Below are 1,141,476 nucleotides of genomic sequence, written 5' to 3'. Positions count from 1 at the left end.
ATAATGTTAGTTCATAAAGTTTCTTCTTGTCTAACAAAGAAGTGTATCAAAACTATGTGATATCAAGAACTAGTCAGAGCATTTCAAATTTGTATAAATATGTTGCAATATTTTCCAAAGCAAATGCAACCAGAGTGCATGAATGGTCTCAGAGGCTTGTTAACATCATGGTTAGAGGTAATGTACAAACCCAAGTGGTCCATCCTCTTCAATGAAGAACAAAAAAAAAATTAGGAAACTTTTGCCTGTGCAGAGAGACTAAGACTGTATAAAGGTCTTTCATCCTGTTGATATGAAGGCAAATTTTAAGTACTGGAAAATATACATGGATCAAGTTGACTATGTTAGAAATTAATTCTAACATAGAATATTTTCTTGAAGTTCAGATAAATTACTAGTAATTTTCTGCTTTCTGTAGGGAACATAGAACAGACATTTGTTTCTTATCATTAAGTAGAAGAGTCATGAATAAGAAGTACAAGAAATAAATGCAAAACTATTATCTATAATTTATCTGAAATACTGCATAGAATCAGAAAATTGTAGTATATAGAATATTGATTTCAGACCCACAAAATCCCAGAATCACAGAAAAGCTGAAATTGTAAAGAACCTCCAAAAGTCATCTGGTCCAGCTCCCCAGCTACAGTAGGGTCACCTAGAGTTGGTTGTCCAGGACCATATCCAGAAGCTTTTGAATACCTGGTAGCTGGATACTTGAAGAGATGAAATATGAATTCAATGTGAAAAAGTGATGGTGCGATTTTTACAAACTTTCCTGTTACATATCCACTGTAGTTCCTGTAGCATATTTAAAGTCAAATGAAGTATTTAATACATATCTCAACTATTCCAATTGAATAACATAATTAAATTATTTCTCTGATATTCTTTCAGAGATTATTTTCTCTGAAAATTATATGGTTATATGGTTATGTGTTTCAGTTCTACAAGTTATCTTTGAATCATGAAACTGGGATCAAAACTAGTAAAACAGAACAATAACAAACCTGACATTTTGTGTCAGTGAATTTGCAAACTTTCCAGGATCTGACACAGACTGAGAGTCAGCTTGTGTAATTCTAGACTTTCACTGGTCTTCAAGATAAAGGCCTCTTTGTAACATACAATAATTTAAAGTATTTTAAGGGCAGCTTAAAAAAGGAAAAAAAGAAACAAACAAAAAACATATTGCTACCCTATTTTGGCCTTTTTTTGGGTGCCACTTTCTAGTAAGTCCTAAGCAGCTTCACATCTCTGCTAAATTCAGAACATATATAAGGCCTTCATAATTCAGCTGTATGTCTGTCCTCTTTTAAAATATGGCAGAATAGTAGTTTACAGCAGTCTGGGTTGTGCAAAGGCTGAAGCCATTCCACTTCCAATAACCTTTGCAGGTCCACAATCTCCCTCTGATTAATTACTGAATTAATGACTAAAAGTATCTTCTACTAAATAAATTCAGTGTGTTCACCTCTACCTTACTAAAATATCATGTAGCAGCAAAAAAAAAAGTTGGAAAGAGAAGCAAAAAGTCACAATCAACAGGAGAAAAGATTTTTGACAAACAATTAGTGTGGCTATCTTTAAATTCTCTATGCTAGTTTTCTCTTTTGCACACAGCTTGAAGACTATTTTCAGGAGAAAAAGATTCTTGACAAACAATTAGTGTGGCTATCTTTAAATTCTCTATGCTCTTTTTCCTTTTTGCACACAGCTTGAAGACTATTTTCCAACCATATTACCTAAAAAGGTACGTTGTTATATAAATTTGTACATGACTACTTACACCTTCTTCTTTCAGTGCCTACTCTTGGAACGTCTTTGTTCCAAGCTCTCCAAGACAACTAAACTGAACAGTATTTCAGCCGAAACTGCGTCTCAAACCAAGAGTTCCAACAGCAACTCACCACTGATTCAGCCCTGCTCAGGGCAAATGCCATAGTAAACATCATGGGCATCAAACAAGCACACAGCAGAGCACTGATCATCCAGGCCATAATAGTTCTGTCATTCCACACCAGAAAAGCTTGAGAATTCCCACAGCATGTAAGCATTTAGACAAACATCAAGCTGTTTTCCAAGAGTGCACGTGAAATTCTGGATTGGTGCTGAGGGCCACTGTCATGGGTACATAAACACTGAATCTGACCAGCAAAGTCAGAGTCTCTGTAAATCTCCTGGCCCATGAGACATTGATGTCTTTCAACCACTGTGACAATAGTCTCAATAATTCAACCCCAACTGGGAGTGAAGTACAACTAACACTCTGAGTAATTTAAAAAAGTGTCCTAATTGCTTAGGCTCACCCTCAACCAGACAGAAGCACAACACAAGGATAAACAGTAGATTGTCTAAGATAAAGAAACAGAGGAGAAAATGTTAATTACTTTATTAGGCTACGTATTCAGACATAAAAACGTTTGGAGTACGCAGGTTTTGTCTTGCATTCTTCTCATTCTAGAAGTGACCACACATATTTCTTGTTACAATTAGTGGATCTCAACCTATAAATACCCTACACTTTTATTTTTTTGGTCATTGAAATCTCTTCTGTAGTATTTATGCATTTATTGGAGGAGTGTGATTTTGTTATAAAAGTTACAAACATGGTCCAATATTTTATATATTTTATTCTGCTAGAATATAAATTTAAATTTATAGTGTCTAAAACCTATTCCTTAAAAAACTGTTCACTTTAAGTCCTTTGCTAGTACATGAGTGTGTTCATTACAATAGCTTTAAAAAGAACAGCTGTGGGGTTTTTCTACTGAACATGAGTGATCTTACCTTAAGAACAGGATAATGTATTACAAGAAAGTTGAAGCATTCATATTTCAATGGCTAAAGAAACCAGATTCAAAATACAAGGGAAATTAAAAATAGCTTATAATATATGTGTACAGCTTCACTGCTGGTCACCTTTTGTACAAATATAATCTCCATATGATTAAATCAAATCTACATTGGTCTAAAATCTACATAAATAGCTATAAAAGGCAGTTACTGAAAAAGGCTATTTCCTTTAACACAGTTCTTTATTTCAGACTGGTTAAAGCCACTGTAAGAAGCAGTACTTAGATAATTTTTATTTGTAAGTAATTTATATATGCAACCTGTTAGAAGTAAAACTTTCTGATGATGAACATAAAAGCTGAATTAGTAATAGATAGCACTACAATAATGTCTACTATCTAATGTAGTTCCTTAATTGGATACTACTACAGCAGCTGACATTCTGAAAACCCCAGAATTCAAATTACTTTGGCAAAATTTCAACTCCATTAACTCATTATTTAGACTGTGCACATAATCTGTACACTGACGTAAATCCAAAAGTCAAGGAACTTCCACACTTAGAAGTGCTTTTAAATAAATATACTTTATCACAAACTTCTGTTTGTACTAAAGAGATAGCTTTATTATTTTGGGAATTTATATTGTCAACATTAATACAATGAAAATGTAATCAAATTGCATTGTAACTCATGGGTTATATTTCAAACTAAGAATACAATTAATGCCAAATCATTTACATGGGTTTGTATTTCAATCTCTTCTTCTTAAACAATCTCTAACAAATGCATTTGTTAATTTTTAATAATTTGTGGTTAATTATGCACTTTCATAGGTAGTTAAGAACTAAAAAAAGAAGTTAAAACAGTTTTTCAAACATTTTTCTCTTGTTAATGTGGTTAATTTCTGGTATTACAAATTAAGGACTGAGACATCAATGAGTTTGTAAAAAGTCTTGTTGAGAAATTGTGGACACAAAATTATGTTTGGTAAAATATACTGATGTTTTAATCAGCAACAATCACCAAAGAAGATGAAAACTACAGATGTTAGTATTACATTTGTCTGAAAAGCTCTGAAGAGCTGACCAATTCAAATATAAAACTATACAGCACTGGCAGCAAGATGGGTGGGGTCCTAGATAATAGAATATTTTCTTCCCAATTGTTAACTTCCCTGATACCACTTATCATGACTTTGGTAGAGGTGTAGCAACAAATTGCAGCCAAAATAAAAATATGCCAAAGGCTTAGATTTAGGCCCAAATGAGACATAAAAGTGTGGTATAAAAAAAAAAATCACAAGGAGAAAACTTGAGAAACTTGTGAGGAAATAGCAATCTATTAGTTGTGTTGGAAGAGTTTGGAGGATGGTGAACTGTGGTGGACATAATAAGATGTAAGGCTTCTGGAAGCAGCTCTTTATAAGCAGGGTTTAACTAAATGGAAAAATTAACAATTAATTCTGAACAAGAAATCATGGAATAATCTAGTTTGGAAAAGATCCCTAAGATCACTGAGTACAGCTATCAACACAGCACCACCATGTTCACCACTAGACCACATCCCTAACTGCCACATTCACTAGTTATTTTTAATTCCCAGAGATGGTAACTCTACCTCTTTGTTGGGCAGACTGTTCTAATGCTCAATCACCCTTTTTCAGCAAAGAATTTTTTTTCCAAATATCCAATCCAACCTGCCCTAGCACAATTAAAAACCATGTTGTCTGGTCCTGTCACTCACTACCTGGGAGAGAAGGCTGACCCCCACCTGGCTACACCTTAAGGGATCTATTAATGAGATCCTGGGTTACTCTTGCCTTCTAGGGCAGTTTGTAACAAATCCAAGTCTCCTTTCTACAGGACACAATAGTCTCTTCTTCACTGTTTTTATTTTTTTTTTTTTATTACTAGTCCATCTGACTTTACAGAGTGTAGTTATTATTATTTAGTACCTCTACATACACCTCATTGAAGTAGTGTCTTGGTTTGACACGGAAGTGAGTTTTTGGAGAAGTTGTGGTCAAACCAATCAGTGGCCAGATTTGAAATTGGTACCTGTGGGTGGCCACTGAAGATTTGGATACCCCTCTGAGAACACACAGGGGTTAAAAGCAGAGCATTCCGAGAGAAACTCCCTCTTTGGAGTCCGGCAGGTGAGCTGGTCTGACCTCCTCCCCCTGCCCAGCTGCGTGGGGAAGGGAGAGGCCATGCGGCCTGAGGGAAGGGAGGCCGGGAGCCCCTGCAAGAGGCAGGGGTGGAAGAGAACTGGGACGGTTTGGGCAGCCCCCCCGGGAGAGAATGATAGAGACTGTGCTGGCTTGGATTTTGATATCTCGTGCCGGCACCACGGCCAGGAGGAAAAGGGGGGGGGGGGGGGGGGCAAGGTGCCCAGCCGCTGACAGACCGGGCTGAGCTTTTAACTCTTTTGGTATTGAAATGATGGAAGCTGTAAAAACACTGATCCTCCCCAGCCAAGAGTTTAGAGGGGACAGAGGATGGGAAAGAAGAGAGGATTTGAGTAGTTGAAGAAAATGCCAGCAGATAAGAGTGCCCTAGATGGAGGAGATGATTGGAGTGGCTTTGGCTGGACTTTTCTCTTACATAGCCACGGGCGAAACCAATTTCTTCCGATAATGCAGAGACTGCACCTTGGGGGAGGTGGTTGGCCGGAAGCCAAGAATGATAAGGCCATGAGGAGAGTTAGGAGAAACACAGACTGAAGAAGAGGGTGTGGTGGAGCCCTCTGCCTTCAGCAAAAGATCTCTGTTCCTGAGACCCAGGCCCCAGGGGAGTAAAAATATAGGGGGGACAGGTGTCCCAAATGGTGAGAGAAGGCCACTTCTTAGAACTAAGCAATAAAGCATTCTTAAAAAGGCCTAAAGAGCAGTTTAGATCCATAGACAGTAGTAAAAACGCTAGACATGGAAGGAAGATGGTCACCACAGCAGATTTTTCTCTGGGCGGCTGCCACGTGTGACACAGAAGCACAGGAGGTTCCACTGTGTTTCCAGGGGCGGCCCATGGTGCAAGAGGGAGACTCCTCTCTCCTGATGAACTAAGGGGAGCTTGTGTGAAAGAAGGTATTGGACTGAGATTTGAATATTAGAAGACTAGGGAGAGGAGGAGTGTTTTGGGAGTGTTCCATTGTGGATTGTTGTGTGTATTTTTTTCTTTTTTCCCTTATGTTTCTGTGTTGTAAATTATTAAAGGGTTGTGTTTTTCCCTCCATCCCCAGTTAGGAGCCTGCTTTGTTCTGTTTCCAGGTCACATCTCACAGTAACCATTTTGGAAATATACCTTTCATGGGGACCCTGGCATTGTGCCAGGATCGAACCATAACAAGTAGTTACATGGAACTGACATAGCCATAAACACAAATTCTTAGAATTCAGATTATCATCTCTTAGAGCACTGCTCAGAATTCTGATACCATTCCCTATGAATGATTAAGACAGATGAAAAGAGACATGCTTTTAATCACTGTAACAAAAGACGTAGTATTGTTGATGCTTCAAACATATTGTCATGGGAAGTCATCTTAAAAAGAGGGAGAAAAAAACCTTTTACATTGTCACATGCTCAGTAGATGTAAATATCAAACTGTATTTCAAGAGGCATAAAGAAAAAAAATTATAATCAAAATATGCTTATCGTGTTTCAAGAATGGATTGAACAAGGATCCCAGAGGAAGAATTTTAGGGGGATGGTTATGCTTTAAATGCCTGTGATTATTTGGACTGGTTTTCATTTACGAAATAGGTTTTTGTGTATGTTGAAATTGAGAGAGATGTGGGGGCAGGGTGTGGGAAAAGAAAGAAGAGCAGAAAGGACTTCAGAACAGAAGGGATGGCAGCATGTAAAGCATATAAAACTTCTGCAAACTGGGTAGCACTCAGGTCCTTCATGCCAAACCTAAAAGAGGAAAATGAAACTGCCCCTTTTTAGCCGGGTGCTGGGGTAAAAAAAAAGGTATAGTAAAAATAATTAAAATTGCTCCTTTGGAAATATTCCACTGTTAAGAAATGCACCCTCTGTAATATCAAGTAAAGTGCCAAGCACATAAAAGAGATAATTGCTTAATAAAGTTTTCATTAAAATGAATGTAGGGAAAGCACTAATATGCAAGATACAGACCTGTCATCCAGTAATAATGTAATAATTTGATATTTGTGCTATGTTATCTATGTCTGGGCATTTGATGCATGACAAACACAAGGAAATATAACAAAAAGAAGTATTGTAAGCTTGCCTTTACCTTTTCTTGCCTAATGTCTGAAACATATACAAAGACAGCTATGCAACAATGTAGTTTCTTTAACACACTGCTGTGGTAATTTTATTGTGAAGCTGAGTCTTAAAACAAGGATGTTGCAAAATGTAGAACCTTGTGTTTCAAAATTTTGGTGTTGTGCTCCATAGCCAGAAATGTAGTCAAAATTACTCCCTCCCACTCCCAGCTCCATTTCCATCCTCCCTGACACCCCCTCCTCCCCTCAAAGCATAATGGCAAGACAGTTATCAGAAAGAGAAAGATGAAATATGCCTGCAAAAATATTAGAGGTTAGTTATCTTTCCTGACGATTGTAGTCTGGCTTTTTCAGAACTGGCTTTCTCAGTCAGCTCTGAGAAACTTTGTGTTGTCTGCCCTGGTGTTGAGTACTTTTGTCCTTGAGCACTATCTGGTCACAGGTTAGTTGCTTGTGTTAGACCAAATAGGAAGGCTTTCCCACAGCAATGCATGCCTTTAAAGGCTCAAAATTCAAGTTTCTTCATTCCCTGAAATCATGAGATTCAGGTTTTTCCTATTGGGTTTGATTTCTTTCCTAAGGATGCGATTTCTTCTATATAGAAAAGAGTATCTTTTTAAAGACATTATTTCTTTGCAATTATATCATGATTGCTGAAATTGGTTATCATGTTCCCATAGTGTCTTGTAGTAAGACCAGGAAACTGCTCAGATACTATGTATTGTAGCTACAGAGTTCCAGTATTCCTCTTAAACTGCTAGTTTAATTGATTTAAATAAACTTATTCTAATCTAAATTCTGTCACAATTTTCGCTAAGAACATGCTTCCTACACCACATCTTGGAAGATCTGGCTTTGAAAAGGTTATCTAATACCTTGAGGCTAGATCCACAGTAGGAATTAAGTTTTAAAATTCCAAAGCTTGAGTTTTAGACATCCTGTTGCTTAAAGGTTCTCTTAACTCCAAATATTAGGCCTGGATCTCATGAGGAAAGTAAGAATTTTAGCATACCTTCAGGCAAGTGCTCCCTAGGGTGTATTTCAAATGCCTAAACTAAGCAATTAGGGTTTTTATATTGGGCATGTTACACAGACAGAATCTAAGGAATGGGAATTACTCAGTATGATGATTACAGATTTTATCTAAGCTAACCTAAAAAAATAGTCTGAAAATAAATATATCCAAGGAAAAGACAGTAGAAGTGGGATTTATATTTAAATACTCACTAGAACATGATAAGAAGAGGAATGGATTCAAAACTTTTCATTGAGTACACTTCTGTGCACAGCTTTGCTTTGCTTATAAAACTTCATCTTGACCCATAAGTGTTCAGGTTTTGTTCTTCCAACTCTCTTTATGACCCCACTAATGAGGAAAAGAGCAAGGAACTTGGTGGGTGCTTACCTTTTGGCCAGGGTCAACACACCACAGTGAGAGCTAAGGCATGCATATACTCAATGTTAACTGCATATGACCTAGAAAAAAAAAAAAAAAAAACAAAGCAAAACCAAAAAACCCCCAGGTCTTCATAGGAAAACTCTGTCAAAATCACTGGTAATGGCATATAAGCTATTACTGAAAATAAGGTTATATCAGACAAAATATATTTTTCCTGCAGGAAAGAAAAAACCTTCTAGAGGATAATATAATATCACATGCAAATTCTATTTGACTTTGAAGAGTTAGGAGCAAGGACATGTTCAACAATGGACAAATCAACTTGTTTAATCATTTGAGAACTTTATTGATTAAGGCACAAAGACAAATCAGATATCTCTGAAGAAAAGTGACCGATATATTTGTACAGGTCTGTCAGATTAAGGGCTCTTTGTTTGTATTTATCTCCTGCTATTTCAGACTCATAAACGATTACCACCTGTGTACAGCCAAATCCACTGGTCACGTACTTGGATTAGCTAAACAAATATAATCTGAAAGAGATTTTTTCATTTATCCATTTGATGACATCAATAAATCCAAAACACATGAGAACAGTCCTAAGGTACTTAAATCATGGTATTTTTCCTTTCTAAACTTGTCTGTCTCCAGACAGTAATTAATCTCATCTTAAAATGACCATGTAGACTAATTGGATTAGAGAGCCCTCTAAAAATGTACATATTCCTCTTTTGTGACTACAGAAGAGGAAAGTTCCTCCAGCAGGTGGACAGACCACTGCCTAGAAACCTTCCTTTCAGCTTTGATTGTTTGAAAGCCTTACAGTTATAAAAGAGGTTTCTAAATTAGTTTCTTTGAACAGTCAGTTTGGGTTATGCTTTGAATGTGACTCTTCTAACTTGCTCCCATATAGCTTTCCTTACCACTCAGCTCCAACAGGAGCAACAGGAGAAAGAAAGACATTGTAGATAAGGTAAATCTGAAGAAAGTGGACTAAGAGTAAGGCTATTCCAGCCAGTTTTCCTGAAGCACTGTTGAACTGCTTTAGAAAGAATATTTTAATATTTTCTGTCACAAAGCTGCTTTAATCATTTCACCAAAAACAAATATTATTTTTTACCTTGTGAATGAAGTTTTTCTGTGGGTCCTCATTACTGCAAATGAAGCAGTAATGAGGACCTCAACACCTTCTTGTTCCTACCTCTGGCCATATGAAGAAGAAAAAATTTTCACCCATTGGACTCTGAATTTCCTACTTCTTTTCCTCCTGATTTCAGGAAGAACAGACAAGGTTCATAAAAAAAACCCAACCCCCCCCCCCCAAAAAAAAACCAAACAAACAAACAAAAAAAACCCCCCCAAAACAATGCAAACAAGTTATGCAAACTAAATCTTAAATGTGCTTCTGTCCACTGTCAGACTCCTGTCTCCCTGTTTTGTCTCCCGTGTGTCTCTAAGATTAGTGGCTTTCTTATGCGGTGATCACTTTTAATCTATGTCAATAAAACGCAGCAATCTAAGGTCCTTTTTCCTGATGTAAATAACTCCTTCAGGAACCATTTAAAGATTTCCTAAAGGACCATCCTTCATCCAAGATTGCTGCTCCATCAGTATCAAAACTTCCTCAGGGAGTTTGCTTTTACTGAAATATGGATTGAAATTTAAAAAAAAAAAAAACCAATAAATTTTTCAAAACCAGCAAAATTTTATTTCTTAATTGAAATGGAGCATTTTGACCTCTCATTTATTTGTGACAAAAAACATGTCTTTTTCTTTCACATTATAAATTAGAGAATCATAGAATCACAATATAATGCATGTTGGAAGAGACCTCAGGAGGTTTCTAGAACAACTTTTTGCACTGACCAGGGTCCCCAAGAGACCTGACCAGATTTCTCATAGCTTCATATAAGTCAAGACCTCAAAACCTCCAGGGGTGGAGACTACAAAACATCTCTGGGTTATTGATACCAGCGCTCATCTGCCCTCATGGGCAAAAGGTTTCTCCAGTTTGTACCTCTGCTACTTCTATTCCTACACAGTCTCTTGTCCCTTAATGCACTGCAGGGAAGAGCTCAGCTACAGATCCTAGAGAGCTTCCCCTTAGTCAGTGGGGGTGGCTGTTGGGTTCTCCTAAACTGCATCTGCTTCAGGCTGAACAAACCTAGCTTTCCCAATTTCTCCTGAGAAATGTCCCAGTTCCTATCATCTTGGTGTCCTCCACTGAACTATCTCTGGTTTAAAAGTGTCTTCCTTGTAGTGACCAGCCCCGTACTGGGCACCGTGCCTATGACCTCACAAATGTGGGGTAGAGGAGAATAGTTCCTTCCCTGGATCTCCAGGCTCTGCCCTGTGCCTACAGTCTGGGTTGCTGTTAACCCCTTTGCTTCCAGGGAAAATTATGGGCCCATGATCAGCTCTGGTCCAGCCCAGCAGGACCCTCAAAATTTTTCTGCACAGCAGCTTCCTAGGCAGTAGGTTCCCAGCCTGTGCTGTTAAAGAGTTTTTTCTTCCCAGGTTAAAAGGGAATTTATCCTTATTGATCTTCTTTATGTTCTTTCTGTCTTTCTCCTCCAGCAAGTCTTGGATGCTTTTGAATGGCAGAGGAATCCTAGAGTTGACCTGCTACTCCCCTTAGGGCAAAGTCATCTGAAACTTGATAGGAATGCACTCTAATCCCACACTTATTGGATAAGACAGTCCCAGCATTGTTACCAAACTCTGTGTAAAGAATTTCCTCTTAATTACCACCCTCCAAGCATGATTATATAATAATTTTAGCCAATCTGGTTGTCCACCCATTCAGACTGAAAAAGCACAAATTGGAAATCGGAATTTTGTGGGATACACTGTCAAATCACATTCTTCTCCTTCATTTTCCCTGAAATCATAATACATATTTTATTTTCTACAGTTCAAAGTTTTTCTGCCTTTAAATTCTTGGAAAACTGAAAATTTTTTGCACACTGAACTGCAGCCAAATAAATTCTGAGTTTTGAATGGACATACTTAGTACTGGTACCTTTGCTGGTCTGTGGCACAGTTCTTATCATTCAAGTAAGACATACTGGGAATATTTTACTTCTTTCTAAGAATGTCTTATTGACACAGTCCAGCCTGTAACAATATTATTTGTCCTGGAATTTCACCCATATCAACGAATGTGCTTAATTTTATTGTTCCAGCTTTTCATTTCTGAATTACTGCCCAGTAAGATTGGGCACATCCAGGCTCTGACCACAAATTTCCTTTGCATTATGGATGAGACAATAAAGGGCGGGACTATAAAATATTAGGTGGTTACTCCCCTTGCTTGCTTTTCCATGCATTTATTTGCCATTTTCCAGTGGGGTGTCAGATACTCAGATGCTCATGTGCCTTACATGATTGTGTGATAAGGCAAATTGCTGTTTAGTGATGCTGTTGTGACCTGGTGTCTTCTCTACAGGGCCAAGGTCTTTGTTTTGAAAGGTCAAACAGAAGCACACAAGTCCTCACAATACATATGGTTGAGGCTGGTACTCTTAAAAGTGTGCTAGCCCTTAGTCAGATAGACAGTGGTTTATGACATGGAACACTGATTACCAACATTACTGAAAAGTTTTATCAAGTGTCTTAAATACTTTGAACAATATAAAATTCTTAGAGACTTCAGGGTAAATTAATATCTGTTTTAAATAGCTGTAACTATGGTAATTGTTGGTTAACTAGATAATTGGTATGGTAACTATGGTAATAGCTGAACTAGGTAATTGTGTTAGCTGCTTAATAAAAGGAAGAAGTGTTGAAGTAGCTGTATATGGCTGAAGATGAGGCCATGTCCACTCATAATAAAATGTGTGAAATCGTTAAACCAGAGCAAATATACCTTGTGGATGTACTGATCTTCAGGGCTGCCTTTGTGGCAGGCACTGGATCAAGAACTTCTCCATTATCCACTTTCACTTAAACCTGTTTTTTGGTTCTTCATTTTACCAATCACTAAATACCTAAATAGTATTTGGGCATAAGAATAGCAGGCAATGGAGAACAGCTCAGAGAAGGCTGGTTCAGAACTGGAATCAGTAGAAGCAAATTCGTGGAATATTGATGCTATTTAGCCTTGCTGAGGACTGGAGCTGGATCACAGTTTGACAGTAGCTTGGCTGGGATCTATCTAAGGACAAACCCCTCTACCCTCAGTGCCTTGTACTGTTCTGAAGTACTCCTTCCCATGAAAGTTTGGAATATTTGGCAGTGTGCACCATATACCCATTGATTTAGGATTTGGTAGCTGTTGTTCATCGCTGGCCACTGCTCTCCACTTGTTTGTAATTCACAGGTGACTGAGTTCAGAGATGGGTGAATTCTTTATTTATCTGGCTTATCTTGGTTCTACAAAAGTCAAGGTATAGTCTTTTTGTAAGCTCATATAACTTCATCTGCACTGGACAAAAGCAGATTGTACAATGATTGAAATGGTGATTGCCGTCAAGTCATTTAGTTTTTGAAGAATCTTGCTGGTTATTTAGTTCTTTCCAGTCAACAGATGGATCCTTCTAGGGAATACAATTATCTGCAGCCCCAGGCATCCTTATCAGGGGAAAAAAAAAGTTTGACTCTTATTACTGTTCAGGCTATTTATTTACTATGTTCATGGGACATCAAGAACACTTGAGTCCTGTCCAAGCCCTGTGCTCAAAAATTTAGTGCTGTCTTTATGTGCGTTAAGGATAAATTTGATGAAAGCCCTGGTGAGGTCTGCTTATCAGTGCCAGAGGGTCTGCAAAAGGATTTTACTCTTAGAAGTCAGGAATGTAGCTTTGCACACTGATATGCAATGGTGATTTCTCATATTTCTCTTGTAATTTCCTCCCTAAAAATGTTTACTTCCTTCTGAAGATAAAGGCTTTGGAGAGTTTTCTGAAACTGTGAAATCCTCTTCCTTTGTCAGGAGCATTTATTTTATAATAGATAAATTTTGTTTATCAATTGCTTCAAAATATATTCATTTCAGTTTCAGCTGTTTGGGCTATATTTTCTATTTATTAGACTAGACACTTAAATTAATGTAAGTCCTTCTGTACTTAGATTTATAGTTAATTTCTTCTTCAATTCCTGCCAATTCAACAGTGTTTGGACAATCTTTCTTTCACTTCCAAGCTACTGACAAATTTGCTGAGGTCTGGCAATGCTACACTTAGTAGAACTGAGTAAAGGAAAAGAAAGACAGGAAAAATTTTTCTTGCTGGAATTGCAAGTCACTAATTTCTCCCTGGGAAGTAAACATTACAAGGATGATTTTTCTTCTTTTCAGATTAAGCTGAGCAAAACTGTGTTTCTTAAATTTTTAAAATCTTTTGCCACCTGAAAAATAATAAGAAAATATTTGCCTCTTAGTTATGCTTCATAGACTTTCTGTAGAAAAGACAAAAAATAAATAAAAAGGAATGAAAAAAAGGAACAAAAGGAAGAAAAACATTTCCATAAATCACATGCAAAGCAATTAGTGGTTTATTCGACATAAGAAAATCTTGACCTCCAGAAAAGCCTGAAATTTTCTGATTAGTGATCTAATCCTTCAGAAAATTGAATATGTAGATTTTACTCATTTTGAGCCGACAGAGTTGAATTTAGTTCTCTAGCCTTCTGTACAAGTGACACATAAAGATATCTTTGTGGATGTGACAGGACTTCAAAGTCTTTTAAAAGATAACCCTTTTTTTTTGAGAAAGAGCTTAATTAAATGTCCCGTTTGGGACACCTAGGCTTCTTGCCCTCTTTTGAGTTACAGTTGAGTCTAAAAACTGTATACAATTAAGCAAAGGTGTGGAGTTTCAGAAACAACTTGTCCTCATCATTCCCTGTGGAAACACGCATTAAAAGACTCGGGCTCTACCTGATGCACCATAGCCCCTCAACAGCTGGGAGTAGATCCTTATCTAGCAGATAAGAGTGATGTGTTAGAAACTTTTCCACCAGCGTTACAGAAAGGTTATGCATCAGCTATGTAATGTTTTCATGGCTTTTTCTACAACTTCAGAGCTGCTTTATGTCACAGTGTGAGGCTGGAGCCTCAGAGCCCATGCCCATTCTGACAATGACTATTCACTTAACATTAAGAAAGATCCTACTCATATTTTGTGGTGTTATTGCAAAGTATACTTGCTGAAATTACTGCAGCGATCCAGATGTTCATAAATATAAGTAAAACTAAGAGTGACTGTCATATATCATTCTTTATGACCCCATGTTGTTTTTAGATTATTTGAGGATGTAAGCCTGACTAACACATTTAATGAATGTGAACAAGGGTTTTTTGTTTGTTTATTTTTTTCTCAGAAGTTAGCAGTTGCGCTTGAATTGCTTCCTGTTTTGGATTTTTATTCTGCTTTCATTTTAGTATCTAATTTAGTGGTCCAATTAAGAAACTGCCTTCTCTGAATACCCTTTATTATTCATGGAAAAAAAAGTAGATGGCTCATCCTGGATTAATTCCATGTAACTAGGGCAGGTTAATTGCTGGGTTTTCTATCTTTTGAACAGAGAGAGTGAGAGCTAAGCTCTGCCTTCAGCAGGCTCTCTCTCTCTGGACGTGTCAATCTCTCTCTACTGAAGGACAAAAGGAGCCAGAGGGGACTGGCCTCTGAAGACAGTCACCTAAATTTGATTTTCCTTAATTTAGTTGATGTGATTAAATTTGATAATGTGTGAGTTTTATCTTCATTTAATACACTTTTATATACAACTTTTAATACAGCATTCCTTTATTTATTCAGAACTAGCTCACTGGGAAAACATTTTGGGTTTGCACTGTTTTGAATGTTGTGCTTTCCTGAAGCCTCTCTGCCAAGGACTCCACAAATTTACTTATGCCAATAACAGAGGTTCAAGGAGAGGGGTCAGAGTGTCTCTGACTACAAAAACCTCAGAGTGACATCCTGAACAGTAACCCTGGCCACAGTCAAAAATTAAAATACAGCACAGAGCTAAGTGAGGAGGACTATGACTTCTCTGTCACTGCTACAAATTGCTGTTCTTCACATAAATTGTCTTTGTCACAGAGTATTTTTGAAGTACAATTGGAATGTACATACAATTGGATACAATTGGATGCAATTACCTCAGAAGTCAGGTACTTAACAAATATCTCCCTTGGGAAACTACTCTGAGACTTGTCTGTTTACAATGAGAAACCAGACCCTAATTCTCTCCATCCTTACACACACACAAGCACACTAACATTTAGGTTAACACTCCAGTCCTTGTCATATCTATTCAAGGCCATTTTAACAGTTTAGGCTGTTGATAGAGCACTCTTTATAGTCCTAAAACTCAACATCCAGGTTTGGTAGACTGGATTTAGGCAAAAAATATTAGTTTTGGGACAAAGTGTTGGCTTCTGGTTGCAGCAAATACAAACCAGACAAATTCTTCACTGTCATTATGTTGTGTGGAAATGTATTCAGGAAAGAAGCCATGTGGCTATATATTCCCACTCTCATCAGATTCCCAGCAGTAGTTTCTGTATTATGTCATGCTCATGGGCAGCCTCCTTCCTTCAGCCTGCTGTGACCACCTACCAAACTTATCCCAGCTCTGTTTCACTTTCAGGGACAAGTACAGAATGACTGTTAACTGTATGTTGTAGACAATGTCAACTTCCTTTATATTCGTGGAAACATTTCTTCTCAACAGTTCAATTCAAATATATTTTCTTCAAGACCCAGAAATGCCTCATGTCTGGGGCACAGAAGCATGTATCACTTCAAGAGCTGTCCAGAAACAGAGATAATTGTTCTGTCTTGGAAAAATATTCAGGATGTTATATTTTCCCTCCTATTCTGTCTTTCTACATCTGCCTCTGTTTCTATCTCTGCCCCTCCCTGAGTCTTTACATCTTAATGCCTTTAATTCTCTCAAGAAACTATATAGAAATAGATATACATATTTACCAACTAGTAATTAAAAGAATATTCTAGTTCAGCTGCTGTCATGCCATCAAATTCCTTATCTTTTTCAAATTATGCTATGCATTTTGAAACTAATTTTTTTTTCATTTTCAAAACCTTTAAACAAGATATTTTAAGTTTTTGCTGTTAAGTTTTGAAGTTTTGTTTTGTTTTCTTTAGCTAGAAATTTATCAAATATATTTCCTTAAAAAGTATTGCATTCAATGAAATGACATTTTTCAACCAGAAAAAACGCCCAAAAAACAACTTTCCTTCAAAATATGACCAGTAGTTCTACAGTTTTTTTTCAAGAAAATATTGCAGTAGGCTGTGTGAGGGTGGTTGTGATGCATTCTTGTAAGTCTTTTAGAATTTCTGCACAACTACAAATGTGACAAGAATAGCAATTCTTACTGTATCTGTATTAGAGAAGCTGAGATTGCAACCCAGCTGCTGACATTGAGGATGATACTTTTTCATCTAGGTCTTCTTTCTTGTATAAATAATAAGCTGTATTTTTGAGTTTTGTTATTTGTTCACCAAGACAAGAGGCTGCTACATGACTCTGTTGTCGGTAAATGGAAGGAAGCTGTTTCTTCGTATACATGCTGTAAACACATTAGAGCTATTTTTATAGATGAAGAATATCATGTGACCCCTTTCCTACTTCTGTAATTGATTTATAAATATAATAATAAAGAATAGTTTCAGATCAGGTGAGGAAATTACCCCTCTTTCCTCTGCTTTCTGATACAAACTGGAAGCAAGGAAGAAAAATTACACTTTTCTTGACAACTCTGGCCATAATGAGAACTGGCCTTATAAAGGCATCACTGGTATCTTGACTTAAATTTGATTTACAGTCTTCATAATGCTTTCCTTTACTTATGCCTTCCTGCCTTTCCTTCTACCATTTTTTTTTCCCTCTGGAGAGTTTTAGTTTTATGTTACAGTCTTGGACTCTGTCAGGCTCTTCCTAAGACTTATTGCAGACCTTCGCTTTTCCTTCCTTTAGCTTTTTCCTCTCTAAATGCTCAGGAAAAGTTTTGGCTTGCTTGGTAATTTATCATGCATAACATAAGGACATCCAAATCAGCACAAAGATCAAGTATCACATTGGAGGGGGCAATATTTATAGGAGAGGATCCACAGTCATGCAAACATACACTGTGAAAGAAATGTTCAGGGGGACAACCTGAGGGAAAGATGTATGTACCATTTCAGAGCTGCACTGAAAAGTAGCTCTGCTGTGTATACTGAATTCATGCTCTGCATCCAAGTTTTGGAAAAGGCAAAAAATGTGATTAAATCTTTTATGATTGGAGGTTTGAAGTACTTGTCTGAACAGAAGGGGAAAAAAGAAACAGACTGAGTTTGGTTTTTTTTGGTTTTTTTTTTTTTTTTTTAATAGGAAGAGAACTGCTTTGCCTAAGTAATCAAGCTGAGACCTGTGTTGTTCAAAGGCAATTTTAGTGACTCATATGGAGTACTCTCTGTAGTGACTGAGAGATAGTGAAGAATGAACCTCTTAATGTGTGGTCATGAGGAACAGAGTATACACAGGATAAAAATATTAAAGATGTCCAACTGATTAACAAATCTATGTTTCTTAAAATATAAACTCTTGGCTTGCTAAGTACTGATGTAAATTGAGAGTAAAAGGAATGTAGAGTCCTAAATAACTTCTGCACATCTGGATGATTTTTGATGATAAAAATATATTTTCTTCATAATACAAGAGGAGTAGCTTTTGTCTACTTTCTCCCATTGTTAATCTTAGGGCAATGAAGTTACACTGTTACAAAGGTGGTAAAATTACAAGCAGCTCTCTCCCTTGCATTTTTGGAACATATTTATTAAAATCTAGATTTTTTATTTAATTTTCAGTTCTTTATGAGTTTTGAATCTGATTTTATACACATTCTCAGCTGTTTGAGTCCTAAAATTCTTATACAGTGCCTGGCTTTTTTTACCGCCTGATGGTTAAAAGGAAGAAAAGGAAAACCACATCTAAATAAGTCTGTATTGAGAGGAACAGGGATCCTGAAATGGGGACTAATTCTTATCAATTTAAACCCAGAAATTTTGAATGGTAATTTCTTCTGCCAGAATATTGACATCTCCATATTCCCATTTTAATTGATCAGGGTAGAGAAGGGGTGGATGTACTACATTTATTCATTTTTGTTTAGATACAGAAAATACAGAACTGTATTTTGATTTTAAACTGTTCTGATTAGTTTTGAAATTACTTTTTGCCTTCAACATGGTGCTCAATCGCTATGACTCCAATTAAAGATTAAAGAAAATCCTAGAAGTCAATCTCTTTTGCTAGAAACAAAAAATCATGATGTTAGGATGTATTTCAATAAGAAGTGAAGTCACAGCAAAATATTTTTAGAAAAATCAAATATTTTCTTTTACAAATAAATTATTAATAAAATAAACTTTCCTTTTCTATTTACCAATGGAGCTTAATCTTATAGATGATAAGCATTGTTTTAAAAGGGAACTAGGAGCTGGTATAGTATCATGACATTAAATTGCCCACTTTTTCATCTGGGCTAAGGAGCCTGAAGTGCCTCAACCATAAACCAGGGGTACTGAAATGTCCTCAACTCTGGGGACTTCAATACATTTTCAAATTACTACAGTTTAGCAATTTTTCATATACCAGGTTACAAGTACCTGTCTCTTTATGCACTATGGCAAGTGCACAGTAATGCAGTTCATCTTCACCTTTTTTCATTGATAGCTTGCCTAACTTGAATGACCTTTCTGTGCCATGGGCTGAGAGTATACACAGTGTTAGAGCTGCTCCGTAATGTGAAAATAAATTCAAGCTTTAGAATAGTGAAATGCAAATCTACCCATATTAGCTGGGGAAGGCACACATATCCCTGAAGATGTGTTCATAGAGAAACTACTCTAGACCTTCAAGTTGCACTTGTTTTCTTAGTCCAACATTATCCTTTCAGGTTTTTACTAGGATATAAACAAAGGTACCGAAACACCAGAAGAAAATTTATAGCTGAATTTTAGGCTTGTTTTGCACATCTGTTCTAAAATTTTCCAACTCTCTATACCGCTAAGAGTCCTGCCTTTCCTGTGGGATGATGGGCAAAGTTCTGCAACTACCTTTTCCTGACAATAATGGAAGATAATAAGGATGCTATTAGAACAGTCCCTGAAGCCATAAAAAGCAAAAAGCACAGAAGCCCGAAAAGATGGCAACATAAGCAATTGAAAACAGTATGTGGTGTGAACAGCCCACAAATGTCAGACTGTGCAACTTTGTGCTGCAGACAACAAAATTCAAACTGGGAGAAAGCACTCATTCTGCAGATACTACATTTTAAAAGACAACACAAAAAAAAAAAAAAAAAAAAAAAAATCACAGTTAAGAGAAAAAAAATGCTACTCTTGCCTGTACATTCAAGCACATCCATTTAGGTGGATACATTTTATCACAGTGGTACTGACTCCTGTGGCAGGCATTAAGCCTACTATGGCCAGGTGTGAATTCAACAAAAAATGAAATGGAGCCTTACTTCTTTTCAAAGTAGCAGCACTAGCACTCAGGGAGTGGCAGTCACTGGGGCTGATAATGAAAAGCCCAAGGGCAGAGTCTAGCATAACACAGCCCTCAATGTCACAAAAAAAAAAAAAAAATTAAAACTTCATCCTGACATTGGAGACTTTTTACCTCTCTCCTCTCTATCTATTCACCAGTTAAAGCTGAGACAGCAGTATAAGGAGATCATACACTACAAGGACCACAATGATAATTTGTGATGAAACAGTGTTTCATTGGAAAATATGAATTGGTGGAGTGTAAAATATTTCACTGAAACCCTCCTGAGCTTTCAGCAAGCAAACCTACACTGAAAGCTCGGGAAAGCTCCACATTACTCTGTCCAGATTCCTGGCATATTATTCCTCGTGCAGCAGCTCTGGGACACTTAATGTACTTATGCTAAGCACGCTTGCCTGCATTCTCAACATTTGTGTCTGTACCTGATACATTTGGGAGATCGAACCTGACTCTGACAATAAACCAGTTCTTATCATGGAACCTGTAAATGTCTAATTCACAATTTTGAAGGTTTTCCTTCAAATTGTGGGCAAGAAGAGTACCTCTGTATCCTGCATAATGTACAGGAAGCCTGGAAGCAGAGGCTGGAGAGGATGATTTTCAGGACAGGCAGCCTTGGCAAAAGACAGAAGCTCTGGGACTTGCAGCTCCACCCTGATCTCATTTCTGACTCTGTGGAAAGAAACCCCGGAAAGAATAACAAAGCAACAGCAATCTGAAGCGCAGTCCCCAAGGGCTCAGTATTTAGGACTAAGGTATGAACTTTGGCAGAGTGAGCGTATCCCATGTAACAGTTCTGTGAGACAGAGGGCAGGCGTCTCAGGAGAGCTGTGCAGCTATTCCCTAGTGCTGGCTTTGCCTGGGATAGAGTTAATTTTCCTCTCAGTAGCTTGCATGTGGCTGTGTTTCGGACTCATACTGGAAACTGTGTTGCTAATGCAGAAATGTTTTCTGACTGCTGAGAGCTCTAACACATTGTCAAGGTCTCTTCTGCTCCTCAGCCCACTGTACCAGTGAGGAACCTGTGGGTGCACAAAGAGTTGGAAGGGAACACAGCTAGGACAGCTGACCTCAAGTCACTCAAATAATATTCCACATCCTATGGCATCATGATCAGCAGTAAAAAGTTGATGGAAGAGGCAGAAGAGAGTATATTGTGAGATAAGTATTTTGTCTTCCTGAGTAACGTGATGGAGCCCTGCTTTCTTGGGAATGGCTGAACATCACTGAGAAATGGTGAATTAATTTTTTTTTTCTTACTTTTACGCTTTGGATTCTCTCTGCCATCACTGAGGCAGTGAGTAAGCAGGTGTCTGGGGCTGAGCTGATGGGTATGGTTAAACCATGTCCCTCTCACAATCACATTTCTTTAACACCACATCTAGTTTCTCATCTCCAACTATATCCTTCAACAGAATAAGAAAATGTTTGAATTCCCTAGGAAAGAAAAATAAAGCAAATGGTTTTCCTGTCAGCTGCACTTGTCACGCATTTTCTGTAGGGTAATTAGTATTCTTATATCTCAGACTTCATCTAGTACTCCTAGAAATACACTTCATAAAGGTATAATGCTTCTGTCAAACACATGACACAGTTCAGCCTTTGTCTGGCTTTGTCTATTGCATGAGTATTGTGCTGAGGTCGATTGGTATAGAAACAGATCAGCTTAAATCAACTCAGTCTTAACATACTGATCCAAGAGGGATTTTATTCTCCAAAATCAATCTATTACCTCCCCTTTTTTAACGTTTTATATTACTTAACTTCAGGTATTTAAAATAATAAGGCAGATGTAGTATAAACTTATTTTCTAGGGTCCATCTACAGGTTGGTTGTAGCCAATTATTCTTCTAAAAATCTTAGGCTTATCCTTAAGAACAGTCTTGTTCTCTTTGTTTTAAAACTTAATCTCTCATGGAATATGCATGAGTTCATCAGACAGTCAAGAGGCAAAGCAGTGAGCAGTACTAAGCAGAGGGGAACCATGTGGAGAACCCTGCTCATGCTAAGCTCAGTCTAAGCCCTGATGTGTGGACTGCTGGGGAGCTTCCTTGGTGTGTCATCTATGTAATTACTCTATCCAGGGCTGAAAATAATTCCTGTAGAATTTTCTGCTGAACTCACAGCTGGAAAGATAATATTCATGTTGTACGAGTTTGCTTTTTGAAGATATTTCATTAATTTTTCTGTTTCTTGCATTTATCACCTTTCTGCATCTTGTATCAATCATGGCATCTCACAAGCAAATCTCTGTGAAGTTCTAAGCAGTACATGTGCTCTTACAGGAGATTTAAAGGATGGTTTCTCTGATAGACTGCAGTTCCCTGTTGACATCAATGAGATTCAGTTAGATAGAGTTATTGCAAGTGAATTATGAAAATGAGTAGATTTGTTCAATAGCTTCCCTTTCATATCAAGGTATTAGTAATATTTACTTTTTTACTTGGAGTTATGTTTCAGCATAATTTCCTGCAAAGGAACATATTCTTCAGCAAATTTTATGGCCTGGGAATCTGAATATCAACAAGAATTAAACAATGTATGATAAGATCCCTTTTGCTTTTATTTTAGGTGTTATGAAAGGTATTTGCTTAATAGAGCAAAGTTCTTTATTTTCTTTAAGAGTTCATTATGGAAGGCTACACTGGATGCTAATAATGGACAGTTCCACAGGGCTATACATGTCACACAATCATGTAATTACACATGATAAAATGAAATATTCTTTTAGGATATTTACACCTATTTACACTTTTCTTTTATGTAATGGAAAGGGACTTCTAAGCTTTTCAAGAGTCGACAAATTATGTTTTTCTCGGATCAGGCAAAGTATCAGGAAACCTTTCAATCAATAATTCAATTTACCATTTCTCAGAATTAATCCTTAATAACTTTTTCTCCCCTTGCATTTATACTAGACAGAACTGCAAGGCTGAAAAGTAAAAAAAAAAAAATATATTGTTTCCATCTTGGAAATAATAATGGTGAAAATAATTCAGACTGACTGAAGACAGAGACTATACCACAAACTAGGGCAGTCCATAGTTGTTACAATTATTTTTAAATACTTGGTGTCGAAGGAGCAAGGGAGAGTATACCAGCAGTTAAGTTTCCATACAGTGATTTAGTGATCTTTTTGCAAGGCAGAAATGATGGATAAAACAGATTTGTTGGCTCTGCAGGAGATTATTGAGAATGCTTAAAGTTGAAACAGAGAAGTTTATAACCACAATTTAAATCTTGGTAAGACTGGGTAGGAACTGGGTGCTCTCCCACATTAGAACATTTAGAAGAAAATCTGTTCATTGGGCAGGATTAGTCCTTCTGTCCTTGGAGTCAGCTTTTGGGCTCCTCATAGCAGTGAGTACAGTGATAATGTGCTCTGTGTTAAACATCTAAAGATGATGGCAAGCACTGGGTGACCATGCAAGCACAGGTTAAGGGGTTGTTGGTCTCTTAGTTTCTTTGTAAGGATGTCATTGATCTGGAACACTGCTACCAAAAAAAGCCCAAAAAGAGTTATATGAAACACAGAACTATGCTCTCTGTTTCCTAACAAATGAAGTACCATCTGGAAAATCTCAGTGGAACAGAGAGAGACAGGGGAAAAAAAGAAAGAATTTTTAAATTAATAGATATTTACAGTACGAGTAGCCTAAAAAAAAAAGAATATAGAATCCTGCTTCTGTGAAGGCTCCTTGTCCTCTCCACAGAGCTAGATGTATTTTTCAGTTATTGGCAATTTGGTCCCTAAAATTAATTTTATAGTGATAGAAATTATTAGGATATTTATAAGAAAAAAAAGGATTTTCAAATTTTTAAAATATACTTTTTTAAAAAAAATATATGGATCCAAATATCATTTTGACATTTCTAATGTAATATTTTAAGTTTGTTTTGAAATATGGTTTTTAAGTTTTTAAATTGAAGGAAAAATTCTTTTAGTATTTTAGAGACAAATTAATCAACCTCAGACTGACATAGCAGCAGTTTATTTTATTTAATAATTATACAAATAAACTATATTCCCCCTCTCAAAATTATATATAAACCAGGTATAATTTTAAGGACAACCAATTAACTATTTTGTGATATTTCAAAAACTGGAATTTTCAGGAATATCTGCCTTGATCCAAGGTCCCATAATTTTTCCAAGTCCTAGACCTGCAAAAAAATCTAAGTGAATTCCAGTGAAAAACAGCCATCAGCTGAGCAGAAGTTGGCTGAAATTAAGTTCTTTTCAATTAACTATATTTGCCAAGCAAAACTCTCATTTCTCCACCTTAGGGATTATTCTTCAATACCAGTAGTTACAAGAGAAGGCAAAGAAAAAAAAAAACCCAAATATAATCCCAGATTTAGGATTTAAAGAATTGAAGTATTACCTAAAGTCACTCTTGCACCCTTTTTCTCTGCACTTTTTGATAGGAATGATGGAGCAACTCATAGAAACAACATTTCATTAAAGGAAAAACCATCACCACAGGACTTACTAGCTAATTAAGTGTAGTGAGCTCACTGTCCCTGGCAGAAAACCTGGCTATTTTTCATTAAAAATGGAAAATTGTCAATGTTCTTTACATACTGTAGTGTCCAAAAATATAATTAAGCCTCAGTGGTACTTTTGTCAAGTTCTTCTCATTTATGGATTTGTTTATAGAAAAAGGAGTTGGTCTCATTTGAATTAATGGACTTTAAGCCTTTTTAAACACTGATGTCTTTTCACCATTGTGCACCAATTCTGGTGAAGTAATGCAAGTACTCCAGAAATGCAAACATATAATGGTGTAGATATTCACAAGTTAAATGTCATCAGGTGCTAGATTTAACATAGATTGTAATGGCTAGTTCCTGCTAATTAGGTAAACTTCTGCAAAATATGAGGCACCTGGGAGTCTTGAACTTAAAGTTAAGATTGGAACTCAAGAGATCTTGTCTTGGTTTCTATTTGTACCAAAGGCACTTATTTTATATGCCAGGTTTTCCAACTGCAACATTTCTGACAGGTCCTGATTGACAACAATGAGTTGATTAATATTTAAAGAGACCACTACAAAAACTCTTGGGAGGATTATACTGAAATTCCTGGTGTTGTGGGAGATAATTTTTCACACTCACAAAAGGGAATAAAGCTGTTTAAAAAACAATTTTAATTAAAGATATAAAGAAAACTCTCGCCACACAGATGAACATGAACATTCTACACAGGTCTTGAGCAATAATATTTTAGAGCATCTCCTCTAAAGAAAATCTTACACTTTATGCTAGGCCTAATGCCACTTTTTCTCTTTCTACTCATTTCTAAAAGCTGTGCCTTGTGCCCACTTGTACTTCACAGCCTAATTAAGGTAACTTTGGCAGCTTTTCTTTCAGTTTTCAGTTGTCTGCAGAGTTAGTGCAGAGCTGTGAAATAACCACAGCTTCTTTAGCCCACAAGAAAAGCCTAAACAGTTTCTTAATAAAGGTTGCACACAGTACCCTCTTTCTTACTTTCTTTTCCAGACTTTAGCTTTTGTGTTTTGGTTGAGAAAGTAAATGACTTTTCATCTCTTTCTCCTCTACTCCACCAAATGTCAACACAATGACCTTCCTTTCCTGTGACTCACCCCCTCAATTTTTGGATGAAGGCTTGTGACAGTTTTGCTTTTACTTTCTGTCTCAACATCAGCACTGCATGTGCTTTTCTACCTTAATATTCACTCAGGGGGTTGATCTACCTAGTTTTATTCTGTGTACTTGGTTTGCCAAAAAACAGCTCAATTTTGCACAAAGTGTTTGCTTGTTCTTTGTAAAAGAAAACACAGAGCTTGAAGTTTTTACATACAGGAAGGGGAGGAGGAAGAGAACCAATATGAGATTATGCTATTCCTGAAGGGATTTCGTCCTTCAGTACCTGGCTTTTTCTGAGCTGTGGTATTGCTATGCAGATTTCTCCTTGACTACAATGAAGGTACAGTCAGCTTAGAACAAAATCAGTTCTCCTCAGCTCTGGGCATTTTGCAGGAAAGGAGCCACATGGCAATGATCTGAGACCACCCCTCATGTTGTCCTATATCTCTCCTCACGAAGGGGCTGACATCTTTATTCCTTATTTTCCTTCAGAATCAGAAAAATGATTGCACCCTCAGGACCTAGCATAACATTTTCATAATAGCCAAGGCTTCCATTGTTGCATTGCTTTCTATTGCTAACCCAATTTAATGTTAGTTTGACCTGTGTAGATGTTATTTTGTTCTACATCCTCTTTGAAGAATTCATCTTATTTTCAGATACATTCTGACTGCAACCCTTAGACCTTTATTTGTCTTATTCTTACTTTTTTCTAGCCTTATGTGTTAAATATTTATGCCTTTCATCTTTATGTATGATTCATAACAATCAGTATTTCTCCATGTCCTGAATGCAAAATAAGTCTACATAGGTAATATATGACACTGGCCAACTCTAGAACTGTGACTTGATACCCAAGAACCCATTTGATGAACAAATGAAAAGCTAATGATGTAAACCAGTACATCCCAAAAAAAAACCCCAAAAACCAAAAAACAATAAAAAAAAAGGAGCTTGCATATATTTATTTGAAGCATCTAATCACTGACTGTACGAGAGGCCAGAAAAAAAAAAACCAACATTTTCACCAAAACTTCAGGTAGTTTGTTGTTTACTTTTGTTCATGGAAAAAAAAGTATTTTTTTAATGGGCTTGGGATTCTTTAAAATCAGAAGTAAATTAAAATATTGTGTCTTCAACTAGCTAACAGATATAATTAGTGGTTGGGGTTTCTATGGACCCTGAAAGGTCCATTTTAGAGTTCTTGCTGATTCCTAATCATAGGAACTCTGTGAATATATTCAACTGACAAAAATAGAAACATAACTCAAAATTTGTTTTGCTGGTAAGGAACCATATATCCACACAGGAGGACTGAGCATCACATAGCACATAAAACCTCCAGGTTCAAATCCCACAACAAAGTCAAAAGAACAAGAATTTAAATCTTATCCTCTTAATGCAAAGAGAAATCTTCAACTCTTGAAATTGTTCTACTTTTCAAAAAAATACCTTTTTCTATTTAGGAAAAGAATGTGTCTGGGACTGAAATTACTTATTCATAACACATGTTTTTTCTAAACAAACTGCTTTTGTATTGTCTTAATCCCCCCCAAAACATTAATAAATCTCAAAGTACTATGAAACAAGGAAAGAATTTCTGGTTTTATCAGCTTTCTGACAGCTGCAGTGTATATCGCAAACTAGCTGCTGCTTGACTATGTAGAAATAAATATCACTGCCATACTGATACAGGTTCTTTTTTCTGGGAGAACCAAAACTGTACACACAAAAGTTTTTCACATAATTTCTTGTATTTCCCTTTACCATACATGCTTTTACACATCTAAACTGCAGATTCTGAGAACGTGTCATTCTTTAAATGTTTCATCTGTTTCAGTAGCATCAGGCAACTGCTGCATATGTACTAGTAGCTGCCATTTTTTGTGATGTTTAATGCAGAATAACTTCTTAGAAGTTTCCTTCCTCTGGGGAAGAATTCTGCCTAAAAAATTATAAACATTATATAAATAAGAGGTACTAGATTGTCATCTAAGGTAAGGTGATTTATGTTATCCTGGTAATTTTCAAAAGTGCACGTGTATGAATTGGACTGATAGAATTTATTTTATATGGACTTTCACTAGTAGATGATGCAACGTGTCAGTAACATAAGACAAGAGAAATTTTTTGACACACCAAAAATACAAATGAAAGAAAATATAGGATTATAAGGCATCAATGGCCTTATTACCACCGAAGAAAATCTTCTCAACAGCATGCCAGACTACATGAACTAAAAGTTACTTTCTAGTACCTGAAGAACAAAAGTTCTATGAAGATAATACAAGAATTATGTATAATAAGATCTACAACATTTTTCTTTGTTTGAAGGTATAAATAGAATTTTGCCTTTCTTCCCTGCAGAAAACAATTTTATTGAGCAGGAAAATTGAAGGAATAAAATTCTTAGAAATAGTTTTATAAAAAATTAAATGTATTTCATTGAAAAGACATTATTTCATCCAAATCAGAATATTGTAGAGGTCAGAAACTTTATTGTATGAAGACAGAACTCTGAGCATTTTGACTTGCAAAACTAACTTTTGTATATAAGACAGAATTGCACTTAGTTCATGTCTAAAACAATTTGTTCTGAAAAAATCCAGGTTTTGTTATAGATAATTAAACAATGCTCCATTGCAATAATATATTATTTCCTAATGACAAGGTTTCCAATCTTGACCCTCACTTTAATTTTAGCAATTTAATCTTCACAATATGAGTCTTATTTGCTATTTTAAATTGTCCTTCATTAAATAAATCTTTACTTTCATAAAGCACACTGCTTGTTATATGCATTTATAGGTATACTCTTTAAATGGGCAAAAACACTTTTAAACAGTGTAGATTTTATATTGTCTGGCAAGAGAACAGAATGTTATATTTGAGAAAACCAAGACACAGTTTGACTCAAAAATATTTCTTTACAGAGGAAATATAAAGGCTTCTTTGAATAAACGGTTTCTTTGTATGAATAATTCCTGTTACAGACCAGAAAGTGGCAGACATAAGATAAGAACACAATCTCTGTAGCAAAGAATTTAACATCAAAATAGTAGCTTAGTAACTAAATTGCATAATAACATCTTATCAAGTTGCACATCTTTGTCTCCATATTCCTTTTTGCTTCCCTGAGTGGTCTACACCAGGCTTCAATCCTACCTTTTACCCACCTGCCTGACTTTACCAGCTAATTCAAAGAATCTATTTAAATTCACAAAGTTAAGCAGCAGCTGTGGAAGTATTTGCAGGGTCAAGCCCTTGTAGTTTAAACCCTTACTACACATGTATGCAGAACCTAGCAATGGGGGGTCTTGAAGGCTCATTTGCATCTCCTTGGCAGAAACCTGAGAGCAATTCTTTTGCAATTCTCCAAACTCCACCTTTGAGGAAAAGAAAAAAGAGGGGTACAAGCCATCCTGGAAAGAGAACATTTTTGCAGTCAAGCTACATGGAAACGACATCAAAAGAGTTTTTCATGTAGCAAGACTTTTACACTCTGTCATTCAAAATACATTTCTTAATTTGGTATTCATGGGAAAATTTTGGATTCTCTGAGTATATATCCCTTTTTAATTGATATGAATTAATTTAAGAATATATATTTTTTTTTCTTTTACTTTTCACTGCATATATGTAAGTCCAATTAAATTTGCTATCAGTAGACAGAATATTTGCATTACATTAATATTAATTTTCACTGTATTTTACTAGAAAGTTACCTGCAGGATTGTAGCTGTGAAGAAACTAAGCAAACTCACAAAGATCTCTAAGAGTATGTGTGGAGGAGTGGCTAAGAAAAGGCTGGGGTTATATACCAGTTATAGGGAATTGAATCAGAATAAAAAATATAGTTTGGAAATGACTCAACTGCTATCCTTCAAGAATCTTTTTAGCCACTTTTTTTAATGTTTTGGGGTTTTTTTTACTGAATTTCCTTTCTTACCATAGATAAACATTTTCCTTTTATTCTCTGGCCTTTTAAGACTTAGTTATAGATAGAACTGAGAAAAAAGGCATTTTTCTTTGTGTAGGAAACTTCTCATCTGAACCGCAAAGCAAGATGGAAATTTGAAATGCTGACTGCTTCAAATAAGTTTAGAAATTGACTCAGAAATGCAGTGACTTTGTGTCTCCATTTCAGAGCTAAATAAATTTTCCCTAAATTTGAAACATTTATTTTACTCTTCTGAGTCACAGTTAGGGCATCATCATCACAGGGTCTGGAACAGATCCTAGTCCAGAGTGATGACTCCAGCCACAGTCCTCAGGCATCTCCATGGGGACAAGACATCAACCCCTGGGCAGGCATCAGAAACAGCAGAACCATCATGAGCCCAGGCATGGCTGCAACATGATGGGAACTTAGAAATGATGTAGTCTCTCTTATGTGTCATCTTTGTGGCCATGATCTCCCCAAAGCATGTGGAGAACCTCACACAAGTTCACCATGGGCTACAGCAGACTTGTGCTGCATCTCATCTAGGAAATTAATGTGGGGGCATCCTTGCAGTTAAGAAAATTGCTACCCAGGCTTGTGGTTTGCTTGGCCATAGTCCAGCATGTATTTGGTTCATACAATCCATCACTTTTTCAAACAATTTCCAGTCACCTGTGACAGGTAAAACATCTCAAGGATCACCCTCAATAGGATAGTTAGTAGGCACACAGCCTACTTGGGGAGTGAAAGAATTTGCTATTACACCCACACTGACCTTTCTTTATTGGTCATCCTCAATGCCCAGGAACGTTCCTGGTCATAGTTTATTTAACTGGCATGGATGTAGTCCCTGAAACTTATGTGTGCTCTAAAAGCCCCCACTGGATCAGTAGAACTTGGAAATGTGCATTATATCAAGGGAAATGCAATCTCTGTGAAGCTCACTAGAATATGATGAAAGCACTGGCTATCCTACTATAAGGTAAGACTGCAGTGGAGGTGCCTAACGTAGTATTTTACTGAACTAATTCAATATGAATTATTTGCCATTATAAAAAATAAGATATTATACTTTGTATTGATTTTTCCCCTATCTTGAATCCTGTTGTGGCTTGCAGTGTTAACCTCAGAATTTACTACTTACCTCTTATATCACTGTTAAAGCAGTTGCAGCTTAAAACACATAGATCTTTCATTACAGCTTTTTTATTCTGTTTTATTATCCTGTTTGTTTTAATATAGACTCATAGGCTGTGTTAAAGGTGATCCAAATTCTCCTTAGTAATCACCAAAGCCTAAGAGCCCCAACAGACACTGTTAAATGTCATCACTCTTTACATTTTATAAGTCGTGGTAGTCATGCCTTTCAGCAAGACACAGTGTGGTATGCTTACATTTCTCTGCTTCTCATTTATATGTTAATAAGTCTCAAATGCTTTTATTTGATTCACATTCAATATTTTCTAGTGAATTGAGGTGAGGTTACCTTGTCTGAGAATAGTATCTGTTATTTTCTTTTGGCCAATGCTATTAATGGTAATATTGTAATTAAGAACATTGGCAAAAAAAATAAAAATAGCAATGCAAAAACTGTAGTTGTTGAAGATACATCATTGATCCAGAGGGAAATCATAAGAGTATATTAGAAGAACTGAATAATTGAAATTCTGAAAACTTTATGGTGTGCTACAGTGCAGAATGTAAGCTTATCTACTTGGGATCTAATAATAGCAACTTCCATAAAAGGTGATATCTTAACTGGAAATTTGTAAAGAAGAAAATCACCTGTTAGAGTTAACCATACATTTTATGCATGAAAACGGTGCACACAAGACAAAAGACCTCACTTGTGATAGCCAGTAAAGGTCAAGATTACTAAAATTGTTTGTTGCATGTCATTTTCAAGATAGGTGTAGTTCTGAACCCATTTGCCTTACAGAAGATGAATCTAACTAGAACAGATAAGGTTATTAGGAGAAGACAAATGGGGTGTCTCTATTATGAGACGGAATCCAAGTAATTTAGTTGTTTTGCTAAAATGAATGACAAATGTGGAGAGGGTATCATCAGTGTCCACCTAAGAAGGCAACTGTGTGCCAAGAGAAATAAATAAAATACCAGTATTTCCAAATTCTCTGTCTTCTTGCAACATTACTGGAGCACTATCTACTCTTTGACTGGACAAGTCCTTTGTAATGGCAATAAAGGCATTATTTGAGTTGTGTTAATTGCTTTGACACCGTAGACAACTCTTTATAAAATATGTAGATGGGAGAGAGAAAGGAGAAAGGTGGGAATGGGAAATGAAGGTACAAGAACAATCTGTTGAGAAATGAGACAGGGTCACAGACAGCACAGGACAGGTCTTTTGCTAGAGGTAAGTGTATGTACTTGCATGTGAAGTGTAATCCTATTTCAAATGCAGTAACTAAACTGTGTGGCTTCTGCTGAGAAAAAAACCAAAGAAAATGAAACCAAACACCATCCCCCTCCCCCCAAAAATACAAAAAAAAACAAAACCAAAAAACAAACCTGAAACAACCCAAACAAACAAAGAACCAAAAATACTCTAAAAAACCCCAAAAACCTAAACAAATAAACAACACCAAGAAATGTTAACTTACAAAACCCAGAAGATGCAATATTCAAGAGAACAAATAGGCCCATACATTCATAAATTTAAGTTAAAAATTGCGAAAGTATCAGGCCATTCTAGAAGTGAGATCCCAAAATATCCATGCAGAGGTGCTTGGGGGAAAATGTACTTTCATATAGAGAGGTTTCAGTTTATTGGAGATATTGCATAATGTGTTTATCCTCAATAACCAATTATGTTACTGAGTCTTGGGTGTCCATTCCATTGTTCTCTTTTATAATTCTACAGGTCATTATTCATCTTTCTGCCCATGCCAAAACAATAATAGATGAATCTGGGTTTAAATCTACTTGCTCTTTTAAAGAAGTCTTCAGACTTCTGTGTTACTAGGGGCAGACCACATATCACATAATCTAAATAATTCAATAATTTCTGTGCAAGTTGTACCATTAAAAACAAACAAAAAAAGGAAAAAAAGAGAAGAAAATAGAATGACAAAGAAACACAAAATTACTTGGAGGCACATAATGAAAAACTAAAGAAAAAAGGTCAGCATTTTCTACCCTAAAAGTGATACTGTTTAAGTTAAAAACATTCCATTATTCAAATAAGACTGCTTAAAGTTAACAAGTTCTGGTGGTTTCTGTGGAAACAAGGTCAGAAAGCTATAGGTAGTCAGCGTGCTGCCATTAGCTGAAAAGATCTCTCACTTGCAGATTTCAGGAGTTGCCTGCCTGCTGGGAAACATATAAAAAGGCAGCTTCCAAAAGTAGTCTTGGAGGGTTTCAGACTGGTGGAAAGGATGTAAAGTTAAAAAAGGAGATAATAGTAAAAAAAATTATGAAAAATTACATGTATCTATGAAAAAGAACCGCATAAAAATATCAAATAATGTTAAAAAGTGCAATAATTTACCTTTCCATATATAAACATTTTTAGTTTGCTGTATTAAAAATTGAGATTACAGATAATTTTGTATTTTTTGGGAGAAATGTAATTGCAGTCATAGTAGCAGCTGCTAAGGAATCTACAGATAACTTTTCAAGTTGTGAATCAATCAGCTCTGGTGTTGATAGTCAGAGGCAGGACAAAATGAGACAACCCATAGTGGTTATGGATATTGGGATTTATTTAAGGATCAACGAGAAGAGAGCTTTTATCCTATTTGTCTACCTCATATAGGCTTCCTATCCTTGGTGCTATGTTCACTAGGTCTTCACTTCTCATCAAGGTTGTTGCTGCTGGTGGTGGAAATTCAGTCAGAAATCATTTCAGTGCACACTCACAGGTCAGTCCCAGGAGTATTTGTCATCTCCATGCATCTCCCACATCTCTCCAGAATCCTTCCACTTTTAAGATCTTTCCCCTAGCCAGGGTCTTCACCTTTTTCTTTCTTGGTCTCCTTCCTACTTCAAAGACCACTTCTTTGGGAACCCCTTCTTTTCTTCCACTACCTCCCAGTTTTCCTTGCCTGGGTAGTCTGTCTGGAGAAGCACAGCATGGTATCAGATGCCTCAGTCTTATGCCTCTTCATTAACTGGATGATTAATGAAGGAGGATTGATGATGGAGAATACTGACAACAATTATATTTTTGGTACAATAAGGAAATGGAAAACACATGGCAGTAGAAAAAAGGATAATTTTGTGGAGGGTCAGGACATAGTCATTAGCTCTCAGAAGGAAATTACTCTGCTCCTGCCATGCAGCTTCTGGTTGAAGACACATTGGAAATTGTCTAGGTATGTGAACTCAGTAATGGGCTCAAGAATATTTAGGAAAGTATAATCCAGCTTCCTCTACTGTTTGACTTTATTACAAAACAACATTTTGATTTGCCTAGGTGTGAAAACATAACAATAATGAGGAACATATTTTCAAAATGCTTTCTTTGTGTTTTTCTTTATATGTTCCTTTCCTATCATTTGTGTCTCAAAAACCACTCTGATGCAGGAACTTGTCTGACTGATTGCTCCATACTGCTCTATTTAAACTCTCCTTCTCTTGCTGTGACCTTTATTCCCATGGGTGTTCTTAATGTTGGTCTCTTCTTAGTCTCAGCCTCCTTGATATTCATCTTGGATGCTACTATCACTGCAGCTTAGCTTTGGCCTTTTACATAGTGAAAGGGTGAATGAATCACAGGAGACCTCAAACAGATAGATGCTAAAAGGTGTGATAAGAGTGCAGGGAGCTGTCTTTTCATTTTTCACCCCTACTTATGTATTTTCTCTGTTCCTTGCAGGTTTTATGCAGGTGTATTTTTCAGGGTAGTCAGACCTGCTGAGATGTAAAATGAAGCAGTGATAAAAGTAGACAGATGCACAAAAAATGAGATTGTGACATTCTGTTTCTGTAGGAAATAAAAGGAAGGGGGAGAACTCTGTGAAGATTACTTTTTTAGCACTGTGTTTTCCTTACTTGTTTTGTTTTTCCTTCAATCTCTTAGAATTCCATAATTATTAGAAAATCTGAAAAATCATTAAAAAGACAAGAAGAATTTTCCCATCTGTATACTTGAAAAGAAGACAATTCAAATTATAACCTCCTCTAAAAGATTAAAAAAGCCAAAAATATCTGGATTTCATAGTCAATCTTTTTTTGTACGTACAATAAATTGATGATCACAAAAGATGGAAAGTCTTCTCTTTCATGAGTGGATAGCAATGGGCATCTTTGTGTTGCATTACAAGTTCAAATGTTGTCCATCTGGTCCATGTTTTTTTTTTAAGTTTAAAATTTTATCCATAAGAAAAACAATTTGTCAAGCTGAAGTGTTTTTAAAAAGTGTAACTTTTTATTATTTTATATAATAAATAATATAAAATATTATTTTTTTATTTAAGTGTTCTTTTTATTAAAGTGTTTGGGTCCAGATACTATTCTCAAGAAAATGGAGCAATAGGTTGTGAAAATGGAGTTCTACTTTCAAATTGTGCAGAGAAGAAGTTTAGGTCAAGGGTTTCTTTTCCATGGTCAGAACTTTGCTACTTGTTTATTGATTTGTTTGTGTGGGGCTGATAAATTCTGGATGTTGGGGATTTCATTCTGATGAGTACCACAACCCAGATATACAGGCTTCACAATGTCTTGGGAGACTGAAACAGAAAATGGAAAGCCAAACTTTTGCTAAAGTCATTTCTCCAATATCCAATACAACATCCGTGTTGCCTTCAAAAAGTTTCTTATGCTCTGAGCTTGCAATGCTGCACCTATATTAACCACTTTTATATGACAAGTGAAATTGCACAGCACATAAAACATAGCCTTATCACACTGTACAATCCTCTTTCACTTTGACTGCCGAAACAGTTATTTCTCACAGTTACAAAGATTAATTTACTGATTTCCTAGTGATACTTTCAGAAAATTCAATGTGAAATCCTAGTTAGGGTCTAAATATCTACTTCAATCTGAGATAACAATTAAATTTTTCCTCCTAATTTGTGCAATTTCATTGTATAATGCAAAATTTCCATCACTTTATATTTTGCAGAAATCACAGAGTAATTGTGATGACTCTAAAATATGTGTGTTCCACTATATTTTGGAAGTGCCAGGTATATTAATGTCTTGATAATTACCTAAGTCAAAGCCTGAGAAATGCAAATCAAACTAAGTTGGATATTTGAATAACCTTTGATGAATACGTGTGACATTTTGGTAAAATAAATTATTTTGAATATGTATGTCAGAGTGAGTAGGGGTTTAAGAAAATGTTCTTTATGTCTATAGGCACACACATCTGCCTATGCACACACAGATACACATATCTACATAAAATTCCATAAAAACACAGAAGTTAGTACTCTTAGGATTTCTAGCAACAATAACGCTTCAGAATTCTAGCTGCAAGTATTCTTTTCAATTAATCTTTCACAGCAGTTTTTTTAATCCATGTGCCGTTATTAATAACGTTAAACCTGTGAGAAATTATGAATGACTTCCACCAAGGAATAGCTAAACTACCCTATGCTTGGAAGCCACTAGCCCTCAATGAGGCTAAATGGAGATGGTAAACTGGCAGCTTAAGAAAATAACTTTGTGCAGACTTTTGATTCCAAAACTGGAAGTGGTGAAAGACGAAAAGACGAGAAGAGCAACATTTTTTTTTGTTACTTAAATTTCTGGCAATTAACAGAGATAATTGGAAACAATTCTGACTAAAAAGACAATTTGGAGTATAAATTGACTTGCACACAAGCAGCTCCTTTGCAACTGCTGCTCAAGTTTCTTGTTCACAAAGACCAGGGACTCATTCTGGCTCTCTGCAGTTACCTCCTTCTCTACACATCTAAGTTTCCTTTTGATGGACAAACTTGTGTGTGAAAATGCCACAAGCAGTTTTCAGACTCAGCAGCAAAGAAATGCTCTGAATGTCCCAGCTGGCACATGTTCACATTGCTCAGAGAAACAGCCCCCTGGGGAAAGGGAAGAGGGGCATAAAGAAAAAAGGGAAAAACAAAAAGAGAAAAGTGACAATAATTTACCCTTAAAGATTCTGTGGGAAAAAAAAACTGAACAGGTGAGGGAGAAGGTCTATGAGTGACAAAAAGTTATTTTGTACAATAGTTGGTGCTTTTCCTTCTTTTTAGCTAACCCTGAGGCAAAGCTGAGCTAACAAAAGATAGCTACAAACTAATGTTGCCATTCACTGCACAGCTCTCTCACATTTATCAGGACCGATTTCAAGACTAAAGACTATGTTCACTACAATAATTTCTTTTATTTCTAGTTAATCTTTGTTTAAACCATAGAATGAGATCTGCGTTGTAAGAACATGTGTTGGATGAAATGGAAAAGCTCACAGGGTGTGAAATAAAAGTTGCAGTTTTCATCTGCAGCAGGTCTGCCCTGATATGTTCTTTAAACTCTGAGTGAATTTTGAGAAGAAAATGTACTCTATCAGGTATCAGAAAGGTCCTTATATTTCAGCTGAATTAAAACAAAAACACACCCCAATATTTATCAGTACCTAAGTTTCTTTTCAATTATTGATACTTGCACTTAAAGGTGATTTTTGATCTCAGATGAACAAAGAACTTTAGAAATGCTGCAGAGTTAATCTCTGAAATACCTTTGCATAACCAAAAGAAAATGTATTTTGTCACCTAAAAAACCCAAAACTACCCTACGAAAAAAAATCCTAAAAACCAGCAAATATAAATCACCTAAAAAAAACCAAACAAAAAACCCCAACTAAGCAAAAAAAACAAACAAACCCAACAAAACCATTCACCAAAAACAAAATACAAAACCCAAACAACCAAACCAAAAGCAAAAAATACAATGGAAAAAGCCCCAAGCTTTTGCATAGAAGACACACACCAAAGATTGGGATCGGAACATAATGAGTTTCTTCCCTTGTTAATTGTAGGCCAAATGTGTGAACTAATTTTAAATTCTGCTCCATACAGAACTTTTCCAGTAATTCTTCAAAACTTGTCTGCTGTTATTCAAGCCATGTGCTTTGGTCAGAGGAAATACCCTCCCTGGTCTCTAGACCCTCACTGTGATCATAGACCTTTCTGTCCCTGGGTATAGCAACCATGAGATGGTAGAGTGCAGAACCCTGAGAGGAAGGACAAGAGCAAAAAGCAAGGTCTCCGTATTAGATTTCAGAAGAACTGACTTTGTTCCCGTCAGAGATCTGCTTGGAAAAGTTTCATGGCATAAGGCTCTAGAGGAAAAAGGGATACAGGAAAGCTGTTTGACATTCAAGGATCATCTCCTCCAGCTAATGAACAATACATCCCAACAACCAAGAAGTCAGACAAAAACCACAGAAGACTAAGACAAAGAAGTATTTTCTGGCAAAACTTAGACTAGAAGGTGGATGCAGGTAACTCAGAATATAGACACTGTCTGACAATGTAGAGACATGCTTAGGGAAGTCATAACCCACACAGAGTTGAATGTCACAGCGGATGTTCAGGGAAGAAAATACTCCTCTAATGATCTAAGTTACCAACTTAGATGAAGGAAAATGTTGGTCCACTGCCAAATGAGGCATCCAGTTTAAAACAACAGAAAACATGGAGGTGTCTTTTTCAGTTCAGTTTTGTAAGACCCACTTCCAGAATTCTGAGGACCCAGAGACCGGGGAAAAAGTCTGGAGCATGGAAGATATAGCCCTAGTGCAAAAGGGTCACTCAAGTGGATGGTGCATGCATAAACCCAGAGGCCATGATGCAATGCACCTGTGAGTGATGAGGAGTCTGGAAAGTGTGTCATGTAAAAATTGCCTAACTGCTATTAACAAACTTTCATTGACCAGCGGGACTGGGACAAGTGCCTGAAGACTGGAGGAAGGGAAGCATCACTCCTAAATCTCTGTGATAAATTTTGGATAAATTACTGGCCTAGTAGATGAGCAGGAACCAGTGATATTACCTACCCAGTCTTCAAGGAAGGGAGATAGTGTCTCCTATAACAGCATCAGAAACAAGCTTTTGCTATGTGGGCTGGATGAGAAGAGAGTGAGATGAATTGGAAGCTGCTTGAATGTCTGGTCCTGGAGAGTGGTGGTCAGCAGTGTAAAGTCTGGTTGGAGGTCAGTAACTGCACTTGTAACCCAGGGGCCAGTACTAGCGTCAGTCCCATTTAACACCTTCATTAATGATTTGCCTTCAGCAAATTTTCAGGTTGTACAAAATGAGGAGGCACTGGTAAATCCATAAAGACCTCAGCAGGATCACAGAATCACAGAATGGTTTGGGATGAAAGGTGTTAGGTTCTTTTTCTCAGGCCAGGTCTTATGAACCCTCAAAAGGGAACATAACACACCCAAGGATAGCTTAGCTATTACCTTTGGAGGCAAAATAATGAGCAGGATGGCTTCTGCTGCAGTGTTAGAAACAAAAAGGATTAATAAAAGGCAAAATAACAAACAGAAAAATCCAAGCCAGGTACAGCGGTTTACCCCTGGTATAAACACCTTCACAAAAGCCTCTCAGCTCTTTTGTTCTCCTCTTTTCTACCTGATGGGCCAGGAAGGACTTTTTGGCTTCTATCCAATTAGATGACCCCAAGTTTTTGGTGAAGCCTCTGGGGTCCTATGAGGTGGCTTTTCACCTAATCGTTGAGAGAAACTTCTGGGCTTCTTTCATTTTTTGGGGGACAAAGGCTAGCTTTGCCACTCTGTCATTAGGGGGTACTCTCCTACACTCCTACAGAAAGGGACTTTTAAAAGTCATTTTTTTCAACACCATTGCAATGATCACAGAGAACCTTGCCTAGATCCAGTTGCTCAAAACCCTGCCCAACCTGACCTTTCCATGGATGGGTCATCTGCAGCCTCAATGAACAACTTTTACCAGGTCTTCACCACCTTCCTTGAACAATTTTTTTCTTATCTTTAGTCTGAATCAACACTCCTTTATCCCTTGTCCAAACTCTTATGCCCTGTCCAGTCACTACTAAACCCTTCTAAATAGTCTGTCTTCACCTTTCTTATAAGATCACTTTAAATATTGAAAAACCTCAATAAAGTCTTCCTGGAACGTTCTCTTCTCCAGGTGGAGTAATCCCAGCTCTGTCAGTCTTTTCTCACAGGAGAGGTTCCATACCTCTGATCATTTTTGATGTCTCCTCTGGACCTGCTCCAAAAAGTCTGTGTCTCCCCTGTACTGGGGACTCCAGAGCTGGAAACATCTCTCCTATGAAGAAAGAGCTAAGGGAAAGGACTAAGAGAGCCCGGAGAAGAGAAGGCTCATCTTACCAACATCTCTACATATCTTATGGGAGGGTGCAAAGGAGATGTGTAGAGTCTCTGTCCTTGGAGACCTTCAAAAGCTATCTGGACCTAGTCCTGGAGAATCAGGTCTAGGTGGTCTTGCTGGAGCATGGGTGTTGAAGACAAGATGACCTCCAAAGTACTCTTCCAACCTCAACCATTCTTTAATTCTTTTAATTCTGTGATATGGTTTGCATGCCATGGCACTAACACTTCTTCTACTGAACTTTATAGGACAGAGCTGGAAGTCTATGATAAAGTACAGGAAACTATGAAGAGTTTCTGAAACTTCATGATACATACTTGTCATAATTCTTCTCAATGCACTGAAATGCTTTTAGTTGCAAAAAAGAAAAGGAACCTCACAAGGCAGCTACAGAAAAAAATATGTAAAAAAATCTCCTGAGTACATGCCCGTGCCAAGGAAATTCTGCAGCTATAGGGACACTGAGGGCACTAACAGGACTTAGTGGCCCTGGCCATTGAGTCCCTTGCTTATGGGATCAGGGCCCCCATTTCAGTGTAGGCCTTGGCAGACTTGTCTTGAGCCATACTGTAGTTATCCTCATCTCTGATCCTCTCTACTGCTGCACTTAGTGGGCTTCTGGGGTCCATCTTGGCTCCAATTCCCTTTGATAGATTATTAGAGGACAACCAGCACAATGTATTGCCACACAAGCCTTCCTTTGCTGCTGTGTGACTGTGCCCCATCAGTGAAGCCACTGCCCATGCCAGGGTCACTAACAGCTCCTGGCTCTCCCTCACTCATGGGGAAGTTCTGCTTCTCTGTTCCCAGATAGGTGAATTGCCCGTATGACTCCTCTACTTTCTATCTTACTGCTGACACTCTCACTCTCTCAAGACAGATTTTTTTCTCTAAACCTTTCTAGTCTCTAAACTCTAACTAGTTTTCCCTATAGGGAATAGCTCATTTCAAAACTATTGCAATGTCTGATTGACACCCCAGCCAAGCCCTCGCGAAATTTAGAGTACTATCTTGCCTTCAGAGTAAATTCTCTCTTAGGTGGTACTCTTTAAAGAGCTTTTGATCTTCTACTGCAGAGTTCTAAAACCTTGCTGTTGACTTCTCCTTTCGCTCAGAATTAAAAATATAGCTGAAACGTTAATTTTTTTTCCATTAGAAATTATTAGAATAGTACAAGGATAAAGATGTTGAATACATATGATATAAAAAGGAAATTATACATGATGCATGTGTATAACCCATGCTTCTTATACCATTTTGACATGAAAAAATCTAAGGGCAACGCAAGCACTGTTAAGAAAACCTAGATTCTGAGTCTACAAAGAGAGGGTAGTGTGAGGCATGTGAAGTCTGCCTAGCTTTTTCACATTTAGTATTCATTGAAAATAATAGTAACACAATAAAACCAAATATATTCACTGCTTACTATGGACTTTTTCCTCCGTCTTTTTTTTAGCTTCTGCCTTTCCAAAGTATGTATTCTAAGTCCAAGACTAACTTTCAGAACTAGGGAGTGTGAAACATGAAATTCTGAAAAGCCAAAATTTCAAGATTTTATCCCCTACCTATTTCTAGACAACACTAATATAGTGAAATATACCTAAACTGTATATGTTTTAGAAGACAGCGGGAGCATGACCCATCCATGAATCTGATCTCTTAATGAAGAAATCTACAAATGAAGAGCCATTGTGATATAAATAATCACGGCCAGTAATACTTACGACTCCCCTTTGAGCAATTAATTTTCTCTTTCCCTTGTCAGAACACTAACCCTATTCTATCAGCTTGATGTTTTGAACACACGTCATAGGACCACTGGATTCCCCATAAACTTCATAGACACCATTTTCTTTCTTCCTAATTTTTACCTATTTAATCTGGAATACTTCAATTTTCATGCTTAGATGAAAAGACAGTAAAAAACTATTTATTATTGACAAGAAATTGTCAAGAATAGACATACTTAAAATCAGATGATTGGAGGTGAATTGGACCTTTCCAAATATATAGCAACTGGTTGTTTAACATTTTAATAGTAGAAACTGTTGATTTTCCAGTTATTTATGATGTTTACAGAAGAACAATTGCTTTACCTTGTTCTTTAACTGGTCAATAGGTTACTTATAACCAGATACTAAAATTTCCTTTAACAATTTTTCGTAAAGTACTTCTGACCATACAAGATCCTACCTATGAGAGTAACCATGTATTTTTCATATGTTAACAAATTATTTTATCAGTGAAAAGCAGCAGTTTGGTATTACTCATGGCCAATTGCTACAGTGCTGCTTCTTTGCTACAGTAGTTAGCAGAACGAGAGCAATGGAGCAGAATTCAATTCCCCAGTATCATATAGAAAAGCAACTCCTGTGCTTCTAGATTCTAATCCAATAATTACCTCTGCAAGGAACTACATCCATCAATTACATCCATTATACTGCACATGCCTTGGCAATGCTGGGGGCTTATAACCACTGTAATTCACTTGCAGAACTTGGCCCCCAGTGAACTCAGACTGTATGCACCCTTATATTCACCTTGGAACTCTAAGGCTATCCTTGGTCATCCAATAAAATCTGTGTATTACATCTGCTTTTTTACACACATCTCAAAGCACAAGTCTGCTCTGACAGATTGTGTGACCAAGTCTGTAGAACTGAATAATTATAAAATTAGCCCTTACCAGAAGCCAGAGTTGTTTTTAACTACTTAAAAGAAATTTTTACTTAAACTGAAATGTAAAAACAAAAATGGTAGGATAACAACCATAGAATTTTGAAAATCATACTCTTCATGGATAATCCAAGAGGAATTTTTTTTACACACAGCGAAATTTCTTGTTATTTTCTATCTCTTTTATCTCTTGTAATATGATAAGAAAATTTAAATGAATAGAGATGTGAATAAATATATGATTGTAATGTGATTATGAGGCATCTTAGAGCAGGACAGTAAATGAATGGATTTAACACCTGGTAGTATGTCTTTTCATTAAGGATCCTTGTTATCTGGGATTATAGAAATAAGACTGTGTTGCTATCTATACTGACTGCTATATTGAACTGATTATTAAAGTTGATGTACTGTTATTACTGTTTTCTTAAACAATTGGTGAAGGGTTCAACATAATTTTTTTTTCATTCTCTGGAGACTAGTGAAACTAATTTTACATGCTAATACAGTTGCATTACTATTATCATGTCGATACATAACTACCTAAATCAGAGTTTCAGAATTGTCATGGAGAGTAGGTACATAATTTGGCTAAATATTTTTTCTTTATTGTTAAGATATTTAATGGTTTGAACATCATGTGACACCAGTTTTAATACTGTAGAACAATTGGTTTAATGTCTGCAACAAAACCAAATTGCTGTGCCACTTCTGTCAAGATGGCACTGAGAACCTTTCCCAGAAATTGTGCTTTAATAGAGGTGAAGATCCATGCTCTGAGTGCTGTTCAGCATCTCCTCAGCTCCTTTAAAATTTCAGTGTCAGACACTGAACAAATGCAGATCAATCTAATTCCCTAGCATCAGCAGAAGATTGAACTTGCAATGTGCTTTCATGGGAACTGCACTGAGTGCATCAAAACACTTTAATGTTATCTATCAATGAGCCTTTGTTTTCTTTGTTTGCTTGGGATATTTTTGGATATCGGTTTTTTGGAGCTTTTTGGTAATTGAATTTCATTACTATGCCTTTAACATGCACTTTTCCTAGTAAGTGATTCTGTTTCCTCTGTTTCGTCTTTGCTTGATTTGCTTGCACTTTTGAGATTAAATTACACGTGTTATTATGGAACACAGGTTACACAAGCATACAAAAAACCACAAATGTATAAACACATTGAACAAAAAATCTTTTAATGGATGCTTTAATTTGTACCACATAAATTAGGTACAGAAATCTAAAAGTTAATTAAAAATGTTGGTTGGTGAAACTAAGAGCTATAATTAAACTGTCTTTCCTGGGTGGGCTAGTTAAGAAATTTTACTGAAATAGTTTCCACTACTTTTTGTATAAAGAGGTATTGTAGCATGCAAACCACCTGAAACTAAATATTAGTGAATTGCAAAAATACGGACTATGTAATCCTAATTTTATAACCTTAGAATTTATAAGCACTATAGAAAAGCATGGTAGTTTATGTATGTAATCCACTAATACAAAGTTATAAACTGTTACTATAAAAACTGTTGTTATGGTGTTCTCAACACTTTAAGCAAGAGAATATCTGTATTCCATAGAACAAAGAGGCCGAATTCTGGAATGTCTTATATCCTATCAAATAAATATGAAATAAGCACATTAATATGGCATCTGTCTTTGAAGCCTCTACTCTGCATTGAATAGTCCAGAGCAAAAAATGCTCGTATTTTTAGAAAATGTTGCCACAAGGTAGACAAATATTTCCACTTTTATTTTTTTAATTTGGGGTCATCCTTAATACTACATTTCTCATTCCCACTTTTAATTGTAGCTGTCAGCTTACTAACAGCTCTTATGAACAACTTGAAAAATGTGAGAAAAGCATGTGTGAAGACTGATTTTCCCAAAGATTATTTTCTTTTCCCCTTTTTATTTCAATTCTTTTCAGAATGATGTCTATTATGGTCAAATTTTTGGATCAGTTCCATAAAGTGTTAAATAACCTGGGCATTAGCATGAAACTTCTCTAAAGAAAAATATATCTATAAAAAAAAAATAATAAAACAAATCAATAAGAGTCATAGAAATCTTAAACCAGCCGAATAATTGCACAATGTATTAAAAATAGGTATCTTATATAAGAAGTTGTATTCTGATTAATTGAAATGTTGGGGGTTGCAAAGTTTATTATGCGTCTTATTAATGGACCTTCAACCAAACCCCCTAGTCTGAATACCTCTGGAATTTGGAAAAGTGCAGATTTCAGATTCTGGTTGGATCTTAATGATCCAGCTGTGCAGTTTAAAAGTTCTACATCATTAATCTGAGCATTTCTCCTTTTTAAGGGTGCAAAAAGTGCAAAAAGAGATCTATCCTAGTTTCTGCTCAGACAGAGTTCATTTTTTCCAGTTTCCTTGAGGGAGGTGGAGCCTGCCTCTGCCAGGGTGTGTTTAGGCTGTTATTCTCTACCATGCACATTATCCCTGAGGGGTATGGCTCTGGGTGGATTTATAAAGAAACATGAAGCAGAACCTAAGCTGGTTTTCCTCCTTTTTACAGGGGAGAAGAGCAGTAAGAAACATGGTGGGGTGGTTCAACTTGGGAGGTTTTGTCTGTCATTGTTTTTCATTGGCTCGGGCACAGGGAAAAAAAAATGCCAACTATGGCAGTGCCTGCCATTTTCTCCTTTGTCTTGGGAAGCTGCATGTTACTGGCCATGGTAACACTGGGTCAGTTTGACCTCTGCAAGCATTTTTTTTTTTTATGGCATCACTCTCTTTCATACACTGTTATCATTGGTATATCTGCTGTTACTCTTTGTTTTCTTTATCTTGCTCTTTTTTCCAGGGATTTGTTACCTTAAGCTATAATCTGCCTTTTTGTCTTTTTTTTTTTTTTTTTTTTTTTCCTGGAGAAGGGAGGAGGAAGGAAAGTGGCTTCTTGGAGCTTAATTTCCAGCTGGTTTTAAAAAAAACAACAGAAATTTATTCCTTCTTTAGCTACTTTTACTTATGTGTACAATGTTTCTCAAAAGCTTGCCTCACCGTCTGCCCTGGAGTAAGAGAACATTATCAAATGTAGTTATTGCAGCATTTACTATGATGACAAATTACCAATGATCACCCTTGTGGAAAATATAAAGTTTCCTAAGTAAATCAGACTTACAGAAGGTTATATGCTCACCCTGCTAATCCTATTTTGGCCCAGAAGAATTACTTCACATAATCCACATTTGATATAATTGTCCAAGCTTGAATGAAATGCAGGTTTGAAAGAGTCTGAAGAAAAAATGCAGCTCTGAACTTATGTATCTTTGCCTCAGAATTTGACAATGCTTTACTCTTAGGATAAGTATTATAATTCCCCTTTTCTTTACACTTTCTTTCTCACTCAAGATCTTAGCAAAATAACTCTTATATAACAATCTGCCCAAGAAGATCATTTGTTTTGGAGTAATTTATAGCAGGAGAATAACATTGATAGGTTGTTACTTCTCCATGGTGTGGGAGTTAATTTGTTATTAGTACTATGCAGTGACAGATCCTGTTTAACTGGAGTATGAATGCAGGAATTTAGAGAACTAAAGCATCACTAAGTGCCATCCTTATTCAAAGACATTAATTTACTTGGGTAATTGTTACAGCATATAAGCAATCATTCATTGAATGAAATGTTTTGGCCTAAGAACAGTGTGATTTACAAATGTGCTTATAATACAGTATTCAAATGGGAAAAGAAAAATTAAGCCAATAGGAGGCTAATTAAATCAAGTTTATTAAGAAGAGGTTTCAGAATATGCTCACTAAGTGTCTGAAAGAGGACATGAGGAAATTATATTAAAGAGTATTTTTGTACTTCTGCACAATCATCAATATCAGATTGTTAACTGATAGGGCAACACAGCCACTCTATTTTGTGACTTTCTACAGATCGGTTACTTGAATTACAGAATAATAAGAACATAGCATGGCTTGGCTGGGAGGGGATCTCAAAGATCATCTAGTTCCAACCCCCTTGCCATGGACAGGGACACCTTTCACTAGACCAAGTTGCTCAGAGCCCCATCCAACCTGGCCTTGTTCATGTTCTGGGATTGGGCACGACATTTTCTCTGGGCAACCCCTGCTGGTGTCTCACCATCCTCACAGTAAAGAATTTCTCTGCTGGCCAAATCAGAGAAAATGTGCCAGCAGACTTTGGTCCCTAAATTTTTCTCAAGAGCATCTCAAAGTAACACACCGCGAACCGCCCAATTGTTTTCTCTTACTCTGCTGTTTAACTTTTTTCATATTCACAAAGAAGCACCAAAATGATAGTCCATGAACCACAGAAAAGCTTTGTGAAAGTGAAAATAGAGAGTGCTAGTTTGCAATTTTCTCCTACATTTTTATCTTTTTTTTTTCCCCTTGAAATAATTAATTAAATAACTCTAATAGAAAAACTCATTCAGTGTTTTGAGGTTTGCATAAACAAGTCATCTGTGAGGACTGACTGTGAGTGTTCCAGATGTACTTTCTCTCTTTGGTTTAGTCAATATCAAAAATTTTGAAGTTGTATATAAATGATAAAAGTGGCAAAGTGGATGAATGTTCTGCATTCTTTTAATGGCCTACCCTTTGTACAAGTGATTTTAGATGAGAACCACTGAGAATATAGTCTTATGGAATTTAGTGAATAGTAAGAACTAATGAAATATTTTCAAATTATTGTGTGATTTTTTTTAATCTTGCTATTGTTATAAATGTCATCTAATCTAAAAGTACTGGCAACTACAAGGGAAAAAAATTATTTTTGTCTAGGGTTCACGCTAGAACCATATTTCAGTGTGATTTCTTTCCTGTTAAGGAAACAAAAAAAAAGAGCAAAGAAGCCTGGAACTTGGAGTTCTGTAGCTGAGAGTAAATAACACAGAATCAACAAAGAAATATAACAATATTATACAAAGAATGCATAAATAAATAAGCCACCAAGTCTTCTTTACAAAACATACAGAATCAGTAAAGATCTCAAGCAAAGGAACTTTTCCCCTTTGAAGTTCACATTTAATGTATCCACTTTCCAAACCTATGCATCCCTACTGTATTTAACTATTTGATCTTGAAGAAAAAATTCTATTCATCACCTAGATATTGATCACACCACAGAATGTTTCACTAGAATTTGCTTGGGTACTACATTGAGTAGTGCACTATCCCAAGCTAAATATGCTAAATTTAATTTTGATCTCCATAAACTATCAACAAAAGTGCTGTTTTCTCCAGACTATTCATTGCATAGTGACTTTGATGAAAAGGTATTTATCTAAAGTTAAAGCCAGTACATGTCTTTGGGACTAACTACTTGCTAGTTTTTTTGTCTACACTGCAGTATCTTGCAGTAGACTTGTTAAGACTGCGTCACACACAGAGCAACAGAGGTTGCAGATAACCAAGTTGCAGGCTTGGAAAAGGAAAATTAGACAAAACATTGGGTCAGGCTAACTTTATTCATTTCAATACTAATTGACCCAAGCTCCTGTGATCCTCTGTACCTGTACAAAATAACTAGGTAAACCTAAATTTAGAATGTATGTTGGTATTAATAATGCATTTGGAACTCTAAAGTTCATTCTGCTCTGATAGCTCATACCACCATTGTGTCAAATTTTAGCTAGTCATGAACAACAATTTATTGTCATTTCTGAAATATTAATTTTGATCTTTACTTGAATTAATAGTCCTATTTTTCTTTTTTACAGAATTTAAAGCTGGTCTGATATTAAAGGCTTCTCTTTTAAAGTTTAGAAGCTATAGCAAACTTTCATTTCTAGAAAATATGAATTTTCTAATCATATGTTTTAATGAGAATTCTTTCTCATGTTTATGCATGTAAATAGGTTTCATTGTATTTGTAACACAGAAGCACACACTGTTAAGTGCATACCAATTCACTTTGCCAATTGGAAATGTGTTTTGCCTATGAGCTGAGGAAAGTTCTAGAAATAAAAATCTGTGACAATAGTGTGTAAATATATATGAAATTATGATGGACAATTTGATTTATCTAGAATGTGTAAGATGATCTCAGATGGAATAGTTAATAAATGATGCACTATGTAGTCGAGATCCAGCACAATCAATTTTTAATCAAAACTGTGGCCTATATGCTTGTAATCAAAACACTATTCATTGCTGAATAATTTTAATAGAGCTAAAACAAATGTAGTCATTAGAGAACATTTCAAATTTTCTGAAAAATTGCTTCACTCAGAGGTAGTTAATTGAACTAATTAATAGAGTTATTTTCAGATTTAGTCTTTGCTTTTAATCTGCCACTGTGAAATTTTTGTTAGTTTTGTTTTTCTTCATGTCCATTATCAATCCTCTCTAACACATATAACCTTGTAATGCCTTTGAAGACATTGTTACAATCTTCTACATCAAACTGGATTATTATAAATGTATAACACTGGTAAATCCTATTTCTTTTTATATTAAAAATTGGTTTCTGTTTTATTTTGGTTTGTTTTTTGTATAAGTGTAATTTTTTACAAAAAGATGGAAATTGTTTTTTGACACAGATTTTTTTTTGTTTGGAAAATCATCAGATATTACACTGGTCTCTCTGGTGCAACTGGACTTGATACTCTCACCCATGAACTGCCTCAGTTAAGAGGCTGGGAATTCAAATTGTCCCAAGGAAACCACACATTTACCAGGAAAACATAGAGCAAAATTTAGCTGTCTGGGCAGGGCTGTGTTAAGAATTTTATACTTTCAATTTTCCTTCTGCCCTTCATTAGTAAGCAAAAAAAGAAGTCTAACCCCCAGATAAATGACAGCTTTTATATAACAAAAATATATTTTTGTGAGTACTGCTAGATAATATTTTAAATCCATTTGTCTAATGTAAGCAGTGATGGCTTAGAAACCAATTACTTAATTAAGAAATAAAAGGACATTAAATGCTCAGCTTCAGTTAACAATAGATCATAACTTATTTGTAAACACTGTAATGCTAGCGGTTTTTACAGACTCATCTTTGCTATGAAGTAGTAGCATAACATTTTCATGTATCTATTTTATGGCTCTTGTACAATAAAATGAAAAAATATTTTATTAATACTATGTTGACATAGAATTCATCATAAAACCTTGAAATGCAGTAACTGGTTTAGTAAAAGTGAATTATGTAACTGCATAGATGAATCTTAATAAATCATTTTATATATTATATGCTGAGATGAGTTGAACGATTTCATGTTTTGTGACCCATCAAAGTAAACTGATTTTTTTTTGTCATGATAATGATGTTTATAGCATTTTCTTTTACAAGGAAGTGCCATCTTCAAATTTTCTTGTTCATCAAGTTTACTTTGAAGACATTTCCTCATAAAATAATGTGAGACCCAGTCTAAAGATAGTTTTTCATTTACTTCCAAAACATTTCAATAGATTGCATTGCTGCTTTACATTTTACACATTTCTCACTAGAAAGTTTTCTTAAAAGAAGGATTTAAGAACTTTTTTGATCATATTATTGCAATTTTTGCTGATGAATTAAACTGAAGTTAAGGACTTCAGAGTAGGCATAAATTTGTGTCATTGAGGTAGAGAACAATCAATATACTTATAAAAATTACATATATTTACAAAGTCCCAACTCTCTGACTAGTAATAAAAATCTATTGTTTACTGAGTTCAGCAGAATACATGCTCAATACAAATATAAGCAAAGATTGTAGCAGTAGGTACAAAAAATAAAATGTGACAGTGATGTCTATGGCTCATTATGGAAAGATGGCTGTGGGTAAAGTTAGAGGAAACTGGAAAGTTATATTCACATCCTAGCAGAAGTTGTAACAATATGGAAATTGTAGGGTAATTGTAGGTAGTAGCTGCTACTCCCTGGATAGAATATGGCTGGCATATTCAAAACCTGTTCCACGATGATTCCCTACATCCACAGCCTGCAACCAGAGCACCTGCTGAAGGCAATGGAATGGAGGAGGGTGGAGCAGAGTGCAGACACCACAGCCAGGCTCTGCTGGAATCCCTGCAGGGAGGGAACTTGATGGTACTTTGTAGCTGATAAACTACATGGCTGCTATCAACCAAGAGAGACAGGGGAAGACGTCCTGCTGCTGAGACAGAAACTGTGGAGAAATTGCTCTCCTCAGATTTACTTGGTTCATTATAGGCTAATTGTAATATTAATGCACACCTCCATCCCACAGGTATACCCACACTGGGAATGTGCTCTGTATTTTCTTTGACTGTATCTGTAAAATGAAGTGACAGAATTTAACACCACTCAGCAACAAAGGCATCCATGGCAAGAATCACTCAAGCTCCATCTAAACATAAAGAAATACTATACTATAAAAGTAAGTTGAGGATGGGGAAAAGTTAGTAAAGACTTCACCATAACTGCTGAGGTGAGTTAAAGGGCTGAACTTGTTTTCTCCCCAGAGGGACACCTATTGGGTAAGAACCACTCTGTGCATGCTGAAAACTTTTGTTGGGGATTAGAGCTTGTCTGTATATTGTTCTGAATGTGGTTTTATTTTTTTAATTCATTTTTATAAATGGAAGAGCATTGATGAGTTGGGCTGGAGGTCTTGGGTATGCTGTCACTCCTGTTGCTTTCTGACAGAGGTCCCAGATGATATGTCACTCACTTCTCTCTTCCGGGCTAGTTTGGATTGTCTATTTAAGTCATTTGACTATGTAGGACAGGTAAAGGATGAAAGTTAATTGCAGAACTCAAAATGAAGCCCTCTGAAATCAGACAGATTGCTGACAGACACACTGTCATTTTTAAAGTTATGTGAATTCTTGCAGGTTAAGTCTGAAAGGCCTGTGGGTTTCACAAGTGGGTCTTATTGGTCTGGGCATCCTGTTTTCCCATGTGGGATAGATGCCTACACTGACCTAATGTTGACACATGGAGTTACCTATCTCAACTCACACCTTAAAGCACTCTTTTGTGCCAACAAACAGCAGTTAAAGTTGGTAATGCACCATGCAACCAGATAGAGGGATCTATAATATTCTGAGGAGATATTAACTAAGGATATGAACATCCTTTATGTTCTAGCTGTGAATAAATGCAACTGGGCTAGGTTAGGTGAAGAAAGAATGGGATTAAGGGACACAACGGATGGTATGTAAAAATGTTTGAAGAAATAATTATGTCACATAGGCTCAATAAAGAAGGTATTTTTCTTCCCCTCTCTTGTGTATACTGTATTTTCAGTTTTATATGAAGTGAAAGTACAAGTTCACTCATTGTTCCTTCATATAGTTTGTATACTTATGGTTTCCTCATGTGATACAATATTTATATTCAATTATATAACATAGCAAATTGTCTTTTTGTGATGTCTTTTAGCAGTGAAGTTTTTAATGTTTATGTTCAACTTTTTTTCCCAGTAAGAAACTATTTGTGTGTTAAACAGCAAGACAGCATAAAATGGATATATTTTTCTCATGCAAGTAGATCTGTAAGTTTGTTTCTTTGAATTTATGACCTGACAGGCATTGAAATCACAAAGCTGTCACCTGTTCCAGAGACTTGGTTTAAATATGGACATTAAGTTGCCTTACAAACACCTTTCATTTCTCATTATTGCTAATATCCTGTTAACATAAAAATGTTTCTTCTTCCTACTGTTGTTTATTGAAGCCTTCCACAATGCCTCCATAGATAACTTACAAAATTTAACATTATGTTATCAGAGTTTGGGAAGAAGTAATTGACACACATATGATACTATGAAGTTTCAACTTATTTACATCAGCATAGTCTGGCCACAAGTATCTGCAAAACAGTTATCAAATACAGAGCTTGCAACTCAGACATCTGTAACCAAGGCTAAAATTTTGACTTCACTGCATCTATCAGTCATCTGTCTAGCTGAAATAAAAATATTTAGGCCAATCCACCTATTTATTTTCTCTGATTTTTCCAGGTTTACATTTCTTTTACTTTTACTCTTCTTACTGGGTATTATAGATGAAAAATGAAAAATAGCCAATTTTAATAAAAATATAAAAAGAAAAATTTATTTCGCGACCGTAATACAGTCTCGACAGCCACCAACCAAATCGGACAGTGCACCACCCCTGAGAGGTGATGCGGGTGAACGTGAGATTGGCCTCGCTAGTACCAATTCTACTCCATCCACACTGGCTGCTCCGAGGCAGCAATTCTTATACAGTTTATTTAGCCCGCGGCAGGATGTCTTTGTTTCTTTCTGAGTTCTTCATATTCAAGTTGGTTTCTTTCTCTGGCTCGGGCTGCACAAAGCCTCTGTCCGGGAATAGAATAATACACTTCCCCATTCCCGGAATCTGGCATTCAGATGGAAGGTGTTGATGGCCCTGTCCTCTCACATAGGTATCTTGTCTGGGCCATCATCGCTTGGGCATCACTGGGTGCAGGTCCTGGTGAATGCCCATCTCCTGTGCAGCCGAGGTTTCCTTCGCATGCAAATGTGGTGGTGCCTCTCTGTCCATCTGCCAAGGTTTTGCCATCCTGGGGAAGAATCTCTCCCCCACCTTGTACACCAGTAGTTCATTTTATACTTATATATTTTGATACATCTTTTATTCCCATGAATTACTAACCATATTTATAACACTGGGTGTTCAAGCTCTATAAATTAATTTGTCCTGAAATTGGTAAACTATTTGAAATGACTAGCAGAATACCCATGACATTGAGTAGAAGCTCAGAAATTTATGCAGTGCAGGAGAACTTTATTTCTGAAAATGAGGATCATTCAAAACTGGTATTTGAATAAACAGGATGAGGCTTGCAACTCTTACTGAATTCCCATCAGCGATTGTAACTTTCATATATATATAAAAATGTTAATATCATTCAGTATTTGTCACAATAAGGATAACATTGCACATGAAATTTGTAGTGACTTCGAGACTTCTTCATGATACAGCAGATCATCAGAACGTAACTCAATAAATTGCCTAAAAAGTACTGGCAACATCCAGTTGAGGCATTCTGAAAGTCATCAACAGAAGTTGCTAATCAATATTTGGAAAACTTTTTACTCACTCTGCCTCAGATTTGTTGCACAGCATTTTTGTCCTAAAAAACCCCTCTTTTTGAAAAGCCATCTAATTATGACTTGTGCACATAGAGGGCTGAAAGCAAAATAACTTAGAATCCATGAATAACAACATGAGAACTATTTTCTCTATGGCCATGGCCAAGTGCACTGGACATTACACCTACAACCCTATGGAAAATGCTCTTGTGTGATAGGCTATGTCACAAAATGGTGGCTGTACATGTGGGTCAGACAACCAGGGAGCTGCAGCACTCAAGATGGTTTGTGCCAGAGCAAATGAGTGAATAATCATTCCTCATCTGGAAGCCTGATCACTTCAGAGAGTCAGAAAATGCCTTACTCTCCCTTCTTCATCCTCTTCCTTAATGCATGCATTTCTCTATGTCAATGTGTGTATGTGCAATTACCAAAGTTAAAAAGAATTTACAATGGTAAATAATTATGGTACAAAAATCAAAACAATAAGGACAGTCACTACTTTCAATCAGTGCTATCACTAGCGACAGTGGAAGTAGCACTGAATAGCTAGCCTCACACAATATTTATATTGCTAAAAATCTGTCATATACTGCTAGCAAACCAAACAGAGGGATGAATGTTGTTAAGATTATCATTATTATATTAATGCATGGGAGTGTGGTGTTAGGAATATAAGTAGTAATTCGTGGAGATAAATAGTGTATAAAATATATATGTGAACTGGGGAGAGAAAAAAGGAGGGGGGAGGGAAACCCTTCGTTCCCTTTAGGTTAAGAAATCCAACAGGATGACGAGATCACAAAGCCGCAGCAGATGGACATCTCAGTATTTGCATCCGAAAGGAACTCCAGCTGCACCAGGGACCAGCATTCATCAGCACCTATGCCCAAAGACACCAAGGTGCTGATGGCCCAGACAAGATGCCTATCTGTGGGGATCAGAACCACCAACACATTGAATCTGAATGCCAGATTCCGGGAACCAGAGAAATGGACCATTCCACCCCCGAACGAGGCTTTGTCCAGGGAAAGAAACCACCTTGAATATGAAGAACTCAGAAGGAAACAAAGACTTTCTGCCGCAGGCCAAATAAACTGTATAAAAACTGCTACCTTGCAAGCAGTAAATGTGGATGGGGAGGTCTAGGTACCAGTTGGTCCATTCCTCACGTTCACCCGTATCACTTCCCGGGGGGTGGTACGCTATCCGTTTCGGTGGTGGCTGTCGAGATTGGATTGTTTTTATGGTCGCGGAATAAATTTTATATTTCATATTTTTATTAAAATTGGCTAATTCGCATTTTTTATTTATAACAGTGGCAACCTGCACATCCATTTCTGGAAATCAAGAATGTTGTATAATGTTTCCTAAAGCACAAGTCTTATGGAGAGCAGTTGAGGTAACTGAGGTTGTTTAGCCTGAAGAAATGGAGGCTGAGGGGAGACATTATTGCTCTCTATGACTGCCTAAAAAAAGGCTGTAGCCGGGTGGGGGTTGATATTTTCTGCCAGGTAACAAACAATAGAATAAGAGGAATTGATCTTAAATTGTGCCAGGGCAGGTTTAATTGGACATTAGGAAAAATTTATTCATTGAAATATGGTCAAGCATATGAACAGAGAGCCCAGGGAATTGTTGGAATTATTGTCCCTGTAACTGTTCAAAAGGAGTGTAGATCTGGTGCTTAGGGACACGGCTTACTGGTGGACCTGGCAGTGCTGGGTTAACAGTTGTACTCAATAATCTTGAAGGTACTTTCCAAAGTTAATGATTCTAATATTCATTTGGTAAATACCAAACCCATTGAACATGTTCTGCTGCATATATTGATTATCTGTCAAGGCTATCTAGCTATCAGACTCCAAATTATATTTGGCTGAGCACTTGTCAATAAGTAGCCTTAAGATAAATGTGGGAATACTACTTTATGAATGGCATATTACACATGGTTAGGCAAATGCAGAAGCCTTCTCAGCACGCTGTTTCTGACTGCATTCAACTGTAGCAAGGCTGGTTTCATATCGTCTGAAAGTTTTTGTCTCTGTGGTAAATAAAATTCCCTTTTCCTTAGCACTGTTGGAATCTTCCTCTAACCTGCTGCACCATAAGACATGAGATGAGGAAGCAACTGCCTAAAACAGGCTGCCCCTCTTCATCCTCCTGCTTTCTGAATGTTTCAGTGTCTTAAGACTGTTTCCCAACCCAACATTTTCTTTGTCTACATTGAACTTCTGGCCCTTCCATATGAAAATCAATACTTATACCGGGCAAGTACAAAATAAAAACAAGATAGAATCATTCACTTTGCTTTAGTTTTTCTTCTTAGGGAACAATATAAATGTATGGGCAGGTTTCAGTAAATAAACAGTTTCAAATAAATAGTAGCTGATATGTTTATAAGCTTGTTGAACACTAGCTCTGTTTAACTGCACCTAGAAATACAAGATAAAAATGTTGCGCTGTGCATGCTAATTATGATCAATTTACATTTACATAAAAGATAGCATTATCATCTCTTCCTAAACAGTGAGGCAGATGACTTAGGAAAAAAAAAAGGAATTCTGGTGGGCAAGTGTGAACACCAGCAGTCAAGAAAAAAACAAATAAACAAACACACAAACACCAAAGGACCAAAGGGATTTTTTTTTTTTTTTAATAGCTGCCCTCGTTAGCACCTGCTAAGTGATACTGTGGAAAGCAAATGATTTGCTCATCCCTGGAGCTGAACTCTGAATAGAAGCCTCTTGTTTTAGGCATGAGGTGACAATTTTCTTATCGCTTCTGGAGCTGCAAAAGACATAAATGAAATTTTTAGTGAAAGAAAAAAGCCCCAAACTACTACACATGACTTCTCTAAAGATTAGGCTCCTGTAACCTAATGCTGACAGGTTAATGATAAAACTCATATTCTTTGGAGCATTTTATCTATCCCATTGATGTGAATTTCTGGATTTGTAAGCAAAGAGTTTAAAGTTTGTCTTTAGCAGAAAAATAGTGTATTTTTTAAATATCTCTACATATCTGTTATTCCTCTGAAAAAGAAGAACATAAATAACTGAATTGATTTCAGTCTGAGCATTAAATTTAATAGATGTTTATATTATGACAGGAAACAGGCTTTTAGTAAACCTTATTGTGTGGATTTCTCAGGCAAAAATAATATAAAGCACATTTTAATGTATTAATTATTAAGAAAAAAAATCTTATTTTTACTTTTGAAATTTCCCAACAAACATTACAGAAATTTACTCCATTTCGGATAGCACTTTGTGGAAATACTAGCCATTTGAGTGATGCTTTGAAAGCTCTAAAATTTGTTACACTGCCATGATAATAAAAAAGCTGGAAAAGGTTTTTTAGTATGATGAAACCTTCAGTGAAACACACATCTTTCTTTGCCATCTTCCCCAAACACCCATTTGCTTTTTTCCATTTTTATTTTCTTAACTTTGATTCCGCATTGAATTGTCTGACAGTGGTTTTTATTGTATACTAGCAAAAAACAAGTATGCAAATTTTGTTTCCACTTAAAAATGCCTTTTTAAAAATTAATTTATGGACTTTTAGCTTACCAAATAAAAAGTTGATTGAATAAAATAATACTAAATTAAAGCACTGACCTAAAAATAAGTGTTCTTCTATGCCCACCTGAGAAGTAGTCCAACAGACGCCACAGGAGCAGAACAGTGGACAATTCAGAAGACTGCTGTACTTTTCTTAGCTTTGTCTACATTATGTTTACAAAAACACAATAAAAACCTACAATGGAAAGAAAATTCAGTTTAATATGAGGCATGATTCTATTTTCTCTTTCCACTGGATTGATTAGATGTTCGTATTTTCTCTAGTTGTCCATCCTTCATCATTTAATGAAGACTTCTTGGTGATGTGAAAAAAAACAAGCCTGAAGATCAATTAGTGAGTTCCAAACCAAAAACCACGCCAACTTCTGAACTCTCTTGCTGTATCTGTCTGTGCTAAAAGAGAAAATGGCTTTGGTTCCTGACATGAAGTTAAAAATTTGTTTATATACAAGCTACGAATTCCATGGGTTTGGACCAATCCAACTCGCATTTAGGATTCAGTTCAAAATTAAATCATCCTGTTTTAAAAGTCTATTTGTAATTCATATATGTGAACTGGTTGTCTAAGCTCCCAGTGTGGTCACTGATGATTAGCCATTACAGGTAATTTGTAAATGAGCTTACCAGGCACTAAGTGTGCAAATCATAATTGCCTAACATTGTCCAAAGCATGCAAACGCATCAGGGAAAAGTATCTGTGATCTTGGAGATTATCTTGGAGATCTGAATCCCAAAAGAAAGCAGTTGGAGGCTGCTGGTTATTCCCCATAGCTAGATATTTACATTTTGGAATATTAATCACTTTCTCAGTCTTTCATTTAAGGTGAGCTGGAGTACTCTCAAGGTTCCACTGGTAGTACAGATAAGGAATTAAATTCATTTCCTTTATGCTAATGTTTATTGTCATTTAAGGCAGAATTCTTTGACTTAAAACTACAATTTTAGAAGGGCATTGGTTTTTACTAGGATCTGTGCTGAATCTTTTTGCTCCATGAGGAAGTCTTGGATATTTAGAGCTTGTTTTTTACTATATTTTAATACCAGCTGCATGCTTTTTACACCAAGAAACAAAGGAAAATAATCTATAAAACTACATTAGTAAAGGTATTTGAGAAAGGCTGTTAACTGCAGAATAAATCTGGAAAGGAGGCTTGGAGAATACTGGTGAAGCATTTGTTGCTGAATAGGGAAGGATAGCTATCATCTGATATCTTTGATTTTTAAGTTTTATTATAGAGGACTAGTGCAAGTGAGTGAAATGTTCCCAATAAGGGAGAGGAAAGAACTTTCTTGTATTGCTACTACAAAACTTAAAATCACAGACCTCTATAGGAAGGACCAGGGTAAGAGGGGAAATGCACTTCTAGCATCATAGAGGCCTGTACAACCATTGTTGAGGAAATGAAAAAATTAAAATACATGACTGAAAAAGACAGAAACTTGAGCTACAGAAACTGCTTGCAGGAAAAATTACAGTCTTAGAAGCTTCAAGTTACAGTCCTTGCAACACCCTGTGTACACTGAGACAGGGAAAATGTGTCTCTTGAGTTATAAAACATTAGATTTTGTATAGATCTATAAGTCTCATTAGCTGATTTGAAAAACAAAAAAAGGTACTTAAAACTCATGGACAGCCCTCTCTCTATTTATTCACTTTTCATCCTCACGAGTCTGGTGTATCCACAACACAGGAAGTAGTTAAACGATGGAGGGGTGAGACAGGCATCAGTACTATTCTGTGGGAAGAGGCCACCTGGTTCACATAATCGTATTTCTGTGGCAAAATAGCCAAAGCATATGTGCTGTGAATATGCCAGAGAAACTCCCAGACCAAAGGAATCACAGGAACACCTGTGCAGAGTAGTAAGAGGCAGATACAGCCGCCAATGGAGTGTCCAGATGAGCGAGCAGCAGGGTGGTCTAACAGGACTGCACTAAAACTGCAGTAGTTCTGTAAGGTCTCTTTCAGTGTCTGCATGGATAATTGTTTAACTCATTCCTCCCCCTATCGCAGAATAATTTTCTTTGCTATGTGAGTCTTTCATCTTTATTAACAGATAAAATCCATCTGATCTGAAGTGAGCTGTCTTTTTCTGAGGAAATAAGATTGGATTTCTGTAGTTGATGTTTAGTGTGGAGTCTACCAAGAACATACTATTTTTTGAACAATATATATAATCTGTTATCTTGAAGAGTTTGCTGTAGGTTTTTTTTGTTTTGTTTTGTTTTTTTTTTACAGAATATGAATATTTTAATTGCTCAGGAGCCTGACTTGCTTATACAGAAACAGGTAATAATTCTAACTCTGCCACTGAGTCTTAGTGGACTCTATAGCAAAAACCCTGTTGGAAGAATAATAATGACACATCTGCTGAAAAAAATGGGTAGATGTGACCAGTTTAGGGTTTGTGGGAGTCTAGGGTTCTTCTGAAGCTGGTAAAATTACCATCTGTGAAATTCACCAGGGAATTTTCAGTGATCATTACAATGAGACAAATTCAAACCTAGCTTGCTTTACTATCACATTTCTTTGAAAAATTAGATTCCGGATTTAGAATTTTTGAATAAACTTGCATGTACACCTTGAAGTCCAAGAGAAATAATATTATGTATATTGACCATTTGTGTTTTTCCCTCTTTCTCTCTGTGAGTGTCTTTGTGGGGTTTTTTGTTTGTGGGTTTTTTTTGTTTGTTTGTTTTTATTGTTGTTGTTTTTTTTTTTTTTTGTTGGGTTTGGTTTTTTTTGTTTTTTGGTTTTTTTTTTGGGGGGTGGGGGGAGATTTTTGTTGTTTTTCTTGTTGTTTTTGTCATTGTTTTTTGGGGTTTTTTATGATTTAGTTGGTTAGCATTTGGAATTTTTTTTTCCAGGATTTGTTTTAATAAATTGTTCTCTTTCACAGGCTTTTTGCAGACTCTTGAATAGACCGCTCCAAATGATGATGAACCTGGTTAATGTTAGAGCAGAGACTGATAAGCTGTACCTTACAATTGGGCTGAGAATACAAGGCATGAGAGGAAATTGAAGAGATTAATTTAAGAGAATTCTGGGGACAAAACCTGTCATTTATAGAGGGTTCCCATACCATCTCATTGCTATCCCAATGAATAATGCAGGTTAATGAAAGGCACAGACCAAAGAGCAAACGGAAATCTCATAGCAAATGCTCACAAAAGAGGTGTGACACTGGTGCCTCGAAATGAAGGGATGACAGGTTTTGAAGTCACATGAAAAAAAAACCAACACTCCCATTTTGAAAAGTTGGGTGGCTGTTGAAGCTGTGAGGCCTGGAACACACCAACACAGCAATTCTGGGATGCTTAATCCACCTATCTTTGTGTTCCCTTACTGGAGAGGTAGATAACCTGCCCTACACCCATCCCAAACCCACTGACTCAGGCACAGGGTGAACCTGCTTCAGGGTCAGACTAGATGGTTTGGTTTTGTGTCCTGCTCCAGCTAGACCATGGTAGGCCCCCATACACCATATTCACAGTATTTCCACTCCTAAGGATCCATTTCCCCTTCATGGCCTTCTGTCACCATGATATTTTATGTAAAATCCTCTGCTAGGATTTTTCCCTCCTGAGGAGCTGAGGGCCTCAGGAAAAAAAATGTAAACAATAACTATCTGCTGCTGTGGAATGCAACAGATGCATCTGTGATTGGTTCATGTTGGTTGTTTCTAATTAAGAGCCAATCACAGTTGCATCTGCATCGGACTCTGAGAGTCACAAGATCTTATTATGCATTTTCTATTCTTGTTCTTTCAAACCTTCTAATAATATTTTTCTCTCTAGTCTTTTAGTATAGTTTTAATGTAGCATTTTAATATAATATATATCATGGTATAATAAACCAGACTTCTAAAAATGGAATCAAGCCTCGCGTCTCCACGCATAAAGAGTTCCTAACAGCCTTCCTTTCCAACATTCTTCTATCTATCTTCCATCTCCTGTTTTCCCTCAGGTAAACACCTGAACCCATATTTTTTTTCTCAGTTAGTACAAGTTGTGATAACAAATACATTATTTCTCATCCCATTTGCTCAGCTAACTTGGCATTATATGGTATCACTGATGGTTACCTGAGAGCTGTTTGCCTTACAGCACTGTACTCCCACAAACGTTCCCAATACTCCTCTCCAATTATCTGCGAAGTTTGTCATTTTTTCACATCCTCCCACTTAACCACCTGTGAGACTCAGGCACCTGTCACAACTCTAACTTTTGCTTGCTTCCTACACAGGCACTTGTTATGTTCAGCATAACAAGTGTCCTTCTGGTGTCCTGTCCAGCAGATTTTCACTTCTTGTTCCACCACTTACTCCAAGCCGGGTGCTCCTCATCATCCTGAGAGTTCACTTACAGTCTTGACAACACGTTTACAGTGACTGATGTGAGCTGTCCTGGTCCAGTCACCTGAAGAAGGCACGTAATTATGATAAGCTGGGATGGTGTCTTGCTGAAATCCGCAGAACCTTTCTTCCACTTCAGCCCCCAGGTTAAGCACATATCCTTTCCAAGGGATTGGTGGTGGGAAAGCCATGTCATCACCTCCTTAGTTTAAGGAAGCATTTGTAAGACAACTTTTAATATCAATGATTTTCTTAGTACTTGACTTTGCAGATGATTGGTTGTGAAGGGTTTGTAACCTTCATCTCTCTTGAAGGCTAGATTCCCACATCTTCCACTCATCTGCCTGTGACTGAGGCTCTGAATTTCTGCTGTTCCCTGAAGTCACACACATCTTAAAGACAGAAAGGCCACAAACAATATCTTCCACATATTTATGATGAGACTTTGTATCACTGAAATCCATATTCTCAGGCTGCATCGTGAACAAAAGAGAAGGTGAGTAAAATACTTTATAAGTTTAATTCTATCCCTACTTTACAGCAATAAGTAAAAAAGCAAAAAGTATGTATTTATGACTGATATCAGTGCAATTTCCAAAAGAGGACAGGTTTTTCTGAATTTAAGAATCTCCAGACACTGCCCACTCATTGCTTCTGCTTGCACAGGCCTCCTGTGAAATACAAGTAAACAACATATCCCTCAGACCAATATTCTCAGGTGAATAACTTGCATGCTCTTGAAATAAACTTTTCCTTAATACTATAGAAAACTGAGATAGCTGACTGAACTATATGGACTCATTAGAATTAGACATGGGGTATATAGTGATAAAATATAAAATGAGGTGACAAAAGCTATATTTAGTGGTGAAAGACATCCCCCTGTAGTATGGTCTTGTACTGGAGCAGTGCTGGTGAGAGCCTGTGGGGCAGGTCAATGACATGGACATTCATAATGCTTTAGCTTTACTAACTCAGCTGTCTGATATATCGGCATAGTTTTTTCTCTTTTTTTTCTCAACAGTTTAGTTTGTTTTTAAGGAATGGTGGCTAAATGAACATTGCCGTGGAATAATGGTGGCTAAATAAACATTGCTGGAGCACTTATTCTGTCTTGTTTCTTTCTAGCTTATTTTAGTGCACTCTTCTGTGCTTTAGAGAAATATTCCAGCATCTCTTGTACCCTTGATGGATAAAATGTAAGCACTCAGTAAAGAGATCTCTGAATCTCCAGAGCATTCAAACATCTGGCACCAGGATGACTCATTCAAGGAGTGCTGCATCCCTAAATCAAATCACACAATCTGTCATTTTTTGGCATTAAGCAATTAGAGAGTGTTCAAAGGAGGGCCATGAGGATACTGAAGGGTCTGGAGGGAGGGAAAGCTGTATGAGGAGTGACTGAGATCACTTGGTGTGTTAAGCCTGGAGAAAAGCAGACTGAGGAGAGACCTCATTGTGCTCTTCAACATACTCAGGAGGTGAAGCAGAAGGGCAGGTACAGATCTTTTCACTCAGATCAGTGACAGGATTCAAAGAAAGAGCATGAAGCCGAGTCAGGGGAGGTTTAGATTGGATATTAGGAAAAGGTTCTTCACCCAGATGGTGGCTGGGCACTGGAACAGGCTCCCCAGGGAAGTGGCCACAGCACCAAGCCTGACAGAGCTCAAGAAGCATTTGGACAATGCTCTGAGGCACATGGTGTGACTCCTGGGGTGTCCTATGCAGGGCCAGGAACTGACTTCATGATCCTGATGGGTGCCTTCCAATGCAGCATATTCTATGATTGCATGATTCAATTAAAACCACTCGTGATAGTTGTGTCAGGAAAACACCAGTTATGCCAAAATTGCCTAACCCACAGATTTTCACAAAAAATAAAGTCATCTACCTGTCTCATCTGCCTTACAGTGAACTCCAAAAAGAACATGAGACATTAAAATTCCCCTTCATCACTGACAGAGAACTCCACACCCAACCTTTCTGGAAGGCTCACTGGCCCTATGGCTTGACATAATCCTACATTTTCTTCTTCCCAGCTTATTGTTATGTATTAACACAGAGTTCCTTGAGAGCAGTCAGACAAATTTACTGTTTAAAACTCTGTATCCTTCTTAGCCTATAAATACATCAGAAGAAGTAGCATAACAGAAATAAATAAATTGCTCCCTGTGCTCACTGAAGATAGGGCAAAAAAAGCAATAGGCTTATAATGCCGCAAAAGATACTTAGGACTCTGACAAGCTTGTGGCAGAAGATTAAAATCAGATATCTAGTTTTCATTTAGCTTAATATACAGGACTGAATGCTGTGATAAGTCAGCAGGTGATGACTTGTGGTATCAGGCATCCTTGCATTAATGGACAGTGGAAAAGACAAACACTTCAGTGTTTTAACAGCTTCATCTGCCTGATTTTGTCTGCCAAGAAAAATCTACAACAGCCCTTAGTTTAAACTTTAAAGTAAGACTTAACATTAAGCACAGCCAAACTTTGAAATAATTTCTGAAAGATATTTACAGAAAATATGTATTTAACCTCTGTAAGAAACAGCTTAGCCACTTAAAAAACTGATCCTTCATGTGATACTGGCAGAGGAAGACAGGGTTTTACTCAGTGAACTCATAGAAAGCCTTTTCTACTTCTCACAGTGATTTTATGAGCAAGTAATGTAATTCTGACAAATTATCATTTATCATCTGAGCCACCAAAGATCTGTAGCCCTTTTTGCACTTTAACTTTATTTTGAGACATTCAGATTTGGGGCACACTGAAAACTGAAATGAAGCACACAAAATTATTGGATGATATTAAAAAATCTCTGGTTTTTGATGTTTCATTGAAGTACTCCAACATGTTCATGCTGATTTTTTTTCTAGAAATGGTGTTAGAGATCATCGCTTTCTTAAGTCAAGGTATTTTTTAAATTTTGAAACATTTAAAGAATTAAATTGGCATTAAATTCTTATTGGCATTTTTTGACACCTTTGTGAGAAAACAGCATTTTGTTTTGAATTTTACAAAGTTGTGAGAAATCAATGTTAAGAAGTAAAACAAATTATGCAAAAGTAATTGAAATTTTTCTTCATATTTAAAATTTGAAGAGTTTTTTCTTTATTCCAATTCCATATGTAGTTATTTTCTTATCAGCTTGGAAGGGTAAAATTACTCCAAATTTTGTTCCAGGTTAATTTGTGAAAAACTACACCTTCCATTTTTTTATTCTCCTTCCAAGAGTCTTTATATTAAAATGTGAAAATACTAACTCAAAAGTTTTTACCAAAATAATTGTAAGAAAGGATAAGTTTATATTTTTATTGAACTTCAAAAAAAACAAGATGTTGTTTCTAGCGCATCTAACCTTTTGTAATAAAATTTTCAAGATCCAGAACTTTGAAGTAAAAGCATTCAAAATTAATTTTAAGTGAAGCTTTTCTTAGGACTGTATTTTCTTTCCTGTATAAATAATTATATGAATTTTCCATTAAAATTTTTGAATTAGAGAGAAAAACAAAAGGCAGAAAAAATGGTCTGATTTTTTTTTCTGCCTAGAATTAATATATACATATATCTTATTAATAAAATAATGATATTTTATTCAGTGCTATTTGAAGGGCCATGTAAATAATGCCATTATTTCAGTGGTTTCAAACAGCTAATCTAGAAGTAAAACAATTGGTGACCAGTGAGACATCATAAGAAGTGAAGAATGAACTCTCAAATCAAACAATCAATAACTACAGGGGTGAAAATTGCCACTTCAGACTGTTATTTTAGTACTGTTGTGCATGTAATACATTTTCCATAAACTGAGGTTGATTCACTATGCAGCATATGAAGAATCATGTCATATTTGTAAATGGCTTTGCTCTTACCAGTTTAACTATCTATCTATCTAATGATATAATTATCTTCATAATGACCTCATATCTAGCAGTACTTTTAAAAAGAAATATATTGCTGGTTGTTGGCTTTTTTGGTTTTTCATTTGGGCTTTTTGTTTGAGGTTTGTCACACTTTTGTATGTGTGTGTGTGTGTGTGTGTGTGTATATACACACTGTACATATGTATATACATGCATACATACTGTGCATAGTCTATTTAGCTTTGTTTGTAGTCTTGTTTTGGAAAGTGCCAAGTTTTATTTTCATAGCTGTTAAATGAATACCATAGGCAGAAGATAAAGGGCTTGCCAAGCTGATACTTCAAATCAGTGTATTTATTGCCAATACTATTAATGCAAATAGTGGAGTACAAGCTAAAAGCAAAACAATAAAAGCATCTCCACAGACATACCCAAATTCTTTAAAAATATCACATAATTAATAATTCTCTAAATGTACAATTTGGTTTGTGACTTATGTAAAGTATCTCTTCCAGACATTTCAGTTTATTACTTCAGCCCGAATTTCTCTGATGAAATTTGTGGTTGTATATTTCTATGGTAACCCTGGGAGAGGGAAGGGAAGGGTGCCAGGGAAAAGAAAGCAAGGATGCTACAAGAAGGAAAACAACATGAAACTGAGAAAAACAGCCAAAGGAAAAAAAAAAGATGAAATGTAACAGCTTTTAGAGGAAACTAGACCTACACAAAAAACCCCCAAAAAACAACCCTAAAAATCCAACCCAGAAAACAAAAAATAAAAACCAAAAAAAACCCCAAAAACAACAACAACAACAACAACAAAAAAAAACCCAAACAAAACAAAACCAAAAAACCCCACCAAAACAAAAAAACATTTCATTGCCAAGTATGAAATATATATATATATATATATATAAGCTCTGAATGCCCTTATTCCGTATAAAACGTGTTTTTTATTATCAATGCACAGTTAATCTGGAGACAGTGGAAGAAGAGAGGTAGTGAAAGATTCTGGGCATAACAGGTAATTTTAAGTAACCTAGAGTCAATATATCTGCTCCCTGTGTGTTGTGCAGTCAATTCAATGTTTTATCTGAATTTATATATCAGATTAAATGCACCTAGATTTTGAGTATTGTCCTCTATAGCTAAGGGAGACACAATGAGCTCCAAAAGGTGGTTTCATCCCATCAGATGTGTCCATTTCTCAACACTGATTATTAGAGGTGACTTATTCTTAATTCAGGTAGGTGAGTCAGGCATTAAAATATTGCCACTTTTTTGGGGTTTTTTTTTTTTGGTGCTAGTGAGAAAATAGTAATCTTGTGTCACTATCTCAATGAATCAATTTGTGAACTTGCTAGTAACATCTATCTACCACTTTTAAATAATTTAAGCATCCAAAATTTTTAAATACATGTTGATGTAATTTAGGGTGGGGAAAGTAAAGAAAAGAGAAAAAAAATCTTTGGACCAACCTACAGAAATTTTGGTTTAGAGCAAGCTGTCCATTTTGAGCCCCTAAATACTTAGGATAAATGTAGATTATCAGCATGGTACCAGATATTTAAAACTCACTAACTACTTAGATAGGAATGAGTATCTTCACAAGAGCATGTACTCTGTTTTCAATTCCCTTGCTACGCAGTTAATGTCAGATAGGGGATGAGTTTGACCCACTGTGACTCATGGAGTTAAATGGAGTTAAACAAAATTGTGTACTTTCTTATACATGCCATCACTGCTCATCACCTCCATGCTATTTTACTCCTAGATGTTCATGAGGAGTGAGGATAAGTGAAGGCAAGTACTTGTCAATATCTTAAAAGAGAGAGTAAACCTTTTTTTTTTCATTTTAAATAAATTATTTTGTATATGATCTATTCTGGTTAATTTTACCCTTTTCTTCCCATGACTATTATAGCTATTTTTTTGCTAGATGTAGGAGATCATGAGGGGATGTCACATGTGGCTCCCAGGGAGTGTTAAATAGAAACACTCCCAAACAAGAAGAATTCTAACATTAATGTCACTGTAATAAGTATCAGACAACGCTTTCTGGTCCTCTGCCTTTCAGATTTTTCTCAATGAATGATTTAAATGAAGCTGCTTTTGCAATGCTAATTAAGTTGACTAGTGAAGTTTTGCTTTTCAGAAAGAGTGAACTTTGTATTTTGAAAACAGTGAAGACTCTGGCAGAGTCCATCTTCTTCCTCATACTGAAGTCATTGCTTATGTGAATAAATGCTCTGTTAAAATGTGTGAGGAGATGGAACCAGGTCTTAAGTTACTGTCATTCATCAGCACCAGTGCCTGACTACTTGTCTTTTTACTATCTTGTGTATAAAATCTCAATAACATACAAGGTAGGGTGGAAAAGAGGAAGAGTGCATTAAATAGTTCTCTGTATTACCTATTTAATGACGAAGAAAACAGTGGAAAATAGAGGGAAATGAGTTCCAAAATTATTAAGAACAGATAATAAATATATATATAAATAAATAAATAGAATCCTGAAAGTATACATCCTTTAAATGCTCATCTTAATTATCTTTTGCTTCTTTGTCACACACAAACAGACAGATTCATCTTTTTTGCTTGAATGACTTATTTTGTACTTCTATGGAAAAAAACCAAACAAGGCTTTCAAGACAAAAATAAAGTTTGCATGTCTCCTTTAAACAGATTTAAAACATGTCTATTCTGTATTAATAGAATTTGCATCACCCACTAACCCACAAAATCAGTATGAATCATTGTGAACAAAAACATTAAAGTGTGTTAAGAACACAGTGTCACTAGATTAAGAGAATGTGCAAAACCATAGATACCATCCTTTCTAATCAAATCCTTAAGTAAAAAAGTAGTGTAGCTGCTTCTTTTCATAAGCTTCTACAAGACAAAAACATATACAGAAAAGCTGGTTGCTTATCTATTATCAGCTGGAAAGGAACAGAAAAGCCAAAACCAAAAGCAGACATAATGAAATCTTCAGGTATCAAATTTATGAAGTAAATCTTGTTTTATTAAAAAAGTGCATCATAATGATGTCAAGAATACAGCCTGATTGCCGGTCACATCCCCACCTCTATGGAGGTGAAGTGCCATGTGCTTCCATGTCCTTTTGCTCCCTTTCACATTTACACTTGACCTGCTGCAACCCATGAGTTTCACAGTAATCGACACTGCCTGCAAGAGGTAAGCAGGAGCATGAGCTGGAGTTTCCCAGCTGATGATCTCTCAGCCACTAATGGTTTGATAGGTCAGGAAACTGGACTTTTATATGATTCAACCCGAGCCTCAAAGGGAGCTCACTGGATGATACATTCCTCCTGCTGCTGCCCCATGTCAGCAGCTCTGCACTTCATTTCTGGTGCTTGATGCATCACACATGACAGATGACAGCATTAGTGTCTACAACTCATCAAGAGAATGAAGTGTAGGATGCATTGATAGAGATGGCAGCAGCTTAGGAGTATGTAGGTTTTTAATTCTCTATGACTTTGTGGCTTACTAAGATACTGATATGAAGGTTCAGAAAGGAATCTCTGTATGCAGTTCAAAACCACTTAAACTTTAAAATGGGTATTGTTTTTCTTTGTTGTGTTTGTTTGTTTGGATTTTGAGGGGCTTTTTTGGTTGGTTGGTTTTGACACAGTTATGTGTCCATCATAAGAGATGAAAAACAAAGTCTGTGAAGATCAGAATCAGCTCTTTATTTAAAATTAAAACGTTGTTTCATATTCACTTTGTAGATTTTCTTTTCATACAAATATTCTGAGTCATATCATATGCAACACTTTTTCTGTTTTCTGTTGCAAAGAATTGCACAAAATGCAAAGCACTAAGCCCTGTTTCTTTCTAAAAGGCATATTTTTAATTTACAATACCTATAAAGATGAAAAGCCTAGTAACAAAGTCTATGTAGATTTTGTATCTACTCAGCCATTTTTGTCATAAACACTTTCATATGAGTTACCAGAACAGCTTTTAATTAAAGTTCAGTGACAAACCCACCACACATACTCCTCTTATACATTTCTGCACACTGTATACTTATCCTTTTTGAAGTATACCCAATTTAAATGCTATGCTCCTGTCCCTCTAAAACAATTAGCTAGTTTTAGATGCTTTCAGGTTTCAGAACTTCTTGTTTTCATTGATCAAAAACTTACATTTCTGGAGTGAAACACAAGCAGTGTTCATTAAAGCATAAGCTACGCTCCATCCTGCACCATTCTACACATTACTCACCAGGGCACAACAGTGCAGAGAAAATATAAGGCAGAAAGTGAAGGATGCATTTCTGTTGATAACATTTTGATGGAATACCAGCACTCAAAATAAAATACATACTCAGCTCAACAGTGACTCATACATTTGAAAGTGAATGGGAAATTTGTGTAGGCAGAAAGTAATGATCAATGTGAGAATTTTACAGGAGGAAGGAACTTTACTCTTAAGCCCCGTTTAAAGTCTGAAAAGGCTTTGAAAAGTTGTGTGAATTGTGAAGTAAATTATATTCTCCCTGTTTTTTATTAATAGACAGGAAAGGTAGTTAGAATCCTGTTGCTTTTTTCCAGTTGCAGAAATTCACAATTTCACCAAGTAGCAAGATAGACAATCCTAGCAGGAGAAATAGAAAATAAAAGGTTTATTCCTAGGCTATGGTCAGTTCATGCAATGCTGATAGTCTGTGAAGCCACACAAACAGATCACAGAGCACTCAGAATTCCATGATTAAAGAGGAAGTTGCAGGCAGTCCATCTGTGTACTGACTGTGATCACAAACAACAGCCTATATCCAGCAGTATTCAGGCCAGAGCATATCAGAAGCCACTACACTGTTCTTTCACTTGGGTGTTGATTTCCCACTTAAGTTCACAGCATGCACTCCTCTTTCCCTCAAAACACAGAAGAGCGATCTGTTCTTCACCACCTTCTTAAGCATAAATTCTTGTTATGTTTCTGTACTACACCTGTATGCTGCATGAAATTTTGGCAAGGCTGGGTGGGGCTTTTAAGCAACCTGGCCTAGGGAAAGGTGTCCCTGCCCATCGTGGAATGGTTGGAACTGGATGATCCCCAATGTCCCTTCCAGCCCAACCCATTCTATGATTAAAAAAACCCCAACCTCATGCAAACCCAAAACCAAGCAAACAAGAAACAAAAAACAACCAAACCAAAAACCCACAAAACAATGGAATTTCATAACACTAAGGAGTCTGGATTTAGGATTCATATTCAATCTTTGATAAGAAAATGGACATCTTTTGAAAACAGAATATGTGGAAGTACTCTCCAAATGCAAATGACTATTCAAGCAAAAAACTATTGATGCTTGATTCTACTTTTAGATGTCACCTTTTCTGATTTCAATGCACTGAACCATTTTCTAGCCTAATGATAAATTAAGAGAAAAGGAATTTAAAAATTACTATTTATATGCACTTAGAGAAGTGGAATCCTTAACATTTTTTCCCCATCAGATAAAATCTACTGTAAAGAATAAAATTTCCATGTTTATTTTTCTCTTTCACAGTTTTTCACTTGCATGCAAAAATTCAGAGGTTAGAGAAGGAACATGGGGAAGATTTATCCAATGCAGCTGGGTTTAGATACTGCCAAATATGAAAGTGTTGTAACATAAAATTAGAGGACCCCTGGAAAAATAATGTTTGAATTGGGAAAAGAGACAGTGAGACTGCTTCTCTCCTCCTTCTTTTATCCTGCCATGAAAAGACAAATAAGAAGGTAAAATAAGTGTTTCCAGAACAAATGTCTTCCATAATGTTTCCTGCTCATTTTAGTGGATAATTGTAGCCAGAGAATTGTAACTGGAGGTAGAATATCCACAAAGACAGATCAACCTAGCAAGGAAAGGATAGGAGAGTTTCTTTGGTTCTTTATGTCTCATTTTGCAAAACATTAAAAGTACAAAAGAGAATTTTATCATGAATACAATGGTTCAAGTCCCTGCAATAGTAAAAAAAAATGTTCGTTTTAAAAATCAGCATTTTCTTTGAAACAGAACATCTAAGACAAGACAAAAGCCTCTAATGGAGTCTGCTAATGTAACTCCTAGGAATCAACCTCCCACTCAGAGCACGGACAGCCTCCAATCTAGATTTTGTTTCAAATTCAGATCACAGTGAAGCACAGAATATCTCTGACCTGTGTTCACAATTTTTTGCAGTCTTTGATTACTGACATTGTCATTTTTTTCCCTAAAATCTATTAATAATTTGCCTTGTTGTAGCTCACATACAGAGCTGTAATATTTTTATGGTGTACCTCTGAGAAGAATCTGGCTCTATCTTTTCTGCACTTTGCTCCTGAATGTTTGAAATCAGCTTCCTTTCATTTTCTCTTTTCCATAATGACAAAACCAAGTCCTTTAGACTTTCCTTCCTTTTCCTTGAATATCTTGTGTTCCAGACCCTTAAACAGCTTGGTGGCCCTTCACTGACTAATTCCTTTATTCTAATATTTCTGGACTACCGGGAGACCAAAATGGGAATAATATTTTGGATGCTGCATTCTTAGCACTTAGCAAGTGAAGAAGAATAACTCTGGCCTATGGGCCACACTCTTTCTTATAGAGCTTATATTCTTCATGTGTGCCAGGACACACTCCTGAATAAGGTTTCACTTGGCCACTGGGACATCTCAAACTCTTTTTGTTAAACAGGTTGCTAGCCCAGCATTTGCAGGGTGTTGCATTCAGATTTGTTAAACTTTATAAAATCTCTGCCATCTTCTCTAAGTTTGATACCATCTGAAAATGGTATTGCACTTCATCCCATTTTACAGGCCAGCAAAGAAGACATTAAACAACATCAGTCTCAATATTACCCCTTAAAAATGACTAAGATTCATTTATTTTTCCAAACCCGAATGTTACCATGCCCCACATCAGGACACACTGTGGCTGTGGTGCCATATTTTCAAAATGAAAATAAAGACACCATCTGTAAACATGTTATTTCATAAGAAATCATTGAATACATGCAGACGAGTCATGCATTTGGCCTCTAATTTGTCCCTGCTATGTCAAATACAGATTTTCTTCAGTACTGTTCAACATCCTTCCACCAATAAGGAATTACAAAGAACTTTTTAATCACTTGTTTCAGAAGTTTGATGTTTCAGTGTTCCAATAGGTGTATACCTTTTATTGACAGAGCTCAAGGACATTAGTTAGTTGATATACTCAACCAAATGGAAGAATTATCCTTTAATGAGAATGCTTACTGTACATGGTATGGGAAGACAGTTATTCATATTGTATTCATGTCCTAAGCAATATATAAGTGTCCTGTACCTTTTACTGGTGATGAAGAAAAGGCAGCACAATGATAAGTCTGAGCTAATAAATATCAGCTAAGGGTGTCAGAGGGATTTGGGGTATCTCAGTTTGAGACTAGAGTACTTTTAAAAATATTATATATACATATGATTTATACAGTCAATACTGGTTAAACCACAGTGTTCAACCATGGTTGATTTCCATCTTCATGTATTATGTTCTAGACAACACTTCAGTCACAGAAATTTTAACTAGAATTAGGAACACTTCCTCATGTGGGAAATTACTGGAGTGTGTGAGAGAACACATGGCAAACTTATGCTGCTATTGGTAAAATAAAATGAATCCTCAGATGCAGAATAAGCTACAAATATGAAAATACACTTTGTCAATATGTCTGAAATTTCTCTAGAAAATTCTCTTGTATTAACTGTGCTACTTGTAAGGAGCAGTGAAGGCTTGACCTTAGGGATACATTTTACCTTTTCATATCCTGCTGATTTTTTGTGTGTATGAATTTGTGTATATACACACATATACCTGCATGTGTGTGCTTTATTAAGAGCAATATTATATTGTTTAGTACTTGTAAAGTACTAAAAGATTTTGAAAACTACATTGTCAAATTATAAAGTGTCTTCAGCATGATGTAGCATAGTGATAACATTTGCAAGTCCAGGTCAAACGTGGAAAATTCCCATTACTCCAGTATCTAAAATGTTTTTAAAGTGAAGAAATTTTTAAAATTTATTTTAACTGATGCTCAGGCAAGAAACTGTATTATAATTACAAAAGTATTGAGCCTTTTTTTCCTCCTTTTGTTCAGAAAACTCCACTTTGTTACATTTTGTGGCCTATTTCATTGCTGTGTCTGGTTAATTCAGTCATGTTTCATTACTCTGTTGACATGGCAGAACGTAATATTACTGGTACAACTGAATGTGTGGGATCAAAAATATGGTACAACAGCCTGGGAAATTAAACAATTTCTTTTTCTTTCATGTTAAAAAATGCAGAGATTTAATAAAGCTCTGAAAATATTTAGTTCAAATTATATTTAAAACTTTAAATTTGTAATCTGTTATGGTTCATGTGCAAAACATTACATCTCCAGGCAAGCACAGAGTAAAAGTGAAGTTTCTGCTTTGTTGTTTATAATGGAAGTACTCACACAGATGCCTGGCAGGCTTCCCGTGCTTGGGAATATGTGACTTAAATCTGATCCATTCAGTAGGTCCCTGCTCAACATCTACTGAAGCCATGCAGCTCCATGTGATTGCAAAGGGAAGAGAATTGCCACTTCACACAAAAATCTAGCTCAGCTGCTCTCACTTTGATGCAGATGTGCAGAACCAGATGCAATATTTAGGAAAAATAAAGAAATTATGTCTCTGTAGGGATACAGTGATTTAAAGATCATGCCCAAAGGTGGTACAACTTTACTGTTACCTATGTTGTAGAAGGCTCTTTGTCCTTTATCTTCAGGAAAAGTTGAAGAGTTGCAGACACATGGGAGATGGTGAATTACTTTCTTGATGGCAGCACAACAAAGAATGAAACAAAAAAATGTTTTATTCAGTATACAATATTTTAATTCCATGGAAACTGGCTTTTGGGAACTTTCTGCTTTTTTTTTCTTTCTGGCTATTATTAGATTTCTGACAGACAAGTAAATATTATGCTCATGGCAGAGACACTTAAAACTGTAAATGTCCAAGAGGAATACTGTACCAAATGTGGCAGAGTCATGGTTAGAGCAATGCTGCATTTTCTTGTGTGGCTCTAAGTGATATTATGTATGTGGGACTCTAGGTGGACAACAATGCTGAAAACCTGCTGTTTCTGTTCTCATTCTGGATAAATCTCTAAACTGAGATACTTTTGACTTCAAAAATGTACCTCAACAATATTTTTATTATATTTACTGACACTATCCTAATCAGATCTTCTTAGCTAGCACTTTGGAAGCTAGTTAAACAGTAGAAATTCAGTCAGGATTCTTTTTTCATTTCAATTCTACTTTTTGTACTGAGTTGATGTTTTGCTTTTTTCATAAACACACTAGTATTTGCAATTTTCTCTCAACCTTTTCTTTTGGAAGCAAACAAACATCAAACCTTGAATATTTTACCAAACTGAACAAATTCATTTTTCTAATGAATACTCTTTAACAAGACTTGGCTTTCTTTTACTTTGCTATATTGCAACTAGTGTTGGGAGTCACAACCAACACTGAGGTTTTGCTGGAGCCACAGACTCGTCATGAACAAATCTTCTTCCCAAGTTATTAATTTGTATTTGTCAGCTATCCCACTGACCTCAGAAAAACGTCTTGCCTGGGACTCATCCTGTGGAGTTTATATTGTCAAAATTATGTTTTAATATGAATGTCATAAAAAATTAAAACTTTGAAGAATATTATTCTTTCATAAATGCCAAGGTAACTATAGTTGAAAGATATTGTCTGCAAGATATAATACCAGTCTTGAAGATTTTTTGTCTCAATAAGTTAGTAACATGAGCCAAATGCTGTGAAGATAATGGGACAGTGTGTTCCAAAAAGACGGTGAAAATATACAAGAAAGGTTGTTGTATGATTTCCTCGTAATGTATTTTCAATAAAACTGTGAAACATGATCCAAGGTTCATACTAATTTATTGGTGTCTTGTGGACAGAGATACTAATTTTACTTTCCAAAAAGTGTGTTTAGTGAGAATACAGCAGCCAAAAATATATAGCCACACACTAAATGCTGGTGTATTAACTATAATAAGGAGATCTATTATAAAAACCAAAAGGTTTATTGGATTTCAAGACCATTATTTTAAAATTATTTCTTTGTGTCAGGTTATCTATAATCCAACTGTGTTATGGAGGAGGAAAAATAAAGGTAACTAGATTATAAAATAGGTGCTATATTAGCCAAGGAGTCAAATGTGGACTGTTATTTGGCAACAATCTTCATGCTATTTAAAATGTGTTATGGATATACTGCTCAATAAGAATATTATATTGCTAACTACATGTATATGTCACTGCTTATGTTAAAAGCAGGCATATAATAAAGTTAAAAAATCCCAAGTAAACATACTATTCGAGAAAGTCACATAAGGACTGTGGAGCTTTAAGTTGGTTTATGGTAAGAATACAGATGCAAAAAGCCGTTCATGAAATGACAATGACCTTCTTGTGACCAATGAACAATAAAGGAACATAAAGCAACAAGAAAGAGAATGTATCTGCAACTTCCACAAACACTATGCACTCAACACATCTAGAACTAGAATATTAAGAAGCAATGGATGGTATCTGTGAAACAGGATGAGCAAAGTGATACAGGGATTCATATTCAGAAGTTAAAATAAGGGTAGGTAGGCTTGTGAATCAGGTCTAGACCACAAAAGCAATAGTGCCCTCTGACCATCTCTAGGCTCTCCTGCTCTTTTCTATAAAGCTTCAAGAACTGAACCACAAAACTGGTTTTTTGAAGTGAAATTTAAGATATTAGTAGCTGAAGATGAGATTTGGAAAGATTGGTTCTAAATTAGTTGAGGAACAAAATATTCTTTGGTTTTAAATCTGAGGGTTTAAATTTATATAAGCCTTTAAATAAATTCACCTTTTGCACTCTTTTGATCTAAAGGATGACTGTACTTACAGAGTTTACTGTAAGAGTAAACTCACCCACAGTGAATTCATTTCTTATCTCAGTACTCTCCTTCCCCTCTACCTAATATGAAAAGGCCACATCAAATACATGCAGTGTAAATGCTAGATTAGAACACTCTTTTATTCCCTGTGATATATTAAAAAGGATAATATTCTGATGCTATGACCTGCATCTGAAGGTGAGGGTAACTGAGGTTCTTCTTAATAGATCCTTTGGGGTGGATTAGAGTGAAACAACACTGAATGAACGGTGTTGATTTATGTATGGCAGGTTTATTTTAGAACAATTTGGTTGCAAGAGAAAGGAAGTATGTAGCCATTTTGGTTATTATCTAAAGAGATATAGTAACCTAAAAGTATAAAAATATTGCTTAAGAAAATACATACAGAAAAAAAAAAAGAGAAGAGAAAGGACAAGAGCACAGAGTGGAAAGATATCACCACTCATGGATCCAGGGACGAGATGTGATTGTTACAATTTCAGTGACTGTTGGTTGAGGTGATGGTCGCAATCTTGGCCCATCAGGTTGGGGGAAGAAAACAAAAACAACGTTCAATGGCTTATACATGCTCAGGTTCAGGTGGGAATGCCCAGCAACCTGCAATAGTGAAGGAAGTTTTACACTGTCTGATGTAACATGGTGCATCACCCACAGTCTTCTGGTGGAAGGCTCTAGAAATGAGTCTGGGGGCACTTATGGGTCTTTGAGGAATCCTTCTAAGACAGGACAGCTGTTTCTCATGTCAATGTAGCCAGTTTTGCCCCATCAGAAGGGATGAACACCTTCAGACCTATGCATGAATATGAATGTCCTGATCCTTCCCCTTCTCACTGGAGCTACCTCTCCCAACATCAGGTTTTGTTGCCTATCTTCTCTTTCAGTTTTGATTCCTGTATCATTTTCCACCACTCATGTCTTTTTACAGCATCTTTAGAAATTATTAGCAATCTGGTTTAGTGAAAGGTACCTTACCCATGGCAGTAAGGTTTGAGAGAGATTATATTTAAGGTCCTTTCCCCCCAAGAGGGGGGACTTTTACACCAGAGGCAGTTGTGTAAGGGCAGATATTGGCATGATAAAAAAGCATTATCCCATCTCTGCAGGATCATCTTCTTATGTTTCCCTCCTCCAGCTAAAACGTCATCTTGTTGCCAAATAAAGGCTGGTTTGGAATGGTCATCCTCTGGTGACAGGTGTGCATCCCCTCCTTGCCTGGGCCATTCTTAATGCAAATCAGAGGTCTCACCATCACACGCAAAAAACTCTACTCCTCCCCTTGAGCTGGGGTGTGCAAACCTGGCCCCACCCTCTGCTTTTGCAAATGCCCAATTTTTTTGTCATTAACATCTAACATTTCAATCTCTCACACCTAACACACCTCAGAGTAAATTATATCCACCCAATTTCTGTAAGATGATTGTAGCTGGACGTGTACTATGAGCAAAGCATACCCTATTCAGCCATCTTCCATTTTTTCACTAAAAAGAAGGAAATTATACAGGATAAGGATAAAACATGCAATTACAGGAATGCTGTCCAAATCTTAGTAGCTACAAAATGTTATTCATAAACCATTCACCAAAAGACTTCTTCTCTACCATCTCTGAGATTAATTTTTCTACAACTAATTGGCACTTATTACTTTATTATTTGAATTAATTTTTTTCATTATTCTTCAGTTAATAACATGTTAATTCAAAATCAATTTGGCTGGAAATAAAATACTTTAGTGTACAAAACATTAGATAATTTTATATGCTGTGTTAAAAAGTTATAAAAGTTGACCCTTCCCATTACAGGCCAATAAAAATTTGATGGCTTGGGTTGGATACAAGCTGTTCACACTCTTTCAAAGTTAGCTACAAATTAAAGCTTTGGTCAAGACAGTATTTTAAACAGATGACAGCAACCTTTGAAGATTGTCCACTTTTTGCTACTTTGCTCATCAGAAAGTCTTCTTTCTATACTCCTTTCCTCCCTATCAAAAAATTTTTGAGAATTGACTGGTGACTGGAAAGAATGTATAGGTAAAGTTCTGCTTTATCCTTCTCCTTATATTTCAGGCTTTCACAATTATAAGGTCAAATTAGGGAGGTGGGAGAAGAACTCCTGTCTCCTGTTCCCTCACAGGGGTGCTGGATAAGTAACAGCAGATGTCCATTCTCTTCAAAACTTGGTGGCACCTCCCCCCTTTAAATGTCTCAGTCAATTTTGAATAGGTGGTACAAGGCTGTGTATAAACAAAGCTTGACTTTTTCATCCACATATTGGCTATTGTAAAGTATTTGTCAGGTGTCCCATGAGAAGGATTTCAGGGCTGTATATTGTTTGCATAGTGCTTTTGCTGAGCAGTTCTGATAAATTCTGATCACCTGAGTGATCTGCTTTTGTCTCTTGACTCTTCTGACATAAATGGTGGGTTTTATGCTATTAAATATAAAAAGTAGTAATACTCAAACTTTAGTCTTCAGAGAAGTCTGCAGTAGCAATCAGCATGTTTAAGAAGAACAAAGTCCTAAGTGCTGAAATAATTGGAATTGCATATCTTGACATTACTCCAAGATGTTGTAGATTACAGTTCAGATCTTTTACTGGTAATAGGTAGGTCTTACTTGCATAACTAAGAAAATTTTGATATTTTTGGTGAAAAAAAAATTATTATATTAATTCTTTTTGTACCATTACATGCAGTTCACCCAGTGTTATTTCCTACAAAAAATAGATGGATGGTGGAGAAAGGCCAGCAATGGGATGAGAAAAATAGATGCTGTACTGTCAAGGACCTAAAATGAGAAATTCCAAGTTCCCCTTTCTGAAGCACTAACTGTTTATCTTGGAGTAGATTTTGGGTTCTTAATATTGGAAGAGAAGGAAGTTTAAACTTGTGGCAGTAACAAAATTACACCATTTTAAAGTTGTTTCAGATACGTTTTGATAATATTTCAGGGATTGAACACCTGCTGATTCAAAATTGTAGTACTAATCCACCTGTCAAAATTGTATAAAACTATTGAGATCTTCAACAAAAAAATACAATCCATTTTTTTTCTTGGATTAAATGCACTGTGAAATGTATGAGGTGTGCAAAATTTGGCATTATAAGAATTATAATACAACAAGGACATTTCATGTACAGCTCTATCTGAAGTAGATAATAACATCTGCCATGATATACACTGCTGAAGAGAAATGTATTCTTTTAAATACCAGGAAGAAAATTAATTTTTCTGTCTACAAGAGCTTTGGGGAAAAATAAATGACACTTTATCACATTTTGTTGTATTTTTTAAATGTAATTCAAACATTTTAGTGACTGAAAATCAGCACTAGTGATTTTATTCCCATTAGAGATACCTGGCATTCACAAAAGAGTGTTTTCATTTAAAAATCATTGTGAAAACATACATTTCAATTTAAAAATAAAATCAAGATTCTCATGGGATTCCTCTCTAAATATTACAGTATATGATAAGTTTATTATGGCAATTGAAAGTTTCAGAAGTCCAAAGGCAAATAGATACCTCCAAAATCATTATTTAAATATCTATTTTCCATTGTTTTATTTCAATTTACATTCTTTAGATTTCTGTAGCCTAAAATTTATGCCCTCTTTATGTCTTTGTGGGTGATTGCACAATAGACATCTAAACACAATGTGATCTGCTGTTCATACAATTCAAAATAAATTTCAAATATTAACTGGAGGATTCCTTCATACTTGTATTTATTAAGCTCATGTATGGAATAAAGCAAATGGTCGTCGGTTTTCTGTTTAGGGTCCAATTAATTTTTGATACCTAAATTTTTCCCCACAGAAAAAAATATGGAGTTGAATTAGGAGTATCCTGATGAAGGCAAGGCCATTTCTAGTTTTAATATAAGTAACAAATCTTATAAAAAGCACCTAGAGATTGTCAAATGTATTATATACTCTTGTATTAGATATAGAAACCATTTTTAATACTGAAAAATACAGTCTGGGTTAAATCATCTAGGGTCTTAAAAATAGATTTCATGTCATTAACTTATTCCTTTTTCCTTAGATATTTTTACCTGACATCCTCTTATGCTCTGTTTGAGAAGACCTACTTTGCAAATGTTATTGTTTCAAAAAATCCTTTCACTTTCTTAATGGCAAAGAGAGGATGTACACTGTAATGAAAAGAAAGTTGCAGAGTTGCAGCCCCTGGCAGTTTCAGCCTCAGGCAATTCAGTCTGGCAATTGCAAAACAAAACTAAAAGTGATATTTCACTTGAGTGCTTCTTCTAGAATCTGTAAAGGCATTGATTAACTTCTTTCCATTAATTTGTGATCTCAACATTAAGCATAAATAATGCAGGCACACCTGTTGGCAGTGGTTCATTTTTTCTTTCTTACCTTCCATTCTCCAAGTTGATGTTTTCATAAAAGATCTGTAAAGGAAATACACAGCATAGTCTATATGTAAGTTTGCCTGGAGTATGAATGAGGGGGTGTATTTGTGTGCTCAAAAATAGCAGAAGTGCTGCAGCAGGGTTTAGACAAGTGGTAAACGTGCAACATGTCAAGAGATTGAAAGTGGCCACCCATGGATAACAGCAAGGATCAAGCCAAATATTGAAGATAAGCTACACAAGAGCTAAATCCACAGCAGAGTTGTGAGGTAATCTCAAAGTGATACTGCTCAGCATGGCCCCGTGCCTTTGTCAAAAGCCTTAAAGGCTGCAGAGAGCAATGCCACTCAAGATGAGCCTAGAAGATATCAAGAGGAATCAAGGTGAATAATTTTCTGTCCTCCATTTCATCCTGTGTAATAATGATCAAAATATTAGAACATACATGTCTCATATTTGTGCATGTGAGTATGAAACTGTGAGTGCCAATTTGGCATTTTCTATGATAAAAACAATCTAATCCCTCTGTACCATCTCTTTAATGTTGCACATTATTTAAACATACACACAACATCAGATTGATAAAACTGGAGAGCTATGATATAAAAGGGATTTTTTCGCTGATGTCATTGAGTTCTGTGCCACATCCTCAGAGGAATTTACTTATACATTAACTTCACTTGCAAAATTAAATAATTCATTCCTTGCTTCTCTGGACTGTCAAGAGTGGAGAACAATTCCATGACAGGAAGAGGACAATGTCTGAAATGCAGATTCCCATGCCAAGTAAGAAGAGTTGTTAGAGTGTAGCTTTTTTGCTTGTACTTTTGAGTCAACACAGAACTCTCATGCCCAGGCACAGTAACTAAATAAACTTTTTATAATTACTCTTAAATTCTTGAGTAATTAATTTTTCTATCATCAAAATATATGGTTAAATATTAAATGTTTGAAACTTTGTGAACCGAATTGATTAGGAATGAAAATTAATCAAACTGAAAAGCTGTTCATCGCTTAAAGGACAGAGGACTTTTCTTTATAACATAACATTGCCCAATCAGCTGCTCAACAGAGATTTAAGTGATCTTCTTAAGCATCATGTGTAGATTATTGTCAAATCAAAAAATACATTATTAGAATGTATTAGAAAGATCAGTGATTTGTCAAGTAAAATGATTGAGTTTCATCAGTTCTTCCTGTCTCAATATTTGGTATTAATTTTCCTCCTAGCAACAGCAGGATCAATGTTTCTCCTTTTAGTAATGTTTACCTGTTTCTCACTTGGCAATAATGGACCTTTCTGCCTATGGAATTAATTCATTAAAATTGCAAACCTACTAAACAGTTGTTAAACAAATCTAATAAATGATAGAGGACCCACAGGGAAAAATAAAATACCAAGGAACAATAAAACTTTCATATAAAGATGATCAGAAGCAGAAACATACATACTTATGAGTGTTCTTATCACTTTGATAGAAACTCATGGAGTACTATGAATTACAGAATAAGAAAGCAGAGAAATCTCAGATTACTGCCATGGATAATGCATTAGTAACAACATTTTTTGAAGAAAGTACATAGGTTTTTTTGTTTTGTTTTGCTCTGGATTTTGCATTTCCCAAATTACCTGTGAAATTCCTACATAAAAGAATATTTTTGACAAGAAAAAATGGCCTAGTCTACTTTAATAACTCAGCAGCGAAGCCATTGGATCTGCACCATGAAATAGAGGAAAGGATTTTGTCGGAACATGTACCTAATTTCTTGTAGTTATAAAAGTTTTGGAATCTTTTCTCACAAATATTTGATAATGGTTAGTATATTTGTTCATTTATATTTATGACAGTAGTTTTAAAATGGACAAGAATATTGTTTCAATCCTTGCTGCAATGAAGCTCTCACTCAATCACACACCTGATAAATAACTTTATAAATCTCTCAATACACTCTAGGAAATAAAAGTTCTTCAGAGACCTTTTCTTACACACATTACTGCCATATCTAGGAGATGTTTGATGTGACTCAATAACATTTATATGACAGCTTCCAATAGGAAGTGCAAGAAAACAGTTTCTGTGAATGATGAAGGTGAAAGAGCTTAAGATATTGTCAAAGCAGCAAGAGCAACATCCTTTTTCATGAAATTGCATAAGATCAAACCTTGCACAGTCAAAGTGGATCAGAGCCTCTAGTGCATGACACATCTTGATTCAAAGGAATGATTCCAAGTTGGCAGTTTCATGAAATGATGCAGGTATGAATAATGCAGACAGCAAATGAGGAATTAATATGCATTTAATGTTTATTAATCTCTCCTCTGACACATCATTAGGGGCATTCTTGAGATTTTGCCTTTTGATTTTGCAAAAGCTTGCCAGAAAGTATGTTCTTTGGAAAGTTCTCTCTCGTCTAGAGAATCTGCTTTGGAACACCTACACAACCCACAGTACAAAATCACCATTTCCTCCTCAGCCAGATTTACTTGTATATTCTTCATGATTGGTGCTTTGGACCTTCTCATGTCATGTATCCCAAATCTCCCATTCAAGATTCCACGATCGATGCTTCCTCTTAATCCTCTTATTCCCTGCCATTTCCTGCCCTAGTCTACCTTCACTCCTACCTTTTAGCTTCAGTTTCTTATCACAGCACTACTTTTTTTACAAGGTTTTTTTGCCAGGCTTCTCATCTGCTCTCTCTTCTGAACTGCTCTCTGCTTACCAGCACACCCTCAAAGGCAGTGGACAGCCTTTGATCTGCCTGTTGTGTAAAAGATAATTTAAATATTAAGCGTATTTGTATTTTAAACCCACAAACTGAGAGCTTATGAAGTAACTGTGTTAATTACAATGGTATTTCTGTTAGTGTTTTTTAAGATGCTAGATGCTTCACAGTGTCCAAAGTTCTCACTAAAAATTCTGCTGGAGTTATTAAATTTGTTTTGACCTCATTTGACTGATCTTAAATTAAAAGGAAGTACTAATCCTGGAGAAAAATGTTAAGTATATATCACATTCTGCAGAATGCATTTATTGTTACACTTCTTTTTGTAAAAATATAAGCATATTGTTAGTTCATCTGAAGGTCATCAGTATCAGTAATACAAATGCTTCACAGTTTTTATAAATCTCTAAGTTGCCAAGGTGCTTCTGCAATACACAGAGAAATTATTGTCCCTCAAAAGGCAAACATTTTGACAATCAGTTTCAAGTCATAACCTGTAAATATTGCCAAATAGGTGTCTCTTACAATTATTGGAGTTTTAAAACTTAAAAAATTATGCCCAAAGAATAGAGAAGAGCTGACCCAATAAAGCAGCCTGTGCCAGAACAGTAATGGAGGACAGACAAGTATAAACCTATCTTGAGAATTACACAAATATTCATACTTTCTATCATATTCTTTAACAGGCCAATTCTGACATAACACTTTCAGTTCTTCTGGCCAAGTCACAGGAGTAGGAAGAGTAAAGCATAAAGAGGTAGTGACTGGATAGAAACTTTGTGGATGCTAGAGGATGCACCACAAGATCCACAAATTAAAACCAATTAAAAGAAACAGTCCCTCAGCCATAATACTGCACTGGACTGCGTGGTGTCTTCTGGGTCCATGTCCTGCTCTTCATCACAGCCAATAATCATCTTACTAAGATATTTGTTGCGTTCAACACTAGGAGGAGCCTCTCTGATTTGATAGACTCCTTGTTTTTCAAGGAGACCACAATGTGACTCAAGGTGGCTTCAGCTTTCTATTTTCCCTTCACAAGCATTAACTTCACACACCTCATGTAAAATGAGTTGGTATTTGATATCCACTGTCACTGGAGCTACCTCTCCCAATATCAGGTTTTGTTGCCTATCTTCTCTTTCAGTTTTGATTCCTGTATCATTTTCCGCCGCTCATGTCTTTTTACAGCATCTTTAGAAATTATTAGCAATCTGGTTTAGTGAAAGGTACCTTACCCATGGCAGTGAGGTTTGAGAGAGATTATATTTAAGGTCCTTTCCAACCCAAAATTTCTATGGTTCTATGATCTTAATTTATGACAATTCCCCAGAAATCTGCTTTGTTATTTTCAGAAACAAAAAGTTTGGATTTAGTGTAACACCTAACTTTTGTTCACACTCTTCAGATCATTACTCAAGAGTTCCATCAGAGACCACCCTGTGTGCTTGTTCAGATTTCCTGCACATTATACACTAGCATTTTATGATCTGGGCTTCTGAGATTGTCATTAAAATAATAATGCTTTATTGATCCCATGATTCCTTCATTTATCTTGCTGTTTCCTGTTTTTAATTACAACAATTGAGAAACTGTCTGAAGTGTTTCATTTGTCAGACTAAATAACACCAGCTGTTTGGAATTAAAACATTCAGAAGATAGGTGAACTAGACTGCACTTACATAAAAGGTGTAGCCTAGTGTTTTCCCACTAAATATTTCCAATTGATAAAGATATTATATTGAAAATTACTATTAAAAAACCCCAACAAAACAAACAAAAACTCAACACAAACCAAAGAAATAAATACAAAAATCTCCCCAAAACCAAAACGACAAAAACAAAGCTGAAAAACAACTGAAAATCCCAAACAGAATTCTAAAACATGTTAATGGAAGGATAAGAATAATATAATTTAAGAGGAATCATTTTGGATTGAACCACATTTGCCAGTGCATAAGATGCTTAGAAGTGCTACTTACGTAGTCACCTTTCACTCTGGCCTCTTGACACTTCACTTTCTCTTGTTCAGACTCATTTCATGCCCATGCTTCTGCCACAGCCTTCTGCATTACAGAGTAAATGGTGGTGAGTAAACCAGCAATGCCACCTGAGAGACTGAGAAAACAAGACAAAAGTAAAAAAGGAAATGAAGCAGAGATTTCAGTAGGCACTGGATTTACCTAATTTTTTTCCAGGCAAGACTTTTTTTGACAATGGTCAATTATACACAAGAAATTATGATAAATCTGTCATCTCTTTTCCTTTCATTTCCCCCTTCTTCACAATGACAGAATACAGGGATCTGCTTGAAACCTCAAGAGGATGCAGCTGGCAGATAGCTGAGCAAGATGTTTCTGAAGAGTTGCTTATTTTCTGAACAATAGTCTCAGGTCAAGTGAAATTACTTAAATTAATCTAAAAAAGGAGACTCTTAAAAAATTCTAAAATGAATTTAAATAATGAGCAATTTTTACAGTATTGTGTTCTGATAGTTCCTTTTTGAAATGTTCCTGAATTACTTTTGTGAGGGTGGTGAGGCAAGGAAAAAATCTTGATTTACATTATATTTATTTATTCAAACTGCAAGAATATGCAATTCTATTTATTGGGCACTCTTTAAACTAATAAGTGAATGATATTTATCTAGATCCAGGCAGGCATCAAGAAACATGTCTGAGCTGTGCTGATGATCATGAAAATATTCCTTCTGTTTGTTCAACCTGCTTCAAAACTTCACAGTTCTTTTATGCATTCATCTCATTTAATTGTGATTTCCTCAAAATGATTAAGACCTATCTAAGTCCTCCTGAAATAGATGCTCAAAAAGGGTTCCTCTCAAACCAGCTTCTTTTCTGAACGTTTAAATATTAAAACAAATGTAAAAGGATTGAAGTTTGAAAGTCCTTTGGGGCAGGGATGAGAAAGTAGTATGCAAATAGCATATAACAAAACTAGTTTTTTTTTCATATGTAATTATCTGAAATAGTTGGAATATAAGAAAACATTTCAAGTAAACTATGACAGATCTCTTCAACGTGATTGTACGGTGTTAGTCACAGCATGGATCAGCACTACAAACTTGAAATTTTTGTGTCTTTATTTCAGCCTTTTTTATTTCTGTGAAAGGTAGACTCTCTCTAGACTCAACCCATTAAAGAGCATTAAAATGCATGGATTTTATCCATCCCTTTCAATCAACTAAGTATGTTCACATCAATTTTGAAAGAGAAAATTAGTTTTATAGCACAAGGGTAATGATATGATAATTGTTTCTTATGAGTATATAACCTTGAAAGATATAATAATAAGGGAATATCTGTGTTCTTAAAACAAATTTTGTCTCAACTTTTTCTTGGCAAACATTACTGTTATAGAGTTTAGCACAATACTTCTTTTGTTTAAACATGTTTTTACATACCATTAGACGTAATTTCCTTATTTCCCATAAAGATTTCTGGTTTATTACAAGCTTTAGATTTACAATTCCCTCTGAATATTCAACAAGTTTTTTCCTGGAATGATATAAGTAAGCTTTATACAAAATATTTTTGTGTTTTCTCTCAGTTTATCTTTCATGTCCTTTATTTAATTTATCCTTACACTTTAAAAAAAGACACTGAATGGAAGTTATTTAACAGCAAAGCTGAAAGTTTGGAAAACTTATTTATTTACATATATCCTTTTTTCCCTGACAGATTGGATTCATGTATTTTTGTTTAAATGTTTATTAAGCTACACATCTACACATTAATTCTGAATCTTAGAAGATATATCTTGGATTTCCAGAAGTAGGTAAATAAAACATCTAGCTTTTTTTCACAGGACATCAAGAGAGGAGTATCATTTTTAGAAAGAGGGGTGGAAAAAAGCCTGAGAAATAGCCCATGTAATTCACATGTGACTTTTTAAAAATTATTTTTAAAAGTGATTGTGTTTTTCACAATGTACAAAATTAATATATGCACAATGTTTGGTAAAATTACTATTCCTGCCTGTGAACAGGAATGTAGTTCTTAGGAGGTAAGCCTTTTTCATATAGGTAAGTTCTATTTGAGTCCGTCAGAATGAACTAACATGATTGTGCTACAATTTGCATCTGTTTACTTTAGAACTTAATAATCATAAAGCTAAAAGCCAACATTGTAGTTCAGAAATTGCAGTTGTCTGGTCTTCAAATCTTCACAGAGTCCCAGTTAATTAAATAACCGTGTCCTCTTATCTTTAGTAGGCTTGTAATTTAATACAATAATTTAGCAGAAAGTTAAGCGAGAGTACAAATATTTGGTGGAATTTAAATATCTATTTAACCTAAAATTGGCTGTTACAGGTAATCATATTAGATGTTTTCCCTAGTCATTTTCCTGCTGTGCTGAGGTGCAAAAAGACTAGGGAACTTCTTTGTGAAATGGGGCTTATGAATTTTAACAATGTAGTATGTTGCAGAGAGACATGCTGCATTATTGGCATGAGAAAGATTAGGTTTATTCATAGAGTCTCCTTTTTCAAATACATCAGCCACAGCCAAATGAAATGCAGCTTACTGTCAACCTGTGCTGTAATCGCTGAAGGTATTGAAATGAGCTGAGTCCACAGACAGTTTCTTTCAGAGCAAGAATAAACTCATACATTCTGTCAAAAATAAGGATATTAATTACTTTGACCTCTCAGTATGAAGCAGGTAATGAAAGCAATGGAGGAGTAAAAGAGGATAAAAAATGATACAGGAACAAAATGTAGAATTGTCACTGAATTTTGATTTAGGACCCAGGGAGCTCTGAGTTTTGCAGTTGGAGTGTCTGCAGAACATAAACTGGTTCCCGGAACCACGCCCACTCTTTCCTGGGGCACTTAACGTATGCATATGCAGCTTCTTGTGACATCAAGACAAATGCCTGAATTCATGCAGCTCCCAAGCGAAGGTGGTCCATGGTTCACTCCCTGACAAAGGCAAATTATAATTTACCATTAAATCTTGATTTTCATAGTATAAGAAGCTCATGTATTTTAAGTTTCCAAAAGTAATGCCATTCTGGCATTTTTCTAGCAGAACCTATTGCCTAAGCTTGTCCTAAAGTATAAGATGTTCCTGAGTAGAAGTTCCAGAACTCTCTTTGTATTGTGCTACAAGAAATTTCTGTTCCTTGAAAATAACCAGTAGCTATTTATTTATTCAAATCACAATGGAACACCTAATTGTTTGTTTTCTATTTCATGTGCAACCAATATAAGTTTTGCCATCTAAACTCTCACATTGTGCCAAAACAAAAACCAAAGGATGTTAAAAAATATGTCACTAAAATGTAGGTCAGAAGGGCAAAGCTACAATAATGTTTTAGGGCCTTGAAGCCAGATCTCACAATTAACCTGTACTTTCCGTGGTTATATACTACCATAACTTGCAACAGCTTCCTGCTGGACTACAGAATGAAAGGAGGCCAAATGCTTCTTGGCTTTTTTACATGCAGCCAGAAAGACACCATATTAGATTTAGAAACATTGATAAAATTTAAATAATAATTACTTAACTCCCTCCTTGTTAAGATTATAAAGAACAAACTTACTCTTCAAGGTGTGAGTCCAAAGACAACATTGCCAGCTGGGGATGAAAGAGAAGAAGATTTAATGTTAAAATATATTTTCTCAGAAAGATTTTCAGTTTTACTACAAATATGATTTGCATAAATATATGGTCCCAGAAAGACATTTAGCCATGAAAACAGAATTTCTTGCTTCTTTCTGTTGAGAAATATTTTTACCCATGAAGTATATTGACATAAATTGAATACACAATAACTCTACCAAATAAAGATTGTTATCAAATATACACACAGTCCATCCATCAAAATACAAAACATTGATACGAGTGGGTTTTTTCTTCTTCTCTCAGTTATTCTTGAAAAGATTATTTACATTCATTTATTGCAATTTAATTAGCAGTGCCTCAACAGAAGAGTATGTGTCAGTACAATTTAGAAGTAAAAGTCAGTGAAATACTAAATACCTAGATACTCTGGATCTGTAACAGAAGGTGATTAGAGTAAGCTTGAAGAGAAGCCAGGATGTAAATGACATTGTGAACAAATTTTTAATAACCTTATATTTCAAAAGGACAACATATGGTTTCACGTGGATTTCAGGAGAAAAAAAAAAGTGGCCTATGTCATTATTGCATGGCAAGATGCCTTTTTGTAACCACACTTTATCTGGTAAATGTGTGATGCAGGATTCATATCAGTAATTCAATGGCATGGAGAATGTAAGCATACAAGTAGTTATTGCTTTAAAGGATTTCTGTGCACTACTTGAATGAATGGCCTGGAATGGCCTGAATCAAGTGAATTTGTCCTGCTCTTTTGTCTTAGAGATGGTAGCTGACACATCACTAGAAGTGATAGATAAGAAATAGATAAGCAGGAATACTGTTACTAATCTACATGATTGTGCTAGCAGTTAGGGTATTACTCACCAGGGAGAACTCACATGTTCTTTTACACATATTTAACAAAACATCTTCAACTTTAAGAAAAAACTGTTTTTCACATGTGTGTTCTTTCCTCATGGAGCACAGCCTCATCACTCATCAACTGTGATCACATTTTAAAATAACCTTTTATTATTAAAGATCTTATTAATGTGGTAAATGTTCACTGCATATTGAGACCACAGCTTGAAATGTTCTAGCTTCAAAATGAAGAGGTGTTAACTGCAAGTGTTAAATGTAGACATATAGAGAGATGATTTATCAGTTTAATCAGTCTCAAAGTTGCTTTATGTCAAAGTTAATATATAATGTCAAAGTTAATATATAATGGCATTGTTTTATGCACTGGTTAGTATTGCTAGTACTATTAGAATAGCATGGTAGTATTTACATCTCCAGGTAAAGAATTTCCAGAAGAGAAAAGATGAGTTCTTTCTCAAACACAAAATAAAATTAGATGCTAATAACACAGGCAACAAGAGCAGCTGATGCACATAGTCCCTATTGCCAACCACAGACATTGTATATGCAACAACTTACCAGAAAAACTTGGAAGTTTTTAGAGCAAGGAGAAAAACTGAAGTATTTGAAGTATGCTGTCCCTGATGTGATTCTGTATTAAAATTCAAGACCTTGGGAATATTTTACAATGGGACAGTCAAATAGCAGAGTGCTGAACTTTACATTTGAGCATCAACAAATCCAGAAGGTGATTTGCTATGAACAGTGAAATATGTAACAGCAAAAAATCCTAACCAAAACCAAACCAAACCAAACCCCAACAACACAAAAACTGCCCTGCAGTAGCCTTCTTAGACTAAAATTTCCATGATAGAAATGTAGAAATTAGTTCAGAAATCAGTGAAGACTCATGAGAGAGGAAGATATCTCTGAAGAGCAATTAGCTACTTCAAAGTAGTAATTTTTTTAAAGGTCTTTTTTTACAATTCACTGGAGTTTTAAACAACTTGTTTTTCTTTTGTCCTGTTTGACAGAACTTGGATTCCATTTTTTTGTGTTATGCTTCTTCATTTAATAGAAAAATATTTTTTGCTGGTAAGTGTTCAAATGAGAAAAAAATACTCAAATGTCTGGTTTTTTAGATTATTTTTTCATTTGCAGCAAAGTACACAGCATATTCAATATTTCGTACAAAAGCTGACTGTTTAGTGCACTGCAGGAATCTTGATGAGAATTGAAATACATTTACAAAGAAAATATGAAAATTATATTAATAATGAAAATTAACAATGTCATCTACAAGTATTGAAATACCTTACATACAATTTCCATTTTGCACTACAACAGTGCAAACAGCACTGTTTGAACAACCAGAAGGATTCATGTATGCCAGAGAAGCTGACCATCCTGTTTGCCTTTCTGATAGGTAAGGAACATAAAATTTAAGCTGTATCCTAAACAGGGAGGTGGTCCATGATTTTAGTCATGAAATAAAATGCTGTGTAGCATATACTTTTCTTTTTCTTTAGCCCTTTATTTAATCACTACAGATTCCACATGAACACATAAATGCACGTGAAAACATGTGTTACTCTTCTCATTAAAATATGTGCAAAAGATTAAAAAACCCACCTTACTAAGATTACAGTGTGTTTGATGAGTACATAAAACTTGAATACTATTTTAGGAAAAATAAATCTGAAAGTTGCCTATCCAAATCTGCTGTAAAGCAATTTTTAATATCTTCCCTCTCCCCTCAAAAAAGTTTTTAACTAAAACAAGGTATTGCCATTAAAATACAGAGCACTGGTCTGTATGTCTGGTGTCTGTTTCTTGTAAAGTCTTAAATCTGATGTAAAGTCTTAAATCTGATGTAGTAAAGTGATCAAATATGCTCTATGCATTCCCTAGAACATTAGTACAGAATTTTTCAGCAGCTTATTATGTGTGCTAATATCACAACAATCAGAAAAGGGTAATGAGGAATTCTTCGGAAATAATATTAAGGCCTAATCTTTTATCTCTAATAAGGAGAAAAGGCTAAAAGAAGCCAAATTTCCACATTCTCTACAGGCTTAGGGGAACTGGATGAGGTAGAAAACACCAATTATTACATTCCCAATAGGCATTTGTGCTCTGATTGGTGGGAATTTTCATTTATCATTAGGGAGTAATTGATTTTAAATTTAGATACTCCACTGTCCATCTTCCAACATAAAAGTAAAAACATATTGCTGTAATAAATCACAGTAACAATAATTGTCTGAAAAAGTCATTACTGTAGTTAATATTACATTGTTAAATTATAGTTCTTCCTTTACTTAAAAATGTGAGTTTAAAAAAAAAAAACAAACAAAAAAAACCAAAAAACCCAAATAATTAGTAATCAATTTGTTTTCTTTAGAAAGTTAAAGGTTAATTTTCTTAAATATACTGAAAGTAATAAAACACCATAGATATATTAATCATATAGAATACTCTAAGAAAATCTATTGTTTCTGCTGATGGTATCTTGCTGCACCTCTATCTTTCAGTTTAATTAGTGATGCAGAGATGCAAAGACAATAAATCCATGTCATTAAAAACTTGTATGCATCTGGATTATTTGCAGCACTATAAATCATTCACCAAGAATGCAATGTAATTTAAAAATCCTTTAGACCAGACTTTCAAAGGAATTTAGATGTTTGAGGTAGGTAGGATTCTATACAATTTTCAGGAATTTAAGCATCAATTCCACAGAAGAGTCAGTGACATTTAGGATTCTGCCCAGTTTTGAAATACCGGTAGGTATTATTTTAATTGTTTTGGTACCTAAATGGTTTTAAAAAATCTGGTGGCTTATCAATCCCTCTTGAAGTAGAGAAGAGTAGTTTGATTTTATGGCCATAGGGCCAAAGAAAAATTATAAAATAAGGAAGACAGGCATACATGGTGTTGCAGCTATATAATGGAAAATACCAATGTGCGACTTTTTGCTCACAGTCAATAATGAGCTGGTCTGCTACAGAGCTACATATGAACCTCTCTACACCCTACAGACACATGAGCACTGGGTAGCAATTTGTGCTAATGATTTTTATTGTAATTCTGAGTAATGGGGGCATTGATTACAGAGTATGTTAACAAACAGCAGTCAGCTTCACAAACATAAAAAACAGATTCAGGCATTAAATGTAAGCTAAATGAATAAGAAGCCTGTCTCATAAATAGCTTCAAGAAATAAAAAATATTCCTTTTTACTCTATTGAGACAGATAAACATAAAATCAAAGCACATGCCCTCTCCCAAGTGTTCAATTTCTTCCTGTTAAACTTACTCTACCCATTTATCCTTTTTTTTCTGCCCTGCCTTATCATAAATTTTGACTGCACAGCATTCACATGGAACTCCATGCAGCCAGACAAATGGGGTTTTAAAGGTAGCCTCAGTCTCCTGCTCCTTGCCCATAAGAAAAATCTAGCCTTAAACTGACACTGTTTCACTGCATTACAGTCATCTTTTAAAACTTGATGCAATTGCCATTCTTCCATGAAGAGATAGATAATATGTGGACAGTCAGATTGGAAAAGAGACTGGTGAAAAAATACACTAGGCATGTTAAAATTCCTCTTTTCCTGTAAGCTCAAAGTAATTTTTCTGCAGAAAAATACTCTTGAAGCTGCAGTGAAAATATTCTGTATTCTAGTGGTATTTTGAAGGGGTGATGGTGATGATGGGATAGAAATCAAAGCATAAAATGCAAGGAGAAATAACCATACAGTTTATTTCCAGGATAATGTTTGTACCAGGATGCTCTAGGAAAAAAACCCCAAACATTAATAAGTAGCTCAATTTTCATATACAATACTCTTGTAATATAGTCCATTTACTTTTGTAAACACACCATGATGCTTTGGATGACAGGTAATTCACAGGTTCAATATCCTTCACTAATTGTTTCTGGATGAAATAGGGAGAACACTAATCAGAACTTATTTCTAGTGCTGTTTACTTGAGGGAGTGAAAATGGTATCTTCTCCCAAGAGGAAATGTTGATATTGCATTAAAAAGACAAGCTCTGTGATATCCTGTGTCTCTCAGGAGAAACAGGAGTCTAATAAGCTGCAAAGTATTTCCCTGTTGAGGTAGAACACCAGGAATAAGGAGAAAATTTTAAGGAAACCACTTGACTGCAGATGTGCAGAATAATGGATCTCTTCCCATAGCACTCAGTTTCATTCTCCCAGCCTTATTTCTGTTCCCACTACAGAAAGGCTTCTTGCCCTTCTTTATTCATTTTGATAAAGGCTCAATAAAGGCAGTTTGATAAAGTTAAGTACTTTGAATCCAACTCTGTAAAAACTAGTCTCCAACTTTTATTTTGGAGATAATTATTAAGATCGGATCTTTATTGTCAGATCATCCACTTTATTTGTTAGAAAGATGCGTCAGAGTCTCTAGGAAAACTCTATCAGTACATAAGTATATAAATCACTGGGATGACTGGAAAGGTGTATTTACCAAGGAAAAGAATGTATTTGAAAGAGCAGACAGTGATAGTCCAAAGAAAGACGTAAGTGAAGACAGTGGCAAATCTTTGAAGGCAGATGTAATGCGGTGACAGTAAAGGTGAAGAACAGACCAGAGACCAGTCAAGCTGAGGAGGCAGCTTTGGAACTTCCATTCAGATGGCAAAGATGCATTCCACCTCCAAAGAGAGTGAAAACCCTTACAAAACAAAACCAGAAAAGAAATGTAAAGTAACAATTGTAAAAGACACAATTTTTTCACAAATTATGATTAGGAGAGAGATGGAATGTGTAGCCCTGAAAGTTGTGAAAGGGAGGAAGTAAAACCAAAAATAATTAACAGGTTTAAAAAAAAAATTCTTAAGAGCTTCCTGGCTAAAACAAAGTAATCTCTTTCTCTTTCAGATAATAAGGAACAATCCAACACAAAGCAACAGATAACAAAACAAAATTGCAAAGAATACTTTAGAAATTTAAATTGAACTGGTATTCCATTTAAGATTAAGATACTTAGATTTATTGTTAATGAAAAAGGATTTAATTGTGACTAAGATACATAAAGTGTCCATCATCCTGAGCTGATGGACATCAAGGGCAGATGCACAGGTGACAATTTACTTTGTTTTCCTGAGTTATCCAGGACATCTACATGGGGCTAGTACATCAATGCAGAATAGGACTTGTACATTCTGGAATGTTAAATGGAGATCAGCTAGAGAGCTCTTCCTTTATGGCACACTGAGATAGTGTTTGGAGAGATAACTCAATAAATGGTCACATTTTCCATTCTACTCATCTATGTAACAACAATATAATTCTTTTAAATGGAAAAACAAGCAGTATGAAATTCTTTGAGTAAAACTGAAAGCTCTTTCAGTAGCCAAAAACGATGAATTATAACCTTATAAAACAGTTCCAAGAAAATTGAAAAATAATAAAATTAATTTCTAATTACCCCTACCTGCACTAGTTTAATTGACATACTCAAAACACCCTGTTCTATTCTGTACATATGTCTTGCATCCCATTAATCATTTATTTGTAAAGAGTGGGTTTGCTATATCCTGAATGCGTCACAGAATTGCTCAGTCCAATATCCGTTGTTCAGAAATCTGCCAAACAGTTTAAAAAGAGTTCTTGCATTTCACTCTTCTCTCAACATTGTTACCAATAGTGACTAATCTTCTTTTTATTTTTTGTTATTAATATTATAAATATTGTTAAAGTAAATTAATACTAGTTATAACTTCATGATTCTTGGATACGTTAGACTAAACAGGGAACTGATTGTCCTAGGCTAGGTCGTTTTTCATATCACTGACCAGAGTGACAAAATCTCAACACTGACATTTTACAAAAATAAATTTGAGGAAATGTCTTTGCTGGAAATAAACCTGAAAAAAGATGCCAACTTTCTTAGAAAGAGAGCTCACCTAAAACTTTCAAGATCCATTTAAATGGTTCTTTCATTTATTTGTGGATTCTTTCATATTATTATTTAAATCTGAAATCTTCTAATGGTCGTGATATACAACAAAAGTTTTTTGTACAGCAAGGAAGAATCCGTTACCTTAAGATGATTTTAAGATAATTTCCATTGCAATTGCTTCATGAATAATTTTTTATAAGTATTAACAAGAAATGATCACAAATTCTACAATACTGTTTTGTGTTTAGTACTGTTTAGTACTCAAAGATAAATAAGAAATCTGTCCTGAGGCAGATACCTGAAGCAAAAGGTACACTATTTTATTTTTTCTTTTGTTTGAGCTGGCCAAAGTACCTGCTGTGTAATAATTGAAATGAATATTTTTCTTTGGTTGCATAACTTCTAATTTTATTAATTAAAGACATAGTTTTGTTATTGACACTGAATTCATAACATGAAAACAACTCTCTAATTGTTCCCTAATCTCTCAGTTGACTGGTCAATCATCAGAAGGCCTTGAATAATTTTAAAATAAAGTGACTTTCTGAGAAAAAAAATCATGATTCTTCAGAGAACTTATTTACCAAAAGTTTTTTTGTTTGGAAACTGATACTATAGTTTTTTTAATTTTGATAGATTCTGAAGGGGTTTGCAGTTTGAAAATTGCATAAATCTGGGAGGTCTCTGCAGAATATAAACCAAAATAATTTGTGATGTACTAATGTCCTGTCAATTCACATGTGTAGTTTAAAAGGTTCTAAGATACATGCTAGGTATTTGCAGGGAAAGCACAGTATTTCTGTAATTCTTATCAACAACAGCACTAAAAATATACAATTTCCTAAACCACATTAACATCCTTCCATAGATATTTGGAAATGTACTTCTTGGAGAAACATAGAGAGGAAGTTAGATAAACATTGAACAAATTAATGGTTGTTCTTCCATATGGTAGAGTAAGTAGTGATGAGTGAAGACTCATAATTATTTCAGTTTTCCTTTCTAAAACTTATTTGGGTTATAAGGTCTAGAAATCTGCTGTCTGGTGAAATGGGGTATTAAATGAGGGTCCTGCTCAAGCAAGCTCTTGTAATTCCTTTTCTCATCAATTGGGAGAATTTCAGTATCTGAGAAATGTCTTGTCTTTGACCCCTTGCTTGTCCTTATAGCCTAGCTATGTGTGTGTGTAAAATAATAACTGCATATAGAAATAAAAATTTCTGTTTTGTTACAATCTTTCTGTTTGCTGCACCATGATCTGGTTCTGTCAGCTACAGCTTTTCTTCTATTCATTAAGTCTGCTTCACAGATAATCTTTCTAGACTATCACTTTGTCTGTATCATCCTCTACTGGTTCTCATGTCTCTAATGCATACACAAGCTGCTTGCTGCATTGGTTGAGCATCACCAGCTGCATGTGGTTTGTAGGTTCCCAGTGCAAACACTGACCATGTTCCATTTCTGTGAAGTTCCTAACATGAGATGCTCTTATAACATATAGTTGTTACTTTGGTCATAATTTTAAGAGTGACTTTTTAAATGAAACTTTATAAAAGTTGTGTGCCTATCACATTCAGGAAAGAGTTAATGATCTCAAAAGCATCTGGAGTGAGCCATCTATCCTCAGGATTGTTGCTTACCTGATGAAATCCTCTCACAAAAAAATTGCTTCTCACCCTGTTCTATTGAATTCTTGAATGTTTTTTTCGCCTTCATTTGAATAACATATCTAACCAAACAACACCCCCTTCATTTCACTTTCCAGGTTTATCTCAACTTTCACAAATCTGATTCATCAACACAGAAGGAAATGTAAATAATTTTAAAGCAGCATAAGTGAGAGTCTTATTTAGATTAATTTCATGCTACTTTACACTGGCACTCAGTATATTATTTGATATTTTGGACTTTCTGTTGGACTCATTGCTATTACACTAATGATCCACTTCTAAACCATGTTAATTTAAAAAAAAAAAAATTGTTCCAAGCAAAGTAAATGAGAAATATTTTCAAATTTGTCTTTGAGGCTATAATTTCAGGCTAGATTCAAGCTTTAGACTCAAACTGGAGAAGGATGTGATGAAAAATATTCCAGGAGCAGTTCACAAGTTGCTGTAAGACAAAAAAAATACCTTCTGCAGCTTTTTGTTGATCTTCATGTTGTTTGTCAGCATAATAAGTTAATTATGGTCTAATTAATTACCCTTTAATTTTCTTAGGGTAAGACCAGATAAACACAAAATGTGTTTTCTTTGCTCACAAATGAAAAGTTCTTTACTTTATGAACAGTTTTGATGACACATATAGATCCAAGATATGAAAGTCTGTATGGTGGAGTGAATGTATTTCTTCCTGCTCCAAGAAATAGAGGAGTATTTCAACTCAGGCTTTTGCCACTTATTTCAACTCTGAAATGCAATCAATCTTTTTTTTTTCCAGTTCTGGATTTAATTTGAAAAGAAATGTGTAATTAATTATCATGAAGACATCCGACCTTTGTGGTTCTGGCTTATGTCAGTCAAATTTCTACGCTGGAATTCCTACACACCAAATTCCTACACACCAAAGTCCAGACCCAAGAAAAATGCAAAAGGCAGCATCAACAATTCTGTAAGTTGTTAATTTCAAGATAATACTCCGTGCTGGAAAGCACAGCTAATACCATGGTTTACCTTCCAAAGTGATACTTAGGAATGCTCACATTAATTGGTAATGAACAAATAATTGAGCTTAAGTGGAAGCGTTTACAGCAGAGGAAGATTTTTTTCTTTGTTGCCATCTTCCATAACTTTGCTACCATCTGATTTCACATGAGTCACTTTACGTCAATGGAATGAAATCCAGGAAGGAATATGCCTAACCCCAGCTAAAGTCTGCAATATCCAGAGAGAAATTTCATAATTATTTTTAAAGCATCCATACAGGAGCAGAAATAACAGTTTTGGAAATTAAACCAAACATCTCTATCACTCACCCCTTCAGTGGAGCAAGGGAGGAAAGATGAAAAAACCTAACGGGGCAAGAAAAGGATAGGGAGATCCCTCACCACTTACTACCATGGGTAAAATAGGCTTGACTTTGGGGAACTTTATTTACAACATTGCAAATTAATAATAGGGTAGCATAGTTATGCATAAGAACAAAAGTAAAATAATTTTCTTTTCATCCCTCTCATTTTCTCAAGCTGAACTTCACTCATAATCCTTTTTCCCTGACCCACCCTCAGTGCCATGCAGTCCTTCATTAACAGACTGCTCCAGTGTGTCTCACAAGACATAGCTCTTGCCAGAAAATCTACTTTTGCATGAGTTCCTCTCCACAGCTGACAAGGTCCAGCCCAGAGCAGGTTTCTTCTTGAGCTCTTCATGAGGCACAGCTTCCTTAGTGGGATCTCCATCTTCTCTGGTGTGGAGTTGTCCATGGCCTGCAGGGTAGATGTCTGAGACACTGTGGCTTTATATGGGCTCAAGGGAGTGAGGAATCTCTGCTCTGGAGCCTGGTGCACCTCGTCCCTCCATTTTTTCCTCCAACCGTGGTGTTTGAAGGGTTTTCTCTCTCTCACAGGTGTTACTCTGTTGCTCTTTTGCTCAGTTGCTCGCAAGTGCCACCAAAGTCGTTGAGGGGCTCAGCTTTGGGCAGTGGCAGGTCTGACAAGGAGCCTGCTGGTATTGGCTCTGTCAGACATGGCAGTAGCTCCTGGTGTCCTCACAGAGGCCAACCCTACCACACAGCCTGGCTATCTAGAGCTTGCTTCATAAAACTGACATTTGGCCACGCTTCCCTCTTCAGTTTACTATTCCATCAGTTTAAATAGAGGAGGGTTTTCAAATACAACACATTTTCTTACTAGCAACGAATAAACAGATGAAATCAATAATTCTTGTCAACCACAGAACTAAACCTGTTTTTAAGAGTAAAGGCCAAGATTCTGCCTCAATTAGAGCTGTTACTCAGTCCCATGAATTCTATTCCTGGATTTTTATTCTTAGCTTTCTATTTCTGTATGAACTTGAACAAGTCACTTGTCTTCTCTCTGCTTAGTACTTGACAGAAGTTCTTCTGAGGTTAAAATCATTATTTAGTACATGCTATGATCACTATGTGGAAGGTCACTGCACAGGAATTACAATAATTATTTTTCATTAATTTAAAGATGTTTGCATTTTGAAATGGAGTTCATTCATAGTAAATAATACCATGCATAGAAATATTATGTTATGCATGATTACGAGAAAATTATCTTAGTATGCTTGGCTGTTGGAGTAAAATTTGATGAAGCATTCCAATTCAATACACCCATACACACACATTGACCTGGCACCTGTTTCACTGTTAAAGGAGAAGCTGCTGCCTAAGCATCCTCATGCTACTCAAGGAGTCACAGACACACCTGAAACTTTAGCTGCTGAGACCAGAGTCCCTTTGCAGCAGAGAGGTCCAGTGAGCCAACTCCTTGCTCACATGCACACTCACTCATGGACATGCTTCCTTCTTCTTTGGGTTTGACCTTAGGTTTCCCATAGCAGAGTCTCAGGCATTCGATTTATAAAAATAAATAATATAGTGCTACAGCAGCAGGTGTGCTCAAGCTGTGTGCCTTCAGAGAATGACACAGAACAAAGAAATTTCCAGAAAATTTTACCCTTATGAATTCTGCACCCATTTCTCATGCACTCTTCCCATGTCTTGCATGCTTTTATTCTTCTAATGGTGATTTTGGGGTCTTTTAACAACTCATTGGATTATTTCAATTTGTCTATGCAGGCAGGTTGTCCACTGTTCTCATCTTGTGGAGTTACAGCTCCTGCTGGCAGTTGAAGTGTCTTGTTTGCACTGCTGCTGCACCTGCTCTTTGGGAAACTAACAAAGCTCTGGATCTGGGCTAAACAGTACTTGTCAACAACCAAACCATCAGTGTGCTTTCAATGTTTTCTCATACTAAAGACAAAGTAAATCACTGTACTAGCTACTAGAAAGGTTACTATGAAAATGCATTCCTATAATCTATTCCAGCTAAGAGCATATCTAGGTGTAAATTCACAGCTTGCATCCTAAGGTTTCACCCAACCAAGTTGCTCATGCTAAGTCAAACAGCATGCTAAACACACAGTATTTTGATTGTGTAATTCATTCTATATAAAATTTACTTAAGCTAAAAAACTAATATCTCTCAATGTTCCACTCAAGTCTCAATATTCTCAACTGATCATTGCACCCTCCTCTCATTTACTTAATTAATACATTGCAGAAAATGGATAAATATCAACTGGTCTCAACAGAAAATGATTTTTTGTTGTTTTTCTAGCTCATGTTTGTGGACATTTGCAGACATACAGCATGTCATGTCAAGAGCAAGAAGGCTGGAACTCTCTGTCTACCTTCTCAGGTACAAAGGAAAGATGTGGTATGTCTTTGGTTATAATTTATAGTTGTTACTCAATTTCCTTTCCCTCAAAATTAAATCAACAACAAATCAAAACCAACAATCCAAAACAACAGAGAAACAAAACAAAGCAAAACACATGGACTATAATATTGTTTACTTTGAATAACAAATTTTCTGAATAGACTGTCATTGTGCTGGTAAGAATTGCAAGAAAGCAGCTTTTTGCACAGACACACTCAAGCAGTGCTTATGAAGCACTTTGCATTTCAAAAGAGTCAAGACCAAAGAGCCATAAGATAGCTCCCATTTTCTGGAGTAACTTTGCAAATACTATGTTTAAAAAAAAAATTAGATTTACTACTTTTCATGGATTTGAGGGGTTTTGGTTTATATGTATCATTAATCCACTTTTACTCAGGCTTTGCTTCTGAGAGATATCCTTCCTATATCCCTGACTTTCCAATTTTTTGCTTACAAAACTTATCATTCTCCTATTGATAACAGAGCTCTTGCAAAATTAGTCACTGTCTTCAATGGGCTTCGTGTCTGAATGTCACTGACCTGTGTGATTACATCAGAGGCTGAAACAGTTGCTCAGTTTTCTCATGCCTTTGAAAGTACAAAGGTCTCCTATAAAATGTTGGATTTTGTTAGCAGAATGAAGAGATACACATTAAAGCCATTACACCTGCAGTATTATATAGTTGATCATCTGGTTGTTACTCGGCTTCAAATTCAGATTTAGATTGGTGATATTAGAGTTTGAAAAAATACACTATCAGAAAACGTGTCCCCAAATAGAGATATTTATATACAGGAGATTCCTACTATATATTCTTTCTTGAGCTTGTATTGATTGCTGTTGGAAGTAAAAAAATTGGCTGGATTTACCTTCTTACTGTATCATCTGATGGGAAACTATGTCTTTACTTGCACAGATGCTAAAAGGAATGACCAGACAGATGACAGTCAGGAAGACAGTTATTGCACACAAAATGCAGATAGAAGACAAACTCTGTGCATGACAATACTGTAACATAGTTGTTTACAAAAAGGAGAAAAATGAGAGTATGATTAAAAAAGGTCAAATTCAAATGTGTAAGGACAACTTACAATTACTCAGAAAATAATTTGATCAGGAATCATTAGAATTCATCAGCTTTTTCAAAAACTCCTTTGCTAATAAAACAGTTTAGGAAATTATTTTCCTTATTTTTTTAGTACAAAGACGGTGATAACTTTGCAGAAAACTGACCAGATGAAATAGTAACTTCACTTAGCATTTGTTGGTCTTCTGGGCCAGCTATTTTATTTTCAGCAGTTGTGGCCTTTACTTGGAGGTCTTCCATCCATGAACTAACCCGCTATTTCACTGGTGAGATCTAGTGTAAGTCATATCTGTCCACTTCATTAAAGAAAAATATGTAATGGGTTAATACTACCAGAAAAATTGTATGTCTTCTTTTCTTTATCTATGGTATTGATGTGTCAATAAAATATTTTACTAACTTGAAATAAAAACAGGCCTTTTGTGTACCCTGGACTGACAGTCTGAACAACAAAGTAATATATCATCATCCAAACGTTCTTACTGAATGAATAATGAATAATTAAATAATTTTATATTAATTAAATAAAAAAACCCCACTTTCAATATTTAATTTGTAGTGATCAGTCTTTTCTAGTAATCCATAATGGTGTGCAGGTTCTAAGGCAATACTGTTGCATGCAGATCTCAGTATTCTGAAACCAGAACAGAAGCAGCCTGTTCAATGCTAAGAAGACTGTAACCCTGAGGAAAGACTAATGAAGGTGACATTTGTTTCCATGTCTAGTGAAAGTGATATTTGTTTTCAGGTACTGGCAGTAGCTATTGAACAGAAACAATGACTCCAGGAAATAAATATGTAAAACTTTCAGTCAGCCAATCACTTACATGGCTCTAACTTCCAATACAGCAACAGGATGACAGGTGCATTATTTGTGTTTCCTTTCTGAAGCAGTCCTCTGCCAAAATCTTTCTTTCCTAAATATTAGTCTATACATTTTTTCTGTTCTAAAACAGGATAATTTTGGGAAGGGTTGCTGATTGCATGTCTTGTAATTATCTGTGTCATGTATATATTTATTAGAAAAGGATAAATAGAAAATATTGCATTAGTCTGGAGTCTGTAGCAGTTTATAAAGTAATTTGTGCTAACAATGTGTGATGTAAAATGGTTGGGTTTTTTTAACATCTCCTATAAGCATATTTTTGAATTTTTGCAAGTGGATTAGTCTATCTACATGACAAAATAGGCATGTAAATAGACACGTAAATACCTGTGACCTGAGCTGAACTAATCTACTGTGATTCAATACCAGAACTCAACTGCAACTAATAAAGACTGATGGCAAAATGAAAGTTTCTGATTCATCTAATGAGCATATTGGCATTTAGAAGTATTAATGTGGTAAATATTTTAACAGATATATCGTTGGAATATATCCATCTGTAAACAGCAAGTCTGATGTTTGCATTAATAATTCAAAATGTTTTAAATATAAAGGTTTTCTTCTGCAACTTGAATTATTTGTTTCAAACTTTCTGATTTTTTTCTTTTTTTTTTTTTTTACCTAAAATATTTGGTTTACTTAAAAAAGAGATGATAAAGGAAAAACATATTTAAAGACATAATTATTGAAAAAAAAATTATTCCACTAACTTTATGTGAATCATTTTAGTCGGTATTAATTACAGAGAAACTGAGATGCACACTTTTCATGTTTAACTAAAGAACAGAACAGGAGTTGCATGCCTATTGCTTTCTTATGCCTAAGTGTGATTGGAACTGAATTTGCTCAATTTCAGTAGAAATATTCCTGCATATTCTGAACTGCCAGATGTGGTAAAAATCTTTATCAAAGAGATGTGTGATAAAATGTCATGTAGCTGGCAAAATCTGCTGCTTCTTTTTTTTTTTTTTTTTTTTTTTTTTTTTTTTTTTTTTTTTTTTTCCTGAGCTACTAATCACACAAGGATTTGGAGTAAAAGTTTTTTAGCAAACCATTAGTACTAGGAGGACAGATGGAGGAGGAGGAACCACTTCTGGAAATGACTGAAGATGGTAGGACTCTGAGGAAAAAGAAGTTGCATGGGGGAGCAGACATTTCAGAAGCCAGAGGCTGACACAAAACAGCCCAATAGGGATCAAAGCTTTGATTCTTGAAGCAGTAGCTGCCAATGTGCACATGTGCAACCTCCTGTTAAAGTCAATGGAGATAAGACAAGCAGTAGACCTTAATTCAGCTTACCACATGTACAGATTGAATTCCTGTTTTTAAAGGTAGGCAGCAGACAGTATTCCTGACTTCCATCTGCACAGGGGTGGATGCTGTGACTTAGGAAACTGGGGACACCTGGCTCAGGATGGCAGCTGAAAGCCAGGCAGGTAAGGAAGCCTGGGCAACTAAGCTGGTCTGTATTTGTCTAACCCAAACCAATTTTTTCATCCTGTTTGTGAAGTTCACATTCCTTCTATACATTAAAGGCATGATGAATGTTTAAAAATTGTCCTTTTATGAAAAGTCTGTGAAGTGAGTGACCTCATATAAGTGCAGTGCCCTTGTGACTTGAACCTGGCCAGATGCCAGGTGCCCACCAAAGCTGCTCCATCACTTCTGGAGCAGCTGGGCAAAGGAGAAAACATATAACCAAAAAAAACAAGCCTTTTTCATTGCAGATACAGCAACAGTATATACAAAGCTAACTATATACTGTAGTTCTCAAAGCTGAACAATTTGGAATATTATATTTGTTTTTGTTTTGTTTTGTTTTTTATTCTGAGGAAATTGGTCAGTGTTTCTTCTGCTTCATTCATGAATCACAGCTCATTTTAGCATACAGAGTTGCATATTTTTATCTTATGTGCACAGACAAGATACAGCTGTGTAAATGACTTGTATGTATTTATGCATTAGCTCTGTTGGTAAGTGCACAGTGCTAAAAACACCAGGGTTGTGGGTTTGATCCCCATATAGGCACTGAAGCATTGGACTTGATCTATTGAGTCTCTTCCAACTCATAATATTCTGTGATTCTGTGAAATTCCAAAACCTCACTCTCATCTCTTTCTTATACTTCTGAGAATCAAACCTTAGAGGTTTTCTCTTCCCCTTTATCCCACTGCTTTAAGTAATCTGTTCAGCATTTTACCTTATGCAATGAGAATGAAGAGCCATGAGCCTGCAGCAATCAGAGGTGTTATTGCAGCAGTGGTAAGCTAGATCAAAACTAGCTCAGGCACTAAGTACAGATTGCATTGGCTAATCCTAAACCTAACTGCATAAGGGGCCTTTAGGGACAGTGTGGCTCATGCAGGTGACCACAGCTGCCATGTAGACTGACCAAGAGTGGCTTGAGAACTTGTACAAACACACAAAGATACCACAGCTCACCTGACCAAAAGCTCTACATGTCCCCTCATTTGTTCTCTAATGCAGTGATGTGGAAACAGAGCAACAGGTCCTACATCAAAGACACTGATGCTGCTATTGCTTTCTACTGTTTTAGCTGAAAGGAGAACTTTTAAGAAAATATACTGTAATGTATGTGGTGTAGCTTGTCTGTTTTCCTCATTCACTCTCCTTTGTATCAATAGATATTTGCATATAAATTGCTTGGAAGAATGTATTAGCAACCAAGGATGGTGGGAAAAGAATGAATGAATTGTAAATCCACCAGAGGTTTTTTTTCAGACTTAGAAATTTATATATAAAATGAAATCTCCTCACAAAATGCAGTTCTTTTAAGTTGCCAGTACTCCTGCACTGGGAAATTATATCACTGTTGTAGAAATAAAACACCACTGAAAGCAGCATAATTAATAAAACAGGGAAGCGTTCTTCTCCTCATTCTGACTTGGTAGTTCAGTATTTGTAAATGTAGTGGTTATAGAAGGGTAAAGCAGATTGGTGCCATATTGATTCAGTTAAAAAAAGCTTGAGTGGAAAAGCAGCATGCAACAGCAAAATGTTGAGGAAAAAAATGAAACTGGGTTCAGAGAGAATCTGAAGAGGAATCTAAACTAAGGTAACACAGTTGGACGAAAAAAAACCCTGTTGAGGCAAATAATAGAGGTAAAAGCAGAGTTGTGCAGGAGCATATATAATGACACACTGGTTTTCAAATAGCTATTGCCAAACTTTTCAGTTTTTTATGTATACCAGTGCAAATTAGATTTTTTAAAAGAGATGTTAGAAGACATAATTGGAGTGAGACAGAGATAAATAATTCCAGATAATTTCCATAGTCAGACAATCAGTGAAGAAAGCAAAAGAAGAGATACATAGATTAGCAATAACTAAGAAAAATTTAATTATTTACAAAAAACAATAGTTAAAGAGAGGAGGACATGTTTAATAAGGTCTTGATTTTTGTTTCATGTACTACATGAAAGGATTGATAATTTTTTTCAATGGCCATTCTTAAAAATATATATAATATATAAAAATATATTGATAATAGGTACTTGTTATTTTTTATAATAGATATTGCAATATATGTCCATTAAACATAAATAAATACTTCCTAGTTTTCTTTGCTACTTGTTTGCCCTTTTGAGATCTTGGGATACATTTGTAAATACATAGTTCAGTACTAGTCCTTTGAAAGACCTAAACCCTTTTCTTTAGATGAAATCCAAGCATCTCCACTAATTATACATGTTCAAGTGCTTAAATTTCAAATAGAAAAAAATTATTTTTATTGTAAAACTCTGAATGAAAAGTGAGACTACTGAGTGTCTTGTAGTTAAGTAGAAAGAAATAAAGATGTGTTGTCTGGATAATTGCAGTTTTGTTAGCCTGCATTAATCTCAGGTCAGTGGCTGACTTGGACTTGATTACTAAAGAAATAAAGTAAAGTAAAATAAAGAAACCCAAACAACTAAAAAAAATCCCAAAAGCCATATATAAGATTGATTGGGACAAGGTAGATTTATCTACTATTTTCTTCTGCCTGTTTTTTGAAAGATACTGAAGATCATCTGGAAACAATAACACTGTGTAGAGACTTGTGGGAACTACAGGATATTCAGTTTGGGACCACAACATGTTTTGGTTATATTGTGTATATTTAGAATTGTACTTATCATACACCAAAATTCATTTTGTATCCTGAAATCCTTAAGCAATAAGATATCTAGTCAGTTGTTTCAGGACCAGGTTGTACTTGCTGACCATTTTTATAATAACTGGGAAAATCCCAGTACATGTATTAATACAAAGAAACATGCCTTACTAAGGAATGCTCCTAAATATTTAATGGATAGGAAGAAAACACATGCCTCACTCTATTGCTTCTCTTCCAGAAGGCTGAAGAGAGACTTTTTATGATGTCAGTGATATGACAAGAGGAAATGGCTTTAAACTGAAAGAGGCTAATTTTAGATTAGATATTATGAAGAAATTCTTTACTGTAACAATGTTGAGACACTGGCACACCTTGTCCGGGGAAGTTGTGACTGCCCCATACCCGGAAATGCTCAAGGCCACGTTGGATGGAAGGTGTTCCTGCCTGTGGCAGGGGTGTATGGAAACAGATGATATTTAAGGTCCATTCCAACCCAAACCAATCTATTATTTTGGGATTCACCCCCTGGTCAGTACATTGCTGCCATCAAGCACGAATTATTTTTGATTAGGAACTTCTCTTATGGAATATAATTATTGGTAATCTGGTTATCACAGGTATTAGCAGACCATACTACCAAAAATGTAATCCTATTTTACTACAGTATTAAACAGACAAGATTCATATTTCTGGTTGAGATGGCAAGCATACATGTGCATTTATGAAAGTTTGGAAAATTACAGAGTAAGTGTACATATGTTAGGTAGATCAGACAAAATGATCAGAAGGCAGCATTGAGCCTGTTGAGATGGCTGTGAAGATCAATAAATCAAAATATATATCAAAATTCCCTTTAAGTGGTGAAGATTTCTGTTATATTTTCTATCATTTTATCAGGTGAGGATATGATAGTTCTGCTACTTTCCTATTTTGCAAGACAGTCAAATACAAATTCAAAGAGAAAATGAGGGGCAAAAGGAAATACAGAAGTCATAGAAGGACACGTGTTTATGTTTGTATTATCAGACTATCAGGGCCTTGAAAACAGATTTTGCTTTTATACTTTGGTTCCTTGTCCATTTTCCTCAATCTGAGATACTCTGGGCTTGTTTCTCCTCATAGTGAGACAGAATCCATCTACCCCTGTGCTGCTGGTTAAACAGTCAGACTTTTTTCCTAGTGAAGAAGAAGCAGAAGAACAGAAAGGAATCATTAGTGGAGCACGGCAAAAGTAGATCCCATGGGACTCTCAACAGGACTTAGATTAGTTCAGCTCTGCCATGTGCTGCCCATTTTTAGTCCTGTTAGAGCATCAAACTGGCAGTCATGGAGGTCTTTAAACCATAAAGCTAGTATCTGCAGAGAAATGCAGAAGCCTAATAATCTTCCTCTTTTCAGAAGTATTTCCCCAACATTTTCTCCATGGTCTGACCATATTTAAGTGTCCTTTTCTCAACCTGTTTAAGAGGCGATGGATGAGACATGAGCCCCAAACTTCTATTGTAGTTGTAGGTCCTTTGTGCCAGTTAATGTAGTCAGTTACCTTTCTTTTGCATCTTCTCTATATCATTGTGTTGTTTCATTGTTGTCACAATGAGCATTTCATATGACAAAATTCATAAGCTTTTGTTTCGTTTTTTTCCTTTGTCTATGTCAAGCTAGTTTTTGGCACAGGCTGTTAGCCTCCTTTAATAAAAGGCATTTCTGTATTCTGTGCAAGAATAACTCTCTGGCCCTGAGACTTACTTTTCATGTACCTTGCCAGCAGGAAGGAAGAGACTTTGTGCACTGACATGCTGCATGATCTCCTACATAATGAAAATGCAACAAACGTGCTCAAATTGAAAGGAAATGAAGAATGACAATAGGGGTCCTGTTATGTAAAATCCTCTTAGATTTTAAAATGTCACTTTCAGTTGTCATGATGAAACACTGAATAAAGGAGGCAAACAAAAGACCTCTAACAAGGGCATACAGAAAGTATCACACATTGGGAGTGGGTTTCTGCAGAGTTGATGCCAAGGTCCAATATTAGGAGGGCAGTTGCACTACTGGGAGATGCTATCCTCCAGATAAGATATTAAAATAATTTCCCATCTGCTTATTTTTAACATCGCTCTGAGATGATAAAGATCTCATGATACTGGCTCGAGGGACATGATGGTTGTGGTGTTAGGGAGGATAGGGAATAGGGAATAACTTTGCTTCCAGCTGGAAAAATCATCCTTTGTTAAATATTATCATTGCAAATTAATTGGCAGTGTAACAAACATTCATGACTATACAGCATGCAGGATATTATACAGGACAGACGGGTGCCCATTCTGATCTGTGGAGTAGAATGCACTAAAGCTGTTTAATTGTGAAGTTACCCATGAAAGTGACAAAAAACAAAAAAATGTGCTGATATGCTTGTGGAAGCACCTTTCTTTGAGCACACTTGCTTGCTTCAACAATAAATTCTATGTTAAATCAGGTAAAGTTTAGGAAGAACAAAGAAAAGTTTTGAAGATACAGTGTGTATTTAAATGATAGCAATGAACTTACATGAATATTGCCAGACAGATATTTCAGTCATCTGCTTTCTTAATACATATCAGTAAAAAGATACCAATTCAACATTTGAGCTGTATCTTACAAATGTAAGTTGTAATAACTGTGACAAATATAATTAATCACAGTCCCAAATTATTATTTCCATGGTCTACCCAGGATTTAATTATGTAGCATGCAAATCTTCTGAAACTATACCTGCCACTTGCAGACGCAGACCAGAGGGTAGGTGGTGAGACAGTGTGTCAGAACTCTGATTCTTAGGCACAGGCTCTGAAATAGAAAGGATACACAAATGTTTTGATTATTCTGCTTGGAGAGGCATGTGATGCCTTTCAACTCCCCAGTTAACAAAGCCCCATTCTCTATCTCAAAGTTCAGGGCAGAGAAGGGAGAACATGCAGTAAATATCATGAAAGGGTGCACCAGAATCAGATGATGTGGAAATACAGAGAGGGGCTCTAATAGAAAGCAAGAAGAAGTCATCATCATACACTGGAAACAGGAAAGCAGACAGAAGTAGCAGCTGGGTACGTTCCTCAAAAATACTTTTTAATTCATTATTGTCTTCTGTTGGACTGCAAGCAAGAGTTGTAATTTAGTAATAATACTCTTTCTAATAAAGTTAACATCCTCACTTTTAGCTTATTGCTTCTAAGAAAACAGAAAGCTAAAGAAAAGATGCATTAAGCATGTCCAGAGAAGAGAAAGTTGGTTGTTCAATTGTAATATTTTTTACATTTTTATGGTTAAAGCTAGGTATTTAATCTTTAATTTTGCATATTTGAGGTGATTCTTAGTAATGCTGCTATTTATATATATATGTGTGCTACCTGGATACAGGATGACCATGCACACGTACATTGTACAGTGAAAACAGTGAAAACTTAATTACACAGTGGTCTAAATATTTATAAAAAATCAATGTTCTAAATGATTACCTATTATAATTTCAGGTTATTCACTGTACTTTCTAAATGTTGACAGATGTTCACAGTTAATTATATATGATACATAATCCATAACTGTATTATTTTTAAACTGTATTAGTTTTAAAGGATAATCCTTGGAAATCAAGTCCACAATAAAAAAAACCACACTAAATGAGTCCTTAAAAGCAAAAATGTGCTTTTTACTTTAATGGACTTTTATGTTGATTGAATTACAACTTTGTAAACACTTTCTTTAATACTCTATTGTCTTCGTGCTGGGAAAGATGCATGGGTAAGTTATTGATCTGTTACTCATACAAGTTATTTGAAAATAGGAATTTAATTGCAGACTGTAAATGTAAATATTGGTTTGTAGGTCCATGAAACAGAATATTTATGAGGCAGTCATTTTTAAAACAAGAAAAGCCTCAAAAATATTAAGCAAAACACAGAACAAAGTCCCAAATTCATTACCTTATATAAATGTTGAGTACCAAGGAAGACCTTAGTTTTAATGTCAGAAACATACAAGATTAAAGATATTATTCTAGAAAATAAGGGACATTTTTGGTTAAGGTAGACATTTGAAGCAGAGTTGATCTCCCACCAAACCTCAGCAAAACTGAATCAATATTTGCAAAAATGTATCAAATTAATGAAAGATTTGATTCTCTCATTAAATAGATTCTGAAATGTGCAAAGTGATAATTACCCACATATACATAAAATCATGATCAAAAACCTGAAGTACAATTCTTGTGTACATGCACCAGCAGAGTCTCTATTCAAAATGTCACTGTGAGCTATGGAATATAAATAGCAGCTGAAATGTCAATCTATCCAAATACATGATCGTGAAAGATTAGATTCATGGGATTATGGAATATCCTGAGCTGGAAAGGACACAAGAGTCCAATTCAAGACTCCACACTGGGAAATCTAAAATTTAAACCATATGTCTAAGAGTGTTATCCAAAAGCTTCTTGAACAGTGAGAGGATAGCGGCCATGACTACTTAACTGGGGGGGGCCTTTTCTCATTGTTCTTCTTACTTTCAGCGAAGAACTTTTTCATTATGTCCTATTTGAACTCTTCCTGACACCTTCCCTTTGTGGCCTATCACCCAACACCAGAAAGAACAGCACCCCCCACTCCACTCATCATCTTATGATGGTCAGCAAAGGGGCGACCCGCCAGTCTCCTGTCTGAGCTGAACAAACCTGTATCCTCAGCCACCCCTCATAAGTCATGCCCTTTAGTCCTCTCATCATCTTTGCAACTCTTCTTAGGAGAGAACAATCATATAAAGATTAAGTCTGTGAATTGACAACTCAGGGTTTATGTGTATTTTTTCTTTATGAATATCTGTTTTCTTACACAGTCTTTCTCAGAACTCATCTCACACAATTTAAGATACTTATTAGATGAGTACCATATCAGCTCCCGAATCATTTGTCTGTATTCTCTTTACTGATCAATGGCTAGGAGAAGGCATTTTGAGACAAAATTAATCTCACCAAAATTAATCTGACTTCTGGTCCATGATTTTTTTTTTACTACAAATACTTTTTTCTATCTTCACTGATTAAAAAGAATATTCTATGTCTAGAAAAGGGATGAATGTCGGTCCTATAGAAGTATATAGGAAGGTAAGTACCATCCCAACATTATGCTCCGAGCCTATAATTTAATCTTCATAAGATTGTGAATACCAGTACCAAGGCTACTAAATAAGAGTCCAAATCAATGGTGAATCTACCAGGTCAGCACCGTTGGGAAAATGAAGATCATCACTAATAGGACAGGGAAGGACTTTATTCCCTTGCTATCCAGAAACATTTTAGTTCTGTTAATTAATCAACCAGACTATTTTTGCAATTGATTGACTTCACAGCATCATGAGTTTAAAGCATTAACTTTTACAGTAAATCAAGACTTAATTTAGATAAATTAAGTTGTAGGAATCACAGGATTACACCCAGCAACTCCTGCATCAGGCTCATGATTTATATGAACCCTAAATCTCTTGGAAACCCCATACATATCATTTGCAAAATATAAGCATTTTCTTTTCCCCAAATCAGATTTCATTTTCAATTATGGTAGTATTAAATATATACCTAAATTATCTTTTTAATATGTACAGGGAAAAAAAATATTATGGAGCCAGGCTCCACTCAATGTTTCACAATCTATAGAGGAGAAGGAATGGCTATAAGCCGTGGAAATTTTCAGCTGCATATAATAAAAAGATTGCAGAGTAAATGGGTAGGGGCTGGAACAGGATGCTTAACAAGCCTGTGAAACCTTCACCCTCAGGGACTTTCAAATTTCATTGTTCAAGGCCGTGCTCAAAGTGATCTTAATTTAAATTTAGTACTGCTCTGAGCAGGAAAGCAGTCTAGATAACCTCTAGAGGTCCCTTCCAATCTAAATTATTACATGAATCTATGATTTTAAGATGTGATTCTTGTTTGTTTTCTGAATTATCTATTTTCCAGTCACAGGCCTTTTAAATGTGTTCAAGCTCTGTATCCTATCAGAATCGATTATTCTCACATGAACTTGTAGACAACAACTTCATAATCTTTTCTTGGATATATTTTGCTAGTTTCCCAAATCTTGATTTTCCCTTGTAATATTTCACTATAATATTTTAATATATCAATATATTTTTTAAAGGCAATGACCAAAAAATGCATGTAGGCATGATAGCAAAAGTCTCTCAAGTGTTGTACACAAATACAGCCTCCTCACTTCTATTTAATATTTTCTCAGTCATACATTTAAAAGCATGTTCACCTGCTTAATTGTAGTGTTGCTCAGGGAGATCACATTCACTTATATACTATTTCCTCTAAGTCTGACAGTTTTGCTGAACACCAGGATGCCATTTCTCATCCTGAAAGTGTGAGCTACACACTTTGTTCCTTGCTGCATGGCCTTTTGCTTTGCTTTGTTAAACATATGCTGTCCAAAGAAAAGTGATTTCCTTCAGCAATATAATTTAGTTGAGTTGGTCTTCGCCCATTATTTCTTGCTCACTAATTATCCATGATCAGCAAATTTGATCAGATAATTGATGAAGAGGTTGAAAAGCAAGAACTAACTTTTCAGAGTCATCTGATTATGCATCCTGTTGACACTGATATTTCATTTGTAATTACTTTCTAAAACATCTTTCATAGCTGATATTTAAGCTTCATTGATTTTGCATAGCAGTGTCTTCACCAGAAGGAAGTAAGACAAGGAAAATCCGCTTTATGGAGGTATAAGTTCATTATGCCAATGCAGTTATCTGCTGCCATTAGGACCCAAATTTATTGTGCAAAAAGATACCACGTTTGTTTGACAGGGTATATATTACATGAGGCCATTTTGATCACCATTTTATTCTTTACAGACAAAATTCCTTGTCAAAGTGCCATCACTGTCAAAGACCCCAGCTTAATCATATTATTTACCTTCCCCGAATATTGTTAGACCAGGTAACATGCTTGAAAAAGAATCCCCACCTCAGTATCTCACAGAGACAGTAATCAAAGTAAATATTGAAACATTATTGTCATAAACAGGATCTTTTCTTGCACTCTTTTAATACCATGGATATTTTTAAATAATGAATGAGATGAACATTTTTTTTAGGATGTACCTCCTAAAATATAGTGGCTTCATAAACATGTAACTATATTGGTGATGTTTTCGAGGGATTTTTTGGGGTTTTTTATGTTTTTGTCTCTTTTCCATTCATTCATTTATTTATTTGTTGGGCATGATAAGCAACAAACATATGAAGAACATAACATTTTCTATTTTTTGGAAACATGCAGCAACATTGCTTTTATTATGCAAAATACAATTAATAGTGATGATTTAAGTGCCTAAAATATTTGCATAGTAAACCCATACATGTTATTTGAGATCATAATTCATTTCTAGATTACTGTGATTGAAATGAATGATTTCTTGATTCATGGGGACAAAAGGGACAGCCTATCCTTCCTTTGACTTATTAGTACAACCTTTCCTTACCTGCTAACATGTAAAAAGAGTATTGCTTCTGTGGTGTGGTGTCAAATAATTCTGTCTGGGATTATTTGGGCCTGAATGAAAATCACATTAGTCTAGTGATATGCCTAGGAATCCACTGCAGAGACTATGACTTGGTCACACCCTTCTCTCGGTCATGAAATGTAAAATGGATTTGCATGAGTTCAGCAGCCGCTTGATTGTGGTGAAAAAAAGGTTAGAAAATGTGAAAATTCCAGAAAAAAAAGGCAGACTCACAATAAAAATCACAGACATGGCATGAATTTTCAATTGTTTAGATTTACTATATTTACTATATTTTTTCTTTCTTGTCTTATGTACAATTTTATTTTTTATTTACTATCAGGATATTAAATATTGCATATTTTACAGGACTTGTCTAAACTCCCGTTATATTTTGCAAGCACTTTTGCTAGTGAATATTTACATATTGAAATAGAATGGTTATCAAAGATAGGTGTAATATAAATGCACCAGTCAATCTAACAACCAAGGTATAAATAAATAAAAAAGAAAAATTTGGTATATTATAATGAATGCTTTTAATAGGTTTCCAGCACTTTTAAAGACAAGCTTTTAAAAGGTTATGGTGTCAAAACCAAATTAGGTACATAAAACAAAGTATTCTAATTAACTATGTGTAAATATGAATGTTAATTTACATTTAATTATTTTATCCCTTTAAGTTCTGTGTAGCTTTTGGGGAAAAAAAAAGAAAATGCTAAATTAACAGTGTACAATTTTATCGATGCCCTTTTTCCTTAAAGGGATAATTTGAATGAATTGCTGAGCTGGTGTATTAGGACACAACCGAGCTAGAAAGCAGCCAGCTGACATTCTGCGAAGCTCATGTAATAGTATACATTAGGCTAAAGCAGCTACCAGATATATTATCCCAAAGCATTATGAAGCTCTTAACTGTAGATCTGCTGGGGATATGCAGCAGAAAATCAGACTAGGTATTTTCAGGAATCTACTTGGAATTTCAATTGAAGTCTTGATGAAATCTCCCCGATTTTTTTTTTTTTTTTTTTTACTTATTGCTTGACCACCAGTAAATTGGCCTAATCTCACTAAAAATATCATATGCAAACTTTCTGGCCAGCATAGCAAATAATTATCAAAAGGCAGTTGTTAACTAGTCAAATGGGTAAACCTGATGGCCAAGGGACATTTGAACACAAGGGAAATCTGAACACATTATTAATTTGTTTTATGTCTATTCAATGCTGCATAAAACATGGTTTTACTCCAGAGATACTCATAATCTGAGCAAACTACCTGGCCAATCAAATCCAATGTTCTGTTTCAAATTAGAGAATTTATTGGAGTCATTTCTGTGAATATGATTTGTCTTAAACCAACCAATAACTTAGGGTCAGTGTCACTGTTTAATTCTAGTATACAGCTGTCCATATTTTGGCTGGGTGGGCTACAGTTAGATTTTTTCCTGGTACAGAACTGTATTTTGGATTCAGTACAGGAATAATGATGATAACACACTGATGAGTTTGTTGTTGCTGAGTGGTGATTACAGTATGTCATGGACTTTTCAGTACTCTGCCAGTGAGGTGGGGCACAGGAAGCTGGGAAGGAGTATGGGAAGGACAGCTGACCCAAAACAGGACAAAGTCATATTGCACTCTACAGAATGTCATGCTCACTTTATAAGCTGGGGACAATGGTCAGAAGGCACTAATCACTGCTGGACATGGATGGGGCACCAGTTGGTACGTGATGAACTGCATTGTGCGTCATTCAATTTTCTTGTGCTTTACTTTCTTCTCTCTCTCTCTTTTTCCTTGCAAATATTTATAGTAGTAGTATTAGCATTATACTATTTCGCTTTGTTTTAATTATTAAACTGTTGGTATCTCAACCCATGGCTCTTAATTTTTTTTTTTTTTTCTGATTCTGCTGCACCCCTGACCAGGGAAGGGAAAAAGTGAGTGAACAGCTGTCTGGTACTTAGTGCGCAGCTGGGGTTAAAACATGGCAGCAATTAATCCCTGCACAGCCACTTGCTTGCTTCCCCACAGCAAGATGGGGTAGATTTGGAAGAGTGAAAATGAGAAAATTTGTGCATTGAAATAATAAAGTCAGTTAATAATTAAAAAAAAAAAAACAGAGATGGGAAGGGAAGGGAAGGGAAGGGAAGGGAAGGGAAGGGAAGGGAAGGGAAGGGAAGGGAAGGGAAGGGAAGGGAAGGGAAGGGAAGGGAAGGGAAGGGAAGGGAAGGGAAGGGAAGGGAAGGGAAGGGAAGGGAAGGGAAGGGAAGTAAACTACAAGGAAAATGGGTGATGCAAAAGAAAATATTTGCACCAATCAACAGATGCCCAGATGCCCATCTAGTTCCAGACCAATGCCAGCCTGACAGCCTCCTCTCCCCAGTTTTAATTCTGAGCATGATGTGATATATTATGGGACATTCCTTGGGTCAGTTGGAGTAGTCTGTCCCAGATGTGTCCTCCCAATCTCTTGTACACCCTCAGCCTCTATGCTGGTAGGGTGTGGTGAGCTCTGGCTCTGTGTAAGCCCTCCTCAGCAGTAATGAAAACATCTCTGTGTTATCAACACTGTGTTCAGCACAAATCACAGCCCCATAACAGCTACTATTTAACTCTGTTCCAGTCAAAACCAGTACAGTCACTAAGTTCTTTAAGAGTATAATATTATTTAAGTATTCATATTAGGAAGAGCCATCACACTGACAGTTTCCAGGAAAGGATCCCACTGACAACGAGATAAGAAAGCTGTACTAAAGTATGGGTTTTTTTTGCTGCAGAAAAAAAACAAGCATGTCTTGCCCAAGCAAGAGCAATTTTACCTTTCCATTCCTAATGTGCACACCGGGTTTGTGCTGCTCTAGTATTAAAATCCACTCAGCAATGCCTGTCTGCAGGAACTGCACATTTGTAATTAAAAGGAGATTAAGGTAATTTACTACTCTCTTGTCTGCTGCCCACTAATTTTCTTTCAAAAGGAATAGCAGCACACTTCAGGGATTCAAGCATACTAACCACTTGGATGAAATAAGGGCCCAGTAAATAGTATAAGTGGATGTTATCACATCTTTTCATACTAATCGAGTAATTGGATTGATCTGTTTTTTTTCTAAAAGTGACCAGGAAGTTAAAGCTTTCTGAGATTAGAGTTTCTCTGGGTTACCTTTTCAATCAAGAAGGGGATATAGATTGCCAATGCATTAATATTTTCAACAGGCACTTTTCATTTATTCATAAAAAAGCCTGGGATTCATCTGACCATGTGTAAATCTGTATCTGAGCTGAGCACTAAGCTCCTCATACAGCAAAGAGCAATAAGCATTTTAGCAGGCAGTTCACTACGCACAGCACAGTAATACAAATCATGCCCTAATATTTTTTTTTGTCTTGTTTCTTCCATGAACAGTAAAATAGGATGACTAGGTCAAGTGCAGATATCTATACTGTGGTGGTCTAGGTCAGCATTCATAAGCTGATTGCTCTGTAATGGCATGTAAGGTGCCCTAGTGCACCTAAGGCTTTTACACAAGGGTCAAAAGCATGATTCAAGGTCTGTGGGAGATTCATATTACTCTCTAGTGATGGATGAAGGCTGTAGTGGGAAGTACCCTTGACTTTGGATAAAATCCCCAACTGCCTAAATTAGGTAGTCAAGTTCCACCTTTTGACATAGTAAATCCCATTTAACTGACTGAACATGCCATATTTTGAGCAATTATCTTCTCTCTTCAGTGTTTCATAGCTCCTGTTACTTGTTAAATCACAAAACTGAAAAACACTGATTCAATAACAGCAGTATGTAAATACTATGGATTGAATGGTGTAGCATACTAACAGGATTATTGTTTCAATTTTCAAAAAATCTAATTTTCCTATTGGAATAAACTGTTAAGCTTTGAAGTTTATCCACTGTGCATTTCCTCAAAACAGTGTGACATTGCTACTATTTCTTCATTATGAATGACATTTGTGATTTTGTGTGACACTGACAGAAACTATGGGATAAATATTTTACTTTTCCATGGGGATTTATCAGCTACTTAACAACTGAAAAAACAGGAGGTAATCTACCTTCCACAGTTCATGCTTATTGTTCAGCCTATTGGATAAATGAATGCATCTCTTGAAACCTGTTAAAAATTAATCACTTTTAGGATGCACAAGACAATACTAGCTCCAGTAATGCATGCATTCCTTTGGCATAGATTACTGTATAATATTTAAAGACAGCTGTTTCTCCAAAAGCCAGAGATGGTAGGACAGATGGATAAGCAGAGGGGTGGCAAATTCCTCAGAGGGCTTTATCAACTGCTTGCCATATTCAAAAGGTAGAAGACAATAATTTACAGTGTAGCAGAGCTTACATTATATAGTCAGTGTAAATAGTTTGACTTGTTAAGCTGATCAAGTTTTCTAATACTTGCATTAGTACACTTGCTCTTCTGCTGAAGTAACTAGTTTCAACATACATGCTTTAACATCTGAAAAATGCTGTTTCAAGGGCAGCAGTCTCCACCTCTACAACAAAAAACAATCAAATAATAATTTAAAAAGTCCACATGACAGTAAAAGACCCTGTAAATAGCACAAGTCCATGTTATATCCTTTCATATAATTTCTATTTCTGCCCAGGTGGCAAATCTTTTGCAATTTATCAGTTGCTATTTGTGTCATTATGTGAAGTAGAAGAATGAATGGGCCAGGCTTTTTATGCCAAGGGTTCTCTCACCAAAGACTGGGGTTTCAATATAAAATAATAGTTTATAAGCAAGAAAGCAAGCAAATGTGATACTCTGCAAAACTGCAGAGTATTTATTTGCAACATAAATTTATTATTGTACAGCTATATACAAAATAGGTACTTCTTTATTCAGTGTCTCCTTATTATAGCAGCTCAGTGTGTTCTCCCTCTTACTTAAACTATGATTCATGAAGTCACCCTAGTTACTGCATAGAGGTAAACAAAGCTGCGCACAGAGGATAGAAGATACAAAGCACACACCAGAATCCAAACAATAGAGTAAATGCACATTACCACACTAACACAGCGTCCCAGCACTCCATGCACTCGTGTTTAAAGTGACTGTGGCTTGCTTTAAAAAGCAACTATTTGAGACTAAATATAGAGCATACATGGTGCAATGCCAGTTCAGTCTCAAAAAATTAAAATAATTCCATTTTTTTCTAGCTGTCCCTCAACATTTACACCTGAGAACAAAATTTATTCCTTAAAATGTGGATAACAAAGACCTGTAATATTTTTTTAAATTATTCAGTTGTGCTATTTCTTTAGAAATTGTGAGAGTTAGTAAATTTTTCCTTTTCAGTTATTGATTCATTGTTCCAATCTTCCAGCCCATGTTCATACTGGCTGGAAGAATTTCCACTATATCTTTTCAAAAGGATCTGGAAATATGTTTTAAAATAAAAGCTAAGAATTGTCTTTCTTTAGATTATTTTAGTGAGTAAGGACTAAACAAAAAATCCTAACTCTGACAAAAACTCCTCCTTTTTCAAGAGCTGTCAATATTGAGATAGGAAAATCTGTCCTTGGGGTAGAAAGAAGAAACCTACATACATTTTGCAATAGAGGTGCAAGAACCAAGTATAGATGAAGATACCCACCAGAAGGCTAAAAATAATTTATATTTTGAAGCCATTTCATTCTTTTTGGAGAATGTGAAAAGGAACTCAGAGTTCTCCAGCTCTGGCACTCGACAGTAGCAGAGTACAGCTGAAAATTCCTAAATACCCTTTGAGACACAGAGCAGTTAATGTAGCCTGGAATGAGGACACAGGGAAAAAGAAACACTAAGAAAGAGGAAAGAAGAACAACAGATGGCATAGCTGAAGTATAGTCAGCAGCATAAACTGCAAGGGAAACAAACAAATCCCAAAGGCTGCAAGTAATAAATTTGCACAGTGGGGAACACACAGTTCTGGAGAAACTTCAGTCAGAAAATAAGTGCATCAATCCAAAGCTTTCTGTTTAGTTGTCCTAGTAGATTTTCAACAAGCTTTAGAAATTTTTCCCCCTACAAGTCTTTTCAGATTTCAAGGACCTGCAGCAGGAAAAGACTTTTCCTGAAGCCTGAGGTGCCCTTGCAGAACCATGCCAACACCCTGCATACTGAAGAGACCGATCTCTAGGGAATTCAAACGCACTGTTGCCTTTCCCAAACACTGTTTAGGATACTTTGCATGAGAAAATCATAGAATGGAGTGACAGGTTGGTGCTAACTCTGGGCTGAGCAAAGGCAATGTCTGGCTGGCACATCCTGGATAATGCATACAGACAAAAATTCCCACTGTGTCAAACAGTGTGAAGAAGAAACTGGTCATACACATATCACAGTCAAACAAAGACCACCTCAGGTTATGAGACAGATCACATCTGCGGCCACTGAAGTTCCCTCAAATATGCCTCCAAATTCTTCTTGAGCTCTGTGCGGTTGGTGTTGTGCTTGCTTCCCCGGAGAGCCTATTCCAGGGCCCCAGTCACCCTTTGGATGAAGACCCTTTTCCTAATATCCAACAAAAACCTCTCCTGACACAGCCTCAGGCCAATTTCCTCACATCCTGTTACTGGTCACCACAGAGAAGGGATCCATGTCTGCCCTTCCTCTTCCCCTTATGAGGCCCAGGATGAAGAAGTGACATGCCACTGGATCCATGGGTATATTCTGCTTTATCTGTCTGTCTCTCCCTCTCTCTCTCCCCACTCTCTCTTCTATTTCTTTCTTTAAGCCTGGAGAACAGAAGAAACTTACAGCATGTTCCAGAATCTAACAAGGGACTTTTTACAAGGGCATGGACAAGGGCTGATGGCTTTAAAGTGAAGGAGATTAGGCTTAGACTGAATATTTGGAAGAAATTAGTTTCCTTGAGGGTGGTGAGAAACTGTCACATGTTTCCCAGGGAAGTTGTAGAAGCCCTATTCCAAGACATATTCAAGGCTAGGCTGCATGGGGCTCTAAGCAATCTGGCCTAGTGGAAGATAACCCTATCCATGGTGGAGGGGATAGAACTTGGTGATTTTTAAGATCTCTTCCAACCTAAATAATTCTATAATTCCATGATTTTCAAGAAATATAGTATGATGGAGACAATGTGTTGGTTCAGGCTGAGCTGAGGATAGCTGTGCCTGGTAGTAAATGCCTGTTTTCTGATCAGCTCTGAGGCAATGACCTGGTACCATGCAAGCTCATACGTGATCAGCCATTTTTGAAAAAGGAGTTACAAAGTTAAATCTAATTTAATGATGAGAGGATTCTCATGTGAAACCTGTTTTTCAACAGTATGAGAAAAGACTCAGAGCAAGAATCTTACTATACTGGCAAATTTTTTCATTGTGGTAAGGTCATGGCTCCTGTTTGTAGTTTATACTTCAGTACTAAGTAAAACACAGTAATGAGGTAAAACTGCAGGTGATGGGGACACACCCACAGACAAAATTTAGGCTCTGATTGTGGAGCTATTGAATGAGGTGACTACATCTCAGTCACACAGACATGCTCATTGCACAACAGGAAATATGTCCCAGAAGTAAAAGATCATTGTTGCTGCAGCTGGCATTATCTTAAGTTTGAGACTCACTTTGAAGGTAACTAAGAGTAAGCCTGGAGCAGAAAATATAGCTCAGCTAAAAAATAAACTAAGACCACTCAAAAAACCTGTATTAATCTGACAACACTGAGCAGATTAATATAAACAAAGACAAAAGCATATTAAAAGGAAGTAAAAAAAAAAAATAGCCAGGCCATCATTTTGGCCATAGGCAGAGCATAGACTTAGGCATTAGAAACAAAAAAATTAAAATTGCAACTAATTTTGAGTGCACAAATTAGAGTGGGATTCATATGTTTTCTTCCAGAAAAAGTATTCAGAGAAGAGTAGCTACACTACATTGTCTTCCAGTGATGACGGGGCGCATATGCTACACTATCAAGTACACCTGCAGAAGAGTGGCAGCTGGGGCACAGGACCTGAAAGATACCAGATATTTCCAGATCAGCTTACGATGGTCAAACAAGATTCCCTAACAACCCTCATCTTGCACTAGATGAATCTGTGAATCAATTGATTTGAGCCCTAATATCTACTTCAAGATGAGCTGAACATCTACATCCAACCTTTGTCGTGTTAGATAAATTTGACCCCAGCTGATGGCTGCAATTTAGACTACTTTACACAGACACATCTGCATGTAGACATGTAGATATCTCAACATGGAGCTGAAGCCAGCCCTGTAGCAGAGATCTGAGAGAGATGAGAGTAGGAGTACAATTCAGTTATCTAAAAACATCTATCTAGGGATCTACAGAGTAGTTGACATGTGCTGACGTATGACAAAGTAAAAGAGATTTTCACCATTCTGGACTGGCAGTTGGAGACCAGGTGAATACCTTGGGACATCCCAGTTGATAATAAATACCTATTTAGATAATTGAATTGAGTGTGAGGGTCTATGACATTGATACTTATATCTCACCTAATCTCATGGATTTCTCTAGTGAACAGAGCCTGACATTTCCAAGTGAAATTTATTCTTCTGAAGCAATGTCTAAATTGCTTACTGGTCTAAATTGGTCACTGCTCTGAGCCATGAATTCTTATACCTTCCTACTGGCTGTAAAGCAAATTAAGATGATTTAAAGTAAAAGTACATATTAAAAAAGAGAGTAGCTGAATTGCAAGTTTTTAGCCCAAGCTACAAATGCAGCACTGTTAAAGCTTAAGAAGAAATTAGGTATTTAGGGTCCAGCTTCTGCACTGTTGAAAACAGTAAGGTTTTGAAGACAAAATTTAATAGGAACAAAATTGGAATCTTATTTTAAATTGACATGAAAAGCTTCACCAAAATGGCAAATAGTAAAACTGTTTTATAAATGCAAGTAAACATATATATATATATATATATATATAAAGAAGATTATAACAAATATATTGAGGTTGCATGCTTTTAATATCTTTGAAAAACAAGATTGAATGGCAACATTATAGTCTTTGAAATGGAATGTCTAGCAGTAGATAACATTTATACAAGGTCAGTAAGTGGCAGAAGAGACCCTTATGCCTGCAAAGAGCTAATGTACTGCCATTATCTGGAGATGAAAAAACCATGACCACAGTGGGAAACTACACACCACTTAATTTAGCTCCAAAATATGTGGTAAACACTTTCAGTGTTCAAGAGGATTTGCAGAAGATCTACACAGTAAAACAAAAAATACAAGGTCATGTAGTGACAGGACAAGAAGTGATAGTCTTAAACTGAAAGAGTGTAGTCTTAGATTAGGTATTTGGCAGAAATTCTTTACCTTGTGGATGGTGTGGCACTGGAACAGGTTTTTCAGAAAAGTTCTGGAAGCCCCATTCCTGGACATGTTCAAGACCAGGCTGGATGGGGCTTGCAGAAGTCCAATCTAGTGGAATGTGTACCAGCTCATGAAGTAGGAGTTGGAATCAGATGTTCTTTGAGTCATACAAAATATTCTAGGATTCCATGGGTTTTAAGTAAATTAGTTTAAATTCAAGATCAACTTGAAGTTTCTTTAAAAACTTAGGAAAATAAAGTTTCCAAAAATGTAAGGTGGGATTAATTTCACTTAGCTTTAGAAGTTTATAGCATAAATGTGTTCGCCTACACTAATTACCTTTAGCTTCCCTTTTAGCAAATTTTAGACATCTACTGTAGAAGGAGATGAACTGCACCTCAGAAAACCTGTTTTTCTCTATTATTCAATTAAAGTGGCATATGGCAGGCTCAGATGCAGAATTACACTGCTTATATATGCATCTGATAAAATTAATCCTATTCTAGGCTTCTAAAAGCACCTCAAAAACAACAAAAAGGTACCCTGAAATATTTTGTAGCTCAGGTGCATGCTCTCTCATGCCTGACACTGTCTTACTGCTCTCCCTGCTCATCTGTATCTATGCAGACTCCAGATGTGCTGCTTCACCTTTCCAAAAGGGAGAGCAGGACTCACAATTGGGAGTACGAAGTGGCTCTTTAATATCTCTACATTTTTCCCTTGGAAACATATTGTCTGTCTCAGGAGATATGTATAGGACCATATTTTCTCTCTCAGTTTAACTGACCATCTTTCTGTTCAGAATAGTCCACTTCCCATTTTCTTATTATGATTTTGCAATTTCTGTATAATTCCACTGTACAGTATGTGGAATGAAAAGAAAAACAACCCCAGATTTCCTTCCTTGCATTCCTAAAATCAGAGGTATACCTATTAGAAATGTCAATTCTTGGAAACATTAATGCTGCTGTTGAGTTGCTTTGGAACTCATAGAACAATTTGATAAGAGAAAATGAGATCTTGAAAGACAAGCTGAACGTAGAGACTTTCTCTTAGTTATGAGAAGCAGAGATGCCTCTAAGAGACATATATTTAAACTTTTATGGAAGTGTCAGAAATTACTTTTTCTTCAGTCAGTGTCATGCAGTGAAAAGAGGAAGTCTGTATAAGACTGAAGCAAAGGAGAGCGAAACATATAAAGCAAATATACCTAACATTTACACTTCTGTTTTGAAGTCAAAATCTGAAGAAGCCTGCATAACTCATTTCCAAACAAATAACATCACTGCTAGCTACTTTCTTACCATTAAATGGAAAGTCTCACAGGAGAGACAAAGTATTTGCAGGAATAAAATTTATGATCAGAAGTTACTTCTTGATCATGGTTCTGGCATGGGACTTCCTTCCATGTATAAACAGTACACAGAAATAATTCCCTAGCTCATCAAAAACACCTGTGCAATCATAGTAAAAATAGGAGGGTTTTTTAGATATGCACTGAAGAAATTTTGATACTTTTTCATGTGCTTTTTTTTTTTTTTTTTTTTTTTACAAATACATGTTTGAATGCGTTTCAAAGTTTGGAAAGTTAGCATCATGAGCATTTCCCACACGTGTTTTTAGTGTCAGTCATTCATGACCTGAAATCTCAAACTGTTCAAATGAAACTGCTGCTGACATTACAGAATTGTTCCAAATAAATGATCCTAAATTTTATTAGTCCACAGAACCTTGTATCTCTCATAATAATCTTGCCTATTCACCTTTGGTAGTTGTGGCTTGATGTTAAAAAGCAGGGTCACCAGTACAGCTTAAGAATAATGATTTTAAGGTGGTACATAATTGAGGTGTTATAGCAGTCTATAAAATTTTGCCAATGGTTCAAAATGGTTTGAAGAAGATAAAGTAACAGTCTTACAACCTATATACACTTAAAACACCTGCTAGTCGACTTACAATAATACCATTTGAGTCTTGCCTTTGTCAGTTTTATGTGTGATTAATCTGAATTAATTTCTGTCATTAAAGAAAAAAGCCAACACCCCCCCCCCAACCCCTTGTCACCCCTCATCAATAGGGGAAGGAAAGCACTGAATAGAAGACATAGTCTGTTTTTACACTTCAGACTGAAGTAGTGATGTGCAGCCATGATATTTTATTCCTTTCCTAGGATTTTTCCCCTCCTGAGAGCTGAGTGCCTCAGGAAAGAAATGTAAACAATAGGTATCTGCTGCTGTGGAAGGCAACAGGTGCATCTTCCATTGGTCCATGTGGATTGTTTTCAATTGGTGACCAATCACAGCCACCTGTGCCAAGGCTGTGAGCAGTCACAGGATTTTGTTGTGCATTCTGTTCTATTCTTGTTCTTTGTAGCCTTCTGATCTGTCTTCTCTCTCTGTTCTTTTAGTATAGTTTTAATGTAGTATTTTAGTATATTATATAACATAATAAATCAGCCTTCTGAGCAAAATGGAGTCAAGCCTCGTGTCCCCACACATGGGGTGTTCGCCACAACAGTGATGTGTTACCACACTGTAGATTCTGACCTTACAAAAACATACAACTGTGTATGGATGACGATTTCCTCTTCTTTTAAATTAAGTCTTCTGTCAGGGATAGTCCCACAGCAAAGAAATATTGGCTAAATCAACATATCTTAGACTACTATGAGCAAGCTGACATGACTGAAATATATGCACAATTTTCTATTCAAAAAAGTAACATTTTAAACATTGAAAACCAAAATATTCTACCATACTTAGAAAGTATATTTCTTTTCATAGAAAAGAAATATTTTCCTACATTAGCAAGAAAAAGAGAGAAACCCTGCAAATAACCTTTAACAACTGAAACTCCTGCCCAGAAACCATGCAAACCTAGACCCATGTTGTCTTAAAAGAACACACATGAAGATTGCAGTCACTTCATACTTCCTCTGCTGCTATATTAAAGAAATTATAACTTATTCATATATATATAAACCTCCATCAACACCTTTTTCTTACCATAATATCACCTTACAGGACTACATTTCTAATTTAGATGAATGGTTTAAATTTTGTTGGGATAAAATCAGTGCTCAAGCAAGACATTCTGCAGCAGATACTTTGTGATATGCAGCTCTAAGTTCACATTTCAAATAGGTTTTAAGTAAAGAAGTGGCTCTGAGTGTGGCTAAAATCAATTCCTGGACATAAGACTTTTTACTCCCACAGACTCTCTTAAATATTCTTAGAGCTAAAGGGATCACTCATGGAAACTGATTGTTATTCTTTGTTGCCCCAAAGGTAATAAGCAAGAATGAATCAGGATGACTATTTAAATCTTACATCTTTCCCATGGAGGAACTAGAAAGTTAGGGTGAACTTAAGTGCTATAAATTAAAAAAAAAAAAAATGGGTGGACATTTCAAACTCTGTGATATGTTGATGCTCCTTTGAGGCAGAGTGGTAAGTACAGCAGTTGAAGTGGAATGAGGAACTCTGGCTTCCCTACAAAAAATGGTTGTGTGCCTATGAACATATAACTTTGGTTATAGTAATACTTCAGTATTATTTTGATATAATGAAGATAAAAACACTCTCCCACATTTTCCTAGCTGTTGTGTGAAGACTAAAAAACAGAAGAGAAAGGCTAAATTTTGCCACAATTTGTATGAGTTTCTGCAAATCTTTATATATCTGTAAATATGCTGTGTATTTTCAGAGTTTCTATGATAAAGTAGATAGTAACCCATGGTAATAGGTGACTAATAGAGTGAGACTAATGCAAAAGGAATGTAGGACAAAGCTAGTCAGTTGCTTCCCAAAGGTGATAACCACAGTAAGAAATGAGTCCGGAAAGAGTTTGGTCATCTGCCTGTCAGTAGTTAAAGGCAAAGCACATCCTCTAGGCTCAGATGTCTTAGAAAGAGCATTTAAAATTATGAAAGATACCTTGATTTCTTCTGCCACCTTAGATTTGACTTGTTAGAGCAGTTAACTCAGTTAACATTTTAGTGTTTTGGTTTACTATTCTGTGACTCTGCATCTTTGTATTGAGATTTTATCACACATGCCAATACAATTCATTTTCTGAAAAATTCTTCATATATTTGGCTACTTACCAATAGATTTGGCCTGAAGATAATGGAGGCAAGAGAGCTTTCACAGCTATTTGCAAAAGTATATCAAGAAGAGCGCAATGATTTGAATTTGTTAGATTATAGTTCACCTTCTTTTTCCCCTAGATTCAAATTAATCTTGATAGGAATAATTAATTTTCAGCTTCAAGATGTAATAATATGTTAGGGCCAAATTATCATTGGATAATTACTTTTCATATTTTGGTTATCTGTAAAATAAGTTCCATTATTTGTTGTTTCTGTTTCTGAATACTCTGAGCCTATTCTACTTCCTGCTTGATGGTTGGCTAATTTGTCTGTATGTTCACTCTGATGGAAGATCCATTTGAATCAAACAAGACTTTTTTTTTTTTTTTTTTTTTTTTTTTTTTTTTTTTTTTGTCCTTCCAGAGGTTTTACAAACTTTTCATTATGCAGTAATAAAGAAATGAATTTCTGTCTTGAGAGAGGCTTGGGTAATCTTCACCTGTTACTGAAGCATGGCCAGATAACACTGTATTGTTTTGGTTAAAGAGATGAGCAAGAAATTCATAGTATGAGATCTGGAGTCAACATACATTTTCCCACTTGAGACACATCACCACGTGGACCCAATTCTGGGCAGAGTCACATAGCATTGACATTTCTCTGAGAGCAGTATAAAAATTCTGAAATATCTGATCATATCTAATCATATCTGATCGCAGTCGTGATTTGTGGAAATACAGATCTGCATTTACCCCAGCTCCTCACCTGCCATAAACACTTCAGCAGTGTCACTGTGCTGCCAGCATAGTCTTCTCATGGTGGAATCACGGTGCCCTTAAGTAGCTGGGATGTGTAGCAGGGTAACTCTAAAGCAAATGTAGCTCTATGTTCTGAATTAGAAAACCAGCCTTCATCATGTTGCAAGACAAATTCAGAGTGGTCTCAGTGGGATTACTGAGTAGCAAAAGTAAACACTGCAGACAAAGAATGCTGAAATGCTAGTAAATTCCTCACAGAAGGAAAAACAGCAAAACTGAGAAGTGGCTTTACTGATGCTTAGAATCTTAGCGTCTCTTCAGATTTTGTGTCTCATCAAGTCCATTATTCAGAGAAGGAGAAGCCTTTTTAAGTGGTGTTTCTAGACAGGAACACAAACTGCAGCGGTATACTGGGTAAAGCAGCTAAGCACATGAGTCTGGTAAATGCTGACCTTTATCTTTTATTAAATTTAATGCTATGCTGGTTTAAAAGTTTATTCTTAAAAGTTTAATTGGAGATTAAACGTTCACAGTTGGAAATGTTTCCTTATCCAGCAGAACTTCAGTCATTATTTATTTATGATATATCTGACTCAGGCTGCAAAATCTTGCCTTGAGTTTGAGGAGAATCACCTACAGTTTTGCAAAGGCAATTGGTGCTTCATCAGATTCTCTGTCCTAAGGATTTTCTTTTCAGGTCTTTTAACTTAGCTATGATGAAATATCTGTCAGTCTTCCATTAGTGTGTGCTGTACTCGCAACTACTTAGACATCATGAAAGGTGTCTCTTATGTTTGTCATTGAAAATAGGGTTATATTGCAAACTCATTAAATATTGTTTTTAACTTATTCCACATGACACCACATGAGGAAAAAGATACAGATCTAAAAAAACCCATGAGAACATCACTTACATGTTAAATAGCACTTTCCTGTATTTATTCAAAATTCTCTGGTGCATTGACATTATCTAGTTACTTAGGAACCTTTAGTGCAGTAGACCTGAAGCCATGACAAATTCTTAAAAAGACTGTATTATAAACATATATTAAAAAAACCCCTAAAAGCTGAAGAAAAAAAGCAGAAATATAATAATAATGCTCAACTTGAATTTAGATATTTTAAATATAGATTCTTGCTGTGCTTTATAGATGAAAAGCAAAGAGTGAGGATATTGCTCAGGACAATTCAAACTTTTAGTGAATGAGCAGCTTTCTGCACATCACTTTTTCTCTCCACTGTCAGTGCAATGAGCTGCAAGGACCAGATTCTGCTAGATGCTAAAGGTTAAGTATGGTGAAAGGGGTTTAATGCCTCTGTCATTTGGGAGGGGAAGGGGAGAAGGTGATATGACAACTGAAGAAGTCTTCTGGAGCTTGTGTTTTCTCTTTTGTTTCAGTTGATTGTATAAAACAGTCTCATAAATGGATTGTACTTCATCTTAACAATAGCTAATATTCTGCATGCCTACTTATCTTAGCTGCCAGAAGGCTGTTCTGGACCTTATTGCTGGCTGGAAAATTTGTCCTCATTTGGAGTCTAAACTCATTCAAGGATATTTAAACAAGCTTGTTCTTGTGCCAGCACTGTCCTTTAGCTTAAACTGTTCTGATTTTTTTTCCTTCTTTGGCATTTATCTCCCTCATATATATATGGCAAGCAATCTTGATTTCTCTTGACCTCTGTTTGGTAGAACAAATAAACCCAATTCTTTTGGGGCCTACCCACATCACAAACTGCAGTGCAGTGCAGATCCCTACACTTCCATCAAACCAAGTAGCTCTGGGCCAAAAGACACAGAGTATAGAACAATACCCAAGGCAATCATTCTGCTTCTTCCAGATCTGACTCAAAAGAATAAAATGCTACTGGAAACCACATAGGTTGTGTCATTTAGAAATGTCAGCTCATGCTATAACAGCACTCAAGCACAGTGCGTCACATAGATTCACTTTAATTTGTCATAAAATAAGGTCCCACTTGTCTTACTCATCTTTGTAGACCATCTTATGCTTGCTCTGCTGTGAATAGATCTGCATTGAACAAATACAATTAAAAGTTTTATATGTGTTTTGGGCATGATTAAAAGTTTGATGTCATGTGCATGTCTACTACTGATCTAGAATTGTAAGACAATCTTATGTTAAAAATATTTTTCTCATGGGAAAAATAAGAAAGAAAAAAAAATTGAAGGGCAATATCAGTTTTTGACTTTCTATTAAGAATTTTAATATCTATAGTAAGAAATATCTTCCAGCATCCCTGATTCTTTTCATTTATGTCGTTATCAGAAGTTTGTTAAATTTATGGGTTTTTTTCTGCCTTAGTTGGTCAAAAAGGTTTAGACCAATTTATCTAGAATTTGAAAATGTCAAGAAAATTGCTCCAACTTTATTACATTTAGAAACTTATATATAAGTTCCTTTACATGTATATTCTTGCTAGTTTTTGTATGTAGTATACATTGTCTACTCCAATGTATGGAAGCAACTGCTTCTATATAATACCAACACACACGCATGCATGCATACACATACCCCAGCCAAACCAGTATTTTCCCCAAGACATAAAATGCACCCCAAAATACATCAGTACAAAGACCAAGGGAATATAACCCTTTTAAAGTAATAAAGACTTACAGGTAGGAAAATGACACATTCTCAGCAGCAAGCACTGGTGACAATCTCAATCATAATGATTAAATGTTTGATGTGAAGGAAGTGACCTCTTCCACTAGTCTCCAGAGAAAAATGATTCTCGCTACTTAAATGAATTAAGCAAATTTGAAAAAGAGTGCATAGTGCTCTGTGGCATTAAAAGAGAAATTATTTTCAAACTACAGCAACAGTACATGATCTCTAAACCAGAGAAGCAAAATTATAAGATAGCTGAGTTACCAAACAAAAAAAACCACACCACTTACACGGTCTTTTCCACTGACAGTTAAAAAGGATAGGTGGCTATTGAACTGCTTTGTGAAAGCAGGGTTCCAGGGTTTTGTTTTGCCCACATACTTATTGATCTTAGCAACACAAGATCTTGTTGCACTGTTGGTGCCAGAACTGCAGCTCCCAAGCATGTTGTGTCCAGAAGTGCAAAGCAGTCACTCAACCTATCCCCAGCCTTTTAACATTTCTCAAGTGGGACACTCCATCCTGAATTTGAAAATGTTAGTTTCAATTCTTTGGCTTATGTTTCAAAATACTTTTGCAGCGAAATTGAGACTGGGTTTAAAAAGGTGATACCAGGTGGCCGTCTCCTAAGATGTGTGCAAAGGGACACCTTCAGCATTTTTCAAGTATATGTGTAGAGGCACAACCAAAACAGATGAAGCGCCAAGAATGGAGCTGTTTTTGTTCCTCCTAGTCTGGGACTTCTGCACCACAGTCTTAGAGCTTTCTTGTCACAGAATTCAGCTAGGCATACAGGTTTTTTTCTCTGTTGACACAAATGGGCACAATGTGACCTTCACATACAATAGATATAGGATGATGCTTATGCCCTCTGAAAGATTTAGACATGTAAAATTTTCTACTATATATGAGCTCTGACTCAAACAAAGTTGAGTTGTAACCCTGGACTTGATAATTTGAATGGCAGCCTAAAAATCTTAGAGCTAGCAGATGTGTGAGGGAGGGGATTTAAAATACTGGTAAAGAGAAAATTTGGAAGGCCAGAATTTAAAAACAAGTATATTATACAAATGGTTTCAACTAGATACTGGGAATAACCCCCAGAAATTAAAAAATGTCTTCTTGAACAAAAAGACCTCCACTTGCTGTATAGCTTCACTGGTTGATTGTGAGGTAACACTTCCATAATGAAGAGCACAAGTTCAGACCTGAGAGCTGATACATGGGCATGGCTACCAGGAGCTGTGCATGCAGCTATTTGGCACAATCCAGAGGCCATCAGACAAGCTATTGCCAAACACAACAGTGCTTCCTGGAGATAAAAAATTGACACTGTAAATTTCAGACTTCTTGCTTCTTGCCTACTTATTTCCTCGCTATTCAATAAAATTAATGCTTAAACACTATGTAAGTGTTTTAGCATTTTGCAGTTTTTACCACAAGAAATTTAAGCTTAAATATCAAGGAAACCATTGTTTGAGAATGTGGCAATATTAATTGTTACTATTACATCTTGTTCTTGTATTTGCCTTATCTAAAGTACTTGCAAAAGTAATAGGTGTGCATTCAGCCATTTAAATTCAATAATATAATTTCTTCTTGAACAACAATTTGATTTTTAAAGAGAACATCTTGTTAATAGCCTTCACCAATACCATTTTATGAGTGTCATTAAGTTTATTTGGCTAGTGACAATGTGTATTTTTGGCAATCAGGAGCATCTTTAAAACTATATTATCATTACAACACATCTATGTTTCCTACTTTAATTTCATTCTGCCATAAGAGCAAATTGACAATGCACTAATTTAAGTATCCAATTTAAACCAGCTGAAAATGAATGTATTCAAACTAGTAAAAACAAAGACAACAGCAGGCTAAAAGATTATGGAAACTGAAATACTACAAAGCAATCTGAACAATTTTGGTGGTACTGCAGCTCTTCCTAAATATTCTGCTTGCAAAAGTTGATTTATATTGTTAAAATAGATATTTCCTATTTTGCTGATCAGTAAAAAGCTATGTAAACTTTTAAGGACTCAGTTTAGAAGTGCATGTCTTCATCTTTTCCTTTTGAATGAATAGTGCATGTGATTCCAATAGCACTGGAATACAATAATAAAACTAAAGATGTAAAAGAATTTGAAAATGTCAAGTTTTAATCCTATCTGTGTATATGGTTTTTTTCCTGAAAATAATTACTTAATAAAAAAGTTTCACTTAAATTTTAGGAACTCTAAAGGCAGAACACTAGAAACTCTTTTTCACAAAAATGCTTTCTCTATATTAAAAACAATTAACTTTTATATTTTTCTTTCCTTCTTTTTAACTGCTTGACTTAGGAGAAAAATAATTCAAATATTTCATTATACTTTTGTTGCTCTAATTAGGAAATAGGTTTCTGAGAATTACAACCAGAATTTAAGCAAACCCAAAAAACCAAAAAAAAACCAAACAAACAAAAAAAAAACCAACAAAAAAAACCCCAAACAAACAAAAAAAAAAAACCAAAAACACACAACCAAAAAAACAATGACAAGTTCTACAAAAGTTCTCCTGATATCTTTAAATTTTCAGATAAAGGAAGAAACCAGAACTTCATTAAAACAAAATAATAGCACTTGTTCAAATTTAACTTTTTAGGTTATTAGGTAGTAAGTCTAGCACCAATTTTTATCAAAAATAATAATAGAATTGTTAAGGTTGAAGAAGACCTTACAGATCATCAAGTCCAACCATCAACACTGCAACACCACCATGTTCAATGTTTAACCATGTCCTCGAATGCCATATCCACATGTTTTTTGAACACTTCCAGGGACCTTGGCTCCACCTTTTGCATGGGGAGCCTGTTTCAGTGCTTGAGAACTCTTTCAGTGAAGAAATTTTCTCCTAATATTCAATGTAACTTCCAATCTAAACCTCCCCACGTGCAACTTGAGGCCATTTGCTCTTGTTCTGCGGCCATCCCTGAAAGCATTTGGGTAAGTGTTGGGCTGACATATTTTTAGGGTCTTTTCTAACCAAAATTGTTTTCTGGTTCTATGTGCAGGTGCAAGGTGTATTAACCTGTCTTTGTCTCCTTTCATAAGACCTTCTGGAGCAAGGATTGCAGAAATCTTTTTCAGTTACTAATAACGGCCTCTCTACTAACCAGCCACTTATCTATCGCTACTTGCTAGTGATAGAAAAAATCATCTACAAAACCCCTCCCAACCACCCAACCCCCACACTAGCTGGCTCTAAGTGCTGAACTAAGGGGAGCAAGGCGTAGTTTCATAAGGAGCTTATGGGCCTAAACCTTTGATTGCCAATTAGTGCTTGTTTTCAGGTGGGTTCATCATGATAAAAGCAAGTATAAATGGTAATGTTAACAAAAATCTGCCCTAACATTTACTTTCAATGTAATGATAAAAAACGGATCAACAAGCACATTTGTAAGCAGTACCATATTTCTCAGGTTGCAGTCCAAGAACTTGAGGAAGGCCATGGTCTAATATTTGCTTTTTGTGATATTCTTCTAATTTCTCCAAAAGGTTTTTCATGAAACACTCTGTAGCTCATTACTTCACCATCCACATTCTTTTTTTTCTCCTTTTTTTCGGAGGAGGAAACAGGTGAAGGGAGGAACTAGAAGTGAATTTTTCTGCATGTAGGTCTCATCCTAACACCTGGCCAAGACGAACAACCACAATTTGGAGTTAAGTAGCACTCTAGAGCCACATCTTTTTCCATGTAGCTAGAGAAACTCTAAAAGAAAGAGATGTTCAAGAGATAGGAAAGTCAGACTTTTTTCTTATTAAAATATAAAATCTTTGCATCTTCATTCCACAGTAACTTCTCTAATTCTTCTCTCTGAATTGTGACTTGTTAGTTCCGAAGTCAAAGTTATAAAAAGATGCTTAGAGAAGAGGAAAGAACTGATGTCTTATCTCCTACAGAGGGACAACCTACCAGCAATAATATCATAACAAGAGGGAATCTCTGCTTATTTGTCTCGGAAACATGTGTTGATTTCATAGGTTTATATGGTTTCATCCAGAGTATTAATAAAGTTATTATTCAGTCTATACAATTATTAAGAAGGGCCAGGAGGATAATTTTTCACAAAGATGGAAATTCAAATAAAAGAAATGTACAGATAGAGAGATAGGGTGGATGATCAGACTAGGAAATAGCTACTCTGGTCACCTGGAGACTTGATGAATATGTATGAATTCAGGAACTTTGATAAGCACTGTATGGCGCTTCAAGTGACAACCCTTACAGAAAATTCAGAAAATGCCAAAGATGCAGGGAGGGGGTGGGAGTCAGGAACTGGATGAGAAATACCTAGAGTTCTCTGCTGGCACAGAAAAAGTAAGCAGATGTGGAGAACAGCATACAGTCAAGGGCAGGAAAACAGACACAAGCCTGCTGCCTAGTTTATTTATGCCAGAATCCTGAAAACTTGGGGTTTCAGAGACTACTGCTAATGAGGCAAGAGCTAGGTCTCTGCAGCTGTCATTATGGCAGGCAAGGGAGAGAGGCACGATGAGATTCCGGTACTGTTATTTTAGCTTGTTATCCTAGTTAACCTCTCTCATGGCTAGGATGTAAATAGTCTTTCCCCCCTACATTTCTTAGGATGTTTAGAGCCACCTCTGATAGTCTTACCCTCAAAACATGATGAAAAATTGATGTTTACCCTACATTAGTACATTAATGATAGTGACATTTCAAGGGGAGGAAAAATCCCTAACAAAACTAACAACTAATTCTAATTTCTATTAAAATACAACTAAAAAGCATTTGCATAATTTTTTCAATATCAGCCCCTTTTTTTGTACTCATCCTTCTTTTCTGTTTTTATGGAAGCTTGTCAAAACACTCCTTCACTGTGAGTAGTATGAATTGAAGATGAAAGGTTCTTTGAGTGCTATTGGTGATTTTTAAAATTTTAAAATGATCTATTGTTAATATTTCTTTCCCTAGTGTTCTACACAGTCACAGTAAATACTGCAATAGCTTGTATAAGTTTTACAGTAAAATTTTGTAATTACAAAAAACCCCTAAAATAATACCAAAAAAGTCACATATTGGTCATGCCATAGGTAAAAATTTTGCTATTTCAGAGTAGATAGCCTAGAATTAATTCAAGACCATACAAGTCCAGACAGAAATCACCACTTTCTGAGACATGCACTGTTAAATTAATACAAAAACTTTGGCTTCCTCCTAAAATGATAACCACATGTTTTGTGAGTTTAAAGGCTACAGGGGATTAATTTATTTAACATATGTTTAGCAACAAAATAGTATTTAGCAACATGAAATTCATGAGGATAAAGAAAATATCTCGCTATACCAACTCAGAATTGACTAAAATTTGAGCAACCAAAGTGCTGAGAATACATACAAATGTTATTTATGAAGCTTCCATATTGTAAATAAATGCCAACAGCAGAAAGAGTCACAATGAGCAGAGTTGAAAGACTGATACAAGGAGGGAGTTACAGAAGATACTTTTTGTGGGGTTTCATGTATATACTACTTCTAATTTGCATTATTTATTCCACTGGATCATACCAGGTCTTGTCTTAAACTTGGGACAGAAACTGGAAAAAAATATTTAAATCTACAGTTGCATTAAGCTGGGTATTTTTTCCACTTTCTTCAAATGGTATAATTGTTTGCTCACACTCATAGGAATTAAGGGTATATTAAAAGGAAATAAATAGAAAAAAAATTGAAGAAATGGGAAATTTTAAAAGTGAAAAAAACCACACCCTGCTTAGTATGAAGTACATTATTTGAAAGTGACTATTTAGAGGTAGTAAGAACGATCTGTGAGCGTTCTATGTGTGATTACCAGGAATAAAACTGATAGTAAAGAAAGGAAAAATACTATATCTGAAGAAAACTACTTGCCAGTGATAGATTTAAATTTATTTAACAAATTTGCAAGGGAAATATTCACACTCTGTCACTTGAGACATCTATAATGAGAAGAGGTAGCACAAGATATAGTGTAGGCAACAATCCTGCATTGGTCCCAAGGGTCTGAAGTACTTGAACTGATATATCTTCTCCATTTCTTATTCTTCTGATCTGTGGTCAGGGGAGAAGTAAAAGGTGAATGAAACTCAGAGCACTGATATTTCTGATTTGACTGAAAAATAAAGCTCTTGTTACAAAATACTTTTATATGGGTACACAAATACACATATACATATTCTTGTTAAATTACACACATACAGGTTCCCATATACAATTATTCCCATATACAACTTATTTCTTTTTACTGGAATATTAAGTATCTATTTTAAAAATTCATAAACAAGAATCTGTATTGCAGCCAATAAAAAGTCAATAATTATAGAGAGATTAAAGAATGAGTCAAAAGAAGTTAAAAATTTTCAGTCATCCCAGAGAAACTGATAAATGCTTTTGTCCTCTGTTGTTGCTCAGAGGAAAGTGTCACATAGAAATTACTAGATGAGCCAAGACAGAAGCTCCAAGCTTGAAAGATACAATATTAAGCAGAACATCCTAGTTAGTTCATGTCCTAACCCTAACCCTATCCTAAATTCACTTTAAATGCACTAAGATCCACCCAGCACTAATGAAGTGATTATTTCCTGTGGCTGCATCTCAAATCCAGTGTTCAGTTTTGTGTCTCTCTCTTGAAGAAAGACTTTGAGGTGCTGGAGAGTGTCCAGAGAAGGGCAATGGAGCTGGGGAGGGGTCCAGAGCACAAAGCTGTGAGGAGCAGCTGCGACAGCTAAAGTTTAGTCTGGAGAAAAGAAGACTTGGGGGAACTTTATCGCTCTCTACAACTGACTGAAAGGAGGTGGTTGCCAGGTGGGTGTCAGTCTTTTCTCCAAGGCATAAGTGACAAGTGGAAACAGCTTCAAGTTGTGCTGGAGGATGTCTAGATTGGGTATTAGGAATAATTTCTTCACTGAATGGGTTGTCAAGCACCAGAACAGGCTGCCCATGGAGGTGATGGAGTCACCACCCTTGAAGGCGTTTAAGAAACTACTTGATGTGGCACCTATTCCTGTGTTTTAGTTGATATAGTGGTGTTCATTTGAAGGTTAGACCTGATGATCTTGGACGTCTTTTCCAACCTTAATGATTCTATGATGAAATTACTTTAAGATTTTGTCTCTGTAGGTCACCATACCCTACAGCTTTTACTCTGCGGTCCAAAAATATGTGTTCACAGTGCTCAGGCTGGACATACCCTGCAGGCATTCCTGCCAGGGGTGGATCCACACAGGAATACTGCCTACAACCTCAGGAGACCAGTTTGCTCCATTGGCCCACTCTGTAACAGCCTTTAAGACCTTTTTGCAGACCAATGTGTACCAAAGTCAACGTCAATCATCACTGCTCACCATGTCTGGAATGTATTAATTATTCATTTCCTTCATAATTAATATTTTTATTCTGACCTGGTGTTCTTATATTAGGACAAATCATGATGCCCAACAGAGACACTTGAAAGGAAGAGAGGGTGTGTGTGAGGGGAAGCACACACTTGAACACCTTACTGTCTTTCATTGGACATGGATGAGACACTAAGATTTATATTTGAAAGCACAGCTGACACAATAAAGAAGGAAACCCTGCAAGTTTTTTATGATGCCTAGGTACTTTGAGAAATTAGGAAAGAAATGGCTCGTTGTAAGGTTTGTTTTTCTCTCATTAGCTCCTGATGTGCTTAATAAATTTTATATGTATATTAGGCCTCTTGAGTGCACAGATGAATTTTTTTTAAAAAATAATTTCTGGTTTCTGGAAGGAGACTAAAGAATGCTTTTTTATGCAACCTGTGGAACCTGGAAATTCACATATGATTGTTGGAAATGAGAATGAAAGACAGAGTGCACACATATAAGTCTGAATATAAATATCCAATATAATTGTAATTTATAAAAATTACAGCAAAGAAATTGCATCTTGATCTGGCGGTAAGGCATTTTTTAGCTATTGGAGAACATGAATAGCCTTTTTGCCTAGGCAAAACCCCTGTCTATCAGATGGGAGGTTCTAATGTCTCTGACAAGTAGTGGAGGAAATTGAATTTTGGACACATTGAGTTTGTGGCAATAAGTTTCACTAGGAAATTTGGAAACCCTGTTACAGTGAAACATTGGTACTACTAGGTTTTATCACTTTGGAATGAGTGAATACTTAAAAGAATTTCATTTCTTGCTTTGGTTTAATTATCCTCATAATATTTGATGTGACCAAGGAACTTGGTTGGCACTCAGAGGATTACGTGATTGGAGAGATTAATGAAAAGGAAAATCTTCTTGATGAATACTTGATGATTCTTAATTCAACTTGTTAATTAGGTCAGTAGTATTGGATTTCAGTGTACAATTTAACCCATTTCAGTTTTAGTTTCCTGTGTTTCTGAAATGCATTTCACATGCCAAAACACATCCTGCTTTTAAAAGTAGGCATTGAAAGAATCCTTTTCAATGTCTTCATGGTAGAGTGAACATGAAGAAATTAGAGAGCGTGGTAAATGAACTTGTATTCTTTTCTTAGTGTATATATTTTTAGATCTATTCATTGAGAGATAGAGTACATAAAAATCAACAATTGCAATGCTCTCACTTCCCTTTCAATTATTTAAAAATAGAAACCAAGAGAAAAATGCAATCCACTTGTCTACCTATCAAATAGTAGCACATTTTCTTGCCCTCAAACCTCCCTCAAAACCTCCACTTTTCGGTGTTTGATCAAAGATCACATTATTACAAATGTCATTAAAATGTTCTCTAACATACATATATATATATATATATATACACACACATATATATATGGGATTTAAGAGAGCTTTGTTGACTTATATCAACTCATGATGACAAATTTTTCTACTGTTAGGTCAATGTTCTTCCTCTTCTAAAATCAAAGATTTGTAAATAAAAATCACAAATACAAATGCAGGTTACTGCCCGAAGCAAAATTATTGTGGCTTTATGTAATGGCTGCTTTTTTTGTCAAATCAGCTTGCCGATACAGCAGATGGTTCCCTGTAATACATTTGCAATAACACAGTGTTCACCACTTCTCCTAAGAAGTTTTTTCACTGTTTAATATTAGGGGAAATCAGGCTGGACTCAACAGTCTGAGTGAGGTGAAATATCTCAGCTCCATGCTCTCAGGTCCAAAAAGTTGTGAAGCTGAGCATGGACATCCATCTGGAGTAGCAAGGCTCAGCCAGCCTGGAGCAGAGCTGGCTTTAGGGGTGTCTAACTGCACCCCAATGCCAATGGGGATGTCACTGAGGAGGCAGTGGACTCTACACAGCTGTGCAGGGAGCCAGAGAGGCAACAGGCACAAGTTGAAACAAGAGAGGTCCAGACTGGATAAAAGGCTGTGTTTTCTTGCCCCAGAAGGACAGTAGGGCAGTGGAGGAAGTGGCCCTGACACTGGGCAGTTTCTCTCTTTGGAGGTTTCAAAGTAGTGACCAGATGAAACCCTGAGCAACCAGGGGTTTTGCCTGGTAATATGGTCACTTGTGTGACCCTGCTGTGAGCAGGAGACTGGACTTGTCTCAAGTCCCCTGAGACCTCTTCCAAGAGACAATATCCTATGATCTTAAAATGTTCTGTTTAGTCAGGGTCTTGATTATTTTCTGCTTCATTGTCTCTCTCATGTCCATGCCCCATGCAATTAATTTGGTTTAATTATAATATTAAATAAAAATAGACTAGGTCTTTCTACTTAAAAAAAAAAAACAACCCAAAACAAAACAAACAAACAAAACAAAAAAAACCAAACAAACAAAAAAAAAGAAAAAAAAAAACCAAAAAACCCCAAAAACAAAAACAAAAGTAAAAAGGAATCCCTTAAAGTTCCAGAAATCTTAGCTGACTCCACTGAAGAGGCCTGTAATATACAATATTTCTTGTCCTGCCATAAACTGAAGGACACAGGACTTTCTGTATATATCTGTGGTGGGTCAGACTAATCTATTTAACCTATATACTGTCAGTAAAAGTGGAAATCCAGTTGAATGAGGATTTGTATGCACTTTCTTAATCCTATTATCGCCTTAATATCAGAAAGTTCCCCTGATTTCATTTTTTGTTTATGTTTGACAAACAATTTTGACCCTAGTACTGAAGGGTCAAAATTTTGATTCAGATTTCTGATTAAGTGACACTTGGGATAGTTCCCAAGACAGCAGTTATATAAGGGTGACTGTGCTATCAAGCAAAATGTTTAAAAACACAGTGCTATCTCAATTCATTAAAATATTTGCATAATATGGGATTGCTTTGTCAGAGCAAGAGAAGCAGAATCAAGCTCCATTCCAACACTGGACAAACGTGTTCCCAGTTGACACAGATGTGCCAGTGGAAGTTATTACTTCCAGTTCTTCATGATTTCCAGGGCAACAGCAAGTCTCTTTCATTTGCTTCAGGCAAAAATCAGACAGGCTTCCCCAAACAGTGAATTTTGGTGATTCCAGCTTGTCTGACTGTTCTTGCCTGAAGCGCATTACAGGGAATACTTATGAACTAAGCTCCTGACAGATCAGTGGTGGCAATAATTTCCAGCAGGCATTGGGGGACAGCAGCTAGAATTGTGATTAATTATCATTTCTTGGTCTAGAAAAAAACACCCTTGGACTGGTTAAATTTTAAGTTAATGGGTTAGCAATTCCCTTTTCTGAAAATACTAAAAGTTGCTTTGTGGGAATTTTTTTCTCCATAATCTTCCCCAAGTTACAATGTAGAATTTCCTTGTTCTTCCATAGTTTGCTCTATTATTTCAAATGCTATAGGAAAAGATTGTCAAATTCATTTTTATTTTAAAACTTCTTCTGGAATTGTTCTACATTGTAAAAAGTGAAAGAAAAAAAAACCTCCAAAAAGTAACAGAAAACCCTCTTACATCTGCCAGATTCACCTCACTTGACTCCTAAACCTCAAGTGTGTTACTATCAAGAAAAGTATTTTTTAAAGTTGTAAATTGTCTTCTGATGTTATCACTTATCTAAATTCCCACGCTGATATAACTGTATGAAAATCAATTTGTCTGTGTCATCTTGGATTCCATTGTAATTTATTTTCTTAGATTAGATATTGCTTCCAAAATATCTAATCCTGAGATTGTTTTAATGATTCTTTGCTTATCTATTTGTAGCATGGGTGAACTTTGTCAAATGTTTTCTATCTTTCAGATGAAAAAATAAAAGAATCTTCTTTTTCCCATTTTAGAAAAAGCAAATAGCAAAAGTTCCTGACAGATGTACTCCAAACAGCCTCAGAGAAGGAATTCAGCAGCCTCTAGTTTAGGCCGTTGCTTTGTCAAATGTTAAATACAGGTTTATGGCCAAAGGAGATCTAGCCATTCTTCAAGACAAAGTATTATGAAAGGATATGAGATCCTGGGGGGTAATACAAGACACCCAAAAAACTGGTTCAGTAAAGAGAGAAATCTGCACTGAGGTAGTGGGGGGAGGGATGGTAAATGAACAACTGAGCACGGTGCTTATGTCTTCCTGAGACTGCTGAGCTTGCTTGGATGGGTAAAACACAAGTCTATTTTCAGTGCAGGTTAAATCACTCTAGTCTGAAATGGTGCAACAATATTCCTGGCTGCACAGCAGTGTTAAGTATCATTACTAAGGGGAAGAGTTGCATGCACAGTCAGATCTTCAGGCAAAACTGTCATACAGATTTAAACTAACTATGGATCTGGTTTTAGCTGTTTCAGTGAAAAATGTGACTGCTTGAAAATTCCTGCTGCATGTTGCAGGGGCTAAGTCAGAAAAAATAAAAATGGATGAGAAACTGAAAAAGTAAAAGGCTTCTTTTCAACATAGTGATTCTTTCCCCCCCAATTAAAAATTAAAAAAGCTATACCTCTGCTGCAACTGTTCAATTGAAAAAAAATAGTTGCACTAGAAAGGTGTCTTTTTTTGTTACCATCACAATAAGAAAAGCATTAAGCTTTGCTTGTCACAAATATTTCCTTTTCACTAGTATTGTTAGTTAAGGAATTGGCAAAATCAGTTATTACACAGCTGTATCCTGGTTTACTTCAACTCTTGGAATTTGATCTGCTTCACGTAATAAAGCACAGGATAGAGCATGCAGTGAAGATAAACATAGTGTGTCTCCATCTCCCAGCTATTGGGGGCTGAGTTCATCATGAGATGAAAACTTCACAATAACTATGTCTGGGAAAGGTGACCCAGAGAAAAGTAAACTTGAATCAGGCACCTAATTATTATCCAAAATGGAAATGTAAGCTGTTTCTAAAATGCCTTGTCAGTTGAGATAAAACATATAGCTGTGATTCAAAAGATAAGACAGCAATGCAGGGACCTACAGGGCCATGGAATGATATGATCTGAGCTCTGACAAAGGAAAATTATTTTAGTGACAGTTGCCAGATGAAGGTGAGGGCTGCAATAACAGAAACAAAAGGTTATAAAGTAAGTTGCTGTAGCAAAGTAAGTCACGGTAAGAAAATTTGATATGCCCAACAATTTACCTATCATACTGAAGCATTGTTCTTACCTGTAGAAGAGGGGGGAAAAAGAAAAAGAGAAAACAAAGAAAGAGATGTGTGGTGAGGAAGAAAGTAATAACCCAATCATTCATGGTAACCTTCAATGTGTCTATTTAATTAGTGATAAAAGCTTTAGAGCTGGTACGAAGCTGGTCAGTCTTCTAAAAAGCTTTTATTCAATGCTTGGTGAACTATTTCTAAAAGTCTGAAGGCTGTGAATTATTCTTGAAAGAACTGGTTTGTATCTCATGTGATAGACAGAAAATCTATTCTGACCAGGAACTTGCATCCAAATAATCTTGTCATAGCCATTAGAGGATTGTTTCAAATTCTCTCTTGTAAATACTCCTGTTATTCCTCAGCACTCTCTAGGCAGCCAACCAGAAGGATAGGCAGAATACCATTCATAATTAGTCCCCTTAATACCTTTTCTTAAGAATAAAGAAAAATTCCCTTTCCTCCATAAGAAAACTGTAAACCAAATGTAGAAGTTAATTAATTCATATGAGACAGTTAATATACTTTCCATAACAGCAAACCTGCAGTGGATGCCTTCCTGATTAGTAGGATTTGATAACTGTAGTGTACAACTTTTAAATACTCGCAGAAGACTGAGGTTTGGACTAAGCCTATGGGTATCTTTTAAAACTGAGGGAAAGGACAAGTCCAGAAAATGCTTGATCCACTGTGGGATAGTGTTACCTTTTCTTGTACTGAGCTCTTTGATTGCCTAAAGACACCCCAAGGGTTTAGATTTCAGCATCCTCCAATAAATTTCTACAGAGTAATTTCAGAGTGATTTTAGCTAAGAAAATAAGTTTAAAAAAAGAAAAAAAGGTGTATGCTATTGCTTCTGTAATAATTGTTTCAATGGCATTGACCAGCAAAAGACACAGGCTGACATGAGAGTCTAAAAACAGTTTTTAAAGGCTTTTGTATTTCAGAAGCTTGACTTCTTAAGAAAAATTTTACTTTTCCTTGAATACACATCAACACTACCTACTGATATTTCATTATTTCATATTTCAGTACTCTGCTATCTCAGCTTACAAAAAGCCTTTCCTCTGTTGTTAGGTTTTTTCAGTGCTGTGGTTTCTTCCTACAGTTACCACATATAGGTCCGATTCTCAATGCACTCAACCTTCCCCTGTACATACCTACTGTGATTGTGCCAAAAGGGGATTCTTGTTCTTAATGCATTACTTGACAATGCAGATATATTCTGTATTTCCACATTCCCTGCAGCATGACTAAGGTGTAATTCCACAAAGAATTTTGTAGTTTATTACTATTTCAATTTATTTATTATTACTCTTTTCCTGTAAAGACAAATGTGGAATTATCAGTTTTATTTGGGTCATAATTTCTTTTAGTTTTCATTCTTATTTTGTAGTTTTGATGAGACTAGACAAAATTGGCGTTATAAATGAGACAGTAAATCCCACTGAACTGGTATTCATACCAGCACATGGATTTTTGTCTTGCCAGCTCTCTATCCCCTTATGCTCAGAGTAGATGTTTTGGCCTGCTGCTTTTTCTCCTTTCTTTTTCTTTCTTTCTTTCTTCCTTTCTTCCTTCCTTCCTTTCTTCCTTTCTTCCTTCCTTTCTTCCTTCCTTTCCTTCCTTCCTTCCTTCCTTCCTTCCTTCCTTCCTTCCTTCCTTCCTTCCTTCCTTCCTTCCTTCCTTCCTTCCTTCCTTCCTTCCTTCCTTCCTTCCTTCCTTCCTTCCTTCCTTCCTTCCTTCCTTCCTTCCTTCCTTCCTTCCTTCCTTCCTTCCTTCCTTCCTTCCTTCCTTCCTTCCTTCCTTCCTTCCTTCCTTCCTTTTTCTTTCTTTCTTTCTTTCTTTCTTTCTTTCTTTCTTTCTTTCTTTTTGATACTTCCATAATTATTAAAGCCATTACTTCTTATGTCATTGTAATAAAATTATAATTTTTTAAAAATAATTTTTAAAATTATCAAAAGAAATTTTGTATTAAGTACGGAAATATTCCCTGCCTTGGTAGTGCAATTGCAACCACCATATTCAATTTTCAACAGAAAAATTTATCATCACAAATTTAATTAAAATATGTTTAGTTAATGCAATAATCAACATCATCAGGAACCTAGAGAAAATGTTTACCAACAAACAACTATAATAAGAAAAATGTTCTGCACTTACATTAATAATTTTATTTTGCAAAGTTGTATAGGTTAGAATTGTCTGTGAAAATAAAGAAAATTATCTGCATTCATAAAGTTCCTGCAATTTTACCACTACTTCATTGAAATACCCCATGAACTGAGAGTACTTTTGACTTAAACATATGAAAGTCTTTAGCATATACTATAAGATGCAGAAATATATCAGTATCAAGAAAACCAGTTTTAATGAACATGCCCAGAAAAGCAATTAAAAACTGCTTTAACACAGAAGGAACAGTCATTACAAACTTGTCTTCATCCAACTTGACATATGAAGTTCTGAAGCAGAGATCAGAAATCTCTGCATGTACTGCACTTAAAATGAAACAAGAGAAAACAGAAATCCTGCAGTCCTGTTCACAGATGAGGAACCTTTGAAGTGTATCACTCCCCACATCCAAAGGAGAGAACAGATTGTCCAGACACGGCACAGATCTTTAAGACTGTGAAAAACTATTCTTGGGGTGCAGTGGACATTATCTTAAAAAATATTTAAACAACTACAATAGGTTTCAAAGAGTAAGAATACTCTTTCTCTCTGAATAGATATTTGATATCTAGATCTGAAGCTTTTTATTTGATTTTGTTCAGGAAATCAGTTTCTAGTGATTACACGGACGGTGACACTTGTTCTTGAGTGATAATGCATTCAGATATAATTTGCATGTTGAAATTCACTACTTCAAGCTAGGTAAAATGTAATTTAGATGGGGAAATAACAGTCTATTTAAAGAAATCTAATAGCTCAAAAAAAAAAAAAAATTATCAATATGTGCATTACCCAAAAGCAGAGTTAGAAGTAATGATCTTAATTTGGAATTAAAGGAGAATTTTATAACTTTTCCTCAAAATTTAGCACTAATTTATTACTCATCAAGAACTTGTGAAATACCCCAAAGTCAGCTTGCAATGGTGATCTAATTTTCTGAGGTGCTGGGCCAAGTCCATTACATAGTGTCATCAGTGTAGAGATGACATCTGGTATCTACCCTGTAAGTGCCTCTGCAACTACCACTGCTGTAAAATGTATGTGTGTGGAGAGAAGAGACAAAGACAACAGGCCAAATTACTTAAAATTTTTCATTTGCATGGTAAATCACTTGAAGTTAATTTGATATTGTAAATGAAAACCTACTTCTTAGCAGTTCTACCCATTACTGAACATCCACTGATAGTTAATGTAGAACATTTGTGGTCCAAAATGACTTTTTGGAAAAGCTGCAAAGATCATTCCTGTATTCATGCAGAAATAATAAGAGATGAATAAAGCCCAAACAACTCTTTTATAAACACCTGCATTTTGATTTTTTGCTCACTCACCTGGTTCATGTTTAGCTTGAATAATACTAGGCTTAAGAACCTATCATTTCAGCCAAGATTACAAACTCTGATATTGGGTTCTGTGAGACCATATAAGTTAAAGACTCCTCAGCAGCGAACAGACTAGATGGCATAAATGAAGCCTGGAAGTTTTGGAGAAAGACATTGAGAGATTGAGGGCTGTAGAGCAGCTGGCTCTTAAGAATATGCATCTGAAGAGGAAGAAAATAAAATATACCAGATGGCAGTGGAGGCTCCACAGCAAGAGAGACAGAAAATGAATTTTGATGAGACTAGGGCTTATCATTACTCAGTTCTCTCTGTGACTGAAATAGAAACAATGTTTGTTTTCAGACAAATTCTAGATTCATAACTCGGCTTTTATGCAATCCGTAACTCTATAGGAAACATTAGTTACTGCAGACCCATGTTATTTCCACAGTAGCTGATACATATTAAGTAGAGGCTCTGCAGAGCACAACCTATGACTCTAAAACGAACATGAAGGTATATTTCTTCTTTATCTTGGTGATAGCCCTCCAAAACTGTATCAAGGATATGAACTCAGTTTCCTTAAATCTCATTTTTTCAGAATGAGGTGCAGTTGTGTGTTGGGTCACAAAGCACACTGCAGTCCTCTACATGACACTCTTCTAATGAAGAAGACACATGAGGAAGGAAGCAGATTTACGTTTCAAGTTCAGCAAAAAATCTACAAATCTGCATACAATCACAAACATTAAACAAGTTGAGAGAAAACAAAAGAGAAAAAAAAAAAGCAGAGGATAAGCAGAGGATAAAAATCCTTAAGATTGTACCTGTTTACACAGAATCAGGAGGTTGGAAGAGACCTTCAAGATCATGGAGTTCAACCTATGCCCTAGCACCTCAGATGGCACTGAGTGCCACATCCAATCTTCTTTTAAACACATACAGAGATGGTGACTGCACCACCTCCCTGGGCAGACTATTCCAGTATTTTATCACTCTTTCCACAAAATCTTTTCCTGATGTCCAACTTATATTTCCTTTGGTGCAGCTTCAGACTGTGTCCTCTCATTCTGTCAGTTGCTGCCTGGAGAAAGAGACCAACCCCCACCTGGCTACAGCCACCTTTTTTAGGAAGCTATAGAGAGTGATAAGGTCACCTCTGAGCTTTCTTTTCTCCAGGCTAAACACCCCCAGCTCCCTCAGCCATTGCTCACAGGGTTTGTGTTCCAAGCCCTTCACCAGCCTCGTTGCCTCCTCTGGATGTGCTCAAGTGTCTCAAATCCTTCCCAAACTGAGGGCCCAGTGCTGCCTCACCAGTGCTGAGTACAGGGGTAGGATGACCTCCCTGCTCCTGCTGGACACACTATTCCTGATCCAGGCCAGGATGCCCTTGGCCTTCTTGGCCACCAGGGCACACTGCTGGTTCATGTTCAGTCAGCTGTCACCAGTACCCCCAGGTCCCTTTCTGCCTGGGCACTGTCCAGCCACACTGTCCCCAGCTGTAGCACTGGAGGGGGCTATTGTGGCCAAAATGCAGGACTTGGCACTTGGACTTATTAAACTTCATCCTATTGGACTCTGCCCATCCATCCAGGTCTGTCTGCAGATCCTTCCTACCTTCCAAGAGATCGACACAGTCAATTCCAACAGATCCCAGCTTAGTGCTGTCTGCAAATTTACTAGTGAAAGACTCAATACCCTCATCTATGTCATCAATAAAGATATTAAACAGAGCTGGTCCCAGCAGAGAGCCCTGAGGGACACCACTGGTGACTGGCCACCAGCTGGATGCAGCACTGTTCACCAGCACTCTCTGGACCCAGCCATCCAGCCAGTTCCTAACCCATCAAAGAGTGCTCCTGTCCAAGCCGTGGGCTGCCAGCTCCTCCAGGAGTGTGCTGTGGGAGACAGTGTCAAAGGCTGTGCTGAAGTCCAGGTACACAACATCCAAAGCCTTTCCTGCATCCACCAGGCAAGTCATAAAAGGAGACCAGGTGGTCAAACATGACCTACCCCTCCTAAACCCATGCTGGCTGGGTCTGATACCCTGGCCATCCTGTAAGTGCTGTGTGATGACACTCAATATAAACTGTTCCATTACCTTACGATTTATTAAACAGGTAAAGTGATGCAACAATTTTGCTGCTTATGTTTTAGGCTGTATGTTGTGAAAAAGTAATCTTCAGGTGGTGGATTTCTATGGACATATCACAGAAGTACTCAGGGCTCTTGTCTAAATAATTTTGGTGGTAGTTGGACACATAAGGATGACATTTTGCCTCACTCTTACCACTAGCAAAGACCCTATTGCATTTAAAAGAAACTACATTTCATCTTGAACGCAAGATACTCCCTTAATTATCCATAATTTTACTTGGTAATTCAGCTCCATGTTTCTAAATCAATCTAACATTTTTCAATGAGCACCTTTTCAGTTACATAAAAACACTGTCAGTTGAATAATCAGCAGTTTTGTTCTCTGCTTTTGCAATGAAAGCAGACCTTCTAAAAGTAAGTGTTATGTTTTTGTCAGTAACCAACACAGACTTCATCTTATTGACAGTAATTGAAAAATGACAGTAACAGATGTATTGAAAAATTTTTCTTTCTTAATTTCCTAGAAGGTGTGCACTTATCACAGAAAAGTCAAAAATGTACTTGCAAAATGTAACCAGAACTCTGAGGCAATGGGAGCAATTGAATGCTTTTCTCATTTATAATACATTAGATAAACCCATGTTAAATGCTTTTGGGCCAAAACATTTAAAAACTGCCTACCTTCCTTGTTGTTATTATTGTTCTAATTCTTTTTTAAAGAGAGCTGGCTCAGTAAAAGATATTGTAAAAACGCCAGATCCATATGGTTGTGTTTTTTTGAAGGCAGTTTATAAAAAATTATATTCGTCCCCTGCAAGCTGCTTTATGTATTTAGAAAGGTTTTAATTTTAAGAAATGTTGTATAACTCAGGGATAGTTTCCAAATGTGGCATGTAAGAAGAGAAATTAATGTTTGGATCTGCATATTTTATGTATTTACTCCAAATTTTGACATATCAAGTGCCAGCAACCCTTTCCGAATGCAAAATACACAGGCTTTGAAATTTTTGCTTTTGATTCTTCTCTCTTTAGTATAGTATAAACCTATCTAAATCTTCTAATAAAAATTAAAAAAAAAAAAAACAAATTAAGCTCTTAGAAACCTCCAAACATCAATGAGAAATACTTTATTTGGTATATCAAGATATTCACAGAACATCCCTGGAGGCAGGTTGACCTTGTTAAAAATTCACCACTGACTCCGGACTACCCTCATACAACTGCAGAATGCACATTGACAGAAGGGGTCTTGAGATCCTATTTGCAGGACAGCTTCTATGTGTGAGGCAGAATCCACCTCTCTATTTTTGCCAATGGCATGTCCAATTTCATTAGGAGGGCTTTGTAAGAATACCGGGTGGCAGGAGAAGAGCAACCTGCAGTTCTGTGAAAGAGTGACAAACAAGATCATGGAATCATAGAGCAGCTCATGTTGCAAGGGATAAATATTGTGAAATATCTTCTATTCTATGAAAAAGGAAGTCTAGATTAAATTATCTGTCACTGTTCAGAAGGTTTCTGAAAGTCCCAAATAAGGGGGACTGTACCACCTTCCTGTAAAGACTGTTCCAAATGATTGTTCGTACTTTAAAATAAACTCTTTATTATACTAAGATAAGCAAAGGCTATGGGGGAATATGTCAGGAAGGGATGACAAAATCAACAAAAGATGTTTAAATGAGGCCACCTCCAGCACTTAACAGGCCAGCAAGGAAGTGTCTACAAGGAACCACTACGGAGAAATTTGCCAAACTGTCTCAGCAACTTGTCATACTGGGGTGCTTCTCTAAAGAGCCTGTACATAAATGCACAGGGAAATAAACAGAATTTATTAACTTGTTAACCCAAGTTAAACATGGATTAAGAGATGCCATGTATTTACAATGTAACAGCCTTGGGGTCATGAAGATGAGGCGGGATGGTTCTCATTACTCAGATCTTGCAATGATGGGATAAAGACTTTTTAGAAAAGAAAAAAAAGAAATTGAGGAGGGACTATTGCCTTTTATGTGGCAGACCAGCTGGAGTGCATGAAAAATGTACATATATAAACCCAGAGGTGCTGATGGGATCACAGAATGGTTTGTGTTGGAAGAGACATTTTAAACATCTAGTTCAGCTCAGTCCCATGGGCAGGAAATTTTCCACTGTATCAGGTTGCTCAAAAACCAAGCTGACCTTGAATACTTCCAAATATATGGCATTCCAAACTCCTATGGACAGCAAGATCTCCATCTTTTTTTGAGTCTGTTTTAGGTACTGGAAGGCTGCAGCAAGGTCTCCCCAAAGCCTTTTTTCCAGGATAAACAGTCCCAACAATCTCAGCCATTTTTTTCTGGGTGGCACAGATTTGAAAGTGGGGATAGCAATGTTAGTGCCTTACCATCAGCCCAGAGGCATTCCTTTTGCAGTCCCAGTGTCCCAGAATCTCAGTTTCTCCTAGAAGGAACTTCATTCCTGTAGTCCCTTGCCTTGTGGTTCAGAGAGTTAAGAGATGAGAAAGAGTATTTGCCAGTGATAACTGAGATAGGACTGTTGAGTCTTTGCTATGTTGGCTGTCAGTAGGTATCCAGTCTTATTTTTAAGGAGGAGTGCAGTCTCAACGGCTGAAGGAGCTAGTTGAAATCACTGGGAGGTCGCTCTTAGTTGCAGCGGCGGTGCCTGGCTTCCTCTAAAATCGTTGGTTGTCCGCGCTAGCTCGGCCAGCACCGCCGGCAGCAGGGGGGCACTCTCCCGCAGTAACTTTCTCAGCAGGAGAGCGCCTAAGGCTTTCGCCTTCGGACAGAGGACCACAGGAACAGGTGGTGTGAAACAGCTGCAACCCGTCGGAGGAAAAAGGCGAGAGGCCAGAGACGTAGTAACAGGGGTCCGGTTTATTGGAGGACGTCTGCTGGACTCCGAATAACCCGGAGCTGACAGCATGTTAAATATGAAAACAATCAACCAATAGTAAGTAAGAACATGGGAGGGACAACATAACTGACAACTTCGGGGATCCAAACAGGGGGCAACTGGGGAGGAGCCCCGGCCCCTGAACCAATCACAGGCCAACCTAGGTGGAACTTTCTGGAAGAAGGGAGGCGGTTGCCTGTAACTGACAGAGGCTCAGGGCGGGGTGAACAATGTAACAATCAACTAACTGGGAGGGGAATAGGAGGGGAATAGGGTAAGTGGCAGGGCGAGCAAGAGCTGCTGGAGAGAGAGAGAAAGAGGGAGGAGACCTGAGTGGAACCTTATTACATAATACAACTTATACATACAACTTTATACAAAAGCAAAAAAAATGACGCACCACTACACTTAGTAATTTTTGATTGTTTATGGACATTGGAAGAAGTGACCAAAGACCACAGGAAAGTGGCTGTAATTCCTGTCTCCAGAAGGAGACCCAAGTACAAACTGGTCAACCTTAAGCCAATCTCCAGAAAGGTGATGAACCAGCTAATCCATAGAAAGAATTTCTAGGCCCAGTAAGAACAATAAAATAAACAGAAATAGGCCAAATGGATTAAACAAGATGAAGTCATGCTTGACCACCTTAACAAATGACTTGGTAGATGAGGGAAGAGCAGTGGATATTGTGTGCCTGGAATTCAGGAAGGACTTTGACACTGTCTCCTCTGAGATCACCACAGATAAGCTGCTATATATGGCTTGCATGAGCAGACACTGAGGTAGATTGAAAACTGATTTCATGGTCAGACCCAGAGAGTGGTGGCCAGCAGTGCAAAGTGTAGTTGGAAGCCACTAATTAGTGGTGTAGCCCAGGGGTCTCTACTGAGCCTAGTCCTGTTCAAGATCTTTAATCATCTAGGTAATGGGGAAGTGTGTATTCTCAGCAAGACTTCATAATGCACCAAACTGAGAGGAGTGACTTTTACGCCAGAGGGTCATGCTGGCATCCAGAGGGATCAATTTCCTATTAATTTGAAGGTAGAATGCTATTTCATTTCAGTTTGTAGTCATAGAAAATTCTTTCCCTTTATTACCTTATCTTAAAAATCCAAAGTTTGTGACTCCACACCAGATTAGACTAGATGAGTATTCTTAGAATGGAAATCAACTGACTAACAGATCTGTGCTCACCAGACTTTTTTCCTAATAAATCTCAAAGCTTTCTTAACAATTACCAAAGTTTCTTCCCAGATTTAGGCCCTGTAATAGTTAACAATCTATGAAGTTGTCTGCTGGCACAGGGAAATGTATAGATTCCAGACATTAGAAGGAACATCTGTTGTTTCAGGACTAAAAATCTGTCTTGAAACAATATAGTTTCTCTGAATCATATTTCACAGAATTTCCCCCCATGTTTCTGGTTTTTTTCTATATTTTAATTCATATTGGCAATTCAAAAGAGAAAACTTTTTTTTTCAGGAGTGGACATTCTTATTTCAATGTTCTGAGATTATCTGTGAATACAACTGAAAAAAACACCAAAAAACCTGAAAATAAATTATTTGAAAGACATTCTATGAGAAGAAATCAGATTCTCTAAAGAACTTAAACATGTTCTTACAATGGGAATCTTGGAGTTGAATTATTTTTAAGGTTAAATCATTCTGGGAGCAACACTAAGCCATACCAAGCCAGAAATAATCTATCTTTGTATACTTTAGGATGTTTTTCTAAAGCAAAAAGTTTATATGATCACACTGCCTGTATCTGTCAATCCTCCTCTACTAGCACTGAAATCATCAACTGGCTTTCAAGCGCCTTGAAAATAACAGATGAGATCTTACAGAGACAAAATTTTTTCAGGTTTCATGAATACCATTAATAATAAATTGTCATTTCTTCCATCAGCACTATCCGACAAAAGGAGAAAATCAGTTATAACTGCTCGCCTCACCTGCTCCAAGAGCAAGCAGCCACTTGCCCAATCTAAGAGACTACTTGCTGTGAACCTTTAAACCAGCCAGGGCACGTGCTCTCTCTGACCCAGGAAAATGAACAGCAGATTGCAGAAAGCAACAGGTGCTTTGAGAATCAAGACATAGAAGGGGGCTGAGAATGGGTGAATGGGGATGTACACAGGAGGGGAACTGGACTAGTCCCAGGTTGCTAGAACCAATTCTGTTGACAACTAGGGTCTATTCATTCTAATTACTTCAGAATCAGCTTGATTGTGTGAGGGTTTTTGACTGTGTCTGTAATTCTTAATCATCATTAAATAATTGTGCACTATTTAATTGTTTATCTCTGTGCTTATTTTAATATACTTTATGATTTAATGACAAATCAACTAGTTGCAAAATTTTTTTTTTGTAAATCTAAGTGTAGATATAGATATAATTACATGGGGTTTGGCTAGAGTAAAAACAACAATCCAGAAGTCTGTTTCTCTGCACCTGTGTAGGAGATGAAAAGGAGGGAAAAAAAAAAAAAAAAAAAGAAAAGAAAAGAAAAAAAAAGAAAAAAAAAAGCCTGATGTTTTTAAACTATGCTTAGCAGATGTATCTCTAAATCACTTAATCTTATTAAGTGCCTTGTTATCCTCATTTTTACCCCAAATAAAAATCAGTGTCATGGCACCTCTGCTGCAAACCAGCTCCCAATCAAAGACTAACTGCTGAGCTGTGAATGCTGGGCTTTCATGAACAAAGCAGGGTTCTGTTTTCTTTCCTTCTGAAGGGAAAAAGGATGAATAACATTAATTTTATCTTCTTTTTACTGTTGGTTACCTCTGAGTTTATGCTTATGGCACACACAGGCTAAAGCCTCTAAGAGAAACCTAATAGACCTCAGCTGTGTGGTAGAAAATATTCTTATTAAATCTTGCAATATCTAAGGGGAGAAAACCTCAGAGTAAACGCGAGGGACCCACTTGGGAAAAAAACCCCTGCATTTATTGCACAGGAGGAAATTCATGGCTGGAATTCTCTGCCTACCGAGGATTAACATTGCCTCCAAAGCCTTTATGATTTCCTTCATCAAGAGGAGAGTTAAACCAATGTTAAGTCCACCAATTTTATATGTTTCTCCATTTGGCTTTTAAAATCTTGTATAATAGCCGACATTCACAGAACAACATCTCTGTGGAGTGATTGTTCTTCCTATCTGGGCAACAACTTTGAGTTGCCGTTTATCAGTATGCTGCATGAGGCCTTTACTGTAGTAATAGTAAAGTCCTTAAGAGGTGACAAAGTGAAGAAAATGCATCAAGTATTGCATTGGCCAGTACAGTTTTATAGCAATTCTGTGCATCATTGTGGTTTATGCCCATCAAGCAAAATGGCTTGATACATCCACCACACAGAGGATTACTTTTGAATCTGAATACAGGGATGGGTTGTTATTTCAAGATAATAATTTCAGATTCGTGGGAAAAGGAAATAATGGGGGATTATGTGTTGTAATTAATCTGTTTGCCATTCTGAGCTACAAAATGCTGAAAGATGTAAAAATGTTCTCCTGCTCCTTCTCATGAGCTGGAGAACCAAAAGGAGAAACTATGAAACGACAGTTTATCTAGTGGGCAAATAATCGACCTCCATTTTTAGCAAAATCTTGATGTGAACATATACAACTTCATTTTATTTCAAAATGCTGTTTGTCCAGCAACAACCAAATGTAGGCCTTCATGAGTTACTTTGCTGCCATTGACAGGCCAGTCTCTTTTTCAATGGTTTTAATGGAAGGAAGAATCAGTAGCACTTTTTCAAACCCTACTTGTGTGTCAGGTATTCCTGTCTGCTTCTTACAAAGAGAGACGAGGCAATTCCCACCTCAAAACTTCATATCACTGCATTTAGTAAGGGTCAAATTTCAAGGGTTTTCTTCCTTGTGATATAAAGAATATCTGAGATTTTGGAGCATAACATTGTGATGTGGTCCCAGCTCTGATTCTTTCTTAACTGTATTTCCAGTAAATATGAATCAGACTCCTTCACCCTATCATCTGCTGTGTTTCTTTATTATTTTCAGTAAATTTCTTGTCCAGAAATACAGCAAGATAAAAAAATATAATTCAGTGCTCCCATAAGCCTTTTTCAAATAAATGTTAATATGTATCTTTACACACTTTTGGAGGTTGTGTCCTTACATTCCTTACAAGTGTAATGTTCTGCCAAACCTTTTAAATTCCTTTGTTTGTTGATAACATTGCAAGCCGGTTATTAGGAATATAGCAAATAATAATAACAACAATAGAAATAGCTGGTTTTTTTCTTTATTTTATTATTACTATTGCAATTATTAAAATATCCCAAAGATGCTTGCTTTTGGACTGTACTTATGATCTATTCCAGCAACATTGTCATTTCACTCACCAGTACTATATTAACACAAGTAGAAGGAAGAATAAGATTCAGTAGTACATACTGAGTATGGCACATATCAGAAATTTACAGGATCAGCCTGTGGGCTGGATCAACTACTAAGTGTCACAGGTTATTAATATCTTAACACCTTTAGAGGCCTTTGATCTTAGCTGTTAGATCCTTGTGAACTTGTATGCATGAGTGCTATCAGTCCTCTGGGTCCTATGCATGTGTTTGAAAATCTTGGCTTCAAAAAACTTGCCCAGAATCCACCGTGAGATGAGCTGCCATGTCTGGCCATTTGCCACAGACACATCTTGCTGCCAGCTTTGGTGTTTTTATGACTGCACTACTACTGTAGGCACAATTACTGTTATCACTGTTACCTGTAGTTTGCTTGAAATTCAAACATCTTAGGGTTCAGTTTAATTTAGATCTTTCTTTCCAAGGAAACTTTCCAAGGAACGAAGTACATATCTATGTTGCTAAATGCATCTATGACACCCAGCAGTCTTTGGTCCTCAGTGAACACAAGCAGTTGCACATCAAACACTCCATAGACGCAGGTACCATTGCGGCAGATGAGCCTCAGCCATACAGCACTTGGCCCCAGATCTGTGTCACATGCAGTGCCCCTACTATTTCTTTTTAGCCTGAGTGTGTCTCAGATATAATGAGAAATCTCTGTTTAGTCCCAAGGGGACAGGCCTTTACAGAATGAAAGTCAGGATGTCTATTGCTTGCCCCAAGGCAAGGAACCTGAAGTTGCACTAATTGTGAAGGATCAGTGCTCACCAGGTAATGTTGGAGAATACTGCAAAGTAGAAAAAAACCAAATTGATTGCAGCCTTCATCCACTCTCTTAATTGAAAACAATTTCTATGGAAAACTCACTCCTTAAGAACAGATGGATTTTGCGTCATGGGGAACTGATTGATAGTAGTCCAAAAGAGAGCTCAGTAACAAATTAACATTTATGCAGTGTTGAAGACCAAGGGATCAGGGTTTGGGTTTTAACTCAGAAGCTAGATTATTTGAGAAGCCTGACAGATCTCCATTTTCCCACAAGCTGATTTTCAGCCAGGTTTATTTGTCAAACCAATATGTGCTCTTGCCTTGATTTTGGATATTCACTCCAAAATACACTACATTCATACAAAGGGAAATTGAAAAGTATTCTACTTTGCCATTGCAAGTACTCTGCTTGCTCATGGAACATCTCTAGGAGAGTTTTTAAGCTTCCTAGCTTGTTTTTTTTTAAATTATTTTGATGCTTTTATTTCTTTAAAAATATCTGTGGATAAGAAGCATTGCATGTCTGTTAGATATTATAACTCTTCAGATGAAAGATGTCTGTAGAATTTATCTCTTCAGAAAAATATGCTTTTGATGGGCTTTGGTTTTGTTGTTTTGGTTTTTTTTTTTTTTTTTTTTGTGGTTTTGTTTCTTTGTTTTGTTGTTATTTGTTTTGCTTTAATTAAGACATGAAGTTACATAGGGCAGAATAGTGGAGGGATGTGAGGGCAAGCCAATATGAATATATTTACCAGACAAATGTCTTTCAGCAAATCTTTAATCTGTTTAACAATGTTATCAATTAGTGAAGAACATTGATTAGGTAAATCAATACAATTCTTGTTTAACAGTCCAGATTCTTTCTCTGGTTACCCCCAGGTGCCACTGCTTTTCACAGGCTACTGATATTTGGTTTTCTTATAGAATTTCATTTTCTAAATTAACTGAAGGGAAACTATGTCTTAGCATTTCTAGTCACTTATATTCATATTTTTTATGACCCATTCAGATATAGGAAAATACTATTCTCAGTCTTTCTCTTAACCGTCTTTTGTGTAATTTGCTTAATCATACAAATTAATATATTTATTAGAAGCTTGAATAAGGTTGTCAGGTTTCTAGAGTGTATGCTTTATTTCTATTCTATTGGAGTTTAAGGACACAAATAAAAGCAATTTTTACATCACAAACAATGGCAGGTGTTGATCTATATGTAAGTGGAAATTATTCGATAACCACTAAATAAATAATGTTATTATCAGTTTGTGTTACACAAGATTTCAGATGTTTCCCATATAAACAACAAACATATTTTTAAATATACCCTAGCATCTTTCTGACAGCTTTATGGCTTTTCTGCAGGGTCTCCTCTTTTTCTTTTCTTTCCCCTCCTCCCAGCCAAATAGAGGATTTTATTTTTGGGGATTTTTTTTCATTCACACACTAATGAGAAATACATTTTCATACTAAAGTTAATTTTATTTTCAGATGTCTGTTTTTATTGTTTGCAACAGGGATTTTTAATGTATTTTCTATCTTCAACATTTGAAGCTTAACTATCAGCTGGGGCTTTCATCAATATACCATTTCATTACACATTCTAGACTGTCAAAGAGAGTAAGTTTTGTCTTTCACTTCAGAGAGGCCAAAGCTCCATGTAAATTTATTAATGAAAATGTTAAAATAAGCCTCATCAAACAAGGACCATTCCTCATCAAAACTTGAAATATTGTTATTCATCATTGCTGTGTTTTACAGCCCTGCAGTTAGATCCTGTCAATATGAAAGAGTAATTTTCCATTTGATTTTAATTAATGTTGAGAGTAAGATCATTTTCTAACTTTGTAATAACATCAAAAAGCAATCAGACTTGTCTGGCAAGATTTAGTGCTTAAAAACCTATAGAGAAGGACCTTGAACGTCCTCAGTCCTCCAGGTGACAGGGACAGGCATGTTCCCCTTATTCACAGTCAACAAACAAGACTGTTTCACCTGGTATGTCATGTGCCTTTTCTGAAGGAGTAAAAAGCTTTCTGTGCTGTGTGAGCTCAGGAGGAAAGTGCACAACACAAGTCTTCAAAGGGCTTTCAGCAGAGTAGCACGGCTTTTCTTTGTGCCTCAAAAGAGGAGCAAATCAGATGGTAATGAAGCATGTTGAACCTAAACCACAAACTGCATCTTCACAGAGAATCACATCACCTTACCATGAGATAGACAGGAAATTTCAGGGAGCATTCAAAAATTGTTAACAAGGTTAAAAAAAAAATATCTGATGCAGACTTTTAAAAAAAGACATGAAGAAGATATTTTTAACAGTTGTTTTGAAAAAAAAAATTAGAAACAAGACATTTCCATGAGAAATTTCATTGGTTTAGTTAAACGCAAGATGATTGCAAATGTTCATGGATAATTTTTATTTCCTACATTCAAACAGAATATTCTAACCAAAAAGATATAGACACAAGGCTTTTTTATTCAACTGTGCATCCAAAGCAACTAATTCCCATTATTTCAGTCAGAGTTAAGAATTCAAAAGCCTTTGAGGATCTGTTCTATAATATATTAAAAAGATTTATTTCCTAAGCCAAACACAGTCATGAACAAAACTCAGTTCATGAAAACCAAAACCAACAAAACTGATGAAGACCATGAATGGTTGGTAAATATTTAAAAATTATTTGTTGGGGTTTTTTACACTTATCAATTTTTCAGTCACCTAAAGGGCTTCTATTAAAAAATCTGGGTCAAGAGAGACAGTGAAAGTAGCAGTTCACCTCTCACACTTGCAATGGAAATGAATAACTTGTTTCAAGTAAATATTTAATTAAAAAATTATAAAACACAGGCAATATAAAAGTATAGAAAATGTATCCATGAAAAACCTCTAGTTAACAGAGAATAGGAAAATGGAACACAGATGTATGACAATATGAAGGATAATTTAAAAAAATATTGTCGGTTCTATAAAATTGTAAACTTTTTTTCATCATGCACGCAAGAAAAGCAGTATCCTTTTTTATCAGAAAACTTGAATAACTGTGCTTCTGATATACCAAGGTACAGTTAAAAGAAATGAGGTACTGCATTTATCTACTCACACACCTACTTGAAGATGACACCAAACTGGGAGGAGTGGTCATACACTGATGGTGATGATGCCATTCAGAGAGAGCTCAAAAGACTGGAGAAATGGGCTGATAGGAGCCTCATGACGTTCAGCAACAGAAAATACAAAGTCCTTCAATTAGGGAGAAATAAAACTCCGTTGGGGATCCCTCAGCTGGAAAGCAGCTCGGGAGAAAAGGTTGGGGTGGACACAAAGTTGAACATGACCCAAGAACATGTTTTTTGTCACCAAAAAACCCTAAGGGGTTGCGCTAACAGACTATCACCTAAAGTTTGATAGAGATGATCAAACCTCACCCTTCGCCCTGGTAAGGCCACAAGTAGAGTTTTGTGTCCAGTTCTGAGCAACCTGGTTCAATAAAGACAAGGATATTAAATATTTTTATGTAGAATATATTTGCATTATTTGAGGTAATTTTGATGCTGGAAAAGGAAAAAAAAAAAAAAAAGCATGCTCTATGAGGTAAAATGTGGGTCCAGGAAATGCAGGAAATTTCACTTAGATGGAAGAGAAACACTTTTATGGGGAAGTTGTCCAAAGACTGTGTCATGGTTTGACTTTGGCACAGTGCCAGGGCCCCCATGGCAGGTGTATTTCTAAAATGGTTACTGTGAGATGTGACCCGGAAACAGAACAAAGCAGGCTTCCACTTGGGGATGGAGGGAACAAAACAATATGTTACTAATTACAATATCTGAAAAGGAACACACACACAAAGCTAAGAAATTAAAACCTTCCAAATACATTCCTCCTCCCCCCTCCCTTTTCTCCATAGATTCACCATCCCTCAAATGATCAACCCTCAAATCCATCAGGGAGAGAGGAGTCCTCCCTTGCACCATAGGCTTCCCCCGGAAGCACAATTGAAACCTCTTGTGCTTCTGTGTCACTCATGGCCCCACCCAGAGAACATCGGCCCTCGTGACTTCTTCCCCTCTCACCACTGGACACGGGCCAGGACTGCTTTTAGGGTTCCCCTTTTAAAGATGTTCCACCCAGTTCCAAAAGCAGCAGTCTCTCAACTTCGGGACACCAGTCCCCCCCAGATTTCACCCCCTGGGGCCGAGGGGCCTCGTGAACAGAGATCTTCCTCTCCATGGAGACAGAGGGCATCCCACACCCCCTTCAGCCGTCTCTGTTCACGCCGCTGCTTCACTCTTGACTCTAAGGTGTTGCCTCCCCCTAAATACAGTCTCTGGGTCACAGGAAAAAAAAACATGGGTCTGTCCATGGCCATACAAGAGAGTCCAGCCCAAGGCCACTCCATCATCTCTTCCCACCTAGGATTCTTCTCACCTCTTCCAGCTTTCCTCACGCTTGCCCATTTCATCTCCCGTATCTCTCTCCTCATTCTGATTCAGGAGGATCAGTATTTGTAGGGTTTCCATTATTCTACCAAGGGGTTAAAATCTTCACCTCTGTCTGCCCAAGACTCCCACAGCTGCCGGGCACCTTCTCCCGGCCGCATCCCCCACTTCTAGCCGGCCGGCCGCATCCCCCACTTCTAGCCGGCCGTGCTGCCAGCACAGTCTCTATCACTCTCTCTGGGGGGGGCTGCCCAGACATCCCAGGTCTCTTCCACCCCTGCACGGTCTCCTCCACCCCTGCACCTTTTGGGGCTCCGGCCTCCCTCCCCACAGGCTGCATGGCCTCCCCTCCCCCACCCAGCCGCAGCTGGGCAGGGGAGAGGTCAGACTCCACTCACCAACACCGGATTCCAAAAAGGGAGTTCTCTGGGAATCTTCTGCTTTTAACCCCTGTGTGTTCTCGGAGGCATATCCAAACCTCAGTGGCCACCACTGACACCAATTTCAAATCTGGCCACTGATTGGTTTGACCACAATTTTTCCAAAAACTCACTTCCGGGTCAAACCAAGACAGACTGGAACATGTTGCACAGAAAGGTTGTGGAGTCTTTGTCCTTGGAGTTATGCAGAACCTAACACAAAATGGTTGTATTTGAACATGCTCGAACTGGTGCTAGATCTCCTAAAGTTCCTTCCCCCACCAGCTGTTCTTTTATTATGTGTTTTTGTGACATATTTACATGGTGGCATCCACAGATTATGAAAGAAAATTGTGTACTTCTTGAATAAATACAGTTAAGACAGGAATCTTAAATTTCATGTGGAAATTATGATTTAGTTTTGTCCTTTGTATTATGCAAATGATGCAAGTGTTCATCCACCTCTAGGCTGCGTCATTGTCTATGCAATGACATTAAATACTATTACAGATTTTGAAGAAATTATTAATGCCATTTGATTAATAATATCTCCTTTGAAATCTTAAAATAGTAGTAACTGAGACTCCTAAACACTGATGATGGGATTGATATGGACAAATGAACAAGTCTGCACTTGGTCACCATGAATTTTCTTTATAGTTAACAGGAAAAAAAAAAAAAAAAAACCAAAAAAAACCCCAAACAAACAAAAAAAAATCAAACAAACAAAAAAACACCCACAAACCCAAAAATAAACAAAAAAACCCCACAAAACAAAACGAAACAAAAAAACCAAAAAAAAACCAAACAAAAAACCACCCCCAAAACCACAAGAAAAACCCAAAAAAAGAAAAAAAAAAAAAAACCTCACAAAAAACCTCCCAGTGTATGAGTCCCTGATGAATTTTACTTGATGAAGTTTATTTTAGGACACGATTAATTGCTCCTTGAGAGCAATTACCTCAGGGAACTTGAGGATGCACACAATTTACATTTCAAAATCATCTTATTATCAACAGTTCCAAAAGCCTCACTTCTCCCTCCACAAATCTGACATTTGGACAGAACACAAAAAATTCAGATGCTGATCTCCTAAAGTTTTTATCTTTCATTATCTAATGAATACACTGAGTTAATCAAGATTTTAGAAAAGTGAACTAAATCTTATTGGAAGAAAGTTTTAAGAATACCTTGGTTGATTCTACATATATATAATTTTTTTCCATAAAATATTTCAGTGGTAATAATTAGCCCCTCATTTTTGTAGACAGAGATCACATCTAGCATTTTGTCTTTTTGACCTCCCAGAGTATCCTTTTCCTTTTGCCTACAGGTAATAAGTGTTGTGCAAAAGAAAAATTAGTTCTCAGTTTGGATTTCTGTTTTTATTTTCTCTTTATGAGTGACCTTGGTTTTTTATTATTTATTTATTTATTTACTTATTTTTTTTCATTACATTCCATCAGTAAAAGTCATGGTATCCCTCACTATTCCAGTGATTTCTGACTTCCAGTCTTTGGTTTCTATTAGACTGCCTCTCCTGAATGCTTTCTGCTACCGGAAGGAATCCACTGAAGGATTTGGGTATTGCAATGCCTTACTCAAAGGATCCTGAACTCCTGGGGTAGAATTCTGAATTAGGCGACTGGGGGCTGTTAGGGGAAAAAAAATTATGAGAGCCAGTGCAATGAGTCAAAGGCATAGATCATCCAAGTAATAAAGAATGCTGATGACAAAAATGTGTATTAGACCTTGCTTTCCTGAGTCCAAAACCACACTTCAGACTATGGAAAGTCACCTGATATCTTTGATTGGAATTTGCATGTCCAACACAGCTGTGCAATCAGATACTTGAATCTTTCTTTAGGAAATGGAAACAAGGATCATGCTTCTCTTTTACGACATAGACATGGCTAGAGAAGAGAAACAGTCCTATGTTTTTAACTTAACAGTAGTTCCTTTATGGTAAATGTGAGAGACCTCTGTTCATCTCTCTGCGAAGGCTTTAATTCACCTTTCTTTCCATCTGCCAAGCAGCCAACTACAATTCAAAGCTGTGCATATGTGTAATACCCACTTCAGAATTAAGGAAAAAATGCATTTCTCTTGCTCCAGCTGTAATATTTTGTAGGATGTGTTAAAAGGTTCATAGGATCAAAATAAAAAGAATAAGCTTGACTTGATAAGCCTGTGTAAAAAAGAAGGAAGAAGGGAAGAAAGTAGCAGAAATATAGAACTGGATACCAACATCTCCTTCCAAAACTGTTTATTGATTTCATATAATATGTTAGTGAAACATTTAATCAATTTCTACAGGATTGTAATTGCAGGCTGTAGGCTGTAACCATGAGGCTGTAGCTATGGTTAAATCTAATAGAAGATAAATATGACCATGGATATCAGTAAAGATTATGTCGCTCCTAAAATCAAGAATAGAGAAAAATGAAAAAAAAAAAAAACTGCAAAATTTTGTGGAAAGTGAGGTCTCTGAAAGCTTTTGCTCTTTGTGATTGCATCCTAACAATTCTGTCACTGAATTGATTGTATGATAATCCATTCTTAGAGTGACTGGTCTGTTTCTATGCCAGGGCTGCACATGCTGTCTCTCTCAAGATTTCTCTTTCCTTTTTCAAACTCCATGATATTTTACAACAGTCAAAATCACCCTCAACAAGAGCAAGAGACCTCTCTCTCCTGAGCTTTTGGCACTACCTCAGCCAGACGCCTAGAGTGCAAGAAAACAGCAGTGAACAGCAACTAGGAGTTAGGCAGGAAAGACAGCTTAAACTGTGGGCAAAAATAAGATGGAAAGAAAGCAAACTGGTCTAGGCAAAAGTCTTCATAAAGGCATTATGTAAAAGAAAAGGAGTTCCTAAAGTGCTACTTCTGTTGTCAGCTGCTGGTGTTAATGAATAGCATGGTCATAAACACAAAAGACTGATGGCCAACAAGAGGTTGTCTGCTGTAGGCTCAAATCAATATCATGCAAGCCAAATACAAGATGTATGTCCAGGAGATACACATCTCAGTCAAATAAAATTCAACCTGAAGATTTCCAAAGATTTCAACATAATTTTCAGCTGGAGAACTGGCACCAACACCCTGGAAAATTTACATAGATACCTTGGAAGAATTTGGCCTTACATGAACAGAATCCACATTTGTAAGGAAGCCTGCTTGAAGGAAAGACTTTATCTCTGTTACGAATGAATGTAATGTTTTATGCCTTGTGACAATTGGAAAATCATATCCGCTGCATACAGGCCACTTATTTAAATCAACGATGTTAAAGTTAGCACGGCATCATTTAGTGAAAAGTGTTAAACGAAAAGGTTAACTAATCCTGAGTAGGTCATGGAGTTAATAACCTAAGAATGCTCATTGAATTAGCTTTCTAAATTTATCATGTCATCCCCTGAGTAAAATTTCAAAGTAAAGATAATGAGGCTGTGGGGAAGAGTAACAGATGTGGAGTATTAGAAGCTAGTAAATTGCATTTCATGCGCACACAGAGTTAAAGTAAAAACGGAATATGCTATCAAATTTACTGACTTCCACATTGCTCCTTATTACAGCGACAGCTTGAAATGCTGTTCAGATTAACAATCTTGAAATGCTTTTAAAAAAACTTGTTTTCTACCTTACAGGATACATGCACTCTTGGAGCAACTTAGATTATTAAAAAGCTTACACAGTGGTCGACATCAAGTAGAGACCTAATTTTCATTTTTTTCTCCTTAGAAATCGAGTCTTTCTCATAAAAAGTAGGTTAAAAAATCTGTGGACCTATTTGCAAAGATTTTTCTGAGCTAATACCTATATACTACCAAATTATGTACAAAAAAACCTGTTTCTGAATTCCATCCTACTCTGTATGTCTTCTGCATATGTTTCTACAGACACTTATGGCTGAAAAGCATCTGGTACTCAAAGCTTGCAATAAGGGAGGTTCTTCTACAGTCTTGGAAAATGGAAAAGCTTTCACGACAATAAATGAAACCAGAAGATGTAAATGAATGTAGAACAAATTAAAAATGCTAGCATTTATCATACCATGATTGTAAGATTATAACAGATTGTAAAGAGTAAAAACTTTAGGGAAAGACCTGGAAGAAGGAAATGTTTGATTAGCATGAAATGTTAAGAGTGTAACCCCAAACATGAGCAATATTTTGGATGTCATCATGGGTTGCCATATAGATCTGAACTCAACATTAGAAATCTGGTCACAATTGCTGAGCTCATTTTATTCTTTTAATTTTAATGCCACCAAAATGAAGGCAAAATATTCATCCGTTTTTGTCACAGTGAAAATTTTTGGAATGCAAAACAAACAAACACTTTTCCATTAAGCCTTAACAGAATTTCAAGAGCCATCACTGAAATCATGGCAACTCACTGCATCCATTTTTAACCTACAGGAGATGCAAGGTCACTCACCACAGATCAACAGTTTCTACTGTGAGCATAGCTGAGTGAATTACCTGATATTTGCAAAAGATAGGGGCATACAAAAGTAAAATCATGGCAGCTCTTCAGCCAAGCAGCAGTAACTGATTTACAGTAACTTGCCTGTCTTCTTTAAATTAGCGTATATTTTGAATGCAGGCAGATACTTGATGGCACTGAATTGTGAGGTGGGAAGGTGTGGAGACAAGAGTGAGAAAAGCACATGCCAAGTATCTCAGGGCTCAAAGAAATGTAGCAAAGATATGCAGGTTCAAGAAGGCATAGACAAATACTGCAGTTTAGACTTGATGTGAAAAACAGGTGTCAGGGACAGAACAAGAGCTGGTAAAAACACATCCCCAGTGAAAAAGGAGGAAGATGGTTACAAGTAGACTGATAATTAAAAAAAGAAAAGTTTGTCTCTTTTGTTAGCTTCATATCATTTATTTTAAATATCTATTTGAAATCAACTTTTAACCTTTTTGTTTTCTTTCTTTTTTTTTTTTTTCTTTTTTTTTGTCCTGTAAAGGAAGGCATCTGAAACAAACTCATCCACAGCAGAAACATATTCCCTGAACTGCCATGTCAAAAGTATGGTTTCTCCGAGAAAACATTCCAGGAATAAAACTGTAGCATGAAAAATAAACAAATACATCCTTTATGTCATTTACAGATTTGTTTGCTATTAGTAAATATCTTGCAGTTCTAGCAGTGCTTGCATTATGCTAATTTTTCTTATGCTTTTATTTGTCAAGAAAATTAATTTTTTACATTGATTTCTCTAAAATCTAAGATTATTTGAATACACTTCAAGCCTTATTTAATATGAGTAGAACATATCTTGTAACTTTAAAAGCTTTAATTGAAGTTCCTAACTGCTACTATCTACATTCTGTCTCTACTCTGCTGTTTCAACATGTATCTGATTTCTGCTTTTTTTACTGCATACTAAAACCTGAGGTCTCTGTATAGCCCGTTTCATTCAGAATGTTAAGAGGTGATTATCTCAGGCAGAATTATGCTCAGCAGTAAAAAAGTAGAATCTCAGGTAAATTTTGAACTATATTCTTTAGTAATTTTTTCCTGTTCTGACTAGAAGATAGACACACATTTCTACCTGTTTATTCCAAATTTTGAGCTACTAGGCTAAAAAGGTTGATGCTGGAGATATTAAGAGAAGCTTGTCATAATTTCTAATTTACTCTAAAAATGTCTGAGCTGGATTTTGCTCTAACTTTTCAGTCATTTTATAGTTTCTAAGACTAACCTTGACACTTAGATTCTCAAAAATTAAAAGTGGTGATAACCCATGAGCAAATGGAATGGAAACAGTCATAAGCATAGGAATTAAAGTCAAATCAGTCTTCAGGAGAGTGTCTCTGCCCCTAATATCTGGGCCATTCCCCTAGAATATTTTCCTATCCTGTTATGAAGCCTTAAATACTTAAGGTTACAATCACTGTGCTGGTTGTTCCCTGTTATAACGATTAGAAATCTTTCCTTGGAGTCCAGTACTAATTTTTTTGGTTTTTTAGTATATGATTTCACATTGTACTCACACCAAAAATAATGGAATGATAAATAACTCCTTTCATGTTTTCCGTGGTTTTGAATGCAACTATATCTTTCTTCACTGTCTTCTGCCTAAAACAAATGCCCTTTATTTTTCAACATTATTGTATCTTTTAAACTTCTTAACATTCTTGCAAAGCTCTTGATTTTTTCTAACTTGTCCTTATCTTTCTTGACATCCTAAAGAAATAAATCATTTTATGGGGAATTTTCATGGCATTTTGCTAACATCAGGGAAAATATTACCTTGCTATTCTTCCATTGAAACCATTGTAGTAGAAGTTACCATGCATTCTAGGAGAAAGATCAAATGCTGTATAGTCAAATAGGCTTTACAGACCATATTATCAATATCCGTATTATCAATAAGGAAATAGTTATTGGAAAGCTATAAAGAACACCAGAAAATTGAGACAGACAACCAAAATCTGTATCACAACACAACACAAAATGCTGTATCAGTGGCACGAAGTCCAGATGAAGACTGGTCACTAGTAGTGTACCCCAGAGGTTAATGCTGCAGCTGATACTGTTTAACATCTTCCTTGATGTCCTGTAAAATGGAATGGAGAGTCTCAGGTTTCCTGCTGTCAGGATGACCTGAGAGTCCCTTTTTCCCTGCTCGATGGTAGAAGAGTGAGTCAGGATTCTTCAGCTCTGGTTCACAAGGTTGTTTATTATCTATTATCTAAAATATTTTTTCTCAGACCCACAGAGGTCTGCTCTGGAGGTCTGTTAAGGGCACACTACCTGCCCCTGGGCTGGTGTCTACATTTTATACTATGAGTTATATGTACTTTACTTATTATTATTTTCCAATACCTATTGCCTATGTTACACTGTCTACTTCTACTCTAGACAATCTAAATTTGCCATCATCACCAAGTAGATGGAGGCTAGAAAAAAGAAGGAAGAAGAATAGGACAACGTCCATGTCCCTCCATCTTGCCTCCTAGACCCCTATAGTAAAAATCCCCAAAACTCCACTTTTCATCCGGTGATTAATTCATTATTACTCCACTTAAACTTCTATGACTTGTGATTCTTCATACAAGATTCGTAATTTTCTCCATGGGTTAGGATCAAAATCCCAAGTGTCTTTGGCTTCCTGCCAGGACCACCCAGCCTCCTGTCAGGGGCACGTGTCATCCAGGGCACCCAGAGCGGGGTCCTGGGTTCTGACAGGAGAGCACCCTAGGCATGTTTGTAGATGGAGCAAAACCAAGAGCCCTTACCTATAGACTAGGTGAGTGGAGCTGCAAAAGTGACCAGAGAGTTATCTCATGAAGTTTAGTGAAGGAAAATGCCAGTTCCAGCCTGTGGGGAAAAAAATAAACAGACATAGACTGGTTTAAAGGGACCTTTAAAGGACCTTTTTAGTGAGAACTCCAAGAAACTGAACAGGCTGGGCTTTCACTGTTGGAAAAGAGGCTGACAAAGAGAGATGAGGTGGACAGCAAGCAGAGGAGCTGCCAACAATGTGTTTTGTGGCAAAGAAAGCCAACAGATCTCTGGGCTGCTTAGAGAGAATTGTCATCAGTTCAAGTGAAGGGATGCTCCCTCTCTGCTGAGCCCTGGTGAGACATGTCTGAAGAGCTGTGTCCATTGATGGACTGTCCAGCACAAGACAGATACGGATCTATCGGAGCAAGTCTGGCATGTGCTTACTAAGGGCTTGGAAAACTTTCATGTAACAACAGATAAGAGACATAAGAGAATTGGAAATGTTCAGCGTTGAGAAGAGATGGCTTAAGAGATGGCTTATCCATGTGTTAAAGAATCTAATGGGGACAGTCTAGAAGACAGACTCAGCAGTATTCACTCACAGGAGAATAGGTAGCAGGAGACATTAAAAAAAAAATCCTATCTGAACACTTGCTTTTTCATATGAGGGTGATTGAACACAGGTTGCCCAGGAAGACTGTGAAATATTTAATAATGAAATATTTAAAACTTGAATGGTCCTGGCTAACCCGACGTGGGTGACCCTGGTATAAAAAACCTCAAGAGGTCCATTGTAACATAATGACTCTGTGATTCTGTGAAATAGGATTCAAAAGAATGAATATATTCTCTTCAGAGAAATCTGATAAAGGGAAACAAGTCTGGTGAAGGAAACAAGAGAAGCATTTTAAAAAGTAGCAATGGAGAAGAGTGGAAAGGGTAAATTAGTCCAAGAGCAAAACTGTTGTCCAGAAGAAGCTCCTTGGAGATTTAGATTTGGCTTGAGAAAATTTATTTTTAGATCATCTACTCCTACAATCTGAAATGCCCCAAAGTAGCAACTATCAGCAATGACAATATTGCAAATAACAGTAACATGGAAGATAAATAAAAACTTGACAGTTTTTTTGCTGTTTACAGCACTTTGTCCTTTTCACCTCCATGATTATATCAGTAAGATAACATTAAATGCCTCTAAATATTTTTCAGGTCCTATTAATATTTTTAAACCAGAATTATTTCTTTCTGTTCAAGATTAAAAGTGAGGCTGGTAAGACACATATATTTATATTTTTTAAAGGGAATAAGAAAAAATAATTCAAGTTAAACACATAATAAAATCTGTAGTTTGAGAAAGAAGACACAATTGCAGAAGTAAATCATATCAAGGCCCACATTGCTAACTGTCCTCACTTTATTCTCTACAGCAAATGGAGTGTGAGTGGAGAAGGACAAATCTTTGTACAGCCACAACTGCATCAAAAACTGATGAGCTTCTATGAAGTAAATGTTCCACAGCAGATTAGAAATGGGAATGGATAGTATGCACCTCAAATCTACATAGTGAAAGAAAAAAAAATAAAGAGAGAAGAAAGGAAAAACTACTGAAGAGAGCATTCACAATCATGAAATCTCTTTGAAACTGAACAAAAGGTTTAAGCGAACTGCCTGCATTTCTGATGAAAAAATGCAGGCATACTAACCCTTTTCTGACAGTGATGAAAACCACAGCTGATCTGGCCTAAAATATAGTGAACCATATTTTTACTTTGATTTGTTCACTCCCTATAGTGTTCAGTTTCATGCCTTTAAGTAAAATTCTGCAGCACCATCTTTGAAATGGTGAAGTTAAAGAATACTCCTCTGTCAGACACAGATTTACCTAAAAAATAAAAATTAAAGAATTATCATTGGGGATTGGATTTATTCTTCATAACCTGGCATAATTCCCTCTTCCCCCCCCCCCCTTTCCTAATAAAACTCTTCAGATTGCTATTTTTATTATGAACATTGTTTGGCCTCTTGGAACCTAGAAATTCAAAACAATGAAATCCAATGTACAGGTCCAAATAATAAATGTGAACTGCTGCAAATGCCATACACTGATAGATATATTTGAGTAAAACTAGGCAAGGCAGTTAAAAATGTTGCTTTCCTTTTATCTCTATCAAATATCAACACTGTCCTGAAGTGGAGCCACAACAGGAAGAACATGAGCACTATAATTAGCTGTTAAATGTATTGCCTTCTGCTACCACTAATAAAAGGAGGTTTCTTTGTCTGCTGAAAATTTCCTACAACAAATCTCTGAGACTTTTAACCATTTAATCAAGCTCCTCTATCATATCCACAGAGAAATCCAGAGTTTCATCCTTGTACCTGCATCACTGATCATAAGGTCACCAAACCAGGCTTGTCTTGCTTGGAGTCTGTCAGAGACAAGGAAAAAAACTCTTGACTACTCAAGAACCATCTACAGTGAATGTCAGACACATGAGACTGCAAACAGTTATCTTATGTCTTTCCATTAAACATTGGGAGTGAAAGTCTAAGAAACAAAACATCTTACAGAAATCCATGAAGAAAATAATTGCAAACAAATATTTAATTTTATATTTGGAAACAAAATAATCTGTTGAAGTCGTTGTAACGGAGGTATACTTGTGTCTTGATAAAAAAAGCTGTTTGCATATGTTACTATACAAAGGAATCCCTGCAGTTACCTTGTCATTCCTGTAGCCATTCTGTCCAGAGATTTCAGAAACAAAAATAATGTGGCATGGTACATGGAGAACAAATGCTTTCAGTCTGCACGTAGGCACAGATGAAAAAAAATATTGCAAAGCCTTTGTTAACTTTTTTTTGTTAGTGAGAATATTTGTATTATTTATTCAGGAGAGTTAATCTTTACTTTTTTAAAGAAATAACTAGATCAATTGAAACTCTTAGAGGGGAAGTATTCCACAGTTCACATTGTGAACACCAGATCACATTGGAAAGTGTATTTCCTACAGTCTACAGGACATTACAGACACAGATGAAAAGAATTGCAAAGAATACAGGCAAGAGCCTGAATTTCATGAAGGGAGACCTACAGATGACCTGAAAATGAGAGAGCAAGAACCAGACCAGTAGGGAGCAGACAGTACTCCCTGAGGACCAGAGGTAACTGAGAAGATATTTCTGATACCAGGCAATCTGGGTCAATTGCAAGAAAAGACCACAGGCAAGAATTTGCCTTCAGTGATATAGTGAACAAAAGTTACTTATTTTCAAGTATTTTTGGTTTACACTCAAATAAAATCTGGTTCAGTATTGTTTTGAGGTGGATGTATCTAAAACACTTTCTGTTTTTTGCGAATGAAGAGAAGGTTTCGAAACTTCTGCCTCAAAGCAGTCCTGCTGACTCAGAGTCCTATGAAAACAAATCAGGGTTTTTTCCTCTACTCATAGCAATCTGGAAGTTATTAATGATGGCATATGGTCCATTGTTCAGCACTATGATAGATTTTTTCCAGATTATGGCTTTACATCAAAGCATGACTTACATGCTGAGTATAGTACTTGTAATTATTTACTAATTTGTATGGGTCTGAAAGTATCTAGTGCTTTTTGTAGCTGCTTAGAAAATCCAGAAATATACTGGCCTTGCATGAAACCATTTATTTCCCTTTTTTCTGATTTCCAGAAGCACAAGGTAACAATTTTAATGTCTGACTCAAAAGGACAAAATCAGTTTTGAGAACAATATTATTCTTTACATCCTTTTTTTCTTTTTTTCCCCCTGATTAGGTCTTGCATGAAAGATTTCATGACTCACCTCAGAATAACTCTATTAAACATCTGAATTAATCGTAATTTCTGCAACACTCATCTGCACATGAGGAGAGACTAGAACTTGTGGTGTCTCTGTCATTTTCATTTTTTCCACAAATTTCTTATTCCAGAAATTTTGGAATTTTTGGAAAAAGAAAACCCAACAATATTGACAGGTGAAAAGGTTTGAAGAAATATCATAAAAAATATATATATTTCCAAAGAATAAGAGAAGTTTAAGAGAACTTTAATGTCAGTGTTTCTGCAATTTTGAAAACCACCATCCAGAGTAGTAGGTGTTTTTACTTACAGAGGATACCAATAAGTTTTCTAGGATTGGCAAAACATGATTATTTCATTTTAGAGATGAAAAAAAAATTGTTTTCTCTCAATTTTTTTCTAATATCTGAGAATTTCCCTCCAGAAAGCCACTGAATGTCACACAATTATTTATGTCAGAGTTTCTTCTAAAATCCTAATTCCATCTGCTTTGCTGAAAAGCCACCAAACTTCAATATACGATTGTATATGATAATTTTTATAGTTAAAATTTTGACAAGTGTTTTTATTTTCATTTAGGCATTTCAGAAGGATTGACATTAATGATGTGAACATTAAAGTCTTTGAAACAAATGTGTCTGGAAACAGATGTATTACTGATGAATTCAAATAAAACTATTTTTCATGGTACTTCCCATCTGGAGAAGACAATTATTATATGTTCTATAGTATATCAACATCTACCATAGGCAGAATTTGCAACAAGATAGAGACACTATTAGCTCTCAACATTTCTTTGAGTTTGAGTGCATTATGATTTAAGAACCAGTTATGTCCCAATCCAGAAAATTGCTGTGCTTACATTACAGATGCAGACAGTTACATTGAAATCTATGAGCACCATAAAAATCACTCTCAAAACTGAGTCTTTAATTTCTATCTCTGGACGTGTGAAATTCAAATATCAATTCAGAATATAAGAAGCTGCATTTTCTAAACACCTTAGTAGTTCATCTTGTTTGTGTCACAGAGCCACAACAGACTCAGTAAAAGCATTCTACTCTAACAGGCAGAGCAGACCAAACTGAGGTACTGCCGAGCATTGAGCACAGAAGGCTTAGTCTTCCTTAGTTTCATGACCACTGGAAAGCAGATCAGGTGTATACTTCTGTGTTGCCAGTATTGGTAAATTGCTCTTCATTATGAAATAACCTTTAGTTTGGTTTGAATTTTTTATTGATTTTTTTTCCTTTAAATTTCCTGAAAAGAAACAGAATAAAGATTTCTTATTATCTGAGCTAACTTCTTATGGAGATATTGTCACACTGGTGTCAAATTATTGGAGATGAACTGTTACACATTGTTGAATTATATCTTCTAAGTCAGATCAGTGGACTGGATACTCAGTTGATTTAAATTAATGTAGTTTTAGTAAAGATGATGGCTGTTTGAAACAGTTAAAAATACTCCATGAATTTTATATCCTCTTTCCCTCAAAACCTACCTTCCCATCAGTCACCTCAGAATTTGGATCCATGGTTTTCCAGGATCTAAGGGACAGTTCTGATATAACCCCATTGTTTTGCCTCATTTGCTGACAGTGTCCAACCCATGAAACAAAGTGATGCGATAAATAAAGTCTGTGGAAAGATATACAATGTAAAATTACAGAGAGACAAAGACATCCTGAGACAAGTATTGTTAGTAGCTCTGGATTCAAGGTATAAAACATAAACATGAAAAGGTTTAAAATCGTAAGAGAGAGAAAAAAAAAAAAGGATTCTAATGAGGATAAGTAAAACCGTCAAGTTGAGTTATGTTTCAGTGTTGATGGGGGATGAGAAGATGGCTGAGAAATAAGTATAAAAACTTATGGAAGTTAAGTGTTCTTTCCACAAGAAAGGCCAGCCAAAGTCTTTGGGATAGTGACCCCATGAAGCTTATTAAATCCCAGCTACCATACCTTTGTGTTAGGCAATATGTAGCTGCTGTATGCATTTAAATGGAATATGTCCTTCTGGCAGGTTCTCCTCGCACAAAGCTAGAGATTAAAAAAAAAAAAGTCTCTTAAAAAAATAGTGGCAAAAGATTTTAACATCTTGGGAAACTATTCAGTTCTGGGTAATTCTGGAATTAAGCTTCTTTCTTTACCCCCTCCTTCCTTCCATCCCTATTTCCTTCCTTCTCCTTCCTTCTCTTTTTTCTCCTTTCTTTCTCTCTCTCTTGGAACACCATATTATCAATATGGTGTTAATTCTGATGTTATTTCAGCGGGATTACATAGTAGTTACTGTATTATAAAGTACTTGTTTTGTGATTTTCCCACATTTTATATATCTGTGACATCTTTTATTTCATCATCCCAAGCAAAGTCTTGGCATCATTTACTTCATTGTTTGCTGTTTGCGTTAATATTGCGTGATGTCTCAGTTGATAGAAAATTATTTTCTTGTTCCTTACCAATTAAGTGTTTTGTATGTGAAGTACATTTAGACTTCTCACCTTCAAATTTAGAACGCAGTCAAAAGCCAAGGTTTCTCTGATTAGTATAAAGCACATGCATTAATGGATTAACTCTCTTATTTTGCTGTTGCTAATACTCCAAAACTGAGATGGAATAAATCTTTATTTCTAGGGGAAATAAAGAACTAAACAAAAAATTCCTGATCAAGAAATAGCATTGCTGTCTTAGAAAATGTCTTCTCGGCAATGTTACAACAATGAACATATTGAAATGTACGCTGAAGGATACAGCATGAAAGAATGGTGGGTTTACTAGTTTCTCTTAATATTTCCCAGTTAGTAGGTTAACTCTGCAGTTAATGAACCTGAAGAGTCACCATAAAGATTCAAATGAGAGATGAGGGACAAATGTTGCATAATTAGAAAACCTATCCTCAATTTTATTCACACATCGGAAAGTGCAGATTTAAAAAAATTACATATTCTTTTAAAATGTAAAGAAGTAATAGAATCCACTATCTGTTCTGCTGCCAGCAAAAAGCTACTCAATTAAAAAGGTGAGGTCATGAGAGGAGTAACACGATAGCTAACAAATGAGACTAATAAACTAATAATCTACTGAAATTGCCTGTTTCTGCATATTAGCAATTTTCTCTTTTTTAATTATTATTTACTTTGTTTCATTTAATTTCATTTTATTTTATGAAGTCACAGCCTTTTCTGTCATGAGAGGAGTGGAAAACATGCAGCTTCAGGGAAACTATTCCATTTGGCTTTGGTTTCCTTTGTAGGTTGTAACCTCCTAGGCTACAGTGTCTGAGTTAAGGCTTAAATCAGAGAAAACACATCAGACAATTTTACATAGAACTTCAGGACAGCTTCTATAGCAACTACTTCTTCTTGAGATCTGTTCAATCTGGAAGGTGCTTATTTTTCAGAAACTAGTTAAAGGGTGCTTGGATAATGATCTAACTTGTAAACTTAGAAATCAGGAGCATTTAAACCTTTTCTAAATTTTCTGTGGTGGTCTCAAAATTTATTTTGAGAACGTATATACATGTTCCTTTCATTTTTTCTGAAGTTTGGTTCTATTCTCTGCCATTCTTTTGTCCTCTTCTCCAAGACGTGTAATGCTGACAAAACATACAAGCCTCCAGTTTTCCCCATCAAGTTTAAATCTTCACAATCACTTTCCAGGAAGAATCTACTTTCCTAGTTTTTTCAAACACTCCCATAATTTTCATTCCATCTCTTTTCTCTCCCACTGTAGATACTTCAGTAATGTGTTACTATTCCTGAACTCTGATGCTTTGCTGCTCCTTAGGTTAATCAAATAATGTCTTTCCTTCTTTCATGCTGCACAGGTTTATGCCCAAGGATCTCCTTAAACCATATTTTGAGTATCTAATGGAGAAATCAGATTAACTCACCCACTCTTTGCGATAATGCTTACCTGGTACTTGTATCAGATGATCATGTTTATCCATAAAGGGCAAAGTGTGTTTGGGAGAAAGTCAATTTGACAAATTGCCTCTATTCACTTCCACTTTGTCTCGTGCTACACCCCTGTTGTATATTGATTCTCTACTCACAGGTCAATTTCTTCACATGCTTCTTGCACTCTAGTAGTTTCATGCCACATCTCTCTACGCAGAGGTCTCACTGCCTCACAGTCTTTCAAATACTAAGACCTTTAAAAAAATGCAGAGATGAAACAATAGATAAACAAGGCACAGCAAATCTGATAGAACAGGCTATCAGAAGCAGGTAGTGAACTTTTAAATGCCATTCTAGCTCATGACTTAATTTATTTGTTTTGGCTCATATACTGAATACTCCCATTACTAATACTCCCATCAAAGCATAGACAAGAACAGCAAACACTTCTGACATGAAATTGATAGGTTGGATAGTCTTCTGGATGGAAGCAATATTTTCAGCTTTTGAAAGAGATCATGAGCATGTAGAGAGCCAAAAGACTAAACTTGGATTTTTCTGAAGTTTTAACAAGATATTCACTCAGACCTTCACCAGATGCTCCTAAAAAAGCCATGAATGACTTAAGGAAGGTATTTTGTAGGTCAGTGAGTGGTTAAAAATATAAGAAATAAAGAATAGAAGTTTATGTCCAATTTTCACAGCAGATGAAGGCTTCTGGAAGGATACCCTAGGCTCTGCAACTTAGGACATTTAACAGATATTATAGAATTTTCAGTAAATGTTATGGAAAATGAGGCAAATAATGACATGATACATTTTACAGATGATATAAATTTAGGTATTTTTCTACTAACATAGAGGGAATTTTTAGGAAACATTTTCTGTCATAAGTTGTTTTAATTTAGGCAAACTGCAAAGGGGTTTACTGAAAAGATGAACCTGATAAGAACAATCAGTTCTTTGGATAAGCATAAGCCAACCTTAACTTCTAAATTTGTGGGTTTGAGGAACAAATCTTTCCTGACACTGGTACAGTAAACTTTAAGATTAAGGAAATATACTTTCTTCCCAAACTCCTTGCAAAAAAAAGAGCACTTGAAAATGTACTGGAATTGAGTTTAGAAAAGTCTAAAAAATGCTACAATATCATTAAATGCCCCCTATCTCCCATTCACCTTTGGTTTCAACTTTCTTTAATACTTGTGCCATATTCTTTCTTGAAAAATATTTAATTATCCTGATTTCTTACTATTAATAAATGCTAAAATATACAACAAAACTCAGAGTTAGGTTTACTTTGTTAAAATATGTCAAAGGCAGCATTCTGTAGAGCTGCACCTTTTCCTAAGCAGCTCTGCTCAGAGTTTCAATTGTTATTCTCTGAATGCCTCTGAATGTTAACATTGTTACTGTGATTTAAGGAACCACAGACCAGAGTTGCCATGTCTCAGGTAGCTGTCTATTTCAGCTAACTCAAAGGCAAATCAAGAAATTCTTATGTGGCACAACACAATGCTAAACAAAAATGTTTATAGAGTATTGCAGTCAAATTGAAGAATCAAATAGAAAATTATTGAAAACTAAATAATTAAGATACTTGTGATTAGGTGGCAGCTAAACTTATTGGCTATATCATCCTCTGGTTTTTTGGTGGTTTTTGGTTCAATTAAGTGATACTAATGGAAATGCAGACCTCAATGATACAAGGACTTAGTGCTGTCCCTCTGCCTGGCAGTGACATGAATGCAGAAAATACCAACTGGAGTGGCCCCCACCCTCTCCATTGGAGAGAAAGCTTTGTTAGACTGACATTGGGCACGGGAGCAGATGGCAGGTTGCAAGCAGAAGATTACAGGTCCCTAGAATTGAATGACAGGTTTTATTCCCAGTGCTGCTGTAGTTATAGTGAGTTTTCAAAGTTCAATAAGAAGAAGTCACATAACTTGTGACCTAATCTTGCCAATTAGGTAAGAAAACCTTTAAAGGTAGTAAGTTTGGCCAGAAAAATACAGACTTCCAGGCCTAATGAGTATCATATTGTATAAATTGACAGCATTGCCTTCTTTTACTTCAAAAATAATAAACATATGGTATGTTTTGTTCCCATTTTTTGCTATGAGACATTTCAGCAATATAACATACAAGCTCATGATAATGGATGAATGAAAAAAGCAAAGGTCTTCATTGAGCAGATAGATTTCTTGGTGTCTATCAATGGTCAATAGCTGCAAAGTCACCCACAAAACCAATATATGTATCACACAAAACATTCTTTCTATAATCAGTTACAAAAAAAAAAAAAAAAAATCAGAAGTGGCTACATTATTTCTATGAAAGACAAGGCAAACCAGGTGTATGCTGCTTTACTGACAGATCAGTAGCATATTAAAGGCCTGAAAGGGTTTCTTCATATACAGAAATCTATATACAGTGAAAAAAGAAATAACCAGAGTAACTCTTAAAGCTTATATAATGTCAGCTGTTCGTTTTACAGATTTATAATGTGTATTCAAAAAAGATACCCATTAAATATGAATGCATCTTTAACAAACACAGAATTTCATGTGCGATTGTATGAGAAATTATATATTGTCTTCAGAATTTTTACAATAAACTTTTAAGAAAAGATCTGTAGTGTAAGGCGAGATGTAATCAAAGTAACCTGAACCCCTGACTATGCTTCATAAATAAGTTACTACCTTCCTCCAAGTTCTATATAATTTTCAGAATTTTCCCAGTAGCATGTCAGTGTTTAAGTATAGTTATCAATGAATAATAACATTGTCTTCAGTCTTCTGTCCTCATTTTTAGGAATCCATAACACTTCCAATTTACTGATTTAGAAATAAAGCCATAATCCAAATTGCAAGAAAAGGTGATGAAATCAAAGTTAAGAAGATAAAGACTCATGTATGAAAAGTTTATTAAATTGAGTTAATACATGTATAGTTACATAACTTAAATATATAAACACTACATTTGAAGATAACAAAAGAAACTCTGGCATTCTCTAGGACAAAAAAAAAGGAAAATTCTAAGCAGGTAAAATGCAAAATCAAATAAGAACTATCTTAGGAGGAAAACTGACAACTGATTATACTTTTTTATTATGAGATTATTATGGAATAATTATAGGAATGAATTTATTATACTAATGATGTCAAACAAAAAAAAAAGGGAAAGAGGAGGGAAAGGCAGGGCAGCAAAATGATTCAGAGTCTAAGATTTTTCATACTTCATTTAATGTAATGAAAAATTACTAAAACAAATTACTTGAATAGTTCAGGCTGTCCCAAGAAGGGAAAAACAGGCAGCAGCACAGATATAGAAAACTGAGCACCAAATTGGCATTGCAGAGAAATCAGTAAAATGCCAACAAGCCTTCCTTGGAATTTTGCAGAAGAAAATGAGAAATGGCAAACCAGTTTGATGGATTCTTCTTAACACCACTAGAGAAGTCCAATGTACAACCGAAATTCCAGAGAGCAGAGCATGGAAAACAAGAAGTACATAGTACTGAGAAGCTTCTATTTTGCCTCAATTTAGTGAATACAAGAATGATGGATCTATTATCCAGAACAAATAATAGCTAGTTGCACAAGTAAATCACCTGGAGCAGGTGATTCACCTTTGTTGAAGCCTGCAGAAAATTCTTGTGATTCATTAAATATCTGAATATGTGCATTCTCTGCTTATGGTAAATGAGTAAAAAAATAAAACAATTCACCCTGTACAACATCTGCCTCATGAAGTGCTGCAATTATTACTCCCATGCATGCTTAAAATCTTAGCTACTCTCACAGTTTTATTCCACCTGTTCTGTCAGGGTTATTATTTCTCGTGTTAAAATCTCACACTGAGAATTTTTATGGTTTCTTTGTTATCCTTCTTTGGTTTTTTCTTCTTTTTTCTGTCAAAAGACAAATAATTAGTCTACCCTTTTCACTATAATCATGTGTTCCACCTACTGATATTGCTGACATACCACATTGTTTATTTTATTTGGATGTTTGTAGACTTCTCACAATTCCTTATTAGATTTTGTTTTCCTTTTCCTGGCCCTATAATCTGTCACAGTATTTTATTTTCAGAAGTATTTATCTATCTATCTTACTTTCAGTAATAAGATCCCAGAGCTCACATCTATATGAAAAATAACAGGTATAATGACCTGAAATGTAGACTTAAAACACATCCTTCTCACTGAGGAATTCCTGAGGAAGAAAACCCAGTATTTCTATGTACTGTCAGCTTGGCTTTTTATTAGACAGAAGTAAATGTTATAACTTTTGAATAATAATTTCCTAACTCCTTCAAATAAGAAGAAATCTATCTTTCTCTCTATTTTTTTTTCTATTGTCTCAATTTTCACTAGATGCAGTTGTTCATTATTATGATTTTTTTTTCTTTAAACGTGGCAAGTTGCTGTCTAAGAGCCGTCTAAGACATGGCTACTGCCAATCCTCTTCATGTCAGCTTATTCTCTCTCCACCCAAGCCTCCAGTTCCTTCCTGAAGCTGGTGAGAGATTGCTCCCAGATATTCAAACTGAGTATAGAAATACATTCAAATCTTGATGACCAAATCTATTTTTCATATTACTTAGTTTATCATTATGATTTTTCAACGCAACATTTCCAGTTACTATCTTCATTTCTCTGACCATTTTTGTAATTGTTCAGTTATTTCAGTAATAAATCAATCAAGGTATTTCTCCCCCAGTTATATAACTAAGTCCTGTAGATGAGTAATATTTTACTTTAATCCTATATTGACATCATAAACAGCAGAAATTTTATTGTGTTCATATTAGACTTTGTGAATACAAATAAAACATTGCATCAGCACAAAGATTCAAAGAGGTACTATAGCATAGAAATATTACACTATGATGAACATTCTTTTATCCTGTATCCAGTATCCTGTAGAACATGCAAGCTATTTCCTAAAATCTGTAAAAATTTACAGGTATAAATGAAGCTCATTCTATAATATGTGCTATACTGTACACCAAAAAGTGTACTATATTACCAACCTTTTTAACTAAAAAAGGTGATTTTCTCTCATTATACTCTCCTCATAAATGGCAATATTTATGTATTAAATGTTCTATTTTATAAGTTGCATTCACATAGGACATACCACACTGTCCATTATGTTTTATTTTTCAAATGAGATGTGATATTTGCATTTTGTTGTGTTGTTTTAATTCTCCATAAGAAGCAATTTTGCACAGTCTCTAAGTTAATTGTGCATTCTTTACTAATTCACCACTACAATATTTCATGCTTTATTTCTTTGAGTGTGCTTCCTGAATCTTTTCAAAATTTGCATCTACAGACATTTTATGTGACTGGAAATCACAAACTTGAACTATGGTGCTTCCTTTCCATTTAATAAAATACAGTTAGGGAAAGGAAGGGGATGGGACTGTGTGGAAAGTAGAAGTCTTTAGAGAAGAGCAGCATATACTGAATTAGAGGCTACCTGATGACTGGTAGAGAGACAGGAATATGGTGTGAAGAAGAAGGGGAAACACTAAAACAAGCTCAGTCTTCACAGCTCCAGGGACTGGAGAGGCAAGGAGAGAGAGCAGAGTGGGGAGACCAGGATCGCTGCATTGGTTTCACAAGCCCATTGCAACTTGAGCAAATAGTTTAATCAAACCAGCCTTGATTTCTTGTCTATCCACCTCAGTGTTACCATGGAGTTTTTAAATTATTATTTTAAATTATTATTTTTGCTTTTTGTTAATTATCACATTGTTTTTTATCCTGTCATAAAACTCACAGAATAACAATTACAGTGCTTGGATACAGATTTTCTGACAAGTCAAACTGGAAAATTTATTTTAAAATATTTTACCAAAGGCTGGGCTATACTTTTGGCATTATCATGCTTTTCACCACAGAATGATTAAAGTTTCTTATTCTTAGCTTTTAAATGTTTAAATAATTCCATATTTTTGGTAATTTTACCAAAAATGTGACTATTTAATCATATGACACTTCCTATTTTTCCAAAATTTATTTGCTAATTTTAAAAATAGTTATTTTTATATTTTTATTACAGAAACATCAGCTATAAGAGGACACATGGTCACTGTTATTCAAATTCTCTAAACTGTAAGATCCAGCAGTCTGTTAGCTTAACTTCCAAAGTCATGAGAGCTCACAGTTCATCTCCTGTGCTGAAATCATTACTCTCACATACTGTCCCTGCAGCATTGATTAAAAAAAAAAAAAACAAGAAAGAAAATGAGAAGTGAAGTCATTGCTTGTTAATTCATTGAACTCTGATTGAATAAAAAGGTAGATTGCAGTTGAAATGCTTTAAAATCTTCCCCACTTCTTGGTGCCAATTCTTCTCATGCTGTGTAAAAAAAAACAACCTACTCACTAACAAATTGTCAAATAAAGAGAAATTAACTGACATGATAAGAGAGAAAGTGTATTTGATGCCAAAATTGTAACTTGGCCCATGGTATGGGAAAAGATAAAGAAAGTACCTCCTCACATCTGGCACACCAGCAGGTAGGTGTAGTTTAAAAATGCTAGTAGGGAATAAAGCTGCAGCAAAAAAGCAGTGGCAGAGCATACTAACAGACTCTCAGGTTTCAGTGTCAGTCTGGTGTATGGATGCAGGCACAGCACTGTCAGTGCTTTGGGAGATCATGAACACAACTTATATCTCTGCTAAAACAGAGCCAGGAGACAAAGAAGAGATCCTGAGTCTATGACTGATTCAGGATCAGACAGGGTGTGCCAGCAGGTCACCCGTAAGTTGCAGGCTGACTTTTAGAATCTAAAGCTGTACATACCATGTGCATATCTATGTGTTCTAAATAATAGAAAGCCTTATGAAACTTCTGCTGATTTCGGCTGGTGCACTGTCACTGTGTGAAAAGTCTTGGAGACAGATAGAAATTGCCTTAGCTGTTTCAGCATGCTTTCTACATCACCTGTCACCTTCAAATAGTTAGGAAGAGATAAAGATTCATACAAAATAGTGGGAAAAAGAAGACTTATGCATCTTCCTCAGAAAGGATAACAAGCAATAACTTTAGTCATAGTAATTGCTGCCATTAGAAAAAAAATATGCCCATACAGAAAATAAGTGTTTGCCATAGTGCTTGCATTTATAAAGTTTTATCAGCATGCCTAAATTCACAGAGCTGCTTTGGAGGATAGTGCCTTTAGAAATATACTGTATACAATTCCAAAATGCCTTCATTGAATTTGCACTGCTACTGTTTTGATGTGTATACCAAGAAAGGGTTGGAGATAAACATACTTGTCTAAACATAGAATAAAAATGGCAACTGCACAAAAAGAGATCTTCAACCCAATGGTAGCATAGAGCAAAAGTTATGTACAGTTTTCAAAGCAAGGACCACAAAGACCCTGAGAATAAATGAAGTATAAAAGTTTTCAGCTGCTTGTATTCATCATCTTGTCAGTACTTCCAGACACAAGAGGAGAAGCTGTACATGCCTCTCAAGAACACAGCAATAGCAACTGGAACTTTAAAAGAGCCAAAAATAATGTCAACAAAATAAAAAACTTTCTAAAATCCATTTTGAGGTATTTTGTTTTATCCAGAAAGCCAGAGCTAAAGCTAGAGCTGCATGAATGTCATGGTTTAACTCTGGTGGGCAGCTCAGGCCCACACAGCTGCTTACTCATTCTCCCACAGCTGGATGGGAGGGAGAACTGGAAGAGTAAAAGTAAAAAGACTCATGGGCTGAGATAAAGAAAATTTAATAGGTAAAATAAAATTTGTGCTCACAAGCAAAGCAAAACCAGGAATTCACTCACCACTTCCCACAGGCAGGCACATGTTCAGCTATCAACAGGAAAACAGGGTTTCATTAACAGCGAAAATAAAGTTCATCACTTCAAATGTCCCAACTTCCTCTTTCTTCCCCCTGCTTTTAATGCTGGGCATTATGTCATATGGTTTATGGTATGGAACATTCCTGGAGTCAGTTGGGCTCAGATGTTCTGGCTGTGTTCCCCCAACTTCTTGTATATCCCCAACCACCTCACTGAGGAGATAAGAGGCAGAAAAGGCCTTTACTGTGCAAGCCCTGCTGTGCAGTAACTAAAACTTCCCTTTGTTATCAACACTCTTTCCAGCACAAATCTGAAATACCAGCTACTATGAAGACAATGAACTCTATCCCAGAAAAAAGAAGGTCAGTGGGTGGGGATAAAAATGAAGACTGGTAAGCCAATGTCACATGAAAGACAAAATGCAGACCACACAGCAAAAGATAATGAAGATTCTCACAGTCATTTGCAGAGGTTGAAACAAAGATTTTTTTTAAAAGTGCAGCTTATAAACTGTATTTATATGAAATACAGTTCATATATATTTATATGAGTACAATCACTACAGAAAGAGGATTCGGTGCTCCATCAAATATGTCGCTGTTTGCTGGGATAATTACATCACTGATCTTTATATCTTTAAGAGTCCACATGTGTTTCATCCTGGAGACAGGAGAGCAATTTCATTGTTCTTGTTTTGTTACATTCTTCATAACAATATCAGGATAATAACAACCTTATTTAATCTAGAACCCTTAACATCATATTGAAACTTGCACTGTTTCTCTTTTTTCATTAAGTATTTTTTTTTCACAGCACTTTCAAAGAGCCAAAAGAAATTAGTGCAAAAATACAATTGCCATGGGTTTTTAGAAATTATAATGAGAGCACAAAAATATTGTGATGTGCTTTGATCGGGTGATAAAACAAGTTGATAAAAGCAATTACACTCTTCAAATAAATCAAAGTTTTTGACATGATACTATATAATACCACATTCTGAGAAGGCATGCAGTGTATATAATCAGTTGGTCATATACTTTAGTTGGTATTTAGAGGTAGAAAATGCAGATGAGGGTGAAAAAAAACAATGCTAGAGTCCATGAGATTTGGGAGCACTGAGAATTCTTTTGGATCTGATGCTACGCAGTGTTTTAATCAGTAATGATGATGTGTGTATCTGGATGACCAAGTAATATCTTTGATAGCATGTCTTACAGCTCAATGGAAGCGTTAAACAATGAGAAGAGGGCGCTTTTACATGGTGTTCCAGGTCCCAGGTACAAGGTCATAACTGAGCAAAATGTATTTCAGTGTAGGGTTGAAACTGTTAGCTGTTACATGGGGGAAGCGTGGCAGGCTTCAGAAGCAGAATGCAAGATTTTTTTCCTGGAAAGCAACAACTTCAGAAAAAATGTTAACAGAGGGAACCGGGTCAGTGTGGGAGCTCAGTATAAAGTTCACTGAATGTTGTCACTGAATTTCTAAAAGACTATCAGGAGAGGAGCCAGATAACATCTGTATGCAGCATTTGTATGAATCTGAGAATTTCTTCATCCAGTTTGAAATCTACATTTCATGGAAGTTATGTATTTAATGAAAAGAATACAAAGGACTCAAAAAATTACTCAGCTTTACCTAAACTAATCCCTGAAGTGGGATGCTTATGGAATCCAATCTACTAGTTTATTATAGAGAAAAAGAAGTTACTTGAACGTGCTACATATAGACTTAATCATAGAAATTATATTTGGTAGGAAAAGGTGTCCAAATCTTGCAGAAGAAGGCATAAGAAGATGCACTGCATGGGAACTAAAGTTAGACTTATTCAGCCTTGAAATAAGATGCAGTAAAATGCATTGGTGAAGCTAATTAACTATTTGAACAACTCACCAGAAGCAGTCCATGGACTTGCTACTGTTTGGAGTCTTTAAAAACTGATTAGATAGTTCTCTGAGAAACATATTTTAATCCAGCTTCTGGAAAAATTCTGCAGCTCATAGAGGCAGAGTATAGGGCCAGATGGTCCCTTCAAAAGGGAATGCTGGTCCCTTCTGTTCTCAGTGTCCTTGAGCGAGAAAAATGTATCTTTTATTGCTGTCTTTTTCAGAGAAGCACTCCGAGTAAGCATTTCTAGGATTAGTGAGCTGGAGGATACTCCCATGGTAGAGCCACATTTCCAGCCTCATGCAGTGTGTAAACAGCAGGCAATAAAGTTGTCTGGTTGCTCCCAGAAGACCATGCTTCGCCTACAGAACCTACATTTTGGGGGATGATGAAAAAAAAAAAGAAAGAGATTATTTTGTTGCTAAGTCAAGACCTCTGTTGGGAGAAAAACAAACAGTTTCTACTTAAAATAAACCTCAAACTTTTAGATTGGCAGATATTTTATTTAGAAGACATAAAGTCTTTGCATTGTGGAAGTCTAACAAAACCATTTTTCCAAGTATAAACATATTTTGATGGGTTGTGTCTATATGTGTTTCAATTTCCAGATAGTTTCATTTGAAATTTAAAATATAACAAAGAAGGCTCAGCAAATACAGATGTTACAAAACTCAACTAGGCAATGCTCCAACAGTCTATAGACTATTCTTTAAATTATTAATTAATATTAATTGAGATATTTGATTTTCTGCTAAATCCTACATTCAAATTCCTTTATTCTTTTTTTTTTTTTTTAAATTATTGAATTGCCATGAGCTAAAAGGAACTCCTGCAGTGCTTCTTCCATGGCAGTGTGTGCTTTTTATCAGACTTCTTTCATCAGCACTGGCAGCATGTTAATTAACTCAGCTGTGAATGACCCCCTGCTATGTTACCGGATTTTCTATTGTAAAATAAAAGAAGGACCAGAAGAACAGAGAAAACACTGCTTTTGTAGCCATCAGGGAGTAGGAAAGTTCTGCTCTCAAGATATTCTTTTCAGTTATGGCCTCTCTGTGGACAGTCCCCATACTGTAATTTTTTTTATGTCAAGCAGTGGTATCAGTTGGAGTAGGATAATATAAAACAATATATCATTTCATACAGACATAACACCTCCTAAATTTTGGAAAGCAACCCATTGATCAGTGATTACTTTCTTATCTGTACTCCTCAAGCAAAAAATCCTCTCTGAAGAAGCCTGAGGAACAGCTATTAATGGAAGTGTAGTAGAAACTCTGTTGGTGCACACTCTCACCTTTAATTAGCATCATACTGCTGAATTTGCCCATGTTGCTACACTGACCCATTGTGCAAAATGGAATAAAAACCTTGCAATTGTGGACTAAGGATACACAAGGAAAGACCACTGGCACCCTGGTAGTGTCTAGGGAAAAAAATAAAATCCAAGGAAGTTTTCTAGAAGATTTAGAAGAATTTTTAGAAGAACACCTTCCACTCTCATATCATATCATCTCATGTGCATATCATCTCATGTAGTGAATTCTTTCACATGTGAGTTCTAAGCACTATTATCATAATGTGTTACATTCTGTGATTCTTCATTTTTCTCATTATTCTACTGAAAATCCTCCTAAGCTCTTGTAGAGTGATCTTGTTCATTTTTTGAGGGTTTTTTGGGTTTTTTTTTGCTTGTTTGTTTCATTTCATCTGTACAAGTTTAGAAACATTAACTATTTTTTAGATGCTCTTGGAACTCCCAATTGGAAACTTTATGAATCCACGTTTTTCATATTATGAAAAACTAAAATATCTGTGAATCAAAGATACCAATATAAGTTGATATAGAAATGAACTAGAAAAACTTTGTATCAAGAGAACCTGTATTTCTGTTTCTTAATTTTAGTATGAATTGATACTCTTGAAAGACCTCACAGACCACAGAAAAAATTCCAGCATCTTAAAGTTAATAGCCATCCTCCCCTCATGGTTTGAATCACTTAGGGAAGAATTTCACCTGTAAACCCAATTCATCTCTCATTTACTCTACTTTTAAACTGATACAGAAATGTTGTTCTTGGCAATGCTAGTAATTAATCCTAAAGGGACTTGATGTAATTTGTTTTGGTTCCCCCCCTCCCCCCCCACCCCCCGCCCTGTCCCCAGGCTTGGGAAGAACAAAAGCAGTTCAGCTCACTTGCTTTTCCATTCACAAGTTCTTCACACAGCAAAAAATAGCAAAAAGAAGCTGGATGAGAAAAGTAGCAACTAATTCTCACATTGCTGTTCTGATAACTTGCTAATTGCCTCACAAAGCTCAGTTGTCTCACTTTAGTTTTCAGTGAAGACTTGACAAAAGATCACAGGTTTCAGTAAAATAATTGTATTATATTAATTGGGATACTAGGACTAATTAAACTCTGCTTTTGTATTGTTTTCAACAGTAAAAGACAAAGAAATTCAGTATCACAGTTCATACATGGCACACAGAGACAGTGGACTATGGTTTTAATGTAATTATTTAGAATCCGTTGTACAATGGGAAACGGTAAAGATTTAAAGAGCACAAATTCTCTAAACACTATCAAAGAAGGATCTTCTCATAAAATAAGCCACCACAACAGAAGTTTGACATAAGCACTGTACTGCAAACAGGAAGGTGCCAGTTCCAGGCCTAACAAAGGTGAAGGTTTGGAATTAGCATACTGGACAAAAATTCTACTGTGCAGACTATGGGAAAGGAAACAACTGCTTACAGCCATACCAGTCCAAGTTGTGGAAACATCTGGGACCACCCTGTGGATACTCAAAACTTAGACTGTATAAAGATAGTACCTGCAAAAGAATGACTCCAGATCCCTCACCACTGAGAAGACCAGGATGAAGAAGGACCAGCAGGATACCACAGGATCCACTGGGTGGTGATATCTTTCTACTTAATCAGTCTGTCTGTCTGTCTGTCTTTCTCTCTCTCTTTCTGACCCCCTCTTTCCTGTTTCTTTGCATCTCTTTACCTCACATTTACTGTTAAATAAAATCCATACTATTGACTTTGGTGTATAGTTTTTTTTACATCTTAATTTGGGCAGAAGAATGTTTTAGTAATCAGATTATAACAAAATCTTAAGGAGGATGTAGCCCTCTCAAGCTATTGCACAAGTATGATAGTGAATGGTCACATCCCCCCATATAGCTTCAGTGTCTTGTAGGTAGTAGTGCATGATGTCTAACATGGAGATCAGTCTTTTAACCCTAACAATGTGACTTAGAGCTTGTTATACAGCAAGAGAGAGAGAGTGCATTTGGTCAAAAAGTATTTAGAAATAAGGTATATTTCTTAACTGATCAACTATATCTTGGTTAGTCACAATCACCGGGGCCATTAAGCAGTGCGCTTTTCATACACTTATTATTTTTGTATAAACAAATCAAATTAGTCACATATTTTTTCTCAGTGTCTCCCCACAGATAGTTGTCAAACTAGTGGGAAATTATTTAATGAATTAGGGACTGAAATTGTTTTTTCCTGAATTTCTATATTTTCAGCAATTAGAAAAATTTAATAAGACCTTCCCTCCCACCCCTCCCCCCACCATGGCTTTGATTTAGCTTAGATTTTGATTTGGTGCTAAGAGTGGGACATACTTGATGAAGTTATTTTCTTCTCTGTAATCTCACTTGCTGAGCCTGATGCAGTCAGTGTGCATTCAGACTACCTCAGCCTATACAGAACAAGAATGGTATGTGATCAGTTCATTCACAAAGTATGGTGGGAGAAAAGACTCATCATCCGCCCGAGACTGTTTGAATTTCTTTCTAACAAAGGCTCATTTCTCATTTACCTGAGACTATTTGAACTTCTTTCTAGTGAACAAACTTAAATTGCTGCTCTATATGGCATTCTGGCACGGACTGATGAGATACCTCTTGATCCCTCCTGAAGTAGCCGATCAATTTCACATAAAAAGTTTCTGAATACTTACTTCTGAGAGACCTGCAAAAGCAATCACTTTAGGGTTTCAGTTTCAAGAAATCAGAGAATAAATGTGCCTTCCATCACCAGCTTAGAAGAGTATAACACTATCCAACACAAAACAGAATTTCTTTCATGTTGAAGAGAGGCTGAATACTATCATGAGCTGTGACTATCATGATAGCTAGATTTCTGGCTTCAAAGAAATAACTTTCAATGTGCACAAATAAAGGAGAAATTTGAAAAATATTTTATCAGTTGTTGAATAAAATAATTTTTGACTAGTACCTTTCCTCATTTTAAAATATTTTTTCCTTTAATCTCACAGAAGAAATATTGTTTTTTCTAAACTTCAGAATACTGAAGTTTATGTTTTACCATTTATCTCACAGAGAGGCTGAAGCCTAGACCCACACTCTTAAGAAACCATTTTGCAATTATCTCAGAGGAGCTAAGTTTCCTGTGAGCCTCATCTTCTAACTTGTAACTATGAGAAATCACATTCCTTTTTCAAATTAAACTTTTGTCTTGTTCTAAACAGGACTATTGAACAAACATAATTTCACAACTGTTAGAGTAAGTGGCCTATTGTGCATATATGGAACAATAACACTCTGCTGATGGTTTCTTAAAAATGTGGAAAAACTAGGAGTTTTAGGGCAGCTAACTTTAATTTTGTTAACTTTGCTTTAAGTCAAAGGTAGTTATTACTGGTGAAGTCTAAGCATGTCATACTGAGAAGATTCTTGTGTGAGCTGACAGCCAAAGGACAAATTTCAGGTACTGCAAAAAGAATTCCTGAGCTGAATCATATCCTTATTTTAATGAACCATAACATTTTCAGAAGAATATGTTTGGAAAAGGAACCTGATGTGCAAAATATCAGTGAGATTATAAGTATATAAATAGAGGCACAGGCAGGAATCACAGATATATACATATGTGTGTGTGTGTGTGTGTGTGTGTGTGTGTGTGTGTGTGTGTGTGTTTGTTTATTTATTTATTTAATTTCTATTTTATTCCTCTTTGACATGAAATGAGTAGTTAAAAAAAATTGGTTGGTTTTTTGCCACAGGAAAAAGGAAAGATCAAAGGATAGGCAATCTATGATTCCCACTTCTTTACAGTACTAAGAAACAGGATATGCTGAGAATATTGCATGTATCTAACAGCACTGTTGGTATTTCTAGTTGGTATATCTTTCAGAACCCATGGATATATTCATCCATCCATATTCATCACAGTCCTTGTGTTTATTTGTTCACTTGCATCATATATGTGTTGCACAAACCTGCAGTAGAAATATTATAAAAGTTATGAGAACAAATAAGAAGAAGCACTATTTTTAGATCTGCAATAATTTACAGTGGAACTTTGTGTCATACACCAAACTGGGTGCAGTTAATAACTGAAATTTATGTGGTACAAGACTGTCACTAATTAGGCTGGTTGTCTTGGGGTACAGGAGGTTTTAAAATGTTTTTTTCTATGTGTTTGCTTAGTATCTATACATTTTAGCATGGACCCTTTGTTACTATAAAGGTTTTGTTTCTAGGAAGATAATTTGAATAAAATTAGGCTTTAACAGAGGAAATGTGATGAAACACGTAACTGGGAATCAATGACAAATAATCTGTAGCAAAATCCTGAAGAGAACAACTTGATGCCTTCTGGGTTAATATTTTAATCAACAACTCAAAAGACATGAAATAGACACTGATGAAGTTTTAGAGGACATCAAAACAGAAGGAAAAAGAAGTAATAGAAAAGTTAGGTCTGAATCAGTTCATAACATATTGGATGCACGTTTTGTTACAGAGAAATATAGATACACACACACATGAGTAGGGCAGAGACGTAAGACTTTGAGAAACAGGTGTCTAGGGAATGGAGGAGGCACAGGGAGCCTTCTGAAGTACCACAGTTGGTAAGTAACTGAGCATGGTATTCCAAGTCGATTTTGACTAGCCAGATTAATATGCCATTGAAATATGCAAAGAGCTAAACACTGAGTGTGTTTAAATATTACTTTTTTTTCTTTATTTAGTCATACCATTACACTCCGGAAATCCATAGCCAGTTCTGACATACATTTTGAAAGGTTACTGAAAAATTGAAGGTTCAGAAAAGAACCAAAATACATGAAGTATTTTAAAATACATTCCAAGGAAACACTCAGGTAGTTCAGTCTATTATATTATCAGAGAAACGGTTATGATTGTTATGGTCTATGAATGCCTACGCTTGTTAATAGAGAAAAAATTGGCACTTGCTAATAAAAAGCCCTTAAGTTTAGAACCTAATACATTACAGTCATATGGCGAGAAATTGCAGCTAACTTCAAAATGAAATAAGTTGCTCATTTTTTTTTTAATGTTAACATAATTGACTACTTAAATACCTTATCAAGAGTTGTGATGACTCTCTCTTTTCAAATCAGGAAAGGATTTTTTTTTAAGGCAAATTAACCGTAGATTTTGAACTTCTGACAGGATTTAACTCAGGGAATACAGTATATTGGAAAACAGACTAACATCAAAATCCATCCTTCATTGCATTTTCCCAACTGAAAAGTTAAGCTTTAACAATCAATGTATAACTCTTCAGTTTTCTTATTCTAGAAACAATTTCAGCCTTGTGATCTCCAGATGTCATGCAATAACCAGTACATTGTCATAGCTGATTCACAGAAATGTGGATTCCTGATAGGTTAAAACATTATAAATTTGCTTAAGTCTAGTATTCTACCCTGGTATCAGAGTGTTTCATTTGTAAGTAAAGTACACCACTAAACAAGGATTAGTAATTTGTATATATTATGTAATATATTGTAGAATAAATGTAAATAATTTTCAAAAACACTACAACCAGTAAATAGCATTACTTCTGTGAAGATTCCTGTCTTAACCAGGATAATTCAGCATGTGACATCAGAGCTAAATAAAAGTTCTGAACCTCAAGGGATAAAATCCATCATTCTCCCTACTGGGCACTATTTTGTCTCCAAAGTCTGCATTGTAAAGATAGTCCTGGTTGAAAGTTTGCCCTTTTCAACATGCACTGATTCTGAAAAAAACAGGGCTTTATATGTAAATATTTTATGTGGATCAGAAAGTAAGTTTTCTTCACCTTTAGCATAAGTTTTTACAGTGTACCCACTCTCATCATATTTGAGGATTTTTCTTTTGGTACTCATTCTCATGTATTGAAGCATTTTTGTTTTGGCATTTTTAGTTTCCTTAATACAAGAAATAAACTGTGATTAGAGGTATCTCTAAGGCTATTAGTGAAGATATATTTATGGAGAAATATAATACACTTTACTCAAGTATGCAGTCAAACTTTGGAAGGATTGAAACATTTTAATCTAACATGTTTCAAAAAGATCCATTCAACACACAATCACGTTCCAATTTACCTGATTGTCTGTGATTTGGTTGCATTTTGTATCTATGCAAAGAATCACACTGGTTTTATACAAAACCATTCACCCATCTCAAAATTTCCCTTAAAGATATGTAAATGAGAAAAAGAACATTGTTGTTTCAAGACAGGTGAAAAAAACATACTTGATGTCCTTGAATTTTTTTTATTTCACATATTCTTTTCCTTTTCTACATTTTCAATGTATCTGTTTTGTTCTGCTTCAATATCTAAAAATATTCCCCCCCAAAGTGGACAATTCAATTCGGAAACATCTGTTGTAGGTGTTATTTTTATTATAGCACTACGTTTCATCCATTTTCTAACTTTTCTAATTTTTCTTTCATGAAATTCAAACATATCCACTCATACTAAGTATCTGCATTCTTTCACCAGCCATCTGTTAATTCACCATCAAACACCAAAAAACCCATCTCATTTGTTTTTTAAATTTTACACATTTTCATACTGCTTTGACTTTTTCAGAGAGCTGACAATCTTGAAAATAGCCTGAAATTATCAGCGCAAGTTGTGTTTCTTAAAATATTTCAAGTTTGTCAAAACTTTATAAGGATGTAAAAGGTATCTTTTTATGGCTTCAAAGAATGATGGAGTTATACGATGTTAGATGCACAGAAACATATTTAATGGTCATCTAGTCCAGCCACCATGGACAGGAATATCTTTCAGTACAACAGGTAGCTCAGTCTTGTCCTGCCTCACCTTGAACACTTCCAGCGAAGGGACACCCACAAATTGTCTGGGAAACCTGTGTTGTCTGACACCATCTTTAATATGACACACTGTGTCTTTTATAAGACACACTGCTTGATATGTCATCATAAAAATAATAAAATTCTTATATCAAATATAAATCTACTTTCTTTCAGTTTAAAACCGTTGGCTTTTGTCCCATCATTACAAGTCCTGATAAAAAGATTTCCTTCATATTTCTTATAAGTCCCCTTTAAGTATAAAATTATCTAAAAAAGTCTCTGTAGAGTCTTCTGTAATCTAGGCTGAACAGAGCCTGACTTCACAGGAGAGGTGTTGATCATTCCCGTGGTCTTCCTCTGGATCTACTCCAACAAGTTCAAGTCTTTCTTTTGTTGGAACCTCAGAACTGGATGCAGCACTTCAGGTAGGGTCTCCAAGAGTGGATTAGAAAGGGAGCATCACGTCCCTCATCATGTTTAACACACTTCTCTCATGCAACCCAGGATACGGGTGAAAGTGCACATTGCCAGTTTATGTACAGCTTTTCACCCACTGGTACCCTTTAGGCTCTTTACAGAGCTGCTCCAGTCATTTCATCCCCGTCTGTACCAAAACTGGAGACTGCCCTAACCCATGTGCAGAACCTTGTGCTTGGCTTTGTTGACTTAATGAGGTTCACACAAGTTCACTCCCCAAGCCTCTCAAGGTTTCTCTGAATGACTCCCCACTCATCTAGTAAATCAACTGCACTACTCATCTTGGTGTCATTTGCAAACTTGCTCAGGGTGCACTTAATCCCACTGTCTGTGCCACTGATGAAGATATTAAATAGTGTCGGTTCCTGCACAGACCCTGGCAGAACAGCACTTATTACTGATTTCCACCTATGTATGAGGTTGTGGTCTGCAGCCCTTTGGATGTAGCCATGCAGACAATTCCTAGCCCAGATAACAGCTCATACACATTGTGGTTCAGCCAGAGCTGGCATTTTAGCCCCACGCAGCCACTCACTACCTCCTCCATCACTGGGCTGGGGGAGAAAGCTGGAATAGTAAAAGTGAGAAAACTCCTAGACTGAGGTAAAGACAATTCAGCAGGTAAAGCAAAAATCACGCACACAAGGAAAGCAAAACAAGAAATTCATTCACCACTTTCTGTGGGCAGGCGTGTTCAGTCATCCCCAGGGCATCAGGGCTCAAACACACACAGTGCTGACTTGAGAAGATAAACAGCCCCACTCTGAACATCACCCCTTTCCTCCTCCTTCTCCTTAGCTTTATGTACTGAGCATGATATCACATGGTTTGGAATATCCCTTGGTCATTTGGGGCTGTCTCTCACAGCTGTCTCCCCTCCCAACATCTTGAGCACCTCAGCCCCCTTGCTGGTGGGGCAGTACAAGTAGAAAGGTCCGTGATGCTGTACAAGAGTTGCTCAGCACAAATAAAATTATTCCTATATTATCAACACTGTTTTCAGCCCAAATCAAAAACATTTACCCATACTAGCTACGATGAAGAATAGCACATCCAGCACATCCCATCAAAACCTTAAGTCTCTAATTTAAAGATAGGTATGTTGTGATGGACTGCACCAAACTTCTTGCAGAAATCTAGGTAGATGACATCCATAGCTTTTCCCCTCTTAAGGGAAGCAGTGACTCCATGGTAGGCCACTTGATTAGTCAGGCACAATTTGCCCTTGGTGAAGCCATTATGGCAATCCCTAATTTTCTCCCTGTCTTCCATATGTTTTGACATGTCTCAGGAGGAATCTGTTCCATGATCTTACCAGTCAGAGAGGTAAGGGTGACTGGTCACTAATTGTCTGGGTATCCCTTTTTAACCTTTTTAAGAATGGGGCAATAACATGCCTTCTCCAGTCACTAGGGTCTTTGCTTGAATGCCACAGCTTTTGAAATATGATGGAAAATGATTCAGCACCTACATCATCCCGGCCCCTCAGCATCCTGGATATAGCTCATCTAAGAGTATCTCATCTACATAAGTCTACATATGTTCAGATTCCTTAGGTGATCTCTAACCTGACTTTCATTCATCATGGGAGGACCATTTCTAATGGCACATTAGACTAAATTAGGCTGGGCATATAAAAAATATTTTCCTAACAATATTGACTATTTTATTGTTCTCAGCAGAAAAACATATTACTAATTATCTAAAATAATTTTAGTAATTATTTTTATTTTCACCCTCATGGTTTAAGTGGTTTCATAAACAGAAAGAATAAAAGTAGCCATTTCTGGTAAACTCAACATTGAATACTTAGTTAATCTAAAAACTTTAAATATTTTAATACACATCATTATGTATTAAAATATTAAAATAAATAACACATAAAACATTAAAATACATATTACTAAGAGTTTTGACTTGGTTTCATATTATTTTAAATTAAAAAGTAAAAGAAAAGAAAGACAAAACAAATGCTTTGGCTATAAATAAATTCTGAATACTAAACCACAAATGCAACTTAATACCAGAGAACATGACCAAGTTATCCTAAGTAAGAGTGCAAATTGACTAATCTGCAGTAAATATCCATAATACATAAATAATAAATAAATATTTGTGCTCCTAGTTCATGGCAAATACAGGATAATCGAATTCAGAGTATTCTTTTCCTATTAGCGGCTTTGTTAGCTTGAATTACATCATATTGGCTTTGGGCTCACTTGCATCTACCTAACAAGTTACCACAGATCAGCAGATGGATATCAGCTTTCTACTCACCAACGTGTCATTAATATTCAATGCCCTTCATGGGTTACTAGCTCTAACAATTGAACTGCTTTTAACTGAAATTGCAATTGTCACTGAAAACCAGTATCCTCAACATATTCATGCTTTTAGGAACTGTTTTTGTGTTTTGTGAGGCAAAGTCAATATTTAATTTTATCTCTTTTCTTTTTTATCTTTCTACTACATACTGATTTATGTTTCAAAATTCCATCATGCTAATTTACTAATTTTTTTCTGGGTGGTCCTCCACTACATCAATTGCCTGCTATGCTAATCAGACTTCAGGGAATATCTTTCTTTCTAGTCATTGCCAATGTCAAAATATTCTAGAGGGAAGATGATTAGTGATGCAGTTTCATTGGATTTGAAATGTACTGAGGTCTGATCTCCCATTCAGGCACTAAACCTTTGAAATTTTGCTTCATGTCAGAACAGTGCACCTGCTCCTGCTCAGGGGCATGGATTGAATGAAGGATTTACAAACCCCCAGAGAAGTTTGTCTACTTTATCAAGCAATCCTGTCAGTTTTTCTGCAGAGTCCAACTTCTAGTTATACAATTCCTGTGTTTCATCCCTCTGGTTCACCAGTGGGTAAACTAATTTCCCACCTAATGGAAGGATTTGTGACAGCTTAAATGTGACATGAAGCTAATGAAATGAACTAGGTTGATTTCAAAACTCATTCCAACAAGAAAGACTTTATGACCTACGAATTGTTTTCACAGCTACAATTCATTTTTAAAAGCGTATTTAGCTTAGCTCAGAAAAAGTCTTTGAAGAGCCATATCCAAGCCTGAAGTGACTATTTTTATTTTTTTATTCTCTCCCCATCCCTCCGTCCTCACTCCCACTGATATCTGGACTGCCTTTCTCTGGTTTCCTTTCACACTTTGCAAATATTGTCTTCTGGTGTACTCCAGCTGGCAGGAATTCAGCAGCTCTGTGTTCACATTTGGAATCCTGAGATGATGAAGGATTGAAGGCAAAGAAAGAATTGGACTATTTTCCCTACATGCTTCTGCAGCTGATCCCACACTTCTCAAACTAATTCAGTTACTGATTTATGAAATTGTCATTGCTAGTGTTATGAGTAGAGACGTACAGAGACAGACCATGTGAGCATGTTTCACAATTCCAAGAGATGTCATGGGGGAAATGTTTGTATGGAAAAAAGTAGTTATTAGGAAGAATTTCATATTTGCTCTTACCAAGGTGAGAGTTACTTTGTTGAGCTTAAGCAAAGTGTAATAAAAACTGACTGTGAAATCATAATTAGATAATAAAAATAAAGAACTGTATTAAATATTTCTTGCCAGCTGCTCAGCTAAAGTCATGTTAGTGTATGCTTTTTCTGTAAAATCACTTTCTGTTGAGAACAGACTAAAATAAAATATAATCACTGTTCCTGATAGAAGTCAAGCTAAGGATAGGATGAGAAATTGTCTAGATGCATGCAGCCAAATAGTTGCAGTCGATGGCTCTATGTTGTGGTGGAGGCCAGTGATCAGTGGTGTCTCTCGGGGCTCTGACTTGGATTCGGGGCTCTGACTTGGATTCAGAGCTCTTTAATATCCCTTGATATATCCTTGATTAATATCAATGTGACAGACAACTGGATCAAGTACATAGTGATATTGAGTGCAGCCTCAGCAAGTTTTCAAATGACACCAAGCTGAGCAGTGCAGGTTACACAGCAGAAGGATGGGATGCTATCCAGAGGAGCCTGCATAAACTGGAGAAATGGGCCCGTGGGAACTTCATGAAGTTCAACAAAGACAAGTGCAAGGTCCTGAACCCAGAAAAATCCCAGAGATGAGCACAGACGGGCTGATAAACTCTCTGAGAGCAGCCCTGAGCAGGACTTGAGGGTTCTGGTCAATGAAAGGTTGAGCATAAGCCAACTGTGTGTGCTCATAGCCCAGAAAGCCAGCCCTGTTGTGGGCTACATCGAAATAGGAGTGGCCAGCAGGGTGAAAGAGGTAATTCTCCTCTGTGCCCTTGTGAGAGCCCACCTGGAATATGGTATCCAAGTCTGGGGTACTCAGCACAAGAAAGACATAGACCTGGTCGAGTGGGTTCAGAGAAAGGCCAAAAAGACAAGCAGGGGACTGAAGCACCTATCATGTGGAGACAAGCTGAAAGAGCTGAGGTTGTTTAGCCCAGAGAAGAGAAGATTCTGGGCACACCTCATTGCAGCCTTTCAGTACCTAAAGAGGCCTTATAAAAAAGGTGGAAAGGAACTTTTTATAAAGGCAGATAGTGATAGAACAAGCAAGGATGGTTTTAAACTAAAGAGGAGATATTTAGATTGGATATTAAGAAGAAATTCTTTACTGTGATTGTGGTGAGGCACTACAACAAGCTGTGCAGGGAAGGAAGCTGTTGGATGCCCCACCCCTGGAAGTGTTCAGTGCGAAATTGGATGGGGCTCTCAGAAACCTGATCTAGAGGGTGTTATCCCTACCCATGGCAGGGGGGTTGGAGCTACATGATCTTTAAAGTCCCTTCCAACCCAAACCATTCTATGACTATGGCAAGAAGTCTCAATCTGTAATGAGTTGACCCAGTCAGCAGCCAAGCACCAACACAGACTCTTGTTTGATTCCGTCTTCTGAAAGACAGTGAGAAAATGGAATGAAGGCAAGAAAACTCATGGACTGATATAAAGACAATTTAATAGGTAAAGAAAAGTTGTGTTCATAGTAAAGCAAAAAAAAAAAAAAAAAAATTTACTGCTTTACATCAACAGGCACAGGAAAGTGGGACTTTGGCGCAAGCAACAGTGGTTGGGAAGGCAAACACCACAAATATAAATGTCCCTTATACCTTTTCCTCTCTCAAATCATTTCTTGCTGAGCTCAATGTCACACCACATGGGATATTCCTTTGGTCAGCTCAGGTCAGCTTTTTTGGCCATGCCTCCTTCCAATTTTTTGCTCACTCCCAGCCGATCCATCAGGGAGAAGTGGGAGGAAGGGTGGAGTAAGGAATAAAAAAAGCCTTGATGCTGTGCAAGCACTACAACATTAGCCAAAACTGATGAATTCTCTACACTGTTTTAATCACAAATCATAAGCATGGGAATACTGAGGCTGCTATGCAGAAAGTTGATTTCATCCCAGCCAGACTGTGTACTCAGAACGCATTTGTTAAGTACCAGATTTTAAAAAAATATAATGCACTCTCCTGCTCTACTTAAATTCCCCTTGTGATATTAGCAAGCTAATCCATTTATTACATAAATTTCTGACAGGTGAAACTATGTAAAATTCTGTCACACATTACAAGCGCAGTTCTGGTGTTTTGGCTGTAATCTGAAAAAAAAGTATGTACTTCACAGAAGATTAGCACATTCCCTCTGAGGTGAAATTCTGGCAGAGTTCCCACTCAGTTTAGTATCTATGTCTGGATTATTTGTTTCAGGACTTGAGCACTGTTTACGGAGCCCATGAGTCTCTTGGACAACATCTAAACTATTAAAACCAAAGGCTACCTCAGATCTTGTTCATTCATATTCTATGCACTTTGACATGTGCATGACCCCATTCCTCACACTGTGAATGTACCACGCCACAAGGATGGGATACAAGCCAAGGTTCAGAAATGTGAAGTAAAATGTTTGTATGCTATTTGTCTTAATTCTCAGTATAGGCAGTAGAGATCCAGGGATGAATTAAATGGCTTAGTGTCATGAGAGAACTACATATATCTGAAAGGCCTTAGTGGGACCCAGAAGATATGAGACCTGCATCCTTTATGACTGGCAGATGGAGGTTAGCATGAAGTATCCAGAATGCTACTAGATGCTGTATTTAAGCCACCGAATCAAGTCCCTACCACCAATGGAGACAGGACAGATATTCCATGGTCTGGGAACTGAGTTCTTTTCTAAACTTTCATAACTTGAATGCCATTTTTGGTACTCTGGGATAGCTGAAATATCTGAAGTTGGCTGATATTTTTGACCTACAGATTGACAGATGCAGCAGATGGGATCAAATCTATGAGAAACACAGATACTTCTTCAAGTACCAAAGACGAGAGAAAACACAATCTCAGGCCATGCCAGATTGACGTGCCTACACAAGAACTAAATCTAAACCTTGCTATTTGTTCAAAATCTTGTAATGTAAGAAAATAAACACACATGATGGTTTATTCAGTACACTGTCAGGGAATACCTGCAGGTGGCCAGGGTGATGGTCAAGGGCTTGGTGGCTCAGGTGTTTTTAACTTGGTTGTGCTTGGGAGGGTAGAGGGCTTGAGATGGAGTGGGTGGATTGTGATGGTCAACATTAGTAGTGAAACAGGTATCAAACCCAAAGATTTGGTCCTTGCAGTCACAGCAAGAACCCTCCTTTGAAGACTGAGGGTTGTTAGGTAACATAAGAGTCTCTTTTGACCAGGATGGACAAAATATTCACTGCAAGCAGGGAGGTCTCCTGTGGACAGGAGCAAACTTATAATCGATGAAACAAGACCCATCTCAAGCACATGCACAAATATAGAAATGCCAAAAAGCATGGTGGTGCTGACTCTAATATTTCTTGTTCCTGGAAATGTGAATGACTGAGCATCTCTCTGAAGTGTGAAGTGTGTGTGTGTGTTAGCAGACAGAGTGTGAAGACAGTCAGGAGGAATTAAATGCTTGTGTACATGGAGTGCATGTAGTTCTGCTAAGGATGAATGCAGAGCCAAAACAGATTTTATGGGTTAAGATTAGCATAACATGGCAACATTAAAGTTGGTTTCCACTACAGTTCACATGATCAGGAAGAAGAATGAAATGACATTTTCTTCAGGCAAGTGAAAGAAATCTTATATGTACAGGGACTGGGTTAAATGATCTCCAGAGATCCTTTCTAATGTCTATATTTCTGTGTTTCTGTGATTCTATGGAGGCAAGAATTTATTATTAATGTACAAAAAGTCTTTAGAACTAATCAAAATGTAAAGTCACTAACCATTCTAAATACTTAGAGTCATACTAACAGTTATACTAACAGTCCTACTCAAGACTATTTAATTTAAGAATCTGAATAGGGACCGGTGTTATGAAGAGTCAACAACACCCCCAGTCATTTTCTAGAAGACTGACAATACACATGGTATAGTGTCTTTTCTTCTCAGTTTACTTGGGGATGTTGCTGTCATGCCATGAACAAATAAGAATTATGTGGGAACCTCAACCAATCATAGAATTCCTGCAATGTTATACATGCATGGAGTCTAAGGCTATTATGTGCATTACTGAGAAAAAAAAAAAAAAAAAGAGAGATAAAATAAAGCACATTTAAGTGTATATGAGAGAAAATGCATCTGTCTTGATGACTGCTTAGAAGTGTTACACTGTCAAAATAATGGGGATGTCATTACTACAAAAGACAGAACAATAGCTAAAAAATATCTTTCCTTGTCCTATCTAGCAGCACAGATATAAAATTTTAATTACTCTCATTGTAGAAAAGGTTGTCTTTGAATGGTTTATCTCACTGGACAGACAGTTGTGTCTTCACTGTGTCTCTCTCTGCTCCAAACTTTTAACTCCCTGAGGAATCCTGTAAAATGTAGGGAGCTACACTTCACTTGTATTTCTGTATTCAAAGAGATCGGTCCCATTTCTTCCTTAGACTGAGCCTACCTTAAGAAACTGTCAGCCCCTGGTGGAAGATTCAGTAAAAGTAGCACAGAGTAGCATAAATATTTTCATTTTTCTGCTTGTCTTGATATAGACAGAAGTTCCATTGATTGAAGAAGGAGAAGGGAAAGAAGTATCTCTAAGCACCTTTTCATTTACCACAGAAAATGGTAGACATAAAAAAGCTACTTAGCTGTTTCTAAACTTGGGTAGATCAATAGAAATACAGAGGTTAACCAGAAAATGAGGCACAGCTGTGCCTCATTGAAGCCATTTCCTTTCTTCAGAGCTACTAGCATTTAGAAGGGATTTTTTTTTTATCTACATGAAAGAATCACAATTTTCCCAAGACATAAAAACATTCCCAATCATTTTTATTTTAGAATATTTCACCTCCCACATATAGCTGCTCCTATCTCATTAGTTAAAAGTTTGCAACATGTTCTTCTCCTCACAGTGTAGCAAAGTACATCTACACCTAAATGTGCAAGTTATTTAGCTTCCTTCAACATTAACTTGTAATTTTTTCTGTGAGTTACCTTACAAAGAAGTAGTCATCAAGCATTATTTAATGCTGACCTTAATTCTATCCATCAAGAGTCCTGCAATCCTAGCAATTCCAGAAAAACTTAGGATATAATTTCTGACAACAATTTAACCAAAAACTAGCCCTTTATTTCCTCCACAAATTATGCAACTATACCACATGTTAGTCAACTACCTCATAGCTCTTGTTTTGGTTTTTAAGATTGTGGGGTTTTGTGTTTTTTCTTGATTTGGTATGGGTTTTACCAGTTAGATTCTGCTCTGCTCCTATTCTGGCATAAGTTAAAAATACAAGGGCTGTGGTAACTGACTTTTATACAAAGAAGACAATTTCTTTCTCAACCAATATTTCAATGTCTTTTGTTTTTCTGTTTTGACAGAGTTGAGTTATTCTTCTTAAAAGGGGAAGTTAGGCCTTTGGATTCACGTAATGAAACTCTGGATAATTGTTAAAACATGTCACAGTGCAGATTAAACCTTCTGTTTGATAAAATCTAAAGGTCTTGCCTGCTCAGTTCACTTTGCTTATGATGTTTTCCTTCATTTTATACTGTCAGGAGGGATGCATCATGCTTTCTCAATCAAGGGACCATTTATAGGGTTCATTCCATCTTATAAATTATATATTATAAATTCTTTGTGGTCCTCTTTATTTATCTGATTTCCTTTAAGAGTGAAAGATTTCAAATAAAAGTATGAGTGAGGGAGGAAAATTCTGAGTATATTTTAAATTACTTCTCAGAAAAGCCAGCTGGAATAATGAAGATGAAAACATAAATTCAGACACATAGGATTTCTTCAAAAAAACCCAATCCAACTGATGCCCATTTGCTTTTGACTTTTCCAGTCTGGTTTCTGAAATATTTTGTGGTTTTATAAAATGAAATATATGTTAATTTGTTTATTTTATAAACCTTCGTTACTGTTGGTTGAACAAAACATAGCACTTACAGAGATTTTGAAGAACCATACATACAAGGAACATGTGGAACAAAGAAGAATTTGATGAACAAACACTAGTTTGTACAGGAGTTTAATTTTCTTCAGGATCTACAAGAATGTGCCCAAGTACTGTGAAAGTCAATCATTTTATAAAATAATAATAAAAACTGCAGCTAATGAATAGCCACCGTAACTACACATTATTCACAGTAATTATTCTCACTGCTGTAGCAAAACTAAGAGCAATATAGAAAGCATTTTCAGAAGGCTTTAGGAAAACGAAATCCACAGAAGTGAATGGGAAGATCAAACCCCACTGAAGAAAAAGATAGAACACTGTGGATGGAAATTCTTTTAGAAGTCTTGTTAAATTTCATTGTCAAGCATCAATAAGCTAGTCAGTGATCCTACGCAATATTAATGTCTTAGAAAAAAAATTTATTACTATCCAAACTTCAGGATGTTGTGGGATACAGTGAGGCTGTAGAGACACCTGAAGAATCTATCTTGTAATCTCTTTATGTCCTGTCCCACAAAAATAATCAAAAATCTATCCAGTGCAGAAATCTGTCCATATTTTGATATTGCCTAGGTGAAACAGATTGTATTGCTTTGAACACAGCATTTGCAATGTTGTCATCCTTTCATTATTAGATAAGTGTAAAATTTTGCTAATTCATAGGAAGCTTAAAGCTTCTTTTCAATGTATTTCTCCAATCTCCCATTTTGAGCTCATTTCTTATTCAGTTACTGCAGCTAATTACCATGAATTCCTTTGGTATTCATTGTAATAACGCTAATTATAACAGAATTGTTTGGTATTCATTTTAATAGCACTGATCATAAAGAATTCATTTGACGTTTATAAGGACGTCACATGTATTCTCTCAGCATGCAATCATAATTTAGCATCTGTAAAGTTAAACTTCAGCTACACTTTGGAAGAATTACATATGTACCAACTACAACTGAAGAGATGGAGGACTCAATCAAGTTGTTTGAGATTGAATTTTTTTCATTATCAGCCATATTAAGAAACCAATTTTGATGGGTGTCTTGGTATCTGGTATAAGTTTTTAGTACAAAACTCAAACAGATTTTCATTATTCCTGAGTGATCAACACTCTCTGTACTTGCACATAGAGCTGTATCTTTAGATGTATAAGTTTCACATATGAATTTTAATGAAGAGTGAGCTTTATGCTATTCCTAAGAATTCAGATTCAGGCAAGAAATAAGCCTTTCTAAATCTTTCCAGCTGAAGGTTAATTGTGTCTACAAAGATAAAACATTCACAGCTTTTATTTAACTAATATCTAGTAGTTTCAGTGTAGATATAATGCTTTCATCAGGCTGAAAATCTCATCACTGAAACTACCAGAAAAACATCTCATCATATTTCCAGGGTGGTTAATTGGTGAACAGCAGCTTAGTTATATTAATATCTATAGTAAAATAGCAGTACAAGAAAAATGTGTAGTAATCAATTTCATTATGATATGCTGTGATATGATATATTAACAATGGAAATTGCACTTAAATATAAGAAAACTTTCTTGATTGTGAGAGGAGATAAACACAGGAACAAGTTTCCCAGAAATATAGTGATGTTTGTAACCTTAGTGATACTCAGAATCTCCCTGGGCTTGGCCCTGAGCAGACAGCTTCACTTGAAATAACTTTGGACAGTCAGGTTGAACTAAAGATTACTGGGGTCCCTAGCAACCCCAATGATTTTCTCCTTTTTAATATGTAGGGAATTGGCACCTACTCCTGCACAAAATAAATTCATTTTTACATGAACATCAAAAGAAAAAGGCCCATCTTCCAAACCAATTAGCTAAATGGATTACCTGGAACATGCCACATGTTAAGTAATCAGTCACTATTTTCCCTTTTATGAAAGCTTCTGCTGCAAATTTAGAATCAAGCTGCTCAACCCCCCCAGTTTATTTACAGAAAGCAATATTTTGAAAAGTACACTTATAAACAGGTTGTGAGGCATGTTTTGGAGTGCTTAATTGATCTTGGAGTGTTTTAGAGGTACTTTACTAAGACTGAAGAGGGAAAGAGAATAACATATTAGCAAAGTGCTCACGTGAACACCCTCTAATTATTTCTTTATTGGATATCATAACCAAATGTAGTACCAGTAATCAGTAGCTCTTAAAAGACCTCAATGCAATATTTTTTACATGTGTAAACAAGAAAATGACTCAATATCGATGATGTTTATGATGCTGATAATAAACATGCTACAATAATACTTTTTAGAAAAAACTATTAGAAGACATTCACCGACTGAATGAACTGAATGTTAATCTAAATTTGTTTTGAAAATGAGAGGTCATTAATGACTACAGTCACATCTCTGTTTGAAGAAAAAAGGAAAAAAAGGGAATTAAAGGAATCACTTTGTTTATGTTATTTATCTGATTATCTACCCCCAACAAGAAAGGATGGAATCTGTCTTGTATCCTTATTAACATCCCAAGAGACCTGTTATACTAAATATAAAATGAGACTCCAAAATAAGTTATTCACTTTTTCTATATGCCTCTTTACCATCCCCTAGGGTATAGAAGCATCTGGATTTTCCAAATCACCTGCATTAAACCTAAGTGATTTAAAGCACTCAACTAGTCAATAGTGGCAGTGATGGGACTGTTATTAAATACCTGTTCTCTCTTAATAGTCATCATATGATTACACATAGTATGATGTTCATGGGGTTTTTTTGAAACTATAAACAAGGATTTTCAATTCTGTCTTTTCAACAATCAGCTGCCCTACTGCTGTCATAGGTGAATCATCAGACTAAGCACAACTCTTGTTTATGAATTTTGAATGTCATAAACTCAAGCATAACTCATTATTCTAGGAAAAAATGTCATTCACATATATATTTGATCATTAGTTATACTTACTCTTTTTGCATACACAAAGATCCTTGTATTTCTAGAACACATGAAATCTATTATGTGCATAAAGATCGTTTGAATATGTAGAGATTTTGAGAAAACACTAGATCATTCTTACATTTTTAGAAATATTATCAGGTGTGTCTCAATATTAACTTTAATATAACTGCTGCATACGATGTGGCTTATAATTTCTGTAGTTCAGTTATTATAATGATGAGAAGACCATAAGGGAGTCACAGTATGCACAAATTTCAGGTTTTTTTAACTGACTGAGTTTTCTAATACCTACTCTGTTCTTTTCATACTTATGGGTTGACTTGGCTGGACATTGGCATCCACCAAGCCACTCTCACTCCTGTTCTCATCAGGCCAGGGAAGGGAGAAAAAAGGATGAAAAAAGCCCCTCATGGGGCAAGATAAAGGCACTGTAATAAAGCAAAGAAAAAGGTCACAAGTAAAAATAAAGGAAAACAAAATATTTTATTTGTTACTTCCAATAGTAAGGCAATGTTTGGCCACTTTCCAGGAAGCAGAGTTTTAAGACATGTAGAAATTGCCTTAAAAGACAAACAATGAAATAACAAATAGCCTGAATTTCTCATTTTTTTTTAGCTTTTATTGCTGAGCAGACATAATATGGTATGGATATCTCTTTCGTCAGTTTGGGTCCATTTTCTTACATATGTCCCTGCCCAACATCTTATCTACCTCCAGCCCCCAATACCTTGCCAGCACTGCTCAACAGGAGCCAAATCAGTGGGATGTTATCAGCTTCTTTCAATGCATAACACAGCCCTGTGGGGGCTGCTGTGGGAAAAATGAACTCCATCTCAGCCAGACCCAAAGCAATGCTCTCTGTTATTGATTTTCCCTAGTGTTTGTGAGAAAGTAAAATAATGAAAATATAGGAAAACATTGTAGTCAGCTATATCATGCTAAAAACAGCACAGGGAAAACAGGGTGTAATTAAAACACAGAATTCCCCTTGCACCAGCAAATGATTAAGAGCTGTGTTGTGGAAAGAACAAAGATAAAGGTATTCCTAAGAAGGAGAACAAAAGATGGTTCTGCTTATTCCACTAGAGGATTTTTTTATCCTTAAGTAAAGACTATCCTGCTAGTAATACCATGCTGACAGGGTTGCCTGGATTTTTTTAAGCAATCCCTAGAAATGGATGTTAGATGTGTGCCTGAAAATATAAAAACACTGATCCACCTGTCCAAGTTTTTTTGTACTAAAATTTTATGGTGGTATTATTTCTTTTTGGAAGGCTTCTGGATGGCTAGTCAGAAACCAGCATCCTTCATTCATAAGATATAGTTTTTCTTTTGGGATGTGATGATTGGGATCTGCTTTTAGTGCCTGAAATTCAAGTTTGACATTTCAATAAAGAAATCTAAAGTTAGATATCCAAAAACACTCAAATATTCTGATCTAATAAATGGTGAGCTGGTATAGAGTTCCCTCTTGGATTTTGTTAAGGTAAAATTCTAGCTTCAAGTTTCTCTTGATCCATTACTATGCAATGGAGTCTGACTGAAAATACTGTTGAGATGATTGAGGCTTCTAATTACACCTGCCCAACTTTGCTCTGAAATAGGATGCTATCCACCTTTTGTGTTTATGATCTTTACTAAATAAAAACCTAAAATTTGTACCAGTTAGTGAAATTATTCTAATTTTCACTACTCAACCTACATTCCCCCATGATGTAGATCATAAAGAAATAAACAAATCTCCACAGGAAAATTCAGGGACTGACAGTCCTAACATATCAGCTAATTCCTTTGTTAAAGTACAAAGATAAAACCAAACAAATACTTATATTGGTCCACAGAGTATTTAACATTAAACTCAGCACCTGAATTTAAAGGAGAAAAAAACATAGAAGCCACCATGTAACACGATCATGGGTGAAATCTACACTTCATCCTTAAATTCCACTAAGCCAGCACTAAGATAGCTACTGTGCATTGGTTACATAATGTGATGTGTTAATTGATGCTACCTATATTTCAGGAGCACACTCTAAAGTTTCCAAAGGAGGGGATTGCTTTCATAAAATCCACACTTTAAAGAAAGTTCACTTGTATTAGGTCACTTTGTTTCATTTGATGGTAGTTTTGAGGATCTCAGCCACATATTTCATATATTTTTTTCATTCCTTTTGAAGGGTTTGGGATATTTTCTAAAACGGCAAGCTTCTTAAACATGGAGTTGCAAACTATAAATAAACAAAAAGATTTTTTAAAAGGATAATATAAAAGAAACAAAATAAGACAGGACAATACTTCTGTTCAAAGCACTATAAGCCTGTTATCTCTAAAAGAATAACTGCCATTTTTCCTCATTGCCTTTTCCTCCATGCAAAGCTTTTTCTCCATTTGCAGTTTGATTATACTCAATTTTACTCCAGGGAAATGAAAACACTGCATCACAAATCAAGTGCACCTGCATTATGCAATTTTAGGGTTTTCCAATGACCTGCAGTGACTAAAAGCAGGTACTATTATCCTTCTAAGATTTTATTTTAAACTGGATTCACACATGGAAGCACATAACAAAAACCTAAGACCTTTGGCTTGAGTGCTCCCAGAAGGCAATCAGAAAACCATACAGTATTGCCACCAGGTCACTTCTCAGCATAAGAATAGCATTCATTGCATGTGGGTTTATGTGTTTAAACCACAAAAAATCCCAAAGTATAGAAATCTCTGTAATTTCAGTTTGGATTAACCTTGTAAAACCTGTCTCTTCAATCATCTTCCATTAAAAGGAAAAGGTTTCCAATATGAGCTAATTTCATCTTTCTAGGATGTCTAATACTCAAACTGGATGAGAAAACAGATGTTATGTTTGTATCACATTGTATCATAATGTTTGTGTCGCATTGATAAATTTTTTCAAAAACCAAACACATTTAACTTTTCTTTCTATTTAATCTTAGGACCCTTAGTTGATTTAAGAAGTCAAAAGTTTAAATTAATTACATTTGTTTTTTCACAATTTGTGTTGTGACTTTGTGGATTTTCATTTTTACGCACTATCACAGAACAACCTGAACTGATTCACTCATGTCTTGAGATTTCAGAAAACTATTCTTCCTTTGTAATCCTCATCTGGGACTAGAGATAAGCTAGTGAAAATTTTCAAGTTTTGGGGAAAAAAAAATTCCTTGTCATGTTTATTGTCTACAGATATAATGTAGAGAAACTTTAACATCCAGTTAGAGTTTCCAGTCCCTTTTATGTTAAATAATTTTTCTTTTTGACTCAGTTGCTTAAACCTGAGCAGTTATTGCCCTTTACATGTGTTTGGACTTACATCTTCTTTACTTTTTGTGATCAGTTGAAAATGTTGTAGATCTCCAGAAAATCTTCTGAAATATTTTCCATGCCCTTACAGATATTTTTTCTTAATCAAATACTCAAATGGCAGTATGTGTTTATATTTAAGTAACTGAACATTACCCCAGGGTCAGTTTTGTATTCAAACTGAGTTTGCAGATCTAATTCAAATTCTGTAACCTGTTTGTATTTTTGTTTTGAGAAATTTCTAAATAAATGTGAAGTACAGAAAAATCCTTTTTTCAATCTTAGAAGATATATGGAAATGTAAAACTACACTACTGACTGTAAGCTTCAGTGCTTAAAACACTATAAACACCTAGGAAGGATTCTTTTGATGTTAGAGACCAGACCAATAAACAAATCTACATCAGAATTTTTCCCTCATATGCGTATCTTCAAAAATGGTGTTGAAAGTGCAAATGTTGTATTTATAACAGAATATAGTAAAGGTAAAACAGAGAATAGTGTTTCATTTAGTACTGCAAGAAAATAAGACTCTTCATTAGTATTTGGAATTTTCAGTGGCTTTCTGCAATAGTTAATGGCTAAGATGATCAGATATTGTATTTGTGAGCTTTCATGCCTGTGCTTAACATCAGTGGAATATGCAGAGGGACATCAGGAGACAAATTAAAGTAATTCATTCCTGAAAGAGGAAACATACCATTAATAGCACTTACTAATATTAAAATTACTGGGAAGGGCACTAAGGGAAATTAAGAAGGTAGAGTATAATCATATTTACCATTGTAGGAAAAAGTGCAATTTGCGTGGCAAGGAAATATGAGAACCATTCTCAAAGAAAAGTGGCACAGTTCCTGGTTCACCGATACCTTCAGCTTCTGTCTGCATCTTTTTGAGTATCCTTCCAAGCAACATGTCTGGCACCGGCATGTCTTGGAATGGTATCATATGTTCCATTCCATTTATAGAAAGTGTTTTATATTTGTAAAATGTCTCTAAAAATTAGTTTGTTCAGCTGTTTGGGTTTGAAACTCCTGAAAACTGCAAAGAGCATGAAAAGAAACACTCATGTTGATTATAAAAATTTTTCCCCCTAAATTCTATTTATTTCACTACCAGAAATAAATACTGAAATAAAATAATATCTACAGAATTGATATGAATCATGTAAGCATATTATTTGAGCATAATATTTTGTATTTCTTTAAAATAAGCAAATAAATAAAGTATGTACTTTCTGAGTATGATCTATTTTATTTCAATGTCTGCAGTAAGATGAGCAGAATCTCACATACTCAAAACTTTGTACTGCCATAAGGTCCCTGATAAAAGCTCCAGACTGCTGGAAAAAGAGCTACACTTCACATTTTGCAGTTATTAGCTTACATTAGCCTTGTCAGTCTTTTGGTTTACCTGTTTGTATCAGCTATTCTGTCTTTTCATAAAAGAAAAGAAAAAAAAACAACAAAAACCCACCAAAGTCAGAGAAATAATTTAAAAAAGCCACGCATGAGACAAAGCCCTAAAATTATCTAACTCTTTGATTCAAAGCACCTAACAGATTGTACGTGCCAAATAAAGAAATGTACACAGTGAAAATAATTATATCAGGACTATATAGCTATTAAAAAAAACCCTGAAAATTTTTATATAATTGACCTCACAAATATTCTTAATGAAGTCAGACTCTTACAGGGAGCAGAATTAATAAAATGAATGTTCAAGAATGAACAATAAAGTTCATATAGTCATGCTGGTTTTTGAAAAAAAAACCATCCACCCCCACATGTAGATTTTGAAAGGAATTATTTAAGACTTCTGGATGCTAAATATTTCTGACAATCAGGTTATTTATTTAGGATGCTATTTAGAAATTACCTTTTGTACTGGTTCCATTTTTAAACAGTTCCTCAAGAAGTAATATTTGCTATCATTGTCATAATATTTATAAATCATTGCTTTTTTCAACTTTATGTCTCAGGCATTTCGCATAGGCAGCAACAGCATCATCAAAATCTCCGGTGTTCTCCATTTCTCTGCTCAAATAATGGTAGAAATGTGTGAAAGAACAAATGTATCTCTTTTCTGCTCATAGCATCGTTAAGACTTCCTTATGGAGGCTCGAATTCACAAACATGTTTTTCATCTAGATGTACACAAAGTTGTTTTGGTTTTTTTGGGTGTTTTTTTGAGGGGGGGTTTCAAATGCTTTTCATTAAAATGAAAAATGTCAAAATATTACTTATATTTTAAAAGTTAGACTTAGACTTAGACAGATAGAGAACAACACCACAAAGTAGTACACTTAGGTTTTGGACTTCGTGTTTTATATTTAATGCTTTTTCTGAAAGGAAGAGTCACAGTAATCCAATCACAAGTTTTTTGTCCTCAAAACTTCAGGCTTTCAGGTTTTCACTGTCATAAACGCTCCAGAATGGTGCCTGGGACTTCACAGCAATCAGAAGGAATTTAAGCATTTCTGACAGCCCTTTCCTTAGAGATGTTGTCCTACTCCAATTTCCTGTACATTGAAATTAGTACATACACAGAAAATATGGAAAAGATTTAGAAAATATCTGTTTTCTAACTCAGCATGTTTTGTGATTCAGTGATTCTGTGATCCAGAGTTTATGTTGGATGTTTTTTAATGTAATAGCTCTGACCTTATAATGAAATCATGAAAGCATTATTAAGGAAAAAAAAATGCAAATTCTAAAATCTCAATCTGAATCTTTAATATTTCCAAGACATCTTCTTGGATTCTGAGATTTTCTTAAACACATATTAGTAGAAAAAATGTTGTCACTTATACCAGTTAAGATTCAAACTAAGATTCAATCAACATGAATACTGCCATCAGGGAAAGGGGATGTTTCTAACAATGTACTGAATTTAGAAAAAAGTATAGAATTCAAGTGTTTGGGGCCCCATTGTAGAATATTTTTTTCTTATGCTTGAAGAAACACAAAAATTATGGTTAGTAATCTGAATTCACATTACACTATCTACAGAGACAATGTTTATGCAGTACAAAGAAAGGGTGGAAAAGCAAAACTTCTAAGAGTTGTTCATCCTAGCATTCAAGCCTATATAGTACAAACTAAATGTTGAATTTTCTTTTAATTTAACAAGCCAGGAAAAGCCATTAAATTTGACCTGATTATGTCAAATTTAGACAAGTAAAGAATTTACTGTGTGAAAGCATTGTCTCTTGCTCTCTGTCATATAGAAACTAAGGGTCATTTTGAAACCGACAAGAAAATATTATTTTGAATTCCCTTCATCTATAGCACAAATCCATTATACGCTATTTAAGCAAATTAACTAGCTCTTAATGAAGATAAACAAAAATGCCAGTTTTTTACTACAAATAGCATCCAGGTTTGAATCATTCACTGCTGCAGATTATTCAGTAGGATATTTTGAAGAGTGGCAAACTTGAATTTGGTGAGAATATTTAATGTACTCTTTCAACACAAGCTTTTAGCTTTAGATACTGTGCACACAGCCTCACATTTTCCACAATGATGTTACTAACCATTTTTAAGTGGCAATAAAATGTACTATGAAAACTTAACAAAACAAAACAAAAGAACTCTTTCTGGTTTTTTCTTTATAGTTCATGAAAAGAGTAATTTTCTAGACTAATCATGTTTCCAAACCTGGTCCCCTTTTCTTCTCTTCCTTTTATTTGCTTTCACTTTGGAGTTACTGTTTTTGAACAAGAACTCTGGGAAGTTGTGCGTAATAAGTGATGTTTGGCTCTGAATTTCTTCAGTGGAGATAAATGAAACATTTACACCAAAAATTTTCTGAGGAATTCTGGGATAAATGAGTGATGTTACACAAAAGCAGCTACAGTGTGAAATCTTCCTGGCTTCTTCTATTAATAAGGGCATTTTGCTATGACATTGTTATATACAAAACATATTTCTAAGTAAATTTAATTCCAACTTTTTTGTTGTTTCTTGTAAACCAAGGTGTAAAATTTGTCACAGGACTGTTTATTCAAAGTTCTGAGTGAAAAACTATGTGTGAGTGGATGTGTTTGAAGTTTCAGAAGGCATTACAATTTCTGTTTTATGGATGGAACTACCACTCAAGGAAACAAAACTGCAGAGCAAAACAGACAGAAAAATTATGGGTTCTTTAAGTTCAAGAGAGTCTGGGATAAAAAAGATACATGCAGATTTCCTTAAAAATATGTAATTTATTTTTATTAAAAGTATGTTTAATCTATTTTTAAATAAGTTATGATTTTTTAAAAAATATATCCCCCAAGTACAGGAATTTACTTTAAAAAAAAACTTTAAATCATGTACAGAATTGCTCTGAACTACACAAATTTAACCTCAATAAAAAGAAGATTTGGACAACTACTTTAAGTTGTCTGCCTTGAGGATGAAATCTCAACATTATTAATGATGAATTTTACAGCTTTTTTCCTTTGGGGACTGGAAAAATATCTTCCAACCCTAAGTCTAGGCTATAATATCAGTAAATTTGACTAAAATAATACATTGTAAATTTAAATACAACATACTCTAGATATGGCTAGCATGATTAAATATTCCTATCAATCATTAAAACATGACCATATTTTTTCATGGGCTTGTCAATGTCTAAGGGATATTCTGAATAATTATGCCCTTAATGTAAGTGATAGAAATATAGGACAAAATATTCTAATGTGACAAAATAAATTTTGTATTCTTAAAACAATTTTACATCTGAATGTGATTCATAGGGGTTTTTTTTAATTTGCTTTGTGTTTTTCTTCTACTTTAAGTGAACCACAGCAATCATCTTCGTGTTCATGGTTGAGTACAAGAAGCATGTCTCACTTTTGGATATAAAATTTTAGAGAGACAACCTCCAGCAACAGTCAGAGGATTTATTCTCTGAATGCTTTTCCATTCAGACTCAGTTATGTTTTAAATATCTGGAAATGTGTAGGCTATACATGAATCAAAGCTCCAAAATTCAGATTTAGACCAAGTTCCAAATCAGTCTCTACTTATATTTGTAGAGGTCTTTTTTGAGATCATTTGATGGAGAAAGCAAGATGGTTTCAGTGGAAGTGTAAAGTTCTACACAAGCTAGGAAGGCGTGTTTCACCATGAAGATACAAGGATTTAATATTAACGTGAGAAATTGACATGTCTTTTTCCTATCTGGAGCAAAAAGAGGAACAGAAAAATTTGTGAGCTCCCCAGTATGGAGCCTGCAAGTTTAACTCCAGCAAATATACCTTTAAAGAAGGAATGCAAAAAAAAGGTCACCTTAGACACAAAGTTGACACACATGAAGGTTGGTACCATGCAAATTGTAGTTTCCTATGGTTGTTTGCAATTGCCTTATGCACCATGAGGATATTTTCAGTTCCCTTCTGAAAACAGATGGTATACAAAATCTTTTCAGTTGGCATCTAATAGAGATGTTACTCTAACTTTTTATAATTGCTAAAGATCACCTATTTTTAGAAGAGGTGGCAGTATTTAACCTTCCTCTGAATGTCTGTGGATCCTGACAACCACAGCGTTTGTATGTCTGCCCTAAGAAGCTATTTTTATGTAAAAAAAGACCACCTGGCAGATATTAAATCTTAATAAACCACTTTGTTCTAAATATTTTCAAGTTTCTACTTCAGCACAATTTATGCTTGAATAAAGAAAAGAAAAAATAAATTAAACCCCCCCAAAAATTTAAAAAAAAAAAAAAAAAAACCAAACAAAAACCTACAACCCCCCTCCAAAAGACCACCAACAAAATAACCCACAGTAACCACTAAACAATAACTAGGGGAAACAATGAATTAAGGAAGAACTTTTGGTGGATTTTTGTTCTTTGTTTATCTGCTATGATATATATCAAGAATAATATTGCTTTCCTAAAGTTATTTGCTTTCCAGCTTCCATTTCCTATAAAGGCCATTAAAGAAAGATAAATAATTTGTCTAAATAAAGAGTCCCAGTTCTATACTCTACAGGAATAGGAAGCCATAAGCCATTTCAGGAATTACAAGAAAAGGTCAGAACATTTTCTTGGAAACTCAGTCATAAAGAAGCAATCCTAATAAGAGTCACACATAAATTACTCCAGAATTATGCCAATGCTAAAATGTATTTGTAAAAGTGCATGCAATAAGTACTGCATATCTAATGAAATAAATGTTATTGCATGCAAGCTCTCTGCTTCTGGCAATATATTTATTACTCTGCTGAAGAAAGCTAAGTGTTCTGGGCATTGATCACTGCAGAACTTTATTGTCTTGAACAGCTTTCCTTTAAAAACAATTCTGTTTTTTTTTTTTTAAAGTAAGCATTAATGACAAATGCTAAATGCATAAATAGTCAATAACTGAGTAAGACAGCACTGCATACTCGAGAGACAAATGTTGGTTCAGCTTCTGACTTACCACTGGAAAGTATTAAGAAATATCCTTCAAGACCGTTGCTGAAGAGTCTTGTGAAAAATATTTCTCTGGCAAAACTAAGCTCACCTGGGAAAAACATGATCTCACTTGTGGAAAAAAAATGGTATTGAACATAACATTGGGTTTAACACAGTTCTGTCAGACTGTGTGTCTTCATAAACAATGGTTTGTGTTGGAAGGAGCTTTAACCATCCTCTAGTTCCATATTGCAGAAACTACTAATAGTCTTAGTGTAAAATTATTAGAACTTGGCAAAACTTCTATTAGGAATTGTATTTCTATTAATTATAAGTAATAAGAAAAGCCATTTAATGATCTGTTATATGCATATATTGTTACATGATAAATCTCACAAGTATTCCTTTCTGCTTAACTTGTTTTATTAAAATCAGTGTTGTTTTACACCTATATCAGTGAATTTGAACAATTCCCAGAACAAGAGGCATGACCAATTTTCAGAAAAAGAGAGTAAAATATAGGTCTATGGCCAAAAAGATTTAGTCAATATAGTCACTGGTGCCTTCTTTGCTATTCAACTGACCATGTACCAGAAGCAAAATTTAATTTCTTGTAAGTTGAGTAGTGACATGGTATCTGGAAGATCTGCTCATGGCCAGTAAACGAAGTGCAGGAAATACACCTTGTATGTTAAGCATCTATGTTAGGTAACTGAATTCTCTTCTGGAAAAAATCTTGATTCAGCTGGCTAAAAAACAACTTTTAGAGACATTTTAATTTCTGTGGAGAATCCTATCTTGTCTTCAGCTTGTAGTCTGGAATTGTACAGGACCTTTCAAATTACTTGCGTGGTATTTAAAATTAAAAATACCTTTGCAAATTCTCTGTAGAAGCACTGGACATGTATGTTAACAAGTGGATATTCCTAATAATGTGCTTTACCAGGAGTCAAACCATTTCATATTTCAATTCTAGTTCCAGCTTGAATTAGCTTCATCTCCACCGCCTACACTATGGGAACTTACACTCCTACTTAGACATGTTGACACTGATATACATATGTTTCCTAGTCTAGAAACGAGTCGCACTTGAACATTAAAATATAATTTAAACATGATCTCCTATTTTCCCCCCTAGCAATATATATTCTGTGCTAATTTATAGTATGATAGGTATGCTAAGTTCTTTATGATTCATACTCAAAATTCAATTAGCTCCTATAACAGTCCATAAATAACGCTGGCATACATTTTCAACTTGTTATATTTTGATTATTGGGTTTTTTTAATAGTCTACATGAAATACACAGAACCATGAAGAAGTTCATTCTGTCCAAAGGAAAAACTATATTTGGAACTTCAGGATGGCAACAAATGTTAAAATGATTGCCTGAAATCACTCTCTCTCCTTTTGTTACCAGTTTATTTCACACTCAGGGTTAGTAGAGATCCCTCAGTTCACATAAAGTCCTTTCCATTAAAGAAAATCTATGAACTTCAGTAATTTGTGCAAGCATAAATAGTCCTCCTTTAAGTCCAAAATGAGTAGCAACTACTATCACCTAATTTCTGTAGTATGTTATGCTAGATTGAAAATATTCTTCACAAAGTTTTCTGGAAGAAGTACAACTAATCAGAAAGATTTAATGTAACTTCAGATGAAGAATGGTCTTAAACACTATTGGTTTTTGTTTTTGCATTATAGTGAGAATATAAAATTTGTTCTAAGTGCTGGTCTTGCATATAATCAACTCTGTTCTTTCACAATTGTGTGAGTAACCTCTTCAATCAGAACCAATCATACAATTCCATGCTTAGAAGTAGACATAAACATCCTGGTTTTCATGTGTTGGAATTCCTGATTTCAGTGGTTGTTATGGGTGTATGACACCTCTATGAATCAGGCCTTGAAACACGTGTTTAAGTACCTAACAAAAGGTGACCTTACTCTCATAGGAAGCTGAGCACCTATATTGAAGCTAATGAAGCAGCAGTACTCATTACATCTGAAAATCAGATTAAATTTAGCTGCATAACTTTAAACTTAAAAGCAAACAAGTTTCTGATTAACAAGGAGAGAATCTTCATCTTCTTGCCCTGTCATTACTCTCTTGTCATCCATCTGCTTTTTTCTTTCCTGGGTGTGGATCACAAGGGAGGATGTGTGTGTCTCTGTGTGTCTGTGTGTATGTGTAGATTTTGCTTGTTTGGGATTTTTTGGTCTTTTAAACTTTTCCAGTCTTCACAATTTTGTGAGAGCTTGACTTTTAACAATATTTTTTGTTGAGTAATTTAGAAAGACAAGCATATTCCTGGTTCCCTCAAATGACCTGGCAGCAGGCTTAAAGTGAAAGTCAGAAAAAAGAGGGTACATCCCTCTGGTGAATGTCTAGTCTAACTCTCTGCTCAAAGCAGAATCATTTAGTGTAGGTTACTTGGACCCCAAGTTTTGAGTGCCTGCAAGGATCCACAACCATTCTGGTCAAACCCATCCATTGTTAAATCCCTCTCAAAGTATTATTTTTTTAGCATAAGTTTAAATGGAATTTCCTGTATTTCCATTTGTGTCAACTACCTCTTATTGTGTCACTAGATATTTAATGTAAGTGCGCTTAAAGATCTGTAAATCAAGCATTCCATGGCATATGGGACACAATGGGTCAAGCAATAAAAGCAAGTAAGAAACTCCTGGAAATATTTCTTAAACAAATGCTTCCAGACAGCCCATACAAAGGAAAAAAGGTACATTTATTTTGGGCTACTGCTGTGCCTGAATACATGAAGTCTCACACTGTGTGGCAGCATGCAAGTTTAAAAAAAATTCTTTGATCCTTACCTATTAACGGATACTTCTTTTCCCTTTGATCCTTTTCTATCTGATGATCTGAAGAAACTGTATTTAAAACTCCACAGTTGTCAGAAAACAGTGTCTTACCTAAATCTGTAGCTAGATCTCCTTCATGCACTATAGATTGCTCAATGCTCTCTGGATGGAGCTTTCCACAAACATCTAACAGACTTCTGCAGACTTTTGCTGTTCTGTTGTATTCACGGTTTGTATTTTTAGTGTACTGGGACACTGTCAAGCACCTAGTGTGTTAGAATCTACAGACTCTTTTCATGAGATAAAAGTTAGCTCTGATTTCATGCTGATATTCATTCTTAAGAAAATCCATTTTGGGGGAAAAACATTTTTCTTTCCCTGTAACTGAAGTTCACATTTGAAGCTGAAAAGAAGTGCAAAGATTTCATATTTAATGTTCTATGTTCCTCTCTTGAACATCAAAAAAGACCATCAAATTCTACTTCACCTTTTACAATTAAGAATGTAATATAAAATAGTGGCTTACTAGCAAAATGGTGCAGAAAATCTCAGTCTATTTATACAGAACCTGATAATGAAACTCAGTATTACAACTGATTTAATGATTTAAATACAAATGCATTATAAAATTGTGTCATACAGTGAAGTCTTGTTACATAATAACTATAGAGAACCTAAATTATTTGTATGGTGATCCTGTGCAATTTTGATTTTGGATGGCACCTATCCCAGGAGTTTGGTCTAAGAGTCTCTCTAGACAATCTCTAGGAATGATTTGTGTAAGAATACACATATTGATTAAGTATGCAAATTACTGACATGAGGATTTTTTTATATTTTATAATGCAGAAGAAATAAATTTCTGTTTAGTCTGTTCTAAAGTCTTTGAGACAGAGCTCCTAATGCTGTTAGAGAGTCAGGATAAAAGCAAACAACCAACAAAAATGCAAGCAAAAATAAAAACAAACAAAACTAAAACCCAAAACAAAAAACACCAAGGCAACAAACCCCCCCAAAATAAATAAACCCCAAACAATTTGTCTTCAAATTCTTGAGTACACTCCACCCCTGCAGCCCTCACACTACCAAAATCTTGCCACATTACCCAATACATTCCATTTCTCCTCACTGTGAATCGCATATTTTAAAATTATCATTACAATCCACATTTATTACACAACCATCACAATTTTCACAAACTTCACTTGCATAAAATAAAAAACCCAAAGAACAACTCCCACCCCAAAATCAAAACAGCATTATCACAACACTGATTGAAAGTGGAAAATTTATGCTCAATCCACTCTTTTCTTCACCACTGTTACGACAGCCAAAATTCCCTGTCATCGTTCCACTGTTTACTCGTTAGCTGTGTCCCATCCAATATTTTATCCATTGGCTCTCCCAATTACTATGCTTATCTCAAGTTCCTCATGCCCTGAGTTGTGCACCATAAAGAACTGAGCTGTGATGACCTTGGCTAGACACCAGGTGCCCACCAAGCTGCTCTATCCCTTCACCTCCGCAGCAGAAGAAAGGAGCAGAATATAAGGGGAAAAGGTAAAGGCAGCTTAATAATGCAAAAGCAAAGGCTGTTCACAGTCTGGACGTTGACTGTAGAAGTAAAAAATGCTCTGTTGCAATCCTTTTCTATGGAATACAGGAATTATTGTTTCAATTTAAATGTGGATACAACCTCTAACAATGTAAGTGCTTTGTTTCCCTAGGCCAAAGGGACTATACAAGTTAAAGAGTATGACAGCATCTGAACCAAATATGTATCTTTGTTCTATTTTTATATGCAAAAAAAATTTTCATCTCTTGACATTGCACATGCAGGCCTGAGAAAGATCCCTGCAAATATATTTCTTTGAAGGTATAATTATCTATCTTCAACTGCATTTTAAATTATTCAAGTCTAAATTGCAAGGGACATTAAAAGGTCATATCCTGCCCCTCAAGATATGATAATTAACAATGTTCTGTACTTGTGGTACAGTCTAAGAAGCATGTTATGCCTCTGTATTGTGATTCTACATTTGAGCATTTGCAAGGCAGTTTCCATATTTACCCATATGGTTTCTCCCAGCATTGAATACATTGCAAACAGATGTGATTTATGTGATATCACAGCAGTTCAAGTTCTCTGAGCATATCTGGATCATATCTGGTATTTTTTTTTTCTGATGCAGATGTCTGGCATCACTCACAAACAACAGTATTTTCACCCTTTGCTGTTTTTATCATCCTTGGTAACAGCACCAGAACAGGATTCCCTGAGATGTTGTGGAGTCAGAATATTCAGAATATTCCTGGGCAACCTACTGTAGGTTCTGATGCTCAGTCAGCGGGGTTGGACTAAAGGACCTCCAGAGGTTCATTCCAACATCAAACATTCAGTGATACTGTGTTTCTTCTCTGCTATTGCATTCCCCTTCTATTTGCTCATTCAGTCTATTGAGGCTATTGAGAATATGGAGGGCATGTCCACATGTTCAGTTTTGGGGTCTTCCATGGGCTGAAAGGCAACCTCACCACCACAGATTTCCCCACAGGCTACAGAAGAAGTGCTGCTCTTACACCTGGAACATCTCCTCTTTTCCTTCTTCAAAGACCTTGAGAACTGCAGGGCTGTTTTCCATACCTTTTCTTACTCCTTTCCCAGGTCCTGCACAGCATTTTTTATAATTTCTTAAACATGTTGTCACAGAGGGACCACCAGCATCACGGATGGTCCCAGTTTTGGACAGCAGTTGGTCTGGTTTGGAGTTGTCTCAAAGATGGGGCACAGGGCAGTCCCCAGTCTTTTCTCACAGAAGTCATCCCTGCAGCATCCTGGCTACCAAAACCCTGCTGCACAAACCAAATAAGAAGCAATTGTTTTAAACCTACATATACTCTTCATTGTACAATCAGTGAGCATATTTACCTGGACATCACAAACAGTATCCTGGTTTCTGGCTTGCTTCTGGATATATTTTTCTGATAAAACGATTTTTTTTCCCATCTGATTTCAGCTCATGCTATCAGAAATGCATGTATAGTCTCTCTGCCTCAGGTCAGATAGATTTTACCCTTTTTGCTATTTAACCTCTAGTTTATGAGCTAAGTAGAAACTATTTTCTACTGGATGGCATTTGACCTTCAATTGTCTCTTCTTTGTTGTGGAGCCTGGGGTAGTAGGACACTCATGCTTTTGTGCAATGTGTATCTATTTCTACAGTTTTGCTTTCACTGTGATGTCACCTAATTATTCTCTGCCTTCAAATCCTATGTGGTTTTGTTTTGTTTTTTTTCCTAAACAATTAGGCTCAATGGAGATTTGTTTCTTTTTTCTTGATATGAATGTTGTTTTAAGTTAATATCTTGAAAAAAATTTTGCACAATGCAAATATTTGAAAAGCGTACAATACAAAAATGTAGATTTTTTTTCATATAGAAAGGTTATACCATATTTCAAATACAGACATTAAAAAAATCTATATATGAAGATCTATATACTCTTACACTAATAAGGTGATAAAGCAAGTAATTTTGAAAATAATTTCCAAAAACACTAACTTCAAGAAGGTAGTTGGCTTGGATAGGTTAAAAGGGAAATTCAACCAACCTGACAGTCTTCTATAATAAAATGACCAGCTCAGTGGAAGTCAATGCCTTTACTTCTATAACATTTTCACAGCCAAAATTATGAATTACAGACAAGAGAAATGGACAGTAAAAACCTGGCAGTATGTTGGGTGTCTAAGGGTAGAAAACTGTTCACTGTAAGGGTTGTGATCAAACAGAAAGTCCAGCTGGAGGCCCGTTACTAATGCTTTGTCTCAAGGGTTAATATTGTAGCCAGCAGTGTTTAACACCTTCACTGATCACCTGGATGCTGGGACAGACTGCACCCTCAGCATGTTTGTAGATGTTACAGAAGCATGAAGAGTGTCTGATCTATCAGAGCAGTGTGTTGACATTCACTGGAACTTCCAGAGGTTACACACAGGAATCTCATTAAATTCAACAAAGGGAAATACATCCGAGGAAGAACAATTCCAAAGAGGCTGAACGATTCCCCAGCAGAACAGGCTGGGGTCAATCAGCTGAAAAGCAGCTTGGCAGGGGAGGACCTGGAAGTCAGGGCTGCCAGCAAACTGACCATGAGCCAGCAATGTGACCTTGTAGCAAAAAAGGCTGACATCCTCCAAAACTCCATCAGGCAGAGTGTTGCCAGCAGGTTGCGGGAGATGAGCTTCCCCTGCCCTGTTGCTTTACTCAGCCCTGGTGAGAAACATCTGCAGTGAAAAACATCTGCACTTCTGCATCCACTGCTGGATGTGATCTCTGATTCAGCAAGGCACAGAATTCTGTGATTCTGTGTGGCTTACTGAAGCAAGTCTAGCGCAATACCAAAAAGATGACTTAGATCTTGAATCCCCTAACACACAACAAGAGGTTGAGAGAGCTGGGAGTGCTCAGCCTGGAGAAGAAAAGGCTCAGGGGGATCTTAACATTGCATTCAAATAATTGGTGGCAGTGAGGAGTAAAGATGGAATCAGGCAATGTTTCATGATGCACAGTGACAAGACCAGAGATAATGAGCATAAACTAAAACACAGGAAATTGCACGAGGAAAAGCTTTTTATTTTTTTCATGAGAATCTGATTGAGTACTGAAGCAGGTATCCCAGGGTTCTTGGTGTCTCCATCCTTGGAGACAATGAAAACCTGACTGGACATGGCTCCAACAACCTGCTGTATGTGACCCTGATCGACCAAGGTGGTTGAACTAGATGGTCTCCAGAGGTACCTGACAACCTCAACTATCCTGTGATTCTATACGCAAATACTTCTAGTTGCCTAATACTTAGGGTATTGAAAATACTGTGATTGGGAGGCATTTCCTGTTCACTCTAAAAAGTCCTACTTTCCAGTGTCTTTGATGCAGTAGGATGGTTTCCTTTTTACTGTACTTTATACTATAGTTTATACTATTGCAAAACAGACTTGCCTTACGGATCAGTGATTTACTTGAAAGACTCACTTATGTACTGTTATTATAACTTTTTTGCTATTTTTTTGTTAGCAAAATGTCCAAAGAGTGTTATCTTTTCACCTAAGTCCCATGTAAGACTTCATACTCCAGAGGCAGTGGCTGCAATAAAAGAATCACTCATAAGCCAATTAGGTGGAAGAGAAAAAGAGAAATAGTAATAATCAGATCCAAGGACAGACTTAGATAGGAAAAAGTCATCTTTTAAATTCTGATTTAGGTTGATTCTCTTGTGAAGCTCCTCACTCAGCAAACTAAGCAACAGGTCAGAGTTGATGTCAGTATCTTTTCTACAAAGATTCAATATTTTTATTATTTTTCTCAATTCCTTGTTATTAATAATTTCACTCAACTTCTTTATGCCTAATATCTTTACCCCAATGCTGCAGATGTTGATTCTCAGTCATCTTTCAAGTTTAGCTACTTGTACAACTCATTTGCACAGAAGCAGCAAATTAGTAATGCTCCACTACAGTAGTTTATTGGAGTTTAATGTGCTAGTTCCTCTACATTGGCTTAGTGAAACTATTTTGGATAATATTTAGCAATAGCTTTACTTTTGCAAGTATCAGTCACTTTGCATCTGTTGTACTGTTCTGTATGGTGTTTCCATAGATGTTATTTACTGAAGTTATATAATGTTCTATTTAAAATCAACTCAAGTGACATTAATTTTCTTTTTTTTTTTTAACTGTGAGAATCAAAGTGCTAAGTTGAGAGCAGCAGCAGTTGTGTATTTTATTACAGACTGATAGAATTTCTGCTGATTTGTCCTGCACTAGAGCTCACAAGGGATGTTGTGATGCTTAATGGCTAGAGAAGGACTATGAATCAAAATTAAATATATGGATTTAAACTGCTGAATATTCAGATAACATTTTGTCCTGTCCTGCTTTTTGTATCAAAATAATTCAAATAATGAGATACAACTTTATCTTGACTTAGGCTGAGATTAAACCATGACATCTTGACTACAATCGTGAACTCATCAGCAATATTCCTTCAAATTCAGATTTCCATGTCCATTTCTTTGAGAACATGACCAACTTTTGCAGTCATGCATGCTGTCAGTATTGCTTGTTAGGAAATTTATCAAGGTCTGGATTAATGACATGTAACATTAGAAATCTATCACAGAAGCCTCTTTATCTATGGTTTTCCCCTTTAGGGTCTCTTTATAATCAATGGGAAAAGAGCAGAATTTTTCAGAGTATGACTCATTTGACCTATTTTAGCTGTCTATTTTAGGTCAAGATGAATCATGATCTAGAAGTGCTTATTTCTCATCAGTGACCAAACTAAAAATGGAGATATGGATGAGATCAAATGAATCCTTGCAATGTGTTTGATGTAAATTTACCTGAGATTACTTCACTGCATAAAGGCAGGACAATACAGATTGAAACATTTTTTAGTTAAATGGGGAAAATAGTTCACACTGATCATACAACTCCATGAACAAAGTCTGTATAGAAACCTGAAATTCCAGTTAAATTCTCAGGATGTACCAAAGTTCCATCTCTCATAGTTTCATTGTGTTAAACAAATACATCATGCATTTTAAGATGGTGGATTGTTACAGATTTAAGGAAAGTTGTGAGTTTGATTTTTTAACCATGAATACTGGACTAAAAAGTTGAAATCTTTCTACTATATCAGGAAGATGCTGTAAGTAGTGGATATTGCCAAATTCGGAACTAGTTAGCAGGAATGAGTACATGGAGTTTTACTCAAGATGAGAAACAGACTGAGAATAACATCAGAGAAATGTTGTGAAGAAATATCTTTAAAAATATCTTCATTAATTAAAATACTTCCAAGTATTCAATATTTTTTCACACGTATTTTCTGTTCTATGTCTTTGAAAAACATATATCTCCTTTTTATTTCCACAAACTCTTTCCCCTCATAATATGTTTTTTCTTGTTAATGATGTGTTTGGGTACAAGAGAACACACACTTGACCTTCTACAAGATACAAATAATTTAAAAAACACTCTTCTATCTTTTTATGTATAATTGAACTAGAATTTATTTTGCTTTCTTTTTCTGTTCTTCTCTTTGACAGTTCTACTGGCTGCCTGAAAAAGTCTAGCTGCCTTCAAACTAGTAATCCAGTGTTTTACAATTCAAATATCTTTGAGTTCCTTGTATTTAGAAAGATAGGTGTGCCTGCTTTCTGCCATATTTGTCCATATGCACAGCACAGACAACATACAGCTGAACTAAACCAAACAGGAACTCTAGGAGTAATATTTTGGTTTATTTGTTTTTCTGTGGAACCTGAACTCCCCACAAATAATGCAATTAAAAACATTTGTTAGTCAAAAAAATCTACTGTGAAATAAAATAGAACAGTGTGAGATGTGTTAAGAAATAGAAGAAATTATTTCTATTGAGGGCACTTTATCAGAATTAAGAGGCATATCCAGTCTCCAAAAGAAACAGAATTTTTAAGAAGTGTCTTGACTGTTGCAGTACAGATATAGTGACAAAGGTGATCCTTTTCCATTGCTTTAGACACTGTTAGTGTCTAAAGCAACAGCCTTATAGTATCAAAAAATCTGCTTGAGCAATGAAACATTGATGAATGTGTTGGAATATTGTCAAAAGAAATATAACTGTATACAATGTGAAAGGATGGGATTGTAACTTTGCTTAAAAAATTATTCTTAATGTCTGTGATGTAGGTAGGAGACCACTCTTGTAAAGGGGAAAAAGAAGACAAAATTATCACAATGAATACAACTAAAGATTAACCCAATTCTAGTGGTTAGAGCAGTCATCTGGAACATTAAATGTTTGTGATCCACTATCCTACACCTGTTGAGTCATGAGGTTCAGAAAGGAGCCCTTTGCATTCTAAATTCCTTCTCAGAGTGCTGCTGGATTCACTCCAAGTTCCAACTTGCAATGGTTTCTGTGTAAATGACAATATATGCACAATCTGTCCTTTACACCATTTATGAAAGATTACAAAATTTCATTTTACTTAATCCCAATTCACTTACTGAGTATCTGATGCTATAAGGAATCTATCATACTGGGGGAATAACCTTGAGAGATGTCCCTGCTCCAGGGGAAACCCTGGCATGCAGCTCACAGCCATGAAGGAGAGTTAAACAGGCACTGGGCCCTTACTATTTATGGAGTAAGACGATTGCGTAATATTTGCATACAAGCCATATTTTATATGGCACATGCTCAAATTAGCCATTGGCTGCTTTGAGAGGGATGCAGCCATCCTGATGAGTCACATCCATTAGGACTGCCACAGGTAGTTATCACTTGAGCAGGGTTATGGAATTAAAGGTCTGGCTGGAGGACAGGGAGCACACAAACACTCTCAACAGGTGCAGACTGTGTGGTGCAGACTGAAACTATGCACCAAAGGTAAGACCAGGACGTGCAAAGTAGGAATTTTTGACACTTATTTAATAGATACTGAAATCCTTTGATTTACAGAATCTACTGTCACAGCATGACTGCTGAAGAAAAAAAGCAAAATTAATTTCACAAGGCATTTCAAAGAAAGAAGAACGCATTATATTTTTTACTAACTTTCTGCACTTTTAAATGAAAAAAAAATCGTATTACAAGGAGGAAAAAAATCTGTTTCTTCAGATCTAAAAAGCAAGTATTAAAATTAAAGTATGGAAAACAATAGTATTTTTCCTACTAAAATATATCTAAAGTAGATCTTAGGTTAAATATTTTAATATTTTATTTATATTATTTAGTTAAAACATTTTTTCTGTAATACTCAGCCCCACTAATTTTCTCATGGACGTGTAATATTTCATGCAATGCAGATGTGTTTTGTTATGTCATTGATGTCTTCATAAAATTCTTAACAGGAATAAAAACAACCCCGACCAACCAAAGAAACAAAAAAACTGAACCAAACCAAAAAAAAACCCCAAATCCCAAGGCAGTAAGTACAATTTTCCTAAAAGTTTGTATCTTTCCCATGGGATAAAGGCTGAAGAGAAATGTAGAAAAGGGAGAGAGACGTTTTTTGGTTCCTCCTCAGCCTTGTGCCTGGAAGCAGAGAGCATCATATCTTGATAATTCTAGTTTTGAACTACCATGATTTTTGTCTTGTTTTTATCTTGAAATTCTCAGTCAGTTTTGGAGAAAGGGCTATAGAAAAGTTTGCTTTGTCTTCTCCTTTTCTGAAGCTAGACAGATTGTCACTATCTTCACCCAAAACTCTATACATTATGTTTTATGTAGATTTATTTAAGCATTCTTAAAAATGGCCTGAATTTTTTCTTGCTTTTCCATTTTTATTCCTGGTATTTTGCTCTCCAAGCTCCTCAAAATCACCCACAGGAACACAAAAGGGACCCAGAGAGCAATAGATTCATCTAAAATAGCATTTTGCATGGCCCATAAGTTTCAGTTTTGGAACCAAGACCAATTGATAAATAATCTTTATTCTAACATGTTTCTAGATTCTAACTGGAAATTATTTTCATGCACTTCTTGAAATTAAGCTTTCAGTGTTCACACTGAAGAGAGTTTAAAAACAGCAAGCCTATTTCTTTTCAGAACTCTGAATCCATGCATCAAGTGACACAGGAACATAAATGAAAGGCAAATTTAAGACTAATTTCCTGATTTTTAAATTTAACTAGGAAACTGCTTCATCAAGAAAGAACTGGAGCTACATTAATAAAATATGAAGGAGGACAGCAAGGCGGAAATATTAAAACTTTTTTCCTGATACATGCTTGAAAAATAAGTGATTTTAATGATCTTACAGTTTTACAATCATTCTGGCTGCATGTCGCTAAAGAAGAATATACAGCAAAATTTAGATGGAAACTCCAATTTTGAGTGTTTTGAGTGGCCTGAAACATATATCTCAGTTCATTGCCATTGTTTCAGAGTTCCACTGGTAAAGCTCACGTGGACGGATGACTCTGCTGCTAATGCAGGTAGATGTCTATTACTGTTTGAGAATGGGGGTTCTACTATCCTCATGAAAGAAAAAATGTGAAAAGCAGTGAGAAAGAAGTTTTTTGCTAAATCTGACCATCTTACCAACCCATTCCTTATTGTGGTATATTTCTGGACTAGTTAACCTATACACAGTGTTCCAGGAGGAAAAAAAAAAAAGAGAGAGAGAGAGAGAGAGTGGTTAGTATGACATCTATGAATTTACTGACCTCAGAATAAGACACAGAAAGCTTTATGAGATTCCTGGAAACAACATTCATCAAAGGCAATTAAGAATAAAGATGTCATTGCTACTCAGATAGTCCCTAGTAGCATATTACCTGGTGTTTTGGGAGGAAAGAAGAAGGGAGCACCTGTGTTTGCTTATCATTTTCATATTTTTCTCCAGGATATGTATTAGGTGCTACTGGCAACTATTGGGCCAAGTGGACCTTTAATCTGACCTTTTACAGCCATTCTTATGTTCCTATGTCTTCAGAAGCCTATAAGAAGGAGAGGATCCCAGAAGCCAGGAAGGTGCTAATTAATATTCACAGTTAAAGAGCTTGAGAAAAGTGCTGTAAAGAAGTGATACAAACCTCAAAAATATAATGGTAAAAACTTGGATGATGATGCAATATTCCATTGCAAAAAAATAACACCTGGTAGGAAGCAAAGGAGCGGTGTTCTGTACAGCAAAAATTTGAGCCTTTACTCAATCTCTTATGCAACATCAGAAAAAGGGGAAAGAAAGAGAAAAAAAATCTATTAGAAAATAAAAAAGAAAGGGGAAAAAAAGAAAAAAAAAGTGTTAATTTTAAGTTAGGACCAAAATACTTTCAAAGAGAATACAAATGAATGTGATTTTGGGCCTAATCTTAACAAGGTGTTTAATTGTTTTAAACTGGCTCCTTGAATGATGATCAAAAGATTCAGCATTTATCTTCTACTGTTGTGACTAGTAAAATCAAACATACTGAGATGCTATAGTGGGGACATTTCCTGACTAATTGGACTAATTTCTACTTATGGTTCTGAATGAGAGTTTGGGCCATGAGATCCTGAAAAGGACAATAAATAAAAAAAATAAAAAAAAAGAAATGTTTTATTTGTACAAATGATAGCTACACAACTTCCACAGAATTAACAAAAAAAATTTGAAGGACAAATCTGAGTGCAGCATTCACAATAAAAAATGCTTCAGAAGGGGTGAAATGGGAAAACGAAACAAAGGGATGTTGATGGCCAAGAATATCACAACTAAGTTGCTTGCTTTTTTCCTTTTTTCACTTCACTTCTGCAAGTTAAACTTCAAAATTTAGTTTAAAGCCTTATTTACTTCTTTTTAGCATTGATTACTCTGACTTCATTGCTCCTAATTTTTTCCTTGGTTCATAAATGGAAGTTTAATAAAGTTCTGTGCTTGTTAAGCACTTGTTGTTGACCATATTGCTATCCACTTAATTGTAAGGAAATGTGAAGAGACAGGTGTACCAGAAGCTTTTATTAAGGTATCAAAACCCAGCAAGCTATCTACACAAGCCAATTAAATGGCACTGCATGTCCCTAAAGCAGAAAGCACACAGTGTTATACCTTAGTTGATATTTTATTCAGCAAATAAATCAACCCTTACACAACACACTCCATAAACTAATCAAGCACAATATACTCCATATGGATTAGCAGTCCCTTCACCCCAGGTATATTAAAAAGCATGTGGAAAGCTGCTTTAGCTCACTGTAAGCTAACACTGAAAGATGTTCCTTAGTATTTCACAATCCAATAAACCGTGTGTGCAATAGTAATCCACCAATCATTGAAACTACAAAATGTGTAAAGTATTCAAGCACTTCCTACTTTCCAGGCCTCCCTTGACCATGGTTTCATGTGATTTCACAGAACACTTTCCATCTGCATGAATTGGTAAAGAAGTCCATGAATGTGTAAGAAACTCTGATGCATCAAATACTTCAACTCTGTAGAGCACTGAAGAACACACGCATATTCCATTAACACTTAGAGCTGACAAAAAGTATAGTTCCTGTTACACAGGGTATAATTTTTAATTCAGTTTTTGCCCATGAAGTATTATTTTATATCCAGAATCCTGCTTGTAAATGTAAACTAAAGCCAAATGGCTTTAGGGTGTCCAGATGCACAGGCTCCAAAGAGTCATGAGGAGTTCAGGCTGAGTCCTGCCTCTTGTGGGCTTGGGAAAGCTCTTGAAACATGAGCTGCTTTGAACAATATATAATAGATATAAAAAGCTAGCATTTCCTTTGTTTGACTGTTGCATTCAAGTATTTTGTCCTGTCTTATTATAATGAAAGTAATTTTGGATGCAAGTCCAACTTCAGCTGTCTAAATAAGCACTCCACCATCACTCTACAGCTGGAGAGAGGAGAAAACGGTTCTCACTGGGGCCTTTTATATATTTATATTCTATATTAGACAAAGAGAGGAAGGATTCTTCTACACAAAGAAGAAAAGCAATGGTTACGAACCAAGCAGAATAAGCATGCTAACTCTCAGCATTGTGGTGATGTGGTCTGTATTATCAGCAGTTTTCACATTATCATAAAAAAATAAAAATAGGTCTACTGTCCCTTCAAACAAAGGAAGATGTATAAATAAACTATTTCTTCAGAGGCAGGATGGTGCAGACAGATGATGGTTAACAAAATGGCTCTGGCCCATCTTGGAAATCTCACTCCTTGCAGGACAAACCTGTCAAGATTCTGAGGGCATCAAGGACTGGACTGTCCTACCCTGCCCTCTCACCAGCCTGTCCACTTCAGCCCTGTCTGTGCCACAGTTGCAGTGTGGAATATTGGTCATTGAAACTACAATATGTGTAATGTATTCAAGGGCAGGGCTCCTCACAGCCCTGCCCTGCCTGGCTTGCCATGGGCCCCACGGAGTCCATCATCATTGCCACAGAGTCCATCATCGCCCATCACCATCATGGCCAATGCCCAAGGCTGTGGCTGCCTCTGGCATCCTCCTGGCTGCCCTGCTCTTGGCTGGGGCAGTGAAGCAAATCCTGGCTGCTAGGTGCTGCCATTATGGGGAGACCCTGAGCCTCCCAGAGAGCCTCCAGCCCACAAGGAGTCACTGTTTCTCTCTTCTCCTTGTCAAAAATGCTATTCCTCATATATGCCCACAATGACAGGTAAAAAAATTCTCAGCATACCATGATAGTCCTCCAGTACTGCCAGGCAGAGTTGATTTTCCAACATCAGAATTATTATCATGTGTTTGTGACAATGAGAGGTGGCCGGTTTCCATGGAAGGAGTGTAGCTCCTTCAGTTGGGTGTGCTGGCTTCCCACTCATATTGAAGGCACGACAGTCAAGGAAACCTAGACTGCATGGAAGTGTCAGCTGATACAGAAGTTCTGGAGCATTGCTTTTCATTGTATATTTGGGAAATAATATGATTGTGTATTAATTATTCTTTTTCAGAATCCCTGAAGGTTTTGTCATATAAATTTGTTTGGTATACATCTTTCCATGCAGTATCCTTTGATATTCCAATGACCAGAGAGCCTTCTTCCTCAAAGGTCCACAGACCTCTTCTTGCTCCCTTAGCAGCAATCCTATAGCTCAATGTATCTGACTACTTCCATAACAAAAACTGAACCACAACATGGGCTAGACAAGCCTCCTGCACTGGCAGGAGATGAATATTGAATCTGAGACTCTTTGTTAATTGTCCTTTGTTTCATGTGCATTAAGGAGGCCAATTTGCCTCCCTATATCCTAGCATTAGGGTTTGAATACCAATAAGGCCAGTACAGGCACAGGTCAGCCACACTTGGAAGGTCTAACAGGTAATTTTCCTACTGTGATTTGATGGGCTGAACTCCAGAGCTTAAAGCTCTTTAATGGTACAGAAAATTACTGCCTTCACCAACATTTCTCCAACTAGATTGCTGCCTTTTACAAAACACCCTGCTGCAATGCCAAGTACTTGCCAAATGCCCCAGCAGTGGAAACAAAACAGCTTCAGGATACCATTTCAGGTACTGCCTACGTATTTTTCCAAGACATAGATTTTCCATGTTTTTTGCACAGAAAACTATCTGAAAGAATACAGAATCCTCCCAGAGCCAGAAGCGGGTAAGTCAATGTAACAGTCAATAGAAGACTTATGCTCTTGCATTTTTTTATAGCTTCCCCTATGCTTTCTCGTATTTTTTCTAAGTAATATACTTGTAGCCTCACCTGACTGAAGCAGGTGATCCATTGATCGTTGTATTCATTTATTTAAATGCAATGCCAAGAAGATGCAGAGCACAGAAGGCAGCAGAAGATCACTAGGCTGGCAGCTTTCACAAATCATTTTGTCTAGAGTAATAATGGGCTTTGTTTCTTACAGCCTTTAAAGATTGTAGCTTTTGAGTTCACAGAGAAAAACGCTGGTCCTTCAGTTTGTGAATAACTGCCATCCTTCCACAGAGAGCAGCCAGAACCTACTGGAACATGGAGTTTTACAGCAGGATTTACTTGTGCACTTTGGCAATCTCCGGAACACTAGAAAAGAGCTGCTGGGATTAAAGCTATGAATACAGAAGTAGCAGATGTGAAGAAAATAGCATGTAAATGTATGATGGGTCAAGATGTAAGAACATGCTGCCAGCAATGAAAAGATGCTGTAGGAGAAAAGAAATAGTTTACTCTCTGCATATATTACACACACCGTGGTGAATTAATCATTCCATGAGAGAAATGATGCTTAAGGAAACTTGCCTGGCTCTGAAATCTGGATTCCATTTTGGCGCAGAAGTTTGATATGAATATTTGCAAGTTAATTTATATGGACAAGACTGAGTGACTTTCACTTAAAAAAAAGCAAAAAAGCAAAAAAAGCAACACCTGCTATACACAGGTTTTACTGTTTGAAAACATGAACAGGAATCAAAAAATAAAAAACTGCATGTTTTTCAGATTGTAGCTAGTTTGGGTACCTCATATGTAACTTGATAAACAAGCAATGGTCATGCTACTTTAGTCACTGAAGGATAATTAACTTTGCTGAAGTGTGTGTGCTTCTGGGTTAATGATGTATTCAACATCGTAGCTAAAGACAGCTCTTGCCCAGCTGCTTGGTGTTCAAAACACTTGAATGGCTGAACATGCTCAGTGTAATCTATTTCTAGCAGTTTGCAGTCTGAGCTGAGCACTACAAATGCTGAGCTTTCTTAAACTGCTCAACCTCGTAGATGAAAAATTCCTGTCCTCTTTATTCTCTGTGCCATCTCTTCCCCATCATTAAAAAAGGGACAGCTGTCCTGTAGCTAGAAATAAAAGGCTCTGTTCTATTTTATTATTTACAGAAATTAGCAGCAGCCCTCAAGAAGAGAAGTGAAATGCTTCTTGAAGTGACAGGGTCTATATTTTATTTTTCTATGGCTTGTCAGTATGTTCTTTCTTATACTGCTATACAAATGCTGCTTTAAAAGTTGGGAATTTAAGTGTTGCTTTAGTTTACCCAATCCATCACCCTTTTCGGAGTGAAACAACAATGCCATTAATGAATGGTTTGCAGTTCAGTGCTGATGCTTAAGATGACATCTAACTAGTTTTTATTAATTCTCTGAAGACTGTATGAAAAAAAATAGTTGGTTTTACCAGTAAAAATGAAAAAAAAATCATAGATATTCCTCTTAGATCTATATTTACATATTTGAACTCAAGTTAGAAGTCTGTCCGTACACATTTTTTCCTAGACCACAAATCAAAGTAATACAAAAATGTAGAGGAATTAGGTACAAATAGCATATAATTTATTTTTGCCTGAATTTATTTAGTACAAAGACCAGCCAAACGGCAACACAGACCAAAGAAAGATTCCAAAAAGTATGCCTTTGTAGAAATCAACATTTGGATGGGGAAACAAGGAATGTAACTGCAACTAAGAAGTGGACAAGTAGTAGCCACTTGCTCCATCGATCTACCACTTACATTTTCCCCTGACCTGGAGGTTGCACTTACTAAAGTCACTGACAAAACCATACTCACCTGAGCTTAATGTCTGTCATTTTCACTGTTGCAGAGTATTTGAAAGTCACTTATCAATGCAACTTCTCCTGTTTGGTCTTGATGAACAGGTCATGTTAGCATTGCAACAGCATCCTGTGCAAAGTGATATCTGATTGGTGAAAAACTGAGGTAGTTGATTGCCTTCTCTACTACACAGACCTTGATCTCAAGTACTGTGTGTGCTGATTCTTCTGCCATAAAGAGTTTTGCAGCAATATCAGGATCAATTTAATTAGAGATTTCCAAATTTGCAACAGTGTGAGTGTGCAATAGTGTGAAATTCAATTAGAAGTGAGCTGGAAGTTCATCACTAAATTAATGATATTTATTGAAAATTCATTAATTACCCTTGAGTTGGTATGCCTTTTTTTTTTTTTTTAATTACTTCCATCTTTGCAGCTTTTATTAAATTGCCACCTGCACAGTTATGAAACACCAAGGAGAGGCTTGTGTAGTACAATGGATTGAATGGATTGCAGGATGATTTTCACATGTCCATCAGCCATGACAAGAATACAAGAAAAGGGCTTGTAGAATCCAGACCAATAATCCAAGGGAAACTGTTAAGAAAACAGATAAAATATCAGTGTATGATGGATCATACTGAGAAAACCTTTTGTTTTCGAGAGAATATGGCAAAATAATGTACTCTTGGGAAAAAATCCCAAAACAATAAGCCAAAAAACCCAACAAAATCAACAAACAAAATCCACTGCTATTATTTTTTAAGATTACATAGACACATGATTAGCTTAATTATGGGAGAGACAGCAAGATCAAAGGTTTGTTTAAAATACGGATGAGATGAGTTGCACTACAGAAAAAGGAGATCAAGTGTGGAATTTGAAAGCAAAAACAACTAAGAAAGGGAAAAGCACTCATACAATTTTTTAAAAATAATCTTTTAGTAGCTGCACTATGTTAAACAATCACCAGAAGTCCATGTTTTTGAGCTAGCTCTTAAAGAGGAGTTAAGAAGAAAATCTTATTATCTGTCCAGAACTTTTACATCTGCCTTCCTTATTGTAGAAGAGCATAGTGATTGACCAGCTTTAGGAGGTCCACTGAAAATACTGTACCTTACAGAAATCTATATTTTAGAAGTTTATGAGTGTAACACTTCAGGTAAAGAGAAACACTCTTGACCATATTTGTTTATACTAAGCTCATATGTAAAATTACTTCATTCAGATTAAGAGTTTTTACTGGCATGATCATTTTTCATAACAATAAGCTTATTTTATATTACTTTTATATTAACTTTTCTATTTTATTTATACTATGAAATTAATACAATTGTATTTATTATAAATGTATTTATTTTATATATTATATCTAAATATATTATTATGAATATTTTTATATATCTATATATGTATGTAACATATATTAATATATATTTATTTTAAACCTATTTATTTTACATTTATGTTTGTGGAATAAGGAATGTGCTTTCCAGTCCAGGTTAAGGTTTTTTCAACTCATACAACATACAAATCCATATACCTATATGTTAACACTAGCAGTTACTCTGTACTTCCAAGTCTGGTAGTGTTCATACCTTCTCAACAGACTTGCTGTTTACTGTAATTGCTTATTTGTAGAAGAGATTTTATTGATTTTTTTTTTCTTTGTCAAACATAGTTCTGAAATACAGACATAGGTTGAAATACAGAACCTAAAATAAAGGAGGAACAATTAATATTACAATTTCTACAACCCCTTCTCTTTTCAAGTAGTGTTAAATAAATTATTATATACTCCAAGATTTAAAGCCCAGCAAGGATCCAAAGCCTTCTACAGTCCTTGTAATGTTGCAGTTTAAAGGCAAACAGTTCTGTCTCCATAGGCAACACTTTTGAAGCTTCTCATCTCAAAGAGAATTTAGCCTTTTAATTGAAAAGGCAAGTTTTATTAAAATATTTTTGATCAAATTGAAGCAAAAGCAGAATTTTACAAACTGGCCTCTTGTAAGTGGACACATGTCTATGGGTATGGTTATGTTTGAGTAACTGGAAATAAAAAAAGAAGCAGTTTTACAAAAAGCAACTATTATATTTGAAGCACATTAATAAAAATCCTATAACATTGTGAAGCTGTCCTGCAGGTTTTCTGTAACTGGGTAAATCTCTGACAGATGCATACACCATCTGAGTGTATCCACACATAAGTATTCAAAAAAATGTGTGGATGTTGGCACTTGGGGACATGGCTTAGGGCTGGTAACATGGCAGTGCTGGGGTAACAGTTGGAATTGATCTGGAAAGCCATTAATGATTCTATGATTCTAACTCTGTATCTGTCATTTAAAGGGAAGTTTTCTCTGTTGCAGTTTGAAATGTATAGTTATATTTATGATTCAGAACTTCCACTGGTTTCAGAGAAGAGCTTCTCAGGCAAAAAAGATCTAAATATATCTTAGGTATTTTAAATGAATCCTATTCTGAAGGAAAGCTAAACAAATAACTTTTGCACCAAGGAATATTGCCTTAACCACAGACTTTTCCTGGCTGGGGTCAACATTAAAGATTATTGTGTTTTCCAGGGGAAATTTTCAACTTTTGGCAAAAAAAAGTAAACAGGAGCTGAATTGATGGCAGTATTTAAGACTTATTCAGTTTGGTACACAGTTATGGAACAGCTGAGCTTAGCAAGCACCACTGAAGATCAAACAGTTTAACCACCTTGTTCAAGCAGAGTCACCCACAGAAGTTTGTTCAAAGTTGCATATTATCCGATTTTAAATTTCTCCATGTTTGGAGATTCTACAACCTCTCTGCAAAACCCCTCATAAAACAAAAAAATGTTCTTCTTATATTTAAATGGAATTCCCTGTTTTTCAGTTTGAGCTCACTACCTCCTATTTCATAATCAGGCACCACTGAGAGGAGTCTGGCTCCATCTTTTTTCTTTCTATCATAAAGAATTTAAAAACTTTTATAAGATAGCTCTGAGTCACTCCTCTCCACCTGAATAGTCCCAGCCCTCTCAGCCTCTCCACATATGACAGATGCTCCAAGATCTTAATCATCTTCATGTCCCTTGAGTGGACTCTTTCTGGTATTTCCATGTTTCTGTCTTCTTGAGGAGCCCAGATCCGGGCACAGCACTTTAAATGTTTCTCACCAAGGCTGAGCAGAGGGTGAAGATAATCTCCCAGTAATCCACAAAGTTGCCATCTAGGGTTTTTAAGAATCTTCTCAGCCGGGTTGTACCAGCTGTATGATGTTCCCATGATCTTTAAGGTCTCTTCCAGCCAAAACCATTCTATAATGCCTTTATGAACTACAGTAAATGCAACTGTACTTAAAGTATAGAGCTATTGCTTGTCCAATTTCTAAGTCCATGCAATCAGGCATTTATATAAATCTATGTGATTTAGGCGGGTTCCCTTTTCTTATTTTATTTTAATTCACAAAACATCTTGGAAGTACTCATGGAAAGAAATAAATTGAAGAACAAATAGAAAATAAATTAAAGGCAGAATCATAGATGATTGAAAGTCTAATAATGTAAAGGAGACTAAACATTGAAAAGACCATGAATAAGGAGTAATACAAATGGAAGCAAAATCAGAGTTCAGTACATCATCTTTCCTATATACCTAAGTGAATTTCAGATTTTTATGTGAATTTTATACGTAAGAGAATTACATATAAGGGAATTACTGCAGAAATCACCCACTTCCAGAGCAGCTGCAGATTCCTTCTTGCATTATTTATTAATCCCCAAAAATGTGTTTTTATGTTTTTTTTATTTCAGTGATTCTTTTCTCCACATGCTTCAGAAGTTAGTAAAATAAATTCAATCTCCTCTTCTCCATGGGAGTGACATCACTAGCTGAGTAAGATTTCCTGAGAATAGAAAAATTCTAAAGAAGGTTTGCCTCAATAATATCTTTTTAACTCAGGTAGAACAGAGTTGAAGCAGTTCCAAGAGAGTCATAAGCATTTTTATTATCATACAAAATGGAGAACCAAAATCGTCAGTGGGGAAAATGAGAGCAAAAGTATGCACAGGAGCCAGTTTTTAAGGAGAAACAATTACTTGTAAAGTCACTAATTCTATCCATGGGCCTTCTTTCAATCCCAATTTAGGCAACCCTTTGACTCTAATGTATTTTGGAATGCAATGCCGTTTCTACAATCCAATGATTCTGAGAATCACTATTTTGCGCATAGTCTTCTTTTTAATTTCTAATATGTATTTTTCTTCATGTCATATGTGCAAGGAGGTTATAGGAGAAGTATTTCTCCCTTCTCTGCATATTTTCCTCTGTTGAATACTCTACCTGAGGAGTTCAAGACTAATTGTTCTTTCCTAGAGTCGAATATACAGTCAGAGGGACAGATCTTTTGTCTTTGTGACCCGTGTAAAACATTAGATGGGTTATGTGTGGCAACAAAGGAGTGGAGTTTAGAATTTCCAAGTGTTGACCCAAGTATAATGTTCTTACAAGAACACTACATAATTACTGACATACAGTTCCTAATTTAGAACTTCTCAAGAGACATTTTTAATGTCAGAATGAACTTTCTAAATTTCTCTGGGTGTAGTGTCTCAAGGCCCAATCAGTCTTACTTTGATACAGCTGAAAAAAAGGAGCATTCCAATCTTTTAATGGTAAACACATATCTCCATTTTGGTCCCTGTTTCAGTTTATGTGACAGCAGAGATTTACCATGAAATGCTGCAAAGATAACTCACAAACTTACCAAAGATTCTAAGCATGTACAAACTCAAACAACATTTTGTATGTACCTGTCCCCCTGGCAAGCTCCATTCACCTTATTTATATTCTGTTTTGGCCACTTGCCTCTGGTGCCTTGTAACTTAATCTGCTGCATTCTTACTGACACTTGGAGCAATATCAGATCCTTAACATCCTCTTTTATTCCAAACCTGAGTTTTCAGAGCAATGAGTTACATAGAAGAGGGGAGTTGGACAGTTTTGCCTCTCCTGTGTTGATGGTCAAATCTCTTTGGAGAACCTTGCATCTCCTATATTCCACTTTAAAAGGTCCACCCTGATTCAATTTTGAAAATCAAACATTTTAACATGAAGAAACTTTGAAGGGTTTATAAATAAAAGAAAATTGGGCAGGGGGAGCAGACAAGACTCAACTTCAGAAATAATGTTTCGGCTTGAGATACTAATGCTATAAAGACCTAGCTTTCTCTGTGAATGCATCAGGTTTATGATATGTGAATTTCACTGTTTAACCACTAAACTGATGGATATTAACTTACTGATACTGATTACCAAATAAATATTAGAATGATTTATTTTTTAACTGTAGTACAGTGTTTTTAACGTGTATCTCTACAGGTCTTAGTACAGTGAATAACAACTGTGATTGAAATCACAATTTTAATACTACTAATAATGATGCAGATATGTTTAATGAACTGTCAAATGGGGATGAGCCTCTTATTTCTGTGGGATGTTATTATTATCACACGAATGCCTACACCTGAAGATTTTTAATGGTATGTTAATCCTGAAGATCTGTTTCACTATTAAACATAGACCTAAAAACCTAACTATAGTTATAAATAATGGGCTTCATATAATATAACTTCACTTTTATAAACTGAGCTCATTCTGGGTTCACTAATGATAGACAACTAACAGACAATACAGATGGTGTTTCAGTACTCCACTCCAGCACCTCACAAAATCATTCCTTTGCAATTTCATCTCAAGAAAGAGAGGAGGTTTTTGGTAAATTCAAAGGGAATGATTTTGAAATTATGATAAATAGACCCATAATTTATTAAATAGATGGAAACCCTTTACTGCAAAATGTATTTTGAATGAATTACTAGATCTAAACCATTTGAAGGCTTGCATCTCTGTACCTCTAAGGAATACAATTCTGGCACCACAAATGGCTGTGAAAGTGGAATGTTCACTACATTTGCAATAATGTCAAGCAGTTTTTTACTTGTAAATAAGAAAATATGTGAATTTTCAAGAATCATATGTTAACTTTAGCAGGCCTTTAAGTATTTAATTTCAAAATTATTTCTTAATTTTTGCACATTCCTTTTGCTTTTCCAAAAGGTTTTTCAGGTTTGTGCATTTGTTTTTTTTTGTTTTTGTTTTTTTAATTTGTATTAAAAATAGTTCCTTGGTAAAAAAAACCCTCCAAGATTTTCTGAAAAAAACCCAATTCAAATTGTCGATAAACATCCTTATACTTGTGATGAGAATTTTAGCTTTTGTTGAAAGTTTTCTATTGAAAAAGAAAATACACAGAAATCATAAAAACATATAAAAGTGGAAATAGAAAATGTACAATAATCTTTTGATTATTATGGCAAAAATACTCAATATAATTATTTCCAAAAAACAAATGTAGTTAAAATCATTCCATAGATAAAATTACTCACTATGCTGTAATTCTCAGATACTTCTTGGAATTCTTGGGAAAGCTTGGCTCTGTGAGTTCTTGTCTTCTGCAACCATGTGACACCACTCAGTCCTCATCAAGGACACACCCTTGCTTGTGAGACAGAAAAAAGCAGGACAGTGTGATGTGCTGTCATATATAGTGACTTTCAGGTATAAGTTTATCATATCATAACTCGTGACATAAATTGTTAGAAGCAGGAGATAAACATTCTTAATTTAACTGCATGACTTGGGTGAATGATATTTTTCTTTTGTGATAACCTAAAATTAAAGATTTTAAAGGGCATTTGGGAGTTTGTTGATTTTATTCTCACTCTGTTAACAAATCTGTTGCTACTTCAAAAGATTAAATATACAACCATAAAATCATTTAGGTTGGAAATTACCTCTGAGACCATTGAACAAAACCAATTGCCTAATACTGCCAAGACCACCACTGAACCACATCTCAAAGCACAACATGTCTTTTAAAGACTTCCAGGGATGCTGACTTCATCATTTCACTGGACAGCCTGTTTAATGCTTGACAACCCTTTTATGGAAGAAATTTTTTCTAATACAAAATTTAAAGTTCCCCTGGCACAACTTGAGACTGTTTCCTTTTGTCCTGTTGCTTGATATGTGGGAAAAGAATCTGACCCACACCTGACCGCTACCTCCTTTCATGTAGCTGTAGAGAGAAATAAGGTTTCGTCTAAGCCTCCTTTTCTCCAGGATGAACAACCTCAATTGCCTCAGCTGCTTCTCATAAGACTTGTGCTCCAGATACTCCCCCAGCTTCTGAAGATCTCACTTCAAAAATAATTTTAGAGTCTGATTATTAAAAGAGGCCTCTGTCTGAATTAGGTGCAAAGGAGACCATATGCCAAAGTCTATAGCAGGGATTTTATTTAAGGAGAGAGAGAGAGCTAGGTAGAGATGAGAGGAAGAAAGGGAAGGATAGAAAGAGAAAGAGAGAGAGATTATAGTCATTATCACAAGGATTCCTGCATCACATCCACCTCTGGCCCTTCTTCTTCAGGTCTGCTCAGTCATGGGGGTTCCCAGAGTGTTCTTCTGGAGGTACCACTTTCATACAGCCCAAGTCCTGGGTATCCAGAGGCATACATGCTGTTCCCACAACTTGGGATGGTATGTGCACAAAGACTTAATCCTTTTCTTACAGTTTGCCCTGGCGGGAATTTTTTATGAATAAGTTACCCTGATCTGTCTCACCAGGCCTGTCATCTTCCTATTGTTACCATCTGTGTTTTCCCCACTCTCTGCACAGTGGTATAATGTCCAGTGTGCTAATTCCAAACCTTTCACTTTATTTAGGCCTGAAATAAGCATCTTCCTCTTTTCCATTTGTGCCTGTTGAGTTGGCTTATTTTGCATGACCTTCCCTCTTCAACAGAGTTTCAAGATATTTTAATTGCATTCTTTAAGTCTTGACACAGGCTTCAGTCCCTCAATGTTTCTCTTGTAGTGAGAGGCCCAGAATTGAACACAGGATATAAGTGTGGCCTCACCTCATGCTGAGGTACACGGGGACAGTCACTGCCCTAGTCCTGATGGTCACACTGTTGCTTTTACAAGCCAGGATGTCATTGGCCTTCCATAATGGCTCATATTCAGGCCCTGTCTAACAGCTGCTCCAGGTCCTTTTCCACTGGGCAGCTTTCCAGACACTCTCCAGCCCACAGCATTGCATGGGGTTGTTGTGACTGAAGAGGTGAACCCAACTCTTTACTTTGTTGCACATAACACAGACGGCCTCCAACCATTGATTCAACCTGTCCAGATCTCTCTGCAGAACCTTCCTGCCCTCCAGCAGATCAATTCTCCTGCCCAGTTTGGTGCTGTCTGCAAACTGTCTGATGGAACACTCAATCCTCTTGCACAAATCGTAGATAAAGATATTAGACAGGACTGGCCCAATAGTGATCCTGGGGAACACCACTACATATTCTATAACAAGGGACGATATGCCCTACCTAGCCTTATAGGTGCATCACTTACCTCTTTTCTTCTGTCTGAGGAAGTAAAAATGTTCCTCTCCTTTCTTTTCAGCAGCTACCATCCATCAATATGAGACCAGAGATCTCAAACTGAAAGTCAACTTATTTCAAGTTTTCCTACTTTTACATGCGTATTTACTCAAGTCAATAATGCCCAAGTCCAGATCTGTTCCTACTTTTCCAAAAAGTAGACTAGCAGAACTGACAGAAAAGTTTGTCTTAAAAAGCTGCAGCATGTTAGACTGAGGGGGTTTTGGTTTGGTTTAGTTTGGTTTGGGTTGGGTTGGTTTTGAGGTTTTTTGGTTTTAAGGTATGAGTCTTCGTGTGGCATAGAGGTATTGTGCCAATACATACCTCTACCTCTGTCAACATACCCATATTATAATAGACAGGGGTGAATATGTAAGTCTGCCATATCATTTAATTCTCAGCAAACCATCAAGCAGGAAGAGCATAAACTGGTTCAACTACAGCAAAGGAAGTGATGAAAATTATTACCAAGTGAAAAGCACAATGTAATGACTCTGCCTTTAAATATCATTTTTATGTCTGAAAGGACAAAAATGGAGTTAAATTGCTTGGATTTTTTATATTAATTATTTTTTCGACCATTGGGTTATTGCAGTGATTTGTTGCTCTTAGATTGCACTGTGTTTTCATGCTAGGACTGCTGAGAAAATATCTCCTGTACACTTATAATGAACAGGCTCAGATTGCCCTGTAATGTGACACATCATTCTTTCCCCCTTTACCAAGTGAAATTGGGAACATTTATTAATTTAAGGTAGGCTGAGGAGAACTACTGGCAACTCAAATGCCTTTAGATCAAACCCTTCCCCCACACTTCCCGACATCAAATATTACTGCAGCTGAGTAAAATAAAGAACTATTTTTGCACTTATTATATGGCTATCTAGAGGTATTGAGTTCAAGGCCCACTGTGCTACTCCCGTGAGATTTACTGACTAGGAAGGAAACACATCTCCAGAAACAGTGACTGAAGGTAGATCGATTCAAGCTGGAAATGAGACATTTATTTTTAATCAAAAGCTATCAGAGAAGACAGACTCCATGTCTTATAGTCTTCCAAGAAAGCTCAGACCTTTTTTTTGTAAGAGGCTACTATTTATTCAAATGTCAATTATTAGGCTGAAATAAAAATTAATTAATGACATTTTTTTGCATAAAAATAAAAATATTAGATATGCTGAACTGTTTGAGCCTCTGGACTTATAATTTTTGAATGGGAATTTCACTGTGTAGATAGTGGGTAACAGGGTGAAATTATCATTCCTATTTTACAGATTAGGAAAATAGACTAAGGAGGCAATATATTACACATTTATATTTTAGTCCAATAAACTATTTTTTTTTCTTTTACATAACATTATTTCAGTTTACCCTTTAAAAATACATATATGGAGATAGTACTTGGGTGTATAGAAGTTTCCTGCCTGCATCCTTGTACAGTTTTTTTATCTCTCTGATATTTGAACATGACACTCACATGTAATGTATGAGAAAGGATGTTGAACCACCACATCTGTAATTTAACATTTGCTCTTTTTCTTCCCAGATATCTTGAGATAGGTGCTTACTGTCACATCATTACTGTCTGACTTTTCCTTCCTGTAGTGATATAATCTTATTTGTTTATGGATTTCACTGCACTGTAGTCAGCAGACTCTCTGTGCTCATTCCTTTTTTAGATAAATTAGTGTCAATATTCCTCCTGAAAAAGAAGCATAATATTAATGTATAATTGTTCCTGCTGTGTTGAAGATATTTGTGCAACATTTGTTGGAAGGTTCAGCTTAGGAATTTAACAACCACATGTGTGAATTCTGTCCTAATCCCCACAGTCCCTGCCAGTATAGCAACTACAAGTCAGCATTTGCAGGCGTACAGCTGTCCAGCAGATAAGATGACACCCTCTGGGTAGCTATTGCCACTAGGGATATTGCAAGTTGAAATCAGCATTTCCTCATAGGCCAGGAAACTGAAGTCAGACTCATGCATGCATTTTTCTTCCACTGTATATTTTAAATCCATACAAAGACCCAAGGCAGTGCTATTGTTCCTGTTACCATACTCTCTGCTGCTTCTCTGAATCATTTAGTATTTGGCTACCCCTACTCCCTGCAGGCGTAAAACTGATCTACTTTGACCCTAATTGGATTAGAAATTCTGCCAAGATCACAGCATAATATCACCTACCTATTTGCTTACACTGTGTTATTATATTAGATTGCAGCACAGACAGAAAACTAATCAAGTGTAAGAATTTTCTTTTCAGGTAATGTAAAAAAGAAGCAAAAAAAAAAAAAAAAAAAAAAAAAAAAAAAGAAGAGAATAGCAGTGCTAAATCTAATTTAAGAAAAAGTCCCAGATGGATCCTGATTGACCCAATTAACTGAGGACCTAATTTGGGAGCCAGATTGCTGCAGGCACTGGCTGCTGTCAGAGGACAAAGACAAGCCTCTATGATGGGTTGAGACTGTCTTAATTCTGAATTGTTATCTCCACCTCCTTTCTCTCTCCTTAGCTGTTAAGTATGCTTGCATTTCCAACTAAAGCATGTCTGTTAGGTACAGAAACATAGGTGAGATGAATCAGGACTTAAACAGAAGTGAAAAATTGAGTGGAATTGTGTAAAGAACATGAACAACAGCAGTAGGAATGGATTCTGTTTCACGTGTAGCTTATCCTGAAGTTTTTGATAATGCTTATTGGAGAAAAGAATTCCATTGACCTCTTCACTATGTCCTCACCAAGCTTGATCCTTTCAACTGACCTTCCCATATTTCAGCAAAACTGAGTCTTCAGTTAGACAGAGATTTTTGAACAATTTGGTTTTTCTTTTTTCTTGTCAGAAAATGTTCTCACATTTGAGATGTTAAATGTTAATGACTCAAATAATCAGCCATTTGCAGAAACAAGAGGGTATTTTGCTGAGACCAGATTTGCACCTCCCATGACTGAAAGGGTTAAGGAGAATTTTTCGTTATGTGGTGATGAAACATCTGATCTGCATAAGAGTAGCCCAGGTGCAGAAGGGGTGCTCTCTCACCACTGGAAGATGGCCATGATAAACTGACCTTTACTATGCAGCTAGCTGGGTTTTGAGTCAGACAAGGGAAAAGGACGATAATAAGTGCATCCTGTAAGGTGAGGTATTGCTTTTCATTAGGCTGATATCCTCCCAATAAGGCTCAGGTGCAAAATTCCTCCCTGGAGGAAGCATTGGGATATTCACATGTAGGCCTTAAGGTGTTTAACCCTTCTTGTGGGGAATAACTGGTTCCACTACTCTGGCATAAGAGGAGGCTCTCATGTCTTAGAAGGACTCATAAACTACCAAAGACCTCCTGTGTCCCCAGACTCACTTCTGGGGCCTTCCACCAGAGGACTGTGGATGATCCACAGTGTTACATCAGACAGTGTAGAACTCCACAGCCATGGGAGGTACCTGGGTGTTCCCACCTGAACCTGAGCCTGTGTAACCCATCAAATGTTGTATTTTGTGGTCTTCCTCCATCACCAATGGCATCATCTCAACCAACAGACAATGAAATTGCAACAATCAAGCCTGCACTGAATCCATGGATGGTGATATTTTTACAATATGTGCTCTTATCCTTTCTTTTCCCTTCTTTCTTTTCCTTATATTATTAATATTTTATATATTTTATACTGTTATATTTCTATATATAATAATCAAAATTGCTAAATAGCTCCTTTCAATTGCAACTAAATTGTTCTAAAATAAACCTGCCATATTTATGTAGATGATATAGATATAGATATAAAAACACCAGTCATTTAGTGTAGCTTCACTTTAATCTACCTGAACAGATCTATTAAAAAGTACCTGAGTCACCCCATTCCAGGGGCAGGTCATAAGAGAGAATATGCATCCATGTACATATGTTAGAACTGAAAATGTTGAGCTAAAGATTTTTTTTTTGTTATGTGGGTCAGTTCTCTGGTTACCCTCACTGGGAGAACACAAACAGGAATAGGTATCAAATTTTCACTCTTAAGTAGGTTTTCAGGCCTCAGAATTTGTGTGTGAGACAGAAACTTCTGCGTAAGTGTTTGCTGTGGTGTAGGAAATCAGACAGGATTTGAACCAGAGGCCATATCACACACCAGAAACTCAGGTGGTAACTGTGGCTAACCCATACAGAGACAATCTTCCACAGAGTATTAATCAAGGCACAAAAAGGCACAGATTGATAAAGAAGGCAACTGAAGATCATACTTCATTTGAACCACCCGCCCCCCCCCCCCCCCCGCCATTTGATGTCAAACATGAATCCTGTTAAATAGGAAGGCAAGACATTAGATTCAAAGAAAAGAGAATAAAGTTTCTAGGTGAGTGGGAAGAACTGAAGTTATTGAAGGGCAGATATCTGTTACGTAATATTGATTTTTCACTGGTTCCTCTACTAACCTGGCTTCCATATGCTGTGCTCTCACCTTAGACTCATAAATGGAGTAATTGTGCTAAGGTGGCATATGATCCAAAGATGTGTTTCTTATGCTCCTATCTTTAAAAATTGCCTTCGCTTAATTACAGACTTATGTTACTTAAACACTTTAAACTTAAGATTGTTTGAACATTTTTAGGACTGATTTTACTTAACTGAAAATTACTTTGCATCTCTAAAAGTTGAAATGGGATAAATGACATCATCTTAAAATGGTGGGAAATTGTTTCTTTGGAAAGAGTATTTTCCTGATCCATCAACTAACTAGTCAGAAGTTGGAGAAGTGATTTGTGAGCTACCATACTGACAGCTGTTTTATGAGCTAACAACATACTGGGGGAGAAAAGCCTTATTTTTAACTCAATGCTGGGATAAGATTCAAGGTATCTTTATCTCACATTCCTTCTCTGTGGAAGAAAACCCAGAACCATGGGGTAGATCAGAAGAAGTAGAATACCATTCAAAGCCTCTACATAGGTATTCCGACAGGTTATTCTGGGAGCCTTTCCTAAGTATAGGGAGAACTTCATCACTGTGCTAGATGTAAGATAATTCTGTATCTCTGCTCACTGAATGGGCAGCTACTTAGAAGCAGCCACATCAGTACATGTGATATGAGGAATGTGTCTACATAGGTGCTGTAATCACTCAGGTCTTTCTACTAGATTCCTCTGAGTTCTCACACTGTAGTTTTCTTTTATGAGGTTTGTATTTTTTGGTAAAAGGGAGATGTTTTTTTTTTAGAGAGCATTTTGGCTGCCATTACCTATAGACATCATTTGGTTTCATTCCATTACAAGGAAACAAATATTTTTCTATAGTTTACATGTGGTTTGTCAAGTCTATTTATCTCTCAGCTAAGAGCAGCTTCAAGAACACACTTAAGAGAAGAATATTATGAGATTGTGTGATCAGATACAGCCCAATTCTATTCATTTAGAAAATGAGGTAAAAAAAACCCAAAAAACAAAAACCTCCAAACAACTGCAACCAAACTCAACTCACAAAAAGCCAAAACATCTCCAACCCACAGAATTTCAGCACTCCATGGTTTCCAGAACTGAAATATTTGACTTCATAACTTGAGAGTTCTTTTACTGTGTTCGTGTGTGTGTGGTAGGAAGAATGCTACATAAATATAGATTATTCTATAAACACACTGAATACAGTAAAACAAATGCAAGATTATGCAAAACTATCTTTAACAGAATGCTTTTTCAGTTCACACAAAACATAAAACCCTATATTTGGACACAAAGCATCTTCTGCTGCAAGTTACACTGTAATTTAGGAAGAACATAATTTTGTGATTTAGAATTCGGAAATCTATTATAGCCTCAAGTACTGAATCTCAAAAATAAATATTCAGCAATGAAATGCAAGTAATTTAACACCATTGATCATGTGGTACAAAATGCAATCAGTTGGCTTTTAATAGGCAAAAATATAATTAAAGGAAATTATATACAATCTTTCTGTTTAGTACATCTATACATGCACACACACAATAGGCAGACTGATAACTCCTTAACTTATAGCTATCTCTAGAAAATTATGGCACAAATAACTTCTTATTTGTCACATAATGAGAAAACTTTGTGCTTATACAGTGATTTCAGTCCTTTCTAAACTGTGCCAGGCAGTGCCTCTATTTGGATCCTTTAGATGTCAAGGATTTTATAAGACACAGAAAGGCTCGAGGTAAGAACCAAGCAAATGAACACCCCGAAGTAATGTCAGAAGCTGTGACAGAGCCAAAGAGAAACAAAGCAGAAGACATCATCAAGGCACAGGGAGCATCAAACCTCTGTCTAGTCACATCCATCCACTGAACTTAAGAAAATGTATCCCCAACACACAATAGTCTAACTCACTTTTAGTGCCTCTAAAGACAAAGACTCAACAAACTCCCTAGAAAGCCTTCCTTGTGCTATCAATTAATCAATTATTCAATCTATTAATTATACTAGTATAAGTAGTAGTATAATTCTGGTAGTCATATACTAATTGGTTTTACATTGTTGTTAATTATATTGGTTAATTTTACTGGAAAATTCTCCCAATCTGATGCTCTGCATCAGGCAGTGGCAGAGTTCAACTTTTCAAACTGTTTTGCACCCTCCATGTGACAATTTCCGCTGGGCTGTGTTTCTCTGGAATTTGTGTATGACAGTGCCAAATGGGACTGTGTGAAAATGCTTACTAATGTCAAGATATATCAAATCTTTAGCTTCTCCCTTGTCCACTAGGCAATTACCCTGCCACAAGAAGAACTTGGATTGATTTGATATGACTTTTCTTTTTTTTCCTTGACAAATCCATGTCAGCTATTCCCTATCACCTTGTCCGCAGGGTGCATCCAAACTAATTAACAAGTTGTTCCAGAATATTTCTGGTATTGAGGTTAAGCTGATGCGCCTAGGTCCTACCACCTACCTGATATTTTAAAAGTAGTTTTTTTAAAAAATGTCTGTCCTTCCTTGTTCCTTAGGGAATTTACCTCTTTTTCATGTGTTTTTTGATCACCAGTGTCTCCTAGATTTTGTCTGCTTCTTTGTGTATATAATATGAATTAATCTAACTTACTTTAATATTAACTGATTTAAGTCTATGCCTATAATTAGCATTTCTAAACTTTGTAAATTTTTGTATAACTCTAACAGACAGAGGACATGTATCTTTCATAGACTATTGAATACTCTAAGCATTGTATTTAAATGACATTCAGTTTTTTAATTTTTAAAGGAAGCTGAATTTGGAGGACTCCTTTCTTCTCTGTTTCCTCCTGCTCCTGTGTGTGGGTGTGGAAGGCTAAGTACATAATGTAGAGATGCAGATACACAAACAATGCAAAAATACACATGCATCAGCCACACCAATCAAGAGAGATTGCAGTGCCTTTACTGGAAGCCACAAATGCACCAGGAGCCAGCTCACCAGTGTGAGCAGTGCTCAGAGCTGACCCTGAAGCTCCTCTTCAGGTGATACGGGTTGGAGCTTGCTTGCAAACATACAGATGACTTGACTTTCACAACTCGTGGACATATCTGAGGGTCCCTTGGGCTCTGCCTCTGTGAGCATGTCCCAGGAAAATGTCTAGACACATGTGCATGCCCAAAAGAGGTTGTGAGCCTCTGGAAAGTCCATGCTGGAGCAGATTTTCTGGCAGGACTTGTGACCCCACTGGGGACAAATGCTGGAGCTCTTTGTCAAAAACTGCAGCCCCTGGGAATGTCTCACATTGGAGAGTTTCAAAGAGAACTGTCTTTTGTAGGAATAATCAGAAATAAATAAAATCAATATTTGGAGATATGATATAAGATAACCTGTCTTTTTTATTAAATCTACATATCTACTTAATTTTCTTTATTTAGTTACAATTTCTTCTGAAGTTGTCAGAGCTCATTGGTTAGCTACTGACTTTAAGAGTTTCAAAACACCTTGATGAACTTGATGTAGGCTACCATTTTATTTCTTTTCTATTTATTTCACACTAAGAGTCACATTACTTCAAGAGATACCAGATCTCCATTTTGAGTAACTTTGCCATAGAAATGTAAAATTTTTGAGGACATGGAATGAATAGAATAGAGAAAACAGCATGTCAGAACTTATCTGTGAGAAATATGATTTATCACTAGGATATGGTTTCTCAGACTAAAGGCACACTAATGATCAGCTCTTAAGAGTGTAACTTCAGCTATCACAGTCAACTAAACAGACTTGATGCATTTCTTAAGCACCCTGTCCCCTGAGATATGTCAAAATTAATTCCATTATATTAGTTCTATTTGCAGCATATCTTTTTGGTAATAAAGGCACTTTATGAAGAAATTTTAGTGCATGTGAAGCCCTGCAGAGAAGGCAGAATGGGTATAAGAGAGTTTAGCACAGCTTTCTTCTTATAGACAGATTGAGTCTGCAGTGGAGATGCAGCCCACATTGAACAGAATTAATGAAGTGCCAGAGAAAGCTATAATCCCTTCCTAGTCTATAGTCTTCTCTATCATCTCAATAGCCATCTTTGACTCACCATCTCTGGAGTTATCTAGGGAAATGTATTCACTTGGACTTGGCAGAGTTATGTTAATGGTTGGACCCCATGAACTTAAGGGTCTTTCCCAACCAAAGTTTTTCTGTGATTCTATTCTTCCACTCAGTAAATCTTTTTGAAGCATAGTGGCTTTCTTTTAGATGAAAAATAATTTTTCAGTCAAAAACCTATAGGCAATGAGGGTTCACTACAAAGAAAGCATTAAGAGATTTGTGATTTCTGGTGTCTACAACTGCTTTGATTCACTATATACTAAACACATGAGAGGGCCTGAAATAAAATACTTATAAATATAGGAATATTAGGAAGTTCTCATGTCATGTATAGCTATTCTTTATAAAATTTCACTGATTATTTTTATATATCCATAGTGAGTTATTCACCTTTTCTATCCAACAGAACTCTGTGTTTAGAGTCAGTATGAAACCTCTGCAGCCCCCTATGGCTCAAAATCTCTTGGAGATCTTAGGGCAGGATACAACTTACCTAACATTAACCATTCAGACATTGGGCATCACACCTAAGAGATTTGTGCAGGCTTTCTCAATTGCCAAGTATGTCCTAAGGACATTTTGTCCTGGGTATCTCAGACAGAATCTTAGCAGTTGATAAATTACTTTCTAGGGGTGTCTCTCTCCCTGCCTGGGCTACAGATGGAGCCTTGTCAACTAGCCCAGAGAAGTAGCTTAACTTTCATAAGGTTAAATTTAAGGAAAATCAATCCAGTCTTTGTGACTAGCAATCCAGCATTTTTTATTTACTGGATTACTTCATTCATTGTGAAGCTTTAAGGAGCAGTGAGGTTAATTAAAAAAAAAAAAAAAAAAAAAAGTAGTCAAGCAAATTATTTTGTTATTTTGTTTAGCCTTTTAATGGGAATGTTATCCAGTTCAGATTTTGGGGATCTAATAAGTACTTTTCCAATCCGAAAAAAATATAAATCTTTAAGATATGGAATCTCTTTTGCTCCAGTTTATGGTGTTTTCCAAGTTTGGGTTCATCATGATATTAATATTAGTGGTGCTTCTGAGAGTGTAGATGAGACCATAACTAATCATAATTTTAGTATCAGAGACATCCAAAATAATTTTGCTCTTACTCCTTATGCTGTCAGCTTTGACACCTATTTCCTTATCCTCACTCCTCCCTGCTCTTCTCATTTGAAGAATCTTACCATTTTGACCTATTTCCTTACCCTCACTCCTTTCTGTCATTCTCATTTAAAGAAACTTACCATTTTTCTATCACATCATAAAAAGGAGAAAAAAAGAATGTTGATGGAAAAGAAGTTTACTGCATTCTACTAAGATTTAGTTGGTTGTAGTAACTATGACCTCATACTGTTCTCCATGACCTTCCTGATGCCAAACTTTCTTCCACCTGGCACTCTGGTGTTATCATGTCATCAGCATTGGCATTTATTGACGAAGCACCTGTCAGTCAAAAGTTGCATTCCTCTATCTGGGTGGGCTTGTTTAAAGTGAGAAAAGCATTGCCAATATTAATTTAATTTTCATCTTTTTCTCAGCAATCATGAGTTGATTTAAACACATAGAAATGACAGATTGAAACTCATTAAAAATTTTGGTTGTTTCACATCCTTGCATATATTTGGTATAAGCATAATTTCCATGTGTCTATTACTTAGGAAAAAAATGCAGAATTAACTTGACAAGATTTATATGAATTTACCTGATTAAAAAAACACCCAAAAAACAAAAAACAACACATATCGCTAGATTATAAATCCATCTAATTTGATAATTCACTGAGGGGTTAAGTTTGGAAATGCCTCCCAACTATTTTTTTATACTTTTAAGGGTATGCTCTCTGTTACCACTGTCATTTTTCCACACAACTTTCCATTCTGCATCACCTGATTTTGCAAATAATAACCAAATCGTGTTAGACTGTAAATGAGAGCAGCTCCACTGAAGTAGAAACATAATTTATAATCTTTAATAAGCATTTTAAAAGAGTTTATGGACTTACAAGGCTGAAGTGTAGTCTTAGAGTTGACAAGGTGACTTTAAAAATCTGCTAGTTTTCTGTTTCAAGATGGTGCAATGCATGATTTTGGTGTCATTAAATGATGGTGAAAAGGGATATTATGTATGGACAGTGGACACATCCAGCCATTGATGGGTACTGGGACATGACTCAGAACTAAACATTACAAATTGTTGAATATTTATTACCAAATGGTCCTTTGGAAATCCTCGTGGGGCTGTCTCACAGAAGTGGTCACTCTCATCAAAATGAATTATTAATGATTCACCCGCATGACTGATAGCCTTGTGAAGCTTTTCCTTGGGAAGAAAAACAACCACAAATATAGCCATAGGAAGACTCACAGGAGATCCTAATCAAGCAAAAAAAATCCCCCAAAACTGTACTGATTGAGTATCTTGCATAATAGCATACAAGTGTAGAACTAGATGTCTATTTGTTACTGCAGATATTCAGAGGATGTTTATTCCTAAAAACCAGCTCCTTATCTCACCTGAATCATGGTAAACCTGAGAAGTTACACGTTTAATTCATGTTTTTGTCATGTTCCAGTTCATAATCTAGACTTATACCCATGTCACCAGCAGGGCTTCTTTCTGTTTACTTTCTCATAGAATACTCAGTGTAATTTGATTCCAGAAAAAACAAAGCTAGGAACATCCTGTCCCTTACTTGGTCAACTTTTATTTAGAGACATATGGAAAAAGTGTGTGCTATGTGAGTTAGCTGTTCTGATTCTGGAATACATGCATCCTGTGGATGTGTGTTCCCTAATGGCCACACAGAGGTAAAGTCTAGAGAAAGGAAGTGCTTTTGCTATTTTTTTTCCCTTAAGATCCAATCATTCCACTTTACACGGGATCGATGCACATTCATTTGGCACAGAAGACAATGAGTGTGATTATAAAGTTTGATGGATTCTTCTGGGAGACAAAAATGACCAGGTGCTCCACTTTGTGAATACTTTAATATTCAGTATTGATTAGATTAATGAAGGGCCTCCAGGTCTCTGCTTTTCTTCCCAAAGGCTTTAAATACCATGCTCTAGAGTGAGGTTCAGTCTTCCAGTTTATGAGTGAAAAAAAGATGGCCCATTAACCACATGGAATGAGATGACATCTGCTTCATCCTACTAAAATCAAAAGTCTCATGAATGACACATGTTGGTCTTCCATTTTCAGCTAAATACTCATATACTGAATGAAATTAAGTACCTTTATATTGTATACATATTCTAAGGAATAAATATGATTAAAGTAAATGATAGAGCCCAGAAATAAGTGGGAATCCCAACTGAAGACAAAGTCCTGCTTCCAGATGAAGATGTAGCACTAGCATTTGTAGGTGGGATTAAGGACATGCTGCTGTTCTCAGGGTGAACCAGTTGACTGGTGATGAACAAGTTGCCTCTCCCAACATTCAGATGACTAACTCACGTTATGATTTCTTTCTGAGCTACAGAGGTAACAAAAACACCTCAAACTATGCTGTCATTTAGTTTTAAAATTAAGTACAGCAATAATCAGAACTGGCCTTTTGTTGATCCACTCCAATTTGAACATTGTGAAAAAGGGACAGGGAACAGTCTTCTATATTTTATTAAAAGATTTTTTTTTTTCCTCCTCTTTTTAAATATTACAGAATTGAATTTATAGAAAATCTCCTGAAGACTGCTTTCTTATCATCCATATGTTTATAAGATGCTCTGAGCTGAGGCCTCAAGGAAAAGTGACAAAGAAAATCTATCTGACATGATACAGAAAGCTCTAAGCATGTTGTAACCCAGAGTTGTCCTTTCCTGGAGAAGACAGAAAATTTTTTTCCACTAAAATAAATTTGTCAAATATAAATTTCATCTTTAAAAGTTAGCAGGTAAATAACTGAAAGGAAAAGGATAAAATCCTTAAAAGTTTTGTTTATGCACAGGGAAACAATAACATTCAGCTGGAGCCCTGAAATAATTGACTGCAACGGTACAAAACAACCACAAGGTGGAGAGATGCAGAGCAGAATTGCAAAGATGAGTCCTGATATAAAAGCAAATTTAAAATTATACAGCATTCCCACTGGATTTTTCTTCTAAAGGAGAAGGCATTGGCTTAGTCAACAATTGTTACATGATGGTTATTGATTTGAATGGATGATTTTGTCTTAAGGCCAACCTCTGTCAAAAACAAATGCATGGTCTGCTTAAAGAAACTGTTCTGAGCCTGCAGTGGCAGCTAGAAATATGCTATCAGGCAGATTTAGCTAAAGAAATAATTAATGGAGACTGCAAAGACCTTGTAAGAAAATAACTTTTAGTTTTAGAAATACAACAGTTCTTCAAAGAACACACCAAGTGCTTGTCCTTTACCCTTCACTGTATTATTTTCTCTTTCTCATATTTTTCATCGCAGAAAATATGTCATAGGCCTTTTATTATTAGAGAAAGACCAAAAGGTACAAGTTGTATAGCTGACTCAGGACAATCTAGATCTTCCTTCATTCTGGGAGTCTCAAATTCTGTGTGAAAAATAATCATCACTAAAATGCAAAGATGTTTTAATCCAAGTACACCAAAGAATTTTCTGTATTCAGTTCTAGTGAAGAAATAGAAGTGCCTAGGGAGTTGTTTCAAATCCTCCAAAGGGTATGCTTACTTGTCGTATATTTGCACGTAATTTTCCAGATTTCTGTTATAACAATTAATTTGGGATGTTGGATATGTAAAGTTATGTGCATTTATTGCTTTGCAGCATACTGTGTATTTAGATGGTTACCAAAATGCATGTATTATTTAGTCCATGAACAAGCATGAACTGTCCAAGTAAAAGCAGAAGCATATAACATCTGTTTTAACAAAATTAGTTAGTAAATTCATGATCTCTATGCATTTTAATTTCTAACACATATAAGCTTTTATCTTCCAGTGACAGTTCTTATCTCATTAAAAAAAAAAAAAAAAGTATTTTGTGGTTTTGATTGAATAAGGATCATGTATAATCATGCTGTTTCAGTATGTATAGGTGTTAAGTCTTTAAGTTCTCAGCAATTCTCAAACTCATTGTCAATTTCAGATGCATCAATATTCAAATGTGTTGGTACGTACAAACCTCATGAAAAAGGGTATCCAAATATACAAGTTTCCATGGAAAGAAAATATCTGGCATGAGCATTTGCCATGAAAGATATTGGAGTATCAATATGGGACAGCTCTACTACAAATTACCTAGCTTTAGAGAAAAATTCATGTTGACCTCACACCTTATTAAAAGAGAGAATGTATTCCTCAGTCCAGGTTCTTCTGTCATGTGCAATCTTTACTGTCAAAAAAAAAAAAAAGAAAAAAGAAGAAAAAAAAGAAAAAATAAAAGAAAAAAAAAAGAAAAACCAAAAAGACTCCTACCTTCCAGTACTACTGAAATTTTTTAAAGCCATTGTTTCCCTCCCTGCCCCACCATTTCCTGATGACTAAGAATATGTGGATTACAGTGGAATCTTTAATTTAATTCATTTATAAATTGAGTCAGCCAGAAGAAAGAGATTCATAGAATGCAAGGCTTCCTTAGTTGATGACAGAACTTTTTGTTCAGTGCATGAGTTTGGTTTTCAGTGCATATCACTTTGTCAGGCTATTTCAGCTACCACCTAGGAAGAGTTTATCAAAACTATGGTAAAACTGTCAGAGATTTTGCTAGAAGCTGTAGAAGCAGATAGAATCAGCAAAATGCAACAAGCAACTCACATATTAGCTGAGACGATATTTCAGAGTATTTTAATATTGAAAAAAGGAATATACAGAACATCCTAAATATCATCAAATCTTATCTTTACATGATCTGTAGAAGGACAGCCATGCCTGTATCCTGCATTGACTTTGTTATCATTCCTATTAAGAAGCTCTTTATCAGACATTGTTGCAATAATTCCTTCCAAAGTTTTTCATGCATTTAAAACTCAGAAGAACGGTTCTTCAGTTAAATCCTTGGAAGGACCTAGATCTCAGAGTATCTTTTTCCTAATAAGAAATTCCCTTTCAATTGCTTGCTTACTTCAAAAATAATACCTTAAAGGTTATTTTTATCTGGCAGCAATCGTAAAAAAAAATTAAAATTAATTGTTAAGGAACCCAGTTATTCTGAGACGAGGATATTTTTTTGCATTTTCTAGACAGTATTTATTATTTCGGGGGTGCTTTCTATGTTTCATCAAATTGTCTCTTTTAGAAATACAAAAAGGTTCTATCATCTTTTCAGATGACCCTATAACAAGTAAATTGTCTGTGAATTTTACTCACTCCCCTTCAGATCACTTTATACCTCTCAAGTTTACAAGTTAGTCTTTGATATGTAGTACAGTGTTCATTATTTCTAATTTCCAGTACATTTAATGTTCTTGGAATGTCTTTCGCTGTCTAATCAGATGTTTCTTGGTATCTGTTTCTACCCAAAAGATTTATACAATAATTCCTTAAAAAATATAGTAATATTTGAACAAGGGGGAATAACAAAAAGTTCTAGGACAGATATTCTCAGATGTTTCAGTCCCTCTCTCCTTTCTTTTCTCTGCTGATTTCCAGGACCTTCCCATCACTACTATGCCCTCTTTCCTCCCCTCTCCCATGTGTGCAAAGAACTGTCAGGAAAATTACTTGTGGCCTAAACTTTTAAGAGCTTACCATGTCCCAGAAAGTGAGCCTGGTCTCCTCCAGGAAAAGAAAATGCTGTTGTTACAGTTGTTTCCCTACATCCATCTGAATTAGCTCTATACACCTTTTTACAGGGTAGAACTCAAGGGAGAAAACAAAAAGTAAATTCCTCCCAAACATGAGGGCAAGTACAAACCAGATGGATGAACAGACTTTCATGTTGTCAAAAAATATTCTGCTCTTCACATTATTGTCAGAGAAAAAAAGACAAAGGGAAGTGGACAGGCAAGAAAGAGAGAGAGAGAAAGAAAAAGACAAAGGACTGATAATATTTTTCTGTTCTTCCTTTTCTGTCACAAACTATCTGTTCTGGGCCCAGCACCAAACTAAGTACTGATAGAATAAAATTTGCTAAGAAAAAGAGAGAGCCAGCAACTAAGGAAAAATCCCAGTATTCTTGGCCTACCAAGTCTCAGCTTAGCCTTTTTGTTGTAGGTAGTGACTCTTAAAAATGATATGGACTTGTGAAATATTTCCCTATAGGCCAGATTCCTGTTTCTCATATAAACCAGATGCCTTTTTCCTAAACAAATGAAAATAAACTTTAATGCCTACAACTTTCATTCATTCCCCTACCCAAGTCAAGTTTAAAATAAACATTCTGTTTTTCAAGAGTTAAAAAGTAAGGAGTTACTACTTAAGTTCAATGTGGCATTTTTCCAAGGTATATTTATGTTTAATCATTCACATTTGGAGGTATTTATTGCACCTTTTATTAGGGCATTGTATGTGTCCATCTCATTATACCCTTGGTGTCTGATCCACAGAAACTATAAATTGTGTTCTGCTCTAGAAACAGAGCAAGAGGTTTTGCACCACAGAGATATGGTGCAGAGAAACAATTGCATATAATCACTTGCAGGTATATAAATGCATTGTTATAGCTTTTTTAATATATTCAGCACATTTTGAAACTGGCTAGCTTGTGCCCTGGCAGCAAGGAGCTGCTACAGCAACAGCATATCAAAGCAGATTTCAAATGATTTCAAGAGGCAACACAGATTATTTCACTCTAATCTTTCAATTAGAGGCTGCATCTGACTATCCAGTTCTATGATTCTGTAAATCTTCTTGGTGAATTCATTGTCCTTTACCCTATTTTAGATCACATATGTTCAGGATTTAATGTGTGAGCCTGCCTAAAATGAAGCGGTGAAAATTACAACAAAAATGAAGCGGATTAGATTTTATCATTATAATTTTAGTGGTTTGAGAATAAAAACAATCACATGGACTGTGTGTTTGGATCTCTTTTTACCATCATCAGAAAGTGAAATTGCAACAGCATTCAAGATAGGCTGTTGTAGATTCTATTTTCTAAAAATTATTTTTAAATGTAAAGATAAACAACAATTGAATGAACATTTCAGGAAGAGATTTTTAAGGCATTTATTAATCTGGATAGCAGAAAAATTCAATTTCCAATGACCTTTCTCTTGTGTAGCCTTTACAGACATTGAAGACCATAAAGAAGAAATTATAGAGCAATTTGGGAATTCAGCAACAACAGATCAGCAGAACTGGGTGATATTTACCAAAGAGATCAGAAGAAATGCAGTGAAACTGGCACTAACACAACATAACCTTATAGATCAGAAGTACTTCTAGCTGTAGAAAGGTCTTTCTAAGCTGTCTCTTTTCCAGCAAAGACAGTCCATTGAGGATGGAGAAGCAGAACTTGGACATTTTAGTGTTGTATTTTCTACTTTTCTTGTCTCTGTAGATTCTATGGGTTGAGGTGTAGCTTGCATTTGAAAAATCCATGTTCCAGCAGCTATTTCAAGCTACATTCTTTAATGTTTTCTCTAAATCTGGAGCAAAATCCAAACCAGTTAATCAGACACAACTAGACATTGAAGTGAAAAAGTCAACCTGATAATTCTCCTCCTGGATCATGTATCCTCAATTTTATAAAATCTGATGATTTGGTGTGGAACTGGAGGTCAGTGCATAAGACATGTTTACTCCTTGGCTCTCAACAGACCTATAAAAAACACGTAACTGAAGTCCCAACAGTCTTTTGCAAAAAGTGGACAAATTTAAGAGTAAGTACATGACCACAACAGCAGAAACACACAGAAAAGCTAGATCATATTCCTGATTCATGGCTTATGGAGGTTTATCTGACTGTATTTCTGAAGGTGCCTCTGGAAACCCTGGAGTATCCCGGAGTGGAGTAGGCCTACCTGCTGTAGGTACATTATATTTGCCCCATGAGAAAGACAAAATACTCAGTATCACCAAGGAAAAGACTGAGTTTAGGATTTACATTTTTATTGAACTTTTTCAATTTTCATGTAATTTCAGTGACAAATAGTTGATAAGATTGAGTGAATGAAGTTCTTCAATATGTACTAAATTTTGAAGGCTTTAAATACAGATAGTTTGTTAAGCAATTCTAATTAGCATCATTGTTGGCACAACTCATCAATGAAGAAGCCAGAGACAGAGAGCTGGTTCATACAGGAGACTACTGTAACAGATCATTTACATAAATGCTGAATTTTAACCACCATAATTTTAATCCTATATATAAGTCAACACCTATACAAGGAGAAGTTTCCTGGATCAGAGAAAGTTTACTAGTAGCCTGGAGAACCTGGAAAGCTTAGAGATTTCAGAGGCTTCTCTCTCAAAAATTAACTATATTTGCACCCTGATAAGCCACATATGCCTGCAAAAAAGCTTAAACATCATGTCTGCGATCTTTTTCTTTTAATTATTATTAGCAATTAAGATTGATACAGACCTTAATATCTCTGCTTTCTTGACTGTAATCATATCTTGCTTATTTTTTTAAATTGGTATTCACATTCTAAAAAGCATCTGGTTCATACTGTCACAAGTTTATGGAACTTGTAAGTAAAGTTAATTTTTTTTCTCTGCCTCCTTGCCATTTAGACCACACAGTACAGTAAACATGCATTATATTTTATGGTTGCTACTGATCTACTTAGACATTCCTCCATCTGTGGTTGCTGTGTAAACTAAGGGCAGAATTGAAATTTCTTGTTTTGTTTGGTTTCTTTTTTTTTTTTTTATAATTTTGTTTTCCCTGTCAAAGGTAAGACTTAAAAATGTAAAATTTGTTTTGTTTTATTCAGCAAGTTCCTGTGTAAGAATGTGTGAGTGCAGGTATTTTCTGAATATTATAAAAATACTTTAAAAATAAGTTTGATATTGAGAAGTTTAATATTAAAGGTAGTCAATGACCTCCAAGCTCATCTACATCCTATATTGTCTAGGAAGAAATATGTCTACACTTACAGCCACAATTTTAATCCTATTAAATCTAAACTGAAAATCTCATGCCAGGTAATTCTAATTCTTAACACTAAATTCTAGTTTAAATCTAATTCTGACTTTCCTGATTCATCCATTTTATCATAACCTCTAGAAAGTAAAGAAACAATAAACATTAGAGGATTAATATTGAAAGCCTATTAAGAGAGAAGGCTCACACTTAAAAAACAATTTAGTGTTTCATAACTGGAATTGGATTTAGTAATATTTGCCATTGGGAATGAGCATTTGTTTCTACAAATCTAATTCCAACATACAACATATGCATCTATTTTTATCTCAAATGCAAATAAATTGCACAATTTGAGCTCTGAATTTAATGAAAAAATGTTTTGAAGTGTTAATCATAATTACATTCCAGAACTCCAAATAGAGCTTTATGTGTGCAGCTTTGTGCAGAACTTGACTCAGAGATTTATTCAGATTTGGCTCTGGTCATCAACTGTTTTTTCATGGGGGAGGTTTGTTTGTTTGTTTGTTTGTTGCAGTGTGAAACTCAACCAAGATTGGACATTTGGTGTCCTCTGGCTCCATACAAATCAGTCTCGCTTTATGAGCTTGCCCTTCCAGATGTAACAATTTTGGAAACAAAAGGTAGTTAGTGCTACAAATGCCTAGCTAGATACAGAGATTAGTAACCAGTTCACCACTTTTCTAAAACATTTTTTGCTACTGTAACTCTGTGATCTCATACATGCAATTCATTCTGTAGAGTTTTTTAGTAGAGTCCTGGAGCAGTAAGGTTAAAGCTTTTTTCAGGCACCAAAGAGAGCCCAAGATATGCAGTAAGAAAGAAATCAGGTAATAACTTTTTCTGGTAATTCTGTCCAGAGCTTTGTCTAAAAACAAATTCCTGGAGAGAAAATAATGGGGTTTTTTTGTGGAGTTGTTTTGTTGATTTTATTTTGTAGTTCTGTCTATTTTTATTCTTCTCTGATTCTATTTAATTTGAACCTAACTCTGCAGAAGCATGCATGGGGACTACACATTTCTACCTGCAACATTGGCCATTAGGACCTTAGTGAGAGTTTCACTCATTCTTTACCATTTTTTTCCTGAATGCTATGTACCATATTGGGTTCAAGACAAAGGAAAATTAGCCCTTGTATGATTTATGCTTGTGCAGGGACAGATTGTCCTCTGGTGTAGCTCTATGTTTACTGACAGAGAGATGCCAATTTAGCCTGCTGGGGATGTGACTTCCTGCAGTCAGCACGGAGGTAACTGTAAGCAAGATGACTTTCAGGAAGAATTGTAAGCATTCATCATTTAAGAATGTCTTTGTGAGATTAAAACAGGAAGAATGTATCATTTTAATGTTTATGTTTTCTTCAGTCTCTAATATCTGTACTTCTCAAGATTGTCTCTCTGCATATAAACACATATCCATGTATACATATCCAAATACACTTATAAACAAATATCGTGTCTGCAGTGATCTAAAAGTACTGACATGAGTGACAACCCCAGAGGGAAAATAACAAAGAGACTGAAGAAGTCTGTATACTGAATCGCTATATAATCTCATTATAGCAGAATAGAAAACACTGAAGGAGAATTCTCTCTGGAGAATAACAGCAGAGTAGGCAATGGGCAGGTTAGTTTTTCACTTCTTTAATGTGTTACACTGTCTTTGCATCTACATACTATTTTTCTTGTGTGTTTTCTCAAGCAAGTTATTACTTAAAGAATCTATTTTAAAACAACAACAAATGTTGCAGATGATTGTGGAGCAGTAACACAAAGCAACTCGTAATTTTATGTTTCCTTTTACATATGTAAGAAAAGATGCCCTTAGAAACCTTTTTCCTAATTGTGATTTCAGTTTTTCTTTTTTTTTTTTTAATGAAAGTAATATACACTATAGGTGAAGACAATCCAAAGCAATTAATCAGAGAACTGTCTGATGGCAAAAGATAGATCAATCACTAAAGAAAGAAAGGTACAAGAAGAAAAAGACTTTGATGAAGAGAGGCAAACTCTTTGTCATTCTCTTTTTATTCCCAATATGAAACAAAAAAAGGAATAATTTTTCTTTAAAGTTTAAAGGAAGCACTTAGCAATCAAAGAGTATAATGACAGAAAGACTCAAAGTAAATGATATTCATTATAAAGTGTTAAACAGTCGCTGTCTTGCCTGGCAAGAAAAGAAATTTAAAAAAAAATAAAAAAAAAAAGAAAAAAGAAAAAAAATTGCAATTCTTTGAGTTATACTTGCAAAATCCCATGCTCAGATTAAAACACAGGACTGTGTGAAAAAGCATTTAATCATTTTAAACAACTTTAGTAGGCACACGTCCCTCTCACAAAAGGATCACAATAGCTGGCATCCCTCGGTGATTCCTGCTCTGCCAAGAATGAGAACAGATTGAATGCAGATTAAGATCAAACCAGCCTCACATCTCTAGAAGTGGTGGGTGAAGGTTAGAAAATGTAGACAGAGCAGTGCAGGAGAGCAACAAAGCTGTTGTACGTGCTGCCAGGCGCAGGTTTTATAAGCTCAGCGTGGGACTTATTGGTATTTACTTCACAAGCAGAGTTGTGAATTGCAAAACAAAGCATGCCCCAGAGATGCTCTAGAGGAAAACTTTCAAACTTGAGTATGCCTGGAAAAGAAAAAGAACAATGATTCAATAGGGAAAGCATGAAGTTTGATGTATCTGATCACAGTTCTGTGCTCAGTCACAGACTTTCTGCTTCATCAGGTCAAATATAAGGATTAGATTCTCAAGACAGACATATTTAGGTACAAAAATATTGAGTCTCCATATAAAACTTGCACTATCTACATTTCTCTTACTGGATATACATAATGCTGCCTAAATCCTTAGAAAAAGTTCTACATGTTTTTGTAGCAGCAAATTTTTCAAAACTTTTGCCCAGCTGGCTTTCATATGTATAAACACTAACAATTATCACAGCCACACTTTTTGCCTTCTTCCTCTTCTACCTCCATCCACTCCAAAACATCACCATATGACATGTCACTTTCATTGTCTCCCTGGAGGTCAGAAGTCCAATTTCATGCTTCTTCCTTTCATGAAGGAATGCTCTTCTGACTCTCAGCATTTTTATTATACCAGTGACAAACCAACATTGATTATGCAGATGATTCTAGAAGTTAAAATACTTGTTTCAAAAAGGAGATGGAGGGAAGATATGCAATTCTAGATGTGAGAGAGATAAATTTGGGGTCAGCCTTTCCCTTTGCCTGCTGACTCTTTTCTACATTTCACACACCTCCTTAGAACCAGATAAAAACTTAAAATATATTAAATTCATACATTCAGCCTAATCACCTCTGGAAGTATCACTTAGACACTATCATGCTTGCAATTCAGTTCTATCACATTTTCTCTCTGAGGGACTTCAAAACTTGTCTCCTGTATGTTTTTCCTCTGCTGTACCCAGTAAAATATTGGTGTACAATCAAATGAAAAAAATAGGGTTTTTTCAACCAATTTTTGTGAGGGTTTTTTTTTTTTGGTGCTTTGCTTATGTTTTTTTTTTCTTCCCTTTTGTTCTATTGATGAAATCCATGAAAAAATACTTATTGATATTTATTATATGAATTACTGGATTAAATCCTTTTCTGTCTCACTGACTTCCTGAAATTTCTGTGTATCCATCACCAAGTTTTTGTCATCCCAATTGACAGTGATTTTCTTGGTGAATTTCTGGAATTTTCAAAGCAAGGAATATCTTGAAATGACTGTGATAAAGGAACATTTCAAACCAGTTTTACACATGACTTTCCTAGTAATTACTTTCCTGGTAATGTCACAGGCAGTGACTTTCTGTAACAACGGTATATGAACTAAAGTTCAAGTTTAGGGCTACCCAGTTGTGGGACTATAATCCACATTAATTCATGTGCACATGTTCTAACTCCAACATCAAAAAATTTGCATGTTAAACAGATACTGTCTACAACTTTCTCACAGGAGAAAGCTGAGGGGCAGATACTGATCTCTTTTCTCTGGTGATCAGTGAAAGAACCCAAGGGAATGGCCTGAAGCTGTCTCAGGGGAGGTTTAGGTTGGATATGAGGAAAAGGTTCTTCACTCAGAGGGTTGTAGGATGCTGAAACAGACTCCTCATGGAAGTGGTCAAGGCACCAAACACGTTAAAGAAGTGTTTGGACAACACTCTTTGGAACATGGTGTGACTCTTCAGGCTGTGCTGTGCAGGGCCAGGAATTGGGCTTTGGTGATCCTGGTGGGTCCCTTTCCAGCTCAGGACATTGTATGTAACAGTGGCACACTGGAAGTCTTTTCTTAAAGCAAATACCTGAACTCTGTGTATACACATAATATTTATAACCTTGTATTTCAAAATATGGCAATATTATGCATTAAATCTACACTTACCTCCACATGGCTTTTGGTTTTTCACAATTTGAAGAAATTTTGGTGTTCTATTGTATTTCTGTTTCATTTTTGTGCTTTTTTTCCAATCTCAGGATTTTCTTCAGGGTGTCAATCTGTCAGTTCACACATAAAGATGTATTTTATGAATCTGTAAAATTGCAAACTAAACCTCTGAAGTTTTTCAGATAATTACAGGCAGTGTTTCTTTTTTTTTTTTTCTGCTTTCTATTAGATCTGTTTTGGTTTTCATTTGACACTTTTCATTCCAGTATTAGGACTCATAATGTTTCAACACGCATTCCAGATTTCATTCTGCAGTGATTCTGTGCATCAGTTTCTCTACCACAAAAGCTTCAAGCATCCAAAGAGATGCAGTAATTTTCCAAAGACAGTAAGCTTTACTAAAGGTTTTTATGTATTTTGTAACTCTCCGAAATCTAGAGTACAGGATTTTCTATTCCCAAAAAAGGGTTTGAAAATTTTTTTGTTAGAAAAAATACCACTTTTGGAAAGCACTTACATCCAGTTTCAGACTAGGACTTTCTAGATTAAGTCTTAATTTTTAGCACATTTCAGAATTTACATGTGCTGAGAAAAGATTCAGTGATAACTCAGGATATTCTGGCACAATGTCTAACCAGGGCAATATAACCATGTAACCAACTAGGCAGGCTGATTGCAGATAAGCATTCACTCTTGAACCTAAGCAGATTAAAATAATTATGGGATACATTTACCCCAGTTAAAGAATTTAATTCTGAGTGTTTACAAAATGTTTACTGTGATTGCTTCCATAGCTTTCACCTCCTGTTCAGTATCTGGATATATTTTGCGTTGTGTGATTCAACAATTTTGACTTGTTGCATTTGGTCTGTGTCACAGAGTGGGGCCCCTCAACTGGGAGAAACCTTCCCAGGAAAAAATACACCAAGAACTACTTGTTCTGGTACAGTTACCTGGGAGGGAACACCATAATGGCTTTGCTATTACTGGAATCCAAATTCTCAAATGAAGACTCCTTGCAAAGAAAGGCAGAAAAAAGTCTGTGAAGGAAAGACAGAGCACAGCCAGCAGTAAGTTGGGTCTGCTGTGGTGCTTTTATGGCAGCATCCAACATGAGATGGATAGGACCCACCCAGAAGGATGGGATAAGGCCATCAGTGCACAGTAACAGCTTATGAAGAACTGCACCAATAAAAAATTTTACAATAGCTATTTCATGCTAAGGTTCATACACAAAACTTAAAATTGAGATAAGCTGGACAAAGAAAACCTAACACCCTTTTCAGTTCTGATATTTAATAACAGAATGTTGTTTATTTCATTGGGTAAATCTCTACTTCTCTTGTTCTCTCTCAGAGTAAAATGGTTCATTTTCTCAGTCTTTGACCAGCTCTTGAATTTTTAAAATTTTCTTGCTTTATGGTGCTCAAATAATTAAACTCAGAATCATATTATCTACAGCCATCTGGGATTCTGGGAGGCAATTAATGAAAAATTGAGCAGTCTTGGGAGTGTCTTCAGTGAGTTTGGCCTCCAAAACTATTGGTCTTTTGTCCAAAGGTTTTGGGGATAACATAACTTTTCCTATGCTAAAAGAAGAGATATTTTTACAAGGTTGGCAGTTCCAAAAATTTGATCCACGTGAGCTATTGCAAATGGGTATTGTTCAGTAATAACATTTGCAGTAAATAGTGAAGGACTACTCCTTTATTTCCACTCTTTTTTTTTTTATTGTTCTTTTTTCTTTCAATATTTGAGACATGAGAATTTAGGAATAAGACATTAAAAAATAACAAGTTATCAGAGTGTTACTGCTTCATCTCCTATCAAAATTATCACATTGGTAATTCTTAAGGGGTTCCACTTCTTAAAAACACATTTCATTGAAAAATACCACAATTGAAATAGGCTGACCAATTTTAAAAGACACTGACCTTTATTTGTACACAAATTGCAGCAGTGGAGGCCAAGAGGTATAAAGAATATTAGAAAGCAGAAAAAAAGTCAAAAAAAAAGTAGCTGCTGTCACAGAATCATGATGTATTGTAGTTTGTGAAATCTGAAAGTATGGTTTTAACAGCACAATAGAAAAAAAAATTATAATTATTTGGGGTAATCTGTGGAGACGTAAATAAAGAAAATTATAATATATTAATACTGTCCCAGAAACATTGTACAAATTCCAGAGGAGTGAACTATCTCTAGCACCCATCTATTCAAAACCACTTTTACTATATTTCTGAACAGAAATAGCAAGATCTCTAGTTGAAAATAATTAATTGGGTAAAATCTCTGTAAAAGTCCCTATCTTGGAGCAATTATGTCTAGCAGGTCACTCAGGAATACAGGTGTAAACTTGCATTGGTAGGGGATAATTCAGAGTTTTCTTTTTTGTTAGTGGATCAAAAGCCATCACACATATTCTAAAGATTTTAATGATCTGATGAAAATTCCTTGTGATGAGAGGCTATATAAATAAGATGTAATTATTGTCTTTTAGCCATTAATTAACAAAATAATGTCAAGATACAAATTCTATTAAGAGAAGTGTGTTGTTTTTTTAACAGAAACAAGCCGGTAAGACCTTAGAATATTTAGTCTTCTTGGAAGCTGTAAGAGTGTACAGTTACAGCAAGTTCAGGAGTTATAAGATTCATCAGCTAAGCTGAAAGTAAAACATGTTTGTTGGGCTCTAAAAATAGTGTGCTAATGACCAGCTTGGGTTTTAAGATGCTGATTTCTTTTTTTATGTCAATGGTTTTAAAAGACACAACAAAACACAACATTCTTGAAAATAATTTTCAGAATGCTACCCCCCTATAAAGCACAAGAAACAAGCTACTTTGTAGGCATACAATTATATTTATGATCACCAGTTAATAGAGAAGCATTGCTTTAAGTTTTCAGGTGTTCTAAAGCAGCTAGTATTTGCTGCACATGTTGGTAGATGCTTCACAATAGTTTTGTGATTATTCTGCACCTATTGTACCTAATGGGACTGCTGTACGTTGTGCTCTGAAGCAGCCGTCATGATAAGAGCAGTTCAAACACTTCCCAGCTGCTTTGTACTCTGCCTGCCTGGACAGGGAGCACAGCAGAACTGAAATGAATGTCTGCATTAGTCTTGCACTAGTCTGACTTGACTACACCACAAAGCATAGATTTCTTTATTATTTTTGTTACGGGCAAAGGAAAAAAGTATTGATTTTAGGTACCATGTGGTTATCAAAAAACCTTAAACAACATAGAAAAGTGTTTATTCTAAAATGCTGCTTTCAATATAGATTTGTAGGTGATTTGGATTATATTGATTGTTGGGGTTTCTTTTCCTAAAGACGAGCCAAGTTTTGGCAAGTATTTAAAAGCACAGACAGAAGTTGTCATCTCAAAAACCCAGATTCATTGGGTTATTTTTGAAGCTGCTAAGCAGCAAATGCACAGTTTTCTTAGTGTTTTATTTCAAAAAGGTGGAATTTACACTGTAGATTATTTAATGATTAAAAAAATTATTAACTATACTGGTTTTGAAGAAGAAAAAAATCTGTATACATATAGTTTGTCAAATTATTGTCATTGCCACTTGTTTCCCTGCTGCAAACTATTACAGAATATAAATAATGTCCTCATACAGTTATTCTGACCATGTTAGCAATCTCCATACTGAATGTCAAATCAAGAGCAAATCATTAGATTAATGTTAATGTAAAAATGATGCAACATGAAATTCACTCACAGTGCTATTGTTTACATTTTACAGATTCATGAAGGTAAAAACACCTTCTCTTTTCTTACTGTATCTGCCAAGTCTGTCTCTTAGTGTGCTAAAAAAAAGAAAAAGAACAGCCCTAACTTTTTGCATTTTGTTTCTTTAAGACAGGTGGAAAATCAGCTTTTCTGAACAATAACAACAAAAATTGCAAAATGTGGAGAATGTCAACGATCAAGTGCTTTTTATGAACTTAAATTTTGTTTACACAATTCCCTTTGATTTGTTTTGTGGGATATCTTAGAGTAAACATGAAATCAAACAATGAGGGCTACATAACTTCAGGAAACACTAGATGATTAAAACAATATATTTCCTTCATGCATTGTTACAGGTAAAATCATATTTTGTGAGACAATAACTGCCCTCAAGTCATGATAACTTCCAGTATACACCTAATTGCAATGCCAGGATCAAATAGAAATCAAAGTTCAGCTCATAGTGTATATATTTATATTATTTTCAGTTAAGAAGACAAAATTCCCTTTCTTTAGGTTTCCATTTCATGAATGTTAAAGGCTGGCAACAAATACCTATTCCTTTTGAAAATTATAATTAATTTTCAAACACATGGATCTTGATATAACAAAAAAGTCAGGAAATAGGCTGGAAAACTTTCAAGATATGACAGGAACTTTAAATCCCTGATTCTGCTCAAAGTAAATATTATCTTAGGTTCTCTGGAAAACACCGGCCATAACTGCATTCCCGTGTCTCCACTTTTTATTGTGGAAGAGAGTGGCTCTCTTCAAAGTGGCTTAGATGAGGACCAAGTGGATTATGGCAGAGATATAAATTAAATATGTAAAATTTTATTTTAAAAATAAAAAGGGCAAAAACCAAAAACAAAACAACAAAAACCAAACCAATTTTTTTTCCAAAAAGAAACTTTGGCTACATGTTTAAGATGTTCCAATTAAAGTTTTTCAGGGCACAGTACGAATACATTCATGTTGTGTACCCAGTATAGGAAAAACACTGATAAACTGGAGGGAGTTCGGGGGACACCGTGGAGACTGTGAGGGCTGGAGCACTTTCTGAGTGAGGAGAGGGTAGAGGAGCTGGGCTTTGTCAGCCAGGAGCAGAATGGTTTTAGACAATATAACAACAGCTCTCAGTAACTTATTGTGAGTAACCAAGACATCAGATCCACCCTCTTCATAAAAGACAATGGGTACAATTGTACACCTGAGTTGTTCAGAGTGGCTATGCAGGGAAGATCGCTCCTCATGAGAGGTACCAAGCCACAGCACAGATTACCAAGGAGGTAGTATAGTGTCTCAATTTTTCAGTATTTTCAGGATGCCACTGAATTCCAGCTGGTCGAGGCTCATAACAGACCCTGCTATGAGCAGGAGTTTAGACCAGAGACTTCCTGAGCCTCAGCTATACAGTGAGTCTACTGAGCAAACAGGCATCTTTTCAAAGTATAAAGTACCCAGAAGTGCAAGAAAAATACTATAAATTAAATCAGTCAGGGCAATTCTTGAAATAAAATACAAATAAGTTGTGTAGGTATTTCCTGCCTTTCTTAATCAAGCCCACAGCTTCTGAAAGTCTTTTGTCTTAAGAGATTTCAAAGTGAGGTGAGTTTCTGTCTCCAGTAAGAGAGAAGAGGTGGCTCCTTTCAAAGGAGTCTGCAATAGCCCTAGACATGAACCTTACTCTATTCACATTAATAGCTCTCTGGAGCTATTCCTTTGCACTAGCATTTCCTGATCTCATTAGCCATTACGTCTGTGGAACTAATTGAACAAGACTTATGGCCTTGCTTAAAGCTGAATTTTTTTTTTCCCTCACAAAATGGTATGGTATCAATATCAAGAGTAATGTAATACCAGTTGATTGATCTTTTCTGCAGAAGAAAGAATTATGTGGGAATCTAAGGGAAAAAACCCCTCTCCAGTTCTTATTCAATAAAGCTTGAAATGGAGCCTGAGGAAGACCAGATGAATTTATGCTGCTGCTATCTGAAAGCAATGACTTCTATAAAACTTGCCATGAATAATACGTATTATTTAGAAGAGGGAACAGGAGGTGAAGTTTGATAAAAGAATGCCAATTACTCTCAACAGTGTTAAAATAGAAATATTTTTAGTGTTCCTCTTTATCATGAATATAAAGGATTTGATAAATGTCTTAAGCATGTTACTCAGATAAGTTTTCTATTTAGACTCTAATCTCTCCACATATTTATTCCATTCATCTTTCCATTTAGTTCAGAAAACCCTTCATTATATCATTGAATATGCTGGGACTAGCCACGAACATTGTGTTGAGTCCCTGATTCCACTTAGGACAACCTAAAAATTAAGCTACATAGAACATTGTCTAAATTCTTCTCAAACACTGACAGATAGGACAGGGCCAAGGACCACTGCCCTGGGGAATTTCTTCCTGTGCTAGGCCACCTTCTCAAGGAAGATATTTTCCAAATATCCAATCTGGTCTTCCCCTGACACAGACTTAAGACATCCCTCACCTCCTATCATGGGACAGCAGAGAAGTCCTCCTCTCCCTCTCATTAACAAGTCGTAAGAAGCAAAGAGGTGGCCCCTCAGTTTCCTCTAAGCTGAACAAACCTCAGCCTAAATTACACCTTCTAGTCCTTCTTCCATCTTCCTTGACATCTTTTGGGCACAAACTAATATTTTTATATCCTTATATCATGGAGCCCAAAAGAGCACACACATACTAGAGGTGAGTGCTGAGGGTAGTGGGGCAGTTGTGCCTTTCCACCAGGGAGCTGTACTCTGCCTCATGCACCCCAGGGTTCAGACAGCTTGTTTGGAAGCCAGGGCACACTGTTGACTCATGTTGAGCTCACCATCAACCACATCCCCCAGATCTCTTCCCACAGGGCTGCATTCCAGCCACTTGTAGCCCAGTCTACATGTACATCCAGGGTTGTACTTTCCCAGGTGCAGAATCGGATATTTGTCCCTAATTCATGCCACTGAAGGTATAGATATGCTCACATATAAACTCAGACATCTGTGTAAACAGTTTGTGGTGACATGTACCAAAGAACTTTTTATCTCTTCCATGAAAAGCTTTTTTTTACAAAACAGATTTCACCCAGTATCATTTCCAACAGCTCACCCCATTGATTTTGCATTTCCCCATTTTACAGATCTAGCTTTTGGTAGCAGCTGAAACACAAACAAAACTATAATAAGAAAGGAATAAGATTAGGAAATTATACCTAAAATATTACAATTTTTATACAAATGAATGATACATGAGGATTACCATTTTCTGTTATACCATTTCACTGCAAACAGGAATGTGAGAAAAGTGTCCGAACTTCTACAGGGAGGAGTCTTGGACTATTTCATTCAAGGAAGGCAAAAATGCAGGAGGATATGGTATATACATGAAAAAACTACAGGTAGTCTAGCAAAAGTGGTACAAATATTTCTAATTACTCTTTCAGATGATGAAAAATAAACATTGCACTTAGTGCAGCCCTCTGGGTTTTCCTCCCTGTCTTAATCTAGCCTATAATTAACAGGAAGAATGGTTTCTGCCATCCAGAGATCTTTGTAGTAACAACAAAAAATAAAATCTTAATGTTTATAAATTATTTAAAAATCATTATTTCTACCAGATACTGGTAACTGACAAGAAGAACCAGGAAAAAAATTAAATTTTCCAAATATGATAACACCAGACACCATTCTAGATAAAATCTGTGGCTTTAGGCTGTCCATTAGTTTCCTATGCCACTAAGCAATTTCAGAAAATTCCTGTTACAGACAATTAGAGGCTAATCACCACCTGGAAGAGTTTCCTTTCAAACTCCTGATCCATTTTAACTCCTGAAGAATCATAATTCAAAAACATTGAAATCCTTTCAAAAGCATCAATTCCTGACAGAATTCTTGTTCTAATTCACATATATTCCCCACCTTTGTTTGATTTCCATCTATCTCTTGTTCTGTTTGTATCCTGTGGTAATGAGCTCCACAGGCATTTCTTAGTTTGTTGAAAATACTTTGTTCCATTTGGATTTCTTTTTCTATTTTATTGTCTGCCTCCTTATTTCTGACCTGTGGTATAGGGCACCTTCCATTTCTTTGACAGTACATTGCTTCACGTCTGCCTCACTTATATGTGCTTGATCGACTAACCTCAGAAAGCTAGCTATGAGAAGTCTTTAGATTTCAACTTTCAATGCTTATATTTCAACAGCTTTCCTACTTGTATGCAATTTTACATTTTTCCAAACAATGGGAAGGCACTTTTTATGGGGTCAAATATGTTTGATTAGAACAAAATCTCAGCTTTTGACTAAAAGCAACTACTGTATTATTCTAAAACAAATTCTCATTGTTTTATATGTATGTGTATGTATATAGGTGTATAAATTTATCAATTTCTTGCACAGTTTCATTGTTTGGATGATTTCCTCTCATTTTCAAATGCAACTACATCAGAAACTTATCAGTATATATTCAAGTTGTAGCACAATGTGCCTATGTATTACTTAAAACAATGAAAATATTCATTACCTGTTGCTGTGATTGGTCCCAAAACTTCACACCATAAAATTAAAAATCTTAGAATGCAATAAGATATCATAAACTATCACAACTTTGCTATATTGTAACAGAAGGCATGAAGAATTCTATTGTTTAAAAAGTGTAGTTTTTCTTGTAAAATCTTCAAGAAACAGTAATAAAAAAAAAAAAGTAAGGGAAGTATATGGGGAAAATGTGGTTGATATTTATATTGCTTATTTCTGCACACTGAATTGTAAAAAAATGTTTAAGAACTGTTCCTATTTGAAAAAATATGACCTCCTGTAATACTGCCACAGTCAGATAGACCTTTAGTGAACTTCTGAGCAAATAATCATCATGTGAGTTGAAAGTGCCTAAGGTCAGTTTTAACTCAAGCACCAAATTTCTGTAGAATTTCAAGTGAGGTTAGAAGAATAAACTCAGAATACAAATAGTGTAACTGACAGCTCTCAGCTAGTTCTTCTCTTCTTCTCCTTTCCCCCCTCCTACTCTTTCTCTATTCTTGTCCCTATTTCGGATATACATATTTAGGTTGCACAGTGGCAGGTTTTCAGGCAAAGAAGAAACTCAAGGGGAAAAATTTATTCATCAATTAATTGCAGTAGGAATACTATATAGTACTTGTTCTTAAATTCAAAGTCAAGAAAGTCTTTATCTGTGAGGAGAAAAAGTAAAAATATGCTGAGCATGCTTCTCCATGTTAATTATCTTGGTTACCTCTACAACCTTGCACATTTGTATGCTCACCTTGTCATTCTGTAGAATCTGAACCCCTGATATTGAACAGCAGGTGCAGGGGGAAAATATAAAAGAAAGTTAAATCAAAGATAGGATTGAGGGTCTTGTAGTGATGGCACTAGGAAAACAGATCTAAAGTCAGTTCTTGATTTCACTGTGTATGCACTGAAGAGTAAGTCACACTTCCTTCTGCTAATCTTTCTCCTTACCCATAAAACACTGATGATACTTTACTTTATTCAAACTTATTTTTTTATTCAGTTTGTCATTTAGTTATGAACTGTTTTGGGGGGAGAGATGTGTCTTAGTGGAGGCTTATGCAGAACAGCACAAAGGGACTTGTCAGCTGAGAATTCTCAGCTCCAGCAGAATACTGAAAAGCAATAACAGGCAAAGCAGAATAAAGGTGTTCTTACTTCAAGTATCAAGTACAGACAAGTATCACATCACTGAATTTAAATGGGCAACTGAAGGCAGATAGCCATCAACACAACAGTAACCACTTATCTTTCAGAGAGCTTTAAAACAGAGAAAGTGATAGAAAGATGTTACAGCTATTACATATTTCTGATTTTATTTCCTAAGCCTGAATGTCAGTGGTTAATGAATTGCATTTTGATTGTAGTTATGTGATGAACTTCATATTTCCAAGTTTTTGGTTTTTCCTTTCCTACATGTATTGGTGTGTATACATATATATATGCATACATACATACAAATTCATATATACATAGTGTACTACATCCATATTTAACACTGAAGTATGTTTTCTGTCTAGAACAAGAGGCATTTCCTTTTAATTTCTTAATGAGGATACATTAGATGTGATGGCATTAAAGTGGTCAATCTGATTAGTCTGCCTGCAGTTGCTGAATGTGTTGAAAGGTCAGCAAATTCATAACTGCATTTGAGCTTTACTTTTGAGGTCTATTAAATAAGTTCAGTGGGACAAAGCTTTAGACTGACTCATTATGAAAGAAAGACATGGTGCATTAGGAGTAGCCTGAAAAATGCCAAATGCTGGTTTCTTTTATAGCTGATAAAAGTTAAAAGACAGCAGCAAATTATCCAGGCCTTCTAGAAAAGAAGAAAATATGCCAGCACAGTACTGCTGCATGATGAATTGTTATTCAATAGGCAGCTTGATGAGAACAGATTCATAGGCAGCATTGGGTTAATAAAGTTCAAGTTTTATATGGCTACAGCTGCCTTTAAATTTTATAAGACACCTACAAGGTAATTTCACCATAAAAACAAATAGGTCTTATAAAAATTATCTGTTAAAAATTTAATGTGTTAAACTTACTGACACATTAATATGAAACTTTCCTATGAAAAGTGTTTTTAAACCTTGATTTTTCTGTAATTCAATATTTGGTAGTAAAGAAATGACCCTATTAATAAAATTAATTCTGATTTGGCAGCAATTTTCTGATTGCCTTCTTACTTAGCTTCTTTTTCTACTTCTTTTCTGGTTTTATGAAGCTCAGAAGTTGGTCTGAGGTAGACCCAAAACTGAACACAGAGAACTATTTCTAATCAGAAGTCAGCTCCAGTATTGAGACTGACTTTGCAGTTTCCAATTGTGAATTTTGATTAATTTTGGTTTGTCCCTTCAACAAATGCAGTTGATAATACCCTCATGTTGTGAACAGCGGCTGACATGCTTAGCAAGGTACATGAAAGTTCACTTTCATATCAAGTTCAGCCCTTTCAGATCTGTGTGAATAAACACATGAATAGCACTTACAGGAGAAAAAAATACAAATCATAAAGCACTGAAAAGTTAATTAATTTTCACATCATTTTGCCTAAAGAAAACAATGTTATTATGGCATTCATTCTGCTAAAGCCTCTATTGGGGTTTTAGCAGGGTTTACAATTTTTGTGCTGTACCTTGTTATCCTGAACAAGATATCCTGAGTATCTGAATTGCTGACAGAAAATGAACTGCATGACCCCAAGGGTCACCTGCCAATTGCTGTGTTGTTTTTTAAAAAATCCTTCTCAGTTTGGTCTCCATTTTTTGAGCAGGTCTTGGGAAATCTCAATTCAGACTTGCTTTAAGTACAATCCCCAGTACTGGGTTGGGAATAATGCCCAATACTCTGCACAGTATTTTACTCTGTAAAAACATGCCTTAAGCAAGTAAATCATCCAGGTTAATCCAAAACAAAATATTCCATTTTTTCCAAATACTTTTTTTCTTTTTTATAAAAATTGAAGGACAATGTGAATCCATCTCTTTGATATTTTGCAACTTTTATTTTTTAAAGTTTTTGGTGGTTTCTTCCCCCTAATTTAATCAGTCCTGTAAATAGACACATTTGTAATGCGTTTGCTGTTTACAAATCATTGATTTTCACTAGAGCTTTTCTTCATCTCCAAAACTCTTCTGTTTAATTTACCAGAATGCAATTCTTTTCCTTAACCAACTTGAAATTATCTTTCTTCTTCTCTTCCCACTTGCCTTAGCGTGTCTTTATACTAAAACTTTATCAAATATACTCTGTAAATAATATTTTAATGGAAATATACGTGTATTACCTCCATAGTACTTTGATTTGAGTACTATTCTCAAAAGCATCCATTTTACTGTTTAAAAGCTGAAAACTAGGTTCCCAGTTGAAGTAGATTTTGCACCCTGATAAAACAAAAGTTACAGTACTCACCCCAGATCAGGTGGTATTCTGGACTCTCATTGCAGTCCCAGGTCCCCACTAACACTTTTTCTTTTGCTCCCTTTCTCCTGAATTATGGGATTTCATCTTCTGGAGAGCCTGGAAGTACCTGGAAAGAACATTAGCCTACTTCAACAGAGCAAGAGAGAGACATTTAAGAATTGCAGAGAACTGATTTATTAAAAAATCTGTGTAACAAACTTAGAGAAACAACACACTTGGTGGTACAGAAGTTTTAATAATATGCAGAACCAGTCCCATCTCCTCCTGCAAACTGAGTAGCACCTGGCAGAAAAGTGAAGTACTTGATGTGGTTCTCTTCAGATGTTACCCAGACATCTCCAGGATTGCAGAATTTGGCATTGTCAATGAGATTTTTAAATAGTGGGGTTTGACAAGGTTACTATTTGAGATCCTGCTATTACACAAACAAGTTTGCAGTGTGCAAAGAAAGCTTTTTCTTTTTCCAAAAATGTTGATCATCTCTTCCTGTCTCACACAAAGAGCATTGAGTTGAAAAAGGATGACAGAAAGCTTAAAGAGAGCATGACAGTTTAACAGAAACCTTGGAAGGAAGTCACAGGATAGTTTAATAGTTGTTTTCTTTAACAGGCTTTGTAGAAAATATCTGTTATTTTATTTATATTTTAAACACTAAAAAAGCTTTTTTTTCTGTCTTGAAAAGCTGTGTCTGAGAACTGCTGAGGTTGAAATATTTTAAGGAGAAAAAGAATGCAGTTTATAATAAACTCCAGTAGGTATCAAGGATACTCTGTCTGGAAGATAAGACAAAGGTCCAAAATTTACAATCTGTTGAGCAATTAGATCTGTCAATCCTAAAATTACCATAGGAAAGCTTCTATAAATTTTTTGATGAAGAATTCACAGAATAGCTCTGGGAACTTATTCAATATTGCCTAACAAAAAAAAAAAAAAAAAAAAGAAAGTGGTACATTGTACATTCTCAAAAATTTTGGCATATAATCCACCTTATCATGCAGTGACCACATGAGTAAGGTACAAAAAAATCTATATGAGAACTAGATACAGTATGTTTTCCCCTTCATCTGAAATCACTATAGACAGAAGATGTGGCCATTGTGCTGTGGGCAGGGCACGGGAAAGATTGAGAATTGCAGACAGGTGAGGAGGGGAAAAGGAAGATGACACTGTCCAATGATCCAAGAATAATCTGTAACATGGGAGACACATGTGGCCTACTTCAGAGTAGGGGACTCAAACAATGGGTATCCACACCCTAACTTCACAGTTCAAGCTCTCAAATGCCTGCAATTGTAAGGCCAGCTTGTCCTTTCTAAATGGCCTCCAGTGTCTACACATTCCAGGACTCCAAGTCTGGACATACTGTAAAAGAATGGTTGTTTGGTTTTAGAGTGGGGGTGAGTTTGCTTTTTTAATTTGATTTTTCAAAAATAGAGCAAAGTCACTTCTCTGCTAAGAAGTTGAATAAGAAAACTCCAGAATGCCCCAAGCACCCACTGTAAAAAAGGAAGTCATAAGCCAGGAAAAAATTAATCTTAACTGCTTAGGGTAATTACAATGGGTAAAAATCATAGATACAGATACACTTCATGTGGCACTGCTCTGCTTAAGTACAACTGCTTTGTGCTGGGTTCAAAATGGAGCTTTTGTCCCAGCTGTGGCAGCGCTGCAGTGGGGAGAGAACAGCCAAGAGATGCAAGAAGCAGGAGCAGGCTGAGGAGTGGAATGGAACAGAGCCAAAGCTGAGTGTGAGGTAGCAATTTTTAAACAAAACCCAAATATCTTAATAAAGTTTTACTCCAGCAATCAATTCAGGGCACTGTCTGGAAATGGAAGGGGAAAGGGATGGAGTGTGAGGGAGGGAGGGAGGGAGGGAGGGAGGGAGGGAGGGAGGGAGGAAGGAAGGAAGGAAGGAAGGAAGGAAGGAAGGAAGGAAGGAAGGAAGGAAGGAAGGAAGGAAGGAAGGAAGGAAGGAAGGAAGGAAGGAAGGAAGGAAGGAAGGAAGGAAGGAAGGAAGGAAGGAAGGAAGGAAGGAAGGAAGGAAGGAAGGAAGGAAGGAAGGAAGGAAGGAAGGAAGGAAGGAAGGAAGGAAGGAAGGAAGGAAGGAAGGAAGGAAGGAAGGAAGGAAGGAAGGAAGGAAGGAAGGAAGGAAGGAAGGAAGGAAGGAAGGAAGGAAGGAAGGAAGGAAGGAAGGAAGGAAGGAAGGAAGGAAGGAAGGAAGGAAGGAAGGAAGGAAGGAAGGAAGGAAGGAAAAAAGAAGGAAAAAAGAAAGTCTTTCTCCGTCTTTTCTGGGACCTTATTGGTGTCCTTTCAGCAACACATTAACATACCAGACCAAGGATCAGTCCAACATCATATGCTAGAAAAGAACCAATTCTAAATGCTTTGTAGAAAAGCAATAGCAGAATAGATTATATCTCCAAAGATCTCATTTACTCTCCACACATCTCTGTGGCAAAGCTATTTTCATCTCTTGAAGCCAACATCTTCCCCAAAAATAAAGAGGTTAGAAACAAAGATGGTAAAACAAATTGGATTTTAATACTGAGATTACAAAATGCATTTGAATAATTAGAAGTTTCTTTTAAAGAAAGGTGAAAATTTTAAGAAAGTATACAATTATATGGGCAATGTCAACAAAAAGAAATAATTACAAAATTTATATTATGACTTGTGACAGACTGAATTTACAGAATAAATCTATAATTCCAAAAAAAGGGAAGTACATTTCTTTGTGACACCTAGTCCTGTGAGCAAGTGAAGTGGTCAACAATGTTCATGTCACATCAATCTTTTTAAACTCACTTTAATTTTTTGCCATTCCATGGAGAGTTTATAGTGATGTCTTGGATGCTGGCTAAGGCCTAGTACACTGCTGCTTTACACAAACAGCATGTGAAGGATCTCTCTAAAGCTCCACTGTTATTTCTTATTATATACTTTCCTCTGAATATGGTCCTACGTCTTTTAGAGTAGAAAACATGGGCATTATCAGGTCCTGAAAAACCTGATTTTAGAAAGCCAAAATCAGAGACGTAGTCCAAAAACCTATTAATAAAAGTCCTTGTCCATTCTGCAAGAATGCAAAACCTGCTGGGCATTTTTGAAACTAGAGGAATCCTGCTGAACCTCTGTTTAGGCTTTTGACTAATATGTTTTCCAAGGAAAGGATGCTCAGAGAAGCTCATTGACATTAATGCAATTCCTGAAACCTTTAGAACACAGGTACTACGTATGAAATATTTTTTCAGCATAAAGTGTCACTATTAACATTTAATATTCTTTGGCTACAGTGATGGAAGGCGTCAGAACAGAGGGTCCTTAGTACAGTTATCCCCTGGGAGATATTAATCACAGATGTCCTTCAGATATAGAGCATATGCTGAGAACAGCCATGCCTGTATCCATGAGCACACACCCTTAAGACCTCACACTGCACATTTTACTCATAGGTGCAGGTGACATCATGGTCTTGAAAATAACTCACAGGGAAAAGGTATTTCCATCTGATAAAAATGTTCCACTGCTGAAAAAAATACCATGAAAAAAATCTGCAGGCCTATTTCCCAATTGTCTCCTAAGGCTGGCTTCCACATAAAGTTGGGAAAGAGAGCAAAATTTCAGATTCTGAATATTTTAAATAGCTGCTTTTCGACTTTTCTGTGCAGCTTTATCTGAGAATTTCTTTATGGGCATTATCAGTTTGGAATAGAAATATGGGGAGAAAGGAAGGATATCTTGATAATTTTTCCCAAAAATTTCATACTTTAAGTACATTGTTTAATTAGAAAATGTGAGGGGTTTTTTCTATTTTTTTTTTTTTTTTTTTTGGTGATATGATGACATTTTCTTAGGTAAATTAAAATGCTGTGGCTGTCTGCAATTGTCTAGATTCTCTGGTTTGGACCATTACATCAAGTTTGTAGTATGAGATTTCTATTTTCACGTATTCTCCAAGCAATAATGCGTCTGGTTCTGCCTTATATATTTGTATTTCTCTCTATTTTTACTGTATGTTAGAACCTCAAATTCTGTAGTAACTGGGGACTGGAACAGAGCAAATATTATTTAATACCTGATTTTTAACTCAGCTTGATAAATAAATCAAATATTACAGATTATATTTGGCTGGTTGAAAAACAACTAGGTTCACTGACAATAGTCCTAGACTAATAGTTTGTGCAACCATGAGGGTTTAGAAACACTTTTTACCTGACCTTCCTTCAAATGAGAAGACTCATAGACTCCTGGTTTGGCCCTTGGACTGATCCACCTATCTGCAATCTCTTTTTTACTCATACAGTTTTTGAGATATTTTGTGTGTATGCAAAGTTGTCTTTTTAACAAAATAAATCAAAACCTATCATAATTAATGTCTCTGTCCTTACTCAGTTGACACATAGAGAGGATAAAATGTCACATGTTCTGTTAATGTTGAGGGTGCTAAAGAACATCTGACACTATGCTATCAAGTAGAGCAGGAGCAGGTAACAGCTTTCCCTTCCCCTGGAAAATACTGAAATGTCAAAATCTGAAATAGTTTGAAGTGGAATGACCCACAGACTTCACAAACTTTTCATGAAAAATAAAAACTCAAAATAAATCTGTAAGTCCAGAATTTGGCTTATCTGTATGTGTATAAGCATATATTCAGGTATGGTTCTTCAGAACTGAGAGATGAAAGAGAAGAATCCTGAAACAATTGTTTCTTTCCAATCCAATTTTGTTTGTTTGTTTTTGTGTTGAAAAATTGTGTTGTCAGATTGAGACTAGCCAAAAAATACTAAACAAATTAAAAAAAACCCTCCAACCCAAAACCAATTTTGGGCAAAATGGGCTGCATTGTAAAACAAGCAGATTTTCTTTGTTTAAAATCTGAGACACAAAATGTACTTTTAATGCTTTAAGCTCTCCTAACAAAAGAAACCATGCTGTAAGACAGTTGATTTAGGGCATAAATCTTTCTGAAAAAGGCTTATATTGCAGGTGAAACAATGTTCTACCAATTCATATTTTGAGGGCAAACTGTAGGTGACCTCTGGAGTCTTAGTCAGCACCAGAACACTCAACACAGCAAGGACAAGCCAGCACCTGCAGTCCTCTGAGTCAGGTGCTCCCTTTGGCCACTTCCAAACTGACCTGCAGCTGTAGGCTGGAGACTTTTTTCTTTACCAGGGCATAGGAATACAAGATTTGATAAACACCTATCTGACCTATACGCCTGAATCTTCCTTTCTGTGAAAATCATGTTATGAAAGGAAGGGAGAAGAGGACAACTACTGACAGGGCACTCTAAAGCCCTGGTTTGTTATGTATTGTTCCTGTACCCCTGGAAAAAGATCTAGAGCCAGAAAGGCAGGCAGTGAGTGCACACACACATAAACACAGAGAATAAAAAGGATTTTTCTCCTAAATCAAATCTCATACCTTTGGTCCAGGGGTCAATACTAAATTGCTGTATTAAGTCTTTAATTTAGCAGTAATCATACAAGGAAAAAAAATCCAAACAAACAAAACGAAAAAGCAAACAGATCCTATTTTACAGTGAGGGTAGTCATACAATAGGACAGGTGTCCAGAGATGTGTGAAGCCTTCATCCATGGACTTTTTTCAAAACCTAGCTGGATATAGCCTTGAGCAGCCTGTGCTAGAAGATCCTGCTTTGCACAAAGATATGAATTCATTACCTGGAGCAAATGATTCATGTACTAATTGTCTTGTAGGATTGGACATTCTGATCTTTATTTTACAGTTATGTTTCTTAACAGAAATTCAAAAGATGGATAGACTAATTTTCTTCCTCTACTATCTTTGCTGATCACAGTCACTTCTTAGAAAGAAGCCCTTCTGGCAAACCTGAGTGGAAAATATATATATTGTGAACAAGAAATTACTACCAGTAAATGAAACATATTTTTTTGGTGGAAATCAGGATAATTTCAGAACCAATAATGGTTTCTCTTTGTCAAGAAGGGGGAAAAAAGTTCCAACAGATGACTGACTAAGGGATTTTGGTTTTAAGCCATCTTTGGAACCAGTCTTTCATAGAAGAAGGAGTCAAATAAGAGAAGGCAGTTAAATGCAAGACTGACCCAAAGTGCATAATAAGGGGACCACTTACAACTAACTCTACCTACCTGATTAGCATTAATTTAATAGTCTTTGTGCTTGATTTCTTTCTTGGTGGTTTTTTTTTTTTTGGTTGGGTTTTTTTTGTTTGTTTTTTTGTTTTGTTTTTTTGTTTTTTGGGGGTTTTTTTCCTGCTCTGTTATTCTTTTACTCATTAGGATGGTGAACAGTCTTACTCGTAGAGATCCCTCCTGAATCATGTTGCAGATTTTTCACCAAATATTTAATAAAACCAAACCAGAGAAGACAAAATGCACCAAATGTACATACTTTCTGCAGTTTATTCCAGAGGAAGAGTGGTACTAATGTATGAGCATCAAGCTCCTTTCTGTAATGTGCATTCCAAGTTTTCCCATGTGAACATGTGACTGTTGGAAAGAGATTGGGCACACATACAGGTGCTTACAGATGCATTTTCTCTGCAGTGTTTTCCTCATGTCATTTTAAAGGAGCACTTGCTTTCACTACACTTCAGATAATTCCTCACAAGCTTAGTCTGTTCCACAGTTCTCTCTCTAATTTGGAGCAGTGAAGGAGTTGTTACCCTTTCTGTTTTCCAGATAATTCCTTAAAAATTGTATGAAGTGCCTTAATCTGAGAAGATGGAAAATGATCCCAGTAATAATTACATGTTTTATTTCCTTGTTAGGTACAATGGACAAACCAGTGACCTTCAGCACTTTTCGTATCTTTGATCATTGAGCAAATAGTAGGGTCTGTCTCTCTTTACCTCTATAATGCTGGACACCTTGCTCCCACATGAATGAAACCTGAAGTAATATTGAGTCCTGTAGAAAGCTATAGCTCTTTTTGGAAGTGCTGTGGAAATTATTTGCAATTGAAATCAAGGGAAAAATAAGAAAAAACTAATCAAATATAGGTTTCCCAGATCTTTTTACTTAACAGTGGGACAAATTCCTTGGCAACAGCCAAGACTGATGAAATCAGCAATCTTTCAGTCAAACCATGCAAAGAGTTCTGTAATGATTCAAAGACCAGATCAGTAGCAGGATCCATTCGAGGTAAAACACAGACTTTTAGCTTGTCCACAGACTTAATTTAAAGTGTTTGGATGTGTTGAGCCTGGAAAACAGTTTTTCTCAAAGAGGACAATTCTACTCTGAAGGATTTTGTCTTATTGGTGAGAAACAGAAGAGAGAAAGAACAAGACTCATTCCACAAGTTTCCACTTGCTATGCTGACCTTTTAAGTGAAAAGATGAACAGCTGAATTATTCCTCCCTTTTCCAACCAAGTAACAGATACTTACAGAAGAGATGAGAACACCCAAGAGGTACCATTTCACAGGTGTCATGGTTTGACCCTGGCACAATGCCAGGGCCCCATGAAATGTGTATTTCCAAAATGGTTACTGTGAGATGTGATTTGGAAACAGAACAAAGCAGTCTCGACTCGGGGACGGAGGGAAAAACACAACACTTTATTCATTACAATATCTAAAAAGGAACACACACACAAAGCTAAGAAATGAAAATTTTCTAAATACATTCTTCTTCTCCCCTCTTTTTTCTCCACAGATTCACTATTCTTTAAATAATCAAGTCTCAAATCTATCAGGGAGAGAGGAGTCTTCTTTTGCATCATAGGCTTCCTCCGGAAGCACGATTGAAACTTGTTGTGCTTTCGTGTTATTTATGGCCTTACCTAGAGAACATTGGCCATCATGATTTCTCCCCCCCACCCCATGTCTAGTGCTCTTACTACTGGACACGGGCCAGGACTGCTTTTAGGGTTCTCCGTTTAAAGATGCTCTACTTAGTTCTAGAAGCAGCAGTCTTTCAACTTCGGGACATCAGTCTCCCCTCAAATTTCACCCTCTGGGGCCGAGGAGACTCGTGAACAGAGATCTCAAACTCTCTCTGAGGACAGAGGGTATCTCACACCATTCTCACTCATCTCTGTTTTCGTCACTGCTTTACCTCTCAACTTTGGGACACCAGTCCCCTCTGAATTTCACCCCCTGGGGCCGAGGGGCCTCATGAACAGAGATCTTCCTCTCCGTGGAGACAGAGGGCATCCCACACCCTCCTCAGCTGTCTCTGTTCACTCCGCTGCTTCACTCTTAGCTCCAAGGCATTGCCTCCCCCTAAATACAGTCTCTGGGTCACAGGGAAAAACACATGTCTGTCCATGGCCATACAAGAAAGAGTCCAGCCCAAGGCCACTCCATCATCTCTTCTTACCTCTTCCAGCTTTCCTCATGCTTGCTTATTTCATCTCTCATTTCTCTCTCCTCATTCTGATTCAGGAGGATCAGTATTTGTAAGGTTTCCATTATTTTACCAAGGGGTTAAAATCTTCCCTTCTGTCTGCCCAGGACTCCCACAGCTGCCGGGCACCTTCTCTCACCGCATCCCCCACTTCTGGCCGGCTGTGCTGCCAGCACAGTCTCTATCACTCTCTCCGGGGGGTTGCCCAGACATCTCAAGTCTCTTCTACCCCTGCACGGTCTCCTCCACTCGTGTACCTTTTGGAGCCCTGGCCTCCTCCCCACAGGCCGCATGGCCTCCCCCTCCCAGACGCAGCTGGGCAGGGGAGAGGTCAGACTCCACTCACTCAACGCCGGATTCTAAAGAGGAAGTTTTCTGGGAATCTCTTGCTTTTAACCCCTGTGTGTTGTCAGCGGCGTATCCAAACCTCAGTGTCCACCACAAGTGCCAATTTCAAATCTGGCCACTGATTGGTTTGGCCACAACTTTTCAAAAAACTCACTTCTAGGTCAAACCAAGACAACAGGTTTAGTAAGTTTGATATTATACATGCTTCACAGTGGTAACAGATTTATCCTTGCTTTATTATGCATATCAACTTTGTAAGAAGCTCCTTTTGCCAGTGTGGAAAAGTTTGTAGTGATGGATGATGTTCGTAATCTCTCTGTACAATTACTGGAGAAAGAAGGAGGTGTCCAGGGCATTTTCACATGTGGTAGTATTTCTCATTACCTATCCAATATGTAGAGAGCTTAAGAAGATATGAAATTTAATTAAACACACAGATTTTGAGAGCTGATTGAAATAGATGCCTCTCCAAACATTTCTATATACTCTGTGAGTAATCAAAGACCAGCTAAAATATGTACACCAATAAAGCTCTAAAGTGCAGTGTCACAGAATCACACATTCAGAGAATAAGCTGAGTTGGGTCATCATCAAGGATCACTGAGCCCAGTTCCCTGCCCTGCACAGCCCCATCCCCAGGAGTCACACCATGTGCCTGAGACTGTTGTCCAAATGCTTCTTGACCTCTGTCAGGCTTCTCTGGGGAGTCTGTTCCAGTGCCCAGCCACCCTCAGGGTGAAGAACGTTTTCCTATAATCCAACCTAAACCTCTCCTCATGCAGCTTCAGGCCATTCCCCTGAGTCCCGTCACTGGGCACCGCAGAGAAGAGATCAATGCCTGCCCCTCCTCTTCTCCTCAGGAGGAAGTTGTAACTGCAATGAGGTCTACTCTCATTCTCCTGTTCACCAGGCTGTACAGACCAAATGACCTCAGCCACTCCTCATACAGCTTCCCCTCAGGGCCCTTCATACTCTTCATTGTCCTCCTTTGGACACACTTTAATAGTTTTATATCTTATAGTTTTGTGGCACCCAGAACTGCCTCCAGCACTGGAGGTGAGCTCACCCCCGTGAAGAGCAGAGCAAGAAAATCCCCTCCCATGCCCAGCTGACCATGTTGTGCTTGATGCCCCCAGGACAGGGTTGGTCCTCCTGGCTGCCAGGGCACTCCTGGCTCATGTTCAACTTGCCATCAACCAGGACACCCAGGTCCGTAGTGCTTCTTTCCAGTATCTCATTCTTCAGGCTTTACACACATGGTTGTCCCATCCCAGATGCAGAATTAGGCACCCATGTCACCTTACCTTGCTTCCACTGGGCATACTCCTTTTTTGCCTTATTTGATACAGAAGGTACCAAGGCCAAGGTAGAAGGCCAAGCTGGCCTTCTACCTCACCAGCTTGACTTCCAACATTTGGGAATTTCCTGTTCCTGTGCCCTTAGGAAGTGATTAAGAGACCAACACTGATGGATCCTGGTAGATGCAAAATCATTTTCCAAGCGGACCTTACTCCATAAATACCCAAGAAGTGTGAAGCCTGTTCTCATTTCCAGAGCTGAGATTTTCCTGGCACTTCAGTCAGGGATTCAGAGATTTTAACTCAATTGCTTCACCATCTCTGTGGCCAAGATGGCCAGCAATCTTCACGTTTCCTATGTGATCCTCTCTGCTGACAAGCACCACATCAAGGTGGGCTTCTTTCTGAGTCAACTCCCTTAAGATCCGTTCCATAAAGTTGTCATCCAGATTTTTTTAGGAACCTTCTGTCCCAAGCTTTGCCATCTGGGTGATAATCCTAGGTAATTTCTGGCAAGTTGAAGTCCCCCATAAGGACAAGGGTAATTAACATGGAAGTGTTCCTTAGTTCCTCAAAAAATAGTTTGTCAGGGTCATTGTCCTTGCTAGGTGATCATCTACATTATTTGTTTGCCCCTTGATTCTTATCAAGAGACTCTCAACTGTGTCATTGCCACATGCAAGCTCCATACATTCTAACATATGTTCTATTCCATACAGTGCCACCCCTCCACCTCTTCTGCCCCACCTATCTCTCCTGAAGACTGTGCAGCTGTCCAACAGGGCACTCCAGTCACAGGACTCATCTTACCGGGTTCACTCATGCCAATGATTTCAAATCTTTGGGACTGGGCCACAGCTTGGGCATCTCTTGTTTGTTCCTCATGCTACAGGCATTAGTGTAGAAATATTGCAGGTGTTCTATATCGTAGCAAACACCTCCTGAGTCATATTAAGGAATCCCGTTAGTGCTCGTTTCCTCAAATTGTGACACACTGTCCCCTTGCTCATCACTGGCCAGCCTGGTTTTGTCCCTTTCCCCCTACCAAACTAGTTTAAAGCTCTGCAACAAGTCGCCCTAGCATTCCTGCACTAGAACTCTTTTTCCCCTCTTCAATAGGTGCAACCCATCACGTGTCAGTAGACCATGTGTTGAGCAGATCACCCCATGGTCAACAAACCCAAAATTTTTCTGCTGACAACAACCTCAGAGCCGTGCATTGACCTGATTGATGGATCTCCCTATTCCTATTTCTTGTTACTGGAAGAATCAAGGAAATTACTTCCTGTGGTCTTGACCCCTCTACCAATTGTTTCAAGGCCCTGAAGTCTCTTTTGATTGCCCTTGGACTTCTCTTTGTTATTTTGTCACTGCCAGCTTGAACAACCAACAACGAATAGTAATCAGATTCCCAAGGGACAGAAGAAAATCTTTAGCAAAAGCCAGCCATTTCCAACAGCAAAACAGTGTCACAGACCATCACCATAGTTTTCCTACAAGAGAATGGGTGGAACCAAGATGCCATGGGTAATAATGGGAAAACCTACCTATATGATAGCTACCCAGTAAACTGGGTATTTTCAAGTGGTTTTTTTCATTCTGAAGATTACAATCTTATCAAATATACAGCAATGCAAAAATAAATTAAAAGCATTCACAGTAATTGCAAAGGAATGAGTAAATCCGTGTGATTGCTTTGTTTGAAAATTGATACCTTGCACAGTTTTGCAGAAATCTGTCAGTACATGTTGCCTCATGTCCATATATCCGATTATTAGAAGAGTTAATCATCACATCCTCTACCAAACTCATAATCCTTCATTTGTGATTGCACAATTATTTAACATCGTAACAAATCATATTATTACAGTGTATTACAAATCTAAGTGAGAAATAAGTGGTAAGAGATGGGATTTCTTAAAGAAAGAAAAGCGTCTTTAAAGACCAGTGGCAAGGCAGAAGAGGTATGAAATAGGTCTGAGAAAGTGTAGTTAGAATTGTCACCTTTTTTTCTCCAAGTGTCACTGAATTAATTTTCCTTGTACATTTTTCTGGAATTTTCCTCTTTGTCTTGTTCCTAATCCCACAAAAGGCTGAGAGTCCTACTGATTTTCCAGTGTCACTTCTTTTCCACTGATCTTCAAGTGATGGCAGCTAGTTTGACAGAAAAAATAAGCTTCTGCAGAACTGTTTGTTTGATTCTTTATTTTGTGAATACTTTTACTTCTGAGAGTACTAATAAACAGGTATCAAACAAAATTCCCACCAAGTAACTGATAAAACTCACACTGACTTCAGTGAAGTCATACCTTCTACAGTCATACTGTGGATTACAGTTTTTCATCCATGCAGAAAGATTAGTCTGAGAACACCATGTGAGCATCAAACTTTATCTTTCCCTGTATCAGAATCCAACTCATTGATGTGAACAAAGTGTTGAGCAATGCCCTCTCAGACCTTTTTTTGGTTGGATGACTTAAAGAGCTGGAGGCTGTACATCAACAAACAGCAATTCTGCTGTGTGCAAATCTGAAGATTTTCTGTCCATTTTGTATAGGCCTGTACAGTGATTTAAAATCATAATATCATATGCAGAGGGCCTTGTATACATATGAATTTGATTACTCAGGTGGTCCCACACAACATTCTGATGCCATTACTGCCTCATTAATATAAATCTACAGGGAAAAACAGATCGTCAATTTATTTAATACATGACAGATATTTTTAGCAATAGGCATAAAGTCTCAGAGCTGAGAATTTTAAAAATTAAGTGTAGAGATCAACGTACCAAAGAGAATGGTCCTGTGCTAGGCACTTTTCCTCATCTGGCCCTTTCCATGTGTGTCTTCAATTGTGTTGTGACTCACATGCTCATTGTGAGGTCTTTGTTGAGGCAGCTGCATTCTGCAAGTCCATTATTCTCAGAGTTTGGTTTGGTTTTGTTTGGTTTAGTTTTTATTTTATGAGTGTAGGACACTACCAAAAATAATGCTTTTGAAAACTGTTAAGTGCAAGTTGTTTTATGTACTGAATCAAAAAACAAAAAAAACAAACCAAAACAAAAAAAAACCCCAACCAAAACAGAACGATAAAAATCTGTTTAAAAAGATGACAAGTCAAATCTAGAAAAGAGAAAATGGGGTGTCAACTCAGCACATCATCTGCTTCAGGATAAACTAGTAAAATTTAATTCATTTTCATACAACATCTTTCAAAAAAACCTCTCAAAACATTTTATACTAAAAGATAAAATGACAAGATAACTTGTTACAGAAGAGGTTAGTGCAACTCATTCACAGACAGCAAATGAAGGAAACTGAGTGCAGCAACAGAGTGGTCCAGGGAAAAAAAGGATGCATATTTAAGAAAGGGGAAATATATTATCCTTGCACAATATAACAGAAAAAAGAGATTAATAATAATAATAATAATAATAATAATAATAGGAAGGAAGATGATGTTGAGCACAATGATGGGGATGGGAATGAGGATGAGGATAAGAAATTTTCTCCTGGTATAAAAACTTGCATCTGTTATATATATGTAGTACCTAAATTTCATGGCCTTGAAGAATAGGAAAATTCATTTTGCAAATGGAAAAACCTAGACTTAAAAAATACTCTGTTCTAGGAACAGAGGCAGCTTCCTGCTCCCAGAAGCTGGAGGATGAGATACGAGACTGCCAGTACATGCCAGAACAAGAATAAAAAGCCTTCTCTGTTACTTTTGGTGTACCCAGTACTTTCCCATTTTTTAGTGTAATAGCGTATGCTACTTTTCAGCAGGTCCATGAGCTAGAATTCCAGTTTGAGTGCTTGAATTATTTATTAGAAGTACAATTTTTGCCTTGTTCTGTCATCTCTGAAGATCAAAAAACAAGTGAGCGGTGGGGACGTGGATGTGACCCAGGAGCTATCCCCAGTGCTGAGCTACTGGTGCCTGGCAGATGACATCAATTCAGAAAAGTAAGGAACAAGAAGAAGTCCTGGGTAAGCCAACTCCCATCCAGTTTTGATCACACAATAGCATACAAGGACTGTTTAATGATTTGACAGTAAAAGATAGAAGTATTGTCTGGGAATGAAAGCAAGGGAAAGGAATGCTAGTTTTAGGAGACTATTTTCATAGACAAGGAAAACAACAGAAAATTAAATTGTGGAAAAGAAGATGAATGCAAAATTTTAGAGTAAAGCATGATTTTTAAAATTGTTTACATGCTAAATAATTTTGAACAGACAGTTGGACACCCAATATCTCTGCAAGCAGAAAAGAGATTAGCACTGTGCCTATGCATTGTCTGTCTTTGGAGGACTAGGAGAGTATAAATTCAACATTTCTAGTCAGTGCATTTTCCGTGGAATTCAGCTTCCATGGTTTTACTCTATTTATTTCCTCACGCATTCATCTTGCTTTGTACCATAAATAATGCATTCATGGCTTGCCATCTAGCAATTTGTTGGCATCAGAGACATTCTTGCAGAGGTGTGAACTTCCACACATAGTTGTACATTTTGAAGAATATGGATATTTTCCTGTGATTGAGAAATATGGCAGTGCTGACAGGATATTCCCAGAACAGCGTATACATGGCAGGGTGCTTGGATCACACCTGCCAAGGAAGCAGGCTCAGTGCCAGCACACTGTATGCACTCCCAACTTACTGAACTAATATAAACCAGCATCCCCATCCTGCAGTTGGCAGCCCTGGGACAGTCTGATGCACCCAGTTACAACTCAGCTGCTTGCCCATATGCCACCTGTTATGTGACAGACCTATGGCGGCAGGAATGAGACTGAAGAGAACAGAGATGCACTGACATCCAAATATTGTCTTCAAATATATTAATATACGAACACAAAAACATTGATTGTAAAGAGTTCTTACTTTATTATATATGTTCTCCTTTTTTATTAAATGTGTTCTTACTTTGTAGTATATATGCTTACTAGCAAACATAGATTCGATAAAAATTAGATTTATGATTTGATTTGTTTTATAGCTGTATTTAGTGTTATTTTTATGTTTAAAAAAAAATAACAGTAGATACCGTAAAATTTCACATTTTATTACACCATAATATTTTTGGATACCAGAACAGATTGCAGCTATGTAGAACTCAAGGTAACATATTTTAGACTTTGTCAAGTAAAGCTACTGCTTTGCTTGTTAGAATTGTATCATTAATTATACATTTACATAATTATGCTTTAAAAGCAGTAAAAATATTTTAGCGTTCTACTTTATTTTTTCTGTATTTTCCACTTGTAAGAATACAATTACTTAATCTTAAAAGATGTATTCTTTCTTCAGAGGCTTTTAGACAGGCAGTAATTATTTTGATCCCTTCTCTCCATAAAACAATGATAGATTAGTGAGGTTGTTTTATTAGTCTGCTATGTTTGTTTTATTTTTCAATTAACTTCAAGGTGACTTTAAATATCCCGTTTAAACTTCCTTGTAGGCTGCAAATTAGGGTCCATAATGCCTTATGACTTCATAGCATTTGTATATTCAGTAGTAATTTAATTGAAATGTGCTCTAGAAATACCCGCTACACCCCATGGTTTGTGTTACTAATCTGTGAGAACAGTAAAAGAATAAACTGTAGGTCAATGTGAATGAGAGTTAGTATCTTTCAACATGGTCTACAGGCACTGACAGCAGGTATCACACAGGTTCTATCCCAGAACTATTCCAGATCTCGGAATTATAGGCAATATCATGGCTAACCCTCTCATTCCTCGCAAAAGGATTGGGAAAAGGAAGCCTTGAGCAAAATACATTCAGATTCCCCAAAAGAAGGAAAATTTAATCTCCCAGACCCAGTTAGTATGTTCACTGGACCTCATGATGCTCTGTGCAAGATAATCTTTGTTGGTTGTCTGTGCAGGACAATTTCAGCGATATTTTCTCATGTTCTCAGACACTCTGCAACAAGCCCTGTGCCTCAGTTGAAAATGAACATTCTTGCTCAAATTCTCAGGTTAATTTTCTTTTCCTGGTTGTAGAGGTGAGGATTTTTGAACATTTGTGGTTGCTTAGTCTGGAGAAAAGGAGGCTCAGGGGACACCGTATCATTCTACAACTTTCTTAAAGGAGGTTATAGACAGGGGGTGGCCAGCCTCTTCTCTCAAATAACAAGAGATAGGGCAAGAGAAAACAACTTCTATTTGCACCAGGGGAGGTTCAGATTGCATATTAGGAGAAATTTCTTTCCTTAAAGAGTTGTTAAAAACTGGAACAATTTGCCCAGGGAAGTGGTGGAGTCACCATCCCTGGAGGAATTTGATAGATGTGTAGATGTGGCATTTGGGGACGTGGTTTAGTGGCAGGCTTTCAGAGCTGGGTTAGTGGTTGAACTCAATGATCTTAAATGATTTTTCCAAACTAAGTGATTCTGGATTCTAGGCACTGGCCTGTAGGAAGGATATTAGCTCTTAAAAGGAAGCATGTACTTAAGCCATTCTTCCTCAGCTAACAGATTTTTGAAATTACATTGACTGGATGTCCATGGCATCCATTGACAGCAAGTCATGAAGATGGCATGTGAAGATGTGAAAAAGAGAAATAATTGAAAGTCTGCATTGCATATAAAACTTAGAGATAATTACCCATCCATTTTGACATTTTTCCATCTGGCTGTACATTGCTTGAAGTTGAAACTATTATTTCACTTAATGTTCTCTGTGTATCATGTTTTCTTCCATTCCCTGCATGTTTTTTTTATGGGGCTAGAATCTTATGACAGTTGAATACCCCTGCAGAACATTTTTATAACATATATACGGAGCAGCATCTTCTGCAAGCCCCAGTATTGGCAGATGCTTCTCCATCCACCATCAAGGTGCATAACATTTAGTTGTCCCAAGTGCATGCTTGTCAAGTTTCACCTTTTAAAGTTAAACGTAAAGACTTTTCAGCATCTTTCATTGTCCTTCCAGACGTACAACAGTCAGGCATATAAAGGCATATTGATAATATATAAATACCAGTAATTCAATATTAATTCTACTTTTCTCTTTGTGTTAGCACAGACCCTGCCTAACGTTAACTTCCATCAGTCAACTTGTTCTATCAGTACAAGGTGACCATTTGTGTAATGTAATGTCATGTTTAGCTTCCTTAATCACACACACCTAATTTTCCTGACATTGATTTTTACTACAATTTTATCCATAGAAGGATTTATACAGCACATATCTCCTACATCTTTCTGCCCAAGAGATGATAACAAATATAGTTCCACTTAATTGAAATGATAGCACACTATTTACATTAATAAAAAGAAGTATCTAAATTTCAAGGAGTCTTTTGTATTTGAGGTTTGAATGCAGGAATTTGCAGTCAGGCTTGCTAAACTGTAAATTCTCTCATATGGAGTGTAACGCTTCTGGGGAAACCTTTTAGCTCTTCTGTGATGGCATTTCCCTCTGTAAATTTATTTACTGTATCATAGAAGTGTCAGGAGAATCAATCCCTGTAAAACTGTGGTTGGAATATTACTAAAAGAGAAAGACTTGGAATTCTAAGGGTTTTGGTGTGATTGCACTGTACTCAGGGTGGATAGGAAGGTGGGTTACACAATCTCCCAATGTACACCACAGAGCACCTTAGGAGCACTCACAGCCACTGAAGTGCCTTGTTCTTTCCTCAGTAGAGAAGGGGCAGAGAAGAGCTATAAAACTAAATTCATTTATTGTTAGCTTTCCTTGATTGTCTGAAAAAGCAAAATAGTGTTTTTCCCCACTTGCCAATTCTTGCCATAATTTCTAACAACCAGACAAGACTTTAAAAGGGTAGACTGTGCACAATAATTCAAATAGTGTCTGTGAAGACAACAAAAAAATAGTTAGATCTTCCTCAGACCTCCCCACACACATACCCCCTTCTCCGTTGCTGCATCTGATGGACAATTTAATTTGTCCTAAGATAAGGATGCTAGGTGGGAATTACAGGTGGAGCTGTCTGGATGCTCACATAATGAATGCATCCCAGAGAAGAGGGAGCTGTGATGATTGTGATTGACTTTGGCACACATGGGTCTGCAAAAGGGTCTTAAATGCTGCTGAGGATTGGGCCAACAGGGTAAGCTGCTCTCTCAGGGTTGTAGGCAGCTCCCAGGTGGATCCATTGGCAGGGATGCCTATCCAGCTGGAAGACAGGGAATGCTCACTTTGGCAGGGGTGAGTAAAATCGCTAAGATCTGGTCATATATGGAGGCAAAAGCCTAAATCAACACTACACAGGTGCTGTTGTTTTGTCACCTAGCTTTGCTGTAGCTTTGTCACCTTTGTCACTATCCTACAAGGCCAAAAACTGTAAGCTTGGACATTTCTGCACTGACCTACTTACATTATAAAAATTTAGACCTGTGTATATTATACACTAAATTGACAATATTTAGATATTGTATTAGCAATAAATCTTATATAATAATTCACAATAGCAAAATTAGATTTCTGAGAAAATAGCTGTGAACCTTTAGATGAGCATACATACTTACACAGCTGACAATAAGAGAACAAGTGTTTCAAAAGCACCTGAGAAGCAATACACTTCCACATACATTAATTAATTTCTGTGATGCAAAACAGTCAGGTCATGATAGCCACATGAAAATGCCCAATTCTATTGACAGTCATGCACAATTAAAAAGAAAATAAAAAAGTGTCATTCCTATCAAGTCCCCAGTCATTAAATCTGTTTAGTGTTTCTAAAGTGGTGCTATATTGATTTAATGATGCTATTAGTGATATCTGCAGAGAATGTATGAATATAAGCAATTACTCTTTGGGATATTCCTTCCTGGTAGAGAAAACACCTAATTTCACTAATTGCCTCTATTTCTGTTCCTGTTAACTGTACACTGTATACATGTTAATAATGTTATTATCAGTAGGAGTGAATTTTAATTAACATTCATGTGTAGAAATTTAATTAAAACCAAACATATTCCAATAAGTTTATTTTATGAAATCAATTGTATAGTTATTTCCAGAGTTAAAGCATTATACCTAGGTATCAATTAACAAAGAGATCTGCAGCTTACCATGAAAGAAACTTAAAAAACCTGTACATGAAACAGACATCAAGAGACTCTATCCCTAACTAATACCCAAAGTCAGACTGCTACCTTAAACACTACTATGAATATATAATAGGAATTATTACTACATAGTCTTCCAGCTCAGAAAATATACCGTGTATTTTTTTATAAATTCAGGAAAAGTAAGTATGAAGAACTGAAAAACCAAATCACACCCACCCAAGGAGTTTGCAAGAAATTGAACCCAGGTCTCATGAAAATACGTTCAGTGCGTTAACTATAAGATGTTAGAGATACAACTGATCAGTCATTGAGATTTTATAGACATGAAATGCAAAACAATTTCAGAGTGCAATTTCAGGTTCTTCCCTGTATAAAACCACAAAAATTGGAGGAGTTGTTTCATGAATTTGGGAAAATTAGGTTATTCTGAAAATCCACAGTTCTTCTTACTTATTTTAATCCTCTCACCTCCACGTGGATATTAATAATACAGATATAAGGATAAAAATACAAAATAAATTATTGCTTTGACCATGATGCAAGTATAAATGTTTAACAATATACCTGAATTTTACTAACTGATTTATAGGAAGATTAGAAAGGGTTTTTTTTCAAAAGCTAGTAAAATGAATGTGAGTGTTTTTTGACTCTGAAAAATTCTGATAAGATCCTTGATAGGTACATCAGCTATGGCTGTGTACTTGGCTGATTTCTGTGATTCCTTGCATGATTTCAGAAGTTTTTCAGAATTATGAATACTCTTCTTTGCAGGCTCTGGAGCAAATCATCCCTGGAAGTTCTAGGCACTTTTCAAAACCCAATGTAAAAGCCTAAAATGAATCCTCTCCCAATTTGAATCACTAGTGATATTATATATATTTGAGACTATGTTTCTCATAATTCATTTCACAATATAATCAAACTAGATTCAGCACCACTATTTAAAAAAGGACTACAAGTCTCAGGTGTGACTAATTTCTCACTGTCTAGCGCAGGTTTGCTTTTATTGCCATCTCAGTAATCCTGATCAATGCCATTTATCTCCTGGCATGCACACAACAAACACAATTAACAATCCCATACAATCCACTGCTCCAGCTGCACATGTGCAGACATGTGTGCACATGTGGAACTTCAGCCACACTGACACTCAGAAGGTTGCCATGAACAGACATATGGAGACAATATGACTCTTCTTAAGGTACAGGAGATGACAGAAAATGGCATGCTGCTATTAAACACACTTAACAGCCAAGACACACGCCTTTCAGTCACTGTCAGTGTTCCAAGTGGGCAATGGCAGCCCTCACACATCATTAAGGAAATTGTCAGTAATCCCCGGAGACCATCTCTGACATAATTGGCAGTGGTAGGGGGGAAGGATGTCATGGAGAAAGATATTAACACACCATCCTGAGATGGCAATAGTGGCAGTTAACACTCCTTCAGACTTCCAAAACTCCTGTGGAAGTCATAGCATAAATATGAAGCACCAAGATGACATTTTTTACAGCTGCTTCTCATAGTATCATGACATTTAAAGTGCATACTAAAATCTATCAAGTACATTTAAAGCACAATTATGCCATAACATGCATTGTATACCTAATATGAGCAGGATTAGTCTGTCAGTGTTTTGAATTTGTAATCCAGAGAATAGAATAAAATACTTTCAAAATGTTATTCTTAAGTTTATTATTCAATTAACATGTATACTCTCCCTAAGAAAATAAAACATTTTGAGGGGCACAAAACATTTTTATTGCATATGCAGAGCATGCAATTTAATCCTTAACAAATTGCTTCTGCTTTTAAATTATGTTATTAGTATGCTAAAAAAATTCTTACATGTTGTCATCACTCTTTAAATTTCACTACAAGGTACTGGGCTATACATCTGCCAAATGGTTTTGCTTTCAGTCTGTTCAATTAAAACTAGAAATATATTTGTCCAGACCTTAATCCTGTGCTAATATTTTATAGAAAAGATTTGAATTAATTTTATAATACTATTTCCAATTTTTCCAATGTAAAAGGTGCTTTACACTAATTGGTTGATGTTTCAGAACAATAACTGGAATCCTACAAAATACTTAACACATCCTTTACCTATTTGTTCTAATGCAGTATGTTATTTTTTTAAAATACATTTTTCAAGATATAATATCAAAATAAAGTTCTGGGGATCTGTCTCCTCAGTTCCTTACATGCATTGTTAAGCTCAGAAGTTTTGGGGTTTTTAAAATGGAAATGAAAACTAGAAAACAGATTTTTTTAAAGTAATGAAAATTGAAAACAAGATTTTATAACGCAATAAAAATCACCCCATTTCCTTTTATGTCCTTAGAGAGTGCTGTGTTTTCAATGACAAATCCCGGGCTGGCTATAAAAGCTGGTTTCTCTGTGCCTGAGCCCCTTTGTGATTTGCTCTCTACGGCTGCAGTTTCCATGCTCTGTCCCTCCTTCTACTTTTGGTTTGGTGACACAATTGAAACTTTTCATGATCTTCCCTTCTCTGCCATTTTGATAGCCCCTGGAGACTGGCAGTTCCCTCCTTCAGATGATCCCATCTAACTGAGCCTCTGGGGACAAGCAGCAAGGCAGCCATCCATCTGTCTGGGTGGCCATTCCTGGGTAAAGGAATGTGTGCATGAAAAAATTAAATAGTTACCCAGCTTGTCACATCTTTTACAAAGAAGACTAACATAAGACAGATATTTTTAAATCCCTTATATTACATCCTTTATGTTAACACTTTGAAAGGAAAACAGACAGATGCTTAATATTCCCTTTCATTGGTAATAACATAGCTGATAATACAAAAAGATTGTATTATAGATGGAGTTCATAGTGTCTTTGGAGTTATTCTTCCTTGATATTTCTTATTGGATGTTTCCAAGTGAAGCTCTTTTTAACTTTGCCAAAATTGTACATGTGGATTGAAATTTTCTCCACTGGGTGTATATCAGGTAGAATATTTATTTAATTTTAACAAACATTTTTGTAAAAAATTGTTCAGGCATTTCTATACCAAGCTAAGAGAAAAATGCTCTTTCATTGATGTTAAACTATAACAAATTCAGCAGTTACTTTATGAACATTTTAAAGGAAAATCTTGACCTTTAAGCAGAATTTGGTTTTAAGCCAGCGGTGTTTTTGATAGCATCCCAGTGATAAAACTGCTTTTTCTCCACTCTAGAAACCACTGAAAAATATCCTTTCATAGCAGCTTGGAAAATTCTAAAGGTTTGACAGACACATTCCTCACAGATTCTGTCTTCCAACTCAGGACTTTGTCTGAGCAAGTTTCACACCTGGAAAAAAACTGAGGATGGTCCGGAACAATGTTACAAAGAGCGAGGAAGACTCTTCCTGAATTTCAATGCCAATTAATGCAGTCCACTGGATGTGAACCTGTAAACTAATTAATAGCTTGTTTTCCTAGAGCTATAGGTTATTTCTTCATTGCTGCTCAAGTGACATGGAAGCACAGGAAATACGGGAAAAAAAAGCATCACGACATCTGAGTCAAGGACAAAAACAGATGGCAAGAGACAACTGTTGAGGGGAGGAGCAGACTGGGACAAGGAACCTGAGGGAGTGCAAGAAGGTTGAAGATGGGGAAGAGAGTGTAATTAATAAACAAGGAAATGGACTCTGGGAAGAGTAACATAAGGAACACAGAAGTTAGAGCTGTGAAAGCTACACAAGTCATAAATTCTGACCAAAAGACAAAAAGAATATTAAAGAGCAAAATGAGGAAATAAGGCAGGGAGGTAATAATGGTAAAGTAGAATTTGTACTGAAAATTTGAAAGAATGATAGAGACAGAGAGGTCTCAAATATGTAAGGATATAACTTAAACATTTGCAGTGGAAGACAGATTGTAATACTAGTAAAATTACTGCTAGTTAATATTCAAAGAAGCAACTAGAAAGGATTAAGTTCACATACCAAACCAAGGCCTGGAGGAGAGCCAGATGCTGAAATCAACTGCCGTACATGTTAAATGGAATTACACCTTTCTGGGGTACGATTTTAATCCTGCTGTCACCTATTATTGCTTGTGTTAGGACAGTTTGTGAAGCAGACTTAAGGATCTAGCACATTCTCGTTAATATCTGTATGATTCTCTATGTGATGGGATTTCTAGGTTTTTTTTGGGGGGTGTTTGGATTTTTTGTTTTTGTTTCTGTTGTTGGTTTTTTTATTTTTTTTTGTGCATGTGGGTTTCTTTTTTCCTTTTAAGCTGGAAGTTACACTTTGAAATATGGGTTAAAATGACAGAACTTTTATGTCAAAACATTGAAAAGTAAGTGATAGCATAAAAGTTTCCTATATTAATTCAGTCCCCCATTTTTTGCTCCAATGTTGCATTTTGCTTGTTTGGACACAAGAGAAATTCGTGTTTGAGGACATAAGAATTTGGAAGAAGCCACCAAGTATCTGGTTTTGACTTACGAGCCACCACAATTGTATTTAGGAAATTGTCTTGCAGCTCAGCTCATAGCCCTTGAAATTCCCTTGAAACAGATCAATTCACTTTAGTAGCATGTGTAAGCATATTGTGATAGCTGTGATCACAATACTAGTAAGACATCATCTGCTTTAAAACCCAATAGTTTTGAATGTTGCAGATGGTATCAAGACATTAACAAAGTAGGCTATGTTCCTTGGTATTGGTTATTGGTGCAGCTGTTAATTTAATGAAGTCAGTATATATTCAGTTTTAATTGTAGAGACATTTTACTTGAGCTTTCATGGAACAGCTGTGAAATAAGTGCTATAATTAATGTTCTGTGAGTTACACTAAAACCTGTATATATGTATGTTATTAATTATATGTTATAACCTTAGTTCAATTTATTTAGTCTTTTGTTCCTAAGATGAAAGATCATCGGATAATTGCACTTTCTTCAGAAAACATTTAAAGGTTTCAAAGTCATCTTCATTTGTGCTTTCCCCTGCCAAGTCACCATCAATATTATTATTAGATGAAATCAATTTATTTTATTAAGTTAATGCCATCTTTACATATCTAGATTTATCAGGTACTCAGCATATTAATAAAGGAGTCAAGCAGAGTATTCCAGATGTACTTGAAAAAATAACTTGAAGAAACAATTCAAGCTTTTTTTGGTATTATTTTCATATAGGGTGCTCAGATACACTATTCCTAGTAAACTGTCATATAAAAGATAAAACATCAAAATCAAAGTCAAATGATGAATCTAATCCTCTTGGGAGGGGGGGTGTGGGGAGGGGGAGGCAGGTCAAGGGGGCTGCAAGTAGGGTAACTAGGCAAACTAGGGAATGTTGATTTGTGCTATTTTAATTGCAGTTACTAGAAACTCAATTTCAGACATTCCTGGTCAAATCCTTTCTTCTATGAGGAACACAGCAAGGCAGAATTGTCAGCCCTTCTGGGACACTGACACTAACAGTATAATCTGAGATTTTCTCAGACTCAAGGATGTGATTTATAAAGTTTTACTCCTCTCCTGCCCTTTTTCTGTTTTTGTTTGTAAAAAGGTTTGTTTGGTACATTTGTCTTTTTGTTTTCAGATGAGTTCACAAATTCAGTTTTACATGCTTCACCAAATAAAGACTTGATAATAGTGTCACTCAGGTTTCTTGGGGATAGGGTTATTCAGCTTTACTTATGCATTACATTATTTATTGTATGGTCTTGTACATTGTGTAAGAATCCACATTTCCCCTTTTCCCTTGTGTCACTCTGAAATGCTCGACTGTCCAGGAAGCACTGGAGGTCTGAAAATGGCAGGAACTTTTATTCTTCCTAGTACTTCTTTCACAGAGTTACAAATCTTCTGGAGCAGAAGATAATGCCATATACTGTTGGATACATAAGTTGCCTACGTCACAAATTCTAGATTTCCATTACATTCGGAAACAAAAAATCACCTAGGACTGAAGGCTAATTTAAAAATAATGAAAAGCTTAATTCACTACTAGTGTAGTCACAACTGCACTATACTCCAAAGAAGGTTTGCAGTGACAAGGATGCTTCCAACATTAATTCTCTCCTCTAGTGTATTTCCATTATACACTTAGAGTGGTAGGGAGAGAAAAAAATCCAAATATTACTGCACACTTAGGGCTATGGGAATTGTGCTCTTCGTTTTCTTCATTAATAGGAAAACACAGAATAAATATTTTCTTTTGCAGCTCTATCCATCTTTGGAAGGCACAATGGCATCTAATTATTTTACAAAGTAGGCTGCAAACCTCTGGTCTATAAGGGCAGAAATCTGTGTACTATTGTTAGATACTTAAATAAAAAAAAAATATTTTTTTTTTTCTTTAAGTAGCAACATAAATCAGAGGAATCTGGAACTGTTCAACATCTTTGAAAAAAAATCAGGCCATTTATATTTAGGTATTGAAATAGAAGTTAGGAAACTAAATTTAGTTTCTACTCCTGTTCTGCATTCAGCAGTCATGGACTCTGACCATTCTGTAATTCAGTAGAGGGCAGTTTTTTCATCCTTTGTGCTCATGACTCTTTGGAGATATGGGTTAGAGAGATAGGGGGTTTTATCTTTGAAAACTACTGAGTTTTCATTGCTGCTGGAATATTAAGTTATAATTATAGGTTTGTTTTTTTTTTTTTTAATTCTGTGGTTCTCAGAGAACATTTCATTTCCCTTGTCTTTTTTCCTCTACTTTGAGGATTATGGATCAGCACACCCCCAACTAGTTCCCTATCACAACAGCTTATGTTACCATGGGATAGCTACAGTGGTAGACAGATCTGTTCTTTCTCCACTCTTTACTCTTTTGTGCATTCTGTTCTCATGTGCAGTAGAACTTTGCTCCATCTTTGTAGAAGGTAAAATCAGTCTCCAGGGGATACTGGATCCTTCCTGTGCATATGTTGAAGATCAAGCTGGAAGGAATGAGGAAAACTATGGTTTTGCTTTTCCCAGCATATTAACTAGTAGCTGTATCACAACATCAAAAGCAGTTCTTTGTATTTCATAGCAGCTTACCTAAGCATGTCCCTCATAAGGTTAGGGAAGCCAGGAGACAATAAGAATTTGCAAATCCCTTCTCATCTGTATTCTGACTCTGGAAATACAGAACTGTATTGCACTTGCACAAAGCATGCACAGAAAAGAGGAATCCTCTCTGATGATCAGTTCATCCCTGCTTCTGTCACTAGCCAGGAGACTGATTTTTAAGAACCTGTTCCTCTGGTTTCATTTTGAATCAGTTTTTCACAAAAACCAGTAACACTCAGTGGAACATTAGTGTATGAACAAGTTTGATATAGGGTTAAGACACTCACATCAGTCACTTCCCTATGTCTCCCAGAGTTTGTGGCTTTTGAAGAAACAAGACATCACTCAGCCTGTCCCCTCCTGTCAATAAGTGAATACCACAGCATTTCTATTTAGCTCTTTGATGATCATTATTTCAGTAGCAACATACTGCCCATACCTGGATATATCAAAATATATAAGACCCAGAAAATTTTCTCTTCAACCAGGCAGCAGTGGAAACACTGGTGTTGTTCACCAAGTAACAGAATGGCCTCATCATCCTTCAGGTGTTTGATCAACTGTAGTGCAGTTCTGTCATCCTCTCAGACCATTCAATGAAACAATACATTCAGTTTACAAGTTTCTCTTACAAAATCAAAACGACCATTGTGGCATGCTATAAAGCTGTGATACAAAACATGCTTCATTCTGCTGCTTCAAAACTTTTCTGAATAGGTTAACTTTCTCCCAGTCTTTATGTTGGACCAGATGTCGTCTGTTTGCACTTCTGAAAATTTAAGAGGCTCAAGCCCCCAGAGCTTAGGGTTTTATTTTTAATTTTATGCAGCAACTTCTTTCCATTGCTAACATCTCCAGTTTGTTAATTATCTGCTATAACTGAAAGCTTTCATGATAGGCTCTGAATCTTCTGCTGTTTGCCGAAGGCCTGAAGAATTATGTGTCAAATTTACACACAATTCTGCTTATCCCCCTAGAAAATTTTCTTATAACTCTAATTATAAAGCCATGAGGAGTCTATCCAGATGTTCTAGGGGAGGACAAAATATAGCGGTTGCCACTAAAATTGTACAGCTGCGTACTAAAACAGGCCCAACATACACCTTTCAAAAACTACTATTTTCAAATACTGTCCTACAGGTACCTGAATGAGCTTCTCAGAAATGGAAGGGGAAGAGCAAGAGAAGTCTTCAGTATCTCTAGATATACACCTCTGTTGTTGTTGCAGACCCAGGTGAGGGGGAGAAATTTGTGCAGCTAATTATCTTCTTCAAAATTCACTCCCTATCTTACATTTGTAACTGGTCAGGAAAGCACAGTGAAATATCCTAATAGTAATGGTACTGCTCAGATAGTTTTCCATGTGGGAAAGAAAAAAAAGATACATTATTCTGCTTAAAAAGAAGAGAGACTGAGTGAAAAGAAGCACAAAACAAATGAGAAAAGCGCTCAGAAATGACTCAGACTGCAGATGTGCTGCATCCACTGTTTGCTTGTCCACTGCAGACACTGCATTAGAGAGATTAAGGTGATAATTGACAGATAGTCAGACAACTAGACCAGATATGCAAAATGCAGCTAGGTTGACTTAAAGTGTATTGCAATAATAGTACTGTAACAAAGTACTATTTATGCTGATCATAACTCACTGTCCATGCACAAAACACTGAACATACATACCATAAAACATCTTACAATCTTAGAGTGGTGGAGTAGAGCAGGAACTGACCTTGCAAAGGATACACACAATCAAATGAAACTTTAACCTGTTTAAAAGCTGTGTGCCACTTTCCTTTCAAAGAAAGGTAAAACTGGTACTCATACAAATCCACTTAATTTCTGATTATATTAAAGGAAAAGATACAAATACCTCCTTGTAGAAATATTACTGATGGGAAGTTAAAAAAAAAAAAGCAAGCAAATATTAAAAATTGCCATTCATAAGAAAGATGTGCTTTGACAAGAGCTTTGAGTTAAAAAAAAAGTAGTGTGTAACCCAATGTGTATGGCATGGGTGAAGTAAAGTAGTTTTTCAAAGTAACCCTATAAACTTCATAAAGGATGATAAAGACCATAAAGTCAAGTCTTTATGACTTCAAAAAAAATTTTGCATTTCTTTTAATTCCGTCTCTACCTGTAAAAAAGTAACCAATGAAAATTATCTTCTCACAAGTATTTCCTCACTATTGTCATAAATAGATACAGTATGCACCAAAAAAAATAGCAAAAATGCTTCTGGCTTTAAGGTTCACTTTGAAAATATTGAGAAGTGGAGCCTCATAAGTTATTCATAAGACCAGAATTAATGCAGTCACTATTCCTGGCTTCTGATTAAATGCTGTCTTGTAACCTAGTAACACTGGAAATAATGACCAGATGATAATTTTCTGTGAATTGAGTCAATGAAGGGAAGGTTTGATATGTCAAGTTGCAGCATTACTTGCCCAACAGAAATATGTCTGGAGACCCATCCACAGTTGTGGAGACAATTGTCTTCTGCTTTTGTATGGGATAGTGTATCCAGACAAAGTCCATTCCTAATGATGGATTCATTCTCTTTCTTCCATAGTTAATAGAGTGGGAGATAGTGATAAAGAAACAGAAATTTTCAATCTTAGAATAATAAAAAAAGGAATTGAAAGTGAGGGGTTTTTTTCAACTCATCCTCACTGGGAGTAGTGCACAGAATTCACTGAACATGATGTTGAGCTGTAAATCCTCTGATAGACTTCCATATATTATACCGGACCACAAAAGTGTATAAAACTGTGTCACTCATCACTAGTATCTTATCTTGCTAGAGGCTTCAATACAAGAGACAAGCAAAAGACACAGAGAAAAAACTCGTATTAGTGTTGACAATAAAGACCAGAGTTTTGTAAGAACCCCTAGCAAATTCCAGAATTAATCCAAAATCTTTGTTCTCCTGAATCTAAACCACAAAAAGGTCAGTTTTTGAAAATTATCCGGAAATTAGCTGGAATAAAAAAAAAATACAAAGAAAAGTTAGTAAAGAAAAATGCAAACATACACGTATATTTGTAGACCACAGAGGTTCAGAAAGCATAAAACATTTAAATGGAGCCACTGAAGCAGAGAAAAATCTCAGAGAATAGGAATTATACAATAATTACTCAGATAACGTGTAAGTTAAAAAAAGAGTCCTAACTACATGTGGAAGGCAAAGGGGAAAAAAAAAGCAATGAAAGAAAACAACAGAAGCCCAGAAAAGCATTAAATTTCATAGCACAAGTTGCCATTACCACAGGGGGAAAACACACATACACCCCCCAAAAAAATAAAAATAAAAATAAAAATAAAAAAATAAAAAAAAAAAAAAAAAAAAAAAAAAAAGGAAGAATTAGAATAATTAGAATCAGCCTGGATCCTGAGGACAGCCATTAGGGAGAGTGGGAACCCAGTAGATGTGTGGATGGATGTGAAGCGGGAAGCGGCCAAGGAGGACCCGTCAGGAGGCTGATGTGGCGGCGCGGCGCCGGCAGCCTTGCCCCGGGGCTGCGCGGGGCGGGGGCCGCGGGGCCGGGGCGGGGCGGGGATGAGCGCGGGTGGGCGATGGGGAAGGGAACAGCGAGAGAAGCGGCTGCCGGAGCCGCGGCGTGCTGGGCGCCCCGGGCGTGCCTCCGGGCGGAGCAGCCGCGGTGTAAAGAAGGAGAGGGTGCGCTGCGCTGCGCTGCGGAGCGGGCAGCACCGCGGCTCCCGGCTCCGGCTGCAGAGAGCAGGGGTAGGGAGGGTCATAACCGCTGGAGAGGAATAAAACGCATTAAAAAATAAATAAAAAGAAAGAGGAAAAAAAGAAGTCTTAAAAAACCAATCCACCTGGAAGGAGGATGGGGAAGGGGATGAGAAAGAGGCAGGAGAGGATGGGGTCAGAAAGTGGTGGATGGAAGAGGCTGGTGTCTTGGATTAGAGGAGCCGGAGATCAAAGGACAGCGCTCGCCAGCTTGCCCTCTTGCCTTCACGCTCCGGGGCAGAGGAGGGAAGAGGAGGATCGGGGAGGAAGGTGGAGAGGAGCAGGAGGAGGAGGAGAGCGGGAGGAGGGGGGTCCTTGCGCGCTTAGGGGTAGGGGCGAGCGGCGGGCGGCGGTGTGAGATGGCACTCACATAAACACACATCCACATCATCTATACATCCGCACGCGTCCAGGCAGGGGCGGGCAGAGCCTCCGCCGCCCCCCCGGGAGCAGCCGGGGGAGGCGCCTCGGTCCCCCCGCCGGGAGGGGGCACGGCGGGGCCGGGAGGGGCTCGCGGGAGCTGCCGGCGCGGATGCCTTCACCTGGGGCTTTCCATCACTGAGCCAGCCGAGGAGGAGAGGCGGTCGGGTCTGGAGAACTACCTCTGGATGGTTTAAAAAAAAAAAAAGAGAGAGAGAAAAAAAAAAAAAAGGGAAAAACCCCAACTCTGCAATCCTCTGCTCCCCCAGGCTCAGCACCATAAGGGACTGCTATATTTGAGGCTGTCAGGAGGATGGCAGAGAGAGACTGAGAGTCAGGGCGAGAGAGACGGTGCCACAGCAGCGGTAAGTGTCTTTGCCGTTTCCTCAGCCAGGCACTGATTTCCCTGGTTAGACTTTGGAGCGTGTGCAGATTATTTGTTGTAATATCTATCGCAGCATCTCTGTGAGCAGTCTACTGTGAAGCCGGCAATGGTGAGAGAACCCATTTTTGGGCTGCAGGTTTATGTGTTTTGCCTTTTTGTTTTGAATCTTATGTTGAAATTGTCATAATTGAGCAGAAAAGTTGAAGTAGAAATTACTGTGATGTGCTATATGCTTCCTGTCATTTAACTGGGGAGCAAACTACTGCAGTGAATGAGTTGTGAAGAGAGATGTGAGGCTTTTAGTGCAAATACATACTCCAGAGAAGGAATGCCTATTCAAATGTGCTAATTTTTTATATTTGGGAGAGCTACCATGCTAATGCTTGAGGTTGACTCAGGAAATAACCCAGCGTACCGAGTTTATAGTGATGCATTGAAAGTTGTGTTGTTTTGGAGTTTTGAATGATACTTGGCTTTGGGATAAACAGTTATCTCTGGAATTAGAAAAGTGTATTGCCAGGACTCTTCTCCTTTGCTGACAGGCTGAGGAGATGGAATTACATAAAGATGCACTGATTCTTTTACTCTGATGTGAGGACAGTTATTAAGACTATGTGGAATGTCTGTGAACTGGCTAGAAGATGAACTGAGAGTTGTTATGACATAGAGCATGAAACTGTCTTTATAAGATTTTTAAACTAGAAAAAAAACATTACTGTATATGTACTTTATGTTTAGTTGCAATGTGTTAAGCTCAGAAACTTAATGTAACAGAAGTTAGACAAGATAGTGTAATGTGAGCACTTAGGACTTAATTTTTCTATGTGTTGCAATATTTCAGAAATGCAATTTAAAGTTTTTTCAAAGTTTTTTTAAATTTTTTGTTTAAAAAGTAATGCTTTCTTGGAATGACATTTTAGTTGGTTTTGGTTTTTTTAAATGAAGGAACTGTTGCCAGGTTGTTTTTTCTGAGGAGTTCCAGCATTCCCCTGGACTTCAGTGAGCTGTTGATGAGACCCTGAACTTTGAAACTATAAATAAATTACACACTCGCTATTAGCCAAAAGCTATGCAGGGATTCCTGATAATTAAAATTTGAATGATATTTTCCAATTTATAAAAGTGCCTTTAATTCTTGCTGAGTTATAGTACCACTCCTTCAGAAGTACTTTATGACAGTAACACAAGATCGGTTCATTCTGATTAATATTGTTACAGGAGTTATTGAAAGAATTAGCAGTAACTGGACCATTACTTAAAAAAGCTATCAAATGCTCTAGTAGAATTTCTAAAAATATATTTAATAAATTGACTTCAGTTACTATAACACTTAACTGTGAAGTTTCAAGTAAAACCAAAAAAAAAACCCCAAAAATCCCCAAACCCTAACCTTCTCCCTGAAACCCCTTGTCTGTCTTGTTGTGAGGGAAAACACAAACTCTTGTTTACTAATTTGAGGCATGCTGAAAGTAAGACAGAAAACTGAGATGTGAACTATTGTAACTGAGGAATGTTTTATGTGCCGTGGCCTTCAGTAGAGATATACTGTTGATATACTATGGGAATAGCTAAAGATGTGGTTAAGAAGACAAAGTTTGAGAAGACAACAAATATATGAAGGAGGGTGAAGTGTTAAGCACTCTTGAAGGTGATAACAGCTAAGTAGTTTTATAAGTGGACTATAGAACACGCAGCAATTCTGTTTCATACACTTATAAAGCAAGTGCCCCTGCAAAATAAGTCAGAACTCGCAAAGCATGACATGAAAGTGTGAAGATAGCTAGGGATAGTTGGGAGATAAAAAGTGTAGGTTTTAGGTTTTTTTGGTCAATATGAAGCTGAAGGTCATATTTTGAATTCCAGGTAAAAATGTCAGTGGAAGGGATCTTAATTTCATTTTATAACGAGGACAGTTGTACTAAGAATGAAAACAGAAAATAAAAACATCTCACCGACTGAATTCTATTTGAGAATTTGAAAGAAAGCAGCTTTGGAAACAGGTCTTGAGGAAAAATATCATAGCAGCTAAGATAAAGGTGTGATTAAGAGCTCTGCTGCTAGAAAATAATAAAGGGCAACTTTAAGAAAGGCATATCTTGAAGAACTGCTAGCACAGATTCAATACAGGAAGGTCGTGACTGGCAAATTTGCTTGAGTCCCCTGAATAAGTTGCTGACATGGTGAACTATTGGGGAATCAGTGATATGATTTATGGGAGTTTCAGAAAATGTCCAGTTCTGTGCTCCACAAAATATTGATTTGGAGAGTAAATTTTTGAAGGAGTGCTGGAATGAATTCAAACCTGACTTAGGCATAGAGACCAGAGGGTGTCAGTAAAGGTAAAGAGCTCTGTATGAAAAGAGGAGGTTAAAAGTATGATGCTTTAAGTGACAGTCTGAGATCTAGGTTTCTTTCCTGCTTGTTGCAAATCTGGTATGTTTAAAAAGGCTTAATCTGATTTCGTAGAAATGTAGAAAAATCTGTTCCACTGAACTGATTCAACATACTGGAAGTTTTCTGATTAGATTAATGATAGAAATATTTATTTTAAATAATTAATGCAAGTCTTTAAAAAAGCCTTCATAGAAAACTGTATGTTATACATACAATGAATATACATACCAAGGTATTGAGCCATCTGAGGTGATTGGTTCAGTGGCATTGAGAAAAACAACAGTTCTTCTGACTGATTTTGTCTTTCTCCTTGTAGCCTGCAACACAGATTTTAGTTCCTACAAATGCACTGCAAAATTTTCCACTGTTGGTCTGCTCCCTCCTTAGGCTTCTGCTAAAGCTTCTGCATTGCACTTTCTCTCATTTTCAGAACAACCTCAATCATTTGAACAATTTCTTGTACTCTAAAATGCTAAATAAAATCCACCACTGTTTATACTGCATTCTTAATTCCCTGAGAATCAATGTGAAATAGACATTTGTTTGCTAATACTATACTGGTAGATGCTTCACAGTATATTTTCTTCCTCCTGTGCATGGCTCTTCTCATTCTTTTTTCAGGGTCGGTTACACCCTGGATTACCAACTTGTTAACGCTTTACAAGGGAAAGGTACTTTTTTTGGAGGTGATGGAGCCCCTACAGATTCTTATCTCCTGAGTGATTTTGACCAATAACACTCTATTAGGGGATTGGTTTGCAAATTATGAAATTGTTAAAACTTTATAAAATAAATATGCTCTTATTTTGCTTAAAGATTTCAAAGCTTCATAATGTGTGTGTATGTCTGTATAGATGTGTTTATACACACACACATATATTGAAGGGCAATGATTCTGTGTCTCTGCAAGCTGGAATGGCAGCAACAGTAACATTTTCTAGTTAGTGGAAGGAAATATAATCTGTTTGTTTTTAGAATGAATTTCTTGGCTGTTTTATGAAAATATCCCTAAATGTGTGAACCATAAGAAAATTTGATCTTTGCTCATGTGCTGATTTCTAAAAGGAAGTTCAGGATGATTTCTCGCTGTATTTCATAAAGGCAACAAATCAATTCTAAGGTGTTGTAAGTGGATACGTAATAAGGGAAATATTATGTTAGATTCTGTACGTTGTGAATATAATAAAAAATTAGAATTTCCATCCGTGCTACATGTGATGTTCTTGATCACAACATGCTCATACTTATTCTATGTAGTCATCCTCTCAGACCACCTTCCAATATTACAGAGCCATGAGGTTATGTCAGAATGATGCATCCTGTCTTGTCCTACTTACACCACCAAAGCTCACCTCTTTACATCTCCTTCAGGACCAACTTACACGTCAGTCTTGGAAAAAATTGATAACTCTTCTCCATTCCCATACCTAGAAATAGAAAATACATCAAACTCTTTCCATCCATCAGAAAGCTCTTTTGGGAATTTCCTTTTTCAGCATGCTCTTAAAGGTTTTCTTGTAAATGGAGTTAAAACATGATGCTGTCTTTGGAGAACCTTCATCTGATGAAACTAAAAGCAGACAAACTTTTCAGGTAGTTTACTGCAGTTCCTGAGAGGGGTACAGAATGACAACTTTCCACTCAACATACAGAGACTTTGGCTTCAGCCTTCTTGTGAGTGAAAATTGTTCCGTTTTTAATAGTTAAAGAGTTACTATATATTTATTGGGACTCCTACCCTTTGAATAATTTTGATCAAGGCTAAATATACTGCCTTGTAATTGATGCAGGCGTAGTATCAGACCAGTCTTTTGGATGTCTTCCCTTATCTAATAGCATCACTTTGTAAGAATTCACAAATCCTATTTTATTTTTGTTGGGTTTATAGTCTTCATTGAGTACATGATAGACATTGCCCTGTGGCTGTGACATTCCTGCTATAGGTAGTAACCACCCTGCTACGCAGTTAACCAGGAGTAGTGGCTGCACAGATGGGCAGGTAAATGAAGAAAATTGTTTGGTCATAGTAACAGAAGTAGCTGATCTAAAGGCATAACATCCTTATAGTAATATTTTGCGAAGATATTCAGGCACTAAACTTGAAAATATGTGATTCTTGCTCAGCAATGAAGAGACTTATTCAGAAGATATATCTGCTGCAATATTCTCCCCACAAATGTACCCTCAAAACTAAATGGTAAATGGCAAGGACATTAACAGAAATTTACTTTTGGGAAAAGTGATTAATTATTAACTGTTCAAGAACACATATATCATTTATTCTGAAAGATGACCCATTGTCCCCTTTAGCTTACTCCACAGACTTTCATATGCCATTTGCTCTTGGTTATTCACATGTTTCTGCATAGACTTAAAGTGTAATGAACAAAACCACACTAAAAAGAGTCAACAAAGTAACAGTATATGCTTCACCTCTTCTTTTGAGGTGGTTCTTACAGACAACATTTTCCAAAAGTTAAATATTATAGACACTTCAAGAAATTACTCTGGACAGGCTGGAATACTTGGGTGACATTTAGCACTGTTGGTCTGATGAAGTCATTCAACTTCATGAAGCTCATATTACTACGATGTAAACATTATTATTATTTATCTTTACATTTATTCTTGTGATGGCTTAGATGAGGGGCAAGATATACAGAATGGAGGAAACAGAAAATACTGACAATTTTGGGAACTTTATTCCTGTATAGGAATTTTAGTATGCCTAGAAAAAAGAATGCATTTGAAGTTCTGGACATAGAGATGATTTAAAATTCCATTAATTTTGTGCTTACTAATTTTTTTTCCTATATGCATTCATTGACTAGAATATTGTACTACAGCTCTCTTTCTGGACCAAATTAAGTGATATTGAACTTTATATGTATAATGGCACTTTAAAAACTGAAGTCCCCTCCCCCAGGTATATTTCTGTACATAGTGCAGAGATTACTTTGATGTATAGTTCAACAATTGTATATATAAATTTTAGATTTTTCTTTTTTACTTTAGATTGTTGGTACATCTTTTCACATATATTTAAAAAAAAATGTGGATGCCACTTTAAAGTGCAGTTGCCTCAACCATTTAATTCACATCATGAGTCTATACTAAATATTATTTAGATTAGAACTCTGATTTCCCTAGATGATTTTTTATTAGCAAGGTCCTTTATTCCATTATAAACCTTATCATCATCATGACAAGTAGGTATGATAATCATGAATCAAGATTGTGTTGCACTGAGGGCTGTAAACAAAAAATGGTCCCTGAATCAAAGAACGTATGGCTTAACTCAAAGACTTCCCTTTTTTTTGCTGTTATGTCTGACCTTTGAAGAGCTTATAGCTAAGGGAAGACATCTGTGTTTCACAACCATGCTACCATGATCATGTACAGATGTCTTCAAGATCACCTCCCACCCGAGAAAAAAAGCCCAAGATACTATCTGCAACACTATGACATGTGTAATGATTGCACATAAATGCTGCAAAATGTCTTGAATATTTGTCAAAACTGTAGCAGCAGTCCACAATTGCTTCTGAAATGTGTACTTTTTAGACCCCTTTTCTAAATTTAACTTGTTTTTCAGGTTTCCAAAACCTAATGCAGATCAAAACTTATTAAAAACAAGCATATGGACTTTAACACGACATTCTTTAAAAAAATAAGTTCTCTTAATTATAACTTTTTATTTACTTTGTCATTAAAAAAAAACTAAATAAAATAAATAATTTACTCACTCTTGTATTACGACCTTATTCTTTGTTTGGCTTCTGACTTTTGCACGTCTGAGGTGATACAAGGTTCTGATTTCTCAGTCTCATGCTGTGCAAGATGCTCAAAATGTTCTTATTCCTCTTTAACACATGCAGTGTCATGTATTGTTGCTGCTTACATAAAACTCAGCTCAGGGAATCTGGGAATAAAGCCATGACATCTCTGATGTCATAAAGTCTCTCTGATGTGTGTGTGCACAGCTTTTTGACTCAAAACCAGCTGTGTAGGGTTTCCTCTGTTTGGACTTTGGAAGATATTTCTTGGACATTGAAACAGCGTCAGACTGAGGAAAACTGTCTGTTACGTGTTTGTGAAGAGGCATAATTGAAAACGTATTCCAGATCAGATAACCAGGGAAAATAATTTATTAAGAGGGCCATTGGAATATAAAGATAATTTAGAAAACATGATATATAGCTGAAATGTCTGCAGTTTTGTTTTCCCCCTTGCATATCACAACTGACTGATTGCTAAGATCTAAGTATTTATTTGTCTTATCAATCACTTTGTGCTTGAGTCATTCACTGATGGGCATAATCCTCTGTTTGTGACTTCGGAAGGCATCTCTGGAGGAAATTTGAATGTCATCAGCAACAAATTGAGACATTACTGAAGGCATCAGGTAGGAGGAAGACGTTTGCACAAGGGGCATATTAATCAACAACTGGAGAAAATAAGCAGCATCAAAGATGAGCAATTCAATTGAATTTGGATTAAATTCTGGCATATTTTCTACAAATTAGAAACATTGATTGATTCAAATCAGGCAAAACCTAAAGTTCTTCCCTAAAAAATAAATACAGGTTGAGAAAATTGGGAAGCATTAACTAAAGAGCCTACACTTGAAAGGTCGTTACTTAATGTCTGTTATCTCTGTAAGTTTTCATTAAGTATCCATAAATTACTATCAAGATTCCTTCTTTGTCAGTCTTTGCAAAATAGTTCCTTTGAAGCAGGACAGCTTTAATTGTAAAGGAATGTAAAGGAATTTGCCAAGGATTTCTTTCAAAGCTTACAAAAATAGGTTGAAATTATAAACAATACGTGCATGATTATATGGGATTATAGGATTTGTGAATGGGAATAATGTGTGAGAGAAAGAAAAATTTATCATAGTTTTTTGTTATTTTGCTTCAACACAAAATGATTAGTAGTTTCATATGTCACATTCTGCATCAAATAAAAGCTGGCATATGAGAAAATGCAGTCAGTTGAACACTTGCAATGTTTATTGAAGATAATGTCTATAGCAAAAATGGCATGCTAGTTTAATGTATTATTTAAGATTTTTAAAAAATAGCAGGCTTTTTTTTCTGATGATTGGTTTGAAGTCAAAGCAGTGTGGGTTATGAGAAACTTTTCTAAAGTCTGTAATGGACATGTTTGCTCCTTGAAACCTACAGTAAAGTAACTGAGAAGCTCAGGGGATCCCAAGAGTTTATCTAAAAACTACCTGTAGGTGGTATAATAAGATCTGGAATATTTTGCAGTGGAAAAAACTAGACTGTAAATAGCTATAAGCAAGGCAGTGATTTTGGACTTTTAGTTATTATTTCTCCGTTTATTATAGAATTATAATGATGTAGCAGCAAAGCAAATACAAAGGTTTACCTTCTATTGAGATTTCCATTGAATTGGCTGAGAAAAACTTCATCTGTCAACTTGAAAATAAAAATTAAATGGAACAAAATCAGCTTCCAGCATCAAGCACACTAAACATAGAGTTGTTTTACTTCATAATATAGGCCAGATTTTAAGGCAACTAAGAGATACAGTAATTATTTTCATCTTTTAAGAAGACAGACACTTCAGATTATGAACAGAAGGCCCTGTTGCAGGAGATTTTTATTACTTTCTACTAATTTTCCTTTATTAATTACTGTGTATAAAGATATTATTGGATTTTTATCTTGAGTTATATTTATTACTTAGTGTAGTCTGTTTTATTGCCATTTTCCTTTGATTTCCTCATCACCTGAGGTTTTCCCACATGTTGGCTGGCATGAAATTAGCTTTTTAATTTGTATGCTTGTTTTGCCTTTTCTATAATTTGTATTTTATTACTAATGTCAGACAAGGCAAGAGATGAGGGAAGTACTAAGAACACAATCCTTCATCAGTTCCCACTGCCGCTTATAAAGGCAGCAAATAAATGTGTTCTGTTATTGCAGCAAAGTCAGGGTCCTTGTGCCTTGAGATACATTAAAGAGACTCTCTAGCACTCCAAGAACTGGCAAATTAGATGATGTCAAGAGAAAAGAAAGAAAAAGGAATAAGAAAAAAACACTTTCACGTTAAATTCACACTGCATTTAACAAGCATAAGAGAAAACCACTTATCCAAAGCTGAAAGTACAAGTCACTACAGCTTGAGCTGAAGAGCAAGGCTTTTCACTGAGTGGCTGCAAACACAGGCTGGGGAGTGCAGAAAATGTGAGAACCACGCAGTGATGGATCCCCTTTTCTCTGCCTGGTGCTAAGTGAGGGGAAGGGGGAAGTCCACATAAATTATTCACCTTTTGTGTCACAGACCTACACCTGCAAATGGATAATCCCTCTATCAGTGTTGTGGAGGGTCACACAGCACACACACAAAATGTTGTTCTAAGTTATGGAGTTTTTTTTATACTGGGTAGAAGCTCTCACCTGAGCACCATTGAGAATGAGGTATTGTGTCTATCAGCCTGTCAAGTTGTATTTCTCCTAAAAATACTTTAGTTACACATATGAAATGTTTGGGGCATCGAGTAGCTTTTTAATAAGTATATTTCTTCTCACTCAAAGCGTTATTTAAAGAGTGTCTTTTTGAATATAATAAAAGCAAGCAGCTAAACTCTATTGGCCACTAGCAGCTTCTGAATGCTGTTTTCATTAACAATTCGTGCATCTCTTTAATGCCTCTTCTAGATCTCTCTCCTCATTGCCTCAATAGGGTCAGATTCTCACGTTTTGCCTTGTAATTGTCATCAGGTTTTTGTGGCTAGTCTTTACTCAGAAGGACTCAAAACCATCAAGAGACAAATTCTCTGCTGGCATAAGCAAGTACAGGAATGCTAAATTTGGTGGAATTCAGACTGCTCATTTTAGGACCACTTCCCCACCCTGAATTTTCCTGAACCCTCAACCAGTACTACTCTCTGAAGCATATTTTGCCATTGGCAGTGACTGAGGAATTCTAGGTTGGATTTTAAATCTGTTACCAAATGTATTCTGGCTATGATAGTGACAAGCAGAGCTGCACAAAAATTACCCATTTTTGTTCTGTAAGTGTCCATCTGCAGCAATGATGATTTTCTGCCTAAATATTTTATTCTTCTGTGAATGTGCAAAAATATTATTTTTCCCCTCCTGCTGGTTCTGCTGACAAGCAGAACTTTTTCATACAGCTCTATAATTAGGCTCCAGAGTCCTGTGGAGACTCACAGCAGAGTAGTAGGCTTTATATTCTGCAACACTCAAAAGTTTAGTTCACAGACCTGTGTGCTTATATCTATCCCACCTCTTTACAAGCTTTAACTAGATTTTTCCATTCCCTTTGGATCTGTACCCCTGTGTCTAACAAAAATGAGAATTTTGTGTGTTTCTAGCCCTAAACTGCAAATCAACTCTCAACTGCCATGTGAAACTTTTGACAGAATGGAATGGAGTTTTAGGTCATCATGGTAACTACCAGCTGAGGGATCTTGCATTACTTCAAGTATTGCAATGAAACTATAAAATTTATATAAAAACATATTGTATTTTCACACAATTCTTTTCAGCTTGAATGTGAAGTTTTTTTTGTGGCTTCCATCATATTACAGTGTTCCTGATCACAAAAACCAATGATGATGTTCCTATAGCAAAAATATAGCTGTAAAGAAATAGATCACTGGTATAAGTTGTATGTGGAATATATATTGCTATTGTATGACCTTTGGGGAAACCTTCCATTTTCCTTTAAGAAAACCTTCAAGCTCTTTAGTGTTTAAACATGCTACTTTAGAGAACGTGAATCTTTGCTACTTCAGGCCAAAGATAGCCACAAACACCAGTAAATTAGTAACATTACTTTTACTTCATAAAAATGGTTAACATCTGAGATTTCCCAATTACTAATCTCCTCTCCAAACCATTTAGAAATATCAACTGATATGATTTTTTTAGCTTCGTATTGGTGCAGTTTGGAGAAAAAAGGTTTTCATGTTACAGCTAATGTGTGTTGCTGCTTAATCTTAGCGCTGCTAACAGCAAGAACATTTCCTGCCCTTAGCTCATTTTTACAGGTTTAATTAATAATGTAGACAGTTAAGCCTGCTTGCTTGAACTAAAATAATTAGCAGAGAGAAAACAAACACTTTAGGTTTCACTTTATCAATGGTGTGGTGTCACTTTAAATATTTAAAGTTTGATCTGAGTGACCAATCATTTCTTGAAAAGTGCCTGGTTACCCTGACAATTCAAGCAAGAAAGCTGAGCTGTGAGAAATGGTAAGCTCCTGTAACTGTTTCTGAGCAAGGACTACAAGAAAAAATGTGTTAAAATGTATGTTAAAAATGAGGGTATGAAAAGGTAGGACCTGTCAAAAAGGGAATGGTAAAAATTCAGAGAGGAGGGTGAGAGGCTAGAGAGGTGTTTAATGCAGCTCAATGACTAACTGATTAGTTAGATCTCCATTGGAGGTCTTACAGGAGACAAGTGTCTCATGTACGTTTAAATCTCAGGTAGTGATTTACTCCTCTATATATTCAGGTCAAGAAAAAAAAAATCTCTCTTAGTCAAATTAATTGGCCTTTTCTTCTAAGTATTTTTGTTCTTGGGAAGAGGAGACCCAGACCCTGACAGGAAAGCAGTCAGAGCTTATGTGTGCTGAAACCAGTAGTCTTTGCAGCTTTGACCCAGGGAAACATGTACACGTGTTCTGAGAAACTTCATACGCAATCTTAAACTAAGCCTACACTCAACTAACCTTGACTGCATTTCAGTAAAGCAATCTTAGGTGCAGTCCTGAACAAATACCTTGAAAAAAGGAAGGCTAATTACACTTAATCTTTACTTCATAGCATGGAACAGTACTTTTGGATTATAGCCATTTTGTACTTCTATCAGAGACATTCAAAACCATGTTCCTTAATCTTAAAAATGTCTTATTTTAGTAGATTATGTCTTGTAAGCCCCAATATCTTTTTTTTTCTATCAGGTTTTATCTTTCCTATTATAAAAATCACAAAAACATTGAATATCTGATAAACACATCAGAAAAATTTTAAACAATCTAGTTGATCCAGGCAGATGTAGTTACCTTTCAATGGCATAAAATATTCAGAAAAACAGGTCTGCATTTGTTTTATTCAGGAGACTAGATAAAGATGCAACCAGTGCCATGTGAGGCTAGTGAATAATATTATTCTCTGGCTCATGTAAACTCAAAAAAATATCTGCAACGTTCTTACTGCCCACTTTGATAGATTAGTTTTATTACTGCAGCCCATGATGAGGCTTCTGAGCTGTAACTCACAAGACTTTTCCCTCCAACTCTTTTTGTCAATCATGATCATACTTAGAGTCTTAACTGCTTTTCAAAGTTCACACTCTATTTGCAGGATTGACAGAAAAACCACAAAAATATTTGCTTATCTGTAGTGTTTGGTACAAAACTCAGTGCACAATGACTCCCTGGTGTGCCATTTGTGTATGGCTACTTTCTGGAGAAAGATCAAGCTTTGTTTGTATTTTTCAGTAGGGCATGCTGCCTTCAACATTTTAAAGACAGTGCTGCAGGTCCCTTTCCATTTGAGTAGGAGAAGATTCCTGGAAGTGTGCTCTGAAGTGGCAGGAGGTTTTGATAGGGTTTGGCTATAGCCTCTGTGGGAAACTGGCTCCATTTCATCCTTGTGCAGGGTGGGAGATATTCATCTCTCGGTGACACCAATACAACAGCACTGAAGCATTAGCTGTCTGAATCACTGTCACTACATTTTTTTCTCATTGTTAAAAAATCAACAAATTATCACAGTTATTTAAGAAAAAGGGAGACTTAAAGGATCTTCCAAATGAAGTGATTCTATTTTTTATTTATTCATTTGTAGTAATCTTTGATGACCACATTTGGGTGCTTATTTGTTAATGAAAGTCCAGGGATAGATGTGAAAACATAAACATTTTATTTTGTTCAAATATTTTGTTGCTTTTACATTGTTTTTCTTTTCCGAATTAAAAATGTTCTTTTGATATCTTAACAAGAAAATTCCACTCCTGTCTAGGATTTTGCTGGTGATTGTCATAAAACTGAAAAAAACCCTATTTTTAATCCAGTTCATCTATTAACTACAACTGGTTCTGAGCAACAAAGACCTCATTTTCACACTGTATCTATTCTTCCATCTGTAGAAGCTGATGACGCAGGCATAAAGGAAGGAGTCAGTTAACTGTTCATCCTCTCTTCATGGCTTTTTCTGTGACACAGAAAACTCTAAAACTGGCAGCAAAAAGCAGTTAGAACAGATCACTTTGTTGCCAAGGTAATAAAACCCATGAGCTTTCAGAATAAGCAGATTTATTGCATGATATTTAACGTTCATGGCTGACTAAGAAAAAAATGGTGACAGCTTTTCATGGGAGATAAGGCATACATCTTTTGGAATAGTGGTTTACAATTTTTGGGGGAGTTTGTCGAGCCTGTACTAGATGACGTGCACCTGGGAGAAGGAAAAGGGATCTTTAATTACCCAAGACTGCCAAACCCAATGCCTGTGCATCCCAAGCTGTTATTTTAAATGCATGCATGCATGAGTGCCTAGGAAAAGGCAATGTTGGATTTTTTTTTCAGAATTGCAAGTAAAATTCAAAAGATTTTGAGTTGTGATTGTGACCTGTGATTTCTGAGACATTACTGTCCTCAGTACGGGTGAACAGAAAACAGTCAGTTTTCAAGCATTCAGTCTCAACTGGGATTCTGTTTGTCTTATTTCTAACTTCTGCTCCCAGTATATAAAAATGTTACTTGAAATTTTGATTAATATGTTTTTTACTGCATCATTAAGCTTGTCTAGTTTACTAGCAGCATGGGAAAATTCACAAATACTACATTTTTTTTCTACTTTCCAAATACAAATAAACAAACTTGTACAGGCATCCTCAAGGACCTGCATCCTGAAATACATTTATAGAAGTTAATATTCAGAGGATATTTATGGGAAAATTGAAGTAAATCATGTCAAGGTCCATATTACCAAGGTGCTGAATTGGGGGAAAGAATTTATTTTAGTGGAGATAAAATATCCCTCCAGTCAGAGAAAGAAAATACTCCAGAGCAGTGGACTGAACACAGGTGCCTTGTCATTGAAACCTCCATGGTTTTCAGCCTGTCCACTGTGTCTCTGTGAGTGAGTGTTCCCCTTGGAACTGAAGTTTTAGAAGAGGAATGCACAGCACAGTAAATACTGATGATCTTTCTCAACTCTCATCTACCTCATTTGTCAATATGATGAATCTGTGTATGCTCAAGGTTTTAAAAGATAATGTGGCTTGATATTGGCTCTAATGGGGACTTTTTTTTAACAGCATGGAATGTTGCAGTTCAGAGTAATTTTATTTCAATATGCTCATTTTTCGTGTAAACAGTGGTCTGTTGCCATTTGGTCACATACACGCTGTTTTGCTACAGAAGTTGTTCATCAAAGTGTTGACATTTCATTTTAGTGCACATTTGGAAAACAGATATTGTTGGTGGTGGTGATGTTGTTTTGCTTTGACTTGGGAAATGCCATATAGTGTATGTGAAAGCTCTGTGCACTTCAAGGAATTTGCTCCCAGACAAAAATTCCCAGACATTTTAGAAGGAAAATTGGCCACTTCAACTCTACCTTCTCTCACAACAAAGTGCAGCTTGCAAGTAATTCGGGCAGAGTTAAAACAAATTAAAGGAAGCACTTCCCCACACAACGTGAAGTCACCCTGAGGAGTACAGTCACATAGTTAATGAATTTGATTTTTGAAAGGGCTGGATAATTTTATGACCAATAATAATATTTTTAGTTATGCATGCTAAGTGAGGTATAATTGGATTTCTTGCTTCATAGCATCAGCTACAGGGTCACTACATCACTACAGGGTCCAGGAAGGCATTTATTTACACACACCAGCATATGTTCACACCCATGCACACTTCTGCCTGCAACAATGCCTTTCAGTGATGTGTACCAAGGAATTCTCTGAATCGTTGTGCATAAGCCAGTAGCTCTGAATAGCTCAGGCTGGCATCTACATGTCAACAGGAGCCATTCAGAAGAACTATAGTAATTGCAATACTTGTGGAGCATGTGAAAACTGTGGGCACTTTATCCCATTTTTGAATTGATAATGGCAAGTCTGGACCTTGTCACAGGAGGAAAAGAATTTGTGTAAAGTCCAGCTTTTAATATTCAATAGGCTTCTGGCAATATGAAAGCCTCAGTCGATATTAGAGTGGCAGCTGTTGGCTGTAAATGCAGTCACTAAAATGTGATTGTGAGTTTCATTAATGCATCCTTCATCTTCCTATCATGGTTGTTTCAGAAATCAACAGAAATAAAAAAAAAATAGGGGAGTGTATCATGGATGCAACTTTTAAAGAACTAAGTTTTTAGTAATTCTCTCAGTGAAAATTAAAAGTTTATTTGAAAATTCAGAACATAATTGCTGCAGAGAAAGTCCAGGCTATGAGGATGACAAAGCAGCACATGAAGCCTCTTTTGATTTTATTTTTTTTCCTGACATGTTATCTACACTGGCACATGAACCTATGAAAGAATCGGCTAATTAGTAAGGTTATTAAAGGTATCATATATCATTATCAGCTCTTTTGGCTACCAGAATAAGATGTTGAAACCTCTTCTATCACTGAGACTCACTGTAGAATAGGAGAAGGAACACGAGAAAGAAGGCAATTAAGATCTGTATGTCCAGCATGCAGGTGCCTAGAGCATGCCAGAGGTAAATAGTGATGACTGGGACAAGCCCTAATTCCTGCTGAGGGCACCACAGTTTGACCCAGCCGTTAACAGCGCATGTCACTGAATCTCTTCTTTAGAGAATTATGCTTTTAAAATAAAAGTACAACACTCATTCTCATGAAGTGCAAGAGGATAAATTGCATTGTTAGACTAACTGTAGTTTGAGCCATCTCCCACGTCTGAGTCATGGGTTCAGTTTTGTGAGGAGCCAGGGAATGGGCAAACGCACAGGTATGTTGCCATAGCATGGTTAGTGGTCCCTGATTATGCAGGAAGGAATTAGCTAGTTGTTGCTGAATGGAGACAGAGGAAGCTTCCAGCTGAATGCTGGAGGAAGCTTCATTGCTCCTAAGAATTGAAACACTGGGAGGGAGGCCTCAATTCTGCTGCCAGAAATGTATCTGCTAAATAGAAAATAATGAAACAGTCAGGAGTAGAACCAAGCACTCCATGAACCATAAGTTTCTATAGTCTCACAAGGTTTTATTTAGTTCATCTCCAATTCTTGTTTCATTCACTTTGGAACTAATAAAGAAAGATGTGAACTGCAGTTCATACGTCCAACAAATCAGCCTCTTGCAGATTGCCTTCTCCCTAGCCAGCCTGCCTACATTGTATTGTAAAGTGTGATTGTAGGTAGCACACTCATAACTGGAAAACTACAGCTAGAACCATCCTCTTTTACTTACAGTCTATCCACCTTACACAATGGGCAATCTGTTCAGACTTTTACGATAAACTCTAACTGTACCAGGAAGCTCAAACTAATAAAGTGTATGTGATCTCACATACCACAAGATGGTAAAGTTGGAAGGGACCACAGTCGATAATCTGGTACAGCCTCAAGCAAATGTAAATTATGAACTGGATGATGCAGATGATATTTAAATTGTCTGAAGAGTGGTAGACAAGTAAAAGGCAGAAGAAATATAATTACAAAAGAGCCAAAGAGAATTTTATTACCTTAATGATAGGCTTGATATCAAGAATTATTTGACTATGATGAAACTATCAAAAGTATGTTAAACAGAAAGAAGTAGGCCAGCATATTATTATAGCAAGGTGAGTCCAGAGGGCAGACGGAAAAAAAAGGGCAAAAAAAATCTGTTTAATTTTATCTGGGAAAATTTCTGATTAATCAGATAGAGAGTGTTGGAGAGTCAAAGAAAAAGCCCTCCTTGTTTTGGGAAAGGATAGGACAAAATTGGTCATTATGTAGATAATTCTTCTCAAAGACGACAATTCACCTCAAAGAGCATCAAAAAGCAGTACATTTGTAGGATAATACAGAGAAAATACATCAGTAATGGGTAGAAAATTTAATTTATACAGAGATAATAATTTTGTTTGTTTTGTTGAATCCTTTTGTAGGATTCTACACCAGGAAGAATGTTGAGGAAAGTCGTCACCATAGTCAAAAACCCAAACAGATTGGAATACATGTCAGGAGAACCACCACAAGAAGACAAAAGGATTAGATGGCATTTTTTATGACAGAAGTACAAGGGAATTGTGTATGATATTTCAGACTACATGGTTTGATTTCAATTGAATTCTATTTTGTGTACTCCAGGACTCTCTATTCTTAAAAAATTGGGCCTCCAAATTAATTGCTATGTTTTGCCTAATTGTTACTGAAGGCCAAAGATAAAGCAGAGCATCTGGAATGGTATTATTCAGCTTCAAACAAGCCCATGAGCTCTCATTCTATTTCCTCGAAAGGCATCATTTTAAAAGGAAGGATGAGAGTGAAAAAAGCAACAACATGGAAAAGGCAACAGAGTAACCTAATTACTTTACGTTCCTTCAATTATAAATATATACTAGTTTATGCCATACAGCATTTTCATTTAACAGAACTATCAAAAGGAAAATGGGTTGTATGTGTGTTTGTATTGTGTGTCACTGTAGCAGTGTCATTTTCTGTGTACTAGTGGTATAGAAGATAGCATATGTGTTTTGGAAAGGCTCTGCAACTCATCCCAAATGAAAGTGGAACTGTACTTCCTTTGCAGACTTTCCTGAATGTTTGTTTTCCTTCCTTCCTTGTTTTATTTTTATAAAACTCCAAACCAAAAGTAATTTCCAGTAAAAAATATAAGTTTGTCCTTTGTGTATGTAGAGCATAATTAAATTACTGATGCTTTAAAAGATGGAGTTTAGATCCTGTTAAGCAGATTTCTATTTGTATTGATGAATTCATTTGACATCTGCTTACTACATAAAATATTGCTGCTATCATCTAATGACCAGACATTCTGGCTCCATTCACTGGAAGTGTCATTCAATAGCTGCTCTTTAGCACTAAATGTTGCATTACACAGAACGATGGAGTATTACGAATTTAATATATTTAGTTATTGTTTTTAATGTCACGATTGAGCATTATCAAGCAGGTGTTCTGTAAGAGTCAAACACAGTGCATTATCTACAAAGCAATTTTATTGAAACTGTTAGAAATATTTGTGTCTGAAGTGTCTGAAAGCTTTAAAATTCATGTAGGGGTATTATCCTCTGCCCAGTCATTTCCTTGGAATACAAATGCATGCAAACTTTCATTTCCTTACATACAAGAATTTTTCAAGAGAAGATGAGTGTTCCTTATGTTTTTCCATTTAATTTGCAAACTCTCTACTTTAGTATTCTCTCTGCCATTTCTGAATGCTAAAAAAGATATCCTATAAATCAATGGAAACACTGCCAGGAGTTGGACTGTCACAAAACACCACATCTTGCTGGACATTACATTATTTTTATGAGGTGCTGTGGGTATTCACTATGCAATGATTCTGCAGCAAATGAATTGGACTGCAAATAAACTTGCAGTTTTGGATTAAGAAGATGCCCAACAGGCGTAACACCAATGAAATATGGTGAACACTCTTGAAATATGAGGTACACTAACTGAGTTACTCAATAAGTAATAGTATTTGACTTGGGACATTTAGTCATTTGCAGTAACGTGAGAACATTTCCCTTGGACTTTTGCACAGAAAAGACTGACATTATGTTTCAGGGAAGAAGGAGAGAAAATTACAACAGCCCTCCCCTTGAATCAAGATTAAAGGCCTTCTTCTTTAATGTGCAGAAGCATAGTGAAAAGTTGGCATGAGAGGCAAGGAGGAACTTGGACTGGGTGGGAAAGTGCATGGCGATTCTCTAACAATGATGCTGTCAGAGAGCTGTGGGAAAAGGCAAGAGACCTGAGGGGTGACAGAAGGCTTGTTTGCATATGCCCTTGTGCTAGGTAGGTGATTTCAAAGATTCAGCTTCAGCATTGACATCACAAAATCTCTAGGCAGATCATGGGATGTAGCACCACACTTTGCACAATTATTGTAAGGGGGAAAGGGCAGCGAACAAAGTAATATCCATTTTTTATGAATAATATAGTAACATTAAGGTAAATTATGTAAATCATTGTAGGAAATGTGAAGAATGTTTATTTTTTATTGAATTTATCTGGGATTATATTATAAAAGAAAATTCTGAAAAGTTTAAGGGTATTTGGTGAGAATATAGAGGTGGGCTACAAACCCCAAATTCAGATGCTGAACACAAATGGCTTTCAGAAAGGCTAAGCTGTCAGTGGCTCTCTTTGTCTCCCTTCAGTGGCAGATGATGTCTCTCTGCTTTATGTTTGAAATTGGTTTAGCTAACACAGCATAAAATAATACACTTCTGAAAATGTAACTTAATTTATTATATCTTTGCTACAGTATTTTATTTGACCTACAGCACGAAAGAGGATGCTATGTCCCAGCATGTGTCCTTCCTCTAAATTTTATTTCTAAAAGTATAGGCAGGAAAGATACTGAAGGAAACCTAATGGTCAGTTATGCTGGGGAGGATCAGGGAAATATTTACTTACCCAAATGTAGGCAATTACTATGTCAGTTTTGATATTTCAGCACATCACCTATAGTAACTTTCAAAGGAATGCAGTCCATTCTAGACGTATCATTTTAATCTCTTTTCTCTTTGTGTTTCCCTTTAAAATTGCAAATATGCCTACAAGTTCTCAGCATCTGTGTGTACTTTGCAGCTGTCTCCATCAACCCACTTATTTGATCCTACCTTCAGAAAGATTTCATTCTTTATGCTAATTATTAATTAATTATGGGATTAATTTATACTTGCATAGCAGATCACTTCCCAGCAGCTCTGGCTAACTTGAGAGGTCCCAGGTGAGTGGAGGCTAGCCAGTCTGATGCCCATCTATAAGAATGACAGAAGGAGGATTTGAGGAACCATAGCCTTGTCAGTCTGCCTTTGGTTCTGGGGAATGACATGGAGCAGATCATCTTGAATGCAATCATGTAGAACGTGTGGGACAACCAGAGGATCAGGCCCAGTCAGCATAGGTTTATGAAAGACATGTCCTGCTTAACCAACCTGATCTCCTTCTATGACAAGGTGACCCACCTGCCAGATGAAGGGAAGGCTTTGGCTATTTTCTACATGGACTTCATAAAGCCTTTGACACCATTTCCCACAGTGCTCTCCTGAAGAAACAGGCTGTGCATGGCTTGGACAGGAGTACCCTTTGCTGGCTAAAAAACTGTCTGGACAGCCAGGCTCAGAGTGAGTGGAGTTACACCCAGCTGGGGGTCAGCCACAGCTGGTGTTTCCCAAGTGCTCAGTATTGGAGCCAAACGTGTCTGATGTCTTTATCCACAACATGAATGAGGAGAGGGAATGCATCCTTAGTTTGCAATTGACACCAAGTTTGGCAGAAGTGTTGATTTTCTGGAGGCCAGGGAGCATTTGCTGAGGGATCTGGACAGGCTGGATTGATGGACTAAAGCCAATCAGATGAGATTCAGCAAGGTGAAGTGCTGCATCCTGCATTTGGGTCACAACATCCCCAGTGCTACAGGCTGGAGGCAGGAGCTGAGAAGCTGCTCAGTAGAAGGGGACCTGCAGGTGCTGCTCAACAGCAGCTGAACACGATCCAGGGTGTGCCGAGGTGTCCAAGAAGGCCGATGGCATCCTGGCCTGGGTCAGCACTGGTGTGGCAGCAGGAGCAGGGCAGTGACCGTCCCCCTGCACTCAGCACTGCTGCGGCTGCTCTCACTGCAAGAAAGACATTGAGGGCCGGGAGCATGTTCAGAGGGGAAAGGTCTGGAGCACAAGTGCTGTGAGGAGCAGCTGAGGGAGCTGGCGGTGTTCAGCCTGGAGAAAAGGAGGCTCAGGGGCGCCCTATTTCTACAACTGCCTGAAGGATAGTGTAGCCAGGTGGGGTTGGTCTCTTCTCCCAGGTGGCAAATGGTAGGATAAGGGGAAAAGACCTCAAGTGGCACCAGGGCATATTTGGATTGGATATTAGGAAAAATTTCTCTCCTAAAAAGATTATCAAACATTGAACCAGGCTGTCCAGGGAAGGGGTGGAATGATCATCCCTGAAGGTATTTAAAAGACTTGTGTATATGGTTCTTAGGAACAGGATTTAGTGATGGACTTGGCAGTGCTGGGATAATGGTTGGATTTAAGGACCTTAGGGTTTTTTCCAACCTAATGAATTTTATGATTCTATTATCTGTGGAAAGAAATTGGACAGGTCTTTTTCACTTCAAAATCCAAGGAGGTTTTGCTAACAAAAAAAAAAGCATTAAATGGTTCACTCTTAAGGTCAAGATAAATACTTTCTAAGAATTCTGTGGCCATTCTTTGTACTCTCAAACAGAGATTTATTTTTTTTTAAATTTTCCAAGGTTATAGTAGAAATGCTTTAGCATGGGAAGATAGAATACTCTACACTGACCAAGGAGAGATAGAGTCTACAAGGCAGTTGCAGTGGGAATTGTAAAGCCTCTGAGCCTTAGCCTCACTGTCTGTGAAACAGATATGATAGTTATCCATTAAAATCTCCAGTGACTACACCTAGAGGAATGTTTGTATTACTGAGCCTGAGCTGGTGGTGTTTAAATGCAGGTAGAGTCACATCACCTGCTTTCTCTGACAAGCCTAGTGAGATGCACGCTAAGATGGATGCCAGGACCTCACTGAAATCAGTAGAAACACTCCCAATGTGTTAATTAGGCTTTAATTCAAAATATTAGCATGCGCTACATTTTTAAAATTGGCAGTAACACTGCTTCCTATTCATGAATTCATGCCAAGTGTTGCTTTGTTTGTCAAGGCAATACAGTGTTTTGTTTACAGATCAATTTTCTCAAAAGCACTAAAAAGTGTTTGACAAAATAAGAGAATGTTCTTGTCAAAGGTGGTAAACCTTTTCCAATATGTTTTTCATTGTATTTATTTTGAAATTTTATTACATGAATTTCTGTGTTGACTATAAAATGTTGAAATCACTATTTGAAATGAAAATATGAGATTTTTTTTCTCCTGTTGTATTTGATTCTGTATTTTACATTTTTGAGTGATTGCTTCAACAGTGTAAATCTTCCTAACAGATATTTCATATGTTCTGAGATATTTGCAGAGAAAGTACCCCTACAAGCAAACAAAAGGCAAATGAAAGATTTCATGTCTTACTAAATGAAGTGAAAACTTTTTTTACCTTAAAAATATTTTTAGTTTCTATTAGTAATCACCCAGTGATTTATTACTTAAAATAAAATTAAAAGGTTTAGGAAAATTAAATCATCACCTTTAAATACTCAAATAACAGATCTCAATTCCCAATTTACTTGTCATATGGAGCTGAATGAAATCAGAATTGTATTTAAAATTTCAAATTTAGATTTTTAAAAGGTATATTTAGGAAGGAGTTCTGTACAGGTTTGAATTGTGTGTATATACATGCATATACACATAGTGATTTAGTTTTCATACCCATGTAAAAACCAATTCCTTATTTTTGCTTACAGTGACAGGTTCATGAATGACTCAGGAATGAACCGCCCTATCTATAATTCAGTAGCATAATAAAATCATGCATGTAAAGTAATTTCCAGAATAACCCTTTTCAAGTCTTTCATTTTGCCCAAAGCATTTTACAGTCAATGCACAGCTACAGCTTGTACTTCCTAAGATGTCATTATACTGTTTATACTGGTTCAGAGATTGAATGGAATATGACCTAAACTACAACAGGGACCAGGTGCTGTGAGTTCTACATACATCATTCCTATTGCAGTTCAGATCTATTGTGTATTCAGATCTATTAGCTAGATCTAAATTTCAGAATCATGACTGTGGCTCTGATATTTGGACAAAATCCTAATTCAGTGTCTGAGCCATCAACTAGAGTAAGTCTTCAATTAATGTTGAATCTTGCATAGTGTCAACCATCAGACATTATTTTTTGCAACTTTATAACATTTCCTGTTTCTTCAAATACCTCAATAAATCACAATTTCAATTACATTTTCTCAGATTTTGAACTGAGAAATGAGATATTGCATCTTAAATATATTTTATATTAAAGAAAATATTTTGAGTTTTAATATTTTGCTTTGTTGACTAAAGAAGTAAACAACACATTTCTCAAAGAGCAATACTAAAACTTTGAAGTTTTTTAGTAGATCAGATTCTTTTATGAGAGAACATAAAGTTGCTCATGCTCAGAACCATCTTTGTTAAACAATAATCAGCTATTTTCAATACTTCCATAATGTACCAGTGCCTTTAGTTACTGAGAGTTCTCTGCAGTACAATTTGTCTTTCAGACTATTCCATTTATATAGCACATTCATTATTTGCATTTAAGAAGAGGAGAGATGATCACATAACTTCCACCAAAAGCATCAAAATAATCAAGCTTAACATATATAACAAAACTTAATAGATAAATATTTCTAAGCGTTCAACAATACAGAATTCTAAAAGTGAGAAATAACATACACCCAAGAATTAATTAATCACTTTTTCCTTGTAAAACTCTGTGAATTCTGTAGGTTAATTTAAATTTAGACTAGCAATTGAGAGATGCAATTAAAGAAATCTGTATGAAAAAACATGTATAGTATGCAAAAAACGTTCTAACTATATTAAATCCTTCTTCCATCACAAGCTGTGCAGCAAAACCACACTGACTTCTAAGGACCCAAACTACTACGGGTCCTTAGTTTGGGTCCTTAGAAGGACCCAACTACTATAAAGGAGTAACTAAGGACCCAAATGCTATAAAGGTGAACAGTGACAACAACTTTGAGGAATACTGACAGTTTTGTAATTCAGAAGTCTTTGCCTGTGTGCAGTGTTTTCCACTTGTGTTTCTCTTTCAGCATTGCAGCAATGTATACACAGATGGACCAAATGATTGCTTCCAGTGGTTCAATACTAGTAGTTTCCCTTGAAAAGTTTTCTAATACCTTTTCCTATGGTCTAGCTGTAGTATTTATGCGTATTAATCATGGCAAATGTTGATTAAAACAAACAACAAAGCAAGTAACATTTTAAGAATGTGTCTTTTTTGCCTATATTTAGGTTTTGTTGTTAAAGTACTCTGAGCATCATAGGACATCTATAGCCATCTTCAACTGGGAATCTTTTTCTATTTCAATGTTTAGCCTAGTGTTTCTAAACAGTCCCCACTATCCTCTCCCCTTAAATCAGAGAAAACAATGCAAGCCTGAAAAAACACCAGGTAGATGATGGTTTCCTTCCCAGAATGATTTTCTTTCTCTGGTAGGTTGTTTGTCTTTCCTGTTCTGCTTTCAACCAATGTGGTAATACTCCAAAGAACAAAAAGCAGATCTTAACTTTTCTGAAGAATAAAGATACTCAATTTTTTCCTGTACTAAAAAGTAGCAGTGATTAAATGTATGTTAAAGGATATTTATTGACTGCTATGTTACAGAGCAAGCAATATAATTCAGTCTTATTTTCCCTTAAATGCTGAAGGCAGTGCAGAACAAATGGTATAAATTAAACCAGTCGGGAATGAAATCTACATTATATTAAAAATTAGATTTTTGGTGCTTAAAGCCCTTGTCCTCAGTTTCTTCCATTTTGCCTTTTTCCTAATCAATTTCAGAAGGCAAACACATTCTTTAAAGTCTTTTAAATGGCATGGTGATGAGTCTTTGCAGAAAGTGGCTTAGGTAATCTAAATGTTACCTTATATCTTAACAGATATATGCTTATTGTAATTGCTTGCTTTGTGTCCTGTACATGGAAAGACTGTGAATCTCAGAAATAAAGTACTATGTAATGAATTAGCTCCAGTGATAACTACCCTTTTTATTGTACAGCAGAGTAAACAGCTATTAATTTAAAACACGTAAATTGGAAATCTGAGAACCATATCACTCGCTGTAGTGGGATGTATTTCTACAGAACGTGATTACTTCCATAATTCTTGAATATATAAGAATTGCTGTGAAGCAGAACAGTCAGACATTCCCATTAAGAGGCATCAACTGCTACCTCATTAAAGGACGAAAGACTGTGGCCATGAGAAGAATCTACAAGTTATTCCATCTCTAAATTAGAACCTGAAATAGTTTGAGGATAATGAGAATAAAAATAAAGGTCTGAAATAGTATTATTTCCTATGAAGAAATAGCATACTCAGCATATGTTTGCAAGGGTTGAAATATTACAACAAAGCCCTGTATAGCTTAAAAACTGTTGCAAGTGGCCTCTGAAAAGTGGACATTCTTTTAATTGAGGGTACATTTTAGGAAAGGAAAGAAAGAAAGCACCAAAGAAATTGAAACCTGATTCAGTATGTCACAGAAAGATATATGCACTGCAAGTTATTATGCATTTAAAGAGATGCTCATTTTTCAGTTCTTTAGGGTTATTCCAGAGCTTATGCTTTGGTTATCAGTAGCTGCCACTGGGTGTTTATGACATTAGATGCTACTTGGCTGAACACAAGGGAATTCCAGGGAGCACAACTCTAAAATCTCCCTTCTTAAACTGTCTTCAGAGCAGCTGTCCACTACTGGGGTTCTGAGCCACCCTCAGGAGACCTCTGGGGTGCTTCTTTCACTCATCTGCCTTATGAATGAATTTTAGAATCGTGATTTAGGAAGTCAGAATTCAGGCATGGGAAAGAAACCTGTCTCTTTTGTATACTAGGGTGCCTAACTTAGGCAGTTTGTATATGATCCTCAAAATCTTAATGTATAGAAATGTATGAAAGGCAGAACAATTGCAAAGATTTATTAAGTAAGATTTTTTTCCTTTGCAAAACTACACCTTTACAAAACTCTTTTCCATATTACTGGTTAATGTTTTTTTTTTTCTTTCAATTTATAGATCACCACATAGTGTATACTGGTAAGACAAAATAAAGCAAAAGAAGTTACATGGTCCATGTACAGTGAAAAGAAAGTCACCTTTGTCAAATTTTACTGTAGAGTTTTAAATACCCTGAGAGAATCATACTGCCATTTGATGAGACATAATGCACATTAGGTAAGCTCTTTGAGCAGTCAGTTTTGTTAATGTAACTTGATAAGCTTGGATTTGCATTGAAGGAGGCAGCTTCAGTCTTGGATGCCTCTCCTGGTTTTTCTTTTACTGTATTATTTAGTATGCAGTGCCATTCATTAATTTAAATTCAATATTTGGTGATGGCCAGAACGTAACAGAGGTTCAGTGATGCTCATTATCAGAGACTCCAGGATGCACATAGTCCCCTGCTAACTCCTTACTTTTCCAGTCCCAGGTCCTGACTAAGGACTGTCCTGAAGATCTCTGCATCCCAGCTCATCGTTAAGGCCTGTGCAATTCCTGCCCTAAAGCTCTCTTCTTTCAAATTTATTGCAGGGGTCTAAATGTTTTTTGTCCTCAAGTTCTATTCTTTCAGATTGATCATCAGAGTTTGAACAAATTTGTTGCCTCTGGGTTGTCTCTTTTCAGTTGCAATTTCTGAACTGGATCTCTTGCTGCACTCACATTTTCACCTTTCAGCTTCAGTATTTGGGTTTAAAGACCCACTGGCTATAAAAGACTTTCAATTTTAATATTTTATTGTGTCATGCTTAGTTAGATGTAGCTGCATTGCTCTTATTGATAATCCCTTTTTTACCTTTCTCAATATGCACTGAGTTGCTTTGCAAAGGGTTTTGCTATTATCTCCACTTTTACTCTGTGTTGCAATGTAGTGAGAATCTCCACTGATTATATATTTAAGAATTTTTGAAATCACTTGCAAGTTTTGCTTGTATTTGAACAAGCAAACTGTCATCAATTTATCTCAGTGATAAATTTGCATAAAAGTGAATGCAGCCTTTCCAGGGGAATTTTTTGTCTGTTTTCCCTTAGAAGTAATTTACATATATGAATGCTTGAAGCTCAAATTTCAAAGATATTTTTCTCTGTTCCCCTTAACAAAGACTTGAAATTAAGGTTCTTGAATTCAAGTATTTAACATCAGACGCTATTTAACTTAGACCTTGACACCTGTTACAAGAAGCTCACTGAAAATGAAAGAATTTCAATGGGACAGGAGCTTCTAAAGGGGCAGATTTATCAAATCAATAAAAATGTTAATAGGATTCTAAATTGATTTATAGAAATACTCACTTAGCATATGCATAACTTTGTTTTTTCAAGCTGAGGTTCATTAGCTGTAAGGGTTGTGTAAATCAGCAAGGTTCAGAGCATGAGTTCCGATTATTATTATTCAAGATGGTATCTTGGTGTAAGGTATTGGGAATTTGGGAAAAAATTTCTGAACGGGATTTCTCTACAAAATCAAATTCAAGTGGCTCCTCCCCACACCAGTCCAGGAAAAGATTTCTTTGGAGAAAAGTGGGAAAAGCTGTTTATTTAACAATCAAAGTATTCAGAAGCACAAAAAATAGAATATTAAATTATATTCTCTCTGTTCTGAAGAGATAGCAAATTCAGAAAGTTCTTGTTGTGAGGAGTAGCTCGGCTTGCTCAGCCTCTTGTCAATCCCTCCGGTACTGGAATGCAGTTTCCCAGGCCCCAGTGGGCCACAGGTGTGAACTTTTGGGGGTTTTTTGGGCTTCCTGTCCAGAGCAGGTTTGAACAGTTCCAAGAAAAAGAAAGACCAGAGTCTAGGGAACTCCTCTGCCTCAGCTAGCTAAAAACTAACTAAAAACAAAAGAGCTCTGTCCTGCTGTCTGTTTGTGCTGCAGACAACACAGTTCAGGAGCAGGAACATGGAGGAGTGAGTGCAGTTTCTAAAAACAAACTGCACACTTCTTTTTCTCTCCCCTTCTCTCTCAGAACTAATCTTAAAGGTGCAGAACTTCATATCCAGCATAAACAGAACAGACAACTAGGGATACAAGCATCATACAAACCCTAAGAGAGATGGATAAATCCATATTGTATGTGCCAAACACAAAAGTTCTTTTGGACTGTTTCTTTATGAGTTGGGTTGTTGGTTTTTTTTTTTTAATCTAGTGATAACTTCTTACAGGCAGCCTCTGGGGTGTGCTTAGCCATCTCCAGAACACGCTTCATTCCATTTCCCTCTACATAGTGAAAAACCAAACTCTTTCAATCTAGAGCTACATTCACATCTAACTTACAATACCAGAAGTGCTGTTTCATATGGGTTAGGATCACTTGCAATAGCCTCTTGGGGTATTAATGATTCATTGGAGTCTGTTGCTTTTATTTCCTTTAATGCAATCACTTTGTCATATTTCATTGAAGTGAGGAAGAGACAGGATTTTAACTTCTTGACCTGTTTAAAAAAATTAATAATAAACCTAGACTTGCTAAATTTATTATTTATATTTGTTAAATTTTACTGCAGGTAGTTTAGAAGGGTCATGGATTGTGGGCATTTAAGAACCTAAGAGTTTTGACAAATAAGTAGCTCCCAGACAGTAAGTAGTTATTATACATTATGTGTTTCACAGCAGGTTTCCATAGAAATATGATTTGTATTGCCCATTAAAAGTTCAGTGTCATTGCTCTTTTTTCAAGGTAAGCTACATTACCTCACATATTGTATGGGATGCTGTAGGAGAGAAAAGACTTGGAAAATAATATTAGGTAGCTGAAATGCAGTTATTTATTACCTTGCAATAATCTGCAAAAGTATATTTTAATTCTTAAAAATGGAATTTAGACTCCAAGTCATATATGTGTAGGAGGAAATTCCAATGTCTTTTTTATCCCCATTTTCAACAGAAGTGAATAGTACAAGACTATGGGGGAAAAAAAAAGCCAACAAACCTGAAGTATTCTTAAAATAAATAAATAAAGTAGGGGGTTTTGCTGATATATATTAAGCATGTGATGTAATTTTCCTGATTGAGTACTCAGCAAGATGCAAAGTTATTTTTTTCCAAAAATATGTTCTGTGAGACATCTTGTGCATTGAGGTTGTATGAATCACTTCCTAATTAAAGTAAGACTTGTCTTTTACACAATTATTAATTCCATTTAGAAGAACAACTAGTGTGTCTTCAGCAGCATAGTGTCACCAATATATGAAATGATAAATGTGAAAAGATTTTTTTCTATTTGTTTTGTAGGTAAACTAATTTTACAAACAATGTTTGAAAAAGGAATGTGTCTGATATGCTAATAGGGCTTTAAAAATCCTATTTGGTCTTGTTCAGGATTTGGGATTTGAGAATTCAGTGTGTCCAATCTTTATTTATTTTTTTCCCACACTAGAGTGTTTGTTAGGTTTATGTATGTTGGACTAAGCTGTGTCTTCATACACCTCTCTTTTTTATATTCTTTGAAATTACCTAAATGCCTGATACCTCCAGGCTTTGACCTCTCATTAAAACCTCAGACAATTGTGTTTGTCACGTTTTCTGTTTCACAGGTGATTTTTTCCTAATAACCTCTAGTTTGTCCTTTTATGCAACCTTTTGAATTTAAACGCCTTCTTTTATTTATGTTCAGTCATCACTAATAAAAAAAATGCTATTTCAAAATGTTCTCTTGGACTCGTAAATTTTGAGCATCTGATATGGATTATCATGGAATCTCTGTTTATATATTTGTCATAGTTTAAGAATGGTGTTGTCCAATTTAATACACCCACTAAAAAGCTATGTGCCACTTTGTCTTCCTGCTCTCTCCAGCTGGAGCCAAAAAAGGCAAAGATTACAGGTTGAGATAAGAAAAAATTCCTGAAAACAGCAATAAGGTAAGAAAACAAAGAGTAACAGCAACAATGTTAATAATGTGTAAGAAAAAAGAAACTATTTACACAGAAAGCCCCTGGCAATAAATACTGGACCACTCCATCTGCCAGGTTTTCTCAATGGGAAGGAGCCCCATTTCCTCAGAGAGAGTCCAGTCCTTTCCTGCCACCCCTGGCAATGACACAGGTGCTACAGTATAACAGCCAGGCGCTGGACATGCCCCCTCCTGGCTACTGCAGAAAAAATAACCCTGTCCTGTCTGGAACCAGGACACTGCCACAGAACAGACATAATGTACCAAGCTACTCTGACATAATATACATTTATTTAAAAACAAGATCTGACTTTATTTCACTTGTCCCTATTATGCTAAGGAAATATAATGTCTGGAAACACGCCAGACTAAAAATTATTTGCAGTTTCTTTCTCAAGATAAGTACTTTGTGTTACAGTGTAACTGTCTCATTTCATGATCAGGTCTTTTTGGATGAAAACCAACAAAATTTGACTGAAGACAACTGCAATAAATTTTGCTAACAATTAAACAGCACAATTTTCTACATCTCCCTTTCTTTAATGAATAAGAAGGACCAGTTGGACAAAGGAATTAATGAAGAAATTCATCATAGAATATACACAAAATCTGAATATTCAAATAAAATTAAACTTTCTCTTGTTAATGTCCCTTACTGCTACTAAATGTACTGCTAAAATTTGTGCACATTACTGCTGAAAGCTTACATTACTCTGTATGGAATCAATATATTCAGCTTTTGACACACCAGCTTATAATTAAGGCATGCAATTATGGGGTTTTTTAATAGTCATAGATACAGCAGTAATTTATCTTTAATATTTTATTGCTATTTAGATAAAGTGTATTTAAGGGTATCCTCTTAGGAAATGGTATGAGATTCAATGTATGGAGAAAAAAGGTGATAATATAACTTTAATTATGTTCTAATATACATTAATATATTAATATATTAATATTCGTGCTCCTATAAGAATTCATCAAATAGTTGTTTTCTTGGTGCATAAACTTACAAAGATGACAATCAAAGCCAGTCAATAGAAACAATGTGCTCTCTTGTAATCTATTATTTATTATTACTTTATACTTCTGAAAAATGATCCTTTTGATGCTTTTGATCAGCTAGTTTCATTCTTACAATACAGTAGAACAAATTTGAAAATGCTGCCTTTGTAGACTTTCTTTAATCACATGGGCGTGTTCATCCATTGTGATGAATTACAAAGTCTCAAACAGAAACATGGCCACTTAAGTATAAAAAGATATGGGTGGATGTTTTATATGTACTTCAGAAAGATGATTTTTCTTTTTTAATTTTAATTTTTTTTTATTAGGAATGCCATAAGATTTCACCCTACTTCATTCTTCTCAAATACCTGAGGTTTTACACTTTAATTCAAGCTATAATGGAGCACAATGCATTGCAGCCAGAAACAGGCTAATATGCTTACTTGTTTTCTTCTTCACTCTCTCTAGGCAGAAATATCAATTTGATTTTCCAGATAAGTGACCTTCTTAAGGAATAGGCACTGGAACAAAACATAAACTCTTCTCTAGCAAAGGGAACTGGAGTTAAAAATATTAGATTTTGTTTAGACCTGGCATAATCAATGAAACATGGGAGTGACCTTCTGCCTTTTAAGCAGATAATATAAAAAATAAATACATTCTTTTCTCAATATCTTATAAGGAAGCAGCAGTCTTTCAAAGGTTTAGTCCAACACAACCCCTGTGCTTTATATTTGCAAATTCTATCCAAGACGATAAAGTAATACAAAATTGAGGGCAAGACAAGTCCTGAACTAAAAGGTGGTTTAATTCTGGCCATTTGTTGCATGAGATCAAAATATAAAGCTCAAGTGATAAGCAGATGTACTCAAACTCATTGGTCTACCTTGAAAATAGTATTGATTTCTCCCCATAGCCCTTCTGATTTGTCCAACACTTGTAAGAAAGATAAGCTATTTATTTTTGTCTTTTTGCAAATATCCAATAGGTTCCTTGCTATATGAATATCAAATATTTCTGTTATATAGCTATGTATGTACAGAAGTAGGACGTCTAACAAAAGAAGGCATGCACTGTGGATGTCTTTATCTAAGGTGGTTTCCCTAGACTTGTCTTGCATATATTTCTAGAACATCATCCATCTCACTTTAAGGCAGTTATTGAAACCCAAATTAGATGGATTATATTCTAAAAGGGATTGGTTTTCTTCTCTTCTTTAAAAGGGAGCCTAGGGTTACCTGCAAGGATATTAATGAATAGAATTAGATGTGGGCAATTAGGTGAGATGAATATCCAACTTACTTGGGTAGAGTTGTTGTTAAAAGATTTTTTTAGATATATTAGATATAAATACTCATTATTGTAAATTAAAATAACTCTATTGACCAGAATAAAGCAAGATGATAGGTTGTACAAGGAAGAGAAGCTATGATTTTTATCCAAAAAGAAAGAAATTTTTACCATCTTGAGATGACCATAAACAAATAAGTTAAAAGAAATTAATAGTATGGCACATTTTATGATATACTCTTTTTAAACAGAAATTTGAATTATTAGGAAGCACAAGCATACATACTAAGAGTAGGAAAGAACTGACACTGAGCTAAGCTTTTGACCAGACTGTTCTCCTTTTGACCTCAGCAGGAGACTGTGGTAGGGAAAGAAAGGGTTTCCATTGTGTCCATTAGAACTGATCCTCTCATTCCTTGCAGAGTGAACACTGCCATCCTCAGAGAGCAGACTTGCAACACCTTGCATACTAAATACCCCAGGCATGCTTCTCTCTGTTTAAAAAAATGTGTAAAACTTTTTTCCACTGACATGATTTCATTATCTGCAACACAGACTTTTTTTTTTGTCATTTGTCTCCTTCTACCATAGCAGTTTTTGGGAGAAGAGCTTTGCATCCTTAATGTTACTACACTGTAATTTATCCTTTGAGGTGGTGGTCCCTATAAAATTAAAACCTGTATTGAATTAGATTTAAAAAATGCTAGTCCTCTGAAAATATTGAGGATTAAAGAAACTACTTGAGTGCAAATCTTAAATGATTAATCATATAAAAATACATGAAGAAAAATAAAATTAATTTAAATAATCAGAGTTTCAACACACTATATTTTTCATTCAACTTCAATAGAAAACATTATAGTCTAATAATTTAGAATGTCTTTTACTAAACATGGGGTTTGGAACAAAAAAAACAACAAACAACCATTCTGAACCAAGAAAACAAAATATTTTCAGTAAAACTATAAAAATACTCTTCTGGGACAGTTAGGGTTTTTTAAATTAATTTTCCAAGGCGTTTTGTTAATGCCTCATCATAAAAGTGGGTTTTTTTTTTTTTTTAAATTTTATGAGTGTCTTTCAGAAAAAAAAAATTAAATGAAATTTTGAATGTAAAAAGTCATAAAATAGTTGACCATATTAGGATAACCTAGGATAATACTAGATATTGATATTAAAGTTAGACTGGCATAATGACCTTTCGTTATATCATCTTTTCTATCTTACTATGAAGTTTCACCCCAAGATATCCTATCTGTGCCTCTCTTTATGATCTTTTGTCTCTGAAATTGACAAAAACACCACTTTTTCCCCCTTAATCTAGGTAAACCTTTTCTTCAGGACAAATAGATTCCAGATTCTCCAACACCAAATATAGTATAATAGACAATTTCCCATTCAAAACTATAATACTTGGTAATGTCATTCTGAAGTGTGCACACCCCAAATCTTTCTGCTTTGAGTAGATATCCCTTCAGGTATTTGGAACTGACATCTGACTGCTCAGGGTTATGAATAATTAAAATTCTTATCAACATCTCCAGCAACATATCTACAAACTGAAGAGATTTGTTTTAATTTTCTCTTAAACTTTTTCTAAATCCTTCTTTCTTTGTAGCAATTAAATGATCTCTAGAATATGCATATGTATATAGTCACATTTTTTTCTTACATTTATGCATATATATTTATAATAAAGAAAGAAAATTATGGTTGTCTTTACCAGATGGTGCAGCCTTTGCGAAGATATTTGTACAACATTCTTGAAATAATGTGTATATTTTAAAATGTTAATATGCATTCTTTGAAGACCAGGAAAAAAATCCATATTTACCCATCTCCTCTGAAACAAGTTTTCAGTGAATTATCTGCAAGTTTTCAATACCTGTTGATACAATTGGAAAGAAATATGCAAACTTTTCATATGGACTGTTGAACCTTTAAAGAGCTGGGCAGCATGAAAACACCAAAACTTTAAGATCTGCCATGAGTAAAATAATGCTACCATTTATTTTTTACTTAACACAACAAACATTTTAATATTTTATATGCTTGCTGTAAATAAAGCTTTTCTTTATTTCACATCTATCTGGTTTATACACCTGAAGAAACTGAGCAAATGATCTCATCCCAGTATGGTGTATGACAGATACACCTCATTCCTGGTATTCCTAAAATCCCAGAATTGTTGGAATTCAGCCAGTTCACTGCTCCATCAATTGTTGATAGATATTCTGTCATTGTCATGCCTTATCTCACCATGCTCAATGCTGTTGAGCTCTCAGAAACATATTTCAGCAGTAAATGATTCAGAAGCAGAGAGAAATATAGAAAGCTTTTTATATGCTCAGAGCTGGGCATTAGATATGCAGGAAAGCTGATGTGTTTTTTTCCCCTAGAAGCATCTGAACTTAACTCCCCCTTTCTGTGCAGCCCTCTTCCTGTGTATATTCTGAGAGACAAAAGACCTGACCATACCCTTAACTTCGTTGCAAATCACTGCTGAGTGTTGTCTTTTTGTCTGGATTGAACCTGTCCCAGAAGTAGAGGATGCGTCTACAGAAACACTTTAATTCAAAAAAAGAGAGTTCATGTTATAACTGAATCTCCTTGTCATTCTCCTTAATCTGCTTCTAGTAACACCCAGAGCAGGTTGAGAATATGAAGGGGTTCCTTTTGGAGGCCCTACACCTGTGTTTCAGTAGCACACTTAAGGCAGTGTAACAGTTGGTAGGCATTCATGAATACAAACTTTCTTATATAGGTAGAAACTTAATTTGTAAGAAGCTCTTAAATTTTTTCTCAAGCTGTGATTTGTAATGTAGGTGCAAGAGCTGCCCCATACTAGTAAGTGACACTGCTGCTTCCTGTTAGCCCAGCTCTGTTTTCTTAGCTGATATATTTGTTTCCACTAAAAGTAAAAAAATGCTCCAAGAATTTCAAGTTTTTTCCAGCCTCAACAATTCAATTATTGTAATTCTAAAGACAAGCATCTTTACCAGTTATTTTAAAGCTATTGGTATTGTATTTACTTTGGCTCCTAATCCTTCCTCACATGCTTATGCCTCTCTGTTTGTAATCTCACTTATTAGCATTTTAAGATCATGTCAGTCCATTCAGGAATAGCACAATGTTTTATTTTGTCAAATCCTTTGCATTATTTTACAATTAAAAAAAAAAACACGGAAACCATCCTGTGAACTCAGTCACATTATGAGTTTCATGGAAGTTCTACCAAGACTGGGGTATTTGGAATTTTTATTTAACAGAAGAATGTGATGTTTTTGTTTTTATAAAAGATGAAGTTCTTAATAGACTTCTCTGCAATTTGTTTCCAGTGTGAAACTTTTTTTTTTGGTGGTTTTTTTTTTGGTTTTTTTTTTGTTTGTTTGGGGTTTTTTTTTTTGTTTTTGTTTTTGTTTTTGTTTTTGTTTTTTTTTTGTTTTTTTGTTTTTTGCTATTCAATAAGTTCTTCTAGTTTGGTATCAGACTACATTGTAGTAGTATACATTAGTTGCAAAAAAAGGTCAAACACTGCTGCAAAGGCTGAAATGCACCTAAGCAATAAAAATTAAATGTAATTGTTAACATACTAAAGTTGGTCTGTATTTGTTAAAATGTGAATAATGACATATTTCTGCTGGAATTAAGGTGCAAATGAGCTGATATGCGAAGGTCAATAATACAGATTTTACTTAACAATGAATGTTATGGAGAGAGAGAGAAAGAAATATAAAAGACAGAGGAGAGAAAAAAAAAGATAAAGCAGATGATAGCCATGGTCCAAGGATCCAGAAGTGTCCTGTTGCTCTTTCTTCACCCTGGGCTTCTTGGTTGTGGGGGTCCTGAGGTCATTCAAAATTTTCCATTTTAACAAACAAAGCTGATTGCAGCACAGTTGCTGAGTTACCTTTCCTGGTGACTCTAAAATTCTGTATTCTTTGTGTCCATTACCAGCAATTCTTCTCCCTCAGGTTTGTTCCATTCCCCCTAGGTCTGAAATAGCATCCAGACAATAGTGCCAGGTTTATTTTATCTCTAGATTTATCTCTGAGGGCTTACCCACAAAGGCATATGCAGCGGGGGAGAAGGAGGAAAGTGGTTTGGTGATGGGCTTGTGGTCACAGATGTCCTCTGCCCCATAACTTGGGGTGATCTTTCTTTGACTGTGATATGTGTATGAGTAGTTGCTTCCCTGCACAGCTTGCCAGTGGGAATTTTTGTGTGGATCCTTACCAGGATGTGCCAGCCAGATCTCACCTCTACCAGGCCTGGGGTGAACACCATCCTGTCCCATCATTGTGTATTTATCTCATGACAAAGTCTTTAGCGGCCTAAACAGTGTTTGAGACAGGCTGCTATGCTCTGTAAGTCCTGACACTACTTTTAATAACAAACCAGAAAAGCTTAAATTATTATTTTTAACTTACCTCACATTAAAATTTTATCTAGTCAAAATTAGTCAGTTTCATTTTTAACAGACTTGACTTTTGAAACAAAGCTGTTTCACTCAGGATTTTTTCAACCAATTGTATTTGAGAGCAAAGCTAACAACATCAAGAAAGTTTTTTCTAATTGATGAAATAGAATTCAATTATTTAATTTACCGGCAAACAATTCCTACATTTTTACCATTACCACGGAAATTCTACAAGGTATGTTACCTTGACTATTTCTTGATTCTAGAGTACATCAGGAATAACTTTATACATTGTTATAGAATCACAAGGTGTTGGGAAGGTAAGCTCACAAATGACACAAAGGAGCAGTGTTTCTTCATCTTCATTTTTAAGAACTAATTTAGTTGTAATATATTCATTACAGCTATCTGGTAGTAATACAGATATAAACTAGAACAAAGATCTGTTCTACATGCACAGTTGCAGTGTAACCAGCTGAGCATTTTAGAAGCTCAAGAAGACTTTTATCCTTTAATAGAGTTTCTTACCTGTATAAACATTTATCTTTTGTGTATTTTGTAGTAGTATTTTGTCTGCATCCTCAAAAGAGAGCTATTTTTTCACCCTCTATTTCACAGATTTAGTTATGTTTAATTTTTTACAGATGTTGCAACCAAGAATTGAGCGATACCTCAGCAGTTACAGAGCTACTTACTTACTTACTTACTTTTGTTTCTTACAAACTTACTTTTGTTTCATACTCAGGAGACCTGAACATGAATGTCAGTATCTTTTATTGCATGAAACTGGATTTTACTCAGCTTAGAGCAGCTGTTGGGTTCCTAAAGGTATTTGTTAACATTTTTAGAGAGACAAGGATGTAGACTGTTGCAGCTTGCACTTTTGTAAATCACATATTTGAACTTAACAAAGGGTATGGAATTATAACAAAAGTTTTATGACATGTTGCACTGTAGACATGATCCATATACTACTGAAGCTAGAAGGAGATTTGTAACTGATTTAATTGAAACTGGAACTGTTCTTATCAGTCATCGGTAAGTAGGAGAATCGTAAAAGCCTTTAGATAACAGTGCTGATACATTTGATGCTGAAGTGTTCTGCATATTAATGAAAATTTGTTGATAGTGCCATGTCTAAATATTTTTAATATATTTTTATTTATATAGAGGACTATGTTTCTGATTTTTATAGTATATTTTTATTTATATGGAGGACCATGTTTCTGAAACTTCCAAACCTTCCCTTTGTGCTACCACTCTGAAGAAATAAGGCCCAGTCATTTTGTATAAATTCCTGTATTCATTGGGATTTACACAGTAATGTGTTCTGAGAATCTCGACTCCTACAAGAAGTGCATTTTGATTTGACAGACAATCTCCCTTTTTTTTTGTTTGACAGGAGAGAATCAATTTGTGACAAAACCTTGGCTCTGGTATCACATGGCACCAGTGCTGATAGATTCAATAGTAGTCAAACATGCCCTTTGTTAGTCTAGTTGTATGTGTAAATGCAAAGAAAACACCTTGGATTTTTCAGGTTCCAGGAAAATCAGAATCGCTACTAAACAGAATTGTAGCTGTACAGTATACAGACAGAAAACAGCACCAAATTCTTATGCCATTAACAATAAATACCAATGACTGAATCACAGATATGAAAAATATGATGCCACCTACTTTTTTAGTGCTTTGATAGTATTAATGAATGGACTTGAAACTTCTGCTTTTCCTATTGAATGGAAAAACAAAAAAGTTATCCCGTCAAGAAAATTAGGGAAAATAAATCCCTCTACAGATCACTAAATTTTCTCAATCTCTTTCATGTTTTCTATTAAGTATAACACTTCAGAATTAACTGTGAAACAATAAACACACTAGTTTAAACTGATGGGAATCCTAGTTCAACAAATGGACTGCTATAATAAAGAAAATTTCTTCTTTCATGGCACAGATCTCAGAATATGTTGCTCTTCTCCTTAATAAATGAGAGAAAAATGTCATCAAGGAAAGTGATGTGTTTTGAAGAAGCTTTATTGGTATTATTTTGAAATGGAAGGTCCCAGAAGGTACTGGGCATTTCTAGAAATAAGTAAAGAAATGCATTCAGAGAAAGCAAATGTTGGCAATGTGACACAGTATCTCTGCATGTTCTTATATTTTAAAAAAAATTTAAAACTATTTTAAGATCATAGGAAGGTGGGAAAGGACATCAGGAGGTCGTCTATTCCAACTGCCATGTAGATATATATGTATGTTTCAAGATCATAATTGTCACTTACACATTTTCATCAGTTTCTGTATAAGTAATATATAAATAAATAAATAAAATATAAATAAAGTAATAAATAAATAAACCTGTTAACTCCGTATGGTAAGAAGAATCTTCCCTAAGAAGATCAGATATAGCCAGGATTACTTGAATATATTAGGGGTTTGGAGTACATTATCATTTGTGGGTTTTTGTACTGCACTGAGAAGAAAAACATCTGGATATTTGGTTCAGATTTGGACTCAGAGAAAAATCAGACCATGACTGTAAATTCCAAAAAGGTGACCAAATTTTCTTCTAGGTTGTCAAAGCAAAACCAAACTAAAAAAATAAAATGTATTTAGTAAAAACCAAAGTTTGATGCAACTTGAATTCTCTATTAGAAAACTCTCCTCAAACTAGAACGAGATTAAGGAAATATGGAAGAGGTAAAAATTCCCAATATACTGTAAAAGAATAATAGAATCATAAAATAGTTTGATTCAGAAGAGATCTTGAAGATAATCTAGCTTCAACCCCATGGCCATGGGCGGGGAACCTTCCACTAGGCCAGGTTACCCAAAGCCCCATCCAGCCTGGCTTTGAACACTTCCAGGGATGGGGATATGGACTGATTACAGATTACCAATGATTATGACACTTCTTCCTGGATCAGGGGTGTCTATTTGAAACACAAGGAGATGTATGTAACCCCATGTAAGTAATTTGAAAATCCGTGCCCTTTAGTAAAAATATTTCCAGCTAAACTTTGTCAGCTTTCTCAATTTTCTCTCATTCCCCAGTGAACACAATTCCCTTCACTATTCAAAATTATGTTGCTGTCGGGTTATGTCAATGTTAACTTTCATTATACATTTTCAGTTATGGGTTTTCATGAATGGAACTGAAAACAAAAGAGGGAGAAAATCTCTGAGCAAGTGTGATAAAAGCCTTGTTATTAAATTGTTCCTTCTCATTCTGGTGAAGTCACAGTTTATTGTATTTTTCTCTTTCCATATTACACTCTGAATCTGTGCTCTTTAATGGCATTTTACAGAAGACAGGCTTTCATTTCTAAAATTTTAGCTTGCATTGAAGGAATTTTAAATGAGATCCATTTTTTGCTTCCTTTATTTTTTTTCCTCATGAGTATGTCTTCATGGTCATGATCTGGAATATTAAAACTGTGTGATTGTAGGGTGTAGCACTACTGACATTTATTATGAATTTTCAACAAGGAAATGCAGGTGAAACAATGCCATTTTTTACATGCCAGTCCTTTTGACATATGTCTTACAACCACAGATAAGTGCGTGTAAAATATTCAGACAGAATTACATGCATTTGGCACACCTATAAGCATAGATCTTACAACCCTACATTTTCACAGGTTAAAAAATTTTAGTAATTGTAATGGATTAGAAATCTCGGGCTTTTGTAAATTTTGTTACAGATAACTGTCTCTGATGAATGTTGATAATATACTCACATCTGATTAACTGATATCTTTCTTGATTTACAGTTGTTTAATAAAACAGTTCTATTTATAGAGAAATGCAGCTGTTTCTGAAAGGAGATGAAGTCCTATCTGTGAGCTTTAGTTTTATTTCTCGGGTTACTTAAACTTGGAAAAAGTTGATCATAAACTAGCTACTTTTCTGTTGTCCTGAAAATTAAAGTGACTTTTTTGTGATTATGTTAAAGAACTGGAATTAAAATAAAATATCACAGTGGTTCACTGAATTCCCTGAACTTTTATCTCCAGAAAATCTGCTCTCAATTTCTGCCTTTTTCTATATCTGAAAATAATTCCAAGATTCACTCTTGATCTCCAGTATATAAGGAAAGGCCATTCTGTAATATCAGTGAATTAATTCTGAAGCTTATGACAGCATCAGTCTAAATTAAAAAATATTTTTAAAGTAGGAATGACAGCAAGTGCACCGAGGATCTTAATTCCCTTTTAAATAAACCTGGGTATGCTAAATGTCACAAAATGGTGCTAGAAGAGAAACACTTGCTACCTACCAAAAATAACCCTCAACCAACCAAACCCAAAAAACTAACAGAAACTAATGGCTGAAAACTGAAACTTATCTGATATACATAAAATAAAACACTTTTTTCTTTTTCTTTGTTGTCTCAGTCTGCCTCACATAAGTAGTTCAACATTGTCTTCAGAAGCAAGCAGCATATTTCTGCAGTAGCAGTTATTGCTTCTAGTAAAAAAACTGACTGTGATAACTATCTAGTGTCCTCACTACAGCTGCTCTGGAGAATTTTATTTGTAACAAATGCAGGGCAGGTACCTACCATTGTAAGCCTCCTCACCTGCACCAAAGCATCTGCTTGATGCAAATGTCTTTGGACAAGGTAAGGTCTTCAGCCTGTACAAAGCAAGAGGTCAGGTGGTGGTAGAATTGCTTTTTGGCTCTGAAAACTGGAAATCTCACTCACATTAACAGCTCGTGTGCATAAAAATCAGACTACTCAGGGTGAGCTGCTGCCATGCTGAAGTGTTTGCAGGATCAAGACGTAGATGATAATTGACAAGAATAATGTCTTCACTGTAGCCAAAGATGTTTAAAATACTGTTCATCATCACTGTAATTATGATATCTATAAAGGGAAATGTCAGAAAAACATGGAAAGTTATATTTGAATCATCACTTGGTGAATTGGTTAAGAAAAGCAGACTAATGTGAAAATAGTTTAAATATCTGCAGATATTAAGTGATTGTATAATCTCTTCCACCTTGAGATATCCCTGTAAGATAAATCTCACTTTAATATCTCTACTAATTTTCAGTTTAGTTCTGTTTTCACATATAAAGTAGGTATGTAATGGCCTTCAGGAATGTAATTATATTGACAGCCTACTATTGACATATAAATTTAAAGTCCAGAGGTAGAAGAGAACAATAAAAGGACAGCTTGGAAAGACAGCTATGATCAACAGATAACGCATTAGAAATATGAATATATATTTATTTTCACAATTTGAAGAAGGTAGCTAAAAGGTGTGAATGAAATTAGAACTAGAATTAATTAGAATTATTAGAATTATTAGGATTAGAATCAGAATTAGAATAGACTACATAAGGTGCCTACAGCAGTCAACTACTTCAACTGTTTACAGGAGAAAAATAAGAAAACGATAAATTTAAAGGACTAAGGACAGATAATTTTGGGATGACTCATCAAAGTCATAGGAAGATTGCAATACTTAAATGTAAAATAAACATCTATAAAATTTAAAACACAGAGAGGAACTCACACAATGGCAGTTCCTTATTAGCAATAGTGATGTTAGTTATAATCTTACAAAGGTGTGCAAAGGCATAGAGATTGATTTTATATTGCCTTCCTTGTCTTCAGGTATTAAAAATGTCGCTGGAAAAAATAAAAGCAAAATTTTATACCAACTGTGACAAATACAGGCACAAAAGAGGTGTTGAAGAGAAGGAAATGTGAGACTGGCTGGAGCAGAAATTTTAAAAATCTGAAGACTAAGAAACATTATCAGAGTAGATATGGGATTTTCAGCAGGAAGGGCAGACAGTAGGATCGTGTTGTGACATTGTGCAAAGTGAAATAGGGGAACACATTAAAAACAATTGAGGAGGAGATCAGAGAGAGGAAGGAAGAATAGATGATCATATTAAAGCTGCAGAAAGACTAATATTTCAGCAATGTAAAAACAAGTACAGAGATAAAAAAATATGTTAGCAATGAATTATCCTTGTGTGGTCACATGTCAGTCTGTATGTCAATCAGAAAACCTGAGTAAATGCACTGAATGAGTAGCGTATAAGCACTAGTTTTATTTATTTAAATCCTCCAGGCATTAAATAAAGTGATTTTTTTCTTAAATCTTCCTCATCTCTTGCCCAGAAAGCTCTTTATATAATTTTGGCTGGTTTAAAGCTATTGCTTGTAGAAGCCACATATATTCAGTGTTCCAGTTTTGCATCTGAATCTGTGCAATATGGAAAGTGGGTGAGCTTCTTGCAGGCTTAGCTAGGAGAGTGAGAGCAGAGAATCAAGCCAAAATTAGTTGTGCTCCAGGTTTGGAGCACTTGCCCTGTGTGGAGAGGCTTGGAGGAGCTGGAATTTTTCAGTCTGGAGCAGTGATGCCCCAGGATAGACATAGTAGTGCCTAAACAAACATCACTGATCATGAAGGAGATGAAGCTGGGCTCTTCGCAGCTGTGCAGACCGGGAGGATAAAGGACAATGGACATAAACAGAAGTGTGAGAGGCACACTGAGCCTGTAAGGAGAACCTTTTCCCCCTGAGGGAAGCTGAGCAGCAGTACAGTTGACCAGACAAGTAGTGGAGTCTGTTCTTGCAGGGGTTTCAAAACAAAGCCCAGAGAAACCTCATAAGATCTCATGGGACACCCTGCACTGAGCAAGAAATCAGACTCCAGCCAGGCTGGAGACCTTCAGAAGATCCTTTGGATCTGAATTATCTTGTAGCATTAGTCTGTGATTTAGAAAACTGCACACTCAGACTACTGGTAGCTGTAATCAAGTAGCTGCTTGGAAAACTCCTGCCTCTCCCTCATTGTGAGCTGAATGATGTTTATTACCTTCTTATTTTAATGGCCAATTTCCAGATATCTAACAATTCTACAATGAAAAGGGAAAAAATACTAAATAATCTTTCATTCCTTTGATTGTTTGGGGGTTTTTTTTGTCATTAGATAGGATAGTTCATTCCAATTCCACACTTCAGTGTAGGTTTTTGAGCACTATAAATATGATTATTACAACTAGTAAATATGGATTCATTGAAATGACTAAGGGTCATGTGAAAATAATGAAGCTCTAAGACATATAAAACTTCACCTGACTTTTTACACTTAAAGATTTTACTAAAAGGAAGTCAATAAATTTAACTTTCAGTGGTTTTGATGTGAAAGTATTTACTTCTACATATGGTATCTACTATTTTAGTTGAACATATTAGATTGAAAAATGAACATGGTAAAAAGAATCATGACATAAATTGGAGTGCATTGGTTTTGAAAAATAATGGGACTGGATAAAGCTATTGGAATTACCAAAAATATGCTGCTTCAAATAAAAAATCTGCTAATTTCCTTGCAAATATGTTGTTTACAATACAAATGGTCTGATTTCAGCAGCAGGGATATGTGTTTATTGAAAGTATGTGAAGTGTCTATTTCAGGCAAAAAATTATCCCCAAATATTTCAATTTTTAGTAAAAAGTTAACTAAAATGTTTAAACCTTAAAAATTTTACTACTTTAATTGAAATTCTGCAGCTGAATAATATTCTGTTTTAAAATACAGCTTATGAGAAACAAAAATGATTGTGTGAATGTATCACTTTAAAAGAAAGTTAAAAATTTTCAAAAAAAATAATTTCACTCATTGCAATGTTTTTGTTCATTTCTATGCAATTTTTCCTAAAAAAAAAAAAAAAGTCATAGTATTCTGAATGCATATTTTGGTAGTTGCAAAATATTTACATAATAGCAAATAGATAAATAAATAGGAACAATGAAGTCAAAATAGAAGTTTTAGTTCCTTTGAGTAGTTGATTGTTTCCACATATATTCTGAATTCTTGTCATATTAAATGAGGATTAAATTCTCTAAAGACTGTATTTGAACAGGTATAAACTATTAGAGTATCAAACAAGATGGATTGACACCATTCCCAGAACAGATGATTCATAGGCCAACTGGCAGACCCCAGATCCCATAAACCAGATGTCTTTATTTTCCTTCTCATTTTCTGGTAATACAAAGTTCTCTGGGGATATGTGATGTAGAGCTTCAGATGGAAAAAGACAAAAGCTACCATACCTACTGTGGAGGAATTCTCAAAGAATCTGGGGTGTGGCAATAAGCAAATGCTCATTTTAATTATGGGGACATGGTTACTCTTTAATGTACTCAGATTGTTTTAACATGTTCCAAAATTAGACTATTTCACAGGTGAAAGAAAAGGTAAATTGTTTCCTTCTCATTAGATGTTCTTCATGGAATCTGAATGAACATCACTGATTGAGGCCGTGATATTTAAAATAATTCCAGATAATTCCAATAATTTAACTGGTTTAAAGGCACATAATGAAAGAAGATTCAGAGCACTGTTTGCAAAGAACTATTAGTGCTATAAAAAAAGAAGCATTTATAACAAAAATTAGAAACAACATGTTTATTGCTCCAACCTCACACTATTATAATGACAGAAAAAGCTGATAGTTATTAAACATAAAATGGGAGCAGGATATAATTGTTGGCGTAGTGAGATGTGTCCTGAAATGTCAGAAAATGAGATTGGAATGCTTAGCTCTGTGGATGAAGTCACGTAATAACTGCTGGAAGAAGAGTGGGTAATGCAGTATGGAAACACCAAGCCCAGAGTTTCCAGGAATGTTGACACTGCCACAGTCAGTCAAGTAGGATACATTTCCTTCAAATTGTCCTGGATATTGATCTGTGACTGCAGTTTGAAAATTTCAAAGATACTGGTGTCAGAATCATTGACTGGAATCAATAGAACAATTAGAACAATTCATGTTGGAAGATAATTTTTCAAAATATCTGATCCAAATCCAGGTCAAAGTTCAGACATTTCCTCATTATGCTGTGAAAAAAAAACTTGTACCTTCTTTTCTTTTGTCAGAGCTTTATATCTACTCTGTCAACATATAACTGCAAAATGGGGAAAGAGCTTTTCCTTCTGTCACCAAAGTTTCAAACTTCTGGCTTTCTTCTTCCTGGCATCCTGCATCCTCTACTTGCTCAGGACCAGCTTCTACCTGTGACTCCTTGACACAATATGGGGTTCAGGTCCTGCCAAAGGATCCCTCAATTCCATGCTCATCCCTTCTTGATGGTGTACAGTTTGCTCACCTTCTCCTACAGCTCCTTCAGCAGGTGACTCGGGTTTCAACCAGTGTCTCTCCCACAGGGAAAATGGCTTATGTCGCAACCTCAGGGGGTTGCACCTGTCATTGGGGACTGGGAGGGTGTGGCAGGAGCTCTCTTTCAAACTGCAAATTTGTCCCTGCTGTGTCACCACTAGTGTTTCACCAGCTGTGGCAGTGCCACACACAATGTCAGGACATCAGACCTTCTCTTCTAGTCTCACCTTGCTATCCCTGTTCAGTGTATTCTCTGGTTGTTGGTACTCCGGATAATAAGGTGAAGAGTCAAAGGTGAAAGTACTGAAATGCAGTCAGAAAATACTGCTGGTCAGAAAAAGAGGTTATGTCAGGGAAGCACAGAGATGCAGGATATCAGTTCTGCAAAATAGGAGCTGCTGCTATTGATGTTTCAGTCAGAGGTAAATCTACATCAGCCACCTAGTATGCTGGCACCTAAACAACTGTAAATGAAAAGGTTTGAAAAGCTGACAAATTACTAGAGATGGTAATTAAGTCTGTGAGGAGGTGTCCGATGTAAACCCAAGCTAGTGCCAGAAATACCAAATTTGCATTTTCATTTGTATATATCTGTCTATATTTAGAACAATACACTGAACCAGAGATCAAATTACTTGACTAGCACACATACTTTCTTGAAATAATTTAACTATCAAAATCTCATATTGTGTATCTTAACCTTTCTTGTAAAAGGTTTAAGCCCATCAGCATTTCTGAATATGGAAACATGTTTGATTCAAAATTACTGCATACAATAAATAGGAACTCTGTGTAAAACTTTTAAACACCTCATAACAACAAACAAACAAAAACAAGATGAAGGAGAGAGGGAGGACTTTCCTGTTTTGGCAGGTCCTGCAAACTGTGAATATAGTATTCAAAAATAATTAAACTTGTGTGTTAAATCAGCATTTTTCTCCTTTCTTTGATGTTAGGGTTCTTTTTTTTTCAGCTTCTGCATAAAAAATATCTGGCATAAGGCATTAGTTTGTGTTTGATATGTAACTCATTTTGGAGTTTCAGTCTGTCCTCAGGGTAATGTTTCTGCTTACTAAATTTAATGCTTATTCTCCTTGAGAGAAATGGAATTTCTACTTTTTTAAAATTCATTCTCAACATTAAACTATGACATAAAGAAGTTGACTTTTTCAAATATTTTTTGTAGTATTTGTGTCAGCCTTTGCACAGAAACCAAATAACTATTTTATTAATTACCTCCTCAGCACTAAGAATAGATTCACCTACATTTTTCTTTTCTCAGATCCTACAGGTGCATATTTTCCTATTGGATTTCCCAGAAAGTACTTACAATTTTGCGCGCTGTGCTTTCTTCATACCTGCTAAAGTTGGTGTTCCAGTTTTTCCAGATCTAAGTGAGTGTAGGAAGAAAATAAATGACAAATTTTCTTTTATACTTTGTTAATTTCCATAAAGAAAGTTACACACTAACCTCAAAATTAAAAATTATATTCTAATGACATGCTAACAACATTGTTAAATGGAGCATAGAATGATCTATAGGAACTCCTTCATGTGAATTTGACAGTGGATTTTATTATGTACTTCTCAAAGGAGATCCTCGCTGATGTCTGTCTCTATCAGAATTTTAAGAAAGACACAGAAATTTTGACTAAAAGAACATAAAAGGTCTGGGAGTAGCACCCTCAGATCCAGAGCTATTATCTCTTCTAAATGACTGGGCCTGAAGAAATGGTCTGAAGTATGAGATAGGAGTAGAAGCCCTAGGTGCAGGGCTCTTCTCTTAAAATGCCACACAGGAGGCATAAAAGAACTCCTGATCCCTTGTGGTGATGGGGGAAAATGTAAAAGAGGAAACAAACATCTGAACAGAGTTTCAGTAAGATTTGGGTCGAACAGGGTGTTTTTAATACCACAGCAGGTAAAATGAAACTCTAAGTAATACATTCATTGTGTTCCTCTAAAGACCTTTAAATTTACTGCTCCTTCTCAATGTATGTATTACACTGTATTAATCAAGTAATAGTAAGACTTTTTTTCATTATTTCTTTTCTTTACTAAAATTTTATTGGGTTTAAATTTTACTGGCACCAGAAGTCCCCACAGTATAAGAGCTGAGGATGGAAAGAAAAAGCTACATTTCTGAAAGTTTTTGTGAAATTTTTCCTTCTGTTTTCACAGGGCCAAGCAAAGTATAAGTCCCAATGGAAGCTTTGAAACTCATATTTCCTCTCCCAGACTCCATCATTTTAGTTTCTGATTTGTCTCCAGCACCTTTTCTTCAAAGGCGGATTGCTGTTTCTCTGTTACCAAATGAACCAGGGTGAGCTGCTGGCTTTGATTAAAACCTTTTAGGAGGATCACATAACACTGAACAACTCCTTTGAAACTCTGGGTTATGGACACAGAAACACAGCAATCTATTAAATGGTCAATAGAAATAAAACTTATTGAACATTGAGCTTTGCCCAGATCTTGGCAGAGAGCAGAAGTGCACCACTTCAGTGAACTCAGTGGTGGCACACGCCAGCTGAAGTTGCTTACTGTGGCTTTCTGGGCTCATTTCTCAGTGGCTGATCATTATGAAGAGCCCAAACAGTAAACCAGTCATGGTTTTAATAGGTCAGCTCAAATTAATTCTTCTATCAGAAAGAAAATTACCTTGCTAATACAACAAATCTGCTACTTGTTTGTTTTTTGGTTTTTTACTATAAAGAGCCCTCAAAAAAAATTGCCAACAATTAAGTTAGAACCAGAATAAATACAATGATAATTGTTATATTAGAACTTGAAAATCTTGTAAATCCCAAAACAGATGCTTCTAGTCTCAAATAACACTTGAGCAAAGCTAATTTAAACTCACTTAAACACTGTTGTTGCTGCCATCACTTTTTAGAAAGCCTGGATTTAGCTTTGGAATAGCCTGGTATTGTCACATTACTTCTGAACCTTTATCATGGTACCCTTTCTAAAATATGAAAAGGAAGAGAAAGGAGAATGCTGTCATTCTGATTCAATTCCTTTCTACAGCTCTAACACAGAGACAATTTTGGCCAAATTTGCCTTTTAATACTTTCTCTGTAAAATATTCACACAGTGAACAGAAATAATCTTTTCAGTCTTAGACTTTAGGGCAAAATTTAGCTTATCTGTGGTGATGCATATCAGCTGATTCTCATGGCCATCCTGTATAAGAAAAATGTGATGCAATTCTTAAACTGAAGCATAAGCATAATAGCTTAATTTATATTTTTATGTTGAAATAAAAGTCTTTAACTCACATTACTGTGATCACACTTCAGTCAAATGACATACTGGGCATGATGCAGGTTCATCCATCCCATGTCTGTGCTTGATTGCTAATTTGAAATTTCTAATTACATTCTTGTGATCTGGCTTCCTGTCAGACTGACAGCTACATAACATGTAGGAGGAAAGCTAGATGAGAAGGCTAATTATGAACTAAGGCAGTCAGGAGAGTGAGAGAGAGAGGAGGATTATTTTATTTTTTAATCAATATTATATTTTCTCTTGCACCACCCTCACTAGATTGTGTCTTAATGAGATTCAGTCCTAATCAATGCACATCTAGCCAAATGAAAGGTCAGATACTGCCTGTGTAGGGCATGTAAATCACAGGGAAGTCTTTGAGATGCCTTCCCTTCCTTTATTGCTTTTCTGCAGATCAGAAAAAGGCAGAAAAAGGCAGAAAAAGGCAGAAAAAGTATAAGTTCCTTTACTAGAAGAGAGGAGGGTGTGTCTTTTTCTCCTATTTCCTGCAATGCATGTAACTCAAAGAGGCAGAAAGAAGGCCAGCTGTGTTCCCTGTTCTGATTTTACTAAGGTTTGCTGACTACCACTTTTTCTTTTCTGAGGAACTATTCCATATGTTCCTGCTCTTAGACATGCTCGATGCATTGATCTTCCAACACAGTTAAATGCTATTCACACTGCACACATATTTTGATATATTTTTGCACAACCTCCTATCTTGCTTTAGGGCACAAAATACATATTAGCATCATGCAATGGAAGAAATATTCTTGTGGGTCACAATTCATCCTGTGCTGTTTCTCAGACACTTTGAAAACATACACATGCAAAAAACCCTGATGGTTACATCAACAAGGCCCCAGAAAAACTATATGTGAGAGCAGAGTTTACCCAGGTCAGATTCTATGCTATGTAGCTAGACCATCTGTTCTGTAAATATAATCCTTAAGAGAATAATACACATATTTTCCATGGAAACTGGATTGATCTTAGAAAGGGCCTAATGGTACCTTATTTTAAGTTCTTTATCCACCACTACTTAGTAATATTTCATGAGGGCTTTTTTTCCAATTTAAAATTTCAGGAAATCTGAGTTTACAAGCATAAAATAATTCAATTGCTAGTACATAGTATATTTCTGGAATTGAAATCTCTTGCTATTTTGTTTTTGTTTTTGTTGTTGATCTGATTTCTTCTCCTGATTTAAAATTGTACACCATAACCTTTTTATATAAGGTCCATCATGCTAGAAACCTGTATGACTGGTCCTGATGGTTATAAGGCTTAAAGGCAGAGGTGGAGACATGGATTCACAGTCATGAGACAGAGAAGTTTAAGAGTTTTCCAGGCTAAGAATCTGTGTAGAAATCAGAAGCAAGAGAGGTTTGTAGCAGAAATCAAAATATAACAAGAACGAGAAATCAGAAGCAGGTACCAGCAGTCACAGCTAAGCATGCAAGAGAGAAAACCAAGCAAAAAGCCACAGTGACACACAAAGCAGGCAATAATGATCTGTGCAAGGAGCTGTCATACACTGCTAAGGGACAGTGGCCATTCTTGCTGATCAATAGTGCACCATCTCTGTTGGCTCTATCAGCTCTGCCCTGTCTCAGATTAGCAGGACTTTGAGCAAGAGCAGGTGGTCCACTGCAGAGCTGCATTACTGAACCTGCACCTGAAAAAGAACAATTCTCGCATTACTGACAACGGTTTTATAAATTCAATGATTGTTCATGCTGCATTTTTTAAATCAGTAGTGGTTGATATCAATAAAGGTAATTTCAGATCCCAAAACAGCAAGCTAAATCTATAACAATATAAATCAGTTTACTTATTTGGGTGACTCAGAAAGTGACTGCATTTTTATATCAGAAAAGTCTTAACCAAAACAAGCTACAGTCCAACTTTTCCCTTCACAATATCAAATGGTGGGTAGAAAATTGAAAATAATTCTACTATAAGTTTAAATTAAGGATAGTGTGAATGTGGGTTTTCTTGAAATTTTACTAATTAGACAGCTAATGACTACTGCTAGAAAGTGTGCAGAGCTTGCTTACTACAATTTTGCCTCAAGATCAAGTTCAGGTCTTGCACAGGAAGAAGCACATTAGCTGTGTATAGTGTGTGTAGCTCCAAGCACCAACTTTTACTTTTGTCTCCTGGGTTTAACTTGTCCGTTTGTTCACACTTGACTTACCTTCATTGCCACCTTCTCATCTCCTAAGAGCATTCAGCGTCACAGTTTTGATGAGACTACAGGGATCAAACAAGGCACAGAAATTAAAGGATGCTACTTCCCAGCCTGCTATGCTTGATTCTCAGTGGCCTCCGGTTTTACCTGCCAGATAGCCATCTGCCCAGACAGGAGAAAATGTGCTGGGATCTAAAGTAGAAAACAACCATCATTATTTCAGATTTCTATTTAGGAACTACAACTGCAATGATAAAGGAGTGTTACTCCAAATTGGGCAGTGTTACAGATCTCTTCTGAGCAGATGGGCTGCAAAACAGCAAACTTTGCATGGACCAGCTGCAGGCTTTCATAACAAATACAAGCTGCTGATAGCAGTCTAGACAGGCACAACAGCTAGAAAACACATTCCCACAATATAATAGCCTGTTGAAGAAATGAAGATTGCTCCTTGGCATTCCTACTTAAATTTATGTGCTTATTAATAGAGCTAGGTTTTTATATACTCACATACACTCCTCTACCAGCCTGTGCTAGTTAACACAAAATAGATATAAAATGCTACCAAAGTAACTAGCTAGGAATTGAATGTCACAAACAGATTTTTATTTTCTTTTTACATATTTGCTTACCCAAAGGAAGCTGCACTTTTCTAAAATTCAGACTGCTAATGAGGAAGAAAGTCCAAGAAAATCAAAATGTCATCTGCTGGTCAGTTAAGCCCAAGAACATGTAATTTTTTAAACTGGTGTAAAGTATTTAATTCTAGAACATCAAAAATTTTAAAATGGAATTTACTTATCAGTACTCTGCCTTATAAAAACTGTGAATCACTTGCCGTTTTTGGTTGTTTTCAAATTTTTTTGTTGCTTTCTTTTATTCCATATGGCCAGCAGAAATTCTCTATCTCTCAAGAGCATGTTGTAGAGCTCCTGCTGACAGAAATACAACTTCAATACCATTTCATGAGAAATACAACTCTGTATGTATTACCAAAGATGAAAAGTAAGGATATCAGAAACATCAGAAGAGATATTTCTTTTAGCAGTTGATACACAAAATATAGCTTAATATTCAACCTGATCTTAAATGAAACTTAGTAGGACAATTTCCCCATTTTGATTCAGAGGACTATGAAATGCTTAAAAGTATCTTCTTGAAATGTCTTTTGAAGCAAATTTATTTAGAATTACAGTTGCAGGAAAAAAAAAAAAAAAAAAACAAAACCACAAAATGTTGGAATGTTACAGGGTTGGGATGAAAACTAACCTTAATTTCTGGAGTCTCATTTTCTCAGATGAAAACTAACTCAGATCTGGAGTTTCACAATCTTGCTACATCAATCTGCTTTAACAGATGTTTTTACCCTCTGCAAACCTCTTGTCATGTATCACTTATAGATAAATGGACAACATTCAAGGATTTTGTAGCTCTCTTCCAAGGCATTTTTAATCCAGAGGAAAAGTCAACAGAGCTAACTCCTGTCCTGAATACTCTTCAGATCTTCCAGCACAGAAAAGATATGTCATAACTGAAAGAAATAACTCCATGGGTTAATTGCTATGTAAGGAACATGATTTCCATTTTCTCCAACTCTCTATATATTTTCAGGTAGCTTGTGATATTTGGCAATACTTCAGTTAACTGAGTTAATTATTTAAGTAATGCCAAATAAGTGAATCATAAATTCCACAGACTCCATGTTTGTTGCACATAGAAACTTCTCTCACAGCCTCCCGTACCTTTGACTTTGTGCAGTGTGGTGGCTGTGTCTTGTGTCCCCAAGTGCTGCAGACACTTTGCTGTGAGTGCCATGAGGTCAGGCATTTTGGCTGGCCCTCCACTACATCTCATACCGTGTGCTCTGTGTCCTGTCATCCCTCAGAGTGCTACCAGAATGGTCTAGACCAAAATGCCTGTATATTGTCTAGACTTTCTCATGCTAACGTGCTATCTGTGTGTAGTAGGTATGGTACTTTTTAAATGCAGCTAACCTTTAGTCCAAACACTGTGAAATAAATGAAAAATAAAAGCCTTTAAACCAAGCCCCTAGTCCCTGTTTAAACTTCAGAGAATTAGCTATTAAGAGTTGAAAGGACCGGTGTATATATATTTATGATAATATATTGTTGTGATAATGAAGTAGTTAGCTTTTTGGCAGTTTTCAGTCAGGTTTCAGTGAGTTGTTTTAGCATAGTCAATATTGAAGAACATGTGGTATATTTTTGTTCATTAAATTGAGAAAGGGAAATGATAAGCAAAAGACATCACTAGAGTCTAGATTTTCTCCAGGTCCTGTAATGCTGACAATTAGGATATTTATTAAGTGGGTTATACAAAAATATTCAAACTTTTGCTCCAGATGTCTTCTCAAACTAGAAGAGAGAAAAAACTTCTGAGAAAAACATAGCATGAAAAACTGCTTTAATAATGACAGATGAGAAGAATCACGTTCAGCAGTCAAAATTACTTTGGAGTTTTGTAAGAAGAGAACAAAGAAAAGTGACCAAAACCTCAAACTGCATTTAAAACAAACAGAAAAAAATGCCATTATAAAGAAAAAACTCATAAATATGTCAGTCTTTCGCTCTCCTTTGTTCAGTACATGATACTTCTAAACAATTCCGCTTTTAAGGTTTTGTTTTTGAGTGTCTTTTTTTATACTGTTTTGCATATAATACTGGACATCTGTGTTGGAGATCTGTGACCAATTCTGTGACTAACAGAGAGGAAAGATAAAAAGTACCTTATTTAATAAAAACAAGAAGGAAAAAGTTGTAGGCTTTTAATGTCTTTGAAAAAAAATATTGCTATAAAGTCACACAAACAGTTTTACATGAAAATAGCACAGTAGTGTTCTAGGAAGGTTTCATGAGCTTTCCTTGCTTTTCCATTTTATTCTGTTTGAAGATATTCTTTTATTCAGACTAATGATTCAGACTAAAAATTATTTTCTGTATGAGTTCCACGATATTTTTATTGGGTTTTCCTGTAACAAAGCAAGTGTAGTCTTCTGACAATTTCGAGTTAAATAACCAGGATGAAGAGTTAATTAGGATATAAGTACTTACAATCATTCATATTTGTATGAGCAAATCTAATAATTCAGTGTTATTAAATATGCTTCTGCAGTGTTCTTGAGCATCAATCACAGAGAAATAAAAGGGGGGAATATTACTTATTTAAATTTTTCAGATTAGTATAAATAATGCAGTGAGAAGAGTGCAGATGGAAAGCATCACATATTCCCTGCCTCTTCCCTCTCTCTCCTGCATTGTTTTTTAATTCCTCAGAAGAGGAAACTGCCACAAAGAAGTTTCTTACTTGTTTGGAAGCTCTCTGAAGCCAAGGGAGACTCCAACGTGCCTCAGTGAGTCAGTTACTTACATGCCAAGAGACTGATATCTGACTTGCAGGAGTTGGCATCAATGTACCTGTGAGAAAGGAAAAAAAATATTGTAAAAGAAAGGAGAATCAAAATCTGAGCAGTGAATTTCCTGCCACCAACGTGGGAGTTTCAAAGCATGAGTTGAACTTTATAATTCTCTCAGCTGGATGTAGTGTGATAGTGCAGTTCTTTTCCTGTTTTAGATGAAAGAACTCTTAGCAAAAGAAAAGAGGCAGCAGGATTCAGGAGAAATATGACTTTTTCCTATTCTGATCTCAGCTTTTGTGATAAAACTCAGGAATAACCACAGCTGGCAATCCAGGAAGGACTTAAATGCTTTTGTTTCAAGGCATTCTGCATTTAAGTGCCCCATAGATGCCTTGCTATTATCAAAGCATGGAAAAATGCCTGGGAGTTACGTGACAAACACAGTTAACCTGCCTGAAGTGAATGATTCCTAAAACTGTGTAAAACTAAATGCTTTTTCAGTTGCTTTGTTTTCTAACAGATGCTGTTGTTTGAATTGCGTGTTTGACTCTACTCATGTTAATTAGGCATAACTCTGCATCTGCGTCCCCCAGGTCAGTGTTTTATATCCAACATTTTTCTGTCATATTGTTGGTTTTCAGCCACTGTTGTACCGCAGTCAGTTTATTCACATGCAAGGCTTATTTGCCATAAGCAAGCAATTCAGTTTCATTAACAGACCATGCCCCTGACAAACTAACAGCTGTGGCACTCCTAGTCCTCAGAGCACCTGTGACTGGGTTTCTACATGCCTGGAAATCACTGTACACGTTTTTCCCATTTGGAACTATAAAAACAGATCTGTCTGGCTATGAGAGTAGCAGCACTGACATATGCATGAATTCACTTATTTGTAGCACAAATGCACCATTCTAGGAATGTTTTTCCTGGAAATACGGTTAAGTGACTGTGCATAACTACATATCTTCCTACTCTAAAACATTGCCTGAACACTTACAAATGAACATTAATTTATCAGTTTTGGTACCTAACAAGCAAAAAGACCCATTTGATATGCATGGTTTCCTGATTAATTGTGTATGAGATCATTACAGAAATCATAGTATCATAGAACGATTTGGGTTGGAAGGGACCTTAAATGTCATCTGGTTCCAATCCCCTTGCCATGGGCAGAGGCACCTTCCACTAGACCAGATTCATCATCCAACCTGGTCTTGAACACTTCCAGAAATAGGGAAGCTTCTCTGGGAAACCTGTGCCAGTGCCTCACTAATGACATAATAAAGAATTTTTCCTACCATCTAATCTAAACTTGCCATCTTTCAGTTTGAAGCCATTCCCCCTTCACTTATCACTACATGCTCTTTTCAAAAGTTCTTCTCCAGCCCTCTTGTCACTTCCTTTAAGTACTGGAAGGTGCCATAAGGTCTCTCTGGAACCCTCTCTTCTCCAGTCTGCACAAATAGCGTCTCACAAGAATCGTCACCTTCTCTGACCTGCTGGTCATGCTGCTTGTAATGCAGCTTCTTTCAATACAAATATTTGTGACAGAGTGATAGCAAAGTAAATCAGAGAATATGAGTCAAGGTGTTATGAGAATAGGAAGAGGCATCTTAGCACTCTGGTCTTTTGGGCGTAGGCTCAAGACTAAGTATCTTCTTGAAAAGTTGATAAGAGGGATAGTATAGGAAAAGGGAAGGATATCTCTGTGATTCAGGGAATGAAAAGTATTAGCACTAGAGAGACTCTTATCTCAGAAAATATGAAAGGGGAGAAAAGTAAGAGAAAAATTTCTGGAAGTTACCTAAGAAAAAAGAGATTTTGTGGGTTTTGTCTGATTTTCATTTAATTGATAAATTCAGATTTTAGATGAGTCAATACTGGCTACTTAAAATACAACTTTTGAGGTAGCAAATTACATTAGTTGATTTACTAGAATTGAAAAAAAAGTCTCAAAAAACAGTCTTGCACTCAGAAAGGATGTGAAGAGCTCAGTAACTATCAAACTGAAGCTATTCTGAGGTCTGTGGATACTAGTTTGTGATATATTTTAGTTAATAACTTTGTAGTTTCTGATGCTTGTCTGGTGTTTGTTCTGGAAGGAAAAGTCAATATCTTTCACCAGCGATTGTGTGAGTCATATTCTTTATTGGAGTAGTCTGTTCTGTGTGGGAGTGGGACCTAAATGAATGTTTATATGTGGAAAAACAATTTTGTTGTTCAAACCTGAAATATATGTTCTTTCAGAAGCCAGTTAGTGATGGCATTTTAAAGCATTTTTCTTTTCTATACAAATCCTCTATGAAACAACAGCTATGTGTCAGAGACCATAAAATGGTACCATTTCATTGAAAACTTGTTGTTTTTTTTTTCTTAACCATAAAATCAAAGATCTTTTAGATCAAAGCTTTTAAGAGGTACCATGACAGATAGACAACAATCTTTCTCCGTAATGTTCTATGTTTAAAGATACTCACTCTATAATTTTCTAGAAAGCTGAGATTTTTGGAGAAAACTAATTAACTTTATATTGATTTTATCACTTTCTAAAATTATGAAGTTGAGGTTGTAAAGCTTATGCAATTTATGTAAACCAAATGAAGTATGCTGACAAAGTATGCTGTTCACTACCTTTCACTATTCAAATCCAACATATCAAGCTGCCTTGATCATCCAAGCACATCTAGGTTAAGTACTTTTGGGAACCATAAATTAAGGATCACTTCATATTATTTAAAACCTTGTTAATTTTACCAGTCACACGGTGGGCTTCTGTACAATAGTTTTAAAAAGCAAAAGAAAACTTCTTAAATATTTATCTATGTAGTGGAAAGGTTGTAATTACTACAGTTTGAAGCAAGAGAGTTCTTTGGTTTATTGATTGAAAAGCTAGATCTTTTAGCAGATATACTTCTATACAAAGAATGGATGACTAGAATGAGACTCTTGAAGAAAATGTTGCATGAAGACCTCTACTAGAGTAATTCTGTTTATGGAATGAATTGTAGATGGTGCATATTTGACACTCTAGAGTTTGGAAGACTGAGAAAACTGCTTAAACCTTGAGGCTATTGCTTCTTGTCTTGGTTTGAAAAGACAGGAGTCTGTGAAGGAAGGCAAAAGCCTCCTGTGAAATGGAGAAGGTAAACCCCCTCCCTCCGAATTATCACAATTTCAGAATTAAAAGGGCTCTCAGGCAAAGATATGGGAATGGGAATAACAGTTTTTTACTAGGAAGAAAAAAACTAAATAACAATGTAATTTAGCACAAGCAAAAAACCACTGGCAGAGTGAGAAAAACCTGGCACCCTGAGAAGTCAGGGTGCTGATAGCAGTCCAGCCAGATGGTGGCTGCTCCTCCTGGAGCGACGATCTGCAGAAGGGTGTAGATCCTTTCTGAAAATGCGGCGAAGGAGCAGCTGGGCCTTGGTTCCTGATTCCTCTGGGAAATCCAGCGAAGAAGGCTGTCTGTGGTCTCAGAAATGCTTGTTTTATGGTGGCAGGGATGCTTGGCTCCTCCCTCTGGGTGGAGCATCTCCCAATGGGATGATGTAACTAATCTTACCAGCCACAGTGAGTAATTCAATAGCCCATCAGCAGGAGATTATCTTTCTGGCAGTGTCATTGTTCTTGAAAGAGATAAGAAAAACTGCCTAACCCCCAACAGATGGCAAAAATAGAATACATGCTTATTTTACAAGCCAGGACACTTCTCTGAGAGGAATGGTTGGATCAGGTGATAATCAGAGATCCTTTTAATAGAGGAATCTAAATTATTATGTCTGGGGTGTAAGGGACAACTTTCACCAGACATCTTGCCAGTCCTTTCACTGTTAGAGAGGATTTACTGTTACATTATCTGATTCAGCCAACAAGCCACTCTTGATTCCTCACTTTTGCAATGCACTGTGCAGAATTCCAGACTTATCATCCAGGACAACCTCTGCTTAGGCCATCCTTTTCCATCCAAGAAATCTGAGTGTGAAGCAGGAACTGAGGAAACTGCTATGGCAATCAGATGAGCATTTCCAGGCATGTCTACAAGCATCTTTGGCCATGGCTCCTGAAAAAAGCCCTGGGAGTGTTCTGCTGTTTCATCTCTTGGATGGTGTGAGCTGAGGTGCTGGGCAGCCACTGGGCAGGAGGCAGACAGCAAGTACCACAGTCATTTACTGCACCAGTACCAGTCCATGACTCCAGCTCACTTGTAAGCAGTGATTGTCCTGATTCCAGAAGTCACTGAAGACTATGTGTCCCTCTTTTGCACCGAAAAGATCTCACTTTGCTGAAATCATGCACAGCCCCTCTCTTTCTCTGATAAGTTTTACTGGTTATTGTCTAAAAAATATATTTTACTACTTCAGTGTACTGAAGTATACTAACACCAGGGTATCAGTAACTTTGCCTTACATACTGCATTTGCAGTGAAGGACTTCTTATCTAGAAAACACCAATACAAAATCATTTGTTTCTTTTACTTTTTGACATGAGTTTCTGTCAGGAGGTAGGATTGCTTAGGATTCATAGGAGATGGGAAATGCATATAGTGAAATGGTAAATTATTTTTTCTATTTTGGGTGTTTAATTTTTCAAGAAAAACAGAAAAGCTTGTTAAAGCTTAAAACACACACACACAGACACACAGACACAAAGACACACACACACACATACACATAGATATATATAAAATATATGTAATTTTTAGGCAGAAACCATTCTCTGACTTCCAGAGAGACCACTTTTATAAAAATGTAAATGCATACTCCATCCTGACAGGCTTCACATCAAGCTGAGGTTTGGCTTTAGACAACAAAATTTGTGTTGCAGTATAGCTACAGCTGTATCCATCCATCTTTTTTTGGAATTCTGCTACTGCACTAGTTAAATAATGGACGAGGAGAAGAACTATGTCTTGGCAATTTAGAGTTAGTCTTAATTGTTCATGAGATTTACTACGTCCTTGCAAACCTAACCTTTCCTGCCCCTTGCAGGCTTAGCACAAAGAAAAGTGCCAATTTTGACATCTTCTGGAGGAGCTTCTCCTTCTACTGATTACAGTAAAAGCTTGAGGAGATTATCCAACCTTGGTTAAACACAGCCTTTACAAACACTCACCTCCATTTATATTCACAAATTAAATTATTCATAGCCATACATCTAGAGAACAAAAAAGCCAGTAAGTTTTAAAATCTCTTGTGACACAGAATTACAAAGACTCTGCTAAGCATAAGGAGCTGGCCCATACATGTTTAGCACAGAATTTGCTCATGCATGAAATTGAGAATCTTGGCAAATGCTGGACATGGTCTGGACTGGATTAAGGAAATTTTTATTTAGAAGATGTCCAGCAAGTGGCATCAGGCCCTTGACCGAGTCTGTGAAGGTCAAATTCAATCCTCTGTCCCAGGCTTCCTGTGAAGGAATGGTGTGACACAGAATATAAAGTTAGTTATATATCATTCAGCTCTTACAGTACTGAACTACTTAGGCTCCTAAGAGTTGCTTTCTTTGATGGCTCAGATACTTACAAGTTTATATCTCATTAAATCATTTTTTAATGCAGTTTAAAGTGCTTGATAAAGTTTCAGGGCTATCAAAACAGTAAAATTATCTGACAAAATTCTGAGAAGATTATGCTTGCCCACTTAGTCATAGTATGAAGAAATTCCTATTTCTGTGATTAATGATGACTTACACTGTTAAGGATGGCAGTCTGAATTAGGACAAATATATTAAGAAAAGACAAAACTCGTGAGTTTATCAGGAAGAAATATTTGGCTGTTCAGTTCTGTACACAAAGATCACAGCCTTGAAAACTGCTTATGGTTCCCATGGGGAATGCTGTTTGCAGTTAGTCTTGTCCCTGGCATATTGAGGTGGAACTGGCCTTAGCGGTGAAGCTAATATAGTGCAATTAATAAAGCAAGAGACAAAACTAATACAAAGAAATGTAGGGAGGATCACTTGCAATGAACAAGAAAAACAAGTTATAGAGTAGAAAGCCGTACTCCTATGGCTTGGAGTTGGGGAGGAAGAAATACCTGGTTTTGGAAGTGAGGAATCCTTAATTTCCTAGGTCGTTTTATTTGCCTATAAAGACATTCAATTAACAGTGCAAATCTAAATTTTTCATTAATTTGTAACTAACTATTTTATGCTGAGAGAATGCAGGAAGAAATTGAAATACTACATAATCAAATCAGATAAAAGTGACCACCTTCCAGTGACATTTCTCCTTCGTATTAAAACTGCTGTACACATGTAACTGCTGGCAATAAAATGTCAAGAATGAGAGAGAAACTTGAAAGGTCCTTGATACAATAGGAAAAAAAGTTGATTTTTTTAAAAAAAGACAGTGTTCTGTACTGCTATGGGTCCTAATTATGAACAAACCAGACTTTGACTGAAAGCTGAGACTTTCATCTCCTGTTTTCAGAAAGCATGAGGCTACATTTGTTTTGAGAGATAATGAGTTTGACACAGAAAGCTCAGCCTGGCTACCTTTGAGCTCAGCAGCATATGGTCTAAAACTCCACTAATGATGCGAAAACCTGAATTTCCCATGTTGTGAAAGTATGTGTTCCACTCTTGGAAGAGGTTTGCTTATCCAGATGTCCACAAACACCACTCAACATTGTTGCATGTTTCATGTCATTAACAAAGGGTGGTAGAATAAGTAAACTGAAGTTTGAATAAAAGACAACTGCCTGTATATTGCCTGTGTAGGAGAGACGTACACATTCAGGTATATAGGTTTTGGACTCACAAATCAGTGTTGGTTTGCTGTCTTCCTCACATACTGACTTAAATATCTGTCTTTACATATCTGCTTAAAAATAATTGACAAATGCGGTGCTTAATGGACTCAAACCCAAAACTGGCAAATTCTGAATCTTAATCATTCCAATGGAAAAAATACTGTTGCAATCAAGTATAAAGTTTGTGGGTATAAAATCACTTTTTTTGTTATTTCTAGATAGCACTTCATTAATTACTCAACATCACAACAGCACGTCATGAGAAGAGTCATGGGCTTATTCTGTGTCATAGTCAGGATAATAAATGATCTTCTAGAGTGACATTATTGATTTAAATTGAAGCATAACAACAGCAACAAAAAGAATTAAAACTTGACATAGTTTGTTTTATAGTTCCTTTCAGTCATTTGGAGTCTGCACAGTGACATTCTGTGATCTATACTATAATCTCATAGATTTCCAACATATGGTGGCAATGTGACTACTTTAGTGAAATCAAAAAAAATTAAGATTACCTCATTATCCAATATAAAGGATTTACTAGTGATTGATTTCTGTCATAGTGGGATAATTAACCTTACCACTTACAATATGTAGTTATTCATTAAGAGCATCTCACACCAATTGCCAGAAATTATTAAGCTAAACCTCATGATACTTGCAAAGAAAGGATAATTATCCTCACTTTGCAGGTGGAAAAGCTGATTATGTACAGATGCTCACAAATACCTTACACCCATGACATACAGACACCATTATACAAAAAAGAGATCAGGATATATTTTCCTAATTGATTATCTAATATCTGATATTATATACATGCCGAAATTTATAGCTTAATTTTCTGAGATGCTAAAAATCTTTTATTTCACAGTCTAATAAATATGGAGATGAAGTCTAAACACAAATCAGGAAGAAACTACATCCGAGCAACTTCAAAAATTCAGGTTTGCTTTTGAAAGTATGGGAAGATGTATAAAAAATACACAAGAAAGTTCAACAAAACTCTGAATCAAATATTAGTCCTTTTTTTATTTGAATATTTTAGTTGTGAGTATTAGTTTCTATGTGTCAGAGATGTAGTTGAAGGACTTTGATTACACAGAGATTGCAATGAGAATATACTGCCTAACTTTGAATTCTGTCACCTTTATCTTGATTTTTATTAATTTCTGTTGATTAAAATACGACATATTTTATTTTATTAAATAAAGCTCTGTGGTAGCTAATTTAACGTCTGTTAATTTGTATAGGAACAGAGTGATGCTTTACATTACTAGTATAAAGCAGAGATGACACGGAGATCTTAGCTGTGTTGCCCACTAGGAGCACTCTATGATCTCTAGATCCTGACTGGGAGAGGAGAAAAACTATTATGAACCCAGAAAATCCACATCTAGCTTAATAATAATGAACAGCTCTCTTTCAGTTTGCTAAACCTTTGTAAAGCTCTTGTGTTTGAAAAACATAATCACTCTTAAATAAGCTAAGCATGGCAGAGTTGCCTCACATGGAGTGCGACTCTTCTAGTTTATATAGATTTAGACAGGGGAAAGGCAGTGAATCTAACTTAACCCCATCTTCATTGGCTCTACATTTTAATCAGAATTTAATCCCCCAGTATTTGCAGGGATGCTTTGGTAAACTAAAGTAACAGACAAACAAAGAATAGCCAGGCAAAAATGAGTGAGTTAGGTCTAGCATGCATATGAGGTTTCTTTCTAGCAAAAAAAGAGGTTTCAATTATCATTTCAATAATTTTCAATAATTTTCTTTTCAGCATTTTTTTTCTTCCATTAAATATATTTATTCTCTCATCCAATTATTTGACCTAGAAAGGTACAGTATACGAAGTATGGCTAAAAATGCTTCAATCATTAGGTGGGCTTAAGAGCTGAAGGCAAGGAACTTGTGAAGAAAATATGTCTTGAGAAAACACCCATTAGACAACAGTCTGCCTGATTTAATGATGTGTCAAATAGGATAGAAACCTTATTGAGTCCCAGGGCTTAGGTATTTTTTCAAGTTTTGTTTGAGATAGTGAGGTATAGTGTGAAAGCAAAATGCTGTGAAGGTGATAGACCATAAAACTGGTGATGTGAAGGAATGAAAATGGTCAAACACAGCCATCCTTGCTTTTGCTGAGTAAATTGGAGCTTACTTGTCCTGCTGGGATTATTTGCAGAGCACTGTTTGCCAGTAAATAGGTGTGAAAACCAGCTGTACTGTGAGTGAAAAATGTCCTGAATGTGTCTATGGAAACCAAATCGTATTTTTCTTGTCCAATCATTCCCAATAACCTACAAAGTTAGGATCTCTTTTTTTATTTGGGGGCATCTTTGTAATATCTGATGAACAGATATATCAGAATCATTGATTTACTTCTCCATAAGGTAATTAACAAAGCCATTAGTAGCCAAGCTGTCTGCTGTACCTTAAAGGTACAGAAAGTCAGAGGTGAGACCACACGATCTCATTGCAGTTAATTGGTATCACACTCCCTTGTAAGACCTTGCTTCTTTTAGTGACCCCTTCCTACCCCAGCAAAGGGATGGCTAGGAGCAAGTGAGGACATGAACCTCTTCTTCTCTCACTGCTGGGTCTGACTGCGCTGAGTGCTGCAGCCAGGGCCAGCCTTGGTTGGCTTTGGACTGTCAGTGTCAGGATCAGGACTGCAACTCACCCAAACCTGCAAAGCAAGATGACTTCCCCTTTGGACTCAGGCTTGACTCAGTCCGTATTTTATCAATACCTGTTTGTTCCCATCCTGAAACATTAGTTCTTTCTCTGTGATTGCAATAAAGTCGCTGTTACCCTAGTGATTTCAGAGAGAAAGAGCAAAGCCATCAGAGGAGAGAAATGGTTTTGTTAATTGAGTCTGCTACCTCCTAGTTCTTGTGTCAATAAGAATTCAGTGGTTTGCCAAATTTTTCTAAGGAGATTAATGATTTTGGCTGCCTAATTTAGGAAACCTTTAACGCTTCTTGGGCTTTAGGAAGTGAAAGCTATGTTCCACTGAAGTGCTTCAGGCTGGCTATGTAAAAGCCACATCTCTGAAGATGCACCCACCCAAATATATTCATATATATTTGTACATGTTCTTTTCTTTGCAGTTGTGCATTTGGCAGAACATGAGCTTGCTGCTTCCTCTCTTTGCTTTGCTAAAACTGTCTGAATTGCTAGAAAAATATATATCCACTCACAGCTTTAGCTTTTTTGACAGAAATTAACTAACTTCATATTTTCCCTGTAATAGAAAGATCCAAGAAGCACTGCTCATGGTAAAACAAATGAATTAATAATCTACTTCCATGACTTGATTTGGGAAACAAAAAAAATGATGCAGTTCATATCAGCCCACATAATTTCATAGCTCTGGAAATTCATACAATTTTTAGAATTTTCCTTCCATGGCAGGTTTCCATGCTGAGAAGAATTCAGCTTTGAGATTTTTATTTGCTCTGAAAGCTTTATCCTATTAAAAAAAATAAAATTATCACCATTTTTATTAGTTTTTCCCCCCCAAATATTTATAAGAAGTTAAGGTGTTTTAATTAAAATCTCATATGAGAAAATATGTACTCATAATTACTTCCCAAAGCACTAAATACATTTCCTCCTAGATGTTAGTGTGTGTGTATATGTATATTTATGTATGTATACTTGTAAGACTGTGTATACTCATAAGACCACATATAAGACTGAAAAATAAGTTCTGCACAATAATTCATAACTAGAATTTTTATTAATACTATGCTATTTGCAAACAGATGAGTAAGTCTTCAAAGTAATTCAAAATTACAGTTTAAGTTCTTTATTGAGCTGTTTGTAGATGACAAAAAAATCAAGTATTTTTTGGGTCAAGTATTTTTAATTAAAATAATCTTAATTTAGATATTCTGCCTTCTTTTTTCTCATAAATTAATAGCAAAGGAAAATTATTGTATTTTGATTCTGTAAACACTTCACATTTAATTCTAAGTTTGTGTTAAGTCCAATTTATTGTGACAGAACTATTTATGTGTTGCTGTCTAAGAAGTGAAATAAATGGTTGCAAATCAGTTAGATAAATATATTAATTAGTTAGAAGACAGTCCATAAGAGAGCAAAATCAATAGTGTGTGGAAGGTAACAAAGTATCAGCTTTCAGCCATATGACTGACTATGCAAGCTGAAATTTTTCACATCCAGAATTCGAACTTCAGACACAAGCGCTGTCTTTCTGGTAATATCTGTCCATAAAAAAAGGTAAATTCTTGAACAGCAGTAGAACACAAATTCCAAATGGTACAAACCCTGTAAAATCAAACCACATTTTAAAATATACTTACAGACGCTCAGTTCTAATTATTACTGTCTGAACTTGACATGATGATAATATCCCACTCACTGGGTTAAACGGACTGACATAAAGCTGAAGCATAACTATGTCTGTAAGTCAGCATTTGGACTTAGTTCTATGCAGAACTGGAATTCTGGGATAGATAAATGCACATTTATTTTAATACCATGATTCTTCCAATCTGGTATATGAGTGTTGCCTAAATATTACTTTGTGCTTTTTGAAAGATAACTTTTGAGACAGCGAGTCTTTTGAGTTTTTAAGCTCTTTCTTGATGAATTATTTTTAATCCATTTTGTTTCTCCTCCTCAATCTTATTTACTTCTTAATTGGCAATCACTTTAATTTCATGGCTTGCACTAATGTCACGATTTCTTCTTTCAAACACTGGTCATACAATTCATCTAACATTTCATGTAGCATGTGCTTTTAAGGTTGGACCGGAAGTCAGAGTCAACTGTCACCGATCAAGTTGCACAGTTTTTGACCTTTCATATAGAATAACCTCAAATGAATGAGAATGCTGATGGGAGATTAACAAATCTTAAGAGTTCAGAGATACAAGCTCTATCAGCAGAAGGGTTGAAAGGATGGTTTTTGAATGTACTACTCTGGCCAGAAAAATTACCTGTTTCTTGTGAAGAGAAGTTTATTCAGAAAATTCCCAAACTTTCTGCTCATCTTACCTGCACCTGAGGCAAAAAATTATAAATATTGCATGAGAGATCCAAGGAAAACTAAACCCCATTCTTTTCTGAAAACAAATGCTTTGATCTTTGAAAGAAATAATGGATAAAAGAAGTGAGAGCATCTGCTCTACCTAGTCTTTCCACCTCTGTCTCCACCTTCAGCCTCCCAAGCCTCTTTTATTTTTTTGAATTCTGTAAAAAAATGGCTAAAGACAATGCAAATCTGGGTCTTGGTCTGTTTTAAACCTTATGTCTAGGAAGCTGTCCTAGATAATTCTTTTCAAATATAGCTTGATTATTTTCTGTAAAATATGGGGGTTTTTTGCTTTGGTGTCTCCATTGAGAGTGGGAATGACTGTCTTCTGCCTCTGCTAAAGAAGGATTTATCTTTCATCTTTCTGTGGCTTTGGCATACCTTGGCTTCTGGTACTTACATTTTACTATGGAGACAGAGGATGGTGGGATGGCCCGTATGGATGGGTGCTTGGGCAATGTTTCTTTTATAATGTGTTAATGTGATAAAAGAGATGTTAATACGTATATATATATTTATGTATACAGGTAGGTGTGTGCATTAAGGATTGACAGACTTGATGAGTTCTGCTAAGAAGGGATTCAATGTAGGATCAATATACAGACATCTGTTTGCAGACAAATGTCTAAACTGCAAAGATATCTTTGAGTACCATGAAGAAGGAATAATTTTAACTAAATAATTTCCTTAGTAATATGGCACTGATTTTAAGGGGTTTTGCCCTAAATGTCTTGGAAATCAAGAAAATAGTTGTACAAGAATTATCTACAAATTTATAATTACGTTTCATGTTTCCAGTCAGTATTTTGTAGTATAGTTCTTATATGAGTCATTTCAGCATTTGCTTAATTTTACATATGAGCACAAATCCAGTTATCAGTGGATCGCTCTGCTGGAGATGACTAGGTTTGAAACTTAGGTTTGTACCTTAGTACTTCATGAATGAATTCCATTATCTTAGGAGATGCAAACCTCTCAAGAATTCAATCAAATGTCAATTAAACTTTGCTAAAAACTCAAACCAGTGTAAGAAACTGGGGATCTGGACATCAGAAGTTGAACAAGATCTACCTAATCTGTTTTCCTTAGACATTATTCAGCATAAATTTGCTGTCAAAACTGAATGCAACTCTTGCTTAGAGTTAAATAGTTAAAAACTATTTTTCACAATACTATAAGTACCCTCTATACAAAAGCTGAAAGTAGAATTCAGAATATCTATTAACTGGGTGGCACTCTCAGCACTGGACTTTGTTCATAATATGAACTTGCTCTTCAGCAGAGTTGACGTGATTACTTGCTACTTTTGTCCCATGAGCAAAATATGGTTGAAAAACTAATAGTGCAGAAGAAAGGGCAAATTTTAAATATTTTGCAACTCAACTGGAGAGAAATGTATCAGCCAAAAGAACCACTTTCTGTAGCCTAAGGGTCAGATTTCAGTATTCAGTTATTAAGCAACTTGGAAATAAAGAAAAAGATTGCACAGAGTTCTTGTAGCTACAAAATTTGCTTCTCATCTTTCTCTGCAATTACTGTAGCCTTAGCCTCTATTCCCTCAGCAATTAACACATTAGCTCATTTTCAAAATTTTTATTTGATTGGTTTTTTAAAGTCTTTGAAGCAATCTCAGCAGACAAAGCTCTGCTGATTGATGGGTGGTTACACCTTTATGGGAATGGTACAATTTGGCTTTCTGTCTCTCTGCAGGTTTTAACTCCTTAGTCACTCTTAGCTCTGTGCACATTTGTCTTCTTCTGTCTCCCATCTTTCATGCTCTGCTGAGTTGGTGGCTCTGTGTAGATCATCCTTTGATCATATTCCTCACAGAGCCAATACACATACATTTCCACTGCTGATTCACTCTGTGCATGTCTGATTTCATGCATTTTATGGTTACTTTATTCAGAAGACTGCAGCGATTATTTCCATGTTAATGTTCTCATGCAGATAGTAATACAGCAGGTGACTACTGGTAATTAATCATCAATCCCTTTTTCTTTTTATAGCAGAGGAGCTTTTTAATACTGTGCAAGTCATAACCTGCATATCCAGAAATGTTGTGAGAGTCTGTCAGAAATAGCCAAGCTTTTCTAGAAAATGATGTCAAATGTTGAAAGTCTTAAGAATTTATGGGGTCTGAGTGTCCCATCACAAGTTTTATGGATGTCATTCCCATTAAAAATACAGAAAATTTAATGGCAAAACCATTAACAGTGGTGTATGTTACTTTTGATAACTGTTACTCTTCTTTGCAGATAAATTGCAGTTGTTCGGCTCCATAGATACACATTTGCTGTTGGAAAAATGGTTTACAAGCAGCCATTTTTTTTTAAAATCTGCATCTTTGAAGGCCATTAATGCCTATTCAACCAACCTCTCATAGCACTTAAGAGTATTAATGACACACAGCTGACAGAAATGTCAATCAGTCAATGTTTGGACATTACTAATATTTCTCATCACACAATGTGTGGTAAATTTATATGACTGCAGCTAGGAGAAGGAGCAAAGCAATGTCACATTTACAATTTAATTCTAAACTTTATGTAGTACAAAACATTTTTAAATGCCATTGTGTTATGAGAAATGATGATGGCTGTGTATTAGAATCAATAGAGACATCTAGAGTAGCCCATTCTGAGTTTCCAGTCATCATGTTGGTTGATTAATATTGGAAAAGGAGTCTCAAAGTCTACAATATCTAAGGAGCTTCCAGAGAACCCAGCATCAGGAAAAGTGCAGGGTAGCCACTTGGCTCATCTATCTGCTTTTTTGCCAGATGTGCTAAGGAAATGAAGCATATTTCAGTCATACTGGAGAATTAGTGGTGATGGATATTTTCTTGGCAAGACTACAGGAAATTTCAGTCTTTAAAAACAAAACAAAGAAACACCCCCTGCTCCCCCAAAGGTATTTTAATTGTTATCAAAATGTGTTTAGGACTGATTATACAGCATGCATATGCTGCTATTCAAACAAGTATTGATATGGGCTTGCAAAGCAATATTTTTATCATCTGAAACATGTTGTTTGGAATAAACAAAGTATTGATTTTACAATGAAAATAGACATTTTTTTATTTGCATTTCTGTGCTATATCAGCAAATGAAAATATGTTATCACCTGAAATACATAATATTGCCTTTTTATCACTTTTCACAGATTTTGGAGGACTGCTGGTTAGTTTTAAGATTGGAAAATTGTGGGCACAAAAAAAAAAATTTATCATGGAGCACATTTCTCAGTTTGTTTTAGAAAGGATTGTAATCAGAAAGAAATTAAAAGCTTTTGGATTTTTGGACAACCCTTTCATCCTAAAAGATGATGAACATCTTGTGATATGGCTAGGAATGGAACCACAGCTCTTCAGACTCATATTTTCTTTGTGTATGTGGTAGGATTTTCCTTTACTTTGGTTTTAAGGATAAGGAACTTCATTTGACCTTTCTGGGAGAATATTTGCATGGGAAATTTCTGTGGGAAAACTTGGTAGAAATATTTAAGTACCAAGATTGTAGATAGACAGCAGGCGAGGTTTTCAAAAGTGCCAAGGCATCTAAATACATTGGAAAGGATCATACTATGATCCATGACTACATTGTAAACCACTTTTATACTTTAGAAGCTAATCTTTAACCTCCATGTGTGAGATTAATCTCACCTAACTTGAAACATCCTTCCTTAATACAGATGTATTTGTCTGAGCTAGACAGAAGGGTGAATTTTATAGTCAGGGAAGAGAAACAGTCACTTGTGGGACACGATTCATCTAATCATGACTTAGAAATCTAAACCAGTTCAGATGAATTGAACTCTAAAAACGCCTATTTGTCTCCACTCTCTGTAGCAGAATTCTAGGGTGACAGTCTGTGATATCCTTGGCTACATTACTGACATATAAAGTCAGACAGCTAAATGTCTTAACTACTTTGTTTTGGATCAATTTCTAATAGCCAAATAGCTTAAGCAAGTTGTGTCCAAACCTACTGCCAAGGCAAAAATCAGGTGTGAACCTCTCCCCTCTGTGCTTTGTTTTCTCTCTCTGGAAAATGAGTAGATTAATTCCAGAATGAGAGTTTTGTAAAAAAAAACAAACAACCAAAAAACACCAAGATGGCATTAGTAGCTAATTGATAGATAGATGAAAATTTTCGGAGTTTTATGCAATGTAGAACAGTTGATTTGTTTGGAAAAAATAAAATGTGGGTGGAAGTTCTTTTGTTTTCTAGATAGAGTAGTAATTTTTTTCTATTTTTATTGAGTGTTGTGAAACCATTTGCTGAAATCCTTGCCAAAAAGGCTATTGGTGAGTTGGTCAGTCCCACAAGACAGCCTGATCTTGGGACATTTAATACTAATGCAGTAGTCATGAATAATCTGTTGCAAACCCTGATGTTGTTTCAAAATGCTTCTCTGGCTAAAGAAAAAAGGAGAGATGTTTACCAAAAGAATGTTGTGGGGGATGGGGCTGAGGGAGCAGATGAGGACACTGTATATCCAACAGCATAGAAAAATAAGTGAGGTCTTAGAGATGCAAGAATCTACTCTGCACCAAGGCCTTAAGACATCACCTTAAGGCAAATTCCAAGCCATAGGCATTTCACTCTGCTTATTATCTTCCCTGAGCGTAGGCTGTGTGCTCTGTGTTTGAAAGCATTAATGGCAAGGTTTTGTGAAAAAGTGGCCCTGCACTTTAAGGCTGATTAATGGCATATAGAAAAAAAAACCAAAACAAAACAACTTTTATTTTTCAGTCTCATCCTTTCTGAACTCTTGAAATGTTTTTACGTACATTTGCAAAGGCTTTTATTTTCATAACACTCTTTAAGTACAGCCATGCCACAGTGCAAACAACTGCTGCTCGTGTTACTGTCCTTGAAGAAACCACCTCTGACTTCCCTCATAATTAGGTCTGTATAAAATAGATTTTGTTGGGCTACCTATCTTCCAGTAGATCTGCCTGATGAGCACTGTGGTGCCAGGTGGTATAGTCAGCAACAGCAAGTCTTGCTCTTGGCTAGAATGTCTCCTGAGATGCAGCAATCAGTTTAGGATATTAAAACAGTTGGAAGACCCCAGTCTATAATAATGTCTGAACAAGCTGCAGTATTGCCTTTCTCCTACATTATTTCAAATATATCTTCTCAAATGTTTCCTCTATTTAGAAGAATCTGGCTCAAATCATCAAAGATTTATAAATTCTGGCCAAATTTCTAATCCTCTGGCTTATTTTTACTTCCCAGTCTTTCTGGGCTCTTAAGTACTTTTACCTCAATGTTCTGCTCTTCCCTGACTTTCATGAGATTGCACTGGCTCTTCTTTTTGCTTTGAGAGAGGACAATTTTATATCTCCTAGGTTATTGATCTTTTCCTCTAAAACCTACTTTGCTATCTGTATTTTCCACATACAGTATTTCCATTTCCTTGTTACTGTGTTCTCAATTTTACTTTTTTCATTTGTTTCTTTCTTATCTCCTGTTATCAAAATCATGAAACTGTGGTAATATCCTGATATTTTTTTCCCTCTCAATATCTTTCTATTCAGAACTATTTTACTTCTCTCAGCTCAAATCAGGTCAAGATTTGATTTCTGCAATTTGAGTCTTGCAAACTCTTAAAATTTGATGACAAGTCTTGTACCATTTAATCTTTTACTTAAAGCTTCAGTTCCTGAAGGCAACTGAGAAAAAGAAACTCTAAGCTTTTATCAAAATTACTAAAACTTAGCCTTCAGGATTATTCAAAAAAACTGAACACACAAAAGAGCATATTAAGGACTCATACAAAAAGGGAAACAAAATCTCAGGCTATCTCTCTATTAACATTTTACTACTATTTCCATTAAAATTCCAACCAGCCTCACTTTTGAGAATATAAGAGAAATCCTTTCTCAGACATATTTCAAAATGAAAATTAGAGGTATATTTTTAATAAAAATAAAAACCAACCAGAAAATAATAAAAGCTCATACTGATATGAGAAACCCTTTGCAAACACTGCCACTATAAACACAAACTACAACAATAAAATTATTTTCATATGGATCAGAGAGCATAGTGAGCATGCAGTTTAATTCAAATTCAAATTAAGATCATTCTTTATTGAAGATGAGCATCTTTATCACATTGAGCAATTTTAGAGAAGTGTGTGAAGATGCTCAGGAAGCCACCTTTAACTCTGTACAACAACCTGGGCCATTGTCAGGCAACACGAAGTTAACAGTATTTCTGCAGGTTTTTAAGAGCTGTGTAAACTGGAATCAATTTGTGTATTTACCTTTATTGATCCTACAAGCTTGTGAACGCTGCTACATATTTTGTTCTGCCAGTAGATGGTGATATTTATATTAACTATTTAAGTAAATGGAAAAATATATACAATTATTTATTTCAGTATACATTCTTTATATACCACATATGTTTTAACAACACAAGCTAATTTCAAGAACTTTGGGTGTTTATAGTAAGTGTAATGTATTGTGAAAACATGTAATTGCATGGCTGGTTTTGACATCATTGGGCATTAACACCCAAACTTTTATCACATTTTGAGCCAGCAGCATTTAACTAGTGTATATCTTTGTATTGGCTGAATATTTCCCAGGCCTGTGTGCGAAATTGAAAGGGGAAAGCAGGATTTTGAGAGGCCATTTTCTGTACCACAGTCAATTGCAAATGGAAGCTAACTCCTCACATATTCAGTAGAATTAATAAGGTTTTCTCTCTTGCTACTGTGCTTGCCTGTTTACTAATGAAATTCTAAAAGCATTCTTAAAAGTGTTGCAGTTAGAGTTCAAGGATAATTTAGAGTATATTAATGTATGCTTAAATTAAATTGCCCTTGGTCAGCTGTAGCACTTTCCAAAGACAAACTATATATAATTCACTTCAAACTTGCAAGCACATCACAGAATATTTCAAAATTTAGCATGGCAGATTTTTTTTCTCAGTTAATTACATCAGGATGGTTGCAAGTTGCTAAAGGTGGTGAAGTATAAACATTTTTAATACACTAAAAAAACCCCTACAAATATATAAACTTTCATTTAACAACATACTTTAGTACATATCTAAATTTTAGCATTTATGTCTCATTGACTTGCAGGGGAATGTCCACATGATAGCAGTTTAGCATAGTGTTGTGCTTCTTACTTGTTTATGATTTGGGATAAACGTTAAATTCAGTAGGTCTTATTTTTAAGGTTTTGTTCTTTACTAGATAAATGACAGTGGTAGACATAATATACTCACCACTAAATTGCAGTAATTTGAGTCTTCCAAGATGCATCTGATTGAAGAAACGAACCCTCCAGTGTTTTAACTAAAATTTAAGCCTGGGATTTTTTTGGAAGCAAGAATAACAAAATTCAGAACATGAGAAATAATTATCTTGGATATACATTCCCTAAAAATATGATAGGACTGAAAGCAGCAACAAAAAACCCTACCTCCATTTCTATCTCAGTACCCTGTATTTCACTTAAATAGAAAAAGGAAATAAGTGTTCTGTTTCCTTGAACTTCTCTTTATCGTTGATGTATATTTTGTTAAAATACGAAAAATATTAATGAAAAAATGCAATTAAGAAAGCTTAGTTTTTAAAAGTATAGTTACTTAAAGTGTAAATAAAAATACTGTTACTGCATTCAATTCCAGGAAAACTTAGTTCTTCCAAATAAGTGAGAAGCAAAAACTATTGATTTAATTCAACATCAGATTTGGGTTTTAAAAAATATTAATAATTTAATTAAATAAGTCTTCAATGGTTTGGATTCTGATTTTTTCTTAAATGATCTTTTTTTTTTAAGAGGAATCCTTGATCTTTAATCAAGCTTATGAAGCTGGGACTGAATTGAAAATAAAAAAGATGTGTCCCTGTAGAAAAAAAAAAATATTTTATGCAGATTTGCAGAATAAGGAGCCACAAATTATTACATAAATTATATATATTCTGAAGGATTAAAAGATTTTGCATGTGCTAACTTTCTTCCATCTAACAAGCACCTCTGTGCACCTAGACAGAAGAATCAAATTACTTCCATATAAATTTATCTTTCCAGATGGGCTTCATTAAAAATATTAATCATCTAAAATGTATGTAGCAAATGTATAGAAGTTATCTGGATGTAGAAGAGAGAGAGGAACTGCTGTTCTTTGACAATTATTTCAGGGCAGGAGCTCTTTACCTTCCCTTTGGATTCAAGTGCTGAAGTCATTCCCTTATCTCGGGGTATGCTCAGGATAGCACTTGTAGGAGCATTCTTATGGACCAGAGGTCAGGATCTGCCCAACAGACAGTACCTGCACAGCAATTATGGTTTGGAGTATGCAAAAAAGTTTTTTTACAATACAGCACACAGTTTATTGCTGCCAAAACCATTATTTTTTGACTGATTTTACTTTGATGCCCTAAGATGACAATGATCCATAATTCCTAGCAGCTTCATATTGATTTGGGTTGATACGTAGCGTTGTTCAGTAACTCTCAAAAGGGAGACTAAAGCTATCTGACTTGGAGCCATAGGAAAACCAATAAGATAAGCAATCAAATAATAGGCCTTAGAAAGCAAATGTCTTGCTTTGTCAAGCTTATTGTTTTAGAGGAAGGAGGAAATTGTGGAAAGGATCAGTAAAAAAACATATACCAATGTGTCCAATTAGCCAAGAAGGGAACATTGATTTTGATATGGAAAAGAAGGTAGGATGGTCATGGAAAGAGTACTAGAAGAAAAGCAGGGATATTTTTTTCACATTTGGGTGGCAAAATTTGCTCAGTATTCCTCTCCATGTTGTAATTTCTTTCTTAAAGACCAGTAACAAGAAATTTTAAGATTTGTGAACAAGCAGGAATTTTAGGTAACATGCAGAAGTCAAAACCATCTTAGATGTTACCTCCAGATACAGAAAGAAACCTTAATTTGGAGAAGGATATATATGGGCACCTGTCAAGCCAATCTAAGAAATAAATATATTTCAGGAAAACCCAGACTGGATTAGCAAAGCTATAGAGACAAGACCCTGGGAAGTACAGGCAGTTCTTTCAGTTGCTTTAAATCATAATTTAAATGCAGAAAGAAAAGCTATGAGCAAAAGTGAATGAGTTGATGGTCAGCTGAAGAGGGTTTGTTATACTCAATAAATCATCTCATGAATTTAAACCCCAGAAACACACTTACCCTTAGTTTGGAAGCAAACAGGACAAATAAAGCAATCTTAACTCATCGGGTTAGGGAGTTAGGGAAACAAGGCAAAAAATACAGCTGAAATACTATAAACAAAGATTCTACATCCTAACATTTATAGTATGTTATTAAAAGGTTCTAAATTATTCAATATTTTTTAAGTTTGAAAAAAAAAGTAAAGTTACTTTGTAATTATTTTTTTTTATAATCAAAGAGTTATAACAATATGGAAGTACCCCACTGTACTTGAATCTTGTCTCTGTGAAACAGCTCTGATTTTCTAACAGTGGTTGCTGGCTCTTATTGATCAGTGAGGTTTTGCTAAACATACAATAATGGGCACAGCAATACTGATTTAGAATTGAATGTGTGGCATATTATCTGCACTTAACAATTGTGATTACACATATTCAGAGATGAGATAGTGATTTTACATTAAAGGATAAATGAAGAAAGCAAGTGGTGTAAAACAGATTAAACCTCAATTACTGAGGTGATAATCTATTTGGAGACCAATGGTGGCAGAGGAGGGAAATTTTAAGTGACTGACTGAAACTTGATTTTCTTATGTAGGCCCAGCAAAGGACTGCAGTTTAGATTTACCAACTTATTGACTGGGACAAGAATGATGCTCTTAGAAGTTACAAAGCTTAAAAGGCAGATGAAGACAAAGAATTTCACAATGAAAAGGATTTATTTCTTTGTATTTTATAAGATGCTTAGTGTATGTTTTGCTTCATAAGTACTCTTGGTATTTTTTGTATCAGTAATATCTACTAAAATGTCATAAAGAACAACTTTCACTGTGAGGATAATTGGAGAAATTTGAAGTTGTTTAAAAGAAGTGTAGTCATCAGAGAACACTTTGAAATTTTTTTCTTAATAGACATAAATAGACACAAAGTCTTCACATGATATCTTTCTGTTTTTTGCAAAGGTTACATATACTGCTGTGTAGCATACATACAGTGTTACATATACATATACATAGCACCAAGATATACTAACAGAGGTAAGGATCTTCTATCAGAATGCTCACAATGAACCAAAAATATTCCCTGTCCCTGGAGACCCTGAATTCCAATTAGCTAGGATAAATACTATTGAGAATACAAGATAATAAGGTATTTCTTTAAAGTATTGAGTAATTTTGCTCATGACTCTCTGAATTTCTTTGGAGAAGATCCAGTTCTCCTGTCTTCCACCTAGATTTCTTGCTTGCTGTACAGTCATATAACTATACAAAAAGAGGAAGTAAAAATATTGATTTTTGAGATGTCTATTAAAAATAGAGTATTACAATTTTAGTTTATATTTCCATACAAAAAAAAAAAAGGTGACACTTGGGAAGACTCAATATTCCAGGGTTATTAAATAATAAAACTACTAGACAAGTTAATATTCCTCACAGAGTTTCACACAAAACAGTTCCAGAAGTTGGATTTGCACATTTCTTTCATCAATGAGTCTCTTCTGTTTTAGGAGTGAAAGCATATTGTCTCTGCCTTGTATATATTAGTGGAAAAAGCAAGCTTTACTAATGTACCTGGTTTTGAGTGTGAAGTTAAGCTAAACCATGTCACATGCTCTGTGTGGACAATGTTATCCACACATGAAACAATTCTGCATTTGTGGCCTAATCAGAAAAACTGGCTTAAGGTTGCCTTAATTTATACACAGCAACTTTTATCATCTGAGTCTATTTACATTTATAATACCATAATACAGAACCTTTCCCCAACATGTTAGATTCAGTACCTGTCAGTCAATGTTTAAGAATTAACCTGAGTGAAGTGGAAGATGTAACAGTTACATCCATCTCTGAATGCTTTCATCTGTCTTGTAATTCTCTGCTTTCTTTCTTGAGTTAGAAATCCTTCATGGGAAGATGTAAGGATGTCTTCTTGGCTCAACCTTTCCCCATTTCTAATGAGGATTTAAGACCACTGGCATTAGATTTAGTCATATTTACTTTTCATTCAAGATGTAGTCTGCATAAGATTTTGCATTATAGACATAGAAAACATGTATCTTAAACAGTAAGGCAATGTTAATTTTATCTGTGTAATTTATGCAAAATAAATGCATGAAATAATGTAAAATAATATTACAGGCATAACTTCCCAACTATTAATGTCAATATAAACAAAATTCTGATCTTAATATTGTAAAATATAATATACACAAATTGTCTTTCTGTGTGTGAAAATGTTGAAATACTTTATATAAAAATGCATATTATTTGGTAATCATACATTAAATAAATATTGAATGAAATATACACTGAACAAAATAAATAGCAAACAAATTTGTTTTAATTATTTGTAATTTTATGTTTTATATAATATGACACACTGAGCAGGTCTGACTTGCAGTAATTTTTGACATATTAGTCCATGTTAGTCTTGCCTTCTGTGGGATGCTGCTACCATAAATGTCAAATGGCAGTTTACATAGCGAGATCAGCATGGGCAAAGAAAAGCAGGAAGGGGATATTACTATCCCATTTCACAGAAAAATGAGGCAAAGCAAATCTCAAATTAGAATTAATCTTTTATCTCTTTATACTTATAAAAAAGACATCCATACCATGGTTAATACTATATATAATTTTAATTCTTGATAGAAACAAACTGACTGTAGAAAAGTGAAAGGCAGGTTTCAACCTCATGGATTTAACGTGCTATATTAGAATGAGATCAATTTATTACTATAAGTGTCTATTCACATTTATTAACATAGTACAAGACTAAAGGAGGTCTTTCTATATCTGGTCAGATGAAATCCATTATGAAAAAACTGGCAAAAGTGAAAAAATACCCATGTCTTTTAATTTCTAGTCCAATATTCCCACTGCTGGGACCTGGTTTTCCAAAAAAAGATGTCACTAAGTTCTGCTCCTCATGAATCAGAACCCTTGTGCATTTAGATGCACAATGCAATCTTAGCTAAAACACTGAGTACACAATTCTAGGATTTTTGAGTTCACAGGTGCATCCCATTGTCTTAGGCTGCCTTTCTTATCACTTGGTCCTGCAGAACGTAACAGGCCCTGGAAGAGCCCCTTGTATCCAGTGGTAAGGAATGTCATGAAGAGATGTAAAATAAAGTATGTAAATTGTAGTGTCTAAGTACCCAGGTAGAGGGGTCTCACTGGTTCCTTCAAAACACTGAATACATTCTAATTTTCTTTATTTTATCTATAGCTTTCTCTGTCAAGGCAATCACCATGTTGATTTTGGACGCTACTATGTATTAATTGGTAGCTATATCACCATAAGCTTTTTTTCTAATACACATCTATGTCACACAGATTATAAAAAATAAAGCATATAATTTTTTTTAAACACATTGAAACATCTTACAAATACCCAGACTTTGCTCATTTTAGCATAATTGAACTTTTCATCACACAATGTAAATACACTCTGGCTTTCTTGCTCTCTTCCTGTGGCTCAGTGTTTCTCTTTTTGAAAATAAATGTGTGTATACACATGCCGTATGTAAATGTATACTGATATAATTTTACATGTGTAGCAATTAAAATACAGTACAAATATGGACATATAGAAATATCTATTTCTGTGCATAGAAGAAGGACAGTACAAAAGATCATTGGAGATGACCAAAATAGGATCAATATATTAATATAATTTAAATTTATATTTTGATATTAAGAACTTTTTATGACAGTAGTACAAATGTTTTGAATGCTTATGAATTTCTTATTTTTTCCCAATTTCATATCTGTAAGGTCACATAAAGCAAAAGTACTGTTCTGACAGTATTTCTCGAATAAGCAGCAGAAAAAAAATAGAAGTATTTGATAAAACCTTACCTACTTTCATTTTATGTTGATTTTTTAAACAAAGATGTACATGTGAAATATGAGTAAATTCTTTAAATTGTTTACCATATTAATACATCTGAATGTTCAGAGTTTACACTAATATATTCATCAGATAATCACAGGAATTAGTATCTCAGATGCATTCAGAAAACTTATTTTTATTACCCGTAGTATACTTCCAAGTAGTGATATTCTGTAGTGATAGATGTATTTACTTAGCATGTCTTAAAAAGGTACTGTTTTATTCTTTGCCATCTATATTTCAGGACTTCATGAAAGGCCTGATCATGTTAAAATGCATATTATAGTACATTTTTTCCTCTTTTGATATGTCAAAATTATCAAATTATTAAAATAGTTAAATGATGATACAAAAACCAACCCCTGAATCTACATGTCCTTCAAATCTGACTTAGGCTGTAGAGCTAAAACTACTAAATTAGTTAAATTAATTTCCTGTGCAATTTTTCATCACATCCCCATTAAAAGTGAAGTGGTTTCATTACATAATGATGGAAAATGTCAGGAAATGTGAATAGAATTCTGACAGATGGGGCAAATGTGAGAAACATAAAAATATGATGAAGTGAGTAGCACATGATAAATATATTTTCAGACTAAAACTGAACTAGAAAAGTGTTTCCATAATAACAATAATAATTATTCAAATGGAATAAGCATCATAGAATAAGATTCTACCACACTACCCAATTTGCTGTAAGAAATTGTTTGCTTAGTATGTGACACTCCGTAAATATGTAGTTTAGAGCACTGATGGTGTAGCCTGCAGAGCACGTGTCACTGAGCAGGAGTACCATGACACTTTCCTCTCCACAGCACTTGCAAGGAAAGGTATTGGAGTATTCACAATATCCTTTCAGGAATGGGAGAAGAGAAACTGGAAGATAACAAGATGCACTGTGAAATATTCTAACATCTGTGGTATGCATTTCCAAGAACTTTGATGTCTGTAATTCATTAAAACTATTCCAAGAATTTCAAGAGTGTTACCAAATAAAGGTGTCAGGCTTTGAAGGTGAGGTGTTTAATAGGCCCAAGTACCCTTTGGACTCTGGAGGACAATGTTAAATAATCACTAGACGTCACTACGAGCACACAGAATTTTCCTGACCATTTCCTCTGGAGATAGTTGTGACACCCTCACAAGTCAGGCATGGATTCACTATTCCTGCAGTACAAACTTCCTGTAAAAATTTCACTGCTGTGGATGAGATGGAAGCTTTAAAACATTTGATTTGGGTCCTATGAGGAAACTAGAATGCACCAGAACTTTTAGTTCTGCTTACTGTTTCCTTATATACTTTCACTCTTTACCCTCAGCATTTTATTCAAACCAGTTCTTTCCTTTTTCAGCAATATGTCTGGGGGTTTTTTCTTTCTTTTTTTTTTTTTTTTTTTGGTCTTAGGGCAAAAATTCTTGTTTTGCAAACTCCTTCATTTGCTCATTTTTAAAGGCTTAAGATGAATGAAGTCTAGGACTAGAAAAAAATTTCTAGAGCTTCATAGGAGTTCAGGGTGTGGGGTGTTTATAGGTAAGTTTTGGTGGAGGTTTGAGATTTTCTTCTGATAGGAAGCTCTCTTCCAGCAGAAAGTTGTGTACAGGGATAGCAATTATGAGTTATAGATTCCAAGTCCAGGCTGACCATCAATGAACTCTACTGCATCTGGTAGGCTTTTAACCTTTCTGATCTCCACTTTTTCCACCTTCAAGATGCGAATTTCAATCACTTCCTTGTAGAAATACTATTGAAATTATAAAAGAAAAATATTTAAAATAGTATAGTAGTTTTAAGAGATTCACTTAGCTAAGCTATTTTCAATTAATCTTGCATAGGGACTTCAATTTGTAGTTAAATAGATGAAAGTAAAAATCAAGTGAGATTATTAACCATCACAGTTTACACACACCCACCCCTGTTTGTATGTGAATTTTATAAACATGTTATATTTTTGCTATACTTAATCTCTCATCAAATGGATTACTTAGTTATCATAATAACTCCAGTGATACTGGCTTCCAGATGTAATACCTGTTTCCACCCCAATGTAATTTTCACTATAGTGATATCATTTAAATTACTGGTATGGATTTGGAGTTTGTAAGAGTATTCCTAATACAAAAATAAGGAGTAAGTATAGGGAAAATGAAAGAACCCACATGATGTTGTTAATTTCCTAGGAGGTAAAGATTCATATCAAATATTCATCCCAATATTCAAAGCATTTTCTGCTGTTTCACAAGTGAAAAGCAAGATCAAGAATCTATGGAATGTGTGGAAGAAAAAATAAAAATCCATAGAACACACCAAAAAAAGAGGCAGATGTCAACACTGTGTTTCAATTATTTTGACTGCAAGTAATAATGCAAAAGTGACAGAACAACTTGGATTCTGGGGTTTTAAGCAACCTTCTTCCTTCATACTGGAACACCTTTCCAAGTAGTTCTGCACTGTAGTGTATGTTTTGAAAATTAAAAGGAACTTGCTGGAATAATGAACTCTAACATGACAAGATGTCAGGACTAGAGTAAGACAGTCTAGTTTGCTAGAAGAAATCAGTTTGTGTGTGAGTGAGAGGCTATCCTGAAGAGGAACCAAAGTGCCTGAATAGCCTGCACACTGTGCTGATGGCAGCACTGATGCACATCCTCAGCATCACTACTATTTAAGGTGCATTGTCATGTTTGTTTATTTAAAAGCTGAAACAAACACAGTCTTGATTTTATAAAAATATGAAAAGAGGTATGTAAAAATAAGTGAAAGTACCCCAAATGTGTCTATTTTATCCTGTGATATAACCATAAAGGAAACAACAAATCAATGTTTATTCACTTGACATATTTTAAGCATTCAGGGAAAATAAGCAGATATAAGCACTTTCAACTCAAATATAATAGAAACAGGGCTGAAAAGTTATTCTTTTTATAAATTAGGGCAGTATTAAGCCAGTTTTTCTGATTAAGCCACAGATGCAGAATCTTGTAATGTGCAGGTAGCACAGTCTACACTGAGCATGTGACATGCTTTAGCTTAACTTCAGACTCAAAATCAGGTACATTAGTATTGCTTGCTTTTTCCATTAATATATACAAAGCAGAGACAATATGCTTGCACTTCTGAAACAGAAGAGTCTTACTGATGAAAGAAATGGGAAATCTAACTTCTGTTTTGTGTAGTGAAACTCTCTGAGGAATATTAACTTGTCTAGTAGTTTTATTATTTAAGAGACTTGGCATATTTAGTCTTCCCAAGTGGCACTTTTTTTCTGTATGGAAATATAAACTAAACTTGTAATACTCTCCCTTTTTAATAGACCTCTCAGCAAAAATCAATATTTTCACTGCCTCTCTTCATTCCTGAAAACCGGGAAGGCATTAAAATTTCTGCGCTCACTTTTTATTGTAGTCTGAAATACTCAGCATTTAGCTTTTGTCTCATTTGGTACTCTCTTCAATGGATTAATGTCTGTAGATTACCTTGGAAACAACCAGGGATTTGGCTAGCAAACTAAGAACTGGAAGATCTGTACAAAGTTACTCAAAATTAGATTTTTAACAATTATTTTGCATTCAAAAAGCTCTGTAGTTGTCTAATTCTTTCATTTTCCAAGACTGAAACTTCTGTGTGTGTGTGTTTTCTCTATTAGTGAGGTTTCCAAATTTTTCTATTTTGGCTGATATCCACAGCCCCCCAAAAAATCTCCATAAAGCTGGTAGCTTCTATGTGTTAAATACTAGTCATTCCCTGTTCCTGGTAGGACCTCACTTTGAAAATGTGAGTTTCTAAAGTAAAGTGGAGTTAAGTCTATCTTCCTCATTTCTTTAACCATATGATTATATTCTCACTGGAGTTAAATGAAATTTAAATCCCTACCCTTGTTTGAATTCAAGGCTTCTTAGTTTGAATCCAGTCTCCCATGACAGGCCCTCAGCCACTGTCAAATACTCTGATTGCTTCAAGGCTGCAGAATTTAGATTGTTTCATTGACTATATCAAGGCAATGGTAGCACTGTCTTCTCAGAAACTGGATTTCAATGTACAATCAGTAAATGCCATTCCTTCATTTGCTGTTCATGCTGGCTAACATCATGGCTTTTGTAAATCTCTGTCTCAGCTCTTAATTTTTACAAAATCCTCTACAAGGATGTTTGGCATGTAAGACTCAAGTATGATTTCTTCCAAATGAGCAAGACATGCATTTGCCTTTACTTCATCTCTACACTGTCCTAGCTCTGCAATGGAATTAATGCTACTCCCTAAGAGATATATTCAAGATGCGAGGTTCTCAGACACTGCAGTGTTGAAGCTATAAAAGTTTTTTTAATTAGATAATATGTCTTTCACCAATTTGAAATATGTATGAATGAAGCAACTTCTTAAAATTAAGGCTGAATTGCACCCACAGCTGTTAAACATCACACTGGTTGTACCATTTAGTTCTTGCTTTGGCAGGGTATTTATCATGGACCTAAATTTAAGTCTTAATGAATTAGATTTAATCTCTTTGGTACTTAGGCACATTCTTGAGTTCTTTGCTGAGCAGAGACTTGAAACTGAACAACAAACAAGTTAAGTACACCCAGCAGAATCATTGGGTTGTTGTTCCACAAGACTGGAAAGCTGACTTTGGCATGAAGACCCGTTTACTTAATTAAATCTCTTAATAAGTAGACCTCCTTTATGACTTTTACATAACTAACAAGCTTAAGTACTACAGATGATTTTTTCCTCAATATTATTGAGTAATTAACATTTAATTCTAATTAAATCTCATAATTTCCTGTTATGGTTAGCACAGAGACCCGGTTCCAGAATGCTCAATGCAAGCTGCTTTGCTTCACTAAACAGGTACTGCAGAGAAATAATGCTGCCCCAGAAGACTTCTCTGTGCATTCAGTTAGAACACAAAGTTGCTGACTAATTTATACAAGTAGATGTCTTTCATATGGAATATATGGGTTTGGTTTTGATTAGTACCTATTTCAACACTTGTATTAAAATACAGAAGGACTGGGATATATTGCTCTCCCCCCCTTCCTTCACTGGCAGTTTAAAATGAATCCAAAATGCAGTACTTAAACATAGCAAAACCTAAATCTGGCATAAAATATTACACCCAAAAAGTAAACAGAATGTCTATTTTGTTTAATGTGCAGTCTTTCATGTCAAAAATGCAGATAATTTTTTGCAACCTAGATTTCTAAACTATAGCTGTGTAAAATATAAACACATCAGTTCAGTGATTAGCTGAACCCTAAGTAACCTGAAATTAATGGATGCTTTAAAGAACATTTATCCTAACTCAAAAGGCATTGGACAAGATCTTCTTTTTCATACAACTTTCAATTTCTGTGCAAAATAGATATTACTTTGATGTTTCTGATATGGTGACAAGTTTTTGTGATCTTGGATAGATGTAAACAAATCAAGCGTTCAATTAGAAGTTGATATGATTCATTAGAAAGATCTGGGTCCAGTATGTCTGTATGCTCTGTGCCTGCAGAATCCGACAAAGTCTTCCCACTGAAATTGCTACCAGAATATTTAAATCCACAACCTGATCCTTCTTACAAATGTGCCTGAAGTATGAAACTGTGTCTGCAGTGGTAATTTTCCATGGCTGCTGTGTAGCTGCTCCAGAGCAACCAATTCTAGAGCATATTGTACCTCTTGCCATGAAGAGATAAACTTTGATGCCATCATTAATAGAGGTTCAAAATAGATCCAAGTTCTTATTTCCACAGCAGGAAATCCAGGTGCTTTAAAGAAGCTGCAATCTTGGAGCTTCCAGATTCGTACAGGCAATTTCTGGCAGGAGCCATAGGGATTTGTGTTTAGAGTCAGTTATCAGTGCAGGGCTGCTGGAAATCTTCGCCCCAGTGATTTTCGAGCTGCAATTAATGGTTGAAGAATTGAAACCAGTGTCAATGGCACAGCACAGCTGTGTTGTCTAGAGGCTGTGTTTCATTTCAGAATACTCTTCTCTGTTATTTCATGGCTGGGCACAGGGAAAAGGTATGAGATACCTGCAGGTGTCCATCCACCCTGCTAGCTATGGGAGCTGCTTATCACAGAACACCACGGTGAAGCACTGCTCCCAGGTTAGACATGATTACTTCTGCCTCAGCAAAGCTTTATACAATAGTACTGGTGATGCTCTACCAGAAGTCATTAGGAAATATTTCTTTGCCTATCTGTCTTACATTTTTATTTTTTTCTATTTTTTCTTTGTCTTTAACATTACCGCATCTATTTTCTGAACAGTTGTTTTTCATACCTCTTTTAAACCCATTGCAAATTCTTTGTGGCAGGCATTAGTCACTCAGCATGTTTTGCAAAGTGATGTGTATGCTTACAGTCCTCTCTAAGCAAAAAAAAAAAAAAAAAAACCAATAAAATATATTGAAAGATTTATTTAATAAGGAAATTTCTTCAAATAGGATAAAATAGTTAGCAGCAAAATTCTCATTTAATCTTACTAGATCGTGGGATAACTCCTATGACTGTGAGATTACTGACACCACTGTGAATATTGCTGTTTTAATTGTTTGCTAATTAGCAGTTCATGGGGAAGACCAAATTGCTGCTTGGCATGCTGCATCGTGGCCCCCCTGTCTCCTACACCCCATCTGTTCTTCCCATCTCCACTTCCACTAACTGTGAGCAGGGGACTATGCTTGCTCATGGACTCAGATGAGAAAGCAAATTTTGCCAAGAAGAAGTCGGATTTGGCTATTCTGCACATTTAAAGCATAGCTGAAGAAGGTTTTCCTCACCTCTCTTCCCTAAAATAGCATTACACTAATATAATAAAACCCCTCTAGTGCCAGCTTTCAAGACTTCAGACCAGAGATACAAGCAAAGAAACAACATCATGGGGGAAACAAAAACAATTTTAAAAAATAAATCTGAATAATAGGTTTCAGACTAACAGAGTAGTTTTCTTTGCTGTTTCTATAGCCACAAAGTGGTATACACATGAGAAAACTAAAAATGGCAAAATGCAAGCATCAACAACTACTTTGAATAAACATGAAATATCACTGACATGAAACAGGTCCCTACTCCCATTTCATGTCATTGTTTGAAATGCAAGAATTTTATTTTGATCTCACAGATCCAGTTGTTATTCTCCAAAATCATAAAAAAACTGGCATTAAAAAACTGGCATACATTGTACCTTACACCTGACCTTTAACCAGTATTTCTTTAAAAGCTGTAAATTACATGGCCTGTCAGAAGTGAATCTGTATAGTGAATGAATAACAATGAATCATTCTAAAACAAGAACATTAACTCAACCCCAGTTAAAATCAGGACAGTCTCTAATTCAAATCAGTGGTCTTCACATTAGTCTGACAAGAATTGCCTGTTTTGTGAAGGATCATAGAGGAAAAGCTGTATAGAACCACTTTGCAGAGGCATTGCTTTTATGAGCCATGGAAACTTCAGGTGAGGCTCCAGACAAGGCAAGAAAATGTCTCAGGAAGGTGACAAACATAATTCTGAGCATCTCTCTGGTGAGCTGTTAAGTTCGTTAGATGTAGAATATAATTAATGAGTTATTATGGTGTAATATTACCAGAAAATTTCCATGTTGCTTAATAGTTGCACTCCTGTCCTCCATTTTCTTGTTATTATTCCATCATGAGATGGAACACTGGGTTGCAGATATGAAGCAGTGTAACTGACACATATCAAAAAAAGGAGTTTAGCATTTAGTTCTGTGTTGACTAACACAAGTCATGAATCCCCAGTTGGGGGATTCATGCTTTGCTTAAAATAAAATACACTTTAGACAATCAAGTGACCAGGACACCATCACTAATAAATTCAGACTGCTGTGTGACAAATACACAATTTGGGAAGATTTGCTCTTTTTGTTAGGGGGCAGTGGGTTGTTTTGGTTTGGATTACAATTTTTTTTTTTTTTTGAGAATGCTTTTACTTGGTCAGGAAACTGGAAACAAATAAGCAGAAAAGATGTTTTAGTACACTTTGAGCAGCAGCACAGATATTCTGCACTTACTGGAACTGATGCTTAAGTATTCTGTCTTTCATTCACTGGCCATGCCTAAGTATCTTGACAATAGTTCCTACCTATCTCCTTCAGTATGTGCCTTATACCATTTCACACATTCAGAACTTTTAATACAGAGAGAGACAGACATTCTTCCTCAGAGATTATCTCTTCCTAGCCAAAGACAGAGAAAATGTATTCACACAGTTCCTCCTGTATCTATTCACTTTGTATAACAATGTCTTCCAATGGGTGCTGCAATATTATATCTGCTATTCAGAAGGAATTGAAAGAACAGATCACCCAGGATTATACTCCTTTCTTTTAGATAAATCCCAGGTGTGACAATACTGTCAACAAGCACAAGTCCTTTTATCCTCTACAGGTTAAAAAAGATAGAGGTTTTTTTGTCTTCCCTGTTCAACAGATGTGCTAAACCAGCCAGTGATATTATAAAATGCTAAAGGCTTAAATGCCTGACATATGCTGGTGATGCACAGCTGTACCTATTGTTTTATCAGGCAACAGAAAACACTGCCATCCAGATTCTCATTGCCTGGAGAAATAAAGCACCAACCAGATATTAGTGACATAAACACAAAGAGGAGCTAGATAATGATAAAAGGAATAGGAAGTTTCTGCAGTATTCATAGATGTAATGTCCCTCAAAGACATGAATATTTTGCATTGGGTAACAATTGGAGACAAAAAAATAAAGCATCAGCAGTTGGAGGAAAGATGGAATTTGAACACTTCTACTTCACAGGAAACACTAAGTGACACAGGTGTGATGTAAAGAAATACCTAGCATTTCTTCTCCACATTTTTGATCACTTAACCTTTTTCTGAGGTGGGGAGGAATGGCAAAGCCAGACAGATGCAAAATGTCATTATGATCAGAATTTTAATAATCTCCTCTCTAGTTTTACCACTAACAGGGTGGAATGACAAACAAACACTTCCTTCTGGGATTTTACTTCCATCTGAGTGCTGATATTTGGTGTTGAAAGCAGTGGCAAAATCAGTAGACTTGGACTGGCTGCTCCAAGTAACAGTGAGCCACAACACTTCAAAAAGTGAATAAATTTTTTATTCTTCGTGTTTCATATCAAAGATATTGAGATCCTATACAGGATCTGGCTTAGTATGGATTGGCAGACTTATGCATGCAATTTTCACTAAAGCCACATTTACAGTGCTGAGAACTGGGTATGAATTTATTCAAGCAGAAATCCAACAAAGGTTCTGCAGTTTCCCTCAGAGTATACAGATCTTTTATTCACATTAACCTTTTTATGTGAGAAGACAAACATGCTTCATGGAACTCAAATAAGACCTTTACATTGATAAGAGAATTTAATTCTAACCATTTACCACAGATTAAGAATGTATTACTGACAATATCCATCTGGAAGGATGTACATACAAAACTGGGTCATATCAACAGCTTTGGCCAGCGATTATGTAGATAAATGCGATAATCTAAATTGAATACCAGTGTATAGATCTTTCTCTAAAAGCCATATTTGGAATTGTTTTAATATTGTTGCCTATTTAATCAACTATTGTAGCCACTCTATTAACCATCTGTTTTAAGCACATGGTGGATATCTGGTGCTTGGATTACAGAATATTTGCAGGCTCCAGATTTTACTAGTCTGGAAATAATTTGGGTAGATGAAGGCTTTATTAGCAAATAAAAGCTAGAAACTTGAGTTTTCCTTGCTTTCTGAACTTTGTGATATTCAGGTATGTACCTCAAAACCAAATGGTAATTCAGTATAGATTCTGCTATGTTGTTGCTCACAATAAAAAATAGTCCTGTCAAAAGCAACTGGTTTTGTTCCAAATTATCTATGATGAAACCAGTGTGGTTTAAAGTCTTTTGGAATTGGTCATTTTTCTCAGTAATATTTTTCCTTTTTATAATAAGTTTCTGATTGAAGACCAGCTTCTTCTGAACACTAAGAGGTATAGAACAGATGTTAATCCTGTCTCATAACAAAGTTGGTGGCTGAGTAGCTATCTAGAGTACAAAAATATAGTAGTTTTCTCTGCCTGAGGTCTGAGTACAATGTAGTCAGGAGACACAAAACAATATCTTGATTTAATAAAATTTGTTCAAGTGTTGAATGTGGAAAGAAAAAGTCACACAGTCAAATGAAAATCACCAAGCAATATGACAACATGTATAATCCAGTAATAATGACATTTTATCTGGAAAGGTTAAAAAAATTATAATAATAATCATGGTTTTCATAGAATCAGCCAAACATAGAAGGAAGAGAAGACTGGTGATACCATAGGAAATGAAATATTGTTTAACAGTGAAAAGTTTCTTCTTATAAATCAGTTTAAGACATTTACTGTAGGTGTTGATAATTCAGTCTCTCAGAGAACCATTTAAAATCGTCTTTTCCGTGTTTGTCTCACAGAAATCATTGTTAAACAGAATCTAAAGAGTTTACTGACTTCACAATGGAAGATTATGACTCAAAAATCAATTATTGGATTCCAATTGCAGTCAATTGTGAAGATCATTTAAGAAATAAGAAATAAAAAGAAATATCATAATGACTTATTAAAAATTTTTAAATACTTCATCAAGAGTTTTAGTTTTATTACCATAAATCAGAAGATAAATTCCAATGCAAATGAAGAAAAATCCCGCATTTTCTGAAAGTGGAAAACTAGAGTGGCAGAATAAAGGATGTCTTTAGCGATGATTAAATACTTAATGAATCCACTTTACTCATTTTGCTCATCTCTGCAGACTTGTGTTTAAACTTTCCTGAGTCTTTCTTAGATCTAGTCAGGAAGGCTTCCTCACTTTTTACAAAGTGACTGCCTAAGTGTTTGTGTTTTAGATTTCTTCTTTCATAAAAAGTCTTAGCTGCCTGGCTCCATTTTCACTGCCATATGGAGCAGACACACAGACGTTTTCAGCCCTCAGCTTTGCTTCCTGGGTATGGGAACATAGGAAAACTCTTTCTGAGCTGGTCCTGCTACCATTAAAAGAGGATAAAACTCAGTTTCAGGTGGATCAGGGAGTGTTCTCAAGGACCAAATATTCTCTTCTTTCTTTCTTTCTTTCTTTCTTTCTTTCTTTCTTTCTTTCTTTCTTTCTTTCTTTCTTTCTTTCTTTCTTTCTTTCTTTCTTTCTTTCTTTCTTTCTTTCTTTCTTTCTTTCTTTCTTTCTTTCTTTCTTTCTTTCTTTCTTTCTTTCTTTCTTTTTCTTTCTTTCTCTCTTTCTCTCTTTCTCTCTTTCTTTCTCTCTCCTTCTCTTCTCTTCTCTTCTCTTCTCTTCTCTTCTCTTCTCTTCTCTTCTCTTCTCTTCTCTTCTCTTCTCTTCTCTTCTCTTCTCTTCTCTTCTCTTCTCTTCTCTTCTCTTCTCTTCTCTTCTCTTCTCTTCTCTTCTCTTCTCTTCTCTTCTCTTCTCTTCTCTTGTAGACCTTGGACAAACAAGGTCCTCTAATGAAGGCACCTGAATTTAGTCACTGGAGCATTAGAAAAAATATGACCAACTTTTAGACTCAGGGCATCCTGAAAAAGGACCATATTCAGTGCGGTAATATTAGCAGTGTGGACATAATTTGGATTGTTGAGGAATACATTTGGTGTACACTGGTCAATGGGCAACCTTAGATGAGCTGTGTGTGGTGAGAGCCTGAGCCAAGAGGCCAGAAGTACCACCCTTGGCACAGCAAAGGCTCTGGGGAGCTGTGGCCCAGCCAGGTGACCAGACACTCAGAGACACGGCAGGAGCCAATGACCCCAGACCTTCCTGCATTTACACTGGCAGGGTATAAAAGCCCAGGGTTTCCTTTGTTTGGGGTCCCTCCTCAGAGGCACCAGCTTGAGCTGCTATTTTGTTATTTAGTTATTGCACAAAGATTAAGCTGTTTTAAGGATCGAGTCTTCTGAGACCCTGCTGTGGGAAATCCAGGGTCGAGAGGGTAATGCAACTCAAACTAAACATGACTTGTTGATGTGGCTTCTGGATGGTCAGACAGGGAACTTTCCTAGACATGGAAATATGTATGAATTGAATCAAAATCAAATCACTTTTAGTTCTACCAAAAAGAAAATGAGAAAGCCAGGAAGATTGTATAGTACATCTGTAATTACCTGCCTATGAGGCTCCTGATAGTTTCCTGTCTTTGGAAATGAGCAACAGAATCTTAATCACGCTGATGTCATTGTCTTGTCTCCTTTTATATGGGACTAAATTAATCTGAAATTCATTCAGCCTATATAATTACTTATATATCTTAATTTTGTATCTCTGAGAATCTGGACAGAGTAGGATTATCTCATTCTCTTAGCAGACACAAACATACATCTGATTTCTTCACTGAAGGTTTAGCATCTACACCTGGTCTAAAAATTGATTGTTCCTCTTATAAGAATAAGTATTTGTAGATCCCAACTCATTTCACAGATTCACAGAATATTCTGAGTTGGAAAGGGCCCAAAAAGATCACGTAGTCTAACCCTTAAGTGAATGGTGCATATGGGGATGTCAATCTAGAATAAGACAAATTATATTCAGAAGGGATCATTTCCCTTGCTTGATTATAAGAGGAACCCAGCTGAGTAACTGCTGTACACAACAAACCTGTGTGTGTCTAGGACAGGCTGATATAAATTTTTATAAATTCTCACTGCAATTGAAATAAGCTCAATATCTAATGTTAGTAGGAACTCTAACACCTTTCACAGTTTTATTGTGGTGATTAAATTGTGGTAATTCTCATTTTCTTAAATCACCCCTCTGGTGAGGGAGCAAAAGCTGAACAGGGTGAAAAATGTGGGGATTTTGAAATATCCGGGGGTTACTATTGACTACTCTGAATAAATCAGGAGAAAAAGTGATCGAGGAAATTAGTTAGAGGTCGTGATGGAGAAGTGGCAGCACTGTAGCCCAGACAACTGAGTAGTAATTTATAGTACTCATTCATCATTTCTGTTTAATCACAGAACCTGAAGCATAAAAGTAAATGTCAAAGCAAATTTAAAAACTGAATTAAATGCAGATGACTGTGTGACCTGTCCCATCACACAGCCTTTGAGGCCAATTAGCACAGATGTAAGTTTAAGAGATACATTTACTTAAATATCTCTATTTAACATAACTCACTGAAAATAAAAATGAAGCACTAAAATTATATATATTTACTTTACCTAACCAAGTCCTTCCTATCAGTGATTTCTGTGCAGTATTAACATGAGATAAATTCAAGTAAACAGAAGAAACATATTCTATAAAAGATAGGACAGAAGCCTTTCGGTATGCCACTGTTTACTTTTGATGGATAAGGCATTCAAGACAGTAGCTTTCATTTCCCTAATTTTCTGTTCAGGTGTTGAAATTCACAGGTGGGCACTTATTCAAATAGTTCTGTTGTTCATCACTATTACATTCATTATATTTAAAGTAACTGCAAGTTCAAAGATGGAAATGGGAAGCAGAAGGGATAATTAAGTTCCTAATGTGGAAGCAGCTATATGAGGGATTAGCACAGGGAAAGTGGAAAACTTGTCTATATGACACAGGCCAGTCTGCCAGCATTTTAGGTTATCTGATAAACAACTCCAGACATTTAAAACTCACAAATTTATATTCAAAACTAAATAGGGCTTGGCAATGATATTTTGTTCATTGAAATGTTGTGCCACACTGGAATCAGCTCGTGAAATAACTTGTTAACCACTGTCCTGAAGCAATAAACATGAAATTAAAACATGTTCAGTAGTCTATATCAATCATAGGTTAACATTTCCAAAAGAGCTGTCCTGTAAACGAGTTTAATAAGCATAGTCTAGAATACAGACAGAAAGTGCAAACATGAGCAAAAAGTAACCTTTAAGAGACAAAACATGAGGGAATAAGACAAGAAAAACTTCAGACCATACTTATAGCACATGATATCAAATGAAAATCAGTGGCTTCAGTATTCAGGTCTGTTAACCTTATTAAAAAGAAAAAAACAAACAAACATATAATGCCCTTCCAAAAGACTGGATTACAAAATTATATTCTATATACTGAGACAGGAAAGTAAGATATTCAAAGCAAGTAAAATTAGAAATGCTGAATGTGATTACCTACTCCATTATCCTCAGTGAAAACGCTTCAGCATGCCTGTGCACTCACCATATGTACGCTCACTCACCTTCTCATAAGCCATCATCTCAATGCAGTTACATTGCCAACTAGAGATGTTCTATATGTACTAATCCTGAATGAATACAAGGTTTATAAGTCCTTTCCCCTTTGGCTCCCAATTAAAGGTGGACAAGAGAGAGGGAAAGAGTGCTAGGACTTTTTTTAGCTGTTTCCAGTTGTAGTGGCTTAACCCTGGCTGGATATCTGGAACCTACCAAAACCTCTCTATTATTCCCCTCCACTACTAGGCAGGGGATAGAAAATATAATGAAGGGTTCATGAGTTGAGATAAGAATAGAGAGAGATAACTTATCAACTACCATCATGGTCAAAAAACAGACTCAAATTAGATATACTGACTAAATGTACTGGTAACAAAATCAAAGCAGGGTAATAAGAAGACAGACCTTAAAAACACCTTCCCCCTTCACCCTCTGTCCTTCTCAGATTTATCTCCTTCCTCCACAGCTGTGCGGGAGGATGCGGAAGGAAGTCTACAGTCAGTTCATAACATGTCATTTCTCCTGCTGCTCAGGGAGATGAGTCCTTCCCCTGCTCCACTATGGAGTCCCACCCATGGGAGACAATTCTCCATGAACTTCTTCAACTTGAGTTGATCCCAGAGCAACAGTTTTCTATGAACTGCTGCAATGTGGACTACTCTTCCACAAGGAGCAGTCATTCAGGCACAGACTGTTCCTGTGTGGGTCCCCCACAGGGTGAAAAGTCCTACCAGCACACCTGCTCTGGTGAGGTATCCTCTTTCCTGAGTCTGCAGGTCCTGCCAAGACCCTGCTCCAGCAGGGACCTCCCATGGGCTTGCAGCCTCCTTTCAAACATACACCTGCTCAGTGTGGGCTCCAGCTCCTTCAGGGGCTGCAGGTGGATCTCTTTTCCCTCATGGACCTCCACATGCTGCAGGGGATCAGTTGCCTCACCATGGTCTGCACAATGGTCTGCAGGGGGAATCCCAGCTCCAGTGCCTGGAGCACCTCCTTCTCACCCTTTCCACTGGCCTTGGTGTCTGTAGGGTTGTTTCTCCCACATATTCTCACTTCACTCTTCTCTGGTCAATAACCTTTTATTTTTCTCCTTCTTCTTGAATCTCTTATCACAGAGTGTAACCATCATTTCTGATTCCCCCAGTCTTGCCTGGAGCACATCCATATTGCACCTGGCTGGCATTGACTCTACTGGACATGGAGAAATCTTCCAGCAGCTTCTCACAGAAGCCACTCCTGTAGCCCTTGCCGCTACCAAAAACTGGCCATACAAACCCAATATACCAATGCACAAAAATTCATAATATAATTACACATACTGAGATTACTGAGTTGGCCCTAATGAGTCCTTTTGCAAGTTTTTTTCAATTAGATTTTTGTTGTAGACAGATTCCTCAGCCAAAGTCACACCTTTTTAATGGTAACATGAGTAGACCACTATGTGGTTATCAGAAATGTGCTAGATCAAAAGTCAAAGGTAGTAATCTCCCAGCTACTGGGCCCTATCTCATTTCTGCTGGAAAAAAATCACACTTCAGATGACGAAAGTCTATCACATGACCAAAAATGTAGTAACTCTTTTAGTTATAAACAATTTATTTAGATTTTCATTCCAAAACCAATTATGATCATAGTATTAATTTTGTCTGCAGTTCTTTGATTGCTTTAAGTTGAGCACATGCCCTTTAATATCACTTCAGCTAAAACACTCTGTAACTGACCCAACACAGAATAGGATAAATACAGTGTAATCACATATATGTCAAGTAAATCTTTACTTAATTTTTTTTTTTAAATGTTGTGAATTTCCTAACAAGTCTTAAACTGTAACATCAGTTGAAGTTTCTTTATCATTGACATTAAGGCTTTTCCCAGTAAACTTGCTCATTAGTAAATTATAGAGGTCCTTGGTAACATTCAACCTGTTCATAAAATAGTTGTAATATTAATAATTCATGGCAGAAATTAATGGGGTTTTTATCTTTATTAATTCTGCAATCTATCACAAAAAATTTATTTTTAATTAATGAAAAAACAAGATTATAAGCAGAATTAATTTATTTATTCCAAATACTAAGATCTCACAGCATAGGTAAAGTAATACCTAAACCTAGCATATTATTACTTTTCGTTTTATAACTGAATCATACATTTTTAAAGGAAATAAATTACTTTTAATTCTAAGATAATGTTGAATGACATTTCTTTTTCAAAAGGGCAATCCAACTTAGAGCAGATCTTCTGCTACGTGGGAGATAACCTCTAAGGAGCTGCTATGTCTATAAGGAGAATGTTTTTTTAATACAGTTCTGTCTTTTAGCTTATCTCACAGAGGATATTAAAAGGAAGAAAGAAAAAAGCTTTCTCATAACTATATTACAAAAAAAACCAAACAAAAACCCCAGACAGTAAGTTCTCTTTCTCTGCTTGATTCCCAAGGATTTATTAAAGTTTTATCCCCATCATTTCCAATATTAGTACACATGCTTAACTGTAGACAAGGTTTCCCTGTGGTAGGATAACCAGGAAAATATGAAAAGAGCCCTCAGTGGATTTCTTATTGTTCAGAAAATGTTCTTAGTAAACAGCTTTCTTTTTCATAGTGCTTTGCATTTAAATAATTTTTTATATATGTCAAAAAGTGATAGCTGGTTCTTCTCACACATAAAAAGCAAACAAAAGAAAAGAAAACTATATTGTTTTCCTTTTTGCTAGTTACTTTCATCCACCCCAGAATAACTATGACATTTAGAATATGTGGAGTCTCTAAAGAAGAATTTTCATTATTTATTTTTTTGAGAATAAAGGCTATAATAAATTTCACATGGCAGTTTTTTTCAGCATGCCTTTTTTGGATGATCATAGCTTTGCCTTCTGGCCTCAAAATATATGATCATCTGAGTTTCCTCTTCATCCTATGTCTCCTGGGGCTAGAGAGAGAACAGATAGCTTGTAATGATATTGTGCTCTTTCAACTTTATTTCTATGCAACTAAGCACATCCTTCAAAGCTTTAGGAAAGAGCTTTCTGATTGTTTATTTACTTTTATTTTTAACGGATGCAAAATTTACTTTCTTCTATTCCTTATGTCTTCTTTCTTCAAATATCACAAGACACTCTCTCCTATAGTTTAAGGATATACCAAAAGATGAATGAGAATTTGATAGAGAAAAGCATGCATCTTGGATTTTTGTTTACCAGAATATAGATATATATTGTCTACTTATTTAGGTTCAAAATTGCCTAGGTTAAAAGTCATCAGGGTTTATACAATCTAATAATCTCACTGCTTAATACCTCAAAGATGTTTTCATTAGCTTAGACTACATAAAAATATATCAGTGTGAACCATAATAGCTGTGTAAACACTGGATGAACTTGAGATATCAGATTTCTTAAAATCTTGGACAGCCCTATTAGTTGCGTGTTTTGGAGGATAAGGAGCAAAATGAATGCAGTTTCAAACCAGAAAGATTTTTTATTAAAGCAAATCTGAGTTAATGATACATCAAAATAAAGACTCTAATATAAAGGTCTTGAAGAATACTTAGCTTTGCAAAGGAAGTCCAGGAGTACTTGTTGCTTCTTAATTATTTTTTTTATTTTTTAATAAATATTTTGTCACACTCATATTTTCTGAAAAATCCTTTTATTCAGGATTTTTCTCCTGGGAAGCTGAGAAGCCTCAGAGAAAAATGAAAACAATAATTATCTCATTTGCTTCTACTGTGTTTTGCTCCTTTGGAATGTGGTTGGAGACTGTTTATCCAACAGGTGATTATTTCATTGGGTTTCTGCTGTAAGTTGTTTTAACTCAATGGCCAGCCAGTGCCAAGCTCTGTCGGGACTCTGGAGAGAGTCACAAGTTTTCATTATTTTCTTTTTAACCTTCTGTAAGTATCCTTTCTGTATTTTTTAGTATGGTATACTTTAGTATTCTTTAATATAATACAGTGTTATAAAATAATAAATTACCCTTCTGAGAACTTGGAGTCAGATTCATCATTCCTTCCTGCCATGAGGGTCCCCGCAAATACAATAATATTTGAATATACTGTTTACTACACCCTTTTTGTGCTCAGAACCATCCCTTTACTAAGGCACCATGAAGTTTATGAGTATTGGAATGTCCCCTTCTCATCCATAGATTAGAGAAGTCAATGAGTGAGCTTTATGGGATTCAGCATGTAGGACTGGTGCAGATCCAGAGGCCAGACCAGGCTTCTGAAAATCTGGCATCTCCTATATCTGGCTCTGAAAGAGTGTAGGGTATATACCCCTCCAGATCTAACTATGGTCAGCCATGCATCCATTAAGCAGGAACATTTGTGCTTCACAGCCCATATTGTCTATCTTAGCCTAAGAAGAGTTGGTATTATCCCTGCCAAAAAGCATACTCTGTCTGTGTATGCTTTGCAATTGAGGTTTCCTGAGCTGCCCAAAATGGAAGCTATGGATTCAGCATTAATGAAGATTGGAGAAAAAATGTAGTTTTAATAAAAGTAAAGAAAACCAATCTATTTTAAATAATTATTTTTTTAATAGCATCAAGTGCTCTTGTACTAGAATGAGTCGATGACAGAATTTGAAAATATTATTGGTGACTATTAAACCTCAGTAGGAACATTGTCCCTGATTATCATAGAGTTTTGAAAGATGAATCATATTTATGTATAGTTAACATTTTAATGGCAGTGCTGAAATATTTGTGTAAAAGCATTTTGAGGTTGTTTCACAATAACCTGAGAAAACATATGGTCTAAATGTTTCTAGGCTTTGTTTCTTCTGTCCACTTCTGGGTGTCAAAAGGTTAGGAGATAGAGAAATCACTGGATATGTAACACTGTTTCTTCTTTTAAATAGCTGAATAGTATTTTGTTGGGATTTTGGTGGTTTTTTTGGTTTTTTTTTTTTTTTTTTTTTTGGTTTTTTTTGTTTGTTTTTTTGGTTATTTTTAGTGAATTGAAAGTAAATTTAAAAAGAGATTGCTGAAATGCAGTTATGGACATATAAACAGCCAGCTTTGTAGAATACAATTTTACTTTTAAAAGTTGTTGAAGAAAACATCTGCTTTTAAAATTTGAATTGTACATATGGTATTAATACTTTTTACCAGGTAAGTTACTTATATGATCAATGTCTGTCACATCATTGTGCTTTACATATATATTTTGAAAAATTACACGTTGGAAAGAAAACCCCCTTGATGCTATGAAATATGAAAAGGGGCAGTTTTGCTTAGTGGCTCTTCCATCCACAGACACAGTACAGAATCTAGTTAAAGGCTGTATTACAGTGCATCTGTTTTAAGCAGATGTATGGTTTTTGTCATCAGCAAACACCAAAAAAAAGCAAACACCAACACAAATGACCAAATCCATATGCTTCTGACACTTATCTTTGTCACTTGTGTAGCATAAATTATACTGAGTTAACTTAGCATATTTTAAAAATAAATGGGTTTTGTTCATATTTTTTCCTCAGTGTTATTTTTTGTTTCATCTTCCACTAATGGGAGTTCATTGCTCTCAAGTGGCAACAGAATTGGAAAAGCACAGTAAGCTTTTAAAAATTGTGCAGTCTTGCAGAAAGTTACACTTCTGTGTCTCTTTTAGAAGGCTTGGTTTGCAGGGTAGGCTATACCAGCCAATTACATGCACAGCCTGGCCAGTTTGCCGACTCACTATGAGTCCTATCTGTTGTAATGAGCTTGATCAGACTCTAAATTAGGTTTCTACATTTTTATGCTGATTAAATTATTCCCTTGTATGTGATTCATGATATAGTAAAGTAAAGATTGAGGAAAATATGCCAATAATTTTTGCTATCAGTAATATTTCTAAAGTACCAATTGCATAAAAAAAATAACATTAGAAGTTGCTGTTAGCAATATTTCCTCCATTCTGTGTCTCTGTTTTCCCTCACTTGGCTTTAGATACTGCTGTAGATTCTGGCTGTTTCTGTAGGCATTGATACATACTCTGGTTTAGAAGCATGAGCTCAAGACTGGCTTGCATAAGTAGCTTGCAGGATTCAGATTGCAGGAGGACTTTATTAACAGTTTAGATAAACTATTGATTGAAAGCACACAACTAAAGTTTGTTCTGCTGGCAAGAAAAAAAGTCAGCTACCTTCCAGTATTAGTTTTTTCTGGTCCTGTGATTCTTTGTTTTCAAGGTAGTAGAAACAAAATCGTGGACATCCAACAAATTCTTGCAGATCTCATAAATCTCATCATTCAGGGTCTAACTTTTCCTCCTTTTGCTTAAGCAAAAATTGAGGTTCCATATCTTCTTTGGGTCACTGCTTTCAGCATTTAACTATCTACATAATCATACCTATTTTCCTAATATCAAACCTACTTTTCCCTTTTAAACTCATTTGTTCTTGTCCTGTCCCCCGTGGACATGGAAAATAATTGCTTACCAATGAAACACTCTTTATATTGGCAGAAGATGAAATAATAAAATACAGTGACTAAGAGAGTCCACCTGATGCCCTCAGAGATCTTTCCATTGGAACTTCCCTTGCAGATTTCATATATCTGGAGAAATACTGCTATTATTATCAGAGGCTGAAATTACTGTAGCTATTACCTTGAGTGGAATTAGTCATCTTTCCTTGGGTGGAATTAGTCATCTTCTAGGGTTTTGAAGTTTTTTTGCAACTTGCTTTTGCTCCCACAGAACTCATGCTAAAAAGATGTAGGTATGTATCTTATATAGTATAAAAATATATATGTAATAATTCCCAGCTGTTAAAACTTATCACATCTTTGTGTATATAGGGTCTCTCACTAAAACAGGGAAGGAATATATAATTCAACATATATATTCACATCTGAAAAATCTCAGAATTTTTCTAACATACATAAAAGTCATATTAAAGCACTCAAGTCAATGTAGAATGTTCTCACACACATCCATTGTTAATCTTTGATTTTCTTACATAATTTGTGCACTGCAGATAAAATGGAAAATTCTTCATATTATCCTTTCCTTGATAGTGATTCATAAGTTGGAATACTGTCTTTATATTGATGTTTGTTTGGGATCTACCTATAAACAGAGGCCAGAAAAAATTAAGAGAATAAAAAGTAGCTACATTTATTGAAGGGTCTTCAGGTATGTTTAGAGCAGACAAAGACCACACAAGAGCTACACCCAAAAATGGACAGCAGGTCAAAGGTTTTTACACTTTTATAGATGTGGTTCATTTGCATATTGGGGGCTAATCTTCCAATTACAGCTTCAGGTAATGAAGTCATTTTACCCCAAGTTTTCCCCCCCCAACTCACTTTCGTTTGCATCTCTCAGGGCCTGACACAGTAAGGTGTCCTTGATTCCCAGGCCTAGAGAGTAATTGGTTTGTCTGACCAAAAATAGCTAATACTCTATATGGAGTTAAGAGTTATACGCTAAAGAATTGCAGGATTACAAATATATGAAAAATATAAAAGCTAAAATCCTAAGACATCAATATCTTCTTGAACATCTTAAAAAATCAGTTTCTTCAAGGTTTTCCTAAGCTTTGGTTTAACATGTTTGTTTTTCTCTGTCCTTCTCTCCATTTTTTGATTTTTGTTTAAGTGCAATGTCCCCAGAATCTAAAAAAGTCTTAAATTTGAAAAAAACAATCAACTAAAATTTACATTATCTCCTTGTCTTATGATACAAGTAATTTCTGTTAGGCCTAACCACATTGCATTACTTTTTTTCTGCAAATGTGGTGCTTCACTGACTCATTCAATTAATGATCAATCACAACTCCCTCATCCTTTTGCCTGATATAACTGCTTCATTTTTATCTGTGTATTTTTTTTCTTCTTTCTTTGCATCTTTCCTGATTGAATTTTGTATTTTTATTTTTGAGCTTTTTGTTCAATTTATCAAAATGATGTTTAAATATACTGTTCTACAGAGTGTTTATAAACTCTTATAGCTCATATAATATAAAAATGCTTTTAGTGTATTTCAGTTATTGTGGTCAATATTGTTTTTAACAGGTGTCTAGAATAGACAGATATTATGGTTTCTCTATATAACCTGGATAATAACTCTTTGAAGAAAACCAGCCTTTGAAGACAAGTAATCTTTATGAGTCTCAAAATGGGACTGACATTGAATAATAGAATATCTGATGTTATCAAAGTTGTCGGTGTGAGACTTGTGAGGAATTTATCCTGTCATGGTTCCAGATTTCAGCTGATTTCTAGTTACATCAGCTCACAAGGAGAGCTGCAGTGTTACACTTTTGCCTATCAAAACCAGGAGTTTTTTCATTTTCTAAAGCATTTACTCCTCTGTGCTGTTGAAAGAGTCATTATACTTAATGAGTCTTGTATCTGATCTAGTGCTGCAAAATTTAATAGTGCTGCAGAATTATGGAGATCTAGCCTTGCACAAATCCTGCTTGATATCAAGTATGTTTTTAGGGAGTTCTGGGTTTTTGCTTTGGGTTTGTTTGTTGGGTTTTTTATTTGTTTGCTGGGTTTTTATTTGCTTGTGGGTTTTTTTAAATTTTTATTTTATTTTCAGAGAGAGGTTATTTTACTTGTAAATGGAGCAGAGATGATTTGTATATCATCAAGGGACAAGAGTGGACTACTGAGATGCCTTTTTCTGGAGCCTTTTTCACAGAAAAACTGGTCTTCAGAACTTTCAGAGATTTTGCTATTGCAGAATATAGATGGTTTTGGAAGGCAAAAGAGTAAAGCATGCTGAAAGTACATTAGCTAATGCACGTGTGTGCTGAAATTGTGTCAAGAGAAGTCATGTTGTGGAGGGAAAGAAAATCTCAAAACCACAGGCAACGCAACCACTCAATGAATTCCTGTGGGACATTCAGGTAACTTGGAATTCAAGAAGCAGCTCTTTTTCTTCTCAAGTAAATTTTCAATTTTTCAACTGCTAGTTTGCTCCTTTTTGCCTCATTTAAGCTGTTGCAGGTAAAAGCTGGCCATGTGTAAGTAGAAAGAAGAATCTGCTTTCAAACTTCAGAAACGGTCTGAGAAACTCTAATGAACAAATTGCTTTTACCACTGAGTTTCATTTGTTTTTTGTGTGATAAAAAGATGAGGGAAGGGTGGAAAATAGTTCCTTTTCAGCCCATTGCCCATTCTAAAGGAGTCCTATTGCAAAAATTGGAACAGGTGTCCTCAATTCAATTATACTAGAGATGGCAGAACAGTTGGACTAGGGAGCACAGACCATGACTCCACTGTAGAGAAAACATTGCAGAAAAGATATTTTTTAGTTTTTACTTTAGTTTTTGTTAAGATCACACAGTTTGCTCGTCAAGCTGCTGCACTGTTTTTTGTAGACTTAGGAACGACAAATTACTATCAATACAGTAATTCAAGTAAAAATGTAGATCTAATTTACCCAATATTTCAAACTAAAAAAATGTCATATGATGTTTCTAGTTAGATTACCAGATTGTCACCCATTGTTAATTACTGAGATGTGTCAGGGTATATTTTCTGGCACCCAGTGTCTCACTACATTGATTTTCTGTATAGAGCTGACTCATGCCCAGCACAAGACACAAGCAGAGCAATGGTACCTTAGTACAGAAGTAGTGTAATTAGTGTCATTAATAACATCATTCCAGATTAGGCACTGAAGCAATCTTCCTTTGTTAAACTCTTCTGGTCACTATAACCATCAATAGCTACAAATCACCCAAGTAAAATATGCAGCACTATTTTATTTTTTTCCACGAAATGAGGACAAGTGACTTGGCAGTAATTCAGATAATTGAGCCTCTCTTGGCAAAATTAACCTTTAAATGTTATACATAAATAGATAGACATAAGCAGTCTGTATGAAGTGGTCTTTGGAAAATTGACAAAACCAGTGTGACAGAAACTATCCATACAAACACTTAACAGTCATTCATAACAGTAACTGACTGCACTGTATATGCTGCCTAGCAAATTCATCCAAATTGTGTAGACATTGAAGACTAAGATGTAAGCTACAGATTGAATAGAAAAAAACCCTGATTTTGACACATTTTTTTCTTACCAACTAAGTAACATATATTTTAAAATATTTGTCATGAACAAATTTTAGATCATAGTAGGGATCAAAAGCTGTATTTTCTTTCCCCAAGAATTCAAATATTTCCTTCACATGTTTGTATATCTATGATTCTGTTCCCCTCAGGCTTGAAATATGTAGCTAAATGATCAGTAGTTTTTAATTTAAAAGAAATGGCCTAAAACACTTTGAATCTTCAGAAGTGTTTGAGGTTTTGCATGTAGGAAATTATATTGAAATTCTTATAAATGTTTTTTGTATTCTTTGCACTCTCCTATGGCCCATTCTTTCTTATTCCACTCACTGTAGTAAGCTCATGCACAGATTTGAACAATCTGTACCTGGCATTTTGATGGGAAGCATGCTTAGACCTCCACCATACCAACCATGAACAGGCCACCCTAGTGTAAACAGCAACTTGAACTTGTTATGAGGCATGCTTGTAGTTCAGATTGTTCTGAAAATACTTTCATAAATAGGCATAGGTGCTCACTTCTGGCCAGGTAAATTTTTTGTCAATACCAAAATATTCTAGTGCAACACATTTCTTTTTTTGAAATTCCAAAAAAGCCAAGTGATTGGAGTGAACACGACAAGACAGAATAGCAGTTGACTCATGTATTATGAAACATTTGCCCCATATGAATCTATATAAACTTGTTAGAGTGTTGTGGTAAAGAAAATTCATTCTCATTCTCAAAGGACAAGCTGTATATTAATTTATTTCATGGATTTGAAGCAAAGAAACACTTCAAATTTTAGAGTGTGATAAATATAACAATACTTTGTTCACATTAGAGAGATGTGTGTTTTCTCCCATCGTGAAGGTATACTTATTATTATTGGAGTCAGGTCAATAAACAACTATAAAACTCTAAAATTGATGTTGCCAAGAGAAGTAACCTTCAGTTTGCCTTTTTATTCCTTTATTTTTCTTCTCTACAATTCTATGCACACAAGCATATGTCACTAGGATGATGTATTTCTGAATTTCATTGAAATAAGTGTCTGCCACTGTAGAATACTTTAAAACTGAAAATGTATGAACAAACAAGAACAAAATCTTATAAGGAGGAAGAATTAGAAGAAGACCTCGTGATAGAACAAAAACCAATTTTCAGGAACTTGAAGTGCAAAATTGTATAAATATAAAAATATCTAGCAGAATAATCATCATTATCTCAACTTGGAAAGGTATATTTAATTTTGTATTTCAAAGTTTAAGGCAATCTCTTACAGAGGACAAGTACCTACTAAGGAGCATTCTCTGTCATACTCTGGTTTTGGTTATGGTCCTTCTTGCAGCTAATGTTGCATCCTAGATATTGGAATTAGCCAAATTGTGAATCTGCATATTTGTTTCCCTGTGAAATTAAAATAATATTTTTATTTTTCATTTTCTCATCTGAGAATCTCCCAAATCATTGGAATATGCAGCATTCCTGAGTGTTACTGGAAGTTCTAAAGGTACATTTACACCCACATAGATCTACTAATAAATGTCATATTAATATATCTGTTGAGACTTGAATTTTTGCATGCAAAAGGAGAATATTAGAAACAAAATAGTGATTAGACGGAAAAAAAGTCTCTAAATTATAGTAATGAATTAACTTCTTTTCTGGATGTATCCTAGATATTGCCATATCTGAATAAGGCTTGTTCTATAGGTACATGCATGTTCATCTGGAACACAGGTGTTTGAATTTGTTTTATTTTGCTTCAGAATACAAAGTCTGTTTCAATTTACCATGTACCAACATTGGGTGTTTAAGGAATGGTCAGCTTTTTTATTTTCTAAAGAGTGCATTCATTTATTTTAAACTGAATTTGAAAGTTACTGATCCGACAGTTAATAACATTTGCAGCTAGGTAGATGACGGACATACCACAGTGTATTTAAGTGTGCTTTGTGTATTTGAAGATGGATTTTTTTTGAATGGAATAATCACATAGTTTTCATTATCACTTTGCTTTTAAATTGTGCATCAAATTTTGCTAAGTTCAGCATGCCTTGAGCATTAGAAATTCAGTTTTCAATCATAGTTTAAAGGCATTAAGAACCCTCCTTTTTCTTCTGAAGGACTTCAAGGGCAATTGTAGCAAAGCAATGTCACTCAGGCATGAAAATGTTTTTGTGATTACTAAAGCTTCCCCTCAACGTCTTGTAAAAGAGAGCTCATGGCTGACCAGGCAACCCTGTATTGTTTTTATCATGTAAGAGATCAGAATTTGAATTTGGTAGTCATTTTATCAGTGAATATTGAGAGGAAATTAATTTGATACTCTAGTGTCAAAGTTGCTTGTTAGGAGATTCTTAAGCCAGTGCTTAACATGCCAGTAATGTAAAACTCACGGAGGAATAACAAGGTGTTTGAATATTTCCAGAGGTGCAGGTGGTGCATTGCAATGATACTCAAATGAGAGTCCTGAGGTGAAAGGATAGCAGAGACCAGGGATTTACCTCACTTCATCTTAGACATGTGCAGTGTAGATATCAAAGTCTGAGCCAAGCAGACACCGCTGATCAGATTGCCTTTATAGCCAAGGGAGAGAAACAGCTGCTTTTATAGCTGGATGCATTTGATGGAATTTGGATATCTTGTTTAGGATGATATCATTCCCACCTAAGAAGTATCTTTTTGTTTTCATTGACAATGAAGGAATACAAAAATTACTAGCTTAGATGCAGACATGTAGATAGCTGTGTTTAGTTAAATAAAAGCCACTATGGAACACCATTAATAGTGGCAAAATGCTTTGCAGATCTATTTATTACTTTTTTTTATAACAGTCCAGTGTTATTGAAAATGCACAATAAGAATGTTAAAGTGCATCTGTAAATTCTATTAAAAACTAAAATTGGGAAAGATTATTTCTCTAAAGTAATGTTTTGCTTTTAAAGAAGAAAATTTCAAAACCTAAATCATTAGTTGTCTGCTATGTAGTCTTTTACTGCCTGTTTGAAAAAATGATCATGGATCAAAGGGGCTTCTTGCATTCATCAACACAACAATGTTCTGATGTATAAAAGTAAGAAATAGCTCAGATGAGCCATAAAGAACAAATAAGCAGCATTATCAAAAGCTTGTCAGCAGTAGGTAAATGTGAAGGAGATAGTTTGCAGTCTAAAAAGAAAGCATCACAAATCTTTCAAAGAGGTCAGGCAAGAAGCTGTGAAATACCATCCATGCTTGTATATGTATAAGCATGAAGTGACTTGCACAAATTCCATTTAATGCTAATAACAGTAATATGCACAACTGTGTAATTCAAACAATGCAGTTTATATAGATGCTACATTTTTTAATTGCAATGTGAGCTTAATTGCAATAGCTCTATATTATCACAGTTCTTATTATATTGATTCTTCTTCTACAAGTACTGTATGCCTACAGCTAGCCTCATTCACACTCCCCTGCGGTCCCCTCCTCCTTTAGAAGGGTCTTACTGCTACTTCTTCTAACATAACCAAATGAGTCTGCAGCACTGATTTGTACAGAGGCATTTACATTTGCTCTGGATTGCTCATCATGGTGTGGCTCTTGGTGATGGTCCTGTGCAGGACCAGGAGCTGCACTTGATGATTCTTTTGGATCACTTCCATCTCAGTGTATTCTGTGATTCTGTGATCATGTTATTTATTTCCATATAACTGGTTTATTTCCAAACATCTTATTTCAGTGTTTTAATTACACTATTCATAATTTGCAAAGAGATCTTAAACTGACTTTTTAAAATTGATATTGAGGTTAATTTCTTCAATTAAGCACATAGTCTGAAACATATAGTTTGCCTTTTTGCCAATTTTGTGGAGATGTGAAATTGTTGTCAGTTCTTTCAAAAGTTAAGTAATGCTGTCTCACTGCAAAAGTTTCCATCTTAGATCTCGTTTAAGATAATATAAGTACAATCACTTAATATATTCTTTCTCAGACTTTAAGATGTAAACTTTTGACCTTTATAGCAGAAAAAAATGATTGCTCAATTGTAAGCTTTAAGATTTAATACATAGACAGTCTTTAATCTATGATGATACTGCCCTATCTCCCAAGCTTAATTAGCTCATTATGACTTTCTCAGAAAGATCTTGACAAGGACTACCTGAAAATATTTCTTCTCTGTTCTTCACTTTCCCCTTACACACAAAGTGTAGCACTGAAATAAAACACTGTAACAGTGAAGCAAATATGTCAAATTGAAGGTTTATTTCATAGTCATTAGAAATCATCCCTGCCTTGGTGTTTCCAGCTTTGGAGGTTGAATTAATGTTGATTGTTTTTGAACCTACTTCATAGTCAATTTTCTTACAACTTAATCCAAATAAGTATCAATTGTTGCAAGATACTCTGACAATAAATATAAAAATGTGAAGAAATAAATAGACTTTATTTACCAAACTGGGATTTTTTTTTTTCTTTTCAATTTTAGTTTCAAAAAATATTATCAGAGCATACAGATTTGTTGGGGTAGCCTGCTGCAGGATTTTTGTCTAAATGTTTTGATTTTTTTTTTCCCACTGTACATGTTGTTTAAACAGTTCCTACATCTGTTATATATAAAACCAGAATTGTGTTTGAACTTATATATAATAGAATATTTTAGAACTTTGTTTCAGGAACACTTTTTGAAATAATGAAGACTCTTCCTAATTGAAATATAGCAAGGTTTTGAAAGAATTAAATTCTTCTCAAAGGAGGATCACTCTATTTTGCAGTACTTGAAAGCAATATAAATTTCATACTTCTTAGCTGATTGACTTGGAAATAACCTAAAATCTGTTTACTTGGAAAGATGAACAGGAAGATTTCACTGGTGATGCCACATGGAACAATTACAGTGACAAACCTCAAAAGGGTAAAGCACTAGGATCTGTTTTGTACAGTCAGAGCAGTAAATTAATACCCCAAGGATTAACTCACCAAAGTCTGAAGTAATCAGTAGTGCAATAATTGTATCATAGACACTGAATTTGACTCAGCTAAGCTGCCACTGTCCTTCTGCTGCTGCAGATTGCAAATGGAAACTCTGTCTACTGAGGAGGACCTGGGAGAGGTCTAACATTTGATTGTGTTCCAGGCAACCACGTTGACACAGGTATCTGCTCATGATATCAGGACAGCATTTTGTACATTTATTTATTGCTTTGTATAGGTCCTTTTGTTGACCTATTGATGAAAGGCCATACAAGTCTGTGAATGCTTGGTAACAGGTAACAAAATGAGTCTGTTTGTCATGTAATAATTTGCCATATAAACACTGTCATTTTTAACTAAACATTCAATGTTTCATGGTTATTTCAGTCAATGTTCACAGTGAGTCTGAGGAAAGTAAGACAACTCTGATAACCCTATATATGGTGTATATACTTTGCAACAGAGCATTGTAAATCCTCACTTTCTCATGGAGTAAAATATGTTGAAACACATTTAGACAAGGACAGTGTTTTGCTCTGCTAGATTCAAGACTAAATATGAGTTTGTTTTAGTAAGTGTGGCTAGTTATATTTTTTAGTCTATTTGTAAAAATAGAAATGTTCTCTTTAAAGCCAGAATAATTTTAATTAAGGCTGAAAAAATGTTTTTAGCCAGTTAAGGAGATAGCTTTTGGAAATTTAATATGCTGTATAAAAATATATATTTTATCAGGATATTTTACTTCAATTCTTAAAAGAATGAGTATCAGAGAGTATTTTATTGTGAAAGTGAACTTTTTTGTATGCACACAGAAATCTTGGAGATGTACAAATAAATAACAGACTGGAAGAGCCTGTATTCTTCAAATGATGCGGATTATTCACTTTATGTATTAAATGTACGTTTTCATGCAGTGTATTGAAGAGATTGCAATAACCACTGTATTTATTTTTGAACCAGCTAAGCTGTACTGCTTTGAAAGAAAGATATTTTTGTTTATAGAGACCTTAACTTTGATAGTGTATTAAATGCAGTGAAATGAATACAGACATTCTGTCTGCTTTGTGATAAAACTAAATTAATACCCAAAGGATTAACCTTCAGTGTGCAGAGTACTGACTAGTATTTTAGAAATTACTATTAATTGCTTTTGAAAATATGGTTCCACCAAAGACATTGCTCGTGATAGAGGCTGGGGAAGGGTTGGGCAGGAGTTGCAGGAGAGGAGAAAAGCACTTATAGTCTAACATAAGTCAAATATTCAAATTCAGCATCCTTTTACCACTGACATATCTGCTTCAATAATTTAATTTAAGTGCTGGGGTCTTTTTGATTGTTTATTTGTTGGTTTTATCCTCATTTTCTGAAAGGATTTAGTAGCTATTCTGTAACATTTATATTCTTCATTGGTGCTATGCTAGTGAAAGCAAAACTCAAATTCTGGTGCCAACTGTATATGCACAAAATAGCCTTCCGTAAAGCATCTCATATACCATAAAAAATTACAGTGTTTCAAAATAACCTTTCATTAATTTAGGTTTTTTCTTCCTTGTGAATTTCTATAGGAGGTGCTGTCTTCTGCTGTAGGTGTGAGCCTTCTGAAGTCAAGGACATGACACTGGGTCAATGCCCTTGGTACATTTAAACAAGAAAGGACTATTGGCTTCAAATAGTTTCCCTTGCAAACATATGGCATGCTAACTGAAGATAGGACCTCATTATACATCAAAGGTCTTGAGCAAATCACAGAGCAACCTCATGAACTGTGTTGCAGTTCTAGAAAGTATTTTTTTGATCCAGCATTGAGAAAGTTGCCTAAAATATATACAAACAATGGTTTTAGTGACAAATGATTAACTGAACTTAAATTCAAAACCAGTCCAACCACTTCTAGATTTGCAGAGAAAAATATCATAATCATATGCCTTCAAATGTACTGCTTATCATGTACAGCAAAATAATTAAATTTCATATTTTCATTACTTAAAAAGGCAATATTGTTAGACTTTTTATGCATCAGTGAAAAAGGCAAAGATGGCTATTTCCACCAATGAATATTTTTACTGAGGGCCTGTGTGCAGATTTCAAACACCTGTGTGAAGCCTGTTATATACAATCTGACTCATATCAAGTACTTGACTTCCAAGTGGTTATATAATATGCTCAGGAAATAGTCAAAATATATTTCCATACAGAAGATGAGAGGTTGAAAATATTTTGTCATCTAAACTGCATCAGACTTCAGAAGACTAAGAAATGCAATCTGTTAGTTACAGATCTTGCTCCTATTGGCAAGACTTAAGACCATAAACTTTAGGCTTGTGTTCTCAAATAAATCTGATGTCATTTCACCCTCCTATTTTGGCCTAATCTTTTTCCCATCATAGAAAGATCTACCTCTATTTTAAAGCAGCCATGTACCTTGATAATGATGACCTAAATGTAACATAGCCTATCTGTTGGTCTGTATTTTATTTAAGTTTTGGTATGTATTTTTATGGAATAATTTTTCTTGTCTTCAATACTCAAATCCAGAATAATTTTTGAGCTGTAGCTCCTGTTCTTTGAAAAATTTTGAACTTTAGAAAAAACTTATTTGTACTTCTTGATTAAGTTCTTCTATACGGAAGGGGTACTTTCGAAATTCAGGTTTGTTTTCTACATATAGTTTAGTATTTTAGATGATATTATGAGCAGTTTTACCTCTTTACAGAATATATTAGTTGTACTAAGATATAATGTGGAATCATTGTGGGCAGAGGAATTTGGTTCTAAAGTTGTAAAGCATCATATAAATTCTGACTCCTCATTATTTTTTCTTCGTTTAGTAAATCACTCTGACTTTGATACTTCTGGCAGACAATCCAGTGCCTGGCTCCTCTGGGCACAGCCAGCCTGTGCCAGCCATGGAGCTGCGTGTGGCACTGATCTTTGCTCTCTTTTGCCTGCACAAAGTGACTACGCGTGCACTGACTAAATAAGTTTGCCCTGACTCTCCTTGGAAAGAATTTAAAAATGTATCTCAAAAGCAATATATGCAGAAGATTTTGCACGTGTGCAAAGCCAAGCATGTGCTTGCATTCTTTACTAGTTCAGCTCCAGAGTGCCTTTTGAAATGCAGGCAAGTTATGGGAATTAAAAATAGAACGAAAATTACTTAATAAAGCTCACAGTGCTGTGTAAGTATGTAGTGGTGTGATTGTTTCCCTGAAGTACAGAAACAAAGTAGGAATTATCTTTCATTTTATCCCTTTCTCCTGAGAACTTTTTAAAAGGAGAAATCTACATATTGTAGTAGATTTTCACAATAATGTGGTGGGTTTTTTTAATCTCAAGAGTAGGCTAAATATCGTGTAGAAGAACCTAAACAGTTGAGAAAAGCTTTGTGCAGTGAATTTTCTATACAACACATATAAATTGTTTCCAAATTGAACTTGGTACCTGGAGACTAAATTAATTTATATAATATGTACTCATCTTTCTCACATACAGTTTTTGTGAGTATTGCTGAGTCTTTCAAATCATGAACTGATACTAACTTTATAGCCAAATATCTTCCATTCGATTTTTCAAAATGCATTTTTCTATGTAGGTGAAAATTGTCAAAATGCAAATTGAGACATTTGAATGACAGTAAATCATGAAATCTTTCAGAAATTACTTTACTTTAGTCCATTCCATCCCATTCTCATAGAGATTCTCTAAAATAGTCCAGATTTCTTGCTAATCACTGTTGTGACCATGTAGAACTTTCTCAAGAAAAATAGAATCCTACAAACACAGATTTGCCAGAGTGGTGATGAAGAGATAGGGAACTGATGTGCCATCACTTCTGTGAGTATAATTTGGTTTTTTCCTTATTTTTCAAACTTACCTTACCTGATGTATACTTGTATTTACATATAATTAATTTTTGATTAACTGACATGCATCAAAACTTTTTGAAAAAATAATAACCTTCATTAGAACCAAATCGAGAATGCTAAGAAATGTTATCACAGAGGGTGGCCACTTTTAAAACAGGATAAAAAGAAAGTCAAGAAAAAAAATATAGTGGACAGTTCAAACCAATAAGGTGATTATCTTCTATAACCTCTATAGTTTCACTGGACACACAAAATCACTAAAAATCAATACTATTCCAGAAGAAACTGGGTGATAATCACACATGATAGTGGATCATTCTACTGAATCATACAAGTTTATTTCTGTGCATTACCTTGAAATTATATGAAGATTGAAAATTGCAATGCTCAGGCATAAGGAAGTTGAACACAAAAGATCTCATAGGGAAAAAAAATCATATAATTAATTACTACCATAATGCTTAGCAGAAAGAGATCCTATAAATCTCTTTGATAAAAGTCACATTCAATGAATATTCTTCATATGTTTCTTCTCTCTATAATCGCCATCTTAAATCTCTTTATATGTACACAGCCCTGCTGCTGGATGGCTGTTACAGAGCACTCCAAAATCTCCAGAACTTTGTAGTTTAAATGAAAGAGGATTTTGTAACTTAAGAAAAAAAAAAAAAAAAAAAAGAAAAAAAAAGAGACAGCTAAAACATTTACGTTAGGTTTGGTCCTTAGACATGAAATAAACTGAGTATTTGGAATAGTTTGTGAAGAAACTGCATATTGTTAAAGGTTTGAACAAGAGAATTCACAAGTTGGAACTGTGTCAATGAAAAAAAACAAACTAGAATTTCCTACTTGGAAGATTTTACCTCACATTGCTTATAAAATGTAAACAAAACCACACCTTACTGAAATGATTTGTGGGACCTGTTGAAGACCTACATAATTTTTCAAAGTGCAAATGGATTATAGCCTGTACATTTAGCTTTCAGATGTAAGCTGATGAGAGCTTTTAAAACTATTCTAAAAGTTTTCTGGAAGACCTGTGTCATTAGAAGCAATTAATTAGGGCACTTAAAACTATGGATGAGATAATGTTTTTTTTCCCTGCTAGTTATGAGCGAAGCATAAAAATTTGGTGCAATGGATAAAAATAAAAGTGCTTCAGCACTGCAGTCACAGAAATGGCTGCACTATACTATAGATACACTCCAGATTGCTCTGATGTGACATATTTCAGGTGTTACAGCCAACCCCCAAGGCCAGGACTGCAGTTTGAACTCTAAAACCCACAGATAAATTTGCCCACCAACAGCTTGGTCACTTCAGGACTTCCTTACCCCAATGCAGTGCAAAAGGAGAGGCCGATGCTGAATCTGCATTCTCTTGGGAGTCTCACAAGCGCCAACGTGCTGCTCTTGGTTCTCATTCCTCTCTTGGTCCTGACACCCACACAGCGCTGAGTTACTGAGCTTAATTATTTACAACACACACACTCTTTCCCAAGAGCTGGAGTAAAAGAATTTTTAATGATCTGAAGGTGCTTCCATACAGGTGTTTCCAAATTATCAAGCAGGTATTTCTGTAGTCATTTGGTTTTCAAAATTTCAGCTAAATGCCTGGTAAAGAACGTTAATGTTTCTAGGCAACAAAGGAGCTGATCAGGATCTCTAATTTTGTTTTCATGTATTAGAATGTCAAAGTGATGTTCTATGATTTCTAAGTCTTCCATTAAACTTAATTTTCATGAAACCACAGTGGTGCTGGGTGGGGCTTTTTTATGTTACATGACAAATAAAAATATGTTAGCAATTCTCAGTACATTTCTAGTTTGTCTAAGAGAAAATTCATAGTGTCTCAAATGAAAAATTTATGTGGATGATCTAAAGAGACTTTATCATCACAATAAAACTCAAAAGTGTGTTGCAGTATAGTGACTATCTTCAGAGGAAATGGCCCAGGTGTAAGTAATTACTGCTTTTGCTATTTTTCTATGTGAGTTTGAATGGGGAAATATTCCAATACTTCCTTATCTTCTTGTGAATGTCTTTGTGTTGCACAGCCCATATCAGTATCTAAGTAGTCAATCTATTATATTTCCTACAACCAAAGAATATTTTAAATATCTATGCCCAGTAAACAAAAGCAAACAGGATGATTTGACCAAAACCTCTCTTGATTTTCTTGATAAAGAAATTCCCCACTGCATCAGAATGCTTTGCAATCAAAATTTTCCAGGCTATCTGTATTTTGTAGCTACTCTATCAGAATACTTTACAGTTCATTTGTAGTATCTCATATGTAATATCTCATATACCCTGTGTAATGTTGCCAACCTTTACAGCACGTTGTACATGCCTTTAAAAGATAATGTCAGGATGTATGCCTTAGAATGTCCAGCCTTTTTTTTTTTTTTTTTTTGTCACTAAGCTATTAGCTGCAATGGAAAATGTTTTTTTGAAAATAAACAGTACCCCATTTTTGTCTCCATGGTGCAGCTGCAATTATTGCCACAATTTTTCCGGATTTGCACAAATATTAACATAGGAAATAATGAAGACCTGTAGTAAATTAGCTCAGTTGGTCAGAACCTGGTGGTAACAACACCAAGATTGTGGGTTCAATCCCTGTACAGGCCATTTACTTAAGAGCTGGACTTGATGATTCTTGTGGGTCCCTTCCAACTCAGAATATTCTGTGAATCTGTGAAATAAAAGGAAGGTGAAGGACATTTCTCCCTGGAAGAGCACATTGATGTTTAAGAATACAAAGGTGTTAAAGAACCACTGGAAGGAGAGCAGCACTTTTTACCTCTCAAATAAATGTATAATCTCTATGAAATGTGAAGCTGAAACTAATTTGGATATGGTAGACCCTGAAAGCTGCAAACAAAATTTACTACCTAGCACTAGTAATAGTAGGGGCCTTACTAAAACTTTATAACCTACTTTTAAAGCTGAATAAAGACATTTTACATTCTGCTTATTTATTAGATATTTACATCAGTACAAGATGAGTAGTTCAGTAGTTTGAATGGGGATATGAAGGTGCTTCAATAATTCATGGCTCTGAATGATAGAACTAATATAGCAACCTTCTGAAATGTCAGTATGCAGTGTGAAGCCTATTAGTCAAAGGTCCACTTTTTCTCACAGAGGTTAAATAATTATTACTCAGAACCGAGTACAAATCTAAGCATTTAGAGACAGTCAAGAATTCCTGAAAACTTTTCTCTTGGTACATTTTAGATAAATTCATACTTGCAGTGCAGCAACTCTTTATCTTTACTCCAGACAGTGAGAGGGTGAGATGTGAATCGTGATGTCTTTTTTGTGTTGCTGTACAGAAACCAAAGAGAGTTGCTGACCATGCGCTCTCCATTTCCACTTGGATTATTAAGTAGGACTCGGCAGACTTGGTTATGATCTCATATTTTCCACTTATCCATGGCCAGGCATAACAAAGCAAAGTCAATTCTAATGCCCATATGCTAGATACAGTTTTAAAAAACACATTTAGTTTTGAAAGGATCATAAACCAGAATATTCACATACATAATGTATACATTTTTGTTATAGAGAGACAAGCTAAACATCATCATTTAGATTTTTTGCAGTTGAAAGATGAAAGTAAGCAAGGAGTTGACAATAACCCCTTTAGAAAGCAGTAATGGCCACATGTAGTGTAATTATAATAGACTTGCAAAGTGAACAAGAACAATCATGAAGCAGTGGAAGAAATGCCAGAAAGGCATCTAGTCCTGGTCTCTTGCTTCATATTCTCTCTGGAGTGCTTCAGTTTTGAAATGTAGAAGAAAATCTTTATTGGGAAAAAATAAAATCATCTAAGCCAAAAAATAAAATACCAGTGAATATTTATTTTTTTAACAAATAATCTAAATAGCAAGGAGACTGTAACTGGCAACAGCTTCTTACTTGAAAAGTTCAGATTGCCCAGAATGTTCAGGTTAAGGAATCCATATGTGAAGTTTATGGCTGCTTTGAGTCACCTAAGTAGTGCTTTAGCCGTAAAAACACCTCTGTACCCCTTCCTTGATGCGTGGGAAGTGCTGCTTATTCCATTATTTTATTACTTGCATCTAATCAAAAGAATTTTTTTCCCTACATAGCTCATGCATCCATTTGGATCACAGCTGCTTTTAGCATACAGAATACCTTCAGATATGAAATTATTTCAGTCTGAGTTTGACTAAATAATGTTATTCCTATGGTTCCTGAGCAATATTTTTTTAATCATTATATTTATGCCTTTTTAATATAAAATCTGTTGTCTTAGGTTTGATTTTTTTCCCTAAATAAATGACACTACACTACCTTTATATAATGGCCTTACCTCACATCTTAAATTCTATTGCAACCAATATAAAACATCTGGATTTGAAGCAACGGGGTGTAATTCTGCAGATACACAACATCAGACTGTGTCAGGAGCACTTCCTAATTGCTGCTTAAGTGGTAGGAATACAGAAATTATGTAGGCAGAATAAGATATTTGATACTTGAAGCAGAGAAATAATTCTTTAAATTGCTATCCATTAACTCTCTGCAAAGTCTAAATCATAATTTAATTGATTTCTCGTAAAGCATAAAAAAATCACTGTATGAACAAAATGTCAACTTCTTGAGCTGGAAAAATGTAAGTAAATGAAAAATAAATAAGCATCAATAAAAAAAAAGTTACATATCTTTAAATGACGGAGTTATGTTAAATTTTAAGAATAACTTTATATTCTTCTCATGTAGTTCTCTGCAAATCCTGGATATGTTTGAAGAATATGGATAGCTGGATGTTCCTACTCAAAGTAGAATAATGTATAAATGTATAAAATACAAGTGATGTATTTTTCTATTGTTAGTATTTTCCAAGTAATTGTCAAAGCTACTGGAGCATTTTCCTACCACAAATTAGTTATTTCAGCCTTATTTTACAATTTCAGATTTCACAGTACTTAAAATTAACATTTTACTTCTACTCCCAAAGAATTCTGGATTATTCCTAGCCTAATAAATCTAGTGGCCAAGACACATTGCCATTAACACCTGTGATGTAAATCTCCATCCCCCAGCACAGATTAGCCTATTGAGAATGGACCTTGGAACTGCATTTTATGGCATGGAATACCAATGGTCACAGCCCAATGTTGTCTCAGAAGGATGTTCAGAAACAGCACCTGCAAGTGTGTAGCCCAAACTTATGCTTCAGTAATACACGCATATATTCCATGTGGCTATAAACACAACCTGTGTCTAGAAAATTGATATATAAGTCAATGTCACCAGCCATAAGAGTGTGTTTGATAGAGGTGAGGGTTATGACATGGGAATCCACCACTTCTGGCTCACTCAGTTGACTACTGTGGGCTTGACTAAAGATCTCAAAGATTACTCAGGAAAATTAAGTAGAGTAAACAAGAAAAAAGTACACAGAATGTGTAAAATTACATATTTTCCAGAATTCTTACCGATTTCCTCACAAAAGTGTACTGGACAGTAAATTCATCCTATCAAACGCTTCTTAAGGGTACGTGGGCTTTCTGAACTGTCTGTGAAAACTCAGACTCACATCCAGGAAGCCATGAAAAGCATATTAGTGAGTTCTCCAACCTGATTTTGAAAGTGATGATGCTGTCAGTACATTAACATTTTGAAGACTTGAACACATTTTTAAATAGGATTACATAACATATAATAGTCTGTCATCTAGATATCTCTAAACTGGCAAGATCTCCTCAAATGCTTGATGTGCATAATTTATCTCATCTAATTTTTGACACAGAGAGTGCAGAAATCTGCATGTAGATTTTATTTTTTTTTTTTTTTTTGAGAATTGAAGAAAATTATTGCGAGTAGCACTTCCAGGATGCAGCTCACCTGGCTTATTTTAGATTTTGAAATAATGATTAAATGTATCCTTAGAGGTATAAAACCAAAAGAAATATAAAACTCAGTTGAGATCTCAAGAACCTTAATTGATCATTATATTTCTCCTATTCTGTGCTGATTAAAAATATTATTTTTCTGATAGAAAGGGAAGGGAAGGGAAGGGAAGGGAAGGGAAGGGAAGGGAAGGGAAGGGAAGGGAAGGGAAGGGAAGGGAAGGGAAGGGAAGGGAAGGGAAGGGAAGGGAAGGGAAGGGAAAGGACAGACAAAATTATGGAAGAGATTTTGAATTATTTTTTTTAATATTCAACTACTTTTTTATTCAGTCAAGAAGTTTTGACTGACTTTACCATAATAACTGTGAAATAAATTTTTACTGGAAATCTCCATGAGGTAGAAAATTCTATATTTTTCCAAATGTTCTTTTGTGTGCTTAGAATTTTGATACAATAAAAATTATTCTTGTTTCTATGAGAAAATTTCAATATTGCACCTGGGCTACTTTGACATAAAATAAGGCCAAGAGTATAGTTAAATCATGTAGTTATACTCTGTTATATTATGGATTTGCAGTCTTGCTTTTGATCAAGTTTGATTAAATGGATTGTATATGAAGAAGAATGAACCAAACCCCAAACTGACACTATGTAGTGAAGCAGTTAAACAGTTGGTAAGAGTTCCTCAATTGCAGTGAATTATGAATTCTTCTGATTTCTAAACAGTTTATTCTAAATCGTAAAGAGAAACTATAATTAACACTAGTGTTGCCATGGGGAAAAAAACCCTCAACTGTATAGTAATGATCTTGTAACATTAGCCTAATACACATATGAATTTTGCTTTTCTGGACTTACAAAATTAAAATTTCACTGCAAGACCACATACATTTTAATTTATTCAATGCACTGGATTTTCCCAAAATGCTGTGATGCACAATATTTTATGGCATACAGAATTTAAGAATTAATGTTTTTAGGGAAAGAACTTCCTTAAACAAAGATATTCTGTGACTCACAAATAAGTATAGAGGGTTCTAATACTTTAGTCTGTCTGGCATTATTCAGTCCAGAGTGTGGGCCCCAAAAATACTTTGCTTACAAGGCAAACTCAACATTGATTTTAAGTAAGAGAGAAGGCAATATCTGTTATGTGTTATTAACCACCAGAGCCACAAACCATTATTAATGATGTACTACCAAGAAGAAACCTGAGAAAATTAAAATAGTTGCAAATGCAAAGCTTCTGCTTTTGCAGTTTTGGTGGTTGACGATTTTGTGGCTTTTTTGTTTGTTTGTTTTTCTTTATTGCTATCTATTTATTTAAAGCTTATATTACAGAAAAACAAATTTTGTTTGTCAGTTTATCATGGCATAAAACATTAAAGTAACAATTCCGTAAACTAACAACACAGGCAGTGCCCAATTTTAAGAGCGACTCATACTTCAGACAAAACTAATCAAAACACAAGACAAGACTAATTTGGCAGTAATTTTTTATGACCTTATAAAGTTTTTGCCAACACAAGAGCATGAAAAAAAAAAGTATCTATTTTTAAAGCAATTTTCATATGGTTAGTAGCTACATAAAAGGAACTAGTGTCATAGCCCTATATTTTTTTTTACAAAAGTAAAATCTACTTATTTCACAGTATTACACAAAAGATACCATGTCATATGAAAAATGAAAAAATGAAAAAACCTTATTTTTTGCCTTTTAGTCTGTTTGGTTTTTTTTTTTTTTTTTCCCTGGGAAGTGTTTACAAAATAAGCCTTTAAATTTTAAACTTGACTTCATGAGATAAAATATCTGAATTCATCTCAAAGGTTGATTTGATATGGCTTAACATGTTCTGCCCAACTTATACTGGAAAAAAGCCACCCCATGGCTCCCTGCAGTGAAATCTGCCAGCTTTAATGATCAAGGTTAAGTAACAAGTCTATACTTAAAGCTTACTTCAGAAAGTTAATTATTTGTGACAAAAAGGTGTTATGTAAATGCCTCTAATGCAGGATGGCTATTTGTTGTTTTAATCCATGCCACTCAGGCCTGAGAACTGTTTACGAGTGGAATCACACAGAACAGTTGTTGCTTCTGTTTTTATTGCTATAGTTAGTGTATGAACCCTGTTTTAACCAGAATAAAGCAACACTGATCTAAGCTAGTAGCAGTCTTTTGAAGCAAGAAAGACTGAAATTCATTGAACATTAATCAAAAAAATCTCTGATTCCAAATCAGATCCCTATTTCAATTTAATGACATGGGGTTTTTTTCAGAGGTAGCAGCAGTAATTTGATAGGTGCAAACAAAAAATAAATATACTGCAGTGTATGATATAATATGAGAAAGGAAGGGAATCACCTGTACTCAGGTATTGTGTACTTTCCATGTAGATGTACATTGTGAAATACACTCAGTTTTGGTATTGCCAGGCTCAGATGTTTCTATTCAAATATTAGCAAAGAAAGAACAAGAAACTTCTAAATAATAGAAAAGGTTAGATAATTGATGACTTAGCTGAGAAACCAGTGTATAATGATCTTGCTTATTGTCAAAAATATATAGGCTTGTTATTTAGACAATAAATCTCATTTTAGTAACTATAGGTATTCTAAAATTATTATGCCATAAATTTTTAAACCAGTGCGTTTTCCAGTGCTCATTTTAGACATTCCAAAAGTTGGATGGGAGGGACCTGTGTAAATCCAAATTGTACAACTGCCAAATTTGGTGGTACATAACATGTGTAAGAACCCAGTTTGTGAGTTTAATGCAGTGCTGAGTATTCCCTGAGTAAAGTTATCTTTGAACTCACCCAAGACAGTCTCGTAGAATGTTATTTTCATATTTAATATGAAAGCAAACAGAGACCTGTTCTAAACTGCATCCATCACTGGTGTCCCCAGGCTACTGCAAAGGCTGGCAAGGACTCAAGCTTTAGCAAGAAATCCTTGTGACATTATCCACCCAGTTTATTTCAGAATTGCCACCACCATTAGCAGCAAGGAGTGTGTGTAGTGTCATGGAGCTTATGGCACCTTCTATGACATCAAAGAGTGACACAGAAATTATGTTTCTTATATTTCATACAGGCACTATGCAGTAGTAAGGTGTGGCAAAATAACTGGTTTGGGTAAAGCACTGGAGTGTCTGCTTTGCAATTAATTGCATCAGAAGGTCACTTTCTCTTTCCTAAACTACGTATTTCAGTGCCATTGAGAAAATTTCAAGGAGAAATACCAGGTAACTGTAAAGGTTTCATTTAAAGAAGTTGGCACTTTGTCTAATAGACACAGTCAGACCTGTGTTTTTTTTCTATCAGTCACTGGGTCATGCAAAAATGAAGAAATAAAGGCAGGACTTTTTAAAAATTTTATTCTTGCCTCTAATAGGCAATAGAAGTTAAGTGATTTTTTTTTCCTGGACTACTAGGAAAACTCACAGTCTATAATGATTAAAAAGCTATTACAAACAAAAAATCCCAGAAATATTGCTTGCAATTTTTCCCAGACTCAAAATTTTACTACACCACAAATACCAGTGTTGCAAAATTATTGAAATGAAGGGAATTAGTTAAAGATGCATACAACAGAAATCCTTTCTGCACAAAATTTCATTTTTTTGTATCTTGGTTATTCTGAACCTCAGAAGACATGAATGAAATTCTTAGAGAACTAAGAAAAAAAAAAGCTTTTTTTCAATAGTAAAATTTGTTCTATTAAATAAAACTTTTTGCAGTTTTATTTCCCAAATATGCATGGCTTCACAATTGCCACTGAGGTTTGTACCTAAAATTCTGTGATTTTTAAATAAATATTTGCTTTACATAGTATCAAAGTGTCTGTTTCCAAAAATGCAAGTGGCTGACAGACACTATTGGCAGAGGTTACACATGATGCTCCTTACTCAGATCACCATAACTAAGGAATAGCTGTCCCTGAAACTTACTGATTTTCAGAAAGTTAAGAATCTGAGGGACAGAGAGAGAAGCCAGCCATACCTAGGCAGAGAATTTTGTTACATGTTGAATTAATAAATCTGTTCATATGCTTCTTTGGTGATTCACAGAAATAATTGTAGCTGATGTTTGCTTTGAGTGCTGCTATAAACTGTTTCTTTCCTGTTTCCTAGAAGAACTGGAAGATAGCTATACGTGTCAAGTGAAAACTGAACATATGTAACACTAAGCAAAATCACAGTGTTGCTTGCTTACTGATTTATTTTAAAAATCCAGAAAAGAAATTTGAAATAATATCTGTGGTGATAAGAATAACAAAGAATGCAATTTCAGGGAAAAAGTCTCTTAATTTAAATAAAATAGCATATTGATTGAAGTCTTTTGCATGACCTGGTGTATTCCTGATACATTCAAAGGAAGATAGGTAGACCACTGTGCAGAATTTATTACATTAGGATTTGATATTGGATTGTTTGGCTAATAGAGCCAAAAATATTTTCCTTTATGTAAAAAATTATTGATACCATAAAACTGGGAAAAGCAGTGTTAATTGGAAATATTGGCTTATATACTTGCTGATAAATTAGCCAATGGTCACTTTATCCAAGACAGTTCTAATATAATGGTTGTTTCCTTCTTCTCAAAAAAACAACAAGATTATCGGAAGGATAGTCAAAAGGCATACCAAACATGACCTTTTCCTTTTATTACCATCATATTTTGAACATGTTGAAGCTGAAACAGCAACGAAACCAAACTAAAGAAATGGAGTCTGCAGTCAGTTCATCACATGCTGCCTCTTCTGTTCCTTCCTCCTCACAGGCAGGACTCCTCACATCCTTCCCCTGTTCTAGTGGATCCTTCCCTTGAGGGACAGGCCTCTGAATTTTTCCATCATGAGTCCTTTCCAGGGGCTGCTGTTCTTCAAAAACTACTCCAGGGTGGGTCCCTTCCATGGGGCACAGTCCTTCAGGAACAGGATGCCCCAGTGTGGGTCCCCTGTGGGGTCCTGCCAGAAAACCTTCTCCAGTATGGACTCCTCTCTCCATGGGACCTCAGGTCCTGTCAGGAGCCTGTTCTAGTGCAGATTTCCCCTGGGGTCACAGGCTCATTCATGCACGCACCTGTTCTGGTATGGAGGCTTCCACAGGCTGCAGGTGGATCTCTGCTACAACATGGACCTCTGTGAGCTGCCTCACCATTGTCTTCAGCTCTGGTTCCTGCAGCACCTCCTCTCTCTTCTTCTTCACTAATGCCGTCTTCAGAGTTGATCCTCTTAAATATTCCCACTTCTCTCTCTGGCAGCTTTTTTTTCTGAAGAAGATTTTTCCCCTCTCCTTAGATCTTTTATCCCAGACATGCCAACACTGCCACTGATGAGTTTGATCTTGTCCAGCAGTGGGTCTGTCTTGGAGCCAGCTGGCATTGGCTCTACTGGACATACAGGAAGCTTCTTGCAGCTTCTCACAGAAGCCACCCTTGTAGCACTGCCACCTACCAAAACCTGGCCATGCCAATGCAAAACACACTTGAGCAATCCTTTGTTGTAACCATGCTGGTTTTAGCAGATACCTAGATAAATATTTGTAGAATGAAGCAATATTTTTGCTATATAGAATTATAGAACCATAGAATTATTTGATTTGCAGAAGACCTTGAAGATTGCCTAGTTCCACCCACCTTGCCATGGGCAGGGATACCTTCCTACCAGCTGGCTCAAAGCCTCACCCAACATGGCCTTAAAGACTTATCCCTAACCTTCCTTTTATCACTGACATACCTACAGAAGCTTTTCTTGTTGCCCTTGATGTGTCTGAACAGATGTAATTCTATCAGGGCTTTAGCTATCTTAAACTGGTCCAAGAAAAGCATTTGGAGATGCACTTGAGACAGCTATCAAAATTTATTTATGAAATTAAAAGTGAAGGGCCATTATAGACTGAGGTTATAGCTTTGTAGGTTAAATAGCTCTGTGAATGTTATGTAGGAGGTCATCTTGCCACAGATGGCAATTGGACTGTGAAATGATGGAACATTTAAAAAAAAAATTGAAGTGTCCTGAGTGGTATTAATGGAAGTTTAACTACCCAAGCAAAGAGTAGAAAATAAAAATGAGAGGAAATAAGACTGAGGGTATGTTTGCGGATGTGGCACACAATTGATTTTTAACTGAATACGTGCATCAGCTTAAAGGGAAGGAAATAATAATGGCTCTGGCATTAAGTAATTCTGTCAAAGACATACAGTTAAATAAGCTTGTACTGCAAATGGATAAAGGCACAGAAACCCAAAGAGAAGAATATTTATTCCTAATTTTTTTAACTTGAAGGGTAAGAAAATCAACACCGCTTTATCAAAAAATGGCAAAAATTCATTATTTGTGTGAGTAAATATCAAGTGTTGGCAGAGATACTCTAGAGAAAAAGGGGAAGGAGGTAGGAACATTAGTGATACTTACACCAAAATGTCTTTTTACAAAAATATCTGCAGAGCAGTAAACTTTCTTAAAAGCCCACATCCTCTAGCATGCTTGGGAAGTTATGAATTTCTGGGGACAAAGATCCCCTTTTTGAGATTAACAGCTCAGCCTTGGCAAGTCTCCAAGTGTGTCACTGTCTTCATAAGGTAACAAAAAGGAGAGTTCCTTTACTGCCAGCAGCTTGTTTGCTCTTTGTGTGGGGGAATTATCAATGACCAGGGAAGGCCCATCACTGCAGAAATTGACATTGAGTGATTTGTTTAATCCCTGTCTTGTATGTGTTAGTGTGCTTTATTTTGTTCTATTAAGAAAGGGGTGTCTGTGGAGAGGAAAACAGCCTGCTACCAGGATCAAATGAGACCAAACTCCTTCCTGAAAATTTTGGAAATCCATAAGTTGCTTGAGGGACTTCTTTAGTGCAAGGTGAGTTTTGTAGGAAGAAGAAAAGAGTACAGTGAAAATTCAGAGTGAGCAGAGGAATGGCCCAGGCAGGTACATGTAACCCTAGAGAAGACCAGAGGGCAGATGCATTCTAAGGTCTTAGTGAGGAAGAAATAAGAAAGAATTCTAGAAATATAGAGGAGTCTAATATTTGTTTATCCACCTTTTGTATTATTGTGTCACTCTGTTGATTTCATTTTTTCTGTTCAGGAACTTTGCACTTCACTTGTGTCACCATTACTCAATGATAATGTGCAGACACACCTCAACATTTTTTTAACTGAAATTCCTGTTGTAGAGCTCCTCATGGCATTATAGAATGAGGTTCTAAAGAGTATGGCATATAAGCTGAGCTACTGAGGTTCCATCAGAGGATTTTACACACATTCAAAGGCTCCAAAATACCATTCGTCTAAAAAATATGAAACAAAAGTCTATGGAGAGAACCTGACCATGAGTCAATCAGATGCTGAAAGTCCCTTCTTGGTCTGCCTGTAATTCTTGATTCCATAAAGGCAACATAAACTTTTTGTTTCTGTTCCCTAACTCTGCTCTAGCTTACCATGGCAGATTGTATTATTGTTGAAAATGAACTCCCAGATGCAATGTACTATCCAAAAATTGACCAATACCATTTTCTGACTTTTGACTTTAAAAATAGGCTGGATTCATATCTTTATATTAATCATTAACACATCTGAGAAGAGTGCAGAACCATCTTGATAAAGGATCCAAAATATTTTTTCCCTTTTTTTTTTTTGCTCCTGCAGAAAGTTTATATTCATTCTTCTCTCTTAACCACTTGGAAAAATTGCACCAAGTATTTTATCTATTAAGTCCTAGAAAATCAAATTACCTTAGTCCAAATTGATTCATAAAACCTTAAGGACCAACGTGAACTTAGATGGCCTGTGACATCTATGATACAGATATACATTTCCCTTTAATGCCTGATGACCACAGTGGTGGTGAAAATAATCCAAACACAGTCATGTAACTATAAATTTATTCCAGGAACATACTTTTCTAACCAAAGCTAATCAGATTTCACAAGGACTAAGTTTTTCATGAAGACATATAGATTAAGGCTGAGACTTACAGGAAAACAATTGGAAGCAAAATGTGATATTTATTTAATTAAGATTTCTTTCCCATGTAGTCAAAGACATGAAATCCACAGAAGGTTTGTGTAACTATCTGGGATTCTATGGCTCACCTACTTCTGCTATAGCATTCATTTGCTTACTTAAAGTTCTGATGCTGTTCTGATGTTTGATAATTTTTATATGCTTATCTTCTACTGGACTAATTAAGTTCTCTATCTGATACAGCATCACCATAATTTTCATTTAAAATACCAGAAAAGGAGGAGGCATGGACCTTTCACTTAAACTCCAGAGACAAAATCTTTCATCTACAAAGTAAGACACTTGAGACTTCAGGGTTGTTTTAGCCTGAAAGGCTAAATAAAGAAAGAAAATAGATTCTGGAAGTTTGTTTCTCCTAGGATTAAGCATCTGCTTCATCTTTGCTTCAGTCCGAACCTCTGTTTGAGAGGCAACAGAAGAGCCTGGAGGACAAAAGGAGGACAAACAGCTGGAAATTTGACTCGCTAGCTAAGTAGCTAAGAGAGCCAGCCAGCAGACAGCAGACCAAAACATTGGTCACAACATCAGCTTTTTTTTACCCAGTAATCTAATATAAAAAGAGTCCAGGGAAGTGATGCCAGACCTCAGGTTGACTTCTATCACATGCAAACTCTATTTAACAGAGTCAGGAACTATAAGCAGAGCAGCTATAACAGACAGCTCATATGGATTTTGGTGTTTCATTTTCATGTGCTTCTTTGTCTGTTTAAAGAGACACACAAGCAAAAGAGAAAACCACCGTCAGAAGATAGCACAGACAGAAACTGCATACTAACATGAGTTTCTACAATCTGCAGCAAAACTGAATAGTGAATTTTCCCTTTTCCAATCTTGTACAGTATTAGTCAAATAAGAAGCTGCTTGCATCAATAGAAGACTAAAAAAACACACAGAAGAGACAATTCCAGATTGAGAGTGACATTCACTGAATGCAAACTAGCATCACTATATGACACTTTCCTGTGTCAGTTATTACAATCTTTACCGAAGTGCCACAGAAAATGTGGAACTAATCATTTGCTTTGACCAATTACTAAGCTTGGGTTTTCTGCTTATTCATATTTAATGCCTAGGTAGTTCTTATTGTGTTTTGCTTAGAGAAAAGACTCATATGACTGAAGCCTAAGGTCAAGGCTCAAACATATCAGTTTAGAAAGGATTACTGTCAAGAGTAAGGCAAAAGAATTTTTGCCTTTGTATTGTAGCCATGTTAACTGCATGAAAGCAACACAGGGAAATGTCTATTGGTGGGGTCTTGACAGGGGACCTGCATGAATTGACAAAATGTTTCTTTTTAATACTCATTTCTTCAATTTGGAGAAACCCTGTTTACAAAGCATATAAGTTGTGGCATTTAGGATTTTAAAATTATTGATAAGTGTTTTTCTCCATGGTGGATACTTAGAAGTAAGAAAAACAACTTGCAGTATAATAGGCATCTTCTAATTATAGGGGCAAAGGAAGTCCGAGATAGCGTCACTGGCAAAATGGAAGCTTCAGACAAGGTTAATCAAGGGGACACATCTGTTGAGTAACAAAGTTCAGAAAGGACACCCTTGTTTTCTAATGTGCTTCTCAGAGAGTAGTCCAGGAGCAGCTGCATCCAATCCTGGTACCAGGCTTGGTCAGCAGTTTACGCCTAGAGGATTACACAGTTGTAGATAAGCCACTATATGACTTTGTCCTGCAAGATTAGGGAGGGGAAACCAAACATAATCATATGAATCAAACAGAGTGTTTCTTTAAATTGATGATAATAGACTAAAATACTTTAATTGGAATTACTTATTACACAGTATAGGTAGTTATACTTAGTACACAGTATAGGTAATTGTGCAATAGTGTATCATTTATTAAATCAAGAATTTCAGATCTATATAGTAATTATTAGGTAGAGATTGTTGTTGCCCGCCCATAGCAACAACTGTGGGCAAGTCTCTTTCTCTAAGCCTTGAGGATTAACCTTGAGTAGTGCCTTCCACTTATGGGAAGACTCCCCCCACACACTCCTGGAAAGATTGTGTTAGAAGTTCCCAGCACTAAATTGTGGGACTTGGTTTTTATAGTACAAAGTGATTGACTGCAATCTCTGTCAGCTCAGCAGCCTTTAGATCATTTAGCAGTGTTATTGCTTCTTAGTTCCTTTATCAGAAACTTTGTCTGCTTTGTACTCTGCAGTGCAAGATTCTTTCAGGAAACATTATTCTTCATGTCCTCAGAATGTTTAACTTCAGGATTAATGAGTCAACCTGGTCTCAGCATTCTTCAACACCAAACGCAGCATGACCTATCCTCCCTAACCATCACTGCTAACTTTTGAAAATAGTGTCAAATTTGAGATGGTTTATCCCCACTTAGACAGACCATCTTGCTACAAGTAGCTTTATAAATGAAAAAAAAAAGGTTTATTATAGGGTATAAGAATATATTCAGTCATGTGGGCATATCAATGTTATCAAGCACCAGCAAAACAAAAACCCAAACTGGATCCATGCAAACCCATGCTGTCTATATTAGATTGGCTTTGGATATAGGCTTGCCTGATCATCTGTCTTCACATATTATAAGGATCAAATCTGCAAAGATTGATGCTGGCTGTCCTCTTCATCCATGGTACAGCTAAACTGTAATACAGCCAAAGTAATTGCGGACAACCTGGAGTTGAATGTTATTGAGGGGAGGATGAGGCATACAACCCCATTAAATCCTTCTTCCTATAACTCACATTCTAGTGTTCTTTATTCTTTCATCTTCACATTCTAGTGTTCTTTATTTTTTTCATCCTACCCCTCCAGTTTTCATTTCACATCCCCTATTTTCACATTACATTTCCTTTATTTCTTTATGTCCTTGCCTCCACATTCCAGATTTCGTACTGCCACATGCCCTATGACACCATGTCCCATCCTTTCTCTTGCTTTCTTTTTCTTCTTTCTTGAGAGCAATTTTAACAGAGTAGGAATTCTATCAGATCCCTTCTTCTACTTCTAACCTGCAAGTTTTGCTGTTCTGCCTCAGGGACATAGGTTAACTCATCCTCTGGGCCAGATCTGGGCTGCTGCTTGGACTGATCTACTCTGTAGTCAGGTTGCATGAGTAGAGCTTGGCTGAAGGAGCAGAACAAAATTATTAGGCTTGGCACCCCAGAAATTGTAATTTCTACTTCTGCCTTTCGCTGCAGCACTGAAGATTCAAAGTTTCAGTTGAAACTGCAGAAAAGAGAATTTGAAAAAGAACAAATAGATGGCAGAAAACAAAGGAAGTTACAAGTATACCAAGCAAGACTATTCACAGTTAACCACACCTTAGTCTTACAAAGATTCTGAGATATTTATTGGACTGCATATAATCTCCATGCCTTTAAAGGGAATACTGTGTCATGATAAAATTAAATATTCCATTTCATAATGATATTTAAGATATTTTGACTGAGACTTTTAAATCCAGTGTCCATAAGAGATATTAAAAAATATGAAGACTGTTTACAGAATTGAGATACTTATTCTTGTCCTTTACCCTATGGCACGTAGAAATGTTGAGAGTTAATTAAATAAGAATCAGAGCAGTGCCTGACAGTCTTAAAAAGAGATTGAATGGTGTTCAAGGTCATTAGTTGTAATGAGATCATCAACTCAATGCCCTCTGCAGACCCTGTTTTCTGTTTAGCAATTGGGTTTTACATGTAGTCTGTGCTGATCACCAATGTACAAATAATAAGCGATTTATTTCTTTCATTAAATATGCTTTTCATGATGGCAATAATAGGGTCCAACAAGCCCTTTTCAAGCAATATTTTTATCTCTAAGTCAGGTGGGTAAAATAAGTCTGCTATTCTCTTGATGTTTCTCACTACAATGCCCAGATATATGTTTGGTTTTTTTTTTCAAAGTGTGCTGCTTAGCGTTTTATTGTGCTGTTCTGAGGGCCAAGCAACCATGATGGTGGAACTTGAAATTAGTAGGATTACTCTTATTGAGTTAAGCTAATTCTGGCTTTATTTTTTAGAAAGTCTTTATTTTTCTCCTTCTGGAGGGTATGGGGAGAGGAAACAATATGGAAGTAGTAGAGCAGAAGTAACAGATGGCATTAATTGCACAGAAAGGTTTCTCTTCCTCAGGAAACAGCTGTCTCAGGTTGTTCACAAAGTTCTTAATACATTCATATCTATTATTTTAATCCTAACCTGTGAAATAGTCTTCAACACTAAACTGCCTGATGGGGATATTTGTGGCTTTTTTCTGTCCTTGATTGTTCCTACACTACGTAAAGCACATTCTCACCAGAAATCCCGCTGAGGCATGGAGTATTGTACATATAATTGCTAAATATTGCAATTGCCCTCTAGCCATTGGTACCTTATCTAAATATTCACTACTATTCAGTCAAATATGTTCTCCTCATAGACAGGATTGTCTGTGGGGAAAGAATGATAATCAAATGAAATAAAGAAGAGCATAGGTGAAATGTCTATGCAAGCAGTAATGTACTGGCACAAAAAGTAATTATTCAATCAAATCAAACAAACTTTAATATTTTTAATCCACTAATTTTTATCCTCACAGGGACTGTTACTGGAGTTTTTCTTCCAGCCAAAAGACCATAGATTCAATTTTGGCTGATAATATTAAAAATTTCTGCTCATGTCAAAGAATGTGTTTACAGGATATTCATGTCACAATTTGAAATGTAGGCACAATAGCTCTTTTCTCCTAGCAGCATATGATTAAGATAGCATAAATATACTCCACAATGCATTTCCAACGGGCTTTATTGTATAAATTCTTTCTTAAAGGACCAGAGAGTTTTAAGAAAAACAAAACAAACAAACAAAAGCAAAAAAATAACCAACCAACCAACCAACCAACAACCAAAAAAAAATCAAAACCCAACAACAACAAAACCCAACAAACAAACAAAAACAAAACAAAAAAAAAAACCAAATCCAACCAACCAGACAAACAGGTCTGTTAGTAGATTTATTTTGGAGTATCCTATGTCTTGAGAGCTGACATGTAAAAAATGACACTTTCACTAGAAGTTGTACAGGCACACTCTGGATGTGGAAATTTGTACGGTTTATAAGCAAATGCCAAATAAATTCAGGAAATTATCTAATTATGAGCTCTGAACACACCACCCTAATTCACTGTTTTCTAACTGCATTAACCTAATTTTAACTATCCCCACAGCTTGGTTATAGCTTCAATTAAATTTTCATTTTAAAAACTATAGTTTAGTTTGAACCCTTTGGCCCACGAGAGTCAAACCAACATCTGCAGCCCTGCAATGTAGCATAGAAACATGACTGCAGATCTTACAGATATCTCTATGAAGGATAATCACTTGTTACCCAATTCAAAATGAAAAACAGCATTTCATAAATATTTAAGCTGGCCTTTTTAAAGTTAGAGAACTAGCACTAAGTGTTAAGCATGTACATTAAAACCCATATTGTTTTCCCATGGCTCGAGGCATCCATTACCACTAATGCAAATACCCAGAAATTGTGAATATAGGCTGCTTTCACTAAGACATTACACTTTGAACATTGATACTAGAAATGTTTCAGCCAGAAGTAAAATAAATAAATAAAATCAGAGCAGTTTGCTAAATCATCAGATGTTAACATAGTAACTTGCCCGGGGCATATATACGTAATCAACCGATTAAGAGCACATCATCATGCAAGCTAGCAAGCTATCAAACTCAGTGCTAATGATGGGGAAAATCATATGTCCTATGTTATCTGAGAAAAAGGGGAAACTATGTGAAATTATTACTTGAACAGAGAGCAATGGGGTGAGCAGATTATGCTGTAGCTTATGTTAGAGGGAAAAAATACAGGGTTCAGGGTTTTTGTTGTTAGATTGATATTTTAACATGATTATGCTATGCTTCAGGGGTCTTTTCCTAACTGAAGATCTGTAGATAACCTTGCTAACCCCAGCAATTATACTCCACAAACTGGTTAATAAGGCTGTATCTAGAGAAATGCAGTAACAGATTTTTTGTGGTATTAGTTAGGACAGAAAATTCTACTGATTATCAGGAAATACTGAAAAATAGACCAAGTTTTTAGAAATATAAAACCAATAAAAAAACCCAGGATCTTCAAAAAATAGCCACAAAAATTGCATAAGTGTCTCGGCAGCTGAATTTCATGTAAAACGTAAAACCAGATTTTTTTCCCCATGTCTAAAATACTCAATCCATCAGCTGTGATGGAGCATCACTCTGTGGTCTTACTTAACCTCTAATCTAAAGGTACTTCAGTTGATTTTACAGCCTCCCATCTCAGAAAGGGAACTGATGTTTTCTTCAACCTTATTAAACCTGTTAATTGTTCTAGAAGCTTTGCAGACATCCGTCAAAGTCATTCAATCACGACAAAATGATTGATAAACTGGGGAACAGAACTCAGAAGACACAAATGAGAGCTGATCCTCTCTAGACACTGCCACCATCAAGTGAGAATAGGTTTCTTTTAAATAAGAATATTTCTTCACTTCTATGTCTATACTTGAAAAGTGCCTGCATGTGGCAAGACTGTGCACCAGTCTCTAGGGGGCTGTGTTGGACAGAAACACATACACAGAGAGTTTGTGCAAAGGCCTGATAGTCCTAAACTGATTGACAGGTAATACAGGCTTCACAGTTCCCTAGCTCTCTGTGCTCTCTCCCATGCAACCCTTGATCATTGTGATGTCATCCATGCCCTGATAGCACCTCTCTGGCTAGTTCTGCCAGATATGTCTGACAATCTATTTAAATGTGAGTTATTGAAATGGAAGTAGCAGTCAAATAAAGGCCTGAAATCTTGATCTCCCAACTACTATAATAAACTATGACTGCTCTAGAATAAATGTAACATGATGCTAATTAAATGCAATTTCACAGAGCATTTATTAGCCAAACAGGTCCTTTTCTTTGTGCTAGAACTCCTGTTAATAAGCAGATGAAAAAAAATAAATAAAACTCTTATTACCTGTACTGGCTCTGACAGGGGCCCTTACCCTGTCAAAAATAGCTGCAGCTTGTGGATCCGACTTTGTTTCTTGCTTATTTCCTCCTTTTCAAAGGAAGTGTGAGAGAGAAAAACTACTCAGAAAACCAGAACCCAGAACTGTCCATACAACTGTGTTGCATAACAGAGTGGCAGGGAAAAAACTGTCCTTCAACACATGAGCCTAAGGACCAGGAGCTGGATATTGCAAGTGGATTGCTGGGAAGTGAAGTTGCAAAACACAAGGATTCTCTTACCAATTTTGTATAACGGGAAACCAAGGTTTCCTTTTTTAATGACTGACATCTTGATGACATCACTGAGGAAAAAAGAAAGTGTTTATGCAACTGTTATGCACAAATATAAGACTTCCAAAATTTTTATTTTTCAACATAAATGCAAATTACTAATAGGAAGGAAGAAATTTTAAGATGTTTAATGAATAATCAAATGTTGGAACATGTGTTGTTAATAATGTGAAAATAGGTACATTTGTGAAATGTTTTTTTCTGAGATAACACTCAAATATAATTTTTATCTTTCAGCAAAATTATGAAAAACATATTTTGCAAGATGATCAAAGGAGTGAGTGCTTTAAATAGAACTAAAATATTTACTTTCTTGTTCAGTTTTTAATTTGTAAAGACATACCTATATGTTTAAAACAATTTCCTTCAAAAAGAAAAAAGTAGAAAAATGTGGAAAACATCTTCTTCAGTAATTTTTAGATCCTTTGTTGTCATTTAGTTGAAATGGAGTTGGTTTTATGTAACATTTTAAGTTTAAATAATTCAGGATTTCAGTTAAAAGATATTATTTTCTGTAGTATGATCTGTGTGATATCTGCTCTTCAACTCCTCTTTTAGCCCATTTGTAGAAAATATAGTAGAACATGGAGAGACACAGAACACTGAGGGTGGTGCTGGCACAGACAGTTTGATGTGTTTGTGCACTCCTGGGAAAAGTAATAAGGTACTAAAAAGCAGTTGAGTTCTACATAAATCCTAAAATGCCTTATTTTCCAAAACAGCTCATGATCTATGTACAGTGAATTCCTAATAAAATCAGAAAATCTTTCAAAAGGTGCCATAGAAGCTGCTTCCTTGCCATCAGCACCAAAGGTGTTGTAGACAAAGAGAAGTGCTTAATCCTGGCTGTTATGCACTGCTTGGCAAAGCAAATGGCAAGTTATTAATTCAAAAGTAGACATTCAGAGTTGGACCAGAATTTGACTAATCTTCTTAGGGCATGGCAGGTCATTCCTGTTGAAAATATATTACAGACTACTTTATATAATGACTTCTGGGTTAAAACCTATGCTATGGCTATTATGATAAGTAACAAAGTATTTAACTCTCTGTAAAAAAGTCAATAGCTCAATAGGGTCTATGCAGGAATTAAGAAACATTTTGTGGATCACAGCCCCTTATAAGACAGTGTTTTAGCAGCTGCTTTAACTTGTCCACCAATTGGAAGAAGCAAGCAATATGACCTCTACTCTTTTGTCATATGCAGACAGTTGCAGAAAGACAAGAAGAAGCTTATTATTTGTAAATTTCATTAAAACCAGTATCAAAACTGCTGATAAACAATATTTATTTTCAGAGCCTTAGCAAAAATTCAGAGGTGCATGCAAATTTAAAACTTTTTTTTGACTGAGAATTTAATAAGTTTATTACCATACAGTATGAATACTGGATGCAGTCCCATAGTTTTTATATTGCTATAACATTATGAACAGAGTTGAGGTAAGCATGAAGTTTATTTTGTGCAGGTTTTGGGGGTTTATTTAGTTATTTAGCTATCCATTTTATTTAAATTTTGCCTTTATATTGTTCCAGAAGTTTTTTTTTTGTTATTTTGAAAATAGGAGGATTTTATCTTGTCCATAAATACCACCATAATTTGAACAATTACCCACAGCTGTTGCAATCACTTAAAAATATCCAGCAAATGTTATTTCTCTGTTGGAAATTCCAGTACTTCAGAATCTGTAGATGCTGTATAGCAGAACAAAAAGAAAAAGCTTCAAGTCAAGTTTGAAACAAATAAAAAATAATGTTCATCAAATTTTCCATTCGTTTTTCCATGCGTTTATATGATTTGCCTATATTAAATACTTTCTTGTATATAGAAAGATAATATAAAATGTTAAATGTAATAGACACTTATATATAAGGTTTTTATCCAAACTAGAAATTAACTATTGATTAATAACTGAAAAAAAATATATTTATAAGCAGAAAACACTGTTGTGTTAGAAAATGCTCTGCTAGTTGATGCTGAGGACTGTAGTTGCCATCACACTATAAAGAACAAAGATAAGTCTCCTTAAATCAAAAAGGATCTTTTTTTTTTTGTGCTGATTTGTCTACCAGATTAAGAACAACTCATTAATCTTTGAAAACTATTCGTCTAAAGAGAAAACTTGTCATCACAAGTTGGAGACACTCACTGACATAAGAACTTCTGTAGGTGCAACATACATGGACTGAACCAATGAGTAATTAAAAAGAATATTTAACCAGAGGAACCTTATGATCACTTATTATGCTATTTAATTTACAAAAAACGACATATTTTAGAGCAAGGGTGCTGAAAATGATTTTTACTAAATCATTTATTTTAGTAGCTGTTTTGCAGGCAGGTACATAGATTTACCAATGTTTTAGCCACTAGCAATGAGATTATAATATTGGAAGTTAATTTGGGACTCTGGATCTATTATTTGCTTCTCTAATTACTTGCTTTAGTGAGCAAAGCAGCCTGAGGAAAATAAGCTGGAATAGCATCACATCAGAGGACCGAAATGATAGAACCTCCAGGCTAAGTGATCTGAGGTGTCGCCACTTGCAGAAAGACTTTGTATTTTAGGTCTTTTGCTTAAAGTGTATTTTGTCCTCTGAAGATTTTTTGTACCAAAGCCTGTTTGATTTCATGACATCATTTCCAATAATTTCCCAGGAAGTAAGCTTTTTTCCATCGCTTTGGCCTCACTTCTCACCCAATGATTCAGATTTGAAGAGGTAATAAGAAAAAAGGAAAATTCCCTTTGAAAATATAATTTGAAATGCTTTAATAACTTCTTTGCCCCAGAGTGAATATTGAGTTGTGCTGCTGATAGGCATGGGAAGGGTTGCACCAATTAAATGGAACCTGTTGTTATTCTGTAGTGTCTCATTTTTGTGCAGTGATCTTCTAAAGAAATGGGCAAAGAGAGACTGTTTACTACTAATGATGTTTTCTGAGGAAATAGGAGGATGCCCTTGTACATACTTATATCACTGTAATAAATAAATGATCACAAAGTGTCTTGAGTTTTCTGCTAATTCAGAATAAAAGTATGTGCTGTAATAGAAAAGACCACTCTCTGTGGCTTCATTTTGATATGTAGCATGATATAAAGTGTTAATATGTCTGAAGTTTAATTTATGATTTGTTCCTAAAACCATGCTTCCAATATACACAGTAAATTCAAAATAGCCTTTGTGTTCTCCTTGTCTTCCAGTGCCTTGCTTAAACTATAGAATGGAATTTAATTAAAGCCCCTACTTACTTCAATAAGAGAAGTCTTGTCAGTTTAATTGATTTTTGGTCAAAGTAGTATTGATTGGATAAAAGCAAATCCATTTCTTTCCCAACAATTAAAACATTTAAAGAGGCTCTGTCTCCCTTTTGATGAAAGGACATGAAACCACTGACATCTATTCCTGTGGCTGATGTTGATCATTAGCAAATGAGTTAATGCACATTTATATTACTACTCATCTTGTTTTATTATAATATTCTACTACATTAAGGTTTATAATATCTATCTATTAAAACATAGAGAGTCCTATGAAAAGCCCTTACTATATTCTGCTGTAAAAACTGTTTCAAACAAGTGGTTTGATTCCTGGATTTGAATCTGTACTGAGTGCTTTTAGTTCTCATAGTGAATATGAAATTGTGAAGGGTGTTGAGCACTTCAGAGTTACTGATTACTTAAATGTTTTAAAAATTATCTAAACACCATCTTCCAGAAATCAAGTCTAATTTACTTGCAGAGAAATATTTTAGCAATTCTAAAGTCCAGAAATCTTCTCTCCAGACCTTTCCCACAGTGCATGCCAATGAAACTTGCATGGAATTTCCTACCTTTAACTTATCATTTCTGTTTGAAGCCTACTATGCCTTCCTAAAACTTCTGAAGACACTAAGGCTCCTAAGATTTCTGAGATCTCACTTTCCTTAGCAGAATAAGATAAAAGTGAACACAGTTTTACACCTAAGGTCCATGTAGGTCTTTATTCTGACTTCAGCACTAGCCAATGTTCAGCAGTGCAATGTAAGAAGTAGCACTGGTAGAGTGATACTTCCCACTGTGATGTTTTCTCACTGGTCTCTGATGTGGTCCTCCAAGGCCTGTAGGGGCACAAACTGCTTCCCCTTGGTCTTCTCCACAGGCAGGGGAATCTCTGCTCTGCTGCCTGGAACCCTTCCTTCCCACTCTTCTTTGCTGTCTGCAGGGCTGTTTTGCTCATATTTTCCCACTCATGTTTTACAGCTGCTGCAAAGCATTTTTTACCCTTTCTTATATGAGTTATCACAGAGGCACCACCCATGTCACTGGTGGAATTGTCTCTGACCAGGGCTGGGTCCACTGGAAACAGCTGTGTCTGACAGGAGCAACTCCAGATCTCTTCTCATGGAGGCCACCCCTGCAACTTCTCCACTACCAAAACATTGCTGTGTAAACCCAAGATAGAAAAATAAATAACACCTGTAGTTTTGTAAAATCCACAAATATTTGCAAAAACCTTTCAAGGTAATGGCACTAGGAGCAGAATGTACTTCTGAAAATGCATCTGATCCTGGGGCTTAATATTTCTCCACATGAAAACAAAAGGAACTCATAACGAAGAACTGATCTGGGAGGAACAATATGAGGAGCTTTGTAAAGTTTGAGCCTTGTTGTCAGCAGCTTCAGATCCAAGACTGGAAGCTCTGCTACACTGGAGTCCTCTTTTTGCTATCAGCTATGTAGCTTTTAATTTGCTTCTACGTCTGTCTGTAATGAAGTCAATTTTTAAAACTATTCCAGGCAGATAGTGTAGTGAGAATATATTCTAATAAGAAATAAAAAGTATTTCAATAAATTCTCTGTCATAGCTGAGAACTCATGACATATTTATTGCCTGCTGAAATACACTACAGTAAGTGTATTCAGGACTGCTGGAGAAAATGCATCTTTTTCAAGCACATTCTGTTACAGGAAAAAACCTCCAAACTGAACATCTCTGTTTTTATGGCACTGTTTGCTTTAATCTGTGTTTATCCTCCTTCAGTCATGTGCAATCCCAAGAAAGTGACTGGTAATGGGCATAGATGTGTGTAGTTACATTTCTAGATGTGAGTATTATATTGACAATACTGTAGAAACTAATTCTAACTTTTTTGGTGCTGTTGTTTGCTTGTTGCTTTGTTTTGTGGATTTTTTTCCATTTAGAATTACCTTAGGGTGCTAAAGTAGCTAGTCTTATTTCTGGTCACCTACATGATTATTATTATATAATATCACAGTCATAGTGTTTGTGTAAAATAATGTTGCAAGCAATGTGGGAAAGCCTGGGCTTATACTTTTAAGTTTACTGTGTATGGTCTCGCTACAACTGGCAGGGGTAGAAAATATGTATTATGCTTTGATAAAAGGAATCAGACTTTTTTTTTTTCAATGTTAACACTGCTGTGTTAAATGTCCAGGCTTTTAAAAATTGAAACCTTTTCAGCTAGTAAATTATTTGCTCTCTATAAGTAGTTATCTCATCCTGTTTGCCTGATTGGTATTGAACTTATACATCCTTTTAGAATTCTAGAAAAGAGGAAGCCTTGATTTTTATTTTTTTTTCCTGTTTCTGATCTGTGCAGTACTCAGGATGACTATGGAAAGCAAAAAATAAAATTTCTTATTTAAAATTTTGATTATGACATAAAAGTTCTTCCTTTTCATCAATGTGTTGGTAAGAACTACACCTTTTCAAATATTTCACAAATCCTGACTTCAACCAGTCAATTGTGATCTTTCTCAGCAAAAATGTCGACATTTTCAGAAGCTTGGATGCACTTTTTTTTCCATTGCCTTCCTGAGTTAGTGCAGACAAGTCACAAGAAGGAAGTTACGTGAAGCTATTTTCTCTTAGAATAATTTTATGAATCCCTCCTACATACCCTTAGTTTTTCTATGTTTTACCTAGCATTTATATATGTGAACCAAAGTTAAACAGGCCAAATAAATACTACATAGCAAGGTTTCTTCAATACTCCTGAAGCCTCCTAATTAAATATTTGATTTGTTTTTATTTCTCTTGGTGTTCTTAGCCTACGGCTGGTTTTATTTTAAATGCAGATATGTCCAGGTCCAGTAGAGAGCAACAGGAAGCCACTTTTCTCTGAGAGGCAAGAAGTAGACACTGTGCTAACAAGCATGGTGGGAGATAGCTTCATGACTTTTACCTACAAATATATCTGCTAATTCTTCCCCATGTGCCCAGCAGCCTCTCTGTCTGTTTCTTTTCCTTCCATGTATGCGTTGTCAAAGCAGTAGGTTGCAATACTGTACATAGTCTTCTAATTGCCATTAAACTTAGAGTTTAGTAAGGTTAGAATTTGTCTAACCTTATTAAAACCTCTTTCATTGAGATTTCTGGCATCATTTTTTAAAGCACTTAGCAGGGGGTGAAAATGATCAAAAGCATTAATTATCAGTTAGTTAGATAACTCCTTGCTACTTTGCCTGCAAATCATGCTTGCCTTTAAACCCCATTCTACCCCATAAAATCATTCTTCTCCATCCCAGGATTCTTGCTGAAATCAACAGAATGGAGTGACCTCAAGAGAGCTCCTTCAAACATAACAAATCTTTTCCTGCCTTTAACCAAGTGAAGAGGTTTTTTTTTTGTGGGTGGTGGTTCTCTTTAATATCTGATAGCTTTGTCCTTCCAGAACTTCTATGCCTGCTTTGTACCAAATGGCCTCCAGAAACAATAATTTTGCCAATTAAAGTAACTTATTTCTCCTCCAGATCTTCTCTCCCCACCCCCAGCCCAGCAGTGTTTCACCCCCATATCTCCATGGTGGAAACATGCTTGTCTCTGTTGGCACCATAAAGACAAGACAATTTTTCTGAGTACACGCAGGCAAGACCATAATGACAATATTGTCACTGGAGTAGCAGAACTCTACCACTGTCCTAAATAGAATCTTTTGGACACAATTAAATACATGTTCCAAATACCTGATCATTAACAACACTGATAGTACCAAGGATATTTAAAGCATGGGAGAGCAACATTATTTTCTTTCTATGTCACTGACCCCCTGAAAGTTTATTTCTTATTTCCCATGCAATGTGAGGGGACCGGTGTGTATGGCTGTCTCCTGGGAGCATCTGTGCACCCATCTGAATGGGTTTGCTACTGATGCTGATTTCTGGGAACTCCAGGCACACAGCAGCCCATGCTGATGTGAGAGGAGGTGGCAGGCTGCATTTCCTCCATTTTTTGTTAGTGTCAGATTAAAGACAAGGATAAAAGGTTACAGCATGTTCTTTCTTTTCCTACCTTTTAAAACTGTATTAAGCTTCTTATGGAGGAAATAAAAGCTGAGCTGTACTATTACTGTCTGACCTGCCCTTTTAAAATTAGACCTGCTGACACTTCCTGAAATATATCTAGAAGTGCTCTATCTACTCAGTTTGCACTGTATAGCATGTGTTTGATTGCAGACACTTTCCTCAAAGGAACTAATAGTTGAAGATTTAAGTTATCCCTTGTCTTTATTCCTTATTTTCTCTTTCTGTTGATATCAGTTGGACTTCAACTTTACTTGGCTTCAGATGTGACTAGAATCAAAACGAGGGTTTGGTCAATGATCAAGAAACCTAAACTGCTACCTTCAACTCTATTTCATGCTTGCTTTCTGTTACAAACCACACAAATCTAGAGCATGACTGCCCACACAGATGTGTTTACTGTCATTTGACACAGTCAGGCTGGATATCCCAGATATCCAGTGCAGACATCTGTGGAGCTGTCATATCTGATCAAGAAATTGCACTTAAATGCCTGCTGGGAGAGGTGTTTGGAGGCCTGATGGGATTCTATGGAGAGTTCCAGATGAAACCAGGTGCCCTAGGGTGAGCAACAAAAACATTCTCCAGGCAACAAAGTCAGTGCTTGGATGATACTCAGGCAGTTGGCTGGCATGTGCTGGCACCTGTTTGCAGGGGAGCTAAACCACTTTCATTTTCATGGTTGCTCAGACATCTACTGAGCATGCAGATATCTATGTATAAGCACCTAAGCTAGACCTGAATTGCATTGCCAGAGATGGAGAAAGCAGTGTGTGTCAGCACAGTGGAGATGTTTTAGGCATGGTAGGAAATTTCAAATAGCTGTAGATACTTTTGAGTAGTGAACTGATGCTGAAAATATATAAGACAAGAACACTGCATGTGGGTGCTGTCTTACAGTGAGATTCACCTAGGTAGGAGCTGCACAGTGAAAAACCTCCCCTCTCTCTCTGCAGACCCACAAATTAGTCCAACACTGCAACACAAATGAATGGGAAAAGTGTGTGCCTTCATGAAATTGTGTAGTGGGAATCAACTGAGGGAGATTTCTGATAGATGTGTGTGACAGAATATTAGAAGACTCTCGATCAGGCGTGAGAGGTATGACACTGATAATGTGTATGATTACGTTTACATTTATTGGTAATACAGTATCTAAATATTATCAACGCATCACAGCTCCCCCATGTCTGTAATACTTTAATTACATGAGCATTCAGACAGTTCTTCCTGCAATATCCACCCAGCTTTCTTACCTTAGGAAAAACTGCACTGCCTATCAGAGTTATGGAGGTGTGGGGGGATGACTGACTTGACCAGACTATCTTTGTTGAAGTCACAATGTGTCTTCACTCCCACAGATGCTCATGGTCCATAGAACAGCCAAGGTTCAGTTTTGGTCTTCAGTTCCTCGGTGCTGTGGTTTCACTCCAGCCAGCCCCCCACAAATGCTTGCTCACCCCTGCAGTGGAAGTCCAAAATCCAAAAGATAGCCTCGTACTAGATACTATGAAGAAAGTTAACTCTATCCTGGCCAAAGCCACCACAATCGGCAAAATTCTGTGACGCATACCTTAGTCTAAAATGCATGTTCAGTGTTTTACTGAGTGGTTCATGGGTGGCTGTTCATAGCAGAGAAATCAAACAGGATTTTTTACTTTAAATTGAAGTGTAAATTCAAGCAGAAATATTTGAACTGTCAAAACAAATTCAAGTATAAGCAGATTTGTCTATATATTTGAGATAAGACCCCAGAAATTATGCAGTCATTGGTGGTGCATCCTGCTGCAGACCAAATAATTCAGGGAAGGATCATTTTCTAAATCATTCTCTCACAGTGGTTCCAATAATCTGGACCTTTTTAAGATAGAATATTTTTGAAAATTCTCAGTGACTTTCAGTCTTTTTTTGCTGTTGTAAATCTGACAGTTATTCCTACACACCCTTTTCAATATAGCCTGATTACCCCTGTTTACAGTTTCTCATGTTTCTGGCACCCTGTCTCACACTAATTAGGGCGGTTGCAGCTGGCAGTAGGAATTTCTGCCATGAGCATCCCTAATTCCTGCCATCACCTAACATCTGCTCACTGATATCCTGCTCTTCAGTGTCTTAATCTCGAGCTCCATTTATCCTAGGGGTAAACATCTTCAAGAAGGTTTTTTGTCTGCTCTGGTCATATCAGAAAAGTGAATGCTCTCATAAACTATGATTTGATCTGACACATGCAACCAAATTCAACTGTTGTTTTGTGCAGCAGGCAGCACATTTCTTATTCAAGTGTGTTAATTCACTGTGGTGGTCTGTATTATTCCTTTACTGAAGACATTTTGATAATGCCATTATAAATTGTGTGTGTCTAATGAGTTTCAAGGCAATAACTATACTTAAATAATACTTCTTAAACTATAATACTTGTTTCCTATATGCAAATTTTTAAGGCAAAACAGAGCAGATGCTTCTTGCAGTGAACTCTGCTGTGTTTTCTAATTCAGTGATTATTGCTGAGATTTTGCATCTGATATGAAATTATGCCAGTCCAGTGAAGCAACTAAAGTTACACTAGTTCTTTCTGAGCATACACCCCTGACTTTTAATTGCAATGTGTCACTGGGTCTTGCAGTAAAATTTAAAAGAAATGCATTTTGCCATCAAAAACCAAGGAACAGAGTAGACAACTAAAGAGAAAACAAAATCTCTAGTAGATTTGTGTTTCTTTGGCTTTCAGAAGACTAAATGAGAGTTGTCACTGAAGTTTGCTAATGTAGGAAATGCAGTTTATTAAAACAAAACCCCAGTCATTTCATATCTACACCCTAATGATAATTATTTAAATGGCTGAAAGCACTTTTTTCTTTGGGGACCCAGGACAGATGATTACAGTTTGAAAACTTAAACAGTCTGAAATAAAAAATCTGATCTGTAAAAAAAAAATTTAAAAAAAAAATTTAAAGTTCCAAACAAAGAAAATTTAAGAGCAGCTTTTTTAACCTAAACAAAATCCTAACAGAAACCATTAAGACTAATCCAATCCTGAATCCTACACTTGAACAAATGAAAATTGTAGGGAAAATTTGACCTGTGCATCTGGAATATAATTATTCAAAAGGGTGATTTATTTTATTCTCACATAGTCTTCAGTTAATGACAACAATCTTCTTGAAATTGTGGAGTTGTGAAACTTGGATATGAAAAATTGGGAAAACAAGCTTAAATCCCAGATGATGCTCAATATTAAAAAATAAAATTATATACATGCGCAGTTTATAATTGCTTTTTTAAATTCAAAACCTGATACCTATATAAATTTGAATGATGATTTTTCATTCCAAAATCCAGTTCAGCTGTGAAAATTAGTTTTGTCTAAGGAAGGTATGGGACAGTCACATAGTCACTGATATCCTTGCTTGCTGTGTAAAATTTGCTCACGTCCCTTCAAAAAATTAACAGCTCCAAAACAGCATATATTTGGGCAGCCAAATAACTTTCCTAGCAAGTGCCTCCTCACAGATACAGGCCAAATGATGTATGCTGATCCTTTTAACACTAATGGATTTGCAAGAGCATCATAACATCAGGATTATGGAATGATGGAGATGTAGCAGAAGTGATAGTCTACGTTTACAAATCAATATTATCAGTGAGGCACAGACTGAAACCATATATTACTTCTCATAACCTCCCCCTGAAATGTGCTTCACTGCCAAGCTGTGTATTATGCAGATATAATCCAGAAGTATTTTATTCTTGTTGGGTCTGAGATTTTTTTTTTCTTTTTTCTCCCCCATTTTTCTGATAGGTTGTACTGTAGACAGCTGACTTTGGCAAGCTGCCAGACCCCATGCAGTCACTCTAACTTCTCCTCCTTAAAGGGATAGGAGGAAGAAAAGCAGATAAAAAAAATTGTGGAGAGAGACAAAGACAGGAGATTATCAAATACTTATCAAATACTACCAAGGGAAAAACAGTCTAGACTTGGAGAAAATTTAATTTACTGTCTGTTACAATAGATTTGGATTCTGAGAATGAAAGACAAATTAATATAACACTTCCCCCATTCTTCCTTCCCTTTCCCAGAGTTGAACTCACTCCTGCATCTCGGACTCTATCTGCCCTCTCTGAGCAATGCAGGGTGATGGTGGAATACAGCCAGTCCATAACAGTTCCTTCTCCTCATGCTATTCCCCTGCTCCTCCACAGGCTGCAGTTCATTCAGTGACTATCCCCTTGCTCTGGTGTGGATTCTCCACAGGCTGCAGCATGGGTATCTGCTCCACAAGCTGCAGGAGAATCTCTGTTCTGATGCTTCGAGCACCTCCTCTTTCTCTCTTCCTTCCGTCACCCTGATCTCTGCAGAAGTTTCTGATACTTTTTTTTTTTCTCATTTTCCCCTCATACTGCTCTGTGGTGGTTTTGCCCTTTATTAATCTGATTTTCCTAGAGGAACTGCCAGCTGGACTAAGGGGCTCAGCTGTGTACCCTCAGGGATGGGTTTGTTGTAACCAGCACCTCACAGGGAAGGTGGTTCCATTAGAACTTCTCCTAAAAGAGGCTGACCCTGCATTCTCCCCAACGCCAGCACCTGGGCAGGGGCACACTTAAAGTCAGTGGAAAAATAAAATTCAGATTATAAATTAAAATTCAGATTAGTCTAGAAAGGAGAAAGACTGAAGCAAGGCAGAAGAGGAACTTTCAAATACAGGTCAGGCAAACATTTCTATGTGAGGATTCACACTGGATAATTTTGGCCCCAGGTGGAAGAATTGTGAGTGCAGCACTAAGTGTTGATTTTGAGCCATAACTATCTAAGACAGTGAAATTCACTTATGAAAGCATGACATGTATTAACATAATTTCTGTGAAGATTTGTGAATTTTTTTTTGCTTTTCAGGTGGGTCATCAAATACGTATTTGATATTGAGGAGTATATATCCCAAGTTAGAACAGATCTGGTTTTACAACTTAGGATTTTTTATATGTTTTATAGCTATGATTATGTCAAGTTAGTGAGGCAGTGGAAGAGATTGCCCAGAAAGGTTGTGGATTCCCCATCCCTGGATGTGTTCTAAACCACGGGGCTCTGGATAAGCTGGTCTAATGGAACCATGCTACTCATGGCAGGGGGGATGGAACACAATGATCTGATTTTTTTCCAGAGCAAGATCTCAGAGAACAGACTTCATGTTGCTTATTCAGGAGCCTTTGACAGGATTTGCTGTCAAAATATTGTCTCATGAGGCTTGTTGTAGAACTGAATGACATTATATCCTCCCTTTTCTGTCTCTATCATTTATCCTTTTCCAAGAATGCTGCCAGCTTCAGTAGGAAACAGTTCATATAACATTTGATATAGAAAATTAAGACTATATAAATTTGAAACAGTTATGGAAAATACTGTTCAGCTGTAATGTAAAAGCCACATTTTCTTTACAATTCAAAATATGATTAACCCTATCTAGAATCCAAAAGTATTTCAAACTGCCTTCCTTTCTACCCATCTTTCCATCACTGTCTGCTTATTTATGAGACATCATTGAATTTTCAGTTTTGCTTTTCCCTGCTATAGCAGATCACATGGCAAACTCTACCCAAAGTCAGCATCCTATTAGTTATAGCTATCATGTGCATCCATAGCAATAGTGATTACTTGTGCAAATACTGGCTGAGGAAACCAAACAAAAAAGAGAAAAAAGGTACTTTAAAAAAAATAATAAATTCATCTTTGTAATAAACTGTACTACTTAAAAATGGAGGTGTTTACCCAAGCTGTCACTCTGCTCTAAAACAAAGCCATAAAGTGTAAATTATAAAACACTATACTAAGTCATGAACATTCAGTAGCTGGCTCATCCACAATCTAAATTTCTCTTTGTTTGCGTCTCTCCACTAGATATCTGGTCAGGTTTAAAAGACACTAGCAACCTTAAAATTCAGTAGTAATCTAAATTTTCTGTAGTCTTCTGGAGTATTTCCTGTAAGTAATCTAAGAACCATGCTTTACAATTTTGTTTACTTAGTTTCCTGGGTGAGTTATGTTAATTTTTTTTTTTTCGACAGATTTTGATTGATGAGAAAGACATTAGGTCTGCATGTGATACTTAAATTCTACATTTAAAAAGTTGCAATGAATTAAACTACTCGTAAATATACCCAAAACCTGGATAGCTGTGTCAGCATTCTTATCATGGTATTAGAAATTTTATTTCTTGAATGAGACTATTTTTCGTGGATATTAAAATTACAGATTCATCTTTTTTATTATTTTGCTCCTATCCATGTTGCTGTCACTTGTAAAAGTGGAGAAAGATCACAATAAGAAAATCAAACCTTTCATTGGATGTAGTTTAGCAATGGTGATCACCAATTCAGTGTCCACTGAGACTCTCCAAACCACAAGCCACTCCCTTGATCCACTGGTTTTCCCCTTCTTTTTTCCCTTGTTGGGGGATGGAGAGAAGAATTGGTGGCACAAAAGGCAAAGATCACAGGTTGAGATAACAAGAATTTACTGGAGACAGCAAAGACATAACAAAACAAACAGTAACAGCAACAATTCTAATGACAAAAGCTACAAGAAAATGGAACAATTCACTGGAAAACCCCCAACAACAATGTTCCTTGCCAGATTTGTTGGACTAGAAGGAACCCCTTCTCCCCAGGAATCCCTTAACCCCACCCCCAGCAATAATGTTGGGTGGTATTAATTAACCTCTGTCTCCTGGCCATGCCCTCTCCTGGCTACCGGGTAAAATTAACCCCATCCTGGCTGGAAACAGAACACACTGTAGTATGCCAGTACACAAAAAACTTTGAAACCCCACACATCTGTGTTCTAGTCCCCACTTAATGTACTACTTGATTTTTCTGCTTTTTCTACCCCTACTGTATGAGGGGAAGAAAAGGTGCATTTTCTTGTAGTTGTTTCCATAAATATCATGCAGTTGCTTGTGTCACAGCAGAGCAGCTATTCTGAACCATAAATGAATAATTACACAGCATAATTCCCAGAGTTATAAGCAAACCTTCTTGTGTGCAACAGAGATAATAGTCACCTATTGTGATTTATTTTTTCGTTGACTTTTCTTAGGCTCTTCAGAAATAAGTAATAACAGTGAGACACACATGGACTTTCAATCCTTACTTTCACATAAAAATATTTTTGGTACATTTTTTGCCCTTTTGTTTGCAGTTACAACCACCAGATCTGTCTTGCCCTGAACACTTTCCCTCTTCTCCTTTCTCAAAGTCCCAGAGACACAAAGCATTTAGCGTCACTGTATTAATCTTATATAAATGATTAATTCTTGAATAGTCAGTACTTTGCACAATGTCTACTTCAGATCCTACTGTAATAGCTTTAGGATTTTGGGTGGGATTTTTTTTTTGTACAAACTGTATAGTAATTCAGTGAATCAGTATATCAGTCACCTCTCTAATCCTATCTCCCTTCTAATGATGTATCTAAACTCTGTTTACCATCTACATTTCAATTGTCTAAAAATTTTACATTTTTCAATAAATCTTTAGAAATTTGATATTCTCCATCTTGACACAGGAGCTGCTTCTTTGACTGCTTTCTCTTTTGAGGAATTGAAATCATGCAGAATCCATCACTGTTTGTATCCATAGTTCCCACGTTTGTCTCATCTAGATCTCTACCTGGTATCTCAGCAGTTCAGCCAGAGATTTGGCTAGCTCTCCTCTTAAATGTCTCTATAGCCTGTCTTCTTTCTCTTATGTATCCATTGGAGTCAAAAAATGAATAATCTGCATTCAAAACTGAAAAGAAAAGCTAACTAACATATTTAAAGCAAATAAATTTCTGTTATCAATCCAAAGAGTTGTATCTTCCATACTCTTTGATTCATTAACACTGATAAGTCAAGTGCTGCAATTTATAATGTTCTGCATTTAAAAAGGAAAATTCTTTCCCTGTAAAGGTCAACTTTACAGTGTTCACTAATTTGTTAATAAAATAATAAGGTCTGCATGCTTAGAATAGCTGATCTGTAAAACAGAATAGCTGAATACACATAAGCCATACAGGTAGATAGCTAGATACAGATCAGTATAGTTCAGGCTAGACAAGAAAATGGCTTTTTTCTTGAAAAAAAATGAAAATTTCTCTCTCTGTCTGTGATCCTTCAAGGTTAGCAAGATATTGTCAATCCTTATTGATGAGATTCAACAGTCTAAAATGGCATACTTTTGCTTTACATTCTGTTTCATGGACCAGCCAGAAAACCTTTTAAATCATGTATAGGCTTTTAAATTATCTGGGGGGGGGGGGGGGGGGGGGGCGGAAATGCAATGCCCAAAATAGTTTTAGAGATGCTCACGTTACCATTTTATTTGATTTTCATCTGAAGTTTAGGAAGTTGAGTTGCTATTTACCGATGGGGCTGATTCAAAATCTGCAAAAAAAAAATCAAAATACCAAGGTAAAGATATTTATTTTTCATATGTCTACATTGCAGGATCTTAATATGTTGATATCTTCCTTCACAGAGAGAAAGACATAGCTATATCTGTAACTACTAACACCCACCTGAAGTCTGCAATATATAAACCATAGAAAAAGGACACTGAGGGTGGGGATGTTTTCTCCTACTTCTAAAATAACTGATGAAAATAATCTAAATACACATCTTGGGTCCACAGAACTATTTTATCCAATCCTTATTCTTTCTCCTGCATTCTTTATTCCCTGTACTCCATAGGAACAAAATGTTCTGGAAAGCTTCTCCCGACATAGAAAATTCTTGATAGTTCAATTTTAATGATATTTTCAGACAGAAAGGAGTCAAATTCACTATATGACACAGGCTAGTGCGAGTTGTAGTGTATATAGCTCTGGTAGTCATTGAGGAAGAGTTTCTGGTGGTTAAAATTAGTCAAATATTTTCATTGGCAAGAAATCATTAAGCAGAATCCTTCAACTTGAGGGGTTCAAGTGGATTTTGTACTAAACCCTAAATAACATGGTCAACAAGCTTTCTTTATGAGCAGGATCTAAGTGCAGGTCAAGAAGGAAGAATTTGATCACTGTTTGAGAAGAGCATTCATTACCTTACTTAGGCGGTCTAATAACAGGCAGCGTGCCTGAATTAGCTGCTATAATATTTCAAATTCTTTTTATTGAAATAGGCACTTAAAAGCAGCGAGTAATGGTCTGTAGCACCTCTTATGCAGAGTGGTTTTCTCAAAGAATCTGTTTATACATTCTTCCTTCAGTCTTGTCCTCAGAAGTAAGAGACTGCAGAGATAGGCCTTGAACACCTGCAAAAATTGCTCTTTCAAAATTGCTTTTGTGTCCTTTTCTTCTTTTCATATTTGTATTATTCACTATTCTTAATGTTTCCTTTTCATTTTTAAAAAGAGTCTCTTTCTTTTTCTTGGTAAAAGCAAATGAATGCTCAATGAATGCACAAGAGTCATTATAGGAAAAAAGTGGATTAAAAAACTCCATCAACACTCTTTTACTTGATTTTAGAGACACTTAAAGTAACAGTATACATTCTACACTCATTTTCTAGGCACTCTGAGTTGGATTATAATTTTCTTAAAATACTGACTTGAAACTGATCACATCCTGACATCTTTGTTACATTTGTTGCTTTTGATTCTTTTGTTTCTTTTGTTTCTTTACCATAGGCATATTTCAAATATAGCATACAGCATACCATCATTGTTAGCCTTTTTCTGAATAAATTTATTTGCATGATACATAAAAGAACATGGTTTTTTTTCTTTTTTTCATTAATATTTTTGTTGCTCCTTTAATCATTTACTTGTTAACATTTGACATTAACCTCTCTTTGAAGAATATAAATTATTCAGGTTTCTTCTAAAGTCAGAAGACCAAAGTAAGAATTTCCATGAGGTTATTCATAGAAGATCCAAAGAGGGTACACTTTTTGTAGGTGGCTAACATGTTGAGCTTGGTATGGGCCACTTTCTAAGTTCTATCACATATATAACATTCTTCTCTCATAAATATTCTATTAAAATATATTAAAAAAATCGAGTGTAATTTAAAATTCCTTAATAAAAGCATGATTGGTGGAAATTTTACCTTTTACCTTTATATTTGAAATCCCACACTAGACATGATTTTTTTATTTAAAGCTTTAATGCAAAGTTATGCAGATGTTTGAACAGTGCTTCACTGAAAAGCTGAAGTGCATTTTTGAGGACACGGTGTGAAAGCATGACATAGAATCCAGTAAATTTTTGCTTTCCTGTCTTAATTTCAACATCTCAGAATCTGGGAAATGAAACAAAAAAAGCTGGAATATAACAAATGTAATGAACAAATTGTATGCGCTCGCTCAGTGTTCAGCCTTATGTCTGAATCCTTCACAAATATTTTTACTTGATACTGCCACAATACAGCTCATTTTAGACAAAGAAGAATCTTTTAAAGACTTCAGTCTGGAGTGAATTAGGCTCCATACCTATTCTTAAAGTCATGGTAACTATCAGTTTTCTACCACAAGAAATTAAAGAGAATATAAAGGAACACTACAATAGTGTCAATCAATTCAAAGGAAATGTTGAGTGTAGCATTATCAGCATGGAAACATTTTAAATACAAGTTGTCAAAGTGGTCCTCAAAGTTATACTCGGAGATAGAGTAGAGCTCTGTCTCTGGAAAATCTCTAGAAAATCTGATTTACTCTTCCACATTCTTATGCATCAGTTTTTCCAGTGAAGAGAAAATCCATATGACTCATTGCTCTTATCTCCAGTTCTCACTTTCCTGTCTTTCTTGGTGATATTATACCCTTCTTGCATGTGTTTTGAATGCATTAATATCTGTGCTGTCTTCATCTTTTATTAGCGTGTACTAATAAAAGAAAGCAAAGTTGGTGCTATAATTAAGTGCTAATAAGTTGAAAAAGCAAAGTTGAAAAATTATACCTCTTTTGTAAAAGACATGTAGAACTAAGTAGGGACTTAGAACAATAAGGAAATGCAATATTTTTAGTGGACAAAAGACTAAAGAGCACACATAAAACATTGTATTTTAACAACTATGTTGAGCTGAATTGACCTGGGCTGTGCTGAGATGGGGTACTCCCTCTCCCAAAATCTCTCATGATTAACATCTATGTGCCTTCCCTAAACACATAACAAGCTTATTAAAAAAAAAATCCCACTACTTTCTATTAAGTAACTGAAACACTGCCTCTTCGTAATATTCCCTCCCCACCTAGCAGATAAAAAATTCACCTCAAATTAACAAAGTAACTCTGCACATAGAGTTCAGTAGTATGCAAAGGCTAGGGGATGTAGTAATTATAAAACATCTATGTTTGAAATATTTACTTATTAATTCACAAATGGAGAGAATTTCTGAACCCCTAATTCTGGATATATGAAAGTATGTGTTCGTGCTTCAAAGTCCTGTGGTCATACTTGTGATAACAGAATTGAGCGTTTCTTTCATTTTTACATTTTCATACTAAAATTAAATCTTTGAAGATGTGATTTTGTGAACGTAAGTGTTCCTTCTAACTGAAATTCCAGATAAAATTGAGTAAATTCCCAATTGTTTGTGATAACTGAAATCTTACGGAACTGTGCTAAAACAAAGAAATTGAACAAAGTATTTCAATGTATATATGACATGTCCAAACCCCTTGGCCAGGAATTCAGATGAGTTAAATCAGAAAAAAAACAAAACCATTCTTAACCTCATTGGTGCTCTGCTAAATAATGACCTATTATTACAAGACCTTTTATGTTTGTTCATTCACTTGAACTTGCTAAAAAATGCTCAAAAGTCATGAAGTCATATAGATTGCATCTGGTCTATTTTGAAGCAGATCTGACTTCTCAATCATTGTCAATCACAATATGTCATTCTATTCCTGGTTAGAAGTCAAATGTTCAGTTTAATGAAAAATGATGAGCTATTGCTTTTTTTTTTTTTTTTTTTTTTTTTCCCTTCATGGAACAAAACTTTTTGTTGTGTTGATTTATTGGTTTGTTTTCTTCCGAACTGAATTTAAGAACATTTGCTTATTGCTGCCTGGATTTTCAGGCAGTGTCACAAATGATGGCAGTTGACATTCACCATATTAGTCCCAGTATCTTAATCTCACATCTATCGACTCTTCTGAAGTACGAATCTTTATCTTTCATGAAAATACAACGACGTGACACTGTAAAGCACACATACACAAGGCTAGTTAAACTCTCAGTGAATGTCAAAACTAACGTTTTAATGAAACTATTTAATATATAGAGTTTGCTTTTATCAGGAATCCTTATTTTAAAGAAATCATGTCAGGATATCTGTTTTATTATTTCTTGTTACCTAGGATGGGCTTTTTGTCTGTGGCTACCTAGGAGTTTTAAGTACTTATCAGGGGAACAAACAAAAATAGAAAGGGACTTGACATATATAAAAGGTTTCAAAATTGTGTTGCTTCCTATTTTGATTCACTTTAATCAAATCAAATGGAAATTAAGCCCATTTATGCATGAATAGGGTTCTCATTTCAGTGCAATTTTCATATTGTCAAATATAAAGTTTTAAATATAAAGCTCTCTTGTATTCCCATAAAGTTGAAGAAAATCCCTTTTGTAACTGTTAATGGGTGAAATGCCCCTAAACACTATATATCTCTATCTGGAAAATTATTATGATATGTTTTGTATGGTGAAATACTGTAGTTCATATTAATCATTGTTCTTAGTGAAAAAATGTTCTTAGGCAGGACTAAGTAATATAATAAAGTAATAAAAATAATTACAAACTAATATCAAATAGCACACATAAATTAAATTAAAACACAGAATAATATTTTGTATACATTAAATCCATGTTTTAACAAAAATACCTTGCATTTTGTGGTAAACTTAGATCAAAAACCATGAGAAGTCCAATTTTTTTTTACTGCTGCAGCTGTTCTGAGTTGTAAAATCTTTGCCCCTCTTTCAAAAAGATTGAAACAAACTCATGATATTAATAGAGTATTGTTTAACAGTTAATTTCTGATGATATCTTAGTAAGAAGACTAATTTTCAAAAAAAAAATGCATTAGATATAAAACTTCCACTGATAAATTAAGTCTTCTGAGGAAACACACACACTTATATTGCACTTGCAGTGTTTTTGCATTGGACAATACACTATCAATACTGCTTTTATTTATTTAAGTCTTGGAGATGTAGGTTGACAAAAAAAAAAGGCATAGGAAAGATGACAAGGAATTACAGATAACAACTTGGCTGAAGGCTTAGAGCAGGCATAAATTAGATAGAAGGACTTGAGAAAAGCATAAGCAAACTGCAAAGCAAAAGCTGTACTGGAATAAAACCCTATCAGAAAAGGAAACCCTATCAGAAAAGGAAGATCTGTTATTATTCACTTTTCAGTTTCTTTTTCTGCCATTATATGTACTTTAACAAACTATACTTTTAATTAAATGAAGTCCAAAGATACAGTTTAATAGATGCAGAAAAAGTTTAAAAAATTATTTTAAAATGCTCAGAGTCTTTGATTTGAAAAAAAAAAACAAGAAAAATAATTATCAAAACGTTAATTTCTCATCTATAGAAGTGTAAGTCAACAAAGAAAAGGTAACATATACATCAAGAGACTGAAATAAAGGAGAACACCTTTGAACACATTCAGTGTTTCTGAAATGCATTTCCATTACAGCAGGATATTTATGTGTGAGGTGAGAAAGTGAATTGTATTATACTAATTGAAAATGTTACTTATCATCTTTGGATTTTTATCACAATTTTTGTCAGTTATAAATTTCATTAATGTGTAAGCTAATCTTACAGTGTTTTGATATATTTCTTTTTGAAAGTATGATGTCAGATACTTTTATTTGCAGTGGGTTCTTTCATGATATCTAGGTAACACACAGACTCTAGATATCCTGCTGATAGGGTACTGACTGAAAAAGAAAAGCCTCTTTTATCCTAGATTTCAAATACAAAGGAGAACATGAAACATACAGCACTGTTTGAAAGGTTTTCCCTATTAGTTCTTTTCCCTATCCTGTTTTACAAATTTATCCCTAAGAACATAACAGACATTTGATGTTACAAATAAAAATCTCACTTTCTTTTCAGAAGCAGGTAAAGGTAATTCTCTAAAAAGATTCATAACAACAATGCTCCCAAAAAAAGCTCAAAACCAACCAACCAACTAACCAAGTGAAAAAAAAAAAGAAAAAACAAAACAAAAAACTCAAAAAACCCCCCCAAAAAACCAAAAAACCCAACAAAACAAAAACCCAAAACCCAAATAATAAACCCCCTCCAAACGACCAAAATTCCATTACTGCTTTTCTTCTTCCGTAAATGTATTCTTTTTAAACCATTGTAAGCAGCAGATTTGTATCTTCCTTTTAGATTTCTCCTACCAATATGAAAGTTACTTTGTCCTTTATCAGCAGGGTTGTTCTTTCCTCATAAACATAATTTTGGGGTTTTTTTTAATATTGATATTATGTGAAATTCTTTCTTTGAACCTATTTATCAAACCACATATTTCATCATGTGTGAAATTCTCCCTCTGCCTTCCCCTCTTCCTAGTGAACTTTCTACATCAGACAATAGCAAATAGAGAAATCTTTTTGATTTGAGACATTTTATTTTTTCCATTTCCTACTTAGCTGTCATGTCTTTTAAATAAGTTCCTTGAATCACTGTTTTAAATTTTATCTGTCATGTCCTCATCTTTATTTGGATTCAAAAGCTGAATGAGTTCCATTTTTTTATATACAAAAGAACCAAGCATTTTCAAAAGATTGAGCTCAGTGTAATGCTTTTGAATACATTTTTGTTTATGTAATAGAATGAAAAAAGATTTATGCAATGTATTCACATATATAGAAAAAGAGTATTACTATAACTATTCAAAATAGGAAAATTAAACCACTTGTAATATGTAACATATATAATATATAATCATATTATACACATAACTAAAATGTAAAAGTGCAAGGCAGGAAATGGGCTGATAGGAATGGATATAAAAAGAAACAGAGACAGGATATGGCTCAGAATAATAGGCAATCTTTATATTCCATTTTCATTTTGTCTTCTGGATTGTACTTCAGTATCTACTTCAGTGAACAGCATGTTCCAATTCAAAAAGTAATGATTAAATAAAAATAAAGTCAGTTGCTTTTGTAGTATGGCTCTTGGACTGCTTGAAAAACAAAAGTATTGATTGGCTGAAAGTGCCAATAAAAGACTTACAGTGAAACAATTGATAAAAACACATTCTTATCAAAATTTGTAAAGCACAATAACAATAGCCTAAAGTAAAAACATGTATGTACTGCTGCCTCAGGTATTTTTTGCCGAATCTTTTTCTATACTAGGGAGTGAACAGTCAAGAGCTGTTTCTGTGACTTTGGTAGTATTTTTATGACGAGTTGGATGAAAGTACTTGAATCCATTGGCTTTCTTCCTTCAATCAGCTGAACAAATCACTTCTGTTATTCACAGTCAGCTTGGGGTCTCTTAATCAAAATCTACCATCAATATTTCCTCATTATATGTAGCACACGGAACTCTGTGGTTGCTGATTTGGGCTAATTCTAAAATGTCTGGTTTGTAAACATGAAACCATTCCAGAGAGTGTTGTTTGGTTATGAATAATTCAGTACACCATGGTTTAGCCTGTACATTATCTAGAAATTTTCATAAGAGAACTTCATAAATCCTAGTAGTCAGTAGTCATTTGTAGAGATGAGCAGCAGTTTTTTTCTGAAAAACCTTATCTGGGATCAAATTCTCAAGCTCTTTAAATAAGATGATCAGTTTCAATATCTGTAGAGTCAGGTTAAAAACCATCAACAACAAAAAGAAGCATTTAAGCAAACTGTAATGAAAACACATTTATTAATCTGAATTCCACAATCAATAATTCTTTACTCTGCTGTACAACAATGTAGCATGGCACATTTTTCTCCATCAATATATTTTTCACCAAGGTGAGTAAGAGAGTTTAATCCAAAATTTTGTAAGTGCAGGAGGTATGAGATATAGCCCTTATGTCACATATATCTATGTCAGAGTGGAATCACAAACCAGAAGCTGCATCTTTGCAATACAAGTCTGGACTGAAATAGTGTGTTCTACAGTGTAACTGCTTGTATGAGAACTAGGGACAAAAGAACCAAAAGGAGATTCCTTGTGCAACAGCTGAAGCCCCCAGAGCCTTCTAATTTCTATCTCAGTTTTTGCTGCATTGAAAAGAAAAAAGAAAAAGAGAAAAAAAATCCACTTTTGGTCTAGAATGTAGTGGGTAAAGTATAAAGCAGCTCAACTACCAAACCTTATACTATCATAAGTGCTGTATCCTCATAACCAAACCCTAAGAATATAAATTCAGACCAGAAGTGAAAAGAAATTCTAAAGAAAAAGTAGCAATCCTTTTAGCAGTAGCAGTCTATTTTCTCACACATTTGACTTCTGTACAAACTTAAACATGTCTGTAAAGGTATTAACTGATACAGATAACACTTCTCGATGCTGAAACATTTCTAACACCCTTTGCACATGTTGCAGTATTTGAAGTCCAGTCCAGAAAAATCTCTGTGACGTTTCCCCCTTGAGTTCTCTCATTAGGTTCACTGACAAAGCCACTCTCTTCTTTTCACATAAGGAATATCACTTTTGACAAAATTTGTGAGTTCTTAGTAACATTGAGATTTTTACTTGTCTGTTTTCTTTGAGAGATACTGACCATGGGATGGGTGGAAGAGGAAACAGGCATACGAATATGAACTACAGAGCCACACACAGAAACACACACTCATGAAAAATGATCATATCTCTGCAACTTTTAGTAAGAGAACCATACTGAGAGTTTCCTCCCTATGATGCTCACAGTTAAAGTTAGGTTGTAATTTGCTATAACACATCAGAAAATCAGTCTGTGGTACACTTAAACTTCCAATGAACAGCCTCTCTAGTTCTTCCCTTCTCTGTGAACCTGACTATTGAACTAAAATTCAGAATATTTTGCATTCAAATTGTTTCAACTGCAGTATTTAGTTTGTGTGGTCAGGTTTTGGTAGAGGGCGGGCTACAGGGGGGGCTTCCATGAGAACCTGCAGGAACCACCTCCAGCAGAGCCAAAGACAGACAGCTCCAGGATGGACATGCTGCTGACGAAGGCTCAGCCTATCTGAAATGATAGCAACTCCTCTGTGATAACGTGTTTAAGAAGGAAGGAAATATATTGCATGGATTAATTGCAGCCAGAGAAGACCAGGGCAAGAATATGTGAGAGAAGCAGCTCTGCAGACACCAGACAGTGGAATAGAAGGGGAAGGAGGTGCTCCAGGTACCAGAGCTGAGGTTTATTCCCCTGCAGCCAGTGGTGCAGATAGTGGTTAACCAGCTGTGCTCCAAGCCCATGCAGATTCATGGGGAGGCAGAGATCCACCTGCAGCGCCAGAAGGAGACCCACACTGGAGCAGGTTCATGCCTTACAGGAGGCTGTGACCCCATGGGACTCCTCTGCTGGAGTAGGGTCCTGGCAGGGATCTGTAGACCCATGGAGAGAGGAATCCATATTGAACCAGGTTTCCTGGTAGGAAATGGGGAATCCAATGGGGAATCCACATTGGAATAAGCTGTGCCTGAATGGTTGATCCCTGTGGAAGAGGGACCCACATTGCAGCAACTCTCAGAAATCTGTTGTCCATGAGGTGGATTCACGTTGCAGAAGTTCATGGAGAACTGTCTTTCATGGGAGGGATCCCACACTGGAGCATCGGAACTCCTTTTCCTGAGCAGTGGGAGAAACCATGGGTAATGAACTGACCATAACCCCCATTCCCTGTCTTCCTGCACCACTGCAGGAGGAGGTAGAGTTGAGAAAGGAGGGAGGAGGGGAAGGAAGGTGGTTTTGGGATTTGGGGTTACTTCTCATTATACTTCTCTTGTTCTGTTAGTAATAAATTCCATTACTATCCCCAAGCTGAGTCTGTTTTGACTGTGATGGTATTTGGCAAGTGGTCTCTGCCACTCTTTATCTCAGCCCATGAACTTTCTGTTATATTTTCTCTCCACTTTCCACTTGTGTAGAGGAGAGATGAAGTGATTGTGGTGGGTGCCTGGCATTCAGCTAGGGTCAGCACACTGGAACTACTCATTTAATCAATTTCTAAGCATAGATTTCTGAGCACAGACCTATAGCTCATGTTCTGATAATGAAAAAAATTATGATTATCAAACATATATTGATTTTGTTGCATACTCCTTACACCTTTTTAATTTCACTCAGAGATTTTGAAACCAAATTTTCTTTTATTATTTTTGATATGATTCCAGTTTTTGCTTTGTAAATCCTCATTTTCATGTTCATAGAAATCCATCCCAAAATCTTCTATGCAGGCAAAGGAGAATATTTGAATGGTTAGAAGAAGAGGATTTAATATTTTGTTATTTTTGCTTAAAATTTAAGTATTGTTATCTATGTAAATGAGCCAAGTATTTATGGGAAATTAAGTGGTCAGGTATCTGCAAGTAATTGTTCAGTACTCATTAGCCTTTTTTCAAGATTATACTAGCATTTAACCACACTTATAGTATATTAAATGTCTTAGTGCAATCTAACCAAGCACATTCTTCAACATTTCCCTTAGTCATGCTTTTATGAAGAAAAAATAATGAATATTAAAAGACTTTGCTTTAGCTAAGAAAGGCGTAATGAGAGACAATATCGGGAATATAAATTCAGAGTAATTCTAAATTTGGCATAACACTTTAATAATTGATCAGTTATTTGGAGTGAGAGATTCTTCACTTCTTGAAGGAAAGTCTTCATAACAACACAGGCCATTGCATTTACTGCAAGAGTAACTGGGTTAAATTAGAGTGCCTGTGTTATAGATGTGGTCACACTTTATAATTTAATGGTCCTTAGTGGATTTAAGATGGAAAGTTCTCCAACATGCAGATATTTTAAAATGCTTTGAACTACAAAGTAATACAGTAGCATAACATCTGTAGATATAATAAATACCAACTACCCATTTAGTGTATTAATAAAATATTTGTGTACACTGTTTTGCTTAGATATTTTCCTCACCAATGTTTGCTCTGCACAGGAAATACTTATCTCCTTCATATGTTTTACCTCCCACAGGTGCATCAATGTCATTTCAGTTAGTAGGATATTAACACTGGCTCTGTGGAAGCACAGCGCCTCAGTCTGTGATTAATGCAACATGCTAATTAAGATTCTTCCCTTTTTTTTCATTTGGGCTCTAGGAGTGTCAAATCTCTCACTTTGATCTTCACTAAATTCACTTCAAAAGCTTTCTAAAAATTCTATTAAGACATTTTTAACTTATAAGAAGGATTTTTTTCATTAATGTCACTAATCTTAATCAGAATTTATTTACACTACTCAAAATTTCAGAAATACGTCACTTGAAGAAAATTAAGTAGCCCACAATTCACTATAATCTAGGTTGTAAGATACCAGAATGGTTAACCCATAATGGTTGCACTGAAGTTTCATAGAATATATTAATTAGGAAATCACAAAGCTCAAATGTTTGTCCTCTGGGCAAATTCACAACATATCAGATCTAAAAAGGTCCTGAAAACAAGCTATGTAAATTTTTTATTCCTGTCACTTTATAGCAAGTTAAGATAAGGATTCATGCCCAGACCATTTTACTCATGGGCTATTCTTGTGGTTTCTACTTACAAGCTGTCTGTTAGAAAAGTGTGTGTTGTCAGTATAAAACAAGGTCTGCACTGCTTCACTAACACGTTGTGATTTTCTGGATCATATTCAGCTGGTGACTTGAATGGGGTATAGGAGAACTTAAATGTAAACAGAAATTTGATTCTAAATAAAAAATATATTCTTCAGTCTAGAGTCTTAACATAATCTGAAAGAAACAGAAATCATAAAAAGAGTATGCAGAGGTTGGAAATGAAATCTGACAATTCAGGTATATTACATATAAAGCAAAGACTAGTATTCCAGCTTTTGTTTTTGTATCTTCATATTATTAAGTTTTTATATCTACAGTTTTATCCTGGATGGGTGTTTACAGTGTGAGTGCTAGTAAGAAAATCTAGTGAAAAAAATTATTATTACTCAGATCAGTGATGAGGCTATACCATTCATATTATATATAGAAAGAGAGGATTGCAGAAAATACCTTTGTTCACTCTTGACTTTGTTGTGCCAGTGGGAAGTTTAAACAACTGCAAGTTTGTCAGGCCAAGGTGCAGCTGAACATGTCTGTAAGCAATCATATATGAGCAAGATCTTTAACTAATAGTCTCACTGCATTTCAATAATGTTTCCTCTTCAAGATCTGGCTGCTTTACAAAAAACATGTTCTCTGACCATAGGATATGATATTCTATTTATGTTTGTGCGTACATAGCCTTCAAAAAAGTGAACATAATCAGAATATGCCATCTGTAATTAACTAAAGATGGCAGTGAAAGGATCTAGTTCTATGGATTGAATGAATAGTTTTATTTTTGATTGTCTTAATAATATGATCAGGGATTCTAACAGAAAATGTTCCCAAAACATGGAAGTGCTGCTTTTCTTTATCAAATAGATGTGGTTTGAGTGTGGTGGGCTAACACTGATAATAAGAATGCTTTTTATTGGTAAGGTTTTGCCATCTGTTCTAATGATTTATTCATACTAAGAAAGAAGCAGGTGGAACTACAGAATGCAGATAAATAGCAGTGGATATGCACTGAATTGGGCTGTGATTGTGCAAATGAGTTCAGTGTTAACACTAATGTTCAGGCAATTGCTATCATTCAAGTGACATCTTCACATGCTATTATGTGGTCTCGAGATGCAAAATATTAAAGATATAATACAGAAGACCTATTTCTAGGCAACTAATGATTTCTATTCTGTATTCAGATATCCTTCCCTTACTATGAGTAATACCATAAAATATTTATGTATATTTTGGTCTTTCACAGGCGGCAAAAAATTTAAGGAAATGTTTTGATGAAAGATCTCTGCATCAAAGATTTCTGGAAGATGTGAAGTTTTTTCAAGATGTTTGCCCCATTTCTAAGTCTGTTTTATTGAATAATTTCTCTTCAGCTTATATTTCAACCCATATAATGTTTCCTTTATGGAACTAAATATCCAAAACCCAAGAGTTTGTAATTTTTACATAAAAATTAATGTAATCAACTTCATTAATTTTATTTTATTATGTAGAGGCTTGGGCTGGAATAGAGCTCATATAGGGCTGTGTTTTGGATTTGTGTTGGGAACAGCATTGGTAACACAGGGATGTTTTAGTCACTGCTGAGCAGAGCTTACACAGACCCAAGGCCTTCTCTGCTCCTCACCCAGCCCCACCAGAGAGGAGGCTGGGGTGCACAAGGAGCTGGGAGGGGACACAGCTGGGACAGCTGACCACAGGAATATTCCATGCCATAGGGTATCATGCTCCATGTATAAATCTAGGCAGAAGAAGAAAGGAACGGAGGGAGGGAGGGAGGGAGGGAGGGAGGGAGGGAGGGAGGGAGGGAGGGAGGGAGGGAGGGAGGGAGGGAGGGAGGGAGGGAGGGAGGGAGGGAGGGAGGGAGGGAGGGAGGGAGGGAGGGAGGGAGGTGGTGGCAACGGTGGTGGGAACAGTCAGAACGATGGCATTTGTCTTCCCAAGTCAGTATTACATGTGATGGACACTGCTCTCCTGGGAATGGCTGAACATCTCCCTGACCATGTGAAGCAGTGACTGAATTTATTGTTTTCATGGATATGCATATCACCACATATATGTAACAAAAGTTTTAACAAAAAAAAAAAAAAACAAACCAAAAAAAAATATATACGTTGAGACTTAAAACCCTTCCGTACTGATTTGAGACTTGAAAACTTTCCATACTGTTTCTCTATCTCCAATCATAACATGTAAAAAAGTTATACTTATTTCTGTGGTAAGAAAATCAAACTAGAGATTGACATGTTAAGTATATTTTTTCCCTAGGTGTCATGCTATTAAAAAAATCAGCTTTCTTGATAAGCTCTAGGAATCAGACTCATTTAAAAATAATGTTTTTGTAAGTTCATGTCTTTTGCTTAGTGCCTGTGGGAGTTAGAAATATGTACTGACAGTGGTTCTTTTAAATTTTGATAGACTTTGGTGGTCCCATGAGCTATGGATTCAGAATTCTGTATATTGGTTTGACATGATGTAGAAATCAAATCTATGTCTTCACGGGAAAGGTTACATTTTAAAAAGTATATTACAATCAAAACTTCTATACAGCTGGGAAGGAAACACTCCTTATACATATTGTTCATTAATCTAAAATTGTAATGGTTAATCATAATACAGAAATTATTATTATTATTTATTCATTTGCAGTGATAAACTCTTGTATTTAGTAGTATAATTAAGAAAAATACATAGAAACTTTCTAGCACCTATTTCCATTCTCAGGTGTTATGTTCAACCTTCCTATTTTTCCCTGCATTTTGATAAGTCCAAATTTCCTCAAAAAGGGACTTATAACAGGTCATCAGCATTTTGAGTTTTCATGTCAAAGACTTGTACTCTGACAAGAACATCTTCTTACACTGTGTTGAGTCTACTTAGATATTTTCCTTTTTTCTTTTACTTCTCTTGTTTGTTTTCTATTTTCCTTCTTTTTTAAATGTCATTAAAACATAAATCACTTGGCTTCATCTCCATCTATTTCCATCTTACATATGGAAGTAGTGTGCCTGTCTTCAGCCATTATCTACTGAAGTTATGTAATAAGCACATATTTACATATATAAATAGCACTGATTTACATCAATGTAATTATGTTTCCCTGGACTAACGTCCATTATTCATTCACAACATGGGTTTGTTTTAGCTTTATGGCATGTAATCTTCACAATTAAAGAAATTGGACAAAAACAAGCTGGCTACTTGAAAGTTTTTGCCATACCTAATATAAGGCAAAATGAGCTTAGCCAAACCAAAATAGACAGCTCCAAACTGCCAAGTCAGTACAAAATCTGTGGACTTCTATTGGTTGCAGTGAAATGATATTTGATGCGATACAGATGACTTTGCTAATAAATAATCAACTATTTGCAGACTAATTATTACCCACTCCCAAAGTAATGGTGATTAAATCTGTTTAGCTTTCCCAGGAATTTTCTTAAGTTGACCCTCATCTATTAACATTAAGCAATTTTTCAGAATGTGTTTATTACTGTACATTAGCTGATAAATTTTTTAGTTATCTTCTAGTTTTCTTTCTGGTGTTTGGACCATTCAGAATGTCATGTTCAAGGTCACAAGAATAAGTATTCAATTTTCAGAGTTTTTGACTGATTGAACTATAACTATCAAAGTTATCTACAGTGCTTTGCATCTCTTCCCAGGCAAATGTAAATGCTTCAAAGGAGCAGAATCTTTACCTTTCTAGTAGATGCTGATCATTTAATAATGGAAAATATTTAATTCTTGGTAAAATGTCTTCTCTGATATTTAAGGTGCATTTTTCTTTTCCTAATTTAATCTCTTGATCCTAGTTTTAGTATCTCCTATAACATATCAAATTAATTACTCCAGAACATTTATCATCCTTGAGAATTTTTATTATTAATATTTATGACCTATACATTAATTGTAATTTAGCCACAGTATTTGTCACATGACTTCTTATTAATCTGTCCCATGCTGTAAGTAATTAATGAGAGACAATAGGTTGTGAAAGAAAAATTAAGATTCAAATATTTCCAAATATTTTCTCTATAGTTATAGCTTGACTTTTTTTCACTTTAACAACCATTATGTCTTCTTACTTGATGCTGAAGTGACTTACTAATTTCTCACTGAACATCCACATTTTAGTTGTCCTTCTTTTTCATAACTAACAGAATGATGTAACAGGCAGGGAGGTAAATCTTTTGGGTAAAGAGAGAGCTAGGTTACTAAAAACAAAGTGAGAGCTAATAAAAAAAGTCACAGGTGCCTGACTTACAAAGGGAGGTATCCTCTGGAACACAGACAACTGACTAACAAAGTGGACAACAGTGCCAAAGCAAAAAAATTTGCCACTTACCTTGAAAAATGTGCAGGATGACTAGAACTAAAAAGAGGAAAGTTAATTTAGGGTTTAAATTTCAGAGAGAAATAAGTTCTATCAAACAAATCCTGAACACAATCTACATGTTCCTAATCATGTTGTTTCACACACAAGAGAGGAATTAGAAGCTCAGGGTAGAATTTTTTTCCCTGTTTCCTTTGCCTTATCTTAAAATTTGTATAGTCACTAGAAGTGGCAGAACATCATCCCATATTTGATGGAATTGCTACAGGTTTTTTGAGCCAGGGCTGATCTTCAGTTTGCCCAGTACATGCACTAGCAATGTCCACATGATCAATTTGGAGCCCTGGATGAGCATCCAAGGGCGGTGGCAGGGGAGGAACAGGGGAATGCAGCGCTGTTTAGGCCAGCACTTCTATTAAATAAATTGTTAATCAAGCACCATCCTTAATGGATTGAATAATGCTCAATATAAGAAGGTCTGATGGCTGTTTCGCCCTCCAGGTGCACCAGGCAAGATTAATAAGTCTTAAAGGAGTAATATACATAAAACATAGAGAGAGAGGTAAGTGAAGACCTTGAATTGACAGCCTCATGTAGGAAAGCAAGAAGTAAATTCCACTAGAAGATAATTGATTCTTCAGGGACTTTTACCTGTCAGATTCAATAGTAGGCTGGAAAATGCTGCTGCTTTTTTAAGGTGCAACCAAAAGAAATAGAGTGAATGACAGATACCTACAATTTGTCCTTTTATTATGCAACAGGTTTTTTTTCAGTAAGATTAAGCTGTGTTGAACCAGATGCCCCAGTGGTATTTCAATACTCTGTGGCTAAACTAAACCCGGAATACCTGTTTATAGCACATAGAACTCTGGGTTCCTTATGAATATGGCTTAATAAACAAAGTAAGTGCTAGAAAAATCTAAACAGTATTTTCAGCATACTAAAAAAATGGCATAATAAAAAATAGACAAGCCAAAAGTAACACCAGCATGAAGTTGAAAGTGCAAAGAGGCTGCTTCTAAACTGTTAAGAGTATAAGCACTTTGAGAGTAAGGGTTCCCTGTGTATGTCTCCTGATGCCTTAAGTTTTAGCTTTCATATTTTTCAGATTCTGTACTGCATCAGTAGATAACTCTGAACTTCATATAAAGTGTTAACAAGTTCTCCTCACAGTTTAGTCAGACTAAGCAATCCTTTCCCAGCCTGAGAACCAAGGACAACAGTTGCAGCTTTAGGCTCGGGAAGTATAAACAATGGTGAATTGAGGAAAGCAGTCTGAGAGAATGGGACTTCAGATCCTAAAGCTGCAACTGGATAATTAACCCCAATAGGTAAATGGACCAAAACTTATAAAAAGTGTGAAAACTTGTGACCTGGGGTCCATCTTGGGTGGAGCCACAACCAAGCTCTTGTACTGCCCAAGGTGTATCCTTTGAAGGCCTTTTTAATAAATAGCTACTTTATTCCTTTAACTCTGGCTAGGCTCTGCTCTGGGTAGCCTCAGCAGGCATCACTCCCAGAAGTGGTCTCAGTCCACACTTGTGACTACAGCATTGAAGAATCTGGAAGACCTTTACTGATTTCAGTCTGTGTGTAGGGACTGACAGGACTATACAACATGCATTCTTCCGCACCTCTGGGTCTTAATTCTGATCAGTGTTTGGTCTCTGCTGGAGATGAGGGAAATGTATCTCTATTCTGCTCCTGTCACTATCTCTTTTTTGGTACAGAATTTTTTGTGGGTCATAGCAGGTCTCTAGAAAATATTATTTTCCATTAGATTACAATAAAATTTGTGCTTTATTTTCAATTATTACAATTGCAATAATAAAGTATTACGTATATTAATCACTTTAAAATATTAGCAAAGTATTTCCAAGCCTTTAAAAAGTATGATTTATCATAGTATGAAGGAAATTAGGCTGGAAGAAAATTGCTTACTGATTTTAAGTAATGCCTCTTAAACTATTGTAATAAAACACCTAAAAAATTAATTCCAAATGAAAATAGATCTTAAGAGACATTTCTGTTTTCTGTGAGGTTCTCTCTGACCCATTGGAAAATTTTTTTCCAAATTCTTTTTGAAGCACTAAAGCTAAATGAAGGGCTCAGACCTTTCTAGGCTCTGTAAAATCTTTTGTCATTTACAAAAGGTTCAAAAATAGTAGTTTAAATTTCCCGGTGAGTAGGAGTAAATGGCACAGATTTATTTGTTTAACACTAAAACTTTGGAATGATACCTGACTTTTTCAATTTGAGGAGAAAGCACTGCTAGATTGCTGAGATAAATAATGTTTTTTTTAAAAAATATCTTCATTTAACTAGCTACTTACTTTGGGATAAATATGTGGGAGGGAACCACCTCCACGACAAAAGCACCTTCATGTAGTCTAAGAAAAACTAGAGAGTTTTTCCCAGGCTGACAAAATGAGGTATACTTCCTTAATGGAATGTAAAAATCATTCTCTGGAATCAGTTTCAGCCATTTACATTCCTTCAAACATGAATTCAGTTTAGTATTTCTGAAAATTCTTCCATGTGACCACCACAAGTCCCAGATTCCACCTTGGAAGCTCTGTAGGAAGTCTTCCTACAGTGTCTAAGTTAATTGTGTTTTTGTGTTATTCATCTACCTCTACTGAAATCAATGAAAGAAGATTCTGTGTGTTGGCCAACAGCTGTAATGCCATTATTAATTTCTCTGCCGTACCCTATTTGAATCGATAAGGGGCCAAAAGGTCTTGACAAGATATATTTTTTCTAATATTGATCTTGATGACCAAGCTTGTGCCCTCAAGTCTAACCATTGATTCTCAGAGACAGAACTCTTAAGCTGGAGGCCAACTTTGTACTATTAAACACACCAGAATTTATAATTAAAGAAAATGTCACACTGTCATATTTTTCATCATAAGCAAAAGGAATCTTTCTACACACATTAAGACTAGCATGAAGTGCAAAGATACACTTGAGATATGTACTCTGAATGTAATTACTTGTTTTATACACTACATTCAAATTTGAATCAGATTCACTAACATTCCACTGCATGGAAGTTCATGTCCTACTTTTCCTCAAATAAAAATTTTAAGAAAGCATTTTATTGGCTTGTTTTCACTTTCATTCCTTGATCATATTTTCAATTAAATTGTTGGGAATCTCAATCTGAATATATTTTTGAACAAATACACCCATTTCAGCTGGCCTGTCTTTTATCAGTCAAGGACCAGCAATTGTTGATATTTCTCTATTCACTTCATTTTAAAGTAACATAAATGAAAACATGCAAAAGATATTCAGAGCTGTTGACTAAATGTGAACATCTGAGAGACCAAACAAAATTAGTTACCTAAAAGTCAAGAAAATTTTTTTCTTACATATCTTGGAACACTACAGCATTTGATACCTTAACATGCAATATGAATGTCTGGGTGCAAAAAATATCTGCTGACTTTTAGGAAGATCATGGCTACATGCGACTTAAGGAATATTTAATATAACTAGCATAATTTTTAGGGAAAAGAAAAATATGACAGAAGGCAAATTTATAGTTATGCTCCACAGCCAGAGACTGATTTCTAGTAATTTGATATCATTATAGTAATGAAGACTCCTGATTCTACGATTGTGTATGTCAGGAATTAGGTTATAAATTATGGCTGATATATTATATGCTCAAAGAAATCCAGTAAAAGAGAGCTGTTATCTCAGAAAACTTGTTGCTCAAATTAGAGAAAACAGAAGCAGGGAAAAGATCCATAAGGATGTATAAGAAAGACTCATTAAAATTTAACATTAAAGAGAGGTCATTTTTGCCAATCCCCTGCTTAAACAAGGACTAACCTTTAATCTATTAAACAAGGACTAAGCTTCTCAATATTGTACAGCACCAATGTAAAAATTAATAGAAATTGCCAAGTTTTGATACAATAGGTCTTGAAGTCTGAAGATACTTAGATGCCAGCACCACACCTGGGTATTGCACTTTGTAATTCAGTAGTCCAGCTGGAGATTACAGGCCCACAGATGTCAGCCCTCTCTTGATTTGCCTGAGATCAAACAAATTCTCCTTTACAAAACAGGAAATTTAAGAAGTAATTCTTACCCCAACGGCTTTGCTTTCCAAAACTCATTACCCACATTTCACATTTCAGCTTTACTTGGCTTAGGTGTTATAGAATTATACTGAAGTATCTTTGTTTCATAATTCAGTAGAATGCTTTTTTTTTTTTCAGATATTTTAAGTGTTATTTTCCTCACATTGTTTTATCAATTCTTATTCAGTTTGTAACAATATCATCAAACTTTTCCTCAGCAGAATTTCTGTCTGAAAGCACATATTAAAGTAGAATTCTAGCTTATTTCTGAAAATATTAAAAGGAACGAATTCATTAACTCCACAAAAATTTTACAGTACATTCATGTTATTATATAATGAATACTTAACTCTATATGACAAAGGAAAATAGGAGAAAATAATAAGTATATGAATAGATATATGCCTAAATAAAAATGTGTAAGGAATATAGCTGTTTTGCTACAAGTATTTACCATTATAAATGCATACCATAGAATGATTACCATAGAAATGCACCTGGACTATATTTAAGCTTTCATAGTTTCCAGTTTTAAACACTGTTACTTTCTGCTTTTACTTGCATTTTCTTTGTCTTGGCAAAACTTTGCCTATGGCAGTTAATGTGCCAGTTTTTAGGTCAAAGGAATTTGCAGTTTCAAGAAAATTGAAGAAAAAAAGCATTATAAGTTATTAAGATTTCACCTAACTGAAAAACTAAACTTAGTTTAAGTTTCTATAATTTCTTGAAACTTAGAAGTGATTTTTTTATTTAAATTTGGGGTTTTCCATGGACTTAAACCTCAACAGTTATATTCCAGATAACTGACAGCATATATACATTGAGCCCGCTCTAATTAATTGCATATCCCTTTAGAGACTAAAAATTATCATACTATCAGTTTTTTGGTGGTGATAGCCTGTCAGGGCTGTCACCATTTCTAAATTTAAATTAATTTCTAAAAGCTCTCATGAAAATAATTGAGTCTGTTTCTTTTGGATAACTGGAAAATAAACTTTTGAAGACTTGTCTCTTTTTTCCTGAAATATTTTGAGACTGCACTGAAAAATTATAACGCACATATTAGAAACCATGATGCAGTATGTCTTGGCTAATGGCAGAAAAGAGGAATTCAGGGTTAACTATGATTGACTGTGACTGAGGGATGAAAATTTACGAGATAATTTATTGTTCTCTAGCCTTGACTGTAAACAGTTAAAATGTATAAAAGTAGGAAACTAATTCAATGTTAAAAACTACTGCCTAAATATACAAGACATTTTATTCAAAATGTATAGTCATATAAAATTTCATCACATATTCTTAGTATTCTGTCATTAATTATGAAAACTACTACCGAAAAATCAAATAATCTGAAGGCATTCTGAAAGAGAAAAGAATCACAATATTTGATATAAGGTGCATATTTCAAATCTGGAACACATACTTTTATTCTGCTATAGGTATGTAACATCTCTTCCCGCAGTAAATCTAAGGAAGGAGACATGAATTCAGAGACTCTGAAGTGGCAATTGACAGAGTGAAAGATAGTGGAAATATGTGACAGGACAAAACAAGCCTGCTTTCAGATTGGAAACAACTTCAGCAAAATGAGGCCCCCACTTCAAATTTTGTTTTTTTGGTTCAATCCACAGTTACATATCTAATGCTGAAAAATTATATCCTAATTAGTTAGTCCTATTTATACATATATATATAATGCTAACTCTACAGTAAATACAGAAAAAAATTTTCTTCAAACATTAAAAAGGTCACAGTAATCTTAATCTAGATTTATGGGGGTAATTTTTAGCAAGTCATATTTTCATCCATTTGGGTTATATTCCACCCAAAGACAGTTCTTACACAGCTTCAAATTCAGTCTAATTAAAACATCTTAATTCAGGCAGGGGCAGTACAAAATTTAGATTAGTTTTAAAGGAATAATATAATCACTTCTCTGTTTAGAATGTATTTGAAATTCTTAACTGCATCCATTTAACTTCGTATGTGCACACTAAATTTCTGTTATTTTCTAAAATCCTTAACGTAACTGTTTTCTTAAGACAAGAAAACAGTCACCTCTTTGTGAGCACAGGATCATTCAATGAGTTAGCTCCCAGCTGCTGTTAGCTACCTTGGAACCTGTGTGGTACTATGGTTTATGTACCACTTGTTGCAATGCTGAGAATTCATATAATACCATGGGGAGATTTTGTGATGATAAATAGCATAGTTATTTAAACAATAGTGATTTTAGAGTAATACTCATTAATACAAAGAGTCATGGCTCCATTTGTTTAGATGAAAAGTGTTCACAAAATCAAGTTAATTTTTTCTGGTGATTAATGGTTATTCTGGAATTTATAGAGAGACCTGCATAAAAAAAATATTTATTATATTTTTTAAAATTACTAATTTTTACTTGAAAAACAGAAATAAGTTGTTTTTTTTAGTTTTATACCAGCATGAGCATACACCTAAACAACCTTCTATATCTGCTTCCTTTGTAACTGATATGTTGTCTACTTGAATCCAAATTTTTTTTTTTTTCTTTACAAATTGCTTTCCCATTTATAAAGGATAAAAAAGAGATGTGTGCTCTTTCCATGCAACAATGAAAGATGAATATATTTTTTAAAATTAAGAACAAGAATGTATATATGGAAAATAATTTGTAAAGGCAACTTCTGACAATTTTGTCCAAGGATGCATTACACTTTTGCATGCTGAAATTAATATATGGTAAATATTTATAGTACTTCTACAATTATTTTAATTGTTGCATCTTTTAGAGTATTTTCATAAAATTGTCTTTCTGCAGTATGTTCTTTAATGCTCTTGTGCCAAAGTTTAATAGAAAATTCCCCAACAATAATCAAATACATGGAAAGTTTTTTTTCTCACCCTCACACATATTCAAAACTAAATCTGATTTATTGCTCCATTTGCCTTCCTTATCACAGTGAAAGTAAAAATTTTGACATTTTTGTACTTGTGTATCTAGAGTAAGAGGATATATTTAAAAGCCAGTCAACCTGTCATTCAAAAAGAAGAAATTGGTTAAAGACACCAGTTCTTTTAGGAGGAATGTAACTTGTATTTTGAGCAGATGACCTGCTACTGCTGCTGCTTTAATTTTTTTTAATGAATACATGCACTCTTCACTCCCGTCTGCTAATGTGACTCAGCTTGTTGTACAAGAAAGTGTTATAAACATTGAAAATTGTTAAACATTTTATAGTGTTCCATGACAGCAGCTCAGCTACTCAGGAGATAATTTTCTTTTTTGTATAATGTCAAGCAATTATGAGACATTTCCTGTTTAAGACAGGAATAGGGGAGGCAAATGTGGGAGGGGAAACAGAGGAAGGAAGGAAGGAAGGAAGGAAGGAAGGAAGGAAGGAAGGAAGGAAGGAAGGAAGGAAGGAAGGAAGGAAGGAAGGAAGGAAGGAAGGAAGGAAGGAAGGAAGGAAGGAAGGAAGGAAGGAAGGAAGGAAGGAAGGAAGGAAGGAAGGAAGGAAGGAAGGAAGGAAGGAAGGAAGGAAGGAAGGAAGGAAGGAAGGAAGGAAGGAAGGAAGGAAGGAAGGAAGGAAGGAAGGAAGGAAGGAATTTTGATTCAAAAGACTAGTGCAGTTTTGGTGTAAGTACCTTGACCTTCCTCCTTCTTTGCGTTTGTACTAGATCTACAGTGTGGTTTTAGTATGTACTAAACATATTTCAAGAACTGTGCAGAAAAGGCTCTCCAGCTCCTGAAACTGATTTTAAACTGAAGGAAAACATGTTTAGATTAGATGTTAGGAAGAAATTCTTAAGTCAGAAGGTTGTAAAGCACTGGACATGTTGTGCAAAGAGGTGGTAGATGCCTGATTCTTGGAAGTGTTTAAGGTCAGGCTTGACAGAGCTCTGGGCAATCTGATCTAGTGAGTTACATCCCTGCCCATGGCAGATGTGATGGATTTAAGTGTTCTTTAAGGTCCCTTCCAACTCAAACCATTCTATGATTCTATGAATGTTCAGTACAGACTAACCTACCCCATAGTAAACTCCATGGGCCATATGTATCTTGCAGGGAACTGATCTAACACTTTTATATACTGTTCTCATCGTACTGTGCTGAATGATTTCCTACTGTAAATTTCTCCTTACTTTGCCTTTGCTAATCCTAGGGAAGACTAAAAAAATATTCTGGGCTGATTACACTGTTTTTTTTTTGCTGGGACAGAATTAATTTCTTCATTGTAGCCAGTGCTGGGCTGTGTTTTGCAGCTGTGGTGAAAACTGTTGATAACAGAGATTTTAGTTATTGCTGAGCACAGCTAACACAGAGTCAAAGATTTTCCTATTTCTTGTACTGCCTTGGCAGTGAAGGCACAGGGCATGCATGAAGTTTTGGGAGGGGATACATCCAGGCGAGCTGACAACAACAGACACAAAGGATCTCCCATGTCATATGGCATCATGCTCGGCATGTAGAGCTGGGGGAAGAAGGAGGGAGAAGGAATTCAGAGTGATGAGGCTTGTCTTCCTGAGTCACTGTTAAGCACAGTGGAACCCTGGTTCTTCTGGAGATGTCTTACCACCTGTTCATGAGATGTGGAGAATGAGTTCCTTTTTTTGCTTTTTTTGTGTGCACAATTTTTTTTTTAACCTATTAAATGATATTTATCTCAACACATTATTTTTCTCACTTTTACCCTTTGGACAGATTATTTAGGATTTGAGAAAAAAACCCATGAATACAGTAAAGAATGGTAATAATAACAACAACAGTAATAATAATTATTTATTTTGAACTGGATTTTGTATCTCTATCACACATTTTTTCCATGCATAAAAGTGCAAACCCAGTACGATTTTATATTTAATTTGCTAATGCAGCAATGTAAACCAATTTAAAAACAGACATGACACACAATTGACAAGGAATGCTATTACAGCTCATTTATCAAGCAGGTTAAGCTTATGAACACAGTTTTACATTGAAAATTCATAGTCTTTGCCTCTGCTGGATTTTTAATGACACAAGTGTCTGGTGATTTCAGGATGATATCACAATCAGTGTTTTTCTTTCTCCAAAATAAGCTCAGTGCAAAATGATATCTGAGTTTGTGGCCTGTTGTGGCAATCCTTTTTTAGGCATAAATTGGCCAAAAAAAAAATTCTATTTGCTTTTTCCCTGTAACTCAGGTAAATTACAGTTGCATACCTCATATACTGGCAGTGAAGAGGATCGTGCAATTTGCTTTATTACACTCACTTCTTCAGTAGGATAGATGCTACTACAATTTTTTCTTCATAGTCTTTCTAATTTATCTGATAATTTTAAAGAGATTTATTATTCCAGGCCTTTTCAAGGGATGCTAGGAGCAACAGTACAAAAATTCTGTGCAAAATCCAAAAAGAAGTCACAAGTTGAAAATTGTACTGCCTTGACTATTGTCAGCTCTCCTGGACATGTCCCCTCCTGAGACTTTGCTCATGCCCAGTGCCCTCATTGCCAAGGCAGTACAATTTGAAAGTAATATTGTTTCTGGTGTATGGTAGTTTAAAAGAAAAAAAAAAAAAACCAAAAACAAAACTACTCCTTCAGAATAAAGAAATAATGTTATTTCTGACAATTATCTTAAATACATCTTCATAGAGAAAATAAGAGGTTGTGATGAGACTTCACCACAGTCTCCAGCTTCCTCAAGAGGGGAAGTGAAGAGGCGGGCACTGATCTGTTCTCTGGGGTTCAGTGATAGGATCTAAGGGAACAGCATGAAATTGTGTCAGCAGAGGTTTAGGTTGGATATTAGGAAAAGATTCTTCACCCAGAGGGTGTTTGGGCACTAGAGGTGGTTCCCAAGGAAGATGGTCACATCATCAAGACTGACAGAGATCAAAAACTGTTTGGACGATACTCTCAGGCACATGGTATGATTCTTGGGGTGTCCTGTGCAGGTTGCAGAATTAGATTTCAATGATCCTTTTGGGTTCCTTCCAGCTCAGGATATTCTATGACCCTGTGGTATAACAGCCACTCTTCCTGTGCCATTTGCAAACTTGACAATATTATCATACAATCATTAATGAAAGTATTAAAATGGACTGGATACAGAATTGACCCCTGGAGTACAGCACCAGTCTCTGGCCTCCAATTAAATATTGCACCAGAGATCACCACCGCAATGGTCTGGACATTCTGTCAGTTTCATTTCATCCCAATCTCTTTTCATCCATACATCAGCAGCTTATCTACAAGGCTGTAAATGCGTTACTGAAATACAGGTAGAAAATTGCCACTGATCTCCTCACTTCTGCAAGGTCAGTCTTTTCATCGTACAAGTTCATCAAGCTGGTCAAGCATGACCTCCCTTTCGGGAAGCTATGCTGACTATTCCTGATTATTTTCTTGTCCTTCATGTGCCTGGAAATAGTATCCTGCATTAGCTAATCCATAACCTTCCCAGAGTCTAAGGTAAGGCTGAATGGTCTGGAGTTCCCTGAGTAGGCTATGTGTTGTTAGAAGATTAATATTAGAATTATTGCTAGGACTTATGTAACAAGATGAGCTGGAGAGATCTTTACTTGATGATATTTCTCCATGCACCAATAACATGATGGCTTTTTCAATAAAATATCAAAGCAACTCTGAATATTTAAGAGTTTCAACACTAAGAGGAAGAGGAATATTTATTTAGAAACCAATGAGAGAATGAAAAAGGGTGAAGCACAAGAAGGACATAGAGATGTTGGTATGTGATTAGCTAAGCCAGGCACCTTCATCTGAATCTATATTTTTTTCCAGATGTAGCCATGTCCCCCTCCCTCCACCTTTAACATAGATGAACTTCTAAGGTTGATGGAGAGAAGCAAGGGAAAGGGGAAATGGAGGAAGAGAAGGAAGCACTCAAAGCCCTAGGAATGAGGAGAAACAAAGATCTAGTGGGTTCTCTGAGACAGAGTGTTGCACTAGCTGCAAACTAACTGTGATTTGAAGCACAAGGTGATGTGGGAAAGAGCAAGAGGAAAATTGTGGGTGATGCAGAGAACTTCACTCTTTAGCCCAGTCACAGCTCACATTTCAGGAGCAATGAAAGCAATGGTGGTGGGAGGACACTTATGTGTGATGGAATAATGTTTTTAGTAAAAATTAGTGCCTTTAGGATTCATCTCTTGTAGTTCTAAATCTGACATCTGTTCCAATTCACACTTTTTCTATCACAATTCCAACTTGGTTTTAACTAAACCGATATATTTAGAAATGAATTTTCCAATGTTTAAAACATTCCAAGTATGTATCTTCCCCCTGATCATCCAATTAGCAAACAAAGAAACATACTTCTAATTAAATTCTTCTATGACTAGCCCTAAAATGTATCTCTCATTTTTATCTAATTTGCTCCACCTATACTTAATTTGCACAGAATTATAGCATCTATGTGTCATTTCCCAGTGTAATTTACTTTCACCATGGCTTGGGTAGAAAATGCTCTGAATGACATGGCAAAGCCACTGAGGCCACTGTTCAGCCACTGAGCCTTCCTCACTCCGCAGTTATCATGGTGCTGCCTCTCAGTACCTTTGTCTGCATGACAAAATTGTTCAGTCATCTTTTGTCTTTAATTTTTTTTAGTTACAGGTACTGCATATTGTCTGATCTTTACTCCTACATTACCTATTCTCTTGCACTGACTTATTAAGTAATGTTATTTTCCTTGCTGCTTTAATAGACCACTCTTTTCTAATTAAAAGGGAATGAGAGAATGAGAATAAGCATGTTTCCAAAGTAAAGTGACAGGCAGGAGACAATTTCTTTTACTGTTTAGACAGAGACTCGCTGTTTGACTTTGAGAAAATCACTTAGAAGGTCCAAATGCAAGCAGCTGCACAAAGTTTGGGTGTCTTCCTTTTGTTACCAACCACAGAGCTTTGTTCTGAGAAGTGCTCAACAGAGAGAACAGCAGTTAAAGGTGATGAGACAATGAGACATGCAGGTACTTGACAGATTCGACAATTAGGATAGTATTAGAGAATATCAAAGTCAACATCTTAAAACCCTAGGTGAGTCAAGCTTTTTTTTTTAAAGTTGACTTGAAAGATATTTTTCTTGATTTTCCTATCTGAAAATAGAAAATAATAGCCTTCACGAGGTCTGTTGATTGAAATGTTTATAAAACTTTTCAGGATTGCTTGTGTTATATAATAAGAGAGTTCCTCAACCCTGTTAGTATTACGTTATACATACTGGAAGCATTACAAGCAAGACCAGAGAGAAACTTTGACTCACTTTGTTAGACTATGGATATTTATCAGGTTTTTGAAAAACAAGACTTGAGTCAGTCTTCACTGCACACTCATCCACATTATTGAGTGCATTATGAATCAAAAAGAAGAAAAACACAATTAGTCATAATTCTGTCTTTCTTCTTAGAAAGTGATATATATACAATAAAAATCATCTGTGGCTACAAAGCTGAAAGAAAACATACTGTTAGTTAGACTTGAAAATAAGTATTTTTCCACAATTTAAAAGAATCGGAGCAGAGATGTAACAGAAGTTGAGCTCAAAGGAGTTCACCATGAGCTGAGTACTTGCACTGGCAACCAGAAATGACAGTGAACTTGTTTCCAAAGGGTATTATTTTACTAACAGTGATGCAGCCGCAGTGCCAGCAGAAATGTCATGTATAAAGGTGGCCCTATATTTGAACATGAAGGTCTTGTTGGAGTAGAGATGGAAAACAGGTTTGGGCAAGGAACTCTCTCACAATTTCCTCCTCCCATCAATATACCTATGTTTTACTGTGTTGGAACAAGCTTAGTTGCATGACAGATCCCTTGGAGGAGACTGCACTATGAGAAGAGAGTATGCATGAAAAGAAGGTGAGATTAAACTCAATAGCAGTGCCATGATCTGTGTAACCCAGGGTTACAAATGTTGTGCATGCATAGAAATTGATGAAGGGATTTTTAAGGGTCTGTAATACATAAGGAGATGGAAGCTTTTAATTCCTTAAATTTTTTCTATACTATTACAGAGTATCAAAGATACTACAATAATCAACACCAGCAAGAATTCTACCACAAACATCATCACAGGCAAATATAAAAAGGATCAATATAGTGAATATATATAGCAATTAAAAATCACTACCAGCTATCAATAGTATATTAACAAACAATAGTATGGCAACAGTCAATAGCATCAGCAATCAATCGTATAGCAACAATCAATATAATCTAATCAATATAGGTTACTGTGAGTTTTTCATTAGTGAAGCAACTTCTCACCAATATAACAGAAGACACAATTAAAATATATTATTTATATGGATGTAAAATACCAGTTTTGAATTAATTAGGTTTCAGAGTGGGCCAAATCATGTTGAAGTGTAGGACAAACCAGTCACCAAGAGAGATCCAGCCATCCCAGAGCTGTTAAGGACAAACTGAAACTACTCCAAAAGTGGGCCCAAAGCAGCAACCAAGTTAACAGAGTCTGACTTCAAAAATGATTGGCATAATGGAGTCTGGAGTTAGTCAGTTATCCTCAATGAGAGTCTAAGATCTTGTAGAAAGTTTGTGTACATTTCAACTTGTTTAGAAAAATAAAAACATGTGCAGCATGGGAAGTTCTCAGGGAGATAGAAACTCTATTTTGGATAAAAATTAGGTTTTTTGTATATTGTAGAGATATAAAAGGGCATAAGCATACCATTTTGAAAGCCAGTAGATCATGTTAATGTCTATTTTTCACCCACACCACCAAAAAAGTGGTGGTTTCTGTTCTTTCAGCCCAATTTTGTTTTTCAGGACTGCTTCCACTTTTTCAGAGAGTAAGTTGCAATTTCCTGAGTTTTGCATTTACTGATGGTATCTCAGGAGGTTACCACTTTTCAGGTTCATCGCCTGTACTTTTAAAGAGGCCAGCTGCACTTTTTCAGTATGTCTCTTGTTCCAGGACCCAATTCCCAGGCTCACGGCTCCCATACCAGCAGGAATTTTCTATGTTAGTACTTTTCCTCTTTCTAAACTTTTTGGCTGCTTGCATCACAAAGTTATATTGTGACTCAGTTAGTTGTGACTCAGAGTAAAATCCCAAAGTAAACCATGCAGCACTGTGTTGTTCACCTTCTACATCTCCTGATGCTGGAGAAACGGGAAACAGAAGTCAAATATTGTGCCACTTACAAACATTTGCAAGTGATCTTTAGGAGCTGAGTGTGTGTCCTCAAAGTTTCATCTATACAGCTAAGAATTATCTCCTGCCATATAATATTTTTTCTTTCAAAATCTGCATCTAAGCAATTGAGTTCTTTCAATACTGAACTCTATAGTTTACTGGAAATGACCATTAAAAACCACATATTTATTGGCATCAGCTGTTGGTGACCTTTAACTTACTAATTCATGTCTCCATGATTTTCCTTCTAAAAAATGGACTTTTACTTCTATTGTGAAAAAGTCATGATACACTGCAGATAGCACCAGTTGTGGGTGTTACAGATATTAAAGACACCATTATTATTGTTATTATAATGCAAGTGAGGGAAGAAGGACTATTCTGCAATAGCATCTTACTGTTTATGTAGTTTGTAGATGGGAGTTACATGCCAGTAGGCAGTACAAAATTACTTGTGAACAACAATATATCATTTAAATGTAAAAATGTATGTGTTGCTACCTATTTAAGAACTTGAATAACAATCTCCACCTCTGTCTACCAGATTAAAAATGTATTATGAAATTATAGTTTTGAAATTATTGAGATATATGCAGATATTTAAAGTAAATTCCTAGATTCACAGGCTTTGTGAAAATTTTCCTGCTGGAGAAGTCCATGAAAGACAGGGACATGAAAGTCCATGAAAGACGAGGACATGTCCTCACTGTGAGGTACCTATCATTCCCTTGTACGAGTAAATAATTTCTCATCACTTCAGGATCTGACCTTTGTTTTCTAAGTGGAATATTTTGCTTCTAAATTTAAGTTTAGAATTAGACACAGCTTCCCTTGGGCTGACCAGACTTCTGCCCATCACAAAAGGGCAGAAATGCTTTCACACTTCCAAATAGACCAGTAGAAACCCTTTTCTGTGTTACATTTGGTTTCTTTATGGGTTGATTCAAAGCAGACATTGAAGGGTAATGTGAGATGGGGAAATAGCTAACTCATAGAGTAGTTTTATGTGCTTAAGCTCTATTTTAAATTGTATTTTTAAAAGGCTTGGGCTGAAATATGACCAGTAATGGCCAGTATACTTGATAAGGAGTCTGAGGACGAATTTCTTGTGATTAAGATATCCTGGTATGTGTACAGTGTCTGTAATCTTCTCCTTTCAAGACTGTACAGTAGCTGAAATAGATTGAAGAAAATAGCAGAAGAAAAAGACCCTTAATGCAAAACATTGCACTAAAATTCCGAAAGGAGGATTGAAACTCAAATGTGTAGTAGAAATACTTGGTGGTTTTTTATAGCAAGAGTATTCTTCAGTGTAACCTACAGTACAAGGCCTCTCAGAGGACATTTAGGAACACAGTAGTCTTTGATCTTAATGGAAACTGTGTTTGCTGAGGATGGTGCTGTCTGCCTTGCAATCACCAGGTAGTCTGGTTGCACAGCAGGAACCTCTTTCCTGTAATACAGACACAGATAGTGAAACCTGCTTCATCTGTCTGAGGGAGCCTGGAGTTTCCCCTAGTTCAATGTGGGAGGTATTGCATTTCTTAGAAAAGCTTTTCTTCCACGCAGCCGATGATGCTGTGACATGTTTTCAAAGTAGCTAGGGACTGTGGGCCCATTTGACACAGTAGGAAAAAGGCTAAACAAAGTGGGAGAAAGGTCTGATTTGGCCACTTCAAGAAAAAAGGTAGAATTATTGAATAGACATGTGAGAAGAAGGTAACTATTTATTTCTGAACCATGCAACATCAGAAATAGTAGAGTTGTCTAATAAATTCTGAAGGGCAAGTCAATTTAAAGGATGTTTTAATGAAAAATAAAGGATTTACCCCTCAACACAGAATGAAATTTTAAAAGGGCATAACTTTCTTGTGTGAGGTCAAAAGCAGGAGAAAGATCTATACAACTCTCAAGCTATTTTTTTCCAACTACAGCAGGTCTCAATGAAATTTCTTGCCAAATTTATTACCTCTCTATTTGCCTCTCCTATCTTGCCCTTCCACAATATTTAATAACTTTATAACTGCTTCTCCTTTCTAACATATAAAAATCCACTGATTCTTAAATGGTCATTAATGAGAATGTAATGTGTCTTGTCTGAGGATCACTGGGAGACAGCATAGTCCTACAGTGAGCTATTCTTCACATCCCTCCTGCACAGCCTTTCTAAGGATAGTGATTTTACACCTCTCTCCACTCTAATTTCCTGTTCATTCTACGGTATAGCATCTATTAGTCACAGAAAGTTGGAAAGTTAAAGACTCTGCAGCTGGAGTACTAGGAGGCTTGCAAATAGAAAGGTTTTAGACCTTTGTGTGTAATGGGCTGTAAAAGTAAAAGTTGTGATTTATTGTTTCTTTCAGTTACTGAAACCTAATGGCTAGCCCACCTTCTGTGGAATTCAGTGATCTGCAAATGTTTATACCTAATAAAATGTTTGAGTAAATTGTGATTCTTTTCCTTTTAATGCATCATGCTTCCATGTAGCTGTGCAACATTTCTTTCACAATTGTATTTTTAACATTCAGTTCAAGCTGAAAGCAACACAGATTTATATTTATTTTCATAACAAAAGAAATTTTTAAAAATTAATTCAGTGACCGTTAGTAGTTAAAAAATTATTTACGTTTAATTCATGATAAATCAGTCTAAAAAAATTGATTGGCATATGGATATGGATGAACAAAATGATGGCTTATATTATACACACATTCAAACAGTCATGGATATATACCTCTGTAACTTATAGAAGAGAAAGAAACACAAGAAAAGAAAAGAAACAGAAAACAATTAATTCTGAACTGTACTAAGAGGAGTGATTTGTCATTATTATTGTCAAAAGGCAATTTGTATGTTTGCTTTTAATTTCCATTACAAAATAAAAAACATAAAATGAAACAGCATGGAATGACATGATTCTTAAGAGCAATGTCTTTCTTTCCCAGGTGTAGCCATAAACTTTGCAGTCAAATGATGGATCAGCTTAATAATATCTAGGAATTAGTTTCAAAATGTGCTGTGAAAAAACAGAATTTTTATAGCCAAAACAAGAAACATATCTTTTATGTAAATTCAGTAGTTTATTGATAGTGTAATTTAAATTCTAACTGTCTTTTGAAGATTTCATTTTAGTTCAGTACCTATTTTTACAGAAAAAATTAAAAAAGAAAGAAAGACATTGAAAATAACAAAAATTACAACATCACAGAAGAAGGTGAAATGTCCTTATACACAATCTTGATAACATTTTTATCCTATTAAGTTTGATTTCCCAACACATGGATCTAAGTGTTGTCTTCAGCATGGGGAAAGGCTGCAGCTGTTTAGTGTAACTTTGTGGGTGTTTTCTTCCTCAATTTAGGCTCACATAGGAACTTTTTCTATGCTTGCTACCTTTCTCACAACTTGCTATTTGTCACTATTTTTCATGTGTGTGCTTCTTCTGTAATTGCTAATTATGGCATGCTTTACATATGTTAGATACTTGTTCTTTTTCTCTTTGCTGCATTTAAAAGTGATTTCTCCAGGTCTGTACTACCCTAGCTGATCATTAGTAGGGTGCTTATAGCCATTGGGTCTGGAACATCAGCTTGTATCCTATTTCTTATTACCCTCTCTGCACTGCATCCTGTGTCCCACCATTCAAGGTCTGTTTTGCCTTACCACAATCATATTCCTCTATGCTACATTGCTACATTACAGTCATAAATGTCAGATTCTATACAGAAAAACTACCTGTTACTACCACGTATATGAAAATTTTACCATAAGAAGATAAGCAAAAGCAAAATTAAATAGACTTAGTTTCTTGACAATTTCAAAAATTGCTGTTAGAGCTCTAGCAACCACAACAAAGTTAAGCTAAATAAGAGAAGTTCAGACAAAGTAAACATGACTGTCTCATGGCCTTGGAAATTTGTACAAAGATCATGGCATGCTGGTAGCTGTAGCAACATCTTATTCACTGGACTGCAGGATCCATTCCACTCAAAGAAGTATCTAGAGCTTTTTCTAACTTTTAGGTAAATGCCTCAGGGCTCATGTCTTCAGTATCCAGGTTCTGTTTGGAGAAGATCATGGTGCAGTCAAAAGAAATAAAACATGGTTGTGCAGGAGTGCTTCTGTCAGAAATGGGAATTGATGGGACCTAATCTTTGTCTTCATAATCTTTATAAAATTCACTCTTTTCTGCATGTTGAACCAACTCTAAAAGAAGGATGAGCAGATTGCCTTCCTTTGTTTCACAGATCTAAATGGTTTCTGGACTGCAGATGCAGCTTTGAATCATTCAAGTAGTACAGGGTAGAGCAGTAATATCCCTTAAGTAAATTCTTATCCTCTAGGCTGGGCTTCAAAAATATTAATAAGAACAACAGCAGATTTTCTCCCTTATACTGTTTGTTTATTTGTTTATTTCAAAATATGCAATATAAGTCAAAGCTATTCTCCAGCCCCTGAATTCAGTGCCCTTCCAAAGGTAAGGTCTAGGTAAAATTTTTAATTCAAAGTCAAAGCTAATAGTGTGAGGGAAGATTGTTCATAATTCTTAAGAGAATTAGCTTTGAAAATGGTAGTCAGTTCTACCACAATGCTTTGGTAGAAGAAATTTGGACATCTAATACATTTCCTGCCAATCACATAAACAGCTATGACTAGGACAGTTATTTGGCTATTATTTATTTTGTTGGTTTGGTTTGAGTAGGGCTAAAACTATTTAATAGATGTACTTCCAGCTGCTGCTGTTTTCCCAGGACAACAGGTGAAGTAGACAGTTAACTGGAACATAAAGACATTCCCCATGATTCTTTTAGACAGGATGAAAGAATGAAAAAGTCAAGGGAAAAAGCATTTAAAAAACTTAAATCAGGTTGAATATAAGAAAATGAAAAAAGGAAAAGCTTTAAAATTATTCAATTGTATTAATTTCTTAGTTAATAAACAGTTTTTCAAGAAAAAGAATGGGTTTTAGCATTTATGTGACAATTAATCTAAATGACCATGAACGCCACAACAGTGTGGGTTTTTTTGTTTGGGTTTTAGGTTTTCTTTTGTTTGGATTTTTGGGGAGTTTTTTGTTTGGGTTTTTGCAGTTTTCTTGTTTACTTGGTTTTTGAGGGGGAAAGGTAAGGGTGTTTTTTTTTGTTTTCCTAATTGAGGTTGCTAACAATTGTTCAAATTTATGAAAAGTGTTGTGATTTCTCTGTTGTCAATTTAACTTAATGATTGAATAGTTCAAACAATAATTATCTTAAGGAAGTCATGCTCTGGTTTTTTTTAGGATAATAAGCTAAATGGAGACACAGGCCTCTAGAGAAATTTCAAATGAGTACCTTGAAAATGAACTAATCGACAAAGTTGTAATTGCATGTTATCTGGAAAAGGTCACTCAAAAATTCCTGTGAGAAAGCATCTTTACAAAAATGCTCATGAGCTGGTTTAAATTCAAACAACAGAAATTATTAAATATTCATTCCATTATAGAGGAGTCTACTTGAATACAGGAGGCTAATAATGTAAACCTGTACATTTCCCATTCTTCCCAGCACTATCTTTTCTTAATGGGGAGCAGATTAAAAAGAACTCTTAAATTCTCCTAATTATCTTATCTTTTTGTTCTTGTTGTAAGAAATAAGGGGTTTTTCCCCATCAAAAAGCATAAAACACTTTTGAGATCTGTATCCAATCTGAAGCAAGACAGGTATCTCAGATTAAGCTCTTGCAGCCAACAAACATTGTCATGTCATCCAACACGCAAGTAATGAAACATAAAGAGCCAAATGAACATATATCCATGTAGAAGAAGTTTGATACATCTAACACTTCAATAACAGCTCTACACACATGATTTTTTTTTTCTCACAGATTATGAAAAGTGAGTCCTAATACAATTGGATCCAGTGCAGCTTCTGAGCTTCGTCGGCTTTCACTCCTACAGGACCTAATCTGTTGGGATCAGTTCTGTTTTGAAGAACAACTTCTGTATAGCCAACTGGAAATTTGAGGTACTGGATATTTAGACAAAACTGCTTTTGGGATATGTTTATTGTCTTTATTTTTTGCTTGTATTAGTTTATAAAATTCAAATCAAACACAGTTGCTCTCACGAGCAATTTAAACTGAATAAGGTTGCAAATGGATCAGAGATTAAAAAACTAATCTAGTTTTATATATGATATTGTTATATTTCTTGCCATGGGTTTGCAAAAGGTTCTGTTTTAAAAGTGTTTACCACTCCTTGAAAATGTTTTAAAATAGTCATTGCAGTATACTCTTAACCTGAATGCACTGAATAGGTTTTGAAATCTAATTTTTGTGTCAAGTTTAGTTGCATATAATTGAGTATAGAAATCTCTGTAGACAAGCCACAAAGTCTATGCTGCACATCTAACCTCTCAGGTATTTCAGTGGAGCTTGGTCTAGATCTAGAATATGTGGGTTTGCTACATGACTCTGAAATGACAAGCAGATTCCACAAAGGTAAACCTCTTGAAGGTCAAGGGTAATGCTCCTTTTAGGAGTTACGGTTTTTCCAACTTCTATTAAGTGGTTTGTGTAACTCAGGGTTATCTTGCTAGAGTACTGAATAAATATAATTTTGTATTAATGAAGCAGGCGAATATAGAAAGTGCTTTGTTCAAGAGCCTGTTGTGATACAAATCATTATGATACAGCAGCTGTAGATTTGAGTCATTTGAATCTGATATTCACTACACAGATGAACAATGGTTATTCGCTTTCAATTTATCATGAGTACAGCCACAGATTGAAATAAGATGGAGTAAATGTCTGTGGTTATCTGTTAACTGGTGTGCTTTATCATTTCATAGATGAATGACTCATGAACATGTAGTTCAGAACACCTCTAATTAATTTTTGAGTTGAGTCTTTATTCTTAACCTCAAACTATGGTTTATTAATGGGTTAAGGTAAAGAGCTTGCTAAAGTGTAATGTGTGGCTGTGCAAACATATTTGGAAGCTCATAGTTCACTGTTGGATGTCAGATATTTTACCTGCCTACCCAACTAATTGAGAATCATATCAAAGAACCAGAAAGCCATTGTGATGAATGAGAGAGACAGTGACCTCCAAAAGACATAAATGAATTAGAACTGATGAACTTGATATGAGTAGATTCACAGTCTCTTTTTAAAAATAACACAGGTTAACTCTTTTTCCTGCCCTTGGAAATGTATTGCACTAAAAGCACAGGAAAGATTGGCAGGTGAATTTTAACTTGTTGGTTTTTTAAATTTTTTTCTACAAGTGTTACAAGATTTTTTGAAACATATTTGTTGTATAAAAATATTTTGGTTCTGAATGCATGCAAAGCAGGCTTTCTGGAATCTAAGAGGTGTCTTTAATAGTTTTGAGGAGCAAAAAGTGATAGGGGAAGAGAAAGGGGAAGAGGCATTTTTTTCCCAAGAGATAAATTAAAAATCATTCTTTTATCTTTCTTGCTAAAGAACAGAAAAGATAAATTGAAGACATAATTGTTTAAGATGCGTTAAAGACATAGTTTCCCACATATTTTTGTTTCTCAAAATAATTCCTAATAGGCTAAATAATTGTGTATACTATTCCAGAATTCTGCTTGTCTTTAGACAGGAGGTTTATCGTAGTCCCATTTTGACAAATATTTCAGAATCATTTATGTAGATATTCTTTTAACATTAATCTGTAATATCAAGTGACAGAACCAACTTCTGGCCTGTCAGCCTCTGTGTGAAATGTTAAATCCATCCTCTGTTGCAACAGAACAGAACCGATTCTTGAGTCTGTTTCTTAAATCCATGTCATAATCATTTGTCATAAATGATAAAGTGCTCAAATATAGAAATTCCTGTTGAAAAAATAAGATAAATTTCCAGTGAATTTATTATGCTTCTATAAAGAAGAAGGATTTAGCATAATTTTATGCCTAAGCAGGAGCTGCTTATTTACTGGTGAAGAATATACAGTCAAAATCATATATTTGGTAGTCCATGTCCTCAGCCTCTCAGTAAGTAGATAGTGTGAAACAAAGCATATTTAGGGAAAACACTGAGCTTCCCCGCCTACAGTCCCTTGAATTTTTTTCTGAAGTTTGAGGTCAAGGCATATGTTCATCTCCCCTTTCTCAAAATGCAAAAGATTTTTTTTTTTTGCCTAAGATTCTGCTGATTCCCCTGTTTCTTTTCTTTAGTTGCTGGGGATTTACCTTTAGTTGGATTTCCCAGGAATAAGGTTTGCATACAAAACTGTTAAATCAGAATAGCTGATGCATGTCAAAGTTACATTCTGTGTTTAAAGTTAACCACTCAAATAAGTGGGGAACGCAAACAGAGTTTATATAAACAATAGAAACCTCTCTGATACATGTTTTTGAATCAGCTATGTCATTCTCTTTATGGTATCTATCATGACCCTTTGGATCTTGACAGAGTGATTAGATTTAATAGAGTTGTTAAGAACTATTCTTTCTTTCAAGTTTTGCTGGAAAAAAATTACACCTAATTACATTAATTAGTTAGGAAAAACGGTTGCTAAAATGGCTATATAAGGGGGTTATGTATTGTTATTTTGCATGATCTGAAATTCTGACACTCGTAACAATGATGGTCAGGAACAAAAGCAGCAATGATTTTTAAAAGACAAATCTGCAATATCTTCCAAATGTGAAGATTTCAATAGACTAACACACCAAGAGAGCAGAAGGACCTGACAGAAAATAGTCATTTTCTGAATGTGTAGAATTTAACAGTCCTTAAATGGTTTGTGCTGGATGAAAGAGAAACTGAAAAATGACCTTTATCTTTGTCACCACCAGCAAATCTTGCTGTTCCACTGTTCCAGTGATGCATAGAGGTGGAAATAAAGGAGATGAGTACAATAGACTTTTCCATAGACTGAGTTTTCCAGGTCATTTAATTCTCTCTAGTGTGTTCAGAACCTTTCCAACAGAGCTAATGATAACAGATTGCCACATTATCCTACTCATAGTGACCTGTTTGGGCACCTGCCAGAAATTCTACTCACTCAAAACTATGGGTGAAAAAGAGTGTTTACTGAACTCACTTCTAATGGTTATTATCATTTATTTGGGGTGGGGGGGAAATTGTATTATTGAGTAATTCATGTGTTAAATAATTACTCAATTATTTTGAAAATTGATACTTTAGGTTGTTGCTCTGCTTCAACTAATTTTTATTTTTCCTTACTGGTTCTGGCCTTCTGCCAGTTCATGTTCCATGGGGACAGTTCTCCCTATCAAACAAGGCTGTTTTTTCAACGTATAGCCAGGTAAAACTACCTACAGGAACTCTGTCCTTGCTAAAAAAGAAACAGCTGTGTCTCTAAAAGGGATAAATGTAGCATTTTTAATGGGATTTTTTCTTTTTGTGATTACCTTTGGGCTGCACAAGCTTCAAGAGTGCTATGGAGAAAGTCTTACTCCCAGTGAATATCATAGTGTTCAGGCTCTTGATCATTTAATGATTTTAATATGATTTCTTTGAGCATAAAATTGACAGTTCCATATTGTACCCTGATTGTTTGAATTTCTATCTTTCATAATTTTTTGAGAACCCAAAAGCTTTAAATCACATACACTATGTGATTTTTACCATGAAAAAAGAAGCTTGAGTTTAAGTATTAATTAAAGAAATTTTGACTCCTTGAACATATATTGTTTCACCAATTCAACTGGAGAAAAATGATTTTTTAAAAGAGATTTTGCCTGGGAGTCCTACTTTGGAGATAACTTGCTATTGCATGTTGCCTATTTAACTTTGAAGAGCCAAAAGGATCTAAAATTTAAAGGTTACTCTTTATTCACACTGATTCCTAATCTAGTGTGTTCAAAAAGGATTTTTGTGATGACAGCTAATACTTTGGGTTGTTTTTTTTTTTTTTTAAACTACATTTAAATTCCTGTACAAATCATACTTTTTCCGTATCACTGCAAAGATCATGTTAGGAGTAATACAAAAGTTTACTTACTATACTCCAGTGACTTAGTTAGGCTTTCCATGTATAGCTGTTGGTTCTCTAACTTAGGGCCATTCAAGCCTGCATTGGTCATTTAAGTCACCTGAATAGCTTTCCCTTGATTATTGAATTAAAAATTCTAGAGGCAGAAAATGCCATCAAACCTATTTCAGACATAATTATTCTCATCAGAACAGGCTTCCTTTGGTTTCATACATTAAGGGCTCGAATTTCACTTTTACAGAAAATTTTTTGCCTCCTGGATGCAAAGTATAACAGTTTAGCACTTGCTTTGCTAGCAGCTGAATCATCTCACATGAGTAACAACTTTCTTTTCAAGGTGGGGAGAGCAACATAGAAAGGAGAATCAAAGGTAACAATGTTAATAGAAACACACTAGTTTAAAAATAGGATTTAAGAGGTTTGGGGCTTATATGACTGATATCTTGTTGGAAAAAAGCGTGCCTGTGTTCTGAGGAAATTAGTGTTTTTATGGCCTGAAATGAGTAGTGATTATCCCCTTTCCTATTTATGTGTCTGCAATAGAAATAAGTAAAATATTCAAGGCTTTTGGTCTTGAACCTATTTGCTTTGTCTTCAAATTTATGTTCTGCTGGTTTGCTTTATTTTAATTTTGTAATGAAATATTATATTTTGCTTCTCTGTATGTTTATAAAGGTTAAAACACTTCAAAATTAAGACTCTATGTTAATATAATATTTCAAAAAGTCCTCCAAGTAATATCTGAAGTCCTATTAGACTATTGTTCTGAATTATTCAGCTATTAGTACAGTTTTCATTAATACTGAGTTCATAATTTGATGGATTAAATTATGATATATATGTTTACAGCTTACTCCAGGCTAATGAGAATCTAAAATGTAACATATAACAGTGGTTCACTGCCTTCTGTTGATGCACAATAGGGAAAATAGAAATACTAGTCTAGCAAATTGTATGTATGCACACTTCAGACCTCCTATAAATCTGTCTCCATACAAGAAACCTTTTATGCATGCCAATGTGATCTAAATAAGAAACAAATTTATCCTAAGATAGTTACTTAGTCTCAGTATGACATTACAGTAAAGCCTTACCAATGACAAATCACTGCAAAAGATGTGGTTCAGTTCTCTCTCTGTGACTCTCCCTTCCCCGTGGCTTATCTACAGATCGTATATTCAATGCTTAATTGGTTGATACAGTGGAAAAGGTTCTGTTTTGGTTTGTTTCATTCCATTGTGTTTTGGGGCTAAACCAATATACTAGATTTAAGGGAAATTTCAAGGCAGTAAGACTTCTACTTTGCAAGGCAGCTTGCTATCACACTGGCTTTGCAATCACAGTAAGCTACAAAGCATGCCAAAATTTTTGAAGCAGGTGAGTTCTTGCACTGATACAGCATCAGAAATCCTGGTGAGAACAGGAGTGAATGACACATGGAGCCACTCCACTGAGGGTGCCACCTCTTACTGCTGAAGGATTAACTAATACAAAATTAAGTGTGCTAGGACCTCACCCCCACTTCTGGTCGGATCTGGGGAGGCACCATGCTTTTCATGAAAGCAGCAATGAGTCAAGCCTGTCAAGCCATTAAGGTCCAAGCAGCCTTCATTTTTTGCTAAAAAACAGCTCTAAAATTTTCATCAAGACCAAAATATATTTACTTTCCACACAGTAGATATGTGAGTCCAGTCTCAAACCTGGCTGTTTGAGATTGTTCCCATTGCTCTGCTTTCAACCAGCCAGGCTGAAATTAGCTGCAAGGCAGCCACTAGTTCACATTGGGGATGGATACAGGCAGAGGGAATTTGGGGCAGATACTACACAGACACACACCCTTTCCTCAAAATGAGCAGGAGAAAGTATTATATTTTTAGCCACACACACTTTGTGAGTAGTGAATAAAAATGTTCAAAGTGACAAGCACTGGATCCTGAAGACAGCTCATTGACCATGTCTTTCCAGATATGATATAACTATCACCATCTTAGGTGGAATTGATGTATTTGGGTGATAGCCAGATGTAGCAATCCCTGAGGTAGAGGTAATTTTGGAGACTCCCCTATTTCTCATTATTTTTTTCAGTACAGAACACTCAGAAAACTGATGATTTAAAATTGATAATAAAAAACCATTGAGAGAGCTAAAGTCTTATGCAAGATTGTTATTATATAGTTTATACAGCAACAACGTTTCAGAACTTCATATGCCATTCATGTTTCTCATTTTGTATTACATTCATTTACATTTCAAGTTTTCACAAGTATTTGCAAAGCATATGTTTATAAATGTTGTTTTGTCTTCTTAGACTTGCAAAGACCTCTAATAAGGTGCCATAAAAATGCTTATAACATGCTACCTTACAAGGAAAGAGGGAGAAAGAGGCTGTCAACCCATCTTGATCTTGTCTCAGTGTTCAAACCTGAATCTAAAATCATATCTCAAATGTTGCAGAGACATGTAGAGAAGAGCTCTTAGAAAATGAGATATATTTCTGTCTTTTGCAATGCTTTTAAAAATTCACAGCCTCACACAAAAATTTAAGCTTTACATACTATAACAGAGCCTCTGATAATAAGCATTAAACATCCATAATATGCAGCACAACTTCTTTCGTATCAGTTCTGTGAGGAAAAATAATTACTTCTGCTTTGACAGGATGAGAAGAACCAAAGCTCAGTATTATATATTGTTATTATACTAATTATTGCTATTTGTTTATTATAGCAGGAGTATTCTTCCTGTTTAATGTCCTCAGAATGAAAGCTATTTTCATAATTTTTTTTCATATATGCAGTGGGGTTTCTAGAGAGGATTTCTACTTAATTCTTTCAAATTCATATAAACATTATTATTGTCTTAATCTAAAATTTGATACTGATAGAAATGAACTGCAAACTATTTAATGACATTTTGCAGGTACTGTCTTATCAAGTTTGTCTTTTCCACCTGACACAAACAATTGTAGAAGTCAACATTCTCATTAATTAATGTTAATGAATTTGGCAGACACACATAATTGGCTTTTACCTTGGTTTTCATGTCTTTTAATGGGATTCCACAGGGGTTTTTTGAGAGTATAGACTTCATATTTATTGGTTGTGCAATTTGGAAATAATTTCTTGTAAGTGATGTCTGTCTGGATTTTCTCATATGAAATAAATTAGGTAACTACCAAATCTGGTAAACTGAAATAGCTCTATATAAAATGCAAATTTCATACAATTGAATTGTTTAGGTAGAAAAAGGACCTTGGACAGTCTCCAGTCAAATCTTCTGCTCATGGCAGGTCAGCTCCAAGGAAGTCAGGCTAGTCTGCTGAGGTCTTCATCCAGTTGTGTCAGACGAAGATGCTTAGATCTTCATTCAGCTGGGTCTTGAAATCATCCAAGGATGGGAAGTGAGCAACCTCTCTCAGCTTGTGTGAATGCGTCTCTGTCCTTATGGTTGAAAACTTCTCCCTATATTCAGATGAACCTCCCTTATTTCAATTTATACTTCTTGTTTCTCATCTTTTCATCATGCATTGTTTTGTAGAGCCTGGCTATGTCTCCTCAATGACTTCCCCATAGCACTGGGGATCCCTCCAAGGCAAACTCTATTCCAAAGTAACAATTCTAGCTCCCTCAGACTCTTGTCAAAGAACAAGTTCTTCAGCCCCACCATCTCTGTGACTTCCTTGTATTATCTTCAGCTGGTCACTGTCTTTCTTTTACAGAGTGGCCCAAAACTGGATGTAGTATTCTAGATATGAAGGTTCTTGGAAAAGTGGGAAATTAATCAGCCTTTATCTTCACAACACATTATTTACAAACATGATTCAATTGGTACTATTTTTTTTGAGCTTAGACCAACTTTAATTTACAAGAGCATGAATCAGGCTCTTCCTCATGTACTAAAAGCAGAATTTGATCTTCAGACACATGCATCCAAAGGGATGGAATCTTTTTTCTTGAAAGAGGATATTATGTAACTTCTCTTAAAATTCTTAAAATCAGAAACACCAGAGCAAGATAAAAGTTAAGGTAAGAACAATATTGGTATAATTTATTTCCATAGGAGAATTCTCTGGTTGCATTTTTTGGTGTTGCTTCCATAGCTACAGTTTTGTGTAAATATTACATACTCTATTAGAAAGAAAGAGGAAAAAACGCCAATTTTTAACTGATGCAAAAGACATCCCTGTTTACTTGCTTTAAAATTAGTCTGAACTGTCCCAGTTCGTTCTGCAAAATGAAATAGCTGAATGGGACTCTTCCACATACGCTGGTTGACACCATGTTCTCACACTTGCCTCTGCTTTGCCAGAAAATCAAACTGAGAACGTGATGGCCGTCAAAGCAGCAGCTTTCAAGGCAGGGAACATTTTGAAGAACTCCTTAAGAAATTAATAAAAATTAACCTTCTATCAGTGATTTGGCAAAAGGAAGCTCCCAAGGTTATTGTCTTTTATTTTCCTTTTACACCTTCTGGTTTTGTCCCTTTTGTCTCTTATGAGACACAGCTCTTAGTGCATAATCAATTTTTGTTGCTGTTGCACAACTTTCCCCATTAGTTGGTGGCTTTATCTCTTGCTTGCCCATTGCATGTGGTGGGGGTGTTTTCTCCTGGTTTGAAATTCCAAAACGGCTAGATGTGTGGGCTGCTCACTGTGTTCCTTCTAGAGGCAAGAATGAAAAGGTTGTATTTTCAGAAGAAAATGTGTATCATCCTAATGCAAATATCTCAGAAGAGAAAATATTTATAGGGCGATCTCTCTCAGGTTTATTTCTAGCCAGAAAGGGAGAAGAGTGGTTCTATATCAGACACAAGAGTTACAGTCAATATATCTTGTGAATAAATGACTGCATTATTTTTACTGGCTTTTTTCAAGGAACTTTAAAAGTTTAAACTGTCTCTTTTGTGTTAAAAAACATAGTGTGTAGTTTTTGTGATTTAAAGTTGAAAGTTGTGTTACAATATTTTAAATGAAAGTTGTAGTTCACCATTTATTGTAGGACAAAAGATGGAAAATGTAGCGTCTTTAGTACTTCTTTTCTTTTACTCCAGGTTCTTTTCAATTAAATCTAAAGATGAAGGAGGGCCACAGCTTTCTTAAAATATCTTTAGGTATTCTGGGGTTTAGGTTCTTGATACACAAAAAATTAAAATTTCATTTTAGTCCTATTACTTTACCTGTATTGTAATTGAATATTCCTTTAAATATCATCCCAGTTCAGATGTTACATTGAAAGATTTATTTATTTATTTGTAAATAGCAAGTGAAATTTTAAGTCTACATTTATTTTTTTTTTAAATAGATATTACTAAAAATAGTCTGCCATAACTATGTAATAAAAAAAGCATATCTATGTGGATGAAAAAAATGCTTTGACCAGAAAATCTCAACACTACTGGTGAAAGAAATAACTACTTTATTTGCAAAATAATAAAATGTGGAATGAAGCACATCTATTGATTAATAGCCTCGATGGAAATGTTACCTGATAGGTTGGATATGTTTGGATTTCAAGGAAGACTTTCTGCTATTGCAGGCAATAGAGGAAGTGGCACTCCTGAATATTGTAAAACAAAGCTTTTGATATTCTATTCCCATTTTTGCCAGACTTTGAAAGCCTCTCCTTCAAGAGAAGTCATCCCTGAATGGAAAATGAAAATAAACATCACCATAACTTTTTCATACAGTAAACAAATAAAAGTGATATGTTAACTTATTTAAAGTACAAGGAATCTTTTACAGAATTTATACTTGAATTTTTTATGAGGACTAGGCAGTATAAAAACAAATTTAGGTAAATTACTATTTCTAGCAAGTAAAAAACAGCATCTAAATTTTGTAACTGTAATCCTAGTTAGTGTTTCAGATGTTTTATGCAGCAAAATTCCACTTCCAAAATTTGATATTGAGAATCCTTCAATCTAAATTAGTTTAAACTGAAATCCTTAGTTTTCAGAAAAACTAAGGTTTCAAGACATACTGAGAACAGGTAGAAGGGAAACAGAAAGGCACTGGCAAGTGTCAGCCATTCCATAGCAAAACTCACTTCAAACAGAAAAAGCTTTTTTTAAGCTTTCCATAGTTGATGTGAGTTAAATACTTGCTTTATTTTTTCAAAGAGGAAGATTTTTTTTATTGTAAAATTTAGGAAAATAAAAGCAATGGAATATAACAGTTTCTGTACGCAGGCTGGATGCATCTTCAGTAGCATGATTGGCTGGACTCTGCAGCATAGGACAATACATTCTTTTCATCCAAATTTCCTTATCTTCTTCCCTATAGAGATAATATCCTATAGTGAAGGAGTTGCTAGAAATATAAATGTGGTGGATAAAGCTCTTTCTTCTTTAGGTAGATCTTCAGTTTTTGCTGATATTCTGGAGTTTCAGCAAAGGTGACATTGGCTATGCAAACTTCTGCAAACGGTCTGTGAGCTCACATTCAAGGCTACCCTCTGAGCATTTCTGTTGTATCTGCAGTACTTTGAGGTATCCATACTGGCCCCACTCATGAAGAATTCATATGTATTTCTATACAAGGTCATTTACAAAATCAATTACTGATCTCCTTTTCTTTTAATATATCACTTTTTTATAATTAATGTGTACTTGAAGAGATGTGTTCAGTTTCCAAGATATACTGATCCGTATACCTTATTTAACTATTTTTGTTATGCAAATTTTCAAGTAGAGCTTTCTCCTGTTATCCATAGATTAGTAAAAAAAGAATTGCCTCATTGCCTTCCCTAGATCAAAATTGGAAAATAAGTGGATATCTGGGGGAGAGAAACCTCAGTGCTATTTATTTGATTCAGTTTGCCACTCACTGAATATTGCCATTTTGATGCAGGAATTATTTATTTTATAGACTTGATGAAAACTAATTCATAATATTTATTATGATAAATGCAACAAGTCATAAAATAAAATGAAATGGATTTTAGTTCATTAAAAATCTTCTTTACTCTCTAAATCGTACACTAATGAAAATTAGATAACTTTGAAGGGAGATGGGAAAGGAACTCCGTTTGATGACAATAGTCCCTGTACAGAAACTATGGAAGTACAAAAGCTATTCTCTGTAACTTAAGGACTCAGAAACATTTCCAGCTGGGTTCAAGTCCCAGCCAGCATATGCAGTTGTATGAAAATCTGTTTGCTATGTCCCATGAGTAATACTGCTTGCAGGAAACATATAGCTACTACTGAGAAGGAACTCAAGAGACTGCAAGTAATATAGCAGTAATGTAGCAGTATGCTTTTCTCATTATAGTATAACTACAAACCACAGTCTTCGAATTTCTCTGTTTCTCTTTCAGTTGATAAATCGACTGACCTAACTCTCCCTTTTCAATGACCCATGTAATAAAAATACTTATGAAGAACCTTAAATATTTTACAGGATAATTATATAATTATTTGTAAAAACAGAATCTTTGATCCAAATTGTTAGAATAGGAGGAAAGGTGGAACAACAGGCAATTTAACTGAAAATCTGTATTACTAGTTTTCATGTTATAAAAGACCTTGAAAGTGGAAAGTCAATAAAACCACCAGCTGAAAACCTAGTTCAAATTCCACTGTAGTTAATAGCAAAGCTTTCAATAGTGCCAAGGGTTGCATATGTCCATGACATTTATAGAAAGTTGAAGAGCAGCATACAGTCTGTCTGAGAAGTATAATCCTATAAAAATTCTATATGTGTATTCTTTTCAAAGACAAAATATCTATTGCTGCTACAGGGAATTTGGAGTGAGCACATTAGCTTTCAGTAAAAAAGCAAAAATGACTTCAAAGTTAATTTGAACTGAGTAGAGATAGGGATTAAAGAAAAGCTAGAAATATGCGATAGCATGGAAGTAGAAGGTACAGAATATCCCTTCTTGTGTTTCTGTAGAAAATATATTACAAAAAAACCCCAACCAAACCCAAACCCAGCCAAAGAAACAAACAAAACAAAAAACCAAGCCCAACAAATGAGCAAGCTAAACTTTTTAAAACTCTAGAGTGACTAATCATTTTGTTAGCTCTTGAGGAATTTTCATGTTGTGCCTTGAAGTGAGTTAAACACATTTGTGCTCAAATATATATATATTAAAAAAGTAATAAACAATTCAGTGTGCTGAGTCCTACTGCAAATCTGCATGGAGTCTGCAGAGATGCATCATAAACCTTTTATAGCTTTGCACCACACCCAAGAAACATGGGGCACTCTAGGCCATCCTTGGGTCCATCATTCAGTCCACATCTAGTGTGAAACGTGGCTTCTAAATGCTCTGATCCCAGGATGGCTACAGGATAATGCTGAGGCTGTTCCTTATCTCAGCACTCAGAAATGCCTCACTCCCTTGCAAAGTAGCCTTCTGTCTCCAGCATCCCTGCTTTCAAACAGCTTAACTCCTTCTTGTAGTTGAGCCTTCTTGCCCTCCATGAGAGCTCATACTTCAGTCAAAAAAAAATTACCACTGTAATTGGAATTTTCCCTTCATAGCTAAATCCATTTTAGGATCTGAGAGCAGAGTAAGAAAGGAAGGGTGGCAGAAAACCCTCAGAAAAGGATCTAATTAAAGCAATATCAGTTGATAAATGAACATTCATTATCTGTAGACAAATGCAAGAGAATGACTGGGAACATCATGTTAATTGGCAAACAAGTGACTCACTACAAACTGTGAAAATAAACTGAAAAACTATACACAGCGGTGCCAGTCAAACAATCTCCCAAACCAACGAACAATTAGAAGTCATGGCACTTTCTCATTGCAAACTTTTTACTCAGTAGAATGATGTGGGGACCAGAGCACAAAAGGTAAACAGGAATAGGACAAACAAATATGCTAATTTCTTTAAATTTCATATATATATATATATTTGAAGGGGATTGTGTGAGAATTATATTGTATTTTTAGGAACTAAACTTGAACTGCCACTTTCTGCCACATTCTTCGTGTTAAATATATATCTAAACAATAGAAGATTAATGGGGTTTTTTTGAATATTAGTTTTATTGCTTTTTTTTTCCTTTTGTAAAAAGAAAAAACCATTATCCTACTGAGTTTATACCAAGTCATCAACATTATTAAAACTCCCATATGTAGATCATAATTTGTACAAGCAGGTTGTTTTTCAACACAGCAAAAGAGTAATAATTCAGCTGGGGATGAAGAATTGCTTCATTTTAAACCCAAATGTTTGTCTTTAATATTTTTGTTCTTGTATGAAATCTATCAGCATATATTCCTTTTGTCTGTATAGATTTTCCTGATAAAAATAAATTAAATAATTATAATTCTTAAGACCTCTGTATAAGTAACTATAAAATTCCCTATTTTAAAACATAGTAATTGTCATACATAAGTAATCAGTCATGCTGCTAAATTTAAAAATAATTTGGCTTATATAGAAGAAATGTGTGTTTTTCTTTCATAGTGCATTCATTATCCATAACAAATTAGTGCCCACATAAATTCAGTCTTCCAGACAAATGAATGTTCATCTACATGAGAATCTAGAATTTGCACATTAAAATAAATGCAACTGTACCGATCTTAGAAATGGAATTTCCAGATTCATATGCAGTAATGTCTATTTAGCTGATAACATATACATTTTACATGGTATAAAAATACACTTTTCACAAAAAATGAATTTGCATATTTCAAATCCAGTTGTAGAAGGTTAGAAATTCATGCATGAATTAGAGAGCATGATTTATTTATTGTTAACTTTGCTTATAAAAACTTGCCATTTGTGAAGCAGCCAGTCCAGGATGCTAATTTTTTAAAAGAAAGTCTCGAAAAAGAAGTCGCTCTTCTTCCATACACTTCACTGCATGCCTAAGGCATTTGGCTTTGAGCCTCATCATTGAGTCTCTATTTTTAATGAATAAAAAGAAATAGCAGAAGTTAATTCAGTTCAACCAACATTTAAATCATCCTCAGGGTATGTGTCAATAAAAGAAACCTGGAATTCCTAGTTGGGATGAGTTGGCCAAACATTACACATTAAACTTCATTTGGCAACACTACAGTGTCATGTTGTAGAAGTCATCTTGCTAAGGTTTTGCGAAATGGAGTATTGCAGAGAATGTATAACAGCATTTCATGTTGTAACTCTGGCAAACTTCATAAATATAAATTGGGTTTTATGTGAAATAATATTATTTAAAATATGTTCTGTTTCTATTATTCATGTAACCCTCATCATGTAAGTATTTTAATGCAATGTACTGAAAAAATTGCATTTTTATACTTAGCAAAACAGAGCTTCACTATTCACATTATAACAACATTTTGTCATCACTTGGGTTTTCTTCAAAGAGATGTAACTCCAAACTGACATAACTCAATCAGCTGCTGAAATTTGAGTCCTGTTTAACTCTTAAAGCCTTCAGCTACTATAACTGTATAGTCAACACTGTAGTCACCTTCTGACCTAACCATATTATATATCTACCAATACACTGTTATATTTGTCACTTCTATTGCATTACTCTGATTTCAACAACCTTTACTCTCTTTCAATAGTCACTATTGAAAATTTCTGTTTAACATTGGGTTATAAAATGCTCTGCTTTTTTCAACTCCTGAACGTTCCTTCTCTACTATATGTTTAGAACTTGTTTAAAGAGACATTTTTTGAGCAAGAAGTCAATAACAATGTTGGACATAAAAACTGCTCAGCTCATAGTGGTTTATATAAAATCTGATTCAAAGTGGTTTATTGAATTATTAATGAGTTCTAATTAACCAACAATCAATGGACCATATATTCAGGATCAATATCCATAATACAGAAGATAAATCACAATGCTAGTTATACGCAAATTTTAAAATAATTTCTGAACAGCTTTTTATAACTAATTCCCAGAAGTGGGAATTTAATGCACTGAGACAGCTGCCTGCATTCTCTGGCTTTGCCAACCTCCACGTCAGCGCATCCACTGGTGGGATAGCACAATGGGTGCTATCATGGGTGCACACATGAGGGTGGGTCCTGTGTTGCAGTCTGTATCATCACTGTCCTGACTGCATCCCTGTGGCCCTAATGCTGAGGACACTCAGCCAGCCCTAGACAGAGATTGCAATGGTGGCATGGCAATTCTGGAATTCTAAAACTGACACGGTTCTTTTTGTCCTTCTTTTTCAAGGTCACCTCCTTGGTAAGTCCCTTGTTTACAATTTAATCTAGCAGTTTCTGGCATCTTCCCCTCTAGGACTGTCAGCATTTGGACAAACAGGCTCTTGGACTGTGCTGTTCAGTCCCATTGCCACTTTCCCAACTACTGTTTTCTCTGGTAGGTGGAACACATGAGTACCCCAATTGAGAGCAATCCCACTTGGTATTCACTTCTGCTGCTTCTGTACCAATTTTAGTGTCTACCCTGCAAGGGAGAGAAGACCCTAGAAAAATCAGTGAGCTGCAGGGTGTGGGCAGATTTTTTGGAGGGCTCTGAACCTGCTGGAAGCAAGTGTTGGGGTAACCGCAACACTGTAGACAAGAAAGAAGAAGCTGTGCATATTGATTTGGGTGATACAGTCTCTTAGGGTCTGGCAGAAGGAGTTTAAAAGTCTGTTCTGTAAATGTTTTGACTTAAAGTCAGTCTTAAGCATCTCTGTGACTATGTTCACTGGTTTAAGATCAAAGTAAAGTGATGTGGATGAGTTGCTTACATAGGATAAAGAATTCATTAGAGCCTATTTACCTTGTGATAACCAATTTGCATTTGTTTATCTTTCCTCTAATTTCTTTGTTCTCTATGCAATTCAGCTAGAGTGATTACCAATATGTTAATAAATGGCAGATTTACTGCATCTTGCAAAACAAATCATTACTTTAAGTCATTGTGTTAATCAAATATATTTACTCTGGAATGGAATTGTTATTTAATGTCACATGTACTTTGAGATGTGAGAAAGCATTTATTTAGTTTTTGTTTCTTTGTCAGAAATTTTTTTCATGTCAAATACTGAAACATGCCATACATCGTAAATGTAATTGGATTTATCTCAGGAATAGAGTAATAAATATTTACCCAGTGTCTTACTACTACTACTACTATTATTATTATTATTATTATTATTAATAATAATAATAATAGTAATAGTAATAGTAATAGTAATAGTAATAGTAATAGTAATAGTAATAACAATTACTGAGTTCCGTTCAGTGCATTTTTCTTTCATAAATGTGAATAGTTTGTTTGACAAGAAATTTATAGATTTGAATCCAAGAAGTAATAAAATAGAGCTACTGACATACATTTTAAAATTTAAATCCTTATGTTTTCAAATGAAATTTAAAATTAATTTTAAAAAGTAACAGAAAACACAAAACAACAGACAATAGATAGATAGTCAACCTAAATGACTGCACTAAATTTAAGCCTGACATTTGTACACATATACACATTCTTTTTCTTTCTGAAAGTTATTGGGTTTTTTAAAATTCTTTAGCAATTACAGACTTACAGCATCTTTAAAACACTGCAGACTATTTTAAAATTACTGTATCTAATTAATATAAACCTTGTTATATCTAAAAGTGCCTTTTAAAAATGAATAAAATATTAAGTTAATATAGTCTAATTCTGTTTTGAACTGCAAATTAAAATTGTAATAGTTTAATGTCACTAAGAGCAAGTAGTGTGTCCAGATTTTTCTATATTAGTAGAATTATGTAAGAGCTTTTAATTTGACAGCTTTTGAAAAAACAAATGCTTATAAACTTTACTTAATTTTAACTTTCTTTTCCCTTTAGGAAATTTAGGGTATACTTGGACTCATGAAAAATATCTTCATTTCATTTCACTCTAGTGATATACTCCCTTAGATATATCAGATTAAAACAATAGCAATTCAAATGAAATAACAGCCAAGCCATTTATAAAAGAAAATTAGATTAAGTTAAAAAAACTCCGATTCTCTCAGCCCAACTTCATAGGAGTTGTGCTTCAGCCCTGCTCTGGACTCACTATAACAGGTCCACATCTTTCCTGGACTCAGATTCCCAGAGCAGGATGAAGTACATCAGGTGGGTGTCACCAGAGCAGAATGTCAGAACCCCCTCCTCTGCTGGCCACGCTGCTTTGCATGCAGCCCAGGATGTGGTTGGCTTCTTGGACTGCAAGTGCACTCTGCTGGGTCACATCTGGCTTCTCATCCTCCACTACCCTCATGTCCTTCTTCATAGGGCTGATCTCTCATCAGTTCTGCTTTCCACTTCCACTTAATGATGAAGCTAATTTCACTTGTTTTATTTAGTTAATGTTCCTTTTTTTTGTCTAGTATTCTAATTTTAGACAAACACACCACTCTTGCTTCACTCCTCGACACCTCAAAACCCACTTAGAATTTGGAAATTGTCCAATAGGGAAGCCAAATTTAGATCAGTAACAAAAGTTATGGCCTTATGCAATGTACTGCACCCTAACACTTTAGCACCCTAACATTAGGGGCAAAATTTGACATTTTGACAGGCTACTTGAGTTCTTTATCTATTAAAAAAAGAACTAATTCTCTTTACCATGATTGCATTAGTTTAAGTAACCCTTAAAGAGTCTTGCTTTTGGCCAGAAACTGCTAAAGATGTGTCTGTTTTCTTCTTATGTAACACACAAAAGTTCCTGGCTTCAGACTATGAAAAGTCTGAAAAGTGTCATGCATTTCAGTTACACTCATTGCTGCCTTAGTGCAAAACCCAAAATATATGCCTGAGTTCATGAAAGTTTATTCTCAGGAATGATTCCTGAAGACGCTTTTTCTTCCTAAAGTAATCCATACCCTTATTTCACTCCTATTTCACTCCTTGAATTATAATTAATCTTAGAAGAATTTAAAAGGTAGAACTTACCAGGTGTCAATCTATGGGGATGGAAAAGGGAATTCACTGTCTTACATTAGTTCTGGTTGACAGGTTTCTTTTCCCTGTATTACTGTCTGTGCTGAACAGCTTTTTGACCCCCTGCAACAAGAGATTGTCTACCCTGGAATTCGTGACCATTATTGATTTTGCTGGGTGAGGAATAAAATTGTTCTGTATGTCTTGGCATTTGTCACCACAGCTGAATTAGTGATACAACAGGTATTTCTTCTGTAAGCTTTCGTTTTAACAAAACTAATTAAAAAATCATGATACATTCATTTAAGAAGTTCTCGTACCTAGTGCCTTTGGCGCATTTGTTAGGAGTTTAAATTGAAAGGAGCCTATTTAATATAGCTTTCCAATTGGTTAGCACTGGGAAAATAGAAGTTCTTGGAATAGCTTAAGATTTTAATAATGTAATAACTGGCCTTTTTTTTAATGAAACATCTTGTAACTCAGTTGAGTTGCTTGTTTGGAAAGATTAGAAAAATCAATGCAAAGCATTTGCACTCACAAGCCAGAATCAGTGTTGTGAGATAATAAAACTGTATTTTTACTCCAAGGTTATTTTCACTGCTGTTTGCACCATTCATGGTTTCTGAGTGCTGTTTGTTCATACCGTTTGTGTGAATGTCAGCAAACATTTTTCTTTGATATATGCATCAGATATATGTCACAGGGGTAGACTGATCAGTGTTTGTGAAATCTTCTTTCTGGTACTAGGAGACTCTCTGGATTGATTTAGGTCTCTGATCATTACCAAATTCTGGTCATCCAGGTCAGTAGTGAGAAGGTCGAGAAGTCCTAGGGCAATCAAAATAATTTCATGGCACTGGGCTGACTGGTTGAAGAGACAGGAGCACAGGTGGTGTTTTCTTCAATCACTTCAATAGGAAGGAAGAATATGAAGGAGGAGAAGCCACATGATCCACACATGGCTTAAAGACAGGTCCATCGGTGGAATTTTGGCTTTTTGAATTATGGGGATGTTTACATGGCACCAGGCCTGCAAGGGACAGATAGGATTCACTTATTTAAATGGAAGAAAATTACTGTAGCCCATGAGTTTTCAGGAATCATTGAGAGGGCTTTAAATTACATTTGAAGGGGAAAGGGGATGAGATCAGGCTGGCTACAGGTGAACCACGAGCAACAGGTCAGTGTTGGGAGTGAAATCAGTGGCTGAGCAGATACAGTGTGGGTAATAAAGAGGAGGAGCTGGAAGCCACTGTGCAGTAGGATAGCTATGACACAGTCGCCATCACACCAGCATTGGGGAATGACTCCTGTGCCTGGAGTGCTGCTATGAATGGCTACAAGCTCTTCAGACTGGACAGATGAGGAAGGAGAGGCAGTGGGGTGGCTCTGTGCACCATGCTGTGAATGTTGTCTGCCTGAACTTCAGTAAAGCCTTTGATACTGTTTCCCATAACATTCCCCTGGAAAAAACTGGCAGACTATGGCTTGGACAAGTCCACTCTTCACTGGGTTCAAAACTGGCTGGATGGCTGGGTGCAGAGAATGGTGGTGAATGGTGCTACATCCAGCTAGTGGCAGGTCAACAGTGGAGCTCCCCACTGTACTGCTGCCATTGTGTTGAATATCTTTATCAATGACCTGGATAAGAGGATTGAGTTCCCCCTCAAACTGTTCCCAGCTGACAATAAACTGAGTGGGAGCGTTGATCTGCTCAACCTCTCTATAGGTGTCTGTTAAACAAGGACACACATCCACAATGCAGAATGACAAATATTTATTTGTCTAAGGAATGGCCTGTGGAAGGAAAGTAATAAAACTGCAGAACACTAATTTAAAAACACCCAAACAAAACACAACCCTTGGATTACATGAAGTTGTCCCCAGTATACAAGTTGGCTGTAGTATCCATGTTGTTCCATGGCACATAAGTGCCATATGTTGTGTTCTATTATATAGTGAGTTTGATATTCATCTGGTAAGTAAGGTTTATATGATAAGTCAGACATTTCAGAGTATTTATGTGTATATATATTTATTTTAAAAAACCAAACAAACAAACAAACAAACAGGTATTTCTGTACAATAAAACAGGCCTTGTTCAGTGCCAATTCCAAAGCCATCATCATCCATGCAACAGATTCAGTATGTTATGTACATTTTAGTTTGATTTTCTTGTTGGTGGAAGACTATTTAGATAGAGATTGGAATCACAGGGATTAAAAATGTCATTCTTCAACAGATGTTTGATTTTTCCCCACTTTTTTTTCTTTCAAGGTTATGCCTTCATAACCTTTGGAACAAGTTTTCTCAAGGAAAGGGACCCATCGGGATTATTGAGCATAAGTTCAAGTCCTTCAGGGATTCTGCTACTGCCATAGATTTTTCATTAAAATTATATGTTAATTTTGCGATGTACAGGAAATTTCACTGTTCAGTGAAAAAAAAACCAAACAAAACGAAAAGCCACAAAGCTCTACAATCTATTAGAAATATCATTAATAACCTTAGATTTTGATGCAATTGAGAAAAAAAAAACCAGCATAAACCAAACAAATGTACACTAGAATCAGGATAGAAACTTTAATATTACTATCTTGATTAAAAACTCCTTTCAGCCCTTTTTATTAAATCCCATTTAAAAAACAACTGTTGTTTTTGATTTTTGAAAGCAAAGTATTCTGTATACATGTGCATACTCTGGAATAAAGTATTTATATCTCATGCCTTCCTTGAGAAAAATCTCTGACATTAAAGATGACCATCTCCTGGCAAGTTTCCAGCTGGACACAAGAAGAACATTTTTATAAAAATAAGTACAGCAAGCAGTTCCTAGGGAACTGATGGATTCCCCAACACTGGATAATTTTAAGATTCAGCTGGACAGAGTGCCATGGCAGCATGATTTCCCCAAGAAAGGTTGGACCAGATGATCCTTGAGGTCGATTCCAACAGGTATTCTATGATTCCAGGATTCTATGAAAATATTATAAACCTTAGGTCATTTAAACATGCTGCATATCTGTGCTGAGTTCATTAATAAGTTGGAGATTGTGCAATGACTTCATAGGTGGATTTCTTAGTTGCAAGGTCTTGAAATTACCAAGAATGCTTATTGGGCAATTATGTCAAGAGCGGAAAAGTTCTTGTTGCTATCTTGACAGCTGTAAATAATCCCTAATAAGATGTAAAAGAAACCTCTAGCTTAGACTCATACAAGCATTTTCTATTACTTTCAGAAAATTAATAAGAGACTTTATGTTAAGTAAAACTAATCAGGGGGATTTATTTATCTCGTTTTCTGATTTATGCTAATTCATCATTAGTCTGAATTAGACTCTCTAATGCTGTTTTGGCCAGGATTAGAATTTCTCTAAGGCTTTACATTCTCACATGGTTGCCACTTCCATTCTGGTATTTCCCCACTGGTAGTTTTAGCCTGGATGTTAACACTAATTGCAGAACACTAAATAGTTCATTTTAATATTTAATAAGTTTACATCTATTCAAATTAATTCTTGGACTGTAAAATCTCTGTTGTCATTGCAGTTTAATGTCTTGGCATCTCAGAATAGGAATATGCAGTGAAGTTTTCTGCATTGTTTTAGATGATTCAGCAGCTATTAACATCAGAAAGCATAACGCAGTTTCCTTGACTTTAAACACAATTAAGGTTCATAATTTTAAATTCCCTTTATCAGTGTATATCAGTGCTGATGCTGACTGATTTTGGCAAAGACCAAGAGGAGGCAAAGTCCAATGTAGTTTTGTAAATGTCAGTGTATGACATCACCACGGGGAATTGATGCCTTTTTGTAATGACAGAACAAAGGCTGTAATTAGAAATGAATGACAAGGTGCTTTTCATCTTTGATGAAAAAAGATTTTTGTGTCAAAATATCTCTGTGCATGAACAATTTTTCTCCAAACATTTCTTGTCCTGCACATATTTTGAATAATAATGAAGGGGGGAGCAGAGAGGGCAAAATTATTGCATAGTGTTGTTGCTAAGTGACAAAGTAGCAGATGTTCTGCATTTGCAGATAACAAATGTTTGAATGCTATCATATTGTGATATTTACAGATACCATTCCTTAGGAGGCAATATATTCAATACTTGAAAAAAAAATTAAAAATAAATATGAGGTATTAAAGTTCTTAAGGCCTTATGCAGAGAGCATTTTAAAATTTTCTTGACAAAAGTAAAACATCAAGTTCAGAAATGTGGTTTAAGGATTTAATCCCACGGTACGTAACAGCTTAAGAAGATAAGTGACTTATGTGTTCCTGTTCTTTTAAATTCCCTGACCTTCCTGGTCAGTCAGTGGAAGTGGTATCAGATGTGATCTGAATTTATAATGTTTAATTATTCACCCTGTAAATGGATTGATAGTGCTTACATTAAAATTAGTATCTAAAGAAACTGTTTGGGTTTTTTTTTTCATTATTCTGAGTTAAATATGATCTTTGAAGCAGTATAGAGACACTGCAGAATGATGTATAATGCTTTCAGAGAAGTTTATAAGTTCCAGTGTGGTATGATCTGAAATTATGACATGTAGGAAAGTAAGCTTAACTTTGATAGATTATGAATTCCTTAAATCTATATTAAGTTCTGCAGATTTACAAGACAACCTGATTGGTTTCCCAAAACTTAGAAAACTATTTCACTCCTCTTAGCAAATATATCTGTTGAAAATTATATAACATACAGGTTAAAACTTGAGCTTTCAGGATTGTAGCTTATTTCTCCTGATATTTACTTAAAATTTGCAATTAGCTGAATGCACAGACAATATATACCTTTACTAATCTTGTCTTCTCTACTTCAATTCTTCACAAATCCTAAAAATATGAAAAAAAATCCAGTTCAAGGTATAATCTCTGTGCAATTAAAATAATTTTTCTTTATATTGAGAAGTATCCAAATTTAGCACTCAAATTGACTCTTAAAATAAGAAAAAACCCCCCAAACAACCTATGAGCAAATTAAGGCAAGTGTTTCTTACAAATATTTAGGTCTGTTTAGAAAGCAAGACTGAGTTGAATATGTGTGCAAATAAATATATTATTTACAACAAATAAGAGGAAATAACTGGTTCCTCCCCATGTCTTGAAGATTTAGTGTGCTGCCACTGAGAATTTTTACATTGTCTTGAATGAAAAAATATGAATTTGCATTGTGACAACATTTTACAGTTGATTGTCAACTAACTTCTCTTTTTATATCAACTGAACTTTTTTTGCTTTTTATCTGAAATGGCTACAATTTCAGAAAAATGCATGGAAGTTAATGGAAATGCATTGACATATAGATGATGTAAATGAAGTTTGAAATTAGGACATCACCTTTCTGAAGAGATAAAATTTTGTTTTAATTTATTTGATAATCTTTGAACTGTTGGAATTTAAATAAACAGTCTTTAATTTGTGTTTATAAAGAATAAGTAGATTGATACAATGAGTCTAGAATTCTAAGACACTTTTCAAAGTTTTATATTACCTTGGTACAGAAATTGAGATCTATTGTGTAAAATCCAAACTATTATTTAAGGATCCCACAAATAACTTTAAAATCTGTGCTAAACTGAAATGAACGAATGAAATTTACTGCCATTGTTTGAATAAATATTTGAACTGGTTTTGTCTGCGTAAGCAATATCTGCCTGGAAGCTGCAGGGAGGTTGTGGATCAGCTGTTATCACCATTCTGCCCACTTTAACAGATGGTGGGAGTGACCAAGTTACAGATAGTAAAGGCTGAGAAGAGAGAGAAAATCAAGGGGAGGTCACTCCATAGCATGGAGTCTTTCTGTCCCTGTTGCCAGATGGAGGATACCTGCTCTGTACGTTCACCTTCCTTCTGCATTATAATGCTTGCCCAAATCTTTACAGAGTTCATTGTCACTAACTCATTCTCCCTTTCTCTACTGCATTTGTAGGTGTTTTTGGAAGCGCTAAAAGTCAGACAGACTGCTTGAGGTTCATTAAATTATCTATTCTTCCTCTAGCTCTCTGAATCGTCAGAGGACTAGAGGAGCTTTTTGCCATTTTTTCATCTATCTTGGACCACCAAATAGTTAAAATTAATTTGATAAGAAGTTGAACAATGAATGTTAATGTTCAGGTGTGTAAGGAAATTTTTAGCTTATTTGAAGTTAGTGTTGCCTTCCTATGTACAGACAAAGACAAGCGTATCTTATGGCTTATAGAACAGACATCCTGCAGCCCTTGCATTAGATGTACCAGGAAAAAAATTATAAGCTGTAGATTACCTTTTCAAAGCAGTCTGATGTCTGTTCTATTGCCTATTCTGAACAAAACTAAGAAGATTTCTCGTTGTATGTAGTTGCATAGATCTCTTTGCAAAAATAGCACTGAAAATGTCTTTAACACCTCTACAATTCTTGCTGGTTTTGTTGTAAAATTGAATGATTTATTTTGTATTTAGAGCACATATAAGTTGAAAACAATTTTCATTTCCCCAGAAACAAAACACAGGCATTTGAATTTCATATTAGTATCAATGAATGACTATGTTTGTGCAAGATTAGAAATAGAAGGATTGTACTTTAATGCTTTTATCTCTGTGTCTGAGCTACTAATTGGTACTGACAAGAAAATTTGGTACATTGATTTTTTAATTTCCAAGTTAAAACTTACAGTTGTAGTCCCAAAGGAAAAAAGCAATGTCTATTATAGATAGTGCCACACTGGTAAACAACACTCCAGAACACTGAGTCAACTTAGACTGCAAGGATGATAAGTCAGGAGATCAGCATGGTGGAGAAAGTACCTCTGGACCCAAGTGAAATACAAGATGGAAACGTTTATGGCGTGGAAGCCAGAATGTGCATGCTGGGAGAAACACAGCAAAACTGCCTGAAAGTGTAGGGTGGGACCAGGAAAGCTATGGCAGTGCTGGAAATATATTGAGAGAAGTGAAGAATAGTAAGAAGACAATCTGCAGTTACATCAGTCAGAAAAGGAAAAGAAAATAAATTGTACTGCCTCAACAAATAAGACAAGGTATCTAGTGACAAGTGATATGGAGAACACTGAGTTACTTCACTTTTTTTTTTTTTTTTTTTTTTTTCCTCAGCAATTATTCTTCCCCACTCTTCTGAGTGGGGACTTCTGAGTTCCTGAATCTAAAGGCAGGGAATGGAGAATCTCTCCTGACCTGCTTGTCACACTTCAGTCGCATGAATGGGCTTTCTGGGCTGCAAGCATACATTGTTGTCTCATGTCCAATTTTGCATCCACCAAGTTCTCCTACAGAGACCTGCCATCAATGAATTCATCACCCACTCTATATTGATCCTGTGGACTGTCCCAATCAAAATGCATATAGCCTTGTTGAACTCCATGGAGTTCATGTGAATCCACTTCTGAAGCCTGCCAAGGTCTCTCTGGATGCCACCTCTTCCCTGAAGCTTGTCAACTGCACCACTCAGCTTTGTGTCACTTGAAAACCTGCTGAGGATGCACTCAGCCCCAAGGCTTGTGTCATTAATACAGATATGGAACAATATCAGTGCCAGTATGGGAAGTGGAAGGTGTCCTTATCCACAGCAGGGGCATTGGATTAGATAATCTTTTAAAGTCCCTTCCAGTGCAAACAATCCTACAATTCTATGTTTCTGTTACATTTTTATTAAGTACCTGAATAGTCAATATTGCATCTATGGAGAAAAATTCCTACTGTGAGAGACATATGCTTAGCACTAAAAGCATGGTAACTATGTATAATAAACAGAAAGCAGCAAAATAAATTGCCTTTATCTCTATCCAGAATGGTTATTGCAGACATTTTTACATGATGCTGAAACAGATCCATTAAATATTCTTTGTGTATTTTCTGTTTGTTTGTTTATTATTATTATTATTTATTTTCAATATTTGTGGGGTCTTTTCTTGACCTACCTGTTCTATACCTGTCCTGTCTATAATCCTGTCTGTTCTATAGCAAACAAATCTCTAGCAAACAAAGCATTGTTAGTTTTTATAAGAGTTTGACTCTGGGGTCTTCATTCAGAGTGTTTTCCCTCTTCCAGGCTGTCAGCAAATTGTTACAATGATTTTCTCAGATTATGTTGTATTATCTTCACTTTACTAGGGATCTTGGTCACCAGTGTTAGGCAGCATGTACAAAAGTGCTGACCAGTTTTTATGTCCTATGTAAGAAGCTAAGAAGACAACTATTTTTTTCCAGTTTTCTTAGCACTTTCCCAGAAATTTAATTCAAAGCAAAGCTTCCAATGATTTCAATTTTGACTATCAACACTTTAGAGCACTGCAAATTAAACTTTAGCCATTTGGAATATAGAATTCTGTCTTTTTCCAGTACACAGTACCTAAATGAGGTAGGGATCTTGTGGGAAATACTACATGATCATGTAAACAAAAACTGTCTCTGAACAGCTACATATGCCAGGGTGATTTCAGGTTACATATTGTCTCGTACATTCTACCTTTTCTTTCATTTTTTTACACCCTACCATACTCGTGATTAATTTTTTTTTTTTATGAGATGTGGGCAAGGTCTGATGTAGGGTGGAGGGGGCTGTTATTATTTGGAGATTTTATTTTTTTGACAGTAATTTACTGTTATCTCTTAATTTTTTTGGTCATGTTCTGAGTGAGATTTTCAAAAATGCATAAGCAAGAAATGCATGTAAGTGACAGACACTGGAAAGTAATAATTTGTTTTCTTCTTACTCTCAGGAAAGTTTTGTAATTCACTCTGTTTTCCCGGAAATTATGACAGGCTGATAGACACATTTTATTTTTCTTCTTTCTGCTGTTTGTATTTGCCACTTTGCTTTATCTTCTTTTTCCTGTTCTTTCCATATTTCAGAAAATTGTTCCTTCTTTCCTTTTTTTTGACTATAGGAAAATGTGGAAGTCTTCCTTATTCATTTCATGCAATGTCCTTGATAGCACTTTGTCATGGAAGAAGCATTTGGAGAAAAAATATCTTGCTTTCTCCATAAAGACAATATTCAATAAGAATAGTGGATATAGGCTGTGCAAAGTGAAACATGCTGAATCCCCAGAGTATTTGCCTGATGATACCTAAGACATCTAACTATGTGTGAACTTAAAATGCAGAGTTTTATAAAAGGCAGTTTGTAGACCTTTTCAGAAGAATGAGCAAAAAGTATATACAGTATCTGGACATCACACTTGGATAAATGAAGTCTAAGATATATGATATAAATGTACTAATACTTCTTATTTTTATGACTGCAACAGTTTGAGCTTCAGCACAAGCAGAACAATCCTTTCTTTAATTTCAAAATAAAGCCTTACAATATACTTGAGATAAATTTTAAAATACCCCAAAAACATAACATCAGAAAAATAAAATTGTAGAGTGAATGGTCACCATGCGCAACTGAAAAAAGGAGCATTTTTTTAAAAGTAATCAAACATTTTAATAGGAAGTGGCACATGAGATATCTATACAGTAATTCCAGTTCTCATAAGAGGAAATAGCTTCTTCTGAATAGAATGTTATTCATTAGAAAAAGAAGGGATGATTTTTTTTCTATACAAAAAAAACCATTTTGGAAATCAGTAAAATTTGATTATTGTTTTTCAATGACTCAGTCAATAGTGATGTCAAATTTAATTTATGTCATCATTCATTTGCCACCTGGGGTTAGCAGAATTCAATCAACAAATGTGGAAGAGTTGGTGAAGGTTATTCTATGATATCAAATAAACAAAAAAGCCAGGTATACTTCAGAGACATGATGTGAAATCACTGGGGTTTTTTTGTTTTGTTTTTTATTTAGATAAAACTATAAAGACAGAGAGAGGGTTTGCACAGTTGCTTAATTAGGATTGGTCTGAAATAGTCTACAAATTGATCATCACCTCAGTCATAAAGGATTGCTCTGGAAGAGATGTTCTGTGCATTTTGGAGGACTAAATAACTGAGATTTATTTCCTGCAGAGCCAAAGAGCCCTGTATTGATTGCCTTGGACTACCATTGCTGCTATAAGAAGTCAAACCTTTTGTACAAAGCAAATTAGCGTTGATATTGAAGTTCATTTCAATGTTTAATGTGTTACAGAATAAGCAACATTGGTGTTAAGGCAATGATGGCTTGACCATTTGGAAATTACATAGCTTTGAAGAGATCTGGATACATTGCCAAGGAAATATTGAGAAGAAATGGAGTGTTTTCTCTATTCTCAGATTATTAATAGAGGAACTGAGAGTATTTTAGGAAATACTGATTCACCCATGCTTGTAAGAATTCAAAACCTGTTATTTTCTTCTGATTCAAAAAATACCAAGCAAAGAATTTGCAGTTTGGCTGAATTAAGAGCCAGGAGAAATCATTAGAGTCTCTAGATTTCATATAGTTTTCATATCATTAAGATACTCTTACATGGATGCTAGCATCTAGTTAGGGCAAAATATTTTTTTCCATATGTATGTTCCAGAGATAGAGCAAAACAGGGCTACATTACCCAACCATCATGCTACTCCTTAGTACTTGGTAACATTTAATATAAAAGAAAAAATAATTTGAAGTTAATATATTAATTTTTCACAAGTAAAATAATAAAAAACCCCACTTTTTTCTGATTTGTTGTCTAGAATAATTCTAGGGTTTTTTAAAAAAAAAAGTCAGAGTTATTTTTTAGGAATTAGAGCTTCAGGGTTCAGTCCAAAAAACATACAAACACATAAAAAGCATTCAGATTTTAAACAGATTTGTAGTTAATTATAATTAGATTGAGTGCAATAAATACTAAAAGGCTTATCATCCGTAACTTCAATGTATGTCAGAATTTTCCAGTGTGATAGGAAAGAGTATTTTTTCTTCCCAGTCTAAAATATCTACATCTGTAATTCCAAAACACTATTACTGGCGTCAAATTCATCTCATCTCATCTCATCTGACATGAGGCCTTAAAAAGCTATATTCCACCACATTTCATTAGCATATTGTTTCTTTTTTTTTTTTTTTTTTCACACAGAATTATGTGCATTCATGTTCCTGGGCCAATGATCTCAATAGACTAAGTAAAAATGTGGTATAGTTACTTTGCACTACTTTACACTAATTCCTTTACAGCATTATGAATAATTATACCTATTTTGTGAAGATGAAAATACAGATTCCAGAGATGATCCTGCAGTGCAGGTAAGAATGGACAGAAAAAGAATTTGATGTTCATGGCTCAGGGGATACCAGCAAGATATGCTGGCCCTTAAAGGATTATGAAAGTAGAAATCACGTCAAGATGTTGCAGCCTGCTGTAAAGGCTCCTGTAGCTTTCTCTTAAGATATATTCAAAAGTGATCTTGAACTGTTCCATACAATTTTAACAGTAATTTCTTAGTGTAACTGACAATTTCATGTTTCCTTTAGGAAACTCATACAGTTCAACTACTCCAAATAGGAACCTGCAGGGTTTTATTTCCATGTTAGTGATTTTGGAGATGACAAACATATATCATGGATCAGATCCTAAAATATATGTCTGATTGAAGTAACTGTTTTCCTGGAACAGCAGAACTGCAGACAAAGCTTAGTGCTGCCTGTACATTGAATGTCTGGAATATATTGGCCATATACAACGTGTTGCTAAATATAATAATTTCTGGGATCTTTGTATTTTCTCAGTAATTATGTTCTCAAGCATCCATAATATTAAAAAAAATACAGATTACACTCCAACACATGTATAGCCCACAGTTTTTTTGAACTTGGATATATTTAAAAAGGGAAAAATGATAAAGGACTCTTAAGTGATTGCAATTTCTTAAACTTGCACTTCTTCCTGATGCCTATGGATCAGCAGCCATAAAAAGAACTTAAAGGCAGGTGGTTGTAGAGTTTTCTTAGCAGAATTTATTACAGTTAATCAAAATCGATAAGGTCTTTTCTTTGTCTCAGTGTGAGGAATGATAAAAGCAGATGACATTTTGATAAGAAAGTAAACTGAAAACAGAATTAATGTTACCTGCAGACAAGTTGTCCTGTTTACCCCCCAAAATATTAGTATTCCTTATTGTAGAGTATCATTGGGACTTTTATGTGGACCTTTCACCCTTTCAGAAAAATTATCAATAAGAATGGCATTTGAATAATAGAGTGATCTAGTATTCTTAAGTAACACCACAGAAACTACTGTAATTAATTGGCTTGATCTCTCTAAACTGGGCAATGGACGTTATAAAATCTCTGTGAATACAGCAAATATTAAAGGACAAAGAATCATGTTTTAAAACATATTTGTTGACATAGATACTGCAAAAGACTGTCATAAAGTTGATCCTGTGGTTAATGTCTTGGTGTATTAAATGTGTACTTATTTCAGTTTAAAAATTTATTAATTATGGTTCTGTGACATCGTGCTCTTAATATATAAGATGCTTCATTGGCTATTCTGTATTCTACATGTAGTTCATTTATGTCCAGGACAACTTTAACGCATCCTTTACTATAAGGACTTGAATTTTTCACTGGAAGATGTAATTTCCACACTTTTAAATTGATAAGAATGTTTTTCTGAACTGCCTCCAGCTCCTGGACAACCTCTGTGAATTATAAACACTATATACTGTACAATATAGAGTATTTGTGTAGGAGTTTTGTAAAAGAACTGATATGTACACGCAATATTCATTACTTTAGCCATCAGAGTTATTTATTATTATTGCTATTTGTGAAATTGGCTTGTAGTTATTTGATTTTGAAGTTATTCAGATAATTTCATTCAAAAATATGGTCCATGGTTTTGGTACTTAGCAACACTCTTTTGATTTTAGTGGCATTGAAGAGCAAAATGTGGGTGTGAGGTGGTGTTGCATTTTCTTCTGACTCCTCAGGTAATCTAGGATTTGTGGTCTGATTATTGTGTCATTTAAACATCTTATTTCCTATGACTAGAATTTATGTCCACTTTTAGATAATGTGAAATAGGCATTTGGCATGGCTAAGTACCTGGGACCCAAATAGATAACCATCAGAGTAATATACAATCCTTATTCTTAATGACATTGTCAATTTACCACTCTTTCATTGATTCCAGTGTTCACAATGCATTTTGAAAAAGAAATGAAAGCTATTTAATTTTAATTGTGTTGCCTTTTTAAAACTTAAGTATACTGTATCAGCATTATTGTTTTCATCAACCAATCTCATGACTGCATTAAAAAAATCGTTTTAAGATATCTAAGTTAAGATCTACTTTCCCTAACTCCATGCAGATTTGGATTAATTTCCTTCCTTTAATTATTAAGTACACTATCAGCACTTTTGTATAATTCATGCCAGTTAACATGGCCTCATCTTTTCTTAATACTTGAGTCCTACTTGTTAATTTTCAAAAGATTGGCGTGTGGTTGATAGATTGGTAATTACTTGCTTGAAAGTTTTACTTTTCATTGACACAGCATCAACTTTGTTCCACGGCCTTCAAATTTCTAGTACTTCAAGGCTTGAAGCAGGGCATCAGCAGACTGGACTTCGCCATGGATAATTTTTTAAAAACTGATGATTTAAAATTATGCATCATGATTACTTTTGTTTATCAGTCTCCTTAGTTTATGTCTTTTATGGCAAATATTTCTTCTAAATAAAAGAAAAGTGAAATTTTCATCTAGCATCTAGGAATTAAATTAAATTGGCTTTAAACTTTCAAGGTTCTGACATCACAATTATTTTAAAGAAACTTGTATTCCCAATCAATCTGTAGAGAATCTCTCCACAGATAACTTTTGCTGTCTGGAATGCCTTCCATGACTCCCTTCTTGGATTTTTAAAATATTATGTCAGCTGTAATTGGAAATGTACTTCCGTTTTTTTCTCTAGACATTATTCTCTGATATCTTTGTAACCAACATGATATTTAAGCTTGATCAAAATACAAATGTTGGAAAACTTACTTCAAAATGTACAAGTAAAAACTCCCTATTCATTAGGTGGGAATATTTTACTTCCTGATTCCTGTCTGTTGTTTTTTTATGGGTTTTCTTTTGCCATCCTGGGTTTGTCTACATTTTGCTCTTACAGCTTGATGTTATTCATACAAATAGTACCCTGTACTCAGGTTCTCAATTCAGAAATAATAATCTACTTATAAGATTATGAAAGAACAGAAGTCAGCATAGTGTCATTGTACATGACTTCATAGGTGTAGAGGACTGTGAAGAATCACAGGAGAGTCTTCAGAAATCAAATTAAAAATCTGCAAAGTAATGACAGTGTTCCTACCCTTCTCACTGCTGAGCACTATGTAAGACAATACAAAGATCCTGCTCAAAAAATTGTAACATACTTATGTCATCCTCGTCTGAAATAGAATCTGACAAGTAAAAAGCTTACATGCAGCCTTCTGAGTGGGTGTATCCTTATTCTGTCATCACTGGTGAGACACTTAATGGATGTATTTTTAGAGAAAATTTTCCTTTAAAAAGATTTCAGCCTCTGATGCCAAACGGGGTAAATTTTATTTTCTGAATCTGCTCTTGAACGGGACTGTCAGGCAGTTTGGAAAGTGATGTCATTCTCCCTCTATTCTTCCATGGTTTCCTCTCAAATAGAAACATCTTCAGCAGCATCTTTTGACAGGTCATTTTTGCAGCCTTAAGAAAGTAATCAATGGAACATTTTCCAGGAGGGAAGCTGTTCCTATGGAAGCCTATTTAAATTACTGTGCTCACAAATTACTGATTCAGTCCAGGAAGTTAAAAATGCACTGACCATTTCTCTGGTTTTTAGTTTCTTGGGTTTTGTTTGTTTGTTTGTTTGTTTGTTGGGTTTTTTTAGGTATTTCTTAAACATTAATGGAATTCTTAGGCTACAAAATCAATAGAAACTGTTCATTCTTGAAAGTAAGATATTTCTCAGCAGTATAAATTAATTGGATCATGTAGTCCATTTCTAAACCTGGAGGAATTGGATAACAAGAAATGTCTTAGATAGTGCTGTTTGTCATGGCTAATATGTTTAAGAAGTAACCCTTCCATCCTGTTATTGTCATATCAGTCAATCCATCCTGGACTGGAACTGGTAATACTGATCCATTCACGGCTAATTCCAGTGACTGTCCATGCACCAATGGCAATGAAATAATGACAGGGAAGTACAGTTATCCCAGCCACGAAATCACTGAATGTAAGTCTTTCTTAAAGGAAAAAAAGAGTCTTTAAGAGCACTGTGATTATTGTTGTATGCTTGTGAAACATATTTTCTTCAAACATTTAATTCTTATTTTAATTCTCTTTAATTGCTCAAATGTTTAAGTAAAATTGTTTTAAAACACTAATTTTATTCAGGCAGGGTTTTTCAAAGAATTTCTTGGCCTCAAGGCTGTATCTCCAGGGGTGGTAAGTATGATTCTGGAGACACTGGAGTCCAGCCTAAGTAACACAGTTCCTAAGTGCTGGCACTGACCCTTTATCATATATGTTAATTCCTTACATTAAGAACTAAAATACTTAGATTAATTCCTCAGGGATGAATTTTAAAAGAACGAGGACAAACTCAGCTCTTTTCTACCAAATTAATAGGATATTGCTGGATCAATGTTCCAGTCATTCTTTCAGTTCCCATGGCTGAAAAAAGATTATATATAGATTAAATTAAGACAATCTGTCCTTCCTACTCCTTCTTAGAACATTTTAGTGGTTTTGGGGTTGTTTTTTTTTTTTTTTTTTATTATTTATTTTATTTTGACATTGTTAGACAAAATTAAGGTGGAGATAATTCATGCTGAGGCTGAAACCATTCACAACACAGTCGTGTAACTACATGGTTTAGTTCTGGCTAAGTTTAGAATCAGGATGTAGAGAAACATGTTCTGCCATTCAATAGCAAATTCAGTTTGAAGCATTTCAAGAAGAGTGAAAGAGAGACTAGCCAAGGGTTATCGATCTGATTGTCATTCAACTTTCTGAAGAAGCAAGTATTTTTTGTATGTTCCACAGTTTTGGAACTGTTGAAAATTAAAAAAGGAGTTTTACTGAGAGGGAGTAAGGAAGACTGCATTACTAGAGAATGCCACTTCAAATCATTCCATTGTTGATATCACCTTGAACGAGACATTCACAGAAATTGCAGAAAATGGAAGCAGAGTTTAGCTCCTTGAATATAGCCAGGACTTCAATCAAACATCAAAGGATCCCTGAAGTTAGGGGTTGGCTATTTAGGGATAAATCTGAAAAGGTATTTAAGCATGCATTTATGAAGAGATGAAAGTCTTATGAAGAATTTGAGTATCATAACCTCGAATTTAAGTGATAAAAGAGAAAAAGTATCATGTGATAATATTTTTGGTGGACTTTTTTTGCTTGTTTTTTGCAGGTTTTTGTTTGGTTGGTTGGTTTTGTTTGTTTTTGGTTTTGGTTTTGTTTTTTTTTTTTAACCTCTCTGGAATATATTGGGGTTTTTTTTTTCTGTTATTTAGACATAAATTGAATGGCACTAGATGAAGAGGTGGTGATGACTGTAAACCATGGTAATAGATGTTTGTCCTCTGCCAGTGTTTGTAGAATAGCTGGTGGAAACTAAAAGCTATTTAGCTGACTTTCTACCTTCAAACCTGTCATAAGTTTGGTACAAGAAAGCTGAAATTCCATAACTAAATACTATTATTTTAATGTTATTTCATCATATTAACATTCTCTTTGCACTTCAGGATTATCTATCATTGTTCCTTATATTTGTGCTGATGGGTTTAGGCCAGCCAGTACCAGTTCACCTCAAAATATGAGGATAGTATTTCTTTTTAAAGCAGGAATACTTAAATCACAGAAATGTGAGACTGAAAGGATAACATGAGATCATGGTAAAGTCCAGTCAACAGACTGAAAGCTTAGTTCAGGAGATCTATCAAAAAATTAATGATGAATTCTTTCATAAATGGAAATGGACTAAATATAAAGTTGTATAAAGAATAAGGAGATAAAAACCTTGTTTTATGTGCTCACAGAAAATTTAGATAAAGTTGTGTATTGCATCTCTGTGAAAACAATGAAAGAGATCTCAAAAAATCCAACATAAAATGCTGATAGAAATATTTCACTTTAATTTTTGGGTTTCTTGCCTGTGTAGTGGAGCCAACATCATCAGGAATTTATCAGCCATACACTGGTCACAATATGTAAGGATGTAAGCTGAGAAAAAAAGTGTTTTGAGATCTTGCCAGTCATAAACTGAAATTAGTGGGTTTTATCCTTGCCAGTCTTTCCTAATTTGAAATTTATGGCTATGTAATTTGCTTGCTGCTTTTTGTGATAATATTGCTCAATGAAAACAAAAAATTTGTACACAGCCATGTCTACTTCTTTTTCTTTTTGTAAGAAGCAACCATAACTTTTTCTGTGGAACACTTGAAAATATCTGCAGAAAAAAAAAAATTATCACTGTGTCAATGATAAAAAGACATACCATAATCACTTGCTTGCAAAAAAGAACAATATGTTTTCAATTCACTTGTAATTCATTGTGTATTTAATGAAAAAATAATCAGCTAAAAAGGATTCTCAAAACAAAAACAAAAAAAATATTTGTTTCAACATTTTAGCATTTTTGCTAAATCAAAGTATTTTAGCATTTTTGGCTAACTCTATTGCTGATATAGATTAAATAATATTTCTAAATAATTTCATATCCTCATATAATTTTCATTAGTCAGATACCAGTACACAATGAACCTATAAGAACCTAGGTAAGTTTGATTGACCTACTCAGGAATTTCCCTAACCTTCACTGCTTATTTTCTACCAACGATTATAAAAACTTGTTGAATTATGCATCCAATTTAATAACAACTTTGGCTAGTCCCTTAAAAAAAACCTCAAATACTTCAGAAGGATAAATTTAACAAAAATAATTATTAAACTGGGCTATCCTTCATTAATTGAAATTAATTTAATATTCTCCTGGAAAGATCTGAAAAATCACAAACAGAACATACTTAAAAAGAAGCTTGCAGAATCTTCTTCAATGGTGTTAAAATGCAAAAAAAATATAAATCACAAACTGCATTTTGCCCCTAGGAATTTTGAAAGATTATGATTAGAAACTGCAATGACTTTTCCCACTTGGGGTTCCATTTGGCAATTCTTTCATGATTGCTTAATTAATAAAATCACATTTATAAGAATAGTGTAACTCCTTAATCCAGTCCAAAAGTCTGATTACTTTTGAAATCAAATTGCAGTTTAATTTCAGAAATAGTTGGTATAATGCTGCTTAACCCCTACTGAGTCAAGTTCAATTGATTATTTTTAATTTCAAAAGGCCTCTGAGCAAAGTTCTCTCTCAATAATTTAGCAGGTGAGGAAAAGCCTGCAGCCAATAATGGCAAGGATATATGAAAATCACGAGAAAAACAACAAGTTTGACACATTCTGACATTTATTTTTACAAAATAAGAATGTTTATAATTATAAATTTTCATTATACTTGCAAAAGCTTGAACCCACTCTCAAGTCTTGACCCGAGGCCAACACCCATTAATAAAAATTTCAATAAAATGATTTATTTAACTTTTGCCAGGATACGTTTTGAACACTGCACAAATCTCAAAAAATGTGTTTTTTTATAGGCTTATTACTGCATTTAGCGAAGTGTTGAATAGTCCACCAAATTATTAAAACCTGTAGAATTTCCCAGCAAATCTTTTGAAACTAGTGCATTATGAGAGTTGGGTTTTTTTCCAGCACCAGAGAGCTCACATGAAGAGGTGGTGATACATCGATTAGTCACAGAATCTCAAAATTCTTTGAATTTGAAGGAAAAAAATAAAATCCACAGAATTCTCAAAATGTTAAGCTAGTTATTCTCCTGCAGGTCTTGCTCAGTTGTAAATCCTGCTTCATAATGTGTAATAAAGACAGAAGATTTGTACCTAGTAAAAATGGCAGAATTTTTTTTGGTCAATGGTTATAAACTCTCAATGCACTGTAAAGTAAAGAAATAGGAAAAGCAATTTTGTGACCAGTGTTTCTGAGTTGTGGTTACCTTTCAGTAAGATAGGCAGAAATTACTTTCTGTCACATACCTTTTACCACATATCTGAAATCTATCAGTGATGTGTTTGTTTTTCTTTCATTTTTGTTAGTCTACTGCATAATATTTTCCAAAATATTTTCTTAAGCTGGGAATGTCAGATATCAAATTAACAAGTAGATCGCTGAGAGATTCTATAGGTTTTCATTTGAACACATTCTGATGACAATTAGATGATATAAACAGTTATTTGCATCACTTCTATCTGAGCAGGCTTCTATGCTGAAAGACAGGACGACTGAAAGAGTACATTTTAAATTAATAATTTCAATTGAGAAGTTTTTTTGTAGAGTAGGGTCTAAATGGAACATTCAGGATTATTTTTACATTATTAGAAAGGACTGGTGTCAATAAAGAGCTACTGAAAAAAGTTGAAAATGTTTAAAATTGTCTAAAATGACATTTTTAATCTCTTTAGAAATAAAATAATTTTATTTTCCAGTTTATAATATTTCACTGACTTTTATAATATTTTATTAATACAATTAATTCCTTTAGTGCTGGAGAAACTAAGCAGATAGAGAATAAATAATACCTTAGAGTGACTTTGGTTCTGTTGAGAATTTGCATTTTATTTAATTTGGATTCCTTTAATTGGACATATGTAACTGGCTCTGGAAACAGAGGGATTTTAATTCTTTGTTCATTTGCCTGTTTGTTTTCTTCATAAAATCGTACCAAAAAATATTTTTAAGAGAGTTGAGTTGTTAGACATTTTATTTCCCAGAATGAGCATTACCCACGTATGAACACACAAAGATCTAGAATATGTAAAGAAACCTGCAGGATAACAGAAAGATGAACAAAAATTGTAATAATAAAATGAGAATCTGATCATATAATAATTGGTGATACTTTCTTTAAACTCTTCCACTGAATTTGCAATTAAGTGACATAGGAGATATAAAAACCCCCAAAATTTTCAGGATGTGCATCCTGAAGGTTAGAGCACCTTTTGAATAGGTTTGATTTTCAGAATTATCTCTTGTAAGAGCATCAGCTACGCTTCTTTGTCTACTATTCTTCCCATTTTTCCTCTTGATTTGACTACCTTTCCTCTCTTCCACCACTACAATTTTCTGCAAAAACTTAATATCTTCTCTTTATTTTTATTTATTCAGTTTATTAATGCAGGCAATTTTTCCCTTATTTTACTTAGGGATGACATCTCCTGTAAAATTGAAAACCATGAAAGTGTAGACTGGTAATGCCTTGCAGTCAAACAGTTCAGACATCATATTTATTTAGCCATTTTAATTTCTGAACTATTCAAAGATGATAATGGACAGCAACCTGCCCCAAGTGCTCAGTGCCTCTGGGCTAGAATATTGCAACAAGCTCTCTTCTGTTTAGTGCTGTCCTTGAAAACCCTCAAAGATTTTGTCTGGTGGGGAGTGATGAGGCATAACTCCTCAAGGACACATCACTAAAAGAACTGGAGACATCCATAATCCTCAGGCTTTGCTTGTCATTCAGAATGACTAAATTTTAATGTAAGTAAGAGAAGTAAGGAGTTTGTATCACAGAAATTGGAACCAAGTATTCCAGTTCTGGTTCGGCTTTGATTTTTAAATTTTTTTTTATTTATACTATGAAATTTTTAATGATGGTGAAAGATTTTCTTTACAGAGATGATAAGAATTCTGTACTGTGTTGAAAAGCAGGCTGTTATTTTCTTTATATTGTTGTGAAGGATAAAAATTTCTGCATTCTAATAGAAAATATTGTAAAATCATTCATTTCTGAATCTCCATCTACTGTGCAATTCAAACAACAATAACAAAACAGGGCCCTGTGAAAATCTTGACATTTCTCTAAGATGTTATATATGGTTCTGCCAGAAAAAAGAAAAGTGACATTTTCATAATTGTTGAAGTCTATTATTTGTTTTGTAGTGACCTGATGGAGATTAAATCCTTCTATACAAGACAGAGTAAGAGAAGGTCTCTACCCTGAGGAGCCTTAATATAGGAAATTGAAGTGATGAAATTAAATAGAGCAGCAGATTAGTAGAGCAGTATCAGCAAGGCCAAAGGCCAAGGTTGCAGGGAAACATTCAACTATCCTTTGTAGCCATGCTCTTTAGTACTGGGGTTTTGGTTTAGTTTAATTTCTCTTGGTGAGGCAGTAGCAGCAGCAGGTCATGGACCAGGACTCCACTATACCAGGTACTTCACAAGTGAACAAAATTATTTGTTTTGTCATTGTTCTTTATAATTAATAAGTCATTATAATAACAAATGATTGAAAACAATGGAATATTGTTCTTATTCTTTGCTGTAATGAGAAATATCAGTAAGAAAATATTTTAATTGCCAAGAAATCTAAAAGAGAGTGTTACATTTCTCTGATGGTTAAATATACACTGTGATTTTCAAGGGTAGCTCTTTGTAAGTTTAAAAATAATCCAGATACTAAGATTGCAGTCCTGCACAATGAGAGTGTTATTGTTTTGCGACCAATAAACCCTTAGATACGGTGCTTCTATGTTTGGAAGAAAAAAAGTATTGTAGGGATATATGGATGGTAAAAAGATATGTGGACATCTGAAATGTAAGGACATCTGAGTTGTGATGATATCTAGTAAATGGCAATTCAAAACATGCATGGAAGCAATCTTTATAAAAACAATATATCATATCAACATATGTTTAAAAACAATGATATGAATCAGGTGAAGATTTAAACATTTAGATACAAAAACCTGAGTGTTGAAAAAGTTACAGAAACATTACCATAGGTGAAGAGCTCGCAGAACTCTGAAAGGATCAGTGCAGCATAGCCTTGGAGAGATTTTCCCAAAGGTCCATAGTGAAAAAAAAAAAAAAAAAAAGTCAGGAAACACAATCAGCATGGGTCTCAAGGGTAAGAGCAAATTTATGAGGGGATATTTAAGAGGTTTGTCAGATGCATAAGTCTAGTTATGGGATGTTTTAAGGAGATTTTAAAGACAGAGATTAACAGGTTTGGCAAACTAGAGAGGAGTGGGGTAAAACTGGCCAGTCCAGTGTAAGCTTACTGCTGGACCTTACTCTGACCAAACTTCAGTTTGAAGTTCTCCACATATTCTCTGGATACACATATTACTTAAATGTTTCACTTAACAGTGAAACATTTCTCTTTTCTCTCTCATCCTAATGCATTCCTGTATATGATAAACAGATTTAATGTAGATAGAGGGAGTTTGTTTTCTTCTCTTTGCTTTCTCTGTAATAGGAAGAGTTCAAGTCTTATATTTGTCTTCCAAAATGTAATTGAAGGGTGGGAGCCACAAATAAACTTCATTATAGAGCGGAAATTTATGACAATAATATAGAATACATAGGATAATATGTAGAAATACATAGCATAATATGTAGAAAGACAAAATAATTGTTGAGTTTTGACAGAATTATTGGGAGAATTTAAACAAGACATAAGGTTTATGCAATTTAGTAATTTGTCTGTGAGGAAATTCTTTCTCTTCCACACTAGTAATAGCAGAGCTCATTAGCCAACTCCAGAGAACATTGAAGGAAAACTCAGTGTTGCTGTTCAACACAATTTAGTGAAAAATCTAAGCAGAGAAAAAAAAAAACCTCCAAATGCTTTACTGGGATAAATTTAGTTAGAACGTGGATGTTCTACATTCTGTTCAGTACATCTGGTGAGCAAACTACTATATGGAGTGGTAAACTGAGCACAGAATACACTTTCTCTTAACCCACACCAATATGGTTGGGATGCTGCAAGAAGCTGATGGTACTATATCTATGGATACATAATTTTGCAGACAAAGAGCTGCAGATAAACAGGATTTATTCATTTGTCTTCATGCAGAACAAAATTATTTCTTAGAGATAGTTTTCCTGGCAGCTTTTTCTTTTTATTTTTTTATTTTTTTCTTTACAGAATATACAAATGTGCTGTTCATAAGTACTCTTTTGGGTAATGCTACCTAATTGATTTTATAATTGAATTCAATCTAGAAAATATTCTTTTTATTTTTCTGTGTCGGTATGACTACAATTGAAACTCTTTAAACCATTTGTTTTAAAAAAATGGGTGTGAAATTTTTGAGTTTGCACACAGTTCTGCAGCTGCACCACTCTTTAATCCTACCTGATAGACCTGATAGGACATTTAATTCATTTACCACATCAAATAAGCAGGTATTTGGAGAGAGTGGACATTTATTCCCAATGCAGTTTCCTTGTATGTGGATTCACATATGATGTGGATATTTTGTTAATTTTTACAAGGTTGTTTCATCCCTGTACTGTAGATCACCCACTTTCCCTAAATAATAATATCTGTCCACAGAAATCACATAATGATTAAGGAGAAATTGTACTTCAAGATTTTGAAATGTACACAGATCAGAAGTTTAGGTATGGCAGTTGTGTTCTTATCATTGATTTCTACTGACTTCTCTATGAAGAAATTCAAATTAATATATGCGAGTAAAACCTTTGTGATGGAAGATGACATCCAGGCATTTGTCTTAGGGGCATTATATATATTTTCTCCATCTTATTGTAAAATATGAGAAGTCTCATGCCCTGATGCTGCATTTTCTGAGGCTGCATGTCCCTCAGTGTGGGTCATCCTGTGCTCCAGGCTTGCTGAATTTTCTAATATAATAACCCAGCTGCCTCTGCTGCTGACATCTAGCATTACCCTGTATCCATACTTTTGGTGACTGCTGTTGCTACACTAAGGTTATGTGTCAGGAAGTGGTTTTGGGATCACTGCATATGTATCACTTCTTGTTGGCAGTGACAAGATTCAACAGAAAGCACATTTGGGTGTTATAAGGGAGAGAAATCCTACGGAATATTAGCATGCATGAGACTCATCAGTTCGTTAGTCATCCAGGTCTCTGTAGCCATCTCAGTCTTGAGTTCATCCTCATCAGAGCTGAAAAAAGAAAAATAAAATCCATTATGTCCTGCTTGTGTCCTCGCCTCTGCAGAAGTGCAGCAATGGAGCCTGAGGCTCCCCTGCAGCCTCGACTCAGCTTCAAGCTACCTGTGATCCCTCCTCCTTCCATGCTTGTGTGCTGTCCTGCCACATCCCTTTCAAATCCTCAGCCCTTTTCCCAGGGAATTGTAGATCACTAACCAGGCAGAAAACTATACAGTATCAGGTGTCTTCTCTCCAAGGTTAGCGCAAGAAATGAGATTACAAGAATCACATCAATACCAGAATTAATGCAACTGGAGAGGGCTCAAACTCTGTTAACTCATTCTGACTACATAATGTGTGCAGGAATAAGCCTTTTTTTAAATCAGCACATAAATTGGCGGTTACATAATTTTTTTAAACAGTGTTCAGCAAAATATTTGCTTTGTAATTAGATCAAAAAGTAGGTGTTTAGAGACAGGTAGAGCACCATACAGATGATGAAGATGAGGCAGGAGAGGAGCTTGCCAGGTCATGGTCAGGGGAACTTCAGGCTGCAGACTGCTCTGCAGATAAGCCAGGCTTCACTAGCATTCTTAGCTGGCTTCAGAGAGAATGAAAACAGATTAGTTTTATAGTTATTAGTTTAACATGATTGCTATAAAACAGTGGTAGTCAAATTCTACTCCCTCCTTCCATTTAGCACTCACTGCCTGTATTAGCCTCTTCAGATTTAAGCTGAGACTGAACTTGAAGATTAATCTCCTGCTACAGATGGTCTGCCTAGCAAGGAATTCATTTATTTCCAAGAAGCATGGTTCTTGTACTGTGCTCCTCAATAATTTTATAAAAGCTATCAGTTTCTAATGCAGGAAATAAAGCTTAAAAAATAAATGTTGGTTGCTCTTTTGTTTTTTCAAAAATAAGTGCTTGAAATCTCCTCCCTGGGTAACAATCAGGAAATTTCTTAATAGTGGGAACTTTAAAATGTCTGTTGATGTACAAAACAGAGCATAAGTGATGTAGGCATTACTTTTATAATTGGTTTTCTGTATACTTACAATCACATACGGTTTTAAAATATATTCCCTTGGTGTGTTCATTATATCCATCTCTCACCCACTTCTGCAGCAGATATTTGCAGCCATTCATTATTGTTTATTATTAGAAAATCAATAAAGAGGAAGCAGCATCATGACTCAAATTACAGTCCCAAAACAACATACATGTAAAGATATAAACTGTGGTATAATATTTACATTTGCCCCATAATAATATTGACTTCTACAAACTCAGTACATCTGAGGTAGAATGTTTTCCTTTTGTTTGTTTGTTTCCTTTCAATTTCTCTCAGCTTAGTTAGTAAGGGTCAGAAACAAAAACTCTTAAGGACTCTTAAAATGCTAATTTGGGCTTTGCCTAGTGTTAATGTGATTTATTACTAATTTTTGCTTGTTCTCATTTTAAACTACTTATAAGCTTTGATGGTTTCCAAGTGTATGTCTTTTAAAGTAATCTACATTTTGTATAGCTCTTTAAAGGAATATTTAAATTTATAAACCTTTAAAGAGTCAGATAAATCTCTTGTAAGACATATTCAATAAGAGTGGCAACTCTGTAATTTAAAGCTGTATATCACAGTATGCCATAAAATTTTCTTATCAGCAGTCCCTGACAATATAAAATTGATAAGTTTGGTGCTGCTAGGTCACTGTCTTTCCTGGAAGTCACCTTATTCTGATTTACCTGGTCTCTGCATGGAGGATGTTCTGCTCTGGACTTTATTAATAAACTTATTGGTGAATCAAAAGCAGTTCATCCATAAGCATAACTAGTTAAGGATGACCATTTCTAATTTAGGTGTTCAGGTTACCTAAGACACCTTGATTGCTATTTGGCATCAACAAACAGAATATTCAGCTTATTAATTGATGCAGCATCAGATGTCTCTAGATGCTCAGGCACAATTTGTCTGTTTGCTCCAAACTGATAACTTCTTACTGCACTACTTCAGACTTCATCTGCTACAGCAGCTATTTCTATCACTTTTCTGATTGTACACTAACTTGCCTCAGTGTGCTAAGAGCAATAAGGAAAGAGGAGATCCTCACTGGCAAACTACAAGAGGTTAGTAGGGATTGGAATAAAAAGATTATGCGTCATCATATCCTCCTAGAATATTATCCTGGGAGGATGTTTGGGCTGATGTTTGATATTCCCAGTCCCATCATCATGCCAGAAAGGCTAATTTCACTCATGTCTGTCTCTTCATGTAGAACCAGTTACAAACCATATATCCCATTTAGGTATTTGTTTCACTGTATTCATCAATGTGGACATGCAAGATTCCATGGAGAATCTTAGGTATGTTCCCTGTCACTTAGATATGATGTCAGGAAAGCAGAGGGAAGAAGCAACTGTACTGCTGCCATCAGTAATGGGCCTGAGTTCTACTGCAATTTGTGTAATACAAAAAGCCACCCTGAGTCACCCAACCAGAAAGAGACAGGGGAGTTATACCTTCACTGAGTCAAAGAATGGGTAATTTGCCTGTCAGGTGTTAGAACTGATCTGGTCTAAGAAGAAATGTGCATTTCTAAGGAAGTGAAAGGAAGCTTATTTGGATTCAGCTGGATAGTCAGACTATCACTAGAATGAAAGAGAAGTAAACTGATTTTGTAAAAGCAAATGAAATCTCTCTAGATACACTGGAGTGCTCCAAAATGGAAATTCTTACCACAAGTCTGTCTTGCCACAGCAAGATTTTCCTCCAGGTGTAACCCCTAGGGTACAAGGCAGGAGGAAAAATAAAATCCGCAGATGCCAAAGTTCACAATTGCTAAAGATAAAGGGATTTTTTTGTTTAAGGGCAAGCAGATTAACACCTGATTACCACTTCCTCCTTTTTTTTTGGCAACTGTGTCAGCTATTTTGGATGTTTTGATTTTCTTTTCATTTTTCTTTAAGCTAGCCTGAGAAAAGGATGATTTAAAGATAATTCATCAGGAACAAGTTACTAACTGAAGACTAAGGCAAATCCAGAAACCTTGCCACTTGACCTCCTTAAGTGCACAATTCTCCATGTTCCCTGAATATCCAAAAAGGAATTGGAGAGGTTTTGTGTACAGATACTGCATGGCCCTGACAAAGAGCTTACATCACAAGACCAAATAGAAAAGTGTCTCTCAGGAGACTATCTGATATCAAGTTAAGATAGGGAAACAGGCCTCAATTACTGGGATCACTATATAGTATACCACAATGTCTGGAAACGCTTTGTCCATAGATAAATTAGAAATCGACAATAATTTAAAAATGTATGGGCTGACGGTTATTTAAGAACCAGCAAAATTTAATTACAGCAATTATGAACCGAAAGATAGTTTGAATAGCAGTCATACATATAAAAGTTACCCAGGAAGCAAAGTAGTTCTGTGTTTTCTTTTGTCCCTATCTGTTGCACACAAACTTTTAATAAAGCACTCTACAATACATTTCTGCTATTCTCTTCACATAAAAAGAGACGTTATTTTATGTGTGAACTGACATTAGTCACTGAGAATTTTGAGACAGAAACCACACAGCTCTAAGTAGTGGTAAAAAAAAGAAGTGAAGCCTAACCAGGACTTGTATATTTAGTCAGGAGTGAAAAAGGCTTTAGGAAGCGAACTCTGCCTGCACTTTAAACTTTTTGTAACATACAAAGAACCAAAAAAGAAAGAAGAAAAACATGTGTTGTAAGAGCAAAGCCAGTTGAACTGAACAGCTATCATTTGCAGACTGGAAACTCAGCTGTGTCTTTTACTTCAAAAAAGTGAAAAAAGAATTTTGCAATAGGCAGGGCAAATGCTTGTCCCCTTCTGTTCTCACGGGTTTTTTATAACTCTGTACTCCCTCCTTCTCTCCCTTCTTTTCTCATATTTTGGTGAACTACAGAAAGATGACAGAGATGATGGTAAAAAGTTGAAGATGTTGAAAAAATATTTGATTCTTTCAGACTATAAGTTAAAAGACAGACTGTTGTGTAATACACTTTCAAAATAACAACAGTACATATATAATAATAATTAGTGAAGTTATTGTCTCAAAATAAGATTATGGAAAGAATGATAAATTTAAGACTAGTAAGTTAATGGGACTTGATACTTTATTTCCAGAAATGAAGGAGTGTAAGACTACAATAGAAAATTCCTTATTTCTAAATTAAATATGTCATGTAGGTACATAAATAACATAATATTGTCTGATCTTACTGCCAAGATTTATGGCAATCTATCATTAGAACAGCAACTTTTATATATTCCGCTGGCCTTAAAATTCAAGATTTACAATTGTAGCCCATGCAGAAAAATAACCTTTAATAAGATGCAACAACAGTTTTTTTGCTTGTTTTGCTATTAAAATGCCTTATAATTCAGCAGTAAGAAGGTAAAATGCTTTCTGGTTCCACCTTCTGTGCTTTTTACCTTTTAGGAGGCAAGCATTGGAAAGGGAAATGACCTCTTTTAAACCTTTTAAATCTAGTGAATTTTGGTATTAGAAATAATTTATCAGTCTTATAATTCTTCTTAAGGAAGGCAGTATTTTAGCATGTATAGTGATTGCAGTGATTAGAACCCTTACCCAAAATTTCTACACAAAGCTCTGTACTTACAATATACCTTATAAATCTGAGGACTTATAAGTCTTCAAGAGTCTGAGAGCAGGTAGCTTGCCAACCTCTCTTAGAAATGGAATATTCTGCGTATTGGTATATAAATCTTTCATAATAATTTACAGATTTTCCATTTTTTCTCTCCTAGAATTAAACATTTTTCCATCTAGGATTGAAGATAAATAGGGTGACTAAATTTATTTTCTTACTGAGCCTTTCTATTTTTCTTTTATATATATATAAAATATATTTTATCCCTATAGTGCTGTCCCTATAGCAGGATCTTAGCAAGATTAGGCTGAAGTATCCATGCTTTTGGCTCTGTCTGGAATTATATAATGTACATCTATTTGGAGCTTCAATTCCCTTTCCTGATTTTATGTCATTCACTTCTGAGCAGATGGTTTCATGCTGACAGTTGTCACTTATATATTAAAGTAACTTACAATTGACTGTTGCTCTTGCCTTAAAGTGAATGTTGGATGAAATGGGAAAAGTAGTTGTCTTGCAAACAAATCTAGTTTTTACCATAAATTTGACATGCATCACAAATTAATGGAGGCTGTTTCTATAGTAATAATGTAATCCCTGGAAGAACTGCAGCTGTCTATTCAGGTGCATTCAATCTCTCCTTGATGGGAATAATTACCTTCCATCCTTGCTGGATAATTGCCTTTTGATTGAGGTCATCAGAGCAATCAAGATTGTGAGAGGCAGAAATCATTGCTAGGGTGAAGAAAGAGGGGGAGGAGGATAGAAACCAGAAAAGATATTTTAGAAGGATATATTGATAGAGAATTTACATGTATTTTACTGGTTCTTTCTTTGAAGTGATATTTCAAATGATGTGATTATATGAAATCAGATGGCTGTTAAATATGCTAAAACCCATGTCTACTTGCTATATTTTCCTCCAAAAGAAGATTGTTATTCTGTCAGTCCTTGAACACAGAATTTTTAATTCCAAGCTTTGAAAAGTAGTTTCTCTTTGGGGGTGTTTGCAACTTTTAATTTTTATTTATTTATTTACTTTTCTTACCCCATATCTGATAATTGTTAAACCAATTAATTTGGTTTAACTTGAATTAACTTGAATTTTTTACCTGAGTCTTTTGATCCTAGCGTTGGTTGGTACTGGATAATTGGATGGCAAAACACCTGAGAATGCCATTTATGCTCCTATTACACAACTTTCTGGTTGTTCTATCAATCTGACATAGTCTGTAATGAAGGAAACAATTGTCCAGCCTATTAGCTAGTAGTTTTAGCATTATGTCCCTTATTTGTACCGAAAAGGGATATTTTGCTTTGGTTTTGCTAGTTATGAGGAAAAACCATAAGGTACTTATACACACTAATTTTTTCTTCCTTTTATAACAGTTGTATAGCAGATAGGTATGCATTCTGTTGCTTTAAATTTTTTTTTTCTTTTCATCATAGTAAAAATATTAATTATTTTCATACAAAAATAGTTGGGTTCTATGAAGTGGGTGGGTTTTTTTTTTAGGTTTTTTTTTTGGTCTTTTTTTGTTTGTTTTTTTTTTTTTTTAATCCAGGTGTACATGAATAAGTTTAGCAAAAGAGAAAAATCAGCAGAGTGATCCATATTAGTTGATTATGGAGAGGACACTTCCATTATGTGGTATATAAAATGTATGCATTTTAAATTATAAGCTTTCTCTTAATTTTTAAGTAAATAATGAAACAGAAAAATAGAATACTTTATCCTGAAGGAATATTTAAAATGCCATCTACTCCAATTCCCCTGCAATAAACAAGGATATGCTCAACAAGAACAGGTAGCTTAAAGCCCCATACAACCTGACCTTGAAGTGTTCAGGGATGTGACATCTAACAGATCTCTGGACATCTTGCTCCACTGTTTTACCACCCTCATTGTTAAAGATTTATTCCTTATATTTAGTCCCAGATACTTATTGATTTATGCTGAGTCAGTAAAAAAGCTGATCTTGTCTTACAGTGGGAAGGACTTTGCTTTCCCAGTTCCTGTCTTGCTGTCCATCCACTCAAGAGGTGTGGAAAGGGTGATTGCCATTGAAGACTGAGGAAAAGAGCTGTTGAATACCTCAGCCTTCTCCTTGCCCGTAGTTACCTGTTTGCCAGCTTTGCTTATCACTGGAGCTACACTTTCCTTGACCCTCCTTTTCTGGTGGACATACCTGTGGGAACTCTTCTTATTCTTTGCATCCTTTACTAACTTCGACTCCAGTTGTGCCATGGCTCACCAGACCCCCTGACTAGGTGACGTCCCTAGACACAATGAAAAAAAATAGCTCTACCCCAGCCAAAATCAGCACAGCCTCTTTCAGAGACATACTGTGAAGCTTTTGATGACAGTGTCCCTGAACCACCACTGAATTAATTGTGAACAAATGATTTACCATTTCCAGGGACTTATGAAAAATTGTTAACTATCAAAACCTGCTTTTTGGAGTGTCATAAAGAAAAACTTGTGCAACAGCATTTCCTTTTATTTTTAAACATGTTTATATAAAATGGATACTTTAAAACTTAAAGGGCACGGTATTGGAAATACTGTAGTGAGTGGCTATATATTTTCCACATTTAGTTGCTCTGTTATTTGTAGTGACTTTACAACACAACCTTTTCCTTCTCTAATTGGAAAATTTATGACTCAGAGATTTCTATTAGTCTTACTAAAGAGATGATCTAAAATTGAGAGTCTAAACCTGCAATCCTACATGTAGAACTTGTTCGAATATGTGCATTTTTTCACAGAAGAGATTAGTAAAACCTGTGTTAGTGCTCATCAGAAAATAGAGCTAAAAGGAACATCACAGAAATGTACTGGTTTGCTGATAATCCTGCTCTGTGAAACTAGAATACATATTTTCATTTGCTAATCCTATTTACAGAAGATAAAGTCCCATGCTTCAGAGCACTGCCAACCGTGAACTGCTTGGTGTTTAGCACAATAATACTGCTGCCTGGGCAAGTGAAGCATTGTGTCTTGCTCCTTTAAGTAACCCAGTTAAATTGCCTCTGCCTACCACACCTGGGATTTTGGGATGCTTCATACTTTTTGGATAAACATAGAATAATGATGAGAAGCAATTTTCAAGTTATTGCCCCAACTACTCAGGAAAACAGTTGTAAATGAGAGAAAAGCTGTTTAGAAGAAACAAGGTCTGGATTTGCTCTGAGATAGAGTAAGACTGCTGGAGAAGCTATTGGATTTGACAGAAAAACACAGAAGAGATCATGGTGAGTGACAGTGGGAAGAAAAAAATGTTTGGAAGTTAATGATGTGGAAATAAAGTAGGTTCACCAAAGCTCTGCATGTAACTGAAAGGAAATTGTTGCTGGTAAACACTAACTGTGGCTGAGTGCACAGGATGCACAGTTGGCTTTTATAAGAGGTTTCTTGCTGCTCCTTCTAGGCAGCTAGTGTTAGTCTGTTCTCATTCAAGTGGATGAGCAACTATTATAAGACCATCACAGTGTGTACATCGCTCTGTCATTTACAAGTGGGAAAAATAAAGATTTTAGAAAGGAAAAATATGTATTGATAGCTGCTTCCACAGGACAGAAGCAAATTTCCTTTATTAGCATCCTAAGGAAGTTATTACTCCATGTCTCACTTCTACTTTTTGCCTTGTCTTCAAGAGTTGTTTGAGCTTCATTTATTGGTCTCCATCAGTCTTTTTGCCTTTCATTTTCCTTTCTTGTAATTAAAGTCTTTGGAACGGGAATGTGTGTGTCTGAACACTGTCTAGTACAACCGGTGTGAGGTTTCTCTGTAAATTCTGCTGGAATATTATTCAGAGGCTGTACAGTTTTTGAGAAAACTCTGACACAAGGGCCTTAGATTATTACTAAAATTACTGTAAACTCTACTTCATTATTCTTTCTGAGTATTAAAGGATTAGAGTTGAAATTATGTGTGTAGAGAGGCATTCATCTTAACTTGTAGAAATGCAGCTTCGTTCATGAGATGAAAATAGGTATGTGAAAACTGTGTTGTCAGCTCTTAATCACAGAAAGAGATTGAAAATTTAAGACATAAAACTCCTTGCCTCATAGTCCCTCATAGGCCAAGGTGAATTACTCAAAAGTCAGAGTGGCAGAAAATGTTGTTATCCTTGCTCTTGAGTTCAGATAGAATGTGATTAGATAAAAATGTTAACACTGGGCATCTTACTCTTCACCCTGACTTCTTTCTAACAAGATGGTTAGTCTTAACTGACAGGAATGAAACCTCAGAAATGTAAAAAGAAACCTAAATGAAAGTGAATTCCTATTTTTAAGGTGCTGAGATTTGTGATCCCACATATATATAACTTATATATATTTAAATATACATTAATATATATTTGCTATTATTATTTAATAAACATAAGTGGAATAAAAACTGTTTTTAAACTACATTTTTAAAAGAGTTTAAAGGGTCACTCAGCTAAAAATAAAAAATTGGAAAATTGGAATGGTAGATGAAAATTACCCTATGGTTCACTACTGGCCTCACTTAGTGGGTTTAAGGCTGAAAATTTTAATTACAGGATACTGTTGATCTGTATTTCCTGGTTTTGCTAGAAAGACTGTAAATTTATGACACTGTTATCTCAATAGAATCACTGGACTTTTAATTACTTTCCACCTTTTATTGTACAAATATTTAGCTTCAGTAAAAGTCTGAAATATGTTCTTTTTTTTTTTTCTTCTTCTTTGAAATCTGTGGTAAAATTGGATATGAACAGCAGAGAACATAGGCTTGCTGAAAATAACTCTGTTAATGAGAAATGTAAAAGAATTCCTTATGTGTTTGCATCAAACAGGATATATAACAGAGTGCCTAATGGAAAAACTTTATTTTTTTCTTAATTGGACATAGTAATAATCAGGGAATTGTATTTTTAAAGGCCATTCTATTTCTATTAAACAGAATAAATTATCTCATTGAAGTTTTCTGGTAAGAATGATATTAGAGAAGAACTAATATATCTCATCCATAAATTTTCTTATCCCAAGGATAGGACACTCAGGGAAGCCCAGGTTTTGTGTAATTCCCTCTGAGACTGGGAAAATGGAGATAGGATGGGAAGAGTACTGGAAGCAAATGTTACTCTGAAAGGGGTTCTACTTCTACTTCAGAGTCTAGAATGGCCAGAGGTGTTTTTCTGTGCATTTTGCATGGTCTTGAACTGAGCCACTGAAAAACTACATCTTTAGGCAGAGTATGGTACAGTTCATTCAGCTAAATTCTGCAATATAGGACAAAATATGGGGACTCTACTGTTATTTGTACATAATGGTTTTTGGAAGTTTAATACATATCAGCATCAGATTCCACGCTTCTTGATTTTTTCCCACCAGAAAGAGATGTGAGAATAAAAAAAAAAAAAAAAAACCCACAAAATTTAAAAAAAACAAAAAAAAATAAAAACCAAAAAAAAAAAAAAAAAAACCAAGTTTAACTTCCAGTCTTTGTTAAAGTACTTTTCTGTCTCTTGCCAGACATGTAACAATAGAACCATAGAGGGTACCACCAGGATGGTAAAAGTGTAAAACAAAGAAACCTACTATGCTTCCTACAATGGTATTTGGGAAAACACAATTGAACTAGTTTGCATGAATCACAGTTGGATATCTAAATCTTTGAACTCCGAAGATGTCAATTTTTATTTTTTTAAAAGATGCTCTTTAATCTAGCTTGATTTGGGAGGTATTTTTAGAAACTCAGCACTCTTCAGGACTCTAAATCAACTTCCTGTGGAGATACAGATCTCCAAGTGGGTGATGTCAGTTAACCTCACACATAGCTGACGCACAGCTGGCCAGAATCTACTTGGAGCAAGTGCCATCTGAATTTGTATGAAACTAGGTATTGAGATGAAATTCAACATCCAGACAAAGTTTTTGAGGATGACAAAATGATCAAGAGTCTGTTTCTTTTTAATGCTTCCTGCAGAAATGGAATTTCTGGATACTCCTCACTAAACTGGAGTATTCCAGTGTGAAGATTTTTGTCCAGGATGGTAGACTTTAAACCAGTGGTCTGCATCAGTTGAAAAATGCTCATTTCCATGGTACAATCTGAAAGGCCAGTAACAGAATTTGATCTACTTAGGACTTCCAGTAGGGAACCATTTTGCTAAGAAGCTAACAAACTCTGTTACTGAGACAGCTTTTGCAGATTTATCCAAAACCTCAGATAATTCCCTCTGCCAATCTCTATTACCTCCCACTTTGTCTAGCTTGCATGCATGCCAACTGCCTTTCAGGCATGTCTGAAGCCTTGCTAGACATTTAGAAATTAGGGGAAAAACATTATATAACTGTGCTGAAAGGCATATGTACAGTAAAAAAAATAAACCTCTTATTTGTTTGTTTGTTTGTTTGTTACTTCAGAAGGCTCTTTCCTCCAGCAGTACGTCAAGAACACAGGGTATACTGAAATTTAGGATTTCCATGGTGCAAGAGTCTCATGGTTTCTTAATAACACTGATCTTTAATCATGGAGAGATTTTCAATTGTTGTGACAGTGTTATGGGACATTATGTTAAGCTGAATAGTACGAAAGGCTATTGAGGAGAAAAGCTTATTACTAGAACTTCAAGTTAGTTGGTTAATTTTGATTTTTTTGTAGATTTTCATTTGCATGTAATAGAAGTCTTTTTCTCCTTTGAGTCAATAACTGTACAGTTCATATTCAACAAGTTAAAAAAACTTCCTAAATCCAGTATTTGACAAAATCTAATAATCCACTAAATGACTTTACATTTCTTCAAAAACACACATGTCCTTATCTTCACTTCTAGCAGTGGTTCTCAATTGTATTGGAGTGAGAAAAGACCAAGCACACTGAGTCATGAAAGATTCCTCTATACACTGCTCCTAACACTGACCAAAGGCCATACCTAGAGAAGGACTGGGACAATTTTCCCAAAGCTCTTTCAGCCAGCAATCACTTTTTGTACAAATGTCACATTTCTCTCTGGAATTTTTTTTTAATTTAGCAATTCTCTGCTCTCAATTCTCTACACTACTGCCCCATATAAACTCTGATCCACAATATCCTGTGGAAAACAAATGCAGGCTGCCTGGGTAAAACATTGTCCTTTATTTTCTTTTTTACCTGCTCCTGCTGGTTATATATCACAACTTCTGACAAGTATTTTTATATGCCTTTTTGTGACCTTAATAATTTTACATAATCTTCTCTCAGTCTTTCCTTTCTTGGACTAAACAGTCCTAGTTACTTAGCCATTGCTCACACAAAATATTTTTCAGAACGTCTTTGTTGATTTATATAGCTTTTTTTTTTGAGTAAAGAATTCATTCACAGAATGAATCTTAGGCATGGGAAAACCATGGGCTTCTATGATAGCTTTGTGATATTCTTGGTTCCGTTCTTCACACAGTTTCTATTATCCAATGTTTGTTCTCCCTTTTGAATTCTGAGTATGGAGCAAATACCTTCAGTGATTGATCTTGACCCCAAGATTGCTCCTGAGTCACACTGAGACCATAATCTTATGTTACTAGGATTTGTTTTGTTGCCTTTTTTTTTTTTTATCATGTATGGAAAAATTCTATCCTAAAAATATGGATTTTTTGCTGATTCAGGTCCTGTCTCTATTGATGGCAACAGAAAGTAGTGCCTGGGAAAAGCACAGGAGCCTGCCCATTTTGTGAAGTACTTTGTAGTCCTATGTAGTGGGTAATTTCTGTAATCCTTTTTTTTCTGCTTCAGCATCTATAGTCACTGCTTTACAGGTATTAAAGGATATGTGTCTAAACATACATTTTTAGTATCTGTTGCTGGAGATACTATCCATTATTTTTTTTTATTGCTATTTGAACCTGCTAGGCATTTTCAGCTCTGGGGAATGCCACTGCTGACTCTTTTCCCCATTGAGAATTGAACATTAATCTTTACTTTCATATCTTTTAATGAGATTTCAGTATGAAAAAAAAAAACCTTCTGCCTAGTTCTGTCACAATTTCAATTCTTGAAAGCCTTAGTTTTCAAATGGCCCAACAGACTGAGGATTAAGTAATACTTTATTTGTCAATATATTTAAAGTAAAGAACCCCCTAGACTTATTTTACCCAGGCTGAAAAATCTCTGGAATAAAGGCAACATTATGTGAAGAACAAAATTAGAAAAAGTGAATTTTCATGACAAGAAAATACACTGGAATAAATACTCACATTATTTTAAGCCCCTAACAGGTAAGGAGGCCATGAACAGCTGCCAGTGGGATCAGTAAGAATTAGTTTTGTTGTACAAATCTGTGAATTTTATACTCTTTATGCAGCATGGTTAAGTGTTAAGTGTTATATGTTAAGTGTAATAGAGAGGGAGTACATAGTACTGCTTTTGATTTTCTGCTTTGTTCTGGCCTTTCTAAAGGAAAATATCTAAAAGATATAAGAAAGATCTAGATAGGACTAGGTGGCAAAATGTAAAAATAGCTAGAAAACTGCATTCTAAGAATACCTGCTGGCAGTTATTAATTAGGTAGGAAGAGCACACTGACCCTATATTGTTGAACTCTAAAATGTTTATTCTAGGCCTGTTTCTAGTTGCTACTTTCAGTAAGAATCTAATGATGGGTAGTGGGTTGTCCCTGGCTGGATCTCAGGCACCCACTAAAGATATTCTCTCACTCCCCTCAGCAGCTGGACAGGAGAGAAAAACCATAACAAAGGGCTCATGAGTTGAGGACTGGGAGAGACCACTCATCAAATACCGTCATGGGAAAAACAGGCTCAAATTAGAGATATTGACTGAATTTATTACTACAATACCAGAGCAGGATAAGAAGTACTAAAATAAGACCTTTAAAAGTGCCTAAAAAAAATCCTCCCTCCTTCCCAGCTCTATCTTCTCTGCCATGGTGCAAGGACACAGGAAATGGGGTTTGTGGTCAGTTCATCACCTGAGGTTTTCTCCTGCTGCTCCTGGAGAGGACTCCTTCTCCTGCTCTAGCATGGGGCCCCTCCTATTGGAGATAGTTCTCCATGAACTCCAATATGAGTCCATCCCCAAACTGCAGTGTGGGTCACTCTTCCACAGCATGCAGTCCTTCCAGGAAAGGCTGCTCCAGCATAGGCGTCTCTCTCCATCTCAGTTCTGGTGCCTGGGTCACCTTCTCTCTCTCCTCCACTCACCTTGGTGTCTGCAGAGTTATTCCTCTCACATATTCTCATACTGATCTTCTCTGGCCACAATTACATCTGTGCAATAACTTTTCCTTCTGAAATCTGCTATCACAGAGGCTTTATTACCATTTCTAATTGGGCCTGCCTCAACCAGCTGTATATCCAGGGATTGGCTTTGCTGGACACTGAAGAAGGTTCTGGCAGCTTCTCACAGAAACTATTCACTGTAGCACCCCACCACCAAAGCTTGGCCATGCAAACCGTATGCATGATTGAATAGGGAGCTTCATATTAAATTGCAGATCACAGCTACCTCACTGTGAATATTGGAAGATTCAGATTTTGAAATTATCATGACAAACTGGAGCAATCATGTAGGGGAGAAAAGCTTGTAAACCAACATGTATAACCTGAAAATACTATCTTACATAAGAACTGCGCTGGAATAAGATGACAAGAAAGAGCTCATGAGTTCACAATGTAAAAACGAAATTTAAAAGTCATGTTGATGCCCAAAGGATATTTAGGAATATCCTCAGATGTACAACCAGAAGGTCTTGGGCAGGGCAAATATACAGAAAACAAAATATTTTTAAAGTAAGCTCTACAATAGTAGCTCTCAGTTGAAAAAAAGAATCCTAACACTCCATGTGTGACTGATTTAGAAGTATGTGCAGTCACTGGCAAGTCTAGAGATAAACAACGAGAACAATCAGAGGGAGTGAATTTATTTATGAAAACAGATTGACCTACTTAAGACTGTCTACCTTGAAGAATATAGAATTCATATGGAATATGGAAATCTCCTAAACCATAAAAAGCTATAGCAGAAATGTAACCACCATTTTTTCAACATAGAAACCTTGTAACGCATAAGAAGCAGGCAACTTACCACCATTTTTTCAGTATGCAAAGTGGATGAGATGAGATTTGCAACGCAGCTTCCAGAGATAAAGATGCAAGTAGTCTGATGCTGACAGGGAACAATATCTAATTGCAGATTGAGTAAAATGCATTATGCAATTGCAAAGTTTCTATTACCAGTGATAACAAAAGATTGGGCAAATTCTTGTCAAAAACTGATGCTTTATAGGAGCAGGGTAACCTGCTCTAGAGTCACTCAATTTTTTGGATATTTGTATCACAATCTTTAGCTCTTAACACAAGGTAAATATATTATTAATAAGTAGATAATAAACAGGTTCGAGAATTGAAGAAAAAAACCCAAAACTAAGTAGGTTTCCTGAGAAAAAATTAGATATTTAAATTTAGACTATGTGAGAAATTTTGCAATTTTCTGTCTTTTAGTCCAAGTTTAGACAACTTAAAACCATTTGTTCTCTAAGATAGAATGCAAAGGAATAGAAATATGTATGTAATATGCCTGATAATCTTGCTGCCTCACTGCAACAGCTACAAATCAGTTTAAATGTTGGGTAATTACTTCTTATAATTATTTATCTTATTAAACAGCAATTCAGATTGAGGTTGAAACAGTACTTAATGTACCAGGAATGAAAATGAACCTACTTAAGGATGAGGAATGATCTATGACAATCGATACAAAATGGTTGCAATGGGAATGGTGGTAGAACAGCACAAAAAAAAAGCAGACTGTCTTAAGAGTCATGCCAGGTCTAAGGTGTTTTTTCTATAAAGAGACTTTTTGCAATATGGAACTGAATTATCTAAAGAGTCCCTCAGTTGAATTAACATGCACTCTCTTTTTTAAGTATCCTTGGTGAGTTTTCTGATGATCTGGAGAGCTCTGAATAGACAATACAGACTTTTCTCCTTCAAGATGATAAAAATATTTTTCTGTGTGCAGCAGAAAAATACATTTTTTCTAAAAAATTAGTATTGTTTATTAACTTGCTGATCATTGGTCATGGTCTTTGTTTGGTTTTAATTGTGAAACACCATAGCTTTTAAGTTATGCTGTCTACAGATGTAAGAGTTAGTAGAGTGTTATTTTATACAAAAACATGTATTTCTGCATTTAAATAACTGAAGTTGGTTTGTTTTGCTTTTTAGGGCTTAATCCCCTATTTCACTAAGGTAAATCTCACATTCATTCAGTTATGCACTATTGACCTTGGAGGTTTTTTCCTGCCTGTTCATACTTTTTAATCTTTAACCTGAATTTATGACTATCAGTGTACTTTACACAGATTTTAACAGCCCTCCTGAAATAATTTTGTTTGCATTCTTTTTGTTAACAATGACATTTTTATGTATAAAGCAAATTATTCTTTTTTGAGAATTTTTGCTTTTTGGGGACTTTTATCATTTTAGTCTGTATTTTTTTTTTTAAATATTGTTTGCTATAAAACTGACAGGCTCATACAATCATTCCTGAGTTTTTAAAAGTTAATGTTTTAGAAGCATTTTGTTTGATGACTATTTTTACTTTAAAGCTACATAAAGTAAACAAATGGGGTGGAAAAGTTCAAAAATTAACTCTTTAATCTGGTTTAAAATACACCATTCAATTACCACTCAGAATTCAAGTTAGTACCTACTAACAATGAAGTGTGGTATCAGGGTTTTGATGTGAATCAGCTTTTTACTCATTTTTGCTTCTATCTTCATTTTAGTCATTGCAGCATTTTGAGTCAAATAACTAGTGCAAATAATATTGCTGTGATTCAAACTAAGGAATACTTTTACAAGCTTTTAAGAAACTATACTGGTCTTTCTGCTGTCTTATCCCATTTTTGGAAAAGTTTGACTTGCAGCAGATGAGGAGGTGTGCCAATTGGCATCCATATGTCAGTCTTACTTTAAAGTTAGAAGTGAGCATTCTGTACTTATCGGTTCATTGCAAATCAAAAAGATTACTGAAAATCTCCAGAGCCAGCCAATTCCTTGAGCACAGAAAATCAAAAGAGTACACAACATAGTAAATCTATTACTTAATGAGGGCTTGTACTTATATTTTCAGATCCCAAAGATTCTCTAAAGAATGCATTTTAATAATAAGATTCATTTCTCTAATGTCTTGTTGATGGGGTGATAAAGAAATTGTTCACTTTTGTCATGTTCTGGTTTGTTTATAGTCTTTCATAGCAATATCCTTTATTTTTTGTTAATATCTGTTATTAACAGATATATATATATCTGTTAGTCCTCTGAAGCAAGTAGTTGGCAATTTGGGTTGCAAAATATGAATATTGGATATTCTCAGACTGAGATGACTCAGAGATGACTCATGGTTGTTTTATTGGTGGAGGTTTTGGGGGTCTTTTATTATTTGCTTTTCTTAATTTGTCCGCAAAGTACAGAAGTTGCACTTGTTTCAATGCTCTAATGTTTGAAATAGGATCTCTGCTAGTTTAAAACATAAATTGAACTGGAAAAAGTCTTTATAGTATGGGCTAATAAAATCAGAAGGATCTGAAATATATTTTAAGGCAGTGAAAGTTCTTATGAACTCTTTATGCTCTAGCATCTTTGAATGGTGGTCAAAAGTCCAGTTGTGCTTAGAAGTTACAGGAAAATTTTGTTTGAGTAAATCACATTGACTTTCAAGTTTCTAATATTGTCTTATTTCAGGAAAAATACTCAAGGAAAATACTAAAAATAAGAGAATCAGAAATGCTTGTGTTGGAAGGAACCTCAAAGTTAATCTAGTTCCAACCCTGCCATAGGCAAAACACCTTCCAGCGGATTATGTTGCTCCAAGTCCCATCCATCCCGGCCTTGAACACTTCTGGTAATGGGGCAGCCACAACTTTTCTGGGCATCCTGTGCCAGTGTGTCACCACCCTCACAGTAAATTACTTTATAACATCTAATAAAAACCTACTCTCAGTTTAAAATCACTTACCCTTGTCCTGTCACTCCATGCTCTTGTGAACAGTGTTCTTGGAGCTCCCTTCAGGTACTGGAAGGCAGCAAATAGGTCACCTCGAAACCACCTCTTTTCCAGATTGAAAAGAGCCAACTCTCTCAGCCTTTCCTAATAGGAGAGGTGCTCCATCCTTCTAATCATCCTTGTGGTTCCTCTCTGGACTCACTCCAACAACTGTCCTTCCTGTGCTCTTCTAAATCCGGATCTCAGCTCTTGGGAGCTAAAGAATAAATTATCTGTGCCCACTGACTAGCTGTGACTTGCATAATGTTATGTATCAAGCAAAATATTTCAGTAGTAATTAAAGGTTGAAACATGAATGCCATATTGTCAGATATTGTTAAAACCTTGCATGTAATTCTGTGTATGAATGCATATTTCTGTTCAGTAAAGGAAGTGCTTGCAAAGTGCACTTACAGAGAAGGAAATATTTAACAAAGTCTCAAATAAAAAGAAAAAAAAAATATAGTAAAGGAACAAATGAAATGCAATTGTCTTTAAACATTAAGGAATGGCAAGTCTTTCCAAAAAGAAAAGTGTGAACAAAAGACTATATTTGAGAATTGGGCCTGTAAATTTCAGGAAAATGATAACTACATACGCTTCCCCATAATATTTGGCGTTTTAAATAGAATTCCTTTTCACTCTCACACATCATGCTTTCTACACAGAAGATATAATTCATTCACTAAAAATGGAAATTAAATTGAAATTGCTTTCTTAAGAACTATTTAAAGAACAGATGGGTAATAAAGCAGTTCTAATAAAAAGAAAAATCTTCTAAAAAAAGTTACCTGCTAAAGTCTTTAAATAATCTGATGCAAACAAAATGAATTCAGAAAGCATGAATACCTCAAAACATATGGCATTATGAAATCTGAAGTGCTGCATTTGATGCAGCAGATATATGTTAAAAATATTAAATATTTGTAGTGAATTCTAACAGTCAATATTAAAAATTCATTTTACTTGTTACAACTTTCTCTTAGGGGTTAAAAGAGAAAAGAAGATTATTATATCAACAGATTACTTTTTCACAGAACTGTTGCAATTTATACTATCTGAAACATTTTCTGTAATCATTCTAACCATGGGTTTCAAGAGTCTTAGAATGACACATTTCATTTACCATAGTGACAAAGATCCTCTCCCAGAAAAGCAGCCAGTTGCTATCCTTAAAACTGACCAATTTTACTCTTCTGTTTTATTTCTGTGAAGGAATACAGAGGAAATTGGAGGACCAAGAACTATAATTTAAATATTTTGTTGTAAGTTTGTGGTTGCATAAGATATACTTATTTTCATATTAGATCTTCTCTACCATCACAGTTTGATAAGGATGGCTAGTTTTGGTCAGAACAGAGAGACAGTTGTGGTTACTGATGTAATCCATCAGGATGGCTGTACATGGTGTGCCCTGAATCAACTTTCATGATCAAAAATGTAACAATGAAATGTCTTTAGTTTCTGTTTCTTTATTCCCCTGAGTACTCTAATAGTGATATTATTTGCTATTCTTGATAGTGAACTGTCATTTTTTCCTAAATTTTCCTAAATGCCACTTTTTTTTTGTAAATTACTTTCCAAAAGATTCTGTGTTTTGACTTGAAAAACGTTTAGTCTAGCCATTGAGGGAGTAAAAAAAAAACTCACATGAAAATGCTTATGCTGGTCCAGACCTCTGAAACTTGAGAGATGAGGCATCAGGCAGGATTTCAGTTCTAGTGCTAAATACATTTCTTGACACAAAAGAAAATTTTTCAATGATTTTTGAAACATATGTGTGGCTTTCACAAAACTTATGTAACACATTTAAAAATCACATGGTACTCCAAAGTTAAAGAATTAAAGTCTCTATTAGGCCAAAAGGTATTTTTATCTCCAGGAGTTTTGGAGAACAACCACCATAAAAGTCACTCAATGCAAAACCAGGATTTCTTTATTAGTTAATTGTACTGAAAAACTGTTACTTTTTTATTATTCCAAGAGTTTCTGATGTCTGAAATTTTGCATTTTTCTTAGTGCACTGAATTAATTACTTCTGTTTTGAATCTCTGTTTATTCTTCATGTCATCTCTGCGTATATTGAACCACGTACCTTAATCATTGTAGTGTATTTCTATACATTGTTTATACCAGAATCTTTCACATTAATGACAATAATATCCTCTCAATCTTCTGTAAAAGGGTAGTTTCAAGATAATATTATACAATTATGATGTTCTAGTATTATGAATAAATATTCTTCTGGTTGCAATTATTTTGACAAAATGTGCTAGTCATTTTTCTTGTCAAAGTGCAAAACACTGAGAAAAGCTTACTGTTTGAAGAGAGAGATTTATAAGGTATTTGATTTTCTGCTAGATTCAGATGACAAATACATATGCCAAAATTTAAAGACCACATTTAGTTTATGAATTTCACTTCAATACAGCCAGGATTTATTCTGAAGCTTATTTTGTAAGATTTCTTTTGGCAAAACTGTTCAGTCTACACTTTTCTCTGCAAGGATGATAAAAGAAGAAATTCATTATGTTCTGTCTTTATGAGGAAAATAAGTGATGTAGAAATTATAACTGGCTTGCAGCAGGACTAACTTAATAGAAAAGAAATAAGTGTTTATTAAATACACAATTTTTTTAAAGTTCAGTAACCTCAGAATTACATCAATATTAGGGAAAATTACATGATTAATATCTAAATTAACAAATCATTTAAACATTTTTCAACATTAAATTATTGAAAACTTAGTACACAAATATATATGCAGGGATGTGATGTACATTTCAGAAGTGGTGCCAAGGTACACACTACCTAAAGGACAAAATGTTTTCTATGGGAAATGTCTTTCGTGAAAGTGAAATGCAATAATTTCTCAGACTGCAAAGAGACTTTTGGTTTGGCCTTTTTTTCAGATGTACTAGCACATTGGACTGTATCTTCGTCATCCAGAAAAGAGTGTACATTTTTTGCCATCTCTGCTAAGTAGATTAAAAAAATTATTTCCTTTCTTTCTCCTTATCAGTGCTGGCCACCCTTGTAAAACCAAATGCTTTGGGTTTTGGTGCACGTCCTCTAGTGAATCTTGCTAGGCTGATGCGACACATCTATCTCCAGCTCTCCCAGCCTTTTCTGAAGCAAAGTTTCCTGCCCTTGTGGAGGAGGTGATGAAAAGGAAATATGGTCTAGCATTTTTAGTTTGCATTCTGAAGCAATAATTTAAACTCCTAATGAAAAGATGGGGTTTGTGTGGTTTGACTAGTCAGAATATGCTGTTCTCTCTTAAAAAACTGAAAGTTTCTGCCATTAGGCAGGACATTTGCTTTGGTGCAGTAATTTGCTAAAACACCCCTACAAGAGGACATTGGTCAGAGCTCTTTGATTTTGCCCTGCATCCTTTCTTATACATTTGCATAGGTTCTGCATCTTGGCTAAGCTTGACAAAGTGTGACAATACTTCTACCATGGAAATAGAACTTCATTATTCAAGAAATATGTCAGGCATAATCCTCAGTCCTTCTAAGCCATGTTCCCCTCCTACCAAGATATTTTAAGGTTTAGCCTATTTACTTCGTTTTTCAATTTCAGAAGTGCCAAAATTGGTATCATAATGAAAAAACCATTGCATGAAATCAGGAGAAATTAAACCTTTTTGTGCCTGCTTCGAAGTATGTGGAATCTGAACACTTATTTTATTGGATTCCACAGTTCATTTGAAGTGATGATGCATGTCATTGATAGACCTCTAATTTCCCACAAGCCTCTAAAATATGCTATCTCAGCAGCAGTTTTGCTTAGAATATGCCTTTCCAATTCCAGCTATACGACTAAAGTGTTCTGAGCAGCAGATGCCATTTATATTTATTGCCTAGAAATTATTTTGCTACAGGTGCAGGTCATGTGCAGGTTTTTATAACACTGTGGAAGCATGGTGATACCATCTTCAAGTTGATCAAAGTGCTGAGACTAGGGAGTCCTAACATTTCTAAGTGCTGTATCATCATATATGTAACTATAAGAGAAAGGCTTCTTTTGGCAGATGTAATAGCTTTTTGCTATGCTATCAATGTGAGAATAGATAGTAATTCAATTTTTCCTCCATAGTATGGGTTGATTCCATGTAAAATATATTCAAAATTAAAGGAAAAAGAATACTATTAGCATAATATTTGGGAGTCATCCTCGTTGTTGGGGAACTCAACATGCTAGAAAGATATATAGGTCATATCCAAAAAAGACTTTTTGTTGGCAATGCTATTTGATTAATCAATCATCCTATTTTAAAAGTTTCAAATAAAGCCATCTCTGAAATATTATGCTCCCAGTGCATTGATCTCTTTTGTGTAAGAAGTGTAAGCTTAGAACAGCTGAGTGCATGCTGTTGCCTCCTTGCCATGACTCTTAGTTGATACTTCTGCATTTCACCACAATAAAGAAGGATTATCTCTTTTTCTCTCTCTCACACACACTTGTGCATGTCCAAACACACACACACAGAGACACAAAAATGCATATATTTATAGTCTCTGGTTCATACTCTGTGTTTGACAAAGAACTAATTAGTCTCTCCATGCATTTAGCTGTGATATTGGCTAAAAACTTTTAGAATACAAAAAAAATCTGGAGAAGTAAGCTTCTAATTATAACAAGACTATAAAGAATTCAAATCTTATCTCAATATCTAATCTTACATGTCAAGAGTGAAAAAAGCCATTTTAATTTATTTGAAAGAATTTAAGAACAGATTTTATTATCAAATCATACTTTTCCTTATATATGAGCTGGTCTGGTAGAGAAAAAATAATAATATTAAAAATGTGTTCTGTAATGTGAGATCTCACTTGCTGTTCACAACTAAGATTACTGTACAAGAGTCAAGAGATTTCAACTGCATTCTTAGTTCCAATAGACATCTGATTATTTGATATTGGCTTTCTTCTCTGGAAATTTATGCAATGTGACAACTCAGATTTTTAAGCAGAAAAATTCAACCTTGAATATTCTCGTATATGGTTACAGGAGAAGGTTGGGGGTTTTGTTTGTTTGTTTGTTTTTAAATGAAATGCTGATTTTTCAAACAGATTTCAAAAGTTGATTTGATGCTATTAAAATTTTTGTTGTTCTACCAGTAGCATAAGGTTCACCCTTGTAAAATTGCTACATGGAAATGGCATCCAAATTAGACAAATGCATGTCATAAAATATCACTATCTGTTATGGTTAGTAAATCATAACCATGGGCAGAACAGATGACTTGACAGTTCATTAGGAAAGACAGGAGTCAGGAAGCAAGACGTTTTAATAGCCAAAATGTCTGATATTCTAGACAACTAGACTTAATATACCAAGGAGGAGAAAGGAAAATCAGAATTTTTTGAAATTAATTTATGTCCAACCCTCTTGTAAAAGTTCCTACTCCAGAAGGTTAATTTGGTGCAAAGATAGCAATTGGAAAACTTGAATTTATCAGATTTTTTTTTTTCTGGGAGAGAGTAACTCTTTATATTCATACTGCTAGCATTTAGCAGTACTAAAGATAATAAGTGTAAGAAGTCAGAATAAGAAGATAATTTTATTCTGAGATGGAAAGTTGAGAATAAGACAAGACACACTGGAGGAATGGATGAAAAGAGCAAGTTCTTTCAGCCCCACAAAAACTTAACTGTTGCCAGGTTTTCAGTAACTGATTATTTAAGAAGTTTGAGAAGCATTTTAGAAAAAAAGGTATGGGTAGTTGTCCATCTGCCAGGCCTTTGTCTGAAAAATGAGAAAAAACTTGAGATAAGGATACAAACATTAGTATCTGCTTGCTAAATTGTGACCCATGGATTTGCTCTTGTACTCCTGTTCAGTTTTGGACCCAGCTCTACAATTAAGACATTGAGGGGCTGGAGCGTGTCCAGGGAAGGGCAACGGAGCTGGGGAAGGGTCTGGAGCACAAGTGCTGTGAGGAGCAGCTGAGGGAGCTGGGGGTGTTCAGCCTGGAGAAAAGGAGGCTCAGGGGGACCTCATCACTTTCTGCAGCTGCCTGGCAGCAGGGTGCAGCCAGGTGGGGTTTGTCCCTTCTCCCACGTAACAAGTGACAGGACAGAAGGAAACAGCCTCAAGCTGTGTCAGGGAAGGTTTAGATTGGATGTTAGGAAAAATTCTTCACTCTAGGGGTGGTCAGGCACTGGAACCGGTTTCCCAGGGAGGTAGTGAAGTCAGCATCCCTGAAACTGTTCCAAAAGTGTGTGGATGTGGCACTTGGGGATAACAGGTTAACAGTGAATAGGGTGGTCATTAATTCAGAGCTCAACCTTATGATCTTAGAGAGCTTTTCCAACCTAAAATACTCAATGATTCTATGATCATACTGTGCATGAGGAATGGGTGTTTTCATTACTGAGACATAATGCATGGAGTAACAGTCCCTCGATTCCTGTATTAACAAGAGAGACACAGAAATCAATAAAATTGCAACTTCGAGCTTGGAAAGGAAAAAAATTGCAGTAATATTACCTAATCCTTAATAAAAACCTACAAAAGACCAAACCAAACAAACAGGTAGTATAGGGATAGCAATACTTAGTCATTTTCAGAAAATAAGCATCAAGTTCTTTTTGAGCATCAAGTCCTTGCTATACACAGAGCAGTTTTTCTTGATTTTGACAAATTATCATCAGGTCTGTTTCTTTAATTACTTATTTAGGAACTGGCATTCCATATAAGTTCTACTTCTAAGGTAGACATTATCTTGCAGTTGCAATCAGTATATCTCATCTGCTTTTGTCAGCTGAAAATTAGATTATGAAACTGTTTTGACTGAAATTTAGTTTTAAATCAATACACAAACAGCAGGTGACATAGATAGGTATAGATAGATATAGATAGATATAGATGATATAGATATAGATATAGATATATAGATATAGATACAGATATTCTGCTTGTCATTAAGCCTTCTAGTCTACTGATATCACTGAACAGTGAAAAACAAATGGAGAACTTGTGATCTTTCTGCAGAACTTTAAGATGAATATTACAATGCACATTGTTATTTGGTGTGGGCTTCTCAGTACATAACACCAAGTCTTTTTTTTTTATTTTTTACTGGAGGCTATAAAGCTTTAATCCAGGCTGTAAAAATACAAATCAGATTTGAAAGGTGAGCTTGAGGGAAATCATGGTATTTTGTGCAATTTCTGACTTATATTTTTTAATAAAGCATTACTTCTGATTTGAATAGATATTCTCTTGTTGACAACTTGGGTTTAACTAAAATTAGGTAATTTTGCATTCAGTGTATATCACAAATTTTATGTTAGTCAACATATTCATAAAAATGTATGGATTAAGGAAAAAAATATCATTGGATAGTACAATTATGCAATTTTATTTGCAAGACTCTTCCTTTCAAATTACCTGAAGCCTCCATCATTCTTTGAAAGGAAAGGACTGTGTGGTGTCCTTAGATTGACCACAGGGAGCATCTGCACTTTAGTGGAAAATTTCCCATTTTATTAATGCTTGTAGTTATTTTATAATTGTATCAAAGACAAGATGTCTGATTTTTAAAGGAGGTTAATGAGATATTTTCTTTCAAGGATGTATGTGGATGACATCTTAACATCTATTTCTAGCCTTCTCTCAGAAAAAGAGAATGTCTCAGCAAGATTTTTTTTCTTTATCCAAATTCGGTAGGTGTGTATCTTACTAATATTTCCCACAGAAGAAGAAATGCCCTGAAGCCTCATCTTTGTGGCTTCACTTTGATGGAGGGTCTCCCTGTTTGTCTGTTCTGACAGCCTGAGTCAAATACATGAAACACCAAGAGTAACCTAGCAGTCATTTTCTTCAATGCTTCAGGATTAGCATTCCTGGTAAATGTCAAACTAGTCTGAGTTAAATTTAATGGGAAAGCAAGCCCCTCTTTATTCTAATAAGATAAAAAGTGGAAACTTATTACTAACACTGAGAAGAGATGCAAGGAATGGAAATTATTCAGGAAGTGTTTGTTTCAGCATTACTAGCGGTGTTTATTACCAACAGACTTGATAACAAACATTGTCTCCTGGGCAGTCTCCTCCCCTCATTGCCAGTCACTGTTATTCCCATGGACTGCTATTGCTCACCAGGGGGGTTCCTAAAATTCTCAGCCTTCATAATTAATCAAATCAAATTTTCATCTTGGAAGAACTTGCTAATGAAATACTGTCAGTGACAATACTGGCTATGCAAAAGTAGATTATAAACCTTCTCACAAGGCATCCACAAATAGTTTTGGCAACTTGTTGATAAGTAAACAGGTGCCAATGAATGCCTGTGTAAGTGGCAGAAGATATGTTTTCCATTAAGTATAGCTGCAATGCATCTAAAAAAGCAAATTTTTTTGTAATAAAGAATATAGTATATTAATTAACACTTGAAAGTATTAAGAGAATTGTTTATAGCCCAGATATGTCTGAATATCAGCTGACTATAAGTACAACACGGCAAAGTTGAAGAAGCCCCCTTACGTATAGAATAATAGATGGTCTTTTAGGACAATAGAAGATACTCTGAGACAAGGATTAGAGAAAGAGGACTGGGAAAGACTGAAGGGAAGGAAAAATTGTAGAACTGAAGGAGAACTGAAAGTAATAAGAAAACGGAAAGAAAAATTAGGCAGAGACTGGAAAAAGCAAAATGTTAGTGCATGGGAGAGATTTCCCTGAACTGCAGTGACAGATTTTCTCATATCATTATGGGTTATGATACCATGTAGTTGTCCAGCATCTGCTCTCCTAAAACTCAGCTTAGTCTATTATTTCACCAGGATTTTTCACACACTTCCAGATGGAGATAATGTGATGAAGCTCTTGACTGGATTTGGTCCCCTGTGCAGAGAACTCCTTGGCTGTTGCTGCATCCTCCACTGTACAAATTTATTCTTGTCTAGAGGGATTAGCTTTACCATGAAAATGTATGCTTTGTAAAGCAACATTCCAGGATGGCAGACAGAGAAGACACACATTTTTTGAGCAGTGATGGTTGAGGGACAGATTTTCAGGCAAAAGTGGTTTTTGTAAGCTAGCAAAAGTACTTTAAAGCTCTGAGGACAGAAAGAAGCATGTTACCAACTACAGAATCCAACAGCAGGAGTAATAATAATCTCTTATACACACCAGGCTCACTTTCTTTTCTGCTGATCTCTAAGTGTCGGTCATGCAACCTCCTGTTTCTACAAAGAGAGATTATAATGATCCAACTCATGAAAGTCAGGGCAAAAGGGAAAACTAAGATCAGCGGGCCACAGGAGAGAACCTTTGAGAATGACTGAGTTTTGCATGGGTCTCAAACAGATAGGATAAACAAGATTTAAAGCCAGAAATCAAAGCAGTAAATGAGACTGGGTAGCAAGCCAGTGCCAATTCTGTTAAAATATTTAAAAAAAATCTACTTTTATAAGAAAATTAATGAGCTAAAATGTTATTGCTTTTAAAACAGAGTCTCTAAGGATAATGTAAAACTATTCCTATCACCAAGCCTTTTAATGTAATTTATAGTGTAGGGTAAAAGCAATTGCATTTCTTCACAAAAACTAAGAAAAACAGTGTGTGTGGGGGGGGAACTCCATGAAATAAAACATAACACTGCCACCCAATTCTCTCTATCCAAAGATATTCCAATATCCATTTATTCATTGTACAAAAACTTTGGCAGTTGGACTAAATTTCTATACAAAGGGACATGATTTAGTTTTTACCAAAGGTAACAAATGTAATAAAATTCACTGAATTTTCACAAAGAGTATTAGCCTGTAAGTTTACAAAAGAGAAGTGTTTAAAAGTGCAGCACTGAAACATTTTCATTTTTTGATAGAACATTGTGAAATACATATTCTACCACATCAAATGGTTGATAGAATGCATATAACATAACTGGTTTCTTGTACGGAATGCTAGAAAAAAACCCTGAATTTCCACTATTGCTTTCTGTAAAAAGGTAAATATGATAAAAAGAAATTCAAGAAATATCTGGATTGGTATCGGAAATTCATGAAAGCAAGTTCATCCTTAAGAAGCTTTATTTTAGGTATATAATCTGAGAGAGGAGAGAAAAAGCAGAATGATCTGTATTGTGACAACAGACTGCCTGCTGTGGTTCCTACATGGGGCTTATAGGATATGAACAAAAATTTAGGTGCTTATATTCAAGAGCGGGTCAGAAAGCTTATAAGAAATGAGGAGGCATCACATACTGGACTTTGACGTTCCTTTAGCATTTATCTTTCCGTTTCTATAGAAAATTATTTAAGAAATGATTTCCGTGTCTTAAAATATCATCAAAGACCTGATTGCTGTTTATGCACCAAATGTTCCGAAGCTCAAGGACACAATCCTTTTCAAAAAGTCTTCAAGACCATGGTGACATCTTTTAAATGTATGGATGTTTTTCTAAGGTTTTATGCTGCAGTTTTCCTTCTTTCTCCTCAGACAACCATCATTCATGGCAACTCAGGGCTGGTTATTACTCTGTTAGCATCTCCCATTCTGACATTAAATGCAGAGCTGAGCAGGTTAGCTTTTGTTATACCTTTTGGCAGTGAGAAGACTTAATTCCCCATTGCTTCACTGCAGATTACTACAATATTTTTGTACTAAACATCCACTGAGTTCAACCCTGAAGCAATTCATAGAAAAGGGATAGACTGGAATGCAGGTTTGCCAATCATGGAAGAGATTGATTCCTCCTATCAATTTTCTTTCTGCCCAGCCTGATAATTTTGTGTTTGAAAACTGATTTCAACATGAGGAATGGAATCACGTATGCTATTTCATGTGTCAACACTTTAGGAACTGGAAACTGGGAAACATGGCCCTGAGTTTTGTAACTGAATTGAGATGGGAAAGAATAACAAATATCTTCTGCTTGTGCTTTAACAATAAATGTAAACTTCAGACACTTTCACACCTCAATGTTCCTAAACAGAAAGAGGCTTTATGGGGTGCCACTTTGGATTCCTTCACTGGGAAAATACTAAGTATCCTAAATTTGCACAGGAAGGAATAATCTTGAGTGTATAAATAAATATCAAAGAAAATGAGAATTCAAAGATACCTCTCTGTTTGATATACCCTTTTGGTTAGCTGTGGGTGACTGTGTTTTGAACAATCCTGAGACTGTGTCTCCTGCAGGACACTAACATTCTATGAAACCCTGACACACAGGGGTGCCCTATCTCAACAGGATATCTGAAGAAGGCATTTTGAATAGCAGGTGCTTTTTGCTGAATGACAGCTAATTCAGAGAGTCAACAGAATAATTCTGTTCTTTGAATATAAATTTATATATTGATAGTAATTAAAAAATGAAGTGCCTTCTTCAAATTGGACTGAAGTATTTCTTTGCCGGTTAGTTGCTCTTTAAATATGTTTAAGACAAACCTCTCAGGCTTCCTTAGTACCTTTGTAAAAGAATGACTTGATTCAGTGCTCCTAAAGTATATGATGAAACCCATTTTTACTCACATCTTTCCTAAATTGATTTGCTTAAGATAGCAATGAACATAAGATAGCAACAAACATAAGAAGATAAATGGAGTGACTGCTTTATACCTAAATGCAGAAAGTTCTAATTTCCAAATGTCTTTTAAAAAGCAGTGGAGTCAGATGACATTCTGAAATCCTATTTTCATATTTATCTTGCATATTATACTCTGTCAACAACAACAATAAACAGTTCCTTAACTCAAGATTTTTATTTAGAACTTTAAAATTATTTATTATTTACTATATTCTTTAGTTGTCATTTACCTATTCCGTTGTTATCTATTTCCTTTCCTTTTGCCTCATTTCTTTCCAGAGGCTGATACTGCCTTGGAGGAGAATGATAATCACTTTGTTGTTCTCTGAAGTTGGGCTGCATGGAAATCATAAATGATGCAGTGACTGCAGCAATACAGTAGGAAACAATAAGAATACCAACAAACTCATGGTTAGAGACTGAGTTTGGCAATATTAAGGAAGTGACAGTAGACAAACTGTCCAAAAAAAGGTAAACATAGAAATAAAAATTGACTGTGTTCAGAATTCTTGTTGTGGAAAAAAATAAATGTGGGTGAGGAAGCCAATTGGTAAGAGGAGAAAGAACAAATACATGCCATGTTTGGTCTTTTTTTTTTTTTTTCCTAAAGGAAGATAAATTTATCATGTCTCAATTAAAATAACTTATTTTCCCCATGGAAACAGAGCCACACTTTCTGAAGAAAAGAGGCAATTTCTTGTGATACATTTAGATATTGATACAGGCACTAGCAGTGGGCGAACTGTTCATTGACAGATGTAGTGTAAATGAATTGGAAGATACATTTAAAAGACGAGATGTATAAAGCTTTCAACAGGTTCCTTTCAAGGATAATTTTCCTTCTGTTCAAGGGCAGATGGAGAGATGTCATTATTCTGCTGATAGTTATGCAGTTCCAGTGCCTTCAGTTTGGAAATTAAGATTGCAAATGAACGTGGGACAGAAGCTGACCATATTGTTAAGCCTGGAGAAAACTCTTGTAGCATCTGATGAAGTTGTATAGATTTTGAGCCTCTGAGATATGAGTGAGAGCTCTGAAGAAAGAGTAACAAAGATGGTAAAACAAACTGCGGAATGTGAATGCATCTTGACTTTTTTTTATCCCCCATCAGGATAGAATTTAATTTAAAAATCACCTTAAATATGATTTACAAACCGACTACACAATCCATTTAGGACATGCACACCTGTGTGCACAAAATATATTGATGTAATAGCTGCACATGATGTAAATGTGCACACTCAAGAGAAACAGACCTTACTTCTGACTGGAAATCAAGCCCTGGTAAATTAGTGATACACAGGCTAAAAACTTTGCAGGTAGTTAGCAGACCAAGCTGATAGTAGGAGAAGTTCACACCCATATATTTTTTCGGCTCTTGGGACTGATTTATTGTAGTGAAGTAAATACTCAACATTCTCACAGGGGTAAAACCTGTGACCTCAAAGCACATCACTTGAAGTGGGGAACAGATCACGGTAGTGTGACATCCAACAAGTTTATTTTCTCCTCCATGTACCCAGTACACTGTAACACTTTTCAAGATTCATACACGCATTGCTACTTTAAAGTACATGCCTCCTACATGTAAAGGCTATTTCAAGTATATTAACCAAGCGTTTGCAAGCTAAATCCGACCATAAAAAGTAAGCTAAAACTCTGTATCATTTTTGAGAGGGATTAGACTGAAAATATGAGTTGAGCTGAGCTGTCTCTAGATGCCTATTTGTAACATAGACCTGAGATGTGGGGGATTTGAGTGGTGTCGGCTTGGGGTTTTTTTGATAGAATTAATTTTAGCCTGCAAGGCCATGCCAGAAATTCTGGTGATTCCTTTCTTTTCTCTCATGTTACTTTGGTACCTTAGGAGAAAAGCACACATTTATTTTATTCTAGAGAGTTAAGCTTCATGTATATTAAAACAAGTGGATTTTTTGCTAGTGAAACATTATATATATTTTAAAAACAAAATGTGGGAGTTGCCATTGATGCTAGGGATGTCCACACCACAGAATAAGTATCTAGAAAGGTACATCTAGAAATGGTCAATTAATGGTACATGTATAAGCTCGTAAGAGCAATTCAGATATCAGTGGAGATTAATTTTTCTTTTTTTTTTACTTTTGAGTATTCTCCTACTTCTGATACATTTTGTCATCAATTCTGGTTTTCACTTGTGCCATGTTCAAATTAAATGTATTTTAGAGATTCTCCTTAGTCAACTAGTCTAGTACTTGGAAACATTAGCGCTGTTTGTTGCTTGCAGAAAACGAACATTACCTTGATTGTTCATTCCAGGTTAAAGACCAGTTGTTCCAAGTCTTAGCTTAGCTCCTCTTTCCTAGCTTTCCTTAAGTTTCCACAGTTGATTACTCTTGGAGAAAAGAAATAAGAAAACTTTGGCTAGGTACAATAGTACTTAATTTTTGGGATTTTGATGCCATGAATTTCTGCCCTGGTTTTGTCTTCTTTCTACATCCATGCTTGGATTTATTTTTTACTTACATTGCAGCTTCACCATGGGCTGCACAATGGGCTGAAGGGAAATCTTTGCTCTGGTGCCTGTGGCATCTCCTGCCCCTCCTTCTGCACTGACCTTGGGGTCTGCAAGACTCTTGCTCTCACATATTCTCACTCCAGTCTCCCAGATGCTGTTGCACAACTTTGTGTCCCCATGCTCAAATATGCTATTGCAGAGGTGACAGGTTTGGGCACTTCTTGGAGCTGTCTGGAACTTACTCTGTTCAATGTGCAGACAGCATCAGGCATCTTTGCTCCGAAGCCATGCCTACAGGTCCTCTCCTCCTTGAAAAAAAACCAAGACTTGCCATGTAAACCCTATCCAGCTGGCATTCTGAAATGTCATCACTGCATACTGCTTCCCAGCCCATGTGGCTACTGTTTCAAGAACTTCCGCACATTGCTTGAGCATTACTTTAAGCATCAATGCACCAAGTTCATATCAGCTAAATTCAAAAGCTTTTAGACCCAGTCCATAGCAGAAGACTTTCTCTAGTTTCATGAACGCAAAGTGACCACACCCATGGAAGCAGATGAGCCACAATGGTTCCAACATGAACATGTTGGAAATAGATCAGAATATCCCCCTTTTTTCACACCCTTTGGTAAATTCTTGGTAAGATAGACATGTCTACAAAAGACATAGATTATTAATTACTTTCAGATTATGTGCTGTAACTATTTTATATTTATTTACTGTCCTTTATTTACTTTTTTCCATAAATGAAGAAGCAAGGCTTGCATATCCATATACAGTTAGATCTGAGTTCTGGAGCACTTCATGTAATACACTTGGGGAATTGAAAAAATGTAATTTACAGTTAAAAAAACCCAGAAACTAAGGAGTTGGTAAGTAAAATATAAACAGGAATAGGAAGAACAATAGTGCAGATCTAATTTGTTTTATTGATTCTGTTTTGGCATTGATTTTGTGTTAGGTTTCTTTCTCTTCCAAAGCTCTGTCTCTGCAAATAAACTTCTTTGTGACACATGTTTATATTGATAGCATAATATGGTGTGCAGTATAAAACATAGATTTGTGAGGCAAGTGGTAAGCTTTAACATCTGAATATGGATACACTTATGTGACACTTCCTGTCTGAGAAAGGATTTTAGGATCAGTTCATGTTATATAGTGTGTTTGTAAGATAACCTAGATTACAGTTTTCCTGTTTATATTTCGGCATTTAGTGACTCAGAGAACTAAGATTACAATTTCCATAGCTATTTTTCCTAGTTGTGATGTTTTTCATAAAGATATTGCACAGTTTCATATCTCTCCAACATCTGTAATGAGAAATAACTTTAGAAATGAAAACTTTAAAACTAGAACAATACAATAAAATAAATATAATACCAATAGAATAACCTGCAGAGCCTTGAGTTCATTCATAGATTTCTAACACAGTAATTTAAACTCCACAGAGCTATCCACACTGTTTTTACGTGGCTAGCTATGCTACCAGTAATATGCTACCAGTAAAACAGAAATACCTACTCAGATATCAAGCTGTAGTTGACACCTGTAATCACACTTGTGATTACTTGTAATATATCTGTGAGTACATTTACATAAACACAAACTCATGAATTGACCTTAGCCTAGAAGCCATATCTTCATGCTGGTTTTCTGCTTGGTATAGATTAAATTCCTGTCTATCATCACCTGTCTGTGCAGTCATATTTCATGTGGAAGAAGTTTCCACACAGCTCTCTACCCAAGGCACATTTTTCAGCTTATCCTTCTACCACATATGTCAAGGAAATTATTGGGCAATGGACACTTTTAGTTTAGCACAGTAATAATGTCTTAGGCTCAATAATAATAATCATCATCATCATCATCATCATCATCATCATCATCATCATCATATTTTTAACCATATTGAGAAAAACAGACTTCACTACAAAGCATGTCTTTATTAACAAGCACAATATTATTTTCATTTATTTTAATAATATTTGTATTTGTTTTTATTTGAGAGCAAGGTGATGGCTTTTCCCCTTTCTTTTAGAGATTCAAAATATGACAGATACCTTAGAATTAGGTTTTAAAGAAAACCTTGTCCTGTTCAAAGATGACAATTTACCAAATGTTACTTGCCAAGTGCTTTTTATCCTGCAATAAAAGGAAGACGCATCTTGAACTTTTAGTTATAACTGTATTTTGAAACATTTATTACAGGATTCTGGTTTTGGCTGGGATAGAATTATTTTTTCTTTCTAGTAGCTAGATCAATACTCTGGGTTTTTTTTTCATTTAGTATGTGGATAGTGATATAACACTGATGTTTTAGTTATTGCTGAGCACTGCTTATCCTGAGTCAAGGAGTTTTCAGTGTCTCATGTTCTGCCAGTGAGGAGGAGCACAAGAAGCTGTGAAAGAGTATAGCAGGGACAGCTGACCCAAAGTGGCCAAAGGGATATTCCATACCTCAGAAGGTCACGCCCAGTATAGAAACTGGGTCAAGTTGGCAGGTAGGAGCCCATCACTGCTGGGGGACCAGCTGGGCATCGGTCAGCAGATGGTGAGCAATTGCATTGTGCAGCACTTGTGGGGTTTGGTTTCTTTCCCTGTCTCTCTCTTTTTTTTTTTTTTTTAATCTCTTATTTAATTGTGTTATTAATAATAATATTAATATTTTATTTCCACTGTTAACTGTTCTTATCTAAGCCTATGGAGTTTACCTTTTTTCCCCATTCTCTTCTCCATCCCATCTTGGTGAACGAGGAAGTGAGCAAGCAGCTGCATGATACTTTGCTTCTGTGTGGGGTTAAACCATGATAATTCTCATACTTTATGCTGTAGTATATATATTTTTAAGGTATTCACAGTCTAACAGACAGAAATTGCTCACCTTAAATATTGCTTCTTTTGTAATTCATAAAAATGCCTTGTTTTATTTGTGTATAGGAGAATGTCTGCTAGATAATTTGAAGGTTTTATTGATATACGGGGTGTAAAAATTCTGTGCTGCATGAACCAAACTTTATCTTACTGTGTTCTTCAATACTAAAAGTTCTATAATAATAGAACCAAAATTCTGAGTTAACAGTTCAGTGGTCCTTTGTTTTAACATTAGTTTCCAGGTATGTAACTGAAAAGATTATGTTAGTGTGGTTGTAAAAGAATGCACACATTTCCTCATGTTCCTCTTATAGCACTGGTCTAGGTTTGTGGCTCAAAGAAATCCTGAACCTTCTCTATAGAAAATGTATACCTTATCTTCTAAATTTGTCATTTATATTTAAGAAAACATTTATTCTCTGAAGCACTGTTTAGGAAGAGTAAGGAGAGGAAATTAATTTTAAGTATTTAAATAACAAGATGTTAGGTAGGTGGGCAGATCTTTTTGGCAGGTACTTGATTCCAAAAGCTGTCAAGATTGATGTCATCTTTTTTAGTCCTAACAGTAATTTTCCTTTCCCACAAAGGAAAGATTCTATGCAGATTCTAAAACACTGTATATAACATGAAATTTGTATTATACTACATTTCTTTAATTTATGAAATAAATAAAACATACTACTCTCAGGTAACTGAAAATGTTCATATTGATTTTCTTTCACATGTTTATTGTAAAAATTGCTGTGAGTGATTGTTCCGTATTAATAATCAAATGTTTTGGTGAGGTTGTCATCAGCCTATATTTTATGAAAGAAAATCAGTTCAATTTTCAGGAAGATGCTTTGAGAAAAAAAATAAAACACAAAACCAGAAAGTTTTTTTCATTTCCCTGTCGAATTGTGTTCATTCATCATGAGAAAACACATTAGGCTCCTTTCAAAAATAAGTTTTGACTAGTAAGAAAATGTTCAAAACACTGTCAACTTCTTAAAAAACCTAAAGATATTTAAGGACCAAAGTCACACTTAGAAGAGCAGCAATATGCATACATTAGTGTACTTGTAAATTTAGCACTGTCAACTTTAATTTCAGCTTGTAAAAATAAAACTGAAGACTGCAGGAGACAGATGTGTAAGAGTAGAAGTTCTTTTATCTTCAGAGATAAAAGAAGTAGCAGTGTACTATTAACTTTTCTGAGGCTTGGTTAATTATTTTTGCTCTTGAAAATGTTTCAGTGATTTATTCTTTAGCTTTAATATTACAAGGACTTGATATATATAGCATTAACCCATTTTCCAAGGCTTTTAATTTCAATAGGTCAGTACCTACAACTGACTGAGTGAGAGGCAGTGAACTTATAGGTTAGCTAAACAAGTGAAGTAATTTCCTTATCTTTTTGCATTTCTGTTGTCCAGATTGTAAAGTGCAACTGAAGAGTATTTGTACCTCCAAATCATACTGATTTGCATAAATCATCTAATCGTGATGGAATATACTCTGAATTGTTTACCCTTTTGCTTAATTGAAAGAAATTGCTTCAATATAAATAAGCCCCTGAATCTTAGGTTTTAATACTGCAAAGTCACTTAAAGAAACATTACGTTCAGAAGAGACTGGTAGTTTAGTACTTGAAAGAGGAGTTTTTGGATGTACAGAAATTGCAGTGAGCTGTATTGCTGAAAAATACTCCTGGTTTTGCTTGATGATGACTAAAATTATCTTGAAAAAATACTTCTTCATGCTAAATTCAAGGATTTGGAGAACTTCAAGTGATAGAAAATTTAGGTAGTCAAGACCAAAATGTTGAGAATTTAGCCTTTTATTAGTTTCTGATGTGGAAGTCTAATATTTAAAATTACTCCTTGGGCAATTTTATTGTTATCACTATGTAGTAGCTTTTTAAAAGGATAATCTCATTCTTTTACTCACAGTTTTGCATCTAACAGGCAGTCACCTAAGTACATGACAGACAGAGCAATCTCAAATGTTAGCCACTCATCCTTATGAAGTGCTGATGCTGGACATATACATGACTCCTGAAGGCCATTGCAAAAATTCCTACCTAACATGGATTAAAAAAATATGAAGCAAAATCAAAAAAAAATCAATGGAAAATGGCCCCGGAAAACAACTTTTGTAACTATGTAAACATCATATTAAAAGGTGAAAAGTTTGGGGGATTTATGTTCTCTAGCTTAAAGGCATGAACTAGCTTACTTTAATGTGTATGTGCCTCTCTGTGTGTCTGTAAAAAAGACATTCTTCATTTTGACTCTAAAATGTTGGGTTTAGTGATTTCCTGTGACAGCAAGTTTCACTTCATGTTTGATAGCTTGTTCAATATTGGCTTAGGAAGAAATAGCAAGCATCATAAATGATTATGCTCTCAATTCATCTTGAGACACAAGAAAGGGTAGTGTTAAAATTGGCAGTGTAGTTTAATTATATAAGATTTCTTTTTTTCTATGTGAAAGATAAAAACAGAATGCAAGATAGGAGCAGGATGGAATAAGAAGGAGCTTTTGTATCTCTTTCACTAATTTTTATCCCACTATCCCTCTCTCTCCCAAAATCATAAACTGCGAGGGTTTTACATATTGAACCTATCACAAGCGTGAATTTATTTTCTGGAAGTGATAAGTGAGAAGGAATACCATGCCTTCCCATGTAGAAGAAAGGCATTTGTGCACCCACTTTGTAAGGCTACTCGCTAACCATGTGCAACTTTGAGAAACCTCTTGAATAAGCAGTGCCAGTTTAATTTAGGCATAGTTCTTATCAATGCTTTTGCAGATGCTGTAGGCAACAAGCCATGTAAGTCACTTACAGAACTTTCCAAATTACTTTCCGTGTCTCAGTGATGAGAGTGAAAGCACTGTTCATGGCCATGGCCAAAGCCTTTTGCTAAATACAGCTTGTTTTTAAAGCAGACCTATAATACTAATATTTATAAACCTCCCAAAAATGATGGAGCACTCAAAGTAATGAGTTACTCAAAGTAATGAGTATTTGCTTCCCACTGTACTCTGAGGGGTGCATAATAAAGACCAGATCTTTTTTGCAAGACTAAGACACAAAACTTTTGCCTCTGTTCCGATGCAGAGATTCAGGAAAAAGCAGTGTTTGAAACTGGATCACTCCCTGTGCTGCAGGTTGGATTTTGCTGTTTAAGAGCCTGAAGAAAAGAAGCGGGAGTGAATGCTACTTTCGAGTCACTGGGCTTTTCTTGAGTTAGCTATTGCCACACCATTTTGCTGCAACTGCTTTCAGTGTCACTGCCACTAGCGCTCCTTTACAAGAGGAGGGTGTTTCTGCACAACCTCACATTAGCTTCACCTCCACTCTATTGCCCCATCTCACCTCCAACCTTCCCTGAGCTACTGAAGAAAGGCAATTGAGAATTGATAACCCAAATTGTAAAGAGACCTGAAAACTACAGGAAGAAATATCTCACATCCATTTTTTGACTGCTGTCTGGTCTAAGCAATTTCATTTGGAGGTCTCACTTTGGACAGCAAATTACAAGTAAAGAATACAATTTCGTAGAGTTTGAGGAAAGTTAGTACAATACTGGGTCTCATTTAAGAACTGGATCAATTGTATCTCTGAAACTTTTACAGTCTAGACAGAAGGGGAGTATTTTTAACACAACACAAAGGTCTTCATACTTCTCTGGTACTTGTAGAGAAATGGAAAGGTAGAAAAAAGGAATCCTTACAGCACAAAAAAATGACTAGTGCAACCTTCAAAGAAGGTTATTGTTTGAAGTGTTACAAATTATTTTAGAAACTTAAAGGTATGTTTACAGCTAGACACTCAAACAAACCATGAAATAGTAGCAAGACAAAAAGGAGTTACCAGCACCACCACAGAGTTCAGACTGGATGGCTGCTTTGACCTAGGGGCATTTATCCAAGATCAAACCTAGTTATGAAGTTCTTGCTGTAATATTATGCAGCTATCAGGGTTTGCTTGTCTGTATCACTAGATCACATTGCAAATACAAAACTATGGGAAGGCTATACAACCGTCCATAAGAGAAGGAGTTAAAAGCTTAAAATATCAAGACAAAGGTAGCAATTTCTGTAATTTTTTGAAAATAATCAGTTTCTTCTTTAATTTTTCATTATGTTTTCCTACATCCTTTAAAAAACACCATAGAAATCTTTCTTCATAGAAAGGTTATGTTTTAATGTGAAAGTGCAATTGTTTTAGGTTTTTACAATTGCATTAGACAAAAGACCTGCAAATCAGACTCTAGTATTTAGGTCATTTATATCCTGACTTTTGACTTGTCAGCATCTTTATTGTTTCATCATATCATTTCCTGAACTTTCAGCATGTATAGGATATATCAAGAGCACCTACTTTTCCTGGATTCTTAAAAATTTGGAATCTTCTCTTTTTTGAAACCTGAAATGAAATATATATATATATATATATATATATGTGTGTGTGCATCTAGTAATGTGTTAGTTCATGGTGTTCACTCCCTTAAAGTAGAACATGCAGTTTTAGAAATGAGCGTATACCTTACTCTCTTCAAAATTAATACACATTTTTCTTTTTTCCAAATAGTTCAACATAGGAGAAGACCTGATGACAGTACATGGAAAGACAAGACCATTTTCAAGTTCATCCATTTTGAGTTTTAGAAAATAGATTGAGAAATAAAGAAAAATAAGCTAGGGATTTTTTTAGATAATTTATTAAACTATATATTAAACTGAGAACACATGAGATTATACTGAAGCTCTGATCGATGTATAAGAAAAAATAAAGAACAAAATGCCATTTATTTGCAACCTGTCTAGTTGGTCATAAGAATTAGGTATCAAAGGGCCTCATTAAATTAATTCTGTTTTCTAAAAACATTGTTATACTTTCAGTGAAATCTTATATTTTCCACCTTTATTCCTCTTAGAATCAAAACATATTAGAGATTAATCCGAATGCCTGCCCACAGGAATAGTACAAAATAAAAGTGTTGAAAAGAAGTAGTACTTTTTATTTTCCTTACAGAGCTATTTTTACTGGTATTCACGGTCACCCTGTAGATGTCTTCTGAAAAAAACCAATGTGTATGTGTCAGAATGCATCTTCCACTTGAAAACCTGTTACATCATTCTTGGCAAGAAAAGAGAAAATGAAAGCAGGAACACATTAATTGTATTTCAGGTTTTTCCTAATGCATACAAAATGTTTCAGAGGATATTTAAAATTAGCATGGAGTTGAAGACAGGTAAATATCAGCCAGTGTCACACAGCTTTCCCAAATACATGTTTAGAAAAACAAAACCCTGACAACTCTGGTGACAATTCCATGGAAGGACAAGCATGTCCACATGCTGGGACTACAGCCTCGAATGCCCAGCACTAGCATCTAGAAAAACAACTTCTCAGCATCTGGCTGCCTCTAATTCACCCAGAGCCTTTCCAATTCCACTTCTTTCAAAGGCTGATTTCATCTAGATTCAGAGGTTGGCTCCACAGTTCCTGTTATTCAAAGTGATACAACACAGCAACAACTTAAATTATCTACTCAGGTGATGGGTAACACACAGTGGGATCTCACCTTGAAGCAGGTGGAGTCCATGGGCACAAATTATGATTTGTGTTTATTCTCTTTGTATCCTTTAATATTTATACATCCAATGTTCCTTAGAAAGTGGCATATCTTATCATGTATTGCAAATTAGATAATCACGTTATTCCTTTGCTAAGCACACAGGCAAGCCCTAATCATGGGCTGCAATCCACTTAGTGCTTGTCATGCACCTTCATAGGCCAAGTCTGAAAAATGTCTACACCCAAGGGAGATAATACAGGCCTTACACAGCCACTGGTCAGTCTTTGCTGTGCACCAGGCATCCTGCTCATTGCCGTAACACAAAGTGCTTGTCACTTGTGCTCTACAGCTTCCTGTGGTTCCAAGTCCTTCATGGCTTCAGTACTTAGATTTGATGTTCCCTCGTCTGTGAAATATCATAATTGCCTATAGCTGAAATAATCTCGAATGACACAAAATCTGTGATTCAGACAATTCGTTTTATTGCTTGAAATGCCTTTGATATCAGTCTACCTGAAATTTTAAATTCACTCCTTTCTCAGGGACTTTCTTGCCACATAAAAACAGTATGAAGGAACATAAATTATGTGTCTTTGTAAAATTATTTTACATTTTTAAAAATTTAAAATAATTTAGTAACCATTAAAAATAATACTCAAAATTGGTTTAGAATGCAGTAACAAAATATTTAATTTTACTCCAAACAGGGTTTTTTTTGTTTTAATTATTATTAATAATTTGCAAAAAAAATTTAAAATATTAATTTTTTTTAATTTTCTGTTCAACTGATCTTTTTAGCTGACAGTCATTCCAAAACTAAGTTCTCCATTGTCAAATTCTCTTTTGGCATCTCACAGTCTTAACATTTGCTGCTAACAATTGTTGGCAAGGAATATTTTTATTAGTAATATGCAAGAAGTATTTATTTTCCATAACATGTACTCTCAGCAGCAACAAAATAGCTACTTACCACTCTCTCTGGGGATTTCCACATTTCAAATAATACTGAAAAACACATGGACCTGTTGGAACGAGTCCACAAGAGGGTTACAAAGATGATCTGGATTACAGATAAAGAGGCTGCAGCACCTCTTCTATGAAGAAAGGCTGAGAGAGCTGGGCTTGTTGATCCTGGAGAAGGCTCCAGGGAGATCTTAAAACAACTTCTAGTATCTAGAGGGCTCAAACTGGAGAGGGACTTTTTACAAGGGCATGTAGTGATAGAACATGAGGTAAGGGCTTTAAACTGAAAGGGGCTGGTTTTAGACCAGATGTCCAGAAGAAATTCATTCCTGTGAGAGTGGTGAAGCACTGGGACACCTTGCCCAGACAGGATGCCCCATCCCTGGGAGTATTCAAGGCCAGGTTGGATGGGGCTCTGACAACCTGGCATAGTGGAAGGTGTCCATGTCCACAGCAGGAGGGTTGGAATGAGATGATCGTAACAGTCCTTTCCCAACTCAAGCTACTCTCCTATTTATGATGAATAGGGAGAAAATTTGTAAAGACCCAAACTTTTAAAATTACAATATCCTTATTACAATAACTTTCAACACTGACATTCTGAAGGGTTTTATTTGTCTAAAGTTTTGACTCTATTTCAAACTGTCAATAACTGTGAACTAATTTTTTTAAGGAAAAGTAATGTGAAAGCATCATTAATGTAAATGTAAATAAAAATAATTGTACATAAAAATAAAAATAACTCCTTCTCTTAGTGACTCTTAACTGTAACAGGCTATTTTATATACCTTATTTTTATCTCCAGTGTGTTTTCACTGTTTGTACTGTAGAAGATCTCACAAAAACTTTTCAGCTTGCAGATTTTTTGAGTTTTTAGCTGGAGTTTTTTCAGTTTAATCTACAAACCTTTAGTACCATTTTGCTATTTTGCCAGTTGTCAGTAATATATCTCTGTCAGCTCTATTCATAAAGAAAGCTGTTTCACCAATATCTTTATAAACCTCTCATACTCTATTGTAAAAAGGCAGGGACAGTAGTACATTTTCTGAGATTGGACAGTGCTCTGAGTATTGTATCAAATCTTCTTTCAGCATCACAATTCAGGTGTTTCCTATGGTTGATAGAAATTTCAGTGGTGTATTGCTTACTGGCTTAAAAAAACACTGCAAGAAAAATTCTATTTGCACTGTCATTAATTTAAACTCTTTATCTCTTAATAATCAAAATAGTGCCCTCCAAGACAATCTAGAATTTTGGTTTAGAAACACCATAATTCACATTTTCTAGACTTCACATATTCTATTTCTTTTTTTTTTTTTTTTTGCATAATCATCATATTCAAAAATCTATTGATATTTTAAAATGAAAATATATATTCTTTTTGAAAACTGACTATTGCATGTTTTGGCTTTTCTTTCTGCGTCCTGAATAGCAATGGATCTTGTTCTCTGAAAATATAATCCACTCCTTTTTAAAAGTGTTGGTTAGAAGATATTCTATGTTTAGCCTCTTTTGTTTTATTGGTGCATGGATAGATCTGTGTGCAGTCTTGTCCTTTACATTCATTTTTCCTACAGCTTTAATATTTGCACTTGTTTGTTTAAAAATAATTTTAACCCTTTTAACATATTTGACTTTGAAAAACTAGAGTATCCTAATTTCAAGAAAACAGAAGATTCATGTATGTGAATTCTGCTGTAGAAATCTGTTTACAATTATGACAATGTTCAGTGAGTAAGGCTTCCTTGATTCACAAAAGCAGTTCATGAATATGTGCCATGAACATTTTACAAATTTTTTTTACCCCCTGAATTGCACTTTCCTGCCTTTACCTTAGTTTGTGTATAAGTATTCATATTGATTATGAAAAGGAAAATACTCTCTCCTACAAAGTGCTGATACATTTTTAACACCTAGGATGGGAGAAAAAAATTGTCTCAGTCTTCTAGCATCTCTGCAGAAAAATTCTGGTACATGAAAAGTTAATCAATCTGTTCCTACTTCTTTGAAGAGCAACTAATTTCTGTAATGGATAAGGATGGCTGTTCAGTTATCTCTCCTCATAATCAGACAGAAGGCAATTAAATTCCTCCAGAATGCCCTAATAACAGCTTATTTTCCTCAGACAGAGCTGTTGACTGGTCTGGCTTCCCACCTTCTCCGTTGTTCATTCACTGATCAAATAGAAACTAACTGCAGGGACCTGTTACAAATTGAAGACAGTAATTTGTCATATATCTTATTTATTTAAGAGATCTTTTGAATAGATCTTCAATTAAATAATACTATAGGATCTGTATTTATCTATTTGATCTTGTATTTAAAAATAATCCTGACAAATATTGGTGTCACATTCATTAACAAAAAAAAAAACCAAAAACCAACAACAACAACAACAACCAAACAAAACAAAACAAAACAAAAAAAAACCAAAACAAAAAAACCCCAACTTTTTAGCTTTTTTAGTTTATAAAGTTATTAATTTAAGACAGCTTTCCAAGTGATGTTTTCCAATATGTTATCTGTACCAAGTTATGATTACAGTAAATATCTAGTCCTGATTAAAGCTGGCATCTTTAGTTGCAGCAGACATTTTGGCATTTGGAAATTACCCTCATCTGGTAATCTGCATTCAGAGCAAAATTTAATTTCTTTGGATGAATACATCAATTAAAGATTAAGTAGTATGTTTAGGCTCTGAATCTGTGCTTTGTATCTCTATCACAAAGACGCAATTTTCTTTAGATTTTCTATTGTTCCCTCTCCAAGGCTGCTGTGCAATATTTTTTGTTCCATGTTCTTCAGTAGATTTTCATTTCCTCTTAAACTGATGTTGAACTGCAGCTTCTCAATCTTACTTGTATAGCTCGATGAAAATTCATGCAGCTATTTTTGATTCTTCAAAGAGAAAATAATGTGACCAATGAGTGACGATGTGTTAGAGATGTCCAGTTAAAGTATAACCCTCTAAGATGCTCCTGAGTGCACTTCTGAAATGCTAATTGTGCTAGTTAGGTCCATTTAGGCAGGGGTTTGCTCAGTGTTCGCTCCCAGAAATAGTTTGTAAAATCAAAATAAATAAATAAAAAAATTATAATCAGAATACTGATGCTGATGTGCAGTAAATAAATTGTTTTTCTTGTCCCTCTAATATATAATATGTCCTTTGAAGTAAAGCCCCACCTATAGAGAATTTTCTCAAGTTAAACATCAGGCTTCCCCTGGGGCTGCGTGAACCTAAGACAAAATTACCTGCAGGTCTGGTAAGAAGCAGTAAATGTGGCAGGATCAGAAGGTTTCCCAGAGTAGGTGTACAGCTCGTGCTGGCTGCTGTGGTGGGTGTTTTGAAGTCTTGCACTGGAAGATCTGTAGAAGTATCTATTCACAGAGGGTGCTGTGTGTGCACCAGTTATGTCAACCCTTGCTGTCTGTGACCAAACAGTGGCAGCCAAAATATCTCGAGATTCATCATGTTAGGGTTTGTTTCTTCCTAGAGGTTATGTTTGCAGCTGGTCTCCTTATGATTTTTAGTGACAAAAGCCTATATAAAACTGTAGTCCAAAATAGCATTTAAAGGTGCATTATTTTCTCTTAATACAGTGTTTTCAGTTTCTCTTCAGATTTTCATGCTTTTATCTTCCATGTAATGTGATTTTCATTGTCATAATTCATTGCTAAAGGATTAGCAGAGGGAAAAAATCCAAGACAGCAGTGGCATAGATTACAAAGTCTGTCTTAAAGACTCCATGACTGTTCCCAATTATGAAAAAAATAATGTGCTAATAAGAACAGAAGATAGGACATCATTATTTAATTTTGATGGTTCAATTTATTTGTTTCTTTTTATCTGACCATGTTGATGCACATGGCTTACGAAGTGCTCTTCAAAGTAAGAGTTTGTGTATCTATCAATTTTCAAAGAATCAAAAAAGAGTTTATTATAGATAAAAATTGGGGAAGGGGGGCAAATTAGTCCCGTTTCTATTTAACCATGGGAAGATCTAGCCAGAGTAGCAACAAAAACAGTAAGGCTTTTCGCTTCTCTATAACAATCCCTACTGGGAGCAAAAATAAAGCTTGAATGTTTGATAAAATGGGGACAATCTTAGAATTTGTAGGAAGGAAGTGGGAAAGTTAGCAATCTGCCTAAGGAAAAATATATCCTAGAGAATATTTTTTTTTTTTTTTTTTAAGCCTGGGCCACTTTTAAGCAAATGGGTTTTTTGGACTCAATAAAGAGAAAGTCCTTGATATTCTTAATAGAAAAGACATTCAGACATGGTGATGTGGGTGGGTGGTTAAGGTTGTTTAAAAAATTAGTTCCTGTATCTCACTCTAACATACTTTTAAACATGTTTTAATGGCAATGTGTCATCACTGGGTGTTAGTGAAGATAATCAATGCAATATGTTCTTCAAGATTATTATGACAGTTAATTCATGGCTAAATAGATTATCTGATGTGTAAAAAAGAAAGAGCAGTTTTAGAGCTGGCACCCAATAAAGTATTTCATCTATGCTGTCATCTGGGGTTTTCTGATTGCTTTTTTCTTTTATTTTTCTCTACTAAACAAGAATCTTTGCATGATTTTTACAGGAACCTGGATTGATTAATGAAGTTGCTTTAGGTCATAATTCATTTTATTTAGAACAACTTATTTTAACCCTTGTTTATAACATCTCCGGTTATTTTATAGTCATTCTTAAGGAGGAACCAATAAAGCCTAAAACCTATCAAAGAAATAAATAATTAGAAGTACACTAAGTAGTTATAGTCTCTTCATGTTTTATTATAGGAAGAGCAAACACAGTTCTGCTTCTGGGAAGGCTAAACACCTTGATGTTTTAAATGTTAATAGTGTGAGTTTGAATAAGAACACTCGAAAGTCTGATGGTCACCACAATGATCAAGAAACCTGACCATGATGTGGGCAAATGCCCACAGAGTCATCAATTAAATTTAGTCTGTATGTGTCCTTGATTTCCTCAATTATTAGAACTGCATTATACATTTTACTGAGTAAATTAAGTTGATTTTTAAACAAGGTAGTTTAAATTACTTTGAATAAAAAGGAATAACTTTGAGAAGGCTTTCAAATTTGCAGCTCTACTTGAATTGTGTTGGATTCATTTCTCAGCAAGTGATGAAGCTAAGCCAATATTTTATTTCAAAAGGAAGAAATTTATATTTGCACACAAAAAGTTTATACTAGCTGAATAATGATCTTGCTGAAGAAAGAAAGATAAGACTTTTTGTGGGGGTTTTGTGCAAATTTAATATCTCTACCTGCAGGTCAGTTAATTTATTATTAAACATATATTTTTATAGCCTGCCCATGATCCCAGGAACTCCAACATAAAATTTACCCGTGCTTAGAGAAAATCTGTGTTGGAAAAGCTGTCTTTATTCTTAAAGTAAAAAAATAAGACCAGTAATATTGATGGATTTCATATAAACATCTCTACATTGCAATGAGGATGGCAAATAAAAATGTTTGAATGTTAGTGATAACAGGTTTACAGCTGTCCTAGGACATACCCATAGAATGATAAATGTGTCCAGGGACTTTGTATGGACTGTCTTTTGCAGTCAAAATTGTTCCTCAAAAAGCAAGATGAATGATATAGTCTCTTTAATCCATTCTGTTTTATCAATTTTCATAAAGACCAAAAAGGTAGACAGAGTTTACTTAGCAGAATGCCATGACGGCCCAGTTTAACCTCTATCAAAGATATGACAATCAAAGTCAAGTAATTGCATTTTAAGTGCTTTCTTTTAAATCCACATATTTCTTGTTTTCTTGCTTCTTATGACTGTGTTTCCATACTCTCTGCTGTTTAGTTTGTAATTCCATATGCCAAAGCACTGATTTAAAGATAAATGCTCAAATATATAATTTACTTCCAAGCTTGTCTTGATCTTTCCAATAATTTAAGTTTACATGTGGTAAGTTTGTCTCTGTTTGTTTGTGTAAAAAATAATACGTTTGAATAACTGAACACAGAGGAAAATAAACATTTTTATTTATGCATCTGTTCTTTAATAAACAAGCAATTTTTGCTGTTCTGGATTGCAGGTCGAATGTGTTGTCTTAAATATCAGCAATTATTTTTAGTACAGTAATTTACAGAAAATCTTTTAGTCATAGAATTTTGATAAATTAAATGTCATTTTTTTAAACTTTAAAATTAAATTTAAGTCTCAAAACTATTCTTGATCTACCATATCATTTTGCAAAAAAAACCCCCAAAACAAACAAAACCAAAACCAAATGTATTTTGGTATCTTAATTGTTTAGGTAAAACTAAAAACAAAACAAAACAAAACAAAAACAAAAACAAAAAAAACCTTTTTTTTTAAACACTATAGAAAAAAATAATTTCCTATAGATTATATTAGATGGATGGACATCTGGGCTTTAAACAGAAATGTTTAGGGTTAATAAAATCTTACCAAGTTAGATTTGTCAGTGTGTAAGACAAAGTAAATTTTAAATAATGTATATATATATATATATATATATACACACACCTACGTTCATGTACATCTGCATGTACATACCTTCATTCTTCTAACTTGCTCAAACCAAACCAGCTGGGACTGTTGTGACCCTACATAATGGTCTATGTCTCAGAAGCCAAACTGGACCTAAAGGCTCTTGAATTAGGAAAACCAAATGGCTAAGTAATGGTGGAGGGTGAAAGAGCCATGGATTTTATCTTCATGAGAAGGGGCAGGCAGAGGAATGGGAAAAGCATTGCCTGTAGGAGAGAGAGCCTGGTGCCAAAAATCTCTTGTGATTTGTGGATTTTCTTAATTTATTTTCAATGACTTTAAACTACTCTGTACATACCAATGTGTAAAAAATGGCGCATAAGGCACATTTATTGTGACACTTTATTATAAATCTGCTTGATTTCTTCAGATTTTATGCTTTATTTGTGGAAGAGAAAAAAGCAGATCTAGTAAACAGTGAGGCAACAAATAATGCATAACTTTCTAGTATATTACATGCAAATAATCAAGGGCAAAGATTGGCCTATAGAGGCCAAGAAACAAGGACATCTGGGGTTAAGACAGGCTACAGAAGTGTACATAGGATTGAGAGACACAGCAGATTTATTTTTGGATGTGTAGCTGTCTTCTAAAATTTAATCTGCTTGTTCTATGAAAACAGAAAATACTTGAGGGCAGAATGTCATGATCTGACTTTAATCATTCATCTCATTCAGTGATGGTCACATAAAATTTGCATTGTAAGAGAACAGCTGAGGAGATTGGTAAATTAAAATAAAAAAGAATGAAATTGAGCCAGCTAGCTCAAACCTGAAGTTTATGAGTAAGAAGAGGTATATTGCCTCCTTTCTTGTCCTTAGATTGCTTTTCCTTCACAGTGTCCCCCCTTCACCAAACTGAGATTATAGATTTGTTTTGTTTTCCTTATTCCCCACTTCCTCTGCAACTCTGAAAATGATCTTTCTTAAAACTGTGGCACTGCTGCTATGTTTAGCAAATCCTCAAATTTGCTAAACAAATAGCAAAGAGAAGGGTGAGATTCCTTCCCTCTGTCCCCTGTATAACATAATAATTAGACTAAATTTTTAGACATCTAGTGGATGGATGTGAAGGAACATCCAACTTCTGCCTTCTCATGGAGAAATCAGTCTCTAATTTTCTCATCAGCTGCTGCCATCTCTTGCTTATCTAATGCTTCCCTTCACCCCAGTTTGTTTGGGAAAAAGGAATTCAGTGAGGAAATAAGTAATTCTATTAAATGGATTAATTGTATGTATTTATTTACTCACAATATCAGTACATCCTTTTCTGAAGGTGATGAGTTTTCTCTTTTTATCTCTCCATAAACATTGTAAACACTTTGAATGACTGTAACATTATTTGGTTTCTTAATATCTTTCTCCTTAGTGAATAAATTGTCAGAAGAGATCCACTCATAATAATTGTTTTTAGTTGTTCTTCTGCAAGTTTATTTTTCTGAACTATTTACAAGGTGTAAATGTAGATGTGGTAAAACCAGTGGCAATATTTTCAAATTAGAGATTTTACCACTGGATGAGTCTTGTTTGCCGGAAATTTAAAATAATGACATGAGTAAGATGTTTCCCACACATTTGGTTAGTGTTCAGTCATGTGGTTTTAGTTTTGGATTTTCCTTAGGTGGGAGTTTATAATTTTTTATATACTTTCTGTGCTGAAGTGAAGGATTTGCAATTAGAGACTTTGTGTTAGAGATTTTATTTTATGGCCAAGCTAACATATTACTGTTTTCCTGTATAATTATCTATGAAGGATTATAAGATTTCTAAATTTCCTTTGTCCTTGATTAAGTCTGGTTAAATTTTTTAATTAGTTGACTTAGCATCTTATTAATGAAATTAATAATTATATTTAGTGAATAATTTATTGATTGTTTTAATTAATATAAAGTTTTTTCCTGTAGTAGATTAATGGATGGGTCCAAGGAGTCATAAATACAAAGACTACAAATAATACACTACTTACACTTAAAAACAGTATTCAAAACACAGACAATACCTGCCTCTCCATTTTCAGTAGTAATCTACATAACCATACTTAATGACATCCTCATACTTTTATTTCGAATAATTTTAAAATATTCTGACATAATGTGGATTGTAGAAAGAAAAGGAGTGAGCATGCTGGGGATTATTTTCTCTTTCAATTGCTCAGATACATTTTTAAGGAACTTGTCACAGTACTAAATTGCACAGATAAATCCTGTTAATTTTATGTATAAACTATTATAATTAGAGTCTAAGAGAACACTCAAGTTAAGAAGAATAGAAAGTATAACATCACATTTAACAAAAGGCATTATAAGGCTAATTTTGAGAGATTATTTTACTAATTCTCAAAAAGATACCTTTTTGGTATCTTCTTTCTTTGCTGCTGTGCATGAAACCTGTAAGGAAGAGCAAGAAGGTGACAAGGTGTCCTGAGACAGCATTCATTTTCAGATATAAGTGGCACTCTATCTATTAGCTATCCTGCTATTCCTCTTTGGCAGCACAGGTTAGAAATTGAATTGTAAAACACTTATGATTCCAACTAATTATCAGGGAGGGAAGAGAAGCACACATACAATTCTCAATTCCACCTTGGTTCCCTTATAACCACTAATCAGGACTGTGCCAAGGAGTTCTTGTCTCTTGGAAGAGGATGGCTGAACTTTTAATAAAGGCAGGCATCATTCCACATTTCTTCCAGAAGCAAAAAAAAAAAAAATCATCTTAAGTAGGTACAGTGATGGGTCTGACACTTCACTTCCTGTCAAACAAGTGAGTGAAAACTCTGTCCCAACAGAGCCTTCTCTTGGTAATTACTAGGATTTGTCAGCACTTGTCCAGCATGCACCAGTAGCCTCAGGCTTGTATTTTTGCACGATGCACTGGCAGAATTTCAGCACTCTAACAGCACAAGGTGCATCGTTTCTTCACTATATTTCACTGTATTTTGCTGAATTGATGCTCTTAGATTGTATTTCATAGACAGTATGAATTTACTAAAGTGAAGCATCTTCTACAGCAAGGAAAGTGCCACACTGTAAACTTTAAGCTGTGCGTAGTTTATGTTCTCACTTGTAAATTCTAAATTCTCTTCCTTCATAAATAGGAATAAAGAAAAAAATTTAAAAATAAATTTTCATCTGTCAGTGAACAAACACAACCTACAACCTACACTAACTAGATAAAAGACAGGGTTTTTGCAAGAAATGTTCTAATAGAATGAAAAAAACCTTGAGATCAATGGAAATAAGTGCAGTCAACACAATGAATGGCAATGCTCTCCGGAAACCAGAAAGAACCTCATGTCTTCTTTTAATCAAGGATGGTGTTCTCTCCCTTGGAAAAAACCCTTAAGAAATCATTTCAAAAATAAAACCCAAAAAAATGAAAAACCCTCAGGGCATATACTTCCACATCTCCTGGTAGAACTCTGACCACTTATTGAGATAATTAGGGAAATATTGGCAGTCTGTAGGGAGTGTTAAAGCAGTTCATCTTCATGACAGTAAATTCTATTTCAGCATACCGACAATACAAAATTATACTAAAACCCTTCATCCAGTTGACAGAGAATGTAGAAATGGTGAAAATGGTAGGGGACAAAGTGGGAAATAACTGGATCATTGCTGACTTTCATGAAGATCAGATAGTGCCAGTTTATGCAAAATTAACCTTAGGCTGAGTGTATTGTGTGGGCAGGATAATTAACCAGAAATATGCTCTTCTTTGGGCTGGGCTATATTTGTGTACAAATTTTGAATAGCGCAGAGATCTGATATTTGTTACACAGTACTCTGTGGCTGGAGCCTCTGGGCCAGATTCTGAACTGGTATATATTTCACAGCTGAATTCATAGCTACTGAAACATGAAAGCTTAGAGGGAAAATGAACTAACCACATGGTTTTGGTTTGGGTTTTGCTTGTTTGGTGGTTTTTGGTTTTTTTTGCTTGTTTTGGTTTGGTCTTTTTTGGGTGGGGTTTTTTTGGGTTTTTTGGGGTTTTTTGTTTTGTTTTGTTTTGTTTTCTGGTGGTTTTGTTTTGTTTTGTTTTGTTTTCTGTTTTTTGGTTTTTGTTGTTTGTTTTTTTAAGGGGGATATGTTTGTTTTTGTTGTGCTTGTTTGTTTATTGGTTGGGTGGTGGGGGGGGAGTAATACATAATGGTAACCTCCAAGGTGATGCTCAACCCAGAAATCCTGACTAAATTCCATTTACATGTGCACCAAACCAGACTTTGGACTTTCAGATTATGACATTCTTATTTTTTTAATCTTAAAACTGCCTGTTCTGTCAAGGAAAGAAAAAATCTGGCTGCTTCTTGAAAATATTGCATTTCAATACTCTAAAATTTATTAAAGGAAGGGCTGCCAACTTACACAGAAATCTCTGCAAGAAATTAAACTTCCACACATAGAGGGCTTGCAACTACTATTAGCACATTTTCTTGCAATATTAAATTAAATTATCTTGTGAAGAATAAACAAATGAGGAAGTGTTGGCACCACCACCTACTACAGAGCTATGCTAAGGTTTCCTCTAATTGTTTCTAAACTCAGAAATGACAAGGTCTCTGAACAGTATGCATGGGTAGATTTTATATCAGATCACTTATTTGAATATATGAAGAAACCTGAAATGCTCTAGTAGTGAGCTACTGTGATTGTAAATATTTACTGGGATTTTCCTTTAAATATCAGGAAAATAATCTCCACTGAAAAGAATGAAGGCAATAGTTACATGGAGACGACTATTTAAAAAAGTCAGACAGGGGGTATGCCCTCATGCTTTACCACTAATACTGCAGAAGGTTTTACATTATGGTGTCCTGGGCTTCAAATTAAATGTCAAATTCAATTTGCCACTCAAAACATGAAGTGTGTGACTGCCCTTAGAGGGATAACCTGACAGCACAATTTCATAATTGGTGTGTGCTCTAATGCTGAGTTAAAATATAAGAATAAATGTTATTTGACTGCAGTCATATCTTAATATGTAAAAATAAACAATCCATCTCTAGATAGGCTAAAATATATTTGGTTTAAATTCGAGCCCTTAGTAAATTTTGCTGGCTTTGCTTAAAATCTGTGGAAAAAGAATGTTGAATACCATATAATAACAGATAGAAACCTCCCTGATGGGATCATGCCAGCAGTTATGTCTTTATGTCTCTGACATTTAGCTTGTAATAAAATGAGATTTGCGAAAGAAAATGAAGAGGTGCTTATTCCACTTAGAGTACTTTATTTTTTTTTTCTTTCTATTCAGACAAGCTTGTGTTCTAATAATGAGATTTCTAATCCACTTTAATATCCTATCATTATATCTTAGTGAACTATCTGCCATATAAGTAATAATAATGAAGTATGTTTAAACATAAAAATGCATCCTTAAGCATCTAGACACTTTAAGTACTGGTTGTAATTAGAAACATAAGAATCACGTGCAATTAAATACGCTTGTAAAAAACCAGATATGTCTCTGTAGTACCAATCCATTTGTTGCATCATTAATATTCTGCAGTATGCCAGTTAAAAAATGCATTTTACTGTTCCAAATAGAAAATAGCTAAGAACAAAATTATTAACATTTAAACCACCACAACCAATACATAATAACAACTGAGTGTTTTAGGTGTCTTCTTATAATTAATTTTGTACATATGCATTTTCAAATTCTGCATCTTAATCTGCTCTCTAACACCTCTAACATTTCAAAGATGTCTTTTTATTGTATATTATACTATTTCCTGTCATGAGATGTGGCAACTATTAAATTTAATGAGTTTGTTGCAACAATTTAAGTGAAAAATAGTATTTTTGTTTATTTTTATTTGACTGTTTAGATTGAATTGAATTCGATAGTTCATTGAATTAGTATAGTTTAAAAAACATGCTCCGTTTTTAAAATACACTTACTGTTAAGACTTCCAAGAGTGTCTAATGTGACTTCCACCTCTTAAGTTTAGGAAATATCTAGCCTGTCTTGAATTGAAGACGTAGTGGCAGTGTTAGATTGGATTCAATGAACTTGAAGGCCCTTTCATGGAATCATAGAGTCATAGAAAGGTTTGGGTTGGAAGGGATGTTAATTTCCAACCTTCCTGCCATGAACCTTTCACTTGACAAGGTTGGACACAGCCCCACCCAACCTGGCCTTGAACATTCCAGGGATGGGGCAACTGCAACTCCTCTGGGAAAAAAAATTATTTTCAACGTAAATGATTATGTGATTCTATGATTTTGTGATTCTAACTTTTCAGCTATTTAATTATATATCATGATAAAATAGAATAGTTGACTAAAAATGGTCTTGTTACCTGGGGGCTGAACTAGTGTGAAATCTGCAACAGTCACTAGACAGGTAATAACTCAGAACTCACAAATAACATGTCAATACAAGTCTTTTTTTTAAATATAACTGTTATTTTTCTAATTTGTGGTTTGGCATTGAGTCAGACTTGTACCACATATGCACTGACAGAATGTTCACACACACCCATTTTGCAAACAAACCTCTCTGTGTCTTCCGTCCACTCTACACATGAAACAGCCTCTTGCACTCAGAACATGTAGCCGGCATCCTCCTCAGACAAGTGCTCTTCTGACAGCCTGAAAGCATCACATAAAGCCCAGAGATAGCAGCCAAGCAGAGTATTGAAGGATCTTGCTTTCCCTTAACACACCTTTGGAACCCTGCCTTGCACCTTCCTCATAAGAGAGGAAGAGAGATGAGTTGAACTTACAAGGCCACAGAGAGATTGTGCCTACTACTTCAGAGCAGTACACACAATCTCCAGGGCTTTATCCTTGTAACGAAATGAGTGAGGATCCTGGTATGTGTTATTAAAATGCATAATATAATTAGTCTGGCAGTTGCATTAAATTGAAGGCGTATGCTAGGCCTATTTATGCTGGTTGATGTACTAGATGTAGTGGCAGGTAAGGATATTTGCTTCACTGCAGTCATCTTCCCTCTTGGCAGTAGTTGACTGTTGCAGAAGAGAGGCAAAGATGAGCTACTCTTTATATGTTAGAGGTGGTTCTACCAAGTGCAGCAGAGAGACAAAATAACAGCAGCATCTTGCTGGTCCTCTCATTGACCTTAATCCCTTGTTTGACAGAGAAAAGATATTTCCAGATGTGATTACACTGGCACATATTACGATCTCTCAGAGGAATTTGGAAATAAACAAATGGGCCTGAAAAAACACAGCATATGAATATGCCTTTTTCCTTGCAATTTTTCACTGCAAATAAATCAAGCTTAATACAAAGAGGGCAGATTAAGAGCAGATTACTAACATGACCTACAATTCTATAGTTTCTCCCTGAACTTCTCAATTTCACTGAGGCATCTGTTGCACTTAATATTAAGTGCTTAAACATATTTCCTGTATAATTAAAGGAAAACACCAAGAAAAGACTATCATAGACAAAGAGTGATTTTATTCTAATTCAACTGAGATTGGGAGTTAAACAAACAGTTGAGTTTTTCACATGCAGTTGAAACTTCCATAAGCACTGGGAAAAAAACCCACGTGAAAACTGCTATCACTCAGCTTTAGCCATCTGAAAGTTAATTGAATAATTTAAGATAGCTGTCTTGGTCTCTGCTACAATCAGGTTTCCATCAGAGTTAGCAAAAAGAATGAGGTTGTTCATCTCATTTCAAAATAACTGTCAAAAATATTTGAATTCATTTTCCTTCAAGTTTTCTATTCCTCTTCATTTACAAACAAGAGAGCGCATAGACTTCATTTCTAAAGTGTCAAATTATACACAATTTTCCTCTTCTTTTCTTCCAATAAGATATGAATAATATTGTCAGAACTAAAACAAAAACAAACAAAAAAATTTGAAGAGTGTGTAATGACAGCTTTGAGAAATGACTGGTCATAAAGTTCATACAAGAAACCAAACAGCATAACTGTGGTACTTGTGACAAATTTTTTTTAATTCCAGCCCAGGCTTTAACAAATTTCAAAATCATGCTGCTGAGTGAATTCATGTTGCATTCACAATCCTAAATAAGAGAGCAAGGATTTTTTTAAACTGTTTCATCCCCAGCAGCTGCTTGTTCTCTGAAACGTAAGCTGTATTGTAGAAGACGTCAATCTGATTGGCAAATAGAGGGGAAAATTCACAAAAAATTTCCACTCCTACCCCTCTCAGGAGGTTCTTCCAACAGGTATTTTATTCACCAGAGAACAAGACCATGCCTTGTGTTGGGAGTAGCATCTTGAAGCTCCCTCAATGCCTGAAAGTAGACAGGAGTTCATGGTTTTAACTCTTCTCAGCACCCAGTACTTCAAGGTATATCCTGAGTCATTGGACTGCCTGTGCAGTACTCTAGCTTTTTCAAGCTTTATTCAAATTAATGTTGTCAAATAGAGCATCTCAGTGTTGCTGGTTTAGAGAAGCTGAGGACTCTTTCTGCCATCTTTGCTTGAGCACACCAAGACATTTTATGTCTGATTTGCAGTAAGAATGTCAAAGAGTATCTAGTTCAAATAGCATTGAACAATCCATCAAATAATTCAGCATAAACCACTTCTTGGTCAAGTGATTTTGTAAACCTCATCTAGACATATCAGTGGTTGGCTTGGTTAAAAAAATAATATTAGACACAATGCAAATGCAGTCAACTGGTTGAAATGTTAGAACGGGAGACATTCTGCATCATACATACAAACCTATTTTAAATATGTATGTGCAAATATATTAAAATACTATAAAATAATAAATATTTAATACAATATTAGTACAATATTAACTTTTTATTGTATGGGTATTGTTGGGTATTGTGCACAGCTTTCCAAACAAGTTTGATTCATCTGAATAATTCAGAATCACTTGGAATAATAGGTACTTTGAGATACCTATTCAGTACTAGCAATCAAATCTTTTGGTTTCTTTTTTAGAACAGTAGTTCAGATTTTCATTCACCAGTATAGAAATTGTGATTGATCATTATTTCAGAAAAAGTTAATTTGATTCTTTTGTAGAATAGCATTCTATGCTTCTTCCTAGACCTGGACTGGTGTCTTTGAAAACTTATTAGTATCATGAATAAAACAACAACAGCAACAACAAAACACATGCACAAACACAAAAAAAAAAACCCCAAACAAACAAACAAACAAAACAACAAAAAAAACCCCACAACAACAACCACAACAATAAAAAACCCTTATAAAAAATTAATTTAGATGTTGAATGTCTTGGTTGCTCACTAAAAGGAACCTGAAAAGGAAAGGTTCCATTGCAGAATAAACTTTAGTATTATTAACAGTAAATTGAGTGTTCATAAACAGCTTTGAATCTTTTTTAAATTAACTGCTAAATCTTGATCTTTATTAAATTTTCTTTACAATAGTTTGAACAATTACTGAAACTTTCAAATAAATGATCTTCCATTGGAGTAATAATCAATCCTATAAGATGCCTTGCTGTTTATCTTAGCTTAATATAATTTCTCTTTCATTTGCACTGCAACAAATTTCAGTGACATTTCATTGTATAGGTATCTACAGTATGACTTTTATCAAATATTAACTTAATATGGTTTTAGTAAACTTAAACCAATATAAAAATAGTATTGTCAAAAAGACTTTGGACTGGAGAAATAAAAAATATATTGAAAGCAAGCAGAGCCATGAACTCAATCAAGCATATTTATATTCTGTATAACTATGGTCTTTAATAATTGTGGCCTAATAATCAATTTTATATGTAAGTATTCATTAGGGAGATCTTTACAGACAAGCTTTTTTTTAAATTTCCAGCTAAGTTACTTCCTCTGTTCATTATGAGCTTTGTAACATCTGAGCCTTTGGTTTTCTAAAGCCTCTAATTCTCCGTGGACTGAGCATTAGAGGTCTGACACGCATGTGAACGAGGAAGACAGGCTAAATTGTTGTCTGCAACAATTCCATTCATATCCTCCAATTCCTGATTGCAGAAGAGGTTGTGCTGGGAAGCAGAGAGAGTTTGGTGTAGTTCAGAAGGCTTTAAAGTGTAAAAGAACTTTAAATTGTATCTTCAGGTAGACCTCTGTCTTCTTGCAAGACTATAACAAGCCTTTTAAAAGAAAGCCTAGTCAGTGATACTTAGCTTATTGCATTTATTGATTTCATAGGTTTGCCACTCTAAGTAAGGAATATTGTTAGCAGTTTCATTGTACCTTATGCCAACATCCTCCACTTACTAAATGTGATGAAAAGTGTTTCCTAATAATACTACCTAAAACAATCCAAGTATATTTGTTCTTCACGGCATATGCTCTTCTTTTTCTGTTTGGTTGTATGGATGGGAAAGGCTCAATTTCTAATTTTTTTCAGTTCCTGCTCTTCCAAGTCTATCTAGAACATCAGAATTGTGTATCAGTGGTGTTATTTCTTCATTACCTGTGAGCATATTTCTTTTTGGAAAGGAAAGGGAAAATGAGATTATTTGAACTTTCTTCTAATATATATTGATATAGGAAAAAAAATTTACAGAGAAAACTTTTATTTTTTGTGACAGCTTTTCCTCTGAGAAGTATAGTCACTGTAGACAAAGATTTGCTCCACTGCTTTGAGAGAGGATGTGGATTTAAGCAATCATCTCTTTCATGTTGCTACAATTAAATGGATAAATATGCACATGATGGAAAAGGGAAATTAGATAGTGATAAAGGAAGAAAGCACTTTGATATCAGTGTTACAGTATCTATGCTAAAGGCTTTGTTTTAAAAGTATTTTAATTTAAAAAAACAACAGACCCTTGCAGTTCCATTTAAATTTGTCTGAAGTGTCAGAAAACAAACATTAATGGTAGTAGATGCTATTATTACTTTTAGAGAGAGGAGGATTTTACTGGATCTGGTTCAAGCCTCTTCCACATTAGGGTTGGCAACACAGAATTAGTACTCATGCTCTCAATATTCACAAAGTGTGCTAGGAGTCAGAACCATGAGTAAATATCCATCCTGTCACTACCAGCCAAAGCAATTCATTAAATCATATTGAATGGTGAGGGCTTTAATAGGTTTTTTACAATTAGCACACGGAATTAAAAGAAATTGCAAAAATAATTTGGCAGAAATCCTGGGGAAAACAAAGGACTGGGTTAGTAATATGTGGAAATTGAGAACTGTTTCTAATTTTTGTGCTGGAAAAGAAGTTAGATAAATTACTTGCTGCACATTATATAAATCTGTATTTTAGATCACATTTTATACAAATTTCCTTCAGGGAAACTTCATGTCATTGGTATTAAGAAAAAAACAATTTACTGAAACTCCATTTATTGTAAAGAAATGAGAATAAGAACAGGACGGAATTAAAAAAATCAAGAGATGGTAGAGAGTCCATCTTTAAATTAAAAATCTGACTGTAGAGCTTTGTCAACTCAGGCTATTATGCAAAAGACATCTGTAAATATAGCATATTCCAGACAACTTAATTTTATTTTCTTGAAGAATGAAGCCAAGAAACTACTCTAAAGAAGCCAGTTGGATTTTTGGGAGGTCTTAATTTTTAACTGAGGAAAAAACCAGATACTGTTCAGCTGAAATTGTTTTAAAGTCCTTTTAAGCAGCACCTTCATCTGTGTTCTTGTGCATAAATTACTGTATATTCTGGTTTACAGTCATAAGATTAAAATGTATTTTTTTTTCTTTAAAGTATTCCTCACTCTGGGATAGTTATTTGTCATCCTGTTTCTGTTTTACCAATCATAACCTTTATTAACAGTCTAATCCAATAGGCACAGTAATACCTAGTAATAAAAACAGCAAAAATCTCACACTGTAATGCTGGAAAATTTGGTATATGTCTCCCTGTTCATGCTAGAGAAAAATCACCAAGTTTAAATAATTTCACTGTTACACAGTTATAAAAGTAGCTGAAAGGAAGTTAGGAAAAGAGGAAGAAGAAAAAGTAGTAAAGCTGGGGGCAGGGGGAGAAATCTCTGCTTTACTCTCTTTAACAGGTATGACCATGCGGGAAAATTTTAAATTTTAATGAAAATACTTATTTCCCAAAGGTCTGGCCTACAAAGAATGCTGAATGAGATAATTCACTAACCAAAGGAACACACTGACTGAAAAGCAGATTATCACTGAAGTGAAAAACAAAGGCAGAAGACATTAATAATTAATTGAGGAGCTTTCCTGTAGGGGTTTACATGAGTTACAAGCTCTATGTGGAAAGTCACTTGTCTACCAGATTGTTATGTTGTCTTTCAGGGTTGCTTATACCTATGTGTATGTCCAATATTGAGTTTCCCTGGTCTGAGTTACCTGAAAGGAAGTACAAATTCTAAATGGGATTTTTTATCTGTGTCGAAAAGCATATCTGCTGTGCTGTTTAAATGAAAGCTGACAAGCTACACCTTTATATTGTTGCAGGGATAACTGCCAGCAACATAAAGAGATGTCATCTTGTGCTCACACAGTGTGTCTCTCTATATGTGATGGAAAGACTGTCAAAACTTGTTACAACTAGAGATGCTCAGAGAGCAGTTGAAATAGAATCATCCAGCAGGAACCTATTTTTGCATTATGATTTATATTTTTATTTTTAGCAAGTGTGTAGAACTTTGCCTGTGTTCTCTTACTGTCAGGGTTCTAACAGAGAATAGGACCCCCAAAGCAGCAAATATGGCATGTAACTAAGCTGGTTGTAATCTGAAGGAATCATATTATCCCCAAAAGTGGTTTGATGGGGAATAAAGGATATTGTCTTTTGTCTTATAATTATGTCATATGCCATTGTTCTTTTAGTTATAAATCACAGCTTCTACTGATTGAAGATTCCTTGGTCTCCAATAAGAGGATCTCAGAGTCCTCCTGAATAGATATGATTAATTAAATGTATAAAATTAACTTTATGTTTGCAACTTGATGCTTTTCAAGTCAAAGACCAGAAGTACACATATGTCCGTACAAAACCAGCTGAACCTTCTCCTATTTTGGACTGACTTTTCAGACATTTGAATGCAAAATCTCTTGAGTTTCAATGTGGTAAAGTTGCTGACATTGTTAAAGTGATAGCTAAGAAGACAGCAATCAAAGATGAAGTGTGTCAAAATTGTTCATGTTATGGGACAGATAGGAATCACAAGTATGGGGAAGAGTAGGAGATGAGTATGAATAACATGTTTTGTGAAAGTGTTGATTGTTTCAAAGGTATTCATATATTATTCACACACTGAGCAAAGTTGAAGAAACTGGAATCTATTTCAATCCAGGTTGCAAGTAGTAAAAACACCTGGATTTTCCTAAAACATTTAAAAAATTGTTTATGCTAAATATACCAACATATTACTTTCAGGGAAGAAAAATCACATAATGGTTTGAGTCGAAAGGGGAGTATGCAGGTACCTACTTCAAAGCTTCTTCAAAAGCAGATTCACCTGGAACAGGTTGCACAGGATTGTGTCCAGGAGGGTCTTGAATATCTCCAGAGTAGGGGGCTCCACAACCTCTCTGAGCAGTCTGTTCCAGTGCTCTGCCACCACTCTCAGCCTTCCCTCACAAGAAAGATGCTCCAATCCCCTCATCATCTTCACTGCCTTCAGCTGAATCCTCTTCAGTATTGCTTGTCTTTCTTGTACTGCGGAGTCCAGAACTGGACACAGCACTCCAGATGTGCCTCACCAGGGCTGAATAGAGGGGCGGGATCACCCTCCTTGACCTGATGGCTCTTCCTAATGCAGCCCAGGATCCCCCTGGCTTTTTTGGCCACAAGGACACACTGCTGATTCATGGACAGCTTGTTGTCCACCAGGGCCCTCAGGTCCATCTCTGGAGAACTGCTTTCCAGCATGTCAGCTCCCAGCCTGTGCGGGGATTATTCCTCCACAGGTGCAAGACCCTGCATATGTCCTTTTTGACTTTCAGACAGTTCTCTGCCCATCTCTCCAGCCTGTTAAAGCCTTTCTGGAGGGCTGTACAGACCTTTGGGGTATCAGCCACTCGTCCCAGTTCTGTATCATCAGCAAACTTCCTGAGGGCTGCTTTCATTGATTAATAAGCTGAAGACAGCTGGACCCAGTACCAATCTCTGGGGAACTATAGGCTCTAACTAGACTCTGCACCACTGATCACAACACTCTGCCCTCCAGCCAAGTCTCAATTCACCTCACTGTTCACTCATCTCACCCACACTTCCACATGAGCTTTTTGAAACACTTGATACCAAAAATCAACGTACTTTCAGAAAAATAAGAACACGTCAAGTTATGTGCTTTGAATATGTTTGCTGTGAAAGATACGTGTACTATCTTCTAATGTTGGCTTTTTGGAAATTCAAAGATCCAAAGCACATGTAGTTTTAAGTGATATCCATATAATATATATACATAAATGCAGAGCACTGCCACACACATTTGAGCTATTAACACTGTTAACTGCTGGAGCAAAATCCCTCTGAGTATCTGTTGGGGTATCTGTTCCTGTGTACAGAAAGTCCTTTGCAACTAGACTTTTAATTGCATTAGGAAAAGTTTTGTCCCTTTAATTGTTTGTCATATTATTGAGAGATATTTTTAATTTTCCTAACAGAGATCTGTCTTTGTCCCAATAGGCTAAGCTTTAATTAAGAAACGTCAGCGTTGCTAACAACTGCACAAAGAGGGACGGAAGGACCTTTGTGACCAAGAATGTGGTTGTCATGGAAACTCTTGCTGTTTCTGTCACTCACTGGCTGTCTTTCAGGTAAATCAAAACAAAAAACCAGGAAAATTTTGCTTATAATTTTAAGGCTCTTAACTGCAAACAGAAATAGGAACATGTAAATGCATGATGGAAAAGATCAACATCATTATGAAAACTATGTGCCTGAGTGTGATGACCCACTCTTAAGGGAAGGAAGCCCTTAAGACTCAAAAATGCTCATTGGTCAAAAAAATGACAGAAGTGAGAGGGTCTGCAGAGAAGCATAGAGTATTATTAGTAAATTATACAATTGGCATGAAAATTGGCATGTTAGTCCCTGACCTGCTTTGTAGGCACGTGGCAGTGGGTCTTGGATCAAGGGGCAGGAGGGAGGGGAAAACAGAAGTTAAAGAGGTTCATCACAAAGGGAGAGACTAATCAAGGAGAGGAAAAGACAAAAAAGGGAGGAGAAGAAAGAGGAAAAATAAAAGTAATAATGGTACACCACCTCTCACTTTGGTGTCAATCCAGATGATGGGGATGACCATCCCGGACTCAGTGCCAACCCAGCTGAGGGGATGCCCATCCTATTTTCAGTGTCAATTGAAAACAGCAATCCAGTGACATCTGTGTGGCTGATGAGATGTCTAGGGTTCAATAGTCACTGCCTGGGCTTGGAGCTGGGTACCTTTTTGTAGAGAGTCTCCTTTACTCTGAAGACAAGTTTCTCACTTTCTCTGATAGTTACTTATCATGCACTGTTTTTTTAGGCCTTTCTAGAAATGGGTCTGAGAACTTCCAAAGTTCTGGTAGTCCCAATCTCACCTTATAGTCTATGTCTTCTTTCTGCCATTCATTACTGCACTCAGCTGTACTGCATTGTGGTTCATTCTCCCAGAAAAGTGCTGCCCTGTCTCCACCTCCAGAAAAACTCATTCTTTCTCAGACCCTGCTAGTACCAATAGTTGTTGGTTATTACCAAAATTTCATGTCTGTTATTTCTAAAAGCTCTTGCTTGTCTTCAGAGCCATATTGGTGTTTGATACACATTAGCCAATTATTTTCTGGAAACTGAGAGCTCAAAAAACCTCACTTTGGAGCACTGTTTATATGGTCAATAGGCAGTGGGCTTTAGTACTCATCAGTGCCTCATAACTGAGAGCTCAAAAGAGTCTCACTGTACATCACTTTTTATAAGATTGCAAGAGAGTGGGTTTTAGTCATAGTAATATTCTATCCTGGATGCAATTCAAGTTGGTAGCTTTCTTTGAAGGTTCAGCAACATAAATATTATTTCATTTGGATTTTTCAGGCAAGAAAAATAAGTTTCAAAGGCTGCTCTTAAAAAAAAAGAACTTGTGCTCTTCTGCGTCTGGGAAATAGACAGTGTTTCTGACACGCTGGAGAGAGCCTTAGTCCAGGTGCAGTTCTTCAAGGCCAAAGCCTAATGAGCATTTCTCAGACCACAGTGCAGCCTAAGGGTGGGTGGGAATGCAACTAAAGTCACCTCCTCTGGGCTTCTACACTGAGCACTAAAACTGCAAACATTTAGATTAAGATATTGACAAATGCTGTTCTTGTGTTAAGACATGATTATTGCATCTCAACAGTTACTAAGCTATTATTTTCCAAAATTCTTCCAAAATTTATTGAGTTTGTGTCATCACAAGAAGAAATTCAAAAGTCAGTGAATAAAACATCTCAATTTGTAACAATAAAATTTTATTTGATACAGGAATTTAATAATGGATGTGCCCATGGATATCAATGTACGTGCTCTGGATGCATACATGAAAAAGTCTATTCTAATCGGGTTTCCTTCTTGTAGCTATATTGTGTTATTTAAGTCTGTTGATTTTGGAAAGGGAAATTTATGTTTTCTTTATGCTGGACTGTCAGCCACATTATAAATATTAGTTTGTATTGCAAATGTTTGTATTTTGGTGATTCTAATAGTACTAGTACCATACAACCACCTCCTATTAATATAATTAATTTTTTAATTGATATTTATATTTTTATTGCTACAAATTGCAATAAATTTGATGCAAAATTCAGAAGGATGTCAGAAATTTAAATATAGGACTTCTTTTTAAGAATTTATTTCTTTTATCTTGAAATCATTGAGTTAAATGTCAACACTGGCAGAAGGTATTTTTCTGTGAAACTAATGTACCTGAGCCTGCAGTTGGTTTCACATAGCTAATATCTCCTTACTCTCAACTGCTCTTAGAGAAAATACCTGTAAAGTTTGCTCCAGATAGATTTGCCTGACCCTGTATAACACATTAATATGCTTCAAAATTTGGGCGACATATATCATATGCTGACAATTCTGTATCCTAAAATTGGATACACAGGAACAAGCTTCAGCTGTTTGCTGCAGGCATTGTTTAGGCACATACGTTCGAACAACATCTTGCAAAGACTTAAAAGCATTACCAGTGACTAATTCTAATATAGCATTAGAATGTGTAACTACTTGGGAATTTAAACTGAAAGTCAATATTTACAGAAGAATTTTATTTAAACATTATACCCTGAAAACTTTTGCCAGTCATTCAGCACCATATTTAAAATTGACTATTCCTCTCATCTGTTAATTTGTTACTTATATCTGATGGTTTCTAAAGCATTCATTTTTTGAATTTCATTCTGATCTGTGCTTCTTTTATGTTTATTCCATATTAATGCGGGAGATTTAACTTCCATAAGAATTTTTTTTAACTGCAGTGCTTGTTTTCACGGTGTTGAATATAATGTGATAAAATATATTTTTCACACCCACGGATAACATTTTAATCACTTCATGTGATTAAAAGTAATAGTAATAGTTATTCATTGTTTAATTTAATGTTATAAGAGCTGAAATTAACAAAATATAATGAAACTGGATTTGAAGCTATTTTAATAAGATCATCTGCATAACTAGCAACTTACTCTCTCCATAACTATAATATTTGATTACATCATCCTGCATTTGGAGATGTTTTTATATGGCAGCACTCATTACAATATGTTTACAACTGCAAATAGTTCATTCCTACAGCTGATGCAATTCAAGGTAGCCTGGTAAGTTTGATGCCTGAATGCACTGTTAACAACAGTGCAATAGATATTGATGGTGCTCCACGAAGATATTTCATTCAATTTCTGTTCTTCTAGGCTGTGTTAAAATTCAGTACTTACTTATCCATTTAATCATCATATCATGGGATCACTCCTAGCAGCAGGCAGTGTTTGGAAGAGAATACTACACTGCTGTATTGATTTTGCTGTGGTGAGGGAAATAATCCAAGGGAAGGGATGACCTCTCTAGTTTGTGTTGATCCCATTTCTATATAATTTTTATCTTAAAACTGACTCTGTTATTTTGAGTTGTGCTTAAGCTTGAATGTATGGAAGTGTGTCTAAGCTATATAGAAAGTAATATTTGAATGGCGAAAAACGTATTCTTTTCTGAACATAAAAATGGAGACTAAATTATGTCTCTTACTCTGGTTTAAGGCAAAGGTAGTCAGGGAGTACAGCTCACAGTTATACATTTAAATTGTAAAAAAATTCACTTTTATGAAATATTGATAATTAACAGATAAAAAGAAGATCTTAAGATTGATATGTTCTTTCTTATCTGTAGTACTGCCTTTCAAGACAAACTGGAATTGAAGAAGAATTAAGCTGTTGTTTTTAACCTAGGGACTGCCTCACTACTGAACTGACAGCTGGAATAAAAATGTTGATTTTTGGAGGGTTTTGGGGGGATAGTTTTTCTTTTCTGTTTCTTCCTCCTATGAAGATTTCTTGTAGAGAAAGACAGCGTGCTACAAAAGAATAGTTTTCTATGGGGGAAACTGTAAATATGAAATTCAGAGTAACTTTTAAAATCTGATTTGGTTACAGTAATACACAGAGATGCTCAGTTTCAATTTAATTTAAGTTCATCAGAATTATTCTGGGTGTATACTCCCAGGATCCTATTGTCCTGGTTCCCCATAATAACTTTACAGCCTGCTTTTATGTGTATAGTAAAGGCTATTTATTTTTGGTTCACACTAGGAACAGAGTGTGTGAGAAAGCAGAGAATCTTTGTCTAGACTTGTTAAAGTTTTCTTGCACTGAATTCTCAGAGAAGTTGGAAATGTATATTGCTGAAAGGTTTTTATTTAAAACAGAACCCCCTGACCTTTTAATGAGACAAAGAGGTATGTCTCTTCATGTTTCAGGAAGGGAAGTATTGTTATAACAGAAAAAATTACATCAGATTATCATTTCAAGATTTATAGAAAAATTAAGACAGTGGGTTTTATTTGCAGATGTAAGACAGTGGAAAACAGATAGCTTGAGGATGGGACTCCTGTCATTCCTTTTAATAATTATTGCTGCCTGTTACAAGATGTTTCAAGTTTAAATATATGCTAAAGGTTGCATAATAGAGTAAAAAGTATTTATAGAGTTCTAATTTTATTGTAGTCTAACCCATATTCCCTATGCCTTTTTGTTCCCCTGCCCATTTATCTACTTTTGTAATATTACCTTCTGCATGTTAATCAGGTGAAAGTGAGACTCATTTTCTCTGTAAAGCTATAATTCATGGAATCAATAAAATTATGGGTATAATGAAAGTAGCAAGAATTCACAAGATAGAGGCAGTACCTCTGAGACCCTGTGGTCACTGTTCGTAGCATCGAGTGGGTAAATATTTGTCCTTAAAGCTCATCTCTGTGTACCATTCATTCTTTTCCACATAAAACATTCTTACTACTAAGCAATGACTGCCTCAATATAGGGTTTTTTTCTGTATCACTCATTATGATGTTCAGAGTTAGAACCAGCACTTTTTCTGGGCAATTGTTTGTTAGAATATAATATGAATGGAGACTTGCAAAAAATGCTCTTAAGTAAAGGAGCACAAACAAACACAAGTGTCCTGTATAGTTTTGACCTAGAGCTGGCATAGATCTGAGGCGCTTCCTGTCTTTTATCATGCCCATCCCTCTCCATCTGGCTACTTGGAGGCTTTTAGGAATTATCTCTATCATTTGCATTTTTCAGCTTCCAAAGCACATCACAAACCTGATCAGTAACTGTCAGAACTACAGCAGCCATGGCCAGGATCAAAATTCACAACCTAAGGTTCACAAATTCATTAACCAAAGCATATAAATATGCATACCATTCTGAGTTCCAGGACTATTTCTCGTTTTTATTCTTCCATTTTTTAGACAATGTCCTTCGCAATTCAGTGGGCAGCATGTGAAAAGCTGCTTCTCTGCCATATGAATTATGAACACAGGAAGGACCAGTGTTTATCACTGATAAATCTATACAGTTGCCCACGGTACCCTGCCCCCAACTCCTGGCCCTGCACTGATGGCAGTATAGGAAATACCATGCAACTTTGTCACCTTTGATAGCTGAGCATAAAACCCTGGAGACAGAGCTCTAGTTAAGTAGTAGGTCCTGGGGACTTTGCTGTTCACAGCCTTCTGAGTAAAACTGGAAGATGAGAGAACAGACTTAAACCTTCTACTGCTCATCCTGAAGTACTGCATTTGCAAAGGGTGCAAGGCAAGAAAACAAACACAGTGCTGAAAACTAAGGCAGATTGCTGTCCACATCCTCCCTCCTGGATCCAGTGCTTAATCGAATCTGGGAGCAAAGCACTTATCTGCTAAATATTTCAATATCTTTAAATTTAATTCAAAAGAAGAATGGAAAGATAAAAAATATTTACTGCTTACAGAATCCTCATGCTGTTTAATGTTAAGTAATCAAGAGTGTTAAGGATGGGGAAAAATTGCAGGCATGAAAAAAGACACTGAGTACGGATTTAAGAAAATATTTTTAGGATAAATCTTTGTGCTTGTATGCATGTCTGGGTTGTTCTTTATTTTTACAATTTTCTATGTTCAACTTATAAAGCCAGTTTTCTACTGATGGCCAACAAGATGTCGATAATTGTTCATATTACTTTTCCCAGATATTCCATGTCATACTTTTCCAAATACTGCAGTGTGTGACCCTCCACCAGATGTCCTCATCCCCAGGAATCTCTTATACTTTCATTCAGGAAATTCAGCTGTTATACTACACTTTACAATGGTGATAAGGTTTTTGTAGGAATGTTTGCAATTGGTGTGCTGGCAAAAGTAATTCATTCTATGAAGTGATTATTATTTTCTTTAAGTGTTCTTCTGGATGACCACTTCTCATGATCAGAAGTAATAAAAAGAGTAATAGTCTTAGTCTTAATAAGCAACTGAGTCTGTTTTCTCTTACTTCCAGTGCCAGACATGTACAAGGAGGAGTTAGCTCATAATAGAGAATAATTTAGACTTTCCAAGCAGCAGTAACAATATCATAAATGCATAATATGTTATTAACTTCATTTCAAAAAGTCATTAGCGGTTAGCACAATGTTTTTTAAGCATTGACCTGGCCTTTTCTAATAGGAGTGCAATAAAAAGGCAGTGAAACCTTGGAAATCATGACAAATTCAGCTTTGAAATGAGATACTAGTTTTTCAGTAATGAGGTTAAACCAATATTGGAAGAGGTCTACTAGGAGGCTGGCAGATATGACAATGCTTCAAGTCAGAAAGCAAAATTAAATAACTTTAAAAATTAAATGTTTTCTCAAGTTTCTAATAGAAAATCTGTGGTGGATGCAAGTGAATATGTGAGTTTGTATGTATGTGTACCTGTGCTGAGAGTAAGACTAGGCTGCCTTCGAAATAATTTTGAGTTTCATTCATGAGATGCGTGCAGGAATTTTTCTTGTTTTGCTGTCCTACAACCACATGAACAAGATTGAACACAAACCAAATTTGTTCATCTCCAGCCTTATTCCAAGAAATAGCACCTGGTGCTTTTAACCTTAAGGAACACCAAGCTCAAACCTTCTGACAGAATCTAATTTACAGGTTGCCTCCTATCTATAAAGAAAAATCTGAAGAAAGAAAGAATTTTTTAAGAAAAATCTTAAATTGCTGATAATTTTTGCAGTAAATAACTGAGAAAAATACCATACTGTATGTCAAGATGTTAGGGGGAAAAATGACAACAACCAAGAACACCTGCAAGGGGGTTTTCTGTATTTATTTCTCACTGTTAAATTCCAGCATTATGTAGCAAGCATACCATTGCCAAAGTTTTCTGTGTCCTTGAGACTTCCAGAGTTTACTTTTCTTTGGTTAAAAGTTCCAGTCAGGACTCTTCAAGTGATATGTTGCCAAGTGTGTATGATGGTCTCTCCTGGTTTTATCTAGCATGGTCAAATATACTTAATGACAATACAAGATTGAACTGACAAAACACAGACCACAGCTTTGAGGTAAATGAAACCTCTATGCTCTTTCAAATGTAAAAGATTTTTATAGCAAACAACATCAGATAAACTAATTTGGTTGAGTAAATTTACCATGGGTTGAATAAATTTAGAGAATAAAAGATGGAATGTGTATAAAACACTGTCAGAAAAGGTCCAGGAAGATAAACTCATTGCTGTGTTTGAATGAAAAGTCATATACTTATTAAGGCTGTAGCCTTTCAGCAATGATATGATTTTCTTCCCACAGCTAAAGTCCATAGCTACTCTATATATGATAATTATCTGTGTTAGAAGGCAACACATAAAATAATCTGCCTCCTTGAAAATATTCTCCTTTGCTCCCTAGATGTAGGTGCTGCCTTTTTCTTTCAGGTTTTCCCCTTGGAGTAATGGCAGTAGGTTAAACTCAGAGCAATTTTAGTCAATATGAAGTTATTACTTGTTGCCTGTATCATACTTGAAGTCTTCATATGCAAAAAATCCACTTGTGTGATTTAGTTTCTATTTTTTTTTTTCAGTTGGTTATGTAAAAAGTTTTCTTACCTCTTGAAAGTACTTTTTGGAGGCACCCAAAAAAAGTAATCATCAACCTGTGTTGAAAATTTTATTGTTATTTGGAAAAATTACTAAATTAGGTAAGAGCAAAATCTGTCTGTTTTTCTACATGGGAGGCAAGCTGGCAGATGTGGAGAGGTCACATATCTAATAATGAATAAACACTTCATAGCTGTGTGAGCTGATGAATGTAGGTGGCTAGGGGGAACTTCTCACTGTTCCAGACTTGATACACTAGTCAACTCTATAGTTCCTTTGTTTAAATTGGTGCTTGCAGTTCAGTGACAGCAATTTCTTAACTGTACTGCAACTAAATCTCTTCCCCAAACTAAATGAAAATAGTGTGAAAAATAAATCTCACTCCTGTCAGAACCTAGGGTATATGCATATACTGCTCCATGATAAGACAGTGGGAGGCAGTTTATCAAGCTCCATGCAGCACTGAGACTGGTAAATGGTTTGCTCAGTGGACTGCTTTGATAGCGAGGCTTTTCCCTATTAAGTGCAGTAGTGTGAAAATGTTATAATAGTGAAGAACATATCCTGCAATTTTGGCTTTTATTCAACATAGGCTAGATGTGCTATGTACTGAAACCACTTCAGCAGAGGTTTTAGTTTACTTCTTTGGATTTATCCACCTTAGTGTTGGGTATTCAAGTAGAAAGGCTTTTTCTAGTATTCTGTTAAATACTCCATCAGAGCTGGTTTTGATTGAAATTTTTCTGTGGTTGTGTGTTAGGGGAGTGAGTAGGTTGTGTATTTTTTTATGTTTTAATCTTGGCATCCCTACAGCTAATACAGTGAGCTCAGTGGTTAAACTGTTCCTGTACCATTGATGTCCACTGGGATGTGACCCTGTGGTGAGTGCACCATGGCCTGTGTTTGCCCTTAATATGGTGTGCAACTGTGAAAAGGGAGTGTTGCAGTCATGGCACTATTTGAAGTGTCAATTTAGCTCAGTGTAAAGCTGTAGGTGGTTTGCTATGGCTCACCACACAGCTATTAAGAGTATCATCTCTGCTCAGCACAGAATTGCAAGTGATAGCATTTAAACTCCCTATAACATTGTGAATGATAGTGCTCTCATTTTGTCCAGGAAGAAATGTGAAGACAGGCATTCTGACTAAGCCTGTGATTTACGTGAGTTAGGTAAAAAAATAATGTAATTTCATCATCTGCAAGGGGATGTGGCATCATTGAAATTTATTATTGATTTTAAAGTGATTAAAAAAAGAACAATGGATCACAGAGTCAGCCATTTTAGAAGAAAAAGATGAGCATGTTCATAAATATTTCCTGACAGTGTAACTTCGCAGTTCTGAATCCCTCTCTAGAGATGCTGCTTTTCTCTAAGCCCTGTGGAAACTACTCTTAAATGAATTGCTTGGTCTAGATGATTCTCCAATTGTTTTTTACTTGTCATTGAAGCCCCACCCTGTTCAAAAAAGTAAAAAATGAGAAACCTCTCAAAAATTATTTTAGAATGCAAAACACACCAAAAAAACCATAGAATGACAATATGCTGAAATGGTAGAATACAGAAATGAATGCTTTTTGTCTCATAGCTATTTTTTGCTAAGATATTGTGAAGTCACGTTTGTGATGATCTGTTCTAAAACTACATATGTCAGAGATGGACAGAAGGTGAGGAGTGAAATGATTACATCTGCAGGAAACTAAATGCATTCTGATTTGGTGACCTTACCCACCAGGAGTAACATGAAACATTACAATTCTGTAGAGTTTCCACTTGTACCTATCCTTTCTTTGTAACTCAAAGTAGTATATTTTTCTGTTTGTAATATTTTTTTTCTTTGCTTAACTCATATTGTTTGATGACCATTTCTGATAGAATTTTTAAAATTATAGAATTTGTATTTTCCATTCACTGGGCAGTTCTTAAAACTTTGTAACAGTGTTGGATGTGTCACTTCAATGAGTTTAACATTCACATCTATGGAAAAAAAAAATCATAAATAATGTATAAATTGGGCAACTCAAACAGGAATGGACATAGTAAAATGAACAAGAAGCCATTCCAGGTCTCTCCTTACATTAATTTTATCATTGATTTGACTCATTGGGTGCAATGGAGCCTAGTGATGGACTTAGTCACTTGAACACAATTTAGTTTGTATTACTCCTGGGATAGATGGTTTACAATCGGATTACCTTATTTAATAGGAAACAGTACAAGGCAAACAAAAATCTAAAAGTTGGCCAGTATGTACTTCTAGACTTCTTCTGTGCTCTTTAGTTTGATGTTTGCCTCATAATTGTTTAAGATTTAAGAACTTTTAAACTGTAGCTTTAAGGATGTCAAAACAAATGTCAGAAACTGGGTTTAGCAAGATTTCCTATGTGTGCTCCTTTGCATTTCAGAATTTCCCATTAAATTAGATTTAGGAATGAAAAAAGTAAATTTGTTAAAAACTGAAAGAAAATAAATTCTTTTAAAACTGTCTCGGTGCTCTCTGTTCTGTTAGTATGCTCTTAGACAGTGTATATAATTTGTACTCTATTCTATATAGTAAAGGCTATAAGTTTGCATGTCTCCCAACTTGCACAGAAAAACAAGTACCGTAGCGCAGTCTGACAGTATAGTAGACATGCCAAACTACTATAAGAAAAAATAAGTAGATCTAAAGCAAAAAATTTGCATTTTGATTGTGTGATATATGAAAAAAGTCATTCAATTAAATATCATTTGCAAGGAAACCACGAGGTATTTTTCACTTTTATGTTTCTTTGGGTCAGTTACCCTTATATTTGTTTGTATGTCTTTTCTCTGATAAGAATTTTATGGCAAGCAAAATACTTTTAAAATGATTAAATGAATTATTTTTTCATGTAAGTCTTGAGAAAATGATGATTTAAAATATTTCTAATTCTTAACAATACTTAAAAAGGAGAAATTATTGAGTTTCCACTTTGACAAGGTATATTTTTTCATAAATTATATAGTTCTGTAATGATTTTTTTCTTAATTAACCTCATTTTTCCATTACTCATGTCTGTGAAAAAGTTAATTTTAAAATATTAATTAATCTTCCAAATAGAATGAAAGCACGTACCATTCTAGAAAGGCTTCCAATTTACAGCCTGAGTCTTCCTGGAACATTTTTATCATATCTGTTCTCATATATGCTTAAATTTCTTCTTTCCCTTCTATACTCACATTTCCATCAGTTTTCCTTCTACATAAACTGGCATGAGGAAGCCTTATATTATTTCTTTCCACTGTGTAAACACTGATGGATAATATTCCAAGAAACTCAAAATTCCTAAAATATTTGGAGGCATGAAATAGTCATATTATTTATCTGTATAAAGAATATAAAGATTTTAGTGATCCATCAGACTGGTTCATGGGAGAAGAGTCTTACTAAAGATAGAATTAATCACAGTGGTTTTGTTTTTTTCTCGATGCTTAAGAAATGAGAAATTCTGAAATAAAAAACCTAGCTCTAGTCCCAGCATGCTTTAATGAAGATTTTTTGGCATGAAATAAAAGTAAAGGATTAAAAATAGATCTATGTCCTGGTTCTAAATCCACAAAGAATATTAATGAATCTGCAGAGAAATTCATCAAAACTGCTTTCCAAGGCTCTGATCACAATATTCTCATAATTAATTTCAAAGTAAATTTGTCTAGTATTTGCTTAATTTTTCTAGGAGTAACCCATACAAAAAAATTAGCATTTGGTGAGTTCATTTCCATTTGGGAGCCTTGAAACTTGCTTTGCTCTGGTTTGAAAGTCATATCTATAGCACATTATGTTGTCTGCCCAAGTTACTGCAACACTGTAGAAGGATTGGCAGGTTTTTAAGAGTCTGTGTTCTGGTAACTTCTTAGACATAATTTTAGAAGTTCTTTTAGCTGAACCTAGAGAATGTGTTTTATTTCTTGCAGAAATATTTTTGTTAGTGTGGAAGTTGTTTTGTTCTTGTGTTCAGTGAGACATGATCATAGTTGGCAGTGATACCAGTAGTTTTTCCCTTTCCTAAATTTAAATTGCAAATAGATAAATGATTAAATTTGCTTTTAAGCTTTTATTATGAATTCCAAGGACCACACACTAAGAGATGATTAACCCTAAAGGCCATATGTTACCTAAGTAAACAACTCCCTATGTTCCTAATATAATAATATGTCAAAATTATAAGTCAGAGTTTGCATTACATCATATTTTTTTTATACCAGGAGGAAAAGATTGCTATTAATTAGTTCACAATTATTCCCTCTTATTTATAATCTCAGAGTATTAAATATTGATGGAATTAATACATTACCAGCTTCATCTTAATTGTGTCAAACAGGCCAGAATGCAAATAGGGAGTGCTTCAATGGGATTTATTGATTTATGTACACATGACTTTTTAATCATTTTTGTGCTTGACCTACACAATTCCTTTATATTTTAGTTCATAAAGAAAATGCAGGGATCCCCTGGGCATATCAGATATTAGTAGCTTGATAAAAATATCTCCACCATGCAATTTTTAGGATTTGCAAGTAGAGTTCTTTGTGTATATTCCTCACATACTGCACCACATTCTTCTAACAGCAAGTCAATATTCCGTTAATTCTTGCTTCAAACTGAAAAAGTAAATTTCAGCGACTGTGCTGAAGTATTAAGTACTAAGACTCAGAAAATGAGGCATTGTGCTGCTTAGACTACTTAGAGATGTTATTGTAACCTACTTTAAGATTTCTCCATGTAATTCTTAGGAAACATTAAAATGTCACAGATTAATAAATGTCAGAAAGGGTTTTGTTTGGGCTTTTAAAACAAGTTAGAGAGTTTTGACCTGTAGCTCCTGCAACCAACATGCTAATCAAATAATTTGAGAAAAGGCAGTAGCTGTCCTGCTCTCTGTATTCTCTCAGTGAGGCCTAAAGAGCATTTCTGTAACTGAGACCCAGCCAGGGATATTGTAGAGACAAGAGCATTCTTGTAGCAGCACGTATGGCAGCATGGCTTTGATCTTCAATTTGCAGGAATATGAATTTCAGGTAATCCTCTTGCCTTTAAAAAATAAAGAAAAGGGGAAAAAAGGAAAAGGGAAAAAAAGGAAAAGGAAAAGGAAAAAGAAAACATTTATTGTTAAATAAATATTGGTCCTTTCATAGAGTATTCATTATACCTTAGATGAGCTGATTAACTTCATAAAAATGACTCGTCTTTCTATTGTTGATAAAGTGAGTTAGTCTTATCTTGTGTGTGTAATTTAGTGTTCATTTTTTTGGCAAGATTAAATCAATTCCATCCATCTTATACAAATGCACTAGTGTGGATTTCTATTTGATAGATTTGTGCCAAATCACAGCCCAAGTCCAATTTCTATTACCTTTTCCTGAGGTTTTTAAAACTCTGACTAAATCTACTCTCCTGCTGCCCTACCCTGCCACCCCTCTTCCGCCCCAATTGGTACGGGAGATTCACCAAATTGTAAACCTTACAATTCAAGGGATGAGAAATTTTTTCTTGTTAATTATGTTGAATCACACATTCCAAATGGTTAAAATAAAATTTACAATACCCTCCTGTCTAATGGTAAACTAGCTTTCCTTAATGAAACTAAATCCATACAGTGTGACTGGAGAGTAAGTCCTTTGGTACTTGCCTGAATTTATCATGGATAGAAGTGTAAAAACTTAAATGGATCCTGTGCAAATGTAGAGTTTTCAGAACAATAAGCAAAGATTTAGAATAGTATATTCTTATTTAATCAGCCATCTACAGAATTCTAATTATCCCATCTGTGGATATAAAGATGAGATATACATATAAATACAGAGATTTCATTTATAAAATAAGTTCTGCAGATATATTGCAAAACTGTACCTCTACTATGTTTAACTGTAGACAACCAAACAAATCAATCAATCTTCCAAACAGAAGCCCTATGCAGAAATTATTTTGACATTTATAGGGTAGGTTTGTGCTTGCTTTTGAATTAAGATCTCCTAAAATATGTGTTGCTTTATAAATCTGATATATATATTTACTTTACATATCATCCTTCTATTAAAGAATTTTGGAAGTAAGTGGACATAATTTTGTTTCCTATATGAGGTATGTAATTCACGCACATTAAATTAAGAGTTTGTCCTCCAGTATCATCAACAAAGATAAGAATAACACTCCTGAGAGATAATTTTAGGATACAGGCTGAAAGCCTTATTAATCGTTCTCACTAGTATCATTACAATGCAGTGTCGTTATCACACTGTATTTCTTTTTACTTATCTCTCTTTTTTCTAGGTAAAATCAGACATATAGAAACAATTACCCCAAATCAGCCAATTTTTAGTTATGAAATACAAAACTTCTCAAGTAATGAAAATATTAAAGCTCTGAGAGAAGTTTTCTAAGTTTTCCCACCAATTTCAATATGAGAGTGACATAATACTTAAATTAGTACAAATTTTGATAGCTGGAAGTACATAACAATGAATATTTAGTGCACTAATATTTTATTTTATTTCACCGTCAAGATTAGACAAATAGTATTCTCCTTGGCTGTCACTATTTTTCTAGATGAAACAATGGAAGTATTTCTTGTGCTTAATTTGAAATTGATAAGAAAAAAGGCATCAGAATAGAATTAGTTCAGCATGTTTCTGTCACACAGAATTTACATAATGGTTAAAAAACTAGAATTACTATTAATATGTTGAAAAGTCCTATGCTAAAGAATATTTGTCTATATTTCCTCTTGGTACTTTTTATCAGATATTGTATTCACCTTCCCTTATTCAGGAGTAATGATGATATTTAAAGTGTTTTATGAGATAAAGCAATAACATCATCTCAGAATGATTCTGTGGCCAGTTTCACAAGACAAGGCCAGTTTGAATAGATTAAGGATGGCAGTGACTATTCTTTGATAAGGCAGCAAATCAAATTATCTTACCAGTGTGTTGCACTGGTAAGACACTGCCACTCCCACTGTTATTTCACAGTTATTGGCAGTATTTAGGGAAAGCAGAGTATGGGATGTTGGTAGATGTATAGTTTCCAACTGATGTTTCACCTTGTTTCCTGGGTTTATTACTTCTTGTCATTCAGCTAATTTTTGCATTCTTTTTCACATCATCTCTGTAAGTGTGAATTCTCAAAGTGAGCAGCACAACAGTGTGACAACAGAATAAGCAAAATATGTTAAATGGTTATATTTATAGGGATGGAGTAATTCAGACAGGTTTTAGGAATGAAATGAAGAGCTTAAAAGCAAATGTGTCCTCTTCCTTGACCCACATACTATGATAAAATTAGAGAATCGTAGAACCATAGAAACATAGAATGGTTTGAGTTGGAATGGACCTTAAATGTCATTTTGCACTGACTGCCCTGCCATGAGCAGAACCACCTCCCACTAGACCAGGTTTCTCAGGGCCCCATCCAGCCTGGCCTTGAACACTTCCAAGGACTGGGCATCCACAACTTCTCTGCCAGCCCTGTTGAGGTTCCACTTGGAGTGTTGTGTCCAGTTCTGTAATCCACAGCACGAGAGATATGGACACACTGAAGGTAGTCCAGTGAAGGGCCATGAAGTGAAGTATGTCTCCAATGCAAAGGGCTAAGAGACCTGGGCTTGCTCAGCCTGGAGGAGAGAAGGCTCAGGCAAATGTGATCGATGTCAGAAGAACCTGAAAGGAGGTTGCAAAGAGGATGGAGCCAGGCTCTTTTATTTACTGGTGCCGATTGACAGAAGAGACAATTAGCATAAACTGAAACATCAGGAAACAGTTTTTTACTTTGAGGATGACTGAGCACAGGTTGCGCAGAGAGGTTGTGGAGTCTCTCCTTTTATCTGCTCAACAACTTCCTGCACATGATCCTGCGCCACCAGTTCTGTGTGTTTTTTCTGTAGTATGGGGGTTGAACTACATGATGTCTGGAAGCCTCTCCAACCTTAGTTGATTTGTGAATTAGTTAATCAGTACATAAACAGGTTAAGACAGTCAATGCTTAAAAAAATCAAGGTAGGTACTAGGTAGTTTGCCAAGAAGCAGGAAATTTTGGTCAGAATTGTAACAGTAGCATGCATGCCATAGACTTGTCCTACAGTTTATTCTTCTATGTGTGTCAGGTTTTCTGCTCCTAGAGAAGTAATCAGATCTTGGGCATTAGGTTTGCCAGTTAGGGAGACACCAAGCAAAAAGCAAAAACATTTCTTCATTTTGTGGGTTGACCTTTACATGTGTGTTAGATTAAGTTAGCAACATTTTACCATTTCCTTCTCTCCTTCTCTCTTCTTTTCTGTCTTCTTTTTAATATGTTTTCTTACCATGTCATTACTATACAAAACATGCTCTAAAAACTGCTATATTAGCATTACATCAGTCTTCCCATTTGACTGGTTGGCTTTAATGCTTGTAAAATGCCTTGTACTGACAGTCAAGTAGAATAGAAAAAAGCATAGTAATTCTACAGACTAGGGTTTTGTAGTTATGAATTTTCTAATATATGCAGTGGTTATTTTTCCCTGACTTGCTTTGGGGTCTCTAGGTGCTTAGCTTGAGAAAGCAAAAAGGAACCATGTATGAATTTAGAAGTACTATTATGCAGAGCACATTAACTGAGGTTTGCAACAGTTTGGTGTTTTGAAAAAAAAATTCATTGGAGATTTGTTAGCACTAAACACAACAGCAGAAATATCACTAGCAACATGTTCTTTACATTCCCAGTGGAACTCTGAGGAACTCTGGCTGCTTTCCTCCCTCATTTACATTTATTTTCTACTTGTTCAAGAGAGCTCTAAAAGAAGACAAAAATTCAATTTACACATGGATCTACATTGTTCCTGGCTATTCCTGTAAAGAAGGCATGATAGTTTGAACCATTCTTTTAAGCAAAAGAAAAAGAAGTGAAATAAATTCTGTATCCATAAATCACAATAATCACTGAATACACGTTTAAAATTCAGCCTTTTTTTCTGCAAACTTTTTCACAAGAAAAAAATGCAATATCTCTCATTTATTATTTTTGGTTAGAATTTGAATGTGTTTCTGTGTGTGTATCTGTGTCATATGATTTAGCTTTGGTTTTTAAGGGTATTGTGGTATATATTTTGTGCATGTTTTCTAATTTTGGTAAAATGCATATTTTTTTCCTTCATGTTTTACAAACAGGCAAGAATTCCAAGTAGTACATTAAAATAAGAATTGAGCTGTCTCAATTGTAATGGAGCAATTGTACCCTCAGCAAGACAGTTATTGCAAAACAAATAGTGTCACAAATTTATCATGAGTTACATAGATTTATACAGATGATTTACAGTGATGCTGTGTTTCACATCCTTTGTAATGACATGATCACCCATCATAAAGAGATGAAAGTATGAGTATGGTGACATTACAATGTCACTATTCTGGTAGGTGTTGTACAGTGACAGAATCCATGACACAGTAATTTCTTGCTGACAAATAAATACAGATGGTTTGGCCTCTAATTAATCCATTATTCCTAGTCAAAAGGACAACTTGAATTTTTAATTCAACCCCTCTCTATTTAATAATTTCTGGTTGTCCTTTAAAAACCCACAACAGGAGATTTAAAAGCTTTCTTTGACAGTGCTTATAAAAAAAGAAGACTTTAGTCTGTACTGCCCTCGGTAGTTTAGAACACACCATGTTCATCATAGTGCAAATATTTTGTTAGGGACCTAGATAAATAAACAATAAGCTTGCTTTGAGTTCCATTTCTGATATGTTTCTTTTTCTCTTAGTGTACATGAAAAGCCATAAATCAATGTAGCTGTTATATCAGTGCTGTACTAATTCATAATAGATATTCAACATTTTCCCATGTTTTAACACAATAGCAGAAGAGCATGTGAAGTTTCATCTTACAGACCTTGGCATTTTCTAGATCTGTTGCCACAACAAATTTTACCAGGGTAAGGAGACACATTTATTTAAATCTCTGTATAAGTCGTCTGAATATAATCAGCTAAGTCACAGAAGCTTTTATTGCCAAATGCTGCTCAATTTTAAATGGCAATGACTGAAAAAAGTCCTTATTATCTCCTTGACCTTGTACAGTTTCTTAGAAAAAGAGAGAGATTTGGGGTCAAAATTCAGAACTGTTCTAACCATGTTTTTTTCCCCTGTATTTCATCCTTCCCAAAGAAAAGTTTTTCAGAAGCAAGTTCCCCTCACTAGGTGATTACCATGGGTCACCTTCCATAGAGCTGTGACTTAGAGAACTGACAGCATAAAGAACGAACCTTATGTGCTGTGCATTTTTCTGTAGCTTGATTATTTGGGTATTGGCATTGTTAGACCAAATAACAGTACCAAGGGTGCCAAAGGAGTTTGGTTATTTTGCCATTAAGAATTTTTTTTCTTATTATAGTATATGTTGTTTTCTGGTTGGCTGGTTTCTTTTACATTTTTTAAAAAGCTTGACAGTGAAAATGCAGAAAGAAGAAAATAGCAGAATCATAGAAAAATTGAGACTGGAAGGGACCTCTGGAGATCAATTAATTCAGCCATCAGCTTCTAGCAGGGGTAATTATATCAAGATACCCAGTCCAGTTTATGTCCATTAGAATCCTGAAGAATTCTAATAATAAGCATCCCACAGTCTCCCTAGGAAACATATTGCAGTATTTAACCACTCTTATGTCTGTTTTTTCCTTGGTATCCAACACAGATTTCTTATGTTTAAGCTTGTTATTGCCTCTACTCCTATTGAATTGTAAGGTTAATGTAATGTGTGTTAATTATTTGCTTTATTTATAATTTACATTGAGCTGCTTGTGGGTGTAAAGAGTTGTAACATGAGTGTAATGGTTAATGAAAAATTTAAAAAATTGAAAACAAACATTGGCTGGAATGGGTGGAGTCAAAAGATTATTCTGACATTTCACTTTGGTATAGGTGAACCTAGTAGATCTGATTCTTCTCTGTTTATTTGATTTTCTTGGAATAACTCAAAATCTTATTTTGCATTTACAATGTAGGGTAAATGACATGTTGAAAATCTGTTACTGTTCTTCCCTAATATATTTTACCTTATGTTTTAATGGTGCGATTTTCATTGATTTGGGGCTTTTTATTCCCTTAAAATATTGCTTACCCCCAATAAAAATAAGTAGAGTTCAGGGAACAATATTGACATTTTATATGAAGGACTTGATTTTTGCTTTTGCTTTTGCAGTTGGGAGAGAGACTTATTTGATTAAGCTGGGGCAGCACAGATCTTGAATTATGAAAAACAGAGGTGGTTTTAATGAAAATCTTCATAGTACTTTGGGAATCTAAATCACTCTTTCTCAGAAGTTGTAGTTCAGCGGAACAAAAATATTTCTGTATGGGCCTACTGTCGTTATAATTTAATCAAATAAAGGGTAAGTGTTCATTATTTGTTAGAGAGTAGCTTATAGAATACTTAATGATGATTGTAATTTTATCTTTTATGACTTAATTGGTCAATTTAAGAGGTTATTTCAATATACATGACCTATTAATGTACTGTCTTTTTTAGGTTATTACACTGTTGGTTTTTGTAGTTGAATTCATCACTTGAACCATTAAGACGTTTAAGTCCCCATGATACAGAACCAAATTAGATGATGATGATGATGATGATGATGATGTAAAGTTCTTTTTTTTGGTGCTTGCTGTTACTTAATATTTAATATTTAATGCTGTTGCATTGGACCTGGCACTTGAATAATTTCCTGTGTTATTCTACATTTCCTTTTTACAGGAGTACCCTTGAGATCTTGTAATTTGCAGGCAATGGGGAGTTTCTATCAAGATTTCGACCAGTCTTTAATTATTTACCATGTCAAGGATTCTCTAATGTTTTTATTGGCCCCTCATGAGCCATTTACTAAAAAGCAATTTACTGTTTTGGAGATAAATTAGCTTTATTTTTGCTTGTTGTAATACACAGCAAAAGAGTTGTAAATGGGCTTTTCTTTTTTTTCAGGTCATCAGAGATCCTATTAAAATCTACTGCCCTCATTTTTCACGTTCTTAAAAGATCTATTTTTGGCCTTGTTAATAGCAACAGCCATCCCGACATTTTAATACTGCAGTTGCCTTTTCCTAAAGCCAATAGATTAAAGAGGAGGTGAGCTATTGTAATTTGCTACTTTATTTATCAGTCCTAGAGAGAACCAGGCGGCAGCTGGGCAGCACTGACTGTCGGCTGCACATAGCCAGCATGTACTTTATGTCCCCAGCTTGGTCCTACCACACTGGACTTGCATTGTGCCACAAAGAAGAAGGGCTTTTGTCTCAGTTAAATCTACAGGTGTGAAAGCCTTGGACCCATGCCATGGGTCTTGTCTTGACCTGCCCAACGCAGTCCCTTGCTAAAATGAGGTGGTGAGCTGTCTCATCACACAACTGGCCATCTAATGGGGTATAACTCTCAATTTTCATCTCTCCCTGAAATCTGTAATATGAATCCTGTGACCTTTATGAAGATTTTATATGAAGGATCAGGTTTGGTTGTCATGGATTAAAGCTTAATAAGTAATGCTGCTCTCTAGAGTGTTCTCTTCTTTCCCATGATTTGATGTAGTTAGCACATTTCTAAAGTCCATCAAGTGGCTGAAATAAGGTGAGGTGGATCTGGAGGGCAGGAGCAGACTTGAGGGAAAAAGAAAAGTTGATTCCAGAAGGTTTGTTTAAATAGTTTTCTCTACACACACAAATCAAAAACATAGTGTTTCTGTTGATCTGGCTTCCCTTTACAGCCACCAGAATTAACTGCTTCAAAATCAGCTAAAGATTTACAAAACGAGGCTAGGTTATTGCATAGAATTGTATCTCTTCACCTCATTTTAAATCAATAAGGCATTTCATGAATAAATGGATGGGGCAGGTAGATAGTTTACTTCTTCAGTCATTTTCAATATACATCTGTTTCCACAATACTGTTTGAGGTATGTGCAAATATGTGTCTAAATTTATGCATACAAACCAACTCTTCCTTGGAATGACACGTACTATGTAAAATAAACTACTTGTATGCAAGGAGCTTTGTCTGTGATACACAGCTATTAATTTCTAACTCTACTATGCATGCTACTCTGCAGTTTATGGAATAACTTGGATACTGTCTAGATATTAGTGTAAATTTATATTTATAGAGGGCATTTTATGTTGGAGCACTCTGAGAGTGCATAGAGACTCGGCATGCGTGTATGAAAAGTACTTAGAGGAAACAATTCACAGCTGGAATTTAGCAGGTCTTCATGTATACTTGGAATTTCAGTATGTAAGTATTTCTAATGCTCCTGCATTTGGATTATGGCATACTCCACAAACATTAGGAACCTATATTATAGGAAGGGTGGAATTTTACCTCCTTATTCTAGCTTTAGCTCATTGAAGAAGATAGCTAAACCTTACTGCTTCAAAATCTGTTTTCTGGCCAAAAAAAAAAAAAAAAGTTCTAAAAAGAGAAGGGTTTGGAATCAAACCCTACCTGATAAATTTTATCCTGTCATCCAGTCATCAGTTCCCATGGACTTCAATTGACAGTCACCCAGATATTAAAATGTTGGCCAAAATCCTGCAGTATACTTGTGAAAACCAATATGGACAAATAGCAATTGCAACAGTAAAGCATTGGCTATCACTGCTCAGAAGTATTTTGGAGAGATTTAGGCAGAAAGTAAATACACACAGGCCATATTATTTGTTTCAGAAAACTAATTATATTTTCTGTATTTGTATGAAATGTGACAATTCTCTCCTTAGACTCAGTCCTGAATGTAATGTAGAGAGTGGAATTACATTTATTTCAAACTATTAGAAACATAAATTATATATGCAATAAAATACTTAAAGTCTCTATGTTTATCTGTGTCTCTTTAAAAACTAAGAATTTCTATGAGTTTCACCAATTTTCATGGTGATATATGTAAAAGTCTGCAAAATATAATGCTGCAAGTAATTCTAGTCATTCCAGATGCCCAATTTCCCCTTTAAAATCTATTTATATAGTCAGTATTTTAATTCTCATCCATGTCATGATTATTGTGGCTTTTCATCTCAAAAATCAAGAATTATTGTCTAATACAAAGACACCAGAGGAATATATGGTTTTCAACAGAATTTTTCACCATCATTTTTTCTCAGTTTTTTGGGTTTTTTATTCCACCTAATTGCAACAGATGTACATCCTTCTGTATTGGTTATATGTCTAGATCTGTAGATCCTTTCTTTTAGCAGTAAAACCCTAATTTCTCTTGCATTCATTTCCAAACACTAGGCTATTATTAAAATGCTGTTTGGAAGACATTGACAGATGATCAGAATGTCTAGAAAAAGACATGGAAAAATAGGCTAATATTATCTAGAAAATAATGGGAAGAGCTAGTTGGAGGCTGCCATGCTTAAGCTGTATATTGCAATAGTAGAAGTGGATATTCAAGGAAGAGGTGATTTTACAGAAGTACCTCACAGTCTAGGACTGGCACACTACAAAAATAAAAGATTGAGATGAAAATTCTTAGGTATCCTAAGCTCCACAGTCTTATTCCACTGTCATAGGGATAACATAAATATGTATTTTCTGGATTTTTTTTCCTGTCATTTTGAGTATTCACAGAAGCACAGAATATTCTGAGTTGGAAGGGACCCACAAGGGTCATGACACTCCAGCTCCTGGCCCTGCACAGGACAGCCCCAAGAATCATACCTTAGCTTCTTAAAACATTCTGGGAGAGATTTGCACCTATGGAAACTGCAGTTTCACACTAAGATTCTGAGTGGTGAGAAACAAAACAAAAAATTATCCCAGACTTTGCAGAGCTTAAAATTGGTGTAAGGAATTAGTCCATAAGGTGTTAAATCTTACAAAACCACACATTTTCCCCTCAGTTTGGATTTTGAATGCCTAACAGCTATGATAAAGGCATGATTATGCCTGATGAAGGTGTCTTTTAAAGGGTGTTTGTAATTAGAGATTCTTCCAGTGTTTTGTCCTATCCAATTTGTTCATTTTGATGGAAGAATCAATAGTGCTAGCCATAATAATTGGGAAAATTAGTAGCAACTAATGTAACACAATATGCATGTCCTCCTTGTTATAACTGGCATTTCAGCACGGCCTTGGCAGAGTGGCAGCACATATGCAGAGGCTGGAGAATCTGTAAACTGATAGCTGGGTAGATTTTGATCATTCTTTAATTTCAAACACATTCTTTGTAGCAGCGAAAACAGATGAAGAGGCAGGGAAGCTTTACAAAAGACAGTGTCCCTGATAAGGACAAGTATCTCATTGCTAATTGAAGGAATATGTGCATTATTTCTGCAAATGCCATTTTTGTTGTTCCTCCCAAGCTGTTACTTGCAGGGTAGAAGATTTCACTTAACTGCATTCACTTGTATTGAGGGTTTAGAGGCATAAAACCTACAGATGAAAATGTGTGTCAAATGAAAGCCAGAAAACCCAAAACAACCTCTTTGTGAGTGTGTGTATTTTGTTTTATTTTTCAGAAAAAAAGTTTTATTTTACTAAAGAATATGTAAAGGGATAAATATCCTTAAAAATATAAAGAATTTAAAAATTATTTTTTCTTCTTTCTACTTGCTTCTAATTTCAGAAAATTAATAAATGTTGTGGTGATAGTAAAACAGGGAGGCATTTGTCTATGTTGGGAATCTAGACGTGGGAGAACACAAACATGAAAACATACTTAATCCATTAATCATCCGACTGCACAAAATGAGAGGAGGATCTGTGAAGATCTTGCCATGTTATTCTTGTAATATAAATTAGTTTTTCTGGAGTCATATATTTCAGTACCTATTATTCATGTGACCAGTGCTTTGTTCCTAGCCTATCTAACCAGTGAATGATTTTGTATTTTCCAGTGGCCAGCGCAAAAGGACTGAACTACTTATATTAAGTACAACTTTTACTATGTTTCCAAAAGTTTGTTTTGGTTTGGGTTTTTTTTTATTTGTTGGGTTGGTTGTTTTTCTGTTATAACACTGTATCAAAGAACAGACAATTTATGGTTTCACAATCAGAGTTATCCTGGCATTTGGAGAGATGGTATGAGACAGCAAACAAGAGAGAGGGGACACAAAGATTAAAGATATATTCTTATAATTCTTGGCCTGTTTTCTCAAGGAAAAAGAAGAAAAGAATACACCAACACAATAATTGGAATTAGATGGCATATTTTCACAGTGTATTTCTCTATAAAAATTCATGTCTGATATCTCTACAAAGCCTATAAATCAACAGAATGAATTAGAAAAGCCCTGGAAGCTGCAGTCTGGTTAGAAAAGTCCTTGGAATCAAAAGTAAATTCTTAGTAGGCAATCTCACTCTAAGCTGCATTTCTAGACATTAATTGGGAGTTAAATGGTGTATGGAATCATTCTAGAACAGATTGGTTGAATTCCATCATAGAAGTAATAACAGGTACATAGAATCAAATCATAAAATCATAAAATGGTTTGGGTTGAAAGGTATCTTAAAGATCATCTAGTTCTAGCACCCCTGCCATAGGTAGGGACAATTTCCACCAGGCACATTGCTCAAAGCCACATCCAATCTGGCCTTGAACATTTCCAGGGATGGGGCATCCACATCTTCTCTGGGCAAGTTGTTCTGGTCCCTCCTTGCCCTTACAGTAAAGGGTTTCTTCCTAGTATAGTCTCTAAATCTATGGTCTTTCAGTTTAAAGCCGTTACCCTTTGTTCAGTTACTACATGTTCTTGAAACAAGTTCTACTCCAGATTTCTTGTTGCCCTCTTTAGGTACTGGAAGGTGTTATAAGGACTCCCTAGAACCTTTTCTATTCCAGGCTGAAAAATCCCAGCTCTCAGCCTGTCTTGATAGAAGAGATGTTCCAGCCCTCTGATCATATTTGTGGCCCTCCCTTGGATGTACTCCAACAGTGTCATGCAGTCCTTATATCTTATTTTGTGACTCCAGAACTGAATGCAACACTCCAGGTGGGGTCTCAAAAGGGCAGAGCAGAGAGGCAGAATACCCACCCTTGCCCAGCTGCCTTACTGCTTTGGATGAAACCCAGGACACAGCTGTCTTTCAGGGCTGCAGATGCACGTAACTGGGTTGTATTGGGCTTCTTGTCCACCAACACCCCCAAGTCCTTCTTGGCAGGGCTGCTCTTGATCCAGCCTCCATCCAGTTTGCATTTTTGGTTGTGATTTTCCCATCCCATACACCAGTCCATGCACCTGACCTTGCTGATCTTCATGAGATTTGCATCTTAAGTCTGTCAAGATCCCATCCCTCCAGCACATCAATGAATTATGTGATGTGGTTCTGCTGAGTAGAAGATTTTGGAAAGGAAATATTTTATATTTTTGTAATGTTTATATGAATAAATATCAATACTTCTTGATGTAATAGAGGGCACTTAATGACACCTAGTTAATGGTATTATTTATTTATCTTCAATTTTTAATGTTAAAACTAGTACTGTTATTTTTATCCTCAACTGTCATTACTTCTATAACTGTTTTGGTGATGTATTCTGCTGTTTACTTTTTACAAAGGATAAAATTCTCCTTTCCATAATGAATGAAGGAAAGAAGATAGTGTCCTTGAAAGTAAAGGAAATTTTCACTCCCTTCTATCCCACAACACAACTTAGACTTGCAAATAATATGAATAAAAATTACATCTACACTTGTGGCCAGGCAGGCTGGCATATGTGTAAAAATTTTGAAGGAAATGAAGTCAGCTGAGATGTCAGTCAGAAGTTGTTTAAACTGTAATGATAAGGAGGATGAAAGAGTCTGTTCTAATTTTAATTAATGCTAAAGGGATAGAAAGCAAAATTTACATTAACATTCTGAGTAATCTTGAACATCCATTGTTTTTTAGCAGTCTTAGTCAGAAGTCTATTTGAGTCAGTCAGTCTTAGAAAATTGCATTATGATATATTGGTTTGATCACTTTCCTAAATCTGTTTGGCGTGTAGCCATCATTTAGTAAAGTGCAGAACAAAAACATCAAAAGCACTTCACAGGAAAAAAAAAAAAAACAAGAGAGAGAGAGAAGGAGAAGAAAATGTAGATAAAATATAGGAAGAATTTAAATTTCATATTTATATACCAGGAATGTAGAGCCATGCCTGAGTGATCAAATGTGACTTTGTTAACATTCCAAAAAAGTCCTAAAAGTACCTTATATTCTTTAATTTATCTTTGAAAAAAAAGCATCTTTCATCATAACAATCAGAATGCACTTGGAAAACTTTATGTTGAGATTCATGTTGGAAGTTGTGCTATCAAATTGCATTGAAACATCTAAACAAACCACTACTGCACCTCCTCCTTTATGTAGCAGTGATCTGATATCTTAGAGGGTTAAAAACAGCAGAAGAAAACTTTGCAGAGCAAGTCCAAGTCACTTGCTGAGTTAATTTGTTTTTGCTGAGTCCATTTCTCAGTATTGATTTTTGATCTGTGCAACACATTGCAAGGAACTGGAATTTTTGAATCTAAAAGCAGTTTCTTTACTTAGTTTATTCCAGCATGCACAGTGCATATCTCCTTACAATTATAATTTGTGGTTTATTTTCAAAAAGAGGAAGGAATGTGAAGTACTTCAGGGTTTATGTCATAGTAGTTTGTAGGTACCCAGTAAAAAAAAAAAAATAGCTCATAATCCCAGGTCAGTCTTTGCCCAAACATAGACTTTGGTTGAATGTACTTTCTATTACTTATCACTTTAATGCCTGAGTTTGAGGCAGTAGCTATAAACACAGCTACCCCCATTGTGAACCAGAGCAGTGAAATTATTCACTGACATCACAGCCCCCTAAGGATGCCCCAGTGGGGCATTTCCTGTCTCTGGAGCCTGAGTTGGAAGAATTCAATCTTGCCTCAGACAGATAAATAAAGCAGGTAAATAAATATAACTAAAATTGTTATAAGAGCGAACTGAACTGAATTTTTCCATGTACTCCTCCCTCTCTACAGGGACTCCTCTGTGACAGTGGAGCTCCTCTCCACTGACTAAACAAAAAATTCTTTCACTATTCTCCCTACAACAGGGGAATATCCCATGACAGCTGAGCATCTTTAACAGCACAAATTGAGATAGCTTCATTCTGACTGCTTCTGCTACCCTGTTTAGGGCACTTTTAGGGCACTTCTGTCAGCGGAGAAAGATAGAAGTCCTTGTGCTCCCAAAGTAAAAAAAAAAAAAAAAAAAAAAAAAAAAAAAAAAAAAAAAAAAAAGGTTTAAATCTTTCCCAATTAATAAAAGGCTGGAATTTATTTCTTGCCTATTGTCTCATTTCAGAGTAGGGAGCTGATTCAGCACTGCTCAGCAGATGACATTTTATGACTCCATCCTTAGCCAGAGTCAGAAACCTATATCCTGATATCTGTATTGAGGTGCACCAGTGAATCTCTTATGCTGAAAATAAGGGCTCATTCTTCTGTCTGGAATTTCTTACTTGTGTTAAATGTCTTTGTGCTCTGTCAGCCTGCTTTTATTGCTCCTTGTTTTAAACAAGTATGTTTCTATTCTGTTTATTAAAAGTTCAGTTAAAAGCTAGTTTCCTTGCAGTCAGTACAAAAATTTATGGAAAATCTTTAGTCTCATTTCATCTAAATAAATTATTAGGACTAAATTTTATTACTCTATTCTGCTTCACAGAATGGAAGTCTCAAATTTCAAAGAAATTAAGGCTTCCTTCAAAGCAATCCCCTTATTGGGACAGGAAACTAAACATTTCAGATAGCATACAATTACAAAGTTATGCAATTGAAAGTATAGATCAGAATAAATATGAAATTTTAAATGCAAAATCCAGACAGACAATAATAAAATATAAAATGAAACATTGTTAAAACATTGAAATGATCTGTGGGAGGAAAAAATTAATGTGTTTGATATCAGGTTTCACAAAATTTGGAAAGAAATCTACATAATAGTATTAATTCTGGAATATGTTCGTCTCATGCTATGGTGTAATCTGATTTATTCTTTGGCAGGATAAACTGTCAGATATTGATAATATTTATCCTATAATCTAAGAGGTGTGATGCTTCCCGGAAGATGAGGTACTTGTGCTCATAATCTTCCTCTAGATAAATTAGATCAGAGAACTGAAAGCAGAACTCCCTTGTCTACATATCATGTGTGTAGCAAAGGCCATAACTGTCTCATCTTAAAGTAAAACAAAACAGAAGCAGCTTTAATCTGAAAGAAGGTAGATTTAGATTAGATATTATGAAGAAATTATTTACTCTGTAGTTGTTGAGACACTGAAACAGGTGGTCCAGAGAAGTTGTGGATGCCTTATCCCTGAAAGTGTTCACAGTCAGTGTGCACAGGGCAATATGGCCTAGGGGAAGGTTCCCTGCCCACAGCCAGGGATTGGAACTAGATGACCACTGAGGTCCCTTCCAACCCAAACCTTTCTCTAATTCTATTTAACCATAACATTTGTTAGTTTTCAGATAGGCAAACAATATCCAGCAATATTTTCAAAAGCCATGCTGAAATCATAGAGCATTACATAAACTGTCCAGCATTGGTTCAAACAGTACCTACTGCTGATATTTAACATTATCAAGTTAAAAGAAGTATCATGATGAAGAAGAAGAATACAGTAAAATTTGCCCATTTCTTAAACTTACTGCCTTATTGTTTTGGAGCACTGTTTCATAGAAATATTGCACTGAAAAATATCAGATTTGGGGATGAAAAAACACCCCAAACACCTTAAATTTTATAGAATTAACTGTTGTCTGGCTGTACTGAAAGGTAAACTGGAATTGTCAGCAGCTGACAACAATTATAAAGAAATTGGTGGGAGAAGGATGTAGTGTATTGCTTTTCTTTTAAAAAGTTATCCACATAAAGAGCTGGCTAGTTCAGCTTTATCAAAAAGCCATTCTTTAGGATGCCAGTAACATATCAGCACAAAATGCAAAACACTAGCTTCCATTTTTGACTGAGGCATTCCTTAACACAGGTGAGCACTATATTAAATCTGTATCTTAAGTTGTCTGCAGATCCTTGTTCAGGCAGAATTTAATACTGTTTGTGTGCAGACAAGGAAAAGAAGATTATGCTGAAGATGGAGATGGATGAGCATATTTCAAATTGTTTCTCTCTTGTTTTCTCTCACCAGGATGAGATGCATGAATGAATATTTAGTAGAAACAAAAACCAAAATTATAGAAACACACATATTTTGCATATGTCCAGAGTATCTCTCTCTATAGTAGTCCCTTCATTCTGTGCAGTGAGTTGAGACCATTCCTCCTGTTGTTATGTAAGTAAAACAGCTAGAATCACTATTTTACTCTTAAAAATATACACTCTGATTACAAATTAGATTGCATAGTTCATTATTTTTCTTCTATTCTTAAGATTTTTGATGTTTATATTTGATAAGTTGTTTACTAGAATAAAGTGAAAGAATTTGAAATATTTATCATTCTAAGAGCTGTTTTATTGGAAGAAAAAATCAACCTTTTAATGTAATGTATAGTTATGACACTGTGGGAATTGTTGCTGGTAATGATCTAGCAAGATTGTGTGAATGAAGCACAAAATGTGCTTTACTTTTGTTACCACTGACTGGTTTGAGTACTGTTTTTTCCCGCTGCACAAATGGCCACTAATTATTATTATATAAATATAAAGCACATTCACACTTTAGAGATAACTTGTTGCAATACATGAATCTCTGCAGTGAATGTTCTCTACAAGTCAAAATTAATTTCCACAACCTATCTCTTTGTTACTGGTAGAATGAGTGTATATAATAAATGTTCCCTTTTTATATAGCTTCACTGGAGAGGAGAGGTCCTGAATATTTGGTTTATGGCTGCAGGTAAATGTTGAATAAACTACAGAGAGGACTGCTCTGCTGGCCCTTTGCAGTATCTAGATCTGTGTACAACACTCTATAAATGTTAGTAGAAAAGCAAACTATTTCAGTACATAAGAACTGCTTCATGCTACTAAGTGAAGTTTGGCTTGTTTTGGTTTTTGGCCTACTAACACAGTTTGGATGAAATTGTACTTTCCTGTCTTTTTTTAATGAACTCTAAAGAGTAATAAATATTTAATAAACATTTCAAGATATGTTTCTTTATTATAGTTTGAACTACTAGAAAGAAGGTAAGAGAAGTTTCTAGATGTCATGGTGTCCTCTGTCAGGATACAATTTTGGAAGTACATGGAACACCCTTCCAAATTATTAAGTCCCTAGATAAAAACTCTTTATCTCACAGCCAGACTCTTTAGGATGCCCTGATCTTTGACAACCAATAGTAGTGAACTCAAGAATGTCAGGCGTTCTGGTTACAAGTCTGTAAGGCACAGAAAGTATAGGTGAGACCACGTCCAAGATGTTACTAAAACTTTGCTGTGGCTTTTCTTCCATCTAGGACAGTACTCCATGATTCTCATGTACAGAGGTACTATAGATGTCTTTAGAGTTGCTTCCTCAAGGCACAGATGGCGTTATCGTCACTTTTGCTAGCTGAAAATCAAGGCTTCAGAAGAAACAGGGATATCCCAGAGATTAAGGCATAGCTGTGATGATGTTTTTTCCAAAGTGGCTTCCTACACCACAAGGTGAAGTTCCACAAGTTTTCTGAGTTATAGCTGACTAATGAAGAATAAAACCAAATATTAAATTCCATACTGACTTGGTAACTGAGAACTTAAAATTTGATCATAGGATTATTATTACCTTTTTAGAAAACCTGGCAGAATGTATGCGAACCAAAGGTGAGAGGATTACTCATATCACAAAGAGAGAGAAAACAAATTACATAGTAAATCAAGTTGATAAACATCTTATATAAATATTTATTAATGCAAGAAATGTAAACCGTGGTGTCACATGGTTGGCAGAGAGTCATAATTGTACACCTTGCTTAGGATGTGCTGTCTAGTGAAAAAGGAGATATGACATAGCCTATGAGCAATATCAGCCCTTTCTTTGAGTTACCAGAGAAATTGTATCTGCTGAAAGTCTGCATGATAATAAAACTGGAGATAACATGGGTACTGTGACTGGGGTTGCAGCTCAGTGAGAACATTCATGTGAGTAAGGATTCTGCACATGTGATTAATGGAGTTTCCCAAAGCACAGGTTTTAGTCGTAGTGAAAGTTTGAAACAAACCATCCAACCACTTGGAAACAAAAACAGTAGAATCCAGATTGACAAGAAAGTTTGGGAGTATGTATATTTTTTCTAAAAACAGTTAAAAGGACAAAATGTCATCCATAACCTGATAGTTTTCTCTAAGTGGAATGAAAAAGAAAAACTATCATGTGATTTAGACAAACATTAATAAAGAAAATTCATTAAGTTTAAAAAAAGAGATAGAGATATGAGAAGAATGGAAACATGAAGGAGGTGTATGTGTACCTTCATACATCTACTTTAAAAAACTGACCCATAAAATAAACCTGTTATAACTGTCTTAGTGCCTTTATTAGTGCCACAGAAACAGACAGCCAACTATAATTCCATTAAATAAGGTTGGATCTCAGAGAGTTAATGTGCTCTTCCTCCAAATAATGAAGGAAGGTGACATTGGTTGTTCAGAAAAAAAATAAAATAAAATAAAAATCAGCCTATTTGTAAATGATCAGCTGAGAGGCAGCTTGAAGTAGGCTTAAAGCCATAGTCACAGCCTGTACAACAGAACTTATAGCCAAATATTTTATTTAAATTACAACATTTCTTAGCAAAAATATTCCAAGTATTTTGAGCAGGAAAATTATACTTTCTATGCAATTGTGGACAATTTCATAGAAATTGGGGAAAGCATTTCCAAAACATTTAGTATGTGTCATTTTTGAGAAATGGTGTGAAAATCAATCACCATTTTTTATAAAAGCGAAATTTAAAAAAAACTAGCATCTTAAAAGCTTTCCAACTTGGGACTGGAAAAGGCCAAGTCAGAAACTCAGAACTCGCATCTGTTTTTGCCAAACTTGTGAGAACAGGTATTGTTCATATGATAAAACAGATTACTTTAATGTGTGCAGCCTGCAGAATGGGACTAATTATCTCACATAACTTCAAGAAACTCATTTCCCAAAGGAATGGTGACAATAAAACTTTGTCCTTAGAGCACTTTGCATTTGTGAGTCTAGAAAAGATTTATAAAATTTACCAATTAAGTCTCACAAACCTTAAGAGAACAAGTAAAGCAATAATTTACTAATTTTTATGGATGCTGCACATCCAAGTAATGTGACTTGTGAAAGGTCACACAAAGTCAGAGTTAGAAAGAGATAAAAAGATATTCTTCTTTCCTGAAGGCCAATGGCAGAGGAGTGCCCAGCAAACAACCCTGCTCTGTTGCAGTTCAGAATGCTGCATGCCTGTGTCCATTAAAGCATCATTGAGAAGTCTCTTGCTGCAGTTTTCACCCTCTTTTTCATTCTACTTTTTATATTAAAACATAAATAGTAATTTTTTTTATATCAGGTATAATAAATTAGCTTTTTTGTAGGGAAGTTAGAACTAATGTGAAATTCTTTAAATATTTGTCCAATATGTATTCATAGTGTTGTAAAAGAATATGTAGCTTATTTGTCATAAGAATGAAATAAAGGAAGACTCTGTAAATAGCTGCTGTAACAATTTGGGGCATCTGTCTGTGTATCACTGAAGAATGCACATTAACTCTTAAAATTGCCATGTTACTGAATGCCTTAAGGGGTATTAAGTCCATCACAAACTGACAAATTCTCTAACAGAAATCAATCTTCTTGTCTGGTTGAAGTTGTAAAACAAACAGTATCAGCCATTAATCTGGCAGACTGGCTTGTGGCCAAAAATATGTTAAACTAAGAAGGCGACACGAACTGGGAGAAACTTTCTAGGTTAAAAGAGCGAGAGTGATATCTGGAATGGAATTTCCTTCCGAAAAAGCATGGTTTTCAAGTTTCTGGTTCTCAGTTATACCTATAATAAATACAGATGGAGAAAAATAATGAAGGCTTCTGCTTGCTAAAGTGAGGCTCATCTCGAGGAGAGGAGAGGAGAGGAGAGGAGAGGAGAGGAGAGGAGAGGAGAGGAGAGGAGAGGAGAGGAGAGGAGAGGAGAGGAGAGGAGAGGAGAGGAGAGGAGAGGAGAGGAGAGGAGAGGAGAGGAGAGGAGAGGAGAGGAGAGGAGAGGAGAGGAGAGGAGAGGAGAGGAGAGGAGAGGAGAGACGCACTGTACATTTTTCAGTGACTGCTTTTAAGCATGGGCCAAATTCCTCAGCTTTTTCTCACATTAAAAATGCATTAAATCACAAGGCTATCTTTCCTGAAGTCAAGAGTTACTCATCTCAAAGACTATAGAAACAGGATTCTAAACTAGATATTGACCTTTTAGCCTGATATTGAGAAGACAGGTTATTTAGTGATAGTAGGAAAATGAAAGCAATTTCCCAGTCTCAATCCCTCATTCCCATCTGTATGTGAATATATTTTCATACAGAGAAAAGCAAACCAAAATGCTGTAAAGTGACTGCAAAGTAATTAATCTTAGAGTGAAAGAATGAAAACATAAAATACTATCAGTAATTTGCTTTGCTGTAAGTAGGTTAGACACTTCCAAATCTGAAATGCTAACTCGAAGAGAAGGCAGGTAGTCAGCCACTGTCTGTTAACATCAGACTGTAGCTTTGCTGTTTGCTGCTGCATTTCTCTCCTCCAGCAAAATTATCTTGACATTTGTCCATAAGCCAGTCATAAATTAGGAATATCTGGGATAGTTTATAAATTTTAGCATGGTGATTATTTCCTTGTAGTTAGACTTAACTCTTTGACAAGATATTAACTATAAGCACTGAACGATTGTGCTTTATTCAGCAAGCCTCTTGGTCTCTCAACACAAAGAATTTTATAATAATTTATCTAGCCAGCCATTCTAAGGCCTTGATTTGCCTTCTAAATCACAGGTGCACATTGCCATTATCTTGTAACATCAGCTTGTTCTTCACATGTGTTAGTGATTTGCATGTCCTCTAGATGATAGAACAGATACACCTGCGTGCTGAAAGGGCTGAGTTAAAGCATTAGTCAAGGCTTATGTCAGGCTGCTTTGGGCCTCAATGCAGTATTTGATTGTAAGCACCTTGTTCTTCTGTTGCCTGAGTTATTCTGCCTCTTTCAGCAGAGCACCTTCCCTGGAGGGAAGCCGTCGTGCAGTTTGCTAGGTCACCATTAAGTCAGACTGCAGTCATAAATACCTTTAGAGAAATGAGTATTTGTGCAATAACAGAGGCTTCTTCAGGAAAGTAACTTGTCTTGAGGACTTAAGTTCACTTAAAATCCAGTGTTCTCCTACATGCAATCATAGCCTGGTTCTTCATTTGAGCAGGATAAAAACATGTATTTAGTATACAGTGCATAGGTATTATAACATGCATGCATAAATTACATATCAATATATTGTAAATTTATATTATATGTGCTCATATAATAACATATATTGATACTATTATTTATATATAAACTTATCTATTTAAATATTATTGGATATAATATATATTTTATACACACACACATACACAATGATAGATATGGATATAGATATATATTATATGAGGGGTTTAGTATACAGAGCATTCTGGTGAATCTTAGCAGTTAATACGTTGGCATTACAAAAGGAAGGTTCAGAAGAAATATTGCACAGAAATAGCATGCAAATAAAAGGATGTCAACCTCTGTCTATTGTTTACAAAAGAAACTAAGAGTGATGAGAGAAGAAATGTTAAATGTAGAATTATATCTGTGATAGTATTATGATTAGCACCTGGGAATTCAACCAGATATTTTGAGTTTAAGTGAACTGCTGATCCATAAAATCACCCTTAATAGCTCTGCTGTACTAATATCATTCCTTGTAAAAGAGAAAGTGCTTCTGTGTATGCTTAAATTTCATATCGGGAAAATATTAATCCACTATAACCTTTGTTACTCATGCTGATCATCCATGCAGAAAAAAAGAGTAATTTATTATAAAACAACTAATCTTCAACATTTATTTAATTTAAAAAAAAAAAAAGTTGATGTATTTGCAGGAAAAGAGTAGTCTCTCATTCCACCTCATTTGTTTTGGGGGGCTTTTTTTCTCATTGTGTTTTATTGTTTGGTTTGGGGTTTTTTTAATCTGTTCTAGAAACTGGGTTTTCTGTGATGTAAAAATATTCTATTCACCTGATTTAGTTTGTTTCCAGATCTGGATTCTAAAAATGCTCAAGGTCATTCCTATAGGTTCAGCAGTGACTCCACACTAGTCCTGTTACTGATCCTTCAATAACCAGAGAACATGTGTCTCTAGTTGAGGTTACATACTGACCTATACACTAACACTAGAAAATTAACTTTTAAAGCTGGAGTGAACTTTTTAACACTGACTCAGTTAGGGGTTGTGAATTCTGGACTGGTGATTACTGAAATGGACACAGCAGTACTGATATATACAGCAAAGGACATTGTATAGAAAAACAATGACCCAGCAAAGTGACATAACTCTAGAAATTCCTATTTAGAAAAAAGGTTATAATATATTTAAAAAGAAATTCCTTTCAGAAGATGTTCAAAACCAATCAATCTTTTTGTTGTTAGTTTATCCAGGATATGATTTTTGAGCTGTAAGCATGAATAACTTGATTTAATGTTTATTACTTATGTGTAAAATATACAGAACAAAATTTTAAAAATACTTCATTATGTTTTCAAATCCAATAGAATTAAGTAAATATACAGAATTAGAGGTTTCTCTAATATTGTCTTAGTTCCCAGAAAGAGGTTGATTAGACAGCATAATTACAGAGGTTTTATGCAACATGGGTGTGGGAGTACATATATACACCTATACAAACACAGAGGAAGCTAGATAAATTGATCGAAAGGAAAGTCTTGGGCAACAAATGATAAAGAACTTTTGTGAACTAAGTGTAATGATTTCTATAGGATTTCTGATCTTTGTTTGAGACGAGCAGGAATGAAATGTCCTTGCATCTCTCCTTGTGATTTCTGGAGAAATACATGTAGTATTGAACGGTTAGTTTATGGTCCCATGGGGGTGAGGAAATACTGACCAGAAAAGCTTTATGCAAGCTAACAGGAAGAAAGGTAAACTTTGCTTATGAAGGATACTTTTTGGAGCAGAGAGTATATTATTTATCTTGTGACAAAATATAATAGGGAAGTAAATCTGAGACTCCTCACTGTTGCATGCTTGTTCTATCAATCACAGTTTATTGCAAGAATGAGAAATGTGAAGGAAACCTCTGTTTGATGGTGGGCAGGCTCTCTGCTCTGTCACCTGTAGCAAGTGGCCCCTTCAGGTTGAAGAATCCCAGAATGTTCAGAGGAGTTTACATATTTCAGTCCTGCACCAGCAGTTTTGAAAGAAAGAGACAGAAATTAACATTTTCAGGCTATTTTGATATAAATGCTAGCTACCAAAATCCTTAAGTAACTTAGATTGTTTCAGACATCACAAGGTTTTATAGACACATGAAGTAACATGGTTCAAGAACCATTCCTAAGGCAAGCATTCCAGATCACAAACATTGTATGGGTACATTATTACATGGAATTTCAAGGAGTATTTCTGACTGGCCACATAGAGAAAATAGAAGCACTGAAAAATATGAAAACTTGAGGACTTTAGACTTGACTCTATCTTGCAATGCATTTCAGATATCTCAATGAATGGATGGAAACACTAAAAGATTAAAGATTGTTTCTTTTACTGACAGAATTCAATGCTTCTGTGGAATTTTTTTTCCCTCTCTGCTCTGTAAGGATGTCTATCTCTTCAGCAAGTCAGTATGTAACTACAGAAATCTTACTTAGCTGTAATACAGCTTCAGATTCAGGTAGCTATTTTTGCTTTGATTAATATCTAAAACTGATACAACCTTTGTTCTTTTTTAATTTATATCTGTACTTTCAAATATAATACAAGTTATAAAGCCATAAGGAGTCCAATGCTCACCATACATTTTTCTCAGGAAGTAATGATCTTACTTGGGAAACTCTATTTCTTTTGACTTATTTTGATGTAGGACTAATAATCTGGATCTTGCAGCTGGGTTAGTATTTAATAGTTTAAAATCAGATCACAGCAAGCTGATTTTTTTGTCATACGAACACTCACTCTAAACATAGGATTTCCATTAATTACCCAAGTGCATATTACAACTGCCTAAACTGCACTCCAGGGATTCAAGCATTGCTTTCAAGTATGGGAGGGATTCAGAAAACATTTTATACTTCAAATTTTCCCTGAAATGCACTTAGCCATCTCTGTTTCACAGCTTTATCTGTATAGCTGTGAAGTGAATGACACAAATATAATTTCATTTGCTCATGTGAGCCTTCAAAAAGACCTCATCGGTACAGTTCATTTTTATTAAGTGTTGTTCCAAATAATATGGAAGGGAAATATCTCCTATTATATAGACATATATATATAACAGAATATATATTAATAGTCCCAATTGTCAGACATGAGCAGCTTCTTAGCACTTGATGTATATCCTCTGGATTCTTGTCTTCTTGCCTTACCTCAAGGAATGCTGTGGGGCTAAGTTTTATATCTTTGCTTCTGCTTAAATCCTGGTTACTTGTGAAGCATATGCTTATGATAGGTCTCAGACATGATGCTTTTACTGAACCTGTAGCCCTTTTGAATGCCAAATCTGTAGGAGAATAAAAAATGGTTTTCTAATATTTTTGTGTTATGACCATCATAAAAGAGCATATAGCTTGGTGGTAATTTATGACACTACATCTGCTGAGCTACAGGAGCTTGGAAAAACTATCCTGCTAATGGTGTCCTAAACTAAAATTGTTATGCATTCATCAAGATGCAATAAATAGAAGAAGAGCTAATGCATTAAAGTTAATAGGGCTGCTGGAGATATTTATAGTGAATAACAGCATGGATAGCACTCAGATGGCTATTAATCTCACTGGGAAATCCATTTTAGTGTAAAGTTTATAAAAAGGGAAGAGTGAGAAAGCAATACTCTGGTTTTGCTGCCTGTGGCAGGCTAATATAAAAATGTGTCACTTGACAATGAACTCATTTCAGGGTGCATTCACTACATCTTCAAGCTATTTCTAGATATATAATTATAATATATAATTATGGCGTACATTCCTCTTATTCCTTAGACTTCGCTATTTTCTTCACATTTGAAAAATCAAGTTAAATCCAGTATTCCTACTACCAAAAAGAATGTTTTGGTGACATTGAAAAATCAGACTTGAAATTAAAATAGTTAAAATTGTCTGTAATTTTGTAACAAAGCTGTACAGTGCAATTGTATTAAGTAATTAACTTACTGGTTAATTACTTACTAAAATGGTAACAAGAAGCCCATATAATGCTTTCTAAATTCTCTTTCATATGTGGTATTGAATAAGCCTTTAACACTTAAATATCTCATCAGTCTAAACGAGAATTTATTGACAGCACAAGTTGTTACGCACAAAGTGTTCACTAAGGACATCTAGTCTCTTAATTAATGTTTGCACATATATCTTATTGGCCTGGCCAGACCTTTGCATTAAGAAATAGCTGAAATAGCTGCTTGTATGTATATCTCAGTTTTGGCTCCATGAATTATTCTCTCTTGCTCTCTAAATATTATTAATATAGCCATTATATTTTCAGTACAAAGAAATGCTTGATAAATAAAGAACGCACCTCTCCCCCATTCTTAAGTTTGAGTCCCTATGATTTTACAGTACTAGGTTTGCCTAAACATTTAGGATTTAAGTCAAGGATTCCCTTTTAATTTTCAAGGTTGAAGTAGAATATATAATGCACGGATCAATGCTAATGCAATAGTCCAGAATACTGATCTAGCAGATAGCAATAGTGACTGTAGGAAGAAAATTGATATGCAAGAGGAATAAAACTGAAAAGAACAATCATCTTTGCTGACAATATGGACAGTGGGATTGAATGCACTCTCACTGGTTTGATGATGGCTCCAACCTCCATGGTTCAATGGATGTGCTGGAGAGAAGGAATGCCATCCAGAGGCACCTAACAGGTTTTAGAGTGTGGGGTGTGAACCTCTTCAGGGTCAAGATCAAGATCCTGCACCTGAGTAGGGCAATCCCAAACACAAATACTGATTGGGTGGAGAAGGGATTGAGGGCAGGCCTGGGGAGAGGAACTTGAGCTTAATGGTGGACAAGGAGCTTGACATAACCCAACAATGTGTACTCATGCCCAAAAAGCCAACTGTATCTGGGGATGCATTAAAAGAAGCGTGGCCAGCAACTCAAGAGAGGTGACTTTGCCCCTCTACTCCACTCTTGTGGAGTGCTGAATCCAGCTCTGGGGTTTCCAAGATAAGAAAGATAAATGTTGGTTGGAGGGAGTCCAAAGCAAGGCCATGAAGATGATCACAGGGCCGGAGCACCTCTCCTATGAAGACAGGCTGAGAGAGTTGAGATTGTTCACCCTGGAAAAAAGAAGGCTCATGGCACATCATCCATCAGCTTTCCAGTACCTAAAGGGGACCACAAGAAAGATGGAGAAGGACATTTACAACAGCATGCAGTGATAAGACAAAGGCTAATAGCTTTAAACTGAAAGATAAATGTAGATCTCATAAACAGGCAGGGGAATGTAGATCTCATAAACAGGCAGGGAACCTTCCACTAGACTACATTGCTCAGGGCCCCATCCAGCCTGGTCTTGAGCACATCCAGCAGTGGAACATCCCCAGTTTCTCAGGACAACCTGTTCCGGTGCCTTACATACTCATCATAAATTTTTTTTTCCTCATAAATAGTCTGAATCGAAATTCCTTCAATTTAAAACCATTGTACCTGACCTTGGCACTGGCAAATTGCTGATGATTTGTTGCTCTGAAATTTCAGGCGCTTATACCAGCTTTGTTCAACCAAATTTATTTTTCTTTTTTCCTCATTACGTTAGATGTTTCTCTTGTGACTTTTACCTCTGTGGTTTTTCATTACACCACCTACATTTATGTCAGACTTTTTTGCAGTTTGTGAATTTCCAACAAGCTGATAAAATACACACGTTCACTCAAACTTTGAATGAAAAAAGGTTTTATTACAGACCATAGTAGCATGCAGTTCATGAAGCTCAAAACATCAACAGAAGGTATTTCAGTTACTTATAAACCTTTATTATAATTAGATCACCTTGCTTTGATTAATATCTAAAACAAGGTCCATGACCATTTTTCAAAAACTCATTTATTTAGTGAATAATGAAAATTATTTCTGGTTAAACATTGCTTTTTCTCCTCTTTTTTCTCCATACCAAAAAACCCAAAACCTTTACAGAGTGAAAATTACCTTTAAGAAACAGACATATTTAATTAAAATGCATCATCATTAAACCATTTCAACACTTTGCTGTCAAGCAGCTCAGGAAAATAATTATCTCCCAAATGATCTCATTTATAATAAGTAGGATACCTCTCAACTGTACAATAGTCTTCCTTTAAATTGAATTTATGTAATCTGTTTTAAAAATACTGTAAAGTAGAAAATATTATAATCTAGATCAATCCCTTTAACACTTTAGTTCTCTATAAAGCTCCTATCTCTGAGGAAGTAGAAGCATCTATAGAAATCCCCAAATCTGCCCGCTGAATCTTTCTTCATTTGTTTCTCCTTTATAACACCTCAAAGTCCATAATTTGTGGAGTCCCAAAAATGTCCTGTTCCTGGGGGAAAGTCAGTTGTCTTTTTTTTGCTTTGGTCCCAGCCAAGTCCATCAATTTCTTCGTGAGGCTGAACTGACATTTGCTGAATAGAAAGGAGCTCATGACTCCCTGCACTGCATGTCCCTGGGAGCTTCCTTAGTCAAGAATGAGCAAAGTCTCTCTGTCCTTGCTGTCACATGACAGTCCATTGTGTCATTAACCCTCGATGTAGATGATCAGTACCCAGCAGAAATGAGCTTACTGCAGCAGTTTGTGCCTCTCCCTTTAGCAGAAGTCAATATCAGGTGGACACTGCTTTGCTGCTGTGCTGGAGACACAGCTGATCAAGGTGAGGGCTGCAGAATTATGCACACCTAGGACATCTAAACCATGAAACACTATTCATGTTTTTTTTCCCCTCTATGTTCTCCTGCTAATAATATATGAATAAATCTATAAATCTACATATAAATATATAAATATATGCATTTTCATAAAATGGTTCTGACAGAATACAGTGACAAGTACTTCAATCACTGAAATTATAACCTCTATCAGTAACCAGCAGGAAATCAAATTCCAGTGAAGTGACCTGTACACTTTTATTTCTCTTTCTAGTTTAATTTAACTTCCTTATAAAAGTTGTATTAGCCAAGGACCAAGTGTTGTATGTGTAGTAACTTTGACTTTTGCCTTCTGCCGGTTTGTTTCACAACACTAACTGAAGCACAAGTTAAAACTATTTACTTTCTAAGTCTTGTATGTTCAAGTTTCATGCAGAACATCCTTGTTAATCTATTTCTCTTCCTGTATTTCATCCAAGCCTGCACTGATTCTATTAAGAGACTTTTTTATTAAGCTTTAAATTTTCACTAGTATGTAAGACCACACTTTCTTTTCAGCCTTATTATTTTGTGCTATAAGAAGCACCTGAAGCAAGTATTATATATTCATTGAACCCTCAGGAGCAAGGCATATTTCAAAGGAAATACCTACAGTGTCATAATTTTCTGTACCTTGTTGCTTTAATTCAACTATTTCCCCCTCTTTTAACCAGAAAGCTCAAAAATTCCCATAGTTTTCAAGGAAATTTCAGCCAGTGCACACATGGGGTTTGGAAGAAGCTGTGTACATGTGTGCATGTGTGTGTGCATCTGTTGTAAATACACAGAATAAACCAGAAGCTGATAGTCGTAATATAGTAATGTAACAAGGCTAATTGTGAGTGGATTGGCATGACAGAGGCTTGTGATAATTCTCATGCCAGTATTATTGACACAGATTTTATTTTTTTTTAGAGACACATAGACAAAATGGAGCTAAAGTGTTGCCCTACATGTCAAAACTGCATGCTGATGTTCTCAGGTCTCTAAAGTGCAATTAAAATAGATATAAACAAACATTTAATTTAAATGGACTTTTATTAGGGAGATCTACCAGGAAGCTTAATGAGGGGGTTTTATGACTAGCTGTAGTGGTGTTAGAAGCAAGAGACAATGATTATTGTGGAAAAAAGGGGGAACAGCAACAAAGTAATGACACTGAACATCACTGTGGCATCCTTCAATAAATCCAGAGTCCAGGTCTTAAGAGAAGAAAGTCTGAAGGACTTAAGCAATGAAGCAAAACCACAAAGATTAAATTATCCTTATGCAGGGAATTCATAAGATGTGCAGTAAAACCAGCTTGCTGGCCCATGAGCTTTTCTTCATTGATCTCAAACACAAAGACTTCAGAATGTGGAAATAGGCATACTACTTTAGAATAAGTATAAAACTGTATACATGAGGAGAACCAATAAGAATATCACTTTGTTAAGAAAATCATTAAAAACTAACAAGGGATAGCAAGTGCAAAAAGTAATTCCATATCTATATAAGCATTAAGAGAAGGAGTAAAGAAAACAAAACGTTTCAGTTCAGCAGACAGGCAAAGCAATAACAAAATGCTATGTAAAATCTTAAATATTTCATGCATTTATTCTTTCAAATGAGAAAGGAGAGGTTTCTGGATACAGCAACTAAAAAATATCACCTGAAAATAATGAGGTTGTGAATGAAAATAATCTGAAAGGGAAGCAGCATGCACTTTTGTCTCAATTTTGTTTGTCCCTACATATCCATTTCGGACCACCATTGAATTGCCCTGTCCCAGTGCAGCCATTCCTCCAGTAAAGTAGATGGGTGTGGAGGTGCAGCAGTCCTTCAGAAATTCTTTAAGAATGACCAAAATCCAGTCTTGATAGTGTGAGTCATTGTGGCAGACGATCCCTAAACTACCATGTGTGAGTACTAACACTGTTTTCTAGGTGGGAACTAAACTTTGCTTCCAGAATAATGGTTCAACCTGGAAAAATTACCTTGAAACATTGTGGAATGTGTATTGGTGCCAAAGACTCTCAAAGCTCTCAGGAATGGTTAGAAGCAGATGAACTGGCTGTAGGGGTGGAGAGCTAGCCTAGGTGGATCATCAAGTTTCCCAATAGCTTTTTTTTTCTGGTTTTCTAAACATTTTCTTTTGATGTGTTATTTGCAATGTAAAAGGAGGCTCTACAGTTCCTTTTATGTAATTCTGTGACAAGAAAAATACAAGCAACAAACTTCTCAGATAGAATGAAGGTATGATCTAAACTATTATTGCTTTTATACATGCCATCACTCATGGTATTCTAGCCCTGAGCAGCTGTGCATTAGTTCTTTACACAGTTGTCTAAATCACACTCATAGTGTCATAACTGTGTCAAAGTTTCAGTGTACTTACTGCTAATAAAAGGTGCAAGTCACAGGGTTTTTCTGAATAATCTTTAAGAGTGGTTCCATTCCACATGCAGTGTATTTTAATTGTATTTGGTATGAGTTTATTGTTTTACTAGAGAATGTACATAAACACAAAAAGTTCATTAAAAAGTGCTTAGCAGCATCATTTTTCTGCTATTAACAATGCAGCTAGAGTTCTAAGATCATGTCTTCTAAGGGGAAAACCTTCTCTAGTGTATTTTTAAGCATATTGAAAAAATCAAATGGTCAAGTAGAAGCAAAAATTTTCTTAATACAAGACAAAGTCAAAATAAACCCATGCTAGGAATAAAACAGCCCAAAGTTAATACAGAGCAAGTCTTTCTTATTCCATACCTATTATATTAAATACATTTTTAATTAATCTCATAATATAATTAAATATTTGGGTCCATTAATTAAATTGTAATTGCATGTAAGATAAAACATAACTTAGATATAATTGCTCCATAAACTCTGTTTACCTTGTTCAGAGTTACTGAAAAGGTATTATAAAAAACACAAGGATATCAAATAAATATATCTCAAAGCATTTAATAGATCGCTTTTTCAAAGTATATTAAACATCCAATGTCATATTTTTTTTTAAATATTTTTTTTAATAGTTTAGCTAAAATTTAAAAGGTGTGTATGTTGGTACATATGTTTTTGTGATGATACACTTTTGTATATTACGTAGTTGAAAGAATTTTTTTCTGTCTTTAAATTTTATTTTTATCCTAAAGAAAAGAGAGACTAGAACTTGTACTTTTATACAACTTAAAAATGGGTGGGAGAAAAGATTTGATATATATATAAAAGAAAAATAAACTGGACATTTTTCTTTGCCACTATTTCATTATTATTTGATGCAGAAATTTTATGGTAACGGTATCAAAAGCCATAATTGGGAAGTCATCCCTATCATACTTCCAGGAATATTACTTTGTGGGCAATATCACCTTCATTATTCAAATGACAAAGTGGTTGTGTTTGCATAGGCTTATTTCTACTTTGTTAACTGGTTTTACATTCAGATAGTTTCAAATATAGCTTTTTTGTCATAAGCATCCCTAAGAGCACAAGATTTAGATTTGATGTACATGGAAAAATACAAATAAACAAAAGACTCATGGAAGAGCTGTCATACATCAGAATATTTCTGAATTTCAATTTTGAAAATTTATGCAGATATCTGCATACATTTTATCTACATGGAAACAAGAAATATAATTTTTAAAAAACATTATTAGGGAGGAAAATATTTAGTTATTTATTTTTAAGAAGTTTATATCTTATTATGGCAGTTGCCTGGTATAATTTTTATATACTAAGTACTGGAGGACTACCTGGGTACTATTGAGGAGTTTCTAATGTTTGTTTAGATCAGTGTCTGTGTTATGGAAAATGAAATTCCTAACTAGGCTATCCAGAATACATAATTTGTTTAATTAATTGTGCGCTCCTTTATAAGTAAATTATTTTCTAACAGAGCATCCATCAGTCTACTGCAGCAAATAACTTCAAAACACAGACTCAATGCAAATTCAATTTCACTCAAGATATAAAACACTGGCTATTTTCTGCCACAGCAGGGCCAACTGGAGCTGGTTGCCTGGGACCATATACTGGAGGCTTTTAATATCCCACAGCTGAGAGACTCTACCCTCTCCCTGTTTTACCTGTGCAAATGTTCAGCCACTCTAACAGTGGAACAAAACTGTTTCCTGATGCTCTAAAGGAAACTTCTATATCTCAGTTTGTGCACATTGACTCTGTCACTGGGGACCACTAGAGTGGCTCTCCTTAAAGGCTTCATCCTCTTTGCACCCCCTTTTCAGGTATTAATACAGGTCTCTCAGCTTTATTGAATGGGCGAGATGCCCCAGAAACTTCCTTATTTTCCAGTAGTTCCTTGCAGAACTGTCTCCAGTCTGTGCATGTCTGTCTTGTACTGAGGAGCCCAGAGCCCAGAGGCTGTCCTTTAGCTGTGGCCTGCCTAGTGCTGAGCAGAGGGGAAGGATCATTTTCCTGTGGATGCTGGCAAGGCTTTGCCTAGTGCAGTTCAGGGTACCACTGACCCTCTTCATGGCAAGGGCTGCTGCTGGCTCATGTTCAATCTGGTGTCCACCCAGATTTCCAGGTCTTTTTCTTCCAAGCTGTTTTCCAGCTGGCTACCCACCAGCATATGGGGCTGTGGTATTGTAATTGAAAGTCTATAGTTCCCAGACCTTTTGCAAATTCAGTAAGGACATGCAGATAGATATTAAAATTTAATCATAGAGTATGCACATGTATACAGAATACTCTGCTTTCAAAGATCAAAAGCATCAGTGTTTTGTGTAATGGGATTTAATATAGGGCTGAAAGGAGTTTTTCAGTGTGGTATTAATATTAAAGTTTCTACCCTAATTCTACTGCACATTTAAACTTTTTTCTCAATTTCATCAAAACCCACAGATAATATATATTTCTAATGTATTGTAGAATGTTTTTGTTCCCCCTGAACAGTGCAAATTCCTGTATATCACAAAAACTAATAAATACTTTTGCCGAAAAATCCATGGCAGTAACAGAATCCCTGAAGGATGTTGTACTTGATAATTCTTATGGGTCCCTTCCAACCTGAAAGATTCTATGATTCTATGATGTAGTATACTGTGAATACTAAAACCTTACCAAAACTGGTATAGTCTAGTCCTATTTGACTGGGATGTCCTTCTGCATTATGTGTCAGTGTAGAACCCTTTCTGGCTGTTCCAGGTTTCTGTTTTATACTCCTGGTGGCTATTCATCAACTGAAAATGAACTGAGAAAGGCTGAAATTGGATCATTCTCCTTCATCCTTTCCCCAGCATTATCTGTGGCTATTGTTTCTCTTGTTTTGTCTAGCAATCTTTAGAGAGGAGAAAGTATCCTGGAGAGCTTCAGTAGACATAGCTCAAGGAAGGCAAGACCAATACAGTGACACACTGGAACCAGTGCTGTAGCACTGAATATCAGACTGTAACATGGGAGAAGATTGTTAAATCTGCAGCCAGAGTGATGTGTTTGACGAGCCAGAGTAAAAGTGAATTCAGTGCTCATCTACTCTGCATTATACTGCTCTAGCATTTCTCTAGGACATGTACATACACGCATACAAGTTTTTCATTTCAGAAAATCCTCTAGCAGCAAAGTTATTGACTGATCTTCTCCATACTAAAAGCTGAGCATTTTTACATTTAAGATTTACTAGTAAGTGTAAAGTGTTCCTATTAATAATTTAAGCTAAACCATACCCGTCAAAATAAATGAATGAAGTACAATTCACACTGTCTTACTCTGGTTTTATTGTGTGTGTGTTTACTTCATTTCTGTTTTAGAAGCATGACTAATCTCTCTGTGGTTTAAGGGAATGAGCAAAAATGTGTTACATGACTCCAGAAGTTACTAGTTTTGCAGTCAGCAACTCATGTACCAATTCCAAAAAAAAAAAAATCATGAAGAGAAAATCTACATTTTTTGCATATATTATTGTGTTTGGATGTCTTTGGTCATCTGAAATAATAACCAAACATAAGAATATTTTTTCCCTGAAGGCACTCTCTGCATTTGGTACTCATAGGGGTTTAAAAGTAAAACAATAGGTCTGACTATCTATCAGTATCTCTGTTTGCTAATAATGTCTTCACAGGCACAAAAAATGAGGCAATGAATGAGTGGGTAAATTATCCAAATAACTAAAAGCCTGTAGAAAAAAGACATTGAGCCCAGGCTGCACTAATTTCAGCAGGTACTTCCCTTAATGTTTCTCTGTTAAAAACTGGTGTTCAGCAATGCAGTAAGTTGGAAGATATGTTTATAATGGAACTGTATTAAATGGTACTGTCTTAAAACTACTTAAAGTTTTCACGACAGTGTCATTCTGAAGTTAGGTAATCCTTCAAACTGGTATCTGATGTGTTGGTGATCTTGATGCAATTTTAGACTCAATTGTATACTAAAAAGAAAATTACCATTTACAAACAGTACACTCTTGAATGAGTATTGCCATGTTTAAACAAAATAGTAAATTTCATACCATCAATTTAAAATTACAGTGATGGCAGACATTTAAAATCTCATTCCTTATATGTGTTTTTGCTCTGTTTGAACCACAAGGAATATTTTTTGTTACTGGAGTTATTTTTTTCTGCTTCAGAAATATCCTAATATTTTAGTTTGATGATCTGTTCATTGTGCTCATTGACTTAAACAGTCTCCATTCTGACTCTCTTGTCATAGTAGAGTCTGTGATTTATCTGTTTTCATATCCCTAAAGATACAGCCTTAACTGAGTGGTCTGTTGCATAATCAGACTGGTTTGGAGTTCACTAAATGTAATCTTACACTGTGTATCTCAATTAATCTTGCAGACTGTGGCTAATCACATCCCCACCGGGCAGGCTCACATATCTCACCAAGCTGGATTATTAAAATCCATATTTCACGTTAACAGCCATGTGTGTGAGATTAGTTTCTAAGTAGTAATGCACCTGCCATGAATACCTCATATCTGGTATCTTCTGAAATACTGCTGCTGTCATCGATGAAAAAGCATGATGTGCATTCAAAACTAGTTTATGTTTCTTTTTATGGGCAAGTGATTTTTTTCTTGATACCTTTGCTTTGTTCTGATATATCTGAAAATCTATACAGCACAGACTGCAATGAACACAGAACCTGAGAAAAGATATATTCTGGAAGATCTGATAGAAGGATATAATTATATTAACTTTATTCATTTTTTATCTTTTCAAGTAAAAGCTTAACTGAGAAAACCTGCATTAATTTAGGTTCAGATCATTAGATGTACATTAAGGGCTAAATTCCATTTTAGAGAAAAACTTTTTAAATCTGGAGTAACTCCAGTAAGCTCAGTTGGTCTAGAAATTGCCTTAGCATTGTCATTTTGCTAATTACATCCTGGGACAGAACACTTTCCATCTGATCAGTAGACTGTTAGCAGATGATCCAGACACTGAATCTAGGAGTTTCAAGTCTCTTGGGTCTGTAAAGGCAACTTATACTATACTTCAAGCTCAATACTTTTAAAAAGAAGAATTTCTGTTTAACTCCCTGTATTCCTCAATACAATTGCTGCACTAATGCCTGGGATTTGCAGTAAAGACCAAGCAGACTTTTCTCCAAACATTGCTTAAAAGATAGCTTTGGTTTAATGGGGCATAAGAGTTAAAAGTGTACAGCTACAAGTAAATAGGCTTTGCACAGAATTGCTGAATGTGATGATGCTTTACTTAAAGGAAATAAAATAAATTAGCATGTTTATTATTTTCCCAATGCACTGTTCCTTAATTTAACTTCTCATTCCTATGGGAGTGTGTTCAGGTCTCTCTGCATTCAGGCAAGCAGTGTTTGTCTCGCAGCTGTCTGGCAGAGACATCTCTGGCTGACTCTTGGGATTGATGGGCATCATCCCTGTCCTTTCACAACTTTCCAGGCTTCCTGTCAGGTGAATGCTTGAAAAGCCTCTGCTCACAGATTCTTGACAGACAAAACTGCTGTTCTGGTGATTTACAGCCTGATTGCTCCATTTTTTCTAACGAGCAAACGTTGGTTTAGAGCAGCTACATTTCACTGGCATGTTCATTGTTCAGTGTTGATGTATAGAATTTTGCTGCCCAGAGGAGGTAGGGAGACAGTGGAGAAGGAGAGGGGCTAGATACTCCAATCATAATCTGGGGTCTTGTTAAGGACTGTATAATAAGATTATAAGTTCACCAAAATATGACAGGCTGAAGCAGCAGACTCTTCAAACTAAATTTATGCAGAATTTTCCTGTAAGAATCTCTCATTCAAATGTAGATGTAAACGGACAAAAAAACATAGTCAAAAGGTTTCTGTTTACAGGGCTTTCAAATGTCCTTTATGTCTATCTGTTACTAAATAACCATGTTAAAATAATTTTGTTTTAAGATTTTAAAATTATTATAAGATTGAGATTATTGCAAGACAGCAGAAAAATAAATGATTGTTTAAAAATTCAGTCCCAGTTGCTGATCATGCATATATTCAGCAGCATAATTTCAAAGGTATAGTTCAAATATGGTGGATGTAAGAAAAATGGTGGATGTAAAGGAAAGGTTATTGGAAAATTACAGTTGCTTATGCATTATACATGCCCAAGTCAAAAAAAAGCAGCTGATTGTGCCATATATTACAAATGTCACAGTTACAATTTTGAAGTTTGATTTCATAGTGTGTGTTCCCTGTTATGCTGAATTCTGTGTAAGAGTAGTGGTCTATTTTTAAACTTTGCTAAACACTGGGATTTTTTTAAATTACCAGTCCATCACAAGCTGAAAGAGTTATTTGGATTTATTTTTGCTTATCTTTTGAAAACCTTCGTATGAAGTCATATCAGTCACAAATTGCTGCTAATGTTTTGAAGCATGTCCAAGAAAGTGGCAAAATGTATCAAGGCTAATCAGACCCCATGCTTCTGCGTAACTGCTGAATTCCCTCCAGAGACACACAAACAAGAATAAGAAATATGCTTCAAGTCCTGAGGTCAAATGCTTTAGCTAAGAAGTACATTAATCCTCTGGAGAAGTTCTGCTTTGAGAGTTTAATTTCTTGTAGGCAATAGAGGTACGTAAGTAAGAAATAAGGAAAACAAAAACCAGCAAAAGCAATCCAACCTTATGCATCCAGTGACATAAAATATCAGGAGGGTATTGTCAATAATATGGGAGTTCCTAGGAGCCTGTTGTGCTGGGCAATTTACAAATTCAGAGCAAATAACTCCTGTAAGGAATTTATCACCCCAAAGTCTGTAGTCAGCAGGAGAGCAGACCAACAGCCTAATGTAATTGAGAATGGTAGCTGCATAGGGTTTTCAGATCTGGACATAAGTAACTGAAATCACATATTTTCTAATTTTGTAGAAGTTATTCTGAAAGACAGATTTCATGTGCCTCCTAGCCAGCTACTCAGGTTTTTACATTTCTTTATAATATATCTGGCAAGTTATTATTAGATTACTTTTCTGTATTTAAAACCTGAAACACGCTGTGGTGATGTGACAAGCTGTTAGGTCTCTAATAGGTGCTGGATTTCAGATGGAATAGGTCACAGCAAAGTAACTGAGCACCCCACCAAATAGGTGCATGTGGTGATATTTGCATAAAAAGCTGGACTGGTATTGGAACTAAACACATTTTTAATCTTATCTGTCACTAATGACTATATTCAATTGCACATAGAGGTGGTCTTGTTTCCTTCTCTAACAGTTTTTGTCTGTTTGGTTGCAGAGAGCTGACCACGAAATTCCTTCTCTGGGTTTGATACCCTTCTACCTTCAGAGCATGATAAATTAGTATCAAATCAGTGTTAACCATTGTTTAAAGCAGAGAAAAATTGTACTTTAAAGTTTTAAATTTTTAAAATTTTAATTATTAAAAGTCTTTTCATATACTGACTGCCTTAATTTTCATGCAATATGTGAAGACTTCCAGCATTTTCTTCAATGTACTGCATTCACTTGCTTCAAATTACATATAATGCAACTTAACAGAACTAAACAATCTGCAGAACAATTATATTTCTAAATATATACTATTTAATTGTTAAGAAAACAGCATTCAGTATAAGAGGGGATACTAGTGCCTTAGGAAGAAAGGGATAAATTCAAAGATTGTTTCTTCACCAACAAAATGTTTTTACCCACTATACCTTCTGATTGCCTTATAAGCCACTTTCAAGTAACAGTTTCCACTTGCACTTTCAAAATATAGATCGTCTAGCTTTAGCTGGGGATAGAGGAAAGAGGATTAGATGTGTTAAAGGTTTGCAGCAAGGAAGCAGACAGAAATGTTAGGGTAAACCCCAAAACCACCTAGAGCATTCTCAAAAACTGTCACTCAAATCTGTACACAATAATAGACTTCCCATCATCAGGGAGCTTGAAGAGAGAACACAGGAGTGCTACATTTTGCTCTTGTACTGTTAATTTCTATGAAGAAAATTTAGTAAATAAATTCAGAGTTTCATGAATAAGCTGGTTTTGAAATGAATCTAGACTCCTGCATTTCACATTAATGCCATTACCAAGAAGATGTCTTCTTTTCTCTCTTCTGCTTGAAGAATTCTCAATTAATTAGCTAGAGAAGATTTGATCACAAAACCCGAGGGAACCAGTCCTGAGAACAATGTGTGCTTTATGTATAGGCTGTCTGGCCAAACAGGACGATCAATTTCTGTACTTGAATCAGAAATTCAGGAAATTTGAAACTATTCATCTTATTCGCAGGTAGTTTTGTCTTCTCTTCAAATGCAGAATACTGCCTGCCTAATTTTATTTTTTTTAATCAAAGCATGCCAGCAGCTCTACCATTTTCTTTGCATCATCACTTCATAAAAGATAATGCAGAATTTTCTGTAAATAGGTTTTCTGTTGTTTTTTTCCATGCAGCCTACTAACCACTAGCACTGTTCAAAAAGCTGAGTCCACAGAACACACACCTGCATGATTTCTGATCTTGATTTGCTGTGCCAGTTGTTCTTTTGTCCTGGGATTTAAATATCCAATGCTATGTTATTTTAATAAAAGCTGAGGTGACAAAGTGAGCACCTGTGTTTTTGTTCTCTCCACCTGCTTGCTCTGGTACTCTTCTATCTTATCTCTGCAGCAGCAAAACCCATGTGGCCACCATTAGTGAAAGTACTGTCTACTCCATACAGGTTTAAATGTTATTCTTTACTTGAGAAGAAAAAATAATCAAAAACATTGAATCCAGACATCTGCTTTTACAAATTTTTTTTGTATTCTAAACAATTTTGTACTTGATCTTCCTCTTTCAGGTCATGAAAGGATAACCTACTGACGTAAATGAGGACAAATCTTGTAATACCAGAAGTAATATCAGACTATCTTTAATGAAAAAAATCCCCCCTCCCAGTCTCTACAGAAATTAGAATAATTATTTTCTCCAGCACCCTTAAGAACTTAATTGTTTGAAATAAAGGTTAGAATAAATACTTAAGAAATGTCCATGTGTAATTTTATCAATGGCTGTAAATGAATGTGAGCAGAAAGCAGATTTAGTTGAAAGCATGACTGGTGCTGTAAACAGTAGAGTTAAATATCATCAAAGAATCACAGGATCGTGGCATCATCTCTCTCTAAGATCTCAGGAAGTGTCCAATCCAACCACCTGCTCAGAGCAGGGTCAGCTCTAGGGACAAACCAGGTTACTCAGAACATTTTATGTAGTCAGGTCTTCACAACCTTAAGTGAGAGTGACTCCACAGGATTTGAGTCCAAACTGTGTCACTGCTTCCCCTCTCTGTGAAGATATTACTCCGTGTATCCAGTCTGAACTTCTGTGTTATCAATCTGTGTCCATTTTCTTTCACCCCCCCACCCAACCATCTGTGAAAAGCAGACTCCTTCTCCCCTAGAACCTCCCACAGCCACTTGGGTTCCTGTTGGGTCATCCCAAAGCTATCTCTGCTCCAGGCTCTACAAGCCCAGCTGTCCCAGGCTCTCCTCACAGGGCAAATTCTCCAGCTCATGTCCTGACATCCATTAAGTTGGTTAATGTCTTTCTTATAGAGGAAAGCACAAAATCAAACACAGTTTCTACATGGATTGTTTCAAATGTCAAGTAGAGAGGGAAAGACACTTTTCTGGGTCTCCTGGCTCTGCCCCTTATACAACAGCCCATTCTCCTTCAGTCATTTTTGCAGCCAAGGCTCAGTGAGGGCTTATGGTTACCTGAAAGTTGCTCGCCAGCCTGCAGCTCTTTTGTAACCAAGATACACCAGTAAAAAGAAAAATCCAAAAGCTGACTATTTTTGTCTTCACTTTGAATAAGTAAAGGCAAGCAAGTTCAAATAGCAGATTACTAGGACAGTTTTAATTTAAAAAGGAAAAAAATGCAATGGATTTTTGTAATAATTGTAATAAAAAATATATTGTCTTGTTATTTGTGAAGCAGTTGTAACCCCTGACTCTGCTCTAACACCATAAGACTTAGATGTTAGTCTTGCAATTATGCACACTAACAGCATAAGGGAGCCTGCAGACACAGAATTACGTGACTCAATTTAATACATGAGTGCTGAGGCATGTAAAAGTGTGTGTGTATTTAGCCCGATAGGACCTAAATGTCTTGGACACGTGGGAAAGAAAAAAAAAAAGTTAATTTCAGCAAGCTTTAATAGAACTAAACACACAGGGGTGTCATCCATTTCCATGCCACCCTACATCATCCTTCAGGCTTCTGTCACTTCTGCTGACAAAAGTGAAACAGAGTTGACCTCTTTTCTCTCCATGTTACCACTGCCACTCAGAACAATATTAATCCCTGATCTTTGAATTTTGTATATTTGAAGTTTAAGCTGCTCCAGAATAGGACACCAATAGGACGCCAGTGACCTGTGATTCAGTGGAACCTCGCAGGACGCCTTGTCCCTGCCAAGTGTACAACAGTGGTTTTGCAAGATCATTACTTAAGGGTGATTGCAGTTTCAGTTAACTAAAGGAGACCTCTTACCTTCACTGACAATATTGTAGCATTATGTACATTAAAAATAGTTTTACTTATTTCTTCTGGCTTAGTATCATCTCAGTTATCCTGTTTCTATCTGGTTTGCATCTCCTGCTGCTCTTGTTCATTGCTTACATCTTTAAAAATTGTCCCCTTGTGCCATGCAAAGGTCCTTGACTGGATGACCTTAATGAAGATCTCAGCTCCCTCATAACCTTAGACTCTGCATTTTGCTATAAATATTAAATTAGCTATTTGGGTTTATGTATATTAAGTATACATTAAGCAGAGTAGTATGAAGTAACATGGCTTATATATTTGGTACTGAGGAAAAAATGAGATCTGCTGTGTGTTTCAAGGAACTACATTTTCAAAATGCAATGCTACAGACACTTCTGAATCCCCCCAGACCACCTTTAAATATTTTTCTGTTTAGATTTTTCTTGGTCTTACAGGATCTGTCAAAATGATGTAGTATGTATTAGTCTTGCAGTTCCATAGACTTTAATAAAATTCGCATTACAAACTATGTTCTGCTTTTGCTTTTAAAAAGAAGACAAAGTTCATCAAAAGTACTTTAACAAGTTACTCCAATATGATTTTTATTTTTTTTTCTGTTATTATAGACATTATATCACTTCTTAATGGTTTATATTAACATCCTAATGCTACATTCTCTGGAAATATCAAAAAAATGAGAATATATTTTTCTCTAAAATAGTCTGGTCTGATGGATGCTATTAAAGCATTGTTAAATTTAGTGGAGACACACCTTCTAAACTGGTATTCTTTTATTATCATGGCTAGAAGCACATAGTTAGAAGCCCATAAACATTACTGGCATAAATGCTTTATTAAATTAATTATGCTATTTTATAAGAAATTAAAAACTCAAAATATTTTTAAATCATAAGATAAACAATCTTAAGTACACAATAAATGCAAACCCCCCCCCCCAAAATGACAACCAAAACCAACCAACCAAACAAAAACCCCAACCAAAATACACAAAATAATCTTTCATGTTTTGCTTCTGATTTTCAAACTAGATATATTATGTGTAATTTATTTTACCCCTCTTTATGTTTCCACTTCTGAAGTAGTCATACTTATAATTTGGGAAAGAAAACAATTTTAAGAATAAAATTTATCCACTTCAGTGGGAGATTAATTATGCTCTTCACCTTGGATGTATTTATTTTCTTTCACTCTATAAAATGTCTCAGAGTGTAGACACCTGCACTTGACTGTGTGGATTCCATCCTATTGCCTTTATACTTTAGGAGTGATGTGTTGTCAGTTCAAGTGTTTTAACATTTTAATATTACGGGGTATTCACTGTTTATCACTAAATGTAGTTTTAAAAAGTCAGCACTTATCTGTAATTCCCACATTGTAATAGCATTTGCAGTCCCGTCAAAAAGCAAACAGAGATCTGAAGATGATTTTAATGGTAGAATTTTGATCAAAGAAAATCATAATGGAGAAAAGTTAGTAATTTCTCCTTTTGGAATTCTTATTAGTTTTAAAATAAAAATAGAGAATTAGCAATTTGATTTTTTCAGTTTATCATTTAATTTCAACTATTTATTTTCTAACCATCTACATTCTAACCCTGACCGTAAGAAATCCTTATGTCATAACTATGTTTCAATGACTTTTTTTCTTATTTCCTCCCTAAGGTATTTCTAAGGTGAAATACCAGAATTTTGTATATTTCTCAGGTATTCATATAAGAGAGACAAGATTTGACAATATGAGATCTGCCATTATCCATAGGAAATTCACTGTGCATGCTGTATGATAACACATTTCTGATTTGGAAACATCATATTTCTGTTCAAACTATTGTGTGCCAAATCATTAGACTGTCTCAGTAACAGAACCTACAACAAAAGACTAAGTCTATAGTTTGATTTCTGAATTTTATTGCTAACATTTCATTTCTACATTTGTATCCAAAATTATTAATGGACTTCACAGATAAAAGAATTTGAATTGAATACTTCAGTTATCCATCCTGTTCATAGTTACTAGAAAAATATATGAATTAAGCTGTAGGACACTGGGATATTTTTTCCCTATTTGGTGGTTTTTTTAAGTTTTATTAGCTGGTAATTAGCTACAGTTTATTGTTATTTGAAGGTGATTAATTTGAAGGTGAAATCTGGGACATACATAAGTGAGGAGAAGACTGAAGTGAAGAGTATTTTCAGCCTACACTGAAAGAAAAAATTACTTTTAGAAAAGTGGCAATATGCCAGCTTCACTGGTAATGATTGGTAATTAACTTCAACAGCAGGCTGCACACCTGCTTCAGAAAGTCTGAGGATGTAAATCACTACCCCCTGAACTCCCAAGATTTTAATTTTAATTTTCTTATTTGGTACCCCAAACTCAACACCACAGGGACAGATGGCTGAGCAGTACCAGAGCTTTATTGAACCAGAGATCTACCATTTTTTTGAGAGAGGAAAACATCCCACTGTCGGATGAGGCCAGACGTTTCCAATAGGCTATAAGTTATTCTGGTGGTTATAAAAATTTTGCTGATCAGGTTTTTAAACTGATTAAGTGAAAATAAGTGCACTTCTGCAAAACCCACTGCAACTCTGATATCTAGGGAATATGCATAGTGGGTCAAAAACAACATTGAAAAGCTCCTACCTTTTGTGATATAAATGACACTCTTAGCAGCCTCATTTAGTGTTGTCTGTCAGTTTAATGTAAAGATTTGTGAAGCTAAAAAATAGAAAAAATAGGCATTTAAAAACTGCTGGGGTTATGGTTGAAATGAAAAGACTCAGTATTTAAACTGGCCTCATCAGAGCCCAAAACACACTGAACTGGCCTTTTTGTGATATTTGTCATGAAGATTAAGCATACATTTATTCTCAGTAAGGAAGATATATTTATTTGTTTTTCCATGGGACTAATGGAGTTTAACATATTTTCTTGTGAAGAATTTCGAGATTATCCCAATATTACAAATGGTGAAGCTGAAGCAGAGAGAGACTAATGGATTGTCCTGGTATTGGAATTAGCCATAAAAGCTAGTCGTTATTTCAGTGTCCAGTGCTGCTGTTAGAGCATATTTAAGCCTTTTTTTTTTTTTTTTTTTTTTTTTTTTTTTTTTTTTTTGCAAAAACCATTGATGCTGAAAATTGAAAACAAAGCATGTAAATTTCTAAAAGCCAAAGCTAGGAAAAATGTTGGTACTAGTAGTGGGTAATTTAAAAAAAAATTTCAATACTACTCTGGAGCCTATTGCACTTTCTTTTTTTAATTCCTCCAGTAAATAAATTTGCAGTCTTTTATGCTCTTTCTTATCCATACAAAAGAGTTTAGTAATACAGAGCTGGAATCTTTCTTCCCAAAAATGGAAAACTAAAGCAGAAAGACTTCAAAGTGGTGTTATTAGAATATAGAAATATTAGAAACTTTGACAAAATTCTTTTTTCTTACTTGTAGAACTGAGTTATTTCTTTCTTGGTTGTTGTATTTGTTTTGTTCCTTTTTCATGCTGTTATATCGAAAATCACTAAAAGTGCCAATATTTGCCATTAACAGTGACCTCCGGTCTCCTTAAGGTCTTTGGATTTTCAAATAATTGAATATCAAGAAGATCATTAATATTTTGAAGACCATTTATGCTGCTTTATCTCTAAAATTAGTTAGGTAAGGTTTACCCATCTTGTCAAATGTCTAGAGTTTGAGGAAAAAGATTCTGAAGTAAGAAAGCAGTATATTGGGAGTTAAACATCTTTTATTTTTTATTAAGCAATCCAGGTTATTGTGCCTTTGTAAACCAGGAATGTTACTTCATGTATAACATTATGAAAGTGCAGCACATAATGATGCTAATTTAGTGTGACTTAAATACTTGAATAATTCAATGAAATGTTCATTAATAAATAAAAAACTTATATTGAAAAATTGAAGGCCACATCTAAGGGTAATTTAAAAAAGCATCAACACCTAGTATACACATATATAAAATTAATTAAATATAGAATAATATTTGTTGACTGAATAAAATTTTAGACAGTAGTTTATTGATTTTTTATTGATGCCTATAAGTACTGATAATAGGCATCTCAATAAATATTTAATCACAGTTGTAGTCAGTGTAACATTTTTAATAATTAGGATGATGTTAGCCTGAAAAGAAAGTCATTCTCACAGCAATTCTACTTCTGAAAAAGTAAATTAATTTAAAACAAAAATTATGCAACTGAAATATGTAGTTGCTTCCTCTAGAGTAAAAATATGCTGCTTTTCTTTTGCAATTGGTAGTGGCAGAACAAAAGCATGAAGCAATAAATTTGGGTCTTGTTTACTATATGAGCTCAATTTTAATGATATTTTAACTTCTTTTCTCCAATTTTTTATTAGAACTTTAAATTCAAATTGGTTACTTGCAGAAAGATCTTTTGAAGATCACATGTGTTTCTGGAAAAGCACTTTCTGAACTGCATTCCTCCACAACTTTCTACAGCATTCATCACTGAATCACACACCAAATACACTTATTCCACACAGTAAGAAATTTAATGAAATGTTCTGGACTTTAAGAGACTAATTTTTCACTATATATTGCATAATTCACAAATAAAAGTGATCAATAAGCTTCTTACAAAGCACTGAATTCCTGGGAATGGTTATGGATCTTCAGGTTTCAGTCATAATAAAATAATAGGAAAACCCAAGTTTTTTAAAAACACCTCTACACAGCATGAGATATACTTATTTTGTAATTCATAATACAAAATCTACTCCAACTTTTCAGTGCAAATATAATGACTTCTGTTTTTTCTTCAGAAAAACCTTCTGGTTTTTACAACATGGCATGATGTGCAATACTTGAACAAGCAAAACTATTTCTTATTACCTAAATGAATACTGAAGTGGTGTCCTGGATTCCTTGAACTATCTTCTCTAAGTAGTCTTGAAAAAACAGTTTTTCTTATACTCTTTATTTGACCTGTCCCCGACACAGGAGAGAATGCATAATTAACTTGAAGTTTTTACTTCTGAACTGTATAAAATGCGCAGCCTAAAGAGTCACATAGTCTTAAGGTCTGCTTTTGAGCTTGTGAATACCAGTAGGGACATTTTCATGTTTCTCAGGTGAGACATCTGTGCTCCTGATGTTTTCTTTCTCTTCTATCTGAAGTTCTTTTGACTTCTGCAATATACCTTCATTGAGATATGCCACACAAGGAACATTCATTTCTTTTTAAAGGGAGCTGTATTTCTTTTTCACTCACTTCCATGGGGTATCATGGGTTATATTAGAAGTTATCTTTACTCCTACTGCTGTATCAGTAAGCCTCATTTTCTGAAGTTCAAGCTCTGTAACAATACAAAAGTCCTTTCTGTACTCTTTCTCACAAATCACCCTACCTTGAGAGATGAACCTTTCATTTTACAGCAAGTTCCTTCCAAGATAAGGATGATGTTTTAATATATACAATTGGAATTAGTTTTCCTAAAGGGAGAAAAAAGAAAAGAAAGAGAAAAAAGAATGCATGTAACTTTCTTAGACACATGGGTCACTTCTTCAAGAAAACTATTAGAGAGCTTAAATCAGAAAATGTACACAGAACATTTGCTGTGTTTCCGATATAATTTTACAGGGAGTGGAAAGGTGAGAGAGGTGTTATGTTTGTATTATTTTCTTTTTATTAGCTATAAGATTAAAGGTGTTTTTCCAAATTTTCCATTTTACCTAAAACCAATATTGTACCATAGCTCATGCATAAGTGTTAGGTAATAAAGTACACCAGGCATACAATTAGATGATGACGTCTTGAGGCGCCTCTTTGGTCTTTATTTTTTCTTATTTTTATAATTTTTAGTAGGAAGTTTAACAAAGATACCTAAAATACTGTGTGCTATTTCTAAGCATATGACCTTCAGAAGAATATATAGTTTCTCATTTTATCTGTTTCCTCTCAATTTTGAGAACTTCTTAAATTATTTCTTTTCTGATATTAAGATTTTCACCCATCTCATACATGTTTTGACCAAGTGATACAAAAACTTAAGTGGTGCAAGCACAGGAAAGTTTCCCCTTAAAGCAGATTTAAAAATGTTTTTAAAATCATCTTTAGCTAATTCTTTATAGGAGTATTATTTTCTACTTTTTTAAAAACATAGTTACCTCTTCATGGGTTAGGTGTAGAGAAACTGCAGTGTGCTCCTACTGGAAGTAAAAAGTGGAGATTTAAGGCGCAGCCCTCAAAAGAACAAAGCAGAGAAATAATTCGGCCATTATTTCTGGGTTTATTATTTATTTTATTATAATTTTAGCTCTTTCTGTGAGAACACATTCACCAAGTGAATGATTTCTGCCAGGATGGATAGAGAAAGAGAAGTCTCAGAGACTGCTGTGCTCCTCCAAGCTCTGTAACAGTAGATGTCCAGGCAGAAGACCAATAAAGCCTTCAAACATGTACTGACAGAAAAAGAAAAAAAACACATCTGAAATCAAACACTGCTTGTTTTCTCCTCCGTGCTTTTGTCATAAACTTTGTCAGGTAATTCCTTCTCTCTACGTGGGAAGTTGTACAAATCAAAACAATGCAGAATCCCTGGGTTGGTGCAAGGGAGAGTCACTTTATTGCAGAAACCCAGCCTTTGTAAGCAGTTAGCCCATTATCAGTTATGTAATTTTCAAACATTACAAACATAATCCAACCAACCACTCTAAACCACAATGTGAACAGGTAATGGTTATACAACTTTTTTTTCTGCCTCCAATTCAGCTAAGTCACTTTCCTATAGTTCTTTTCTTCTCAGACAAAGTAGCAGGTCTGAGCCATGATTCTAAAAGGGTAACAAGGCCCTTATTTTATAAGAGTTTGTCTATATGCAACAGGAAGGAACTATATTGATTTCTATTTTTTCATCGTCTTATTATTAATTATGTTTTTTATGAATAAAAAGAATTTTGTGTGATGAAAACAGTGTGATTTCCAAAAGGTTGTAGATATTCACAAGCTGCAGTAACACAATCTTTTGCTTCATCTGTCTGGTGAATAGTTGTGTCGGACTGCTGCTAGCCTGCAAACTTGGCCCTGGGAACATTCAAAATGCTACAGTGCCAAATAGACCAAAAAGCAAAATTTTAACTCAACATGGCACTGTCAAACTTCTGAATTCATCAATTTCTAAATCTAGACAAGACAAATAAATATGTATGCATGTGATCAGGCCCAGACAAATTATCTCACTTAGCTTTCCAACCCCAGGAACAAACAGGAAAAATTGTCTTCCCCTAATCATTTTTGAAGAATAAAAACCTTGAAAAATACACATAAGGAAAACAATATTTGTTTGCAGAAGTATTCCAAGACAAAAAGAGAAGTCGCCTTGTTCAAAGAAACCTTTTGCTAAGTATTAACTACAGATGGTGTACAGTATACCACTCTTTCCTTTAATAACCAGGGATTTCTGGCAGTGACATTTTCCAGTGAAATCTGACTATAAAATACTTATTTATAATTATTTTAGAGCAGATTCATATGAAAAAGAAATTAAAAGTTTTAAAACCTGTTTTGAACACAATATACTACAATAAACTATAATTAAAAAAGATACAGCTTTTAAGAACGAAAACACCATCTCCTTCTAATTATGTGAATAAACCTGCGTACAGTATGACTGATTCTTTAAAGCATACTAGAGTTCAGGCAAAAATATCTCAAACTTTTTTTCTTTGACCCTTGTGCTTTAGGACTGACCTGAACAGCTCAGGTTTTCTTTCTTTTGCTGTTCATGTCCTATATCTGCTAGTTGATCTTCACCTGGAATTTTTCTGCTTTCACTAAATTAATTTTAGTAGTGATTTGGATAAATTTCTACACCTACCTATAATATTAGATATGACATAAAGTGCAGCCAGGTTTCATGAAGAACAACCCAACTTTCTCTCTTCTACCTGCTGGAAAATTATTGTAATCCTAATGCAGGAATATTGACCCATGAAGAAACTACAAATTAATTATTTCCCACTTATATAAGATTTATTTTACAGACTCTTAGTCAAAGTGTACAGTTAAGGTTTTGAACACAGGCTAGCAACAGTAAAAAGACACAAGTCTAGACACTAGTTATTAAAGAATAACACATCTTACTTTGGAATAAATTATATTTTGGAGATTTGCCTGCATAAAAAATAAATTAGAATTTAATTTGAAAGGGAAACATAGCTTTTCAGTGTTGAATATCCAGTCTGCTTGCATGTAATTTCATAGAATTATAGAACAATTTGGATTGCAAGGGACCTTAAAGATCATCTAATTTCAGCCCTTCTGCCTGGCACCTTGTGATAGACTGATTTCATCAGAGCTCCATCCAACCCGGCCTTGAACATTTCCAGGGATGGGTCATCCATGACTTCTCTGGGCAACTTGTTCTGGTGTCCCACCACTCTCACAGTGAAGAATTTCTTCTTAACAGCTAATTTTCAGTTTAAAACTCTTCTCCTTTTTTTATTTCTATTCACTGCAAAATTTATAAAAATATTATTACATTAAGAAAAATTGCAAATAAAACAGAAGCTCAAAACATTTTCTTTGTATATTGCTAGAAGATTAATTTCTTTTTTATAAAATAACCACTGATGATTTTAAACTCTCTGTGAAGAAACTATCACCTGATGAACAGCTGTAATAATTTTTAAATCATGATATTTTAAACTTCCATATCCTCCCTTGCCTGCCTAGCCAAAATATGCTTTTTGACATAATCAGTGCTCAGAAAATGTTATGAAATAGTTTATTTTATGGAAAGTTTCTACTCTGAAGTGCCAGTCTTTTGTCAAATTTACATGAGGAATATCCTTTCATGCTGATAAAACCTCCCTGCAAGGCTGCCCATCTCTGTGTGATGTTTCCAATACAGAAGGCTATACTTAGACAAAGAACCAATACATCTTTTTTGTCCTGCCCTAACATTTTGACATTAGTCCTGGCTTATGCTGCTCAGCTGTCCTCACATTGTGCTTCAGAGACAATCTCCATTCAGCACTTTCAAAATGCGATTTTCATTGCATTTTTCAGAAATGCTACAGAATATTCTTATAGGAAGGAAATTGTTATAAAAGATAAAAGATTTCTAACACGGAGACAGACCACCTGAATCATGACCTAAAAATCAAGCAGGACATAAACCCACCAATGGACAACTGCTTTGTATTATGAGCTGGCATACAGAGCCAGAGGTTTATATTGCCTCTTACCTTTCTTCTTTTAGAAAGAATTACAATACAGAAATTCACGTTTCAGTGTGACCAAAAGAGCTGGTTGAGATAAGCAAGTGTTCAGACTGTTCACTGCATTTGGGGTCTCCTCAGTTTGTGTTATGATAGTCTATGAACATGAGAGCTGCTACTCTTGGGAGCATTATTCCCCTTTCTTAGAGACCTCAGACTGTCCCCCACAGTACAGGCCAATTTCACCTCCAGTTGAGCTTTGGACACAGAAATTTCCCCCCTTCCAGCAGTAAACACCTGCATCTTTGTAGTATTCCATTGTCAATAATACTCCTAAAACAGAGAGAAAAAAGTGCAAAATGAAGTTATTGAAAGTCACAAAAGCAAGAAGAAATATATTTTCCTTAAGTGTGAATAAATATTATTGAGTGCAATGGATTACTCTCTCTATATACCCTTTAAAGATTCACCCCACCACACATTTTTCTATTTAATGTCATACCTTATGATTTGTATCTATGAAATTATGAGCCATCTGCCTCCGGTATTCTTTACTATTAAACCTAATTTTAAATATGGTTGTGTCTTTAAAATTAAGCGTATTACAGAATTTTATTTTGAAGCAACTGTGGTGTGCCTAGTGTAAGATTAGAGTTATTGGGAAAAATTAGTTATAATGCTAATTCAGCTGATGATAGAAGGACTATTTCAGTGTAGGAGGATCCCTATAGAGGGCAGAAAATGACTGTGTGGCTGTATCTGTGCAACACATACAAAGATACTACGAGATTATAAAGCAGTAAAGTGGCTGAAGACTGGTGTCCTTTTGAATAACAAAAGGCAGAGTCACCCAAAGAGCTGTATCAAAAATCATTCAGGGACAATCAGGTGTTGTTTCACTGACTTAAAAAAGGATTTTCATTTACATCAGCAAACACTATTACTTGGCCTTCTAATTACAAAGCCTGTTTTCAGTTTACACAATGGGATTACCGCTTGATAGTGAAAGGTCAGTTTCTGTCCTTTGGATGAGAAATTGGAACCTATTTGAAAAAGTTGGATGTATTTCATTGCTTCAACAGCATCATGATATCTGATATTTTATCAAGCAAATGACATATTGAAACTTCAAAAAACTTCTTACACATCCAGCAAAAGAAATGTAATTTTTGTTAATTCTGTGTGTGACATGAAGCTCTTATAATTGTACTAGGGAAACAGAGCTGCTATGCAGCAGATCTCTCAGAAAGTTTTCTAAGCAGTTTGTCTACTTATGACAGTTAAAATAGTCTGCAATGGCTTCAGTACTATTTGTTTAACTTTACACTGAAGAGGTGAATGAGTCATAAAGTGCCTCTGGTTTTGATTTTGGAAGCTAAGAGAAGTAAATTGCTTCCTTTCTCTTTTCCTAGAACTACAAAAAAATTGTGCTCAAAAATACACATAACTAATCTTTATTTTAGTGGGCGTTTTTTTTGTTTGTTTTGAAGGTAGTTGATTAAAAAACAGTAGAGACAAGTGCAACTATGATTGATGCCTCAGGTTTTAGCTGTTATATTTTTCAGATTCTGTACTGCTTTAGTGTGTAGTTCTGAGCTTCATATTAGAGGATAGTAAGCTCTCTTTACAGAATAGAAAGACAAAACAATTCCTTCTGTAGCTGGGGACCAAGGACAAATGTGTTGGGAAGGATGAAAGTTGGACAAGAAAGTCTCACAGATATGTATGCTTAGCAGAAAGATTTTTGAATGTAGATGCTGAGGAAGGAATAGAGATGGAAGCAAGTTTTGATATAGAAGAAAAGAATTGCTGAGCCAGTCTTACTGGATAACCAAGGAGGCAAATGGTATGTTAGTTAGAAGGGGGTTTTTATGACTTAGAACAAAGGATAAACCCACCTCAAACAAGAAGATGTTTTTACCAAGCAGAAAGATAGCACAGGCAAACAAGTCAGCAAATGTTGCAAGTAGAAAAAAGGTCTCAGAATTTTCCACTGCAAGAAAACTGAAAAACAACTTCTAGCTTAAACTGTAATGTACTAACATTTAGTGATTGGGGAATACTAACATGAATATGGTAATTGTATTAGTTATGATAGGCTATAGATAAAAGTTAAGGTATAGATTGGTTCTACTGTATTAAGATGCTCAGGAGAGAAAAGTATATAATGCATTTGTAACCTAAACTAAGGGTCTCCAGGCCTGCCTGCAGCTGCAGCTGACAGCTGTAGGCACAGGCTCTGTCACCCACGACCCTGGACTGCTCTAACATCTTGCATGTAATAAACTGCATTTTGGAAGAGCCGCCTGGAGTCCCGCATCTCTCATTTAGGCTCTTACACAAATTATCCAAATTTCAGGCCCAAGAGAATAAACAACGGTGGACTGAAGAGAGAAAACCAAGAAGGATGGGAATTCATGGGCTAAAGCTATAATTGGACAATTAGCTCCAATATGCAAATGTACCAGAACTTATAAAAGTGTGAGATCTCGTGACCCATCATCCATTTTGTGACCATTTTGGGTTCATTTGGGGTGTTACCCTGGCTGGGCTCTTGTACTGCCCAAGGTGGATCCACTGAGGCCTTTTAATACATACCTACTTTATTCTTTAGTTCTGTCTAGTCTCTGTTCTAGGTCAGCCTTCACAAGGCATCAAGATGTGAAAATAAACTTGTATGGGCATACGGAATAAGTTGTGTTTAATTGGGAAATGTAGTGTTGTCTGAGACATTGAGCAAAATACTGTTTATAAAGTGGGCTGAAAAAGAAAAAGTGCAAAAACCTCTTCATAAACTGTAGATTTTTGCAGTTACTAGAGGGTGCTTTACTGGCTTTATGTTGTTAGTAGCTAGGTGCTAAAATGTACATGCTCTTACACTGTCATTATCACACAAAGCCACATATTTATATTACATATCTGTATAAGATGGAAATTTAGTAAAATACAGTCAGTAGCATTCTTTATGTCAGGTAAATATTTGCTTATTTATATTATGTTTTCAATTATTTAGGTTGCTAAAATAAGTACCTATTTAGAGTTTTCAAAATGTTTCTTGAAGACATCATGTTTCAAATTTCTTCAGCTTATCTTTATGGGTATGAAAGCTTTCTAGTCCTTGGTGGCTGTAGATTCCTCTTTGCTATGCAGAGAATCTTATGAGCCCATGAGAGTCAGAAACATATTGACATGAGTCAGAATCCTGCAGAGCAGTGCCATAACCTAGCAGTCTCTTACATGACCTACTAGCAGAATCCAAAGTTCTACTTCTGGAAAGCTCTGAAGAGGTTTAGAAATCCACAGCACATGCACATTATTTCCATCAGGTGGACACCACTTCTCCAAAAAGAAGGTAACATTTGGGTAAACATGCAATTGGTACTCACTGGATGTGGATTTAATATACTCTGCCACCCTCTATAAAATCCTGCACCATGGATTTTTGTATTAACATGTACAGTAGTTGTTTGAGATTTTATTATTCTGATCTTTTCATTAAGTATGTGTCTGAGTGTAGTAAATGTTTTTATAGGTCCTCATTTGGGAAATAAAAGATTTAAGCATTTCTTGAAAATTTTATTATTAAGATGAGGTACCTGACTCTGTCTGTGAAAAGCAGTCTAAGGATGAAAACCAAGCTGTAAGTTCATGATGGTAATATTCAGAAACTTAGTGTTAAAAATGTATATTGAGTATTTGTTGATCAGATTCAGTTTATGCTTTTCCAGAGTTTTTCCAATCTTCCCAACCACAGAGAAGCTTCCTAAACACCAAAATAGATTATAAGTAGACTCTCAGGTATCTAGATGGTCCCATTACTTCTTCCACCTCTGTAAATAATAAAATGCTAATTGGAGCAAGGCTTTGATCTGTGATTTTTACAGCACAAGGGAATGCTTTCTATGTTGAATTCTAGCATCAGTCATTCTTTTACGCTTAGTAAAAGATTGATCTGAAAATTAAAAAAAGACAGGGGTATGAACAGGTATCTCTCATCTATTTTGTGAATGACTGATATAGCTAAGCTTCTGGGTATTCTAGAATGCTTTTCACTCTGATCATATCAGTATTTAAGAAGTTTTTTCAGAAAAAAAACCTTCTCAATTGATATGTCAATGTAATTTTTTTTTCACTTTGATAAAAAAGTCACTTCTAAGTAATACTTAAAAGAAAATTATTTTAAAACTCCAGAATAAACAGGTGAACTGTGGGTGGAAAGCTGAGCAGTATGACACAAAAGGACTCCTTTTTTTCCTCTAGATGGAAACTTATATCCTTAGGAACATTTTCTGCAGAAAAATTGACCTCAGGTTTTTATGAACAGCTCCTTACATGATGACAGCCCTACCTGCTACAATTCATATCCTGAAAGGGAGAGTTTTCAGATTTATTTACTTCATACTATTTTTTTTTATTATTTTATCTTTTCTAACTTGGACCTTTTAGTGCCACAGCAAGTTTATAAAGCATGTTCATAAGCATCCAAAACCTGACTTACAGGAACAGTCCAGAGAAAATGAACAAACATGTCCTGTGATCTATTGGGTTGTTACTCTTCATGAACATTGGTATTATTGGCAAACACACAATTTGCTAAATCTTGATAAATCTGGATTACTACAGAGAGAATTGAAGACCTACAGCATAACGGTAGAAGACAGTCTCTGATTGTATTTGAATGGTGTAAAAAAAAAAAGAAAAGAAAAAATAACCAAACCAACATTTCTACTACCCTTTTAGGAGGAAGTTTTTCCTTTAGCCCATGCACTCTTGAAGAGATACCAATGGGTTGTTTCAGAGCAATTAATGATGCCTTCATATGTCCTATAAAAATTGGACAACTTTCCATAAACACCCACCATGTCATCATGGCCCTCAATTTTTGTCTGGGATCAGTGTATTTTCTAGAACCCACTAATAAATACAATAAAATGGTAAGAAAAATTAGCACTGATGCTTGGTTCTTCTGGAAGTCTGAGTTAGTCAATAGTATTGTGCATGATTCTTCTTTGGGATCTGCCCATCTAATCAGAAATCTTTGAAACTTTGACCATCTTCTCTTTCTAGATAACAAAACAAATTTTGTTGAGAAGCACTTTTAAAGATCATCTGGTTCCAATGCTCCTGCCTCAGGGCTTTGCTAGTAGTGATTTGGTCTGGAGAAAGGAGATAACAAAGTAGTAAGAAGAACAGAGTGTTGTTTTGTAAGCTCTGTAGAAGTAAGTTCCCAGTAAAGGTCATTGTTGGGCATTTGTGCTCTCGATCAACTCAGTAGCACTGGGGTGGATGTAAGCTCAGCTGTCTCAGTGTAACTGTAGCAATAGTCTGGTGCAGAAATATTTGCAAAAATTTTTTGAAGAAAAGCTGGTGGAAAATCTTACTACAAATATAGCAATGTATACAAGCAAGAGACCTTTCTTTTCTTCTGCAATGTCTATATGGAAAAATTTGTGTTGTCTTCCAAACAGACAGAGATTTCTGTTTTGGGACCTTTGAACATTTACACAGCCCATAGGTAAATTTCAGAATTGTCACCATTGCCCTGTGTATTCAGATTTCAAAATTTTGCAAACTCCCTTAGAAAAAGGTTTTCATTCAAAGGTCAAGCAATGTTTTAAATTACTAAGCACAAGAGAGCTGGTGTTATTTTTTTAGTCTGAACCATGTATTTTTAGAGGTTAAAGTAATAGCAGCAGCTGATATTTATTTTTTGCTGTGTTAGTAGGTGCTCATCAATAACCTACTGGCCATATCTGATTCTACAAAAAAGCAGGTGTTTCTGTCAAGTACCATGCAGTATATCTGCTGGTGTAGAATTTTGATACTTTTTAGAATATTTTGCTCACTGGTATTCATGGTCTGGGTGCAATCTTGTCCATATAATTATTTATTAACTCTACAGATACTATGCTGGTGACTGTGTATTCTGTTCCGGTTTCTGTTGTTGCCAGGCTTAGGAAAGATACAAATGTAACCAGACAGATTTTAATCTTTATTGCAACTATCATTAATATACTGTGATTCTTTTAACTTCTCTGCTATGGCTATATCAGATTTTCTGATTCTCTTCATGTGTTCAATATTCCCTTCTGCTCTATTCCGTTGGCAGGAATAAAGTGATTGTGAATTGCAGAGGGAAGAGACACAACTGAGCCACTTTCATTTTCTTCTTAAGTCTATGTATCTTCCATAACCCAAAATTTGACAGTTTCTCTCCTGTACTTATTTATTCTCTTTCTTTTCTTGGTTCCAATGCTGTTTGGTGTCAGTCATCTATGGGGAATGTGAGACAATAAAAAAAAATGAAAATAATATCGAAGTTTAAAATCCTGCAGAGATTTCCCTTCATATATAGTTCCACTGGCTGATAATGAGCATAAACATAAGAAACTCTCCTATTTAAAAAAGCTGTATTTTCAAGTCTCTGAGCTTGGGCACAGTGAACAAGAATTTTCAGTTTCAGAGGGCCTTCACGCTTCTTCCTTTGAAGAAATAATGGCGATTGAAACAGTTGGATAAATGCAAATCTTGTTAAACAGCACAAGAAATGAATGAACTTATTTGATTCTGCTGCCCACAGAATCAGAACACAAAGTTTATTCCCACTAACTTTCTGCATCCCAGCAGTTCCCTGGCAGAAGACAAAGAATGGAGGATGAAGAAATCCGGCATCAGTTGCTGCTAAATGACACTTGAAAAAAACAGTCTTTGCCTGCCAACTCCTACCAAGGCTTTCAGAAATTCAATTTGCATTCTATGTTGACAGCTAAAAAGCACAGGCATAGAAATATCTGACCCGCACAGATCCCATGCAGCAGCAAGGATAAGAGCTTTTGCTCTCTTTGAGAGAGGCTCTCAAAGGTGTTGAATTGTGAAAAAGGAAACAAAAAGGTTCAGGCTTGGGAAAAATGAGAGAGCCAGTTGCATGCTCTAAAATTTCTCTGCTTACGTTTCCTCCCTCTTAAGGAAATTACAAAAATGTAAACAAATGAATAATACTTTTTTTTGTTTGTTTGTCCTCATGGAAGACCTTAGGGAGATAATCCTTAGGACCTAGTTTTACCCATTTATACACAAGGGATGTAAAATTAATTAAAAAGACATGAGGAAAAAATATATTTGAACCCTTCCAGATGTGCGTTTATGGTATTTTCCTGTAGGACAAGAGGGCCAGCAGCTCAAATAGAGTTTAAGAATCAAATATTAAAACAGTAACTGTCAAAAATGTAAACCTTTTTCACACAAGAATAAAATTTTAAAAGTATGCCTAGCAACTGTCTGTATATCTGATGCAAACTAACTTAGTAATTTAAAACATTGCTTGACCTTTGAATGAAAACCTTTTTCTAAGGGAGTTTGCAATATTTTGAAATCTGAATACACAGGGCAATGGTGGCAATTCTGAAATTTACCTATGGGCTGTGTAAATGTTCAAAGGTCCCAAAACAGAAATCTCTGTCTGTTTGGCAGACAACACAAATTCTAAATTACCCACATGTAGGAACCACATACTAGAAATATAGGTTTTTGTTGCTAAAATTAGGAGACCAAAGTGTCAGAATTGTGCCATGGTGACCCGTGTGTACCCTATGGTGGAGGTTATATTGGCAGAAATTTGTGGACTCCAGTCTGAAAACAAATAAAAGAGTTACATGAAGTTGATTTTCTTGAGTAATTAGGTCTATAAATTAGACCTGCTTTGGAGATAAATCGAGATTGGTACTAGGCTAAGAAAGATTTTATTACGTTATTGCACAGTTGAATTTCCCTTATGCTTCATTACAAGTTATTGTACCTTTCTCCCTCAAGCTATTTTGCATCAAAACTGGATAGAAGTCATGTGCTCTAGAAGTCATGTGCCTGGAAATGTGTCCCAAAATATGCCCTCCCTACTTGTGACTGATAGGTCTTGTCTGACTCTGTGCTGCAGTAGCTGAAACCTCCCAGAATAATGGTTCTCTAGACTTAATTATTTCAAAGTAAGAGAAATTTCAGGTAAGCAGAGATTTTTCTCTATGGTGATTGACATTCATTGTCATTTAGGTATGCAAAACCATAGATGGGAACATAAAACACTCAGAATGCAAATTCCCTTGAAATGACAAGGCTTACTGATTCACTACCTTTTTTTTATGGAGAGGATTTCGAAATGAAAGCTATAACCTCAGGCTTCAAACAGACACACTAACTGTGTTTACAGTAAAGTTCCATATACCAAATAGATGATTTAGAATAAATCTTTCTGTTCACTGTTATTAATGCTTAAAAATTTACTTATATGACAGCAGTAAATTTGGTTATAGTGGAAAAAACCATTATAAATTCTCTTTGAAAGATATCTACATTTTAGTCAACCTTGATTTCAAAATCTTCTTTATTTAAAAATTGCAGCAATATTCCATGTCTATATATTTGAAACTAGTTTTGAAATGAAAATCAGCTATAAATCCAAAACAATTCAAGACCAAACAAGTCTTCTCTTACTGTTTCCCATGTGTACTCCTGTAAGTCCTTGACTAAATAATGCTACTTTGAAATCTAATTCTGATTGCTTTAGAAAAATCCTCTGTGTTGTCTTCTATCAAACTCAACTGTGCTGATTTTTTTCTGCTGTATTTTGCATTTTCATTGCTTATTCACTTGATATACATATAGAGGCCAAGTGTGTCTGTCATGCTATTTCAGTGCTGGCCCAACAACAGTAAAATTGCATCTGCTGCAGTGCCAGTGCTTATAGATTTTTGTTTTTCACACAGCTTTTTCTAATACACTTATAGATTTTATTAGAATTCTGCATGAAAATTTATAAAGGTTTTCTTTGCCAGGTTAATTTTATTTTTAGACCTTTTGTTGCTGTCAGTAATAAGAAAACATGCTTTTGTTTCAATTTCATACATATCTTATAATGTATTTCTTCTTTTTAATTCCTAATTGTAATTCTTCAGGATGATGTTATGAAACACTAGGCAAAGAACTCATTATAATTTCTTTGGAGCTGTAACAAGTCATTGACTAGTCTTAAAAGAGGTGTGTGGCTGCCCACTGCTGGATGGAATGATCTTACAGGACATTTCCTTGGGCTGCATTATGATATTGTCATATCGTTTTGAATGTGGCTTTTCATTTGAGAATGCAGACCTCCATTTTTCTTCAAACATCCTATAGAAAAAAATTGTGAGGTTTCTCTGTAATGCTGAGATCTTTTAATTGTACGTATAATATATAAAGCAGTTATAATCTGCCTACTTTTTACATGTAACACATAATAATTTCCCTCTTGTTTGTTAAGCATTATTATTAGCCACTGGAAATTTATGTAATACCGCGTCCCGTTTGCTCAAATAGGTTAAGCGTTTTATAATATGTATATATAAGAACAATAATTACAAATTACCATAAATATATATGGCACCTATGATGTATTGACATGTTTGATGCCTCTAAAATAGATCTTTCAATTTTCTAAAAGTTATTGAAAAAGCAACATTATTCCAAATAGCCTCACATCCCTAAAAGCTATTGCTGAATTTGAAGATTACAGTCTTCATTTCCAAACTTTAGAAAACCAGCAGCTAGCTAATTATTAAACTGCACTTACCACTTTTTCTGTGTAAAAACCACAAAACAACAAACAGTTGTGTTTGAAAATTACATTAGTGCTCCTATTACTATCTTGAAATAATTCACTCTTTGTTGAGGTCACCTGTACAGCCTCTCTTTTTCTCATTGTAAAGGACTGTAGAAACAGCTCAAGTCTGTGTCCTCCAAGGAGCTGCTAGTCTGCCTCAGTGGCTGCATCCTTTTGATGGCTTTCCTTTGAATTTGCAACCACTTCACTGAGGGGGCCAGGGTCACCACCAGAACAGGCTTGCAGGTGGAAACGTACACAGGCAGGCACCAGGTCCTGTGGTTAAAACCAACCAGTATGAATAAAGAAGAATTAAGAAACACATGAAGAGACTGTGGGTGTTCATAGTGTGCAGATGTTCCCCTGTTACAGATTTACCCTATGAGAATAGAAATGCCTGCACACTGCACTCTCTTTCATTGCAAATCCTGGAGGAGTTTTTGATGTTTTGAAGGGTTTATGTCTTTCATCTCTATTGGTACATCTCAGACAAGAAAGTGAGACATGTTTTGGCATGTGCAGTTGCATGGCACTGCTGTCTCCATGCAGAAGGACGGTGGAACAATGTCCATCATAACAGGGTAGGGATTTTTTTAAATTTTATTTTCTTTATTATTTTTAAACACAGTTCAGAAGTGACATAAAACACTACCTCCTTAACAATCTGTAAATCTAGGTGCCACTTTAAATAATAATAAAATAATAATATAAAAAAAATACTTAAGAAATGTTTTACAAGACTATTTGTCCAGAGCAAGGGAATGAATTTCACTTTATGTGTGTAAGAGTTGTTTAATTGCTACAATAGTTGTTTACACTGACAGTACATGCAGTGATTCATTCACAGGATTCCTAAGGGAAGACTGAGCCACAAAAAAGTCTCAAAGATGCAAGCCAGGGTAAAGAGTGCACTGTAAAATATGTAGCAAACATTAAAGCAAACCAGAAGGAACTACAAGAGTAGCCAAGAGTAGGGAAGAATATATTATCTGCCTCAAAAAAAAAAAAAAAAGAGTTATTAACCTGGAGATAGATTTTTTTTAAAGGGAATGAAAGACTATGTTTCTGATGGACACATAAACACACCCAATTGGAATAATATGTAAGGATGTGTATCGCAAAGAAAAGAAAAATTTACATTACATTGTTACCTTTGCTAATTGATTGATTGATTGCTTAATTGATTATTAGGATTTTGACTGCTAGATGATGGTATTAATAAAACAGTCATGTTATTTTTTATTTACATTTTATATTAAAATAGCCAGTTACAAATTTGTGGTTTGCTGTGGATTGATCTATTATTTTTTCCCCCTAAAACTGATATGCATATCATTGCAGGAAGGAAGAGATATAAGTAAGGATTTATCTCCATTTAATTAGTTTAATTGTTTTGTGCTGAAATAGTTGACCTTTAGTCACAGGTTCTCCCTTCACATTCAGAATTGACAGCTCACTCTGATGATCATCAGCCATGGGGAAAATAAGTTAAGATTTCAATTAAAAGCATGCAGTGTAGGCTAATCTTTGAATCTCACATTAGTAATGCTCCATGCTTCCCTGCTAGAGAATATTATCATGTTTGGGCTGAAAAATATCATATGGAAAGCACCTCAAGAAGTACTACAGTGAAGTATATCTTAAAATTGACAAACCAAACCTACACAGGTGTCTTAGAGCACATGTTCATACATGTCAACAAATTACATCTAGTCAACAGCACCCCTCTTTCAGGTCAAAGATCACAAGGTACTTAAAATAAGCTAATTCTTACATTGCATTTCTTGGGTGGAATGAGACTAATGATGCCTTCAGCTACCACCACTGTTTGTTTTAAGTCTTATTTTTCAGGAAAAACTCACCTAAAACTCCGTTTTATTAGACAAACAGGTAGAAACAATCCACACGGTGGTAAAGTGTCAGACACATCTGTGGTCTTTAAGTGTGCAAAAACCAGAAGTAATAAATTTTGAACTAGATAGAATACACTAAATAATAGTGGTCTGTTGCTATTCTTTGGAATAAAAATTTTCTTCGATAATATCATTGGAAGAGTCATTAAAATGTTTTATATTTTTTACTTCTAAAAAGCACTTTTCATTAGATGACTTCTGTGAATTTCAAAAACGGGTGCAAAGCACTCACTGAACATAACAACTGTGTTTGAAACCTATGTTGTGGCAGAAACACACCCTAGCTTATTTTATTCGGTATATTACATTAGCATGTTTTAAACGAGACAATATTAAATGTTTCAATAAAAAAATATGACAATAAACTCAAAGCATTTTCTCAGTTCAAAACCACTTTACTTTGGACAAACGCTGTTCCATAATTGGAATATATTATTACTTTTATTGTTTGTACTACTGCTGTGGGAAGCATTCTCTAGCAGAAGGTGTTCAGTATTACAGTACATTTTGTTTTGTCTGGTGTATGTCATATGTTGGATGCAAAGTGGGAATAATTGGGCATTATTGAGTAATCTATTTGCTGAATTATGAGTATGAAGTGGAAGTAAGATGAAAAATAGATTGTTTTTTGAGTAGGAAGGCAAACAATGACTAGCTCTACAAAAGCATCTTCATATTATTCAAAATAATTCCTCATAAAAATTCATGACTTTTAAATTAGCTCTAACAGTATAATATTTCAACGATGTTGATTCAATTGCTAATAGCCGCTGGAAATATTTTTTACTATCTCTGAGTCAATGTTTTAAGTCTTCAAATCACTTCCTCTTTGTTATTTTAAAGGAAAATAAAATATACCCCCAATTATTTTTTCCAATGTCTGTCTACAATATTCTATTTTCTTAAATTTGAAGCCTTGTATGATCAGATTTCTAAGAAAAAGACAAATTCTATAAATTGAGTGGCTATTGCAGATTTTCAGGTTATATTACCATGCATCATCCTTGAATAGTGGACTACTGAAAAGCTCAACAGAACAATTTTTGGATTGAAAGTTTACTTATTTTTTCCAAAGGCCTGGAAAAAAAAATTTCCCCCAAAGAAGGACAATCTTGCATACATAACTTTTCTCCCTTCCACATGCTATCATATCTGTGGTGAAAAGGGCTGATGAGGATCACCAACATATTTTCCTTGAGAACTTCCAGCTTCTAAGTCACCCTCCACTGCTTCTTTGGAAAACAATTCAAATGTCTTAAATTTTCACTCCTTTGCAGAAGAACTAAATATTTTGAGCAGAAAATACACAAATGAAGTTTGATTAATTTATGATGAGAGAGCTAGAGAGAAGGGGGCTCTGGGTATGCTTTATCACTCTCCACAACTACCTGAAAAGAGGTTGTAGCAAAATCAGGTCAGCTACTTTTCCCAGGCATCTAGTGACAGGACAAAAAGACGTAACCACAAGCTTCATCAGAGAATGTTCAGATTGGACATCACAATTTCTTTGCTGGAAAGCTGGTTAAGCATTGTCATGCTTTGCCCAAGGAGGTGGTGGAATCACTGTCTCTGGAGTTGTTCAAGAAATAAACTAGATACAGGACTTAGTACAACAGTCTAGTTGTTCTGTGATAGGTCATATGTTGGACTTGGTGGTCTTGGAGGACTTATCCAACATTATGAGTCTATAAGTCTATGACTAAGACAACTGAGATCTGAACAATTGAAATGTTGACATCTTAGCTATTCATCTTACTTTCCTTTACATTCTGTGGCAAGAAGTATTTATTTATTGAGACTGCCTGTCATGTCACATGCCATTTTCGTCTTCCTTTCTACTGCCTGTAAAGTGAGCCCAGCCTTACTACCCTACGTGCTGACATCCGAAATCCAAATATTTAAAATGAGGTCTCCAGTGAAGGTTTCCATCTCATAGTTTGTTTGCTTTTGATGATTTTGACAATGCAACGTCAATAGACAATGTCAATAGAAAATGCAATGGTATTGCATTGTCTATTGCTTTCAGTGATAAGTGGGATAGAGTAGCAACTTTAGTAAAAAAATCTCTCTCAGATAAACAAAACCACCACGGTGGGAAATACACAGAGGAGGATCAGATGAACTAACCAGTTCTTGAGCAATCTACTGGTATCCCCTTAGTTCTGAGGGATTTTGTGTGTGTGTTTGGTTTTTTGGCTTTTGGTTGAAGATTTTTTGTTTATGCTTTTGTTTGGTTTTGGTGTTTTTCTTGGTCTGCTTTGGATTCTTTTTTGTTTTAGTTATTACAATTTAATCAGAAAAAATATTATTTATTCACATTTTGCTGTGTTTTAGTACTGATTCTAGTTCTTATAGGAGATGACCTGGATAGACGCCTTATCAACCACAGATTTCTGCTATTTTTGCATCTCTCTCCCAAGTTATTGCTAAGCTACATGTCATTGAGCAGTCTAAGTGAAAACCTATGTGCATGCACAGACCAGGGCAGAAAGTATATTTCTGTTTAAAAATTTGAGGAGCAACCTGGATGCAATCCACTTTACAGAATGAATGCACATATTTCCATAAGCTTAGAAGACTGAAAACTTCCACTGAAACAATGTAATTAAAAGTTACAATGAAAAAATGGGTTATCATTCTTAGTGACATTTGATTAAACATGCTAGCTCGCAAAAATACACAAATGAAGGTCACATTTGCAAGTATTATAAGACAGTCTACATTTTAATTAGATAGTTGAGAAATGTCAATGAGTTAGTAACTGACCAGGAGTCACTTACAGAAAAAAAAGGAATAGAGGAAAACAAAACATCACACCAGAAGTCAAAATCCTTTACTCTCTATAAAGTTCAAATATTACAAAGACAGTTTTCAAAGAAATTTTGGGGTTGATTAAATGAATTTTCCTTGCCATTTTTCTCTGTTTAAAGAGAGAATGCATTTTGGTCAAATTACGGTGTACCATTGTTTCGGCTTTATTGAGCTATGCTGTGCCTTTAAAAACAAACTAAAAATATAACAGGGTAGTATTTATGGTTTATATTTGCACCTATGGACTGTACCCAAGGAACCTGTGTAAACATTTGCTGTCTTGTGATCCCCTTTCCTTCAGAAAGCTTTGTTGTCCCACAACAACACAGATGAAATAAAGTTGAATTTAACCTGACAAAGATGTTTCAAATTACAGGAATAAAATTATTTCACATTATCTTGGAACTGATATTTTTTGTTTTTTTCTAAGAGCAGAAAAAGACCCCTCTGTAATCAGTGGAAGACAGGCTCTCTATTATCTATGTTAGTGTTGTTTTCCTTGCCATCTTGATTCTGATCAATCTGACTGAAAAGCAGCATGTGCTGGAAATAATAAGAGATGCATGAATAATTTATTGAATTAACACAGATTCATTTAAAAATTACCAAAATTATATCAGTTTGCTGTTGGAAATCCATTAAGAAAAATAAAAATAAATAGTCTATCTTAAAAGTGTCATACCACTGTTAAAATTACTATAAATCTGATAGTTCTAGTTCAAAGAAATATGAAGGCTAACCTAAATCACTGATTTTATTGTGGCTGGTTTTTAGTTGCTTTATTTCCTTACCATTTGGGCCTATATCTTCCTTATCTGTCTCTTCTTGCAGCTGAAGGAACTTTTGGGTGTTTCAACCCAAATACTTATTTCTCAGAATGAGACTAGGGAAAACATAATTTCATAGTGAAGCCCAAGTACAGCAGCATTTTAAGAACTACCCATAGTAGTTTTGATGAAATTTCTCAAGGATTTTTAGGGTAGACTGGTAAAGTAAAAAGCACATTAGAGAGTAATATCTATTCTCCAGCAGTTTAACTACTATGTACTTAAATAATGGAATATATAAATTTATTCTCCCAAATCTCAGAAGTCTAATCCAAACCAAATTAAAGGAATAATTTTACTGTAAATAGTACTCCAATAAAAATATATTCTAATTAAGGCACTGTAACTAGGCAGTTCAGAAGTCTAAATCTCTGAAGGTGAATGCTCAAATTAGGAAGTAGGCTTTTTTTTCAGGTGTGTTTTCTGCTACAGTTGTCAGTAACAATCACAGGCTACAGACTTTCAGTAAACAAAACAAGAAATATTTCCTTATGCATAATTTATTAACCATTTCCAGTTATGTTTTACAAGAGAAACTTCACTCAGATACAGCATCCCCATGAGCATGACAGAGCAACTGGAGTCAGGGTGAAATTTCACATTGATTGCTAATCCCAGCCAAACAAAGCAAGAAGGTCAGAAAACAGATTACATAACACTATCATTACTGCAGGACCTTTGCACCATGTCGAGTGACTTTTGGATCCTTTCCTTCTCTTTTTTCCCATGGTACTTTGCATTCATACCATCTGAGATCTTGTAGATTATTTTGTTCTTTCAGACCCTGAAACTACTGCTACAGAAGTAGTGCTCCCCACTCTGCCAGATAACAAAGAATAATAGAATTATTTTTTCTTTGTAAGTGGAAGAAGAATTGCAGTCTTCTTAACTTGATGAGGCAGCACAGAACAACTTCATTTCACAAAATTGCCTAAACAAAATATTTCAGAAAAAGAAGTTGTCAAAACTATTTGTGTTGTTGAATCTTATTTACTCTGTTTGTTACATACATAAACAAAGAGGAGAGTCACAGCCTAAAAATGACAAATGTCACATACTATGCCAATGTGAAAAGGATGTCTGTTTTTAAAATATTTATCACCAGCAGAGATGACAGAACAGTGATCTTATTTTCTTCTTGGCACTTCCAATTGTCCTCCAAAATATCTGTTCCTTCATAGGCACTGGATATGCAGTCTGGATCCCTTTGCCCATCTCTGAATATATTTTTGAATGTTCTTCTAACCTCCCTAATATTGTTGTATTTTCAGGACAAGTGATTTCAATACTTGTGTTTGCTTGGTTTCTGCGGGTCCTGAGTTATAGTTTTTAATCTATTGCAATGTAATTTTTCTTTATATTTGACAGTATAAAGCGACCGAAAACTTGGGAACTACTCTTATTTGTAAACTTTAAACTGAAACTTTAAATAGAGTCAGAAAAGGCAAAAAAGGGAACTTGAAGAGACAGCAGAAGAGGTGACTTTACCATATGTATGATTTTGGGAAAGACATTTATGTATACAAGTACTCTTGGCCTGTTTAGCTAGCCTGCTTGATTTGCAATTGAGAATTGAGAGGCACATTTAGTTTCAGTCAGCCTTTTTGCACTGCACATACAAAGGAAGGCTGTGAAGGAAAGATGGTGGCCTGGCAGACACTTTTCCACTATGAGATAGAAATATAAGGTCACACAAATAGAATTTTAAAAATTGAAAACTCATGTTTCCATAAGTAAGAAATTTAGTGAATACCTGATTTCTATGTTGTGGTGAAGCTGCAGAGAAATTTTCTTAGAGCTCCATGCTGCTACACAATTCTTTTCAGAAGCTGAGACTCTCATCAAGCCTGGTATGTTTCTGTCACTCCTTTTATAAATAAAACTTTTATGCTTTTCTACTGCTTAACTAAATATTCTTTTGCAAAGTGACAAACTTAGTCTCTATTCAGTGCTCATGTCTTGTTGGGTTTGTTTTGATTTTTCCAGATTATTCAGAAGCTGTTCCTGGTCTCCCCACATCGTATGCTGCTATCCTAAGAATCAAATCCGGTGGTTCATCTTTAGCCTCATTTAATTCAAAGAATAGACCACGATTAAGCAGTCCTTCATTAGGAAGTGTATCTTCCCCAGGCTGGAGAGGAGCCACACAACATTATCACTCCCCAACAAACCTCTACCACTTCTCAGAGACCTTCAAACATGATGGTAAGTGTAGCTTCCTCCCTCTAATACTTGGAAACATTTTTCAAAGTCAGTGTATTTTTGTCATCTTACTTCAGTATATCTCAGACATAATTTTGAATTTTATTGAATTCAACAAGGTGGAAATGAGTTGCTTTCCTTTAGGTTCTTTAGAACAGCCTTAAAATCACCAGATAAAATATCCTTTCTTAAAGATTCTTATGCAGAATGGTTTTATCCAGGTGTTTCTACATGAAAATAGCAAACCAGTGATTTGAAATTCCATTACAGCACAATTGCATCTAGTAGGAAAATCTAAGCCCCTTTTTTTCTCTTTGTATTTTTTATTTAATCATGAATGCTAGTAATATAAATTAAATATGAAGCACAAATCTTATAAAACTACTTTTTCTCTAAATTATCTCAGGTGTCATGTATGTACTTATGTGCATGCTTGGATAGAGTTTCTGGTGTGACATGGTGTCATTCACCTCTAAATGCAATAATTCATAGGAGCAATACTTATTTTCCCATGCTTGGTTACATTTTAAAAAGCCACATTTCCAATACCAGTTCTGTAGTTACAATAATTACCTGAACTGCAGTCAAAAGAGGGAAGGAAGGAAGGAAGGAAGGAAGGAAGGAAGGAAGGAAGGAAGGAAGGAAGGAAGGAAGGAAGGAAGGAAGGAAGGAAGGAAGGAAGGAAGGAAGGAAGGAAGGAAGGAAGGAAGGAAGGAAGGAAGGAAGGAAGGAAGGAAGGAAGGAAGGAAGGAAGGAAGGAAGGAAGGAAGGAAGGAAGGAAGGAAGGAAGGAAGGAAGGAAGGAAGGAAGGAAGGAAGGAAGGAAGGAAGGAAGGAAGGAAGGAAGGAAGGAAGGAAGGAAGGAAGGAAGGAAGGAAGGAAGGAAGGAAGGAAGGAAGGAAGGAAGGAAGGAAGGAAGGAAGGAAGGAAGGAAGGAAGGAAGGAAGGAAGGAAGGAAGGAAGGAAGGAAGGAAGGAAGGAAGCTGGGGAGGGAGGGAGGGAGGGAGGGAGAAATTAGAGGATATATAAGCATATTATAAGTATATTCCTCCTTTACATCTAAGGATGTAAAATAGGAAAGAATTGTGATTAATAGTGTGCAGTTCAATGAAATTCATACAATATCATGAGTGTGATAACAGGTTACTTTTTGACTCAGCAAAGTATTTTTTTTCCCCAGAAAATGTCTTGCATTTATTGAAAATTGATGGTGTATGCATGTGGTTTTTAGGCTTACATAGAAGCCTAAATATGTTTGATCTAGAAAAGAAAGAATCTAGATATAAATTGATCTAGAAAAGAAATGAGCTAGATCTAGAAAAGAAAGCATTTGCTCTAGAAAAGAAATAGTTTGATGCTGTCAGCAGATAAATTCTGTTCGATACCATTTGTGGGATAGGGGCATGTTTCTACATTTTTCCTTCCACTGTGATACTCTTTTAAGCAGTGATTAGAGTGACCTCAGTTTTTCCCCATTCACCAGACACTGATAACTCCTCCCTGACAACCTTTTAAGAGCAGGTTAAGATTAATGTCCATTATTAGAACTATAGTCTATTATCCTGATCTTTTACAGCATGAATGTCTAAAGACTGAAGGAGAAAGCAAAAAAATACAGACTATTTGAATAATATAGTACAAGCTAGAACTAGAAGTCCTGGACATCTCCAGAAAGCATGGTGAGATCCTAGCTCAAGGATGATCATTGTACCATAGATATTATCTATGATTTAGGTCAGCAATCATGACTCTCCTCAAAAAACTGGGGCCACATTGCAGCTCAGCAGTTGAGATTCATCAGTTTTTCAGGAGCAAGTGAAAAACCACTGACTGTAGACAAAATTGTAAAAGGGCCATACCTCAGAAGGCCTAATGAATAGAGTATTTGACCAAGAAGAGAGGAACACCATTCTTCTAAAGACTACACAAAATAGCCTTAGGAGACTTACTTCACTTACAGATCTTGGTATATCCAGCTGTGTAGACACTTGTAGAAATAGGTAAATCCGAGTCACCTGATAATATTTTAAAAGACCTTGATTAACTGAAGTGCCTGCATAGCACAAGCTATGGGACAGTATGAGCCAGTATTTAGATAAGATGAGCGTGTGACCAAGTAGGATAATCTGCATCACCTAAGAGGACTTGAACATATCTGTCATGGCAGCTGAATGTAACATTTTCTAAACCTCTCAGTTCTGTTAATAACTTGATGCCTGAATAAATATCTGTGATCTTTAGAAACTCAAAATAAGTGACTATTCCATTACACTTACTTGTATTTCTAAACTTGTTGATTTTGATTTGGCCTCAAGGTATTATTTTGTTTCTGGGTTTTTTTGTTTTGTTTTTTTTTTTTTTTTTTTCTTTTTTTTTCCATTTTTACAAGCCTTGAAGTAAGGATATTCTAGTTATCATCCTATAATTGTTATGTGATGATAGAGTTAAGTGGTCATGTTTATCAGCCAAGGCTTCCTAAATGAGGAAATGTTGCAGCATCCTGTAGTAATGAGACACCACTGCTTCAAGTGAGAGGACATTTTTAGGAAGAGAGAAAACATGTTTTAGATTATTATAATGTAGAATTTGCATAATTCAAACATCTAATATATGGCATAAATTCAGGAGTGAAGTTTGCCATAAAAAGCACCCAAGAATATTTTTATTAGCTGCTGAATTATACCAGCTCTCAAGTGACTTCTCAAATGATTTCCCAGCAGACATGTTCAAACACCTGACATGGCTTGTAATAAAGGTCCTTTTATACTGACTTGATTCTATTTCATTTGCACTTTCAATTCAACATGTGTTTCCTGATATCTCAAATTAAAAGAGCTGTGCTCTAACTCACTGCTGACTTTAAACTATCTGGAATTATTTAGTGTAAACATGGAGCTAAGGCAATGCGATCCTTCTCTCCAAACTGTGTATGAATGGGTAAAGTCATGACTAAAAAATGTGAATAAAAACTATGAATTATTCATTAAATACTCTTGAAGAATCATAAAACTGCAAGCTCTTTTATTTTCTTACTGTTCCAAAAACTTTTGGAATTGCTGTAGTAACGATAATTGAACTTAACCTTGAATAAGGACTGTCTTTGTTCTTTCATCTTTGATTTGACACATTTTGCAAGAAAATGAAGAGCAGAGCCTGTCACAACTGAAAGTGTTTAAATCAATGAACCCCAAGATATGCAAGATACAAACCTAATTTTTGTAAAATGAGAATTCCTCTTTCCCCACCATCTGCTAGATTCAGCACTTACCAGTCTGAATTATAGACATAAACTACTAATTTTTTTTCCATTGCTAAAAGTATTTGACAACATTGATTCATATGGCATGCAGTTTAGATATTATAAGCTAAACTTTGAGCAAATTTATTTGTTTCAGAACAGAGAAAGCAATTTGAAAAAACAGTAAAATCTTGTATCATCTTGGTTCATAAGCAAATAAACATGTTTCAGAAAAGGTAAATCTGAAAATATGAGAAAATAATTTAATCTTCTTTGCAGTATAAGCTTAATAATATGTGTACTGTACAATGCTCCACCATACAGCACACTAGAATCAATATATATACCTTGAGGCATGTGTATCAACCTCAGTTTACCTCAAAAGGAGTCAAAGTTTCTCAGCTTTTAAGTTGACTGAAAAACAGTTTCAAAATTAAAATGGGTTTTTTTAGAAATGCATATCTTGCAAATATACTTGTGTATATGTGTGTGTGTGTATATATATATATATATATATATATAAATGTCTCTGATTCTAGATATGCAAAATAATTATTGTAAATTTCAGCCACTTTTGTAAATTTATAAATATTTTGCACAGAGATTTAATCACTGGAACATATTTCGCCTTGATGAATTTGTGGACTTCTTTTTTGTTATATTGAAATTTTGAAATATGTAATATTTTGACATATGATAGTGATATTAAAATGAATAGTATTTTTTTATTTCTTAAGTGTAAAGGTGGAAGATTATATCATAGGACCTACATGTAAAATAAATATTGTCACTGAAGTTAATACAGTTTTTCAGTGTTTAAACAAAAAACCAATATAGCTTCTAGCTTTTATTTGGGGAAAACAATAGGTTTCCATTTAAATCAGCACGAATATACATCTGAAATATTTCTGAATATACTGAAGAGGTTAAGCTGATTCCATGATAACAAAGGTAATCAGATGATCCATTAGAGTCATCACCTGAAGTTCATACAACAAGCATAAGCTGAAAACCAAGAATGGAAAAAGAGAAATTCAAAACCAAGGTTGATAATGAGTAGCAACATAGTGTGATCCACCTATACCAAAAAGAATCTTTTGATTTGTAGGACCAACCTGAAATGAAATGCTTTGCTTAATTTTAATTACCTCTTCTTATATACAGATTTCAGCAACATGTATAGTCTTATCAACAACAATTTCTTCAACCTTATTAGTATATCCTGAACACATTAATACCTAACTCATAAGGATGTAGGTTGTTCTGAATTGTGTCAAGTAGGTTTTTTTTTTTGATAGGCCCTGTCTGCAGATGATTTTAGGATGGAAAGTCTGTTAATGATCCCTCATTTTAGGCTGCTTTAGAAGTTCTATCATTTTACATTCCTTGTGTAGCTTTTCTTTAGAAAATTCCTCCATCTCCACATGGGCTTAAGAAATCTTTGAAAATGGGGGTGGAAAATAGAGCAATAGGAACACATTCTTCCTGGTCCTGTAAAAAGTACAGCTAAAGTGGCGTGAGCAGAAGCAGGGGAGAAGACCTGAAGGAATACCTCCCATATAGAAAGGCTGCCTGAGCATATCCCCTCACATAACGCGTCTGCCGTTTCTCCCCACCAGTAGCTCAGACTGAGAAGATGGGTCCCTGACTGATTAGGCCGGTCATGTATCTTGGAGGGTTCTTATTTAAGAAAACATTTTAAGAAAACATTTATAATATCATCATTACTGTTCCTTTTCAGATATACAGCACTTAGAATTATCAGACACTTAAAGGTATAGTGCCAGTGCAGCTCCATTGCAGGAGTTTGAAGAGGGTCATATTTCTTTCCTGCCCACCTCTGTGTTCCCAAGGTCCCAGGAATTAATTCATTTTCTCAGTGTATTTATTGGCTTGGATTTTTATCAACAATGGTGGCAAGAAAGCAACTGTTGAGGAACTACACTATTTCAGTTGCTACAGAATTTAAAGTACAGGAAACTTTATTCTCATCTGAAGTTTTTTGTTATGATATCTGCATTATTCAGCAAGAACTAAAGAACATTTGATTTTTTTTTTCTGCACCAGTAACTAAGGGAAAAAATGGAAGTATGAAAGAATGTCTGTAGATAAGAGAGAGAGAAACCATGCTTTGGCTACGTATGAGTTGAAGGATACTGATTCCAGGTTACATTCCCATGAGGATTTACATAGTTGGTACTAAGAAGTCACAAGTTGCAGACATTTTTAAGTGCAGAAGTGCTATAAGAACACTGGCACACAAAGAATATCAAAGCACTGCTCTGAAGAATATTCAAGAATTTAAAAGAGGGATTTTTCTTATGTTTTGAAGGTTTTCCATATTCTTGCCTCTCTTAAAAGTTGTAACAAGACCACAAACTAGCTGTTGCAGTGCACACCTGTATTCCCAAGACTCTGTGGTAAACACTGTTCTTAACAAGACAGCACTTAAAGGAACTAGTTTTCTGTATCTTATTTAGTGAAATGAGGAACAGAAATATTTGCCTTGAGAAATTATAATAGCAAATTAAAATATGCATGCTAGTATTTATGTTGAATATTCATTTAATTTTATGTTCTTGATAAGTTAGAAAGAAAAAAATAAGGTGTGGAGCTCAAATCCTGCCATGCACATTCATGAAAGACAATTCTGTTAAAAAGCATGGGCCACAGTTAGCTAAAATATGGGTGAAAAAAACCTGATACCTTTGGATCCCTGAAGGCATCAGAAAACATGCATGAGCTTATATATCCATATGTACAAAGATATATACATAAACACAATAAGAAAATGAGGGAAATAAGAATAAGGCCAGGGATATTTCTCCAAAAATGCCACACCAAACAGAAGAGCCATCCAATGGTTCATGAATCAGAGTTTTATTTCAATGTCACTCAGAGGGGTTGGGTTGTTCTCTTTTTGGTGGCTTGAGGTGAGTCTCCAGCTGTCTGTGCGACCATGGTGTGCTGCAGGCTGGGGCTGGAGGTGTTTCTTTGTCCTAAGTTCGATGGCTGAGTCAAAAGCTGCAGAAATCTCTGAGTGGCTTAGGGAGAGGACAAGAGTGTGCCATGGTCTGGTCCTCCACCTAGCCTTGCATCTTTTTCTTTTCTCTCCAGCAGTCCTAGACTGTGTTATCATATTTTGTCTCCAGAGTCCCTCCTAGGGAGAAGATAAAATCATTAATCTTCATTAATATTCACCCTATCCATATGCCTACTAATCTGCATGAAATTACCCTTAAATCTAAAGCATGATTTAGATTTGTTATCCTTAATTAATTTTTGGTTTTGCTAAACTCTAGCTCAATGTCAGTTCTGTTTATTTACACCTATATTCATTAGTATTTCCTTTTGTGCAATGCAAGAAGTAGGTGATCAAATTATAAAAATCCATACACTGTGTACCAATATTTTCCTTTCTTAAAATAAGTTTTGCTGGCTGAATCCATTTCCCCTGTGGCATTTTAAGATGTACTCCTCAGAATTTATTACTGGAGTTATTTTGTCTTCCATAATAGTACATATCAGAAATCACTTATCGTGATTGATTTGTTTGTGGGTTGTTTATTCTTGTTTTCTTTAATAATGCAGATATTTTTGCCGATAAACCCAAGCAAAGCAATGTACCTACACATTAATATAAATATGCAAAACAGCAATCCATACTCCTTTACACAGTCCCACAGTCCTACAAGTAGGGCTAATAAGCTGGAAAATTATGGGAAAGAGACACTACTAATTGCTTCCGCTCTTATTTGCTGACTTTACAAATCAACAAGCTGATTATTTTAATCTATTCCAGCAGAAGCATACACACCTGAAAATATAGGTATTTTCAAAATCTGCATTTGAATAGTACTGTAAAAGGACAAAACTGAAGTGTACTAAAAAGAAAGCTTGAAAAGCATAAAGGGGTCTTATGTCATCTTTTTACTCTAGGATAAGAGAATTGAGAAACCCTAAATGGAAGAATTTAAAGACATGGAAATTTGCATTTCAAAACTAACGTGCTATGGCCTATGTCTCCCACAATTCTCAACCTTTTCCAGACTCCAAGTCTTTCTTTTATGTACCAAGACGTGTAGCCTCACATACCTTTTCCTGTCTACTCAGATTTTCTGAGACAGTCAGCCTCAGATAATATATTAAAGGTTATTATTAGTATGAAAAAGATTGCAGTTCCCAAAACGGTGCAGCCATAACATGTGGTTGAAGCTGTGTGGAGTTGGTAAAACATTGTAGTAAATAATTTTCAGGTGAGTGACCAAACCCAAAGTCTTCAGGTGTACCTTTTTTACTTCAAGCTGCTATTGGTAGGACAAATAGAGCAGGATGTTATAAACTGCTTAATGTGTTGTGATGTTCTCAGTAAGAACTGGAGCACATCTATGCCATGAATGTATGAACCCTAAAACCAAAAGGGAAAACACTGCTCCCATAAGTCTCATTGCAAGTAACAGGGCAGTGCCACCATCTCTCTGCACAAAAATCATTAGGCTTGTGCTTTAAAGATGAAGAGCACCATGCAATTACACCATCCAAGAGTCTGGAGTAAGCCTAAAATTATTAAAATTCCACAGGCTTCTGGTGCACAGTGAAAAATTTATTCATTCAGACCAACATGACAGGAATACTCTGCCTGTGACCTTTTACTTTTCTGAAGGCTAACACTTTTCACTTCATAATATGAATGAACTGGAATTGCAGACATGTTCTGTGGGTCTGTACAGGTTTTTTTAGTTCAGAAATGTAAATTCTTATCAAGATAAAGGTACATGCCAAAATTGGACAAGACAGTGTAGGAAAATGAAATGTCAGATTTAGCTATATATTATTTAATAACAGACACCATTTGTTGTCATTAATTTTCCGAGTGATTTTTCTTAGCAACTCCTTGACGTAAAGAGGAAAACTGTGTATTACTTTACTGTGACATAAGCTGCTCCAAGCAGTAGCAAATTTTTTGTTTACCTTGCTCTCTATAAGCAGAGTTATTTCCTCTTTAGTCTCTTGAGCTTCTCACTAGACCTGAGGCCAAAATATATCTGATGAGAAATCCATTCTTAGGCATAATAAACACTTGAATCATACTATATATTTTATTCTTTACTTATATTTTTCTTCTTTGTATTTTTTCTTTTTAATAATTGCTTTTTAATGCAGCATCTAAAGTAATGCAACACAAACCTTTGGAAAACAAATATAATTATGCATACTTTAATGTGACATTATAAAATCTATAACACATTTGCATTTTTTCAGCTTTCCTAAACAGTAGCACTTCTTTTTTTGACAGAAAATGTTGATTATGGGCCGGTGTTTGTACAAGAGCCAGATGATATGATTTTTCCAACTGATTCTGAAGAAAAGAAAGTGTCTCTGAATTGTCAAGCACGTGGAAATCCTACTCCTACATACAGGTACCTGTTTTAGAATTTTATATTTTTTAACTTTCAGAATATTAGCCACTGCAATCCTGAGAATCGATGTATTTTGGTGAGAAACAACAGAAACAGCTCTCTGACACTAGTGGTTTTCCTGATTGAATGCTTTTTGTGATTCTGCATAAGCAATAAGAAGAAATGGCAGTGATTAAGGCAAAACAATATTTTAAGTTTCACATGATATACTCTCTTCATCATTTTTATCCATGTGGAGAGACTTCTTTTGTCCAGTTTCTTGAATTGTGTCTGTGACAACTGACAGAAAATATTTAATTTAATTCAATAAAACCCCAAAATAATTTTTTTTTTTTCTAAACATCTATAAAGCTACAAAGTACTGTCCCAACATTTAGGGAAAGCGACAAAGTATATTCACATTAAATTATGTGACTTGAAACTGCAAGATACTATGGCTAAATCAAATCTGGTTATTTTTTCACTCACAAGCCTACCATTTTATTCCTCTGCAACCATCACCTGTTGCTTATTTTTCCACACAGACTTGTAGGCCACAGTCATCCATTATTCAGGCCTGTGATGACACACCTGTGAGCCTCAGTGTGCAGTTTATTGATGGTGCACACTTACAGGTGGTAACAGTATGTTGCAGTCACCTTACCCATTTGCTAGATCTGTCTCTGCTCATATTTTATGTAAATTACTAGTGATGCAAGAGGCCTGGGGGAACATATGGTTGGTTATTTTTTCCCACATACCCTTCATCTTTTTTCATAGAGTCATTCTTCAATTACAAAGGGAACATAAGGACTTTTTGTGTTTTGTCATAGGTGGCAATCATCAATTCTGCATTTTGTCTTTTGCCTTTTACCCTTATTTGACTTGTGGATTCTTCAGAATTCTGGCCAAATTTTCTTTAGAGTTATTTGAATCACAGCTCCTGTATTTCTATAACTTGAAGAAATGCAGAAGCAGTACCATCCTTAGACATCCCTACCACAATAACACTCAGTCTGCCTCTTTGCAACATTTGGACTCATTACATGGATCTGGTCACAGCCCACCCCGCCAACAACACAGACATGAAGAAAACATATAACATGGGATGAGGAATGAATATCCAGAAATCCTCCAAACTAGAATAGCATGATTTCCTTACTATGTAGTATGAAATCTATGTCGCAGTCTTCTTTACTGATGTTCCTTGGGTAAATTCTGTTACCTACTGGTGATAATAAGAAAAAAAAAAGTGTATTTGTTCCACATACTGTAAAAGTGCTGTCAGTCTATTAAACATAGCCTGCAACTATGGGGAAAATGCACAAATTCACCCCCAAAGGAGGACAGTCCTATATTCAGGCCTTCCAGACAACCTCACTATTCCTGTAGAAATTTTGTCTGTGGAGAACTTATGCCATCTCCTTTCTTTCTCCATCCAACCATTTTTCTGCATTTTCCCAGTGGAATGCAATCAATAAATATAGACTTTCAGCATACCTCAAAGGGTGACTACAAAGAGGACAGGGACTCTCTTCACAAGGAACCACATGGAGAAGGCAAGAGGCAGGAAGGTTTCATACTCCTCAGTAATCACTGAAAGTTTTCAAGATACAAACGAACAAAATGCTTGGTTATCTCAAGTAGGCTCCATTGTCCATATAACGCTGGAGAAAATTATATTTTAACATCTCTTCCAACCTGGGATGTTTTATGGTTTTTTGATATCCATTTCTTCAATTCTCCAGAGATTAATTGGTGTCAGCAGCCTCATAAGCAAACTTTCCTGACTCTTGCTCATGGAAGGAGAGATTTAACCTAAAAGGCCTAATTCAAACAGCACAGTTTAACTTCTCCTTCTATTGCTGTCACTTGTCTGCACAGCATTTGCAATGCACACTAGCATTCAAGGGAGGGAAAGGAAGTAAAAATTAGTCTCTGAGGAAGATACTATTCTCCTGGACAAATGTAAAGGGAATTTAGCCTCAAAAGATTTACAGATATATAAAGTTTTGAGTGTACCACTACCTAATCACATTACCAAAGGCCCTTGCCAGCTGCACTGGACCTTTATTTACATGTGCTCTGAGGCTTGTGCTGCTAAGAATTATTTTTAGCCAAAACCAAAACTCAGTATGTATTTATTTAAATTTATATTAAAACAACACTTAAATCACTCAAAAATTGCAATGTTATCTCTATATTTTTTAAAATTAATTTCTTTAGTCTGTGTAATTTTTGACCCAGTCTTCAAAACCTGTTTACAAATTCTTTTTTTGTTCTTGGACATTACTTTGTTTTAATGGCATGGAGAATGTTCACATCATTTAAGATGCTCTTACTTTCAAAAAACTTTGTTTCCTCTTGTCCAAACTCTACCCTGAAATAGCAGGTTTTAATTTATTGATTATTTTATTTATTGATTGATATTTTATTTATTCAGACATTAAGGTGTTTTGATGCACAGTGTTAGAGAATAACTCCCTGAGATAAACTGATTCTGTTTGCTTAGCATTTCTACAAATCATACCTTAGCATCACAAGTCAGGGCCAGTACAATGAAGGCGATAACTGCAATTCCTTTGATGATGAATACAGACATTCACAAACTTCCTGTGGGATCTCACAGGTCAGCAGAGTTACTGAGCTACAAGCAGGTGTTGAATTCCCTGAGATGTCACTTAACTACACAGCTTTCTCTGATTGTGAAACACTGCACGGACTCTTTTATTCAGGACACACATAAGCTGGGCAGTAATTGTTTTGTCAGTATAATTTCCCTGCAATTGAAAATGTTTTCTAAAAATTATTTTTTTGTCTGCTTAAGACAGATTATAGTAATTTGAAATGTTATCTGTCACTTTTCTTCAAGAAAAAAATGTATCTGAGTTTTCCTAATAATCTGTGACATTGGAAGTGTATTTTGGGTCCTGTCCTTCCAGATCAGTCAGGTTACCTAGGACAAAAGTTACCAAATTCATGTAGTTTCTTTTCCTATAATGTACATAGATTATATGAGGGGAATACAGTCGCTCAGTATGGACCCCAAGATATAGAGGTGGGTAGCTATCAAGATCCAAAGTTTTGAGATAGAATTCAAAGAACATATTTTTTCATTGAACTTAGTTGAAAATGAAACTAAAAGAAAAAAGCTAGTTTAACTGAATTTTGTGGCAGTTCTCATTTGGAAATGCCAAAGCATGCATTTTTTTGCTTTTTCCCTATCTAAATTTCCATTCAAGATCAATTACTTTTGCTTTTTTTTTCACATATATAGACAAGGATATATGTATAAAAAGTTAACTTTTGTTATGATTTCATTCAAAATATAAACTAATTAATCAATTATTCAAATTAAAATTTCCTTTCCTGTTTACATCATCTATGTATGTTATCTATTTAAAAATTTAGCTAATCCTACCAAACTTACCCTGCTATCCTTTAAAATATAAATAAATTTTTAATGCTGTTTCATTTCTAACATTCAGTGAAGCAGAGGTGCTCTGCAATCAAAAGTCCAATTGTGAAAAGAAGGGACAAATAGGAGACCCACAGTTCATCCGAATTCTTACAACTCTGACCTTTGGATGTAGAAATATTCACCACTACTGCAGCTGAATTCTGTTTTCTGTACCCTATTCACCATGAATGTTAACAAGATAGGGTGAATTAATAATTATTTTCCTTTGTTAAAGCTGTCTCTGGAGTCTAAATGTTGCCAAGTTCTTCCAGTCCTTGCTGATCTCTGGCAAAGCTTGCAAGTTCCTGGAAATTTCCCAAGCCAACTTTGAAGACGTAGAATGACAGCAAAAGAGTAATTAAAGAAATATCTAGGCATTGTAATAATTGTACCCTATCTGTTTACATTGCTTATCTCTTCCTTGCATTCTTCTTACAATTTCATGTAATAACACTTTGACAAAAAAGAAAATCTGAAAGTCTTCATATGTGGATGTTATTCTTTTATTCAGAAACTGCAAACACACACATATAAGAGGTTATTCCAGACTGCTGAAGTCTATCAATCTATCACACAAAATATTTTCTCTTGTAATAGTGGACTGTTACAGGGTTTGTTGCTTCAGTCTTTTTAGATGTATGGGATACAGACAATATTTGGGACAGGTGGGAAACACAACCCATAAAACCACTTGCACAACTAAAAATTATGAGACTCTTAGGTTACTTCTGAAACTTCATAAAAATAAGTGTTTATTCAGGAATCATTCAAAACTTCACCTCAGCTGGGATATTTTCAATGTTTCCTGCAACCTGACTTTTTCCATCTTATCTTCACTCCCATCCTTGAATTTACTGCTCAGGCTTATTATTTCACTCCCAAACACCTCCCTAACTTAGCATTCTTTATTCAGACTGTTTATTTGTTCTTTGTTTCCATGTACCTGGTAGCTGCCAGGAACTGCCCTTGGCCACCCAAGTTAATTCCAGTCCTCTGTTCCAGTCTTTGAATTTTGTGTATATTGATTCAGATGACACTATTTTGCTTTTTTCTGTTGCCAAAATCCTGTATTGCATAACAGCCTATGTACATCAGTCTCCCTCCCTGCTCTTCATAGGTCTTGCTCTTCTTTCTTCTGTATTTAAATGATGTGTCTCTGTTTCTTGAGCTGAGAAGATCAAATGCTGAAAGAATGGGAAAAATCTTTCCTTGTTTGTATGCAGTGCAGACTCAGCTCTGCTACCTGTAAGCTCAGCTGGGCCTGAGGCTTTAATGGTAGAATATGAATTAAAACTTTGATTATCATAAGCACAGTAAAATTCTCATTTTTGATATAAAGGATGCATCTGCTATACAGTTTTCAAGTCTTAAGCCTCTGTGAACACTACTTTTTTGGGGGGAAAAAAAGAAGGAAAAAATTATTTTCATTCAGCATAGGTAAAACAAAGAATATCCTTTTTCCTCAGAGGCTGAAGTTCAGGTTTTGCTTGTGATTTTTGTTTTCAAGTTTTGCCAGATTAATGCGTTCCTGCACTGGATATCTTTGAATAGCTCTAATTACAACTGGAGCTGTCAGATTCTGTGTCCTAAGCTTAATACTTTCACATGGCTATTAAATGCTCAAGCAGTTTTTGAGTGGTTTTGTTTTTCTTCCTTCCCCTAAGATGGCTTCGAAATGGAACTGAAATCGACATTGAAAGTGATTATCGCTTCAGTTTAATAGAAGGAAGTTTGATCATCAGCAACCCCAGTGAAATGAAAGATTCTGGACAGTACCAATGTTTAACTACTAATATGTTTGGCAGTATTTTAAGCAGAGAGGCTGTCCTTCAGTTTGCATGTGAGTAACAATTTTTAAAATATTGATAAATCAGACTTTTACATTGCTTGATAAGGCATTAAATTGTAATTTGAATATGTTATAAAAGCGACGCTGACATTGTTGAGCTAGAATATCAAAATCAGAAATAAAATACTTAGTAAAAGAGAGGGATTTTCCGTAGACTTGTTACTTTTACAATAGAATCATCGGGGAAAATAACTCCAGTACATGATCCCAAAAGCTGTACTTTAATGGCCTACTTGAATACTCTGCAGTGATGTATTTCACTCATTGCTAGGTTCCTGAAACATCTATCATTTTGCCATACTCTGAGCGGGAAAGAAAGAACTGTAAACTTAGGAATAGAATGAGATAAAGTGCCTATATATCTGTGGAATAGTATGCACCTTAACTATTTTTTAATATATATATATATATACGTATATAAATGTATGTGTTTTATGTTCTTGTTTTTGCACACATATCCTTTCATACATATACATACACTTTTGCACAATATAAAACTGAAGAGGTTTTTATAGTCTTTAATGGAAATCAAAAATGTCTTAGCTTTTGTAATCATTCACTACAATATACTTTTCAGAAACTATCAATAGTTCACAATCCCAAGTAAACACTATGGTCTATCAATAGCATGCTCTATTTCAAACATACTAGCAGGAAAAACAGGGCCAGGATTTCTCTTCAAACCTAACTTCCCCTCAGCACTTTACAGGAAGAAATCCAACATAATTTTATTAGTTTATCTAGATAAATACTACCATAAGTGGTTTTTAAGGGAGTGCAAAAACCTCTTTAATTTATTGCTTAATTCTTGTCTGCTGCATATTTCATCAAGGTGTTTGTTAGGAGATCATGGTACTATCCACCTACTTCTGAGCTGGGAAGAATAATGGCATTTGTAAAAGTTTGCTCATGACAGGGAAGAATGTTTAAACCTCTAAGCACCACAAGAGTATCATGGTATTACTGGACTTCAGTCTTAAATGTAGCTTCTGAGAAAGTTCTGCTGCATTTTATCTACAAAAAAAAAACTATCCCACAACAAATCTCATGGTTAGAGAACCCAATCACTGGTAAAAATACATGGTTCCAGCTGTCTGAACCTCAGATTTCTGTTCCCAGCTCAAGAGTAGGGCTATTTAACCTCCTTTTGAAAAAAAAAAATAGGGAAAGTGAGAGCTTGAGCTCAAACAACAGAAGACTTATGACTTTCAATATCATCCACTGTTCATTCAGACCCCCATGTACTTACATTATTACCTTCTCCAATGAATTTAATTTAGATAAAGTGAGAAGAAAAAAGAAAGAAGAGATTTGGTTTAGTGGGTTTATTTTTATTGGATTTTTAAGTTTGTGTTATCTTACGCACCTACTTCTGCAGGTATCAAAATTAATACATTTTAATGTCTGAAATGTGATTTATGTTTATTAAAGTATTTGGAAATTGTAATGAAAGTTTCTTAGGCAATTTTAATGGCAGAATGCTATTTGGAAGTGCTGAAATGTAGTAAATAATGTTGCAGGACTTGCATCAGAGAAAAGGCTGTTATAAGGACATAAAAATATTTTTTAAATGATAGAGTAATAACTGATTGAAACTCTTTTAAAAGTTCGTGAGAAACTTGTTCACAAGAGTAATTTCAAGTTCAATGTGTATTTGTAGCTCAATTTCTATGTAGCATGATACTCTCTCTTCCACTCTTGTCTTAATGCTTCAATTCCCTGATCTTAAATGGTTGGTGTTCATGTTGAAACAATATTTGCATTAGGCAGCATCTCAGATTTTAATGTTGTTTGAATTAAAATTTAATGATGTCACCACACTGTAAGTTCATACTAACATATCAGAAGATTTTATCACTGAAAAGTTGTTTTAAGTCAGATCCAAGGGCCACTTCTTCCAATGCCTCACCATTTCTATAGGGAAGTATTTCTTGTTAACAGCTGGCCTGCATGTGTCCAGTTGAATTCAGTAAAACAGAAACTAAAGCATTGGAATAGATTTTTTTAAGGAAATATCCTAACTTTAAAGTACTTAAAGTAATTGTTGTTCAGCAGTTTTACTGGGATCTAACTGCTTGAAAGGTAATCTCTAATCCCCAGGATAAACCAAGACTTTTCTGACTATGAGATACAGAGCTACTCATAATGGCCTTCATTTTCCTTTTCATTGCTGAAAACCATGGATGTTGATTCCAAAAGCTTAGAAACTTACCACTTTTACGGGAAAAAACCCCCAAAATTTAAGTTCATGTAATTGTTTGAAATCATGTGTTGTACCTCTGTGGAAAATAATTACATCTTTGCACCTTGAAAGTTGTTCTTCTAATTAAAAAGAGAAATGGCATGCAGCTCAAAATGGAGCAGGGACCATTAAACAAAGCCTTTGACACTGTTTTACAGACAAAGAGTGTACTCTAAGATGCCTACGCAAAAATATCATGAAACCCAAAAAGGGAGAGCATGTTTACCTCACTGGCTCTTAGTTCTCTCCCATGAACCTTCTCCATGGCCAAAAGCCCCGTTGCTATGGTTATTATCATGTAATTCAGCATTGGTGGTGCATTGCAAATGTAAATGTTTATGTACTATATAATTTGCATATGTGTGCACAGTTAAAATAGGAAATATTTTGAGATACTAATGTCTTTGGATTTGAAAGAGAAAGAGATATAAAATGAACATTACTCTGTATATGTTTAGAGATATAATAGTTGAAATAGCCCACTCTATCACTGGTTATTTTCATGCAGCAAAATTGGAAGATCAGTTATGTGCAGTTACAGGTCTGCCTGAAATTTTAAACTATCACAGCAAATACTTATGAAGATTTAAACTCAATAAAACTTTTTTTTCTTTGTATTCCCTGTGATGTCTCATGCCCAAGGTCATGTTGGTTTATGCTACTTTTAGAAAGCAAGCAAAAACAAAAAAAAAGAAAACTATAACATGCTGTAAATGAAATAAATAAAATTAGAAGTATACTTTTTCAATAAAAACAAAACCTGATGCAGAATTGAAAAAATATATATATTTCAGCTTGATTAAGTCTATCTGCCTTACTGCAAAACTGCATATTTTTGCATGTGGTCCCACTGCTTCTCTTTGGAACAGCATCCTAATAACTTTGGCTACAACAGCAGATGTATTTTGTGCTTAACTTTGCCACATGTACAATCTCTATATTCCATTAGGTCACAAAACAAAATTGCTTTCTTTTATCTGTGGGTTATTCAACCTTTCACAAGACTACCATCTCAGTGATATTTACAGCCTGGGCTAAAAACCTGAAGTGGTAGGGGAAGCAAGTTATCACATGTCATTTATGGAACTCCGCACTGCAATTTTATTAATCCAATTGTTACTGGCTTCGTTGCAACATTTCCTTTTTTCTTTTACCAAATCTGTTTTATTCCCTTTAATCTACAGAGAAGGGTATTGATTAGATTTAATTTAAATGTCCTTTTCCAATGGATGATCTATGATGTCTGACCAGTGATGTACAGAAAAAGAAGTCACCCATGCTGCAGACATATGAATCAATAGTTTCCTAAGGAGACAGCCTGCACACTGCCCATTCTGTCACAGCACACTTTTGTCAACCTTTTAATTGACTTCGCCTAGTAAGAAATTAGTTTAATCACCTATGTTTCTTTCCTGCCATCATGCTCCCTAGACACCTTATTGGGTATATATCATGATTTCCTAGCATTAATTTGTAAAGAGTTGATTTATTTAAACCCTCTTGAGAAAAGCCTTGGTTTCTCATGCTCATTTCAGAAGATGCAGAATTATAAAATGGCATTACAACAGCAACATTTACTTCAAAATCATATCAATCTAAACAGTTTTAGGCACTATAAATGAAAAACCGAAGTGAGAAAAAAAATCAAAATGCAGGTAGTTATACTTTCAGTTTCAAAAGTGTCCCTGATCATCCTGTAATAAACTTTTAACTTTGTGACTGCTTTGCTCTGAAAGCATCACAGCTGTGTGAAGAATGTTACTGTCAGTTAAGAACAGCTACACCTACAACAATGACTTGCACTACAATGTTTTTGGACTGTTTTCTTCACTATCTCAATACGCTTTATTCAGAAAATATATTCTTAAAAGACACCTGAAAACTATGAGTAAATGCCAGAAAAAGTAAATTTTGTGTTGAACTTGCTTGCATTTTATTCATAAATAATTTATTAATTGAAGAGTATCATTCAGTGAATTTGAAATTAATGTGAGTTTGTCAAACTCTGCCAACAGTTTCAGCTGTTCTTTCCAGACACAGTTTCCTACATAAATGTTCAAACCACTTGCACATATCTACTTTAAAATTTTACAAATCTAGCCCTTTCTTTTCTTAAGAGCATCAGGAATTAAATTAATGAAAATATATTTTTTTCATATAAAATGTTGAAAAAATTATGTTTTCAGTCAAAGTAGAAGTCTGGAAAATGAAATTGTTTGAATTTTAGCTGTGGTGGTACTTTGTTGTTTAGTGAAATATTCAGCTTATATAACTAAGTTCAGTGGTGCAAAATGCTAAGAACTTTGGCTCTAGCCTAAAAAGGCATTTCATCTTAAAGTATCTGCATAATCCTTTTGAAGCTGATGGGGTGATGTACATCCTTAAAATTCAGCACATGCTTAAACCCTTTGTTGTTGTTAAACATAAAGATTCCTGAAGCAGGATTTGAAACAATCTGCTTGGATTTGTTGCCAGTGTCATCATGACAGACACATAATGGGTTTAATTAAGCCTGCTGTCATTCATTTCCTGATTCCTTCTTTCTAAAGTGAATAAATACCTTAGAATAATAAACTTTAGGAATAAAAAATAGCAGAACTCATTGCAAGTCATTTTAAGCAGCATTTCTCAAAGCTCTCCTGTTGGAAAAGATAGAGCTTGGTTCTCTGTTGTGGCTATGGTGAATCTACAATGAAAATTTGCCTCCAACCTCATTTTACATAGGTGAATCCAAGTCTGAAAGCAAGTATGGAGAAATCAGTAAAATAAGCAGGTCATCTAAAACTGTGAAGATAGCACCCACTCTTTCTGCAAGAATGGCAAAATTAATGAATTTTATGTTATTCAAATTTCCAAACAAATCATTGAGTATTGCCAAACAATAAACCCTCTGGGAGCTCAGCTGTATTCAGGAGTGGTGTCCAGTGAAAACTTTGGAAAAAAATAAGCAACTTCTTTCCTGGAACTCCCCTTCCACAGTATGCCTTTGGAAATGGTCTCCTGACCCTATGAACAGCAGCCTAAGATCAGCTTTGATGGACTTCGTCTATGTTTCTGTCCCTTCAGTTCTGCTTTTGAAGCTGTCTGAAAATTACAGTCAATTTCCATTTTTCCATTGCTACATCAGCATTTAAAGATCTTGCCTCTCCATTTGAACACTTTAAAGAGCAAAGGAAACCCAATCCTTTCCTATCTACAAAAGCAGGTTCTTTCTTTCACAAAGAAAAAAGGAGAGTGGAGAAATTCTTTCATCTTCTCTCTGTTGTCTCAAAACAGTATCCTGTCATTTCCAAAAGGGGTTCTTTGTGCTAGTAAAGTAAGCATTCCCTAGCACTGAGAGCAAATCATATGTAAAGGTCCACATCCATAATTCTAAACTGATTTACCTTCCAAGACACAGAATACTTCTAAATTCTCTTCTGAGAATGGCTCCTGGTAAATTCTGCTAACACCTAAACTGTGACAAGGATTGTCTTGGAGAAGGCTGTGGTCCCACCAAAGAATCCCAGGTAGTCTTCCAACATAGTGACGCTATCTGTGATGAAAATTCAGTGCAAGAGATTATTTCTTTGTACCTTTCACTATATTAGTATAGACAAAATCTTTGTCTGAAAGGCAAAAATATAAGACTTTGCTTGTTCTCCCAAAAGAAGTTGGTTCCTCTTTGCCCTTAGAAACAACTTACTCACTCTTTAACTTCATCTACTTGAATCCTACATCACCAGCCTGAGAGGGACATTTTGACAACACTGAGAAACAAAACTCAGGAAAATCTAATACAGCAAATCTTTTATTCTTAATCAAAATTAACTTTTTCTTTTTTTTTTTTTTTTTTTTTTTTTTTTTGCATGAAAGTACTAGAATGAAGGCAGTGTGAAAATTTGAGGTCAGATCCCTGATTAGGGATTATACAATACAACACAGATTTGATACTTATTAGGTTAAGTTACTAGCTTTAGAAAGGGGTATGAGTTCTGGATGTACTCCATTGAGCAACTTTATTATCTCATTCCATTTGAATTGCACATAGGGATAACTTCAATCTCATTGATCCTCATATCCATCAAACACCAAAAAAGTTATGATTATTTCCAAGTATTTAAGTGGAAATGGGATGTATTAATCTTGTCAAGTTCATTTATTACTACATAAATTTTGATGCCAAAAAGTATTCTGAGGTGTAAGATCTGCTTAGTATTTTACTCTGAAAATGTACTTTGTACAATACATTTTATAGTCCTTATTCTTTGGAAGAATTAATAGAAGTCAGTCATGTAGAGAGACACAGTTTGAAATGTAATTACAGCAATCATTTAAAGATGCATTTTACATCTACTGACTTCTCATTTTAGCATTGTGCATTTCTCTGCAGGACCTGGAGGCTGGTGTTTAACCTGCCCATAACCTCACTCACCTCTCTTTCACAATCTAATCTATCATGCTAATGAATCATTAGACTTGGCATTTAAATATAGATTACAGTAATTAACAGTAGCTTTACTAAACAGGAGAAATTTTAAAAGGTTGAAGGAGAATTTTGTGCCAAGATCAGACAACACTTTGTAAATTTCCCTCACAAGTTCTAGCTCTTACTGACGTTTGGAAATTACTGTGTCATCTGTCTTCTTAGACCCTTCCAGGTGTGGCATATAGTGGTGATCCCTATTGTAAACTCTTTCAAATGAAAAGTTTTACTTGAAATTTCTTGCACAGCATTTGTAGTGCTACCATGACATTCCTGCTCTCATTTTTCTCCCTCCTTTATCCTGACACAGATTTATCATGGCTTTCCTGAGAAATAAATCAGGCTCCTGGTCTCATTGAAAAGTAAAGTGGTCTGAGTGGTTGTTCTGTTTGTAAGTGTAGGGGCACAGATACTTGTGATAGTACCAAGGAAAGAGCAGCACAAGCCTGGGAGGGAAGAAGAAAGAAGTGGACAGGGCTTTTAAGCTGATTTAGGAACAGTACTCTTTATAAAATCAATGGAGTAATTTTTGATGATACTTTGGAACTCAGGGAGAAAAAACTCTAGGAAAAAGTTGAGTTCTGTCTGAGTTAATAACACTGAAGAAGTATTACCAGTATTATAAGTGTTATTATGAATAGAAGCCTACAAAGAATAAAGGAGATTGATCATCAAAGAAAACATCTGGAAGGTTGTGAAACACATGGATAAAATTAAGATAATTAGGAGAAGTCAATTTGAGTTTGCATGGCAAAGGAAATGAAAAAGAATGCAGATAAGTTTTTTTCGTTAGATCACTAAAAATTAAAAAGAAAATATAGTGGGATAGAATTAAAGTTAATCTACATACGACCCCAGATTCAACGGACACCTTTGCTCAGTTTTCTATAGGGACAAAGCAACTTACACATCTGTTTCCATATGAAGCATGAGATACCAGTAACAGACAATTGCATTTACTTTGGATATGGGAGAAGACAAGAATGTTAGAGTAAATCCAGACTTAAACTAGTTTCAACATTCATGAGTTCCATTCATGAAATTTATTACTTCAGTGACTAAACTTTACAACTGTGTGCAATTCCAAGGCAAATTTGTCTTTTGTCCTTCTTGATATTTTTATTAGTGTTCACAGCAGAACTCTTAATTAAATCACCTAAAGCTGCCGAGATTGGAAGTTTTGTCAACATGGAGATTGTATTCTCAACTGAATAATTTTATATTTTATTTATAGTGTTTTGCATTCAAAATTATGAATATGGTAATATAACTGTTGATTTGTTTGTCATTTATTGTAATTATTTTGAGAATAAAATCAAAATAATTTTCAAAAATAAATGCTGACCAGTGATAATGATAACATCAAAAGCTTTTGCAGATAACCACCATATGATGATAATGTCAAGTTCTGTAACATGATATGTTAAATTCTGTGAGATTGGGTAGTTTTGTATGTCTGCCATCAGCATCTAGCAGTTTACAATTTCTTCTGCACTGGTTTTAAGTGTCACATGTCAGAAGTTGTTTTCATAGGACAGGGTATATATATTTAAAGAAGCAAATTCCATAAAATGTACTGTAATCTGTCTCCCTATACAAACACACACACATGCACACACAGAGCTAAACAAAAAAATTTCCCCCAAACAAACCTTTTATTTAGGTTTGATCCCTATATCTCATCAAGCATGGAAACATGCAAAAATGTCCTCAGGATTCTATAAATATGTAAATCCTGAGCCCACCCACATACCTACCACACTAATTAAAACAAAATGCATCAAGTCAGAAATTTATATACTGTGTGTCTAACTACACATTAAATCTTACAGTAAATTTTATTAGAGTTGCAAGGTCAAACATCCAAGCTACAGGATGAGGAATTTATTATTGTCTATACAGTCTGAATTTTGCCTTGGATGCTGGAGTCCTGAAATATAGAACTGTCAGACAATCTCTTTTTTCTTTTTTTTTTTATTTTTTTCCCTTTTTTCTTTTTTTTTTTTTTTTTTTATATTAGACTCACTACACTCTTTCAGGTCACAGAAGAATTACTGAACACTTACTGAACAATGTTCTGTTTTTTATTGTTCAGTGCACAGCCCCCTGCCTTCATTAATTCAGACGATTCAAAACCTACTCTGACGACAAAATTAATTTCCTCAGAAGCATTTTATGGTGCTCATCATTACAGCATCTGAGTGCTTCATGAACATTAATACATTTATTTTTACACTGTTTCTGTGAACTGAGTAGATATTACTATCTCCTTTTTATAACTGGAAAAGTAAGACATGAGAGATTAATGTAAAAGATCCAGTAATCTGGGGAACTGTACATGAGCTCAACGGGAGTTGCTTTTCCCAAGTGCTTAGTGGAGCCAGAACTCATCACTCTCCTATTCATCACTCTGACCAATCTTTTTCTCAGCCTTTGTATCTGTCGTATCTCAACCCTGCATCTGGTTTCTGATCTCTCTCCTATTATCGATAAGGATACTGATCCCACTTCCACTCTCCTTATTTACTGTTCAATCAAAAAGGACAGCAGCATCTTTCTAGCTCTATTTTAGTCTCCATGTACACATTTTGCTTAATTGCCTGCAGTTCCTCTGTCTCACATTTCCCACTCCCAGGCATCTAAGCTCTCTTTCCTTGTCCTTGTTCACTACCTTCTATGACATGCTTTTTCTTTCCATAACCTGCTGCATCCTCAACAGACTGAATGGACACTTAGGCACATTTTAACCAGAATTGAGAGTCACTAAAATAGAATCTTCCAATGGAAAGATTTTGCCATCTTAGTCACTGCAAATGGTATCTGTAGTGTTTATAATAATGGTTGGATTTCCTGACAGTATGAATATCCATTGAAAGAATGGATTTTTTTGAATTAGAATTTTTAATGTATCTTCAGGCTAAATAACTTAAATTGCCCTTCCATTAGTTCTCATAAGTGGGCCAAATATTTGAATGGCAATCTTGCAATACATTCAGTAAAAACTTCTACTGATAATTCAGTGCTTTCTCTTCAAAATTATTAAATTATTATTACAGATGACACTATAATGAAACAGGTGACCCTTGGATAAACTTCTGCCTGGAATGACACTTCTACTTAAATACTTTCCATTTATAAACTTTTTTTTTTTTTTTACTATGAGATCTCAACGTTCTTCACTCCTTAGCAGAGATTAACTCTGTTTTTTGGTTAGTGACTGCAAGACTGCCATTTTAAGTCAGCCCTAATTCAGTCATCTTCTGAATTCCGTTTTTTTCCTGTCCTTGCCTCCTTTACGACTCACAAATGAAAGACCTCCATTGAAATTAAAGTGTGAGAAATAGAGAAAATCTTTGTGTATGATCCTTACTAACCATGATGTGCCACAAATGTGAGAAAGAACTCTTAAATTTTTTCTTCATTTCAGAGCTGGTTATATAGGCTCTGGCAACATATAATACTCTGATATTGAAAAGTGGAACAGCTATTAATTTTTAATTAAATCTTAAAACTTTCGTTACCTCATTAAAATCAGATCTGCTAAAAAAAGTGAAATTATCATGGATAAAATATGTCGGTGAATGTAAAAGTTTAGCAGAAATACTGGTAAAAAAATCATAACTAGTGGAATGAAAGAAGGTATTTTCAATTCAAGATTGCCTTGTGGCAATCTCAATAGAAAAGCCAATCCTTTAAGTACTTTATCCTGCCAAACACAGTTGCCAGAAGTTCACTCTAAGGCACTGGGTTGGCATTCAGGATAAAGATCTTTCCAGTATATTTTGGTCAAAGTTCTCTAAAATATAGAGTTTTGTACAATGTGAACGAAGTTCACATATTGGGATAATAGTTCCACAAGAGATTTAAACACTTCTTTTTTTCTTACTCTAAAACTGATTGTTTTTAATTTCTTTTATGGTAAGATTCCAAAGAAATATATTTTAGAGTGAATGAAATGAAATGTGGGTTTTTTTAATAAAATAATTTTTTTAATTCATTCGTTAGGAATATCCTATTATATTGAAATAAAGTAGCTTTTACAGCAGTTTGAATACTTTAAATTTGACTTTGTACCATGTTATACCGCAAGTATAAGAAATTCATATCTATATGTTATGTATACATAGATATGGCAAAACTTGACCCAGTACTGTCAAAACTAAAAGCCTAAATAACTATTTTTATGTAAAAGAATGATAAAAATATACTGAGACAGAAATGGCATTATAATGATCTTAATTTTTTTCTGAAAATGTGACACTAAGTCTCTAAATTCTGTTCTAGTTATTCAGTTGTTGAAGTTATAAGGAGATCATCTAATAAGGAAGGAAAGGCATATGAAGCTATAGTGAAACTGACACTGTTCATCTAAACTCCCTCCCTCTCTTCCAGCCAGTTCTTTCATACAGTTTGTCCTTAGATAGACCAACAGCTATAAAACTTTCTTGTTCACTTTATCTACCTGATGACAAAGGTGTGCACATACTGACTTATCACACAGACCTACAGTGAAACTTGCAGCCCAGAAATTTACCTTTATTGCCTGTTATTTGGTATACACACCTAAGTCTGTGACCACAATAGATATCCAAACCTTTCCCTGGAGTAAGGTTTACATAAAAGAGTGTTGAATGAAAAATACTAGAAACAGAAGAGAAAAGAATACTAGAAACAGAAAAGAAAAACTATCCAAATGCAAAACCTTTGGATTCTCTGATTGTTTTAAATGAACTTTTTATCAGATCAAAAACACTAAAAGAAACATGCTTTACAATAATCATTTAAGACAATAAACTACCATATAAAATATTTTGCCACCATATCAAATTATTTCCACATTATTTGAGAGCAAATTAAACAGAGTAGCTTTTGGAGACATAGACTAAATTATATATAAAATTTGTTGAACCTTGAAGGAAAAGGAATGAAATTCAAATATTTACTTTCACAGCATCACAGGTACCTTATTAAATTTAAATAAAATATTTTCTCAGATAAATTTAAATAAATCATGTGAGTGGGACTATATGATCCTTATGATTATGTTCTGACTTGAAATGCTCTATGATTAATTGAATAGAGGTAAAAAATACTGAATTTAATGAATTAGTATTTTGAAAATAGAGTGGTTTAGGGACTTGTTGCAGTCATATCATAGAAACAAAGAATGGTTTGGTTTGAAGGGAGTTTAGATATCACCTACTTCCAACCCTTCTGCCATGGTCAGGGACACCTTATGCTGGACAAAGCCCCCCATCTGATCTGACCTTGAATACTTCCAGGGATGAGGCATCCACAGTTTCTCTGGGCAATCTGTTACAGATGGCCTTGACACCCTTGCAGTAAAGAATTTCTTCCTAATATCTAATATAAACCTACTCCCTTTCACAGTTTAAAGCCATTCCCCTTTGTGCTGTCACTAACCTTCCTGATAATGAGTCTCTTCCCATCTTTCCTGTAGGCCTCTTGTCATTCATTTTCAAAACAGTCATATATTATCTTCTAAAGTAACATAGAATCACAGAATCACAGAATCACAGCTGGAAGGGACCCTCAAGGATCATCAAGTCCAGCTCTTGGCTCTATGCAGAACCATCCTCAAGAGTCACACCATGTGCCCAAGAGCATTGTCCAAATCCTTCTTGAACTCTGTCACGCTGGCGCTGTGACCACTGCCCTGGGGAGCCTGTTCCACTGCCCAACCACCCTTTGGGTGAAGAACCCTTTCCTGATACCCAACCTAAACCTGCCCTAACTCAGCTTCAGGCCATTCCCTCAGGCCTGTCACTGTCGTCACAAAGCAGAGATCAGTGTCTGTCCCTCCTCTTCCCTTCACAAAGCTGCAGACTGCAGTGAGGTCTTCTGTCAGTCTCCTCTTCTCCAGGCTGAATAGACCAAGTGACCTCTTCATGCAGAATAAAATAGAGATATCCTCACCAGGCAGAATTTTTTTTGAGTACACTGGGTTTTAAGTATTACATTTAGACACATATCTGTGCATAAAATTGTGCATTTCATCTTCCCAGGAAAAATACTATTTGAAAACAATAATTCCTGATATCAGTTGTTTTCTACATCCAGTTGTTTGCAACCCTATCTAATAAGATTATTTTTCAGTTCTTTCACTTCCTACAAAAACATTGGAAGATCTGTAAAATATATAATAGTTTTGAGGTTTTGGGGGTTTTTTAGATAACCAAGTTTTCAGATCAGTTACAAAGATTTCTTATTTTCAAATTTTATCAATTCAGAGCCTAGCACTCTGGCAGTTGAAATGAAGACAACATTCATCAGTCTACTTCGGTTAGTCAGGGCTACCAGATTTTATTCCTTCTTTTTATTTTAATCTTATTGAGTATCCTGAAGTGTGATGAGTTTTCTAACAAATTGCTTATGTTTTGTTGTTTATTCTTATCTCAGTTAATAAAAACCAGTCAAGGCAAGTGACTCAGTCACTGATGCATAAAACCCAAACCAAATATTTTCTAAAAGTAAGAAAAACCATGGTTTAGCAGCTGAAAAATCTGTAAATTTTGTTTGTCATAGAGACGCGTGCTTTCAGTATTGATGGTCTTAAAATGCTTTCATTCACTTCAGCTGATCCTTTTTTTCCAGATAGTAATTATGACTGATGTCTTTTAAGCAAAGACTGCAGATATGTCTGTTGTTGCTATGAAAATGCAAGTGAATTAGGTCACTGCTGCAATATGCTGCAATGTGAGTCTTCATTTTGTAAATGTTTTACATTCCAGAGGATTTACTTCTGGGTTTGCTCAAATCTACCTTAATACTGAAATGAAATATTTATACTGGACTTAGTACAATCAGGTGGTCATTTTGTTTGACAAATTGGGTCACCTTTAAGGGAATTAACAGTTTGTGAGCTGCAAACTCCTTTGGGGTTTTGATAGACTGCTCATTGTGAGCACCTTGATATTGGCACACATGGGCCAATACTGTAGCAATGACACAAAATAGCTGGAAAGCACATTCTCCTCAGCCAGCCAGGGTGAAATATCAGATTTTGGTCCTGAACTGAAAAAAAGAGATTTCTCTAGAACTCTAGAAGGAGAAAACAAACATCATGAAAACCATTTTCCATCAGTAATGTGGTATTTTGAAAAAGCTTTTCCAAATATCTTCTCACTATAGATAACTGTACATTGGGTTGTTTCTTTTGGGGTTTTTTGAGTTTTTTTTTTTTTTTTCCCTTTAAGTAATTTGTTCATACAAGTTCCTGGGAATGTCCTGGTAAAAATAAATATGTGGACAGAGATCTAAATGCAAGTAATTTGTATATTAAAGACATTTTACTTTCTTCATTGTTAGTAATTATTTTCTCTGTGCAAAGAAGACAGCTGAAATCGGTGACATTGATTTTCAAGATGGGAGCCAACAGGCAATGTCTTGAAATCTAGTTCCCAAACTAAATCATTAGTAAGCATCTCACATCTCTGTCTAACATTCTGTGCTATCACATCAATGGAACATACAATCTGGAATTTGTATCCACGGCTTGTTTTGCCATTAGAAGGGTCTTCTTTGCTGATTTCCTGTAATTTATCTGAGCTGCAAACACCAAGGCTGTGAATGATTAATGTGTTATGATACCTAAAATTAAGTTGGAATCAATTACAAAAAAGGTGGATTTTATATCTCTTGCTGACATTGCCTACAAGTAAAATACCTACAGGAGCAACTTTACATTCACGGTTTGTACCTGTCTAATAGAAAAAGTCGCAAAAAGTATAAAAAACCTTTTGTACTTAAGCATAGGCATTTTGAAAAAGGACTGTAATAAAAAGTTTACAAGTTCTAGTGTTTGAATTATAATGCCTGCAAAGATGATGTTTCCGCTTCAGCTCTTCAAAATACTGCTTGAAATGGAAATGCATTTAGGCACTTAAGGTTTGATTTATAAAACTTCTATTTACTTTTATGCACGTTCTTTGCATAATTTACTTGGTAAAAGTAGAACAGTTTTAGTTTACATAAATCATATTATTCTTTATTTTTTTCATGGAAACTTGTGGATGCTATGTCATCATTCTTATTTCAAGAATATGCGTTAAGACAAAAACGGTTGAAGGTGTGAAAGAACTGTGGTAATCTCAGACTCCATAAGCAGATTGCACTGCAATATATTTTAAGAAAAATAGTAGAAATATTTTACAATAGCATGCAGAAACTAGAGTTACCTAGAGAAAGGTAAAAAAGAAAAAAAATTATTCCACTTTGAAACAGTGTGTTTGGTCTGATTTGGCACTTCCAGGATATTCACTCTGAACTTCTTTGCTGGGGGATTTTTCCATTTTCTGAAGATACATTGTTAAACAAAATAGGGTTAAGTATAACACAGGACAGCTTAGCTGTCATCTAGTTTTTCAGTGATTGTTACCCATGAGACCTGTGAATAACTGACTAGAGAATAAGCAGAAAACTGATTATCATTCTGTAAGTGTTTCCAAATTCTATCACATTCTAGATTTGGGTCAGAGGGGAGAATATTGTTTTCCATTATGTATTTTCTGTAAGAAAAGACCAAACACAACAAACTGAGAACATATTGTTTGAGATAAAATATAAACATATAAACATTTCCATGTCTCATGGAAAATGAGACAATTGATCTGATGAAAGTTGGCATGTAAAAAAATGGTGTATCCAAAACCTCTTTTTTGCCTTCATTTTACACTGGAAATTTCTTCTCGCATCTTTTGAGTCCCAGAATCTCCAGGCACAAACTGTCAAAATTAAGCCCTACCCATCACAAGAGAATAGAATTCAATGAATAGACTAGACTAGACTAGACTAGACTAGACTAGACTAGACTAGACTAGAATAGAATAGAATAGAATAGAATAGAATAGAATAGAATAGAATAGAATAGTCCATATATCAAGGGGGCTTATACAAAAGATATAATGAACCTTTTACTGTGGTCCATAATGGTAGGGCAAGAGAAAACAGGAAGACGGTAGATTTAGATTAGCTGTTAGAAAGAGATTCTTGTGAGTGTTGTGAGACACTGGAACATGTTGTTCAGAGTAAGTGGTGCTTGTCTGGGTTCTTCTGGTTTACAATCTTACATGTTGCAAAGTCCAGGTTGGTGTCACTGGAAATGGTACCAGTCTTTTCTTGATAGTCCATCAATTAGTGTAACTTTTGAGGTTTGTTTTCTCTTATTTTCTCCACATTTTATTTGTTCAGGTGTGTGTCTCCTTAGGTGTTTGGGGTTTTTTTGGTTTCCCTCTTATCCTTTAGTTTCCTTCCTAGTTGACAAGGTCTGCTGACAGATAACCTTGCTGGAATAAATGGTCTTAAAATCTCACTTGCCTTCATCGTTAGTGTGGGCAACCATGTTTCGTTATTTGACTGCTCTGTATGTTCTGTTTAAGACTTATTCCTCTTCTCATTAGGTCTTTTTGCACTGACAACTGACCTTAACCAGATATTCTTAAAGAGGGAGTCCCTCTTCTGTCACATACTATTACAAATATGACTAGAGAGGAAAAGTTGCATCATTTCTTCACCAAGTTATGATTCTTTCACACCTCTTCTATCCCTCTTTCTGCTCATATGCAGAAGCACCCAAAATATTAAAGGAAGCTTAGAGGCAAAAATGTTTCAAATAACCCCAATAACAACAAAAGCACTATGCTTTTATACTTTCTCAGCTGTTTATTCTTTCAGGTGATGTCAGTTTGAACTCTGCTTTCCCCTAAGTATTAAATAAATGTAGAAGCATTGGGAGCATTAAAGTAACACTAGGCAGTCTCTTAATGTACTTTGCAGTAATTTTCCTTTCATCCTGAACTGCTATGCGTTGTTGTCATAACTATCATGAGAAAGAAATCTCTGCTACTCATAAGGACTGTGAACCCACATTCCATTTGCATGAATTTGCACAACATAATGTTTCCAGGATTTATAACAGTGGATTTTTTTTCTTGATCTTGAGATCCATATCTCACAAATTCTTTCCTAAACAAATTCAAGTAGATAGTAACCTACCTCTTTGTAGTAACCAAAGCACACATATTTTCATTTTTTTTTATTTTCTTCCCTGCAGCATCTCAATATCTGCACTCACATTTTACAATCTACCTGTAGCAGATATTAAACAATGGCACAACATCTCTTTTGAGCTCTGTTATAATTTATCGGCTCATCTAAAATTGGCAGTTTGCAGATTTTCTACATCTCACTGTAAGCACATAGGTCTGGATTTTAAAGTGTGAGCTAACATTAGTGTGAACTAATAATAACTAATTAACCCTGTTGAAATTGTTGCTAATCAACTAGTGCAATGTCACAGATGCAATGTGTAAGCATATATGTGTTTAAAATGCAGCATATGCTTTATATTATCTAGTTGATAAATATGAATATAGAAATGTGTATATACATAGATATATATATATATATATACATATGGATGTACATGTACACATAAATTTTGAATTTCTCAGCCAGTCATTATTCCCAGACTTCTATACTTAATGTCACTCTATATAGGACTGATTCATTTGATATCTTTTTTATGCTACTGACTCTCTCTCTCTCTCTCTCTTTGTTCATTGGGCCATATTTGTACAAGGTTTTATAAGGTAGCAGCTGAGCCAGGTAATAGCGGGGGATTCCAAGGCTGAGAAGTACATTGAGATCTTCTGACAAAGGAACATGTCATGTGAAGGAGATGTGAACCACAGAATTTGCAAAATATTGTAAGGGTCATTGCCTGTTTTTAGCCTCCAAATTTCCCTCTGTTAAATTAAATCTTAAACTTTTCTTTCTCTGGAGATGCTTGAGATAGCATCTTGAGGTTATTCTGAACTTTCAAGGGTCTGGCTCTTCCTGCACTAATTTGACCATGAATCTCTTTGCCATCAGAAGGCGAATCATTGATTCTTTCAGAATATAGACTGAAGAGATGTAAAATTTTGTATTTAGTAGACTGTCTCCTGACAGGTTCAGTTAGATAGGTTAAAAAGCTCCAATTCTTATGAAAATTTTAATGAAAACTATATAAAAATTGTCCAAATAGTTCATGATTGTAAGTTCTCTTCTCTAGTCCTGTGAGAGTAATATCAAGAAAAATCCACCCATTCTTCCTACACAACAATCTACATACTATGCACCTGTCATCACAACTGCTTTAAGTCTGATGGAAAACTACAGAAATTGCTAAGGAAGTGGATTGACATATGGCTTTTGCCACCCTGCATGAAGTCCAAAGGGCATAGATCTTCCCATGAAGTTCATTTGGTCTCAGAAAGCAGTTTTGGATTTTAAAAAATGTTCACAAGAAAAAAATAGTAGTAAGTTTTTAACAGAAGTTTATTTTCTCTTCTTTATGTATCTGTAGTATTTCCCATCTGAGACTTAGTAGGGTCAGAATCTTTAAGCTCTTTTGTCTGAAAAAATTAAATGGGTCTTGTGTTATCAGCACCTATAAGCTTTAGGATGCGGTACAATAATTCCTAGGGTGCTGTGCTTTGTTGCTCTTTCATGAGCCACATTACCATATAGATCAGCCCTTGGTGGCAGTCTGTGTCTCCATAGCACTTCTATTCTAAGGGAATGATTATTTTAATTATTCCAGCTTCCATTTTATTGGAACTCTTAATCAAAAATCAAGGTTATTCTTCCATACTGACAGTATGAAGATTCCTGATCTTCCTTTCCATCCTGGAGAGCATACCCTGGGGAGTACAACTTAAAAAGCATCTTGACGCATGGGGGAAGATTTGTAGGAGTAGAAAAACAGACTTTGTTCTAAAAAAATTAATTTTCTTTTAGCTCTACATTGGAAAGATACTGGCACACTGATATATAAGCAATAAGACTGCAATTTAGCAGGAGAAGGAGCAAAAACTTCCAGCATTTGAAACTTAAAAGTACTGGGTTTTATGGGGTATAAGCATCAACCTCACAGAGAGGGAAAACAACCATTTGAGGAACTTGTCTAGAGAATGATTACAAATTTTTTTATTATTATTTAATATTTTTTTAGAGGTATCTATTTCAAAACAATTTTGAGAATTTCTGTGGTTTATGTCACACTGGAGTTATAGTAGATGATTGGGATGGTAATTCCTTATTTATCACTTCTTAATATACCTGAAGATGTTTAAAAATGCCTTCTATAATTTTGACTCTTGCATTGCGTGTTGGGAACAATATGGCAGCTCTTCATTTGCTGAATGCTGGCTAAAGACAGTAAAGGTAAGACTTTCAAAAATGATCCCCTATTAGGAGCACTTATGACAGCTTGATTTATTGATGTACCTTGGGGTATGTAGTCTGATTAGTTGCTTGACTTTGACATACCATCTTTTTACTCACAGGGTCTTTGCAATTTGCCTTTTCACATTTTCTCTTCTCCAGTCAACTGCTTACAAGGTACCTGATTTATTCTCCATGACAATCCTAGTACTAACCTCGCCATGTCTAACATTACAAAAGAGATTCTGACATTTAGATATAAAGTAAGTGGCCACTAATGTTACCCAAAATATTAGCAATTCATTTTTATTTTCCCTATATTTTAGTCCTAAAATCTCCAACACCAAGAAGCAGTTTGCTATCTATTCTTCTGGCAAAAAGTTTCCTTGGAGAGATTCTAAACTTGATCAGACAGGGCAACTTGATCAAGGCTGGTCCTGCTTTTAGCAGATGATTGTACATGATCTCCAGGCATTCCTTCCGATCTGAATTATTATATGACAGATTTATGGAGGAGAAAGAAAAAGTTTCATAGAGAAAGTCAGACTCCAGTTCTAAGTCTAAATTAAAGTTAACTTGCTGTAGGCTGGATACCTGTGACACAAATTTGGCCATCTGCACCTACTGTCCACCAAATAGAAGAAAACAATGCAAGATATCTTGTTCCATTAGGTGTGAGCATGAAACAATATAACACAGAATTGGCTTCAACTGCTGATAGTTGTATGCAGACAGACAGCGCCATGGAAGGTGTGACACATGCAAGGGAAGCTGGAGCCATGAAGCCATGTCTCTGCACAAAGCTCTTCTGCATTTCCAGTTTCAAGGGTGGACAAAAACCAGCATTGCTGTGTTCACATACTGTGAAGAGCAGCAGCTCCTAAACTGTTTTCCTCTGCAGTGCTAATGTTGATAACTTTCCATACCTACAAATGTTAAGCACTGATCTCGAGGCTGTTTCAGTGGAAAGAGTTGAACGCCCAGAAATTATTTTTTAAAAATGTAACAAAATAAGTGTGTGACTCACAGCTTGATTTTTGTATTTTATATCAATAAAATTATTGCTGATGTAAATGAGAGAAAAATTTAAGCTTACAAAAATAATGTCTTCCTGCCTCTAACATGGACCACACAGTGATTAGATTACATAATTTGTCTGATAGAAGTGAAATTTGTTTCCAGGGTGTGTTGAATGTCACAACTGTGCTCTGAGATCCTTGTATTTGTCAACATCACAGGGTGCCCATTTACCCAAGTTGGAGAGGCTCATGCTTTTAACATTAAGAGACTCTGACTGACTGTGTCACAGTACCTAATTGCAGTATTTTTTTTTTAACATTGAGGCAAGGAATCACTTCTTTTTCATTATTTCAATAATAATTTAAAAATATTTTAAAGGCTCTTTAAAGATAATTATTTATATTTACATGGTAATATGGCAATGTTTTAGAGCTGGAAATTAAGCACTTGGACACTTAGCAGATAAGTGTCTGCTGATGAGATCCATTTATTCCATGAAAGGACAAATTGATATTTTGTCCAGTTTCAGGCCCACCAGTAAAGACATTAGAAAGCTCAGGAGAATTCAGGAGAATCCACCAAATGGTGAGGGCTGAAGCCCTTGCCACCTGGGGAGCAATGTGGGGGAGCTGGGTTTGTTCATCCTGTAGCAGAGATGGGAACTAGCAGTATCTCTCCAGTGCCTACTGGGAGGTTTAAAGACTTTTCAAAGTGGTGATTACCAGGAAGAAAAGAGAAAACAGGCAAAAACTGGAGTGAAAATCATGAGATGAAACGTGTTCTCTATGAGGACAGCTAGGCAGTAGCACAGATTCCCCTGAGAGGTTGTGCAGTATCTGTCCTTGGAGATTTTCAAGACCCATCTAGATGAAGTTCCAAGCAACCTGGTTTAACATTTTGGATGACCTTACTGTGAATGTGATCAGGGACCTCCTGAGCCCACTCCACACAGAATTATTCTCTCATCCTTTGATTTTTCTGACTTCCATATTCTGTGAGTCCCTTCTTCTGCTAAATAAATTTGACTGTGGTATTGCAAGTATCACATCTGTATTGTTAAATTTAACTGAAATATACTTCAGGGTAGGGCTGTGAAGTGCAATATTTTCAGTTTATTCAGAAGACAAACAAAGACATTTATTTTCATTTTCCGCAAGATAGGCAGAAAGCACTTTGGCACCAATTTGGATTACACAGAGAAGCAGGAATAAAGAAACCAGCACTTTTGTGTATTGAATTAGATATAGAAAATACATTTAAGGGTGGCTTCAGTCCTTCACTGTAGGAATAACATAAAAATAGATCACCCAGTTTCAGATTTTTGAATTTATTTTTGGGAGGGAAGTTACTGTTAGTTTAGGAGTTTCAGCAACTGATATTTGTTTAGGGGAGAAAATCAAAATAAAGAGTGAGCACATCAAGACATTTTTTCCCCCAGTCCTGTGAGCTTGCTTATATGACAGAATATCTAAATGACAAACTGTCTCTTCAGGTTTTGAAAATTTGCTTGAATGTATAGTTTAGGGGTAGAAGACATAAAGCATCCTCAAGAAATATCAGCTTTAGTTTTAAAATACTGAGTTTACATGTGCCCTGAAAATAAATGAAGGACAGATTTTTAAACTTAGAGGAAAGAGACGTCTACACAGTGGGACTTTTGTCATCTGGTCCTGTGGCACTGTGGCATTTGAAGGTCAAATTGCAATGAAAGCTCTGACTCCATTGGTCACAATTCCTTACAGGGGGACAAAAGCAGCTCTGTTTCTCCATCTGCTATCTGCTGCAAACATACTTCTTACTAGTGGAGATGTTGAAGGATGTCCAGTCATAAGCAAAAAGCATCCACGTTCTCCCCGATTTTCCCCTTCTACCTTGATGCAGAAAAACCTTGATGCAGACAAACCTTCTACTTTTATGTCTGTCACAAGGGAGAGCATGTTCTTCCTCCTTAACACCTGTCCATCATTTCCACATATCCTCTGAATCATAAAATATAGATATATGTCCTGCACCTGCCATCTTTCCCTTATGAAACAACAGATCCTTGTCCCAGGATTTATGGGATTAAAGAACATACAGGAGAGCATAAAAAAGAGTATTTGTCTACTGTACTTGTTCTTCCAGAAATTAATTACATTAAAATTTGCAAAGGAATTGCAAATTCCCCCCTTTTAATACTGCTTTTATGCTGTGACCAATAACAGTAGGCATACCTTTTGGAAACATTACATACTGTAATGTAAGTGTAGGCAAATTTCTTTGCTGTAAGATAGAGTATGGAAAAAATTGTAATTATTTTAGTCCACTATAGTGAAATGACTTTTCAAATTTGTATCTGTATGCTGAACACAACATTATGATTTCCACCTAAAGCAGATGTCCTTCTCTTCCTTCTTGAGAGAAAAGTTCTATATCATTTTTTCTGAGCTACACCTGAAAATTTTCTCTCAGACCAGAAGACATACTAAGCTTGACCTTCCATGTCCAGCAAAGCAATTCGAGTCCACATATAGGCTAGAATTCATCTGTAGAACACTTTCTTTTGGAAGAGTCTTATGAAAGCTTCTGGAATCAGATCCCACATAAAAATACTCATGTTGCACAAGCAAATGAAAAAGAAACTTGTTTCAGAATCAGTCTGAATGACAGCCTCCGAAAGGTTGTTTGGCTCTGTGTTTTCTGAATGGCAAGTCATCATTCCACAGTAAATATGTGTGCCTACCTCGAATACACTGGAAGGGTACCAGAAATAGTTTCAGAATTTTTGCAAAAATTGTATGCATGTTTTTGTCATTGATATAATTGACTTGCGTAGACCCTCAGTGTGAAACAGCCTTGGAATATATTCTCAAATGCACGAGTACACATATCCTTGAATAAATCACATTTTGCCTTCTCTTATTCACACAAGAACATAAAACAAAAGGACACTATAAGGTCTGTGAACCTGCCCTGGAACTTTTTAACCTGAGATACCTTAAGGTGAATGCTTAGGATGATGCTAGCTAAGCAATAGACACTCACTTGCCTTTACCAAAATCTATTCAAATGTTTAAACTTTTTCTTTTTTTTTAATTTCATGAAAGATTACTTAAGTTAATGATTCTGGAAATTACATTCTACATTATGTAAGAAAAAGGCCGGACAGGAGCTATTTTATCAAAAAGCTATTGAGCAGTTTGCTGGAGGTAAACAGAATTTTTATTGCCCTCATCACCAAAGTATTTGACGTGCCTTCTCTACAGGCATTGTGCCACGAGCATCTGTGCCAGCTCTACTGAAAAGCATGTCTATAAGATCTAACAAGACTGACCAGTCATTCGTGTCTACAAAATGCTTCAGGAAATCACAAGTCTTCTGGAGAAATTCACTGCAGTAATATAAGAAGATGAAATGACACCTCAGAAAAACTGTAAAGAAAATAAAAGTGGAATTCCATTTATTTTTCCAGTAATCCCAGTGACCAGGAAAACAACCATTCCATTAGCTGGAAAACAAAGAACCCAAATAAAGTGGGGGAATAAACAAAAGTAACATCAAACTAATGAAAAAATTGTCATAAAAGGGTGTAGTTTGTTGAATGACTTAACCCTATTTACATTGTATTAAAATTAATATTTTTCAAAGTAAACTTTTTGAAAGAACTGATTTCTGTTCTTCTATGAGATGTCACTGTATTATTTTAATTTCCATTATCATATTATTTTACCTTGTGTCTCTTTATTTTGCCTTTGGCCTCTTGAGTCTGCTATTTGGGCAGGGGTGTGTGTGTGTGTGTGTGTGTATTTTTTTACAACAGTTATTTCCAAACTTCATTTTGTGCTGTCTCTCAGAAGTTGTTATGGCCCACATTGTATCTCCAGATTCAAGTGTTTAGTTCAAATCTTCATAAAAGCACTAGGCTTTTATGGACCAAAACCACATTTTTGTACCACCTCTTATGACCCACTGAGGATTGCAGGACTGTTGGACAGAAATCAGCATTTACAGCTTTGCTTGACAAACGTGTTTGGTATTTGTTGAACAGTTTGAGTATTCTTTATCATAATGATTATATCTTATTAATTCACCTATTATTTTGAAGGGATAGAAATGCAGACTGGGAAACTGAAACTATTTTTTTCTAACAGAGCAGTATTGAGAGTATATTCATAGGAACAGAGATTTAAAACTGCCTAACAAGACATTGGGAACTTAAACAATAACGCAGTGCAACCTCAGGTAGTAAATAATAAGATAGTTGAGAGAAGTGAAGAAACACAAATTATATCTTTTCACATATAACAGATTTAGCATTATTTATTAATGATAGCCATGTATACCAACCTGCTATTTGTGTAGTTTGATTATAGATACTAAAATGTATGAGTGCATATTCATTTTCTAGGATGTGCCAAAAAAAACCTACTGATTAGGTTGTAATTTAATAGAGGATGACTGTGGAAAATAAGAATTTAAGACTAGGTTGTTTCTTCAGTCAGCTGCACTTACATTAGAAATCATTGTTAGGATAAAAAAAATATCAATCCTTCCACTTTTAATTAGAAAACATTTTTAGCCTTTGTACATATATCCCATCATATGCATCTACTAAGTTCCTACTCAATTCTAACTTAAGAGAACAAAGCACTCAAATAATTTGAAAATTCTTTAATAATGTTGGCATTTAAAAGGAAGGAATTAACAGGTAGAAATACTCAAGCTGCATTTGGGAGGATGAGGAGCAGGTTTATACAATAAGTAAACATCTTTTCTGCTTCTACTTAAAATCAATACCTACCCAAAGGCAGCACTTCTCTGACCTTACAAGTGTTTCTAAGAGAGAGAGATAGTTTCCTACACTCTTTATAAAGTCAATACCATAAAGTAGATCTATAACAATATATCTTCCTTATTTTGAAAGCCTTTCTTTTCCACTGGAACTAAAATAAATAAGTAGAAAATGCTGACTGATTTTGTGCATGCTGGATGAAATCTCTGAGTCATCTTAAGATGGACATTTATTGCAGCATTAAGGTGGTGCTAATTCTGTTATCCTTTTTTCTCCAGTAAGTGTCTTCCCAAGGTGCAATAGATTATGTTTTCTGTGTATCAATCAGGCTCAGCAAACTGAGCTGGAAGTTTCCCTCTATATGTACATTAATCACCAGACAGGTAGCCAGAAGTCACCTTGTAAAGTTCTTCTAAAAGTCAATGCAAAATCCTTTAATACATGTAACATATAGATTTTCTATGCTGCAGAATGATATGAAACGCATTAGGTGTATGTAGAAGTTGCTTTAAATTTAGAGCTGTCATCTTTGGCCCACATGAGCAGTATCTTAGCATACAATTAGTGTCACAATAAGAAAGATTATGAGGTAAAGGGCTGAATTTACCTTCATTTAGACATTATTTCAAAACTTCTATGCTCATATCTTAATCTCCTATATAGCTTTAAAAATTGGTTAGATCACTGCTTTACTGCTAAGAGTAAGAAACTGTTTACTTACAAAGGTCCAACACAGTTTAAAAAAATTATATTTGGCTTTTGTTACTTTTCTGATATATATATGAGGGAATCCTTTACCATCTTCTACTTAGTTTTATCAGGGCACCGTAGGCAAAATAATTATGTTGAGAAAACCATCTGAAGATCAAGGAAATAGTAAATTGCCTCTAAATACACTTTATTCATTCTCCTTTAATGTCAGACTGTCAACATCATAGGCAGCTGCAACTGATCTAATTGTTTTGATTTCCTATTTAATCTGTTGCACTACTGGGATGCAATTCATTCATGTCAAGTTGACATCTAAAATAGGTCAAATGAATCAGGCCTTTGATGTGTCTATTTCTTTGCATTGCCTTGAAAGGAAGACTAGGATAGCTGGCTCAGATATAGCTATAAGGCAACTGTGCTTTTGTGTCAAATGTTAGAAGGAAATAACTCCTTCCAAGAAAAAAAAACTAAGTTCAAATAATAGGGATAACAATTTAAGATTTTATTTAATTACATTCAAAATCATTTATATAAAAATCAATCTTTAAGAAGTCTTTTTCAGGATTAACACCAAATTGTTACCTATAAGTATAATCACATATGAACCTCCTCAATTACTAGTCACCATTATTTAGTAGCTATAGCATTCATTTTAGGTTTGCTTACATTTTATTAAAATTTGGTAGACCATAGATATTTATGATATGACTATCTGAATCAGTAAGTCTAAATACTCTAACATGATGTTTTTACTCATAGTGAAATTAATTACAGCTAATTTTAATCTAAAATCAATGCTTTTATTGTTAATTGGAAACTTATAAAATCTAGTAGTAATTGACTTGGATAAAATTAATGTATACTACCACTGAGGTTATTCTTGTCAATAATTTACAGTTACACTGATGAAAATGCCATTCATATCCTCACAGTGTGAAACATGTATAGTGGGTTACAATGAATTAACAAAAATAATTTATATCAAATTACACTAATAGGATATATATATCTCCCCAGGTATTTAGCTACCATTTCCTTACATGCCACTCCTTCAAAAGAGATTTCATCAATTGTTATTAAAGTAATAACACTGCAATAATCTGGTACCATTTTCCTGTGATGTCCCACATATCAATGAAAAGACTTCATATTTCTATTATTTTTATATTTTTAAGAGTATGTCTTCATTTGCTATTACTTTTCATGTAAAAGACTTATGCATGAATATTTATGTTAGAAATTACATTCCTCTCTATGGAAACAATTATGCAAATTTTTAAATTCGTATACAAACTGAGTCCAAGGGAACCATTTCTAGGATGGAATTCCAAGAATCACATGAAGCTTATTTGTAGGATCAGTTAAACTCATTAGGAGATTGATTCAGAAACTAGGATATTTTCTTTTAAGAAAAAGAAATTATAGAAAACTGTTTTTCTTTTTCTCACCTGTAACTCCATCAGATTTTTTTTAATGTTTAGGCATTTATCACTGTAAGATGTTTTCTGTAATGCAAATTATTCTCATAACTTTTCTCTAAGGCCTTTCAGATTTATCAACACCTTTTTACAAGTATGGCATCAGAAAAACACATCATACTTATCTGACAGAGAAGTTTTTAAAGGACCAGATTTTCAGACAGCAAAATCTCAGCACTTTTTGCTGAAAACAACTACCATTCTCACTGGAGCTGGGGTAAACAAATTACTTTAATAACATATAATGTTAACTTCTCTGTAAGCTGACAGGTATGAGTAAGATTTTACCCCTGAAATATTTCAGACACACATATGCAAAATTTCACCTACTATTTTTTTGTTAGCTGTATTAGGTTCTTTGTAAATTAATATCACATTTAGAAACAATCCTTTCAGCACACCTCAGGTTACAGATCTATTTATTCGAAGCTTGTCAATGATCATCTGCCAACACTGCTGCAAAAACTGTTCATGTGTAACTGCTTAATCCCTGGATTTTGTTTCCTGGATTTTCCTTTTGATATTCATTACTATTCAATTCATTTTTTACATAAATTCATAATATCAGAATCTGGAGATTCCCCTTTACAGTTTTCATTTCACAGTCTCTAATTATTTGCTCTACTTCAGTATGAAGTCCAGACTATTTTGTGAACACATTGCGTCTTGCTTCCCTGAATTGAATTTTTGCTTTCTTTATATTGTCTATTCAAGACAGAACCTTGGATTCTTTTCCTGATGCTATATTAACTCTGTTATACCAAAAGAACATCATATATTTAAAATGGCTAGACCCTTTCAACAATTTCCCCCATATCCTCTTTAATGTCTGACACTCTCTGAATACCTACTATAACTCCTTTATGGTACTTTCCTACTAGGCCAGTACTACAGGTCTGATTACTGTGACAGAAGTTTTCCTACTCCATAGAGAATTAATCTATTCAGGGCCCAAATCTTCTCAAGCCTGAAATTTTTTGTTTGTTGGTTTGTTTGTTTGTTTTTTTTTTTTTTTTTTTTTTTTTTTTTTTAATGTCTCAGTGGTTGATTTTACCCACACTACTCAATAGCTGTACTGCACCAGTGCTTATGTGTGGCAAAGCTTTGTCTAAATATAGGACTGTGATCATGGTCAATGATAGCTTTAAGTCTTAAAAGTGCTGTGTAATTCATTTTTATTAATTAGGAGGAAGTATGGTTCCTTGGTAGGATGTCCAGACCTGTCCTGTTTGCAAGGTCAATTGGCTCATCTGGAAATATCGGTCCAGGTTTGTTTTGTTTTGTTTTGGTTTGTTTTGTTTTGTTTTGTTTCGTTTTTTAAAGGATTGTATGTTACTATGGTTAGGAGAAGCAGGAGGATTAGACACCATGGTCTAGTATTTGGTACTCTCGAACATTGTACTGTCAGCAGTCCATATAAGAAAAGAAGCTGTCCTGCTGGTCTTCCCCACTGCATTTGGTAGAAATACACCAAATTGCCCATAACTTCAAAATCAACAGCCTTACAGCTTGGCTTGCATTTAGTTTCAGTAACAAAAGTCATTTAAAAAAAAGTTACAGCTGGGACATACTTGCTAGCAATTTGCTTTGCTCTAGGAAGGTCAGTTAAAAAGAGAAGCAATTATTAGGTTGCTTAAAGAAATCAATCAGTATTGTGGAGCACCTAACCAACACAGTTCAGGAAACATATTTTAGTTTTATTTCTATTGATCTGTGGGTGATAATATATAATTGTGACAGATGGCAAAGGAGTTAAAAGATAGATAAACTGCTGAGGGATTGCTGTCTGATATACATTCCTAAAGCAAAGACTGTGATTACATCTTTGTGCAACATTGTCTCTGCATGGCAGTCTGCATAATGCTGGAGAGGAGAGGAGAGGAGAGGAGAGGAGAGGAGAGGAGAGGAGAGGAGAGGAGAGGAGAGGAGAGGAGAGGAGAGGAGAGGAGAGGAGAGGAGAGGAGAGGAGAGGAGAGGAGAGGAGAGGAGAGGAGAGGAGAGGAGAGGAGAGGAGAGGAGAGGAGAGGAGAGGAGAGGAGAGGAGAGGAGAGGAGAGGAGAGGAGAGGAGAGGAGAGGAGAGGAGAGGAGAGGAGAGGAGAGATGCTTCATCTTATGCAAGCTCTCTGGCACTAATATGTGCAGAATTAGAAAATAAGTGACAGGGAAATAATATTAGAATGCAAAGAGAGCGATGGGAGAAGTAAATGTCTTTTAAAAAGCATTTGAAATGGCTTTAGCAAAGACTTTATGAAATTATGAAAACTTCTAAGGCTGTTTATATTTTCTGATCGGACAAATAAATATTGTGCCATTCATTTGCAACACATTAGGTCATTAAAGGAATGTTCAGACCACCTTCACAGGGCTATTAATTAATTTATGTGGTACAGAATACAGATTGAAAAGATCAAAGTACATAGATGGCAATTTATAGTTGCTCAGATGACTAGTGACAATTTATTTATCTTTGATAAACTCTTACCTGTAAATTACATGCCCATATCCTAAACAGTGATTCTCGGTGGCTGATACCACCCTGACATTAAGCAAAATAACATGATCCAATACAAACTGATTTATCAAAAACATTAACTAACATCATATGTAACAACAAGCCTCTACCTAGGCAACTCTCTATGTTTGCAAGGCCTTCATTTCCAGTTGAGCTATTCAGCTAAGACCAAAGTCTTCCACATTTACTCCTTGGATGTGTCCAAGCACTTAGTTATCACAATTGACTTGTAGGTCATGCTGGGCACTACAACTCTTAGAGGAGATCAAATAAATAATTTCTGGGAGATTATGACCTTCTTCTTTATGACAAAGCAGAAGTGAAGTATGGAGGCATTTATACACATTAGTCTGCCAAAAAGTCAGTGCAGCAAAATGACCTGCCTAGAGTGCAGTCAGAATTTGATATGTCATGTCTCATGGAAATGGTGTCTAAAACACTGCAGCTATTACTGGAACCTGAACAATCATGCCACTCGCCAAACCTTAGATCTGAACTGTGGTTCTCAGATATTTGTCTCAGTTCATGAATTCTGAAACAAATTATGAAAAATGTGGGGGGAGAAAAAAAAAAGACTAGTGGCTGAAACACTATCAAACATCTTACATATTATCTTCACAACAGGGACCCTGGGAGGTCAGGCTCTTCTTTCATTTCCTGCAGATTCTTTGTCTGTATCATGCCAGCAAAATAGTCTCAAATACAGATACTGTGGAAGTTGCAAAGTTTTTAATTTAGATGAGCTCAGTGCCATCACTTCTGAACTTGGGAAAGCTTACTTCCTTTGCCACCATTATATTATTTTAGGAGTAGAATCCATGAACTAAAAGTAATAAAAATATATAAGAAATGTTTTAGTGCACTTTCCATATGAACTAGCTCAATGAAATAAAGGACAAGTTATCTTTATGATTTTTTCACCCAGAGGGTAGGAAAAGTTTTTTTTCTGTGCACTACTGTTACAGCCTCCTGTCAACCACAACACCTACACCGGAATTTTCCAATAAACTGTATGGAGATTAGTCACTGTCCATTTCATATCACATCATATGATAAGAAACTGTACTATGACAGTCATTCTGTGTCTAATCTTCCAAAATCCCAACTGGCTGTGATCTTTAATTACTGATTAAAAGAAAGAAAAGTCACATCCAGCTGAAGAAACTCACAACAAAATGAAAGATTGTTTGCAATGTATCTTTGAATGTTTATAATTAATTTAATTGAAAAAAAAGTTACTAAAAGAGAAATCAGCAAAAAGGGAAGGAAGACTCTTAAGAAGAAAAGGAAAAAAAAAAAGAAAGTAGAATCATGTGCACAGGATTTATACAGCTTAGTATACCACTCAGTGTCAGGAACTTCTATGGAAAAGGTTGGAAATAAAAATGTGAGTTTCTCAAGATGCAGGTAGCATTATGTAAAATTATGTGTTTAAAAAAAAACAACTATATTACATATATTACTCAAGTGAAAAAATCTGTTTGCTGAGAAGCTCTGAAAGCAGTGCTACTTATTGGCCCACTTTATTTTGGTGGTTAAACGTTGAAATCTGCATTTGAAAATTTTTCATTTGTTGTTTAAGAATGGTTTCTTATATGTTTTAGTTGTTGCTTCTAAATGACAGAATGAAAGGATGAAAAATACTTAACTATAATATTTCCACTTGATTCTGTGTTTTGCCTGGAAATTGCATTATGCAGACATGAAAGACAGCTGAGTAGTGTGCTGAAATAATTCATATGAGAAAAGATGAAACCTGACAGACACAGAATGATTATAACTAATTAATCATAACCATCAACAACTATAACCAGGAACATCCTAATTATTGTGAACTTAACATGCCAAGTTGAATCATATAGTAGCCCTGTAGTTTTCAACATAATCTTGTTATTTTATTCTGTATGTAAATATTTGTTCTAATTCACTTTGGTCCAGTGCTTCAGGATTTATGAATGCAAAATCCTGCTGAAGTTCAGGGAGATTTTGGTATGAATTCCCTTTTTTCTCAAGGCTCAGGGGAGAATTAAGCTTTATTGATGATACTGACAGTATTAATTGATTTTATTGAAACTAGGCATAACAAAAGGAAAAATTCTTCAACACTATGAATTTCCTCAGCCTTCCTGGGGTATCTCTCCATGCAAGATTAGATTACAGAAAAAATTAGTAGTTAGACAGGACAAAAAATTGGAAAAAGCATAACAATTCATAATTTATATAAAATCTGGGTGGGATCACAAGTAGTGAATATTTTAATTGAAATGCAGGATTCTCTTTTAAAAAGTATGGCATGGTAAATAGTGAACTAGTCTATTTTTGTCTCATAAAAAGTTTAAGTTTTTTATTATTAATAATTAATAAAAAGAAATCATCCAATTTTGGAAGGAAATTAAAAATAAAAATAATCACACTAGATTTAATACGCAATTCTATAAATCAATTTAGGGAATAATTATATATATTAACAACTGAAATAGATTACAGTATAATAATAACAACAAAATAATACTTATAATGCTAAAAATAGTAATACCAATTGTAATTAAAAAGGAGAAAACAGAAAGAGAAGGTAATAAAACCCAAGGGAGACAAGCGATGCACGGTGCAGTTGTTTACCACCCACTGACTGATGCCCAGCCCGTCCCCGAGCAGCGATCGGTGCCTCCCGACCAGCTCCCCCCAGTTCATGCACTGAGCTCTGTGCTACGGAATATCCCTCTGGCCGGTTCGGGGCAGCTGGCCTGGCCGTGCTGCCTCCCAGCTTCCCCTGCCCTCCTCACTGGCAGAGCACGAAGCACTCAAAAGTACTTGAGTTCAGATAATCACTGCTCAGCAACAATGAGCACATCAATGTTTTGTCAACATTATTCACATAAATCCAAAACACAGCACGGCACCAGCTACTAAGAAAATTAACTCAATTTCAGACAAAACCAGGACATAAGGATAGTTAATTTTTTTCTCTAATGTATTATGATAGAATGTATTTGCCACATTTATGGACTTGACTGCGACAGGAAATGTAAAAAGTATAAAAAAGTATTAAAAAAGCTCTTTTACCTTACAAGGTAAAACAGCTAGATATAGCCATGACATACAACTAATAAAGAGCAAACCAGGTGTTATTAAATTGTTATTATTTATAAAATTTATATAAATAGAAATACATCATTAAGGACAGAAAAATGTTCTTTTATTTGACTATTTATCTGCCTTTCATAGTGAAAATTTAGTTCAGGGGTAATGAATCAATAGTGTATACATTACATTTCATGCTCATATACATACATAAAAAAGTGTTTTGTTTTTGCAACACATCCATGGAGCACCATTATTCAAAGATCCTTCTTTATTTTTTTTCTGAGAAAAAACTATCTTGTAGTATCTGAGAAAGGCTCTGATGATGCTAGTTTAAATGTAAGACAGTATCTTGTGTGTCCTTTCTCTGCTTTTCACATTTTTAGAGAGAAATCCTTAAACATTCTCCTGAGTTCCTTGTCACCATTTATCAGCACTCCCTGAAAAAATCTGTGCATCGACCCCCTTTCCTTAAAGCATTTTAACAGCTCAGCACATATACAGGGAAAGAGGGCTGTTGTCATGCAGGCTTGGACTGCATCATTGTTTCTCTATGCTCTCTCTATTTCTGTTTTTGCATAGTAACTTCTCTGAGAACAAAAAAAAAACCACCTTTTTCACATCATGTCAGTCTGATGATCCATGAAGAATTAAAAGCTTTCTGATAATAAGTGATAACAGGAGCAATGATAATAAGCATTATACATTCTAAATTGTTTGAATCTTGCCCTTATTTTCTTACTTAAAAGTCATATGGTAATGTGCTTTTTGAAAGTTCAAGATGTATGCTTCTCCCATTATCAATGGTGAGATGATGTTTCTGTCATGGTAGAAATCTTTTTTCCCAAACTTCCTTTCACACTTTTTCTAGTAAATAACTTCAGTATTAAAAGTTACACTTAGGTCAAATGAGTGACCCTACTATTACAGCTCTATTTACTTAATCTGGTATTCCTAGAAAATAAGTGTGTGTATGTCAATATAAAATAATCTATTCATTTTCTTGGACTGTTGGATATTCTGAGTATTGTGTTTAATTCATCCTATGTAAAGCTTTCCTATTCAATCACACGTGACATCTTTTCAATACTCACCTTTCATTATTCTATAGCTTGTGTTTGTGGGTTATTAAACAGAACATTTATATTTTCCATTGTTTAGAGTGTACAGTCAAACCATGTTTTTGATTTAGGTCATAATGGGATTTTGAAAAACATGTTTTGCTGGAATTCTTCTCCCTGTAAATCTTACCTTTTTAAAGAGCTACAATTCTAGCTCAAGGTCTATTTCTTAGTCCTGTCTTTCAAATCCAAGGAGAGGAAGGCTACCCTCTCTTTGTGACAATGTAATAAATAAGTTTGTCCTTGGCCTGACAGAAGAATCTCTCCTTGTGTAGAGCTATTTTTACCTTATTGGAAAGAATATTGCCTGCTTTATACTTGCCTTTTGGTATTTTCAGGATATGTCTTTAAACATTTTAATACATATCATATTATGTCCATTTTAAACTCCATAATAAATTTGCATATAAAACAGTTTAAACTTACAGAACCAGGCTGGCAGAGGACATTGTTCTGCACCAATCTAATTTCTACTTTAAAGCTAAATTGACTGGTTTAAGTCACTGATAATGAGGTAGAGAGACTTTTACAGCTTCCATGCTAGGTTACCAAGCAATAATTGCCTACAATAAAAACAAGATCTGTTTTTCATCTTTAATTTGATCCCAATTTCATAGTAGTTACCCCTCGACTGTTGACTGGGTCACAAAAACCTGTTGTCCCCATTAGCTGCAGCAAGCTGATGAACACTGTGAATCAATGATCCCTCCTGCACATACCTAAAATGCAAACTGCAGTGAAGGTGACTTGGAAGGCCATTAAGTGATAAAAACTGCTTCAACTTTTGTAAAAGTCATTCTGTCAATGGCAGAACATTTCCCCTTTTATTTAAATGGGGTTTTTTGTTGTTAGACCTGCAAAGGTTTTTGGTTGCTTTGACTGCCTTGAGGTTTTTCTCATTTATTTCCCTTTACTCTTTTACTTTCTGTGGAAGTCCTTTTCTTCTGAGTCTTGTTACAACTGATAATCTTGTGGTGGTGTCATTGTCCCACAATGCATAGCAATACAAAGGTATATGTGCTGAGAGAAACCTATTCTTTTGGTCATCTCCAAAACATGGGAATAGCTGCTGTGGAGAGAGCTGCACTACCTGGCAGCTCCTTTGGATCAGATGTATAAATGGTTTTCCAAAGTTTATAACTACGCTCAAAGATCAAATACTTCACTGAGCTAATGTAAACACACTTGCAGTATAAATTTGATATCCAGAAAGTACTGTACCAAACCCATTGGCATCATCAGTAGCTCTGGAATTTCTCTCCTATTTCCATTTTACAGTGGAGACCACTCCTGTCTCACAGCTTGTACGCTAGTACCACTGTATAAATTTTTTTTAATTGAATAATTTCTCAGCAGCAAAGGAAATTTGGTTACTCCTGCCACATGCACTCCATCTAAATGTGCCTTGTGTGTTTTACATATATATTGTTAATAATAAGTTAAAGTAGACATGGTGGCTGGCACTTAACTACATTTTTCCAAAGTGGTCAGTGCTGTTTCTTATGTTAAAAAGTATAGGAGTCATGTAGCTGAACCCCAGGAATTGCTTTGAAAATAACATAGTATGTATTATCATCTTTGCCACTAGCACTGAGATATGAGTACATTAATCTTTCAGAGCAAAAGATGAACACCTATGGAGCACAAGAAGGCATTTTCTTATCAATCAACTATAGGCATCATAATAAGATGAAGGACAAACTCATTCTGTGTGGGTATCACACTTGTTGCAGGTTTATACTGCAGCAAGAATAGTGAACCAGAGGCTGGTGTCACCGTGTGAGAGGTTACAGTTCCCCACTCTAAAGTTGGGTTCTGTCCACCCTTTCTTTTATTATCTACCTCTTTAGAATTTTAAAGTGAAATGAAAGGTGTTTGTACAAATTTTTAGTAGCTGCCTTTTTTTTTGCAATGTGGATAGATATGTAATGGCTGAGATTTACAAAAAAGTAATTAAATTTTCCATTAATTTGATTTTTCCTTATTGGGTTTATTACTTTAATGTGGGGGAACTGAAAGTATGATCCTTCACCTTTCCTTCCTTTTGAGCTTCTCTACATTTATTCGTTTTACAGCTAAATCCCTTCTTTTGTAACTGCTAATCCTTTTTCTGACGTATTCTAACAAGAAATCCAGTTCAGAACAAATAGATAGCCAAAAAAAGCTGAAATTCAAAGCTCTTTGATACTTTCCTCTTCTAGTTTGAAAATAATTGTTTTGAAGAAATAGAAACTTGAGTCATACATAGTACTTTTATTTTAAAATAAGAAAGAATATTTTTCATTTGGTGAAAAAAAAAGTATATTTTTCCATCCCAATGCATATACAAAGCAGAAAATGGAAGAAAAGATAGTCAAAGGTTGCTGTAACTAATAGGAAAATAGTATTTAATCACCTGAGGACTTAACTAAGAAAATTTAAATTACAAGATGTTCTGCCATCCAAATGTTTCATGCAGGGATGTAGCAGCCCACTATTTTCTGGACACAAAATAATAATTACTTTTCTGCAGAATATGCTGTCAGGTAACATGCATTAGGAGACACTTTTAAGATAAATTACACCAGAATGTATTATAACCCATGGCATGCTTATTTTAATATGCATTACAATATTTAAATTTTTAATTATCTATTAATTAGCAACATTTTTCAAACTTTTGTAATGTAACTCTAATTTTTAAAAAATTCTACTGGATCCTACAAACCTTTTTTTGTTATTCAACCATGATACCTATTGTTGAAATCAAAGTACTAACTTATTTTGGCCAAAGACAGCACAAATTTGAATGCATTTAAATTTTAAACTTCTGCCTGTGTCCAAAACATAATTTATAAATGTGGGAAAAAAATAAACTCAAATTACTTTTGAAAATCATGGGACTTCAGTTTTATGCTCTACTAGGTCTGAAGCAAGATGAGGAATTTCAGCATCTGATATAGAAAAGCCAACTGAGAGTAGTTAAAATAGAATTCTGCTCCACCTGTTCAAACTGTTTGGTGCTGTCTGGCTCATCCCAGCACTCTGGGCTGTATGCAGAAATTAGGAAGTATGGCTACAGTTCAGTGTCAGTGAGAATAGCTCCCACTGGCCCAATCTATTCATGTTTCTGATCCTCATTTAATGCTTGCAGAAGCTTCTGTATCCTTTTCAAAGATATCTTGTTGCTGCTCTCTTCACCTTGGTCCACATTAGTTTGAAAATTGTCTAGAAAACCCCTGAGAGAACAGAGGTTTTAAACACTGTCACTGGCTATGAGGAATGGGTGAAAACACCAGTCTGACGGCAGAACTGAATTCTCATATCTCTTTACTACAGGTATAAATGCTAGAGCATTGCTATCCACCCCAAATATGAATCCATGTTGAGTGTTCTGTGTGGTAAATGGAATAATAGGATCTTCTGGTTGAGAGGCTTTATATAATCACAATCACTGCTCATAGCAGTGCCCTATAGCTTTATTCAAAAATTTTTGTTCCATTAGTGAAATGCTTCTTATTGCCCTGATAGAGAGAAACTTTTGGAGGGAAAATATGTTTACCTACAACTGGTTTGGGCTTATAGCATCAGAGAAATCAGAAGGAAAGTATTCAAAAGAGTAAATGTGCTATACAGTAGAAATGGTCTATAGTTTTAGAACCAATGTGTTGATCTTTCTGTCATCACTATATCCTATGTGCATTGTCCAAGTGGGATCTGCAACATCATCAGTCTGAGTGTTAGCCAAGGTGCTCCCTTCAGGTTTATTTCTTCTTTTTCACTGTGTATGATTTTCTTCTACTGAAGGAGAAAATCAAGCAGGATATAGTAAAAGGAAATAAAAGAACTGTTAAATGTATTTCTAAATGCCATATATATATACATATCTATCTATCTATCTATCTATCTATCTATCTATCTATCTATATATATATATACACAGTCTGCTTCTTTTTTTTTTTTTTTCCATACTGTATGCAAGTGCACTAAAAAAGGAATAAAGTGCTGATGCAACATGGAATTTTTTGTAATGGAAATAGATTTATTTTTCAGGCCCTCCTATTATAGATCAAGGTATGAAAAAAGGAACAGTCAGCTTTAAAAGAGGAAATAAAATGAAAGTCACGGTACCTACAAAATTTAAAATCTTTGGTATGTAACTAAAATGCTCTGTTCTTTTGATAGATCTGGGGAATTTTAGTGGTCGGACAAGAAGTGCTGTATCTGTACGAGAAGGCCAAGGAGTTGTTCTGATGTGCTCCCCTCCACTTCATTCTCCAGGTACAGTAGGCTGCAGCCTGTATTCATGCTCCTCCTTTACAGTTTCCTCATTATTGGATGCCCAGGATTTTAGATACAATATGTATTTGATTGTGAAACTTCAAAGATGAGATATCCACCATTCTTCTGACAGTTTTTGGAGTACCAAAGCACTAATTTAAGCTCATATATTACAAATGCTAATGAATAGCAGCAGAGTTTCTGTTACAAGAGTGTCTAATTCCTGGTACAAAACTTGGATGTAACATTAGTCTCCATGCCATCAACAGTGAATATGCTGCCTTGAGGTCACAAAAGATTGCTTATAGTGTTTAGCAGTCTTCAGAAATTACTCCAAATTCCAGTGTCATGGTAATTTTGTTGAGTACAAATTTTATTTTCTTTTTAGTAGTAGCAACATGATTTGGTTACTTCCTTTCACTGTAAAACTTAATTTCGTAAATCTGCATGATTGCTAAAAGTCAGAATTACTATAAATTATATGAAATGCCTGTGGATTCCCACATGAAAACATCAGTATTCCAGAAAGGTTACTTTTTTGCTTTTCAAATTGATTATCCTGCAAAATCTGTAGACAACTGGATACATCCTTATATTTGCATGCCATATAACACCTGGAGCCACCATGGTAGACAGAATAATTTGTTTTTCAGTAGATGCAGTATAGCCTATCCTTTTCTTCTCTGGGAAATGATGTCTGTACTGAGGGGATTTTTCTGCTCCAAATTTTGGGCCTGAAGAAAAGTAGCATTGCAGATGGAAGATCTGCAGAAAATAAAATCTCCTCTGAGTTCCTGTTAGAGAAATGTGTTCAGTATCTATTTATACTGCAAGGATTGTTATTACTGTATTACAGTTATCAATGCCATCTCTCTGCTTTTCTCTCTTCTGAGCAGATTCTCTTGTTGTGTTTGCCTCTACAATCTTTTTCTGAGTTTGACACTGCAGTCTATATGATGCAATTGAGTACACGATGTTAAGGATTGATAGTGATAAGTAAACTGAGAGAGGAAAGATGTAGACAGAAAAAGTGAGTAATGGTTTCAGCAGTGCAGCTGAATTTCATTTCTCCAAACAAGCTGACATTGAAAGGATAGATGGGCATTAATCATGAGTAAAATTGTCATACACCTTTTAACAGCTCCCATTCCGCAAAATATGCCCTAATATATTATCAAAATATTTGGAATTCTTTTCCTGAAATTATGCTTCTGAGTTTTATTTAGTCAGATTTAAACACTACTCTTACAGTGATATTGCCTTTGATGGTGAAAACCAGTATCTTTCATTTTCATCATCGGGACAGCAAAACCCCTGCTGTGCAAACTACAGTGCTCAGAAACAGCATCCAGTTGTTTTAATTTATGTTGTTTGAGTACCAGTAGGTTATGCCAACAGGAAGAATTACTTCCAGAAAAATATTTTTGTCCTCTGTTGGCATAATTTTTTCACCATAGCTAAGCCAGAAAAGGTTCTACAGAGTGGTAGAGTAATCAACAAAAGCTGAAAAACTGCACTGATATGTAGATGTAAACTCAAACTTCTGTCAATAGGAAGTTGGCCTCCCTTCCTTTTGTTCATTACACAATGCAAGTAATGCAGTTCTTCATTCAAAGGATTGTCAAGCCCTGGAACAGGCTGCTCAGGGAAGTGGTGGAGTCACAATTCCTGGAGGTATTTGAAAAGTGTGTAGATGTGGCTATTAAGGACATGGTTTATTGATGGAACTAGTGCTGGTTTACTGCTTGAACTTAATGATCTTAGAGATCTTTTCCAACCTAAATGAATCTGTGATTCTATCACAGGCAATTTGCTTCCAGCTTCTTACTTGCAAAGTAAGTTCTTGTGGTACTGCAGTAGGACTGCAAGTGGTGTTAATACAATGGCTGGAGTCTCCCTGGAAGGGGGAGAACTACTTCCACAGGCCTGGTGATGTTTCAAAAATAAGTCATTGCACAAAGCCCTAGCAATAAAATACAAGACATTAATGAATGTTGACTGTCAGATCAGAGTCAATTTGCAAAAAATAATTTTGGACAAAACCTGAAATTTCAGAGGGAAGTGTATTATTTTAATTCTGAAATTAAGCAACAAATATGAAACTTCCAGGTGAAAAGGTCTTTTGCCAAGCAGAGGTACTTCAATGATTTGTGTGCAGGAAAATATAAAATTTTTTTAAGCATTCACTTTTTCAGTACTACATTTTAGTTTCTGTGTCTGGTTTGCAAAGATGGTATTATCTTCTAAATGGCCCTAAGACATTTTGAACAATAAAATCACACAGGAGACAAACTTTCAAGTAGATCCTAAGATGTTACAGTGGCTATATCTATGCTAAAGACTATTCAGAGCCTGTTTGCAATGTGTGAACATCTCAAATTAACAAGACCACGAGTTATGGGAGTGTTTTTGATGATAGAGAATTTTTTGTGGATGAACACTGCAAGCTTTGCAATATTGACTTGTTCACATTGATCAGCACCTTTATAAATAATTTTCAATTACTTATCACAGGAGATAAATCCATGATACAATATCAAGCCCAATAATTCTCCACAACCTCATAAGCAATTTGTCCATCAACAGAATCCCATTCCTCAATCTCTCCAGTCAATAACTGCATATGAGCTTACCCAAGAACTTCAGCTTGAGCCCTTTTAGACACTGTGGGAAAAGAAAGATGACTTAGTGAAAGACTGTATTGAGAGAGATATAGATTTATTAACTTGTTTTCAAATGGAAGATAAAGTAAATATTTTTGATTAAATAGTACCTACATTCCATTCTTACAGAATATAATTTTAGAAAAAAAGTCTGAAAGAGTTTACAAAGCACCACTGGCTGAAAAAAATACTACACTAATTTCTTTTGACAAGATTTTAATCAGAGAGGCAGTTTCATATGCATATAGACTTGATTTCCGTTTATTTATGCTGTAATATATTATCAAGAGTTAATGCATTAAACATACAAACACACACAAACTTGTGATGTATTTATATTATTCATATAGGTTTTCATTAGATTGTTGTTCAAATATTTTACAAGGAAAACAAGGGGGAATGTGGGGTGGGAAACACACCTGAAATACATTCTGAATATTGCAGTGCAGATTCAGATGAGAGAATTATCTCTTTAATAAATTAGTTTTTTTAATTTATTGTCATTATTGCTGAGTAATATCAAGGCAAGAAAGTGAAGGAGATATTTTGGAGAGACATTATCCACTCCTTTAAAATGGTGCAGGAAAATATATTCAATGAAAAGATTTTTCTGCCAATTCTTTGTGTCAAACAGCCACCAAGAGATTGTCACCTCCTGCTTTTCCTGAACCATTGCTCAAAAAAATGCTGCCTCTTACTTCCTTGGGAGTGCTGTATCATTTTGATGTGCCTACTCCAGAAGCTTTCCCACTAGCACTGTTTTTGTTGCTAATCCTTAACTTGCCCCTTGTGAAATATATTAAATGTGAATAACTTGATCATTCATAAACATAACACTTTATCTTTTTTTTCCTTCCATAAACACAATATCTAATTCTTCCCAATTATTTATTTTCTCCAAGAGGGGTTTCCTAGGCAGTTAACTCTTAGTTGTCCTTGCTAAGCAAGAGTTACATTAATTACTGGCTGCTTAAATAACAAGCTTTGTTTGATGTTTCCAATTTAAAATGCCTCTACTGCTTTCTTTCCATAAACAGGATTATGGTTTTTCATTGTGGCATTCTAAATGATGTAAATATAGGGCTTTATTCAGTCATTTAATCATCTTAATTACAAGGTTTACCATAGCAAGATTAAAAATGAATGGAAGTTTTCATCCAGATTTACATGTTTCCCTCAGAATTAATACTTTCAGCTGAGCTTTTTAAGGCTTTTATTCAAGGCTTTCAGTATGAGCTTAATGGAGAACGACGATTCCCATTGTTAGAATGAGTAAAGCCCTGATGCACACAGGGGAAGGCAGATGTGTGCTCCATCCTGCCTCAGAGGGATGCTGCCGTCTGGAGGGAGCTCTGCTACATAATCTATCTGCAGCATGTGACATCTGTACAGATGTTAAAGTCTAATTTTTTTTGTTTTTAATCTCTTTCTAAAGGGTAAAGCTGATCTTACAAAGTTTGGAAACTGTGCTGTTAGCTGCAGCTTTTATACCGCCCTTTTATTGTTATAAAACTGTACTTTTCATGAGAAATGTTTCATCAAAGGTGATTAATGCCAGTGCTATGAGGATCACAGTCCTTCCCATCCATGTCTGGATGTCTGCATACTGTGCTGCTAAACAGGAAAGACACTCAAAAATTCCTGCTATCATGTGCCAGAAAACTTTGCCTTGTTCTTCTGTTACCTACACAGTTTTCTTAGTCCTCATATTAATTAGAGAAAGTCACTCAAAATAAAGTTTCTTTCAGTCATTCTAAGCTCCTATTTATATGTACTTCAGATATAGTCAGACATCCACCTTGAACGTAAAAACAAACCTATCACTTCTTACTGTTCAGGGTCTGCTAAAGGAACATAAAAGCTGCATTTTCATTAAATCTGCAGTTTTGGGCTGCAGCTTCACTGCTAGCTTAAAACCAAATCCAATTGAAATGCAACATAGCCTTAGAACTCCCTTGGTTTGAACACTGCACAAATTATATATAAAAATAATAAGACAGGCTGTAAATCACCTAATTCAGGTAGAGAATAGTTAGTAAACTTTTTCAGGCAAATTAGTTATGATAACAAGATGGTTATATTTGGGCTGGACTGCTCTTAGTGTGCTCATTACCTTGTTTACAGGCAATTGACTCAGTATCTACATGCAGGACACAGCAAATTCTGTTTCTGAAGGGATCCATGCACTCTCTGGATCTCAATTTGCTAAGTTGATTTTGGGAATACAATTCTCAGATGTCTGTGTATATGTAGTTGAAGGTCACAAAGTTTTTTTATGGTTGTGTTGTTACTTTAAAATTAAGTCCCAGGATCCAGACTCCCAAAAATGGCATTTCAGTCCACAACACCAGAAATCTTCTGCCCTATATGTAAATTTAACCATTACCAGTTTCTTCGAGATCACAGGAAGCCCTTAATATCTCAGATTTCTGATGCTCCAGCCCCCTCTAGGCATGAGTGGATGCACTCCATACCCATAACCTCTCAGTAGAGGTGAAATTTTTTCCTGACCATGGCTTATACTGTATTAAAACATAGTATGTACTAAGCAGTAAAGTAACATCCAGATTATTTTCTATTATATTGTTGTGGGTTTTTTTGGTTTTTGGGTTGGTTTTTTTCAAATTTGAATTTTTAAATCTGCTCTAGCATAGGAAGATAAATAATTTTCTTCCAGGAGAGGCCAGTATGTTGGTGAAAGTGAGGTCTCTCCCTTTGCCTTGAGACCAAGGCAGAATTGCTTTGCTGGTGCTTATCAAAGCACTGGAAACTCACATTTTGCCAAAACAGCTGGACAGGTTATGCCTCTAACCATGACTCTCCCATAAGCTAAACAGAACTTATTAATCACTCAGTACCTTCTCTTAGTTTGTAGAGGTCTATAGGCATGAAGCTGGTGTTGGCAAGTTGAATATTTCACATTCACTGTAAAGAATTATCATCTCTCCTAACTGCTAGACTTGCTGAGAAGGTTGAACTGTCCAATACTCCAGTATACTTCCCCTTCTACTAACAAAAGTGAGGTTGAGAGGAGCACTGATGTTTGAGGGTTGGGGGGTTTTTGTGGTTGTTGTTAGTGGTTTTTTCTCCTTAAAACTTATATTCCTGTTATAACGGAAGCCAAATCTTAATATCCTAGATTTCACCAGCTGTTGAACTGCACTAAGGGGATCTATATGAACACTATAGAATACCCAGTTATGTTTTGTTTTTCTATTATTGCATGCCATAGTCTGTTCTTCACTCGTTTTAATTCCTAGTAGGAGCCTGATGCTGGGAATCAGAAATAGGCCACTTAAGTAACAGTAGTATAAAATAATTGCTTATTGCACAGGATATAAAGGTTTATTTAATAAACATTATGTCACATAGAGAATACAAGATGACAACTTTCTCATCTCTACTTTGCGTGTCTATAACTTATAAATTATCTACACAGAATGTTTTAAAACCTCTGTTTGAGAGTTCTGTGTATCCAACTGAGTTAGATCATGAGTTCAAAGGCTCCTGCATTTGCCTATTAGACTTATAGCCTTGTGATGATTTCACTTCTATGGATAAGTTGAATAAATCTTAAATTTTACTTTTCAGTAATAGGAGAATAAAAAGCACTAGAGGACAGGTTCAGAGTATCCTAACCTTTATATTCCTATCCTAATTCTGTGTTAACTTCATAGGGTCATCTTATCTCTTCACAAATCACATATTTGCTTGAAAGGATCATAAAGGTGTTTCACTCTTGCATCATCTACTTTGTCACTTTTGCTAGACTGCTTTTGAAACTTTTATGTATAGTAATGAAAATTTGCATGGGTGTTATCATTAAATACAATGTCCATGGCCCCTGACATTGCTCAACATAGGAAAGTGTTTTCTTTATTTGTGCAACTGATTGATGACCATGCCTGTAGTTTTCATTATGGAATGAAAAAATGCAATTAACTTTTTTTCTTCTATGGTCTTTTCATTACTCAATACATGACCAGTAATTTTGCTGTTGACTTCCCTGAAGCACATTTTAAGGTTTCCTTCCTCAGTCTTGTTGAAGGCATTTATCTGAGGATATGAAATTTAAGAGTTTGGGAATTACAATATTTTCTGCAGGGCAGCTTTTTAAAATGCTGTGTTTGCCAGAGTGGAGTTACTCCCAGTCTGTTGGCAATGTGTTGTTATTAGATTTTAATTGTATTTTAATGATTGCACGTGCCCCAAATTCTAGACAATGTCTTCATAGTAGGTGTATGGATAAATATGTCTATATTTTCTCTCATTTTTTGTTTAGTTGGGTTTCTTTTGTTGTTGTTGTAGTTTTGGTGGGATTTTCTGGGTTTTGAATTTATTTTGTTGGTTGGTTTGTTGGTTTTTTTTTTTGTAATTTCAAGTGTAATAAATGAACAAAAATGCATGACTGGTCCAACTGTAGTAAATTTTTTAAATTTTAAAGCGTTCAAAAAACCCACAAAAAACCCCTCAAAAACAGAAAAAAAAACCCCACAAAATTTTCCAGATATTACCACTGTTAAAAAATCTTCCCCACCTCTCAAAAATACTAGTAATTCTTTCAAATAATATTCTAACTTACATTAGAAACTGCAAGTTGTGTGTGCCCACACCCACTGGGATCACTCACTAGAGCTGTTTGTCCCCACAGGGACTATGAAAACATAGTGAGGAGAAGATGGTTGACCTTGCCCAATTAAGGCAGCACACAGCAATGGATGATGGGGGCAGCTCTGACAGGGCTTTTCTTAAGGGATGTGTGCTGTAGTTTCACAGTCACAGTATTGTCTACATGTATTACCCCAGCTGACAGCTCAGGAGAAACATAGTGAAAGGAGATACCAAGAAAAGAGGGAGGAAGCATGAGAGATTAATTATTTTTAAAAATATGTGGAGTGTTTTGGCCCTCAGGCTCATGCACTATTGCCTCTCAGGCATCAGCTGTACATAACTATTTGTCTCCATCTTGACAAATAGGACAATGATGAAAAGTTTCTGTGGTGGGCAAGCTCCTCTTCCCTCAAGACAAGTTACTAGCCTGTTACTGATATGTCCCAACCAATTAGACATAACTAACAGAAACCTCTTCGTTTAGGGGTTAAACCAGACAGCATTGTCCTGCCACGTTTAACAGAAATGGATGCTCATGGTATCACATCCACTTTTCCTCAGCTTGTTGAAAAGATACCAACTAAAGTGTTGCACAAATGCTTTCTGTGGCAATGGTTACACAATTTGTAAAACAGCAACAGCCCAAGGTTCACAGATTTAAGACTGATGTCACATACAGCTGCTACAATCTCAGAGGTGCAGGGCTCTCCCACTCATAGCAACTTTTCCATTAGAATCCATTCACTGTTTAGATCTGATGTTTTACTAAGCTGATGCCCAGAAAAATACATTTCACTGATATGTCAGTTAGCTAAATGTCAGAAAGCCCATTTTGTTTAAGTTAGAAAATTCCTAATTAATCCTAATTACCTCTCCATATCACAGAAAACAATAGAGCAAGAATGCACACGTTAATCTGTGTAACTAAGGAGAAGAAGCCAGAAAAACAATGCTGATCAGACAGCTGAAACAAGAGGAAGCAGAAGGAGAAAGAAACGAGAAATTGTCTGTTTCTAAGGTTCTGGATTCTAGTTTTTTATCTCCATGACCTTTGTGATGAAATCTTAAAGGATGTTTAAAAAAGGATGAAAACAGGGAAGTTTTCAGAAAATGCAAATCATCCCACACTATGCATGATTAGCTGAATTCAGTGGTGGTTCTTGTAGAGATGCCTACTGTAAATGTGGGGAGACCAGTTTTGATTCAGAGGAAGAAGGCTTTGGACAAAATTGATCTGAGTTCTGCCAGATACTATTAATAAGTTTCTGTATATAATAAAGTAATTTATTCCTTGTTTTGTAAGTATGAAAGTGAACTTACAACCATTTGAGGTGATACAAAGCTTAATGAGACATAGATTTTTTTTTAAAGCCTGATTTAATCAGTTCAGGAAGATTGTTCCAAACAAATTAAGTGGTATGAATGGTTGGGATACCTCATTTGCATTTTTGTTTTTCAAAGGCAAAACTATAACTTGTTCAGAAATACATATATATATATATATATATGGATGTATTATGGTTTTTTTCCTATAATATAAAATTATAACTAGTATGAAGGTAGTTATAATTTAACATTAAATGTGTTAAAGGCAATTGCCTGGATTTTTCAAGGAGAAAATTACTGGATAGGTATAAGCATAATATCATAGGAATTCAGACAGCAATCTGATTATAGCCAAATCTGAATCATTGCGCAGCAGCACACATACATTCTGTGTCTTCTGACAACAAAATATATTTTCCAGAGCAGTAATAATGAAAAAATGACTTTTTATTACCAAAATGCCATCTTTTTAACAATTTAATTATTAATATCACACTTAATTCTGATAATTTGATTTCCCATTCTATCTCCCATGTTCTTATGCTCTTTTTCAATACTGTTAAAATCATTGTCATGGCTTCTTGTTGAAGCCAGTTGATATAATTCCTGTTGTTTTGATGCTGCTGCCCCAGAGTGGAGAACCTGCACCCAGAAAATTTTACTTAATTTATTGGTTTATTAAAGCATTAATTTGCATGCTATTTTTCCTCTTTCAATAAGTGAGAAAATGTCCTATAGGAAACTGCAGGAATAAAAATTCAGGAGTAGGAAGAGAGAATGGAAAGAAGGACTTAGGTAATACTGATAAAGTATTTGACAGCTTGGCTTTTCCTGCAGAACTACAAAGTCCTCTAGGAGTTTAGCAAGCTACTTTCAATCCTGAAGGGTCTATTTTCTGCTCTATCAAATGCAAGAAGAAAGAAACAATACCTGTTTTTCACAGGATAACAGTGGATGATCTATAAAGAAAACATGAAAGAAAGGCTAAAATTGCACTGATTTACAATCCAGATCTTGTGACTTTACAAGATGTAGATCTTTTGTTGCCCTAATCAGAAGGAAAACAGAATAAGACTCCTGAAAATTATGCACATAGTCAGCAGAAGAGAGTGAAGGACTGCCTGTTGTTTGCTTTATTTTATTAATAACATTTCCTTTAGAATAAACAAAAAGAATCCCATTCTTTTTGTCTAGTTGGACATGCCGTCTTCCTTTTGATAAATATGTGTAATGGAACACATCATAGGTATTTAAAATGTTTCACTTTGACTACTATTGCTAAGGATTTGAGGAGGGGATACATAATCCTGTGATACTGGTCTAGGCTAAAAATAAGACAACAAAAGGCTACATATTATGTCTCAATAACAATTATGTGACAAGTAGAAGATGGGTGGAAGCAGTTCACTGGGTTTCCAGCAGTGCAGAACAGTGTGCACAGGGATGCAGCTGTGTAATGTCTGTATGTAGAAACAGGTAGGAGTTGCATTCTCAACACTGTTACACTTTAAATGATTTATTGTTGCTGACGTTATTTGTCGTGATTTATTTGTACAACATGGCTGAACAGCAATATCAGCATTCTCGGGCAATTTGCTAATGTGACATGTTTCTTCCTCTTTGTCTGCACTTTATTTTTTAATTAAGGTGGAAAAAAAAATCATCTGTCACCATCATTCTTAGTATCTAAAAAAAATTATTTTGTGAACTATAAAATTGGTTTTATGCTATTCTCTGAGGCATATGTTCACCAGTTCCATTATGTTCAGAAAAATGTAATGGCCAATCCATTCCTTGGTACATTTAAGACTAGAAAATATACCAAGGAGCTGAGCACTAGACCGTTAACATCTGGGGGATTATGAGATTTATACTGCTATTTTGTTGTTCAGGTTTTTCTACATGCTTGAAAACCATATTCAGAGGGACAATGAGAGAACAGCTACCTGTCCTGCTAATCATCCACAAAGGTCCTAAGGATTCATTGGCCTTAAATTTTGTGTGTTTTGGCATTTCTTGTAGATGTAAAAAGAACTGGTGAGAAGAGGAGCAAATATTAGAAATTAAAAGAATTATGTGTTAGTGGAGATATCGATTTGACTATGGCTTAATTCAGGACTGCTGGGTAGCCACTTCCTTTTATTACCTTAGGGTAAGAAATACTATAGGACCAAAGAAGCAGGCCCAAGAAAGATTCATCAATCATATTGTGTCATGCTCATGGTGGAATTCACCAAGCACTGACCTGCAGATAAACTCAGAAAAAGCCTTTATATTTGTATTAAAACACTTAATATCAAGAGAATATAAAGCAGAGAGGCAGTGGGCTATGTCTTAAGTTCAGTGTGTACAGTCATGCAAGGGTAACTCTACAGACTCCAAGTACCCACATTTTGACAGTACAATTCCTATGACAACAACTACATGTATAGACTGGTGAATTCTGCTAAAAAACAGTGTTTTGAAGTATAAACTAGAACTCTACCTGCCTTTTATTTTCATTTATATGCCCAGAAGCCTGAATTTAAATCTTGTTAAAGAAATCTTTCTGCTACTATTAATCCTTTCTGGCACTAGGAATCAAGGTGACTGAGGCGTAAAGGGACAAATTTAAATTGCTTGCTTTCTTGTAAGAACAAGAAAATGAACTGAAACATATATATAAGCTCCTTGAGAGACTGATACTATTATAATTGAAGTACTAGTGAGTATTTGTAGCCAAATGACAGAATTTGCTTGACAGAGTTTCTTCTGCTGAATAAGGAAAATTACACATTTTACATCTCTCAACTGAAAAAGCGTTAAGACAGACCAATATTCTATAAATTTGGATGATCATCATCCAAACATTACTTCTGGTTTATTGTTTTGAAAAATGTCCTAGTTATGCCTCCAAAATGCATTATCTATTGGCATCATTGTAGTAGTCATAAAATGAAATTCCCATGTAAAGCAGTTGTCCCCTTGGGTGCAGGACTCTGAGTTCACTACAAGCGACAAAGCTCTGGAGTAGGATTTTTCATCATACTCATCACTGTATCAAACTTAGACAAGAGCAGAGAGTGCTGAAGTAACTATCACCATGCCATCCAATTGTAGAGAAAATCAAGTGTCATAGCATGATTAGAGAACAAGAGAAACATAAAGTGTGAATGAAAAAAAAGGAAAAAAACCCTTTAAATTCTTTTGAATGTTTTGCCAGAGAAAACAATTTCGACACATACTCTACACGGTGATGTTTACCTAGCATTAAACAACATACTTACTATTTTCCAGTGCCACACTTTCATAGGAATGTAATAGTTAAGCATTAAAACAGAATTTTTGTTCATTCAAATTTTTAAGAAACAATCAACTTGTGTTGTAGATTCAACACATTTCCATCATTAAGAAGATTCTAATAATAATAAGCTATCCAAATCAGAGTTTATCAGTGATGTTTTCTGCATATTTGCCTTTGACAAATCTTATATTTCCTGTAGGTCAGTGATTACAAATGCATAGGTTTCCTTTAATTGTTAAAATGATCAGCAGCAGAGGACAACGAATTCCACATCTGATCCTCTTGATTATGTTGTGCAGTCAGCTTTTATTCCCTTCAATGCACAGGAAGTGAATTTTGAGGTTAGTCAATATGTTTTAGTCAACCTGTTCTTTTATAAAATATGAATTTGAATTCTGGATACATTACAGAAACTTTGCTCTCTTGGTCAATATAAAGAATTATAAAAATGGGTTCGTTTGACTAGATACACTTTCTTCTAATATTGTTAATTATATCTTACTTTTTAAATTAGATATTAATCAAATCTCATGTCACCCATTGAACTATTTCATCTAAGATTGAAACAGATGAATTTTTAATTATGTGTATCATCTTGATTACCCTTTCTAATGATAGACCAAATTTAGTTCTTCTGTTTGGAAATTACTAATCATAGAATGATTTAGATTGGAGAAGACCCTTAAGATCATCAAATCCAGCAACCCTAAGTGCCATGGCTGTGTGTCTTCTAAATACCTGCACAGTTTGTAATTTCAGCACTTCCCTGGAAAGCTTGTTCCGATGTTCCACATTTTTTGTGAAGATTTTCTAATATCCAATTCAAATTTCCCCTGGCACAACCTGAGGCCATTTCTTCTTATCATTTCAGTTTTTGCTTGAGGGGAGAGACTGACCTCCACCTAGCTACAATCTCCTTTCAGGTAGTTTTAGAGACTGAGATCTCCCCAACCTCCTTTTCTCCAGGCTGAACACCCCCAGCTCCCTCAGCTGCTCCTCACAGCACTTGTGCTTCAGACCCTTCCCCAGCTCCGCTGCCCTTCCCTGGACACGCTCCAGCCCCTCAATGCCTTTCCTGCAGTGAGGGGCCCAGAGCTGAGCACAGCATTGGAGCTGTGGCCTCAGCAGTGCTGGGTACAGGGGGACGGTCACTGCCCTGCTCCTGCTGCCTGTGGATGTTTCAGTAGTTTCAATAATGATTCTCTAGTGTTAATTATTTACATTATTTAATTTTATTGTTCTTTATCACCTTTTCTTTCCCCTATTTTCCACAGCCAATAATTGGCATTTGTATTATCTGGTGTGTTATAAACCACAGAACATAAATTTATATGGAGGATTCAGCAATTTTCCATATAAGTATTGATTTCAATTCCTAAAAAATAGAAGAATATTAATAACAGAGTTGTTGTTTATAATCTCTTAATTTCTTTTAAAAAATTATTTTTAAACTTTTTATGTAGCTTTTCTGTCTTGTGTTGAGAATTTTCTGTTTCTAGTGTTTGTATTCCTGAAAAAATTCTTCCAAATATTATCAAAAATTTATTTGTTTCTCCCATCAGCTTTTTTACCCATAAATTTCTGTCATTTAAACATCTTCTTTATTTACATAAGAGTATATATTGATAAAATGACCTTAAAGTATGTCTAAACATTTCTTTACATGAGAAGGTTACTGAAAATATATATAAAATTAAATTTTATTTTTTGAAAGTGTGTGTGACCTAGAGGAAAGAAAGGAATATTTAGCATGTGTGAATGACCCCTACAAGAGGTTACAATTACTACAGAGCACAGAATGAAAATCAAAAATGATCAGTGCATTGGAGAAATGGCTTACAAGGAATAACACTAAATTCAGCAAAATTCAGATTGCTGTACATATCAAAGATAAAATATACAAATAGAATAAAAAGGAATAAATAATTAAAGGGCAAAAAAAAAAAGAGTACTTAGTAGAATGGATAATTCAGTAGTAGAATTCTACGACATCCTAAGAGAGCTGCTACCTGTGGAGTACGAGTGACTCTTGCTCCACTGCTCAGTAGTGTTGATGTCCAGCTTTGGGTCCTACATTATAAGATGTAGAAAAGCAGTAGAGTTAGAAACAATAAAATTAAACAAAGGATTAAAAATCAGGACTTCTGACATAAAGTTGAAGGGATTTGGCTGATCCAGCCTTTGAAACAGAAGTTTGATATGCAGAGAGGAAATGGTATTGCACTGTAGCTGAAAATGTTTAATATTGCTTTCCAGCAATGTGTTGTCAGTACTTCCAATGTGGTATTTGGTACAGGCAATAAACAGTATTAAAAAAAATATAGAGACAAATATTAAAGAAAACTCTCCAGTTATCCAAGCAAAAAAAGAAATAGGTTATTGTGAAGATCTAAATTTAGGAATATAAATCACTGAACATTCTTTAAGAGTGGGCTGAGAATATTTGGTCTTGCCTGAGGGCAGAAGAAGGGCCTGAATAACGTGTGGTTTTAATAACAGTATTTTGACATGTTCTGGAAAAGGTTTCTTTTTTATTATGAAAATCATACCAATGACAATCAAATACAATCATGATAATCCAATATCGTTTCAGAGCAGTGTATTTTGTTGTATGCTATGTGGTCTCTTTAAAGAGTGCATGTATGAGAAATGCATTTCATCAGTCTTTATATGTTTCAGTGATTGGCTACATTTCATGCATATTAAAGTACAAATGAGACGACTTTGGCTGTCTGCACTGGTAACAACAATACAATATCTGCATCCTCCAGAACAAGATGAATCCTGACAGTACACTTACCTTTCTTGAATACTTTTAGTTATTAGCTGCATGAGTGGTTATGAGAAAAAAGTATTTGGAGATTTATCACTGTAATTGAATCTGAAGAAAGACAAACACGTGATTGGTAGAATTGTGTTTCAGATAAGTGAGCAGTAGATACAAAGCCCCCAGAGAAGGAAATAAGCACTTTCATTTTTAACTGATAAATCAACAATATCTGTTTGTGAGTGTGTTATAATGCAACAAATAAATTATGTTCATTAAATATTTTCTTGGAAGATTAATGAGCACTGATAATAAACCACAGCAGCACAAAGAAATGCACCACAATTATTTATCTGGTTGCACTGGGAGGACGGAGGAACAACCCATTCTTATCATTCATTTTAGCTAAAAAAGAAGCCTCTTTTCCTCTTAATGTGAAGTGTTCCCCACCATTAGAGGGTACAGCATATTGCACCCTTTTTGTCTGGATAGTGTACAGAATATTGTGAGAAAAAAGTTCAAAGCTGGGCTTAATATAAAATTAGGCTTTACATTTTCAGAACAGAAGATGTAGGCCTATATATTTCCTTACAGTTTATTTCATTCAAACAGAGTAGTTCTAAATGCTAAAGGAAAGGCATCTTGCAAATTTCATTGAATAGATAGATAGATAGATGATAGATAGATAGATAGATAGATAGATAGATAGATTTCAATATTTTAATATAGATATTGAATAATATATTTGAAATTTATATATATATTTAATATATAATATGTATAGTAAATTCAGCCTGTAATCTCAAGTGTACTTTTGCTGTTTTACTCATTTATTAATACATAGCAATAAAAGCTTCTTCAGATTTGCAGAAACTTCCAGATTATCTCAGATTTTGGCTGTCATCAGGTATCAATACCATTTATTCATCAAGTACTGCCATCTTGTGGAATTTGAGTAATCAAAGCACATTCTAAATGGACGAAGGGAAATATATTTTTCCAATGGGATCTCCCACTACATCACAAAATGAAGTCTAGAACTGGAATTATTTCTTGTACAAACATTATAACTCCACAGAAGTGAAATTATGGCATGGGTATTTTGCATGTTTTGCCCTTGAATAGGCAAAATTTAGCCATGTTGTGGACACTTAGGTTTTCATTGACCTCAATAGAGTTTATATAACAACCTTCCTGTTGAGTCTTCACTTGCATCCAAAATACCACTTAGCTAACAGGACTGGTGAAGAGGCTGTCCAGAAACTTCATCTTAAAAGGATGAATGGAGCGATTTCTTAAGAGAAAATCCCTGAAGCAAATCCCAGGCAGTAACAAACACAGGAGTGAATATTTGGTGTTATCTGAATGCTTCAGCACAGCTCTCTTTACAATACTTGAGGCATTATTTCATACTGACCCACAGTGACAGAAAGAATTTTGCATTACCATAGTACTGACATTTTCTGCATCAGAATATCTCCAAAAGCACTAGGAAAAATGCTGATATGTCAGTATTCCAGCTTCATCCATTATGGGAAGTACATCACATTGTGACAGTTTAGGAATTAGTGTTGTTTAGCAGAGAAAACAGAACTACAAAAATAATTTAAGAAATTATAGTAAGCAAGATTTCACACTATAAATTAATTCTGTCAGGAAATAGATGGGTTTTTCTTACTACGTCATCACCAAATGACACAGATTTTCACCTATATAGCCTAGTAAAAAGTACTTAACAAAATACAGAAACAAATTGGACATTAGGAAGGCTACAATAGGAATTTTTGATTTTCCAAATCATCTTCAGAAAAAAAGATAAATATTTCCTTAGACAAATCGTTCTGTAAACAATGTTGGTCATTCATAAAGGAACTATCAGTTTTGCAGTTACCAAAAGGATTTATATCATTTTTGCACCAAGATTTTATGTATAAGATAATTTAGCAAAAACTCTTCTGCAATACATAATTTCTCCATCTTTTTATTCCCTGTTTCTGTTTTTGTTGATGCAAATATCTGTGGAAAACTTTATTTTATGTTGGCAGACAACTGTAACTTCCAGGAAGGGCTCTGCATCCTCTTTGTCATTTTGCCATTGATGTCACATTAAAAAAAAAAAAAAGATGGGCATAAAAATAAAAAAAAAACAACTTCAGCACACATTCTGAAAAAAGCTCCAAACTTGTGTATAATGCAGTGTTTAGTTTTCTCTTTCGTCTTAAACTTATTTTTCCCTATTGAAAGCAAATTGTGTAGAGCATGCAAAAAGCATTTACTAAGTTTATTCTCAAAAGCAGATGACTTCATTAGGTCCATATCTAAAGTAATTACTTTCTGATTTTAAAGTTCTGGTTTGGTTTATTTAGATTTTGGTAGCACTGATTTTAGCTTAAAAATTTCTTGAAAGTCAACATTATTTATCTGTCAGGCTTGAGATGCATGTCTGGAGTTCAATATCCCATTGAAAAATAATGTAATGACAGTTGTATTTGTGCTTGGCCAAATTACACTGATTCTAAAATCTTGTAATATAAGCCATTATAGGAAAATTCAGGCTTGAAATTCAGTAAAAACTGCAGTGAACTGTGTACAAATAGACTTAATGTCATCCATTTGTTCTTCGGCTTCTTCTAAAATCCTGAAAGTTCACTGAGCAGTTTACCATTTTGTATGAGTAGGATTTCAGATAATATTTAAATGCCTTTCTTCTTGCAGTTTACATGAGTTCCTGTGCTGAATCCTGTAGAACTTGTGACATGTAACTACATCCCCAGTTGTTTCAGAATATTTTATTGTGCATGGACAGTATAGATTACATGCTTGTCTACAGAGACACAGCTATGGTTTAAATGTTAATTCTCCATTATTGTCTTTTCATTTGGTATTTTTTTTATATATATGCCTTTGCAATCACGTGGGTATTGGCTTATGCTAAATACTGACAGTAGAAAAACAAATCAGCAAAACAAAACAAACATCCAGATTTTGTACTTGGCCAGCCTTTGCTAGCAGTTTTGGTTTTTACAAACTCTACCTTGTAATTTTGCTGGCATGCAAAGTAGAAACAGTCGGAGTCCAAGAATGTGAACAGCGATGCATGATTCATCCTCTTCTTGTGCTGCAAATTTAGAAGTGTGAGATATTTGCACAATGGATCAATGTCAAGGTACACCCATTTTCCCTTAATTGCAGTCATTCTGTGAACACCCTTTTGTAAAATCACTTCTGCAAGATCATCCATCTCTTTCTGTCAGCTAAAACCTGTGGGGTCCCCAGTTCCCAAGCCAGCTGTGGTGGTTTCTGACTGGTCTGCAAAATTTTCCTGAGATATTTCCACTGAAATGTATGCATAGTGTATGGACATGACCCTCAAAATTTTATTTAAGAATCTGCTGAACTCATTTACCAGGTCTAACAAGAGTAAAAAAAATCATGAAGTGTCTAAGGGATTTTTAACCTGCAAAGGAGACCAAGAATTCTAGATGCATTCCAGATCTGAGCATTCAGATGCATTCTTCAGGTATTTTAAAGGGTATTCCTGGGGTTTTGCTTTTTAGAAATGAAAAATAGGAACAATTCTTTCAATGTCAATGGGCTGACAAGAATCAAGAAGTAAACTGTAACACTGTTTTTCTGGACTTAAGAGTTTGGGCATCTGGATGGAATACAGATGCTGTAGGTGTGCACAAAAGGAAAAAAAAAAAAGAAAAAAAAAAAGAAAAAAAAAGTGTTAACCACAGCTTTATAGCATAAATGCTTTGAGTTTCAGGTTTGGCAGGAGTTCTGTTACTTTTTGTCTCAGTACCCTATACCAGTACACATTCATCTATCATGCCATTTTTAACAGCAAAAATAATTAAGAAAGTGACAAAATGACAGTATCCCCCTGGATTCAGCACCGGCAAAGACTAAGTATTTTATTTCCTTAGAGGCACAAAAATGTATTGCCTGAAATCTGTTCCTTAGTATTAATTCTAATTAATAAATGAATAATTAATTGTAAGTGGTTTTAGGCTATGAATGGAGAAAATTCTCTTCTCTGTGAACTGCCAGTGAACCCACACTGATGACTGCTTTGGATTTGCTTTGAACTACTTTTAAACCAGAGCAATTAGTGAGACTGATTACTTTCCATTTGAGTTGGTAACAGGTCTTCAGTTAAAGCCTGTGTATTTTCCTTGAACTTGTGTATTCATCATCACTTTGTAGAATTTTGTACTGCCATTAATCTTTTTCTTTTCCAATAAAGTATTATGGCAAAATGTGGTAATAAAATTTTCCAAGACATGTTTGGGCCATAATTAGTATTTTTTCTGAAACACAACAGAAGAGGAAGGAAAATCTGAATATTCAGAAAACTCTCTGAGAGCTCTTAATTCCTTAGAGTCCTGGGTAGCCACCAGAATTACTAATAAATCTAAAAAAGATTTTAGCAAAAAGTCAATGTGTGCAGTTTAAGTCCTCATTTTGAGATTTTGAAGCAGTCTTCCCCTCCTGTCAGCTATGTTGAGTCCTTTAACACAGCATTTTTATATTGATACCATCAGGGTTTTTTTCAGAGAGATTTTTCATCTGATTTCAAAATTAAACTTCCTAAAAATTGTTTCAGAAGATACTGCATCTTTACAGCACTCTACGCACTGTTTGTTTATATTGGTTGAAAAGCAGTCATTGTGCTTCTCTGTTCCTTTCTCACTACAGTGTCAGGAGACAGTACAAAACAAGGATAGAAAGGACAAATCAGTTGGAATTTCTAATTCTCTCCATACTGTTATAGTCAAAGTGCACATCTGGCTAAGATGTAATGTGTTTCACACTTCTTATACCAGTTCCTCTCCTATCATTAAAAGAATACCACATAGCAAAAATTAAATTTTGAGGTGTTTCCTCTCACCACTTTGACTCTTTCAGAAATTTTCAACTAACTTTATATCAAAAAAATATTTTTACTTCATGGGGATGAAAGTATGAGAGAACCAGACTGACATACTTGAAATTACTGTCTTCCTGTTGCTGCTGAAGATTAGTAGTTACACAAAAAATTGCAGTCTAAAAGCTTGAAATTTGTTATACCAGTCGAGCAGTTTGCATCTTGGAGCAGTAGTGGGTACTTTACATTCCTGGACTAACTTCAGCTTTTCTCATTTTGAAGTCATACAGGAAGGAGATTGTGGAACAAATAATCTTACATCAGATGTTCTGGTTTCAGTAGTGAACAATATTTTTTTGAAGTGTGAAGAAAGAATGAAACAATGTAAAATAAGCTCAAAAGGAGAACAATGTATAAAGAAGTATACATAGGGTTAAGGCTTTAAAGCCAGAGTTGGTGAAACGCCACATGAATAATTCCCTGCAAGGAACATCCTGCTAAATCAGAATCTCATTAACTTTACTGATACTTCTAATGTTGAGGCATAAATGAATCTAGGTTTTTATTAAATCATGATATAATCTCATAATAGGAATAATAGGAAATACCTTTTTTTCCTCAACTAATTATTATGAGTATAAAGGGAAAAGTATATAATGTCCAGGTAAATAGAATAGATGATTCATGGGATAAAAATAAGAACCAAGGGACAGGATTTAACTGCTATTTTTAAAAGTCACTGATTTTTTGGTAGCTTTGGTTTAAGGAATTATTCATTGATCATAGGGAATTAAGCTGCATAAAGGAAAGGTTGAGAAATTCTTCAATGAAGCAGATGTAGAAGATAGAACTACAAGGCAGTAATATTACCTACAAGGTAGGTTGAACAGTTGCTGCAATCTAGTGACTTTAAAAACAAACATTCAGAATGAAACTTGTTTTATACACATACATTTGGAGAAGTCATCCATAGCTCTGTAGGAATCATCTTGATATATTTCCATGCAAATCTGAACAAATAGAGAAAATAATTATTTGGATATTATTATTGGTTTGGCCCAAAAGACTAGAAAAGGGATTTATTTAATATCTTATTGCTGTTTTCTGAGTCTGATGAATAAATTAATTATTTCACCTGAACTAAGTTTGTCTTCACAAGGAACTTGTGGATTCAACATTTATGTTATTTTCAAAATCCCAAGGGTAGAAAAATAATATCCTCTTCAATTCTAAACCAAACAAATTAAAAGTTTTTAAAAGCTTTAACTTTTTCCCCCATAGATTATTGGAAAAAAGCTAATGAACATTGATTTAATGTATCTATTAACATGACACAGTATTGTTTCTGCAATTACTTTATCTTATTTTCTTTTTGTGTTCTTTTAGAGATCATCTATAGTTGGGTATTTAATGAATTCCCATCTTTTGTGGTAGAAGACAGCAGGCGTTTCATCTCTCAGGAGACAGGCAATCTCTACATATCCAAGGTGCAAACATCTGATGTTGGCAGCTACATATGCCTGGTGAAAAACACCGTGACAAACGCCAGAGTTTTGAGTCCTCCTACACCTCTGACACTGAGAAACGATGGTAAGAAAGGCATTCTTTCTGGGTGCTACATGAGAGAAAAACACCTAAATAAAAATAATTAATTTAAGAACAATTATTTTATTGTTTTTAATTATATGCACACATTTGCTCTAAAAAAATGGCAATGGGAAGTTGTGCATGGAGGCAATTTCTTTAGCAACATCCAGACATTGTGAGAATATTTAGATCTGTGAAGGCTGAAGTGCAAACTGACACCTCTTGTTGCATTTTATTTAGAACAGTTACTCCACCTTGCTCTTCTGATGTTCTGTCACTGACAGAGAGAAGAACATCTCCTTTATGGGCAATGTCTGTTTCCTTAGGGCTCAGTTCAGTAGCCTCAATCCAAGTGGCTACTGCCACACTGACACTCAGGCACCTGAGACACCCCCAGGGAACTGGCAAATGTCACATAGGGGATACAGGCAGCTGTAGGATGCCAGGAGATCATTCATGTATTTGGCCACTGTGCTTAAAGACAACACAAAAAAAGTTTCCCTAAATACACTGGTAGCAAAAGGAGAGCTGAGGAGAATCTTCATCCTTCTCTGGGTGCAGAATGTGCCATAGTGTCAAAAGTCTGAGATACTTAGTGCCTTCTTTGCCTCAATCTTTAATACCAAAAGCAGTTGTACTCAGGATAACCAACTCCCAGAGCTGGAAGTTAGGGGTGGGGACCTGAGGGATACCCCCATAATCCAGGAGGGAATGGTTAGTGATCTGCTATGCCAATTAGATACCCACAAGTCTTTGGGCCTGGATGGGATGCACCCAACAGTAATGAAGGAGATGGTGAAAGAGCCCAGCAAGACCCTCTCAATTATTTACCAACAGTCCTGATTATCCAGAAAAGTTCCAGCTCACTGGAAAATAGCAAATATGAGGCCCATTTACAAGAAGGATCAGAAGGACAATCCAAGTTCTGGGATTGCACTTGGGTCACAATATGGGTCACAGCAGCCCCAGGCAGTGCTATAGACTGGGGGCAGTGACTGGAAAGCTGCCCCGTAGAAAAGCACCTGGGTTTGCTGGTCAACAGCAGCTGAACATGATCCAGTGTGTGCCCAGGTGGCCAAGAAGGCCGATGGCATCCTGGCCTAGATCAGCAGCAGGAGCAGGGCAGTGATAGATTGTCCTGCTGTACTCAGCACTGGTGAGGCCACATCTCACGTACATGTCCTGTTCTGGGCCACTCAGTCAAAAAGAGGATATTGAGGTTCTGGAGTGAGTCCAGTCAAGCTGCTAGAGGTCTAGAAAATATCTGATGAGAAGTGGCTAAGGGAGCTGGGATTGTTTAGCCTGGAGAATAGGAGGTTCAGGGAAGCATTAATCACTCTCTGCAGCTGCCTGAAAGGAGCTTGCAGAGAGGTGGGTGTCAATCTCTTCTGCCATGTCTCAAAAGAACAGAGAAAATGGCCAATATTTTCCTTCTTTCCAAGACATTCTACATTTGCTTATGCTTTCTAGTTCCTCACAGCAGTTCAGCAGTTCCCTGAGGAATTCACATGTGAATTTACACATACATAAAATAAAGACGAGAGTTTTTTGTTTTGAAAGTTTTCTTTTGTCTTGCTCATAGCTTTTTCTCAAACTAATATTAGTCCTATGCTACAAACACGTTACAAAACCTAGATTTAAACAAAGATGACTTAGTTTAATAGAGTAAATTTAAAATATGTTCACCAATTAGAATGAAATTAAGTTAATGTTTGTTAATTGTAGCAAATTTAAATTTCCTTCTTCAGAGTATGTAGCCTCTACAGGAAAAAGCTGCTTTTTTAATTTATCACTTCCTATTTTCTTTTGTTGGTTTAGTACCTATGTTATTATTGAATTTCAGGTGTTTAATTTTACTGACATAACATAGTGAATCCATATAACATATCTTTTTGATATTTTTTTTTAAATTAAAATGCCCAAACATTGACTGCCTTTTTAATGTGTTTGGACTCTGAAAAGATATGATTTCATTGTCATATTTATTATTCATATCTTACTCTATTTATTCTTTATGATATTTCATCATGCTTTTATTTGGTTCTGTCTTGCACAGAAATTCAGCAGATTAGTTATCTATCTTGTACTGACCATACATAGGCACACAACACACTGAAATAAACTGAGAGAGTAAATAAGGATAAAGGCAGCAGTCTACATCACTGAGCTGAGAAAAAAAATCTATGAAGGAAAACTCTGCAGATTTTTTTTAAATGTCAAGTGGGTAGTAAACACCAGTCTCCAGCAAATTTTTTGTTTCACGGCTGGCTGTCACACCACTGTGATAATCCAGCCTTCTGAACTGTGCTGGAGTACTGGGGAAGTGTTTGCACATAGATGAACAGCTCCTCAGCAATTTCCCAGTTTCCTGACTCATTTTTTCACACACATGAATTTCTACTAGGCTTCCATGCCTTAATTTTAATCTGTTGGTATTTATGAAAAGCTCCTTTCTTGTCATGGAATTCTTCAGTACTTCTCAGTAAATTGCTTGCTTTCCTGTATGACTGAGCAAGTTTCTCAGTAAAGAAACTCAACTTTCTACCTAACCTTGCAGTCTCCACAAACATACCTTGAAAAAAATTGTTAAGGAAAGTACTGGTTGCTAAACTGTATTATTTGGGACATCTGTGTGGTTCTACCTTCTCCACATAATGCAATAATATGCATTTTGCAATATGCAATAATATGTGTTTCTTTTAAAAATTATCTGGGATTATAAAATAATAAAAAAATTCCATAAATCATACTGTACTTTTTCATTTTCATACTGATGGACTTAGGCAATAGTGCATTGTCCATTGCCAAATATTAAAGGGTCATGACAACCTTTTTAAAGTATGCATTCATTATGTGCAAAAACACAGAATAACTGTAGAAAAGTAGTGCTGACTACTTAAAGAAAATTAAAGTAATTTATGAAGAAAGAAACTGCTGGGAATAGACTCCAAGAGGGAAGTGAGAATTTTAAAATGTCATTAAAACAAACATTAAATTACCTGAAAATATACTCGATTCTATATTTGCTGAGTTGTGTTATATATTTTTAAATATGCCTTTTTAAGCGTTTTTTGGCATAAAATTACTTGAATTACTTTGAACTTTTCAAATACTCAGGTTTAAAAATAATACATCTTTCTGGGTTCCAATTCTTGGCATCACAACTGACATTACCCTAAGCAGTCAGCACATTTGTTAGAAACCACAGGAAGAGCCTGTGGTTTTAAACAGCTTTTACAAATAGCTCTATATAAATAAAACAATTTATATAGCATATATTCTCCAAACATATATATCATTATCTCGAAAGTACTCTAATTGATTTATTTATCATCATTCTTAGATTTTGATGTATATACAGTACCTATGCTCAGGGGACTAGACAGCTTGTGACAAAGAGCACTTCCATGACAATCCTGGTCTCTATTTATCTGTGAAAAAGAAATGCAGTGATATTAAGGCATTCTGTCAAACTCTGAAAGACTGTAAGAACTTACTGAGATTTTATTATTCTTTTATTTCTTCTGTGATATGTCTCAAAGGGGAGCTTAGCTGCTTGATATGAAGCAAATTAAATAAAAACATCAAGAAATCCTTCAATGGATTCTGAATAAAATGAATACTTCATTTGTTCAGATGTCCTTGACAATCAGTCATTTCATATAATTCAATTTCACTTCAAGCTGTGTTATAAAAACACCCTAAAATTTTGAGAAGATAAAAAGTTTCAGGAGGAAATAAAAAAATATGCATAATTTCATTAACTGCCTCATAATGCATTACAAACTTTGAGGAAATATTTGATAACTGTTTACAAATAATAAACAACTTTGTTAAATTGTATCTTCAGAGGCTTGGATGCTGATTGGGAGCAGTAAATTTTCTTTACCCATAAAAATATTTGAAAGGCTTTTCAAAATAAGGAAATAGAAATCTAGGGAGTATAAACACTTGATATTTCAGTGCATAAGACAGTTATTTCAAGTTGACACATTTTTATTCCAGTTTTCCTAACTTTTTTAATCCTTTTTATTCTTTGGAAAGTATGTTAACTTTAACCTTATTGCAGTATAGTAGCAAATTACGTAATTACTATTTTAGCTCTGTGCAGACACTGCATATTAGCTTTGCTATGGTGAAATTTCCAGAGGGAAAAAAAAAATCCACAACAAACCTGGACAATTTCACACATCAGAAGATACTTTCTACTATGTTCCATTACAGCAAATTAGTTTAACCTCCAGATGTTGGTATGTCTGACCAGACATACTCTCATGTAACTGACTTTCAGATTTTTTTCCATGTCTTCATAGTCTGTGAAGCAGTGAACTGAATTTTGTCTGTCCTCATTATATTGAGTAATTCAATGTGATTACTAGTATCACATAATGATGGAGCATAGAGTTATCAAGGTATTAAGGATGTTAATTTCTAATTTTCCATGATGAAATTTGATCTGTATATGCTTTTTGAGCTTAAACTCTGGGATATGTTGCTTGAACATCACTAGATTATCTAAAGATCTCTTTACCAGTATGAAGGCAAATTTGGAAGAAATTATAACAAATTCCCAAGTAATAGAAATCAAGCAATAAAAATGCCCAGTGTAGCATAATAAGGTAATAAATAAAGATAGACCAAAATCTGCAGTTTCAGATAGAAACTGTAGCTGTACCTATCCCAGAAGAATGCTGACAGCTGATAATTAACTGATACCTAAATTTTTTTAAAAATTGCTTGAAGAAGAACTGTAATGGTTTTGGCCTGTCATTCCTTGCCTTTCTCTGTTTTTTTTTCCACTTTTATCAGTGGTTTTGTCCTCTAATGGGGTTATTCATATGGAGCTGAATTCTAGAAGACAACCAAGTGCACCTGAGTTTTAATAGGGGTTTAAAATATACATTCAGCTGTGACTTCATTGTGCTATGTTTTCTGGATTTTCCAATCTTGTAGGCTTCCTCTTTCACGTGGGTTATATTGCAAGCTTTTGCAGTAACATTTTGTATTTGAATTTTGTCCATAAAAACTGTATAGAGACTGTAGGAACTCTTCTTACTCAGTACTCCAGGGCAGGAATCAAACCTGAAGTAATCCTGCTTTGATTTTTTTTTTTTTCAAGCAGAGACAGACTGTCTGGGAAAAATCAAGTTTGTCCTTTAGTGGTGTACAAAGATTGATAACACTGACAGAGACATGAATGTATGCAAGGTCTGCTCCTGGGGAAGGTTGATAAAATGGCAATGTCCCTGGACAGCCATCACCTGGTAGTAAATATGTTTCCAGTGTAAAACTGTAGCGAGGTATTTTAATGATGGGTCACTACGAAAACTGAAAATAAAACTCTTCCTATAATCTCTACTCTATTCTGCATGGGTTACAGGTATTTTTGTACTTTTTATCTCTTTTGTTCTGCTCTTGTACCAAGGTCCTCCTGCAATGTTGCCAAAATATTAGGATGAAAATCAGGATTAAGAAATGTCAGTATAGTCTTATTTCAATTTAAAAAAAGAAGGACATACATATAATAGGATGAGGAAGGATTGTTGGTTTTGTTTGAGATTTTCTTATTCCCAAAATAATAACTTTTTAAAATTATTATTTAGAAAATCTGTTCCAGTTAGCAGCAATGGTTCTTACCTATAGGCAGAAAATCTATAGGTAGGCAGAGAATTTTATAGAGGGTTTATTTTATATACAATAAACCTATTACAGAGTGTTTATAGGGAATATATAATATATATTATATAGATTATATATTATATGGAATAGTTGAAGAACACTCAAACAGCACACAACAGTTCAAAGACACTATTTGTAAAATATTTAATTTAAAGAAGTAGAGAGACAAAATAACTTGGGATCATCTTTTGACAATGTAAAAGGGTTGAATCGAGGGGGCTGTGGGACTTTTACAGGAGGAAAACAGGGGAAGGTTGGGAAAATATGTTCCAGGATTCACTGTAGAGCAAGAATTCTTTCTCTGCCAAAGATTGCATTGAGTTTAGTCTGCTTTTGAGTTCTGTTATGGTAACTTCCTTAGAGGATTTGTAATTGCTAAATCTTCCCATTAGTTTATAGAAGTACTATGTGCTGGAAATGCAATGGTTGCTTTTTTAAATTAGCTAAAATAGCTCAGGATCCTAGCCATGTACCCACTTGCACACCTTCTGCACTTATGATTTCTTGTTTCACTCTTACTCATGATTTATGAAACTTGCACAAAGAAAGAGTGGTTAACTGATCCGTACATAGAATATACAAAGCCTAAAATTACTGAACTTGAAAAAAATGTTCTTCTAAATTTGTCAGGATTAGGAATGGTGTTGCATTGAACTGTGACTATTAAGATTTCAGACAGAACTATGTTGGTAATACTTTAATTCTTGGTGACTAAAGTAAAATTTGTGCAAATTGATAATGAAAGTAACCTTTACAGCTGCAAATGGTTTCAGAGTATGAAGAATGGTCCTGAATGTTGTGTATCTTAGTGTCCCAGGATCTTAGATAGAAATTCACCAGTGACTGCTGCTTTGCAGTCACAGAGTATGTCATACTATTCAAACAAAAATTACTTGTCAGTTTGGAATTCTTGTCAGTACCAAAATAATTTGATTATGAACAGCAGGAGTTTTGCTTGAAATTAAAACTGCAGCAAGTAGGTAACAGAATGTTTCTATTGGGTCTAAAATAATGGCTATTTCAATAGTTGTTGCTGATGACAGAGAAATTTTAGTTTGGCCTTTCATATTGAGAAAATAATAGGTTCTTTGTTTTGCAGGGCTATATGGGCAGTCTGAATTGAAAAAAAATTCTTATTTAGGAAGCTTTTCCCAGCTTATTAGATACAATGAATATTAGGTGCAGTAGAGTTCTAGAGTGCAGTAGAGTTCTAATTGATCAGAAGAGAGGGAAATACTCTCTCTGGACATCACAATACTTTTGACACTTCTGGCACCTAGTTGGAAAGGGAATCTTTTGTTTTCATTCTGTAAAATAACTTTGCAGGTTGCAAAGAAAAAAAAAAAGCTTAAGGTCATATTTGAGGTACAAACAATTAAGTCATTTCCTGTAGGAAAAATGAGATTCCTAGAGAACTTTTCATCAGGAAGATAATTAAAAACCCCATAAAAATTAGATCTTTGTCCTAATCACTTAGATTAAATAAAATTTGCCAGGTTTCTGAATATCTTTTGTGAGCCTGTCCTGGATGAATATCGGGCAATTGGAAAGAAGAAACAATAAACATTGTCCAGTGATGCCTAAAAGAAATCTGACACATATTTCCTGTGTCAAGTTCAATATAATCTCATTCCCTGTAAAAACAAAATGGAACAAAACCCCCTATGATCTGGTTTTCATTGAGCTAGGCTTCCCAAGCAAGATGTTGACTATGTAGTGGGTCCCTTTTGTTTCTTGATGTGTATGGCTGCTCAGCAAAATTATCTGCATACCTAGTCAGTGACAATGTTCAGATTTTCATGTTTAGCTGCAACTGGATATGCACAAATCTTCATATTGGAGCATTGTGTACAAGCCACTCACGTGTGCTCACTCATTTCTGAATGTCTGAAGTGTGAAGTTTGGTTTCATCCAATACCAGATGTGCTGGATTTAGGGGAGCTTAGATGCCATTTTTAAAATATGTAGGAAATTGATGAAGTCTACCTTATTACTCACTAAAGATTTTTCTATACAGAATAAGGCTGCAGACTTGGTCATAGTCTGCTCAACATCTTCAAACATATGTGAACAAAAGTCTCTGCAGCCCAATCTGTACACTAGAAATTTTGGTCTCTCATTTGAAGAACTAAATAATATGCCAATATTTCCCTCATTGCTTATTCTGAGAGTTTCTCATTGCTTTTGTGTTTTGAGGGTTTGGACTCAGTTCCCATTATTTCATTCATAAAACACCTGCTTTCAACTGAAAATTAAGTGCTTTTGGTTGTTTTTAATGTTTAAGAGAGACAGAAATCTTATTTGTATGTATGACATACAAACATTTAAGAGTTATAAATAATAATATATTTGAAGATAGTAATACTATCTCTAGAAGGGGCTTTCTGGAGTTCAGAGTTCAGTGTAACTGATAAACTAGTGAAATCAAGTATGAATAAAATCTGGATTATAAAATGATGAGAGTAAAGTCATGTTTAAACTTTAAACACTTTTTATTGTGCTAAATGTGCCTTTCTTTCACATTTATTCCTTTAAAATTAGGAATACATTAACATCTTATCCCTTAGTTTTAAATTAGAGTTTATTCCCTTCTTGTGCTGTATTCATTATGATATTTTTTCCAGACACTGAATTACTAATTTTTCTTTTATATTGGGATATATTCCAATAAAGAAGTCTTTCCATCCAGTGATATGCAACAGGATTTGCTCTCTAACATACAAAAACAATGTTGGCAATTTAGTCTTAATTCAGTTTAGTGCTTAGTTCAGTGCATTACAGAATGCAATTTCACATGAGCATTTTCAGGGCTTCTCAAACGATAAATTCATAGCTCAAAACCTGGTTGAGAGACATTTAGGTAGAAGGAATGCTGTGGACTGTTACCTTAAAACAACCATTCCACACTAAATTTCTAGGGACTTACAGCAGGTGCTGGTCCTTCCATTTCAAATAAGATTAATAGAAGGTGAGTCAATAAATTCTTCCCAGTTCATTTAAAATCTCTTCTGCAGACCAGATACAATGATGGGCATCGTCATTATACTTTAATTAATTCAGTTTGTGCTGTCAATTTACTGTCATTGTAAATGTGTTCAAGGCTCTCCCAAACAAATTTCTGGAGACATTTAACAGTGCAGGTCTTCAGAGAAAGTGCTAAATATTCCTTTACCACAAAGGGATCCACATTTTAGACAACCTTAGTTTTCATCGCAGGTTATAGATAGAAGAAGAAATTATACATAAATATTCTGTAAGCAATTTCTTAGGCAAAATTTTCTTGGGTTTAGAGACATATTCACACAACCGATCATCATTACAATGTGTTAGGATACTCAACTTTTGATCTGTAAAATTATTAAAAAATTCTTATTCAGCAGGATGAGTTTATCATGACTCAAGAGGTTTCCCAGAAACTGAGAGGAAGATGCAAAATAGTAAGAATCCAAATTAAATTTGTCTTTAGAGCTTTATTCAGGATATAAGAAAACCATATTAACATTCCTGCATCATCAGATTAAGATCGGGGACTTCTTTGTACAAACCTCTCAGATGAGCATTCTTAGTCACAGAGCTGGGAGGGACTTATCATTTGTTAACAAAATAATGGCAAGTATCAATCCATGCCTAATCTTTCTCCTGGGCAGGGAAAATATTTGGCTTTCATTTTCTCCTGAGCATTCTGATGATGTTTAGCCAGGAATCTTAGAATCTTTTCTATCTACTGTCCTGAATGTTTATCAGCCACTTATTCAAGCACTGCCTGTAACCTGTTCCATTCAAAATTAGTCCCCAAAGGAAGTTAAAGAGCTATTACTGAAAGAGTATGTAACAAATACAAATCACTTTAGCTGAAAGGATTTAAGGAGCCTTCATGTTTTGGGACATGCAAGAGGGTAGTTAATATCTGGAAGATTAATGGAAGAAGCATCAGCCTCTACACAGCTTAATAAGAGGATGGGTCATGATTTCTCAGCAGTCAGATATTTTTTTGGCCTGTTGAAGGAAAAATTCCTATTGTATAGATATTGCGTTTTTTCCACACTCTTCATCTGAGGTTGTGTAAGTCAGGGATTGGCAGGATAAATGAAGAGGTAGAGCAGTCCTTTGCAAAACAATAATGTCTGATATCCTGTCTGTAGTTCTTTCGCTTGTTCTTAGCTGAAAGGACTGAAAATCAGAAGGTGATCTTTCTTCTTTATTCCATTCTCCATTTCCATTAAATGGCCCCTAGTGGATAATGTAAAGAATTTTAGCTGCAGTAATATCTGTAAATGTTTGAAATTTTATTACATCTATTCCTGTGATATGTAAGTGCCTCAAAATCAATATTTATCACATTGTTATGTCATCTCTTTTTTTTAATAGAAAATTGAAATGCAGACATAGCTTAGTGTTCATAAGACATTGAGTAGCAGAGTGTAGAACTCAAGTCACAGATTTACAGTAAAATTGCAGGAAAAAACTTATTAAATGAAACCCATTATTAAAAGTAAACCTGATTTTCTGAATACTTTTTTTCTGTACTTGGGTTGAAGAATAATTACTTTGTGATAAATGCACCATTGTAAAAAAAATCTGAAGGAGAGATCTCTATAAATATTGAGGTCCCTTTCTGGCTGGATGACTAACAAGCCATTGATTCTAACAAGGTTAAACTGTACTTTGTCCTGTGATATGCTCAATCCTTTAAATCAGTGTCTTCTTTGGTAATCAGAGGCAGAACAAAAGGATTATTAGTTTTTAGATCTCCCCCAACCAAGAAGACCCTGCCTGAAAGGGCAGAGACCCAAACACTGGAAAATTTAAGGTGGAATGACATATTTCAGAGTGAAAGCAAGGATAAGATTTATTTTGAAGAGGTATGTTTCATATCAACCACAAATTCAGTACTTTTATACCCAGATCTGAACTCAGGTGAACAACAAAGCTTGGGAAGTAGGGAGTCTAGCAAACTAAGTAATTAGCCTACAAAAGAGTGAATGATGGGGGTCAGGCCTTGAAAGGTAAGGGATTTTCAGAAAGGATTTTTTTTCCATGGGAAGGCAGAGAACAGCAGCATTGAGAAAAGCATCCCATTGCTCTGTAGTGACCAAACCACATGAGCTCTGTGATTTGTTAGCCACTTGAAAATCATATATTATGTTTTTATTCTCTGCTGATCAATTTTATTTATTGTTGTATTTCATGTTTGATAACTGGGTATAAAAAATGACTGAGAGGATTTTTTATAGCCCTAGCCAAACCTCTGTAAGAGAGTCATGTATATAAGCCTGAGAGAGATTGATTCCAGTGCACGTAGCTCAAGACCTCAATATTTTTTAAAAGTTCAGGTTCCTTTTAGCATTTAATACAAATGAACAAAAATTTTCATGAAAATGCAGGTGACGATTGTTTTGCCATCCCTGACTCACAGTGACCAAAACAGAAACTAGAAAGCCAAAGAGCCTAGAGGCACCACAGCCATAGCAGAGCAATTATAGTGTAATATGGGAAGGTAAGGCCTTAACAATTCCCTTAATATCTATGCAACTGTAATGGCCTTCATGGTCTCAAAAATCATAAATAATAAGGATGAAAAATGTCCGTCTGCAATAATCGACTTTTGTTTCCTAATTTTCATAGGGACACCAAGCAATTGCTCAGTAATTTTTATACATTTCCTGCCAGTTGCTGCAGGCATGTTGCTTGCTAGGGCAGCAATAACCCAGAAGAACAGAACGTAGTGCAAAGCATCAGTCAATCAGCATTTCATTAAGAGTATGAAATTATGGCATGACATGCAAAAAGCATTCAGTAAGTGTACAGATTGCACTCACCAAAGGGACTTAATGTAAGTTAAAAACATAAGATCTGAAAGATAATATTGCCCCTCAGATGGGTAGAGATGTACTGTATTATTTTAAAGGTAAGAATGATTTAATCCTATTATAAGTTCTGCTTTTATTCAGGGTTAAAAAAGCAAATGTTGAATACTATGTAACAACTCAACACAATTAGTTTCCAGAACAAAGTCTTACCCAAAAGCAAAACCACCCCAATTTAATTTCATTGAAGCACAAAACCTATTAGTGAGTGTGAGCAGTCAGCAGATATCAGAGATTTAAAAGAAAAACCTTAGGAATAGAAGGCTCTATCATAAAACTTGAACTATTTTCAGCAGTATTCACTACAAGGGAACACAGGAGATTGCTCTATCAGGACTGATGTTCTTGTAATTGAACGTTACATAGAAGAAATCTTAGAGGAAATATTGACACTTCAAATAATAACAAAGTCCCATGGCCCGACTTCTGTATGGAAGGAAGCAGGATGTACTATTTTCCTTCTCTGAGCCTTAGGACTAGAAGGAAGGTAGGTAGAAATGGTGGGGGTTTTTCTGTTTGTTTTTTTTTGGGTTTTTTTTGTTTTTTTTTTCAAAAAAAAAGGGATTCCTAAGAACATCTGAGGAATGACAGACCACTAGGTTTGACTTCTCTGTCATGTGTGTTGATAGAAAATAAATTTTAAAAGTATGATCATTAGGATTGTATTCAGCACATTAGCATACAGTAGTCTTACCACACAGTCATATACCAACAACATAGCTTTTAACCAGGGAAATTGTGCTTCAGTCTGTATACAGCTTTCCTAAAGAGTCTAAGAGAATATGAACAGAAATGGCCAAGCTGCTTGCATTTCACGTAGTTCTTTACAGCGTCACCCATCAAAGGCTCTTGAGGAAACTAAATTCTTAGAGGGGCTGAAGTACAGCCCCATTTTCCATTAAAGATAGATTACAAAAAAATCCACGTATTGTATGAGTACCTAAACAGTTTGGAGAACTGAGAGACTGTAAGTGAAGACTTATCTGGGACTTCACTATTCAACACATAAATTATCTGGAAGCAAAATGAACAGAGAAGTAATAATACCTTTATCAGATATTGTCAGTAAAGACATTAGGGTGCCACAGTGTACGAACATCATCTCAAGTATGAAACAGCAAATAGAACTGATTTTTTTTGAAACAAAAAACTCCAAGAAAATAAATACTGTGATAGAAAGATCTACATCTTCATTATTGCTGCGCAGTTCTCACCTTCACATCTCAAAGTGAGAAAGTGGAATTTGAAGAGGTGCCACATGGGCACTAGGAATGTTTCTTAAAGATTCTTTTTGAAGGATTAATGGTCTGGAGTTTAGCAGTCTGTTAAAGACATATTTGAAAAAAAGATATGATCGATATCTTGTAAAACCATGTAATTGGTTAACTGAGATAAATCAGAAACTAGTATTCATAGTCACAAAAAAATTCAGAAAACATTAAATGAAGTTACAAAGAGTGTAACTAAATTATAAATTTACTGACATCTTACAATCCAGTGGGAATGTATTTTTATTACATATTATACTAGCAATCACTTCAGTCTAGGCTAAGGAAAATTTTAATTGACTACCATTTTTTGATGGCCTGGCTTTATTTTAATACCCAGGACACACATGTTTTTGGGGTTTTTCCTATTAAAAAAAAGAGGGTTCATAAAGCAATGTCAAAACACTGATTGAGTCATTTCTTGGAGGAAATGAGTCAGTATTGCTAGAACACATAATACTTGCAGGATATTTTTTTTTACAAAGAAATCTGCTATCTATAGGATTATTTATAGAATTACATTATTAGAAATAAAAGTATTTTATACTTTCTTTTTCTGTCATTGATTCACTTATGAGACACATTTAGATTTTCTAATTAGACTTAAGCCTCTGATGAAACATTTAAATGTATAAATGTTCAGACTTCTTCCCAGAGCCAAGCTTCTTCAGGGGCCTGAGTGACAGTGGAAAATGAGCCCACAGCCCCCACTGAAAATTCCTGAGCCCCATAAGGAACATTTGAAGGCTAGGAATAGATGTTTTACAATTTCAGTCTTATGTATTGTTTTTTGCTCTAGCAGGTTGTGGGTTGTTTTTTCATCTATCTCTGCCAACTGTTATTTTCTCAGCTGTAAATCTTGTAGTCCTCTACTTCCATGTTTCTTCTTACATTCATTTCTTTTCTTTCTCATATAAGAGATCTCTTTTCTCCCTGCCTTTTCATTTCTTGTTCCTATTTGCTTGCTTTAGAGTTTTTTGGAGAATCTTGACTGATTTTTATAGATTTAGATTTGTCTTGTTCCTACTTTTTCAACAAGTCAGATTTTATTCCATTTTCCTCATTTGAAAATCTGAAGCATTCTTACTTTCTTAAATACAGCCTTTTGCTCCCAGGTATTTCCTACCCCCATACCCTAAATTCCATCCAACCAAAGACAGCTGTTAGAGTCATATTCTTCTCCTGCCATGCTGATTATGATATTTTCTCCAAGTGGTATCAAATCCAAATTTCTAAATTGGAAACCTTATAAAACATAGCTCTGTTTCCTTACTTATTTCTCATTTCCAAATCTCTTGTGATTCTCCAAAGCTGTCAATCACTCTACAGCAAATCTGAGATAACTTTATTGATTTCCACTTTTATATTTTCCCATTCCTGAATGTTTCCCCATTTCCTAGAATGCTATCTTACAGTACTTAAAGCATTGTGCTGAAAAGAAACCTTCTTCCAAATTAAAAGTCTTACTGAAAATTACACAACTGAAATATTCATGTCTACATATCTGTGTTTGTAGCTGTGTACACAAATGCTCCTTCATAATTTGAGGGTTTTTTCCCTGAGCTTAGAAGGTCCTCAGTCAAGCAAAGCATGATATGTTGATTTATTTGTCTAATTGTCAGTGTGCTGGTAAACAAAGTTTTGGTCCTTGAAAATTCTCACTCTTCTATGGATTGTCCATTTTAATCTTTTAAAATTTAAATATTAATCCTAATTCCAAAAAATAAATCCTTTTTTTAAGCTCAATGTTGTGCTACTGATAAACTGAAGAGCATTTTAGTGTATATGTATACTGGACCTGAGCACAGCACATCTGATCAAGAGAGGCTATCTCCATCAGTTACCACCTTTATTGCTGGGCAGCTTCAAAAAGCAGGCCACAGGTCTTTCTGTGATAATGGAAAACTGATGATATTTCATATTTTAAACATTTGTTATTTTCCAGGTGTGATGGGGGAATATGAACCAAAAATTGAAGTCCATTTTCCTTACACAGTTACAGCTGCAAGGGGAACTACTGTTAAGATGGAGTGTTTTGCACTTGGAAAGTAAGTAAAGATTCTTTCTAATTAGATAACATTGTTTATTAAGATGAGACATGCCTGATTTGTGGTTTCATTATTTTCCTGGATTTTATTTTACAGATCATCATTACTGCACTCTCAAAATAACCTATTGACTAAGTAGCTAATTATGAACTCCCTGCCCAGCTATTTCTGTGGTCAGGAATTCAGTCAAGTTAACAGTATCTCTGTCAAAATGAAAAGTACCAATCACCTAAACAAAAAGCGAAAAGGTTTTTTAATTGAAAGTTTTACCAGACTCACACCCATTCATTCACAGAGATACTATAAGCCAGTAAATTAGAGTTTTCCCTGTAAAAAATTCATATTTGGAGAATAAACAAACATTAGGAGCGTTTTCTCCCCTCCCCCATATTAAAAATTTATACACGAAGCAAAGAGCACAATGTCTTGATCATGTCCTAACCCACTTTGTGGCAGCACCCACTCTGCAGTTGCTACCTGACATAACAGCACTAGTACAGAATGGGTGTTTGCTATTCATGTCAAGGGGTTTTTAGATGTTTAGGGAAAGAAAGGTATGAGAAAGTGAAATTAAAATTACTTCTATACAATAAAAATTACTTCTATACAATTCTATACAATATTCAAATTACAGAATATAGGATGAAATTGATAACATTTCAGTTTTGTGGTGTTAGTTACTATTAGTTACTCAAGTACTATTATGATTGTTCCCAATAAGGATGCTAGTATAGAGGCAGACAGAACTAAGAGTCATTTCTAGTGAGTCAAAGATATTCTTTCTTCTTCACATATATGCTGCCAAAATCAGATGTTCCTTCAATGATGTTTCTCTAGAAACATATAAAAAATTGTAACAGGTAGGGTTCTTTCCAAAATACCTCATCAAATTCTGTGTGGTATGTTGAAAAAAAATCTCACTGTATTGAATTCTTATCAGCTCCTTTCCATAATGATATTCTTTTGGACATCTTCCCCCTAGTCTCCATAGTTATGCTGTTAAGTATCATATATCCTGCTTGCTTTAGTTCATGGCTTATCAAAAAACATACAAGTTTCTTACAGCATGGCCTCGATTAAAAAGTAAGGGCTCATTTGTCTTTGTAACTCCTTTGGAGGAATTCCACAAAAGATTTAGTCTGAGAAATACTATATTTTACATACCAATTCTTCTTATTTACCTAAGGAGGAAAAAACATAAGAGATTAGGAGTTTTAAGACAATAGTCTGTTTTCCTGAGGGTCATTCCTTCACCTTGTTCAGCAGGTCTGCTTTTCCAGAGTGACTTTTCAAAGCCTATCTCTACTGTCTCTGAGAGGGCTTTTTAAATATTTTGTTGTCCTTTTCTTCATGTGTCACTGGTCACTGGATTTCTTCTGTTCAAATGTTTCTCCTAACAGTTCCTAATTACTGACTGGATGATATATATCCAATACCGAGATGCTCTCAGTGTGCAAGTCAACTGAACTTATACACAAATAATTGAAGAGAAATTCTGACAAAGTTTTTCAGTTGTACCTATTTAAGTTCAGTGAAGGTGATGAAGAAACAGAACATAACCAAACCAGTCCAAACAAAAGCTGAGAGACCATAGCCCACATGGAGGGAGCCATTAGCAACCGCAGCTTTTGCAAATTCATTCCCAACATAAATGTAAGCAGTAGTTTAGAAAACAAATGTGAGACAAGAGTTTTTTGTAGGGTAAAACACAAGTCTTATGTTTTATATAGTGAAGATGAGGAAAGAGGTATGTGACAGAGGACAGAAAAGCAATAAATGGAGAGATTCCCTGAGATGTTGAAATAAATGAGGAAAAGAGGCCGACGGCTCCAGGGTCTCTCCTGTCAGAAACACTGCCACGTCAATAGTTGGCAACGAGGTCCTTTTAGACTCTAGGCTATGGCTGAAGCAGTAACCAACACACTACTTCTTATTTTCTTATTTTGCTGGAATTAAATTGCAACTGCTGACAGATTACAAGTCAGCTTTCCAGTGAAAAGGAGGTATGACACACATTGTCCTCTGCAACCATCACTGAAAGGCAAGAAACAGACCTTTCACCTTCAGCACCGTGAGATTTAGTAAACTCTCTCAACAATATTCAATCACTATTCTAAAAAGAAGGTGAAGTTGAGAGGAAGGATTTTGATTAGGTTGTTTCTTCTTTTTTACTTGGTGTTAATCTTTAATAAACAAAAAAATCAAGACCACCTCAATGAGCAAGGAATTTCAGGTTACCTAATAAGACCCCATTTGCTGCTATAGTAATGGGCAGCTATTTTTACCATGCACATTCCTTATCTTCTTTTCCCAGCCATTAATGCACAATCAAATCAGCTGAACTGAAATTGCTTTCAACTTGATATGGTAATAATTACATGAATGACATTTCAGGCACCATTTGAAACCTGAAGGCTGAGGTGAGAAGCAGGAATGCATCACGTTTCCTATTCATTTTCATAATTTTACTTTTTTGTCCCCATTTCTTGTTCCTAATGCCCTGTAGGGGTTGTTGCTTGTTACTTGCCATGGGTCCCATTTGCTAAACTGAATCAACAACTAATTTGTTCCTTTTTTATTTAGTATTTTGAAACTTGATATTTTGAATTCTGATTGCAAATAACACTGGTGTTATTACAGTCTTAAAACCAATATGCTGCTGGTTTTCTCATGCTTCAATTTAGCTGTCTGAAACACTCTGCTCTCTCCACTGTAATTGTGAGAATGACAAACATTCCAGTGAGATTTCCTAAAGCAGACATTTGGTAAATATTCCGGGAAGATCCTAGTCTTTAGTTACTGATTAATGATTTATTAATAATGTTTATTTAGCACTGTCAGTCACTATGGATAAAATAATTAAATAAATTGAAGCTCTGAAGCTTTTGTCTTCAAACTAGAGTCAAATACCTTAATTGCTTGACAGAGATAAATTTTCTGAGAAGGATTTTATTCTGATCCCAGCAACATGTAGCTGATTCAGTTACAAGTGAAAATATTATGTTACTGATTCCACTCGCAAACAGACTTTGTAGCTGCTAAAGAATTCAAAGTAATGCAGTTGTGAAATGTCCCAAGATTATCTAATTTGCACTAGATAACAATTCGTATCATGAGCATTAGTCATTGTCTAACAAATCACTGCATAAATCAGTGATTTACTGCTGAGGTTTAACAAGATGTGAAAAGCAGAGGAGCCAAATAAAATTTACTGTGTATATATCAGAATGTGCATTTTGCAAATAGTAACCTTTTGTGATGGATATATATGCTGGTCCAGTGTTGGGCATATATAGACATATTCACTGTCACATCTACACAACAACTTATGTTTCAGATACATCTATCTTTCATCTATGTACCTATATATAGCATACAGATATGTTTTCTGCCACCCATTTTATTATGTAATTTCTATTGTAAATACTTGAATTTTCTTTGTTCCCTAACAAAACAGGGGATAGTATTTAAAAAAAATGCTAAAAAAACACTGGCAATAACAAGGTATTAACATATTCTATTTATTTTTAACATTTCACAATAACATAAATACTTTTTTTTTAATTTGCAGAATGGCTAAATCCTGATTAGTATTTATTATTAAGTGTTGTTAAAATAAATATATGAAAAGAAAATTATAAAAATCTGAAATTGAAGATTCAAAATATCAAAATTAATAAAAATAATTCTAAATAGCAATATGTTAATGTTTGCTTTTGAGTAACAGTTTTCACTGCTTGTGTCTTCTGTTATTTAAAAAGACAACCTTTTTTTTTTTTGAAAACTAATAATTGAGCTAATGGATAATGAGGTTTCTATTTGTAGTCCACATAATCCTTATTTTTTATGTCTATTTCAATGTCAGACCTTAGATTTCTTATGTAAAGCTGGAAGACAGATCATGACCTTATTCTTCAGAAAAATTCTGGTGAAGATATCATTTTCCTAGCTGACACTTTTGCACAAATTAAAACATTCTCGGCTTTTCCTGCTCCCGAAATGCAATTTTTCAGACACTGCTTTCTGTGACACGAGGTTGCCATTTTAATTTTTTCTCAAATGTTACTGACTTTGCTTTCAGGAGCACCTAGCGGGAACAGGTCTGTTCTTTAATTTCCTTTTTTCATGTATGTTATTCAAAGAAATAATTCTGGTGCCTTCGTTTTTCTGCCCATTATAAAGAGATGAAATTAATGCTGTTGATATGCAAAAGGACTCTAAATTCCATCCCCACTATATGACACATTCATTAATGAAGCACTTCAGTGACAGCCATCCAAGCATCCTTCAGCGCTTCCTGACTTTGGAGCATACTTATGTCATAAGTGATTTTAACACTATTATTTTAAATATGGGACTTAAAGGCAGGCATAGATGGAAATATACTTTTTATTCTGAAGCCTCAAAATGAACAAGTTTTCATAGTTTGAGAAATGATACAAGACTGGTTTGTCCAACCTGGCATGAAAAGCTGTAAGTTCCTGCCCTCTTCTAGGAGCCCAGATCCTTGGCCACAGAGGGAAGCAAGGAAAGCGCAAGTGTCAGAAACATCTTCTTTTTTTCCCTTTATTATTCTTTCTGGCATATAACCCTAAGTTGTCTTCTTGCTTCTATATGAATAATTCTACTCTCACTCTTTCACACAGATTTTTAAATTTTAAACTGTGTATTATGCTCACACCTTACCTGACCTTCACACTTCAGCCTTTTCCTTAGTGCATTTTTGTTTGTGCATTACACCAGACTTCTATTTTGTTTTCCACATAAAAGTCACATTTCATTGGTTTTCTGGCTCTAGTCAGGAAAAAACAAAATAGAATTTGTATTATGATAGTGCCAGCAGCCAATTTTGAGTGAGTAATCATATTTTATTTCTCATTAAAACAAATTACAAGATCTGGGGTATTGCAGTACTTGTAGATTACCAGAGTTTTCAATCTTTGCTCTTAAAATAAGGGCTTTATAGACTGCCAAAAGGATTGTTTTGCTAAAAACAAAAAAAAGTTTTATGCATCCCTTTATTTATACTATGGTTATTTTTAAACCACATAGATCAACACATAGATATTTGAATCAAAAGCATCAATAAACAACAGTGTTGACAGACAATTTTTCTTATGACTCATTTGCTTATTTTTCTGTATTTTTGAGGCTATTTTATGCTTATGCTATTTCTGTACAATGGTAGCATACACATAATATACTAACATTCCTTTTAAATGCTAAGTTATTTCATTTTGGCAATGTCAAAACTATGTTTCTGTTTCGAAATATACTTAGTTAATTATAAGAATAAATTAACAATATTTATTTATTTTATTACTGAATTCCAATGAGGCAGTTTTGATAGATGTGTTGTCTATCATTTTGTCATATTTAATGTTGCATTAATAATTCTATTGTTAACTTTGTTTGGAAGGGATTTATAGCTCAGTTGTAAACAATCATCCCATAAGTAGTAGGGCTTGCAAGAACTCAGCTGGAAGTCTTTTTAAAAATCCTACTTTCTAAATGAAATTAAATAAAAAAGAAGGTGAAGTTACATATATTTAAGTCACACAAATTAATGGAATTTATGACTTTTAAAATAAGAAACATTCAAAAATGTTCTATTGAAACAATGAACTCTGAATCAATTCAAATCAATAAATGTCTCAAAGTTTTAAATCCATTAAATACAGTATTTTTGTTACATTCGGCACCTGTTTTCCTTTTGCTGGACTTTTCTAATTTTTCTAATTGATCTTCAAGCCTTTATTAGAAATGCTATAATTTGTTTCATGTCACTATCAGTATTTTCATTGCAGGCTATATACCTGTTGTGGATGCACCATCCTGGAAGTGTTGAAGATGAGGTTGGATGGGGCTTTGAGCAACCTGGTCTAGAGGAAGGTGTCCCTGCCCATGTCAGTGGGGCCGGAACTCAATAATCTTTGTTTCCTTCCAACTCAAACCATTCTATTAATCTATGTAGAGAGAGATTATCAAATATTTTTCAATATGCAGAAATAAAGGCAAAGTGTTTGGATAAGTGAATATAGAACCTAAGCAAAAATCAGAGCAGCCAAATAAAAAAATCTTTATGGTCTGGTGAAGAGCATTTGACTGTAACTGTGGAGAATTGCATGAAGTTTCTGAAGAAGTTATTTTTTGCTGGTGTGGCTCGTTAAGCCAATGACATGGGATAACGGCTATGAAGCAGTTTTCTAGATATTGCAAATATTTGTGCAGGTACAAGAAGATAGGCTTTGCAAGTCCACGTTTTAAAGGGCTGTTTCAGTGAGCTCTGGCAAATAGCATAATGATGAAGAGAATAATTTCAGAAAAGAGGGTTAAAGGCACCCAGGAATGAATCTTTGGTCAGAGGTTTCATGGTACTTGATTCCTTTTTTTCTCCATCTGCCACATAATTATATGAGATTTTTGGAGGAACAAGAGATTGATAAACAGTTGCACATTTCTCTATCTAGCACGTGCAGTTATTTATCTGGTCTCTACACATATGGGAATAGAAGATTCTACCATTGCACTGTTGTTTCCTGACTTCAATGGACTGATTTTAACCCTCTCTCCTCTTCAAATCTATAAAATAAGGCTTTTTACTTTCAGACCACAAGTTAAAACTGTCAGCCAAGTCTTCCACATATTTCTCCTTGACTTCTGTCCTCTAGTTGGCATATCTTGGAAAATCCAGTATTACCTACTGGTCTTGAATGTTTCCAAACAGGTCTTCCAAGATTCTTCCCCCAGACCTGGCAGAAGGCGTCTCCTTTTATAGACTGTCAAGAGAGCCAGACAAGATGTTCCTGTATCCAGACCCCTTCCCAGTAATCTAGTATCAAAAAAGGTCTCATGAGGATTTCTATTCTGGGATCAGACTCTTTTGTAACCTAAGTCTCCTTGTTGTCAGCATGAATCCACATCTTGCTTCAGCTCTGGTGTTGTGCTAAAGAATAGCAGAGCTAGTGTGCTGGTGATACTCAAAATTAGCCTCTGTTAACTGCACGACACTGAAACCCAGGGGCATTGACATGAGTGCACAGTCAAGGCAGCAAGCAGCAGATGAGTATTAGTGGGTATAAACCTGGGAATCGAGCATGCTTCATTGGTGTGTGTGTGTATATATATATATATAGAGAGAGAGAGAGAGAGAGAGACATACATGCATAGAAAACAAAAAAGGACAGCAACATCTGGGATATAAATCAGGCTTCATTGTTTTTAGAGCCAAGTATGACAGTTCTGTTCTCAATGCATTTGGGATATGTCAGCAGATCTGTATTTTCCTCCCCGAGGATAAGCTGTCTTTTCCTTGGACAACTGCATGAAGTTTCTCAGGGATTGAGTGCCTCTTTGCTAAGGATTCTGATAGCTCATGGCATAGGCATTCAGCCCTGGAAGTTGCTTAGTTATTGTCTTTTGGAAAATATTAAGCTACTTGTACTTTTCCATGAACACAAAACAGTCTTTCCTCTTCCTACAGTAATGGTGGCACACAGAAACACCTTTGATATTAAAGGTAACCTGGCGTTAAATAAAACAAATCATTCTGGGTGCTATACACTCAGTCCATTGTTGGAACTTGGATTGAAATATTTAGCCATTTTTCCTACATATAGCAGAATTACTGTGGGAACAATGCATGCTAATAAATTAACATTTTCAAGCCTCAAGCTAATTCACAGTGTAGAAGTCCACAGGTAGTAATTTGCCTCTGCCATCAAAACTAAGGTTTAGCATGATGTTCTATTCTTCATCTATAGGTCACAGAGACATGAATTGTCTGTTTTCTCTTTTTAAAACAGAGAAACCATTCCACAGAGTATTAATCTGGTTTCATTATTTGCCCAAAATGACACTGCATGATGGATAAAAAAATTGATATAGAAATACCTAAGTTCCATAGAACAAAAAATCATGTTTCTCCATGTCCCTTCACACCCGTTCTCTCTACTGGAAAAATATTTTATTAATCCTATCAGATGCCAGACCTGGAAGCTGTGGAAGGGAAGCCACTTTTAAATTTTATTGATAACAAAATACTTGCAAGAAGAATTAGTTTATAAAATAAAGTTTGTTTTATAAAATTAGATATAGGATTCTCTTTCCTTTTTTTTTCCCCTTTGATAGAACATATGTTTTTATATAAAATAAATATTTCTAAGACTTTCATAAACTTCAAGTTAATTTTCAGCTCATGCTGAATATGTTTTTATGGTATAAGGTGCTAGAGCCAGACTGGATTTTGTTCCTGCTTTTCAGGCTGGATTTATTTCTGTTTTCTTCTAAGTGGACTTGTTCTTAAATAGACTTTGTAATACTGTTACAGATATTGCAATCATTCATAGCAATGTAATAAAGATTCTTTGGCAAATCTCAAGTAGCACTCCCAGGCCTCATTCTGCCTCACTCTAAATCTAAAATTTAAATGGGATTGCTTTTATGGTATGGCATAATGGAAGTGGGAGAAAAACCTACCAAACAAAATCTCCATCACTAGAACGTCATTCTTGAAGAAGCAATATTACCAATCCCTTTTCTTTCTCTCTAAGAAACCTTGAAGAAAATTTATAAATGTTAGTAAAAACAGTGTTCAGGAACTTGCCCAGCTTTGCAACTTTACTGTATATTTAAAGATGGAGGAGTTTTGGGGTTCTTTTATTATTCCAAACTTACCATCCAGAATAATATGTGTAGACTTTCTCTCTGTGTCAGAGTCTGAGAGAATCAGAAGGATAAAAACTCTAGCATTTCTCAGGAGTAGGTCACAGAGTTACCACTGTTATGTTTCTCTTCAGGATTTGCCACAAAGAAATAAATGTACGTGGTATTATGGCACAAGAGCCTTAAGTGCAGCCTTAAATGCACCAAATGATGTGGAAATCATCACACTCATTGTGTTCAAACTCTGTGTCTGATGAGACATGCTAGAATTGTGTTTACATTCACATCCTCATTGATGGTATGTCACAATTTCGGGTATTTTTGGACTCATTGTAAATTGTCTTCATGATCTTCTGGATCTGCTCACATATGCTGGTCATACCTGTACAGGAGAGTCAGGATATCCTAGGTCAATGTGTTAGCTAAAGAAAATCTGCCTGGGCAAAATTTAAAAGAGAGAAAAATTACATAAAAGTTCAGTTATAAAATAACACAAGGTAAATAAACACAGTCCTACTGCAGTACGGTGGCCCTGAAGATCTGTATGAACACCTGCCAAGAATGTGTCATCTTTTCAAAGAAACTTTCTGCTTCAAAGCATTGTCCCTTAAAATAATGGATTCTTCAGGAATTATCCCCTTTAGTAAAGCAGCAGGTATCATATGTCTTGAGCTTTTCAAATTTTTTCAGATTCCTTTCTCAACAGCCTTGATCAAGTCACAGACTGGTGACAATTTACCTGTTATGTCTTCAATATTTTTTAGAAGAATGTCTACTTCAGAATGCCCCCAGCCGCATGCTGAGGAAGGGTGTGATACAGAGACCAGAAAAAATAGTTACTGGATGGCTGAGGAAAAACCAGAACTTATTTCCATAACTTTTAACAGACGTGATACCTCAATAGGGTCAAAAACTCCCCAATTCCACCATATAAATACCATCCACAATCCTATGTTGACAATAATGTAATATGGAGTTTTGTAATGAGGAAAACACTGAATACATAGGAAGAGATGTTCAGCTCTTTCATGTTAAATTTTTTCTTGTGCTGTTGCAATTTCATCAAAAGTAAACACCATTACCTAACTTTAAATGGAAACCCAAAAGGTTGTGGAATAGCTTTTCCACTTTCCTCACTACTTGTCAAACCAATACCTTTGCCTATTGTGGTCTCATTTGATTACATCTTCATCAGGTGACTCATTTGTTCACGACTAACTCAAATTTAAGAATTTGGAAAAAAAATTAAATCACCAAAACTGTTGGTCATATCACCTAACTTAGAGTATTGGACAGCTACATTATCTAAATTTAGCTGTTGAATAGTTAAGTGTGAAGACTGAGACATCAGTTTAGACTCTGATCAACCAGTAAAGAGGAACTCTGGAGTATAATTCACTGCAAATAATGAACCATTACAGAAAATGAATCATTTTTATACATGGCATTATTTTAGATGCTAGAGATGCTCTAACATGCCATAATTTAATGCGTGGACCTGGATATGCAGCCAAGCAGGCACTGTCCTTGCTCTGCGCCGTAAAGAACAAGCTAATAGTGGTGATAAGTGGTGGCACATCCACATTAATACATGACACTCATATATGCAATGGATATTTCTAGCACAGTCATGGGCATCTGTTGAAGACACTTGCAGACCTGGACTCTGCACACTGGCTTCAAGATCATCATCATTTGCTTCTATTCACTTTTAATTTTTAAATCACCATACTCATGGCTGCTGTATTTAACACATTTCAGTACTAACCATATTTTAAAAACCAAATTAAAGGAAAAGTAGTTATTGTGTCTCATAAAACCCTGAACAGATTTATATGGGACATTCTAAAGGTAGATGTCCATGGTTGATAGGCATTCCTGAAAACCATCTGACAGAGAGAATTTCATTATAGTCCTCAACATTTTAACCCTCATAATTATGCTATAACAATTAAAGATATTTAAAACAGTTGAAAGGTAGGAAGGCATAAGAAAACAAAGGGTTTTTTTCTAGTCCCGAGAGGCATGCAGAGGTTTTCAAGTCATATTATGATGTGCACCTGTGGGTTTGAATACGCAGCTCAGAACAGTGATGCATGGTAAAGAGAAATCGTGTGGAGCAGAATTAAAACTACAGTAGTAGATAAAATATTTCAAAATATCACATCAATCTGTACAAACCAAGTATAAAAAAGTAATCTATGCATTCCTATTTAAAATATTCTTGAAATCCTAAGAGCTGAGATCTAAGGAAAGGGTATTTTAAATTTCAGACATTATTCCTATTTCTACCTCTCCCCTTTCCCAAAGAAAACATGTACTTTAAGGCATGTCATAAAATTCTTTCACATATGAAATGGACAAGAAGAAGAATAGCTTCCAATAATTTTTAAAAAGTTTTTATTTCTATATTTTATTGAAACTTGTGAAGAATTCCAACTAATTCAACAGCACTTATCCCAAATAATATACTGGTGAAAACTGAAGAGTCTTATAATCTCTTTTAAATGCAAAGGTAAAATTATGGCTCATATTTTCTTCAAATTCAAAGTGTACAAGCCCACAGCAATGTCTATCGCAGTCACCAGGGACCACTTAGGTTTTTTATTTCAGTCTAGATTTATGACAAGTTTAATGATGGTATTTCTGAAATCAAGTAGGGTTTTACTTGATGGTACTAAGATTTACCAGTAGTATTCAGAGGATTTTTTTCCAAAAGTGAGGTGAAAGCTTTCAACTCTTTCAACTCAACTGAAGCTCAAATCAATTTATTCATAGGAGTTGAATGTGGATGGTGTTACAATAAACAAGGAAACTATATTCCCATAAATATCTGCTGAGACCAAAATAGAAATAGATTATAATGGTTATAAGATTCAATAAATATGCATATTACATTAAACTCATATTCATGCTAGAAGTACTTCAGCATTTGCTCTATTTTTCAAAAAGCTGTGGATCATTTTAACATATTAAAAATGTGCATATGTTAGTTAGCTTTTATGGTGGACTTTTGGAGTTTTCTAGAACAATCACACCATTTTATTCTTTCATATCCTCACTCATATGTTTCATTTCATCCTCACAGAAGTCAGAGAGGAGAAATAAATATAGATACATTTTTATTTCAGATGTAAAATTCATATGTCACTCGTGAGTTATGCAAGGAAAATAAGCTTCATTAAACAGAACTACAAGTTGTCTGCAAATACTGATTTGTAATATGGGAATACTTTCCTTTGAAATCATTAAATCTGCACAGCTAAAGTAAATTTATCTCCTTGAAAAATTCCACTTACTACCTTATACTGATGAAGAAATAACTGAGTTGTTTTAAAATATGGTTCCTAATGACCCAGACAAGCAGTTTCTTCTGTGTTTGACATGTTATACGTATTTACTTGCTGAAGGAAACACAAAAGCAAATTTCGGAAAATTAGTTAAATGCAATTTAAAGGAAACTTTCCAAACACATGAATTTCAGAATAATCTCATAGCAGCTAAATGAGACAACTTTCATGCTTTATAAGCTCTAGACTTTTTCTCAGAAATATACACTACCAAAAAAATCCCTTTACTAATGCTATTCAGCAGAATCCATTTTCCTCTATGACAATAGAGAAGAAGCATCTTCATCACTCATTTTACTGGAAGCAAGGCTGAAGGCCAAATAACTATCAGAAAACAGCAAGCATGACACCTTTAAGGTCCCAAGTAAAGTGTATCTGCACACTCATTACAGTCATATAGCAGCAGCTGCTGAGTCCTATTATACTGCACCAACATAAAGAATTCCCATTCTTACTGTGGACTTGTGTTGTGATAAATAATGATCAGTTAAACTCTTATCTGTCCGTGGTGTATGTTTTGCAGCCAGAAGTCATCACAAAATTATATTCCATATAAAAAGAAGACAAGTATACATTTAGCTATTTAACTAAATGTAAAACAAAAGACTTACACAATTTCCACAAGTCACTCTGGAAAGAATCTAAATTTAATATCAGAATGAAGTGTGCAATAAGAAATTACATATGAAAGTTAAAGAAGAGAGAAAAAGAAACAAAGATTGTTATTTGTATTTCATCTGATATATGCATACAGGTATTAAACTATGGCAAATAAAATGTAGAGTTAAAGATGTGAAAGGAATTACATAACTGGTGGGACTAAGACAGAAAGTTTTATTAGTGCATCAGAAAAAAAAAATATCCTATTTATCCTTCATGTTTAAAATTTAATATGTTGAAGGAATGGGAAGTTATTTTGGTCTTCTAACTGAAAAGTATGTAAAATAGCTTCTTATAGGAAAGAAACTTTATAAATTAGAACCATAGAATCTGTAGAGGATCCCTCAAAACAAACCCACAAGACACCAAAATTTTACATCAGTCATCAATAAATTAATTTGAGGTTAAAAATGAAAAAGCTACAAAGTTTCTATGGTGATAGAGAAAAAAAAAGAGGCCTTATGATCCACACTCACCACATGATCCAAAATAATTTATAAAAAGAAAAATATATGGAAAGAAAAGAGACCAGCCTATTTTGTTTAGCAAGGAGAAAAAAAAAAATTTCCATACAGGTATTTCTTCTGTGGGGGACAGTGGAAAAAGATCATTTTGCAATAATAACAAGATATTGCAGGAACCACATGTCAGAGATGAATACATACACAGTCACAATAAAGTTCATTTTGTCAGGTTAATTAATCAGTGCAGGAAACTGATAAAGGAAATAATTATTTTCTCTTCCTGGTATATTAAAATGAATTCCATATGGACTATATGTTGGTTTTCTGAGGTAATGATATTAATAGGCTCAATAAAATTCAGTGATACGTGCCACTCAGGAGTTAAAATTAGACAAATCTTCTGATAATCCATGACAAGCTTGGGAATTGTCTTAATCTCTATAAAGTAATAGAATTTGGAGTATCTTGTCTGCAAGTTTGAGTACAACTGCAGTAATTCATATTACTGCATGTGATTCTAACTGCTTGAAGAATAAGCAGAATTTGCTAGTCACATGCTTTTGTTGTGTCTCAAACTGGATACCCTGAAATATTAAAGGAAAGGTAATATTATTAATGAAACTTCATACATTTGCAGCAGGGGAAAGTCAGCAAATCATGACAGCAATTCATAGCAGTTTTGAATTTAAACTAAATAAATTTGAATTATTATGAAGTGATTTTCCTCACCTAAACTGCCACCAGGCCCTGTGTTTATATCTAAGTTTAGACATGAAATAAATACAAAATTTTTTTCAAAAAGTTCAGTTTTTTGTTATCGTGTCCTCCAAGCTTCTTGTGGAGTACCTGAAGCAGTCCAGTTTTCAGCTCACAATCAAATATTTCTTTATTGACAGTTCTATTCCTTTTCCTTTTTTTTCCCCTCTTAAATACCTGCCATATTTAGAAAAATATATGTCTGTACCATAAGGCCTACTGGGTGCAAAATGGCTGATGAGTTTTTGACCTAAAAAGAAAATTACACGACTGCAAACACTATTTAGGTAATTTTTCCCCAAGTGTGAATGTAAATGACCCAGGGTCCTCACAGACCTCTGTGGAACAGCAAGCTGCAGTGAAAAACCCTTCTTCTGCAACAAGCAAGAGTGTAATGCTGTGAGACAGGAACAGCAGTGCCATCAATGTCTTGTTACACAACCAGTTTTGCAATTTGAAGAATATTGTAAGAAAAATGTCTCCATACCTGTGGTTACTTAAATTTACCCCAGAAAGAAATTCCCCACCTAGACAGTATTTTCACTGATTCACCTGAACTGCAGGTTCACTGCAGGAAAATTTGGATGTTTTGGAATTTGCTAAGTTCATCCAAGTTTTGAAGTTATTTTTGTTGACCTATGGAGTGGCTGCATTCAGGATTAAGCATAGAGTGCTAAAGAAACTCTAGAGAGACTGATTTCAAGTGATTTATTTGATCACAGTAAAAACAGCCTCCCCTGTGGATGAAAGAGGCACATTCCATGTAGCAATCCATTTATTAAGGATTCCCTATAGCAAATGAACTATATCAACCATTATATGAACCTTAATTGTGATTATGTTTTATTGCTACTTAGATTATTAAGTGTTTAAACTACCAGATAACAGAATCTATATTCTCAATAGTGGAAGAGTATTAACACTAATTTTACTAAATATTTCAGCCCTGTTCCAACAATCTCTTGGAGAAAAGTTAATGGTCACAATCCAAGTAAAGCCCGCCTGAGAAAATCCCAAGCTGTGCTTGAAATACCTAATGTGCAGCTAGAGGACTCAGGAACGTATGAATGTAAGGCTGAAAACTCTCGTGGAAGAAATGTCTTCAGAGGACAGCTACAAGTATACAGTAAGTGTAACTGCACACCGTATTGTCCTGAAATGCTTTGGCCACATTTAAGGCTTTGGCCACACGTGAAGCATTCCAAGGTTCAGCAGAAACAAGATACCTTGATATACAGAGTATACAACTTATACCAATAATAGTTTTGAATTAAGGTATATATTATTATTCTTAGTATTGCATTAAGGTCTGAAACATAAACAATGTTGACTTCTTTGAAGAATTGACTTAAATATAATTTCATATGGGATTTATTTGCTTTTTTTAATTAAAGCGTACAGTTATAATTTTAAATGTCTATTTCATTTTGTTAAGATATAACAATGACAAGCAACCTAAATATGAATTGTCTGTCAGAAAACAATGCTGAAAATGTTTTAGGATTATTAACACACTTTATTGACATTTTAGCTATGCCGCACTTGGGTGCTGAGCTTTGTCAAGTTCATTGTACAGGAATGAGAGCTTAAGAAGCTGTTTCTGTTTCTTCAGAAAATTCTCAATCTAGGCATTCACAATTTCCAAAAGTTCTGATTTTCACAAAGTGTTTAGCTTTTTCTAAGACTAAAGAAAATTTTTGAGTGGCCATAAAAGATTAAGTCATGCATCAAATTGAAAATAAAAAAGGAACCCTGAAAATAAAAATATTTTACAAACCCCATGAATTTTATATTATACTATTGCTGTATTCTAGGGTCCAGAAACAAAAGCCTATGCAATACACACCATGAATGCTTACAAGTCAAAGTTTAGCATATATAACATGTAAGCTTGAGTCCCACTATTTTTAATCCATTTAAGACACAATAATTTCTATCATTCAATGACCCCTACAACCTTAAATACTTAGCAGAAAAAGTCTACAATGGGAGTTTATGCAACAGATCTTTCAAACTGAATTGTTTTCTGTCTTCAAAGATCCCACTCAGCAGAATTCCAAATGCTGCAGTTTAGATAGATCCTCAAGTTAATGGATATGTCTAAGAAGAATTTTCTCCTCTTAATCAATTTTCTTTTTCTTTTCCTAATTTCAGCCCATGGCTCCTAGTGCCTTCTCCTCAATAGTAACTATAAAGGGTTCCCTGTCTTTGTTACACACTTTCATCAAATAACTATAGACCTGGATAGTATATTTAGTTTATTTTCCATATACGTCAACATTTTCAGGTCTCTAATAAATTTTTTCTCTCTCCTCTGGCTTTCCAACATCTTTATCTTAACTCAGTTGATTTTAGTGAGTATTAGCATCTCCGAATCATGCTTCTTTCTTTGCTTTTGATTCTCGTCCACCTAGAGACCAGAGCAGGCTTTTTCCTCAAATTTTTGTAAATGCTGGAAAAATTATGTGATGGTTAAGATGACAGTCTGTGCATTTAATTTCAGATTTTCCATCCTGCACTTGCATCAAGAGTTTTATAAGACTTATGCTGTAAACAGCAGTCAAAAAAAGCCCAGCACCTACTCTATGCTTCCTACTATGACAATACTCTGCTGACATTTCTCAAATTCTTGCTACAAATTACTTCCATGAAAGTATAGCAACTCCTGCCAGACACCTGAGGGCCAGGGAAATTTAGCAGCTGGTATTTTTCTACAAAAAATATAAGGATATAAAATGTATTTCTTAAAATATATTTCTTATAATACAAGAAATTCAGAAATTTTAATTTGAATTATAAGATGTATCCCAGCTCATACACCTCCTACCTGTTTTTTAGAGCTGAGAAACTACTAGATGCCAAAGAAGTATATAAAAGTGTTATAATTATCACTGCTTCCCTCTTTCAGAGTTAAAAGAACAGAAAACATGCTCTTCAAGAGAGAAGCTAAGATGTTATAAAATGAAATTATTTCTTCAAGAGCACCATGCAGATCTGTAGCACAAAATGACAGCAAACATGATATAGTGCTCTACACAACTCTTCATCTCTCATTAGCCTTTTACTCTGAGCAGAAATGAAGCTGATCCTCAAATCCATGGAATACATTTACAATGTTAGTTTTGTCATATTCTGTTTAAAACCTGAATTTTTCATTCTTCACCATTGTCTAAATTATATTTTAGAGTCTCTGCCTTTAAGGGATAAAGCACAAATTTAGCTGATTGGACTTTTTTGCAATAATTCAGTACAACTTGTTTAACACTTTAGGAAGAGGGTTCTCCACATATTGTCTCATTTCGCTATTAACAGATATGTGAGACTAGTACATTAAGTTTCACCTACCTGCATTAGCAGGCAGCAGGGTCAGAAGAGGTTACAGAGGGCTTTCAGATGGACAATACCAGCAGCAACCTCCAATACAGGAGGACAAGAAACACAGACTTTACCAGCCCCCCACGGGTGCCTTTCCTTGGCCTCAAGATAAAATACACCCCATGGAGCCACTCTCAGCCTTCAGTGCTCATGGAGAGAGTATCGGTGTCTCACTGGTCTACAAACCTTGGCTACCCTTTCCAGAGGTGTAAGAGGGTTTGTGTGAGAAGGCTTCTACACAAAACTGAGGCAAATGTTACTTCACAAAACTCTCAGCTTCCTCTGCTGACAGCTGATGCTGCAGGATTTGGGGGCATTATCTGAAACGGCCTTTTCTGCTGTACCTTTTGTTCATAACAACAGTCAACATGAATTATTTACCTGTAAGCTCACTGTCTTTTCACTGACATCTTATTCCTCCAGGTGGCAATGATTACTTTGGCTCAGAAATTCAGATGTAGGCCATCATTTCTTTACCAGGGGTTTCTTGTAAAATTTCTGAGCAGTCTGTAGGACCAGCTGTGTCATACTGTGGTATCACAATTTGCATATCTCTGTAGGAACTCACTCGCTGTCTGTTTGAATCTTCTTCATCCTGTCAGTTGCATCTGATCTGGGTCACCACAGAGCATTTTGGAGAAAGCCCAGGACACCCAGTCTGCCTGTCTAGTCACATTTAATCACAAACTAGTGATTTTTCACTTCTTACCTGCTGCTGCAATCCAGATACACCATGACTGCCTGATGCAGCTGACAATTTGGATGTTGTTCAGAAAGCAGCGTTTCAGATGTTGACAACTTCAGATTATTGTAGTCTCAGCACTTAGTGGAAATTCAGCCGTAGGCATTAATAACATAATTTTTACAATGCCAGAAATCCTCTTATGCATTGCAACCTATTTTGAGAGGTGTGATTTTCCCCCAAGTGATCTGCTCATCCTGTAATTTTCTGTTAAATTTTATTCAAGCTCAAATTGATTAATAGAAGAGAGCACAAAAACTAAAACATGAGTAGATACATTTGCCATTAGCCTTTTTGTTTCTCCTCAAATTCTTGCTAACAGCATTTTCCCAATGGTAAGCACTGGTATGACCAATTCCTGCTCCTCTCTCACTCTTATATTTTTGGGTTTTTTTCTGTTACCTACTCACTACTGCCAGGGTCAGCAGGGGATGGTGATGTGAAGTGATTATAAAAACACTTTTTTAGCTGCTTTTCTTTTGGCTGTATCAGTTCCCTTGTCCTGCACACAGCAGTGCCTTCCTGGCAGCTGGAGGGAAGGCTTGCCATAACACAAGAGTGGAACAAGCATCTGACAGCAGAAATATTCTGTAATGCAGTGTAACTGACCATACTGATTTTAAAATCTATTTTAATTACTTCACTATAAAAACTGAACTGGAAAAAAATCCACTCCTGCCACTACAGGTTAGTTCCACACAGTAAAATTGGCAAGAGAAGAGATTTTGTAGTAAAAAAAGCAAATTAGTTTTAAATTTTCTATCTTGATTTTCTCACTTAACTTTCTTAATATGCTTCTCCTACTTTACTCTTCCCAATTAATCTCATTTACAGGAAAATAATTTTTTCAGCCCAAACTCTGTATTTATTCACATTTTAGGACATTATTTTAAATCATTTGTCTACATAAAATTTTGTGCTTATTTTGTCTCAGACAAAAAAAATGTTTAAAATTTTGAGCAATAATTTAAATTTTTGCACCTTAATTTCATTTTGCATAGAGGATTTAAAAATCGGGCTGTAAGATTGCAGATTTATTGCCAATTTATATTTGCAAAACATTCTGACATCCTTGAATAAACAGGTGAAGAAATGCAGCATAAAATAAATTATGGATTGGATGTTGATTTAAAAATCTCAGAAACACTGTAGAGAGCTCTGGCACAGCACCCATAAAGACTACTGAACACTAAAATGCATCCTTCTCTTCTCACATTCAACCCAAAACTCTTCACTGGACAGATGAAAAAACAGGGAGATGGCTTTTTTTTCCCAAGAAGAGTGTTTCATTTATGAGGAAAAAAAAAAAAAGAAGGACTTGTTAAATTTGAAATTTGGCTAAGTTTTCTAATTAAAAGAAAGTGTGATTATGGAATTAAGTTGTTTTTTTCTTTTTTACATACACATATATCAGGGTTATGTTAAGATTCTTTTGTTTAAAAAAAATCCCAAAAATGGTACATTGAGTAAGAGGTTGCACATTCAGTGAAATGCTTCAACTTTAAAAGTACTGATAGGATTTTAGAACAAGGGTTAAGATTTTATGGGGAGTGACCCTTGCTAACAAGCAGAGAGGGAATTCTCTGTGATAAAGTAAGGAGTACATGGAGAGAGAAATAGAAGCCAAAAAGTGATGAACAGCATTTCTCTCAATCATGCTTTTAGCTCTATTCCAGCTACAACAACCTATTACTTTGCTACTTTATTCTCAAAGGGGTGGGAATCTTGCCTTCACTGACAGCAAGTTCAACAGCTTGAAAAATGTGACTCCAAAGGCCACTTAGGCTATGAGGAGAAAATTTAGAGTAGAAATACCTCAACTAATGGAAAAAGGTTGTTCTGACCAATCGGTCATACCACTGTGATTTGCAAGTTTGTAATTTCAGAAGAAACCCTGTGACACAATTTTTTTACCCAGACAGTCACAGACAAAGGGTAGGGAAAAGCAGTTCTGAAGAGGAAAAGTCTGCAGCTAGGCTTGGAGCAGCTTTGTTTCAGTGTAAAAATGTGCATACCCTTTTCTGGACACTCTGGTTCATGATGAGTTCAAATTCAACATAGAAATGGGAAACTATATATATTTTGGGTCAAATAGTAAAATTTACAAAAAAGCAAAATAATGAAAATAAGAAAATATAAATAGGAACAGCTTAGCTCCTCTTTCAAACTGCATGACTTTATGGTACCACTGGCTGTCTTTTATTACTTTTTGCTACACATTTAACTGTCTCATCTTCCAGAATCATATTAATGTAGTTAGTTTCAAGGGAAACTAATAATTCTCAGCATGATTCCTTTGCATATTGAAGCACTCAAAATGAGAACAGCAACTATACAATGCAATTAAATTATATTTTTAGGACAACAGAGAACAAATAAACAGGAACTCCCAAAACCTGTTTCTTTCTGCAGACTTTTGTGGGACCCTTTATTATAATTTCAGAAAGAAGAAATTCAGCACAGCAGAGCACATGTATAGGATTTCATGCATTGCCTTGACTGTAATAAGACCAATAAGGAAGCAGAAGTTTTTTGTCTTGGGTTTGGGAGTGAGGCTGGGTCAATCTCTCTGTTTTTCTCTACCAAAAAGGAAGTGAATGATACTACTTCTAATGTTTTCAGCTTCTGACAAATGTCTGGTCTGGGACTCTGAAGCAGATTATTCCCTGTTTAGGAATGACAGACACCTCATTCACTTTCTTTATCATCCATGCACAGGATGTAAGCTAGAAGCAGTTAGTCACCTGTCATGCCTTTTCATATCTTCTCATGTCTTTGATTGATGACCAGTCAAATGCCAGCTAGATTCAAAGATTTATTTTTAAACTCAATTCCACATGCTTAAGTACATTATCAATTATCTGTCATTTGAAGCAGAGACTTTGTTATGACAGAAATGTGCAGCAGCCTGAATTGCTGCTAGCATAGTCCAGGGTAAGGAAGCAAAAAGGGCTTTTTCATAATATCCACAGATGTTTTATTCAGCCACTCAGTGAGGTGTTCAAGTCCCAGCACCCACACACTGGGGGTCTGGCTTTCTCTCTGCAGGGGCTTGGGGGCTGACCCTGGTCTCAGGGCAGTACTAAGATAAAAGGCCAATCAGGGGATGGGGAAGGAGTGGCTCAGGGACATAGGAATAGGCACAGGAACAGGGGAAGGAGTCAATGTGGTCTAACAACTTTTTGAGGGAAGCTTCTTGTGTCTCCCTAGACCAGGGAATGCCCCCACAGGGTCTCCACAGAAATGTTTTGACCTCTATTCACACCATGCAGAATTTTACATCCCTTTAGCAATGTCTTTTAGTTACTTATTCTTTATGATTTGGAAAAACAACAAACAATAAAAAAAAACCAAACAAAATCCCAAACCAGCATTTGATATCCTTAAGTTGTTGTCATCTATCACCCTCTGTGTTATACAACATGATATGGCTACAGTATGAAACCCAAAAGCTGGCTTTTAAGCATACATTTTTATTTCTGCATATCAATGCTCGGTTTCTCACTGAGTCATATAATGTTTTCCAAATTATAAGATCCTACAAACAGCTATCTGATTGACTGGCACATTAAAGTTCTACTTCTCTGAAAAACATATTCATTGTTTTTTGATGGATTATTTCAAGAAAGTTAGGTACTAGTGATCACATATACAGCTATCAACTGTTTGCCTTTAAAAAGAAGACTGTTTCAAGATACATTTACTGTGTAATTTATGCTCCTGGTGGATGACGGAAATCTCATGGGTTTTGTGCTTAAATATTTTGAAAGCATTTTCTCCCTTAAAATATGAATTAAACTTAGGACACTATAACAAAAATATATGCAAATGCCTTACCAAATTCCCAATCACTCCTAGCTGAATAAATAGTGACTTCCTTGTAAACTGAGATAACTACATGAAACACAGCCTATGGCTGTGTCTAGTGAATCATTAGGTCTAGTGAATCATTAAATGCTCTATTGTGACTACCAAACATTTGTCCTAACTTCAGGAATAATGAACCCAATAATATATAGTACAACAATTTAATCCATTGGACTTTATTAAATCAGGCAGCTTTCTATTCTTGGTCATGCTACCATTCACTACCTGATACCTTATAGCACTTCCTTTAAAGTTTAGAGTTTGTTAATTTTATTCCCGTCTCTTTTGATTTGGGCCTTTTTTTTTAGTGTGTTTTTTTTTCTGAGAGGAAAATAAGTCTTTTTTTAAAGATCATTAATTCAAGCTTTTTAATTTATTAGGTTTTTGCACATCAGCTAGACACCACTTTATAATCTTTGAGTCTAACATGGCAATTTTTCTTTGCAGCCTACCCACACTGGGTGGAGAAGCTCAATGATACCCAGTTAGACAGTGGAGATCAGCTCCGATGGGAATGCAAAGCCACAGGAAAGCCAAGGCCCACTTATCGCTGGCTGAAAAATGGAGCTCCTCTCTGGCCACAGGTACACTAGACAAGGAGTCACCTCTATGTTGGATGATTCTCCTTTCATTCAGATAAAGTCAGTTAAAGAAAATACTGAAAAGTTCCTCAGAAATTACAATTTGGTTAACACAAAAAGTAGGATGACCATTACATTTTCAACTCAATCTCTTCTCTGCAAGTAAGAGAACTTATCATGAAGACCATTAAAATGGTTTGTGTAAGACTCCTAGAATATGAAGTGGTTCACTGCAATCACCTGATATATTTTAGAATTAGCCATAAATAAAATTATTTTTTCTTTTACAAGACCACTGATGGCATGATCTGTCTTATTTCTGTTTCTCTCACTGCATCACCAAAGAATCATCCTACATCATGTGGGGTTTTTTGCCTAATACCTTTAATTTTATACTCTCAAATTATTTGGAGTAATGAAAAGTTTTGTAAATTTACTTAATCTATTTTTCCAGATTAAAATAAAGCTAGCTGTTTGATTCTGAGAGAAAATGTCTATATTTGCAAATGAATTCACAGAATGGATTTATGAATATAAAAGATGTAATGTCTTCCTTTCCAGCAAATGTCCCTTCTATCTATCTGGGAACATCAACCAATTATGCAAACAACCAGAAAGGAAACATAAAAACAGTTTACTTTTGAAGCTGTGAGGCATTGAAAATAAGGTTACTCTATTCATTTCTGCCTTTTTAGATGGAACTATTAGTGCTGAAATTGAAGCAATTTAAATATCTCTATTTTTTGGTTCTCTGATTTTCCAAACCATTAGTTTCTCCAGGCTCTGAAATTTCAAATTGTATTTTTCTTTGAGCTGGGTGAGAGCTTACAACAAAGTGAATTTTTTAGCACAGTTTCCTCTGCATTCCCAAATAATCTATGCCTTATCAATTTTAACTTACAACAACTGTTATAATGAAACTTAGAGTTGTTTTATAGTAGTTCAAATTATTCATATTATAGATTCATTAAATACTCCCTTCCACAAACAGTTATTGATGTCCCTTCTCTTCCAGTTGTGGTAATTATTTTCTGCTAGCGGATCTTTCAAATAAGAAATTTGTACTAAGGATTAAAGCAATTGGAGCTGTTAATTCTTACTTATGCAAGCAATCCTTCATGTATCTCCTTTTATGAAAACAGCACCATGACTGAGACCAAAAATTTGTTATATATTTGAAGATCATCAGATGTATTACATCCATAAATTATTTCTTGCCTCCTTAAAGTTCCCAGGATGAGCTGCTTTTTAAAAATTATGTAAGCGTAACAGCAAACAAACATACAAACAGAAAAAAGGAAGCATTGAATACAATTAATTTATCTGAAAATATTTACTGTCAAATATTTTTTTTACTTTTTGTTCTTGTAATTCCTTGTATAACAAGATACAGATAAGCACAAGGAAACTTGTTGCTCAGTTTTATTTTAGGTTTTTATGTCGCTTCACCTTAAGCTAATAATTTTCCAGCACCTTTTTGCTTTTATAAAATAATTTCTGTTTTTAAATTCTATTACAGAGCAGGATTGAGATGATTAGCGGTGTTTTGATGATCCATAGTGTGAATGTCTCAGATGCTGGAATGTATCAGTGCTTAGCAGAAAATAAGTATGGTACGATTTATGCCAGTGCTGAGCTGAAGATTTTAGGTGAGTATTTGGAAAAGAATAAGCTGTTTCTTTCTCCCCTTTTGAGAATTCATTCTTTTCTCAGACTGTTATGACAAGAAACAGCTTTTGCCAGTCCAAACAACAGAGCAGATAAAAGTGGTTTCTTGTCATTCTTGTTACTTATGTATGGGTGACTCCTTTGCTACCTCAGAGAGCACTGGGCCTTCTGTTAACCAAAAATTTTCATTCATATATAACTGACTCGGTAACATTTTGTGAATATTTCTCATATAAGGCTATTCTGGTTCAAATAAATTGAAAAATATTTTTTATCCCTTCAAACATATGTGCAGGAGATTAAATTTAGAGGAAACAAATATATTTTAATCTCTGCTAAAAATAAATTTTTGTTTCTAATTTGACCATTATTCAAAGGTAATTAAGGTAATTGAAAGGTCATTCAAAGGTGCATGATCTTAATATCCAAAAACTTCTTATTAAATCACCAAAACTAATTGAATAATATAAAATACGTACTTGGGTGAATATCCTCCACAGAAAAGCAAATACACTACATAGTGTTACCTGGATATAAGATACAAATGTCATTATCCAAAAGCTGAAGCAGGTAGGTAATGAAGAAAAACTTGAAGAGCTTTTGGACACTCTAATTTCCCTTAAAGCAAAGTGTAGCAACATGCAATGGAAGAATAGTGATAAGTGCCCTGCCAGAGGATTAAGTGAGACAGCCTTGTAAGATCATTTTCATTCTGGTATGATGTAGCAGGAAGAAATTTGTCCACCAAAGTGGTCTAATGGCCATATCAGAGATTAGATCTGCACACGAGAATCATTCCTTTGAACTCCCAGTTAAGTAAGCAACATAGCTATAATTGCAGAAATATACTGTGTTTCAGCTAACATTTGGCTCTTTTGGTAAATAAGCTTCCTAGGACATTTCAGCTATTTCCTAGCAGGCCAACATTAAAATTTCGTTGTTAAGTTATAAAATAATTTCTTTACAGTCATAAAGTTAAAAGCCAAGGCCAGTGATTCTTCTCTTTTCATCCCTTTTTTTTGGTCATTTGTGATTCTTTCAGCAAACTTATTAGCTACAGCATTCTTTGGCTCTGTTTTTTGTATGTGTTATAAAATAGATATACCTAGGATGTCAGGTACTGGCAGACTTTCTTTGATGTTATTTAATATCAGAAATAGACCCTGTATATTGCTGCAGTAAAATTAGCTTTTCATCTTCTCACTTGTAAGATTGTACCCATGTTAAATTTTAACCATAATATTGTATTAAATAAGAAGTTGTGTTTAATTTGCTGCCTTACCAAAGGGAAAAGAACAGAATAAATTGTCCATATAAATATCTCTGGTATGTGGATTAACCAAAAAAAAAGGTAGGAAAATCCTACATATGTGACGCAGAGAAGTCCTGATGTAGCTGAGGTGTACCTGAGGTAAGGTATAGCTGAGATAGGGGTTTTTGACTTTATAAAAGTAGCTCAAGAAAAACACTAGCAAACACTTGAGAGCTAATGTCCTTTCTTGGTGTGAAATTGCAGTCATTATTGTCATTTTTAAATGCATTTATTAGCTTAGCTTTTGTTTGTAAACAATGGGACTTCTTAAAAAGTGAAATACTAAGGACAAGACATGGTTAAATATCTTCTATTTCAAGGTTCTCATATTGGAATTCCCAGTATTCAGACAAATATAAGAAGTGAGAGCAATAAACTTTCCATAACAGTAATATTTTTTGTAAGCATTAACTCTGGAGAGTGCATTTCGGATTGTTGTGGAATTAAAACTTTCTTTCATTTTGAACTATTTACCTCTAACACGTTCTTGACTTTAAAAAAAAATATGGTAAAAGTGTAGCTAAAACAATTTCATTATTTAATTTCTGAAGTTGTTTGATTTCACAAGTAGTTTTACTCTATAACCTGCTGATGTGAAAAATTTCTCATTTATCTGTAGCTGGATTAATTTATAGACCTACCATGTAATCCTGGCTGATTTTAAACATTTTGTAAAATTTCAACTCTGACACAATAATTTCTCAGAGAGAGATTGAGATTCTATTCCCAAAACCAAATATATTTCTCTAATCTTCTATAACAACACAATGAAACAGAAGGCTCTGATTGCTCTCTGTAGAGTTAACATACTTCTTTTTAACAGCTTCAGCTCCCACTTTCCCACTCAATCAAATGAGGAAAACAATAATCGTCACCAAAGGCCAAGAAGTTGTCATTGAGTGCAAGCCAGAAGCCTCTCCAAAGCCAACTATCACGTGGAAGAAAGGCGACAAAGTGTTGAGGGAGAATAAGAGGTCAGAAGTCTGTTCGGTAAACTAAAATTGTGTTTGCATGTTGGATTCTGTGATATGATATGAAAATACAGCAAGTGACAAGAATATGCTGAATGTTAGCCTGGGTATGGCATAATTATTTTGTCAAGCTCATTTGTTTGACAGTAGTGACTTTATAGTTCCCCACAATATTGAAATGAAAAATCTTAGCATTGTTCAGAGATGCAGAGAGATGAAAAGGTGTTGTTTGTGGGGTTTTGTCTCTATTTTTTGTTATTAATTTCAAAAACCTTTCAATTATTCTGTAGAGGTACTACAAATTTAGTGTATGAAAGTATCAAAAGCATGAAGGCTGAAATATTCAGGAAGACATAAAATGTGCTTATTCATTTGAAATAATTTTAATAAGGCAGATTTACAGATTGATCACAATGGAAGTCTATGTAAGAATAGCATTAAAATGATTCAGAGAAAGAAAATATAATTCCATTATAGGATTTAATTATACTGGTGATTTCTGTACTCAGTGGCACATCTGTTTAACAGATTATGCTTGATTAAATAAGTTCTGTCCAGCTTTGTATGGTAAAAGTAGTTTAAGCACTGCAGGTTAAATGCCAGATGTAATTGCACTTTACAAGATTGCTTATCTGTACATTAGAATAGTTTTGCTACTCTGCACATGGTCTTTAAATACAAAGAGCAATCTTTTCCTCTTTCTAGTAATGTGGTATGTGAATGAAGTCATTTAAAATTACTTGTGTAGCAATCAGAAAGATAAAATCAAGCCCCACCCCCCTTTTGTTGAATTTTTACAACACTGAGAGAAGCAATAGAGTGCATCTGTCCTCATTAGCTGCCAAAGCTATTTTGTTCAAGTTAGCTGTATTTTCATCTCATGATATTTGTTTTGTTCTAAGAAGGAAAAATGGCTAACGTCTTGTACCATATAGGATTTTTTTTTTGTTGAGGGGGAGAGACCAAAACAGCATTATATACATTTTACTAACAGGAGTGAGTTGCATCATTTGTATTGACAATATGACAGATTCATATTACAAAGAGGCTGAAAATATCAAATATTGTGACACTGATGTCTCTATGCTCTACCTACAAAGTTGATAGTTTTACTACATCACCTTTTCCTCTCATCTCCACAAAACTCACTGTAGTTTCTCTGATCACCACATGTAAATCACATTTTAATCTAAGACCAGTAAAGCATTTTAGTAATTACTTTATGTCTGTCCAAACACAGCCCAACTCTAAAGTTAAAATCTTGCTAAAATAGATCTGGAGTTTCATTTTTTGGTATTTGTAATTTTTGATACTTGCTTGTTTTGACAGAGGCTGGAACAGGAAATTATGAAACATGGAAAGTTAAAAGCTGGTTGAACCATTTCATATATAAAGAAGAGGGTTGCATTCAACTTAATTTTTTAGGCAACAGTTTTCCTGCATCTGCTGTTTATAGAGGAGTGAGCATGAGAGGAATATAATTTTCAAGAGAATTCAGTTCTGCTCTATACAGTATACTTTAAACAAAAATTATAGAGTCTCTATAAGAGAAAGTGGGGAAGCCCACTGTGATTTGTGAAAGGAAGTGTAAATCAATGAAGACAATATGTGTGTGTCCATGCTTTGGGCAATCTGAGAAGGAAGAAACTGTGTTAAACATTTTAAAAAGGAATAAACTAACATTGTAAACATATCAGTGTGCTTTAAAAATGGGCTTTCTTCATTGTCTGTTGATAAAAATCCCAGAAAAAAAAATAGGAACTGTCATCTGATGAGTTTGCATGAACTGTTAAGTCCTTTGAAATTAAAAAATAACAATTAATTTTAAAAATAGCAAAAAAATAGCAACATTCTGGTTAAGTAATAAGGACAAGAATAGAACAGCATGATATATTTTCTTCTTTTCTGTCACAGTTTTTTTTCTGTTCTAAAGTGTGGGTATCAAGTGTACATTGTGTTTAAGTTTTGTGAAGTCTGTGACCCCAGAAAAGGAATCTGATCCTTTTAGCAGCATCAATAAAAGAGAGACCTTCCCCTCCACAGCAAAGAAAAAGTTTCACTTGAACAGTGGGTCTGCTATTATTTATTCCATGCCTTCCAAACCCTGTTGCCCCTTAGGTGTTTTTTGTACAACAAAAGCTGGTTGACAGAAATACCTCTAGCAACGTTTCCATAGGTAACTGGAGAGAAGGCTGATTGTTCCTGTGGGACTCATGGCTGGGTACAGTCCTCACTGCAGTCAAACCTTGACTTAAGCTCCTGGAATTTAATGCAGGCTGAAAGCCTCAAATGTTTCAGATTCATTGGAAAGCCATGCACTTGGGAACATAACCGTGGAAAGCCTTCATTAGCTTCATGTCTTGGTCTCTTTTACCTTGGAACAAATTATCCAGTTCAAAGCCTTCGAATTCATAGTATAGCCCTGATTGGCTTGATCCCCAGAAATCATTTTGAGCAGCCAGGTAATTTGATTCCTCTTGGAAAGCATCTGCATATTGTAGCAGGGTTTTTCAGTTGAGTTCCAAATTAGTGGCAAGTCTATGAGATAGGTCCTAAAAAATTAGGATATTCAGTTACGTCAGGTATTATATGTCAGTTATTTGCTGATAAAAAGCATGGCTCCAAGTTTTACAATCTCAAAATATATTAAATCTGATTAAATTATTCCTATAAAAATATAGGTATTTAATAAAGTTTCTGAAGTGTTTACAATTCATTCTATTAACCAGAGATAAAGATCTAAAACTGATGCAAAAGAAGTTAAATAAAATATATGATATTGGAGATCTTTTATGCAGAAAACTAGAACTTCCAGAGATCAAGCCATAGTCTGAGAAGCTTACTGATACAAGACATTTGATGATCAGCATTTGAATGGAATTCAAGTCTCTTTCATATATCATTATCTCAGTGGGTCATTAACACATTCAATCAAAGACAATTTTATCTGTAATTTCACCTAACAGTTAAAGGAAGGGAATTGTTATACTACTATTTTGGAATTAAAATGCAGCTGAGCACAACACCAATGTCAGTAGTGTAGATATAAAACATATTTAAACTGCATATTTTCATTAATCATCTCACAATAATTACAATTCGTGGCTATCTTTCCTAACAACTTGTCTCTCTACTCTGTTTTCCCATAGGCTGGTAGATGATTGTGTCTCAGTTATAGCAGGCTATGATAATGTATGCTCTGGTTATTGACTTGAACAATATTTTCATCCAAAAGAATTTGTAATAAACTTTGGAATCTTTTTGTTCATAAATAGTTTGGCTTTGGTAGGAAAGGGGATTATATTGGGATCAAAGTCTGAAAAAAAAGTTCTTGCTTTGAATTTTAGTAGACAGTTTGGTTAGAACTTTGCTTTAGAACCTAAATAGGAGGAATTAGATCCTTGGGCAACAGTTTGGTCACCAAAATATATTTTTGTGAAGTTCCTGAAATATTTCAATCAGATACTTCCTAAAGTGTAATCAAACCATCACTTACGACTTTAGTATCGGCTTCTAAACAAGACCAAGACCCAGCCCATTCAGACCATAAAGCCATCCAGAAGCCTCTTCATAATTTAACATTTTTTAACTTACATATCAAACTAAAAAGAAAAGGCAACAAAAGAGATGTTTTGTCGACAGTAAATGTTATAATGTACACTAGAATGGACTGGAATTTGGTGTCAGTTGCACCAATATAAATCATGAGTTCTGCTAACAAAGTCAACTATTAAATTCAGGACAACCATTTTTTAAATAATTTTTTCAGTTCCTGTGTTCAGGCATCAGGTATTTTATAATGATTTACAACTGCATAAATTTTTGTGAGTCATTAATCCCTGAGCTATAATCTCTTTTTCTTCACTTTCTTAAAGAAACTTTCTTTTCTTGTCTAGATTTGCCTTGTAGTGGTGATTACAGTTGACGTTTAAACAGATACACCTGGGGAGTCAAAAGTGTTGAAAAGTCTTATAAGTCCTTGTTCATCTGTTTTTGTGCTTTCTCATACAACTAAAATATTCTCCTCATTAAACTTACACTAAATTTTTACTCTAGCTCATTATTTTCATTACATATCCATTAATTATATTTAAAATAAAATTATTTGAAAGCACTCTAGGAATGAAATGTTCTCTTTAGTCCCTATTTTTTCTTTTCTATTAGGACTACCAAGTAATAAAATTGACAATAATAATTTTAAAAAGCACAGTTTAACTAAAACATATCACTGAAGAAGAAAGCAGAGCTTAACCAACAAATCAGTAACTGAGGGAGGAGGACTTTTCTAGTCCCAAATCTGTCTTGTTTTATTTTATCTTTGTTCTTTTCCTTCTGAAGCTTCTCAAATTATAATGCTTTGTTTATTTTACACCGTAATTTGTGTGCAGATTAATATTTGATCTAAAAAAAATCAAGATATAGGGATGATCTAATACCTATGTATTCATTGGTAACGTAGTTCTGTGTTTATGGATTTTTTACTTGCCATATGACACAGTGGCACAGTCTAAGCTTTCTCCTTCACCTCACAGAACAAACTGTGCAGAAAAACATTAACAGTCTCTGAAGGTCAGATTCACCACAGATCACCCAAGAGTGGAACAGTGCCAGTCTCTCTGTGGCCACTGTGTAATTGCTCATATTGATCCATCTATGTCCCAGATTAATTTTTGCTGAAGACCTAAATACACTGAGCCTTTCTGTGGGGAAAAATAAATGGTAGCAAAACTCCACCTGCCACTTCAAATCAGTCACTTTTCCTATGGTGCAATTAGCTTCCTTTTTTCCCCTTCTGTTTGAAGGAGTTCTTAGATAAGATGAGAAAACTTGGTATGTTAAGCAGCAGAGGGAATTTCAGATATTTTGAAAGTAATAGACTGGGTTTCACCAGGACACAAACTTCAACATCTCTATTCTTGCAATACACAGTCAGAATGGTAATTTGGTTGATTGCAAGTAGGTAAAAACTCTTTCCTTTTTTTTCTGAATAATATAAAAGAATTACAGAGCAGCAGTAAGTGGCACAGAACTCTGGTTAGCACCTGGTCCACTCCCAGAATCAGAGCAGTGTGAGCTAGAGCAGATTGCTTAAGGTCATGTCTAGTCAAGTTCTGAGTAACTCCAAGGAGGGAAATTTGTTCCTACTAGAGTTAAGCACCCCTACAGTAAAACAAAACAAAATACCAAACCAAAAAAATACAAACACAAACAAACAAAACCATTTTAATATTTAAATGGAATTGATGTTTACATGGAATTGCATGTGTTTCAGTTTGTGCCCATTGTCTCTGTCCTGTCACAAAATACCACTGAGAAGCATCTAACTACATCTGCTTATTTCATCTCTTCAGAGTGTGTGCATCAGTTGATCAGCGCCTTTAACAGCTGGGAGGCTCTGATCTGTAATAAATATGGCCATATAATGATTTTCTATCAATGCTTCTTCCATGACACATGAAATTCTCCATTCAGATCCGTGCCAAACCTGCCTGGCCACCAAAACTCATAAAATGGATATGTCACTTCCCCACACAAAACCTTCCCAGAGTGTATTGCCATGTTGCAAAGTTACTCTCTGCTTGCCATATTCTTCAATTACTGTCTGCCTGCCCTGAGGTAGTTGGGACGGATTTGCAGCCATGGTGAAGCCTGTAGAGGCTGTACATTGAACAACAAAGTACTAGATATTAATAGTAAGTGCTCTGACAGTTGTTCCCTTATTACAAATAAAATCAGTGGGTACTGAAAATAGGGAGATATGGATATTTGTGAATTTACTGGACATTAAAAATATGAAGAAATATTTATAAGAAAACTTTGTCTTCTGTGGGTAAATTGCAAGCCATACATTGACCTGTGAAGAACAGAACACTAAACCATGCTCATTAGGTGAGAATCATCTTCCATAGGTACTAAATTTAGAATAAAGACACTGGAGGGGACAAAGTGTTCAAGCTGCATGTAACAATTCATGAGGGAGTGAATTGAGGCTGCTGAAGTTCCACCTTGAACTAAGCTTGCTTTATTTTGCTTCCTTTCAGTTATGTTTCCCTAACATTCAGCAATCGTAAAAGAAGTCAGAGAAAAGGAAGAGAAGAAAGAGATCTTTTACAGGGACATTAAATTCCAAATGTGAATATTATACAAAGACACAGGGAAATCTGAAGCTATTGCTTTTTACCTACCTTCAAGTCAATACTGAAATCTTTGAATGACAGAAGTATCTGTCCTGTATGCCTAGATATTTCATATGTCCCACTTTGCTATGTAATTAGTGGAAACACATAGAGCACTTAAATCTAAAAATATCATCATTCAAAACCTTAGAAACAGATGTTTTTATAGTCTTCTGGTCTCTCAAACGCCTTCATTTTCAGTTTTGACAAGTTCTTATTACAGTTTTTCTCTTCGTTCTACTGTATTTAAGGATCTGTCAGTGTTTCCATTCTAAGTTACTATTTTAACAGCTTTTAAGCTTAATTATGATGGAAAAAAATCCAAGAAGGAAAAGAAGGGTGTTTCAGAGCAGCAGCAAGGAAAAGATTGAGTTTGTAGGCAAAATCTGTATTCAGTTTTGCAAAGTGCTTTTGTTTGTTATGCTTTTGAATATGAACATGTAGCATAGGTATATATTATAAGTTTTCTTCATAATCATGGAGGCAGCTTTCCAAAAGAATTCCAGTTCCATCTAACTGGGATTTGCATCATTTGTTTGAACTAAAAACTATGGACTGTGAAGGCAAATTAAGATGTATATGTAAAATGGATGGCAAATTATTCTGAATCACATTTTTCTGTTTGTCTATTGGTCCCTGAATTACACCAGGCTCAATTTGTTCTTGGCACAAGCTTTCTTCTATTTGTGCTATCAGCCACACAGACAGCAAAGTAGTTCAACCTATTACCATTTCAGTTTTTCATAAGAAAAGAACACCCTTTATTTCCTCATGGTAATGAACTATGTAGAGTTAATCCAAATACAGGGGCAATTTGTTAAGCAGTTTCAAGATTTTACTCTGTGCTCCCATTTAAATTTCTAAAGAAAATTACTATTTGCAAGTTTTAATTAGTTTAACAAATGACATTTTCCATAGAATACCAAAAAATTCATCTTTTGTATCCAAGTAAATTATTATCTATGAGATCCCACATGACTTCTCTGAGCTGTCTTCCCATGAGTGATATTCAAGACAATTTGTTTGATTATTTGTCCTTAATTCACTTCTTCATATACAGCTGTGTAGACACTCACTGACTCTTTTTAGGAAAATGTCTTGATTTAAATCAAAAGTATATGTTTAGGTAACAGTGCATTGAAGTCTATATTTTAGAAATACATTCTCTTCTTCACACATTGGCTTGATATTTGAAGTGTTCCACTGCATCTTACCAATTTTCGATTCAAGCAGGATTTATTTGTGTGAAAATAGATACACAGTTCCCTACAATAATCCAAATAACCCTGCTGCCATGCAGCTGCTTTGGCAGCTTACATAATTACTGTTATAATATCTATCAGGCACATGTGGGTGTTTTGGACCTCTTCACTAACCTACAGATTAGACACTAATACTTGAGGATGTGAGTTCCACCCTGTAGGATCTTGCTTTTTAGTATTTCCATGAAATGGCATTTCCCTTTTCTTGACTCAGTTACTGAACTGTAAGTATCCTAAATATAGTCCATAGCCCTAATTAATAGAAAAAAGTGAAAAAGCTCAACCATTTTAAGTTGCTGACAACACAAGATATTTGATCTTCTGTTTGTCTTGAATATCTGCTGCCAGCTAATTATCATTTGAGCAAAAAGTTAATGAATTTTGATTTTAACTATGATTCATGTCTCTGTTGTTGTTATAAATGGCTGCTTGTTTGTTCACCATACAGGTATTATATGACAAGTCATCAGTGGCCTAAAGGTTTTTCTTTGTTTAAGGCTCTTCAAACTCTGACTTTCAGCATCATTTGCCCTTAAAAGAAATTTCATCTAAAAGTCTTTGGAATATAAACACTTAAATTCATGCTACCAACTCATCCACAGATTCCCAGGGGGAAATTTAATGATCAAAAAGTAGTGAAGAAAGAAAATACTCAGGACATTAAGAAAGAGAAGCTTCACGACGGAAACTCTAATCTTCCTGAGAGAGTTCTGCAAGTCACTTCTTTTCAATTTTTGCATAAATCATGGTCTAATTTATCTGTGGCAGGCTCATAATGGGAGTTAGAGAGCTGGTTATAAAGTAGAAAAGGGAAACAATGATAACCTTGACTAAACAGTAAAAACAAATAGCAAGATCATCCCTTGACAAAAGGAGTCAGTTCCAAAGCAGCATTGTTTTACTAACTGAGCGTATTACATGAGTTTATAGAGCATTAATGATTTGGCCACACACCTAAACAACTCTCAGTCTTCAGGAAGGATTGGAGTGATAAACCATGAACTGGGAGAGGTGCTCACAGCAGAGTCCAGGACAGCACACACACCCAGGATCTCATTTTTCTGCCTATACCTGCTCTGCACCACTTAGGGCAGATGATTTACCCACAGAAGTAAATGAAAAGATGTCTTGTAATCCCAGCTGGGATTTCAATGGGATGCAATCAGCTGAGCTATTCAGCAGTTAGTCCCTGGCTGGATTTTAGCCTCCCTCAAGCAGCTGCCCATGTGGTCCCTAATAATTTTAGGAGTTTCAGCAAGGCCTTCTCACTGAATGCTGCCACCGTGTTTTAAAGGCTAACATCACTGAATGGATGAAAGCATTTCTGTGATAGCCAACTTCACTGTGTGGGGTGAATATGCCCACTTACTTTTCTGATGGAGAAATAATCCTTGTATAAATGGTACAGCACATGGGAGCATCACCTCAGCCAGAGTCTCTGGGCATTATCACTGAGTTAGTCAGAAGAAAAGTAATAGTTTCTATGGCTCAGTGACATGTAACCATAGAACTATAAATTGTTTCAAGGCTCCAGGAACCAAGTCAATTTTTAAATTAGAAAGAAGCAGAATGTGAAAGAAGCTTCCAAGGCATTGTGGGAAAGTTGTAACATGAATCCAGATATTTTGGATAGAAAAATTTTGTCAGACTCTAGAATATGAGCATGTACTTCAATAATATATTTTAACTTATAGCACATATGGCATTTTGAGTGATATTTAATATTTTTTAAATCTACCAGTCAGCATCCATGATCTATGTGGAGGCTACAAAGATCTTCTATACATGGATTGTCAGAATTCATTTTGCACTGGAAAACCTCCTTTACAGGGAATATTCTTCCTTATCTCTCATAAATCCAAAATAATTAGGGTGGCTTTTCAACAGATTATCATCTATTGCATCTAGATTTCATGATTTTTGTAGCTATATTGTGAAATTTATTGTGACATTTCAAAATTAAAGAGGAATTTTTGATGCCTTTGGCATCTTCTCTCAGATTATGTTCTGACACTCTCCACTCTTTCAGACTCAAAAATCACTGGACTCTCAGTATTTGCATGCTAATTGGTCCCAGAGAAGGAGAATAAGTCTATGTATATTTTTTAAAAATTAGATATATTTTGCAGAAAATTAAATTTTGTGCAGAAACTTTAATAAATGATTCATTATTTAGAAAAATAAGTTGGTGGAAACTGGCTTTCTGATGGCATTAGTAAAACAAATAATTACAATAATCTAGAAAACAATGCTGCAATTAATCCACATAGTCAGGATAGAAGATAATGACTCTCTCAAGACTAACAATCTTCAGGTCTCTGCCTAACTTTATGAACACATTTCAATCCATAAATGACCATAAATTTACCATCCAATCAGCACTCTCACTGGTGTATTTCTAAGCAATATATAGCAATGAAACTATATATTATCCAGCAAAAAGACACTCTAGGTCAGAACAAGAAATTTCTGCCCTGTTTGCATTTTGCATAATTTCAGTTGCTGTAGAACCTCAATCACTGCTGTTGTCAGGGCTCAGATTTGCTTCACTGTGAAACATAGATAGCATATTTCCTCATGAAAATTTTATGTCATTTTATCTATAAAGAAAGTAAAAATATTAAATTTTTTAAGTAATATGAAAATTAGTATCACAAATCAGTTTCACACTTACTCATCACAGGTTGCATTCCTTGTCTTTTAACAGTATCAGTCTCATTCTCTCATTTAGACAAGAGGTTAATTAAAAAAAAATTTTAAATGTAATGTTTCTCCCTAGTAAATCATAGCCAGTAGGCGATAATTTGACAATATTTATGAAAAACCACATGAGTGATCTATCACTGCTTTTAAATTGTAAATTCACTTACCACTGGGAAAGACACTATCTCTAATAAGATCTAGTTGTGTATAACATGAATTTCACAATGGCATATTACCAGTATCAGTGAAAATCAAATTACTCTGATATTAGTGACTTCCATGCAAGTAGATTTTCTACATATATATCTGAGATTTCTGCATTGTCATTTTTCTTTTCAATGGCTGTATACAGCTACTCTCTGAACACCAAATAAATGAAAGTCACAGGGAAAACAATCATAAATGTAATGGACGCAGGAAGCTTAAAAATATACTGAGGCTTCTTTTTAGTAGACTAGCCTTGAAAAAGAAAAATGTTCTAGCAAAGCAAGCAGCTGAGTCATTTGATATTTGTGAAGGCTTTTAATGAGCACTCTTCAACTTTGTCCTTCCTTTCCACTTTCCTCTAGATAAATCCTTTTATAAATTATTTCTCCAGTTTCTGGTTTTCAAATTTAACAAGAGCTTCTAAGTTAATTAATACTCCATTTATATCCAATTATTAAAAAAATATTTAGTAAAATTAGCACCAACATTAATATCTGTAACACTTCACTGGACCCAATATACTATTATGCTTCTTTTTCTCTTGCCACAGAGGCCTGTCATTTGTATGTGAGCTCACCTATGTTCACAGCAGATACAATAAGCCTATGGGTGAGAAAAGTATCATCTACATTTCACCGAAGCGTCACTAAATTAACTGTGCTGAAATCATTGAAACATATTTAAAGCATTTTAAATTTTGAGTTTTTGGATAAAAACTCAGGAAGCTGTATGAGAAAAGTTTGTTACTTTCGTATGTGTGTGTGCCTTAAGGTCACATTGAACTAATTTCCCTCATTGCATAATATGAAAGTGATGATATGGTATTACACCAATGTAAAAATGTGATACTTGTCATAGAAGTATGGTTATCTTGGAATCAGAAGAGGCACATCCTGAAGCTGCTAAGTATTTGATGTAGCTTCCACAAACTTTCCAGTTTTACAAAGTTTTCAAACCATTAAGCAGAATGATCTTTCATGACCCCTTTTTTTGTTATTTTTGTAGGAGTGACCTCTTTCAATGTTCTCAGATCTATGCATTACTTATTCTTTGACATGAACAACAATCACTGTTCAATGGAATCTCTCAGACTTTTGTCTGTGACTGTTTATTAATCTCATATTTTTACCCTGGTATTTTTGCAATTTCATACACTTTTCACTTTCATCTTCAAAAATTTTCTCAACTCTTCAATATGTACTGCAGCTACATAACCCCAAGAACATCCGCTGGTGTAGTTCATTTGTCAGTACTAAGCCAAGTGACAGGTACTAAGTGGTATTTGTTTTCCTTTTTTTTAAGAAACCCTTCTTCCCATGGAATATTAAGTCTTCATGGTTTTTAGTTTAGAACTGAAAAGGTTTTCTGTAGCTTTTCTGTAGATCTGTAGGTTTTTTGCAAAGTTATCATTATCCAAAAATTAATCAGTATTTCTTTTTTGTCTAGCAAAAATTTAGACAGTTCTCCTCACACTAAATATTGCGAAAAAATAGGTTCCAAATTAGAAAGAGCCCAAATAAGCCTACAAATAGTCTCAGTCTATTTTGATAATCCTTTATCCTTCCTACCTTCAGAAATGAACATTGTTGTGGCTTAACCCCAGCCAGCAGCCCCATGCAGCCACTCACTCACTCCCCCACCAGCAGGATCAGGGAGAGAATCATAAGAGTAAAAGCTAGAGAACTGATGGATTGAGGTAAAGACAGTTTAACAGGGAAAGCAAATCTAAAACAGCCCCATGCCCCATTGCAAATAAAATTATCTCTACACCATTCAAAACCAGCACAATATCTATAAATTGCTTGGACTCGCTGACAGCTTCTGTTTTTCTGATGTATTACAACACAACTTTGAAACACTTGCTTTTTACTCTTTTATTGTGACCAATTTTTTAAAGCTTCCTTTCTCTGACTCTGGTATATCCTTACTCTGAATGGATCCCACTATCCTTTAGTAATAATCCAAAGTACGAATAATTCACAGTCATCAGTTGAAAGCAAAATGTTTTGGATCTAGTCAGTAAAAAAACCCAAAAACAACGTGGGTTTTGTTTGTTTGTTTGTTTTTTTCAACTGATATTTATTTTCTTTTTCTTTCTTTTATTTTGTATTGTTCTGTTACATTGCATTGCTCCTGGAAAGCATGACTGTTAAAGAATAATTGAGATTGGATTCAATTTCTGGAAGCCATCTAGTCCAACACTCCATCCAAAACTGAACTGACTGCATCATGTTTCTCAGGAGTTTGTCCAGGCCAGTCTTGAATAGCTCCATGAGTGGCGATTCTATAACCTGTCTTGTCAACTTATTACAATATTTGGACACTTTCACAGTGTGTTTGCTTCTTGATGTGTTGCCCTGTATTCTAATTTGTATCTGTTATCTCTTAATTTTTGTATCTTCAGTTCCAGATGTCTTTCCTATGCTCTCCAATAGGTAGATATAATCAGAAGAAATGGGGAAAAAAAAGAAAATAAATCTATCCTTAACCTTCTTTTCTCCAGGTTGAAGAAAAAACTTCAAATTTTTCCCAGCCTCTGCTCATTTGTTGTGTACTTTCACCCCATGAACATCTTTGTGTATTTCTTGTGGAATGACTCTAGTATGTCAAAGTAATCAATGTGTCAGATACAACCCCAAGAGAAAATGTGCCAAATAGAGGGAACCAGTTGCTGCTGTGAACCTTCCAGCTGCCGTTTACTAAAGCTGAAAGAGGCTGGCCTTTTTGCTGCAAGAGCTCATTACTGACTCATGTCCAGCTTGGTGTCAACCAAGATCCTGGGTCTTTCTCTGCAGACCTGCATTTAGCTAGTCATGCTAAAGCTCTTCTTTACAGATTTAGCACTTTGTAAAAATACCAAGGTTTGTCTCAGTCTATTTGTCCACCTGCTGAAGTCCATCTGAATGACAATCATGCTCTACAGCATACCTATCACCCTCTCCATTTGGCATCGTTTATGAACTTACTGCATGCAGTCCTTGCCATTGTACATGACATTGATAGGACCAGTAAATAGCAGCAGCCCCTCTATAGGACTGTAAGGAATGCCAGCAGGTAACCAGCCACCAGCTGGATTTTATATCACTGAGTGCAGACTTCTGCAATAGAGTGTAACCTATTCATTCCACACACCTGCACAAGGCAGGCCCCATCACACAAATGCCTGGCCCAGGATCAGCTGGCCTTGATGCCTTCTCTGATGAGTCTTCCTCATCCTCAGCTGCTCCCAGGGCACTCTGCCTATCCTGAAGTTACAGATCTACAGGAGTAAATGACCTACAGGCCAAGATTTAGGAAGACTGCTGCTGCCTGAAATCACACATTTCAAGTCTTCCCCATCTTGAGAGTTTCTATCTACTGTTCCTTTGAGTGCAGTTTCTAGCGGACCTTCATTTCTTGTTTCACATAGTCTGGGCTTTTGTCTCTCCAAGGTCTCTGAGAACAGCCTGTCAATCACTTGTCTGCTCTCTCTGATGTCCCACAGTCCACATGCACTGCTGCACTAACTCCTGGGTCTGTGGCAGTAGCTCTCCAGCCTGACAGGTACATGGGTGCCTCAGCACCAGCCAAAGAGGTGTTCAGGTCAGCTCTTGACAGCAGTCAGCTGAAGACAGAAGCATAGGCTGTCCCTAAGCAGAAAACAAGCTAGAGAAGCTTCCTTTTTGCTGAAAGAATCAAAAGTCTAGAAGACAGCCCCCACCAATAGCAACCCACCAATAAGTGCCAGAAAAAGCTCTCAAAAGAAGAGGGGAACTGCAGCAGTAACAGCTAGTTCCCATTTGCTGTGCTTTGGGAACTGTGTTTGCCCTATAGATGATTTTTGATTGCCCTTGTGTATTTTCTCAGCTGGGATGGGAACATTTTCTCAACTTATTTTTTTTTCTCATAACTTTCCTGGTCACTTCATTTTATGCCCACCTCATACTTATAAAGAAAAGACAAGTTTTAAAAATCAACTTTTCTAATTACCCCATATTATAAATCCAGGATAGACTAAGATTTTGCAATTATTTAATCAGAGGAGAAAAGAAAAAATTATTTTACTGTATGTGAGTGATAGCTCACTTCTAGAGAGGCTTAGTAGGTGGGTAAATGGATCATCTGAAGGTTCAATCTGCATCAGACAGGTTTGTGCAAGGTAGTGGTTGCTCTACGGCAGGCTGAGGGAAGAGCCAAACTTGGTTCTGGGACATGAAGACCCTGTTCTGCAGCATCAGTGACATACATCAGCTTGGCTTTCTCTCTTCATAAATGGCATAATACTCAGTGGCTCACTTCTGGTTGAGATATGGATCCACTTCAACTCTGAAATTGTTTATACTCTAAGCAAATTTTCTAATAAATAAAGTTAAAAGGTATCAACATTGACATACTTTTAATTTACCTTAGACCTTAAGTGCATTCAGGAGAAATTATGCTAAACAGTTCAGACTTCATGACTGACATCTCTGTAGCTTCAGACTAATCTTTGACAACCTATCTCCTTGTTTAAGGATTTCTCCTTATTCTCCTTTTTCTGATTTCATGCATCACTAAGCTCTGAATAATTCCTGTCTCAGAGCAAAATATGCATTAATTTTGCTGTGACAACCTTGTAATGGGAATTCTAATACTTATTACATTTTTTTTTTCTAGGTAAGAAAGAAGTAAAAGACCCCCTATGATAACATTACCTGAGTTATATGACAAGAGGTGCTGTTTTTCACTGTTATGTGTTTAATGCCAATTAGGAATAAACTGTACTATGTACTTTACCTCTGCACTGGATACTTTTCAGATGAAAAGTGGTATTTCTGGGGACTTAAAATTCCTAGTACTTCAGGAGCTAAGTTCAGAAAGATACATCAACTGAAGTTTTTATCACTAGATTCTCCTTAGTAGTGAATTTATCTTGAATCAGTTTCTGAGCACTTCCTTACTTTAACATGCAAGGCACAGTGCATTGTAGTTATGTTGTTGTGTTTTGTTTGGCATTTTCATTCTGTGCCCCTTCTCAGGATCAAGGCCCACAAAATACTTCTTTGTTGTCCACTGATTACCCACTCAGGGATATTTTACATCCTCTTTGATATTCCATTAATACACAGCATTTCTAAATTCTAATGTCAGCTTAAAAACTCATGCAATTCAGGCTATTGAATTTAAGCACACGTGCTTTTTCCTTTAAGATATTATTCCTGCTTGATGCTTGACTTCTGCATTATGGCTCAACTGCACTTTCATGTGGCACTGAGATAAAAGCATTTACTAGAAAGTATAATCCAGATTTCATATTGAAGAGAATCCCCTGTGTCTAGTACAAAGTCCTATAAAAGGAAATACTTGCAACCGCAGCAGTAAATGGATCCTTATTTATTAAAATTCATTTATTCCTTAGCAAGGGACTCCCTGTTCAGCTGAATATAATTTGCCCTAATATTAATGAAAAAAATTGTCACTGTAAAAACATAATATTGAAAAGAACTAATTCAGACACTTCCAACAGGACCCCAGAGTGTAGGAAACTGTGTAATAAAACTGACTATACACTGGTCGGATAATAAAACCAGGAGCACTGTTCATTTGCAGATTATATCCTCAATTTTTTAAACTTTTAATTCTACAGTTAATAAATTTTAATTTAACCCTGTCTACTACTTTTTCCTTATGTGTGTGTTGATTTCTGTAGGCATAAGGTTTTTTTGGTTGGGCTGTTTTTGGGGGTTTTATGGGGGGGTTTTTTGTGGTTTTTTTTTTTGTTTGTTTGTTTTGGTTTGGTTTTGGTTTTGGTTTTTTAATGTAGATAATTTTCTTCCACGAATGAGGTATCATTTTAGGAAATACATAAAAAATTGAAAAAAGAGTTCTACCAAATCATTGGCGTTTAACTCACACGTGGGAATTTTTTTTATGATTGTTACATGGCATTTCTTTTACTGCCATTCACACAGGTTTGTGATCAGATAAAAAACGTATTGCCTATATTCATAAGCATTGAACTTGTGGCACCATGTATTTTGCCCTGTCGTCCATTTGGACTGAAAATTGATGGCACAAGTGGCCTAGCAATACATAGCTTTACCTTGCTGGTAGCTTCTTTCCTGTTTACAGCAGAGAAGGAGTCCTATTACCTTTCTCAGCTCGTTAGTTATGTAAATAAACAAAAACTTTGTTTCTATTTACCTTGAGCCATCACTTGAATTCATTTTCAGATAACCAGTCTTCAGTTGCATTTCTTTCCATGGACAACTTGTTTCTACTCAGAGCCCACACATGTTCCTTAGTAGTACATACAGCAAATATCTCTCAATGATATGAGGTCAACTGAGTAAAGCCAAAGGATAACTTTGGATATTATCTCCAGGTGGTTATTCACAACAACATGTTTTTTATGCTTTTATTTATTCTGTTCCTCATTACTTTAAGAACATTAAGTGAGAAAATACTGTAGTTTAGAGACTTCATCTTGTTTCGTATCAAATTATCCAAACAGCTGTTCTTTCTCTCTGCTTTAAGTCCCAATGTAATGCATCCTTTATTTCAGTTTGTAAAAAAGTGTGGTTTACCTTTCTGTATATTACCTTCCCTATGTCATAGCTCCTTTTCCAATTTCTGTAATATTTTTCAAGCTATTTATTTACCTAGTTTAGTTCTGGCACCCTTTCCCAGAAATAGTTTTTTTCCCTTTACTTGAGAAACAAATTCTTTACAATTTTTTTTCTTCATAAAAAAATCTTATTTTACATTCTGGTCCTTTGTCCAGTCAGTAGCTTCCCCTGGTTTCATCTGTAATCAAGTCACTGAGCTTCTACATTTTTTCTCAGGTCCAGTATCCAGGAACAATGTTGGAAAAAAAGAGTCAGTTTTCTATCATGTTCATGAATACCTCCATTAACCATTTAGTATTTATCATTCAATCCTTTCCATAGTCTCCAACTATGGCATGATTTTAGGAGGCATTTTCTTATTTGCTATTATTTTCCCAAGATATCTTACCAAACCCAAATCTGAGACTTCCTGCAATCCTTTCAGACTTACAGACTTCCTTAAGTCATCAAACTGACAGATATCATCTCCAAGGAGTTGCTTAATTTTAAATATTGTGTCTAATATTTTCAGAACCTAAATATTAGCAGAACATAGCATTCACCATTAAATTTCTCTCTATTCTGGGCTTCTCAGCAGTTCTTAAAATATCAGCTATGCTATGCTATGGTGTTAGCAGAGTAACAAATGTTCCAGTGAGGAGGCTACAGTCAGACACTGCCCCATCAGCCCCATCTGAGCAGTGCTTGGTTAAGAGAAGGACTAGAGAAGGGAAGGATATTCCAAACACAGACAATTATGTTAAAATTCTGCTAAACTTGTATGTGAAATCCAGAAGAAAATCAGGCAATCAGGGAAATGCATTCCTAATATAGAGAAAAGTACCAAAATTTTATAATTAATTATGTCTTAAAACCTTGTGAAAAAGGAAATGACAAAATTACTCTCATATATTGAACTAGCTGAGCCTTTGTTTTAATATAAAATTAACAGTTTAATTAACAGAAACAAGTGAAGCATTTCACTTGAAATATTAAAAATATCAAAGTTGACATTGGTATTTCCACAATACACACTTCAAGCAAAAAAATGAGCAAAAGGTAAAAAACTGTAGAAGTTGATCAAGAGCAGCTCTGCCAACAAAAGTGATTCTTAAGTGAACACAAAGTGCACAAAAATGCATTCAGCTTTAAAACTTTTGATTCGGCACTTCAAAAGCATTTTCCTTTCTCCTTAAATATAGAGGACAGGAACTTCTTATTGTAGATTGTGGCTTAATGCTCTTTATTATGATGTTGAAACCTTGCTAGAAAAAAAGAAACACCTGCCATGCTTTTAATGTGCATTCTGGAAGCTTAAAAATTTCTCTGCAGCTGCTTTCATTCTCATAGCAGGGTGATTGAAAAAATGAGCATCGATGCCCCAGGTTCTTAACAGTACTCCGTGGATCTCTGCAGTAGATTTCTCTGCAGTGCTATTATCCATGTACTGTTAACTTAGATTTTGCACTTAGCAAGTGGAGAATTTTGATCAATAGGAGGGATTCTACTCAAGGGACTCTGGATAGGCATTAAAATTACTGAAGCAACTAAATGAAGTCTCAAGGAGTCTTGACAAATTACCAGCTGCTGCTCTTGTCACATTCTTAGCAGTAAACTGGCTGTAAGCAGAGAACTGCATCAGAAATGGATAAAACATGAAACAGTTAAAGCCCTGCAAGGTGGCACCTTTCTCATTTTGTAAGATATATCAATTTTCCATTAAAAGATTCTCAGGCTGAGCCCAGAACATGATGAAGAACCTTAAATGTCTCACTGTATATTATGTAAGTTGATTATTTTTAGCATTTAGAGCTATCACAGAGGATTTCTATCCCAGGTCTATATAGAGAAAAAAATCTTATATTTAAATTAGTGTAAATTATTCACACTTATGAGACAAAGAACAAATAAGGTGAAAAGTGAATTCAGGTAAAATCAGAGTATCATAAATGTTAAAGTGCCACCTTGCTTGTCATTACATGGGTTTATTAGTTTTTAACCAAAAAGTTTTGAACATAACTTGTTTGAACTATTTATAGTCTTTTCACTTCATCTTCTAGCAACTGAATTAGGACGAACAATTTCATAATTCAAACAGAGGCAGAAAATTGTATTGAAAGGAACAAATAAAATTGCATTTGTTCCTTCCCAAGAAATTATTTTTAGATGTAACGATACAGCCTTCAAAAATGTGCAGATAATACCTTTGCTATCAACATGGTCTTTGCATCCTTTGTGCAAGGCACTGCTCAAGTACATGCAGCTCCCATGTGAGGATGCAGGATGGTACAACGAATGATGTTTGTGTAAGCAGGTTTCCTACTTTGTGGAAGAAAGCAAATTTATTATTTAAAATCCAAAATTTAAGAGGAAAAACTTAGGTTTTCTGTGTAGAAAAGTTGGCACTGTGAGTTTGTCCCAGGACACATTGCTAGTCATGAGGCACAAATACTGCATATAGTAGTATTAGTGAGATTGATAGTCAATATGACACATGAAAATAATAGAAATATTTTATCTGATGTATGCCAAAACTCTCATCAGATCCTTTTTAAATGATAAACACTGTTCATAGAATAGGACAGGAGTTGATATGCCCATTTTTAAGTAAGAGGATATAAACACATTTCTTAATTAAATGTACAATTCAGAAAAGGTATATCTAAATAATTGTAAGCTATACTCTAATTTTCTACTGCAGGAAAAAATAAATTCCCCTTGTTTATAAATAGCAGCTTGAAAAACTGCATTTAATGAGATTTCCGCTAACTGATTTGATCAACGTGGAATATCTTCATAGTTTGTCATTTATAGGCAGGCAAAAGGTCATGGGAACTGTTTACCACATTAATGGTGGTAAATGAGAAACTTTGATTTGGTGGGCAAAATCTGAGGCCAAATTATGACCTGAGAAACAGATGGTGTGTGAATGGGAGCTGTGTGAAACAAACTAGCAGAAAAATGAGGCTGTAACCTGGACTGTGCAGTACCCAGGACTGAGTCATATAATGTTTCCTCTTTCAAACTAGGAACCTAGAAGCAAATTAAACTCATAAATGTTTTATAATACACAAACCACTATATTGGCCAGTCATATCCCTGGTCACAAGGTTTCTAGTATTTTCTGTCTCCACTAAATCATTTCAGGGAGACTGCCTACTAACTGGTGTTTTTTAATGTTGAATTGTTATTCTTCCCTTCTTCATCTCGTTTACAGATTTCTCATATTTTCAGCTATCACCCCCTTGTTTTCCAAGTGTATGTGGTTTTACTCAAGTTGTTTTAAAAGCTGAGCCTTGATTTGCAGTGTAGGCAACTAAAGAACTTCATTGCTTATAGCTTCCTGAATAATTGTATTCAGTAGGTGTTTTACAAGGCTTAATTTTCACCTCTTTTCCTGTTCAAGAGAACATGGGTAATTAATTTTGACACTTTTGTCATGACACTGCATGTCTAATGTATCATGCAGGAAAAGCCAGAGGGATTCTGCAGACCAGTGTTCCTACATGGAATTCATAAACACATCAAGTTTTCACAAGGCTTTGATACGATTCTGTGAGCATTGTGCATGTTGCAGATAAAGCCATCTCATTTTCATTGCCTCCAGTGTCCTTTTCTCTCTTCCTCTCCTTCTGGAAACACCACAAATTTCCCTCCTCTTTACTTCATCAAATTCTTTTGGAAACTTGTATATTTCACCATGTTTTGTTGGGTGAGTCTCCCATTACAGTAAAAACAATATTACTGAGACTTCTATCATGTACGCTGTGACTCTGTTGTTCTTGTTACTCTGTGGATGTAGAAGTTGGTTTTGCCCGATCCTTTCTCTAACATTTAGGAAAACACACAGTATTGCTTTCATTATCTGACTTCTATGGTTTTGTAGGGAATTTTATCAAGCAGTATTTTTTCTGACCCTTGAACTATTTGATATGGTTTTGCATATTAATATTTTAATGACAAGCAAAATGAAATATGTTTATACATATTTACATAGTATCACTTTTATATAAACAGCTTCTAACATTAAGGATCCTTAAATATTTGTTCATAGAATTTCTTTTTCTAGGTACTTGCAAGTATAAGTCAATATTTATTTACCTGCACTAAAGCTCCTGTCTGTGCAATACAGATCTCAGTTTATTTTAATGTCTGCAAACTGTATTATCTCCAGTCTTAAACACATAAAGTATAAACATCAGATTCAACAAATTCATTTTGTATAAATCCCCTTCTAATAATGAAGCACACTTTACTATGAGAGGACACCTTCGCAGACTTTTGATTTTAGAGTAAAAACTCTGCTAACCAACATAAACAATTATTTCTAACATTTATTTTCTGACATTTTTCAATATTTCTATAAAAGTAATACATTCCTTTTAACTTCCTTTTCTGTTTTTCTTCACACATGACAGATAGCTAATGCCCAATATATAGCAATTTATTTTAATTAATTCTGGGCACCTGCAACTTGTAATTGATTTGGCACTGATATAAATTTCCTGACTCCAATCCATCTATTACACTGCTTTCAACGGTGTTCAACTTTTCCTTTAGATATGGTGGCTTGCCTTAGTAGGGAATTAATTTATTATATTGCTGCTATTTAAATTCTTTTCATTTGTAGTTCCTTCCTTCAATTGGTGCAAAAGACTGAGTATAACCACAAGATAAAATTATGCTAGAATTTGCATAACCACCATCCCAGTTAAGTGGGAACTGAATACCTGGAGACTGAAATGGGTATGTTTATTTAAGGGTTCAGACTACTTCTAGGCACTGAGCCAAATTCATCACAAAAGATTCATAGCCTGCTGGGCATTAAAGAAAAATAAATCTTTCAGCTTAGAATATATTTGATTTTAATTGGTGTTTTTTAAAAGGAGAATATTTTGATAGTACTGATACCCCCTTCCAATTATCTTCAAATTTTTTCCTACGTCTTGCCAGGCTCAATATGTTTAATTTCTTCAATTTTCTAACTGGAATAGGATAGAAGTTTTTCTAAGATGTTGAGCTGTGCAGTTCTGATCTTTAGTGTAAAAAAACAGTGATGTGATCCCCATTTGGAATAATGAGGATAAGGTTTTTCTAAGATCCCTGACCTCAACAATTACTGAGGACACCTCTGTCAACCACGTTCAGGAGAATGACCAAAAAATATAGAACCAATTTAAAAGTGCCACAAAACTGTCTTCTAAGGAGATAAATTTTTAACTACAGAGAAAAGCCTCGACAGCAATAAAGGTGGAAAAATAATAATTTACATTCAAAAGTTTAGGAGATAATTAATCCTCATCCACCTGTACTACAGCATTAAATACCTACAATAAATGGATTAATCACTAAGAATATTTTCTCTATGTGCTTGGGCAAATGCAGGGTTTTTTTCTTATGGGGATTAAATAGATATAGTATGTATAGAGTGTAATGTATATATTTATAAATAATAAAAATTTATAATAAATTTTAGTATTAAAATGTGAAAATCATATTATTTAGTATATGTATGCATATGTTATGCTATGCATCTGACCATGGGCTTTTATTTCTTGCAACTATAATAGAGGAGATGCATGTACTGTTTTTAGTAAATACCACCAAGTTCTTCCTATTATTTTTTTTCTGTGTAATTGAATGAGCAGTACACTGGATACAGAATAACTACCTGTTTCAGGCAATTCCATGCTCCTTTGCTTGTTTTTATGGTTTTTACACTGATCATAACAGCTCTTAAACTGAAACCAAAAAAAGTTTAATAAAACATGCATACACTAGATTAGATATTGATGACATGCTCTATGCCAGTTAGAAATACGCTTTGCACAGCAAGAGTTGCTGAGATTGCTTGACAATCTCACAAGGGAGGGGAGGAGATATGTACGTTTTTACTGCTTCCAGAGATTCTGCCACAGAAATTAAGCCTAAATTTGAGAATACAATTCCAGAAAATTAATTATATCAAATCACTCTTTCCATGTCTCAGTATATAGAATAGAAATAATATCATATCATATCATATCATATCATATCATATCATATCATACCATATCATCAATATATAATATAATATAATATAATATAATATAATATAATATAATATAATATAATATAACATAATATAATATAATATAATATAATATAATATAATATAATATAATATAATATAATATAATATAATATAATATAATATAATATAATATAACATAGTATAATATAACATAGTATAATATAATGTAATATAATATGATATAATATAATGTAATATGATATAATATAATATAATATAATATAATATAATATAATATAATATAATATAATATAATATAATATAATATAGTATAATAATATTCAGTGCAGTGGAGATAAAGGCTTCTGAATAATCATCTGAAAGGCTTAATTTCTTTGAGTTTTCTTTAAAACATTCCTAAACTGTCAGTGTGTGCTACTGGTTCACTGAATGCACAGACATGAGCTTTAGGGACTGGAACATGACTTTGATGAGGACTGCCATCACCCTAAATCACTTAATTCTCTGGATTCCTCAGCTTGACTAGTGGGACAGCAGTTTCTAATTTGTTCTGCAGAGGCTTGCAGGGTTCATTAGTCATATTATCACATCACCAGTAGTTTAGAAGGGACTTAGCAACATCACTAGTCCTAGTCCTGATCAAAGTTCAATAAACAGTGAATCAGATCTGGCTGTCATAGTACTTTGATGTATTTATGATAATTATTTCTAAATAAGTAACAAAATTAATGGCAATCATTTTGGGGGGGAAAAATAATGTGTGGCTTCAAATTGTGACTAAAACTGAGTTTGGGAAGAAGCATCATCACAAGAGAACTTAGCCTTGAGTTTATATTTTCATAATTTGGCTAGTTTCTACACGTAGTTCAAGCAAGAAATTACAGCTACCTAGCAGAGAACAGATTAGTTTTAGTTAACATTGCTGAAAAAGACCGTGGCATTATGGTACTTTGGGCTGAACTAAAACTGTTCAAACTTCATATTTTTTCATTAATTCAATTTAAGGAAAATATTTTAGAGCTATTTCTGAGGATACTTAAAAGCTATCAGTCTTGAAATTATGTGGGATACTAAGAAAAAGGAAAACTATGTTCTGAGAACTCATTGATTGTGTCATTTGCCTTAATTTATGAGTTAATATGCTGGTATTGTTCCTGACTGACTTTATCTTTGTTCAAAACTACAGTAGGAACAGTAAATACACTAAATAAATTTACAATTTGGTATCTTATTAGACAAAAATCTGATCAGTCATTCATCTTCTAAAAAGGACAGAATATCTTTCTGTAGCTTGAGGACCCTGAACAGTTAAGAATTAATATATGTCTTATTAAAAAATGATCTTATTAAAAAAACAAAGTTGGGCACTCTAAGTAGCAGCATTCCTGAGGGAATAATCCTTACATTTTCTGTTTTGTATTGATGGCAAACCACTGGCATTGCCTTGCAAATGAAATTTTTGTTATGAATACAGGTTGACTTCTTTTGCCCCAACTATTTTGTCCTGTATGACCTACACTGGAAATAGTATGACCAGAACTTCTTGTTTATCCTCTGACCAGCTTCTAAAAAGGCCACCACACAATGTTTCAGAGTGACACACTTGTGCTCCTTTAGCACATTTCTCGCGGTAAATGAGCAAGTTATGTCTTAATTTTTGTTCTGATGGATTTCTTGCATGCTTCATTATCTCCCCTGCTGCCTTTGATTGACAGCGGACTTTCCATACGTGGTGAGCCCGTGGGCAGTTCTTACTTTTACAAACACAGAAAACTGCACTAATCTTCAAGCATTTGATGCTTCACTTCAACTTATACTGATAAAAGCCAAATAAGTTTGTGAACCTTGAGTCTTCCTTTTTTATAGTGTGGAGATATCTTAATAATCTCTGAAAAGAAATGCTTTCATGTGTCAAGTAAATTGCTTTCTTCCTGTGTGGCGCAGTTCTGTGACAGAGGAAATGTAATACTCACTGTCATCGGAGCCCATCATGGCCTGTCATGTATGATAAAGAGAAAATTTTAGCTTTGTGAATAGGTATTGTCAGAAATGGCATGGATGGCAAATACACATTAAGGCAACAGTCTTCCACAGCCATTAGTGCTTGCAAAGAAGTCACAGTATGCAGTGACTGCTGTAAAGAGACACTAATCTCAATTACCTTTAAAGCAAAATATGTCATAGAATCATAGAATACCCAGTTAGAAGGGACATTAAGGATCATCTGGTTCAATCTTTCTTGACAAAAACACAATCAAGACAAGATAGCCCAGAAACCTGTTCATCTGGATCTTAAACGTGTCCAACGTTACAATTGGACACCAATTCCGTTTAGAGGTTATTCCAATGGCTGATTGTTCTTATTGTGAATTATTTTCCTCTTCTGATCAATTGGAAACTCCCCAGGAGTAACTTGCACCCATTACCCCTTGTCTCTTTGATGCATCTCCTCATAAAATGGAAGTTTCCCCTCTTCTTTAAAGAGTAGAGCATGCTGATAAGGTGTCTGGTGAGCCTTCTTTTCTCAAGGCTGCATCAATCCACTTCTCTAAGCTGTTCTTCACATGTCAGGCTTCCCAGCCCTTTGACCACCTTTGTGGTCCTTTTCTGGACTCTCTCCAGTCTTTCCACATTTTTTTTTTTTGTATAGCAGGGACCAAAAGTGAATGCTGTACACCAGATGTGGCCTGAAAAGCACTGACTAGAGCAAGATTATGGCTTTTTTAACTCTGCTATTGGTGTCCTTCTTGATGCAGCCCAGCATCCTGTTGGCTTTCCTTGCTGCAGCAGCTCTCTGCTCATATTGAGCTTGTACACTAGGATCTCCAAGCCACCTCCCACAGAGCTGCTCCCCAGACAGGTAGATCCCAACCTGTGCTGCATTCCTGGGTTGTGAGTTCAAGTTACGAGACCTTACACTTCTCCTTGTTGAACTTCAGATCTTCCTGCCGAGGGTTCTCTGAAGTATCTACTTTCCCACTCACTTTGGTGTCATTGGAAAACAAGTTTGATCACAGTTATAGATAAAATGTGATCCAAACTGATGCTTTGATGCTAAATGGAAACAATACCATGAATGTTGAAAGCATCCTATCCTGCCAGTACTGATCATACTGTAGTTGTCTACAGAACTCATCTCTCAAAAGAAATAATGCCACAATAATATACTAACTTTATCCTATCTGCTCTACAATTAAATTGAAATAGTATAGCAAGACAAAGGTTAATTTTATTTCATTTACATATTCTGTTTATCTAAAGTTCTGTGTACAGATGGAGCTTCACTTTATGTTTATTACCTCAAAAGAATATAGTGTTTAGTGTCTTCTTCTTTGTGCTGCTAGTATTACCATTGTCTTCTAAAGATATTTCCAAGTCAAAAACTAAGAAAGCTGTGTCCTATACATTTTAACTTTCCCTTCCTGCTTTTCACTTTCTTCCTTTCCTCTTTCATCAGTGATGATTTGTGCCCATGATAGCAGTGATAGATATACACAGTCTTAGAAAAGGTATACAGCACATGATGGGTGCTACCAGACAATGGATATAATCAAACTACATACAATAAATACAGATGACAGGAAAAGATAATATGTACATCGGGAAAACTACAATTTTCTTAATAGATAATGTTCCTTGTTGAGAAAAAATAGAAATGCTGTCTACTGGTTTTTTTTTTTTTTCAATGGCATTCTTCTTGTCAGATAAATATAGTACTTTTTAAAGGGTGTTTGAGTGGTTGGAGCTTTTTGTTGATTTTTTTTTTAACATCAGCAACTTACAATAGTATTTATTAGGTTTTTGTTGTCTTGGATTGTCAGCAAGGTTAGGGTCTTTTTTAAAATCCATTTTTCTCACAAACCATTTAAATCCCTTTGAAAGACAGAGGAAACATTCAATTAAATAGATTTCTGGTAGTGTGTCTCCTGCCTACACATTTTGTATTTCAGTTAGAAGATAAACAATTTATTCCACTGAGATAAGAATAAAATAAGTGTTATGAATACCTGAATGTATCTTGCCCTGTAATTGTTGTATATGTTCTTACAACCTGAATGTAAGAATCGTCCACATCTATAACAGGAGCAGGCACAGCTTTATAATCCTTCGATCAATCAGAAAACCAGTAAATAATTATCCATGTAGTATCAGACATTAATGTCCATGTCCAGGCTTCATATAAACACAGCTCCAATGACTTCAGTTACCCCACTCCATTTAGTCTTCTGCTTTGTTGGTGGTGTTGTACTGAAATGGCTCTGTTAGTTGTCAAATGTGATTTTCCTTTTGTATTTTTTTCCTAGACAATCAATTATTACATAGATCAAATTATCATGTTCAGCAAATTTTGGCATATTACAGATTTATGAAAGAAAGCAAAACATGTCGACATCAAATAGAGTTTCTATGTTGAGTATTGAATTGTGATTTACTGAAAAGATGAAAAGAACAAAGAACATTTTTCAGCTCACTCTAAATCTGCTTTTTTGGTAATTCTAAACAAGTCTTGCTGTACTCTACTTTGTAATATATCAAAGGAGATTTTACTATACAGATAGATAGACAACTATCAAATCCAAGGAATTATAACTTCTGCTACCTCAGGACAAGTTGTACAATAGCTCAATATATTCTGTATCCTAAATCCAGTGGCAATAGACAAGAGTAATCTTCTGACTTCATGGGAATGTGCAAGAGGCAACTTGTCTTTTCCATGCTTTATGTTACTTCCAGGCCATCTTCCATTCTTGTTCCTTGTGAACGAGAAGCTGCGTAGTTGGAATGATGTCTCCTTACTGCTAAATTTTCTTAATCTTCTTCTGTTGTGAAGTGCATTGCTGGATGCCAAGCATATACTTTTTTGTCAGTGCTAACGAGACACAAAAGAACAGAGTAACAGGTTATTTCTCAGTGTTATAGAGGTTAGAATTGTAATAGACTGCTGGATGATCTAGTCTGGACTGCTTCACACCTCAGAGCCTCCTTATTCCCTACCAAGTAGCATGTTTGAGTATAACAAGCCTTCTTTTAAAAAGGAACCCAGATTTAATACAAATACATAAAAGGATAAGTATCTGGCTCTTCCTGTCCTAGTTTTGGAAATTTATTTCTCCCAACTAATTTTTATTTGTTTTTCTGTACATTCCTGCATTTGTACTTCTAGTCTATTTCCCTTCCAGATTATGACCTCCCCCTTGCTACAATCTCTTTTCATGTTGTCCATTCAAAAATATTTAATGGTCAAGCTTTATTTTTTGTGAGCAATCATGCCCTCTTAGAAAAAAACAAGAGCAAAACCAAACAAAAGAAACAAAAACAACCTAACAAACAAACAAAAAATCCCAAACAGAACATCAACAAAAAAATTCCAAAGCTGAACAAAAACTTGTAAAAACCACAGAGCTTATTTTCAAGCTGGATGTCATGTTCATAAGTCGCTGTGTTTGTCTTAACCCTTGTCAGCTAAGTTTGGAAGACGATACCAGCAAAATGCATTATCCACGCTCAGCCTCTCTACTGACTGATGGATCTCCACTATCAATCAGAGGTAGCAGGAAAATCTCGCCACTCAGGCTCTAAAATACAACAGATGCTGCTCTGACAGTTTTCATTATGCTAAAGTAGTGCAGCAACAAGATTGTTTCTGGATTTTTGAATATGATGTTATCAGTGTTCTTAGGAATACTACCATATCAGATTTCTCTTTTGACATTGAAATACAACACTTCTTAGCAGCCAGCATCTCTGCTGTTCTTACATTTAACAGCAAAGCAAACTAAGAAAAAAAATCTAAATTAAAATTGTAGGAGATTTAAGAACATTGGGACCCATCCTGCAAGTTGATAAGAAATAATTATTTACAAAACATTCAGTAGCAGGGACTTGAATGAAATATAAGCAGTTCCTCAGAATTTATCTAGTGTCCTACCTGTGCAATGTTAATGAATGCTTTTAATTACAATGAATTTTAACTACTACTCAGCTTTATTTTTAATTGATTTGTTTACAAAATGCATGCATTAATCACATTAATGTAATATTTTATCATTTTCAAAATTACCTGATGGCAGTTGAGGAACTCTAGATAAAACAACTTGTTTCTCTCTTTTTCAAATACATTATGAGATGTGATACAATGAAAAATTGAAGGCATTACTAATTTATTCTTCTGAAGAGAGTTTATAGCAGATTTTAACATGAGATATTTTCTCAGACCAATTTTATTTCAGTATCTTTGACTATGATTGAAGTTATAACCCTGTAAACTCTTTACAAAAATGTTCCTAATAGAAAGTTTTTGGCAGTAAACTAATAAGTGTGTTACAAAGTTAAATCTTGGCTCTAGGTATATTAGCAGTAGTTAAACCAGAAATTTCCATGACTATGGAGGGCTAAACTTGAGTTCTGTATAGCAAAATGTATACTAATTATGCCAGTAATCACTAAAATATACTAAAAATCTGTTACATTTATACATTATAATAATATTATAACTATACATTCTAATAATATATATTTATATAAACATATTATCATTATTAATTATAATAATATTTAGATTATTCTAAGGCTATTTCTAACTGCTACTCCTACATAATTATTTTTACATAAGTGATACTCTTTTGATTAATAGCCCTCTGACACAGTGCAGATAAGGAGATATTGGTGTGGTACCTTACAAAGCTGCAATACGATAGCAATGTGGAAAGAAGAACAAGATCAGGCAGGGCCCTCCAATTTTCATCTATTTTGATCCTCTGCATGCAAAGCCAAAAATGTACACTTATTTTCAAAAGCATCTGCTTGTGCAGTAATGGCATTTATTTTCAGAATTGTAGTGACTGACACAGAACCCATCAACAGTGCATGACAATATGAGATGCTGATTCTGCCCCACAGTGCTTTATCCTATCTGCTCTACAATTAAATTGAAATAGTATAGCAAGACAAAGGTTAATTAACACCACTTGGTGTCACAAGGGCAGGCTGAGCTCAGGCTGCTTCAATGGGCATCAGGTTGGCACTGACACTAGATTAAGAATTAGTCTAAGAAACAACCAGAGATTCAGGGCATCTTCAAAACATATGGTTCTTTAATACCTGATTCAGCCAGCAGCAGAGAATAACCAACACCAAGAGGGACAGAAGTGGAGTGTACTACCTAGCTCTGGTACCTCCAGTCACAATTGTTCCTTTTTATTTTCATTGAACTCACTTGGTTTCAAATGCCAAAGTCTATAACTGAGTTCCATTTGAATATGATCATATTAATCCTTTTACAGGTTTTCCCCTTTGTACCTCTGTCAGAAGCTGAATTAGTTTTGTAAAGCAAAAATGGAACTTCTAGGCACACAGCATAGACTATAAAGGAACCAGAGCTCCTCTTCTCATAACCTGCCTTACTTTTAACCAGGAGGTACTTAAGCAAAAACACTGTTCAATTTTCTCCTTTGTAGTCTGGAAGGGAGAAAGCAGTCAAATGTTGCATGATCTTTGTCAATTACTGCGGGTGTGGACGAGCTGGAGTGGAGCGGCAGTTTCAGACAGCAAAGACAGCACTGAATCATGCTGCTTTTAAGTCCTCTCAATTCTTTGCTTTGGATCAAAGACAAATTCTGCCGCAGCCATCTGAGCCTTGGGAGCAGCTGATATCCTTACTAAATGAAGTACATACGCCTTTCCAAAGGTCTAACTCCATGCGCCTGTCATTCTTCGGATTTTATTCATCAGGCAATCACTATATTCCTGGAGCATGATAAACAGCAGCAAAACCCATCCATGACCTTGATAATGGAAATGGGAAAGCATAGAGTCCTTCAAAAATACTGGGTTTAGACATCAGTCTGATTTAGCAACTTAATAATGTGATGCCTGAAAAAGAACTAAATATGTTTCTTTTCAAAGTTCTTGCCAAAAAATTAGGAAAAAATTTCAAGTCTCAAGCAAAAAGTCCTTTTTGCCACTCTTTTAATTTTATTGTGTTGGATGAAAATGAATTCTTTCCCTCAGTGACTTATAGAACAATTCTTAATATTTTATGTTGAAGGAGGAATCAAATTCATAAATAATAAATCTAAACCTTGTAGGTGGAATACACAGGAATATAATGAGTTTCTGTGAGAAATCACAGATTTAATGCAATAATGCCGTATTTTAATGTCAGCTATGCCCATTTGCTACCGCATGAGAATAAATTATCAGTCATTAGTGTATGCATTCAAATGAAGGTAATTACTATATTCTTCACTGATTTTTGCTACATCACTTAACAGAAATGCGAATCTTGGAGATTAAAAAATGAAACAGTGTACTGCAGACAGTGGGGTCAAAATGAACAATGTGTGAGAAAAAAGTTTTTATTATTTCATAGAAACCATTAAGTTATGGTTGAAAACCTAAGCCATAATCACAGTTAAATAAAACAAGGGGAACAATTTGATATGCAACTAAATGATGGTCTCAGAACAAAATTTTGCTGAGAAATTAAAAAAAAAAAAACACACACACACCAAAAAAAAAAAAAAACAAAACAACCAAACAAAAAAACACCACACCAATCCAAAACTAACCCAGTCATAAAAGAACTAATATCAGTATAAGGGTCTAAAAAGCTTATACATATACATATATATATATATATATATATAAAACTAAAACTAGATGCTAGCCAGCACTTTCAGGCTGAGTTTCAGGAGACCTGAAAGACTCATGCCCTGTTTTAAAGTGGGACAAACAGAACAAAACCACAAATTTATCTATCTGACAGGCAGATTACACTGTGTTCTGCCTGTCTGCCAGACCTTTCAAACACTATGGACTTAAGTTACCATAGCCCTGAAGTTCATACTAACATTATAAGTTCTGTGCCTCACTGATCCGAGTGTAAGAAACTATAAGAATTTCAGTAAGGAAACTGAAAGCCTAGACTATTTGAGCTGAAGAAATCTCATTAGGCTCTTCTGAGTGTGGGAAGCAAACTGTTGTGCCCCAGAAGTTGGGCATATATTTGCAGCTGCTAAATTGGAGCCACCTCTTTTGACACTTTAGCTCTCACCTTCCTTCCTTCCTTGGGATGCTGGATGATCCATTTGCCTTCTTTACATGGAAACAACTGTATTCTGGCAAAGTTTAAACAAGAAGCAGATGTATTCAATAGTTTTGACTTTAGAGTTGCTGGGCAAAGATTACTTGGCTGAATTAAATAAATATGTACTCAAGAATTCACTAAACATTTAGCTCAGCATTGACCATTTTACACTTCAGCTGCCCAGCTGGCTGACTATCACATTTGAGATGTTGATTTTCCCCACATGAAGTGTCCTCCCAAAAACGAATATGCACTAAACTGCCATTCAGGAAACATTTAAAATTTAATGATCACCTGGCTAAAGCCCTTGTCTTAGATTTGTTATCAAAACCACAATGATTTATCTTTTCTTCAAGGGGCAGTTTTATAAGATATATACACCAGTGCACACAAATATGCCTAGATAAATACAAATTAATTTGCTGGCAATGTAATTATTGAGATTTCTACAGATTTAACATTTTGATTTCTAATTGTACTTAGAAAAGTGGAGTCAAAATGATGTGGTTCAAGATGTTCAGCTGTGTTCAGACTGGAATCTGTTGTAGTTAATTATTGTGATGAAAAATCAGTTTCCATGTCCATTGTCATCTGTGATACTCCAGATATTCTCATTATAGAATTTATCATAATAGACTGTCACAAAAAATAATGGTTTTGAAAGATTTGGTGCAGGATTAGACATTTAATTGTACAATAATATTGAAATTAAAAAAAAATACTAATTTATTAATTTTTGATAGAACTTCAGGAATAAATCTCTATTGTAGATGAAGTATTTCTCTACACAGCCTGTTGTGTCATTTTCCTTCCTCTAACTTCTAAAAGCAAAGTCTTCAGCAACTGTCCTGTATGTGCCAAGCCCCCCTCCTTCAACTCTTCTCACTGGAATGACAAGGAACTATTATTTACAGTCAAAGAGCATTGAACATCTTGTTATACTTTGCATTGTTCATCAATGATTTAGACTTGATACAAGTAATTTGTTGTTGATTGGATTGAGCAGTGTATGAGCACTGAGGCTAGTTATTAATGATAGTGCCAAATTTTCTGGGTTATCCAGGTTTTTCTGCAAGAAGTGTTAATTGTTAAAAAAGACCATTCAATTAAAAAACTTACCTTAAATACATATTGTCTATATCTAATTCTAGCCCAAATACAGATGCAATTTTTTAAAGTTACAGCAAATAAAGTAAGCTGAATCTACTGTTTTCCCCCCTTTTTCATAATATTCTATATACACAGCTCAAATCTAGGTTCAAATTTTTTCAGGCCGAAGTGCTGATCTGTTCCTCTGGAGCTCTAGGATATGTACTTGTACATATTTTGTTGATTTGTCATTGGAAAAAGGCTCCATAAACTCACTGAAACTCATCAAAAGAAAGGACGTCCTTCATGTCTCCAGTCAAGAAATTAATTTATTCCTAGTTTTTGTTTGCACAACGTGCTGTTTCTAGCACCATTGTACAATGATAGCTTTGGCAAATTTGCAGACTTCTGCACTGTGTAAGCACATTGTGAAATGAAAAAGATCTGCATTGTTCTATGCAATCTTTACTTTTTTGAGTGTGCTGAGGAACAGAAAGTTCAAGACAAAGGTTTAGAAGTGCACAAAAATTTTCCCTTTTTTCCCTTATTGTTTCCTTTTTTTTTCTTTTATAAATGGAGAGAATTCCCACCTTAATACTACAACACTCATATCAACATCACTGGCTGGTGAGGCAGATAACAACACAGTGATTTCTCTTTATCATTTTTAGTATCAGAAGTCAGAGAAAGTGTCAAGACATGCCAGAACTGAGGCAGCCTTCTAAGTTACATGAATGAGTACCAAGTTTGAACATCTGTTCTCAAACTTCTTATCGGGGGACCCAATCTTTTTTTCCTTCTTCATATTTACAGATCCATATAGTATAGTATAAATGCCAGTCTGCCCATCCATCTGCCTAGCTACATGTGAGCAGTCTTTGGCATGCCCCAAAATTCCTCATTTTAGCCACTCCCTCCTTCCTGAACATCAAACTGTCCATTTCTTTCCCTTCTTAAGTGTTCTTCCAGCTATGCCTTATTTTTAGGAAACCAGAAGTGTTGGATTCAGAGGAGGAGTTGCAGTCCTCTAATGGCGGTTAAAGATGAAATGCTTCTAAAGAGAAAGAACGAGGTGAACACGGAAGCAATCAGAAGAAAAACACACATTTAACTGAGGCTTAAATACATGTCTAGATGTAGAAATTACAGAAAGAGAGGAAGAGAAAATGCACATACCCTGAGGAATGTTTTGTAAAGATCTAATCTATAAGCTATAGGATATTCCAGATGCTTCTGCACGCTTTGTTCTCACAGCATGATGTAATTTGGCTTCAAACTTCTGAATGCATGCTCATTTGTCTGGGTTTAGTTCAAATATGTCTAACACAATGGCACCTCATTCACTTTGCTGGATAGGTTCCTTAATGTGCTATAAGATTTAGTTCATTGTTCGTTACTGCTCAAGATTTATTTGATTTCAGTATGTGACTTATTTGTCACCATTATCTATGCAGTTACAAATACATTGTTCTGTGCCCACAGATTTCTCTTTTATTGAGTTAACTTTACAAACAATTTATGCAGTTTACTCAGCTGGGTCTTGCAAAATCATGTATGTACCACAGTTGGGAAATTGAATTAGGTTGCTCAGTCTTTGAATATTACTTATTTTCTAGTTGAAAATAATAAATGAAGATGACACTTCTATTTTCATGTTTGAGCACACACTTTATCAATTTCCCAGAGTGATTTTTTTTTTTTTTTTATTTCTCGTGACATGGTACAGATCCTTTTATGTCACTACAGGCATTGAAATTCTGGATTCTTTTCTTTTGAGCTTGAACTAGACAGCTGCTTTGTTTCTATGCTTTATAAAGATAAAATATATGTTTAATAAATGTAGAAAAGTCTATTTATATAATCACACCCCACATATCTGCATTGACAGCAGATATTTTAAAACGAGGAAGGAAAGGAACGCCTCTCTCTATTTTCCATCTCCTTTTAATAATAATGCACAAAAGACTTTTTTTTGTGCTCAGAGGAGAAAACACAATAATTTGTTACCCTAAATACATTAATTAGAATGAAACTAAGAAGAAAAAACAACATATTTTTAGAAAGCAGTTATGAAAGGATTGTGGGACATACTTAGTTATTGCATGACTGAATTTTTAATCCAGAATTACTGCACAATGAAGGTCTAAGGATAGAAATAGTGCAAGGCAAAGTAAAATTACTTTGTTAGCCAAATAATACAGTTGAAATCAAATAGAATTTTGGGATTACTTTCTGTATATTCTAAATCTATAGGGAACTACTGCAAGAGTCTTGGCATTTTTTGTCTTCTGGATTGATGGGTCTCTGTAAACAGATCAGTTGTTGTATTGTTTCAGATTAATACTTATTGCAAGAAGCCATGGTTAAATAGAAGCAGGTGCTGCCATAGTTACCACATGATGGATTACAAAAAATATGTGAGCTTCATTCACAGGATTCTCTGTTTGGTAGAAAAACAGTAATGAACATGAAGGTGAAAATGTTTTTCCATCTGCAGCTTGTTCTGGCCGTATGTGCTGAATTCAGGTTCTAATATCAAGGTGTTCAATGCCATGCATGTGGTCTGCCTATTACAAGATTTTATTGTACCAGGTTTGAGGGAATAGACAGGCTGGAAGGGGAAGTATTTTATATTTTCTCCCAAAAGTATCACAAAGGGGTTTTCTTATATAAATTCAAAAACAAATACTGTTGGGACTGGAAGCAGGGCTTTCTGGAACATCAAAAGTATTCAAGTGTGTATGACAACAACATAGAACCACATCTTTATATTCATTGGCCAGGTGATTGTCCAGTTCCAAGAAAAACCACAGAACAACCTATAGCACTCAGGTAAATTTGTTACCATTGTGCTTCTTCTGACTACATACTCACTGCGTGTATTACAGGAGTTTTGCATCTTAAACACTTTTAAAATAGAACTATAATATTGAACAGGTTGTAATAATGATAAGAAAGTGATCATATGCCACTGGCTTGTCAATCTTTTCCACTTTGAAACAGAGGAAGTTTCTTTGTCAAAGGCAGGTAGGTGAAAGAAAAATCTGAAGCAGTTATTACATTCATTAAATAACATATTTTAGCTATTACTGAGAAGACTTTTATATCAAATGTGAAAAGCATCCATTAGGGGAAAATTCCATTAGAATGTTAAAATGAAATATTTTTTTTCTATTGTGTTAACATGTTGATTTTAAATAATGCATGTGTACATCCAAACTCCTGTACTGCTGTATAAGCCAGATTTCTCTCCTTACATCCACTGAGTTCAAATCAATTCTGTTAAAATTACAAAGTCTGTCAGATAGAGAGGAGTAGGAGCACTGTGCTCCACACTGGTGAAATTTTGTTGCTTTTCAGAAGCTCCTCTATGTCTGTGATTCACAAGACAGTAAATCCACTTTCAGATTGCTTGTTCTGATACCAAGTGTGCTGAAGCTATGTTAGAAAACACTGAAGGACAAAAGCAATCTTCTGATTCAGAATTGTCCGAGGTTTTAAACAAAAATCAAGTCTCAGTAAACTTTGCTTGAATTAAGTAGTCTGTCTTCCCATGCTACTGGAAAGAAAAATAAAAATATAAGAATGTCATAAACCCTTAATAACAAGTTTTGGCTAATTGCATGGAAAAACCTATTGTTTTTCTTTCTCAAATTTATGATGGAAAGTGATCCAGACTGATTGCAAAATGGGAGAGTAAGATCCAGAGACACTCAGAATTAGGATGTACACAATTTTTCCATAAGTTTCAGATCTGAATATAGCAAATGCTAATAAAATACGCCTCTGCTTTTAAAGATATTTTTAACAATCAGCCCAGTTTCCACTTTAAGCAGATGTTTTCCAGTGCATTTGTCTATGTCTTTGTTTCTTTGATCAGGGGTATGAACCTTTAAGTTTAATTTCAGCATTTGTGAGCAGTTTCCTATTAATTAGATCAAATGAATTTAAATCTTATGGCTAGTGTCCCAACATGAAGACCAAGAAGTAGTGTAACTCCATACAATGAAATACAAGTCACTATTTAATTGCCAAGACATTAGTTGTTTAGACATGGTGATTAATTCACTTGGCATTTACAAAGATGAAAACAGTAATTCTGTGATTACTTAGAAAGAGGCATATTTCCTTAAATGAATCAAGCCTCAATCTGTAATCTCAACAAACACAAGTTTAATTTAAATAGAAACATTTTGAATTTCTTTTATTTAATATTTTCTGATAAACCTTTCTGACTTTTGCCCAGCAGGCAACTCTTTGCACATGAAAATATTACTCCAATAACAATTCAAGGTTTCTATTCAAGCACTATTGCATTCTATTCAATGATTTATTTAAACAAATTTCCATACATAAGAATATTGATATGTAAAATGAGTTATAAAGAGCAGGAAGTAAGGCTTGGTGCTATTTCTTTGGAAGTCAGCTTTTTTACTTATTATAAAGCTTAGTTAGACACAAACCAATGAAATTAATTTTTGACATCCCTGTCATTGATCCCAAATTTTATTATTTTCTTTCATCCCATCTCATAGAAACTACTGCAACTTAGTGGCCAAACTGTAAATATTTCACACTTTTTGTATGACTAGTGATGCAGACTGTTGAAAATATTCTTATCAAAATATGTTATTTTTTTGTTCAAAGCCCAAGGAATTCTAGAAATCTGGGACAATGAAAAATAACATCCTGTAGTAAATTTGAACCTTCCACAACCATAGCTAATTCTATGGATTTAGATCTCAGAATACTATCCCTAGAATATTTTAATATCCTCTAAACATTACTTCTCTGGTACTAAAATATTTTCCTTTTTTCTATCATGCATATTTTCCCACACATGGATAGAAAACCAGAATAATTTGTGCTTCCAACACCCATTTGTACCACCACAGCTAAGAATATGGTTCAATAGCTGTGTTGCATCCAAGAATCTCTTGATGGTCTACATTTTTTTATTAAAGAAGTAACTAATGGACTACTGAATTCTGATCGATTTTGAAATTCAGGCAGAACATCAGCCAAAAATTTATTTTATAAGGTACCTATTCCCAAAAGGTGAACTTGGACACAAATGTCTCCAGTGGTTTTTTCAGCTTATGTGCTGCCTAAAACCTGGTTAAATTTCTATAGTAAAGCAAAGGCAAAAGAGAAGGGAAGGTTTTGTCATTATTGTGTTACAGGGAAGACTACTTGCCTTTTGCAAGTATTCTTAAAACTACAAGATTTCATCTTTAAATGGAAAATTAGAATTGAGTCAAAGACAACCTAGAAAAAAAAAGAGAAAATAAAAAAATAAATTTGAGTGATCATGCAGCTGTAAGAATTAAAGCATAGCTGAACATAAGCAAGATCTCAAACCCTATATCTTCAAACTCTCAGATGTGAAACCAGATCAGAAAAGTGTCTGATGGGATTAAACCTATATTTTATGTCAAAGCCCCTTGTTTTGTGGTGAACTTAGAGCTTTGAGGTTAAAATTATGTATAATAGCAACAACATAAACATTCCCATTTTGAGATGAAAATAGCTGTAGAACACGCGATATTAGCTTGCAGCTATAAGGTTTCTTTATAGTCACAGTGAACACAAATCTTTAATCTCACTCTTTGGTTTTTGTTTTATTTTTTTATGACAGCATTGCCTAAGGGCTTCAGTGTGTAGTGTTTTATTCTTTGAATATTTTACACTACCCTGCCTTCTTTACTAATTGTAACTTTTGTATCACAGTGCCCATATTCTAGATAGAGTTCACAAAAGAGCTAGAATTCATTCTAAGGGTGCACAGGCAGCAAAAGAATGTCTGACATTTTCTTCATCCCAATTTGTCCCTCACCATTCTTCTCATATCTGCTGTCCTTCCTAGGCAAAACCCAGGAAAATGCCTGGCCCTTGCAGGAAATTGGTTAGAAAGTAAGAATAAAGTGTTCTTGTACCTCCACTGTGTTTGCAGGAATAAGAATAATAACCCTCTTAATAATTTCCTTTGCTTAACCACGAAGCCTAAGGTAAAACATTCTTAGTATTGTAGACAGTCATTACTTTGTTCATTAAATAAATACCAAATGTGGACAAACAAAGTATAGATACAACAAATTCCAGACTGGCCATGAAAAGCTTTTTAAATTCAAATCACAATTAGGTAGAAAGAGTAGTCTGTGAAAGAGTAGCCAATGGACCATGGTTCATAAATGACTCAGAGGTCTCAAACTCTTCACACAGGTAGAGTGATCACTAATGACCTCTTTGCAATGATAATTACTGCAAATCCATACTTATTTCATGTTTGGCAGTAGGACAAAGTGATTAGCCAACTGATTTATCTACTGCTTATGTCACTGCTGAGCAGCTGGAGAAGTAGGCTGTTCATTTGTTCTGCTACAGACTACAGGCGTAGAACTTCTTGGATTACAGAAGCAGCTAAACTCAAATTGCTGAGTATTGGTTCTGCATTCATTGCGTCTCCTTTCATATGAGACAAAAACCTTTACATTATAATTTATTTTAAGACTATTTTCTTCTTTTCCACCAACTGTTCCTATTTTCATAGAATCATAGAATAGATCAGATCAAAATTGACCCGCTAGTGTGCCTTGCAATGGGCAGGGACACCTTCAGCTAGGTCAGATTGCCCAGGTTCCATCAAACCTGACCTTGAATGTTTCAAGGGAATGGTTATCTACCACCTCTCTATGCAACCTTTTCCAGTCTTTCACCACCCTCGTCATGAAAAATTTCTTCCTTATATCCAGTTCTAATCTCCCCTCTTTTAGTTTAAAGTAGTTGTACATTGTCCTATCACTACAGGGCCCATTAAAAATGTGTTCCCACCTTTCTTCTATGTTTAAGTATTGGAAAGATATTCCAAGTGGAAGATTTGTGGTACGGGACTCATAAATGTAATGTTACTGCATTATAAACATATTTTAATTGAGCTAATTTGATTTAGCTCAAATATTTCACAATTCATACTATCAGTCTATATTTCAGTATGAATCTTCTTAGATTCTATATTTGAAGATATAAATCAAAGTGTTTCCACAGTAAAGATAAGCCCATAAGTTGGATGCTTTGTAAGTGTCCATAAATAAAACTCCATCTACGAGCTTGGGACTTGTCAAGTAGCACCTTGATTATACATATATTTCTTTGTATTACTAAGCCTTATCAAGGTCAATCTTCATCCTACTTTTTAAGGTTTTAAACTATACCCCACTCTCAAAGGGATGTTTTTGTCTCATCCTTGTAGCAAAGACCCCCACCTCATTGTGCTGCCTTCCACAGCTCCACTGCTAAATGGCAGCTTAGGTTTCCACTCTCAATAAAAACAGTAAATAAAATCTTCTTATAAAAAAAACCCAATTTCCTTTTGTTGACTATTCATGGAAGAAGCTGTGAAATCTTGATTTAAAAGGTCAATTGCTCTTTACATACTACTTTTGCAAAGTTCATAAACAATCCTATAATCATATCCAAGCAACTACGTGAAGAGCATTGCAAAGGGTCTGAGTTCAAACACTCAAAAATAAGGGAAAAAAATTATGGATGAGGTTATAAGTGTAATCTCAGTTCAGCAGAAATTCAAGTGTGATAGGAGTATGAGTCAAACAGAGTTCTGAGGATTTTTCTGCAATTTTCATCAAAGTGAGCATGCCTAAAGCACCAAAAGTCTTTGAACCACGGGAGCTATGTTTTCTTAGAAGTGAAGTAAAATCAAGGGCCATTTTTTAAATGGAAAATACTTGGCAGCAGAAAGGTGAAACTATAAACAGGTTATCCTCATTCACTGTGTCCTTGGAAGGCTCATCCTTCCCTTCAGGTTGGCTCTTAGTTCAGCAATCTTTCATCAGGTTTCAATAAACCTGTATGTAGTTCTCTCTGTATCCCTAGGAAAGATATCTTTCTTTTCATTGCCTCTGATCCCTGACTGTGTCTTTTCCCAGAGCTCTGAAGAGAAGGAAAGAGAGGTGCCAACACAGTGAACTGCAAAATGATGGGCAAAACTTGTGCCATCTGTCACTACCTGCTCTAAGGACACATTCACACTACTGCCTTTAGATACTTGGCTTAGCCGTGCCAGGTCCCTGGGAAGTACTTACCTGGTCTAATAGATTCAGAGTACATGGGTAAAGTTATTAAAAATAGATTTTAAAATTATTTTAAATTTCTGGAAAATAATTCTGTGTGAAAAAGTGAGATGTGATTATACAGTAAGCAGTGAGGTCTCAGTTGATTCAGTACTCCTCCCTGTCATCCTGAGAAGGCAGCTCATTACAGTACAACTATATAAAATTATAAAATGGGGACTGTTTTCTAATTAGTCTAGCTGTCTAATTACAGGACTCAACAGCATATCTGACAGCAGGTTATCCCCAGCGAGTCAGTAACATTTTCATCCTATTTTCTGTGTTCCCAGTTCCATGCCATCATTGATAATGCACTTCATAGGTAACGTTAGGGAAGAAGTGACATGTGGCAACATCTTTACACCAGTTAAGAATACCATAACATACAATTTTGTGCAGAAAAGCAGAGTTGGAGAACAAAGAATGAGAAGCAAGTAAGTTTGAAGAAAGCAGGTAGAATTTAGGCAAACAAGGAAATTATGTCACTGAAGAAGTATCATTTTCTCGTCTCTATGCTGAGAAAATTCCTATTTATTGAGACTGTTGGTATGAAGACAGATAGCAAGCTTGGAGTTGTGTGCCATGTGTATGCTCTAATGCTGCTTTGACCTTCTCAAACAGAAAACAAGAGCCAGATTTTAGCATTAGAGTCTCCCATTATAATTACAATAGCAGATATCTTTGAATGTTTGCACAGCTACCATGTCACCAGTCTGTAGGTGTGACATAGCTAATGCCATATAAAAATTTACTTCTGCCTCTAGACCAATATGGACCAATATGAGATCCTCTCCAATGTGGCATGACATTGCAACCATGACAGTTTATGTCTTGAAATTAGCAACTGATCACCTGTATCATGTGGGAGAATCTGGTCTGACCAGTGGGATGTAATGATATGTACCCAAACTTTTTATGATAAATAAGTACAGGGGGACATTAAGTCTCATCCAGCAGAGAACCTGTGGCTGGTAGAAGCAAGAGAAATCCAAGAGTCATCCAAATCCTTCAAATGGTGTGGGCATTCAACACCTCAAAATTAGCAGTTGCATCTTCTCTCCAAGCGCTTTCACTGACTGGTTCTTGCTGGCTCCCTAGTCCTCTCCGGGGCCTGTGACCACCACAAATTTCCATCCATGCACCAACAATAAATGCACTGAGAGACAGGATGTAGTGGTTGTGTGTGGGTAGTTTGTGCAAAATAGGCTTGGCCTGAGGACACCTTTTTCACATAGAGTGTTTCCCCCAAGGAGGTCTATGACCTTCTCACTGTGCATGGTGGGACACCTGATTCTAAAACAAGAGCCATCTTTGGGAGCAGCCTGGTGAAGTGGCACAGATAGAGTCACCGACTTTTTTTTCTTGTTCCATTATTTTTGTCACATGTTTTATTGCACATAACTTCTATCACTGCAGGTATTCCATCTGTTATCTTTCTTGCACAGTGATACAGCTGTAGCTAGATACCTCCGTTTTAAACTGAGGCACGTCCTACTGAACTGTTATTCCAACCTGTAATCAAAATTTTTGAGTTGTGGCTGAAGTGCCAGATATTTCAGAGTAAACTAAAGCTTCTAAGGTTCAAACAACTCTAATCAATAAATTGTTTGTCAGTAAGAACTTTGTACCCTTTTCACCCTTAGTGACAATGTGGCTCTCTGGAGGGAACATGTGTCTTTTTAACTGCCTTTTCCAGTTAATAGACTGTATTTCACCTTGTGACATGGGAATAAAATAAATCTTGTTTTACCTAGTTTTCCAGCCATGGTACCTGTTTCCCTCCCAGAATGCAAAATGAACTCATCTGACCTGAAAAGTGGAGTCATTAAGATCCTAGTTCATTTTAGTCAAAATCCCATTTACCACTCCTGCAGCCTGGAAGTATTTTTTGTGCTGAGCCAATGCTTTTAAACGGTCTCTCTGCTGAACTGATTGTCTCTCCTTCCTGCAAGATGTCTAGATCCACATGTCAGGTTGGTTCTTTCACAAAATGTAAAAAAATTAATGTAGATCTAAGGTTCACAGCTTAGTTAGATATATTTTTTAAACTACTCATAAAGGTTTAAACACTGCATGACCCTCTAAGTAGGATCATTAACCTGTGGGTTTACTATTGAAAGAAAAAACTAATTAGAGAGAGTTGTCCATTATTAGACGAAAGGTAGTATTCCAGCAAAGCTGTCTTCCAGAACAAATTTTCCTCTGGTAATTTTATGTTCTGCAGAAACAGCACAGCCTTTGCTCTGCACTGCTATTTATAATCAAGTTTTCTGAAACCCATTCTTGCACCAATATATTAATAAACAACAAGGAGGTTTTGGTAGAGGTATGGCCTTTTGAGGACACCCCTTATCGAGGATGCAGTCAGGAAGTGTGTTGAATGTAAATGATGTAGAAATCCAGAGCCGTATCACAGAAATAAATTAGAGATACATCATGGAGCTAGAGATGGAAGGTTGTTCATCAGGTGTGCTTTCACTCCTCACATTTCTTGTGGTCTGTTCTATCCCACAGGTTTCTCCACTGAATAGTACCTGTCTCAAGGTGTGAATAGTATGGAGTAAAAATGGAGCCATGAGATAGATTTTTGCCTTTATCCTTTGCTTTCTTTCTGGATGTAGCAAGAGATTATTGCGATATTTTACATTATATCTAATTGTCAGTGAAAATGATAGAAAAAAGAAGTGCTGGAATTTCCAAGGGTAAACACAGAAATATTGCAGAACTAAGCAAACAAGTAATGACTGCCCCTTATTGGACACAGCATGGTGATCTCTGATATGAATAACCAGAGAGCCAGCAGGGACATATAACCACAAAGCAAGACCAATTATTCTATTCTATCACATCTATTGCTGTACTAATACTAATACATGCCATTTTTATTGTGTACAATCTACAAAGGTTATAAATGCTCAAAATTCTCTAAACATCTCAGCAAATATATTTTGGGAACTAAAGTAATCTATGTTCAAATTGTTCTTTTCCCATTCTCAGAAGTCACTGTTGCACTGAAAAATTATTTGACTGTGTCCCCTCTAGATCATGTATCTTTCATGAAAACAGAGTGTCGAACTCATTTGTAGTCTAGCTGAGACCTTATGATTATTAGACAGGGAGAAAATAGGGGCTGTTTCACAACAGCAGTGGTTGGAAGGCCAGCAGTTCTGTGGAGCACTGAATCTTGTATTGACAGTTCTAAACAACTACTGAAGAACTTGTAGCTATTGATCCAAGCACAACATACATCATACTAATGGAATCTCATCTCCAAAGAGTTTCTACCTGGACCAACGTGCAGAAAGGGCAGACTTTGCACACTCTTCCAGAGGCAGCATAATAATGAAAGCAATCAGTCTTCATCTTCCAGAGTCCAGCAGTACCTACCATATGATAGAAATATAATTGGAGTGTCTCCAAACAGAGTCAGTTTGATGTAAGGATAAGGCCGACAACGCCACGTTCATCTGTCCCATCTTTGTACTACAACTGAGATTAGATATATGAGATGGTTGAAACCACAATTTTGCAAAATTCATTCCAAAGTAACAAATTTACAGAATGCTACATTAATATTTATCAGTACATATTTATCAGTAGACCATTAAAACTATCTCAGCCCTCCCATGCCACATCCATATCAATCTCATTATCCTGTCTATTTCTGAAAATGTCAGGAAAGAATATGGTTCTTTTGGTGTGTTTTGATGAGACACAGAAAGCTCTAATCCTTTTCAAATCTCCATGCTGGCTATTTTACAAGGATTTACAACTATTTTGCTGATTTGATTGTCACCAGTCAGCTTCCTTCTCAAGCATCCACCCATCAGTTTGACTGCTGGTCCTGTACCTCCTTGCTTGGGATGCGTGCATTCAGCTCCCAGTAGCACTTCTATAACTGACTCTCTATGTATGCCAGGGAGAGAGCACTACAAAGTAGAAAACACCTCCATGGGGCTGGGTCTTAAACAATGCATATTAATTAGCTGCAAACTGCAATGGTTTGGGGGTATTTTTTTGGGGGGGTGCGTAGGGGGGGAACTGCTGTTCTTTATTTTACCTGAGAGCAAGGGCTTAATGCAAAAAAACAATAATTTATTCTCTTCTATCCAGCTCTTCTATTCATATAAGGCAGTAACAGCATATTTAACAAAATAATTTTTCGAGAGGTGGAAAATATTCAGTTTCATTGCTGTGTTACATAAAAGCACCACTTGCAGTTAATATTCTAGTAGTGCTGAAGAATCAACCCTGGAAAGCAGATTCCATCTGGCTGGACATCATTACACAGCTTACAACAATTGTGTTTTAGCTAGATGACTGCTAGATGACTTTCATATGATGAGTATATGAAAATTTCCCATGTAAGCATCTAATTAACAGTCTTCAATTTACAAGAATATAATTTGAATGAAATTTAAGTTTCAGCTCTTCATGTTCTATTGCTGAAGTTAATGTTAACTCTTCAAGCATAGCATGGTTGGGCTGTTTTGAGATTTGTCTTTATGTACTACAAACCATAATAGAACCACGTTGTTGAAGGAAATTATGTTATTTTACACTGGCTAAAGACCTGCCTCCTTGACCACCTGGTCTGTTTGAATTTTACTTCTTGCATATAGGGTCTGCCTTTGAGTAAAAATGTTTCTTTTCCAGCTAACAAGTGAAACATGGAAATATCTTAGACTAACTAAAGTTTCCTGTGTATTTTTTTTTTCCTGAAGGGAGCATGCAGTCCTTGCAGAAGTTATTATTTCTAAAGTTTCTGAGTAAAAGGAGTAAGTTAATAATTCATTGCTGTCACTTAGAAACATGGAGAAGATTATTGTGATAAAGCTTTTCCTGAAAAGAAGGAACCTTCTTGCAGTAGGAAAAAAATTCTGACATTGAAATAGTGTGCAAAAAAAGAGGAACGCATTTAATTATTAAAAATATTTAAATATTAAAATATATATTAAATTTAAATGGGTCAAGAGTATTATATGGATTTTAAAAATATGAAAGAACATTTTAATAATTATAGAGTGTTTCCAGCATATCTAGAGATAAATTGTTCTAAACCAACTGTATTTTATAAGAGCTTTTAAAGGAAGTCTTGGACTTGAAGGCAAGGCAGAAAAGACCTTAAATGTCCTTTCCTAACAATTCTTTGAACAGGTATTTCTAGAACACTTATCCTGGTATGTCGTCTGAGTAATACTCCTGTTCTTTCTTTGCACAAGATGAAACACATTTGAGGGTAAAATGTTTGAGGAGCATGACAAAGTACCAATTATTAAAGGGATATTAAATTTTTAATATGTACCAACACTTCCTTGAGCATACCAGTAAAAATGTAGAATAATTTAAATATCTACTTGTTGTATAATTTCTCTAGCAAATAGATTACTGATCTGAATTTCTGTTACATTTACAGTTAGGCTCTGTTTTAGTTTATTACTTCAGTTATCTTGTTTATTACCTTAGAAATTTAATTTTTTAGCACCTTTCTATCATCCTTCACATTGGTGCTATTCATAGAGTCTTTAAAGCAAACTATGTGCTTAAGTTTTGATTTGAATAAAGTCATTAATAAAAAGCATGATTTAAACTAATAATGACCAGCTGATGTATACAAAGTAAAAAGCACTCCCAAAGACACTTCTAATTCTGACATATCAGTGTTTTCCAGACTTTACTGCACAGAAACACTGCAGAGATCATATTTATTCTCTGTGCTTAGAACAGAAGCTACATTTGTTAGCAAAAAATAATTTCTAGTGTCATCCACCTGAAATTATATTTACATACATGGACAACATTTGCACCAGGGAGAGCTGTGTATTTTCATGTACAAATTTTCCTGTGCAGCAAACAGGAAGGCCAAATGAGAGGCCTGGCTGTGGTCCTTTGAAAGAAACTGCCCTAAGACAATTTGCATAGATTTGTTTAAATAAAGCTGGAAGTAGTTTGTGAGACATTAATAATAAGGCTTAACATATTCCAATAACCTAAGATATCACACACAGGAATTACACCATTATAAATGTTTGAAAACATGAAGTGAAGAAAATCCAAATAATTTCGTGCTCTGCCAAGGGACTGTGCCAAATATAAGGGTTCTTTTCTAATTAAGTCAAGAATATTAAAATAAAAATTATTCTATCTAGGGTGATATAATTAAAAAATGTAAATAAAGTAGATTGTCTTTTGTTTATATAAGTGGCTTTACTATAGCAATGACTCACATGCGTTTTCTGTAACCATTAGAGGTTTGTGCATCTATTATGAAGGAGTAAGAGAAAGCAATGGGGAATGAGATAGCCCAAAGCCATTCAGGGAGAAATAGGGGTTTCATCTATTTACATATACTTGTTCTGATTCCTTGTAGTCTACATTAAAGGAAACTGACAGATCCCAAACCCAAACTAATGTCAAATGACAGACTGTTCAGATCAGAACACTGTGAGGGGCTACAGGCTAAATGAGTCAGTGCAGCTTCCCTCCATTTGCATCTTTAAAATTCTTATTCCCAACATGCAGACAAGCCAATTTCATACTCCTGATTTTAGATACAAATGACAAATGCAGGGGATGATTTTCTGACCACCAATAACTTTCTTTTTAATTCCAGTTAATAGGTGTTAAAGTTTGTGAAGTTTTTAACTAAATGTTGTGCCTCCCTGATTGCTGTGGTTATATCTCTAATATAAGTAGAGATATAACTCTAATATAACTTTCAAACCAAAGTAAAACAAAAATTTACTTTGGTTTGAAAGTCAAAAGTTAATATCAAAAGAACTAATTGAAAACAGAGAAAGATAATAGTATCTACAGCCTAATCAAACTACCCATTGCTAATTCTTCCTCCCTGCCAAAAATGGCCACACATCTGACTTCTATTTTTTCTTACTCTGTAATTGTTATTTAAAGCATATAGAGCTCCAAGTATAAGCTGCCTGACATTAATTTCTATTAAGATCCAGACAGTGTCCCTGTCTGTGTAAGAAGTCCTCAGTAAAATCCCAAACTGTTTTGTGGCAATTCTAATGTTTGCTGCCTCAACTGCTCAGCTGCTTCAGCATCCAGAAACAACTTCTACAGCAGACTCAAGACATCTGCTTGTGAGAATCTGCTATGAATGATGCAAGAGAATGAAAATTAGGGTTTCCACTTCTCATTATGTAAATCTTGATGGAAGTCTCTGCTCACTGATCTAACGTGATATGGAGAACACAGGCATATCCTGGCCCCAGTGGGTCAAGGTAAAACTGCCCCTGGTGATAAAGAAGGCTGAAAATTTCCAGCATCAATTTCCAATATACAATACGATGTCCTCTACCCGCTGTAAATAATATCTGAGAATTTCTATGGTGGGTGATACCAGATGTTAATAAACTAATATTGTTTTAGTAAGACAGTGCAACAGTAAAAGTATCTGCACTACTAATACAATTCATTTATATTTAAGAATTAATCAAAGGAAAATTATATGGCAGGCAGAATAGATCTCCTTTTTTTTCATACCAAAACAATGATGTCTGTATTTCCCATGTCTTACTCCTTCCTCTCAACATTATACCAAAATTTATGGTCACTCTCAAAAATTTTCTGTAAACAGAGAAAAAAAAAAAAAAAAAAAAAAAAAAAAAAAAAAAAAAAAAAAAAAACCAAAGCACGAAACCTAAATAACCTAAATGAAGCTGAGGTTGTCATTCACATTTGAGGGGACCTTACACTGTGTTCACCTCTGTCAGTATGTTCTTTACCCCTCTGTCAGTCAGAAGATTAAGAGAAGGCATTTCAGACAGCCAAATAAAGGATGCCCAAACACCATCCATAAGAAAAGATCCAGCATTTCTTATGAGCCTGATTTCCATCCATCAGCTCCTTAGCAGACACTTGGTCTCAGAGACCACCTTTCTATTCAGGTCAACATCCCATATGCAAACAGTGTGGAATGTCATCCTTCCAGATAAAGCAGCACATTCTTTTTCAAAGACTTACTCTCCCTGGTGTATATTTCATTGCTGAAAGAACAAAATTGACAGAATTCCTGATCTGAGTGAGCTAATGCATTTGTGTTTAAACAAATGTACTAAGTGTGTTTTCCAATCTAAAGTGTTACTGATGAGTATAAAGTTTGAATAGACTGCAATATTTTTACAGTTAAAATAATAATTTGAAAATATTTTCTGAGAGGTATGGTTGCTGAGTATTTTGCAGACTTCCAATGTTAATCTAAGTCAAATCCTGAAGCCTTAGAGGGGAAAATTTACACTCTCATTCATATTTCTATGGCTTTGTAGCAGTTCTCAAACTAGTTTAGTGGATTATGCTGTCATTAGCAAAACTGACATTATAGAAAAGCTACTAATACGTATGTCCAAATTTGCTGATGTTCTGGACAAGCAAACCACAGGTGCTGCAGGCTGGGCATCCAACAGCTGCACTACTTCTGATACAATCAAAGTGGAAAATTATAATATGCAGAGATATAAGACACACTTTGAAATCATATTCAATTTCAATTTAGCTCTTTTAATTATTAATTTGTTGGGGGGTTCAGCTTCATTGGCAGTGATGCTTGTGGCTAATTGATTTTCATGTCTGTGCTTTAAGCACTTACATCCTCTCACAGGTCTTCTGTCATGTGTGTCAGCCCAGTGCAGGTGTCTAACGGCTATTTCTACATGAGCAGGTAGCATGGATCAATAGCAGAAGAAAAAAGTTGATGCTATCCTCACTGTCCACTGTCCAAAGTTTCTCTTTGGAACAGCTCCATTCCACAGGTGGATTCTCGTTTTTATCTGAAAAGAAATTAATTCCTCAAGCCCTTCTACTTTAGTATCAGCAAAACTTCAGCTGATGAGACTACTCTATTTCGCAAGCAAGTGGGGACAATGAGGAAATTGATTTTAATGTCTTGCAGCAGCTGGGATTTTGTCCCACAAATTATGTCAGATCATGAAATGTACTTATATCTGGGGAATTAAATTAAGATTTGAGGGTGAGATTTAGTGCCAGGTTGAGATCCAAAGTGTGGAGATCTGCAATGTGGATTAGACATTGCACTTTTCTACCTTTTATAGAGGTTCAACTGACTGCTGAGAAGATCCATAAATTAACCTGTAAAATAGAAATTCATGTCACGTGCAGTTTTAATTTTACAAACAGCCTCTAGAACAAAAGTTTTTTCTTTCCTCCCTGGTCATCATGTTGATCTTTCCAAATGTCAGCTTGATTAGAATTAATCTTTCTGAATACTGATGATCAAAATTTTCCTTATTATATTTCCTCAGCACTTAATGTATTAATACTTCCATAAAGAGATGCAAGTTGGTATCTGATATATTCTAGGGTTGCATTTTGCTTTACTGCATGGTCCTCTCAGTTCACTGCTTTTCTACAATTCTGCTGCTCAGTTGCTGTCTCAAAGAAGCATTTATTTAAACAAATTTTTAGCAGTGTTTCTGAATCCTGGTAAGTTTGAATCCTGGTAACTTAAAAATAATACCAGAATATAAAAACCAATTTCTCTCTCTCCAAAAAAAGTCTTTTCTTCAACCAGTTTCTTAACAATCCTTAATTTTTGTATTAAATGTATTTAAACAGTCATGGGAATTTCAGCATGAAAATCATGCTTGAAACCCATGGAAGATTAAATCTGCATTTATTTTCTCTAGAAAATATTTCTTCTTATGAAATATTATAATAATTATAATATATAATTACAATTATATTATTATTTATTATATTATATTATAATTATATATTATATTATATATACTAATTATAATTATTATATTATATATAATAATTATAATATATAATAATTATAATCTCTTTCAGTGTACTTAAGTTAACCCAGGTTCAATTTTATCTCAAGTCCATTTGCTGTTATATCTTAATTCCTTTTTCCTAGCAATTACTGCTAAAATCTCTGTTGCAGTTGATCTCAAGTCAACACATTTTTTGACATCCAGACATTAACTCTCATCTCATTTTCTTCATGTTATTAGACAGATGAAAACCCTTTTCTACAGGGACACTGATTTTGTGCCACTTTTTCTTCAGAAATCTTTTATAGACAACATCCATCTCCTTTAGGTGATGACAAGGATTTTTTTAATACTTAAATATGATAATTTCCAAACTCTCACCTTGATCTTTCAACCGTCTTTTCTCTATTTGTTAATCTATTATCATCTGTCCCTCAGTTTCTAGTCAGTTAATCATTATGGGTTGCTTCTTTTCCTGAATTATCCTTGATTCTACCCCATCCCCATTTTCCTCTCTTTGCTTCCCTTCTGTTTATGAAGTAAAAAAAAACTTTTTGCTATGAAACTTTTTTTGTTAAAATATGCAGACATGCCACGCAGGGGGTCTCTCTGTGACTGAGAGATATTGGCAGGGAAGGAGGAGAAGTCTATGTTCCTGCTGTGTGCAGCAAGTATTGTATGCATAAATAAAGCATTTCAGTTTCCATCATAACCAGGCCTCTGGCTTTTTTCCTAAATACACAAAAAAAAAAAAAAAAAAAAAAAAAAAAAAAAGGGAGGACAGATGAGTGCTAGGCAACTTAAAGAAAATATTAATTTCTGAGCCAAATAATTTGCCAGTAAATGTGTTTGCAATTCCTTTGATTGAGTGATTACTCTTTCCCTCATGGACAACAGGATCTTTTAACTGCATAGAAATGTAGTTGACAATATCCATAAGATTCATTAGATAATCTTCCATACACATCTAAATTTCTTTCCCTACAAGATCAGAATTCAAAAATTTTATATCAGGACTTAAACTGTGTATAAGCTTCTATAATTTCCAAACTTTAAAGGAATGTCTTTTTTTTCTGTTCCTGTCAATATATTGATGAGAACTATCACTGTTCTGCAAAGACTATTGCCATACAAATGATGTCATCAGAGCATTGAAAACTGAGCATGTTGATAGATTTTTTTTTAAATTACACTGAGAGAAAATGAAAGAAGCTTGCATTCCTGTCAGTTTTTAAAGCAGTGTTTCTTCAAAGGTATGACATACTGTAACAAAGTTTCATGCCTTCTTATTTGTTGGAAAAAAATCCATACCATCAAAAATCTAATACAGTCATTTGCTTAATACAATAATGTTTTCTATAAAATTACCTTTGCACAAATAATGTGACTCAAATACTGGTGTATAATTTTTTAGAGCAGGATGGGAGATGCATCCTCAGATTGCACTGGTGAGCCCTAGAGTTGGCATGTCCTTCCTCTGCCCCATTCATTTTGAAGCTATTATTTTCTTCTTCTGTCTGCTGAGAGCAGTGAGTGGTTTCACATCTGAAGTGAAGAGAAGCACATTTTTCACTGGAATGAAATTCTGTTTCCTCCACCGTAATGTTTATGAACCTCAGATAATAAACACCATTTCTCACAGAGTTAGAAAGTAGGTGATATTATTCTGGAAGGGAGGAAGGAAGGAAGGAAGGAAGGAAGGAAGGAAGGAAGGAAGGAAGGAAGGAAGGAAGGAAGGAAGGAAGGAAGGAAGGAAGGAAGGAAGGAAGGAAGGAAGGAAGGAAGGAAGGAAGGAAGGAAGGAAGGAAGGAAGGAAGGAAGGAAGGAAGGAAGGAAGGAAGGAAGGAAGGAAGGAAGGAAGGAAGGAAGGAAGGAAGGAAGGAAGGAAGGAAGGAAGGAAGGAAGGAAGGAAGGAAGGAAGGAAGGAAGGAAGGAAGGAAGGAAGGAAGGAAGGAAGGAAGGAAGGAAGGAAGGAAGGAAGGAAGGAAGGAAGGAAGGAAGGAAGGAAGGAAGGAAGGAAGGAAGGAAGGAAGGAAGGAAGGAAGGAAGGAAGGAAGGAAGGAAGGATCTCATATTAATGATTTAATTTGAGCACATTATTGAATTTTAAGCCTATGAAAATCACTCCTAGCATAAATAAAAGGTACCAGCTGTGTGGTTTAACTCATACAGCCTATAAATGTAATTCCGTCCCTCTTTTGCTGCTGAAGAACCCAACCCAGTCCTGTCAAAAGTGCCCTACACCTGATAAATACTTCTCAAGAGTAAAACCCAACATTGATCCCTCCATGATTTCTAATCATAAACTCCACAGAGGATTCCCAGCAGGAGTGTCAGTCTATACTGTATCATCCAGAAAGTCCTGTCTGGACAAGTATATTTAAAAACCCAACCATCCCTGAGGAAGAGCCACCCACCCGCCTTATTTAGATTCTATAACACACAGAGGTGTTACTTTAGTTTTCAAATACAGGAGAAAGAGGCACCCCATGTCCTGCCCCACTCCTACCTGAAAGCATTTGCTGAGGATTATCTGCTTCCAGTGTCCGTGCTCCCAGCCTACATCTCCCAAGACTTTTGAGAGCTGTAACCACTACCTAACCTGGGAAAGGATACACAACACCTGCAAGCAGGGCTTGGATTAAATACCATCTAAGAGTTGTCATATTCCTTTTAGGCTCCTAGTTCCCTGTCAGAAAAAGAGCCATGATTATTTACTGCTCTTCCAGACTGCAACTCTAAGATAGAATAAATTCAGGGTCTTTGTCATTTTAGAAGAGCAAAAAGAGTGTTGATTTACATGCTGCTTCATGGACTTTATGATTAATATTGTGCAAGCAAAACCAAAATTTGAAACTCCTAAATGTGAGCAGTTGAACATTTCTCATGAACATGCTTTAATGGGGTGACTTACCAAGAGGTAAGTGGAGCTGCAATTATAGACTCAGAAAAAAAAATAAAATCCCATGTACAAAAAGCAGAGATTATTTAAGTCCCTTTGCTACACTGTGCTGTGATGCCATAAATCCCATTTTGACCAGATACAATTAATTTTATAAGGTTTTTTTTCTTGTCTTTTGAATTTTGCTTCCCATTCTTCTCAGATCTGATTTCTTAGGTCATTTTTTTTCTAGATGGAATAGCCTGTGCTTGATATTGAAATGTGATTTGACAATAATATAGTGGTGAAACTTTGAAGACAAATTATGAAGGATTACCTTTTTTACTGTTCTACAAAAGTTTCATTACAATTCAACCTTAATAATTGTCAAAGGATACTAATCCACTGATGCTTCTGTGAAAATTTTGAATTAAGGAAGAACTAGTAAAATGGATTTATTAAACCCTTTTTGAAACAGAAGATAATTCAGTTATCATCTTCATCATCCCTTGCTACAGAGGCAGCAGTCCTTAATCCTATTTATTATCTCTGAAAGATATCATCATGGAATTTGGCTGGTAGGCTGGGAGAGATATTTATATATCTATGGACTTATCCTTTCCAGGATAACTATTCTTCCACATGGGAGTCTGCGAATCCTGAATGCTTCCAAGTCTGATGAAGGGCGGTATTTATGCCAAGGTGTAAATGTATTTGGATCTGCAGAAATCATTGCATCAGTGTCTGTTAAAGGTATGAAAAAATGTTTTGATGGTAATGATGATTTATTTTGACTAATATTTAAATATTACTTAGAATCCCCAGCCAACCATAAAACAGCATTCTCCAGGCAGAAAAAAAAAAGCATTTCTAACAAGCTAAGGTGACTAAACTCCATCTGATCAAACATTGAATCAGATTGCAAAGTCCAGCTGTTTTATTGTGGACGTGTCATAAGAATTAGTATATATATTAAATCACTCAAACTATAAATAATTCAATATCCCTTTTGACATATTTTATCTTTGGGAACTCACCCCTAACTTTTTCTGCATGAGAAGAAACCTTTAAATTAAAGTAATAATTGTATCTATATAAATTTCAGAGGAAGGTAGTATCTTACAAGATCAATAATAATAATAAAACCACTGAGTAACACTCTATTTCTGAACATTCTTTTCTTTTTCATTTTTTAGCTGAATTAATGGATTTTCTTTGCAGGTGTTCAAGCCTTTTGACTTCATTTTTCAAGCTTCTTCCTGTATTTAGTAATCCAGGAAACATTCTTTTATTATTTTATGTGACAAAACTGAAATTTTCATGTAATCACAAGATTCCAGGTGCTGCAGCCTTAAAAAAAATAGCTTTTCCTGAAATTAATAAAGTTAATTAATTAATCCATGTCAGATGTCCCATAGATCGCTGTTTAGGATTCTGCCTTATTGACTCCATGAAACTGTCTGTACCTTCTGATCCCCAGTGTCATACTTCAGTGTGTATTATGAATATCTTTCAGTATTTGACTGTCATACTAACAAGAAATGTAAGCTCTGAGTAGACTCAGCATCAGTCAATCCTATTATTTTGGTCTGGCACTATAAGTTAATTTCCATCTGAATGTTGCTAACACTCCTCTGTTTCCAGAACCCACAAGAATAGAGCTGACTCCCAAGAAGATTGAGTTAACGGTTGGAGAGAGCATCGTCCTCAGCTGCAAAGCCCTTCATGACAGCACAATGGATGTCACCTTCTACTGGACGCTCAATGGGCAGCCCATTGACTTTGAGAAAGAAGGTGGACACTTTGAAAGCATCAAGGCAGTAAGTGACCATGCATTTGTCATCTCTGTGCTGGGAAGTGATAGAAATTTGTATGCTTTTATATGTCTCTCATTTACCAAATTTTGACCAAACTGAGAAATAACTGGTTTCAGTAACACTGGAAAGAAATGTTGGATAGAGAAAGTGCAAACTGCAGACCACTAGAATTACTCCAAGTAGTATTCTTCAAGAAGATATTAAATTTAAACTTACATATCCTATTATTAGTGATGTATCAGATAGTCTTCGTGAGGGAACAGGAAGGTGTTTTCATCAAATCCTACTTACATTCTTCTGCTGATTTTAATATAGAAAGGTTGTTGCTATAAGCACTGATGTCTCTCTCACAGATAACATGGCTTTTGAAATGCCCTCACCTCCCAATGCTTTACTTGCCTGGAAAATATTTTACTATCTGAATAGCAAGGGCTATATTTACTAGCTTCCCTGCATGAGGTACTTCCTGACTGTGTAACCATTATTTAAGTCAGTATGAATCATAGGACAAAAATATACATACCAACTTAAAATATTGCTACTTGAGTCAAAAAGAGTTTCATATGATCAAACAGTATGATAAAGAATTACAAACCTGTCTCATGTAAAATGATTTGAACATTTCTTAGTAGAAAAAAATCCTTTAATGTGAACAAGCTTGGAAATTGAATCTACAGTAATTTAACTGAATCTTCCAACTAATGAAATGTAAATCAAATGTCCATGCTGTGTTAACAGAGAAAAATTAAGTTCATAAAGGTCAGGAAATTTTAAAACTTAATGTATCTCATTTGAGTACAATGTAGCAAAGTTAACATTGCATTAAAAAAATTGTCAGCTGCAATCAATTCATTCTTCTGCTTGCCTATGTGGAAATCATACTCTTTACAGAAGTCATATCCTCTTGGTGGGGGTTCATGTTTTTAAAATTTTAGTTTACTTCAATAAACCTTTTAATTGAAAAACATTAGCTAGGTATATTTTAGTGGGAAGTCTCTTAGCATAGTTATCTTCTTCTGAGGAATATAACATGCAAAAGAACACTATTTGTGTAAGAAGGAAAACTTGCACTCCTCTTTAACTTCAAGGCCATTCTTTGATTCAAGAAAAAACCCTATGATTACAATTTAACTTCAAGTGATTCCCAAAAAAATTGAAATCTAAAACATGCTACATGATTCTTTCCTTGTATTCCAGCATCTCTCTTCAAGGAAAATTTTTAATCACTGGGAAAAATCCACAGTCTAGGAAATTTTCAAAGTAATTTCATATCTCATGTCAAAATAAAGCTAATTTAATATAATTTAATATATGAAAAAATGGGCTTTTGTAGACCTCTCAAGAATTCTTCATTAATTTAATTTCTACAAGAGAAAACCCTGAAATTGATAGAAATAAGGTTTATTCAAACTAACCAAAGACAACATCTTATTTTCAGACAACTGTTCATGCAAATCTCACTGAAATTTCTGATTGCTTTAACTGTCCTGACATGATTAAAATTTGGCCAAAACTTGATAGGTTTAACCAGCTATTTGAGTTTATGACCTCCTCCTAACTGTGTTGCTAGAGTGTTACTGCTACTTTACGAAGTGAAAATAGTACTACTCACATAATCACAGAATAAGCTGGGTTGGAAGGGACACACAAGGTCCTGCACAGGATGCTCCAGGAGTCACACTGTGTGCCTGAGAGTGTTGTTCCATTGCTTCTTGAAGTCTGTCAGGCACTGACACAACTTCAGGCCATGGCCTTCGGTCTTGTCACTGGTCACAAATATGAAGAGATCTGCACCTACCCTTTTGGTTCCCTTAATAAGGAAGTAGATGACAATAAGGTCTCACCTCAGTCTCCTCCAGACTGAGCAAGTCTCTCAAGTAGTGGTTAAAATATCTTGATTTTTGCATTGTCCTGAAATGAAGCTGGATCAGTTGAGAGATGCAAATCTTGAAAGTGGTAATAAAAACTCTGGTAATACAGGAATTTTTTGTGTGTTTTGACACAATTCCCATACCTACTCATTTGTGGAATGTTGTCAATTATCTGTCACTATAATTTCTGTTAACTACATGAGAATGAGAAATTAATCAAAAGGTTAAAAATATATTTCTTTACTTCACTAAAATATAAAGCATGACCAGGCACCAGGGACAAAGGAAAATAAAACTCCTTTTTACTGTCATGCAATCTCTTTTAACCTCTCCAGTTTCAAAGCTGAGATAACAATGAGTTAAAGTCATAGGTTTATGAATGGAGAAAAGAGGAACTTGAAGTCTGATAGAGTTCTGTCTATATCCCTTATATTGCTCTTCTGAATGAAACACTTCAATATTACATGAGTTGATCCTGAACAAAATGCTTTTCAATGAAGTGCATTTAAGAAAAATAATATATTTTGTGTGCATGAAGTCCCAGAATTATATGTCCATTTTTTGTCCATACACCGATACTTCATCAGATAAAAATATTTTCAAGCTTGCCTGGAATTACTTATTTGTTTTAAAGCCTGACAAATGAAACATTATTTAAATGGCTTTTGCTAATAATGAAACCACTGTAAACTTCTCATCACCAGTTGCAGTGCTCATGTTTTCACTGTGGCAGACCCAAATGTTAAGTATGATGAGTATCTTGATGCCTCATGCAATGTTATAAAAGCTATCACCAAAGTAACATCTGTTTGGGCTGTAGATAAATTTTCACTTAGTAGAATTGCATGATCCCAAGCAATTACAATTAAAAAGAAAGTCATGTCTTAGTGATAGATATTACTAATTTTGTTTTGAAATTATATCAGTAGCATTTGTACCAAAAAAGCCGTTATAATTTTTCATAGTGAGAAGTAATTTTTCAAACAAAATGAAGGTATTTTTGCTGTTCTTTACTGAGCTATCAATGACTTAGTACCCATACCAATTTAGGTACTTCAAGGATTTGCCTGGCAAAAAGATAAGTGTGATAAGGATGTCAACTTGTGCATGAAGTGAATATTAAGGAAAATGTATCAGCTGATTTCCACTGGAATGACTGCAGATAGAAGTCTAAGAAAAGAAAACATCCCAAATGATGTATATATGTAACTTCACAGAACATTTGGTAGAAGAACAATAATGACAAGGGTTATATAAAACCATAACCCTCTGGTATTGGTAAAGTCTTATTTTGTCTAGCAAAAGACTTGATAATGTTTTAGGTTCCGTGAGGGATAATCTGTGGAATAGAAAAAATTTTGCATGGAAGTCTGAATTTCCAAAATTTTCTTCTAGCAACAAAGTATGCAATGAACTCAGAAAGTATAGACTTTCTTGTTTTTATTAGGATAACTTTGATTTTCTGTCCCTTGTGCCGCATGTAGAAGTCCGAGTCAAAATTATATTCAAAATGTTTGCTCCTAAAATCTCTACTGACCTTAATTTTCTCATAGACCTATCCCTCTTTCATCTAAAAATATCTGATTTTTTCAGTAGATTTTCATCCAACTCTCATAATTCCAACTCTGTGCTTGAAGACCTATCCCTCTTTCACCTAAAAATATCTGATTTTTTCAGTAGATTTTCATCCAACTGTCATAATTCCAACTCTGTGCTTGAAGGCTGATACTGTGTTTATAGCAGCCAAACAAAATTATTTACTGTGGTTATCCACAGACTGGTAAGCAACAGCATTGCTCTTAATGTGCCTCACCTTGACTTTTCAGATTCAGGAAAGTGATTTGGTCTGAATATGTTCTTGGTTTTTGATCTTAGCTGAAACTGCCACCAAGGGAAGCAATAAGTACAACTTGTCATGTTATATTTTACAATGGTTATTTGTTCACATAGAAGTGAATGGAAATCTACTGTTTTACTTCAAAAAGGACAGTAGATGCAAATTGGACAATTGAATTCCTGCCTAGTACTGGAGACTTCAATTTGATAACCTAGAACTTTGGACAATGCATAAATTTATACCTTTCCTTGTATTTTCAAGTCACTCCCTAATTTCTTATAATACTTTTATAATATTCGAAAAATTAAGATTAAAATTTCCTAAGCATTTCTAAATAGGAAGAGCTAAGTTCTACACTATATGAAATCAATTTTAAGAGCAGCCTGTTAATAACAATGTCTTTCCTCTTTATTGGATGTAAACCCAAATAAGGTTAATTAAACAGGAATTTTACATAACATCCCGACTGCCTCCCCACATGAAAAAAGCAATAGTTGTCAGAAGCCTTCAAGAAGACAACAAGCTCTGTGCACAGTGAATTTGTGTTCAGGGTAAAGTTGCCATATCAGCTTCATTGCTACCAATTTGTTTCACTGTCTGTTGCAATCCATTCCTGCTGATGGAAGAGGCTGAACACAGCCATTACTGTCAGCTCTAATGTCTAGATATTTCAGCCCTATGCTCATTACCAGGTTTTTCCCACTTGTCATGCTACAGCAGTTACCTATTTGAGCAGTCAGGAGCAGTTTAAACAAAAAATAAAAAATAAATCTTGTCTCTTAGTAATAAATAGCTATTATAAATTAGATAGTGTACTAAATAAAATAAGGATTTCTAGACTTTGAGTTCTGTGACTGGTAACTACAAACCAAAATCCAAACACAAAGAAGACCACAGTGTAATACTGCATTTTACTATGTGTTTCTTCTAGGCTATAAACATTTCTAGTGAACTGATTGGATTTGTTTGATGCTGTGTTAGAAGGAGACACTCCAAACTTTCCCTAGAATCAAAAAAAGTCCGTAAATTGTTGCATGCAAGTGTAAGTGCTGTTAATAGAGAGTAAGGGACAGAGAAGATAAGCAATATCTGATCTCGTTTAGCCTGGAGAAAAGGAAGCTGAGGAGAATCTTACTGCCCTCTTCAGCTACTTCAAAAGAGGATCTAGTGAGGTGGGCATCAGTTCTCCTGTCCCAGGTAACAAGTGACAGGCTGAGAGGAAGTGACAAGGTTGCACCAGAGGAGATTTAGATTAGAGGTTAGAAAATATTTCTTCACTGCAATTGGTCAGGCATTGGAACAGGCTGCCCAAGAAAGTGGTGAAATCACTAATCCTGGAAATGTTCAAAAGGAGTGTGGATACGGCACTTGGGATTATGGTTTAAAGGTGAACATGGCAGTGCTGAGTTAACAGTGGGACTCAATGATTTTAGAGGTCTTTTCCAAGCTTAACAATTCTCTGAACTCTTCTATTTAATTTTATTTTAGACAAGGGAAATAACCAATAATTTTGAAAAATGTGAGCCTCTTAACATCCCTGACTAATTTCTATTAAAAATTATTGCAAAAAGTCATGTAATACAGTCAAATAATTTTTACTGATTTGTTCCATTGTGGTATTTTGTACCTTTCCTTGTTTACAAGAAGCATTTTAAAGCAAAAAACCTTGGGATAAATAACAGACATTTCACGGCAGTCCATTCTTCCCTCTGTTTACTTGGAGCTGATGGATCATTTAACCGCTTGGCACAGTGTTAATCTGGGCTATAACAGCAGAGTCGATTGTTTGAACAACTGATCAATATCAGTTCCTAAAGAAGCCTCCATTTATAGCTCTGCTGGCTATTTTACACTTGCAGCTCTTCAGCCTTTCTCCCCAGCTGCTGTGGCAGTTCTTTCCAAAACCTTCCTGGCAGTACTTCTCCATTTCAGTTCTTACACTCCCAGTCTTTTGGTTTTATTCTTGAGGTCTTGCACCTGCAAACCTCAATTCTGTTGTTGTTGAAAAGCGTCATGGAAAGAAGGTTTCACTGTCCTGAAACTCACCTCAACTTCTTGCCCCCTTTCTTTTTCTCGTTTGCTAAACCAAGACACAGCATGCAACACAATAGATAATGTTCACACAAATATTTCATAAATGTTATCCAACAATGTACATACTAATCTTAACAATCAATCATTTTGTAGCAACTGCTCTTAATTAACATACTGCAATGAATATTAACAAATAGGAAGTGAAAGTAGGTTCCAAAGAGGATGATGTAACACTAGGGAAAAAAAAACCAAAACAGCAAAATATAATCATAATTTTCATTGTCACTTACTGCACTGGAAGGAGTCTCTAGAGGTCTTTTCTTCCTTTTTTCTCAGGGTAATCAAATTGCAAATAAGGAACATGAATTTAGCATCAGAAGTGTAGCTGGTGTCTCTGTCCTGAAGCTTGCCATTTCATATCCCATCTCTTTTCTCCTTCCTTCCTATTCTCACTGCTTTTTCCATGTTTTTGTTAATGCCTTGATTTCACTACCCCAGTACATGACAGACAACCTGACAGCTGATATTCTTTTAACTGCAACTCTTTATTCAATAAAATTAATCAAACTCATTTGCAGCAATTCAAGATGCACTTGAGATGTATCTGGTCTCAACACTCCATCACTCTCTGGCATTCACTCAAAGCCACCAGTACTCACCAAAACAACTCTTTTCATAATTCTTGCCATGTATATGCAAACTGTTCATAAATACTGCCACTCAAAGAGTCTACACTCCCCTCACATGGTTCTTAGGGATTCACAAACCTAAAGACATCCTTTTAACTTCTTATAGACAGGGGAAATGCAAGTTATGTTTTATCAGGTATGCCTGAGTCAATCTGCATCAGCCTGGATACTGATATATTGCCATTATTATCCTTCCTCATGCCACTGATCACAACAAAACCGATAACAATTATTTCATCTTCTTTGTTCCAAATGCGTGCTTATATGATTAAAAGGCAGAGCTCAGAATATAACTTTCCATTACCAATATATCAACCAAGAAATCTGCTGCTTCTCAGATTAAATATTTACAATTTGTAATCATCACAAGCAGTAGACAGATGTAGTTGTTATTTCCAAACCTGAAAATTTGGATGAAATGGTACTTAAAAATATGGACAGAATTTGGCTTGAAGCCAATGATCCGTCATAATGTACATAGAAATTGGCACCATTATTTAAAAGAACTTTATTGTATTACTGGTCCTCACTTACTGTTGATGGTACAAAGATAACACTGCCATAAGGTATAATCATTGGTTTGCTTCAGATAAACTCACCAAAAAAAATTCTACTGCCATTCAAATATAGCAAAAATCAACTGTGAAATAATTTTTCAATTTAATCAAATTGAATTTCATTAACAAAGGCCATTTTGCTAAATGAAGAAATAATGTATGAGTCAGGAATTCACCTAATCTGTGTGTTACATGCAAAAACACACATTTATTTTAAATGATCATTTAAATTGAAAAAGCTATCATTAACCCAGGTTAATGATATTGTTTAGGATCAAATCTCAGTCCTTTTAAGGACTCAAATTGTTTAATTGTTCATCATGAAAGTTTTCCTGCAATGGCAGTCAGTGTTTGCCCATTCTTTTCTTCCCTTTGATTTCAGCTTTTGTTGAATCATGATCATTTGTAATATTCTCATTACCCATTTTAGACACATTCTTCCCAGGCAAAGAGTCAGTTTTCACTGCATGTTGTCCAGGCTGAGTTCACAGCCTGAATCCTCTGCACAGTACTAGGCTGTCCTCAAGCCCTTGCAGTGCAGAAGTTGAGAGCTGTGGGTCAACACATCATCTCTACCAACTACCCAGCACTATGAACTTCTTTGGCTTTTTGTCCCTCTTTCCAAGATAAATCAGAGCTACATTCAAAGAACTGAAGTTGGAGTGCAGAAGGGAAGTATGACAATGAATGTGGAAAATGAGAAGCATTAGAAGCAGATTAAATGAAAGCCTGGGTTTGATACAATGATAAAATAATGGTATTTCATATAGATTTTCAGCATATGACTCTGTAGTTTAAGCAAATGTTATAAATTATGTAATAATCAACCCAAGTGTAATTCTTTCATGGAACAGATAGGGAAAAGGGAACAAAAGACTTACTGGATGTTAAGAAAGTGCTCTAAGGTGTAACTGTGAGCTCAGTTTCAAATGCAGACAGATTAGAAATTGTGCAAAGTCTTCAGAAATTGATTAGAAATTAGAATTTTGCAAAGTCTTCAGAAGAAAAGGTTGGATACACTGAATGGACCACCATGGTTCAGAGATAAAAACTCAACAAATGAATGGACAGATTAACAGAGAGGTTTCCTAGCAACTGGCGCAGGAAAATGAACTCACTCTCACAGGAAAAATAAGTTTAATTCTCTTCATTTGAGGAAAGAAACATATGTAAAAGTTGTTTATTGCAAAGCAACTCACAACTGTTAAGATCTGGTTATTAAAATGAGAGACATGTCTTTGCCCTAATTGAGGTGCAAACGAGACCATATGTCAAAGTCATTAGTATGGGTTTTTATTTAACAGTAAATGCAAGGGAGAAAGGGGGAGAGAGAAAAAGAAATAGGAAAAGAGAGTGGGAGCAGGGAAAGAAAGAGAATGACATAGAGAAAGGGAATATGTCAGTACTGCATGGATTTTGTTGGTTCTCTTCTTCTGGTCTTCTCAGTCCAGTCTAGTCAAAGTGATTGTCATCGTCTTGAGCCGTGAGAGGTGGGAGAAACACAAAATCCACTGTGTGTATATTTACTCAGGTTTGAGTGGACATGACCAAGTACCTCTCCTGGGGCAGGGAATTTTACAGTGCATGATGTAATACTTTGAATCATGGGACACTTTATCAGACTGATAGTTTATGACACATTCTTAGAATAAGACATCATAGCTGCCTCGTATATCAGTAAAACTGAGCCAATTACAGCCCACCAGAAGGGGTGAATTCCTTCAGGCTGTGTGTAAACATCCTGCCAGTTCTCTGGAAGAGAATTTCCATGGCTAGCCACTGCTGTAAGGACTCTGGCATGATAAAAATTAGGACCCCAACTTGCAGGATCTGCCTCTTATCATCCTCTTCCCTTATCTTATGCAACAGGCAGTTGTAGGGTCTGGTGATGGCATGCATGCCTTCTGCCCCTGAGCAGTTAAGTAATTGATTGAGTAATTAACTAGTATCAGTCCAGGCTCCCACAACAACCTCTTAAGATTTATGAGATGGAAAGAGAAAAAATAATCCGTATGCAAGTTCCTCTCTGTGGGTATTTGAGATGGCTGAAGAAGTATTAATTCCCCAACGGAAAAGGCTCTGAAAATTGTCTTTTTTTTTCTTTTTTTTTTCTTTTTTTTTCTTTTTTTTTTTTTTTTTTTTTTTTTTTTTTTTTGTTGGTTGGCTTTGTTTGGATTTTGGTGGGTTTTTGTTGTTTTCTTTTCTTTCTGCCAACCCTCCAAATATTAGGACAATGAGTGCAAAAGACAAATGCAATGATGTCATTACTATTCAGCAAAGAATGCATGTCTTAAGTTCTTTGGGGCCTTTTTTAATTTGGGGAAGTATTTCCACATCAAAAGCAAAATGCATAGGTGGCATCAATTTTTGAAAAAGCAATAGTTTCAAGCAATACATACAACTAATCTACAGCTAATTAGAAACATTGCAGACATGACCTCAGACAACATACCACACTGAAACAGATGGAACCATAGCTTGACATATCATTCAGCATTGGAGCTGCCCAGATCTACATGAATGGGATGCTTGGGAGCATAATATGAATGGTACAATAATTTGTAGTCCTGGAGAGAAACATTAGTCATGATATATAGCATTCTGAGCTCTATTATTATTTATTTGCTACTTAATGAAGATCAACAGTGTACAGCAGGTCTGTAGCTGATGCTGACCTTGAAGGTTGCTCTTAGCTTTCCTGAAAATCAGTAAAAGTTTGTTGTTGAACCTATCAGTTCTGGTTTTATTTCTTTTAAGTTTTAGCTTCAGTAAAATGCAATCTACATTTCACACAGTAGAAGTTTACACTGAGATTAAGGTACTGGTGCTTGGCTAAGTGGATAGTACATGATGCAACACCAAGGAATATGGATTTTTCTAATAAAATGCTACTTTGAAATAACTTGCAAAATATTGCCTGTCAAGAAAGAGCATAAAATCAGTAAAATAAAAGGCAGCTTTTATAAACATACACCTAATAGCATCAACATTTAGACCTAGACAAAGAAATTTAAATGCCATTAATTTGGCTTTGAATAAAATTGAGACCACAAAGTTGCTGATATACCAGGCTGTCCTAAATCATGTTAGCCCAGGTGAGAGAGACCTTCCTTGCATTCATATCACCCAGTTTTTGTCTTCCTCCAAGGGGAAGTGAATTTCTCTGCTTTGCTGAAGCATGATGTCTTTTTCCACTGACAAGAAGTCTAAAAGCACAAGTTTCTAACCTTAAATATTTTTCTTAATGAAGTCTATGCTGCATTCCCACTTAGTAGTTTGATTGTTTTTCAACTGGATTGTAATTGTTCAAGTTTAGGGAGCAACTAGAATGACAAGGTGCAGAATTTTTCTTGAGACTTAGAAAGTCAGCACATAAGCTTAACCTCCCTCAGACCTTTTTGTGGCCTAGAGCATCTCATTGCAGGATAAACTAATCAACAAACAATTTGTCTTCCAAGACTTGGAAGAGCCTGCAAAATTAATGAAGACCACTTTATAAATGCCACAGAACATCACTAATGCAGTAATTTTTTTTTTTACAGTTCCTGGTCAAACATATCTCCTACTTATCTAAATGGAAGTTAAAATTATTTTCTTGATTATGATCAAGAATCCAGTCTCTGAGCATATACCCATATGTATTAAACACAGTCAGTTTAATCCACTCACACATCCTCAGGAATGCTGGCTGCACATCCTGTTATGTTGCAACAAAACTGTTTTATAGAGATCTATTGCACTGCACTGCTCTCCACTTACAGTGATGATTCTTTCAATTGATGCTTGTCTGCCCAGTTACACAGGTGTGCAGATGAAATACATATATTTTTCCTGATAAGAATATTAGGATTTACACATGAATGAACCCTCTGGAAGTCAGAGTGACAGACAAGATTTTTAACAACTTCTGAACAATGAAACCAGACAGTTGCTGTCCATTAAATTATTCCTCACACTTAACAATAAAACACGCATTAGATGTAAATTACCCTCAGGAGAGGACAAATGAGGACTGATTCCGGTCTTATACTTTTAGTAACTAAAGATTTGTACCAAGATCACTAGTGATTTTGAGCAACCTGCTTCAATAGCTAATAAATGCTACTGGTATACAACTTAAAAAAATTTATATCCTGAATTTGACTCCTGATAGGAGTGTGTGCTCTTCTTTTGCATTTCAAGCTATAGAATACTGAGATATCCATTTCCCCTGCTGAGATTTCTCATATGCCAGAGCAAGAATATAAGAATTGCATTATGGCCTGACTGGTCTGACTATGTTCCCTTCAGCAATATCATTACCGAGGCCACTTCAGAAGGCAAAACACTCCCATGGTAATCACACCCTCAGATCTACAGAGTTATTAAGCTATAGATCATGCCCAGACCCACCTTGGCCTCAGAGGCAGCCTTGATGTCTCCACCTCTCTTTCCTTCTTTGCATTTGAATATCCTTTGGTAAAGATTTTGCCTTGATGCTATATGGACTATTACAAAAAATGCAAACGAAGAGAGGATTGACTGAAGAAGTGTGCCAAGATGTGCTGCAAAGGAACTCTTCTGCCTAAAAAGAAAAAAACAAATTATAGAAGATTGGATCTTGAAATGAATCCTATTTCATCTTGTCATTAATGACCTTGGCATAAAAGAAAGAAGTATGCAAATGACGATTGTATGGTACAAAATTGGACATCTTATCAATACAGCAGATGATGAAAATAACAGATGGGAACAGACAAGAAATTCAATCCTGTGAAGAACAAGGTCATGCACATATGAACGACTGGTTATAAAGAGGGAGCTCATAACTTGCTAATGAATAAGTATAAAGATCTGAGTGTGTCTACATGAGCACAGAATAAGCATAAGCCAAAAAACTAGCAAATATCAATCTAGGTGAATTCAGTGACAGATTTCCAACACAGCTAGAGAAGTATCAATACTTACACCCCTAGAAAGATTTTATTTAGAATGCAGAGTACAATTCTATTCACTCAGGATCAAAATTACTCAAATTAGAACCACTGCATGGGACAGAAATATATAGTTCAAGGAAAGACTGTCAGTGGTTGCTTGGTTAGCAAAGTAGACCAAATCTGACAAAGAAAATGCCTATACTCAATTAATGTTTCTTAAAGTGAACTTTGGGGAATTGTAATGACTGTTGGCTAAATTTAAAAAAAAACAATTTGAACTGATTCTATTTATATTCTCTGTATATATTTTGCACTTTTCAGTATTAAATACATACATATTTCATCAGGAAGGATGAGAATCTGATTGTATTTTCTCATTCACATTTAGCATTAACTTCCTCTCTATTAATAAAAAAAATCAATCAATCAATCAATCAATCAATCAATATTATATTTCAAGTAATCTTAATTTTAGCACAGTAGCAGACATATTCCAAATGTCACTGCATTACAGTAAAGAGGGAGAGGAAGAAAGTTCTTATTTTCTAAGAAGACTTTTTTTAATACCATTCATAGCATCCAAAATATTTCTGTTCATCTCCTTAATGAATTTCTTTGTGCTAGTTGGAATAATTTGCTTTGAACATGCAAATATGCTCAATGTGCTTTAAGGAAAGTCAAAGTTATTAAAAACCTGAAATGCACTTCTTTAATCCCTCCTAATAATTGTATAAATTCACTGTTCTGATAATCCTCACAAGAGGGTATTAGGACACATACATTTTGTAAGATGAAAACTGCATTCAAGAGTTGCTCAAACTGTACAAAAAACACCCTTGTGAACTACCTTGTACACAGACTTACTGAGTTTTAAACTGGCACTTCATCCCTGTTTCAGCAAGCGTCCTCTGCGGATTTAATGATCAGGAACATCCTCCTGATGCACGCTGGCAGATATGGTTGCAGGGTCCAGACCGCAGCGGACACTGTGTCAGACGAGACAGAGCTGCTTGTTAGGGGTGAGTATGCTTGTGGTTCTCCCCTGAAAACACAATCACCACACGCAGCTGTACCAGGAACTTTTAAATAAGTGAGCTTCAGGGATATCTCTGCTAGGCAATGGTCCTCAGATTTTATGTTATCAAAGCCATTTGTGATTAACCTGCTGTCTTTGAAAGGAGTTTCAACATAATCTGACCTGCAGACACTGCAGAAACAAAAGACAGTGGGTTAATAGACAGTTTTAAGAGAGGTAACAGCACAAAAGATATACCAGATTAGCTAAAATGCAGACAATTAGCCTTCACAGACCTGTGTAAGGTAGGTATAATGAGTTTTTGCTATTCTATTTGATGCTTTGCATTCCATCTTATGGTCAAGCCATTCTTTCAGCTTTAACAGTTTAGGAACATTCATTCATTTCCTAAGAGGGGTGCCCATGCAGCCTTTTGTAAAGTTAAAGATATGAACAACGAAACAGAAGCCCCATAATACAACAAGAATTTGGGTTTTTTCATGCATTGAATTGTTACCACCAATTGTTTACTGCACCTTTATGCCCCAGTCCTATAATCTGTTAAATTGTTTCACCTGTCATTGAACCTTCCTGATTATGCACAGGAACCCAGAGTCCTTTTCCTGAAGGATCCTAGATGGTACTGAGGATGCCAGCTCCATTAAGCAGAGTGTTTCTGCATTCTGCACCAGGGGTGTGTGCATGTGTGCCTACACACACACACAGACACCAGACACTTCTGCTCAGTGCCTGAGACATATCTGAGGATTTGCCGTTCACTTATTGGCATAATGACTGGTGGGTCCTGCAATGCCAAGAGAGATGGATCCCTGCTAGGTAGCACAGCTGGGTAGCCTTACTGTGGATGACACATTTTTCAAAAAATAAATCAAGGTAGATATTTTATTAACATTTTAAATACTCCAGATTTAAAAAAAATCAAAATTATTTGGGTATTATAATCTTTCAAAAATTTATTTTACCACATTCCACAATATCTTCCTATCCACCACTTTTAGGGTAAATATATATAAACTATAAAATATAAAAAATGTTCCTGGCTGACTGCAGGTCTCTTCATTTTTTTCATTAAAGTAATAGTTAAATATTTCCATAAAGACACTTTGAGGACCATCAGATTTCTATGAGCTATGGTACTATTGGGATGGTTGTATTCAGCTGACTCGCCATGTAATACCATTTTAGCTGCCTTATGAAATCTGATTCATCCTTCTGGGTTAAGCAAGGCCTTTTGTGCCCCCTTTGTCTGTCTCAGACAGGAGCAGGAGGTTTTATGGATAGACAAGGCAATCTCAACTTAAAATTGAACTTTTGTGACAAAACGGTCTCAGTTATTATCTAGGATAGACTGATTACAAATTTTTTTTTTAAGAATACTGGTTATATAAATTAGTTTATTGAATTTCCTGTAGAAATTAAATTCTTCACTGAGGAAGAGGTCTGAGATTAAATTTTTTAAAAAGGCATTGTAAGAAATATCAGGATGCATTCATATGAGTCTCATCACTAAGTCATCATGCTGTTGAAGTAAAAGCCATAACTGCTTTGTAGTGGAATTTGAATTCAAATATACTTTGATTACAATTTTCTCCTTTTCTTGTTTCTATAATTGGATAATTTTGAGATAGAGCAAGAAATTTTGTTTTGTATTGCAGAAAATGTTTAGAGCACCTTCAGCGTAGAATTGTGAATGACTAGTCCTTACGGACATCAACAGTGCAAAAAGCAAAACTATTTATAAGAATCTAATCTAACTCTCCTTATACTTTTACAGGAACTTCATTTTCATTTCAGTATCTCTAATTTTTTTTTTCCTCCCCTATCTCAGCCTGTAGAGTGCACTTAGTGGTGTGCAATTTGACACCGATGATCCCAAATCATAGCACCTCTCAAACTTCTTTATGTTTAGCTTCCGGTGATACTGGACATTGTTTAGGAGAAGATACCAGCAGAAACAGATGTTTCAGTAAATATTTCAGTTAACTCTGAAGAATTCCACCTGACAAAGGAAGTCATCCTCTATGAAGAAAACTCATGCAGTAAAGTTTGTAATCCAAAGCCGTATTATTCTTTATTTCCAGTACAGTTTATAGTCAAAATAATTTCATTTTATGCATATTACAAAACAGCCTTTTCTTTTCAATGTTACAGCCCAAAGCCAAACTGAGATAGCAGAAGCTTTGTTATGAGCCCTTATATGTATTGATATAAGCAAACCTACAGCACACCCTTGCTCTGACCTTTCTTTCTCTCCTTTTGTCTCTGCAGAAAATACCAATAATAATACTGATAATATCATACCAGCATATAACTCCATTTCAATTGTTACTTTTATTGTAGGTTTCATATGGTATTTTAATAAATGATTGTAATTTTTTCTTGAAAATTGTCCTTCTTACAATGTTTCTACATGAAATAAATTGGACATAGAGAATAAATTAAATTAAAATAATCTAATTCCCCCTCCTTTAGATATTCATGAATATCAGAATTACTGCCACTAGCAAATTGATTAAATTTAAACTGAAGTATGCATTCAACTGGTTCTCTATTTTTAAGTCAGAGGACTTTTTGTCAGCACTTAATTACAAGTGACTTTGAACAGTATTATACCTCGCTGCAGCCTCCTCAGATGGAGGAAATAGAAACAAACTTTGCAGACTTCTGTTGCTCGAAATTACCATCCTGATCTTTAACAGACAGACATTCACCACTGTATTTTCAAGGAAGTGCAATGTATCAGTATCATTTATTGTGTGGAAAACTTAGAGTATCCTTAAATAATATTTATCTACTTTGAAACCATTTTTACTACTTGCTGTACTGGAAGTTCCCTTGATTATATGCCAGGGAATGTCACTATTTTTGCCCTTGCTTTTCTTTGTTCTGCATTATAGAATGAAAGCTATATTCCAAACAACACAAAGAACAAAGAATGTACAGTAGCAAGTAAATCTCAATTTCTTTGAGTCTAATTACTCATAAAAAGGTAATTAATGGTGCAAGAAGATTCCTGAATTTACTGTATATGTGTGTGTGTCTGAAAAAAAAAGGAAATAAAGACAGCAGCAAGTTTCTATTTTGCAACTTTTTATAATGTGTTATATATTTTTAAAAATCAATATTTACATTTTCAAATTCACTACCTCACAGGTCTTGAATTTAGGTAATTTGCAGTGAAAAACATATCTAATATTTTTTCAGTAATGATTGTGACCTAGTGAATCTCTTTCAGGAACATTTAAAAAGAATGTATAAAAAGATACTCTATGTCCTATTTGGACAAAATCAGGATTCAAGTCCTATCAGCACTAAATACTCAAAAAACCCTCCAAATACTAAGTTCTCTAAAATGTGATTAAACTATGTATATTAAAGTAAGAAAAATGTTTTAGTGGTCCCCAGCACTTTTTTTTTTCTAATGCTGCCAGAATGTGGATTTAATTAGGGAGAGATGCTCTGCCAGTGACTGGACCAGTACAGTACAGGCAGTACATCAGCTTTCTAAATTAAATGTCGTGCACTTTATTCTTGGAGTGGGTTATGAGTGAGAAGTATTTTGGTAGTCTCATGCTGGTCAACAGTGACCTTCAAGGGTGGGCTGTCCTGACATACCTGGCATCATCTCTTTGTCTTCAGGTAAGCTACTATTTAACTTGCAAAAGTATTTCCTCTCCAAAATACAGCTCTAGGAAATTCTCTACAATTCGTCATGACAGGGTTTTTTATTATTATTACATGCCTAAAAACACCCCTCATGATCTTTCATTCATCTGAGACCCACCATCCCCTCTAGATACAAACATTGATTCTGTAGAAGTCCCCAGAGAGTCCTTTACTCTGAATATGGGGAGGATGAGAGAAGATTCAGATCAAAGGCTAGAACTGATTTAAGGCAGAAGAGGCAATATCAATCACTTTCAACTTAACTCAGCAGCTGCAGTGCTCATCTATGAAGTAGGATAATTCTTTTTATCTTTTTCAGACCACAACTCACAATCATACTCTCTCCTTAAAAGCATGCTATACCTGCAGGTGGCTGTTAGGTGGGATCAAGATATGTTCAAGCCTCTTTTTAACACAGAGGAGCCAGGAGCACAGAAATCAGGTGACAAGCAAATGAGCACCTGCATGTGTAGGGCACAATTTAGGGCACCTCCAGTAACCAAAATATTTTCTTCTTTCATTGAATTGCTTCCTGCTGTAGAAATTAGCAGAAGTTCCCTCAGGTGAACCTCTGCCAATGGCTTAAGCCAATACACTGAACTGTTATTGGAAAAAGGAAATATAAAAGCTTTATAAAAGCTCAATAACAGGCATGCCATGCTCTGAACCAGATTGTCCTCCACTGGGGCAAAGATGGAGATAGTGGCAAATTTTCTGCAATATTTTCTGGAAGAGAGTCATCAGACCCCATAATAGCAGAAGATATATATGCTGATACATCTCAAGGACATCCAGAAGAGAAAACAGCTTTTCACAGAAGCTGGTAACTATTCTAGCACCAAGCCTGTAGAAATGTGGTACCTCAAGTTCAATCCCTGACAGAAACTATGTATGTCTGATGATCAAAGACATAGTTTTAGTGAATGACTACCACAAAAATCACCTTTAAGGACTTATATTCCACCCAAGTCATTACCTGATTTCCTTTCATTTATGTCTTCTGTTGTTTGCTCACCCAAGGAAATGTAGAATACCTGTTTGCCATGCAAACAAGAATGTTTACAGGAGAATACAGATACCCACTACACAGGCAACAAATGTTTTCCTCAACACATGAAGACAAGAAGTAGTAGTGATTTATGATTTTTATGAATGCCAATCCTGTCCTTGACATCAGTCCAAGAATACTTTTCTCATGTCATGTGCATTTTCTGGCTACCAGCCTTGACTTATCCACCCAGATCTTCAACTTGCAGTGAATATTAAGTAGCAGAGGAGCAGAACTGTAGAATGCTATAGCTTGGCTGGATTTCCACCTAACACTGGCACATCAGTAGTCGAGTTGTCTCTGTACTGATTTTTCACAAAGAAGTGATTACCTAAGCAGAAGGCTCTGATACAGGATAAATATGCATGTCATGTTCTGACACTAATGATATCATCACAGACATGGGCACCAAACACCCAAGTACCAGCCAAGAGACCTGCCTCTCACAGATGTCTCAGGTGATCTTGTAGCCAGCAATGTGTCAGCTTTTCTTGAGACAATGCCTGCCTGGTGAATTAATTTTTGTTTTAAAGCATGACTTCCAAAAAGGGCTTATTACATTCCTATTTTCCATTATGCTCTTAAAATCTGAAGCTATCTGTGTTTTCATGTTTTCACTTCAAAGGACATCTAAACGATCCCATGATTCAACTATGTTTTCCTGTAAAGACATTTAGAACAAGAAATACTTTGATCATAAAGAGGTTGACACCATAAAAGGGCTGATCCTTACTACCCTACATTGGTTCAATTAGCTACAGTATTTTGTTTACAGTTTGTGTTTATTTAACTCATCAGTACAAAATCTATTTACAGTGACTGGGAGGTTTTGAAGAACACCAGCAGAAGTCATAGATAAGAGCAAAAGGCTACTTCTTTCATTTACTTTAGCAAAAAGTATCTCTTTTCTCTTAAAACACAGTTTCTAATTAATTCATTTGAAGCATTTTGCCATAGGCTGCAAGAAAAAAAAGCTTGAGTAAAAAAATGTCCTTCCAAAGCTGTTTACTGTATATTCCTTGCTCTTTCTTCTGCAAGCTTGAAGAGTTGGCTGGAGAAAAACATCTGTAGTTCAGCAAAGAAAAATAGTGGAAGTTGGGAACACACACACGAGTCTAACTTGTTTTCACAGAACTCATCAAGAGGCTTCCTATAGTCAACTGCAGGCAGAGATCCCTTTTACATACACTGACATGAGCAGTAGTCTTGGCTCAGCAGCAGTTTCCAAGAATAACAGAGTTTCTTGCAGGTTAGAAGATCAGTGCAAAACCTGGTGTAATACTTGTCTTATATGGATGGGGACAGTGCTTCATGCATTTAGAACAGTTTGATTTTTGCTATATAAGCCTCCATATTGGTAGAGATGATCGTGACACCAGAGACACCAGAATAGTTATTTTTCACAGTTATCCATTTCAGGGATGCATGACATTCCTTTTTAGAAACTTTATGACTGAACTAGAAATACAAAGTTGTGAATCAAAAATACTGGTTTACATCTGTGAAAGCTTCAGTGCCTAATCAATGCTACCAAGTTTCCAGGATGTTAATGCTTATTTAATAAATGAATGCTTTTTATCATAACAAATTAGTGGTTTCACTAACATTAAGTTTTCAGATTAATTCTATCAACACTTACTCACAAATTAGTCTTGCAAAGCTGGTTTACAATTCATTATAACCAAAAGATTAAGTTTATATAGGTTTCAAACTACTCAGACAGATGCTGAATGCTGCATTATGTATTGCCAGTCTATGGAGCAGCAAGGTCATCTCCAAATTTTCTTTCCTTAACATTTCCCTGCCTAATCACAAAGGAGCAAAGAGTACTGGTCCCAAAATTACTTACTCAATGTTTGGATTTCTGCACTGAACAGTGTAAACAAAGGTAGTGAGGGTTGACAGTCCAAGGTAACTAAGCCTCGGAGAGTGTAGCTAAGAAGATGACAATGAGGTCTCTGCCAGGAAAGAACAGTAATGCAGCAGCCAGGCAAGTTTGCTCAGGTTTTGAGTTTGAGATGCTAACTAATGACATGTGCCATTTTCTAAAACATAAAATATTTCAAATAAATAAAATGCAGAGAAATTATTTATTCATGTTTCCTTTGATTTATCGATGATCATATAAAATATCATTTTAGCAATCTAGTCCCTTTAATAATTTATATATTGATAGATAGATTGGATAGATAGATAGATAGATAGATAGATAGATAGATAGATAGATAGATAGATAGATGCAGAGATAGAGATAGATATATGGATATCACTCTCTACAACTACCTGAAAGCAGGCTGTAGCAAAGCAGGGGTCAATCCCTTCTCCCATGAAACAAGCATCAGGATAAGAGAAAATGGACTCAGGTTGCACCTGGGGAGCTTTAGATTAGATATTAGGAAAAAAATTCTTCCCTGAAAGGATAGTATTGGACTATGCTGCCCATGGAATTGGTGGAATCACCAATTGTGGAAGTGTTCAAAGGGTGCATGGTTAAGGAATTGGTGATGAACACAATGGGGCTAAGTTAATGACTGGACTTGATAATCTTAGAGGTCTTTTCAACCTTAAATCTCATAATTTAATAAAAGTACTTTATAAAATATTTTATATTACATATCTACCATAAAATATACTTTAGGAGAAAAAAATGTATTTATGTCAGTTACACTACAAATAGACCTGTGCTCTCTAAGCATACAGTTTAATTTGTTTGCAGTACTGTGTCATTCATCTACACTTAAGGATTTTAGTAGACTTAGATGCCACCCCTTTTCTGGGTATTTTAGTAATTGCTTACTCACTGTGTTTGCTTTTATTATTCTTTTCACTCCTACGGCTCAAATTGTTTTCTGTTGTTATGAATGTCAACAGACATTGTGATTTTTAAGAGTAAAAAAAAAAAGGCTCAGTCCTCTTAATTCTTTGTATAAATGCTGTATACCCTTGGAAAATTATGAGCATATATGGAGCTAATTAAAATCCTTTGACCGGTACAAATATTCATTAAAAAAAAAAAAAAAAAAAAAAAAAACAGGAAAAAGAAAATCATGAAGGAAGCTTCTTTAAAATTGGGATGGAAATCAGCTTCCTCTTACAACATAACACATGTATTTTAAGACTGCGCCCTGAGACCTAACCAAATGCACTGTGCATGCCTACTGTAAGTTGTGAGCACTGAGATCAAACAATCAAACATCTACCTGCAAGCTGTAAGATGTTGAAATGAAACAGAGCACAATCCGGTAGCGTGAAGGGATGAAAGTCTTTGTGACTACAATCTGTAGTTTGAGTACACATTTTGTGGTCTAAAAATAAAATAAAAAGGTTAAAGCTATTCATCTTATAGACTGGCAAAACTAGCAATCTAAGCAACAAATCCACTCTTATCCTTTATTTTTTGAAAAGTAATGTTTCCTCAGAACTCCAGTGACCCGAAGCAAAAATAACACAGGAACTGCTGGTTAGGTTGACCACCCTGCTCCCTTCTGTTGTGATATTGCCAATAAAACTTAAAGACAAGTACTTGGGCTTAAAGCCCTTCAAACACATTATTAAATGGAACATAAACAAGGTCAGCAGATTCTTGTTGGTCCTTGAAATTACATTTGAGCTGTAGCAAAGGCCAGGAAGATGCCCTGAGCACAGACCCCATTATTTAGACTCACAGAATATGTCCATAATACAGAACTGTTCCTTGGGGCCAGAGGGTACAGCAGAGCTCCAATTCACACACTTACATTCCCAGTCCCTCTCCCTCAGGAAGGGCATGGCAAACCACCTGTAAGGATTTGCCCCAGCCCACAGTAATCCGTTAATTGTGCCAAAGCACTGGTTGGAAAAGTCATAATTTCACAGAGCTTGCGGAATTGTGATAGGGTCTGTCTGCCATCATAAGGGCAGGTAGGATCAGGGCTAGAGCTCAGACCTGTACTTCAACCCACTTCAGTGTATCATCTGACACATTTATTACATTGGAAGATAGTATATTACTGTAGATGGAGAACCAGCCCTTTAGCCTACAGACTTCACCAAAACATCCCCAGCAATTTGATCTTTTAATAGGACTTAATTTTTTTAAAAAAATTAATTATATTAAATGGAAATAGATTAATATCTTTTAAAAGCTGATTTTTTTCAAGAGTTTAAAAATGATAATTTGTTCTAAGAAGCTTTTTTTACAAGCATCAACTTATAGGTTACTTCAGTCAAAAAGTGTCTAGAAACAAATACTAAATTAATGATCAGATGTGATGATGTTTATTAACTCAGTGTCTGAAAAAGACACCCATAGTCCTGGGAGTGCTTGTGCTCACAGTAGGACTGCAGAGAGTGAAGGAAACAGCATGGACCAAGGTTGGGACAGCTGGCAAGGGATGTTCTGCAGCCCTAAAGGTAGTCAGCAGGCCATGCCAGAGAAAGAGACACTGCCAAAACTCAGTTTCTTACTCTATTTGGGAACTGCTAGCAATGTCATCCAGGATCAATTCCTAGGTTAATAGTACTTTTACACCTTAGATGAAATTCAAGTTCCCTGCACTGTCCATATATTTGTATAAAAAACTACCACTACACAGAAGCCAAGCTCAGAGGTTCTGGACTGCAATATGCAATCTGAGCTCAGAAAAATCAGCAGCTCTCAAGGGTGCCTCATCCAAATTCACTATTTTTAGGTTTGCACAAGGCAGAGACGTCATCAGGGCAAAGGGGCACAACATGACAGGTACCACTAAGGGACTTCTCAGGCAGTAGACCAGGGATTTATCTTGACCCTCATCCCTGAAATGAAGTGAGACTCTTCAGGCAGAAATAATCAATGTTTTCTTTTACTTACATTCCAACCCTACACCGAACCTTCCTGTCTATCCTGACACTGGCTGGGTTATAACCTCTCCATCAGCCCACAGCCCTTATGTACCTTACAGGAACCACACATGGAGGGGCCGGGGTTATGGATGTATCCACTCAAACCAGAGTGTCTCTAGCATCTACTATACATCCAAATTTCTCTCCATCATCTCCTCCATCACGTGTGACCACATAGACTATCATAGCTGGGTACAGCAAAAGGGATTTATGCTGCAACAGTCAAACTCCTTTTTATGCTGCAGTTCTATGTGCCTTTTCCATTATTCTGTAGTTACTGCCTCTTCCTTGTCCTCTTTTTCTCAGCGTCTCACCTTCTTGATGACAAGCCAGTGCACCTTGTCATTCAAAGAGCAAAAATATTCAGGTCAAGAAATCTATGTTTGTGAATTGCTACATATCAGGCTTCTTAGCTGTTTGGTAGAAGAACTCTCCCAGTCAGGCAGCAGTGAAGTAAATCAGTGCATATTCTGGGATACATAGGAAAGGGCACTGCCTCACTGAATGACTACAGCTATTTTTGGTAATTGTTTTTCAAGAACTCTCACATTAACATTGTATCATGGGAAGCAATCTAACAACCTCTCAGGATGATGATTCCAACAATAAAAAGATACATAAAACAAATTTGCCAAAATGCAGTCATGCATGTCCTGAAATGAAGTATCAATCTATGGAATTGCTCTGAAAGGAGATAACTGACTAATATCCTTGACAGTGGGTTCCCAGTGCTCCTGGAGTTGTATAAGAGCCTATCACAGCCCCAAATGTCTTCTTCATGAAGGTCGACTGCACTATAGTGCATTTATGACCAGTTATTTTCTGTCTAGTTTCCAGATAAGCATTTGAACAGACCATGCATTTTTTCCTCAATTGGCTATTCTCAGCTAAAAAATTGTTTTAGAGATCCTGAGCAATAACACAGCCCTTGGGAGAAAAGCCTTTCTGCATTAGCCATCTGACTGACACCATGAATGATAACATCCAAGCATCAAATTTAATGAGATTTCTACAAAAATGAGTGACATCTGCATAGCACTCATGTTCTGGCTAACTGTCATACATTTGTCATCACTGAGGCCTTTGTCCTTTATTAATCCACTTTCAAGAATGCCTGCTGTTGGAAATTGAAATGCTTTTTAGCAGTCACCCTGCAGACTGTGTAAGAACACACATCTCCGAAAGCATAATGACACACTGTCATGCCCAAGAATGCATCTAAAACATTTAAAAAGCAGGAGAGAACTCTGACAACAAAATATATTGAGAATTTAGCAGGGGATGCCCGCATAAATATTATTTTACATCCTTTAATATCAGCAAGTTGCATAATCTTTTGTTATAACATAGTGGCTAGAAACACTTTAACAATATTCAGAGTGCATGGGAGAAATATTGTTATAAAGGAAATGTATTAAAATATTTCCCTTTAATCTTGTTTATGCTTGGGACCATTATATAATTCTGGGCCTAGGGCTCCAACCCAGTAAAAGCATATGATTGCATCAAAACCCCAGCTTTCCTCTAAACTTTCCCTCATGGCTACAAATAAAAATTTCACTAATATTTTTCTAGATCAACAGATAGCCTGAAACAGTAGAGGTTGGAGATTGAAGAATCACCCTATTTTATTAAATTAGCCCCAGGACTTTCTCTTCTGAGACAAAGTTCTCACCTGGTGCTCCTCCCAGCAAGGAGCAGCAAACATTTGGCAGGAAGGCAGGAGTGCAGAGAACACATTTTTCTTCAATGTTTTCTCCAAGGAGGAAAAGCAAGCCATTTCCACTGCAAATGAAACGGGACTCCAGAAGCCAGGAGCTGCAAGGTCCTGGTCCAATGGGAGGCACCATTTTATTCCAGCCATTGCTTGTGGCTCGGTCAAAGGCACTGAGAGCAACTAAGACAAGCCTGATGAGCAGGTAGAGCAAGGGAAGAGGAGAAATTCCCAACATTGAAGATGTTCATTGCCCATGGAAGTGGAAAACCTTGTTGCTTGTTATTCCTATGGCCCAGAGCCATATCCTGAGCTCCTGCGAAGACTGCAGTGTGTTGTGAAGACAATATTCTTCCATCCGTAGCACTAGAATTTACTGAATTGAATCTCCTGAATTTCAAACATTTTTTCTCTTTCTTGTAGCTATTATTTCTAAATGCCATGTATTTCCAACATTTTATTGTCAATTAGTTGCTTGTAGATCATTGCCAAGTAAATAGAGACAAGTGAATAGCACAATTTGCTCTCTCATTTATAGGATTCAATGTTTCTTTCACTCAGAAGATATTGAGTCCAACTATTACAGAATACTGATCCTACAGCTGCCACAGCTCATGTAACGATGTTTTAGTTGAAGGCATATCAGAGGAAACATAAAGCTATTTGCAGCTGCAAATGACAAAAAATCACAGTATATACAAATGCTTCAATTAATAGGGTTTTTTAGCCTTTGATGTTCAGATGAATTTGTTTCTAATCACGCACTAAGAAACCCAGACATAAAAGATTTGATTGCATGAAATAGCAGTAAAATATAAAAATGCTGATCTCTGCAGTGCAGAAACACTGGCTGAATCTTCTTCTCCAAAGGGACACATCAGATCCCTGTGTTTGCCACCTTGATCTGCAGGTGCTGAGCTCTGACTCTTCAGCAAGTGGGACCACAGCACTCACAAGAGCTCAGATTTCCAAAGGTTCTACTTTGCTACAGTTCATGATATATTCAAACAGCATTGGGGTCCCTCAAAACTGTATCAGCAATAGCTTTCTATTAATAAAGTTTTGTTCCCTTCCTGCAGCTCCATTTTGGGACAAAGTGTCCATCAGTGCATTCCTGATTTCACAGTCCTCCATCTGTGTAGGAGCACAAGTAAAACATCAGCCTTCAATAGCAAGAAGATGGAAAACAATTAGAGGAGCCTTAGATGCAAAAAAAATTATTATATTTTTCATAAATAATTATAGCTGTGAATATAATATAAATATTTTATGGAAGTATCAAGTTCTGTCCTCCAGGACTTATATAAGCTTTTAAATATAAGAAACCACAAGAAAGAGCTTTGTTTTGCATTTACACATTTTCCCCAAAACATCTGGTTAAAAACAACTATGGAGGAGGATCCTGAACCAGGACAAACTTGCATCCAATTTAGTTCAGCAAGTGTAAATGGACAATGTTTTCAAACATCAGTCATATCAATCATCAAGAAGAATTAAATAAGAAAATTATGGATGGGAGTGGGATGTTACAGCCACATTTTTCTTGGCAAAGTCATGTCTGTTACCGGAGACCTCACTTATTGCAGCAGTCACATGGCCCATACAAATGGTGACTAGCATACCCTCATTTAGAGCAGCTAAATGGAAAAAAAAATCCTTTACTTTTCAAATTAAGACATTTTTGTGTGTTTTTTGGGGGTTTTAATGACCCCTAAGTAATTTTCAGCTTTAAAGTTGTTTGGGTTTGGGTATTTATCTTCATTTTAGTAGCTTTCAATTAAACAGCTAATGGAATTCCAGCAGGAATCCAGGTGGTTATCCTGAGCGTTTGAAATTGAGAAAAAGGCTGAATGCTGTATTCTTGATTCAGGTATTAGTGATTTTATTGTTCTTCATGAAGAACATCCTCCTGTGCTTCATTTTCTTGCCTTCTGTTTTTCTCACTGACAAGTCTCACACAAAGAGATGACTGTGACTGTTCAGTCTAGCCTGGATGCTTCCTAAAGTTCCTCTTTTTTTCCTCTAATTTTAGGTTCAGAACAATTATAATGGAGTTTTGGGAGTGTTTTTTTATCTGTTTCTATTTTTAGTTCTTCAGCTGTCACTCTGACAAGTTAATTGATGTTCACTCACGCAGCATCTAAGGAATAGCAACAATCACAGTTTACCATCAGAAATCGTGGAAATGAGGTATCTCCGTGATGTAGTACTGTGTATCTTAGCTCTCATCTATTATCCATGTACTGTGTTTCATGGATATTGAACTCCACTGAGTCCCTACAGAATGCATCTTCTATAATAATGCTGCACATCCACGATGATGGTGTAGTCTGTTTGATTATTCCACTTTATTTCTAGGTCCTCCTGGTCCCCCAGGGGTTGTAATAGTGGAGGAAATTACAGACACAACAGCAACACTCTCCTGGAGTCCTGGGGCAGACAATCACAGCCCTATCTCCCTCTACAACCTGCAAGCACGCAGTCCATTTTCTCTTGGCTGGCAGACCGTAAAAACAGGTGAGAAAAAATTTCAAACAGCACAAGTAGACTGTTCAAACTCCTGATCGTAACAGTAATAATCACTGGCAACTACAGGAGAATATACTCTTCAGAAAACAATGACAAATTAAAATCACTGATTTATTTTTTTCTTTTCTTTATTCCTTTTGTGTTACTTAGCAACAGCTCTGAAAGGACAGCACAAAGACACCTGCCACGATGCATCTGTGAATAAGCAGAAAGCTCTCCCCTAAATCCTTCAATCTGTGTCTTTTCAGGAATACTACAGTGCCAAAAACCTAGCTGCGATTTCTGACACGTTAGATCCTTGATGTCAATCATTTCGAATGACCATGTTGTACCACAAATTCTGTTTCTGTTGAGATACTGTATGCCAGCTTCAGATTTCTGAGTGACCTATACATTTCTTTATTCTCTCCAGTTCCAGATCTGATAAGTGGTGACATGGAGTCTGCTATGGCTGTGGAACTGAACCCTTGGGTGGAGTATGAGTTCAGAGTAGTAGCAACCAATAAAATTGGGACTGGAGACCCAAGTGCACCATCACGAGTGATCAGAACCAATGAAGCAGGTAAGGAAAGGATAGAAAGATTATTTTTACAGCACTATCAGAAGCAAAGACTGATTCAATATACTAACAGACCTAATCTCTTTTCACTGGTACACATCTGTGCGTCCAGTAATCATTGTTCCAAGGTGACATTCTTTGTAGTGGGGAGCCAGTTTGTTTTAATTACAGGGATATTGTTTAACTTACAGAAATTTCAAATAAAACTATTCCCTGCTCTTCTACTCCATCTGAGCTACCTTACTTTTTATGTTACGTTTATGCCATTGCTGTCTTCCCTCTGATAAACTACTTCTGCTCTTAAATTAGGCTATTTTGCAGTCTCTTCAAACAACAGTTACTAAGCAGCCTCTTCCCCCAAATTTTTCACTTCTCTCACTGACAGCACATGGAATTTTTTTCAGCAAGATAGGGAAGTTATAAAAGGCTTCTTAATTTAAAATACTTCATATACTAAGTGTTCACACTGTTCACACTCTAGTGTGAACAGTTACTACATTTTCATTTAAATTAATTTAATTGTATTTCTAATTAGGATAATACTGTTGGAGACCAGAAAAAGCAATATATCTTATTTGGGTCTCTTGAAAGTTACAATACACTTATTGACAATATCTTCTTTATCTTCCTTCATTCTGCCCAAGTTAAAGAAGATAACAAAGGACTGGGAATTGAGAAAAATACCTAGGCACTTAGAAAAACATGTTTTAAGAAGCAGAAAGAGGGAGAGATAGGATTTGGACAAAGATTTGGACAAAGCCTCAGATGTGAACTACATGTCAGAACACTTTGAGATCATTCTTCATTCTTTTTTGTTATTTAGGATGCCTAGACACATTGTTTTGTATTTTGATGTTTCATCAGTTGAATAATTTTTAAGTAACTGTTGTTCCACTGTGAAGACCTTGCCCTGCCTTCTAAGTGACCTCCCCATAGCCACTGGGAGCTGCTCTTACGTCACCCAAGACCATCTCTTCTCCAGGCTGAGCAAGCCCAGCTTCCCCAGCCTCTCCTCACAAGGCCACTGCTCCAGCCCCCCTCCACCCCAGTGGCCTCCCCTGAACTTGTAATAGTTGATCAATGTCTTCCACATTGTGGCACCCAAAATTGGATGCCCTGTTTCAGATGAAGCCTGACAAACCTATCTGCAGTTGTAATAAGAAATAGTTATATTTTCCTGCTTTAAATAATGGTGTAGTTTCTAGCTGATATTAAATTTCACTGTAACAGCACTGAAGTGATTTGATTCCCATTCACGTGTGTTCAAAGATGCTTCCTTTCAAACTCTCCCTCACCTTTTTCAAGCTCCCCACAGTGTGAAACTCAACAACTGGATAGCAGAAGCTTGAGATGCTCCATACCTTGTTCCATTAAGAAAAAGAGGACATGAAATAAGAAGCACAAATTTTTATTTTTTTACAAACTCCCTTTTTTCACCACCATTATTCTTTCCTTAATTTTGTACCATATTTCATTGGCAATACAAATTCTTCTGGACCACAGTGTTTGAACAACTTTTCTATTTATTCAGATGATACAAGTCAGAGAGGAGAAAAACATTCCGGAGAAAGTTTGTCCTGAAATAGGTTGCACCCCTGGTATTATGCTCCTTCACACAGAGAAATACTTTCCCTGTTTTCACAAAGATGGCTCAGTATCTTAATCAATCAGGCGTAATTAAATTGTGGGCTAAAGTTTTTCTGACAATCTGAAGTTTGAAAATGTTACATTTCTTCCAGCAGACATGTTTTTAAGGTCCTTCTTCTTTCCCAATGTTTAACTAAGCCTCTATTTGCTAAAACATATTCATATAACTCAAATGAAACTCTTCTTAATGCATATTCATTTTCAATGTTCTCTGCAACTTTACCTCTGTAAAAATGAATTGATAAATCATAATTTGATCAGCAAAAACAAAATCATGGGAAAGAAAAAGCATGTGTGATTAATCTTTACCTGGTGTTTGGTATTCATTTCTGAGTAACATTCCACTGGTTTTGCCATCAGAAAGAACAGAGTTTTTAACTCATGAAACAATCTAGAATCTGTGCATAGTTGTTAAATTGGAACAATAAAACAATGGATTCTGTTTTAAATAAAGAACCAAATAAATAAAAAAGTCCAAACTGTTACACACATAGTTCTTTAAAAAATGCATGCTGCACATAATACGTATGGCACTCTTGAAAGGTCAGAGCCTTCATAATCAGCTTCATTCAGGCAGCCAGCTTTTCCTTAACTTCAAATATTCCTGAAATTCAGTCTGGTACCTCTGTATTCTGAAATGCCTTTCACTGATTTTGTGAATCACCCTTGTTATAGTTTTTAGATGCCAAAGAGACTAGAAACCAGTAACAGCTTTCATTGTCTTACAATAGTTATCATATGGGTTTTCAAATTAGCACATAATTGCCCATCTTAGTGAACTCAGTGATTTCAGTGATCCATTATTTTTCACAATCTCTCTATTACTAATTGTTTTTATCTGAAACCTTCAAGGGACACTGTCTACTAGCATGATGCCCAGTTCTAATATCATAGTTCTCAATTCTTAAAGGACATTCATGTGACAGGTCATATTTCAGAAAGAACATGGCTTGAACTTCTTTACTCATGATCCAGGCAGAATAACCTGGCTATTTGCACTGATGGTAGATGTGACCAACAATTGCAAACAGGCAGGGTGCCCCTACACTGGGTGGAAATCCAAAGATATTCATCTCAGTTGAGAAAGTGACTGTGACTCATTTTCAGATAAGAGTTGAAAACCATCAGACTGAATGGTAGCTGTTTAGACAATCCACAGAGGCAGCAAATGTGTGATTCTAGTTCCATTATTTTACACCTAAATGGAAATCTGCATCTGTAGTTTAATGGCACAAGAAAATTTGATTGGAGACTAAAGCCTCTTTTAACCACATGCCTCACTAATTTTATCACTCCTTATCCAAGATAGCAACAACACCATATATTAGTCCATTATGTAAAAATACCTACAAAAATAATAATTCAGATGATGTAATAAAACCAACAGAATAATAATCATGTTTTGAATTTTTGTTTTTTATTAAACTCTAATCTTGCTACTTAACTCATATTTAATTAACATGATTTCTTTTCATTGCTACTACCACTGGAACAAAAAATACCACCGTTTGCTGGCACATCTAACTTACAGCCAGCTGCTGCATTTTTGTCAGTTCTAGCCTTGATACATATTTTACAGGTCCACAAGTTGCAAAAAGCCAATAACATGAATTTAAACATGTCTGGCATTCCACTAAGACAGTCAGGGCATTTGAAGCCTGGGGGCAAAGCATCAGTTACATTATCTATTCATGGGGAAACATGGAGAGAGAGAAATTGAGTGGAATCAAAGTTTAACCTGCTAATCATGCATGCAAACTTGATTTTAGGAGGTAACAACGTAATGCACTCTATTAGTAGCAGACTCTACACTTGCTCTATTTTTAATAAATCCTTATGTTGCATTAAGTTGCCCTTATTCTCAGCTAGAATTCCTTCACAGCATGACAAGAAATGTCTCTGTCCCAGGAAAAAAGTTGTTCATTTCCGACTGGCTTTATTTTCAGGGTTTTTTGTTGTTGGGGGTACTGTTTTATTTGTGGTTTGTATAAAAGAAGTTCCAGCTTTTCCCATCATTAAAATAAAAAAACCTTTTTTTTTTTTCTAGTACAAAACATTTTCTAGTTTTGTACTAGAAAAAAAAAGAAAAAAAGGTAGCCTGCTGCATCTGGGACATTTGCAGATGAAGGCATGATCTACCTTTGTAGTAAATGTGCTTTTTCCATGAAGAAAAACAAAAGGAGAAAGTTGGCTATAATCACTGGAGGCTGCTTAGCCTTTGGATTTCAGGCTCAAACTAATATTGACAAGGAATCCAAATGTGCATGCGACAGAAAATGGAGCAGAAAAGACCTGCATTTGTGCTGTAGTATTCTATGTGTGCCACAGCTTTCAGGATTTCAGCTCTGTAGGTGGTGATTTGGAGACTATTCAGGCAGAGTCTTGCAGTCACATATGACCCTCTTGTCAGAGAAAATAACTGAATTCAAGGTCATAATTAATTACAAATATTAATAATACAGAGGAAATTAGAACAACATTTCAGATGCTGAGACCAGTAGGGACATCCTTATTTTCCAGTAGTTGAATATGTGTGAAATCCCCTTCTGAGATGCTGGCCTGTTGTACATTTAATTCCTGAACAGGTGAGATGTGCCTTGTTATCCTTGGAGGGGGACAGCTTGAGGGCTGGTCTTCCACAGAGTGAAAGCATTTTCACTTAACACCCTCCTGTTTCCCAGATGCGTACTGCAGGAGACATATAGAGATAGATACACACACACATACATACATGCATATAGAGGGAGAATAGAAAGCAACTGGGAAGAAAAAACTGAATGTGTTATACCTTTGGTCTCACATTAAACAGTTCCGCCAAGCTGGTGACAAGCCCTCTTTCCCCTCTCTATATCTTTTCTACTAAAAGCTAAAAAAATTTGCTTTTCAAACTACATCTGTATCTTAAGTTATAAAAAGCTTTAAAATAAATAAGTAACAGCAACTGTACCTTGAGAAAACATACAAGTAATTTCTTAACGATTAAAGCCAAGTTCATTAATCTCCAAAAAAAAAGTAGCAATGTCAACATTTTCTTCCATTTTTCTTTGTTTGACAAAAATTTCAGAATTTATAGAAAAAGTATCCATGTGGAAAATATCTTAAAAAATACAGGATTCAAGTAGAGTGAGAAAGACCTTGTGAACTAAGTATTGAATTGGAATTGGGGAAATCTGGACTCATTTGATGATGAGAAAACTATAAATTTGGGCTGCTCAGCTCAACATCTCTGAGTCTAAAAACAGGAGTTTAGTAAAACTTTTACTTCTCTTTGTCTTCCCTTTAGCTCATCTATTCTGTATTAAAGGATAGGGACCAAATCTAGGTACAGTTTTCTACTGCAATAATGCAATCAATTATACTCAATTATAATCAATTATAATTTTGCCTGCTAAATATTTTTGTTCTTCTCAAAAAATTAAGACAGAATACAAAATTAAGAATCTATATTTTCCCTTCACAATAAACAAAACACATTGAAGTAAGCCACTAGATATTTCCTTGGGGAAAAAAAAAGTAAACAAACAAAAACACAAAACAGAAACACTTTTAAAGTATTAATTATTGATTCAATAATATTTATTAAAATTTTTTCACAAGACTGGAATGTTAAAAAGAGCAGAAACTGACCTACAAGTACTTTCAGTTTTTCCAGGTTCAGTGTGATATTTTCTTATTTATTGGCTGCTTATTTATTTTTCTTTAGCAAATTAGAACTAAAATAATAATTTTGGATTAAAATTAAAAATCTCTGTCAACTCAAGCCGAAATACTCTCATCTGTCTTTCTAGTTTTAGTTTTTCTATTTCTAAAAACTGAAGCAAGATACAAATTATATTTTTGTAAGATCAAATTGCTATGTTTCCATTTTTTATAATGTGAAAAAAAAAAAAAAACTTAGTGAATCATAATATTTTTCCTGAAACTGAGTCCCATTAATCTTTAAATCAGCTCATCTTTGCAGTCCACCATTTTCATGTAAAAAATTTTTTAAAAACCCTAAACTAAAAAACCACTACAAATAATTCATCAGCCTTGCAGACTGAAGAAAAAGGAATTTTTAAAATCTAATTAAATCACCATGAAACACAGAGCAATTTTCAAAATTTTGGACACAGTGAAAGTGAAAGAAAGTGAGCATCTACCCCATATGTTTATGGTTTCATAGCTATGGTATCACCCACCATTTCAAAAGGTTGCCCATATAAATGTTGTACATTTAAACACAGGTTTAAAATATATACATGACACTGTCAGCATTTTCCACCATGTTAAAACCACTGTTCCTATACATAAAACCCTCTGCAATAGCAATTTTGCGTATATATTTTTTCCTAAATTAAACTCTGCTTTTCATCCATATTTAGCTTGTAATGATAAGATACACATGAATTATTAAACAATTGTCATAGCTTCATGTACAAGCTTTATCCTTCCATATCACCTTTTCTTCATTTATATCTTAAGTATCTTGTCAAATGCTTTGTAGGACTGCTGAGAGCTACATTCTCCATGCCTGCTCTTAGAGAAAATGTTAATGGGTTTTTTGTTTGGTTTAGAGGAGATAAGTTTTAATAGAGTATAATTTGACTTTCATTTCTAGCTTATCACAGTAATTTCATGAAAATGGAAAACAGTAAGAAAAAAATCCTGTTGTTTGCATTCGAATCAAACTCCTAGAACATTCATTTCAAGATTTTTGTTTGTTTGCACTAAGTAGGGGGGGGTGTATTTGTTCAGAAGAAAAATACCAAACTTCTCAGCTTTGATAAACCCTAAACAAAAATGGTCCTGATGTCCTTGTTCCCCAGGTGCATGTATCCTTTTTCTAGGAGCCAAGTTTAGGCACCATATTTGTGTATTTGGTGCAAGTGCCACTGCTGAGGATTAACAGCAGAAAGATTGGGAAGTCATTAATTGCATGGCAACAAACTCAGGCCATAAGTGAGTAAATTCAGATATAACATTGATATAAAGGGGATGGTGCTGAAAGTGTGGCTGTTGTACAGCCTTGGTGTCTGGCAAAAAATGTTTCCTTTTAATAGTTTTCTTCACTTAATAGTTACTCATTTCAAACTGTCTCCCTCTAACTGTGTATGCTCTGCTTTGCTGCAGTGCAGAGGAAATTTATTCTTTTGACACATTTATTCTTTTAATGGTTATTCATTTGAAAGAGTTTCACTGTGTGAGTGTACATTTTAGTTTCATGCAAAAGAAATTCATCGTTTTGACAGTTTTATTCTTTTAACGTTTATTCATTTAAATAGGGCCACAGTCTGCAACACTGTTAACAAGAAAACTCCAGAAAGAGGGTGCTGCAGGTTAAATAAGTTCATCATGTTGGATGCTTAAAAGGACTACAGCATACTGTCTCATTTCTAATGTGGCAGGCACCTACATAAAAACTTCATTTGTCTCTATAATTTACCCAAAAATACCTTAAAGAGGCAAGAGAGAAATGGATGCTAAACAAGGTTTGAATATGCTCCATTAGAGATGGCATCGTAAGTTTTGGATGTTAATTAACTGTCAGATGAGGCTTCATCTGCATCTTTTCATGCTAGACCATTTGTCACACTGCTGCACATTGATTGTATTCTTTCTACTCCTTTTTTAAATCCAGAGGGAAATTCTGTTTCTGAAAGGAAAACTTCATTGCCTTTCTGCCATGTTGAAGGGAAAGAAAAAGGGAGGGAGGGAGGGAGGGAGGGAGGGAGGGAGGGAGGGAGGGAAGGAAGGAAGGAAGGAAGGAAGGAAGGAAGGAAGGAAGGAAGGAAGGAAGGAAGGAAGGAAGGAAGGAAGGAAGGAAGGAAGGAAGGAAGGAAGGAAGGAAGGAAGGAAGGAAGGAAGGAAGGAAGGAAGGAAGGAAGGAAGGAAGGAAGGAAGGAAGGAAGGAAGGAAGGAAGGAAGGAAGGAAGGAAGGAAGGAAGGAAGGAAGGAAGGAAGGAAGGAAGGAAGGAAGGAAGGAAGGAAGGAAGGAAGGAAGGAAGGAAGGAAGGAAGGAAGGAAGGAAGGAAGGAAGGAAGGATCTTACTCCATGTTCTTAGAAGGCTAATTGATTATTTTATGATACTATATTATATTAAAGAATGCTATACTAAACTATACCAAATAATATAGAAAGGATGCATATAGAATGCTAAAAAAGACAATAATGAAAACTCGTGACTCCCTCCAGAGTCCTGACACAGCTTAGCACTGATTGGCTGCTCAGTCAAAACATTCACACCAAAACCAATGAAACAATCATGTGCTAGTAAACAATCTCCAAACACATTCCAAAGGAGCAAAACACAAGAGAAGCAAATGAAATAATTATTGTTTTCCTTTTTCTCTGAGGCTTCTCATCTACTCAGGAGAAAAATCCTGAGCAAAGAGATTTTTCAGAAAATATAAATGTAACAGCTGAGCAGAAAGCCAAGGCTGTGACATTGGACCAAGCTCCCAAGAGCAAATAGGGCTGCAGATAAAGTAACACCTGCTTCATTTCCAACATTATGAATCAGAATCAGTCCCTACACTTTGTAGGGTTGCATCATTTATGGGCAAAAGCAGAATCAGGCTTCTGTTCTTTATAGGGGGAGTTTAGGGTTCAAAGAAGTTACTACCCAAATGAATTCTGAAGTCTTAAATGAACAGACAGGATCTAACAAAAAATTGCATTTTCATTGAATGGCACAGGAAACAGAGAGCACTGTGTACATTTATTTAAATACATTTTATTTTGTCTAGTTCAAAGCTACAGTGCTACTCACTAAATTATCTAAACAACATGAAATAAGGCCTAAACAATTAAAGGCTCACAGAACACTTCTACCAGTGACCTATGTACTGCTGTAAAGAAGAAAATAAAAAGTTTGTATCTTAGGGCATATTTAATCAAATAGAGAATGCAGGTATTGCCTCCTTACAGTAAATAAACTCAAGACTTTGGGCATTTGAGAAGTGTCATTAGAGACACCAAACAAGGTAAAAGAAATTTTACAATACCAATAGAACAATTAATATTTCTGGTTTTGTATAACATGATAATACAAATAAAAATGGCAGTGATATCTATAATTTACTTTAAGGAATTTCATCTGCTGCTCTTGTTCTTTAAAGCTGAAATGATGAGATCAATTTTAAAAGAACTGTAGGTAGTACTGCTTCTAGCATTTTGTAAGAAATCATGAGGGATGTTTGAGGTTGGTTGCTTTAAAATTTCTGAAAGTTGGCTCCCCAGTAGAGCAATGAAAAATAGATTTATAATAATTAAAACATTCTAAATCACTAACTACTTGAAAAATAATATTATTAATTATGTCCTATTTACCTGAAATCTGAAATATGTCAGGCTCCCTGGCATTTCAGTTTGTGTGTTAAAACATGACAAAGATTAACAAGGTAATTCCTGTTTTATCTCTTAAGGGATCTGTACATTGAAATTTTTACCAATCTGCAGAAGACCTAGTTTTTTATTCCAATATTATTTTCATTCTCAGCTTATGTTTTGTTTGATTTTTCTAGCCTGTGTGTACAATTCTCTGAAATGAGGCTTGAGCAAATTTTCTTTACCACAAGAGTGCTGTGTTTTTATTCCTGTTCTGATTTAACAGTCTCATGTCTTCTGCAGCAACTTATTGCAATGGGGAAAACTTCAATAACTTGGATATTCTGTTTTGTTTTGTTTTGTTTTTCCTTTTTGCATACAGTACCAAAGACACCTCCAGCTAACGTAAGTGGCAGAAGTGGAAGGCGACACGAATTAGTAATAGCATGGGAGGTAAGTGATTTTTTTTTAAAGGTTTTGTTTCATGTTAACTTCTTTGAGGCCAAAGTAAAGAATAATCTACTGGGGTTTCCTTACAACAAACCATGTCAACACATGAACATAAAATATTACTCCTAAATATGTTCTAAAATTTCAAAGTATTGTGGACTTTCATGAGGTTTGACTAGAAGACATTATGGCATCATCTCTGAAGTTCTACTAATTCATCAGGCTTTTCTTCTTGATATACTGCTTGGCTTAATTTGTTGTTTCTGGATCTTATGTAAACACCAGATGAAATTATAGCTAAGACAAGAGAAGGAAAGACTTGTAAAATGTTTTGAGTGTCAATTAAAAAACAATTATTTTTTAATTTTTGAATAGAAATAAACTAAAGAGAATTTTGAGAACATATTTGGCATGCAAGATGCAACACAGATGTATGGTCATGCCAGTGGGACAGTTGCTTTCTCTGCTAATTATAAAAAATAATAAAACAGAGACTTTTCTTAAGGAGTTTTTAAGACTTCTAGATTAATCATGAACAGTTTCAGATTCATAAAAACTAATATATACGTGTATACATACTCAAGAAAAATTCAAATAAAGATAGGGGGTTATAATGAAAAATGTTTTAGCTCAGGCAATTGGAGGAGTGATTCAGATAGTAAGAGATACACTAAATTCTAATTGTTTAAATTGGCAAATTTTTAGACAACTAAAGAGACTGCCTTCTGTTGACGCATCTGCCTTTTTTGACATCAGCTACCAAAGAGCTGAGCCAGAGCTGGTTTCAGTTTGCTTTATATTCTACAAGGGTAAATATCAACATCTTTCTTATTAGGAGAGAATTTGCTAAATCCTGAACAAAAATTCCAGGTACCTACAACTGTACCTGATATGAACAGACATAACCCCAGTCCCTAAGAAGATATACTAGTATGCAGTATTCATATTAAGTGTCTTTATAGTACTTCCTAGGTGACTGGGAACTACTTCCTAGTATTTCCTACGTTGGGAAACTACTGGGGATTGTTATAAGTCCCCCTTTTTCACTGGCCAGACTTTTCTTCCAAAAGAAATCAGAGACCCATGGGTGAGACTAATTACAAAGTCTGTCTTAGATTTTCATGAAGTCGTGATACTTTTTTTTTTTTCTGGGATGCACAGTGCTCAACTTCAGAAGGATGGGTAGAAAATTTTGTCTGCAAGTGAGGTGCTAGACAATGAGACATTCACTTGAAACGTGGAGGAGAGAAAATTCAGGGTCACCTATGCCCCAGTTCTGATTCATCTGTCCATTAGTTGCATCTCTATGATGGGCATTCAAAGAGAGAGAGTTTAGACACCCATTTTTGGACATTTCACAAAGGTTAAATATACAGGCAGCTGTTAAATATAGCCTAGTCCTTAAATTAGACCATTGACTTAATAATAAATGTAATCTACTGCTAATTTACCAATTACCATGAAAAGTTCAATTCATTGAGTTGGACATGTAAGTTTTAGTTTTTGCACTGTTGAGACTGTAAAACAGATGCATCCCTTTTCTTACTGCCTGTTTATGTCAGATATGTCCCAATTTAAGTGGCTAATTTCACAGGTCCTCTGAAGAGAGAAAAGAAAATGTGTTATTTTCCACCAAAAATAAAGTAAAAACCCTTTGAGGCTTAGACCAACTTAGATTTATTAAAATGTATTCTAAGTATTAAGTTGAACCCTGGAATTGAATCTCTAAGACTTAACACCCCATTTGGAACAGAATTTAGAGAGTCTGGCACCTAAAACCCAAAAGAGTCCCACCATACATCATTTTACTCACAATATATTGGTCTATATTTTTAACAAGGCCACTGATAGGGCAATTCCACCTACAGACAACTGGTTAAAGCATCCCAATAAAAAAGTGGGATATATAAATGAAAACACTTTTCTGAGCACAAGAGCCCATTCAGTCCTAGGACAATGACTTGGCTATGGTGATTAGGTGAGGAAATGCTATAGAAGATACCTATTTGGAAGCACTTTTCCTTATGAGGACAGGTATGTTAAGTAAAATCCTATAATGGAATGTGATATTTTTTATATTAGCAAAACTATTTCTAATCATAATTAAGTTTCTGAATTTAATTTTTCAGCCAGTGTCAGAAGAGTTTCAGAGTGGAGAAGGATTTGGATATATTGTAGCCTTCAGACCCAACGGGACCCGTGGGTGGAAGGAAAAAATGGTGACATCTTCAGACGCTTCAAAATTCATCTACAGAGATGAAAGTGTGCCACCTCTGACTCCTTTTGAGGTGAAAGTTGGTGTTTACAACAACAAAGGAGATGGTCCCTTCAGCCCTATTGTGGTCATCTGCTCAGCTGAAGGAGGTCAGTTCTACATGAAATTAAATTGCATATCATGAACTATATTAAGCCTTTTATATATAATGCATCCTCTTGTGACACACTTGTTAAACCTTAAATTACAAATTTCTTTGCAAATGTGCTAAATAACATTAAACAGGTTTTGCAGAGAAGGAAGGAACTTGCCAAGCTTACCCATAAAGAAATTTAAAAGTTTAGGAATAGACTTCAAGCCATATCAGTCACATTAAAAAAAAAAAACAAAAAAAAACAAACAAACAAAAAAAAGCCATGAAAGCCCAAAGCCATGAAAGTTCATCCTTTTATATGAAATCATTATTCTTAATTTTAGACCGGTCTTTCTTTAAAACTGAGCAAAGAAAGGATGCCATTTTCTAATATTTCTGAGATTTACAATCCTTTTTTTTTTTGATGGGTTAATCAGACAACAGCTCAAAGAACAAATAAAATCACTTATGAATGTTCATTTCCTAATTAATGCATTCTAAAAGTGCACAGAAATAAATTTTGTTTTAATTTTTATTTCATTAGTATAAAGTTCTGAGTTTGCATTATTGTCCCAGTCTTCAATGTGTATTATAGGAATAGCTCCCATGAACAAATGAAAAATATTTCTTGAAAATTTCTATTGAGAATTGTTATAAATTCTAAACAGTATTTTGTGGGGCAGAAAAGAATGAAACAGAAACAATCAACAAACACTGATCGGTACTAGTAAAAGAAGTTTTTCTGTTTGAACAGGACCCAGTGTATAGAAATTCCCAAACACAAAAAAGACAAATAAATGTTGTCCACAAAAATATTTACAGAAGCTCCATTACTGAAATTTATAAATATCAGTTTTTCTTTGCTATACTATCTTGAGTTATTGCACCATAGCCTATTTAGAGAGTAAAATTAGCAGCGTCTTACTGCAGATGAGAGGAATTTCATACTCTCTCTATAAAAAAGTAATGCAAAGATAATAATATTTCATGTGAAGCCGGAAAACATTAAATGTTACTTCATATTAACCCACAATAAATCTATAACTTCGGAACCATGATGTAGCAGACATTGTCTACTAATATTCTCTCATTGTAATTACAGAGATTGGAGCTGCTGGTTTTGTGAAAAGTGGTCCCAGTAATTTGGGTTATTCCACTTTTTGAATCAAGATTACCAAGTAGTCATATTTTTATAAAAACAATTATATTTTAAAATGTAAAAATTGCACATTACTAGTTGAAAATGTATACTTGATTTTCCCGTTTCTCAATGAAAATTGATACTGTCTGGCCAATGGTGATGTTTATATTTTTTAATAATCTAAGCAGAAAGTTCTTTGCAGATAAAGTTTTTCAAAGGAAGGGAGAGAAACACTTTATTTTTTTCAGTAGCAAAAGCTATTAAAAGCTATTTTAACAGAAGCTGAATGCTGAATTGTAATAATAATTCCTTATACCTTTACTTATTTGGACAAGACTGGAAATAGAATAATTAGTAATATATAAACAATTTTTTCTATCAGTTCTTTTAAAATGAGCTTTAAAAATGGTCTTAATAGAATATTAAAATGAACTTTTTCTAGAAACCAGCTTTTCTGATTTGACTTCAGTAACTTGAAAGTATCTATCCATTATAGCTTTACTAATTCAGTCTCTGTATGTGTCTGCACATAAGGAATTTTATGGGCCTAAATATTTTACAAGATATATTTCAGAAAAAACATGGGATGCTGTGACATTATAGTACAAAATTAATTTATAAAAGGCTTTCCTCCAGAATAAAAATAAAAGGTAATTTACTGAGAATTTAAAGGAGTAATGAAACATTTTATTAAAGCTAAATTCTAGGCAATATGAAGGTTGAGGACAATAGACATTGCAGTTTGTTATGAAAATGGGGAGCTGCTTTTAAAAGAAGTATGGACTGTCATGCCTAGGGAGATAAACAACGGAAGGCACAATTTTTCAAGGATTTCTATTGAAAAGTAGATATTAAATAACAATTGATAGTACAATGTATTATGGTTCTAGGGGTGATCCAGCAAAGCCTTAGCTTACTTGCTTTTCATCACATATCCAATTCACTCAGCGAACATCTAGAGAAAGCAATAGGATAAAATTATTAAAGCTTAAGTCATTATGTTACATATTACAAGTTTTCCCATATCTACAAATGGATCTACAATTGTTTAATGATGTAACAAATTTGTCTAAGGAAGTCCAAATTATGTTGCTTTTATTAATCACACTGGAAAAAACAGTTTTCACGGGACAGATTCTGAACCATGAATAAATCTTGCATTTATTAAGAACGAATGCATCTCCTTCTGTATGACTGACAGCAGTGTGAGTCACAGTGTGATTCAGAGCCCTTTGGTAGTGGCTTTAAGTTTTCTTAAGCAAACAACTTGCCAGGTGGTTTTGAGTAAGGTGTTCCCTCAGTGAACACAACACACTGCCCTCTGATTTCATAAAGTGATTCTGTGTGGGGCAAAAGGCTTAAAACATTGCTTTCTAAATAAAAGAACTCAGAAATTTGACCAAAATACTGAGCACTTTTTCAGAAGTAAATAGAGTGGCTAATATTTTTTCTGTCTGTTAAGTCAGATAATATAATAGAATCATAGAATGATTTGGGTTGGAAGGGATCTTAAATATCATCAATTTTAACACACTTGGCTGTGGGCAGAGAAGCTTCCACTAACCAAGTTGCTCAAAGACCCATCCAACATGGCCTTGAACACTTTCAGGGATGGGGCATTCACATCTTCTCTGGGCAGCTTGTTCCAGGGTCTTACTAACCTCACAGTAATCATTTTTTTTCTAACAACTAACCTAAATCTTTCCTGTTTTCATTTAAATCCATTCCCCCTTGTCCTGTTACTATGTTCCAATATAAAGTATGTTTGCCTTTTTTATAAGCCTCCTTTAAGTACTGGAAGATTGCTAGACAGTCTCACTGGGGCCTTCTCTTCTCCAGGCTGAACAAGCCTGTTCTCCAGCTCTCTCAGCCTATCTTCATAGGAGAGCTGCTCCAGCCCTCTGATCAACTTCATGATCCTCCTCTGGACCTGCTAAAGCAGGTCCAGGTCTTTCTTGTGATGAAGACCCCAGAGCTGATGCAGCACTGCAGGTGGAGTCTCACTAGGGCACAGCAGAAGAGCAGAATCTCCTCCCTCTCTCTGTTGCCCACATGCTTTGGATGCAGCCCAGGATATGATTGGCTTTATGGGCTATGAGTGCACACTGACAGCTAATGTCCAGCTTTTCATCCATGACAACACACAAGTTCTTCTCTTTATGGCTGCTCTCAATTAGTTCTTTTCCCACTCAGTGTTTAAGGCTGCCCCAACTGAGATGCAAAATCTTGTACTTGGTCTTGTTAAACCTCATGAGGTTCCCACAGAACCCCTTCTACAGCTTGCCCGGGTCCTTCTGAATGGCATCCTCTCCTTCAGGTGTGTCAGCTTCAGCACTCAGCTTGCTGTCATCTGCAAATTTGCTGAGGGTGCTGCCCTTGATCTCATTGTACTTGTCATTGATAAAGACATTGAAGGACATTGGTCCCCGGGCAAAGCCCTGATGGACACTACTTGTCACCAGCCTCCACCTGGACATAGATCAACAGGTATTTAGAAGACAAAATTACACCAATGGTCATTAAAACAACAAGGACAGTGTGACCCAAAGTTGAAGAGGCAAGAAATTCTACCTGGTCATAGCTACTTTAAGGCCTTTTTCCTCCTTCACCAGTCTTTTGACTTTTTAAAAATCATCTCCAGAATATAGTTCATGGGAAAGACTGTCCAGGAGCTAAAAGTGCAGATTAATGTAATGGGAGAATAGAGAACAGAATGGAGAATCACTTAAAAAGGTTGTACAAAACTAGATGTATAACCCATGGAGGAAAAAAAAAGCAAATACATGTGTGACTCTCTGGAAAAGGTGTCTTAATTCAGTAGGGAATTTTGAAAGAAAAGCCTTTCCTGGAACACATAGAAAAGGAAATAAAACAAGTAATCAGAGAGAAAAGATGGAAATAGAGGTCACATGTAGTGATGTTAAGGGGATGATGGGAATCAGGAAGCAGCTCTGAAGAGGGAATGAGGATGATGCTCAGAAGATGCAGGATAGAAAAAAGATGCACAATTACCTCAATAAGAAGGCAGAACAAAAGGAGACTGTAGGCATCTCCAGCAGCAGGGACAGACGAGCCTGAATCTTACATAAAGGAAAACTTTAGTAAGAGAAAGAGACATAAGGGCACAGCAAATTAGGCTACCTGCCAGGAGAAAGGTTGCAGTGTGCAGGCCTGAGGCTGAAAAGGATCATGAACAAAACAGAGAGAAATCTTCTGACCATGCTTTCTGTCAGGAAAATAAGGTATCTGATTCTTGCTAGAAAATACTGAAACAGAACTGAAATTCAATGCATGTACAGATGATTTTTATCCACAGAAGAAAAAAAAAAATTGTAAAGGCACTAGACAGTGAGGATAAAGCAATGAGCAAAAGCAATGTTAGCACGGTTTGTTACAACATAAACATTTATGCGTTCTCTTTTTATTGATCACTACATTCCACCTAAATACTAAGGTGACAAGAACTCCAAGATTGCTAATACAAGCTTTCAGTATCAGGGGAAAACCATATACAATCTCTATGTGTGGCTTTAATTCACTAGAAAATGAAAACTGGGGAAATCACAAATATAGCAATGGAGAAGGAAATACAAGTGTGAAGGTATGATGGCAAGAAGATTGGAAAGGCTGTGCTGATAACAGTGATGGCCAGGCTGGCTTTCTGTAACAAGCATGGCTAGACAAAATATGAGCTACACAAGAAAGACAAAATAAAAGTAAGAAATTGGTTGTCATAGCATGCTGATTATGTGATAATGCATCAGCAAATACAAAATCAGTGTTTGGATAAAACAGAATAACCTTGGGTTCCATGTAATTTTGGAAAAGGGCAATTACAAAAGCTGGAAGTCAAGCTAGAGGTCAATTGCTGATTACTCTGATTAATTTGAATGCTGAGAAAGACATTTCTAATTGTTGAAAAATACTAAAGAATGTTGTTATTTATCAGAGAATTTATCTGTTCAGAGTAGTTTGGATAGTAAAAACTAATTAGTAAAGACTAATGACCTTGTGTTCTGGCTGTGCTAATTAGCAGATTCTTTATCCAGTACTAAGTGAGAAGAAATAACAGTACAATAGCCTTGTTCTGATGAATAATTAAGACACTATAGAAAAGCTGATCATAACAAATAACAGTGGAACACGTCATCATTAAAAATCAGGAAATTATTTTATTAACTGGAATTAACTGTTGAAACTAAAAATGGAAGTGTTTGGAATGTCTCTTATCAAAATATTAACAGATATTTGAGGTTTATACTGCAAGAAATGGTGCATTTCTGAGACAGGACATTAAATCTGAGCATCTATAGATGTGTCCTCTAAAAGATATTCAGAATAAGTAAAAAACATATATAATACAATCCAAGTAATGTAAAGGATAAAAATAACACAAATATAGACAAAAAATTATGGTTTTTAGGGTTTTTTTAAGTTGGGAAAGTAAATAAAGCATGAAAAATTGAAGTAAGTAAGGAATTGAACTTAAATATAATCAAGGAATAGAAAACAATTATGAAAAATGTCATCATTTATTTTAAATAAATAAGATTATATAGACAGGATAGCTAACAAGAACGTAAAAGTGAAAATTTCTATATCTGTAGTGAAAACTTCTGGTATTATATTGCCAATTGTCAGAAATTCAACCCTTTTCAAATTAAACAATGCAGACTTTACTATTCAAATGTACCATAAATAAAATTTAATCTGTTCTTCTACTCATGGAGATGGGGTAGAAATTATGCATTAAAAAGGCTCAAATGTTTTAATTTGCATCAGGGCATTACTCTGATAAAACTATCGCATCCTGGGGTAACACAAATTGCCCAGAGTCAACCCGGATGATGCCAACAGTGTAATGCCACAAATAGCTGTTTGTCCATATTCATGGAGGTGCCTTGTCTGTCCCCATGTAGTTTACAAGTCTAGATGCAGCCTAAAAGCACAAGGATAAATATGAATTAGAGTACTCTACAGTATGGAAATAGATGAGAATATAAAAGAAAAGAAACAAGTTTCTAGGAACCCAACTGGTTTCAAAATGAGTTAGGCTTTTTATAAAGGGTATTTTTGTTAATGGTTGTCATAATGGGTGATACAGGATCAGTTCTGTTCATTTCAGTATCGAATTTCTCCTTCAGGCATTGACAGAATCTTCTTCACTACTGAAAGATCTATAATTTTGATAAAGGGAGTAGTGAATACTACTAAAAACATATATAGGAAATAGAAAACCCTAAGCAATACAGGTTAAAGCCTGAACACTCTCACACTCACTGTTTGAAACCTCCTGAGGGACCCCAGATGCACTTCTGTAATAAGTACAAGATGCAATGATACTGCACAGGGCTTCTGTTCTTACTTTGTATGGATTTGTGGTAATTCATTGAGCCAATGGAGATCCAAACCTCTCAGTTATTTGAAAGGCAAAGGACCATACAAAAGCCATTGTAGTTTTGTTTCTCCATATTTAGACAAATAAATTACTATTTTCTTTTCATTGAGAGGAAATAATATGTAATTACACACCTTTGAATGCAGTCCCACTGTCTTTAATTAAAATCTTAAATTCTTGAAGTTCTGTGATTCATTTCATAGCTAAAGCTAAGCTACCTGGGGCTTAGGTGAACCTGAAAACTAATTGGCAGATTAGCTGTAAACTACAGAGGGTTATTTCCTGATTCTGCCAGATGATCTGTCTGGAGAGATGCTGTGAAAGCTCAGCTAGAGCTGTCTCCAATGACTTTTTAAGGAATGAAATTAGAGTCCTGACATGCAGGAGTTTATTAAGCACTCCTCTGCTCAATGGCACTAGCCCCATGGGAAGCAGACGTGCAATCAATATAACAGGACATCCCCCCCTCACGTGCTGAGGGTAACTCTGTCTGCCACGTCACTTGATGGAAGCAAACCATTTGTGTTCATAAAGATGACAACACTCCTCTGGTAAATTCTTTGTGGAATGAGGCAGCTCCTTATTCCCAGGTGACACTGCTGTGTGATAAATCTGGGTTATTCCACAGGGAAGGGACAGTCACAGCAGGATGCACACTGTGAGAAAGTGTGCTGGATAGCATCATTACAGGAGAAGGCTTCAGAAGTTCTACCCAATAAGAAAGAGTATTTCAGCACTACATCAAAAATATTCAGGGCAGAGGTCTTCACTTATAGCTCATTCCAATACTTTTCTAATTTTTCCTCTGTTTTAAAGTCTTTTGCAAAGATATTGGTTAGAGAGAAGGTGAAAATAGAAAGGACTTGTGGAAAAGTGAGAATTCCAAAGGTCTGTCCTGGAAACAGTAATCTTGTTTCTGCTATTGTGGAAATTGGATATTTTTTCTCTTTTGAGCACAAGATTCTGGAAAGAAAATTCTACATCCTTCAGACAGACATTTCACTGCAGATCTGGTAGAGTCCCCCATTTCTCAGGAATGGAAAAAGTTCACTGAAGGTTCTCTGACTTGCAAGATAGTCCATGTGGTTATTTTTAGCAAGGAAGCAAATGGTACCACTTTCTTTACCTACAGGTTGACAAAGAGGGATGGATTTTCCTGATTTTCCTCCTGATATATCTCTTGTGGATTTTTCCACAGAGAGGCATTATCACAGAAATACATCTTGGCTGAAATCCCAAAATCTCAGCTATGAAGAACTGCCTGCAGTCATAACGCAATTGCTCAGACTGAGGTTCTTATTTCAAATAAGAGCTCAGATTTGAATAAGACTACTTTGTAAAAATCCTTTTTGGAATCAAAATAAGAACTGAACAGATATGAAGTGATTGATTGAGTAGTCCTGACTGAGCCTCCGTTCCACAGAAGAATTAAAGCAACATAAATTTGAGTAGGCTCTTGGACTTCATGTGGAAAACCTTAAGGATTAATATTTCAGGAAAACAGTTCAGCTTACAGCCATAAACAGGTACAACACACTGAGGGCTAGTAATTGGTTCTTTTCTTTACTTCCCAGTGTCAAAATTCAGGATTCCCTCTCTGAACATTAGCAATGAAATTAGTACAAATGCATGTCCTGCCATTTTACAGCCATCCCAAAAACCTACATATTGATCATGTTTCTTTAAAGTGTGATTGCAGCACAGGGAAAGTCAGTGTTTCATGGATATTGCACACAACCTTATGATAATTTGTTGTTTTACATCTTTAATTCAAAGCAGGGAATATTAAAGAGATTATTAAAGATGGCCTTTTTTCAGGAAGTATGACCTTAAGTAGACACCTATAAATTTAGCATAATGACAAGATCTGAAGAAAATAATATGATTATAACATCAGTGACCATAATAGAAAAAGCTAATGAACCTATCAAACTTATCATTAGTTTTAGACACAGAGAATAAAGCATGACATTGGAGTGAACCACAGACTGTATTATATCACCGGAAATTATATGGTCCTCATCATATCTGAATCAATAAAAAATGCTATTTAGGCTCCAAAAACTTTCAGACAGTCATGCTACATCGTATTCCCAAATATGTAATTTCTATTGTTTTGCTGAACACTATTCTCAGTGCCTAATATCAGTGAAACTGCAGTGAATTATTTCTGAATATGTGAGAAATACATTTTCTTCACATAAAAAAAATCCAAACTATTTCTGCTCCATTTGTTGAAAACATTTTTTAAAATATCAGAAAATATTCTATGTTTGTATTCAAGCAATGTATAAACCACTCCTAGTGAAAGCTACGAAGAGAAAATGATTCCTGCATTTATAGAAAATGTAAAGTCTGCCAACCAACATTTTGTGTACATCTCAAATTATTTATACCACTGCAATCTTTTCTGACAACAAGGTAATTGCTTCAATAATACAAAAACTAGAAAATAGCTTTTGCCACACAAATCTTAGTAGTACATAAAATAGAAAGCAGGATGCAACTGTTGAGCAGAAAATCATATTATGAGCAATATATTTCTTCATAATGCAATTTTTTCAGTATTGAATTCAAAATATAATTTCTCTTATTTCTGAACATATTTTTTATTCTTTATTACCTAAAAAGTTCCAAACATATTTTATACTTATTAGTAATACTCATTGTTGGCAAACACCACTTCATATCACATCAGATTTTCTTATTTTCTTCAGATGTAAATTAAAAAAGAGATCAAAAAAGAGTAACAAACATTAAAACTCTGACATCAAAAAGGATGAAAAATTTGTATGAGCTGTGTCAAAAATATTTGTAGGGCAGCAGTGCCAGAGCAACAGCTGCAGAGAAAGGAGGGTAGTTAATGAGTCAACATTGGTATTAGGTATCTTACATATTAGGTGGTTTGATCACCGAGAAAAATATGTAATTTTATCTCGGGCTGTTCTGTAAAGAGACTGCTTTTCTGCAACCCTGCTAAAAAAGTCCCCAAAACCCCATTTTTCAGAAAGCTCTTTGATGTGTCTCCCTATGACATAAAAGACCTCTGCCTGCCCTTCAGGAACAGGTCAACACATTAGAAATGTAATGAGGAACATTATAAGGCCAAGGAAGAAATCACAGGTTCTGTGACTAGAGGGGAATGTGAATTCACATTTTGCTAAGTGAACTACACCAGAAAGATGGAGAAATGCCCTATTGTGTCCTGCACAGTATATGGAGAAGCCTTGCCTCCACAGCTTGTCTTTAAGAAAGTTTTCAGTCATATTTAGGTAATAAAGCAAAAGACCCACAAGATTTTCTTGACTCTTGTCCCAGTTTCATACAAGACAATTTTTGGACACTTGTCACTCCCAGTGTACTGTTACAAGTGATACAATTGAGTGGTGGGGTGCCCAGTAGCCTGTCTTGGCAAATATCTGGGGACATTTATTCAACTTCCCAACCACTGAAAGAAGCTGGGCCTCCATAAAGCGTTCATTGATGTGAAAGTACAAAGGCAAACACGCTGGGCAAGTGTGGTGTGTAAAGCATCCCTCAGCCTTCTGTGAGCATCCTGGCCGTGCCCCAGCACCACCAAAGGCCACCCAGCCAGGCTGGAGGACAGGAAGGGTCCTCTGTTGCAGATAATCAGGTCAGGACTGCAGAGTGTTTTATGAATAGCATGGAGATAGAAGCACAGACAGAGGGCCAATGGAAACAAACACAGGCAGCCAGAGGGATTGACATTAGGTCTTGGTGCCTTTATAAAAATGTGCACCCCAGGCCTAAAACAGTAAATGTTTCATGGCAGAGAGAAGGTGGTACATCCCAAACATTGACGCCTGTGACTTCGAGGATATAATAACATAGTCCTAAAAAAAGAAGAATCTTTCACATAGCATTTCACTACAGTGCTGGGTATCACTTCCTGCTCAGTATTGCCCCAGGGCAGGACTGACTGAGCACCCCAGCAAGGCATTGCTCATCCTGAGCTGACAGAATGGCACTAAGAAGCCACAAATAGAATGAATGCTCTGTTTACTGCTGCAGTTAGAGCTATGAAAGGGGTGTGTGGAGGCAGGGGACACATATACAAATATTAAAGCTTTTTTAAAAAATCGCAGACAAGAGATTCTTTCACAGTTTGCTGCACCCGTCATCAGTGATGAGATATTGATGTAGCATGACACAAATAAAGAAATACAACAATAATAATCTCTTCATCTTGTTCAGTTTTTCATGTTCCCCCTAAGTGTCATACCTTCTTGAGAGTATTAACGGAGAATAAAGGAAGTAAATGACAGTTTCAGACAGAGTGTTTTTGATAAATACAAGCTGTTACAGTGGAGGTTTATTGTTTCAATTTTTCTTAATACAGAACCCACTGCTGCTCCCATCGATGTCAAAGCTACGAGTTTGTCTGTATCAGAGATTCTTGTTGCGTGGAAACATATTAAAGAAAGTCTAGGAAGACCACAGGGATTCGAGGTATGAACTCAGAATATCGTAATGAGAAGTCTTGTTGCTTTTGAGAGTGTTGCATTCTGTTAACATGTGCAGTAGTGAAATTTCAATAGGAATTATTCTTGTTTTAGCATACGTACCATTGGCTGTGGAACAACAGTCACAGCTGTAGCACCGGAACATTTTTTATTTACTTGTGCTTGAAAACTGCTCAACACCAATTCTTGTAACATCTCTTTGTCACTTCAGAAAGAGCTGAAAGAACTGCAAGTGACCCAGCATGCATCATTCACAGGCTGGGGAAAATTAGGTATTGACTGTTTCCAGCTCTAAGCAACCAGTTCAAACTTGTTATTTACTGACAGCAATCAGCACAGAGAAAGGAGAAAGTCTCTGCATCCATGTGCTCTCATCCCACAGTGGCCGAGGGACATCTGCTGGGCAGACAGTAACAGGATGTCAGGAGGGAAGTAGCAGCTGCACAGTCCATAAATAAAACACAGCTTAGAGACAGCCCTTCCTGGCTTGGGAGAGTGAGCCAGCCCTGGCAAGGGACCTCCTTGCACTTTTGGATACAGTTTACTATCCAAACTTCCAGGAATAGATTAGATCTAGCAGTACACCTGTCTATTCTTTTGGGCCACCACCACAACCCACTCTGACCTGGTGGAGCAGGCTGTGGTGGTCCTCATTAAATAGTCTAGCTAAACCAAATTAACTGATTTTGGGATGCAGGATATTTGTTCTGCTTTAGACCTTTGGACAGTGCTGGCTTTTTCCTGATTTTCTACTGTAACATTGAAAAGAGGGTAAACATGTGGGTCTGAGGTAAACACCAGTCATGTGGGTGTCAAAGGATAATCTATAGGGTGTCTCCCTGGTAGCATGTCTGGGCAACCACAGGGGCTGGTGACAGTCACCAATAGCCTTAGGAAGGAAATGTAGGTGTCTGGGCAGCACCAGAACCAGCACCTTCTCCAGCCCAGCCTCCAGCTGGCCAGCCACAACCAGGAGAGCACATTCACCTCATAGCTCAGATGCAGCCAGTTAATATTTTTTTACCTCTTTCTGTAGCCTATTGATGTGTTGCATAGCAATATCTCTATTAATATCTAGCACCGTGCAAATGGGCTGTGACTTTGGCATGTCCCCTCAAGTCTAGCATTTGTTCAGGTCTTTTTCCCATCTATGTCTGCATGCTGAACTCTGCTAACCCTCTCTCAGTTTTCCTTCATTGTTCTTTTCTCCCACTACTTCCTTACATTAAATATGTTTCTATTCCTTTGCTTGCTTTGTGCAGCAAAAGTTATTTTTGACCATTTTACCTTTAAACCTGCCATTTATAAAGAGAGCAAAACTGTATCTGATAGAGATGATATTCATCTTCCAAATACTATTCCTCTCCATGTTGAAGTGTTCCACTTGTTACTAAGCTGACTTCAATCTTGAGACCAGTCTTTTATCATCTGTAATAACTTACTTGCTGCAGCCTGTCTTTTTTCTTTTCAGAAAGGTGTCTGGTTTGGTTTTTTTTCCTCATCTATCTTAAATTACACCTACTGTTTTCACTCTTATCTTCATTCCATCAATCAAAATGATTCACAAAATGTTCTATTAACTTTGCATTACGTATTTTAAAATAAAAAATAGATTTTCTTTCTAAAATTGAAATTTATTTCTCTAGAGGCTTATCCTTTCATAATGTCAATGGATTTTGCATTTACTTGCTTGTCACATAACACTTCCCTTAGCTCTACAGGTGTGTCCTAGCAATAGATGGCTGTTAGGTAGGACGGAGGGCTTGCTTTGTGTCAGAGGTGGTCTTCTGCACTTGGAAAGTGCAATACCCTTGGAGTTTGGCATACTCTGACCCAAACAGTAATATTGTCTCTACATCTCTGCAAGCTCTACATCTCTCACAGATTTCTCAGGTACAAATCTGAAAATGTCCATTAATACAGGAGAAGTTACTAACAGCGAACATTATTAATAATTTGGATCCTCACTCTGCTGTACACCAATTTTAGGATTATAGCATGAGGATTACAGACTAAATATTTCAAACCAAAGGCCTGCAATTGACCTAACAAAAAAAAAAATATATAAAACATAATTCACTGCTCCCTTTTACCTCCTCCCATAAAGGAATTAGAGGAGCCCTCTGAGTAGCAATACCTTTTAAGGTACTACTTTTATCTGGGGAGATGAGAGTATTTTTTCTTCCCCATCCTACCCAAACCCGTCCTGCACTTTTCATCTTTGTTCATTTAGCCAGAATTTCTCTGCCCACTTTCTGACAGACAAATCTTCCATGGAGTAATTTACTCTCCTCCATCCTCACAGGAATGATTACAATCAGAGCAGCACTTACTCAGTAAACATAAAAGTAAATATTGCTGTTCTGCACAATTCAGCAGGAGAGAATAACTTCTAAGGATAGTATTGCTAGATCTTTCCAATTCCATTTTTGGGAAGGATTGCATCAAAAAGGAGGTAATGATTTATAGGACCAGTACAGTGAGTCGGTGCATTATAATATTCACTTAAGTACACTAGGTCCATACTATCAGCCCAATTTTCCTAACATACTAACAGTTTGCCTTTAAAGCATCCCCACAGAGCAAAAAGGAAAGGAGTCTGTTTGGGAAGACGTTGGGGCTAAAACCTACCCCCAAAAGAAATCACCCAGAAGTACAGAACAGCTTTATGTTTTTCATATTATTTACTTTCTTAAGAGTGTCTTTCACTTGTTGGAAAAACTCTTAATTTCAAAACTGATTCTGAAAGTTCATAATTTGTTCAGTGCAGTGGAAAACAAAGACTGTAATACTCCTTTAATCCACAAACAGCAAATAGATAATGCACAGAAATACAGTAATTTTGATAAAAGGATGAATTATCTTTTTCAGTTTTTTATTTATTTCCTAAGGTAGAATTATTGTAGGACACAATTAAAGATCTGCCTTCAGTTCAATCTGAATGCAAAACAATCTGACTAGCCACTCTGCTTTCATGTCTCAATTTGTATTCTGGCTGTGGTCATCATAGCACTGACAACCTCCTACACAGTCTTCACATTTCTGGCCTTTTGGCAACAGCATTATAAAAGAGGAAGCTATTTTCTTAACACTTGAATGTTTGGGCTTTAATCAACCAAAGTGACAGAATATTTACTAAATGTGGACAAGTTCACAGTGACCCATTTTCACTGTGGCCCTCCTTGCACTTTGTACTAAGGAGTAATGAAAGGCAAAAGAACTTGTCCAATTTCACATTGTCATCCTTGAAAGGCAGTGTTATGTCACATGAGTTTTATGCAAGGTTTGCTGCCCTCATTTGCATCTTCCAAAGCACATATTATTCCTGCCTTCCGTACAGGTTTGTCAGCTGTCCGCCCGACCTTACTAAATATATGCCAGCTACAGTCTGATAAAGTAGAAGCAGCTCAAAAAATTTGTCAGAATTATGGAAAAATAGAGGGTGTTGTTCATACTTCTTGTTTGGAATCTATAAGCTGAAGGTTATAAAATCTATTTGAGCCAGAGGCAATATTTTCTTTTTTGTTCACTACTGGTAAGGAGGGAAAACAGAAAGAATTACTGACTGGAAGGAGAGATATTTTGAGTTTCTTTTATCTTTTCCAGAAAGACAAGGCCAATACTTAAGTATGAATGAAAAATCTCATGTCTTTTTTGCTGGAGTTCCCCTAAGGGACGGGAGTTTGGTTAATACAATTAAAAGATCCACTTGGAGCAAACAAATAAACAAAATCCAAAAGTAACAAAAATATAAAATATGAAAAAAAAATCTTGAATGCCATTTTCAGAGAGGATTACTTGACATAATAACTTGGTTTATTATATTATTTATTTAATAAAACCATATTATGGCATTTCAAGGAGAATTGCTCAATATTTTCCCGCTTTTTAATTGCACTTTATCTATTTTTATAATGGAACAGATAATTTTATCTATATAGTACTTGATTTTATTTTTGTTTGTTTGTTTTATTTAGTGAAGTGCACCTTGAAGTAATTTAGAAAGAGCATATGGATATTTTAACTATAGCCTGGAAAAGCTAGACAGAAATTCTACTTAATTTAGACTCTTACTTGATATGTTTAATTTGTAGCTTTCATTTTCTGTGGTCAGCAGAAAGAATACCTGGCCAGTAACTCTGATTTTACTGCATTTAGTGAAGATGACCTGCAATTAGATCCAATTAAGTCATGACAAAGACTGTATAACCTAGAAACCAACTTAGGGAAAAGAGTGGTGTCATTTAAGATACTTTTTAATTTAAAACTTCAATGAAGTGGTCTACAACTATCAGAGGTAGAAGAATTTTAGACAGATTTTTTTTTTTACCAAGATTTGCTTTTAACTATTGTTTAACCCATGATCAGAGCAAAGCAGGTTGCTCCTCTCCAGTTCAAAGGGATGGGTCTCTGGAAATCAGGTATCAAAATTTACTATTCTTTGGCTAAAAACAACAGAAAGTCCAGAAAAAATGTAAAACCTTGTAAACTAGAATGCATTAAACAGACAAAATGCTTTCTTCTCCCATTTTTCTTTTAGTTTTCAAATATGGGCTACTTTTTATGATTTATGCTTCATACTAATATCAAATTAGTATTTCAAATATGGGCTACTTTTTATGATTTATGCTTCATACTAATATCAATATTCAATGTTATCATTAATGAAAACCTGTTCTGTGTTATAGATCCCTTCTGAGAAGTATAAACTAAGGTTACAGAAAATAAGATTTAAAAAAGAACAAGCAAATGCATAGAAGTGTAAATAAACACTCTATTTTAAGATATGTCTCTCACTTTTAAACATCAGAAGTATCTTCATTTCAGTTCAAATAAATGTAAATCCCCACGCCACCTACCTCAGTCAACAATCATTGGAATTTTTTTGTTTTATAACTACTTCTTCTTTTGTTTCCTTTGGTCATCAACAAATGTGTTGATGTGCATGTGTTACCAAAAAAAAAAAAAAAAAAAAAAAAGATCAAAGTTAATGCATGAACATTTCATTAGCATGAGAATGATGTGTCCTGTGAATAAACACAGCTACTTGAAATATTGCTCCTGGCTTTCTAGAAAAAGGAGGAAATCTGCAGTTGCATTTCCACCCCTGCTACTGTTCACCTGTGTAAGCTTAGTCATCTCACTTTTCCTTTCTGACCCTTTCCTCGTATCCTCAGCAGCCTGCAGTGTCTGGATGACAGGGTCTCCAGGACATGTTCCCCCCCACTGCCTGTTCATGCAGTGCTCAATATTGTGCAGTTCTCACCATCGTAGCACCAAATTTGTAAAGATGCATCACAAGTAAAATGAAAGGAATCTGACTGCCCAAGAGATAATGAGCATTGGAGATTCAATAGTAGGATGTGAATAAATGGTTATTGATTCCATTTTCTTTTGAAGAAAAGAAAACTGACTCTGAATAGGTGTTATTTCAAATATCAGTAGCTTTGGTCAAATATTCATCCAGCAAAATAGCTCAGTGAATCACACTTATTGCAGAACAAGTGGTGACTGCAGCTAGATTTGTGAACTGAGCTGTAACTGATCTAAGAATTAAAGCAACAGCATTTTAACATGAGATAATGCAGGCACACACACAAATACTTGAATTTTACAGTTTAAAGAGTGGACTGTGAGGTGACACAAACCAATATACCCTCAATAAAAGTTAACAGAGGCACTTCTGTCAAGTGAAGATAGGACCTCAAATGTATATTTTTGCAACCAGATCTTTTTTTTATGGCAGTCCTAATGCAACTATGAAAGGTCAGCATTGTGCTCATTGGTCTTACTTTCCTGTGAACCCCTTGGGGTTTTTTTGGCTCGCCATTTCCTGGGAGACATTCTCAAGAGTTCTGCCTTGTCTCTGACCTTTTTTTCTCAGAGGAAATGTTATCCTGATACAATGTAAATAACTTATTAAGAAACAACCAGCTTCACACAAAAGGTCAAAATGTGGAAGAAAAGCAAGTAGGTCTCAGCATGAATAACAGCTGAGTATAGGTCTTTGAATGGCATTTTTGTGACATCTCCTGTTAGGCAAAATAGGGCCCCATGAGAATTGCCTTATTTGTGTAGCTCTCCTAGATACATTGTCTTTAGTTACACCCTGGAAGTGCTTGGTCCCTTAGGACAAAGACCAGCCAAATTCTCAGCTTTATAACCTCATTGAGATGATGATAAATTTAAAGAAACTAGAGAATAAGAATTAAGAACGCCCAAAGGTCATTTAGGGAAGAAAAAAGAAAAAAAAGGAAGACCATAAACATACTATCAAAACTTCATTTACCAGAAACCTGTTTACATCCAAGAACTAAAACTGAATCTGTTTCCTTCTTTTACTTCTGTTAAGATTTTTCAAATGATTGAAATATTTCCATCATTGTTCTGTCATTGCCTATTCATTGGACTGATAAGAAATCTCCTGGATCTAAGTTGCACCAGGCCAGGAAGAGAATATTGCTCACAACACTTAACTGATGCAGTCAGAGTTTTCCAGGGAGAACATAGACATTCTGGTGACCTACTAAAGGATGAGTTCTCCTTAAATGGTGTCCTTCAATGATGAATTCTCCCTGACAAAGTTCACCCTCTCCTCTTCTGTCTTATAGTAACCTGTTTTTGTTCCAGTACACAGCTATTCCATGTGCCCCAGGTCACACCACAATATTCCATGTCTTGCCATTTTGGAGAAGAGAGCACTGAATATGTTGAGGTCAAGCTGCAAATCCCATATGCTTAAAGGGGTCTGATGATCAGAAAAAGGCATAAATGGCAAAAATACCTTCCACAGGATAACAAGCACAAGCATCTGGCAGCATGAGCTTGCCAGGTGCCTATATTAATCCTTCGTTTGGTTTCTTGTTGGCAGGTTGGTTACTGGAAGGACATGCAGCAGGAAGAAGCAGCACAAAAGGTCAAAACAGAGGGAAATGAGTCATCCATCCTCCTGACAGGATTAGAAGGAAACACATTATATCACCTAACAGTGAGGGCATACAATGCTGCAGGGTATGGACCACCTAGCACTGCTGTGCATGCAGCGACCAAAAAATCCCGTAAGTAGTCTCAGTACCTTTGATAAAAGGAAGAAATCAGGGAGCAACCTCTGTCCTCTTAAGTTTTTATTTATTAAGAGTGTATAATAATCAGGAATCGTGTATAGCTTTGACTCATGGCTTTTCTTTGATGTTTAGGCATTAATTCATATGACTTTGCATTCATAACAAAGGTTAATTTCCTAGAAAACAAGGCATTTTTTACAAAGGGAGAGAAGAGAGTTCAAGTCCAGAAGCTTTGTGGAATTTATGGGGTGGGTGGAATAAATACACTATAATGTACCAAATTACACTACTGATGAAAAAAGATCTTCAATGTTCCATCTGGAGTTGGACGCCTGGTAACACTGCCAGTTTTAAATATAATGAAAGATTAAAATACTTTTATTTTGTTTTTAAAGAAACTACTTACAAAAATATATATATATATATATATATATATGTTATTTTTTTTTCCTCAGCTCCCAGCCAAGCACCAGGCAATATTATGTGGATACAGGATGGCTCACATGTGTCTCTCGGGTGGGAGCCAGTCAGACCTCTAGCTAATGAATCTGATGTAATGGGATACAAGGTTAGTGTTTCCCCTTCCTTGCTCACCTTTCTCTCTTCCAAGCAATTGCTCCTCTTCTTTGTTGGCTTTTTTCCTGTTCTTGTTTCTCTGTGCAGGGTATAGACCACCTAGCACTGCTGTGCATGCAGCAACCAAAAGCAATAAATAAAATTATTTATTTATTGAGAAGCAATAAATAAAATTAAAATCAGAGAAATGTCCCAACATATTTTTGTGTTATGATTTTCAAATACCAAACTCTATCTGACTCCCCTCTGTCTCAGGGAGTCAGTCCATCCTCTGAGTCAGCAGTGGCTATTAATAATATCAGACTGCAATGAAATTCCTAATACCTCTTCAATTCAACTGTGTTTGCAGTAGGATTTAGAGAAATGCAGAATAATGAGATATCTTTAATTTACATTAAAATTAATATTTTTTTTATCAGAAACACAAGTACTTAAGTTTGTTTTGTGATCATGTTAGTGATGGCCAACCACACTGATGGTAATATCTGGAATTTAAAGTTTAGAAATTTTAAATAATAAAATCCAGATTAGCACTTAAATAGCAAGTCATAAAATGAGAATTCACTGCAATACCTTAAATAAAAGTAGAATGATTTCAGTGTTTTTAAAGAAGTGTGGAGTCTGGGTTTTTTTGGAGCCCATATCAAATCATTTCTATAGACTACAATCTCCTCTCTCCTCTGATATATCAGGAAATATCACTGAGAAACTATAAAATGGTTCAAATAAACCAGAAACTGTTCTAACCTTTATCAAAATAGTTGATATTCTGAAATAGTAGAGTTGACTTCTTTGGTTTTTCACACCTCTCTGACCTTTTCAATTTTCTCTGGGAACAGAAACTCTTATGCAGAAATACCAAAAAGACAGCTACGTGCTGACTTGCTTTCCTCCCACATGCCATAAATTTGTATTGAGTTTCAGGGGAAATGCAGGGACAGATCTGAGCTGCTGTCAGTTTATTTAGCCAGCTAAGGTAAACACAGTAAATACATTATTCAAGTTATTTTCCTTACATTTGAAGTTGGTTTCTTGAGCCAAAAATATGAATATCAACATGAACTTTGGGATAAGAATTTCAACCAAGTGGAACTCAAAAGACACTTTGAAATTTGGGAGATAAAGTTGTGCAACACCTACTGCTAAAGAGGGCAAGTCCTCTATCTTTGCTCTAGGTCATAATCTATGTCCTTTCACATCCATGAATCTCTATAATATTTTGCTCTTACTGTTTTGAAGCCACTGCAGGAAAGGAAGAGTAAAAGCAAAGTCTGTTCAAATGCAATGTCAAGAAATCCCTAATGAAATCATGAAACAGTTAATATTACAGTGACTGTGTTAACTACACAAAATATCTGGCACAGAGCTTGAATGACCGCTGTGACCACGATCTACTTGATTCACCACAGGTGTTATTTCGGCAAGAGGGCCAGAGCAATAGCCAAGTTATAGAAACACAAAAAACCTCTGCAGTGGTTCTTCTTCCTGATGTTGGGGTCTACATCATTGAGGTCTGTGCAGTCAGTGAAGGAGGGGATGGCACTGCAAGTCCCCAGATCAGAGTTCCATCTTTTTCAGGTAAGGTTACACTTTTATTTGAAAGCATGGTGATTATAGCAATGCTCATTAACTCTTGTTCTCTACCAGAAAAAACAATGTTCTCACAATTCTTTAGCTATTAAATAAATTCACTGATCTGAGTCTTTAGTTCTTTAGAAACAAAGGTATCTAGTGACACATGGGATGTTTAAGATCATCTGAGGCAACAATGTGAGGCTGATGAACAAAGAAGATGATTTATAGGAAACCTCTTCCATTTGAGGATAACATCTAAAAACCTACCTGAGCTATAGGTGTTTATATGTGCACTAGTGCACAGTGATATAGTCACCTGGGATGCAATCCATGGAGACCAGCAGTGGAGCCTTGACATCAATTCAGCTAATCTTCTGAATTTTAGTATTAAGACATGAGCACCTAAGGATATCTGCAGTGTCCTAAGGCATCCCAAACAGAGCTGGCAAATGAGGTGTGGGACTTAGGAGATACACACCCCATTCTGTACCACCAGCCAGAGGTGTACTATGTAACACAGCTTAAGTGGCATGGATTTAGGTAGCTGACCCCTCTGTACATGCCTCCTTCAGAATAAGCTGGATTTCTCTTTAAGTTCCAGTCACTCCCTTGCGTAATTATTACCATTTAATGTTTAACTTATAGCAGTACTAAAGTGTTTTCATTAGGTAAATTTTGATGTCTAGCTGCTCTCTTCTGAGTTACTGTGATATGTTGAAAGAATATAAAGTATCACTATTACAAAGGTAAGTAAGGGATGGGAGGATTAGTGGCAAGAACAACAAAGAAATAACATAATCTTTGCCTAAACACAACAAGCCATTTTAATTATAACCTTCTGATAACACTTTAAAATTTTATTAAATTTTTCTCTTTGATCCTTAAGAAGCGCAAAAGGTGTGACCCTGAAACTTCAATCTAGAACTACAATTTCAGCTCTAGTCTGGTCACAAACTGCAGTGGTATCATCAGAATGCAGAAGACTAATACCTACCTCATGGAATATTTCTTTCATATGCCATAATTCTAGGCCACAAAGTCCTCCATCTAATTAAACTATGCATATCACATTTGATTCATTTAGGGCGATTGCTGTCCAAAGAAACCCAGTCTGGTTCCCTGCTGATCTTGTTGCCACTACCACCCCTGAGCACAGTTCCCCTTAGCATGGCCTTTTAAGACAGCGTTGTGATCAAAAATTAACACTGCACTAGTTGATCAAATTCCACTTTTTCCTCTGGACAAGGCTAGGGATCAAGGGCTAGCTTTCATTCCTTGTTCTGGGACAAAAATTTGTGACTCAGGGCAATTTCTGCAGCCTAATGCTTTTTTGAAGATTAAGACACAAAATCATATGTCCTTTTGGAATTTCCTATTAATTTGCAGACTGAATATGAGGATCCAGAATGCGAGTTCCTGTAGGTATCATCATAAAATCCCATCTGTGGAGGGAGCCCGTTTTGTGACTGCAGTTCTCATACAGTAATCCATTGCTTAAAAAATTAGTCTTTTGCTGCAGGTAAAAGAATATAAATTTGGGCAAAAGCTAATATCTAAATATACTGAGAACCATTTGCATAATTTTTTCACTAATTACTTTGCTTTTCATTTCAGGAGGGAAAGTAACAAGTGCTCAGTCCACCTTACATGTGTTGTCTACTTCCTCATCCTCTGTAACACTGCTTTTGGCACTGATGGTACCTTCAACCTCATGGTGAAGGCTAAAGACTTTGTTGTCATTGTTATTTGTTTGCTTTAACTTGATGACACCAAGGGATGGAGTTTTATGTCCGTAGAGAAGCTGAAAACCCAAGCTAATGCTTAAAGATCCATCGAAATGCCTGTGGTGCACTTAGAGAAGTGTTGGAGACACGGTCAATAATTCATCAGGTTTTTATCTCTTCTTTATTTGTAAAAGTCCTCCTGGGAGGACACCCTTCTTGCCCCAAAAATATGCAGATTGTATGTAATAAACTTTTGTAAGCAAAGTTAATTTCCGTCAAATGAATTTTCCTTTTTTAATATGTTCATATTTGGTGAACCCCATCATGTATCATCAGGTGTTTAAAGGGGAGTGTCTAGTACAGAACACCTGTATGGTTTGGAGAAAAGAAATTCTTTTTTTAATATAGAAAAAGTTTGATACGGCTGGTTGCTCCTACTGACAAGGAAGAAAAACACAGTTTATATACAAAGATCTCTGCAAAAGTAAAGAAGAACTTGTTCTGAAAATGCATAATATGTATTCACTTAGCAAAAAGAATTGTCAATGAAATAGTAGACAGCTTACCCCAGAATGTAGCAAAATGGAGCAGAAAATCCATTTGTTTTATTACCAGGTAAATGGAAAATTATTAAACACAAGCTTAGGAGGAAACCAGTCAGTTTTTATCAAATACCACAAGCTTTTATGTCCAACGGAATTTTCAGTAGAAAATAAGAAATCAATTCCCACTGCATATGACAATGAAAATTCCACTGGGCATTTAAGCATTATATACATTAAGCTACTAAGAGGACAAGTAAAGCAATGCAAGATAAACCTTCTTTTCCCAACCACTACTGAGTTGTAACTTTCTTTTTCCTCTGAGTCCAATTTTTTGGTAGCATTCTATGCTTTTCAGAATGGCATTATCCACATATCTACAGACTGAAGTAGGATATATTTTGGAGAATTTTGTTTCTGAGAAAAAAATACTTGGAAAAGTGCTACAGAGCATCATTGAAACTATTTATCTAATTGGCTCTATTTCTATAGAAATAGTTGCTCACTGGTGACTATTCTTGCTGGTACTGTGTGCTATCAGTTTTAATCCCATTTTTTGCTGTACCAGACAATGTTTTACTCAATAGACAACTTGGGCTGTTTTTCTGCATTGGAAAGCCTTCCCCCATACTGGAACCTGAGGAAAAACTACTCCTAGGGAAGATGGTGTGCACGTTTGTACAATCATGGTGGGCACAGTGTTGTGAAAGGCAGCATTTTGCTAACATATGTGGGGACCCTGCCTAGGAAAAACATTGCACTGCCTGGAAAGAATCAAGTTAAAAATGGTTAACATGAAAGTCCTAATAGCATGGTTCTTCTAGTTGTCTATCCCTCTAAAAGTTTTGATGAAAACCTGTTTTAGCTGATGGGTTCCCAATTCAAAATGCTATTATTTTGCCAGTTCACTAGCAAAATAATTTTTGGCATTTAGGTAGTACACTACAACTGTGCTCTTTCTCAGCTGCTTCAAAACAGTAACCAAGAAAGCACAACAGAGATAAGAAGGTGAAAAGCTGACAATGACTTAATATTTTTGCTTTTGAATATTTTATCAGTAAAATTTTTCAGAGGAGGTTCAACTTCAATCTTTGCTACCCACTAATGTTTTCAATAATTTTCTAAAAAATGGTGTTTAAAATTACTTGAAGTCACCATGTTGCTCAGAAAACAAAAGCAGGATCACTAGCTAAGAATTGACTATAGATATACAGAAAGAGGCGTTCTGTTTCTCTGCTTCTGGAAAAGCCTTTGAGATCAAAGAGAGGAAGGTGTAAATTACCTTATTGATAGAGGAAACTCACAGAGAATAACTACCTGCTGTCCCTTGTAAAACCGCAGCACTGCTACTGTGCAGAGCCTGCATCAGCAATCCATCATCTGCCAAAATGTTAAAAGAAATAAGAATAAAATGATGAACCAAAAAGTCAAATGGCTATTTTATAAATTAATTATGCATAATTTCCTCTATTTTTTTATACAGTTGCTTGCCAATGCAGTTCATTTCAGAGTATTCAAAAAGGCTACATTCACTGCTGGTGGCATTTAGTTAAACTTTCTGATAACAATAAATGGACATACTTTATGGGACGAAAAAATGTCTGATAAGGAGACAGAGCTCCACCTAGACACGTCTCCCTGTCTAGTATGAAGACACAAATAGAAATATTGAACATACCATCAGGTAATGTAGTTGTATTGCAGGGACAAAAGGAGGTATGTTTTATACTCAACATGAACAGAATATGTATTTTGCATCTTAAATATATTAATAAACATGTTTTAAATGTTTAAGTACCTATGTATTACCTATTTGTTACTTTGTAGAAGATGTTTCCTTATCATGACATTCTTAGTTTCAAGGGAAAGCTTTTTCCTTTTTCATGTAAAAGATTGTAATAGTGCAGTCTGGCGTCACTGAGGAGACTGTATTTTTGTATAATGTCACAGGATCTGTTCAGAAAAAATAATAATTAGAAAGAAACCTTGTTTCACAGACCAAAAGAAAGTTGCTGTCATGGCCCATAGCAAAATGTTAGATATATTGTATACAATCTGTATATATGCTATATATAATGGTATATACAATGTGGAAGACACAGTAATATAATAGTTTCTGTGTACTGTTCTTGTAACATTAGATCTTTTTAATAAATTATTCTCTTTTTATTGACTTTTATCTTATCTCCTGTCATCTCATCAGTTATATTCATAGAGTTGAAGGAGACACAATTGTTTGGTTTTCAGTAGCAAGAACTTTTAAATTACATAATTTTCAAGAAGAAAGAGATGAATCTGCAATGGTGATTATGGAAAATGTGGGCATTAAAATGAAATAATTTTTGACATCATTTTAATTTCACCTAAATTTTGGATTTTCTAGATAAATATTTTTTTACAGCTAAAAAAACTGAAAGATAAAAGAAGCCCTGAATTCTCAAAACTAAACTACACCTAATGAAAGTTGCAACATAAATCTATAATTCAGCATCAGAGATAAAGGTTCTCTGCCTTTAACAAATCATGAACAGAAGAGAGATTTATATTAGACTTTAGGGAAATCTAATCTTTCCTGGGAAGATGGTGAGGCTCTGGCACAGGTTTCTCACAGAAGCTGTGGATGCCCCACCCTCAGAAATGTCCAAGATCAGGTTGGATGAGGCTTTGAGCAACCTGGGATAGTGGAAGGTGTCCATGCAATGGCAGAGGGCTAGAACTGGATAACCTCTAAGGTCCCTTCCAACTGAAACCTTTCTATGATTTCCATGAAAAGAAATGCTTTATAAGGAGGTCACTGAGGTCAATCCTCTATGTGTTGGATAATTACATAATTTCTGAGCCGTCTCTGTAACATTCTGTCACGGATCACTTGTACCCCATGTCAGTGCAGGCACAAAAGCATAGTGTGGTCATGTCATGTTCAATTAAAAAGTTTAATTGCTTGAAACTCTTGTGTGACTAACCACAAAAGAATATTTTTCAAAAATACATATATCCTTTTAAGAAAAAAATGGAACAATAGATAACCCAAATATTTTTGTTAGTTTTATTTGAGCTCTTAATAATACCCAATCAGCTCTTCATGAAATGCATATTTATAGTAAATGACTTTGCAATACAGCACGAAGTCAAAAAGCCCAGACTAAAAATAAAAATACGTTGCCACAGTCATTTGAACTGAGACTTCAATTAAAAAATGGTTATGGCTTAAATAGCATATTATATCAGGACTTCCATTAAATTAATTACGAATGTCACAGAAAACTGTAATGATCTGATTTTGCTGACATGGGAACCATGCATATTGAAAATCCTTATCCTCTCAGAACCAGTACTAATGTACAATCCACTCTTGCCCTATAATGGCCATCATGCCAGTTCATCTGAAGATGAAAGACATTTTATTTCTTAATTACTTTTTGAGCTTTTGAGCAAAACAATGTCAAGGATAAGAGAAATTGAACAGCATCTCCCTACAACAAGTTACTTGGCTTTAGGCTATTACAAACATCCTCACTAAGCATGCTGACAGACAAGGTGCTTCCAAAAATACAGGAGTTTTCCCTAAGACTTTTCTCTCAATTTCAGTAAAACTTTGTCTTTATTGTGTTTCATATTTTTAATACTTTAAACAAGATAATGATAGTGTATATAAGTTAAAGCCTCACAAGCCTGAAAGAGAAAACTATGGATAATTGTACAATTTCAATTTACAATATTCACACTACTTCTTACAGATGCAAAGTCAGTTGTAAGGTTCTTGCAGGTCAGTTGTTTGCACAAAGTGGCAAAAATATTTAGATGTGCAGCTATTCATGCTTCCTGTGCTACTTTTCTGCTGTCAGATTATTAGCTAAGTACCCCAGTGTGTATAAGAAACCTCTGTCATCAGAAGAAACTGATTAAGAAATGTAGGATGCTTTGGTTCATCTTTTGTTATAATGGAATATATATGTCAGGCTAGAGAATAATACACTCATTTTTGTATGGTTTGGTGGGGTTTTTTTCATTTTTATGCTCAAACTCATGAATTCTAAAAAAATATAGAGCAAAAATAGAAGAGTGCTCATGAAAAATACAGTTAGCAAGATAAATAGCAAAGGCAGGAATTTGTGTTAATCACAAATAAAGGTATTCAGCATATTTTGCTTTTTGTACAGAAAATAAGATGGGAAAATATATCCATTTCCTTTCCATAACAGAAATCAACTGAATAAAAAGACTCTGAAAGCAATTGAGGCCCATCTGGATCAAAGCTTAAGCAAAAACAATTTTACTTAAAGATGTATTGCTCTGTTCCCTGGCTGAACAAGCATTTCCATTTCATAATGACACCATCTCTTATCTTCTACAAAAGGGACTTTTTAGGGTAATAAAATGGGATAGTTCTCTCGACATTTCCTTAAAAATTTGTCATGTGGAGTAACTGAATGACTTGGAAAAGAAGCCCCAGGTCAATTGCCTACTTTTGTGTAACTCATTCCCTTATTCTTGAGTGGTATATACACCCAAATTTATCATTTTGGAGAGAGTTATTCTACATGATGATGTTTTAGGTGTGTGTTTGTTCCAATTACAAACAAGTTTCATATGTGCCTTAGGCAAAATAACTCAATATCTGTCCTGCTCTGACCACCACCAAGGCTGTAGAGCATGAGCTGCCAGATGATCAGTAGAGGTAAGGCTCAAAAGACTTACCTCTTCCTTGGACAAGACTCAAAAGCAAATTGTTGATTTTTTCTGCATATACTACCTTTATTTTAAGTCATATTGGTAAAAGTTGAATTATCGATGGTGCATATTATCCTTTTTGCTCCAGTTATAGAAATGAAAAAGCAGTATTTCACTGTCCTACAAATTTCTGGACAGCCCCTCTTTCCTTACCCTACCCTGTCCTGTACAAAAACAAAAAGGGTAGGTGTGTGTATGGAGAGGGATGGGCGGGAGGAGAAATAAAGGAGGCGGGAGTCCGTGGGCACTGTTTCCCACAAGGACAATGTGAAATTAAGCCTCTTGACCTGGCAGTGTTTGCCTACCAACAAGCCATCTGAAATAGTAAGACTTTTACCTTCCAAAAATAGGATGCATTTTTACCTGTCTGAGAATGGCTGCACTAGACTGTCCAAAACACTAAGCTACGTTCCCACTCCATTGCATAAACACTTTCTGACTTTCCAGTGGGAATAGAAGCAAATCCCACTGCTTTTGAATGGGAAGTGAAATTAATTTCATCACTACAAATTTTTCATTTAAAAAAATCCTCTTGGGTGCGGAGGGTACATACAGTAAATAGTAAATATCAGTCTTTAATGCTCTTAACAAAGCTTTGTCCATTTAATGCAGGAGATAACTTTAGCAGGTTGCAGACTGAATGTATTATTGCATCATGAGAAACAGGCTTGCAGTGGCAAAAATTTTGGCAGATTTCTACTTTCTACACTTGAATGTTGGTGGATCTCTGCATATTTGCTTTCCAGATGACAGTTATTCATTTTGGGTCATTTTTTGTTACACCCAAACATCTCTTGAAAGTTTCTGATGTACTAAGATCTACAACACTGAAAGTCCTCTGGCGCAAGACATCTGTAGCACCTTAAACTTTGGCGTGACAGCATATTGGCAAACATAATCTTTGCTCAAGGCATAGCTACTTCCACAGTTCTTCCCTCCACTAAGAAAATATTTACCTTCATAAACAACAGTGATTTATCTTCATAAACTACAGTGAGGTATTTCTGTTCTTATATGGCTGCTGAACCCTTTCTTCCTTCTCTTCAAAGAGTATGTTCTGTTAAGGTACTGTAAGCATCTAAAAAAGATGTTAAAAATGCACACAAATCCAGTAGGTCTATTTTTATAGGCTAGCAAACAAACTAAACCAACCAAAAATAAAACTATGCTCTATCCAGATTAATGGTGGGGGAGGGACTGGAAGTCTATCAACCTGCAAAACCAACTTCATTTGTGGAATGTCAGTACAGAAAGATCTGTAGTGCCATACCAATTTTTCACAAGGTTCCTGGTAGGATCCTATAGAGGAGAAATGGCAGTCAGAAAAAAAGGACAAATAAGATTTCTGTCCATTTTGTGGCTGATGCTGCCATTTTTACAAAGCTCAGCAGCAAGATGAGAGATGTCTGTCCATCTAATATCTCCTTTGTAAACCTAAATCTCAACATTATGATGACAGAAAGCCCTTTAAGATAATTAAGTGGTAGATAATGTGGAAGCACTCATGGACTGCTCAAAACTGATTGAGGGGCAAAAGGCAGTAACTACCTTTCAATGCCAAGAAAGGTGAGATGAAGAAAACCTAAACTGTGAAAACACAATGCTGAGTGTGGAATTGACAAGTGAAACTCAGGAAAGGTGACCTGAAATAATCTCACAGGGAGTCAGAAACTCATGGGTCACCACACAGTAGCTTCTAGAATTTATAGGTTGAATGCCACCAGGAAGGTTACTAAGACAAAGATTAAAAAAACAATTTTCTGCAAAAGAAAAAGCAAAATTTTGTTTTTATCACAGTATTGGTACTTTGTGCACTCAAGGTCTTGGTACCTCAGAAAGGCTCAAAATAGAAATAGCAAAGAGAAAGATAACTCAGCTGACTAAGGGTATCACCTAAAACATCCGCCACCTGCAGGAAGGCTGAAAGGACTAGGGCTCCTCAGTTTGGAGACAGCAGGGCATGAATAATAAGCTATCATACCCTAAAGTACTAAAAAGACGTGTGAAAGACTGACTCCCAAACCACCTCTGCTTCCTATTTGGAAAACGTGCTTTAAATTCAAAGATCCTACTTTATCTGTCCAGTGAATGCTGAACTATTCACAAAGAAAACTCCAACACCAAAGAGATGCTGTTTCAGAATATTCCCTTTCCCAGGAGCAGAGTAATCAAATCTACTCCCAGTTGTGATACAAGTTAGAAAGAAAAGGCTTTTGAGATCTGTGAAATCCTCAGCTGGATCTTTAAGTAATTTGCAGCAGACAGAAGAAGGAAATGTGTCTTCCTCTGTTTTAGAAAGGGACACTCCCAAGTATTCATGGGAGCTTATGAAGGTACCCAGGCTGATGAAACCATCCGTCCCATATGGACATAAAATGTAGGACCTGAAAATCCGTCTCCAGAATCACTGTCTAGCATTTCCACCAGTGACTGGATTTAAGACTTTATGGTTATTGCTCTAATTATTGCTGTTTAGGTTATATCCTCATGGTAGCTCTTGCAGACCATCTGCAAGATGTGTTACCTGCTAATAGCTAATAAACTCAAGACTGTATAAAAACAAACTTTAGGATCTTCTTATCCTTGCACCATTTTTTAAGCTATACACAGAGCCTGGGAGAGTTTTAGCTAAGACCGCAGAGGAAAAGGCAATATCTGTTCCTACTCTTTTATGGCTAACAACATCACATTTACTGCCAGACCGTCAGAGACTGGAGGAAATGAAAATGCAGCATTTTTACTCCCTGTTTTATACCGAACACGCTAAGTGGAATGATTTTGATATAATGCAGTAAAGAGGCCTGATTGATGTAGGTTATAATTTTAAAACTTAGTTTTCTTCTTCTGAGTACACACATACTCACTAATTAACTTGAACAGCAGTTTATAAGACCAGTTTTGACTCTGCCCATTTAATGAACAAAATCCAATCAACCACCCTGTTAGCGTAAATGGAAAATACATGTCTGCAAGAATGATAAATAACTGATTGCCATAGTGATTAGCATAACAGGCCTTGTGGAAAGCTATTTGGCATTCAGCTCTCACTAGCACGTTTTAAGGATTGATACAAGCCTTGGCGTACTTTGCATGGACGTGCAGCTGATTTAAATAGGAAGACATCTTTCTAGATCTGGTGACTGACATTTTCATTTTAAACTTTTACATTTCTGTTTACAAGAAAATGAATCATATTTTTCAAACTGCTGTGGATGTTTTCACATAAAACATATGTTTCTGAAAAAAACCCCAACCACTCTTAGTGGTACCAGATGCTCCAAGCATTATTGCTGAGCTGAACTAACCTCAGGAAAGCTGTGCTGACTCACGCTTAAGGGACCTGTTAACTCTGGACTCTGTGTGCTCCACTCTGGAAGTTTTTAGACCCTCTGTAGACTTTAACTATCTGGGCTATAGAAATATCCAGATATTGAATGCATCAGATTATCCCTTTGATTAAAAAAACCTAGATGACATTTTGAATACACTCAAGGTGATTTGAAATGCTGCTAATAAATAACAGGATATATGTATTCGAAAAGTTATCAATTCAGCTACTTTATTTATTTATTTTTCATTCTAATTAGGATGTGCTTTAGTATATTGGTCCATATTTTTAACATATTAGATTGTTCAAATTACAAAATAACTTTAGGGAAGCTTTTCAGAGGTTGCCATGCCTGTCACAGAATTGGCTTAATTTTAGGCCAAAGCTCCTCCTGGACTGCAGGGTCCTCAGTCACTATCTCAGAGGGGGTCGCTAGAGCTGCACTCAGTGTTTCTCCCATCTTGCAAATAGATGGGTTCACTTAAGCCAAAAAGAGTTGAGTTGCAAATAAATTATATTTAACTTCCACAAGTTAATATAAAGAGCTTGAAGTAACTGATTGCTACAAGCAACTAATATTTTCAAATTACTTTGTAAATTAAAGGGGCACACCTTCAAGGACACAGTGAAATTGAGGAAGGGAAATAACCTCTCAAGCTGCCATAGATGCAAAAGGGATAAAACAAATGTTTTAACAGTTCCTTGAGCTCCTAAGAACAGGAACTGAGCTATCATTCCCAGGAAGCACACAATGTGAACAAAAATATTGCATTCGGTGTTTTCAAAATCTTGGTTAACTCCACAGCAGCACCTAAATACACAAGCAAATTGTTAATTCAAGGAACACAGATATGAAACTGGGATCTCACTGATCATACATCTGGTGCAAATAAGAGTGGGAAATGATTGCAGGAAGTATAAAAAGAAAATTTAAAATCTCCACTCTTGCAAAGTACATAATTTTAAGTCTTAAAAATTGCATTATACTAGCTGGAAGAAAAAAAAATACCAGCAAAATGGAAATTAAATTAAATATCTTTCTGGCAAATTTGAAATACCTCTTGGACATCCTTCCTTTATTAAATATTCATGGAAGACCCACCAGATAACTACAGGATCTTGCATGCAAACTCTCTTGCCCTTCTTACCTGTGCATCTCACTCTAAACTGTCAGTCATAAGAAGGAAAGGTCAATAAAAGGTTCCCTCTGTTCATGGCCTCTTTCATGCCTGAATGGTGAAGACAACTTCATCCATCAGTAATTCTGAACTGACTGAAGACAAAACCCTGACCTTCCTTCAGTCCCTCAATCCCAGCACCAACCTGAGCAGCTGCTGAGAAGCAGTGCTTCCATTTGCTGTTTTGCTCCTGCAAAGCCTGGCATGATCTGTTTGGGAAGGAAAACGCCCACCCCACCTTAAAGCACACTGTGGAGGTGGGCTTCAAAGGCTTGTGAGTGTTGAACTTGTTTTGAAAGGTTCCATTTTCATAATTTCTAATACCTTGGAAGGTTTTGCCTTCATCAGAACCCTGGTAAACAGCTCCAGATGTTATGCTGGAACAGCAGCTTCCCTGACTCTCCACTCAGATTATCTCAAAGCAATCTCTGTGCAGCACAAATAAATTCTTGTTTATATCATGCATACATGCAAAAAAGAGATATGTTACACTACTGCTCACTTAGCCAATATTTATAAAAGTGTCCAAAACAGTGAAAAGCAAAGACTGAATCTAAAAAAAAAAATCTTTCTGTATATGTAAAAAGGCATCCATCACAACTTAAATGATAGTACATTATAAAGAGCTAATTAAAAAAAAATAATAAAAGAACCCTCCAAAGTACTCACTTTTCCACTGAAAAAAAAAAAAAAAAAACACCTCTCTTCAGGGTTTCCAAAATTATTCTGTGAAGTTTTCTGAAGAATTTGGCATTTCCAAAGCAAGGTTGCAGAATGGAGACTAAATGCTTGTGACTTCTTTTGTTCTTAGTTTGTTTGAACATGTAGTTTTTATGACACTCATTGATTGAAATGTAAACTGAAATAATTTCTTCGCTGTGAAACTCACTAAAAATATCTGCCTGTCTCACACCTTCAGACTGGTCCTTCTCTCTGGCATTCAAGTTCAAACTGGGCATATTTGCTATTGTATTTGTCAGTCAAGATGGTCATGCTGTAGCTAAAAGCATTGTACCATCTAGTTTTCTAGTGTCTGCATTTCAGCCCAAGGTTTCCCCCATACACTCCAGGAGAAAAGCAAGAGTCTAAAACTTCTTTTTCTGTGATATAGTGGCTGTATCTACAATTCAGATTGGTTGTCAAGCACACATGCAAACTTGTGTGACATCTCGTGTACCTAAATAAATATCAGTTGACACTGTCATCATGGTTTCGTATCTCTCATTTAAAACAGCATGCAATATCACACAGCTAAATGTGTGATATTGCAGTGCCTAATTGAGCAAGAAGTGACTAGGATAGACGGTGACCTTTTCCAAGTGATTTTCTATACATAACATGCTGCATGAAAAGTGAAACTGGCACCTGAATGAAAGCCATCAAATAGGAAGACTGCTCTCTTTTATGCTACCATTCTAGAGCACTGTGCAAATGACTAAAATCTTTAGGCAAGAGCAAAATCCTAGCATGTGACATTTCATTTTCATAACCTTTTCATTCCACAAAAGTATGTTTTTAATGGTACAATCCCTGTAAATTATTAATGACTTTTCTGAATGTGACAAAATTTATAAGGCAAGAGTCTCAGCATCATTTATAAGAGTACCTATTACGTGTACTGCAGGCATAGGGAGACAATCGTAGCAGAAAAGTGAAATAGTCAAAAAGATATGTAAAATAAGCTGTGATTTGTGTATCACTGCATTGTGTTATTAACTTGAAACATAGTTCTACTTCAAAGGAAATGTCAGAGAGCTTTGTACAGTTTTCAAGTAAGGCTCAATTTGGAGTAATAATGAACCTATCTTAGGCAGAGATGATTTTTCACACAGAAGAAAATTTTAAATTATCTCTCTTGTACTTTGAGCATCTTTCACATAGTCCTTGTAAAGATCCTAAATATATATCCTTTAATTGGATGAAAAAGCTTCTGATGCATAGGTAATAACAAACAGGTTTCTAGCATATCAAGTCAGTTCAAGAGGACATTTTCTGGTTTTACATAAAAAGGTAAAGTTCATCTCCATTTTAAAAAATCCTTTTTTCCCTAATTATTCAAGCTCTACTGCCTTTTTTTTTTAAATTGCTGGGAGATTTAAGAGAGTGAAGGGCATTATCAGTGATGATAAGCAAAAAATTATCCTGCTTAAGGCAGAAGCCTGGAAATTCAACACACAGGGCCTTATTTTCTGTGCTTTTTTGCACCTTTCCACCACTCCTTTAAAATCTTGAGCTACATGGAGAAGCTAAAGAGTATAGAAATTATATTAGCCTATACTTCCCACATGAGATTGCAAATTTGTGAAAAATGACAAGAAATTCATACTGGAATGTCTTTCATTGGTATAGCTTTCTATTACTGAATGGGTATCATAGGAAAAAGAACTGGATTCGTCTCCTTGAGTGAAGTGACCATCTCAGTGTTGGCCAAGTTGGATAAGCTGTTTACTATAAGGAGATGAACTGTTACGGTAATACCCTCCACAATAGACAAAAGAGTCAAGAAACAGGGAAGGAAATAGTTTCAGGTTGTCACAGCAGGATGTAAAAATGCTCCTCAAGAGCTCTGTCATGAGAATGGGGATAAAAACCCAACACAATGCGAACTAGCCGAATACTACTATAATATAGTCTGTGTAAAACACGACATTGTACCTTCTAAGACTCTAAGGCACTGGAATCACAATCCAAGGAATCTCAGAGACAGTACTGACTGAATTAATAATGGTCTGCTTAAAAATAAACATTGTTTTCTGTGTACCACTTTTTCAAAAAAGGGAATATTTATTTGTAATGCAGATCAAGAATTTTCAATTGCAAGTCTAATGTACATTTATTCATCTCCACAGGTATTGCTGAATTGTTAATATTCACATCAGAACCTGATGCTCATTAGATCTCAGATGCCTTGAAATTAGTTCTTCCAGTATCATGCTCTTTAATTTAGATGTACAGATATTTCTTCAATGTTTAATTCCATAGCTTTATGCTTATTCAAATATTTTATTTAGTTTTTGCTGCAATTATGTTACAAGTTTAAAAAAAATAGTTCCATTTAATCCAGAGACAAGATTTTTTTCAAAAATATGGGTCTTTAAAACTTACAGATGTGTTATAGTTCTTAAGAAAATCATTAGGAAAATATAGCATTTTTAGACCAAGGCAAGGTGACAATAGTGAGTGAGCATTGTCTTGGGTTAGCAGTAGGAGCTCTGAAAGACAACACCTCAATTAAAATAATTGTTTGCTCAGAGTGTGGAAGAGAACAGGGGAAAAAAATAAGACTAAAGACTAAGAGATGAAATTTTCATTCAACTTAAAATCATTATGAATTGTGAGTGGCTATCAAGATTATTCTATTCTTCCACATCAGCACCATCAATAAAGTGGCAAAAAAGATTATTCTGTTTCAGTTATAATACCAGCAGCAGGTTACTAAGACTTTTGTGGTCAGTGATCCTTTTCCAAGATGTGGTTCTCATTATGTGGTAAATTTATTTCTGTGTAATTAAACTCTGCCTTGAGTAGAGAGGCTTTTACTGTCCTCTCTGGTCTGGAGCTGTGGTACCATGGTATTAGAGAATATAGACTTCATCATGAGATTCTTCCTCAGAAAGCTGGATCCAGCATTTGTCTTGATATTTTTCTATTAATTTGTTTTATTGATCTTCCCTCCCTTCAAGCACACACTCTGCTTCTTCTATTTCTGCCATCACTTGAATTTCCTCATCTTTGTAAAGTTAACAAATTCAAATCATGACAAGATCTAATTTTTTCACAGACATTTTTCCCTTCTGATCATCTACCAGAATAAGCTGGCATTTGCTTAAAAAGACCCTGTGCATAAAATGTACTATCTGTGAGCTATTTTTAGAAGGGAATTAAGCTACTGGAGCATGACTCTCAATTCTGATTACCCTGATAGGAAGAATTAAGCCCTAATGTTAAGTGAATAGTCAACAATCTATGAATCAAGTATTTGCAACAGCAGGAATTGAAACTGATATCCCAGATAATCTAAGCATTTCAGCTCACAGTCATTCATGGTCCCTGGGAATTAGGTCACTTCTCTTTGACCTAATCAAATTTGGTATAACCACTAGAACAGAAGAGGACATCCTCAATAGTGAGTTATGTCTTAAGAAGGTACAAATTGGTGGTCTCCTCATTGGTGCTGTAGTAAGTGAAGTAAAAGGGGGTCTGAGAGGAAATACAATTTGTAATATTAGATAAAACAGGCAAGAACATAGAAATACTCAGCTTTTGGAAAGTGGAGTTAAACAAAATCAGTGTAGGAGTAAGGTGTGGATTTCTAACTACAAGCATAAACACTGGATCTATTGCTGTCTCATGGCCTCTCCACTGTACAGAACCATCTTAGAAGGTTTAGAAGGTTTAGAATTCTACCATTAGGTACTCAGGTACAGCCAGACATTAAAGTCTCTATACAGAAAATTCCTTTTTTCACAGAAAATTAAGGTTGGCCAGAGTATTCCCATCTGTTATGACAATCCACAAACTGTGTAAACCAAGAAGAGCTACAATCCACTATTTCCATGTGCAGAGCTCTGGGGTGAAATAGAAGCCCTGCAGGTCTCACCACAGACATGCTGGAACAGCAGAGCTGTACTGCACTAGTCAAAGCTTTTGAAAGTAACAACTTCAACTATTTCAGCATTTAAGACTGATTTGAAATGTTTTCCAATAAAATTTTACCTCATAAACAATAGAAATATTCCAGTTTTTAGAAGCAATATGTGCTAATTATGTGAAGGCATTTCCAAATACTAAAGCATATATTATGTCCAAGATTCATTATTTAAGGGATAAAAAAAGAGAATTCTCACTAATTAAAACAAGAAGAGAATAACAAAAACTTTATCACAGAACAGAAAGTAGGAGGAAAAATAGTCAGGCGTTTTACCCTTCAGAAAGATTTGCTGAAGTATTTCAAGCCATTTCAGTGCTAACAGGTCTCATTTCCCTGACGTAATTAGCAAAGGAAACAACAATTACCTGCAGGTTCATTAAATAAATCAGCGCTGTTGCTCATTGTGAAGTTAATGATCAGTAGTGCAGATGATTGTTATGGACACAGTTAGTACAGTTGATATTCAGCAGCCTCTTTACTAAAGAATCTATTATAACATTCCTAAATTTTGGCATTCAAACATGTTTCCTGCTTCTTCTTTTGATAACTGAAAATTATTCTAACTGGGACTGAGTTTTGCAGCCTAATTAAGAAAAAGATTTTTCAGACTGAAATAAATTAACTGTCTTATGGCAGTTTCTATGAAACTGTTTTGCTTACATTCATGTCATGTAACTCAGACCCACCAGCAGCATAATGCTGGCAATTATTGTTGTGAAATTCCCATTTTAATAATACTTAAGGACCCATCAGAATATTAGCTATGTTTGCCAGGAGGTAGCCTCTCATGCAGCAATTTCCATTCTAAGCTGGCAGGGAGTTCTGTCTCATCCTGGTTTCCAGTTTTGTGTTGTTCCACCTGGACTGCCATAAAGCAATATACACAGGCAGGAAATCCTCAACCCTTTGAGGAACATATATGAACTGTTCTTACACTTCTATATACATTTTCCCCAGAATCTCAGGTTCACATTAAGGCTTTTGGCCTTTATCTTCAAGATGATTGATCACCCAGGTCCACTGTGTGCATAAATATATATTTGTATTAAAATAGTAATCCAACACTTCCTGAGGAAAAATAGTGGAGAACAGCTCTATTCTCAGAATGAAAAAATAAAATAAAATAAAATAAACAGCAAACAAATCAAACCTTTCTAGCATAAAAGCATAGCTCATTGCTCATGACAGATATCCTCTGAGAATTTCTTGAGACAGCGACTACACTTCTACAAGAACTACAGAAAATGTAGCTTCATCGTCTCTGTTCTGATTTCACATTTCTTACCAGTTTCCACAAGAATAAACTCAGGGCAGCTTTGTTTATACTAACTTTTATCACGTATACCACCTTCAATCACTCTAAGGTACCAGCATGCAATATTTTCCTTAATATTCTGTTCCAAGGGAATGTGACATATTGATGTATAATAACTACTGACCTGAATTTTATAGAATAGTAGTACTGCCCTTTCAGCAGTCTTTCGGCTATCCAAGAAAGATTCCCCAAGAAGTTCCATCTGTAAGGGTATTTTTAAGCATTTTGCAGCTCCCTGCAAAATGCTATATAAGTTATTTAATATTAAAAAGTAATTAGTGGCAGTTACTGCATTGAATCATGAATTTTTGATCATTTTTTCCCTCCAGCCAGAATTTACCAGGATTTTGTAAGAGAGGAATAAATGTGGTCCCCATTGCCTTGGCTACTTTAAACAGAATTCAACAGATGGAATTTGTCTTGCCCTTCCAGGAGACAGAAAGTCAAGCAACATCCATCTGACCAGCAATCTGCGAGTCAGAGGAAACCTATCCTCTAAACTGACCTGTTTCCTATTCATTTATCTTTGTTTACAAGTGCCAAAGAGCAATCAAACCCAAGGTTTTATTTTACAAGGCCTTAGTGTGAAGAGTAGAGTAGGATTCACCGTACGTCCAAAGCACTTGAAAGCCAAAGAAGAGTTCACTGTCCCAATTACCATGCTTCAAAAGATGGAAGAATTTTATTTTAGACCTGGCCTACAGGTAATGTAAATAACATTTTCATGTAAACTAATAGAAAGTGAAGAAAGAGGATAAAGCAATTGTATCCATGTAATATCAGTAGTTACCTCTGAAGTGAATAGCTTCAGAAATAAATATCTGTTAAATCAAATATAAATCAAAAATATGTAAGAGAAAAAATTGAATTTGCTTTCAGAATTCCTAGCAGTATACTCAACTACAAAGTGGCAGGACACCTCAATCCAAGTAAAAAAACTTATGAGGCACATCAAAATAATAACATATAATTTTAAACCCCACTTTTTATTCACAGAAGCCCACCTACTAAATTTCTGTATAGGAATATTTCACAAACCCCAGACGTTCAGCAAATATTAGTTACTCTATTTATTCCCATTGCAGTTGAAGGTTATTCAGCTGGCAGTTTCTAAGGGAACAGACTTCAATTATATAAAGTGTTATCAGAAATAGAATACCTCTCTACAAGAGATAAGTTTGCAAAAAAGTAACAGTAGATCTAAATAAATGAGCAAAATATCTATGTATTTATGTATGTACATTCTTACACGAGCTCAGAGGTGAGGGATAGATGGTGTTAGATCAAATGAGATTTGATCTAATACCAATACTAAGTTTTGTTTAATTATCAAATTTTCTCATCTGTTTCTTACAGAAAAGGCATGAGGCTAATCTCAAAGAGTTCTCAAACTTTGCTATAAATATCACTAACTGCAACCATTTCACATTAGGCCATTTCTGGAATACAGGTTTGTTTTTGTTAAAGAAAGCACTTCAAGTTTTGCAGATCAGGAGGTGTTAATGATGTGGCACACACTCAAAAGGCAGCCCAGGCTAACAGGAAAGCTAAGCTTTTGAAGGATGAACTTGCCAACATCAGCAAGGGAGACTCAAGCCTCCTATGTGTCTCATTGTTGTTAGGCAGAAAAAATGTCATGCCTTGAGTCAGAAAAAAAATCAACTTCAAAACATGTTGAGACAATGTCCTTTCCTTTCCTTTCCTTTCCTTCCTTAGCAGCTTGGAAATCTTGAAATAAATTGAAGTACTTGAAATCTCTCCTCTAGATCTTTTACATTTTTTCTTAGGACCTGGCATCTCAACAGGCAGTGAGGATTACCCCTTGAAGTAGCCCCTATAAGCACTTGTTCTGATGAGTAGACTAAGTAAAAGCGTTATTCCTAAGGCCTAAATCATTGCAGGGGAAAAATTCGCTCTTGAAAAACTGGCTGCCCTTACCTGCCAGGAAGAACAAGAGCCCAGAAAAAGCATGTGGATAAAATAAACCCAGCAGGATAAGTGTTAGAACTGGGCTATTCTGCAGTGCACTGGTGACTTCTAGTCATTTTATTTCAGGGAAAAGTTGTCAAAAGCAAAGATGACAGCCATTGCTCTTCTCCCCCAGTGTACAGCATATAAAAATCCTGAAGCTGATACAAAGCAGCCTGTTCTACCCATTTGTCCTCTAAATCCCTCTGCCCTTTCCTAAGCTCCAAAAAGAGCAATTTTGCAGCCAGCTCAAGACAACCTAGCAGCCAAATGCTGCCAATATACCCAAAGGTAAGCTGTGTTTTCAGAAACCTTTCCCTCAGCTGAATAGCACAGAGCTGCAAGGCTTTTTTTATTTGGGCCAAATCCCAAATTTTTTACTCACAGGTTCTCTGTTTCTGCTAAAATTACATTGGAATTCTGTACATGTTTCCTGAGGAAAGAGTTTGTGTAAAAATGGAAGACACATAGTATGTACAAAAATACTCCACTATTATTTGTCTTTCAGGAAAAATGTAAGGATGGAAGTTTTAGGATCCAAAATGCACTCCAACAACAATGTTCCCTCAGAACCAATCTTATTTTACTCATTTGGGACTTAAAGTTGGTTTTTTAATAAAAAATAAATTGCTGGGTTTAAAATCTTTTCCACACATTTCAGTATAATTAGTAGTTGTGCCTCTTCACTTTCAATGGGCATAAAAGGCTAAAGAAAAGACACCCCTGCACATCTGTCAGAGCAGAGTGCTATGGAATTGACAGAAGGAAAAATGATTGCAGCATCCCCACACCATGCTTTGCTTGCACTGTGCAGAATACTTCATCAATTTTAGAAAATTCTTTCAATTTCACTGAAAGTTAGGAATGCCATAGTCAGTCCCCAGCTGACATGCTGGAAATGGGCTCCCTTTAGTTTTATAAATCCTGCCAGAAATTTTAAGACCTTTGCCTCCATACATAAGACATCAAAAGGAGCATTATGCAGGTACCTTCATATTTATAGTTTATTTTGAGGTATTTCCATGCAGAAGGTTGGAGTGAGGAAAACAACACAAAAAAAACCCTCTCTAAAAGTCACAAAAAGCAAAATAAGGGAAATAATCTATGTATACATAAATATATCAAGTTTAAGGATTGGAGTAAAAATAATTTCTTTAAGTCTGGTTTGTATAAACCATATCAGCCTGTAGCAATTTTCCTGACACTGCGGCAAAATTTACACTGTTTTGTACAATACCACTACATTACTCATTAAATGGTAGCATTAAATTAACAACTTGAAGCTTCATGGGGCCTTTGCATGCACATGGAGTTACTGAATTAGCCGCAGCAGAATAAAAGACCTTAATTCTCTACTTTTAAATCAAGCTACCTCCTTGCGTTTTATGAGTGTGATTTATTGAAGGTGCATCAGTGCACAGAAGCTGTGCTTGTATTGCCTTCCATGCTTCATTAGGAAATCCTCTACAGGCAAGACAGGTTTTATTATCACTGACAAGGAACATGATAGCACAAAGATTTCCAGATAAATTCTAGAGGCACAGAAGAGGTTGTATACCTGAAACACACCATCAAGTGAGCTGGGAGGGCTGCCCACCAGGGCATCTGCCCCACCACATCACAGATGTTGTCTATAAGTTAAAGCTGTCCATGACCTCCTCATGAAAAGAGAGCACTTTATTGTCCTCTATTAGTCACCTCTGTTGCTGAGACATCTAGGAATACAGTGAGAGGGCCACAGCTCCAATGACAGGATCTGGTTTCAGGTGCTTTGCATACATCGCACAAGACCAGGATGAGAGAAAGGCATGAGCACAAGGACAGTCACAAAGACTTGAGCGCAATGAAAAATGGCTGTTGTGCCAATGGAATTGGTTTGTGATGGGATAGTTCATTTTCTGCATTGTACTTGGTATGAGGCTGCATTTTGGATTTGTGTTGAACACAGTGTTGATCACACAGGAATTATTTTGTCACTTCTGAACAGTGCTTACATGGAGTCAATGCCTCTTCTGTTCCTTGTCGCACCCCCAAGTGAGGAGGTTGAGGGGACACAGCTGGGCTGGCTGACCCCAACTATGGCCCTGTGCTCAGCATATAATTCTTGGGGAAGGAGAAGGAAGGAAGCAGGGGGCATTCGGAGTGATGGCATTTCTCTTCTGAAGCCACAGTTATGCATGATGGAACCCAGCTCTCCTGGAGATGGTTGCCTGCCCATGGGAAGTGGTGAATGACTTCCTTGCTTTCCTTTGCTTGCATGTACAGTTTCTTATTCACCTATTAAACTGCCTTTATCTCAACCTACATGCTTTTCTCTCATTCTTCCAGTTCTCTTCCCTATCCCTCTGGGAGGCAATGAGCAAGAGGATGGATAGGGCTGAGCTGCCAACTGGGATTAAAACACACCTACAAAAACTTCACAGGTTGAGCAAAATAGACATACACAAAAAAGAATTAAGTCATTTAACTTCAGCCCCTTTAAATTTTTTTTTTATTGCAAGATTTTCAAATCACTTTTAAAATTAATATTTATGTAGTTAGGAAAAAAATAAATTAATTTATTTTTCACCCAAAGCAAAACACTTCAATCTCATCAGGAAGGTAAAGAAATTAATTCTGCACAGGCCCCAAAATATTTTTTTATTCTGATAAAAGATATAAAAAACAGTTATTGGCATAGCATTCTCTTTTCTTTCCAATATGAAACATTTATAGTCTTACTGAATATTGTTAAACAGCTTCAGAATATCATGCCAGAGGCTTTAATTTTAGCACAGTTGAAATCACATGCCAAGAGTCAATTTGAAGTATGACATTTTTAGCTAATTCTATAAATCCTGTTAGTGATACTGCATACTCTAAATTGCCCCTTGTTGACACAGTTATTTATACCTACAAAAATGCAATTCTTCTTTTAGTGTCATTTCCTTAGAGACTAGACATATTGTTTTTACACACCGATTACAGGTACACCTAAATAACAATTGGAAAATATTAAAATATAAAAGACAAATAAATATTAACAAAGGGGTATTAAATGTTTAATTATTGGTAATTTAAAATGCTAAAACACATTGAAATGTTCTTGTTATGGGGACATTATTACACCTATCTTTACCCATGAAAAATTCTAGGAAAGAGTTTATTCAAGAGATAGAGGCAAAATCTGTCCTTGTAGTTGAAGTTTTGCAGCATCCTTCATGATAGAAAATAAGTTTTCTTACAAAATGGTTGCAGCAAAATAGTCCCTAGAGTAGAGGTTAGAAAGGCCACCAAGAAATACTGACCAGGCAGTAGTCTCTTCCCTAGAGAATTAATTTAAATTGTGTATAAAGTTAAATTGAGGAGATTCCATCTGGAAGAGAGTCATATATATTTAAATAATGGTAAATAATTTTGCTTCCTGTTTCTTTACCTGTGGCTAACTGTAATTAAAAATTTGCCTGTGAGTCACCATGAATCAAGTAAAACTCGGCAGCAGTATTTTAACTGAGTTTTACACTGCTTTGTCTGATTCTACTTTTAAATTACATTTTCATTACTATAAGTTCTATTACTCTAGGTAAAATGTCTTCCAAGTTACCTTTTGCTCAGTGGACACTCCAGCTGTCCCTATAGGGAGTTCAGTGAAGGAAGCTGAGGGTGTAGAATAAAAATTAAAGGGAACAATTAGAGAATGCTACTATGACTCTTTCACAGCATTAAGACCTGGCTTGGGAAACAAATTGTTCTTGCCCCCAGTAATAAGCTATGTTCCAGTTGTGTTAAACTTTTTCTACACACTGTAAATTGTTTTGCTGTCAGATATTAGCTAGGTCTACTATCCAAGCAGAAAATCATCTTAAATCACTCATACAAGACAAATATTGTCCCCTGCAGTAGTAAAGAGGGAACAAACTAGGAAAAATCCCATCATTACAAATATAGATTAAACCTTTCCCACAAGAGCCAAAACTACATTGATTATATCAAATATGGTCATAATAGCACACAATGCATTTGCATTTTACACTGTAATTCCCAGAGAGTAATAATTCTGTAAATAGACAAGTTCGCAGCATTCTCATGCTTTGCTGCAGTAGGTGTTGTACTTGTATTCACATATGTACTGTAAAATTGAATTCATTGGTCTTCTAGATACATTTAAATTGCTCAGATTAATATGGTTTTCCCAGTCCAGAGCTTTCAGGGCAGAGCTGTGTAAAAATGTAAAATATTGAAAAAATATGAAAACACAATTACAAGAGTTCACAGTATGGAAAAAGCCTTTGAGAGCCAGTTTTGTGGTTTGTGTGGATTCCTGAGATTCTCCCATCTTACCCATACAATTAAAAAATGGTTAATCCAAAATTCTTTAAGCTTATTCTTTGCCACTTAAAAATTATGAACCCAGCAAATGAGTGGCATTAAAGTAGAAGTAAAATTGAAGTTTTGTACCATTTCAAAAGCTAACATAGAAAGTGCACATTTCCTTACTATTGAAATCAACTTGTGTTAAGCTCTATGGTATGACTGACATCTTGCCCCATTTTTATTGCTGTTCTTTGAGTGGAAGACCTTTATTCACTATTGAAAAGACTGAAAACAGTGATTTGAATTCTTCAGGAAGGTAAATAAGCAGCATAAGCATAAGCATAGAGAAATATGGTGAAATGTATCATGTTTTGTTTGCATGGCTGCAGGGGCAATAGTTGATCCATGCTTTGTAAGTACTAGCTGCTGCTTTGAAGGGGTATTTAAATCTGTATGTAAGGGAAAACAAGGAAAAGAGATATGTCACAAGACTGCTATTGAACTTATAATTAAAGAGAGAGGATCTAATTTATATATCTCTGAACAGCATACACAATATACCTAAAGTCATCTTTCAGTTACTCTTTCCAAAACTGTGAATATAGATATAAAATTCAGCTAGTTTTACGTTTGGGTTTTTTTTCTGATAATCCTCCCCTGTAGTTTCCTGTATTCTATATTAATATTTTCCTGATTGTTTTCACAGAAAACAACATAAAGTCAAATTCTGTCAGTGTAAAAAACATTAAACATTCAGATTCATCATTGTGTTTGTGAAGATACATTTCCAAATCCCATACAACAGCTCAGTGGTAATAATGCCTTATCAGATGTAGCAAATGCCACAGGGACTAGATCTGATAATTATAAAAATATTGAGAAAGAGAAAATAAACTAAGAATCTGTGGGGAGTGGAAAAAGATGAAACAAGAACTGAAACAGTAAATCCTAAATAAAGTCAAGAGGGCATGCAGAAGCATCCAGGGGGAAGAGCTAGCACACAAGAATGTAAAATGAAAGACACTGACTTAGCAGGTTTTGGAAGAAAATATCAAAAAAAAAAAGCAGGTACAGTCTCATGTGTCTGAAACAGAAAAGAGTTGACACAGATCAGCTAGACAAAGATAAATATGTGACAGTGAAAAGAAATTCATACTCACTGACACAGAGACGCAAAAAAGCAAAAAGCTATTGTTTCATATTTAAAGCCAGGATGTCCTTATGATGTTTGCAAAGTCCTGACGTGCAACCTTTGAAAGTGTGATCCCCATGGGATACCACCACCTTACAGATAAAGTGGCTTTTGTTCTAATATTTGAACCTGCCATTTTGAACTGAAGGTCTAGGTTAAGTCCTAATAAATAACTGACACATGAATGCTTCAGCTACTTATGGGTAAAATCATTGAATCTTTAACCTTAGTTCTACATCACAGATGTGCATTGATCACAGTTGTTGTTCAGATATCAAAGGCCATAAATATAGCAACATTTTTTCATAAGATTTGTTTAGCACAGCATTTACACAATCATTATCCATTCTTAAACACAAAACAACACATTCAGGGTAAAAAAGTTAAAAGTAAAGGACAAGGATAGGAGAGGTAGAAATCAGTACAAACCTGTCATCTTTTTAACAGAGTACCAAATGTAACCATTCTTAAAGCAGAAATTAAGAATTATCACTCAACCATGCTGTACCCAAAAATTCATGTAAATCATAGGCCCAGAATAAGCACACAAGACAAAACATTTAAGAAACATTTAGATTTATATAGCATATTGTATTGCACAGAATTGTAAGTACATTATCAAGTTCCTGTCTTTATCTCCAAGAGGGACAAAATATAAACTTGAACAGAGATTAAATGATTTTGCACTCATGATGTGATGTATAATTGTAAAATATTTTCATAGCTCCTGATGGAATCTGTAAAGAGATATAACATAAAGGAACTTCAGATCCATCACATTTATGCTCAACTCCCCAGCTGTGGAGCATAGAACTCCAATCTGTTCTTTTCTTGGGAAACCTTTAGTAATTGTTGCAGATAAGACTATCACACATCCAATTTTTTTCTAATTTTTTTTCAGACACATGGAAAAGATGCGTAAACCTTTTATGGGGTCATCTGTTAAAGGTAATCCCAGCATGAGCTATCTGCCCTCACACTCAAATTTTCAGAAAAGTCTACCAGGGATTTCAATTTTTCTCTGTCTCTCTCATGCAATTTGGATCAAAGAAAACTTCTTGTTTAGTTCTGACATCAGACAGAGGCCTGATTTTTGGTAATATCATCAGGGCAAACATAAAAGCAGCAACCTTAAAACTACACTGCAATTGAGATACTAAGCAAACAGTTCCTGAGAAAATCATCTTAATGAGGACTCAGCAGGACAATTCCTCTGGTGAATGGATATTGCACCCTGAGTGAGTGCTACAGGCAAGGTGGAGCTCACTGGAGAATAACCCAAACCCAGCTATTTAACACTATGTTACTGTTTCTTTCAGATTTGAGTTTCTATCTGTATTGATCTGCATTCTCTTCTGCAAAGTGGGGTGTGCTCAACATTCTAGAACAATATAAACAACTACCAGACACAATTAATTATGTAATAATGAAAAAAAAAAATCATAAAGAGGGAGAGGAGCATGTGCATGTGTGGACACAAGTGGAAGATATAAATGTGGGAGAAAACAATGTGAAGACAAAAAGAGGTAATTGAGCTTAAAGGAAACTAGAGGAGAAGCAATGATTCTGTTACACAAAGAAACTACAGTGGCTGTATGAGGGCATTACCATGGCACCAGATAAACTGGAATAAAAAGCCATTAACCACTGAGTGAGAATTAATCACATGAGATCTCTTGCCCAGTATTATGCACAAGCCCTGCCAGAGAGCTTGTGAATAAATGAAAGGGACTTTTGTAAGCATAGATCATATGGTTCTCTGTGGTAAAACCATGCGCAAAAGGAGGCAATGTCTAATAGCTGTATCTGCTCAAGAGCTTAACTTTCAGCAGCTCCTTACTGTCACCAGAATTTTAGGGGTTGCAGTCTATTTTATTTATTAGTTTCAGAATAAAATGCACGCCCATGGCAGGTTAGAAATGCCACAATAACATGACATTAAATTATGTCAAATAGACATTCTCAGATTGATTTGAGTCACTAGTGATGGCAAATACAGTGCCTCTACTTCATTCATCTGAAAACCATTTCTCTCCTTGTTTTTCCTCATGCATAAACATATAGGCACTGCAACATCTGAGAAATAAATCACTCAATAAGTAAATCCACTAGCAAGTATAGCGATATCACCCCAGCATAATTTTATTCCTTTCATTTAAATGTATACAAGTCCCTCAATTCCCCCATCCTTAATAATGGGGGATTCATCCCCGATTTAACATTTGTGAAATGAGTCAAGGTGCCTCCTGCTCATTCATTATTGTCATTAGAAAATTAAATGAAACTGTATCTTTCTGCAACTTGTAAATGGTCAGTTGACAACACTTTACATCAGGAGAGCAATTTCCTACTTATCACTCCTAACCAGGCCAATCACTTTCACAAACTGAACAGTAAATCTATAAAATACACTTCCATGCTTCATAGTGTTTGCACTAAGTAACCAGCAGTTAAAATTATCAGCAGAGAAATAAATTTGCACAAGTCAGACTGCAGAAAATGGCAAATAGCCAATAAAGGCATTAACAATCATAAAACAATTCCACAAAATAAAATGTCAAGGGCTTAATGGGGGTTAAAAATGGTGAGGTTTACCATAAAAATGTTTATGACTTGACTTTCATCTTCTTTATCCGAATTTCTCATCTGATGAAATGTTACAGAAGTAAGTTCTGTGTACAGGGTTTGTGCCAAGGTACTGGTAGTGAGGGTCTGCAGGGATGGCCTCTGTGAGAAGACAATGGGCTCTGCCTCGTGTCAGGAACAGGCTGCCTGCAGAAGTTGTGCACATCCCACCCCTGGAAGTGTTCAGCCTGATCTAAGGGGGAGCATCCCTGCCCACTGCAAGAGGGTGAGAACTACACAATCTCCAAGGCTTTTTCCAACCCAAGCCTTTCTATGGCTCTGTGCTGCTGTGTCTGACAGAGCCAGCTCCAGCCAGCTCCAGGATGGACCTGCCACTGCCCAAGGCTGAGCTCATCAGCAACAATGGTGGTTCCTCTGTTACAACACATTTAGGAAAGGGAAAAACTGCTGAGTAGCAACCAGGAGAAAAGAGGGAGAATATGTGTGAGCCCTGTAGACACCAATGTCAGGGAAAAATGAGGGGGAGGAGATGCTTCAGCTGCTGGAGCAGAGTTTCCCCAGCAGTAGGGAGAGGACCATAACATGGAGGTCCACACTGGGGCAGATATCCACGCTGCTGTCTGTGGATGATCCCATCCTGGAGCAGGTGGATATACCATGAAGAATTTTCAGCCTGTGTAGGTCCCAGGCCAGGAGTGGGTTTTCTGTCAGGAAATGTGGCCCATGGAGAGGAACCATCATAGGAACGATCCACCACTGAAGGACTGTACCCCATGGAAAGAACTCACTGCTGGAGCATTTTTTGCAGCCCATGAAAAGGACCCATGTTTAAGTTCATTAAGGACTTTTTACTGTGGGAGACACCCCACATGGCTGAGGAGCAGGAGGGGGAAGGAGCAGAAAAACCAACCACAAACCCCATTCCATATCCCCCCACAGCACTCAGAGAGGAGGTAGGGGAGTGGGAAGTGAAGTTGAGCCTGCAAAGAAGTTAGAGGGGTAGTGGGAAGGTGTTATTAGCTTTGTTGTTATTTCTCAATATCCCACTCTGTTAGTGAGAATAAATCAAATTAATTCCAAAAATATCCTCTGTTTTGCTCCTGTTGTTCTTTCTTCAACTCCTGAGCTTTTTCATCACATTTTTTCCTTTTTTCCATATTTTCCTGCTATTGAGGAGAGGGAATAATAGAGAAGATTGGTGGACATCTAGCAGGCAGCCAAGTGCTGCTGTACCAGTCCAAAATCAGGGTATTTTGCATGGAAAATATATATTTTGAAGACAGATACATTTCATCTTTTTGTATTGACACTCTATAATGTGAACACCAGCACTTTACAAGCTTTAAAACTCTGCTAACAATGCATACACTCCAAAACACTTCAGTATTTCTTAGGCTGAATGTTTTTCCTATTTTTTCTTATGTGTGCTTAATCAGGACACAGAAAAAAACCCCTTAATCTGAACAATCTCTAGAGGAACCTGTACTGATGATGTTCCAAAGTTAAAAATATACTGCTAAACAAGAAAAGTAGATACCATCTGCATTATTTGAGTGACTCAGCTCTGTAGAAGGGGCAGACTTATTACATTCCATCCAGAACCACAAGAGGGAACAGAGTTCTGTGGCTTCAGGGCCAGAATATTGACATGGTAGGAAGGATTTTAAATTTTTTTCCATCAAATATAGCAAATTCACTGATGAAGATGAGAATTTTCACAATTTTCCCCCAGAGACAACTAATGCTGAGGCTTTAATTTGTTGCTTCTGAAAGGAAAGAACTTGCACCACAATTTTGGTGGGCTGTGGGTGACTGAAACAGCCACTGAGCACTGAGCCCTGCAGAGGATGCGAGTGACTGATGATAGCACTGCAGAATGTGCTTAAAACCAGAATACAGAAGCAGTTGTCACAACTTGCCCTCAGCTTTCCTTTTATTGTTTGCTCAGATTAAGCTTCATCCCACCTATTACAATGATTTTAAAGTAGTTCCCTTAATCTCCTCCACACCTGACTTAAAGCCTGTTTTCCATAGAAAGTCCATTTACACATTAAGAATAAGTGCTATCTTCTTACAGTTATACACCTATAAATAGAGAACTGAAAAGCTGAAGTCCTTTGAAATTTCAAAGTCCTTTCAAATTTAAATCCAAGAAAGGATTGCCAGTGAGACTGATGCCCTAATTACAGTCACATTTTGTAGCACTGTAGCTTTGCTATCACTCCTGCTTCCATTTGTGAGGTTCCACTTACGTCTGGTCAACTTAAAATACTTTACTGATCAACCCTTCCTCTCTCTTTACCCTCATGCTGATGCACCTGTCTTTTTTACATGTTTTGATAAAAAAATATTCCCATTTATTTTAAAGTAGTTCCAACAAGAGTTACACTTTAAGGCCTTAAACAGCTGACGGGCATTCAAAAAACGGAATTAAATATGCCACATTCACAGAATACCACACTCACATCATATGAAGATTTCTCAGGGCTACTTTCAGACAAGAAAGAAGGCTTTTCTGAGTAAACCCAAAAATCCAGTGAGATAACTACATCACACCTGCCGTGTGCCTCTGAACGTGTTTTGAGAATTTTCCACAAATCTAAATTCAGCCTTGATGAAAATGCCTGAAGCTCTGCCTCCTTTAGTCTGTTAACACTAAGGTGAATTTGTTCAGTGTTTTGAAAACTAAACAAACAAAAATCAGCTTCTTCATCTTCAAAAGAATACTGTGGGTTTTAGACAGTAGCTGGCATGAAGGTGCAGTAAACCTCTAGTGCCTCAGGGGCTGAAAGAGATTGCATTGCAGGGAAGCATGCTTTTTCTTCAAACTTGTCTGCAAAAGAGGAAAAAGTGATATCTGGTATTCTCTGCAGGCACTGGTGCTTCCAAACTCTTCTGTCTCCTGAGGAACAGCCTCATAGACATAAAAGGAATGGCCTCTCCACCCCACTGAACAAAGTGTGAAGATTGTAACAGGTTTTCCCATGAGATCCTGTTCCATATTCTGCACTTCTCAAAAACACATGAGTGCAAATAAAACCTTTCGTGCGTCACGTCCAGATATATATCTAGGCAGGCTTCTCAGTCTCAGTGATTTACATTGATATGTATTTGCTTCAACTCTAAAACAACTTCTGCAGCAGAAAAATTACTGCCAGAAAAGCACCATCTTCCAGAAGAAGCTATTTTCTAAAAGTCACAAACATAGGGCAAACCAGCCCACAGATTTCCAAATAAAATGCAATATGCAGCTCTCAAAGATCTGACATCCTCCCAGATACACAGACTGCTATCTCAAAGAAACAACATGACCTTTTGGGCATAACCAAACTGCCTCATTTTGCAAAAGTCAAAAATCAACAGGAAAATTTTGCTTCTTTTCCTGTTGTGTTAGTATATAATGAAATGATGAGGCAAGATTGCTGTTTTCTGCAGAGAGATAGTTATTTTGTGTTAAGGTCTAGGGAATGTGACATTTTTCTGTGGTGCTGTGAAAGGCACAGATGCTCACAAAGGAGTGTGCACACTGGCAGGCCCTGCATTTTTTATTCTGGTAGATGGAGAAATGTAAGTATAGAAGGAATAATGAAGTATGCCTTAGAGCTATTCACACAATCTCTCTTGTACAAAATTCTTCTGCTGCTGAAATTAAAAGTGAGAAAGTAATATTTTCTCTTTCTGACCCTGATAAAATCTCTGTATTCCAGAGAACAACCTCTAGCCTGAACACATCACTCGCAGGCTTTTTCAGATGAAAAGAAAGTACATGATACAAAAATGTGGTCAGGATTCACATAAGGTTTAACACCTGCACACAAGTTGGGTTTATTAGGATTCTGGTTACTAGGTCAGTTCACCACATTCCTGAGAAGTCTAAGAACTTGGCTATAAACTGCACTGAGTCATCTGCCACATGATAGAAAGCATTCCAAAACACCCTCCCATATTAGTGTTTAATTTTCAAAAAAAAAAAAAAATTAAAATAGAAGTTCCATGGCATGAGATTTACAATTAAAATTGAAAACTTGTTATTTAAGGAACAAATTCCTTAGCAATAATTATATTTTAAGTTGAGATTTTCAATAATGCATATTGAATCAAGGCCTTAATACATATGGAATGCACCATTAAGTAAAATTATACTATGCATGCCGTGAAAAGAAATATATATTTCCATGAGAAAAATAAACATAGACCTCAAACTTCAACAATCCAACAATAGCAACAAACATTTTTCCACTGTAAGAAATGTGATGGTTTCCAGAGAAGCTCTATAAAGAATGAATTGCAAAATATTATTTTTTAACTTTCTCTTTGCCTATTAGAATTTCTTTTAAAGTTTAGGTCATATAAATGCAAGAATGTGAGGTAAAAGTTTCTATTCTTGAATCTTTAAATATAAATGTCTCCAAAGTATCAATAACTAAGCAACACGGAGAGGTTCAAGTTATAAATACTTAGTTAAACAGAGACCTACTAAGTGTGCACGTTGTACTAGGCTTCCTCACTTAATTCTTAATTGAAAGTAGTTAACCACAACAAATGAGAATTAGGGACCTGGAAAATCACAGGAGATAATGAACAAGGATACTCCAGAATTAACTTTGTCTTATAATGTCTTGGCATACAAAGATTCACATTGCTGCTGAATGACAAGTCTTTTTATTATTAACTTGAAAGCCATACATGTGAAATATGTGATAACACTTCCTTTACATTAAAAAATGATGGCATGGTGTGAAAATGATGTTGTGAAAAAGAAATGAAAAATAGATAGCTTTCAGGCAGCAGGATGACATCATGTGTGCCACAGTGCACTACTACAGATGACATACTTAAGTAGATCCGTGACTCCTCAAGTCTGTTCCCAAAGCTAACTTTGTGTTTCAAACAGAAGTTCATTTTTTCTAATCCAGAGCCTTGTCAAAGAAACTGTGGACCACCCAACAGGTTTGATGCTATGACATAGCAAATACATCAATTTTCACAGTTTTTTGCAACATAGAAGGGAAAATCAGTAAAACATGTCAATCAGCAGGTCATGTTAACAGCTGCTGTGCCACCAAAGCCAGAAAAATTTCAAATTTGGCCACATTGGATAACTTAGAGGTACTTCTCTGTATAGCAAGAGGGCCCTCGGTAACCAATCTTGTCCACGTAGTTGATCATCTTTCTGAATAATCTCCTTGTATTAAGCAAATCAACCTGATTAATTAAGCATGCCTGTGACTGTAGCTTCAAGCAAGGACAACAAAGCAAGTGCAAGACAACTGCTTGGTGTGGACCTGCCTATGAGCCCACGTCTGCCAGCCCATTCATTTTAGATTTTATTACTTGAAAATTATGGGTCAATCATACTATAAGAAAAGTTAGAGTATCCAGAGTATATTCTGAGAGATATTGAAAGATAATTTTTCTGTGCTTGACTTTGGAGACACTGGCCAAAGAAAATTAAATCATTTGTCTTAATTTCATTGCCCAGAAATAAGAGGATTTAGTACCACATTGTTTGCAATGTTTATAAAGTTCATTGTAAGCACAGTCATATTACTGCATGAAATCAAAGATTTTTTTTTTTTTAAGTAAGTAATTATTTTACAATTAATGACTAATTATCAGATTAGGGTGGTTCAACTATAGTGCTTAATTTATCTTAGGTACTCCTTAAGATAATGGTCCTTTCTTGTTTATGATCACTGATCATGTGACTTTCTCTCTTTCACAAAGCCAAGCTGATATTGATTTTTCTCCTGGCACTTGAGGCAAAATTCTCATGCTGACTCATAAAATCTACCAGACTTTGGCAGGTGAAACTAGTTAGTGTTCAGCTACTAAGAACATGGATTGGAAAACCTGAATACATTCAGTTTTAGGCCCTGCTCTGTAGATAGTCTCCTCTGGCAGAAAAGCTAGGTGGACTACTGCAGCAACAACATCTTAAATCACCACAAGTTCAAAATCGGTTATCAGAGATCGCCATTACTGTCTTGAAAAAATTGTTCATACAAGCAAGATCTGTGATTTTATAGAAAATTAAGGCTGTGTCTTAAAAATATTATAATTCAATTTTTGTATGAAGGCAGTCACTCTTTCTTTCATAGCTCTGTTTTTGTATCCACTAGATGTTCAAGAAAATATTGTTTTCTCTTTTATACAGGTATATCACAGTATCCAAAAGTAATAGTTTAATTTGGGAACTGTAGACTTCTTTGCAGACCTCCTTTCCTCTGGAGAGCAGAGAATGTCATGGGTTGGTGTGAAAGGATTAGACCCAACACATCCTTTGGACCTCTGAAGAGGTCTGGCCAACCTCTTTGCCTGTTGCAGAGTGCTAAAAAATCTCTTGCAGAGAAAAATGAGATCCAAAGGAAATTATGAAGGAGAATTCCTACCTACAAAATAGGCTGCAAAGCAGAGAGGAGATATTGCTAACCAAAAAGTAAAGACAAGAGGCTATTTTAAAGACTGTGGTAGGAGCACTTTAATTGCCACGGCTCAATGGCAACAGTGTGGGAATGTGTGGGAACATATGGGAACTTACAGAGTTGTAAATGTGAAAGTGCGACATCTTGATGATCTCAGGAACAGACCTTTCATGTTGTATTCAAAGTCAGACCCATGCTTTCTTATCTGTTGGACTGCATAATATTCAAGATACAAACCCAAACACCAAGGAGAAAGAGGAAGCCTGTTGTCAGTTGCTACAGCACAAAAAGGATCATACAGCAGAATAAAATAATTATTTGACCATTCCTGGAAAATCAGCTATATGTAAGAACAAAGAATAAGAATTTTACCAAGAACCAGGTGGTGATGAGGCTGTGAACTGGTTTTCGCATCAACCAAGTCATTTACCAGAGAGTAGCTTAATAAAATAACATTGTCATTTGGCTTGGAGAACTGCAGAAAATATTTTCTTTAATAAAAACACTGAAATATACTTTACATCAGAAAGTCATGTGGATGCATATTATGCTTACACTTAAATGATTGGAATAATTCTATGCATGATCAGAAGTATCTTTTGGATCTATTGCACACTTTGGGTCACTCCATTATGCTCAGTCCTTTGATGAGTTTTAATGGATGTAAACTGGTAGATAACCTAAAACTACGAAATCCGAAATTGCTTTTAGAATGATGGACAGCTCTTCTTCAAAACAGTAAAGTTGATCAGGCCTATTCTAGTGCTACTCTATTATTTTTCTCAAGAGGCTGTTCTAGAAAAAGCAGCCATGACCAAGTAGGTGAGATAACCAGGACCAGGCCAGTGGGACAGGCCAGTAACCAGCCCTGGGGCAATGGGATAGGTATGATTGTAGGATACAGCTCTGTTTACCTCTTTTTATATATCTGTTCCATATGCTTCAAAACAGTTTAGAAATATTACTGAAAATAGACTTCATGTTTATATTGTATTATAAGCACTACTATTACTGCTGTTATCGCTATCATTACTATGCCATTTTTCAGCTAATCAAAGTGAAGCACAAAGACATAAAGGTAATAATTTGAAAGTGACACACATATAAATATTCAGGAATCATTTTAGTCTTTTCATTTATATTATTAAATCTGTCACTGAGGCTGGGAGCAGCGTACACATCTCAAGGTCAGACTTTTATTTAACTACCTGCACCTAAGGATTTGGATCAAAAGCTAGTTAAAAACCAAGGTCACCAGAAAAATTCACAGTGGGGCAAAAAGTAAACCCATGTTTTCAAGTGCTGCTCTCTAAACAGAGGATCTAGTCTGCTGCAGCCCACAAGGTAAATATCTAGGTCCAATAAATGAAGTCACTGCATAGCCAGCCTTCCATCCACACAGAGAAATATATGCAGATGCATTGGCAGTGTAGACACTTGACTTTTTCTGCTTCTTTGTATTTAACACAGAAGCAGTGGACACAATAGATTGTTTCCTTTATTTATAACCCTCAAGAACAGCCAAAGGCCAAAGCTCTCATGCTCATGCCCTATCAATCTTGTTGAAAGGTACAGAGTGTATGCAAGATATAAGAAAGCAATGTTGCAGTGTATTGACTAATCTGAGATTGCGTGTCTCCAGAGACTTATACCAGTCTTTTAGAAACTAAAGATGGAAGAATAATAGGAATGAGAAGACAAGTTGAACAACCTCCTGCCAGTTCACTGATTAGAAAGAGATAATTAAAATGCTTTTTCCATGGATTTGGCCTTGTAGGAATGAGCAGACCAAATGCCAAATTGATCTTGAATCAATGAAGGAAAACTACATTGTGAAGGATGAGGAAACAACTTGAAATTAACTTCCTGTGATACACTGACAGAAATTAGGTAGTATCTATAGTTTAGAGGACAGACAGGACTGGTCAGAATTGCTGCTCATATTCAAAAAATTCTGTGATACAAAAAGTTGTTTCAGCTGGTTTAAGCAAACAATCACATTTACAGCATGGTATTGTTTTCATCAGAGACTGTTCTTTTCTGTTCAATTCAGTGCAGGTTTACTTGGGGATTTTTTCCTGGCTATATCTTTTCTTCCCTTTTTTTGCTAGCAACATCTTCCTATCCAGTGTCTCATCTTTGACATAACAATAGGAGTAATCTTCTGTTCTGTCACAATCAATATTTTTCTTTACTCTCACAGAATTTCCAACACACTCAAAGTCTAACACAAGTTCTGTGTCTTCTATACCCAGAATACAACATGAACCTTGCACCAAATGAGTTGTTCCCTTTGGCTTATTCACAAAATCTCACTTGTTAATTGTTATATCATTTTCAAAGATATAATCATATTTTGTCTGTGGAGAGATATTTCCTATGCTTCAGGTTAAAATCCTTAATCAACATAGAGGTGTGTAGCTATTAGTTAACTCATTGTCACTGGCTTCTTAACCTCCCCACTCAGACACCGTGCCCTCTTCTTTCTGTACTCTTAAAAGTAATGTTACGCATCTTCCTAAGTGCTCAATTCTAATTACTCAGAAAAATTAGCAAGAGCATATCTAGGAGCTAGAACAATAAAAGATACTATTTAAACCAAAAGAACACAAAATGGGGTGAGGATTAGCTCAGTTGTTAGACCATGATGCCAATAACACCAAGGCCGTAGCTTCAATCCCTGTACAGGCCATTCATTTAAGAGTTGGACACAATGGTCCCTGTGGATCCCTTCTAACGCACAATATTCTGTGATTACTCTGTAATATTTAACAACACAGAAAGCAACTGAAGAACATTCATAATTTTCTTTTATACAGGACACTATCAAACAATATTATTTCTGTAAAGATCTGGTTTTAAGCCACTTTCTGTAAGAAAATATATGCATGTGAAAGTAGCATTTCTCAGATGCAATGATCAAACTTCCTGTCACCAAACTCTGCACTTCTATATTGTTTACATTAAAGCTCTGAGAATTTTCTAGATCTCACTTTGTGCCAGTAGAGAAAAAATAGACAATACAATAATAAAATTTTTTGTGTCAAAAGGGATCTTAATGATCATCTGGTTCTAATCTGCATGCCATGGGCAGGGACACCTTTCACTACAACAGGCTGCTACAGACTGGTCATGAATACTTTTGGGGTGGGACATCCACATCTTCTCTGGGTAATCTGTTCCAGTGCCCCGCCACTCTTACAGTAAAGAATTTCTTCTAAATAACTAACCTAAACCCACTGTCTTTCAGTTTAAAACACTCCCCCTTGTCCTGTCACTACATCCTCATGCAAAATGTCCCTCTCCAGCTTTCTTGTAGACTCCTTTCAAGTACTAGAAGGCTGGTATCTCCTGCTGCAGTAGACAAGTGAAATTATTCAGATGCTTTATCTCTTTAGAGATGTTTAAAACTTTCTTTTCAATATAGTATATTGACAACTAATTCAGATGCAGATGTTTAGATTTTAGATGATTAAACGTTTGTGCTGAGCTTACTGGCATGAACTTCACTGATTCTTCCTCCACAAAGTGATACCTTAGTTTCAGACTTCACTAACTATTTGTTGAAATTACAGTTCAAGGGAAAGCTAATACATTTTGCTCTGCAAGGAACCTAACAAACCATTTGTGATTAAATTACAAAAGAATAAGTTAAAGGTGAAAAGAAGGTGAAGATCTGATGTTTGACATTCAGATAAAATTAGAACACCAGTAATGTATAGTGTAACTTCCTAAAGGAAGCTAATTCATGTTACTAGATCTTTGCCCTTAGTTTGAGAGTTACTGCTGCTGAAATAAATGGGCCATGCTAGTTCTCACTCCCTTAAAATTAGGCTGGTTCCTTGGGTCAGGTATGAGTGATAAATTCCTAACACTGAACCTGAATGTTCCCAGTTACAAGAAAAGATTTTCGTTGTTCATAGGCTAACAAAGAATAACATACTTTCAGATTCTCAAATAATTTTAAGTGACTTGGGAATATTTATGATGCATCTTCCACTGTATTTATTATAGAAAATATATAATGTTACAAAAAGTCACTGAACGTGACCTAGGGCTATCTAAACATGCCTTTCATCAAAGGGAATTCACTTTTTACATCAAGGAAAGGTCTTTCTCTTGTGTCTCTTGTATTGTGAAGCTCAGGCTAGCAACATACATATACCTTTAGAATGGAACTTGTTTGTATAAGTTAATGTAAAATTATTTTCTGATCAGTCTTAGCACTGGAAAAGTAGCATAGGTGAAAGTAAACATTAAATCATTGGTATGATCAAAGTATGGCCTTTCATTTTTTTCTACCCAAAGAACTTCCTTTCAAGTGCAGCTACAATTCACATTATAAGCCAAATTATTTTGTGTAAATTTGTCCTCTGTATTTCTAAAATATCCTTTACAATTATAATTTCACACAGTTTAGCAATAAAAGTATGACTTGCTAGAACTGTGATTTTATGAATATGACAAACAAAAGGCCATACTTCAAGCATCCTCATTCAGTTGTTTAGAAGCTTATATAAAATTAAATTGTTAATGAATTAGTAGCTAAATTTTGCAATTAACTGAATTTAAAATAGAAAAGTTACAGTGTTTTAAAATGCCCATATTAATATTTTATATATGTTTAGCAACTCTCTCTGTAAAAGAGGAAAAAGCCCTGCAACAGCTGACGATCTACAGAGATCATCCAAAGCAGCTTGTTTCTTCCTTGGAGTATTTCAGTGCCTGAATTCTGCCATCAAACTGTCACTATGATGGTTCAGAGCTAAGTCCAAAGGCAGCTGTGCACCCAGGCACATCCCATTAAAGTTGCTAACATACTGTGCATCCCCTGACTCTATGAGTGCACATGCCCATACAATCAGAGCCTACCCATTTATCTGACACACATTATTGCTACATCTGAGCATGTACCTGACTTTCATGTATCAATGTTCAATTTATAAGCTTGGACAGTACTGTTACTTTATTTTACAGAGGAACAGGCAGACGTATACAAAGTAGAGCTCAATTCAAAGTATCTAACTTACTCAACCATACTGATTCCAGAGCAGTTTTCAGAGACAGCTTTTTCTTTTGCCTTTGTCATCACATTGACATAAAGATGAAGATGCTGTGAGAAGATTGAAAACAAGAAATTCTCCTGTGATGAATGCCATTACAAATTTTTTTTTTTTGTAAACATCATGCAGGTTATTAAATAGCAAAAAATTCTTCTTATATTTAGGCAGTACTATACAAATATTTTCAATGAAAGATGGAAGAACAATTCTATGTTTAAAATTATATTGAAGGAGATATTCTATTAGGTGTTCAGGATAATATATATGGAATAAAATGATATCAATTGATAGGTATTTCCCATTTCCAGGTGTCTCATTTACTATCCAATTTTGCTGTCAGTGTCTCATTTCTTTTCTTTTTTTTCCCCAGATTCCTCTCTTTTTTCTATTACTATTTCTTTGTAACTTCAGTTATGTCTTTCCTCACCCATCATTCAATTTCATCATAAAGCCATTGTAACTGTGTTTCTCTCCTAAAAATCTGGATTATAAGGGAAATTTCTGTGCTTGTAATAAATGAAAAGCAAATATTGCTGACTTTGAAAACAGTGTAATTAGCATACTAGGTAAGAGCACACAAACATTGCAGATCCTGTTATCTTGCAAGTGTTCAAGGCCGGGCTGTATGGGTCCTGAGCAAACTGATCTAGTCACTGGCATGCCTGCCTACGGCAGAAGGGTATGAATTTGAAGGTCTCTTTCAACCCAAACAATTCTATGATTTTATAACAAAGGCAAGAACCTCATACAAACGGCAACATTTATTTATTTGAATGTCTGTTTAAACCCAGGATCACAGAATATTCTGAGTTGGAAGCGACCCACAGGGATCATTGAGTCCAACTCTTCAATGAACAATCCATATGGGAATGAAACTTATGACCTTGGTGTTATTAGCACTATTCTCTACCCTGTTGAGATAATCTCTCTTCAATTCATGTAATTCAATAATCTATTTCATCCTATGAAATATTAGAGATATGCCAGTTACTGGGAACACTAAAATAAGCAAGGACAAAGGGAACACTGATATAAGGAAGGAGAAAGGCATGTTTCTCTCCTCTGCTATTACCCATGCTGCCATCCTTTGTCTACCTTTGTGACCTCCTGGAGCCATCCTAAGTGTTGGATACACAAAAGAACTTCACACAGTCTGTCCTATAATTCTCAGAAACCCACTGTATTGTTTCTTTCATGATGTCCCAGCCCTTAACACAATCCATTTTAGTGTTTGTGCCACATGCCCAGATGCTGTTAAGACCCAGTGGCTAAGAAGATTGCTTTGTGGCTGTTAACCTGAGCCGTGGCTATGTTAGCTTGCAAGATTATACAGCAGTCATGTAGAACAGTAATCCAACAGCCCATCTGTGTAGATAGTTAATTGCTCCTATACAGAATATGTGAGAGTGTAGGTACATTACCATTATTATCCTACTATACTACCTATTATCAGAAAACTGAGTGTGCAATCAAGGACACAGCATGCAAACCATATATTTATTCTAACTGTGAGTCACAATGCAGAAAAAAAGCAAAAACCAGCAACAACAAAAAGCAATTCACAAGGTGTGTGTAAACTCGGGATCTTGTCTTTCCAAAAGGAAATTATTTCTTATTTCTGCTTTAGTAGGCAGATATGTTACTCTACTATATGTGAATAGCTACTTAAAATATTGGATTTGGTTAGAAAAAGATCATTTGTATGGCTTTCATTCTAATTTAAGTACTCTTCCAAATTAAAATTTTAATAGCTTTTCCCCAGTGGGACAATTCATTCTACTGAGAACAACTTCGCTAATACTGCACAGAATTTTAAAGGTTTTTTTTCTGAAAACTAGTAGAAGGTAACCCAGTCTGCCTTCAGTGTTTCTCTCTATTTGCCATCTACTTCTAGACCAAGTTCAGCGTCTGCATTGATCTGTGAAAAGCCTAAGGCCCAGGTGCAGGCAATGACAGCAGCATTCCTAGGAAATGCTAGGAAAGCAGCCCAACTGCAGCAATTGTGCCATGGAAACAATGATATACCTGAGCAATTTCATCAGCAGACAAACAACAGGCCACCAAACAGAACTTCCTTTGCCATCAAAGGACCAATGGAGGTCCACACAGGACACTTGTAGCATTACAAAAATGGAAATATCCAGTTGTGAGTTCATCAGAATTTGTGGCAATTAAAATTTAAGGGAATTTTGGAATTTGAAGGTAGTTAGCGTACAGGTAAAGTAAGCATTTCCCAAAGGCAAGAGGTAAAGATGTGACAGAAGATAATAACAAAGAGAAAAATTATAATAGACTATATATGTCTTGGAGTGTTTTAATCTGGGCTACTAAGCACATAACCCCAAGTATGACAGCACTAGTACAGCATTTTTTACATTAACTGCTTGCCATTTACATCAAATAAAGGAACACCCATTATGAAGCTGATCTTGAATTCCATGGTTAAAGATCAGTGGGCACATTTCTAACTTTGAAGCAATCAACACATTATTGAACAGTAGGTAAACTCTTCTAGGCCCAGCCCTGAAAAAACATAACTTAAAGTGTCAATATCTAAATATTTCTGACTTCTTTCAGTGCACCAGTTCAAGGTGTCTGTGTTTGGAGGAAAAGTAGGAGAAATATTCATTCTATTGTCCAAACACAAGGACATCACATCACAAGAGGTGATTAAACACCAGAAATTTCACAGAGATGATGAAATTGTAAAGAAAATGTTATGTCTGATGAATTAGCCAGAAGATCAGTGAGGTGCTTATCAGACACCCAGCTTTTTCCCCCACTCTCTTAGCATTCAGCATATAGCCAGACCAGTCAATAAACTGTTATATGGATAGGAAAACTGAAAACATCTTTCCTACACAGGGACCCAGGTGTGGTCATTTTTTATTTAGCTATTATCTAACAGAAACTTCCCTAGACTAAATTTGTCTGTACTAAAGTCTGTGAACTGCTGTGCATTCAAAGAAAGGGTTAATCCCATAGAAGATACCACATGATTGTGTCCAAACATTTTTAACGTGGGCTATTTTTTAGATGACAGAATGAGAAACATTCTCTTAAATTTTACTCCTAGAAAGATAATTTGTATACTGATTGTTTTCATTTTCATCTCTTCCTTGAGCACTCTCTATGCAAAATAATTTTTGAACTATGTAATAGAAAAGAATCAAAGTCTGCCTCAATGTTAAATAATTTCTAACTAAGAAAACTCTTTTACTATGATTTACATATATTTTTAGGGATTCAAGTATTAATTATGTCATCTCATATTTGAGTATAGTGCATACCCTGGATGTATAGTTATGAAACTCTGATGTGTAAAATGCATAATCAAGTGAATAATGTGACAAACATTCATGAATATAATTATCCTGCTTTAAAAAGGCAGAGAAATTAGGATTAGATACATATAAAATAATAACTTCAGTCATTTAGTTACAGATTTACAGGAAAGATGAATATTTTAAAATAAAACTTTAATCTTAATGTTGACAGTAGATAAAATTAAACAGGTGATTCATTTTTACCTCATACATGTTTCTAACACCTATAAAATGTATGCACTTTTGAACTGCTCTATAAATCCAACCCCATTCTTATAGCTCACACATAGTAATACTTGTTTCAGATTTTTACAACTACCTTCAGATAAGAGAACTAATGTCACAGCACCCACATTTCACAGTCTATTCATGGCATTTCATAGTCAACAATATCTGAGTGTATTCTATTCTTTTGCATATAAAAGTCATCACCAGTACTGATTACTCCAGCCTTTATTTCCACTAGTATAGGACTATTATTCTTTTGAAGTACAGTCTAATAAGTTTCATGAGTTGAGGTATGCACACTCAATGCAATTTATATGCTGTTTCCTCTACACTGAACCTGAGCAATACAAAAAAATAAAAATACTATGGAAAAATACCTGTTCTGCTGTCCAACAAAAGTAGAAGGCACCTATTTTTTTATGGTCTCAAAACTACATTTCTGAATGCTACCTTGGTTAGCAATCCATGTTTTAAAATTTGGATATTACATCTTAACATTGTTTCAGCAGTTCTAATTCAGGTCACTTATGTACATGCATTATTTTGGCTTGGACTTCCATATAAATCTTTTTTCCTCCCAACCTTATGATTATTTAATGAATTATTCTTGAATAATTTGTGTATTTATACTGCCTTGACATATTGCTATAGATAACTAAAGCTTTGTGAGAAAAATTATTTTCAAATGCTTCTACAGTTATGAATAACAGAATTTTTTATTAATAAATCTACATTTTCATCATGTCATTTGACCTTGATAAAAGGTACTACTCTGTTTTATAGGTAGAGATATTGGGCACAGGAAATGGAGAAGGCCTTGCTTTCACAATGTTATCACATTACTTATCTATTAAATACATTCAATAATACATTAGACTGAGATTAAGATGCTCAAGGAACAGCTGTCTATTTGTACCTATGAGTTTCTTATCAAATAGTCCTAAAGTACAGCAGCTGGGCAGCCAGAAAAGAATTAAAGTAGCACAAGGAGTGGATGAAGTACCTTCTATAATCCTGTAGAAAAGACTGGGGAAAAAGCCAAAATCAGATGTAAAAGACTGCCAGGGACAGATCTCTCACCTGCCAGTGGCACTGTCCAGCTACAACACATTTCCTCCAGGTCCCCTCTGAACCCTTTGTGGAGTTCCTGCAACCAGATGACATTTTTGTAGCGGATGACTGGGTGGGAGCGTGTCAATTCAAAGTGTCTGAAATAATGTGAAGGTTGTGTGCCAAGAGATCAAATTATTGATTTTATTAGGTGCGAGAGAGGCTATGCACTGATTAAAATGGAGTATGGCATGAGGGCAGCCAAGTCTAGGGGCATAGAGCCTGATGGCATTGAGGCTTACACGGAGTAGAAGGGGCTACCCCTGTCTGAGACATGCCCATGATGCCTCCCAGGAATGGTGCCTAGCACACACACAGTTCCAATCACTACACATTCTATCAGTTGTTTTATCTGCTCAGGTTTTCATTGCTCAGGTTAAGAGTCCAATTGTCATGACCAGGTGGCAACACTGAGCTCAGGCTCCTGATGGGAAACCTGTTCCACTGTTCCATTAATCTCCTTGAGATTTTTTTTCCCCCTAAAGTTATTATGAACTTCATAAACCAGAATTCACAACTGGTTTAGTTTGTATCATCTGGCATTAGCAAGTGAAGTTTGTCAGCATTGTGGCTTTACTTCCAATAGTTGTAGGCAGCTATTAGATTACTTTTGAGCCTCCTTTTCACCACTGTAAAGAGACACAGATCCTGCAACCTCTTTTCACAAGTGATGCCCTAGGCCCATGTCATCTTGAAGCTGCCAGCTGAACCTCTCCAGCTTCTCCACATCCCTTTTGAAACATGAGACAAGAAGTGGACTTGGAATTGGGGATAACTGTATATGGGATAACATTTGTTGGTTGGCTGAACTTGTCTTTTCTAAGGCAGCCAAGTGAATTTGTGTGATTTGCCAGAAGTGCACCAAGCAATTATGTGTGGTTCTATTGCAGTGTGTGTCCACAATATGGACTGGCCTCATATTGAGAAGAATCATCTCAGAGAGTGCTAGTCTGAGTAGATTAACATAGTTAACTTACAATTTGATGTCACCTGGGAGATAGCTCCAAAGAAAAGATGTCTATAAAACTGAACTTTTCCCTACTGACAAGAAAAAAGATAGTTTCTAAGGCCTTTGTTCTTATTAATATGACTTAAGAACATAATTATTTTTAATAATATCTAGCAGCTTTCTTATTTTCAAAGGGGAATGTTGAGTAGACGTAGTTACTTCTAGACGTAGTTTATTTACTCCTACTCCCAACTGTATTTGTTCTGAGCATTTCTGAAGTTCTCAATTATTCACAAGTCTGTTACTCTATTTGCCATCCCTGTGGAAATTGTAGGCTTATATTATGAGATTAAATTGCATATTTCTGAGTTTTAAATCCTACTACTGAATATTTTTTTTAGAATATGACATCAGATGTTGATTTAAAAAATCCTACTGATTATTCATTTTTCAGTATTCTTCTCTGGTGTTTGTCTGAGTGTTTATTACCAGTATATAAATGCAACAGGTTGTTATTTTGAAAGTTTAAAATATAGTAGAAAAGACTAGGCTTTTACTCTTCATTGTTTTCACTATGCTAAAAAAGGCTTTTTGCCTTTGTACTATCACATAAAAAAGAAAAATTATCTATTTAGATTAAAACTTACTCTCACACTGTGCTTAATAGAACAATATATCTATTTGTTTCTAGTATCATGAATACATTTTTATGTGCTATGCTGTTATACACGAAAAATTCTATAACTTCAGACCAGAAAATAGTGCTTATCTCACTGTGGTTTATGTTATATAATTGATCCAAACACATAAGCACTATGTTTTTTGTTGTTTTTGTTTTCCCACAGAAATAGACAAATGATTTAACTTTTTAATTAAACTTTAAAGCTTTTAATTAAATGCCTAAATTGCAAAGAACTATTTCAGAGTAAACTGTCTGTAGATTGTTGGTTATGTATCTTCCTATTGCATCTGCTCTGATCTGGAAAGTAACAAAGAGCAATCACTCACATTCTCACTTGTTAATTGGTACAATTAACACTACTTTTATTATCCAGGCAGACAAGCAGTGGTTGTGCAAGTGCTTCAGGTAAAACAGAAATTGATGCTTTTAAACCAAATTCTGATTTCAAATGCTTTTAAAGTAGCATTTTAGCAGAATAACTTTATTTTCTTGTTTTTCACACTCTTGTTGTATTATTTTTCCAATGCCTTTCCAAGAGAATGTTGTAACCCAGCAGATAAAGCACAGCTTTTACAAATCCTGTAGTCCTTCCATCTGACTTCAGTTTGAGGTGACATCAAGCAAGGAGCTTTCAGTCTTCATATTTTGGACACTTCTGCACCTGCCATATAAGGACAGAAGAAATCAATCCTGTAGAAATCAAATTATCAATAATCAAATATCAAAGATATCGGCCCAATTTCTGCTCTGTTTTGAACCTCAGCTATGAAGGACACTATCTTTTCATGGAATATAAATAATCTTTTTCTTCCTTATGGTGTTGCTGTACACTGTACAGCAGTGTATACTACCAGACCTCTGTTAAAAGTGTTGATTGGCATAAGCACTATGCCATGGTGTCAGGTGTCAGCCCCCAGAGAGGGACTGGGGCAATGGTGTGGCAAGGGTAAGCAGCAGCAGGGTTGCTCCCTGAAGGAGAACCAAGGGTCAGAGCTGTGCTCTCAGTGACCACCACACAGTCCCACAAGACCTGAGCAGGGCCATGTAGTGAGAATAAGAGGTTTATTCACCAATGCAGTGCGCTTCAGACACAATCAAGAGCAAATGTGGTCTGGGGTTCATCCAAAAAGTGCAATCATGCAAAGCAGCTGACTGGGCTGCTGGGTATCGTATTTGCAGGGCCCCCAGAGGGTGGGATGGAGGGAGGGAGGGAGGGAGGGAGGGAGGGAGGAAGGAAGGAAGGAAGGAAGGAAGGAAGGAAGGAAGGAAGGAAGGAAGGAAGGAAGGAAGGAAGGAAGGAAGGAAGGAAGGAAGGAAGGAAGGAAGGAAGGAAGGAAGGAAGGAAGGAAGGAAGGAAGGAAGGAAGGAAGGAAGGAAGGAAGGAAGGAAGGAAGGAAGGAAGGAAGGAAGGAAGGAAGGAAGGAAGGAAGGAAGGAAGGAAGGAAGGAAGGAAGGAAGGAAGGAAGGAAGGAAGGAAGGAAGGAAGGAAGGAAGGAAGGAAGGAAGGAAGGAAGGAAGGAAGGAAGGAAGGAAGGAAGGAAGGAAGGAAGGATCTGACTCCATGTTCTTAGAAGGCTAATTGATTATTTTATGATACTATATTATATTAAAGAATGCTGTATTAAACTATACCAAATAATATAGAAAGGATACATAAAGAATGCTAAAATAGACAACAATGAAAACTCGTGACTCCCTCCAGAGTCCTGACACAGCTTAGCACTGATTGGCTGCTCAGTCAAAACATTCACACCAAAACCAATGAAACAATCACCTGTTAGTACACGATCTCCAAACACATTCCAAAGGAGCAAAACACAAGAGAAGCAAATGAAGTAATTATTGTTTTCCTTTTTCTCTGAGGCTTCTCATCTTCTCAGGAGAAAAATCCTGAGCAAAGAGATTTTTCAGAAAATATAAATGTAACAGCTGAGCAGAAAGCCAAAGCTGTGACATTGGACCAAGCTCCCAAGAGCAAATAGGGCTGCAGACAGACTGCCTGTGCCACAGGACTGAGGTCTGTGTAGAGAGCTGGGCTGCTTCCAGCACCAGGCTACGGCCCCTTCCAAAGAGCAGCCACACTCTCTGAGGTCACACTGGATCCTCACTTTGTAGTTTGCAAAAAAAGCAATCCCATTCTTTCCAAAAGTTTTCCATCATAAATATCTTCTGCAGTGACGCCCAAGGAAAAGCGGAATGTCAGGAAAACCGAGGAATGTATCTAAATTCTCTTCTAATTCAGTAAAGGCTGGGCATACTCTTCAGCTACAAGAGATAGATTTAAGCCAATACTATGAAATCTTGTATCTAGCAGAAGCATGTTCAGCAATGAATGTCTGAATCAATCCTTGAGGTTCCCTTTCTATTTTATGCAATCATCTCATCATTTTAATGAATCTCATCCTTCAAATATGACAGTCCATTAGATACATAAAATACAGTAGGAATAGAGACATGCTAATTAATGCAATTAAAATTGGTTTGTTTCCCTTATATCCAACAAAGTGTACCTATACAGCTAAAAGGGATTTGGTAATTTTTTTTTTAATGTGCAGCTGATATAATGATATAATATAAACTGATATAACGTAAAGTTTCCTTGCTTCAAGTACATCCTTGAGGAAGCTGTCAGGAGGTGCTACTTGTCAGATTAAGAGCAAAGGAAAATAAATTATTGGTTTTTTATTCTCTTTCTCTGCCATTTACCTATGGAGACTGAAAGTTCCATCTTTCATCCCCAAACACAAAATGTAAGCTAAGTATAAAAGATGACAACTTGGTACAGACCTTACTTCATATTTATTAAATCAAGGAAGCTATTTAACCAAAACTTGCCATTAAATCATGCTATCATTTAAAATCTTGAAAAATAATGAATCTTAAAATTCAAGCCTCTTTTACTGTACCAAAATAATTACCATACATTTCTTATCATGCTCTCAAGTTTGCATTTTTATTGTAATGACAGCACTTTATGCTATTCTACTATTTTTTTTGAAAAATAAAAGCAGAATAAAGCTCATTATAAAGTAAAATAAAATCATTCAGATGAGGTAAAAGCAAATCAAAGATAAAACTTAGTTTTTTATTCTAGTATTTTAGGAGTGGCTTCTATTTCCCTAACAATGTGATGTTACATTTAGTCTGCTGAATAATGCCATCACATAATGCTGGTGATGGCAAATCCCTCACTGTAAAGGAAGAAGAGGAGGACATGGCATGTTTTTCAATCTACTTAAAATCAAACCAGGTAATGAACATTTACACTTCACAAGTGTTTACTTCATGATGAAGAGTACTATTCATTCAGACTTGAATTTATAGATTCAAAAATCACAGTTTTTCTTTAGCCTAGAAAACATCAGGCCTTATATAATAACAGAACTTTAACCAGCTTAAGTGATTGATCAGAAATAAGATCAAAATTTCATGTAACTTTAATTTTATACTTTGGACTTAATTTGCATAAAGTCTGACAGGAAAGAATGTTGGCCATTGTAATATCCCTGATAAATGGATTAAACTTAAGACGTTAAAATCTTTACTGAACAGGTTTAAAATAACAGCCCATAATGCCTTGAGAAAAATATTTAGATAACTATTGTTTTTCTGAAGATGATTCACAAAGTCTGACCAATTATGAAAACTTGAATTGCAGCAAATCAAAACATATTAAGGAAAAAAAAAAAGAAACATAAAGGTACGGTTTGTGGGGAGAAAAAAAATTTAAATAGTTTTTTAATGTGAAATTCTATTTCTATTACATTTGACTGCACTCTCAACAAGTTTGTGTGATGTGGTCAACACTCTGGAGGGAAGGGATGCCATCCAGAGGGACTTTGACAGACTTGAGGTGTGGGCTTGTGTGAAACTCATGAAGTGCAGCAAGGCTGCAAGGTCCTCTCCATGGGTAGGGGAAATCCCCAATATCAAAACAGTCTGGAGAATTAATGGATTGACAGCAGCCCTGCAGAGAAGGACTGGAGGCTTTTGGTGGATGAAAAATTGCAAATAAGGCAGCAATCTGCTCCTACAGGACAGAAATTAAACAAACCACATCCTGGGCTGCATCAAAAGAAATGTGACCAGCAGATCAAGGGAGGTGATTCTGCTCTGCTGGTCTGCCCTCATAAAACTCCATCTGAACACTGCTCTTGGCCCCACAGTATAAGGGCATGGATCTACTGGAGAGTGTACAGAGAAGGGACACAAAGATGATCAGAGAGCTGGAGGACCTCTCCTATCAAGACAGGCTCAGAGAGTTGTTTTTGTCAGCCTGGAGAGGAGAAGGCTCCAGGGAGACTCAAGTGTGGCCTTCCAGTACCTAAAGGGACTACAAGAGAGCTGGAAGGAGATTTTTTTACCAAGGCCAGGAGCAACAAGATAATGTCACTGAAGGCGATGGTTTTAACTGAAAGAGGATAATTTAAACTGGACCTAAAGATTCATTAGGCACCAAGAGGCACACAGAGGTTGCCCAGAGAATTTGAGGCTGCTCCATCCCTGGAAGTGTCCAAGGCCAGGTTGAATGGGGTTCTGAACATTCTCATTTAGTGAAAAATGTCCCTGTCGATAGTGGGAGAGGGTTGAAACTAGATGATCTTTAAATGCCCGTTTCAACTCAAACCACTGTATGAGTCTTCATGAAGATAATTATATAGTAAATAATAGCACAAAAAGAACATTCAGATTCAACCCAAGAATATCTATTATTAAATGCATATGTTAGGAATAATCACTTTGAATCAACTGTTTTCTGTTATTTGTCTCAATATCCATCACAGTTGTTTAAGTAGATGACTGGAAAGTACTGAAAACACTATGTTTTATTAAACCAATGAATTCATGGCATGTTTAAAAATAAAAATCTCTAATGTTAATAAAGAAACTGATAATTGAATAAGGTGAACAGGATAACCTAAACAGCAAAAGACAAGATCTTCTTCCAAGCCTAGCAACTTGGAGGTCAGATTTAAAAGTCACTGAAGATCAAAGATGTCTCTAATGCCAATCAGCAAGATTTCCTAGAAGAGAGAACTCATAAAGCAAAACTGATTTCATTCATAGGTGTGATTACAAGGGTGATTAATAAATATGGTTTTATAGAACATAACAGACATTTAGAAAGTGTTTGACTTAGTACATGCTATCCTGACTAATAACCAAAAAAAAATCAGAATATTTACGGCATTGATAAACACAATGTTATCAAAATACAGATTTTATAAGCATATATATGCATATTGAAAAGTCCTATGCTTCAAAAACTGTTTGAAATGCTAATTGAAAGGGGATGGAGAATTTTTGGTAGAGCACAAGATGCATTGTGTTTTTCCAAATTCTATAAAATATTTTCAGCAATCATTTTGAAATACATCACTCTTGCCTACATAACTAGGTAGCAAACAGTTCATTGAAATCATAATGACAAAGCCATGTACTCACACATTTATGTGCAATCAATTACTCACAAGAGATCTCAGTTCTCAAGCCCAAACAAAATCATTAATACCATTTATCCATAGTATTAATTCAATTCCATCTCAGCATGTGGAAACAGACTTCCAAAACAGTGGAGACCAGATTTAGGGGCAGAAGAGCTGGTTTGCATCTCAACAGGTAACACAGGCATGATCTTGAAGCAGGTCTTTATCTTTTTTTTCCCTGGATTACCTCTCTAGACCCCACATCTCTTTCCCAGAAATTTCTCTGCATCATGTAAAGTCTTTCTTTTCCTGGGATAACAAAAATACAAAAACCCAACCACTTAGAAGCAATCCATTTGCTAATTGAATTTCTGATATTTTTTTTACTTTTTTAAAGATTACCAATTTTGATCCAATTTAAGTCTAAAATAGGGGAGAGATGGAAAGCAGGTGGAAGCAGTTTGCAACATTTCTGGGAATATTGGCTCTGTTACTACTCACATTTTCTAACAGAGGAAAAAGAGATTCAAAAGATCAGCCCTATCCAGAAGGCAGTCAATTTGACTTTCACAGTTTCTTCATGGATTTTAATCATCATTCCATGGAAGAAGGAAGAAGTAGAACTATAGTTACAAATCCATATAATCTTAGAACAGTGAATATATTCAGATTTTTGAAAACAATTGTTTATAAGCTAGTCAAAAAGCACATTTACTTCAAATACAAGGAAACACATGCTTGCAAACAGGTCTGGCACACATTGGCATTCTTCCTGGAACATGTAAATCTAAAGTACGTGGCAAAGTTATTTGGCTAATCTGATGTTTATACCATTAGAACTCAGCCTGAAGGAACATCTAAACCACAGTTTAAAGGATGTTTGAAGGCTGTAATATTTGGGGAAAAAAGTGATTGTTATCTAATTAAACATAGGAAAATAACGCCAAACAAGACTGACTCAGGGTAAACCACTCATTCTGATTAGTATTGGAAGGCAGGAAATAAATATTTTCTGCAAAAGATATATTAATTTTTAGCATTCAGAAGCTGGTAGGCTGCTAAGAAAAAGGATAAAGAGAGTTTATAAGGGGAAAAAGACAAGTAATTCATTCTGTAATATCTTCGTGTTGTAGGGAATTAGACCATAATATTTGAATTCCCCCATAACGCAATCATGATCATTTAGGTTCCTGCTGTGAATGTTTTGAAACGTTACCCTTGACAATGTTAATAAAAAGGTCAGTTCTGTTTCTGCTTTGTTTTGCCTCTGTGCACTGCAGGTATTTTCATTGTGAGAGTAAATATATTGGTAGTAATCTTTGCATGGCTTCTGAATCCCTTAACCTTTAATGTAACATGACTGCAGATTGAGAACAATGATTTGCGCTTTACAGATTTTGCTAACTTAATCAAAATAGCAGACTGAATCTTGACTACTGAATGAATAACATTAGGTCCAGGCAAGGCACCAAGAAATCATTCCATCCACTAGGACACAAACCAGAAAATAATTAGGTTGGAGCATAATGGCAAAATTTAGAGGAAGATCAGATGCTGAACAATGATTTCAATGAATTTTCTGATTTATTCCATCTCAGGATATTTACATTAATCAGGGCCAAATTAGACCTTAGTAATATTGACCATCCTCGGTCTTGTCTCTGAATATTACAATGTTAAAAGTGATAGAACTGTTGTTTCTTCAACCATACAGCAGGCAGTATATGCATAGCAAGACAAGTTTTAGAAAGCCATTCTGTCTGTAGGATATGCTCAAAGATATCTAAGGCTTATCTGCCTTTGAGGAGGACATTTTTGAAAGGAAAAAGATTTTGAAAGCTTATTTTCTGCAGATCAAATAGACTTCTTGTTCAGTTGTTGGCAGTAATTAGTAGAGCTTTTTAATTAAGAGTACTAGTTAGTTGGGGATTTTGCATGAATTATTCCCATTTCATCTACAATTAGTATTTTTCTCTTAAAAACCAGTTATGTAAACTAAATCTATATTTTTGTTAGTTGCAATTGGAATTCCATCCAAGAAACCTGACTATTGGAGACTGCTGTCCTATGTCTTGGCAATTTAGTCTTTAAAATTTGTTTCTTCAAGGGTATCAGAGTCTGCTAAACAGAAAAAAAAAAGGATTCAGGTCAGTCAGTAATTTAGCAAATATTTCAAATCCTGTAAAAAAAGCTTTCAAACCATGGACCTGATGAGAACCTTGTATCTCTTCAAGGATCTCTGAGGAGAGCTGTCTTTCTAATTTGTCTTGTCGTGAGGACTGGTACTGTGACCTCAGACTTGTCTTCTTGACATCCAGTATGAATCAATTAGAAACACAAGACTCAGTACAGAGAATCTTTTCAACACTCTTCCATCATGGGTAGATTTGAGAAGCCTACCTAGAAGCAGCATATTTGCAACACTTACAGTTCTGGCTCCTCACTCCACACTCTTCTACCTTTTCATAAGCAAGAACATTTATTTGGAATGCACAGATATTTTTTCCAAATTTAAATACAATTCACTTTTACATCCCTAGATAATTCTCAAGGCAATTAAGTCTTCAAGACAGTTACACACATTAGACACCATATATGTTAGATTTCTTAAAGTAAAGTTCAGCTAGCTACTTCACCAAGTAATTAGAGTACTTAATATTATGCAAAATAGAATCAGGAAAACAAACCACAAATGGATTTAAAATGGTAAACATCCTAAGTCAACACCACTCAGAATGTATACACTTATTCATGGTATCTTTTCTAGCACTGCCAGCACACAGTTAAATTAATCATGTCAGTAGATGCCCCTAGATAAGTGATTAACCCATCTAATTGCTGCAGATAGGAAAGTTTTTCAGGAAGGATATAATTTTTTATAATATAGATTGACCACTCTCTTCCCCACAATTTTCTCTACTTTTATCTCTTTTTGTTCATGCTCAAATGCAAATGCTACATGCTTAGTCTTTCTGAATCATATTTCTTCTTAAAAAATTGTTAAATAGGTAATGTTAATTTCCATTCTTCACACAATCAAATCATTAACCTAAAATAACAAACAGGAATATGAATGCAATGGGTATTTTTCAAAATAATTTAAACTAACAGAAACCATTAAAAGTTTATAATGAAATCAATAAAATGCTAAAACTAGCTATTCACCATTTTATGTTCTTACTTTGAAGGGCTTTTATAAGTGCTCTCCTTATTGATTCATTTGTCTGCAAGAACAGAGAAATAAAACTACCTAGCTGGTATGAACCTCTTTGCACCAAAAATATAAATCTATGTATTTCATAAGGACTCAGTCCTGTAAAATGTTGACATTTTCATTTCTTTTTCACCGTTGGGGTTGTCTAATCTGAAACAGGAACAAGTAAAATGGAAAATATTTGTGAAATGGGGTTTATAAAATACTGGTGGACAACAGGAAAAAGCCTTTATTGGACTCACATTTTACATTATTCTCAAACTGTCAGAATATGATTTTCCTCCCATTCAGATATTATAAAAAACTGGTAAATGAAATAAAATTAATGTATTCAAGATGCACACTTCCATTCTACGCCCCTTCTTCCTGCTGCTCAAATCAGGACCTGATTACGTGAGGTTCCCAATGCAATGTGAGGAATTAAAGGAGGATTTTTATTGCAAGGATTATGAGCTTTGTGTTGGATCAGGTAACAGATACATGAGCTTGCAGGTACATGCATCTCATTCTATAAATCCAAATAGTTCAGATGTTAAAGAAAGGCCTGTTTCAGGTTACTGTGCTTAGCATACAGATACAGCAGGCAAAGTGGGATATTAATGATGCACAAAATGTGATCTTTTATAGTCAGCATACATAACAAAATGTTATATATTATATACACTGGTGATGAAATCAAAGGGAAAATGTGAGCCCTGGTTATCATGGACATGGAGAAGGCTGAGCAATGACTTTTTTGCCCTAGTCTTCACCAGCAAGTATTCCAGCCACATTGCCCAGGTTGCAGAAGGCAAAGGCAGGCACCCAGAGAGTCAAGAATCACCTGCTGCAGGAGGAGATCAGGACTGAGAACATCTAAGGAACCCGAAAGGGGAACAGGTTTATGGCACATGATGAGATGCTTCATCTGCAGGTCTTGAGGGACCTCGCAGAGTATGTGGCCAAGCCACTTTTCAATCACATTTGAGAAGTCAGAGCAGTTTAGCGAAGTTCCCACTGACTGGTAAAGGGAAAATGTAACCCCATTTTCACAAAAGGGAAAAAAGCAAAAGACCCAGAGAATTACAGGCCAGTCAGTCTCGCCATGGTTCCCAGCAAGGTCATGGAACAGATCTTCCCGGAAACTATTCGAAGGCACATGGAAAATTAAATGGATTGGTGACAACCAACACGACTTCTCTACGGGTATATTGTGTCTGACAAATCTGTTGTCCTTTCACAATGGGATGACAGCATTTGTGGATGAGGAAAGAACAAGAGATATCCTCCAGCTGGACTCAAGCCAACAGCCCACAAAGACAACCATATCCTGGGCAGCAAAAGCAACATGGCCAGCAGGTCAAGGGCAGGGATCGTCTGAAGCAGAGTTGCACTACCGCCCATATGAAGAAAAAAATACACATATATAAAAGGAAGTTTTAGAAATGTAACAAGGTACTCCTTACAAATAATTCATAGTAAGCAATGTACTCTTCTTGGCAAGTGTTGCTGATTGGAATGCCAGGGCTCTAAAAAGCCCTTTATTAAGGTGTAACAAACTGTGAAAGTCAATTTTTGGAACAACAACTGTAACTGCAACAATAGAAAGTTGCTGCTAAAAGAATTGGATGAATGCGAATTCTGTAAGAAGCACATGTCAGTGGCCAGGAGCAGACAGAAAGCAATTTAAGAATAAAAACAGTCATAAAATATTCAAGGAAGCCAGAGGATTAGCCCTGAAAGCAAGTTGCATTAATTATGACTTCTAAAGCAGAAAAAACTGCTGATAAACCAAACGCCAATTAATAGTAATTGCTCTGAGCCAGACTTTAAACACATTACATGAAAATGGTAATTGTATAAGGCTATGCAGTAAGAGATGACACAAAGTTGAGATCAAAGGTTAATTTCACTACTGCCTACAAACTTATACTGAAAAAAATTCCAAGAATATTAAGGTCAGCAATGGGTTACTTTTGTCAAGATAGATAAAGACAAAGGGACAAACATTTTCAGAAATAAAAATAGTAATTATTCATGAAATTGTGGCTACCATCAAGCTCACAGAACAGCATTCTTCTGACACAGTCACACCAAAATATTCAGGAGTCTCAAAAAAGCAGTATTTTTCTAGACACTTGAAATAAAATTAAATCTGTCCCTCCCCCAGAATAGCTGAAGATGTTAATTTATGTGCAATACAATCAAATATCTAATTCAAGAAAAATACATTTTTTACTGTGATAAAAATGTATAGAAAGCAAGAGCAGTTTGCAAGGAAACTAAAGCATCATTTAGAGGGCTATAGCATATGGATTCAAAGAGCTCACATTAACATGCTATTTTCTGATATTATTATTACATATCACAACAGTATTAAATGGTGTTCTGGACAAGAAGATCTAAAACTTACATTAGAGAAGACTACCAAGCATCTTTTACTTTTTTCCTTTTCAACTTAATGTTTCAACATAATGCCAAGTGGTGTCAAGAATGCATCTTTCCTGACTGATATTATGACTCATTTCATTTTAAGAAAAAACCACTTAGACACAACCACAGCATTGGCTGCTACACAGGAAGTGCGCAGAAGATGTAATTGTAGGTAATAAAACAGATCTTGGAAGTAAAAGCTCAACTAACATGCAAGCAAGGAACAAAAATAAGTACACCATCCCAAAACAAAATTAAATGAGAATTTCTTCAAAACAAGTCATGACATATCCTTAGAAGACAGGGAATGTGAAAAATAAGCTAATTTACCTATTTTGGCTGTAACATGCAACATGTAGGGACATCAGGAAGGAAATAATATTAAATCTATAAAGTAGAATATTGGTATTAATATTAATATCAGTTTTGCTTAAAAAAAAACTCAAATACCAGACTCTGCATTTTCAATTCAAATTCTGTTTTTGCTACTAGAATGTAGATTTGAAAGCTGAAAATCTTCCAGAAGAATAAACAATTACTTAAAAGCCTCTTAGACAAAATACTTGAGGAAATTTGTGCATATAAATCTAAAAAATTAAGAACTTTCCCAGACAATTTCACCTCGTTCTAAAATTCAAAGAAAACCATGAGAGCATTGAAAACAGCTAAAACAAAATCATCTTCTGTGACAGGTATTGGATAATACTGAAGTGTTGAAAATTTCAGGCAGAGTGACTTGAACAGCATTAATAACCACAAAGGTCATTCAAGGACATTACAGGTTTTTTTCTGCCCATGTTACATCTGGTGTTCTGGGGAAAAAAAAAAAAAAAAAAAAAAAAAAAGTGTATGTTGTTCTGCAATTAGTTAATAGGATACACAGATATTTCTCCTTGCAGCTCATTAAGTTTGCCATTACTTTAACTTTCTCAGCATTTCTAATCCAGAATTTAATATGAAGCAATTGATTTTTTAGTTAGCACAAGTTTGTTAAACTAAGGGGAGCCGTTATCTCCTTCCCCTTCTGTATCTATTAAAAAGTTGAGTTCTGTTCCTAAATAGAGTGTGAACTACACAGAAAGCATCAATATCATGCTCAAGCAATGACAGGTAATACAGAAAGAGATCCACTCATTTTGACATCAAGGTTTAAATCTCAACTAGTCTTGGCAGGCTCCTTCTGCAGGCCACTGAAAGAAAGAGGCCCTTCCAGAGGGTGATTGACACCAGAGTGTAAGTCACTTCTCTCCAGTCTCCACAGACTACATGGGACATTCTCTGAAAGCATCTATTAGTTTTCACTGACTTCAAAAGCAACTGGAGTGACAAGTACAGACTTAAACATAATCTTTCACATAAGGCTGGCTGAGGTAGATCTCTGCACTGCTAGCACTGAAGGCCTCTAAATATTATGATTGAAATTGGATGGATTAATGGATATTTGAAGCTGTCTTAACACAAATATAGAAATTCGGATCAAGTCTAATTGAACAAAACCCTCAGACTGTACAGATTTAAAGTCTAAATATATTTTCAGCTTATGTCTTTTTCATTCCTTTATTATTTATTTGATCTTGAACCTTATCAACTCTTTTTTTCCTAGAAGCCAAGTATAAGCATAGAAGACTACCACCTTTTAACATTTTCTGCTCTTTGTAGTAGCACTCTGTTTTCAACTACATTTTAGTTGTAGTCATGCCTCCTAGAAAGTATTCATGCAAAATAATTAGTATTAATTATGAAAGGTTTATTTCTCCTACCCTCTACGCAGGAAAATCTCTATAAGGCATGCACAATTATTTAATTTGGGTATGTTTTCTCATACTGTAATGTAGCATCGCTACAATACAGTAATTTCCTATGGGAGAAAAAAAACTATCCAGTCTTATTTTCAGTATATAGAGTTTTTAGAAAGATTATTTTTTATTGATCAGTACTCAAATATATAGAGTACTTCAGAAATGAAAAAGAAAAATAATTATATATGTACTATATAGAACATAAAGGGGAGAAAAAAGAAAACATTCACTCTTTCCACATCAAATGCAAAGAAACGTTTAGACAACTTACCCAGTGGCCTTGTTTTCATCTTTGGGTTTATGCAGCACAATACAGAACTCTGTGCAGAATATATCACAAGTTGATGAAATTGACTTGCAGTGAGTAGCATGGAAAATAGCAAAGCATTAATGCCCTGCACTGACCTCTTGCTTCTGCTTGAGTGAAACAATGGAGAGGGAGAACATGATATGAGTTATTTCTATACCGTATTTCTATACAGTATTTCTTGTGTGCACTCAAATGAGTGAGAATTCAGACAATGCAGTTTAGAAGGAACCTCACAGTATTAGAAGGCCTGGTAAGAGGTTCTCATCATAGTACTAATTGTGATTATAGACTCACAGACAGTTAGATAGATGATAAATTAGATAGATAGATGATAGCTAGCTAGCTAGCTAGATAGATAGATAGAAAAACTGTACGTGTTTTAATTAAAGAAGAAGCAGCTAATGGAATTTACTTCACAAATTTAAGTGCATCTTCACAGTGTTCAGCCACACTCTTTCTGAAATAGGAAATGTTCACAGAACTGACACTTTTGTATTCAAGCGCTTATTTATTAAATACCCCATTAACTCCATTATATGTTCGTACACACTGTTTTTCATGAATTATCACAATTTTACTTCTGATGCTTTGCTATTGGAGGGAAAAGAAGGAACCTCCATTGCTGCGGTGTTAAAAGCCAGAAAAAATGATGCAATAAACAGCTCTAAGTACATTTTCTCCCCTGCATTTTAGCTGTTCCCTCTGACTTGCTCCTTCTCTCTTGCTTTTGAAATGTAAAATAATGTAATTGCATTCATGTCACAGGAGCTATACCAGAATTGGTGATATATGATGTGTTTTACCAGCTCTGCAATACCAATTTATTAGCAGTCTTTAACTTTACAAATCACTCTGTATTTGAATAGATGATTTAAGAACACTTACTTAGGTTTATTTACCCAACAAATTGCTTGTGTACTTAATAAGGAATTCAAGCAGTTTCCCTGGGGTTTCGTGGTGAGAACTTGTTTTCTCCTGTTGTCCCTGAAACAGAGGAAAAGAAAACTCTCTTGGAGTTCAGAGGTATCAACACATACATAGTCAATTCCACCATGTAACTTACCTAATAAAATATCACTAAGGAGTGGTGCAGTGGCCCTGACTGTTTCACCACTGTACACAGAAGGAATGATCAAGTACATGCAGGACCAGCACAGCCCTCGGGCCAGTGCTGCACAGAATTTGGCTGCAGGACAAACAGAACCTGCTGGTTTTAACAGAGGAGCCTGTGGCAGCTCCTACTTCATACTGGCAGCTCCACTCCCTGCCTGGCCTTGCTTTCATCCAACTGTGAAGCTGCAAGCCCCACAAAAACATCTCTCCTGTCTCAGAGCAGAAATTATGAATAGAGCTCCTTCCACGTAAGAAAACAATGAGTAACTCCAAGGATCCAGAGGGGAGGATGTGTTCTATGGATGGGGTCTGCTTGGTGTGCTGCACAGGGGCTGAAGAGACAGTGCTACAGCACCTAAAGGGACATAAAGATTACCTACACTCTGCTCTTCTTGTCGTGCTGACTCTGATAAATACATTTTTATAGATACCTTACAGAGCAGCAGTGGCTTTCTTATTGCAGTTATGGTGGGCTGGCAAGCATCTCCAGGTACAAACCATTTATCTTGACTTGAGGATATACCTCCTCATTCCATATGAGAAACTTACTTTGCTAATGCAAAGGTTAAAATTAATACAGACACCTCCATTGTAAAATTTCACCTCAAAAAAAATGAAAATTATATTAAATCGAGGGAATCAAGGTCATAATTGGACACAATTTTCTCGTCTGTATTTTAAGAATTAAATAAAGAAACGTGTAAGAGTAAGATCCAGAACCAAGGGAAATAGAGATGACATACCAAGCTCTGCTAGAACTCCAAGTTTAAACCCAAGTTTATTTAAATCAGTGGACTTTAGTACAAGTCTTCAAAGCTTATCTTTATTTTGAATGAAAATAGCACAAAAAAAGCATTCCATTACAGGACAACATATAACCTTCCTGATTATTATCTTGTGCAAATCCTTGAGAAGGGACAGCCTCTAAACCCACATCCATAAATTTGAAAGATACCTCCATAAAATCAAAGACTTAAATTTTCCATCTTCAAAGGACCTAATTAGCATAATTAGTCCTAATTACCATAATTAGTGAATGAAATAATTTGTAGGTGGAAAAAACTCCCCCAGTTTGACAGGGAGCAAGGGAGGAACAATAAGACGCCACAAAAAGTTTCTATTGGCAGTTTTATTTAAGTGCTCAGTGCAATTTTGCTTGTTGAGATCTTTAAAGAAAAATAGAACACAGTGAAAGTGGTCCACAGAAATATTTCTAAATTTATTTTTGGTAGAGGCAGTGTGTCCTTTCAGTAACCTGTGGGAGAGAAATGTACAATCTAGAGATCTGCTTTGTTTTTTGTTTTGCCTGTTTGCATAGTGTGTAGAGTATCCCTTAGCAGAAGAAAGACTTGCCATTAGTTTTACAATTGAAGAAAGAGATATATTCCTGATGAAAGAAAACCATTACAAAGCAAAGATACAGAAGGGGAGGGTGGAACAACTGCAGTAAGACTCCTGCTGTCTCCCTTTTCTAACCTGCTAAGGGATATTTCTAGCTGAGGCTGGATGTACTTTAAGTGCAGAGAACCATGCAGAGGAAAGAGGAGGAAAGTTCATCTTTTCTGTTAAAAGGAGTAATACAATTGTAACTAGCTGCTTATACTGGCTCAGAGCCCAGCATGATTAATGATGCTTTCAAAATGGTTTTAAAGAACCACTTAAACTTGCTCTTATGAATTTCAAGTGTGTCAGTTTTCCAGTGCTTGGCCTGTTTATTTGACTGCCCTGTTGCTCTGAGCAAACCAGCAGGCTAAGACAGAGGAATTTGCACTTTATTAGCTTATATGCTGTTAGATGGAAAAAAAAAATCTGCAAAAACTCATAGAGAAAGGGAAAATATGAACCTTGGACTGTGAAATTAGTGTCAGTAGTGATAAAATAGGTTTTATTTGGTGTCTGATTATTAGCTATATTGATCAACATGTTCCTGGTGTACACAAAGTCTGTGAGAAAAACTTCCTTCCCTGCTTTCCTCATGTACAGGAAGAACTGCAAGTTGTGGAAAGGTGGGTCAACCAGGAATTAAGTCAGTGCATGTGCTTTTGTTTTGCATGTGTGAATTGATCCACGCTTTTAAAAAAAACAGACGGTAGTACTTAGCGTAATTCAGACTGTTCTGTAACTGATGTAGTGCACAGCATTGACAGTCCCTACAATAATTACCATTTGAAAGAAGGCAAAATTGTTTGAAATTATTAATTCTGCACACAAAGAGGAGGCAGATAAAAGCATGCTATACATTTTAATTTACATCTTTCAAAAGACAATTTGCCCTGTGCCTAGGAGGACATTAGCATCAGAGGAACTTTCCCCTTCTACATCTATCCAGCTTTGCCCAATATACAGAATACTGATTAGAACACTGCAAGAAGCCCCAGAGAGAAATCAATTTTTTTGGTAAACTCTTTTATTTCAGTGTATTGCAAGTGTTCCCAAATATATCTGAGATGCACAAATTTTATTTTAAATTCAGAAGCGAGCTTGTTCTTGGTCTCTATATCATTACAATAGCAATTTTCCTACCAATTCTTTTGATTATATAGGAGAGACCTGATAAATTCTTAATTATTTCAGACTGGGATGAAAAGATCATGCCATGCAATAAGTATATTTCAAAGAGAAAAAGAGAGAAAAAAGAAAAAAAGAAAATAATTACCATTATAGTTCTCCATAAAATTTCCTGACTTTAATTTGGTAAAATAATTTTCCAGCAGGAAAATTAAAATATTTTATTACCAATACTTCATACATATAATTCAAGAAATAAAATGATTTCAAATGAAAAACCAAAATATTATTGTGCCATAATGTTCTTAATGGACATCTCCACTTCTTTTTACTTAATATTTCAAAATTTTCACTTCTAACAAAAAATTCTAATCTTCATAACACCCAGGTACATTGTTACGGGAAAATAATTACCTGCAAATATTCAACAAGCTTAGCTGCATTAGAAGTACTATTTAGCAGTGACACAGTTTGAACAACTTGTTCCATTGAGCTCCCTAAACTATCAAAACAGAGGATATATATGCTGGCAGAGAACATTTATCACTCATTAACAGATAATTAGTAAATTCCTTAATTTGCTCCAGTTCTACTGAGATCTATCTAGAGAATTTATATTGAAATAAAATCTTGTTTAGCTGATTTATGTTCTGAAGTTTTGGAAGCAATGACTTGCTGTTTCTGGGGGGAAAAATGAAAACAAAAGAAAAAGAAAAAAATAGATGACAGATACTCTTCTTTAACTGACAGTGAAATATACAATAATCTACTGATATATTTATGTCAGATATTCCAGCATCGGAGAGTGAAAAACATCAACTCTAGCCTGACCATACACCAAAGAAAAGATTACAAATAGACAGCTTTAAGCCCAGCATTTTATTAGCAAATTGGTATATAAAAATGTGGTTGTAAATCAGGAAAGCAAAAAAATCTTGGCTTCATCACAAAAAAAAAAAAAAAGAAAAAAAAGGCTAATTTTAAGGGAAAGAAAACCTCAGTACTATTAATAGACCTGTGGAAGAAATAAGTCAGAGATCTTTCATATGTAAGGTCTTTCCTCAGGCATAAGAATTGAGAGGAAAAGTGCAGAAACATAAAAAAGTAAAAAAAAACATATCAAACTATTGATCCCTTGTACTTTCACTGAGACCACAAGATTAATTTCTCCCTAAAGATCTTGCTTTGGGAAGGAAGCATTAACTTTTTTTTGCAACATGAAGGATTTGGGAAAAAAGGGCACTATATCTGAAAATGTGAACTTTGCAAGATGAATCCAAGAATACATTGTCTAAAAGGAGTAATGATCATAAATTCACTACCAGCTGCACAGCTTATAAATCAAGTTGAAAATTAGATGTCTAGGTCTCCAAATTGGCAAAAGACAGATGCAATGGAAGAACTATGTATTGCTTTTAGGCTTCCACTGGAGAATGCATATCCAAGGGAAGAGAACCAATTCTGAAAGAAAAAAAAATAAGCAGTGACAAAACCATTTTATTTGATGTCTCACATAAGGATGAGGCAGGATTTCAATGTATAAAGCAAAAATATATAAGCTCCATAAAAAACTAAAGAACATTTAGAAAATAAATCAGCTTCCAGTAATAGAGGAAATACATTAAAGGAAAAAAAAGTGGGTTTCCCTTTCTACAGACAAACACTACTGAAATAATAAGGAGGATTTCCTACCTTTACAGTACTTGTTTTTTAAAGTTCAAACATGCAAAGTTGTTAAAAATATTATCAGATTTTTTTTTTTAAAGTACAGGGACTTGCTAAACAAGTACATGTGACACACATTAATATGAGAGCTTTCAGTAAAAAATAAAGAGAGCAAAAGATCACAACAGCTGTGGGTTGGAGCATTTCCTGTGCAGCACAAGAGGCTGTGGCCATCATAGGGATTTTACGCATCACAATAAGGCATGTCTCCTCTGTGTAATATCTCCTGATGATGTATTGACCAAGCAGTGTTTTAGCAAAATCTGTTGTTGAAATACAGAAAAGGTTCTAAAGTCATTTGAACAGGGGGAATTGGTCTGCAAGCAAAAAGTACTTCCTCTGTTTGTCCGGATTGGAGTCCTAGTTAAGCAAGGTTCCAAAACATTCCCCATTTCAAGTGAAAACAGAACTTTACCTCAACTTTGGAAAAAGAAAATCCCTATATATATATATATATATATACACACATATGTATGTATGTATGTATGTATATATGAAAAAAATAATTTTAATGTGGGAGATAAAGCAGTAAAATCAATTATTTTATGCTACACAAAAAATCGTTCTTAGTCTTAGCATTAATGTGATGCATATGCTTCCTTCAGTGAAAACAGGCAATATTATCTTCATTAGAAAGAGAATTTCTGAGGATAAAATACTAGCACCTTCTTAAAACAATGCACATTGAAGAAGAAATATGACTTGGCTCTGTATAAGCATTTAGAAGGAATTTCAGTATTCCTCTTCCTTTAGAGAAGATGCAAGATGCACCGGGTTCACAGCAAGGTTTTGGTAGTGGGGGACATGTAGGGGTGGCGTCTGTGAAGAGACAGCAGGAGATGCCCAAATGTCTGAAAGAGCCCATTCCAACATCCTTCCAGTGGTGTTGTCACCTGTGTGGCAATGTGTTTAAGAAAGGGTAAAAACTGCAATGAAGGAGCTGGGATAACAGGAGTGAGAAAATGTGAGAGGAACACCCTGCAGACACCAAGGTCAGTGGAGGAAGAGAGGCAGGAGATGCTGGAGCTGAGATTCCCCTGCAGCCCATGGTGCTGGCCATGGTGAGACCGCTGTGGCCCTGCAGCCCAGGGAGGTCCACCATGGAGCAGAGATCCACCTGCAACCCCAGGAAAACGCCATGCCAGAGAACATTGATGTACCTGAAGAAAGGTGAAGCCTGTGGAGAGAAGCCCACACAGGAGCAGTTTCTCTGGCAGGAGCTGTGGCTCATGGGGAACCCACACTGAAGCAGTCCACTTGTGAAGAACTGCACCCCAGAGAGAGGACCCGTGAAAGAGCAGTTTGTGAAGAACTCCAGTCCAGTGAAGCACCCAGGCTGAAGAAACTCATGAAGGACTGTATCCTATGGACCTGACCCAATGCTGCAGCAGAGGAAGATTGTGAGGAGGAATGAGCAGCAACAATGAAGCGTTAAGAACTGGCCACAACCCCACTTTCCATCCCCCATGCTGCTCAGAGAGGAGGAGGTGAAATAATTGCTACTGGAGTAAAGTTGAAGCTTGGGAGAAGGGAAAGATGAGGGGAAGGTGTTCTTCACTTTATCTTTTATTTCCACTATACTACCTCAATTTTAACTGGCAATGATTGAAAAACGAACAAAAGATGTCCTGGCAGCCACTGTAATATTACCGTAAATATCATAATATCAGATGTTTTCTAAACCTCAGACATCAGGCCAAAAAGTATGTTCCTTATTCAGAATGGCTATGGGGTTTTGGTTTTGGTTTTTTTTCTAATTATTTCTTACAAGACAACTGAATTCACCATCATCCTGTCAAAATGCCAGATATTACCTATCATAAGTTTTCGAGTTCTTAACATAAGTTCTTACTTTCTTATCAGAAGAAAAACAGTCATTATGAGGTATAGGGTAGACTGAGGGCTGGTATAAAAATAATAAAAGGAGAAAAAAAATTACCAAAAATAACCTTAAGGCATTTAAAAACTGTTCCTGTCCAATAAATTTGACATGTGCCTTTGCATCTTTCTTCCCTGCAGGTTGTTCTGTTACAGTTGTGGAGAGAGATTTAATTTTCCTCCTTGCTTGCTTTATAAACATGATTATTTTTCTTTTATTTTTCTAACATGAAGTAGCATATTGTAACAAACAAGATAACAAATGGTATGGTGTAACATGGTGACAAGACAACCATATTTTTTAACACAGATTTCAAAATTCAGGAAAAGGCAAAGCAAGTACTTTGGAATGTACTGCTAGTTTCACAAAAGCCCTAGTACATCAGCAGGTCTGGCTTGTTTAATGAGCATAACTTGGACAGCACTCTTTGTTCAGTTGTGCTGTTATTTTTCAATTAAACTCTGACACTTTATTGTGACTACTTTTACATGAAATAGATTGAAATTTTCAGATGGATTATCAACATATGTTGCACAATTGCAGTTAAACTAACAAAGTGCAGTACACGACAATTTTAACTCCATTTAATTAAAATGCCTTTTTTTACTAATCCATGTCCATCTGGACAAAAAAAAATTGTTTCTGACCCTATGAAAGATAAGAGTCAGAAGCCAAGAAGTAAAACTCTGTGAGTCAGTTAATGTGCTGCACAGAGAAAACACTAATGTAATACATACAGAATTTCTAACATATTTCATGTTAATCATAAAGAATTAATAACTCCAAATTACAAACCTATTTTCATGTACCCACATGCCAAAGTCTTGGTTGCTTTTTTCTCCATTAAAAAATATGTATTTAGACTCCAGAAAAAAGAAAAAATCCCAGGTTCCAAGCAAGCACACAATATCTTGTATCTGAAGAGATTTGAGATAAGTTACTTGATCTTAAAGAAAGACAATACAAATAGTAATTGTTTCTTGCACAATCTTGTTAAGCTGTTCAATTAGATTTCACACACCAACTTATACAAAACACAAGGAGTTCCAATTTTGATTAGTACACTGAGGTAATATAAAGCAGTAAAGTGTGGAGGCTTGTGTTCTATGGCACTGGACAAGGCCACAAAACATACTAGTGACAAGTTCAATAACATCATAAGGATTTACATTCAAACAAAATATTTTACAGCTCTCAATGCAAAGTTAAAGCCCAAGTAGGTTAACTCCTACTTGGTAAGTTTACCTCTTACCAAGCAGAATACCATCCCTATAGGTATATCCCAGAGCCACAATTAACTGACCTGATCACATTACTGTCCTTTAATCTCTGGAGCCATTTATCCATCAGATATGTTTAACAATAGAAAGCAGTTGAGATCTCCCCCTCCTACTTATACATTATCATCACATTGGGTAGGGAAAAGAAGATCTGACAGAGCAGCGAACACCAGTGATGAAACCCTCTACTCTCCATTAGCTCCAATTTTATGTAACAAATGTGGCTTCTCCTGGCTCTACAATTTTAGAATATCAAAATGTTAGATTTTATCTTTTTTTCCTCCAAATACCTTTTAGTTTATGTAACATAATGCTGTTTGTATCCAGAAATGGAGAAAAAAAGAGATTAAACCAACAAAAAGAGGTTTAATCCCAGTACAGGACTATTTTTCTGTAGAAACATATCTAACTAGAAGCAGCTAATTTTCTCCCTTTTAAGTTGTTCCATGTTACACACTCTTGAGCTTTAAATAACTTTAATAAGACATTCCTTCAAAATTTAGATGCTCTGCTAGATGATGCAAGTCATATTATATCAGTTTTGCCAGCATTAAACACTCTTGCTTCCCTGGCTGCTGCCAGTGCCCAGCAGAGGGCATTTTAGGACTGAGCTATGTGAATACAAAATGAAGAGACCGAAATTTCTATCCCACCAGTTTGCTCATGTTGCAGAAGTACAGGTTTGAGAAGATTAATAAATATTTGAGTATAAACTGCAGTGTTTTCCACACAAATATCAGATCCCTACTATTTAAATAAAATGCCACATGTGACATTTATTTTATTAAGAGCTATGTTTTAAAACTTGCACTTGTTCATACTGCATACACTGAAGTACTGTAAAACTGACATTTAGACAGCTAACTGTATAGGCACATCAAAACTTGAGGAATAATACACTTACAAAGCAGGGGGAGCAACCTGCACAGAAGTCAATGACTGAAAATTTTCATTTTAGAGAGCAAAATTCTTCTTGCAACAATACTACTATTTAACTACATGTTCAATTACATTATATAAATAAACTCACAATTTAAGTATCAGTTTAAAACTAGCTTTATGTATTGGCTGATTAAAACCACATCGTAAGTTTATAACACAGTTCTTCAATAAACTTTCACTTTCAGATGTGGTTCTTTGAAATCACCTGAAAATCTGAATTGAATATTATAGCCAAGTTCCTACAAGTTAGCACAAATTGGAACTAGTGCTAAAAATGCAGCCTGACTGGATGGTTTCAAAAGATGCACACAAAAATCTGCTTGCCTACGTACTTGCTCAGTTACATCATCTGGGTTTTCCAGACATGGATATTCAGTTACATGCCTTGATTTCGGGGGATAGTTCCACTTATGGTGCTTGTGCAACTTCATACAGCCTGGCTGGAGTCGCAGGCTACAGCATCAGCAGAGTCAGCCACAACCGTGCCCTAATTAACATTTTCCTAAGGTTACAGAGTTTCAGTTTGCAAGGCTGAATGACAGAGCTTCCACTGCAGCTTCCATGAGCTCAGACTGATGACAAAGGAGGGACATAGTACTAATGTGACACACATGCTCTCAGCGTCCAAAAATGTTGCCTACTAGGCCATTGTACAAAGTTTGGGCATGGAAGAAGGAATCAATTGAATCTCTTCTTCAGCCTTCTTAAGATGTGGAAATCATATTGTGACCCACATCTCTGAAACTGTCACTTTCTCCTGCATGACCAGCCTCCCTGTCAGAAGCACATATTCAGGATCATTCACAGTCTAAGCACTGGTACTGAACACAAATTCCCACACACAAAGTATTACTTTGGGGAAGAAGAGAATTCAGATTGCAAACCTTTGTAGTTACAATTAAACTGCTCAGTTTCCCCCCTGCTCCCCATCTATTTTTGAAAATGACAAAGTGTTTCAAGTTTCAATCATATCAGTAATTGAAACAATTATTTAATATCAGATGTGCAGTGCTGATATTAAAAGGGTAAAAGGTTATGGAACCATAAGGACTATGTGCTGGCTACAATCCTTGGTTGCATTGCTGACTGGAGATTATTTGGGGAGCTGAAAGAAGCTATACAAAACAAGAAAAGTTTGTGACCTTGATGAGGCTTTTTACAGAAAAGTGCAGTTTTCCAGTCTACATATTTCCAAATGGTTTACCACCAGGAACCTGAAAAACCTGCTCTTATGTAAATCTGTCATAAAATAATACCACTTTTGGCAAGGCACATTCCAGGGGGAAATTCCCAGTCAAATGAGCAGAGTGATAATGATCTAATGAAAAGAAAATTACAATAATGACAGAGAGGAAAAAAAGAAAGGATGGCTACTCAAAGGCATACATGCCTAACTTTGGGGGAGAGCTGCAAAAAGGGGGGGAACCCCCACAAACACACCAAAAAATCCATCAGGCTTTTCTCCCACTGTGGGCTTATTAAATGAGGAACCTGCTTAGGGTTACCTCCAAACTCCACCTAAATATTTGTCAACATTTTCAAAGCTATGCTTACACCATACCCTTAAATCACTAGCACAGGAGCTGTGATTAGTCTTAGTCACTTCAGGTGACAAAGCTCTGGATGGAATATCAGTTTTCTGAAGTTAAACCCTAGAAAAATGGTTATGGATGGTGAAATTTCTCTCGAGTGTAAATGCACCTCACATCCGATGCAACTCAATTCCTGGTTGCCAGTGAGAAGCACTGCCTCACTCTTCTACCCACACTTGGCCATTCTTCCTTTACATCTGCCTGGTGATGAAACCAGGGGGTGATCAGCACTCCCTAGCATGGAGCAGCAGGAAGATGCTGTCCCATGAAGGAGGGTAAGCAAGAGCCAAACATGACTGTAGTACAGTGTCCTCATCAAGCAGGGCAGAGTCCTGCTGTGCCTGCATGGCAGCCCCACACCAGCATGACCCATCCAGAGAGCAGCAGGGCGGAGACAAACCTAAAAGGTAGGACTAACCTAAAAGGAAGTCCATCCAGAAAGCAGCACTGAAGAAAATTGACATTAAACATAGGTTTGAATGCAGCCAGGAGACAAGACCACAACCTACAACACATCTCAGAGGAGAACAGGTTTCACATGCATGAGCTTAAGATGAGCCCTGACCTATGGTCTGCAGTTATGGGTGGAGGTCCCAGGTGGGGCTGGGCAGAGTATTTAAAGTATATTACTTCTCTCAAGGCACTGCCATTTGTACCATGGTAAAATAAAGTACTAAGGAAGGCTACACTACCACAAGGAACATTTAAAGCTATAATAACAGGTTACTTGAGTCTAGTCTCTTCAGTGTAAGTACCAAATACACTTCTGATTTATAAATTAAAATATTACTAAAAGAACTAAATTGATGAGCTTATCCAAGTCTTCAATAGTGGAAAACAGTAGCTAGTATTGGTACCTTGACTTCCTCTCACTCAGGCTTTAGGCAATGATATGTTAGGGGAATAATGGCAATATGCACTGATTTATATCCTCTTATCTGCTGACAGATCTTGCCAACTGGAATTGTGCACTAGTGTCTCACGTCAGTAGTTAGAAAACATGATGAGGCATTTAGAGCTGACCTTTATCCCATGGTTAGTAAAAGAATAACAGATGACTGCTTTGGTAAACCTGAAGAATATGAGATTGTTTGAGAGGATCTGAGTAACTGCCATAAAGTCAGAAGTTCAAAACAATGCAGGCAAGAGGGCTTCATGGCACAAAGCTCTTCTGGGAGAGGGAATGTGTGTGCCTGTCCATGTGTTGAGGGGAAGAGAAGTTTTTCTAAACTGAGAAGGGGACAGTAACGTTTTTGCAGAAGACGGTAAAGATAGAAGAATAAAGGGGTTTGCAAAATCATATCCAGGATAATGATCTGGAATTTCACTTCTTCCTAATTTTCAGCCAAACAGCTTCAGGAAGGAGACTGTGATACATGAATCACCAAGAAAAAAATGAGTCAAAACAATTTCACAGGGATGAAAAAGGAGGTATAAAGAGTTCAAGGTCTGTCATGGGCACAACTTAAAGTGACTTCTTGAAATAGCAGCAGCTCTTCCAAGTTGGATGTCTAACTCTCCCCAGGTAATGGATAGGGCATATTTTTGAAGGGCATTCACAGTAATCTGTATCCTGACTATAGCAGGCCAAGCCAGGAATGGATACAAGAATATAATCAAAGATCTGTTTTCTTACTTCTTTTCCTCCAGCATTTTACCACAGAGAGGGAGAAGGACTGAAATTTGAGAATAAAGCAAGCAGGCTTGCTTTCTGTCCCTGCTGGACACTGGCACCTACCCAGCTGCTGAGTCTTTAACTACCACACAGGCATGCAAAGAGTTGCAATTTTTTTTTCAAGCTGTGGGGCCAGAAGGATGCTAAGGTCACCAAGTTCTACCAAACCCACGTGATGCATTTCAGGATGGATTTTTTACTATTGTTAGTGCAAATGTTTTATCATCAAGAGGTACTAGTTCTGCCAGCAAGCATCTGCCTTCCTTGGAAATTTGGATCCTCACAAGGCTCTAGTTCTGGATAGAGATTTTATCAAAAGCTGTGTGTACCAAAGTACAGGGATAGGACAAGTATCTACCCACAGTGCATGTCCTCAGGGAAATCAGACCATCATTTCCTGTGAGATATCCAGCACAGCTTCCAAATGATACCACTTTCTTTACCTACAACTGGATGGAAAAGACTGAGTTGCTGCCCTTTAGATCACATCTGCATTTTGTTCCAAAAGTCTCATAGCTCACAGCTCTAATAACATATCAGGTCTCTCCACAGACTACCTACTGTTAGTCAGAGTCATCCTTCCTGGCTTTGTAATTACAGACTGTGGGAGGACTTGGACTTCATAGCAGCCTTCAGAGTGCTTTGGTGTGAGAGGAGAGGTATGTCTTCCCATCAGCTCAAAGGTCAGGGGATGTGAGGAAGTTGTACACCAAACTCTTGCTTTGACTGTACATAAGAAAAAGGGAAAGCCATGAGGAACACGTGGCAAAAATAATTGGAGCTGGAGGTATAAGATTCAGCAAGGAATGTGGCTGCCTGACCCTGCAGGGAGTGTTGGGAGATATGGGATGAACTCTGGACTTTGGAGGCCTGTCAGGACACTTCAGTACAGTTGTGCATTGAAATCCTTTGGGAACTGAACTGCAGAAGATACCTAAATGTATCTAACAAAACAAAACAGAATATAAGGGGAAAATTACCTAGGATGCCAATATAAAGTGTAAAGTTTGTGTACCCTAAGATGGTTCATTCAGATAAGTCAATGAGATCTTCTTTCTAAGGAATAAATGATAAAGGTTTGCCACGAGGTTCTAAATTCTAATACTTTCAGCAGAGAACTAATTCACCATCTATTTCATGAGGAAATTCAAACCATCTTATTTTGATCTACCAACATTTTGTCTACCAGACCACAGAGACAAATGAGCAAAGCAAAAGAGGAACATCCACTCCTTGTTTGTTGTGGGGAAATACATAAATTGAAAAATTAAAACTAGTAAGTCTGAAGATATTACAGTAATAGAGGTCATAAGTAAACAGTCTAAAAAAAGTCTTGCATTTCTTAAATGAGTCAGACTTCTTGGCAGCTTCCCATGTAAGTGGTGAGGCCCAAGACTGTTTACCTCATAAGACAGCAAGCAGATAAGACCGTGTAAGTGATGATTAAAGATATAAAATGTCCAACATGAGATGAGAACAAGGGAGAGTCAAAAGCAGCCTGTGTCAGTTTTAAAGAAAATGTAAAGCAAATAGCCTATGCAGACACTGAATACACAGCGGTTCAAGGACTGAGAGTGTCACCAAACAGGCAGTGACACTTCAGGTCTGCACAAATGCAGAGAAGTCTTGCTGGAATCTGTTTCTCCATGTGTAGGAATACTTTATATTAAACATAGCATTGAGATACCAAAGAAAACAGAAAATGTTAAGCCTGTAAACCAAGAGCAGCAAAATCATGCCAGCACAGCAGCAATTTCATATACAATTACTGTAGCATATTACAGGTTTGGTAGCTGAATCAGCAGAGCCTTCAGAATGGAAACCCATGAAATGTAAATCTGTGTAAGACTTACTTCTATCCCACATCCCTTATTTTCTAGAACTACAAAAATCTGTTAGTGAAGACATGTGAAAGGGATGTTGTTAGACGCAGGATTTTGATTCATCACGTACTTCAATTTTATGGTTCTAAGTTTTTGGTTTTCCATGGTAAATATCACAAGAGCCGTACACTAAGAAAACTTTCTTTGTTGTCATAGCCTATTTTCCCTGAATCATCTGATATTTTTAAGAAAAATGAGAAAAACATCAATTTTTCTGACAGGTGGTATCAACTTAAATGGAAAAATCATGTTGTTCACATCCAAGGAAGGTATGAAATTCACTAATGCAGCTTTTGGAATAGTCCAAAACCATTTACAAATGTCCATTTAAAAAAAATCTAAAAAATACTGTAATTTCTTATTATAAAGACCACAGAATGCTTACCAGCACACATAGAATTTTCTCCTCAATAAAAATATTATTCTTTGAATAAGCCAAAGAATACTTGTTCAAATTAATTAATATGAAATTGCATAGGCTGTAATATAAAAAGAAATCAAACAGAATCCATCAGAAACGGAATCTAAAGATTTATTACTGAAATAAAGTATACAAAGCAAACAAAAACCTCTACAACAAAACACCAGAAATATAAAAAACAAACATGAATTTAACTTTAGCTAAGCAGCTTCAGATGTTATGGTTTTGTGTTCATTCCAATAGAAATAACATATCACTGCAGTTGATACATTTAAGGCTCAAATGAACAAGGTTCCTTAAGACAGCAGTAGAAGCAGTCACGTTCCTCATTTATCGTGGCCAAGGGTCATCTTTTATATTTCCTTGTGTCAAAAAATTTCCTTCCACATAGTATGAGCTGTTGTCTCTATTCACCTGCTACTGTTCTGCTGGTGATCACTGGTTTGATACCTGCTGGTTCACTTTTAGGACTATCTCATTTGATTTAAGGAAACTGAGAAAATGAAAACCTCTGTAAGAAAGGGATTACCTGAAACACTGAATCTAATTTAACAGAATTGTTTCCCCCTTGAATTTCACAGATAACTGTCAAAATAGCAATGGCACTAAAACTAGTTTCAGACATGAAAGTTCTTTATAATTATGTCTGATTTTTATGGCAAAAGAAAAAGCAAACTTCCCAGAGTTTTAAAAGCACTTCAAAGTGCTTTTAAAAGCACTTCAAGATTCTTCAAAAGCAGCCTCCAGTTTTTACTAAAGTAATATTTTTCACTTAATATAAGCCCAAACCAACTTTATTTTTCCATGTAATCTATCCTTGGTTTATCATCAGGGGGTACTAGTTCTGCCAGTAAGCATCTGCCTTCCTTGGAAATCTGGATCCTCACAAGGCTCTAGTTCTGGATAGAGATTTTATCAAAAGCTGCATGTACCAAAGTACAGGGACAGGACAGGTATCTACCCACAGTGCATGTCCTCAGGGAAATCAGACCATCATTTCCTGTGAGATATCCAGCACAGCTTCCAAATGATACCACTTTTTTTACCTACAACTGGATGGAAAAGATTGAGTTATTAATAATATTTCCCATTTTGGTTTTTTGTTTGTTTGTGGTTTTGTTAATGATTTTGCTGGGCTTTTTTCTATAGCAAAAAGCAATATCGAATCTGGCAGAAATCATATGGGTTTAGGATACATTATATGAATTATAAACAGTAAAACCATAAAGATATTTTATGTAAGCTTTCTTAAAACTGCCTAAAAATGAGAGCAAATGACTGCAGTCACTGCAAAGGCAACACTTCCTCAGGAAAATGGTGGAATTACCATCCCTACAAGTGTTCACAAGGCACATGGATTTGGCATTTGGGGATATGGTCTAGTGATGAACACTGTGGTGCCAGGTAAATGATTGGACTTGATGATCTTACAGGTTACCTTAGTAAGTCTATGATTTGACAATAAAAGGGGAGCTTACTACCACAGCCTAGTTTCCAGAAGTTGCAATTAGAAGGATAAAAACTGAGATACATATAGTACCTCAATACAGTTTAGGAAACCTGAAACAAGAGCTTTAATGTTTCCTAATGTAAGAAGCACACACATTTTACCAGTGATGTTCCCTAGGTCCTAAACTAAAAGACACCAAACCCAGTATCCTGACGTACAAATCCAGTAAGAGTCCTCAAGTCTTTTACCTAAATAACCAATAAAGTTTCTTTCAATAAAATTTCCCACATCTCTCTGGATTGGTTTCTGCACAGATCCAGACTCTTGATCGACATGGTGTCGTGATTTAACCCTGGTTAACTGTGGTTCTTGACTTGTCACTGTGATGAAAAATAATTCTACCCCATCCAAAACAAGCACACGTGGCAGTGCAGGCCTGTAGCTGCTCCTGTGCTAACCCTGTGGAAATAACCAGTCACCTGCTTTTCAACAACACAGGTCCATGGCTCCACTAAGCCAGTGCAATAGAGCAGCAAGGTTACTTCTGTACTGGTATGCCTGATGCCTTGGGGTCAGACAAAGGTAAGGGCAAAGGAAAGGGCAGAATCATGCAGCTGTGAGCAGGGAAGAGCACTGAACCACTCACTGAACTGCATTTCAGCTGAGAAACTATATACTTGTGCATTGCACTCTGGAGTTGTGTAACAGTTACAGACCAAAACAAGTGCTGTACCAACACATGAAGCAAATACTTTCATTAATGAAAATAAACTATAGTTTGGGTTTGTTTTTTTTTTTTTTTCATTTCCAAGGCAATGTCAATCCAGACTGACAGAGTATTTTCAGCAAAATAAAGGGATCCAGACTTTTAAGCCCCTCTCATCTTAAAAGAGCTTTAAACTTTTAACCTCCTCTCTTCCTCATGCAATTCTCTCACCTTTCTGAATCTGTATTATGACCCTACAGCACACACACAAAGCTTCAGACATCCCGCACAAGGAGATTTGAGTTTGACTTACACTCCATTGTGTTCTGTATGTTGCCTTCAGGGCCACTGCAGCTTTTCTTTTCTTTTCTTTTTTTTTTTCTGTTTGCTTTTAATATGTGATGCATGAACCAGTCTGAAGAACAGCCTATGAACTTCATATAGGAAAATACTTAAATTGCTCAGTTGTTCACTTTAACCCAGGGATGTCTGAGGGGGTTTTTTCAGTGTGAAGACTAGAAAAATTATTTAGGGACATTTGTGTCCATTTTTATATAAAATGCTATACAAGTAGGCATTTTTAAATTTTAAATTTTAAATTTTAAATACTAATTGCAGTTCAAATCTGAATAAAATGTATCCTTCATGGGATGAACACTAGTATGATCAAAGCAGCTCCAGGAGTTGATTTGTAAATATACGACAAAGGAGATGAGTTAGATCCAGGATTGTTGCTTGTATTGTAGTTTTTACAACCAGCCTTTTGTAACAGACATCCCACACATATTTTGCAACAAGGAGGCAACCCTTGACTGAAACAGTTTACAGCAACTGTTAAATTGGAGGAATGAGAATAAAATATTCCAGGCAAGTGATATAAAGACTTCGGAAACAGAAGCCTGTGTGGTTTACTCCAAAGTAAAAGCAGATACCATTATTCCAAATGTTCCAGATGTAAATGAAACCTCTCTTATAGCACAAATCCACCTGGAATAAGAATATCCACCAAAGTTAAAGACCCAGTTGTGAAATTAAGTTAATAGTAGAGAAGAAGTGGGATGAGAAAGGTAATAGACTGAAAGCAAGAGATCTGCAGGTGTAAAAAGATACATCTGACACAGCATCCTGATCCTGTCACACTTAAGGCCTGTCCACAGTGAATCTTAACAAAATCTATGACATGATAGAGATCACCTCAGGCAAGGATGTATACGTATAATAAAATGTATTTTTACTGTTTGTGAGAGGAGAAGAAAAATTTCCATCAGGAAGTAACTTACCTTTTTTTTCTAGTGACTTTCTTGTATAATAAGTAGGCAATGTGACCTATGCCTGCTTAGAAAGTCCCCAATCAACATCTTCTCTTTCACATCACATAGCCCCAGAGACCAAATTCAGTGCACCTCAACACTGTAAGAACCCCCAGACAGGCCTTCTCTTTAGATTAAGTGAGGAAGACAGCCTGTTGCCAAAAGCACTGCAGATTGGCATGTTTCCTCTTGATCTTTGGATGAGAAATACTGTTCCTTTGGCATATGTCCATCTCTGGTTCTGTTTAGACTCTGTTTTGTCTCTCTGCCTCAGCCATCTGAAGCCATAAGGCTAGCCTTGCCTTTAAAAAAACCTAAATTATATGGTTGGAAGGTTCTGCTATTGCCTGGAGGATGTTGTTTCATTATGGGCACTACTGTTTCATTTAGTCCACAAACTGGTTTTCCATGTTTCTGTTATCACAATACTGTATTATTATGGTTCCTCTAATTGGCTTCAAGCAATCATATTTTTTTTAATAAAATAGAACCTCTTCTCCATTAAAAGAGGATTACATCAGTTTATTTAAGCAGAAGAGTGAGAATTGCACAATTTATCCCTAATACTAATCTCTTGACACAGAATCATGTTCACACTATCTCTGTCTTTACTGAAATGCCCATCAGAGCAGAAGAAAATCATGATCGTAAAGCTGTGACTCTAATTCTGAGCTCAAAAGACATGAATTAGTTTCATCCTCTGTCACAGGCTTCCAGTGAGACCATAAACAAGTCATTTAAGTCACCTGCCTCAGGTTTCTCCCAGAATGGTACCCTACTTCCTCATAGCACTGATAAGGCAAAGGGTGTCTGTGTAGCCTGACTGTCTATGGCAGTAATTCTGCTTTTTTTCTAATATCCTGCATGATAGATGTTATAAAGGCACAGCCATCCAAAACAGTCTTTCAAAATAGAATCTCTAAAATTGTGCAATCTTCATAAAAGACATCTGAACTTATTACACAGTAGCTGCCATGAAATTTCCAGACATAAGTCTAGGATAAAAGAACTATTAAAAATATTTGTGCTGTGAAAGTTAAAGACATACTGTTAATTACACTACAAGTTTGTGAGTGCTCAGGGTAAAAAATTAAATTATTAAAATTATTAAAATTATTTAAAATCTCCACTGCTACATACATGCAAAAAGTCCACTTCCATAGGTGACTGTAGCTTTAAAAATTCCCAACCTTTGAATATGTAGATATTGTTATTGCTTCAAAATGTTTTTTTGAAAAGACAGACTAATTCTCCATTGTGAAATTCCCTGGCTGCATGAAATCCTACCACTCTTCTCATGAACTGTGAACAGAACTCTAAACTCAGCAGGATTGCTTCTAAATCTGGGATCCCTCTCCTTTGCATCAGATTGAGATGTAGAAATCAAGAAAAAACTCAACAGCATTTTTTTCCAAGCACAGTGAGACCTCACTTTGAAGTGGCAAGGGTGTAGGAAGTGGAAACATACTTGTTTGTTCTAAAGACAGATGGGTAAATGCTCATTTTGAGAAATCAGTGAAAAGCTCCCTTCTGCCACAGCAGGGAATGGTAAAGAGTTACAAAAAAATTCTTTATCTACAGCAACTTAAATACTGGGATGAAAGCGTTTGAGGCATTGGCTCAAAAGAAACTGAAATGCTTGAAGGAAATATTGCAACAATCTTAATATGTGGGGAAAAAAACCCTACTTTTTATTCCAGTACACCAGTGATTTCAGAAAAAAATTACAAACTAAAGCATACTAAATCTTTGGACAAGGACAGGTTGCTCAATGAGGATTTGGGGTTAGAATGATAAAACTAAAGTAAGACATGTTTAATGAAGCTAAATATTTTTAGACTAAAAGCCCCCTCAAAACAGTCAGAACTTCTCTTGATTTCAATAAGGCCTAATTAAGGTTAGTCTTTGAAAAGATAGATTAAAATGTGAATGGCCAACACAAATGTTGGGATTTCAACAACGCTTTCAGTCAATCTGATTAATTCCTTATGTGTGGGAGCTACGAGTAGTAGACAAAATACAGCAATTCAGAGAGATAATACAATCTAGAGATGTCATAACCTGAAAATCAAGAGATAAAAAGAACCTTGAGAGATTTTCTATTTTAGAGAAAACTGATATTACTTAGGGACAAGGATGAACTGCAAAATTTTCAATGAAAAAATGCATTTCCATTATGATTTATAGCTTTTATGAATAAACTGGACTATTCCAAAATTTAAGTATCCTTATCACCAGCCATTTTTCCTAGTATAACCCAAATCTCTCATGCTGCAATTTGAACCAAATACCTTTTGTCTGAGCGTGTAAACCAAATACCCCCTTCTCTCTGAAGCAGTCTTGTATCACTTAGTATGCTCTGAGTATTCTCTCTGCATAAAACACACATTATATTCTTTCAGCATTTCCTCTTGTTTCCTGGACCTCTGACCACTATCACTGCTCCCTGCTTATCCCTCTGCACCTAGTCCACATCCTTGAACTACCATGACCAAGAAGAGGACAAAGTTGTCCAGGCCAGAGCTTATTTGAGGTTGATAGAAAATATGCCTTCTTGAAATAATATAACACTGTTAATTCAATTTCAGCTTCTTCATCTGGTATAATCTCAACATATATAAAACATATAAAACTTCTATTGAAACAGTTGCTCAAGGCATCATAAGCAGCAACTGATATTTAAACTGTTTATTTAGAGAGCAGTCTCTTCTTTCATAACAGTATTTCTTTTAGATATGGTTCTAACTCCTGGGAAAGCATAAAGAATTATCTCTAGAGGATTATATAAAGGAAAAATGCTATTGCTCTACTGAAACAAAGATTGCAAAAGTAGTTGAATAGAGAAAGAGTTTTTAGAAATAAGATTTCAGAAAACAGGGAGATGGTAAATAGACAGAGACATTTTCTGAAATAATTTGAAGAAGTACAGGTAGGACTACATAAAGGTTATCTTGTAAGCCAAACTCTTAAACAGGAAAGGCCACACAGTAGAAGTAGCAGAGACAATTATGTCTGTACTGAGAGCTCTTCAGTAACTTGGACCAGTGAAGAATGAATACAAAAACCGAAAGCGAGGATGAACATAAACCAAGGACACGTCAATGAAAGCAAAGATGTGAGTGGATGTAATGTGACATAAAGAGTTAGGCAAAAAAGTAAAAAAGTTCTGGCAGTAAGAAGTAACTGGAAGAAAAAGGGAATAGTGAGCATATTTTTGAGAAACAAAAGATGCTGAGGAAGTGAAAATACCTAGCAGTGCCCTGGCCTGCTGAGTGTCTTGTCCTGCTGAGAGCTCCCAAAGAGATCTAAGCTCAAATTCTCATTTATCAAAATTAGTCATGATGAAATAGAAAATACTGTTGGTGAAAGGATCAGAATTAAAAATAATTTTGTCAAATCAGAAAGACAACTGGCTTTATCTTACTGGGGTTGGAACAAATAACAACAAAAAAAAAGTGCAATGGTGAAAAGAGAAAATAAAATTCAGAACACAAAATACAGAATGAGAAATATTTAGCTAGATAGTGGGGACAGAGTTGACCTATGGTTACAATGATTTATAGAGTGATGTCTTTCCAAAGAGCCACATCCTTAAAGAATGCAATAATGAGAATGATAATCAATCTTACAAATTCAGCTTTTGTGAGTCCTCACAGGTAATTCTGTGTCTGGTTTAGGAACTTCGTGTCTAGCAAGAAACTGAACAGAATTCTGACTTATTTTTCTCTTTTTTTTATTTATTTTTTTTTTAAGAGCCAGAGTTTTTAAGAAGAACATGAGTTTTTTTCAGAAAAAAAATAACATAATGCAGTGAGTTTGTTTGGTTTAGAAAGCAAGATGAAGGAAACATGGTAAAAATATCAGAATAAGACAATCATTGTTCTTCCATGTACAAGGGAGAACAAAAAGAAAATACTATTGACAGTAAAGGTTAGAACTGGTGAAACAACAGAGGATACTATTTGAACAAACTAAGAAAACTTCACATTGAGAACAAGAGGCAATCAAGTTCTTTCTCAGGGATGATTTAGGAGAGGAAATTCACACTATATGTCTTCTTTGACCCTCTCTTAAATTTTTATATTTTCAGAAACAGAGGGAAGAGGGGGGAGAGTCATTACAATAAACACATTACATTATATTCTTTTTCCAGCGCAAGAAGGAGAGAGCTAAAAAATGTATATTTTTTGAATTCCAGATTAGGAGCATCTGTTTTCTAAGGTATCTCTCTTCAGCCAGTATCATTTGCATAATTATAGTGCTAGACAAGGACCACACAGAAGCAACTCTATATTGAATAGCAAAGCAGACTAACAGCAATTTGAATCACAGCTTGATTTCCCATGACTCTGAGAAACATCAGATAGTTTTGTTGGCCACGTGTAAAATAGACTGAGTATAACCTCCTCCTCTTCTACCAAATATGGGCTCATCATTAGGCAATATTCAATTTTTTAAGTTACTGATACGAAAAATGAAACTTGAATTGGTTTACATAATAGAAAACAATTTCAACAGTTGTAGACCATCTTCTATTTGAATCTTTGCAATTACATGAAAAATTACCCAGGTTGGCTATAATAGTCTAATTTAATAGCTTTTTAGATATGTGATTTGTTTATTTTTAAATACATTTGTAATATATCTGACATGACTATCAAAAAGTTTCTGGTTATACACTCTATGAAACTCAAAACCAAGAGGGCTTTAACTCAAACAAAAGAAATTACCCTGAGGACTAAAGCATAAGGACAGATAGCTATTCCACTATCTACAGGACAGATTCCCTGTTGTTCCCTTAATGTAATGAAAACATTATGAATTAAACAAAAAATGAAACACTGATGAGAAGAGGACAGAGTTCAAAGAAAGAGCATATTTCCCTTGTTCACATGAAGATCTATTGAGCATTCATAGATGAAGCCATGAAAAACAGACTACACCTTCTATTTGATTTGGTTTATTACTAAAACAAGAAGCACTTTTCTACTTTTGGCAGTAAACACTTCAATGTCTTGGAAATTACAATGTAAGTCACATGTTTTAGAGAATGAAGAGAAAAATCTACATCATAGCAGTTATCACCTACAGAGTAAATGGGAAAAAACTTCCACAGAGTTCCCATATAAAGAAAGAATAAGAACATGCTCAGCTAAAATATTCTTGAGAAGTTTAAGGTTTCACTATATTTCTTTTATGCATTTTGAGATTTACTGAGATAGTTATCCCTAATGTATTCTAGGATGATCATTTTGCTGTAAATCCTCAAGGGGACACTGCTTTTCAACAATAGGTATTTTAGCAAACTTCCAAGTGCAGACAAGTTTATGGAAGTAACTTGCTCCTGCATTATTAATGTCTCCATTTCCCTACCTGTAAAAAGAAAAATATATTTCACTGCATGTATTCTGTTCTAAATCTGATCCAAACACCCAGAATCATAGCCTGTGTCTTCCACCCTAAGACTGCTACTCAGTGATTCTCACATAAATTACTTGACTAGTTTTCAGAGAAGGACAGGATTAGAAAACATCCTTGTAGGCTTTAATGAGTAGGCACGTAAATTATTCTTTCCTTATATGCTATAAAAAAGAATAAAGAATACCTTTTTTCTGGATTCAGGCAGAACTCATAAACTCAGAACTACTTATTCCTATCAAGACCTAGGTACTTCTGACCATGCACAAAAGCAGAGCTTTGGGTTACACAGAGAGTTAGAGAAATGTTCACGTAAACAAATTATTGATTTAGTTTCTGATTTATGTACCTCTGTAAACACATAATCATATTAGTGAAAAAAATACTCCAAGATTAACTTCAAAATGGCATTTGTTCAGCATTTTCTCTGGAATTGTATTACTTTCTGAGTAAAATTTTCTGCAATTAAATTTAGTTTTTAGGGTAGGGCTTGCTTTTGAGAAACTGGTAATTCACGTGTCATCCAACATTTGTATCGCTGTGTTTAACTTGGCCTAGTCCAGATTTATCTTTCCAAACTGAATCCAGCCTTTTACTTGGCAAAATGCTTTCACTGCTTTACGTCTGCCAAGTGGTTGCAAGATTTGCCCTTTGGATGGGCATTTCAACTGTGTTCTTCCTGCACCGGGAAGTCCTAGCAGGCTGACACGGCTCGTTAGCAGTGCCCACTGCCCAGAGCTGCTAATGAAGTCCCTTCAATTCCCACAGGTGCTCCACTAGGACAGACCTAACAGATATCAACACAACCAAAAAAATATGACATTTAATCATAAAAGCCTTCCCAGTTATCTGCTGAGTCATCCTAAATGAAAATTATGTGTTAAAGAGTACTGACAGCTAAGGACTTCAGTCTTCTGGTGAACAATAACTAATGTGAGCATGCAAGAGCTCTTGGCCCTACTGACATCTGTGTCATAACTTACAGACAGACAGCAGAGATAAACTGGTATCTTCTTCCACCAAGTGCAGAGGGTGCAGGTTACAATTACTACTTCAAATTTACAGAGCAATGTATAAAGATAAGTCATAAATTAATAATGACCTTTCCTTTAAAGATCTTACATACTTTCAAATCAAACTATTAAACTACTAGCTGGTGAAAATGATGCCATCTCACTGCCCTGTATTCATAGATCTGATTTGGCTCCTGAAAACTCAAGAAGCATAGCAAAGATTTTATGTGTGACACCAATTGCTGCCTCCTGAGGTCTGTTTCCCCTACACAGCATGGCTGCAATCGGCGTCCATCTAGGTTCCATGCAATAGAGGTACACATGAAAAAGCAGACAGCAGAGCTGTCTGTCCACTTTCCTTCTCTTGCTAAGCTTTCTGTGGCATCCTTTCTACCACAATCTTCCTAAGTGACTGAGCTTCCTTCAGGTACCTTCTGTAATTCCTGTTTCTTGATATCTATACAGTCTGCAGTCACCACAGACATCCACTTTGACCCAAGCACTGTGCAAAGGTGCAGCACAGGGCTGCGCTGAATACACCCAGCCTTTTAGCTGCTCATCAAGCTCATGTAATCACCCAGTCCTTATCTGGCACTAACTTGCAGTCTGCTGACTAAGGGCAGGACCAGAATTTGTTTACATCTGCTATAGCCTTTCTTCTTTCATGTTCAAAGTGATACAAGTGACAAGGCTAGTAAGGAAGGCATCCACTTAGGGAACTGGATCCTGGATATGAAGGAATAATTGTGGATAATGATGTGAAAATTTAATTTCTTGGTGTTCACCTTGATGATGATTTTCACAGTCCCATTGTTTACTTACTTAAAGAAACTATAATAAATAATGTAAAAAAGTTACTTTCAGAAAAATAGAGGCAAGTACAGAATCTCACCAAAGAGTAAATGAATCCATTTCAATTAAGATGATACATCTACGACCTCTCAGATACTTCTCCTCCAAAGTGAAAACTAAAGAATGGAGGTACTTCTCTACTGTATAAAGACATGGAGCATAATCCATGGAGTGTAATTTCATGCTGACATTTAATCATAAAAGCCTTCCCAGTGGAAACTCCCAAAAGCTTCAAGAAGAAATGCAAGGCAAAGTGTGATCTGAATTTTCCCCCTTCTAGAGATAGCGCTGTGAACCAAGACTGCAGGTACCTAACATTCAGCTTTCCTACTCTATAGGCTAAAACTTTAGGTACTAGGATACATAAAGCAGTCCTCATTACCTTGCTGTGATTTTTAAGCTGCCACACCTACTCCTTCCCATAGAATGTTGACTAGCCTTCATCTGCTCAGTCAGGGAGCCTTCATCTGCTCCCATCTGGGAGCTGGGAGCTGCTTGTTTCAAGTGTCTGTAACTCACGTGGTGTCAGGCACCTACTTCTTGAAGTAAATGCTATTTTGAGCATACCAGAAGGCAGAATCACAGCCAGTTAGGGAATATTCAGATTCAACCCAGAAGTACCCAGGAGGCTTAAGCAAACACAGCATAAAAGTTACTAAACATGATTTTTAATTCCAGCTTTGAACTTCCCTGTTTGAAGCTTCTCCAAACCACTTTGAGCAAGTTCATGTATTAAAAACACCACATTTTTCTCTAGAAGGTTTACCAATCTGTAATTATTGATGACAATCTGAACCACTGATAGGAATGCACATGTGAGTTGACCTTTGTGCACAGAGACCAATATTTCAGATAATATGGTCTGTACATACTAAATTACAAGGCGTGGTTTCCAGACTATGATTTTGTCCAGCTACTCTCCTCCTCTGACAATGTTAACTTACAGTGAAAATACCCAAACCAACAAAACAAACAGAACACATTGGCAGCTATGTCATTTAGCAGTCAGTTAACAACATGAGGCTGTATTCCAGAGTAGTATTACTTTCAGTTTATATATGCCAGGAAATAAAAAACTTAGACCTACTTTTCTCATGAATTTTTATTTATTTTATATTTTTTAAAAGTTAACACTGTTCACCAATATAAGCTTAGCATGTAGCATCTTAAATTAATAAGGAGAAACTGAAAACTTTTAATAGAACTTATCCTAGCAAGTTCCTGGGAACCTTGACAATTCCCAAGAAGAAACCTATGGGAAACTTAAGTAAAACAAGCTCTTTTGAGAGCTAAAACAAATTCAAATACTCTGTAAAAAACTGCTTGATGGGGTTTTCTATTCTATTAATATTTTCTATGCTAGATATGTACAGAGTTAATATTGTACATTTGAGTAGTTCAAGAGGACTTACAAGCATCAGTGTCCTTGTATTTTTCTGCCTATAATCCCACAGTCTCTCAAGGGAAAACAGCAATTTTCAGAAGACAGAGCAATGCCACACAGCTCTATAAGCAATTTTCCCATAATTGTGTACATTGAGGCAGAAGAAATAACAAGGAAGTTGGCAAAGTCTCTATCCTAAAATATTCCCCAGTAGATAAGAGACACCCACAGTCCTTCTCTGCATTAACTAACTAGATTAATAGTATCTAACAGAGGAGGATAGGAGGATAGAGCCATAAATGTTGGGGACTGCATGTGCAGCCCTATACTCACACTACGAGTAGGCAGCACCTCCTTCCCTTTTCCCAGGCTGTCTAGAAATAGGCTTGAGGTATCCTCTGGAGTCAGACTAGGGCCAGTGCCCAGAAATTACAGTTCAGTGTTTACATTTAAGATGAACGAGAAATCCACAGTAATTGATCTGACCTCATTAGCATGTAAGATATCAGAATAAGCTTAGAATAGCAAACATAGAAGTTGATGAAACAGGACAAAGCTCTCTGGGGCCCAGAAAAAAAAAAGCATCCTATTTTTAATTAGTCTCTTCATAGCTAGAAATAACACCAGGCTAACTCATTGACTAGAGCCTTCTATTTGAAGGACTGGTGCTTGTACCTACTTAGGTGTCTAAACTGTACTTCAATATAGTTCACACTCTTCTAGCGTACTATTACTTTATAAGAAAGTTGCTGTTTTGGAAAGTTTAGGCTTCTCCCCAGTTTCTCCCATCTTTTCAAGTTATGAAACCTACTGTTTCTACCAGGGCACTGTGAAAGAATTTTCTAAGGAAAAGAAAAGAAAAAAGAAAACAAATAAAATACAGTTCCATCCTGCTCACTATAAAGTTTGGGCCTCTACATACCCCAAGTACATCTTCAAATACCTTGTTTTCTTTAGAAATCAGCAAACTCTTAGGTCCCACCTAACTCCAACACAAAACACACCCTAGGACTTATCTTTCCATCAAGACTTTTTTTGATAGTTGAACTCTGTAAGTGTGCCAGATCCCTCATTTACCCGATCCTCCTCCAGATGCAGCCATAAATGCTCATTAAGCTCACAGGTTAAGTATAAAACTTTTCTGTGCTGGTGGAAGATAATGAAGGATTGGGTGTTCATTTGGCCACGTATTGCCTTATGAAGCAAAGACAATTATTAACAAATCTATTTTCTTAAAAAGAATGGTTTTTTCTGAGAAAAGGGAACGGTAGTACATGTGAACTAGTAGAATTTTTACATGAACTTTGATACACTATATGCTGAGAAAAATCTGGATTATTCTGAGAAACATGGAACCAGTTAAATGGATAATGTCAAGTTACTTGGAGGGAATATGCTATTAATATTGCTTTCATTATTATTTCCACTTGTGATCTTGATATCAAAAGCAGCAGTGTGCTTATGCTTATGCTTAAGATGAGAACATTATATAGTAAAAATCAGTCACCTTGATTACCAGCATAACATGAACTAAAATGCTTAGTACATGGTTTTGGGACTAGCAAATGTCTCTGTTTTCACTTTGGAATCTGCTAGTTGAAGACAGGAAAAGAAAGATCTAAGAGCCTTAGTGAAGCACAGTAGTAATTTTGCTGTGAAATAGACAAATGCAATCTTCATCACAGGTGTTTAGTTCAGTAACATAGTCATTAATGTGACTGAAAAAGGTCTTGCATATAATTTCAGTAAACTATGATGAAGTAAGATCAAATCAAACTTAGAGACCTAGACAAGAACAACAAGAATAAAAAAGGAAATTAATATTTTATTATATGACAGAAAGCTTTATTTCAGTATTGTATGGAAGAGTTAAGAGATTACATTATTGTATTCTAAAACTACATCAAAGAATAAACATGGTAGAAGACAAATAATGTTTTCACTTCCAGATTATATTGAAAAGAGACCAACTGTGCCTAAAATGACCTTGTGAATATATGTAGACTGAAAATTTGGTTTTTAATAGTCAGAAAAAAGATCCACTTGCAACATCCTTCCAGTAGTTCAACTGAATTCTAAATAAAGTTTATTAGTTTACAAGTGAAATTACACACTACTGCCTGCAAAAGCATGGAAATAACCAGCCCTTTTCAGTCTAATTCCTCCTATTATTAGAAAATAGGGAACATGTTAATGAGCAGAGTTTTGCAATCACTACGAATTAAGAGACTTCAATGGGTCTATTAGTATCAACACTGACAGCTAACTCTGATACTGTCCTGAGGAAGTCTCAGCCTTGTGAAAACTGAGAATTATTATTTTTTTACTTGAAGAAATTCTCCAAGCTGTATTAGCTGAAATGGTAGCATCTCTTCCGCATTTTTGACACTCACAAAAATCTACTGTGAATACAAAGAGGTAAATTTTGATGAACAGTTAGGAAGAGTGAAAACAACAAATTATATCAAGGAATTACAGTACAGCATGTAGGAGCACTGAGCCTTCCCGCACTTCCATATTCAACTGTGTAGACATGGTGTGTCTATTATTTGGTAGGAGTGTGTGCATGGCTGTCTTCTTGAAAGCAATTTTTGGCAAGTGGTGGGCTTCTTGAAGTACAATTACTTTCACAGCCATGCCTTGATGATTGCTTCCAATTGAGTTGTTGCCGACTTGAAGGTGTGTTTACGGAGAGATCTCCTTAAATTCAGTATGTGTATTTGTGTACATGCATACTGACATGATACGTCGGGATAAACCACTCCAGATAAACAAACACACAAGAATCAATCAAAGTGTTTCTGTTTACTGTGAAAAGCCCACTCACATACTCGTAAAAACCAACTTTGCTGCAGAAACCAGGCTTGATGCTCATCTTTAGGACGGATTTGGCTCAGCTGTATCCCCTTCGTAGCAACCAAGTGCTACGGCAGAACACGGATGCTCCCATCTTTGTGTCTGCCCGTCCCGGGGGCGCTGCCCGCCGCAGGCCGGACGCGCACCGGGGGCAGGCTGGCCAGGGTGCCAGCGGGATCCCCTGCCAGAGCGGGCCCGCTCGGGCTGCCTGCCTCCGGCCCCGGCTGCCGCGGCTCCTCCAGCGGGGCAGGAGCCCTGGGATGGCATTGCTCCTGCCCCAGCAGCTGCCCCGCTTCACCCCGACACAACCAGCCTCCTCCAGGCGCACCCTCTGCAATGCCCCTGCGCCTCCGTGCCCCGTGGTGGATCCTCCCTCCCGATTTCGCTCTGGCCGTCCCAAAGCCTCTGGTAAAGGAGGCGGCGAGCGCCGGACCGAGCCGAGCCCGGACCCTCCACCTCGCCCCGGGTCGCAGCGGCCCGAGGCCGCGCCGCCGCTGGAGGGCAGAGCGCGGAGGGGCGGCGAGCGAGGGGCGGGCACTGCCGGGCCGCGGCCCCGGCGTGTGAGCATGCCGCGCCGGGAGGAGGAGGAGGAATTCCTCGGCCGGGCCGGGGGAGGTTCGCACTGGAGTTAGCGCCGGGCAGGGAGGAAGAGCGAGCGCTGCCGGAAGCGGCGGAGCGGCGGCGGCGCCGGGAGCCCGCGGTGTCCCGCGGGCAGCAATGTAGCTGGGTGACAGCGGCCGGAGCGCGCCGCCTCCGCTGCCAGCGGGCCGGTGCGGCGGGTGGGCAGCTTCTCAGGGGAGGCGGCAGCCGCGCCTCGTCTCGCCGCTCCCCCGCTTTCCCCTCTGCCCTCGGCGCCGTCTCTCGGCGCGGCCCTCCCTCCGTTCCTGCCTCTCTCCGCCGCCGGCCGGGGGGCTGCGGCCGCCACCGCTGCCATGGGGCTGCCCACGCTGGAGTTCAGCGACTCCTACTTGGACAGCCCGGATTTCAGGGAGCGCCTCAAGTGTCACGAGATCGAGCTGGAGAGGACGAACAAGTTCATCAAGGAGCTGATTAAGGACGGAAGCCTCCTCATCGGGGCCCTGCGAAGTGAGTGGGGCGGTGGGACCGGCGGTGGCTGGCAGGAGAAGGGGCTTCTTTTGTTTGAATGGGCGCCGGGCGCGGGCTCCCCTGCCGGCGGCCGCCGAAAGGCGCCTCCTCAACTTTCTCTGCCCCGCTCCCTCCCTTCCTCGCTCCCCGCCGCCGTGCCTCGCCTCGCCCGCGGCGGGGCCGGGTGGGTGTCCCGGGGGAGCGGGGGCGGCGCGGGCCCTGCCCCGGCCCGGGGGCCCGGCCGCGCCCTCCCCGCCGGGGCCGCGGGCAGCGCGTGGGCGCCGGCGGAGCGGCCAGGTGGTCCCGCCTGGGGATGCGGGCAGAGCCCGGGGTCGGGCATGGGAAGGAAAGTCGCCGTGTAGATTGCTGTACGCTGCGGACCAGTGGAGTGTTGCGGCGGGGTGTGTTTTCGGCACGCTCGCTGCTAGTTGCGTGTCTTCAGATAAAGAAGATGTTCGTAATGAAGCGGATTTATAGGAGAGTTTATGTCTTCCCCCCCATACTGTTTTCATGTGGTAGATTAACTTTTTATGTATTTTGAAAGTTCTGAGAGCGGAGATAAACACGAACAGCGTAGCGCTTTTAAAGGTCTGTGAGTTGAGCAGTGACAGCTTTCTGGGGCATGAAAACAGCAGTCATGCTCTGAAGATCATAAAGTGAAAGCTGGAAATTGCCCAGGAGTGTCACTAGACTCGGATTGTCCTCCCGTCCTGTAAACCTTGCCACCTACTTCTTGTCTTTATGTCACTAAGTCACTTTGGTTCTCTCACCTGTTGCCCAAAGTTTTCCTTCACAGAAAGCAGAGAAGTAACTTACAGCATCTCTTTTTGCAACATGAGATAGTCAAAAGAAAGAATTGCTTTAATCCTTAAAAATATCTGCCACATTGTCATGGTATGTCGGTTTTTGTCGAGTTAGAGGTAGCAGTACTGCTTGTTATGTGCACAGGGAACAGGTGTTGCTCTGAGCTCTGTAGTTCTTAAGAACTGTTTCTGACCCAGAGTCTAAACCCAAAGGTTGTGTCCTTATCTAGGAGGTAAAAATTGTAAGGATTTTATTTGCTCAACGTAGGGTTTAATTGTACTTGTTCATGCATCAGCTGTATATTTACAGCACTGCATTTACATAAAGCAGCTATTGCCTTTTTGAGAGTTTTGTTCATATAAATGCATGTATTTCTGGACACATCTAATTTTTAGTGAGTAGCTGGGTAGAAGTTTAACATCTTGTGTGAATTTCTATTAAATTTAATAAATTTCTGAACCCATGCCCACAGGATGTGAGATGACCAATTACACCCAAAATGTGTGTGTGTGTATATATATATATATATGTGTGTGTATCAGTCTACGTGTATCTCTGAAAACTCACTGGTACAGTTTTCTCATTTACAGTTTTCTTTCAAATAAACTAAAAAAGTTTATTTGTATTTTAAGCCTTTCTTGTTGCTAAGAAGTTTTATCAGTGTAACAGAAAGTCTAAGCTTGTTTTAAGTAGTAAAAGCTTACTATTACAAACCTGGTCCAAAAATTAGTAATGACAGATTGGGATACCACATGAGTACTTTTTTGACCTGGACTAGCACTGTGAGCTGACTGCTTTTGGGTCCAGATCAGATACGAACAAGCACAACTTTCTTCTTAGGCTGTCTGAAGACAGGCTGAGAGGTTGAGGCTGTTAAGCCTGGAGAAGAGAAGGCTCTGAGAAAAACTTCCTTCAGCTCTGCAGTAACTAAGGAGAGGCATACAAGAGCTGGAGCGGGACATTTTACAAGGATGTGCAGTGAATAGTCCAAGGGGTAGGTCTAGATTGGATATTAGGGAGAAATTCTTCTCTGTGAGGCTAGTGAGTCTCTGTAACAGGTTGCCCAGAGAAACTGTGGATGCTCCCTTTGTGGAAAAGTTCAAGGCCAGGCTGGGTGGGCCTTGAGCAGCCTGGTGTAGTGGGAGGTGTCCCTGCCCATGGGGGGGGGGGGGGGGGTGGAACTTGATGATATATAAGGTCCCTCCCACCACAAGCCATTTTATGGCTGTCAAAGACAGATTGTAGTGGAACAAATATTGTATTTGGGAAGTAATTTGAACCCTGGTTCTGAAGTGAGTAATCCCATTAGTTTTGGGGAGAACACTTAGAGTCCTTGCAGGGTTTAGAGCAATATTTATATCTCAAGTAATGACTACTTAATTTGTAAGTTCTCATGATTTTTCAAACCTTTTAGTTCAAATGTTATTCTATTTGACACAATGCTTATTGTATCCTATATACAGATCTAGAATCTTTTAGCCTCAGAAAAAATAAAGTTTGTTTTGGTATAGTAAGAAATCTTTGTCCTCTTGTTCATTTCAAATCCCCTGATTTCATGACTGTGTCATTTTTTTATAGAATATTGCCTTAATTCCTGTGTTAGGACTGCTGAGAAAATGCCTGCATTTTTTTCTCAACAATTGAGAAATCCTGTACTTATGCTGTAAAGACTATTGTAGATGCTGCAAAGACAGTGTACCTGTTACAGCAAGTAGCACTATTTCTGTACTAGAGCACAGAAATTTGACTTGTTTAAGAAAATTAGTGGCTCTTACTCACCTTTAAAATCAGTGAAGTGTAAAATACTTATACAAGCCTTTTATTTTTTCAAATTTCTTAAAATGTGTTTGAAAATCAAATTGCGAAGTACTTGACTTCAGTGATAACTATATTATTTGATTTTTGAATGTTTAATAACCTTAAAGCCCAGTAACAAAACAAGCATAATTTACCATATTTTATCCTAGGTGATCTAGGATTTTTATTTACACATCATTTTGTAGGATCAGTTCTGATGGAGTAAAAAAAACTGCACTGTGCTGTAGAACTTCAATGGAAATGAGTTTTGGAACATGTCACCCTGACCATGCTTAGAGAAGAAACAGTGAAACTGACTTAATGCAGTTAGAAAACACATTATTCTAAAGATTGCTAAATGTAAGTTTTATTATATGAAATGACAGCATGTCCATGGTTTTTCAGGTGAAATTAAACTTCTGTATTACAAATGTTACAAAATTTTAATATTTTCACAATCAAATATTCAAGTTACTGTAACAATGCAATGTTTATAAATACCTGGCAGATTGCCCTTGAAGGTAATTTAAGGTAGAACGAACACACTCAATGTAGCATGCAGATATTTTGCATTTCATTTGGAGTGGTCCCAAAATGAGTCAGACTTCATTAATGTGGTTTTGCTACTTTAATTGTGGAGAGTGCTGTTTTCCAAGGTGGCATGCAGAGCTGTAGTACTGTGTTCCATGAAGCAGCAGTTGACTATTGTGAATACAGTGGGAACTGATAAAGCTAGAATTAATAGAAAATCCACAGCAGCTTTTCCCTGGCATTTTTTGCACTGTTTCATTGTCTTTCCAAATAAGCAGGATTCTGTGAGTAGCCCAGAACAACACAGATTATATGTTTCAGTTTAGTTTTAGTTCAGGTGTTAGCATCCCATCTGCATGGCCATTGTGCCTGCTTTAGACTTGTCCTACAATTAGTATTTAGTATTGGTATTAGGACTACACTTCCTTTTTCAAATCAGCTGAGGTACTAAATGCATTACTATCTCTTGAAAGATTTAGATTATGCATGTAAGAGACTTGCCTATTATATTAAAAGTGTATATTTTGACAGAACTTTAGCCCTGGCTATAGGCACATTTCAGTAGAAGTATATAGTTTTTTAGTGCACCCAGAAGAGGGTTTTTGTTGTTAACTTAGGAATTAAGAGGGTAAAAAAATTTATAGAAAGAATGGTTTCCTGTTACAACTGGTCTTGATTATTAGGTAACTGTTGTATTCATAATTTCTTCAGCCACCCAGTTTAATAGCTCTTTCAGGTGCATGTTGAAAGTGCATATGCCTAAATGCTTCACATTGTGAGCTCCAGCTGTAGAATGACTCCTAAGGCAGAATTGATGTTTCTCCTTTCTGTTCATTCTAGGTTGTTTTCAATTAAAACATCAAGTCTGTTTTTCCCTGTACTTTTTTCCAGTCATGTACTTCGTAATTTCTTTGTAGCCATCTTCTGAAAAAGCAACCTAGTCTAGGGTGTTGTCCTATAGATTATATAGACAACTTCCCTTCTAGAATTACTTGTATGCTTGTAATTTCCATAATAGGCCTACTGACTTGCCAGAGTTAATGAATATTGTATTTAACAATCCAGAAAAGTGACGTTCATCTTGTACAGGTGATCTTTTGGCTCAGGGTGTGCAGAAGCCTTCTGTTTCTCCCTCTGATTTTTGAGGCCCTCTCCATCTTAAGTCCTCTCAAATTCACATATTCAAAGATGAGAGCTGCCTAAGTTTTGGGTTAAGTGGTTGAAAGTTCAATATGTTTACAGCTGTTTTAAGTAACACTATACTTTTTCAAGTGTCTTAGAATGATGCCAATAGTAATGCAGAGATGTGGTGTTATATGTACATGTAATATAAATAAGATTTAGGAGATATCTTTAGAATTTTGTAATTTAGTAGCAGTCATTAGTTTTATTTTATTACTTGACACAAGGAGAAACAGACAAGATGGAAATACTGTGTTTTGCAAGGGGTGCAAGGGGATGTCATTTACCAGGGTTTTATTGAAATTTCACACATAAAAATACTCAAGTTGTTTGGCATATTTCAGGGTTTTCAGGGATGATTCACTTCTCTACTAAACCTAACAATAAAAATACAGTGATGAGCCTGTTTATACATAGGGAAATTTTGGGGATTAGTTCCCTGGGAAAAAAAGGGACAAAATTACAGCATAAGAATTTATGATCTTTTTATCTCTTTGGGGGATTCATTTTTTCATGAAAAAAAACCAAAACCTTTGTATCTTTCCAGAGAGATGCATTTTCCCAGATACCTTTGCCTCACATATTTTCATAAGATTATGTCTTTTCCAGATTCTAAGTGAAGCAAGACTGAGTTCATTGAATGCTGACTGCTGAAGTTTGATAGCAGTCATTCTCCTTGATTTATGTAGCTGTAGCTTACATTTCTTAGTCTCTTAAGTATATTATTCCCAATTTTAAAAAAAATATTTCCCTCTTAGTATGGTCATACATAAAGATGTGATGCTAACTAAACTAGACCATATGTTCTGTGTTGTTCTGGGACATTCCCAGAGTCACACTTACTTTGTAAGTAAGCATTCATGACAGTCAGCAGCAGCTTCATGGAGCACACGTGTGGTCATCATGCCTACTCCAGCCGTGTCCTACAACTAGTATTTACTGGGAGAAACTACATTTTCTTTTTTCCCACTTAAAGGAATTGAAACCTGTTCATTGCCATTAGGTTTTGTTTTTGAAGTTATTGGTTCCATTGCTGTTCTGTTACTTCTGACAAACATTTGCAGGGTCCTATGCAACCTCAGATGCTGTCTGCAATATCTATGGATTATGGATGTAACTATCAAAAACACTTCTAACAGTGTTCTGCCTTTTATGCAGAGATATCAACAGTAAGCTGATTGGTGGCCAGAGAAGGATCTTAATTGCTTCCTCTAGTGCTTAAAGCAGCTGCAGTCTGTATCATGTTATCTTTAGCCAAATATATGTGAAGAAAACAAATATCAGGATGTAGTGGACTGTTACAGAGTGCATTATTTTCTGGCCATCACATGATGTTTAATTTGGAACCAGTAGTACCTGCAAGTGAATTTCCAAACTGTCAGTAATGATTACTGTATTAACAAAACCTTGAATGACTCAACATGGGTGTTCTTAAGCCTTAATATTGTATTGAAACTGGTATTCTTTAGAGAAACTTGGTAATTGGATTATGTCAGGCTACCAAAGGAGCAGTTTTGAGTTTCAAATGCCATGTGAAATGATATCTCTGCTTGAAAAAAATATTGTGGATTTTTTTTTAAATTAGGATTTTTAAACTGATTTCTTTAAAAGGCCAAATTTAATCTGTTTCTTAATAGGCCAGTTGGCTCGTTGTCTACTGTGTGCTTCATTTGCTATGAATAAGATAAATGAATTCTATTAATAAGAGACCAGCTGCTTCAGGAATATTGTCTTTACTACAATGGAAAATATGATGCTGTGGTCACTGAACTTGTCCAGATCTCTTGGGTTTTTGTGGGCAGAAGTGCTACAGCAATTTGCAGTTTCCTGTAATAGTAAATAACTTCGTATTCATCCTCTGAAAAAAAAAAAGGCAAAAAAAAACCCAACAAAACAGAGGACAATACAATCCTTCTTCCTACTGAATAAGTAAGACAGTGCTGTATCTTTGCCTTTCTATTTTTCCTGTATTCTCAAAACTGTAATTATAAGTAAATCTGGAATACAGAGAAATTTGGTACCATGGATTTACTTTATTAAATCCAGTCTCCTGCTAGTATTACACAATGTAATCCCTACTTGTCAAGTTCCATTTTAAAAACAATTTTTTTCCTTTCTGTTTCTGCTAGAAAACTGTTCTAGAACCTTGTTACTCTGAGAATTGAATAACTCATTAAAAATAAATTTCATCTGGAAATTCAAACATGTTTATGCTAATTTTCTTTTCACTCAACATTGTTGTTTACTTGGATTTGCTTGGTGAATAATCACATCCTTTTGCTGGACTGAACAGGCTATTCACATCCTCTCTTCTAAGAGGTTCTCTGGTTTCTTGGTCATTTTAGTAGCTCTTTTCTATGCCTTTTTAAATTGGCTTTTAAGTTTTCAAGAGCTCACAAAGTAGGGAAAACAAGACTAGTATAATAGTCTTCATAAGTTTTATCTTTCCGTATTCTGTAAGAACATCAGTCATTGGATCAAATCAATGCTTATGGTCTTTTGACTATGTGGTGCTATGGATTCCTCAAGTGTATGATTAAAGGTGAAAAAGTCTCAGGATCTTGTAGGCAGTAGCAATGAGGTATATATTTAAACTGAAGAAAAATAGCTTGACCTTATTCCATATTAATATGGAATTGAAGTACTGTTGGGCTGTAATGTAGCCTCCCATTGGCACCCTGTGATGTGCAAATAGCTTTCATTAGAAAGATATATTTCACAGCAGGTTATAAACTCCAGGCTATGTTACAGTGTAGTTTTTCAGATTAGTTAGAAGTTATCAATTTAAATCACTTCCCTCTTCTGAATTATGCAAACTTGTATTTCACAGGACACAAAAGCTTAAACATGTTACTGCACTCTAGTGTTTTGATTAATATCGTTCAGACCTGGCAAAACAGTATGGAAATGCTGTATGTCTTAAGAAGTCTTGTCTTCTTTTAGCTCAATATTTAAAGCAGGATACAAAGTGCTGCAATGCCTCGGTCATATAGTTTGTTCTACTGCTCATGTTAGTTGATTTGCAAGTTGATTGCATGCCAGATGTGGGTTATAGTGTCTGTTTACAAAGGTACTCTTGGTCTCAGAAAGATATTATGTAAATCAAAGTAGGTATCACCATTAGGATTAACTTTCTACTGTAAAAGCCTGTAAGTAAAATAAAAATAATGAAAAGTAAAATAGGTAACAATAAGAAGAATTGGTTTGTGATTTTGCCAAGAGGTTGGATCAGATGACCCTTGAGGTCCCTTCCAGCCTGGTATTCTGTGATTCTGTGATTTGATTCTGTAGAACCATCTGTCTGACATGAGATGAGCTTCTGATGTCTTCTCGCAGAAGCCGCCTCTGCTGCCCTCCTCTGCCTCTACCTTGCCGTGTAAACCCAGTAAAGCTCTTCTCCAAGTACTTTCAGTGCTTCTGTCTTTGGAAGAGAAATGTTTTAGTTCCTCTTCTAACAAGCAGCTGCTGTCTAGGCATTTGATGACTGAGAATTGTTTTGTTGTTCATGGGGACAGGTAAAATTAGGAAAATAACAGGGGAATGAATTATTAAAAAGCTACAATGGCTTTTAATTCTTTTACAGTATACATTAGATGAGGTGGTCATTCAGCTGCCCTGTTTAGACTTTTGTTAAGGATATAATTTTTTTTGTGATGACCCCATCCTGCTGCTTTCTGCACAAAAATACCTGATTGCTTCTAGAAAATTATCAAATATAAAAATCATCTTTGTTCTTCTTCCCCAAGTCCACACCTTTGCTACTGTCTCACCACCATGCACAGAAAAACCCCACAAATCCTTGGTAAAACAACCAATACAGGAGATAGTAAAGACATTTCTTTTTGAGTTAAGTTCTTAGTTTGCTAGTTGAAAATGCACAAGAAGAGATAACTGTATTTATTTAATTTTTTTCCTGCTGTAACAATTAGATTAATTTCAAAATGTGGCCAAATGTCAGTGAAAATATGTGCAAATCAGTCCTTAGAAGCCACAGTTCTTAAAAGTGCAGGTCATATTTAAATGGAAGAGCTGAGAGATTTGCGATGTTGTGGTAGTACATGTTGATGTTCAAAAGCCTGCTTAGATTATCAGTATTGTCAAAGCCTTTGGAGCTCTGGACCATGCTATCCAGAAAGTTTACATTACTTTGTAACTCCATTCCTTCCATGTTCTCACCCTTTTCTGTCTTATTTACCTTTAATCTTTGTTTACAAAGGATGAGGAGGAATTGAGAGGTAAAAGTAGAAAGAACACAAGAACTCATCTTCTGTGGAATTTACTATTTGTATAAACTGTTACTTTATATTGAATATTAATATATATATTATAATGAATATTAGGGGGGTGATTTTCCTCTAACCCTAGAATTACTTATAAATTGCAGGGAGCATGCAGAAGAAACTTGCTGCTTTAAAAAAGATTGCTCTGAGCCTGAGGTTATCAATTAAAAAATTGTTCCCTTTTTGAACCTTTTCATGTCTAGAACTACCACTGTCATTAAAACAAGCTGTATAATGATACTTCAAGAAAGAAACTAAACCTTTCCATGCTCCTCTCGTGAGTTACTGTTTAGCCTACATACACAGGGAAGCTGTGGAGCCATGTCGCTTACCTTCCAGGAAACCTCAAGATAAGTAAGACTTGAGCTTTACCCTAGGAGTGGTAAAATCCCCTTATTCTGGGGAAAAACAGAAGTTATGAGAACATTTGAGAGACTGATAGTGCTAAAACATATATGTTTAAAAATGCATCTATTAATTTATAAAGTGTTATCAAATATTTTACCTCCTAGGGTAAATAAAAAGTATTTATAAAATATTTTACCTCTAAGTTGGATATTAGGAAAAGTTTTTCCAGCCAGAGGGTGGTTGTGCACTGGAACAGACTCCCCAGTGAAGTGATTATGGTAGCAAGCCTCCAAGAGTTCAAGAAGTGCTTGGACAGTGTTCTCAGGCACATGTTGGGATTCTTGGGCTTCTCCTGTGCAGGGCCAGGAGTTGGACTTGATGACCCTTGTGGGTCTATTCCAGCTCAGGATAGTCTATGAAGCTGCACCAACTTCCATACTTCTAGGAAGAATCTGTACAGAAAAATTAAAATTAACTAATGGCTTCTTAATGGAAAGTAATAGTTGGCTTATAATAAAAATTTTAGTTTGCTCTGTGTACTCAGAGATGCTTTTGTGAATCTCATCTCATGGTATGTGTTATTTGCGTTAAAGTCAGTGCAATCGAGTTGGGCTTTGGCATTCTCAGCATTTAATGGGCTGGTTTCTCCATCTGAGTTGTGCTTTGAAGAGAGTAGGGACCAGGTAGAGGTCCAATAGTACAAAACAGACCTGAGGAAAAGAATTGCTGCTTTCAGTTGATATCTGATCTCGTTAAACAGGAGTTGGTTTTAGCTGCAAGTAGGTGGGGTTAAAATTATCTTTGGGAGCATTAGTTTTTGATTAACCATTTGCAGATACTGAAATGAAATATGGCTAGTACTGCTTCTTCCCCTCTCCTGTTTTTTTGTTTATTCTCCCAGTTTCAGCATATTATGGGCCAAGCCTGATGGTTAAAACTAAGGAAAAACAGTGCAAATTGGAAAAACTAACAGTGCAATTCGGTAAGCATCATGAATGCTTATTGAGATGTTTTTTGACTCATAGGTGTTTGTCTAGGAATTACTGACTGGTTATTTTTGTACAGATTGGATATGAGAACTTGTTACCTTAATTTGATATATTTATTAGTGTAAGTCAGTTTATCTGAAGTAGCAAGGAAGTGAAAACACTGCAGGTTCTCAACATGTTTTCTTCTTGACAGTGGCCAGTGTTTCACTCTGATTTTTAGAGGGAATTCCCTTGCTTCTTGTTTTTAAGAAGTGTGGTAAGACTTCTGTGTTGGAAAACATGCTTTTCTTTTTTGAGAGCTGAAAGTTATTGGAATCGCAGTAAATCAGTCTTTGTTGTCCTTGTGTAATCTTTTTGGGAACATTTTCAGCAAGTCAAGAAACAGCAAATGTGGCATGCCTACAGGGCAGCTACACTGACTGTGGGAAGTAACTGGCTGGTGGAGGCGAAGATGAGTACATTTAGTAAGGTGAACATGGGCTTGCAGGCTGACAGATGCCAGAAGTATGTCTGCAAGTATCAGTTAAAGGATATCCATTTTATGGATAGTTTTTGCATTTATGGATGTTGAGTCTGGTCCTGCTGCTCATTTTCTGGAGAATGCTGAAAAATTGTGAAGGCACAAAGGAGACACTTTTGAACATTTGAAGAGCATATAAACATGTCTCAGCTTCTTGAAGACCACAAACAAGATACCATGTGGCACATGTTTTTCACCATTACTTAATCTGAAAGTTAAAGATTTATTTATATTTATATATTTTGTGTTTATATTTATATTTTTATTTATATTAAAGGAAAAATTATTGATGGGAGGTTTTGCTAAGACACCAAGGTGTATGAAGATCCAAGTGTTGGCAGAAGCTATACAAATTAAGATTATAAAGCTGCAACTGCAGAGCTAGTAAGATGCTTCCTTAGGACTATAATGGACTTTTCATTGCTGGAAAATCTTAAGTTGTTTGGATTTTTTTTTCCCCTAAGTTGTAGTCTTGTTCACTTATGCCTGTTGGACTTGAAGTATTAAATCCTGAATCTTCTGTTCAGGGTAGCAGCGCTTGTTGGTCACACTGGGGGTTTTTTTTGCCTTAAAAAGAAATGTTTTCAGTCTACTTGCAAGTCATGAAGTTACATTCCTTGAATGTACATGTGTGAGTGAAACTTTGAAATCTGTGAAGAATACATCCTTAAGACATTTTGCTTTAGTTTAATGTTTTTCTTGTAAAATACTTGCAAGTAAGGCCTCAGATGTTTTCCTCTGGTACTCTTTACTTTGGTATCAGTATTGTGATTCAAAATGGACGTGCTGTGCTGTAGTAACTGTCTTGGGGGGATGGTTTTGGTGTCTGGTTTTGTTGTTTTGTGGTTTTTTTTTTTCTTTTCTCTTTCTTAGTTTTGAACGCTAGACTGTATTATTTTAGTGTATGTACATGCCTGTGGAAATATACATTGAAACAAAACCAAATAGTTGAAGATACTAATACTATGTTTCTTTTAATATATGCAGATACTAAACATGTTCAGTTCAAGTTTCTGTCTTACCGGTGTGTAAAGGTAGCAAACTTAACATTTTTCAAAGATCCTTAATGTCAAGAAAGTGGGTTTAATAGTTAGCTTTGTTAACCTGTTGAGATAGAGATAGTCTGAACTACTTAATAAACCTTAAAATTCTCACAGTTCTTGTGTATACAGTGTTTTTTTGTCTACTGCTATGACTGGTTTAGTTGGAAACGGACATAAGAACGCAGAAGTGTGTCTAAGCTGATTCTTGTAGGCATAATTGTAAGCTTGGCAATAGACTTAACAAAGTTTTCTCACAAATACAGTCAGTATGGTTGGCTTTTCACTGCATGAACTTAGAGCTGCTGCATCTTGGTGCTGTTTGGGAGCCTAAGGTCAAATGAGAAATCCAAAATATTTCATTTTATGAAGAGGCGTTTAGACACAGCAGGATATTTCCTGTTTACATAGCCAAATCTTCTTTGTATGCTGAGAGATTTCCTGATTCACTCATACAGAATTTTTGAGTTTGCTCTTTAAGATATAGCTTCTGTTAGCTGGTTGAAGATGCCATCTTCTGCACTCTAGCCAGCATGACACAGCTCATTTTCCCATGAACTGATGGGATGTTCGTCGAAGTCTTACCATCTTGTTTATCCCCAGATTGCAAGATGAAAGATAAAAATGTTAAGGCCATGTTCAAGAAATTTCTTCGGCATTTATTTCTTTAAGTCTAATTGAGAAGTCAAAAATTACTAGTTTTGTAAAAGTACATTTTTTTGCCATTCTTTTTCCTCTGTAATCCAAGAGATATCTCTGGTCTAAGTAAATTTAACTCACAAATTCACAGGACCTACTGATTTCCTTTGGTTCCATACAGCCTAAGAACTTCTGTTTTTTATATTCTCATACAATATTGATAATTGTACATAGTGCTACTTTTTCTGTTTCATGCCTTCTCTGTGTAGTTGAAATACAGCAGGTTAAAATGTGTTTATTCTTATTCTGTTTGCATTGCTGCAGCACAGCAACAATGTAATTCTTTATTTTGTTTGTTCGTTTAGTTTTACTCTTGTCTCTTAATGCATCATATCCCAAATCTCCCTGGGAATGGTAATCATCTTAAATTTACTAAAATGGCATTGCAGATCATGTGGATTTTTTTTCTCCACCAGCTTTCTGACAGCTTCCAAATCATTTGTCAGTGAAATATGCATTATGCTGTCACAACTCCTCCTCACTCACACTCCAGAGCCTCTCTGATGCTCTTTATGAGAAGCCAGAGTTGTCAATGCACCTTGAGACTTCAAGACTGTTTTACAATAAAAACTCCCTTGCATGCCTACTTCTGTCACTTCTCTTGAGAAGTCATTATGAAGCTCTGAGTACTGTGTTGCTGGGTTGAACATCAGTTTTGCAATGTTTTCTTGAATGTTTAACGTTCCGAAAGGAATCCACGATATTTTGACAAACATTTCTCTTGCTCCTTTGTAAATCATAATGGCACTTGAACAACAATGCATTTGTACAGATGGAATAAAACACAAGACAGCAGTTTACTCTTGATAATGAATGGGTTGGGGGCATGACGTTTTAGTGATTTGATATTTTCTTGGTTGGTTCGTTGGTCTGGTTATCTTTTTAAAGCATATTAAGTGATAAAAATCTTGATTCCCCCTTCCCCTTTGTGAGATATGCAAGAGGGGCTGAGTACAGTGAGGATGGGCAGAGACTATGAGGTTCTGCATCAGTGGGAGTTGGAGTGTGTATCAATCCCATGTCTGGATTCTGGGCAGGTATCAAAGTTAAACTAGTTGTAGGCCAAGTTCTTGCCTTTCTTCTTGTCCCACAGTAAAATAAAACCTGTGATTTGGGGAGATTTATCTTTAACTTGTACATTTTTCTGTAAATAGTACTTTGGTCTTTTTCTGTATATAAGCAGGTATTGAGTAATTTAAATGTCTGTTATGTGTTATGGGGTCATTTCATTTCCATCTCAGTTTTTACATATGCCTTTAGATTGAAATTTTTAAAAAGTTATTATCTATAAAAGTATTAAATACTATTTTAAACATTTGAATTACTATTTGAGTTGGCTTGATTTAGGTACTTATAAAATAGGCACTTTTTAGTACAGGAGTGGGATCTTAAAACAGTTCATTAGTATATTTTATTGAAATAGGCGTTCATTTTTTTCTGAAGCTAAACAGATTGTTCAGGTAATCCCTACTATCAGTTAAGTAGAATTTTTTATGCTGCTGTATGTCATACTGCCAGCAGACATTTTGTCATACTGTTTTGTTGAACTTCATTAAAAGTACGTTAGCTCTTTAAATATGTAGTCTTATACTTTTGTAACTCCTCATTCATTCCAGTGAGGACTGTATTTTTGCTTCTCAAATTTAGGAGGGAGGATTTATGGTGAGATCCTGATCTGCAACACGAAATTTGGTCTCTCAGAAGTTTGCTTCTGCTTCTAAAAGGATGTCAAGTATATGGAAAGTTTGGGGATTTTTAAACAAACAAAACCCCATAAATTGATAAGCACTTCTGCAAAATCTGATTATTTCCCCATGAAACAAATTAATGTAGTCAGTAGTTAGGTCCTATTATTAGTGAGATGAAAGTTTCAGATTTTGTGAGGATATTTAGATTCAGAGTTGTGTCAGCATCTGTGCAGTCTCACTGAGCCATGCACTATGCCTTCAGACCTCCAGAATAAAACTGGCCAGTCAGTGGCTCTCACAGAAGTGCTGAGCTTCTATAAGTCAGACAAGGAGAACCTCTAAATTGATTAGCCTTCTGCTTAAAACTTCCCCAAGTGTCATCAAATAACCCCTTTTCAGAAAGGGATTTATCTTACCTGGGTTGAAATGTCCTGTTAGGCTCCACACCAGTCTGCGACAGCAGGCGAGGAGTTCCATGATTTAAGTGTGCACTGCAAGAGCAAAAATGTTTCCTCTGTTGTATGCCTGCTGCTTATTTTTTTTATCTGACAATAGCAGTTTTTGTTCTATGAGAAATAGTAGCTGTTGTCTGTATATATTGCCTGCCCTGTTCATCTGGGTTTGCTATATATTTTTAAGGTCTTTCTTTTATTTTCTTTCTTCATTCTTTCAGGTTTTGCTCCCCAGCTGCTTTGAAAAGTTCCAGTCTAGTTAGTGTCTGCTTTTAAGTTAGCAAATCTGTCCTCTGGTTGTCCTTTGTACCTTCTTTATGTAACAATCCCCGTTCTGAGTTAGATTGCAAGAAATTTCATGGAATATTCAAAGCAAGAATCCATCAAATAGTGATAGTTTCTGCTTTTGACATTCTTTCCCTACTGAGCCTTAATATTTGTGACTGTTGCTGATTGTTGAGTTGGTATTATAAAATAACTGCCTGCAGTGACTCCCAAGAACTTTCAAGGAGTATTAAATAGAATGTAAATAGCACCAGTATGTGGATATAATTTTTTTTACTATGTGCATTAGTGTGTGCTTCCTAAATATTATTTTCCCATATCACCTTGCCTTCTTGGCATTTAAGATTCTGCCAACCTTCTGCTTTTCAAGAAAGGAAAAAATGAAAGTTGATTGTGAATACAAGTATCAGCAGCAAAATATGTTACTCAGTGTTAACACCCTTTTTCCAATTTGATCTCCAGGTTTTATGATGGATCTGATGAATAGTAAGACTCCTTGGAGATTCAGAAGGGAATTATTTGGCAGGAAAAAGAAGTGTTAGTACAGAAAATGTACTAAAGTTTGATTCCGTTATAAGAAGCTGTGGCAACTGAGTTAAGTACTGCCTTTGTGCCCTGGCAGTTGTGAAACCAGTTTGGTTGGTCTGTCCTGTAATATTCCAGATGATTGAGTATTTTACTGGCTTAAAGCCCACATCCTCTTGTGTTTCTTTCAAGATAAATACTTTACACAGCTGGAATATGCACTTTGCTGAGTTCAGTACTTAGCAAAACTGAAGCTAAAAGAAGAGCCTTCTCCTGACTTTTTTACAGCTCTACTACTGCCCTACCTTGATCTTTAAATGAAAATATTTGTTTGGACTGTAAAATGTTATAAGGATTATGTAAATTGCAATTGATACTTTCAGAAGTATAAATGAGCAAGAGCTAAATGCTCTTGAATTTTCAATGGAATATGATTTTTTCAGAAAATCTCTCTTTGCAAAAAAAGTTGTTGTGCAAGTACCTCGTGGTATTGCTTATCTGTGGAGAGATGATAAAAAACAGAATCTGTCTATTTTGCACATACAAAAACATGTTCTGTTTTTTCATGAAGTAGGACAAACCCACAAATTTTGAAATTATTTTTTAGGTGTATTTATTGGGAAACTATATACCAACTAGTGAAGTTAGCAGCTGCATAATCTTTTAGCCACTTGGGTAATTTGGTTCAAGGAGACTTCTTAAGCTGAAACCTTTACTAAATTTTCTTGCCAAGACTGAACTTTTGAGGGTTATTATTGGATTTTGTTTTTCTTTGAGGAAAGAGAAGTTTCATTTTTCATGTTAAAAACAGGAGGAGGAAGGATTAGCTGAAAAAAAATCAGCACCTTGAGTGTCATTACTGAAAAACTGGCACTGTAAGTCCTTGTTTTTGTTTGACTTAGTGGGTGTTCTATTTCTAAGTAACTGTGTGCATATTTTGGTGACCTCCAAATCCAATAGGAAAATAATTCTCAATGAGGCTATTTATGTCAAACTTCATGTTGATTCTCTCATCCATATTTATAGTTACTGTTTCCCACAATAATTTTGAGAGCAGTCATTGCTTGTCATTACCCAGTTTGTAATTATTATTCCACAGTGATTTTTTAAAATTTTATTTTCAGACATTATGGGAATTAAGAGCAGAATACACAGGATTCACTTATGTGTTTAGCTTGAGGGTAGGGTATCAAAGTTAAATTTGCTAGCTCTTTGGCCACTAAGTAATGATTGTGACCAGCTAGCATAGAGGTAGCTCTGATTACTTCAGTGTTCTGTACTCTTGTCCATGCAGAGTTTATCCCAGGAGTATTGTTTTGTGTTGCAAGGTGCTTGTAAAAGGATTTAGCAAGCCTGTCTTTGAGAATAATTGGCTTGATAAGAGATGCTATTGTATGTTTAGGGAGCCAGAGGATCAAAATCCTTAATGGCTGAGCTATTGCAACAGTCAGCAGGAGTCATTATGATCTCTCTTAAGAATGTATAGATTGGGCATCCTAAATTTAGGTACAATTCACAAAATAGAATTGACTTTGGTGAAACTATGTCTTGCCCTGCATGTTAGAACCAAAGATAGCTGCAAAACTATCTGCTTACTGGTGGCTGTAATTTTAAATAAAAGAATTAAAAAGTAAACATCATCCCTACCCCTTCCCCTGGCTAGTTAGTGCCATGTTTTCCTCCTCTTGCAGCTAATATTTTGATTGCTCTGTTTGCTTATGTCACGGAAGCTAACATGAATGTTTTGGGAAGAAGGTGTTTTGCTGGGCTGTTAAATTAATTCTCCCAAGTAATTCAGAGACTCTTCATTGATTCATGATATGTACATATTCACCTGCAGATGAACAAGGATTACAATCTACAGACATGGAACTCTGAAAGGAGTATCCATTGTAGTTAAGCATTTTACATGGTCACGGAAAGAAAAAATATGCATTTGGGAGGCAGTGTCCAAAATCCAGACTACCGTGTTTGTACTCTGTTTGTTTGGTTCATATTGCTCATTGTAGACAGTAGACATTGTCTAGACTGAAACTTTTCACTGCACAGAGAATTCCGCTTCCGGTTACAGAACTTGTTTGGTTTTAAGCTTGCTAAGAATTGTCATGCTTTTTGAAAAGTATACTTTCATGGAAAAGTTCCCACTTGTATTAAATTGAGTCTAAGGAAGTCATGGTGCTGCTGGATATTTGAAATAAGACTTTGAGCCACTTTTCATTGAGAAAAGGGAGAGGAGGAGGCTGTGATGGAATGGAAATCCAGCTAGCCAACAAACTGTGAGGCATGCAAGGCTGGTCCTCCAAGAGCAACTTCTTGCAGCAAACTTGAGGGAAAAATATGTTATGGTGAGGTTGGGAACATTCTGTAGTCATTCTTTGGATAAAAATACAGTTCTAGGTTTAAACGCCAAATTTTCCTTCATGAATATTATAAAATGACTGGTTCAGTCTCCAAGTGTTTCTTTTCTTTCTTTTTTCTTCCTTGTCTCAGTGAATTATTGATTCATTGACTTGTTATTGACTTTTCCATTGTGTGCGGAAACAAGATGGGTGGGTATTTTCCAAAAGCTTTGTTATCAGCTATTTCAGTGTTGTTTTGTATCTTTAAAGAAGGATTTTTTTTTCCATTTCTCTTAGTGAAAACCTCTGTAAGCTTCTTCTAGAACTTCTGTGCAAAGAAACACTTTCTTCAATATTCCTTTCAGATATTGATTCTTGAGATGGAGCTGTGATGAAGTTGGATTGAAATCTTAGTTAGAATTAATCTTGGTGGAAATTTATATGTTTTTTGAGAAAGATAAATAACATCCTGCAGCACCTGAAAATTGATAGACACATTGTATATGCAAAAATCCTATATTAAACTTAAATGTAAAATCTTCTGATTTAGAAACATCGGAGTTCAATTGTGCAAGCCTTAATACTTCTGTCACAATTTTGTTCCTTTTTTTAAAATTTTTTTTAAAGATGCTTGAATTAAAGTTTACCAAATTACTGTTAAACAAGTAGGCATCTTTGTGTGTCTGGTGTTCTTCATTTTCATGGAGACTGAGTTGAAACGGGGAGCACTAACTGCTGTAATTTTGGAGGAGCTGTAACTTTGGAGGAGAACTTCTGTAGGGGTTGCATTAAATGGATCAAAACAATTTTGTGCTGCTTATTTTTTCTATTATTTATTTCAATGAAATTAGGGTCTTCTTTGCTTCTTTAATATAAAACTATTTTTCAAAATTGTGCCCCTTTGGAAGAAGGAAGTTTCAGATTTTGTGGTGACAGGGAAGTGTGAGAAGTTGTGTTGTTTGTAGCTCTGGTTAACATCTCCTGGTGTGACGGAATGGCATCTGGAATAATGGGCAAGGACTTGGGAACTATATGCCTAATCTTGGGAAACCTGCCTAATCACTTTAGGGCATATGGCCTCAGGTAGTCTTGCTTTCAGCATTTCCATCTGTAAATAGGGTAGTGGAGCTGGATATGACATAAAAATATACTGTTATTTTTTTCTGGGCTTGGCTTTCTTGAAGGCTGAGATAACTCTGTGTTTATTTCTGGACTTGGGTGCTAGGCAGTGAGCAATAATGGGAAGAGGAAGGAGCAATACTGGTTGCTGAGGTAATACTGAGGAAAAAAAGAAGAGTCATGTAATAGTTGTTCACATAGTGACTTCCCTCATGCTAAGAATAAGTTAGGAACATTTTTGAAGGAGAAGGATGAAGATAATATATATGTGCAAGGAATTCAGCTTTATAATCAGTCTTCACTGAAGCCATTTGGGCTTGGTAGTCCAAATCAACTTTTTGTCAGCTATTTATTTATTAATGCAGTTATTTTTACTGTAAAAAGTTATACTTAGTTTACCTCATAGTAAAAAATAACCAAAAAAGTCCTTTCTGGAAGAATTACAGCCTGTGATATAACTAAAGGTATAATGGCCCACATCCTCTGGCTGTGGAGCTGTTGGAGATAATACAGCTTTCATCTACCCGCCATTGCCTGTACACTGGAGAATATCTCCTTGTGGTTCAGGCAGAAGGGCAGAACATTTTCATGCTCCTTACTTTTTCAGTGTGAACTCAGTTCCTTCTCCTGTTGTTGCCTGTTGCTCAAACAGATGTCCCTGGATAGGTGGCTGAAAAGGGCTTACCCCATGGATCGGCTCATCCATGACAGTGATGACCTCCTACTAGCAGGTGGTGGTCATCAGCTAATGGTGTCTTGAGGCACTGAAGCAATTACAAAATATGTGTCCAAATCTTCCTACAAAGAGCATAAGCACAACTGTGCAGGGCTGGACATGAAGCTTATCTGGTGTTACATCCTGTCTCTAGATGCGGGTGAGTGCTGTGCTGTAGGTTCTGTTTTTCTCTCACGCATGGCACTGACTGTCTAAGGCAGAGAAAAACAGCAGGCAGAGTGTAGTGAGGCTTCCACTGCCTGCAGTGGTTTGGGGCTTGAAGATTTCCTAAGCAAGGGGTTAGTTATGTCTTCAATAGTTCTCAATGGATTTTTCTTCTGTGAACTTGTCTAGTCCTTTTTTGAGCCCACACAAATTGTTAATATCCAAAGTATCCGTTTATAGTAAGATGCGTTATTTAACTATGTTAAGAAATGTTAAGAAAAAGCATCTTCTTGCTTTGTTTTGAGCTTGCTTCTTGCTCTGTTAGACAGCCTTTTGTTTCCACTTGGGAAACAACCATCATTTTTGTACTGCTTGTCGTTTTGTAGATGACTTGTGGTTCCCCAGTTACCCCTTTCAGGCAGATTGCTGTGTGTGCATTTCTTTAAACAAGGTTTTCTTGCCATTTTCTTACCATGTACCTTTGCCTCAATTCCCTGTACCTTTGATATCGAGAGACAGTGTCAAGGAGTGAGACAAAATCTATGTATAGTTTTTAAGTGCAGGTCTCTTGTCGCTTGATGGATTGGCATTAATGATGTGTCTCTTTTTCCCCAGTTTCAAATAGTTACTAGAATTTAATATGTTTCTTGACCATGGCAGAGTGTAGAGTAATAAAACAACCCGGTTATTATATATCTGTTTTAATGACAAGGTCTCATTTGTTCATGATAGTAGTTAGTTCAGAACTCATTACACATGCCATAATATAAACACTACTAGTACTAATGGATGGTAAGATTATTAATTAAAGGATATCACTCTGCTAGGAAGATAACAAGAGGATGTTTTCATATGTTCCTAAATCTTTTTGTGACAGGAAAGTAGAACAAAATTCCAGAGAACTAAATTTTTTTTTTTTTTAATGGTACATGAACCATGTAGAAAGCTTGTTGGTCCTTCTTACATGTTTATTGACTTAAGAGAAACTAGACAGATTTCTGCTGAAAGTCACTCAAATTCCTTATTTTTGTCTGAGAAGTTAAATAAAAAATCCAGTTAAATGAGTATGAGTGATATTTCTCTCTCTCGCTCTCTCTTTTTTTTTTAGTAGAAAGATCCTGTTCTTTGAAGTGGCTTTATACAGAGAAAGAAACATCATATGAATACTGTTTTTTACAGGGGTTATTTATAATTCTAACTAAATGCAATAAAGTAAAATGCAAAAAAAAAAGTGTTAAGGAAATAGTCTCATGTAAATTTGAGTTAACCCCAAACTCCTTGGGAACACTTAATTTTAACTTCTTTATGCTTCACCTGGTGAAGCTGATTTGTAGTTGTGCATTTCATTAGTTAATGAAGCATATTTCATTTGGCTGTTATCTTTTTTCACCCATTTTTAAAATATAGGTATTTTGGTAACAGTTTTTTTAAAGTTTATGATACTGGAAATTATTTAATTTAAGCCCTCAAAAATGTATCTTTAAAAGACTTTTAAGTGCTTTCATGGCTCTCATATCTGCTGTTTGTGAAGTGCTTTCATATTTTAAAGGGAGACGACAGTTTAAACTAGCATGTTAAGCTTGTTTGCTGTGTGAAACTGATGTGTTCAGTATCCATTCTCTCTAAGCAGTGAGAAGTAGCTAAGCAGTGTGTAATAATGCACTGACTGCATGGTACACTGAATGGAAAAAAACTTACTTTAGGCCAAGTTTGGTCAAGACATGTAGTGACATTTAAAGTCACTGAACAAAATCCTGCTTGATTAGGAATCTCAGTTCTGCCCTCCATATGTGGAAGTGCATATCTGACTCTCTAAACAAATGTTACATCTCTTTGTGTATGTGTGTTAGAACTCTCACACCCCCACCCCTGTTAAGTGCAGTACTGAAGTACATGTGACTGTGATATTACTTGTCTGATCAAAAGAATCTAATCAAGCATTGTATTCCTGAGCTTTCAGAGCCCGAAAGAATTTCATATGGAAAGTGTTTCATTTCCTTTAAAGCCAAGTGGTAATATTTTCTTCTTTTTTAAATAAGCTAAATATACACATTTTAATTTTTTCCCCTCTCCTCCTCCTTCTGGTCTTACAACACATTTTACTTTGTTGCCCAAGCACAGAAAACTTTGCCAGGAAGAAGGGTGAGCAATGCTTCTGTTTCCCATGACCCTCAACTCTAATGTTGTTCCAAGAGCTCACTACTTACAAATGCCTTGATAACTGCTTTCATTCCTTTCATCCCTCCCCCGCCATCCAGCACAGGCCAGCGGGACCGATCCTCCTTTGAGCAGCTCTCTTCACAGAACAGGGGAATCTACTTAATGTAAAAATCATGGAACATAAAAGCATTGAAAGATATATTGCAGAAGTTTTTACAGCTGAGGATCTGCATGATAATTACTGTAGTGATTTATTCTTGGTTTCATAGAAGCAGCTTCTTAGAGCTCCCTGTTCATACCAGAAATAATCCTATATATTATTTTTTCCTCTGGAAAGATATTTGGGATGGGGTACTAGTGGGGACATTGCATCTCATCCTACCTGTGCACAGCACTGAACTGGCAGAACTGATCTTGGTCAGATAGTCAGAACTCTGGCTCCTTAAGAATGTGTTGCAGGATAGGCTTTAATTATATTCTGATATTATATTGTATATTTCTTTATCTGCAAATAGGCCCGAGTATTTTTGAAATTTCTTTGGGTGCATGGCAAGATTAAGAACAAACACAGAAAAATGTCTTTTCAAGTACTACTGTAAGATCATCTGATGCACCAATACCTTACATTTCACTAAAAATCTGGGAATTCCCATGTTTTTTCTGGCAACTCCCTAGCTGCCACACAGGAAATCACTCTCTGCTTTTTCAACCTCTGGCAGCATCTGCTCTTCGTTTCTTTGTCCTCTCTTTTGTGGTGCTTCTCTGCTCAGTGTTGCTGGGATGTGCCAGGAGGAGTGAGAAATGACGTAGCATGCCTGATAAACCGTGTTTCATTGGAAGAGTCTGGGGGGAGAATATTGGAATGTGGACCCAACTCCCTGGAAAAGTCTGACATTGTTCTGGGAAATAAACATCCATGGGGTGGGGGAAGAATGTGGAAGATCATGAAAGAATATTTAAAATCCCCAGATGGAGCAAGAGAAAGTATGTTGAGGGTCAAAGCAAGTTTGCAGGGATAAAAGTTTAGGAATCTTTGAGACCTTCCTGATAGAGAACTATAGAGTAGTTTTATCAACAGACAGGGAAAATACTGAGAGTGAAGATGAGTTAGTAATAATATTTAATTATTTGAGAATGGAAAAAAAGCAGGGAAGTATGCTTGTTTTCTAAGACTTATTTTTCACCAAGACAGAAATGTTGGAATATTTCAGGCCTTTACAGAGGATCTTGGACAAAAGTATACAGGATGACAATAAGCATATCTGCAAAACTGTCATTGTATAGAAATGTTTTGGTTGAATGTAATTTAGAAAAATATAATTATATGCTAGAAATAGTACTAGTTTATACCCTACAGCCAATCTTTACAAATTCAGAAGTAGAAAGAAACCAAATGATTTCTGAAAACTGTAGCCATATTTGTGGAAAAAGACTGTAAAAAATTGCAGTGCTGGCAAAGGAAAATTTTCTGTTCTGCCTTGTACCATGTGATTAGTCACCATGTGATTAGTCACTTGTAAAGTGTAATTCTGTGAATATGGTTTGATGATTGAAAGGTTTAAACCATGGTAATTCCCTGCAAAGTCAGTTTGTTTTCTAATCAAATGCAGCAGTATTGTTAAACAGTCTTATAAACTAAAATATTGAGAAAAGATTTTGTAAGAATGAGGTAATGAGAAATAAAATACAAGAATGTGGGAGTATTGAAACAAAATGACATCACTTAATATGAGAAAGAGCGATGAAGTTACATACATGCTTTAACTTCAGAGAAACAGATGAGCAGTATGCACTGTATTGTGTCCTCCACATTAAGGGTTACAGGACATACATTTTTAGGTGCATTTGTATTATTTCATGTATTTATAATTAAGCAAAGTCAAAACATGTTAGTAATTTTAATGACTTTACTGCTTTTGCATGCTAAACTAAGGTTCATTTCTATCTGTTTTGATTATGTGAATAAGGTTAGATTTCCACATCTACGCACAAAATGAGTGGAGTAAGGAGAGGAATAGTGAAAAGAGGGATGGAATTGATCAAAACTGTCTTTTGTCTGTATAATATTATTTGGTTCAATAGCTATTTTTCAGGGAAGTTTTAGTATGTTTTTTATCAAGTAAGCATGCATATGTGGTGTAAAAATCCCCCTGTCATTAAACATCAATGTTGTGTTCTTGGAGTGTCCTCAAGACTGTATTAGACTTAGTTCTTAAGTGTAGAGAAGTTCTAATATCCAAAGTATTGCACAAGTGTCTAACATAAGGAAGTTGTGACTGAAGAGTGTTGGTATGAATAGCTATGAAGTTTATAGAACATACAGACTTCTCACTAGCTCTTGCCTCACAGTTAAGAAAGTGGGGATTTTGTTGCATTTGATCAAGGGGATTTCTCAGTGCTTTCTAGAATGGGAAAGTAAATTGTACATTTTTCTCATGGAAATATTCATGAGTAAGAGAACGACACTGAAAAATTTCAGTGCCTTATGTAACCTCAGAGGAATGCGGCAATGCATGGGCTACATGTTGACATATTCTCCTGATGTCCTTTCCCTGGAGATTGTGGGAAGAAGTTAGCTTCCCTGGAATTAAGAGCAAAGCAGAAAGCCTAAGGTAAAAAAGTAATGTGGGATTGTAGGGGTAGGGAGTTGGTAGAGAGTTGTTTGTTTTAGTTGCTTATTATTGTTCCATGAATAGCAAGTTGGCAAAGAATATGCACTGATGAGGCTGGCAAATAAAGGGGATAAAGAGTTTATTGAGAGCAACAATGAAAGACTGTGTCAATACAGAGCAGTGGCCCTAGAGCTGCAAAATCTCTGGCACTGGGCGCTGGATTCTCTATTCCCTTGTGGTGTTTTCTTGTGGATTCTTTAAAAAAGCATTGTGGCATGTGGCCAGCATTAGCTCCATCAGCCCTTGCAGATAGTCTTTACTCTGTGCCAGCCTGCCGTGTATTTTGCCAAATTAATTTTTTCTGCTGAATTTGGATAAAATGTGGTCAGTCATAAGGGAGGATTTTTTTCTTTCTTTTGTCTTTTTTTTCCTTATGACAATCAGAAAAGTTTATATGATCCAGAAATTAGCTCAGAAGTAAAGAATAATGAGTGTGTGTAAATAATTTCATCAAATAGACTTCTAAAAATAGAAATACCATGGAAAATATTCCATTCAAAGGAAGGACTCCAGGACTGAAAGCTGTGAATCTGAAGACATCAGAAGCTGCATCAACTGGCTATCCAGATCTTTTTGTCAGTGTTTAAAAGGCATGTTAATGTGCACTGTAAATTGCTCTCTAACTATAGATGATCTGGACATGTTATGGCGGTGATGTTTTATTAAATTGGGAATACCTGTTCTGGCAACAAACCCCAGAATTCTTTTCATATGCAGTTGAAGGAATAAATTGTATTGCTGGCATATGTGCCAGCATTCCCAGACTCAGGATTGCTGCTTTGGGCTGATTTGTAAGACATTTTCAGGTCCCTTTATTTGTGCCAACCTGCTACTATATATGTTATGAGCAAGAAGATTTTTCTAAATATAATAATTACCTAAAACCACTGATAATAATTTATTTTTAATTTTAAATTTTTAGTGAGCAATGAAGAGTCAAAGGCAGAAATTTTGAAGAAAATGCATTTTGGTGCCTTTCTCTGAATTAGGACCTACTACTGTGAAACTGGGAGTTTTAATGAGAAAGCCTTTAAGCCAGGAAGAAATTTGAAATATAGTAGTGATATACACAATCTTGTTTGATCACTGCTTTTAACTGCTTAATCATTCATATTGCCTAAACATAATTTTACTGCCAGCTTCTGTGTTTACAGTCTATGGTGTGGAAAAAGATATCCCACTGTGACATGTTCTACTTACAATCAAATTGACTGTAGCAAACACAGAAGCTGTTGAAGTTCAGTGCTTCTCAGTGGGGTGTTCTTGTTCCTCCGGCTTATTTCTGGCTGTGGATATAGCTCAAATCCTTGAAGCTCATTCCCTCATAAAATAACAAAGCCAAGGAAGTTCTCTGTTCATCTTCAGTGTAGAAGGGCATGTCATGAAGTATTTAGGGAGACATGTATCTCACAAGCAGTTTCCTGAATAAATAGTGTTTTACAGATTTCTATTTGTATTACTGAAAGCCCTTTTTTTACTTTTATGAATTTTTAAATGCTTCCTTGCTTCTGTCATTTAGTGCGGTAAGAATACTGCAAATCATGCTCATAGCTGCTATTTCATAATAATAATCATGTCTCTCATATAAAAACTACTTTTTTAAAGTGTTTAGACAACTTAGCCTGAACAGTTGTTTATAGAATGAGAGTTGCTTAAGAAATAAATCAAGAAAATAAATCTATTTATAAAGCAATTTAAAAATAACCATAATAATGGCTCATTTTCAGGTATTGAGGAGTAGATGTCAAACTAGATAAATTTTTATCTGCATTTTAGTATGCTGTTTTATCAAGTACTTTGGCAATACTGTTCAATTTCTACTGTGTGTTATTCATATATTATAATGCTGACTTTTGCTGACTAGCTTGGGTTTTAATAAACTTGTATGTCAGTGCATGACCAAATGAAGTATCTCATCAAGCAGAGCACCACAATGCATCTAGTCATATCTGGTGATGGACTCATATTGCCCCAAAGGTTTGAAACACCAAAGGTGACCGTACGTGGTCTCCTTTCCAGTCTTCAGCTGTCCTGAAATTCAGCTGACTGAAGGATTGCCTCTAATATCCTGCTAGGTCAATCATCACCCCTTTGCTTCTGCTGTCTTTGAAGCCATGGAATAATAACTAGCTTTGTGTTAGATGGCCAGATATGTTGCTGTTACTGTATTAGCCAGGGTGTCTGTTGTTTGAAGTCCCACTTACTGCATTCCAGCTGGTGCTCAGGAGTTCATTTAGGCATGTTTAATCTTCTCACTAAGTTTCAACTGCTGTTTTTCTTTATTAACCCAGTGAATAATACCAAGCTTTCCCAGGATGATTGACATCAGTCAGGAGAACTGTTGGTTATTGGAACTCCATTTGCTAATGAAGTCATCTTTGTAAGCAAACAAGTGGAAAGACTTTGGCTTTGATGTGTTTGCTGAGAACACTTTCTTGCAGGCTGCTGCTAGGGTAGGGATATGAGTCCTCTGCAAGTGCTCCAAAGTTTCTGGTTTTGGAGATTGATTGATCCTTGTCAAAAGTTTGGACTTTCTGCTGTTCTTCCAGACACTAAACTGGCAAAACCAAACAAATGACAACCATCATAGCCCGATAAAAAATTCATTGTGCTTACCAACTTGTGGAAATCTTCTAAGGTGTCCTTATCTGTGGTACTTTGTCCTTGTTTTGACAGGCTGTGCCATGCCAAAGCATACTCTTGTTTTTTTGTCCTTTGGGAAATAGCATCCTTCATTTCATGACATTGTTGCAATGTATTGTTCTCTCCTCCTCCTCAAGACTCTAAATAAGAAATTATTTTATGATCTGTTTAACAAATCTAGGACAAGAAAGTGGAAGAACAATTCTGGTGATACAAAGGGTCAGAATCATAGTTTTGTCGTCCTATATTCAACTGTAAGGCCCTGATACCTAAAATAAGTTCATATATTACAGTTCATGTTACCTACTTCTCTTTGGCAATTTCAAAGAAGTGAGTCTTAAATAATCCTGCCTTCTAGAATAATCCAGAGGAATTTTTTGCTTTTTTAAATGAATAATATGTATTAAGTAGATTAATCAAATATATAAAACTTCAGGGAGAAGTACAATAGCGTTAGTGCATTTCATGATTCCTCATTGACTCTCCTGAATGGATGATGACTTTAATTATTCTTTCATTAGCATTATGGCACTGATGGTTGATATTGTATGTATCCATATGCAATACTGGTGTTATATTACTTTGTTGTGGTTAAGCTTTGTTGTAGTTATGCTTTTATTATTTCCGGTCACAGTGTGGTAGCTTCTTTAGTACTTCCTCTGTCAGCTCCACAAAAAAAAAAAAAAATCTTGTGGGCCCCTTGACTTGCTGCAGTCCTCATTGAAACAGGCAACTCTGTCACAGTTATCTCCTTGCACTGACAGTATGTAGTGTGTAGATGGCTGCTCTTGACTATGTGCCTCACTGCAAAATGGAACTAAATCCTTCTTTGGAATCTGAGAAAGCAGGGAACAAGTGGCAGAGGTGAGTACTCTCAGAAAATACATATTAACAGAACTGCCCCTCTGGCAAATTAGGGTTATCAGGTTGCATTTTCCTTCTTTTGCTGGCACCCAGAGAGATTACTTCATTTGAGTGCCTGCAGAAGAGCAGGGGCAACAACATTTGTGAGCTCATTGAGGCTTTCAAGCAGCCATCCTTCTCTGGATGATAGACTTGTACTGCCAGTTAGTAAAGCTGGTGAGCTTTGTATAGTAACTTAGAAGATCAGTTGTCTCTGCTTGAAGGAAAATTTCCGCCATGAGCTAAGTGAATGTCCTAGTTCATGTGGATTCAATGAAAAGAGGGACATGACTTTACAATGTACTGGCTGAGTAAGAGCAACGCTGAATAATGCCACAGATTCTAAAAAGGTGATTTGTGTGGTGATTACCTTCCTTCTGGAAGCAGCAGCATGCATTGAGGACTCTCAGTGACTTTAAGACTTTGCGATGTACAGGGATAAATTATATCTTATAAAGCTGGGCGAGGTCTCCACTCTGCTCTTTTCATTTTTTTGTCCATCATTTGCCTCTTCTTGGTTGGAGACCTTTGCTCTTAAATCCATTTTAATTCACTTTTGAATCTTGGTATCTTTTAGAAAAGATATGCTTACTGCACAGCTGCTCCTTTCTGTGACTGGATTTATAATTTTATAATCATTTAAAGTGATGATGCTTCTAAGAAAGTGATAAATACGACCAAGTAGCACCACTTGGTCCATTGTTGGTGATTCAACTGCAATGTCAGAGTCTTAGAGAGTAACTTCTATTTCAGCCTTCAGGAAGCTGGCCAAGTCAGCTGGAATTTTCTATAGAATAATATTTTTTTATCTTTTCAGGTTAGATTAACTTTGTACAGAATTTGTAAATGAGTATTACAGGAAATATCTGACCTTGGAACTTCATTTTATTCTTTGCTACATTGAACAGCTTCAATCTCATTATGGTATTGTCTAATACTCTCAAGGTATGAGGAAAGGCCTCATATAGAGGCAGATATCTCCAAATGGTATCTTGCTGCATGACTTTATCAAGTTATCTCATAAACTCCTTAATTCTTCATAGCCACTATTTCTGAAGTAGGTTAAACATGCCTCCTTCAGGTTCAAAATATATAAGCTCTGTGGGATTTGCTGACATAGTGAAAGAAAAATTGGCATCATATATCAATAATCCTGGATATGAAATGGAGACTCCATCTTTGGTATTGTTGACATTTATTTTCCTTAACTTTGACATTTGTTCCACCAAATCCTGCCTCTATGGAAGAATGATAGGGGAGAGCCCATGCTCCCTCATTTCGTTTCACATTCACAGAGATGCTGTTCATCATAGGCAGTTATTAGATTGTCCAAAGGAAATAAATCTCCATTCCTGTTAGCAAGAGTTAATTTTTACATTCCAGTGTACTTGAAATATAGAAACTTTTTCATTCAATTACATTAAGGCCATGTAATTTGTTTTGGCATCACTTGCCATACTGCAATTTTGTAGAAGGGCTTGGGACTCCATGTAGTAACCTTTTGAAAGAGAGAATAATAAAACTGTATTTCTTCCTTTAAAATTTAAAATATATTACTTGACAAAATCAAGTTTAGATCTTTCTGACAAATGTAAAACAATAATTTACTTAGCTATGAAAGAGGTTGTATTTGCTTAAAACACAGTCCTTCATATTATAAAGATTATTTTGTTTTCATCTATACAAACAGTAGGATGCATTTTTTGTTTAGCATTCAATTTGTTAATACACTTAATAATATAATCTTCATGTACAGCACAGTAAGAAATATACAGTAAGGATGCAATGAATCTGGGTAGCATTCTTTCCTGTTTTCCACGTGCTTTATCAGAAAGATACAGACTTTGTTTACCCAGCTCTTTACATCTTAGTTATTTATCAGATATGCATACAGAATTCCCTACTAGTATAAGAAAAAAAATCTGTTCATGTCTGTATTGTCTAAAGATGATGGATCTCTTTTTGGACTGAGGTACTCTATACCTACCTATAAAAATACAAGAGGAACAGGCATTGAGCAAATTCTGGGCACTACAAAATCCAGGAAGGCATTCTCTTGCTTGATAATGATTAGCTTTAATTAAAATTTAAAAAAAAACCAGTCATCTTGTTTTGTGGATTTTTGTTTGGAGGTGTCTAAAATCTTCATTTCAATCAATTTTTAATTCTTATTTCACTTGAGATAGTGGAATGGTTCTTACTGTTGATCATTCAATTTAAATCATGCTTTATGTGTATGGGAGTTGTTTGTGTGTTGATTTAGGATATTAGGCCAATTTGTATATTTATATGTTAGGTTTTATTCCTGCCTGGAAAAAGGTTAGCCCTCTTAATTTAGTGTCCACCACTGAGTGAATAAGTATTTATGGCTTTATAATAACATAGGGTAAAGAAATCACAGAATCACAAAATGACTGAGGCTGGAAGCGATCCATGGCAGTCATCAGGTCCAGCTGCCTTGCTCAAGCAGGGCCAGTTGCCCAGGACCATGTCCAGACAGCTTTTTACCATTCCCAAGGGTAGAGGCAGATATGTGATGCTTTTGAAACAGAATTTATGACTTGGCTTTCATTAATAGCTTATCCTTACCATGAATTTCCCTTAGATTTAGCAGATGTCAGATTCTTAATTGTCAATTTTCTTAGCATCAAATAGATGCCATAGATACAGCCTCTAAGATGAAGAAAATTTTTGGTTTTCTGGGCTCATCTGGACTGCTGGCGTTTTTAAATCTTGACCAAATCTATTCATTATCACATTAATCTCTCCATTTGCCGTTAGTATTTCTAAAAAAAGAAAAGAAGATAACAAATTTATGTGGTTGATATTCTGGGGTTTTTATGAAATTCTTCACTATAAAGTTTGGATTGCTTTGTGAAATTCACTGAAAATAGAACTCATAATCCATGGATTACCATGTTGATTGGCAAGCACTTGTGTTGTTTTGTTTTCCTCTTCAATTTCTTTTTAAACAGGTTTTTCACTAAAGCACTTTACAGTGTGGTGTATCAGGATGATTATAATGAAATTATTTTGATAATGGTAATAAAAAAAAACTATCATGAGATTTATTTTAATCTGTGAACTAATATTGCAGTACTTTAAAGAGTGTTATACTTACATATGCAATTTATCACCAGACATCAATTTCTTATGGAATTTATTGTTTTTCAAGATGTATAAAAGTTCTTTAGTTCTCAATGTGATGTGTGTATTAATGTTTGAAATCTTAGATCAGGCTGTTTCATAGGTGTCTAGGATATCTCAGGTATTTCATTTTGAAAAGGTGATGGTGATTTTAAAATGAGGTTAATGTCCAGAAAAGGTACTACAAAGAAAACTTTGTAAGCAGAAAAAATACTTAATGCGGAAATGCATGATGCCTTGCTCCAATGAAGTTCTAGTGGAGTAACTCTGATTTGTTTTTTTGTTTGTTTTTTTCTTGAATTCTAGATTTATCCATGGCAGTACAAAAATTTTCACAGTCTTTACAAGATTTTCAGTTTGAGTGTATTGGAGATGCTGAAACTGATGATGAAATTAATATTGGTAAGTATCCTCTTTGCTTTGCTGGCAGTAGCATTTTTATAATTTCTTATAGCATTTTATCAGAAATACAGTGGGGCAGTTCACAGTTGTTTTTAAATGGCTCATATCACAAAAATAGAAAAAATTTTGATAAGTAGAAACCATGCAAGACTTTAAAAATGCATGTCAAAAAACTATGTTTTAATGGCATGTCTTGATTTATTGCAGCAGAAAGTATGGAACAGTACTTTTGTAAACTGAGTCAATTGTGAATCCTCTAAATTCTGCTGCTACTTTTATATTTCAGTCAGTTTTCAGTGGGTTACTAAAAGGTACACAAGCTTTCTGTGATGTAACTTAAGTCTGCAAAATAACACCTAAGTGCCTAGTAATACACAGGAAGTATTTAAAGGTCTAAAAAGAAGAATATGTTCATTACAACTTGTGCATTCCTAAGTATATGGTTGTCTGAACTTTTGCCAGGATAATTTACTAGCTGCTTATTGTTCTGTCTCTGTACACACCAGAAATTCTACATTTGCAGAACTGAACAGCTCAACTTGTCTTGAATGTAATCCTCTTTAATGTCATCAAAGTACTCCTCCCTCAGCACACTAATCCTGGAAATGTTTCGAGGGTTCAGAAATTCAGCTGCTCTTTACTGCAAGACATTGCTGCAGTTGTAGTGATGCTTTTACACAGTAGCACACCAGCTGGAGTGCTAACCCCCACTGGTAAGAAATTTGGATTACAATCCATCTTCAGAAAGGCTAAATTCAGTATCATGAGTCTTACATACCACATGGCCCCCATGCGTCTCCTAAAACATCTGAGAGGAAGTAAGATGGTTCTTCAAGAGTACTGGCTTCTAAAAACAAATAATTTGGCAGTACAAGAGGGAACGTAGGACTTGTTGGTATTTTTTGAAGAAGTTCTATGTAACACAGAAAGGAAATTCAAATTTAGACTTTTCCAAGTGTATCTATTATTATGGTTTATTTTCAAGTCTGCTCTCCCTTCAATTTTTTCCTTTTCCTGACTGAGTCATTGGACAAAAGGTCTGAACTGCATGTTTTCACTTGCAAGGTTTGCCTCATCCTCACCCTACAACATTGTGGTAGTCAGAAAACTGTCATCAGAGATGACTGGTATTTGGTCACGGTCTTCCACTAACTCCTGGCAGGGAGTGGGAGGGGAGGTTTAATTTTACTGGCAATTAAAATAGGGGAGTGAAGTCACTGAGCTGCTGCTACTCAGATGTAAAACCGCATGCATTCTTCAGGTGTGTCCACCTTGCAAAGAGAAATGGTGTGCATGTACTTTTTGTCATGCTACATATTATTTCTTGGCTGTTAAAATTATATTATGTACGTATGTTTTTAAACTAAGTCTGCAGTATCTCAGTTATATGTCTTAGATTTGGTCAATAACTTTTTTAAAGGTTTTGCATTTAAAGTCAGGTGACTGAGAACAAAGACAACATTCATTTTACTTATAACCTAAATGTAGCAAAGAAAAGACATTTTATTGTTTGGACATTAAACAGGCATTTAAAACTGTTCAAAAAAAAACACAGTTCATGAAGCTTGACAGCTGATTTATTTCACTTGAAGCTTCAAAGAAGGGATTTCTAGCTTCCAAAGGTCCAATTGCCTGATGGATTGTCATGTACATCAAAGAAGCTTGTAAGAGTAAAAGGTAAACTGACAGGAATCAAATTCAAGTCTAACAGAGCTTGAATGATACTGTGTGCTTTTATAGGGTAAGGCTCAATTTTTGATCTCCCTAGAGCAGTGACCTAGAATTTATCCATATCTTTAACATGCCCCAACGAGATAGATGTTTGCTTATCATCAAAGACAGCTTTGTATAGATGAATCTTGCTTTGTACCTCCTTCTGCCTTCACCCTCTTTTTCTAAAAATGTCTACAGCTGTGTAGGCCAGTGAGTTCTGCTTCAGTCTGCAGTGTATTCTGACTTGATAACATTTGTAAAACCCTATGGATATATGCATAGGGGCTTATTGTAAGGACTACATTTCTATTTCAAGCTTAGCATTGAAAATCTACCCTAATAACCCTTAGCACTGGGAATTCACCTCTGAACAAGACTTGTTCTGTCGGCATGTATTTGAGTATTTTTTTAATAAGGTTCAGATTCTTTCAGCATTAAATATAAGTGATTTAGATGATTTTTTTTTTCCTTTCTTTCCCTTACCAATAAAAAATATTTGGAATTGAATTGGTAGCTCCATTAACATTTTTGAGGCAATAATGGAGTTGAGGGTCTCTCTTTAGTAACTAAAGACAACTTTTTTTTTATTGGCTTCTTTTTGCTTTCCAGTCTGAGATCTAATAAGAGCAGTTTTATTTGCATTTCCTATAAACAGTGCATTTTTAGTTGCTCTTTTAATATAACTTATTTATTCCAGTAAGCCCATTACATAAAATACGTAAGAAGTAATTTTAGTTAAGCTTCATAACACACTCCGCATAAACAGAATTATGGTGGTGTTCTTCATACTTATTTTAATCCATCTCCTGTTTAATCCAGTGATTTATTTGTGTGGGTTGGATTGGGTGTTTTAATTCCTGCATTTGATTTCTAGTTTTGATGATTTATTATCTTTTATTTACAAGATTTATTTTTTTGCATTGCAGAGGTGTTCTTCTTTGACAGAAAAAATCTTATCTGTGTCTGTGGCTGTGTAATGCATTTTAGGTAGTTTTTTCATGTTGCTGCAAGTTAGGCAGATTTATCTTTATAGTCACTTTCAGATATACCATGCCTAGTTAAGAGTCATTTTATGCATGAGTTGTGAGGAATTTCTGTGACTTTCTTGGATAAGCAGAGTGCCTTGTTCCTCAAATCATCTCCAGCTCTTATGTTTTTGGTTGGTTTTTTAACTGTGAGCATCAAAGGACTCAAGCAATAAAACCTTTTTTAGTTTTCAATCTTTTTCCCAGAAAATTTGGTTTGGGAAACAGTCCCCATCTTCACTAGTTTTTCTCATTCAAAAAATAAAACAAGCTAGCAACAATTGCTGTTTTTGTCTTTCCTCTGGTTTGGAATACTTGTGGAAGCATGTGATCTACAGCAATGCATGACTGTTTAATGGCAGAACATATTTATTAGCTCCAGTTGCATGTGATTCAGTGAAGCTGTAACTGTGTTTTGTGTAACTGAAAAGTTTTGCAGAAGATGGCATTTTCAACGCAAAAATAACAAGATGAGTGACAGCAAATTAATAACAATAAAAAGCCATAGTAATGAAAGTTTTATGTAACTTGCCCTTACTCTGAGAAGAGAGTGTTGCTTTCCTAATCTAACAACTGTGTTTTCCTCAGAAATAACAACACTTGATAACACTCTGCCATTTGCTCTTTAGACATATCACCCTGTTCTCAGCCCTCTTTGTAAATATTTTGCACAAAAATTAAATACTTAAGACTGACAGTAAAGGAGGTCAGTCATTTGTCTTGCACAGTCGGAGTTTTGTGTAAAATGGATGCATGATTTTTACAGGTTTCAAACCTTAGAGGTAACATAGACCTTAACATGCATGGGACAGCTGCCAAACCAATCATGTCTCTTTTTCCTCAGTATATACTGCAGGCATAATTTTTGAAATGAGGAGGTTTGCTGAGCTCATCCTACTATTATCCAACTTGTGTCACCTGGATCTCTCCCTAGGAATTTCCCTGTTTTGATCCTGTTTTATTCTGTTTGTGTTATCTGTTTTATGGCTAGAGATGAAAACAATAAACATTATTAATACAATGGAAATCTGTCTTGTGCCTTTAAGAAATTTGTGTCTATTTTGTCTTGTGGCTAATTGTATATCTGTGAGATTTAAATCTGCAGTATAAGACCATGCTCTTCAGAATTAAAAAAAGAAAAAAAAAAAGAAAAAGAAAGAAAAAATATAAATAAATACATTCTGATATCCTGGAATTTTATTTTAGTATCTGTGTTTTATTGTCAAGTGCTGTTTAGGAAAGTGCACTGAAAAGCATGTGTCTTTCACTCTGTGACTGCTGGTTTTGAAGTTTGGGGTTTTCTTCCCTGCAGAGAATTGTATTATGACAGATGTTTCAGATAGCATCAGATGCTTGATTTAAGAATGTAATAGGATTATGATGATTTATGAAATCATTATTAATTGAGCCACAAAGAATAGGCCGAAAGTTCTAAAATGTGGTATCTTTTCTTGTGGGCATTGAGTTCTTCTCCTGCCTCTAGCAGTTGGGGCTCGTGATCTTTGCTGACTCACACCTCAAGTTGCTAATGGGATTATTAAATTGCTTGCAACTAACCATCTACAGAACTGTTAGCTCATACCTGGCAGTTATGTTGTTTACAGCAGTTAGTTTCAATTTGAACTTTGAAAAATTGACTCAAATGTGCTGGAGAGAAAGAACTCAAAACCAAACAAACAAATGTAGAATGCTAACAGTAGTTGTTTGTTAGAGTCCACTGCTGTGTTTCCCTTTCTTGTTTTAGTTGAGCAGTAATGCCAGACGCTCAGTCTTTTTTTCTCACACTGGGCATCCATGTGTACAATGCTTTTCAGTTAGCATTTGCTCTACCCTCTTGAAGAGCTTGTCAGAGGACAAGCATCCTGTAATTCAGAGCAGCAAATAGATCTGGACTGGGAAATTTGTATATAAAACTACAGGAAAAAAAGGAAAAAAAAATGATGTTTCATTTACCCCCCCCATCTTTTGTAACAGTGTAAAAGTTTCATTGACTTTAAGAGATACCAAATTCTATTTTTAATGGTTCATGCTGTGGATACAATGCTCTATTCAAAGAAATAAATTTAAAACAACAAAAAATGGCATAGGAGCTTTAAACATGCCTACAGTGTGTAGAGACAAATCTTGACAATCAGTCTATGAACTTGGCAGTCTCCAGGTTAGGACACTGCCTTTTGGAGGTTCATCAGGAATCTGAGAAGGTAGATGTCAGGTTACTATTATTTCAAGCCACTGTTGCTTGTGGTGTGTAATGGCTTCCTGAATTTGCTTGGCTCTTCCTGAATTATTTATTAAATTTAATCAAACCACCTACAGTCTGAATAATTTGGATATCTGACAGGTCATCTCCTTAATTACTTGAGGTTAAGCTTTCATGTTCAAGAAAGTTCTTTTTGGGGTTAATATTCAACCTGCTTTGCACTGAATTCCCATTTGCAACCAGGCTTCTGAATGGAATTATCAAATTCCAAATAAGTCTAAAATTACTTCCAGCATCTCAGGTCTACTACTGCCTTATCCAAAGCAAAGAAAAACCAGGATCTCATCTCCACCTTGAGGGCAGAGTTCTGGGGGTGGATTTTTTTAGTGTAGGCATCATCCCAACAACTTTTCCAGTGCTTACGTTTGTTGACCCTGTGGAACACATTAGGGACAAGTGTATTTACAAAAGGTGTTTTTATTTTATATGGGTGGGGAAGGGTTGAGTCCTAGCCTAGAAAGCTATTTACAACGGAGAGTGAATTTGCATAGAAAGATTGTATGCTGCTTTCCACAGTAATTACCTGTTTAGATTTGCCAGCTCTTTTTCCTCCAGCTGAAGGAATGAATTTTAAGATTTAACTTTTTAGATTAGTTTCAAAGCAACTTTGCTTAAGTTACTTGTAAGATCACAGGACAGGGTTCTTTGGTACTTGGATTATTTTTATCTAGAGAAGTTCAATGGTAGCAATTTATGGGAGGAACTCAGCACAATTAGGGTGTGAAATGCCTAAAGTGTTTGTTTCAAATCTGTTGATTCTGTTCCTACCATTATTTTTTTAAATCCCTCTTGCATATTTGACAATTTGAACAAATGCCACCTGTTTCCGGAACTCTATTGTTTCTTGACTTCAAGAAATTAATGATTTTATGCTAGTGCTGGGATCCTATCAAGGCTTCAAAACAACATCTGCCCCAGAAAATGAAGGTTGCATTCTGTTAGTCGAGCCCAGAGCTCTTGTCCTTGCTTTGGAAGGGCAAATGGGGCTGACAAATCAGGAAACAAAATAATGGTGCAGTACATTTTTATCTGTTCAGGAGGAAAAGGTAACATAAGATCAACAACAGAGTCCTTGTTTTTTCTTTTTCTCTTGGATACCTATCAGAAGGTTACTGGAATTTGCATGCTTCATTCTCTGTTGACCTTAAGATGAGTGTTCAAATGAAAAAACTGAATTGGGGTATCTGATGCAGTTACTGCCATTTCTGTTTGTCCTACCTTTCTTCTGTGTCAGTAGCTGACAGCAGGAGCTCTCCTGAGTCCCTGCTCAGTACAGTTTGCATCTGTACTAACAGAAGCTAAAATTCATGTTAGTTCATTTTACTGTATTGGACTGCATACTATGGTGTCTCAGATACAGCTCCTACTGTGCACGGAAAGAGGTTAAGGCAGGCAATGGACAACAACAGCTTTGTTGCCCTGGTGCATTCTGCTAAGGAGTTCAGATGAGTCAAAATTTGATCTGAACAGCTGAGTAGATGAATGGACAAGTCCATGCCACTCACAGGATACAATATGAAGTAGCTTTTGCCTCTCTCTGACATTTCAATTTGCTGGATTCTTCAAGGTGTATTCTACTCTATTGTCCTCATTTCATGCCTTCAATATACCTCTTTTCCTCTCCTTTGTCACTTAACTTCGTGGACATCCTAGCAGAAGCATGAATGCTCATAGGGAAACAATCTGAGGACTGGAGTGTTGTTTTATAGAGTTGTTTTGAAAATAATGACTGTGTACTCTTGATGCATATAATGCACTTCTAATAAAATGCATAACATTTTAGATTTGTTAGGCTAGGCTAGAAATAGGAGAAATAGGACCTCATTTTCAAAACAGACAGTAGTTTGATCAACTCAGCTAATCAGATATTCATGTTCAGGTTTGGGCAAGTAAGATAAAGGATTTGTGCTTTCTGAAATCAAAATGCTTAGTAGAGTTTAGAGTTTTAAGCACAGAAATTTTTTGATCCTTTGTAGGCCTAAATTCAATTAAGCAATTATAGCAAACCAAACATCTGTTGAAGTATTTGGTGATATGTTTTCTCAACTCTTCCACTATTCAAGCAATAAATGCAAAAACTTTAAAAATCAGAAAAACAGTATTAATGATTCTCAGTTGCATTCTGAATATATTGCTTTTGGTTTTACTTCCCCTATTTCAGCACTCATAAAGAGCCACATACAAATAAGATTTGTACAGCTGGGAAGTCAAAAATATCAGGATTTTTTTCCTTCACTTAAAGTATGGATGGGCCTCTGAAGAATTGGGGATTGGCAAGCTTGAAATGTAGTCATAATTACTTCTAATTCCTTTGTTTATGGAATGCTATGATTTAATATTACTTTTGCAGCTTAACATTGCTGCAAACAATGTTGTACATTGCACAGTGGTTGTTTCCTATGTTGTTTTGTTATTCAGCTGTTAAAAAAAAACTTGAGGTTGAAGCAGTAATTTCTATCTTCAAATGAAAAATTTGTATTCGGTACATTTATATCACAACTCTCTGCTGGGAGGGAGAGCAAGAGAGGACTGCAGTTTGATTGCATCAGAATCCATCTTTGAACTTAACTATTTCTGAATATTCTGTGTTTTTTAGAGCTGTTCTTCCTCTGACATGTGATAGGATATCAGTCAACTCTGGCGAAGCCAGATCTGTTGAAGTCAAAGGTTAATGGTCAATTTAGTTGAGGTAAAGATTAATTGAATGAAATTAACTCCTCTGGAATGCTGTTAGTTTTCAATAGGGGCCAATTCAAGCTGCTAGTTTTTCAAAGTAGGTCTCCAGCAGCATTTTAAGATCACTTTGTACCTGTTAGACAGAATTTGATGTATTGACTATTGTTCCCCACATCCTGCTGAGTTTGGCAGCTGTGGAGCTCAGCCCCACTGCTGTGCCTGTGGCTCCATCAGGTGAAAAGAGAGGCTGATTTCACTTTGACAGGTACAATAATGTAAAACCCCATTTTGTAGTGTGGCATAGAGATGCAGTATTTCTTAATGATCACTTATCTAAACCCTTATCTCTTTATTCTATGAGAACATGGCAGAAATGGTGTATTTGTTGTGACTCGTCCTTCACAGAGCTGTAGAAGGGGAGAGACATGAAAACAGTTAGTCATTTGTAGACAGGTTTTGATATAGAGCTCTGTGTGAGCACATGACTGCTTGAGAGATCCTTTTCATGTTGCTAAGAAAATGGAAGAAATTATTTAGATGATTTAAAATGTTTTTGCTGATGCCACTCCAAGATGCCATGTTTCAGAAGAGGTGCTGTAGACTAGTAGAGTCTAGAATGAACTTTTACTACCACATCTCTGCCATGTTGAAGAATTCATGCTACACAAGATAGGTAAATTTTCCAAACAGAATGATGTTTTTCAATATATGTACTGTTTTTATAAATAGAGTTGAAAACTAACACAGGGTAGATATGCAGCTGTATTTTTAATGAAGTGTTAACAGTGTAATGATGGTAGTGGAATTATTCTTTGGTGTGGGTTTGTTTTTGTTTTGTTTTTGCAAATATGCTGAGGGATAGACAGCCATTATGAACTTTAAAAAATTTTCAGGACTCTGAAGTGTTTTGCCTTTGCTGGATCTATTTAAAATTTTCTACTTGTATTTGCTTTGTGAGCTTCTGCATGGGTAGGGCATGACAATTTACTGATATTAAGTCAAGTAATGGGATTTATTTAAAATGTGTAACATTGCATGTCTTCAGGTATCTCTCCAAGTATTGTGTTTGGCGAGTGCTGACAGTAAATCTGGGAATTCTAGATAACCTGACTTTCTTGTAAATCTTCTTAGTTTGTGTATGAACATGTAGCCTTCTGCGTAGGCCTCTGTTGATAAGTAGTGGAGTGGAAAGTGAAAATGTATTGGCTCAAAGAATTGTTTTAACTTTTGTACAAGGCTTGTATTTGTATGTTTAAATATTTGTGACATGATAGCAACTTTTTATAGCAAAGAATTCTCAGATATGACACTGTTTGTAATTGGATTTAGATGGTTACCCTGACGGAGGTTTGTTTCTGTAAAGGGGAAAGGATTTTTACTTCTAATAGCAGCCCTGCACTTTATGCTCCACATGTGTTTAGAAAAAAAACTTCAGAAAATACCTTGCTATATTTGCTCATTAAGTTTTGCACAGTGAAAATACTCTTGAGTTTAAATTGCCTCATATGGTATGTACATGTTATACTGTCCTGCCAAACACATCTTGCAGAACTTTGGGCTTCAGTTAAGCTCAGATCTTGATTTGGTGCCTTTAATGGTTCTCATAGTGGCCTGCAGTGTGAGGCATCACACGTGTGTGATGCTCAGACAGGAGGTTCCATTCCTACTGTGGGATCGCTGGCCTCTTCTGCTGGTTTGTGTCACATTTACAGTGTGACAAAACCCAAATGCTTGTGCCTGGTATATGGCCTGCAATTGAGAGCTTTGAAACTTGGTGGGGAACACTGCCTAGAAACATACAGGGATCAAATGCTATAAACCAGGGGAGGTCAAAGGGGAGGCTGTTGCTGAATATCTGATAGTTTCACTGTTGGTCTTGTTTTCATGGGGAATTTGCAGCACTTACTACCATCTCTCTGTTCTAATACTGTGAAGAGCCAAAATGCTCCTAATTATGATGTGGAGAAAAAATTACCACTGAATTTACTCTTGAGTTTGCAATGCCTTGACTCAAATGAAATAGAGAGAACCCTTGGGTTTTCTTTACTTTTAGTTACATGTATTTGAGTAGCTGTGCCCTGAAGAAATTCTCTGCTTGCCTGCATGTAGTGGAGCATGTGATCATATTTGGAGAACAATGCATAGACCTTGAAGCATAAGTTTGGTCATAAAAGGCTTAATTTTGTAATTTTTCTTGCTTACTCATTTATGTAATTTCTTTGCAGAAGCTTTAAAACAGGCATTTTTCATTTCTGTCTCTTTGCTGTTATCATACTTTTTGTTCCTGATCTATAATTAATTTTTGGCAAATTTGGATTTCCTCATGTGAGGTAGCACACTTATTTTCAATAATTAAAAAAAGTTGGCAAAATACCTTTCCTCACAGTTCAAGGATGGAATTTCCACAGGAAATAAAGTTGCCACTGAAACTTGTACTCCCTGGGAAGTGCTTCAAAATCTGAAAGATCACAGTAGTATTTGATAAAAAAAGCATTGGATTAAGTCCTTGCAGGCTAATTATGGAGAAAAAAGTACGAATGTTCACTTATTGAGTCTGAAATAGCTTCACATTGCCTGCTTTAAGAATGTCTTGATTCTATCACAAGAACAGTACAGACCAGACAGGGTTGTCTGTACCTTAGTGTGCCTTGCCATGATGGAAGTCTTCAAGGAAATTTGTAGTTATTTGGATTGAAAATTTAAACCACTGTCTTCTGGCAGAAATCATTGTCACTTTGAGAGTGTATTTCCATACTGTGGTATGTTGATGTAATCTTTAAACCTTTACACTTGAATTTTTGTTTAATGCTATGTGTTTTACTACAAGAAGTGCATTTCATTGTATTATAGGAAGGTTCAAATAACTTTTTTTACTGTTCTTTTACTGTGGAGGCTGTGGTAAATGTAAACACAGACAACAGGAATGCATAAGGTCCTTATTACAGATCCATAAAAGCTGATACCTGGATTAGGAAGGTAAGAGGAACCAAACTGAGAGGATAAGGCAGTACATACAATAATAATTTCCCAATTTTAAAATGATATTGAAACCCCTGAAGAAATGAACCATTATCTTGGTATCCTAACGTCTTTTTTCACAATGGAATCTTCTAACATAATTAATGTCCTGACACCAATACGCAGCTTAAAGCATATCTGACATGCTGCAAGTTTGCAAACTGGAATTCACATAAATATTTTAATGGTTTTTCTTAAACTTTAGCAAAAGAAAGCAGTTGCTGCATCTCCTCTATTGTCTTGGGAATGATACTCAGATGGGGACAAAATAGCTAAGATAAACATTGATTTAAAATTCTGTACTCCTCTCCTATTTTGTGGTCTTTTCTGCTTTCACAGTAAATATTATTTACAGTACAGAGCTCAGTCTTCCAAGCTCAAGGTTCTCAAAAAACGTTGCCATTTGGAACGTTAGGGAAGATGGCCTAGGGTAGAAATAGTGGCAGAAATGATAGTAGGTAAAGAAAACAGAAAACCTGAGCAATAATTGGGAATCAGACATATCAGACATATGTCTTCTTGTCCAAATATAGCTTTTCTGAAAATGTGTTTTAAAAATAAAACCAACAGCTATTTTCTGTAGGAAAATGTTGCAGTCATCCTGCACTACTGTTTTTTAAATTATGTTACAAAGGTGCTCCAGCTCAGTCAACATTAATTATAAAATACTCTGACACCAATACCCTGCTTAAAGTTCAAGGACATTTCATGTTTTTCACATTTTGCATAAATTATTCATTATTTCTGTTTGTAAACTAAGGTGTTGATCCTTCACCTTGTTCCCATTGGGCTCAACTGTAATTCCCTTTAAAGCTCTAGGTAATTGTACACTTTTTATGTTTTATAGGTTTAAATCAGTAGGAAAAACAGGGGGGGAAAGGATCATTAATAAATCAGTCCAGGTCATGACAGTGGTAAAGGAAACCTCTGTTTTATAAAATAGTTCATTTTAAGTTTATAGCCAACATATTGAAAGACCAAGATAATGACAGTCTTTGGGAGTCTTTTTTTTTGAGACAGTCCTTCTCTGCATTCCATTTTGTAATGTGAAAACTTGCCATAGTGGTGACATTTTGAGACATCCAATTTAGTTACCTACTGATAGACATTATGGATCCTCTGTGGCTTTAACGACATCCACAACTCTTGTTAAGTAGAAATTACTGACAAAGCAGATGATTGTCTCTTCATACCTGTTGTGACCTGTCAGTGTTACTCTGAAATTTTTCTGTCTAAAAGGAAGCGTTCTGTGGCTTCTCTTGTCCTACCTACTGTACCTCCCCATCACCACCACCACCACCTCACATACTTTTTCAATATGCCTTAAAGCCATAGACAGAAGGATGGAAATTTTATTTACTGTTGTAATTTGTTGAAAAACTGCTTGTCATGGCTCCAACTAATACTAATCATCAAAATCTCTGGAAATACAAATGTTAATTAGCAACTGTTTAGTAATATGTTTACTGTAATTTTAGATATGGAAAAAAAAAGCCTCTTCTCCCAGCCTTCATGGATCTTACATTTATTCTGCTTTCTCATGGAAGTCTATTAAACAAGTGCTAGTCCATAGACAATTTCCTTATGGGCCATTGGTCTATCTTGAATTCTGTTTCAGTGATGTATTATTTACAGGAAAAACTTCCCTCTAGCTTCAGTTCGTGCTCAAGCATAAATTCAGGCCAGCCATAGCAAGTTTGTGCTAGTTATGACCAGTTCTGGAGGATGTACTTGACTGACCTTCCTGCCAAAGAGTACTGGGAGCAATGTACAGCACAGTCCTGGCAGTTCCTCAGTCAAATCAGGAAAACATAAGAAAATCTCTCACAATCTTGCTCATTTTTGCCTTTCATACCTTTCATTTGCAAGGTGTCATAAGAACATGCGACATATTATCTGTATGTATTATTTTTTTCCATGCTGATATTCACATATCTGAAGAAGGTTGTGGTATCTGTTCACAAGGCAAAAAAATCTTGTTTTGTGTACTTTAGAGTAATTAAAAATTGTCTACGCATAATTTAAGACTGAATGTATACATGGAAATTAAAGCAACAGTCCACGAAAATGAACATTCTGTTATATTGTCTTCCACAGTAACTTTTAATTTCTGTTTTGGGTTGAACATTACCTTCCAAACTTGGTTTTATCTTTTTCAGTTCATTGGTCATGCAAAGCTATTATATGTGTCATACACTTTGTCAGTCTTTTGTCATTAAATGTAGATGATGTATCTATTGCATGTGACATTTAGTGGTACAGTGTAACACTGCACTCTTAATTATTAAGCTAAGGTTGATAAAGTAGCTTCAGTAATTTCTACAGACATGCTATTTTAAGGTAATACATTCTCTACACAAGTATATAGCAAAAACTTAATAAGATTTATTATGTGCACTTTTTGTTTTCTTATGAACAGCTGTGTTGATTTCAATGTAGTAAGCCAGATTCTACATCAAACTTCAGTTCCTTTTTAATTATGTGAATGTAGTTCTTTGTGGAGCTGTACCATGTGTTTGAAATGATAAGGATATGAGTGAAAAAAACACATTGTTGATCTATACCATTAATGCTTAAACTGTTGGTAGTTTGTTTCTTTATGAAGCAAATTAATTAAAAGACTTTTCAATTAAAAGTAAAGAGAGTAGCTTTTTTTTTTTTTTTTTTGGTAAATAAAATAATGGAGCCCTTTCTGTTGTACAAGGGAAATTTTGCAGCTCATTGTTGTTGAGTTGGGAACACTCCAGAGAGAGCAGCTGGCAACCTGTTGTGATTGTGATGAATGAGACCACAAGTGTATATCTGGGTACACATTCAATTGTTTTTGCTTATTGGGCATTGCTTTTCACAGGCATCATTTCCATCATGATACCAAATGTATCTTACAAGTCCTTTTGAGTAGCCCTTAAATAAAAAGCAGACTGTAAAACTGTTGGGATTTTCAAGTTAATACCGCCTAATGACTTAGAATAAAATATTGAGTCAGCACTTCATTTTCCTTTAAATGGCCCCCACCAATAACAATAATTCTTTATGAAAATAGTTAAAAATGTCTTTATATTTAATATGTTAGGCTACATATTGTACTTCATATTATTGGTGTGTTTTCAGAATTTATTTCTTATCAGCACATTCCCATGACATTTCCTCTTGCAAAATACTTGACTCGTCTTCCTCCCACCCCCTCTTGTATTTACAGAGTTCACTTTAATTCCTCTCTGTCTATTCTGATTTAAAATAAGTAGATTTTTAAAAATGTAGCATTACTAAGAAAAGATTGTGAGGCTGATGTGTCCTGAATGTCCTGACAGTGGGCTGCATCTGACATAGACGTATCTGATTTCTATATCTTCTGGTTTTCAACTGCACAACAGCGGTTGAAATTATTGTTGAAATATCTGTTTGTTTCCTGTTGAGAGCTGTGAATCCAGAGTTAGATGTGTGTTTATTTACTGTTGTAATTTGTTGAAAAACTGCTTGTCATGGCTCCAACTAATACTAATCATCAAAATCTCTGGAAATACAAATGTTAATTAGCAAAGCCTGTGCCCAGGCTTTGTGCTGAGATCCTGATGAGGATAGTAGTTGTGGAAGGGAAGGCTGCCCCCCCCCCGCCCAGATCTCCAAGGTGCCCAGTGCCCTGTGGGTGAGTTGCCTGGGAGGCCTCAGCCCCCTCGGTGAGCTCTGCCCTCAGCATCCCTCTGTCTGCCCAGTCCCAAACTGAGGTGAGGCACAACTGCTGCTTCTCTGCAACCACAGGGCTCCGTGGGAGAAGGGGAGAAGAAAGAGGGAAAAGGATACACTGGGAAAAGAGGGGCGAGGACTCTCTTTCCTTCCCTTCCCCCTCCCACTGCAGCTTCCTGCACAGCCAAAGTTCTCTAGGGACAGACCCTGGCTTTTAATGAGGCCACACTGAGTGGGGGTTGTATGGGAAGAAGAGTGTAGTAACATGAAAGATCAGTATTGCAGTATCCAGGGCTATTGTAGGAGAGCTGGCATGGCTAAAGCCTTTCTCGATGTATGTGCTGGCATTACAAGAACAGAAGAACTGCTGGGGTCACCAGAGATGTCCATGTTGCAGACATGGGTGTGCATCCTTCACTATGCTCTGAATAACACAATGCACAAGTTCTCCCTGTGCACCTCCTGAGCTGGAGAAGGACATCCCATGGATGTAGGGATGCATGTGGATGTTGGGCAGCGAGCATCAGAGGTATAGTCAGTTTTGATGCAAACGTGACTCTGCAATCAAAGTCTCATAAGATCAGGGGGATGGTTTGTCTTAGAGCTGCTGAAGAGTGTAGGTTCTGTGTTCTTAGTGAAACTGACCTTTGTAATTCCCCCAAAGGGGAGCCAATGGGGAGGAAAAGATGGAGACAATTTCTCAGTCTTTAGCTGATGCACTGTGCAGATGACAGACTAGTATCTTTGTATTAGTATTAAATATTGAGGAAAATATTGGTTTTCACACTTAGAGTGCATATGCTTTTTTCCTGTGGCTGACCTGAATTTATTTAAATCCTAAGCAAATGTTTCAACTTTGAAACTAAAAAACTGTCTGGTTCTGCCTTGAAATTTGAAAGATGAATCAAAAGTTTCTCGTACTAGTTTTTGTTTCATGTTTCTTTTACACTTCCCTTCTTCCTCCCCCCCACCTCTCCACATCCTTATAGTTTAGCCATGTCTGTCTGGCTAATTGTTTATTTAGATTTCAGCATTTCATTTTGGGTACTTAGATATTCTTGAGTGTCACGCCCTACAGATTCCTAGTCAGGTATAGCTAACCAGTTTATCATCCTCTTTCGTTAACTGTTGTTTTTTGGTTTAGTTTTTTTTTTTTCCCATGGGATATTATGAGCTGACTAAGAGATTGGGTTAATTCAGTTGATATCAAACTGAAAATCTTGATATCAACATAACTGGCAAAATCTTCTGACACTTGTTTTCTCAGGGAAAAATATTAAAGGAAAAGATTCAAGCCCCAAGTAGATGGACATTTAACTTGCCAGGTGTATTTTGACTAAACCAAGAACTCATAATTGGAAAAAAAGAATTTGTCTGCAAACAACAGCTTAGAGGTCAAGATATGCAAGTATAGCATCATAGCTGCAAAGAATGTAGCTGTGTAATTTCTTGCAGAAGATATTGGAACAAACAGCAAAGTGTTCTTCAACTGTAAAAGTTAACAGAGAGGAAGGAGACCCTCTGCAAGGTCCAGATGGTATAAAGGATAGAAATTATTGGGGAATGGTCCAAAAACTAAGTAGCAGTTCATGAATGCAGACAAGACAGTTAAGGCAAGCCAGATACTAGTTCCCAGTTAAAGGATCTGTTCCAGTACTTTCTAGGAAATGTGCTTATTTCCTTAAATCTTTTAGAGGTGGTGAGAAGGGATAAAGCTATATTATTGGAGACTAACACAAAAAACATTTAAGATGATGAAAAAATAACTAGGAGGTGGAGTTCCGTTAGCCGACCGTCAGCACTATATGTTGGTTAACTGTGAAGATTTTTCAGCCCTGTTCTTTTGAGAAAATCTGAACTTTGTTTCCATGTTTGTTTTTTATCTCTTTCAAAATGATTGAGGTTGCCTCAAGTTTATTGTGAGAAACTGTATTATTTAGCAATCTCTATTCTGAGTTCAGAGCTTTAAACCACAAAATGTAGCATCCTGTCATTGGTAGCAATTACTACTAGTTGCATCAGGAGAAAGTAAAAACAGATACTTAGCTCTCGTCACGTGATTGTTTTTGGGGATTGTCACCTATGGGACTGTGATGCTGAATCTGAGTAACCCCTATGCCCTTGAGAAAGTAATACAAATGGAAAGAAATATTTTTCAAGACAGATTTGTACCACTTGCTTACATGAGAATGAAGTCTTAAGAGTTTTCAGAATGTTTTCCTCTTTCTTGCCCTCTTTTAGAGGTTAATTCTTGCATTATGTTTCCATTGACTCTGCTTCAGCCCTTTGACTTCTATTTGAAAACAATTTTGAGCAAAGACTCTGTCACAGTTGTAACAGAATTCAAAGCTTATAAATCAATCATCTGTTTGGGTCACCTGAGACCTTGTCCTTGTAAAACATAAAGCCAAAGAGCAGTTAAATCTAAGGACTTGGCATTTCTTCTAAAATGTTGAGTTTCAAATATTTACCCAAATATTTTTCATAGTTCTTTCATATACTTGTTCTCCTGCCTTAGTGGGAGAAACTCAATTATTTTCTTTCTGCTCCTGAATTTCGTGGCTGAAAGCAGAATTCTTCTGTTTTGAGACTGACCTTTCCATGTTTCAGGAAATTTAGTTTGCCATGTTCCATTTAAAAATTATTTTTAAAATACATATGACTCTTAAGACTCAGGTTCTCTTTCTTTGCTCTTGACCTGCTCCCTGCTTCAGTCTATCTCATTTAAGGCTACTGATTACATTGCAGTATAAGAGAAATATTTTATCATTGTAGCTTCAGTCCAGGTAATGGACTCACCTGGTCATTTTAAGCAGAACTTACTTTTTCTTTGTTTCCTTTCAGCCCAGTCATTGAAGGAGTTTGCTCGGCTCCTGATTGCTGTTGAAGAGGAGAGAAGACGACTGGTAAGTTTGCTGGCAGTAATCTTGGATTGGATCTCTTCTTGAGTAAAATAGTACACTTTTTTCTATTCTCCCTGAAGTGATTTTTAAAAAATTTTATTTGTGTAGTGGAGGTTAAGTACATCATAAGAATTATTTGGAATTCTTACACAAAGGCAGAAATGTACTAGAACAAACTACAGCAATTTTTATTAAACTGTTCAACCAAAGATGTTTGTATCGATTTAAAAATTGTTTTCTCTCAGTTTTCTACCTTCCAGCTCCCTGACCCAAAACAAGCTTTGAATCCTGGTGTATCTTTCCCTTCCTGCAAGAAGCTTATACTGGAGATGTAGATCTGTATTTGTATTTAATGAAATACTCTTGAGAGTTGTCCAGTGAATGTATGCTAGTAATCCAAGAATTTGAGAAGTGATAAGAAAAGAAAACAAATTCATCACCCAAGAGAAACTCCTGTAGAATATATTATGGATCAATCTGGCTAGAGTAATCCATTGATATGGTGTCCTTATGCCATTTGAATCTGCTGTTTGCTTTGATTTTTATATTTCTATTCAAATATAGCTTTGTTAAAGAAGTTTTCAGTATATTTTTATGGAACTATTTAAAAAAAAATCCAAGTGAGCAGTGAAGCTATTTTTGTCCTTCTGTGGGAGTCAGTCATGAATAAAGAAGTGAGCTAAGAATTAACATCAGTAGGGGGATTTTTAAATATTGTGAAAGTTTAACTTGCTCTAATCCATCCAAAGATTGTGTCTGTGCTGTTTTCCATTCTCTTATGGGTACTTGGAACATTGAGGTAGGGCTTTTATGACTCAGATTGGAAGAAATTTACAAATTCAGAAAAAAGTTTATATAAATTCGTCGTAACCTAGAAGTAAATAGCCATAGAATTGCTCTCTCACTATTTCTGTTCATATAAATATTTTAAAATGGCGTAGTCATAACATTTATTTAGTGCAGTTGCATAGTTAATATCACTTAAATGTATAAAATTATAATTATTTTTTACTTCATGCAAAACATTTTTTCCTGGGTAGCTGGAAGAGTGAGGTGACTGTTCTATACTTACCGCCTTAAAAGTTGGTTAGCAGAACACTTACTAGTTCCTTAGTTAAACAATGTTTCAAAATTAATAGCTATCCAATTTAAGTTAAAGATTGTTATGAGCTAACTATTAGGGAAAAAAAACATGAATAGATGAGGGTTTTATTTTTCAAATTCGTTAGTCTTTCATAATATGTAAAAAACTTTCCTATTATTTTCCCTCTTTTCTTTCCCCTCTTTTTTTTTTCCTCTCAGAGGAGTCACTACCATTTTCAGTTTTAGAAGTTTATGGCCTCTCTTTGGTTTATAATTTGATCTATAATTTTGACAACACACATATAGTGTTTTTGTAAAAGATGTAGGAACTCCTTTAGCATAAAAGAAGGAAAAAAATAATATTATTAAGTGAAAAAAGACCAGTCAGATGGAATAATATGTTTTGTTCTATGTGCAATATGAATTCTGTGGGAATGCATGGATTGCATAGCTGAGTGTGGTAGGTTGACCCTGCTTGGATTAGCAGTGCCCACCAAAGCTGCTGTCACTGCCCTCCTCATCTGGACAGGGAGAGAAAATACAAGGGAAGGCTCATGGGCTGAGATAAAGGCAGGGAGAGATCACTTGGCAATCACTGTCATGAGCAAAACAGACTTGACTTGGGGAAATCTGTTTAATTTAATGGCAAATCAGAGCAGGGTAGTAAGAAGCAAAACCCAAATCTTAAAGAAACTTCTTCTGCCCCTCCCTTCTTTTGAGGCTTTACTTTAATCCCGGTTCTCTACCTCCTCCCTGCCAGTGGCAGAGAAGGGCAGGGGATGAGGGCTGCACCTCCTTCTTCCCAATGGGGAGGACTCCTCACACTCTTCTTTTGTCCCAGTATTGGTTCTTCCCTTGGGGGACAGTCTCCACAAACTTCTCCAGCATGAGTCTTTTCCATGGGCTGCAGTTCTTCATGACCTGCTCCAGGGTGGGTTCTTTCCACAGCAGTGAGTCCTCCAGGGACAGGCTGCTCCAGTGTGGCTTCCCATGGGGTCTTCATGTATGGAGAAGCTGCTCTTGACAGGAAATCTTTTGTAACCAGCTTTTCACTCAGTTTGGAATAACCTCATTCAGTTCCCATTCTCTGTCCAGGATGAGAACATTGAGTTCATTGAACGCACATTGAATGCACAGTTTTCATGGTAGTTACATTTGCATAAGAAAATTTATCAAACTTAGGATTTCTCTAGGTTTAAAATGTTTGAGCTGCCTGTTGGTGGACTTTGTTTAATTACTACTGGAGTAAAAGTATCACCTCTGTCAAAAATGTGGATTTTTTATTCCACCGTTTCTTACTGCAGTTTTCTACATGTCATCATAGAATCCAGAGGTTCCTGTGAGGATCAGTGTGCCAAATAGATTCCTAATTAAGGTTTTTGCTTGACAAACTGGTAATTTAACTGTGGAATCTTCAGAGCACTTTTGCTTGCTTCTGAGAAAGTTTGGAACATTATGGATACACTAAGATTTCTCTGCTGGAAGCACTTAAAGCCAGCCAATTTGCAGCTTAGTGATGATATTAAACAAAGTTCTCAGCTGATGGGAAGCTTGAGACATGGCATGCAGGTCTTTAAGAATTTAATTTCCTTCTGCATAAAGACAGAAAACATGCAAAAGTTATTTTTAAAAAGCTTGTTCTTTCTGACATTTTGTAAAAGGCTTGGAAAAAAACATCTATGCAATGTTGTGGCTATTTTTGGATACACTTCATCCTACTACTTTCAACTTTATTTTAATTCTTGTAGCATGTGATAGTAAAATGTACTATTGTATCAGTGAATGCAGGGTATATGAGAATAAGGAATGACGGATATTAATTTTGCATACCAGCTAATGGCCTTGTTTCCCTGCCTTGAACTTTATTTTATTAAATTGTGAGCATGTATCTAAGTGTATTAATCAGATTTTAATATGAAAAGTATTAAAAAGTATATATTCGTGTGACCAATTTATTTCTAATCTGATGCCTATTAAATTCTTCATAAGTCAAATTATATTTTTGTCTTGGTGAACACAATGTTGGAGTGCTTGTCCACTGAATGTATAAATGAAGTGTTTCCAGTGGTCAAGGAAATAGTTTGAGGTGTTTAGCAAGTCTTCTCTCCTTCCTGCATAAAGAACCAGAAGGAACTATTTTTCTTCTATTCAGAAGAAGCTAATGAAGCAGGACATTATGAACAGTATTATTGGGAAAAACACTGAAGTATAAAATCAAATGAAACTGAAATATTTTGTTTTGTAAGGCTTTGTGGCCGTTACTACTGGCAGCAGTATAATATGGTGATTATTGCAAGTCAGTTTCTTTTATCCTTGTCTTTTATTTTCTGATACTAGAAAATTGATGAGTAGTCAGAAAAAACAAAGGCCATGCACCACAAATTTCCCCTTAAAAAGGAAATAAAGGAAAAAGTAACTCATAAGATGCCTTCTTTTATGATGCACACCCTTAGGTTTTGATGAGGTCTGTCATTTTGTGGTGGTGTCAGTTTAGTGATGCTGTTCGTAAATGGTGCATTAAAAAAACTTCAACCAAACAGCACTACTCTTGGGCTTCACATGTACTGTAAAATAGGATAAAAAAGTCAGATTCATCCCCACTGCATTTCCAATGACTTCAGCAGCAAGCCATCAGGGATGTAGAATAATGACCTCTATTTCCTGCTGTTTATTAGGGAACAATAGAGATGCTATAATTTAATCCCATGTGAATGTTTGAATCTTTATCAAGGGAACTTACTTAAAATAATTTCCTTCCTCTTTCACTGGATTTGCATTCTTTCTGCTAAATAAGTGATATATTCTATTTTACAGATTCATATTTTATTTATGCTTCCGATTAATTTTATATTGTTATTAAAATTAATAACAAACAGAAATTATCTGGGAGTAAAATAAAATGCTGCTTCCTTTTCCTCTTGTGGGATTATTCTGTGTTGGCATCAGTATAGATGAACTGGTTCATGCTACTGGTCCTAGAGGTCTTCTATGAGTTTGAAGCATTGAATGGGTTCTCTTAACTGTCAGTGTTATCTGGCTGGAAATCCCTGATTATTTCTGAGAGTTTACTAAATCCAAGACTGAAATAGGCTCTTAATTCTTAAATTCCTTGCTATTTATCCAAGTTGGGTTTTTTTTGGCTGTTGGCAGGTGATGAATGGCCCCAGAGCTTTTTCTCTCTGGCATCATGAATCAGTGAGATTCCTGTCCAATATTAAATACTCCAGGGGATAATATAAAAATTCTGAAGTGGATAGTCTTGTACTATGCTCAATGAATATTTTTCTTTATAAAGTCCACTTTTTTGTATCTAATAATCTTCATGCTTCAGACAGTATCTCATTTTTGTGGACTTTTTTTGTATTAACTGGATGTTCTCATTGTGGTTCTGTATTTGCCCTCACACAAGGGGTCTGATGCTATCTGCTTCCAGGGAAAGCATCAAAATACTCAGTTTCAAAAGCTGCACTTGAAGAAAAATAAATGAGCTGTTAAAACCAGCTATCCATGGAATGGTACATAAAATCAGATAGTGGAGGGCACAGCATGTTGTTGAGCAGAATTAACCTTTTCCCTATAATGCAAAGTGCATTACAGATTCCATCAGAAGAGTAAGCAGTCTCCTATCCACAGGGGCAGCTTATTTCCCAGTTTATACAGGGGAAAAATAACATTGCATGTACTAGCACCCTGAGACTGCAGAACAAACACCTGGCGTTTTGTTTTGCATGGTGTCTCTCAAATTGCAAAAAAATAATGTTTAATGGTGTTTTGATATAATTGGTAACTGATTTCAGTGCTTTTCACCTCTCATGCAAGATTGGCATTTAAATTAATCTCCTTGGTAGGAGTCTGCAGGGAAGAAGACTGAGAGCTTATTACTGTAAGTGAAAGAAAATGCCACAAATAAAAGGACTTCTTTGAAGTTATGACTGGTTTTTTGTTTCTATATTTTTGTTTTTCCTCTACTCCCTCTCTCCCCACCATGTTTGCTGTTTAAAATTAATTAAAAGCACCTGGGTTTAGTGAGTTTAGATTTTTTCTTATACTTAAGATGGCTGTACATCCTATTGAGTCATTAAGGTAGCATGGACTGTTTTCTTAGGTAACCTCTTTGGAAAGACTTTCTGAATTTCTGCATCAGATTACTAATTTGGGAATACCTTTTTGAAGTTTCTATTGAGGAAGGATCAGTAAATGAGTAATGAATTTTTAAATTTTCTTCTAAAAATAAGTTTTACCTACATTTATCTATTTATTTTTTTCACCTTTTCTTCCTCCTATTTCATCCCAGATATAGCAGAGAACATATTTGATATTAATTACAAAAAAATCTGTGCCTTTGGTAAGGGAAGTTCTGCGAGATAGGAAAATACTGGTTTCAACAGTTTTGGGCTTTTTATTTTGGTTTTTTTTTTTTTTTTAACTATCAGCTTACTGTCTTCTGACAAGCTAAGTTTTAGAAATCATTGGGAAAATTACTGGAAGCAAATAGGATGCTTTCACAAACCTTTTTGGGAGCCCCCATTTTGAATACTTGCTATATGCATTTCTGGCCAGAAAGTATTACATAGACCACAAAAGAAAAGAGGAAGGCAACAAGGAAGGCTTAAGACCTAGAAGCTGAGAATGAGAAGAGACTGCAAGGAGGCCTCTTTGATTAGCTTTAATTCAAACAAATTAGATCAATGTTATTTGGAGGCCTGTGATTCATTAATTGAAATGACATCTTTAAGCACACTTGAACTAGTCCTCAGCAACAGGTTAAGACTTCAGCCCTTGGCATCAGATTTTTCTTCCTTTTTTTTTTTTTTATCTTGCTGATACAATTGTCAGTCTTAATTTGTAAGGATAAACAAGAAAAAACCTTGCAAAATCACTTGGAGACTATTGCAGAAGCAAGAGTGTGCTCTGCAGCATTACATGGTTTTTTTACTGTGTTTTAACTCCAGAATGACTGGAGGAAATGTGCTACACAGAATTTTATCTAATTAGCAGTTTGCAGAACCAGCTTTGCCTTAAATCTAAGTCAGCCTTGTGTTACCTCTTCATATTAATTGCATATCTGTAGACTGTAGACCTTTTGAGAAAAGGTCTTCCCTGTTGTGCTGGTACAAATGTTTATGTGACTGTGTGGCGAACATAATTGGAGAAGTGATCCAGCTGGAAAAAGAATTCTTCTCGCACTAACTTTCTATTACTTCCTTCCCATCACTGCAGTGCACACAAGGAAAATTAAGACCTTCAGGGCCAGAATTACTATCCAGAAGACAGTAATTACTTTTATATAATTGGTATCAAAAACATACTAGAACTGTACCTTCATTTCCCTGCAGATGTTATCTCTGACCATATAGCTCATATATGAAATCAGGAAGTGATAGGTATATTTCTGTCATGCAGACTTCCTAGAGAGCAACAGTCCATGCTGTCTTAATGATTGTTTGGTGGGTTCTTGTTGAGAGGGAACTCTCAATGCAGCTTTCCCCCTTGCTCTGTCTTGGGCTAGAAGAAATCCTGTTTGTTGTCTTTTTCTGCACCACTTAAGTGTGAAAATACATGTGTTCAGTGGATGTTTCTTAGCATTTGTGCTCAGTTAATAAAACCAAAAAAAACAGAGTAATAAAAGTTCATGTTCTGTTATCATTAAGGTAATTTAACATATAACATCTGTACATATTTCTGAACTTTTCTCAGATAAAGAACACATACTAGGCCAGACAATTTGGAGATAAAATTATGAGTGCTATTAGTACAGAGCATTAGCTGGTTTTTCCAGATAACACTGCATCAGCTTCCATAATTGTACACTTGGTATGTTCCTGATTTGTTAAATTCAAGTTCTAATTTCACCAATAATATTTATGATTTAAAATATTTTTTCCTTTTTTTTTTTTTTTTTTTTTTTTTTTTTTTTTTTTTTTTTTTTTTTGAAATGAAGAAAAAATAGTCATCCTGGGACATTTGAGTATGATAATTTTTAAAAGATCAAACTGGTCTCAACAGAAGTAAGTTACAACTTGTCCCTCTCACATCCCTGTGACTGCCATCCTCTGGAACTGAAAATACAGGTCCATATTTTCTTTAACTTTGCAGAAGGTACTTTTGCAATCACTGTGTTGTGACAGAGCAGTACTATTAATTCAGAATATGTTCAGAGTTTTATGATCATGAAGTCAACAGAGAACCTACTGTTTATGTTTTGATCTGTATTTCTTAGCAGCTTTCTCTCTACGTTTTTCTTTTGAAAATGTGAGTTATTTCCTGTTGATATGAGTGTCCAGAGTGCAGAACCATATCGTATGCAGAGCCTTTTGTACCCTGTGCTCCTCATCCTGGGCCTAGATAATTTAATTGCCTTAAAACTTACCCGTTGAGGAGGAAAGCAATTTGTCTGTTTTTAGAGACTGTCTTTGCTGTTTTCCAGGATAGTTGTCATAGAGTTGATTTGTGACAAAGTTATTTTTCTTGTAGTCAGCAACTTTGTAAGAGGTGTGAAAACGTAGATCTCCCATGTTGATCTATTCTGTTGTTTTGACTGGATAGTTAGCATCAAAGAGGGATCACTTGTCTGTCTTCGCGCGGCTAAGAGGCTGTGAGTAAGACAGGAGAGTGGGAATAGGATAATTGTTCAAGAGGAAAGGAAAGGGGAACAGAGATAAAGGGATTTATAAGATTCACGTACATTCCTTTGCCATCTTACATAAACAGTGATCCAAGCCTTAGTAAGAAGTCTTTGGTAATTCAGTGTCCATATACTATTTGCTTTTTAGTCTTCTGCAGAGAATGCAAATTAAGAAAATATTTTTTAGAAAATATTTTTAAGAAACAAAGTGTGTTGCAGGAGATTAGTGTAATTGGTTGTTGCAATTAGTTTCTCCTGCTTTCTATATTCAAGTTGTGTGTATTTGCCTCCATATGGATATACAATTAGAGAATGGCTAATGGGTTGGAAGGGATCTTAAAGACCATACTCCAACTCCCCCTGCTGTGGCAGGGAGGAGGCCACCCACTAGACCAGGTTGCTCAAAGCCCCATCCAGCTTTCAACACTTCTGGGGGCAGGATATCCACAATTTCTCTGGGCAACCTGTGCCAATGTCTCACCACTCTCAAATTAAAGAATTTCTTCCTTGTATTTAACCTAAACCTGCCCTTTTTGTAGGGTAGGTTTAAATGTTTAAAGACATTCCCCCTTATGCAGTCGTTACCTTGCAGCATTTTTCAGTGAGAACATTCACAAAATGAGATTGCTTGCTATTTCCAGTTTTGAAGAGTATCATGGAGAGAGATATGAAATGCTGTCTTCATTAAAATATAAAATGAAAGGTTGTTGGAAAGCCTCTTGCTACTTGTCATTTTATAAATCTAATTTGTTCTCAATTCATATGTTCACTCCATGGAGGCATTAACTGCATGTAGTATTGAATTGCCTAATAGCTCTTCCCAAAGTTTTGAGAAGCATTCTGTGAGTAGCATGGCTGGAAGAAGTTTGTTTTAATGATGTTTTAGTTTTCACAGAAATGTGGTAGTTGCAATTTTAGTTTGCAGATTATTTTGCTTCCACCACAATCACTAAGTGTCTTTGCAGATGACTCTTGACAGAGAAAAAGAAAGAAAGATGTTTGCACTTTCAAAAGACTATTTTAAGGGAACGTGAGTTCTGGATCAGCCAACCTTATAGACTTTAAGTTTTATGCATTTATTTTCTGACTACAGAGGGAGGGAATGGAGCTGGTCATAGAAGAGGATATGTGCTGTACCCATTGCTAGGTTATAATCATGTCAGAACATGATGCTACCTGACATGCTACCACTTTCTAAATTTTTTTAATGGATTCTGAATTTATCTGCAATTCTTCTGGAAGTATGAAAAAAGGTGCTTTATTCTTACAAATTTAATTTTTAATTTTTTTTTCGTTAGTCTGACATCCGGAATGAAACCACAGTATTTGTTGTTCTTATGTAATGTCCTGAAAAGTGTGATTAAAAACAGAAAACAACACAAGCACTTTATGTACCAAAGGGTGTGTAGAAACAAATATGCCTTTATTTAAACCAAACAAACACCAGCCAAAGTCCCCACCTTTTCGCAAGGAAGCAAAATATTCTCCCTTGAGCAATCTGTGTAATCTGCATGGGCTCATAGCTGTGTTACATACAAAGGTGTTTTATATAAGTATTCTCTGTCAGGATGTCATGTTAATATTTGCAGAACACCTAGGTTGCCTTTATTATACTTTTCAAATGTCTGCAGAGGCTTCAGTTAGTGTTGTTTTGAGAAGCTTTCTTGGATGTATCTCCCAGATTAAGTGCTTTTGCTTTGAGCTAAGACTGAAACAATTTAACAGTTTTGTCTGTTTCTTGGCAGCCTTGCCAGTTTATTATGTACCTACTTCACAAAACTGACCTGGCTAAAAGCAAAACAAACAAGATATTTACTGGTTATTTTTCAACCATGTTGCAACAGACTGTTTCAGTGTCACAGCAACAGAGGACAGAAGAAGCAGTCAAAAACAGGATGAAGGGGCAATTCAAGATCAGCAAACTGCTTAAGCTAGCATGATCATTAAAATAAATTACTACAAATCTACTTCTTGGTGCAATATTTGTTGCAGCCCTGCTATTACAAGTAGTTTCGGTCAGGGAAAGGGATTATTTTTCTAGTACTAAAAGGAAATTAGAGTAGAAATCTGGAAGCCATGGTCATACGGTCCTGAGGAAAGTGTTGAAGTATGGGGCCAAGGAGTCTGGTAGCCTTAAGGATTAAGATATTGTGAGAGCTACTTCTTTGGATAGCTGATCTTTATTAAAAGCTATTTTTCAAACAATGTTGAGTTACGTTTCCTTTCTGGGTTAAGTGGAGGTGGCCCATCCACCTTGGCCAAAATCGTTAACCTTTTGGCCCAGTTTATCGTCATGTGACATGTCATGACGTGATCTCATGGAGTTGATGTGAAATTCCCCCTGGAGTCCAAGTGTCATAGTGAGTATGGAGTGGGCTATGGCGAGCCAAAGCGTGCAGCGGGGTCTGGCACTGACCTGAGTCTGTCCCAGGGCCCTGGGCTGGGGCCAGCGCGGAGCCGTCAGTGGCCGCACGCAGGCTCAGCCCAGGCCTGTGCACATCCCGTCAGTCCTGACAGCACTGCCCGCCCAGCTGCTGTCAGACTGCACCCAGCACTCCCACCCTGTGGCTAAAGGCCAGTTTTTCACCAGGGATACTATTGAGGGGGTGGGGGAGCTGCTTGGTTGGGTGACACCATCCATAATTCCCACACTGCGGCAAAGGGTGACTCGTTTCCCTGATGGGCATCCAGCAGGACCACAGGGAGGCACGACCTCTGCAGCTGAGCCCACTTAACAACACACAATCCCATCTTAGTAGAGTGACAGTTTAAAGAAACCAGACTAGCCCTTTGTCTCCCCTAAGCTGCCTTTTACACTATATTGAGACCTTTTTACAAGCTAGATGAGAGCTTCCTAAGTTGACTTGTTTTGTTAGTTGTATTTGCACGAGAGCAGAAAAAAAGGCTAAAAAATCTGAATCTGATACTATTTTTAGACCTTTTGCTCTAAATGTCTTGTCATGCCATGTGTCATTACATGTCATGTGCTCCTTTCTTAATTCTGTGTGCTGTTCTCAACATACTCATTTTGAATTTTCACCACTGACAACTGTCAGAACCTTCTAATTTATAATAATTCAACATTTGAGCCTTAAATAATATCTTCAGTGTGTCAGCTACCAGTAAAATTTAGTATGCTAATAGTAAGGAGAAATGGAAAGGTTTTCTATGGATTCTATATCTATGAAAGCTCCCTTACCTCTGACTAGTTTGCAGCTGTGGCTGACCTGCATTTTTTCAGAATATATCTTAAATGTTCATACACGTGCTTTTGTTTCCTGAAAGGATACATACTTCCAGTTTCAACATTAACAGTTCCTGGGCATAGTACCATTACAAACAGCTAAGCTGATTTTGGCTTTATGCCTGGCTGTGTCCATTCACAAAGTAGTTGTTAAAGCAAAATACAGCTTCTAATTACATTAATCTCTTTGAGTAGCTAATTTCCTCAGCACCAACTTCTTCTTGTTGTTTTGGTTTGGTTTGGTTTGGGTTTTTTGACAATGCTTTTTGGGGTTTGGTTTTGTTGGTGCTAAAGAAATAACAAATAGTAGATAGAAGAATCATGGCAGTATCCAAGCTATCAAGAATGTGTCACTGAAGCAAAGCATTGCACTGTCAGACCACCTTTCTCAGTGTTTTATTTCACAGCCGCTGTGTAATATAATGCAAAGTGATTCCTCATAGTAACCGATAGCAGACCTATTAACCCCACTTGTGCAGTTAGTGGCATTGGCCCATGAAGACCTGCAGTGTCTGTGAAGGTGCAAATTAATTCTCATACTGGAAGGCAGCCCCTGTTGATCACAAGTAGTGCAGGGCCAGCTGTAAAACAGCACAATTTGGCCTGGCTGTTTGAATTCTCACCTTCACTAAGAACAGCAGACAGGTATTATGTGACTGCTTACATAGCTACTTAGTCCCCATAGCCATCACTTAGTCACAGATAAGGCATTTTTTTCTTCACTTAGAAGTGATTGCATTGATTGCTAAAAGAGAAAGTAGGTAGACCAATACTTAAGACCCCTTTCAGTTTGAACTGTTCACCTTCTCAAGCTCTCACGCGGACTTGAAACTTTTATTTCTTTGTCTAGGAAGTGTAAATGCTGCTTACATCATGTAGCTAAGAAGAGACAATCATCTGACAGGAAGAATTTGGGAGAGAATTTAGGCTGCATTTCAGGAATACTTCCTCATGATGAGCTGCATTGTGAAATACTTTGCCAAAGAAAATAGACTTTGCTGAGGAAAATGTCTATAAGGGACAAACTGAGATTAGGCCAAGTTGGAAAATGTAATGTAGAAACAAAGTACCTTTTACTGCTCAGTGACCATGCATGCCTCTTAGCTGGGAGTGTGGTTAATCAGATTGTCATTAAGTATCTTTCAGTAAGTTATTTCCAGGGTGCCCGTAGTGGTAATGGCTAAGGGAATGCTGTATTTCTCAAAAAGACTTCCACACTCTTTTTTGATTAGGGATTACGGGGAAAATGAGAAACAGGCAGAAGTTGGACAACATCTAACAAATCTACTTTTCCGGTTGAATTTAAGAGTAACATCCTCACCTATGATATTTGTCTTGAGAGTATTTTGTGCGAGGCTCTAAATAGGTTGATTTCAGTATTTTGGAGCCAAAATTTCTATGGAGAGTTCTGTTGCTGGCCATTTTTATTGCTTGTGTGTTTGAAGAAAATCAGAGCTACTGTGTCAAAAATGACCATTTCTGGCAATTAAAAAAAATTATTGATATTCTCTGACAGATTCTTCAGTATGAAAAATTTAAAAGAAAATCCTAGCTGCAGTAAACAATCCTGCCAACATCTTGGCTTCCATGTTGGGTTAGCCATTTGGTTATTTTTATGTCTCACTGCTAAACTTACATTGTATTTATTTATTTGTTTCAAACTTGAAATTTTGAGGTGTTTGTTCTTACTTTGGACTCAGAAGTTGTTGCTTGTGACATCCAGGCAATCAAACTCTTGATCACTTAAGAAGTCTGCTGCTAAAGAACAGCTTGTCTATCTCCTTTAATGTGTCCAGCTTCGATCTAGGAAGAAGGAGCCTGCACTCTGACTCTGTTTTTTTAAGGAAAGACTATTTAAAGGTAGTTTCAGGAATTCTGACAAATAAAGCTTGTCAAAATAAATGTTATGATGAGTCTGGCAGCTCAACATCCCTTAAGGAATAATCTACACTAATTAAATAACATTGCTTTTACTTTTTATGGCAAGTTAGAAAGTTCTTACTTTGATTAGTTAAATGTTTACTTATTCTTTTATTGATTTCCAACTTTCCCTTCACATCCTAATGGACCTCACAAGGAGGCCTGTTCAGGGTACATTCACTCCGCTCTGGAGAGGTTTTGTTGACATCTACACAGTGAGGGAAACAGGCCTGGCTGCAAAATTTACAGATCAGGATTTGGAAAAGCAAAGAGACAAAATAATAAACATACAGAGCTGATTTGGGGTAACTGTTAAGTAGATCTACTGCCAGATTAAAAATGTCTTGGAAAGTTTAAAATTACCTTTTTGTAGAGTAAAGCTTTTTGCTTATTTGCTAGAATTTATCTTAATCAGATAATTTCTGTAAATGTTAATGTATTGAACAAAATGTTAAAAGAGCCACACAACTCTCCACAAAAGCAGAGACCTTCTCTTCTGAACTTCTTAAATTGAAGATTTCCTCCTGTAGAACAAGATTTGGTTTTGTTTTGTTTACTCATTGTTCATGGGAAAAAATGTTCCATGGGATAAATGTTTAAGTAGGTAAGGATACTTGTAATATCCTAAAATATCTATATTTAGCAGAGTACTCAATAGAATAATGTGCTGTTAACAATGTTGTGAAGTGTGGTATACTTAAATTCTGGATCCGGTTTTTTTCTTAATTAGTTCTGTGCTCCAATTATGCTGTTTCCTGTGTTTATGTAGCCATTTCCCACTTGATAATATGTAGTATAAACGTTCAAGCTGAGAAATTTTTTGGTTTGTTTGGACAGCCATAAAGGGGGGTTAAACCAGGAAAATTTTCTTCTGCTGCCTATCTGAAACTATATTCTCAAGCTCTTTTCCTTTCTGTATGATTTGAACTCTCAGCCTAGTCAAGAGACATGCACTGTTTGTATTAATAGTAGTGATAAAGAGATAAATGCCTAGACTTGCAAGTACACTACCAAACTGTTTTTCCTTCTGTTTAGTGGTGTTTGTAGCTGCTTTATCTTTTGCTCGGTTTTTGCCGAGTTACAGTCCATGGAGTAAGCTGTAAAAAGGAAAGGTATCTCTTACTGGATGATTAGCTACCTACCATGACCATATCCACAGCTGATTTATGTCTTCTAAGTATTTTCAGAGTGTTGCTAAAGAAAAAAAGGAACAAAAAACCCCAACTGTTGTTTTGGTTTGTTTTTGTGGGTTTTTGTTTGTTTGTTCTTGGTTGGTTGATTGGTTGTTGGTTATTTGGGGCTTTTTTTCCCCTTTCATTTATCACCAGGTAGGTTTTTTCCTCCAAAAGGAAGAGGAAACATCTAGCTTCAGTCATCTTTGTAATTGCGCATATATCAGAAAAAGTTAAATGCATTCTTTAACACTTTATAAAATGTTCCTATGGTGGAAAATAATTTTGCCATTGCAACTAAGCAGTAAGTCTAAGAGACATGAGAGGCTGTGAGTGAGAGGAGGGAGAAGGGGCACACAACAGTTTCCAGCTCAAGTTGTTATTGCCAGTAGTGATGGAAACCCCACTGAGCTCTTGCTCGCTGAAGGAAAACCAGGAATATGGGACACAGAGAAATCGAGTTTTTGAAGTGTGTCCTTGTACAATGAAATTGTAGGTGACATGCATGGTCTTTGTTATGTGAAAGGATTTTGAGGGAAAAGAAAGCACTGGCATATCTTGAAAATAAGTAAAAGCACAGGAGGAGATACAAAAACAGAGCCAAGGTATAGCAAATTTTTTCCCAATATATTATCTTCTACTGGGGTTTTACAATAAATTACAAGGTATAAAAGTTGGGTCTTTCCCCTTTCCTTTTTAACTTACTGGCCACTATTTTCTCTTAACACATTAAAAACTCCTGTAGGGGCAAGATGTGAGTATTTTTTCACATAGATTAAAAATACTGAAGCACATTCCTCGATGTACAATGCTTCTGCATTTGAATTTTACCTTACAGTGGTCAATGCATGTAGTGTGTGGGTACTTATAGATAACCAGGTTCTCTGTAGCATCTACCACTGCTTCTGCTCTTTTGGGAAGTTGCTGGGTGTTATTGTGCTCAGTGCCTCCTCAGGAAAATGTGTTTGGTAATGGCTAACATTGCATTAGAGTAAGTCAGTCTGCTTAAACCCACACATTGAGGAAGTGAGTGAAGAAGAACCAGTTGATGCTTTTGGCTTCCAATTTCTGAACACACTAAAGATAAGACAAGTCCTTAAGACATTGTCTCAGGACTTTTATTGTCAATACCTAGAACAGGAATTTCTCAAAATATATTCATGTGAGAGTTTTCTAGTGGATCAAAACATCTTAGACTCTAATTGTAAATGTATTTTACCTTCAGGTTGGCTAAGTTTTTTTCTGTTTTGAAGTGATCTCTTTCTTCTGTGTATTAAATGCAACAGTATTGGGGTCCCTCTTCCCAGTTGATCAAATTTAAATGTCTTGTCCTTCAAGTTTTTGACACTGACTCTTTGTAGCTGAGCTGAAGGAGTGATGGCAAGTCCTTCAGTAGGCACTGCTTGGGCACATTTGGTGTTTTCATAATGAATGAAGGTGTCCCAGTTTTGGTATTAGTTTTGAATGCTAGGAATCTTGAGCTCTGCTTTTTGTCTTTAGCATACAGCAGGATCTGTGTTATTTACAAGCAGAGTAGCCCATGCTGTATGAACCCTCCAGCTGTGTAAGATTACTAAATCATGGAGCTAGGACTGTAGCTTGTCGTGTTTGTTCAAAACTCAGTTTTAGAACTGTGCTACAATGACAATTTCTTAAAATTGATCTAGGTATCCTATTTTAGATGTGCATCTGTGGCCTGAAAACATGAATTAAAGATTGCTTAATAAAGGTAATGTCACCAGAATTTAGTTTACAACTCTGTTGAGCTATAAGTTACTTGAGTTATGACATTCTTGATTTTCAGATTGGTTCAGTGGTGCTATCAGTAGTAAAACTTAAATATTTTATGCTGTTACTAAGGTAGTAATCCTCTCAATACCTGCATAGTTTTCTGAGTAACCCTGAATAATTCTGATCATTTCCTGCAGATAAACACTGCATTTAAGAATCACCAGCACCTTAAATTTTGCTCAGAAGCTAACAGTGTAAAAAGAATTTGAGCATTAATAGTCCTTGCATAATTCTATCAGTTTTCACATTCTATCTCCCAGAACACATTGCAGAGCCTTACTAGGAGTTGAGACACTGTGAGCTCCACAGTTGGTAGAGAAGGACATCCTAAGCATCACTATCAGGATGACACATGCATGTATGCTACAATTTTATTCCTCTGTTGCTGTTGAAGTACCCGGGAGCAGCAGCTGACACAGTAGGACCAGCAGGCTGGGACTGGCTTGTGCAGACTCTGCTAACAAAGTAAGCAAGCACTTTAGCAAAGCAAATTTCAAGCAGCACTTCCCTCCAAACTTTTATTGCTAATGAGGGCCCTTTATTCAAATCCATTTCTTGGCAAGGTGCATTGTGAGAGGAATGAAGTCAATTTTGTTAAAAGTTACTGTGGGAGGGCAGGAGCAGTATTGTTAAACCCATGTCTGGACAATTCCCTTGGTATTATTCTTTGCATCTTAATTTCCCCATGAAGCCTAATTTACAACATGCCAGTATTTACATCTTTATTCAGTACTTGTAATACTTGATACAGAGTTGGAAATTCTTGACACATGAGAAGAGCTGTGGAATTACTTTTGTTATTTTATTCAGGCTAGCAAAGGGAAGGGCAGAAATTAAAATTTAAAATCAATAATTTTAATATAATATTAATGTTTGAATTTTTACCCTTACCACTTCAACTACATTATAAAGAATAACTTTTCTGAGTTTGTTTGGGCCCCTTTTGTACACAGATGTTTCTTCTGGGGACTATCCAGTGTTCCAACAAACACTGGACTTTTTGCCATTTTGTAAGCTGTGAGTGGGAGATGACAGATAAGTTATGTGCTTACTCTGAATGCTTTAAAATTTAAGATCTAATTTCCTTCAATTTAACACATGCAACTAGTGTGTGTTTACTAATGGTCATAAAGCTAGCCAAGCCCTTTAATATTTCAGCTGGATTTTTTGTCTTGATACTGACCTCTGGCATTCAATTTCTTGAGATTATTATGAAATACAAGCACACTCTGCTTTTTATTTCTCTTATCAACTGCTGTTATTCATTTGTCCTTTTCCATTTTTGTCTTCTGAATACTTTGTGTTGCTTTTCCAGAAGGCTGTTTGCTTTTACATTGGTGTTATTTATGGATCATAGCATCTAAAAGTATTTATGCAATTTTTTATGTAGTCTTATTTTATAAGATGCTATAAGTGTAAATTTTTGGTATTATTATTTTATTTTTAAAAAGAATAATTTTTAAGTGTCTGGTAAAAATTTAAAGACATTCTTGAAGGCTACCATCACATGGTTTTCCTATTGTAATCTAAGTTTATAAAAGTCTGTTGAATATGATGGTAGCAAGAAAATATTCAGTTTGGTCTTATTTGGGTCAAATAATTTAGGTATTTAACTTGTTTCTTCATTCACCTTCCTAAAGAAAATTAAATCTAGCAGTCTTTTGAGATTTGAAGTAAAATAAAGAATTATGAGAAAAAAGAATATCTGACTTTTTACATGGAACATATGTGAGGAACATGACTGTTTTCAATAATTCATGTTTGCTTAAGACTTTTTTTGCTTAAGTTTTGTGCATCTTGAAGATGTAAACCAGAATTAACATAAAGGTATTTGTAGCAATTTCACTTCAGCAATTCCGAATGCTTGAAAGGCATCTAATATTCCTCCTCAAACAAACCTGCTTTCTGTAGGCAGATGACAATATACTTTATGCTGTAAATAATTTTTAAGGCTGTCCATAAAATGTATTAGATGTCTCATTGCCTCTGCATGTTATCAGAGGCAGTTTTTTCACTGGGCATGTGACAGGTTTGTAGCCTCTGACTTTACTCCTACTCGGAGTGATTGATAATACAGGTCTACTGCACTTTCTTAACTCAGCAGGTAAATTTGAGCATCAGCTTTTAAAATGTAAAGTAAATTTGGATTGCCAAACCAAACCATTTGGTGGAGGATGATTATAAATGTGGTATCTGTCCACATACAAATGGTAGGAATTGAGTAGCTTCTTTTTGGTGCTCTTTAAAGTCATGCTTGAAGTATTTGTGGTCCAACAATGCCCAAGAATCTTGTGTTTACGACCAAAACGAATAGCATACAAACATTAAAACTTAACTGCTGTAAAATAACAACAGTTCTGGGAGTTTAAATATAATGATATTTTCTCTTCATAAGGCAAGAAAGATGTATTAAGTTTACTGCAAATTCTCAAATGGGGAATTTAAAACAGGTGGAATGAATATTTAGCTTTTCCCTCCAGAGAAATCACAGACAATGAATAAATTAGGTGAACAAGATAATTAAAAGGAAGTCGCATTAAAAAGAAGTATTAAATGAATGTGTTGGTAATGTACTTTATCTAAACATGCCAAACACCATTTTTGCATCTTTAAAATCTTTTAATGTGTGGAAATCTTGTTGCAACTGTTACTTTCTTTTGCCTGCAATGACAAGTTCAGTCACAGATAACCTATCTTATTGTGCAAAACAAGAACTGATGAGATGCATTTGAAACTTGCAGCTGTAAATTCATGGCACAAGTATTCTTGTCTAAGTTTGTTTTTACCCTTCCTTACATGTCTTGTCACTCACTGAGGAATATCTACAGTCTAGTCTTGCAGTCTTTGAGAATTATTTCTTATGGTTGCCGTTCATGAAAAGGTGAACAAACCACTAAGAAAAATAATTGTAAGATGTTTGAAGTCATTTGTAAGACATGCTGCATTTTGTATAGTTCTGTTAAATATTTGTTCCCTTGGGAATTTCTTCTATAAGATATTGCCAGTGAGTAGCATAAGATGGTTCTGGAGCATCACTAAATGAATAGAATGAGATAGTAGGAACTTTTGGTTTCTGATGATCCAGTTTTTTCTATTGGTTTCCATGCCCAGCTTCAGTGAGCTCCCTGTGTGAACCCTGTCTTGGTCAGACACCAATTAGCTGCCACATTCCAGAGTCAACTGGTGAATCTGGCATCTTAATACCCATGAATGACAGAAAGTGTGAGTAGTGGAGGTAGCATGCTGCCAGGGGATGGAGGGCAGAATGGTTATTTCTGAGGCTGAATGATGTCCCCTCTCGAAGAGAAGTGATATGCAATGACCAATTTGGATTTTGACAGAAAAAAAAATAGCCTAGATGAGGTGTGAAGTTTTGATTACGTACCTGTTCCAGCACTGCACATGTAATCACTTGGTAATAAATGTAATAACTATGCAAGAAATTAATTCAATGAAAGGAAATCAGGAGGCATAAAAATATTACTTCATGTTGGGATTAGACTAAGCCATATTTTGTATGACCTGATATAATAAAATCTAACTCATGTGATCCCTAGTTAGCATGATGACTACTTTTTCTTGTAACTCTGAAGCAAGTAATTTGTTACACTATTTCATTGGTTGCAGTGCTTTGTTAATTTTTTCTTCATTTATTTGAGAGATGGCTACACTAGTAGTTCATCTGTTTGGTTACATTAGAAGCGCCATATAACTTTGTAAGTGTAACTTTAGACTGTGAAAGTAACTTTTACTGAATCCTGTAATGTCTATAATGTTTTTGCTGTCTCTGTTGAATCCAGCTGCTTTCTGCTGAATGAAAAACAAATCTTACCCAGTCCCAGATTTCTTTGGCTTATCACAGAAAACTTTAAATGGGTTTGCAATATCTCTGAGGGAAAGCAGACTTCAACCCAGTGGCCCAGACATTAATTTGCTTTCTTTTGGAAATTTCTAAATACTGTTGTATTAAGCATTTATACATCTACACGGAATTACATTTATGTAAGCAGATTAGCAAACTTGAGCTTGATTGCAAACAGCCACACAATTTCATGATGTGATATATCTTGTCTGAATGGATCATAGGCTTATTCTCCCCATAGTTTGGGAAGGGAATCTGTTACTTAAACTCAAAAATGCATTTTCTCTTTCTCTATTTTCTTAATGCCAAACCTTAGAGTTAATACTTCTCTGTTGTTCCTTGGCCCTAAAGCAAGTTAACCAGTGTTAGACCCAAGCTTTCAGGGTCATTCATAAGGCTTGGCTTCCTGGGAGGAAGAAGAAAATTTCTGCTCCACAGCCATTGCAGACACGAACAATATTGGTGCCTCCTTCCAAGAGAATCAAGTTATTGTTTTAATGAATGGTTGTACTGGACCTTGGGATCTGTGAGTGCTAAAGTACCAGAGCTACTACAAAAAGGTAGAGGTTGATTGGGCTGTATTTCGTAGGTACTTGCTATGTTGTACCCTCATCTAAGATAGCAGAGGTCGTCATAACCCTGTTTAGGAACATATGGAAACAGCACAGAAGGCATATGCCTCAACTTTGAGACTGCTGGGGTATAAAGTTAATTAAATGTGGCTTATATAAACATTTCATTCATGTGCTGATGTAATGAAAACATTTTAAACTTAATTCTTCTTAATTACATACTGTGCTTAGTAGGATAGTGGGTAGTTGAAAAATAGCAAAGGGAAAAGAAGATAGTACAAGGGAATATTTCTAAAATAATGTCGACTCACTCATTCCTGCCACTGAGCTCCCCAAATATATTGCTTATAAACTATAACTATTTTCTTCCTTGGCTAATACTTGGGAGTAACAGAGGAAACTACCAAATGGGACAGAGAGAGGACCTCCTGGTATTTGATATTCTCCCCAAATTACAAGACAAATTTGCATCTGGTTAATGATCACAAAGATAGTCACAGTACTCACTAGTACTTTCAAATCTAGTTTATCCACTCACCCATAATTAGACATTCTGATAGAAAAATGTATCAGGAAGCCTTCATTTACCAAGACCTCTACTGAGTAATTGCAAAGTCAAGATACACAAGACCCTGAAGATTGGCTCAGTTTGTCAGAGCTTGGTGCTGATACCACCAAGGTTGTGGGTTCAGTCCCTGGATGGACCATTCTCTTAAGATGTGGACTTGATGATTCTTGTGGCTCCTTTCTGACTTAGAATATCAGTGATCTGAAATTATGTTTGCAATGTTAATTTTAAAGTATTATATCTACATATTTTTTCTGCGTATATTTACATACATATCAGTGTGTATTTTTTAGAATATCAATGTTATGTTTAAAAAGAGATGGTAGATCTGAGTCAGATTCTTCATGAAGACTTTTTTGAAGGTTGGCTGATTTTTTATCTCTGCAGTCTGTAATCAGTCAAAAGAAAAAATCTCCTGAGGACACCAAATATCTGAAATTTTTCAGTTGTTCTTCAGATGAGTTGTGTTCTTCCTCTAATGTTTTGTGAGGACTCTATAAAGAGACTGGCTTTTCTGTCCTAAAGGCAGCCTTTGTGCATATTCTCTTGTGTAATTTTTTTATTATACTAACAAACAATCACTTCAGGTTTGACACTACGGTGATGTATTTTTAAACATAAACTATACCATATAGAAAATTGAAGTTCACTTGAAAACGCTGAGAAAAAACCTGATCTAGTGGAAAGCATTGCTGCCTGTGACGGGGTGCAACCTGATGATCTTTAAGGTCCCTTCCAACCCAAACCATGATTTGATTCATGTGTATGACTATCCCAGCCTTGACTAGAATGTGATTTATAAGCATCCCTTTGTGGCAATGAATTAATACCACTTGATACAGCTTTAGGTTTTGGTAAGAAGCTGAATGTTGCATTACACCTTGTACATGGAAGTGTCCAGCCTATGTTATGAATCGTATGTAGCTGAAACTTCATAGTCTTTCAATCTCCTTTAACATCAGCTTTACTTTAAATAAGTGGCAGTGGTAGTGATATCTTTAGGAAATTAACATAAGCTTAGACATTGTTTGATGTCTTTTTTTTTTTTTTTGTAAAGGTGAGAGGTATTAAGATGAACTTCGAGTATATTGTTTGTTGTTAAGTATGTGATTTGTCTGTGTAGAGTTTTCTGTACAAAGCTGTAAAAATATTTGTCTTGCTAAGGTCAAGTAGTTACAGGCATTGAAATTCACAATATTAACTTTGTGTAATATTTACACTTTTTAACTTCTAAAACAGAAACTGTGCACTTAAATACATGACCAGTGTTTTAACATGGCATGTTTATATTCTTTGTAGTATTCAATTTGATACATAAGTTATACAAAAGTCTGGTTGTCTGTATTTGGTCTCAACTGTTGTATTTGAAGTTGTATTCATTGGGAGTTGCTGATACAGGCCTCAGACTGAAAGAAGAGGTATTTTGATCAGATGTTAGGAATTGTTAGGAATTGGGAGAAAGATTTAAAATTAAATTATGTCTTTGTGTCAAGTAGAGAAATACTTTTACAAATTAGAAATACATTACCATGCATATATTACCTATGAGATTTGTTGCCCCCCTTTGAATGAATTTAATTTGTGTTTTCTAAAAGTCTTACACTGACATGAAAAAAAGTTAATATTTTTCAGCATTCAGAATTTGCGAGCCATTAAGTATTTCAGGAAAATGAGTTCTATTTACCATGTGCTAGTGTGGTCATTCTGTATTGCCATGAAAAGTAGTCATAGCAGATTTTGGAACAAAAAATGTTTTTCCAAGATACACTATATAAACACACAAATTTTTTGTAGTTAAATTGTTTAACTATCATTCAAATTATTTTAATATAATTCTTTACTGCAAATGTTCCTCACTTAAATTGTTGCTGTCTTCTTCTGGCAATTGGTAAATCTGTTAACTCCATTTTTTCTGTGATTTACCTAGTCCTTATCCCTACAAATGAAAATACAAGGCTCAAAAGGTATTAACTGTCCTTGTTACTGCAGTTCAGCCTGTAGACACTAAGGTGAAGATAAAAGCCTTTAAAACAATTCAGGACTTAAAATTTCTGTGTCTGTGCTGTTAGAATTTAAAATGAATTAGCAGCTGCATCGATGTTTTTTAGGTTAATTTCTGTTTATATCCACTGGTTCTACCAAAGTGGAATTACAGATTGCCTTGGGTTGGAAGGGGCCTTAAAGGTCATCCAACTCCAACTGTCTACCATGGGCAGGAACACCTTCCATTAGACCAAGATGCTCAAAGCCCCATCTAACCTGGCCTTGGACACTTCCAGGGATGGGACATCCACAACTTCTCTGGGCAGCCTGTGCCAGTGTCTCAACACCCTCCCAATAAAGGATTTCCTTCTAATATCTAATCTAAACCTGCCCTCTTTCCATGTAAATCTTTGTCTACCCTCTTACAGTTTAAGTAAGAGAAGAAGAACGTTGCATGCACATGCTGTATATCATTCACTCTCCTAAATTCAGAAAAATCAGAAAACTAATTAGAAAACTCATTAAAAATATTAATGTTGACTTGAATCTAAGAAAATCTAGAAATTGAAATGTTCAGATATATTTGCAAGAAATTTATTTTTCCCTAACACTATATAATAATTGTGATTCTCTTAATGGTCTTCATTCTAATGATTGAAAGTTTTATTAAAAAAGGAAAATTTTAAGAAGTTGCTAGCCCAGTCTGTCTTCAATGTATAGATGTGGAGTTTCTCTCCACATCTGCAGTTTGGGGAAAATCACAGTTTAATCTCAGTATGGGTGCATAAATTCAGTTTCACAGCTAACTCCTGGAGGGAAAGAGGGTAGGTTGGAAAAGTGGATGATCATGAATCAGAAAAGACAATTTAAGTGGCTTCACTATGTTGTCTCAAAGGCTGCCAGGGTATATTGAAATGTTACAGTTATGCCAACAGTGACCAACCTCATAAGTTGTTAACTGCCTTAGAAAAAGTATTTTGAATTTTGAAATGCTTCTATTTCAAATATATTTTACAACTTCTGTGTGGTTTTAGTGGTATTTTTTTCATTAGTGCTTTTTTCAACAAGTAGAATCAACTAGAACTAAGTGGAATTATATAAACCAAAGATAAAAATCTGAACAAGCTTTTTGTTTTAGAAAAATCTGTTTCTTTATTACTGTATCTAATATAGCTCTTTCAAATGTCAAAGTAATATTCTTGTATTTTGTCTGCTAATAATTGTCTGGCATCTTAATTTAAAAAAGACTGATGAACTGTTAGTAAATTAAATTGTGGTATTCTTTTTCTTTTATTTTTCTGGAGAAGGACCACTGCTTTTGCCAAACAAGAGAAACAATCTCGTAATTTGATTGACTGCCACATGTTAACCATGCTGAGCACTAGAACTGTGTAACATTTAATAACTATTAGATCAACAAAATGTGAATTCTCTAAAGGTGTGACTAGTCTGGATAAGCATGGAAGGGTAAGATCGATATTTTAGACACAACATGGATTTCTGAAGTTGCTGTTTACAAAAACTTACAGTCTTTTTGGCATTGTTTGCCTGTTCCCACTGTCCCTGATATCAACCTAACACAATAACTGAGTAGGAGAGGGATTATAATCTTGGCAGGAAAAAAGATACTCTATTAGGACCACACAGTGAAAAAAATTCAGATTATCTAAAGCAATCAGATTTCCATAGAAATGGTTGTTGGATATTGGATTGCTACTTTAAAAGGGACAACTAAGGGTTGGGGGGTGTGATGCGGGGGAGGGCTGAATGTAGATTTATAACCATTAAGAAAGAAACTGTGAGGTAGTTGCAGTGATAGTAATAGACAAAGAAAGGAAATTAATAAGTGGATATGTAAGGCAAAAGTTGTTCTTTCCAAAAGCTAGGCCCAACTTGGTGGAAATTGATGGAAATCTTTACACAGTGGAGCATTCTACATCCTGTAATAGTGGCTGTTGAAATGCATCTGCTGGGATTTTCTTAGGTCCTTTGCTGCCAAATTCTCCCTCCCCAAAACCAAAGCCTATTTCTTTCCTAGCTCCTAATTTTGCTGGAAGATGAATTGTCACAACAGGGCTCTTGCCAGTAGAACCTTTCAGCCCAGGGATGAGCTTGCAGTGTGTTCTGTTGATGTGGTTTAGCAGGTCTGTTGAGAGGCCAGACCCCATCTAGGTGAAAGCCTGGCAATGCCTGCTGTCCATTCCCACTTCATGTATAACTGTGAGTATAACATTTTGGTTCAGCCCAGAAAAGCCACTTACTTCTCAGACGAATCCTCTCAGTTCCATATGCTTCCTTGTATGTTCTTCCATGGTGTTTGAAGCAGGATTCTCTTTTTCCAGGTATTTTATCATTTACTTTGCATCATCTTTGAATGAGATGGGTAGGAATTGTGTTTCAGTCACTTTAACACTGCCAAGAGGACAATGTATGCAGTGAGGTTTCCTGGTGTGGCATGGAGGCTGCGTGACCATGGTAGCCTTGAGTCAAGGGAGGGGCCATTCAGCTCCACATGGGGTTAGTTTGACTGGCAATGACTAGCAGCAAGACTAGGAGTGATTGCTGGTACGAGAAGTAGCTACTTAATGATATATATCTGTCTCCCTTAATTGAACTGCGATGTATTTAGCAATGAATCTAAAGGGCAGAGAAAAACTTAGTTTGGGACATGAAAAAAACAATTGTATACACATTTCAACACCAGTGACTCCAGTAATCATTTGTGGTTTCTGTATGTGTTGCTAAAAGCCATGTACATGCTCTGTAAGCTATCAGAACTTCCAGTTGCTGCTTCCAGGCATATGTACTGATATTTTGCTTGGTAGTAGGCAAGTTATTTAAGTTTTGCACTGCTGTTAATCTGCTTTAGTGATCCTTGGGATTGAAATTATCTTTTGCTAAGTGCATGCACTTTGCCTTGTAAAAGGTGTTGAGTCCCAGTTATTAGATTGCTGGATGACAGCTAAAAATCTATATATTGTTGGAAAGCATCCACTTGAAGAGTAAGGTAGTGTTGTAGTCTGGTCCAGTGGAACTGGTGGAGGATGTTGAATGCAATGAAAACATTCCTCCTCATCCTCTGTGCCTTATTTTTGTTTTTAAATGTATCACATTTTGATCATGGCATCACTGAACATTCCAGTGTTGCCATTGCTCTTTTGGACTTCTCTTCATAAGGGTGTCAAAGAGAGTCTCATCTTCTCCTAAAACTTTGCCCTGCTAAGAGATGTGGTGATTCTGTGGTATTTTGAATTGTAATGTTAGGTTTGGGGGGGAAAAAAGTGTGTTTGTATTTCAATGGGTTTATTCTATATGGTTTTTATTACAGCCTTTTGGGAAGTTTTTGTGCTCAACTGACAATGTAACTTATCAATTACTGTTATGGAAGAACCACAAGAACTGTATTCATTCACATTTGGCTTAAGTACATGTTAGCTTTGCCCAGACCACTAAACCTGCCAAAGCCCAAATTATAAGTCTTGGTAAAGACTGTACTGGTGAGGAGAAAAAAAGCTATTTGTGCAGAAAACCCAGAGTTTTGCCTGTAGTCAGTATAATAGAATATTGTAATGTGTTTTATTCTACTTTATTTCTGATATGTTGACAGGTTTTAGTTTCTCTGATTTTCATCAGCAAAGTCAATTTAATTGGTTATTCTTCCTGTCCCTAAAAGGCATATGGGGAAATTATGCTTCCTTTCCTTGGAGAGTGGCATGATGGCTTGGCTGCCATTTGTATTCTCCTGCTTGTGTGTTTCCAGTCCCAAATGACTACAGACTCCTTTGGGTGATTGCTGCTGGGAATGGGTTTCAGGGAGGAGTTCCCAGGACTGGATTTACACTAAATAAACAGAGGCCAGAGGGGAAAACTGTGTTTCATTAAGAACTCTGGTTTAGGTTAAAGGGATAAAAATAGCTGCAGGACATCTCAAATTAGTTTAAAAATTAGAAAAGTGAAGGAACCCAATCTAGAGTATTTCTTTTAAGTACCCACATATCTTTTTAGAGTTCTCTGCCTCACTGTCTTCTGCTCAGTGTACCTAGGTCTATAATCCAAAGGGACAGCTGAAAAGATTCAGCTGTCAAAGTTTCAGATTCTGTAAACACAGACTTTTTTAGTCAGTGCTGTCAGTATTCACGTGTTTGTCTTCTTTGTTCTGCCAAAATATATTCCTGAAAGTTTTCGTTTTCTATTCTGGTTTTAGGCAAGATGCAAGAAATGGAAGTAAAGTACCAGAAAACCTTCTGCATATTGGAGAGAAAATTACTGCATCTTCCATTAAAATTCCCTTAGTTATTCATAAAAATGTTCTGTAGTAGACTAGTGTGTGTGTGTGTGTGTTGTATGCTTTGTCTAAGGAAAACATAATTACTTGCCTTCTGCTCTTACCAGAATATTTTGGACATGCATTTTTCAGTGTTGCACATTGGCAGACTTACAGTGACTGCACTTTCTGCAAATACTCTGTATTAAGAAGATATCCTTTATGTTTAACATTGCAGATCCAGAATGCTAATGATGTGCTAATAGCACCGCTGGAGAAGTTTCGAAAAGAGCAAATAGGAGCAGCAAAAGTAAGTGGCTGGAGTTGTTTTTCCTTTCATGTTTATTTGAGTTTATCAGTGTATTTTGAAGGCTGGACTAAAAACAAGCATTTTGTATTCAAACAGACTTGATACCATCCTCATTAATATGTTAGTAAATTATACTAATTCTTTGCTTCAGAGGAGAAGACGATTTAGAAATGGAGCTTAAAGACTGATAATATGCATAGAAGACAGCTCTTGCTACTGTTGCACATTCCTACCATCTGGCATTGTGTTCATCTTCTGATGTCTGCATTTACATTGTGCTGCATCTTGGGTTAACCCAGAACCACAGGGAGGATTCAAACAGCTGCTATGAGTCCCTCAAGCAGACATTGTATAAAGACAGAAGACAGTTTCAGCACGATCTCTGCCTCTGCTGTCCCTCTCCTCTTTACATGGCTCGTGCAGTGCAATGGTTCATGTTCATTTTGCCAGAGTATTCATCTTAATATTCTTCAGGGATTTTCCCATGGCGGAAGTGCTCCAGTTGGTAATTTTATCTGGTTCTTTGGTGTTAAATGTTATATCTGTGTGAGAGAGACAATGCAGGTTGTCTATACCAGGGTTCATTAGTCAGCTCAGGAAATTAGCTATACTGGGGAAAAGTATGTTGGAATTAACTGTTGGTCTAGAAGAGCTGTTTTCAGTGTGACCCTGAATTTTTGAGTGGCTGTCAATGTCTGCTTTCATTACAGTCTCTGGGCTATGTGTGGAGGCTGTGGTAGTCAATTAGAGGTTATGGTTCTTCTATCTCTATAAATACACTAGTTCTGAAGCATTTTGTATCTTATATTAGTGCTCATAAAAATTTCTGGGAAACGTTCCATTTGTAGGTTAAATGAGTACAAAAAAAAGCTCTCTGGTGTTGCAGGTGAGGTTGTGCTTGTGCTGTACTCAAAGAAACCCAGAAGAAGAACAGAGCTATTGGAAAGAGACACCAAAGGTTTATACTTCTTGCACTGTTGTTGTGAATGTGTAGCAAACACATGGGGCTGCTTCCGCACAGGAACTAAGTAGATGTTTGTGAAGAATGTGTACTGCGAACTTGAGGTCAGATTTGTCTGAAGTGGGTGTTCTTTACCCTTTCACTTGATATGTTTTTGTGTACAACTACATTCTTCTCTTGTCCCACCCCTATGCTGCTCTGAGATGCTGGACTGGGAGTTTATTTACCATGCTGCTTGAATCAGAATTTAATCCCAGCACAAAATTATTTTTAGTTTTCAGTAGGTTTTAGTAGTGTCATCCAGTTCTTTGTGTATGTTTCATTTCCTATTCCCATAGTTTAAGGGATATCTTTCTTCAGAGCACCCTATTTGAAAGCTCAACCCACCATACTACTGACTGTCTTGCTGCATGACTGAGACAATCCATAGGTGGTTCACAGGGCTCTCCGCAGAACTCTCTACAACACTCAGGTTTCCTTTGAATAAATATATCACTCAGTAGATGTCAACACATGCATAATGATCTAATTGAAGATGACTCCTTTGTTTTTTATATCATCAAGAATATTAAAGGCAGGGCACTACAGGACAGGTTGAGTTCTCTCTGTTTGGTGTATCACAATGGCTGGTTTCTTTTCCATATCTCTTCCATGTAAAATATGGGCATCTGCTCCTCTTAGAGTTGTTTTGACTTGTCTGTGGTCATACTACACTGTACAGAATGAGTTCAGGAAGGAGCCTGGCTCAGCTAACTCTTATTCCAGCGTCTAATGCACTTTATTATGCAGTGCTGTGTGTTTTGGAGAGTCCAGGATACTTGGCTTGACACATAGATACCCTAAAGAGAGCTCTCCCAGGTCATTGTTTTATAAAATGTCAAACAAACATATTCTCTAGCACTGCACATGGTGTTCAACTGCCAAACTCAGAAATGAGAGATTCAGAAAGCCGTCATAACCAAGTGTGATACATTTGCCTTTGAATTGATTTTTATCAGTGGAAGCAATTACAGTTGGCCTTTAACTAAATGGTATCAACACAAACAAGTCAGAGCTTAATTACATTCAGTATTGTTTTTCTAGTAATTACAAAATAGCAACGTATGATCTAGGAATAATGAGACCCATATGAAGCAGAGTAGAAATTTGGGCTTTGTGAAACCCATTATTGGTAAAGTGGAAAACATAGTCAGATTGCTTACCCTACTTCTGTTCACTGGGATCAGCACTTAAGCATTTATGAGCTCTTATAAATATTGAATGAGTTGAACTTGCTGGTTGTTTATCTGCAGTTAAGAAAGGTTTGCACAGAGATTTGGCTCTTTGAGCATCTCTGGGGTGATCTGTGCTGATAGTCAAACAGAAGATATAGATATTTTCTTGTTGTTTGGATTTTAGCAGCAAGTTTTACAGAACACTGAGAATGTCACTTTTTATTTGTGGTGTTTTCTAGACACATCAGTTGAGTGGACCTTACCAGGTCCACAGCAGGTGTGAGCTGTTTTTTTCCCTGTAGCATTAGTCTAAAACAGTGTGTAGAACAGTATTCGTATCAAATCCAAACTTGCTTCTGTTTCTCCATCACCCCTCTGCTTCCCAAAACCCCAAAACATTTCTGTATACGTGTTGTTCTCTGACGAGAAACAGGAGATGTCCCAGCTGACTGGATGCTGGTGAAAGTTGTCCCAGTTTTCAAGAAGTGCAAGAAGTAGGACCCTAGAAAACACAGGCCTGTTAGTCTGACTTCAGTACCTAGTACAGTTATGGAGAAAATTATTCTGGGAGGTATTGAAAAACACCTGAAAGGCTGTGCAGTCATTAGTGACAGCCGGCATGGCTTCATGAGAGGAAAGCCCTGCTTGTCAAACCTGATTTCCTTTAATGACAACCTAACCTACCTAGCTGATCAAGGGAAGCCAGCTTATGTGATTTCCATGCTGTCACAGGATCCTTCTGGACAAAATGTCCAACATTCAGCTGAATAAATACATTATGCTGTGGGGTGAGAATTGGGTCAGCACAAAGGGTTTTAATGAGTGGGATGGCATCAGGCTGGTGACCTGTCACTAGTGGGGTTCCACAGGGTTCCAACCTCCACCCTGTGCTCATCGAAATCTTTATAAATGACTTGAACACAGGGCTGGAGGGGATACTAGGCAAGTTTGCAGATGATGCAAAACTGGGAACAGCTGTTGACTCCCTCGAAGACAGGGAGGCCCTCCAGACCAGCCTTTACAGATTAGAGGACTGTGCAAACACCAAACAGATGAAATTCAACAGGGGAGAGTGCTGGATTCTGCACCTGGGATGGTTCAACCCTGGATGTATGGACAGACTGGGGAATGAGATGCTGCAGAGCAGTGCTGCAGAGAGGGACTTGGGGGTCTTGATAGAGGACAAGCTGAACATGAACCAGCAATGCCCTGTCCTGGGGGAATCAGGCACAGCATGGCCAGCTGGGCAAGGGAGGGGATTGTCCTGCTCTGCTCTGCTCTGCTCTGCTCTTGGGGCAGCCTCACTTCCAGTGCTGGGGGCAGTTCTGGGTGCCACAGGAAGCTATGAGAGAGCATCCAAAGAGGGGCTGTGAATGTGGTGAAGGGTCTGGAAAGGAAGCCATACAAAGAGACACTGAAATTGCCTGCTCTGTTCAGCCTGGAGAAGAGGAAACAGGGAAAACTGCATCACAGTCTGCAGCTTCCTCATTAGGGCAAGCATAGGGGCAGGCAGTGATCTTTTCTCTGTAGTGACCAATGACAGGACCCAAGGGAATGGTCTGAAGGTGAATCAGGTGAGTGGCTTTTTAAAAAAGGTTTCACTAGAGGGTGGTTGAGCACTGGAACAGGCTCCCCAGGGAAATGGTCACAGCACCAGCCTGTCTGAGATCAAGAAGCATTTGGACAATGCGCTTGGGCACATGGTGTGACTCTTGGGGATGGTCTTGCACAGGGCCAGGAGTTAGACTTGACGATCCTTTTGGATCCCTTCCAGCTTAGCATATTTTGTGATTTTGTGATTCTGTGGATGGTGCAAACTCCGCAGGATAGCTGATAGTAATGTCACATTGTTGAGCTGTGTTTCCAAATTTTGTGGAAGAAAAATATTATTAGACAGTTGCGTTACCAATATACAAACCAGGAAATTATATTAGGTACTACTGTCAGATTTTGCTGGGAGCAAAGATTATGTGAGAGAGCACTTAAAAGTGATTTCTGGGCTTTTTTTGCCTTTTTTTAAATAAAACAACAGTTAAAATTCAGTTGCAGATAAATACAAGCAAATCCCACCCTCCCAAGGGAAAAAAAGGGAAAATGTTATAAATTATGAGAATCACCATGTTATTTTAGCAATAAACAACTTCACAAGATTTTTTGCTACCATGATGAATATCATATAGATGTTTTTAATACAGAGAATGAGAATATTTAATTTTTTCTTCAAAAGTATAATGAGTTTAGGCAAAAATATGGTCACAGAAATCAAAAAGAATATGGAGGATAAAATATATCCTGTTGATGTTACAAATCTATATTTTAAATACAAGGACCGTATAAACCCAGAGTGCAAAGTTCAAGTGTTTTTGGAACATCACAAGAATAACATTAAAGACCAATTCTTAACATGCACTTCAAAAACCTGAAGGTACCCAACAAATTTGAGAAACATTCCCCATAAAACATTAGTGTTTGTAATCTAACCAGCAATATACAAATCTACATCACTTGCTCTTCTTGATTTATACTACTTGCTCTTCTGTTTTTATTGCACATATTTCAGTTATTCCTTTTCTGTACACACTCAGCTTAAATAAAGCTGAGTTCTCTCCAGAGACTACACAAACCTAGCTTTGCATTGGACAGCCTGTTGATTTACTCCATCTGAGTTTAAAAAAAATGACCTCTCCAATTATTGTAGCAAATCGAGCAGAAGCCGGGTGAGGTAACTGGGAAAGGATTCCAGGCACGAAGCCTTTTGCCTTATTTGGTCAATGTGGTTTGTGAGGCCCCAGCTGGTAACTCTGGTGAGCTCATTGTGTGATGTGTTATGGACAATAAAGCCAAACCTTCCTCTTTCTTTTTATCCATTGAGTACAGTATTTAGCAATATTTGTTCCAATGTTCATTGACCTTTAATACAACTTAAATCAGATCAAAGACAACAGAAGCAATTTTGGTTTTAAGACTTAAAAGGAGAGTTTTATTTCCTCCTTACAATTCCATCTGTTTGTTTCATAAAATAATTTGTTTTGGCCAGGAGGATAAGTTTTTATCATTATTTAATTTCATTCATTTATTCAAAGCAGTGAATTCCTTTCTACTTGGGAAACAAATCCATATTCACTGCTGGGATTAATTTTCCTGCAACTTTGCTCACATCTATCTTCACATGTAGGCATGCAGGAGGTAGCACGTTCTCTCTGTGTTTAATTTGGATTGTCTGGAAATTGAGGAGCGTGAAACAAACAAAAACCCCCCATTTTTTAAGGTCTGTCAGAAATCTGTCAAAGCAGAGTTTTAGATAAGTATGTAAGATGGTTAGAAATACCAGAACGCCCATTTGGTGAACCAGTTTCCTCAGTATCTGATCAAGTCATAGCACTTGTTGTCCATTAACTGAGAAAAATGGGTTTTTGTAGTAGGTACAGCAGGAGGTGTTTCATTACAAGTGGTGTGTGTCACTCAAGGTTTGGTATTTGCATCCACTAGATTTGGTGTGTTTTAATGTCAGTCTGAACCATGGAGGGAGGGGGCCAGGAGAAGGAAGCACAAAGAGAGGACAGGCAAGGAGAATTATTGATGACCAAATGTTTTCAGTTAAAATGCAGGTTTCTCAAGAATGGTTAGTACCAGTTACCTGATATCTTTTTTGGTAACTTATTCTGTAGGCAAGGAAATGCAGGGGATCAAACCTATTTCTATTCCAGCCAGGCTTTTATAACACTCTAGATGAGTCATTGTAATGTAGTTTAGATGGGGCTTAGTATGAGACACCCAGTCTGTCAGAGGAACTAGCTCATGTTAAAAGGGCAGTGAGTTTTGTTTATGGGAGAATGTCTGGTTAGAGAGAAGTCACCAGTTAGAAGAATCTTTGGGGCGATTGAGATCAGTCTGTTGTTTTACTTTTGTTAATGACCAGGTAAAAAAAAAATCTGGTGTTATTCCCATAGGTTGCTGAGAGAGGAGGAGGACTGGAGGATTGGGAATAAGTGTAAGATGAAATAACTGTGCATGAGGAACTGAGGCTACTCATGACTGAGGTCATGAGACAGCTGCATACCAAAAAATCTGCTGTACTGGTAAATAACTCATGGCAATCTTTTTAGGTATTATAGGCTAATAGGCATCTGTCTCTGGTGGATAGAGCAGTACAAATTCTCTCTAACTTTTCATTTACTTACATAAATCCTCAAGTTTTGGTTAAAGTTTCTGAAGGGTGAAAGTTGTAAATTTCACTAGTAAATGCGTTTCATTCCAAGGTTTTGGCTTTCACTTGAGAAATAATCCCATATATGTTGTCTAATCTGTTATTTTACTTAAACTAGCATTATCAAATGCAAGAAATGAGAAATCCGAACTTGCATTTAATGAGAATGTATAATATCAAATTATTTTTAAAATAGATCAAATGCATTTTCCCTTATTTATTCAAATAAATGTAGGGAAATATCAAGTAGTGAAAAACCTATTTTTGCCACAAACAAAATAATTGTAGTGCCAGTATGATTAGCCATTGCTTCGTCTACACTTGTGTGTGTGAAATATTTGGAAAGTTTCAGAAACAGTGACGAAGAGCACTCTATGCATACATTTCATCTAAGAAAGTCTTACTTAACAGTGCAGAGCCAAACTATTAAACTGGAAGACAACACTGGCTGTGCGCTTGGACCCAGAGTCTTTTGAAGTGACTGGTCTTCTTGGGACAGCTCATGCAAATGAAACAAAATTATTTTCTCATTGCAGTTTGCTTCAGTTCAATTACTGTTTCATTCAAAGTTGAATGAAACTTTTGAAACTTTTAGGAAGTTAACAGAAAAACAAACAAAAGAAAGACAACAGTACTAAAAGCTTGTTTCACTTTTAGTGTATTCTTTTAAAAGATGAGAGTGAAAACTCAAGTCTCATAACTATAAGATTGTGGACACTGTGATTAAAAACTGTTGGTTCAGTGTGTTAACGAACTGCAGGTGTTTGGGAGGAAAACAGTTAATGTTATGTGCATAGTTAGTTTTAATAAATTCTGTTAAATGCAGCCTCTCTGTTATAAGTGAGTGTGATTAACTGGCTCATTGACTAAAACCGGTTTCTGAAGCTTCTTTTTTTCTGCAGTTTAATAAGATTCTAATTTGCATCATAAAGAAAAGAGATATAAATTAAGGATAAATAAATTAGTCCTCTGTAGTAAATTGGAAAATAATTTACTATTCTGCCATAACATTTAAGAATTAAGGCTTAGAATGAATTTGTAAATTGGTGGAATTGTTTAAGTGAGCATGCAGTGTACCTTTCTTAGCAAAAAGAACCTTTTATTTTTTAAAAATGTACAGTTAGTAAAAGAAAAAAATTAAAAACATAGGTTTTATCAGCCTTTTTACTGAAAAAGGACAAAAGAATATAAAAATGCAAGAAAACTTGGACATTTTCTAATAAAATAAAGGCTTTTTTTTCTTGCTAGTCTGTTGCAGCCTATTATAGTATTTGTCACAGGAAGGACTCAGGAAGGTTGCATCCTGACCCTGCACAGCTGCTAGAATCCTACTGGACTCCTGAGCTGTGATCAAAAGTATGAACAAAGACATTGACCTTCAAACTTAATTTCCAGCTTACAGGGGAACTAAACTTCTTAGTGAGTGTTTGAGGGCATGGAGGATTTGGCAAACAGAGCTCTACTGCTCTGTTAAGTTCTGGTAGCTCTACTCACCTGTTAAGTTCTTTCTAGCCTTGCTCTTGGCCACAGCGTGGACAGGATTATGTTCCCACACCTGAAAAGCAGTTCTCAAGGTTGTTGACAAGATTTTAAATGTATCAAGAAAGATTTAAGAGAAGTAGAGGAAGTGGCCAATTGCCCAGGCACAGAGCAGGACGGGACTTAAAGAAGCAGAGTTTGGTATGCTGCTCCCTGCACAAGGTGTCAGTCTTCATTCACCAGCTCAAAGGCACCTAGTCCCCTGCTCTTCCTCCCCTTGTTGAAAATTAGACTCTGTCCTGAGTTTTAGCATCCTTTATCAAACCAAATTCATTATGTTTTGACAAAGGCAGTTATGTTCTCTTTCCTTACAGGGATTACTTCAGAATTGTTCTTGTGGGTGTTGTATAGTGCCACAGCTGTACTGAACATGCTTAAGTCATGAGGTACTGTACTGAAATGCTTAAGTCATGAGGTCTTATACGTGGGTATGAATTAATCTGTTAACCTTACTCTGTTACATGTTGGGGTTTTCTTTAGCAGTTTGGGGGAAAATTAAGATCTCTTTCTGCATTGCTTCCTTTTGTTTTGTGGTGTAGTTAAGTTAACAGCATAAAAATAATTACAGTTATAGTTACAATTTGGGGATTGTTTGGACATTTCTCAGATGTTGTGGGGTCTATGGGTCTTTATTCCATATGTATGGTGGAGTTGCCTTTTTCCATTGTAAACAGAAAATCATTTGATCAGCTGTATCGCCATAGGTTTCTCTTCATCCAGTATATTGTTCTGTCTATGCAGCAGATTCTGCAGGGGCCTGGGAATATACAAATTTGAATCTCCTACTAATACAGCAATTTTACTTTTGGTAAAGCAAACTCTGAAATAGCTCTATTCCAAAGTGAAGTGGATGATTGTACCTGGAAAATATCCTTTCTGTACTGTAACAAAAATGGACATCATTGCTTCAAACTTTATTATGTCTCGGTAGATATGGGAGCATCAAGAGATCCATCCTTCCACCAAATAAAGCAGTTTTGTTATTTCAGGACCTGTCAGGTTATAGTAGCTACCACAGAACCATTTGTTCCTGTGGAGTTTGCCAAGAAGGGGTGGTCTCAGATTCTTGTCTCGATGAGAAGATTAAACACCCAGTCCCAAGAAGTAATATGAGAGCACTCGGTGAGCTTAACAACGCCACTGGGGAGGCTTAACTTTTCACCCCAAAGTGATAGTTTGTGTTCTTTTATCAGTGTTGTAAAAGGGACTCTGAAAATAGATGCTTTCAAAACAAAACAGAATCACTTCTGACATTGACCTCAGACTGTTTCCTTTTTTTTTTTTTCTCCCAAAATATCTGTAAACAGCACAGTTTCCAGTTGTGTGTATTAATCTAAAAAATTTCTCATAGCACGCCTCAAGTTCTTCCTCAGGTCAGCACTGCAGTCCTGTTGAGATGACATCAGAGGTGCCCTGGGACCATGAGTGGTGCTGAATGTGCTGCTGGCACGCTGGGATCAGTGATGTTGGCTGATTGGTTGGCATAGATGGGAGATTCCCAAAGAGTGTTTAAAAAAAGAAATTGCTAGTTAAAAAGGAGATATTTTTATCTGCAGCTTTTAAAATAAAGCAGTGATTATGTGAAGTTTTAAGCTGGTCTGTTGGAATTGCTTTATTTGAATGACATTATGTTCTTTGCAGCTTTTTTCTTTATCTTTGCTCTCAGTGCACAAAGAAAAGATGTTGCTAACTGTGCAGATGAAGTGGCCTCTTCGTGAGCTCCTAAAGAGTGTAGCTAACTTTGTTTTTGAAATAATTTAAAGTCACAAGCTTTTGTACAGGAACAAAACTCTTCCTGTTATGATAAAATATTTTAAACTTCAGAAAGCTATCCTAAACCTGATGCAGAGAAAAGTAAGTCAGTTTCTGATGTTCTAGGGGGCTTCTCCATATTATTTAAGCAGTAACTTGATAATATCCTAAGTAAGCTATTCCAGCAAAAATACTTCATATTTAGTAGACAGTAAAGCAATAAAACTAGGTTACGTGTGTAGACTTACCAGTCCTGCTGTTTGGGCAGGGATTTAGCAGATTCCCAGACACAGAGCAGCTACTCCTGGAATCAGCAAATGCCAAATAAACTCAAGACAGCTCTGCAGTTGAATAACAGGGAGTCTGTCCTGCTTTGTGACCTGACAGTACTGGCAGGTTTGCTTGTCTTTTCACAGCAATGCTGGGAACTTCTAATATTTTTGTTTCCATTTCAAAAGGGAATTTTTTTGAGAAAAACAAGTGACATCCTACAAACACATTTTCTTATCTAATAGTATCTGCTTTTTAATTTGAAAACATCTGTGGAATTACATAGGGAATTATTAGGAAATGGATTCTCCTCTTCCAGGATACACTTTTGAAAGTACCTGATGCTTGGATCTCTAAAGGCATTACAGAGGGAAAAGAAAATTTTCTTCAGAAGTTTATGAACCTGAAAGTAAATTATCTCTTGCAAGGTTATTCTGTATTTTACACAGATGTGAATTCCAGTTAAACTTAAATTAGTTTTGGGTTGTTTCAAGTATATTTCAGTTTTATGTATTCCTTACCTGATTTTAATTGAGGTTATTTTTTAACTGCCAGTTTCTAATACCTGTCTTCATAGCTTTAATGCTGCTAAACAGTCTTGTATTCCCAGTTTATTGCCTTGTTATACTTCATAGTTGCAATATATTCTTTTTATTATAATTATTTCTGTTATACACTATATTGTTTTCTGGATCATCATGGTTTGCATATGGTTGTTCTTTTTTAGTAAAGAATTGGTTTTAAGATTTATAGTCATTTGGACATTTAATTTTCTACATGATGCATTCTGCTTCAATTTGGAATTGTTTTCACTAGCAGTTATGAGGAACATAAGACATAATTTATTACTGTATTAACCCTATTTTATGTCGATCAACAAGAATTTCTTTATGAACTATGGTACAAATTTGCTTCACTTTATATTATATGCTAACAATACATAAACCATGTCCTTTAACTTTTCTGACTTAGTTATGGATTTAGGGAAACCCTGTAGCCTGACAATACATTAAATTCTGTTTTGCGGAATAAGAGGAGGGAAGGACTTTTATATTAACTTTTCACTTTTTCTTCTGGAAAAAAAAGCTTGTGATGTCTTTCAACCTTATCTTGAACCCTTAGCATTCACCTAACAAATCAAAATTTCTACCACATAGAAATTTTTTCCATCCAGGCATCTATCAAAATGCACCCTCTGGTCTCATATGCCAATGATAATTTTAATATTATTAAAACCAACCAAAACCCAGCAACTCACCATCTATTTCCATGAGAATGCTCAACAAAACCTCAGGCAACATAAAATGGAAGGTGAATTTACTTTTTTTCTCCTCAAAGGAGGAGTTGTGAGACTCTGAGATTTTACATTTTCCAAGAAGTCTATAGGATCTTAGCTCAAATCAGTCTTTCCAAAACTAAATTTAATTTATTTTCTAGACTACACTTCTACTTTTTTTTGTCCTGCTACTTAGTAAAACATGGTCCCCAAACTTACATCTCCAAACAAAATCCCACTAACTTTGTTGAAATACAATTTGGATTTTTGTCTGGGAGGTAACGAAAAAGATGGCTTCGAGAAAATATATTTGAAGTCTAACATTCTAGCAATAAACCATCTCCAATCTTTTGTTGCAAAAATCAACATTTTTGCAGTTGTTGTCAAAGGGAAAGAAAAGGGATGTGGCTTTATTGATCTCCACAGAGTTCACTGTCGCCTTCAGGTTCTTCAATTGACAAATGTGTCTGACTTGATCTATATTCAAGTCTTACTGTTGTATCTATGTGCCCGTTTCTACAGTTTCTAAACCTCAATTTGAGTTAGTGAAAAAAATATGTACTAATTCTGGTTTGAGAGGAAGAAACAAATAATCATGGCCATGTTTCACAATGTTCACTTGCTCTCTAATTAAGGTATTCTCCTCTTTTCAAGGTACTGACTTCTTTTTTCCAAATAGTTTCTTTGCAACGATTTCTGGTTTAATTTCCTGTATTGATAGTTTTAAAATAATTTATTGCAAAACATATTTATTTTATGGTTTCAACAAGACAATGTTTTGGTGGGATTTTTTAAGGATTACCTTCTTAAAGTGTATTTTGGACCAAAAAAAGAGCTAATAGATAAATAAAACACCAAAATTGTTGCAACTAAAAAAAGGGGAGTGAATGAGAAGGACAGTAGAGGCTCTTTTTGGAAAAATAAAGAGAAATAATTTATGTAAGTATTCTGAAGATAAGTGTAACAGTTTTGACATTAAATACTGCACACAAAGTAGTGGTAGACCATTATAAAAACACCAGATTTCTTGATATTTCCTCTGGAAAAATAAATTCAACTTTAAAATATAACGTCAATTTATGCTTTATATCTAAAAATGCAGCTAGTTGGTAAAATTTGTAAGAATCATGCCAATGATTTGTAGCATGTATATGATTAGTTACAGCATGCAATCAAAATCTTTCTGAACGGGAGAAAAACTATCTGACTAACTTGAGTCAGCTTTTTAATAAACTTCTCAGGAATTGATTTCTGGACTTCTCACAGCCATAAATATTTGTAAAACAAGAGGAATACAGAACATCTTTGGAGTTAAACTTCTAACTGGCATGCCTATAATTAGAAGTATCTCAAGCAAAATTTATTTCTGAAAATATTTTTTTGAGGTTTTCTAATCAGTTTTGAAATAAAACTATGCAGGAAATCTGAGCAGAGAGAATAAAACCAGGAATTAAACCTGGATCCAGTATTACATGACCTTAGTCTCTCAAGAGGGTACTGGCAGTTAGTAAGGATCCATTAAATGCTGTCAGGCGAGTGTGTGGTTAAGGGCTTTCCTAATGGGGTTCCTAGAAATTTGAAGCATTTCAAACTGTAAATATTTTTGAACTGATATAAGGCTTGACACACCTGAGAATGGTTAAACAACTATACAGAGACATTTACGGTGTTTAGAATCTGCAGGACTTAGTCTAGACAAAAGGTGTTGATGACTTATATCGGTGTATGACTTATATGACTGACTTATATCAGTGTAAAACATGCCAAATATTAATATTATGTAATTTTTGTTTTTCTGTGCTTAGATTTTTTTTTCCACCCTCCCAGTTATCTCACATGGCTTTTGGGTGGGAGTTTTTATCATATGTTCTAGCTGATATTTTGAAACAAATGGTTGATACTTTTCCAGGGCAAAGAGAAGGGATGAAGTTTACTTGCAGGAAAGATGTGCAAGGATGAAAGCAAGCTGGAGTCTGAAGGGAGTAAGAGACAGTACAGAGGTCAGGAATTAGCATCTTCCTTATGGCCACATGCCTTAAGCTTTGTGTCATGCCTGGTGCAGTCTGTTCTGGTAACAGTACAGCACAAGCTTTCTTATCCAACCATCTCTTCTCCTTGGGGTTTGATCCAATGTGGAATCTAGGCAAAAGCAATCATCTGTCTCCTAAACTTTGAGGAGATGTTTTTGCATAGAAACTTTCTTTGAAAACCTCCTAGTATGTGGCAAAGTAGATTTCTCAGTCTTGTGGGCACAGATTGCTGGGACCAGGATTCAGATAATTCATTTGGGCAGTGGTTGTGTGTAAAGTGTTTTGAGGGCTGCAGAAGAACAGGCTAAAGCAGGAATAAGCTGAGTCTGTGACTCCCCTTAGGATGTGCCTGTGTGCTGTGAGTCACCGACTGAGTGTGTGAGACAAGAGCTATTTTGGCATAAACTGTTTATTCTCATCCAGAACATGAATCACCTGCTTCTGAGTGTATCTTCTTTTTTGTTAATTTGTATTAAGTAAACAGATTTCAGAGGCTTCAATACATCCAAATATGTGGGCTTTACTGGCACAGTGGAGGACCTTTCAAGCAAAGGAAACTCACTCACCTGTTGGGGCCAGTATTTTTTTATACTTTTCCCAGAAACATGTCTGAGTAATCAGAGCAATGCCAGAAACACTGTCCTGCTGCAAACTTATTCTCAGGAGTATCGCCAGGTAAAAACACTAATGCAGTCCAAATTGCCAAGAGAACTTTATTTGCATTTTACTTCTGTTAGTCTTTTTACTTTGTCAACTTCTACCTTTGGAGGAAGAGGGTCTTGTTAAGTTAAAATCTGGAAAAGGAGGAAGAAGTTGATCAGATGTGCTGTGTCTGGAAACACTGCACTTGGGCCAGAAGTTGTCCTGGTGACAGACAAGCTCCAGTTTGTAGTTTTCTCTTTAATATAGCTGGTATAAAAACTGTGGAGGCTGAGCAGATTTGTGGGAGTGTAGAGGTGCAGTCTGGATGAGAGCTGGCAGAAGACAATGAGAGCCTTCAAATTCCTTGTTTCCTTATGGATGGTGCCATGGATATCTTTATGAAGCTTCTCCTGAGATATAATATATCTTAAAACCACAGTTAGTTCATTTGAACTTCTTTCTTTCTTGTTCTTGGCAGGCTTGGGGGGGCTAATCTGTTTAGATGTGATCATTTAATTTTTTTGTTTTCCTTTTATACGTATAAAGAGAGGATGTGATATGTAATTCACAGGTTTTGGTATAGATCATAGCAGAAAATAAAAGCAATGGGAGCCACATTTGGTGTATCAATAGTCCTCTTCTTGACATTGACATGTATTTGATGCACTGTATGCAGGTATTTCAGATGGTGAAATCCTGTTGTCACACCTTTTTCTTTGATTCTCACTGGGCATTTGAGACTTCAGACTCTTTTCCAGCTCTTGTTAGTAGAAGTTATGTTAGTGTCAACATGAGCTCAAGTGGCTAGCCAGATTTTGGCTAGCCAGACTTTGGCTATCAATCACCTTGGTTCTGAGACAAAGAGTTCACAAGGCAAGACGAATACCTACGGTTTGTACCATAAATCTGTTAGGGAAGGAAAAAAAAGATGGAAGAGCTGGATGGGCTGGGTGATCCCAGTCTGAAATCGGTAATCCTGTAGGAGCTTTTCCCATGGCTCCTTGGCTCATTCCTTTGATCTGACATCTGAGACAGCAGAGGAAAAGACAGTATCAAGTCCAAATGTGCAGTATCAGCACCCAGGCCTCATTGTCAAAGGTTGTGTCAAGTTACCTTCTGAGGTAGGTGGTCTAGTGGACAGGGTGTCCACCACTAAAATCCAGTAGCTTGTGACCAAAGGCTTAAATACTGCAATCAGGCAGACTCCTTTCCCACTTTACAATTAAATGGGGAAAAAAATCACCTAAAAAGTAATTTTCTTGACATTTTTCATTGCATCAAGTTTAGCCTTAACTTGAGTATTTCCTGAAGCTGATGACTTTGACACCTTTGTCACTTGGATTTTAAAATACTCTGATTCATATTTCTAGTCCAGCACATAACATCATTATCTCAGAAGAAAAGACAGTATGTAACTGACTGCACCTTTCATTCAGTGATCAACTGAACTGAATTTCTGTTTGTGACCAAAGGTGCTGTTGAGATACACAGCACCTTTGATCATGCTATTGAGATACACAGATTGCTCTTGCTTCATCATGAAGACCTGGCACTTCAGTATTTTCCAATAAAAAAGTGCCTGTGGAACTGACCTATGATTTCAGTCCCACAGAAGTTGATTTCTTGACTTATTTGTCACAACTCTGTCCTATCTCCTCTCTTTTAAGAATGTGTTTGGGAAAGATTCTGAAAGATAATTCTTATAGCTTCTTTTCATTTGCTAAACAAAATACAAACTTTTATTTGTCCTTTTTTGCCTTTTTGTCCTGATATCCACCTATCTGTAATTAAATATAGAAGGCATTAGTAGTTACTCTGTAGTGTTATTTAATCCTTTGTTGGGTCAAGTGCCTTTTTTTCCTTCTGGTGTCTTTTGAAGATATCTTTGTTGTGAAGTAGTGAGAATATTAAATTGTGCATATTTTTCATACTAAATATATTTGACCTTTTTGCAGGATAGAAAGTATATGATGTGTTTTACAATCTAGTATAATTACTGTTGTAAGCTTTAGTCACTGGAACTAATCATTAAGTGGTTTGTTGTTGCAGCTGGTTGATAAGTTTTAATTCATGTCATTAAAATCTTCCTCCTATTTCTTATTTCTCTGACTGACCTGATTTTCCCATGATATGACTAAGGAAAACAGGGTGGTGCTACAATGCAAGCCAGTTATTTGTTTTTGTATAAAAAAAATTTCTAGAGAGAAAGAGGTCAGGGAGAGAATCACTACAGTTCTTAAAATGACCTGATGTTACTGCATGATGTCCAGTAATTAGTTTTTCTATCATTAATAGCTTTTGCACATGTGTAAGTAGGACTGTTTGTCTTGAAGCTTTTTTTTTGTTTTCTCAAAATATTCAAATTATTAATCATTAGGACTTAACTATGATTATAAAAATCACTGGCAGAAAGTCGTCTGTATTTAAGGAATAAATAATTTTAATTAACAGGTATAGATTTATCATTAATAATACTCTGATGGGATATCAACTTCAATCAGTTCTCCTATTTCCTGAAATTTGACACTCCTTGAAGGATGGAAAAGCTTCTGAGAAACCTATCTTTTTCTTAAATTTCAGATTTAAATTTCAGAACAGCAGATTTTAAAAGATTTGAAGTATGAGTTCTGAATTTGTTTGCAGAAAGTGAGATGTTTCTTGATTTACTCAAAGTAGTAGCTTTCTTTTGTATTATGTATCAAAATAGTTTTACAGTAGAAATGTGAGGATTGGCTGCACATGATGGGAAAAACAAAGAGAAGTGGGAAAGGAAAAAGACAGGATAACTTTTAAATGAGACAAGCTTAAATATTCAGACACATAGAAGTATTATTGGAAACAGACTTTTGGACCAATTTCATTTTGCAACCACACATATGCTTTTCCATCATCCTCGTATTTTAGGAGAGTGGGTGGAAAATAAGCATATTAGTCTTAAATGCAAAGAATAGGACTATGTCTTTATCACATATTATACACTCATCTATGTCCCCCACAGTGAGGCGTTTTTTAGGGTTTTTTTGCTTGTTGGGTGGGGGTGAGGTGTTTGGGGTTTTTTGTTGTTTGTTTGTTTGGGGGTTTTTGTGATTTTGGTTGGTTTTTTTGTTTGTTTGTTTTTTGGAGTTTTTTTTTGTAAAAACAGTGTGGCAGTTAGGTAGATTTAAAAAAGGTAGACTTAAAAAACTTGGGGAAGATTATTTTGTATTAAGTGTCTGCTTAAAAAGATATCACTTACATAAAATCTCATGTATATTTACTGTGGAAAACCATGCAAGTCTGTTGTATGGGTTTCTTATTTATGGGAAAAATCCTGCTTACTATTGCTTTTAATAATTGAAGCACTTCTCCTACTATCTTAGGTTCCACTTAAGAATTCAACCCTAAAAATAATGGAATCAACAAAAGTGGTTTAATAGTGAGGCATATCTTGGCACCTGTTATTTCTTTTAATTTAAGTTAGCTGTGATATTTAGTCAAATATTTCACTTGGGAATGCTTTGTTTTTCAGGATGGGAAGAAGAAGTTTGACAAGGAAAGTGAGAAATACTACTCCATCTTAGAGAAGCACTTAAATTTGTCAGCCAAGAAAAAAGAATCTCATTTGCAAGATGTAAGAACTGAATACACTCTTACCTAATTTCACATTTGCATAGAAATCATGATAACAAACTGGTTCTCTTCAAGACATGCTGTATTTTATTTAATATGAAATTGTGATGGTTTCTTGTCATGCTTGTTGTGGGTATAAATTCTTGACTGGAATGAATATGAGCCAAATAGGAGTTAAATATCTGAACAAAGCAATATTTTGTGTTTGCAACTTTATGTATTTCAAGTACAGCTAATGTTTATTGCTTGCAACAATGGAATTACATTAGTACAATAAAAGTGTGAGTTTTATAAGCTATATGTGGAATACTGGAAAGCAAATTAATTAATTGCTTTTAGGTTTGCTAGTTAATCTATTAACTGATGAAATTGCACTTCTATTTCATATAAATTCTAATCCAGAAGACTGGACTGAAATCACTTTAATGATGCTCTTTTCTCCTTCCTTTTTGCTCTTTTTCATCTTATTCTGAGATTGAGGCTCCTGAAATTTCCTTGAAATTGTATCTGTAACTTCAGCTTTGAAGCATCTGTATGGCTAATTGTTTTCTGTTAAAAAAAAAAAAAGCCATGAAGACTTTTGGTTTAACAGGAGGATTCCAGGGCTTTTTAGTATCCTGATAGAAATTAATATAACTTGTCTTTGAAGCAAATTACACTAAACCCAGCAATATGATACCAATGACACTTTGGGAATTGTGCCAAAAGTAGTTAAAAATCATTTTGATGGGACTGCTGTTGTCATGGTGAATCTTAAATCATGGGAATTAGTTTGGACATGGAATTTTCACCAAAGGTGTGACCATCACTCAATCATATGTCGTAGGATTTCTTTTTTCATGTTTACCAATAATAAGTCAAATAAAATAAGGTTTAGAAATTAAACATTTCTAGTAATGTCTATATGGCTGAATTGCTGTTGCTGTCTGTATAATAATCAGTCTAAATAAAAAATTAGTTATGTAGGATTGGTTTATTGTTCCACTTGTATGTCATGGCTTTCACTTTTCCCAAATATCTTATGTATTGATGAAGAAGCCGTTCTGTTAGATGCTAAGCCCCAGCTTAAAAAAAAAAAATTCTTACCAAATTGGGGAAAAGTGAACTTAAACACTAATTTGTTCTAGAATAGAAGCTAAATAAAATAAATAAAATATTTTACTCTTGAGACATGAGAATAGTTACAGTCTAAAAGCAGCAACTGAAGTGCAAAGTAACAACTATGAATCTAGTAAACTATGGTAGAATAACAGTGGATTTGGCTCACATCTATAAACTGATGGAAAACCGGAATAATTTTTTCCAGTGTGTCCTTAAGTGACATATCTGGATTTAAAATCTTGTAACTGAGGCTGAGGTTTTCTGATTTCTAGATGCCTCCCTTGTAAAGGATAAAGGGCACAGCTTAGCATTTCTGGCTTCCCCAGTTTTGTACCACTGTAGATGTGCTGAATCAGCAACATAGACCCACTGTAAGAGAAGGTACAATAGCAGATCAGTACCAAAACTGTTAACCTGGGAGACTTTTGGCCTGTGTCTGTATTACAAGTAAAAAGAGACCGAGCTCCATTCCTGACCTGAAATCCAAGACAGCTGTTGGTTTGCATCCCAGTGGTTTGTGTGAGCCCCATTTATAGCCCATATATCCAGAGTGGAGTTGTTGGAGCAGCCCACAGCAGAGCAGGGCACGAGCAAAGAACCAAGCAGTGCTGGCAGCTCAGCTGGGGCTTTGGTACCCAGGGCAAGAGATGGGAAGTCCATGCCTCCAGCCAATGTGATGTATTCAGGGAGGTGAAAATACACTTTTTTGACTGCTACATGGGAAAAATACTGTTTCCTTGAATTGATGAGGTTTCTTGATACCTCATCACATTATGTGGGTTAAAGAGTACTGCGGTGAGCAATGATCTTGTACTCTGTTGGGTTCTTCTACATATCTCACTTGAGTGCAATTGAGACCACCTTAATTAGGTATCTGAAGTCTTATGGTTGAAACATATTCTGTAGAGAGTAGTTTGCATATATTCACCTAACTGAAATATGTTGGATATTTTAAGAGCCTTCAAGACTGCTGAAGCAGTTTGCACAAGTGACTGGCTTTTTTTCCTTTTAGCATCAAAAGGAAACTTCATAGTAGCATCTTTTCACTGCCTACAGAAGCCTACAGTAAAGAAGAAAATGGGCAGAATTGAGTAATGTGAGAAATCTAATGAACTTCTGATTTTATTTCTCTGAATTCTGTTCCAGAAACAGACTCCAGGTTTATGTGAAGTTCTGGTATATGTATTGAGATGATAGCTTACATCAATGAAAATATTACTCACTATAACTATGTATCATACAGATAGAGACTCAAAGTCATATCCATCAGATCTCTTTATTTTTTACATGCAGTTTGAAATCACAGAAAAACATAAAAATACTTTTAGCTTTTGAAACATTAAGATCACTTTCGATGCAATTCTTACAAATCTAATCCTTTGGTGTTAACGCAAATTCATAAGCTTCTATAGAATATAAGCGTGGGGAATTCTGATTTAGTCCCTTTCAGTGATGGTTATTATGTCCCTAAAACATATTTGAGATGGCACTTGGTTGTTGTAAGTATCATTAGAACTGCAACCTGCTTAAATGCTGTTCAGAGTAGCGATGGATTTTATTAGGTGTTTAAATAGTTTTTCTGAGGCAAAGCCACAAAGAGACAATTTCTAAAACTATGTTTCATCGTTTACGTATAATTAAATGAGAGAGCTGAGATCTGTTTCAACTGCTTATTTATGGCATTTGTGTGAGCAAGGCATTGCTGAATCACATCCCAAAGTGGTGGCAACTGCTTCTCTTCAGCTATGTAGCACTGTCTTTGTGATAGATTATTATTGTGAAATAAAGCTATTAACAGACTATCAGGCAAAACACACTACATGAATGGCAAATGTCAGAGTTATTTTGAGGTAGAGCAGTTCATTATTTTGAGTGCTTGTTTTCAGCTTCATATTATTAGTTTACTGATTTTTTTTTTAATAGACATAGGAAGGAAATGCTGGTAGTGAATGATTTGAAACATATCCTTGAGGCCCATGTGTTGAAGTTGAGTTAGAACACTGGGCTAGGGAGGTGGATCAATATTGTTAAAAGCCTGTATAGCCAAATCACAATAGTAGCTTGTCCTTGAGCAGAGAAGCAATCTTAATTATATATGGTGCTATTGATGGCCAAATCCTGCCTGAAGGAAAACACTGACTTTTTGCTTTTTTACTGTTAAAAGTACTAAATCTCTTTTATGATGTGTTTGCTGGTTTATAGTTTGTTGTCAAGGGAAGACAGCATCAAGCTTTCCCAATTTCCCTGCATTTGTTAATTTTAATGCCAGAATTAAACTAGAGAACATGCACAAGTGTCCTTCTGTATGTTAACTGGCAAGTATCAAAAAGAGGTGATCTTATTCATGTTATTAATCTGCTGTATTTTGACCAAAGAGCAAAGTCTAACTAATACAGCCCAAAAGGGATTTGCATGAGAAAATGATTTGTTATGAGGAAGAATGAATTAAATGGAATCTGCGCGTCTTCTTTAAACATTATCTACGTGCTACACTGCTTGTCTGTTAGTTCCCTCTCTTGTGGCTTGTTTAAATTGAGGATAAAAGCCTATTACTGTTTATCAGCTGATAAGAGTTAATTCGTTAGCTGTTTAGGCAGAAGACACTGTTCTGATATTGGGTCTCCATGTTGGGTGGTATTAGGCATTTCTGACAAGTATTGCCTTGTAGTTCTGTCACTTGGAAATTAAAACTTTAAATATATTTGATTTATGAGGTTAGGGATTTAAATATGTTTACATTCCAAGAAAGTATGACTCATACTATAAAATAATAAGTTTCAAGATGTCATTGTTAAAGACAGCCTATTTAAGAAAGAAAATATATTTTTGTGAAGGTATTTGAACCTGAGAAATAGATACAATTTCAGGGCATATGATACTTAAATATTTCAATCAAAATAATTGTATTTTTGTCTGTCCTTGATTCCTACAGTGTTCATTTCTATTTCCTTTTCTAAACTTACATATACCAAGTCCCTGCTGCCACCTTTCTTTCCCTCCAGGCTCTCCTAAAAACTAGAATATTAAAGAGCAAAAAGAAAGAAGAAACCAAAAAAGAGCAAGTAAAAGGCATAGGCTGAAATGTGTAATGTTAGCTTCTTAAATGTGCATTTAGCTTTTTTAAGTAGGTGTTCTAATTTTCAGACAGAAAACTGAACTCTATGAAACTTATAAAATAATCTTATGGAAGATCTGTTTGTTAATGACATAACGTGTTTTTAAAGCAATTACAAGACTAAACTAATGTTTAGTCTCTATTTAATTTTTGTCTTTTAGGCAGATACACAGATTGACAGAGAACATCAGAACTTTTATGAAGCATCATTGGAATATGTTTTTAAAATCCAAGAAGTACAAGAGAAAAAGAAATTTGAATTTGTAGAACCTGTAAGTTTTATCGTTTATTTTCTTTAGAATGCATGCATTTAAAGCTGAAAATTGAATTTAAAATCTCAGTTTTTTTGCTCCCTTTTTAAGTTTTGAATGCAGGTTCTTTGTATATAGACAGACATTAAGATCTTGGCTTGGGCACTTTCCATGTTTATTGAAGGATTATGTAAGAGTTTAGTATCTACTGTGAAGTGAAATGTCTGATGACTTGAAGTGTGTGTAACATTTTAATGGGACATCATGTAATGTTGTGTCTGTGCAACACATAATCGATGTTTCCTAATACCATGATTTAATGGCTTAAATTTTGAGCCAGTTTTTTAATTTAAAAAATATTCTGGGTAGGTAGTATACACCAACATTGTTCTGAGTTACACGTGAAGTAAAGTGAAAAATCAATTTTTCTGTAGGATAGGTAAGTTTATCTTTTTGTTGCTGGAGTCATTTGCCTTTAGTTTGCAGATAAAGGAATACATATGTTGACATGCCATTAAAGAGTAAGATAAAATTGTGTTTCAGTGTTCATATTTAAGTCTGGGATTTGCTTCTGGACTGTGTTTCCATCCCCCACTCCTAACTCTCTACTGTATCAGTCAGTTCCAAAAGCAGCTTCATGACATGCTGGTATATTTCTGACGCCTGGTAGCAGTGTTGCTACCGTTCATGTCATACAGACAGGCCTGGCTTGCCACTTGCCTGATGCAGTCAGTACCTCTAGCCCCTGACAGAGAACTTCCAGTGCCATGTGTCCCTTCCCATTAAGCACACTGAGCACAGCAGAGCGCTGCTTGTCAGAGAGGAACACGACGAGTGTAACTTTCTCTCCACACCATCTCCCACCTTCCTTGTTACTACTGAAGCAGCACTCTTGACTGTGAAATGGGTTGAATTATATCTCTAACACCCTGTGTCACCAAGGAGAGCTTCTCAGATGCCTTCTTTCCATGAGATGAGAGTGTATTGTATACTGAATGTTTGACATTGATGCAAACTAATGAACCTGGATTCAGCAAGGAGTACTTTCAGAAATCCTATCTTTATGGCATACAGCTGCCAAATCTTAGAGACTAAAACTTTGCTCGGATTCCTAAATAAGAACATTTTTCTACCTGTCACAGATTAATCCAGAGTGTGTGTCTCTGTCTCCTTCTGCAAAAATCTCACATCCTGGAAAAATCTAGCAATCTTGACCTAGCTCTCACCCTAGTGTAGAAGACTTTATGCTCCTTTAACATAATAGAAACTTTCTGTATTGAAAAGACCTTGTACACTGGAAAATATTGTACAACTGCACAATAGTTAAAATAGGTAACATTTAAGTATATCCATTTCCATACTGTCTCAGATCAGTAGGCATTCCAGCCCAGTATGGCATACTTGATTGTCCAGAGGAAGGTACAGGAAATACTCTGGTGACTGTGTAATGATAGGCCTTGAAGGTAATGTCTTCTGACTTTGGGTGTGAATTTAATTTATAATCAATATGGATATAGATGGAGATTAAATTATAACATCAGTTATAAAATTTTGAATCTTCAAAGGTCTTAATTTTTGTTTGTAGTCTGTTGCATACAACATGGTGAAATAAGAGCATTTGCTAAAGCCCATAAGGCAAAATATGCCTTATTTGAAAAAGTAAATTAAAATACAAATCAGCAATACCATGAGATTAAAAACAAAACCAAACTAAACAAAAATACCCGAAGACTTCAAAATAGACTTTCTAAAATTCATGTTTATGTAAATGATGTTGGAAGTATGAACATGTGTTCCTAGATGAAAGGTCTACATAAGGACAAAGCCTAACACTTTAAAATCAGGTACCAAAAGAATTGTCATATAACTAATTTTCCTCTGTGTGCTCTATGAATGTGTGTATGGCAGAAGAAGCCTGGTGGTATGTCCATATGGACATTCCTGAGGAGCTCTGATGGTGGTGGGACATTCTAGTGTATGTGCTGCCTCTGCCTCTGATGCATCAGCACAGCGTCACATCTTCAAATAATTCTCAGTCTGACATCTTGCTAACGGACTCACTGAAGGAAGTTTAACAAAATAAATCTGCTAGTGCAATGAAGGAGGAAACTCTGGTGCCCATGCAAAAGAAGGATAAGTTTGTGATGTCAGAATAGAACTTGAAAAGCAAATGGTCTGTTGAACACCCTTTCAAGACCTTTAATTTTTCTGTACCAAAGGATAAAGACAGTCTGAGAGCCAGAGTGGGAGGAGAAGTGACCTAGCAAAAATTGCCAAGTGGGTTACAGGTAGGACAGTGGGAGTGTAAAAATGTAGTGTGTTCTCTCATGGAGGAGACTTGGGAAAGATTTTAAGGTACAGATGCTAATGACTCATACAGTGAATAGAAGATTATAATATTTAGAGTAGACTTTTGCAGCTGCTTCTCAGGCCCTGGGTTTCTGTTTGTTCTCTGCATCTTGATCAAAGTGGTTGCTAATGTGTACTAGTGTGAGTAACTGGCATATTCCTATTTGCAAGCCTCCTAGATCTTGATTTTTCCAAGAAAAAAAGCCTCAGGTTTCCATACAGATAATGAATTTAAACTTTTTCTGAAGGACTAATTAGTGTTCAAATTTACATCTGGATAAACAATAAAGCAAATTAAGTGACAATCATCTGTCTTGCTAGCTTTTCTCTTGTGATCCCTAAGAAGCTAGTCCAAGCCAGCAGTGCTTTCTGAGGATGTTATGCTTGTAAAACAATGCAAACACCTTCCTAAAATTCTGCTTTGTCCTTTGGTGGTTCCAGGACTTCCTTGTCCTGTGGAAATCAGGGCACAAAGTTCATAAGCAGTAAACTATCTGAAATGTGAGGGGTGGTCACTTAAATGTTTATTTAAAGAGAAGAAAAAAAAAACAGCCAAGTAAAAAACACTGCCTGTAATTTCATGCACTTCTATGAGACTTCACAGTGGGCGTTAAATTTGAATTTCCCTTTGTTGCATTTTCAACATTATTAACTATGTTCACTTTAATCTGAAGAATAAGCGCTATCTTCTTATAAATAAAATGAAAACAGGGAGACAGGGACTTCTGGCTGATGTGCTGCAGGCCAAAGGTTAAATTCCTCCCCTATCCAAAACCTAAGTACAATCTTCTTCCTGTGAGAATGAAACGACCAGGCAGCCTTGAGGTCAGCAGCTCCACATAAAAATAAATAGAGTCTCAAGAAGTAGTTGGATTTTGTTTCGGGTTCTGTGTTGAAATGCTCATGGCTCTGGTGTGATGAGTAGCTTTGTATTGTGGAGTTCAGACCTCAGTCTTTACTGATGTGAATGATTAGGTACTCAGAATGAGATAACGATAAGACACTTAGTAAAATGTAAAATTATTGATATGAAAGCATCAGACATTGTTTGTGATGTTTGATGAAATAAACTACCTCTTTATGTGTGAATACCACCTCAAAATACATTCTGAAAATTTTCTTTGCAAGAAAAAGAGGCTGATTTTCTATTCTTGTTTTTAATATTTTTTTGTTCTATTTAATATTAATTTCTTTAAAGTTATGAGCCTGCCTTTAGCAGTGCTAATTGTAATGCCAGCAAAAACAAAACCCCATTGTAAGTCTAAACCTAGGGCAAAAGATCTTGGCTTTTAAATCTCTTCCATACACTGCTATGCCTGTACCTGTTCTAAAGGAGGTGATTCTGAAGATGCCTCAGCAGCACAGGCCCATTGGGCACAGGGCATATTCTGCATTCCTGTTTTTCCCTGCTAGTGACATGTACATTGAAGTGAATGCCATCCTCAGTGTCACAAATCAGCACAGAGCTTAAAAATGCTGATCTAGGACTTGCATAATACTTCTCTTTTTTTTCTTATTTTTCTGAGTGCTCAGAGAGTGTTTAACCAGGAAAGCCTAAAGGCCAGATCCTCTGCAATGCACAACTGCCAGAATACCTGAGAAGTACTTTAACTAAAATTATTTCAGATTTTTGTAAGGGTTGGTTTTTTCGGTTGGACTTTTTTTTTTTTTGCTGATGCTGTTGTTATTTTGCTTTCAGATAAATTCAGTTTTGCTGCCATCTTGTGTTAAATATTTTCCTTGGCATTTCTCAGTGTACTCTGTAAAATGATGTAAAACGTTTTCGCTCAAGTATTGAAGCTGAAATTTGTACAGTTTATTCTCCTGAAATGTTCTTTGAACTGATCTCTAAAAGTCGGGCATAAGCTGACATACTGAAACTTTGTTCCACAAAGTTTCTTTATTGTAATTTTGGTGTGCCTCAGTTTGGTGATTTGGCTGCAGTTTTGCAAAGGTTGCTCCTGCACTAGGGGTTTGTTTAGCAGCAGACTCCTGCTTGCAGGCTGTGTTAATCCATTAGTCCATTCTTAGTCTGTTCTTTTGACTTGACTAAGTCAAAGCAAGCACAGGAGTAGTTGTGCTGTGACATCTGAAGGAGTTGTAGTTGGGGACACTGATGAGTAGTTGAATCTAGAGTGTGAGAACAAGCTTCACATAACAGGAGCCAAAGCAGAGCTTTAGTTATAATTTGCGTATTTTGTATTTTATTCATAAAAAAGATTAATTTTCTTTATTTTCTTTAAGTAGTTATTTCCAGAATGACAGAATTAGAATTAAAATCTAGAATTACAGAAAATTATAGAGCTCTTTCTATCTGTTTGCACAATTGGCGTTTTTTAATATAAACTATTGTACTTGGACCTTCCTCAGAAACACTTGAATAATCAGTTTAATAATAATAATTTCAGGGCCCAGTCCTTAGCTGAGGTAATAATTTCGGCTGGACAGATGAATCATGTTAAGGTGAGATTGATTTACACAAGATGTGGAGCCCTTTATTTGAGATTGCATTGCCTTCATTGTTTGATGGTGGACTATGGTTCAGGAATTCGCATCCACTGTAGAGGCCTCCACAAAAACTTGCTTTTTGTGTCCAAAGATCTTCTCAGTTCTTCAGGCTCCATGGCTGGCTTCCTGGGCAGCCGTGGGCTTGCACCATCTCTGCCTGAGGCCAGGTTTTCATCTGCTCCTGAAATACCAGTAGAAATCAAGGGCAGTGTCCTTCTCCCAGCCATACCTTGTATTTGTGCCTGCATGGATGCTCTGTTCACCTCCAACTGCTTTAACCTACTAATGCAGGAAAAGAGCAGGCAGGTAAACAGGCTCTCAGTAGTCTCATAGAGAGTAATGGCAGAGAGGAGGCAGAACAATTTTACTACAATTCTTCAAGTAGAGCTGAGAGTAAATTTAAAGAAAATATAAGCACAGTAAAAAGTACATCTTTATGCTATTCCACTTGCAGTAATCTATGGCACTGATAACACAAAGCAAGCGCTTTAAATATGAACGACGGCATTTTTGTTGCCTGAGTCTAGACTACTTCAGTAGTCAATAAAGAGAGATAAATGTTTCCAGTGGATCATTCATTCCATCCTGAGAGAGAAGTCTGAAAAAGGGAAAAGAATTATGCTCTGGAATACCTGTGGTTCTTTACTGAGTCAGAAGACAGCCTGGACAGCCAGTTAGTTAGCCCAGATGATAATGGTGTAATATACTAATACAAATATTTTTTATTGTTAAAACTTTTGTTATTGTAAATCCAATTTTTTTTTTGCTGTTTTCTTTAGTTTTTTTCTTAAGCTAAATTACATAGACCAAGAAAGCAGTCCATGTTAAGAAATTAAATGCTTGTTATTTAACAGCGGATAGGGTGACTTATAGCAATGTCAAAACGCTTTTAAAATTTAAAGCAGAATAAGTTAGAAGGCTTTTAAAACTAAGAGATGCAGGAATGCATTAATTCAAGAGCTAAGATCTAGTGGCACTTTTTACTACTTGAACATTGTTTTAAAGCAAACTTTAGAAGAATTTTTCAGGTAGATATATGCAGAGTATGGTGGTTCTGTTGGAGTTAATCACAGACATACCAGATAGAGTTTGCGTTTTCTTCAGAGCTGGAAGAAATAGTCTGGGTTTCTTGTGTTGTGCTAACCTATCCAAAACATATTTTCTAGAGTCTCATTTGTGGAAAATAGGCTGGAGACCAAGCAATTGCTGTGAAGAAAGTGAGAGAATATTTTAAAGAAAAAACACTTGAACTCTGAAATTTTAGACTTGGAAAATGCACACCAGCAAAGACTCCAGCTGAAATACTAGATAAAATTACTAAGATAGTGAATTAAATTATTATGGAAATTACAACTTCATGACACAAAAGCATGTATAGCATTTCTCTTTCTTAAAGTCTCATCATGGATTCCTTCTCAGCAAAACTTTGCTTTTGCATGTAAAAGCATAGAGTGTTCCAGGAGTAAAAAATTTATAATGCTTCTCAATTTTACCTTTTCAGCTCTTGGCCTTTCTTCAAGGATTATTTACATTTTACCATGAAGGATATGAACTGGCACAGGAGTTTGCACCATACAAGCAGCAACTGCAGTTCAATTTGCAGAATGTAAGAATGATTTGTATTTACATAATTTAACTTTTTAATTTGCTAATTTCACTTTAGGATATTAAAGTAGACATAGCACTTTATTGAAATTCATAATCTTGCAATGTTTTAGTAAGCTGAAATCAAACTCATAAACAGATAGGTAAAATTATTTTTATAAGGTTAATGTAGTTAAGATTCTCCTGACAACAAATTACTTTGGATAGTAAATTTGTGGTTTCCAGATCAAAACTTTGAGAGCAAGAACAAGAAAAACAGGACAGCAGCCAAGTTTCTATTAGAAAACACAGTGGTCCAGATAGATTTAAACTTATATAAATCTTTCTTGAGAATGAGGCCTCTCTTCTGGACTGAGTGGAAAAGTGCCAAAAATGCTCCAGCTGTATAGAATGATACAGTTTGTACTGCTGTCTGCTAACTTCCCACTGTATATAAAGCAATCTTGGGAAGCTATTCTCTGGCTATTCTCTGTACCATTGCAGAATAGGTGGGACCCTCCTCCATGGTGAGCAGCTCTCATGAGCATTAGTTTTCACGAGAAGAAAGAATCTCTTTTTTGTGTAGAGAGTTACACTCAACTGAGCAGATCAATCTTTTCCTGTAAACTGGTCTGGATTTGGTAGTCAGAGCCATGCAAGATCCCATTTTGGGCACAAACTGCCCAAAAAAATTCATCACTATCAGAGATAACTAAAATGTATTTAATCAACATACTTTTCCACTCATCATAGCTGCTTTATACAAGTGTATACTTGTTTCACTGTGTAATTCAGATATTACACTTCCAAGGATATACAAATAAGTAGGTACAAAATATACTTACAAATAAGTACGTACACACTTTGCTTTTAAGCAAAGCTTAAACGCTCTGCTTTTAAGGCAAAAAGTGATGTCAGTACATGTCAGTACTGGACAAGCCCCACATATTTCCTGACAAATAAAATCAAAGTCCAGAACATTGTTTTTTTAAAGTTAAGTCCACTTCATTCTTTCAAGAAAACACACATACCACAAATTTTTGTAGCTCCATCTTCCCTTTTGTATCTCTTGTTCATATATATAGATCCCATTTTATAGAACTTGAGAAAATAAGGCTAAACTTCCTAGATGACTAACCTTTTCCTTTTGGGTCAAAATGCCAATGGTGTCTGTAAAGCATCCCAACCGCTTGTCCTTTCCAATTTTGTGTTTTCCACATTGTTTGCTACTAAGACGCTTTCAGATAAAGACACAAGGGGTCAGTGTTGTTGCACAGCAGTTTTGCTGAAAGTGAAAAATGTGCTTCAGTCCAGAGATTTACTTCCTTTAATATGGCAAGTTCTGAGAGGAGCATGATCTCAGAGCACAGACCAATACTGGCATTGTAAGTAATCGTACGTTTCCTGTACACGTCTCTACAGAAGCAAAATGATTAAAGGACTTTTTTCAATTTCAGTGTTATTAAGAGATAGTTATAGTTAAGGTTTTCTAACTATATTGAAGGTGTAAATAGATTACAGAGGTAAAGGGAGATATGAAGTTATACAGAAGGATCAATGTATTATATACTTTTTTAAATTATATATCAGAAAACATATACATGAAGATAGAGTGGAGATCAGAACATCACTCACTCCTGTTACACAGCAGTATAATTTCTGGCTCCAGATCTAGACCCACAGCTTCTTACAGCCAGCTGGGTTTTCTACTTGCCATTGAGAGTATCACCCAAAATCAGATGGAAGTGAAATAATTTATTCAGGTAAAGGCAAACTGAGGACAGGAAGAAGTGCATTCAGCCTGTCTGTAGCTCTTAAAAGTACTCCTCTCCATTGCATTGTGTGTTCAGGTCTTGAAGAACAGTTTACCTGAGCTACTGTTTCTATTCTTAAGAGTGTTCTACAGGTTAGAGCAGGAGCAGTAACAGCTGTAGAAGCATAGGAGCAGACCAGCAGCTCTTAACAGGTCATCTTATTCCAACATGACCTGTTGTCACTTTAGCTGTCTCAGGTGGCCAGTGGCATACTTGATGTGTAGGTTTGGCTTTGGTTTCTGTGATTTGATTCAAAGACCTGGCTGCTTAAAAGTAGCAATTAAAAACTTTAATAGATGGAGACAAGCTCTCAAAATGGAGACATTCCTTCAATGTCTTGTCCTTCTTGAAGGTCTCAAAATGACCTCTCTTAAATTTGGTCTGAACTGATACTTCTTCTGAAGGACATAATCTGAAATGTTCAGATTAGAATTTTACCTCCCTCTCTAATAATAATGTTTGTCTTCAAAACCAAGATTGAGCATGTATATTTTTATACTATTGTGCAACTAACTACACAAATGGCCCATGAAAAGGTGAAGTATTCACTGGGGTATAAAGTCCTGAGAGTATCTTTCTGACTTCTGAGGATTTGAGTCCATAGATGACTCTGTAGAAACATTACAAAAATCTTTATTGTTTTCTTTGACCTATATGAGCAGAGTGTTCAGTATCTGATATTTAATCAATCAAAACTCTGGCATCTCTCAATAGTTCTCTTCTGTTATCCCCTACTAGGTGCATGGAGGGAAACCCCAGCCTCACTGATTTCACTAGGAACGAGTAGCCATTTATATGCATATAGATATAAGAAAATATGGAAACAACTCACCTTAATATCATAATTGTTTGCTTTGTTGCATGCCTGGTTACATACATGATATTTAGGACAGGCACACTTCTTCCATGCTTTTGGCATAGTTCTGTCACTTGTGAGTGTCTCTTACCTTCCTTTTTTTTTTTTTTTTTTTTTTTTTTTTTAATATTGAACTGTGGTGTTTGCCGAGTCAAAACTTGTTCACAGCAGTGCCAGTAACCTGACTGTTCTAAGCAGCAGCTTCTGTGGTATCACTGCAGATATGGATACACAGAAAGTTTGTCTCTTCCATGTGTGTAGAAACTGCAGCTGTCTGGACTCATTAACCTGGCTTTAACCCAAACTAATGTTTTCTGCACTGAACTTAAAGTGCGTCAGTGGATCTTACTACTTCAGGTTTAGGGCTAAGCTGTTAGCAGCTTCTAGTTTAGCCAAATATCTGTCTGAGAATCGTAGAGTCTACAAAGAGAAAGCCTGTATCTGTCTGCAAAATACTGTGTAAGCATACTTAAAGATATGAAATTACCTCCTGTCTGATGTTAGTGACCTGCAGAAAAAGGAATGGTGCTATTCTCAGCTATGTTTTCCTTACATTTGTGTGCCTAAGTTGAATTCTTCATTACTATGTTATTCCCAGGCTTCTAGCAGTGAAGAGTATTATTCTTTATTGCAGTTTGCTTTTTTTTCCTTTTACCCCCTTTTATGTCTCTGGCAAATGCTTTTGTTGGTCTCCAATACAGTCTCCTTGGCATTATTTCTAATTAGTTGTTTGTTGTTATTTTAGTACTTGCATGAGATAATGTGGCATTTTGTTTGTCTCCTTTTCTGGGTGTTAGACTCGGAATAACTTTGAAAGCACTAGGCAGGAAGTGGAGAGACTCATGCAGAGAATGAAATCAGCCAACCAAGATTACAGACCACCAAGCCAATGGACAATGGAAGGCTATCTCTATGTGCAGGAGAAACGTAAGTAAAACAAGGAAGGTCGTGCTGTTGTTTGCCCCAGTGGTTGACTGGTACCAAGCTCTGCTCTGGCTGGGTGCCCTGCACCTTGCTGCAAACTCCCAGCATCCTGCTTTGGCTCCCTCTGCTTCCTGTACTTTCCCTGCCTAAACAGGACCTTTAGTTCAGCCATCAGGAGCACCTTGTACCAGAGACCGCCACTGACCCAGCCATCTTAAATGAACATGTGCTTAATGGAAATCAAAGATGTAAGAAAAGGTCATCTAAGTACCATCTTACCATAGTTAACCGCAGCCAGTTTTATCCTCAGTAGCACTGCAAATTTTAAGAACACGGTCTATATTTTAATTGATTAATAATCATAAAAGAAATCTGTGTTAAGTGGAAATTACACTGAGCCGTGCTAATGGGGGAGGGAGAAAAGGAGTGAAGAACCAGGCACATGCTGTGCTTCATTAAATAGTGAGAGGCCGGCTTGACATCTCTTACTGAAAAGAAATTTTTATTCTGAAGTAACAGGGTCTGTACTCACTGTGTAGCGGGAAAGGTACTAGTTGTATAATTCCTTGTCATGCAAGTTTACTTGCCTACAGCCCTTATCCTATAGGTTCTTGTCAAATTGTGAGCAACTGGGTTAAATGTTTGCTCTTCTTGAGAGTAAATTTTGTATATATTTATTACTGATATGCATCGTGGTAAATGTAGGGGTTTTTTTTAAATGGCACTAGGCCATAAATTGTTTTCTTTCAGATGGATGGCCAAGAGTAGCAAGTTTAAACTTAGAACACAGGTGTCTGGCTACAATTTTGTAATGAAAATAAGTGACTTCTTAACTCATCTAAAACTGCATTGAGAGTGCTCATCCATCTTATAATGTGCTAAAAGAGATAATGAATTGCCATCAGAGGAAAAATTTATTCCGAATAATTACAGGTTTTGTTCTGCTAAGTAAAAATAACTTAAAATATAGGAGTAGAAGAGCTAATTTTTGAGGGTACATAACCACTTGGATTTTCGATTCATGACTTTACTTTCTTCCAGAACACAGGCAATAGGAAAGCTTTCTCAAAGTCAGTGTAACAGACTGTTTAAATTTCCCCAGCTTGGATTCTGGATTGACAAACATCTGACTTACATAACTGATTCAGTCTCTCATATAACCACCACCTTGGTGGGTACATTGAGAAGGAAAAACCTGTGTATCTATAGTAAAACTACTAAGGTTTTTTCCCAGCATTTTTATTTAACGCTTCACATTAAAAAAAAAAAAAAAAAAAAAAACCAAAACCAAAACACCACAACCAAACACAACTAATTTTTTTCTTTAAAAATTAAAGTACCATTTTTTAAAGTTAGAGTTGTTTTCTTTTGTCTTGGTTCTAGACAGGACAGGTTAATTTTTGCAGTAGCCAGGAGTTGGGCATGACTAGGTCCTTACTCAACACCACCTCATCATTTTCTGCACATAGGGGAAGGGATCCTTTCTGGATCCTGAAGGTGGCAGAGAGAGTGCTCAGGTATTGTCAGGTGTCTCTGTGTGGTAAGCACTCACATGTGAATCATTTGCCTCTTGTACACTCTGGTATTAATATTATTGAAAACTCCTCAGGTCTGTTCTTGCCTTTTTCCTGCCTTGTTACCATAATAGAATGCTGCTACCCATCCAGTTGCCAAAGAAAGTCAGTCTGCTGGAACTTTGTTGGGCAAGATTATCAAGATGCAGTATTTGAAATTTATACTGGAACAACATGTTCAGATTGAAAAATAAGGAGTAGGCTGCATGTGGATGCTACTATATATCATTTTACTACACTAATTCCATCTATAATACTGGTAAAATGACAATTATTTTTGATACTATCTCTCTTTACTCTAGGACCTCTTGGATTTACATGGGTAAAACATTACTGCACTTACGACAAAGGAACAAAAACTTTTACAATGAGTATAGCTGAAATAAAATCTGGTGGAAAAGTGGTGAGTTACTGATACATGAACGCATATATGAGCTGTATATTCCTTCTTTTTTATTAAGCATTTAAGAACTGCTAAAAGAAAAAAATGCAAACAGATAAGGCTGATCTCATAGATGAAGCAGTGAATGTATCATATAGCATGGATAAATATTTAAGCAGTATTTCTTTTTAAAACATATTTAAATCACATTTTAAATAACTAATGTGGTTGTTATAAAGGTATATGAAATTTATCACATTTGCACAGAATCATAGAATGGATGAGGTTTGGAAGGGGGCTCTGGAGATCTCTAGTATAAACGCAATTCAGGGTCAACCAGAACAGGTTGGTGAAGTCTGTGTCCAGTCAGGTTTTAGATATCTCCAAGGTTGGAGCCTCTATGAGCAACCTGTTCCAGTGTTCAACCACCACAAAAAACTTTTTCTAAAGTTCAATTACTTTTTCTAAGTTCAAATACAAATTACTTGTGTTTGTGCCCGTCACCTCTCTCCCTTCTGCTGGACACCCCTGAGAAGAATCTGACTCAGTCTTCTTTCCTTCCCATGTGGTATTTGTAGATCAGTCACTGATGTGATCCCTCTTCCCCAGACCAAACAGTCCCAGCTCTCTCATATGACAAATCACAGGATTTTCAAGGTTGGAGGAGACCTTCAAGGTCATCTAGTCCAACCATCAGTGTAGCATCACCACAATCACCCCTAAACCATATCCCTATGTGCCACATCCATGTTCTTCTTGTACACTTTCAGAGATGGTGACTCTACTTGGTTAACTTATTTCAATGCCTAACCACTCTTCCAGTGAAAATTTTATTTTTAATATCTAATCTGAACCTCCCCTTGCACAACTTAAGGCTTCTCCCTCATATTCTTTCACTGCAAACATGGCAGAAGAGACTGACCCCCAACTCACAAAGCCTCCTTTCACATAGTTGTGCTCCAAGTCCGTAATCACCTTGGTAGCCATTAGCTGGACTTATTCTAGCACATCACTGCCTCTCTTGTACGAGGAAGCCCAGCACTGGGCATAGCATTCCAGGTATCCCTCACTAGTGCTGGATGGAGGGTGAGGATCTCTTTCCTCCACTTGCAGGCAGTACCCTGCCTGATGCATCCCAGGAGGCTGGTGGCCTTCTTTGCAGCAACATCACATTGCTGGCTCACGGTCACCTTGTTGTCCACCAGAACCTGAAATTCCTTTTCTGCCAAGCTGCTCTCTATCCTGTCAGCTTCATCCTGTCCTGGTACCTGCTATTCATGCTGAGCAGAATTGACCCCATGGGCATACCACTAGTGCCTGGCTGCAGCTGGAGTTCTGTCGTGAGCTCAGCAGTTCAGGCAGTGTCCAGTCCACCTCATCATCTCACCCATATTTCAACTGTGCTTGTCCATGAGGGTGTAGTAGGATGTAGTGTCAAAAGCATGGCTAAAGTTGAGATAAACATTAATTGTTCTTCCATCATACACTGAGCCATCCAACACATTGTAGAAGGCTATCCGGTTGATCTTGTGTGATTTTTCCTTTATTAAATTCATGCTGACTGCTTCCAGTCACTTTTCTGTCCTTAATATGTTTGGAAGTGCTTTCCGTGATTATTCACTTCATCACCTTCCCAGGGATAAGGTGATGCAGACTGCCCTATAGTTCATGTAAAATGATGCTTCAGGTTGCATCAGGGGAGGTAGGCATTACAGAAAATTTCTTCACCAAAAGGGTCGTCAAGCATTGAAACAGTCTGCCAGGGAAGTAATGGAGTCACCAACTCTGGAAGTATTTAAAAGATGTGTGTAGATGGTTTAGTTGTGACCTTTTCCAGCCTGAATGGTTCTGTGATTCTATAACTTTCTCCTTGCTCATTTTAAAGACCAGAGTGACATTTGCTTCCTGCCATTCCTCAGAATCCCCAGTTGTGTCAGCCTTGCCAAAATTATAGTGAGGTCTCATAATCATGGTGGCCAGAATTGGGAGTTAGTTAGCTTTATTCTTCAGAAATATTATATCTGCATGTAAGAGTTGGCAAAACTACATGACTTTCATCCTAACATGCATGCAATCAAGTTATATATATGCAGGTGTTCGTAAGATTTCAATTTAGGGAATTTTCTGAAATGTAAGGATTAAATAACAAATATAAGACAGAAAGCTATTAAATGTAGTCTTAATATACAGAAAAAATGTAAATATTCCTAAATAATTTTAATCCCTATGTTAAGACATGCTCTTTGGGCTGATCATGAAGTTAAATTTAACATGAAGCCAAGGTGTATAAGCATACTGCCTGTGCTAATTCCATTGTGTTGTTTTGTAGAATGGCCTTGTCACAAGCTCACCAGAAATGTTCAAGCTAAAATCTTGCATCAGGAGAAAGACAGATTCAATTGACAAACGTTTCTGTTTCGATATCGAAGTATTTGAAAGGTTTGTTTCCGTTGGGTTAACAATTTGAAAATAATTGCAACCGATAAATAATAATTACTCCTGTAATAGGAACATGTTTGCCAATATATTTGTATACAGACAAACTAGCTTTCAAGACTTAGTACTTCTTTGTTCTAACCTGGTTTTCTGGTTAAATTCACTACACAGAATGTATGTTGTCTTTACTACATGATGCTTGCATGCAGATACAGCATGGATTCTTATGGAACTTGTAGCAAAACTGACTGTCCTCTTTTAGAAACAGCTCATAAATATTCTTATAAATATTTTATAAATACTTGTTAATAAGTATACTCTTTACAAATATATATTACTGTCAGAAATGTGTGGTAGTACTTTTTATTTCCTTGAAAATTATGTCCACAAATTTTTTTCCACTTACTCCTGGATATTATATCAGATACATGAGAATAGATTTCCTGTATTTAAGATACAGGCATGCAATATTTGTAGAAGTATTTTTTCCTCTTGGGAATAAAGACAGATATTGAATTAATTTTTGTGTTAAAATATGATCAATAGACTGACTTTTGTAGTTATTCTCCTAAAAATTGTTTTATGACTGTTAGCAAACATTTAAAAAAACAGATGTGTTTTATACGTAGCTCAAAATTATTCTGTTATATCATAAGCTCTGAGATAACTTTCTCTAACTTCTGTCTGTCTTTTTTGTATTCACATCACTATGCATGTGGATTCTGATTTTGGATACTGTTTAAGAAAAACAGTAACTTCAGTGAATGTATGTGTTTTTGACAGACCTGGAATCATCACACTACAAGCTTTTTCAGAATCCAATCGAAAACTTTGGCTAGAAGCTATGGATGGAAAGGAACCAGTAAGGATATTTTTTAATTTTCATTTTACAGTTTTCTGGATCACATATTTCAGAAAGAAGCTAATATACATTTCAGATACTCTGTCACAATACCAACAAATAGAGTTATTTTCTTTGTGAGACACTAATGCAAGTATATAGTGAGGATAACTACAAAGTAGAAAAGTAGATCTATTAGTTTAAGCCTACATTTATATATGTAATTATCCTATGTTAGGATATTTAAAGTAATACTATTTTAAGTAACACGATAGCACATTGTCTAATTCATGGTTCAAGTAACATATGTGAAGTGGTTGTTATTACAGAGGTAAAGAACAGCCATCTTTTGGGCACTTTCATGGAATAAGCAATTAGTACCATCTCAAAAGGCATTGCAGAGAGCAGAAATACATGTTGAAAGCTACTGAGAGACAGGCTTGTCTGAGTTTTCTTCCCACTATTTGTATGCTCTTAAAATAGTCACTGAATGAGGCTGATGTCAGATCTGTATCTGATAGGAAAAGAATGGCTGATCCGTTTTATGACCTCGATGAGTGTTTTTACATGCTTCTTCTTTGCCTGGACCAGTACAGGAATTATAATCACAACCTGGTTTGAAATTTAACTCATCTGGACTCAGTAAATATGATTTCTGATGCATTAGTTACATTATGGTAGCACAGAGCTGTTAACCCAGCTGTGTGCTGGAGCAGTAAATGTCAAGAGATCGTGAAAGGCAAGGTTGGGATTTCCCTAGCAGCAATCTAGTACATAGCATGTTGCAACTCCTCACAAACCTGGCAATAAAGGACTTAAAGTACAAACATTGTTCTGTTGCATTGTTGTTGTTTGACTGGTTTTTGTTTTGGTTTTTTTTACAGATCTACACACTACCAGCCATTATTAGCAAGAAGGAAGAAAGTAAGTTCTTTATGATGAGTTGCCATATCTTTCTAGATTCCTGTAATGTTGGAGTTTGTTGGTAAAGCGTGGGAGAAAGAGATTATTTTATATTTTAGTTATATTGCTATGGAATAACTTTGGTGTGTTATCTAAACTTTCTCTGGCACAACTGGAGGCCATTTCCTCTTATCCTATTGCTTAAGAGAAGAGGCTGACCCCCCTGGATACACCCTCCTTTCAGGCAGCTGCAGAGAGTGATGAGGTCCCCCTGAGCCTCCTTTTCTCCAGGCTGAACACCCCCAGCTCCCTCAGCTGCTCCTCACAGCACTTGTGCTCCAGACCCTTCCCCAGCTCCGTTGCCCTTCCCTGGACACGCTCCAGCCCCTCCATGTCTTTCCTGCAGTGAGGGGCCCAGAGCTGAGCACAGGATTGGAGCTGTGGCCTCAGCAGTGCTGGGTACAGGGGGACGGTCACTGCCCTGCTCCTGCTGCCACACCAGGGCTGACCCAGGCCAGGATGGCATCGGCCTTCTTGGCCACCTGGGCACACCCTGGATCATCTTCAGCTGCTGTTGACCAGCACTCCCAGGTCTTTTAGACATCTTTCCAGCCACAACTGCCTGGGGTTGTTGTGACGCAAGTGCAGGACCGGGCACTTGGCCTTGTTGGACCTTATACAACTCACTTTGTCTATTACATCTTTTTAGTTTAAGGTGTATATGCACCTGTTAGACATACACTGAGTAACAAAATTAGTGTATTTAAAGGTACTATGAGTTTTATCTGTATAATTGTATTAACACTGTATTAACACATTGGTTATTATCATATTATATTGCACAAATATGTAAAATTAATTTAAATAATATATCTCAGAGAAAGAGATTTGTAAAATTTGGACATACATCTTCATTGGAGGTATATTTGATACTCTGAAAATATAAAATTTAAGCCATTATCTGTTCTTTTATATGGTGTTTATTTTAATGGTGACAAATATGCTGTTTTAAGATTTTTATTTAGATAGTTAGAGCAGTGGGTATTGAAGATGCAACATTAATGAGAAGTACAATCACTTGAAATAAGGTGATTAATTAAACTCAGTAACAAGGGTTGTTCTCCTACATTACCATTCTATGAGTGATTATGTGCATATGCAGGGAACGAAGAATATTGTTGTGTAAAAACAATGAATGTATCCTGTTCATAATGTAGGTCCTGGACTCTTGAAAGCATTTTGCTCAGCAGCTTTCAACTGTGTCTTTAGAGAGGCAACTGATTTCTGAGAAAGGCAGTAGAATATTGAGCTTCTAATAGTATAGAATGACTACAAAGTTGGGTTGTGAATGCTATGATGTATCTAAAAAGAACCTATTACAGAACAAGTATTATAATGTAATGGATAACTGTGTATTAGCCCTCCTTGGGCTAGAGCATGAGTATAGCTAAACAGAATATTTTGTATACTTATGTTGGAGAGTAATTACCCTTTTCTCTTTTTTTATAGTGTTCTTAAATGAAGCGGGTTTCAACTTCGTGAGGAAATGTATTCATGCTGTAGAAACAAGAGGTATATATTAAACCACAAAGAAGGTCTTAGATTGTTGTGACTTTTTCTAAAATCTGGCTTTTTTTAATTCTACATGTTTTACATCAGTGTGCTTTGAAGTGTATCCATTATTTGGGTTGGACTTTTCATATTTTATCTGGGTGCTTTGCACTCCAAATTGTTGTCTTCAGTTCCAACAACAATTCTTAACATATTTGAGATTTTTTAACTTTTTTCTGTAATTTCTTGTTGATTAGACAGCTTAACACACAATTGCACACATCTTTAGTCTTTCCTTTATGTGCTCTGACTTGACTTGTGTTTTGATACAACTGTAGGGAGTGTCAGCTCCCAGCTTTGGTTTCAGGTGTGAAATCAGAAGACCTAAAAGTGATGTTAACATTCGCTGCTGGTACATCTGGTTTTTTATAGAGTATAACCCCTATAATTTTATTCAGTAATGTTGTACATTGTTTTGTTTTGTTGTTTTGGGGTTTTTTTTATGTTCAGCAGCATTTAATGTTTAGCAACACTTTTTTGTTAGTGGGAATGTAAAAAATTGAAGTAATAATCACTTTACCGATGAGGTGGTATCTAACAACTCACAGTAAGTTTTAGATAGAGACTGTATCATCACCTGTAAAATGAGATAGCCTTTTCTTGAGTTGTCAGTGTGCAGATCTCTTCTAATCCAAATGTGGTCTCTCTGTGCAACTCTAAGCTCAACTTGAATTCAGTTTCTCAGCCAGCAATGTTATCATTGTTGAGTCACTGCTGAGTCAGAGCTTGCATTATTTTCTAGGGCAGTGAGGGTAAAAGAGAGTTTCAAAACAAAACACCTAAGTTATCTAAGATCAAATTTAGAAATGTTGTTTTCAAAGGAAAAGTAGACAATTTTTAAATGCTAAGGCTTGAAGTAGGGAGAATGGAAGACATTTAAACCCTGCTGATTTTAGAAAGCAGTTAAAAATAATAAAATAATCTTGACTGAGATAATCAAGTAAGTCTTCAGCTGTGCCAAGGGTAATATAGGTTGGATATTAGGAAAAAGTTTTTTACAGAAAAATTGATAAAGTGTTGGAATGGTCTGCCTGGGGAAATGGTGGAGTCACCATCCCTGGATGTGTTTAAAAGAAGACTGGATGTAGCACTCAGTACCATGGTTTAGTTGAGGTGTTAGGGCATGGGTTGGACTCAATGATCTTTAAGGTGTCTTCCAGCCTAGTGTTTCTATATTCTAAATACTGTATTCTGAATGTCACTCTTTAACATTATTTGTTATTATTATCTGTGCTATTAAAAAAGGCCTGGCAATTTTTACTGGCAACATAAATTGCCAATTGATGTGTTAGAACAGTATACAGTATATATTTTTGTTTTTGTGATTCATAAATGTCAATCATGTCTAATTTGAAAGGGAGGATGGTCTAAGCAAACACCGTAATTGCACAGTAATTCCACTGACATCTAGGCAATATAAACTTGTTCATGTAATGTGTTTTAAGACTGCTTTTGGGTCTTATTTCTCACTTTTCTTAGCCATCACCTTGTTGTTTGTTAATATGGGTAATTTCTGTGCAGAAGGGTTCTGTTAATGTAAAATTATGCTTAGTGTATAGTATAGTGTAGACTCAGTGGAATGAATTTGTTAATATCCCACAAGAGGTTGCAGTAGGGTAAAGCAGTACTTAAGAATGTAATGGTACAGTTTTCCATAAATACATTTAGATGTTTTGAAAATGTACACCAAGAATGCATCATATATTGAAATCATCATATTTTCATTATTTTAATTTTTTTCATCTACTTGTTTTCCCAATGTAGGTATTACAATCCTTGGGCTGTACAGAATAGGTGGTGTAAATTCCAAGGTGCAAAAGCTGATGAATACCATATTTTGTAAGTATCTGAAGTGAACTTGTGTCATTGTGCAGTGTGTATGCTGTGATCCCTTTTGCCTCAGCTGCTGTGCTCAGAAGAGTGTGTTGCAATATTCACAATTTTGTATGTGCCACTGAACTAAGTTTGCACTCTTAAAATGTGTGATTCATCTTCAGTTTCTTGTGTGCATTACTATTCACTTCTGCATGTAACACATGAGCAAATTACTAATAAAAATGCTTTTCTTCTTCTAACTTTAAAGTTCTATTTATTGATTTATATTTGTCTTGTTCCACAAATTCTCCAAAGTTTAGTTCCATAACACATCATGGAATGATGTGTTATGGATGTGTCACCTTAATAGACACTTGTTCCAGTCTTTCACTTCTCTTACTAATTGATCTCTCTGATGCTTGTGTTTGCATGTTTAAGACAACTGAATTAGTAATTCTCTGTGGACTTGGGCTTACTTAACACTTTGATACAGTGCATAGTTAATTTTTATGGTTACTAACTATGAGCACTGAATTTATTTATAATTTGACAGAGATGAAGCAGTTTAAATTGATCAGATTGGTGGTTAGTCTATCTGATAATTAGTTGAGCTAAATGGCTGATATAGTAGCTTCTGTTTGCTACCTTTCTAGTTAATGTGTAAGTCAAACTAACAAAATCCTAATTCAAATTTCTAACAGCCCCTAAATCACCTCCTGATATGGATATTGATATGGAAATTTGGGACAATAAGACAATAACAAGTGGACTAAAAAACTACCTCAGGTAAGTAAGATGACACACAGTTTTAGTATTCCTTTTCTGGTCCATTAATCTTTGGCTTGTTAATATTTCTTGGATACATTTCTTATATCCATTGCCATAGTCATAAATTAGTATTTTGTTATCCTGCTTAATATTCCTGTGATTATGTATAATAAAACATACTTTCAACCTTTTAGAGATAATCCTACCTTATATAGCCCTAAATTCAATCAATTGCATACTTTGATTTAAATTTTTTATGTTAACCACAAAGCATGTTGTGCTCAGTCTTTTCTTTGTGAATCCCTTAAGCTGTGTACCATAAATTTAATGACATTATGGTTGAATGAAAATCCCAGCAAAAGCATAGTTTTTTTATCTAATGTTCTTAATATCTTCACAAATAAAATACCCCTCCTGTCATTTCTACTGATAAGAGACATAATATTCAAAAATTATGGTAATTCTGAGATAACCCATTTGGATGTCAATATATAATGTCCAAAAAGAGACATAATAAAAAGTATGCAACCAGATGGTGGGTGTACTATGCCTTCTACAAATCCAGATTTCCTATACAAGTCACCTAACAAAGAGCAGCATCAGAAATCCCTATTAACCTGGAAAACATGCCTAGGATTTATAGCAAAATGCTCTTGTACATTTCATTGAAAAGACTGGCTTTGGTTGAAGAAATTTATAATACATCTTCAGAAGCCCAAGTCATTGTTGCTGCTGTGTTTGTGAAATTTGGACATGAGTGAGCAAGCAGTAGCTGTGTGTTTGTGTCTGTAAGGCAGCTCACAGTCTGCCTTTCAAAGGATGTCTCTTTTAAGATCTCTCAGATCAGAATTTCAGTCCCAAATTTCATCATATTTTTGCCTTTTCTTGGGCAAAGTTTGCTTCTGCAGCCCGTTATACTGTGTTTGCAGCTGTATTTATTCCTCTCCTACAACATGGAAGACAGGAAACATTGAGGCTCTGTGATGAAGTGACATTTTCCTTATTAACTTACATGGTGACACCAGATTCAATTCAAATTGATTTTCAGTGTACATTACAAAGTTTTATACTACTTGTAATCAGTCATCACTGAATTGGATTTCCTAGGACCAATAGAGAATTGTGCAGATGTTGAGGGCTATCATAATCACACTCATAGAAGTTAGATTTTGAGTCTGTTTTAAATTTAAAATCTGTTTTTTTCACAACCAGGTGTCTTTCAGAACCACTCATGACTTTCAAGCTGCACAAAGATTTCATTGTTGCTGTTAGTAAGTAAAAAGTAAAATGATAAATACACTTTCATGAAAGTAGTATTTTTTCTAACCCCTAATCTCCTCAGTCACTATCTTTACTTTTCTTCTTGCTCTAATATGCAGCGATCCAGCCCTCAAAACAGAGAAGTCACACTAGATGAAGCTGTTCAGTGGTTTGTTCTGATCTTTTTAGTGGTTCTGCGTGACTGCCTTCTGCATGAAGTTTTGAACTCTCATTTAGATGTTTGTTTGTTTGTTTTATTTGTTTTATATAGGCTGATAATTCTTTTGTAACATTCATCCCTCTCATCTAGGGACCTTTATTTTCTTGGCTTGCCTTGAGAAATCAGAAAAGGCAATAGTGAACTCCTTTTCACAAATGGAGTAATTGGATCCAGATAAAATAGAGATCATTTTTCTAATGGCTTCAGTTTAGGATTTGAAGATATTTCTCCATTTTCTCTTGTCCTTTATAAGAATAAAAGACACAAAATAATTTTGTCTATTTTGATCTGTATTTCTTAGATTAAATTTTAGGCCTCACTGAAATGGCACATCAGGTCAATACTGCCATTAATTTGTTGGTTCCAGTATTGATAGTAATTGCTTTAGGCGAGTTCCTTGAAATACAGATTTCACAGTGTAATAAGTATAATCAAATTTTCCTCACCATTTGAAAGCTAATTTTGTTTGGCTCCTCTTAATGCATGTTTGTGTTAGCATACAGGCACTGATGCCATTTGTATTCACTTCTTAGCACATGTTCTGATTTATCAACAATTTGTTTTCTGTTTAATAGAGTCAGATGATCAGAACTACAGAGTTGAGGCAGTGCATGCACTTGTGCATAAATTACCAGAGAAGAACAGAGAGATGCTGGACATCCTTATTAAGCACTTGGTCAAGTAATTATTTTTTATTTTTCTCTTTGGTATTATTGTAAGATGTTATCATTACTGCTTTAAATTTGTCAGTGTTGCTTAATCTGTTCTCTGTGCTGAAACAATCACACTTGAAATTACATTTGATTTCTAAAATGCTGTTCTCAAGTTAACTGGAATAATACTCCCTATAGAAACAGAATAAAAACATTAAGTGTTACCAAGATGGCAAACTATATTTATAAAATAAACCTAGTCAATGTTTTCATTCATGCTTTTAGTACAGGACTTGTAACCAATTAAATAGAAGAAACATCTAACACTATGCCAAGGATAATGGAAAACTGGTTTGAATCTGTCTCAAAGTCCCAGAGTGTTTCAGGAATGAGACAGATTAAAAGGAGATAGAATGAGATAGATGATATGATAATTCCTGTTCTTTGTGTTTGATCTTATTTTTCTCTTTAGCAAGTCTGAAGTGTAGTATCACTTGAAAGCACTAATTTGTATTATTATTTATATTTTTGATATCTACATAGATGTCCAACTTTTGAATCTCCATTAATATTCCCTTGATTTTTAATTGTCAGATGGAAAACATTTTGCATTTCTTGAAATTGGTTACCTTTTGTCTTCGCAGAATTACACTTGGCATGTGCTGTGAAATAAAAAAAAGACGGGTATTTATTCTCTTAAGTGTCTGTACATCTTCGGTTAGTTTTTGCTGGTATTAGCTCAGTACTTTTGAGTATGTATTATTCTTTCTGATTTAGGATGCTATATAGTTCATTTATCAGTCATCCGGCAATGTGAATAGTGAAACAGTAGTTGTACAGATAAGGCTCACACGACTCAGGCATTTAGAGGACATGAGAAGAGTCCATGTTGTGTTCATTCAGTTCACTACATCACAGATGTTTTGCTTTCTTGATCACACCGTGAGCTACAGCCTGCAGTAAGCTGTCTACAGTGGAACCTAATGTAGTTTTTCTTCCTGCTATAGAAATGAGAACTTTGAATATTTCTTTGACAAGAAATCATTTAGCCCTAAAAAAATGGTTTTAGCCCATTATGTCATTAGCTCCTGGAGAACTAGCATTATAGCAAGCTGCTGTAAATGCATTCATTGAAAAACCTGTTTAGGCAGACCTTGCCTCTCGTTATACTTGGGCTGACACAGAGAGCCAGATGGAAAAAAAGTTTCATAAGGTTCTTTACTCACAGAATTGTTTAATTAACTAAAAAATACAATACCTACTCCCTCAGAACCCTCAAAAATGCAAAAGTATTTAATGAAGGATTAACAATTTTGTAAAAGCTTCTGGTCTGGAAGCTGCAAAATTAGAGGAATATATAAGCATAGGAACTGACTTATTTTTTGGTGCAATTACTGTTAGGCAAGGATTACTTTCTTATTTTCATTTCTTTTCTCTTTATTCTCAATGTGATCTCAGATGCAATTCCAAAGAAAAGCATACCTGTAGTATTCCTTTATTTAATTGTTCTCTTTAACTTTCACTTTTCTCATCTTAGTTGTGATTCTCATTTCATATAGGTGTGATCTTAATTTTACACTGAATGCCTTCAGTACTTTTCTTTTCAACATAAAATTCACCCCTTCTAATTTCCATGTAATTTGCCAGCTGTTGTTTATGCTAGCAATTCTAATGAGACCAAATTTAAAATTAGTCTCTTGAGTGTATTAGCCATCTTCCTCCCTCATCTTTTTCCTACCACTGTGTGGAGATTTTTCAAAAAACAGATAAATGGCAGGTAAAGTGCCTAATTTTATGGAAATGGGAAAACTTGGGGGAAAAAAAATCCGGCCTCCTTTTTTTGTCATTCTTTTGTTGAAGATCTAATTTCAAAGTGCATAATTCCTTCCCTACATTTCTTTTAGGTGTTCAGTTCCTTTATAAATGCTTTTGCAGCAAAGTGAAAATACTGTATCTCTGGGTTATAAAATAAGGATAATGTTATTTTTTTTCTTGGTTTAATTCTTTACATCTTTGCCTAGCTTGACTTTTGTGTTACCATACAAATTTAAATAGGATCAGATGTTGGATGTAGATCATACTAAAAACAAACAAAACTGGCAAAAAAGCACTTAAGCATCCTAAAAAGCCTGCTAGAGAGAGGTGATACTGCATGGATACATAGTCAGTAGCTAGGCAAACTTGGCAAGTCTGGTGTTACTTTCACATGAGAAGCTCATTTTTTGGTTTTTAAACCTATCTAGACAAATTATGTCTGCTGTAAAGAATGAATCATTCTTTGGTATGATTTAACAATACAGTGCTTTTCTGTGGTAGGCAGTTGGGAATCTGCAGTCTGGCAGTATCACAAATTTACTGGTGATACATCAAATGAAGAGATTCAGAGGAGAAAGCAATGGCATTTCCATGAATGCCCTACAGATATCTGAAATGCATGATTACCTCAGCTGGTGTCTGTGCTGTAGCTCAGCACGAGTAGGAGTAGGTCAGGGGAAAGTGGCTATCAAAGTGATCCATTTACAGCCCTGGGTTCTTTTTCTTTTGCAAGAAATTGAGCCTTTGAAATGCATTGTAGAAAGCTCTTTCCTGCTGCAATGTTATTGAATTTGCCATTTCTTTTATTAACCAAGCTCCCAAATTTGTAACCAAGGAAACCCAAACACCAGAGAAACACTACCTTCTCTCTTATGCTATAAGATTGTAGTATTTGCATAACAGACTTCTACAGTTACTGTGCAGCACACAGCAGAGTAACATTGCACAGGGAGGGTTTTTTTAAGTTTTTTTATAGCATATCTAGAGCTGAGTTATTCAACATTCTAGTTTCATTAAAATACTAGTGGACTTCCCAAAAGACCCTTAGTCATCTAAGATAAACTTAAGATCTGTTTCAGAGAAAGTTAGATTAAGCTAAAAATGTGCTTTAACAGTGGAGTAATTTTCATGATATGGCTTCCAAATAATGATCTCTGCCAGTGTGTCTGTCTGAGGTAATATTTTGGAAAATTTTGAGATAACTTACTGAAGCAATATAAGAAATATGTAAGAAGATAGGCATTTGTTTTCCTGCAGTTTATAAATGTGCAGCCTCCTATATTAAACCCTTTTCCCTATTTCTCCTACTGCTTGATGTAAATGGGGTGCTAAAATCTTCCTGTCCCAAATATTAAGGGAATGTTTTATAGATTTTACTATTTCTTAATTTTAAAAGTTGCAAGCGTTATTAATTGCGTAGGAAATGGCTAAAAATGCTCAGCTTGACCATAGTAGCAGATGGCTGTGAGAAGGAAGAGGAAAATGGGAACCAGTGCCTCATTAATAAGTTAATTTGGTAACAGTTTCTATAAGATTAGGCATTAAGGTGATTTTAAAATCCTGACTTGGCATAATATTACTCAGACATGAGGAAATAGGACAGGTATGACTGGGGAATCACCGGCAGATGTTTCAAAAGATCTATGATGATACAGTTTGGCAAAACTTAGTAGTAAGAAGATAAATGGATCATTGAGTATTACTGATTGAAATTTAACTATCTGATAAGTTATTGCGAAAACTAAGCTTTTAAATTCTACATTAAAAAGAAAAGCAGAAAAGGTAAAGTGTGTGATAACAGAATATACGGAAATAAAAGCTTAATATATTTTAAGCCAGATGTCATTATGATCATCTAATGTTATCTATCACACAGAAACAATAATTTCACTTAATCTCTTAATCCTGTGTTTTCATCAAATTGATAAAGAGATCCTATTGCAAATTAAGTGTTTTCAGTAACTAAGCTTCATTCCTTTACATGAACACTAAGGTATATGGTAGATCTCTGTTACCACACAGCACCAGTCAGATGTAAGAACCTGTATAATCATTTGAGAGAGACAGTGCTTGCCCTAAGACTTCTAAACTGAGGTGTTCTCAATCTCTCTGTGTAGAACTCCAAATACAGCCTTTCCCTGTCAGGTATATCAGGAACTGAAATACTACTCTAGGAAGACATACTGATTATTCATTAAGTTATTGCATGATAGGAGCCTTAATGGAAACATAGTTGTTGTACTACATTGTATTTTGATTCTAATATAAGTGGAAGCTTTAAAAATGTATTTTAAAGAGAGGCATGAACTTGAGATCTTGTAAAAGTAGTAGTCTTAGCAAGTTTTTGCCTGTTAAAATTATAGTTTAGCACAGCAATTAAATCACATATTGTTTGTGTTCATTTAAAGGGTATCATTGCACAGTCAACAAAATCTAATGACTGTATCCAACCTTGGTGTTATCTTTGGACCAACTCTGATGAGAGCACAAGAAGAAACCGTGGCTGCTATGATGAACATTAAGTTTCAGAATATCGTCGTTGAAATTCTGATAGAGCATTATGAAAAGGTAGAAAGAAATTATGCTTTTTTATGAAGTGGAACTAAGATCTCATTTTCATTACCATCATTAGGTCTTTAAGAATAAAGAGTCCAAAATGTGTAGAAGGTCATTAATAGAAATAATACCTTCTTCCCACTCCATGCTGTGGATTTCTATTCCTAGCAATTTTTCATGGCTGTGCAAGGTACAGATCCAAGACGTAATTTTCTATGTTTTGAAGGCATTGCTCTGAATCTTCAGTTGCTTTCTAAATGTTGCTTCCTGAATCTAGAAGCAGAAAGAGAAGGTCATAACTTTGCTCCTGGCTGCTCCAGCTCTTTCTTGCTACTATTGTATGAAAGTTCACCCTGGGTGAATGCACAGATTCTCATCTGAGTGCATCAGGTCAGAATGTTTCTGGCCATTGCTGTCCTTAGGGGACAATGTCAGCTGCGTAGTAGAGATAGTCACTAGAAGGGTTGAGAAGGACTTGAGCAGGAAGTTTTACACACTTGATTTCAGTCACTACCATTGCTGGTATCAGCTTCACTGAAAGACCTCCTCAGATTTTTTGTTTTAATTTTAAACTATTTGATTTCAGAATTCAGCCAAACATTCAACAGCTCCTTTACTTAGTAGTCAAAAGCAATTTTATTCTAGGGATCTTAGTTGAGCTATGTCATCTCCTCTGATGACTGACAAAACAAAGTGAAAAAACTTGGAGTTTCTCTCTTGGAGTTACTACTCAGCTAAGGGGCAGTTCCCAGTCAATACCAGGATCCCCTGCACTGGTTGATCAGTAGGTGCTTACAGTACAGCTTGGTATCATCAGTTATGATATCATCACAGGGACTCCTCAGAATGGCTGTGAGCCTGATAGACTTCTTGGCTCTGATTGCAAAACATATATATTGCATTTTCCCAATACTGAATTTCTTTACCAGAAAATCAGAGCTCATTCAGGACAAAGACTCTGACTGCATAATCAAAGTCACTCGTGCTCTATTTCTCTGTCTACAGATATGTTTTTATATTGATATGCTACTCACTAGTGCTTAATACAGTTTTAATGTACTGCGAGAGCATCTCAAAATGTCCACCCAAGTATTTCCTACTGTGGAAGTACATTTGCTTTCTTTCACTTCTATGGATGGCACACAGGTGTTCTTTTCATGGTTTGCTTCATCTTCTTTTGGGAATGCCCTATGGCTAGAGGGCCCAGAAATCCTTTAAGAGATGCCTTCTGGCAAAGCATGGTAAAAAACTTGATTTTTTTTCTCAGCGATGAAGTGCAAAATTGACCAGTGGTAGCAGTGGTATGTAAAAGAAGAACCAGGAGATACCCTAAACATAAAGTTGTTCCTCATTAAACTTGCCTTGTTTGTTCAAATAAAGCTTTCTGAAATCTAAATTAGATTGTAATAAGTTACAACTGTGACATATTTCTGTGATATATAAAAACTTCCTCTGGAACACAGAGCAAAAAAAAAAATCAACTTTGTCATAATATTTAAAAAAATATGCTACTTCTTGGAGAAGAATCATTAGTAGGCACCTATTTTGTTTTACAATTTCAACTGTTAAGCCCTTCTTAACAAGAGCTAGAAAATAAATCTACTTCAACAAATTAGTACAGATATTAAGTACAGCTCAGTATTGTGGTTCTTGAGTTGTAAAATGAGATCAAAGCAAAACTTATATTCTGTGCCTTTACTCTTTTGTAATATATGAGACTATGATAGTGTTCATTTTAAGCACAGGGGGGAAGAAAACAAATGGATTAATAATGAAAGTGTAAGAGTATCCCTGTTGTTTAATGTAATTTTTTCCCTTTTTTTAATCATTCAGATATTTCACACTGCACCAGACCCCAATATTCCTCTTCCCCAGCCTCAGTCCCGATCGAGTTCAAGAAGAACAAGAGCAATTTGTCTCTCCACAGGCTCACGTAAACCCAGAGGAAGGTACACACCATGTCTAGCAGATCCTGACAGTAAGTTTGTCATTGCATATGGTTATCTTGCTTTTTATGTCATCTTTTAATTTTGCTTGAATAATATCCTACAGATACTATATTCCAATGATCATAAGAATCAGCTTTTTAATCTCTGTGTGTCACAGCAGCGCTGTTGACTGACTGCATTCCTCACTTCTCAGATGAGGAGGGATGTTTGGTTAGGGTGTTGGATGGTTGGATGTTGGTAGGCAAGTCTTGTGTTGCAGACAGTGTTCAACATCATTTAACATTGTATCCACCTATAAAAAATGTAATTCAATAAAGGATAGGAGATCAAAACCATCACTTGGCTTTTTTCACATGCATGAAACTGTGGTCATTGCTTCAAAGTCAGCCACTGCCTCAGCTGCCAAAACCACTGAAACTTTCTTAGGTTTTCTGGAATGGAAACAAACTCTGCTATTCCTGGGAGAAGCAGTGCACTCATCATATGGCTTGCTGTTTAACAGCAGGTAGTTTTATCTATAATTAACTGCTTGTTTAGAATGCTTACTTAATTTTATATAGATGTAATTAAAACGTTTTACTTCATTCATTCTCATCCATTTGGGTCACCACTTTTTTACTTACTGGATGGACCTGTAAAGAGTATTGAAACTTTATAAAAGCTTATGTTGTTAACAATTCTACTACTGCAACAGACTTCCTAAAGAATTTCTGTGTCCCTTGGTTCCTCAGAAAGATTTATATGAGAGTGGATCAGTAAGTTAATCCACAGTTAAAGTGCATCTGTTCTGGAGGATCTGTAGTAATTCTGAAGTCTATAATGTTAAGAAATCTGTCCTCGGTATATTCTTGCACAGCTGCTGCGCTTTCCATAGGCCTGTGTTACTTTTTTCCTGCCAGGGAGAGTTTAAATACTAAATAACAATATCTCCCTTCACATGGATTGTCAGTGTGAATGACATGGAGTCCCACGTAAGAAGTTACAAAGGAACAGTCAGTTACACTCACACTGGGTAAACTGGCAAGTTTCAGGTGTTTTTCACTGTGTAACTGCAATGAATGAATACTAGTATAAAAAAGGGGTATTTCTGTGCAAGTATTTCACAGAGTGTATGTAAGCTTCTTCAGGCTATGCCAGGAGAGCTGCAAGTTGGACATCAGGAAGAATTTCCTCACTGAAAAGCTTGTCAAACATTGAAACAGACTTACCAGGGAAGTGATGGAGTCTCCACCCCTCAAAGTGTTCAAGAAATGATGTGACATTTAGTGCCATGCTTCACTTGACATGGTGGTGTTCAGTGAAAGGTTGGATTCTACGATCTTGGGGGTCTTTTGCAACCCGAATGATTGTATGACTTCTGTGATGCTGCATTTGGTGGCAGTTTGATGGCCACTCAGTTTGATCCAACAGTTCTCCATTTGTGTTTTGCTTACTAGCTGAAACTCAGCACATGTATAAACAAGTTCCAGTTAGTATCTCGCTTGTGCCATGAAACACTGAGGCAGAAGCAGAAGTATTCTTCTTTCCAAATATCTCTAGGTGTGGCAGGTAAGAGGGAGCCAAGGCTTCTGGCAATAACATTTTCAGAGTAGAAGATGGTTTTAAGTCATCATTTAAATGAAGCATAGACACAGTTATATTGCGGGAAATAAAGGAAATCTGTGTGGGGTAAGAAAAGAGATACAGGTTTCATATGGTAGGGAATGCTAAAAAATTATAGAAAGTGTATCTGACATAAAATGCATCAGCCAGTCTTACAACTTTCAAGGGACTGATGCTCTGTAAACAGGCAACATGCATCTTCAAGTTGTAAATAAAAAGAAAGAGTTGTGTTCTTTGTGCAGGAAACCACAGATTAATTAATTTGATAACAAGTAAGGTACAAAGAGCTAAAAGTGGCTGGATAGAAATGTACATGATTAGAAAATGCAGATTATGTTTTTCACTCTCTCTCCCTTCCCCTGCCTCCTCCCCAGGTGACTCATACAGCAGTAGCCCCGACAGCACTCCCATGGGCAGCATCGAATCTCTGTCTTCTCACTCCTCCGAGCAGAACAGCACCACCAAGTGCACGCCCTCACAGCCAAGGGAGAAATCAGGAGGGATTCCATGGATTGCCTCTCCCGCTTCTTCTAATGGCCAGAAAAGTTCAGGCCTGTGGACTACAAGTCCAGAATCCTCATCAAAGGAGGATGCAACCAAAACAGATGTGGAATCAGATTGCCAAAGTGTAGCTTCTGTCACTGGACCAGAAAATGCCTCTCCACCAACAGACCTGACCAAAAAGAGTTCCTACAGTCTGTCTGGCTTGAAAAGGTCTTCAGCATCTTCCCTTAGATCAATTCCATCAGCTGAAGGTAATTTCCAAGGTCTTTTATCACATCAGTTTTAACTTATGCATCAGAAAACAAGAGCTGGGTCTGAAAGCTAATGGTACTCATTAGTCTTATTTGTTTGCTTGTTTTTAATTTTTTTGGTATGTTGTTTCAGTTTTTAAACTGCTTCTGACATATTTCTATTGCTTATAACCTGCACAGTTCACACAGCTTAAAAAAAAAGTTTCTCAAATTTAGATCACTCAATATCCTCTTATGATTCATCTATAATCTATGATACAGAATAATACTATCGATTAGAAATATTAGTAACAGAGGTATTGTGCTTCTATTTTGGAACCTCTGTATTATGACAGCTTTTAAAGCATTATTAAGCATTGGTTGGTCTTTGGCATAAGGAGAGAAGCAGATGCAGTTTTCGTCTTGCAGAACATCCATGGAAACAGGGCAGCAATCTACTGATAATTCACCTGAAAGACACATGTGGACATGGCTTGCATTCATTAAAAGGATTTCTTCTGTGTGCTATACAGGCTATACACATATAGATTTGCTTTATCAAGTTGCAGTGGCAATTGTTTAAGGCAAATCATGGTCATTAGTTCCTCAATATATTTTTTAAACTGCATGAAGCTTTTGTGGATATTGAAATGTTAATTCATACAAATTATTGTCGTCTGATTTCACACTATTTTGACTTCCTGAGAACCATTTCCCTGTCAATTTTTTCAATTTCATTCAAAGTGCTGTTTTATAAATGTTTTTGTTGTCACTTTTTAGTGATTGTACTGTCTAGCCATGTAATTGCAATGTAATTTATTAGCCTTCTCAGGTTTAGTGTCATTTCCACATTATTTCTGTTGATTCTTTTCTCCTGGCTTTTTATCTGAAAGATGGTTTCTTCTTGCACTTAGGAAGTAGTTTCTCTACCTGTTTTGACTCCTAAAAAAAACCAAAACCTCAACAACAACAGCACAACCTTTGCTTTGCACAGTTGTACATGTTTTGTCACAACTTCAAATCAGCTTTAATGTTCCCTATAATTTGATATTTTCTTTAGGTAACAAAAGCTGCAGTGGATCTATACAGAGCTTATCTTCAACAGATACCAAAGATACACTAAAGGCTCCACCAAACCCTGACTTGCCTCCCAAAATGTGCAGGAGATTAAGATTAGATACGGCATCCAGTAATGGCTATCAAAGACCAGGATCTGTGTAAGTCATTAAGGCCCTTTGGAGATTTGTGTTGTTACAGTATTGTGTATTATAAAGTGATTCCAGAAACATTCATAAGTAATTAAAAAGTAAGCATGAATACTTGATTTTCATATTTCTGTATTTGTCAATTATTTATCTAGTTTTGTTAAAAATGTAAACAAAGGAGATGGCACAAAGTCTGTTTAAGTCAGTTGAAAGACTACCATTGACTTTATTAGACTGGAGATAAGATAGAAATGTTTCCTAGGAAAATTATTAGTATTACTATCTCTGGTTCTTCTGGAATTTAATATTTCAAGGAGCAGAAATGCTATTTACTATGATTACATAGACATAGACAGCTATGTCTATGCTGTTATCTTGGAAAAATCATCTGATTTTATTTGTGGAAGTCCAAAATTGGAGAAAGGAAAAAGAAAACAAAACCAACCTTCAGCTCTGAAGTGTCTTCAGTTGCTGCATGATAAATAGTTGATTTTTAACAGCTGGGGTTTGGTTTGGTTTTTGTTTAGTTTTTTTTCTTTAATGCTAAAAGGAAGATAGTTCTAAGCAATAGAGATTGTGATTTAGCCTATTGAGGTTTGGGTTAATAATGTTTCTCAGTGCTTTCAGAAGACTGAAAAGTCAGAAGATCTCTCCTGATCTGACTGTGACCCAGAATATCCTTGTCCCCATGAACAAGTATTTCCAGATCTGCAGAGCATCAAGAAGTTTTTCAAATACTGCAGGATATCATTCAGCCTCTCCACTTTGTATCTGGAAGGGATCACTGTAGTCATTTCACAGACTCATGTGTCTTACTTAAACAGAGAATTCTGCACAGCTCAGAGTTCCAGCATGATAGTGATATTTTCAGTAAAAGCATTTCCAATATATCTATTAGCCATCCATGAATAGAGTTTTAGCACAAGATGTTGAGTTTTCCATTGGTAACTCAGCATAGCACTGGAGCATGTGGAAGTCTGTTGCCCTGGTTGGGTTACGCCCTTTAAAAGTCTGGTAAATAGAGATGTAAGTGAATAATTATTAAAAAAAATTCAAATGTGTCCATGTCTTTAGATGATTAGAAGTGAAACTAGTGTGTGTAGTATAAAGCAAGGCTTTGCATTTATTTTCAGAGTGGCTGCAAGAGCGCAGTTGTTCGAAAGTGCTGGTTCACTTAAACAAATTTCTTCAGGACGGTAAGTGTTATAAACTGTTTGACATTCTGTAAAATCCTTTCTGTTTTGCTGGCTTCAGATACTGAAAAGAAGAGTTGGCGCTTTGTTCTATGTCTTTTGGACAGCATCATGTGGCATGTGAATTTTTTTTTATTTACTAAGCTCATCCTTTCTTCAAAAGAAAGGTAAATTTCACAGGGAATAGCAGCCAGTCTGGTTATTCTCTCACACGGGGAAATAGTTAGAGAGATTCAGGACAGCTGTCTGCTTAAGGACACAGATGCAAGAGAAAATTACCAGTATTTAAATTATGATGAGGGTGCTGTATTTTCTCTATATAGCTTTTGGAAGCTGGATGGAATGGCTTCAGCAGAGTAGCAAACCTGCTGGTTTATGGTAAATCGCTCATATAGGCAGGTCTGGACTTACATCTGCTTCAGAAAGTTCAAGATTTACTTGATCAAGATTTCTGTCTTTACCATCACACCTTCCATGCCTCGGTGTCTGTCTGGAGAAACTGTTGACCTTTCTTCTTGGTAGAGTGCAGCAGAAAGTATTGGCATTTTCTTCACAATTCTTTGCATTTATTTCATTAACTTGATTCATTTTTATATTAAATGAATTTAGAATGTTCCAGTAAGTGTTTGTCTAGGAAGCAGTATCTTCTTACAATTAATGGACAAAGCAGATAAGTAAATAAATGTGTGAAAACATCTGTCTCTATTCTCACTGTCCCAACCTTTAAAATTCTTTAAAGGTTAAAGAATTAAACAGATATTAATTAAACAGATATTTAGAGCTGATCACTGCCTTACTCACTGATAAACCCACAACTTACCAGAACTGTTGAGCAATGAAAAAAATATGTCAATCCATGAATCCAGAAGTAGTAGCCTAAAGTAGCACGGACGTAAAGGAAGATGCCAACATGCTGAAATGTGTGGCCATGGAATGTGTCTGTCCTCTCTGGCAGATCTAGCAGGGGAAGGAAAGAAAAAGCTCTCCTGCAAAGGCCTACTGATTTTGTGAGAGAAGGAGCTTTCAGGAATCAAGGCTCTTGTTTTGTGTAGTGCCATGAACTGTGAGATGAACAAAAAGGATGGTGGCAGGGGAGGAAAGGGGTGTGAAAGGATCAGGGCAATAATTTAAGGAAGAAAAGTATAAATGAAGGGTCTGGAATATTCTTAAGCCAGTGCCCTAAGTTGAAAGCAATGACTTCTTCACCAGTCCTGAATCATTTCATCTTCAACACTGTTCCTTTTCTTATTCTGTATTACTTCCTTCTTTCAGACTCTACCCTGTTGTTCCTTCAGAGCCTGTGCCACCTGTATCTGTATATAAAAAGCATGTAAGAAGCAAAAATCTGACAAAGGAAAAAGTAGCAGTTTGGTAATGGATGTGGAGAGGGGATAACAAAGCTGAAAACACTGAAAGGCTGAATAGCTCCTCTACTTCAGGCTTCATAAGAAGGCAGAAGAGCAACAGGAGCAAGGAGAATGGAAAATGAGAGGTTAGGAGGCAGAATGAAGGAGAAATCAGAAGTAGCTCAGCTGTTCTTATAATGCTGCTTAAGTCTAAGCATGATTTTGCAATTCAGAGCCAGCCATTATTTAGCTGCATTTTATGAACACGATGGCTGATTTAAAACTGTAGAATAGCCTTTGTTGTTTTGGGGGTTTTTTTGGCTCTGAAGTATGTAGAAATCATGGTAACTACAACTTGATCATGCAGTAGAAAGGCCTCCCGTGTTCATAACTCCTAACCAATGAATATATGCAAGGCCAGGTGTAAGGCAGAAAAACTATTTTTAAACTGCCTGATTTGGTACCAGAAGTACTCAGGTCAAGAGAGTGTTGGACTCTCTGCATGGGTAATTTATCCTGCTAAGATAAACTTTAAGCTACTGCTTACCTATGCAATATAGAATGTAAGTAAGTTCATCCCTGCTTGAAGCTCCTGTTGCCTGCTGTGGTCTTTTGCACAGATGGTGATCAAAAGTACCTGTATGGTTTTGCAGTCTCACATTGTTTTCTGTATTACAGCAGATAATTCTCCACTTGATATTTTTCTGCCACAGTGGTCTGCTCCTACTTAGTTCCTTCTTATATGCAGTGTTTGCAACCCTGTTTTCTGACTTTGTATGATGCAACAGGTCTCTAATGAGTTGTGTGTCCTCTTTTTAATGCATTATTTGACCTGTTTTCTCTCCTTGTATACATGAGTATATGCTCCTGTAACACTAAAGGGTTTTTCTAGTCAGAAAGACAAGAGACCACAGTACATATGTTAGGATTGGACAAGGAAGACCAAAAATTTGATGCCCTGTCCAGCCTGTGCTCTCTTTTTCCAGTTACAGAGTTACTTTGACTTCGCTCTTCTTATTTCCTGATTTGAAGTTCATTATTCATCAGTCTCCCTTACTGTGGTACTGATCTACTGTGTACAGTGAAATCAGTCTCTGTCACTAATCTAGTATGCACTGGAAAGAGGTGAAGGAGTTTTCTTCCTGTTTTCACAAGTACTGCGTTAGATAAGTCAGTCAGGCCTGAGGTCTGTTTATTTCAGCTTCTGTACAGAAATGCACTGACATATAATCCCTGACTCTACATATTCTTGAGTTTGATTTAGAGGCACACAGAAAGTCGAGTCTCCTGAAGTGAGAAATTGCATTAGAAGAAGAATTGTCACTAGAAAAATGGGAAGGAGTAGGTGACAGCAAAAGGCTCAACCTTTCAGCAGGATCTCTGTGTGGCAGGCTGGGACTTCAGTAGGAGCAGACTGATGTTTTGATGCCCTCTAGACCCATGCTCCCTTCCCAAACATATGATTAAATATTCTTTTCCAGTCATTCTTCTGTTCTTATTTTCATGCTAAATTTTCATTTGCAACCTAAACCACCTGAAATGCTTTGCTCAGACCAGACCAGTGTGTTTTACTCAAGCTTGGTTTTGAGTCTTCCATCTCCAGGGCTCTATAAACCTTTCTTCTTCCTGTAGGATAATGTTAACTGGTGAGTCATCTGAGAGAGATTCATAAGTTTTTCCTCATTCATTCCTGTTCTGGCTTTGTCTCGCTATACTGAAAAGTCATTAGGACAGGAGCATAGTTTTAAAGCTTGTTTATCTTTCTACACAGTTATTATTACTATTATTATTATTATCATTATTATTAGCGCCTCAGGCATTGTTGACTGTGCGTAGTCAAGCAAAAGAGTTTATGATCTGATGAGTACTGATCCTTTGACTGCTAGTATATTTATCATTATGGGCTCAAAATAACCGTAATAGGAAGTAAGGAAATGGAAAATGCATTTTTCTCATCTGGAATCTACCCAATAAGGTCATGGAAAGAAGGAACTTCTAGGAAATGTGGGTAACATTTTCTGAATTTGCTTTTTTTTTTCCTCTGCTCTAAACAATATGAATCACACTCCTCTCAGGTTATTAGCATCATCTTACAAGAACTCTAATAGATGATGGTGATGTTGTCACGTGCTTTTTAACAGCCTTGTTTCTAGGGAGAGCAGCATTAACACCATCAGTAACAATGTCCATTTTTGTAATCACAAACAAAATGCCCAAGAACCTGCAAGCTTAGTGCCTCCAGATGGATAGGATTGAAGTGAGTAATAACAAATATGAAAACCTAAATAATCAAATCAAGTGTGGAAGCAATAACCAGGTGCTTGAACATTGCTCCAGAATTATGAATAAATATTCTTAAATCTGTCACTCATTATACCATCACAGATGATTTGTAGATAACTTTAGGGTGTAATTGCACTGCCTCAGGAGCATGGCAGTGTGAAGAATCCTATCATTCATTAGCTTTTGAGAAACTGACTTCTTGTGTTTCTCTATCTGTATAAATGTCAAGTGCTGAGAACCTTTCTCTTGCCATAGGAGATGATTTTAGAGGTATTTTCCAACCTTAGAAATCCTGTGATTATATAATTCTAATATACAGTCTATGTTTTCTTGTCTTTTTTTATTTTTAAGGTAAACATCCTTGGATCAGATAAAATTGGAGGTTGAAAACAGAATAGCTTATTAGACATTAGAGAATAGAGGAGAAAATTGCATTAATTTAACTTTTTCTAAGGGCAATAAAAACATGTCATATTTCAAGAATGGCTTAAGAAATGCTGCCTCACATTTATATATTGCCTTAAATGTCTTTTGTCACAGTATTACTCAGATGTCCCATTATTAAGATGGGCACCTGGCTTGATAATCAAATTATTCAGATTTGAAATAATCCCTGTGATTTAGTAAATTCATTACCTACTACTTTGTGTTCATTACAACTACAGCAATCGTTAACAGTTACTCTACTGTTTTATATGTGTAAAATCCATGATTATGCCACACAGATGCATTGGGTTTGCATAACAAGGAGTCATGCCAGGGTCAGCCCATCCCAACAGACTATTTTGTCATAGTGTTACTGATTTGGGTCAGGATAATTTGAACATTTGTTGTGCTCTCTGTAGGCTTTGAAGAAAAAGAAGATTAAATAATTTTAGTTTATGTGTAACCTTTGCTAAAGTTATCTCAACTTCCTCTGTATATACATTATGTAGATTGTTATGTATAAACTTCTACAGATTATGTAGAGTAATGAATCAAGACACCTCTCTTGTCAAGTGTAGATGGCAAACTCTTCACAACAGGAGGCACCAAGGAGTTCTTTTGGGAAAATTCTACTCAGAGCAGTGTACACCAGCCAGAGAGCAAGCTAACATTTAAGCAGAGGGAACAAACAGGGATCCAATGCTCATCTTGTTTTAGTTAGCTGATGGGATGTAACCAGGATGACAGTACTAAAAATCAGAAATATTTCCCTGAAAATAAACTGCCCCTTGGATATTGTACAATTCAAAATTCCTGATCTCCTCTGAAAATCTCATCCTGAGAATGTAACCCTTGAGGAGCTATTAGTTCTCTTAAGATGAAGACAAAACATGCCATTTAGTCTAGTCATGTCAGAGAATCAACAGCAAAGTTTTTTATTCAAAGGGACAAATCATCTCTGGAAAGCTCTAACATAAAAACTTCAGAATATGTCCATCCACTCTCATACACTTTTAAAGGTTCAAGTGAATGATGATAATGCTTATGATGTGGCACTGTTAATTAATCTATCTTGCAACTCTTTTATCTCACTATTTTGGGAGAAAGACATGATAGATTACATGCCATTTGCTTTTACACACTCTATGTGTATGCAGAAAGTATGCAGGAAATTTTAAACTTTGCCATGGGTCACATGTTGGGTCATTGAGATAAATCCTGGCTAGAAGGAAACCTGAGTCAGCAATTCCCCATCATATCACACAAAGGTGAAATAATCAACAAGTTCATCTTCACTTAGTGTAGTGTGGGTTTAAAGAAATTCAGAAAAATTGGTGGCTCATGTAAAATTATTCTGACTGTGTGAGTTAAAGTCAAGATGTTAGGTGAAGTGCAGGAATCTAAAGAGAACTCCTAAGTTCAATCTTCATGTTCAAACCCTCATTTTGTACTTTGCAGAACCATAGTGCCAGACCCCCAGAGGTGACTTTCCTGTCCTCCTTCTCTGGGACAGAATCATTACTCCTTTTTGTCTCAAGTTTACTTTCTAAATATTATCCTCTGTAGACCTATTAATAATAGTTTCTCACAGGTCAAGTTTTTAGACCTTTAATGGCTTGATGGTCACTTTTGAATTTGTCTCCAGGCAATCAATGGCTTGCTTAAAATAGTATGCTCATTTCAGTACTTATTTGAATGACAATTTCATTTTAAAAGTTCCAAATTATATTCCTGTTTAAATATCTAAGTGGGATAGATAGCTCTTTTCTGCAATAACATGCTTGTTAACTCCAGCAAGCTTGAAGTTATTATCTACTATAATTCTACTCCTCTGAACTGCTGTGTGACCAGTCATTATCATATAGCATTTGTACATCTGCTTATTCCTACACTTCCCAGGTTTTAATTTCCTTTATACATTTTTCCTTGTTATCTCATTTATTGCAAACCTGTATTTTTTTCTTTCAGACAAGCAAAAGCCATGTATTCCTGTAAGGCTGAGCATAGTCATGAGCTGTCTTTCCCACAGGGGGCAATATTTTCCAATGGTAAGATTTGTTCTACATTGCCTTATATATTAAAAAAGAACCTATAAAAAACTGAACCATATCACAAAATGGGGGCGTAATTTCCTTTTTAGCTCTCAAGTTCTGCCCTGATTTTTCAATTGCTCTTGAATAAATGCCATCTCAATAAATATATGTATCATGTATGGGATTTTCAACAGTGTTAAAAGTTATGTACATGTTTTTTTGCAGTGTATCCATCAGTGGAACCAGGCTGGTTAAAGGCAACTTATGAAGGCAAAACAGGACTAGTTCCTGAGAATTATGTTGTCTTCCTCTAGTACTCTTTAGTGGACAGCAATATCTTCATGGTATCCATGGTAACAAATAATAAGCACTATGATTTTTATCTGACACAGATATGGGATCAGCCCCTTAGCTGAGTGGTAGATTTCCTTCAGATGCTGCAGCTGCAGGTTACAGAGCTCCCTGCCAACGGAACAGAATGTGATGAAACAGTTAACAATTTCTGTGCTGAGGATGGTACTCTGTTTAAATACCTTCCATTGTTTGCAAAAGGTTGTTCTGTTCTTCTTTTATGAGTAAGGAACTAGAGCAATAAAATAATAAAAAAAAAATTGCTATTTAGCTGCAGACTTTCAGGTCCAAGGATGTTGCTCACAGAAATGTGAAATTTAGAGGCAGTGCACTCTATGACATTTCTTGTAATCTATGATTTTTAATATGGAAAATTGTGGACTTTTTCGTAATGTAAGTACTCCTTCTATTGTGATCTGAATTCTCCCTTAGAAAACTTGATTCTAAAATTGATCCTCATCATTTCACATAAGAAATTACTTTGCTGTAAATCAGAAGTTGGGACTTCTGTTAGTCATTGAGTTACAATATGGTATAGAATTTGTACAGCTGATATCAGTTTATACACTGCCTGCACAGTGAATGCTCATTCAAAATGTGATATGTTTAATGAATGTTTCATTCAAATACTTAGTAGATTTCTTTCCTGCTTTCTGTATCAGCACAGATGATATTAACAACTTTGATTTCTATGATAACCATCATCTGGAAGATATTCTCTCTGTGTCCCAGAACATCTGTAGAAAACAAGGAGATTCTGAATCTGGACTGATTGGTAGTCATGTGAAGTGAGCAGTGAAAAACAGCAGTGTGTTTTGAAACCTGAGATAAATCATAACTAATTCTTTTTCCATTGCAAGTAAGACAAATAACCTGTGAACTAGCCAATTTTATAAGCTATGAATGCTAAAAGCTCCATGTAGCAATAAAACTACTTAGTGTTATTTCTCCTGACTTCTGCTAAAATATTTGACAAATATTCTCTCCTTACTTTTCAAAGGTGTTGAAAAGACCTATTGATTGCTCCTGGTAGGACTGAAAAGGAAAAATAAATAAATATATAAAACCAAGTCAAAGAAAACCCCAGAAACCATAAGTAGCTTTCTCAATCTGAGCAGTTTTCTTACACACCTTGAGGGAAAACATGCACTGCTTACTTGGCTACTTACCATTCCTGACTGAAAACCGAGACATCTAACCTCCATCTTAGTATTTCTTCAACACCAGTGCTTCCAAAAGAATTCACTGGCTCATAGAACTATCTCGGCTTAGTTTCATAGATCTCTCAAAGCTCTGTTCTTTCTTCAGTAGCAGAAATCAACATATAAATCATCTCTTGATTTCTAACTTGTGCACTGCTTGAAGGAAGAGCTGCTGTTGGGGCTAAAAACATCAGTAATTTTTTACCTGCTGCTTTTTTCTTTCCATAGCCTTTTTCTAAATTGAAAAGTAAGATTGATTGCCAACACAAAGTAGCACATCAGAACTTTCTTTACTTATATATAGTGCATGAATTCTTCAGAGCAATTGCTGGATTTCAGGCTGGTGGCAGAATCCTGCAGGATCTTTCTCCTCACTAATTCAATTATTGAGTGATGATCTGAGAAAGAGAGAGGCTCAAAGAACATCCTTCCAAATATTTTTTTTTATAGGGGAGGTCTGAGCAAGACTGGCTGCAGGCAGCTGAGGACAGAACTTATGCATTAGTGACTGAGTGACCTGGGTTCTTTCTTCACCCTAAACAGTTTTATTAATCCCAAATTGTGATGAAGGGTTGTTCCAGATGTCACTGGCAGTGAAGACAGACATGTGTGTGCTCATCTAATTTGCTCAGGGCAGATGTGAAAGGAAGTGAAGGTCTTTCCTCAGCCAGTTGAATCTTTCTTCATTTTAAGGCAAGCCAAGTTTTCTTAGTCTAAGCTATGCCTGAGACTGCCATTGCTCCGAGAAGACCAACATGGTTTTGGTTGTGTTTTTGCTGTATTTCACAATCAAAAAACTGTAGGCTGCCAAAAGGATTGCCTCTAGTGACCTTCCCAGGAAAAGTGCTGCTGCAGGCCAAAAGGAGCAGAAAGCAGAGGCTGGGAGCCCAGCACATCTCACACAGGCAGAAAAATGCAGTGGTCAGGGGAAAAAAATCCCAGCTTGTGTCTCTTGCATGGGGGTCAGTAGCAAACCTGTATTGCACATCCTTTGATGACTCCTCATACTTCTTAAGGGCAATTTAATTGTTGTGGAATTCTTGAGGAATTGTGAAAGAGAAAATGTAAAAAATGTTTGCTCTTACTTGCTTTGTTCTAGCCTGATTTAAAAATAAGTGGGAAAAAAACCCCTAAGCTTAAGTAATTTCACATCCCCTGTATGTGTCTCACAATTCTGCAGTACTGTGTTTTGAAAGCAGCTGATATGAGTGCAAGCTAGAGAAGTCAAAGATGCCAAGTTCATTAAAAATTTTGTAAAACTGCCAAGTTCAGTTACAGATTAAGCAAGTAGAGCCTGTGAGGGCTGAGGGGAAGGTTGTAGACAGATCTGGAGGAATCCCTGTGGAGGAGAGGTGTTTCATGTGTTCCCACGCATTTGTCTCACATTAGACCGAAATTAGGATTGGAGAAGACCATAAGAAACTGGATTCCATTCATGCTGCTCACAAAACAAATCTGTGTTTTCCTCTCTAATGCTCTGCAGCTTTCTCAGGCCCTTCTCCTGAACTAGCCATAAATAATCTTTAAGTTATTTAGCTTTAAAATGGCATTTCAATCTGAAAAAGGTTATGCCCATTCTTACTTACATGTAGCCACTCACTCTCCAGGAGCAGGGGTTTTCATTTTTGGAACTCTATGGTTTTTCCTGTACCCTCCTCTGCAGCAGGTAGTAGCACTTTCTGTATGATCTCACTGCTGGGTTGTCGGTGCCCCAGCCCATCCCTGCCTTTAAGGAGGGAGTTTGTCTCTACAAGAAGCTGAACAGTGAACCAGAAAGCTGAGTAAGTAGGGATGCAAAGACTGAAGTGGGGTAGGGGGCAGCACCAAAGCTTGTCTAATGATGATACTCTCAGGCCTGACCAAAAATCTTTTCTGACAATAGCAAAGAATCAGAAATCCATATAACATTTAATGGAGATAGAGTATTTTGATAATGCCTTACTGGAAAATTAGGCAATCTGAATTAAATTAGCTCATAATAGTGATTTACTATTCTTCATGGAAATCAGACTCACTCTATAAGCAAAGGTTAAACACTTTTTAAAATTATTATTATTATTTTTATTATTATTATTATTATTACTATCCTTCCTAAAAGGATGCAGCAGGTTTGTTCCAAATATCACTGTAGAACTCAAGGTAGATGATACATTGTTGTTGTTGTTGTTTGTCTTGTAGAAATAATGTCTGTACCCACAACATATAATTAGCCATGTTTTTCTTTGTTAAACTTTTTGATACATGTTGCAGCACAACATGAATCAAATTAATAGTGTGAAGGATATATTGTATGATAGATATGTAAAGTATATTAATATTCTATATTCACACCTTTTGTTAATGATGATAAAGATTACATTTTTTGTGTGTAATTTCTTTGAGTTCAGTATTAAAATGTCCTTGCCATATTTTGGCATTTAGAGTTATATGTAACAAAACTGTTAAATTAAACCATCTTTATCACTTATGTCCCTAACTAATCTATAATGTTCATTGTACAATTATTTCTGGAAAAGAAAGATGCACAGATTTGCTGACCAGCACTATTCTATGATAGTAATAGTAACTTATTTTCCTTTTATATATTTTCTGGTGCTAATCTCTATTCTTTGCCTGTAATTGGATTGAATTGTAATGTGCCTTTAGTAACGACATGTTAGGAGAGGAAGAGCTGTAAAACTCTGCAGTTCAGAACAGTAATTACAAAAAAAAAAAAAGGCACTGAATGGTAATAATTGGATTTTTTTGTTGTTGTTGTTAACTTTTCTCCCCTGGACTATTTTCTACTTAATAAGATTGCATCAGAATAAATAATGAAACTAAAAAGCACATTGTTCTTGCTATTTCTTTTCTTAAGGCAGAAGGCTATGCAATTTTGGCTTTTGCAGCAAGAAGAGAAATCCCAGTTGGGGAACATATCCTCCAGACTGGGATGGATCTTCTCCACTGATGGAAACTCTCAAAGTTCTAGTGAAGTCAAAGACAGACCTTTGGCAATTTATACTGAAGGTTTGCTGGCCAGAAGCCCCTAGAAAGGAGGTGAAATATTCTGCTAATGTGGTAATCTATGATCCAGTTTGGTGTTGTCCTTTCCTTCAGCAGAGAGGCCCGGATGAATTGTTCAGTGGCCAGAGATCAAAGCCCTAGGCAACCTTAGTCCCTCTCTGCCTGGTCACAGGGCCCTGAAGATGGTGCTGCTGCTGCAGCCTGTGCAGCTCCTGCTCCTGATTAAGTCCATTGTCAGTCAGGCTGTGTCTGTACCCATTGGGAGCTCTCTTCTTTTTTTTTTGTTTAAGATTTTGCATGGGCTTTGGGAGTTTGCTTTGTTTTATTTTAGTAACGTGCTTGGTATCCTAATTCAGTCACTGAGGATCATATCTGTTCTTTAATTGTCCTCTGTGTGGCAGTGTTTAATAAACCATCAGATTATTCTTGTTGTTCTAAGTGTAGAGCACAGTGCTCCAACCCTTGAACGCCTCAGCTGAAAGCTGTTTGGCCTCTGAGCTTTCTGCAAGTGTTTTATTGGGAATTGTCATCAAAGCTCTGGCACTAAAGACAGCACCATTATCTCTGCAAGAGTTTCTGTTGGAGCAAAGGGCAGAACAGCTGAACAGGGCACATGGATAGTTTCCATTTTCAATCATATTTATGGCAATTTTGGAGGTATTAGAGTTTATAGGGGTTACTTTAGATACTATATGGTATTTTAATAGGAAAATATATACAATCAATAACTATATATATTTAATAAAGTCCTACTAAATTATCTTATTGAACTCTCTG

At 35.7% G+C, this 1,141,476-nt stretch overlaps 2 protein-coding genes and 5 long non-coding RNA genes across 11 annotated transcripts; 3 read left to right on the top strand and 4 right to left on the bottom strand.

The window, feature by feature from the left end:
• The first annotated feature begins 10,784 nt into the window (after positions 1–10,784).
• Positions 10,785–11,450, top strand: LOC135295531 (uncharacterized). The gene is made up of 2 exons (XR_010357658.1): positions 10,785–10,920; positions 11,024–11,450. It is a non-coding gene; the product is annotated as an uncharacterized LOC135295531 (long non-coding RNA).
• Positions 11,451–56,171: 44,721 nt separating this feature from the next.
• Positions 56,172–85,503, bottom strand: LOC135295530 (uncharacterized). The gene is made up of 3 exons (XR_010357657.1): positions 85,418–85,503; positions 80,713–80,747; positions 56,172–56,336 (listed from the first exon to the last, which is right to left on the bottom strand). It is a non-coding gene; the product is annotated as an uncharacterized LOC135295530 (long non-coding RNA).
• A 218,133-nt stretch (positions 85,504–303,636) lies between these two features.
• On the bottom strand, positions 303,637–316,815 carry LOC135294331 (uncharacterized). Its single transcript, XR_010356447.1, has 4 exons — positions 316,688–316,815; positions 314,294–314,368; positions 313,170–313,258; positions 303,637–305,876 (listed from the first exon to the last, which is right to left on the bottom strand). It is a non-coding gene; the product is annotated as an uncharacterized LOC135294331 (long non-coding RNA).
• Positions 309,604–913,355, top strand: CNTN5 (contactin 5). Of its 5 annotated transcripts, none has more exons than XM_064409453.1 (26): positions 309,604–309,733; positions 310,432–310,527; positions 495,047–495,186; positions 599,139–599,269; positions 679,460–679,678; positions 688,209–688,332; positions 693,436–693,611; positions 731,415–731,510; positions 752,417–752,620; positions 767,377–767,479; positions 782,318–782,499; positions 789,805–789,941; positions 791,458–791,587; positions 793,742–793,892; positions 848,408–848,535; positions 849,427–849,602; positions 862,402–862,522; positions 876,189–876,347; positions 876,772–876,921; positions 886,257–886,327; positions 888,454–888,688; positions 899,572–899,681; positions 906,567–906,753; positions 907,215–907,327; positions 908,745–908,913; positions 910,525–913,355. In XM_064409453.1, the coding sequence occupies exons 4-26, from the start codon at positions 599,215–599,217 to the stop codon at positions 910,626–910,628; spliced, it is 3,300 nt and encodes a 1,099-aa protein (XP_064265523.1). In that variant the 5' UTR covers positions 309,604–309,733; positions 310,432–310,527; positions 495,047–495,186; positions 599,139–599,214; the 3' UTR covers positions 910,629–913,355. The 5 variants fall into 5 exon arrangements, with proteins under 5 accessions (XP_064265523.1, XP_064265524.1, XP_064265526.1 ...); XM_064409454.1 differs by lacking the exon at positions 309,604–309,733 and adding an exon at positions 309,811–310,012; XM_064409455.1 differs by lacking the exons at positions 309,604–309,733; positions 310,432–310,527 and adding an exon at positions 310,621–310,656.
• A 41,430-nt stretch (positions 913,356–954,785) lies between these two features.
• Positions 954,786–968,337, bottom strand: LOC135295529 (uncharacterized). Its single transcript, XR_010357656.1, has 3 exons — positions 968,248–968,337; positions 967,324–967,466; positions 954,786–954,862 (listed from the first exon to the last, which is right to left on the bottom strand). It is a non-coding gene; the product is annotated as an uncharacterized LOC135295529 (long non-coding RNA).
• A 29,650-nt stretch (positions 968,338–997,987) lies between these two features.
• On the top strand, positions 997,988–1,140,522 carry ARHGAP42 (Rho GTPase activating protein 42). The gene is made up of 25 exons (XM_064409450.1): positions 997,988–998,455; positions 1,029,765–1,029,860; positions 1,047,081–1,047,142; positions 1,074,462–1,074,533; positions 1,091,933–1,092,034; positions 1,096,411–1,096,521; positions 1,102,859–1,102,963; positions 1,106,409–1,106,538; positions 1,108,412–1,108,512; positions 1,110,821–1,110,930; positions 1,111,711–1,111,789; positions 1,112,653–1,112,692; positions 1,114,181–1,114,243; positions 1,116,047–1,116,121; positions 1,116,799–1,116,883; positions 1,118,078–1,118,136; positions 1,118,921–1,119,026; positions 1,123,222–1,123,381; positions 1,125,203–1,125,347; positions 1,127,295–1,127,675; positions 1,128,715–1,128,871; positions 1,129,993–1,130,055; positions 1,136,076–1,136,155; positions 1,136,366–1,136,493; positions 1,137,154–1,140,522. Exons 1-24 carry the CDS (start codon positions 998,302–998,304, stop codon positions 1,136,452–1,136,454), a joined length of 2,625 nt encoding a protein of 874 aa, XP_064265520.1. The 5' UTR covers positions 997,988–998,301; the 3' UTR covers positions 1,136,455–1,136,493; positions 1,137,154–1,140,522.
• On the bottom strand, positions 1,004,428–1,012,844 carry LOC135294329 (uncharacterized). The gene is made up of 3 exons (XR_010356446.1): positions 1,012,750–1,012,844; positions 1,007,594–1,007,849; positions 1,004,428–1,006,190 (listed from the first exon to the last, which is right to left on the bottom strand). It is a non-coding gene; the product is annotated as an uncharacterized LOC135294329 (long non-coding RNA).
• Positions 1,140,523–1,141,476: the final 954 nt, after the last annotated feature.

The sequence above is a fragment of the Passer domesticus genome, chromosome 2 (genome assembly GCF_036417665.1).
Source record: "Passer domesticus isolate bPasDom1 chromosome 2, bPasDom1.hap1, whole genome shotgun sequence".
In the NCBI taxonomy this organism is placed as follows: domain Eukaryota; kingdom Metazoa; phylum Chordata; class Aves; order Passeriformes; family Passeridae; genus Passer; species Passer domesticus.
This window is presented reverse-complemented; position numbering and strand designations above follow the sequence as displayed.

Coding starts and splice junctions, on each gene's coding strand:
- ARHGAP42 (XM_064409450.1), top strand. CDS start 998,302: ATGGGGCTGCCCACGCTGGAGTTCAGCGACTCCTACTTGGACAGCCCG. Junction 1,096,522..1,102,858: donor AATTTGAATTTGTAGAACCT/GTAAGTTTTATC, acceptor TTACCTTTTCAG/CTCTTGGCCTTTCTTCAAGG. Junction 1,130,056..1,136,075: donor AAACAAATTTCTTCAGGACG/GTAAGTGTTATA, acceptor TTTTTCTTTCAG/ACAAGCAAAAGCCATGTATT.
- CNTN5 (XM_064409453.1), top strand. CDS start 599,215: ATGTGGTTGTCATGGAAACTCTTGCTGTTTCTGTCACTCACTGGCTGT. Junction 791,588..793,741: donor TGCTGAGCTGAAGATTTTAG/GTGAGTATTTGG, acceptor TCTTTTTAACAG/CTTCAGCTCCCACTTTCCCA. Junction 907,328..908,744: donor CTGATGTAATGGGATACAAG/GTTAGTGTTTCC, acceptor GATTCACCACAG/GTGTTATTTCGGCAAGAGGG.